The 862,507-nt window shown below is 41.2% G+C and overlaps 14 protein-coding genes and 2 long non-coding RNA genes across 85 annotated transcripts; 7 read left to right on the top strand and 9 right to left on the bottom strand.

The window, feature by feature from the left end:
* The first annotated feature begins 20,415 nt into the window (after positions 1-20,415).
* On the top strand, positions 20,416-28,099 carry LOC310756311. The gene is made up of 3 exons (XR_014544801.1): positions 20,416-20,473; positions 23,268-23,336; positions 28,009-28,099. It is a non-coding gene; the product is annotated as an uncharacterized lncRNA (long non-coding RNA).
* Positions 28,100-103,855: 75,756 nt separating this feature from the next.
* Positions 103,856-200,096, bottom strand: KLHL3 (kelch like family member 3). Of its 13 annotated transcripts, none has more exons than XM_083593156.1 (18): positions 154,704-154,764; positions 152,110-152,165; positions 148,463-148,519; positions 146,687-146,897; positions 136,010-136,123; positions 132,157-132,263; positions 127,999-128,120; positions 123,680-123,842; positions 121,610-121,719; positions 119,294-119,410; positions 118,042-118,191; positions 116,244-116,361; positions 115,178-115,375; positions 114,524-114,664; positions 112,878-113,006; positions 112,204-112,344; positions 110,974-111,117; positions 103,856-109,910 (listed from the first exon to the last, which is right to left on the bottom strand). In XM_083593156.1, exons 3-18 carry the CDS (start codon positions 148,509-148,511, stop codon positions 109,882-109,884), a joined length of 2,043 nt encoding a protein of 680 aa, XP_083449282.1. In that variant the 5' UTR covers positions 148,512-148,519; positions 152,110-152,165; positions 154,704-154,764; the 3' UTR covers positions 103,856-109,881. The 13 variants fall into 13 exon arrangements, 12 of the variants coding, with proteins under 12 accessions (XP_083449282.1, XP_083449283.1, XP_083449280.1 ...); XM_083593157.1 differs by having other exon boundaries at positions 152,093-152,165; positions 154,704-154,729; XM_083593154.1 differs by lacking the exons at positions 152,110-152,165; positions 154,704-154,764 and adding an exon at positions 199,939-200,096.
* Positions 157,392-160,050, bottom strand: HNRNPA0 (heterogeneous nuclear ribonucleoprotein A0). Its single transcript, XM_083593542.1, has one exon. It carries the CDS (start codon positions 159,731-159,733, stop codon positions 158,813-158,815), a length of 921 nt encoding a protein of 306 aa, XP_083449668.1. The 5' UTR covers positions 159,734-160,050; the 3' UTR covers positions 157,392-158,812.
* Positions 160,488-172,687, top strand: LOC310752618 (neuropeptide Y receptor type 6-like). Of its 14 annotated transcripts, none has more exons than XM_083593411.1 (6): positions 160,488-162,462; positions 163,066-163,174; positions 165,583-165,684; positions 167,266-167,318; positions 169,615-169,727; positions 171,374-172,687. In XM_083593411.1, exon 6 carries the CDS (start codon positions 171,418-171,420, stop codon positions 172,501-172,503), a length of 1,086 nt encoding a protein of 361 aa, XP_083449537.1. In that variant the 5' UTR covers positions 160,488-162,462; positions 163,066-163,174; positions 165,583-165,684; positions 167,266-167,318; positions 169,615-169,727; positions 171,374-171,417; the 3' UTR covers positions 172,504-172,687. The 14 variants fall into 14 exon arrangements, with proteins under 14 accessions (XP_083449537.1, XP_083449534.1, XP_083449527.1 ...); XM_083593408.1 differs by adding an exon at positions 168,272-168,398 and having other exon boundaries at positions 164,798-167,318; XM_083593401.1 differs by having other exon boundaries at positions 160,488-161,910; positions 164,798-167,318.
* Positions 200,097-214,631: 14,535 nt separating the features above from the next.
* On the top strand, positions 214,632-230,021 carry LOC310752664 (palladin-like). The gene is made up of 5 exons (XM_083593556.1): positions 214,632-214,794; positions 225,182-225,254; positions 225,363-225,492; positions 227,934-227,996; positions 228,996-230,021. Exons 2-5 carry the CDS (start codon positions 225,247-225,249, stop codon positions 229,158-229,160), a joined length of 366 nt encoding a protein of 121 aa, XP_083449682.1. The 5' UTR covers positions 214,632-214,794; positions 225,182-225,246; the 3' UTR covers positions 229,161-230,021.
* Positions 230,022-231,474: 1,453 nt separating this feature from the next.
* On the top strand, positions 231,475-257,651 carry MYOT (myotilin). 9 transcript variants are annotated; one of them, XM_083593330.1, is made up of 11 exons: positions 231,475-231,505; positions 232,542-232,661; positions 233,753-234,014; positions 247,068-247,224; positions 249,329-249,430; positions 252,157-252,206; positions 252,988-253,120; positions 254,628-254,835; positions 255,673-255,838; positions 256,532-256,665; positions 257,047-257,651. In XM_083593330.1, the coding sequence occupies exons 3-11, from the start codon at positions 233,851-233,853 to the stop codon at positions 257,220-257,222; spliced, it is 1,290 nt and encodes a 429-aa protein (XP_083449456.1). In that variant the 5' UTR covers positions 231,475-231,505; positions 232,542-232,661; positions 233,753-233,850; the 3' UTR covers positions 257,223-257,651. The 9 variants fall into 9 exon arrangements, with proteins under 9 accessions (XP_083449456.1, XP_083449451.1, XP_083449449.1 ...); XM_083593325.1 differs by lacking the exons at positions 231,475-231,505; positions 232,542-232,661; positions 233,753-234,014 and adding exons at positions 239,371-239,566; positions 243,614-244,208; XM_083593323.1 differs by lacking the exons at positions 231,475-231,505; positions 232,542-232,661; positions 233,753-234,014 and adding exons at positions 239,472-240,953; positions 243,614-244,208.
* Positions 257,652-257,866: 215 nt separating this feature from the next.
* On the bottom strand, positions 257,867-261,494 carry LOC310752669. The gene is made up of 2 exons (XR_014543003.1): positions 261,392-261,494; positions 257,867-259,477 (listed from the first exon to the last, which is right to left on the bottom strand). It is a non-coding gene; the product is annotated as an uncharacterized lncRNA (long non-coding RNA).
* A 235-nt stretch (positions 261,495-261,729) lies between these two features.
* PKD2L2 (polycystin 2 like 2, transient receptor potential cation channel) lies at positions 261,730-291,568 on the top strand. Of its 4 annotated transcripts, XR_014542995.1 has the most exons (16): positions 261,730-261,862; positions 262,845-262,946; positions 265,586-265,719; positions 268,704-268,960; positions 271,613-271,834; positions 272,797-273,025; positions 275,685-275,855; positions 276,929-277,110; positions 277,854-277,974; positions 280,661-280,762; positions 283,440-283,516; positions 284,706-284,760; positions 285,086-285,165; positions 286,186-286,306; positions 290,673-290,711; positions 291,339-291,568. XR_014542995.1 is itself a non-coding variant. In XM_083593271.1 (15 exons), exons 1-14 carry the CDS (start codon positions 261,811-261,813, stop codon positions 286,286-286,288), a joined length of 1,887 nt encoding a protein of 628 aa, XP_083449397.1. In that variant the 5' UTR covers positions 261,730-261,810; the 3' UTR covers positions 286,289-286,306; positions 291,339-291,568. The 4 variants fall into 4 exon arrangements, 3 of the variants coding, with proteins under 3 accessions (XP_083449397.1, XP_083449399.1, XP_083449398.1); XM_083593271.1 differs by lacking the exon at positions 290,673-290,711; XM_083593272.1 differs by lacking the exons at positions 261,730-261,862; positions 290,673-290,711 and adding an exon at positions 262,311-262,331.
* On the bottom strand, positions 288,893-345,220 carry FAM13B (family with sequence similarity 13 member B). Of its 14 annotated transcripts, none has more exons than XM_083593018.1 (25): positions 344,828-345,207; positions 342,944-343,034; positions 330,113-330,279; positions 329,328-329,517; positions 327,211-327,423; positions 325,683-325,857; positions 324,441-324,582; positions 322,945-323,108; positions 315,846-315,887; positions 314,399-314,545; positions 313,562-313,688; positions 310,861-310,925; positions 309,840-309,894; positions 309,367-309,514; positions 306,781-306,846; positions 305,218-305,425; positions 300,419-300,551; positions 299,968-300,049; positions 299,323-299,552; positions 298,503-298,586; positions 295,982-296,077; positions 295,148-295,231; positions 293,907-294,079; positions 293,043-293,144; positions 288,893-291,535 (listed from the first exon to the last, which is right to left on the bottom strand). In XM_083593018.1, exons 4-25 carry the CDS (start codon positions 329,482-329,484, stop codon positions 291,418-291,420), a joined length of 2,811 nt encoding a protein of 936 aa, XP_083449144.1. In that variant the 5' UTR covers positions 329,485-329,517; positions 330,113-330,279; positions 342,944-343,034; positions 344,828-345,207; the 3' UTR covers positions 288,893-291,417. The 14 variants fall into 14 exon arrangements, with proteins under 14 accessions (XP_083449144.1, XP_083449140.1, XP_083449137.1 ...); XM_083593014.1 differs by having other exon boundaries at positions 330,174-330,279; positions 344,828-345,170; XM_083593011.1 differs by lacking the exon at positions 306,781-306,846 and having other exon boundaries at positions 344,828-345,220.
* A 15,673-nt stretch (positions 345,221-360,893) lies between these two features.
* WNT8A (Wnt family member 8A) lies at positions 360,894-377,310 on the top strand. Of its 4 annotated transcripts, none has more exons than XM_083592967.1 (6): positions 360,894-360,931; positions 368,549-368,582; positions 368,802-368,940; positions 370,527-370,652; positions 370,982-371,124; positions 374,034-377,310. In XM_083592967.1, the coding sequence occupies exons 2-6, from the start codon at positions 368,568-368,570 to the stop codon at positions 374,601-374,603; spliced, it is 993 nt and encodes a 330-aa protein (XP_083449093.1). In that variant the 5' UTR covers positions 360,894-360,931; positions 368,549-368,567; the 3' UTR covers positions 374,604-377,310. The 4 variants fall into 4 exon arrangements, with proteins under 4 accessions (XP_083449093.1, XP_083449094.1, XP_083449092.1 ...); XM_083592968.1 differs by lacking the exon at positions 360,894-360,931 and adding an exon at positions 366,922-366,974; XM_083592966.1 differs by lacking the exon at positions 360,894-360,931 and adding an exon at positions 367,796-368,432.
* A 10,101-nt stretch (positions 377,311-387,411) lies between these two features.
* NME5 (NME/NM23 family member 5) lies at positions 387,412-398,216 on the bottom strand. Of its 3 annotated transcripts, none has more exons than XM_083592793.1 (6): positions 398,071-398,216; positions 396,903-397,064; positions 393,236-393,441; positions 391,832-391,932; positions 388,219-388,337; positions 387,412-387,682 (listed from the first exon to the last, which is right to left on the bottom strand). In XM_083592793.1, the coding sequence occupies exons 2-6, from the start codon at positions 397,029-397,031 to the stop codon at positions 387,602-387,604; spliced, it is 636 nt and encodes a 211-aa protein (XP_083448919.1). In that variant the 5' UTR covers positions 397,032-397,064; positions 398,071-398,216; the 3' UTR covers positions 387,412-387,601. The 3 variants fall into 3 exon arrangements, with proteins under 3 accessions (XP_083448919.1, XP_083448920.1, XP_083448921.1); XM_083592794.1 differs by lacking the exon at positions 398,071-398,216 and adding an exon at positions 397,769-398,062; XM_083592795.1 differs by lacking the exon at positions 398,071-398,216 and adding an exon at positions 397,826-398,062.
* Positions 398,217-398,260: 44 nt separating this feature from the next.
* On the top strand, positions 398,261-415,949 carry HNRNPAB (heterogeneous nuclear ribonucleoprotein A/B). Of its 3 annotated transcripts, XM_083592737.1 has the most exons (10): positions 398,261-398,312; positions 401,207-401,272; positions 403,000-403,185; positions 405,553-405,903; positions 406,041-406,385; positions 408,297-408,465; positions 408,552-408,710; positions 409,371-409,502; positions 412,069-412,156; positions 412,481-415,949. In XM_083592737.1, exons 5-10 carry the CDS (start codon positions 406,066-406,068, stop codon positions 412,546-412,548), a joined length of 936 nt encoding a protein of 311 aa, XP_083448863.1. In that variant the 5' UTR covers positions 398,261-398,312; positions 401,207-401,272; positions 403,000-403,185; positions 405,553-405,903; positions 406,041-406,065; the 3' UTR covers positions 412,549-415,949. The 3 variants fall into 3 exon arrangements, with proteins under 3 accessions (XP_083448863.1, XP_083448861.1, XP_083448862.1); XM_083592735.1 differs by lacking the exons at positions 398,261-398,312; positions 401,207-401,272; positions 403,000-403,185 and adding an exon at positions 412,250-412,402 and having other exon boundaries at positions 405,170-405,903; XM_083592736.1 differs by lacking the exons at positions 398,261-398,312; positions 401,207-401,272; positions 403,000-403,185 and having other exon boundaries at positions 405,254-405,903.
* PHYKPL (5-phosphohydroxy-L-lysine phospho-lyase) lies at positions 409,504-426,335 on the bottom strand. 6 transcript variants are annotated; one of them, XM_083592563.1, is made up of 14 exons: positions 425,514-425,704; positions 424,124-424,242; positions 423,234-423,393; positions 422,520-422,594; positions 422,189-422,338; positions 421,802-421,889; positions 421,590-421,706; positions 421,188-421,270; positions 420,537-420,762; positions 419,835-419,989; positions 419,551-419,640; positions 416,739-416,869; positions 415,997-416,048; positions 415,670-415,785 (listed from the first exon to the last, which is right to left on the bottom strand). In XM_083592563.1, the coding sequence occupies exons 1-13, from the start codon at positions 425,570-425,572 to the stop codon at positions 416,026-416,028; spliced, it is 1,476 nt and encodes a 491-aa protein (XP_083448689.1). In that variant the 5' UTR covers positions 425,573-425,704; the 3' UTR covers positions 415,670-415,785; positions 415,997-416,025. The 6 variants fall into 6 exon arrangements, with proteins under 6 accessions (XP_083448692.1, XP_083448689.1, XP_083448691.1 ...); XM_083592565.1 differs by lacking the exon at positions 425,514-425,704 and adding an exon at positions 425,169-425,332; XM_083592564.1 differs by lacking the exon at positions 425,514-425,704 and adding an exon at positions 425,048-425,067.
* Positions 426,336-426,763: 428 nt separating this feature from the next.
* Positions 426,764-737,990, bottom strand: COL23A1 (collagen type XXIII alpha 1 chain). Of its 6 annotated transcripts, none has more exons than XM_083592228.1 (48): positions 736,767-737,417; positions 727,520-727,589; positions 538,555-538,609; positions 518,155-518,181; positions 480,259-480,285; positions 479,606-479,632; positions 477,918-477,944; positions 467,858-467,974; positions 466,937-466,972; positions 465,170-465,196; positions 463,148-463,192; positions 462,715-462,777; positions 462,562-462,624; positions 462,408-462,470; positions 462,254-462,316; positions 462,101-462,163; positions 461,948-462,010; positions 461,793-461,855; positions 461,639-461,701; positions 461,487-461,549; positions 461,177-461,239; positions 461,022-461,084; positions 460,872-460,934; positions 460,718-460,780; positions 460,163-460,225; positions 456,332-456,394; positions 456,003-456,065; positions 455,849-455,911; positions 455,695-455,757; positions 452,265-452,309; positions 451,092-451,169; positions 450,238-450,261; positions 449,471-449,524; positions 448,786-448,830; positions 447,853-447,942; positions 446,590-446,679; positions 445,346-445,396; positions 444,055-444,120; positions 442,901-442,927; positions 441,223-441,249; positions 440,141-440,212; positions 439,982-440,035; positions 438,944-438,970; positions 438,081-438,134; positions 437,361-437,447; positions 436,511-436,573; positions 434,922-434,960; positions 426,764-432,901 (listed from the first exon to the last, which is right to left on the bottom strand). In XM_083592228.1, exons 9-48 carry the CDS (start codon positions 466,937-466,939, stop codon positions 432,848-432,850), a joined length of 2,256 nt encoding a protein of 751 aa, XP_083448354.1. In that variant the 5' UTR covers positions 466,940-466,972; positions 467,858-467,974; positions 477,918-477,944; positions 479,606-479,632; positions 480,259-480,285; positions 518,155-518,181; positions 538,555-538,609; positions 727,520-727,589; positions 736,767-737,417; the 3' UTR covers positions 426,764-432,847. The 6 variants fall into 6 exon arrangements, with proteins under 6 accessions (XP_083448354.1, XP_083448350.1, XP_083448353.1 ...); XM_083592224.1 differs by lacking the exon at positions 518,155-518,181 and adding an exon at positions 461,333-461,395; XM_083592227.1 differs by lacking the exon at positions 518,155-518,181 and having other exon boundaries at positions 736,767-737,990.
* An 8,991-nt stretch (positions 737,991-746,981) lies between these two features.
* Positions 746,982-760,870, bottom strand: CLK4 (CDC like kinase 4). 2 transcript variants are annotated; one of them, XM_083599929.1, is made up of 13 exons: positions 760,738-760,870; positions 755,065-755,216; positions 753,825-754,044; positions 752,610-752,697; positions 752,175-752,241; positions 751,504-751,620; positions 751,239-751,405; positions 751,042-751,136; positions 750,231-750,360; positions 749,896-749,978; positions 748,571-748,650; positions 747,421-747,508; positions 746,982-747,339 (listed from the first exon to the last, which is right to left on the bottom strand). In XM_083599929.1, the coding sequence occupies exons 2-13, from the start codon at positions 755,214-755,216 to the stop codon at positions 747,199-747,201; spliced, it is 1,428 nt and encodes a 475-aa protein (XP_083456055.1). In that variant the 5' UTR covers positions 760,738-760,870; the 3' UTR covers positions 746,982-747,198. The 2 variants fall into 2 exon arrangements, with proteins under 2 accessions (XP_083456055.1, XP_083456056.1); XM_083599930.1 differs by having other exon boundaries at positions 753,825-754,041.
* A 13,695-nt stretch (positions 760,871-774,565) lies between these two features.
* On the bottom strand, positions 774,566-858,666 carry RASGEF1C (RasGEF domain family member 1C). Of its 3 annotated transcripts, none has more exons than XM_083592666.1 (14): positions 858,255-858,666; positions 814,008-814,189; positions 810,781-810,903; positions 806,987-807,124; positions 800,444-800,656; positions 798,393-798,467; positions 792,124-792,219; positions 790,740-790,842; positions 790,445-790,524; positions 789,155-789,250; positions 783,019-783,114; positions 782,085-782,208; positions 780,231-780,303; positions 774,566-778,978 (listed from the first exon to the last, which is right to left on the bottom strand). In XM_083592666.1, the coding sequence occupies exons 2-14, from the start codon at positions 814,185-814,187 to the stop codon at positions 778,954-778,956; spliced, it is 1,422 nt and encodes a 473-aa protein (XP_083448792.1). In that variant the 5' UTR covers positions 814,188-814,189; positions 858,255-858,666; the 3' UTR covers positions 774,566-778,953. The 3 variants fall into 3 exon arrangements, with proteins under 3 accessions (XP_083448792.1, XP_083448790.1, XP_083448791.1); XM_083592664.1 differs by having other exon boundaries at positions 792,124-792,234; positions 858,255-858,558; XM_083592665.1 differs by lacking the exon at positions 858,255-858,666 and adding an exon at positions 816,063-816,172 and having other exon boundaries at positions 792,124-792,234.
* Positions 858,667-862,507: the final 3,841 nt, after the last annotated feature.

The following is an 862,507-nucleotide window of genomic DNA, read 5'->3' as shown; positions in this document are numbered from 1 at the left end:
AAAGGGCTCTAGCTCAAGTGCGTGATTTGCATGCAAAAGCTCACAGGTTCAATTCCCTTGGCATATCCAAGTAAAGTTGGGAAAGTGTATGTCTATAACCCTAGAAAGCAATTGCCAACCACCATGAGGGTTCTCCCGATCCTCCAGAGTGGTGTGCATTCTTGGCTAAAAAATTTAAAGCTTGCTGACATCTTTCACATGGCAGCTTTTTCCCTGTTGCGGGTTGTTACAAGCCTCCTTTACAGGTTTCTAAGAGGTCTTACAATGTGAAGCTATCTAAAACACTGCCTGCAGGGTTCTGAAGAATTTGGGGAGCAACGTAGGATTAAAAAGAAAACCTTAAATGAAATTTTGAACTTAAAGCACAATGATGGAGGGTTTTTGTTTTTTTTTAACAACGAACAATTTAGATATCCTCTGTGCTCTGCAAGCAACATTTTCAACAGCCTCACTTTTTGCAAAGTCCATGGACAAAAAGGTAATACAGGGAAATACAGAACAGTTTTGACACAGAAAAGTACAGAAACAGAACAATTGCTCTGTGAAGGCCCAATCTGACCAAAAACTATCCAGTTGTCAATGGGTTTTACATGCATGCTCACCTACATGTACAGAGGAAAAATAGGTAAAACATATTTACCTCCTATTAGTAATTACAAAATATAACTGACTATTTATTTTGCTGGCTGTTAGTTTGTTTGAATATTTGAAATCATTTTATAAAATTGAAAAAACAAGTCTCAGCACTAAGCAGTTTAGATCTGTGGTGGGCACAGCAATGGGAAAGACAGGATTTATTGCAGGTCAGGCCAGCTCTGCAGCAAAAGCCCCACTTGATTCTGCACCTCCTCAGAGAAGCCTGGCTTGCTACCCACAGATCTTAGGTTGGCACAGCGGTGCTAGAAACATAAATTCCGGCAAGTAATGAAGAGCTACAGTGGCCTGGCTAGTAGTGTTGATAGCAGTGGTGGCAGTTGCAGGTAGGTAACAGGCTATTCGGCAGACCGTTTCATGGGTCCCTTGTGTGTGTTTATGTAAGAGACAAAGACTGAAGCCCTTTTCAAGAATTCTATACTTGCCTCAAACAAAATACGTGAGGAAGGAAGTGGAGACATGTGCCTAATTCCACTCCACCATTCTTTCGGTTGCCCTCCAACTCGGGGAGTGCGCTACTTCTGCCCCCTCTTTCATCGTTCTGGAAAACCAGAGTTTTAAAGCACGTGGGGAGCTTTCACGAGTACAGGAGGCTCCCAACTTCAGAATTTTCTTCACCGTGATTTGGAGACTGAACTAAACAATGATGGAGGCAGACCTAACACATTCATCCCAACATGGTGCCTTCCATATGTTTTGAACTACAACTCCTATTAGCCCCACTCAGCATGGCCAATGGTCAAGGATGCTGGGATTCGTAGCCCAAAATATCTGGAGGTCACCACATTGATGACCTCTGCTATAGTCACTCCTCGTTTCTTTCAGGGCGCTATTACCTTGATTTCATCACACTGGGATGTATTATAAGCACAAAATGTAAAATAAATATTACCTTCATGTGAGCTTCATTGATAAAACTTAGTCATAAACTCACCTTCAGTTTTGTTCTTAGCTGTTTTTCAGCTGTTAGTAACAAAATTACATGTCAAATATATGTAAATTGCCAAACTGTAAGAGCATCCAAACTGCTCCCCAAAGCAAAAACTTGTCAAAGCTGTTCAAAATGTTTGTTATATTGTACTAAAGAGATTTGCTACGCTCACATTCTAGAATGATTCCAATGGAGAAGCCCAAACCACAACAATTGTGAGAACCTAATTAGGGATTAGATAAAGGTTCTTTCAAATACATATAGTGTAGTTTGTTACAGGCACAGAGCCTTTAGGGGGAATTAAATGTTACACTAAGGCAAATTATTCTGTCAGGGCAAGAATTTGGGCTTGCCAGACAGAGCGATCCCCCCTTCTTCCCTGCCATGCTCTTCCAGCAGTTGTCCTCACCCCAATCTTGGGGGGCACAGGGGCGCACCAGGAGGGGGAGAACTCATTAGTTGAATGCCATCCTTTGTTATGAAAAGTGATGGAAATATTGAGGTTAGTTATGCACACAAAAGCCAGCATCAAATGAGCAGTCTATACTGGTTGTCCATACCACCATACCACTAATTATATACTGGGCAAAAACTACTATGGAATCAATACAAGCCCTCTGTGCTACATGCTGACTAATGTTTGCCGCCTTCCACAGATGTTTTTGTTAAAAGAAAAAAATACTCTTTGGGAGATGGTAACATGCATCTATTGTGTAAGGTCTAGTTTGCCTAATTAGCAATGCACTCATATACATGTCTACTCAGATGTAAGTCTCACTGAGTTCAAGTTAGTAAATACAGGACCGAGGCTTCGTTCACTTAAAGCAGCTGCATTAGAGAGACTAGCCAAAGCGCCAATCAATTCTTTCTCTACCAACTACTTTTCATGCAGAAACTAGCAAAAAGCGGCACTGATTGATTGGACATTGACAGAAGCAAAAGGAACTGACAGCACCTTTGCTTTTATTATGCAAGCTAAGTTATTTAAGGAGAGACGCCAAGGGCTAAATCAGACACTTGCCGGCTCGTGCCTGACATTTAGAAAAGCCCACAAGAAAGTTCCCTCATTCTTATTCCCGTCCTGAATGCTCTTCCAATACTTTTCCAAGCTGGGGTTTCCCTGAAGGAGCAGCATGCCTTAGCTTAACAAAATGCACTGATTATTTCCAGCTTGTCAGTCTGTAATTTGAATTTATTGTTTGTGGGTTTTATTTACAAATGCTCATTACTCTCCCATTTTCCTCATCTATCCTCTAAGTTCCCTTCCAGCTTTTTCAATTATTTCCCCATATTGTCAGTTTATCAATTATATCACTAAGATTCATTCTTGGTGAACACAATTTGTTCCTATTGCATGAATTTTGACAGCATGATTCATTCTGGAGCTCAGTATGGAATTCAAAGACATGGTGCTTTTAGAGCAAAACAAATATGCAGGAAACCTTTTGCCCCTGAATGAAACATGTTGGCAGGGTACATCAGGGGGGAAACTGTCTACATTCACACCACACTTTAAAGCAACAGAAATAGAGTAATCTCTGGTCATATTAATTTCATTGCCTTATCTAACTCCTTTTAGTGTAGTAGGGTTGTGGTTTGGTATGCAGCATTATGCTAAAGTGCCGAAGTCCCACAATCTATTTGCCACCCATCTCCAGGTGAAAAAGATAGAGAAAGCATCCTCAGGCTCTTCAAGAGTTCAGAACATCTCCCCTTGAAGTATAGGAAAAGCATTTGGTTGGTTGATTGATTGGTTGGTTGGTTGGTTGGTTTTTTAAAATTGTGACAGACTAAGGGAGAACATAAACAGAAGTTTGAAAAATTAAGAACCGTAAAAATAATAGATTTCTTATTTTCTCTCAAACTACTACAACTTAGGGTCACTCAATGAAAATGATTCTCAGTCTTGACCTTACTGTCAACTTGTCAGTCTTATTTCATTTATTTTATAAATATGTGTGTTTTCCCTTCCAAAAGTTTAAAGCAGCTTACAAAATATTTATTTAAAATCTATTGAAGATGAAAATACTCTTGTCATTAAGACAAGTTACCAAAAAGAACCCAAACAGCTGTGGGAATGTGGCGAACTCGATCTAGGGTTGGAAAAATGAGAAAATTGGGAAAATCAAGACCGACAGATTTGTCCACCTCTAAGGCAGAGCTAAAGTGCTCATCCCACTGCCTCCTTCTCATGTGGTCACTTCTCATGTAGCCTTCACATGAAGAGGGTATAAAATACCATGTTCAATTAACTAATGCAATTCAGTACCGCAAGATGTGACAATAACCATTAACTTAAATTGCTGGGTTTTTTTTAAAAAAAAATCATTTATAGGAAAAAGGTATATCACTGGCTATTGGTGATTTAACCATTATAACTAAATGGAGCCACCAATGTCTGAATGGTAGATGCTGGGGACAGCCAAAAGAGTTCAGCTCTTCATCCGAGGATCACAGGATGGTTTACAAAATAAAACCAAAAGTATATATAACATAGTAACAAATAAAAACAATACCCACCCCCACTTTTAAAAGGCCATAGGTTGTTTAATTAGCTAAATGCCTGGGAGAAGAGGGATGTTTTTGCCTAGCACCTAAAGATAGGCAACAAAGGCGCCAGGTGAGCCTCCCTGCAAAGAACATCCCACAAACAGGGAACCACCACAGAAAAGGCCCATTTTCATATTGCCGCCTTCCAGACCTCTCACGGAAGAGGCACATGAAGAAAAGCCTCAAATGGTTATTATTCACATGGTCCAAGTTGGTTCATATGGGGGGAGGTGGTCCTCTGCTGTTTGACTTCAGTCCCCATTCCCTGACCATGCTGGCTAGGGCTGATGGGAGTTGGAGTCAAACACCACATTGTCCATTCCTGGACTAGATGGACCTTAGCCTATACAAGCAAAACATCCTTCACTGGTTGCTTTGACAATGCTGTTATGCTTTCTAAGTAAGTTTCTTGCGTTATGACTTCGCTTACAAACTAACCCATACTTCTATAGTTCAGCTTTATTTCAAGTTACCAAAGTAACAGCTCAATAAGGTTTTACAGGGCTGAAAAATTATCCAAGCCTTTGAATTTCTTCAGATCAGATAAAGTTAAGATGAAGCGTGCTCCTTCGTTTAGTTATTCTCAATAAGGAACACCCAAGAGTATATTTGTGTTTCATAACCAAGTGCTTTCTTTACAAAAGGAACACAAAAATGATGAGCTTCTCCCGCATACACACATTTTTTACATAGCTCTGGGTTTCAAGTGGGCTGATGACAGAAGTGCTTCCTAGCCTTGCATGTAACAATAACAATCTGACTTTTAGAATCTATCATTTCCTTTCCCCATATCATGGGGTGTGTAGAACCTGGTAATTTGCAAGGATCAGGATGTGAAGGACTTTCTTTCCCTGCTGCATTCATTTCCGCATTTCAAGTGCTTCAAGGCACGTGTTCTCTGCTTTTACACATTTATTTAGATGGTGTGCATTTCTCTATATAGATCTTTCCCCGCAACATTCATCCCAAGGCTGTGCAGTGTCTGCAGCTGATCTGGAGCTTGATGAAGCACAATAGGGAAAATCTTCAAAATGACTGTCGTACATGGCATCAGAGAAGCCATTTGTTAAGCTTTACATAAGGCTCTGGTCTCTCATGGCCAACTTTGATTGCTTTCCAGATGGGAATGAAAAAGTAACCATTGAAATTCTCAGAGAAAGGGTGGGGAACACTTCAAAGGGCTAGCCAGTAGCATTTTCCTCACTATTTCCTGATTCAAATCTGTCCTCGCCTCAAAGCTTCTCCTCTAGGTATTGCTGAAGAATGCTTCAAAACCTCTCTGTGTGCAAGCCCCTTTTATGTCCACAGAGCCTGAGCCAATGCAAGGCTTTGAAGATCACACTGCTTGGCTATTCAGAGGGAAATTGGGGGGAAATGTTTAAAAAATGAGAAAACAGGTGATCAGCTGCTCTTTGCATTCGCCCGTCTCGAACGACTTGGGAAATTCAAAAGGAAAGATAGAAATATACAGTTCTTTCCCAATTCTGTGGCAGGCACAACCAAATACAACCCGAGTGGCTGCTGCTATTGATTTTGTTAACATTTTAAGAGGTAAAACTCAGTGTTTGATTGGGCTTTAGCATTTGTTACCCTGTTTCTTGGCAAAAAAAACCCCCGAAAAACGCACACGGAACATTCAAATCCTGTTCTCAACGCATCTAAAACAGAGCCTGCTTCTGACTGCTCAGCACATGTACGCATAAAAAAAAATCCCCTGCCAGCTATTGATATCTGATTTGGTCAATTTAAGTTTCATCTGCAGAGTCTGTAGTTGAAAATACATTGTTCAATCAGCGCATTGTAGTCACCAAAAGCATCAGCCCTGTCATCTCTCCACCGTAATGTTTAGTTCATAGCACTTAGAAGACCCAATGTGACATTACTGCAGCGAGTTTCCCTTTCTCTGCAAGCAGCAGCCAATGAATTGGAACAAGGGCAGACAAAGTTGGAGTGTGAGGTCACATCACACCATTTGCCGCTTCCTATATTACAGGGAAAACATGGAGCTGGTGCTTACGGCAAGACCCATAACACGCAGCTGCATTTTCCACAACTACCAACCAACCATATTCTCAAAACAATATTTTATGATGGTAACAAGCAATGAGGGAGTCATAGAATTCAACCCTGAGATTTATTTTACTTTTATTATGTTGAGTACATTCACTCCTACCTATGAAAATTCTTCTAAGGAAGGCAATATTTCAGAGGAGAAGAAACAATTTTCTTTTGTGATCCATTCTGCATTCATGGTATGAAAAGTTCATTTTATACAACAATCCATTTCTTGTGGCTGAGGACAGTGTCAAAATATGTTTAAAAAGACATATGGGAATGAATAATAGAGGCAAACACATTTCTGAAAGAATTTTCAGGCAACACTAAGAACATTTTACTATGGAAACAATAAAGGAACTTTATGTCACTCTGAATTTTTGTTCAAAGGTAGAAAATTGAGAGGTAGGTACCATTTGGAATGGGTTTATTATATATCCCAATATAAGCAAATCTCCTTGCAAAATGGACATTTTTTCCAACTAAAAATGCAGTTTTAGAAAATAAAAGTTGAATATATGATATAAAACATTATAGTGTATCATATACTTGGAGGTACCCTGTAAAAACTAGTCTGGTTCATGAATTCCTAAGCATATTGTGTGTGTGTGTGTGTGTGTGTGTGTGTGTGTTTATGTTCCCCAAATACTTGATTGTTCAGCTACTGCAAATCAAAGCTGCACAAACTACATGGATGCCCAGTTTCCACATAATCCTAAACCATTATTCAGTGTTATGAGGGTGAGCCTAGGCAAGTCTTGAGCTTGCATAATCCTCTATCCCTTATCCTTCTCCCCTGTTTCTGCAAGAAATAGATAGAAGATTCCTACTTCCTTTTTAGCTTAACCCCTGTTTAGCACTATGTCCACTAAACTGTGGTTAATCTTAATTATGGTTAGTGAACACAAAATCTGCTTCCTAAATGTGTTTATGAAGAAGAGGAATGCAGTTTCATGGTTTTATTTTTCCCTACGCAGGAGCAGTGACTACCTGTACACCATTAGAGCAGTTGATGGACCCTCCTTACTCTGGCAAGAAAAAGAGGCGATAATGAGGCATCTAAGATTTACTACAGTGTCTGACATATTTACATAAAGGAAGTCAGAAAATGAGGCCTATGGCTATCAGACAAACCTAATATAGAATATAAAATTGATCCAGCAAAATCTTTTAAACTCCACCTCCCTTCCATCCTAGAGGTGGGAGGCATAGAGGAAGAGAGTGCATGAGCTTGAAGCTTACCATAAGTCATCCTCATAATGCTAAGCCATTACATGCTGTAATGCAAACACTCAAGTGTTAGGCTGCACATCTGCATCAAGCATGTCAATCATCTCACAGTATTAAGCATCGGTGAAACGATTCTCATCTGATATTCTACATCTTGATCTTTTCTGTGAGGATTACGCAACCCTACTGAAAGACACCAGGACTTGTTATTTGAAATCATATGAACAAGGATTGTGCAAAGAACTAGTGGGCAAATGTTTGAAGAATGGGCAGGAGGCTCCTAGCACATAGAAAGAATAATCCAAAGCAGTGGTGGCCAAACTTGGCCCTCCAGATGTTTTCGAACTACAATTCCCATCATCCCTGACCACTGGTTCTGTTAGCTAGGGATGATGGGAGTTGTAGTTGTAGTCTCAAAACATCTGGCGGGCCGAGTTTGGCCACCACTGATCCAAAGGGAAGGAAGGTGAAGAATCAAACAAGGCAGAGGTGCCAAATCCCAAAATCTGCTCTAGGGAAGTTGAATTCCCCTCCAAAAAAAAAAAAAATCCTTCTCAGTGGTTCCAACAGGAGAAAAAAATCAGTGTATCAGTTCATTCAGGGTACATGTCAAACATACATCCTAGAACACCTGGTTTTTGCCCTCCACACTATTGGAGCACTGATGGTGGTGAAAGGAGAGCCACAGCAGTAGCAGTCAAACCTCCATGGGTGGATTTCCCTTTCTGCCTGTCAAAAAGTATCATAAGATTACCCCAACAATGTGATCCTGTGCATGTTCACTCAAAAAAAAGGTCTCACTGTGTTTGCTTCGTAGTAAGCATGTTGGGGAAGAGAGGCCAGGAAAGCCATTTCTTATCCCATGTAATCTTTTTTACATGTCTTTATAGATAGGTTACAACCCAAACACTTAATGATTTTAAATGAAGTCCCATATGAAGAAATACAAAGCTTTCTAAATGCAGCTCTGTGGAGTATAACATTTTAAAATGATCACTGAATATGTTTTACAGAATATCTGTTCAGAAGGACTGCAATCCAAGGATATACTTGGATATTACAAGCAATATTTGCACAGCATCCACCCAACCATACTTGTGGTATCTTTCAGTCATCCACTGAATGTCCTAATGAATAGAATATATTTCTTCTGTCTTATGAAAAATAGGTGAAGACCACTTGCTGATTTATCAAAACTAACTAAAAGAAAAATCCTAAATGGTTACTTAAAGGGGCACTTTTTTGTAATTAGCTGAATAAATGGGATGGAAGTTACTATAAACAACGGAAAAGTGTTTACCTAGACATTGGGAAAGTGCATATCAGCTCACTAATTGGCAGTCCCTTAAGACTATGATACAAACTTTGGGTATAAAATAATTTGCTTCATGCATCTCTTAATAAGTGAAGAAAACGCAGATAAAGATCAGTTTTGTGGATATAGTCACACAGGGAATTGAGAAACCTAATTGCTATTTTCACATTCATTCCCCCCACCATTTCTGTTTCTTCCCAGTGACCTACTCCCAAAACAAACAGTTGAGTTTAATAACAGAGCACCAAAGGCTTCTTTCTCAGTCTGTCCCAGGAGGACGGTGTTTAACTTCTCACCTGCTTGAAAATTAGTACTGAAAGCAGTATCCTCTAACTATACAAAAATGATTCACAGCCAAACAGCACCCTTGGAAAAGAAACAGATGAGCTAAATAGACAACAAGTTCACATATAGTGGTGTCATTGAAAGCACTGAGGGTAAAGGAAGACCCTGTTCTCTTAAACTGTTCATATCCCATCACTTCACTCCTTTAGCTCAATTAAAATTGGTGGGATGGTAGACTTAAAAGTCCAACAACATTAGGGAAGGGCATCCAGTGCAAACCCCAGAAGTGTCACCACCCAGTTAGCCTGCAGGGCCAGTGTTTCCCCTGGCCAGAGAATGTGGCACTGCCTTCCTTGGACTGAAAGGACTCCATGGAGGACTCAGTGTGACAAGAGACTCTTCTGTTACATCACAGAAAAAACAAATTGAGGGTGCTGGGCCCCTTTTAAGCAAGGCACTGTCTTCAAGAATGAGTGGGACTCATTATAAGTGGCGGTTGTGCTGCATATATATATATATATATATATATATATATATATATATAGTGAGAGAGAGGCGCTGTGGTCTAAACCACTGAGCCTAGGGCTTGCCGATCGGAAGGTCTGCGGTTCGAATCCCCGCAATGGGGAGAGCTCCTGTTGCTCGGTCCCTGCTCCTGCCAACCTAGCAGTTCGAAAGCACGTCAAAGTGCAAGTAAATAAATAGGTACCACTCCGGCGGGATGGTAAACAGCGTTTCCGTGCGCTACTCTGGTTCGCCAGAAGTGGCTTACTCATGAAAACTGTCTGCGGACAAACGTCGGCTCCCTCAGCCAGTAAAGCAAGATGAGTGCCGCAACCACAGAGTCATTCGCGACTGGACTTAACTGTCAGGGGTCCTTTACCTTTCATATATACCGTGTTTGTGTGTGTGTGTGTGTGTGTGTATATATATATATATATATATATATATATATATATATATATATGACATGACATGACTGAGGAGGTGCAGTTGTTCGCTGCTGAAGCAACATACGAGTTTTATTTTCATAGACTACAGTCTAAGTACCTTCATTCAACTTGAACCTTTCCATACCTAACCCACTCCTGTCTCAGTCTGCCCTGTATCCAACTTGAACCTCAGCCTGCACCCAGCCTGAGTTTTGCCTTGCCTCAGCACACAGCACAACAGCTAGCAATAATCCTGACTAAAATCCCCTCCCTCTGTGCTGCTATTAATCTTTGGTAGGTGAGTGGGGGAATGCTCCCACTGTTGCCACTGGGAGTCCCACCCGCCAGGTGCAAAGCAGTGTCACCAGGGTAGACTTCTGGTTCAGGACTGAGCTAGGAGTTCCAGGAGACTATTATGGGAGGACAGTCAGGGCAGTTCCACTAGGGTGGGATAATTACTTTATCTAAAAGCAAATTATGGTTAAAAACATCTTATTTGAATATATTTAACAGGGAGGGATCTTCCCATACCCCTCCAGCTTCTCAGTCTTCATAATGGTTGGGGTATTTAAATACCACCTGATATTTAGTGATGTATGATTGTAGTCTGGTACACGACTAAACGACTAAACAACAAAATACAGGTTGCTGTTCTGATTTCATTCCGCAACCCATTTTTTTCCTTTTCTTTGTTACTTGCCTGTTTTCTCCTATGTCTACACATTTTGTATGCAGAAGTAAAATTCAATAAAAATGTTTTCATTTTTAAATCTAAAAACACTTTAAAACATTATTTTAATATTAAGCAATTCCCACGAACATTGATCACTGTTAAGTTTGAGAGTTAAATAAAGTTGGGGCCTATTTTAATCCAACTGATGGTGACCATCTGCAAAGAGTCACCTGCCAGTACAGCTCCTGCCTGCACAGCTAAATACTCGCTCCTTAGGCTACAGTTCCAAGTTCCTAAAGAGCAGAACGAAGCTGCTTGCATCCTTGCCAGTGCTGCAAGTAGCCCAGCAGAATGTTTGCAAAGGAATAATTATAGCTAATGTCAATTTCGACCTTTTGTTTGATCATCCCAAAGGAAAGCTGTGTTAATAGGTGAGAATTGCATCTCAGCAGACATCAGAGTTGCCAGGGGGCTCAGGAGCAACAGGATTGTTTCAGCTGCTGGCTCTTGGTGATAAATGAGAACTGAGACAACTGCTAGGAGATTTGCAGCATATTGGCAACAACAAGCTGATCAGGAGTGACATCAGCGTAGCTGTGGCACGGTGCCAGCACGCTACAAATCAGGCACATTTAGGCCTCTTCCTTTTTCTCAATTTGCCCACTGGGGAATGACAATTATTATGGCTAGCCAGGGTTTAGAATCATCCAACTTGCAATCAATAGTAAGTTATTGTATTGGCAGTTGCCCTGTGTTTGATGACAGCCTGACAACTTTCACAGCACTGACCTTAATGAATGGTCTCCGTGCAATGTCAAGTGGAAGCCAGAGAAGTGCCTTAGCCATGCTTTGCAGCAGGAGGATGATTATCATTTTCAAGTCATTTGAGAGACATAAAGGAGCAGAACAGAAAAGGGTTGTCAGGTAACTTATAGGAAGTCTATGGGGACACACTCAAGAGCATTAAAATAAGGCTTCTTTCACTTTAGCGATCCTGACTTAAATGGGATGGTTATTGGCAAGTGAAAAGGTGGGTGTTTCCCTCCCTTTCAGTGAATATGGGACACACACACGTCACATAGATGTATTTTTGAAACTGGCTAGGAGGAGAGAGGGCTGTTGCTTGTGGGCTTCCCATAGGCATCTAGTTGGCGCTGTGAGAACTAGATGCTGGGCTAGATGAGCCTTTGGACTAATCCAGCAGGGTTCTTTTGTTCTTATGACTTGAGATTGTTATTATAGAAGGAAAGGAAGTTGGATTATTCTCTTTAATTTTTCTGTACAAAAGTAGCTGTCATGTAGTTTTTGGTGAGAACCAATGAATTTACAGTACAAGTTAAGTAGATGAGAGAGTTGTTTTACTGTTTGCAACTTTTGTCTATTTTAATACCTATAAAATATAAAATAAAAGCGAACTTCAGTTATAAGGTGGACTATCAACTGTATAAATAAATAAAACACCTTCTAGCTAGCTGATTTTGTAAAGCTGAGCTGGGAGAAGGGAGCCAGGCTCTGATTTTTAGTTTAGGTGCTGAAGTTTAATAATGCATTTTTTTAATGTAGGCAGGCTATGTTGAAACTAATATTTCTAATTGAAGTTACACCAAAACACTAAAAAAGAAAAGTTTAAATGTTGTGTGTAGTAAAGGCATGGGCAACAGCTGATCTCCCGACCTCTGACTCTCATTTGTAAGACGAGAGTGAACAAGGAGTTGATAGTGTTTAAGAATTCTGTCTTGCCATTTTGTTTTGTGAGCTGCCCAGTGAACTCTTATTATGGGGCACCAACATAAATGCAGAAAAATGAACATATAAATGGTATGCCTTGATCAAATCATCTTTCTAAACAACAACCTGGAATTGCTTCTATGGCTTAGGCCACTGGTTGCTTTTGACTCGTTTGCCATGTTACACCCACTTGCTATGCACCTGCTAGATCCTTGCTACATACTGCCATGTGAATCAAAATTTATGACCTGTAAACAGCATTAACCTTTTTTTCTGGCATTCATTCATTTCACTTCTTTGTTAATTAACTGGGGAAGAATGGGAAGGTCATTGTTAAATACCCACTGGAAAAGGAGGGAGGGGATGGGCACAGGAGGGGAGAGGTGTGGCAAAATGGGCATGAGTGAAGGAGGCAGCATGATGGCACTTGAGGGCTGACGTACAGCCTTCTTGATGCACAGCCCACAAAAACCTGGAAGAGAAAAGCCCCAAGGCAAGCTACTAGTTTTATGGTGCAAAATGCTTCTCTAAGCTGTTTTCCTAAGATATACTTCCTCCCAAATGCTAAGAAGTTAAAATCAGCATCTAAAGATAAAGCCAAACTTTATAGAGATGCTCAACCTTGTTTAGAGAAAAATGAACCCGGATTTTGTACTTATCACCATGCTCGATAACAGCTTAATCCAAATACATTCAACCTAATCAAATTACTATCTCTGAAGGCTACAGGGATAAATTTACAGTGTTGGAATCCTATTTATACAGTGAAATCCTTTAAACTAAATAGCTGGGATTGGACAGGGTAGCTAATAAATGAAAATACGCTGTACCAAATAAAATATATAGCCTATTTAATCTGCCTTAACAAAACTTATTTAGCTGGTAGGTTCACTGGAGTATCAAAGGAGGCCTGGAAAGGTGAAATTAATCATGGAAAAGTGAAGTGTAGCAAGAGGCTTATCGAAATCTTGATGCTGTAAAAGTTGCTAGTGGGGTGTGATTTCTCTGATGAAAATTTCATTTGCATCAAGAGCTTAAACATGTTTTTGCACTTGATGTTAATATCACACATAAATGTGACTGGATGACACTGTTACAAAGCAAAGCCCACTCAATGTGCAGGGCAGTAGAAGAGGAGGATGATTAATACTGATGAATGCTGTTTTCCTGACTCTTAGAATCCAATTAAATTGCTGAAGTCCTGAAGGTGAAGAGAGAAGAAATGTCTAGTTTCGACAGCAATAGTTTTATATATCCATTAAAACTGAGGAGAAACAGCGACTTCTAAAGGAGGAAGGAGACACTTCTTTTACTCATCTTATTTAACCCAATCTCCAACCCTTGTGCCCAGGGCTACCTTCAACATGGCAATTTTTGTTGTTTGCAACACAAGGGAGCATAATCTACATTTCCCTGTTCTTAGCCTTAGCCAATAAGACGCATTTCTTTACCTATTTATCAGATTTGTGTTCCACTCTTTTTCCCCATTCCTCAGGGAACTATATATGGGGGTTATCCACAGTTCCCTCAACCACTCTCTGAAAGTACTCATCTAAGGAAGTTCATGCAGCAAACCTGAGTTTTGAACCCTATTCAAAATCTAGCATTCAATACACTATACTTCACCAGCATTGAGAAACTCATCAGAACCATCTACACAGATATAATCAGAACCAGCCTGTGAGTTGCTGTTCTCAGGCTCTGACATGGCTATGATATGGGCAATTCCAGCCCCAGCAACATTTCCTACAACAATGTTTGAAGCTGTCATATAAATGGTTGCTCCAGAGTAAGAAGGAATGAAGGAAGTCAGTTGTGCTCTTTGTCTGAAACGTGTTTAATAAAACATGACCTGGAAGCTGTCTGCGGACAAATGCCGGCTCCCTCGGCCTATAGAGCAAGATGAGCGTGCAACCCCAGAGTCGTCTGCAACTGGACCTAACAGTCAGGGGTACCTTTACCTTTAAATGTTCTATATAAGTGAAATAATAAACTCTTTGGTAACATTTTGTACTAAAATAGTTTTACTATAGTTGTCCCAAGTAATTTCCCCCTATTTCTGTTTGACGTTACATCCAGCTGAGCATCTGATGACACATTTTATAATTTACCTTTAGAAATCTTTTAATTGCCAGTTTCTCAAAATCCATTAAAGAGGCTCTCCGTGTACCAGACTATATTTTAGTATTTATATAATCACTCCGCTGAAGGTACCTCCTTCCTATATTAGAAGGTCACTCAGTAAGACACTATTTCAGAAACTACCTCTCTCCAGTAAATCAGGTTTGGCTAATAAGAAAACTTAGTTATGACCTTTTAACTGTTTGTTACATGTAACAAGAGGGCAAAAAAAGATATACAAATTTTGAAGACATTTTAAAATGTATCCCTTACACCAGAAAGAAGGAACCTTTTTCCGGCTGAGGTCTGCACTACTTTGATGAGAACCTGCTGGTTGTCCACACTGCAGCAAAGTTGGCAAAGCCAGGTAAAGGTAAAGGTACCCCTGCCCGTACGGGCCAGTCGTGTCCGACTCTAGGGTTGTGCGCTCATCTCACTTAAGAGGCCGGGAGCCAGTGCTGTCCGAAGACACTTCCGGGTCACGTGGCCAGCGTGACGAAGCTGCTCTGGCGAGCCAGCACCAGCGCAGCACACGGAAACGCTGTTTACCTTCCCGCTATAAAGTGGTACCTATTTATCTACTTGCACTTAGGGGTGCTTTCGAACTGCTAGGTGGGCAGGAGCTGGGACCGAAAGACGGAAGCTCACCCCGCCGCGGGGATTCGAACCGCCGACCATACGATTGGCAAGTCCTAGGCACTGAGGTTTTACCCACAGCGCCACCCGCGTCCCAAACAAAGCCAGAACAAGTGGCAAAAGTATAACATAAACATGAATATAGGGACATTTCTCCAGACCCTCTGCCTGTATGCTTTCTCAATCTTACCCAAAGCTAAAAAGAACAGTGAGAAGTGATAAGACAACTGGCCTGGGTTCCTGACTATGGAGTACAGGGCAAAGGCATTACAGTACTTCTCTATGGTCTCCATATACTGTACTCAGATTTCTGAGCTAGTGTGACTATCTGCCACCATGGTCTCTTGGTGCTAAGGTTTAAGACAGGAAAAGCTGCTCCCAGCAATCCCAGATGGATTCTGACTTCCCAAAGAAATGCCACTGTTATTTGTATTTGGACCGCAGTCCGGATTTTGACTTCTGTTATATGAACATGGTGGATGGGGCAGAAACTGTACAAGTGTCTGGAAACCTGCTTCTATTTTATTACCAAGTTAATGGCACACTTGTTGAAAAATAAGGGTGGCCTATTTCATCTTCTTCTTCATGTTTCTGCTGCACTGCAAAAGTGAACCTTACTCGTGAGATTATTGTGACCAGAAATTCAGACAAATACGTATTTGAATATAGGAACTGAAACTCATTGTTCCTACACTGCCTCCCTGATTCATGCCATAACCACTTTCTCTTCCCCACCCCCTTTTCATTAAGAAATAAACTTTTCCCATCTACACCTTAAGAAATGCTGATGCAAAGATTGTGATGGGGCAATAAAGCTTCTAAGCTTACAGAATGTTATCCTCTTCTGAATGATATGTATAGCTTGTTAAAAGTTGTTCCACCTCACTAAACATTGCTAATAATCAATTGCTATTTAATTAACCATTGACCAAATACATCTAAATTAAATCTTTATTGGAGACACTTAATTTAAAGTGCAGACAATACTTTTTATTAATTAAATGTGGTTTAAATATCTGAGTTTAGTACGCAAACATCCCTGTCTCCATCCCTTAGTATCCAAACATCCCTGTTTGGCTAGCATTGAACTGAGTTTGGTTGTACACTATTATTACTATTCTTTGCAGCTGTTGTGAAGAAATTGGAACCAGAGTAAATGTTTCTCTTGCATAGCACTAAAAAAAAAGTTTAATTTGCTCTATTTGTGGCTTATATTGTTTTTTATCACATCAAATCCTGCTTTAATCATTTATCACCCTTCTTTCCTAAGGCTGAAATCGGGTCTCCCACGTGACAGACTTACAACTATACTAACATGAAGTTGTCTGAGTTGGGGGGTTGGAGAAGCAGCAATAACTGTACTCTCTCTAATTTTGTACTATGCAGCACCCCATAGCAGCCATTTTTTGACTGATGACCACAACACTCTGTCAAAATTCAAAATGTGCCAACTGGTCCAAAAAGGTTGGTGATCCCTGGTCTAATTATCTCATAATTCTGAGTACACACAAAGCCAATGCACACTCTGCCTACAAACCATCAATCTAGAAGTAGGCATAGTAGAGATGTTCTCCTCCAAAATTACAGATCAAATTCACACCCATCAGCAGTTTCCACAATTTAGCTCTGCCCGTTCTCTATTACATATTTGCCCTCAAAAAAAAAGAGAGAAAAAAGACTGTGCTGTGGTTATAATTTAAGCAGACAGTCTGTTGGTCTTTACCTAACCTTTTCTGTTACCTGCGCTGAACTTTAGCTTATTATTTCCAATGCAATGGAACATATAAATAGAAGCTACTGTAAACCATAAGACTGTCTGGTTAGGCTTCAGATGAAGTATCTGGTTTGAAAACTTGTCTGTACCAATTAGAAAAAAGGAAAACACTACCAGCTGGTGATCATGACCCTGGAACTTTCAAGGGAGACAACAGATGCCAAGTAAATGAAGCAAAACAAGGCAATATTCAGATTCCACGGAAGGTTCTAGAGGATGAAAAGGTCAAATACAATCACTATTAGGGCTGTTGCACAATTGAAGAAGTCACTCTTTATGAGACTTGCTTGATTGGTCAATTAAGTGATCATAATTGCCTAAAAAGGTATATGAATAAAAAATAATAGTTAATGAAGCAAAATTGTTTTAGGTGCATGTGTATCCTAGTGAGCAATGCCATCATTATCAATATATTGAGGCCAAAAATCCCACTATTTTTTGCCATATCAAAAAGCTTGGGCAGTTACTGAGCATTGCTGTCCTTTCATATATGGCTAGCAGCACAATCCTATGAATGTTTACTCAGTCCTACTGAATTTGGTTAAATTTACTGCTAAGAACCTAAGCTGGGTTGTGTTAAGCTTAGGAGGTCACAAGTTGTACAGGGCTTCACACTTAGAACAGAAAGACAGTTTCATAAGGCTTTATGAGAAGCATTAATGATATAGGAAACCAGGTTTCACTGGACATCAATCAATCAATCAATCAATCAATCAATCAGTCTTGCAGTTTGCCTTTGCGCCATTAGTAAAGCATTGCAGATTTCCTTTTTTTTCTTTGCTGCCAATATCTATCAGAGACTAGTTTTGATTGTATAGTGCTCTGGGGATTTGCTCCATTGTTAGAGGGAAAATCTCATGCTGCTGTTTATGATCATAGTCATAAAATAGTCCTTGATGGTTGTTGGGCAGCAGTAGCTGAAACAGACTCTTTTATAGCTCCCAATGAAATCTCAGTATTTAGTCCGTCTGTTAGGTGGTAAAAACAGAAGTCGGTGCATCTTGCCTGAACACTTGCAGCTCTAATTATTGTCTCCACTGCAATCAAGGTTTAACTGCAATCACGGCAGTGTTTGTGACATATTCATTAGACTGTGTGTGCTACATTATGGTTACACCTTTTGGCTACATTATGTAATGTCACTGAAAGGTTCTCCAGACTCTGCCAATGTCTTGGTCTATCTGCTGTAATGACAACCTTAAACCAGACTTCCACCACCAAAAATGACATCATACAGCAGTGGAGGAAGTCGCTCGGGCGCCTGGGGCGGTGTGCCCAGGGGCAGGGTGAGGGCGGGGTGAGCCACCCATAGGGGCAGGGCGCACCGTGGGGCCTCCAGAGTCTGCCCGCCTCCTCCCACTCAGTCACCCTACAGCTGTGGGGGGCAGCAGGTGGACCCTTGGGGCAGCGCAGAGCCTGCGCTGGCCCAAGCCACCACAACTCTACCAGGAGAGATGTGTGGCTCGGGCGCACTGCAGGCCAAGCAGTGAGTGCCGCCCAGAATTTTGTCACACACATCCCTCAGTGGTGACACTCGGGGCAGCCCACACCCACCACACACCCCTTCTTCCACCTCTGACATCATATACAATTGAAGTATATGTTATTTAATATATATATATCACACATATTAATAGGCAACCACTATTATGACTATTTCAAGGCTTGCTTCCTCACTACTCATTTGCTAATTAATTTACATGTAAGTGAATATTCCAATGTCCCAATAACATTGAACCTAAGTTTGCCAAGAAAGAGTCAATGAGAGGAGAAACTGAAAACTATTTTGATAGCATACAACCAGGCAGGCAGCAATCTCAATTCTGGTACCATCTATTCCCACTTCTGACAAGCACTGAATTTTACTACCATGACCTTTGAATAAATCCAACTATGCGGCTCAGAAACTGTTAAGCTTTAAATTAGTATTATATGCTGAAATACAGGATATTCATCCACACAACTTTCACATTCACAACCAAAGGTGTTTCCCCCCCCCATTCCACACTTCCTTTTTTTAAAAAAAGCTGGCCTAACAAACTAGGTTTTTTCCTTTCTTTTCTTTTTTTCTTTTCTTTTCTTTTCTTAAAATTGTTTGGGAACTTTAGTTTTTGTTTTTAACCAGGGGTAAAGAGCACTACTGGGATTCTGGGAAGAGTAGCATTCAAAAGGAGAGCTGTGGAAAAATCTGGTGAGTGAAGGAACTTCTGTTCATAACCCTCCATATCCTGTTGCACTAATTTAAGACTAATTAAACTCTGTTGCAAAAGAGACCATCTATTAAAAGCAGATATGCACAATGCAGAAGCTCAAGAACCCAATTCTGTCACCTTGGTTCCCTCTCTTGATTAGAGGATAGTAAATAATTGGCTTTCTCCATTGCAAATAGTAGATCTATAGGCCTGACACTTGGGGAGCAATATCTAATCCTAGTACACCTGCATCCTTATAAAAGGAGAATCTGGATGAATAAAAAACGAGGAGGGGTATTCATTTTTCTGGAAGCTAGCAAAGGAATAAGCCACCTGCCTTTGCCATGAGGATTAGGACACAGAACACTTTTCTATTCTACAAGTTGATCACTCTCAGAAGCTGAAACCATAATAGCCTTTGTGTCATTATAAAAGCACTGCACATTCATGAAAAAGTGATTTGTGTTGGAAAGTAATCCAGAGTAAACTGAATTGAATATTTTATGGAAATTAACTAGGCTTAGAATTTTGATACATTTTGACTATGCAATTTTTCCCCTGTGTTGGAATCTCATGTACTTTAAATGATAGTTTAGCAAAAATGACAACCGAAAAGAATGATTTTCAAGAGTTATGACATGCAACAGAGCAGCAGTCATTGCCTACCTGCAAAACAGACCATTGAAGCCAAAGTGCACAGAACCTCCCATTAAAAAATACTATTTATATGAGTTTATGGGTTAAGGGAACTTGGGAATTTAAATGTTTCTCTTTCTTGAAGTGGGCAATTATTTTGCGCAGGTTGATGTAAGACAGAACAAGCCACAGTGGAGCTCACTTTTGTATTTTTACAGCTTCAATTTCAAGTTGGTATCAGATGTACTAATCCCTTGGAAACTGCACATAAATCATTGCAATTCAATGAAAAGTAACAAAGAGTTTAAGAAAAAGCTCGAAAATATATTCTCCTAACAGTAGTGAATCGTGAAGGCAATTGAGAGAGAAAAATTGTCACTGGTGGTGTGTGCAAAGTAATACAAAATGGTAGGAGGGGAGAACGTTAATTACAATCTATGGTGCAGACTGGGTCCAAAGGTTTCTGACATTCATCTATAAAATGCTTCCTCCAATCTTCAGTCTAGTCCTCCCAACATTATTCTATTCTATTCTGTTTTTTAATTTAAGTTGTATACTGTCCGTCATATGAAGATCACAAGGCAATTCACAAGATAAAAACACTCCTCCTCCCCATTACAGTGTGAATTCCTCTTCTTTCTCTCTCTCTCCCTCTCTCACCCCCGCCTTCCAGGATTTTAACAGAGAATCCTACCCAGCACTAACTATGTCCTGCATAACCTGGACTAAGCCAGAAAGTGATAGAATCATCTAAAATGAAGGTAAGACTCTGTTTTAAGAATTCCTTTAAAACAAAAAACAGATTTTGACTCTTTGGTTACCTTTCTTATGCCATCAGAAGCCGATTTGCCTATTGTGTAGAGAGCATCCCTGCTTTCCAACTCTACAAGTTTGTGATTCAAACATCTCACCCAAAATCTTTTTAAAGGTGCCACTTAAAGCAAAGAGTCTTCATCAGAGGGGGGAAATGATTCTCATCTCTCCCTTTGATCTTGAGGATCAGTCAAATTGTTCCTGTCAAGATGTTGAAGGTGATATGGGCAAGGCATGCTCTATTTGCACAGAGCCATCCTCAGTACCCACCCAATAGTGAAAAAATATGTTTCCATTGGATGGTGCAGAGAAGCCATCTCCTGCTGCAAGGAACTATTATATTGCCAACAGAGACACTGGTGGCGCTGTGGTGTAAACCACTGAACCTCCTGGGCTGCTGATCGGAAGGTCAGCAGTTCAAATCCACACAACGGGAGAGCTCCCGTTGCTCTGTCCCAGCTTGCCAACCTAGTAGTTCGAAAGCACACCAGTGAAAGTAGATAAATAGGTAACGCTGTGGCGGGAAGGTAAACACCATTTCTATGCGCTCTGGCTTCCATCATGGTATACCATTGTGCAATAAGAGGTTTAGTCATGCTAGCCACATGAGCCAGAAAGCTGTCTGCGGACAAACGTCTGTTCCCTCGGCCTGAAAAGTAAGATGAGTGCCACAACCCATAGTCGCCTTTGACCGGACTTAACCATCCAGGGGTCCTCTATCTTTACCTTTTTTACCTATATTGCCAACACCCATCCTGGCAATCCCCCATTGCTAAGCACACAAGATCCAACTGAATCCCTAACCCCTGGCAATATTCAGATCAGCTTTCCTTCATATCAGATTCACCAAATACTTGGTAAAATCAGAGAGTGTGCAATTTTGAAAAATATTTCATTCACGCGCCTGAACCCTGCATACCTTGACCATAACATACCCTCTGAATCTCATAGGTACCAGGCTCTACCTTAGTTGGCCATTCAGAATCCCTGACTTGTCATGCACTGAAACATTTAATACAATCCTCTCAAAGAAGACAAACCTGCACATGGATCTTCCTTCAAACTCCAGCTGTGCTGGAAACCATTGTCCCTCAGTTCTTTGGGGAAGGGCCATAGTTCCATGATAAAGCATCTGCTTTGATTCAGAAAGTCCCCCATTTGCCCTCTGCCAGGTATAGCTGGAAAAAGACTTCTGCCTGCAACCCTAGAGAGCTGCTACCAGCCAGTGTAGCCAATATTGAGCTAGATGATCCTATGGCCTGACTGAGTATAAGGTAGCTCCCTATGTTTGTTTGTTTAGACCATTCCCCTTCCCCGGAGGGTTGGAGTTGTGGGTGGGCATCCGGGACCTCACTGTGACCCGGCAGAGGGCAGAGTGATGCCGCCCACGTCATCGGGACTCCCAGCCGCGTCACGTCCCCCGACTGACCAATCGGGTTAGCCAGGGGGGCATAGCCTGACAAAGTAGCTTCCTATGTTTGTTTGTTTACTTCAATTGCCTTTCTACTCTGCTCCCTCTGCTAATGGTCTTCTCTACTTTCTTCTTTCTCTTATATGTAGGTCAGCAATGAAGGGTTTCTTTCAACATCTCCAACAGAGCATGTCAAGGGAAGGAGAGGCATGCTCTCTCTTTTCCCTATTTGGCCACAGGCCTACAACTATGGATCTCAAGAAAAATAAACTCCCTGTTGTTTTATTCATGTAGACATTGAACCTGCATTGCAGCAGGAAGCTTAGGGAAGTATGGTAGTGACATTCTAGAGAGCAGCAGAGAGGGATTATCTGAGACATATTCTAGGCAACTGTAATAGGTTATCTTTAGGACATGCAATGCATGAGCTGCTGCTGGGAGATACTGAGACAGAGAGATTCTTGGGGAAAGTACCAACATTAGATGGCGGCTGAGGATAGAAAATTGGACCTCCAGGTCAATGAGCTTCAGTAACAAAGACAACTTCCTCATATTTCATATTTGAATGAAAATTACTCCACAGGTGGCTTCAGTGTTTTATTTTTCCATCCTAATTTGGTCAGATTCTTGTATCTTGGCACTTCAGTCTTTTACTGCAGATAATTTTCTACTAAATGAGGTTTTTGAATCTGAAACAAATACACCTCACAAAGCAAATGCATCTCTTGTCGGTCTGCATGATAAATATTAAAATAAGCATTGTAACGGTTCGTGCAGGGAATATTTATACAAGAATGCTGCAGATGTTGTAAAGCAATGGTAATTGCCAAATCAATCATTCTTAACCTTTTGTCTCAGACATTACATAACGTTTATGTTAAAGCTTGGCTTAATTTTTCAGGGTATAAGTGGTGCTGTAATCATAGCTATAACGTACAGGTTCACTGGAGCCTTCGTTTTAAATGTACCGTTGTCAGTTTACACAGAAATCTGACTATAAGCCATCTGTTGCTGAAACTGGTCATTATCAATTTTGTCAGTCTGTTACTAAGTTCTGCAGATGCTAACCAGTTGGAACCATCTGTTTGTGTCAAAAAGTTAACAGTTCATTTTGAAGGAGAGAAAACTGGCATTATTGGAGAATACTTGCAATGTGCTCTTGACCTCAGCAGAGGTAGAGCAAACCAAGATATCAGAGTAACAGTCATTTGTGAAATAAGTATGCTAAAAGAAATGACTATTTGCATCTCACTTCCCTGCAAGGTCAACTTGAAGCTACTGAGTAACAATATACTAGAAATTGACTTAATACTCGTTTTCTATTTCTGTAGACTGTGGCCTGCATTTCTGCACTGGATATAAGGGTTCCAAATTTTCCTTATTTTCTGAAGTCAAACTTGGTAATTCTAGCTGGATTTTTTGCCCTATACTTTCTTCCTTCACTGTGATTAGTTCACTCCCTCCCTCACGTCACACTCACACACACACACACACACACACACACACACACACACACACACACCTTCCACAACCCACTGGTGCAATATGATCTACCACCTTTGGGGAATCATTATTTTAAAGTGTAGCATGTTGAAGGGGTAATATTTTAGTTTGCCATGAGCTAGCTCAATTTTATGGGAACATAAATGAAATAATGAATTTATTTGATGGATCTCACAGCAAATGTCAAAATTCAACAACTTACCCAGGAATCTATCTTCCTAAAGAATGGGTTCTAGTGCACTAACGGCGCATGCAGGTAATGTATTTAAAATAATAAAGCAGAATGGGGCCTATTATCACTGAAGGCTCATTCTTTTCCTTGAGTCTCTGTCATGCCATTATTTATTATTTTCCTAGTTCACGTACAGCTGCTCAAATTCACAGGAATAAAAGCCCTGTGCTCAAAGCACTGGTGAGACTGAAAGATATTCCCATGAACGTTCACTGAAAACAGAACAAAGAAATGAACATGATAATGATCAAATTTCAAATCGGATACACTGTTCAAACCACAGGGGCTAGATACACTTCCATGACAACACTAACATGACAACAATAATATTTACTGCATGTAGCTTTCATAAATACCACAGCAACTAGTGAGCAGATTTTATCATCTAGTGCTGTGGTAGAGGATGAGGCTATTCAGTTTTCCTGTTTAGTCATGCTCATGCACTCCATTTTGTATAGTACTGGTAAACTTTTTCAGTTTTTTAATTATTATTTTTAATGGTGCAACAGTGCTTTCATAGACTACTGTCAAGATTATGTAGATATTGTATAGTCTGCTTCCTGCAAAAATATAAGTAAACTGGAATATTTATTATTTAAAAAATAATATGCAAGATTGCAGTTGGAATATAATAATAATAATAATAATAATAATAATAATAATAATAATAATAATATTAATAATAAATAATAATAATATTAATAATAATAATAATAATAATAAATTATTATTATTATTATTATTATTATTATTATTATTATTATTTATACCCCACCCATCTGGCTGGATTTCCCCAGTCACTCTGGTTGACTTCCAACAAAATATTAAAAATACAATAAAACATCAGACATTAAAAACTTCCCTAAACAGGGCTGCCTTCAGGTGTCTTCTAAAAGTCAGATAGTTGTTTATTTCTTTGACATCTGATGGGAGGGCATTCCACAAGGCGGGTTCCACTACCGAAAAGGCCCTCTGCCTGGTTCCCTGTAACTTCCATTTTTGCAGTGAGGGAACTGCCAGAAGGCCCTCAGAGCTGGACCTCGGTGTCCGGGCTGAACGATGGGGGTGGAAGGTAGGGAAATGGCCCTGTCTATTAAATTTGCCACTTGAAGGAATTGCTTCACAGTGCATCATGGCATGGCTGGCCTTGGAGATAGAACCATCATTGCCCATACACTCTGAAAGCATCCTTAGAGATTATACAAATATATTCCAATCTCATCCAAAAGCAATCCCTGGAAGTTCAAACGGAATTAGTCTAACACCACTGCTGTTTAACTTTTATTATGTGCAAGTACTTATTGTTAACTTTGAGCTCCACGTTTCTTTGTTCCTGCAAATATCATAAAAATGAAAAGGAACAGTGTTACATAACACAGATCATATAAGCATTAACTCAAATCTGACCATATAAGCATTAACTCGGGGCATTTGATGCACTGAGGAGAGATCCCAAGTGCTTCCTGGTTTAGTTTTCCAGAAACACAATTAGGCCTTCCAGGCTGGAACTTAAAAGATGTATAAGACCTGTGTGGGGAAAACTAATCATTGCTGGCTTCCCTATCTCAATCTCTGCTCAGGAGTGGCAGGAGTGCAGTGCATTGTGGGCTTATGAAAGTACCAGGCCTTTTAAAAGATACAGGTCCCTTACCAAAGCAGCAGCCTGAGAACTCTAGCCACAATACTGGCACACAGGAGAGTTCCCCACACCCAGGGGTGGCATTCAAAGCGGGGCCCCTATGTGGTTTTTATTACTTTGGGTTCCCATTTGGCATACTGTGTTGGTTGCTTCCTATTACCTGTAGGACCCTAAGCTTCTTCATGAAATAGTATTCTTCCTCTGCAGCTACACACTCTGCTGCAGAATATTTTAGAGATCAGGTCTGCATGAAGCCAATATGCTAATGTCATTTTGTTTCAGCCAACATTACCAGCAACAGAGGGTGAGGCAGCCTTTGCCAGTCCGGTGCACTCTATGTATTTCGGGCTAAAGTTCCCATCAGCACCAGCCAGCACAGCTGCAGCAGATGGGAGTTGTATACTTAACTATCTGGGATGCACCAGGCTGGCAACGACTGTGCTAACGGCTTCAGGAAATGGGGAGAGGGGTTGAAATAGCATAGGAACAAGGCGTGGAATTCAGCTTGCACACCAGATCCAATGACTGTAGTCATTGCAGAGAATACCCATAGTTTTGTGCTGTTATAAAGGGTTGCCAAGTCCCAAAGATTCTCTTTGACTCATTCTGATGCGTCCCTTCTTCTCTGGGTATCTGCTATGTGCTCTGCACACCTAACAATCAACTGGCAACCACAAACAAAGGTTGTCTGTCCAGAACTATCCAATTTTTTTTCAAGGTTGGTTTGCTTCTTAGTTTTTGTTGTTTTGTTTGTTTGTTCCAAAGCAATTTGAAAGTGACTGTACTAAAAACAGTAAGTTAACTGTAGCCCTTAGGTTTACCCTAGCAAACCACAGATATCCCCCCCACACACACACATGACATTGGAAAAGACATGTCTTAAAGCTATAACTTCACCATAAATAACACCTGGAACAAAACCACCCTAAACTGCTATGTATATACTACACACAGGAGCTAAATTCATCTGCAGTAGAGCAGCCAAAATGAATGACAGATTTGATTCATACGCTCAGCGTGAAAGATGCACAATTAGATGTACAATGATGTTTCTAGCCAGGAGTAACGCAAATTCATATATATCTAGTGATGAGGTCAATATATGCTTAGCAGGAGAGCAGGATGAACAACAAACATCTGAATGTTCATATACATCCAAGTGGATACTCTACTTGAACTAGATCTTATAAATCATAAAAACAATCTTTAAAATTTGTTTAGGGAGGAAATACAATAGAATCAGGAACCATCAACTCACTATTCATAACATTGTGCATGATTATCTGCATGGCAAATAGTTACAGATGGTTTTGTCTGCATTTGGGGACTGCATAATCTAAGGACGGTAAATCCTTTCCAATTATGGTTTAACTTTGACATATGCCACGTATGTAGCCTGCAAGCATGACTGATCCAGTCAAATTTTAATTACGGTACAACCTCATTTATTCCCCTTCCCTGAGGGACATTCAAGTCATTCAGATAACTAATAGTTCAGGTACGTGGGGCAGGTACTTTTGTAAGGCAACACTGGCATATGGTGCCTAAGGAAATCACAATGAATTTGGGCAAAACTGCTTCTAGTATATTTTGCATGTCGAAATTTACCTTTAATGTCACCACCCGAAATTTCTGTCTATTTAGTGGTCATGAACAACTTACTCTGAAGACCAGTTCTGAAAAATGTCACACTCCCAATAAATCTCAGTTGTACAGCAAAGCTTGATCTTATGCATGCTTTTACTTGCAAGTCCCACTAAGTTCAAGTGTGCATGCATAGGTGTCCAGGCCACTTAAAATACTGCATTTGTAGGTGTAAGCTTAAGATATGTTTACATTTAAAAACATAAAGTGCAATTGCAACAGATATCATACACTAGTCAGGGGGTTACGACTGGCTGCAGGTCCCTGATTAATGCACAGTCGGGGGGCAAACCCCAAGTTTGCATTCATATAATAGGTCATGGTTAGAATCAAAGCACGACAAAGCTCCAAGGAACTACCCACTTCCTATTAAGGCAGAAAACAACCCTTTTGAGAGGGTGCAGATAACATCTGTAAATAACTACTTACATAAGCAATCTAACATTCATCTAAAGTGGGGATGCCCTGCTTTGGATACCTCATTTTAGGTTGGATAAGTTTCTGCTAGCAGCAGGCCTGTTTTGCTCATGACACCTTCATACATAGTGCAAAACTTCCTCCACACATGAACCCTGAACATTTAGTTATTTCCTTGCCTTTGAAAGGCAGGTGAAGTTCTTAAATTCTACTAGCACAAAGTAACTAGGAATTTCAAATCTGAAGGATGGAGATTTTTTTAGTGTTTCTCTTATTCTTTTGCTATAATTGGGTTGTTGGTCCTTAGCATTATTAATGTGTTTTAACATTCTTAATGCCTGATCAATTCTTTGTGCATTTTACACTTTTTGGCTTTCTGCAAGTCAAAAAGAAACAATGACACACTTTTGGAGCCAGTAAGAGTTTCCATTTTGTTCCATTGGATCAGAGTATGTCTCCGATTTCATTTGTGTGTCAAGGCAATTGCATATTCCAAATAGGGCAACAGTAGACAGAAAACTCAGTGCATCTTCCCAAATGTGAGCAACGAAGAAAGCTAGTTAGCCTTGCTCCGTTACTCATCCTAATTAAAATATGTGTCAAGAGTCTCAATTGACTTTTCTGCTCTTTTCTCTAGATACGTTACACTCCTTCCCTCAAGAACAGCACAGAATGTTGATGCTTTTCTATTCTGCTTAATTTCTGAAATAAAGGGCTGGAGGACAAAGGACTAAATAGTAGCTTTTAAACGGACAGCCTTTCACGTGGACAGCCTTCCACCCAGATGATACTTTCTCTAATACCAGGTGTATGGAGGTTACTATATTAATCATTGACAAAAGATGCTCTATTCTTCTGGCGGTGGCCCAAATCCAGGAATTCCCAAATAACACAGATTACCTTAACCCATTTCAATCTTTAACCTGATCTTTAACCTGGTTTCGAAATTAAATCTGCCTTGGTTGCCCTGGCTGATAACCTTTGTAAGAAATAGGTGAATGCATACCTGCTGATTCTCCTAGGGTTGCCATATCCCAAAAGTGAAAATCCAGACAAAGCTGTTGACTTTTGGGGAGGGAGTGAAGTTGTTGAGATTTTTTGGGAACATCTCCCTCCCCCCCCAAAAAAAAGTCTTTGGGGGGATTTTTAAAGCATTTTTATTACAAAAATCACCCTAGTTGCTATATGTTCACCCAGACACCATTTTGACAGTCTGATTCCCGGACATGTCCAAGAAAACCCAGACGTATGGCAGCCCTAGACATTTTAGCAGCATTTGATACTATCCATCATGGAATCCTTCTAGATTACCAGTCAGGAATGGTAGGAGGCGGCACCATGCTCCAATTGTTTTGCTCTTATCTAACAGGTCACTTCTAGAAATTGGGGCAGAGGAGGGGTTGCTTTGTACCATGATATTTATGCTGCAACGTTCAGAGTTCTATTTTGTTTCCATGTTGTTTAACATTCATATGAATCTGCTGATGGAGTGAGGTGCCATTAGTATACAAGCGGCACCCAATTCAATTTCTCCTTCTCACCTCATGCATACCAATCTTGATTCAAAAGGCATCGATCCCCCTCATACCTTTATAGATCTATAAAGCTTTCAAATAGAGAAAGATAAGGAGGTTCAGTTTGACTTCTGATCACCAGCAATGTTAGACGAGCACAATAAATTCATTAATCTAAAGGTGATGCGGCAAACAGTAATACAGGAATGATTTTAATAAAGCTACATAAAAATCATGATTGTGGCATAATCATAACTGGAGAAAATGAGAACTATAAGAGGTCTGCACTCTTAGCTGACAAACCTGCTTTGTTTCTTGTATTCTTTTCTGCTGGTGACCACGATAAATACTCTTTCCTGAGTGCCAATTAATTCAAGTCACAAACATCTGCCCTGGATTCTTGTAGGTAATTAGAATTGCAGGTTATCAACAGGAAGCTGGTACCCACTGGCACTTCAGATAATTGTCTTTCAATATTAGCACATCTCTGTCTCCCACTAAAGGTCACTGTGCATTCAATCAAGCTACCTCCATTCTCCTGTTTCATTTGCTAAAGCAGCGGCAAAAGTTACTACCATTGTCACAGATATTCCAAAGCGTCAGTGGGCATTGTAAGTCAGACACATGAGCAATGTAAGCTTTACAGCAGGTTGCTGTACTGGTTTTCTGAAATGGCTCGCTAGTTAATGAGAAAAACACTGAAGCCTAGTTAAATGCCCATGCACTTGAATTTAATTGGGGGAAAACCATATGGAGAAAATATATAATTATGATGGAGCAAAGCTGTTGGTCATGCTCACCAGCATGTGGAATATTGGTAAAGCTGTTATTTCCCAGTGGACAAATTCTAAACATTCCTTTGCCTACTCTGTAAAGAGTAACCGCTTACCGTTACACTGAAGTTCATTTTAAAAACCAAACTAGAAACTGTTTGCATAAGAGCTTCAAAATTATGTTTCCTCCATCCAATGTTTTAAAGAAAAAAAATAAAAATTATCTACACAAAATACCAATCTTCTTTATAATAAAGCATAACCACATATTGGGAGGATGCAAATATGGCCAAAGATCATGCTTCAAATGAATGATTAGTATTCATATACCATATCAAAGTGTTCTAAGTGCTGAACATACATTTACTTACTCATTTAAAAATAATAAGATGTATACCCCATCTTTCTAAGCAAATACCAGCTCAATGTAGGTTACAACAATTTCGGAATAAAAACCGCCAAAAAAATTTTAAAATAAAAAACCACAAAACAAATTAAAAAGCAAAAAACAAAGAGAAAAGTGTAGAAAAACAAAACCCACACTGTATAAAAAAGCCCATATCTTCAACACATGCTTTAAAGCAAGCAATGAAGAGCTAGATGCACCTTTCTGGGTGTGGCATCTCCTTCCAACTCTATGCAGTACACTAGTATTATCCCCATAATACAGGCACCTCCAGGCACATGTTGCAGCCCCAGTGCCTTGGGCAGTTATGAACCACAAATTTAAATATTCCACAATACTCCAGAGCTTGAAGTCATCCACCATTGCCATGAAGGAAAGCTATGGAAGAGGGGCACCAAAAAGTTACTGAGAACCCCCTCAGACCTGAGTGTGCCTTGTCTAAAACCACCTACTGAGTTCTTTATAGAGGCAACATTTAAACCAGGGACTTGGGGCTTATACCTAACACTCTCGGGACCAATTACATTTAACATTAATTGAATTCATGCCACTAACATGCACAGGTTTTGTTGTGGAAATAGCAGTAATGGGGAAGCCAAGCAGCAGTGGCCTGAAGAGGGCGGGAGAGTTTACCCCTTTCCCCCCCACTTATATGATGCTGACTAAAAATCTCCTCCATGCAATGGTTGTTTGCATAAGGAGAGAAGCCTTCATTGGTGCCAATAGATGCAAACAATTCTTGGGAGAAGGGGAGGCTTCTGATGCATACAGCAACTATGGATGCCATTTTCACTAAGATCATGTCAGGAGAAAAAGGGTTAAACTTAATCTCCTTGTTACCTGGTTCCCAATGCTACTAACTACATAATGAAAAAGTTAATCACCTTCACCCAGTTTAATGGCATGTCTTGCTTAGCTCTTAGCCACTTCATATACAACAACACCAGCTCTCATCTGCAACTTAACATCTGTCCTTTGCAAAGCCTTAGACGTAGAATGCCCAGTCTTCAAAAATGGTGTTGCACTTCAAGGCAAGAGATTCCTACCAAAAAGGGATACAGGAATTACAGCTGTATCAGGTCAAAGCAGAATTACTGCTATATCAGGTCAAAAAGTCAGCTGTGGGGCAGGACAGACTCTGAGCTTTCACTTTAACAACAACCAGAACCACCACAATATCTGTAGCCATTGTAGAACAATAATTAAGAAGCAAAATGTGCAGGCACCATTATAACCCATTGCATTGTGAAAAATGAATCTGCTTCTACCTTTCAGTGTTTTAGCCAATGAGTGAAGTCAGAACAGTGATTGATTAGTGCTATAAAGGCAAGTATTAGAAGCACACACCCCAAGAAAAACTGCTTTGATTTTTCTGTACAATCAAGCAGTGAATAAATTTTATGATAAATCTAAAATAAAAGCTTTACTATGAACCAGGAAATCTGCAGACAATAGAAAAGAAACACAGGTGAAAAATTTCAAATTAACAGCTATGCTACAAACCACATATGCTACCAATAGCATTCATAGACATCAGTTGTCTCATGGCAACGGCCTCCTCCCCCCCCCATCCCACCCCGCTAATTGACTACGAAAAATCCAACCTCTTTTTTTAAAAAAACTGGCGCTCCTGGAAGGAGGGGGGAATCACCTCCTACTGAATGAGAGATACTGTGAGCAACATTTGCTTTCAAGAAAAAAATCAATATTAACTTCATAGAGTTCAAAACTTTTAACCCCTCTCAGGTGCAGTCTTATAATCAATGGACTATTTGGGCCGCAGTGACCTTCACTAGGAACATGCTCAGTAGTCAGCACACTGTGCAAACTATTACCTTGCTGCCTAATTAAAGCTTATGCCTTGTAATGTCACTGGATTTTCCCTCTGGCTGAGCAATATAGTACACAGTCCCCCTTTGGCAAAACGTTGTCTTGTTAGATGTTAGGTCAGGAGTCCAGGGCAGAATGTACACACTTGAACAAAGAGCAGATTTAAATTGTTACTGGAATTCAAAAGACACAAACTGTAGCCATAGATTCATAGGTTAATGCCCTCAATAGGAGATGGCAACTGTTTTGCCAGTTAACGAGAGACCTTTGTTTTACTTTGCAGTTTATACTATCATTCAAACTTATTGCCACTATTATGCTTTTAATAGCATCCTCCCATTTGCCGCCAATAGGATACTCTCCCATGATATAGTAAGTCTTTACCACCTTCAGACTATCTGTTAGCTCAGCCTTGGGTCAACATCCATTGGCCAGGTTCAGTGCCAAAGGGTTATCTTCCTTCATTTTGTACTGCACTCAATTCTGGCTGGAGCTCCCACTCAGAAACTCTCAGACCTCAATTTGGAGGTCTGGGTAGCAGATTCACACACACTGCTGTTATGGCTAATCAACATTATTTATTCAAGTCAATAAACAGCAGCAGCATCAACAGGAGACTGATAACTAGGTCAAAACCATAAAGCTGTAGACAACTCACCTCCTTCCAGTGTCCAAGTGTGCCAATGAAACTTTATGACCTCTGGCCTTACAGTTGATTCAAGAACACAGCTAGTGAAGCAAAGCCCCTTGCATGTTCCATGAAAATGCAAAACTTGAGTGTTGCAATATAAGTTCTCCAACAGGTGACAGCAATGAGTTTGAGTGTGCTGCAAATACTTCATCCAATCAAAGGCAGGTGGCTACAGAGAGGCTCCTGCAGCTCCTTATGTTCTTTGCCACTTCAGCCTTTAGGAAGTGCAAGCAAGACCCCAGATACTAGGGTGGATTACAAACCTCTCCGTCCGGTAGTGATTTCGGTCAAAAAGGATGAGTCCATTTACTAGTGACTTCAGCCAATAGAAACTGCAGCATAAGCTCTAGGTGGGTTAACAAATCCCTGCTTTTAGCATCCACCATAGCAATAGCTCAGCTCTTACACACCTGGTTATAACGAGATCTAACAACAGTCAACTAGCTCTTCAGCTTTTACTCTACCATGGAAAAGAGTAGTTCCCAACAGAGGTGGTTTTAGGGTAGCATGACTGGTTCAGTTGCACTGGGCAACGGCACTGCAGGGGGTGCTGCAGCAATGATGTAGAACGGAGCGTGAGAGGTGAGGGGCATGAATTTAAGCATCACACAGGGTGCTGCTGAAATCTGAGAGCCCAAAGTCCACCACTGTTCCCAATTTTAATTTGCTTCTGTCCTCTCAGAGATACTTCCCTGAACACAGCTATACACCTGTATTCCTAGTGACACTGGGCTCAAGGTGAACCAGTCTGACTTCTTACTTTGTGAGGGTGGTTGTGGAGGAGCCCCCTACCAGGGTTGGTTGGTTAACATATACATACTGCAGCACCACTCAACATCCAAATCAGGTTGCCATATGTCCTCTTTGTCCAGGACACATCCTCCTTTTCATGGGTAGAGCCGTCATAGCGATCCATAGTTAAAAGTAGAAGTTGGCAAATGTGTCCTCTTTTTTGCTCTTCAGAATATGGCAACCCTTTCAACGATGCCTCTGGGATTCCTTACAACAAGCATGCACTACCAGGCTCCACCACTGGGCAGCTGCACATATGCTACCTGCTCCTTCAGGCCAGAGGAAAGTTGCCTGGTGCTTCCTGGAGGTAGAGTGTTTCATTATTCAGTGCTCCCCCATGAAACAAAGCAAAACAAAACACTCCCTAAGATACTAAATCTAGTATAGCCATTGTTTTTAATATATAGAGTGGCCATAATAATAATAATAATAATAATAATAATAATAATAATAAATTTTATTTATAACCCGCCCTCCCCAGCTAAAATAGTGCAACATTATAAAAACATTATAAAAATTAATTAAAATCAAAATTGATGGCAACCATAAACTAACCATGTGTCTTATTGTGACCTAGTCCAAGTCTGACATGTCCTGGATGTATGCCAACGTGATGGAAAAAGCACAACAATTTGGGTTTGTTCCCCCCCCAAAAAAGCTCAACATTTTTTGGGTCTCCTCAACAACTTTGCAGGTGTCAGTAATTTTACTTTATGAAATATGGCACCCCAAGTTTAAATAAAAAGGGGAAGCAGGGACTTGAATTGCCCATGAACTCTTAGTGCCTGGATGAAAACTGAGCAAGTACACAGGTTCTGGTATTCCCCATTATGGTGAGATTTTATTTCTTCTTAAATTATAGAATGTGTAAAATTGCATCTATACATATAAATTTCTTGTGATCATATTATGAAAAATATATGTGGACTCATGTCACAAACGAAGGGCAAATTTGGGGCAATGAAAAGCTATGTGTGGAACTCAAGGCAGTCAGGAAAGAAAAGTTGACAATAGGCCTGGCTCTCGCATCAAAGCAGTTGTGTCATCAATGTCACAGAAAGGCAGGGGAAACATTGGCACATTAATTACCTGGCACAGTCATATGTGATTTCTAATGTTTGCAGAAAGCTTTTGCTTTTGAATGTGTGGAACCACCACCACTATAAAGAAAAGTAAGACCACTACTAGTGGACAGGGCTAAGTAGATCGACCATTTGAAGTCAACCAGATCCAGTGTGCTGAATTTGACTTGTATCTCTTGCTCTGGAAAGCAGATCAATCTGTTTCAGAGTCACTCTGCATCTTTCCAATTTGACACATTATTTGGGACTGACTTAGATCTATTAAAAGTGAATCTCTGTCTTTCCCCCTTTCACTTCATAGAATCATAGAATCATAGAGTTGGAAGAGACCACAAGGGCCATCGAGTCCAACCCCCTGCCAAGCAGGAAACACCATCAGAGCACTCCTGACATATGGTTGTCAAGCCTCTGCTTAAAGACCTCCAAAGAAGGAGACTCCACCACACTCCTTGGCAGCAAATTCCACTGTCGAACAGCTCTTACTGTCAGGAAGTTCTTCCTAATGTTTAGGTGGAATCTTCTTTCTTGTAGTTTGGATCCATTGCTCCGTGTCCGCTTCTCTGGAGCAGCAGAAAACAACCTTTCTCCCTCCTCTATCTGACATCCTTTTATATATTTGAACATGGTTATCATATCACCCCTTAACCTCCTCTTCTCCAGGCTAAACTGTTACGAAAAAGGAGCAATGCTGCTGAGTGCTCCAGATGGCTGGAAAGCCAAACAGGATGTTGATGTTATGGGACTGTACCGTGGGAACAAGGGACAGTCTATTCTGTGCTCTGAGCACCGGATGTTAGCTCAGAGTGTCACATGACCCTGTACCAGAAGTACATGGGTGGAGTTTTTCCCTCTCTGCTATTGCTGCTGAGGAGTGCAGACATGTTTCCTCTGTACTGCTGGAAAGACAGAAATAAAGGCATGTAAATACATTTCTGTCTGTCTCTCTCCCCTCCCTGGGGATGGGGGGGGAGTGGTTGTGTTCTTCTCACGTTTGAGGAGGATCGGCCGATAGAGACCTCGCCTTGTCTTGCCGGGAGTCGCTGACGGGGAAGTCAACAAGGAATCCATGCCGGGCACCTGGAGAGTGGCCAATTCCTCTGACTGATATGGCTTTGAAGATTCCAACATATGGTAGCAAAAGCTGCTGGTTATCTGATCCATGGGAATCAGCATGAGAGGTGAGAGGTTGATGGATCGTGTGCCATCCTCTGCACCAAGGAAAGAAGATAACGTCTGCATTGCAGCCAGAAGCTGAACAGACGGCTGGACACCGAGAGGAGGTGTTTTCCAAGCATCGGAGCCCCGAAAAGGTATGCTGATTATTGGGCTAAAAGTGTGAACGCAAAAGTGGTTCACAGGAGCCGCATTTGAAAAACAGCTCTGAGAGCTAGGCTTGCATACCAGGCATACTTGCGGTGAGATAAGAAAGAAAAAGTATGCACAGTTGCTAAGCAACGACAGTCAGTACAGTACAGTGGAAAGTTACTGACACCTGGGGCTGGCTCAGTCAGAGCACTGGGAAAGCAAAGTTGTTTTGACTTTCAGACAGCTTGCAGATTGCCTGCCTGAGAGAGGCAGAAAAACAGCTCAAAAGAGCTTTTGGGTTTTACTAGCTCGAGGGTGAAGAGCTGAGACTTGGATTCAAAATGGATCCCAAGAAGGGGGGAGCCTTGCCTTATCCACCTCCCCTGAGTGCCGTGGTTCTGGATGAACACGACCGGCTTGCTGCACTGGATGTACAGGACAGGGGGAGGGAGGAACGGAGTTCTGATTCCCCCACTGATGTTGCTACTGGAGAGAATGCTGTAGCTTTGAACGTTGTTCGATGTTACAGTTGTGGACAGGCTGGGCATCTTCAGCGGAACTGCAAGAAGCCACGCCAGCCGAAAGGAGCGAAGGGCCGCTCAGCAAAGCCTGAGGCAGCAGGCAAAGGTCATACCATGTCTTCGGTGAAACCTGCAAAGGCCCTGATGGCGAAAGGAACCACGCCAGAGGTTGGACACTCTTTTATAATCGATGCGGGTTGTTCTGTTCATATGTCCCCAAACAAAGGACTCTTTTCAACGTTTAAGAAGCAAAGCTTCGCTGTGGAACAAGCCAACGGTCAGAAGCTGGAGGCGACCGGGATTGGAACTGTGTATCTCAAGAGTCTGAACCTGACTATACACAATGTTTACTTGGTTCCTGAATTGAAGTTCAATCTGCTGAGTGTTTCGCAGATTGCAAAGAAAGGACTGAAACTGTCCTATGATGCTGAGAGCTGCAAGATCTTCAAAGATGGAGAGTTGTATCTTTCTGCCAGAGAGAAAGATGGACTGTATTTGTTGGACTTTAAGCAAAGTGATTACATGGAATGTAATTCTGAGTCTAACTTGATTTCTCTTGCAGGTGTGACCAAAACGAGCGCCAAGAAGGTGGCCAGGGTCGACAGAGCGTTTCAGCGGGTGTATGCTGATGTGATTGGTCCTCTAGAACCATCTAGAGGCAATGCAAGATTTTATCTTGTGTGTGTGGATCATTTCTCTAACTTTGTCTGGGTTTATGTGTTAAAGAGGCCACAGGAAGCCTTGGAAAGGTTTCAGGAGTTTTGTGACAAGGTTGAAAAGATGCATGGTGCTAACATTGATTGTCTTTTCACAGATGAAAAGCAGATTTTTCTTTTACAGTATTTCCAGAGGTTCCTGCAGGAGAAAGGGATAAGACACAAGATTGCTGTTTCAGCGGAAGCGTGGAACAGGGGTGTCTGTGTACGGGTGAACAAAGAATTGCAAAAGGGGATGAATGCGCAATTGCTTAGTTCACATCTGCCACATGAGTTCTGGGCGGAGTCACTCATGTCGTTTAGTTATGCGTGGGTGAGAAAGGTTTCGAAAGAGTTGGGAAGTTCTCCTTTTGAGAAACTGTTCCAGAGAAAACCTTCTGTTGCCCATTTCAAGGTTTTTGGGTCTCATGTGAGGACAGAAGCTCCAGGTGGAGTAAAGAATGCCAGAGGCATTTTTGTGGGATATGAAAAGGGTCTCTACAGAGTAATTTTGTCTGAATCTGGTCAGGTGATTCTCACAAAATTTCTAGAGAGTGCTCCTAAACAGGAGAGAGTGATAGTACACACATTTCCCACAGAGGACAATTCAGATGATGATGATGATTTCACAGATTACAGTGGTACTGAGAGCGACAGTGATAGCTCAGAGAGCTCAGTTGTCACAGTCATTGAGAGGAAATCTCACACAATGGATAGACCTTCACAGGTGAAGGATGAACCACTGTTTGCTATTGGAACTGGTTCTCCTAAGAGTCCTGAGACTGAACCAGTGAGCAGAGAGGATCAGCACCTCATACGCAGGTCTGAGAGAGTCACAAAGGGTGAACCACCCAAAAGGTACTCAGAAGAGTTTGCTAACTTAGCTGTTGCATGTGTTGCTGTTGTACACAACCGAGGACAGGTTGGAGCTGTGTCTAAGTCAGAGACAAAGACACAACAGAGAGTTGCTAGCCAAGGTAATGCAGATGCACACATTCCTTGGAAGCCAGACAACCAGAGAGGTACACTGGGGAAACCAGTGGCGGGTAGTTCCAAGGGTGGAACTGAAACAACAGGGAAGTGTTATGTGTATAACAACTGTTTGTTTTCTTCTCTGGATCACGCTTTGCTTGCCGCAACACGCATTGATTCTTTTGGGGGAGGTTGTTACGAAAAAGGAGCAATGCTGCTGAGTGCTCCAGATGGCTGGAAAGCCAAACAGGATGTTGATGTTATGGGACTGTACCGTGGGAACAAGGGACAGTCTATTCTGTGCTCTGAGCACCGGATGTTAGCTCAGAGTGTCACATGACCCTGTACCAGAAGTACATGGGTGGAGTTTTTCCCTCTCTGCTATTGCTGCTGAGGAGTGCAGACATGTTTCCTCTGTACTGCTGGAAAGACAGAAATAAAGGCATGTAAATACATTTCTGTCTGTCTCTCTCCCCTCCCTGGGGATGGGGGGGGGAGTGGTTGTGTTCTTCTCACGTTTGAGGAGGATCGGCCGATAGAGACCTCGCCTTGTCTTGCCGGGAGTCGCTGACGGGGAGGTCAACAAGGAATCCATGCCGGGCACCTGGAGAGTGGCCAATTCCTCTGACTGATATGGCTTTGAAGATTTAAACATGCCCAGCTCCCTTAGCCGTTCCTCATAAGGCATCGTTTCCAGGCCTTTGACCATTTTGGTTGCCCTCCTCTGGACACGTTCCAGTTTGTCAGTGTCCTTCTTGAACTGTGGTGCCCAGAACTGGACACAGTACTCCAGGTGAGGTCTGACCAGAGCAGAATACAGTGGCACTATTACTTCCCTTGATCTAGATGCTATACTCCTATTGATGCAGCCCAGAATTGCATCGGCTTTTTTAGCTGCCGCGTCACACTGTTGGCTCATGTCAAGTTTGTGGTCAACCAAGACTCCTAGATCCTTTTCACATGTACTGCTCTCAAGTCAGGTGTCACCCATCTTGTATTTGTGCCTCTCATTTTTTTTGCCCAAGTGCAATACTTTACATTTCTCCCTGTTAAAATTCATCTTGTTTGTTTTGGCCCAGTTATCTAATCTGTCAAGGTCGTTTTGAAGTGTGATCCTGTCCTCTGGGGTGTTAGCCACCCCTCCCAGTTTGGTGTCATCTGCAAATTTGATCAGGATGCCCTTGAGTCCATCATCCAAGTCGTTGATAAAGATGTTGAATAAGACCGGGCCCAAGACAGAACCCTGTGGCACCCCACTAGTCACTCTTCTCCAGGATGAAGAGGAACCATTGATGAGCACCCTTTGGGTTCGGTCAGTCAGCCAGTTACAAATCCACTGAGTGGTAGCATAGTCAAGACCGCATTTTACCAGCTTCTTTACAGGAATATCATGGGGGACCTTGTCAAATGCCTTGCTGAAATCAAGGTAGGCTACATCCACTGCGTTCCCTTCATCTACCAGGCTTGTAATTCTGTCAAAAAACGAGATCAGGTTCGTCTGACATGACTTATTTTTCAGAAATCCATGCTGACTATTGGTGATCACAGCATTCCTTTCTAGGTGCTCACAGACTGTTTGCTTAATGATCTGCTCCAGAATCTTCCCTGGCATTGATGTCAGACTGACTGGGCGGTAATTATTTGGGTCCTCTCTTTTCCCCTTTTTGAAAATAGGGACAACATTTGCCCTCCTCCAGTCTGCCAGGACTTCGCCTGTTCTCCAGGAATTCTCAAAGATGACTGCCAGTGGTTCTGAAATCACATCTGCCAGTTCTTTTAATACTCTTGGATGCAGTTCATCTGGCCCTGGAGACTTGAATACATCTAGACTAGCCAAGTATTCTTGTACTATCTCCTTAGTTATTCTGGGCTGTGTTTCCTCTGCTGAATCATTTGCTCCAAATTCTTCAGGTCGGGCATTGTTTTCTTTATCGGAGAAGACTGAGGCAAAGAAGGCATTGAGGAGTTCAGCCCTTTCTGTGTCCCCTGTTTGCATTTCACCATCTTCTCCTCTGAGTGACCCCACTGTTTCTTTGTTCTTCCTTTTGCTACGAACATACCCATAAAAGCCTTTTTTGTTGCTTTTAACCTCTCTAGCAAGCCTGAGTTCATTCTGTGCTTTAGCTTTTCTGACTTTGTGTCTACACGTGCTGGCTATTTGTTTGAATTCCTCTTTGGTGGTTTCCCCCCTTTTCCATTTTTTGTACACATCCTTTTTTAATCTTAACTCAGTTAAAAGTTCTTTAGATAGCCACCCTGGCTTCTTTAGGCACCTTCCATGTTTCCGTCTCATTGGTATTGCCTGAAGTTGTGCTTTTACTATCTCCCTCTTAACAAACTCCCAGCCATCATGAACTCCCTTTCCTTTTAGTATTACTGTCCATGGGATCTCACCCAGCACTTCCCTAAGTTTTATGAAGTCGGCTTTCTTAAAGTCGAGAAATTGAGTCCTAGTATGCTTGGCTGCTCCTTTCCGCTGTATAGTAAACTTCAGAAGAGCATGATCACTCGCGCCTAATGATCCTTCCACTTCTACCCCACTAACCAGGTCATCAACATTGGTTAGGACCAGATCTAAAATGGCTGTTCCTCTTGTTGCTTCTCCCACTTTCTGGACAATGAAGTTGTCTGCAAGGCCAGTGAGGAATCTGTTTGACCGTATGCTCTTGGCTGAGTTTGACATCCAACAAATATCCGGGTAATTGAAGTCCCCCATTACTACTATCTCCCTTCCTTTTGCATGCTTGGCCATCTGTTCCAGGAAGGCATCATCTATGTCCTCCGTTTGGCTTGGGGATCTATAGTAAACTCCCACAATGAGGTCACTGTTATTCTTCTCTCCCTTAATTTTGACCCAAATGCTCTCACTTTGGCTTTGAGGTTCTAAATTGAGGTTCTAAATTGCATTCAATAGGGAATGCAATAACGGCAATAACTTTTTGCCTTTTCAAAGCGGATGAAATCTGGAGGCATAGCAGCCCCCAAAGAGTGAATTAAGTCTGCCAAATTGTAGGCAGATATGTACTAGGTTTCCATGCAGGACACATTTAGAGTGTGGTTTAAAATAAAATAAAATAAAGATAAATGAAAAGTTGATAGCTTTTCTATTTTTTGACAGAATTTGATGCCGTGGTTCTCCCACAAGGCAGGTTTTACTATTTTGGGGTTGGTATAATGGGAATCAAAGTGGGTAGCAGAGACCATGGATTCCCATCAAAGATTGGGATGGGGAAACTATCACTCCCCCAAAAGTACCCTATTAGACCAGGAGTTGGGGGGTGTTCTGCTCCTCCCCACGGATATTTTAGGATACAATTGTGATCTATTGTCGTGCACAGAAGAAAGGAGTGGTGGAAAAATAACATCTGCCCTCAACCCTCAAGTGTCATGCTATCCCAATGGTCACTAGTAGTGGGTGGACTTTGGCACCCAACCTACTGATTTTTGGGGGTGCATTGTAGATCTCCCCACTGTCTAGTATAGGGAATCTCAGTTTTTAATCCCTCCCACAAAACACTGTGAGTGGAGTGCCATGGGAAAATAATTCAATGTGATTAAAATCTAGATCTTTCCACCAAAGGAATAGATCTCCTCTCCCACCCCTTCTCCTCTGAAGTTCTGGGTGTTTCCCAAAGCAGCTTGGTTTAGTTTCTTGGGGGGGGGGGGAGAAGAAAAGGCATTGAGGTTTCTGGACAGCTTCGACAAAAAATTATCCTAGTTTTGCATATTGCCTTTCAGAACAACACATAATATTTCAGTGTCTCCTTTTTGCTCTGCCACCATTTTGCACCTGGTACAGCCCTTCGGTTTTGCATTTATATTCTTCACGTGAAGTTTTTCATCTTCTTCGTCTCCCTCTCATATCAACATAGTCATGGAGGGCAGGAGAAGAGAGAATCCAACATAGGTCTGTGCTTTCCAAATTGTGAAAATCAAAAAAGGACTTCAATTTTCTTATTTGGTTTCTTTCTGCCTCCCAAAATTGGTTCAAATGAATGTATCTAAAACAGTTGCCATGGAAACCAATGGACAAGACTTTGATTGTCTGGGGTGGCATTTCATGCATTGCACCATGTCAAGAAGGAGAAAAACATTATCATTTGAGAGATGAAAGTGATTGGATGGGTAAAGAGGGAGAACACTTATGTCTTGCAGCAAAGCAGCCTGATGTGAAACCGTCATTTTACTCAAATCAGGGTATGCCACAGATTTTCATGCTGCTTACAAAATGACCATTCTGTGTCACCAGATGTAGAGAGGCAAAATAATAATCATGTTAACCCTCACTTGATCACAATGACCTGGATTCCTGGCACTTGGAGGAGTGGTTCGAACCAAGTATTATGTGGTCGGTGGCATAAACAGTAGGGCAGTTCATAAAAAACTTCTTTTTGAAAATGCCTGCTCTAAAGGTCTTATCTTACTACACTAGGGATTATATAGCTATATGTGAAGTTTCATGCATATCAGTTAATATTTTGACCCTGCTCCACTAAATTGAAATTTCAGCCTTTATGACATAGGAAAACAGCCAAGTAAACAGCTATTTTCGTGGAGGAGGGTCAAGATATTAACTGATAGGCATGAAATTTCAGATATAGCTTTATAATCCCTAGTGTAGTAAGATAAGACCTTTGGAGCAGGCATTTTCTTTAAAAAGTTTTTTATGAACCGCCCCAATAAACAGTGGCTTGTGTCACCATGGGGAAAGTAGAATTCCATGCATGGCATCTGTGAATTCAATACTCCTTTTTATCTTAAAGCTGTGAAATGGTTGCCCCACACTTCCCCTGTTCCCATCCACAGCTCCTCTACTACAGAGCCAGTGTAGCCTAGCTTTTCTGCCTTCTACCAATGCTGAGCACATTTATGCCAGAACAGGGGGGAGGCACCAGCATACTTGCCAAATATTGTCCTTACAATGGGGCTGGAATTAGACCTCCAAATGACCAAAAAAAACCAAACTTCTTTTGTGCCCAAGATCCACAAGTTGAGTCACAATAAATAATCATCTATTTTTAAATAAAATTGTGTGTGCAAGCACATGCATACACATGCAATACAAATTGCTAAGAGTCTGCTAATGACATTGGAAAGGCAGTGGTTAAGCTCAGTTGTATTTTAATAATAAGCACAGCTGTGTTAATTTCAAGCTCTGTTGGAAACACAAGAAAATCAATGTCTGACAGATAGTAAGGGGCATAGATAGGTCAGGAAAGATCCTTGCTTCTGGGAAGATTCTAGCAACAATGTGGAGCTAAAAATACAGTATGATAATCAAAAGAAGCTATTTTGTAATGTTTTCTTCCCTCAAACTACTTTAAAAGAGGACACTGCAGAAGTCACGACGCACTCACAGAAAGAGAGGTGAATAAATAAAATAGGTGCTAGCAATGTGCAAGACCTTGTAAAATGGGTTTAATAGTTGGCTATCTCATATAGCTATCGTGAAAGTGAATGCAATAAAGCACTTTGCTAATGGAAATCATAATGTTGCTCTAAACTTGGAGGGTGTTTTCCATTCACATCTGCTCTTCTACCCTATGGAAGGAATACAGGAAGAGGACAAAGGAGAGATTTGACTTCCAAGAACAAAAACCTGTTTCCACAAAGAAACTACATGATGGTGTGTCAAGGCCTAGATAAACTTTATAGACAAACCATCATTTGCATCAGCGCATACTTTGCATCAAAATGCTTCACATACGCTTTCTTAGTAAAACGTACAACAACTCTGAAAGGTGGGGTCAGTACCACAGATGAGAAGCTGAGAATGAGAAACGGCTGAACAAATGAAAACATTTTGCTCTTAGCCAGAGTAGCACTGCTTCTTTAAAACTTTCAAGCATTCCTACTCACCCCAGAGAAGATTTAAACCTCTTCTTTCCCTTTTTGCAGAAGTCTAGCAGCAAGTTCTCTCTGCGAAAGCCAAAGGGAATAGGTTTGCTGTATTTGACAGGCATTACAATGAATAGGCCAAGCTGGGCATATTCCTAAACGGGGGGCTGTTGCCATGATTGCCATGCTATCAACCAAAGATGAGGGAAGGGAATACAATTCAGTTCAGATTTTTATTCAACTCTACATAATTTGCATTTCCTGAAACAATGCGGGAACTGAAATCCAGCTACCCTTTGAAATCTGCCTTCTCCACACTTAGTAATACAGCTCTCCAATCAAATGTGTACAAAAATTTCTATATTCAGAGTAATAAAAATATATAAAGTGAAAACAGCATACAAAAATCCATGTTTACCTAGTCTTTCCCTGCATGTGGCCAATTCCAGAAAGTGTTGACAGCAATGCAAGTAATGATAAAATGGAAGTTGCCTCAATTTCATAGACCTCCTAAGGATGGATGTGGGATCCTAGGAAAAGGCAGAAGTGATCTCTTTTGTTTCATAAAATTTGCAGACATGATAGGACTTTATCAACACATTGGAAATTTAATTCAAAGTCCACTGTAGCAGAAAAGAAGAACTGCAAGTCTTTTGAAAAGACAGGTTGAAACATCTGTACTTGGTGCTTTATCACACCTGTTGCACATTCAAAAATGTGCCTGCTTATGTAACATTAAGTGGAACTCTCAATAAACCTTGATTTGCTTAATACTACAACTGTGCACAATATGACACAGAAGAATGGGGGCGAGGGGGAATCAAGCTTGAAGAAATGTCCAAGTTAACTTTCAGATCTGACAGGTACACAAGTAGTTATTGCATTCCTGTAATGTACATTTTAATGCACTCTGAGGCAGCAATTCTTTATTTCGAAACGTAAGTTTACTTTGGTATTGCAGCATCCATGTTCAGCATTTTAGACCAAGGCTAACTAGAGATAGAAGAATGCAGACATAGGCATAACTAATGCAATGAATGACGGGCAGCTAATTTACACCAATATAGATAAAAATGGAAATTAAGTCCAAAGCTACACCAACTACCAGTGTTTGAAACTCATACTGTGAAGGCTTGTGGGCGCATTGCCTTTTACATCCTGCTTCCATACCAAGAAGCATCTGCTATATGTGCTTTAATGCAGCTGCCAGCCCCTCTCTAATGAAGGGGAAATAGGAATTTTCTTATTCTCCCCCTCTCAGTCCCTGTTGCTGTGCCAGGTGGCTGTGCAGCCATTGTCAGCTTGAGTCTTTAGTTCTTATGGCTTCTATCTCCAACTAGTCTTAGACTGGTAGACGTGACTGCACACATTGTGAATTGAAGTACTGATGTTAGAAAGAGACACTGAGTTCAGAACACTGGCTTTACACTTATGCTGCAAAGACTGACATATATAAAGTCTTATGGTATAGAGTTCCATCTAATTCTGCCCAATATAGCAAACTCCTAGTCAGGGTGGTCCAACCTTCAGCCCAGGGCTTTTCCTGCGGCCCTTAGAAACATTCAACAAAAATCTTAAAAGTCTTAAAAATCTAAGCCTGCTTATTGGTAACATTTTACATAAAATTTTATTAGAAGTGTTGATCTTGCTTCATACGTACACGCTCATTTATGGGGGGAAATACCAACAACAACAATTAGAAAAAATATATAACTATGATCATCTTTAGGATATGGAAGTTTAATTCAGTGCACGGCCTACAGGTTCTGTGTCAAAGTACTCTTGCGGCCCACTTGGTATGAAAAGTTGGACCACCCTGTCCTAAGTGTTTATCTGTCCTTCATCCCTGGAAGTTAATCTTCAGAGCTTTGTGTAACAATGGTTTGTAATACAGTGGTACCTCGGGTTAAGAACTTAATTCATTCTGGAGGTCTGTTCTTAACCTGAAACTGTTTTTAACCTGAGGTACCACTTTAGCTAATGGGGCCGCCCGCTACCGCCGTGCGATTTCTGTTCTCATCCTGAAGCAAAGTTCTTAACCCGAGGTACTATTTCTGGGTTAGTGGAGTCTGTAACCTGAAACGTCTGTAACCTGAAGCGTCTGTAACCCGAGGTACCACTGTATAGTCCTATGCTCATATTAGATACACAACCTATTGTAGATGAGTTTGGGTTGCTCTCCCCCTGAAAGAGGTGGTATGTATGTCTGGGGATACTCTCGGATCCAACACTGTCTCTTGAGGGTGCAATTGGCCTCATTGCCAAGGAGCCCCTTCCCCCAGCTACAGCGGGTCCATTAGCTGTGATCATTCCTGGTTGTATTACTGTAATGTACTCCATGTGGGGCCGCCCTTGTAGATAGACTAGTACAAAGTGCACCTGTTAGGCTGTAGAGTGGTGCAGCCTACTGGGATAATGTAACACCAATTCTGAAAGAGCTGCACTGGCTGCCAGTATGCTAATATAAAAACTGCTGGTAATGACCTACAAAGCCCTGTACAACTTAGGACCTATGCACCTTAAGGCGTGCATCCCCTCGTATCTACCTACCAATGTGTTGAGAAAGTTGGAGAAGGCCCTTTTGGTTTTGCCACAAGCAGCTGAATTCCATTATGCAGTTACCCTCACTTCTGAGATAGGCCTAGCATCAAATCTTTGTTGTCAGCTGAAGACCTACTTATTCCTTTGTCAGGTTATTAATGCGTTGTGTGGAAATATTTTTTTTCTGTTGTTATTGTATTGGCTTCTGTTCTGATTATCCGCTATTTATTTGCTTGCTTGCTTGCTTGCTTGCTTGCTTGCTTGCTGCATTTGAGTCCGCTCCAAGAGTAGTTCACATACAACCAATTTAAAACAAGGTGGCTCCCTGTCCACAAGCTTAGAAACTAAACATGGCATAAAGAGAGAAAGCGAACAGGAAGAAAAGAGGGGAGTGTGGAGACAACTAAGGCACCAGTTCTTAAAGTTAAATATTGATCAGCTGGAAAGAGTTCAGGGGCAGGAGCTGTCTGACAGTGCTGGCCTTTCAGCAGAGCTGATGAAATAAGCCCTATTTCTCACCTCTCCTGCTGAGGCGGTCATATTATTGCTCATATACAGCTCCTTTTCATGTATCATCTTTTAGGATAACTGTTAGCAGTTTGCTTTGTGTTAGGAGGTGAGCTAAATTTAGTTGCAGCCAGGCTAAAGTTCAATACGGATAAGTGCATCCTATCTCTAGGTAATCATGATAACAAGACATCAGTTCCCCTGTGGGAAATGTTAACTTAATTCTTTTAATCCCAATTAGCATGTCTACTCTCAAACCTGTCAACATGTCTAGAACTTGCTTCTCCAACTTATTCATTTTTAAAGGATAACCTGTGGCACTCTGGCTCCCAACTGAAGGCTGAATTCATCCTAACAGTTCACTTGCTTTTAACATGGAATTTCCCGTTGTAAATTATTGTCACAGTAGCATATACATTCATGGTTTTTTGGATAAATTGAGTTTATTTAATGACCAGATTTACTTAAACTGCTTACGTAAGCCTAGGCATTAAATTGCCTTTGTTTTGCAGGGAATTCAGATTTACTGTAGCCAAATGGTTTTGATGTATATAGGATCAATGGCCTCTGCTTAACCCACACTGGCTACAACATGGCTGATGGGCCTAGCTTGAGATCAAAGTGTGCAGCGCAGTCTATAATTAAGCTCCTTGGCAGATCAATTAAAGATTAAGATACTGTTACACTCCACTCCAATATCCAAGTGCTGGAAGATTCCAGGGTACCAGGCACGCTTACCAAGGGTCTGTGTTTCCTTCTGGACACCAAGCACAGCAAAGACTGGTGTCTTTATGATATATGGTTTATTTACACATACTGTATATACAACCTGAGCCTGTTGTGGGGAGGTTCCCATAATTACAGGTCTCTTTCTTCTCTCATAGGTGAATGGCTGCCACACTGGATCCAAAAGCTGCCAACACACATACCTACTTTGCTTTGCTACTTTACACAAACCTACTGTTTTTTCTTCTGCCTACCTTATCGCCTACTGCAATTCTGCCACTCTCTCCTGGCACTCTGCTAATTGTTTCACATCTCAAGGAGGGGCTTTCCCCAATTGCTGTCCAGCCCAGAGAGTCTCTGTTGTTGTTGGCATCTGTCTGTCTTGAGAGACAATGGAGTGAACCTCCCAGGTGAAGTCAAACAGCTGCATTAGCAGCACAGAAGTGACCTCCTAAGGGCACAAAGCTGGGCAGTCCAGGCATCAAGATAATGATGATGATGATGATGATGATTTATTGTTCATACCCTGCCCATCTGGCTGTGTTTCCCCTGCCACTCTGGGCAGCTTCCAACAAAAGATTAAAAATACATTAAAACATCAGTTATTAAAAACTTCCCTAAACAGGGCTGCCCTCAGATGTCTTCTAAACGTCAGGTAGTTGTTTATTTCCTTGACATCTGGTGGGAGGGTGTTCCACAGGGCGGGCGCCACTACCTAGAAGGCCCTCTGCCTGGTTCCCTGTAACTTCGCTTCTCGCAATGAGGGAACCGCCAGAAGCCAGTCTGGCTTATTTTTTAGCATGGCTTCTATTTTAACATAATAAATTCAATGTCTGACACCCAGGAATTAAAGGGGGATCCAGAATTAGAACGGGAGTCCAGCCACCTCAAAAACTTATAACAATATGATTGACTGATTAAACTCTAGTTATTGAGAGATTCCAATGAGTTTAATGGGACTTACTCCCTAAAAGGGTCATGTAGGCTTGCCATCTCAAGCATACTTTAACATTTGTTGAATCTGAAAGACTTGCTTTTCGCTGGAATTGTGCCCATTCACAGGAAGCCACAAAGGTAAATACAGTGTTAAAAACTAAGGGAAAATGTCAGTTACAGCTAGTGCTTTGCCCAAAAATCTTTTTTTACAATTCTCCATCAAATAATGATGAAAGTGCATTAGAAAAGAATTAAAGGCGAGATTAATTTTCATTGATATTCCTTCCCATGGGTGAGGGGAAGGGTCTTTAGGATGTTTATCTTGCTTTTAAGCTGGCTTTTATATTTTGTCTCAGTCTTGAGTGTTTAGGAATTATTGCACTTAAAAAAAATTGAATTTGATTTCAGACCCAGCATTCCAACCACCCTAGCATCTCCACTACTGCCACTAAGTCATCTGAATTGTGTGGCCTTCAAAGTTGTTAAGCATCTCTCTACCAGTTACCTTTCCAAGTTACCATCAGCAAGTGAATTGAAAAGGTTGTTATCCTTGGAGCAAAAAGTTCTTACACTCATAGCTCAGAGTTGAGACTAATTGGATCATCTAACTGGTCTGTGCTCTTTAATGAAACTACAGTATAATTACAGAATAGGGTAAAGCCATCAAATAAACTAATTAGGGGATCCATGAGCCAAGCAGCCCAAATAGATGGAGCTGACGAAGCAAATTCCTGTTTGCAAAATCAAACCAAGAAGTAGCAATTACTCATCCTGTTTTTCCTCAGCTGTGCAAAGGGCACTTTGAATTAAAGATAGATAAATTCATTACTCCTATTAGTAAAATGAGAAAGAAAGCCAATACCATTGAAGAGAATTTGTTTGGGGCTTAGCCATATAGGAAGCTTTCATTATAATCACTATCAGTGAAAGGCTCTCAGCTGCTTCAACATCAAAGCAGCAATTTCAAACAACATTAATTTCCTACATGGCAAACACCTGTGTATAGAAAAAGAAATGGTCACATTCAATGTTCCCATATGTCTATTGTTCTGTCTGTACACACAGTGAAATGGATGCATGTCTGATCCATAAATAACAATGAATATGGGTTATTTCTGCACAGAAGTGCTATCCATATAAAATAAACTTATAAAGATGTTTGCATGCACCTCAGATATCTCAAAGGCCTTACAGTGTTCTCTGTTTTGCCGAGAGTGCCACTTGCTCATAAGACTGTGTCCAAGAATGAAGCCTAATTATCAGAATCCACAGAAAGGTGAAGGGCGAGAATACATAAAATAACATAACACAGTGTTGTTTAATTCAACACAAACAGGAAAAATACATGAAGTATACTTTTTTCAAGATGTTCAAGTTTCAGAAACAATAATGGTGCAGTTGTTACTTATTTGTTATGCAGAGTCTAGAAACCTCCCTACCCCCTCCAGCCTGGTAATACTCCTCTAGTCCAGGGAGCGGGTGATGCTGTGGTCTAAACCAATGAGCCTCTTGGGCTTGCTGATCAGAAGGTTGGTAGTTTGAATCTACACAAACTGAGTGAGCTCCCATTGCTCTGCCCCAGCTTCTGCCAACCTAGCAGTTCGAAAGCACACCAGTGCAAGTAGATAAATAGGTACCACTGCAGCGGGAAGATAAATGTTTCTGTGCGCTCTGGCTTCCGTTATGACATTTTGTTGTGCCAGAAGTAGTTTAGTCATGCTGGCCACATGACCCGGAAAGCTGTCTGTGGACAAACGCCGGCTCCCTCAGCCAGAAGCGAGATGAGCGCTGCACCCCATAGTCGCCTTTGAATGGACTTAACTGTCTAGAGATCCTTTACCTTTACCTTTACTCCTCTAGTAGAGACACGCATTTTTCCACACTGGTTGCATTATATGGTGTACCTTGATGAAATGCACTTTTCCTCCAAGCTGTGAAATCCATACTCTGTGAAATGAGATTGTATAAGTTAACATAGGCACATATTTGCCATTGGCTACTGGTATCACCCCACCTGAATCATTTCAAGAGCAACCTTCTGTATGTCAGCTTGAAAGGCAAGTTACGATTGTCATAAAAGCTAAAAAATGGTAAAGTTAAGTCCAGTCGCAAACCACTCTGGGTTTGCAGTGCTCATCTCACTTTACTGGCCGAGGGAGCTGGCGTTTGTCCACAGACAGTTTTTCCGGGTCATGTGGCCAGCATGACTAAACCGCTTCTGGCGAAACCAGAGCAGCGCACGGAAACGCCGTTTACCTTCCTGCCGGAGCGGTACCTATTTATCTACTTGCACTTTGACGTGCTTTCGAACTGCTAGATACACCTACACAATTAAAGATGCAGGACCCCTGCCCTGTTTTTCATCTGGCCACTACAAAGTAAGTCCTACTGTGTTCAATGGCACTTACTGCCAAGTAAAGTGTTCAACAAAGTGCTTTATGTTCTTCAGGCTGGAATGCAACATAGCACCAAGCAGGGCATGTGTGCACATAACAAGGTCTGCCCGTGCAACAAGACTTATCACTTCTTTCCCCCACCCCACCCCGCACGCATACACCCTAAAACCTGTTATGGAGGTTCCCCCGACCCTTCAGAGCAGATTTAGAAAGCGGGGTGGGGGGAGTTCTGTTGCACGAGTGGATGTCATTCAATGCATACAAAAACTTAGTTGAACCCTGCCCTATGCGACTGTCAACTTCCCTCCTTAGATGATGTCCACTGTCCTACAGTGCTATCATAGAAATGGGTATTTAGCCAGCATTGTTTCTTTGTTTTTTTATAATGTTCAAAAAGCAAGAAGCTTTCTCACTCCACCAAATTAGTCCACCATTTCAGCAAACTTTGGTGTACTTGTAAAATTCATTGTTGTGGTAGTTCCTGCTATACAAAGCTAACTTCAGAGTGATGGCCTCTGCAACTCAACACAAGTGCAAGAAGAAGCTGTCCAGAGTGTTATAATTTAAGAGGCAAAATATTATAGAGATAGTGTTTTTATATTGTAAACTGCCCTGTGATCCCCAGATGAATGGCAGTATTGAAATTTAACAACTAATTATTATTTTTATTGCTAGGTGATGAATAATTAACTGAAAGATTAATACGAACTTTCTATGATCATGCAGTTTTCATCTCAGATCCAGGAGTTCCCACCTTCCCTCTCTGTGTGATTTACACAGATTACCAACACTTTTGGCTCCTCTATAAACCCAAACATTAAAAATAACACTATCAGTTTTGTCACGAAAGAAGGCCTGCCCTATGGTATTGGCTTTCATGACTTGGCAAGGACACAACTTTGTTTTGATTTATTTATTGGTTGCATTTAGGCAATATCCAAAGGGCAGCCTTTGTTTTCTGCTACACTCCAGGCACTTACATTTGAAGTTTCTTTCATCAGTGATCCAAACTTTGTGCAGCAATACTTTTTTGCCTCCCAGTCATAAAATGCCTTTCAGAAGGCAGCAGCTCCTAATGGATTTTCACACTGACTTCAGTATCTACAATGGCCACGATCCAATGCAACCTGTTGATTTCAAAGGGCTTAAGCATGCCTAACTCAGCACTGGATTGAAGCCAATACTCCTTTGGCAGATGTTATAGCATAACTATTATCCATTCTAACTCTTCATTTCTGGACAAGAAGCAAAATCCTACATGCAGATTCTCTTCATCTAAAACTTGCAATCATTTGTAATACTAGAAAAGAGCTCCTGTAACAATGTAGCCATTGTAGCAATTTATAATCGTTAGATAATAAATGTCATCACGTGCCGAGACGCTGCAAATTCCTGTCCCCACTGCCTATCAATTAGACTTTTGCTGCAAGGCTTTGTTAATCATGAGTACTGGCTCCCTTCTCCTACACTATCAGAAATGTTGGATGGGGTTTTTTTGGCTAAGGACATAAAAACGTACAAGGACTGATGGGTGCCTAAGGACCTTCTGTTGATTTGCTTCTGTCATATACCCTATGCCTAATTTTTATGTAACTTATCTCATTATATCAGATGGCTCTGTAATCATGTTTAATTTTGGTTTACCCATGGTAGTTCAGTCTGGCTCCAGGCTTTTAATTACATTTTACCCTCTAAAGCCATTGATTCAGTCTAGACTTCAAAATATAATTTTCCTCAGCCCAATTCTTTTTGCTCAACATAACCTTTGATTTAGAAATCTGCACAGCAGAATTTTGCATGGCACTTTTAAGAGCCTGTCCTCTGTTAGATCAGAGGGTTGGTCCTTTGTAGAGCATGAATAGAAAGATGTAGAGATTAAAAATATGCTGGTAAGTAGCGAGCGGTATAAAAAGCAGAGAGGAACCCTGCTCTTTATTACTGAAAGAGAGGGGCAATATAAAAGCTTGCTGCACACTCTAATCCCCAAGAGAAAGCAGAGGCCTTGTTCAAATGTTAGCAGAGTGCTTTTATTATAACTTGAACTTTCTAGTAGTATGCACACAGTACAGATGCACAGTATTCTAATCTCACATAAAGTAACCATGGTGCACACATGCCTGTACATCACTTAACTCCATCTTATACTTGATGGTTGGCAGCTGAAGGTGTGGATTGACTTTTACTATAGTAAATATGGTATTTCAGATTACCTAGGCCAGCCTTCCTTCATCTGATGCCCTCCAGATGTTTTGAACTATAACTCTCATAAGCCCCAACCAGCATGACCAGTGTACAGGGATGATGGGAGTTGTAGTCCAACAGCATCTGGGGAAGGCTGATCAAGGCTGATTTTAAAATTTCTCATTTTGGTCTATGATGGCTCAATCACACATCAAAGTTTTTTATCTAATGATGGCAAAGTAAGTGATAAACTTGCATGTGTGAACCTGCCTGGAGTAGAAACAACCATTCTCCAACCAGAACACTACCAAAAAAAAATAATAATAATCCTGAGTGTTCAAAAACTGCACAGTATATCTGAACATTACTTTCTGTTTGTAGTGCTTCACATTTTGCTTTCTCTTGCTCTTTATGTGGAGTATGCAGTGGTAAAAGTGAACACAGATTGCCTCCCAGCTGTGTGCAATCAGATCCAAACTATTGCAAGAGTTTTACTACTGCTTCTACTACAATAAGCAGTCCATGATATACAGAGAGATGCATACCTAGGAGTTGGTCAGGTTGGCCCTATCAACGACACAGGCTAGGGGGAGGCACAAAAATTGCACCTCTCTTGGTGCTTTGGCAGAGCAATCTGGACATTGACGTGGGCTGTTGCAGCAGCCCTGCAGAGCCACCTCCACAGTTTGCTGGAAGCACTGGTGGCTAGTTTGTGCAGTGGGACTCTCCATGAAGACACCGCTACTTGGCCCTCCATTCTAGCACGGCCACTGCTTCCTGCCCTCTGCTCCCCCTGCTTGCCCCGAGAGCGGCCTTTCAGCATATGTCACAGTAACCTAGGAGGATGACTCCACTCATCATTATGGGCTTCTTCTGATCAGGGATGGTGGAGAAATTAAATCCAGTCTGCATTTAAAGGTGCACCTACTTAATTCACAATTTCCAAAACAATATGAGAAGGGAAATACAGTAATCTTTTGAAATTTGCACTTCTCCAGATTTTGCAGTGAAGTTCTCTAGACATGTAAACAAAATGCATGTACTGGAGTAAAGTACCCATATATTGGTGTAAATAACATAGCAAGATACATTATTTTAAGGAACATTGTTTTGCAAAAATGTGTCTATTGGACAACATTGCCTACACAGATGTGCATATTATAAGAAATTTACATTAAACAGCTGATGAATTTTCATAAAGACTTTAAAAATAAATTGCAAACTGGTGGGGAAATGAGAAGAACTGAACTTAAGACTGGAAAAAAGAGAAACTGAAAGAAGAAAAGGAGAAACTGAAAGAATCCAAAATTGGCAGATTCACCCTATCACTTCCTCTTTATATACCCAAGCCCACACTTCCTGGGTAGTTTTCTTCAGCACCTATCCCTGCTTTATTGTCTACAATCCAGGCATTGTTTGCCACATTTTCCCACACCACATCCCTCCTTTTCCCACAGTAGGAGAATTATTATCACAGCCACAAACCAATAAAATGAGTAATGTGCATGGCTTCTGTGACATGTTTGGTATGTTTCTGAAGCATAAACATACATGGGACAAGTTAAAAACCAATAAATGCTTGATCTCAGGTTGGAGCCCACTGCCAAGCAAAAAATTGCTTTCCCTTCCTACTCTTCCATCTGCTCTTTAATGCCTTCCTCCTCACTTTCTCCTTTGCCACTCTGTTTCTTTTGAAAACTGTCATATGGTTTAGAATCCTAAGGATTTGGGGAGTTAAAATCCTAAGCCACTTATGTGTTTCCAGAAACTTCACCCCCATTGCCACTACATGAAAAGTTATATTCTTTCCTTGAGCGCTCACCTATTCCTGCTGATTATTAGAATTTTTCATCCCTTTTCTGCTTGTACTGACAAATTGCTGTCTTTCAGAAAACTCATTTTCAACATTTTCCTTTGGTGCTACAATTTTCTTTCTCCTATTCTTCAAACTTTAATCAAACCCCTCTCAATCTTGCACACATCTTCTTCTCTAGCCCATATCCACGCGTTTCCTCCTAATTTTGAATCTTGCCACTCAATCAACTTCTATTTCATCTGCCCAGACAGACCATGAATCTGTAATTGTCACATTGCTGTGCACATTTTGTTTTATCATATAGTTCCCTTCACTTTTGGGTAAGCCTGTCAGTTCTCTTCTTTTCAGCCTCATCTTATATGGGCCTTAGCTGATTGATAACGCTTTGCGGTGATGGATAGCTCAATCATAACTCCATGCTTAAACCCTACTAATATACTTTAATTTTCAGCTCCAAAATATGGTGTAGTACAAGTAAAATTCCATCTTGTTAAAGCTCCTGAGGCTGCATTAATCACAAGTGTGGCCCAATCATAGCAGTCTACTTTAGTTATAGCCTTGCTTTGTTCTGTTGCAATTAAAGTGGTCTACTATACTCGACAAGAAAGGGTCAGAGCAATGCAGTTATATCTCATTTGCCATTACACTATTTCCTCCCCTAAAAAAAACCACACACATTGGCTTGGATCCAAAACTGGCAAAGAAAGGGAAGTAGGGAGCATTAGCACTGTTCCATGAATTCTTGAGGAAGATCTATTGAAAGACTTCTCATGATACAATACTATAATCTAATCAAGGGTTGCATTACAGTACACAGTGTCAATGCCGGCTCTAGTGTGTGAATGCTAATGGACCAAAGATGTTGAGGATTAGTTTGTGCAAAGTCTTACACAAGAGCTTGTTTTTTTGTGCAGCTGGAGGAATTCCTCCAGATTTGGGGTCACTTGTCTCTCAGCCCAGTTCTTCCACGAGGAGAAGAGTATTATGGTCTCATGTATCAACCTAAATCTAAAACTAAATCACTAAAACTGTTGCAATGATTCTTGGGGTAGTCATTCCCTTCTTGTCCTTGCCATGCCTCTGTCAGAGGTTTCTCAGATGCCTCTATTGCACATCAAACTGAAAAGGAACAACTGAGAATATTTGCCATAGCAGCACTGAATACATTGAAAATAAGACAGGGTCGCACTTCACCACATTTCATCCTAATTTCCTCAATTTTGTGGGAATGTTCAGGATGGCAGGAGAGGATATAGTGTTTATTAATATCCTTCCTAACTTGCACTAACAAGTTCCTTTACTTAGCAGAGTGCATTCCCCTTTACTCAGCAGAAAACTAGTTGCAAACTCGTATGAGTTTCTTAAGACAATACGCAATTCAATCTGGCTTGTCTGGATTGAAATGTGTTCTAATATTTTCCTGGTAAGACCCCTTGAATCCCTCCTAAAAGAATAAAGACACCACAGTCTTATTCATAAGCAATAAAAAGAAAGTTTACTCACGATCAGGCAGAGTGAAGGCAGGCTTAAGGCTTAAAGTTACAAACATATACAAACAGGTTTACCCCGTATGTGGGTTGACCTAATGACTGCAGTTAGCAGTCCAGAAAGTTCACAGGACAAAATGAAGATGACAAAGAGTGAGAGAGTGGCAGCATGCCTTGGCCTTTTACTATGTCTGGAAAGGTCACGCCCACCCACTAGTCACACGCAAGGAAAGATGTTCCAGGCCAGGAGGAACAGGAAGTTTCGACTGGCTGGACCAAACATTCCCTTGCATGTCCACTCTAGCAAAACAAGGAATGTTGTATTTGATTGCTCCCAGTGGATTACAACCCAAAAATTCTGCAAAAACAAAAACAAAAAAACCCTCCCCTTTCAAAAGTCAAATAACACAAGTTCATTTTTAGTTTGATCATGAAATCCACTGCCTAGCTTTCTGAATGACAGTCCCCAAGCCCAGCACAGTGATTAAAAATTAAAATTTGTTCATCAAATATACTTTCAAATTATGCCTGTTGGAAGCAGATCTATTGTCATTTCATTACTTGAAAAAGAGAAGGCAGTATTTAAAAATATATAATTGGGAATTATATTTGATTGCAACTCAGTTCTATCTCAGTTGGTTAACTGGGGGGTGTTCCTGCCTGGTGTTGCTATGCAAAATACCAGGAGGCTGGTGGAAATCCTATAGCGCTCTCATTTTTAAAGCATGTGAAAAATACATTTTTTTCTTAGAATTTTATTTGAATAATGCTTGTGATCAGAAACCATAGTGGATGTAGTGTATATTGATTTCAGTAAGGCTTTTGACAAAGTCCCCCATGATGCAGAGAAGCTGGTGAAATGTGGACTGGACAATGTAACTGTTAGTGGATTTGTGGTGGACTGATCATACCCAAAGAGTGCACACTAATGATTTCTTGTCATCATGGGGAAAAGTGACAAATGGGGTGGCAAAGGGTTCTGTCCTGGGCCCATTGTTGTTCAACATCTTTATAAATTACTTAGATGAAGCTGTTGAGGGGGTGCTCATCAAATTTGCAGATGACACAAAAATGGGAGGGGTAGCCAATGTTGCAAAGATAGATTCAGTTTTCAAGTTGACCTAAACAGATTGGAGAACTGGGCCCAAACTAACAAAATGATTTTCATTAGGGACAAGCGTAAGGTTCTACACTTAGGCAGGAAGAACCAGCTGCACAAATGTAAGATGGGGAACACATAAATTCAATTAACAACAACAACACTGGGTTTACCAGTAGTACATGTGAAAAAGATCTAGAGCTCTTAGTAGACCACAAACTTAATGCAAGTCAAAAGATAGATGCAGCAGTGCAAAAAAATCTAATGCTATTCTAGGCTGCATCATCAGAAGTATAGTGTCCAGGTCAAGGGAAGGGCATAGAACTGCTCTATTCTCCTACAATTTAAGAAGGATATGGACAAGCTGGAATGTGTGCATAGGAGACAAGATGATCAAGGGTCTGGAAAACAAGCCTTATGAGGAATGGTTGAATGAGTTGGGTATGTTTTGCCTGGTAAAGAGGAGACTGAGAGGACATATGATAGCCTAATAATAATAATAATAATAATAATAATAATAATAATTTATTTGTACCCCGCCTTCTATGCATGTTACTTTCACTTGGGCTAATGTGAAAGGAGACTTGGTAGGTTTTATTATAAATGTGTTTACAGAATCTGCATGGATTCTACCAACTAGTATTTATACAGTTCTGAATTTTAATCTATAACTGATGATAGGCTTTTGTAGTGTTTACGCATGAGTCATTCACTTCCCACATAAGATGTTTAAATGCAGCATTCTGTTCTGGGCATTACCAGAAGTTATTTTTTCATATATTAACTTAACACGGCCCACTTACTGATATTTCTTTACTTATCTGAAAGTTTTCAAGGCTGTGATTTAATCTTTTTTCTTTCAAATATTTATTTTAAAGAGCCACCTTGCTAATAACCCCAAAACAAATCTACCAAGGAAGGGGGGGGGACCTTACATGTTGATTACTGCAAGGCCATTCTCTGACAGGCAGAACTTTATTTTTCATTTTTAACAATTCATCTTATGTCAATTGCTTAATATTGACTTTTTCTAGTTCCTTTGAGAATGATGACCTTGTTGCAGCCTGACAATGCCTGATTTGCAGCCTGACTTGTTATAAACCCTTTCTATCTTGCATAAATTGTGCTAAAGGGGAAAAAATGTATTTCCAATTTTAGTGCCAAATCCCCTCCCTTCCAACCCCCCCCCCCCACTTTTCCTCTCAATTTTAAACAGGCTTTCATTACAAGGGCAAATTCAATCATGTTTGCTTCAAAAAGAAGGGGTCAGATCTCAGTAGTGGCTGTAACTCTTTGCATGCATTAATTTATTTTAAAAAATATTCCAGACTGCAAAGAGAAATTTTGTGAACATAAATATAAAGCTAGACATTAACTAATAAGCATTATTGTAATACCTTTGTACACTTGTTGGACTGTGGGGAACAATGCAACAAAACTAAGTTCCAACTAAGTCAAATTGAAACAAATTAAAAACAATGGAATGGAATTCAGTAGTAATTGACTTGTGTTGTGTTCCACTGAATTCAATAATAGTTATAAATATTTTTGGGGGGGGATGTATCCGTGGTTTTCAAATTAGCTTTCACTTTCCTGCACCTTTATAGCCTTTCCCCCTCATGAGTCCTTTAAACATACATACAACAGATTGTGTAATTAGAGATAAGCATAAGATGAAAAAATTCTCAAACGGTTATAGTCAAAGTTAGTTCTACTCAGAGTAAGCCCATTAAAGTTAATGGATATAAATAACTTGTATCAATTGATTTCAATAGGTCTACTCTGAGTAAAATTTAATTGGGGAGGTGCATAGCACCATACATCCCCGTGGCCCCCACTTTGCTACAGGAAAGGATGTGAGGGCCATACAATGGGGAAGGGAAATGCAGGAACCTCTCCCCACCCTACTCCTCCTCTATGCAGAGAGTATTAACTTGCATAATGGGCTTGCATAACAGAAAATGTAGTATGAATACTGGGAAGTAAATCACTGGCATATTTTCTGCTTCAAAAGAAAAAAGGATTTTAAGGATACAGGGAATGAAGGGATATCAAAAGGTGTAAAACAAACAAAACAATTTATGCTGTAACCAATAACTTAAAAACTAGTGTGGAGCTAGAGATCCTCAGTCATATCAGACTTAAAAGTTTCACTTTGCCTATAGTTAAAGTCATCTTTCATCTGTAGTCCGTCCTTGTGTTCTTACTCTTCATGAAATGAGCTACTTTGGGAAAGACAGTGAGCTCCTGAGCTTGGACTAGATATCTATGTTTTAGATTTCACACACCCACACACCCTGCAAAAAAATGTCCACATTACCACTTTCGGAAAGGGCAAAGAGAAAATAAATACTTTAGGGTGTATTTAACTCCATTCTACTCTTGCTCCTGACCTTTAGATTTCCCTTGCTGTTGGGCACTCAAGAGAAAACATTTTAACTGGTTGTTATATAAATGGCTAAGTGACTGGAAACTAATTGTGGAAAGAAATTTTATTATATTTTTATTTATTTGTTGCTGGTTGGTGGGTTGATTTTTCTGCCCAGAAACCCATAACACAAAGTTTAACTCTTCAAGCTTTGTTTGTTTTTCAAGGGGAAAAACAGGCTGTCTACCCACAGGATCACTACAGTAATTATAGGGTGATTTCTTTCATGAAAAATCCACCTTCAGACAGAGAAAGTCTTCAGCAAAGAGACTTCAGGGGGCTCCGCCAGATGAACCTTTTGTTGTGCACTCACCCTTCCAAATTCACCAAATTTTTCAGAGGGCCCTATTCTTAAATCACTCCTGTTCTTAAAACAAGCTGTCATTCCTTAAATGGAGGTTTCTGTTGTCACAAATTAAAAAGACAATTTTAAAAATAAAATCCTGGTGGATGGAGAGCACAGCCCAGGGAAGGCAGTACACCCATTTTCCCCACCCTGGCTACAGGGCTCAGACTAGATAGTAGGGATCACTAAGGGAGAAGTATGAAGAGAAGTAGGGTGTGAAAGTTAAAATGAAAAGGAATGTCTAATGATGAACTGAGCTCCCAACCTTCCTAAACCGGCAACAAATCTTCTCTGCAGTAAGAGATAGAGTTGGGGCTCCGGGGGGGGGGGTTCCTAAGCTTCACCCACCACAAACTTTGAGTAGAGGAATAGTATAACCAATAAAATTGACTAGCAGCAGAAGCTTGACAGATGAAAGAAAGAACTTATTCGCATATTGCCCAATTAATTTGTGGAATTCATTCCAACAAGGATCTGGTGATGGTCCCTTGCTGAGATGGAGATTAATGCAAGGGATAATGGGTTTATCAATGGTTGTTATCCATGACAACAAAATGGAGGATTCACTTTACCTCTGAATACTAGTGAGAACCAAGGGTTAGTGCCTTCATGCCTGCTTGCAGGCTTTCTAGAGGCACTGTGGGAAACAAGGCCTTTGTCTGATCCAGTAGGACTCTTCCCATCTTGAAATTTGGTATTAAGCTACCTATCTCAAGTTCATATTCTATCAACATTAATAAGTGTTCCTTCGGAAATACTATTCATACATACTCTTTCAGCCATTACATAAAATCATCTTGTGCTATGTAAGAACAGAACACATAAATTCTAATCGCAGTCACAATTCCCCCTCAGTATTTGCTCAGCACTAAATCAACTCTTTATCTTTTTCCTTATTATTTTTCAGAATTGGCTCAAGTCAGAAAGCAAGAGAGAGAAAGGAAGGCACAGAATATTTTGAAATAAGCTCCAGCAATATATATTTTTTCTGAATTAACATGATTTAAGTTCTGCCTCTGGACATTTAATTTCTACATAGAAATTAACTTCGTCAAAACTGTAGGGTTATTCAGACATAACACCACACTATGGTTTGATATTAGTTGAACCAACAGTCAGGCACCTCAGGCTCACGTGCACACTTGCCCTATCCACCTGTGGGGAAGCCAAGAGAACCCTGGGAACAGCAAATGGGAGGAAGAGAGGGGAAATCATTCTGTCTTACAAACTAGAATGCTCACCTTGATGGAATAATGGCCTTAGGCTTAGCACAACAGTGAATTTCTCTCAGACTTTGCACCATTTTCTTTGCACACATTATTTTGAATGTATTTTGGAACAATTCACTCTACTCCACCCCAGGACTCCATGATCAGAAAGAACATATCTTTGTATCTGAACAGCAAACAGTGATGGGAAAAGTTATTTGAAAACAACTGAAAGCCAATTGAAATCTGAATTGCTTTTCTAGAGAAGACACTAAAAAGAAACACGTACACACGCTTCCCTGTACACATTCCATTTTGGCACTCAGTGTTATCTCTACAGGGACACATTATCACACAGACAAAGCTCCCTCTTTCCCAGAGATACCTTAGATTACCAAGATCATTTTATTTTCTGATAAAGCTTGACTCTAACAAGTAAAGCATATTTAATCTAGATTCCCAAACATGTTGCTATAAATAACCTGCAGTACTGCTGTTTACAAAGAGATGTGATACTTCTACCACTTGTTCACTTTAATCTGAGCTGCTCTTTGCGGTTTAAATGGCTTTCCTAATTGAATTCTACTGACAGTCTACTTTTCATCATGATTCATATTGTAACAGTGCTCAAAAACATCCAGTGTTAAAAGAGTTTCCATCAATTCACACAACTGCACGGAGGGGAAAGAAAAAAGAGGGGTGGTTCAGGTGTCTCAGAAATGTTTGCTAGTTAATGATATCGGAAATTAAATTAAATACAGAGCGTCTCATGCAAAGCAGCTCATCTGAAAAAGTTCTCAAGGCCAATTCACAGATCCCTCACCAGTTCTAAGTACACACAGTTGGTGGTTTTGCAGGAATCCATAACTAATTGGATTTATTTATGTATTGGGGAGACAGTTCGGGAAATTGGGAGGTTTGAAATCTGTAGTAGAGCTACTTAGCTATTTCTCCCATCCTAATCTGTTTTAAACGTCACATAGGTGCCATGAATCATGGTAAAAACTGCAGCAGTTATTTCAGAAGGGCACACCATCTCTATGGTCACAAAATGAAGCCCTTTGTAGAGGTAGGTTCATCTTGCTAACAAATCTGAAGTCATTTTGGCTGTACTTGTTCCTGGTCAGCAGCAATTATTTGATTCAGAAACAATACACACTACATTTTCGCTTTAGTACCCTATCCAGTGAAGCATCACACCTATTTCCATTTGTTGTATCAATAGCAGTGGTGCCCTCTGGATAAAAAGCCGATGAAGATCTCAGATGTGCTTTTATTATTGTGGGGATGCCACAGGAAACATATTGCTCAGCATGAATTTGGCATGTTAATGAAATCAGGCATACCCAGGCATATTACATAGTGCTCTTCTGTTCCACACATAGACGCACATGATCAAGAAGCAGCCATGAATCGCAGAAAGCACAACTTTAAGACTAACACCCTAAGAAGTTAGCCCAGCGGCTTTAGTTTTGCTTGGACCCCATTGTTGCTTTCCCTTGCATGTGCATTTTCTCCTAAGTCTTGTTCATTTTAGTAGTGTCTCTTGAGAGGCAAACGAGGATCCCATGGGTCGAATTCCTTCCCCACAAAGAAAATGTAGACAGATGGAAGAGGTCCCATGGGAATATAATTAGGTCATTTAAGCAGTAAGTAAGAGTGGGGTGGCGGGGCTGTGAAAGAGAGAGAAATATAAAACAAATACAGTAAGTGTCAGAGACATTTCACAGCTTAATAAGAAAATGAATTCATTTTCATCTTTGCTTCACTCGGGTGATGCCCAACCACTGAATAGAAACATGAGGGTAAACCATCTATGAGGCCACTAGATTTGAACGATGATAATGGATGCAAAGAAATTTGCTTAAAACAGGGTTATCCTGGCTAGTTCTGGAAAAGCCTCCTCTACCTATCTGATTTGAAGCTGAAACATATTTTCATCGGGTAGATTTGCAGCTGCACTGTATCTCTCAGACTGCAAGTAAGGCATTCCACCTGCATTGTACAACAGTGCAGCAAAACAACAGGTGAAGTTGCTGGTAGTGTGGGGTGGCTCTTGTTAGAATTCCTGCTCTGTGATTGCAGTCATAGGATTATTGTCTATCACATGACGGTGTATGTTTTGACTCCACAGAGTAGGAAGTGACGGAGACAGGATGTTTGTGTTACTGTGTTCCGTGAAGTGGGACTATTGTCCTTTCTTTTTTTGCTCTTTGCTGTCTGATGCTAGAGAGAGAGGGAGCCATGTTGCACTGCTCTTTGTGTATTATATGTAAATAAAGTAGATTAGCCAAAATGCTGAGTTGCTGAGGTCTGTCACGCAATCTGCGAAGACTCTGCGGATCCCTAAGTGTGCCGATGTCTGTTGAAATCGGTCGCTGTGGTGTTTGGGCTGAAGAAAGCTAATGTAGCTCCCAAACAATTGACCAGTCGGGCATGTGTCTCTGCCAAGGTCCTACTCAAGTGTAGGACAAGCTCCTGGCAGCTCTCAGTTCTGTTGATGGTGGCCTAGCAGCACCCATAACCATCACCATGTGAAGTATAATGAGCACCAGACATTTCCTGAGATGAAGGGATGGCAAAATGTTTAACACTTGAAGAAATAATGTTGTTGTTGGTTATGGTCTGCATTGCTGACCTGATTATCCTGATATTTGGGATATGTGTGTAATTGGTTTTGATGCAGCACTCATACAGTTCCCTATTGTTTGTATTTTTTTCCAAAATATAGCTAAATTATTGAAATGGGTGGAATGTTACCAAGGTGAGATCCCATTTCCCCTGCTATTTTAGGGAGAACTCTACTGCACAAGGGACGCGGGTGGCGCTGTGGGATAAACCACAGAGCCTAAGGACTTGCCGATCAGAAGGTCGGTGGTTTGAATCCCCGCGACAGGCTGAGCTCCCGTTGCTCAGTCCCTGCTCCTGCCAACCTAGCAGTTCGAAAGTGCGCCAGTGCAAGTAGATAAATAGGTACCGCTCTGGCGGGAAGGTAAACGGCATTTCCGTGCGCTGCTCTGGTTCGCCAGAAGCGGCTTAGTCATGCTGGCCACATGACCTGGAAGCTGTCTTCGGACAAACGCCGGCTCCCTCGGCCAATAAAGCGAGATGAGCGCCGCAACCCCAGAGTCGGTCACGACTGGACCTAATGGTCAGGGGTCCCTTTACCTTTACCTACTGCACACATGCAACTCTTGCTATAACAATTCCTATAATACAGTGGTACCTCAGCTTACATACGCTTCAGGTTACAGACTCCGCTAACCCAGAAATAGTGCTTCAGATTAAGAACTTTGCTTCAGGCTGAGAACAGAAATCGGGGTCCGGCAGCGTGGCGGCAGCAGGAGGCCCCATTAGCTAAAGTGGTGCTTCAGGTTAAGAACAGTTTCAGGTTAAGAACGGACCTCCAGAACGAATTAAGTTCTTAACCCGAGGTACCACTGTACTTGAAGTCTAAATACAATCCTGAGTGTTTCCCACTGTGAATCACAAGGATCTTCAGATACCCAAGAGTTTTCTTGCCTTCAGGAAACACTTGGTGAGCTCTTCACTCAGATGAGTTTCAAATCCTTCTCACCTTCAGAAACCTTCTGAGGTCTTGCTTCCCATTAATCCTCTATCATCAGTTGTGTAGGTAGCCTCTCCCTTTCGTCAGTTAACCCTTTCCCTCCTTGACTTGCCACTGGGGTGGCTAGCCCCAGAGCTGCTGCCTTTTCCTTCCTCCCAGGCTGTGTCCTAAGTCACTGTGGCAAGGCTTGCTCATGGCTTTGCTCTCTTTCCTTTTTCTGCTACTCCTTCTCGGTCTTTGCTTACTCCTTGCAACCCCATATAAAGGTGCCACCTATAATGACTTTATCCTCTATGTGGGACCAGAGGAGGAATGACTGCTGGGAGGAGCACAGAAAAAAAGAAATGCCACAGTGCATCTATAGCGGCAAAACTAGGAACCTTCACCTGGCCCACCTACAATAAAACATGTCTCTCCCATATTGGTCTCTACAGCCGACACTGTAACTCTCCAATGGTTTGACTTTATCCCCAAACACATACTCTTCCATTGTCTCCCAAGACAGTCAGATGCCAACAACCACCTGGTCTAGAATAGTTGCAGATCACTACCAGTTCCCTTGCAATGCTAAACTTTTTTTAAAGGCAAAATCTCTTTGCTTTCCCCAATATAAAACTCATATTTCCTTATGTTTTTGGTTTTGGCTTCTGATGATCCTAGGGTTAGTGCAGATCTCAGTTATGACTATGACTCACCTGCTCCTCTCTCCTGATCACTCCCAAGCAACCAACAATTGCCTGCCAGGGTAGATTCACACCTTAAGCGACAGCTGTGGCTTGTCTCCCTTGTGAAGGGAAGGTTCATGTATCTAACCTTGTACTGAACACATTGTGGAGCTGCATGTATTCTTAGGAATTTGGTGTCTTCTGCAAACACCAGTCTATAGGAAGCAAGCACAATTGCCACCTGAAGTGTGAAATGGCCTTTGGTGAGAATGATTTCCTTAAAAGAATTTATGCCTTACAGAAGCAGCATGGAGCTACACAGGATGAAGGAGTAGTTGAAGATACACACAATTATTGTCAGAATCTTCCCTTGTCCTTGTTCTCTCCTTAAGCTGAAGAATGCAGCTGTGACCACAACAGCTAAAGAGACACAGCTGTAGATTCTTTTAGAGAGGCAGCAAACGTAAGATAGGAAAGGGGGGGGGTTGTAAGATGTTAAATGCTATATTTTTAAAAATCTTTTTTAAAAAAACTTAGTGCATGTAGTAAGATAAAATCAGATTTAATGGTGCTCCATAAGCGTCCTAGAGCAGACATGAACAACTTATGAGCCCAGTTGTGATTCATAAAGTCAAATCCACTGGAAGTCTGATAGATCTGTTTTTAGCTGCTTGCCTAGAACTCTAAAAAACAGAGGGGTTGTCAAGTACCTTTAGGGGAAAATATAAAATTAGTGAGCTTTATTCAGCTTTGTGAGTCCCAAGTTGTGCAGAAGAGTGGCCATGTGTCCTATGTTACAGAGGGCCGTCCTCTATTTGAAGGGCTACCATTTAAAAAAAGCAGGGATCTTGAAGTTGCCCATCAACTGCTAGGATGTGGACACCATACTGTGCAGGTTTACAGATTCCTTGGTCTGTCTTCCCCTATATATACATATACTGTATTTCCAGTTTCTAAATTTGCTTCTACAGTATACATATAAATTTGCGCGAGCACATTTTAAGCAAATCAATGTCCCTTTTTGGTGATACATTTTCTCTTTTTAAGCAATGTTGAAGTAACCAAACTATTGTGTAGTCCTACAAGATTACTGTGAAGCTGCTCTTAACAAATCACAAATAATATCTGGTGTTAGCGAGTAAGGTCTCATGCGTACTGTGATGATTAAGTGTTTTGTATGGAATGCATGCCACACTATCCAGGCTTGTGCCCCAGAGTGGCCACTTTGCTGCTGCTAATGCACCAAAAACAATGCAGGAGGCAGCAGTTGCAAGTTGCTGGGCTCTTAGGTCACAGCAGGCACTGTGATTCTCCAGTGGTTTGACTTCACCCCTGGAGACACACTCTATTGTCTCTTGAGACAGACAACAACAATGTATTAGGGTCTCAGTAACCAGAGTCAATGTTTTATTTCTTCTCCTGGATGGTTTAGGTTAGTTCAGTTTCAATGCTAATTTCAAGTAAGAATGACTTTACTAATGCAAACTTTTTTAAAAAAATAGATATATATATTTCTCCCACCCACTCTAGGCAGAGCCTGGAAGATCTCAAAAGCTATTCTCTTCCCATAACCATTATGTTTCAACAGGAGGCAGCAGCTGACTGTTGAATAAGGAAGTCTGGAATGGAACTGTGCAAACATAAAAGCAGTCAGTTCTTCCAAAAAAATAAACTTCTGCCACCTTATTTCAAAGGCCTGAACTCTAATGTGCCTTCACAGACTACTGAGGGAATTATATAAAAATGATACAGAACTAAGAAAGTCAAATTATTTTCCATGCTTTGATGTTTATGTGTTTTTTGCACTGCAGGGCACTTGTGAAATGTACAGGGAAAAGCTAGGAGAATGAGTGAATGCTGCTCAAATAATTTGGGAGGATGGAACAGCAGAAAAGCCGCTTTGAACTCAGCCTGATGACATATCTTTTTAATCTTTCTGCTGTCACCTACCTATGCCATGAAAAAGTTGCTTTTACAGTGAACCTGGTTGTAAACACACAAATAAAACTCTGTAACACTTCTTCCTGCGAAATTAGAGGTGGGATACCTGTTCTCTTTCAAAGGTTTTGCAATCTCTCAGATTGGGGGACTGCACAAAAGTGGATGCCCCCTGGGCTCCTCTGAGAGGAGGGGCAAGGTATCAATTTAAATAAATTATCTAGTTAGAATAAAGGCTACCATGGCGAACCCAGATTGAAACTCCAAATCCTATTTAGGTCAAATTCAGAAATAGGCTTCACTGGGCTTCATGGGACTTCTCTCAAAGAGATATAACAAAGGATTTTAAAAATTATAATTATTTAGTATAATCAGCCAATACAGCAACTACTGCTCTAGAAAGCAAGTATAAGTAATTCCTTTTTTGGCTTTAGTGCAATACACACACTTTCTTTAATGACGCAACTTCTGTCTCTGTGAATTATAAGTTTGCACACCTGTGTGGTTTACTTTGAATTTTCTCATTTTCTTCTGTAACGATCCATAAAGAAGCATGGAATCGAGATAACATTCCTCCAAGGTATTCTGTTGTGGTGAAATTGCATTTTCCCAGCAATAAACTACATAATGCTGCTTGGAAAATGTTATTTTCCTCAGCACTCAGTACTAGGGTTTCTGTTTCAATAACAGGTGCTATGTGAATGGTGCCTGCATAAATATCAAACACACATTCTGGATAGTGCCCAGGATGAAACTAACATCAAACAGCACAGAGTCTTCAACCATACAATTTAAAAAAAAAAAATCTTCAGTGGCTTATTGTTCTTGTATATTACTCACATCTGAGGGCATTCATTTAGACCTTTAATTATAGCCCTTTTAAAGGCCTTAGCTTTAGCAAAACTATTTACTCACTCACTGCACATAAATATGCCTGTCACATTTACTGCATTGTTTCCTGTTGATTTTTGAAGGCTGCACATACCCGTCACCTGTTCTTATGTACATGTCTGTCCTGATGAAAAGAACAGCATTACAGGATGCTGTTCAAAGTACTTGTCTGGCTCCATTCTCCCCCTCCATTAATATCAAGTAGACCATTACCTGGTTCAGTGATGTGACATTCTACATTTCCCTACCCTATACATACATACATACATACGTGTGTGTGTGTGTGTGTGTGTGTGTGTGTGTGTGTTTGCAACAAATTGTTTATCCAATCTATATCCTGTCTTATAGAGACTGATTGATCTAGTACTATGAGGTACCTGAAAGAGGATTGGGCAAATGAAAGCAATGAAGGTGTGCTTTGCAAGCCATGTAGAATCATAAGCTCCATCAGGCACCTGGAAATATTTCAAAGAGTTTGAGGAAATTATTCTCACAAATATTAAGAGGAAGCAATTACTCCAGTAAGATCTGATCATTTTCAGCCGCAAGAGTGAAAGGTACACAGTATTGTAGGCTTCGGAATATAGATGGAACTGTAGCCATCCAAATAGTCACTGCTGAAGGCCAATGATATTTTTTCCCCTATGTGACTGATGCTCAAGTTATTTTTAAAAGAATAAAATATTAAGACATTCAAGGCTTTTATCTCTGAGCCTTGGAGACGGAAAGAAGGAATGTGAAAATAGGACGGTGACATGAGTTAGTCCCCAAATGTTCCTTGCCTGTAGCATAAGAAACATGTCTTAAGAACACCAGTAGCACTTCTGCTGAGAAAAGTGTCAGGACCCTCAGAGAGAGGCACAGGAAGGTCACATTGCACCTCACAAAGTCTTCACTAAGCACAATGTGCTATTTCCACCCCCACATGATCATCACCCACAATCATCACTATGCTTTCAAACTGCATTATAAACATCTTGCTCTATGAGCCAATAGCTCCACGTAATACTGAATTTTTTTAAATAGTCTTATATGTTGTATTTCTTAAATTATTGGTATTATTATTAAAAACAAAAAGATTACAATAGATTGTAAACCTTATCCCTTTTTATAATTATGTAAGATGTAACTAGTCCAAAACTTTGCATATTCTTTCTAAATGTTTGTCTCGTTTCAATATATTATGAAGGATTAACAAGAGGAAATACCCCTGGTAGAAAGCATATATTTATGTGTAAATTGTTCACTTTCATTGTGTACTTTTTGATGTGCACGGTTTTAACTAACGAAAGGTGGAATACAAAAAAAATTATGTAACATAATGTAATATGTTTCCTCCATATCACCCTCTTGCAAAACAGTGGAAGCAGCGTGAAGATTACATATCTGTCCATCCTTTTCATTATTCACTAACAGATGGGAAAGCACAGGATCTCCTATTGCGGAGGGCAGACAGACCGCCTTTGATCCTCCAGACATTGCTGAACTACAACTCCCAACATCCCTAACCATTGGTCATGTTGGCTGTGGCTGCTGGGAACTTGAGTCCACCAGTCTACAGGGCCATAGATCCTCCACCAGTGCCCTCCGACTCACATAACATTATAGGGTGTGGCACTGATATCCACAAATGTTACAGCTTTGGCAAGCCTGAGGCATGTAAAAGATCATGTGATTGCACTGCCCTGTTCTTTCGAAAAACACTGCTGTGACCAGGAGAACAATTCATACAGCCCTAACCGGGAGCAGCAAAGTCCAGCTGAGCAAGGTGTTGTTTCTCTTATTAAGGGCAAATTATTATTTGGTAAACCTCTGGAAGAAGGTCAGGCTTATATTAAACTGTTCTGAGCCTTCTGCTTACAAAGTATAGAGAGAGGTTGTTCTTTTGTTGCAGGTGTTTTATGGACAATTGCTCATCTGAATTGTTTGTGCACCTTTGTGTATGTTATGAATTCCTGGGTTGTTTTTCGTTTGTTCATTTGTTAATAAAATAAAATATAAAAATAACCTGCACCCTCCACCTCTGTAATTGCAACACAGCACCACACAACGCTCTGCAGTGTAGTGTGTGCCTTAGGAAAGGTGTGGTGATATTATCAAATTGTTTTCCCAAGTGGCCAGACGATGGGTGTGATTCAACTAAGTTGTTGCCTGTGCAGAACGAGGTCTGTTTGCACAGTGAGATTTCATGCCCCCCTCACTTGCACCCCTAAATCTGCTTTGGGGGGTTGGGGAACCCCCAGAACAAGTTTAGGGGTGCATAGGACAGGAGAGGGTCAAAACTCCTATTGCACGAGCAGACCTCACTCCCCACACGCCTATTCCATTTTGAATAGTTTTGCCTGGAACAACGAAGCCTGTGAACGTACGCTGCATCTAAAGCGAGCCAGACACTTACATGTGCACATATAATCCCTGTTCCTCCTTTGAAATGTAGCAGATCCTAAATATGACTGATGGAACAGAACAGCCATTCATTGAGTTGTTCCAGCGTTTAAATGAAGTTACAGTACCTGTTCAAAAACTACCTGCAGAATTCCAAATGCTTCTGCAGATGAAAGGCATGTGGGGAATTGTCAGGACAAAAGAACACATCAGATCAGTTCAGAGGGTAGCATTCTTGCCTCTGGGCAAGATTGTAGGTTTCAAACACACACAAGCATTTAGATATCAGTCTATCACTAGGGCAAGTGGGGTGGGGGTAGGCAGGTGCCAAACGGAAAGAAAGCAAAATGTTCCATACAGAGCTCTACAGATGGACTTGTCCACTTTGTTCCTTTCTGAAGGAACATTCAATTCAAAATCCACTTCAGATTTTGAAACTTAAATGTGTTTTGTTCCTTAACCCTGCTAAATAGCAAAGTATTTTAAGCAAGGAGAGAGATAAAATCTCCTTTATCTCTCGTCTGACCTCAAGCAACAGGAGCTTCCCTGCTCTCCAGGCTCTGAAGCTACTACATGAATAAAATACTGAATGAGATGAATTAATGTATTAGTGCACATTCTCCTCAATGAGCATGCATGCACATACCACCTTGTCTATTGAGAATAATGAGACCTTACTTCCTGAACTTCCACTGTCCAAATTAAGGATGGTTATTTCATTGGACAGGACCTTTTCAGTACCTTGATTATAAAATCATTTCTGAGTTAGGGCCACTGTCGCCCTCCCCACCCCGATCCAGGTCAGTTCCTTGAGACTCCAAAGTATTTTGTTCTGCCAAGATTAGGGGCAGAACTGATTGACTTTGTTCATGTTGTTTCTGAAATTGGCTTTATTAATGTCAACGTACATATTTTATAGTGCTATATTTTCCAGCATAAACAGTCTTCAGTTGTCTCATTAAGTAGAAACAGGAAGTGTGTGTTTTTTTATAAAAAGAAACACACAAAAAGCATATGGTTTGCCTGCAACTGCTATTCACTAGCCTTTAATTGTGGCCTCGGCCCAGTATACCTGAAAGAGTGTCTCCACCCCCATCATTCAGCCTGGACACTGAGGTTCACCTCCAAGGGTTTTCTGGAGGTTCCCGCACTGCAAGAAGTAAAGTTACAGGGAACGAGGCAGAGGTGGTCACTACCTCCCTGTGGAACGCCCTCCCATCAGATGTCAAGGTGATAAATAACTACATAAATTTTAGAAGACATCTGAAGGCAGCCCTGTATCTGGAAGTCTTTAACATTTGATGTTTTGTTATGTTTTTATATTCTGCTGGAAGCCACCCAGAGTGGCTGTGGAAACCCAGCCAGATGGATGGGGTATAAATAATAAAATTATTATTATTATAATTATTCCGAGTTTATGCTGGATCAGACTAAATGCTGGGTGATTCTAGGATGACAAAATTAACCTACCTCATTGCTGCATCTTCAGTTTCCCTCATGGAACTAATGCACCAGTCCACTCACTTAAACTAAATCTCATAGCGGAATATTCATCAATGTTTATTCATGTAGAATGTGCACACTACATTAGCCACAGTCCTATAAATAAACACACTTTCTCATGCACATCACATTAATCTTGATCCCATAAACAAATAGCCAGAGATTTCTATGAAGCCCCCTGTAGAAAAGATACTGTAGCAGAGGAAACATCTAGTCCATCTAACACATCTGGCTATAGAAGATGAAATCATATTATTTCACTTATTAGTTTATGATAGTAGGTTTATTGAGGGGAAACAAGAGTGGTTTTGTTTAAGGAGGATGCATACATTTAAGTACAATGATATTGATTTTCAGCGTTGTTATGTTTTAATAGTTTGTGTTCCTGCCAAGAGAACACAGCTTTTAAAAACAAATCCAAGTAAATAAAATTCACAGTCACATGAGCAGAATCTGAATTCCTAGTTCACGCTGCAAAACAGTCCTTTACAAGATTAGGAAAAAAAGTAGCATCATCTTGGAGTCACAAAGCATTACATCTGTTTACAGGTCACCCTGGAACACCCAAAATGCTTTAACTAACCAAATACAAAATAGAAATCAACTTGCCAGCAGCAGCTGAAAAGCTTTGGAATCAGCCTGAGTAGAAATTAGAAAATTATGAATAGACATCCGCTACACATAAATTCTTCAAACACAGCAAACATTTCAAGACTGCATTTGCAGATATTTTGATGTTAATGCTGGGAATTATCAGCACTGAAGAGAAATGCTGGTCTACCCACAATGTTAAAAGGGTGTTGTAGGAGATGCACAGAAGATGTAGCATTCAAAAGCAGGCACAGTCCTTCCCTCAAATATTCAATAAGAAATGTGGCTGTATATAATGGGGGAGAGGGAGAGAAGCTTTGAAGGTCCACAGCAATTTCTTTCCACATGAGCACAGCCACTATGGAAGGGCTTTGATATCATCGTGACAATTTTTGTTTCCAGTGCAGCTACAGAGCTATTTGTGGGGGTGAAGAGGACACCCCTACCGTTACACTGTTCTTAGATGAAAGAGCAGGTTATTTGAGAGAGAGGGGACTCGTAGGGGAAGCATTATCAGAAAGTACATTATCAGAAAGTACAGGAAGGGAGGAGTAAAGCACTGACGCTATGATAGCCCAAACAGTTCTGTTGAACTGAAGCAAGGTTACTTTGTGAATAAAGGCCTGCTCACCAGAAGGCAGGGAAGCTAGGAAATGGGCTTGAATGAAGAGCCATGTATAAATGACAAAGGAATAGTCCATGGGACTCTCAAGAGTCTCCTCCAGCACCATAATTCAAAAGCATCAATTCTTCGGCGATCAGCCTTCTTTATGGTCCAGCTCTCACTTCCATACATCACTACTGGGAAGACCATAGCTTTAACTATACAGACCTTATAATGCATTGTATTAAGGCAACATGCTTTCAGGAATGTGGATATTAGGCAAAATTACATACCAAACATTGTGTAGTAGGAGAAATTCGCTCTAAAATGCTGCTGAATTTTCATGAGAATTTGTTTTAAATGCAAAAATATGGAAAGCTGAACTTGAGATTGGAAAACAGAGAAACTAACATTGACAGACTCATCCATCTCATCTACAGAGGAAGCCAGGAGTCTCAGAGACAAAGGAATAGAAACAGGGACGGATAGTATATTCCCAAGTGGTTGAGTTACTTCCAGATCACTTAGAAAACTGACATTTAGCACTGATTACCTGAAAAGTCTGAAAATTGCACATGTTACACTTTACTGTTAAAACTATGGATATTGTTTAGCTCATAACAGGGCCAATATTCCTACTCTGGGCAAGCTAAGATGCGTATAGAAAGTTGCTGCCCCTTCAGGGCTGGATTTGGGAGGAGAGGATGCTCCCAGGAATATGTGTCTATGCTTTCAGAATGTAATCTTCATTTACCAGTGGAGTCTCAACTCCCTACAGTGCAAGGCCATATGTGTTACTTACAGAGCATGACATCTTTCTTCTTAATAATGAATAATGACTGTAGCACAAGCATCACCTCACAGGTATCAATAGCTGTTTATTCCTGCCTCTGTGCATGCTGCCATTTAAGATTAATGTGTGTATTGTAGATTACTGCTCAGAGCTAACAGATAACTGAGCCCTGCTGAAGGTACTGGCCATCTCAAATCACATTTACAGCTAAGAAGAGATGGTTTAAATGAAACTACACAGGCGAAGCTTGTGAATACCTTGAAGTACAATAAAGTAAATGCTGGGGCAGGCTTTCTGAGGCTGGCATTTACAATATCTTATGGAATCCTGACTTCTACACTGGGAACCATAACACTTTTGCAAGACATAAAGCCAGACTATATAAATTATTTGTGAACACTTCAGATTACATGCATAGACCTGGCATGCTTGGAATGTAGGATGGTGGACCTATTGGCAGGAGTGGGGCATCAAGGATCAGATATGATTATTTCTCCTTCTTTATATGTTCCAACAAAATAATTCTTGTTTCTCTTTTGGTGATACCTTGTCTTACAAACTGACACTTGTAAAGCTACATATAAATTGGTTCATTAACAAAATTGACCTGCTAGTCCCTATTTCTTACCTACTTTTCTCAGGAGGATAGAATTAAACCAAAATTAATTGTTCCATTAAAAACAACATGCAGAAACGTGAACCTGTATAACATTTCATCTTTCACAGGTTCCCCTTGGGTTTATTTTTTATTAAATGGGTTGTCCTTAACTTTTCCATTAATTGGCATGACTTTTTGGTTACAACACTAAGCAATTGAGGCTGTTTTTTGTATTTTTACTTGGTGGAACTGCAGTTCTAAAAAGTTATTCCCTTCTAATGCCAGGACTTCTACAATACTTCTAAATTAAAAGGTGATTTTAAATATTTTCACTGCACCATGGTCTTATATTGAGAAACATCAATTTATTCACTGTATACCCAGAGTTGAGTCCCAAAATATTAAAACCTTTTAAAATATCTTGGAACACTTGGATTTGGTTGCATGCAGAATCTGAGTAAAGGTCCAGCAAAACATATAAAAATCTATTTAATTCCTTGATTTGTGAAACAGTAGCCTCCTCCCCAGCCAGGAAGTTGAATCCAAGCCTGCCTGCCAAATTGGCCAATGGCAGGCAGGCTTAGTGGTGGGCGCCTAATAAGAGTGGGGTACAGATCATATCAGTTCATTTCAATTTAACATCCCTATAACTAGGTCAACTGGACTGAAACAAAGGAGCCCTCACAATTAGAAAATGCATCTTACTGTTCTTTAGCCATGGGAAGGGAAGAAGAATTCCAAAACTTAGCCAGGCTGAGAGGAAGCATAAGTAGGTTTGTAATCATTAACCAAATTATACTTTGTATTCATGAAAAACACTTCAGGTAACCTGTCACACGCCCAGTGGAATCTGGGTTCAGAAAAACAGAGTCACACAAGTTACTGTGTAAATTCATCTTCATACAGTATAGTATCATAAACCACCATTAGTGTGAGAATCAATTTCATAATGACCAGGAAAATATTGTAGACCAGATCATAAGAAGTTTCTGAAATGACATCAGGAGTCTTTGGAAACATAAAAGTTTCAGCTCTGCCCCAAACTACCAATTACTTTTGCTTTTTGAACTCTGTCAAAAAGATTGACCTCGAATATTCTACACAGCTTCAGTTAACTATGGATGGATTTATCACAGTTCTGCTGAGTGCATACAATCATGCCTTCTATGCACTCAGATGGAGCTCTGAAAAGCCACACAAAGTTTCTATGAAAGACATATAGCCATTAGTAAACACTTCATGTCCCCTACATTGATTTCTTTCTGAATCCATGACTTTAAAAAGCTAACCTATGCAACACATTTCAAAAACAAGACTGGCAGCTAAATGTTACAGTCCATACTATACCAGCGAAAAACAAGTAAATTAATTTGTTTTTCCCCCAACAAGAAGATCCTTGCAGCTTTCAAAAATCTGTATCTAGGAAACAAATCTAGTGAAAGTTATCACTATGCTTACTTTCTCTCTACTTCAGACAGGAAGAAAAAATGCCCTGACCACTATGACTGCAGAAGCCCAAAGTTATTTGGTCCTTTCCAGTCCTTTGTGGACAACTGTGCCAGAATCTAGACAGAGGATTATGCTGTGGAACCTTGTTGAGATGTGACTTGGAGGTAATCATGGTAGCTCTGTTCCTCAGCAAAAGATGGGCTGTATGAGGTAACTATTCAGTGGATTTGTAGCTGGTTGACTGACCAAACCCAAAGAGTGCTCACTAATGGTTCTTTGATAACACTGGGGAAAAGTGACAAATGGGGTGACAATGTCACGTCATACCTCTATTTCAGATTTCCCACCCTATCCAGAATGTGCAACAAAATGGTGTTGCTAAGTATATAGTATGCTATTACAAAAGCATCTGCTCATTCAGAAGCCACAGCAAAAGAAAAGTGCATCAAGCCCCTGTTAAAAGTCAGCCTGATACATTTTCTACAAAACTGCCTCAAAAGCCAGTTTATCTTCTTCTGGCATTTGCTAAATCTAGCTCTTTAAGCCTACATGCTTCATGTTTGCTAAACGAAACAACTCAGAATTCCATGCCTGCAACAAATGCCAACATTTTCAGCTGGAAAGTGATGAAGAACAGCCAATGCCATGATGTAAGGAAATACTACATGCTCAGTTAGTACCAATTAAGGAACACTCTGATACACAGAAAGATCTTTGTCTGTGTTCCTCTGGTCAAGGAGGGTCAACATTTACATCTTAGGGCTGTACTGAAGGAAAACAAAACAAGTATGTTCCACCACTTAAAATCCAACACAGGTTATCACAGCAATCCAGAAATCTGTGTTTTCCGTGCCTGAGGGACTGCTCTGGGCTTAATTAGGTTTTGGTTTTACAAAAGCATCTGTTGCCTGTTGCACACTCTGCAAATCTGAGGGGACCACTACAGGCTTGGTATATGTTTTGTTTTTACAGAAAACAAAAACTTTATCAAGCCTTGAACAGCCCTATTGTCCCTGAGGCCTGCAATGCTGCATGTGCATGCAAATATAGAAGTAGTCGGAGAAAGCTGCACAATGGACAACAACAAAGTGAGCAATCTATGGCAGCCCGAACAGTCTATATATTCCTTGGCAAGCATTCATCTTTCCCTTTTACTGCAGCCAATTAAACATCAGAAGTTTGGTTCCCAAGCAAAAATGGGGTGGGGAGTGGGAAAAACAACCTTTGGAAAAGAGAGAAAGAACTGCTGAATGTTACCAAGAACGATAAAGTCTATCTAGGCATGAAATACATCCAAACAATGACACCATCCTTATCTTTGACTGAGTTGTAAAGGAAAGAAATTAGGTATACTAAAGACCTTCATTCGTAACATAAAAACCTTCTCTGTAAGCTAAAGCCTCTCAGCATTATCATTAGTCAAGATTCAGAATATAGTACTAACTTGATACAAATCAATAGTGCTTTCTGCAAAGCCAGGTGCTACTCCAGCATTCACGGAGCAGGCTTTCTTCCACTTTGTCCAATATAGTAAGGTACACCAGAGTATTTGTAGCTATGCCAATTTCACAAAGTGGGACCATATCTAGGCTTTCTGCATGCTTACTTTGATAATCTAGCAGTGTAATGAACTGAGAGGCACTCCCAGCAGAGATGCAGTGCACCCCCCTAATAAAAGCAGCTACCACCTGCTCCTTTGATTTCCATTACTTCCCAGGCAGAAGGGACTTTAAAGCTATGATAATTTATCTGAGGGGGGGGGGAAAGTACTTTTAGCAAGCTCTCTGGTATGCTAAGGTGAGAACCCAATCCATACCTTTCCTCCTGTGTCTCCTTTCAGCATGGTCGAGTAGCTCAAGCATTGAGTGAAATCAATCCAAGCTAGGCAGATTCATCAACTCAAGGCTTCTCATTCAGGTAATTGCATTCAATGTTAAAATGTAAACAAGTAAAGACATGGTAGTTACATAAAAGAAAGTAAAAAGTTGTTTATCCAACGAAGGCAATTTATTACAATCCTATTGTAGCTTGCTGTTGTTGTTTAGTCGCGTCCGACTCTTCGTGACCCCATGGACCAGAGCACGACAGGCACTCCTGTCTTCATGACCCCCATGCCTCCCGCAGTTTGGTCAAACTCATGCTGGTAGCTTCAAGAACACTGTCCAACCATCTCGTCCTCTGTCATCCCCGTCTCCTTGTGCCCTCAATTTTTCCCAACGTCAGGGTCTTTTCCAGGGAGTCTTCTCTTCTCATGAGGTGGCCAAAGTATTGGAGCCTCAGCTTCAGGATCTGTCCTTCCAGTGAGCACTCAGGGCTGATTTCCTTAAGAATGGATAGGTTTGATCTTCTTGCAGTCCAAGGGACTCTCAAGAGTCTCCTCCAACACCATAATTCAAAAGCATCAATTCTTCGGCGATCAGCCTTCTTTATGGTTCAGCTCTCACTTCCATACATCACTACTGGGAAAACCATAGCTTTAACTATACGGACCTTTGTCGGCAAGGTGATGTCTCTGCTTTTTAAGATGCTGTCTAGATTTGTCATCGCTTTTCTCCCAAGAAGCAGGCGTCTTTTAATTTTGTGACTGCTGTCACCATCTAAATCCTAACTTAAAGCCTCCACTGAACGAGGGAGGGGCTCAGGTCCTGTTCCTGAGACAAGATCTAGACTAGGAGTGGAGAACCTTTGGCTTTCCAGGTGTTGCTGAAATGCAATTCACATCATCCCTAGTCATTGGCCATGCTTACTGGAACTGATGGGAGTTACAGTTTAGCAACATCAGGAGGGTGGAAGGTTTCCTACAACTGCTCAAGACAGTGAACAGAAATAGAGACCAAAAAAAAAAAAAAGAAGAAGAAGCATGGTGTGGTATCTAACATTTAATAATAATAATATTTTTTTATTTATACCCCACCCTCCCCGACCAGGGCCGGGCTCAGGGCAGCTAGCACCAAATATGAATTACAATAAAACGTAATAGGGAAAACAACAACAAACAAACAGTTAATTAAAATACGGCTTAAAATACATCTTAAAATACAGACTCATTTTAGTAGTAGCCCATAAATCAAGACCATAAAGGGAAGAAACATCAGATATTCACCCAAGCCAGCTATCCATGCTGGTCCTACATGGGCCAGCAAAAAAGCCAAGGGAAAATTTATATACCAAATTCCATATAAAGGGTCAGAGTGAGTCTAAGCCGAAGGCCAGGGGGAACAGCTCTGTCTTGCAGGCCCTGCAGAAAGATGTCAAATCCTGCAGGGCCATACAGTGGTACCTCTGCCTCTAGCAATATCGCAAACCAGCACCATTCCATTGTGACCAGTGTGCAAAATCCCCGTCCACAGCTATTACAAAACTAGTTCTGAAAGTTTGAGGAGCAATTTCCTTCTCTGTTACTAATAGATGGTTTGTTTTGTTTTGCATACAGCAATTTCAGGATTTTGGACTAAATTACCAAAACAGTGGATGCTTTGGATAGCAGCAAGAATTGTATATAGATAAACCCACCCACACACTGCTGCATACCTTAAATTAAAGAGTACAGTAAATCTATATTGTGCACTCTGATATCTCAGTAATCTAAAATACGTTCCCAAAAGCACACAGTTTATTATAATAACATCACTTCTGAAAGCTAAAGGTATTTTAAATGAAGCAAATAATGTTGGAACATGGCTGGCTCCAATCAGTAATGGCTGAAGATGAAAGTGGTGGTATGAAAGGTGCTGCAGAATAGGAGGCTATGATGGCTTCATGGCTGGGCAGGTAAAGGGGGTGTCTACAGTTTTATTTTTCTAGAAAAAGAGGTGCTGGAACTCACCATGAATGCCTCCCTTATTCTCTTACAATGGCAATGGTGCCCACTTGAGAGGTGCCAGAAATGAGTTCCAGCCTTGGATGTCTAATAGTTTCAACGTCTGGGAAGGAGGAAGATTTAGGAGATCACCATGGGGTGGTCTGTGTGTGAGGGGTGCTGCAGAAAAGAAGGCGGATCAGAGGCATGGATGTGAGATGAAGTTGAAAATGGGTGTAAAACAGGGCTGTAGAAGAGAAGAGAGGTGTAGCTTCAGAAATGCAGCTGGAAAGGGGAAAAGACAACTTAGTAGTTGCATGGGTGGGAATGGGAGACTCTAGGGGATGAATGTGGAGTAGGGAGTGGCAAGCAGAGAGAGCAGGGGCACAGCCAAGGGTCATGTATATGAATGAAATGCATCATGTATGCCCTCATATCTAGATTTACATAATCACCATGCTGCAACATGGTTGAAGTGAATTCCAAATAATGAATTGCTAATAAAAGTTTCCCAAGTCTCAACCTCAATTATCAAATGAAGAGGCAAGAAAATATACTGCTTAAAACAACTACTGGAAACCTAATTTGCTTTCTCTAACAGAGCAAGAAATATCTCAAGAAGAGAAACTTTCCAACCAGAGGAAGGACAAGACAACCACATGCAGAATTGAGAATATATGCAGATTGAAAAAAAACTGAGGTCAGGAATAAGTGGGAGGGCTTGACAAATCAAAGTGGAACTATTAACTTTCCAGGAAATAACAGCACACTGTGTTCTGAAACTTTCAGCTCACACAACGAACATCTGCTCCAAACACTGATAGGAACAGGTGGGCAAATAACGTTGATGTGAATTATTCAAAACCAATTCAACCTGTGCTACTCTTGCAAATATCATGTGGGAGTGCTATAGAGGCAAGAACATTCATTTTCTATCAATGTAATTTATTTTACTGATTCACCTGGGACCACTTGATATGGAATGAGTGTCCTGCACAGATAGCACTTGCAGGTTGAAAAACAGCACAAGCCGCATATAGACTGTGGCGTGTGTGTTGTATGTCTATCTGATTGCACTGCCACTCCCTGAAAAGCTGACAAATGACTTCCCTGCGCATGTGCAGACAGCAAAATCAGTGTGCACACAACTGCTGTGCAGGATGGTTACAGATGACGTACAAAGTCTTAAAACTTAGAACTGCTATCCCAGTAGGAAATCAAACATGTTTGAAGTGGCACTTATCTTCCCGGGGGAAACAAGATAAATAGACAAAAGTTATAGAAGTAAGGGCTTTAGGTAACTAAAGAGCCAAACAAATAGTTCCATGAGGCCATGGGCCCTTTAGACTTGTCCCCCTGCCCGTAAAAGTCAATGTGGAAAGTTGCTTTTGAAACTGAGGTTTCAAGAACAGTTTACAACAGTCTCCTGTTCAAAGAAGGGAAAAGTCATATCTAACATTAGATATGCACACACTTCTGGTTGACTCTGAAGTAGCTCTTTAGACACTGGTTTAAAAACATTCCCTAGAAATGACTTGCTTGTCCACTATAGACCAGTGTTTCCTTTTTGTTTCTTTGGCTTGTGTTTTTTCTTATCCATTTTCTTTCTCTTCCGACTCTTTCCAATTTCGCCACACACACTACCCCTGTGTGCTCCTGTGGTGGGCCTACCTGCCCACCTAAAACAAAATTAATCTATTACAATGGTTTCAAGGCTGAAGTTGGAATTTTATTCACCATATTAACATTCAGAGCTATTACAGATGCTAAAACAGAAAACTCTGCTTGTTTAATTTTCCCACTTCAAACTAATTAAAATTGTAACCCAGAATCAGCTTAATTAATTTTAGCGTATCTGGCAACATTACTGCAGTGGCCTGGGGGAGTGGTACATCTCTTTTGCCCCAAACTGAGCTAACAAATATTCCAAACAATAGCAAAACCTTAATAATTTTGACTTCATTACTGACATCTCAATCCAAATGTCAATGGAATTTGCAAAACTTAAAATCCTAATGGTAGTAAAGCTGAATAATTAGACTTAGGTCATAAGGACATCATGTTAGAACGGTAGATTCTAAATAATTAAGAACTAGTAAATAGAAAAACTGGAACATAGTTTAAAATGCAGTTGTGTGCACATCTACTCAGAAACATGCCCTGAGTTCAGTTAGATTTACTCCTAGGTTGGATCTAGACACATCAAAAAAACGATTCAGTTAAACGTGTTGTAAACTTCATGCAGAGAAATCCCGTTGGCGAAAGACAGGAACCCACAGCACCATCTGGTGTCACAGTGTTATAACGCATATAGAGCGCTTTATCTTTACGAATGTAGCTGAGTCCCTAGGTAAGTGTGCTGGAATGCAGTTTCAGGCTAAAGTCATTGCTATCCAAAAGCATGAACTATTACAGTTTTATTGCAGATGCTGAGCATCAGCTTCTGCACCAACACAGTGTTGCCTAAACAATACTGAAGTTTGCTTTTTAAGCCTTACATTATAGATAATTGATTAAGACCACCATTAGTAAAAAAATAAAAAATGTTTTATATTAGTGCAGGGAAGGCAAATATAAAGGGTGGTTTCAATATTAGCCATACCCACAGTAGACCCATTGAAATCAATGTCTGTTGGTTTTAATGGACTGACTCTGAGTATGACTCAGTTGGCTATGTCCAGCAATGTTGCTTGTTGTATTTATATCTGATAATCCTGACTTTAAGACTTCAAAAGCACAAAGTTTTTAAAAGTAATTTCCACATAATAATGTATTCTCATATATTGATATTAAAATAAGATTTAAGGGGGGGGCCTCGCCTGTTTGAACAGTTTCAAATTTGAGAAACATGGTTGGTATTTGTTTATGAACCATATTCATATAAAAATGTTCCAGATTTTGAAATTTAAAAAAATAAAGCATGACAAATGTATTATTTCTAATATATATATATTTCATTGCTTCAATATGAAGCAGAATTAGAAGAAGTGAACGAGTTTATAGTGTGATGGGCCCAAGATGTTAGCATCAATATTCATATGCATCTATGGGAATATTTATGAAACCTAGAACATAGTTACTCATTAAATATGAATATTAGAGAAAATTACTTCAAAATGGTATTTAAATGGTATGTTACTCCAGCCAAGAAAAGCAAAATCAATTGCAGACATAGCACCTTTGCTGAAAACTTTAAAATGGGCAGATATTTTCCATATGTTGTACATCCAGGGGTGTAGGAAGGGGAGGCGGTGGGGCGGACTACCCCGGGTGCCCCCACTGAGGGGGTGACATTTGGCATGCCGCCCACGACTCCCAAGCCTACCCCGAGCCATTGTGGTAAGGGGGGAGCTGTGCCACTTTGCCGGCAGCATTCCCCCCTTCCCCATATATTTTGACAGCTTGGGGGAGGCTTGGGAGTCACGGGCGGGCGACACACCGAATGTCCGCCATGGGCGGCTCGCTCTGCCCCCGTGGGCAGCTTGCTCTGTCCCCGGCTGCAGGGCCTGCACACCGCTCTGGGCACCTGAGCGGCTATCCCGTGCCTGGGAGGGCACCCTCCATGCCATCCCCCCCTCGGGAGTGTGCCCGCCTTGGGCAACGCAGGCATATGCACCGCCGCTGGGTACATCTATTCTTTAGCAAAAGCATATTGGAGGGAAATTATATAACGGGGAAGGGAAGTTTTTAATGTGTGGTATTTTAGTGTATTTTTGGTTTCTATGGAAGCCGCCCAGAGTGGCTGGGGAGGCCCAGCCAGATGGGTGGGGTATAAATAATAAATTATTATTATTATTATTATTATTATTATTATTATTATTATATATGTCACTAGAAAATATTTTAGGTTGTGTGATACCCTTGGACCCACTGTAATAATGTGACATAGACTGCAAAGCCAGAGAACTAAGTTCGTATACAATACCTGTTGCAGTGATATATCCAATATTAGTGTGTTAAGAAAATGTAAGATCAATATTAAAATGAAAATAGAAGAAGAAGAAGAGTTTGGATTTGATATCCCGCCTTTCACTCTCCTTCAGGATTCTCAAAGCGGCTAACAATCTCCTTTCCCTTCCTCCCCCACAACAAACACTCTATGAGGTGAGTGGGGCTGAGAGACTGCAAAGAAGTGTGACTGGCCCAAGGTCACCCAGCAGCTGCATGTGGAGGAGCAGAGACGCGAACCCGGTTCCCCAGATTACGAGACTACCGCTCTTAACCACTACACCACACTGGCTCTAGGTACTAAACAAGGATGTCCTTTCTCACCATTGTTTTTTACTCAAGCAATGGAGCCTCTAGCAACAGCAGTGAGGGAGGATTCAGAAACTGAGGGTTATGAAGTTTCTGGTGCACAACATAAAAATCAGTTTATTTGCAGATAATAGAGTTCTTTTGATTTCAGATCCAATCTCATCTATCACTAAGATTAAAACATTATTAACTCAGTACGAACATCTCTCTGATTTCTCAGTCAGCTACTTTAAATCTGAATCCCTTTTTATAAATGTAGGAAAATGATATGTCTAAACTTATGATATGTGCCAAATCAATTAAATATTCAGCAATTCACATTTCCAATTTTTTCATACATTATATCACATGAATTATAATCTAAGTATACAGAAATTATGACCATACTTTTTATTATTAATTTTTATTGAGAATATTTCAATTGAACAGAATATGGGGGGGGGGGGAAGAATACAGTAAAGAAAAAGAAAAGAAAAGAAAAGGCATATTACATCACTATATAGGCAAACAACAACAATTCCATATGTTTGTCTGGTATGTAAGTATGTAAATGTTATTATTATTCAAATAGATAGATGGTTACAGTGCTACCTCGGGTTACATACGCTTCAGGTTACAGGCGCTTCAGGTTACAGGCGCTTCAGGTTACAGACTCCGCTAACCCAGAAATAGCACCTCAGGTTAAGAACTTTGCTTCAGGATGAGAACAGAAATCGTGCTCCGGCGGCGCGGCGGCAGCAGGAGGCCCCATTAGCTAAAATGGTACCGCAGGTTAAGAACAGTTTCAGGTTAAGAACAGACCTCCGGAACAAATTAAGTACTTAACCCGAGGTACCACTGTATTTATAACCTACTATATTTTTTATAAACGTTTTCGAAATACAGTATCGTTATACTTGTCCAGACAAAGTTTATGTAAAATAAACTCCACTGTCTATTTTATGTAGTAATCTGCAACAAATGTTTGAGCCCCATGCTGAAGGAGTGGTCAAATTGTTCTGATTCCCGAAGGGTTTCCTTTTTATTGAATAGCTGCAGGCATGATAGCATGGAGGAAGTAGCAGACTGAAACTACGTTGTCATAAGACTGGCTCTTCTTCATCCTGCTAGGCCTGTATGGTTTTCTCCCATAGTATCTCCTCCTATGAACAGATGCCAAACTTTGTTTGTTGACTTTTATACAGTTTTCTCTATATGCTAATAAAGGTTGATTGACTGATGTAAAATAAAAAATAAAATTTCAGAGTGGTTTCAAAATGAAATGTACATGCATTTTTTAAAAAATCCTCAGTTGAAGGGGCTAGCAGAAGTCTCAAGCAATGTCCATTTCAACTGAATGTAACAGCAAGTCACATCTTCACTTAATCACTGGGAAATGAGGATGCTATCACCTAAACCATAAATAACTTGAAATAAAAATCCCATGAACACAAACTTTAGCTCACGGAGGAGGAGTGGATGATAAAATTATCAACTTCCTAATCATTAATGCTGTTAATTGCATTGGATGTTGACTGGGTGCTTCTTGATATGTGTGTTTATTTTCTCCCTAATCTTTAGTCCATTCTCATCCCGAAAGTTGTTCACATTGTAACAGCAGGTGGTAATAAGGATCTTAGATTCAGCTGGCAAAAAGCATAATGTGTGATGGCATAACTGCGTCACTTTCCGTATAAACTGGCAGCACAATCCTGGACTGTGCAGCTGTAACCAGCTCTAGTGTGACTTGCCCAGTTTCCAAGCATAAGAAGTTACCTGATTTAAGCCGTTATAGCTAGTGTGTGCTATAATGTCCAATTGGCCACATGCCTCTGCCTCTACAGCATGGCAGTGTGTATACCAAAGCAGCCCCCTGGCTCTTTAGCAGAATGGATTGGAAAGCATGTCTCAGTAAATGCATTGGGTACTTGGAGATGTCACTCTTCAAATTCAGTCACTAAAATTACAGACGGCACATTCCAAGGCTGAAGAGATGGTGGGGCAATGCCAGACTTAAGACAGCTGGCCCCTCATCATCCCTCCTGTTTCGGGAGGGGAGACAATCAATCAAATAATAGCTTCTGAGTGACTATTGTGACATCAGCCTTGTACGAATTTGCCTTGAAGTAATCTAAATAGAGAAAGTTCTGAAATACAACAGTATAAGGACAAGTTGACAGATATGAAGGAAGCAGGAACACAAGTCCCCACTGGGAAGTGGAAGAGGGGTAAAGACTGCAGACAGGGATAGGAGCAGGATGTGCACCTGAAAGCAGCCCCTTTCTTCCCCATGTCCAAACCCTTCATCAGGCTGCTTCTGGGGAGTCAGAAGCTATGAGCAAATCCTGCTTCTGTTACTGGGCTCAGGCAGCAAGCATTCCCTCAAAGAACTGCCTCATTGCTCTCCCTGGCCTTCCTGATCTTCCTCAACCAGCATTCAGTTTCTCTGTCTGCTTCCACACACAGAATCCGATTGACTTTACAAGGAGAACAGAGCATTACTTCCCATGCTCAGAAGAAACTGCAAACAATAACCAAGAAAGTGTAACTGAAACCCAAATTGACTTTCCCAAGTCCCACATCTATTTAATTTCTGTGTAACATAAATTTATCACACATTTTTGTTTAAACCTAGAGTTTCCAGTGAACCGATTTTTTTAAGCATGGCAGGATCCAGTCCACCTTCTCTTTGACATTCATTCCGTTGCATTTGGGGGATGAAAGTTGCTCTCTTGGAAAATGTTATAAAGATTACTATCGAGGCTGGTTTTATTCACTTTTTGTGTCAGTGGTCTGGAAAAAAAATATGTAGCAAGGTGATAAAGAAAAGGATAATGGCACAAAGTGGAGGGGCGAATCATTGTCAATTTAAGAGGCAATGGTAATAAACTTCAAAATGATTTGGGCCATGCAGGAGTAGGCTAGTAAATGATTTATGTGGTTCACTGGAGAAAAATGGAAGGTGATGATTTAGGATACAGTGTTTGTCACAGGATTGGTTTAGCAAAAGTTTACTGGTGAAAAGGACAAAAGTCACTGCACACAGTTCTCAAAATGATTAGAAATAACCACTGCTTTGCTTTAAAACAATGCCTCCCTCTTTTGATTTTTGGTGCATGCAGTAAGTCATGCAAAAGCTTGATCCATAAAACAGTTGAGCCATCATGTTGCACTTAAGGAACTTTGGGGCTACAACAAAAAGTGGAACTTATCAGAATAAAAATATATATATTATATTGTTTGCAATTCAGGATATATATGCCTTTCTACCATGTGTATCCATGGGCTGGGTAGCTACTGTGTATATCATTTGCCAAGTCTAATATTCAAGACAAAGGAACTACCCCATCGTAATATGCACACATTTTCCTCTATGGAGATGACATCCATGAAGGGAAGTTAGTGGAAAAAACAGCTCTTAATCTCTGGATACAACCAGTTCAACTATAAGTATACCAACCCAAGTAGATCACAGCATCACTCTGTATTCATTGGATAAACTATACATAAGCACAAGAGTCTAATATGAAGCCTTATAAATCAATTAAACCACCTGACCTTCCTCAAATACAAAGAAATTTGGGTCCCATACCAACAGAAAACGGTTAACTGGCACATATAAAGATACTGTATTGTTGAACTTGTGAACTGGTTTCTGAATGAAATTTGCTGCTGTTCAATACTATTACAATAGAAATGTAATACTTCACAAGAAAGCACTGTATTTCTGTGCTGAATCTGACCATTTCTGCAACTGCAGATAAAACTAGAGATATCCTGGGAGGAAAACCATTGAGGGCTCAAAAAGTCCACTACTGCAAAACCACTTCAGTTTATTTGGAGAAAATATGTTTTATTGGTGGTGGTAAAGGAAGTGACTTTTTGGAGACGACAGCTAAATCATTGTGCTAAACCTGGCATAAAACATTTTATAGACAAGGGGAGTCCTGCCAGCCATGTACATAGTTACAAATGCTTGTTTTATTACTTTTCATTTAAATATGTTAGCCTTTCCTACAACAAAATGGTGCTTATTCCCAAGTCAATGTCTTTAGCATTAAGGCAGCAGGCTTAGGTGAGCATAAAATATCTGCACATGCTCATAATATTTCTATTTTTATCAGGGTTGGTCAACTGTTTCTTTTGGCTTTTTGTTGTTACATAATTTACAACTGCTTGTGATATGTAAGAAGAGAAATGTTAATTACATGTTTCACAAGTTAATCAATGCTGTCTAAAAAAAGAGCCCAGTTTGATGGTTTTTTTTAAAAAAAATACCAATTAAGTGCAAGGTCCAAGGTGTAGGTGCATCTGCCACAGGGTCATTAAGTTGGCCTACAATCAGTTTTAAGCTAATACATTAATTCAATTGGGCTGAAAAGACAAGGAACATGATTCTGTGATCCACAACTATTTAAATCAGCATCCCTGAACTGAAGCAAGTTATCAACACCCAGCTAAATTCAAAGGGACTAGAACAGTTTAAATGTGTATAAGGCAACTGTAGGTGATTTGTGAATCACACTGTAAAACCCTACCAGCCACACACAAACAAAAAATACAAAAATAGGAGGAAGACCTGTGGGTGATGCGTAAATCAATCTCCAGATCCACTGACATGATGATTAATCCCACCCTGTCAAGGGTCAAATTCCCACAGCATGACATTTTAGATCACTGAGACTTCAAAACACATCTTTTTGAGGCTACATATCAAACCAAAAGCAGGAGTTTAAATCATTAACAGCACTGATTGGCTGGGGGGGGGAGGCATTTTGAACCACTGAGTAAAACAAATTGTGTAATTGTAGGGACTCAAGAAGCAATGAAACTATGCAAAAACGTACTAAATTAGGATGGATGTCGGAAGACTTGTCGTATATTTCACCTGAGCCACAGACCTCCAACTATATCCCCAACAATATGCATGGAAATAAGAAGCCCACTTTACATGCAGATATGCCAGCTCTCCTTATTTTTATACTTATCTCCAGAATTTATATATATCACCTTTTTGTCACGCAGTGTATCCGGCAGAACACCATGGGAGAAATACTAAATTTGAGAACTAACCTCTCGTGCTCCCACTTGAAAAACTGATTTCTCAGCTTCATTTTCGTTCTGGACAATTTCACCGTCACCAGAGTATCCAAATCCATCCGTTTATCAATTAGAGCAGAACTAAACTGAGCTCGTTAGATCAAAGTGAAGACTTTTGAAATGCTGTTCAGCTTGCTGGTATTGCTGCACCTTGATATGACCACACTACAACTTTCCCTGACCTGCGTACCTTTTTACTGACTGTCATTTGCCTGGATCAGTGGATATGAAATTTGGTCACATCACATATTTTGTATTAAGAAACCGTACCGGGGAGAGAAGAAGAAGTGATATAGAGCTTCTGTTTTGGATAGCTAGCATGCATCTCCAGTGATTTTTGGTTCTTAGATAGTGTTGCCCTCAGATTTGGAGGGGAACCTTTCTGGGACCCCAATATGCTGCTGTTGTGGGGTGCCTCAGATGCTCAAAGCTTAGTGCTACTCAGCTCTGCAGTAGGGCTAGGCTACCCAGTTTTATCCCATGCCAACTGTGGTATTTCATAGTATTTCACCTTTTGTCACTGCGAGCAGTATCTTGGCATATTCCAAGCATGGCCTGTTGTATGGCCCCCAGAGAGAATTTCTAAATAGCTGCTCAATTTGTATTTGGGGGGGTTGGTAAAAGGGAGACCCCTAAGGACATATTTCAGTCTGGATAAGATATTAATTTTAATGCTGTGAATCCTGCCCAGTCCTGAAGAAGCTCTGCAAAAAGGAGACTATTAGCATTGAACTATTATAACATATTTTGACCCTAAATTTATTCTTGACCATGTTCAAGATTTATCACAGAAAAGGAAATATCCTAAAAACGTTGATCTGATAGCAAACAAAAAAGGCCTGTCACATGCACAGTATTCAAGATGCAGCTTTGTTCAGACATATTAAGCAAGCACAGCATGCACATGAAAGTACCTTCTCCCTATGATGTACATACACTTATGAATAAACATTTTTATTCTTGGCATGCGCACAATGATGCCAAAACATTTGAAGGCACGATTAAGTATCTGCAGGCATGCATCGTGGATTCGCAGCATCTGCAGAATTAATCACGGGGAGCACAAATAAGGCTGAGAAGCTTACTGCCTCAAACAGATTTTTAAGAAGACTTCTATATGCTTACTCTCCTACCGTGCTACATCAGGTTGGGGAATGGTGGGATGACCTACGAATAGAGATGAAAGAACCAGCTTTTAGCTGTTCCTTGTCAGTTTCACTAAAGCTCACAGTTCTGCCCCATTTGTGTGTGTGTGTGTGTGTGTGTGTGTGTGTGTGTGTGTGTTTTCTAAAAGAGCATGCACAAAAATACACACACAAATTGTATGCATTTTGAACACATTTTTCACATAAAATACATGCTTTTGTGTACACTTTGGGGACTGAAACTGAATCGTGAAATCAGGAATGGTGCATAATCTGAATGACAGCAAGCCTGCGCGTGTCATATTGGTTCCTCAAAAAAGTGGACCAAATGACCTGTCCATGCTGATCCCTACCCAGGAAGCCAAAGTGGAATGGAGCTGGGAACAAATCTGAAGCCAATACATGTGAGTTTTAAAAGGACTAAGCAATAGGAAATTTGAGTGGGGACACTGAACAAGGGTTCAGACAGAAGCTGTAGAATAACTGCTTCTATGATTACTGTCTTGTAAAGAATAAAAATGAAGATCTGCCATTTTAGCATCACAACTCTAGATGTAGGGGACTTTGGTTTTCCTTACGCTTTGATCTTTGGCATGTCCTCATGATTTGTGATGTGCGCCAAATAGGTCTTAGAGACAAGCCCAGAGTTAGTCCCAACAATGTAAACTATAGAAAGAACACTGCCACACAGCTTTTTAGGCCCTCTTCTTCCCTTTGGCAAATGACTGTACTGTTGAAATGGCGACAAGATCGCACTGGCCTATTTATTCTGAATGTTTATAAGTGATACCAATAAAGGTTTGATGATGATGATGATTTTAGGCTCTAATTAGTGTCACTTAGCTGTTCATTATGCATTTCCAGAGTAGCCTTTGATGCAGAGCAATGTGGCATGTGCTAGCAGGACAATATTCACCCAGCTGGTTTTGCCATCAGCTTTCATGTTATGAAATAATAATAATAGTAATCCTATTATTCATAAATACAAAAACAACAGACTGAGAAACAGTTCCACATAGACACTAGAGTGATAAATCGACCATTTACTTAAAAAAAAAAATCTATCCAGCAGGTGTAGCTATTGTGTACTGGTGCCATCTTGTGGTGGAGAGACAAGAGGCTAACAATTTTATACATACCTGTTCAGAAGTAAGTTCCAATAGACTTACTGTGTGTGTATGGACTGCAGCCTAAAGGCTCTACTGCCATCAAACAGGAAAGAAAGAACTGTTCTTACTCTCTAGTTTTTAGTGGATGTCCATATCACTTGACCACTGGTTTCTAATGTCAAGTATTCCACAAAACCCATGTATAGTCATGGTCCTTTTTAAATGCATCACAATGGGAAAGAGATGTGGGCCTTTAATTGACACAGTGATAGCAAATGTGTTCACCAGGCCTACAACAGATGCATTCTTCGCTTGGCACCTCCTGTACTGCTGTGCAGTCAAAGCCACATTGACACACATTTACTATTCTCTTTTATGTATGGCGTATTTTAGTTGTTGTTTGATCTCATTTTCAGCTATCTCAGTTAAGGCTTAAAGCCAGTAACTGTTCATTTTAATGTTTACTACTCACATATGAGCGCTGTTCGCTGTAACTGCTTGCTTATGTTGGTCTGACTCCATTCTCAGTTGATTAACTTTAATTAGCATAACTCTCATTTAATGCACAAAATTAATGCTTTAAATAATCTATATTTTAATCACACAGCTGATCATGTATATTTTGATTGGTCCAGGGGCTAGTGCTAGTTGCTGGCAGTGCCACATGTTCAGGGTGTGCTTGCACCAACATTTTGAAATTCTGTCCCTTTAGCAATTAGACAGGTGTCTTCTACTCTGTATTGTAGACACCTGTTGAAAAACCTCTCCTTTTAATCAGGTCCCCAGCAGAATTGTTGCTTTTAGTTTGCAACCATTACTATCTATAACACAATATTTCTATGATTTCTTTATATCTTATGTATTTTTATATGATCCAGTTCACTGCTTAGATGTATATTGAGTGGTTTATAATTTTTTAAAAATAAATACATAAGAGTTTATCTCTGAAACACATGTTTATGTGTTCTTCTTATGTATGTCTTACTTAACAACTAACAAGGATTAACCACTCCCATATCTTGAAGGTTGTTGCTCTGTTGAAACAAGCTGGTGTTTACTCTTGCCTAGAAAGAGCGGCACAGAGTATTTTTCTTTTTCTGTGTAATATGTGCTAATTAGTGATAAGCATAAAAAGGAGAGGGGGAGAAAATTCAACTAATGACATGTGACAGAACTTCCTTTCCCACCCCATTCCAGTACACCCTACTTGTCCACTGCAGCCAAGGTGCCCATAAGGATCCACTGACAGTTCTGTGCTTGGTTGCCTTGCTTCCACCTGAGCTGAATTTCTGATTCACGTCAGAGGCACTTTTTCCAGTGCAACTAAAATCTGCACATTACTAGCCAAGCAGAACCACCAGCAACATGGTGCATCTTGCCTTTGGCTCCTACATGGCAGCTATTGTGACAGTTGCTTCATTCATAGGAGAAGACATGACAAAGATAAATGTGGAAAACTCACCCACTGTAGCACCAGCCTGTCCTTCTCATCTGCTACTCCAGAAGGCTTTTAACAGTAATTCAGAGTGAGGCAAAAAGGTCGGGTTTCTGTATATATAGATATAATGCCTTTCAAAAATAGGCTAGTTTGCTACACACACACAAACCATATATATCTATTCTGGTTAATATTTTTTTCCTGAGGATTTAAATTGGCAATGGTTTTTATTAATTGCTTGTGGGTACCTTTTATTGCATATAAATTTTAAAATGCCAGTATGGGAATCTGTCATACAACAGACTAGCTATAGCCACACTTGAAATTCTTGATGATCAGCCTCCAGGCACACCACTCATTTTGCTACTTATACCTTCATTATCAGTTGACTCATTAATCATAACCTTCACTTGTAAGGCAGAGTGAATGGCCAGAGGCAGCACTTAAGAAGCTAGAAATCTCATGCTTATTTTGTTCAAACACAGAATTATAAAGAAACATCCATCCCATCACTACTATATATTGATTTTTTTAAAAAGGATCACCACCAATTTTAAATATATATATTAAGACCAATTGATCCATTAATTTTATGGTTATTAAATCCCAATTCCATTTAGTTCAAGTGTTAAGAGTAGGAGACATCATAAGCAAGCTACTCAAAAGAAGGAGGGAAGGTGCCTTATTTATAAATGATATACTCCGAATTCAAAATAGATGCTGTGAAAAGGCATATGCAATAATATCACTCCTGCAACCCTGACAGACCTATACTGAGGCACTCTCAAAATAATAGCAATTGCCAGTCAATATGAATAAGTACCTTAGAGCTAAAGCAAGCACATAGATTCTACTCCTGTCAGTTTAAACTTTATTCACATTCATGTAGTGCAAAGCCCTAAAACTTGAATAGGTGATAGCACATAAATTACTAGGTGTCTGCTTAGAGAAAGCTTCTTCCAGTCCATTTCTACATATGTTTATCCAGAAGTAAGTTGCACTGACTTCCACTAAGATTCCTCCCTAATACATCTGCATAGAATAAAGAGTTCTAGCACACAAAACATATGTCTGGATCACTTTTAGCAAATTTTGACTCATATGTTTACAAAAGCTCTGGAATGACTAACAATTGTGCCATTTAACCTGTTAGTCCCAGATCCATGGAAGGAAGTTCTTTACAGTCTGCAAGTTCATACATATTCAGTGTCACTCTCTTTGTGATGTTTTCTCTCAACTTCCAATGCTGTACCCTTAACAAAAAAGTATTCCAAGGTCAAGCCTCGATGCCAATTAAGGTTTGTTCATAGGATTTTTCTAAATTTTGGGGATTTTTATTGAGAGTTCTTTCAAGGGAGCCAGTGGACAACTGGTTAACCAACAATAACACAAAATGAGGAAATGGACATTGGTTTCTAGATTGATTGCTAAATATTTAATTGTCTTATCTCTGTTCTGCACAAACTGCAAACATTTATATTGCAGCCACAAGTTTCCCCAGGAGAAGTCATAGCCAGAGACTTGTGGTTTTCATATTTATCCATGACATGCAATGCAAGTTCACAATGTCTGCATACATACTTCACAGCTTCAAAACCATGGCTTTAGGAAGCTGTGTACATCGCGAATCTAGCAAACAGTGCAGAATTTTAGTATCTAGAGAAACTCACACATTTCTAACCCCTACAGGAAAAAAGCTTGAGAGTACGTAGGCTTTAAAAATAACAACAATAACCCCCCCTTCCCGTTCAACACAAATGATTTTCTAAACTGGACCCACTCTGGAGCTTTCTTCCATCTTTTAAAAAGCTGCTAGGATGATTGATGCTGAGCTGTACACAAACACTTAGGATTGCTGCCTTTTTTCTGACACCTGCCTCCCAGGATTTCGCTCATAGCCTGTGGCCAAAGTGCTCCATGGAGGAACAGAGCGAGAGGCATAGCAACTGCTTTCTCACTTGGTGCTTCAGGGGCATTTAAACTTTAAAGCGTAAAAGCAGAGGAACATTCTCCGGATAAAGACTGGGTTGCCTCCTAATTGCCTCCCGTTTTCCTGACAAACTAGCTGTGTGCCATTAACTGGTGAGTGTGAGGCAGAAAAGCAGCTGTGCCTCCTTCTGGCATGGATGCCATGGGGAAGTAGCCGGCAGATCCCCTCCTGCAAGGATCCTAACTACCCTCAAGGCAGCTGTGGATGCCCTGCCCTCCTGGCCTGGCCCTTTTCACTTGCCCCGCTCCCAGATCAGATTGACGCAGACCACTGCTGAGGCTGGCTGTTAACTTTGAAAACTTGTGCCTGGGCTTGCTTTTCCCTTCTCATAACATGTATTTTTAGGTTGCGAAACATACTACTTCCCCCAACAAATTCTAGGCACTGCAGTTTTCCCCTCACAGGGTTACAATTTGCTGCAACCCTTAACAAACTACAGTGCCCAGATTCTTTTGAGGGAAGTAATATACAGTAGTAGTAATAATAATAATAATAATATTTTTTTATTTATACCCCGCCCTCCCCAGCCAAGGCCGCTTCAGGTTACAGACTCCACTAACCCAGAAATATTACCTCGGGTTAAGAACTTTGCTTCAGGATGAGAACAGAAATTGTGCTCCGGCGGCAAAGCAGCAGCAGCAGGAGGCCCCATTAGCTAAAGTGGGGCTTCAGGTTAAGAACAGTTTCAGGTTAAGAATGGACCTCTGGAACGAATTAAGTACTTAACCTGAGGTACCACTGTACTTCAGGCATTCTTTAAAGATATAGTATATATGGTCTGCCTCACTGCAGACCAACAAAACTAAGCCTGCGAGAATCAACAGGCTTCAATTCTTGCCACACCTGAAGTTTACCTGACTCATTGCTATTTTTCTAGAAAAAGAGATGCCAGAACTCACCATGAGCACCTCCTTTGTTCTCTTAGAATGGCAATGGTGCCCACCTGAGAGGTGCAGGAACTGAGTTCTGGCGAGTTCCTGCTGGAAAAAAATCCCTGACCTGACTCAATTTACAAAACAATAAACTTGATTTGTCTATGCATCCACTCCAAACTTCCATGCCTGTTAAATAATACTGGCTGCTACTGAGTTTATTAAGCTATGCCACAGGAGACAGAAACGTGGAGCACAAACATACTTCTCACTGCAATTCTTACAACTGATCTCAAAATGGCTGCTGTCCCATGAGTTGCCTTGCTGCACATACCCACTCACATAACATGTTGGTTTCTACTGTCATTGCACCAGTTATCAAGGAAATAAATAAAATATTTACCAATATTTAGCTTGCATAGAGAAGAAGAGCATGCAGGGCCCACTATAGTGCTATACTCACCAACTAGTCAAGGCAACCAGTACTTCCTGTTTCCAGCAAAATATGCCTGTGCAGCTGATTGGTTGTCCCTTGTGCCTATCACAAAGCCAATCATGCCACCTCCCAAAATTATGCCACATCTGCCAATTTTCAGCTCCTAAAATTAGTGTCTCCCTCCCTTCCCTGTCCTGCATCTACATGTGTCGCCTGCAATTTGCAAATTAACAGTCCCACAGGTGGAGATGTCTGAATTTAATAGAGGTTGCTGCCCCTTGCCACAGAGTAGAATAAAAGAACACACATCAGCACGTCAAAAGCCACATAATGGAAGGACTGGCCCCACTACAGCAAATAGTTCATTCTGCAAAAGCTGCATTAGTGGCACTCAGCAGGCTAAGCAGTTATTTAAAAGATTAATATTCACATCTGCAGACTATGAAGTTGTCATTATCACACAGTTTTTTCCTATGGAGTTACACGTTCTGTTGAGTCTAAGCAGTTCTCCATTCCTCAGCTGTTATGCATTTTTATTGTTCTGTGGGAACAAGCACACATACACACATTTCTCTGTAAATCACCACTTCATATAAATTGAGGCCATTAAGCTAATCTCCTGCTCATCATGAAACCTTTTCCTGTTTGATGGCCTATATTATTTTTATATGATATCATCAAGCAAATTATGTATTTTTAATCAGCTTGGTGGTTTTTTTTTCTTTTTTTGATAGAATTTGATATTCTAGACTTGAAGGCAGGAGCAAACCCTGTGTTACAATGATGCTACGGTACCCAATTTCCTCAGGAAGCATGTGTTCTAATGACAAGACTGTGTTTATACATAACCACTTGGTTTGACAATACCTTTTTGCAGTCTCCTTTTCTCTCCTCAGTTGTCCTGAGCACATGCAATAGGTATAGCTCCTGCACATTTTAACTCCAATGCAGCCCCTCCAGTTGTTCCTGAACTACAACTCCCATCATGCCTGACCATTAGCCATATTGGCTGAGACTGACAAAAAAACATAGTCCAACATCTGGAGAGCCACAGGTTCTGCCCCACCCCCACCTTAGATGGCAAAGCAGAAATTGCAACAGTTTTAAGTTTTGGAAGCCTCATCTGTTGAACCTCTGGGTTATCATAAAGCTATTTAAGGTTATAGAAGCCTGACCAGAAAAAGGCAGCGACACTAATCCATACTTATCTTTTGCCTCACGCTTTCTAGGCACATGTCTGCACTTTAAAGCTTCATGTCTGAGCACTTATGTTATTTTTGGTCTACCACTCATCCCAGGAAAACTCACTCTTTACTGCCAAATTGGATCAAATGACAATTTGGGTTTTCTGTGGATTACCATTTGCTCCAGTTCAAGAGTAAAGAGTGGGGTTTTTTTTATACTTTTGGCAGGGAAAGCACATGGGGCAGGGGGAGCACTCAGACAAGGTCAGTGCTTTTTTCTGGGGGGACGCGTTCCCCTAAACATTTTGTGAATCTAAGTTTGGCCTTATTGAGGGGCAGTATTTCAATACGAGTAGGAAAATGAGAGTACCCCTAAACATTTTTTTAGAAAAAAGCACTGGACACGGTGCTTTAAAGCGTGGGCCTGTGCCTAGAAATGTGGCACAAAAGTTTGGATGAGCCCTAACTCTGCCTCCTAGGAACACCAAGGCCATAGCAATATGATTAGAGTGATACTATACTGTTGTTTCAAAGCTTTTAAAGAAGCAGAAGGCCCACCCATCTTCTGTAATGCAGCCATTTTCTGTCAAGAGCTTGCATAAAATCAGTTCCTAACAGAGGGATAACTAGCTCTGTCATGGCTGGTTCCAAATTTTATGGGAATTCCTCATTTATTAGATGGCTTAGAGCAGATAGACTGCTCTAAGCCATCTGGGGTTGATGAGAGACATAGCCCAAAGCATCTGGAGGACTCCATGCTGAGGAAAGAAGCAGCTCTTAAACTGAGTTTGCCCATCACTCTTTAAAAATCCCATTCAACGACACAGAATCGTTTAGGAAGTCACTTTCCACTGCTAAGGTGCCTTTCATTATGTTGAGTGTTCAATGCCGGTCAACAAATATTATGCACTGTAGTGTATTTGGAATAGAGAATGGCAATGCAGAGGTAGGATATTGCTCCTGGCAACAGAAAACATTTCCAGGACACTGAGATTGCAATGAAATGTTATCAAATTATTGCTGCAATTGCCCTTGTTCAGGGATGAACCAATACCCAAGAGGCCAACAGCCTGAGGGAGTAGAACAAAAGCATGTGAAGTCAGTTCTTAATGCCCCAGAGTTAAAGAACAAAAGGAGTAGATAGAGCACTTGCAGCCGGTCCTCAGTCCTTAGCTTTGAATGCCAGGATGGAAAGCCTCCTATGTCACATTAGCTATCAAATGCAAGCTATATTAAAAGAGAAGTAACCCCAAAGAACATTTGAGGTTTCCCTGGCTGGAAATGGGTCCCCAAGGAGGTGACAAATGCTCAAAAGGAATCTGACACAAGGCAGAAAACAACCTTTTTTTAATGGCAAGGGATACTCTGATTGTCCAGGGATTTGCTCTAATGACAGTTTACTTTCCTTTAGCAAAAACAAACATGTCAAGCAACTCCAATGAGGTAAAAGGCTGCAGTGCAGAAAGAATTCAGCTACCAGAAATGGAAGGCACAAAAATTCCTGAAACCAGAAGGCAGCCTAAAGTCAATTCCAGACAAAGAATATACAGTAGTCTCCTGGTTTGATTTCACGCAATTTTCATTATATGTTACCATCAAGTGGTTGTTACCCAGATCATTCCTGTAGTTTTCCATCACTTTTCTCACTGCAGAAGGTCCAGGTGATTTGTTGCCATTTGCTCCATTTAGCCGGTGTTGTTCTTCATAATGAACCTATTGTACTTCCTTTGTGGCAGGTTATGAAGGTGTGCTCTTGTTGTGTAAAGGGTATATACTGGCACCTGAACAACAGCGCAACTGTCTGGAAGGGCCCTAACTTTTTCATACTTTGTTCTCCCTCCATTACATCAGGCTTGATCAAGTGTTTTCTTACGGTCTTACGGGAGTGCTTGTATTCTTTTAAAAAGCCCTGCCTGCTCTTCCAACTCTAGGAGATAATGAATTAAAATTTACCTTTGGGGTTGGTGGAGTGAACAGGGCTGTGGAGAATAGCTGCAACAATATTCAACTTTCAAAGGGAATTACCCACTCATTTAGGTTGCAAGCCTAGACACTTACCTGGGAGCAAGTCTCATTGAACAAAATAGGGTTTACTTTCAAGTATACATGCATGGGGGGATGTGGGCGGTGCTGTAGGTTAAACCAGAGCCTAGGACTTGCCGATCAGAAGGTCAGCAGTTTGAATCCCTGTGATGGGGTGAGCTCCTGTTGCTCGGTCCCAGCTCCTGCCCACCTAGCAGTTCAAAAGCATGTCAAAGTGCAAGTAGATAAATAGATCTACTTCCTGCTCAGGCGGGAAGGTAAATGGTGTTTCCATGCGCAGCTCTGGTTTGCCAGAAGCGACTTAGTCATGCTGGCCACATGATCCGGAAGCTGTACGCCGGCTCCCTCAGCCAGTAAAGTGAGATGAATGCCGCAATCCCAGAGTCATCTGCGACTGGACCTAATGGTCAGGCGTCCCTTTACCTAAACATGTGTGAGATTGCTGTGTTACTGTGCTGGTGTTAACTGGGAAATGTGGCACTGCAAAAATGATTGCTTTCATGTGGTCTATGTTGTAAGTACTGTAGAATGAGTAGTTTGCAAATTGTAAAATAAGTAATGTTTGACTAAACGCTTAAAAAAACCACACACACACATTATTCTGATAAAAAGAGCCCTGCTGGATCAGGCCAGTGGCCCATCGAGCCCAGCATCCTGTTCTCACAATTGCCAACCAGATGCCAACAAGAACCCCGCAAGCAAAAAACAGCATTCTCCTGATCTGTGATTCCCAGCAACTGTTTTTTTAAAAAACAGGGATTGTGGTGAGGAAGAGTACCAAGCGGCAACTCGGCTCCCTCAGCTGCCATGGCAGCTACAAAAAAAGACAAGTAGCATGCCAGGGATAATTACAGTTCTGGTCAGCTCACCTGATAAAGAATATTGTAGAATTAGAAAATGTTCAGAAACGGGCAGCCAAAATAACCAAGGGACTTTTTAGTTTAGAGAAAAGGCAAGTAAGAGGTGACACAATAGTTTATAAAATTCTGCATGGGCTGGAGAAAGTGGAGAGTATTTCTTTCTCTCTCCCTTTCTCACAACACTGGAACTTGTGAACATCCAGTGAAGCTGAATGCTGGAAGATTTGGGAAAAATAAAAATAAAGTACTTCTTCACACAGCACATAGTTAAACTATGGAAACTGCTCCCACAGGAGGCAGCGAATGCAATTTGGACACCTTTAAGGGGACTGGACAAATTTATGGATACGGCAGTCAATGGCTACTAACCAGAATGGCTTGATTCTGCCCCCACTGTAGGGCCAATATGCTTCTGAATACCAGCTGCTGATAATCACAGGTGAGCAGAGCCGTTTGGCATCTGGTGAGAACTGGATTCGGGACTGGGTGGGCCTTTAACCTCATCTGGCATTCTCCTCTTGGTGGTATACTGTGGTATAAACTCCACTCTTTATAGGTTTTACAGGAAAGATGGTTACAAAGGTTATATGTGTGTTGATATTACTATTAATAGTTTTATCATTATGCATAGGGCAACCACAATGAAGTGCACCATCTGCTATGGTGATGACTTAGTCTGACAATAGTAGGCATCCATTATTTTTAACATCTTGGTCTCCAGTCAAGGAATGAAATGGACTTTGGTCCCAACTTAGCCTATGGGAAGTGTAGGTAATAAACTGGTATTGTACATATATCTGTGCAACTCTACTAAGTGCTTCTCATATAATTCATGCTTTAAGTTAACTATGTGGCGTTAACACCCAACTGGGGAAAACATAGCAAAAAAAAATAGTCTACTTGAACATGATAATTCTAGTACACACCACTATTATTATGCTAACCCACAATTAGGAGAAAGATTCAAATTTGTGCAACGATTAGAAAGGTATTTTGAGAAGGAGAAATTTAGTTACAGCAGCTGCTCTACACATTATTCTTCTTTGGGCTACAGTGACCTCCAGTGTCTGATTTTAGATGGCACTTTCTAAGGCCAAAGGCTTTCATCATTATTTTAGCACCCATTTTTTCCAACTGCCACTTATATACAAGAAAATGAAAGGATTCTCACTGGAGATGCTATACCCTTGGAATTTTAGACTGATTGCTTTCTAATTGAGGGATCTGGAGCATTCATTTATCAGCTGTTGGTTCTAATTGCTACATGCCCTCAAAACCAGAAAATTAATTAGACACAAATACACAGATGTAAAAAAGTACCTGAAGTGACACGGGGGAGAAATCAAGGGAGAATACTTTAGGAACTGCACTGTGCAGCACCTCGTTTGTTCAGATGTGCACAAAAAATATATCAAGCAACTTATCTGCCACTCTGTACTATAAGTGATAGGAAAGTCAATCAAAAAGCAAAGGTGGGCTGATAGGGAAAAAATCCAAAATCCGTATTACCTTTATTAGGCCAACCAAAATGTCACAAAATAGCATCCAAAGTTTCCAAGACTAGATGGTAAAAAAAGCAACCAAGGAGAAGAGGACAGAGTTTGAGTAGTGGTAAAACCATTAAATCTGCACCTTATAAATGTCTTGATAGAATGTGGGACATTGTGGTAGACATCAAAAATGTTATGTTTATAACCTACAGCATTTTAGGTCTAATGTTCCTGTGGGAATTTCAGTATCAGTGATGCATAGAAGAACTTGATACAAGAATTGCATTTTTTTTCAAAATGTGTGATACTTCCCTTCCATCCCCTTCAGACATAATGATGTTGCTAAAGGAGTGGAGCAGTAGCCTCTAAAACATATGGGAAAGAATCAGATCCTCCTCCACATGGAAGAGAATGTTTTCTGGAAAATAATACCAGTCTTTTGTAATTCTCTACATTCCCTTAAAAAAAATCCCAACTTTGTGACAGAATCCTACGCCCATCCTGCTAAGTCCTAACCCAGCAACAATAAATCATTGGGACAGCAAAGCTCATATTGTCCATTCCCCTGCCAGTCCCAGGATTAGTGGGGCACAGAACTATTTTCATCACTGAAAGAGAAAGAGGCTGCATTAGGATGCAACAGTACACCATGCTTTAGCATTCCAAAAATGGGCCTTCTCCTGAATTGGGGATGGGGTGGGGATACAGCCAAGTAAACATGCCCAGGATTGAACTGTAGGTGGTGGCATTTTCACATTAGGGAAACTTAAGTAAAGTCACTTGCAGCTTAGTTGACCTGCAGCCCTAACTAAAACAGGTTTACTGGGAAGTCAGCCCATTAAACACAGAAGGAATTGCTTCCAAATAAACTCACAAAGGATCCAAGTATTGTGTGATTTATATCCACCCTGGATATTTGTCTAACACAGAGGTGCAGGACCTTTCGCCCTTCAGATGTTACTAGACTGCAAGGATGATACTGCTATGCCATCATCCCTGTCCAGGGCCAACGAAAGTTGGCTTTTCAGATTTCAGGCTGCAGCAAATCCTTTTATGAAAGAGAAACACACAATGGCCAATTCCTCATCTCTGGAATTACATAAATCTGCTCAAGTCTGTCTTCCAGCTACAAAGAAAGCTGTGTTTTGCCTAAGGATGGAGGAAAAACCTGGGTTGTGCTGTGGAGTACACAACAGGTTCATGCACACCAGCATTTTAGCTTACTAAAATTGGAACCATAGGACAGTACTGAGAAAAAATGCATCTTGGTAACCAATTCACATGACAAGCTACCACTTTTATACAGCTTGTGTGATACTTCATATTAGTGACCACATACATCCAGTTCACCATCTGAGCACCATTTGATGGGAAAGCGAGACACAAATTTAACGAAGAGGGGTACAGCAGGCCTGTGATTGTCAACTACAGCAAAAATCTTCAACAGATTTTTCTTTCCAAGTAAAATAATTTGCCCATATCATGTGATAAGCAGTGCATCAAAAATCTCAGGATTTTTTTCAAGTGACTATCCATTGCCTGCTTAGATACATGCAGGTTTTGACCTCTTGGTGTACACATGCAGAAAATAATTAGGATTATTGACAGTGAATCATTAATAATTCTATAGTTCTATTATTTTGGTCCTACGTTTCCATTCACTGTAACTCCAAAACATTGGCAGAATCAGAATAAACACAAGATCAATTTCATTTGCTCAACTTTATTCCACCAAAATTCAATGTCCTTGAGAACAGATTTGACCTTTTGTTGTTAACATTTTTGTGGAGTTTAAATTCTAGGTTTTGCTTCTGAAAAGAAACAGAATTGCATCACAAACCAGTTGGTCCCATGGCAGTAACCAGCAATTATAAGGAACTAACCAATGGATGTAATGTGCAGTATGATCTTAACTAAGGCTGCAATCCTACATACACTTACTTTCAAATAAGTTCCAATGAACAATGTGGGACTTGCTTTTGAGTAAGCATGCACAGGAGTGGGCTGTAAAACCTAAGAAATATTAGCATGTTGAATTAATTTGTATATGGATCACAGCTACATTTTCTCAGTCTATTTTATTATTTTTTTAAAAAAAATCTGTGCATTCAAGGTGAACGCTGTTACAATCTTCTGTTAGCCTTAAAACATATTTTATACAATATATTTACAAATTAAACTTCTTAGCATTATCACTACTGTACAAGAAAATAAAATAATTTAGGATCTCATGAAAAAAGGTTTACTGTATTCTTATGCCCACAATATATTAATCAAACAATGAGCTCATTCCACCGTAGTTTGGTATTGCGTGCATGAGCAAAACCGTCCCTGGGGCTTGCAGGGTCCCTCTTCCCCTTGCATGGTCAGCCCCAGTATGTAGAGGGAGTGCCAGAACACCAAGCCTGCCAGAACCAAGTGCCTTGGACAAGATCTCCAACCAGTCTTACTAGCGCTGGCTAGCCAGCTGTCAGAAAAGCATCACCCAATGGGATTTCACCCTTACCGGCTTCCAGTTGTCATAGTATCCAAACATGGCAAACTGGGATATGCTTCAAACATAAGTCTTGCTCAACCCTGAACAGGGTATCATCATCCATGTAGGAGACACAGGGCTGTGCATGCCCCACACTCCCCAATGTCCCTGTGTGCATCTTCTCCACCCTCCCTGCTACTGATCTTCCTGTTTATCTGAACCCTTTTACCACTGCTGACTTGAGCAGAAGTAGAAACCTCTGTGCGATCAGGAACCAACAGGGGGCTTCTATCTGTATTCAAGGAAATGCTGGTAAAAGCCCCTTTCAGACCTTTCCTGATAAACACAGGAAGACTGAAGACTGAGCAAGAAGGGCCAGGACAGCATGTGACCTTGTATCTCCTACATGAGTGGACGTTTCCTGTTCAGGCATAACACCTGAGCAGGGCTACAGTTTGCCCATAAACCAGGATCAAGCTGTGTCTTGAGACTGGGAAGTCAGTTTATGGAAGCCAGTTTAGAAACTATGCCAAACAAGGAGAGAAATACATTTACATATCTTGAAGCTAAGCTTGCTCATACACATGACACCAAACCATGGTTTCACACTGCATATAAAATGTCGCCACTATATTTTTCAGCAATGGAACATTTTGGCAAAGCTACCATTCTTACAGGGTTGACAGGCTATTCCCTTTTACTATTAAATAAAACCTATGAATGGCATGGCAATGTAACAGAATGGCTATATTTAAATAGTGCCATTTAAGAAAATTCAAAATTTCATATCATTCCAGATGCTTCAAATGTGAATCAACTTTAATTACACTGTATTATTCTATCTATTTGTCCTATGAGTTAATAGGGAAAATGAGCTAATAAGCTTTTGGACAAATATAGCTGCTCGGTTGATAAGCTTCCTAAAACAGAGTATTTTAAGTCATTGGTGTACAAATAGTGCAAAAAGTAAAACTTCAGTTTTTGTGGCTTAGTTGTGCAATGCTAGCCACAGTCACAGTTAAATATAAAATAGGATCCAGTTGAAATGAATTACTCAGGCAAACTTGCACACAAAATTCAAACAGTGCTAAAAGACTGGGGCAATAAAAATAGCTTCATTTCAGATTTTGTAGAAACAGTGCAGTGCTGAATACCCCTGAAGATAATGCTTTTGGCTATATCCAAAAGCTGACTGACTGGAAAACTCCTTTAATTTTTGAGACTGAAAAACAGGTTGAAGATATGCTACAAAAGCAATTTAAATGAGAAAGATGGAGGGGGTACCACAAGCATACTAGCAGTTTCCCTTTGATGTCATGCCAAATTACTTTTTAAGAATTTAAGTGCATGTGGGAGTTCTGTGATTGGAGTTTCTGGGAAAGGATGTCTGCAAAGCATTTGTCGTCACATGCAGAGCATGGATGCGTCCAGGTTTTGGGCCTACACACAACTCTTATGGAAGGTCATCTTCTTATCTCATCACAACCTGATAAGCCAGCTTCTGGATAAAAGATTGCCCAACAATTTAATCAAAGAGTATTTGTAGAAACAGATTTATGAATTTTGGGTATCTCCAAACAGTGTCCGAGGAAAACCTGTAAAAGGAGTTAGAGGACAACCAAACCTATTACCATTATTCTGACTTTTAACATTTAGCTTCAGAACATTATGTTCAGGTATGAGCAAGACACACACAGAGAGAGAGAAATACAGCAGTATTAGTACACAAATACTTTGTGCACTGTTTGTCCAGCCCAACAGTACAGAAAGTGTACTCAAAGTTCAAAAAAATAAATTCAATTGTTTTCTTATAAATCCAGCAATTTATAATGTTACTAATCATGGAAGAAACAATACACTGTTAATTAACATGAAGTCCAGAAGTGTCCTTTTCATAAAATCAAGAGAAGCCAAAGGATTTTCCCTTTTTCAAGCAAAAATATACAAGACACCATACACAAATGGCTGATGAGAACTGGGCCCATGGTGTAAGGATTAGACACTAATCATAATGCCACCAAAATCAAAGGAGATCCAAGAACTCTTCAGAATTATCTTACAAAAATAGCTGCATTAAAATTTGCAAGCTCTAAAGCTATTATTTTCAAGCCCTATAAAAAGGCAACCTTTGAAAGGATCTGGCTCAGATTATCGGCAAAGTACAAATATTAAAAATGCACACACAATGCGAGATATTTCAAATGCGCTTTAAAGGGACTATTGCAGCTGGTTTATTATGTAGCAATAATATTGCATAGCTGGAAAATGAGGTCACTTGACTTGCACTAACTGCAAGTTTACACACAGAAGTGACATATACCATTTGCTAGTGGGTAAGTGACTGAGAGCAAGGCCATTTATGGTCCTGACTATTTATGAACACTCAGTACACCATAGTTTTTTTGTAATTTTTCCAGATGTTATATGGACATAGGTGCCATTTCGGAATGAATCATAGATTAGGTTAACTCAAAAATTCACTGCCTGTCAAAGGATATATATGACTGGCATACAGTTTTGGCGGTAAATGGAACAGAAAAATCAATTCATGTTCAGTACATGTGCATCTGTGTCTGACAACTGATTCATCAAATGAGGTAAGGGTGTACTCTTAGTGTTTAAATGATTCTTCAACCAATATGAGAGGGCAAGATTTCATACTATTTAAATGGCCTTAAGTGGTTTACACATTGCATTTCTTCATGTGGAGGTTGACGGAATAATCTTCTGCCTATTGAGTGATTCACATCTGCTATTGTGATTGAACAATGCAATCCTTTACTTGTCTATTCAGAAGTAAGTTCCACTGAATTCAATGGAGATTAATCCCAGGTAAGTAGATATAGGGCTGTGGGGCCCTAAAGACTGCTGCTATCCTGTGGAGAATATCCACAGTGCTCTCAAGACATTCAAAGCAACAAAATGGAGATTCTCCACACTAGAGAAGTATAAACAATGCAAAGCATTAGAGCTGCAGCCCTGAACTCATACAGAGAGACCAGGGGCTATATGTAGCACACTAATATCCTCCACACAGAAAGAATAATGCATAAACAGGTCCTGAAAAGAGATTTCCTACCCCAACCCTGGAAGCAATTCATTGGCTGCTGGCTGCATTCTCGGAAATACAAAGCGTGAAACACATGTAGAAACTGCCATGTTCTACATTTTTTAAAATACTCAAGTGTTGAGCAAGCAACAACCAGGCTCACTTGTGTTTTGAAGAGCGATTATGCACCCTGTATGTGCATTCTTCAGGTGTATTTTGTACTATAGTATCTGTGCCAGAGTACAAAAGGTATCATAAGATGTAGCACTGAGACTCTTTTAAGGAAATTGTTTTGTTTTTATATCCAATTAAGGGATGAAAGCCCTTGTCAAAAATAATAGAATCTTACCTTATTAACACTTGTTCAAAGCAAGTTCAGTTATATATTCTACTTCACTCTTGATATTTGGCAAGTGATAAAAAAGCTGTCTATCTACATAAGAAATAAGTTAAGTGCTCTTGGGGAAACACACACACACACACACACACACACACACCACCTTTAAAATGCACGTAGTAAGGGGTTGGAAGAGAAAGGAACGATATACTTCCGTGTTAATCTTTTGTGGCTGCTTTCCCAGAAGAGCTGGAAGTTACAAGAACACAAACTTTCTAGGAACAAAATAATTCTCAGTTGGATGATGACAGTGAACATAACAGAAGCTTGGAGGTTTTTAGATTTGAGTTGAGCCAATTAGCTAGACCCAGCTTTCCTTATTTCCCCCAAATCACTTCTCTCTCCCTTTTGGACTAAATGCTTAAAAGTTTGAGTAACTTCAGTACACAGCTGTAATAAGGAAAACAGTGAATATTTGAAAGGTCAGCAGTTAGGAAAAATGGCTGGAAGAATTACCATGCAATCCTATGCATGTCTACTCAAAAGTAAGCTCCACTAAGTTCAACAGAGCTTACTCCAAGGTGATTATGCACAGCACTGCAGCCTTAACCAACTACATGATGGAAGCATTAAGACACTTAAAGGTTTTTAAATCTTGGGCAACTTGTGGTATTTGGCCAAATGCAAGAGGTATATAGGGATGGGTGAAGTTCTAATCTAAACTTGGCTAGCATTTACTAGATTATTATTCTGGATAGAAGGCTGACCACCCAGTTTGTTATTCAGAAGTCCCATTTGCTCAGATGGGCTTCCCTGGTACTCTCAGCCTTTGCTCATGACAATATCATCCAAGTACAATATCATCCTACAAGTCACTGGGCTGGATGCAGCTCTCCAAACCTGGCTGTAACCCTGGAATCCACTACTGAATCCCACCACCACCCTGGAAATCTGGTGACAACCATAGTTGATGAATTTAAAATACTCTTCCATGGTACCCAGATGCCCTTTAAAAAGCAGGTGCAGTTTGGGTTTTCTGAATTGTTGGCAATAGTCAAGGCGACACCATGTTATGACTCCCCACCCCTTTCAATGTCAACTGTGGTCAGAATTAATTTTGAAATAGCAATACCTTCCCCACCACCAGCAGCCCGCCTCTAGAACCTTACATTTTAGTGTGGTTACTAGTCTTTCGGTAGTTCACGTATGCTTTTACCCTAGAGAAAGACACTGCTTAGCTCATCTGACCACATATACAAAATAGGTTTGAAAATTGCAGTTCTACATCTAGGATAAAATTCATACAATGTACACATCCAGTGTCCTAAATAACACATTTACAGTAGTCAACTAGTGTATGTACATATGATGGGGGCAATATACCATATGAGCTAGAGCTCCCAGTCTTATTTATTCAGGTCTGGTTTCCTTTCGAGGGTTGTTTCAAAAATTCCAGTCTCAGTAGTAGATTTGTCTAAAAGGTTTGGTAAGTAAATAGAACATATTATAGTGTCTATGCTACTTCAGTAGTGAAGTATTCCAAAATACCCTTTCTCCTGGTTACATGCCATAGAGATATATTTCCTTGCTCTTGAGAAATTCAGTTCAAACTCAAGTCTTGGCTGTACATAAAACAGCAGATTGCACCAAGAAAAACAAGCAACACCTCATTTCTGGAACATGTTCACAGCAAGACTTTTCACGTTGCTGCACTGCCCATTGCTGAGCAGAGGTTGATGGTCTTAGCACATACTTGTCATGCTAGGAGTGCAATATTAGTGTGGCAGTTAAGAGTCAGATTTCAGTATCTTCCAAAACCCACCAAGCAAGATGGTCATTATTTCTTGTCTTTGCAGTCACTTGAACATGTGTCACAATGGTTTATGGATCACAGCTACACCTACAAGGGAAGAAAGTACACATGCATTAAATTTATATACCGCCCTTGATCCGCAGATCTCAGGGTGGTTCACAACATAAAATTACACAAAACCACAAAATACATAGTAAAAATAAGAAAAAGAAACCAATAATCCCCCCTCCCACAGCACATTTAAAAGGGCATTGTATGTCAATCAGCCCAAGGCTCGGTTGAAGAGAAACATTTTTACCTGCCACCTATAGGTATATAATGAAGGCATCAGGCGAGCCTCCCTGGGGAGAACATTCCACAAATGGGGAGCCACTGATGAAAAGGCCCGTTCTCTTGTTGCCACTCTCCAGACCTCTTGTGAAGGAGGCACACAAAGAAGGGCCTCAGAGGATGATCTTAGAGTCTGAGAGGTTCATATGGAGAGAGGCAGTCCTTGAGGTATTTTGGTACTGTGCCATTTAAGGCTTTAAAGGTCAAATTCAGCAAAACTAGGCCTGGAAACCAATTGGCAGCCAGTGGAGTCAGGCCAGAATTGGTGTAATATGCTGAAACTGTCATGCCCCTGTGAGCAACGTGGTCGCCAAATCCTGTGCTAGTTAAAGTTTCCAAACCATCTTCAGAGTCAGTCCTATGTATAACATGCTGCAATAATATAACCTAGAGGTTACCAGAGCATACACAACAGCAGTTAGGCTGTTCCTGTCCAGATAGGGGTGTAGCTGGGCCACCATACAGATGATTTTTGGAGTAACCTTTTACCTGTACTGGGACTTATAGAAAGCTCAAGATACACTTGGGGTACTGACTCTTTTCTGACCAGAGACTCTCTTGCCTGTAATGGCCACACAGCAGGTAGAATTTAAACAGATGCATCTTTGCCAGATGAACATCAGAAATGGGGAAATACCATCTGTTGGATTTCTACATGCCATGCAGTAGCACGTTAAACGCCCAGGTTCCTTTTAGGAGTGAAATTTCTCTACCAGGAAAAAGTGTTGCTAACCCTGCCAAGAATCACAGCAGAGATTTGAGAAATGCAGATTCATCCAGCCCATCCTTCTGCTTCCACCTGGTTCAATGTACTGCTTACCTGCATAACTTCTTCCAGTGCTCATGTTTGTTGGTAATAATGTCCATTTATCAGTGACAGGATTATAGTATTCTACAGATGCCAAATTGCAAGAGCCATCATCTCCCCCAACCACATAGAGAAGACCGTTCACTGAACACACACCTATGGAGGAAAAAATGTGTTATTTTAAGTTTACATGGCTGTGGCATGGAGGGGGAAGGAACTCTAGCATTCAGGCTGGATTCACTCCAGATCCTTCAGGGAGCCCCAAAGTATGAACCATCGACACTGAAATTGTGCACTCTGATTGTACTCAGAAATAATATATCATTAATTTTCATAAGCTGTTCTTGTAGCAAGGTGAGAGGTATTTTTATAATATTTAGGAATGTGCAAAAAAATAGAAGTCACTCATTATTCCATTCATTTTTGTTAATAAGCACATAATGTGTTCAATGTTATCACATTCACTTCATAACTCACATCAATGAGGGGGTTTGGTGGGGATAGGGGGTTACTTTGTTTTTCCTGTCACCTGCGTACAGGCAGTTGCCATTTCTCTTCCCCAGAACACTCCAGTATCCAAGGGATTTGAGGAAAATAACATGAGGGATATTTGGAGATAGCACCAAGAGGACATCTGGAAAAAAGCATCCCTGAATTTATTATGTATTTGGACATCTCTTTAGATACCGTAACCAAATTTTCCCCAGAAATGAACCAAATTGGCTCCATTTGCAACCCTGTTTAAAGCACTGGGCACAATTCAAGGACTGGGCAGCAGGAACAGCAAGGATAGGGGATTAGGAGCTGTGCAGGGTATAAAAGGCTCAGCCTTCTGACCACTGGAGGTTGTATGAAATAAATGAATTACCCTTTTATTTCTATGCTTTCTGATGACAAAATCTGTTCCATACTTGAATGTTCTCTGTGAAGTCACGAGAGCAAGGAAAATGTTCTTGTAAAGAAAACAGAGGTTCTGGAATTCATAAACTCCCTCTGCTAAATTCCATATTCCTTGTTACTCACTACAGACACAGATGCATGAAACACACACACCTTCAGGACTTCCTGTCTTATAAAGTATGGAGATTTAATTTTAAATACCTAGAAAAGCAAGATACAGCTTATAAAATTGATGTTTTTGTTTCAGTATTACTGTAAGCTTCTTTGAAAGGTTGCTTATACCTGAAGGGCAATATATATAAGTGTGCTGTGGTTGCTTGGAGGAAATTACAAAATGAATACCTGCATTTCTTCTACACATATTCATATCTGCCACTTGTTTCCACGTATTTGTTCCAGGATCATATACTTCCACACTTTTCCTCACCAAAGGGCCATCATGTCCCCCAGTAGCATACAGCTGTCCACTAAGTACACCAACACCTGCAAAACAAGAGGACAGCAACTCTGAGAGCTTCAGAGCATAAGTTACTCCTAAGCGGCTGTTTCATTCAACAACCCCATCATAAAAGTGAGCTAAATATTCAATGCAGGAGTTTTCCTCACATGTCCAAACACTGGGATCCCTCGCAGAAAGACAATTCATACCCTTATAAAGGCCTTTGCAGAGAATGCCTAAGACCTGGGGCAGAAGTCTTGTTAGAATAAAGTTATAAACACAAACAGAAAAGTAGCCGGTCCCTGGTGGGCCCCAACAGCCAGCTTAGCCCTCTGAGGCCTGGAGCAAGTGTACCTGGCCTGCACCCAAACTGCACAGGCCTGCCCTTATACTACAATTACAGGCCTAGCATTTGAGAACAGTATGACAATACCGTATCATTAGTCTTATCACGCATTGCCAGGAAAGGGGCAACATACATGGTACTATTTTCAAGAGCTCTTGTAACAAACTTAGGTACTGTTCAGAGATTTAGCTGTGACAACTACACAAGGAGGAAAAACAGCAGGTAAGATACCTGCACCACTGCGGCGAGTACTCATATCCGACACATATGCCCACTCATTTGTAGCTGGATTATACTGTTCTACAGTACTAAGGCACTGACGTGATGCTCCATCGTAACCACCAACAGCATAGAGTTTACCTAGAAAAAATGAATATGCAGCACTGAACATCAACAGGAGCAGTTGGGAATATTCGCACTTCAGAACATTTCATCACTGATCATTTGTACCATGTCAATTACACAATCCTTTTGTGATAGCCGCCTACTAGCTTGATAAATACCTGTACATATAACATGTTTCAGTTGACCATCATGTATACCAAATGCTCAGATCAACAAACACTCGCTAAGTGAGATGTTCTCAAGGATAGTTCGCTGCAGAAGGTTGTTCCATTATTTGCCATGTTACAAAACGGGTGAAAATGTACTTCTCCTTGATCAAGTGCAAATCCCTTTAAAACCCTGCTCTTTCTACCAAAGTTTCATTTGGGGAGAAGACCTTTTCGGCCATCCGTATTTAAAAATCCAACAAAAAACCTCCGGAAATAGGAAAAGCGTCATACCAAGCTTCCACAGTGAAATATAGAGAACCATTTAGCAGGGGAAATGCTTAGGTAAGGATAGTTGGGATGACTTCTCTGAGGGCACAGAAAAAGGGTTTAAAATCATTGTCAGAACTTATATATGAAAAAATCCCCAAATTCCTGACAAACCTTGCACATCTCCCAGCTTCAGAAGATGTGAAACATCTATTTCCCACAAGATGGAGACACAGAGCCACGGAAAAAGCCATTGATAGTCCTTCCAGTTTTCTTCACACTGAGTGTAACGAAGTGGCTCACACTCAATTCATTAAATTTTGTATTGTGAATAATAAAAATTTTATTATTTATACCCCACCCATCTAGGTTTCCACAGCTACTCTGGTTAGCGGATCATATCGAGTGGCACATGGAAAACCAGTGTAAGGCAGGAGGGGGGAATCTGGGGTCCAGGGACTCAAGGACCCTAAATGGCCCTCAGGACTCTTCCTAGGTCACATCTGCTGCTAGCCCTACTCTGCACCCACTTAAAATGCATTTGTCAAGGTGGAATTTTTCCTTAAACTGTGACAATGCCTCTTGCTTGCCTGGATGGAGAGATATGGGGGTGTAAGGAGAAAAATCTAGAAAGGTAAGGGTCACATCTATTGCCCAACCTACCAGTAGCATACAGCCCCCCCCCCCCCATAAGATAGTCCATAAGAATGTGGTGCTTGGCATTGGGCTGAAAAATATTCCTGACTCCTGGTTTAGGACCTAGGCAGAACTGTGAGATTGACATTGCTGAAACTTACAGAATTCAGTGATTTTATGGGTGAGGCATACTCGGCATCAGTGCAGACTAGACAGACTAGGTTTTGTCCCTCCTCCCAGTGCCTTGATACCTGCCAGGCCAGATGGCAAAACACTAAGATAAACTTCCCAAAGCAGTAGAGAAGGGGGGGGACCCCCACAACTTAACAACTAAGCGTGTCTCAATCACTGCTGTACTCAGCCTGTTCCCATTCAAGATGGGAGAGTGATTTTTGGAACACGCAGTGTAGTCCAACAATGTTAACTGCCTTAATTTTTTGTCTTTAAAAAAGTGCTTGCTGCTAGGCTATCACACTTAACTGTGCTGCTGCGGCCAATACAGCAGTTTGCTGTCTTTACCTTCCACGACCCCAACTCCAACGCTGCTTCTTCTTGTGTTCATAGGTGCCACAAAAAACCACTCATTGGTCTTATAGTTATATGCTTCCACAGATGCAAGACCTATTTTTGAAAATAATATTAAGGCAAGTTTTCTACATCCTTAATTTAGCAGAGTATAATCCCTCCTTTGTCACAGTTACCATCCTGACTTAATTTTTCCAGGGCATACTCTTGTCTTAATCTTTCCAAGACAAAAAGGGGAAAGGAAGCAGGTTGAGACTACTTCAGGATCAGGAACTGGACACTAAACCCAATACTAATAATTTTGCACTGAGAATCTGTATCTCAAAATACCACCCCAGTTCTCATCACTTGTGATTACTCAACAACCATGCACTGAAAAAATGACTGGGAAGTGCAACCCACCCAAGAATTTTTTCCATCCACTGCAGAAAACTAAGCCAGACATAATAAAACAGGCTGTAACAAAGGTTTTTGTTTTGTTGTTTTATAAAGAAGATTTGAAATGTAGCATCAGGAGCACTGAATTCAAAGGAAGTTCTATGGTTCTTGTAAAGTGTTTAAGAGCAAAGATATGAACAGCATTCACCCAGTTTTGTTTTAGAAACCTACCTGTGCTTCCATCAAATCCACCAACAGCATAGAGGAGTTCATTTAGCACAGCTGCCCCTAAAGTGCTTCGTCTTTCTTGCATGCTGGCTATTGACGTCCACAAGTCTTTCACTCCATCATATACATCTACTGTTCGGACTCGTAAAGAGCCATTAAAACCTCCCACAGCATAGACTTTGCCTGCCATGAATACCACACCTGTTAAAAACAAATTGGGAGTCAGAAAAATGGAAGGCAGGTCATGCCTATAGGACAATTATTTTCTTTCTCTTATTCCTACCAGAACTTCAGGAAGGTCACCAAGCAATATTCCAGTATGGTGACAACTACATATGGAACCTGTAAAGTTTGAATGCTGCTTGTTTCATGAATCAAGTCTATGAGAGGGTAAGCCTGGCATCGACATAGAATATCTCTATTCAATAGGTCTGATCCATGGGAAAAGCAAGCTTTCAAATGTTATGGCCTCATATGGCACCATTAGCATAGTGAAGCATTTCACTATTTCATACATTACATAAAAAAGGCTGAGTTTGCCAACAAATGTACGCTCAAACAAGGGGAATAGAGCACAATATCTGAAATCACATTTGTTGCACTCATGCTATGTAAGTTCAGCTTACACAAAAGTATTGATATGTGAAATGGCTCTTGCTGGCTGCTGAAGTACATGAGACTGTTATTACTGGGTGGAATTCAACAGAGCGCTGAGGAGATTGTTCTATCAAAACAAGCATAACTGCCTGCCAGACACAACTAACATAGCAAAAGCTGCCGAGAGATCAAGCAGAATCAATGGGGTTGCACTCCCCCTGTCTCTCTCCCAACAAAGGCCATTATACAGGGTGACAGAGGTATGTTCCATGCCAAAACCAGGCCTAAACACCAAATGAAATAGATCTAGAAAATCAGTCTCATTCAAGAGAGCCTGGATCTGTTAACAGACAAGGGCTAACTCTAATGTTTTACTGTATAGCCTAAAATTCAACTGAATATATAAAATCCGTCCTAAATATTTTTTGTGATTATGACTGAGGCTATTTTTTTTAATAGGGAAAATATTTACCTGCTCTACATCTCCGAGAAGGAAGTTCAGCAACTTGATCCCATCGCTCCTCCTCAAAATCATAACACTCTACACTCCGAATGGCTTTAGGTGCTTGCCCACCAACTACCATCATTACCTTGGTAGGAAGGGAGAAAAGTTATCATGAGAGCATTTTCAACAGCAAACAGAAATCCTTGATCTTATTTGGGGCCTTCAATGGCAATAGGACACCATCAGCTATGTGAGAACTCACCCAAGGAAAAAAAAGCAGAGTTTACTTCAGATGCATGAGAAGTTGGCATTTGCATGATATTGAACTTGGAAGTATAGTCAATACATTATTGGATAAAATACTGATTGAAGCCTTTGGGCAAAGCCTATGTACTCTAGCTTTCACAGATTATCTAGCTTCCTTTGCAAAAGGTAATTAGTTCAGATCCCAGAAGAGCTACATTTTAATAAAAGCGTGTGATAACAGCCTAGCAATGATATGAAAATTCTAAGAACAATGGAAACGCTGATGGTGCTTAGTATCAAGAGAGCCTAGTTTTAACATAGGGAGATTATAATTCCCATGATAATGGGGGGAGGGAATTACTTGAACAAGCATTTAATGGCTCTGTGTTTGCTTAGATTATATATACATACACAGTGCTTTTTTCTTAAAAAATGTTTAGGGGTACTCTCATTTTCCTACTCATATTGAAATACTGCCCCTCAATGAGGCCAAACTTAGATAAAACGTTTAGGCGTATGCATAACCCTGCGTCCCCACAGGCAAAAAAGCACTGTGTACACACACACACACACACACACACACACACACACACACAGTGTATGCGTGCATAAACCTAGCTGCATTCAAAATGGCAAAGTTTTCAAAACACATGGACGTACTAAAACCATAGTGCTCCTTTACTGGCTGTTTGCTTTGGGCACCACTTTAACCCAATATCCCAACACCATCTGGGATATAACAACACACAACAGAGCAACCTTTCCCTTTTTGCTTCCTTTGCACCATGAAAATCACACAATGCCTCTGACTGGCATTTCTCCATGCAGTAGTGTGGCAGAGCCCAGTTTATGGAACAGTGGCTGGTTGCAATGGGTTTTGAATCAGCTTTAATAGAAAAACTAGAATAGGAGTAGCAGTAGTTGTCAAAATATGAAACTGCAACGTTTCTCTGTTTGGTAAGAAATTATTCTAGCAATGGTTTAAGAGGACTGTTGGTTTGTTAATAAACATCTTCCATGGGTTGATTCACATATGCCCCAGTCAAAAAAACAAAAACAAAACATGTATAGTGGTACCTCAGGTTAAGTACTTAATTCGTTCCAGAGGTCTGTTCTTAACCTGAAACTGTTCTTAACCTGAAGCACCACTTTAGCTAATGGGGCCTCATGCTGCCGCCGCGCCGCCGGAGCATGATTTCTGTTCTCATCCTGAAGCAGTTCTTAACCTGAAGCACTATTTCCGGGGTAGTGGAGTCTGTAACCTGAAGCATATGTAACCTGAAGCGTATGTAACCTGAGGTACCACTGTACCACCATTACCACCTATAGGAACTTCAGCAAAGTTGAACCATTTACCCAGGTCAAAGTGGTAAGTCTCTTTCCAACATGCTGACAATTTAATGGACATTCATGCGTGCAAAAGGGCAATGAACACTGTGTGCAGATATGTCTGCATACACCCAATCCTCCTTCAAGGGGGAATGATCATGCAATTCTAACCACTGTGCATATGGCCATCCATGTAAAGGGGACATGTGACCATCATCTTGGGTATTTCAGCAAATAAAAAATAGCTTACCTTTGGCAGACTGACTGGGGTCCTTGGTTTTGTTCTAGGATTCTTTATCAACTGCCGTTGATCCAGAGGAAGCAAGTGGTATTTCATGGCCTCAATAAGGAAATCTTTACATGTGTTATTGTTCTTGATTAAAGCTTCTTCTTCAACTGTCTGAAGACACCAACAAAGATATTAGTACAATGGCTATTATCAGACTTCTTAAAAAGTGTCACTAGCAGGCCGCTATAATGCTCATTCATGATTTCAGTGTAGCAGTAGAAATAAAACCCCAAACTGCTTCTTCCACATCATTATCCCACTCCCCTATTTCACTCACTACAATATTATCTACTTCAACTGTGCAGTAATGCTTGTGTTGTGTTAAACTGTGCAAGCTTAGTATAAATGTTTTGATTAGTGCATAACTACAGCAATCCCATCTTAAAATATTTACAACACTACTTAATACAAGCTTGGGAGACCAAAGCTTTGAGATATCACACACCCACACACCCCACAGTGGCAGCAATCCAAAACCTCACATTTTTGGGGCTCAAGTCACAATCCAGAAAAGACAGAGTTCCACAAATGCAGAGGGCTCCTTCTCCTTTAGAAGTCAACAATGCAAAAGACTGTGTTTTGAATGTTCAGCTGCATAATTGAACTGTGACTAAGATTAATTTGCACTAGCAGTTCCAGACATGGTATTTTAAGGAATCAAAACATTCACACAACTTCAGAAACCGACAGTAATGAAACGACAAGGAGATATGCAAGGTTGTGTGTCAGCAGCTCCAATCCCCAGGTTCTTTTTAAAAATTTGGAATCTTTTTTAAAGGGAAAAAAAACAGTTCTGTGAAAAGAAAAGCTTGGAAATAACTATAGTGCGCATGTCGATACTAAACAAAGAGAATGGCTATCTTCGCATAAACTGGCAGTACTTTTCTCCAGTGCTTCCCCACTTGATCTATCAGTGAAGCAAGCTCAACAATGTATCTGCTAAAGACAAATATCCCAAATTTCTATATTATCAGGACACAAAAATGACAGCTTTACGCTGCAGCAGTTATTATGGACAAGGTTAGCTCTCATTCTCTGCCCCGCAGAACCTTCAAGTGAAAAGGAGATTCAGAACATGTTTATCTGCTAGGATGGCACACACATAATTATAAAGGCTATCCAAGGTTCTTTTGATTGATGGCAAGCCACAAACAAGCAGCCCAAGCGTATATTATTAAACTTTTAGTGCTGTAGAGACTAGAAGAACACTAACCTGTACAAGGTAATCTCTGGGCAAGAGAGGGAGGCGGACATGTTCCATCAACTTAGCCATGTGTTCCAAGCGAGACTCTTTCTCATAATTTATCCAAGAAATGACAGCTTCAAACACCTGGAAAGAGCAATAAAACACCTGCCTTTTAAAAGGGACATAAACCGTTAAATCCAACCTCAAGCAGAGGTTCAGCAAGTAATGAAATAGGTTTGGAAAAACCAACTAAAGATATTTTCAAAAGCAAGAAGATATGATAAAAAGATGGATTTAAAAAGAATCAAAACTGGCTTATTTTATTGTGACTGTATGATTTTCTGCATTCTGAAGGGTCCAACAAACTTTGTATTAAATGTTTACTGTACAATCCCAACCACAAAGACTATCTAATGCCATGAATATAAGTACTGCACAACTTAAATGCTGTTTTTTGTTGAGCTCAGTCCAATGCCCGACAACTTGAAATATGTGTTTCAATGGGAGTCTTTCATGACATGAAGCTTCCAACTGAAAACATTTATGATACTCATGGGCATGAGAAGGAACATTCAAGAGAAAGGATGTTCTGATGACTTACTATGTAATGGAACGCATAGGCCAGCTGGGACTTTTGGACTTAAGTGGTGATGGCATTTGTGCACATAAATGCGTTGGCACTTTTTAAAAACCGTATCGTCTGGCCAATGTAAATTAGGGATGGGGCATTAAATTTACAGTGGCGCTAATTGCATTCTATTCAGCTTGCTGTACTATCTACAGAAGGTTAATTAATTGCTCATTTAACTCTGTTTTAGAATTGGGAACTTTGACCTGTGTGTCTTCTCACCCCTTCAACTTAATTAGTGTCTGCTGAAGAACTGTCCTTCCTTTCCCCACTGCACAAGATACTTAGCTGCATTTAGGTGCTCTGTGACTTCATCTGCATCAAATCTTTCCTTAGGGTACAACAGTCATAACCTTCCTGGGTTACCAGATATCACATTCCTTTAATTTACACATTTTACCCTTTCCAGAATTCCACCTTTGCTCTTGACCACAAGAAGCAGAGGCTTTTAATCACAAGTATGTACAAATTAAAGCTAATATATCATGGGGCAAATTTAATTTGGAACAAGCTATTAAAGGGACAGATTTTTATTTTATTTTTAAGAAGTACCATACTCACTTTATTTTAAACTATTGTTCAGTTTGCTGTTTTGCACTTGCACCAGAGTTATACTAAAGGCAGGTGATTCAGTCCTGCTGAACTGTAACCTGCCTGGAAACCATATGCAAGCTCTTTGAAAAGAGATCAGTGTGCAAGTGAAATAATAAAATAAACATTTAAAACTATTTCCCAAATCATTAAAAATAGACTGGAAGGAAAGAGACTTTTATTTTTATTTTACTTCTGACACTGAAGCTTTTATCTGTCTGTATAGTAGCATGCTAATACAACACAGTAAGACATCTTGTGTGTCTATACAAGACTTGTTCTCTGCACAGTAACCAATATAAATGACTGTGGTTTATTAGAAATAAAACAAAACACAGTCTGTGGCTGGGATTGTAAAACTAAGCCACTAAACATTCTTATGTGGGATAGGACTAAGCCATTTAGCATGTGGGAAGGGGCCAATGTATACAGCAGCCCTCATTGCTTACCTCCAAATAAGAGTGATCAATACAGTGGTGCCTCTGGTTACGAACTTAATTCGTTCTGGAGGTCTGTTCTTAACCTGAAACCGTTCTTAGCCTGAGGTACCACTTTAGCTAATGGGGCCTCCTGCTGCTGCCGCCGCTGTGTGATTTCTGTTCTCATTCTGAGGTAAAGTCCTTAACCCGAGATACTACTTCCCGGTTAGCGGAATCTGTAACCTGAACTGTTTGTAACCTGAGGTGTTTGGAGCCCGAGGTACCACTGTATCAGAAAGTTTAAGTAATCACATAAAGCTTATTTAACTGTGCTTAAAATGCTTTTTCCTGAGTGACAGGTGGTTCAGCATGCTTGTTTGACTGTCTTGATCCAAGACAGCAGTTTCTAAACCAGGAACCCCTCCAGATACTGCTGGATTCCCATCAGCCCCAGCCAGAACAGCCGATGGTCAATGAGAGACATAGTCCAACAACATCTGGAGGCCACAGGTTCTCCACTGTTGCTCTAGATACACACGGTTCCCCCAATGAAGCGCCACCTTAAATGTTTTTGAAAAAATGTGTCTATTTCTGGAAATATTGGGGACTATCTGCTTCTAGTGCCCATATATTTTGTCATTCTTTTGCTGAAAACACTGCAATATTGTTATATTTCTGCATTACAGACTGTGCAGCAGGCCAAACCTTTTCTTCTGATGAAACGGTTAGCTTGTCACTTGATATCAAACTGCAAACTTGGTCTAGGCTAAGGCTAAGGAATTCTTCACCAAGCATCACCTCAGGAAAATGCTGCTCTGTTCAAAACAACCAAAAGTTGAGAAAATGAAGGTTACAATGAGTCTAAAGAAGGGACTAGTAGAAGCAGTAAATTATATTGCAATTTTATGTTGTGAAATAATAATAAGAAGAAGAATGACATAGCCTGCACAGAATTACCACAAGCAAGGAAAGAGGGACAGCTCCACAGCCACAGTGCCAAGCACTGTCTGCTGTTGTGCACATGAATCTCCGTATTCAAAAACAACAAGCCCGTACCTTGGGGTAGCGCACATACATTGCTTGCCAAAGGTCACTCCTGTCTGAAACACTACTGTCATAAGTGTTTGCAATTCTGTTATATGGACCAGTGGCCCTGGCTCAGTATAAAGCAGCTTTCCTATGGGCAGAAGCACTCAGAGTTGCCTGTAATAGCCTGGGAAGCTGCCTGCTACAGAGGTGGAGTTCTGTATTAGCTATTGAAATGTCATCCCTGTATTTGCCAGCAGGTGGCCCTTGCAGAAACAGATCTCAGCCAAACCATGCACAATACACTGGTCTACAGGCCACCCTTTAGGGTAGAAATGTAGGAGTGCGATAATAATTTTGCAAAGGCAGAAACTTACACTTAGCAGGCCCATGTCATTTGCTTTAAGTCACTTTTTCAAAGGCGATTTTTTTTTTCTAGTAAGTGACCTCATCTGCTCCCTCTTACTCACTTTTAACATGCAGATATTTTGTTTGACCCAGTTAATGTATAGCCAAAGAACTTGGATAGCATTTTTTTAATGACTTTTCATTAACATAGGATTCTGAAGTAAAAGGGTTCATGAGGGCCAATAAAACAACAAAAGCAGCTCTTATAATTACCAGATCTAAACTGAATGCAATACTTGCCTGGTTAAAGATTAAACAATTCTAAAAATCAAACCTTGAAGAGTGAGCCATTTGTCCCAGACACCAGTTTCTCCTTTCCTTATTATGCTGCAAGCAAGTGACTGAAAAGGTTTCATCTGGATTTGCAAGTAATTTGATTCTAGGGTGGCCATATTTGTACTACTTCCTAGAGGCCTGTCCTATATCTGAAGGGTTGTCAGAGGACAGTCCTTTATTTGAAGGATGGTCTGGTCCAAGTCTGATTTAAATAAAAGAGAATGGCAAGACCTTGAAGTTGCCCATCAATTGTTGGTGCCTGGATGCATTTGTCACCATCTTCCTCGTTATGAAGAAATACACTGTATTTCTATTTAAATTATAGTAATTATTTCTAAATTTGCATCTGTACATATACATTAGCATATGAAAATTTTAAATGACTGTGTTCTCCTGTGCCCTCTTTTGCAGTTACTCATTTCATCTATTTCTGGTGCTGCATTAAGTGGCTATCTTATTTAACACCTGCCATTTTCTAATCACTGTGTTTCTAAGCACAACTGCAAATGTCACTGTGAAGGCGGCCAACTGAAAGTAGGTCTAACATCTCAGAGAGCAAGAGCCTGCTTCACTGTAAGGAATTTTAAGCCTATGTGTTGGAAACACTTTATCTGAAGACTATCAAAAATTTAACAGACAGCCAAAAGATGTTCCTGGGCTCTGTATTTCTGTCCTGCCCACTGGGCATAGATCCGATTCATATTTTGAAAATCAGTAACATTTCCAAATAATAGAGGGTAGGGGACACATAACATTGCTAGTGCAGTCCTCCTGTATCCATCATGGATGCTACCAAAGGCAGTATAAAGTCCAGGATGAGCAGGTACATCAAACTATGGCTTTAGTAACATAGAAAATGTTGTTGCATCTCAGTACAAAACTGGAACCAGCAGCTGATTTTGAAAATGACAAAAATTCTAAGTATTTCTACCCTTTTAAGTAGATTCAATCATCTGCTTCTCTGCCTCCTCCCTCATTCTTTGCTTATGAGGAAGCAAGCAGGAAATTGTCCTCCAGGCATCGATATTTCAAAACAAGAGACAACTTGGAGGCATGTTTGATCACCTGCATAGGCGTTGGCCTGTTGCAACAGTTCAGTGCAAGTATGCACATCTGCAAAGGCGCGAATACCAAGGCAATTCGTGGGATGGAGCTGAGATTGAAGAAAGTCACAACAGTTTTGTCGAACATCCATTAGCTGCAATAGGCTGGCTGCTGGTAACAAAACCTGAAAGGCAGAGGAAAAAATGGCAGAGAATGAGCAACTATACTTCGCCTTCTTGGATAAATATTCTGTTGCAACTTGCTACAGCACAGTTGAGGAAGAGACAACGAAGCCATTTCAGAGTCACGAGGACAGACTACACATGACCAAAAAGAGAGATCTCATGCAGGCAGTCATCCTTTTGATATCTCCCTTTCCCTTCAAAGAGGATGAAGATGTGGGACAGAATTAATAGTTCTGATATGTACGTCATAGCAAATCCACCTAAAATTACAGGATTTCTCATAAAGATTAGTATATAGAGTAGGTGGTGTTCTTAAAAAAGAAGCTAGAAGAATACACTGTGCTATTTTTACTTCTGCATTTTGAAATTATCCTCCACTGAATAAATCATTGCTCATTACCTCATTCTTCACAGCATTTTGTTTTACCACTATGTTCAGGCCACGTTCCCCATTTGTTGTTTTTATACCACATTGTAAGTGTGCACGGCTTCCTTATGGTGTAGAAAGGGCTACATGTTATTGCCCTGCATGTTTTACAAGCCATGAACATACATTACAAAGCTGATACAGCCTCTACCCTCAGGAGAAATTATATACAGTCACTGTAATGAGCAATAACTTAACATGTACAGTAGTTGCATCCCTCTTGAGTACAAAGAATGTGGTCCTCAAGGTCAAAGAAGCCAGTCATCATAGAAACTTTACATCTCCACAAAAAACACACACTTCTTTATGAGCGGCACTGGTACATCAGCACCTGCTGTCCAACTTCACCGTGAATCATTTTCCATTACAGGCAGCAAACTGTTAGTATATCCAAAGGGCTCATACTGCTGAAAGAATCATATCTGTATGTGACATTCTGGTGATGTCAATGATATCTACAGTACTGAATGAAGGCAGATTGAGAAGATGGCCTGGGGCACTTACATTTGTTTATCTGCCAGGAAGACTCCTCACCAGCTTTAGCAATGAAAAAGCCGTTTTTTAAAAGGCAAGGCCCTTTTAAAATCTAAACAGTATTAATGTCACTCTTTCCCTCACTGCTAAATATGCATTTACTCTGTTGGAATCAAGCAAACTCATAAGCAGGTCTCCAAGGAATGATCTAGAAAAGCATGACAAATATCGTTAAAGACTTACCTTGCCATTACACTGTGTTGGCAAGAAGAAAACTGTGTTCATCCACTGCCTCAACTCACTTCATCCCAAAAGAACAGTAGTAAAACTGCAACGTGCCCTGGGGTGCATTCACTGTACTATTCCAGCAAGAAAAATCCAACCCAGCTGGATCACACAGGAATATTACAAATCAGTAACTTTTTCAGAGAATGCTAACCCCCAACAGGCAACAATAAAACACAGAAATTAATTAAGCTATGGGCTCTGGCTCCCAAACACTTTTGATTCCTAGCACAGATTAACTTAAATTAGCAAGAGGAAACTAATAAAAACTGTTTCTTTTTTCCAGCAATCTCCTAGAACTGCTTCAGTGTATTGGAATTCCACTAATATGATAAAAGTTTCAAGTTTCAGTGTAGTTTTAGAACAACAGTTCCAAGTAAAGGGCAAATTCACATCTATGCTAATTATCTGTGAACCACATAGCCCCGTTTCTTGCTACAAAGATGGCCTAGATTGCCTACCAGGGCAGTAGTTCAGGCTCATACTTACCCTCTTCTTGTGCATTCCAATTCCCTTCCTCACTTCCCAGTTTGTGAGAACTATGTCTCAAACCAGGTCTTCCCTGATCCACAACACTGGACCCTGTTATTACTGAACACCTCTTTTTATCATACAGTGTTATTGTTTTTATATTGCAGGCCACTTTGAGACCTTTAAACACTATGCGGCCTGCATTGCAGGGGGTTGGAACAGATAGAATTGTAGAGCCGGAAGCGACCCTATGATTTAAAGGGCTTTCAAACAAGCATATAACAACTATAATGTTCCATGGCATACAAATCAGATAACTATGCTTAACTACAAACCACAGTTTGCATCCAAACAAGAACTGGAAACTACATATCAGACTGGGATTCTGGTTTGTATTAAAACTATGGCATACTACGATAACCATAGTTTGCCTTATATTCTGATAAAATGGCAAACTAGTTACTGAGAACCAAACAAAGAGAAGGAATGTGCAAGCGCACAAGGAATGGTGCCAACATCGTTGGTTTGTGATGTCTGAACAAGACCATTGCCCCTCAGCTTTGCCATTCCACACACACACACACACACACCCCACCCCATATAAGAACAATAATAATTAACTTTTAAAATTCCACAGATTGCTTATATACTGAATGTGAAATTCTTCAAACATTCTAAATTGTTACATAAATGTCTGGAGCCAAATGACTGCTGCTCTACAGCACTTGATACAATTATTCAGCCGTGACAGAAATTAAACTGGGTTGGGAATACTTGTATTAAATAGCAGAGCAGGGACCCCCTGGGACAAAGTGGCACTGGCCTGCAATGTTTCCACTAAAAATACTCAAAGTGCAAATATCTAAGCGCATTACTTGTGAATCCACATGATCTTTCAGCAGCAGGCCTGTCCATTAAAACAGAGTTCAGGATCTTCAACAATTATATCAGTAAAGCATTCAGCCATATCACTTTTCAAGGGCCAAATCCAAATTATCAAAACACAGACGACTGGCATTGATATAAGTTAAAGTGCTTTGACCCAGGGTGCTTAACTTGTACCTAAGTGATTGTCATGATCTTCTTATAACCCACCAAGGAACATGAGAAACTGCCTTACGCCAAGTCAGACCATTGGTCCATGTAGCTCAGTAATGTCTACACTGTCTACACTGACCAGCAGTGGATGGATCTCCAAGGTTTCACACAGGGGTCTCTCCCAGCTCTCCCTGAGATGCCATGGATTACATTTGGAATCTTCTGCATGCAAAGCACATGCTCTCTTACTAAGCTTTGGTTAATATGTTCCAAAAACTCAAAGGGCTCTGAGGGTTAAGTGAAAATAGGGCAGCCAACATGGTGCTTCTCAGATGCTTCAGACTACAACTCCTACCACCCCGACTACTGGCTAAGCTGGCTGCTGGGAATTGTAGACCACAGCATCTGTAGGGAACCAAGTTGGCTACCCCAATGTAAAATCTTCTGATAAAGGTACCCCTGACCATTAGGTCCAATCACGGACGACTCTGGGGTTGTGGCGCTCATCTCGCTCTATAGGCTGAGGGAGCTGGCGTTTGTCTGCAGACAGCTTCCAGGTCATGTGGCCAGCATGACCAAGCCACTTTTGGCGAACCAGAGCAGCGCACGGAAATGCCGTTTACCGCCGGAGCAGTACCTATTTATCTACTTGCACTTGACGTGCTTTCGAACTGCTAGGTGGGCAGGAGCTGGGACCAAACAACGGGAGCTCACCCTGTCGCAGGGATTGGACCGCGACCTTCCGATTGGCAAGCCCTAGGCTCAGTGGTTTAGACCACAGCACCACCCACATCCCAAACCATGAATATAAGCTCTTAAATTCTCTCTCACTCTACAATTGCAGTAGTGTAACATTACTGATTCCTGGTTTTACACCAATGCTGTACAAAATCTTTTAAATGCACAATATTTTTGCCCCTAGAATACTAAATCTAAGCAGAGACAGCTGGAGAATGAAGAAAAAATTATTACCAGTGTAATCACAGTATTTCCCACATATTATAGACTTACTCCTAAATGTGTGTAGAAAGCTACCTTAAACATCAAATTTGCCATTCAGTTACAATGTGACTACCCAGAAGATGCCCTCTTTAGGGAAGACGTGTAGAACATAATTTAATTTTATAAAGAAACATAGCAGAATTCTACTGCTGAACATAATGGTTGTTATGAAGGTGATATGACCTGATTTCCAGGCACATCCTGAAAGATCTCTAACTTCAATTCCTAGGTAATCTTTTATTATTGGAGTCATTTTAATCCCACCTTTAAAAATGAAAAATTATGAAGGCAACTTACATAAGTAAAACACTAAAGCAAGTTCATCATAAAAACTATGTACAAGAAAAGGCAGGAAATCACTCACGGTAAGCCTTGGAAAATAATTTTTTTTAATTCAATTTATCGATCTCCCCAGGAAGGGAGCCACTACTAAAAAGGCACCTTTAAGCTCTCCTCACCTGAACATTTTCTTCTGTGACCTCTATCTCAGCGGTGTAGATGTAATCAATCAGCTTACTTAAGGTTAGTCCATCAACATCTTTGATCTCGATCTTCTTTGCTTTGCTTTCAGTCATATCTCCTGAAATTCAATTTTAAAAATAATTCCCCCCCAAAAATGTGGTTTGTGTTTCTATTTCCCCCACCCCTTAGGTTCAACTGAGCATGTGGATAAATTTCTACCTATCTGTCTTAACAAAAACAAAAATACTTTTAGCACATTCTAAACAGTGATCCCATTTCTAGATGTCTAATAAATACTACCAAGTTTATGATTCCCACTTTCAAAATTACTTTTAAAAATCTGTTTGGCAAGTTAAGGCATCTCTGCTGCACAGCTCTGAGAACAGATGGCTACAGTTCATAGAATTAAAAAGCCAATTTTCTTTTCTTTTTTTAACAATATGTTTTAAAGCAGCTGGCCCTGTTTGATACTCTTCCATGAAGAAAGACAGAAATATTCTTTGTTCCCTTTTCTACATTCTTAAAAGGAACAGAAGCCAACAGGCTACTATCATTATACACACTCAATAGGATTGCTCTTCCTTTGAAGAAAACCTGTCTACAAAAGAAAGGAATTGGTAACTTGCATGTATCTTAAGATTCCATGCATTTATTTTGCAGTAGTACGTTCCATTGGAAAGTACATCCATGTCTGTATTCTGTGACATAGCCTTCAAATGGGAGGTCTGTATAAGGGACAGGCCAGAATATCTGGTGTCCACTGCAAGTTGTACCAAATGTATGTACTTTTGAATGGCTTTTCTCTTTGTTATGTGTGCGAAACAATAGAAGTTATTATGATGGAAGTTGCAAATTCAATTAATAGCTTTCTATTACAAGTTCTACTAGCATGATAGTGTCAAGCTTCACAGTTCTACTCCTGTCTTAACCGAGTGGTAAGGATTCCCTACATTTGCCGACATGGTCGGATGGTCACCTGCACTAGTGACCCAGGGCAATTGACATTTGAGGAGGGAAGGCACACCTCCAACCTGCAGTGTTCCATGGCTGGAGTCATCTTCTGAGGTAGTGATGTTGCTGTACTACAATTTCCATCACTCACCACTGGCCATGCTGGCTGGGTATGATGGGAGTTGAAGTCCAACAAGCTCTGGAGGTCCAAAGGTTTGCCATGTCTGTTTTAAGAAATACCATCCCCTGCTTTTTAGTGTTGCAAAATACCAAGTGTTCTTTATTTTTTTGAAAGATTGAAATACCCGTATCTCTCGTGGAGGAGGCACACATAGAAAGACCTCACATGATTATCCCAGGGTCTGGATTGATTTATGAGGGGTTTGGCGGTCCTTGAAGTATTGCGGTCCTGAGCCATTTGAGGCTTTATAGGTCAAAACTATCACTTTGAATTGGGCCCAGAAACTAATTGGCAGCCAGTGTAGTCCAGCTAGGATCGGTGTAATATGCAAGCCAACTCAATGTATGCAGTGCAATTGCTTAGTTGTGAAATATATACAGTCCTAGATGTAGGTAGCTGTTTGGGGCTGTAACAGAGGAGCTGCAATTGGTCCTCTTACTAAGAGGAAAAATTTGCAATCTCTTATCAATTTCACAAGCTGCCACCCCATCCATGGAGGGAGCAGCTTGAGGGTGGGCGTTTGAGCTCATACTGCATTTATTTTTGCGGGCTCTTCTTTATAAGTGCTATAGAAAGAGAGAGCGCTGATGTCAGGCAAGGCTCTTTTGAGCTATTTGTGTATTTGATGTATTCGTACAATAGCTGAATACCTCTAACTTTAGATCAGTTGTGCTTGAAAGCTTGAGACTAGGTTTTATTAAATTGTTGTATAATTTCCCCTCTTTTCTGTCATTTTATGCAGCTGAAGGTCAGAAGTCAGCAACTAAATCAGAACTGAACTGGCCTGTGGGCCAAACACTGAACTGAGGGGGTCACAGTTTTCCTCGATCTCATTCACTGGTGGAAGAAGTATGGCAATTCGAAAGGAACTGTTAGGGTGGCAGGCCCTGCCCTATGGAACTGCCTACCAGTAGAGGTTCAGCAGGAACCATTCCTCCTTGCCTTTAGATGTATTTCGTTTAGACAGGCCTCTACAACATGAATTTCTTTTATTTTAACCAATTAGAATTTATTTATGCCTTTTCATTGATATTTCTGTTGATTTTGTTTTTATATGCAGTATTCCCCTTTGCTATTTTTGTTATGGAAGTACAGATTATGAATTCATAAATAAATGAACCCATAATAAAGCTGTCTCATACATGGTCAGAAAATTTGCCCATCTGGCCCACTGCAGTCTTCTCTGACTAGCAGTGGCTCTTCAGGGTCTCTTTTTTTTTTATAAATTTTTTATTGGTTTTCCAACACATATTAAAAGACAATACAACACAATACATAAACAAACAGACATATAAACGCGTATAATTTCTTGACCTTTCTTTCCTTAGACCTTCTTTCAGCGACTTCCCCATACCTCCCCTTTCTGCATCCCTGTTTTAAATTATTCCAGCAACCCCTAATTTCAATTTCTTATAGCACTTTCTTTTAATCTTTTTTCTCATATCCAATTGTTTGTCACTGCAATTCTATTTTGCGTTACCCAAGACATTTTAACATTCATTAATTTGGCTCTTCAGGGTCTCAGGCAAGGAGGAAGGCCTTTTCCTTCACCTGTTTAATTTAACTAGAGATCCCAGGGATGGAACCTTCTGGCTACAAAGTGCATGCATTACTAGAATATTTCCTCTGTTCCTGCCATCTTAGGCCAAGAAGGACTGTGAAGAGGCTGCTGTTACAAGTTCATACTGGCTTCCGTAGTGAGTATTAAAAGGGAGAAGGGATGAAATAGGGGCAATCACATGTGTCACTGCTTGGCAACCACATAAGCATCTTTTAACTTAGTTTATTGTTAATCAAGAAGCAGAAAGGGATAATGGTATGGTAGCATGGCAACCACATGACTTTCACCTCCCCTGTCCTGCTGTTTTGAATTAAGATTAGTACAGAAGTGGTTGCCACTGGTGCACCTTAATTTAAAGTGACCCAGTGGTGATTAGGATTAGGTCCCAACCTCTTCCATCTTCACTCTGGGGCCAGAAGGCGTCCTTAAAGAGCCAGATCCACCAACTGCTCACTAATTTAGGTCCTTACCTACATTTCACCTTTGCAGGAGTCAACCTGAACAAGTAGTATCAGCACAGCTATTAAAATGCACTTTAAACTAGCACCTTGCTACTTCTAAGGGCCAATTCCCACAAGACAAGCATCTTACATCTTACATCTGATTTTTTTAAAAGCAGAACCCTACATGGACCCCACATGTTGCATGTCACATGAGATGAGTACACAGATGTCTGTCTATTTTGCCACTCGCCACTTAAACAATGAGGAAAGTAACTATGGTTTGCAACTGCAATAGTTATTGCGAAAGCAGAAAATCCACACCTTACCTCAAAAGCAAGCTATCAGATGTAAAATATATTAATGATGCTATATACTTCCACAATTAAATTAATTACCAAACCATTTTCTGTAAAACAGTCATTCAAAAATCTGTGTTATTCCCCATGCAGTGTCTTTTGTTCTCTTGTAGCAAAATTCCTAAGGACTAGTTCACATGTTAAAGCTGCTACATACAGAGGGTGAGACAAAGTAAAAAAAGGGAGGCAAAGTAAATGTGGTGGTGGTGTTTTTGCAGGAAGCAGTGGCAGCACACAGGCTGAATCCCCACAAATTATCCCTCAAATCTCAGCCTCAGGCTCACCTACAAACTTGAGCCCGTGCCCATGGTAGCCTTAACATGAAAATGGTCTCCATTATGGAGCTTACTCCGATCTTTGACGTGCCTCACCAGTACAATAAAGTCTGGGATGAATGCTCTTAATGCTGGATACATTATCTGGAAACGCACAAATGGCTGTTCACATAGTAAATTATAAACCTCATGTTCCCTTCCCCCTGCCCCCCATACAGAACACCTTTAAAAACAGTCACAGGCCTATACTCAAACCCTAATGGATACCAAATAGAACTAATCTGCATCTTAGAATCTGCACCCTACACTAGCACCCAACACATAGCTTGACTCCAAATATATTTTAATCAGCAAATAACAGTTATTTGCTCAAAGGCCCAAAGATACCTGTAAACATTGCACAGAAATACGGACTGCAGGCTGCCAGGACAATACGATGAGCTTCGATCTCAACATCTTCAGCAACAATCACCACATCACAGAGAAGCCGCTTGCTGTGAAGACACCAAAAAATCATGGTTTCAGAACGTGCTTCCAAACTGCACTTTCTATATGCAGACTTGAAATGGTCTAGTTTCCTTGAATGACTCTTCTGCTATACAGCACTATTAAGGGGGATGGGGAGGTGCTTGCTGTAGCCTCTATAGGCAGCCCTCTGGAATATTCAGTTCATTTTTAATTAACAAACATGACAATTTAGCTAGATTTCAAGGTTATAGTCTCGCAAATCTTATTTCAATATGTGGGTGAATTCAAGATCCAAGTGCTCAAACATACAAAGAACTGTTAAAAAAAACTTCATCCATTTTGATGAATACTGAGCTGAATATATTTATATCTACAGCTTATGCAAAAGGTTTTTTTCCTCTGTAATTATGTGTAGGTGTCTTAAGACCAGTAATCCATTTTGGATGTCAAGTAATTTTTAAATAAATGGGAATAGCACGAAGAAACATCTTTGGAGGGGCTTTGTCTTTTATTCAAAGCAGTTGGTAACACAGCAGTAGCCTCATCAGTCTTGCATTAAGTCGCCTCCCTCTTCAAGCCCTTCCAAAAAAAATTACCCCCGAAGAGAACATACACTTACCTCAAACCTCCTGCATTGTCCTCAAAACAGAGGCTAGACCACACACTAATGGTAGAGAACCAGTGCCCCCCCCACCAGATGATTCCCAACACTGCCATGCCTGCTACCAATAGGCCTGCTAGGAGGAAGAGACCATTTGCGATGGCTGCCAAGAAGCAGATGTTGGCAACTTATTTCCCTCCCAGCCTTTCTAGTTTGTACATGTTCCCTGTACAAGGGGTTTGCAAAGGGACTTAGTGGGCAGCAGCAGCAAAGGCCACTGTAGCTCAAATTGTGCATTATCTGCTTGGGGATGCCACACACAAAAAGGACTTGCCACTGGGATATCCCAGGTGGAGAGGCAGCAGATACGGAGAATGAATAGTAAAGAACAGGCAACACAATAGAAAGGGGTAAGGAAGCTCTCCTCCCTCCCATGCCCCATACACCCCCCACTGATTCCCTAAAATAGTATCCTAGCCACTAGGGTTCTTGCAGCACACAAGTCTAGCACACTACACAACAGCTAGGGAAAGGAGGGGACTCCACAGGTTAAGCCAAGAAGGAGGCCTCTTGCTGGCTTTCCACTACCAAGGTCACCATGTCTGGACAAGGGCCACCTGTTCTCAGTCCATCCTCTGTGACACTGAAGGCTCAAAGCACAGCTGCTATCACTGCCACTAGCCAGTCCTGGAACTCCAAGCTAAATGGGAAGGTGGAAGCACCTGTTACTGACATAATACCTACCCACTATATACTTTACAGTGTGGGGAGGAGAGGAATGCAAGGGACTCTGCCTGAAATCTTATAAACTAAGGGACCCGATGCATTTGTGGCCGCTTGACCTCCTACAGGAATGGCCACTGGCTGACCCAGCAGATATACGTATGGAGTAAAGTGCAGCTCCCCCCCCCACTCGCCTGTCCCCAGTTATCATTAAGTTCTCACTGGTCCAGACTTGCCATGTGCGTAATATTGCCATGGAAATCAGCCTTTGCTAAAAACAACAGATTTAAGGCATTCAAGCAAATGCCACAATTTAGTTCTACTACAGCTCAGCAGCAGCAGGGAGCCAAAAGCATAAATCGGTAATAAGCACACAAGGAAAGAGACAACAGAGGCTTAAGGGCAGCTGTAGTCTTACATGTTCAAAAGGGCATCATGCACAAGAGAAGCCATTAGTTTCCACAAAGAGCAGCACTGTCATACGCTCCCCCATTATCCCCCACTGCACTCAAGTTACAAAAGGAATAAGCTAATATTATATCACTCCAAGTACATATTCCACATAACTTAGGCAGCCAAGTGCTCAGGCACATAAGCAACTTTACTCCAGTCCCCTCCTGTTCTGTGACAGCAGACTAGAAGTAGAAGCTATCAGCCCCAAGATAATTGGGGGGGGGGGGTAGGACTCTTCACATAATGCTGATGCCCCTTTTGACATTACGGACATGATGCGGGGAGCTGCTGTTCCATGTGTTCATCTGATAGCATTGCCATAACGCTTAAAAGCACACCACCATTTGGATCATTATCAAGGAATTTTTGCCCAGCAATTTGGTTGGCAAGCCTTTATGCATTATAGCATCTGCAGCAATTCCGCAGCCACCTCTGAAGAGTGCTATACTCCTGTCATGGTCAGAGTGTGTTGCAATTCAAGAACAGTCATACCACTGAAGTCAAACGGAATCTGTTCTGGAAGTCTATTCAACTTCCAAAATGTCCGGAAACCACGGCGCAGCTTCCAATTGGCTGCAGGAAGGCAGCCAAAATGGCTGCCTTGAATTTATGCTTCCTAGGGGATCTGCATATAGTATCCACCATATCATAGGCAATACAATAAGATTTTGCTGCACATGTTGATATGCACAAATCTGTTATGAGCCAATCAAAGTCAATCACTTTTATGTATGAGAAACTAAATCTCATCGGATAGCAGGGAATAAATATCTGACCCACAAATAACTCTTTAATCTATCCTGGGCACAACAGAGACATTTTGGATTTATTTACTGCATCTCTAAATAATGTATGGCAGGCAGATATGTAATCAGATTAAGCTCAAGAAAAGATGACAAACTCAGACACACAGACCCCTATCTTAATTACATACATGATTATTGTTTACCCTAGAGCCAATTTTTATAGACAAATGTGGGGCCAATGATGGACTGAACAAGGAATTGTGGTATTTAAAACAAAATAGACTTAACAGTAGAATAACATAGGAACCTAAACAGGCTCTTTTAGCCAACATGAAATTTCTAACTGGTGTGCAAAAGGATTGGTAGTCAAACAGAAATCAATTTGCACTAACCATTTTTCTTTGCAATTAGGCGTAGGTGTTGTAATATGCGTAACACTAGATTATCACTTTTTAAATAGCTTTAATCTTCTGGAGATCTTGATTATGTGGTGATTTGCACCAAATGAAAAAGCACACTGAGCATTCTTTTTATTTAAAGAGAGATTCTTTTATTGTGGGAACATTTGAAAATGTTTAAGTGGGTTTATAGCATGTTTGTGTAAAGGGAAGCAGCAGCAAAGGCCTCCAAACATATAATACTATGCTTGCTTCTTTCTACTGAATAACCTGTCAACTATCTTGATTTGTACTGAAAGTAGAATAATTCCAAGCCATTTCAAATATCATACTTATAATATGCTTGATATCCTCCTGTGGCTGACTTCAATATCACAACACTCACACCAATAACGTCACATCAGTAACACTGGAGGCAGCAATGCTTCTGAATATCAGTTGCTAGAAACCACAGGTGAGGAGAATGTTCTTGTGTTCAAATCCTGCTTGACAGTTTCGCCCACAAGGATCTGGTTGGCCACTGTGAGGACAGGATGCTGAACTATAGATAGGCCACTGGCCTGATCTAGCAAGCTCTTCATGTTCCTATGAAGTTTTGCATCAAGCGACTGATCTGAATAACGTAAGAACTTTCCACACTAGCATAAAAGCACCATCCTTGTGTGAGAACTACCTGTGTGATCTGGGAGACTGACATGACACAGAACTTTGTATTTTGAGACACAACCCTGCTTCAAAGCAATGCTTGAACGGAACCTCTTTTTTACAAAGTAAACATGTAGCTTAGATGCCTCCTGTTCAAACTAACAAGCGGCAAGGGCATGACAATGCAAATTGAGCACAAGAAGTACCTCCTTAGTTCATTCATGACTTTGAATGCCTTTCCCATGTGACAAGGATTGATGGTCACTGTTCGCTGGTCCTTATCTTCATCTTCCTCAAGTGGTTGGGGGGATCTCTTGATGCTAAAGACAAGGGGGGAAAGGAAGTTGAATTTTTTTTAATTCTCAAGAAATAAGGGGAAATATGACGCCATAACAATTCATGCAAAACTACTGGCATGCTCACTGACTGTGGTATCACAGTTTCATGGTTTTATCTGGCATTGGCAGCTGTCTCCACTATGTTCTGAAGTGTAACTAGAGCACCCTTTTAAGATCTCAGCTATGCTGTACATGCCTTCTACACAACTATGTGAAATATGTGCTAGAGAGGCATGCATAAGTTTTTTTTCTGAACTGATACAAATATTTGTGGATCCTAGACTTGGGCATTTCACATTTCAAGTAAGACATATGCATATCTTCCGACTTCTGAAAAAATTAAGAAAGGCAAACGGAAATTGATCATTTGGGTTTCAAAGCTACAACAGTCAGATTACAGTGGTTTTATCATTGATCTCTTATCTACTGAACACACACGGAAAAAAGACCACAGCCCAATACTTTTTATTAAACCTAGAATAGGCAAGTGTATAAACTATTCTGCACATTACCAAGACGCAGGAATAGTGTGAGTCACACATCCTTTTTCCATGCATCCAAGCACTGTGCAAAGGGGAACTTGCACATTTTCTCTGCAGGAGTCACTTATACATCCTCTATAGTTAACATGCAAAACAACCCAATTAATCCTTCTGCCCAAGACTGAAGGTCAGTTCATATTACCTTAAAAGGAATGAATGTAGGTGTACAGAATGAGTTTTTTTCACTACATGTCCAGTTCCTAATGTTTCAATAGATGTACATCTATTATGTGGCCACAAACAACTGTCAATGCGCAATGGAAATCAGGACTTAGTTAAGCAGTAAAACAAAATGCACAGCCATAAAAATTAGTCCATGTGTCCTTTCTGTGTAATTTCTGTGTAATTTCATGGTCTTATGAACTGGACCTTACATAAAAGACCCAAAACCCTTGTTTAATTTAAAATGCATAAAGTTACTCAGAGTTAATGTATTTCCTTAATGTAAAAAAGGCAGGTTATAGATCTAAAGGCAATGGAAACAAACAAAATAATCTTGCCAAACCAGTTTCCCCTCTAAACAAAAAGACAAAACAAAACACATTCTCTAACAGCACTTCCAATACAGCTGTATGCAAATACTTCCGCAAAGGGCCCGAACCATTTTCTAAAGAGAGAGGCCCAATTTAAACATAACACTGGGCAAGACAGAATTCAGCTATGGAGTGTTCCATACACCAGCTTCACATTTAAACTAGGCCATCAGCCCCTGCACATGCAAGCCACAGACCTCTGGTGTGGTAGCAGTGTATGCACAAGGAAAGGCAACACAGTTCACAAAAAGTGCTGGTGAACAGAATGCTGCAGTAAAGTTTGCCTTACACACCCAACTTATAGGTTAAATTGAGCTCAAGATTCCTTTGAAAACATTTTGTAGAATCCTTCTTGCTGTTCCAGATATATTTCTGCAAACCTTACTGTAGCTCTGTTTTTATCACCACCAGCATATATTGTTAGCAAAAAAAAAAAAAAAAAGGCCCATGAAATACCACGAAGGAGGCTGAGGTGAAAGGAATGTTCCAGTATCTTGCCTCATCCCTTTCTAGTACACTCTATCCCTTTCAGCCACCTCTTCATTCTAGCTTTCCTATCCTCTTCATTCTCTCTCTCTCTCTCACACACACGCACCATATTTTTCCGTGTATAAGACTAGTTTTTACCAAAAAATTATGTTTAAAATTGGGGCTCGTCTTATACACAGGTAGTGCTGAGGGGTGTTTTCTTAATTTGGAGTCCCCAAAAATAGGGGGTGTCTTATACATGGGGGCATCTTATACACAAAAAAATACGGTGTGTGTGTGTGTGTGTATATATATACACATACATACACACACACACACACACACAGAGAGAGAGAGAGAGAGAGAGAGAGAGAGAGAGAGAGAGAGAAATATTTCTGTGGCACTCTCCTCCATCCACCCATTCAACATTCAAACAAGCCTCTGGTTCTTTCCCACAATACAGTACTTTAGTCTTCTGTACAGGAATGAATGACAGTTACCTACTTATGTAGGGGGGAAAGTAGATGTATTGCTGGGCAAGTTATTATAGCAGAGGCTAAACCCTTTCTTAGCCCCTCATGTTCTGAGGCATTAAGAATCCATATTGCTCCTAACTGCACAGCTGTCTTCCTCAGTAATTCTAAAGGAGGCCTGAGGCCTGTGTCCTTACTTGGGATCTCCAGTATAGCCCATGACAGTTAACAGACTTCACACCATCAGGGCTTCTCCTTAGCTGGGGAAAGAGAGCTTTACCTTCCAGTGACTGCTACCACACACCTCAACACCAGTTTCTTCCCCACTTTCATTTAAATTAGCTGCACAGCAGTCAACGAATATGGTACTTGGAATATGCCAGGATAGCATAGGCTACCAAGGCAAAATTGATGTGAATTGCAGAGGCAGCAATTCCCTTTGCTCCTGGGAAAACAAACATGGGTGATGGGAATGTTCAGGATGTCGGATTGAAGTGATTGTTGTAGGAAAAATGTTGTCCTGTGAGCAAAAGGACTTCCACCAACAAAACAGGATTTGCACTCCTGCACCAGAGGGTTCGGCAAACCCTTGGAACAGATTGGGGGGTGCCGGGGTGGGGGAAGTCCTTGTGCTATTTGGACAACTTTGCTAGACTCAAGTCATGGAACCCCACTCCTATTCTACAGAAATAAAAGCTTTCCACCCTGGTTTATATGGTGGGAACAAGGACTGCTCAGGTGCTTGGAGAAATGAGAGGTAACTGGAAGACAAGGAGAATAGTGGCACAAATGTTGGGGTAGCACATTGGAGCTGAATGGCCAGTCAAAACCAGGGTGGTCGTGGCAACAATATTATTGGGGTGGTCCCAATGCATCTGCTCAGAGAAGCGTTGGACCCCCTGAACCCTTTTGAGTTTGACATGCCTAGAGTAGAGCAGGACAGAAGGTTGAAAGATTGTTGGCAACTGGCTAAGAACTGCTTTTTCACCCTGCTCTCTCTTTCCACAGTCACAATGCTTTAAAAACTTCAGAACTTACGTTCAGTTTCCTGCTCCATATTTCAGCCTCCACCACCAACCTATTATTCCACAGCACTTTCACGGATGCAAGTGTGTCCACTTTGAAATCACATGTGGAATTCCATTAAAACCAACAAACAAAATGTTTCTCCATGTCCCAAGCTCCCTAGCAGCACTGCTGGCATATTTAAAATCAACAATTTGGATATTAACATTCTGTGCTCTGTTTATATGCCTCTGATGTATAATAATCCTGCTTGTTTTAAAGCCCTGCCACTTCACCAACAGCAAACCCTTCAGCTTTCATCCTTGGACCATACAGAGATACAACAGAATTAAACCTGATAAGAGTAACTGGGAAGTAGGAAAATCAGAGAAAGACACAAGCAGAGGTGGAATGGGCTGCCTCCTTTAAGCTGGCACTTTCTGTTCACAGGAACATTTATTTAATTAATTTCTCCTGGCATGCTAGCAGTTCTTCCACAATACTTTTGCACCCTAGCATACTACCTTACTTTCAGCACAAGGCTCTTCCTCCCCCGCTGCCCATCCAAGAGGAAACATGTATACTCACCAAACAGACCCCATGTTCTCTAGTCTTTTTGCCTCCAATCCCTACAAAGCCCACAGATACGTGCAGCTCTTCCTGCTTAATTTACATGCCAGCCAGCACATTGTGAAAGCTCAGTTCTACTGTTTGCCTGACAATTCACCCTTTCACGCCAGTGTTTGAGGACAGTGATGTAAAAGCCTTTTAAGACAGAGCAACACTCACTTTGGTGTTAGCAACTTTCTTTCTGCAGGGTTCCCCACCACACATACCACCTATATGTGCATAGAAAAGTGCAGACAATGAGTGTACATAGGGCTACGGAACATGTCTTGCCACTGCATTGCCACTCCCACCCACACCTTACCTTCATGCACGTGCAGGCATATGAACAGTAGTGTTAATTATGCTACTATAAATAGCAATTAAAATGGTGTTTGTCATGCTGATCACTTGATATTGATGATACTGCTAATATAAATGTGGAGGGGCAAAGGGGGTGTTGAGGCACATAATGAGTCATTAGAAAGTTGAACTGCTTTTACCCACTGAACAGAAACCCTGAAGATGATCTAGTAACACAGAAAGTATTGGGTGGTGCATTTACTTCTAGTTCTGCAGACAATAAAAAGCACCCAGGGACCTTGCCCCATTGGAGCACCTGCTGGTAAATGCACCAAAGTCTCTCCAGGGACTTATTTCTATAGTTTACAAAATCAGATGTAACCATAATGTCCCTAGAAGAGCTGAGTACCGGGGTAGCTCCGTTTGCAGACGGGATCCGTTCCGGAGGTCCGGCCAGATCCTGAGGTTTTTGCAACCGGAAAGACCGTTTCTGTGCATGCGCACGTGGCAAAAACCCGGAGAAATACTTCCGGGTTTGCCGCTTACATATCCTGAAGTTTATGTAACCAGAGAGATACGTAAGCGGAGGTACGACTGTATTATTTGGGAATATGACACAATGAATTTTGGCTGCATAACCTTTATTGGATGGTTACGAGGATTCAAATAACAATTTGCAATAAATATAAAGGTGTCCTGGTGGCAGTGAGGTGCTGGATATTTCTGGGAGGATTGTCATTAGAAACCTAGTATGAATTGGTTTGGACACTTGCTTTTGCTGAAAAGCCGATGTGTCAACTGAAAGCAGCCAAAAGACTAATGGACTGGGACTCATTCTGTGGTACACAGCACAGCTTTATTAAGCATCCTTCAGACGCAAAAAAGGCATTGGAGGGACTTGCTTGAATGATCAAGAAAACATACCACTGTCACTGCCTAACCTTATTACCCAGTCACACGCAGCTGATTTTTGTGGTGCTAGTTTTGTTAAACATACAAGATACTCATTTTTAAACCTTTTTCTTACAAGGTTTTAAATAAAAATTACAACCACCAAACAACTACTATTGCTGAAATATTTCAGTCGTTGATCACATTAGTTTTTCTTGCTCCTATACCCAGACTATCACATATAGTAAGTGATTCAAGAATCATATGAATTTATGATCATTTGTCACACACCTGGCAGCACACAGGGAGAGCAAGTCCTTTCCTACACATTTTAACGTGAGTAGCATTGCTCCATGCACTATGAAGAATTGGTTTTGAACAACATTCCAGAAAGGAGATCACTGCTGCTGTTGACAGATCAACAATTTTCATCAGGACTGTCAAGTTAATACTATGGTCCTCAACATTTAATTCTTTCTGCATATTCCCACTGAAGAACTGCAAGTGGACTGTGCTACTGGGAAGACCACTGGGATTTGTCTTTGATCACTAGAATAGGGTTGAAACAGAAATATGATCACTGAAACAACAGAGAAGGCGGCACTGGGGGAAGAATACTTGCAAATAGCTATGAATATAGGGTATGGGGGTAGAGAGAAAGAATCACTTCTTTTCAAGCAAAAATTAAATCTAAACAGCTTTTTGTTTAGCACTATTTAGATGCAATACTGCCATAAGATTTGATAAGACTAAGGCAACACTTTTATGCATTTTATGCAGCACTTTTTATGCATTCACTAGTTCTGACTGCATATTGGCCAGAAAGGGAATCTCATTTCTTGGGGTACGTGATCAGCTTTCCAAAATTTCAAAGACACTTTCAGCATCGAAAAGCAGACAGCTTGAGCAGCTTTTTGGCAAAGTCAACTGGTACTTTGCACTAATGCACAATCATAACAGTGAACGCATGTCAGTGAGAAGGGAAAGATATGTAGAGGAACCCAACACTTTCCATGGATAACAGATGCCTTGAGACAGCACACATAGCACACATGCCATCTACCAGGCTATCCCCGTAGGGAGGCAGTCACTAGTGAAGGTACTCCCATCTGTCAGCATGGGCCTGGAGTCAAGAGCAACATGGAGTTGTAGAAACCACATGGGATTAGTCTTCCACAGTCTTGGAATTGCTTCCATGAATGCATTAACTATGGATGCAAGACAGCCTGTTCTGGTAACTGCTCCCATCAAAAATATGAACTGCAATGCACATCTACGTGCTCAGAAATAAATTGTTACATGGCCCAAGTACTGTAAATAGTTCCTTGCAGGGTGTCTATCATTAGTGGTGGTGTTCAGCAAGCAATATGAGAGTCCCTACAGCAGCATTTCTGCAGCCTGATGCTATTAAGTTGTTGTGGATGACAACTCCCGCTGTCAGAGATGATGGAAGTTGTAGTCCAAAACATCTGGAGAAGCCTTCCCAATAGGGTTTCAGACTGATCTAAAGATAGAAGTTAAAAGTGATTAAGGAGGTTCATCCCTGCTATCCTCACTCCTCCTTCCTCTAATTATTCCACTGTCAAAATTCAGTTTGCAACCTTCTTAGGGGTTGAAATCCTCGCCTTGAGTTCACCAGGTGACCTTAGGGAAGACCCTCTCTCTCTCTCTCTCTTTCTTTCTTTCTTTCTTTCTTTCCTTCCTTCTCTCTCTCTCTCTCCCCCACAACCAACAATTTGGGGATAATACTACTTTCCTACCTTACAGGTGAATTTAAAGTTTACAAGACAGTGGGTGTGCAACACTCTGATTACTCAAGAGGGATTCGATGTTTTAACAGGATCACACACATTGGTTATAATTAGCATTTCTAGTATCATCAGTCATCGTCACCACCACTGTCATTCCTACATCTAGGCAACTGAACTCAGCTCCAATAATTTCAGCAAAGTAGCAATGCTTGGAGCTCTGAGCTTTCCAATACTTTTTTTGCATCCCGTTTACTACAAGAAAGGAAATGAATGCATCCCTTCCAGTCATCCCACTCCCTTTCCTGGCTCTAATACCATTCATTCCTCACAAGTTGAAGCCAGAAAGAAAGTCTGACGTGCAGTCCAACCCCCCATACCATGATGCATATTTTTCTTCAAGTCAGTGCCCCTAAGTTAAGTGGAACTTCATCCCCAATAACTGTTTGTTCAAATGTTTGTTCTCTATGTTCTAAGAACAGGCTGGGGGTTTTGTTAGTGCTGCCCAACCATCACCTGAGCTGTCCAAGGTTGCACAGAACTTGATGCTCAGGATCGTATTTTTATATGCATAGCTGTATTCTATTATAACTTATTAAGCGAACCAAGCAGATACATATTTCTATGAAGACTGCTGAACAACTACCTTTAATAATATATCCAGCTATGGCCCCCAGCTATAATATACCCCAGCTATGGCCCCATGAAACAGCTCCTGGTTCTACTGTGACAGCTGTCTGCAACTTAGTCTATTAAATGTGGTCGTCTCTCATTCTGAAACCCCATATACAGTTTATAACAAAGCTGTTTCCTTCTCACAAATTTCTCTCATCACGAACAAATGGGTAAAGTCCTCAGATTCCAAACTCATAGCAACTCCAGTGGGAGGTCAAAGCTCTCAAAGAATCTAGGAGCAAGTGTGTACATCAAGATAACCAGTGGACAGGGAATGAGGCTGAGCTACTGATAGTGTACAGTAAGTCCACAGTCGAAAGCCCCCTTCTCTCCCTCTCTCTGCAATTATTGGAGAGATGTACAGATATACCATAAATGTGTGTTGACACCAAGGATAAGAGACCAGTAGACTGTGGGTAGAATAAACCATTTTGCCGGTACAGTTTTGCAATAGGCCCTGGATGGATCTCACCACAATCTTTAGCACATGCCAGGAAAATGAGTTCTGAAGGAAAGAGAGACCATCTTGCAAGCCTGACAATCTTCACTTATTCCTCCCCAAACACTGGGTATCAAACAGAGCAAAGTGCTTCCTCGTGATACATTCCCACACTTACATGGGATTTATTTAGAATATTTAGATACCACTCAGTAACAAAACATTATACTTTTTTTTTGGGGGGGGGAGGGCAGGTTACAGTAAAGAAAAATAGGTGAATACAGTTGAACCTTGTATCCCGAACGCCTTGGTACTCGGACATTTTGACTCCCGAATGCCACAAACCCAGAAGTGACTTTTCTGGTTTGCAAACATTCTTTGGAACCCGAACGTCTGACGGGGCTTCTGATTGGCTGCAGGAGCTTCCTGCAGCCAATCAGAAGTTGCGATTGGGTTTCCCAACGTTTGGGAAGTCAAACGAACTTCCGGAAAAGATTCCGTTTGACTTCCAAGGTATGACTGTACTGAAACCACATGTCTGAGCTTATTCACACAGGTTTTCCAAATAATGCACACAGACACTCCATGAGGCTGAAGGACAACAATGAATGGAAAATGTCTACATGACCATAGTAACACATGGGGGTGCAGTTATTTGGACATATAGTGCAGCTCAGTGAAAATACACCATAAGGAACAAGCTCTGACACAGCTCTGGGCATATGAAAGTGGGATGTTCCACTGATTTCAATGAGGCATTGGATCTCAACCTTTAGAAAGAAGTATCTAAAGCAGCATTCCATCACAAACCGATAGCAGCAACAAGTTAAATCATACTATACTATGGGAAGGAACTGCATCTCATGTTTCTACTGCTTCCATATGCAGCAGAGCCTCAACTTTTCCCCCTTTTCTGAAGGCATCCAGTTCACAATGTGCAGAGGAAGTGCTCTGCACATCCTGTTTTTCCAAGAAAGCAAAACTAAGTATTCTTTCCATAATTGTTTCACGCAGTTCAAATCCCGTTACAATGCAGGAAAAACACATTTCTATTTTGTAAAGTGGAAAACACTGCTACACCCTCTCACCGTGTTCCAAGTATTATGTTTTATAATCTTAGTTAAGCATCACGGATATTGTAAATGAACAATACAAGACAAGGCCCTTCTATTATGTGTACTGTACCTATTACTGTTTGCCTTTTCGTGTGCTATGTTACAGGTCACTGGTGGTACTGGTTTTGTCTCTGCTTTAGAAGGAGACATAGGCATTATCTCCACAATGGATCTGTAAATGTTCTACACTCATGTTGGTTTAAGTGTCTAAAATACTGCCAGACTGGTTAAGATTTAAAAGATCTGAAATAAGCAACCAAAAGCGAGGAAAGCGTGCTCAGTATCGTTTTGGCAGTTACTACCAAACTGTAAACGCTGGCTCACTTTTCATGTCTTTCCTTATATAATTAACTGTAACTTACATTTCTTTATGGAGAGGAAGTCTATCATGTGACCAGAATCACATCACAAGATCAATCACTGTGTTGATCAACCACAGTGATGGTCCGATCACATGACGTCCTGCATATCAGGGAGCCACAGGTGGATCACACAAAGCCATTATCTGTCTGCACATGCCAAAAGCCCCCCCCCACAACCTCATACCCCAAAATAAGTCAAATCAGCAACTGTGACCAAAAAAAAAACCTGCAGCAAGCAATAGTTACTAACATGCCACAACAGGAGACCAGATTGTGTGAATCAACCCTGTGTTACTTTACTAAAAATTCTAATGTTTCCATAGCAACTGTTTGGGCTCCCACAAGCACACTTCCTGTACTTTTTTTTTTTTTTTTAGTTTTATTAAATCCAAACAAGTTAGCCTTTCACCTATGTAATTGCTGTGCCAAGGAACGAAGCGGGCATGTATCTGCGGATTAGAAAGTGAATTCCAGAACAGCTGAAAAAAAGGGGGGGGATAAATTAAAAGGGAAAGCCGAGTTCAAGCTGGAGCCAGCAGACCTGAATTTAATCACTGCTCCTGCATTCTTAACGTGTGGCCGGGCTACTGCCTGCTGTTCACAAGGCAGACTTCTCACTTAATCACATAGTTGTATTCTATTGTGCAAACGAAGCAGATATATAGTTCTATCAAGCAGATATGTATTTCTATGAGGATTGCCACCTTTTTTATTTGGTTATTAAACTCAAAACTATTAGGTTAAAAGCCTGGCCCGATGGAGGAGGAATGGTTGCTCTCAAAACGACGATTGCCTCCTTCAAGCAGCAAAGACTCTTAAAACTGCACAACCACAGGGCGCCCCAGGTCAGCCGCTTGCAAAGCGATTTTCAAGTCTGAAAAACACGCCGAAAAGAAGCGGAAGGAGGGAGGCAGGGACGGAGGGAGGAAGAGAGAGAGAATTTCAAACCAGGGCCATCGGAGGCAGGAAGTAGGGAAGGGAGAGAGAATCTGGAAAAGTGATGAAGGATTCCGCGATGAATGAGTCCAAGGTGGAGAGGGGAGGGGAGGGGAGGGAGAGAGCTCGCACTGTGCAAACACCACACATCTCCAAAATACAAATAACAAGACAGCCTGCCTGCGAGCAGGAGGACTGGCGATCCTTTGGGCCACGACAAACAAACGCATGCAAATGAACCGCGCCACGCGGAAGGTTATTGCAGCAGCTAACTTTGGGAGTGATGCTAAATGGATCCGGCAGGGCTGTCCTCCCATGGGGATCGATCGGCCCACCGGAAAGCTCGGCATAACCTGCCACCCCTTGCCTACGCAAACACAAAGGCGCCTGCACTCTTCCAGTCGCGGACAGACACACACTTAATTCCCTCCCCTCCGACCCGCACAAACCTCTCGTCGTCCATTGTGCGCAGCCGGAGTGGAGCTTGAACTCTGCATGCACCCTCGTCTCCTGGCCTCGGGCAACGCCGCCGCTGCGTCTCCCAACGTTGTCCTCCTTGATCGGGGCGCAGCGAGCCGGCCGAATCAGTCAGCGCCTGTGATTCAGCATGGCTGCAGTCGGCTCCCCTCCTTCCCTCCGCGGAGCTGCTTCCTCTCGCTCCTAAAGCAACAGCAGCAGCAGAGCTTAGCGTTGCAGCAGCAAACAGAACACTCCCTACCCAGAGCTCCCCGCTGCTGCTGCTGCTGCTGCTCTTGCTCCAGCCTCGGCAGCCCACTCCCTTCTGCCTCGCCTCCTCCCGCTCCAAGCTTGCTACTCTACTAGTCTCCTGGCAACAGCAGCTGTGGGCATAGGTGCGTTTGCACCGCCCCAGATGCTGCATTTGCACAGTGTATCCTCGGGGCCTTTTTTATTTTAAACACATACATACACACACTTGGCAAATGTAAGAGAAATCACGTGCTTTCCCCCCCCCCCCATGTAATTCACCCTGCTCCCAAAACTGACACTTTTTTTGGTTCCCTGACACTTTTTTTGGTTCCCTTTTCTCTCTTTTTTTTCTGCAGGATGCAAGTGCATTGCATCACTTACCTATCTGGATTTTGATCCCGTCCTGTTCTAAAGTCCCCCAGCACAGGGAGCCACCTACTTATCACATAGGTAAAAGGCCGGTGAAAAGAGGAAATATTAACATCCAATGACACCAACCCTAGAATTAAAAGTATTTCAGAGTGGGCGAGGGCAAACTGATGCAAGTATTAGAATGCAAGGCAACTGCCCACCCTTTCCTCATCTGAACCACTGGCTAGGCTCTCCTCTTGCAGCCACAGAAAAACATCCTGGGAAATCTAGGCTGTATTCCTAAATTAAAAAGCAGTCCCCACTGAACTTGGAGCATGCAGGTGACCAAGTTCCCAGTGGGATTTGACTCACCCTTAAATGCCATACAAAGCTCAAACACACTTGCTGAGTTATAACTTTTCTTGTAATCACTGCAGCAGGGATCAAGCCTGCAGATTCCCATTCACTAAAAACCCTTCACTAGTTTGCCTATTTTCTATCTTATTGAATAGTTCTGTTTCTGTTTATTTATTTATAAATCTAATCATCATAATTATTGAATTTGTATACTGCCCTTCATCGGAAGATCACAGGGTGGTTCAAAACATAAAAATACAAGATGACAACACAAAATATGTAATCAAACAAAAAGAATAACCACCACAACGCCTGGTTGAAGAGGAACATTTTCACCTGGTGCCTGAAGTTGTAATGAAGGAGCCAGGCAAGACTCCCTGGGGAGAGCATTCCACATATGGGGAGCCACCGCAGAAAAGGCCTGCTCTTGTTTTGCCACCCTCCAGACCTCTCGTGGGGGAGGCACACATAGAAGGACCTCACATGATTATCACAGGGTCTGGATTGATTTATGAGGGGTTTGGCGGTCCTTGAAGTATTGCGGTCCTGAGCTGTTTGAGGCTTTATAGGTCAAAACCATCACTTTGAATTGGGCCCAGAAACTAATTGGCAGCCAGTGCAGACCAGCCAGGATCGGTGCAATAAGCCCCGTGACTTCAAAAAGAACTATTCAATCAAAATCAAAAATTTCATAACCCATTATATATTAACCAAACAACTACACAGCTCTGTCTTTGCAGTAGATTTTATATACTGTCACATATAAACATGCAAATGTAAGCAGCTTTCTGAAATATTTGAACAAATACCTGTCTGCTGAAGGACCAAACAGCCTGTTCTTTCATCTGTCCTATACATTTCCACTCCTACAAAGAGAAAATGGAACATGTCAGAGGAACACTGTTGATTTGCCAAGACTAACATAGAGTAGTAGCGGGTAAGAGTGAGCTTCTGAATCCTTGGTTATAACCCTTATTAACTAAGTGATCTTAACCAGGTTGCAGTTTCTCAGCCTGTTTACCGTATGAAAAATGGTTAATTTCCATTAGCGGTCAAGGTACATCTTTTGTCAACAGAATACAAATGTATTGCCTCCCTGCAAACTTACATATAACTTGAGTTCTTTCTCTTGCCTACAACAGGCTTTTTTCCCTAGGGGTGCTTTTCCTGCAGTTTGTCCACTTTATTGCTGTCCGTCTGAAACCATTCAGCAATTTAATTTTTGTCCATGTTGCATTCCAGCTATAATGTGCTACAGTGTGCAGAAATAATGTTTATTTAAGCATTTATTATTGATATTACATGCTGCTTGTATCTTGGTCTCTCCACCACACCTGTTAGAAACCAAGGGCAAGCGGACTGCAATCTTAGCATGCATTTATAGAACTTGCGCATGACAAAACAGGTCATGCCCAAATACGTATTGGACAAAACATTTCAGCAAGGTATTAAAAGTATCTTTTGTCTACTTCCAAACTCCCTTCAAAGCTGAACGAGTGGAAATTGTTTTTGCTAGAATTCCCATGCTCTGCCCTTCCCTATTAGCGCTGCTATAATTCTAAATGTACTTATTTTGATGCCCCCATTGAAATTTCTAGTTAATATTTTTAGGGTCAACGTTTTAAGCTGGCAAGTAATTTGGAAAGCTGTTTGAGAGGACGAGTGGAACTTCCTTATCATCTACCATGTTTGATTTAAAAAAAACTCCTAAGGAGAACTTTCTTTCCAATGGGTTTTCCCCCCTTATGGACAAGAATTCAACAAGCAAAACATTTTGTTAAACAGAAATAGTGATAGCACACAATTAAATACACATGAGTTCTCCAAGGTGAGGAGAAGGGCAGCAGGGAGACATCGACTGTACAGTGGTACCTTGGGTTACAAACACCTCAGGATACAGACTCCGCTAACCCGGAAGTAGTACCTCGCGTTAAGAACTTTACCTCAGGATGAGAACAGAAATCACGCGGTGGCGGCGCAGCGGCAGCGGGAGCCCCCATTAGCTAAAGTGGTACCTCAGGTTAAGAACGGTTTCAGGTTACGAATGGACCTCCGAACGAATTAAGTTTGTAACCAGCGGTGTTGTTGTTTAGGCATTTAGTCGTTTCCAACTCTTCGTGACCCCATGGACCAGAGCACGCCAGACACTCCTGTCTTCCACTGCCTCCCGCAGTTTGGTCAAACTCATGTTAGTAGCTTCGAGAACACTGTCCAAACATCTCGTCCTCTGTCGTCCCCTTCTCCATGTGCCCTCCATCTTTCCCAACATCAGGGTCTTTTCCAGTGAGTCTTCTCTTCTCATGAGGTGGCCAAAATACTACTTTGTCATGGTGAAGGGGCTTGTATAATTCAGAGAAGCTATGAGCTATGCTGTGCAGGGCCACCGAAGACAGACAGGTCATAGTGGAGAGTTTTGACCAAACGTGATCCACCTGGAGCAGGAACAGGCAAGCCACTCTAGTATCCCTGCCAAGAAAACTCCATGGACAAAAACAGCCAGAGGTACCACTGTACAATTAAGCAGGGTAGAAAAGAAACCACATTTTGCAAACTATTAAACTCCTCAAAATATGAGGTGTGGATGATGGCTGTTGAGCAAGGACTCTGGGCTCTTATTAATTCCTCCTTGTCCTATGAGACATAAGAGCGCCCCATAAATTCTCTACGTTCAAATTAATCACAGCCATATAGAAGCGTTGCTGTACTGAGGTTGATTTCAGCGTGCATAAAAGGACCTTTTCAGCACATACCTGATGGAACATAAAGTACAGAGGCATCCACCAGACTCACATTTGAAACTTTGGAATAATGTTTTCCCATAAAACTCTGTGAGACATGGGTAGGTAGGGGAAACTGTTTACTGAGGGGGGCCTGTATTCTCATGTTTCTTATGAAAAACTAACAAAATCGGTTTTTTAAAAACATGGATAGTATGCTTCATGCCTTGGAGAACTTACAAGGAGAGGCAGATCTAAATGTTAACTGAAAGCTTCCATAGTATAAGGGTGTGAGAGATTATTTATGAGTCCTACATACATAACTCCAATATTGCCAACTGCAGCTCTGTGCCTTAAAAGCTGCACATACCTCTTCTCCCATCACTGCAGTCCTAGATAGATGGAAAAACACTCTGCCGTACATCTATTTCCACATGTTGAACCCAGTGTGCTCCTGTTTTGGATTCTAGCCAACCATGTCCTCATTTGAAAGAGTCCATAATAGTTCCCATCCCAACTTTTCCAATTTCCCTTCAACAGTTGGCAGGCTCAGGGCTTGGAAGGCTGTTTTGAGGGGAGGGGATTTCGCCACTTGGAATTTTACCCTTAACAATTATTCACACTTCTGCAAACCTTAGGGTTCTTGTAGCCTATTGATACCTCCTTCTTGTGCATGGCTAGTGTAGTTTTGGACACACAAGGAGTGACACACAAGAGTCACTGTTAAGGTTCTACAAGGCCTTGCAACAAAATGTTGCACAATACCCCTGGAGTTTGTTACCTGTAGCTGAAGGGTTTGCAAAACAGAAGCCGCATCTAAGACTGGGTAACTGATCTGGCCTGGGCTTTTCACCATGTGCAGAAACTGTTTTTGAACATTTAAAAGGGAAACCATTCTGCACCAAAATCAATGGAGCATGAGGGTTTTAAATGCAGTTCAGTGCTTGACTTGGCCTGGAAGAAAGTCTGACCTTGACCGCAACTCAAGCATGGAGGGTTTTTGTGTGGGAATCCAAACCCACTTCACAACTACTGTAGTCTGTAACATTAACAGTGGACTGCAGTGCCAGGGACACTGTAAACTACTCTCAGGAATGAGGCACAGCCCCAAACTACACTGCAGTTTTATATTGCCCTTAGCTCAACCTGCACTTTGGAGATAAAATCAACGAGTAGCATTGCAGCCTGACTGTGCCAGTATTCAGCATGAACTACCCCTGCAGGGCTGTGTGAACCTCTTCCCCCAGATACAGCTTCTTCCAACCTGCAATATGCACAAGGTGCTGCATTTGCTTTGGAAACTCTCTCTCTCTCTCTCTCTCTCTCTCTCTCTCTGTGTGTGTGTGTATGTTTTCACACTAATTAAGAACCAAGTTCAAGATACTTTGGGGTAGGTTTTTTCGGAGGGAGGCAAGGTTGGATGCTGGTGCCCAGTCCCAGCTAAATTAAAATCCTATGTATCTCTATTGACTTTTCTGGCCAGCCCTGACTTCTAGCCAGCCCTGGAGCATTTTAAAACAGGTAACCTGATTTGCAGCAGAAAGCAGTGTGTCTCCTCCAACCGCTCCATTCCATTTCCCTCGCCTGGTTTTCCAGGTGCTCCCCCATCAGTATTCCATACCCACTGAGAACATGCTCAGTTTCATGGGGCTATTGAGGGGTGGGGGTGGGCAAGGGCAAGGGTGTTATAAAGAAGTTTTGTACTTAAGAACTCAATATTACACTCAGCCTACAGCTACCTCCTTTTGGTTTGTGGGCTCTACCGTTTTCGCCACACAAGTGCAGGCACTCTCCCCTAAAGATCAAGAGAGAGAAAAAAAGATTGTTTTTAAGTGAAGGGCAGCATCATCAAAAGTATAGGACTCTCTCAAAAATCTTACCCTAGCAACCCTAATCAAGACAGTATAAAGGACCTCTTAGCTTTCATAAATTAATTCTCATGGAGACTGATCTTTTTCTGGAACCTCTGTAATCCTAGCTCTGACACTGTGTGTTAGAATCACTAGCAATCCAAATCTTCAGATTTGCTGTGCCAGCAAATGAATGCTTAGTATTATCACACTAGCGCCAAGGATTGAGATTTAGGCAGAGTAAGCTTGAAGTAGAAAGAAAATTGGCATTTATTGCTTACATTATTCAGCCACTTGATTTCTCTCTTGAAATCATTCACACAAACCTAGCATTCTGAGGACTAATTCTAAGGCTGCTAGCACGCTAATCCACTTGCAGCACAAAAATATAGTTTCTCTCACCCCGTAATTGTTCATGTTTGTCCTCACATGTTGCATTGATTCTAGATCCTGCTGACCACAAGGGTGTGGTTATTTGATACACATTTGAAAACCTTCCCCTTGGTAAGGTTATGCGTGGTTGTGGTGACATGTTTTCAACGTACGTATTGTTTTTTCCCTTGGCCTTATTTATGTGGGACTTTGTTTTTGTTTGTAAGTCCCATTAGGTTGCCTTGGGCAAGATAAAGCAACCAACGGATTTAACAAATAAATAAGTAAGTAGGTTATCCACACCTTTTCCTCCTTGCACATTCCCTTAGTGAATGGAGGATGAAGTGGTGATTGTGATCTTGGTATACACCCATCTGTGTCATTGGGCAGTAGTGGATACACCCCCATTGCCAGGACTGCCTACATGTGTTTTCAAAGCGATATCGAATAGCATCAGTCCACAATGACTTTTTAGTTGAAAAATGAAACAATTGTCTCAAGAAGTGCTTCTTAAGAGGCAAAAAAATATGCAGCAGATCTAAATTATGTGTGGACTATTTTACAAATATTATTTCTACTGATTCTAGAATAGCCCTAGGCTACAGAAATACACACATTTTGGACTGCGCTGGACAGACACTTATTTCTGAGTAAAGACATGTGATTCTAAAGCTGGCTATTTTAAAAAGAGATACTAAGTTTGAAAAAGAAACTGATTTACAACATGGAATAGATAACCCTCTGGGTCCCTTCCAGCTCTACAATTCTGTAGGTTTTAATTCATTCATGCACTCTCCAAGTTGGTCAATATAGACTTCGTGTATTTCTACACATCCTTTTTTCAGACCTTATAAAATTGTCATTCTTCTGAAGCAGCAGCAGCAGTTGGTCATAGGCAGCTAGAGGCTGCTTTGGATCAGAATTTGACCTCACAGGTATCTATTTATATGACTGAAGTCTATGGGTCAACATTTCTTTGTGACATATTTGTATTTTGAAAATCAATCACTACACCCTAGTGCAGCAAATATTCACTCTATGTAACAACCATTTAGGAGCTGAACAAAATATAAACAGATCTATAAACTCTTGTATATTGTAGAGTTCAGTAATCTATTGACCTATTTTTTATGTGTAACTGCTTTATGAATACTTTGTAAGTGTTGAAAGTCATAATTTTCCAGCATTCTTGCATAGTCCAAATTACAGAAGAGGTTAAAGATAAAATATTATTCTATAGGATTATTTGGACTGAGTAGCACCAAGATCAGATCAGTTGTTCCCCTGGTTGCTCATTGGTTAATGATTGTTTTATGCTGCACAGCAGTGCAGGTAGAGTTGTGCTTTCACAGGTAATTTTTGGATAAGCTTATGTAAAGCTGACTTTCATGAGAGGTCTGTTGGTTCCATATGTTTGCTTCTTTTAAATGAACTCTGACTAGAACTCACCTTTCCCTGCAGATCTATGCCCTCAGAAATTATTAAAACTGATAGTAAACCAGATGCTTTTCCAAGCAGTTAAGGTTACTTGTATGAATAAGCACCACACAACTGAGCACAGACCAATTATAATTAATCCCAAATAATTCTTTAGCATTTTCAGCAGTTAAGAACAATGATAAATTTGGTAAGATCCATGAGACAGAGCATTAAAAAGGTTAGTTGGTTGTAGAAACAGTCAATTCAAGTCCACCATTGCTGATGACCTTAAGTAACTTAGTATCTCTCAGCTTAACTTCTGATATTTGATCTCATGGCTCCTTCACCAATGAAAATCACTAAGTAATGAACATGCATGTGTAAATCACCATCAAGTTTAGGTTAAAAAAACCTCAGTTAGTTATTTTTACCAAACACTGAGAACAAGCTTAGTTATTAAGCATTCCTCTCATTTGCTTTTATAAGCACACACTACATGTGAACACCATCTTAAATTGTTGTTAATGTTATATATAAAATGTGAATACTCAGAAGAGACCCTGTTAACCGTATGTGATAAATAGTATGTTGACTTCAAAGTTTAATCTCACAGCTCATTTAGATGTATGGTGTATAAATTATTTCTAATACACCTGCTTACTAAAATTTCAGTTTCTGAACTAAAACCATACCTTTCCTTCAGGGTAGCATGACAAGATGTATGGGATTACAGCATCTTGCATGAAATGTGTCACAATCTGCATTGTTGACCGAGAGCTTTTCAGCATATCTATCCCAAGAAAGCTGGGGGGAGAGTTCAAGGTCCCTCTTCCATTCATGTAAACATGTAAGAGACAAAATTGAGACTCCAGGGCTAGATCTAATCCAAAGAAAACACAGAGGATCTATGGAGAAACAGTCTGCCAATATGTGAAGCAGCCAGAGCGGCGAAGACAAGACAATGCACGAAGACCAACAAATATCAAAAGTTTAAATGTTTTAGAAACTGAATTGTAGAACTTAAGTGCACAAGTTGTTTCAAGCCAACATATTCACATCAAGCTTAAGTTTGCCTGTGTTCATTTCCTTTCATATACAGCTGATATATGAAGGGGGAGAAAAAGCAGGCATCTCTAGACACAATGATGATTCTAATTGACCAGATAGTAGGCAGTGAATTATGAGGCTAAAAATAAAAGCACAGGGTTGAAATTTATTTCCACTTCACCAAGTTAATCACTCATTAGACCGACTGTTCAAACTCAAGAGCAACTAAGCCTCCAGCCCTCATTTCAGCAAACCCCCCCACTCTTATCTTTAAATGTGACATCTCAATGAACATTAAAACAAGCAGGTTTCCAATTTTGTGATCCCACATATAAAACACAGGTTAAGGTAAACTACTACCATTATTAATCCATATCAGAATCTTGGGTCTCCAATACTGCACTCTTATGTAGGTATCAGTTACTGCAAAGGGGGTGGGATCAGAGTACTATAGTTGCTTCTTTCATCCAATGTATTCACCGTATCTGGCATGTGTATAACTAGAACCATTATGTAAAAAACACTATAGAATTTAGACAGCAGTTAGAAATTGCCCAAGATTGTTAACATACTGCACTTTAATTAGACCTAGACCTGGAGCTTGGCACACAGCTTCTGTTCTTAAACTCTGCCAAGGGAAACTCAGTTGGGGGGGGGGGAGATGACACAAGATACACTGGTCTTAACAGAACAGTACTGAACTGTAAAGTATTGGATCATTTCTACATTTCTCCATATACAGGAATGCTTTAGTTTCAGGACTCAGAAGTGCTGGTAGTCAACCTATTGAAATTGAAACTGGCCTCTTTTTTGCATCAGGCACTTTCAGCCTTCAGCTTTTACTGTTTACAACATATGGCACACTCTCTTACAGCAGATCACTTGAAAGTATTCAATGGCAGCTAAAGAAAACTTTATGGTCAGCATACACCCATTTTTATAACTGTTAACAAACAGTGGTATACCACCAGCCTTTTCCTTTTAAGAGGAATATACATAATCATGCTGCAGCTTATAAACAATAAAGCTTTAGTGCTAAAGACTAGACTACCAAAGTATTACACAAAGCAGCATGAAGGGACTAGCACCATATATAGTCACTACCAGAGATGTTACCACCACTAGTTTGGTATTCACTCCTGTAGGAGTCTGATCACAATATTCCCGATTCTCAGATGCTGTATTATTGCATCAGGTACAGTTTTAATTCCTCTAGACATGCATACTAGAGCATTACTACCCAACTACTGAAAATATGGCTGGCAAAGGGAATCCAAAATGCCACCCCACTACATGTTGTGTTTGTAAAAGGCATTCCCAGTTCCTCATTGGATTGTTCTCACCTTTCATTCTTGGCATCTTCAGCATTTTCCTAATATTAAGTCCATAACTTACTAAGTTTTGGATGCCAACTTTTCTTTTAAGCCTTTAAAAAGCAGAGATCAGACCACCACAATTACAGACCGAAGCTATACAAAAAAGCTGTTCTAGGCATTTTGGTGGAACGCTCAGAGGTCAGCCCTATCTGCATGACCTTTCTTATCTTCCTTGTAAGGAATAAGAACAAAAAAAATTGAGAATACCTAATATTTTAAAAAGTGGAGCCCGTTTTGCTTTAAGGTGTCTTAGCCCATTTTTCTGAGACAGCATAACTGTTTCTAACTGCCTTTCAGAGGACTGAGGTTTTTGCTTTTTTTCAAATAAAGAAAAACACACTGCTGTGAAAGACCTGCATACAGAACATGTAGTAATTGATTTAAAATATTGTTCTGCTATAGGTGCATGAGCTATAAAGCCACAAACCACTTTTTTGTGTTTTCTGTGAAGGAAAAGCATTAACATGCTATAAAATGTTTAAGAACTGATGTCTCACTGCTTTTTAAGTTGGTAACTTAACACATGGTAACTGACCAGCTGTGTGCTTTTATGCATCTAAACCAAGAGTTATTAAGTCAAGCCAGTTTATTGTTGTACAGTCACTTGATGTAACTGTTTGCACTTCTAGAGCAAACTACATTAACTAATGGAACATGTTCTTTCAGATGTCTTCAACTGAATAAGTAGCCATGAACTTTCTCCAAGGCAATAACCAATGCAAATCTACTTCAACCACTATAAAAACCTAGTAGAAATTACTAACTCAAACCTGACTGAAAGCTTTTTTGACCAAATACCATCTAGCTTGTTTCAGGAGCTAAGTCCTATGTAAAAGTTTGAGCCAGCAGTTCAAAAGCAAAGTAGTTTAGAGAAGGCCATAAGACTTTGGTTGAAGTCTGAATATTTTTAAAACAGGAACATTTTAGCCATTTCATACATACTCACTGAAGCATGTGAAGAATTCAATTCTTTATTTGCAATAATCCATAACTAGTCTATATTTCTATTGAGGAAGGCAGTTTCTCTCTAGAACATTGCTAATAGAACAACAAACTTCAATTCTACTGTGTGAAAGGGCTACAAATACATCAAGCAGACTACAGAGATTTTGATTTACAACTGGCACCTAGGTTACTGGCTCATTTATCAATCACCTAGCACAAAATTTGAAGACTGGGCAATTTAATTATTTAATCAATAAATTTACTTATGGGTATGTCAGATGTATTTCTTTTCAGCCAATGTCCAGGATTTTTGTTGGCATGCAGATTTGACCTTTGCAATTTAAAGGACTAAGCGTCTATAGATTTGAGAGCAGTTTTGGTCTGTTGTAGTAAAGCTTATAGCAATGGTCAACTATTCTGCCAGCAGGTGGTGCTCTACAAGATTCTTGGCTCCTTTAAATAAGAACAAGACAGAATTCAGTTGAAATGACTTCACTATGCAAACAAAGTACTTTTAACAGAAGAGAAAGCATCCTCCCCTATAATGGGTCGTTTACAGGCAAGCCAATAAATAACACAATGTGAAACTGAGCAATCTGAAAATTTGAACACTTATATGAAAAAGCACATGCTCTAAATGTGTCAGAACGACATATGTTGATGGAGAACAACCTGTACAAAAAACAGACTGTGTCAGCAAGGCAACTGCCCAATTACAAAACAGTGGACGTACAATAAAGTATTTTAACTGACTACATCCACCCGTGGGCATTTCAAAAATTGGTGCATATCTCTTAAGTATTAAATCCAATCTAGTGGGGTAGCAAAAAAGTTGAGACCTTTACTAGAAACACATGTAGAAATCTGAGCAGAAATAACTTGTTCGACTAAAAAAGCCTTTGCTTGAACTGTATGGAATGAACCCTAGGAAAAAAGACATGTAAAGGTCAATGAACACAATGATTTATTTAAAAAATAAAAATGTAAAAACCATTTCTCTCCCCCCTCCCCCTTTACAGCCACGGGAGCAGAGCAGATTTTGTAGAAAAAAATGTGTAGGTATCCAAGTCCTTACAAAGTTAATTCCCCTCTCCCGCCCAACCCCAAATAAACCAAAATTAAAACGGTATCTTATTCCTAGTATAAAAACGACCAATGTCCAAGCAATAAAAAAATAGAGTCCATCAATGACTAACACAAAATCGTTGTGTGTGAGGCCCAGTCCATCTTCGGAAAGAAGTGAAACAGGCAGCAGAGCGACTCCAACAAGAATAATTCGAGAGCAGCTCCGCATCACGGAAGCCTTTTCGTACGGAGGTGCCCCCTTAGGGCGAAGAGTAGGGGAACTATTAAGAACCTGGCCCGGTACAACAGAGGGCATACTCCATGCAGACAAAACCGACACCCCCAGAACAGTAATGGGCATTTCCCGCTTAGAAGGAGCCGCCGTAACCTCCCCCGCCATAACCGCCTCTGTATGGTCCACTGTTACTGCGGGGGCCCCAGCCGCCGCCCCCTCCGCCCCCCGCGCCGCCGCTCTTCATGGGGCCGTAGGAAGACTGGTGCTGGCTGTAGCTGCCGAAGCCGCCGTACCCGTTGCCGTAATCGCCGCCGCCGGCTCCTCCACCGTATGAGCCGCCTCCGTAGGATCCGTAGCCCCCGCCGCCGCCTCCTCCTCCTCCGCCGTAGCCACCATAACTGTTATAGCCGCCGCCGCCTCCTTTGGAGAGCCCGTTGTGGTCCCGGTTGCCTCCGCCTCCCCTTCCTCGCCCCCGTCCGCCCCAGCTCGACCTGGAGGAGCCGCCGCCGCCGCCCTGGATGTCTTCCTTAGGCACGGCCTTCTTGACCTCCACGCGGTGGCCCTGGATGGGGTGGAACTTGACCACAGCGGCCTTGTCGGCGGCGTCGTGGTTCTGGAAGTAGACGAAACCGAAGCCGCGCTTCTTGCCGCTCTGCTTGTTGGAGATGATCTCGGCTTTCTCCACGGGGCCGAACTGGCTGAAGTGCTCCACCAGGTCGTTCTCAGCCAGGTCCCCCTTGAGGCCTCCGACGAAGAGCTTCTTCACCTTCGCGTGCGCTCCCGGCCGGGCCGAGTCCTCGCGGGAGACGGCCCGCTTCAGCTCCACGGCGTTGCCGTCCACCGCGTGCGGAGAAGCTGCCATGGCGGCGTCGGCCTCCTCGACCGCCGAGTACGTGACGAAGCCGAAGCATCGGGAGCGCTTGGTCTGCGGGTTCAGCACCACCACGCAGTCAGTCAGGGTCCCGTAGGCCGCGAAGTGCTCTCGCAGCCCGGCCTCCGTCGTCTGCACGTTCAGCCCGCCAATGAACAGCTTACATAGCTGGGAGTTCTCCATGCCGGAGCCGCGGCCCGCCACACGCCGCCTCCTCCTCGCCGCTGCCGCCGGTAGGGGGCAGCTGCAGCCTACCAGTACACCGGCGGGTGCGCTACGAGGTCCGTTCGGAGGGCCACCCGAAGGCCTAGGCTTCCACCGGTAGAGAACGGGGAAAAAAGGGGGTGGGGAAAAGGAAAACGCACAAAATGGCGGCTTCCACTCCTCTTTAGGCGCGCTCGCAGCCGGCGACTGAGGCCCACACACAAAGGAAACGGCGGGTGGCCACGCCCACCTTGGAAGCGCGAGGCACGCCCCCACCCCTCCGTTTCCCCTTGTGCCAAATGAGGCAAAGAAGAACTGTCGCCGTCTTTTGCGTCACTTTGTTGAATGACAGCTCTGAGAGCCAATCGGGAGGGGTTCTTTGTTTTGGGGTTTGTTTTTTTTTACCACCACAAGGTTTTGCCGGGGAAGGGGGAGCTTTTTAAAAGTAAGCTGCTGAAAAGGCCCGTGAGTGACGTCCCAAAGCACCTATCGCGTTCGGATCTTAAGACGGCCTCGTGGCGAAGGGGAAGCAGGGAAGAGAGAGAAGCCGCGCGCTAATACGGCGGCGTTCAAAGCCAACAGCCAATGGGCATTCCCGCTTGCTAGCGCGCGCTTTCCCTCTGGGGCTTCTGCCGGTTGGGGGCGGGTAGAGAGCGCAGAACTGGTTTGAAAAGCTGAGCGAGTGCAACCAACGACGCCTCGTTCTCGGCAGCATCGAAGAGGCGAGGTTATAACGGTGCCGTTGAAGCGAATGCACAGGGTTCCGAATAATAGCTTCCTCCACCACACGCAACCACAGAGGGAGGCACAAAGGTCGTGCCGGGTACAGGTTTCCACGTGGAAATCTGTTCACCGTGCTCTTCGTTTCTGACGGCGCTTCTGCTAGCTGCTGGCGTATGTCTATGCGTGTCCTCACATGTACACACACCGCGTGTGCGGTGCAAACAGGTTTTCGCTGAAACTTAAGTTAATAAAGAAGAGCCTGCTAGGTCAGGCCCACCCGGTCCAGCAAACTGTTCTCAACAGTGGCTGAACCAGTTGCCCGTGGGAAACCTGCAGCAAGCAGGATTCGAGCACGAGAGCGCTTGCCCCTCCTATTTCCAGCAACAAGCATTACTGCCTCCCGTCATAGAGACAAGAGCATAGGCACCGTAGCTAGTCACCATGGATAGTCTTCTAATCGCCTATTAAAGCCATTCAAGTTGATGATCATCACTGCCTCCAACCTCTCCCTAGGAAATTAGAGAAGGAAGGCTGCCTTTGTACTGGAGCATCTTAATACACTGTAATGCCTAAAGTTAGATGTGTCCAATCTGCCAGATAACTGCAAGTGCACAAACACAGCAGTAGGATTAAAACCTATGTGACTGCTCTGGGGATTTCAGAGCACTGAGGATGACAAAAAGCCTGCCTGGGTGTCAGTAAAATTTACGTAAACCTAAAGCATCCCTTTACACTGTATTACACCTTGCTGTTTAAAAGGATCCTGGGATGTCATGGATTGATTGATTGATCGCTTACATCCTCCCAACCAATTCCATCCCTAGAGTTTAGACTCTAGGGCTGAAAGGAAGCCAGCAGCAGTCTTATTTGGTTCCTGGCAGCTTAACTCCCAGTTACAGCTGTTGCAACAGTGAAGCTTGTGCAAAGCTCTCTGCAGTCAACATTCCATGGTAGCATGATGACAGTGTTCATTTGCAGCCTTCAGCTGCTTTGGGGTGGATCTGGAATGTATTTTTAAAAAACTCCCCTCCCCCATGCCCTGGATTCCCCCACTCTACAGGAATGCAAGGAGAACCTGTCCTCATTTGGGTGCCCAGTGGATCACTAAACACATCCCACTGTATGAGAGGAGTAATGTTTCAGCTCTGTCCAAAATGATAAAAACAGCCCGTGACAATATAATGCTAATGACTGAACAATTTAGCATCATCAGCAAACTTGGCCACCTCACTGCTGCTCACTCTACCCCTAGATCGTTTATGAACAAGTTAAAAAGTACAGTTCTCAATACCGATCCTTGAGGGACTCCACTTTTTACTTTCCATTCAGAGAACTATCCATTTATTCCTGTTCTTCTTGCATCCTAACTAATTCCTGATCCACAAGAGGACCACTCTTATTCTTTGACTCCTAAACTTACTTAGGAGTCTTTGGTGAGTCTTCTACAGTTTGGCACACCTTATGGAAACACCACATCCTGTAAATGCACAAATATTTGAAAAACATTTTTCATAAGTTTGTTATAAGAAAATGTTCAGAAGTATATATGGTATTTTGATGTTTATCTCTCACTGATTTACTGGTTAGCCATAGATCTCATGAAAATATCTTCCTGACTGAGGTTTAGAGTTTGTACGTTTGAACCATTGATGTTAAGTTGTGGGCTGATTTTATACACAAACACACACATACAACTTTAATTCCTGGGGGTTTGGGGGTGGGGAAAAGAAACCTTTAAAAATAAATGTACGTAGGTTTGCAATTATACATACTACCATCTTTTCTTTTTCTTTTCTTTTTTTAAAAAAGAGCCTGTCAGTCATTTAAAAAAGCATCACAATACCATTTTGCAGCCACATGGTGGCAGAGCAGTATAAAATATTAGTATGATCAGTATGCGTTCATGAAGATGGATCAAAGATGTAACCAGCTTTTAGTAGTAGAACTGGAACACTTCACTTTTTTAATTCCCGCTTGTGCCGGGGGTATGTCAGAAAGAATTTCTAACAGTATTTTATGTCACACACATAAATGATTGCAACACAACTCTGCATCACAACTGGAATCCACCATACAATATGGTACTATATTCCCAGCAATACCAGTGTTTTTGCACAGTCTCCAATGAGGCATTTGTGTGACAATATTTCTCAATAGAAATGGATAAACTGCATGGGTAAGTCGCTTGGAGACTATAGGTGACTATTGCTGAATTACAACTTATTACCAAACTGAAAACTATGGAGAGACCTGGCCTGAATAGAGATATTGGACTCTTGTCTCATTACACATGCTAAATCTATTTTTGGTCATCTGCATACTATCCCTTGCTTTTTCCTGTAGGACTAATTGCAGTCGTTAACAGTCGTCAACAGGTTTACCATACCCATTGAGCCAATCACCCATCTCCTACTACCCTTCTGAGAAATACCCTACCCCACCCTCCCACTATATATAAGAGTCTGGTGACTTCTGCTTCAGTGTATCTGAAGAAGTGTGCATGCACATGAAAACTTATACCAGAACAAACTTACTTGGTCTGTAAGGTGCCACTAGACAATTTATTTTTATTTTTATTTTGACCTCAGATTCCGCTTGTCAATTCAGGATGGCAAAGTTTCTGTATCAATAGGATTTCCTGCCTCGTTTTCCCAAAATGTCCTGGGGCAGGCACAAGGAAGTACAAGAAAAATGCAGGTACAAAACAGTACATTATAAATACTTCAAAAATGCAGTATCTTCATATTCCTGAGTAAAGTTAGATACACAAAATAACTGATAAATGTGCATTTATTTTACCAAAAACAATAAACCCCACATAGAGATTGAATGGAATCTCAAACCAGCCTGTGTGTGTGTGTGTGTGTGTGTGTGTGTGTGTGTGATGCTGCAGGATACCCCAAGGGACTAGGGTCACAGCTATAGGAGATAAGCCTAATCCAAAGTACTCACCAAAACAGGCAGGGTTTCGGATGCAGCACAGTCCAAACAAACCCAGGTTAAGCACAGAGTATCAATCTAAGTCCATACATGAGCCAGAGACAGATATAGGCAACACTCCAAGATCAATATCACAGGGAGTTCAGACAAGGTACACCAAAAGAAAAGCAACTAAGAACCAAATACCGTATGATGCTTTCAAGACTCAAGAATGAGGTCTTACATACTCTGACCTCCTAAACCACACCCTGAGCACACTGAAGGCACATCAGAGGTTGCTTACTCATGAGCAAGCCCCACCTCACCCTCACAATTAGACTGACAACTCTGGGTTCGGATCCAAAGCATTTGGTGTCGGCCACCTTCCATCCTGACAACTCTGGGAGTTCTTCATCAGGTTTCAACCCAGAGGACTCCTCAAGGCGATCTTCAACACTGGGTTATGGGAGGGGGTTGCCTGCTCTTCAGGGTCCTTTACCTGTGATGTATCTTGTTCATCGTCTGAGGACTCAGTGTCTGGTACTGGGTCAGGGCTAGGCATGACAATGAGCATGTTGGCCCATATAGCCTGCCTTCAACCTTCATAAGCATTTAGTCAATGAGCTGTAATTGAGTTGTTTGGATAGTCTTTAAACTCCTTTGAAGAGAAGGCACAAATTGTTGTTGCTGCTGTTGCTGCTGCTGTTCTTCAGGCAATTATCTCTAAATGGAAAATAAATTCATCTTAATCTGAGGTGTAGTATAATGTAGGAGACAGTCAGATCTGCATTGTTGCGCCACGAGACAAGAACACTGTCGGCCCTACCATTTGGTCGAGTGAGGCAGTTGCTTCTGGTTGCAGATGCAGGGGGGCAGCAGGAACTCCTACAGCCTCCTCCCCCAGCCATTCCCCGCTGTTGAAGATCAGAGCCTGTCAGGCATCTCCTAAACTAGTCTGCTGCCCTCAGGTGCACTTGAGGATACGGTCCTGTTGTTAGTGCTGAAGTAATATTCAACTGCCCATCCAGTCAGTTTCTGTACATGCCTGAGATGGAACAGTAAAAGAACCCCAGGCAAAGTACATAGCACACAAAGACTGAGGATTATTGATCTTTCTGTTTTTGGGGGAAACAGTAGGCAGAGGTAACCCTAAGGAACCTCTCATTTAGCAACTGTTTATGCTGAGAGGAGGGTGTCTGGGAAATGACATTAAATGAGGCCTGATCTTATCCAGGCCAGAGTCTAAGTGCTAGATAACCATCAATTGTTTTAATGGTGGCTGGTATGAATAAACTGAACATTAGATAAAAAGAGTCAAGAATAGATTTCTGTTGACAGAAGAAATCTCTAGCTGGCCCCTGAATGTTATTGGAGATAATGGTGTGTTTTTCTGTCCTCTAGAACAAAGTTATTGAATGGGAGGATCAGAGTAAAGGATGAATACCCACACAGTTTAGCTAAAATTTCCAACTAAGAAGTTTGGTGCTGAAGAGAAGCCATATTGCATGGTTCAAGTCTGATTAAGTTTTATATTGTTACTGCTTTTAATCTGGGCATTCCATTATCAGTTGTTACATGAAGAGGAAATGGAAAATCAGGACCATACTGCTGATGTTTCCTGCTTTATGAAAGACAAATTCACCTTTGCTATACTGTCTTTAGGTCTAACACTTGGCATGGATTCTATTTAGCAAGACTTTATCTGCAATATGCTCTTAATTCTTTCTTATCAGATTATAGTGATTATAAAGTTAGCTCCCTAATGAAGTGTGGCTATGGCCCCATTCAGCAATCTATCTGTGTTTACCCAGTGCTAAAGGCTCGTTGGATGTCACTTTTACTCACCAATTAAAAATGCCAAGGATATTCAAATAACCCAAACATAATTTTGCTATTCATTAACCTTTTTTGCAAACAGACTTAATATGGGGGGGTATTTTAGTGCTATTTTTGTTAGTAGTCCCATAAATGCTAAGAATTGCATATCAAGATTAATTACTTATTTAAACAACCATAAGGTCCTGGTCTAACTATATTGACTGGTAGCCAAGTTACTCCTTTGGAAAACTGAATATAGGTGACAACCATCACTGATCAGCAAATATTCACAGGACAATAAGAATGTAAGAAAGAGCCCTTCTGGACCAACCCAATGACCCATCTAGCACAACATCCTGTTTTCACAGTGACCTGATCAAGGATGCAGCCCAACAGCAGCACTACCACCCACAAAAACTGGTGATCTTTATATATATAAATTATTCCCCAGATGCAGTTTTGGGTTGCAGGTAAGTTCCAAAGCTGAAGGCTACTTCCCCCAATGCCATATTCATTCTTAAATAAAGAATGAGATGCTGCTGAATATAAGAGGCAGGGGCAAAACATTTAATCCCATCTCTGTAGACTATGCAATGTAGAAGTCCACTCATGTATACTTTCCCTAACCCTTCTTAGCTTTTCAGTACCACCTGTACCCTATGGCTGGAGAGGAAGTGATAAGTACAGTGGTACCTCAGGTTACAGATGCTTCAGGTTACAGATGCTTCAGGTTACAGACTTCGCTAACCCAGAAATAGTACCTCGGGTTAAGAACTTTGCTTCAGGATGAGAACAGAAATCTTGCAGCGGCAGCGGGAGGCTCCATTAGCTAAAGTGGTACCTCAGGTTAAGAACAGTTTCAGGTTAAGAACAGACCTCCAGAACGAATTAAGTTCTTAACCTGAGGTACCACTGTACCTCACACATATCTAAAGGGGGAAAGGACACAACTATGCTTCCTTTCATTATGTCCATGATGAGAGGTATACATTAAAATATTTAACATTGTATAGCGGCACCCTCTACTCATAGGGCCATTAGGTGTGGTAAACATAAAATAAATGAGAAATCCTATTTTGGTGTCAGTCCCTGCTATATGTAATATGCATAATACATATGTGTAATAAATATGACTAGCTTCCCATTTCAAACTGTACAATTTTAATAACATCAATAAGATCTAATATCACAACTAATGCAATAACTGAGCTGTGCAATCTCAGCCTGTCCATGAACTCAATCTACTCTTGCCCCTCCCCCGTACCTTCAATACCCAAATAGTGATGTTTACTGACATTACAGGGTTGTTGTAGAATTACCGAGAATTGTTTGTGAAGCAATCTTGCTATACTGTATATGTCCTAAGTTTTACTAGCTTGTCTCTTGAATATTAGTGCCTGTGATTCTAGACAGCAAAACAGGCACTGAATATATACCACACTGCTCAAAAAACAGTGGCAAAAATCCCAGTTAATTTGAACAGCTTACACATAACAATAAAAAGCTTACAGTGGAAAAACAACCATGGTTTTAATTGTGCACTGCCAATGTCTCAGAAGAATAAAAGCCGAATCTCTCATCAACACAGTATATTGTATATTCCCCATATTTTAACACTGCCACATTTTACAATGGACCAATAAGCCAAATGTAAATATTTACACATGTGAAATCCAGCATGGATTTTTTTTTTAAAGTAAGCAAACGTTCTGTGGAATAGATAACTGCAAATCAGGTTGCAAGATAATGCCTGAAAAAAACATTAATAGAAAAAGTGGTCCCCATGACTACTGGCCTCTCCTACTCGCTGCCTCCTTATTGGTTTCTCTCCAGGGCTTGCCTTACTTCTTAGTTTCTCTCTCAGAGCAGTGGCTCTTGACTGTGGTGATTTCAGTTCTTGGAAGGAAAAGCTCAGAGCATCAGTTTGCTTCAGAAGACGGTGAACCAAATGGGCTTTCCCTTTGGTTGTAGTTAAAAGGGTCAAAATACCTCTGATTCCTTTCCAAGCAAAATGTATGTTGGCTGATTTTGTCAATATTTAATATGAAAAGGGAAAGAAGACTGGTCAAAGCAAGGGAGTGGAAGTGTGTGGATTTTCCAAAAGGTAAGAAGTTGGGGCATTCATAAGACTTTGTTATTTTTTCTCTTTTACTTGCCTTGTGGACCCTGGCCAGGATCAAATCCTGCTGTGTGTGAGTGGCTGCTGCTGGGAAGGCGAGGTGAAAAAGTCCCGATACACAAGTGGGGCTTTATGTTCAGCACCATTTTGGATCCTTGTAATTGATCCCAGTCTTATACAGATGTGTAGTTTGAAGTACCTTCCCTCCCCGCTCCGATGTCTAGAATTTAAGATTTCATATTATTTCATTTGAACTCTTACATTGGTCATTTTGGGGAGGTGATATCTGATCCTAAATAATTATGAGTTCAACTTTAGAAAGCAATTGTGCATGAGAATGAAAATGAATTGATTGCCCAAATTTTATGTTCATGTGATGTAATAACTATATTCTAACAGCTGCTTCAATTAAAGCTGGGTGGCAAATAACTTTTTGTCATGTATCAAAATAAAAACATTGTCCATGTGAATCTTTATGGAAAGGAATAATTCATTAATGCTATATTTATGAGGAATACTCTGTGTATTCCACATACAGAATACTTCACAGTAGACACCGCAGTATGTAATCATCCTTGGTATGAACATAGAATGTTGGTTTCTATCATCAGTTTTCATAAAACTAAAATGGAAATAATAATACTGATTGCATAATGCATTGTGTGAAGAGAGACAATGTTCCTCACCTTTGATTAGAGATTGCAAAAGGGCTTCTCTCCTCCCTACATTGTTTGGATCAGGTATCTTCAACCTTTTCAGTCCCAGGAGCCACTTCTAACCCAAACATGCATCTGGGAACCTGTTTCTTAATCTTTTATTATATAGTAAAGTAGTGATTCTGTTGCAACCATTCTTGGATCAGGCTGCAACCCACTAGTAGGTCCTGACCCACCAGTTGAAGACCCTTTGCACATCCCTGATACAGTTTTGCACCTTAGTTTTCAGCACACAGGTCATTAGAAAATTCTGCTGCTTTTAGTTTTTCACTCTCAGTGCCTTCTTCTACTGAGTTCTGTGGTTCCGGGACTGCATACTTGGGAAACTGCTTATTCCTGAGGAATCTTGGTAAAGTTCCATTCTAGCATTACTTTGAAGTAAATAAATAGTTTCAGTATTGTTGCTCCTGGCCACACTCCTACAGTGTGGCTTGGGAACGTATAAGGTGCTATACTCCACCTCTCTCCATCACACACACACACTGTCTCTCACTAACACATACATTTTTATTTTTCAGAGTTCCTATTATATATCAAAAAGTAATAAAATGATATATATGCAAGGTAAAAAGAAAAAAGAAAGGCAGAAGCTAGAAATAGAGCATGTAAAAATAATTTTTGAAAATTAAAGTAACAACAACTGATATGATGGAAGCAGCATTGTAAAGAAATTTTAATTACATGACTTCTGGCATAATGAATAAAAGTAATAAAGGAAAACCAGATATCACAATTTTATTATTGAGAAAGTATTTCTATTTCCATTTTGTTACGTTTGCTGGGCTTTGTAGATACCTCTCCCCAACAAAAGTCACTGTCTGTTTAATATGTGAATTTTCTTGCATGTCATAAATTTGAATGTGCTTGGTAACACTGAAACTCAGGTACAAAATACCAGCTTAAAACACAGACTGGCCTTTCCCCCCCCCCTTCTTAATTCAGATTTAAGCTGGTTTGAATGAAAATGCATCAAAAAGCAATATTTCATAAGAAACAACATGATATATAGCGATTGTAGCTAATATGTGTATGCCATTTCCCAAGCTAGTAGCGGATTCCAAGCTAGCACACTGGATGCAGAGTAAACAGGACTGTGTACACAGCCTTAGCTAAAAACAAAGCACCCACCTGCAGAAAGTCTTTGGTTTAACACCTGGCAGGTGATAACTTGGTTTACAGTACAGCAGCTGCACCTCTGCATTCACGCAGTGGAGGAGATCCTGGTTTCATCCCTTCCCTTTTACCCCCTAACTATCCACGGTTTATGTGTTAACAGTGTTATCCACCTTTTAAGAGTTCTTTTATGTTATATATTCCAACCCTAAAGTCAAATATTATTGCATTCCAGCTCTGCCTAATTGTGCTCACCCACACTTTTAAGAGAAAAGTGCTATGAAGAAAAATCCTAGAAGCAGTACAGCCATTAAAAAGTACGGAGGCAATTCAAAGGCCCACATCTGACTAAATGGAATTTACTCCACGAAAGCTTATGTGACCATAAAAAAAAACATTACAGATAAGAATGACTGTCTGTGTAATTTGTGTTTCCTCTTAAATTTATACAGCTTGCAGCTTCCTCATCTTGGCTTTACCTTGTAACAGCAGGATACTCATTGACAGAGGCAAAGACTCATTGATTCTGGCTTACATTTCAGTGTCACTTCATTAATGGACCACGGTGAGTTATATTCTGGCAATTCAGAGGGAATGCCGGTGTATCAAGGCTCTGGAGACTCTGAAAAGTTTTGCTTTAACAGTGAAAGATGGGCAAATGAGAATTTATTGGGCTGCTTTCCTCCTTAGGTTTGGTAGCACAACCTCACATTGTCAAGAAACGTGCTGAAGCCTAAATCCAAAACAATGAGCCAACACACTGAGCTGAGTTTTTGCCTGAATATATGTGGGGCTTCTGGAGGGAGAAGAGAAATCTCTAGACCACACTTTTCCCAGATATTTTCCTGGGCTAGCCAGGTGTTATCTGCCTACATATTGCACTTGCAGGCCTCCAACATCCTCTGTACTTAGACGCTGACCCCTTTGTCCATCCATTCTCACTTCTGAAACTTAACTTTAAAAGTGATAATTTTATAGGTGTCTTTATGTGCCCATACTAACTACCTGGAGAAGCACTCCCTCCCCGGCACCTCTCATCCCTGATCTGGTAAGGCCAGCTGTAATTGATAAAGTATTGTTGTATCAATATGGCTTGATATTGAATTATGGTTTTAATGCTTTTATTGAATCTTATGGTTTAAATGTGCATGTCGTAAACCACCCTGAGATCTTAATTGACAAAGGGCAGTTAGTAGGTAAATAATGCCAATGAACTCACTAGCCACATTAAGCATCACAACATTCATCTACAGGACCTTTTTAGGATTTAGCACTTGGAGGTGCAAGACAGCATATGAATATGAAACCCCTTTGCAAAATGTCAGGGTGAGATGCACTGTAAGAAACTGGATTTTTATTTTTATTTTGGATTTAAAGAACAAGAGTTAGAATTTTGCACTCTAAATGATCTGAATAGAAAAACAATTATATGGGTTAAACAAATAAGCATCAAAGATCTTCATTTGTGTACTTTATTCTGATTGGTGTGTGTGCGTGCGTGTGTAGAATACGGATATTGCTGTTAGGCACTGAGACAACAGGGAGGCAGCAGTATGGCACTGAGTTGCAATCCTAAACATACATACTAGAAAGTAGGTCACATTGATTCTTAACGCACTTACTTCTAGTAAACATGCTTAGAATTGGACTGTTGAGATCTGATTCAGCCGTTCCAGCACATATGCAGGGATGATTATCCCTTCAATGTCAGGAACACTCCCATACACACACAAACACACACACACACACACACCTGTTGCCTGCGCAAAGCTGTCAACAACAGTAAAGTAAATCCGGTGTGTCAGCTCACATGGAGCTCAGTGTATGAACTGGAACTAAACACCACTTTATCTAGGGCAACTGATAGGATGTACCGTAGGTTCAGTCTTTTAAGTCTATGGGTTTAAAGACAGCAGTGTCATTTTTAAAAATCCAAGTTTGCAGTTTGGGAGAAGATCAAGAAATTATGCCCCCAAAAGGTTAATCTCAACAGTGTGTAATCAGTGCATGCCCACTCCCAACACATGTATGTTCAAAATTCATCCAGGATCATATATCACCAGGAAATGGTTCTCAAAGGGTTTGTTTTTCTTGAAGTATTCCTGCTGCTGAGACGCTCCAAAAAAGCAATTAAATGAAGCAAAGGACATTGGAAAAGAGTGTGTGTGTGGTGGTGGGGACTTTCCATCTAAATTATGTTTGTGATTTCAGGGGTGTTTCATGAAGGATAAAACAAAAACATTCAAGAGCCTGGCATGGATCCGTCTGCTGCAAACAGCAGTAAGTTGCAGCTTTCACACTTTGAATCCTGCTTGCCGTCTATTCCTGCAGTCTTCTTGCTCATCACAGCTTACGCTGTAGTCATGCTGGTGGGGCTCCTTGGCAACCTTTGCCTAATTATTATCATCAGGAAACAGAAAGAAAGCCAGAATGTCACCAACATTTTGATCGCCAACCTCTCCCTATCTGACATCTTCGTTTGTGTCATGTGCATCCCTTTCACTGTTGCGTACACTTTGATGGATTACTGGGTGTTTGGAGAAGCCATGTGTAAAATATCTAATTTTGTACAAAGTATGTCTATCACTGCCTCTACATTCTCACTTGTGTTAATTGCTATCGAGAGGTATCAGTTAATAGTAAACCCGCGAGGTTGGAAGCCTAGAATTTCACATGCATTTTGGGGAATTATCTTCATTTGGGCCTTTTCTATAATACTGTCGACTCCTTTTTTTTTATTCCACCAAGTCACCGATGACCCCTTTAGAAACCTTTCTTCCCACAGTGATATTTATATGAACAAAGTTGTCTGTGTTGAGGTATGGCCATCCCTTGAGGAGAGGCGTAGCTTTACCACAACAATGTTAGTTTTCCAGTACTTCTTACCACTAGGGTTTATTTTCGTCTGTTACATAAAGATATTTGTGTGCCTTCAGAAGAGGAAAGGTAAAGTGGATAAGATAAGGGAGAATGAGGTCAGACTAAATGAGAGTAAAAGGATTAATATTATGTTGATTTCAATTGTTGCAACCTTTGGGGCATGTTGGTTACCGCTGTACATATTTAACGTTGTGTTTGACTGGAACCACGAGGCCCTGATCAACTGCCACCATAATGTGGTATTTACTTTGTGTCACTTGGTAGCCATGATTTCGACGTGTGCCAATCCAATCTTCTATGGATTCCTCAACAAGAATTTTCAGAAAGATTTGGCTAGTCTGCTTCACAATTTCAAATGCTATGAATCTCAAGGGTTGTTTGAGAACATCGCCCTTTCAACTCTGAACACCGATGTGTCAAAGGGATCCTTTAAGCTGAACAACATGCCTTCGAATATCTGAAATGGGCAACCTTTGAATCATTTACATGTCTTTGTCATGAATTACTGTACTGCCAAGTTACTCTTATATGGAAGTGTGGCCTTCTGGCTCTTGTCAGCAAAGTCCTGTTCTCAAAGTGAAATCAAAAGCCTACCTGAATATTAATGTATCATTCAAATGAATAAAACAAATTGGATTAATAATATTTATTAACACCCCCATATTTATTAAAGAGCTTTACAGGAGCTTCCAATGTTGCAGTGCTAGAAAACTGGAAGTGTGGGAAGGAAAATCTGGAAAAGGAGGTACCGCTTGGATTGGAAGATGATGCAATATCCTGTGTGAGCTGTACCACCTGCGTTTTCCTCATGGTTCTCCTGGTCTGCCTGAATCAGTACTTCTGACAAAGGCCCCTTGACTACCTTAACATAATGCCAATAATTAGTATCTTAAGCAACTGACTCTTATTGTCTGAACTCAAAAGATAATCGCCTTCTAAGAATTCCTTATGTGAAGCCATTTCCCTTTCCTTTCCCTTACTGTGCCCCCCCCACTCTGTTCTCAAATCTGCTGTGGAAGGTGGAGGGAACCTAGAACAGATTTGGGGAGGTGGGGGCAGGAATCCCATTGCACAGCAGAAACCATACTGCTCACTATGCACATTCAACTACTATGTTGAATACAACCCATCATCTGTCCACTGATGCACTAGGTAATATGTCATTCTGACAGGTGCTGGATTGTATCAAGCTCAATAACTGTGCATGCAGGACAACTTCTGTAAGTGCAATGGAACTTGCTCTCCACCCCCAACACACTCCCTTTCCAAAATCTGCTATGGATTTCCCCCCAACGCTCTGAGTCTCATCAGTGGAAGCCCAGCACAAGGATCTATAGCTGGGATAGCTTTGTCAGTTTGAGCACCACCTTGGGCAAAGGATTCCTACATTGCAGGGGGTTGGACTAGATGCCCCTTGTGGTCCCATCCAACTCTACAATTCTGTTATTCTATGCTTGTCCCCACTCTCCCTCATCACATGATGGATTAAAACCCCTGAATAATGCTTGCATATGGTAGAAATTCCCTGCCCACCTAGCAGTTTGAAAGCACATCAAGGTGCAAGCAGATAAAAAGGTACCGCTCCGGCAGGAAGGTAAATGGTGCTTCCGTGCACTGCTCTGGTTTTGCCAGAAGCGGCTTAGTCATGCTGGCCGCATGACCTGGAAAACTGTCTGTGGACAAACGTCGGCTCTCTTGGCCATTAAAGCGAGATGAGCGCCACAACCCGAGTCCTTCACGACTGGACTTAGCTGTCAGGGGTCCTTTACCTTTGTGGTAGAAATGTTTGAATACATATCCTCAATCCTTAAATGCAATGAATATGTGTTCTGACCACTTCCACCACTGCAATGTATGTCTGTCTCTAGTCTGACCACTATTGTTGAAAACGATGTGAGGAATGATCAGGGTCCTTTTCTTTTCAATTAAGGTAATTCTGTTCTTTCATTCATAGACATGGTTGCTGTATTTTTACTATGCTGCTTCCTATATCCTGAATAGCAGCCTGACATGCAAAATTAAAGAAGATAAAGAGATGGGGGGGGTTACATCCTAAATGTCTGCATGTCAAGCTAGTTACAGGATACAGGGAAAGGATGATGACTTGAAATCCTATTGACAGAACTGTTGCCCTATTGATATAACTCAATAGCATATCACTGATTTCTCTGGCATTTGCTTTCAAATAAGTACACCTAGGATTGCAGACTGGGAGAATTTATGTTATGTTTCATCCTATAATAAAATACAGGAACTTGTAAGAGAAGTTCATTTTCCAGCAACACTTCATTGTTTTTAATGTAAAAAGCCTACCTGTGCTGCTCTTGGGCAGGGTGTAAAACTGCACCAATATTTTTCATCTGCAGCTGAATTGCTGTATCTTTGAATGCCCACATTCTTTTCTAAAAAGGAATACATGCTTTTCCACCTTTGTTTGAAAACATGAATGTGACAGAAACGTTTCCAAAACAGCCATTAGTTTAAGACAGATAGATTGGAGCCAGCCACAAGAAGCTATCCTGTTTACAAGGCAAAGACAGGTTTGAACTGCTTAAAAGATCATGAATCCAATGGAACTCTGATGAGAAAAATCCAGTTAAAGTGAAACCATATAGAACATTTCAGACTAATACAGAGTGAAAAAAGAATCTAATAACATGAACACTTGATACCTGAGTGCAAACTATATTTCTATGAGAAGCAGCTGCCTCATCTAACCTCTATGTGACTTCAGACTGGTTTTATTGACAAATAATCGTACAGTAATCGTATCTGTGGTAATGTACATTTGACTGGAACTGTTTAGATGTAATTTCTATTTATGATTCTAACAACATGTTTCAACTGTGGGGAACTGTTGGTATTTACATCTATTTTTTTGTATACCAAATGTTGTACAACTTTATATTAGTCTTGTGGTTTCGAGTCCTAAATTTTGTAAGCCACTGTGAGCCGTATAAATATTCACTCTGAAATATATCAATTATATCAAAATAACATAAAGATTGCCTTGCTAAGGATTCATGAACGCCAGGACTATGACCAGGCTCCAAAGAAGTAACTGCACTACTCTTTAGGGCTCCAAGTAAGCTTCACACTGCAGTCCTAAGCATGTTTACTCAAATCAGCTGATGGAATGAAAGCCGTATATCTCACCTGGGAGGTTAACATGAAATGAGGAAAAGGCACAGAAGGAAGCAAGACTGGCTGGCATTCAGCCTTAAATATATTTACTTGCAAATCAGTTGACAAGTTAGTGCGCTTAAGGTCACAGCCAAAGACCAAAGAGTGTATAGTTATAATTATAGCTGTCCATTACTTAATATTTACTAAATGAATGATAGAGCAGGGTTGGGGAAACTGTGGCCCTCCATAGACTATACTTTTTGCATCAGCCCCACTCAACATGGCCAGTGGTTCAGGATGATGAGGGTTGTCGTCCGACACTTTCAAGATGGCAACAGGTTCCATATCCCTGTGCTAGAAATGTGGAAACAGAGCTGACTGTCTCCTTAAGACCTACTCACACTCCCATTTATCCTGTGATTTCAAGTCACAGGTCTGAGAGGATTGGTTTTTTTGGTCCCACTGCTTTCCCTGGGAAAATCTGCTGTTTACTGCTGAACTGGGAAAACGTTAATCCGCAGAAAACAGAGATGGAATTTTAACCCCTTTCAGACCTGTGACTAGAAATCATAGGATAAAGTGTGGACGGGACCCTGGTTTCAGGGCCCTTTTAATCTGGCAGGTGGTAAAGCCTGGAAGTGAAAAGATGGAGTATATCCATTGTAGCACCTTTGGATATATTAGAAAGATTTTTAATATCTATCTCCTGCAAGTTTTGCTTGCTTTTGTTCAGTACAACTTTAATGGATAGGATTGCTTATGACTATCAGTGGTCGTTAGTTATGTAATGAGCACATATGATAGCATTACTAGTGTGTATTTTCAGTGTGTTAGCTTGCTGCTGTGTTATTGACAGAAGGTAAAAGCAGAGTGGAAAAAATGTCTGCCTATTGCGCAAATGCATTATACGCTCCTGCTCTGGGAAGCTCATTGTTAAACATTTCAGATGACATTAAGTCCAAATAAATTTCCAAGTTTCAAATCCTGCCTCTCCAGCTGACTGAGTTTTACTCCTGACTTGCAGAAACTCAGAAGTTTCGCTTGTGGGCACAGAGGATCCTGTTCCATTGCTATCACACATTCTAAATGAGACTCGCACTGTTTTCAGGTGGGATTTGATCACACACTGGCAAATTCAGATCGCACAATTGAAGCTGATATGGTGCTGTTGCATAACAAATCCACTTCTCTGCAAAACGGGACTGTCTTCATCTTAAGAAACGTATGGGGAAATGCACTGGAAAATGTGGGGTAACATTTGCCTGTTGCAATGTCATTTAACCTCCCTATGAACAAATCCAGACGGGTGCTCAATAACCAGGTCCTCTGGAAGCAATGGGAGTTAAACCGAGAGTGCCTTCTTAACAACCAAGCTTGTGCCACTCCCACATTGTCTTTCTCAATGCCTTCTGCTATTATTCATCCCTTTATTTATTTCATAAAATTTATACACTGCTTGATTTTAAAAAACCTCAAGGAGGTTTACAAGAAGATAAAACAATAAAATCAAGAAGAATTTACAACCCTACTTTGAAACATACAGAAGTTAAAACACCAAAACAGATTACAATTATCTCAACTTTCTAAGCCTATGGGTAAAAGTAAAGGGACCCCTGATCTTAGGTCCAGTCGCGAACGACTCTGGGGTTGCGGCGCTCATCTCGCTTTATTGGCCAAGGGAGCCGGCGTACAGCTTCTGGGTCATGTGGCCAGCATGACTAAGCCACTTCTGGCAAACCAGAGCAAGCACACGGAAACGCCGTTTACCTTCCCGCCGGAGCAGTACCTATTTATTTACTTGCACTTTGACGTGCTTTCGAACTCCTAGGTGGGCAGGAGCTGGGACCAAACAACGGGAGCTCACCCCGTCGCGGGGATCCGAACCACCGACCTTCCGATCGGCAAGCACTAAGCTCTGTGGTTTAGACCACAGCGCCACCCGCGTCCCTAAGCCTCTGGGTAGGTTTGTCTAAACGATATTGTTTTTAGCAGGCTCTAAAAAGAGTGCAGTGAAGGCACCGAGGCATTAATGTAGCACCCTGCTTGTGGTTAACGCTTAGCTGGAATGAAATATTCAACGCAGCAATAGAGAAATTAAAATAATAATTTATTTGTCAGACAAATAAATGAGAGACACAGTGGTATATGGTTACCAAAGCTCTGCCCACTCCAGCCCTGATAGTCAGCACTTATATTTCCTTAGCCCAGCCCCCTTGCTCCTCCTTTGGCTGCCTCTGTCCAATCAGCCTGGTTGAAATTCCTATTGGCTGTTTGCTAGAACCAATCATAAAAGATACACCCATTTCCTATTACCTTTTATGGGAGACAAAGAGCTATATTTCCTTCTATCTATAAATGGCAAACAAGTAGCCATATATCTTACATTTGCCTCAACAAGGCACCTTAATTACCAGATCACCTCTTGCCCTTCTTGCCCTTTTGCCCTCCAAAACAGATGGCTAATGGTTTTAAATTTTTATCTTAAACAGAGGTCAGAGATCTTGGGTTCACATTCTCACACACCATCAATGAAAGATCTCCTTCTTTGGAGGTCTTTAAGCAGAGGCTTGACAACCATATGTCAGGAGTGCTCTGATGGTGTTTCCTGCTTGGCAGGGGGTTGGACTCGATGGCCCTTGTGGTCTCTTCCAACTCTATGATTCTATGATTCTATGAAATAAGAATCTAACATAAGAATCTAACATTTCTTACTTTCTAAATCCTTTGCATAATTACATTTAAGCCAATATATTTCATACATAACATATATAGATTTTTAGAAGCAAAGGCCTTTTCAAAGTAAAACTTCTTCAGTTTACACCCCCCTTTCCTGACCAGCTGCTTTTCCCATTAGCTCTTGCCCTTTAACCTGTGGCTCAAGTCTCTAATGGGAGACACATGGTATTATATTTTGTTAAACAATGAATCCTACTATTTACCAACTCTTAATTAGTGCTTTTGCAGCTTGATTGTATTCTGTAGGGTCAGTAACCTAGTAACCTTTGCTCTCAGCCTGTAATTCCCTTTTTACAACTTTGAGAATTTTGGCTCCTGCTATAAATAAATCAGGGGGGCCTTTGTCCAGGAGGATAAACGTCTGCCAAAAGCCAGCTGGTCTTCTGCCTGGCATAAAAACACACAAGCATCTGCAAATATATATATATTAATGAGGCATCTGATCAAGACTTGTATTTTAAAATGAGCTTATATATATATATATATATATATATATATATATATATATATATATAAAAGCTCATTTTAAAATACAAGTCTTGATCAGATGCCTCATTAACACCCTGAAATGCAGTGAGGTTGCCCCTCACCCCACTGCCTTTCAAGTTGTATTTTCACATGGCTGTGTACACCAGAGAGGGGGCAGAAATGTCTTCAAACATTAAGGCTACAATCCTAAACACTAACTAGAGAGTAAGAGCCATTGAACTCAGTTAAACTGGCTTCATTCTGAGCATACAAACATATGTTCATTCTGTTAGGCAGCAATCCCATCAGCAGTTCCCTGTATGCAAGTCCAGCTGAACTCAGGAGGACACTTGCTTCCAAGCAGGATTAGAAATGTAGGCAGTAGGAGTCTGAGGGCCAAATTAAACATGGCATTACATGTATGCACTTAGCATGCCCACTTTTTCTCTTCTATACAACAGTGATTGGGATTGGGACCACAGCACATAGAGAGGAGAGGTTAACTTTTCATCTCACCTTCCCAGTTCCATTTAAATTTTTCCCCAATCTGCTATGAGTTGCAGGAGGGAAACTTTCACTGGCATTTCCTGGGTCAGATAATTTCTATAGTACCTTGAACCCAAATAATGGACCTTTTAGGAATTAAACACAGGATGTCATGTAGCTCTTATCTGGTAAAACAGGCACTGGCTCAACAGTGGGAATAACACTTCCTAGTAAGCAAGTTTTAAAAGATGGTCACAACAAGATTGTGGTGATCTTACTTTGGTGGTTGATACACATTGTTTCTGGAAACTTTGGAATTATTAGTTGTGCGGATGTTTTGTATTTTTTTAAAATGTATTGTTTTTATTCTGTTGTTTGTTGCTGTGGCTTCCTTTGGATGGAATGGCGGGATAATATAATAGTAGCAGTAGTAGTAGTAGTAGTAGTAGTAGTAGTAGTAATTTATTATTTCTACCCCGCCCATCTGGCTGAGTTTCCCCAGCCACTCTGGGCAGCTCCCAATCGAGTGTTAAAAACAATACAGCATTAAATATTAAAAACTTCCCTAAACAGGGCTGCCTTCAGATGTCTTTTAAAAATAGGATAGCTGCTTATTTCCTTGACATCTGATGGGAGGGCATTCCACAGGGCAGGCGCCACTACTGAAGAGGCCGTCTGGTTCCCTGTAACCTCACTTCTCGCAATGAGGGAACCACCAGAAGGCCCTCAGCGCTGGATCTGTGTCCGGGCTGAACAATGAGGGTGGAGACGCTCCTTCAGGTATACAGGACCAAGGCCGTTTAGGGCTTTAAAGGTCAGCACCAACACTTTCAATTGTGCTCGGAAACGTATTGGGAGCCAATGCAGATCTCTCAGGACTGGTGTTATGTGGTCCCAGCGGCCACTCCCAGTCACCAGTCTAGCTGCCGCATTCTGGATAAACTGCAGTTTCCGGGTCACCCTCCAAGGTAGCCCCACGTAGAGCGCATTGCAGTAGTCCAAGCAGGAGATAACTAGAGCATGCAACACTCTGGCGAGACAGTCCGCGGGCAGGTAGGGTCTCAGCCTGTGTACCAGATGGAGCTGGTAGACAGCCGCCCTGGACACAGAATTAACCTGCGCCTCCATGGACAGCTGTGAGTCCAAAATGACTCCCAAGCTGCACACCTGGTCCTTCAGGGACACAGTTGCCACATTTAGGACCAGGGAGTCCCCCACACCTGCCCCGTCCCCCCAAAACAGTACTTCTGTCTTGTCAGGATTCAACCTCAATCTGTTAGCCGCCATCCATCCTCCAATTGCCTCCAGGCACTCACAGAGGACATTCACCGCCTTCACAGGTTCTGATTTAAAAGAGAGGTAGGTAATAACAACAACAATAATGGAGAAGGAATTCAACATGCATTTCAGTTTGCTAGACTCAACAACCCCCTCTCTCCTTCCCCCATGCACTGTTCTGAGAGTTCTCCCACACACACCTAAGCCAATTTTGGGGAGCATGGAGGGCAGACAGGGGTGGGGGGGGGGAGCCCTGTTCAGCATGCAGAAATCTTTGCTCAGGGTTTCCACTGATGAGACTCATTGGGTGAATCCCACTCCATAACAATAACACGCTACTCAGGCCTCACACTCACATGTAAGTAGAACACATGAGTGGAGGCAGTGAGGATGAGGATAAGTATTCTACATCTGGGGCTACTTATCTCCCCTGCCATCCATAATTGAAGGGAAGCCATCTGCAGTGCAGACAGAACCTCTTGTATTTGTAGAGACACTCCCATCCCACCAGGATGTAGAATGGTGTTTTTCTGGGGTTCTGCTTTGGGTCCACACTCATGTGTTCTACATACTCATAAGTATAATGCCAGATTAGTGCTAGTGCCTCATCCATGTGCCAAAACCACTCAATTCTAAACATCTAGCCAGCCCTGCATTCTGGGAATGCAAGGCATCCTTCCTCAATTTTAAGCATACTACCAAACTACCTAAATTTGGCACCCAGGACTGCAAGACTCCATTTCCCAACATTTTCAGAAGGTACTTGTGCCATTTTAAATACTAATGCACAGGTTTTGTAACAGATACACATACACCCAAGAGACTCAGTGGTTTAGACCACAGCACCACCCATGTCCCTTTATGTGTTCTAAGTACAATACTGGTACTCAAGGGATACTTTTAAAAGGGATATAAACTTTGTTTTACCACAGAAATGAGAGTGAGAAATTAAGGGTCAACAAAACAATCTTTGTGCTTTTATAACCTGAAAAACAGATTATTTTTTTCAGCTGAGCATTTATTTAGCCTCCTGAACTAGTATTGTGCTTTTTGGACAGCAGCAGTTAATTTGATTTTTGGGTTGTGGGGACATATAAGGCATTCATACTGCAGCTGCTAATTCAATTTCTTGAAAGGTAAGAGGCACACACACAACAGTTCTGTATTCTTGAAAATTTAATCTGATGCTCCAAAATATTTTTTAATAAGATTTGACACAATAGTTTGTCCTTGGGTTATCAGACATTCAGAATATCACACAGTTGAGTGGCCTCAGTTTCCTTTTCCTGTACCATTCCAAACTTAGGCTGACACAATTTGTGCCTACTAATTTTTCCTCTCAGTAGGCTTTACAGCTACAAATCCAATTTTTCCTCAGAAGTCTGCCTCAACATGCCTGACTTTCACTGTGATGTGTCAGTCATTGCATAGTATATTGACAGCACCATCTATGAGTGCTGGTTTCTCCTTATCTTTTGGTTCAGTTCCCTCACAGGGAATCCAGCTGTGAACATAACAGAATGACTCAAAAATAAAGACAAAAAATTATTAAATGAGGGATTATGGATTATGCAACTGATATATAAACCAGCCATTTATGTAATTAGGGATGGTGGGTGAAGCAAGAAGGAAGTGATTTAATGTCTTGAATACCAGGAGGGGGTGGGCCAGGTGGGGATGATAGTCTGTAGTAGCAAAAGTGACAACGGGACTACTTGAGACACCATAAAAAGTAACATTCTCACTTCTCAGACTTTATTAAATTTATCTAGTCAGAAGAGCACCTTTAATGCAGCCTAATGGCTTTGCACATAGTGCCACTTACCCAGTGGGATTTTCTGTACTTTTTATTTAAACAGGAGATAGGACGCTATGTTGCAAAACATGTATTATACAGGGTGAGAGTGATCTGCTCTCCCAGGAACATAACCTAACCCCCCTCAGGCTACAAGAATTCAGAGCATTATTATTTTGAACCTGGCCTGAGTATCTAGACATCTTTATATACTGAACATATGTATATACATATTCGGTCCCATAAACCTTACACAATTTCGTATTTCAAATACTGTAATGATAATTCAATCAGGCTGTGAAATAGGAGCTGATATCCTGAACAAATCACAGAATCATAGTTGTAGAGTTGGAAGGGACCCGAGGGTCATCTAGTCCAGTGTTTCCCAACCTTGGGCCTCCAGCTGTTTTTGGACTACAACTCCCATCATCCCTAGCTAGCAAGACCAGTGGTCAGGGATTATGGGAATTGTAGTTCAAAAACAGCTGGAGGCCCAAGGTTGGGAAACACTGATCTAGTCCAACCCCCTACAATGCAGGAATCTCAGCTAAAGCACCCATGACAGATGGCCATGCAACCTCTGCTTAAAAACCTGCAAAGAAGGAGAGTCCACAACCTTCTGAGGGAGTCTGTTTGACTGTTGAACTGCTCGGAAATCCCAGATATCCTGCAAGTGCTTAACTTAATTTAGAGCATTACGCACCAAAGGATTCCAGAAGACTACCATTGCACATATTTATGGTGGGAGAATCTGGGGCAAATGAAGTCCTGTGATAATGTTGAGCCTTAATGGACTGGTGCCTGCAGGTAACATCATACCTACCTAGCAAGATGCAAAGCAAATTTAACAGAAGTATCATTTGTTTGATTATTCTAAGTATTATAATAATAAAGAATTGTCATTTTTATATTGGCCTTCAGTTATATTTCCAAGACGATTTTACAAAAAGAACAATGACAACTCAAATGGAAATACAAGGTATAGAAAAGGCAAAATTCACAAACTAATAAAGGTAGCACAAGTGTGAAAGTCGTATGCTGACCATACGAATGTTTGGCCTTTGAGGCTCCAACATTGGTGCAAAAACAAACAAACAAAGTGTTTTCAAGCAGTATAAAAAATGAGCATGTATTAATTATACATTTTAATGTACCATACAGTGAAAGACCAGAGCTGTTATGTAAACAGCTGTGACTGGTCAATGGAATGCTTTCCCTTGGTATTTCATAATAAAGGCTGTTCTGAATCAAGTATTATTTTCCTTTGGGAGCCCAGGAACTCACATTATTATTTTTGAAGAAAAGGCTGCTTTAAAAAAGAAGAAGAAGAAAAGAAGAACTGCAGCAGTGGACAGATTGCTTCTTAATAAGGCTTGAACATTTGAGCCCCTGGAGCAGCTTCTTTCATTACAGCTCCTAGCTTCCCTGTTCCACTCCTACTACGTATTCCAAAAAGAAAAAGAAAAGAAAAGCCTTCAGTTATATTTACAAGTTATTTCTTTTCTCCCAGGAGGTTAAGTAGGACACATTGTGGCCGTGCAGGCAGAGTGGGAGGGCAGCAAAGCAGATTGCTTAAATCCCACTGAAATCAATGGGATGTGAAGAACCACAGACCTAGCAACAAGTCCCATTGTCATAAGGTCTCCATTTGCTTCCCTCTGCCCCCATTTTAGCATGAATGAACAGAAACCTGTAAAACAAATAATGAAATACAAAACGACATTCAGCTTATCTTATACACAATGTTCTGAAGGCTACAGAAGATGGAGAAGCACTCTGAGGTGATGTGGTGTGCGGTGGAGTGAAGGGAAGGTAAGGGTGGAGTGGGTAAGTATCCCAGATACAAACTGCTTGTGGTGGGGACAGTATCCTATCCTATCCTATCCTAGAGGTGCTGTTGAACGGATAAAGTGAGATAATTACTTCATGTACCTCCTTGGCATCTTTGAGGAGGGGCAGGATGCAAGCAGGACTGGCATGCTGAGCCACCTGCTGAGGCCCACGCCCACTGCTGAGCCCCATAGCCTCCCAGCCTCCTTGTGGCACTGCCTGTTCACCTGGCCCTTCTGCAATGATAAGCGTCAGGAGACTGAACAGCCAACACCAGTCCTGTTGCATGCTCCCTCTGGAAGGTTCTGCAGATTGCATCCAGAAACAGAGGGCAAGTGGATGGGCAACAGTGACTGTGGAAAGAAGGAGGTAGGCTCACTGATGCCACCTTGTGTGAGCCCCTTCCCTTCAAAAACCAGGAAGTGCCCAAATCTGAACGTACCATCATAGTACTGTAATGGAGGAACAGTTAGAAAGGAAATGCAGCCAAGTCTATACAAAATGCTACACAGAAACCCCAGTCTGCCCTGCTACATATCTGGAATTAGTGGGGTGTGCTTTCAGACCAGAGATTTGATCTGCTGAGCAGATATGAACATCAGCACCTCTCCACTGAGTAAATTCAGTGTCACGTCCACAGACCTGCAATCCCTTGGTGTGTCTGTTTTTAATCTTCTTATTACTTTTCCTCCACCCCTCTCTCCTTTAAAAGAGGTTATTAATGAAATTGTGTCTTTGTTCCAAGCTACACTTTTTTTCTGAAAGACAAAGCTTTGAAACATGTCTTCAGTTGTTCCCAAGCAAACCTACAGCTTTCTGCTTGGTGTTGCAGCTTTATGTTTTCTGTGAAACATTTTTAAACCCTTCTTATCAAACCATTAATTCATAGATTTAGGTAGGTAGCCATGTTGGTCTGACACAGTCGAAATATATAAATATATATATATATAAATGTCCAGTAGCACCTTTGAGACCAAAAAAGTTTGTTCTTGGTATAAGCTTTCATGTGAATGCACACTTCTTCAGATACCTAATTCATACATAATTCATCTGTCTCTTTCTGGCTATGTCCTTAAATATTTCCCATGAGCACACAAAATTACACTATACCAGCTGCCTAGCACCCAACCTGGTGCCCTGGCCTAAAACTCCCATCATCCTCTGACAGCACATTTGTGCTAGCTGAGGCAGACAGGAGTTGCATTCAAAAACATGTGGACGGCATCAGGTTGAGGAAGACTGGTCAAGTGTCCCAGCTAACTCCAAAGGCAGCAGCTCTCCACAATCTTGGACTGAACTGTTTCTCCACCTTCTATAATAATAATAATTGTTTTTATTGTTACCCTGTCCATCTGACTGGGCTGCCCAAGCCACTCTGATATCCTTTAGCTAGAAAGTGAACTTGAGACTTATGTAGTCAAACTGTAAGTTCTATCACTAAGTCATCACAGGGTGACAGATAGTTTAGTGATAAAACTTTAGAAAATCCTGTACCAATGGTATTTAACAACTCCATACAAAGTTGGATGTACCCAACAGCAGAACTTTAACTGCTAGAAATGCAATGTACGCCAGGCAGATTTTAAGCATCTATTTGGGCACTGCCTTTTTTATGTTCAATAATCTAGATTTACTGGAGCACAGCCTGTAATTTTATTGCAGAAATAATTAGATAGTCATTGCCATAAAGCTGCAAAATATTACCATGAAATTATTTAAAAGACAGGAAGTCTTGGGAGTACAGCATTATTAAATTTAGTCTCTGCTGCTAAAGCTTGGGGCAGGGAAGACAGCACCTCAAGTTTCAGAAAGGTTTTAAAATATCCAGGGAATTGTAACATTGACTAAATTGACATATGCAGAACGGCAACAGATTTCTTTGAATGATGGGGTTTTTTTTTAAAAGAATATTCTGGAAGGACTAAGCACCATGATTTGGTTAAAACTGAGGTAAACAAAGGGATGGTTTTTCTGCATTTCACTAAGGGCCCCCTACTTGTTCCACTATAATCCGAGTACTGGTTGATCTAGACTGTAGGTGTCAGAAATACTGAAACATGCCGATACTTCAAATTATACAGCTGACTGGATATCTATTCCTTTGGAGCTGAGTTAGGTATAACTTTGGCTGTGCTGGAAAGTTTTAGAAATCACATGTTCTTCCATTTAAGACAACCCACTGCATATTCAAAACATAGTCTTAGCCAAATAAAAATTGACCTCATAATTACTCTGATGTGTTTCAGCTGTAAGGGCCAGCTACAGGACCTTGCACATTTGCTGTAAATCCAGTTATCTGGGTGGGAATTACTTCAGAGAGTAAACATGTATGGGATTGTGTTGCATTTCTCACAGCAGAACACACTTTCTAGGCTGCACAGTTTCTTGCGGTCCATCATGTAAACTACATTGCTTCCATGTGAACAGCAGGCCATATAATCAACTGACTTGCCTTGGTCGAGGCAGCTAGACAGTGTGGACTTTGATACAACCATTGATTGCAATGTGGGTGTACGGGCTATTCGGCATTCAGATGATATTTGCTTAATTATTCACGTTAGAAAGTCATTCTTAATACCAGATGGTTGATACACGCAGGCAATTAAAACGCCAGGTAGCAGAGATATGCTGGAAACTTTCCTTGAACTATATCCTCTTTAAACAGAAGAACCAGCATGCCTACTCACTTTTTCAGATCTCTCATGCAATCTCCAAACTGAATGTCTATTTTCTCAAAAGCTGGCTGGCTTTGTTCAGAGGCATTTTATGGAGTAACCAGGGAATACACTGATTTAGTGTCTGTGACAAAGAATGTCATTTGCAAAGTAACTCTTTCCCATTATTTGCACGTTCCACAATTCCATAGGCTCATATCTTATCTACTGTTTAGCAACAGGGTCATTTTGTTCCTTTTTAGTAGCAATAGTAAAAGGAAGAAAAACGTTATTTTCCCTCTGAGATGAAATTGTACAAATTGTGCTCAGGGTACTTTGAAAAAGGAGGTTTAAACACACACACACTAGATAGAAGCTTCTTGCAAGAAAGACATTTGCTGTTATACTGGTTTTTCAGGGCAGGGGGAATGCAACAGCTCTTTGATTAGAATGAGACAACTGTACAAGATGCCATTTCCCTGTAGCATAGCTGAACTAACTGAAAAGTAATAGTCAATCAAACATTTCACTTCCACCAGAATAAAATGTAGCACCAAATTATATGATATTTTGGCAGCCCCATGTTAGGATAGGGTCACTGTCAGATTTGTAGAAAGCAGCCAAACCCTTCTTTTACCTACTTACCCCCATCCCCTGCAAAACCTGACTTTTAAATCTGTTTTCTCTCAGAGGAGCTCTGTGACAAAAAAGAGCAGCTTTCAAAGGCTATTTGGGAGAGGGAACATTGGTGGGGCAGGGTTCAGCTCCACCAGTTTCAGAATTGGATGTACATTGTTGTTCAACCAAGGCTATCACAGTGTCTTGCATCATGCTCCTCCTCTTATTATTCTGATCACTAGTTAAATTGGGTTATGCACTTTGCCTTTGGAATGTGAAAGTTATTTAAAAAGCCATCTGTCAGTGTATTTTCAGGCCAGCTGTCCTTGCAGAACTCATACCTACATATGGACCATTACATACAGAGGAAGTAAAACAGACTGCACATGTTTCAAACAGATTCAACCCAAATATACCTATTCATTTCAAGAATCAGTCTCTGGTAAACAAACAAAGAACAAACAAAAAACAGTTCCGCAAGGTTACCACAGTTCTACCAGCTGTGAATAGTGCTAACAAGATAGATCTCAACGCTTGCCGAGAAATTCAAAGGTTTTTAAAGAGCCTTTTTGAAGTGATACGGTGATGATTGAACAAGTAAATGCATGACTATTCATGTGGTACTTAAAAAATAATAATAAAGCTAGACATCCCACCTGAAGCGGAGGTAAGAAGGGCAAGACTTACACTGAGCCAACAACACAAGCCTATGCCTCCTGTTTCCTACTGCCTTGTTCTTTCACACTGAGCTACCAATCTGGTCACAATGTGGTCATTCCCCTCACAAAAACTGAAATACAAGTGTGTACCCCAGTGAAGCCCAGTGAAGGTAACCTGTGGCCCTCCAGGTGTTGTCAGACACCAGCTCCCACCAGCCCCAGCTTGCAATCCCAACAGTCAGAAATGCTCAGAGTTTCAGCCCAGCAGCATCTGGAGAGGCACAGCTTAGCTGCTGCTGCTGTAGCCAAAGCTATGTGCAAACCTCCAAACCATTGGTTCATGGAGGACTGCTTTGAGAGAGCCACTGCTGGCTGTTACTGACAGCCCATGTGATTCTGTGTGAGGTGGGCTCCTTGATGCCAAATTGGCATGTCCATCGTTGTTAGGTATCATTTATTGCTAATACGGAAGCTTTGCCATGTATTGAAAGCTTATTTCAGCGGTACTCTGGTCAAACTACCCACACTCGATTGTGTACGCTGTTAGTGTCTATATAGCACTTTTCCTAACTAAGCAAGTATGTGTCATCTACATCAGGAATAACCAAGGTGGTGTCCTCCAGATGTCGTGGACAGCAACTCACATCAGCTCTAGCTAGCATGACCAATGATCAGGGATAATTGGAGTTAACAACTTCTGGGGGGCACCACATTAACTACCCGTGGCATACATTGGACAGGATTCACCTAATGAGTCCCATCAGTGGAGGTCCTGCACAATGATATAGAGCTGGGAAAGCTCTGTCAATACAGCATGAGATTCTTAATCTCAGAGTCGCTGGCAAAAGATTCCTGCGCTGCAGAAGATTGGATTAGATGACCCTCATGGTTCCTTCCAACTCTACAATTCTATGATTTTATTACTTCTGCTTCACCAAAGGGACTCCACACACACTCACACACACACACACGTGCCCCATGTCCCCTCAAATTGGCTCAGAGGGTTCAGGAGAACCCCCAGAACAGTGCACAGGGAGAGGAAATCATTCTGTTTGGCAAGCTGAAATGCATGTGTTGATGCAAAATTCCTCCCATTATCTCTGTAATGTAAAGAGGCTGATATTATTATCTTTTTATTACAAATAGGGAGTAAAGTCATAAATAGATGATAACTTAATAACATGATAAGCACCGTTTTCTGTTGGTAAAGAAAAGCAAATGGCATCTTTGGAGGCAAATAGTAACTTAGGTAGGACTTGTGACAGAAAAATGTCACAGAGGGGCGCATCAAACCCGCCAGAAGCCTGGGCAGGCCGGGTCTTCCTGTTATATACCTGCTGGGATTGACAAGGCATATGGCCCTCACCTGAATCTCATTTAACTCTTTGGGGGGAAATTAGCATCAGACGTCATGTGCATGGAAGTTGCCAAATCAGTTACCCAAATCAATTAACCAATCAATTAACCAGTTTTCCTATAACCTGATATTGCTGGATAGTTCTGTTGCCACCCTGGAACTTTTCTTTATTAGTGTCACTTTGTTTTGTACGATGCCTTGCAAATGAAGGAAAACAACTTTTTTCCTTGTATATGTTGATAATATGTTTTTGGTTACTGAGAACAAACAAGAGTGTACAGAAACAAGATTGGGTGCAGGCCTGGCCAGGACATAGGCGTGACACACCTGTGACAAAGGTGACCTGTGTGCTTGCTTGCTTGATTAACAGCTGTTGGGAACTTCAAGGTCCCTGCTCTCCCTTCTTATGGACCTGGAGACTCCAATAGAGAGCATTCCATGTCAAGAAGGAGGAATGCAACATGCATCCGAAACAGTTAACCGCCATGCAGGGGGGAGGCAGCAGGCGGACAGCGCGGCGACTGTGCATGCTGCCCGACATTTTGTCCCCCCCAGCATGGAACCCGCACCCCCCCTTCGTACGACCCTGTGCGTGGGGCGCTGGCACCCCTTTTGGTTGGCGCTGTGAGTCCTTGTGTCCCACAACCGTTCTAAAGGTTCTAAAAGTAAACAACTCTGGGCAACCTAGGGGTGCCAGGTGGATCTTTGCACCCCGGTGTTGCATATGTTTAAGATGGCCCTGTGAATGAGCTCAGTAGAAGGCAGTTCTCTCCTCCTGTTCTTCGTTGAAGTTTTGGTCTTCTTGGTTCCTGAGCCTTCCGGTCAGTTTTGTCATTTCGGCATAGTCCAACAGCTTGGTTTGCCATTCCTCTCTGGTAGGGGCTTTGTCTTCTTTCCATCTCTGAGCTAGTAGCATCCACATTGCTGTTGTCACATACATGAAAAGTCTTTTCTGTTCCTTTGGAATGTCGGTACCTACAATTCCTAATAAAAGGCTTCTGGGTTTGTTTGTTTGTTTGTTTGTTTGTTTTTACAAAAGTTATTTTAAACATTTTTTTTCAATTCATTACACTGGTGTGTGTGTGTGTGTGTGTGTGCACGCGCGCTTAGCATATTTTCCCAAGTATAAGATGATAATTTTCCTATAGAAATAATAGGCAAAAATTGCGGGTCATCTTATACACAGACAGCAGAGGAGGGATGGGCAATTGGTGGCAGCAGCCAGTAGGAGATTGTCAGTGGCGATTGGATGCATGATTGGTTGCTGTGGCAAGGCCTGCTGACGATTGGCTGTGGCTGTGGCAATTGGGTGGGCTATTTATGGCAGCGGCTAGGCATGCGTGCAATCGGCTGTGGTTGTGTCGAGTGTGCAGGTGGGCTTTTTGTGTAGAGCGTTCTAATGATAGTTGGCTGCAGCAATGTGTGTGATTTGCATTGTAGAATGATTTGCGTTGGTGACCCCCATCAAAGAAGCTCAACAAGTCTTGGCAATCCCTCCCCCCAATTTTTTTGTTGTGGTCCAAAAAAATAGAGGTCGTCTTATACATGGATGCATGTTATACACAGAAAAATACAGTGATTCTTTGTTGTGTGTCTAAGATCTGAACTGGAATCCAACCAGAACTTTTCCCCTTTAGGTCAAAAAATGAGCTCTGCAAATCTTGCCATGATGCGTAGACATACCTCTTTCTATTTGAGGAGATCAAAGTTCCACATCCTTGCATTTGAGTGCCAGACTTGCTCATTCTGTAGCTTCTACATTGTGAGAATGCAGAGATATTAAGCAGAAGTTGTCGTGTTTCAAACCCACCCAGCTCTTAACAATAACAAGCTGCTTCTCAAACTGGAGCACTAGTAATCCGGTGGTATGTTCCGTTTGGGAAAGTTGATAAAGTGAATTCTAAATGCTCCATTAGGGGATTATTTACAGTTTTCCATCTTTGCAAGCATTTCAGTTAACGTGTGTTAATGAACCTTGGCTCTGCATCTTGTGAGCGCCCCCTCTTAAGCATTTATTCGTTTGGCAATGAGAATGGAAAATACCAGCAGCAGTCTTAGGATGAAAAACGTCCAACATTTTGCTGATGCAGTGTGTGTGGAGGTGTAGTGGTAAATGTACACAAGTTATACGCTCATGCTGCAGGGATCCTCCATAAAAACCAACCAGTTAACATTTCAAAGAAGCAATTAACTGTGTTGAGAGATAAATTTCAGCCTTATGTCAACACAATTCTCTTCCTCATTACTAATATACATGATCTCTTTATTTAATGAGATTTGGAAGGCTAAAACAATAAATGTCCTCAATACTTTTTCCTAGCAGGTCAGCTAGTTCTTGACTGGGTCCGAACACATCCTTTTCCCTCTTCCTTCCACCCAAAAAATTCATTAGCATACTGCCCAAGATGTCCTGTTTAAAGCACTAGCCATCCATTAGTAGGATGAGAGAGGAAATCTTATGCGTACAACCATGGTCTTTTTCTGTACTTGTGACATCCTTGACAATGCCAGCTTCTATGGTCTGGATCCAGAGGAACATCTTTAGACAGTTCTAAACTGTATATACAGTATTGAATTAAATAAAGTCAGGTTTGGGTTATTGTAACCTCAACACCTACTGTGGGGTAAAATAACAGTTAACAAAGGGGAAGGTTCCCCAACAGTATAACAGACAAAATCGCAGGAACCTCCAAAACAATGAAAAGCTGGTTAAAAGTGCCTTATATGTGGCTTCCAGTTTCCGCCTGCACCAGGAATGGAGGTCTCCCTTGACACTGCAGGGAGAGACAGACAGAGATAAGCAAAGAATGATGGGGGAAACTCATTCTTTGAATTCCTCTCTGGGTGGGAGAGAAACGGGCTCTCACCTGCAGAGTGCCCTGTGGTCTGGCACTCAATTCCCTATAGAATGCAAGGGCAAGCAAAGGCACTGGGTGCATGGAGCACTCTGACTGTCGCAACACACACACACACACACACACACACACACACACACACACCCCCAATCCATTCCTGGAAGTAGAGGATATCCTGCTAATTGGACTTTAACTGGAGTAAAGTACAGGCGCGTGCTAGTGGTGAAGAGAAGACAAATTGCGGAACATCTCAGCTACAAGGATTTAAAGGTTGAGGTAAGGTTTCATTCGGTGCCAGAGTTGGCGAGGGGAGGGGAGTCTATGGTTGTTGTTTTAAAAGTGTAGCTGAGATCTATCCAAGGTGTTGCCAAATTTGCTTGTTTGCCTTTTGGGCTTTAGGATTTGCCTGACCTTGCTTACTGCACTTATCCTCTTTTTTGTTCTGACCCTTGCCTTGCTGGAACTTGCTTTTGTTTCCTGGAACTGGAGCTAGCAATATGTGACTTGAAACTCTTTCCCCTTAAGATTAATAAAGGAATGCCTCCAGACTCACAAAAAAGAATATGAGTCTATGTATCCACTGTTATTGTCCTGCTGATGATTTTCTCCCATTGTTGATTAAACTTATTTTCCAGATGAGCTTCTATTAAAATACAGAATATTTTTTAGAAGATTGCTTCTACTGATTTTTTATTTATAATTATTATTTCAAATTTAGTCTTCAAGGTTCTATTCCTGTCCCTTAGGTTTGTTGCATGTAGTTCCTCAACAGAAAATCCCAGAACCATGGAATGTTATTATTGTCTATCCTTAATCTAATTTCATTTAAGCTCAAGCAGCTGCCACCCTGTATAACCACATTAAATCTTGTTAAGCCATGTTTTATCCAATTACTTTAAAACCAAGATATAACAAATTCATGATTACATATGAAAACAAAGTTAGCAATGATATTATGTAGCCAGAAGTGTTTCTTTTTTAACGTGCAAAACTCTAAAAAAAATGCTATAAAATGGTTTTAATGTAGAATTATACTAAGCAAATTATATACTTGGTTATAAAATCATGGTAAAAGAATGAAACCAAAATCTTGCTCTTAAATTCACCATGGTTTACTCATATATGCTGTTAATCATTGGCTGCATTCAGACATCATCATCATCATCATCATCATCATCATCATCATTTTATTACAGTGGTACCTTGGTTTACAAACTTAATCCATTCCGGAAGTCCGTTCTTAAACTAAAACCATTCTTAAAATGAGGTGCACTTTCCCTAATGAGGCCTCCTGCTGCCAGTGCCCTTCCACCGTTCTGATTCCATTTCTTAGACCAAGGTAAAGTTCTCAAACCAAGACACTATTTCCAGTTTTGTGGAGTTTGTAAACCAAATCGTTCTTAAAATGGACTGTTCTTGAACCGAGGTACCACTGTATTTATACCCTTCTCATCTGGCTGGGTTTCCCCAGCCACTCTGGGCAGCTTCCAGCAGAATAGTGAAAGCATGAAAAAATATCAAACATTAAAAACTTCCCTAAACAGGGCTGCCTTCAGATGTCTTCACCTGAAGACATCTGATAATGATGGCCATTTGCCATGGACACTTTAGGTAAGATTCCTGCATTGCAGGGGGTTGGACTAGATGACCCTTGGTTCACTTCCAACTCCATGATTCTATGATTCTACCATTCCAGAAATTATCTAGAGCAATTCCATCCAGAAATTCCATGATTCTATGATTCTACCATTACAGAAATTATCTAGAGGAACCTTAGGCTTGTGTGCTGCCCCTCCCCTCCTCTAGCATGGCCACAAGATCAGAAGCTTTCACTTCTATTTTAACTAACCAGTTTAGCATTATGTCCAAACCTGGAAACAAAGCATTGCCAGATCTTAGTTTATAAAGGCAATGAACCACAGTTTAGGGTTCAGATGTAATGTTTAACTGTGGTTGATTGAAAATAATTTGGATCAGGGGTGTAGGAGAGCAAGGATTAAACCCATCCTCGTCCCATACTATGGTCCCAGTCCAAGCCAAACCAACTTCCAGCTTATTAGTAAAGTAAATTATGTGGAGGGACCCAATTGTCAAAGTCACCTTTGTCACTCAATCTTGGAGGGGGGAAACGGTTCCCTTGCATTTTATTTCATGGATGAGGAGCTTGTGGCACTTCATACAGTATGTTGGACTACAACTTCTGTCATCCCTGAGCACTGGTCCTACAAGCTGATGGGAGTTGGAACCCAACAACATCTAGAAAGCCAAAGGCTCACCATGTCTGCTATAAAGATAAATACATTCTGAAAGGCACTGGCATAATTCTATGTCTACTGAGAAGCAAGGACCATTTTGTTCAGTGGGGTGTACTCACTGGTAAGTAGGTGTAGCAATGCTTCTTTGTGGCATAGGCACAGGGGCAGAAGCATTGCAAAGAGGGAATAAGAGAACATTTGCTTTTAACTGGTTTTTTTGTTTGATTTTTTACTTATGATTTTTATTGTCTTACTCTTTTTGTAAACTGTTTTGAGGTTTTTTCTTATTATAATCAAGCAGTATATAAAAGCTGTGAATAGAGAATAAGTGCACTTCAGTGAAATAGGCCTGCTATTTAGACAGGCTATGGAGTCCTATCATTAGGCAGAGTGAGGCGGCTGTCTCAGGCAGTAGTTGTGGAGGAGAGAGCAGCAACAGCCATTCCCCTGCTCTGCACCCTGTAAACTCTCACATCATGAACCCTGAAGTGAGATTCTACTTCCAGTCCAGTCAGTTTCTGTATCTTGGACTAGTGGTGGTACCATCTTGTCCTTCACTTCAGACAACAAAACCTCTTGGGCCATCCAAGGGTCTGCCAGGGTTGTTTTAGGTGTAGGGCATGGTGCCTGGGATCTGGGCTTTATGACCATTCAGTTTGTGACTCCATGGCTAAAAAAAGCCATTGGGAAACTCAGTGGGCCTTATATCTGACAAAACACACACTTGGGATCCTAATCAGGCAGAGCAAACCCTCACCATGGCTGGGAAACAGCAGGAAGAATCTGGTGGATGGGGACACTCTCCCCTCCCGATTTATCACTGAGGGGCCCAATGAGCAAACCCCTCAGTGAATCCTCAGGGGTTTGGATTCACTCTATGCCCGAGTGCCGTTAAACACATAGAAACAGGGCCTATTAAAAAAGAAGCTGGCAACCCTACTCATTGTAATTCTCATGGGGGCGGGGGTGGAATGGTAAGGCATGAAGGAAAGCAGGACACCAACTTTGCTGCTGCTAACTGACTATGTGCACAAATTGTCTGAGCACTCCTGGAGTCAGGTAATCTAAACAACATTACTCCATGAAAAAGAAGGATTCATTTGTGGAACCTCCTGGTGAGAGTTCTACCCTTGAAAAAAGTGGCCTGCCAAAAAAGATTTTTTAAAAAAGTATAGAAAAGAAAAAAAGCCAAGCGCATGTACATCAGTTTTCCCTGTTTTTTTCTGTCAGTGGGTGGGGGTGGGAGGAAACAACAGGAACCCCAAGCAAATTACAAGAGGCAGAAAAACTTTTCTGTGCTCTATTAATGGTCAGATGTTCCTTGGGTGGCCTCTGCATAGCTTAGCATCTTCTGCTTAGCATCTCCAAAGCCAGAGCAAGCCACACAAAGTTATACACCAAGGGTTGCTTTAATCTTGGATAACTGCTCAGCTCAACTCTGTCCCATGAGATAGCTTAAAGAATACAACAGTTAAAACTTGCTGATGTACAAACCAATAGGCATCAGAGGGCAGAATTCAGCTGCTGCTTGCACAGATTGATTCCACTCATGCAACAGTACTTTCCTCCCTCTCTGCCCTCTGTGCGCCTAAATCTGCTCTGGAGAATTGGGGGAAATCCCAGAACAGATTTAGGGGGCATGCAGGGGAAGGAGGAGGGGAAATCTAATTGCACAAGCAGACCTTGTTCCCTGGACATATATCCCACTTAGTGGTACATTGAATTCCACCCAGAGTCATCTCTGTGATCTCAAGATACATTTTCTGTGTTCACCCTTAGTGGCAGAATTGTTTGTGTTTGTGCAGTAGGAACATTCGTATTTGGGGTGCCTTCATGTTCTAGGAATTGCTTGGAGCAAAGTAAAACAATTCAACTACTGCAAGCAATTTTGCACATGGACAGATATTGCAGCATGGGAGCAAGAACAGATTTGATGCATTCACAGGATGGGCCTTTGGCAAATAATGGCAGGTGGGTTATATGGCCAGTGAATGCATACAGTAATGCTTAATCTCTATGTCCGGGAGGTAAGTCAGTTACCTGCTCCAGATGGGTTTGCACTCTCTTTGAAGGAACAGGTATATAGTCTGGGGCTGCTCCTGGGTCTGTCTTTGTCATCTGATGCACAGGTGGCCTCGGTGGCTAGGAGTGCCTTTTACTAGCATCAGCTGGTAAAACAACTGCAGTCATTCTTGGACCAAAATAGTTTGGCCACGGTAATCTTGGCACTGGTAACCTCAATAATTGATTACTGCAACACGCTCTATGTGGGGTTTCCCTTGGGCTTACCCTAGAAGCTGCAGCTAAATTGTTGACTGGGGCACCCCAATGACACCATATAACTCCTCTGCTGAGGGAGCCGCACTGTTTGCCAGTATCCCACTGCCTGCAGCTCAAGGTTTTGTATTTAGTATTTAAAGTCCCACACAGCTTGGGACCAGGATATCCAAGGGACCAATATATCCCTGCTGGGCAACAGCAGCCCTCAGGTGGGGAGCTGCTGAGAGTACCATATGCTCCTGTGATGCACTTAGCCTATACTAGTGATTTTAGTGCTTTAGCTGCAGCTCTCTGGAATCAATTACCAGCCAAAATCAGACAGCCACGTAGCATGATGTTTAGGCACCTACTGAATAGATTTTTGTTTAACAAGGCTTTCCTGGAATATCAATTTTATGTCTGAAGATTTTTTTAGAGTTTACTGTTTAGAGTTTATTGTTTTTAGAGTTTGCTGAATTGATTTTATTATTTTCAGAGCTTGAGCTTTTTTTTTTTATCTTGTACACAGCTCTGATGGCCCTATAGATTTGTTTATTATCATATTGCAGGGGGTTGGACGTTATGACTTGGGGTCCCTTCCAACTCCACAATTCTACGATATCATACTATATTATATGATATTATATTCATTATCAGCATCACCAGGAAAATAACGAGAAAAGGGAATAAAGGGAAATCTAAATACTGAAAAGAAGAAAGCAACACAAGGAGGAATAATGTCTGCAGGAAAACCAAGCCTACCAACTTGGTAGATGGAGATTTAATAGCTGTGACAAGTTGGCAATTCTGTTATATCATTAAGGCTGATTTGGGAGGCCTTGATTGTGAAAAAGAAGAAGCAGGAAAGGAGGGCAATAAAAGGTTATTGTATGTGGTGGCAATTGAAAATCATTAAAAAGGCCTGGGAGAAGATATACAAAGATTGGAAAGGACTGTGGAAAATGACTGTTGTTAAAAAAAATTGAAGTTATAATATTGAGATGTACAGGTTTTGTTGGACTTATTGAACAGCAGACTTTGTTCCTGTACTCAAGTATGGACGCCAGGCCAAGACCAGCCAGCCCCTACAGAAGGAAGAAGCCTCTGCCAAAGAAGATAAAGAAGACTGGCAAAATAAGCTATTGAATTACACAGGACAAACTAGTTAACTTGAAACCCAAAAAAGAAAGAAAGAGGACTTTGAATTTTTAAAAAAGGGATAAATGTTGAATGCATAGCTTTAAAGCTTTGTGTATAGATTTCTACATTATTATGACTTTCAAAACTCACTTGTAATAAGATGAAATAAGTTTAAAATTGAAATATTAAGAGTATAAGGTTTCAGTACATGCGTGAACGAATATTAAGCATTGAAGCCAAGAAGGGGAGGGGAGGGAAGTCAACCAAAATCATGGTTTAAAAAATTGTTGATGGTGTTTTTGTTGTTACTTTTGGGAAATTTAATAAATTGTTATCAAAAAAATGATATCATCAAGGATGCCATCCTAGTCACATTTACATGGGAGTAAGCCTCACTGAACTCAACAGGGCTTCCTTCTGCATGGACATGCATAGAACTGCCATGTAAGTTAACAGAAATCATACTTTTCTCTGATACGTACTGGAAGTTGCAGAACCTCTTTGTCAGTAGTTGACTACCTTTCTTCTATTTTCAAAGGATAGATATTATTTTTTTGGTGCCTGGGTCAATACAGTATGTTGAAACATAAACTCTGAGGCCTGCTGGCCAAGGGAAACTTCAAGGTCTCTAAAGGCCCCCACCCCCTGGCAGTGTGGAAGTTCAGGGAATAAACAACATGTAATAAAGGTATAGGGATGAAGTAGAATCGGATTGAAGTAGATCAAAGTAGAGTTGAACCATGCTGATTGAATTCATGGGTGGAAGTTTGCTGCCACCTGCTGCTTAAACATAAGAAAAAAATGTCCAGATTTGTATAGTACTTTGTTGTAATAAGAGATCCACCAATTAATGTGTTTCATAATAAACTACAGTGAAAATATCGGTGCGCTTTCTGCGATGTTAATGCTGTGAGCCCCTCCATCATAGGCTCGGGTTGTATATATGTGTAAATGAACCATATATCACAAAGACACTAAAATCTTCGCTGTCCCTCATTCCAAGGAAACCAAACCCTGAGTAAGTGCCTGGAACTCCTGGAATCTCACACAGTTTGGAGATTGGGGTGGCATGCAACAATATTATACAAGACTAATCTGTAAGACAGCGAGGGAACCTGTGGCCTTCCAGAGGTTGTTGGACTATGGCTTTCATCACCCTTGACAATTGGGCCTTGCCATCTGGGGCTGATGAACATTGGACTCCAATCACACTGGGAGGGCACCAGTGCTATTCTAGAAAAAGAGGTACCAGAACTCGCCATGAACGCCTCCCTTGTTTTCTTATAATGGCAATGGCGCCCACATGAGAGGTGCCAGAACTGAGTTTCGGTTGAAAAAAAAAGCCTTGGAGGGCACCAGAGTCCCCACAACTGATGCAGAAGTATAGAAGCTCTAGCCTTTCTCACGCTTCTCTCCAGGTAATAATGATAGACATTTTTCATAATCACCACAGCAAATTGATGTACATCCCAAGCCTATACATGCTTACTCAGAAGCATCAATGAGTTTGACAGAATTTATTCTCAAATAGCTGTGCATTTGACTGCAGTCATATTTTATTAATGGAGTGAGTATTCATAAACAGTGGGTTTAAAAACAGAGAGAGAGAGAATAAATTATCTCTTGATTATTTCTACTAAGAAACCTTGAAACATTTGATTGAGGGAACACAAATGTGTTTTCACAGACATAAGCAGAGAGAGAGAGAGAGAGAGCAGCTGTTGGATTGGATCCCACACATTCAGAAGCGGTTTTGCAAGGCCTAAAAACGGAAACTCTGCCTGTCAAGAAGCTAAATTTATTTGATCTCGATTGAGTCAGAAGCTGTTTGGAGCCTGTGAAGTAAATGTAATCTGATGAAGACTTCCATGCTTTCATCAAGCTTTTACATTTCTTCCTCAGTTTCTCAATTTTGCCTCAAAAATAGAGGTAAAATTGACACAGGGCTAACAGAGGCATAAAATAGAGCTGAAGTACACGCTGAGGAACCTCAGGTGTCTGGGAGGAACCCCCATGTTCATGAGGCCATTACAAAACAACAACAACAAAGTGCACACTGGGACTATCCTGTTTACTTTTCTGCCCCAGTGAAAGTGCATGGGAAACTCCTGTCATGTTTATGTGACTGGGATGCAAACCTCTCTTGCTGAGGGCGGATGGAGGCAGCAGAGGTGGAGGCAGCTACCTGAGGGCCTCAGCAGAGCAAAGGTACATGAGGGGAGTGAAATTGCAGCGCAGGAGAAGGAAGAACCATAAGGAAACAACACTTAAGGTCAGAGGGATACTGACAGAAAGAGAGGTAGAAACAAAGCAGAGGATTAGACAAATTCATGCAGGGTAGTCCTATCAGGGGCTACAGGCCATGATGGCTATCTCCTACCTTCACTGTTGGAGGCAGCATGCTTCCAGTCGCTGGAAACCATGGGACGGGAGAGGGCTCTTGAGAAGGTCCTGTTTGCCAGTTTCTCACAGGCATCTGGTTGGCCTGCAGGCTCTTCTTATGTACTTAAATAAACTAGGCCTACTGAGGAGCCAGTGTGTGTGGAGAGTGGGTAAGAAGATGGACAACCTTTTATTTTATTTAACACACACACACACCCCTTCCCTATACAGAATTGCCTTCAGATGGCTCGGGGGTCAGGTAACTCCATATGCTCCAACATTTCTCCAATGAAAATAGGGACATCCTAAAGAAAAGTGGGACATTCCAGGATCTAATCAGAAACCGGGATGGCTCCTCTAAATCAGGGACATCCCTGGATGATAAGCAGAAAGCTGCCAATGGCTGGGGAAAATATCAGTTGTTAATAAAGACACACTCTGGAGTGCTGGATTTTGCCCATTGTTTCAAGCTAGGGTGGTTAGTCCTTTTGACTTTGGGTGGTGTAACTTTTCGTTCTGTGAATTAAGCCTTGAAATTCATGCTCATTGATGGGGCATTTAATAGGGGCATATATTTGATTTGAAGGGGTACAGTTAGGGTTACCCCAGAAAGCCCTAAAAAACTGTTTGTGAATTCCCCCCCGCCCCCAGCCAGGCCTCGGCGTACGCATTTTAAAAACTGCATTTTCCTCTAAGACAAAAAGCATGAGCTAAGCAGTCCTCTCTGTAACAAAAACGCTGTAACAAAACCATAGCTGAGAACAGAAAAGCTTTTCACTTCCCAGATCCAAGTGGACACGCGACAAAGTGACGGAGAGAAAGAGCAACGGCCGTGCAGAAAGAAGGTACCTCGAGGAACAAGGTAAGCTCCACAGGGTATAGGTGGGAGCAAGCTCCACAGGTATAGGTGCGAGCAAAAAGAGAGTTTGATCAGCTCCGGCAGCAGGGTAGAAGAAGTGCCACTGGTTTTGGTGTTGCCCAGAAAAGCAGCAAAAAGGGTGCTGCTGGGCCCCGGTCGAAGTCTAAGCGCTGCCGGTTGTGGTTGGTTGTTGGTTTTGTGCCCAGAAGAAGCAGTAAAGGGTGCTGCTGGGCCCCGGTCGAAGTCGTGAAGCGCTGCCGGTTGTGGTTTTGGTTTTTTTGGGGGAAAAAGGGGATTGGGGGAGGTGCATGGGTTTTTCTGAATGTGCGTGTGGGGACACTCCAGTGAATGTTTTGAGTGTGTGGGACGTTGAAAGCGACGTCTGGCCTGTGACTGAGTGAAAAAATAATTTTAGGAGGGCTGAGTGTCCCAGAGTCCCCAGGATCCCAGAGTCATGGGAAATAAAAGCAGTAAAACAATTCTTGAGACACCACTACAGAGCTTTATGGAAAACTGGAAAAGTGCCATGAAAGCAGAAGAGTGGGGATGTAAACTCAAAAAAAAACAAAAAACACCAGACTCCAACATTTATGTGAAGTTGACTGGCCTTCGTATTTACCAGAATGGCCTCCTGGAGGATCCTTTGATCCAAACTTGGTCAACATTTTATGGAGTAACATTTTCAAGGCCCACACAGATCAGATTCCCTATATTTCTATCTGGAAAGCCAATGTGGATCAAAATCCCTCATGGCTTCGGAAAAATAGAATTGTGACTGCCCAAGTCAAACTGTGTTCAGTACAATTACAAGTTAAAAAGCCACCAGTTTTGCCAGTCCTAGAAGAGGAGATAATTACCCCACCACCACCATATGCAGCAACTGCGCCAAGGCAACCAAATCTGGGAGCAAATAGGGCTGCTTCTCCGCCCAATGCCCAGACTGAGGACCCAAATGAGAAGATTCCCCCCTCTGCCCCTCCCCAACCCCCTTGTGATGCAAGCAAGGAAGGTGAAGAGAAAGGTGATGATGAAGACTTCAGAAAAACTCTAGATAAAGAGATAAGATGGACTAGTAAGCAGTCTGACAGAGTGTTCCAGTATATAGAACCGTTTAAAACAGAACTGGATGTGGCCCCCTGGGTTCTAGAAGCAGCCCAGTGCCAGGATGAGAATTGGAGAAAAAAGCAAAAGGTTTTGAGAACCGCGTGGGACAGGGCAACAAAACATGTAGAGACACTTAAATCTAAGGCTTTGTCCAAACCCACTGTGGTGGCCCCTCTCAGGCAAGTGTATGATCCTTTGGAACAGCCAAATGATCAGGGCGTTAGACCACCAAGGACCTTTACCATTCAGCATGTCCCTTTTACAAGCTCCGATATTTGCAATTGGAAAAATCAAAATCCTTCTTTTGAGGAAAATCCTGCAAAAATAATTAGACTTTTTGAAGGTGTGTTCAAAACCTATATGCCTACTTATGATGATGTAAGTCAGCTTTTGGACACAATTCTGACCACTGAGGAGGTCCGCAAGGTAAATGCCTGTGCCAGGGAACAGCTCAGGGCAGCGGACAATACTGATGTTGCAATTGAGGCAGCTAAAACTGCACTTTGATGGCCCCGCCCCACCGAGTGTACGACCCCCTGGAGTCATCCGACGCCCAGGACCACAGACCTCCAAGCACTTAAATCAGAATCCTTCTTTCGAAGAGGACCCAGCCAATATAATTAGGGGTTTGTCTTCAAACAGCCAGCAGCCAGAAAGCCAAAAACTCAGTCCCGGAGGGTGTCCACGGGAGGGGCAGAAGACACCTAGGGAAGAAACCAGTGCGCCATCTGCAGGCAAGAGGGTCATTGGGAAATGGAATGCCCACAGGCCCCACGCCCGACACACCCCACCCCCACAGGCTGGGAACAATAAGATTTCTCAAAAATGATTTCTTCTCATCTCTGTTCTTGCTCAAAGACTGTTGCAGCGAAAAAGCAACTGAACAGACTGTTTTTTTAAAAATCATGCAAGTAACAGGACATCAGCTTTTTTTTTTTCCTTGTGCCAGGTGCTTGGAGGTAGCTTCAGAGCGTTATCTCTTGGCAGCTATTCCAAGAAGGACACTGCTGCATTCAGCCAGCTACCCTGAACCTCACACTTTCTGGATTTACCGTTCAGCCACATAAACCCAGAAGGCCAAGGGTTACCCACCCCCTTGCCGCAAGTACTAACCTGGAAAGTGACTTTCTTAAAAAAGCAAGTGAATGCTTTCTGTGAACTTTGTCAAGTTTTTCTTTTTAAGGTGCCATTGAAGAAGCGCAGTATGCTCAGATCAAAACGCTACTGCAACATAGAAATTGATACTTTGAGGAATTTGAAACTTTGCCAGAAGCAAGGAGCGCATTGTTCTTTCTACAGACACTGGCAAATCAACTGAAATTTGCAACATGGTTTACAGGCCGCAAAAGCTCTGGAAAAAAAAATAGTGTGCAGAGACAAAGACTTTTAAAAACTCAGCTGGCAAAACTTAACCCAAGGAACAGAACTGTTAACCCCTTGCGAAGTTTCCTGCCAAGCATACCCTTTTGAATTAATGTTTGCTAGGCCTATACCTTATGTGAAGATGTTATGTTCTGTCAGTTGCTGCCGTCTTTGTTTTTCTCTTCTCTTGACAGGTAAACCGGCCAGAGACTGTTATCTACAGCTGTTAAGGTCACCGACATCTGTAACACCTGATCTACACCTGATCTACATCAGCCCAGGCGCTCCAGCATTGTTGGAGGGGACCAAAGATGCCCAAGCCCACCAGACGACCCAACGCCCACCAGACTACCGCCCTGCCTACGTCACTCCGGACGCTGACGCTTGGCACGGCTCCAGAATCCAGCATGGATTGAAAGAGGACATTTTCTCATTTTCTTTTCTTTTCCTTTTGCATAACTGAACTTATTGAAGGTACCTGGGCCTAGTTTGCTTTACGCCACCCCTGCAGAGGAGGGTGGCTAGTGGGTCTTTTCTTTCAGCGTAATTACACCCCAGCCCACTCTCTAGCACTTACCTAAGCCCCTCCCCGTGCATACAATGGCTCAAATACGACTGTGGGTCCCTGTGCTGGTATTTCTGCTGCCTTTGACCTTTGAAATGCCAATACCACTCACAGTGACCAGACAACTGCTGCAATCGTGGGGGGCCCACCACACATATAATAAGTGGATTCAGGTTGCTGAGATGGTTGCTTTCTCTGCAAATCGGACCAATTGTGCCGTCTGCACTCTGGCCCCTGTAGATGCTCTGGGAGGAATACCTCTCCTCCCTGTGCCTTGGAATGAATCCTTGGTTACAACTCCACTTGTTGCCTTCCAGCCTCTGGGCAACCATTCCTCTTTATGGAATCATTCCGTCCCTTTCCAGGTTCACAGGATCACTGGCTGCCTTTGTGTCAACAAATCAAATGACGCCAATGACACTCAGACCTATGTGGGCACTTCCCACTGTGATCGTACCTTCCCAACCCCAACTAACATGCTTGAGTCCGAGACAGGAACCTTTTCTGGTTCCAATTTGACTGCATGCCTGGCCCGCTTGCTGAGAGGCACCATATCTGCCCATGGTCAGGACGTTTACTGGGTGTGTGGCAGGAAGGCCTATCATACCCTCCCAAGAGGATGGTATGGGGTCTGTTTTCCAGCCTACTTAATACCCCCATGTGGATTCCTGACCAGATCGCCTCTGCACCCCCTAGAAGGAGGCGTTCGGCTGACCTGGCAACACTTGCAGGTGGCAGCTCCCAGAATTGGGGCAAAAATCAGTGGCCTCCGGAAAGGATACTGGCCCATTATGCTCCAGCCTCATGGAATCGGGGAGAGAAAATCTCTGGGGCAAGGGGGCCGACCTATAACTTGAACCACATAATCAGACTCCAGGCAGTGGTAGAGATTGTTGCTAACACGACAGCCACGGCCCTTAGGCTAATTGCCACGCAATTGGATGAGACACGCAATGCGTTTCTCTCAGTCCGATTAGCGTTGGACTTTCTCCTGGCGCAACATGGCGGCTTTTGTGCAGCGTTAAATCTCACGGGTGGGGCCTGTTGCTTTAACATCTCTGATCATGGTAAGGCCATTCGCAATTTGGCAGCAGGACTTGAAACAGTGGCCCATATTCCTACCCAAACCTGGGAGGGCTGGGACATGTCATGGCTTGACTGGTTGTCAAACCTAGGATGGGCAAAAGGCCTGTTTTTGCTGCTGCTTGGCCCACTTTTCATTTTGCTAATTTTTTGCTTTTCTGTACCTTGCTTGCTGCAATGCTTGCATACAATGACACGCAATATGATTTCTCACATGCTTCGCCCCCAGATTATAGCTCTGACCCGAGAATATCAGCCTGTGCCTTCCTGGGACAAGCCTTTTTAAGAAAAAAGGCTGTCCAAATTTGAGAGGTATGGAATGAAGGGGTACAGTTAGGGTTACCCCAGAAATCCCTAAAAAACTGTTTGTGAATTCTCCCCCCCCCCCAGCCAGGCCTCGGCGTACGCATTTTAAAAACTGCATATTCCTCTAAGACAAAAAGCATGAGCTAAGCAGTCCTCTCTGTAACAAAAACGCTGTAACAAACCCATAGCTGAGAACAGAAAAGCTTTTCACTTCCCAGATCCAAGATAACCTTGTCCTGATACATTGATTTGCAACATACTTCCGGGAACAGAGCCAGAGAACGGAAAGCAACATTTCTGTGTAAGAATCTGTGAAGGGGGAAAGGAAAAAAGGGGTTTGAAAAAAGGATAAAACCTGCTTGTAAAATGTTTTTGGTGCGGCCTGTCTTTTGTGAACTGAATCACACAGGTGCCTCTGCCCCCCCCCCCCCGGATGGCAGAATAAAACGCTCTTTCTCTGGATTAACCCCCTGGTGTTGTTTGGCTCCTTTTGTCTCTGCTCGGGTGCAACAATTATTCCTACCCATGGATTAAAAAGGCTACAGATTGAATTAAGATACGAATCATAGAGGGGGAAACAGGCTCAATGCTGAGGTATATCAGTGAATGCTATCTTCAGTTGCATTAATTCCCAACATTTGTATTTCAATAAACTTCCATTTGTTTCAGTGAGGGGAATAAAATATAGATCTTGCTAGTTAGCTGTATGGTAATTAATGACTCCATACAATCAGCAGAGCAGCAGGTAGAGCAAATTTGGATGCATGAGACCAGTGCACAAACCTTTAGCCTTTCCAGTGGCCTTCCACCCATCTTGATTGAGGCTCCTAAAATTTAAGGATTCCATCAGTGAACTTGTTTGGAAAGAATACAGGGAGATTTCCAAAATCTTTATGCATTCAGCAGCTCTCATCATGTCACAAAGGATTAAAAATGCAAGGGATTTCAGTGCACTAAGTAAATGGGAACATGTTATAATATACAACAACCGGCGATCTAAGGGGAAGTCTTGTGGAATAATCCAAACCAGGTGCAAATAATGACAAGGTATTTCCCCCCACCCCCAGTAATGATTTTCACACAAAGTGACAGGAGACACCACAGGTGTGGGGGCAATTCTACGATTTTCTTTTTAAAAACTTCACCAGTGGAACTTTTGGTCTTCACATAAGTAATCAGAGACAATCCTGATAAAGCAATGTGGCTCATTGGTTCCAATGGATAAATTTAAAAATGTATATAACATGAGCAGGCATACATCTGGCAAGATCATGCCCAAGGTCATTGTGTTCAGGTATCAAAAGGTGCCTGGACAGGACAGAAATGTCATACAACCTGTTCAGCAGCTTTAGGCTGACTGGCTTCGATCAGTAAACAATAGGGTTGCCATAATTTCTTTCAGTCTTAAGTTCAGTTCTCTACATTTCCAAATCAGTTTGTGATTTATGTTTTTTAAGTCCTCGTGAAAATTCACCAGCATTTTGGTATGGTACATGTTTACTGAGATACATGTTACACTTCAACCTAACAGAACAACTTCCCCCTCTATTATTATGCATTGTGTATGTTATTTTCACTAATAAATATATTTTTATGCACATCCTACCCCAGGACATGCATTTTGTATGCATTATTTGGCCGGAGAACTGCACTGTAAAATTCATTGAATTTCAGGTTTCAAAGGATGACTGTGTTTTGGTTCACCTAGAGCTTTGGAAAGGTAAGTTTTACCTTTAAATGCTGATTGGATCAAATTGTTCCCCCATCCCTAGCTGTTAGTCTTGGTCCACAGCTTACTCTGTCCCTCTCTTACCTCTTCTGGAACCTGGAAGGTAAGGGGACAGGTTTGTTTCACAGTCTCAGGGCCAAGCCTTGGATGTCCAGAAGCAGCTTCAAGGACCAGTAAACATTATGCATCAAACTGGAAACACCAAAGCATGAGAGGTAAAATTTGTCAAAGCAAATCTGCCCGAAAACTAACTCTCACTAGTGTAAATAGAAATGGATTGAGAGCATGCAAGCAAGCAGAGGAAGGATATTTCTCATGTTGTAAATATTGGAAAGAAAGTGTTGCTATTGTCCAGTGTATTTTGCAAAGATGGTTATGGGACTGAGAACTGAAGGAAAACATTTAAGTGCACCATGTTGATGGATATTATAGCTGAATAACCAGGCAGCATTTCTGTGGACTGGCAAGTATCCAAACATGTCCCAAGACTCCTCAGATTAGCAGTAAGCACTCATACACATCTTGGAGTGACGTTAGTTTAAATGACAGCAGGAAATACATTAGATAGATGAGAATCCTTGAACTTTAGCATCACCTGGGAATGTATATAAAGCAGCAAATTATTTGAGAGGCTGCTAGAAAGCATGGCTGTTGGATCATTCAGTGAGCTGGGAGGATTTCCTGAAGAAGCAACATGAGAAATATAGCATACCAGCACCAGTTTATCAATCCCATACACTGTGGGGTGGATGTCAAATGCTGGAAAAACTGTCTGCGGACAAACGTCAGCTCCCTCGGCCAGTAAAGCGAGATGAGCGCCGCAACCCCAGAGTCGTTCGTGATTGGACTTCTGTCAGGGGTCCTTTACCTTTTTATTCTTTAAAGCATTCCATAAAGAAACTTATAAGTTCTTATTGAATCCCATATATAATTGTATATCCCACATATGAATCGCATATATAATTGTAATTCATTCAGTGAAGACTTGCCGACTCATAGCACAGCAAATATAATGTAAATATAATGTGAAAAGAGAAAAAGGCTCCTCTTCCCTTACATAGCATTCCAATTACTATGAGAGTCCTCTCCAGATCAAAACCTTGGCACTCAGTGGCTGATTCATTTAGCAGGTTATCTTTCTCCTTCATCCAGAACATGTCTGTTTCTTAAGTCCAAATTCAGATCCTTCTTAAAAGAAACAGAAGTACCTCCGCTCATGGCGACCGCATTGGGGAGTTTCCAATATGTACAGTGCTATGCACTCTGTAGCCTCCGCTTTCCATCGGAACAAGAGGTAGTTATCGAACGATCCGTAAGTGAAAGTTGTAAGGATAATTACTCCCAGATTATCCTTAATTAACTGCACGGCTGGCATCCGCTATCGTGGGATCTGCTGTTGGAAGCACTGGAAGTCCTCTCATTGGGGGACTTTGGGCCAGTGATCCCGGGAGCATGCAGGTATTAAATTGTGTCCCTCCAACCGTACCAGTAGGCAACCCATTTCAGTAAAAAATATATGATGATAATAGGAGGGGAAATGTCCTAGTGTGGATCTGAACCAATGATTCCATGAGCAGATGTGTTTGTGCATTATTAGAATGGATCTTTAGCATTGGCCACTGCCTTTACTTGCTTCTGTGCATTTCTTGCATATTAGAGCCACACGGGACTCCACCTCGGTCTTCATGGACTGGCTGCTTCCATGTCCATGTGGCATGTGGGCTTCATTGCTGGTCCAACCACTAATTGGTGGGCTGCAACAGTGTCTCCAGGGATGCTGGGGACATAACATTTTCTGTATTTTCTGTTTTTCATTTTCCCACCTGGGCTGAGCACACAGTGGATACGGTGACCATCCCACAAGTGTAGTGACAGCGTAACTCCAGACCCAAAGGAATGTGAGTAGAGGATTGCTGTGCCCATAGAGAAGCTGAGCAGGGCTGCGGCAGACTCTTAGTGAAGACCCATGACCTTCCGACTTCAATTGAAGCCGGTAGATGAGTTCATTGTGCAGGTATTTACACACGTATCCATGCAATCCCCCTGCCCAGTGGCAATACACACAGAGACCCTCCAGAAGGAAGAGATACATTTTTATACATTTTACATTTTTAATATTTTAACATTTAATATTTATCAACCCCTTGCAGTTGGTTAACATTCTTTAAATGGGTTATATTTCCAAAAGTTGTTGTTGATAGGTAATCTTCTCGTGAAGAGAAGCCAAGGCAATCAAGAAGAGGAGGGGATGGGGGAGAACCTCAAGTATCCAGACTCTAGGCCAGCTGCTTTGCTTCTTTTTCTTACCCTGTGAAAAGTTTGAAATTGTTTGAATAGTTGTCCCCCCCCCCCGCCACCCCCTTGCCATCCTTGCATTCAAGCCCATGTCAAAAGTTCACTGTGTAATTATGATGCCAAGAGGTGAATAATAGTTGAAATTCCTTGTATCAGACTACCCTGCCACAGGATCTGAGTGAATCCTGTTGACTTCAATTACTGCCCAGGAAAGAGGATGGGTCTTCGAAGGGAAGCACACATTCTTCTAAGCTCTTCAGGCATAAGAAATTACTCAAGAGGCAACGGCACCCCCAAACAAGCAGCTGCAGCTCACACTTGACATATGCGGGTCATACCCAGTAGTGACAAATGTTGGTGTAAAGTTACTGATGATTTGCACACCGGCTGGGAAGCATGTAATTTAGCCCGCCGTGGTAATTTAGGAAGTCATAAACTGGTGGCGTTTGAATAGGGCAGATGAGTGGAGTGACGGGGTGTCGTAGATTAGGGTAGCCCACTGAATGCAAGACAGGAAAACAACCAGTCATGAAAGTGAGAGGGTACAGTTTGGTAGGGACAGTGCAGTACTTTTTTTCTGGGGGGACGCAGGGGGACGCATACCCCTAAACATTTTGTGAATCTAAGTTTGGCCTCATTGAGGGACAGTATTTCAATTATGAGTAGGAAAATGAATGTGCCCCTAAACATTTTTTTTGGGGGGGGAGCACAGGGACAGTGTATCCACATATGGATTAAAGATTATGTGTGTCACAGGAACCTGGCAGGATGAGAGAGTGGCTATAAGCTTGAAAAGTCTCTGGGAAGTTTTCGCACTGTTCTCAGAATGCTGGCAAGGCATATGGTGGGGGAAATGCTTTCTTTTTAAAAAGAGAGATGCTGTGACTTGGCCTGGATGGAAGCCATGCCATCTGTCTTGGAATATATTAATTCTATGTCTAAAAGGGGCTGGACTGCAGTTGCTAAGGGCAGAAGGAAAAGGGTATCAATCTACGCTAGTTCAGAGCTACTTTTCTTTATTCCTTTGCGTCAGTCTTTCTAGACAAAGATGACAAGGAGTGATGCTGAATTCCTTAGTGTAGAGGAGTATGTGTGGGTGTGTAAAACCCACAACATCAGTAATGTTCAGAGGAGGTTCTATGCACTCTACTTAACACCACTGAAAGTAGTGTCAGTAACTTTTACTTTTTACTGAATCTATCGAAAATGTAACAGGTTTTTTTTATACTAGAAGCCTATTTTGGCATTACGTAGCATAAATAATAAAAACCATCACCCTCATCATCATCATCATCATCGAATTGTAGCGTTGGAAGGGACCACGAGGGTCATCTAGTCCAACCCCTCAATGCAGGATCTTTTTGCCCAACATGAGGCTCAAACCCATGATCCTGAGATTAAGAGTCTCATGCTCTACTGACTGAGCTATCCCAGGGATATTATATTGCACATCTTTTTTCAGAGCAAGTTATTTTTACTTTTATTGCATCCCAACTCTGGATAGAAATATGAACTGTTTAACAAAAACAAATGCAGGTAAGGTACTCCGTTACCTGTCCACAAATGTGTTAACTGTCTTTACCATTGAGCTAAATGACCCTTTTGGTGCCTTCCAACCCTTCAGTTCTAATTATTATTATTATTATTATACTCTACAGCAGGCGTGAAGAACCTGTGGCCCTCCAGATGTTGTTGGACTACAGCTCCCATGATTCCTGACCACTGGCCATGCTGGTTGGGGCTGGTTGGAATTGGAGTCCAGCAATAAATTGAGGGTTACATGTTTACCATTCCTGTCCTGCAGGTCAATACCAGGGATAAAGAATTCTGGGAGATTTTAGCTGTTCTGTGCTTGGGACCTAAGCTTTGCTCTGCACACATCTTTGATCTGAGCACTAGCTGAACATTACCACCATGTTAAAATGGGACATAAAGCTCTTTAAAAAGCAATGTCTACACCCAACCGCAGTCAAGTATCGGCAGGGGTGGACTTTGGTAATACGGTGCCCAGAGTGAGGATGAAATTTGGTGCCCCCTCCCACCCATTTATTATTTTCACAGCAAATCCTTTTGGAACTATTTGTTAAAGAGCCGTCCCCCTCTCACCTTCCATTCTGCACATGCACTCAATTGTACTACAGTGGTACCTCAGGTTACAAACACCTCGGGTTACAGACTCCACTAACCCGGAAGTAGTACCTCAGGTTAAGAACTTTACCTCAGGATGAGAACAGAAATCATGTGGCGGCAGTGGGAGGCCCCATTAGCTAAAGTGGTACCTCAGGTTAAGAACAGTTTCAGGTTAAGAACGGACCTCCAGAACGAATTAAGTTCATAACCAGAGGTACCACTGTATTTTGCACTCCCTTGGCTCAGTGCCCTGGGGGGGGGGGAGCCATTTGTACCACCCTAAATCCATAGCTGTCAACCTTCCCTTTTTTTGTGGGAAATTCCCTTATTCCAGTGCAGTTTCCCGCTGCTTCCCGCTGCTATCTCGGATTGTTAGATATCCCATAGACTGTCCCCAGGACAGGTGAGGCTGCTGATCCCTTATTTTCGAGGCTGCTGATCCCTTTTTTTCAAATCTGAAAGTTGACAGCTATACCTAAATCTGGCGCTGGAAAGTTAGGGTGGGGAGAAGGGCTGCCTTTTATTTTGCACATAATTACCTGTGTAAAGCAAAAGGCATTATTTCCAACAACTACCAGAGCTGGATTGGTTGGGAGGCTGTGGAAATGCCAATGGTGTGTTTTGCTTTATGTGCCTGCATCAGCATGGGCATTTGTGTGAGAAAGTGTATGTATGAGTGTGTGAGAGAGAGCAGTGAAAGAGAGGGAGAGAGTGCTTTGTGCCTGAAAGTCTGTGATGTGCGCGTGCACTATTTATGTGGTGAATGTGCATGTATGGTGAGCGTAGGTGTATATGGTCTGCAAATGGAGTGTGCATTTATGTCTATGCATATATACATGCATTGGCCACACTCACTGCTGGCATGCAGCCTCTACCCTGGGATCGACCTCATGGTGAAGTGTGGGTTATAAATCTTATTTATACATACATACATACATACATACATACATACATTCTTACATGTTAATACTGATTGCTGATGAATATTTTTTTATTTGTATTTTAATTCCAGCATTGTAAGGGTTAATCTGGTAGGTTTGCTTTCACTTTAATTCTTTGATGAGCCTTTAGCTTACAGCTGCGTTGAGCCTGAGTGTATATATTTATGTGTTTATCTTGGAGTAATCCAGCTGCCCTAGAGGGTTGGTTTTTTTGGAGAAGCATTGAAGAAACGAATTTTTTTTGGTAAGTTTAAATGTTTCAGTGTGCAAACTGATTGCTATTTTATTTGCTTTAAAAAAGTGGCTTTGCAATGTGTTTCTAGTTATACAGCTTCAAGAAAGTTTATAATTATATATTTGTTTATATATTTTATCATATATAAATTATAGCAATAGCAAATATAATGTGTGTGTGTGTGTGTGTGTGTGTGTGTGTGTGTGTGTGTGTGTGTACACGTATATATACACATTATATTTACTACCGCTATAATTTCTTTTAGGTATTTATGCTTATAAAGAGCTATAATTATAACTTTGTTGGTTTTACAATGAGAACATGGTGAGTCTTACAGAGTCATCCTATACATAATGACCATGAGAGTAAGCTCCATTGAGTTACAGGGACTTGCTTCCTAGTCAGCTGGTATATGAGTCAACCTCACTTCGTTAGAAGTGTGACTTCTTGATTATGATTGATGGCTGTCTTGCAACAATTCCATTATTAAGGAAGAGGCTGCTGTAATGGAACATATGCCAGAAAACAAAGGCAGAGGAACAATGGCTTTTCCAAAGCCTCTGAGCCCAAGACGTTGACTGAGGCATGTTTTGAATGCAGGTACATATCTAGCAGTCTATGAAGTGACTGCACACACCTCCCAGTACTTTTGTCATCAGCAGCTGCCGCTTAACGACAGTCATATCTCATTTCCTCAGAATGCATTTGAGGTCGTGCACAATGGCATCATCGGGGTCCTTCAGTCTGTAACAGGACTTTGTAATAGGACTCCATTTCTGAAGATTTAGACCTAATGAATAAGTTGTCACTGTGGCCTGGCTGTTGTGAAAAAACACATTTCTGCATGGTTTGGGCAGCACCCTATTTTTGGTAGTGTATGGACGCATCACCCACATAGGTTGGTTAAACCGTGTCAGCTGGCATGGAAAGGAAGCAGGGTGAGGCTTCCTGCATGTGTACGTTTACTGTACAAATGTGTGTGTAGTTGGGTTACGAGGGGTTTTTTGGAAGCTGTCTCATGAACTGAGTCTTTGGGTGAGTTAGGCTCTTGGGAAGTTCTGCTTAGGGTGACTGGTGATCGGCAGTGACAAAGACAACTTTATTTTCGGACAGCAGAGGTATTCCAGATTGCGAAAAGCCTCGTGACACTGGAAAGGCCTCATCCAGAGGTTTAATTCCTTCTTACCCTTCTTCTACAGTTGAGGGAACCATATTAACACCAGTACTGAAATTACTGATGTAACCAGTGCTTTTTTAAAAGGGGGTACTCAAGTGTACACAGTACCAGCACCTCTTTTTTGTTGTAGTTGTTAAAAAGTGTGGCACTTACTTTAACAATTTCATGGTGGGTCCCGTCACCTATTTTTCTAGAAAAAAAGCACTGGATGTAACTGACCTTTAAATTTTGTGTTCACTCCCAAGCTTTCTACTTGGGTGGGCTAGTGGTCTGGAAGAATAACATAAATTAAGGCTGCAATCCTAGACACTTAGCCAAGGAGGGACTTAACTTCTGAGTTAAGGATAACACTGTAAAGCTCTCTGAACTGTTTCCAACTTTTGCTTTGTGTGCCAGTCAATTCTAAACTTAGCTTTAACCGCCTTATTGTTGTATTATAGGTTCTTAGACACATTCTTGTCCAAGAATTAGATATGTTTAATATTAAATGCTAATGTATTGAGGTGTCATTGGTAGTGCTGTGAAAACAATGTTCAATTTCATGTTCAGATAAACAGTTTTTTTTAAAGCAGGAATTCAGGCTCAATTAAATGACTCGATATGCTTTCTCTATTTCCTGGAGGAAGCAAATAAATGCAGAATGGTGTGACATACTTATCTACATTTAAGTCATTTCTGTTTCTCTTAAAATAGAGACTGCCTTGAAATTTCCTTAGCTGCTGGTGTTACACATGCATGTGCTGATGTCATGCAATTTGTTTACAGACCTTGTTACCCAGAGGTTAGTATACGAATTAGCTCAACAATCACTTTCTGGCAGTGACAGTTCAGGCCCTGGTGTTCTACCTAGTAATCTTGAGTCAGCTGACAAAAAGACAGAAATCTGAGCATACCCTGAGATCACTTCCTCAATTTATCCCTAAGTGATTAGTGTGACACCCAGTAGCTCAAGGGTCTACCAACAGCTTAGCCTCCGCTCATGGAAGGCCACCCTTTGAAAACTTTTGCGGTGCGATTTGCATGCAACATTTTCCAAGGAGATTGATGAGTCTCAGCAGGGACACTCAGGTTTGAACAGTAGTCTTTTCTGGAAGATTGTATGACCAGATTTTTTTTGTATTTGTTTTTACTGCTTATACAAACACAAACAGGTATGTAAAAACAGCATGTCATTTAACCATCGGGCAAAAAAAAATAAAAATCTGATCACAACTTTGTGATTACAGTGCTAAGCCCTGACAGTGCTTTGGGGTGTTATACACCTTTTGTGTTTTGTAATAAGGAGGTTGCGTTGCTCTTTGTTTGTTTTTCAGGTGCAATGGCAGCACGTTAAAAAACCAAAGCACAGCTTCCAGGCTTTCGCTTTCAGCTGGAAGAAAGACCTCTGCTTTAGCCCTGCACTTGAGCTGCTTGACAGGCCAGTAGATTTATGCACCATCAGCTGCTTCTATATTAAATGCTACACACATAGTTAAAATTAGAAGTTAATCAGATCAGGTTTCCAAGAGTGGATTCTGCTATACATCCCTCAGACAGGCCGGATCCATGGCCTGGGCTTCCTAGCGCTAATGGATAGATTGTCTGGCAGGAACACAGACCTCTGCTATTCCGTTAATCCAAAAAATCCGCATCCACTTGCTATCAAAACACCTAATTATGTTTGTGGTATATTTTGAGGCACTGTTGCACTCCTCTAGGAAAGAACTCGCAAAGAAGTAGCACTCTGCAAAAGGCAAAGTGTAAACATGCAATTTGCTTTTATAAAAGATAGTATATTTTACTGTGGATTTAGTGGCCAGAAAGAGAGTGTATAAAAATTCAGAGGTGTGTTGTTGTTGTTGTTGTTGTTGTTGTTGTTTTTCTTGGGGGGAAGGTAGTGGGAGAAAGACAGCAGCTGATGTACAAGCCCAACCTATACAACAACAGGATAGCCATGATTCGTTGTTGTTCTCTTGCAAATGCCATATCGGTTCTGGACTTTTACTTTCAGGAATCAGTATGAAGAAGAACAAATACATAGATCACACTCACCTTCATTTTAATTGGGCAGCCATTTGTTCATCTTTGATTCTGAATATTTCAACCTCTTAGCTGAGTAATGATGCCCACAGAAAACTTGCATCCACGGGGTAAACATTGGTTCAATGTAGCCCTCCATATGCTGCAGCACACTGTCCATTATATACTCCAATCTATTTATTATGGTTCTTACTGGTGCCTATCCTTCATTCTTTGGGCCCCATGGGATGAGTGATCAATTCCGATTTTATTAGCTTTTTTTGAAATATGTGCTTGTGAAGAATACATCTAAATTCAGCACTGCATCCTCTAAATTTGCAGTGTTTGGTGTATTTTATATTCTCTTTGAATTATTCGATTGTCTCTGCTTGAAAGTGCATGGGTTTGGCATTATTCTTCCATTTTAGTGGCTTTAAGTTGACCTGTGATAAATCCTTGTTTTCTCAAGTTGCAATGTTTTCCCATTTGAGGACAGCTGAATAAGTTGTCTAAGTGTCTGAGAAATTAGGTTTTGGACTTATTTAATGAGAAGTGAGATAAACCATTTGTCATGAGAGCACATTATGGCAGTGAATTTCACCAAGTGCACAGCAAAACATTATTTGTAGACAATTTTCTGTTCAAAAGTGTGCTAGCCCTTCCAAGCCAGTCAGCTAAAGTAGGAAACAATGACCTGTGCTCTCATACAATCTGCAATAGGAGCACTGTATTAACAAAGGACTCTGCGATTACAACCTTAAGAAATAGTCTGTTACAAGATGCTGAAAAACATATCTCTGTATGCATCAGTGGCCGAAAGTGCTCCCTGTTGCACTTTGTAGAATGATTACAAGTGTTTGCTTCACATTCAGCCATTTTCACAGATCTGTGAAAAGATGGATAGTATTACTGCAATGTGCTGTGTACAGTGCCACTCTTGAAGACTTCTTAGAAGCCCCAGCAGGTGCGGCTTGCTCCAGTTTAGCAAGTGTTTGCTGTTAGGACCATATCATTTTATTACTCCATTTCTGCAAAAAGAAGAGACTCTGGCTTCCTACCTGCTTCCAGGTGCAGTTAAAGCTGACATTCCATTAGAAAGCCCTACATGGCTTGAGTTGTAACTCTTGTAAATCCTTGCTCTTGGTGAGCTAAACTAACGATGGGGGGGAAATGTAGCTGAAGCTTTTGCAATATAAGGGCTGAAGTTTGATTTGTACAGTCATTGTATGAATTGGTTTACCAAACTGTATATGACACGCATTGGTGATTACCAAGTAGGGAGGTAGAGCCTACCAGTGGGTTGCAATAAGGCTTTTGTACTCGAGAACAAATGGCTCAGAGCAGCAGCTGCTAGGTCAGGTGATAAGATTACTAGACCTTCAGTCCCTCACCAAAAACAATTTTATTGTTGGAACAAAAATGTTTTGATTTGTGGCTCAGGTTGGATCATAGGAAGATGCCAGTATTCCAAATTAGACCATTGGCCAATCTAGCTCTGTATGCCCACACTGACTAGCAGCAGCTCTCCAGCGTTTCAGACAGGGAGTTTTTCCCAGTCCTTCCTGGTGAAGGCAGGGGCCAAACCTGGGAATTCTTGCATGCAAACCATGTCTTCCACCACTGAGCGACACCCCCAAGAATGTACCTGTGTCCTGCTGAGAATATTGCACAAATTGACAAAGTTTGTTACTTGACAGGGTTATCCACAAGTGCTAGGAGTAGCAGCTGCCAGATCTGTAGAACAGAAACTAAAACATTCAGGTGGGACCTGCACTAAAACGTTTCATTGAACAGCACTCCTGTTCAAGATGTCAGCAAGCCACATGCTTTTCCAGAGTACTGTACTGCATTTCCCCAACACCACTGCCCAGCAGACATTCATTATGTCCTCTTAATGCATACAGTTTTCTTTGGGCTGTTCTGGGATTTGCACCCTCACCCCCTTGGGTTTTTAAGTACTTCTGCAAAAACTTTGTTTTCCCTTAGGCCTGCTGATACCTCCCTCTTGAGCATGGTTATACCAGGTCTGATGCTTGGAGAATGAGTTTTGCTATTAGTATATATGATTTGGTGTCCATGGAAGCTTGCCTTCTGATGCAAATAGCTGTCATCAGGACCATGGAAGGAGAATGGTTGAACTCTCCCTCCTTACCCAGTCCCATTTCTGTTCTCTCTCCTCCCACCTCCTGCCTCAGGCCAGCTGCTAATCAAACTTTTTAAAAGCATGCACATTAACTGCATTCACACAGTGTTGTGTCATTTCAGACTATAGAATTGTAGAAGAGCAGGAGCCACAATGTTTGTGTCAAATAGTAATTCAGGGCTGCTTGTGGGACAGCAAAAGACTACCTCATCCCAGGATAGCAAAAGCACTGAATCATGCTCATAACCAATGTCCACAATCTTAGCAATGTCTCCTTGAGTTACATGTTGGCCTTTATCTGGATGGGCGCACCCAGGGTGTGCTGTTTGAATAGGGAGTGGGATTCTCCCCACACACGCACACTTCTAAGGTGGATTTAGACCTAGCACTTGGCGATGGGTTCTTAAAGTAGCAAATAAGGGTTTTCCCCAAAACTATTTATTTCAGATTTCAAAGTACTTCTGAGCAGTTGCTTAGCCCTGTGAAAGTTTCCTCAACACTTAAAAGATTCTCTGAGAGACAAACAAGAAGAAGAAGAAGAAGAAGAAGAAGAAGAAGAAGAAGATTCTCTGAGAGACCAAGCAAAGCCTGTTTCTGATGACATTTTGAATATGGCCAGTTTGTGTGGAATTTCTGAAATGTTTATCAAGAGCACAGAACTTGGAAATACTTTATGGCAGTAAGAAAGAACAAAATGCAGGTATTAAAAACAAAAAGCCAGCACAATTAAGGAATCAGTGGCTTTAGAAAAGAAATTACACACAGAGAATGGACTGTTCCTAACCAAATATCTTTATTTTAGCTTCAAGGATGCAGACATGAAGCAAGCACAAGTCAAATTGTACTAAATAAAAAGTTAATTTTTCTATCATCCTCTATTTGGCTTGCAACTGAGCTGTTCTGACTGGATGTTGACTTTTAAATACCCCTCTGACCTGTTAGCACAAATTTCTTGGCATTCTCTTCTCCCTGTCATAACTTAATGTGGGCATATACCCCCTACATAGTCACCCACAAAAGAACATGTTCCAGGGATTTTCTTGCATCCTTGGGGAACCCACCGACTTTCATTAATTTTTAGAGAAGCTGCTCAGGGAACAAGCATGGAGCAGTTACTTTCAAAGGGGTTGCTGACAGATGAGCAAATAAAAATAGCTGGGGGAGTAGAGATCAAATGAAGAACTCCATAGCCTCAGAACAAACAAAAAAAGCCCCATGGATCCAAGAGTCTATTATTGCCTTGCATTAGTGGTTAATTGACTAAAAAAAGGAAGAAAAAGATGTCCTGAAAACCATAGAGGCCATGCAGGGGAAAGGCACAGATAAGTATCTATCACACCCTCTGGGGCCAGTTATCTCCAGTCCTTAATCCCAGGTATGTGAGATCTAGCTGAGAATATGCAGTGATGAGGAAGATACCTTACAAATTTGTCCCTATTTTCCTAATCTGGATTGTTTTGTTAACGTACAACTAGCTGAACTGAAAACATACTGAAAGTCTACTGGCCTTTCTCCTGGGTGCCAAGTAAGGCCATCTATTTTCCATTTTGTTCCCTTAATCCTCTCCACGTTTAAAAATCTCAAATCCAAGAGAGATTTTATCTTGCACCCCTTTTTAAAAAAAAATGTGGAGAGCCCAACCAAGTTAGTTTTGAGTTAGTACAGTCATGTACCTACCTCTGAGCTCCAACTTCTTACTGGGCCTCTGGATGCATCAGAATACAATTCAAGAATCTGGAGAAGAGAAAGCAGCTACAGGCGCTTTTCACATAAAGTTCTTCACAGGTGCTAGTACTGGTGGAAATATGACTGGCCACATCATGTCTGACACCACCAGCAGGCAAATGATGATGATCCAGGAAACAGTAAAGGGCCACCATGAAAAAATTCCCTTGGATTTTTGCTATTGTTGAATGGCTTTAACAGATCTGCCAAAAGGTAAATCTTTGCCACTAGGAGGCTCTGCAAGAATAGCTTCTTAGGAAACATATGGTAATTCTTTACTAAACAACTAAGATCTGAGGGCGGAGAGTTACATACTATTGTTTTTGTATTAATTCCATTTTGGTATATGGTTATTTTTCCGCCCCACCCCCTTGTCACTGGATGTCTTCCAACAGCGGTTAATTTCCTCTGAATGGGAACAAACATTCTGCGGTGTTTCTAGTGACAGATTTTGACTTATAGCACTCTAGGTCTATGATGTGTAGTTTTCCTACCTAGAAACATAGTGTTGGAAGGGGCCACTAGGGTCATCTAGTCCAACCCCTGCAATGCAGGAATCTTTTGCCCAATGTGGGGCTCAAACCCATGACCCTGAGGTTAAAAATCTCATGCTCTACCGACTGATCTATCAAAATTGCCAGTGCTTAGTTCTCAAATATCACGAGCCTTCTCATGGCATTAGCAGTACAAGTAATGACATGTTTTTAGCTGGCATCTCTATTTTATGCTATCTCTTCTTCAAAGGCAAAATATTCAGGAGCCTTTTTAAAAAGCTGGAGCTGTTCTTAAATGCTACCAAATATATTTATAAAAGGCTTTGTAAAAGTTGGGACCTACAAACCTCATTCATTGAATGCTTACTGGACTTTCTACATCTCTATGCTGTATACAGGAGTCTCTTGTGACTAGCATTTAGCACGTTTTAGAAATTCATTTGAGAATGTTAATTCTCTTCCTTCTTGTCACCTGTCATGTTGGCTCAGATGATCACATTAAGCTTTTACTTCCTTGCTCTATATATTCCTGTTCATCTGTAAAAAAAATACCAGATGAGCAAATTCTGTAAGAAAATCCTCTTACAGAATTGATTGCCATAGGATATTGTGATGTCTCTTAGCTGACCTCTACTGCTGATTCAGAACTTATTCAGGGCTACATTTGATTGGGGAAAGATAAAACTCTCTTACCTTAGCAGCCTTCTTGGAATCCAAACTCAGTATAATAAGGTCAACCACAAATAAAATGACAGAAAAATGCATAATTAAAATTGATAATTCAGTTTAAAAATGCAGCTTTTAGTTCATATTTATTCTGCATCATCAGTGACCGGAACTAATAGACCACCATTACATAAAATATGAAAAATAACATGGCAACATCAGCCAGACTTCAATTCTGTGTTTTCTCAATGCACTGGAGGCAACTGCCTTGAATTTTGCGATTTAAACAAACATGCAAAGTGAAAGACATACTATCAAAGGACTAAGTTCATGTTGTGTAAAAGTCTATAGCAAAACTCCCATTTGATTTTATTGGTTTTAGGTGAACCACCCGTCTGTTAATGAATGCATTTGTTCCTTCTCAGTTTTACACTCATGATACATCAAATTCATGAGATAGTAACATTTTTGTTACTAAATAGCCCGTGGATCTTTTGAAAAGTGGGTCTTTTAAAATGTCCCTTTGTTTCTAAATGTGTGTCACTAATCTTTCCAAGTAATATATGAAGTGTTTTAATTAAAAATCAAAATTCCTTGTAGATTCTCTCATTGTTGGTAAATAAACAAGGAGATTTTAGAAAAGTGACTTGTCTCTCTGGGTGAATTAAAGAATAGCCATGTTACTGTTGAACTACTTGTAATTCCCTAACTCAGCCTTGAGGCATCTAAAATTGAACCACAAGCAGCACTTCTATCATATTGCTTCTCCAAAAGCATCCTTATTCATTCAACTCCTGTGTCCATTCAAACCTGGAAAGGGATGTAAAGTGCATGTAATGTGCATAAAACAAAATGTAAGAACCCAAATAGAATTTTAAAGCACATGTACACCATAGATGTTCAGCATGCAGGCAATCCTGTTAAAATAGCAATTCAATGAAATTTTTGAATGTGGTTTGCATAATTCATCATATCCATAGTTAGTGGAAGACTTTACAGATGGACCATGTTTATTTAACAGCACAAGACACACCCATGCATTAGAATGAATCCTGTCTTACCTCTTTACCAGGGGGTTTCAGATATTCCTTTTCCCACCCCCACCCTTCACCCAAATGAGTTTATTTCAAAATCTACCAGAAGAAATGTTAGTTGCTACAACAGATTTAATAGTCTGTCTACTTTTCATATCTCTGGCAAAGTGCTTCATGAAGCCTTCATAATATTTTCCTAACCCTCTCTGTATTACATCTGTCCCTGTCCTGGAGACAGCATAATTGTGCAAACATCTCAGCTATTCAGGTAGTCGTCATTATTGTTTGTGTCAACAGCATGATTGGTATGTACCTTATTATAATCTTGGTGTTGGGTTGCAAAGGTCCTCCTCTCTTCATCTGGCTGAGTCTAATTCCGTCATCTTCACTAAGATCTAAAGTTACACCAAGTAAAGGTTGCCATTTACGTGGAACACTGAGGTTGCTAAAATGACTCCCTTAGGTACAGTCTATGCTATTTCTTCTTCCAAGGACACAGTCAGGACAATGCAGAGGTTTTTGCCAAAGCAAATTAGAAACTCTTGATGTACAGATATGTGGAGTAAAGCACCAGTTTTGTTTCTCCTTACCAGTTGTTATGAATATGTCGTACTGTTACATTGATGAAGCTATTCTTGAGTAATGTGAAATTATTCAAATGTGATCTTAGCTTCTTGGGTCAATTGGTAGCAGGGTGATTCAACCTTGCATCGTCACATTTTTGACAAATCTGATTGTTAAAATTAACCACCAAAGTTTGCTGGTAAGCTACATCCTGTTATAACTTTGTTCCCATAAGTGTAGAGTACCCAATGGAGACTGAAATGCCCAGTACAAGGTTAGTTATATTACAAGTGTGCTAAAGTGTCTGTGGAATTGAGTTCTTTAGGGTGGCAAGGAAATTGGTTCATTGGGATCTCTCATTTGGGTTATCTGAGAGTGTTCCCACAGCTCAGAATCTTCTTAAACTAGAATAGATCCGAATTGTAGAGAGCCTGATGAGCTTTTACACCAAGTGATGTATCCAAGTACAGCGGTACCTTGGTTTACGAACTTAATCTGTTCCGGAAGTCCTTAAACCGAAACCGTTCTTAAACTGAGGTGCGCTTTCCCTAATGAGGCCTCCCGCCACCGGTGCCCTTCCACCATTCGGATTCCATTCTTAGACCAAGGTAAAGTTTGCAAACCGGGACACTACTTCTGGTTTTGCAGAGTTCTTAAACTGAATAGTTCATAAACAGGGCTGTTCTTAAACCGAGGTACCACTGTAAATCCTACTCAGAGCAGACCCAATGAAATTAATGTACCTAAGTTAGACCTGTCTATCTATTTCACTGGGTCTGTTCTAAATAGGACCAACACTGTAAACAACACCCAATTTTGATATTTTATTACGGCCCTCTATCCAAGGATTTCACTGTGGAGCATTTTACTGGAATTTGCATGCAGCAAAAGAGTGAAAGAAGAAAGCATGTCTTTGGAATGTTGTAGCATTCTAAAATAAAGTCAAGATCCAGCTCTTCATTTCTGGTTTCAGTGGGTCTTGTAATTTCTAAGGTTATTGTCATGTTAAGATCTTCATCACCATTTTCTTTTATTCAGGCTGCAGTGCTAAGGACCCTTATTTCCAGGAGGTAAAATCCACTTCCTGAAGTAGTAAATGCTATTTGAGAAGTTCAAAGAAATGAATAAAAACATCTTAAGGAAAAAGTAGCCCCAAAGTAGACTTTGAAAATTGAGCTATAAACATTTCCATTTAAACATTATCGTGTAATATCCCATATTACATGGTAATAATGTAATCCTGACCTGCCTTCCTATTTAGCATGTTTCTCTATTATTATTATTAAACCCATCTTTTCTCTCTTGCATTTCTTTCTTGATTACTTTGGTTATCTTCCTATTGTTATTGTTAATCTCCAGTTTTTACTTTTAACGTCTTCCTTTCTTTAGTTTTGCTCAGCTAGGGCAGTTTCTACTTTCGAAATTATTTACTGTACTTTCTTAAAGATACTGAGACTATTCATTTCATTTCTGTTCCATACCTAGTAGTTTAGGTATTATTATTGTGATAAAGAATTGATTACTATAATAATTATAATTTCTATTTATTTGTTTGTTATTTTTATATCCCACCTTTCTTCTAAAGAGCTCAAGGTGGTGTACACAGTTCTGTCCCTCTTCATTTACTCTCCACAAAAACCCTGTGAGGTAGGTTAGACTGAGAGGTAGTGACTGGCCCAGTGTCACCCAGTGAGCTTCATGGCTGAGTGGAGTATTCAAGCTTTGGTCTTCCAGGTCCCGGGGCAACCCAGGCAGGTGGGTTGGGAATAATAATAATAATAATAATAATAATAATAATAATACCTACACATACACACACACCCAGTGATATCTGTAATGACAAATCTTTACATGGCCAAGAGCGGCATCACTGCAGTCAGGGAGTAGTGCAAACTCCCGGCAATACTGTGCCACATTGAACTTATCTATTTAAAGAGCTAACAACTACACGGAGCAGGAGAAAGTGAGGTCACTTCTACACCAAAACATTTAAAGCACACTTAACACTTGTGGCTTCCCACAAAGACTCTTGGGAACTGTAGTTTAAGGGTGCTGAGAGTTGCTTATTGCTTTATTTATATATTATATTTGTATCCCACCCTTCTTCCCAAAGGAGCACACAGCAGCAAACAGCAACATATTAAAACAGTACAATTTAAAATCAAATAAAAAAACTCACACATTTAAAACAATTGCTTTGAAGCCCCTTACAGAGCTGCAGTCCCCAGTGCCCTTAACAAACTTTAGTTATTGGGATTCTTTGGGGGACGCGATGACTGTTTCAAGTGGTATAAGAGCGCTTTAAATGTATGGTGTGGATGTGACCACAGGCAGAGAACTGGATCGAGAGCTGCCAAGCCTAAATTTAGGGCTCTTCCTACAATGCATGTTTGTTGCAGGATTTGCAGTACAATCAGGGGCAGCTTTTCCTGTCCCTGCAAGAGACTTTGGCAGGGATGGGGGCCAAATGTTTCCTGCCAGCTGCACAAATATTACTAGCCATGGTTAAGTCTAGATATCTGTCTTGGTCCAGAATTCTTGGAGGTTGCCTGCGCTTATAAGAATAACATATGCTTAAAAAAGCTTAATCTCTAGAGGACCTTTCAAAAAGTTGAAGGGGCTGCAGCATTGTATTTTCACTTATGTTTTCATCCAGTGGTGATACTGCTAGAATTGTAATAGTGCCGTCCTTTCCATGGCATGCTGTCTGCCTGACATTCAGTTTTCACCATCCCAATCTATTAAACTTTCTCATTGGTTCCCCTCAGGGCGAGGGAAGATAAAGTGAATTATGTTTAACATACAAGCCTGATTGATGTTGTTTCCTCTAGGTTTACAAGGAAATCCTGACCAAGCTCTTCTCTGTGAATGTCAGCATACTGGCTGGGCCAGAGGAATGTCACAGTAAGTGAAGAAGTTCTCCATTGTATGCATAATCACCCAATAAAAACGTATGTCCGTCTCCCAGTAAGCTGTGCTTATTATTGTTTCTCCCCTGCCCTCAATACTTAGGACCGAGCGGAAAACTTCCAGCCTGTCACTGACCATTGGATCACCAGCCAGTGGAGAGTTTAGCAGCAGCAGCAAAGCATGTCGCAGTTATTCGACTTTAATTGAGCCGTTATCCACTGACCCTCAAAGAGTAGGTTAAACACTTCCTGTTCCCTTTGCATTAATTTTGGCAAAACGTTGAATCCTGCATTGAAATTCCAGTTTGTCTGCATTGGTTTATTTCTCTCCCCCCCCCCCCCAATTTAAAACATGTCTGGCTGGGGTTGGGGTTTTTTTTTTTTTTTGGCATCTATCAATGAGAGGATTAGAAGCAGTCATGTGGCTACCCTGGAGCTTAGCCATTTGTCATATTCTTCCAAAGACATTTAAGAAAGGACAGTTGGATCAAAGCAGCTACTTAGTATAGAGATGGAGAATTCAAAACATCCAGGGATTTAAATGCCTTTCAAGTTGTTGGGGGGAAAGTGTGGGGAGAGATTACATAGGTTTCTTTTTATAAGATTCTGCTAAAGTAAAAAAGCATATATATTATCAGTGGTAGAATTTTTTTGTACACTATATTGACTAGTAGGCAGTTTCAGGCAGCCCCTATGGAATTGGCTTCCTTGTAAAGAAGTTTTAGCGACATAAATATCTCTTGTACATTTGTAAAGTTGTGAATGCAGACAAGCACGCAGGTACCACAAATCTTGAAAGGAGCATGCAGTCTCCCAAAAACAAACACAGCATGCCTACAGTTCGAAGCTTGTTCTTTCCAACTCCCATCCATGTCTGTGTTGTTCACAAGTTAGTATCCACCAGCCATCAAAAGCAACTGAAGGTTCTTCTAGCCATTAATGACCATTGAATAAACTCATTTAGCAAAAAGCTAAACAAAATATATTTATTGACACAGGTGCATCCATACGTCCAAATCTACAGCAATCAGCATAATTTGCCAATGTTTCCTTCCTTTTCAATAGTTGATAGGAAGAAATCAGTTGTAAAAATGTAAAAATATTCTGATGACTTGGTTCTTCATCTGTCAAAGGCAAGAGTTCCTGCTTATTCCAGAATCCCAAATTTCTATATTGCAGCTGAAATACTTTCCAAAAGGAAAAGGCAGATTTCCCCAACTGGTGTCCATCAGATATTTTACTGGCTGGGGCTGATGGTAGTTGTAGTCCAAAACATTTGGAGGGTACCAAGTCAAGGTAGACACTTAAGTACCAAGGACTAGGTCTGGTTTACATGGTAACAGTCATAATATGATGGTTACCACATAATTAACTATTCCTGTTCAGCAGCTCACAGTGCAAGTTAGTTGATTTCAATAAGTGATGGCAAGTGGCCAAAAAATATTTTGCAGTGGCAAAAAATTTTTTAATGTAAGATGCAGGTGTTAAGCCATTAAATACCTATGTTTCACATTGTGAACAAAATGCTGCCATCTAAAGTGGCCTCCAGATGAGTGCAATAATAGCATGTCAACTGGCACCAGGTCTACAACACTCGAAGTATTTTCTCCAGAGTAACACCCATTAGATGGCTTGAAGATTATAGCATAGGTGGTTTGGAGGATTATAATATTTAAAAAAAATGGAAGAGAGGTATGCTACAGATCAAGCAGTAACTTACAAATATTATTTGCATAGCATATTTAATGCACAAAGTGCACTGTAGCAGCATCTGTTTCCTCAGTGGTTGTGTAAATTGTTAGCCTTTCCTTACACTTTTACAAATGCAAAAGTGTGACTTGCCCAAAGCCATGTGTCGATTTCATAAATTTCAGTACTCTAGTTCTATGCCCATCAAATATTTATCTACGTTCTATAAATATTGTTACAACAGCTTTGTAGAATGGTCATTCTATACAACTGGCTAATGCAAGACGTTTGGAAGAGATTTTGCTATCCCCAGGGGCTGCACTGCATGATTTGAGTCTACATTAGGTCAAGTCCTAAACCTGGGAACAGCACAGGTAGGGAGGGAGAAGAACCCCATGCCATGCAGGGTTGTGTGCCGCCACAACTCCCCATTACCATGACCCTGTGAGAATCCCAGGTTGCTGACCTCTTATGATGGGACAAGCAGATGAGCCATATGACTTGTTGGAATTAATAGCATTACTTTGGCATATCTAGGACACACGTCTAAAACTTCAAGTGGAGATGCCTTAAAACAGTGATGGCCAAACTTACCCCTCCAGCTGTTCTGGGACTACAATTCCCATCATCCCTGACCACTGGTTCTGTTAGGGATGATGGGAGTTGTAGTCCCAAAACAACTGAAGGGCCAAGGCATCACTGCCTTAAAACCACAATTCATTCATTTTCTTCCATACAACTTCCTTTTTGCTTTTTTCTAATAAGGGATTTTTTAATATATTTTATTTTTTGGTATGGAGAGCATAAATCAGGGTTCTTAGGAGAGAACTGTATCATAGATAACATAGTGTGCAAACTCCAGATAAAGTTCTTAGAAGTTATTTTTTCCTTTTGTCAGAAGTGAATGATATGCAGCTTCTCTAGATATTAAATAGATATTAAATACAGTGACAGCAATATCTCTCTTTTTTTTTTTAACATACAGATGCAAAACCCATCAAAAAACCAGACTGGATCCACATATGAAGCTGCCCCTGTATTTATAAAGGTACGTAGCATAATCTAGACAGCAGCAGCTTGAAGCCAAAGGTGCTGTGGCAGGAGTGGAAGGCATTTTTGCTCACAGGAGGCAGGTTGCTAAATCTCTGTCCCAGGGTTTGATTGCTATACAGTATAGGAAATGGAATGCTGGGCTAGACATCCTTTGCAGGGCTTTGTGTTAATCTGCTTCCCCTTGGAATCTACCTCCAGATGTCCCCTCTTGTTCAGTGATATCTCTTTGAAATATTCTCCATATTTCAAAAAGTGAAAATCTGCAACTGCTAGAGGTTTTATTTACAATTAAGTGGTATACAAATTCTTTTAGAGCCAGTGTGGTATAGTGGTTAAGAGCGGTAGTCTCGTAATCTGGGGAACCGGGTTTGCGTCTCCGCTCCTCCACATGCAGCTGCTGGGTGACCTTGGGCCAGTCACACTTCTTTGAAGTCTCTCAGCCCCACTCACCTCACAGAGTGTTTGTTGTGGGGGAGGAAGGGAAAGGAGAATGTTAGCCGCTTTGAGACTCCTTAAAGGGAGTGAAAGGCGGGATATCAAATCCAAACTCCTCCTCTTCTTCTTTAAATAATACTGTTCATTTCTTCTTTATTTTGACAATCTCTATACCGTTGAATTACAAAAATCTATAAGCAGTGTACCACCACGGGGTGAGCTCCCGTTGCTCGGTCCCTGCTCCTGCCAACCTAGCAGTTTGAAAGCACATCAAAGTGCAAGTAGGCTCTGGTTCGCCAGAAGCGGCTTAGTCATGCTGGCCACATGACCCAGAAGCTATACGCCAGCTCCCTTGGCCAATAAAGTGAGATGAGCGCCGCAACCCCAGAGTCTGTCACGACTGGACCTAATGGTCAGGGGTCCCTTTACTTTTTATAAGCAGTGTACAAGAAAATAAAAATCCAATTCCAAACTGTTGATCCCTAGTTTCTCTCTAAGCAGGGTAAGTGTGGGAAAGTCTTATGTCATGCATATTTACAGTACTTTTTAACTCCTTCAGGGTCTTCAAAACATTAGCACTACCAACGGCCAGCTAGTGGTGTTTGAATGTCGAATACGGGCATCACCCACTCTTCAAGTTCACTGGTACAGAGAGAACAATCAAATAATTGATTCTGCAGACTTCCGAATATTGAGAAAAAGTAGGTTTCCTGATTTTTTTTAAAAAAATCTTTATCTACTACCCAAATTTCCAATTTCAATTCATAAAAGAAAAAAGATTGTTTCTATCCATGAAATTTAACACATCTAAACAAACTGTAATCTGCAAAAATGTCTCACGTTTGTGCACAGTGTTCAGCAAATCCTGTTGAAGTCAATGAGACTTAAGCAGCCAATAATTGAATAGCACGGCAAACCTAACAATTAAATATCTACTTGCTGAGCAAAATGCAGTTAAATATTACAAGCTTCTACCATGAAACATGTAGTCTGATACTACACATTTACTCAGATCTCATTGATGTTTCAAGGAAAATACGCTATTGGATTAATATATGTATGACTGCATTATAACCAGGTGTTTATGGGGTTGTGTGACTGCTGCTGAACTGCATCTCTCCTGTTGGTGTCCATGGTAACGTCTAGTAAAAGAAATACATGACTGTCCTGCTCAGCATTTCCCCATTCTCTGCAAGTACCAGCCAATGAATGGGAACAGGGATAGAGGCGTGCTGAGCCAATGCCTTTTCATGTGTTTTCTTTTGCTAAGGAGAGTTTAGCTGATATTGGGAAGAGACATGTGGATTGGCAGACATTATGTCTGCATAATGTCTAGTTAGCCCCTAAAAAGCTTTTATATTGGCCTTCTGGTAATGAATCTTTCAAAAGTGTGGCCCATGGACTTAGGCTGGGTACATAGGACATTTAATTCTAGAATCAATGGAGACTAAGTATTTGTTTTTTTCTACATAGTCCACACACAATCTAGATTTTTTTGCCCTTGCAAAGCACTTCTTGAGAAACCAGTATATTTCTGAAAATAAAAGCTCACTGCAGATTTATTCTGCATTACCTCATAGTGTGTCCATTTGAAACAAGATCAAAATAGATGCAGATGGTCTTGAGTCTTGACAATAGGTATGTGTGTCCAAAGGTGCCCAACGTTGTAGGTAGCGTATAGCAAGATCACGATCACCACTTCAAGGGGAAGGTTTTCAAACACATATCATGTACCCTCTTTGGACAACAAGATCTGAAATCAATTTAGATTAAGGTTACCAGATTGTTTTCAATGAATCCGGGGACACTTTTCAATGTTAATGGATGTTGTATGGGGACTGATTTGTAAATCCAGGGACTGTCACCGGGAAACGGGGACATCTGGTAACCTTAATCTAGATTAAAAGCACGTGAAGGACAAGCATGTCTAATTCCAGACTGAGAGAAACTACATTTTTGTGCTGCAAATGAATTAATGTGCCCACACATTCTTGATTTCTAGTTAATTAAGACAGAAAGAATGAAGAAAATTGCTCAAGCAAAATTATATGCAAATGTCTCCTTCTACCACAGATACATACGTAAAACAACAATTAAACTATTGTGTATTCCTGGTGTTTTGGGGCCTAATGCTAGCCTAGGGTTGACAGAAAACTAATTTTCCTCTACAGCCTCATGTAAGGCCAACAGGTCTAGTAATGCTGGCAAAGAAATAAGTGCTTAGTTGTATCTTAAGGTTCACAGCTTGTGTCTTTCAGATCTTCATTTTCAGTAGGCTTCACTAAACTATTAAGATCAATAGTCTTTCCATTGATTGAAATGCAGTACAGATTGCACTCTTGGCATAATTTGATTGAAACCTAAGGTCAAAACCTAATAGTATTGACTATTGTTTAAGTGTTTGACTAAGTGGCTTTGTCCCAAACCGTACAGGAAAATATTTTATATGCAGTATATGCTGAGGCACTGGAGATCAGTACTGAATAAGAGCAGCAATCTAACCTCTACTCTGTGCTTTTCCCAGACTTCAAGCACGCTCTCTCTGTTTCAGCTCTTTTCCAACAATGCATCCCTCCTCCAGCCCACCTGCTGGAGGTAAAAACAGGTGGGACTGTGCAACCCTGGGGAAAGGAAGTGGGACAGTCATTAAAATGAGAACAAATGGGTTGTATTGGATGACAAGTAGCACAGATTATAAACTGATAAGAAGGCTATTATGAAATGCTAAGCCTGCATGGCATTTCGAACTGCATCAGTACCAGAATCAAGCCTCATCTCATATGTCCCTCATATTAAATGACATTCCACATACATCTTCAAGAGGCTCCAGTGACAGATGTGTTTTTCATCAGTGGGACTATCAGTATAGTATATTTATTAGGTTATGTATCTTGCAACAGTATTTACTAGAGTCATTAGAAACCTGTGTATTCAGCTTGTTGAACAGCTCTTACTGCTAGGAACTTTGTCCTGAGCATAACAATTAAGCCATTGTCCATACTGATGTTTGCTCTCTCTGTCTGTCTTTCTTTGTGTGTGTTTCAGAGGCTTGTTCATCCCTGACCCCTGGTAAGTAATTCTAAAGGACTAGGCGGGAACTAGTTGCTGAAAACCAGGCACATCCAACAACTAGTGACCCCAGATGAGAATGTGCATCCATTCAGTACAATGAGGCTTAGCTGAGCGCAGCAATACAGAAGTGCCCCTGCATCAGTTACAACATGCACAGAATCTGCTTTGGTGTGCAGATATTTCTTGCTGCATCTGAGAGATATTGCTCAGCAAGCTGTATGCTGTATCATCAGTAAGAAATTCTGCGGCCTTCTGTGTAAAAGTGACACAACAGCAAGCAACAAAGTTCACATAATACTCGATTTCTTATATGCCTGTAGCCTAGCTGTACTAGTAAAGAGGTGTGTTGGTGTCTAGCTCAATGCTTTGAAGTCAGTCCCATTTAATTTCCCATTAACATTAAATTAATTAATTACTTAATTTAATTACTTGAATTAGTTTACTCCCATGTAAGTATACCTTGAATTGCAGTGGTATTTGTACACAGAATCTAATAATTTGTGTCATCCCTTCACAGCTGTTTTAATGAAGGCAAACCATGTTCTACATTCACCAGTCTGCATTTGTATAGTGGCCTCCTGAGTTCAGTTCTCAAAGCTTGAATGGAGTTAACGTTTGCAGAGGCTTACATTTAGATTAAACACATGTATTCTTGCTGTTTTAAAGGCTCTGCAGTTGCTATTTGATTAGACCTTGCCTATTCATTTTATTTTGTCATAACTGAATTTGTTTAAAATTGTGAATTGTTTTTTGCGAACTGCCTTGGGAAGGTAGTCTTACTGAATATAGTGAACAAAGTGACAACAGAATCTGCTTCAAATTTATAAGAATAACCATGCCTTAATTGCCAGAATAAACCATGAACTTCGATAGTGCTGCCTTTTTACCCGAGAAGTACTTTATTTCCAGCAATAAAATCTCAGTTCTATGGAAAATTAGGTCAATTACCACTGGTAGTATGGGAGAAATGGTAATATGGCAATGTTTAAAAATTCATTTATAAGTGTCTCATTCAGCTATTTCCTCCTTCCAGAGGAAGTTTGCACCTTAGTGATTACAGAAGCATTTCCTGAAGATTCTGGAATATTTAAATGCATTGCTGAAAATGAGTTTGGTGCAGTAGCCTCCAGTGCACACCTTTTTGTTTCCCAAGGTAATTGCAGATTCTTCTCCCTCTCAGTTTTGGTGGGAGGGTAGGATGCTGTTTCTTCTCTGGAAGGATGACTTCTATTTCCCACTCGTGCAAAACAGCGTTACTTAAGCCTGGAATAGCTTGTTGCCAGCTGTGCAGCAGAGCAAAATGATCAGACTATATATACACAACCTGAAAGCTAAAAATGATTGTTTTTTAAATATATCTAGTGAAGCTTTAGAGACACAACTTGCCTGGTCTAAAAACACTTTCTGAAAACTGAGTGCCTAGAGCATGGGTAGGCAAACTAAAGCCTGGGGGCTGGATCCAGCCCAATTGCCTTCTAAATCCGGCCCACGGACGGTCTGGGACTCAGCGTGTTTTTACATGAGTAAAATGTGTGTGCTTTTATTTAAAATGCATCACTGGATTATATGTGGGGTATAGGAATTTGTTCTTTTTTCCCCCTTGAAAATATAGTCTGGCCCCCCCACAAGGTCTGAGGGACAGTGGACTGGCCCTGTGCTGAAAAAGTTTGCTGACCCCTGGCCTAGAGAATTAACGGAGGGCGTGTTAAGCAGTTAACATAAAAGCTAAGCAAGCCTTGCATTGCTCAGTACTGATAGCCTTGGACTTCCATGCAAGTTGTTCTGAGTTTTCCAAAGAATAATATGTATACTTTGCTTTAATTAACTAAATCTAAATCAAGGCATATCAATGGAGATTTGTTTGGTGCAATTCAAAGACAGTACAAGACGCTTTTGTGTTTCTTTACAGTCCCCAACGTTCTCTTTTTTTTATTTCTTTAAAAGCCTGCTCTTATTATTGGTTCTGGATTCTGTAATGGATTCCACAAGGATTCCCATCCTTAGTTTCTCTCTTTTCAGATAAGAACTGTCAGTTTATAAATAGTTTTAGTTGTTTTAGTTTCACTCAAAATATGCAAATCCTTTTCATCAAGAAGATACAGCGGAATTTCCCTGATGAGTAAAGAGATTAGAGAGAGAGTTACAATATGGCTCTTTAGAAATCACTTTCCCACCCCAAACTAGACAATAATACAATGGTGTGAGTCAGTGCTTTTGGTTTTATATCTAAATTGTGCTTTTCAGGAACAGAGGAGATTGAAGGATTTGAAGTGGCTCCCTCACTGTCAGCTACACCAGCCACAATAAACGTCCTCTCTACACCAAACAGCCAATGTGTAGGAATGGGAAGTGATGTAGACAACAAACCTTCCAGTGTTACACTACAAAAGTCTTCTGGCTCATCAAGTCCAGAGGAACCTGCAAGTTCCTGGTGGCGAAACTATGGTGACGAGAGCAAGGATTTTAGTGACATTTATGAAGAAACTTCAGATAACTCATATCATAGGTAAGTCAAAGCAAAGATTCCAATGACTCTTCTACTCAACTGTAGGAACTGCTTCCACTCTAAATCACTGCAAACAATACCCTCCCCCTCCAAAAAATTACCCCAGATCTATAGGATATGGATTTTGGATATGGATTTTGGAAGCACAGTTTCTGGTTTGCCTGCAGACAAATTGACCTTCTAGTCTAGCCATGCAATTGCAGAGGCAGCTAGCTTTATATGCTCATAGACATTTTAATTTGGATGAGTTATCCACAAAAGTCAGGCAGGTTGTTGAATAAAGTAAAGGGTAAAGGGACCCCTGATCTTAGGTTCAGTCATGGCCGACTCTGGGCTTGCGGCGCTCATCTCGCTTTATTGGCCAAGGGAGCCGGTGTACAGCTTCCGGGTCACATGGCCAGCATGACTAAGCCGCTTCTGGCGAACCAGAGCAGCGCACGGAAACGTCGTTTACCTTCCCGCCGGAACGGTACCTATTTATCTACTTGCACTTTGACATGCTTTTGAACTGCTAGGTTGGCAGGAGCAGGAACCGAGCAATGGGAGCTCACCCCGTTGCGGGGATTTGAACCACCGACCTTCTGATCAGCAAGTCCTAGGCTCTGTGGTTTAACCCACAGCGCCACCCATGTCCCATTGTTGAATACAGACCCTTTAATTCAGTGGTAGGGTACAGCACAATAATGGTAAGCACAGCAGCAAACATTTTCATCTAGCCACAGATTTTCCAAAATATGACTCAAATTAAAACTAATTTTGCTCTCTGAGGTTAAAAGATGAGCACTGTAGCAAAAAGAAAGAAAAAGAAAAACCATAGAAAATTATTGTCTATGCATAAAACTAAAATAAATACCTGAACCCATGTCAAGTTCACTTGAGAACTAGCACTTCATTGAGATAATATATTTGCCTCAAGAATGTCCATTTCCTGTGATAAAAAGCAATGAGTAGTTCAGTTGAGTGGAATATCCTATTTTTAAATTTGGTAATCAACATTTTAAAAACAATTACCTGTTCTGAATGCACCACTACAAATGAGTCAAGAGCTCCCAGTGGAATGATTTACACCTCTATAAAATTAATTTCAACAGCATGGCTATCTATAAATTAGAAATTAAAAAAAAACTGTTTCTTTTAATTTTGATGACACCAAATTTTTGATTTGGTTCTTAAAACCAATTTGGTTTTTCTATCTAACATTGTATCATCTCAGGGTGGCTTACAATATAATAAAACAGGAAGACAGCACTACGATAAGACTTAATTCAATGAAACTTATAAAAGCAGTATAAAATACGGAACCACAACCTGGGCTCTTCACTTGCCCAAAGAACCACAACTCATGCTCTTCACTTGCAGTAGCAACATATTTCCTAATAATCTCGCAAACCCCCTGGCAAACATGAGTTTTCACCTGGCACCAAAATCCCAATGCCAGTCATGACTCTAGGAAGAGGATATTCTCTTGCTAGGATGCCACCACAAAGAATGCCCTATCCCATGTCACCACATAATGCACTTCAGCTGATTGGTAGAACAATGAGAAGGGCCTCCACTCCAGAACTAAAATAATGGGCAGGCTGATGCAGGGAGAGGCATTATTCAGTTGTTTAGATCCTAAGATGTTTAGAACTTTGTGGGTATACGCCATCACCTTGAATTCCACCTTCACCTTCTTCTTCTTTTCTTTGGCGATCACTCGTAGCAGCTGAGTAAGATTGTCTTCCATAAACACGGTTTTAACAATGAGTCCGTAAGTGACTGTGGAGGCCAATTCTGGATCCACACGTCCTTCCACAGTGGGGACATTGGTTCCGGGCGGGAGTTGATCACGGAGTAGATTTGCCAAGCATGCCTTCCTCTTAGCACGTTTCTCCCTTGCATCCTGAGTTTGAGTGTCTTCAAAGCCCATGACACCTTTGGTAAAGGCTGTTCTCTAATTGGAGCACTCGCAGGCCACTGTTTCCCAATTGTTGGTGTTTATACTACCTTTTTTTAGATTTGGCTTGAGACAGTCTTTAAACCTCTTTTGTTGACCACCAGCATTACGCTTTCCATTTTTCAGTTCGGAATAGAGTAGTTGCTTTGGAAGACGGTAATCAGGCATCCACATAACATGACCAGTCCAACAAAGCTGATGTTGAAGAATCATTGCTTCAACACTGGTGATCTTTGCTTCTTCCAGTACACTGTTATTAGTTTGTTTGTCTTCCCAAGTGATGTGTAATTTTTTCTGGAGACACTGTTCATGGAATCTTTCGAGGAGTTGGAGATGGCATTTATAAGTGGTCCATGTTTCACAAGCGTACAGTAAGGTTGGTAGGCAGCCAATAGTAAATTGTCCAGATCATAAAGAAGAAGGTATATCTAGGTCTAGTATAACGTTGTGAAATATTTAAGCCTGTAAATTTGTGTGCTTCGGACTGGCAAAATGCATTATGCATTAATCCATACATGGGATGTCATTGGAATTCTTCACAAGCCTAATTCCAAGGGAAATGATTGAATAAGGGAAATTCCAAGGGAAATAGCTGAATAAGTCTCCAGTCCTATATACTTACCTGGGAGAAAGTCCCATTGAACTTAATATGACTGACTTCTGAGTAGACATGTGTAGGGTCTTCTGGCTCCTTAACAGATTTATTGTGTGCCATAGCTAATGTTGTAATAAGCCTTTAAGGAACTATGAGACTCTTTAGAATTTTAGAAATCCAGAGTTGTAGAATGTCCTAATTCCTTATGATACCTGAAAGTACAACCAGATCTCTCATGAGGTGGCCGTCATATGATCATAGTAGTAGTGGTTGTTTTCTGTCTCTGGCATAAATATGTTTTGGGCCAGGCTTTATTTTCTAGTTTCAACATTGTGATGGCAAGTTCAGGATGACTTTTTACAGGGTTGTTTTTAGAAGAGTTGGATACTGGAGTCTTGTATTTCTGTATTAATCTTTATTTACACATTAGAGCATACAGGCTTTATGAAGCTGATGGTTATACTACAGTTTCCTTCTATGCCTGCTAATTCTGACTTTTGACTGAAAAGGCTTGGTTTCAGTTACATAGCCAGTTTCCTTTTCATAATCACTATTTTCTTTAGGTGGAATTTTATGCTAATCGGTACCCAATTAATGCTTGCTTGATAGAATGAATGTCCAAAGTACTGGTATGTGAGCTTAATTTTACATTTCTAATCAGAAGCTTAATACGGTAGTTTTCTCTGTAAAAGATAAACAATCCAAAAAGGAAGTAGGTACTTTTGGTTTACGCATTTAAACTTTTCCCTTTGCTGCCAATATAGATCAAGGCAATACTGCATTAACATATTCTTTTGAACTGCAAATTCAGTGAATTTAGGGTGTAACATTGGAACTGTTATTTGTAGTGGAAATTGGGGGAATAAACCTTAGCTTTTTGGCTGACCTCAGTTACAGACAATTTCTCATTCCTGTTTGTTCCTGGATGGAACTTCTCACCTCCTCCAGTTGTAGCACAGAAGTTGTTATTCTTCTGTAGCTCAAAGCAAGCAGCTCAAAGCATGCAATGTGAAACTGCAGATTAAATGGCCTAAACCTAACATGTTTATTCAGAAGCAAAGCCCAGTGATTTTCAGTTGGCTTTACTTTCATGTAAGCATGCTTAGGTATGCAGCCCAAGATAGAACTTTTGGACAGGAAGTGAACATGCTTTACTACAGTGGAGAATGTATTGGATAATGCATGGAAAGTGATATTTGTGACCGGGTTGCATTTGGACCCAGTTTAAAGGTAAAGGGACCCTTGAACGTTAGGTCCAGATGTGGACAACTCTGGGGTTGCGGCACTCATCTCGCTTTACTGGCCGAGGCAGCCGACGTACAGCTTCCGGGTCATGGTCAGCATGACTAAGCTGTTTCTGGCGAACCAGAGCAGCGCACGGAAACGCTGTTTACCTTCCCAAGAGAGCGGTACCTATTCATCTACTTGCACTTTGACGTGCTTTCGAACTGCTAGGTTGGCAGGAGCAGGGACCGAGCAACAGGACCTCACCCCGTCGCAGGGATTCAAACCGCTGACCTTCTGATTGGCAAGCCATAGGCTCTGTGGTTTAGACCACAGCACCACCCGTGTGCCTAAACCCAGTTTAAGGTAAAGGTACCCCTGCCCGTACGGGCCAGTCGTGTCTGACTCTAGGGTTGTGCGCCCATCTCACTTAAGAGGCCGGGAGCCAGTGCTGTCCGAAGACACTTCCGGGTCACGTGGCCAGCGTGACGAAGCTGCTCTGGCGAGCCAGCACCAGCGCAGCACACGGAAACGCCGTTTACCTTCCCGCTATAAAGCGGTACCTATTTATCTACTTGCACTTAAGGGTGCTTTCGAACTGCTAGGTAGGCAGGAGCTGGGACCGAACGACGGGAGCTCACCCCGCCGCAGGGATTCGAACCGCCGACCATGCGATCGGCAAGCCCTAGGCGCTGAGGTTTTACCCACAGAGCCACCCGCGTCCCAGACAAACCCAGTTTTGTGCACCCTAAAACAAGGCTGGGGAACCTGTGGTCCTCCCATGACATTGGACTCCCAACTCCCACCAATCCTTACCACGGGCCATGCTGCATGGTGCTGGTGGGGAGTCCAATGACAACTGGAGGGCCAACGGGTTTCTCAGAAGCCAGGCACTATATTGTAAAGGCTGCCAGTTTCCATACAAGCTTTGTTTCTTATGATTTGTGGTTGCACAGCTGGACTTTTGTCACTCCAGCATCATATTAGTGGGATGCTCTTCCTAAAGAGGTCTGCACACCCACCTCAATGCCAATGATCAAACTTGATGATTCAGAAAAGCCTTTGGGGTTATTTGAACTAGGCTGAACCATCACGATGGCTTCTATGGCTTTTTGCTGGCATTTATTTTGTTTTTACCAGTTGTATGGATTTTAAATCAAGTTGTTTGCAAGCTGCTTTGGTCATCCCCCTCCCAAAAGGTGGACTATAAACGTTTTATTAAATTAATAAACAATGCAAGACTTGGAATGCCTTCTAAGCACGGTTTATGAAAAATACTTCTGAGCTCTCTCTCTATATATTTAGCCATATCTGGAGACCTCAGTGCACATGCCACTAAAAAATAGGTTGGCCTTTAACAGGGGCATTCTGAAAATGTCAAATGAGGGGCATTTTGTGCAAGTCTGGATTATAATGCTGCAGTCGAACCCCTTTAAAGGAGTTCAGGATTTCCGTGCAAATCTCTAAGCTGAAATCTAGGCAGGAACTTCTCCAAGGAGGAAGGGAAGAAGTATCGCCGCCTGTGTATTGTGAAGGAAATCCGAGACTAGATGCCCAGAGAAGAAGGGGGGGAAATCACAAGCCTCTGGCCGTTTTCGTTTTTTCGGCGCTTAAACAAGGTGGTTGTGTGAATTGGGTGGGAAAGCGAGGCTTTCTTTCACGTCTCTCCACCATAAGCTAAGCATCCAGACACCTCGTCGGTTGGAACCGTCTGCCGAGACTCCCTGTGAGGAAGGTCAGAGGGGTGCTTGAACAAAAGGAGCGCCAGCAGGGCTAGGTTGGAAATCTGATCGGGTGCGACACAATCTCCCCTTGTCTCCGCTTCAGAATCAAAGTCCCTTCGACGGCTGGAATGGGGGGGGGGTGTTTTATTTCGAAGGGGCTGCTCAATTTGCGAGAAGGGCTAATCCAGCGCACTAGTTTATTCTGCCTCGTTAAACTCTTCTTCACTTCTTCACCTTCGCGCCTATCCTTCCACAGACAGGTGGAGCAGCTTCAGGTCGTACCTTCTCTTAGCTGCCTTGAGCCAACCCGCTTTGCCCAGTTAGATCATAATTTTAGCTTTTCCTCCAGAGTCGGGCTTTGGTTCGGAAAGTTCACCCGGTTCAGCACCGCTGTTCTCTTGGAAGAGGCCCGCTGAAGCTGGAGCCAGAGGATCATGTGCAAAATTTAGGCGCAGTTGGCAACCGCGGAGCATCCGGGTGCGCAGGAATGGTAACGCTCCCGAGGATGCCCTTGGGGCGGTGGGATTAGTTCGAGGCTATTCCGGGCTCGGTAGGCTGTGAGCTGCAATTTGCTTTGAATTGTAGTCCCGGTCAAGATCGGTGGGCGTCTTTTTCCCGGGGGTAGGGGGGGCCTTCAGTGAGATGGCCGGTACTGCAGCCTGAATCGATGAATGGAAAGTTGTGTTAGCAGTTGGGAGCACTTCTCTTGCAAATGTGTTCTTTTTTCTTTCTGTTTTAAGGGAGCCTTTTTCACCAAACTTACTTTATTTTATTCTGTCCTCCCCCAAATCCACGTGCTATACACGGACATGTTAAAAGTTAGGCTTGCTCCCAGTAGGACATTTTCCCTTGCTTTTCTTTCTCCCCTCCCAGTATCGTTGCCCGCGCAGGCGCCATGGGCGGGGACGGGGGCAAGCTGCCCCCCATCAAGTAAATAAATAAAAATTACGAACTAAACTAACTGACCAATTGCATCGCAGATAATTTGGTTCTGCCCCCCCCCCCCATGCAAGGCCTCCCCACCCCCAATAAATCTTGGCTACGTCCATGACAGGCGCCCCCGACCAAGAGCCCCAAAAGACTTGTGCAACGGTTTTAAGGTGGCAGGCGGTCTTTTGCACGCCTACTCGGGAGTAAGCCTGATTGAATCCCTTGGGGTTTACAAGAATAAATGTGCACGATATATCGGCTTGCCTAACAGAGTCGCTCGGCAGCCTGTGTCCTACCTAACGAGAGATGACCGTGATAGGGCGGGGGACTTTTATTCTGACACCTTAGCCTGGGTAGGTGGACAAGCGGGCACATCGGATGTCATTATTTGGCAGCAGATAAAAGTCACTGGCCTTATTAATACTAAGCAGAGAGCTACTATGATTGTAGTCTGTGTTAGTGAATGGCTGGCTTCCCCCACCAGCACTGGTTAAAAACACCTCAGGTGATACCATCTTTGACAACAGGTAAGACTCTTTTGTTCCTCCCCTCCCGCCTTGCTTTTAAACCTCTGGAGCAGTAAGTGCGCCGCTTTAGAGGCTCCCGAGTGCTTAGCATGCAAGTACTGCGTTAGGGTCCAAAAAGTGCATCTTGTAGAGAGTTAAGACCCACAGAGCCCAGCGAGAGTTTTGAGTAAAAACTCGTTTAGGATCTCGCTGTTAGTAATGGATGCGAGGTGCAGTGCAACCTTCTCTTTTAAGATGAGTTGGAAAGGGAACGTTTTGTATTTGTGCTCAGTAGGATATGTGTAAATAGCAAAGTCAATTATATTAGGATCTCACCGGCTCGGTTTGTTTTGGGGTCTGGGGGACACCTTGCAAGCTTTATAGCAGGGGTGGGGAGGAAGAGTAGGTGATTTAGAGTGGTGGTGTAGTATTAAAGTGTTCAGCCTTCTTCGCCATGCCGACTTGAAGGTGATTTTGTCTTGCATTCCTGAAATGTGCAAAGAGGAAGAAGTGGGAGACTTGTTGCTTTCTTTTTCATAATTATTTACTTAGGGTTGCGTCTTCTTTTAAATATTGAAAGGAAAAGGCTTTATACAGCGCACCCCCCTCCCCTTAATAATTTGATCTCACTGGGGAATGTATGACCTCATGGAACCTTCTTTAAGTTCTCCTGTGAAAGGAAGACAATGTACTGTATTTACACACACACAAATATATATAGCAAAACAGCTGATCTGGGACTCTGCAGGGGGAAGCAGCTGCTGTGCTGGTAGTTTTTGATTTGGAAAAATAGCTGATGGAGAAAGGGTTAAGTAGTTCTCCCCCCTACTCCTATTCAACCTTCCTCCTAGAGGTCTTTTCACTTTTAAAAAAACCCAGTGGCATGCATGAGATTTGGGGAGCTTGCAGACAGGTGCTTGTGGGATGGGTGCTCTTGAGGTATGCATTTTTTGCGGTTTCCACACAACATGGTTGATATAAGAATGGCAGCCTGTATGCTTCCCCCAACCTCATCAGGATTTACCCTTTCTGGGTTTAAAATATATCTATACTGTATATCTAATTAAGTTTTCTAAAAATTTGCCAACAACTCAATACAAATCCCTGTCTGGAAGCACCTAAGGGGTTTGCTATACAGTAACACATTAATTGTTGGTTGTATTGATTTAAGTATTCCCCATAAGCAACTTCCTGAATTTTTGCTCAGTTTTAAAAAATAAAACTTCCTCTTTATCTATAGCTTGCAGTTTGCATATGAAGAGTCATGTTAATAGGAATTGTTGCTAACTAAATCTGTAAATGCTTGCTTCTTCTAACATCCATATGAGCATGTGCCTGAGGGTGGCTATGACTGCTAGTTCGGACAGAAAATGAATTGGGTGAACATAATCTCCTGTATAAGGTTTATCTTTTGTGGGTTGCAAAACATTGTGGTTAATTAGGTAATTGTAATCTATAAATCTTACATAATTAAAGTTGTTTCTGCATATTTGCTCCTCACTGATTTTGGTAGTTCTCTATAAATTGTTGATGAAACTGGACTCTAAATCTGAAAGTGAGGTCTAAACTTTTAATTTCCCAGATGACCCATTAGCTTCCAAGGAACTACTTAAAATGACTACTTGGCTTTTATTATTATTATTATTATTATTATTATTATTATTATTATTATTATTATTAATTTATACCCCACCCATCTGGCTGGGTTTTCCCAGCCACTCTGGGTGGCTAAATTTATTTAGTTGTGTATATAAATTTCTGTAGGTTTAGCACAAGCCAGAAAAAGGCAAGCTCACTCCATGGGACATCAACACACATTTTCTGGTTAGAACTTGTATCTATAGTTGTAAAATTACAGCAAAAAGAAATCTTGGTTGTTGAGAAGGCTAACAGTATGTTAGTGAGGAGCCATGTTATGTTAACCCTAATATACTAGTATATTCTGTAACTTTTTAAAAACTGAATTCAAGTCAATTTATGTGAGATGCATTAAAGCAGCTTTAGTGTTCTCGGCTTTGAAAAAAATAATTTTTTTCCTGATCTGCTTATGCTTTCTTCTGACACACAGCAGCTAGAAGCATTCCTTTTAATGAAGACAAGATTGATGCTTGTTCATTGTACATACCTTTTACTTTCACACAAGTTGTGAAGCCTCCATGGAAAATTAGTGTTAACATTCTATAATCATAGGTCATTTATGGAACCAAAGTTTTGCTTTGTTTTTGGGGTCTCCAGTAGTTGACCGCTACATTGTATGCTGAGCACTATGATCATTTATTTAATGGGCTAGTATCTTTTAGTGGTAGCTATAGGGGTAATCCAAGAAAAGTAACTCATTGAGTTCCATTGATTTCAGTGGGTGAGAGGTTTTAGGATGTTTGTAATCAACATGTAAGTTAATACAGTATGTAGTAATACTGTATATTAAAGCAAGTGTATTCACTATTGTATTTTGGAGAGCTGAACTTTCAAAAGCATGTAAAGCGGAAAACTTTTAATAAAGAATTAGCAGGGGGGAAAGAGGTTAGACAGGTATACCTCCAGGATACTTTAGGTACAAGACGTTATGTTTTGTCAGGGTTGGGCAACCATTGGAACCTTCCAGTCTGATAAGTCTACATGACCTTTTGCTAGTCATTGTGGCATGCCATTTATTTTCTATTTGTATTGTTTTCCTAAAGGAATTGCCATCTTCAAGACAGCCACACTCTGCTGAGGCAGGGATTCTGTTCCACCCAGGAACCTAGCCGAGAAAGGCCACAAAATTTATCAGCTTATTCTTTCCAGCCACCAACCCAAAGCCCTTTTTTCACCTTCTAAAACACAGGACAATTGTGAAATCTTCCCCATGAGTGTCAGTAACCTCCCATCCGTGTCCTCTATGTATCAACCAAGCATGTTTAACTATGAGCGTCCAAAACATTTTATCCAGTCTCAAAATACATATCAAGGGAAACCACAGCCTCCAGGACCAGAAACCTCTACTACGCTTCCAAGCAGGCAAACCAAACAGTCTTCCATTCTAATCCAGCCTTGTAATCCTAATGAGAAGAAGTTTTCTTCCTCTTCATCGCTGAGCTCGCCAATCTCACTCTCCTCACCTTCATATAGTGCTTCATTTCCCGTAACACCTGCATCTGCACAGTCTCCTGCTAGCTCCTCATCTGGGCAGAGGATTTCATCCATGCATAACCAGTCCCCTGCGGCATTCCTTTGCTCCGTGTTGCCCTCCCACTTTGATTATAATAGCCAAGGTCCTTCCTCAGTGGAGTCAAAGTAAGTATGTTCTTTCCCTTTGAAGTATGTGTATGTATGGCTCTTGAAAACCCTTGGCCTGTTTCATCCTGTGCTCCCATGTGCTGTACTCAGTTTCAAGTGTTGACTCTGGAGACAGGCGGGGAAACCAGGAATGGCAACCTTGAGAAGTGCCCTTCATTTTGCAAAGTCTGCTTTTGCTTTTCTAAATGCCAAGGGATGGGAGGTATGAGGTATGAGACATGAGACATCCCAAAGCTTAGTATAAGAGAAGGCAGAACATGGTTGAAAAATAAAAGTAGTTGCAGAATGTCCCATTCTGTTTTTTAGTTGGATGCTTAAACCAGGCCCCAAATGCATGATTATATCTGTGCTCTTCACCTCAGTCTCCCCACCCTGGCCTCCTGGTTGGCGTATGACAAAAGCCATGTCTTTTAAGGGATCCTTTTTAAAGACAGGATAAATTATCTTAAGCCAGATACGTATCCCTTACATTTTTCCAGGTTTTAAACATGAATTGTGGCTCTGTCTTTTTGTGAAAATAGGTGGGGGGACTGCTTGACTGATTTATGTGTTGATTGACTTTAGTAGGGCAACCCCCACCAAGCAAATTTGCTACAATCCTAAACAGACCCAAGTCCAGTTGAACTCAAGAGTTACTTCTGGGTAAAACATGCTTAGGACTGTACTGTTAAATCATAACCAAAGTTAGTCTTTCACTGTGTTTTGGTTTCACCAGAAGCAGCTTAGTCATGCTGGCCACATGACCCGGAAGCTGTACGCCGGCTCCCTCGGCCAGTAAAGTGAGATGAGCACCGCAACCCCAGAGTAGTTCACGACTGGACTTAACTGTCGGGATCCTTTACCTTTACCTTTTTTTTACTCCCCACTGAGGATGTCTTGGATTTCAGCCCTAGTGATAATTCCTTGTAGAGTAGGAATTATCAAGACAAGCAAATTACACGAAACAAGTGGAATTATTTCCTGGGTACAATCTATCCCTCAGTGGAAATATCTCCTGCTGCTCTCCAGTATATTAAGGTTTTGATAATGTTTATTTAGGGCAGACAAATATATAACGGAGAAAATATATTGTGGGAAATTGAAGAATGAAAACTCTCCCCCTGCTACCCTTAAATTCTTTGAAATGTTTTATTGACAGTCAGCTTTCTTGAAAAACGAGCTTCATACCAATTAGGATAAGTGTTTTGTTCCCAGAATAAAGGACAACTCTTGGTAGTGCCCAGACAGAACGCAATGTTCCACCTTCCTTGTCTCTCCAAACAACCCTTTCTTGCTGTGCTGTGAAAAGCTGTGGCATTCATATTCTGCATAATATCTGAAGGGCACAAAGGAACGCCAATGGCAGGAGTGTTTCCTAATCATAATAGGGCTGAAATGCAGGTGCTACAAAGGCAAGAATTTGTCTGTAAGGGTTACACATTCCTGCATTAGCCAGCATAATACATGATACGTATAAAATACTTTGCATTCCTTTAATGCTTTTCATTGTAAAATTGCTAAACATTTTGCCATTATTTAAGTTCTCAGAGGTGGATAATCCTCCAAGACTAGGACTGCAACCCTAAGTATGCATACCTGGAACCAAGTTCTATTGCAATCAGTATGATGGAATTGCAAGTAAATGTGTACAGGAGTTGAATGTGAGACAACAGACAGAAGACCCAGCGGTGGACTGTTTGGAGAAGTAGCATGCAAATATAGTAGAATCAGGATTCCTCGTGTTGGTGAATCCTGCTGTGAAATTATTAGGAGTGAATTGCCAAGAAGATCTGAACTAAAAATGCCAAAAAATTCAGGGCTCGCAGATTAATTGAGAGCTAATCCGGAGTCTTCCTTCATAAAATAAAAAGATACTCTTGCAATTATCTGTTCAGAGACAGATTCCTTGTGTCTCAGTCTTTAAAATAAATCAAAAGTTCAATTTTGGCCATACCGGATGTCTTGTTGGCACATGACTTAGCTCTCTTTTCTATAAAAAGTAGTCCTAGATTGCAGAAAATGAAATGACACAAGTAAGCTACTGGCAGTACAGTGGTATCTCAGGTTATTAACTTAATTTGTTCTGGAGGTCCGTTCTTAACCTGAAACTGTTCTTAACCTGAAGCACCACTTTAGCTAATGGGGCTTCCTGCTGCTGCGCTGCCGGTGCACGATTTCTGTTCTCATCCTGGGGCAAAGTTCTTAAGCCGAGGTACTACTTCCGGGTTAGTGGAGTTCATAACCCGAAGTGTTTGTAACTTGAAGCATTTGTAACCTGAGGTACCACTGTGTACTCAGTGTATGTACCTATTGAGGCAACATTCAGTATATGTACCTATTAGTATTAAGTAGCTTGGAGAATGCCCAGAAAATAAGGGGCGGACCAATAGCTTGTGCCTTCTTCCAAACATTAATTATAATATGGGGTCAAATATGTGGCAGGTGCCATTGCCACACATTAAACTGCATAAGCCTTATTCACATCTTACTTTCATGTAGCGTGTTACTGTGATTGCTTTAGAACTGGGTCTCAAGTGCCACTTGTTTGGATCACGCATACCTGCTACACGTGTGCAGGAACATGTGTGTTTGACTTTCACCGCAGACAACCATGAGCAGTACGTGGTTGTTTGAGGAAGGAGACACCACATCAGAAGTGTGGCTAAAAGCACAGCCCCACTTGAAAGTAGTTGGAGTAATATCCTGTGCATGAGTAACATGTGACTATGGCTACCAGTGTGTCTACATATGGTGTTGGTGGTGTCTTCTGGCACAACAACTGAGTAGCAACACAAACTTCTAATGGAGCTGCCTTCAGTAGTATGTCTTGTATCCAGCTCTAAATAGCTACCAATTTCCCCTTTCCCCTTAAATTAGCAGTTATTCGAAGCCTATGTACAAGAAGCAAACCAGCAGCACCAAACCAGTGCAGAAGACATCTGACAGAGAGATACAAGGAACGAAAGACGCCCTCATTCAAGACTTGGAAAGGAAACTACGATGTAAAGACAGCCTTCTCCATAACGGGAACCAAGTAAGAGATGTATATTATCTGGCAGAGGGGAACTTGCAAGTTAAGTGCCTGAGCTGGATGGCTCTGAGCTTAGTTACCATGCAGTCTGTGCATCTTAAGCCAGGCATAGCCAATGTGGGGCCCTCTCTCTTAACTCCTATCAGTCCAAGCCAGTATGGCTCATGTTTTACTAAAACATGAGGGCACCATGTTGTCTCCACTGCCTTAAACCAATTTAATTAGCTATAGCCCGTCTCTAAAACTTATTTGATGTGTGATCAGATATTTATTTATTTCATGAATTTTATATATTAAAAACATTTTTTTAAAAAAAATCAGCAATAAACTAAAAACGGATTACAACACACATCAGTATACTACACGTCTGGGGAGGCTTGTCTAATAAATATGATTTTAGCAAGTTCTAAAAGAGCATGTTGAAGACGCCTGCCTGATGGAGAAGGCAGGGAGTTCCAAGTGTAGGTGATGCCACACTAAAAGATTGATTTCTTACAAATGCAGAATCGATATTATGTGGCACCTATAACACCTGTAATGTATGTTGAAGCTGCCATTCAGACTGTGTCAATTGAGAAAGACATTCTCTAGATTAATTTAGGAGTACTTTTAATACTAAAGGCAATCATTTCAGAATTGGGAATGATTTCACTGAAGTGCTGTCCTCCAGAGCTATTGAGCTCTGGCAACAGAGTGGCTTCTTGGAGATAAATTGGCCCTTGAGTCAACAGTGCTTAATTTCTGATCAAGTGCCATTCATGGATGTAATCCTGTAATTTACACTTGATGCCAAAGCCATAACCTGATCAAAGTCAAAGCTAAAATCCTATGGCAAGGATGTGTGAAAGATTAGTTCAACCACCAGGATCTCAACCATCAGAGTATGTCAGACAATTAACTACAAGGGTCCCGCTGAAAATGTCACTTCTGTGTTGAGTTTTCCCCTGATGTCAACATCAGCTTACCCCTGTATATGTCATTAATATATGTTTTTCCATAGCAGTCATCTAGGAGAAGGTGAAGGTAGCAAGCACATTATGATTGAGCTGGAATTAGACATTGAAAGAGGAGGAGAAGGAACTCCACACAAGGCTGTTACTTGCCACAGTAACCCCTTGGTTTTACCCTGCTTACACCTATTTAAAAGAAGTGGTGTTGCACTTCGTGCATCTTGTCCCAAAAGGCAATAGATTTGAGATCTGAACCTTCGCACCCATTGAGCTTGCACAGAACACTTGTAGTACACTAGCTTATTATTGCTCTTGCTTTATGTATTGGCCCAGGCTGAATCTATCTCAAATGAGTTAAAGCTTCTATTTAACTTTCCAGATCAAGTATTTTATAGTTTATTCATTCATCAGGTAGCTTGAATTGTGTAACAACCATTAGTAATTTGCAAGTACAGTACTCTCAAGCTGTGTGTGTGTGTGGATATCTGCCTTGATCAGCTGTATGTTTAGTAATAAAGGTAAAGTCCAGTCAGAGTCGATTGGGGTGCGGCACTCATTTCGCTTCAGGCCGAGGGAGCCGGCATTTGTCCCTAGATAGCTTTCCAGGTCATGTGGCCAGCATGACTAAACTGCTTCTGGCGCAACGGGACACCGTGATGGAAGCCGGAGTGCACAGAAATGCCGTTTACCTTTCCACTGCAGCTGTACCTATTTATCTACTTGCACTAGTGTGCTTTCAAACTGCTAGGTTGGCAGGAGCTGGGGCAGAGCAATGGGAGCTCACCCCATTGCAGGGATTTGAACTGCCGACCTTCCAATCAGCAAGCCCAAGAGGCTCAGCAGTTTAGACCACAGTGCCACCCACATACCTGTTTTGTAATAAGTCCTCCCTTGACCCAAGCCTTGAGAGACATGCATGTGGAATGGAATCCAGAGCTAGTTTTATTCTTGTTAATGTGTCCCTTCCTTGGTTCTCCTGATGGCAGTAAAGAGATCCCCTGAGTAAATCAAGTATTGGAATATTTTAAGGAGTTCATGGGCTTGTCTTGTAGTTATCTCTTAATGTAGTTAGCTCTGTTATGCTGAATAGGAATTAGAAGTTCAAACAGCATTAAACAGCCTTTTCTAACTAACCTTTTCTTTTGCTCTGTGTTTAGCGTTTAAGCTACGAGGAGAGAATGGCTCGCAGGTTACTTGGACCAGAAAATGCTGCATCTGTGTTTGAACCACAGAGTGAAGAAAATGTACAGGATGCACAAGTAAGGTTTTTTTAAAAAAATTGTTCACAGTCCAGAACATAAATTGGGATTTGCAAAAATAAAATAGGACTGGGGGTTGGTATCATAACCAATAATAGTCATATTTGTTCCTCCTGTCATCCATACGACCTAGGAGAATTTTTTTCTGAACAACAGTCAAGGGATGGATAATAGGATTCTTCATAGGAGGAATATAGATACATTACGTTGCCCAAGACAAGACATGGATTAAGTAACACTTGTGTCCTCCCTCCATAGTTTCCCATGTTACCATGGTAACATAGTCTTACAGGGCCTGTAAGACAGAGTTGTTCCACCTGGCCTTTGGCTTGGAGCCAATTTGATTCCCTCCCTCCCTCTCTTTCTTTTTTCTTTTCCTTCTCCTCCTGCGATGAGGCTACATTTTAATATTTTAATGTTCCATTATTTTAATGTTGTATTTTATTTTTGTTTTTAAGTTGTAATCATTCATCTTGTTTTTATTATTGCTTGTAAGCCGCTCTGAGCCCGGCCTTGGCTGGGGAGGGCGGGGTATAAATAAAAATATATTATTATTATTATTAGGATAAGAACACTTCACAAATGGCCCATCATGGGTCACTGCAATATGCATAATAAATGCATATTCATAATAATAAAGACATATACAGGTTAAATTTAGGAAAGGAGGAGTACTTGTAGCCATCTGCGGGTTCCCATGCTGTCATGACCCGCACCATGAGATGATTACTTCAGCTGACACATATAGTTGAGTTGTATAATGGCTAGAATTTGCTCCGGATAGTGATCCAACAAAGCTGTCAGACCTCTTGTCTTTCACCATGAGGTGATTTCTCTCCCACGCCAAATTCTTGTGACTCAGACATAATTATAAAATAAATCCCACATGTTGCTGTATGTAATAGTACAGCAGAATTATGATCCAGTTCACTGTGGCAGACGCTCATAGTGTATTGCTGCTCAGATGTGGCCACAGTGGCGTTCCGTAGCCGACAGGACACAGGAAGTAGTGGACTGATGGGAAGAGAGCACATAGAGCCAAGGAAGTTGTAGGAGTGATGCAGAACACAGCATGCAGAAGGATGATGGAGAGCAGAATGGGCTGCACTGTATCACTGAGCATCTTAAGTGCGGATTCTTCCCTTTTTCAATGGAACAATTGAGCCAGGAAATGCACTATACTAGATGTTTTCCTTACCAAGACAATACTTATCAATTTGCATCTCCAATTTCCACTTCAAGATCACTTTTTGATTTTTTCTTCCACTCCTTTCTGCTGCAGTATCCACCTGCTCCCTAACACTTTTCATTATTCCAACTCCCTTAAAAGTGTTTTCAGCCCTCTTCTATCTCCTTGCAGCTGTTCAACTCTTCAAGTTTTTATCTCTCTGTCTTCTCAACTTTCTGACTGATTTCCCTTCTTGGAGTTTAATGGTGTTGAAAGGCTGTAGGAGAGTCTCTGTTACCACCACACTAGTCATAGTGTTATTGAACCTCAGTTATAATTGTTTGAAAATCCTTATATCTCTCAAAAACTTCTATAAAGTCTCTTAACACTGGACAAATTTGCAATGCCAAGTCATTACGTTTATGACAGGTACCCTATTTTGAACATAACTTATATAAAAGGTATCTCAAAGAAAAACTTTTCAACACAAGGAGGAGAGTTTTAGTTAAGTGTCTATTTCTTCTTTAATTTCTAGGTTGCTAGGGGAACCTTTAACCTACAGTATCCCACTGTACAAAATTCTCTGAGCAAAACATCCCCTTGTACTTTTAACCTGCCTGTGAGCTTTTGACTCTCCCATGCACAAGAGAGTTTAAAGTGAAAGGGACCATTTTATAAACATCAGTTTGAAATAGCTAGAAGTCCTATTTCTTCACTATGTAAAATATTGTCAGATATCTTCTGAAAATGCTAGCCGATAGCTCATTGGTGTAGCAAAATAAAAATACCCATGTTAGATAGTTCATGAGCTTACTCTGGTGTAAAGGTTCTCTTGACTGCTAAACCAGTGTTCCAAAATGCAACTATCAGATGTGAAGAACTTGACACAGTGTTAATATCGTACTGTGATGGATATACAAATACGTAGAACTGTTAGTGCTGCACTTCCTATAATTAACTGTCCTCATTGCTAAAATGGCAGGAATACCACTGTGCCTGAATTATACCTTGTATTGAATTCAATTACATCTGTTCTTTAAAATGCTAAGATGAGTTGTGTTAGTGAGGGAAAAATAAAATAAAATCCCAGTTGCTCTCATAAAGCCTGTGTGATTTGGTTCTAGCGCTGTGACCTAACAGGGAAAATATTTTCCAGCTTAAGATGTGCTGATTGCCATTGGTATCCTTTTATGAGTGTGCACAACAGTGTGCTCTTGCCAATACTTGACTTCTATTCCTAGTCAGCTGAAGGACACTGTGTCCCTAGCTCTCATTTCAGATACTCCAGTGGGATAATAGCCCCCCCACCCTACAACAAAGGTGACATGTTTGCCAAAATAGTTTGGACCAATGGAAAGAATTGTGTCATTCCTCTTGCGCATGACTCTGGCTCACATTTGTGACTGCTGATTATGATGACTTTAGGAGATCAATTTCTTTTATAGTCTGCATTAGAAAGTTTCTCCAGAAAAAATTAAGCTGTAGGATGTTCAGTTGAGAGTCCATCATACGTGTTCATGATTAAAGCAGTGATCATTACCTCTTTTGATTTTTGCAGCAGCAGAACTTGGAAAGCACACGACTGCACGTTCCTTCAGCACAAGCAAGGTACATATTATGTGCACATTAACCTGCAAGGTGTATGCTAATGACATGAGATCTGATCCAAACTGCATACACTGGTTGTGTGAACTGTTACCGATAGTGGCCCTAGAGCAAGAGTAGCCAGCATAGTGCCCTTTGGATGTTCTTGGACTACAGCTCCCATCAGACCCAGCTAGCATGGCCAGTAAAAAGGGATGATGGGAGCTGTAGTTGAGAAACATCTGAAGAGCACCACATTGGCTACCTTTCCCCATGGTTTGAGAGCCTTGGGCAAGAGAGTCGTTTGGAGTCCCTTAAAGGTATGAAAGCAAGTCAGGCATCCACATCATCTGGTCCAGCTGCTTGCCACATGTGGAAGGTCTGAAGGGGGAAGCCTGCTCATAATCATATGAAGTTGAATGCCCAATGGGGACAGAGTTTTTAAATCATACACTTCAGCGCATATGATTGATTCTAAGTTCGGGAAAACATGTATTATAAACAATGTAGTTCAGTCTTCCTTTAAGGGGAAACAGTGTAAGGCACAAGATACCACATTAAATACCATGAGGCCAAAGATGGGAGTCATCCTATGAAATATGCATGAGTTATTCTCTTCAGCAGTCCTAGATAGTTTATTGCCATAATGAAACTGCAAAACTAGAAATACAATTTTGCCTCCTTGGAAACTATCATCACCAGGCTATCGTGTAATGGAACTATTAACACATACTTATTGTGGGTGTGTAGGGGGAGAAAGATTATTATAGGAATACTTTATTGCCTTGTTGATGTGCCCTTTTAGGAGCAGGCCATCTTCAAGAGGGGAGAGGAATGAGCAAGGGTCAATCCAGGAGAAATTTTTTCAACCACGTTTTGTACAAGTGCCTGAAGACATAACAGTTGAAGAAGGAAGATTTTGCAGGATTGATTTCAAGGTAATGTATGATTTCAAGCCACTTTCAACACAGCTGTCCCTCCTAATAGATTTAAGCAGTTCTTTTTTTCTGGGGGGACGCAGGGGTACACATACCCCTAAACATTTTGTGAATCTTTGTACTTTTGTCCATTTACTGTATTTATTTTTCCCAATTTGAACTATAAAATAGTGATTTTCCTGAGTCAAAATAAGAGTACTCCTAAACGATTTTTTAGAAGAAAAAAAAGCACTGGATTTAAGAATTGCCTTGTTGGACCAGACCATGGTCCATTTTGTTCAGTGTTCTGTTTCCAGCTCTGGTTCCTAGAAGCTCACAAGTGGGGCACATAGGTAGTATCCTTCTGTTTTTGTTTTACCCAAACCTCTGAAGCTTTGGAGGTATATTGCCTCTGATCATAGAAACAGGATTAAGCCTACATCCTCCATGAATTCATCAAATCTCTCTGTAGCCATCTAAGTCGCCGGCCACCGCTGTATCTTCTGCTAACATATTCTGAAAGTCAATTATGAAATTCCAGTAAGAGGAATTTAGGGTATGATTGGAAACCTCCCTGGGCTGCCTGATCAGCCACTGCCACAAGGCAAGGCATTTTTAAAGAAACATATTAACATTGCAAAAATGTGGAGCAGTGTATTTTCTGCAAACCGAGTGCATACTGTAGTTTGGTTTGTGCTGTGCCTGGTAATCTTCACAGAAATGAGAGTCTAGGCACAATTTTGCTAGTGTTCTTGTGACCTCCCCCCTGCACTGCCTTTTTTGTGCTTGCATGTTGACAAAATCTGATAATGGGCAGAAAAGTCTGAAGTTTTGCAGGCCACTGAGCATTGCCCCAGTTATCCCTTGTGACCTAGTTTAGTGTCATACAATTTCTTTCACACAGTCAATGTCACACCACTATGTGTTGTATGTATTTTTATAGCACAGACCCATTTTGTGAATAGAAATCACTCCTCGTCTTGTTTGTGTTATTTTGTTAAACTATGACATTTATATATGACAATACTAGACTCTTTTGTAGACCATGTGGTATGAACGTAGCTCTGTTTCTGCTTTACAGTCGTACCTTGGAAGTAAAACGGAATCCGTTCCGGAAGTCCGTTCAACTTCCAAAACGTTTGAAAACCAAATTGCTGCTTCTGATTGGCTGCAGGAAGCTCCTGCAACCGACCAGAAGCTGCAGAAGCCCCATCGGACGTTCAGGTTCCAAAAGAACGTTTGCAAACTGAAACAATCACTTCTGGGTTTGTGGCGTTTGGGAGCCGAAACATCCAATTTCTAGGGCGTTTGACAACCAAGGTACGACTATATGTTACAAAACTGCAACCCAGAATAACACGTACTACACAAGTCAGTCACAATGTGTGCAGTGATTCTGCATATATAGAGTATCAAATGAACACACATTGATGTTCCCATGCAGACTTGCCGTTTGGCATGAATTATAGTACCACAATACCTTTATCTGACACTACCTCCTTGGTATCTGTTGTCTTTCCCCTTGTAGGTCAGCGGCCTCCCAACTCCAGATGTGGCATGGTACCTAAACGGAAGATTAGTTCACCCAGATGACTTCCATAAAATGATTGTATCTGAAAAAGGCTTCCACTCATTCATTTTTGAAGTCGTCAGGGTCTATGATGCTGGAACATGGGAGTGTGTGGCTTTCAACCGTGCTGGAGAAGCTTCCTTTACAGTAAAGCTAGATGTCATTGGTATGAGAGAGCTTTGTCTATTTGGAAACAATTTTTTGTTTCTTTACTTCAGCTGGTGCATTCTGTTACAAATATCCTTTCTTTATGTGCTCTTTGATAAGGGCTGTATCTAAAGAAATTTTCAGAATTTAAATTATTGTGACATAAAGTCATACCTTGTGTGCATGACTTTCTAAAAATGAAATTTCTAAATGTTATCTACAGTGATGGGGTTTCTAATTCCACTGAAAGTGGGAATCCACTACTTAGTCTCCATATATGAGTTTGAGAGCTGTTCTTCTGCTCCTACTCTTTTGGGTACAACACCAAATGAAGTGTATAGCCGGCATAGATGCACAGCCATCGATACTGAAATAAATAGGAAGACTAGGTTCATAAGCAGGGCTTCTGGATACGAAGTGAGTTCAGAATGGAACCACTGATGCAAGCATGTATGTCAAAGATTGCACTGTCCAGGATATATCTTTCATTTGCAGCAAAAGAGGGAAACCCCAAGCAATTGAGGAGGGAAAGCTGGAAGCAAAGGGGTAGAAGAAACTGTTGAATATCCTAAATTTAAAAAATATTAAATGTCAAGTCCTTCAGCAAGAGATTTCAAAATGCAGACTCCTAAGTCCTTAATTCTGTTGTATCCACTTTCTTTCTACTTTTCTGTTAGCTTCTATATTTTTGAAATGACCAGATGAAGGACCTGATAGATTGAAATATGCTGGATTATAAATACATTTGGGATATTAAAAATGGTTTTGTTTTTATTTGCCTTCACTTTTAGTCTGTCATGGCTGTAAGAAGTCATCTTTTGTATTTTTTTTTTTTTAAATCCAAACTTCTATCTAGCTCGAGAACATCGGAAAGCCCCAACATTCATCTTTAAACCTCAAAGCACAAGAGTTTATGAGGGGGATTCAGCCAGACTTGAATGCCAAGTGTCTGCTATCCCCCCACCACAAATATACTGGAAGAGAAATAATGAAATGGTACAATTCAATACAGACAGAATCAGGTGGGTATCTGTATCATGATGGGCCTCTCAGCTGTTCAGGAGTCAAGTTGAATCAAATACTGTTGGTGGGTCTAGTTTAATCGTTTATAAACTGATATGTGGTGTTTTTGGCTCCAAGCATTGGGGAAAAGGGAATTGCTGTGATTTTCAGCTTCATCACTCTTCTACAAAAAAAAGTGTTGTTCAGAAGACTGTATTATAGTCTGCAGTGTAGGAGAGCATTTTTGCAATGTTGAGCTAGATGTGGACTAGATGTTGAATGTGAAGAAGGGGCCCTCCAAAGTGACTGCATAATGGGAATTTGCAAAATATTAGAAACTGTTAGACCTGAAAAGTGGGAGGGGATCTGCAAGATGAGGACTTGCTTACATGGCCTGATACTACGTTCAGCTCAAGGGCACTGCTAGACAGTATCTATAGCGCCCCCTGGGTATGGTCTGAAGCTAAGTAGGCCTGCCCAGGATCTGGGTGGATGACCACTTGGAAAACACATTCATGCTGCTTTGACTTCCATGATGGAAGAAAGGCAAAACATAAATATCAGCAAATTTATATATGCAGTTGAATATAGGTCTGTGTCTTAGAAATACCTGGCAACGCTTAACAAGAATGATTTTCATGAAATATATTAGTCTTAAGGTAGGAGAGGGGACTGTAATCGTCAATTTTTTTGTCATTTTTCTCTTTTCCTAGTATGTTTCATGATACCTCTGGGAAGGTTTGCTTGCTGATCCACAATGTAAATAAGAAAGATGCTGGTTGGTACACAGTATCTGCTGTCAACGAGGCAGGAGTGGCAACATGCCATGCCAGATTGGACGTGGCTAGTAAGTACTTCTTCATTTTTTCTTCTACATATGTTAATGTTGATGCTATACCCCCCCCAAAAAATAGGCCTGCACAGTTAGGTGAACTCAGGCCAATTGAAATGAGCATGTTTTAGTTAGGCCTAACTTTGCATACAGTTGGACTGAAGATGTGAAAGATGGAAGGTATTGATGCACCGAGTATATGAACATGTCTAATTGGCATGATTGCCTAAACTCCCTTTATGTGTCTTGCATGTAGCACAGATGATTATCCCTTTTGATGTAGCAAGCTGAAATGGGGCGACTTATTTGATTGGACTGTATCCCACTTTTCTCTCTCCCACTTTCTAAACAAACTAATCTGAATTATTTCTCTTTGCTTTCTAAAATCTATTTCAGCTCACACATACAAGCCAGTTCCAAACCCCAAACCACTGAAGGTTCGACCAACTTTTAGCAAATACTTGGCACTCAATGGTAAAGGTCTAGATGTGAAACAAGCTTTCTTCCCGGATGAAGGAGAGTTTCAGCGTATGGCAGCACAGTCTGGACTCTATGAGAGCGATGAACTTTAACTGGCAACGGGGAAGAAACTTTCACTCCTGCAACAGACGTTTATGAACAGCACATGCAATTATGGGGGTTATTGCGCTGATAAGCAAACATACCTAATATATTTTTATTTATTATTTAACTCCTGCTCTTAGTTCTGCTGTTGTGATTATACTAAGTCTGATTTTTATAAATGTGTGTGACTGTAGCAAGAAGGAGATCCAAATGTTTGTATTTTTAATTTTAAAGGCCAAGAAACAAGGCCAGTGGATGATCATGAAAGTGTAGATGGTTTGAATGCATCTAGATTCAGTCACAATATTTTTATTTGTACTGCTTTGTTAATACCATGCCCCATAGTATTATAATTTTCTGCTGCCTGGCTATTAAACATAACTTGAGTGCTTTTAATGAAAGTTTTATGTCTGATGCAAATAAAATTTTAAATATAAGACTTGTCATGTGCTTTATCCTTATAAGTTTTGTGAGTTGTTGTTTTATTATTATGTGAGCTTTGGGTAATTCTCTATTACAGAAATTCTCAACAAAATTGTCATAAACAGTACTTTACTAAAGAAAATTGTCATTAGTATTTGGGTTAAAGCCAGACAAAGAAGAGAGTATAAAAATAAATCTGAAGGAACTGCACAACTACCGTCAGGCCATAAACAGTACAGTATGTTTAATATTTATTTAATTTGTATTCTGCATTTCCAAAAGCGCCCAGGCTGGCAAATATCAAAATGTGAAACAGTGCAATTTAAAATAAAATAGAAAGAACATAAAAATAAAATAATATTTTAAGATAAAATAATGATATAATAATATATTAAAAACATTTAAAAATTCAGCATTGCACATTCCATTTGCTCTTATGAACCAATATTTTGATGCTACATTTTGGGGTATGTTGCCTGGTTTTACTGGCCTGGTTTTGCTGCAGTGCCATGCTGGGCTAAGTCATGGTTTGGCTTAGCATGTCCAAACCTGAGCTCATATTCTCCCTGGGGAAGAGCAAAGTTGCTATGGTCTCCTCTCTGGGTGCTCATGGATTTTAAGAATTAGTCCACTGGATAGCAGAACTTCAGACATAAGGAAAGTAGACGATGGAAGAGTTTTCAACTCCCCCAGGGTGCTTTTTGAGAACCCCACTAGCTTCCCTTAAAAATACTAAAATAGTTAACTAAAGTGCTGGATTCACTGTAATTAATGAGTTTTGACAGACTGAAGTAAAGTCAACTTCCTGCAGATTGTGAAAGCAAAGTGTAGGTGATTTAAAACCCTTGCATTCAGGCTATAATAATTAATAACTTGCAAGACCTTGAATGTACTGTTGCATAACACCTTCAGTCTCCAAGCTGTGGGGTTCCAGATGCTCATCCTTTTGGAAATGAGGCCCAGCAGAGACTGTGGTCTCTTTATGACATATGGTTTATTTACACAAAAACAACCTGAGCCTATGATGGAGGGGTTCACAGCACTCGAAGAGGGTCTTGCTTCTCCCATAGGTGCAGATTTGGATTCAAACAGACATCAAACATCCTGCACTTATCCTCTCTCCTGCTTGCTACCTTTACCAGACTGCAACCTTTTCCCTCCAGCTCACGTCCAAGCCAACTCTAAAGACTCTACTTCAGACTCTGGCTTTGTCTTCTAACTAACTCCCATTTGCCATTTGGCACAGAGCATCCTCTCTTTGGCGTTCCTAATGGCTCATCAGCTTCCTTTTGTTCTGGCTTATATTTTAACATACTGGACCCAGGAATTTGGGGGAATTTGGTACCCACAAACTCATAATGCTACAAATACTATGAGCTTTCAGAACCTTTTTTATTTTATGGATTATGTGATGTGGTTTGTAAGAAACACTTGAAGTAGCATCATTCTGGGTACTCCCTAGGCTGAGCTGCTCTTAAATCCTCCTTCCGTGTGCCGAGTCATAGATTCCTTGGAGTGGAATATCTCTAATATTTAACCATTAACATGAATAATAGGAATTTTTTGTGAGATACACAGGCTGAGACTTTTAGGACTTTTCTCAAAGGCAACCATTTCATAATTGGGCCCCAGCAACATGGTTCTCGCAGCTCCATTCCATCTCTGCCTTCCCTCCATTGGTCAGCAATCTGCCCATGGAGCATACCCATAGGCAGTGTTGGGGTTCTTTTTGCTCCATTTTGTTCTCCTCATTCCTTTTTCTATACGGGTGGAAGACACAGCAGCTACACTGAATTCTTTAGTTGCTCCATTGATGTCCATAGACAGGTCTCTTCCGGGCCTGGAGGTAATGAAAACCATCTTGTGTGAACCAAGAAGTGACATGCAGGAAATGAGATGCTGCTTTCTGCAGTTTTTATATACAGTATTTCTCTGTTCCCATCAAGAGTCTCTCAACATTCTATGCCACTGAATTAATGGGAAGAGTTGGTTTGTTCCTGGTGGGGTGGAGGTAAGGAATCCACACAGGTTTTTTCTGCCAATTTTTTTGTACTTATTTATACCTTGGGGTTAGTCTGTACCTGCCAGTATTTCTCAGTATTCCGTGTGTTGGGTGTGGTTTTGGCTGCATAAGCATGAGCACAGGAAGACTCAATATAGAATATAGATAATACTTTATCATATATTGTATATTGCATGGCATACAACATAATCATAACACTATATAATCCATGAAAACACAAAGTACAATTCTAATTTTTTTTGGGCAACCAATGCTTAAAGCAAAATAAGCCTAGTGAAAAGCATAAAAAGCTATACATTAAAACTAGTGACAATAAAGATCGGTGTTACACATTAAAAGACTAACCATGTAACAATTTACATTATACTGTGTGTTTTTAGTTTTAAAAGTGTAAAGTGGGATTATACATCCAATAAATAATGTATGACAATTCAAAAATAGTGAAAAAGTTCATGTAGGTTCTGTGTGCACCTGTTTAGTATCAGGGTGCCTCATACTCATTGTGTTTGTGTGTCTAACTAGAGCATCTCTGAAGCACAGAAGCAATGTGCTGGAAAAAGTGGAGTGGCAAAATGGATATGCTGTCCAGTGACTTTGTTCCACACAAATTCATATATGCAAGAGAAATATACTTTGGGTTTCTATAGGGCAGATTTCCACATTTTAAAAAATCTGTCATTGCAGATCGGGCCAACTAAACTCAGGAATCCAGGTGCATGAAGAAATATCTGACATGAGGTTGGAAACTAGTTTCAGACTTCATGGGTATGCAAAACCCTGCTGGAAAATGGCAATTGTGGTAGGATGCTGTGACTCAGATATTTATTTTTGATTTATGACTGCTGACAGGGATGCTTGGGACATTCCATCTGGAGATATTTTCAAACACCTAATCTTTTCCCACCTGATCTTACTTATGAACTTGCTCTATTAAAGTTATTTCTGTCCTCAGTAAGAAGTGGTTTCTGAATATTTAAAAACCCAAAATTACAGAGAGAAGACAGGAATCAGCAAGAAAGCAGATGATGCATATTATTATACTTTATAAAGATAATACTATAATATTTTAGAGTTCAACGGCATGATTTGAAACATCCACATCAATTAACCTCCCAATATTACTGGCAGAATGAAGCTCTTCCAAATTCAGAACTTTCCAGACAGGCTGATTAAACATAGTATGCCTTCAAATAATAGTTGCTGGGAATCACAAGTGTGGAATGTGTTGTTGCGTTCATGTCTTACTTTGTGACCTTCTCACAGAGATATTGTTGGCCACTATGAGAACAGGATGCTGGACAATGACAGGGCTTGCAACCCATAAGAAGATCCAGCAGACCTCTTTTTATACAGTATTATTAAAGCAGGCTTCGGCTTCTGTAATTTTATATTGAGAAAGGGGGATTTTGGCAGGTGGAGCTGCTGGTTTTAGATGTGACCAGCTCCACTTTGTAAATCCACACAATTCCCAAGGCTGTAACCTTAATTTATGCCTTCTTCCTCGAAGGAGTCCCATTCAGCAACATGAGGCTGACTTCGGAGCACCTGATATGCAAAAAGGTAGAAGGAGCCTCCGCCACCTGTGCACTTGGCGAGCTATCTTAACTGCAAAATGAAGTTTATACCGAATGTTATATCTGAGAGCCAATGCGGACCTAGGAAAAACCAGTGTTCAAATCCCCACCTGGGCATGAAGCTCACCGGGTGACCGTGGGCCAGTCACTAACCTACCTCACAGGGTTGTCGTGTGGATTACATGGGGAGGGCGGAGCAATCCAGTCACAGAGCAATCCCGCTCAAAAGTATGCCTCATATTTTTCCATGGGCTTACTCTCAGGTAAACCATACAGGGTGGCAGGCTTATTTCCCCACGGGAGTGATGGGTTAAGGGGGTAGCATTAGTATGTATGCGTCCCCAGCTGTAATCCATCTTTGCGGGGCGGAACTTGTTCTGGGAGCCGGCCTGCCCGACGGGGCACCTTGGCGAGGTAAACCGAAGGCGCGTCCCGTGGGGCGAAGCAGCCTCTACCCCGCCAGGGCAGCCGGCGGCAGCCCGTTCGTTACTTCGAACCCGGCGCTGGGCGGGGGCGAGGGCGAGGCAAGCGCCCCGCGCAGGGAAGCGGCTCCTCTTCTCCCTCCCTAGAGTCACCATGGCTGTGTCCACCCAGGACTCGTCCGTCCTAGAGCGGCGAAGCAGTTTCGGTGAGTAGTAATGGCTGCTGGGGCGGAAAGCGCAACTGTCGGGGAGAGGGCCGAACTAGGCCTCTGGTCGCTGGCTCAGCGCCTTGGCTGGTGTCTCCCTACATTGCCTCTAGTCAGGGCCACAGCCCACCCAGTCTTTAGCTTCAGGGCGACAGTGCCATCCCCACTACTTCCTATTCCCTGCCGAATGATAACACAGTACTTATTCTTCTTATGATGGAAGGCTTGGAAGAGGGAGGAGGAGACGCCTCCCAAGCTAGGCCTGAGGACCTGGAGTAAAAATAAAAATAAACCAGAAATGCCGCTGCTGTTCAAAACGTAGATACCACTTCGACGACACCAACCCCCCACCCCAAACTATTTCCCCCCAGTCCCATTGCTGGCAACGTGGCTTGACAAGGTGTCCGCATATCCTCCATCCCCACACAATCAAATTCATACATTTTGTATGAGGAGCTTAAGGAAACAAGTACGTAGAGACTAGTTGGATTACACCAAATGGCATTTGGTTCCTAGCAGGAATAGCCAGGCAGATGCTACTGGCAATTCAGAAGCAGGGCATGCAGGCGCTCCTGTTTAACTCAGTGAGGCTTTCTCCTGGGAAAGTGCAGCTAGGCTTGCCATGCATTTTAAAGTACATGATTCCCCTCAAATAATTCTGGGAACTGTAGTTTGTTAAGGGTGCTAGGCACTGCAGCTCTGTGCAAGGTAAACTACAGTTTCTAGGATTCGGGGTGGGGGGTGTATTTTAAATGTATGGCACATAGATAGCCTTACTTGAATTCAGCGCTATCAGAAGCTAGTTGACACATTTAAGTTTACATCTGTCTTTTACCACAGTCTACAGATAATTGAATATTTATTTTTCTTGCAACGTAGAAGCGTGCTTTTGTTTGGTTAGGTTTGATCATTCATACCGCAAACTTTTAATTAGTTTTTGACATTTTCTTTGTGTTCTTTCTGAAAACTTCATATTTTATAGGGAGTATTAAACCTCGACTGACTCATAGCAGAGAACTTGAAATGAGAACTACCTTTCAAGAGCTACTGATTTACATAATTTTCCTTACAGATCTATGTATATGTAAGTCCATGGGGAAAAGGGGATTGTTGACATGCAAATGCTGCTCTCCCCCTCCCCCCCGAAAACATTTCATGAGGTGCAAATAATGAATTACTTGGTTTGCAAGCCTATGCAACTTGAAAATGGTATAAATGTAGGGTGGGGTGGGGAACCTTAGGCCCTGGAGCTGAAGGGGCTCCTCAAAGCTTCTCTACCCAGCCCTGGGAACTCTGTCCAGACTACAGTCCTCACTGGATGAGTTTCACAACCTACTTGAACTGTTCTTGAACTGTGTCTTTTAAGTGTGATAATGCCTCTTGTTTGCCTAGGACGATGATGGAGCTGTGGCTGTGAGTGGTGGTGGTGTAGAAACCTCTATTGTGTAGCTGGAATTTAGCCTATTGTACAACATCACATCTGTTGCTCTGCCCCTATTTGTTTTTGGTCCAACCTAACACTGACATTTGACCCCTGGATGGTTGCCCATAGCCTAACTCATAAACATGCAAAATAACCCTCCTGTTGAGGGGATGCTAATCAAATTTGCAGATGATACCAAACTGGGAGGGGTAGCCAATCCTGCTGAGGACAGAACCAGGATTCAATATGAGCTTAAAAGATTGGAGAACAGGGCCAAAACTAACAAAATGAAGTTCACTAGAGACAAATGTAAGGTTCCACCTGTACACTTAGGCAGGAATAGCCAGCTGCACAAATAGAAGATGGGGGACACCTGGCTTCCCAGTAGTACATGTGAAAAGGATACAGTGGTACCTCGGATTACAGACGCTTCAGATTACATATGCTTCAGGTTACAGACTCCGCTAACCCAGAAATATTACCTCGGGTTAAGAACTTTGCTTCAGGATAAGAACAGAAATCATGCTCCGGCGGCACAGCAGCAGCAGGAAGCCCCATTAGCTAAAGTGGTGCTTCAGGTTAAGAACTGTTTCAGGTTAAGAACAGACCTCCAGAACGAATTAAGTTCTTAACCCGAGGTACCACTGTATAGAGATCTAGTAGACCAGAAGCTTAACACGAGTCGATAGTGTGATACAGCAACAGAACATCGCTAGTGCTATTCTAGGCTGCATCAGCAGAAGTATAGTGTCCCTATGAAGGAAAAAAATAGTCCTGCTCTATTCTGCCTTTGTCAGACCATACCTGGAGTACAGTGGTACCTCGAGTTACAAACGCCTCAGGTTACAAACGCTTCAGGTTACAAATTCCGCTAACAAATTCCAAGGAAGAGTTACCTTGAGTTGAGAACTTTGCCCCAGGATGAGAATGGAAATCATGTGCCGGCGGCGCAGCAGCAGCAAGAGGCCCCATTAGTGAAAGGACGCCTCTAGTTAAGAACAGTTTCAGGTTAAGAACGGACCTCCAGAACAAGTTAAGTTCATAACTAGAGGTACCACTGTACTGTGTCCAGTTCTGGGCACCACAATCTAAGATGGATATTGACAAGCTGGAGTATATGCAGAGAAGGGTCACCAAGATGATCAAGGGTCTGGAAACTAAGTCTTGTGAGGAACAGTTAAGGGAATTGGGTATGTTTAGCCTGGTAAAGAGGAGACTTAGAGGAGATATCTATCTTCAAGTATCTAAAGGGTGTCACATGGAGGATGGAGCAAGCTTGTTTTCTCCTGCTTCAGAGACTAGGACCCGAACCAAGGGATTGAAGTTACAAGAGGAGATTCCAACTAAACACCAGGAATAACTTCCTGATAGTAAGAGCTGTTCAACTGTGGAACAGACTCCCTTGGAAGGCGGTGGACTCTCCTTCCCTGGAGTTTTTTAAGCAGAGCTAGGATAACCATCTATCATGTATGATCTAGTTGAGATTCCTGCATTGTAGGGGGTTGGACTAGATGACCCTCGGGGTCCCTTTCAACTCTACAATTCATGATTCTCTGTAGAACACTGCATTGCAAGAGCTGCATATTTTCCATATACTGTATTTTTCTGTGTATTAGATGAGGTTTTTTAAACTCAAAAATTATGTAAAAAACTGAGGTCGGCCTATACACGGATAGTGCCATTGGGGGGGGGGGAGCTGCGCACTGCCAGCCAGCTGGTTGGGGGGGTGCAACTCTCCTTCATGCCGCTGTGGGAGGAGAGCATTTCCTGCAGCAGCGTGGAAGGGAAGCTGTGCACCTGCCAGCCATCTGGTTGGTGGACACACAACTCTCCCCCATGCTGCTGCGGAGGCGTGCGCTCTAGGGAGCGTTCCACAGCAGCTGGGGGAACTGCGCAGCCAGCTGGTTGGCGGGTCTGTGCTCTAGGGAGCGTTTCTGCCCACAGTGGCGTGGGGGGAGTAGCTACCCACTTTGCCAACCCCCAGCAACTGTGTGTAATTCCCCCTTAAAAATGCTCAACAAGTTTGGGCCACTCCCCCCATTTTCTTTAAATTTAGTCCCCCCATATAGTCTTATACATGGGGGCGTCCTATACACAGAAAAATACAGTAACTAAGGTGATAACTGCCTATTTGATCTTTCTATTACTATTACTATTACTATTACTATTACTATTAAGACTCCAGTATTTTTGTTTTGGGGTCCTGCTAATAAACATTAGGTGTTTGATGTTTGCTAATTTGAGTGTCTTCCCATTTCTCTTTGTTGCTTAGGATTTTATCCTGATTTCTTTCTTTTTAGTGACATTTGGAATGGTGAGCACAGATATGTATTATCTGAACAAAGTTATGGCAGATCTCTTTCTAGAAACCCCTCTGTCAGATACAGATCGTACAGACTTCAAGTCTATGAGCAGCATTGCTGACTTTTGGCAGGTAAAGGTTGTTGTTTTTTAAATGAGAAAAACATAACTTGTGAATAATAATAATAATAAACCTGATTTTTGGCACAGAAACTATGTAGACACATGGTTTCTGTAATCTGCTACTGTCCTATCACCACTAGACTGTTTCACACTAAAACGTTAAGGGTAGGTTTGGGTACCCTCAGAAACCTGCCTGGGAAAGAGTTTGGGGGAAAATACATCAAGAGATATGTAGTGGTAAAGTTGGGGACTTGACTTTTTAATTTTTTTGGCATTAAGTCCTGCCAGGTAGTAGAACTTAAATGACTTACTTACTCTACTTTTTATCTTGCTGTCATCACAATTTGTTGCTATCTGGGATTAACACCATATTTTACCTTGGCGCAGTGATAATCAATTTTGGATTACTTTATATTTATGTAGTACTTTTCCTAAGTGTTCCAAGCACTTAGTGTACACAAATGTATACTATGTTAGTAATCCTTACAACAGCCCTGTACAGTGGTACCTCTGGTTACGAACTTAATTCGTTCCGGAGGTGCACTCTTAAGCTGAAACCGTTCTTATCCTGAGGCGTGCTTTCGCTAATGGGGCCTCCTGCTGTGCACATGTGCTAAAGATGCATGATTTCCGTTCACATCCTGGGGCAAAGTTCACAACCAGGAGCAGCTACTTCCGGGTTAGCGGAGCTCGTAACCTGAAGCGTTCGTAACCAGAGGTATCACTGTAATATAAAACCTTGTGATATGTTGTATGCAAATGGGGTGACTACATGGGAAGAGGTGTTCAAACCTTACACCTGCTTTTTGGATAGCTGCCACATGCTCATTTATTATTATTATTATTTATTAAATTTATATGCTGCCCTGTACCTTCAAGGCAGTTTACAACATAAAATTACAATTAAAAATACATAATAATAATAATAATAATAATAATAATAATAATAAAGACAACCCAATAATCCCCCCTTCCACAACACATTTAAAGGGCATTAGATGTCAATTAGCCAAAGGCCTGGTTAAAGAGGAACGCTTTTTCCTGGCATGTAAAGGTGTATAATGAAGGCGCCAGCCAAACCTCCTTGGGGAGAGTATTCCACAAATGGAGAGCCACTGTGGAAAAGGTCCATTATCATGTTGTCACCCTCCAGACCTCTTGTGGAGGAGGCACACAAAGAAGGGCCTGAGACGAAATGATTTCAGGGTCTTGGTAGGTTCATATGGAGAGAGGTGGTCCTTGAGTTATTGCGGACCTGAGCCATTTAAGGTTTGATAGGTCTAAACCAGCACTTTAAATTAGGCCCAGTAACTAATTGGTAATCAGTTCAGTCAGACCAGGATTGCTGTAATATGCTCAAACTGTTTTGCCCCAATAAGCAGCCTGGCCGCTGAAGTTTTTGAACCGTCTTCAGAGGCAGCTCTACATATAATGTGCTGCTCCATCCTTATGAACTTACCTAACCTAGAGGTTACCAGAGCATAGACAACAGTAGTTAAGCTGTCCCTGTCAGGATAAGGGCACAGCTGAGGCACCAGCTGAAGCTGATGTCACATGATAAAGTGCTTTACAACAGCCTTCACCTGAGGTCTGTAATGCTTATGTCTGGTGCTGAGATGAATCTGGTGTCATTAATTTCTGTGAAGAAAGATGCAATTTAAGTAATCAGTAATATGTTATTGTTTCACAGTTTGTTATCGTTTAGAGTTTACTGTAGATAACAAAAAGACGCTGAACACAACCCAACAGCTGCTGTGCAAATGCAGGGCCTCTGGTTTAAATAAATCTATGCATGAACAGAAGGGAAAGCGGGTGGCGCTGTGGGTTAAACCACAGAGCCTAGGACTTGCCGATCAGAAGGTCGGCGGTTCGAATCCCCATGACAGGGTGAGCTCCCATTGCTCGGTCCCTGCTCCTGCCAACCTAGCAGTTCGAAAGCACATCAAAGTGCAAGTAGATAAATAGGTACCGCTCCAGTGGGAAGGTAAACTGCGTTTCCGTGCACTGCTCTGGTTCGCCAGAAGCGGCTTAGTCATGCTGGCCACATGACCCAGAAGCTGTATGCCGGCTCCCTCGGCCAATAAAGTGAGATGAGCACCGCACCCCAGAGTCGGTCACAACTAGACCTAATGGTCAGGGGTCCCTTTATGCACAAACAGAACATTATTGATGTGTTCTGTGTGCATGAGGCACATCCCTTAACAGAAGACATCAAGAGGTGTCTGCATTTATAGTATTTTAGACCATCACCAGTGTTTTTAGTGGAATTCAGTGTGCCATTATAAAGAATTAATATTGAAGGACCTATGGCCTTGTTTGCGCATTATGTAGAATCATGAGTTGTTTCACTTCCAACAAACCATGATCTGTAGGCAAGATTTGTTATTTGCTTACGTAAAGGGCTGTCCAAGGCATTTTGCAAAGGACAAAGACTCCCCTCCCCAAGCCCTTTACATGTACAGAAGCTGTGTGGAACACTCGGCTCTTGATTTCCAACAGGGAAGAATAACCAGAAGGCTCAGGAGAAATGGTTGGGGCAGCAGGTGCTGCCGCCTGCAGTATTTGCTTTCTGTGATGATTGCCTCATTTTGCCTAACAGTTTGGTTGAACAAAACAAACCTTGACACCTGGTTTCATACATAATAGTAAGCTGAGGATCTTGGTTTATTTCTTCAATGTTCTAGCAAGGAGGAGCAAAGCAGCTCAGATTGGCACATTCACAGTAAACTATTAACTGTGATTGACCAGGATAGGTGAAGTGCTCCTAAACCTCTTAATCTGCCAAGTGAAATCACTTGGTTGTTTTTTATAGTAGTCCAAATAAGATGTAAAAAACAAAATAGATAAACAAACATTTTATAAGGCCATTGTGCCTCCTAGATTCCCAGGTGTAACAATGGGTTTTCAAATAATATTTGATTCCAAGTAAACGAGTTTCAGATGATGAATTTCTTCTGGTAAAAGTTTATTTTCTGCTTATTTCATGCAATGTAGTTTATAGAAGGACCACTTCTGGATGGCCTTGATTGGGGCACTTCGTACAACAACGATTCCACACCCAATGAAAGAAACACCACACTTATCTACTATGAGAATTTACTGTTAGGAGTACCTCGAATTCGACAACTAAAAGTCCGTAACAACACATGTTCTATCTATCCCTCTTTCCGGGCATTTATGAAAGAATGTTATGGTAAATATCAGTATTTACATGAGGATAGACAATCATTTGGCTTTAAGAATGCCTCTGAGTAAGTATCGTGACATTTTATTTTCCTTGCTCCTTCTGACTGTATCTGAACATACTGTACACATACTTTAGCAAAATAAGTTTAATAGTGGGATTTGGCTTCCTTAGGGAGCACTGAGAAATTTTGTTATTAATGCATTTGTACTGTAAATAAATGAAACAATATGTGTCAAGGGGCTCAAGTAGTGGCACCCTGCTGATTTGCACCTACATCAGCTTGTCCCGTATAAGGGTGAATCAAACGCTGCCTTAGTTTAGACAATATTTGCACGAGCCTTGTGCCTGTGCTACCCCTTCCCTCCTTCAGTGCTTCTAGATTGGAATTTATTGTGGAATTGGTGTTGTTCATTGTTTTTGCATGGTTCACACAACATCATAATAAAAATGCCAGTCCATTTCCCCTTACTGTGGAAACTCTGAAGTAAAAAGGAGCCAGTATGCACCTACAGTCACTGCTGGTATGGAACACATTAGCACATATTTTTGGCACGTAGTTTGTCATATGCGGTCCCCTACTTCTGTTTGCTTCTCATTCAAGTACAATCTAGCCTTTTTGCTTCTGGTGGCCACAATGATGTGACTGTGACTGTTTCCACCAATTGCTGCATGCAGAAGGCATTTTCACAGTTCATATATCAGAGACCTCTATATTAAAAATAAAATTTGGCTCATCAGGAGTTCTGCTAAATCTTTTAGCCAGCTGTTTGCCACATGAGTAAGAAGCTAGAGTGGGAGGATCATGGGACCCCATGGCCGCTAATGGGTATGTGTGGCTCTTATGGAAACCCTGCCAACCAGCACAAAGAATGGCCATGGCTATTGCAAATTGATGAGACCAAACTGGGCCCAACTTGCTTTTAAAAAAGGACATTGTTGTGTTAAACTTTCTACAAGTTGTCCAGGAACAAACATTAGCCTCAGTGACCTAGAATTTCATGGTTCCTGCCTAGATCCCTTAAATATAATTGTTTCAGTGGTACCATATTAGTGTTAAAGCTTCCGGGCTAGGAAAAAGAAAGCAAGAGAATGCATGACACCTAACTGAGTACAGCCACATCAGATTGATTTTTTGGTGTGTGCGCTAGTGTCATTCCTCCACCTACAACCCACCATTTTGCCCATGGTGAAACATACTAGTTATGCTTCTTTGTATGTTCTTCTTGCGGTTTTGTTTTGTTTTTTTAAGAGGAAGGTATGCGTGTGCACAGATACAGAAATAACTGCATGTATGTCTAGAATGGAAACGAGCCGTAGATGGTGAGGGAGGAGTGACTGAGAGGAAGGAGAAAACAAAATTACAGATACATTCCATCAACTTCCACCTATTAGTGTGGATAGCAACTAACAGAATAGTGATTAATTGCATATTAAGATTGAAAAAAGGGGAATGTATGGAAACTAATCTGCCAGCTGCACTCACAAGAAAATTAGGTCTATGTGAGTCCCTTGCTTCTCAGTGTACCAGGACTGAAGACTCCTTGGGTTTATTAATCATGATTTTCAGTTACATCAAAGTCAGGAAAGTATGGTTACCAGGGCTGGAACCAACTTAAGATCTGAAACAAACTTTGAACCATGTTTTCATAGACTGGTTTATTCCAATACTGGTAAACATTGTTTAGTTTTACTCAGAGTAGATGCATTGAAATTAATGGACCTAACTTAGTAATGTTCATTAATTTCAGTGGGTCTACTTTGAGTAAAACTTTGTTGAATGTCGCCCCAGTGTCTGAATATTTATTTTAAATTACCCCAGATAATAGATATTTGTTTTATATTTTTAAAATGTTTGCTAAAGCACCTTTGTTGATATTATTTGTAAAATTGTTTTGGTATTGTCTTAGGTTGCCACCCGTTTCGGGCATATAAATTGATATGTGAGGTATTTATATATTTAACAACACGGTATAGTCCCTGTGCACTGTGGGATGACTATAGGGTTCAACACAATATTATTGCTCTGCATCCCCTGCCACACATTCATAGGCATATGTGCAGTTAGCCCAACAGGCTGTTATGGGAAATGGCAAGCCTCTACACAGCTTACATTTCCCAACACAGCCCTTCCACGCTTCTTGACCATACCATCTTGGTGCACTGCCTGTATGTACAACTGGAGCTATGCCTTTACTTTTAAACCACATTCAAGCACATTGTTTCCTTCAAGGAATTCTGCAGCTTACCCCTCACAGAGTTACAATTTCTAGCGACTCTTAACAAACTACAGTGTCCAGAATTCTTTGAGAATGTGCTTTGTACTATATACACAGCCCACAAAAAAAGAATTAAAGCTGTATACCAAAGTAGACAAGATGTCATCCATGGAATTTTGCATTCATGGGATTGAATTTTTAAAAGTAAATAGCAGGATGGGATAGGGGATGGGACCCTCTGGATTGGGAGCCTGGTGAGAAGGGGAACTTTAACCCTTCACCCCCCTTGCCCTGATCTAGATGATCTAGATGGGGGTGGGAGAAAACTGGTACGAATGAGATTTTTGTTTCCACCGTGAATAGCAGGTGTGCAGTGTTCAATTAACTATTTCTGTTAAAAAGGCACTGGAAAGCTAAGAGTGATTGAATAAATCCTTGGGGAGTAAATGGGGGGGTGCTTTCTGTAAACTGAAGTGCCTCAATTCCCTTCTTTCCTACAGGTGGCATTATTCCACTTCTAAATCACTCTCCCCATGGCATTGGGGCCTTATTGGGCTATACAGTAGTGGAGGATTTATGTTCACCTTGCCCAAGTCAAAGGCAGAAAGTGCAGCAAAACTTGCTTTCCTCAAGAAACATAACTGGATCACCAGAGGAACAAGGGTTATCTTCATTGACTTTTCGATGTATAATGCCAATGTAAACCTCTTCTGTGTGGTCAGGTGAGCTCTTCTGTTTGCTGTTCTTAAAATTCAGTTTTCAAGATAAAGTAATCGTATTACCAGTCCTGTTGATAAAGTAATAATGGCATGTTCTACTCTGTTGCTGAATGGACGAATCTCACCCTGTGCAGGCTACTTAAAATTGTGGTACATCTACTACGCCAATCAAATCCTTCTTCTTTCCACTCCTTCCAGTTGCTGCTGGTTTAGCATACAAACTCTTCTAGCCCTTGACTTTTGCTTTGCCTTTTCAGGCATTAAATCTAGGGTGCCGCCACTGCATGGACTGTATCTCATTTCATTTCCTAAAAGTTCCACTGATGCCAGAGTTTGAAATCTTGACTGAATGCTATAGAGCAGCAGCTTTTTTTTGGATCCACAAAACCGAAACATGTTAAAACTTGTCAAGAAACAAAACCCTCATTATATCTAGAGCAGAAGTAGCTGGCTTTTCTTGGTTCAGTAGCTACTTACATCCTTAGACAGTTCTCTGGGTGCATGCTAGTGGTGATTGTGACCAAAAGTGGGTATGTGCATCCTATACTCACACAAGCACAGAATGCATGTGTGCATGCTCACATAGGTACAGAGCCCTCACTGATCTACTGAGGAATGGAGTTATTGCACCTTCCCTGCTCATCAAATGAAGTCGAAGGGTGTGATATGCATCTTCAACAGGGCACTGGACTGGGCCAAGGGGTTTAAATCTCTTGGCCCACTGCAGTTCATGCCTGTTTATATTTTTTATTCCTTTGCCACCACTACCAAAATCTGTGGGGTCTTGGGGGCCAGAAAAACTTGCTTAGGGGACTACATCAGCCCCTCAAGCCAGAGGTTAGCTACAACTGATCGAGAGGTAATAATAGTTCAGGGGCCTTTGAAATTACCCCAGGTGAGCTTTGCAGTTTGGAATCAGTCTTATGTGTTACCGGATAGCATCCTCCTTTACTTTCATTTCACAGGCTCATTGTGGAATTTCCTGCAACAGGTGGTGCAATCCCCTCCTGGCAGTTCCACTCTGTAAAGCTTCTCAGATATGTCAGCTATTACGATTATTTCCTGGCCTCTTGTGAAGTCATTTTTTGTCTTTTCATCTTCACTTTCACCATCCAAGAAGTTTTAAAATTAAAGAAACAGAAAAAGGACTATTTTAGAGATGCCTGGAACTGGCTGGATGTGTTACTGCTCCTGGTAAGTCTCAGAAATTACAAAAAAGAATTATGACAGAAACCATATTGCAGTGTGGGGACAGGATGCTTTCCATTTTGCCACTAGAGAGAGCTGGGAATACTGGGAAGACGGGTAGATGTTCCTTGGGCAAGGAACATTCACAGCTTCAAATTTAGTATGTTTCTGCCCCTTGAGAAACATAGCAGTTAACTGTGTTTTACACATGGCAATTCTTTTCTGAAAACCAGGCCAAAGCAGTCAAAATGCAAGGCTCACGATCAATGTGTACATTCAGTGTTTCCTGGCCATCCACAACTTAGCTTGTATATGATTTACTGTAAGCATACTGGTAATCAGAATAATTTTGTTTCCCTGCTTTCCTTAAAGTAAAGTGCTTGAAAAAGTTCTTAGTATTTTATTTTTCCACAATTACATAAGAACCTGGCTACATTAAATTTATTATGTTCAGAGTGGTGCTGTATTTATGTTGAATCCATTGGCATGGATTCATGCTCAGTCTTGGTTTCCTTGGGTGCCACTAGATCAGTCAGATAAAATGTTAAACTTTGGCTTTTCATTAGAAGAATGTGCCAAGAGCCTCAGGGCTCATGTGTTCCCTTTTCCTCCAGATTTTGATTCCATTATTCACTAGCTAAGGTTTAGTGTTATGTCAAAAACTGAAATTTACCTATGATTTAATGCAGTGCTTCTTTCTGGGGGTATGCATGGGTACACATACCCCTAAACATTTTGTGAATCTAAGTTTTGCCTCATCGAGGGGCAGTATTTCAGTATGAGTAGGAAAATAAGAGTACCCCTAAACAATTTTTATAGAAAAAAAGCACTGGTTTACTGAAAGAAACTAACTTCAAACTTTTGTTTATTAAGGTGGCTCCTTTCAAAAACCATAGCTAAGTTCAACCATAGTTCAGGCATAATGCTAAACTGCAGCTAATTGAAAATTGAAGGGAAAGCTTTCAATTGTCTCTTTGCAGTCTGCTTTCACCCATTTAGGATGAAAAAGCAGGAATTATAGGACAGATATCACCTTTCTTTTGGGAGGAAAATTGATACCTAAATTAGAAACAAGCTTGTCTGATACCTCTTTGGGGCCTTTAGCAGGAATAGGATTATTTCTTGTTTTCTGCTGTCTACTACTCCCTAGTAATTGGGGTACAGTAAAAAGAGAGTTCCCTGATCCCCACCCATCCAAATATTTTTTATTTATTAAATTTCTATACCACCCTTCAACTGAAGATTACAGGGAGGATTACAATATAAAAATGCAAAAATATATAACATAGTAACAAACAAATATAGTACCCCTCCACACAGTTTAAAAGGCCATAAATTGTATAATTAGCTAAAGGTTAGGAGAAGAGAAACGTTTTTTCTTGGCACCTAAAGATACATAACGAAAAGGCCAGGCAAGCCTTCTTGGGGAGAGCGTTCCACAAGGGGAGAGCCACCACAGAGAAAGAGCCCTCTTGGCCTCTCATGGAAGAAATGTCTCAGATGATGATTGCAGTGTCTGGGTTGGTTCATGTGGGGAGAGGGGTGCAAACTTCCCATCCTCAAAAAGCCTGTTGTGTCATGGCAAGAATTTTGCGGTCCCCAAAAGGCGACATCAGATGGATAAAGAATGGCAGCTCTATAACAATAGCTAAAGAAACAGAGTCCCTATCTTTTTCCCACCGAAAAGGTTTCTACTTTATCATTTTAATGGCCTGTCGGTATTTTGGGGCATTCCAGGTGACAGCAGAGCTTTAAGAAAGAGACAGGTGCAGAGATAGAAAGAGAGACAGAGAAGGGATGTGAAAATCTTGTTCAGAAGGTGGAGACTTTTTCAGCAGTATCTGGAAAAAGGCAAATCATTATGTCATCATCCTGTCAGCACAGGGAGAAGGGCTGTTTTCAGTCTCTCAGGTTGCCACGCAAACATGTAAATACATTTGCTTGCAAACTGTAATAATTACAACAGCAATTCTTAATCCTCATTTTGTATGTAAATAAATGAAATTCTGGGACTCATACGGAAATCTGAGGGAAACTCACCCCACACAGAATCCTTTTAGGGGAAACCATTCTAAGCTAGTAATAAAACTTAAATGAGTTCTTCATGTACCCTAAAACATTCCATTTCAGGTGACAACTAAGATGTGAGTATTCCATGCCTGAAGAAAAATATTAATGTTACCCTCATGGTGAAGAAGAGCATGAGTTACGGTGTTTCATAAAATAAAATGCTCCCTATATAGATACTCAGATACCCAGAGGGCCTTCTCGGTAGTGGCGCCCGCTCTGTGGAACGCCTTCCCATCAAAGAAATAAACAACTATCTGACATTTAGAAGACAGCCCTGTTTAGGGAAGTTTTTAATGATTGATGTTTTAATGTATTTTTACTCCTTTGTTGGAAGCTGCCCACAGTGACTGGAGAGGCCCAGCCAGATGGGTGGGGTATAAATGATAAATTTATTATTATTATTATTATTATTATTATTATTATTATTATTATTATTATTATTTACTCCCTACATACATTTTAATGCATATTTGGCTTATAGGCAGATATGGTTGACCTCTCGTAGCCCTTTATCAATCAACTTCATTAAGATATGAAGAATATATCAGAAAAATCTAAATTGTAACCTCACAAACGTTTGCTTTTCCCCCTCCAGTTGTCTGTTTTTGCTATTTTCTTCAATGTTTACCGAACTATTGAAGTGTCCAGGTTGATGGAAAGTCTGCTCTCCAATTCAGAAGCTTATCCAGACTTTAATTTCCTTTCATTCTGGCAGACCCGTTACAATAATATGATTTCAGTGAATGTATTTTTTGCATGGATAAAGGTACTGCTGCTCACATTGCTAAATATATTAACAATGTTTTATTTTCATACTTCTCACAGAAAATTTTCAAATTTTCTCTTAGAGATTTTAAAGAGCTATCTGAAGAATGTTTGCATAGGTGTTTATAGATATTTTCCTCTTTCCTCCACATTCATAATCTCTGCCAAGGCTTATCCCTTAGGGACTATAGTACATTATTTGTCAGGGAGACCCTCAAAAATGCCACTTTAGTAACATCCACTGTCATGTTCTTTATCACCTTCCTTCTAAAATTGCAGCCTACTTAAAGTATAGGAGTGGGGAAAGCTGTTGTGTAGTATTATGGACTGCTAATGTGACCATGAAATGCCTTGCATTGCTTTAAGAAAATGGGTTAACTTTTCACTAATCTTCCATTGGTCAAAGCTGGTCATACAGTCACACTTGCCCTAGCAGTTACTCCAAATTCCAAATATGTCCGTTGGTCCAAAAAGATTAGAACACCCTGTTCTAGTGTAATGTTCAGAAGGGAATTTCCATGGAGAGAATGTCATGTTCCAGTTAAATAAAGAGCTCGTGCATTTCCCACATTTATTTTCCCTTTTAAACTTAAACTTAAACTTAAACTTAAACTGGAAGTGCCGTAAGAGAAAGTCCCCATCGCTTGCTTCTTCTTTTGCAGTTTCAGTTAGGTTACCAAAGTAGCATGGGATCTCACACTAGGGACCAATGTAATGTTTGAAATTGGGCTTAAAGGTCCACCGTTCAGTACGTCCAATACTGATTATTTTAATTTATATAAAGAGTTATATAGAATCTCCAGCAGAAATCCTTCCTCTGGAAAAGGAAACTGTGTGAGCACTGGAAGTGATCTATAAGCACTAGAAGAATGGGATATAATTTTTTATAAAAATTCAAAATAATATGTCTTTTATAAAGAACTTCATTTCTCTAGTTATTTCATTTCAGGCTCACCTGAATATTCATCCAGTTTAGTATTGGTTTCCTGCCAAATTTAAGCAGGTAACTTTGAGCCCCTTCTGTTGGCTTGGTCTTTGTCCCACCACAATGTGTCCTGTTCTGTTTTCTTCCAGATATTTAAATACATAAGCTTTAACAAGACCATGACCCAGCTGTCTTCCACTCTATCCCGCTGCGCTAAAGATATCATCGGATTTGCCATCATGTTCTTTATCATCTTCTTTGCATACGCACAGTTGGGTTACCTGGTCTTCGGGTCTCAAGTGGACGAATTTTCCACTTTTCAGAATTGCATGTATGGAGTCTTCCAGATTGTCTTCATATAGTTCTGTGATTAGTTGGAGCAGAATTTTCTTAAGTGAAGTGTTAAGAGTGCCTGAGATGTTTGATAATGGCATGTTGTGGGATATCTGAGCTGCCTGGTAAAAGTATACAGCTGGAATGGGCAATGGTGGCACAGCAAATCTTTACTGGGTGGGCAAAGTGACCCATTTACTCACAGCCATTTTAAAGGAGCTCGCACCTGAAACAACAATATATCACCAAACCCTTCCCGCTTCAGTTCTCATCCAGGTACAGGGAGACATGATGACTGTGAATGAACATTTCTGCATGCAGGGCACAAAGTGGATTGTTACCTAAGCCAGCCTTTCTCAACCTGGTGCCCTCCAGGTGTTTTGGACTAGATGCTTTGACCCCAGCCAGCATAGCCAATGGTCAGGGATGATGGGAGCTCTCGTCCAAATCATCTGGAGGGCATCAGTTCGAGCAAGGCTGTTCTAAACTTTTATGTCTAAATTGTTTTGCCACTATACACTCTTTGGGAGCTATGCTGAGGAGCAAGGTAAAAATCTTAATAATAATAAAATCAGCTAGTCACTATAGAAATAGGTTTGAAAGCTCAGAACAGATAATCTATGGAAGCCAGTGGTTGATATTTTAAAATTGAGTATAAGCTGTATCATAAGATTTAACTCAATATAAATTGTAAAAGAATATTGTATACTGACCGTTTCTATATTTTTTCTCCCTCTCAAGTTTTACCCAATTTCGCATCGTGCTTGGAGATTTTAACTTTGCCGAAATAGAGCATGCAAATCGAATTCTTGGGCCAATTTACTTCATCACATTTGTGTTCTTTGTGTTCTTTGTACTGCTGGTAAGTAGTGTTTTAGATAATTCCAATTAAATGCAAATACATATACAAGCAAACAAACAAACAAAGTAATTAAATCTCTGTATTTGGGCTGGTGTCAGAGTAATAAAACATAGTACACATGTTCATAGTTTTATGGGACAGTGTTTAAATGATCATATATTGGCTTAATATGCTGAGATATCAATGTGCCTTTTGTTAGCATAGTCAAGTACTGTTCTTTTCAATTTGCAGTGCAAACAAATAAACCAGGAAAGCTTCAATTAACCATATTCCAAGCCACAATTTGAAGTTGTTTTAATACTGTGGTTTGTTCTCAAGCTGGTAACCATAGTTTCATGGCTTAGATAAAACTGGCAATTATGGTTAATTAGAGACTTTCCAGTTAATCATGGCTTGTGCAAAGGGAAGAGTGAAAGCAAAAGTCGTGTTTATATCTTTGCTTATTAAGCTGAAAGACTATTGTTATATATATTTCACCAAAGTTGTCATATTTTAATGCAAACCATGAGCACCAGAAAGCCAACAACAAAAGCAACAACAGTATAATCCTATGCATGTCTTATTTGGAAGTAAGTCCCACTGAGTTCAGTGAGACCCACTTCCAGGTATCTGTGTACAGCTGGGTTGGGAATTGTGTGACCCTCGCGGTGGTGTTCAGCTCCCTTTGGGCCCTAGAAGTATGTAACAACAACAACAACAACAACAACTATTATTATTATTATTATTATTATTATTATTATTGATATGCTTCCCATCTGACTGGGTTGCCCCAGCCACTCTGGGCAGCTTCCAACAAATTAAAACATTAGACACAGTAAAACATCAGACATTGAAAGCTTCCCTATACAGGGCTGCCTTCATATGCCTTCTAAAAGTCAGATAGTTTATATCCTATAGAATTGGCTTGAGACCACTCACTTACAGAAGTGCAATATGGTCTACCTTCTGCTGGAATTTCTTTTGAGAGATAGATCTGTAAAGCACTGAGGCATGACTTTAAATTATTCTGCTGTTTAAGCATTCAGGGCTGACACTTACTTCAGCAGTCCTTGCAGTGCTAAGCTTAGTAATGGTTTGTTAATGAGTCAGGGAAAAAGGAGATGTGGCAAGGAAGCAGGGATGCAACAAGAGGGAGATGGAGAGATGGTAGACTGCAAATGTTGTGGAGCAAGGAGCTAATTTTAGAAAGGCTTACCATTCTTATTTGTCTATTCCCTCAGGTTTAGCGGGTAAAGTTAGAGAACTCGAGGTGGGGCATGAGTTTTCTTTTTTTATACTTTGTTTTGATTATGTTGCCCTGCCAATTTACTGTGATAAACCTTGAATACTGAATAGGAGAGCCAAGTTGCTTATGTAAAAGTAGGCATGATTATAAAATGTAGGTGCACATTTTCATATTTGCCACTGGGATGTTAGAAGATGAGAAAACTAAATCAGTCAGTCATCCCAACCTTATTTTTCCCAAATAGAGGTTTGTAAACATGGGGTGCTTTTGTTAAGGCTGCAGTCTTATGAAGTAAGCCCAGTTGAATTTCCATTGTAAGCCTTTGCTTACATCCATGCTGCATCATTTTCCCATTATCTTTTGAAATCTGACCTACCCACTTTCCTATTCCTGTGCATACCTGGGGGTCTTTTTTGCACACAGATAGCACACAACTTTACTTGTAAGCCAATTCACAGCCTATGCTGAGGGGCAGGTTCAAGCACTTAGTCTGTCATCATGATGAGCAGCAGTGAGACATACTTATTTAATTGGAGATGGTTAAGTACAGTGGAATAGGGGATGCGGGTGGCGCTGTGGTCTAAACCACAGAGCCCAGTGCTTGCTGATCAGAAGGTCAGCAGTTCGAATCCCCGCGACCGAGTGAGCTCCCATTGCTCGGTCCCTGCTTCTGCCAACCTAGCAGTTCAAAAGCACATCAAAGTGCATGTAGATAAATAGGTACCACTCCGGCAGGAAGGTAAACAGTGTTTCCATGTGCTGCTCTGGTTCTCCAGAAGCAGCTTAGTCATGCTGGCCACATGACCCAGAAGCTGTCTGCGGACAAACGCTGGATCCCTCAGCCTGTAAAGCGAGATCAATGCCGCAAACCCAGAGTCGTTTGCGACTGGACCTAACGGTCAGGGGTACCTTTACCTTTAAGCACAGTAGAATACAGAATGGAATCTTTTCACCAGTAAAACATCCCTGCCCCTCATTTCAGGTGGCATGGACAGTGTATCTTGTAGTAGTCATCCAAACATCATGAGGAAAATTGCAATCAAGTTTGATTTGTACCTCATTACTAAGGTACTAAACATGACACAAAATTTTGAAGTAAAATCCTCATCAAGGGCGCTAACCAGCAATTGATGTGATCCCCTTGGACAAACGGAGAAAAAAATAGTGGGTGTAGTCATCATATTAATATTGGAACTTTGGAAGGAGTTGTAAAATTAATAAAAACTACTATTAGCCACTATCTTGCAAGGTTGGTGAGTTGTCTTCTATTATGAATGTACTAATTTTTCTTATTCACTGCACCTTGCAAATATTGTTGACTCTAATCGCTGCTCTGTTGTATTGACTAATCTGGCATCATTGCTTTTGACTATAATGGATCCGATTAAATAACCATTGAGACCCCTTCCTGTAAGTTCAGCCTCTGATTTTGTGACTCAAAATTCTTTCTCTTTTGCACAGAACATGTTCTTGGCAATCATTAATGACACATACTCTGAAGTGAAAGCTGATTTTTCAGTCATCCCAAGCAGAGAATTTGAGATCAGTGATCTTATTAAACAGGTAAGCACCTATAGGTGTTTGTTCATATTACCATTGTCAGCAAAAAAATAATGGCTGCTTGTTAATCATATATTGGCTTAATAGGATGAGATGTGAAGAAGTTTCATTTTGTACCTGCAGCCACTTTGCTGCTCCTTTTGTTAGAGCAAGTAAACAAGACAGGAAATCTTTCCATCTCATCCTGACTGGGAAATTAATGGTTAATGGTTTCAGGATGAACAAGTATATTAAGACTCATATAATGGTTTGGAGTGGTTTAATATCCTGGCTTGTTCCAAGGCTATCATGAGGACAAAATGGGAAATTATAGTTAATGGAAAATTTCCTGGCTTATTTTCTGTTCACACAAAGGGAAGAGCTAAGTGGTTGTGTGTGTGATCAAAAGCTTGTTCATATGTCAGCTTAATCACGTGACTATTTTAATAATAGATAATAGAATCTATAATGAGTAGTTACTGACTACTTGCTTTATTCATAAAGTCCTTTAAAGGATCCAACTCGGTACTACTTCCTATAGTTCCAATTAATTGAGATGCAATTCACTTGGCTTCAATGGGTCTGTGGTTCCATAGACAATGAATGGGGTTTTGTCACCTCATTGTTTGGGTTGCATCTCCCAATCAAGGAGTCATTTCTGGTTGGCTGCATTTGTGAGGCTAGGAAAAATAAGAAAGTCACCACATGATTCCAACCTTATCTTCGTATTTAGGGGCTCAACCATCCCTACATTGGGATTATGTGGTACACCTTTTGTGACTTGTGAAAACTCCTTGCATCTCTTTATATTACCCATGTCTTCTTTTTGAGCATATGATATTTTTAAGGAGGTTACTAGCAATGCCCCATTTGGTTGTGCAGAGCCTGGTGATAGGGAGAAACATGTGTTTGGTGTGGCTGATGAATATGTAAATCTAGTTTAATTGAGAATCTCATGTGAGATTGGCTTATTTAAGAGCAGGGGTTTTTATCAGCCCCCCAAGTCGCTGTTATTTATTATTCATTTGCCAGGTGTATATTTGCAGTCACTGCATATTCAGAAACTACAAACACTTTCTGCCTCATGCTTGTGTAGACACCTTGTTCAAAGCCTGATTAATCCCAAATTCACCAGTGTAACATACTACCTAATTTAGCTTCCGTTGACTTTTTTTCTTATCCTTATTCTTGGGATTTTGAAGAAAGGCTGCTTTATTTTAAGCAACTGAGCATCTAGAGGATGAAAACAGAGTGCAGAAATACACATCCTGTGATAGGATGTTCAAGTGACAGGTGTCATAATTTCTAACATCTTGAAATAAAAGCATTCCCTCATTTTTAAAAGCCAAGGATTGCTTATTGCTCAGATATGATCATGGGGAAAATATTAAGGAGGCTCATTTATAAAAGATACCATGGACATTTCCAGTACATAGAACTCCCACCCAAGTTTATTAAAGCTGTTTTTCACAGCCCAGCCTCTATTTAGCACTGAATGTATTGAGACAATGGTTTTTGATAAATACATACAACAACTAAAATCTGTGAGGACAGTTACAAGAATGGTAGCCAACTTTTTATTCCACCCCCCATACAATTTTATTAAAGTTTTTCCATAATACAATAAAAGAAAAGAAACTAATTAAATAAAAACAATAACAATAAAAGAAAGATAAAAGAAAATGCAGAGTCCTCTCTCAAAGGTAGCTCTTAACCCTCACATAGAAAGTGGTAGACTTTCCCAGCTCTCACCAGGGAGCTTTCGTTTTTTCTCCTACTGTCTCACCCTGGCAGATCTTCCCTTCCCTGCCTCTCATTCAGGGTCCTTCACAGCACCATCCATCACCAAGAATGGTTTCCAAGGTTTCCCCCCTGATGTTTCAGTTGTGTCTTTTTACCCAGTATGCCGCTTAAAATTAATCTCCTTAATCACTTATAAAGAGTACCACTTTTTTTTGCTTCTGTTTTCTTCCTCACAAGAAATTTGTGTGTCCTAAGTTGTGCTGGAGACAGATCTGAGTAAGTGTTACCTTTCATAGTATAAAAATAGACGGGAAGAGGCAGCTTGCTTGTTTTGCACAGTAGCCAAAGATGGTGCATACTGAAATTGTTTTGCATTCACCAGAGTTGCATCCAATTTAAGGGTACAATTCTCTGTCCCTGGAATGGCATCCCAGTGGCTATAGAATTTTATAGCTTTGATTGTATCTGGGCAGAGCAGGACTTCAACTATTCCTCCTCCAACAGTAGGAAGGTATATATCTGTGGATCCAGGAAATCTTTGCATCCTCTGAACCCAAATCCTTTCTGTTTCCCTGCTATGTGCCCAGGATGGGTTTGGGGAAATATGTCAGCCCTCCAACCAGTCCCATCGTTTCTACCCTCACCAGCACAAAACGGTTGGGACTCAGGATTTGATGGGTCTATGTTGCCCCTTCTCATTGGTTTCCTCTGCCCATCTGCCTAACACATCAGCATTCCCTCTTAAGACTCATACATACTGCAAACTTTGAGGCTCCAGCATCATTTTCAGCTTTCACTCTTTCCCCACTGTTTTGCTTAACATCCATTTGAAAAAGTTTCTGACAACTCAGAAGCTTATTCACTATTTTGTGACATTTCAGTGAGATACAATGAATATATTGCCAAACTATGGTTTTGGGATATCCACCTAACAGTGCTTTCTTTATATTATACTTAGAGTTACAATAAAGCTCTAGTCAAACTCAAACTGAAGAGGCAGACATCACAGACAGAAGACTTGTATGGAGTAAGCAGGTAGAAATCACATGCGCACCTCAGTTTTCAAAACCTTGAAACCAAAAAAAGTATTTGCTATGTCAGCTGTGTTTTTCAAGCTTGCAATCAAATCTAATACACTATCAAATCTAATGTGCACCCTAATTTTCATGACGTAATTAGGCCAAAAAAGGTGTGCATTACATTCGAGTAAATACAGTATATATCCCATCTACTATTTAGATAGAAAGAAGGCTCACAAGAGAATTCCGTTGCTGTTGCAGCATATGGTAGAATCCATGTTCTGTTGCAGTCAAATGGCAAAACTGATTACAGTGCTGCTAGACTGCATGTTAAAGTTTTGAAATAAGGGGGTGGGGAATCTACTCCCAGTCCTGTCACATGTAAATTTAATGTCAATCAATCTAGATGTTTCCTGAAATGTATAGCCATTGCCATCCTATGTCTGTTCTTATCTCTTGGTTGAATATGTGTTATTGAAAATAGTGTTTTCTTTCTACCACATCTTACCACTTCCTTGGCTGCTGTATGCGAGGGGCAGGGAAATGCTGAACGGCAATAATAATCATGTCATGCATCTTCTTTAACTAGATATAATTGTGATGTGGGAGGAGATGTGGGTGAGCAGTGGGGATAACTTTTTAGGACCCTAAATTTATGGAGCTTTGTTCAGTCATCCTTTAGCATTAACTGACTGATTAACTGCATTCAGGCTTTTTGGGAAGAAGTGGGGACTTAATTCTTTTCACACACAAAAAATCTACATTTTACACCAGGTTCCATTTTGTAGTTTGCTGACATCAGTTTCACTCAAAGCTGTTTCACAGCAGCGAGGAACCTCTGGCCCACAAAGGCTGTTTTGAGCTGGTGTTGCCCACCTCTTACTCCCCTGAAGTCATATGACGTGAGGTGTGGGACTGATAAAGCCATGAATGCCAAGGGACTGTCGGGAGAGCACACTAAGGTGTGTGTTCCTAATTGCTCCTTTCCTGTGGGTCTTGCATTTAATGCTGTATGCGAGCACTGCTGCCTTTTACAGGGATCCAATAACCCAACATCGTAAGATATTGGATGATTGGCCTATAGTGTGTTGGCCACTGCTTGATGCAGCCTACTGGACCAAAGTGGTTCCCCACCCTTGCTGTATCAGGAAGTGGCCATAATATGGACTGTAATTGTGTACTGTGTTTTATTGCATGACAATTAGAAGCTCCAGGACAGATGTGAATAAGAGCCTCTCCAGAGTTGGTAGTTTGGACAAGGTAAGATTCTTCTGTTCTAAAAACTTGATGCTGAATTCTGCACACAAGACTACGGACACGTTCCCTCTCTTTTTGGCTGTGCTCTGGTAGAATCTAGCATTCATCTGACCCTGCACACATTCTTTTCTTCAGGTAGTGTGTGTTTGTATGGATCAGTAATAGGAACGTGTTTTAAGGACAGAAAATGCCTAGTCCTTTCTTCTTTTATACTTCTGCACTTTGTATAATGCGACTTGAGCATGTGAGCAATGCAACACATGTACATGGGAAAGTGACTTAATTGATGGCTGTTTTTCTTTGTGTAAACAATATTGTGTCTCTACAGGATGTTTCCAGGAAACGGAAATCTTATGGTAGCTCATCCGCAGGACTTCAGAATGCAGTTTCTTACACTGAATTTCAAAGGTATGCTGCTTAGTGTCACAGTCCCTGTTGTCTTCAACCCTTTCAGACTGGAATTCATGTCCAGGCCAAACGTATTGGAGACCCACTTGTTAAGCCCTCCCCCGCCCCCCAGGAAATGCTGCTCTTGTGACCCAGCTGAGTTCAGGAGGGGAGAGTGCTCTTGTGCTTGAATCCTGCTTGTGGGTTTCCCACAGGCAACTGCTTGGCCACTGTGAGAACAGGATGCTGAGCTGGATAGGCCATTGGCCTTAGCCAGCAGAATCTTCTGATGTTCCTACATTAGATAGTAATCCAGTAATGGGGTCATGATACACCAGTTGAAAACAAATGTATGAAGAGACAGTGTGATCCTCATTTGGACAGTTTTCCACCCCAAACAACTTATTTATTCATTTTAAAAAGCATGCTCCTGATGGGATCATCTGAACTACCCAGTTGGAACTCCATAATGCAGCTGATCCCTACCCAAAGCAGGGCTGCCTCAACACTTCTCAAAAGCACTGTTTTGCCATTTACAGGAGATGGTGGGCAGCTGCTTCAAACAGTGCTTCTCCTTTCAGAGGTCCATGGGAAGTTGATCTTTCCCAAAGGTAGTTACTTCCAAAAGTAGCTGCTTTCTTTAGCTGCACATACTTTGTTCCCAGGAAGGAACAAGTGCACACAAACAGCCCCTTTCTGATTTGGGAAGTGGAAATGGGCTGCAGGGATGGCGTCAAAGAGTAGCACTTGGAAGGAGAAGTGGCTTCCATTGAACAGAAACCTGTTCCCCCGCAAGGTACACTCCTACTGCCCATCAGCTCATGGGTGGATTGGAGAGCACCTTGCTCCAGCAAAGAAACCACCAAGAGCCCACATTAAGCTCCCAATTGTTATTTTGAAGCCCCACCCTCCACCTAACACCATGTAGGATCTCAGGTATAAGGCAGGTGGGTGTGGCTTCCCCAAAATGGCTAGTTGAGCCCCACAGATGCGTTTTCTGTTTGTATGTTTTGTTGGGTTTTAATATTTTCCTTGTTCTAGACTTTCCAGATATACAGCAGAAATGGAGAAACAACTGAAAGAAGTGACCTATAAGCTTGACATGCTTATGAATGCTGCTCCTAAAACCACAGTCTCACCATGAAAGCTACAGTAGGGAAAGGTAAGAGAAGAGAGCAGATTTTACATTTGGGACCCAGTCTGACTGAAACCTTAGATGCAACTTCCTATGCCTTTCAGAAACAAGGTTGCCCAGCTTGTCTCAGTATTTGTATAGCTGCAGCACTGGGAAAACGTTCTAGACTCTAGAATGTAGATGTTGAAAGGAATCCTTGCCCAGCTTATGCATTACCCCCTCCATTCAAGTGGCGTGCCAGTTGCTTGGCTGAACACCACATCGATTCTGAGAAAAAGCTACTTCATAAAGTTAAAAAAAGGAAAGCTCCAACCAACCAAAGTCTAAAGATGGGGTTGCCCAGGAGCTATGATTGCTTGCCTCCTCCTACTAAATGTGAGACAGAAGAGCTGCTTTTGGCATAACTTATTTTGTCAACAGTAGCTTAACAGGAAGTGAGAACTGTAGGCATGTTACATAGCCATGAACATATGCACTGAACACCTCCACCTACTGTTTTATTATGTGGCTGTTTGGGGGCACTGTACTTAAACCCAGGCAATCAGGTTGCAGCTGTGGGAAAACACATAAGAATAGAAATGTTTTAAAAGAGAAGGCAAAAGTGTTTTCCTTCATTCTTTAGAGCAGCATTGGAGGGGCAAAGAATAAATCTCATTTTGGAACTGCCGGGAGCAGGCATCCCTCCATGAATACTAAACCAAAATGTAGACAACACATTAAGGCTGTCAAATATTATAGGAAACTAAATATTCTATATTCCGAAGCCATTTTGAAAAAAAAGATCTATCCCAATCCAGAAAAGGCAATTCAGCCACTTGCCGCATACTTCTCAGAAACCATTGACATACCTTAGAATCCCCAAGATCCCACTCCCCAAATTCATCCTTTAATTGGTTTTACTTCTGAATGTAAGAAACAATTTTTAAAAGTGTAGAATTGCTAATGGGAAAGTCTTTTGGAAGGCAGTATTTAGAATTGCAGTTCCCACCACACCCATGTTTATATGTTGCCCCCCAGAGGGTTGACTATGGTGGCTGGCCTTCAGCACAAAAAAAGGTTAAGCCTGCCATAGATACACATCTGAATGTACCTTCAAATAAAAATGTTGCTTTCAACAGGACACATTCATTGCAAAGTTCATCACCCCCACGTCAGTGCAGCTCCAGGTTTGTGTCTGCTTCCCACTGAAAGTAATGGAGTACTGTGTGTGTGTGTGTGTGTGTGTGTGTGTGTGTGTGTCCAATGGTGAAGTGATATGATTTACACTCCCAGCTAGTGTTTTCTGGACCAGGGTAAGACTGGAGAAGTCAGCTGCTAAAGATAATGGTGATATTTATTTTGTTTTGCGTTTGCTTACATTGTTCTGAAAGCTCAAGTAATTTAAAAGTGGATAAATAATGTAAGGCAATTTTCATCATTTAGAATATCCTATTTACCTCAGTAACCAAATGTCACCTGAAAAATAATGCCTCCGGATATCATTCAAGCTTGAAATTTTATCCCCAGGGAAAGAAGGCACACAGCCGTAATACAGTCACTGAGAATACCCTTCTCTGTGCCCTTGCTGGTAGTGTAAAGAGGATGCTCTCAGGTACTTGTAACGGTAGCAGGGAGGTGTTAAGTATGAAACAGTGCATTTTGCACTAAAAAAAGTCTGTGTCAATACCACTTATTTCCTGTGACGTATGAATTAAGGAAATTTACAAACATTTACTCCTTGCAATTAATTCTGCTCCTATAGACGAGGATGCTCAGAGCTGTGGGGGGGGGGGGAGTAGAGGTTTTTTTAGTGCATTAGCATCAAGGCCAGATTGCATCACAAACTTACTTCCTGCAGCCATCTCCCAAGCTTACATTTGTTCATGGAAAAGGACTTTCTTCTGGCAACAGCCAGTCTCATTTTTAAAAGTGTGAGCAGCTGAAAACCATGGTTAACAATAAAGGAACCCTGGAAGGCTAGTACACACACATGGCTGAGACCCTCCCTTTAACAGGTACTGCTAAATTCTACACCCAATCAGCATCTTGTTTTTAGTTCTTGAGGGATTTTTTTTTAATCCTATGTTTCCCAAAGCTCTTGCAACTGCACCATCATTTTAGATGGATCAGTTGTTTTTACTGCAAGCGATATTTCTTTGTGGATCAACAGAGGGCTCCAAGAAGGATGTGTTGCCTGCCTTGCAGCTCAGAAACACAAAACTGCACTTCAATGCTGTTTTCTTGAACAGCAGAGCATGGATTTCTGTCAAGTATTAGAACATATAGCAAAAGGTGCATGATATTAATAACAATAACTTGTTAAGGAACAGTCTAACATGAAGGTTAATGGGAAAAACCAGACCAAAAAATCAGGTGGGAAGGAAGGACCTGCTGGCAGGAGTACCCCCAGATACTGCCCCATACCCTTGAGACAGAGAAGAAAAATGGCACAGCTCGCCAAAACAGGGTGGACCTTGGAACGCTCTATATATCCACAAAGAAATTAGGTTAACAAATTCAGATGTGGAAAAAATCAGGTCTGTAGAACATAAGAATAACCCTGCTGAACGTTCTAGAAGTGTAATATAATAAACTGCTTCCAGTCGGCAGCACTGTAAAAATTAGAAGAGTGTGCACAATGAATATATTTATTTATTTATGGGTCACCTTTCAACCTGAAGGCCTTTAAAGCAGCTTACAATGTAACAAGATAAAAAACACAAGTACATGCTTGCTTCTGGTGAAACTGCAACTACCACCAGTTCTGAGACTCTAAGCCAGGACTACATGTTAAAGCCAAACAGTAGAATTATAGGCAACAGCACACAGGATTAAAACAAACAATTGTTAAAACCTTGTTTAAACGCCCTAGAGTCAATTAGGAGAAACAACACATGTTCCACACACACACACACACACATACACACCACAAACACACAATGGAGTATGACAATAAAAGATCCTTTTATTATAAAAATCTATACAATGAAATGCCAGACATAGCAATCATTTATATCTGGTTTATTTATATATATATTTATATATCTATATATCCACATATAGTTTTTACTTATACCAAAGTAAAACTATGTTATATCACAAAATGCCTAACACTACCATTTATTGCTCAATAAGATGGCACAACACACACTCTTAGCATAACTGATGCCATGCTAGCTACGATACTGAACAAACAGCCAAACACTGCATAACACACAAAAGCAGCTGTTAATTCTGAAGTGGAACCAGTCTGATCACTCACTTTATAAAAATATTGGAATCATATAGATTTAAGCATTATAAAGGAGGAATATATTATTTAAAACATTTAAATAGTGCATATTGACATTTTGCATGTGGTATATAAAACATTCATGTACAACACTGTACAGTACACATAAGTTTCAATGTTTGGGTGCACCTGTGTCTGCAGATTGATAGAAAACAAAGTGAAGTGTACATTGCACAATGGAGCTGAATAAAAGCCACAGATGATCTCCAGATTAATTTCCAAACTTGTAATTCACTACTAAAAAAACCCTTCTAGTTGTATAAAAAGGCAAAGCATTTGAATATAATCTCATTTCAGTGCTCTTGGGTTCCAAAATTACATGCCTATAATCACAGTAAAAATAGAGAGACATAGCAAACAGGCAAGTATGGAGTATTGAAAATCTACTTTCTGTCTATTCCATGTTAACACACTGACCTGATGAATTACATGCTAGCCACTTACTTCACAGACATTCATTTTTTGGTCTTTCAAAAAGCAATGAGAATCAATATCTGTGTTGACATTAGCTGTTCATAACACATGCAGCAAATAGGCACGTACAAAAACATGGCCACAGTACAAAAGATATCAAAAATGTGCCAATTTCAACATTTAGGGCTCAGTCCAGTTGTGCCACAGATGCAGCACCCACATGCAAAGAAATCCCATGACACTGCCCTGTTCCTCCCCGTTCAGTGTGCACACCCTGGCACTCAATTCATCAAACCATTTTTAAGGGCCTGAGGTACAGTGTCTGCACACATGCCATAAAGACAGGTGGTAAAACGGTGTCTCTGACCTTTGATAATCTCTCTATGTGCAGACTGTATGTCCACAGTAGGCTTGGATAGAGCCTTTCAGACTGCAGATTTAAGTGGGGCGGGGAAGGGATTGAGAAGAACCATTAAAGGCTACTGTCATCTATACTAGGCAAAATAAACATCACAAAAATGTTTCAATTCTGAAGCTTCATCATGCAATAACCATATGATATCTGCTTATTGCCACAAACAAATCACTTTTCCTTCCATTTTTACAACAGTGACATAGCAGAGAGGCTTTTCTCAAACTGTGTGTCTACCTTGAATCCATCACACTAATGATTTTATTTTAGCCCTTGGTAAGATATGCTTATTTCAGATACAACAGAGCTGAGCACAGACACTCTCCCATACAAAGGTATGATGCAATATCCATTTGAGATCACACACTAAATCACCATCAGCTGATAAATTGATAAATTAACAGTAATGCAAGTCTTGTAGGCAATATGTGATATAAATGTTCAGGTTTTTCCACGTTTTAAAAATACAACAAGCAAGGTCACTTTCTGGTTTGTCCATTGTAATCTGAAACTGAAGACCAGGGAGCTTTAAGTTGCAAATATCTACAGACCATAAACCATTCTATCGTATGAAAAATGTCATTTGAAATCAAACAGAGTTATTCCGCAGCGGTCCTCTGAAAGGCATTTCAGTTCAGTTTGGTGTTGAAAAACACAGTTGTGTTCTTAAATTTGCTGCCATTGTTCCCCAGCATAAAAAGGCAACAGAGAGAGTTCAGTACAACACTAACAAATGCAGATGAAACGAAGTTAGAAGGTCCAAAGTTTCTGAATGGTTCTAGTTCTACAGTCTTTTGGGAGGAAGTTGCATTTTTAATTAAAAGAAACAAGGAAAATGTTTTCTAAAGTTGGACAGAGCAGTCGTAATTTTTAAAAGTTTTTTGTTAGCTTTCTAGATAGGACCTACTTGCCTTTCAAATGTGGCACCATAAAATGTACAAAAAACTGCATTCTTTCAACAGCGCAAGACAAAAGTGAACACCTAACAGTACTATGGACATCATAAGAAAACAACCTTTCACTATTATGAAGAAACTTAATTTATTTTGAAGAATCTTGTTTGCTGATAAGGACTTCAAGAAGCCGCAGTTTGGCTTTAACTTTCTTGTACTCTCTGTACTCATCAAGCATGGGAGCACGATCTTCTTTCTGAACATTTCTGGAAAAATAAAGCCAATGCAACATTTAACAATTCTGACCAATTTTGTTGGTTTGAAATAGATTGGGGATGCATGCAGGCTAGAGGTGTTTCATGTTATACTGGTGAACTGGAGGTGGTGCATCTGTCATCCCTGACCCTGTGCTTCATTCTAAGCATTTTTAGGCAAAAGCTTGTATTTTCTGAAGTAAGTACAAACATCAATTCATGGAAGGAACCTAGTAATCAGAGATATATTGCTTCTGAACATGGAGGTTACATTTCTATCAAATAATAGCATGTGATAACAATTTAAAGTAGTAACAAGAAAAGGAAATACATCTGCAGCACTCTACTCATAACAGTGAGTACTTCATTTTATCTGTTGTTCTCATAAGGTTTTACAAATTGTCTCTAAAAAGTTAACTTTGTGGGTTGTTGTTTTAAAAAAAGTTAAAAACCCATTTAAATGAGTAAGAGTAGCCAAGCCCACATGTTCACATTCCACCCAAATCAGTGCAAAAATGTCACAGGGTGGAATTCAAACTAGTGCTAATGAAATTGCATTGTAAGCACAAACATTTCTGCTTGCCTAATCGAACTGTCTCCTCTGTTTGCATGCTGTTCTGGGGCTTCTTTCAATCTCCCCAGAGATTGGCGGGGGGGGGGGGAGAGAAAGGGGAGAAAAATATATTGTGCTGTCTCCTACTAGTATAGGTATTTAGTTGAATCCAGTACATAACGTTTAACAAGGCTGCACTGTCGTCATAGCAAAGTTGAGAGATGCAGTTGACAGTAATATTGAAGTTCTATTATGCTACATTTCTCAGTATCTTTATGGAATGTAATGACTTATTTTATTGGCAAGCATTATGTGTAATGAATTTGAAGCCCCCTCCAGCTTCTTTCACAGAACCTATTTCTTGCTGAATTGGGGAAAAAATGGCTGGAATCCAATGGGAAACGTACTAAATTTTATAATTTATTTTAATTGGCTATATTTATACAAGTATTCATTGAAACCAAATAGTGTGGCTGATGATCCTACTAAAATAGATGAACATTAGAGGCCACATTTGCAAAATCCAATCAAGGGACCTACTGTTAACCAATGTTTCCTGTTGCAAGTAAACAGAAGCTATGTGTTTCCAAACCTAGAAGCTATGGCTTCCAAACAAGCCAGGGTATAAATTTATGGTTTAAAGTTGATTTATGAATCCTGGTTTGTTTGAAAGTCTTAAACCAGAGTTCCCAGTCTGCACCTAGTGTAAAGTTATAGTTAACTGTGGATTCCTTGTTTTCCCACTTGTACAAAGAGAGAAGGCAAAGGGCTGCATGCAGTTGCATAAAGCAAGTGTATCCTGGCTTAGTAAGAGTCATGTGAACTGAGTCAGTGTTACGTTGTCATTTTCAACACTGTACATTACTAGCATAACTAATGCCTTCATCAACAAACACAATTGCATATTTGCCTCATCTTCATTATGAGTAAACGTCTGGACCTACAATCATTGTATATTCAACTAACCTTCCATTCTGCTGATAAAACCCTTCTTCAAATTCCCGTAAAGTTTTGCGCAATTTCTTTTTTTCAGCTCTGGCTTTCCAAAGTTGCTCCAATAATTCAGGCCTATAAAATTACAAAAAAATGCATAGGGTAATCAAAACCATCATGGATATTCCACCCATCAACAAAACAATAATATCAATGCCCCTTGCGCAACATTTTCTAGGTGCCTGACAGCCGGCTGCAGCACTGAGTATAGCATAGCTGCTTTCTGCAGTCATCAGCTATGCAATCAAGTTCACCATAGGGAATGGATTGGCTGTGTGATGATATTTCCCATGGGGAACTTGGTCACACAGCTGATCCAGCTGCTCCTCTGCTTGCCCCAGACCTGATGTGGTTTTAGGAGAACAGCCTCTCAGGTCAAACTGGGATCAGAGCTGGGCCAAATCTGGCCCATAGGATCCTCTGACTTAGAGGAAACAGCTAAGTAAGTACAGTGGTACCTCGGGTTAAGTACTTAATTCGTTCCGGAGGGGCATACTTAACCTGAAAGTGTTCTTAACCTGAAGCACCACTTTAGCTAATGGGGCCTCCAGCTGCTGCCGGAACATGATTTCTGTTCTCATCCTGAAGCAAAGTTCTTAACCTGAAGCACTATTTCTGGGTTAGCGGAATCTGTAACCTGAAATGTATGTAACACGAGGTACCACTGTAAAATGATTTGCCTGACTTATTACAGGAGGACATTGCAAATGAAAACCCTTCACTGTTCCACCTCACACCCCATCATGATCCAGAAGTGTTTTAAAAAAATAACTATCAGCTGTTTTGATTACAAAGCTACATTTGTTGTGTGGTGCTCACATGGTTGCATTTACGTACATGGAAGCTGCACGTGTACTTGACAGACGAAGCTCTCGAGTCAATTTCTCTTGACTTTCTTCAACATCAGATTCTGAGTTTTCAACTGGACTAGTAGTAATAGACTGCGTTTGGGTGTTAGTTTTTAAGAGATCAGTGAACTCTGATGACACATCACCATCTTCCTCCTCTTCCTGAAAAATAATAAAATTGTTGTTCAAACATGCATGAAGTACCGTATTTTTTCACCATAACACTCACTTTTTCCCTCCTAGAAAGTAAGGGGAAATGTCTGTGCGTGTTATGGAGGGAATGCCTACGGGTGGCGGGGGGGATATGCTGCAGTCGTGAGCAGAGGATCCATGGTTCCCCTTCCTTCCCTCCTCCATGGCTCGCTTTGAAACAGCAAAGCGGGAGAAGAGCCGCTGAGTGGGGAGGAGAGAGGGACAGAGAGCCTGCTTCTTTAAAGGAGCAAAGCGGGAGAGGAGAGGAGCTGCTTACACGAGTGTAAGCGGCTCCTGTCTGCTTGGTTCCTTTAAAGCAAGCAGGCTCTCTGTCCCTCTCTCCTCCCCACTCAGCTCACAACATAGCAGCAAAGTTTTTCAGCTGGCTAAGCCAGGGATGAGCGGGGAGGAGGAAGAAAAGCAGAGCCTGCTTGCTTTAAAGGAGCAAAGTGGGAGAGGAGAGGAGCCTTCTCCCCTTATACCCCTCTTCTTCATTATTAGCAGCATCCTTCTCCACCCACCCCACACATGCTTCTTCTCCCCTTAAACCCCTCTTCTGCATTATTAGCAGCATCCTTCTCCACCCACCCCACGTGTGCTCCTTGTCCCTTGAGTGCTTTTCCTTCCCTCCCCACTTAAAACATGGTTACAAAGCATGGATCCACATGGATCCTCAGGATTTTTGCATTGGGCTACTCCAAACTCACTGTCAGATCACATGTCTGTGGCCACAGCATGAACCACAAAAATCACACATCCACTGTTTCGTTTAGAATATTTTTTTTCTTGTTTTACTCTAAAAACTACGTGCATGTTATAGTCGGGTGTGTGTTATAGAGCGAAAAATACGGTATTTCAACTACCTGAGTCATAAACCCAGTAAAAGACACATTCATTCTGCACACACATTCAAGCTTACATTTTTGTTACAATTTGAGGTGTAGAGATGTGTGTATTAATGTGAAATGCTTCAGTTAAACTCAAATGTACACTATAGGCCCTTGTGGGACCTCTGTTGTCTTTGGATAGATAAAATACCTTGATTTCTTCAAAGAAGTGGGCTGTTTCTCCTTCAATGATAGGTTGTAACATCTGACCTCGTCTTTTGGTTGATGGTGAGCCCTAAAATATATGTCACAATATGTTACGCAATATACAGGAAATCTATTATTTTGTTCAACTTAGTACAGCATCATTTTATATTTTGCGCTATGTTGGCTAAACAGCACATTCAACCCTAGTCAACATTTATCTTCAGGCATTTGTTCCCAGCATAAAGTGAGAACAGTAAATCTTACATGCAAACCAATGCCCAATTCTCAACTACTGCACAGGAAGCTTTACAGTGTGTCTAGAGAAAGACCACCATGTTAAAAAATGGTAGTCATTTCAGACAAAGGTCAGTATAACAAATATTGATGAATGTAGACAAATAGACACATTTAACATTTGCTACAGCTGAGAAACTAAATAGCATCCTAAGAACTGCTGAGAGTTGGAACTAGTTTCATTACCCGATTATTGTTATTGTTATCCTACCCTTCCAAGTAGCCCAGGGTAGTAACCACCAAAGTAATAAAAATATTTTTAAAAATAAACTGAATACATATTCAAAACATTTAAAAACGAAAAGCTCTAAAAAATTTAAAGGCATTAATAATTTGCAAATCCAAAACTAGGAAACCATATGAAAACAAGATTAAGGATTTAAAAAATTCACTATCTAGTGTTTCACTACCTAGCTTGGGAACACCTGTTTTGAGCATAAGGGCTAGTCCAGAAGGGAGACATCTAGCAAGATGAACACTCATTGTTGAGGCAAGTACACACCAATCAGTTGGAAAATGTATGAAACACTGCTTAACTACTTACAAGGATGGGAGTAATGCTCGCTCGAGTTAACATTTGTTTCACAAGCCTGTATCTGTCATAGAGAGGTTTAACAATATGCCTTTCTTCTTTGGAGACCTGAGTGAAAGCAGAAATGGGTTATCTAACACTCAAAACAAAACAGGGTATCTTCACCACTAAGAGGATCACATGATGTCAGAGTCTCCTTGCTCACTCATTGTCCTGAAGTGGTCCAGTTGATATGCAATGCTAAGCCATGATTTAGCACTATGTGGACACGTTTCCAGCAGCCTGAGCAAAGTACCGGGCTTGCGACACTTTCCTCTTCCCACACAGTGGGAGTAGGGCTTCTGCCAACTTTTGTTTTACTTATGTGTTCACACATAAAACAAGTTCAGTCCACTCCCTGGCCTGGTCAGTTTTTAAATCTGTGATTTTAATTTGGAGCTGTGAGGTCCATAAGCACAGTGCTCATACACACAAACCACAATAAGCCAGGAAGTCTAGCTTATCATTATTAACAAATGTGGCCAATTATGAGTTGCTAAACAAGCCAACTTTGATCCATGGGTTGGTTATAGAGCTGGCTTGTTTAACAGATTACTGTTTAAATCAGGGTTTGTGGTTCATACACGATGCTAAGCAGTGGTTATTTGGCAGCAAAATTAAACTCAGCAAAAGCTTTCCTCCCAGTCACATGGGAACCCAACACTTCACTCAGGCTAACGGAGTTTCGTCCTGATAGTGCTTCCCCCATAGTTTATCATAACAAGTAAACATGAGCATTATCTGGTGACGCTTCAAATAGCTGGAGAATACCAAAACTGCAAGTTCACAATTTAGGTGTGGACAATAAGTAATCACAGAAAAATAAAGCTTTCCGATACTGGTAATTTTGCATCTTGCTACTGAATGCGGGGGGAGCTGTGGGTTAAAGCCTCAGCGCCTAGGACTTGCCGATCTAAAGGTCGGCAGTTTGAATCCCCGCGGCGGGGTGCGCTCCCGTCGCTCGGTCCCAGCGCCTGCCAACCTAGCAGTTCGAAAGCACTCTTAAGTGCAAGTAGATAAATAGGGACCGCTTACTAGCGGGAAGGTAAACGGCGTTCTGTGTGCTGCGCTGGCTCGCCAGATACAGCTTGTCACGCTGGCCACGTGACCAGGAAGTGTCTGCGGAGAGCGCTGGCTCCCGGCCTCTAGAGTGAGATGAGCACACAACCCTAGAGTCTGTCAAGACTGGCCCGTATGGGCAGGGGTACCTTTACCTTTACTGAATGCAAATTCTGTAGAAAGTGTGTACTTTGCAATGTTTTATACAGGAATGTACAGAGGCCTGACTAACCTCCCTACAGCGCCAGAAGAAGGGTTATTTATCTGTTATTTATTTATACACAGCAGAAAAAATACCAAAACAGTGAACTGAAAACAAAAATACAATAGAACATCCCTCCTCAGTGTTAACAGTATTTAAAGAGCTGCCCTTTGATCTTATTTTGCAGCTCGTTCTTTGAGCCTCTACATGGCACACAATAAATCTATATGCTATTTTAAGAATCATTTGGTAATCATAAAATATGAGAATTATTTGAGGCAGATGTTCAGTGATATTTCATAACCATAATAATAATAATAATTTTATTATTTATACCCCACCCATCTGGCTGGGCCTCCCCAGCCACTCTGGGCAGCTTCTAAAAAAATATTAAAATATTATAATACATCGAACATTAAAAGCTTCCCTAAACAGGGCTGCCTTCAGATGTCTTCTAAAAGTCTGGTAGTTGTTCTCTTTGACATCTGGTGGGAGGGCGTTCCACAGGGAGGGCGCCACCACCGAGAAGGCCCTCTGCCTGGTTCCCTGTAACTTGGCTTCTTGCAGTGAGGAAACCGCCAGAAGGCCCTCGGCGCTGGACCTTAGTGTCCGGGTAGAACAATGGGGGTATATCCTTCAGATATACTGGACCGAGGCCGTTTAGGGCTTTAAAGGTCAGCACCAACACTTTGAATTGTGCTCGGAAACGTACTGGGAGCCAATGTAGGTCTTTCAAGACCGGTGTTATATGGTCTCGGCGGCCGCTCCGAGTCACCAGTCTGGCTGCCGCGTTCTGCATTAGTTATAGTTTCTGGGTCACCTTCAAAGGTAGCCCCACGTAGAGCGCATTGCAGTAGTCCAAGCAGGAGATAACCAGAGCATGCACCACTCTGGCGAGGCAGTCCACAGGCAGATAGGGTCTCAGCCTGCGTACCAGATGGAGCTGGTAAACAGCTGCCCTGGACACAGATTTGACCTGTGCCTCCATGGACAGCTGTGAGTCCAAAATGACTCCCAGGCTGCGTACCTGGTCCTTCAGGGGCACAATTACCCCATTCAGGACCAGGGAATCCTCCACACCTGCCTGCCTCCTGTCCCCCAAAAACAGTACTTCTGTCTTGTCAGGATTCAATCTCAATCTGTTAGCCGCCATCCATCCTCCAACCGCCTCCAGACATTAACCACATTAACTGTGTATTAAATAATTGCAGAGAATGAAATAATGAATATTACCGGTCGTCCATGCTGACTTTCATAGTACAAGAGACTTTTTTGGAGAGACGTTTTTTCTTCTACCAGATCATCCTTCGTCATTTTCTGTAACAAGAGGGACAAGTGTCTTACTCTAAATATGCTCTTTAGTGTAAGCTTCCTTCTGAAGCTAAAATTATAAAAGACAAGACAGCTATACTGAATATATTTTATAAATATACGGCCCAAAAGCTCCAAAGAGTTCAAAACTCAGATAATGGCACCTGCTGCATGAGGCTTCTCCTACTGTCAGGAAACTGTACCGTAATACCAAATGACAACTCTTACTCCATATGTGCATTTGAGACTTTGCAATAGTTTGTGCAAGTGTCTGCTTATAAAATTAAAATACAGTGAATGATTACTGTAATCTAGTGCTGCATGTTATACAGTTGACTCTCATCTTGTGTGGGGGTTACGTGGCCTTGGGTTTGGCATGCAAAGCCAAAATCATCAATAGTCAAAACAACCCTTTAAAAAACTCTCCCAAGGCCACTGAAGACTCTGACCACCTCCGTAATCTCTCCAAAAGCCGTATGTGCTCTCCCAAGGCCACTATAACCTCTCCATGCACCTCTGAATACTCTCCCAGAGTGAGTGCTATGGTGGGTGGGATTGCCGTCATCCCCCCTGCCCCCCCCCTTTTTGGACAAGCATGTTAAGCTACGATCGCACAACTTAAATGTGCATAAGTTGCAAGTCGACTGCCTTAGGAAATTTGCAAGTGCTGTAAAATAAGCTGAACTGTACTATTTCCATCTCTTCAAGAGCAACAATACAAGTACAAAATAGGCATATATACCTTTATATCTTCTGGAAGGCAGCTTTCAATTCGTTTTTCCTTCAGCCTTTTAAAAATAAGTTCCACTGTGGCCTCCTTGGTAGGCTTCCTTTCTTTCTGTGCAACCCGGTGATCATCTTCATTTTCTTCATCTTCATGATCCAAAGATGAGCCGAAGCTTTTTGGAAGAGTGTTACTTCGTGGCCGTGTCTGAGGTATGAATTCTCCATCTGAGCTTTTGTGCTTTGCATCTGTATTCAAGAAAGTACCAAACCCAAAGTCAAAGTCAATTACTTGAGACAACACAGAAACAAGAAACTTATTCATTCATATACAGTGGTACCTCGGGTTAAGTACTTAATTCATTCTGGAGGTCCGTTCTTAACCTGAAATTGTTCTTAACCTGAAGCACCACTTTAGCTAATGGGGCCTCCTACTGCTGCCGCGCCGCTGCAGCCCGATTTCTGTTCTTATCCTGAAGCAAAGTTCTTAACATGAAGCGCTATTTCTGGGTTAGCGGAGTGTGTAACCTGAAGCGTTTGTAACCTGAAGCGTATGTAACCTGAGGTACCACTGTATAATGAGTGAAAAATGAGTCACCCTTCTCTCCAGTAAGGTTGAATGAAAGGTGTGAAAGCCCAAGAAGATGAAACACAAAATTCTTACCTTTTATTTGCTTTTTCAATTTGGTAAGCTCTGTCATCCACTTTAAAACCTTTGGATTTGCTGCAATATCAGAATACGACGGCTGAAAAGAGATATGTATAGCATTAGGATTCTCAGAAATCACACACACACTGAATTTAACAGGGTTGACTTCTTCATTGGAAGAGTTCTCCATGCCCCTTGCTGGACAAAGTAAGTAACAGCAGCAAAATCTGGGCTTGTGTTTTTCATACACCCGAGCATGCAACTTCTTTGGGTCAGAGAATTAAGAACCTAAAAATTACCATGCTAGATCAAGCCATCTAGTTCTGTCCAACCCCCAATAGATTTTTTGGGATACAATTGAGACCTTTTCACTGACTACAATACAGGAATACATAGAGCCATGTGAAAAACAAAACTTTTAATTTTGGGAATGCTAGCTAGCTACCAATGTGTAACAGCAGCTTACCTTGAAATTTTTGTCTTTTTCAAACTGCTCCTCAAACTGCCTTATTTTTTTCTGCAGCTTTTTGACTAGCTGATAAGGAGTCTTGTCTTCCCTTCTGTCATCCTTAGAACTATTAAATGATGCTCTTCGAGTTCTGCATTTAAAGGGCAAGGTTTTAGATACCGAATACACATATTGTAAAATGCACAACACTGGAAAACAGTGAGCAGGTGTACATTTATATTTCTATCACAAAGGCCAGAACAAAAATAGTCTCACCTGTTAACTTCTCTCACACAACATTGTCACTAATCCTCACTAAAGCTGCATTTTGCTCAGATGAGAACATGGCAGGTGAAAAAGCTGTCAGTCAAGTGCTTGAGTCACTCATAAGGGCCACCCCTTCCTCTTGCCACAAGATGATTGATATCTTCCAAAAGCTGTAAACCATAACATCTAAAAAACTATTAAACCGTTGCAAACCCTCCTCTATGGGAAAAGTACAGCTCTTTCACACCACAACTTAAAAGGTATCTGGTAAAAGCAGTAACAGAAAATGATGTATTCTCTCTGACACCATTATCAAATTGTTTATAATGCAGGGATTAATGGAACATGATCTTAAAAGCTCATTTCAACTATTATTTTCACAATAGCATTGTTACTTCGCTCAGTTGAATAAAAGCTAACAATTCAGATTCAGAGCCAACCACTCCTACAAGTGCTGAATTCTATGCATGATTTTAGGATTCTTAGTTTCAAAGCATCAGATGAAGAACTGGAAATCAAACTGGCAGGATATTCCCGACAAAGTTTTATAGCTTTTCTATGCCTTTTTCTTAATGTATTCTATTTCTTCCCTCCTTGTAGTGATGTGACCTGCAACAGCTACCGCATTTTAAAGTGTGTATTAGATGTTCTCTCTACAGCCAGATGACAAAAAGACACTAAGATTTGGAGCTTATGCTAGCTAAAAGCAAACACTAAGGGCTGGATTCAACTAATGCATCCCGCAGCAGAAACCTGCACAACGACTTCCACTAGAGCAATGGGGCTTTCCCCCCCCTTCTCCACACACTCGAGGGGTTGGAACCCCTCGAGTAGCACAAATTTCACCTCAGTGTTGTCAACAATTCACTCTTCCTATTTTGCCTTCTTTTAGACTATTTTACTCTCTGAGTAACATTCTGATCAATATTCTGCCGGAAAAAGTTAATCTCCCTTTACAGTCTCAAATTCAAATGGTGCACTTGAAAAGTGAAAACATTGGAAGCTCATAAAAACAGGAAGAGAGCAAAAAAGAAAGAAAGTCAACACTGATGAAAATAAGTACCATTCATCTCAGAACCATGAAGATATGCATATAAATATACAAATTTTTGTCACTGGTAACCTGAAAATTGAAGTTTTTCTCCCTAAAACATGTGTTTGTTTTGTACCTTTGGTACAACCTTTCCCCTTCCAGACTTAAGAAAAAAATTCTCTAATGCACCTTAGCTACTAATTCTTTATTGCACAAGTCTGCCCACCTGGTATATATTTACTCATTATGAGGTATGCCGAAGCATTATGAATGTTACAAAGTTCAGTTTTAGGAGGAAGGAGAAGCCAAGGCTTAAGACTATCTTAAGACTATTTTGTCCCAATGCACCTGCAGAAATGGAACATCAGAACAGATCATTAGCTTCAAAGATGGTATTATGGCTGCCAGAAAAGCCACAATGAAACAAAATGAATAAGCCACAGGTTGAAACAGAGAGTAAAGAAAGAGCTGCGAGTAGAGGTGCCCCTCTGCCGATCCTTCAGACCCCCTGGGAAACTCAACAAACCTGTTGTACCTAGAACTGGGTGTGGAGAGTGCAGCTGAATGGGACACAGCGGGAGGCAGCCTGCTGAAGTACCATCCACCTTGGGATTACTCATAAAAAGCAAGACTAGAGTGAGAGACTACAGCCACGACTGCTGTTTCTAGGAACTCTTCTCGCTGTGAAACTTTTGTGGTTGAGCTGAGTGTTTGTTTGGACCCTGGGTGAAAACCCGGAGGATGAGAGGGAGGGTGTGTCAGAAGGAAAATGAACTGATACTGATTTATATACATTAGTAACTGTGTTAATGTAATGTTTTTATATGTAACTATTTTTGTAACCATTTAAGTTGCCTGTTGTTGCTTCAGTTGTCTGTAAACCGCTTAGAGATATTTTAAATATATTAAGCAGTACAGAAATTAAATAATCATCAAATAACCAGCAATAGGATACCTATGAATCTAATGAATAGGCACTTGAAGAAAAATGTCGCTACTAATCATACCATGATTTGTGATGATCTCAGGATCAAGATGCTAACAACTCTAGATGTGCCAAAGACTCACCTGGTGCCTACAGCATAGGGAGAAACAAGATTTTCTGCAGCCAGGGGCAGTTAAGTCCAGGGAAGTGAAAGTAGTACTATTTTAAATTGATGTTTTGGAAAAGTAGTCACAAATTTGGACAACTGACGACATGCTGTGATCCAGGCAGATTAAGAAGTTATTTCTTACTGAACAACACAAATATTGCTCCATGCACCATGGTACCATATGCGACATAAGCTCCAAGTATTTTGTTAATACTGGGGGGGGGACCTGACAAGGTTTGAGTCAAAAGTTGGGTAGAAAATGGGAGACAGATGTCAGGTGGTCCATGCTTATGCAAAGTGCACATTGTTAAGCGTAGTCTCAGAAGACATATTGGCATGCGGTCAAAAGTAAAAGGCAGCAGAGAAAAAGATATAGAACAAGTGTATCATCATGCAAGATCTCCGAAGCCTGAATTCCCTAGCACCTGCTTAGCAAAATGAGTAACAACTATGCATTTAAAAAAGAAAAACAAATGGACATCACCATTTCTCCATAGATTTTCCCAGACCTCTACTGCTCTGAGGCAAAACCAACCAATTTCCATTTTAATTAAAGTCAAGGGACCTTATTGCTGTAAACACAAAGATGAAGGCTCTACAGATGTAGGTGCTATAGGTCTATGGTCTGCCTGGCTCCAACAAATGTGCTTAAGAAGCAGTGAAGAATGGTAGTGAAATATACAAGTACACAGGGAAATGAGATCTTGAGAATGACAAACAATTTAGCTAACACTGAACACTGGAAAAGAAAAGGAAAAAAAAGCTGACATGTTAGGAAACAACCACTGCTCTGTAAGTTCAACACTATGGACTGTATCTAAATTTCTCTCCGCTACCCCAATTCATCACCAAAATTTGCTGCAGGGGGTCCCCCCGTCTGGAGATGGTTTTGAAGATGACAGTGGGGAGGAAAAGGGCAAATCCCAATGTGTGAGTGTAAGTTTGTTCCATTCATGCAACAGCCGTGCTAGACACAACCCTTAACACTTTTTGCAGCTATAAACATGTTTAGGAGCACTTAAGTCAGTTGTCGCATTGTAAAACGAAGAAAGCTTGTGGCAAGAAGATGGTTCAAGCCCACATGAGGCTTAAAGCCTTGACTGAGTATACGTTCCACTCATTGTTCTTCCACTTCAGAAAAAATTGAAAAAACTTTGTCGTGACAATGGTTGGTTTATGTATAATTTTCATAACCAGAAAAGTATTATTGTATAACAATGCTCAATAACTAACATGAATCAGAACTCAGGGCAAGGCAAGCCTCTATCATTAAAATGATATAACATTTTGCCTATTATGGGTGGGTTCAGTGTACTCTAGAATGCCTCTCTCTACAACCACAGTGCAAAATCTGCTTTACGTTAGCTGGAAACAGGTGGGAAATCCATACACACTAAAAGTCAGACTAGATAGCATCACAACAATGACCATGTAGTTTAAGCATAAATGGATTGGATCCAGACTTATTTATGAACAGAAGACCAGCTCTGCTGGATCAGGCCAAAGCCCATCAAGTCCAGCATCCTGTTCTCACAGTGGCCAACCAAATGCCTATGGGAAGCTGAAAAGGAGGACCTGCCTGCAGCAGCACTCTCCCCACGTGCGATTCTCAGCTGCAAGTACTCAAGAGGCATGACGCCTTCACTAAAGCCATCATAGTTAGTAGCCACTGATAGCCTTATTAACTATAAATTTGTCTAATCCCTTTTAAAGCCTTCCAAGTTGGCAGCAAAATTCATAGTTTATGCACCGTATAACGAGGTACAGGATGGACCTGCGTACTAGTGTTATGAGAGAAGATGAAAAACATCTTGATATCCACTTTCTTTACACTTTGGGTGGAATTCAATGTTGCTCTATGGCGAACTGTTGCCTGCCCGATGGAACGATCGATCAGCCCTCTCCTTTCCTCAATGTGCTGTTCTAGGAGTTCTGACATCCCCCAGGCCAATTCCAGAGGTGGTGGTGGGGGAACTCCACTGCACAAGCAAAATCCCTTGTACAGGCTTTGCAATGACAGATTAGGTGAAGACCACCCCATGTTATCTTATACACCTCTATTGTGTCCCACCTTACTTCTCAATGAAAAAGACCAAAATGCTCTAACCTTTCCTTGTAGTTACAACTTTGACTAGACCCACTGGATCCAGTAGGGCTTAAATTAGTCCTGACTAGATTTCAATGAGCAATGAGCATATTCAATGGATCCAAATTAAAATCAGGTTTGAGATTTCTACATACTAGGTACAGAAGTCTCCCAAGTCTGCAATGCCGGAAGATGGACTAGATGACACTTGGGGTCCCTTCTAACGCTACAATTCTATCTCAGCTTTTACACCAAAACACCTCTTTTCTAAAGAGAACTGACTCCAAACATCAGAATTTGATCTTGTGTAGCTTAGTTGTGAGCATTAACTACCTACCTAACAAAAGAAAGTGCTTTAGATGAAGAATCTGCTTTTTCTGGATCATGCAGAAAACGCTGGCTTTGTCCAAAATCCAAACTCCGATGTGACAATATGGGATGACTGTCTTCTTCCAGAGGATGATTCATTCTTCCAGCTTGTGGAGAAAGCTGAGCTTCTCCAGATTCACTCTCTTCCTGCCAAGATTTAAAAGCAGGAAACGGCTCTACAAAAGACAATGAAATAAAAAGCAAATGGCACTTAGGTATTATAGGGTCACAAGAAAACCAAGTGTGCATTAAATAGTATGCTTATACACAAGATGAATAGTGAAATGCACTGGAAAGCTACATGTCATAAAGCAAACAAAAAAGAAATAGCCCAATACACCCAAAATACATATACAACAATATTCATGAGTGTATACAACTTACGCATTTTTCTAAATAGTCAGCATGCATTACTTTAAAAAGTTGTACAATTCTGCACAACAAATTATGTACAGTGTGCATTTTAGATAACACAACAAAGCCAGTGGGATGTTTAATCCACTGGCAGCAGATATTTTCTGTAAAAGCAATAAAAGGCACACTGAAATAGTTCAAGTGCAACATTAAGTGCATGGATCCATCTACATAAAGATAATGAATACAATCTTTTACAACTCTTAGGTTGCAATCCTATATATGCTTGACTAAGAGAAAGTCCCATTAAACTCAACAGGGCTTACCTCTAAGTAGACATGTATAGGACTGTACTGTTAGAAAACAAAACAAAATCAACTATGCTTCAGTATATAAAAAGTTCTGACTTCCTTCATGTGTTGATATATAGGATTAGTTCACTAGTCTTAGAGCGATGCTGAAGGAGCATAAATTGTTTTCAAACGTGAAAAAAAGAACAGAATAAAATTCCAAATTTGAGGGGGGAAATGATTTGTTGATATGTTTCATAAAACAATTTCTGCTTTAAAGGAACTGAAAGATTAAGTAAGGGATCCCAGGAAATAAAATCCTTGCTCATGTTCCTTAAAAAATTTGTATCTACATCTCTCTTAAGGGCTTTTTAGCTGTCTGCTTAGCTGCTATCAGGATAAGTATAGTCACCATAATTTCCAGTGCAATTCTTCTACTTGAATGCTAAGTTTAAAGAATATGGAATGGTAACACAACAAAATGCTGATTGACCCACTTGTACCTGCTTCCCACCGAGTACAAAAATGCCTTTAAGGAATCACCGTCTTGAAATAAAAGATGCTGGGTTTAAAAAACACAAACCAAGCATGTCCTCATGTTGTGAGCATATTAAGCTGCCCTATGCAGAGTCAGACCATTGGTTGTCCAGCTAGCAGATTAATAACCACTCTGACTGGTAGCAGCTCTCCAAGGTCTCAAGCAGAGGTATTTCCCAGCCCTGCTGGTTGGAATGCTTTAACTGAACCCGGAACCTGATGCGTGCAAGGCATGTGCCTCTGTAAGTAAGTTATGGCTCTTCAGAAGGCAGCAGGTAAAGGGGTAATTTGAAAGCAACCATAACCATGAAAAAATGTAGATAACTGAATGTATGGCGAGCCATACTTACCCTCCCCTTCTGTCTGCAGATGCATTGTTTTGAAATCAATGAGGGGAAAAGTGATAGGGCATGGTGCTAATAAATGAAAAAATGGCAAAAAATACTGAAGTGAACACATCGCACAGTTAGAACAAACCATACATAACATGTAGGAAGTACAGCACAAGGAAAGTCTTCCAACTGAGTGGGCCAGGTGTGAGCACTCCATTCCCAATGATGTGGGACAGTTGAAGGTGCCCAGCACCACTCAAGATTAGGCCCTTTATTAATTAAAAGCCTTTCCAGAAGGGTTGGATCAGAGGTGACAAACAAAAAGCCACATGCTTTCCCATGTTTTAGCAAAACACGTTTTTAAAGGAAGAGGATTTCCACACAAGACAGTTTTTGCTCATATTTTTAAAGACAGTAATAGCAATTCAAAATGCAGGGAAATAATTAAATTATTTGTGCACTCAAGACATGCATTTGTTTAATTAGAATGATAAATGTTAATACTAGTTGAAGCAGATTTTTTAATCACAACATACTAAGCAGACCTCACTCTGCAAACCAATGAAGTAGACCAGGATCCCACAGGCTTACACAGGAAATCCAACTAGTCTAACATAAAAAGTTTAGCATACTAGAATTCTAATTGATTTCGAGAGAACACAGAATGACCAGATTTAGTCCAGGGTCCAAAGGACCATGCAAGACCTTCCAAGAGCACAAAGTAGGTACAGAGTACAGCAGCAAACATAATAAGAAATCCTACTTGCCACGTGTTTTCTTCTAAAAGCAACCTGAGAAGCTGACATTCCTACCATAACAAAGGACTGTTGCTTTTAAAGCAGATATTGGGGCATAAAGTATACTTCTTATGCTTAGATTCAGGAAAAAAATGGGGATGGAAGCTATCACCTATGTAGGAAGTAATTCTATGTTGGGATTAATATTGGTACACATCCACACACTGGCTCAGCTACATGGTTTGGTATGTGTGCCTTCCTCCAATATTCCTGGCTTTCAGCATAAAGTTTCCCCTTACATCCAGACTAGCAAACAACCATTTGTGTTTGTTCTGCAAATTAGGATCAAACGCTAATTTATTGGACAAGTGCAAATCACAGTTTTCCATATGGTTTGCTGAAAACAATGAAGTCCTTAATTACTCTAAATGTATTTGGAGAAGGTAGATGAGGGAGTGCAAAAGTCAGACTCCTTCCAGGGTCATTCTCATAGTGCCAAATTGTGGCTTGGTGTTACATCTGATGCGATAGCATTCATACTTTTTATAATACAAAAAAAATAACCGAAGACTGAAAGTTTCATGTCTGTGTTCCTGGTGTCCAGGTATTCACCTTTCCCGTTCTATAAGAAACTCCCAACAATTTTTATTTACTCATTAGTGTAAAAAGAATAGCCCAAAATGCCTGATACGACACAAGAACACCAGGTTGATTTTTAAATTATACACAAAACAATATCTATACCTCAAATTGATACTAATATTGAGGTTAGTTGAATTACGAGTATTCAAATTTGTTATACAACAGGGCAGTACTTGCTTCATAAGTAAGCACTAACACTACATGCCATTGTATATCATTTAGAGCTGCACTTTGTGCCAAAGTTAAAAACTGTGGCTACGAAATCCCTGCTGGTTTGGTCATTATATGGCCTACATGCTCCTTTCTTGTAGAAAAGGAAAGAAGAGAGGTGTGAATACTGCTTGGCCAAGGCACTCAAGGCACCTCAGGAGCACAGCATTCAAGGAAGCTTTCACTCATTTCCCACACTATAGGAGGGCAAGGAGTATGGCCGCTCTGGTTGCTGCTTGGGCTCAGGTGTTCTAGGCACCTCATATGCACAGTGATCTGGGAAACTGCTCCCATTTCTGCTGCTGTGTTCAGGAGAGCTCAGGGTTGTGCTCAGGTCCTGCTTGTGGGCTGCACATAAGCACCTGGATGGCTACTGTGATTACAGGATGCTGAACTAGAAGGGCTTCTGGTCTGATCCAGCAGGACTTTTCTTATGTTCTTAGGCTCCATGGCAATAAATGATGGTGGGAAAGTGGTGGGGTGATTGCTGATTTGACCCTGTGAGCTTGGCACAGACAACCTTCAGTCTTTGTCCCAATCCTTGACCTGGAGAGGCATGAAGGATTCACTGCATAATTTCTAGGATGATCCCCGCCTACCTTGTAGCTTAAAGATTTAGTAGTGGATTCGCCAGAGGGTTACAGTATACTTGCCATGCCAGCTATATACGGAGTTCTATACAAGACAGATACTCTAAAAAGGTGACTCACTGGAAGCACACACATGTTGTACAGGAATGTTAAAAGCATATGAATACTTTTTAAGGGCTTGAATAAGCATTAGGTTGCTTTGCTTTCGGTTATGTTTAGGATAAACTGAGTGGCGGCCTCACCGTAACTCAATGTAACTATCAGTCTTGCCATCTATTTTCTCTTCACACTTATTCCAAACAGCTACTAGTTCATTTCTTAAAATGCTATGAAATCATCCAAAAATTAATGGAAAACAAATGCAAGCTTCTGAAAAGTTTCAGAATTACTCTGTTCTTCAAAAGTATCAAAGGATTCAGAATTACCTTCCCATCTGTCACCACCATTCACATTCTTCAAATCAAGATGTGGTACAGGGACACACAATGTTGCTTCGGGAGCATTGTTATTTCTGTTTTTCAGTTCTTCCAACTCATTTTTGACACTTGGATCACAAACTTTGCTAATAAAACCCTGTAAATAAACATCACAGTTATTCTAATCACTCTACAGTGGAGTTAACAAGTTTCAGTCTCCAGCAAAACAAACAAACAAACAAACAAAAACAAAAAAACCCTCTGAATTAATTTCACAGATCTATGAATGTGAATATAACTAAACATTATGGCAATGAACTCCACACACATAAGCAAACACTCTCTCCCCCCCCCCCCCATAAGCAACCACTCTGGCACAAAGGAAACACAAGACTCTTAGGGAGAGTGCACATTTAAGTAAACAAGCATGTTTAACATTAAGGCCTAGCTTTACAAGGAAAAATAAAGAAGCAATTTCTTACCAGAATCACGTGTGAAGTCATTTTGTCGCCATCATCAAATGATGTACAATCTTGCCTATAAACAGAGTCTTATTATTGTTTGAGCAGATTATTACTTCAAAGCATCTGTGAAGACAATTTATTCTTTTATACCACACATATAGGCTCAATTCAGACATCACACTAAACCATGGTTTGTGCCAATCATGATTCAGAACCCCAATGAACAGCTTCCAAACAATCAAGCAAACGATCATTTAGAGATACTTGTCTGCTTTCGTTTTTCATCTGCCCAACACTCTCATCTCTAGATGTAGTAGCCTTGGAAGGTGGATCAATAGCAGTAGCCACAGCTATTGTTCGTCAATTCAGAGGTCATGCGAAATCATAATTAGCAAAAACCATGGTTTGGAAACCCACTAAAAATGGCTTTCAGTTCTAGTTTGTCAACTGATTGCAAACCATGGTTTGTCAATTCAGACATCATGCGAAACCACAGTTAAACTTCCTTAACCATGATTTATCTGAATTGAGCCAGAATGTATAGCAGGAAATTGGCTAGAGGAGACATTTGGGGGTCAGAGCCACAAGACCTTCTGATACATTAATAACTGCAAGTACAAGAACTGAGTTAACAGAAAGGCAAAAGGTTGCTAGGCCAGATAATAGGCTTAAATTAAATTATTATTAACTTGACTGGCTTTCCCATTTCCCTACTCTAATAAAACAATTAATAATCACAAAAACCTGGACACCTAAGCAGTCCACATAAAATAGAAAATAAGGGTGCTGGTAGTATCAACACTGTTTTTAAAAGCAAATTACTTTAAAGTCTAAACTTGGATAAAATAAGTGCCAATTTTTCTCCATTGTTCTGACAACAAATAGAAGTACTCATGCCAGTCAAATCACTTCTGGATGATGACTCAATTTTAAATTTTTTTTTATCTGAACAAAAATTATTCAGCATTCACAAAGCTGATATTAGAAATGCAAACTGTCACATCCCCCCCAATACTCTCATTTATACTAAAATACATACTTATCTCCAACAGACTCTTTCGCGTCTTCTGTTCCATCACATGGCTGCAATAATATGCCTGCTTCCTATTTAGGAAAAAACACAGACTTCAGCATGATACTTCAGACTGAAACATCCACATCTTATTTTAAAAAAATAAAAATAAACCAAACTTAAGGTTTTATGTGTGGTCGACCCAAATATACATTCAGTCCCTTAACTTTGTACAAATGTGGTCAAACCACAATTTATTAGAAAACATTAATATAACACAAATAGACTGTTCATTTTTAGCCCTCTTCGTATATCTAGAAAACAGATTTTTTCATAAGGGGCTACTGACACATATTAATTGCAGATTTGAGGCCCAGAGATCTGAACAAAACAATAATGACAAACATGATGAGGACTTGTCCTCAGCTTATGTAAAATGACTCATCAGTTGGACACACTAAAAGGTACAATTAATCCTTGTTACTAAATAAAGCAGCGACAAGGATAAAATGAGATGCTTGCTGCTGGCAGCAAGCACTCATACTATGTAAAGCAACAACAGAGGAACACATACTTTTACTCATTAGTAACAATATCAGATTTATAGATGTGAATTTTACTGACAACACTTATTTATGCTATAATGCATTTTGAGCTCCCTAATCCTAATCCCAACTACATATAACAAATTGGAAACTGCTGAGAGTCATGAGCTATTTCTTTTTCAGAGGTGTAGCTAGAACTGCCAGTAGCCTAAACCAAACTTATCACAGCTTCTTCAGTCCCTGTTGACATTTTGAAAAGTGATTAAGGAATTCATACATCCTACCAAATTCAGCGCCAAGCAGCTGTCCAGATTGCTAATGCAGCCTCCCAACTGCACCCCTCAAATCCCTCCAAAGGGACTGAGCAGGCTTCAGGCTGTTTACATCTAAATGATCTTCCTCTTTTGACTCTTAATTTTATTTCTCTCCTTTTCCTCTGCTATGTCCCTTGTGTCAGTATCTAAACTTCAAGTCCCTTTTGGCAAGAACCTATCTTCTCCTTTGTGAGGTTTCATATACATTGATGACACAAAGACAACTCGATATAATTTGTTTCCCACTATTTTTGTGGGTTCTGGACTATCTATGTGGAACTTATGCCCAGTGCCGAGATCGTACATTGATTCAGTTTGTGAGTATTCCTTGTGAAGGTGCTAACTGTGCAATATGATGAGCTCAATTTAATAATATATGGGGGGGTCAAGAGAGAGCTTAAAGAATCTGGAGAGAAACATTCTGTTACGCAGAGCACTATTTGGGCTTTATTGTTTCAAACAAACCATACTTATAATTTACAAATTTGTTGAATTTGGATGACACAACAAGCTGTGGTTAAATAAAAAACAGAAGCCAAAGCTTCTCCTCTTCATGGTCATGTTGAAAGAGAGGGAGTGGGGTTGTGAGATCCCAAGGGAAGGCTACATTTGTTCCTGTCACAATAATTATGGTTGTCCAAATATTGTATAACCTTGATGTGGAAAATGAACTTTCAAATATTTCAAAATACAGTACATTTGCAACTATTTGGTACAAGAGTGCAATCATTTTGCCAACCACAGCGAAACAACACTACAGAACAAAGCTTCCAAATCCTATTTGCTTTTCACTTGCCTCAGTTTCCACCATTTTCTGCAACAAGTGAAAAGATGAAAAATATTTGTGAATATACACTGCAAATGAGCAAATGAAAGGAGCTGAGAAGCTTGTTTCATGCCAAGCTTCCATTTTTTGAAGTTCATGAAGTGTAGTGGAAATACACCGGAAGATCCATGGTATTTTGAGGAGACATGGTTGGCCTGGCACAATTAGTCCTTCATCTCATCATAGAGACTACCAGAGAACAGGCACTCTCTATTTCTCTTAGCCTCTAGGCTGGTAGCAGGTGATGTTATTGCTGAATCATGCTGACTTGTCTTCTTTCCCAGACTGAAGTGCTAATGTGGGGAGCATCCCCTGATTAGAGATAATACAGCTGTGGTACATCAAAAGGACCTCAGAGTTAATTTCATTGCTTAGCTGTTGGTTTGTCTGATGGCACATACCCAGACCATAAGACCCATGGTGCTAGGTCTGGATAGTTAAATAATCGCACCTCATGCCACGTGACTTAGGACAGATAGGATAAAAACCCTGAAGTTTGACCCAAGAGGTGAGCTTTGGCGCAAACCTGAAAGCCTTCATGACCCATCGACTAGCTTGGGGTCTCTCCGCTGCTGTATCTTTGGAGCTCTAAGCAGATGAATGGGGGTGTTATCTGCCTGCTTGTTTCGCCATTAACTCTTATGAATAAATTACCATAAATCTTAGAGTTCCTCACAACCCGTGTTTACTTCTGAAAACCCTGAAAAAGAAACCCCTTGCACTTGGCAAAGCATGAAGCTTGAAGTAAAATTTCCAAGAAATAAACTGGAGAAACTAGGGAAATAAAATTGAGTACTTCTACTGTACTGCTGCCGCAAGAACTTTGGTTAGTAGATGGGATATCAAAACTGCAAGTTACAAACAAAAACAAATAAAATAGCTTATTGGGATGGAGTTGAACAAAATATAGGTTCAGGACACCTACTTTTTCCAATGTTGCTAAAAAACATGTGCAGTATAGTTCTATGCACATTTACTAAGAAGCAAATTCCACAGAATATTGTGATATAAGATGCATAAAGCATACTTCTGTGCTACATTACCTGATAATTTTCCTTTTCCTCTGACACAGGCTGCATAACTTCATTGTCTAAATTAGTGCAATCCACAGCTTCAGAGCAGTCACCAAGATTCTCACCATCTTTAGTAATATTCTTTTCAGTATCATCCCTAATATCAAAACAAATATATATACACTTTTTTAAAAAAATGCTGCAATTATTAGAAGTTAAAAAATAATAATGCTGGGAAAATCCTGGGGTACAATTAGGTTAGAAGACGTTCACAAGTCAAACTGCTTTCAGAAAAGAAAAAAGGGGTTGTTTAAAGGAACATTGATATATCTAAATTGTCTCCTCTGGCACAATTCTTAATTTACTATAAGTTACAGGTAGTGCTTTTTTTCTTGAAAAATGTTTAGGGCTACTCTCATTTTGACTCAAGAAAATCACCATTTTATAGTTCAAATTGAGAAAAATAAATACAGTAAATGGACAAAAGTATGAACATTCACAAAATATTTAGGGGTATGCGTACCCCTGCATCCCCCCACAAAAAAGCACCGGTTACAGGTATCGCTCTTGGGGAAAACCTGTATTGCTCCTGTCAAGTACACGCACAGACACCAGATAATGGAATAGGCTTCCAGGGCTGCCTTCACACAGGAATCAAGGAAATTCAACTACTAAGTTCGGATCAGCAGTGGCAATACTTATAACACAGAGCTTAGTTACACAAAAGGCCAAAATATTGCTCTGCCATGTAACAGTTGTATTTTTATTTACTCACTTACCGCCAGTTTATATAACATGATGTTGCTATATAAAAAAATAGTAAAATATAACAGTAATATATAATCCAGTAGTAAAATGTCAGCTTACTGGTTGTTAGATCCTTCATCCCCCTTAATATTTGCTTCTTGGCACACCATTTGGTGGTGGTGTAAATTCTTGAGATCTTGATCTATGCTGCTCTGCAGATCAAAGAGATGTTGTTCCACAGCTGCTCTAATTGTTCTTTCCAAGATGCTTTTTTAAAAAAAGAAGTTATGTTTTAGTAGCAATCTAATTTATCCACATAGTATATTCTCATTTCCCAATTCTGTACCAAGCAGGCAGAGCACAAAAAAATAAAGCAGGCTTGAAAACAGGAGTGCTCAGCACTCATGTGCGTGCGAGCACGCACAGTCACATCTTTCAACTCACTATAATCAATTTACTTAAAACTGTATTGTATTAACTTTTTACAAGACTACTCATCTAAAGAGCTTGGGCAAGTAACAAACACAGCTATCAACTAGTAAATCCAAAATATATTCTCAACAGATTATTCATTAGATTGTCAAGAGGATATTTACCACCACATTGTGGTGTCATTTGGGTATTTTAAGTCATATGAAAACCTACTCTACTATACATTAAGAAGGTAGTATAACTCACATAACTAAGTCTCTTATGCATTAGATATCCAATATGTTGGTTTCTAGATTTCTGGCCGGCTGGGCTTTCTATAACGCATAGACTCCAGCTTAAGGTTCTATTGTTTCAGGACTTTCCTGATTAACACTGGTTAGGTTTCCTAACGCAGATGAGAGGTGGGTGTCAATTTTAATAGGGACATCTGCCTACTTATATGTTTTTTGTTCTAAAACTGTCTGCTATATCTGACCCAATAATGCTACTTGTAAAATTAGCAACTCAAGTTTACTCAAAATATGCCTGTTGCCACAAACCACCTTGGTCGTTGGGCTCAGGTGTTGTTATGTCATGAAATCTCTTGAGGGCTCATAGTAAAGGTATCAGCAACATAACAGTGCAGTTAGCATGGAACTGAATGGTCAATTAGGTATGAATAGGCAGTTAGCATGGAACTGAATGGTCAAATGTTTCGAAATGGGACATAGAGAGTCAACACTGGCAAAATAAGAGAAAACAGAGGCAAAAGTCCTCAGAAGTGAAGTAAAGAGGAGACACAGGATGGCACAGCTGAAGTTGGAAACCTAGGCTGAGAAATAAGCACATGAAGTATTATGGCATATAGAGGCTTAAAAGAAAAAGGTGCAATAGAGTAATAAAAAAGGAGGGTGGAGGGGAAAATAACTGAAAGGTTATGGACTGTTAGAAAAGGTAGTGAATAAGTAGGGTTATCTGGAGTATCAAGTAATATGGAGGGGGGATTTAATGTATGGACTTTAAGGAGCCATTCAATTCTTAGCTAGAGGTGTCTCTTTATACTGAATAAACTAATGCACAAACAGTGCCCTGCTTCCATAACAGAACACAGTCCAATTAAGAGTATTTTCGATTCCTTTGGGGAATTTATACTTACTCTGCAGAGGCTGGCAAGATGCTTAAGGGAGAGAGATGAGCACTGAAATGAAAGAGAAATAAAGGTCTCCCTTTGCCACGTAACATTTCAACATCAAACAGGGGTTCTGGATTAAACCTAATGGCATTTTTCAGAATTGTACATATTCTATCTTTAAAAAATATAAACCAGGTGTCACCAACCTTTTTGGGCCCATGGTCACATTTGGAGTGCACTAAGGTCATCACCCCCTCTGGCTGCTTCTCTGCCTCCCTCTCCCAGCCAGAAAGAAAGTGCACACTTTGCCATAGGGTTTGGGTAAAGGTCAGAATTAAAATGCATCCTTCTGAATTTGTCTGATTTTACACAGGGTCTACAGGTCCAGAGCTTGCCAGCACCACAAAAACATTTACAGAAGATACAGATCCTTGTGGATCTTCGTGGGTTTAACATAGGTTGACAACAGTGCTATCAAAACCTCACAGAACAAATCTATAGACAGAGAGCTGACCTATGATTTGATGGTCCTTAAGGGGTTCTCTTGTAAAAATTAAGAGGCTTAATTAAGAATGTAGAGTTTTGTTTGTTTTTCATTTTTAAGTAGACTGATATAAAGCAGACCTCCTAGACTAAGATAGCGATCGGAACATAATTATTCCTGGGATATTTATACCATGCTTTCCCCCCTGACTGGACTCAGTGATAGTTTTCTAGGCAAAATCTTAAATTGTGAAGGGAATATAAAATGGCATGAAGGGCCCAATCCATTTACTGCATGGTAGAAATATACAACAACGTCAACATCATCATCACAATCTTTTATACCTCATGCCTACATGGGGTGGGGGGAGAGGAGATATAGAGGCAGACTCAGCCTTTGGTGACTTGGGAGTTCCACAACAAACATGCAACTCAATCCCCTAATACAGGGGTTCTAAAAATGTGGCCTAATATATGGTGAGGTGAATTGATGCAACCGATTAAATGGTAGCAGGATACTGGATCAAAGTCATTAAGACTGTCCATATGGCAGCAATCCCAGCTAGGTCACTTAGGTATTAGCAATTCTAGCCAGGTCACATTCAGATCATTGGTCTCACAACTATTGTTATACTGGCTGGCCATGTGCCAGTATTTCTAGGGAGAGAAAGTTTTCATTGATGTAACCACAATTGTACTTCTAGTCCTCAAAATGATCTCTATAGTTAAGATTGCAATAAGGCAGGCATCCCCAAACTTGGCCCTCCAGCTGTTTTGGGACTACAACTCCCATCATCCCTGACCACTGATCCTGTTAGCTAGGGGTGATGGGAGTTGTAGTCCCAAAACAGCTGGAGGGCCAAGTTTGGGGGTGCCTGCAATAAGGCATCATCTGATGCCTCTCAAAGGAGATGAGCTGCTACTTGTCAGAAGGTTCAGTGACCAAGGACCCCACCCCCAGCTTACAAACAAATACTGTAAAAAAAAAAAGCATTCCAATGTCGAGTCACTTTAATTCCCTTGGCATAATAGGGTCCACGTTTTGTAACCCTGTCTCATGTTTAACCATTGTGTCCATGCTATAATAAATAATTCCAGTCACTACCTTCCACACATTCACCTACCCGTGGTTTTACTTTGGTTTTATTTTAAGGCTGGTTTTGTTTGTGGTCTACGCATATTGTCATCAGATCCTGTTTGATAACACTATTTTGCAGAATTTTGTATAAACTTTCTTTTAAAATTAATTTTTTTAAAAAAAGAAGTCGGTGTGTTAGCCACACTTACTGTCTTCATTCACTATACAAAGAATGAATTTGTTTTTTGAGGGTGCGCTCTTATGTAACCACAACAGTATCATCCACATGAGAGGGAGGTAGGCTCAGGGCAACCCCAAAGACGTGCAGAAAAATAAAAGATCTTTAAAAAAGAACTTAAGAGGGGGGGGTATCAAAAACAGCCCAACAAGAATGAAAATCTAGTGAGAATGGATTGGTAATTGATTGCTGTCGGAAGTGGGGGGCATGGCATGGGTGAAGGGCACTCTATGGTGCAAGATTTTGTCGCAGGTCACACTTGTTAGGTTGTGCTACCTAGCAGTGACGGGAGGCAGAATCTTAAAAAATGGCATTTTGCCATATTTACGATTTAAGTCCAGAGGGAGCTTGGACATGGGACAATTTTGCTGGATTCAGCCCTTGACTATTGGTGGAGGGGGTATGTTACCAGAGGACTTGAAGAGCATATCTTAGCTGTTGTGTCTTTAATAACTGAGATAATTAGTAAAATTCAGGAGTGTAATACATAAATGTTTATAGCTTAGGTTCCATCTCTCCCTGCACCTCCTAACTATAAATCCTATGAATGTTTTCTTATGCAGAAGTCAGTCCCACTGAATTTAATAGAGCTTACTTTCATGTAGGTATACAAAAAAACTGCTGCCTTAGTTTGTGGAATAGCTGCAACTTAAGAAGCATTATAACTTAAATGAAAAGGAAGGTGGAAAATATGCTGTTAACAAAGATATTAATACTCTTAAAAATGCAACTCTTTGGGACATTATGGGATCTATAAAGGATGGATCCAGAATGTAAAAAATCTGGTTTTACCATGAATCCTGAATATAGGATAGATAAGGGGGGGGGGTACACAGATATAGCTTTTCCAAAGTTTGTGGGCAGAAAGCTTCACTGAACTTGAAAACCCAAATCTGAAATGCTGGCACATACCAGAATAGTTAAGATGGCAAAAGTCCTTCACTTTTGTAATAAAAATTTATTAGCCAGGGAAATTAAAAGTGTGTATATTATGCACTAGATGGATGCGGGTGGCACTGTGGGTTAAACCACTGAGCCTAGGGCTTGCCAATCGGAAGGTCGGCAGTTCAAATCCCCGCGACGGGGTGAGCTCCTGTTGTTCGGTCCCTGCTTCTGCCAACCTAGCAGTTTGAAAGCACATCAAAGTGCAAGTAGATAAATAGGTACCGCTCCGGTGGGAAGGTAAACAGCATTTCTGTGCGCTGCTCTGGTTCACCAGAAGTGGCTTTGTCATGCTGGCCACATGACCCAGAAACTGACTGCGGACAAACGCCGGCTCCCTCGGCCTGTAAAGCGAGATGAGCGCCACAACCCCAGAGTCGTCCGCGACTGGACCTAACAATCAGGGGTCCCTTTACCTATATTATGCACTAAAACCCACACTTCCACAACATTTGTTGTTTTCAACCAGAAAAGGTGAAAGTTAAATATTTAAACTTTTAATAAAAGGGGAGAAGGCTGAAACCTCAGTGTACTGCTCTCTCTAAGCCACTAGAAACCAGATTTTCACAAGGGCTTGTAAAAGGCAGCAATTCTGAATGTTCTCTTCCAATCTCTCCAAGCTGGAGTGTTTAGAAAGCTGATAGGACAAAAATAATTGGTGATTACCTTCAAGATTTTGAGAGGGGTGGCAAAGGGAGGCTTAAAGTCTTAGCAGGAAAGTATACAGTTCTTTAGGGGAAAGCTGTGGTCAGCCCTAAGCATATGACAGTGCACAATGGGGCTCACCCAGGGATTACTATATGAAAGCATTATCAAGTCAGTAACTTAACAGCAACTACCTAATCAGCTCTTTGCAGTATTTATATTGGAACAAATAATATGGATCATTTTCTACTCCATTCCCAACAAAGTGGCTGGAAATATTGGTGGCTGCTCCTTCTTCCCAATTTATAACATATCAGTGTGTTATGTATAAAGTATTTCTTACACATGGTAAGATACTTACAATTTCTCCATATTTGGGGTGGGGGTGGGGCAAGAGGAGGGAGATCCTGAGCTTGTTATTTGCTTTAAAAAACTATTTCTAAAATAAATTATTTGTGTTCTATTCCCTGGAGTTTGTACAAGTTATTGTTATTGTGACTAAAGCCATCAAACTCAGTGTTTTTGTTTCACATCACAATACTACTCTGTACTACTAATCTTGTTACTAAGCTAACCTATTCTGCTTTTGCTAACCAGCTGTTTATTTCAGAACTGGTACATTTAGAGTAGCTAATATAACATTTCATTTTTTGTACATTTAATATGAAAAAACCCTTAACCACAAAATGCTTTAGTTTAATGCCATTTTTTCTCTCAGCTGATTACACTGTATGCTTAGTTACAACCAATGATATTAGTAACTGATGAGCTACAGGACAGTAATTCCTGATAGCAAAATGTGAGGGAAATTAAAAGTAAGAAATTATAAATGAAAAACAATTAAAAATATGCTCCAGCCAACATTAAACAGTATGCCATTTATTAAGTAGATTACTATATAGCATATTTCAAATGCTATATATACTACAACTTTCGTTTAAGCCAAAAATTCCAAGAAGCACAGAGAAAACAAAAGGGGAATTATAATGAAGAACAATCCTTATTTGTAGGAATTCAAATTTGGGTTCTGAAACATCAAATCACAATAGGCATGCTGCTAGACTAATCAACACCAGAACCAAAATATTCTACAATTTTCCTCTTCCTATTACATTTTCTTCTCTCTCACCCCCCAACACCTCTACTTATGCAATGCAGTGAAGATTCTCAGAAAAACAAGTGTATTGAAACAGCACTATTTCAAAGACTAAGGAATCCTATTACTAGTTCAAAGTCCCTCTAATCAGTTTAGCAGGATTTGATAAGATGCTACGCAGCACATAAATGTATTATGCATCCTATCAGTGCCCCTCCAAACATTTGTATTTCAAACAGCAGCATCATTTGGGTTGACTGCTGATGAAGAATGACGCAGCAAGATAGCAGCATAAACATTTTAAGGGCAAAGCACTTTGGATTTTCTTAAGCACTGTCATTTTTAGTAACAAAAATAAGCAATTAAGAAAATATTCACAAGCTTACTTTATATAGCTTATTATTACATGCAAATTGTTTTATAGTGCAGTGTATGCCTTCAAAAATATTTGTGTTTAGCTTCTAAAAAGTTAAGTCAGTCTTATCAAACTATCATTTTAAGTTGATTTACCTGTGCAGTAGAACTTTGTAAGCCATTCTGATTATTTTTGCTATTCCAAATGAGCATTTCATGTAAAAACACTTCATTTGAAAAACTATACAGTATGGCAATCTCTGCTGACTATCCATTCTGCTTGCTTGATCTCAATAGCTGCCTGTAAGATGGCACTATTGGAGTGCTGCACTAAGCCCTGCAGTCTACATAGAAATAGACTGCAACATGAGGTCACTACTGACAATAAGCTGCCCAATCAACATTTTAGCTCTAGTATGCTTTTCCTTCTATTACCTCTTGGTGCAAGATGGTGGATCATAAGGACTTTTGACCAGATTAGCACCCACTTCCTCAGTATGATCGACACATTGAAAAGAAACTAGAGAATATTCAGAGGAAATAATATGATATGGGATATATATATGAACCAATAGATAAAAAGAAAAAAGAAAAACCCTGAGTGGAGTTATACTAATTTCAGCTTTTCTCCACCATGTTTATTAAAGAGTCCTTGATGATATAGCTGCAAAGAATAATGGGAGAACTAACAATATGCTCAAATTGCAAGAGAGCTAGCTGAAGTAGTTAACAGGAGAAAAGTTCTTAAAAGTAAGCAGCAGTGGGCTATGAAACATGTTTATCACAACAAATACTCCAGCTGTTTTAGAGGAGGATGAGCACCTGTTCAGAATTATTTAGGTACAGGAAATGCTGTCCATGCAGGATTTATATTATATTAAGGTATACAGAATTCTTCTGGAACACGAGAATTCAGATTCCCCTTTTGTTAAAGCATTTAACGGTATCAATGAAAAAGTGATTATCTAACTCAATCATAATTTTTACATTACACAAAATTATTCAGGCTGGAAAACTAAGCTTTCAGAGAAAGGGAGACCGTGAGCCACAGCCAAAAGCAGCAATACAAATGTCAAAATAAAGACCACAAAAAGCCTCCACCTTCAACTTCACAATGGAATGCTTATTCTGAAATCAATCACAGCATAATTATTATAGAAAGTGGATAGTTATGCAATTTTGCAGGTTTTTATCATACCTTACTCACATCATTACTAAAAAAACTGCTACAGCAATGCGCTTCAAAAAGTAATGACCAGACTACAACTGGCATCAGGACTAGGTCTCAGGTTTGTATGCTCCCTCTTCTCCTTGCTCAGATTCCCTGACTTGGTTCGAGACAACACTCCATAGCCTTCCTGACTTAAATATACTGTATATGCAAACCAAACTTGGTCCACAAGCCTCTTCTGAAAAACAGTTTGAAGTGATTTTTAAACCTGAATTTGTCCATTTTAATTTTTTTTAGTCATTACAGTTGTAAAAAACTTGTGTTCAGAAAATTTTCTGAAAAAGGTTTGTGACATAGTTACTCTCTGGAGGAAGCAGGCCCCGTTTAGCAGGCTAGACACTCAATACACACTTGCCACTGCAGCAACTGCTTGATTTTCTAAGGACACAAGGCCCATACAATGGCTCCAATACTGGAAAAGAAGCAAGGACTAGATATGAAACAGGAATATGGGTTGTAACAATACAGGAGGAAGATGTGGGGGGGAAGCAAGTATTATGGAAATGGTATAAAGCTAGAGAGGATTAGTTGTGTGGGATACTACGTAACAATCATATGATGAAATCCAGTAGGTTTGGCATTATTTTGACCTCATCTTAAATTTATGCATTATTTCCAGTATTTTATTTCCTTAAAATAAAACAAAAAAACTTCTCTTTTACCATGAAGCCCCACTACATGCAAATTGGAACTTCACAAAATTCTATTTTCATTCAGATGGAGTTTCTACATCTTGTACTTGTGTTCACTCAGTCAGTAAAATCCATGTTCATTATAATATTCTTTTTCTTCCAGAATATATAATGTCCATTTCCACTCAAATAGTTTTTAAAAATATATAGAACATAATACAGACAGGAGGGAGGTCTAGGCACATGTCTACTCCTAACTTAAATCAATATAATATAGAATGGCTAAATGAACTAGGCCTGCTGAATTCTTCGGTACTGATTGAACCAAAAGCACAACAAAATGTGAAACATAAACAGCTATATTAAAGTAGTCAGGAAGCAGCACATAACCTAGGGATGGTGTCCATACTAGGAACCTTCATACCTTGTTGATGCTGAAACGCTACACGACTCCAAGATGCTCTCCATCATTTCTTGGGGCTCCATCTCCTGCCTGTATTCTGGGTCCTCCATGTTTTCTTCTTCTTCTTCTGGCAGTTCTTCAGACTGTTCAAGCTTTATATCTTCTTCATCCAGCAGATCATTTATCTTTAAAAACACACACCAAGTGAGAACATGATTTCTTAGAAAGACAGATTATTAAATTCCAAAAGTGTGAGAAGTGTGCTCTAAAAATAAAGTTGCTTAAGCGTTTTTAGCAGGCATTTTCTGATTCAGATCTCAGCACCAACATAGAAAACAAGGCCAGCCACTAGATATATTTTCTAAACAAACATTTTCCACTATAGCCATATCACCTACTGTCATATGAGGTAGTTTCAATCAGCTAAGATATTCAATTTTAAACTATTGTACAGCTAGAAAAAAAGCACTAACTCCCCATTATGGGATTAAGGCCACTCGGACATGTAACCCATTGGATAGCCATGTTCTCAGGCAGTAGTCTTTCTACCTACCCCATTTTTAACTGGCAATGCCAGTGATTTAATGAAAAGTGGTTTCAGAGCCAAAACTACACTTGTGCAGGCAACCGAACAGTGCTTGGCTTGGCTTGGCTTGGCTGGCTAAAGCAACCCTATATAAAAACTCACCTAAGATTTACTTGTTGCCACATCACTGTAGGAGACAAATTCAATTCCTCATTTATTACAAAATAACTCTAGTCCTTAGTTAGATTGAAACATCAAATAATTTTGTTTGTTCAACTCCATTCTCCAGGGTGCATGGGCAAGAATAAAGGGCAAGAAAAAACTGCAGATAGGTGGAGTTTACATTGATGAACATGCTGTAGAAGTTCTAAAAAGAGGCCCTAACATCAAAGCACAAGCGTAGTTTTAGCTCTGAATACCCCGTCTTTAGAATCTAGATTACTGCACTAATATTTTAACTTTCCCAAAGAAATAACTTTGTTTTCTCAAGTCTAAGCCATAATAAACATGATTACAAATTCTTAACAATACACAACAGAGGTAGTCAACATGGTGCCCTCCAGATTTTGTACTACTGCCCTAGGCATACCTAACCATCAGCTATGCTAGTTGGAGCTGATGGGACTTGGAAGTCCAACAATATTTGAAGGGCACCAAAAATTTGCTTCACAGGGTCAAGTGACTCTAGTGAATACAATACCTAGCGGAACACATATCCCTTCCCTAGAACTTTAACTTGTGTCACAGTCTGGAGAAGATTAGAAATAGGAGTCTTTACCAAGCAGCAGCCAACCAACAATTTCTTCCAAGTTCTCTACAAATGTCAGAGGATCTGGGGGAGGGGGAGGTTTGGCTGCAACCTCATATAAACTGCTGACTGGTAAACCAAACCACTGTAAGCAGACTCTTAACTATAATCTATTATGAAGTTTCTCTAGGCTTTTTAAATAGCAAAGTCTTTTATTAACATGAAGCTGTACACAATTCTTACCTGCTCGGTTACTGAACTTAAATCATTAGATGAAAAATCTTCCTCTTCATTTTCAAAGAGTTCATCATAATTCTCTAACAGTCCCGCCATTATTCTGCTAACAAGTTCTTGCTCCTTCAGATCCTCCACATCTGTGTAAATGCTGACAAGAAAGGCCAAAACTAAATTTATGATTTCTGAAACTAATTCCTCAAAGGTTATTAATATGTTCCTACAAGGGGCTTTGGGGTGGAGATCCTCAAGGACATAAAGGAACTGTCTGTGCACATACTGAAACTGTACATCCTTCATTGCTGGCCACTTAATTGTTTAATTAATTTTGTATACTGCCCTCTACCCACAGGTCTCAGGGCGGTTCACAATATAAAAACACAAAACACACAATAAAAATAAAAACAAAAATAAGCCCAACCCATAGGAAAGGCCAGGCGGAGTCTGCACTGTTGGGTGCCGCTGCCTAAAGACACCCACACCCACCACCATGTTAGCCCTCCTCAAGGAAAATGCTGGGCAGGGAAGCTTTTGGGCAACACTGTCTGAAGGTTTAACAGCTCCTGTTTGACAAAGCCTTTAATACCTTTGACACACAGCAGCTGTACAATCCCTACCTTCCTCCCAACTTTGGAGCTGGCACTGCTTAAATAATACCTGCCCAACTCTTCAGCTTCAAAGTTGGAAGGCTGGCCACATGTCAAGCTCACCAGAAGGCGGCATCACAGTTGCTGTGGCATACTGAGTAAATATGTTGAGCATCCAATGCAAGATGAGGAACTACGCATAGAAGCACAAATGGTGGTAGGTCCAATAAGTGGAAGCAAACATCATAATCTTGGGATGGCAACCACAAATAAAATTAAGTTTTTGGGAATTTAATTTGATTTGATCGTACAGGAGAAAATTCAGCTTCTTATAGCTTGATATAATTATCCACTTCACAGCACATGCAGGCAGGATTAATACTATAAATATTAAATGGACTAAAGATCAAGCAAACAGTTGTTAAATTAGGATAATTTTTTTTTAAAATACTAGAATTCAGGAAGATACTGGAAACATTCAACTTTGGTTTAATCATTTTCAATGGTATTTTATGTTGTTACAGCAGCAAGGAATAAAAAAAATACTGCATTCAAGGAAAACAAGCTTACTGAAGAGTGATAGCAGCTAAAGTTAGAACAAAAATGCATGTTTACTGCAAAGTCACATTCAAAGTAGCCAACATGTTCACATTATCTAACTTACTGAAAGATATCAGGACCAAAAACTGCAGCTAGAGAACTTGCAGACCAAATCTCTTCATGATGCGTTGCTACATTAGCTAAAAATCTACACAGAAACTTTAACAAACTGTAATTAAGAGGCGGAAGCTGCTGCAAGAGAAACCTCAACTTTCTTCCAAATTCATCTTCATTAAAATCTGTAAAATGTGACAGAAGTATTGTTAATGAATGCTAATATGACTTTCAACATTTAACAAGACAAATTTAACTTCAGTAGTACAAATGTGTAACCAATGTGATAAAAAGTTCCACTTGATTCATTGGAAATGTTCAGGTTTTTGTTTTTTAAAAGGTTCAAAACTTGAGCAGTATTCAGCACTTACAAGTTTCATATTAAGAGCACATTTCCCCTCGTTTTGTACTTTTTCCTTTCCCAATCAATTTGATATTTTAGTAAGCCCCTAGGCATTCCTGCACTGCTAGCCACCTATTCCTTGTGAAATTCCAGCATTATTCTTTGACGCAGTTCACAGTAAGACAAACCTATGGCATAGTGCAAATGAGCAGGTTCTTGAACAGATCAACGAGGATTTTCTGCTTCTCAAGACCACCTCATGCTGTATGCCAAGCCATGGTTTGGCTTAGCACTACGTCCAACACCAAGCTCAATCCAGATAAGCCGCAAACTGTAGTCAAGGTTTGCTCTATGGCTTACTGCTTGTGATTTATCAGGGCAGGGGGAGAATAAACCACAAACATGGGTTCAGGGATAACACTAAGACAAACCATGGCTTAGATCGTAACAGCAGGACCAGAAGAGCAGCAAAGCAGTCACAAACATCTCTCTGGGAGCCCAGATAGTTCATTTGTGCATTTGTGGTAAGTCATAGTTTAGGTTAGCATTATGAATGAACTGCGTTTGCTGAACTGTAGTTCTGATGGAGTGTTCCAATAACCACTCTAGGTCCTGGGCAAAATAGAATCTAGAATGACAAACCTGGATATCTAGTCTTTTTCTTAATGTCTTAAACATTTCTTTAATTTTATCTAATAAATTTGGTGGCTTTTTGTAAATGTCAACGATCCAGTTTGAATGAACACAGAAGCTATGCACCAAGGGAGAGGGATGTACCAATCATACTCGCTGAACATCTCCATCTTGCCTCCAGGCCTGCCATGACATTTTTGTGTACTGAGTGAATTTAAAATCAACACACACACAACCGAACTACATGGCTGTTAACCTACATAAAGCCCAGAAATCAACTACATGACTCAGAGTTATGGATGATGGATTATACGTCATGCTATAGCAAATATTCTGTTTGCACATTGATTAACTGGTAAGCCAGAGGCGGAACAAATGCATGCTGGTAATCTGGTTCTGCTCCCTGACCACATGTAGCTTCTACGTTCATCCAAACCAGATCAAATTTCCCAATTATCTTCATATAAATGTGGGGTTTCATACAGAAGAAACCCACAGCCACCCTAAAGTTTTGATATGATTATTTCTTGAAGCTATTCAGTCCTTAAAAGAATTCCAATACCTTGAGAAAGTTGTATCAAATGCATATGTAGAGTGCTAGGAATAACTGGTTCTGGTAGTGCTTGAAGAAAAAATCTAAGAAGACTAATAGCTGAAGGTACATCCGCTTCTTTAACCAGATCCACATCTTCTCCATTGTCGTATCTTTGCCGAAGCCACTCCACTGTTTCTGCATTTCCATTGACTTGAAAAAGTCCTTCTTGCTCTAGACCTCCTGAAGTTAGAATGAAAATACAAAATTCAGTACAACTGCTTATTTCAAAAGGTGCCTATCTTACAGCATTAAGCGTGATCCTGTGTGAAAGACAGAAAATATTTTTAAAAATAAAACTTACTGTAATGCTCCCCAGTCAATTACACTATTGATGTATGATATCTGATATAGCTATAACCCCCATATTAATTGATTAATCACTTCCATAATATCATGAAGTTCCACATACGGTGCAGAGAAAGGGGAATGCTCAGGAGAGCCTTTCAAGCCCTTTCCTAGCTCAACAGCTGCACAACTGCAGTGTTGCCAGTTGGGTCTTACTATCTGGTAGTTGATATCACCACTCACCCATTCACTCTTGCAGCCCAGATGGGAGGGGATTTGGGCTGTGCCAAAGCAATTACTTTTACAGAGGCTCTAAGCCAGTGCACCCTGCACTCCTTGATCTGACCTGTTCACAACCTGATGGGGCAAGCAGAGCTAACTTTGAGCTGTGTTATCTTACTCTGGAGATCAAAGCAGCTTGCTCATTTCCCCGTCAGACAGCCTCATCTTCCTAAGGCACAGGAACTCTGAGACCAATGCACCTTGTATTTCACAGGCAGTTCCCTCAGAGTATAAAGGCAGCTCATTCTCCCAAAGTCTTTCCCACAGATGGAAAAACATGCTTGTCTCTTAGGACTCTGATTCTAAACTTTCAGTAGCATAAATTCCATGAAAGCATAAACTTTCAGAAGCATAAATTCCAAGTGTTTAGACACATGGGGATTCTAGAATCCTGAAGGTGGCAAACATTATTAGAAATAAAAGGTAGGAAAAGACAGGAAGAACGTCAAAACAGAATACAAAATAAATCAGAGCACTTTGGCTCTAAAACTGACTAATCCCAGCCTATTCACTACAATATAGTCATTCTGGTCTACTCACAAGTAAGGGGGATGGTCTGCTTCCTGGTAGTATGGGGGACCCAGTCTAGACCCTGATGGTAGGAGGGTCACAAGCTGCAAGAGCAGCTCAGCTGTTAAAGACTCTATCCCTCCCTTTGGAGGGAATGACAGATTAGTCAAGTGGGTCATATCTCCCAGGTAGATAAGCATTTGCATAGAACTGACAGGAAATATGTAACAGGATGGTTTAGAGAAACAAAGCGGGAAGACCAATGTCTGTCTTCACTCTGCTGACTGTACTTCAAGTCTTATTTACAGATGTGAGCAGCTTCTTATGGATTGGCCAGTTTTCAGATCCCACTTGGGAAAACTAGATTAGCGTCTATAATTATATTTGCAGTGCTTTATTATTACCTCATTTCTTGTGTGACCTATGAATGGGGGAAGGGCTGTAGCTCAGTGGTGCAGTACATGCTTCACATACAAAAGATACTTGGTTCAATCCCTGGCAGCTCCAGGAAGGGCTAGGAAAGCTTCCCTATCTGAAACCCTGAACAACCACTGCCTGTCAGTGCAGGCAATACTGGGTTGGTCAGCAATTCCAAATTAGCTAAGTACTGCAGACTCCCTGTTTTTCAAAAGCCAAGCAATGGCCCCCCTACTTTTGGGTGGGTTACCTGGACTCCCTGGGGTCTGAGAAACACCAATTGGGATCCACTGGGCTAGATGGACCAATCCAGTATGAAGAAGCTTCATAGATTCCTGGAGTCCCTCCAAACAAAAACTGATAAAAAGAGATGGCACCAGCCACCACCTCAAGATGCACTTTGATGTCAGTGAAAAGGTGTTTTTAAATGGATCAAACAGGGCTGCAGGACAGGGTATGATACCGTTCACTTTCATAAAGTATAATGATGGAAATCTAAGTTCATAAACTCACAGCAAGTTTACAAATGAAAAATATTGATAGTTCCAGACTTTAAGTCTGTAGTTAAGACACAGCATGATGATACATACCATGTTCCTCAATATAGTCCACAACATGGCGGACTATGAATGGAACTTCACTGCCTGGCTGTCCTTCCTGCTGGAGTTCATCGAGTGGAATTCCAAATATTTTGTTAGTGAGAACAGAGTTGCAGTTACTCAAAGAAGGGGAGGAGCTCTTCCTCATATCTTTATGCAGCCCAATATCAAAGCTGTCTTTCTGTAAAATACAGTTGCCTTGCATTGAACTCCAACATTAAATACCGATTCACACATAAAAATACATCAGTTAATGAATAAACTTTAATCAGAAACTAGAACCCCAGCTATGAATCCCACACAAACTATCTTCCTTAAAAAAAAAAAAAAAAAGATTTACTCTAAGCCCAGAATGTGATAAAACTGAAACAGAATAACCACACAATGATTTTAGTTCCTGCAAAACAAAGATATATAAAACTGGCAACAATAGCTGCTAGAATTATTGCAAATAATAAGCAGATTTAATCACATGTAGTGAGCCTGCTAAAAGCCCCAAAATGCTGAAATACAATAGAAACTGACATTTTTTTTATTAAAAAAAGTGTCACTTCAATGGATCGACTTTTTGTCAACTTAATTATGTGCCAATTGTACTATACTGTATCCATTGGTTACTACCAGACTAGTTTACACCAGGCATTAGAAATGCATATTACTCCTAAACAAGAGCAGCTGAAGAGATTGCGGAAAATTTGGCTTGGCCAAAATAAACCAAACTTTAAACTATGGTTCTAATAATTTCTTAAAAGAAAAAGAAAGTTGAGAAAACCTACCTCAGAGCACTTACACACCTACGTTTACAAAATATTTTCTACGCCAGCTACCCTTACTGACCAAGCATTCTTTTGTCATTTATGGCTGCTTGAGGTTATGGCAGAAGATCAGCCTGTAGTTCCTCATTGAAGAAGAGCAGAACTCGATCAGTACCTCAGCTGTTAATCTGGAAAACAAAAAGAAGCATTTAAGTACTCTAAATTTTGTGATTATTTAAAGAGCAATGTATAGAGGCTGGGGCAGGGGGAGAAGAAGAGTCCATGGCAGAGCTACCGCCATTTCCCATGGCCTGCGTCGCTCAATGCAACAAGGGCAAAAGGTGGAGAGCAGGTGTCTCATTCCGTAATTTCTTTCTCCCCTCCCATTGACCACAAATTTAATTATTTCATTCCATCATGAATCACCTCCTGAGATACAATTTGAAGCAATTTAAAAATAAAAATACCAACAAAAACAATTATAATTTCATACATAAACAATTGAAAGACTTAACTACACCACCTTCAGGATTCGGATATTTTTAGGGTGTATCAGAGGAACAAGGGAGGCTGAGGTTCTGTGGATCCACAGTCTGTGTCTGACAGGTCCAGTCTCCCCACCCCCGACAGAGCACAAGTGCTTTCCACCAAACAGGGATCACACAACAGGCCTTCCTCACCGCTGACAGAGTAACAATTCAGCTGCATCCAATGGCCCCAAGACACCCTCCTAGAGAGCATACAGGTTGCTTCAATATTTTATTTTTAAATGCCTCGGAACAAAGTTTAAAAAATGTGAATACTAGATCGTATTATGTGTTTGACTATCAGAAATTAGGTGATTTAATAGTCTGATCAAACCTCCAGACAGACTGATCTGCAAGCACAATTCTCACAAAATTTCCATTCAGTCCACCCCAATTTCACTCCAAGGTAAATAATGTAGACATGCTGCTGCTGTGGCATTGTAACAAATGCATAAGTTCTTGTACTCATGCAGACAATGACCTGTTTCAAATGCAGTACTAAACCATGGTTTAGCGATGGACAAGCACAAGTCTGAGGCTCACATACTCTCCTGTCCTTTGAGCATGCAAGGAGGAAACTGAAAGTCTGTTTTAGAACTAACTCCAGTTCTAGTATTTCAAGTTCATGCAACTGTAGTTTGTTCTTAATACATTTAGTTAACAAATTGGAATATCAAATCCATAAATAACCCATCTAAGATATGGAAACTGTCCTCATGAAGATGGTTAAAAATAATCTTTAAAAATGATGTCTTAAATTTTGTTTAAATTTCAACTATAGGAAGTATGCAACTATTGTAAAACAAAATATACATTTTAAATGCTATAATTATTTAAAACCCTACATGTTAAACCCTTATGTTATTTTAAACTCCAACTTAATCTACATTAAAAGCAGCTAAGATTTTCAGAAAAAACAAGTCAAATTACACCACAAGATAAAATCAGAAATGCATCCATGAATATTTTTTTAATTATTTTTAAAAATTGGAGTCAGCATAAAAACCTGTTAATATTAATCTTGCTCAAATAAAACAGTATTGGCAAGATGGTGCAAAGTCAAAAGAAGAAGCCACACAAACCTCCCATGCAAGTTCACTCCACAACTGGGCCACACAAAAACCACAGACATCAATATACATCCATCCATAAACACCATGCCATTTAGGGCTTCATAGATAATAACCAGAACCTCAAATTGTGCTTCGAAATATTCTAAAGCAGACACCATATACTCACACATATGTATTCCCATAAGCAACCTAGCTGGAGTATTTAGGACCACCTGAGGCTTAGAGAGATTCTTCAAAAGCAGCCCTATGTAGAGAGTGCTGCAGAAATACAATTTCAATGTAGCTGAGCTGCGCGTCATCAAGACAAATGGGGAAGGGCCATAGTTCAGTGAAAGAGCATCTTCATTGCATGTAGAAGGTGCCAAGATCAATCCCTGGCATTTCCAGTTAAGGCTGGGAATGTCCCGTTTTAAACCATGGTGAACCTTTGCCAGTTGGTGTAAACAACACTGACCAGGACGGACCAATATTCCTATGATATGACTAGAAATGAGTCAAATGGAAAGCTACTTTAACGTGACCTTTTTCATGGGGATTTACAATTAAATGACACTGGTCATGAGACCTACTTAATAGCCTATAGATAATGTAGTTACAAAGTTTTAAGTACAATGTTTGTTACTAACAACTATCTTTAATCTGATAGTAACATTTACAAGCATGAAACCACTTCTTAGATTATCAAGGTTCCTAGAATTACTAGACTTTTATATGTCTTAAATTAAACAATGTACAGTTATCATATATACAAAATCCTTTTTTAAAAGCCATTTACTGAGTGTCTTCTTTGAGTCTAGTATAAGTCAAAAATTAATCCAAAGTGGAACTATATATCCTTGTAACAGAAGGACCTGCTAGGAGATCAGGGCAATGACTACCCACCCTGAGGTGGACTGAGGTTACCTAAGAGATAATGATTTGCCCAAGGCCACTCAGGGTTGAAAACATATCAAAGAGCAAAACTGTGCCCATTATACCACAATGGTTCCTGCTAAAGTTACGTAAGGGAAAAAATAAATTAGCTGTAATCTTGGAAACAGTTGTGGAATGGAGAACATGTTGTCTGATACAGACAGCAAGATCTCTAGTACTTGTGAGGAGGCAGTTCCCACCTGCTCCAGCTGTCCATGATGGAACTCACTTAACTTGTTCTAATATTTGTTAATTATCCCTACTGACTTATATAAAGGTAAAGGGTAAAAGGACCCCTGACCATTAGGTCCAGTCGTGACTGACTCTCGGGTTGCAGCGCTCATCTCGTTTTATTGGCCGAGGGAGCCAGCTTTCAGCTTCCAGGTCATGTGGCCAGCATGACTAAGCTGCTTCTGCCAAACCAGAGCAGCGCATGGAAACGCCGTTTACCTTCCCACCGGAGCGGTACCTATTTATCTACTTGCACTCTGACATGCTTTCGAATTGCTAGGCTGGCAGGAGCAGGGACCGAGCAACGGGAGCTCACCCCGTCACGGGGATTCGAACCACCGACCTTCTGATCAGCAAGTCCTAGGCTCTGTGGTTTAACCCACAGCACCACCCATGTCCCACTGACTTATATAGAACAAGGTAAATAGACTGCAATCCTATACCATACTGAACTCAATGAGACTCACTTCTGAGTAGACATGTATAGGATTGTACCATAAATTACCCCCATTATCAGGGGGAATTAACCTCCATCAGCATTTTGGTAAATCAAACAGGAGTATAAAAAACTACTATTGCTGTGATATGAATTCCAACTCAAATCCCATCCCTCAAAGAACATTTTCACATAGTTCTATAACTATGCTCTAAATAATTCTGTATAGTAAAAAATAAAATACAGACCATATGATGTGTTGGATCCAGACCTGTAGTTCTGCAAACACAAGGATTCTCCCATTTGCAAAAGCAAGGCAGATTGATCAGAGGTTTCTGCTCCACAAACTGGATGTTCTTACATACAGAAGGCAATTTTCCCCTAATCCCCCTCTCACTTGCAGACCACCTGCCATGCTGTTCCAAAGGGACTTCTAACTCACTAGAGGAGATTTTCAGGGGCACTGCATCTGGAGAAATCAGCAAAAAATGGTTCTCTCATTCCCATCTCATTTCCAGTCACTGAACTCCTCTCCATGGACACACCCCTATCTACTGCGAGTTGAGGTTAGATCCACGTTAACCATCAGATTCGATATATAATTCAAATCTGTTAACAATCAGATTTGGTATAATGCAGGACAAAGGATCTCTATAAACTAACAATTTCATCAGTATTTTTATCAGACATGTTACTGGCCCTCAGAGGGGTATGCATGCAGTTTTAGAGATGCTAAAACTTTTGTAAGATGTTTGAATAGTGCAACAGACTGTTCTTCATGTGGCCTCTTAGGAGTAAAAGGGCTGGGCTATGCAAATAGCAACTGGCTCATTTTCAAGTGGCACTAGCTGAATTATCTCAAACCAAATAGCTACACTGAAATCTTCAAAACAAATGATATACAGGTGGTACATGACACCAGTCAAGCTTGCGAAAATGTATCACTTGCCCGATAATAAATGTTGGAAATGTAAAGAGACTGAAGGTACATTCTTTCACCTTTGGTGGACATGCCCAAGGATCAAGGCTTTCTGGGAGAAGATCTATAACGAAATAGTAATGTAAAACAGAATTGCAGTGACAAATAATTGGGTAAGAGAAAAAGGATTAAAGAAAGTGAATTATAAGTAATTGAAATTAGGGGTTGCTGGAAAAGTTTAAAACAGGAATGCAGAAAAGGGAGGTATGGGGAAGTCGTTGAAATAAGGTTTAAGAAAAAGAGGTTATGAAATTATACGTGTTTACATGTTTGTTTGTTTATGTATTGTCAGTTGTATTGTGTCTTAATATATGTTGGAAAATTAATAAAAATTTATAATAAAAAAAAAGAAGGGGGAAAAAAGATCTATAACGAAATGAAAAAGGTATTTAAATATACCTTTCTGAAGAAACCAGAGGCCTTTCTCCTGGGCATGGTCGGCCAATTGGTACTAAAGAAGGACAGAACTTTCTTTATGTATGCTACAACAGCAGCAAGAATACTTATTGCAAAGCAAGATTTACCCACGCTGGAAGAATGGCAGATGAAGGTGATGGACTATATGGAACTGGCGGAAATGACTGGCAGAATCCGAGACCAGGGAGAAGAGTCGGTGGAGGAAGATTGGAAGAAATTCAAAGTTTATTTACAGAAGCATTGTAAGATTAATGAATGTTAGAATGATGTTGGAATGAATTCATGTGATTTTAGCAGAAATGTCACAAAGATTTAGGAAAAACAAACTGTTAATTGGTGAAAGGAGGGAAAGTAAACTTATATTAATATCAAGATAAATTTACAGGACAAAAATTTGAAAAGAGGGAAAGGATTTGCTGAAATGGATAATTGACTTAGAATACAAAAAAGGGAGGTGTGAGGAGGTCAGGGAGATAAGCTAATGAAAGAAAACAAATGGGAAGAGTTGCTGTGTTTTTTCTTGATTTTTCTTTTTGTTTAATGGATTTTAATTCTTTGTTTTTTCTTTTTGATCTTTCTTTTTTCTTTTTTGTATTTCATCCTTTTTTGTTTAAAAGGATGTTTTTCTTGATGTTTCTTTTTGTACTTTTAAAAACTTTAATAAATATCTTATAAAAAAAATGAAATCTTCAAAACAGTTGGGGGGTACACACATGTAGAAAATGCTTCCTGTCACAGGTATCAGACCTTCAAGTAGAATGAGTGTGTATGTTGTGAGCGCAGCTTAACAAAGTACCATCTGCTAGAATCAATAGTTCAGAGGGGCAAAACAAAGTATTGGAAAATCAGTTCACCCAAAAGCTGACACATTAATCAGCTATGCTATTCCTCCTCTAACCCTACTTCTGTCACCTACCTCAAACCTTCTACTATTTACCAAACTAACATTTTGGTCTGGTGGGTAGCTGGCCATTAAGTGAACATGTCAAGACACAACGAGGGAAATGCCATAGTCTAGCGGTAGAGCATCTGCTTTGTGTGCAGAAAATTCAAGCCTCAGAATATCTCCAGGTAGGGCAGGAGAAGACCCCTGTCTGAAGCACTGGAAAGCCACTTACAGTGACTTACAGTGTAAACCATGAGTTTACACCAAAACCAAAACTGGGTTTTAAAAGCAGATCAGATCCTTAATTTTGCCACACATACCCCCATGGTCCAACCTTGACAGGTGAGCAAGAACAACCACCAATTACATGATGTCATAATTATGGCTAGTGATTGACACCTGTCAAAGTTCAAAAGAGGCCATTATAATTAATCAGCTGATGAGCAATTAAAGCAACTTTCTTTGAAGACATGCTTTCAGTGCCAATCATCTGACTGGGACTGGGAATGCACCTTTAGAGAAGCTTGCTGTAACTTCTGATCAGTTAACTGGTGGATACAAAGAGCTCATTTGATGCTTCTGCAGAGGGCAGAATATGCTCATATAAACAGAACATTTCCCCCTCTGCAGAGAAAGTGGTTTGGATTCAAAGTGCTTCCTCCAACGCTCTTGGCAGTTACAGTTGATCTTAGCTGATTGACAGTTGTACAGGGCTCTCCCCAAACCACAACAATCACCTCGGCTTTCCCCATATGCCACCAAAATCTGCACTGCAGAGCACCCAATCCTTTGGAGTCTATATTGAGAGCACACAAAGGGAGCTGGTGGGCACAGGCTAGGAAGAGAAAGTTACATTGCACAAACTTAAGTTTATTACACAAGTTGAACTGCAGCTTTGGATACAGCCCATCATAGCTTGAATGGAATCATGGACAAATAAAAGTTATTTCAGTTATTTATATTCTACCTTTCAGGATACAAACCTTCTGACGCAACTTATAAGAATCATTAATCTACTTTTAAAATTTATCTTTCCCCAAACACGATATTTGGGTCATTAGGGGCAAATTAAGAGCAAATAATTCCATCTAGAAACAAAACCTAACATTATCATATTAACAAAAAAAGGCCCAGTAACTACATTGTACCTCAATCATAACAGCTAATAGGCGATTGGTAATTCTGTGTGACAGTTAATTGTATGCACAAACACAGTTGCAGGAGTCACGAATTTAATAAAGCGTGCATAATGTTTCAAAATAAAGTCAGTAAACTTATGCAACATTATATCCTGAAAACAGAAGTTTAACATTTAACAATTATTAAAGAGTGCTAGTTTTTAGAGGGATCTTTCATTGTTCCGCCACTACAAAAAAAGCAAATTTTAAGTTAATTCAAGTCGCTCATTCTCATTAGCTTCATAATCACAATTCATCACATAAAACTTCGCCATCACATGTCATGAATGCATATTCCATCATGATTCGGAGGGGGGGGTGTATTCAAAAAATCTGTATACTTATTCTAAGTAGGAAAATTTACAGCACTCTTCTGTGCAAGTTTACTTGGAAGAGATCACACTGTGTTCAATGAGATGTGCTCTTTAGCAAGTGCATTTAAGAGCAACCAAACTACTGGAAGTCAGTTCAGATACATGTCAATGAAAATGCCAGTACAAGATTCAAAGAAGCCAGCAATTAAGCAAACTGATAATCATTGTAGCCAGCAAACATGTTTCCTACTTACATTTAGAAGATCTACCTGCACGAGGAAGATACTGTACAAAACTGGGAAAAGACAGTGAAAACCTAGAAACAATAATCTACAGTTTCAATATTTAATCTGCCTTACTTATATCGTAATTTTATTAATTATCCAGAGTCCAATACAGTTTTAAAAATGTGGACTGTGTAGTATTTATATTTGAAAGGCTAAAGAGTATGTCAAAAGGAATAGATTATAAGATCATAACCAAAGTATTTCAACTCTCATTCCTTCCAAAGCCTTATTTCTAAATATACATACATTAGTAATTCCTCAATGTTTAATCATGTTTTCAAAATAATAGCCAAGATATTTCTTATATTAAAGAGCTCCCCCTACAGGCAACATGGCCCATATATGGAACCTTGCAGCATCAGCCTATGCCTGCATCACTTCTGTAGAAGCACTTTGTCATTCTTTGTAAGCCTGTTGCACTTCCAGAAAAATGTAAAAGCACTTGTTCAGAATTCAAGTCACACACATTCATTGAAAAGAGTAATCAACATTTTACTGAAGAAACTGCTAAAGTCGAGTAAACTGTTAAAAAAGAAATCTATTAAAAGCCTAATTTCCCACTCAAATTTACATTATACCAAAAAGCAGCATTAACAGAACAGTATTTTGCAAAATAAGTAAGGAGTGCTTGATGGGAAAAAATAAGGGCTTTTCAGTGAAATACAACATATATATAAATAAATAAATAAATAAATAGGAGCACAGCGTAACCTAAATTGGGCAAACGAGTTTGTAAGGTTCTACTTAAATTCGTAATTAATTGCTGAACATTTTAACATTGAAGTATTCCAGACGGTTTTATTTCACAGAATGTACATTTTGGGATCTTGATTTCTGACAAGACCAAAGACTTATGCACTAGCTAATGAACAAGCAAGCAATAAATGAGTTAATTTTGCTTTCAAACAAGCTTATTTAACAACATATCAAAGAGTAGGGATAATCCCAAAGTTTATCAACTTTATTACAAATAGCTCAACAACATGTACTACAGTTGGGAACTATGGTTCTGTTTTGCCCAGGGTTCACTGAACTAGTACCCAGAATGCCACCAAATATATCACAAAGAGGCATACATGAGTATGGAACTAGATTCACTCACAGTGAGATCTCCCCCACCCGGAACAGCCCCTAAACCTGTTCTAGGGGTTCCTCCAAAGCAGATTTAGGGAATGCAGGGGACACGCACGGGGTGGGGGCTGAGGTCTTACTGTGAGAGCAAACCTAGTTCCCCACGCACAGCAACTTAGTTGAATCCTACAAAGTAGAACTTATTTCTAAGGAGCACAGAAATTCAGCTGGAAAGGAGAGAAACTGTTCAGAGTCCTGGTATATATGAAAAAAAAATTGAATGAGAAAAAATTGTTAAAAGCTTTAGTTTTTCGTACTTCCCATAAAAACAGAACAAGATTTTCTACCACAATTTTCTACCTTGTAACTTAGAAGGTACGCTTCCCTATAGAAGCGGAAGAGAACCCTAGAGAGCCAGTTACACTGTACACCAGGGGTTGTCAACTGGTCCCTACCGCCCACTAGTGGGCATTTCAGGATTCTAGGTGGGCGGTTGGGGGTTCTACGGGACAAGCTGAATCCCCCTTCCATCAAGCACTGGTGGGCGCTAAAGAAATTTTACCATCAAGAAAGATGCATTAGTGGGTGGTAGGTACAAAAAGGTTGACTACCCCTGGTGTACACCAACCATACTGAGGCTAGATGGAGCAATGGTCTAAGTATAAGGCTGCTTCCTATATTCCCTATGTAGAATTGTTCGTGAATGACAGTAGCTAAGGTTATTTGTCAGACCCAACCTCTAGTGGAGTTACAAGTTAAATTATTATTAGGCTCCACCACTCATAAATATATCTCTTCTTGCACCAGATGCCCATGATTGCTGCTTCCCTTCTGTTTCCACAAGGCAACAAAAACATTAGAAGCTTCCTATCCAGCTTCAAGATCATTACAGACTTCACTGTACAAGAGTGGCAGGGAAAAGCAACCCCCAAATCGGCTGCATTTTCTCATTATGAACTGTGCATTTCTCTTATTCTCTACCCAAAGGGTGATGCTGAAAGTATTCAGTTGTGTGTCATAATACCTCAGAATCACTTCATCAGATTACTGCAGAGCTGTAGCAATAAATACGAAGCTTTAAAGTCACATCATATGTATTACCATCATATCACTTCAGTAGTGTGCTATGTAATACATATCCACTGTGATTTCTTATCAATGAACATATAGATAAATTAGGAATTCTGCAGGATATACAGACAGACATTTCCTCCTCTTAATTACTAGTACTTATCACTATATGATAAGGATTTGCAGTCTTGGGAACTCAAATGAAAGAGTGGACTAACCAAAAACAGAAAGAAAGTTAGGAAGAAAGAGGAACAGGACCAAGCTGTTAGAAAACCAACATGCATGTAAAAAATTAATAATGGTAGAGTCTCCAATGAAATGAGAGGCCAAATGAAATTTCAAGCAACCCAAATGCAACAATGTCACAAAAACCAGACTAGAGGAGATCGTAACTGAAAACGATCCCTTCTAAAAGTGAAGATGACAAAGAATACATTCATGCTACATTACTTAAGATCAGAAAAGGAAGCAGATGAATGTCTTGGATTTCATTTGTTGGTTAAAAGAAAGAAAATAAAGAGACAGTATTGATGCACAGTTGAAGAATAGTGTGGATAACCCGGAGGAAAAGAGGACTGCACATTGAATAGTTGTGTAGAAGAGTAAAGTTCAGCCAGTGTAGCTCATATGCAAACTATGCCGGTTGAAATACACAACTATTCAAGGTACAAGAGGGCTTATCTACTCTTCCACCTGGGCAGCCTAGCACAATTGCTAGAAACTACTAGAACAAGCAAAAAATTAAGTACCAGTAATTCAAAGGGAAAATAGACGTTATTACAAAGCTGAAATTCCTAACCAGACTTGCATCATCTCTGGTTTGAGAAAACAGCACATTAAGTACACTGGAATGTCACTAGTGTAAAATAATATTATGAAAGTCTAATATTTATATTTCATAGAATTATTAAGTCTTTAGGCCATCATTATAGAATCATAGAATTGTAAATTGGAAGTGATGCAGAGGGTCATCTAGTCCAACCCCCTGCAATGCAGGAATCCTGCCCACAGCCATCCCTGGGTGGTAGTTCTCAAATTTCAGCAGCGCCCTGTGCAACACCAAAATTCCCCCCTTCCTTTCTACGTAATAGTTGTGGAGCCCCCTGCAACACCCCCGAGGCTCTGTGCCTAGTGCAATGGAATCAGCCACACTCCCCTAATCTGCCTCTGGTGGATGGACTCACACCACCAACCAACCTTCAAGTTTGAAGAACTTCAAATAACCTTTTATTGGTAGAAAAACACATGCTATGTTCTTTGTTACCTTAACCAATTCTATTCTATTAGAGTTTGCTACCCCGCCATCTCTCATCAATCTCTCTCTTTAAACAACTATGTAGGTTTTACTCATTTTTGTCAATCGCAGGCATGAAAACTATGCCCGCCTTGAAATATCATATGAAAAAGGCACAAACTATCAATACCAACCTTGTATGACTCATGCCAACATTATCTACAGAAGTTATCACTTGATACAGCAAGCTTTTATAGCATAATCCTACAAATGTCTATTCAGCAGTAATTTCAATGTGGCTTACTCCAAGGTTAAAAGGTATAGGAATGCAACCATCATTGTTCTACCAGTGTATGATGGTCATAAAAGATATTACAGTGGACGCTCGGGTTGCGAATGTGATCCGTGCGGGAAGCACGTTCGCAACCCGCAGCGTTCACAACCCACAGCGGCACGTCTGTGCACGCGCAGGTTGCAATTCGACGCTTCTGCACATGCGCCAAAACCCAGAAGTAACCCGTTCCAGTACTTCCAGGTTTGGCGTGGTGCACAACCCAAAATCATGCAACCCGAAGCGTCTGTAACCCGAGGTATGACTGTACTTTAGATACGACAGGACTTCAAAGTATATTTCAATATTAAGTATAGACAATGCGGTTGGTGCTGTGGTCTAAACCAATGAGCCATTTGGGCTTGCCAATTGGAAGGTCAGCAGTTCAAATCTGCATGACAGGGTGAGCTCCCGTTGCTCTCTTCCAGCTTCTGCCAACCTAGCAGTTTGAAAGCACACCAGTGCAAGTAGATAAATACTGCTGTGGCAGGAAGGTAAATAGTGTTTCTGTGCACTCCGGCTTCCGTCATGGTGTTCCACTGTACCAGAAGCGGTTTAGTCATGCTGGCCATATGACCTGGAAAGCTGACTGTGGACAAAGGCCGGGTCCCTCAGTCTCAAGCGAGATGAGCACCACACTCCATAGTTGCCTTTGACTGGACTTAAGCATCCAGGGGTTCTTTACCTTTACCATAGATAACTGGATATCAAACATATATGTATCAAATGATACTGTATTGCACTATGTGTGATAAAGCTTACTAGCTTATTAAGGTTTATCATTACTGTTGAATTTATTCAGGGTTTTGCAAAATACGGTACTGAGACATATTCTCATCATTATGCAGGTTTAAATCAAAGTGCATATGAAATAAACAAGATGGAAACTTTTCTGCTTTTAAATAATGTTTTGCTGAGGACATGCCCAGTCTGAAGCACTTGATTCAAATTAGAGGCCATTAACACAAGCATCCATGTAACAGCAAGCCATGAGTAATGTAGAGAAAATATTAAATCTTTTGGCCTTTACTGCCTTTCTTGCACCTCAAATTACAATTTCATGCTGTTATTGTTCCCAGTAGCTTCTATATTACTTGACAGAAGTATGCTCTTATTAAATTCTGATTTCATTTTTAAATATGGGGCTATAATCAACAAAGTCACTGCACAAAGGTAATAAATTTTGTTCATGCAACTGAACTTTCCCATGTGCCCCACCACCACCTGTAAGCCCACCCTGGGAGCTCCCCCATCTCACTAGAGCATATTTGTGGGTCGGTGTACAGAAGCATGTGGGTAAAGGAGAGAGAGAGAAAGTTACTGGATTCAATCCTAGATTATTTTTAATGAGACAATATTGAAACACCACTTTTTATAAACAAAATTTATTATTCACCCCATCCAGAAACAAGTATTTTCTCATTAACTATTAATAAAATACTGTGGTGTGGTGGTTAAAGTTTAGCTTAAATGAGGAGAACCATGTAAGACACCTTGAGCTCCCTGCAGGAAAGGTGGGGTATAAATGCAAAAAATAAAAATGTCAATCTCAGAATCAATTTCCCATGCACCTAAGCACTCTGGGTAGAATTTTGGGCACATAATTATAGCAGACATAACTGCTGTAGGTTTATGGTTTTATGCTGGTGGTTCATGTAGGAAACATTTCAAGTGTGGATTCATTCACTCATACATCTTTAAATATGCATCTGGGAACATGCTTGATGTAACTACATGACAAAGTCAGACCAAATGCAGGGGTTCCAGAGAATCTACCACAGTTGATGTCAGCAGCCTTTTTTTTCTTCATCTATTTTTAGGTCTAGAACTGATGAAATAAAAGCTGGGTGAAGTGGCTGAAGCTGCTGCCACCACCATCTTCTACACTACCCCCAAATGCCCTACCTTACTGATCTTCAACTGGTGGGTCGGGACCCACTACCAGGTCATAGCTTCTCTAAGGTGAGTCACAGCAGAAGCAGCAGCAGGAGCAGCACTATACAAATATACGGTTAAATAAATTAAGAAATGGGTTCCCACATGCGTGTTTGGATTTAATTATTGTTAGCTTTATTAAACGTATTACCCATCCTTCGGCAGCAGGTCCCAGGCTGGGTTAGAACAATTTAAATTTAAATTTAAAATGTGTCCCATCTAAAAAACTTGAATACAACCACCCTATCCCTAAAGTACACTACATCAGGGTTCAGATGCATTTTGTGGAAATGGAGATGGTGGCAACTGCTTCAGCCAAGTTGCCCAGCGCATCTCTACTCAAAGGTGGACTAAGGGCCTATCAAGGCAGCTAGAGCTACATTGCACCCGTTCCCACTACTGACCACCCATCCATCTCTCTGAACCAAGCTTGCTACAGGTATCCAAACTTTACACATTTGCTGCTTCAAACACCCTGCAGTCTATTTTAACTGGGTATGAAGGATAAACTGAAAACTCCAAATATGCTTTCCTTGGTGGTAGAGAAAAGCACAAACAGGTGGAATATTTACACCCGAGATATCAGATGGACATATTTTGCCCACAGAAGGAATTAAAGTACTTTTAAGCTTCCCAACCTAAGGTAACAACAATTTGTCTGCCAAAGAAATAATTCTGCATCAGGATAAAGTTTAAGCACTGTGCTAGCCAGCCTGCTGAGTCTTACTATCCTTTCATTCAACCTGTCAATGCACTCTAGAACATACCCAATAGTTCTTTGCAGATAAAAAGGTAAGTAAAGGTGGAAAAACTAATATACCCTTATTGGTCTCATTAGGAAACTCCAGATATGCCCTTGTGAAGTTTGAGGTTCCATGAGAGCTTAACTAAGTTATCTTTGGATTTGTGCATTGGGAAGTTTTCCAGAAGGTCAGATTGACAAGTGACTCAGGGGCTGGGACACCTTCAACTTGTAGCACATTTCTTCCACTGAATCACACAGGGCTATTTTGTTCTAGTGAACCTTTCTGTGCTGCACCTGCTCTCTGTTTATGATACCTGATCTGAATCACACAGCTTTATCAACACAGCCTGATAAGCAGCACATGGGGGCTTGACGAAATGGAAGCTTTGATCCTTTGAATCCTAGCATTTTACTTCCAGGAGGGAAGTAGCCTCTGTCCTATTTCTGGGGTTGGAGATCCCCGAGAACACATTCAAACGATGCTTAGGATTAGGAACTCCACATTCCAGAGGCTGGTGGCTAATTTATTCACGTTACTGACGTCTCCAAATTGCTTTCTGTACCCATTGAGTGTGCAGACACACCGTTACCCGAGTCCACTGTAACCAAATAGCCAATCGCCCTTTTTTAAAGAGATGCACCGCCACCCGTACATGCAGTTACGCTTTGACCAAGTTATCACGATTTCATTGCGGGAGGTGTGTGTGAAGAATCATCACTCCCGCTTCCTCAACAGTCTAACCCTCAAGGACGATCGCATCACCCCCTCCAAAAAAGGGGGGCATAACCCCCAACTCCTGCTCTTCTGATCCCGAACCATTTCCTGCCCTCGCCAAGGCCGGTCACGTTCAGACCCACAAGACAACCTACCTGCAGATTTACCCTCCCAAACCCATCGCCTTTTTCCAGCATCGAGGTCTTCCCCCCCCCCATCCCACCCCCTCCAATCCAAACGAGACCTCCTCCTTCGCCTGCAGTCCTCCCCCACCCCCAGCAACAAATGCAGTTCCCATCCCCCCCCAAATAAAAATAAAAACCTTCCCGTCTCCCCCCCCTTCACCACCGCCAGCCACTGCCCTGACGCGCATGCGCGATGGCGGCTCCCTCACCGTTGCCGGGTGACTCTCCCCTCGGCCCTCAGTTTCAGCAGCAGCAGGTTCCTCCGACTCTTTCCGTTCGAGGGCCCGGCTTGGCTGGGCCTGGCTCGGCTCCACAGAGCTGGCTCTTCGGCGGCGGCGGCAGCCGAGGGTGACGAGCGTGAAGCTGCCGTCCCGGTCCCGGCCCCGCCCCTCGAGGCCACACAAATACAGAAGATCTGGCGCGCGGCAGAGGCAGCCTCAGTCTCCGTAGCTGAAGCTTCTCCACTGACGGACTCTTCAACTGTAATGAGCAGAAAGCGGCAGACCAGGAAAGGAAGTGACGCGCGCCTGATTGACAGGGAGCGGCGCGCGGGCATCGCCCCTCCGCTTATTTCCTACCACTGCTCCCCCCCCCACAACCCATCGGCAGGAAGTGACGTAATATAACGAGGGAGGCGCTCATAAAGGAGCTCGCAGGGAGAGGCAGAAGGAGGTAGATGGAAGCCGCGGAGAGGGAGGGAGGGAGGTGAGAGAGGGGCGTATAAGCCCTGTGGGTTGGCTTTCCCCCACCCGACCCCCTGTCAAATGTTTCCTTTCGGCCTGGCAGGCGGAAATCCAACCTCTGTAGCTTTCCGCGAGGGGGAAAGTGTCACCTGTTGAATTAACAGAAGTCCTACTGGATCGTGCCCTTATTCTCTGCAGTAATTAAATGCAGAAGCCTGCACTTCCCTGGTTAGATATTCACAGCTGTCAGCAGGGATTAATTCCACACATCGGGCTCCCCCCCCCCAAAAAAGAAGGGAAATAGGGGATATCATAAAATCCAACTTCTGACCACTGTGATTGCAAGTATGAACTAAATCCATGTATTTAAAGCCGTTTGTACTCTACTATTTTCAGGTAAATGGCTCCCAGCGTGGCTTACACATCAGTTCAAAAAGCAAGATGGCCCCTGTCTTCAGCTCTGCCGTCTGAAAGACATGGCACAAGAGGGGAAAGGGATGGGGAGGGAAGAGGAAAACAAGCGCACACCCATTTTTAAAGTTACAAAACTTGTAAAAGGAACCTGCTGGGATGGAAACAGTTCATGAAGAAAAGGTCTCTCAGCTGTCAGAGACAATGGAGTGGCCTGGCTGCCCTTGTTTCACTCTACTGCAGCCTGTGGAGTGGTTGCTATTCACTGACAATTGGAGGAAAGCAAAAGGGAGACCCAAGAGCTGTCAGGTGATGAATTACACTCTACAGTAACTAACATCTACCAAGTGGCTACCCCTGTGAGGGTAGTGCTGTCACATTTTCCAGAAGTATCAGGCTGTGGGTAGTCCTCGGATTTTTAGGTGGAAATGAGCAAAACCCATAGATCTGCTGAGTTAAACTGGAAGGGCATATTTATTCCTGAGCCTCCATGGGATCTTTCTATCTGGCAAGAAGTCACAGATTTGCTTGTGAAGTAGTCCAGGTGGACAGGAGTCTCATGCTGGCTAAGGTACAATCATTGTCTTTAGCACACTCCTTTACCTTCTCTCAGCTGGAAAAGATTTTGGGTCTCCCAGGAATTACAAGGAGAGCAAAAAGATGCACATTTTTGTCAGGAGACCAGCACTCTCTCCTTCTCATGTTCACACAGGAATCATACCTTAGCAAACCACACTGCAGATTGGATCTATGCTTTCTTACCCATAATAACATATGAGTAATAAAGCATAGATCCCATCTGCACCTCCTTTAGCCCAGGTCCCCATACATCTCTAAAAAAAAGGTGGCTGTTTTGCCTTTAAAACAGCCGTTATAAGGAGAAAAGTTTGGGGGGATGCTACGTTAAATTCTTCAGAGGAGCAAACCCTTATCTGATAAAATTATTAAAACCAAGAATTCTAACCCTAATGTATTTTACCACACCATGGTTTTTGTTTTTTAATCTGTGAGTTTTCCTTGCAACAGTAAGTTGGTCGTATCACCCTGAGTCTGTAATCTTAGCTGAAGACTTTCTAACTCTTGAAAGCTTAGCATTGTCCTTATTTTTCAAATGTTGATCCAGTAATCCTAGAGGGGAAACAGAGAGCAGTGACTAAGGTTTTCTGGAAACTAGTGAATCAAAATTTGATTGATTTGGTATCCATTCATTACGTTACGAATTTATTTAATGAAACAGTTTTTAGAAATTGGTGTGTGTGAATGTGTGTGTAAGCAAAATTATAGTACCCGAAAATTTTCCACCCCACATCACTGATGGAAAACAGTAGTTGATCTGAGAAAGAAAGGAGGAGGAAGAAAATGGCAGGTTAATTTACACCACTATCCTAAAAACACTTAAAAGTAAATACCATTGACATCCATGGAGTTTACTTTCAAGTAGCAGTTTTGGCACGTTGGAAGTTAATGTTTCATTAATTTTATTGCTCCTAAACTGAATGTCTGCACTGAACCATATGTTGTGATTTCAGATTCTTGTGTGTGTTTATAGGAAGGGCTATCTTGTTGCTATAGGCAACTGTTAAGAGCATTTCAATGATCAAACACTTCTAGGAAGCCAACACAACTTCATTATGAATCTGCTTGCTGCATTTATATACAGGTCCCTTCTGCCAAGGCACTCAATACTGTTTACAATTTAACATACCAAGAAAAAAAGAAAGATACAAAACATAAAACTACAGGATTGTCTCATGTCATCGGTGGCTTCTTTTATGAGAGCCTGAGCTCCTGTCTTGCTTCCACTCAGGTCATACAAGTCTTGTAACATTATAACTGTTGAGAGGCTCACTGATAATGTCAGAGTTCTGGGTTATTCAGGTCTATAAGGGCCACAAACATCTGCAATTGTGACACGAAAGCTGGCAGCATTAACCCCGCCATATGGGAATCCCTTGCATATGTCTGCAATGCCTGGAGACAGGCAGGTTGTTCATCCATAGCAGTGATCAGAGGAGGAATGACCGGTGGGAGGAGTGCAGAGAAAAGAAACGGCATGATGCACCTGTAGGAGCAAAACCAGACACTTTCATCAGCCACATCTGCATTAAAACATGTTTCTCCTACCTTAGTCTCTACAGCTGCAGCAGGTGCTATAACTCTACAATGGTTTGACTTTACTCCTGAAGGCTTACTCTTCCATTGTCTCCTGAGGCAGATGGGATGCCAACAAACAACAAAGGGCTACACGTGACATGCAGCACACATGTCCCTGTAAGGTAAACTCAGTTCATTTGCTGCAGCCACATAGTACACATGTTAACGTGCAAAGTGGTCCAACTTTGTCATCTGTATAAGGTATAGGAGACTTCTCTTACATGGCATAGTTTGGTAAAGGAAGTCTAACTGTAGAAGAAGAATGCTGGAGATAGTTCATCTGGTAGAGCATGAGACACTTAATCGTAGGGTCATGGGTTCAAGCCCCACATTGGGCAAAAGATTCCTGCATTGCAGGGGGTTGGACAAGATGACCCTCAGGGTCCCTTCCAACTCTACAGTTCTCTGATTCTATGAATGTATTGTTGGTTGTGGTTTTTCTTGCTGTGGGAGCTTTCTCTGTTGAAGAGCTGGGTAAACATTAGAAAGAGCCAAGTAGCGAAGGCACATAACCTGCAACCTTGATATGCAAGGTCTGTACATTGCTGTTAAAGACCTATTTCTCACTAGGTGTTTGAAACAGGTTCCCTAGTGCCCTTGTACTTTGAATGTAGCACATCCTAGTTTTCTTTTGTTTTAAATTTCTGATTGCTTCTATTCCTTTAAATCGCAAACGGGTTTCTCAGCCATTGGGGTTACTAAAGTAAGAAAAATACGGTGGTGCTGACCACATCCTTCCTTTGTTTACTGTAGGGGAAAAAAGAAAACCCTGGCACACCTCAGTTCTACCAAACTGGATGGGCTGAGGGTGGAGTGGACTTTGATTTGACTTAAGGATGACTGCCAGAGACAAGCAGCCATCTGCACTACAGCTTCCGCCTCAAGACAAAGGGTCTACAGTTTTAACTCAAGCAAATCCAGATTGGTAGTGGCAAGAACAGGAACTGGAGGACAAAGGTCAGCAACGTGGAGCAACATGACCCACACGCTGCCCCTTCTACACGCCCACGATTCATTGTCTTCTTGTCTGGGAACCTGTTTCTGTTCTCAAGATGAGATATTTTTGCTGGCAACAAAAGAGAACAAAAGACACAAGAAGGAATAAGATCCTTTCTTGGAAGATGTTCTTCTTGTTCTGTTTTCCTTGTCTCCATGCTGAAATCTTGCAAAGCAAGCTAACAATAAATGCAGGCATGACAGGAATTCATTTTGTATCCAGGAGGTACAGAGACCTTTTTGTTTTCTATGTGAGTTAATATAGACTCTTGATGGACTAGTCCCAATTTTATTGTTTTTTGAAGTTATACATTTCCTCTAAGGGTTTCAGTCCTCAGGAATACACCCCCCCACACAATAGTTGTGAATATAAAATGCTTTCCCCTCCTATCAAGTGGGATTGTTATTCCAAGGCAGCACTAATGTGATTATAAAATCACTTGTTTCAGCTTATTGGCTCAGGTGCTTTGATCTACCAGAGTGTCTGTTCGGCTAAAAACCCCATTAGAAGGCTTCTACCTGATCTATGTAGTTCCATATGTCTTTTCCTGCTTTTGCATCCATTATCTATCATATTGCCGATCTTCTCACTATTTTGATTTAAAATATTTTTAAACATCACAATAACAAAGAAACCTAAAAAGGAGAGCTGTACACAATATTGTGTAGGACTACTGACTGGTATACTGATTAGGAAAATGGCTGTAGTGTTTTTTCCCCCTTTGTTCTTTTTTCTTTTTGCTACTGAAAATAAAGTAGCAAAGTCCGCTATGAAGGTGAAGAGGCACTTGGCTGAGTGCTGAAATACTGTATGCCCTATTTCTGAGACCTCTCCTTAGCTGCCTGTTGACCAGTTTCTTCATTTGATGCCCTTCAAAACCTTCCCCTTGTATTTGTAAACAGTTTTCCTCTTTGTTTCAGTGAAAGCATTTCCTCATGATTATCAGCACAATCACAGGATTGATATTGATTGTATAAAGCCTAACCATGTGATCATAAAAGCTGGTGCTCAAGGACATACTTCATTTTAACTCAGCAGCGGCTTTGGGTATCTCTAGATAAGGAGCCTTTTGCCTAGATCCCCAATGTGTTGGCTGCAGGTACTAGATGCCAGCTGACAATGTAAACTAGATTCATATCTCAGTGTAACTAGCAGAAAAATTGGTTGGCATCTGTCTGTCTTGGGAGACAATAGAGGAGGAGCAGAAAAATTACGTACCACTTCATTAAACTTTACTTTGTTTCTTAGGAACTATAGAGTCAATGCTAGAGTGTCAGATCTGACTGCAGGTCTTGTGGCCAAAAAGAGAGGTTTTCCTGCTCCCTAATCTTGTATCCAAAGTCAGCTCGTTTAAAGTGTTTTTGTAAACTTGCATAAGCATTAGTTGTCAACTGCCACTGCAGCAAATGAGCCTTAACACTCAATAATACTTTTCTTACCGTCTGCTAAGCATTGGGGTTGGGGGCACTTCAGTTCCTCCTATTAAAGCAAAATATCCATTTACCAGTAGCATCAAAGTGTGCAGCATCAAACCCACAGACACATTAATATATCAAGTATTTGTAAAATGCTATATCAAGCCTATTGATTTATTACATAAAGTATTTTTAAGCATTTACATGACTTGAGTTACCCAGGCTACTACAGTGTGACTCTGGCCAAACCATGTGCCTTCTATGCAGACCTCAGAAGAAGAGGAGGATGTGAAACTGCCTGTTCCCATTTGTTAAAACTTAATTTGAGCACATGAACCAAACAGCTTCAAAGATAGCAGGAGCTTGTGAGAAGCCAATCATGGAAATACAGTATATGCTAGTGAGAAGTTTCCAGTTTCTCATGCAAATGAAAAGTAATGTGGCTCTAAGAGTGGAAATCAACATAGTGTTCATAGGCCTGCACACAGGGTACAATTTTGCTCACAGAAACACTATCAAAGCTTCTGGAAATTTTAGCTCTCTGTGAGTGTTTAGGCTGTGTTAGGAAAAGGAAAAATGTTGATTGCATCCAAACAAATCTCAGTTCTAATTGCTGCTCCTTAAGATGAAATATATCTACTTAGTTCAAATACTACCTACGTTAACTTGTATAACTTTGCAACACGCTTTTGTATTTCCCTAATGTGTCAACAGAAAACCTACAGTTTCCATCATCACAGTGTTTTAGCCTAATAGAACCAAGGAAACAAACTTTATTGGTAACTCTTCATGTCATACAGAGGAAAAATCCATGTATCTCCCTCCTGTTCATTATATGTAAGTGATTATTAATGGTTTAGTAATTCATTTGTGTATGGATTTTAAGTGGATTACAAATCCCAGTGACGACTTTGCCTCCATATCTACTGAAATGACACTGTCACAGGACCAAACAACATTGGAAGCTCATTCATCTGTACATTTTCTAATGGGATATCTGACTGCCTTCTGCATTTTATTAAGGACAAACCAGACTGTCTACGCAAGGAAATTAATGAACACAGATCAGACAGAAATGATGGGAATATCCAGAACCAATGAGATACCATTTCAATCTTCCTAGCCATTCTTTAGCGAATTTAAAAGTTTTGTATGCCAACAAAGCAGTTTCACCAAAGTGTCAGGGTCAGTACATGCACACCCCGCAAAAAAGAAATTTTTGAAAGAATTCAACATGTGTTATTCAAAAACAAAACAAAACACTGAGGCATCAATATAGTAATCATGGGAAAAATCAGAACTTTGTCAGACTTCCCTATACTACACTACACATTTCCCACCATTTTTCTGTCCTCTCTTTATTCCCACCTAAGCAAGGGAGCATCCTGCTAACACAGATTGAAATAATGTGAGGAAATCATCCTGTCGTGTGTCCCACATGACATACATGCAAGTACATTTTGATTTTATGGTTTAGAATTGCTTTTATTTTGAATTACATCTAGTGGGCACCATAATCTTGTCAGTGTTTAGGACCTCTAACTGTCTTAATCCAGCCCTGAGAATGGGGGGGACTGTGTGAAGCTGCAGAGTTGTAATACATCTTTTACACTATCAGACTTGGACTCATTCAAAACAGGGAGCAGCTAGCTGAACAGATAAGGCAACTGTCTTTAGGTATTTATACTGTTCTGCTTTTCATTTTGCTGTTGCCAGTTCATAACTTACTGGGAATGGGAAACACCCATTTTGTCTGCACCTTTTAATCCTTTGAATTAACTTTATTTGCATCTGTGCTTTTTATAGTAATGATACACACCTGCATTGCTGGGCCTTCTGGCTCATTTTGTAATAACACTCTCTTCACTCACCCACCTGCTTCATCTGTCTGATTTGGAGGGCAAGTGCAAATGATAGTTTATTTTCTGATGCGCTGGCAAATCGTGCTTTGTCGTGAAAGGAAGAAAACTGGAGTGAACAAGAGAAGGAAGGAGAGAGCCTGAGACCGCGTTAAATGTCAAACTCTAGTATGGCATTACATGTGAACCAAGCCTTTGTCTTTCATGCTATAACTGAAATACATTTATCTGGTTAAATTTAAACCTAATAACTGCAGTCAAAAACAAGCATATTTGGTCTCACAGGTGGGCCATCAGAATGCAGATACAGTCATATGTTCCTTTCAGATGCTAACAATGGCAAGCCAGGATTTACTGGATTTATGTACAAGACTGTTCACTTGTAAAATTGTTACAAGCAACTATTAACTTTCCTACTGCAGTAACTTGCCATACTTGGTCCTTCCACGCCACACATAATAGAAACACTACAGCATGGCAATGCATTGCAGTAACACCTTTTTGCTAGCAGATGCTGTGATGTTAATGGTTCCCTCTTATTCCCTAGTAGTTGTAACAGCTAGGCAAGGAAATACATGGATCTGAAAATGCAGCTTTAAAACGAATATTGTGCCTCAGAGGTTCCTATTACTTATGTACTCCTACAACCTATAGCAGAAGGCCAAAGGGAGAGTGGGTTTGTGGATGATTGCTAGTCACGAAAATTTTGGTTCCTGTGACCCAGCCCTCCTTTGACTAAGGCCAGCTTCCTCATTTCCATATTACAAACAGAAAGCAAGAGGGGGAAGTGTTGGTGGCTGCCCTTTGACCAGGGCGGGCTATCTTAAATAAAAGCATCTTACATCATTGAGTTAAATAACCAGGGGGAAATCATGTTTAAACCACTTATTTAAATCAAATTCCCCATTTTCAGATCCACCTAGTTCAGGTTTAGCTTTTATAAGGTCAACACTGAAAGGGGAGCTGGGAGTACATTGTGGTGTGATCGTACAAACGCATAAGGTACATTGCACAGAAAGCATATTGTACCAAGAGAACAGTGTCCATTCATAGAATTGTAGAGTTGGAAGTTACCCCCCAAGGGTTGTCTAGTCCAACCCCTTGCAATGCAGGAATCTCAACTAAAGCATCCATGGCAGATAGCCATCCAAACTCTGCTTAAAAACCTCCAGTGAAGGAGAGCCCACCACCTCCCAAGAAAGTGTGTTCCACTGTTGAACAACTCCTACTGTCAGAAAATTCTTCCTGGTATTTAGTTGGAATCTTCTTTCTTTTAACTTGAATCAATTGGTTCAGGTCCTGGCCTCCAGAGCCGGAGAAAACAAGCTTTCTCCAAGTGACAGCCCTTGAGATAGTTGAAGATATGGCTATCATATCTCCTCTCAGTCTCCTCCTTACCAGGCTAAACATACCCAGCAGCAGTTTGACTTCAGCCCCATAGGCACACTCCATGGTCTCTCAACAACAAATGACCATTAAATACTTGCTTAGGAAATGTATGCAGGAACCAGCTCCAGGAATGGAGACAAGGTCTCTATATGGGAGCAGGAATCTTCTGTACATAGGAAACGGGACCCCAACATGGGCTGTTTATTTCATTTGTACCTCACTTTTTCTCCAGTGGGCTCAAGGTAATAGAAATGCTCCCCCCTTGCATTTTATTCTCACAACAATTCTATAAGGAAGGTTAGTCTGAGACTCTTCCATTGGTCCAGGATTGCCTAGTAAGCTTCATTGTCTGAGTGAAGATTTGACTCCAGGACTCCAAAGTCTAAGACTCTAACCAGTACATTACACTAGTTCTCCAATGCCTACTGTAACAGGCAGTGCCGGTGGTAGAAGGATTCAGCTCTAGGGTCAGGGAATATGAGAACCCCCTCCTGCAGTCATTGACACACCCTAGGTGGGTGTTGTTGTAATAAAAGCAAGCTGTAAGTGTTCTTCTTTCTTGCTTATTTCATCACATTCTGACCATCTTGACCTCCCACCCAGGGGCGGAGGAAGGGGGTGCGGTGGGTGTGGTCCGCCCTGGGTGTCACCACTGAGGGATATTGATAAAATGCCAGGCGGCACTCACTGTGGGGCCTGCAGCGTGCCTGAGCCACGCGTCAGTGGCTTGGGCGCGTGCATGCTCACTGCTGCCCAAAAGGTCCGCCTGCTGCCTTCCACCCAGCTGTACGGTGGTTAAGTGGGAGGAGGCATGCAGACTCTGGAGGCCCTGTGGTGCACCCCATCTCTTTGGGCGGCTTGCCCCTTCCCTGGGCGCGCCGCCCCAGGTGCTCGAGCAGCTTCCTCCACCGCTGCTCCCACCCCCAGCCTCAAGAACAATTGAAAGGTCCCTGCCTCTAATTTCAAGTTGGGGGGGGGGATACTGCATTTTAGCCCACTGCCACATTATGGGTTGAGATGTAGAGCAGATCCATTGATTTGAGTGCATCATCCCTGAGTATGACTTGGCTGGTTGCCATCCTATGTAAAGAAGGGCTTCCCTCATCTACTAATCTGTGTCTGCTCTCCAGTACTCCTCAACGGGTAGGGCGGGTCTGCCCCCTTTATACCCATACAGTGGTACCTCGGGTTACATATGCTTCAGGTTACATACGCTTAAGGGTACAGACTCTGCTAACCCAGAAATAGTACCTCAGGTTAAGAACCTTGCTTCAGGATGAGAACAGAAATCGTGCTCCGGCGGCGCAGCAGCAGCAGGAGGCCCCATTAGCTAAAGTGGTGCTTCAGGTTAAAAACAGTTTCAGGTTAAGAACGGACCTCCGGAACGAATTAAGTACTTAACCCGAGGTACCACTGTATAGCTATATATCTATAGCCCCTTTGTTAGACAGTTCTTACTGTGGAGTCATTCACTTTCACTAATGAGCGATGGATATGCCTGATTCTCCCCACCTCACCCCACCCCCATATAATTAGTTATTAAGATGCAGGTTCAATACATGGCGAAAGCGAAGATAAAACACAGCTTTCTGCTTTTTTGTTATGCAGGGTGATATCCCCACCCCCGCCAATCCTGTCCCCACTCCTGGCTATACCCAGCCTGCTCTGTGAATTAATCAGTTGTCATTTGCAGAGCTACACTAGCAGCAAGCTTATCAATATTAATTCAGTTGGGCTGAGATGGGGAGGAGGAGGGATTTTAGTATGACCTTTCCAAGCCCATGCTGGCTCAGACGGTCAAAAAGCAGCTGAGGAGAGAGAAGCAGGGCAGGTAATGGCATGTGGCTTTAGTATCTTTTCTGCCATCGCAATCCAAAACAGCAATAAAATCATATCACTTTTCACAGTCAGTATGAAAGAGCATATTGTGTTGGTAATCTTTGGGCTGGATTAATCCCTGGCTGAAACACCCTCACCCTCAGGGTGTGTTGTGTGTGTCCTCTGTTTCTGTAAGAGAAAACCACCGGCAACCAGCACAAAGGAAGCTGAAATAGGTGAAGTGTTTAATGGCAGAATGTTTATTTAATCAAAATCATTCTGCATGAAGTGCGGTGAGCAGTGAAGAGGGTGAGAGGGAACAAAGCCATCCACATCTGTCATTCTATTGTTGAGCACAATTGTTCACAGTAGCTAATTCAGACGTTTGCTTTGTCGTTGTATTCTGTTAGAAAGGAACTGGGGTGTTTTGATCTCATTACAAATGATATCCCTTGAATAGGTTTGTAAAATTATTGTTGATTGCTAAAGGATATTCTAGAAAATAATTGAGGATGTCAGAAATCTGATGGCTGTGCATTAGCACTGTGCTTTTTAATTTTCAATTTTTTTTATTTGTTTGCTCCAAGATGAAATACAATAGCTTTCTGCCCTTATTTATTGTTTTCTGTTGGTGCTTAAATGCATAAATAATTTCTGGCATCTTGTGATGCAAAAGCTGTGATACATGCTGGATTTAACAAAGAAAAACTGATCCAGATTTTTTTTTAATGTGTTATGTGTGGTTTGTAATATGCACTTCACTAACAAAGCTGAGGGTGTGTTTCTCCTTTCTTTGTCAGGATCAATCATGTCTGACAAACCAGATTTTGCAGAAATCGAAACATTTGACAAAACCAAACTGAAAAAAACTGAAACCAGAGAAAAAAATCCACTGCCCACCAAGGAAAGTAAGTAAATCTAATTCAGCCTGGATGTACAATTAATAATTTGCTCAATGTGCATAATAAATAAATACTCAGAGAGCCAATAGTCCTAGTTCCTCAGGAATAACACATTTAAGTAATTATTAATTTGGATTTGTTATCTGCATGCACTTAGCTATTATTTATATTGGCCAATTAAATTAGTTATTGTGGCTTTTAAACTGTGTGCACTGTTTGCTAAAGGAGATAATATAACATGGACTTTGTGCAAGTTATTTTACCGGTATGTCCAGAAGCATGATAATTATATAGATTTCAAATCTAAAGTTTCCTTTAATAAATCACCATAGAGGCAGACATGCTGGACAGTCACAGCTTGCCCACACAAAGGATGCTGTGAAATTATATAGCCTGACAGCTTTATTGTGTCATTAAAACTTACACCAGTATTCCACTACAATAAATCTGCCAGTTTTTCAAGTGATACAAAACTCTTTTATTTTTGTATTTAATAAAAAGTACACCATTTAATAAAAAGTACCCCTTATTACTATGTGAGACAATTACACTCCAAGGTTGCTTAGTGCTGCCCTCTTCCGGATTGTATCTATCACATCTACTGTATAGTATTTGATGAAGTAAACTCCTGCCGACATTTATGCCGCAATCAGTTTTTTAGGTGGTGCAAGACTATTTGTTGTTGTTGCTGCTGCTCTTTGAGAATTTAACAAATGTGGAATTAATCAGGTTATATCTTATCCCTGTTTCACTAGTGTAAAAATCAGAGTTTTAATTTTGTTCTGTAGCAGTAGTCAGCAAAAGGATTAAACCCCAGGCCTTCAGAGCTGCTTGCATGACATTTAGGAGAAAGCTGATCTAATCTCTCCTTAGTATATGAGGCTTAAAAAAAGGCATTTGATATAGATTGCTGGCTCATCTGTTGGTAAGAATGTCTCTCTAGCCATTCAGTTTGTGAGACAGCCAGTGCTTTTTTTCTGGGGGTACGCATACCCTTAAACATTTTGTGAATCTAACTTTGGCCTGATTGAGGGGCAGTATTTCAATATGAGTAGGAAAATGAGAGTGCCCCTAAACATTTTTTTTAGGGGGGGAAAAATCACTGGATACAGGCATAGACCCTTGTGCCCAATACTATTTTTGGGGAAGTTGCTATAATTCTTAAGGACAGACCTGCACTGGATCTACCCTTTACAGCAGGGTAGGGAAACCTGTGACAACATGGTGCTTTCTAGACATTGCTGGACTACAGCTCCCATCATCCCTGGTGGTTAGCCATCCTGGCTGCGGCCGACATACACACTTGACATTATATATGATGCATATTTATGTACTTCACAATGGAGAATATTAGGCCCTGGTTATTTATAACAGAGGCAAATAACAAGAGGTCTGACACGCCAGATTTTGCAATGCTTGGAAACTACCACTAGCATAGCCCAGCGTAACATAAATCCTCACTGCATTGCCCACCCATAAGTAAGACCATCAGAGCAGGGACTTGGGGCTCAAGGCCAGCAGCCCAGTTAATACAGCAAGCTGGAGGGCTCGCCACATTTTAAATAGGCTAACATCAACCATCATTCTCTAAATGCATAGGCTTCTATTCCTGCAAAACTCACCGAGATTCCCAGCCACCACCCATCCAGTAATATTTGATTCAGTAGAGATTGTACAGTTATTAATGACAGCAGTCTGCGGACAGAAAGGGCTTTAATTACATTTGTTTTGACAAATTGGTGATGAATAAGAGGTTATTCTTTGATAAGTGCTTAAAAAAAACACAAGGTGCTTTACAAGTGTCCAATGTTGGCAAACGAGATTTCTCTTGTTTTCTTGGCAGCCATTGAACAAGAAAAGCAAAGCAAAAACACACCCTGAAGTTGGACCAGAAGATATGGCCAATATATCCTGCTGTGGGGTTTTAAGTTCTAAGTTTTTTAACTTTGCTATTCATTGACTTGGCTCAGCTTTTCTTCTCCATTTTCAAAGCACTTTTTTCCCCTTTGTTGGTGCAGCAGAGATTTTTTCAAGCAAATGCTGTAAAATCAATCAAATCTGATTTTTATAATTCCCCAAAGGGACTGCAATCCTGTGTCCAATGTACATATGACAATTTGTCAAAGATGTACACTATCGCTGTCTGTCAATAGAAAGTATTATTTTCATATAGCATCCTCTGTAGAACCTCACAATAAACCACTTTTATGTGTTATCCTTATTAAGTATTGAAATACACTGGCACAAAAGAGTTCCACATCCAGAAAAGCCTATCTATCTGTGAATGCTCTCAGAAATAAGATGCAACTATTGGGCCACAGTTAAATATAAAATTTACAGGGAAATATCTCTTGTGGGAAGGGATCATAAAAGATAAAATGAATTAAGGTTTGTTTATATAATCATTTATCAGAAAGTATAGTCACTGCATTATGATATCCATTGCCTTTTTCTTTTTTTTACCAAAGTGAAACTTTTGTATGTCCCACATGGTCAGATTCCTACTTAAATATGAACCAGATGGCTTTGCCTTCCGACAAATAATAATAGAAGCTTAATTCATATTTTATTCTTCTTTGTTACATGCTCCATGAAAAACTTATTTTCTGATACTTTTTTTGACCTACCTCTACTTAGAAACCCTAGAACCGAATGGTGAGAGATTGAGAACAGACAAAAGGATGTATTTCTTCACAGGACACATAATTAAAACTTACGGAATTCAGTGCCAACAGCTTTAGCCACAAGAGGGAGGGGTAGAGCTTGCAGTACTAAATTGCTCCACAAGAGGGTAGTTAGCCATCATCATAATCATCCAAGGTGTTTTCCAAACCACGTTTTAGGAATGGAAGAGGAAATATATACTGTTTCCAAACCTGGAGTGGAGATTGGATTCTTCTATGGGGTGGAGAATAAGGCCTGGTGGCCAAAAACTTCTGGCTGGCAGATTGTGACCTTTCTTTACTAAGAAGAGAGAGAGAGAGAGAGAGAGAGAGAGAGAGAGAGAGAGAGAGAGAGAGAGCATGCATGCATAGAATCTAGAAAGCACAAGCCACTTAAAAATTAAATATTATTATCTGTAAAACAGTTAAAATAAGCCACATACATTCCTTGGCCTAACTTGTGCCATGTGGACGTGGAATTCCAGGGTTCTTTACACATTCTGTTTAAAATGCAACAGCAATGATTCATCTGCACATAGCTCAAGAGCAACTGCTTTGCTTGCAGAATGCCCCAGGATTAATCCCTGGCATCTAGAAGCATGGCTGGGAAAGATCCAAGTTTAAAACTTTGGGAAGCCACTACCACACAGTGTACCTGGTAACTTTAACTTTTTCAGATCCAGTACCAAGTTTTAACCTAAACACAAGTTTACAGACTTTTTAAAGTTAAAACTTTTACCATATATTTGCATAGTGGCAGTGCTGCTATTTCAAGCCACCTTGAATCAGGCTGCTACCTGATTTGTGTGTGTGTGTGCTTATGTTGTAAACTGCTCTATGATCCTTAGATGAAGGGCTTTATGGAAATTTAATAAATAAATGCCAAGTTGTATAGACACTACTGAGCTAGATAGATAAGTGGTCTAACTTAACTTCCTATGTTCCAAAGATACACTTCATCTAGGGTGGAATCTACACACATATAAAAACTGAATTTTTTTTAAAACAGCATTTTAAAAAATGAATTGAGTTTTCCATAAGGCTCACAATCCCTATCTAGTGTCACATTGTATATTGCACTTAAAACACACTTATTTGCAGCTGTATAGCTGAGTCCTAGGACTGGATTTAGGCAGTACATTTTTGGCGAAGTATTGAGGGGGCCAATGTCATTACGTTCACTTTTTAAAGCAAGCATTATTAAGTATAAAGTTACTGCCATGCTGAAAAGCCCACTCAACTTCCGGTACTCACACAAGCTCATAGCAACAGTAGCATCCCTCCCCCCACCCCATAAACTGTCACAAACAAGGCTTCTATGCACAAAAATTAAGTCTGGTGCTCTGTGAAAGTGGAAAACCATTCTAGAATATGTGTGTTCTTATTATACTGCTGCAGTCCCGTGCACTTTTACACAGGAGTTATGAAACACAAGGGGACTTGCTTCGGAACAGACAATCACAGGATCGTGCTGCTTCGTGTTTAGTTTTACTCCAGTGCCAAGAGGTTGGGTTCAAACATTTGTTTATTTTAGTTTAAGTAGAAGACTTTTAGACTGCTTTTCACTAGGAGTCCCCAAAAGCAGTTTCCAGTAATAAGAAAAATATGAATTGAAACCAAGAACAGTTTAAAATCAGATCATGCAGTATAAGCAGTGCAAAACAGGGTTAATCAAAAGAGAGGCTAGAGAACTCTTCCAAAAGCTTGGGAGAACAGGTAGCTCTTGACTAGACTATGGAAGGACCTCCACACATCTAGGCAGGGGCAGCGGGGGGTGGGATGCAAATTCAGGATGCAATCATGTGGAAGCAAGGAAAATGTGTTCCACCTCTGCTCTGCTGCAAGAAATGGGAGTACGTAATGGATTCTACCTGTTATTATACTGATTCATAGGTTACTTCCACTTCCAAGATGTAGTGATGGTCAAACAGAGTCATGTCACGAAGGCATACAAAATAACTGGGACGGCTTTTTTCATTTGGTTCTCTAACCAGGGCTTTCTGCATATTATAAAAGATGAAGGTAAGTTGATGGCAGGAAGTAAGAGTAATGTCACACTTCACTTTTGAATTTCTCTTTGGGGGGGAATACTTTTTAAAAGGTCAAGCTTTTGTAAAAAAATAAAATATTAACCTTATTGATTAATTTCAAGGAGATAATATTAGAATCATAGAATTGTAGCGTTAGAAGGGATCCCGAGGGTCATCTGGTCCAACCCGTGGGCGTAGTCGGGGGGGCAGGGGGGCAGCTCCCCCCCGATCAAGTAAAACAATAGAAATACTTAACTAACTGACCAATCACATGTTCTGCCCCCCAAAAGTCCTGCCCCCCTAACAAAAATCCTGGCTATGCCCATGGTCCAACCCCCTCCAATGCAGGAATCTCAACATATGGTTCCCCATCCAATTTGAAACTATACCTGCTTAATATTTTTGCAAATGTTCTAGTAGTTTTATTACTACACCACTAGGATGGTTATCAACACACTTCTGCACCCTTTCCTGAAAATCATCTATAAATTAAGGCTGTTCTCAAGTTAGGAGAATATAAATTTCAGTCTTAGACACACAACCACTCTTCCTCAGATGGTCTGTGCAGATCAGTATTGCCCCTTCCCTACTTATCAAATAATCCATCTGATGACATGGGAGGGGCAATTTGTTCCCTTGCCTTCATAGGGCTGAACTCCATGGAGAGGTTTAAGTCTCTAGGCTGAGTCCATCTCCACTATGCTAATTGTAATACAAATCGCCTTCTCCTCACTCATCAGATTGATTGATGAGGGAGGAGGGAGGCAATTTACATCATCAGGGTGTTGGACTGTGTCTACTTTTTTGTGTCTGTCACTAACAAAATTGGTGGGGGTTAGGGGGATCTATAAAAAAAGAAGAAGTGAGTGATGGGGCTGATTAGCAGCTGGGCTTCTGGTTAGCCATCACTGCTGCTGAAGGAATTTGGTAAATATGGTGCATATAATTTTCACAAGGAATTTCACACAGAAGTCACTGGGGTAGCAGCATTGCAGAGGAATGTGCCCAGATTTTATCAGTTAGGCCACTTATCTGCTTATTGCAACCTTCTCCAGAAAAGAGAGGATGTCCATTTTGGAAAAGCATAAAGGGGATATCTGCCAGTCAGTTGGTCAGGTGTTTTTTTTTGTAATAAAGGGGGTGTCCTTCACATTGTCTAAAACAATAACATTCTTGGGTTTAATGTTAGTAGTGTCCTGCTAACGTTACCTAGGTTGATGGCTATCTGACCCTAGGCTATAGACTGCCACCTATCAGACGCCCTACTATGATGAATGTTTAACATAATTCAATTTGCACACTAGATACGTCTTATCATAAAGCTTCAGTCCATCCCCAAAGGTTCAGCCCAAAGCTGCAAATTCCTGCTGATAACATTTCTATAGAAAGCTTCTTTGGGGACCTGAGACTGCTGGGACAAACAAAGATAAGTCATGTGTTACTCATGGTCACAGAACTAAAGGCATTTCATTGTACAGCAGGTATAATTGTGGAGAAAGACACATTCAGTTTCAATTTTTTGCATATGATGTATGGGAGATTTGAAGGATACTTGTTAGAAAGGAGACAGTAAGACTTCCACCTGCCCTATTAGCCTTGCCAGCTCTCCCAAACTCTGCATCTAAGAAGTAACTTCCCTTCCAATTGATTTAACACTGTAGTATTATAAACTGGGATAGGAGAGATAAAGATATCTCAAGTACCTCAACCGGTATTATAGCCTTGAGCTGCAGTTGCTGTTTGTGCCATCTGCAACAACCCTACTAGTACCAGGTCTGCTATTTGGACTGCAAGAGAGCAGTAACATAGGAGTCAGCAGTCATTCTAAATACACAGCATCTGTAAACACCTGGAATCTGGATGTCCTGGTGCCAATAAATTAATCACAGGAAAATACATTGGGAGTGGATGCAAATTTCTCAGATCAGAAGTCCAGCCTTTGGAAAGATATTTGAAAGTTCCAATGATTGTTTTGAACTCTGTTTTGACATAATGTTTTGAACTAGATATATATTCTGATAGGAGATGGGTGAAATATTTCATGCCACATATTTGCACACCTTACTTCTAGATCAGGGTGGAGGGCCTGTGGCCCTCCTTCAATATTGAACTACAGTTCCTATCATCCCCAGTAATTGGTCATGCTGGCAAGTGTGATAGAATCTAAGAATATCTGGAGGACCACCTTGCCCCTGTCTTGCATCCTCTGAGGCTTGGGTGTGGAGGGATTCCATTCATGAGATTGTCTACTAACAAGTTGTGTTTAAATACCCTATTCAACAAAGCAATTTCATCTATAAACATCCAGCGGGAATCTCTCAGTCCAAAGAAGCATCATACTAATTGAGAAGGAAATGTTCACTGTGGCAAAAGTCTACAGGAAGGGGGGCGGGGAGGAGAGCAGGTATAATGCTCACTATTTATGTAAAATTAGGTTTCCAACATGTGTTTCAAGCTGGTGGTCTTCAGGGTCCATATAATTACACATCATTAATAAAATTAATTACACCTCACCACTATATTTTGTGAACAAACTATATATATATATATATATATATATATATATATATATATATATATACACACACAAAAAAAAACAATGGATAATGTTAAAATGATAGTACTGAATGTAGGGTTGATTACAGTGCAATTCTATAATATCTACCAAGAAGGAAGCCCCACTGAGTTCAGCAGGGACTCCTCTCAGGTAAGTGGATATGGGAACACATATTTAGTGCCTTTAAATGGGAAGATAGCACGTTGCTCTTGAATGTCTTCAGATAGCCATCTCCAATTATATGTGACTACAAGTGGTTAAGTTGAAAACAAAACAGTGCAGGGAAATGAGTCATCCAAGAAACCTCCCCCACCCGGTTGTGAGTTTCTGTATACAGTACAAAGAAAGTATATGGCATCACACATAGGGGATGTATTCTGGCCTCCCATGGAGAGCAATGCAGATGAACACAATAAAAAAAGGCCTTGTTATATGTCTTCACGGAAGGGGAGAGTCTTTCTAATTACACAGGTGTTGTTGTTATTGCGGAGCTTTGCAATGTACGATCTGATGCCTGGGCAAGGGAGCAAAAGTTGGATTTTTTGGAGGCGTTCCCTCTCTCTCTCTCTAATTTTCAAATGTTCATCTCCACTTTTCACACATTTGCGCCATAGCGGAATAGTTGTAACCATCATTCTATTCAGTTTCTGCCAACTATCCCAACCGTATATCCCTGACACAGTGAAACTGCCACCTTGGACACACTTATCTGAGAGTAGCTCCTATTGGAATTATTTTGATTTTATGAGTAAACCTTGATAGAATGAGGTTTCTCATGGCTGCATGTAGTTTCATCATTTTTTCTTTTTTTATATAGTTTTTAAAATCGTTTGATTATAGGAAACAATTAATATTCCAAAATAGCATATACAGTACAACATGAACACAACTAAACAGTATAGCTGCATATAACAATTCCTTATAACCTCAAATTCAAGGTGCAGGTAAGGAGAAAGATCTCTGTTATATTTTTGCATTTAGGCAATACAGTACAGGGGACTACCCTGTAAAACTTAGTATGTCCCAACTCCTGACTGCTGTTATACTTTCACCACTTTTTATTGACTTTTATTGATTTTTATTGTATTGTTGGGGACTCTAAAGTGGGAGTGCGGAACATGTGGCCCGCCAAATGTGGAGGTTTCATTTGACTTAGAACAATACCATTATCATCCTAGTCAAAGGATGAGGAACCTGTGGTCCTCCAGGTGTTGTTGGACTCCACTTTCAATCAACCCTATCCAGCATGGGCAATGGTCAGGGATTATGGGATTATGGGAGCTGTAGTTCAGCTACATCAGGAGGGCCTCAGGTTCTCTACCCCTGTCCTAGTCAGTAGGCTGCTTTTCAGTAGATCTTCAGTAGATATAGGGTTAGGTTTGCCCTGTTAAGAAGACAATTTCATAATCCTCTTGCCACCTTTTCCCTGGCAGAGAACTTCTGCTTTTTCAGTGCTGCACCACAGGAAGAAATTCAACAGTTGAAGCCTCCACTATTTCCCTCCATGGTAGGAAAAGCAACTCACTGCATTGCCCAACAACATTGTGAGAATGAGAGGTGGGCTCCCTCTTCACTACCAAAAACAAACTATCCTTTCCCTCCAAGGGCTTCCCATTGCTGCTAATCACTTCATCACCGCAGGGCTGTGAAAAGCCCAGATTGCAACTAGATTAATTTACCAAAAACAGTTAACATTTTTATCAGAGGAGTCAGCTACATTCCACTGAAAGTGTCTAACTGATGTTGAACAGTCTATGAAATGCAACCAGGACTGATGGGTTTCCAATGATATCTGACACTCTGCAAAACTTACCTTGCTTCAGGCTATGAAGAATGTCGGCATTATTGCTAGTCTTCTCAGTTTATTACTGTTTATATATCGCCTTTCTTCTGCAATGGAAATCTAGGCAGCATACATGGTGTTTCCTGGTGGTCAACCATCCAGGTACTGATGAGACCCGAACATGCTGAGCTTCCTTGAATTCCTGGGTTCAGATTCTTACACAGCACTGGAGAATCATAGAATTGTAGAGTTGGAAGGGACCCTGAGGATCATCTAGTCCAACCCCCTGCAATGCAGGAATATTCAGTTGAACATGTGGCCCTTCTGATGCTGGGTACCACAATGGCCTCGGTGGATGTGCCTGATGGGAAATGGAGTCCAGCAACATATCGAGGGTCATAAGTTCTCAACCCTTGATGTAGACTGAGACTGAGTACTAAGATAGATGATCCAATGGGTCTGGATTTATCTACAGAAACTTCCTAGACACCTAATTTAGAAGTCTTAAGTCTTCATAAAGATATATTATCAGAATGCGCCTGCAGCTATGAATTTCTGACACAATTTACTATTCAAGTACTTAGTGATTAGGTAATTGTTTTTGGCAAAATGCAATGGATGAACACAAACAGAGCATAAAGATTAGATAGATAAGGATTTCAGACTTTTAAAACGATTTTTTTTTTGAAGGTGCTAAATAATGACTTTTATGCGAAAACCCTCTTCAGGTTCGCCAGCCATGTTCCCATCAAGCACTTTATTATAAACAGGCCCTTTCCCGGGCTCTCTGGAAGGAGAGCTATCTTCCCAGGATGTTAATGATTAAGAGAGTGACTCCAGCCAGAGTTTTGTCTTCCCTGCAGGAATACATTCACTCTGTGAAAGCTCTGGGCTCATTAAGAGGTATTTTGCATTCATTACATTCTCACTAGCCCACTGTTTTAATCCTCTGGTTGCAAATGTTTGTTTGCAGCTTTGCCAGACTGGCTCCAGGTTTCCCTTTCACATGATCTTGGGTGATGATAAGTTCCTTCTATTGCTTGCTAATAAACTTGGAGTCAAGGGGAAATTGTCTTTCAGAGGGAAGGAGCCCTGGGCCTGCCCTGGCCATGTGGCTTATGCTGCAATATGGAACTGGCTACCAAAACATCTGGTGAAATGTTTCAGTGATGCCTTGTTTCATAGGCAAGGAATTTTACACTCTGTGTATGTGTATATGTATGTTTTCATATTTATATCCCACCTTTCCTCCAAGAAGGTCAATGTGGTATACATAGTTCCCCTCCTTCCCATTTTACCTCACAACAATCCTGTGAGGTAGGTTAAAATGAGAGATACTGACTGGCCCAAGGTCACCCAGTGAACTTCATGGCTGGTTTCATATTATGAGAAGTGGTGTCTTCTGTTTCACAAAAGTTGTACTTTTTTTTTTTTTGCAGAGAGATTCCTTGAGAACAAGTTTAATTGCAGATACTTGAACCACTTTTTCTGGAGTTATTTAATGGAGTTTGGTTATGTTATTCCAGAGTAAATTGTTTTAGGAGTTCAGCCAAGTGGTACTAGTCCTGGGTTCATATCCCAGCTGTCATTAGCTCAGTTAGTGATCTTGGAAAAATAATTACCGGTATCATTTTTTCATCCATAAAGTGGGAATTAAAGTCATCTGCCTCACAGAGTGATTAAGAAAATAAACAGGTGAGTGAAATATTAATTGTTTTTAGAAATCAAATGAATATTGCCCTAACTATAGGATGGGCATTGTGTCTCATACAAATCATGTCTGATGGAAACTTAAGAACAGAGGTGAACTTTATCATAGTTATACTGGCATAGGGAGCCAAAAACGGGATTTATCCTGCAAAATACTCAGAAAAGCAGATTGTCGCTAAGCTTTTCACTAAATAGTCTTTCAGGAGTTAGATCCACTGAACAAAGGAACACTTGCTTCTGAGCAAACATGCATAGGCTTCTACTCTAAAATGAATTTTCCCCCCAATGCCAAATGATGCTCCCACTCACAGCTTTCCATAGGCCCAGAAGGCAGTGTTCTGTGGCAGCTGGAAAGCTAATCTATTGCATGATGAGCTTAATAAATACTTTCCTTTTGCATATGCTAGAGAAAAGTCCATTGACAATTCCTAGTCACTTCTGCTTTAGATGTTTGTATGCAAGGGAAGATTCCCCGAAATTGCCAGGGTCTCTATTCTGCTTGTCCAAAGTCAAGTTATAAAGAACGGATGGGCTCTTGTGCAAAAAAGTACAATCACCAGCTTTTATTTTCTGGAAGGAACTTGTTGCCTTAAGCTACTGCATGCTGAGGAGAAACTAATTGGGTAAAAGCAGGATTGCCAAAGTGCCTGGCCAAAGCTGGTACTGATACTTTTGAATGTTCTAAGCCTTAGAATCTGCTGCTGCTTGTTTTTGGGGTTTTTTTTTAAAAAAATCCTAGCTGAAACCTCAAGTCTATGGCCAAATCCACAGCACATTAACTGTGGGATGGCTCCTGCAATGGCTATTGGGACTTCATTGGAATCATCAAGCATTGTAGCCATTTTTCCCCCAGAGAGAGAAAAAATAAAAATAAAATAATAGATCCTGATTTTGGGGGAATGGCAGAAGAGATGGTGGTGAGAGACCTTGGCTAAGGAAGGGGAGGTGTTTGTTTGTTTTAAAAGAGAAAGCAAGTGCACTTCAGCTAAAGTCAAAAGCCCCCTTAATTGAATTAAAAGTTCTCTATTGTTAGGCAAGTTTGCCCTTCTTCAGAATCACTACAGAGATTCAGATGGCAACTGCCTCCCGGCCTTTTGAAGTGCACCATCAGGCGGTTCCTTTGCTATCTTTTCAACCATTGGATCAGAAGCTCTTTTATCATTGGGCAGCAAATAGACGCCCTTCAGGAGCTCAGCTTATAAATAACTTCGGATTTTGGTTGCTGTAACTTTCTTTATTCTGGATTATCTCTCATTTGGCATAGAAAAAAAGGATCTTAGCTGTGTGTCCTCCTCCCCGCTCCTATCTAGAAAAAGTCTATGTTGTCTGGGGGGGAAAGCTTTTGGATCTGCTAGTGGAATACAGAGTCACCATGAAGAGGGGCACCTTTGCCATCCTTACTGTTATTGGAATTTACGGAGAGATCTTCAGGATATCAGCATGGTAGGAGTTCAAGCCTCACTGCTACTCGGTGGTTGCCACCCACTTCAAAAAGGATGGCTTAAAATTTTGTTCAATGAGGTGTTTTATTGTTGTTTTTCTCTCTTTCCCTCCTTCAGGTCCGTGAACAACTTTTTGATGTCAGGAACCCAGGTAATTCCTACCCACCCCTTTTCAATATTGTGAGTTAAAATAGCTTTCAACCTAGTCAGCTTGAATGAAGTAACCACATCTGCTGATACAAAGCTACAATTCCTGGTGCAGAATGGAGGGGAACTGGATAGAAACTGGCTGTTTCAAGGATGTTTGGGGGGGGGGGTTGAGAGAGAAAAAATAAACACCTCACGTCACCCCTTTTTTTGTCTGTTAAAGGCATATTTGACATATTCGTCCAGTGTGGCTGCTGGTGCCCTACGTGGAATTGAAGAATGTAAGTACCAGTTTGCCTGGGAACGTTGGAATTGTCCTGAGAGCACCCTGCAACTCTCCACTCACAATAAGCTGAGAAGTGGTAAGTGGATTTCTGCATGTCCTTTCCTACAGACAGGTCTGTCTGGGTTCTGTGGTGGGCAACTTCTAATGAGGAAATGTGGGCTTCTTGGCAATGTCAGGCTTTGATCCTGGAATGTGTGAAGAAATGAACAAACGAAAATGCTTTTGGAACACACTCAGAGTTTTTTTTTTTTTAAATGAATAAGTTATCATTTATTGCGTCTCATCCCACCCTTCTTCTAAGAAGCTAAGGCTGGGGCACAAAGTTCTTTTGCACTCCTTTTACCTTTCACAACAACAACAACCTTGTGAGGTAGGTAAGGCTGAAAGTGAGCAACTGGCCAAAGGTCACCTAGTGAGATTCGTGGCTGAGTGGAAATTGGAAGCAAAGTTTCTTCAGCTCTTGCCTCACAGTCCACCAACCTGGCTCTCATTTCCATCACCACTGAAGAACAGGGAAAGTGCTTCCAGAGCAGGGGGTACTTTTTCCCCGAGAGACTTCTCCCCCTCAAAAAATAACATTGGATTTACCCAAGAACATATCTATTTATTTTAAAGCTACAATCTCTCTTCCTATTTATCTTGTTTGGAAAAAAAAGTCAAACTATCTTACAAAATGCAAATGGAAGGAATCCATCTCCAGAATAAGAAGAGCTAAACAAACAAAACAAAAACTGCTGTGTTTTTAGAGAATTTCTGATATTTTATTATTTATTGTTATTTCATTTTATAATACTGTTTTAAGGCCCATGTGTTTGCCGTCCTGGACTTCTTTAGGGGGGTTGGTGGGATATAAATTCAATAATACATTAAATGGATGGGTGCAATTCTGTGCCAGTCTACTCAGAAGTACATCCCATTGAATTCAATGAGATGTACTCCAAGATAAGAAGGTATAGGATTGAAGCTTCAACAGTAATACAAGAATAAGTGAACTGCTGCGAGTACCAAATGCTCCAGAGGTACCCTTAGTTTTTATAAGAAATAGAGTATATGGTGTTTCAGCTCCAGCTTTCTGAAAATAATTACCAGCTGAAGTGCCTAGTACTGTATCTTCATATTTAGGTGGCTACATTTTTGTTTAAGAATGGTTTTATTGTTTTTCGTTTGAGTCTGTATCTTTGGTATTTTATCGTATTGCACACTGCTTCTGTAGCTTTTAACTATAAAGCGGTATATAAACCTGCAAAATAAATAAATATTAGCAGCAGCAGCTTTATTTCCCAAGAGCTTTTAGAACAGTACCTTCTCTGTACTTTCACCAAACAGGCATGCCAACTTTGTATGATATGACTCTAAAGCAAGATAGTTTACCAGCCCAATAGCTGGGATATAAAAGTTGTGATCATAGACTTTTTTGTTTCTGTGTTAAATGATTGTATATATTCCATAATGCTCTGATGCTAGTGATACACAGACCATGTTTAGTGCAGAAAAATAAAACCTGACCTAATGCTTAGTTCCAAGTATTATATATCAATGCTCATGTTATAGTGGATTTATAAAAGGGATCTAGAGACCAGGAAAGAGTAGAAGAAGAAATGTAGGGGACAATTTTGACCTTTTCTTTTCTTTTCTCCTGATGCTGACTGGTCCTTCTTTCAGCTACCAGGGAGACGTCTTTTGTCCATGCCATTAGCTCAGCTGGCGTAATGTACACTCTTACCAGGAACTGCAGCATGGGAGAATTTGAAAACTGTGGCTGCGATAACTCAAGAAAGGGACATGCAGGTGAGACCTCATCTTGGTGGGCATAATTCTGGTATGAGTTCATTACGTATTGCTTTGCTTTTCACACTTCTAGGTGGCAGAATCTCCATCTCCACGCTTTGTGCCAGCTGTTTTTGGTTGCTAAGTCTGGCTTCCCACTAGCATGAAAGATACAATTCAAACTAAATTATAATTAAATTATATTTCTTAGCCCCTACTTTCATTCCGGTCCAAACCTGGCTACTACCCCTTTCCCTGTTTCTTTTGTGATACCTCCATGTGCTCAAACCCATTTCTGTTGGAAGATTCATACCAGAACAGTTTGCAAATTGTTATTTTTGTCCCCCCAGGTGGAAAAGGATGGGTTTGGGGAGGCTGCAGTGACAATGTAGAATTTGGTGAAAGAATCGCCAAAAAATTTGTGGATGCTTTGGAGACAGCGCATGATACCAGAGCTTCAATGAATTTGCACAATAATGAGGCAGGGAGACTGGTAAGTGAGAAAATATGTAGTCTTCATTTGAAAAATACTTCTTTTAGAATGTGTAAATGGCCAAAGAGAAGAGTGACCTGAGAGTCGCCCCTTCAGGCTGTCCTTTTCTGAATAAGCTGACTGACTCACTGATTTCATGGACTGACTGGAAATAAGGGTTGCTCAACATTGAATGCGGGCAGAGTCACCTTATCAGGCCCTCAGGGTGAATTCCTGATTAATTTTACCTGCTTCTTATTTTCTGAAATAGAGATGGGGCATACCTAATTGTTTTAAGCAGGATGGAGAAACTACCACTTCAGTGGGTTACTTTAAAAACAAAACAAAAAACCCCTTACAATTGTATTCATTTGTATTCGGTTGCAACAAAACAAGAAAATAGCAGTAAAAATGTATTTATTTATTTCATAAAATTTATAGACCTCTTGATTGTAAAAAACACACACACCCTTAGAGCAGTTGACAAAAACTAGAGAGAGTAAAATCAGGAAAAATGTACAACCCTACTTTAAAATATACCAAAGTTAAAATGCTAAAACAGATTAAAATCACCTCGTTTTCTAAGCATCTCGATTGGTTTGTCTAAATAGGAATGTTTTTAGCAAGCACCGAAAAGAGTACAGGTCTCAATAGGCAGGGAGTTCCACACTGTAGGTGCTGCCACACCGAGCAGTCAAGTTCTTACAAATGTGGAACGGGTATTATGTGGCGCCTGTAGTAGTGCCAATTTGGCTGAAGCGGTCGAGGTATGGCATAGGTATGGTAAAGTGATCTGGTTCCAAGTTGTTAAGAGTTTTATATACCAAGAGCAGTGGGGTTTTTTTCCTTAAAAAAATGTTTAGGGGTACTCTCATTCTGCACTAACAGCAGATTCCAGATTAAGCACGAGGGGAGCCCCACATAGAGTGCATTGCAGTAATGCAGTAGAGTGCATTGAAGTAACCAGTGCATGAACTATTGTGGCAAGGCTTTCCTGGTCCAAGAATGGCCATAGCTGTCGAACCAGCTGCAGTTGGTAAAAGGCACTTGTAGCCACAGAGGCTACCTGAGCCTCCAGCGACAGAGCTGGATACAGAAGCACCCTGAAACTGCTCCTTCAGGAGACAAGCAACCCCATCTAGGTTTGTGTTCTCAGACACAAAAAACAAAAATATACACTTTGCTTCTATCCATATGGCTACCAGACCCGTAATCAGCTGAGCAAAATTGTTGCCTGTTCTCTGTTAGGTGGATCAGTTTTCTGTTCTAGGCTCTCTGGTCGTGGTTCAACCTAGTGGCTTGAACAAGTCTCATCATGACTCCTCCTCACTCTGTTTCAAAACAAGTGAATGTTTTTACACAAGGGTGATCAGTTCTGTTTGATTAGTGTGATGCAACTGAAATTTGAAAGAAGCAAATTTCTGGTTTAATCTCTGTTTATATATAACATGACTTTAAACAGTTTGTTCTGTTAAGCACATTTTTGGGTGCAATGAAGATTAACCTCTTAGGCAAAGGACTAGCATCCTATACATTCCTGATAGAAACATGCCAGTCTTGAGTATCTTCTGGACTGAAAATTCAAGCTGCAATTCTATGCCTACTGGGGAGCAAGCCCCACTGAACACAGAGGAATGATTTTTGAGAAACATGCATTGGATTGGATGGCATGCTGCTTCCATCTAAAACAACTCCACATAATTAGGAAATTTAGCTTCTGGAAAATAAATACTGAATGAGAGTTGATAACTTTTAAGATGTAGGGAAGCTTCTGATAGCATTATTCCAAATATCGATCACCAAGGACCGGTGTTCGCATGCATCATGGTGAGCCCAACAAGGTTATCACCGGTCACCAGCTTCCTTTATTAAGAAATAAATATTAAAAAGCTTTTAATGGCATGGTGCTAAACCCAGGGCTATAAATGGAAGCACATTTTGCTCAGGCTGCAGGTGCTATTAACTTAATTTCCCCATAATTACTACTATATTGGGGTCTAGGGGCATTCTGGGTAAATTAAGCCCTGATGGGAAGGAAGACAGTTGCTGTTTATCATGCACTTTATACCTGCCTAAATTCCCTCTCCTACACAACTTTTTAAAGTGTGAGCAGTGCTTTTTTTCTAGAAAAATAGGTACTGGTACTCACTATGAAGTTCTTAAAGTGCTACACTTTTTAATAACAAAAAAGAGGTTTTGATACTGTGTGTGGTGCTAAACCTGTGTGTGGGTTAAACCACAGAGCCTAGGGCTTGCCGATCAGTAGGCTGGTGGTTCGAATCCCCGCCATGGGGTGAGCTCCCGTTGCTTGGTCCCTGCTCCTGACAACGTAGCAGTTCAAAAGCACGTCAGAGTGCAAGTAGATAAATAGGTACTGCTCCGGCGGGAAGGTAAACGGCGTTTCCGTGCGCTGCTCTGGTTTGCCAGAAGCAGCTTAGTCATGCTGGCCACATGACCCGGAAGCTGTATGCCGGCTCCCTCGGCCAATAAAGCGAGATGAGCGCCGCAACCCCAGAGTCGGTCACGACTGGACCTAATGGTCAGGGGTCCCTTTACCTTTACCTTTACCCTTGAGTACCCCCGGGGAAAAAACCTGCACTGGGTCCTCTTTTGCTTGCAATAAGGTGTCCTCCAGATGCTTTTTGACTCCCCATCAGCCACAGCCAGGAATGATGGGAGCTAGAGTCCAGCAACATCCGAAGGACACCTGTTGGCTTCTCCTACTAAGGGCAAATGAAGATGGCCACTATTACAGCTGCCTTGCCTGGTGCTTCTCTTCTCTGTGTCTCACTGAATGTTATGGCCCACATCCTCTCTCTGCCCCTTGCAATTTACATCAGTGTGGAACTGGGGGGTGGGCACAGAGGGCACATTTCTCAGGCTCATTCCAGACTTGGTGTTCTTAATTGTTCTCCTGTCTCTCACCCAAGGCTGTAAAAGCAACCATGAAGAAGGTTTGCAAATGTCACGGGGTCTCAGGGAGCTGCAGCATCCAAACCTGTTGGCTGCAGCTTTCAGATTTTCGAGAGACTGGAAATTACCTGAAGATCAAATACCGCCAGGCTCAGAAGCTGGAGACAGACAAGAAGAGAATGAGAGCGGCAAACAGTGCAGACAGTCGTGGTGTCACACTCGAGACCTTCAGCACCCTGCTATCCGGTGAACTTGTCTACTTGGAGGACTCTTCTGACTACTGTGTCAAAAACATGACCTTGGGCCTCCGCGGTACCGAAGGACGAGAATGCCTGCAAGGCGGTACAAACCTGTCCCAGTGGGAGAAGCGGAGCTGTAAAAGGCTCTGTACAGAGTGTGGGTTGAAAACGGAGGCTAGGCAGACAGAAACAGTCACCAACTGCAACTGCAAGTTCATCTGGTGTTGCACCGTGAAATGTGAACAGTGCAAAGAAGTAGTCACCAAACATTACTGCTCCAGACAAGACAGCTCTTCCTCCAATAACACTCGGAGGCGAAGCAAAGGACGCAAATCAGCAGCTGTCTAACTACTACCTATGACAGCCTTCCAGCGAACTGTTAAAAGATCACATTTCAGGCATACAGTATTTTTTTACTTGGAGTATCCAGAAAAGCTTTATATATTTGGACCATGCTTACCCAAGTCTCTCCCCCCCCTTTATTCTGGACACATCTTCAATTTGACCAATATTTGGAACAAAACTGGTACTCATTTAACGTATTTGTGCCGCTCCCCATCCCCCACAATAATATACTCCACGCCACTTCTGCTTCAGGTACCTATTTCCCTACTCTCACACAATTTAGAGCAATATTCTGCCCTATAAGGCATCCCAATATTATAAGGATCTGTGGTCCAGGCTGGAAACTGGGATTTTTGAGTGTTTTAACTTTTCTCTGGTCTGTAAGGGGGACAGGCTGTTGGAATAAGATAGCCACATATCCCATACCTTCTAGGAATCCATGCACATACGCAAAAAATAATAAAACTAGGAGCCCCCAGAACCAGGCCCCCCAAGGGGGAAAGTGGCGCCTAGGTCTGGCAGGGACCTAGAGCCCTTCCCCCACTTCCCAAAGCCCAGTGGGAGCTAAAGCCCAGAGCCCTCACGCTGCCTTCCGAAAGCTGGGGATCACAGCTTTGCGTAGGTGGGGTGAGGGGAATATATAAATGGAGAGTGGGTTTCTGCTGCTCTCCATTTATTTATTTATTTATTTATCCCCCTCCCTCCCCAAACAAAGCTGCGATCGTGTAAGTTAAATAAGCATAAGATGCAAGTTACCTGTATGCTCCTTAAGCTTAGATTGCATACTTCCAAGGTTTTCCAGTTTACTTCTAAAGCTTCCTAGTTAGCTGTAAGTGCACTTGTAGTCACTTTATTGTCTGTTTCTGGTTGAAAAGCCTTCCTTTTTAGAAGTACCAAATGCAAAGGTATGAAGTTCAGATTTCAATATTGTCATAGCTAAATTTGTAGAACAAATTTTCCCAGGTCCGGTTTACAAAGTCAGGGAAAATCATTTGCCATTATTATGGAAATGCCTGATGGTTCTCTTGTGTGCAGCTTGGTTCCCATTAATATTTTCTCATGTGGTTGCAGTAGCACAGCTGCTTGTGTGTATGGAAATCTGAACGTGTGAACTGTTGCACAGTGATTTTCACACCCACCATGTGAAGAGATCATGACGGAATTAAGTTATGTGGGATCTAAAGCAATAGGGACTTAATGGCCATTGTGTTTTCAACAAGGTAGGTTTTTGCGTGTGCAAGTTATTGCATGTATACGATGTATGTATCTCACCCCTTCAGGCAACCCAGTTGCATGCAAATTCCACCAAAATAACACTTGATGGAGAAATATGGGTTGTCTGAATCCTTACAACATACACTATGTTTATTCTTGAATGTATCTAATGGAATTCACAGGAAAGTGTAAAGAAGCAGCTTCTTTGTAATGCTGCATGTGCATCGAATGTAAATATATATATATATTTAGAATGTGAAACATATGCACTTTTTGATGTGAGGAATTTAGAGTCCATAGTTCTCCCTGAGCTGGAGGTGGGGGGAATACATGTCTGGGCTAAACACTTCACACTGCATGTGGTGCTGAGGCTCACATGGCAGAATATCTCTTCATACCAAAAACATTAATTTCATACAGAAAACTATCTCATAGAAAAAGGTTCACATGCAGACTTCGTTCAAAATACTAGTTTTCTGTATGCAAGCTGTGTTTCTGTATGGAGAAGTGTTCAGTCAGAGGAGCTCTTACCCAGGGTCTGAAGTGGTATGGCAAAGATCCAGTTTTATCACCTCACTTGAAAATAAGCCATATTACCCCGCCCCCGCCCCCGTTAGAATACACCTACTTTCCCCAACCACCACAAGGGTGGCTTTGTGGACAATATTATGCTTTACCTTCTATGCATTTTAAGTATACTTTTCACAAAGTCATTGCAGTGGATAACCAAGGAACTTTTAAATCTCTATTTCTAGACGAAATGGTGTGCTTTGGTGTCCTTTGCCACCTAAAATCACAATAAATTCAGCAGCTATCAATTTGGTGCTCTTTGGTAGCTGATCAACATGTCCTGTTTTGAAGTGATTGTTATAAGACAAGTGAAGCTGAGGCTTATTTTGCATATTATTTTGCAATAAACCCTTTTTTAAATAAACCGAATGTTTTCTTTTTGATTTTTTTTAAAAAGCTGCTTAAAGCTTACTTTTAAAGTCTCTCTGTGTACCATGTGGAGATAGCTATATACCTATGCACACACAATAATGCTACCTTAAAAAGAAGAAGCGGGGGTGAAGAGGGTTGCTATGGCTTGGATAGCAGCCCACAAAATTAAGCCAGACAGTGACTCTCAACAGTCCCTTTTTCTTTAGGATATAAATTGGGCAGAATACTAGATTGCAAACATTGGCCCAGTAAAAGTAAATTTCCCTTGTCGCTTTAATTTGTCTATTGTCTAATGTTCTTCAAACAATGCCGGCTCCAATTGTGTTTGATGTGGTAAATATCAGGGCTTGTTGCAAAATTCTTTATTCTAAGGAACAAGATTAACCCTTTGAACTGGAGAGTATAAGTGAAAACTTGGAGGCAGTTGTGAATGTATCTGTGGGCTCCCTGCTGTTTGCTCCTATAAACAACCTGAAGACATGCATGCCTGGGAGGGCAAGAGGAGACACTGGCTTCAGCCAAATTGGCTTCTTGATTAAATGTGTATTCCAGATCTCTTCCTGGATTCAGCTGATTATTTTGGTGCCTCAAGAGGCTATTTCCCCCCACAAAAGTTAGCCATTTGCCATGTTAGATATTTGATAGATGACCTGTGTCAAAGAACAGCTAACTTGGCTAGTTCTTAATTCCTACTTTCCCCCTTGGGATGCCAGATATTTTAAAGTAGGTCTGACCACATGGCTCCAAAGGATAATAACTAATGGGTGCCTGATGCTGGACAAGATGGGCCTTCGGCCTGATCCAGCAGGCTCTTCTTCTTTTCTGACAGCGGAACATGCTTTTCGACAATTTTGAGTTCAGCATTCTGTTGTCATTTCCATCAACCATCACCCTTGGTACACGCTAAGGGTTACAGATGTTGACGTGGCTAATGCTTCAAGCTTCAGAGACTGTATGATAAAAAGTATGCTGCTTACTTCCAAATGGCTGCATGTCGTAATTGAACTATATTGTGAGAGGGATACAAGCTGAGCCTGTAACCACATTATTCAAGTGGAGACAGGAGGGCCACTGTGGGAACAGGAATAGCCCCAGCATTACAACTTCTCTCCTGGGTTTGACTGGGAATATGTGTGTGTTATGCAACTGCATTTCCTCTGGCGGTTATTATCCCAAAGTAATTTTAAAGACCAACAGATGGATAATTATCATAGAATATAGTTAAGGTTACATTACTCTTCAAGGTTAAACCAATGGTGAAACCTAAATTTTCACCTTACTCATGTGAGCAGAGATGGGCAAACAGCAAATTAAAGGTTTATATTAATATCAGAGAAAGTGATTGCAGGAATATTTCCTCAGGATATCTGTGATATTTGCAAGTGATCATAGGGGACCAATGCCACTATTTACTTAAGAAGGGCAGGCAAGCTGAATGTACCGTGGCAGCTGCCTCTTCTCTTATATCCCTAGCCATCTATATGGACCATTGGTTGGGGAAAACAGAAGTACACCTGATTAACAATCCACAATTTAACTAAAGAAACACCAGAAGATTAATTTCTGCTGTCAGCAAAGCATCCTGTTATATTCATTCTAGGTTTGTTCCTTGGTGCCAATGACACACTAATGATGGGTTGTTGCGTTGTTGTTTTTACCCGTCTTAGAATAGAGACAGAAGAATGTATTTATTTTTACACCATTCATTTCCTGCATTTCCACATGGGGTTAGCAGTTGTATGAAGTGAATATTATGGCTCCCAATGCAAAGGCTCTCCATCACTCAAGCTGACATCTCCTCTCTTGAGGAGAATAAGTGACCTTTTCATATGCAGCTTAACTAGCCGGTCACACCACAACTAAATTGGGAAAAGCCATGGGTCACATCAATTCCTGGAGGCCTTAGAAACAAAAGTGAGAGGCTCTTTTCAACTTGCAAAAAAAAAAACAAAACAAAGAAAAACCTCCCTTAACATTACAAAGTTAGAGGGTTGTAATTGCCATTTCTGATAGCCTCTTTTCCAGCATGAGCAGAGGCAGGTGCACAACACAAAATGGTGGCTAGGGGGTAATTATCAGCTGTGCAGGATTTTCAAAGCAGTCCAATAAAAGTTTGATGATGCCCAGAATTAAACTCAAATGAGGATGTGGATGAGGGTTGACCAGATAGCTGAACTTAAAAGAAAGCGATATAAGAGTCCCTTTCAGAGGCATTTGAAAATATGCAGTGAAAACAGATGATGGAGGAATGGGATTTGGGTGCATTAGTTCTAGCTTCTGGGTCAACTTCAATGGCAGCCCTACATAGAATGGATTGCAGTAAGCCAATCTGAAGGTTACCAGCATGTGGATAGCAGTGGTCAGGCTATCCCAGTCCAAGAAATGGCCATAGCTGTCATATAAGCCAAATCACTCCTAACCACTGAGGGCACCTGGACTTTTAGTGAGAGAGATCTATCCAGGTAATTAACCACTTAATGGGGCTTGGGAACCATCCCACTCCCAGAAGGCTTCTGTCCTGTCAGGATTCTAATCTAATCTACCAATGAATCCAAGCACCAGGCCAGGGTTTGCACTGCCCCTTCCAGATCACTCGTTAAAGATAAACAGAGCTAGGTATCATCAACAAAAGGAAGACACGTTGCCCCAAGTCTCCCAATAACCACTCCTAATGATTCTATATAGATGATAAATAGCACTGGGGACAGTAGTACCCCTTGGCTCCCCACAGCACAACTGCCTGGGGTCCGAACTATAATCACCCAATGTTATTCTCTGAAATGGACTCTGGGCTGGACTGGAACTAATACAAAACAGTGGCTTGAGCAAGTTCAGGAGGATACCTTGGTCAAGGATATCAAAAGGTGCTGAGAGATCAAGTAAGAATAAGAGGGACACAGTCCTCCTGTCCTTCTCCTCATAAAAGTCATCCATCAGAGCAAGGAAGGTCAATTCCAGGTCCCTCCCTCCTCAAACACCTACTCCCAAGCACATGTTGTAAGATATAATTTCTTAGTTCTTAGTTCTTTCTTACTTTTCATAGGTGTGTCTTGAAGGCAGAGGGGCAGGGTAATGTGAGGAAATGGGTGAACATGTCTTGCATGCTATTGGACAGTCTAGGCTTTGGACCAAACTTGCATCAAGTAAGCTCTGCTTCTATGCATCACCAGATAACATACAGGAGTTTTTCTACGGTTCTTTCAAGATTCTTTCCTGCTTAATTCAACAACATAAAGCACTTGAAATTTGCACTGCTGGCAAATGAATATGGGCCTATTTACAATGGACATAATACTCCAGGCCAGCAATATTTGAATCCGGATTTCAAACATGACAAAGTTTGGAAGGAACAAATCAGATTCAAGGTAAATCTCCCCTGCTATCTTTTAAATGTGCAGCCATCAGCTGATGGGGTGTATGCTACCTTTCAGTGTACTTAATCAGGAGCAAGAAAGAGACCAAGAGAGATACTGTAGCTTTATCTCATTATATCACCAGAGAACCATCACAAATCACTGTATAATTCCTTCTCTGACAGTTGGAAGCACTAAATTGTGCCTCTGTTATCCAGAACTCCCTAAACTTACAAATACAGGCCAGAAACTTTAAAGAGAAAGATAGCGTAAATCATTCTAGAGGAGGTCTACAAAAATCTTAAGACTTCCTGGCCTGTAATAGTAATAATAATAATAAAGGGTCACTTAACAATGAGGAATCTAGTTTACAGCATCCTTCTGGGAGAGATTGCCAAAGATAAGGGTGGTGGTGGTGGTTATGGAATTTCCCTCAACTTTGACAGCACTGACAAAGATTAAAATCAGGAGGTACAATGTTTTTAAAATAGAGCAATAATCCAGAGAGAGAGAGAGAGAGAGAGAGAGAGAGAGAGCGTGAGCTGGGATAGATTCAGAAAATACAAAGTACTCCACCTGTTGATGTTGAGCGCTCTCTAATTTTCATTTTCCCTTTGCTCCCACAGAATCCTCTTTTAAGGGATAGCTCTCACTGAGGCAGTCAGTCTGTATCTGGGTTGGCTGTACCACTTCAGACTCACTGCCTGTGGGAAGCTCCCACGTTCAAATTAGGAAAATCATCCACCCTTGCAAAGTGGAATATCAAGAAGGGCTCTAGGTTAGATGAGTGCCTCACATGCTAGTTTTCTATCTAAAGCTTTATTCTGCATGAAGTACATTCAGGACACAGGCTTACCCCCTCAGTGAGAACTAGGCCTAGCCAGCCTTAAAGAGTGCAGAAAGCCCAGGCATTTCTGTTCCTTGGTTTTTTTTAAGACAATAGCCCTGTTCAGAGAGGGCGCAGTTTTGATGGTGGTGGCCCCTTCTATAAACCCAGCAACCACATGCTTATGTGTTAACCATGGTTTACTTCTGCAGTGAGCAAATAGTCCAGTACAGTGGTACCTCTGGTTACAGACTCCGCTAACCCAGAAATAGTACCTCAGGTTAAGAACTTTGCTTCAGGATGAGAACAGGATGAGAGCAGCGGCAGCAGGAGGCCCCATTAGCTAAAGTGTTACCTCAGGTTAAGAACAGTTTCAGGTTCAGAATGGACCTCCAGAACAAATTAAGTTCTTAACCTGAGGTACCACTGTATTTGTAATTGTTCTTCTAACCCAGGCTTCCTCAACCTCAGCCCTCCAAATGTTTTGAGACTACAATTCCCATCATCCCTGACCACTGGTCCTGCTAGCTAGGGATCATGGGAGTTGTAGGTCAAAAAACATCTGGAGGGCCGAGGTCAAGGAAGCCTGTTCTAAGCTGTTACTGAGTCCAGTTTTCTTAGCAGTCTGTTAGCATTATTTGGAACACATTATGCAGACTTTATTTTCAACAGAGCTTGGTTGATACCCACACAGTGCAGAAACAGGCTTCTCAGGATGGGCAATATGTTTCATTCAAATTAATTTCTTTATAAACAGCAGCAGCAGCAACAACAACCATAAATTACTTGAAAACTATCAGACTGATTCTAAATGTATGACCCTGAAGAGCTATCATTTTATATGTGCATAGTGCCATAGGAAATTAAATGAGAAGTTGCTTCCTCAGCCCTTTGCACTCCTTCAGATTTGAGATGATGGCACTATTCAAGGCAAGCAGTAAGGTGCCTGTTCACTATTTGCAACACAAAGCCATGCATGGTCAAAACTCTTTTGGCCATTTTCACATATTTACATAGAAAACCCTAGAGGAAAATATACCATGGGATACCCTAGTTTGGCATAACTCATTAGGAAATGAATTAGCTTGCAATAACCTAACCAATTAGCAGGGTTACCAGACACAAATTAAAAAATAAGATTCCATGGCCTTGCTCCTGTGTTTTTCACAACAACCTGACACACGGACATTTATCAGATTTGCTTTGTCCACGGTTCCCTTTCCTCCACAGGAGAGCAATGGCTGGCTGTTGTCTTATGAGTCTGGCAAATGGCCAACAGCATCTATTGCGCCAGAAGACAAGAGTGACATGCAGCAGGAACAATACAACTCTTACATGGGAACAACCCTTAAAGGTAAAGGAACCCCTGACCATTAGGTCCAGTCGTGGCCGACTCTGGGGTTGTTGCGCTCATCTCGCTTTATTGGTCGAGGGAGCCTGCGTACAGCTTCCGGGTCATGTGGCCAGCATGACTAAGCCGCTTCTGGCGAACCAGAGCAGTGCACGGAAACGCCATTTACCTTCCCGCTGGAGCGGTACCTATTTATCTACTTGCACTTTGACGTGCTATCACACTGCTAAGTTAGCAGGAGCAGGGACCGAGCAATGGGAGCTCACCCCGTCGCGGGGATGTGAACCGCCAACCTTCTGATTGGCAAGCCCTAGGCTCTGTGGTTTAACCCACAGTGCCACCCGCATCCCATGGGAACAACCCTTACATGGGAACAACTTTCAGAGTCATGGTAGTACAGCAAAAAAACAAGAAGTCCTGTAGCACCTTAAAGAGCAACACATTTACATTCCACTTGATTAGATGCATTTTATACTTGCAGGAGAGTACTGGTAAGTTGAACTGAAATTGGTGGACCCCACTTTCAAGTAAACAGGGACACAAAGATAAGTGCCAAGGTCTGGGCACTTGACCTGGTTATGCAGCTGTCCATTGGCACTGAGCTTGGAAAGGGCAGTTATAGGCAAGTATTAGAATCTGAATATAGTTATTATTCTATTTCGTACAGAATATAAAATGCTGTTTTTTTCTTTGCTATCTAAACATGTAATACATTTTATATTTACAAGACACTTAATCCAACAAGAGGACAGAAAATTGGCTGAGAAACAAAAAGAGCAAATATATTATCTGAAGAGCAAAAATATTATCTGATCTGATAACAAAAAAAACCAAGTGAGAGCCGGAGCTTGATGGCAAATTGATTAGTGAAAATCTTATGCAAATTTTGAATTCTAGCCAAGCCCCGTCCTAGTCTTGATTTATTCCAATTCAGAATAAGGAACATCCATGTACATTCTTTGGGGATTCTGAAATTCTAGAACATGGCATTTTTAAAATAAAACACTCCCACACAAAACATAGGATATCAGGGCACCTTAGAGAAAATGAATTGGTTTTTAACAGAATAAGCTGACCCTCAACATTTTTGCATAATGCAAGCCTATAAATTTGAAATGTCCATGTAACCACATAAACTGGCTCCAATCCTATGCATACTTGCCTGAAGGTATGCCCCAATGAACACAGTGTAGCTTATTTCTGTATAAGCGTGCACTGTACTACATTAGTAAAATGCCAGCAGAAATTGTTCTACAGTTGCGCTTAGTTTTATTCGTGGCCATAGTGAAAGAGACATTGCAAAACTAGTTTTAAGGCAGGTGCTGTGAAGAGCAGAAATAGGCCTTCCACATTTTAGCAGCTCGGTTTGTGGCTATGGCTTTTCACAGTTCGTTTGCTAAATTAGGTATTATAAAAATAGCTGGTGTGATTGAGAGGATGTGTTAATCTCCGTGGCTTTACCATTTCCCTGTAATGACTGTTTTATGTTGGGTACATGGTAAAATGTTTTATGGTGCAGGCAGGAGATTTATCCACATACATATGCTAAAGGTTCCTTGGAATGTTCTCACATAGAGAGCAAAGAGCCCTCAGCACAGAAACGAGATGCATTCAAAATATTGCTGTCATTTGTACTCCCAACACAAATGCCACCCAGCAAGAAGAAACTATTACAATCCATAAACCAATGTCAACTAGCCCAAATAAATGCAGCTTCTAGCTTCTGTTTATTTACTTATACAAATTATATTGCTCCTCCCTCCTTCCGTTAAGGACAGAATAGTAAACATATTGTGGCAAATAACTCTCTCTCCCCACAAAATGCATCACTAGAAATATATTTAAAATAAAACAAAAAGGAATGCACTATAGAATCATAGATTTGCAGAGTTGGAAGGGATTCTGAGGGTCATCTAGTCCAACCCCCTGCAATCTCAGCTAGATTATCCATGACAGATGGCCATCCAACCTCTGCTTAAAAACCTCCAAGGAAGAAGATTCCATCACCTTTCGTGGGAGTCTGTTCCATTGTCAAGCAGCTCTTATTGCCAGAAAGTTCTTCCTAATGTTTAGTTGGAATCTCGTTTCTTGTAACTTGAATCCACCAGTAGTTTTCCTACCATTTTCTAATAGTCAACAACTGAATTCACTATATAGCAGATGCATCCTATTTCTATTCAGATTGATGGCGTTTTTGATGCTGACCTCAATGGGATGTGATTGACACTTTGCAGAAATGTTGCTTTTCTTTCATTGCTTCTGTGCTTACTCAAAACTCAAATGGTTTGGGTAATATCTTTGATTTGAGGAGTTTATAACTGAAGTTACTCAAGCCAAACATTTATGTGACACAAGACATAATCTGAACTACATATGAAGTTCTACATATTTACTGAGAGTTCCACTGAGTACATTGGGGTTTTACGCCACATGTTTACAGGAGTACATCCTTAACAGTGCAATCTACTAAGAAGCAAGACCCACTGAATGTAATGGGATTACTTCCAGGTAAGTAAAGACCAGATTACAGCCTATTTTTTTCTGTGTCCAATGCAGTAACCCTTCATGAAATTACTACCCCGGGAGATCTTTTTTACACTGCCATTCTGCAAGGGGGAAATTCATGCCATAAAACTGGAGACATTTTCAACCCTTTAATGTTCTCATGATGAGAGGTATCATTCCCCCATTTGTCTGCAAGCTGTTCTTCCCGCCCACTTGCCATTAACTGCTGCCACAATGCTGAGAAGAGCAACAAGGGACTTCCCTCTGAGTTGATGGTAGTGTCACTCTATCATGAGCTAGCAGGGGGTAGTACCACAGCAATTTGGTCAGCAGCCATTCTCTAGGACGCAATACTTATCAATCACGTCTCTGATGTGTTTGGGACTCCAGGGGGCTGGATACTTTTCTGGTCAAGAGGCAGTAACAAAGAGCTCAGAACACTGGAGGAAGCCACTCTACATATGAACATATACAGGCATGATTTGTAGTACTATGATCCTGTTTCAAGGGAAGAGGATTTCTCTTTCTGTTAACAGAACAGCAATTTCTGGGTTTCCCCTTTTCTCTGTACCCTTGCAGCTTATACCCAGAACAAACTTAGTTGGTCTCGAAGCTGCTACTGGACATTATGTGAGGGTCTGCATGTTCTATGTATTTGAACTGACATTTGCAAATAAACAACATCAAAGTGCAAAAATGATTCAGTATGGTTTTCTAAAATATTCTCATGCCGTAGACACAATGCCAGGTGTGAAATGTTCAGACTAGTAGGCAGACACTTCAGCCCTCTTTGTAGCCAAAAGCATCTCTACCTAGAGCTTATACTCCCCACTTCTCTAGGTCTGCCACCCATCAGTAGAATAAAGCAGTTTATATTCCTTGCTCTGGAACAGCAAGTTCAACAAAACCAAAGTCTTCTGAGTTTGGCTCTAGAGAGCATCAACTCTCCAAACCTTGGTTTGAAAAGCAGAAAAGTTGGTGTCCTTAATCTGCTCCTTTCATGTCAGCTACTTTACTCAATTAATTTATTACAATGCAATGGCCAATCTGCAATTCTAATCCTTAAAGGGGTGTGTGTCAAGATTAGCCAATTTAGGATCCTAATCTCTAAAGGGTGGCCAAGATTAATGACTACTGTACGGGAACTCAGGAGATAAGTGCTATTAAATGAGTCAATGGATTTAATTTTTTTCCAGAGAGTGTTATTGATAACTATAGCCTAGGAATTTAATTTCTTGAGTTTGGCTTCTTTACACAGGTTGATAATAAAATGTACAGTGCTTTGAGCTCCTTGGGGAACAGGACATAGATAAAAGAATGAATGGGTGATTTAATAAATAAACGCAATCAAATTAACAGCCACAGTCCCCAGGTCCAGATGTTGAGATGACCCCTTAGGCTTTCTGAGTTGCATAGAAGCCTTAATTTAATCGGGTGTAGCTTTTCCCATCATAATGAAATAGTGATTAGAAGTCACACCTCGAGGAATGTTCTCTTGTTGCATCACTTAAAGGAACTGGATTCCAGTGAAGGTCATGACTTATTGCTCCTATTATCCTAGGCTGAGATGGAAATTTCATGTAAACTGTGAGTCGTTTCCTTTGTGCATTATAATTAGGTGCTTTTATTATGTTATTTGAGTTCCATACCTACAGACATGGCTGATTCAGCAGACGTCTCTACTAATGGGAGATGGAAGACCATTTTTACAGATTCCTGGTTCGTTCATCATTCATTCATTCTCTCTCTCTCTCTCTCTCTCTCTCTAAGCTCTAAATAGGTAAGGGGCCCTCCTTATATCTATGGCTATTAATAAACATTGGGATGTCCCAAAAAGCAATAAAGATGACACAGGTGGCTTCATTGGGGAGGAGGAATTGAAGAAAAATCATCAACCTCCCCATTTCATTAGCAAAGGTGTCTTCCTGGATCTGGGAGTATAAGGGCACAATTGGATTTAACCCATATATTTTAGATTGGTGTAAATATATAAGAAACTTCAGTTGGAAATAGTCGTTAGAGTGTTTGTGTGCAAGGTCTACTGCACAGTTAGTGTAGGAGGCTTGAATATATTGTGATATATACATAATTTGTTTTAAAGCAAGTGTATAAACAGCAGCTATGTGCTCAAATCTTTAGAATAGTTCTTTTTTTGTGTTACATAAAATTGATTGAATCTTCCATTGTTGTCATTCCTGAAGTTTTACAATTCTAGATTTTTGCAGGTCATCAGAGACTAAAATTAAACAGAGGAACTACTTTGGGTGGAAAGAGCTCTCCTGGGTCCAATCAAGGGCCCATCTAGGACAGTCTCCTGTTTTCCACAGTGGCCAACCATATGCCTTGAGGAAAGCAACAAATTGGGCAGGGGGTGGGCAGTAGCTCTGCTCTGTTATTTCTTTGAATAAACATATTTGACTTTGAATAAACACTGGGACTCAAGATGTTATTGCACAAATTGTCGGTCAAGTGTAACATCTGCAAAGAGCTGTACAAATTGAAACAACAACTGGTTAACAGCAGTATAAATGAAAAGAAGTCACCTCTCAGCTGATCACAAACCCAAAAGCAATTGTGGATAATTTACTTTAACCCAACTTTTACATTATTTGACATCCATTGTTTGCTACAAATGGTTCTTTATTCAAGTTCCAAATATAGATATATTTCTATACTATTTTCAAACTGTTTATTTCATGTTAATATTAATAAGAAATGCAAAAGACAGTAGTCGGCAAAATCTAAATAATTATGTTTTTGACTGACAGTCTCCCAAGAGTTTCAACATCTTGCAATTGACTTTTCCTCCTTAAGGTTCCTCTATTATCACATTATGTCGCAATTTAGGTGTGTTGGGATTATGTTCAATTAGCCAATCAGCCAGCCATGTCTATAGAAGAAAATAATGAAGAAACAGGTTATCTTCAATTTCATTTCAATATGAACAAAAGATTTGCTGATTGGAAGAATTCAAATCCTGCATCTCTGCATATCGAATGTCACTCAGAATGAACCCAATTTACCCAGTTTCCCTAAATAATTCCCATTTCCTCAACTGATTCTTAAAAGGGGAACTCTTCTTAAAACCAATACACTTTGCTTCCAATGATTCTCACCTTTGGGTTTGTTTTTTTTAATGAACCTGTTTGTCTGAGGAGTTGAGGAAGGAGGCAGGCAGTCTAGACTGCTCCTTACATGCAAAGAATAATTGATCATGGGTATTCTGGCTTGATGGATCCAAACTAAATATGCAGATAGAGAAGTACTGCTCTTATCTGCTGTCAATTTTTCTTTTGCATTCCCATTCTTGATACCACAAGGGCTGACCCCTCATAGGCAGCGGGGTGGAATTAGGTCCCCCCCACACCAACCCGAAGCCATCAATTGTGTTCTAGGCTTGATAGTGGCAGTCACTGTGATACATACAAAAGGATCTGCTGGTTTCCTCTTGCACAGTTCCGTAAGTCCTTTCAGCAGGGTGGGGGTGACATAAAGGCTCAGGTAATCCTTAGCAGCTTGCCCAACTGGGATTGGTTCAATAATCACTAGGAAAAGGAATTACATATTTTACTGCCAACGTATTGAACAAGATTCAGCTAAAGAGCCCTGCTAGTGGAAACCTGTGGCAAGCACTTCTGCTAGCACAAGAAGACTTCTTCCTTATTTCCCTGCTCCACAAAGTGGCTCTGGAATAGCCCGAGGGGGCAGATCACTTCACCAGGCAAGGAGAAACGCTTGTGCTGACAGAGCAATCGACTTAGCACAATGTTGAATTCCTCCCACAGATATAAAAATATATAATCTATTACCTTCAAATGTTGAACCTATTTTATGCTTGTTCTCTATAGTTATTAGCAATTAAGCTACTTTATGTCTCACAAAACAATGCAGAGAACAGATACAGTGTGTTGCTCCCAATGTCATTCAGCACGAAACTTTACTGAATTCATTGGCTCATCACATAATGAAGTTGTTCTACAGAAACAAATAATAACAGCTGACCTTGGGATAGTGGTGGGGAAAGCTATCCTAAGCCACCTCTAATTCATTAGATAATGAACGAAGGCATTTCCAGATGGTCAGTTTCTAACATGATAAATGTGTAGTTAGTTGTTGTTATTTAGTCGTTTAGTCGTGTCCGACTCTTCGTGACCCCATGGACCAGAGCACGCCAGACACTCCTGCCTCCCGCAGTTTGGTCAGACTCATGTTTGTAGCTTCGAAAACACTGTCCAACCATCTCGTCCTCTGTCGTCCCCTTCTCCTTGTGCCCTCCATCTTTCCCAACATCAGGGTCTTTTCCAGGGAGTCTTCTCTTCTCATCAGGTGGCCAAAGTATTGGAGCCTCAGCTTCACGATCTGTCCTTCCAGTCAGCACTCAGGGCTGATTTCCTTCAGAATGGAGAGGTTTGATCTTCTTGCAGTCCATGGGACTCTCAAGAGTCTCCTCCAGCACCATAATTCAAAAGCATCAATTCTTCAGCGATCAGCCTTCTTTATGGTCCAGCTCTCACTTCCATACATCACTACTGGGAAAACCATGGCTTTAACTATGGAGTAGTTAGTACTCACTGGCTATATGAGATCTTTCAAATGGTTCAGATTATGTTCCCCTGCCCCCAGACTCTGTTCAGATAACAAGACTGGAAGTAGACCTCATACTCATGGAGTGTAATGTCTGAATTAGAAGAGCCCATCCTAAGAGCCCTGCTGGATCAGACCAAAGTCTAGCATCCTGTTCTCACAACTGCCAGCCAGATGTCCATGGGAGCTCACAGCAGGACCTGAGTGTGAGCGTATTCTCTTCCCTTGTGACCCCCAGAAACTGGAGGCATACTGCTTTCAACAATGGAGGACAATAGCCATCATGGTTAGTAGACATTGATCACTTTAACCTCTGTGAATTTGTCTAATCTTTTCAGAGCTGTCCAAGCTCGTGGCCACTGCTTCATCTTGTGGGAGAATTCCATAGTTTAACTATGTACTGTGTGAAGGACTTTATTTCATCTGTCATGAATCTTTCAACATTGTTTTGTTGGAGGACCCCAAATTCTTGTATTATGAGTGGGACAAACTTCTCTCCATCTACTTTCTCCACACCGCATATAATCCCATGCACCTCTGTCATGTTCCACCCTTTTTCTAAACTCATTAAATCCTCAAATGTTGTAAGCTTTCCAGGCTCTTGAATTGTCTGCCCCTTTCTGAAGCTTTTCCAGTTCTATGGCATCCTTTTCGAGGTAAGGCAACTAGAAGTGTACAGATGTGATCATACCACAGATTTGTATGATGGCTTTATCATACAGGCAGTTTTATTTTCAGTCCCTTTTCTAATATTCCTATGCACATTGGGTCAACATCTTAATTCAGCTATCCACTATGACTCCCAAGGTCTCACTCCTGGTCAGTCACCACCATTTCTGACCCCATGATCTATATGTGGTATTAATCCCCCCCCCCCCATATGCATTACTTGTTTACATTGAATTGCATTTGCCATTTACCACACATTCACTCAGTTTGCAGAGTTCCTTTTGCAGTGCTTCTTGATGGCTTTCTGTTTTAACCATGCCAAACAATTTGGTATCATCAGCAAACTTGGCACCTTGCTGCTCACCTCTAACTCTAGTTCGTTTATGAATAAAATAACAACACAGTTCCCCATACCAATCCTTGAGGGCTCCATTTTCTACTGTTTATCTTATCTCCAGTGCCATTTATTATTTACATGAAGCCATTGGGAGCGGTCATTGGGAGTTTGGGGGCAAGGTGTTATCAGTATGATGATGATATTTAGCTCTATTTCTCCATAATATCTTAATCAGGAGAGGCCTTGCAGGCCCTGGGCCATTGCCTGATTACAGCGGTGAAATGGATGAGGAAAAATAAGCTGAGCCTGAATCCTGGCAAGACCGAGGCACTGTGGCTGAGAAGTTCCTCACTATCCTGCCATTTCAAGAACCTCAATATAGTTTTCCTGTTGAATGTGAAAATAACTGAAAATCTGGTTGTTAACATTCATCTAAACAAAAACTGCAAAGCTTCAGGTAGCATGAACACAGCACATGGATAAACCCTAGATTTGTTTATCTTATTAAAAGACCTTAAGGCTAAAGGAGTCATAGGGGCTGATTCTTCAGCACACTGTTGATACAGGACAAAGCTGATCGGGGTTATCTACTTTGGAACTTGTATCAAAGGGAAGGATTAACATATAATCTATCCAATTTATAAGAGAAAACGTATTTTATCTCCAGGGGAGTTGCTAGCGCCAGCCACATGAAAGACTTCTACTATTCTATGGGACATCTTTTAAAAATGCTTGAATCATAAATATTGTCTAACATACACAAACCGTACCAGATTTGAGAAGCTCAGAAATTACAAAAATGCTTCCATCTGAAGCTGTAAAGCCGACAAAGCCAATATAGGGCTTCCAGATGTTGTTGGACTTCAACTCCCATCAACCCCAGCCAGCATGACAAAAGGTCAAGAATGATGGGAGGTGTAGTTCAGCAACATGTTGGCTACTTCTTCCACAAAAGGTCAAATATAATTCTTTGCTTGCTTACAAAAAAAACCCAGGCAGACACACATACTCAGCAAGGCACATCATTTTGCAGTATGGCTTTGCAAAGGAATGGGGAACTTGTGGCCCTGTGGGACTCCAGGTTCCATCACTCCTGACTGGTGGCTAGGCCTGGGCAATGTATTGATACATCGCCTGGGACTGGTATGAGGGGCAGAATGCGATGGCAGCTTCACTCACCAGTATATTGTGAGTGAAAGCGCTGCCGCTCCTGAGTCCCTCTGCCACCAGCGCCCTGAGGGGAAAACAAGGTGTAGCGGTGGCTGTTTCACCAGCGATATACCGCTGAGTGAAACCGCCATCCCAGCTCTGTCCTCATACCAGTGCAGAGGGAGAAACAAGCTGCGCTAAAAGGTAGACTATATTTGAATGAGGCAGGTGTGGAAGGAGGGAGAGAACAGATTGTTTTCCTCTACATAATGCTAATTCTAGATGGCAATAATTATGTACCTTCAGGAAACATGAACCGGATCTCTCTTTCAGCTGAGGAAAAGCTGGTACTGCCATGAAGTCCATTCCTTAAATCATCTGTCCCATAAATTGCTCTTAAGCTACAAACCATAGAGACGTGTTAATATATTCAGTCACTGATATAATAATAAACTTCTAATTAACATGTTTAATTGGGTTTTTTAATATACAAAATAACTTGGTCTATTAAATTGAAAAAAATGTGCATAAAAATAATAAGTCACGTATATAACATAAAGGTTGCCTCTCCTACTTCACTCCATTATTACTCTGCTCCTTTCTCCAAGAGCAATCAACCTATAGATGTATCCTAAATTGAAGAAGTATAGGTGGCACAGACTGGTTGGGCTGACTGTATCTAGGCCTTACATGCCTGGACTTGAATTTGCTAAATATGTTTGATCTGGAAGTCGAGAGGCAGCTGGGATACGATAGAACCAAGGTTCTTGATGGAGGGGAGCCATGCCTGTAGAATACCCCCTCCCTCTGCCAGTAGAAAACCATTTGCCTGGTACAGACATCCCAATGGGCAGAGGTTACATCTGTTGCCAAATTGCCTGGCAGAATGCCCCTGAAAGGGTATGCAAGCAGGGGGAGAGGTGTGCTTGGTCCCATCAAAGCCCCACTCAAAGCCAAAACTAGGTGGATCTTTTGCCAATGAAAAGGCTGGCAGAAGTGGAAACAATGGGCAGGCCTGATTTGGGAATAACCAACCCCACCCTTGCTGACAATAGGATGGGAGTGCCCTTGGATGCAGCAGAGCACCGTGGCCAATCAATGCACAGTGGCACATAAACCCTGGATATATAAACCCTTCATGTGTCAAATGCATAGATATAAACACAAATGGTGGTGTGTGGATGGCCGCAGGGAGTGTGGTGCTCTTGGAATCCTGTTGTGGCTATGTGCTTTGTTTATGGTGTCACGCTGAAGCACGTGAGACATGTATGTGTTGCTATTGAGGCAGTTGTGTTGGATACGGCGGGCATGCTTGCTGGGTGGTGTGTTTAGATTGGTGGCTGCTGGTGGAATTGCTATGGATGCCATGGACACGTGTTTGTGGCATCTACTGAGCTTTGGGGCTTTCCCCTGGCTATGGCCCCAGCAACTAACACGGTTAGGAGGTAGTGGTGTTTGCGCTGGCAGTTTGTCAGTGGTCACAATGCATGATGGAGTCCCATAATTTGATTTGCTCTGCCTGTAAAACTTAAAAAATGAATTTGTGATAAGCTGGCCTTGTGAATTATTTCGAACTTCACTGTCACAACCCTACACCCATTTTGTAAAAGAGTGGTTAAAACACTGAAAATATTACATCCATTAACTTCAGCTGGACTATTTGGGGGTAGGTGGTTCGTAAGTCCTGTGAATGGTGTACTTTACCTGTCAGGAAAATTTTCCCTGGCTACTATGGTATTTGAGGGCCCAAGCAGGTCTTTCCAATATGAGATACCATTATGCCGAGCGAGAACCATCGCAACTAAAGGTCCAGAACTCATATAAGATGTTAAGTTAGGAAAGAACATTTTTCCATATTGTTCAACATAGAAGTTGCTACACTGCTCTGGGCTTAGTTGGAGCTTTCGTTTCTGAAAAAAGAAAGAGAAAGAGGGGAAGAGAAATAGCTCCTTAAAACCATTGTTCCAAGATAATAAAGCACTACAGTTAGCATTAACATATCTTATTACTTAAGTATTGGGTTTATGGGGTGCTAGCGGAGGGGTAGTACTTCTCATGGGGGACACGTCATGTTTCTTCTGGGATAGTTTGTCCACCTTTGGTCCCCACCTTGCACTCAGCTCTCACTGTGGCTCCTAAAAACTGTCAACATGCGACTGCCACATCATGGAAAATGGCTTCAACTAGCTGGCTAATCCATGTGAGAGCAACTGATGGGTCAAAAAACCCTTGGTGAGTTAGGGACTTCCCCTGCATGTGAAGACAGGCTCTGGCAGATTGAGCAGGTGGGATTAACACAACAATATAGAAGGCAGATTCTGCACATGCTGTAGAGGGAAGTCAGGGCTCATCTACCTGGTAAGGTAGCCCATCTAGGAAAAGGAAAACTCTGATTCTAAACCTCTGCTGCCTTTTGCTATAACTTTGGGAGAAATCCAGAGTGGAGACTCTAAGACGGTGATATGGTGCCTTGTATGTCTTTTTCCAGCAATTCCGGCAGCCAAGCTGATACGAAACATAGCGCTCTGCTTTCCTTTGGACTACATCAGCAAGGCTGAGAGGGGGTCTTGTCTGGGCAGCCCAGGACCTCGGGCTGGCACCCCAGGGAGGTCACTTGGATGCTGCTAATGCAGCAGTTTGATTTCAACCCTGGAGACGCACTCTCAAGACAGACAAATGGCGGCAAGCATTGGTCTTTAATTTCCAGCAATCTCTTATCCAGAGCCAGGCCTACAAGTGAGGAGACCACCTCAGGCAACATGAGGGGAAGCAGTGGCCTCCTGGCTGTTCATCCTAAGCTCCCTCACCCCAAGCCATTCCCCTCTGACAGAGCTGCGTATGCTATGCAACCTGCTGCATGGCCCCCCTAAACTAGCCTGAAGTGCTGGGGAAGATGCTACCCCTTCACAATTGTGAAAGTAAGATTCAGCTGCCAGTCCAGTCAGTTGCCAGTACATGGAATGGGGAGCAGATGCTTTCTTGTCCTTACTCTAGGCAGCAAAAGGCCCTGCTTTCCCTACTTCTACAGTACACAGCTTGATACCTGCCCTCAGTGGCGTAGCGTGGGTTGTCAGCACCCGGGGCAAGGCAAGTAATTTGCGCCCCCTAACCCGTGGATTTGCGCCCCCTAACCCTAACCCCAGATGTTGCGCCCGGTGCGGCCGGCCCCCCCCTGCACCCCCCACGCTACGCCACTGCCTGCCCTAGGCTCAAAAGTCAAGGGAGGAAAGAAAAATGCAGAAAAGACTGTGCTTGACATCTTGATCAATGGACGCCACCTGGAGTTCAATGGAGGAATTACCAATGATCCAGTTTTGGGCCTTTAATACTATTGATGTTGATCATGGGGTGCTGGTGACCTTGGCAACAGGACTGGATTATTCCCACCTCTGCCCTGCCATATCCCTGCATGGTTCCCTTTCATGTTCACTACGTTTGGCCTGAACCACACAAGCTGTTCCACATGAAAAGCAATTTCTGTGAAGCAGCTCCCTACAAGGTTGTGGCAATTTCCCTATTTTATCACATCACCACAAATTCTCTTTTTCAAGCACTTGTGGACCTACTTCATACAACTATCCTGCAGCAAGTTTCATGCAGTTGCACTTCTAAGCAGCTAAGCCACATGGTGCTGGTATAAATTAGGCCAATATGAGGCAATTTGGTAAGCCTGTTTGGAAATATGGAGTCCAATGCCACCAGTAAGTTGATGAATGACGATACCCAGATCTCTTTATTTTTCCTCTAAAAGATAGAGCACCTGCTTTCCGCAGTGAAAGTGCAAGGTTCAGTCCTTGGCATCTCCAGGTAGGGTTAAAAAAGACACTCATGACTGAAACCCTGGAGAACCACTGTCACTTGGTGTTGAAAATTCTGAGCTAAGTGGACCAGTGGTCTAACTCGTCATAAGGCAGCTTCTTATGTCTCATCTAATATCATAGGAGGATCTGTAAGCAGTTGTGGTTGGAGTTTTTCCCAACATCAGTTTTTCTACAGAAAGGGTCAATCCATTCTCAATATTCACATTATCTGATACAAATCAAACATATTAATTCAACTCAGCTCTCTTGGCTCATGGTAAGTTTTCTTTGTAATAAAGCATATTACTGTTCAAATTTTGTGCTAGTATAACAAGTGAAATATACTAAGAAGAAATATTTTGGGAAGAACAATGATTAACTACTTGTTTGCAAAATTGAAACCGCATGTTTTTTCTTAAAATGAGACTAAGCTGTGCAATAGCGACATCAAGTGGCCAGTTTCAAACATTAGTTTGTTATTGCAATACAGTATTTCCCCTATGGAAGCAACATTAAGTTTTAGCAGTCTTAGCCGACAGCAAACATCTGCCAACACATTTGAACAACAAAAATATTTGTTATGATGGTGTGTGAATGATGGTGTATAATGAGTCTGAACTGGTGTTCACCTATTTTGAGTTTGAGTACTGTGAGACAGAAGCATGTTAATTTGGCATGAAGGTTGCTTCTAGACAGGTGCTGATGGTGGGATAGGTGCTGCTGGGTGCATGCATGTTTTTTGCTGCATCTGAACAATGTCTGTGATATCAAAGTCCTAGCCCATATCTTGCACACACACCCATTTAATTTGGTTTCGTCATTTCTACAGAAAATCCAGTATTAAAAAAAAGAACTGATGCCAATAACCTGTTTGTTATATCTGAACAATTTGTTTAAGTCACTGCCTTGAAGAAACCATAAAACTCTGGAGGTAGCGGAGAGAACCAGGTACAGTGGTACCTTGGTTTACGAACTTAATCCATTCCGGAAGTCTGTTCTTAAACCAAAGTGTTCTTAAATCAAGACATGCTTTCTCACAGCAGTGGGGGACTCAATTTACACTCAACAGGAAGCGGAACATGTTCTGCTTCCAAGGCAAAGTTCACAAACCAAAACACCTACTTCTGGGTTTGCAGCATTCTTAATCCAAGTTGTTCATAAACTAAGCTGTTCTTAAACCAAGGTACCACCGTACTGGCTCCAGCTGGCAGGGCTGCCTACCACTGCGCAGGAAGGATCCTGACTTTTGATATTTCATTGTTATTGATTAATACATTTTCACTGATGTTGCTTATAAGTCACCTGCAAAGGTATATCCTAGGAGGCAAGATATAAATACATAATATGAATAAACAAATAAACAAATAAACAAAAGCATATTCTAAGTGTACAATGTTCTACTTGAACACAAAACTATTTGTTTATTATAGAGATTATAGAGACTGCTTGACTAGCAGATAAAAAGCATAATTTTGAATCAGGGCAAGGACCTTGTAATTATATGATTTGCTAATTTTAAACACACTTTGATTTACACTTGACTACATGAAACGTCTTTCTTTTCAGGTTACCTGAACAATGGTGAATCCAGATCTGAGAATTATATCTTCTATTTCTTCTTCTTTATTGATGATATCTGGTTTAATGATTGCCAGGGTTCTTTCAACATAAATCTGAGGATCGGGCATTAATGCCTGCATCTTGGCAATTAAAATCCAAGTCCTCTTCTCTCACTGAAATGATAACATATGTTAAGGCCACTACATTTTACTCTCTAGCCAGGAGGGTGAATTAATATTCATCTGGCCACTTCAGGGTAATTACAGCACTCCCAAAATTACATTCTCCTCCACCAACCAGTCTGAACACACAACCCAATCCTATGTGTGCATTTTACTTGGAAGGAAGCCCTGCTGGAGGAGACTCTTGAGAGTCCCATGGACTGCAAGAAGATCAAACCGATCCATTCTTAAGGAAATCAGCCCTGAGTGCTCACTGGAAGGACAGATCCTGAAGCTGAGACTCCAATACTTCGGCCACCTCATGAGAAGAGAAGACTCCCTGGAAAAGACCCTGATGCTGGGAAAGACTGAGGGCACAAGGAGAAGGGGACGACAGAGGACGAGATGGTTGGACAGTGTTCTCCAAGCTACTAACATGAGTTTGACCAAACTGCGGGAGGCAGTGAAAGACAGGAGTGCCTGGCATGCTCTGGTCCATGGGGTCACGAAGAGTCGGACACGACTAAACGACTAAACAACAACAAGCCCTGCTCAATCCCAGCAAAATAGGTCTGGGGCTCCTGCCTCAATGTTGCCGCTCTTTTAATGGTTTTGTGAGCAGCTGCTTAACAGCCAGAGACCACCCGGCTCCCCTCGCCGAGTTACAGAGCTGCAAAAAAAGGGGTCGCCAGCAGTTAACTTGCAATCTTACTCGCCTCTGTGCATAACAAGCTGCCCATTGTGGATCCAGACCCAATCCTATGCATGTTCACTTGGGAATAAATCCCGCTATATTGGGGGCAGAGCGGGGCTACTTCTCGGTTACGATGCGCAAGATTTATTCTCTCTCTCTCTCCCCCCCCCTCTCCTTTGTCCCCTCTTCCCCTAGCGGTCGTCTCGCCCATCGTTGCTCCTCCAAGCTGCCTGGACCCGTCCATTGTGAGAACAAGGTAGCAACCCGCCCCTCCTCTGGTCACCCTGCCCCGAGGGCCAAAATGAGCAAGCTGGATGATCTCACCCCGTTATGAGGTCCCAGAGTCCCTCCTCCTCCACGCAGACGTCACTCCGACCCGCGAGGAGTCCCCTCTACGCGCTGACTGATTAGCCCAAGGAACCCCAGGCTCGGTTGCCGGGCAACGGAAGAAACCCAAGCTAAAGCCAGCACCTACGGCGGCCGACAAGGCCAGTTTGCGTCGTTCTCCTTTGACAGGCAAATGTGGTTGGAGCGACGGGCGGCCGGCCGGCCGTAACGGATGGAAGGTCTGGGCGAGTGGGATCAGTATCTGTTTAGTACGGCCGCATTTGTAAGAACTCGATCGTTTAGCGTGGGGGCCCCGACATTTTGAAACTCCCTGCCAGGGTTTTTCAATGTGTTCTTTTCCGAAGCCATCGTTATTTAGACAAGTTTGCACAGATGTTTAGAAAATTTGTATGGGTTTTAATTTGTTTTAGCCCATTCTGCTGCTCCCTCGGCCAATAAAGCGAGATGAGCGCTGCAACCCCAGGGTCGTCCGCGACTGGACCTAATGGCCAGGGGTCCCTTTACCTTTACCTATTGCTTTCTGCATGTTTTAAATTATGGTTGTAGTGATAATTTTTTGGTAAACCACTTGCAGGTAGTCCCCCCCCCCCTACAATCAGTCAGTATACAAAGGTAAAGGGACCCCTGACCATTAGGTCCAGTCGTGACCGACTCTGGGATTGCGGCGCTTATCTCGCTTTATTGGCCGAGGGAGCCAGCGTACAGCTTCCGGGTCATGTGGCCAGCATGACTAAGCTGCTTCTGGCGAACCAAAGCAGCGCACAGAAACGCCGTTTACCTTCCCAACGGAGTGGTACCTATTTATCTACTTGCACTTTGACGTGCTTTCGAACTGCTAGGTGGGCAGGAGCTGGGACCGAGCAACGGGAGCTCACCCCATCCCGGGGATTCAAACCACCGACCTTCTGATCGGCAAGTCCTTTTTGTGAAATAATAATGAAATAGGTAACCGCAACATCGGTATGCAAAGGTCCTTGCTGTTCAGACCAAGCAGGGCTGCTGGGAGAGATCCCTGCCTGCAGACCCTGGAGAGGTGCTGCCTATCAATGTAGTCAATACAGTACTGAGCTAGATGGCCCCAATGATCTGATGCGGTATAAGGCAGTTCCTCAGGATCCTAACAGCTGCAGCAACAATAGTCCATGTACATGGCACTTTATAAACAATGTGAGCATAGATCAGTCTTCCTCAACCTTTGGCCTACAACTCCCATGATCCCTAGCTAGCAGGTCAGGGATGATGGGAATTGTAGTCTCAAAACATCTGGCAGGCCGAGGTTGAGGAAGCATGGCATAGATCCTTGTCCCTAGTGTGTATGCAGCCTAAGCTTTGTTTTCTTTCTGTCTGTTTAAAGTTTTTTTTTACCCTGTTCTTCAGCTGAAAAAAGGCTGCCAGAACAACATATTAATTATATATCACTTTTCATCACCAAGTGACCCCAAAGCAGTTTGCATTTTAAAAATATTCAATACATTTATATGGGGCTTAATTATTTTATTTGCATTTCTAAGTGGTGCACGTAAAAAAAATAATCCATGGAAAATGGGAAAATAAAGCAGTTAAAATATCATCATCAAATACTACCTGTTCATAATATTAGTAATAATATTAGTAATAAGAGTCCCTGCTCTCAGGCTTGCAGTCTGACAGCAAAAGGAAAAGGGAGGAGACACTGGGAGCAGGGAAGCAAGTTTAGGCACTTTTTTGTTACAGAATTATGGTGGCCATGTGTCCTTCAAATGGAGGGCAGTCCTCTATTTGAAGGTGTCTTTTTTTTTGAGGTGGCGTTCGGTCCAAGCCTAGTGTAATGAGCCATAAAAAGGGAAATTAACAGTTCAACAGTTAGCACTTGGACAGCAGAATAAGCTGTCAGATCACCTGGCACACAGCTCTAATCATAGCCTTCCTCACAATGGTGAGATGTGCTGTATTTATAGTTAAATTAAATTTAAATTTCTAAATTTGCATCTATTACTATAAATTAGTACTGTATATGCAATTTTAATGCGAACATATGTTCCTCTTTTGTACTTTTTGGTTATTCATTCCTCTTTTTTGGCATTGCATATAAGTGACCACTCTATACAACACCACAGCTCAGTTGTAGAGCATCTCTCTTGCATGCAGGGAGGTCCCAAATTCAATCCCCAGCATCTTCAGGTGGGGCTAGAAAAAGCCCCTGCGCCAAACCCTGGAGAGATGCTGTCAGTCAGAGTAGACAAGTCAGCGAGATGGACAGTTGCTTTTGTAGAGTTCTTGTAGTGACCAGCTGGAATGTAAAGAGCTCAAGGCAAGGGGGAGCCTAAAGTTGCTGGCCTTTCAGTAGAGCAAATGAAGATGTTCTGCAGTCCCATCTCTGTCTTATAGCTGTGTATAAGTTATCCTGTTGTGAATACCAGATGCTGATAGTTCTAGCTGAATTATGTTTTATCTGTTTACCATGTTTTGTCCATGCTCAGGCCTGAGTCCAGGAGCATGCCCAAACTATAAACCTGTGACTTCAGGTGGAGTGTTACTCCCATCCAGCACATGCTGGATTCCTTGTTCTGTTTTCCAACTGGCCATAGCACTTCTGTCTTATCTGGACTAAGTTGCAGTTTGTTCACCTTCATCCATTCCATTACTAATGTCAGACACCAGTTTAGAACCAAGACAGCTTCCTTGGATTTAGGAGCTGGGTGTCATTAGCATTTTCATGTGAATGTTAAATAGTATGGGGACAGAACAGAACCCTGAGGGACCCTGCAGGTCAACAAGCAAGGTGTTGAACATGTCTGTGGGAAGCCACAAGCAGGATCTGAGCACAGTATCTCTCTCTCTGCAGTTTCTAGCAACTGGTATTCAGAATTCTACAACTCTGTCTCTAACGGTGGAGGTAGAACATAGTTATTGTGGCTGGTAGCCACTGATAGCCTTTGTCTCAATCTCTTTTAAAACCAAATAAGGTGATGTTCATTACTGCCTCTTATGGGAGACAATTAGTTTAACGAAGTGCTGTGTGTTTATTGTCTACAACATTGTGGTATTACTGGATTGTTGTTGTTTTTTTACTTTGAGATCCATTTCAAGAGTGCTGAGGCTAGAAAGATGGACTGATTTTTTGTTTAAATAGCAAACGAAAGGCTGCACACTTGGGCACACTAACTTCAGAACTGAGTTCAATGGGGCTTACTCCCAGGTAAGTGGCATAGGACTGCATATTGAGCATGTCATTTGTCTGTTACAGCCCAAAACTTGCACATACTTACCGTACTTGAAAGTAACTTATATAAAGATCAAGGGGAGCTACTCCCTAGTAATTGTGCATGAGGGATTGTAGCCTTCAGAATTTTTTGCTTTTGCAAAAAGTAAATCCCAAGTTCAATATACAACTGAACTTGCTTCCAAGTAAATGTGCATAGGATTGCGGTCTTGCTTACCAGCAATTGAAAATTATCTAAATGTACATCTCATTACAAGAGGGCATATCCTCTAACATTTGGCCCACAAGGATATTTATACAATTCCTCCTTGCAGCCAGAAGAAACAGGAAGTGGTTGGGACATCTACGGTATGTTCCGTACTGATCTGTCAGATGCCTTAATTTATACTAATCTAATAAGCAGTTAGCTGCATACCATGTATTCCATTGTTTCACAGACTATTCCAAATTATGTTTACTCAGCAGTGATACTGATTTCAGTGGAACGTATTTCCCAGTAAGTTATTTATTGTCCCATCAGCCACAGATTATCTCCATAAAAACAAGTATTGACATATTGCATACTACTGGCAAAGTATTTGTCACAATCTGAAGCTCAATTTTAATTTTGGCCATACAAGTCACAGGGAGACATTGATTTTTGGAGAGAATGTAAAGCCACTGCAGTCAGGTGAAAACATTTTGTCCCTTTCCCCAAAATTGGTATCACTAAAGAACCAGTTGCCTCTTCCCTAGCCAGCTAACCTGTTATAATTTGACAGGTTTTTAGAAAAAAGGGCTTGAAGCTATCAGGCAGTTTAACTGAATGAGCTTGCCTTGCACTAACATTCTAAGTACCTGTGTGCTTACACATATTTCAGAATAGTCTAACAGGAATATTTCTTTGAAGTGCTATTCTTTGCATACACACATTCTTCATGTCCATTGTTCTTTGCTTCCTTACCAGTTCTACAGCAAATATAGATTTGCTCACAGCAGGACACCTACCTGTGAAAAAGTGGGAGACAGGAAAGTCTTGCTGAGTTGATGGCTGCAGATGCTGTTTGCAGCAGAGACACCCCCCTCCCCCTTAGGGCTAAATCAATAGAACCTGGAGTCCTGCGTAGTTTCTGGCTTTGTGGAGACAATATGTTATGAGAAAGATGTTAGGCTGACTGAAGGAAATAAGAGCAGGAAAGGAGGACAGGGCAGGGCAGGCTATGAGGTGTGAGAAAAATAAAACAGGGATAAGAATAGCTTTTCTGAGGCAGAATAATAATTATTTGTTTATTTTCAAAGCGGAGCCCAAGTGCTCTTCAAAATGTTTTATACGGGCTATAAGCATGTTATGTGTGAAAGCATTTTATATATGTAACATTTGACCTACTCACGTCAAAAGGACTTCACATTGCTCAACAAGATAGAACGCTCACTTAAGCTTCACAATATGATTGTTTTCTTCAATGAGAACATGTGTGGCACCATCCAATATGATGGCTCATCCTCAGATGCCTTGCCTATAAAGAGCAGTGTGAAACAGGGCTGTGTTCTCACCTCAACACTCTTTGGCATATTCTTCTCCCTGGTGCTCTCATATGCCTTCAGCTTGACTGAAGACGGGGTGTACTTTCAATCAAGGAGCAACGGGGGTCTGCTCAACCTGACATGTCTCCGTGCCAAGATGAAAGTGTGGCAGGTCCTTATCCAAGAGATGTTGTTTGCAGATGACACAGCCTTGACAGCGCACTCCAAGGAAGCTGTACAGAGACTCATCAACCATTTTCCTGAATATTGCATGAAACCGAAGCCTGATGAAGACCAACATCCTGGGCCAAGATATATAGTTGCAGGCTACCTCAGTCTCAGCCAAGCGGTACACAAGATTCCAGAGATCCTGGCACTTAACCAGGGTTTATGTTTACTTTAGAAAATTAAGGCACAACCGAGGCTATAGTGTATTATGAATTACGGTTTATTTACACATATTTACAACCTGAATCCTTCAATGGAAGGGTGCAGAACATTACACCTCAAGAGTGTCTTTTGTTGCTTCCTCAACTTCAGCAAGCTTGAGTCCATGGCAGAAACCAGCCATGCTAGCAGGGACATACCTAGGGAATGGCTATGTTAGCGCTAAAATCACACCACTCCACTCTGGTTCGGAGTAGCCATGAGTCTGCTTGCCCAACCATGCACTCCCTGGGCTGTTCCTCCACTGCTCTGGGCAGTCAACATCTCCATGCCAAGGGTGCAAGGGGACAGGGAAAGGGGTGCCAATACAGTTCCTTGCCAAGCACCTCTGTTCCTGGTCTCCTGGTGCAGCCTATTGCCACCTGTCACTGTGGCAACTTCAGTTTCAAAATCCTGCTGCAAAAGGCACTTTTTCCTGTGATGACATCACACCCTCTGCAACTGGTTCACAAATTTAGTTATCTTCCCTTGAAGGGCTAGTGACTGGATATCAGCACCATTGTTTCTTCAATGGCCCACCCATGGCTAGCCACCACCAACCTGGCCTCATGAGGAAGTTAACTTGCTAAATTAAATAATTTATCAGTTTGCTCACCTTTTACTGAATCTAGGGATTTGGGAGGTCTTGCCACCCCATCTCCCAACATAGAGAAACATTATTTTATAATAGAGTGACATAGCTGATAATGCTGGCAAAGAGGAAATTCCTAGAATAAAGATATGCTTTATTCTGCTCCTTAGAGAGGCAACTGTGCTGAGATTGGATTCCCCAATTCTTTGGATTTATTAATGCTTGTGTTAACCTAAGGGTGCATGCCTTTAGGGGTATTCTGCCCTCTTAGTGGCACAGAATGTAGTGTATGTAAAAAGGAATGGCCCTGTCAGCATGGAAAGGGAAAAGAAGGCACTTCAGGACCCCACTACCCCTCTTTATTCGATGTGTTCCTTCACAGGATATAAACCCGAAAGGCCAAGGAAAGCTAATCCAAGTTGCAGCTACCTCTGCTGCTTGGGCAGCCAAGTGGCTTGCTAGAATCAGACAGCTGCATCCACTCATTTGCCCCCCCCCCATCGTGTCTAGTTCTCAGGTGAGGAGTCTCAATCCCCACAGCGACATGGGGGGAGGAAGCAGCAGTGGCTCATCCTAGCAGCAGACCCTCCAAGTGTCCTTATTTTCCAGGGACATCCCTGATTCAGAGAAGCCGTCCCGGTTTCTGATTTGATCCCGGAATGCCCCACTTTCCCTTAAAGGTAAAGGTACCCCTGCCCGTACGGGCCAGTTGTGTCCGACTCTAGGGTTGCGTGCTCATCTCGCTCAAGAGGCCGGGAGCCGGCGCCGTCCGCAGACACCTCCGGGTCACGTGGCCAGCATGACAAAGCTGCAGCTGGCGAGCCAGCACCAGCACCGCACACGGAAACGCCGTTTACCTTCCCGCTATAAAGCGGTACCTATTTATCTACTTGCACCTAGGGGTGCTTTCTAACTGCTAGGTGGGCAGGAGCTGGGACCGAACGATGGGAGCTCACCCTGCCGCGGGGATTCGAACTGCCGACCTTATGATCAGCAAGTCCTAGGCACTGAGGTTTTACCCACAGCGCCACCTGCGTCCCCCCAATTTTCCTTAGCATGTCCCTATTTTCATCGGAGAAATGTTGGAGGGTATGGCATTATCTGACCCCCGATCCGTTTGAAGGCAATCCTGTACAGGGAAGGATTTTTTTATGTTTAATGTTTTATTATGTTTTTATATATGTTGGAAGCTGCCTAGAGTGGCTGGTGCAAACTCAGTAAGATGTGTGGGGTATAAATAGTTAAATTATCATTATGGAGTAGGGCGTCCCTGTTTTCATCGGGGAAATGTTGGAGGGTTATGTAGCAGTGACCTCGTGCTTCTGGGCACTGCAGTGGGCCTCACCCGAATCACCGGGCCATATTCAGAGAGCGAGCACAGCGGAGTGACAGCAGCCGCTCCGATCCCCGTTGCTCCCTTGCGTGGGGGGCGGGAGAGAACGGGGGCAGCTGGCGTCTCCATTCCTCAGGCTTCCGCTCTGGGCGGCGAAGCGGGCGGTTTTGGCCTGCTGGGGAAATGCGATGGGGAGGCGCCGCTCGGGGCTGTGGGGGCTGGTCGCTGCCGGTGCCTCAGAGCAACCAGCTATGCTTATTCGGGGATATTTGTGTTGAGAGATTAATAGTGCTTCCTCCCATACGGGAATTGGTGGTCTCAAGGGGAAGGGGGAGGACTCCTTCGCGCTCTCTGCCTTTTTAACTGTGAGGCCTTTAGGTTTCTATTTCGACATTCCCACAGGCTAGCCGCAGGCCTAGGCCAGGCCGCAGAGCTAGGAGTAGGAGGTGAAGAGAGCGCATGGGCCTACCCGCGACGTATGAGAAATGCCCTTCTACGCGGGTGCCTGCTGCGCTCGGCCAATGAGCGGGAGGCTTGCTGGAGGGTGCCCGCGCGGCCCCGAGGAGTCTATAAAAGGAAGCGGCGCGGGAACGTGCTTTTCCCCCTTCGGGTAGCGCCGAACTGCCGTGTCTGCTCGTCCGTCAGGAACTGCGCGGGAGGGGCGGAGCAGCGGCTGACGACTACGGCAGCAAGAGGCTAGTGGAACCGGATCGCGGGGTCGCCTGAGATCGTGAGGGGAGCGGCTCTTTAAACGTGAGTTCCTAGAGCCCCCGAGAGGGGAAGGCGGGTGGTTGAGAGGCGGCTTGGGCACCCGGAGAGGCGCCTTCCTTCCCCTTGCTAGGCCCCACTGACGGGAGGGCGGGGGACTTCCGTTGTTGTCGCTCGCGCAGGTTCGAGGCAGCGGCAGCATCGACCATGGCTGAGGTGGAGCACCAGTTCGGCGCCACCCAAAATGGGCACGAGGCTGCGGCGGCGGCAGCAGCGGCCGAGGGTTCCGCCAGCGGCGGCGATGAGGAGCAGCAGCCGGACCAGCAGCTGGAGGAGGAGGAGGAAGAGGAGCTGGCGGCGGTGGCCGTAGCCGAGGAAGAAGAGGAGGAGGAGGAAGAGGCGGCGGCGGCGGCGACGGAGGAAGAGGCGGCGGCGGGGCAGTCGGAGGCTTCGGCGGAGGCCGCTGGGAGCCAGAACGGAGCCGAAGGCGACCAGATCAACGCCAGCAAGAACGAGGAGGATGCGGGGTGAGCAGAGCTGCTTCCTAGTTTTATCTTCACCTTTATTTTTCTGGTCGCGTCAGGCGGGCCGGGCCGTAGAAATATGCTCGGGATGACAGGCCCGAGGCCCTGTCGCTTCGCCTTAGCCCTGCGCGCCCTTTTCCTGTTTGGTGCGGGCTTTTGTTTGATTGTGGGTTTTTTTGGACAAAGGGTAGCTGTTGCGCTATAGCGGGGCGGGGGCGCGCGCTTCGCTTCCCTCGCGACTTTGCTTTTGGGGCTGAAGCACACAATAAGCCGGGCCTGGGCTGCGACGGCGGGACCTCCTCCTTTGTTCTGGAGCTGCCTTTTGTTGGCGCCATGTGGTGGTGGGGGAGGGGCTGGGCGCATTTTTTTTGCTTTTCGGAGCTGCGGCGAGTTTTTCCTTGCGCGCTTTTTTTGGCGCGATCTCTTGGCGGTGTGTAGGGACCGCGTAATAGGGTTGCAGATCTACAAAATTTGAAGAGATATCTCATATCCCCCGCCCCCTTCTCCCCCGCCTGCTTGCGTGCTTTCCTCAAATACACTGACTCGCTTCCTCTTGCCGCTTGACGGAAGTCGACGGTAGTTGGGTGAAGCGCGGGACACTTTCCATAGGTGCGTTCTTGTTTAGGAAGTTTGATATCTTAAAAAGTAGCCTCCTTGAAGTGAAACTGAGCAGTTTGCCTTCAATTCTTGGACCACATTTGACCGTCAGTTCTGCCCCGCGTCCCCCCACCCCCATTTAATGTTTCGTTAGCGATTTCAGTTGAGAGACTCTCCTAAAAAGCAATTGGACAAACTAAACCCCCTTCACTTGGCTCCATGCTATTTTATTGGCTTTGCAGCAATGGAGATGCTTTTTAAGCTTTCATACTTAAATGGGCAACATTTTTTGTGAAACAGGAGCAGTGAATGTATAAACAAAACTTGATCAAACAACTAAGCAGTTTCTATATTAATCTTGGGTTTTTTTTAATGCATTTGATAAAAGTAGATTGCTTACAAACATTTATGCTTTAAAAAAGCATCATAGTACTTTTTGCTGCTGCCAGGTAACACTCTTTCTCCCTTTAGGAATAGAACACAAATTTTATGATACAAGTAAACAATATTCCAGACTGCTTAGCAAATGCTGAATAGAATTTCACATGGTCTCTTACCTGAACTGTAGGATAAACACTGACTGTAAACAGTCAGTTGATACTTTTTTAACTTTGTAAGACTATGCTTTTTATTTCTTTTCATTTTATTAACCATTTGGGACTAACTTGTTTGAGTGACGCTCCTATGACGAGACGCATCTTAGGAACGGTTAAGAAATGTGTTGTGAGTAGTGATTCCCAATATGTGGCTTAATGAAACTGCTAAGTCTTATTTCTGTTGTATCAGTAATGTAAGACATTCAAATCAACATAAAAAGGTTATGATGCGCAAATTTGGTAGGCTTCTTTTACATGCTTGATTTTTGAAATGTCAAAGGAGTATGCAGCATGTCCATAAGTTACTAGAAGTATTGAGCAATAATCATAGAAAGTAAAACAGGTACTCATTTATACCTGTTTTGATGAGACTAGAAATGACAATATGAGTTGCAATATTTTTTCCACTTATAATATCAATGTGTAGCATGCATAGTATTTTAACCTTGTATTTAGTTTTTGTTACAGACAGCTGAAACCTGAAATAGACTGATTTGGGAGGAAATTGAACTTCTAATATAACACTTTGTACTTATTTTCTGGTAGTTAAATCTAAATGCATATTTGGGAAGTGAGATTTAATGTCACAGTTTAAAGGAAATTGATGACATCAGTTGCCTGTTTATGTTGCATGTTAAGACACTGACTTTCATAATTGTAAGCACCTTAGGCTATACCATTTTGCTGCTGCATTAAAGTTAACATTTAAACATTATTTCAGGAAAATGTTTGTTGGTGGTCTCAGTTGGGATACAAGCAAAAAAGACTTGAAAGACTACTTTACAAAATTTGGTGAAGTGACTGACTGCACAATAAAGATGGATCCTAACACAGGCAGATCAAGAGGTTTTGGATTCATTCTGTTCAAAGAGGCAGCAAGTGTTGACAAAGTGAGTTGAAAGGATTCAAGCCCTAACATTTTAATACTTTTGTATATCCTGCCAGTTTCATTCTGATTTATTAAACTACTTTGTAGGTTTTGGAACAGAAAGAACATAAATTGGATGGCCGAGTGATTGATCCTAAAAAGGCAATGGCAATGAAAAAGGATCCTGTGAAGAAAATATTTGTTGGTGGACTTAACCCAGAAGCAGCAGAAGACAAAATCAGAGAATATTTTGGAGAGTTTGGAGAGGTGTGTAATCAGGGAAAGAGTTTAAATAGAATAGGAACTAAGAAAATAAGAATTATGTTGAAACAGACCAAAGGCCCATCTAGTCCAGCATCCTATTCTCACATGAGAATTTCAGATTCAGAATTACATAATTGGAAATATAGGGTATACTTTGGGCTCTAGAGTCATATTGACTGCTACATGATATGTACACATTCATGCACCTGATATGTCAGTCTTTCAACCAACCCATAGTTGGGAAAAATATGGGAATTGGAAATGCCCTGATAGTCCTACATAAAACCATGTATCACTGCATACTGTAGTAGCTAGATCTGACACTGACTGATACGGTCTTAAATGATACTGCTTTTTAGGATCTTAAAACTTTTCCTGATAAACACTGTTAAGTCTGAGGGATTGAGCCTTGGATGTAATAATTTGACAAGTCAGTAGACCAAAGGCCTCCCCCCATTATAGTTTCATAAAGCACTAACCATTTGCTTATGAAACCCAGTTGTTGCTTTCTTCCAATAAAATCTTAGAACTTAACCATTGAATTCAACTTACTTTAACACTGGGCAATTGTACACTGAAATCTGAGACTTGCAGGATGGGGTTATAAGGTACAGTAATGCAGTGAAATTTATGAAACTTTGAATGGAAATTATGTTTCATTAGATTGAGGCAATTGAACTACCAATGGATCCAAAGACCAATAAAAGAAGGGGGTTTGTGTTCATCACCTTTAAAGAAGAAGATCCAGTGAAAAAGATTTTGGAGAAAAAATTCCACAATGTCAGTGGTAGCAAGGTGGGTATTCATGTTTTAATGAACTAACTATAATATTTTTTTTTAGGGGCTGTTCATACAGTGGTTAATTTGTGTTTATGTGAAAATACAGTTGGAAAAGATTTACTGCTGCATAGCATTTATAGTTTGTTTGTTCAGAGCTGAAGACACCCTTGTTCTAAAATACTATCTCTGGGTATATAAGCTTTCAATGTTAATATTTCCTGAACAACCATGCCTATTAACTAGGTCCCATAACAACTGAAATCTGATTGCGGTTGATCTAATCTACTTGTATATGTAGGCTCATTATAAGACACACAAGTTTGTTTTCCTTTTTCTCCTCCCTTTCACACAAGTGTCACACCCACCCACACCCACACACCAGTTTGTGTAAAGGCCTGCGATGATCCTTGCACACACCATGTGTTACAGCTGGATAAAGAAAACAAGGCTGTTCTATTCTATGAGCGTCTTTGTGCATGGAAGCTATGCACAGGGACTGAATGAGCCCATAGGTTTGGAACGTAATAATGCTTACAGTCTTTTGCTCATGCAGCCCCCATGCCATCTGCACAATAGAATTACATCTTAAGAGACAGCCAAAGAATTACATGCAATTTGTACACATTTAAGGAACCAGCGTAAGATCACTCACTTGAAAGTTTAAGGCTGCAATACTACAAGTGCTTATTTGAAAGTTTTCAGAGTCTAGTGTTTCCAGAAACAAGAGCTGGTAGTTAATTATTCTTCTCTAGGTTACAGAAAATAAAATGGCAATACTGATTTTAGTTGGTAGTGTCCATTGGGGAAATGCCACATTGCTTGAGTAGTTGAAGGACATAAAATAATGGAAGGATATCCATATGGTTTCCACAAATGATCTTTGTTAGCAAGGTGGATCAGATGTAACATCAAATCACGATTGCAAATCCCTATACAATTCAAGGAGGACCTTCCTTCCTTCCTTCCTTCCTTCCTTCCTTCCTTCCTTCCTTCCTTCCTTCCTTCCTTCCGGAACAGCTTCCATGGAAACAAGTTGGATGTTGCATTTCAAACTGTCATATAGACCCGGGGGGGGGGGTGACTTTGGTAATAAAGTGCCCTGAGTGAGGACAATATTTGGTGCTCCCCACCCCCCAAAAATATTTTTACAGTAATTCCTTTTGGTAGTTAAGAGTAGGTACAAATATAGATAGTGGTTTTATTTTTTTTATTTAGTACTGCTATAGGTTGTGTGACCCTTTTAGACTATCATTAATTTTTGATCTTGATTTGCAGAGTTCATACAACCATAGTTTGTTGGTGTGGATCCAGTGTGAAAGTAACTCAATTGAGCCTGTTGGGAGGGAAGACAGAGCATATAGTAGCACAAGGCTCTTTGATTTATGTTATGCTGGATAGCATTTCCAATATCTAGCACAGGAGTAGGCAAACTCAGCCCTCCAGATATTTTGGGACTACAACTCCCATCATCCCTAGCTAACAGGACCAGTGGTCATGGATGGGGAGAGTTGTAGTCCCAAAACATCTGGAGGGCCGAGTTTGCCTATGCCTGATCTAGCACCTATCTTGCTAGTCCCTGTGTCTAGTAGAAGCCAAAAAAATGATTAATAGTTTTTAGCCACAGATGTCAAACCTTAAGATAGAATGGTCACTTTTAAGAGACCAGTGTAATTTATGGCGTTTGGGACTTCCTTTGCAAGTTTTATAGACATTAAACCAATGTTTTTAAAACATCTATTGGATTTTAAGATGAATGAACCAAGGAAAGTTAACAAAATAGTTTTGCAATTGCCCTTGTTCCTGAAAAGCTTCTTGAAATCCCAACTCAGGCAACAACACTTTGTGTAAATGGATCTCCACTCTGCCCAGTTTTATGTGCCCACATTGTTCAGGAGTAGCAAACACACCCCTTTCCATTACTCTGGAAAGACTTTTTGGAAGAAATCAGGGACAAAGGGGCAGTAATCTTTACTTCTATTATTTTTTGTAGTTTTGCTTACCTTAAGTGCCAAGACAACTGGTTAAAAACAGAATTTTGGCTTAATTTTAAAAGTTGATTAAAATACATAGTCTTACCACCATATTCTTTGTAAGGCGAAGCTTACATTGTTTAGGATGTGCTTTGCCATACCAAACAAGTCAAAGGAGGTTGCCTAACTGATCACAGAGGGGACTGGTTTGAATGGAAGCATTTGATAGAAAACCTTTAAAGGGAAATTGCATGCTGTTGACTTAGAATCCTAGGACAGCAGGTTGACATGCATAGCATTGTTATTTGGAGGGCAATTGTGCATGGAATAAATGGACTAAAATAGAGAGGCTGCCATCAACTTTAATCATTATAAATTCTAGTGATTTGAGTCTTTTTAAGATGTACACTGAAGATAAGTGTTTAAAAGTCCTGCTGTCCTGCCTCTTTCCATCCAGTAGCTAGAGATTCAGATGAAAACTTGAATCTACTCTGAGCCTAATGTATGTTAATAACATGTGGGAATTCTATTCAAATTAAAATTATTTCAACCATAGATAAATGTTGGAAGGAAGTGTTTGAAATACAAACCTTGATTTTCCCCCCCTCCAGTGTGAGATAAAGGTTGCACAACCGAAAGAAGTGTATCAGCAACAACAGTTTGGATCTGGGGGTGGCCGAGGAAGAGGTGGAAGAAGAGGTACGTATTATGCACAGTACGTTAGTATGGACACATTCTAAAACAAACCTCTATACTAAAATGGGATTTTGTGGATGGTTTTCCTTTCTATAGCTCAAAGTCAAAATTGGAGTCCAGGTTATGGCAATTACTGGAACCAGGGTTATGGGAGTCAAGGATACGGCTATCAGGAAGGTTATGATGGCTATGGAGGCTATGATTATTCAGGATATGGGTATTTTGGATATGGACCGGGCTATGATTACAGTAAGTAAAGAGAACTGTATTAGGTATATGCAAGCATAACTTAATAGCAGTTTAATGCATTTGATCTCTTGTTTATAGGTCAAGGCAGTTCAAATTATGGGAAAGCTCCAAGACGTGGTCATCAGAATAACTACAAGCCATATTGATCAAAAAGGTATTCAGGTATGCAGTGGCACGCTGTAATGCAGAAAACAACTGCATAGGTTTTGTACTCAATGCTGTAGATGGACATTACAATTATGTACCAAAATTAACTTTACAATACATTTCTATGGCCTGTTATGTGTATCTGAAGAGCTCCCTGGAAATGTCTTTGTTTAATATTTACAGATAATAGTTGTCTAGACAGTGTGGTGTGTAAATTTCAGCCTTGCTGAAGATTAATGATTTTATTGATAGGTTAAATTGAAACTGATTTTGATGGTCTGCTTAAAGCTGCAGCTCTGCATCTAGGGACTGCCTCTTGGAGTTAACTATGAACTACGTTATTCCAGTTGTACAGAATGAGATGCATTTTAGGGAACCAGTGTCACTTTCCACCTTTTTATTTTGTATTGGTTTTGTGTCATACATTTCCTCTAACGGAAGTGTTAATTTTACTGTACTTTTTGGTACCTTTTTGGAATCTAATGTATTGTAAGGTATTTTACATGTGTTCTGATTCACCATGACATGGATATTGATGCTATCTTAGCTTTTGAATAAAAAAGCATAATCTAGTATCCTGTGCCATTATTCCAGCTATCCTATTGTAGCTCAGGGGAAATGCCTACTAGAATTTCAGTAGAAATGATGGTGGCTGGTGCATAAATTTCAGGGTTCAGATTTGGAACATGTTCTAACCCTAAAATTGATGAGTGATCAGTGAGTTTGGTTAAACAGTTTTGGATTCAAAGTAGTATGTATTGCAAAGCTAAGAAAAAAATGGTAATCAGAATAGGTGTTGAGATGCTTTCAGGCAAATGCATGGACTTATTGGATAACTGCATCTGATTGGCTTGAGTAGGAATTAGGGGAATAGGAATCTACTTGTAAAATTAGACATTTAAACCAGTGTGAGGCTCAAGGCTGTATTTACACACGCAAGAAAATGTTAGACACGTTTGCCACATCAAAGTCTGATTTTGTTGTATATTTGAGCTCACTTGAGCTGCTTTTAGAAATTGGGAAACATGCTTAGTACTATATATACAACCCCGCCCTCCAGCATCTCATGTAGTATGTGCATTCTGTCTGAACCTCCCAGTAGGCTCTAGTCGATAAATGACAGACCACACTTAAAACTGTCAGCCTGCCTGGCTTTGTGCTCTTGTGTGCTTTATTAACTATTGTTTAGAATTTAAGCATTTAATGCTAAAAATGCTAAGATAATATTAAAGATGCCTAAAAAGTTGGATTTTCAGTACTACTTTTGTTTCTACTTTCTATCTTATAGCAGCCTTCAATTTTTATTATTTTAACAAAAATTAGATCAACTAGGATGACCTGGACTTTGTAGAGGGAGAACCTTTTCACATTTTACAGCATGCTAAGCTGCCTCAACTCTCATGGTATTTAAAATATGCTGTATTGAATGCAAAGCAACATAGCGCTGCTGTAGCCTGCTGCTGAATCATAATTAAGGTAATGGGAAGGCTGTGAGAGATTGTGTTTTCCTCTTAATACAAATGCTTCCTCTTTCACCATTGAGCGTATTTAGTGTTAACTTTGGTTCTGACATTGGCTTTAAATTTTGGTTAGCATTAGCTATGGTTTAAAAGTATGTTGCCAACTAGGATTAAAGATGAGAAGGAAGTGGTTGGTCATGTGACAACTGCACCAATCTGTAAGCTGATTTTATTTTCTAAGTGCAGCTCTTAGGAGACCCAAATTAGGCCTAAATATTACAAGTTCATGGCTGCTGAATGTAGCATAGCTCTAGTTACTTGGTTGTTTTTTTTTTACCATTTTCATAGACCCCATAGTTTGCTTGTCAAAGCATGAGTGGTTGCAGTGAACAGAGCCTGAAAGAAAAGACTGTGATTTAGCCTTTTTATCGCTAAATGTAATCTATTCATTTCTAAATTGTCCCATGCAAAAGCTAAAGGCTCCTATAAGCAAACCCTACTGACCCAAAAGCAGGTTGTCTCAACTATCATGAGGCACTACTCAGGAGGCTGAGTGGAAGAGGAAAACCCCAGTGTGAGGGGGGGGGGCAGTTCTGCTCTCTGCATCATGCAATTATGGATTGTTCCATACTCTTCCATTCACTGAGTCCTTATAGGGCAAAATGATGTCAAATTGTTGGCATCTTGTGCTTTTTTTCTCCTATGTTTTCATGTGCAAAGAATGGAAAAGTAGTGCAGATCCATGTGTGGCTTATTGTAGCTTTTGCCTTTTTTGAGAGAGAGGGACATGGTCTTGACACATCGGGATGTGAACTTGTTGCCATGCATCTGTGCTTTGGCATGTTTACTGCTGTGGTTCTGGTCAGCACCATTTTATTGTATTAGTGCAGGTTAAACGATAGCAAGTTGAATTTTAAATAATTTTAAAAATACTTTTTAGCGTATTATTTTTAAAGATGGAAATTTGTGTAACTGCATTTAAAGAAAATCTAAGAAGCATGCTCAAAATTGTCCTTCCATACCTGTAGCACTAGGAGCCAGCAGTCTGAAGAGATACTATGAAATAAGGTCACTGCTGATAGGGACACAGTAACATTTTAACCAGCAAATTAGTTCTAAATAATGTAGGTGGGTAGTTCCTAAATCTATGTCATCTAAAAGTAAAACTTTTTTTTTAAAGAATGAACTGTTATTTTTTATTAGCATAGCCAAATCTGCTATCTGGTTTAATAGTTCTTTAGTACCTCCCTTCGATCCTGAATGAAAAATATAACATGGATTTGATGGTAGGTAAACACTTTCCATGTAAAATTGCTTGTTGAAAACATTCGGAAAAAATATTTTTTCTCTGAAATGCTCATCCCTACAAAACTTAGAAAAGGTTCCCGCATAATTAAAATGTTGGTATGTTTAGGTATAAGCTTTGCTAACTTTAGCCGTTGCTTACTTTATTGTTAGGAAGGAAGAAAACATGCCCACAAATGACTGGAAGGTGCTAATTTTATAATATAAACAGAAATGAGTGTAAGTTGTGGTTTAGGTTCTGTAACCAATAAAGCAGTTTGTTTTCTGGATAAATCAATTGATTTTTACTCCACTGCATGAAGAGTTGGATTAACAAATAACATCTGTAGAGCTTTGAATTTATGTACTATCAGTATTACAACAAAGACAATAAATTTAATAATTGTAGTTGGGAAAAGGTAGTATTTTTGGTATTGTAGCTTAAGTAAAATATATTAGAAACATGGTAGAATTCAGCACCATGTCTGTAACCTGTAAGAGATGGAATGAAAGAATTAAATATTCTCATTTCAAAGCTCAGTGAAAGTTTCCTTAATACTTTGTAATAACATGCTTATTGTAGATTATACATTGCTAGGATATAATTGTGTACATTCATTGTGTATTTAGATTAATGAATTGACTGGATTCCTTCATGGAGTATTTGACTCTTTTTTTATCATCAGATTACCTGAATACTTACCATACGAAGGTAGTGGAAGTGAACTTTCTCTAAGCTTCTCTTTTCTCTAGCTCTGTAGAATGTTCAACAGTATTAATTAGATGATGATTCTACATCTCCCTGTGGCAAAGACCAATATTACTGGTTCTTCTTCCAGCAATACAAATTTTATTCTCATCCCTGAAGGTGCTAAAGTTGATTCTTTGACAGCTTCTTCCCCCACCCACTGTATGCTGTTCCTCTGTTTGCTCCTGAGCTAGACTCAGAATAGTGTGCCCCTTGCTTTTAGTGTCCAATTGTGTTTCTGTTGGCAGTTCTTTGTCTTCTTTGCATCAGAATTCAGGTGGAATGGGCAGAACAGAATATAGACTAAATGTAGCTACATCTCAAAATAGCAACCAAAACAAAGGGTTTCCACATGGAAAGCGGCATGGCTGCAGTGTTTCAATATGTGCTCATCCCCAATCCCCTTCTCTGAGAAAGGTAGCTGTATGAGAAGACTTGCATGTCATGAATGGCATACTGAAAGAAGTCATTACAGTGGGGAAGGTGTTGGGGCCTCAGTGCACATACATATAGCACAGAATTGATTTTCTTCCATGAGCTTTAAAAATCAGTGCCTAGCCCCCCCCCCCCGCTCCCGCTTGAGTTGCAAAGAATAACAGGCAATCAACACGTAAAACACACTTTAAATCATTCAGCAATGTAAATCTTGTTCTGTGTAGGTGCAGGATTTGTTTCTCAGCGTACTTTCCTTCCTTACCTGTTAATATTTTATCAAGTTTGTCCGCAACCAGTTTTGCATCTTCTGCATTGAAACAGAGCGGTGGCTTGAATTTAAGCACATTTCTGCCTGGACCATCTGTAGCCAACATAATGAATTCTTCCTTTAATCTAGATTTTTTTAAAAGGAAAAAATGGCTGATTGAAGTAACTAGTGGTAAAATCTCTTGTCAGCTATTCTGTCACTGCCGCAGTATACAGTCTCTACTAAAAGCACCACTGCAAGCTATCAGTAGCTGCAAAGAGCTTATCAACACTACCAGCAAAGGGGATTTTCTTCCTGCTCCATGAAGTGGACTAGAATTGGGCCCCAGAGCTAGTGGCTTTTTGCACACTGTGAGTTTTATCCAAATACACTACTCAGAGCAGACCCAAGTAAGTCATTACCAGTGCTTTTTTTGGCGGGTTACACTGGTATACAGTACCATCACTATTTTTTCTAGGAAAAAACACAGATTAATAAATATAGTTATGAATAGACGTGTTTGCCAGATATTTGGGTAGGAGGAACTAATCCTGGGTGACAAGGGCAGAGAGGCAAAGCTGAGCATGCCACAGGGCAACTGCACACTCTCCCTTCCCTTCTTGCTTGTTGTGGGGCCTTGCATTTTCCCGCATGGGTGCCCTGCTGCAACATTGGGTGGAGCTTGGGCACGGCTGTGAGGGAGAGGGGGAGGGAGCTACTCTGGCAGGATGGGCCAGGCTCAGTTTGTGGGGTGGGGAAGAGAGGGAGCATAATGTGAAGGGGCGGCAGAGACTTTTGCCTGTTTCTGCTGGGTGATCATGCTGCCGCTACCATTGCAAGGGCAACTGCGTCCTCTGGATGACTGGCTTAGCCACAGTGGCACAGGAGGGTGGATATTGGCAAGCACATTTTTTCTTTTGGTGACTGTTGCTGCTGCACCTTCTTCACTCCACTAGCCAGTCCCCTGGTGCTTTAAGCTTGCCTATGGCTACCTGCTCTTTCTGGGAGAGAATTGGGGGGGGGGCTCCACTGGACATCCTTATGGGAGAACCTGCGTAGGGGGCCTGGCGCACACGATTCTTGGCCGAGGAAACTACGTCCTGCCACAGACCTACAGGTATTGGAGGAGCATCAGCCACCGCCATGCCCAGCTGGGCACCTGTTGGAAAACATCAGCATCAAGGGGATGGGGCAGGCGGACAGAGAGAAGCAGACTCTTGTCTTTGCAAAAATAAATTGTATGTGTCGCAACATCCCACCCTCTTTCTGATCAGCATTTGAGGGAGCGGCAGAGATGGATGGATGAAGCGAGGGGGGAAGGAAGTGCCTCCACTTGGCTGTCTCCCACTGCAAAAGCTTGTTTTTCTTTGCCTTGCTCAGCAGGCTTTTTTATTATTATGATGCAGTTTTTTATTATGGGCTGCATACAACCATGCTAATAATTTATTACTTCTACCCAGTGCTTTTTTCCCTGGCGGTACTTGCTGTAACAACTTTGTGGTGAGTACTGCCACTTTTTCTAGAAAAAAGCACTGGTCATTACTATTAATTTCAGTGGGCCTACTCAGAGTATGTCAGAACTCAATAAGTCAATTGGGCGGCACCTGACAGTTTTGATTTGTGTCTAGTGAACTCTGCACCAGGCTGATCGCAATAGTTCCCTGCAATGAGCAGGGAGCCTGTCTGCTCCAGAAAGGTTATGAGCTCACAGCAGAGAATCCACAGAATCTCGCTGTGAATAACTTAGCAGAGGTAAACAAGGAAGGAAAGAGGAATCCTGTTTAATAAACTTATAAAGATGGTTGATTGGCCAGACCCTTACTATTGCCCTCAGTGTATGCTGACCCCCATACTTACTCTCATATATTGTGCTTACAGTCCACCCTTTACCAAATGGTTCCAGGCAGGTTACAAAAATGTCACAGTTAAATGAGCACAGTTTACATTAAAATAATAAAATATGGATCCCAAGCCATTTCCCAAGAACACTTTCTGTTATCACATGTCTCAAAAGTACACCAAGGTGGGGGTGTGTGTTCTGAATCAGGTGGACAAAGTCCACTGATTGACAGCTGTATTGTCCCACCTCCATCCCTTGTACAGTGCTTCCCAAGTACCTGACAGACAGTTGCTTGATTGAAAGGCACTTGGGAACTGCTGCACAAAGCACTTCCCAAGTACCAACCTCAGGACTGGCAAAGCTGCTTTCTGCATGGATTGGCTGTGATCCAAGTTCCCAATGGGAAACTGTTGCACAGCTGATCCCAGCAGGCCTGAAGTCTTCAACCATGCTAGTATCAGTGGCATGAGCTAGACCTGCTCCACATCCAATGTCCTTGCAGGCAAACTGGAACTTATGCTGGGGTATGTTTGCTACCCAAAATAACTGGAAGGTGCTGCTGACAGGACTGTGATTCAAACTGGGAAGGAAAAAGACATAAGAATCATTTTGCTTTGATGCAGTTTATGAGAGAGTGAGTTGGTGTGCTTTCCTTTTCTTCCCTCTGCACTCACGCTTTAGGCTGGGGTGGGGAACCTGTGATGCTCCAATTACAACTCTTATCTCTTGTTGATGGGAATCCCAACAACATCCAGAGGATGTTTCCTACCCCTGCTGTATATTCTCTGCCTCTGGTTCTTGGAATAAACACCCACAGATACCTGTGATGGATAAAAGGTAAGTGCAAAGGGAGGAATGGCTTAGAGGCTCCACTTATCTCCACTTGTAATATTCACATGACCAACTATGAACATACAAGAAATCTGGAAAAAGTGAGGGGACACACAATGAATTAGTGTTGATTAGGGATGAGGAAGTCATATATACCTTGTTACGATGATGGCTGCTTCTTCAGTAGCAGGGGTTCTTTTCTCTTGATCTTGCACCAAATCTACTCCAATGAACAATCCAACACCCCTTTTAAAAGAAAAAGGATATCAGTAAGAGGGCAATGAGCTGCAATGCATAGATTTTGTAAGTTGGCTTCTCCATTTAATGCTCCATTTTTAAAAATGGCAAGTGGTGGTAAGGCAGGTACTTTCTCTTTATAAAGAGGATGAAATAGTTACTAGTTATAGCACATAAAGATTGGATTGTTAAGAAATTGATACCTGACATCGCCAATTAGAGGATGTTTTGCTTTTTGCTGATTGAGTAGTTCCATGAGGAAGCTTCCCACCTGGAGGGCATGGAGTTGAAGCTGTTCCTTCTCAATCACATCCAAGACCGCTATACCTATTGCACAGGACACAGGATTTCCTCCAAACTGAACCCGGGGCCGGGGGAAGAAAATCACAAAGTAGAGATAAGCTTTCTACATTTAGTAGTGGACTAATCTGAATTGAAAGGAATTCTAAAAGCAGCACACGACATCCTTTAATATGAAAGTACATTAAACAAAACTGGGACACTGGTGGCGCTGTGGTCTAAACCACAGAGCCTAGGGCTTGCCGATCAGAAGGTTGGCAGTTCGAATCCCCGCGACACGGTGAGCTCCCATTGTTCAGTCCCAGCTCCTGCCCACCTAGTAGTTCGAAAGCACAAAGTGCAAGTAGATAAACTGGTACCATGGGAAGGTAAACTGCGTTTCCATGCGCTGCTCTGGTTTGCCAGAAGCAGCTTAGTCATGCTGGCCACATGACTCGGAAGCTGTCTGAGGACAAACGCTGGCTCCCTCGGCCTATAGAGCGAGATGAGTGTGCAACCCCAGAGTCCGCAACTGGACCTAACGGTCAGGGGTACCTTTACCTTTACATTAAACAAAAATGTCTAATTAAAGATGACTTTCACACAGTACGGATTTGGGAAGTTACCGTGTTAAAATACTCTACTCCTGTTGCTGAAAACGCCTCTGCAATTTCCTTTGTCGTTGCTACACAAGAAACAGGATGCCCATTGCCAATTGGTTTTCCCATGGTGATAATATCGGGAATAAAATCCTCTCCTTGAAGTTGAAATGCCCAAAAATGTTTGCCAACCCTTCCAAAGCCAACTTGAATCTCATCAGCAATGAATACACCTCCTGCGCTGTGTATGTGCCTATCAAAAGAGCCAAATCACACATAGCTATACAGGTATAAAAGAGTATAAAACCTAATAAATTAATAATTGGTTTAGTAGCTGATTCTCATTTTAAAAGTTGGAATATTTGATTGTGTGCTTCAAAATATTAAATTTCCTTAAAATTAAAAATGCAATAAGCACAATGAACTAAAAATTGTTCAGTGCTGACAAAATCGTACAGCAAGTAAGATAATTCCATTAAAGAAAGTTGCACACTTCTAAGACTTACTGTTTTCAGTGTGACACATGGTTATTTCTCCCAATGAAATCAATGGGATTTAAAAGTGCTTAACTTTGGCAGAGTTAACAACATCACCAAAGGTCCTTAGCCAGAAGCTCAAACAAAGCAGTTTAGTTGGGAGTGGGAAAATATATAAGGAAAGTTAAAAAGCAATACTCACTCAGCTGCCTTTTGGAAATAACCAGGTGGTGGAATGATTTGTCCAGCAACACTTGGTAAAGATTCCACAAAAAAGGCAGCAAACTGAAAAGATATGATGAAGTGAAGCCAGTAGTGGTATGCATGCCACGTTTCAAGCTGAATCAGCATTTTGTGTTCCTAATTCAGAAATCTTCATACAATACCAGGCTGCCTGCCTGCCTTCCACACACACAAATCTCTGTTCATTGAGCAAATAGCATGTACACCCAGAAGATAAATTATATTGTCTGAAACCTTTTCAGAGCAGTCCCTCCTTGAGATGAAATATACACATTACATGTGAAAAATTTTAAGAATACATTCAACTCAGGCTGACATATGACGGATGAAAGGTTATATTCCACTTAACTCCTTATTTTACCTTTCTTCCTTTTTGTTGTGCTTGGTCAATTATTTTTTTCACTTCATTGGCATATGCCGTGGCCGGATTCCTGTCGTCTTCTCTGTATAATCCTCGGTATGTGTCAGGAAGAGGAGCCTGTCCAAAGAAAGTGTAAATGCTATTCACATCATCAGAGCTTAGATGAATTAGAAATTAATGGAAAATGTCAATGTACGCTCTCTTTTGCATACCACATGGACCCATTCCTTTTGGCCTTCTAGATTTCTGAATTTATATGGACTTATGTCAATCAGGGATGTCAGATGTCCATGATAAGCACTTTAAATAAAAACAAACAATCAGTAGAACCACACAGTGAAGTCTACATTAATTCACTGGGACTACCAGAGATTTTGCAGCATTTAGACTGCCAAACTGAAGCTGCTGCTGTGCTTAAGCACTTCACATATTCATTCTGTTGCCCCTTTCTGGAGAAAGCAAGCAGCTGCCTGGAAGATAAATTTTCTGTTTCTTCAAGCTCTTGTAATGACAGTATAAATTACAATTTAGTCAAGAAGCACAGTGCCCATTCCATTGGTAGCACAGTGTAATTTCCTGCAAGGTTGTATGTACTGTACCTTGATGTTGACAACATGCAACCTGGGGCCCAGAAAATAGACTTAAGGAACCTGATGTACTTCTGGCTCAGAAACAGAAGCAGGTCTAGACTTGACAAGTACCTGGATGGTGAGTTGCCTGGGAAGCTCATGTACCTTGCTCTGAGACGCCTTGGAAGAAGGGCAGGATTCAAATGTAAAAAATTATGCAAGAGAATAAACCTAAGACACTCCCAACTTTCTAGTAAAAACATGTCTACATTGGGCATTTGAACTTTCTCTTCAAAAGTTAAATGAAAATTCCCAGGTTTGCTTTATAATTTTACTTAGTTAAAAGTATATATACACTTACTGGTCCACCACAAGTACGTCCTCATGTTTTGTATACTGCCGTGCCAATCTCAGAGCAAGATCATTGGCTTCTGACCTACAATGAAAAAGTTTTGCAGCTTTCTCTTTCTGTAGAATCAGACAAATGGTAACCTCTCCAGCTTTACTGTTTTGTATCTATAGTCTACAGAACTGAGCAACCAGATTTCAAATGTACAAATTGCACACCAAAATGACAAAATGCACAAAAAAGAAATACACAGCATTATGGTTTTTGACCCACCCGATCTATATGCTTTGCTAATTGATTCCTTGCAGTTGCATGGTGTGAGGTTTTTCCTCCAAGAAAGGAATGCACAGAAATGTTAATTTTTCTCTAAGCCAGGAACTATGTGTATTCGTCCTAATTTGAGGAACATAAGTTAAAATACAAATAAATTTCAGGCATTTGGCTTAATCAAAGTAGCTTGATTGTCCCAATAAACACAGCCTGTTTTGCAAACAATGTATAAAAAAGATGTATAGTTTTATAGGCTCTAAATACCTATTATTTGTTTCCAATATTCAATTTCTAGTGTGACTAATTTAAAGTTAATTGCTTCATCTTACATATTCTTACTTAGCAGGATTTCATTCTAAGTTCAGTTGATATTTACTTCCAAGTGAGCGTGCACAGGACTGCAGCCTTAGAAGAAATGCAGCTTGAAGTCCTATTGGCAATGTGTCACAAACTTACCCTGAATTCAAAAAATAGAAAGTGCACAGCTTCTTAGGCAATGTATTAGAGAGCCTTTGTGCATAGTCCACCAAATTGTCATGCAAATACCGAGAGTTTGTATTTAGTGCCAAATTTTGTTGATGTGCTGCTTTGATCACTTCTGAGTGGCAGTGTCCAACTGAAAAATAAGGAAGATGCAAGATGAGAGAATGCCAAGTGTCCATCCATAAATGCTATTAAGACAAATGTTGGCTCTGACTCCTTTATTTTATATATGTCCTTAAAAAATCATGCAAAATTTAAAACATAAGAGCCAAAGGCCCATCTAGTCTAGCATCCTGTTCTCACAGTGGCTAATCAAGATGTCTATGGGGAAGCTCGCAAGCAGGACCCGGGAGCATATCTACTCTCCACACTTGTGATTCTAAACTGGTATTCAAAGGCATATTCCCTCTAGCAGTGGAGGTCTTGTATCAGGTCAGGGTATAGGTGACTTGGCTTGCTGGCTAGCCAAACAATGCCTGTACAAAGGCTGTACAGATAGGCGTAATAGTTGCCTTCCTACCATGTCATGCCAGCCTATCCAGGTGCCTGATCTGGCACTGCTGGCTATGGAGTTGTAGGGCTGAGGTTTAATGGGCATGCACTGGAGTTATTTGTGAAGAGATCAAACAGTTGTCACATGGGGCAAATTTGGATGTCTGTGTATGCGATAAGGAACAGGTTAACTGCAGGGAAATGATTAAGTGCACACACTTAAGCCCCTGATTTTCCAAGCCAGGTTTCACTGGCCAGAATCAGTTTTGTCCAGTTTAAATTGGGCTAGCAGGTTACCATTACAAGAATGTACACATAAATGTAGTTTAGGCCTGTGAGTGCTTATTAACAGAATGTGGTTTCACGCTTGCCTTGAGCAACGTTGTTGATACAGTCAAGGTACTTGTTTCCATTTTCATCATACATATACTGGCCCTTTGCACTGATAATCTTCACAGGGTCTTCTGGGAAAAAAAGCTTGCAGGAGGATCTGAATTAAAAAAACAAAGTAAAATTGAAATGAGAAGCAAATACTCCCACGTCACTAAATTTATTGCATTTTTTTAGCATGTTCAATGAACTAATGTTTTAAAATAAACTTTTTAGTTAATTCCCTCCATTCTTGTTACTAATTCAATACTAAAAAATTAGTCTAAACTTTTATCATACTAAATTTCAAGAAATACGAGCAGTAATTTAAAGCCTCTGCAGTAATAAAATCTAAGAGGGGTTATTGCTTAGAGAAGCCTTTGCCAATTTGGTGCCATTGACATTCTGAACAAATTTTGACATATTTCCCTTGAGCCCCAGCCTTTATGGCCATGTTGGCTGGAGCTGACAGTCATGGTAGTCCAATAGTAACGGGTTGGCAAAGGCTGACTAAAATAATAAATTTTACCTTTTGCATACCCCTCATATACCATGTTTCAGTTTCTATGCTCTGCTGAAAGTAGCCTCCTTAGCCCTCTGTAGCACATTCCCAGAAGTTTCTCCTTTTGAAAGGTCTACAATATGTCAGTTGTAGAGAGACCTTTTAGAAGTACGGCAATCCCTTTATTTGTATTTATTTGGCAACCAGGATAAGGATTAGGTTGTTTCTTCAGTGGTGGTTCTTTACTGGAGAGACCAATAAGACCAATAAAAAGGACTGACCGGGGGCGGGGGGGGGAGAGCTTTATATCCTCACATTAGAAATTCAAACATTTGCTGGATCAGAACACATGTACATTACATTTATGTGCCCCTGCGCATTAGAAATCAAAACAGCATTCAGTATACTGAAGCAAGCATCTTACAAAGCTGTGGGAGAAGAGCGACTGTATTTTAGTCTATATCCTAAACGTTTTGCAGTATTGTTAGGCCGCGTGCCTTTCTGTGGTAATCCGCGAGAATGAGAAATACAAGCTGGTAACCCACACGAGGCAGCCGGATCCTATGCCATGGGAAGGGGCGGAGCGGGATTTGCGACGGGAGCGAGGGGGGAATATTGCGGGTCTCTCTAGCGCGCCTGCCACGTAGCAGCTATTAACCGAGCGAGGCAAGCAGGTTAAAGGTATCTGACCCAAAAGCGCCAGGAGCCGGAACACATCCCGGACGCTGAATGTTTCGGATGGGACCGGTTTTCCTGAGGCACCGACGCCGGGCTCAGAGTCACGTGGGCAACCTCAAGAGGGGCACACCTGGAAGGAAGCGGGGGGGAGGAGGAAATACCCTCTAGTCTCTGGAAGGACACCCTCCCCTCTCAGCAGAATCACCACCTACCCGATGAGCTGCTTCCGCAAAGCCAGAGTCTCCTGGCGGCTGCGTGGCTCCGCGCTCATGGCTGCCCAGGAGTGTGGGGAAAAGGAACCGTAGAGATAGGATGAAGATGTCACTTAGGGGCAACCTGGTTTTCCTGGAGGAAGGCTTTCCGGGTTCCTTGTGAAGCTCTTCCCCTGCTAGGGGAGGCGGAAGTGAGAGCTGCCTATAGGAGACAGGGGGGGGGGGTAGGGCTGGGCAGCGGTTTCTCCGCCCCGGCAAAGAGAGGAAGCTGAGGCCCTTCCCGTTTTTTATTCTCTTGTGTGAAATGTTATCTTTTTGCGTTCCCCCCTCGACCCCCCCAAGCCAATGCAGCCTGTTATCTAAAAGGCGCAGCTTGGGGGGGGGATCCATGATAACCGAGAATTCACCGGCCCGCTCCGTGCACGAACGGAAGCGAGAAATCCGCTCCCGCGTCTGGCCTGAGCAGCCGGGATTCTGCAATGCCCCCTGGTGGGCGCGCGGTGGAACTTCCTCGGCTGGGCTGCAGGTGGCGAAACCCAAAGAGTAGAGTCTGCGGCTCTCGCGAGGGCAGCGTCAGAAGCCGCTTAAGAGCCTCGCAATGAAGCAGTTTAGTAGGTGGGGTTCCCAACCCTGCGCGATTCAATGGGCGATGCTTTCCCCTCACCACATTGGCGTGCCGGGAAGCGCTCCACCCGTTGAATTGTTGTGTCCAAGAAGCAGGTGCCCTTGTCCTTGCAGCGCTTCATCCTCCAGTTAATTTTCTGGCATTTTGGAGCTGGAGTTAACATGGAAGGCTCTTAACATGTTGAGCCGAAAGTTTCAGAGAATATTAATGTTTGTCCGCTAATCAAATGTTTATCTGACCTTGTCAAATATATTTTCTGTGCAAAGCTTTCCAGTTCATTCATATATATACGTGTGTGTGTGTGTGTGTGTGTGTGTGTATTCTTTATACAATCCAATGTAAATCTGTTTTGGATTATGACAGTGGGCATTCCAAACATGTATTTGAAAGTAAGAGTAAGGTGAGTATTAGTAAGAAAATGAATTGGAATAATTCCAGTTTGGTTTTGTTTTTGTAATGGGACTATTTTTAAGTAACTGTTTTTAAAACTATTGGTCTGATTAATGGAACAACTTACTTTAATTTCAAAAAATAATGAAGCTAATTTGAATTCAAATGCTTTTGATTGTTTTATAGCTCTGGTTAGGAATGTTGCAGGTATATAATTCACAACATAGTAAAAACAATCTGTACAAGAAGCAGTTTATTCTAAAATGGTTCAAATATCAAGTCTTACTACAAATCAAAGCACAAAACAATGGGAACACTGCCAAACTGTGCAGTGCCAGTTGTAAAATTTACAAAACAGATCAGTACAAGTCTATATTTTTATTCAATAATTCATAATACTGTATTAATGCCTTCATTTTAAAAATAGTTGTTCCCCCATAGTACAACTAAATATAGCAGTTGTTCTGGCTTGTACGTGTTAGAAATTTTACATAAAGTTGTAATCAATGACAACTAAACATGTCGCATAAATATTCCCTTCCAACTTTAAGCTATACCGTACATTTTATTGAAGCTCAGAAGAGTATTTCATTATAAAGCATGTAAAATACATTCCACAAAATTCTTCATGAAAGAGGCATAATTCTCAAAGCCCTTTTACTTATTAGTTACTGAATGAGATTACTTGCATGAAAAGGAGACTTCTATGTGCAGTTTGTAATACCGGACACTACCTTGGTAATTATGAGTCTGTCAACCCCTTCATTTGCACATTCATACAGCTTCTATATATACTTCCTGAATAAGAGTTTTACTGAATATAAAACACAAGTTGTATTATGTTGATCTTTGCTTAGAATCTCAAAAAGTAGAAGATAATGCAGTCCAACTGCTTTTTGGGGGGATTGTCCTTTGCTCTCACTTGAAGTCAAGGACACTTGATTTACTAGGACTCATTCTGATACAGAGTTACTGTAGGTGCTCAGCACACTGTAAAACGGGGCAGCAAGTGGAGGCACCTGGGCCAAATCCAGGCCCCTGACAGATATTGCATTTGTCAATGTAGAGGTGAAAGGGGTATGCAGAAAGTGGCATCTGTGACAACAAAACTTTATAGCTGTTGCTTCCTTCCCCACTCTTAAGTGGCCTGTAGGGAAACTGTTGACCGGGGCTGTAGAAGCATGCCCTAGTTTTTGCAAGGCATACAAGCAAGTTAGCAAAATCTTCCTGTATATTGAGCAGTGAATCACATTGTTCACTGTAGTTCAGCTTCTGCCTGTGCAATGAGTAGCAGTAATTTGTCTTAAAACTTGAGCAACTTGGGCACCAGTGGGTTTAAACTACTATTACTGCACATTTTTTTTACAGCAAAACATTGAAATAAACAAGAGGCAGAGCCAAACTATATTTATAGTTGCAGCAATATATATTCAAAATGCCAATTTAGAAGTAGGCTGAAAACGTTGACAGTGTTGTTTTTCAGTTCTGTGGCACAACATTCTATTGAGATAAACACAGCGTGATATAGCAGATGTGAAATACTTTCAAGTTCCATCTCTTTAAGTGGAAGAGATTTAAGCCTGTCCATTCTGCTTAATCAAATTATGGAAGGGTTTTAGTACCATATAGTGCAAACCTTCACTTTTTAAAGGTATCAAGTTGAAAAATTAGAAAATTATCAAAAACTGAAAACATGTAGTTAAAATATTGAATGCTGGCTATTCTTTATATTTCCATTCAAAATAAGAGCAATTTAAAGCGTAAAACAAAATTGTCTTTATTTCACATACTACACAGATTGGTGCTTTTGAAAGCATATCAATGTCCTCTTATATAAAGAAGCCATGTTGATAATCTTCAATTTTTAAAAATACTGTGCTGATTAAAAAACCCAAATCACTACTATTCTGATGGCTAGTAGTGATTTGGTGATTTTAATTGGTACTTAGGCACTGTAAATAGAGCATTTCTATTAAAAAGGAATTACCGAATTCCTTTCAGGGCTTTAAAGCTGTTATTTCCCACAATTCCCAATGCTATGAAAGGTGATGCCGATAAGCATTTTAAATGAGTATCTAAAGCAGGAGTTACAGGATCTTTGGCTTTTCAGATTAGAACTACAACTCCCATCAGCCCTAGTAAGCACTGCCAATGGCTAGGGATGGTGGGAGCTGTAGTTCAGCAACATCTGGAGAGCCAAAGGCTCCCCACTCCAGATCTGAAGTATGTCTTTAACTGAACAGAAATGGATCAAATTACTGTATCTTGGTGCTGGTGTGTAGAAATTTAATGCAGAAGCAAAGCTTCTGATTCTTCCTTGCAGCTGTGCTGGGGGACAAAGGGAAGAGAGGGAGGGGAATAGCATGACTTTTGAACCAGGCCAGTACCTGCTGCCACCACCAAAATAAATGATATGTAGACAAAATAGGCAGTTCTGAAGCATCCCATACAGGAGTCACATTGCTAATATATTCAGTGAATTCACTCTGACATGCATTCCATGTGGTATAGACTTAGGTTTGAACTATGAAGCTTAGGAGCAGGTCTTGGGCAACTCACAATCCTTTAACTTACCTCACAACAGGAGTGCCAACTTAGCCCCTTGACCATGGGTGCCATGCAATGTGCATGGCCCTGGCACCAAAATTTGTGGGTGCCCAGCCCCTTTATGGGGAATTTTGTGGGTGCTCGGGCACCCAAGACCCCAGGGAGTTGGCACCTATGCCTCATAAAGTTGTTATGTGGATTGAACGAGATAACGCTATGTGTTCTTTTAAATTACTTCTTATAGATATTTCCAAATCGCTTAGACCTTCTTGGAGGAAGGGAAAGAAAAATATGCAGTTGCTAACAATAGATGATGTGGAGTCACATTTTATAAGGAGTCTCACTTTGGTGCTGTCTGCAATTGAAGAAATAACTGTTGTTGAAGGTTGCTCTTTCTTTACAAATAGGTTATCACTGAACAGCTTGCCAAGGACTCACAAATAAAAATGGGTTTAATGTGCTAAAGAACAATGTATCTTCTACACTTGTGTGTGCCCACTTCTTGAATAAATATATTTTATTGTGGCACTAATGAGTTGTTTTAAAAGAGTTCAGAAATGAAAAGTACTTTTAAATATTTCTTCTGGATTTTGTTTTTCCAGTGCTGCCACTGACAGCTGTTAATAAGAGAGAATGATGAAGAGGTAATTTGTCTATTTTCTCAAAAAAAGAATAGTATAGCCAGTATTAAATTTCATAAGCAGTGATCCAGAAGGGCATGGATGCATGTGGCCTTTTTTTGAGTGTTCACTCACAGAAACTTTGCCCCCCTCCCCGCCAAAGCCAGTAAATTACTAACTGAACTTCCAAAATTGAAAACAGTGAGGGGATTTGGCACGAAAATGGGAGTTGGGGGGTGGGATTTAAAGCAGCAGGTCCACCTGCATCTATCTTGACTGGGGCTATAATTGTGCATTATTACTATTGTCACACTACCACATACATGCTCCAGCCTTTTGCTTTCTTTCCTTTTGCTAAGGATGACATTAACAGAATGGCAATTAGATAGATGTACAGTGTACTCAGCAAACACTACAGACTGCAGGGAAATATTTTGCCAGGAGATAAGATTTGGAGGAAATGATATGCTGTAGACGAGGAAGAAGAGAGTTGATTTTGCTGCCCATGGACTTGCCACTGGTTTTTGCCACCTGTAAAAGAGTATTACATGCAGAAAACGAAGCTATGCACACAGCTGTTTGACTTTCAAGGAAGCCTTGAAAGCTAGTCTTTTGTATGGAAGGTTACAGCATTTTAATTGACAATTTAAAGTATCTAATTTCTTTCTTAAGTCAGTGTAGTTTATCTTCATTTACACAACAGTCTAATATCATTACCGAGCAAAATGCCATATGGACATCAGAAATCATACAATAAAGCTATCTTATATGTAACCCAAGTAGTTAACAAGTGAAGCAATGTTAACTTTATAGTCTATTTTTGTGTGTATAGTATGCATCTTCTACCATGTGAAGAATTGTACACTGTTTAAAGCATTAACTGCAGTTTTTCTAGAAGACTTTACAAGTAGTAATAATAGAAATAATATACATTATTGCTAAAGATTCAGAGGATAGCAATCCAGAACCCCTCTTCTACCTTACACTAACGGAGAGCACCATGCCATCCTTACACATGTGAATTCTGATCAGTAACGCGAACCAGCACTTTGGAATAGAATTACACCCCATCTCTGGGAATGAGGGCTTAAACTCTGAATTAGGATGAAGCCAATTAGCACCAAAATAAAACGGGAGAGGGAAATCCAGGCTTCCTAGGTTTTGTTCAAACCGCGAAGTATTATGTCCCTTGGTTCCTATAAACGTGAGCTTTCATCATAGTTTTGTGCCTAGTTGATCACTGTCACAGCTTGCTAGTGTTCAAACAAACATGACACTGAGGAAACTGTCATATAAGGCCTTAGCTAAATGTTCAGAGGCAAAAGGGTTCAGATGCTTCCATGAAGCTGTAACCTCTTTCCACGAGTCAACATTGCTCAGTCAGTTCTGCAGCTGCTCCCAACTATGCTTGCCAACTCACAGAGAACTCCTGTGCTTTTAACAGCTGTGAGGCAGAGGACTAAGGCAAACAGCTTCTGCTATCACAGTGGTCAGACCAGCAGGACCAGATGAACTTTTTCTTGCCCTATGGAAGACATTGGTGCTCTTCAGAGCCAGGAGCCATTAACTCCACTTCTGCTGCTCTCCCTATTTACCTCAGTACCTTCCAAGCAATATACTTCTACCTAACATGTTCTGTAGCCCTTACTTCTTAGGTAGCATGCCTCCTGGATGCTCCTAGATCCACCCAGCATCAAAACATCATTGCCAGAACCTTTCTATACTCATTGTATACTTGTGAAACATTTTCGTTAACATGGCCTTTTAAATAAAAGATTCGAAACCTGGAGCGTGAAGAGTTTCGCCAATGTGGTGTTTGGCAGAGGAAGCAAACCGGTGGAAGTTAACCTGTATCCTTCCAGATTCTGTTGGACTGCAGCCCCCATCAGCCCTAACCTGAGATGACGGGGTTGCAGTCCAGCAACATCGGAATGGCTCCTCATCCCTAAAGTAAACAAACTGTGTGTATGTGATCCCATTGGCAGCACAACAACAAGGGGTGTATAGAACACTATATAGTTGCATAAATGGGTGAACAGTTTTGGCTGTGCTGCTTGAAATGAAATTGCTTATTGCTACAAATATAGGTTCAAGGTAGGCTATGTGTGGACATGCTTAGGTTCTTGAAATTAGTAAGCTATTGTTCAATATACCAATGGTAAATATGCAGGATACTCCACTAGCAGTATTTTCTCCCTTATTTGTGCTCATACCCACAATCCACTGGGACGAGCTGCAATCCAATCAATTGCTAGAGTTCCATGCTTTTTGTAGCCATTGTGTTTTGATTTGGCCAGAAGTTCTCAGGCACGCTAAAGAAATGTGCCTGTTCTCACTTTATGCTTTGCTGTAAGGGATCACTGATGTAACACTGGTGCACCTTTGTTTGCTGCATAAAATATGGAGATTCTCCTAGACACCTTTACTCTGAAGAACTGAAACTGAAAGAGTTGTTTCCATGACCAAGTAAGTGACCAAACAACCACTGATGCTATTATTGAACTCCTGCACTTCTGACCATAGGTAGTTTTATTTGGGAGGTGCTTACACACCAATGAAGATACTCCTCGAGTTGTGTACTTGGTTCTGCATATGGGAGTGGGGGAGCAAAGTCCAAAAACAGAGCTCCAGTTTATCAGTACTGATATGGCAAGCCCTGCCAATTCCGGGAAGCAAGCACTGGACTTCATACAGGAATCCCTTCCCAGTTTGCAAACATGAGCTGGCAACTCATGGACTGTGGCTATGGAAGAGGTTTTAACCAGCACTGGTGTTATGCTGCAAATCTGTAAAACTGAGATGAATATTGTACTGTTTCCTCTGTGTGTGTGTGTGTTTGTGTGTGATCTGTATGATAATGTGAGGCACTACAAGTTTTTCCAATTCCGCAGTAATTACAAAAGTTCCCGAAGAGAATCAACCCGCTTTAAGTCACAGATTGTAGAATGAATAAGCAGAGGTTCTCCCGGCGACAAAGTTTTCTACATGTGGAAAAAGCTGCCACAGATGACAGAGATGATCATAACGACCAAGAACGTAACTGTTTTCTTCAAGGCGGAGGTATGTAGCAGCATGTGTGGTAACGTTTGTGTTGTATTTCCGGGTTGGAGGTTCCTCCTACATTCATCCACAAGCCACCGTTTGTCTCATTTCTAAGGCTGCAACTTCTTTTTCTTTTTCATTTTCTCCTCCATTTCTATCTGTGGCTATGTGCAACAGAATTGCAGAGTTGAAAGCCATCGGTTGAGAAGAGGGGAAGTTCCTTCTCCCATGCAATAAGGCACACAAGGCACAGTTTCTCAGTGCTGTTATTCCACACGGTAGCGTTAGCAGCAAGTAACAATCATTCCCAATTATTTCAGAGTGTCCAGTTATAAAATAGTTGTTGGTTATGTACGCTTGTCCTATGGGCCTTGGAAACGTTTATATCTTTTAAAATCCATACATGAAAGCATCCAGTATAAAAAGATCAATATATTACTGTTGAAGAGTTATTGTTTTTTTTGTGACTTCCCCCCTCTTTTTTGTATAAAAATTAGAAAAAGATCAAAATATATCACACTATTATTTACACAGTCCATGCTTGGAGGATCACTGTAAAAGAACACAAACATGTTTAAAAAAACACACACACGGGCATAGCATGCATCTCACTCTCATCTACTGCGAGACAGTGTTTGCAACTATTTGGTGACATTGCTGACTTCCATCTTTTATAATTATTATCATATGTGGAGGGATGTGGAGGGAGTAAAGTAGACGACTATCTACTTTTTCCAAAGCTGTATCATCCAAGGTGGAAGGTAGGCAATGTAATTATTCCATCTAGCAGTGCTGATTCTTTTTCTTTAATTCTCGCTATTCGGAAATTTTTTGGAGGAGATGGATGGTGGGGAGATTAGTGGGCCCAATCCCAGGGCCTCTTGAGGGAATGAATGGGCTTTGGATTCAGTCGCCTGAAGGCCACCTCTGCCCTGCCTCTGCTGAGTCCATTCTGTCCCTAAAATGCTCCATTTGGGGGCCTAACACTAGCTACTGCAGGTAGAAATACCACTTGCAATAGGCCTATGGAAATCTATGCCTGCAATAGATCTATGTCCACATGCTTTCCTCAGTGGTAGAAAGACAGCTCCACCCTATCCTCATCTTTTCTAGTCAGTAGATCTGAGGGATTGCTCTGCCCTTGCTTAATAATGCCTGACATGTGTAATAATCTCTAGGTTGCTTGTGCAATCCTCCTGTTGGTTGGGACGGCTTTCCTCTCTACCATAGCTTGAAACAGAAGCACCACCCAGTCATTTGCTGCCCTTCTTTGTATATGTAGCCCTGAAAACAAAACACTACAGCGGAAAGCTGCACAGAGACTCTCAGAAAAGGTTGGTTGGACATAGGAAGAGTTACAATAATAAAGAAAAAAAAAGGCACTAGGTTGTTTTGTTTTCGCCTCTCACACAAGAGCTGAGCTAAAATGGGGGAACTGACTTTTGTACATGGCTTCATGCCCATTGAAAAGTGTCATATAGTTGTGGGGGAGCATGAAGTATTTGCAGAAAGAGTCTCAGCAGTCATGGCAGCAGAGCCATTTCCCCCTGTTTAGCTATACTGTATGGAAATCCAAAATCGATGCAGCTCTAGTATTAAAACCTGACTCAGAAAAATAACTTAAGAAGAGGGTTATGGTGACGGCCCACTTTCACCTTCTGCTTCTCATGGAAATTGCTGCCTGCCAGGACAAATTTACTGCTGTGTGATTGTGGGCTGCATTCAAGGACACTGGTTTGCCACCATCATGGGCAGCTCTGCCCTAAATTTACACTAATCTAAATGTTTTTTAAAAATATATATAGCATAATGCGGACATGAAAGCAAGATGCAAAGTCAGCATTAAAATGGAAATAAACCAGATTTATTTGCCAGGCATAGAATCAAAAAGATAGAATCAAGCAGGAATAAGTTGGCATATTTCCTGACCAATTAATTTTAGTTATAATTTCATAAGCAAAATGCTGAGTTTCTTGTCTCTTTGGTCTAATCCCTCTATGATGGCTATATTAATATGTGGGTATTTAGCAAAGATATCTACATTTGCCTCAGTTCATTTTCTCCCCCTTTCCGCCCTTTCCCTTTACAAAATAGCTCAATTATGTATTAGTTCCATGCTCTTACTCTTGCTAAGCAACAATCTTAATTCAAGCCAAAGAAAAAATCTAAGGTAGGGTACGATACCTTGTGCCAGCATCCTGGTACCGGTAATCCATCTGGTCCCTGCAAAAAGTAAGTAACAATTTTGTATTCTTGGAAAGCACCAAGTGAATCATAACAGCAACACACACACACACACACACACACACACACACACACACACACCATTTATGATTGATCTGCAAGACCTACCATTATCATAAACGTATTGGAAATATCCATGCAAAAACCATGTGCTGTGTTTGAAAAGTAGGTATGCAGGAACAAATCAGATTCCATGTATAAATTTCAGAAATAAAACAATTAGTCGAATTCATAAACAATTGCTTAAAAAATTCATAAGCTCTCTGTATTAAAGCAAATTTAGTTTTTTGATTTTAAGATGTTTTGTTTCATGCTGTAATATGAGTTTGATGAAGGGAGGAAAGAGCTATACAAGGATAAACTCAACACCAATTTAATTAAAATTATTTCAGGCAACTCTCAGACAGTATCTCTTAGCTCAACTCTGTGACACGGGAGACTGACTGGTGAATGGCTGTCTTTCAAAATGGGAAGTACATTGCCAAAGGACAAGCAGAGGCATGAACATCTTCCCTACCTATCTTAGGTAAAGCATTCTTTGCGTATTATCCATACTGTTTCCAGGTTTAGTTTCTGGCTATCAGTTGTAAAATACTTTCCTTGCTTGCAAACCATTTTCTTTCTTGCGACTCGGCTACACAGGTCAATTTATAATGTTAAAAATGCATTATAAAAATGTGACACTAGATGGTGCTGTAGAGCAGAATCTAAAGTCAATGGCAGATACCTTGGGAGCGTTCTCCCCGCCCCCCCCAGCATTTTAATGGCATATTTTTATATCTGTATAGATATAGCAATGCTCTTGAGGGGGGTGGAATAGGCTCACAACATCAGAATAATTATAGCCTATGGGATTGGCTGATGTGATAATGTATGCAAGCTGGCCATTCATTCAGAAGTCACAAGACAAGGAGAGTGCTTTAGATAACTGAAATGTTAAAATCATTTGTGGCATCAGATACATAAATAGGCATAGCTGTCAATTTCAACCTGTGCACTCTGAAACTACTCAAACTTATTTGCACAAAGAACGTGTTTCAAACCCCATGACATCCAGGAATATGTGGCTGAATGACACACACATACTAAATGTTTGTGCAAATTCATATCAGTTTTAAAAAGTTTTCCTCCCTCCGCCCTTCCAGGTATTTAACTGCCTGGTCCATGCATACAACTTGCTAAGCTTATAGTAGCCAGAAGCATTGACACACCTTTGGCTACAAAGCCAGACACTAGAATTAAAAATATATAAGCGTTTAGTTTCACAACGTGGCATGAATCTGAGTGGAACGAACTAGAGCGTGCCCTGGCTTGTGAAATGTCAGTTCTTCCATATGTCTGTACAACTTTTGGTCTTTCACAAATCATACAGACACCTGACAAATTCTGGCCACATGTTCATATAAAAGAATGGAGCTTCCAGAGGGAAAGGAAGGGAGAAAGCGGAAAAAGACTATGTTATGCAAGAAAAGGGCTAAGTTATGCAGAAAAAGTCATGCAAAAGAGGAAAGAAAGGGGGGATACTATACCAAAGGGCAGAGCATATCCACACCATCCAGTTCAGGTAAACCTGGCTCCCCTTTAAAAATGAACTGTTAATTGAAAACGGAGAAATACATAGAAAAGTTTATAAGAAAGAAAAAGGAAAGAAGGTGAAAAAAGTGAAGAAATAATTCAGAAGCTTACAGAAACGTTAAGCATGGGAGATCTCTGACCTGGAGGGCAGATATTGTCCTCCAGGCCTCCCTTATTCGGCCCTTTGTACTCTCCTCAGGCCACATCCCTCACTGGCCCTGGCCCACACCCTCTTGGGCTGCTTTCCTTGTGTCCTTCAACTGTAAGAATGCCTCTTAGAGACATACCTCGGGTTACAGACACTTCAGGTTGCGTTTTTTCAGGTTACGGACCCGCTGAAACCCGGAAGTACTGGAACAGATTACTTCCGGGTTTCGGCAGTCGCGCATGGTCACTTCTGGGTTTGGCACATTGTACGCTGTTGCACACATATCGGACACGCCAAAAATGGTCACTGCCTGTATACAAGACTGAAATAAATCAAAACTGGCTTGAAGAATGAACCACCTGCTTGTGCACACAGCGAGCAGTCACATTGTTTTTTTATGGGTTCCTTTCTTTGATTGCTGATTTGCATATGAGTTGCCTTTCCTATTTTGTGTCTACCCTAAAACATGTACGCCAAGAAAGTGACGTTCCAGCATCATGATAAAAAGAAAGGCTAGAGAAATGCAACTATTGGCCTTCTGCCGTTATCCAAGTTCAAAGGAGTCTGCCTCCAGAAACCTTTTTGTGCTTCAGATGTCAAAAAGCAACGGAGATAATTTAAAGCAAACATATATTCCCAGCAATATCAAACCATACCACTGGACAAGGCTGATCCAATCCAGGCGGCCCTGGCTCTCCCTTTTGCCCTTTTGCTCCTTTTCTACCTGGAAGTCCTCTTTCTCCCTGTGACACAACAGAAAAATCAAAGCTCTTTTATAATCTGAAAGACTCGAGCGAGAGAAATACCACTTGTTAAGTCCTGAATTTAGTGTCCACCTGTTTGCATTGTGTTAGACTTATATAAGTAGCTTATATATCATGTGAAAGCTCAAATATAATACAGAAATTAACAGAGAAGCACCGGAAAGAAAGAATAACCTGCTACGTGAATGCAGCCCATGAGTGGTCACTTAAGAACAAACCTTGGTTAGCACTCATGGTTCATTTGGAGAGCAGCAAACTACTGAGCTGCTTCGGTTTGGATGTAGTGCTTAGCCAGACTATGGTTTTGCTCTTGGCAGCATGGCAGCGGAATCAGGAGTAGGAGAGAAGCAAAGGGGGACATCAAGAACAAACCTGGTTACTGCTCATAATGCTTTATACTTTTGCCTTGCATATGCATTCACCTACAAAATCTGGCATATGACCACATACTATTTCTGCAAATTTGAACTAGCTTCAATTGAACAAGATATAGTTGGGCTCCCCTGTCCTCAAAGATTAAAGGGGATGTTGTCAGTGAGTATGGACTTTTTGTGTGTGAACAGATGAATTAGAGGCAGACATTTAGCTCAGTGAATTAGAAGCAATACAGACCTTTTCTCCTCTCTCACTTTTTTCTCCTTTTTCTCCTCTTAGGCCTGGGAAACCCTATAAGAGCAACATGGGGGGAAAAGTATGTGTTTAGTGCCAAATAGTTCTGGTAATGAGGAAAAGGAAAAACAAGGTTGTTGTTGTTGTTTTTTAAAAGCAACCACTATGAATTGAGACAACGAAACATTTTCAGAAAAAAAGTATGTGCATGTTTTGTGCTAGTACTGTTTGTTTATTTCTTGCACCCCACTCTTCCTCATACAAAGCCCAGAACAGCTTAACACCATTTATAAAGTCCAGCATTAAAAACAAAGCTAGGCTGTGATTCACTACAAAGTGCAAAAAAAATAAAAAATCACTTGGGATATTGCTATTAAAGCATTTATCCTGATGAAACACAAGGATGTTGCAGATCTTACACTGCTACTCATATGTGGCCCAGGGACACCTCTTTCACCTTGGTATAAACCAAGGCTGGATCTACATTGACCTTCTAAACGCTATTGAACTGAACATTCTATAAGGTTCAGTGGCAGTTTCCCTTTGTCAGTGGTTCATTGCTCTGCAGCGCAACAAGTGTAGATCCACCCCAAATCAGGCAATAGGTCCACCTCAGCAGTACTGGCGTCTGTTATGATTGCAAGGGACTCTTTAGGATTGCTGGTGGAAGTTGCTTCTGACAATGCAACCAGAGACCCTTGGCCAGGAAAGGCAAATCTTAACCTGAGAAGAAAGCATTTGCCCGGGTACACAGTCATGACCCCTCCCTCTACTAATCATTTATAACGTATGAAAAATTCTGTTTAATTGCTTCCTGCATTGTTTGCTGACATACTGATAGTATAGATAGTATACTCATTACTTACATCTAATCCTGGTTCCCCTGGCTTTCCCTAGGGTTAAGAGAAAGAAATGGAGACAGTGAACTGGTGAGAGTGGGACATCATGGGCAGGATTCAACTAACGGGTCCCGTCAGAGGAAGCCCTGTGCAAGGACTTATGCTTGTGAAATAGGGCTTCTCCCCTCCTCAGCCTGTACAAACAATTTCAGTGCTGCCCTGAAATTGGCTTGGGGGTGGTGGTGGTTGGGATAACATCCACAACAGCACACAGAGGGAGGATATCATTCTGTCTGTTACGCCAAAATGCTTCTCCTGATGGAACAACGGCCTTAGTGCGATGTTGAATTTCTCCCCATGTTAAGTGGGTTACATTTATGTTAAGCAGATACCCAGCTCCCTCCCATTGAAATCCGTAAGTATTAAAAGTGCTTTGCTGACTGGGTTCTGGCCCCTGTGTACAGCATCTGGACAACACACATATTTTTGTTTTAACAGAACTTCTGTAATTTTAGTAACACAAAACAACCAAAGAGGAAATACTATTATTGTGTTGTTGTTTTTCCATTTTCCGTTTTTTCCATTTCCACAGACGAATCGTTTAAAAAACAAAACAAAACAGAAAACTGCAGAATTTCACCACTGACTCAGATATGATGTCTATAGTTCGGACAAGCTAATCACATGCACTTTTACACTTTTACAGCAGACGATCAGAATTATCACTGCTGCAACTCTCTGCAACACTGATGGGAAGTCTCTGAGAAAAAGACCACACAATAATTATGAGGTTTCAAAAAGGTGTCTGAAATCTGTTTTAAATTTCCATGTAGGGCTCAATAACTATTCTTATCAAATTCTCTACCATTACAATAATACTTAGAAAACAATTTAAGTTTGCCTGTAAGGAACTTTTATGTAACACAGAAGCTTACTGCTTCATTAAAATTTAGTAGTTTCAAATAAAATAAAATACAGTTATGAGTCATTTTGTATTCCTTTGGAGGACTGTGGTGGATGAACGCGTTAACCCATTTCCCATAGCAGATCCATATGCATCCTTACCTTCTCCCCTTTGGTGCCTGGTAAACCGATAAGCCCAGGAGTACCAGCAGGACCCTAGAGAGAAAAGAAAACTACTAGAAAAAGGCTTGGAATATTGCTATCTGCTTTCTGCTTTCTGCTGAAGCACAAGGATGTTGCAGATTTTATACTACTACTCACATGTGGCCCAGGGACACCTTTTTCACCTTTATGACCACTTTCACCTTTTGCACCCTTTGCACCATCTGAGCCCTGCATAAAAACAAATACATTTATTAGGGTTTCAACTAGTTGGTTTTTTAAAAAATCACTTGCTTTATGCCCAATTCATTCTTTTCAATTAAGTTAAAATGAAGGTTAATGTTATCAAAATTTCACTCAAGGTATCTTTTAAAAATACTAAAGGAAATGCAAGTCAACATACAAATAAAAGCTCCCTATTATAATATTGCACCAGACCAAGAGTACCCAGTACCAGCCTTGGTATCTGTTTACAGAGGAACAAGAGATTGCGGGGAGAGATAGTAGAACAATGAAACACTGATCTTGGTAATAGCAGCAGCGGCGGATTTTGTGGGAAAGGGCAAGTGCAAACACACCCTTTATTGGCTTACATAAAGTTATACAAGCATTTTTATTTTTTTTATAAAATAGATTGCATAAGAAAATTTCAAACCAAAGGTATGAGTTATGAACAGTATAATTCCATTCCTGAATTCTTGCTTCTGAAACTCACATGGTCTGAATCAGAAAGGAATTTGACTGGTGGCAGATTGGGCAGTGACCAAAAGATCTCAACCTATATTGGGTTCTTATATCTATCTGCCTGAAATAAATCTTTTGTACTGGTGGGCTCTAAGTTGGGGTTGGCCCAAGACATTTTGCTTCCTGAGCTGAAGAACAAGATGGCATCCCACCTCCCTATTCCATGCCCAGATGCTGACTGGACTTGAAGCTTAATCTTACTTCAGTACTGGCAATGAAATAGGCTAAGGGTGTAGGAAAGGCTGTGTGGCACACCCACCCACCTCTGTCTTCCCACAGAAGGGTAAGGCCAGGGGCCTTGGGTGAAAATAACATGGGAGGCTGACCCTGCTGCCTCCCAGCTTCTGCTGACAGAGCTGGCTGTCTCATTTGGCCTAATTGTAGGGCAGGGTCTGCTCTAGGATAAGTTTAGTTAGTCTTCAGTGGTCAAAGTGGTTTGTCCTTGTGCTCAGTTCCAGTTCAATTCATAAATGGTGTGCACAATTTTAGTGACCCACCTTGTGTCCTTGAATTCCTTGGGGACCCTGCAAGATATCAATGATGCATATGAGAAAAGAAAATACAAGGGAGGTTGGGGGGAAAGTTGATCTGTAATTCAAGCCTTATCCTCAAATCCTCAATGCCTGTGCCATAATATATATCTTTCAGACATTCTATTTTGATGTAGAGAGAAACAGAAGCCACTCATGCAAATATGCCTGCGTAATTCAGAGGATGTGGCTACAGTAGACAGGCCTAACTGTTTTTCTTTTTCTTTTTTAGAATGCTGTCATCTTAGTATGTTACTGGCCAACCTATAGCCTGAAAAGAATAAGGCACAAAGCTAGAACTTTAAATGCAGTTGTTCTACACCAGGTTTTGGTGAATGGTGCACGTCTTAAAGTTATCATTCTAAAAGTATTCTTTAAGATGAAACCATATAACCCATTGCATTTTTCTTTAGAAATCTACATTATATTTCAGTGTGGAAGGAAGCTGTGAGCATGGAAATTTTTCTTTCAGACAGAAATATCAACTCCTAAAGCCAAGTGAGAAAAACCAGGGGGCAGCCATGTTTGTTCATCTCTAAAGTGAGGCTGTGTGTTTAATTTTTATAGATTGGTTGGTAAAGGTAGCTCAATCCTGGCCCTGCCATACCCCACTGCTCTGGGGAAAATGGGGATGAGAGGCAAAGTGGTCCATTCAGTTCATCTTTTCTGAATCTTGTCATAAAAAATTACATCCTACCACTTCCCTTTCTTTAAATATGAACAGGGAAAACAGATGAAGAGCAAAACTGGTAGCTTCTGTCATGTCCCATTTGTCTTATAAAATTTAACAGTAAATGTATTAAAAATAGTGTCAATAAATGGTAACTCTAAAGGGAGTTTGAACAGCCAGAAGGTGACTGACATGCTGAGGACACAGAATCATGGAAGGTCTAGGAAACAGTGAAGCGAAATGTCTTGGCATGTTCTTGATGTTACCTATCATTTATTTATTTGTCAACTTTTAGTTTGCTGTTGAAGTAGGCAATGCCGCAGTATTTTGGCCAATATTCAAAAGGATTAATTGATCAATATATCTCCCCTTAATTTTTTTTAAAGATTCATAATTACAAGAAATAAAAAAAAATGTCCAGTAGCACATTAGAGACCAACTAAGTTTGTTCTGGGTATAAGCATGCACATGTTTAGGAAAGTTTTTAATATTTAATGCTGTATTGTTTTTAACATTTTTAACACTCGATTGGGAGCCGCCCAGAGTGGCTAGGGAAACTCAGCCAGATGGGTGGGGTATAAATAATAAATTATGATATATATATTATTATGAAAACTTATACCCAGAACAAACTTAGTCGGTCTCTAAGGTGCTACTGAAAAATAATTACAAGAGAAAATGGTATCAAGCATCATTCATGGACTAAGGCAAATGTAAAAGTTATTTGCCTTAACATTAAAAATAACTGAAGGAAGAAAGGGAAGGATAACATTCCCCTCCCAAGAAATCTGTAGGGATAGGCTCAAGTGTGTATCCTTTGGCAACAATATAATTAAATAACATGAATAAATTGTATTCAGCAAGAAGTAAAATAGCAGAATTTCAAGCAAGGGCACATATTACTATGCCATGATCTCAACAAAGATATTTAATGTAGGTTGGAAAAACCACATGGCATTTAGGTAATAGACTCACCTTATGCCCCTGTATTCCTTGAGGACCCTAAAGACAGCAATAGTTCATTTGTTAAAGAATGCTTAAAGTATCCCTAGTACATCTTTCATTTTGTACACACAGCTATCAGACTTCCTCTCTAGGTAGAATACATTTGTTTGTATCCCCCCCCCCATTATCATGGGTTAAAAAACCCACCCCAATCTAAACAAAATAAAAGTTTGATCTAACTATGTATAATGAAGTTGTCAGGGATTCTAAAATTGTAGAAAGGAGCCTACCCTGACTTCACCGTCCCCTGCCAAATATCCATAAATATACTTCCTATGGCAATGTGCATCCTTTTCTGGAAAATGTCTTACCAATCTGTGATCACCAATATGTGTGTCGCTACAAATGTCCACATTCAAACAGTTGTAACAAAGAGAAATAAATTTTAAGACTGAAAATGTTTAACAGTGTACATTGTTCACTTTTTATTCAAGCTGGACCCCCAAATTCCCCTCCCCCAGATATGTGCTGAAATTACCACGCAGCAGTTCTTACAGTCCACTTACGTACCTCAAGTCAATGCTCTGGTATGGGCTTGCCATCTGCTGGAAGGTTTAGGATCTGATCTAATGGCTAATTATATCAAAGGAAACGTTTGACTATCTGGATCTCTCCTATATATAGTCAGTGGGATCAACCTTCCTGTCAAACAACTAGGGTCAGCAGTAAAATGCCTGCTGAGCATATTGGGATCCAAGCTTAATGAAGCTTAGCTGTTCTGGGCATGCTCTCAGCACAGCATCTATTCTGCGTGTGTGCAGTGTGGCGTTTGGGTCTTTAGCACTACATTCCATCACAAACATTTTACTTCACACAAGGAATCATTTCATAGCTGCATGGAAACCCTTGTTACGGGGTTTTGTTTTTTGGCTCCCAACTCTGCTGGGTGTTATTCCATGCTTATCCCACAGAAAAAGTAGATAAAATATTAGAGATAAAATCATCTCATTTGCTAAAGTACTGAATTGATTTTATTGCAACAACTCAGTGATTAAGTATTTTAGATTTGTACACTCATCATCAATGATTGTTGATCTACACACAAAATAAACCTCCCTGGATAGGTTAGAGCCACAGAGATTGTAACCTGGTAAAAAATCTGAGTATTAAAACAGAAGACTTACCGTAGGGCCTGGTGGACCTGGTAGACCTGGAACGCCAGGAGGTCCTGGTTCAGCTATAATCTGCACCTATGGATTTTGTTACACAGTGAAGTGATTTGACAGAATACAGACTTGTATGGGCATGATAAAAAAAACATTTAGAATGAAAAATAATTATTGGTGAATGAAAATGCTCTTAAGAAATATAGAGAACAAAGCAATTAATAAAAACTTTTTTAAAGAACATTAAATAAAAAAGTATTTTTTAAAAGTCATTTTTTTTAAAAAAAACATTCTTTTAAAAAAGCTAACGTAACACATAATGAGTGTGTTCCAGGTTATTATGGGTGCAGTATGCACATGCAACCAATACCCACAGGCTGAATAGTGCTCTGTTCTCCCCAATGCCTTGCTGATGGGTGTGTGCAAAGATGGCATGGCAGGCCATTCAGGGGAAGACTGAAATTTAATCTCTTGGCCATTTCTAAGGCTGCTCTTCTGACCTCATTTCTGTATCTTAGGCAAACAATTTAAATTCGAATCAGATGTGATAGTTTTTCATCCTGGAAAGCCTACCATATATATTTGATTTATACACAGGTATTGAGGTACACAGATAGTTCAGGCAGAAAACAGCAGACATATGTAATACTTGTTGTGTTGAAGAAAGTTCCTTGCCTGTAGGAAAATTGTTAGCATGTGAAGCAGTCTTTAGGTCATGATCTTTATTGGTAAGTGATTCTCACTGAAATCAACAGGACTTATTTCCAAATGAATGCATTTTGACTTGGGTTCTGAAAATACTATTAAAAGTAAAGACTGTCACAACACATATTAATTCAGGAACCTGTAATGTGGAGTCTCAGTGAAACAAAAGTCCTGTTTCATATTAAAAAGTGACTATTGTCCTGCCAGTGTGGAATACCTGAAGTGGGGTGACCCAGTGGAGGGGCCTTCTCAGTGGTGGCACCCTCCATATGGAATTTGTCGCCTTTGGAGGAGTGCTATGTGCCACCAAATATTCAGTTTCATCATTTGCTTAAGGAGCACCTCTTCACACAATGTGCCCCTCCTGATAGTGTTTGGGCATAGGTCTTTTGGATCTTTTGATTTGCTGTACAGCCCACAGGACTTTAATCTTACTGCTGATTTGTACAATGTAACGGATTTGGGAATTTTAAAATATGTTTTCCTATTGGCTCTGTGTTACTTTGTATTTGCATTGTGAACATTTCTTAATGGCGATATAAACATAAATGAAATAGAACAGATAAACGGAACATACGTCTCTCTCAGTATGTTTACAACTTACAAGATCCTTCTCACAGGGAGCGCCAGGTTCTCCTTTTGGTCCATCAATGCCCTAAATAGTAAAAAGAAATAGTCTGGTGTCTGAAGATGTATTTTAAGATATAAAGTTTGTGGAATAAGAAGTTTGTGGTGGGGATTCTCTTTATCTAAACTAACCTACAAACCTATTAATTTTCGGTGGGAGTTTTTCCTTGCAGGGCTGAACTTTTCTTGGCTCTGATATTGTGTCAGTAACAGGCAAATGGAAGGTGAATTATTTCCCCTATGCCTGGCAGTTCCAGCTGAGCTGTGCTAGGAAACAGTAGGCAGCATGACAGCACTGTAAATGGCTATATACAATGTGCTTGTTACTCTTCATGTTTTTTGTAGAAAGTCCCATCTATATAAACTGCTATCAACCACTTCTTCATAGCGAGATCTCATGCGGATGTCTATGCACCTGCAACCCATGTCTGTGAGGCCAGTCACATGGCTCTTCTCACCCAATCACAACCCTCACTCCCAGGAAGGACTCAAAACAATTCACCTCCCTAATTTTACTCCAGGATTCAGGTTCATAACACTTCAGAAAAGTAGTTCCCATCCTGCTAGCATATGAATAAAGCCTCAAATGATTAAGAGACAGTGTTATCTAAAGAGTCACCTGTACCTGCCTGAGCTTGCCAAAGCATTGGCTTTGGAGGCAAGAGCCATTAGACTGTCAGGTAACGGGGAAAAGACTATCTTCCATGCTTTTGGAACTCCCCACTCCAGGGAGCTAAGTATGGCTTAATAACTGCTAGTCTTTTAAAAACCTCTGAAGACACATTTATAGAAGTCTGTGTGGGTTGAATTGTGCTGCACTTTTTCACGCAACGCACAGATAAAACATGGTAATTGCTCACACAAGAGGCAGTGATGGCCACTAACTCAAATGGCTTTAAAATATGAGTAGAACAACATATGGAGGAAACAGCTATCAACTGCTACTAGCTAGTGTATCTATGCTCTTCCTCCACTGTCAGAGGCAGTGTGAGGTGAAGAGATTCACAAGTGGAATCGAGCTGGACACTCAGAGAACAGGATGCTGGAGTCTGGACTTAGATGGGCCTTTGGCCTGATCGAGCGAGGCTTATGTTTCTCTTTCTTATGCTTATGCTCTTAAGCCCCTGATATATAATACATACAAGTGAAAATTAACTTTTTTCTGGTAATTAGCATCTATGACAACCGTCTAGTCCCAAATTATGTTGAAGACAGACATACCGGTGGACCAGACAAGCCCATTTCTCCTGTCTCTCCTCTCTCTCCCGCTATTCCAGGGTTTCCTTGGTCTCCTTTCAATCCTTTCGGACCCTACAATGTAAAGGAACAGCATGTTTCCCCCCCTCATCACCAGATAGATTCAGAGTTATGAACACACACATTCTGCACATGCCCACCCAAACTAGCCCTCCATATTCAGTAGTCTGCGAACTCTGAAAAGGGGTTGGCGGACTTGGCAAGGGAAAATCAGATCAGTATTATACACATATACTGACAGACACTTTTCTTTAACAGGTTTCTATAAGCTAAAATTAATAATTTCCTAATACAGCCTGCTAGAAAACATCTGTCAGCCCACAAAACATATGTAAATGGTAGGTGCTGAATGGAAGCACCAGAAAGCTCTTTTATTAAAAGAACTGATACTCACAGCAGACAAGTGGACAACAGAGTCACTTACTGTTACTTTGGAATGTAATTTGCTCAAGTAACAACCTACATCTATCACCCCAGTCCCCTAACAAATACCCTTTTCCATTATGAGTGCAGATGCAGCAATAGAAAGAATGCTGTGGGAACGCAGAGGGTGGTATTTTACAAGAGCATAACCAATTAAATGAATGGACCTAACTCAGCCATGTTCCATAATTGCAGTGGGTCTCCTCTGAGTAAACCTTAGTTGAACACCACCCATAAACACAAATGTAGATTTTTAAACTGAAGGATAGAATTTGAGGGGAGGGAGTTGTTTTGCCAAAAGAAGTCACAGGAACTTTAAAAAGAAAAGAAACCTCAGGCTGCTTGTTACCTATCAGATTGCACATCTTGTCCAGATACTCGCTGAGTTAGTGGGATGTGCAAAAACCTGGGGAGCCAAAATAGAACAGAAAGAGGAGACAGGCTGGACACAAATCCTGCTAGTGAACAGATGCTGAGAACTGCAGCAGCTGATGCCACCCTGACTGAGGGCAAAGTGGCCATTCCAGGCTCCAGCCAAAAAAGGGCCTACTGATCTCTTTAAAGTGTGGACCATGACTTTCTCAGGGAGCCTCTGTGAGGAGGCTCTATTTAGGAATCTAACCTTGTTTTCCAAGTAGCTTTATGAATTCCTTCAGGGATCTCCCCACCCCTCAGATTATCAGAGACGCTATACCAGGCACTTACACACCCATTTCCCATAATGTGTGTGTAATGCACCTTGTATACCAAACAACTGTATCTGTGAAAACAGTATTTAGTAATAGATACTGAAAACAGACATACTGGGAGACCACTCATGCCAACATCTCCTTTCTCTCCTTTTTGTCCTATGAGTCCGGAGCTTCCTTGGTCTCCTTTTGAACCTTTAGGACCCTGTAATTTTAAGGGGGGGGGGTGGAATGTAAGATAATTGGGTTTTAATTAATAGTATTCATTATTTTCCAGTGTTACTCTGTTAGAATATTTTTTATTTTGATTGTGTTAGAGGAACTGCTGACAATCAAACACTGATTAAGAAGTGGAATGGAATTTAATAGATCAGGTGGATGTGACCACTTCAAAGCACAGGAAACTTCAATAAAGATTCGGACATGCACACACTCATCCTGCACACAACAATCTTAAGTATTTATTTTGAATTAGATGTAAATTAAATTACTGACTGCAATAATTTGATCATGTATCATGGAGGGGTGCTTAATAAAGACTCGGATGGAAAGATGCAACATCGGATAATGGCACTGTCTTCCCTCTCTGTGCTCAGGAATGATTGGAGGGTGGAGCAGAGCTGTAGTTCCGGTTGCATGAACACTTTATTTGGGAAATGACAATCAGGTGTGAACCTCACAGAGACCAAATCATATCAAAATTAAAACCATTGCAATATATATATATATATATATATATATATATATATATATATATACACATATACAATTATTGTCTCTATTCCACACACACACACACACACACACACACACACACACACACACAACATGCCATGCAGATTAAAAAATAGTAGGTTGTCAAGGATATGGAATGGTTGGAAAAACTGCAGGATGAAGAGTTTGCAATTTGCCTATATGTGCCTCTGAAGACTGCATGCATTCCAACCACTTTAGTAACTCTCAAACATTTAATAGGTAGTTTCAGCCTATTACAGAACTTTAGTCACACAACTGAATGCAAATTTATTAATAATGCTCCCAGCCACACCTTCTCTCCATCAACTCCAGGCGGGCCAGGCAATCCAAGTTCCCCCTGGAACAAAAAAACGGGATAAATCAGAGCAATGACTGCATCATGAATCTAACCAATAAAAATCTTTTTCCCTTCCCCCAAAGAAGTATATATTGCAGTACTCAATATTTTAAAGGTGCATGATTAATGTTACATATTTCAAGGGAAGTGTCAAATTTATTTAAGCCAAGACAAAGCCCTATACCGCTTGTGACCTGGTGACTTTTCAACAAACCTTCCAAATAGAGATTAAACTAGGTCAGCCCTAGAGGATCTTCAGCCAGCATGTGGGCTAGCTCATCAATCAATTCATGCCTAATGCCATTGCCAACACTGTTTTATCTGGAACCAATAAAATTGTGGCTTAATTTGAATCCAACACTTGTCTCTTGCTTCCTTTGCCATCTGCACATCCCACCATGGTCTCACTATGCCTGGGCCCACAAACAAGTGATTATAGACACTTGTTAAAATTCTTCTCCCTTTGCTAATCTTTGAAACTTTGAACACGTTACCCATCACTCTGACTCCCCCAAAGTTATCCAAGGGGATATGCCATGAACAGAAGATTCACATATAAACCAAGCTCAGTGTTGCCAAGCAGGTACTGAGTACAGTACAGAACAAAATACATTTTATGTAAAAGGGAGTAAAACCCAACCTTTGGTCCTGGAGCTCCTTGGGGGCCTGGGGGCCCTTGGGGACCTGGCGGGCCCTGGAACAAAAGACAGCAAATTATCTGTTAACTGCTGTTAATACAAACATTTTGAATTAACAGAGATGAAAAACAACTGGCAACAAAATCTACGGTTAGCAGGTCATCTAGTTTCCAATTTAAATCCATCTTCCATAATGCAGATAATTTCCCCAAGAGGCTAGGAAGGGGATGATCAGAAACAATAGAGAAAGGTGGGAAGTGACTCCATGACCCCCTGCTGCTTTTTCTGCCTGTCTCCAAAGGAGTCTTCAGAATTCTCAACCATTAGAGCACAGCTACAGTTTCCCCTGCAGATGACTAGAGCAACACCTAGCTGGGACAGAGGACAACTCCCCTTGGGAGTTCTGCCATCTTAATGTAATGATGATGGGAATAGTGAGCCAAACGTAAGCACTCTTAAATCCCACTGATTTCAACATGAAATGTGAAGCATGTTTTCAAAATAATGCCTAATGCAATTTTAAAGAAGCAAGCCAGAAACTATGAAACAAAGCAATTAAACACATTCATTACTTGATTATCACTGTGTCTGACATCATGCTGCCAATGATTCAACCTAAGGGATTATGTCATTATTTTGTTAACAGAAATCAAATGTTTGGTAGAAAATTTCTGAGAACCATGATCAAAAAATCTAAAGCAGAAAAGCCACATGCTAGGCCATTAAAAAAAATAAATCCACACAGGCATCTGGCAAAAAACCATTTTACCGTCAATCTGAGTTTCCCTGCAGCCTGTTATAAAACAGTTAGAATAGTTTTCAAATGTATTAAGAATTAAATATTTATGCTATTCAAATACTTTTCCAATTGAAAAGACCATCATCTAAACATTTTTTATTGTTGAGAACATTATTATATAACCCCCCCCCCCATTTGATCTGAAAGGACAAACTGAAATTCTACCCCAATCAGTCTCCTTGCAGTCATTATGGAAGTTACAACCCGCTAAGTAACAAAGAGCTGCTTATTTCATTTGTGAGTCACTCCCACCAGATGTGCCTGAATTTGCCTACAGCTGTTTCTAGTGGTTTCTAAAAACAGTTTTGATAGTCACCACTCTGAACAGCTTAGCTGCTTTTGGCCTATTCAGAAACAACATATATACCACTATAGGCACAAATTATTGCACTAGCCTAGCATGAACTGTATAAAGGATTCCACATTTGACTCTCACTTCCTTCCAGAGCATCCAGACATTGTTGCCTTGTCATAACATTTCTCTTTCAAGGTCCTTTGCCTTTGATTGTCCCTTGCTTTTGATGACAGATTTGGTGGTGGAGTTGTAGCAAAAAGCTCTGGCAACGTGGACAGTTTGCGATGGCTTCTGTGGACCATGCCCAAATTCCTCAAACTGGCTTGTATGTTGGACTTTTGATTCTATTTGAGTATCAATCTTGCCATCATGTCCTTCTTTGTAGGCTTTCCAAAGGTGGGAAACAGGACACTGAGCCAAATCACCCTTTGGTCTGATGTATCAGGGCACTTCTAATGTTACTAAAATTTAGTGCCACTTCATGTTGAAGCAAATTGTATAATTATCACATTATTATCATAAAGGTTACCTTGAGAGCTTCCAAGATTCTACCATCATAGTCAATTACTACTGTATCACCCTGTTCTCCTTTCAGGCCTGGAGGACCCTACAAAGAAAAGAAAAGGTAATTGTAAACTTTATGGGAATAGAAATAATTTTCTGCTTGTCACATGCTATTAAGAAGTCACAGTAAATTCTAGTTTCATACTTAAATACGGTGCTTTAATTGCTACAGTCTAGATAATAACTGTTCACTGGATGAAAGTGGAATAAACCACCTATGCTGTGACAGTCCCATTAAGGCCCATTGGGTACTGGAGGTCCTGCTCTTAGAGCCATCATTAGTTAAGATAACCTTGGCAGATGCTTTTGCAGTAGTAGCAACACAACTACGGAATTCCTCCACCACGGAAATCCTCCAAGCACACTCTCAATGTCATGAGCTATGAAAATATTTTTATTCCTCTATGCTTTGGCACAACAATCCTATGCTTGTCTACTCAGAAGTAAATAAGAAGTCAGATTCCAAAGGAGCTTATTCAAAGGGAAGCAGCTATAGGGCTGCAGCCAAACAGTGCAATTCTCTATGTATGTCTACTCAGTAGTAAATCCCCTTTGAGTTCAATGATGGAACCACCCAGTTAAGCGTGTCTAGGGCTGCAGTCTAAATCTTACTGTCTCTTCACACATCTTGCACCCACCTCCATTTCTGTTGGACCTTTTCTCTTAAGCCCCCAGCCCCCCCCCCCGGCTCCAGCCTCGCAGGTGGAGCCAAACACCATAAATAACTGCCCCCTCCTCCTGGATCAATCTCCTGCCCTCTTCTTTCTGCAACACAATCATCAGAGAGCTGCCAGTCCCTGACAATGATTCATGACATAGGTCCTGGTGCAAAATGATTCGAATGCACTTCAATATGGAATACAGAGATGTCATAGCACATGGAACCTCCCTTTGAGGTTTTCAATGGCCTATAAAAGTCAAAACTAGTACCCAACCCATTTTATAAGTCCACACACAAATGTCAAAGACTGAAATTCAAGGAAACCATTTTCTACTCCAGAATATTTATACTGATTGTATTGTTGACAACGGGGAAAATCCCTAGTTAATTTATCTTCCACAAATCTCACAGTGTATGTTTATTTCAGCTTGAGTATTTATTTTAGCAAGCTAAGGAAAGAACAAAAGTAATTCATACCCTTGGCCCAATGTGTCCATCTGCTCCTCTTTCACCAGGTTCACCCTGAAAATAAATGTTTGTTACTCTAAAATATTGATTCAGAGACAAGATACGTCACATATCTATGTGTCTTGAGGAGCACAGCATAAGCAATAGCAGGCTTAAAAGACCTTCACACAATCCAGCTGCAAAACGAATCAGCCAAATCAGATACAAGATAATAAAACCGCCCTGCAGGTTTTAGTGTAACAATATGCACACCACACTGCTGCAAAACCAACTAACTTTTGAACAAGAAATTAGCCTGGCATATAAACTTAATCATGTCACGATTATACTTTTGCTTTCACATATTGTATTTTGTGCTTGCATTGTTTACACTGTCAAATATTTCTTTTTGTAATCTCTGTAGTTTATGAAAAATTAACATGGCAAGTAGCAAAAAGACACTCTAGCACGTCAAATCTTTATAAATTAAGATAGTTGCCACATTTACTGTAGGTATTCTGAAACACTACGTTCTTCAGTTTTCCAGCATAAAAAGAGCTATAACCTAATAAAGAGGAAGGTAAGTTTGATGCAGACTTCATGAAATACAGATTAGCTCTAAAGGATTAGCAACTTGCCTAAATGGACGTAGCATAAACAAATGTTTCCCTTTCTTCAAGAAGAAGACTCATGAAAAATTACATAACCAGTTCTAAAATATTTTATCTTGGAATGACCAAAGAGGCAATTAAAAGAACACTCTTTTCCCATCTTCCTAACTGATTGAACAGAGAAGCATACCAATGAACGTTGCACTGGTTCAAGCCATACATTTTTGTCCCCTCTCTGCTGGCTTGCTCCACTTCCTCCTTCAGTGGGGAAAAGCTATTAAGTTCAGCTGGGTGGGTGCTTCAGAAAGCAAGAAAGGTATCACCATTATGGTCATATGTCAGGGGCATCTAGCTCAATGCAGCTGGCCAGTTTACTGTTTTATCATTTCATATCACACCTATCTTCTTTCCTGGAAGACTGAAAAAGTAGGAGGCTTAAATGAGACCTGCTGTTCCTACAGTAATGCAGTTCTGTGTGCATCATGGCAGGTTTTTAAGAATGCAAATTGTAATTGCTTGGTGGGCAGGATAATTACCAGAGGCAATATGGAGAGGGAATTTAATTCTGCTGTGGTCCAGGGAAAACAATCCTCTTCTGTATCTGGTATTTTATTTCAAAGGAGCTCAGTTGGTTAGAGCCTGGTGCTGATAACGCCAAGTTTGCAAGTGCGATCCCCGTATGGGACAGTTGCATATTCCTGCATTGCAGGGGGTTGGACTAGATGATCCTTAGGGTCCCTTCCAACTCTACAGTTCTAGGATTCTATGAATCAAATAGGGATTATCAGAGGCGATTTCCTCAGCAGAGGAAGAAAGGGTTAGATTCTTTCTCCATATTAGCTCTGACATTACTAATTATCAACAACCCCCCCCCCTTGAAGCAATTTGCATTGCAAAAAACTTGCAGGTTAAATGCAAATACACTTTTAACTCAAGTCTAGACTGGGCATCCTTCCTAAATGGAGATTATGATTTATTTATATTTCATCTATAGGTCTTCATTTTGCTTTGAGCCTGACATTCAGAATAGAATAGGGGTCACCACCCCTTTTGGGTTTGTGGGCACAGTTGCAATCTGAAGAAATTTCAATTTTTTTCCTCCAAGCCTATTTTTTGGGGGTGGGCAGTGGAAGCAAGAGCACCCTAGCTGTAATCTCCAGAAAGATCCTCCCCACAAAAATCCCTCTATGTTGGACACTGCATTGGTGACCCATGGATCAGAAAATCTTCAGGTAATAAAGAAACCTGCAGCTCATATGATACAATGCCCTAGAAGAGGCTGATTACAGATACAGTGTGGTGTAGTGGTTAAGAGCGGTGGACTCGTAATCTGGTGAAGCGGGTTCGCGTCCCCACTCCTCCACATGCAGCTGTTGGGTGACTTTGGGCTAGTTACACTTCTCTGAAATCTCTCAGCCTCCCTCACTTCACAGAGTGTGCTTGTTGTGGGGGAGGAAGGGAAAAGGAGATTGTGAGCTGCTTTGAGACTCCTTAGGGTAGTAATAAAACGGGATATCAAATCCAAACTCCTCTTCTCTTTTATTTTTTGGAAAAGGACTCCCAACTCTTGAAAATATTTCAGTTCTCTATTTTCCTTGGGCTAATGTTATGCTGATCATGCGAAACAAAGATACTTATGCTATTTTACATTCCATCCTGATTTCATGATACAGTATTTCCAAACTAACCTATTTGCTTCTTCCTGTTACCAGAGCAAATAAACATGCCATCTATGAAATAATGTCGTTTGCTGTAGGGACATAAAATTTGTACACTCTGTTGTCATTTCCTGTACTGGTAATCAAATTATTGAATTATTATGCATTAAATTAATTAGCAGATTCGTGTTTGTGTGTGTTTTTTACTCTGCATGTCTTTATGTTAGAATGATTCTACATTTTATTTTATAAAAAATTAATGCAGTATTGTTTTTTATCCTGTATTAGCAGAGAAAATGAACGTTCTATCTTAATTTGCCTTAATTTGGCAGTTTTTGTTCTAATTTAATGGTGCCTGGTGTGGAGGACAGAGCTCCATAAGTGCAGGATAAAACATTCAAAGAGCCAGGGTTTGAGGTCACTAGGTATGGGAAGTTGGATGTGCAGCACCAGAAGCCCTGCTAGCACACTAGCAATTTCTGATATCTATGTGCCAATACCAGCCAAAGCTCATTCCATTGCCATCCTCCCATGTGGAAATCCAAGTGCATACAGCTCTTTAAACCACACTAGCTGCCCTGCTTTTCAGCATTCACCATCACATAGACAAAAGGGCTCAAGCTGTCTCACCAATTCAACATGAAACGGAATTTCATGTGAACCTGGACCTCACCATTTCACAGTAAGCATGCAAATACCCTGCTCTGCACCATTCATGTCTTGTGCGTGTTCCAAAAGTAAAACATACATCGAGAATCATATGGAAAGGAAGAGGCTTGGGAGGGGAAGGAGTTACATAAGAAAAGAAGCAGTTGGGGAGCAGATTAAGCAGGACCCTCCCAACACCTCTCTGATCCAAAATGGTCATCATCCTGAAACAAAAATGACCACCTGTGTTTTGATGCATACATTTGATTACCATGGTTCATTTTGCTCTCTGTTACCAAGCAGGGTTAATACTAGTCTTGGGCTATGATCCAAGGGAAGTCTTCTACATGTGGACTTTTTCAGCTACAAAAGTTTTCTTCAAACATCTGATAAGCTGCTCCTGAATGTTGGAGAGCATGGCAGTGAAACATCCCATTAGATGTGAGGGGATGCTGCTGTAAAGGCAAGTTGCAATTTCATTGCGAATGAAGCATTTTGCATGTTCATATCCAGACCTTACTACCCTTCCCATTTGATACTTACCTTTGGCCCTGGTAGACCATTTATTCCATTCACTCCTATTGGGCCAACACTTCCTGGTTCTCCCTGTAATGTTTGAAGGAGGTGCAATGGAAAACTCTCAGTTTCTAAGCAGGCCAGGTGCTAGTCTCACTATCCTTTCCAATGTGATACTTACCTTTGGCCCTGGAAGGCCATCTGTGCCTTTCTCTCCTGTTGGGCCAACACTTCCTGGGTCTCCCTATAAAGTTTGAGAGAGGTGCAATGGAAAACTCTCAGTTTCTAAGCAGGCCAGGTGCTAGTCTTACTATTCTTTCCCATGTGTTCCTTACCTTTGGCCCTGGTAGACCATCTGTGCCTTTTTCTCCTGTCGGGCCAGGGCTTCCGGGTTCTCCCTGAAATGTTTGAAAGAGGTGCAATGGAAAAGTTCCAGGGCTGGATCCAGATTCTGCTAGCAGAAGCCCACACAAGGCATTCTACTAGCACAATTTCCTTCCCTCTTCTCCCCCTGTGCCCTGCCATTTGCTGGAGTGGGTGGGAGAACCCCCAGATCAGTGGGGAGAGGGTAGGAGAGGGGAGATTGTTTTGTCAAGCAAGCAGATATGCTTGCATTGATATGAATGATGCCTAACCTCACTATCCTTTTCCATATGCTGCTTACCTTTGGCCCTGGTAGCCCATCAATGCATTTGTCTCCTACTGAGCCATTGCCTCCTGGTTCTCCCTGTAATATTTGAAGGAGGTGCAATGGAAAACGCAGTTTCTATTTAGGACATGCGCTAATCTTACTATCCTTTCCCATGCGTTGCTTAAATGACGGTTAGCCGGACAACCCAGAAAACCACCAATATCGATCCTTTGTTGGAACATCGCTGGCTGGCGTAGGAAAAAATGTGACCCAGAATTCCAGTCGTATATCAACTCGTTTCATATCATTCTATTGCAAGAAACTTGGGAGGAGGGTGAAATTGTCATAAACGGATTTGACCTACTATCCCTTCCAGCTTGCCCCTCCCAGAAAGGAGGACGGCCGAAAGGTGGTCTAGTAATTGGTATCTCACTGAAGCTGCATTTCAAATTTTCATTAGTTTCGACTGCCCCCCCTTATGCTTTATCCGGGTTGATGTCGGGGGGGAAAGTATCACTGTTAATCTCCAATGTCTATCTCCCGCCAGGGGGTTCGTCCCTTGAACTGCATGATAGATGGGAAATATTAGAAGATCATCTAGTATCATGCCGAGTCAAATATTCCAATAGCCAATCCTTAATTGGTGGTGACTTTAACGCACGTATAGCAGCAAATTGGGTCGATTTAACTAAAGCTAAATGGTGGACTGCTCCATGCCTCGACAATTATGATTTGAGACATGCCTTAGGGAGAGCCTCAAAAGACTCTAAAGTAAACGAGGCTGGAGTACTTCTTTACCAAATGGCTATTCGCTTAAACCTAGTACCCCTGAATGGTTGCTGCCCTCCTGATATACCGGGGGAGTATACCCACCTAGGTATAAAATCAAACAGTGTACTAGATTACCTTTTAGCCTCGAGTGACCTGATTTCGAAAGCTCTCTCTTTTAAGATTGGCAATATCCAGCTCAGTGACCACCTTCCACTTGCTGCTACGTTTGACCTAGACTGGCATGGGGTTGAGCACAGTCATCCAACTCAATTAGATACTAACGCCGAAAACCCAGTAGAGGGTACTAATACGGCATTACGAGTGAAGGGTATAAAGTGGTCTGTAACGCAGGCTCAAAAATATTCCGAATTTTTTCAGCAGGAGATCATACAAACCTATTCAGCCCTTGGCATAACCTCATATGAACACGATCAAACTATTAATCTATTTGCCAATCTGTTGAAGGACCTTACGTCATTCTTTACTGTCCCAACCCACCAGGCAAATTGGGCCCACTTTAAGACAGGTGCACTGTGGTTTAACCGTAATTGTAAACAAGCCAAACAACATCTTTGTGCTATTTATAATGATTACAAATCCTCAGGGGCGACTACGCTTCCCAAGGAGTACTATCAGGCAAAATCAGCTTACAAATATGTGCAAAAAAAGGCCAAACAGGAATGGCAACTGAACCGCTGGCAAGCACTTATAGCTGCCTCAAGTACCCGTAATTCCCGAAAATTCTGGCTGTTGGTTAACAGAAAATCTAAAAGATACCCCTTAACAGTTATTCCGGCCCCAGTTTGGGAATCCTTTCTAAGGAACTATTTTGCCGTACCAGACCTTAATATTAATACAATCGATAGATTTGATGAGCAGCTCCCTCTTTGGCCACCCACTGACCCGGAAGAAATCCACGGACTCATTTCTAATCTTAAAATCGGAAAAGCCCCCGGTCCTGACCTAGTCCCGGCGGAAGCTATAAAACTTCATGCAGACTGGTGGGCGAAAATCCTGGCCGCTACGTTTGATGCCGTAAATAACAGTGGGAAGGTACCAAGAATATGGAAGGAGGCGATTATTGTTCCAATTCATAAAAAGGGCTCGACAGATGATCCGGGAAATTACAGGAATATCAGTTTATTGTCATTAATTGGGAAAATATATGCACGGTTCTTGTTAACTAAGCTTACTAAGTGGGCCGAAGAGAACAACCTGATTGGGCCAGAACAGGCTGGTTTTAGACCGAATCAGTCAGCGGTTGATCATGTCTTAGTTTTATACCACCTTGCCCGGAAATATTCCTCCCCAAATAGAGGCCAACTTTGTGCGGCCTTCATTGATTTAAAGGCCGCTTTTGACAGCATCCCCAGAGGATTACTTTGGGGAAAATTAGCCCGATGGGGAATAGACAAAAGACTTTTGTGGCTAATAACTAAATTGCACGACGGATCGGCCGCCAGGGTGAGAATCACTCCGGCCGGCGACCTCTCAAATTCAGTAACTATCAATAGAGGTGTTCGTCAAGGATGTATCCTTGCTCCGACCCTTTTTAATCTATTTATAAGTGATATGAGGGTGCCTCTGATAGATTCTCAAGAAACGATCCACGCCCCCCGTCTTGCCCAATATCGTTGCCCCCTTCTACTCTACGCAGACGATGCAGTGATCCTTTCCTTCTCAAGAGTCGGCCTTAGGAGGGCATTAAAAATTTTCGATGTTTACTGCAAATCAAATTTTCTTACAATTAACCATGCTAAGTCCAAAGTCCTAATTTTCTCCAAGAGTCGAAAAACCTATAATTGGAGAATAGACGGAAAAGCTATTGACCAAGTCTTTAAATTTCAGTACTTGGGAGTCCTTCTCCAACACAACATGGGCTGGAAGGTCCATCTTGCATATGTATTAAACAGAGCAAAAGCCCTTGCCTTTGCGATACTGCGTTTTTTCTTTTCAGATGGGGCTTTCCATATTCCATCAATGTTAAAAGTTTTCAAGGCAAAGGTGATTGCAACAATAGCATATGCAATCCCAATATGGGGGCCCTTTGTTAATCTAACCCATTTGGAGGTAATCCAAAACCAGCTTCTAAGAAGGTTGCTAAAATTACCCAGGTGTGTAAGCAATACTGCTATACGTCTGGAACTAAATGTTACATCTCTAGAAACCACATTATGGAAATGCATCCTTTGTTACTGGTTGGCATTATGGCATAAACTTCCAAATCTCCTCTTGATACAGTGTCTCTGGAGAGATGACTTCCCTAGCCCCTGGGCAAAAATACTACATGGGAAACTTGTGTCCCTAGGACTATCTCCATCTGAACTATTAAAATTGGATTTAATTTCTGCCAAGAGAATTATAACTCACAAATTAGAGGAGATGGATTTACAATTTAATATTGCGACAGGTGGTGGCACCTGTTCGCCGATAAACCTTGGCTTAACACCACCTACGAAACTTCCATCTTATTTAACTACCTTATCTGTGGTGACGCACAGGTATGCCTTTATAAAGGCTAGATTCAATGTTTTCCCATCAAACGTGTTGGGTAACAGACTCTCCAAAGGACAGATCTCACTCCTCTGTGACTGTAAAAGTGGATCTATAGAATCGTTATACCATATAATCTTCTGTTGTCCATTACATTCGGCTTCACGGTCCAAGTTTCTGGCCCCATATTTATCGAGAATAGCTGATAGACCTCAGGAAGCCCAAATAATATACTTATTAAACGACGAAGATACAAGTAGATCCCTTGCAGTCGCTAGATACCTGATTAATGTTTTATTTCAAAAGAGGAGAAATGGATCTCTGTATGACTCTGACAGCTTAGCTAAACTTAAGTACCATCAATAAGTGCCAGAACTAAGACGCATACCCCCCAAAATCTGATGGATTTGAATTGCAGTTTACATAGAGGGAGCTTATTGTGTATAGTGTTTACTTAACTGAAGTAAAATTGGTTTTATATGGGTGTTTTAATTTTGGAACTGTTTAAATTGTATTGTTTATGGATAAATTTTGATGTATTGTTTCTGATATGGGCCAATGGCCGCAATAAATCAATCTATCTATCCATGCGTTGCTTACCTTTGGCCCTGGTAGACCATCTATGCCTTTCTCTCCTATTGGACCAGGGCTTCCTGGTTCACCCTGCAATGTTTGAAAGAGGTGAAATGGAAAAGTCTCAATTTTTAAGCAGGGCAATAAGACCAGTACAAGCAGCTGGACATCTGGGAGGCTGGGTAAGAAGAGTCACCACCACTGCCCTCCTCAGCACTGCCCTCTGTTTCTGCCAGCCTCCTCTGGAGGACAGATGAGGAAGCCAGATGTGAACCATCTAGTTAAAAGACCATTCTTCTGCTGTACTGTTTTTATTGTCCGTTAACTTTCATTTTGCTCTATACTTAGGCGTTAGGTCTAGATTATATTTTTGTAATATTGAAGACAGTATATTCTACGTTTGTTGCTGAATTGTTGTTGTCTTTACAAAACTGCTTTCTCCCCAATCAATGTTTTGCAGTTTAATAGGAAAAAGGGAATTTGTTGTAAGCTGCTTTAGGAACAGCTCACTGTGCAAATGTGCCATATACATAAACTTAAATGAACTAAACAACCTTACAATCTTTCCCGTGCTCTGCTTACCTTCGGCCCTGCTAGACCATCTAAGCCTTTCTCTCCCATTGGGCCAATGCTTCCGGGTTCTCCCTATAATGTTCGAAAGAGATGCAGTGGAAAACTCTCAGTTGGTAAGCAGGGCATATGCTAATCTTAGCATTCTTCTCCATGCACTGCTTACCTTAGGCCCTGGTAGCCCATCTATGCCTCTCTCTCCCACTGAGCCAGCGCTTCCTCGTTTTCCCTGTGGTGTTTAAGGAAGGGCAATGGAACTCTCAGTTTCTGAGCAGGTATCATCAAGTCTTAGTATATTTTCTGATGTGCTGCTTACCCTTGCTCCTGGTTGCCCTTTTATGCCTTTTTCCCCAGTCTGACCAATGCTTCCTGGATTTCCCTGTAGTGTTTGAAAGAGGTGCAATGGAAGACTTTAAGTTTTCAAGCAGGGCATGTGCTAAATCTTAGCCGTCATTCCCATGCACTGCTTACCTTTGGCCCAGGTAGCCCATCCATGCCTCTCTCCCCTGTTGGGCCAATGCTTCCCCGGTTTCCCTGTCAATTTTGAAAGAGGGAGAATGGAAAAACTTGGTTTCTTAGCAGGCTATGTGCTTAGGATCTTGTTATCCTTTCCCATGTAATACCCACCTTTGGCCCTGGTAGACCACTCATGCCTCTTTTTCCCACAGGGCCAATGTTTCCTGGTTCTCCCTGTATTATTTGAAAGAGGTGCAATAGGAAACTCTAAGTATCTAAGCATGGATTGTGCTAATCTTAGCATTCTTTCCCATGCACTGCTTACCTTTGCCCCTGGTAGACCATCTATGCCTCTCTCCCCTACTGGGCCAGGACTTCCTGGTTCTCCCTATAGTGTTTTAAAAAAGGTGCAATGGAAAACTCTGTTTCTTAACAAGACATGTGCTAGTCTTTTATCAACTCCCATGTGCTCCTTACCATTGGCCCTGGTAGACCATCTATGCCTCTCTCCCCTACTGGGCCAGGACTTCCTGGTTCTCCCTGTAGTGTTTAAAAGAGGTGCAATGGAAAACTCTCAGTTGCTCACCAAGGAAAGTGCTAGCCTTTTTATCCTTTCTCATGCACTGCTTACCTTTGCCCCTGGTAGACCATCTATGCCTCTCTCCCCTACTGGGCCAGGACTTCCTGGTTCTCCCTGTAGTGTTTTAAAAAGGTGCAATGGAAAACTCTCAGTTTCTCACCAAGGCAAGCACTAGCTTTTTTTATTCTTTCCCATGCACTGCTTACCTTTGGCCCTGGTAGACCATCTATTCCTTTGTCTCCCATTGGGCCAACACTTCCTGGTTCTCCCTGGAGAGTTTATAAGAGGTGCAATGGAAAAATTTCAGTTTCTGAACAAGACATGTGCTAGTCTTTTATCCATTCCCATGTGTTCCTTACCTTTGGCCCTGGTAGACCATCTATTCCTTTATCTCCCATTGGGCCAACGCTTCCTTGTTTTCCCTGTAGCATTCAAAAGAAGTGCAAAGAACACACTCATTTTCTAAGAAGGGTGTTCATCAGTTTTACTGTATCATTCAAGAAGATGCTTACCTTTGGCCCTGGTAGACCATCTGTTCCTTTCTCTCCCATTGGGCCAACACTTCCTGGTTCTCCCTGTAATGTTTGAAAGAGGTGTAGTGGAAAACTCTCAGTTTCTAAGCAGGCCAGGTGCTAGTCTTACTATTCTTTCCCATGCACCACTTACCTTTGGCCCTGGTAGACCATCTTTGCCTTTGTCTCCCATTGGGCCAGGGCCTCCAGGTTCCCCCTGTAGTGTTTAAAAAAGGTGGAGTGGAAAACTCTTAGTTTTTGAGCAAGGCAAGTGCCAGTCTTTTTATGCTTTCCCATGCGCTGCTTACCTTTGGCCCTGGTTTACCGTCTATGCCTTTGTCTCCCATTGGGCCAACGCTTCCTTGTTTTCCCTGTAGCGTTCAAAAGAAGTGCAAAGAACACTCTCATTTTCTAAGAAGGGTGTTCATCAGTTTTACTGTACCATTCAAGGAGATGCTTACCTTTGGCCCTGGTAGTCCTTCCTTGCCCTTCTCGCCTATGGGCCCAATACTTCCTTGTTCTCCCTGAGATTAATACAAATTTAGGTGAACATTACAATCTTGCTTTCACCCCAATGTCCAAATATTGAGCATCCTTCAAAAAGAATTCAGGCTCTAAATGACAGTCTTTAAACACGGTACAGCTGTTCTGATGGCTATTCAAGCTATTCTTTAAGAATGGTTGAGCCCCATAGGACCAAAGTGAAAGGGAAAAACAATCTTTAATTTCTGATTCAGTTTGCTCTATGTAGTGTAGAATATGACTCTCAATCACCAAAAATATTTAGGATTGAAATTTAACACAATCAGCCTGTATGCCAATACTGCATTGATTCTACTTTGTTACCCATAATATATATGACTGGGGGCGGGGAGCTACAAAAAGGAAGTTTACCTTTGGCCCTTGAATCCCTGGTTCTCCTGGGATTCCAGCATCACCCTGATGAAATAGAACACACATAGGTGACACTGAAATACAAAAGTGCATTAAGTTTCCCAGGGTCAATGCTGGCAGAAGCTCAACAGTTCACACTGTAAGCCTAACCAGAAAAGCAACTGCCAAATATTTTTGATCCAGAAGTTGGGACTTAATTTCTAATACTTAATTTCTAACTGTTCAGAAGAGAGATGGAGAGATTTCATTTATTAGCTCAGAGTAGTCTTATTTGCAGTGTGGATAAATCATGAAGACATCACTCATTATCTGTGGAACACACTGAAATGTAATCCTTAAACGTGTTTCCTAAACATACTGTAGCCATAGGTTATGTGCAGTTCTGAACAGCATGTGTCAGGGAATCAGGAGCAGGAGCACTGGGGAGAGAGGATTGGGAGAGCGAAGGGGAAGAATCCGAGGGCAGCGTAGGGGAGTATGACAGTGGCCCGAGAGATTCCATGAGCTTCTCCAGCGAATCAGAAGATTCCCAGAAGGGGGCGCCGATGGTCAGGGCAAGGGGGGTCCCAGGGGGGACGCACCAGAAACAAGGAGCCAGAGGGGAACCCCAAAGCAGCAGTGGAGGATCAGGACCAGTTTCCCCACCAGAGCGTAGTGGGGGGGAGGAGTCACATGTGTCAGGAGCAGTGTCTCCTCCAGAGAGGGAGTCAGGGCTGACCACGCCTCCAACGGAGGGGAGGTCAGTTGCAGCTAGCCCCCCCCCCGATGGGGGAAGCAGTGACAGCAGCAGTGGAACGGTCAGGAGGAAAGCTGCTGGCTGGGCGCGCGCGCCAAGTTCAAATGTGCAGGCGAGCGGAACAGCAGGAGACCCGGATGGGGAACCAGCTCCTAAAGCCCGCCGGAGGGAGGGAGAAGGCTCAGGGGAATCAGCGGGAGAAGAGGCTAGAAAGGGCGGAACCCCGGCGGGCAGGCGGACCCAGAGGAGGAAGGAGCAGCGGAGAAGGTGGAGCAAGGCTAGAATCTTAAATTGGTGTCAAGGGGGAGGAGACTCAGACGGAGCATCAGTGGTCTGACACTTTAGACGTGGGGCTGCGCGCTGCGGCTCTGGAAGTGAAACTGAACTTCAATAAAGACTTTTATACTTAACAACGAAGCAGCGTTGGTCCTTTGTGAGCTGGGACCTAGGGTAGCTCTGACAGCATGAATTAATAATAAAGTGTTTTCCAACTTGGCCACAGCTACTTGGTGGCCCTTCTAAGGTCCATTATATGGAAAAGGATCTTTAGCTAACACAATCCAAAATAAATACACACATATCCTGCCCCCGACTCAGCTGCCTTGGAGAAATATATACAGATATTTGCTTCTTAAAACTCCAGTCCAGATATTAGCAAACCACTCCATTTGGACAGTTTCTAGAGGGGTAGCTGTGATCACTTCTTGCAGCAAGAATGGCAGAGTCTTGTTACACCTTAAAGACTGTTATGGCAGAAGCTTTCATGTACTGGATCAGCTTCAGGGATACAACAGCACAGAGTGAATAATGTTTGATCTATCATATCCATGGATGGGTGAGCCCCATGTGATTAGCCCTGATTACAATGCAATAGTTACACAACTCCCCTGTAGTTTGGGATGTTGGTGGATGCTACTGAAATCTCAAGAGCTTTGCTCCTCCCTTGCTCATTCTGCTGCTGCGCTGGGCAAGAAACAAACCACAGTCTGCTCTGGATCAGAGGATTGCTTTGCACTATTGTATTGCTGGTTTTTTTTTGTTTTTAAAAAGGTTATTTTAAATGTGTTTAGTAGTTTTAACTGCCATGTTATTTTACTTTCAAGTTGGAGATATTTTGTGACTCTGTTGTGATAACTGAGTTGTGAGGTAGAAATAGATAGATAGATAGATAGATAGATAGATAGATAGATAGACAGACAGATAGACAGACAGACAGACAGATAGGGTTGGGAACATGTTGTCTCAATGCAGATAGCATTTGAAAGAAAGAAACATAAATAACTTACTTTTCCTCCTGGAATACCAGGCTCACCCTTCAAAACAAATAAGTGAAGCACGTTATGTTTGACTTAAAAATATCAGGAATGAAAACATTTTTTTTCCAATGTCTAGGAAATGTTACAAATAAAATTGTACCATTTTCAAAACAAAACAAAACGCAGCCAAGCTCATTAAAAATGTTGCTGGGCTGTCAATCTTTTTGGGGCCCAAAGGTCCATTTGCAATTTAGAGGAAGCGACATGGGCACCTCTATAAAATGGCTGTTGGGTGTAACCAGTCACAAAACTTAAATAGAAACACAATACCTGAGGCCATCCAATGAAGCTGAATGTTGGAAGATTCAGAAAAAGGAAACACTTTTTCATACAATGCATAGTTAAAACGATGGAATTCCTTACCGCAAGCTTTAAAAGGGAATTATTGGGGTAGGGAGAGAGAAAGCCCCACTGCACAAACAGAAGCCCTTGTGCTGACAGGACTCACTAGCTGAATCCTGCCCACTATGATTATTACCCTTTCCTCACCTGCAGGTCTCAGGGTGGATTTCAGCATTTTTTAATTCAATAAGAAAAAACAGTCAAAACAAAACACAGTCGCAGGAATAGGGTGGGTCCTCAAAACATGATGGGAATAATTCAGCTTAGAGCTAAGGAGATCGCTCTGTCAGCACGAGCATTTCTGCTCGCCTGCTATAACGATCTCCCTCTCCTCTGCCCATGCGCTGTTCTGGGGGGTTCTTTCAACTCATCCTAGCCTATTGGTGGTGGGGTGGGGTGGGGGCACACAGTGGGAAGATTGCTTCTTAGAATATACCACAAACCACCAACATATGTTTAGCAGCCATGTGGAAACATTTCTCTTCTTCCAGGCCTTTGCCTAATTAAACAACCTATGGCCTTTTAAAATCTCTCTGCGTGGAGGTGTTGTTTTATTTGTTATTATGTTACGTATTTTTGTGTGTTTATATTGTAAACCGTGCTGTGATCCTCAAATGAAGAGTGGTATATAAATGTAATAAATAAAAATAATAATAAATAAAAATTTCACTCATGGCCTGTGATCTTTTACGTCAAGATGCTGTAAATATAGTACCCTTGAAAGGCTTGTGAAAGGGCAGTGGGTCATCCATGCAGTAGCACGCACAGGATGCAGAAGTGGAAATGGGTATTTCTCCTATGACGAAATACACTTGGGAGTTAAGTTTGCTAGCATGGTATCTTATTACAAATGTTCTGACACTTAAAAAGAGGTCAGCAAGTCTTTTGATAGTCTAGGTTTTGGCACTTGTAGTTCTCATGCGCCACAGTCAGTGCATGTAGCAATTAAAAAATATTACAATATTGATGTAAAGAAATAACCTAAATAAGGCCTGACAAAAGAGCTTATGCGAAATGTTTGTAGGACAACAAAAGATGGAAGAGAACGAAAAAGTGCTTGGGGAAAGAGGCTCACCTTATTTTTTCTGATGGTGCAGTACAGAAAGCTGACTCGTAAAAACAAATGAGACTCTGACTGTTTCATAAGCCCTAGACAATTAAGCCTGACAATTGTTCTAAACTCAACATGGCACAGATGGTAGACATGTATTTAGGGGTAGTGATTAGATGGCCAAAGCATAGTCAAGGAAAGGAGCTGTATAAAACTATTATAGAGCAGAATGAGGAAGAGGAGGAGGTTACACACATCTGAGGTAGGCTAGGCAAGCTTCTCATGCTTAATATGTGAAATCAATCCATTAGGATATGTTTTAATACCATAGATTGCATACTAACCATGATACCAGCTTCTCCAGGTTGTCCTTTCTCACCCTAAAGAAACACAAATCTAAGTTATTTAAATAAAGAGACAATGAATGCATTTCTAAAATTACTTTTTCAAAACGCTCCCCTCCCACCTAAAAAGCACAACAGTGAAGAAGAGAAGCTTAAGGAGATTGCGTTATTTCAGTTATTTCATTGACTTAGGGAACGTAGAAATGTTGCCATGTCTTGATGATTTAGATTAGTGTCATTAATAAAGTGAAAATACAGACAGGTATGCTATGGTTCTATTTATTGTGGATTAACATTGAACACATAAACTGTATCTCATCTCAGTTATCTTTGCTTAGTAGATAATGACTGTTAATTCTCCTAATTCAACAGCAGGGAAATTAGTGATTAATTTAATGACTAAGGACTGAGTATGAATGGTTAGTTAATAAAAGACTACTGTGAAGATCATTTTATGACACAACTACCGCTTGCCCTACAGAACAATCCCATGGGCACTGCCAAAAGAGATTGCTGCTGCATCAGCAAGGGAAACTTGAATGTTGATAAAACCCCAAAGCCTGCCATATTGCTAGAATCTACAAGCAGAATTGTCAGAATATTAGCTGCTCATTGCAAAATGCAAGATAACCATTCCAAGGCAAGGCGCCACCACAAAGCTTTGTTGACTAGATTATCGTCCCTGTTCAACGCAAACAGTTTGAAGATAAGTTCTGCCTCTGGTTTCAAGATATTGAAGAGTGATTTCCCTTCGCTCTTACTCTTTGCTCCAAAAATGCCTGTATCCTTCCCTTAGCACCTTGATACATCTGAGTTCGAGGCTCAGGAACTTATAATTGAAATGCATTCATGAGCAGGATATCCCCGCAAAACATGCATTTTAGTTTTCAACAGTTATCTTAGCTAATAACTACGCCTTACAGGAAGGCCTGGGGGTCCCCTTGGGCCATCTTTTCCTGTGTCTCCAGGGGGCCCTCTTGCACCCGGCTGTCCAGGAGGACCTGGCGGACCAGCAGCGCCATCATTACCTTGATCCCCCTATAAGAAGTTTAGACAAAACATCGCAATGTGAAAAAAAAGAAAAACAAAGTCCTTATGGGTGGACTGTGGCTGCAAACTCACTGCATAGCAAAATGAGAGAGGGAAAGAAATAAAACAGGACACATGGTCAGGGAATCAGTATTTTTGAGTTTAAAGATAAAACCTTGAGCCTGCAAACTGACTGACCTTTCTCTAGTACGTAAACTTACTGAAAGAGAAGAAATTTATGCCTAAGGTTTCTTGGTGTTTGTTTTATTCTTCCAAACAATTCATCTAATCACAAATATTGGTAATTAGTATTTCTAACTCATCCGTGTCCAATTTGTGTGCCTGCATGGTACAGAATGGCATATTCTGTTTCTGCTTGCAGACATTGGACTCCGATACTGCCTAGTTTTGAGAAATGATTAGTGAAAGGTCTTTTCTCTTCCAATGAGAAACAGGTAAAGCAACTAAAGAATGAACCCCAGTTCTTTAAATACCACAGTACTATCGCGAGAAAGTAAGAGAGAAAACTACCACCCAGATTATGCTTGCAAAACAGCATTCTTTATCTGAGTATACATATAGTAAAGCAAATCTTTAAAATATCCAAAAATGCTAAACCTCAAAATTAGCATTCCAGTTTATTTTTACATGGATAACTTAAGAGTTCTGCCATCTAGAAGATGCCAGAATTACTGTAATTATTACATTTATATCCAGCCTTTCTTTCACAGACATAAATGGAATTGATTTTTATGTAGGGTTCAAAGGCATTCTCCCATCTAGGTATTGACCAAATCCAGGCTTGCTTAGCTTCAGCAAATTTGTTGTATCATGTGTCTTTAGATCATACCTAATTTATTATCTTGGGGGGAAGGAGGAATCTAGTAACTTTCTGATTTTTTTTTTTTTACAACATTTTAATGCATTCTGTAAAAAACACAAATCATTGATTATAAAGGAGAAAGGGTTGGATGTCACAGCAAGAATACACACAGATGTAGAATGCTAGCATACATTGCACACCATGCTCATGGAGCGCGTACATTTACTATCAGCATCTAGTGAACACAAGAGAAGACTCAAAACAGGTGTAATGTTGGTTGTATAATAAGTACACCAATTATGTAATAAGTGCACTAGTAATCTGGTCACAATCTACAGAATTATGCAACTGTGTGAGCAGCAGAGGTTTTTATTTCCTGTTTTCAAATAAGAAGACTTTTATCCTTAAACGACAAGCAGCTTTTTATATGTTAAGCTAGTTTTCCAAAAGGACTTGCAACAAAGCATAGCCAGATATTTCATCTCTGATCATGAATTCTACACTTAACCTTTGTTTCATGTACAGAGCATACAGACGCTCTTTCTGAGGCAGGCGACACTTATTTCATTTTTACTAAAGCCAAGAGAATGGTTTCTTGCTTCTGGCTAAAGCAGAGAATTGACACCAGGTCTCCAAGATCTATCATTTAGATGACCATGGCTGCCTATTAACATTACTGTTCCTGGGGTTATGATCTACTGTGGGTAAGTTGGGGTGAAGAGCTCCGCATCTAGAACTAGTCTGCTTGAACATATGGAAGCAGCACTGAAACCCCCCATGATAAGGGTGGATTATAAAGCTCTTTATAACATCTGGGCAGGATGTCTCCAGTGACAGACTTGTACTTAAAGTCATCCTGCTATAAATCAAAAACCTAACAGTGAAAGCCATTCTACATTCCAGTTCAGAAAGCCACGCTACCAACGTCCAGTTCAGAAAATTCCCTCACTGAGCAACGATATGAGTACAAGATAAAAACAAATGGACCTATAAAATTTCTCAGTATATATATTATTATCATTTCTTTTATATACCAACATATTTTTATTCACAAAATATGCAGGCATCCTCCAGCTATAATCCTGAAAGTACAACATTTCAAAATCAGAGTCAGTCTTCAAACGCTCTGCATCCAATAAATCAGAAAGCATGGTCCTTGACAAATTTGCCGTTTTTAAGGAAATGCTTAATTTGTGTACATTTTGTAGGCTGATAATCTTGTGTGCAGGGATTCTGTACTTATGTATCACTTATGTATTCTGTACTGTGGGTGGAACTCAGTACATATAGTAGTGAACCTAGATAGGTCACTCTAAACTCAGGTATCTTCAACTTATTTATACATTTATTTTGTCTGAATTTTTATTGAAAGTTTTCAACACAGAATACAAGGATTACTTTTTTAGACCCAGGACCTACTTTTAACCCAATCTGGCATCTGGGGACCCATTTCTTAATCTTTTATCATATATTTGCATGATGGTAGTGCTCCTGTTGCAACCCACCAGTTGAAGACCAGTGGTGACTCATCTGATGGAATGACCATCTACAGAAAAACTCCTTGCACATAGAAAACTAGATGTCAGGGAGAAGGGTTCTCGTCTAGCCTCGCCCTTGATAGATGCCTGTTTCCCGTTAGAGGGGAACGCTAGCAGGGCTTCAGGGACGTGTGTTTTGTCTCGCTCCTGGAGCTATGTGACAGCTCTGGCCCTTTGTGTGTTTATGGCATACTCTGGGAGCCTTGTGTAAAGGCTACCTACGCAAGTGAGATGATCAGGGTTCCCACTTGCACAAGGAGCCTTTCAATGCATAAGGCACCCAGATGCAGATGTCCACTGTAAACAATTCTATGGTCTGAAAGTCACATGGCTCTGGGGGATGGGCTAAAAGTGTGCATCCCAACTCTATTCAGTGTTCCCTTTTCAGGCAATAATATGTTAATGCCTGAAGAGGGCTCTGCTGCTTCTGAGAACAGAAACACTGTACAATTTTCTATTAACCTATTCAGGTTTTCAGGGAGACTGGCTCAATATTGTAATTGAGAGAATGCAATTCTGGCCAGGGGAAAAGAATTTATCTTTGGGAAAGTCAACTAGTCATCATGATATTCAGCATGGCTTTGATTGTGTAGATGACAAAGAATGTTAGATCTGCTTTCATGAAAGCAAATGTGAAATCCTGTCAACACGATGAGGCTGAGTAATTTGCTTATGGTTAATGGGATGGCTGCTTTAAACTGTCTCTCATTAGTTGATGTTTACCTGTAAATGTTTCTATTATTATTTTTGGCGCTGTTGCAATGGGGGGAAAACCCCCTCAGATTCTAGTTGTCATGGCAATTGCTCCATTTTGTTTATGATGTAAAACTGTAGGGGGGTGGTTGTTAGATTGTAAAAGAACAGAACAGGAGAACGAAAGAATGGAAATGAAGGAGGAATTATCAGATCATAAATTAGAAAAGTTTTTAAAAAGCAACCTCACAAGAAAACACAGCAAGCCAGAAGATTAAAAGCGATTCTACCTTAAGGATACGTCGGCTAAAAATAGGCTGGTCAGAGAGAAATCCATGACTGAGGCGAGGGAAAGCCATCTAGTCAATGTGTGGCAGGAAAGACAAAGAGGTCAAGACAAATGTTATGATGGTAGAGAAAAATGGTTCAATCAGCATAATATATGAGAGGGAGCCCAGTATGGAACAAACAATTGGTATCACAAGGTGAAATAATAAATGGAACAGCAACAATAGATTTAAGACACATTATTCAATAGCTGTATAGGTGGTATCAGAATGTACAGCTTTCCATTAGGTCAGCATCACAGACTTCAGAACTACAAAATAATGGCGGCAGTGGTGGTGGGTGGGGATCTTACTAATTCCTCAGCTTCACAGGACATAATTTAAGATATTTTTCAACATTTCTTTAAAGGGCAAGAATTGCTATCACTTCAGCAACCGTGATTTTATAGGCACGTGTGTTCCTTGGCAACTGATATATATACCCACTAAGGAAGAATCTAGACAAATTCCAGCTTTCTAATGCTGGCATACCTTAACCATTTGGGAGTTCATGTTTTCCATTTTGAGTAGAGATGTTTAAAGATTCAATTTTCAAACTCTTCTACTCTCATATTAGGATTCTGAAAGTGACCCGAGTGTCTGTTTAACTATATGAAGCTGAAATTCTAAATAAGCTTACTTGAAAGCAAGCCCCATTGAATACAGTGGTACTTACTTCAGAGTAAGCATTCCTAGGATTCTACTACATGATCTTTGTATTTGAGATTTGAGCTAAACTGTAAAACCATTCACAGGGCTGTATGCCAACCTGTCAGCCACAGTAAATCTCATTTCTATCCAAGTATGTTAAGCCCTAAAATAAAGTGTAACTTGAGTTACTGTACATACTTACAAGTGGTTTAAATATAGAAAAGCATGAGCCTGACTGCTTTGCCAGTCAACCCGTTTGGATAAGGCTAATGCCTGACAGCCAAGTAAACTCAATTCATCTGCTTGACGTACTAGAAAGGAGATAATTTCTGTATATGGTTATGGGTGCTTTCTGTAAAGCTCATCTTCCTCATAAAAGAAAGAAAAATCAAATGGGATTTTAAAAAATCTAATTCATATAGTATCATTACATGTATCAAATGTTGTCTCCCCCTGCCAACAGCATATAAATACCCTGGAGTCAAGCAATTTAGTCCTAAAATGTAATTAAGTTAGACGTGGAATGTGGACCAGATTACAGAACTGGATACCAGAAGCATTGCTCCCCTGTTCGATAAAAGGACTGGGGGGGGGGCGGCTGTCTACTACCATGGAAGAACTACCAGTGCTTCCATGAGTTTGGTTGAGGGTTGTCTGCAAAGTCGTAAGTTGCATGTAGCATCTGCAACACAGATGTAACATTTTCATATCCTCATCCTCTGTCCTGAGGCGAGTCTCATTGAACTGCATGTAAATTGTTTTAGTTGAGTACACGAACGATTAAAATCTTAGCTGAAGGACAGATCAACATGCAAGATCTACACATTTGTTTTGGTATAACTGCTAGCAACACCAAATAAGAAGCACCTCTTGGAAAAGAAATTTGAAAAAAATTAAGTTGTTTTTGTGGAAAACAACTTATGTTGCCCAGGGCTGAGCAAAGACAATCTGCAACACTCTTGGAAACAAATGGTCATGATTTTAAGTAAAACGGTTGCATGACTTAATGAGAGTAGAACCCACTTTCTTTCCACATCCTATTTCTAACTACTTTGACAACAGAGAGGACCCTTGACAGCATAGCAGAACCTTGGTTCTTGTTCTGAACAACACTAAAACAACAGAGGGCAGCAACTGCTTTATGCAACTGCTTTGTGTTCTTCAGATGCTGTGGGCCCCTATCTTTATCAGCATTGGCCAGCATGGTCAAAGACCAGGGATGATGTACTTCAGAAATGTCTGGAGGGCACCAGGTTGGGGAAGGCTCCTCTAGAGAACTGGGAGAAGGAATTTCAATCATAGTCAATGCCCAACATATCACTGACTTTTTGGAAATACATAGCTATGGGTTGCAAATACTTCACAGTTCCCCCCGAATGTATTTTTGCATACACTGATTATCTTGTTTCCTAGTAAATGTCTTGTACATTCATTTTGATTTGATTTAGTACATAGATAACAATGGTAGAATTGCTAGTTTTTTAAAATACCCATTCTATACAGTTTCCCCATTTCTTTTTACTTTCATTAAGTATACTGCAGTAACTGTCAAGAACTGCTACATGTGGTATATTTATTATCAGCTCCTTGCTTCTTTCTGTGTGTAGGCATATTTATAAAAATTCAGTAAAAGCTAGTCAACAACAGGACAAACGGTGGCACTTGACCGAGTTTTGCAAAACAACAGTACAGCAACATTCCTCTCCATTTGTTGCAAATGCTGTATGCTTCAACCAGAAATTCAGTCTCATTAAAAAGCCCTATCAAATTTCAGCAGAAGACACTTAATTTTGTGTTCTGAAGCACTGTTCTGAGATACAAAAACAGTGGAGAGTTGCTGCTTTCATGTCCTGCTTGTGGGCTTCCCAGTAGCATCTGGTTGACCACTGTGAAAACAAGGAAGCTGGACTACAAAGATGGGACGTTTTTTTGCCCAGAGTTGAACTTTTTTGGCAAAATAGCCAAAAAGAATTTGCTGTTTTTGAGCTATTTTTATGCAAAATCAGTAAAAACGGCACTGCCGACATGGGTTGCCATACACCCAGATTTTCCTGGACATTTTTTTTCCATTTTTTTCAGGATGGGAAAAATGGATATTAAAAATAATAATAATTTAAAAATAAATTTTAAAAAAGCATACTGTTGTCCTTCACCACCTTCTTCTTGAAAATTTATGAGCCTGAATTTGTTTTGTTTTGCTTTGAAAGCAACTGAAAATGCTTGGGGAATTGTATGCAAGCAGATCGTGCAAAATGCATGATTGATGAAACAGATTCAAACATAATTGTTTCAGTTTCAGTTAAATTAAAAGAAATACATTTTGGGAATGTCTGAGCTAATTCTTTAAAAATAACTGTAATTTTGAACTGGGAAAAGAATACTGGCACCATGTTTTTCCATGAGAAAGATGTTATCAAACAGAATAGATGCATTAAGCTAGTACTACTCAAGCTTAATGCATAGTTTCAGAACAGGATGCGCTCAAAGAAAATTATGCAATTTCCATTGTAATTAAATTATTACCCTGTCTCTTAAAAAAAAACCTCTTAAGACAACTCCTTCTCTCAGAGGCATTAGCAGCTGCTGATTGTTTTTTCTTTACTGCCACCACAGAACATGTAATCTGAAATAACGTATCCTCCCATATAAACCAGGAAACAACTTTAGGAAATAAAGTCTATCACTGAGGCTAAAGAAATGATATTGCTCAAGTTAAGGAAGTAAAGATAATTGAGCCCAGGTGGTGTCACAGGAAAGGTCCCAGGAATTGGAAGAGAAAACAGAAGGACTGAGGAGCCAAATAAATGTCCTAAACATCCAGAATCATTAAGATTTGTACGTGTGTGTGTGTGTGTGAGAGAGAGAGAGAGAGAGAGAGAAAGAGAAAATCACAAACAGTTAGTACCATAATCTGATTACTTGATGATCCTGCTGAGCGACTGGAGCTCAGTTTCCCCAAGGGATACAACGCATTTGAGAAACTGGGGCATGAACATATTTCATAACATGAATGCTTCTAAATGCAGACTGCTTTCATGCGTAATTGATAACATCTGGGGACTGCTTGCAACGTTTTCCATCTTTTTAAAACGTAACATATTTCTGAATGGTCTCCATTCAATGGTTTATATTTAATGGTGACAACTCTCTTCTAGGAACAGATATCAGGCATCACCAGTCACCACACACCTTTTCCTTACTACTCTTTCAGGTATAATCTTGTCTCAGGAACTTATACTGATATGGTTTTGTTCATAAAGTAGCACAAGATTTCCTACATAGATAGTTTGAGGATGAAAGCCTCTAAATTCTACTTTATGAGGTGCATCCAGATATAATTTGCCACGTGAAACAGAGCAATATCATAATATAGAGTGTGCTGTCCTACTTCTGATAACGTACAGGAAACATTTCCCCTACAGAATATATTTCACAGTAGTTTGTATCACAGTGAGTATTGTGTAATTTGAAAAAGGAATTCCTCATTTTTTTCAAAGTTGTTATATTAGCTTAAAAAGATTACACATAGGGTATACGGTACTTCCTATGATCAAGGGCCTCCATAACATTCTGAATTATAAAGTTAGAAAGTTCTAGAATCTCATCAGTGTTTTTTCAGCGCTCATTGATTTACTGGACTTGCTGACGGTTTTTTTCACCTACACTGTACTGATTTGATGGGGATACAGGGAATAGCCCATAAATGGCTGTGCTCTTTTATATCTGGTCGGGGACAGAGGGTGGCACTAAGGAGGGAAATGTCGTCATGCCACTCCTTGGTGTGTGGAGTTCCGCAAGGCGCAATCCTCTCGCCAATGCTTTTTAACATCTTTATGCGCCCCCTTGCCCAGATTCTCCGGAGCTTTGGGCTGCGCTGTCACCAATATTCTGATGACACTCAGCTCTATCTGCTGATGGATGGCGACACCGACTCGGCCCCAAACACACTGACCAGATGCTTGGAAGCTGTGGCTGGATGGTTTCGTGGGAGGCGATTGAAACTAAATCCTTCGAAGACAGAGGTCCTATGGCTGGGTCAGGATGGCATGGGGATGAGGGACCAACTCCCTTCTCTTGCGGGGGCCCAATTAGTGCCATTGCCTTCCGTTAAGAGTTTGGGTGTAATCCTTGACGCCTCCCTTTCCATGGAGATGCAGGTTACAGCAACAGCCAAGACGACATTTTTCCACCTTCGCCGCATCAAGCAGTTGGTCCCTTACCTTTCCCACCCTGACCTGGCCACAGTGATCCATGCGACGGTCACCTCCAGGCTTGACTACTGGGAGCATATTCACCCAGTGCTTTTCCAGCTGCACTGGCTCCCAGTAGAGTACAGGGTCAGATTTAAGGTGCTGGTTTTGACCTTTAAAGCCCTTGTGCCTCAGTGTTCTTCAGCTATGAAATGGGATCAATGTTCTCTGAATGGAATAAATGCAATATCATACCTATATACATATTATATGTTTGACATTCTGTGTAGCCTTTGTCACCTGGAGGGACTCGTGCTTAGTTTCATTTCCAGATTGTGCTGTATTTGAGTATGGATTACGTTTATTGATTTTATTAATGATAGCAAACCTTTTAAAAGCATAAGCGGCGGAGTTCCAGCAATAAAGAATTGCCATTTAATAATGATAAAAGCTTGGGGGGAAATTTTAAACAGTTCTTTTGCCTATTTTTCACCTCTCCCACGAAAACATCCCGACTATGGATAAATAACTGTGACTATTACTATTCCAAAACTGCAATCCTTAAATAGAAAAACTGTGACATTAGAAAAAAAGAATTTGGACTGCTTTTTCAACTTGCTTTGGTTTTTGCTACCACATTTTCAACCAAATGTCTTTGTTCATGGAGGCTAGAAACTTATTTTAAAACAGATGCAGAGATCCTTAGAATCCAAATGGAGCCTTTAGGTGAAGGTTAACCCATATGTTGGCTAAGTTTGGCCTGTCCATTTTATAATTTCCCATACCAGCATTCATTATTTTACTTGCTGTAAAATCTAAGCTGCTGTGAAAAAGCTCCTGGTCCTATTTATCAGTTGATGCCTGCTCAATTTCACTACTCTCAAGTTTAAAAACAATATTCTTTGAACTAATTTCCAGAACACTTCATTCATTTCAGGCTTTTTGTTTTGTTTGTTTTTGTCTCTACCTCATACAAATGCACAAGAAGACACTTAATAAAGTTGATTGCAAATCCCTGAGGAGTGGGGGTGGGAAATAGAACAATGCTTTGCCTAGAAACAAACAAAAATATATATGCATCTTTTCAGTTCACTGGAGGTGGAAATCCTGTTGTGGACATGTATATATTACAGCTGAACTCAGTCCCACTCCATTAAAATTAAGTAGAAAGAAAATGAGTCAGAGGAAGGATGCCCATATGCTAGCTTGTATGACGTTAAGAAAGGTTTATTAAATTCTAACTTTTATAGTTTAATGAGTCAGTCTTCCATATGGATGAGGACCAAGAAAAGGAAAGATGAAACAAGTTCGCTATCAATTTCCTCATTGCCCTATGCTCTTTCTCTGCCTTTTAAAAAACATATCTCATTCAGCCGAGAATCATCTTAAATTTGGGCTTCGGTTTTCTAATACATGCCAAGAATTTAAGGCACCAAATTTCCTCCTGAGTTATCATAGTCATCCTCTTCTTCCAATTAATTTGTTTTCATTATAGACATCATTAGAGATCTTTGTAAGCTGACAATAAAAAAAAAGTGATGGAGGAAGAACAAAAGAGGAGATAGAGAAACGTAAGTGGAGTGGGATGAATATGATAAAGTGCAGCTGCACAAACAATTTTTCCTTTTTCACCTTGTTTCGTCTTCACATGCAAGTACATCTGTCTGTGCTTATCAAAGCCAGGCTCTAACATAAGCTTTAAAAATGTTCATAGTTAGGAACAGTGCTTACTCTTGGGCCGATGTCTCCTTGATCCCCCTGCAAAACAGAAAAGTCATCATAATTCTTCTTTCCCCCATTTCATTTATTTGTTGTTTAAGAGTTGCTGTGATGAGAGAATTCATTTCTTCCCCATACAATAGAAAAGGGTGACCAACTGAATGAAGGAAGTTTCCAAATTAACATTTGACCATGTGATGGACGTCCTTCACACATTTCATGCATGCAAAGGCCTCAGTCTTTCCATTTAAAGGACTGCCGATCTATATGCAAAAAAATAGTTAGGGCACATGCAAGGAATTCCTGTGGGATTGTGGTATCAAGACAGGGCATGGATAAAATATCTGTGGATTTTTTTTTTAATTTGATTTTTTATTTCAGGAAACAAAACACATCCATACAAGGAAAAGAGAGCTTAGTAGTTGTATAGAAAAGAAAGAAAAATAGGGGCTGATGGTTGTAGTTTTAGATGCTCCAAGAAAGGCAATCAAATGAAAAGTGTCTTTCCATGAGGTTCCATGAGTCAATAAAAGGATATCATGTTGTACAGAAGGTGTGAATCTCCCCCTGCACTGCCTGATTGATATTCCTTTTGTGAAACAATTAATTTGTCCATAAGCACGTTGTCCCACACTTGTGAAATCCAGGCTTCCAAAAGATTTGCATATAAAGTTTTCCTATTATTCGCAGTCACTAATCTGGCTGCAGTTAATAAGTGGAGGATGAGGTGTTTGCTGGTTATGTTCTTAAACTGAGGAGTAAAATAAGATAGTAGGGCTAATTTGGGATCTGGTTGTAGCGATTGTTCCATCATTTGAGAATACGTTTTGGGCAAAACCACCATATATGTAGCAGAGAGCCAGGCAAATTGCATTCCCTCCAGCAAAGGTTGGATGTGTAACAATTAATTCTATATAATTAGGCTGGACAGCGTGATATCTTTAAAGCATTTTCTTGAGTTCTAATCGAGATGCATCCAAATGGGAGTTTATTCCTCATTTGTTTCCAGAGTTGTTCCTCTAATTCTTCTCCAAAATCTTTACCCCATTTTTTTCGTAATGAAGTGAGAGGAAGTGCAGCCAGTTGTGTGAGACTGTTATACAGCTGGGAGATAAGTGCCCTTCCCAGTGGGTTGGTTGAGTGGAGTAGTTGCTCAAAACCATTGAAAGTGCTTGAACCCTTATATTTGGCTAATTTAGAAAACATATAATTTGGTGTATCTCTAACCAGTCACATGGTACATCTCCCAATATAAAATTTATTTCTAGAGCTGTAAGGAGCTTTTGGTTCTGTGGAATCCTTTGATGGCAATCATGTCAAAATCAGAGGGTCCAAGCAGCAATAGGTAACCTGTGGCCCTCCTGATGTCATTGGGCTCCACCCACGCCAACCAGCAGGGCCAAGGGTGTGGAGATGTGGTCTGGAAGGCCACAAATTCCCCATCCTTCCCTAATGAAAAGCAAAAGAAACACGGTATGTCCTAGTGGGAATTCCCAGTGGCAACTGGGACTGCAGATTCTGATACAGAAGCCTTGTGTATGGAAAAGCAAATTCCTGACAGTGGACACAGGAAACAATATGACCCAAAGGCCAAACAGGAAGATGATTTAAAAAGAAAGAATTGAGACACAACTCTTATTAGAATGCTTAGGAACCTACTTAAGAAATTTTAAGGCAATGTTCTGAATGACCAATCTTACCTTTTCCCCTTTCGCTCCTGGAGGCCCCTGTAGAGATCAACAAGAGGATAGTAAGGAAGTAGCTGATTAATCTACAGTTCCGCTCCCCCCTCCCAAACCTTTACTAAAACAAATTATTTCTAGGAGAAAGAGGGGCCATTTACCTCTAATGTAGGGATGAGGAACACCTCATTTAACCTTTCCCCTGTCTTTATTTGTAGATATTTATGCTGGACCCCTTTCCCTGACTTCTATATATTTATGTATGTGAAATATTTCCCCCCTCTATAGAGATGCATTTAATCATGTGAACAATCTGAAGTGGTGCAGCCAAGACCTTGGTTGACTAACTCAGTGACTGACAGCTAGACCATATTTGGGGCCCACAGAGCAGCTGTGACTCTCAGGTGACGGTTTTTATTCTTGCTTTATTAGAACACAAATATTTTATTCTTCAGTAAAGCTTTCTCAGAATATTCACTTTCTCATAATACTTTCATGAGCTCTGGGCCCATTAGTACAACCCAACTAGGTTCACACAGTTAAATCAATGGATTTTAGATACCATGGAGCAGTGCCAAGCCGCTTCTCCTCCTTATGCTTTTGCATATAGCTGAATACTGACACTTTTAATTCATCCACAGTGTGCGTGTGTTACTCAGAGCATAACTTACTGGTTTGCCATCCAGTCCAAGAGGCCCCTAAAACAAAAGAAGACAACAATGTGTTATAAAGCAATATTATTTTTGTAGCACAGTAAACCCTGCCTTCCCACCTCAGAGGCTTTTCCCACGTGATCAGTGAAAAGCATGTCCTGAGGGCATCACAGTCTTTCCCCATAATTCTGAAAAAGCTCCTTTACAGGCTAATAATACAAGAGTGCAAGACTGGCGTGTAGGGTCTTCAGTTTGGCGCTACCCATCCTTTGGAATTCTCTTCCATTGCATATCAGATAGGCACTTTCTCTGTTGGCTTTTTGGTGCCTGCTACAGACATTCCTCTTCCAGCAAGCCTTCTAAAACTTTGATCCCAAGTTGGTTTCTGTCCTGCATCTGAACTGATTTCATGTATCTGCTGTTTATACTTTAAACTGGTTTTTAATTTTAAAGGTGGTTTTTTTTTTATTAAAAATGCAATTTTTTTCAACTGTTTTTATATATGTAACTGTTTTATATATGTTTTATATCATAAAGTGCTTCAAGATGCCTCATGAGAAACAATTCATAAATTAAATCATCATCATCATCAATGCTTTTGATGTGTCAGTACTCACTAGTAGAGAATACCAGCACCTCTTTTTTAGTTTTGTTTTTTCTGTCCATAGCAGCCATGATGTCCTGGCACCCATGACGCTTCATTCAAGATAAAAGAGTGCCAGCAACTCATTGATTTATTTGGTTTTTTACCAAAAAGTACTGATAATATTGGTGCAGAACTAGCAAGACATCCACCCATGGCTCCTTTGGGAAGAAGGGGAGGATAGAAATTTAATAAATACAAGAGACATGGAAAGGAGTAGCCTCATTGTGTGGGAGTGTATGGCTATGCTCCCCCCTTATAAGTATTTATTAACACGTCATCACAGGAGAAGGTCAGAGCAAATTACGACAAACAAAGCCAAATGAGAAAATCAACAGCAATGGTGTTTGTGTTTTTTGTTTTTTTTAATGGATGCACCTCACCATTACCATTTTAAATGAGTACTCCTGCACAGGGTAGGGGGGATTCAAAGGAAGGGAATGGGATAAAAATTAATGAAATGATGTAAGTGCAGAATGAGGAAGGCTGTGCCACTAATCAAGTCACATGCAATACTTATTAGGTGCCTGATGTACATTCCAAACAATAAACATAATACATACGGACATACTATTTCCTTTGGGCAAATAATATTGCAAATTTGAATACTGTACTGTGTAATTGTGATATCCTCAGGACAGTGGTACAAACTTCAGAGACAATTTGTTGACTTTGTACACTGTTAATTGAACAAAACTGATCATGTGGGAAAACCCTAGGCATTTTGAAAGGTGTTTAATTATTGAGCAATATTTTGGTTGGTTGTTTTCGAGGCACCACATCCTTTTCTAATTCTTTGTAAAATGGAAACCAGTTGGCCTTGTCACGCAAGAGTTGGTACCCACCCTTTAATGTGCTACTTTATTTGGAGGTTGTCCCTCACTGCATCTGCTTACTAATTTTAAAAATGATTAATTACTAGCAGTGGTAAAAGCAGGGTTGCCATATTTCCCAGAAATCCAAGTATTATCTGGATTAAAGAAACTGCAGATGGTGCCTGGGTAATGCATCACCTGGTTTAGATTCTAAGCTTTTATGCGAAAAAGAACATTTCAAGTTGCAGAGAAAAACAGGAAAATGTGCCAATCACCTGGTACTTAGTAAAAAAGTTGTTTCTCCTCCCAAAGTTGTTTCTTTGTTCTAGGCAATGATGCTTAACCACTTAGCCACTCCTAACCATCACATGTGAATGGAAAAGAGTGGCTAAGTGGACCAAATGGTTACCTAAACACTTGAAGGGCAGAGCTTAACATTTGCTGAACTCCTCTCCACTCCTCTAACTTCTTTCTAACAGTGAAGGTAGTGCTTGTTGGTGAAAAGGTTCTGCCTCTTTTTATTTGCCACTCTGGGTGATGATGGGGACTGCTACCGCTGCGTTTCTCTTTTCTGCTTGTCTGCTTGTGTATGCATGGACTCTTAAATTAAAAGCAATTATATAAAAAAAGAAGCTGTGTGATATCAATGAGCAGATCAAAAAACCATTATCAAAGTATCATAGAATTTGTTGAGTTCAAATGGTGATCTAGTCTAACCCCTTGCAATGCAGGAATCATAGCTAAAGAATCTCTGACAGGTGGCCATATAAAAAGGGTTTTAAAAACTGCATTGAAGTTCACCACCTTCTTAGGTTGTCCACTATTGAACAGCTCTTTCCATCCGAAAGTTCTTCCTAACATTTAGTTGGAATCTGCTTTCTTGTCATTTGAATCTACTGGTTTGGGTCCTGCTCTTTAGAGCAAACAGAGAACAAGCCTGCTTAAGGGCACCCAGTAAGTAGTGACAGAGTGGGTAAAAGAGCTGAACTAATATGTCAATTCTTTCTTCCCTGGCATTGTAATCGCCAAACACCCACAAGCCCTTCCATGGGTTCTTTTGTCACTACTCAGTTTCTTGGCAACTAGCAGAGAGATCACACAAATGAGATAAGATTGTCCAGCTATGTCCAATTTGTATAATAATTTGCTGTTCAGTTTTCTGGGGCTGTGATATGGCAACCCTACGTAAGTTTTTTTAAAAAAAGCTATTTCTTTATACAAATATAATGACAGTAAGAACCAGCAATCATCACATATGATATATTAAGAGCTTCAAAGGAAATGGAAAAAATACTGATTTGTAGCAAGGTGAAAGAAGTGGGGAGGGATGATAGCAAAAGAAGTGGCCCTGAAATTCCTAAATATTTTCTAAGAGAAGCAACACCAAGAGCAGACTTCTTCAAACTTGGCCCTCCAGATGTTTTTGGCCTACAACTCCCACGATCCCTAGGTAGCAGGACCAGTGGTCAGGGATGATGGGAACCGTAGTCTCAAAACATCTGGAGGGCCGAGTTTGAGGAAGCCTGACCAAGAGCATTAGAAGTGCATGCTTGATCAAATCTCCCTGACTGCACAGAAGATTAGATTGCCTTTAAGGATGAACCCTCTCACTGCTGCTTATAGAATAAAATAAAGTATAAAAGCAACAGCAATGAATAATAAACAGCAGTAATCATAATAAAAGAAACATCTGGTTGAAAATTATTAAAATCCAATACACAAATGCTACTAAAAGCAACCAGCACTCCAATACAACAACAACCAGAAAAAGCCAAGCAAAGCAAATGGGTCCTTAGGTTTTTTGCTAAAGTCCTGTAATGACTGGGCCTGGCAGACCCCACATGGTAATGAGGTATGGCAACCAGAGGGTACTTTGGCGATTGTAAGGATTGCACCAAAGTGCCTTTGCTCTGGTGCGCCCTTTTTACAATCGCCAGGCACCTTCCCAGAAGGTACTTTGGTGACTGTAAGGGATGCACCAAAGCACCTCCGGAAGGCTGTGACTGCAGCTGAGGAAGCAGCAGCAATCGAGGAGTAAGCAGCAAAGGTGTGGGGTAGGGGAGGGGGGAGAGTGAGCGAGCAGGCAGGAGACAAGTGGTGGCAGCAAGATGGTGGTGGAGGAAAAAGAGGTGGCGTACGCAGTACTGACCCAAAAAACACAATGCTGACTTGAAACTTGAGTCCCTGAATATGATGGTAAGTAAACATGCATACAATTGGGCGGAACACCAACTCATTTAATTACCAATTTCAAAAGGGATTTTAGAAATACTGTGTGATTTATGCAGCGTGTACAGTGTGCACATTCATCTCCTGCAGTTTAGCATCCAAGTAATAAAAGTATAAACCAAGCCTATATATAGCCACCCTTGTATACGGCCTTCATAAAACATCAAAATAAAGTTTCAATCATCTGTTAGTGCCAGGCCACGTCTGTATCCTAAGTGGCTGCATATGGGAGGCAGACAGCTGAAAAGTAAAGTCACTCCACCACTGAGTGTCCACACTGAGTGTCCTCAAACAATTTGGCAATTGCTCTGATAATTTTTCATGCTGCCATTTTGTATGGTGAAGTTAAATTGGGAGAAATCATTTGGCAGAGTAATATGGTGAGGGACACACTGACATCATTCTTGCTTAAATGCAGACCTTTATTGCTATAATCAGTCCCACAACATCCATCTGCAGTGCAGATGGAAGCAGATCTTTTCCTGAGTTTTACTATGGACAGCAAGGACCAGTTATACCCCAGAGTGGATCCACTGAGGATCCCACTTCAGAATTTGATTATTTTAGGGTGAATTCAGGGTTCACTGGAGCCGTGCGGCAGCCACTTAAGTCTACCTTGTGTTGCTGCCTATACACAGAGGGGTGATGAAGCTGTTTGTAGCCTTTGATAATACTGTTAAGCCCAACATTACCCTCCTTCTGAAGCTTTCTCTATATCTGGAGCCTTGGGTGATTGCCAATGTTGGGCTTCACTGCATAATCAAACCACTGCCGCCCTATGTGATACAACCTCTAACTATGTAATAAGCTTTAAGCAAAGACCTGTAGTTCCTAGTTATCTGAATCTAGCAGTTCCAGATCCGGAGCAAACCTGGCCCTCCTCTCATCTGATCAGCACATAAAGTTGTCCCAGCAAGTTCTATACCCAGATCACTCACATCACACCAAAATATGGGCAGAAGACAAATGCTCTCAGCCACCACACCACTGCAACATTTTGCCAATAGAAGAGGCAAGTACAACCTTCAGGTCCTTGAGGCAGCAATCTCAAAATGCCATTTCTCTTACAATGCCTTTTAAGCATTACAAAGCTCTGCAACTATTTTCCACAGAGGTAGCGTTATACTGTAAAGTCTTGAACCGGAAATCTATCTTTAAACTGGCCACAAGTACAAGTATTGGACACACATTTTGGGTTTATTTTATTTAACACAGTGATACTTCAAATGAGTAAGTACTCTAATAGGAAAAATGATTGGCTAAGACCAGAAGAAGTTGTGCAGGGTCAGCCTAAATGTCCATGTTGCTCAGTATCCTCTTTTGGACAGAGGCCAACAAAAAATGCTTCAGTTGCTGCATGGGAAATCAGGCTATTAATCTCCTTTGTTCAGTTGCAGTCAGTACTGTCATTCTAGTTTTATGCTGAACTATAATTTTGGTCCTTGCACATCTTTGACCTATACTTTTCTCCTCTGCAAATACTCACATACAAAGCTGGACACATAGAATGCACCAGTCTTTTTATTAAAAGCATGCTCATCCAGCCACACATATTCTATAACAGACTGGTCAGTCAATGGCTATCTGAAATTGTGCTCCTCCATTGAGCCAAGCTAAGAGAATAGCAATTCTAAATTGCATGGGTTTTTTACAGCACCCCATGCCGGCAACAGTACCCTTTACAATAAGGAAATCCCAGATAATAATTGCACCATATAAGCTACTCCTCCGACTGTTTGAGGCCCCTGCTTTATATAACCTTCTACACAGCTATTTAAGTTTTAGGAAAAGTGGAAGAGCAAGCTGACGTTCCATGGCCATATTATGGCAGCATCTTGGCTGATAGCAATAGGCAGACTCAGATCTTGGATTTAGTAGAATATACCATGTGATGTGAATTTCATTTGCGTGTGTGTGAAGATCACTTCTGTAATGCTTAGCAAATCTCAGCACATCGTGTAAGAAATCCAAATACATGGATCTATTATAACCACTGCACTTTGCATATCAATCCAAACTAGGAAGCAGATGATCATCTCACATGCATCATTTGGCCTCATGTGTTATCATCTTCCTCTCTAGTGCCAAACCCATCACTACACAGTACAAATTAGGAACACTGCAGCCACAAAGTAAGACCCTAGAGCAGATACGCTTTTCTAACTCATATTTGCACATAAAAGTTGCCACATGTTACACACATTACATCTTCCTCTAAATCTATACATACATAGTGGGTTATTGGTGTTCATTACCAGCGTAAATCTGAAATAACCACAAATGCAATCATGGAGTTTGGACTTCCACCTCGAAAACAAAATCTGAACATTCCTCTGTGCTTTAGCATAAAATTCACAGGGCAACCAGCTCAGTCAAACAGTCTGAAATGATGCATGCTGGGGGTGGAGGCAGAATCTATGAAAAGCATTATTGCTCAGAATATGTATTGAATTCTCTGCTGTCACCTTTCTCCCCACTTTTTGCGATTCAAAATAACCAGAACTTCTGACTGGAGCAGTCCTGATGAATGTCAGAATTCTCAGTTGTTCCAGCATTTTACTTCAGGAATTCATGTGCTTTCAGAAAGGCAACCTTAAACCTTTAAGCTTAGGGTCTAGGGAATTTTTTTTTTAAAAAAGGTTACAGGAAAGCAAGGCCCTAAAAAAATCTCAAAAGAAATAAACACACATATTTTAAAACTTCTATTGGAGTGCTTGTTTACTCCTTTAAAAATACCCTTGTTGAAAATAAAATTACTCCTTTGAGCTATTTCTTCTTTTTTATGGAGCTGAAAGGAATAAACCTTCCCCTTTCTAGAGAAGTGTGTTTGTGTGTGTTTTTGAGGGGGGGGGGGAGAGAGAATCAACACTGCAAAATATTCATTTCTTTCCAGAACAACCCAAACAGAATTGAATTTCAGAATAATAACAGTACAGAACTGAGGAAATCTGTTCATACCTGCTTATTTGATTTATCATTTGCGCATACAGATCCACCATTCTTCGTTAACAAATTATACTGTTTACAAGAATTACTAAGCATTGTCGCATGACGGTCTGGAGTTTGTACAATGCAGCTGTATCAAAAGGAGTGGTAGGACAGCTGTCAAGAGCTAGCTTTGTTGCTTACAACAGAACAAGAACATTGGAACCTGCAGCTCTCTATATGGGGAAAAGCAAGTTTGCATTGTACGTGGAAGCAGGGCTTTTTGTTTTAAAAAAGAATTATTAGGTGCAAATTAGATAATCAGTAAACAAGAGTTGTATCCAAACAGTAGTCCTCCTGTTAATTCCTCCTACCGAATGGTACTTCCTATTCTGCCTGCCAACCCTCCACATCTCCCCAAATCTGCCCCAGAGCATGAATGAACCCCAATACAGTGGTGCCCCGCAAGACGAATGCCTCGCAAGACGGAAAACCCGCTAGACGAAAGGGTTTTCCGTTTTGGAGGTGCTTCGCAAAACGAATTTCCTATGGGCTTGCTTTGCAAGACGAAAATGTCTTGCGAGTTCCTGCGGGGTTTTTTTCCTCCCCCCCCTTTTCCCCAAGCCCTAAGCCGCTTATCAGCTGATCCGCTAAGCCGCTTATCAGCTGATCCGCTAAGCAGCTTAACAGCTGAACCGCTAAGCCGCTAATAGCGCTAATCCGCTAAACCGCTAATGAGCTTGCTTCGCAAGACGAAAAAACCGCAAGATGAAGAGACTCGCGGAACGGATTCTTTTCGTCTTGCGAGGCACCACTGTAATATTAGTTATATGGGATTTACCCTCAAGTATGTTGGGATTGCATGTTTGCAGTCAAACAATTTTTAAACAGTAGGTAAACTTTGAACTAACTTAGTTAACAGTAGGAAAAAACAGTTAATCTGTTGGTAAAAGTGGTAACTCAAATTATATTAATAGAGGTTTTCATCTTCTCCTCTCATCATCAAGCCATTGTTCATTTTCCTGTACTGCTCTGAGGCTGGATGCAGAAAGATCCTCTGCTCCCACAGCTTCTTACTTTGAACTCAAAGTATTGTTATGAGTTCAAGGGTGCCAGACTCCCTTAAATTCCTGCACCCAGTAAGTGTTAGAATTTAATCAAGCCTCCTGAATTCTTGGATCCAGCAGGCGGTTAAAATATAAGCCAAGCTAGCTTCCCCATGGGGTAATCACCCGAGCAACGGGCAATTAAGAGAACAAAGGGGAGGTGATGAGCCATTAAGGAACCAAGGAAAAGGGGCTCTGTGCCAGACAGCAAGAGGGTGGTGCCCCTCCTCCTTCTCTTAGTTAGACAAAGCAGGAGTTTGGAGGACAGAGTTGGCTGTGATGTGAACTAGAGGAAGAAGATGCAGGCGGGAAAGGCTGAGAAAAAGCCATGGCTGATTTTCTGCTTGAATCTAAGGCTGCGGCTATGGGAGAAACAAGACCCTTTGGGGTGTTAATGCTGTGAACCCCTCCATCATAGGCTCAGGTTGTATATATTGGAAATAAACCAACTATCATAAGGACACCACGGTCTTTGTGCTTCATTGCCGAAAGGAAACATGGACTCTGGGTGAGCGCCTGGAACCCCTGGAATCTCGTATTGCTCAGAGATTGGGGTGACATGCAACCGTTTGTTTCCTGGGTTTCTTTTCTGGTCTGAGTGCAGCTTCCAGAAAACACCAGACACAAAATACAACTAATCCATAGGACATGCCAACATAACTCTATTTCAGAGCTGAACTGCTGGCAACAACAAGAAGAAAACATGTTGCTAAATGAAGCAAAGGCACGTCTGGCTGCCACATGGATGTTGGAGTCAACACCCTGGATATGATTGTCCTGGGGTTTCACGACCTGCCATAGGCAACACACCACCTGAAGGCACATATGCTGCATCAAAGTACAGAAACACACAATGGTTTATTTATAGACTAATTTATAGCAGTAAAAATATATATAGAAAAAAATGCTGGGTGGGTGGGGGTAGAATGTAAGATTCAAGCATGTTTCTTTTAATTGTAAAATGTACTGTAACATTTATTCTACACCTTTACAGGTATGAAATGTGACATTTTATTTTTAGAGTAAATTCTTAGATTCAGAAATATTTAGTCTGCTTTAAGATTTGGATTAAAAAAACCCCAAAACAACAACAACAAAACAACAACAACCCAGAAATAAGGTACTTAAATAACCTTCAAATTTTATGTTGGGAGTGTTCGTGCATGTTTGGTGCTGGCTTGCAGCAGCAGTTACATTTGAAAACCAGATTTATTTGGTGGGAAAATATTTATTTGGTGGGAAATTCACACCCAAGCAAACAGTGAATCTGTCATGCTCTCTAGTGCAGAGCACAGTTATTATGACTACTGACTACCTTAAACACATTCCTCTCCCAGTCCACAACACAATGTCAGGCTGATCATCTTCTCTCCCACAGGCTTTTCTCAATGCCACACTGAGCTGCAAATTAGGTAATTAGTAAGCACGCCATTGTATATGAACGCTTATGATTTTGCCTTCCCTCTCAGAACTCGTGGCAGCATGTGTGAAATGTTTTAAGAGGAAAACATGTTGAATGGAGTCTGCATGAACAACTGGGGGAAAGATAATTGCCAACATCTCAACGGATGAATGAAGACAGCTATTAAAATACAACATACAAGACAACGCAGTATTAATGACTATTAGCCAGGTAGCTCAATTGAACCTCCATGGGCAGGAGCAGGTCATAGCAATACCGGAAGCTGGATACGAAGATCAGACAATGTCAGCATCTTTATGCCTTGGGTGCCTTTAAAAGAGGATTTCACAGATTCAAGGCGAAGCCCATCAACAGCTACCAGCCAGGGTGGTTATGTTCCACCTCCACTGTTATTGGCAGCATGGTCCTGAAATACCAGTTGCTAGGCAGAGTGCTCTTAAGCTCATGTCCTGCTTGTGGGCTTCTCATAGGCTTCTCTGGTTGGTCACTGTAAGAACAGGACACTGGATTGGACAGGTCAGCAGGCTTTTCTTATATTCTTATGCCTGACTTGATTTTTTCCCTAGGGGCATTAGGCAAGCCTGGGTTGAAAAACAATGGGCCTTGATGTGATTCAGCAACCCATATACAGTGGTACCTCGGGTTAAGTACTGCTGGAGCACAATTTCTGTTCTCATCCTGAAGCAAAGTTCTTAACCCGAGGTAATATTTCTGGGTTAGTGGAGACTGTAACCTGAAGCGTACGTAGACCTGAAGCGTATGTAACCCGAGGTACACTGTAGTCTTTAATGTTGTGTGCCTACCAAATTATCAGAAAATCAACCCCGGTTGATAAAACAGCAGTAACAAGAGATGATTCATTTTCAGAATGCATCACAGATAAATTGTTTGGAATGCTAATGCTTTCTCCTTCCACCTACCGATCCACTACCTACAACAGGGATTCCAAAACACTAGGCTCTCTTCCCTTCTCTTTCATGTGTGTTTCTGATAATCTCACCACTAGACCCAGCAGTGTAATCTCCCCTACAAGAGTGTCTAAATTTCATACTCAAGAAGATTAGTTCCCTTTATTTATTTGTTCACAGTATGTTGACCAAATAGAGCCTCTAATACTCTACCACAGACCTTTACAAAAAGTTATTTCAGTTAGTTAGACATGGCAACCATTTCCGCTACTAATGTGAGCTGACACTTGAGGCAGTAATGGGGGGGTGTGTGTGAGGGGATCCAAAAGTAAAAATCAACTACTGTTTCCACATGAGCTCTAATGAAAATTGAGCAATATTAAAAAAAGCAAATTAAATGCTATTGTTAAGACCATGCTGTAAGCGTAAGGGCAATTTGCTTGACTGTAGCTTCCAGTGTTATTCCTTGAAATCACAAGGATCAAGGAATGAAAAATGATTTTCAAATTTAATTTTACTTGGGAGAGAAAATGGGCCACTGGGCCTTAATACTGAAAATGCATTTGACGATATAGGCAGGCATGTGCTCAAGTATGTACACAACACACACACACATGTTCCACCAAGGTTCTGAATAACCAGTCACTTACTTGCCATTGTTACCATTCTCTCTTCTAAAAACAATGCAACATGGTTTGGAACGACCGTACATTCCGATTTAACTTATGCTTTTTATTAAGCATTACAGCACCATGCTGCATTAATTATGTGACAATCCCAGAGTAGCATTTTAAGTGACTGATTGGTTTTGTGAAATAAGAAATTTCTGGACTGAAGGATTTATGGGCTTGACCAAACATCAGTTGGAGGCGGTGTTTAAACATGTTTTAAAAGTGTTTAAACGTAATTTCTGCTAATACAAATTCCAAGACTGATTTATTTTTTAATTTGTTGTTTTCAATGCAAAATAAGACATCGTAAGGAAAAGACTTACAGAAAAGAGCTACAAGGATGGTAGTCTGCTGTATAGCACTAGTCCAAAAATTCAATTACAATCAGTAAATAACTGTTGCGCTATATATTTTTATTCAGTATATATTTATATATTTATATTCAGAAGACATGCTGCATGCAAAGTGCTGCAATGGCTTTGCATTTAACCTGTGTAATATGCATGGCTGATGATCACACATGCCCATGGTCACATGGAAGAAGTATTCTGTGTACTGCAAGTGGTATACAGTGGCATAAAGGATTCCAGTGCACCATTTTTAAAACCACCATGACTGTGAGAAGCTCACTGGGTAGCCTTGGCCTAGTCACCGTCTCTCAGCCTAACCTACTTCACAGGGCTGTTGTGAGGATAAAATGGGGAGGAGAACGAAGTGTACCACCTGGCGGTTCTTGGGAGAAAATGTGTTATAGAAATGTAACAAACAAACAAACAAACAAACAAACAAACAAACAAACAGTCTTTGCAAGAAGGTATACTATTTCTTGATTTACTCTAAGTTAAAGAGATAATATTTTCAACCAAGATGCTACAGGAACTGTCTGCAAACATCTACCTTTGCTCTATATTAGCATCTATTTGCACTGTGATGAATCTTCCGGTTTTTTTACATGTTTTGGGGTGGGGTTGTTTTTTAAACAAGATGCAGTTGTGATAGTTTTTGTATTTCATTCTGGTAAGGTAAAGGTAAAAGGACCCCTGACCATTAGGTCCAGTCGTGACTGACTCTGGGGTTGCGGCGCTCATCTTGCTTTATTGGCTGAGGGAGCCGGCGTACAGCTTCCGGGTCATGTGGCCAGCATGTGGCGAACCAGAGCAGTGCACGAAAATGCCATTTCCCTTCCCACTGGAGCGGTACCTATTTATCTACTTGCACTGGCATACTTTCAATCTGCTAGGTTGGTAGAAGCTGGGACCAAGCAACGGGAGCTCACCCCATCGCAGGGATTCAAACCGCCGACCTTCTGATCGGCAAGTCCTAGGCTCTGTGGTTTAACCCACAGCGCCACCTACGTCCCTTCATTTCATTCTGGTATTATGGTATAATATTTAATCATTATTTGGTGCATGTAGAGCCTTCACTTTCTGATTTATTTTTAAGGTTACTGCATAAATGTGTAATCAAACAAATAAATCTATTGCAGAAAGCACTAGGATAAACTTGCTCACGAGAACCTTGCGTGTTTAGAGAATTGCAGTCTAATTCTGAGTAAGTCCAAAATATATCAGCACAAACTAAGGTAAAAAGCAGCACTCTATATATGTTCCTGTTCATCTTATTGTTCTGTTATGAGCATTGGCAGAAAAAGTCCAATTCTGAATGTTCTCCAGTCTTAGAGCTGCCTATTCCTGGGGGAAGCATTGCCAGAATCATGTGACTTGGTGAACTGTAAGTAATCTGGCAATTTCCTCATCCTATCAGAAGGAGTGAAGTGTTCTGAGGCTGCATGTTTAGCTAGGATGAAGATTAAAAACAAAACAAAACATACTTTGGGTTACAAAGTAAAGTATTGGCTGAGAAAAACTTTTTGACAACTAGCCACTTGCTCATTCAAAGCCATCCTCCTTGTTTTCCATTAGGACCCCTCTGCACAATCACTTCATTGCACAATAAATGTGCACATGTTTCTCATTTGCTGCTCGCAGTGCTCATCCCTTCCTCTCAATACTGTACTTCTGTTGCTGTGAGATTGCATTTCAAAGGGCTCAAAATGCAATGTTTCTGTACTAAAGTGGATGTAATATTTTGCCCGGATAGTCCATTTATGATTATTGTATAGAACATTATAACAGTGAGTGTCTTAAACATCCCACTGCATTTTTTTGTGCGATATGCAATTAGTCAGAACTGACACAGCACTTTTTGCTTCATGCCCATACCATGTTGCAGTTTTCTTTTGTTTTAATCTTCTTCTTCTTCTTCTTCTTCTTCTTCTTCTTCTTCTTCTTCTTCTTCTTCTTCTTCTTCAATATAGAATTACCACAGACATAGAATAACAAGTCTTGTTGATGAAGAACCAGCATGGCTTTTGCAAGTGTAAGTCCTGTTTAACTAGCCTTTTAGAGTTTTTCAAAAGTATATGGATATGAATGATTCAGTAAACATCTCAAAAAATTCCTACACCAGAGACTTTTGAGTAAGCTTAGCAGTCATGGGATAAGAGGGCAGGTCCTTTAATGGATCAGTACCTGCTAAAGAACAGAAAGCAGAGAGTAGGAAGAAATGGGCAATTTTAACAATGCAGGAATTAAAGCCCCTAAAGGACCTCTGCTTTTTAACTTGTTTGTGAGTGACCTGGATTTAGGGGTGAGAAGCGAAGAGACCAAATTGTTTGGGATGGTAAGAACAAAGAGGGATTGCAAGGTGCTCCAAAGGGTTGTCTACAAACTGGGTAAATAAGCATTAAAATGGCAAATACAATTCAATGTAATAAATATAAAATGGTGCACATTAGGGCAAAAGAATCCTATTCACATATGGGCATCTGAGCAGGTGTTGATTGACCCGGAAAGAGTTCTCAGAGTCATCAAAGATGGCTAAATTAAAATTTTGACCCAGAGTACAGCAGCTGTGCAAAAGGCAAGTTCCATGTTAGGGATCTTTATGAATGAGATTGAAAATAAAACTGCCAGTACTGTATTATAATGTCATTATACAAAACTATGGTCCAATCATACTTGGAATATAAGGATATCAACAAACAGGTTGGAGAAGGCTGGCATATACATTTTGCAGATATTGTCTGAGGTTAACCAGAACCTCCACCAGCATCTTGTCTATGTCTCACATTTGGCTGCCACCTTTCTTCTTTCTTCTCACTTTCTGAAGACTCGGGTCTGCAGTTTTCCTTAGCTCCAGCAATCAAGCAGCAGCTGCAACCCCAGAAAAAGGAGTGGGGAAGTGGAGGGACCCCTAGGCAGGGCAATGCTCAAGAAAGGGATATATTGGGACCACATGAAAAGTAGAGCTGAGAAGGGGAAAGGAAGGGTGGTGGCAAATCTGCTTGTTTTTGTTTAAGCAAAGTTCATGCTTATAATTATATATTTCACATGAAATCAATTTTGCTTTTTTCAAGCCATACTGTTATTCTGAGTGTGTTTCCCATCATTGTTGGGTTGGTTTTTTTTATTGTCTGTGCAATAAGAAGCTGAGGAATGGGTTATCTGTCAGCTCAAACAGCTGGCTCCTGCACTAGCCTTGTGGATTATCCCTCCCTCTTCTGGAGCCATTCCCACCTATTCTCCTGCTGATATACTTTACATCACTGCAAAGAATAGAGGAATTATAGGTACACAAAACCAGATGATCTCTTCCTTGAAATGATTCCAAACATTCAGTTTTGTTGCAAAAGAATATTTGAACATCAATGTAAAAAACAGATAGAAGACTTCTAAAGTACCCCATGGGAATTTGTTGCTGCCAACCATTTCACTTTCTCTTGTGAAAGCAATAAATCCTTGTATTCCTTTCTAAAGATGATTATGCCAATAGAGACTGTTTCATCTGTTCATCAGGCAAGCTAAGCATCTCCCAATACCCAAACAGATTTGCAGGGAGAAAAAAGATATCTGAGAACAACCTATGGTGTAGCATATCAAACACGTTTTGAAGTGCAACATGTTTTTTAGCATACACAATACAAGCACATACTAAGTACATAATATATGAAGCAGTCCTAATAGAAGAAACCAGAGACAGGAAGCAGGAGGACTATCCATAAGGGCTACACTATATCTACTACAGAATTAGAGTTTGATGAGACCTCAAAAGTTATCTAGCCCAGCTTCTGCCGATGCAGGAAACCCATTCCTGATAGTGACTATCCAGCCTCTGTTTAAAAACATCTAATGAGGGAAAGTCCACTACTTTCCCAAGCTATCTGTTCCATGAGCAAACAGCTTGCACTGCCATAAAATCCTTCCTAATGTTTTGTCTAATCCTTTTCCTTGTAATTTGAACCCACTGGCTCATGCCCTACCCTCTGGAGCAACAGACAGAAAAATTGCTCCATCCTCTATGTGGCAGCCCTTCAAACAGCTATTGTACCACCTCTTATAAGTCTTTTCTCCAGGCTAGAGATACCCAACTCTTTAAACATTTTCCTCATAGGAAATGGTCTCTGTCACTCCCCTCTGGACACATTCCAGCTTGTTGATATCCTTCTCAAACCGCGCTGCCCAGAACTGGACAAGGTGCTCGATGAGGTCTGAGAAAAGGGCCTTTACTCCTCATGCTTTCCACATTTCAATTGCTGCAACCCAGAATTGCAGCAGCTTTATTTTATATTTTTGGCCACCATAACACACAGCTGACTACATGTGTCATGAAGTTCTAAGGTTTTGACTATTGGGCTTGTTCCTGTATGCTTTCTGCACTGGTCAGGTCTTTATAAATAATAATAAATGGGGAAAAAAGAACCCCCAATTTTAATTGTGTAGCAAATAGCATACCAAAATCATAACCAAATATTAAGTCACTAATTTCTTTGAAAGTAGGTACCAAGGCAACAAGAAATGGCTACATGATGGAGCATTAGAACATACTGCAGGAAAATAACCACATCAGTTGCTACCTCAGTGTTTTTTTGATCTACACATGGGTTATAGTTTTAAGGTGCAGAAAAGGACTCTTTTTGGAATCACTAACTGACCTTTCATCCTAAACCAGATGAACTCCAAGGCTAGGCCAAGAGAAACCGAGGACTGAGATCCAAAGAGCCCTTGTGAATGTTTAAAGCACATTTACATTCTCATTGAGAGGGAGGCAAATTTACCCTTGTGGCTGGAACACCTGTACCCCTTGAAATGCTGAAGCAGAACCCCATCCTGCCTCCAAGTAGCAATGGGAGATTTACTTTCAGGGTTAATCAGCTGGTGGGGATTTTTGTCTGGATTACACAGGGAAAGAAGATTCAACCTTCTCTTGTCACATAATACAATCCTTGCAAAACTCCTGTCCCCCACCATGTTAATGCTCAACACCACATTTAGCTTGGTCCATAAATGGTGGCCTCTAATTAAGACAGGGGAAAGTAAAGAGGTACACTCAGGAAAACCCTTGGGGTGGTTGGGCTAAACATACATACTATCACTGGTGACCCAGTGACATGTGGGACTCAAGTGTGTCCTGTACTGCAGCCCCTTTACTTTGCTCAATAAAGAAAACAATGGAAGCTATGGAGAACTAAGCCAGTTCCTGTCTCCATAACTCCACTCTGATCACAGTAGAGTGTGGCTAAACACTGGGACATCCATATCTGATTCCTCTGTATTGCACTGTTACAAATTCCTTTCCCTGTGAACCTGGAGCTCCACTAGAAGGCAACAATATACAGCTTGGGAATCATTGCTAGGCCAAGCCACTGACATACTGGTTGCATGAGCTGCTTTGGGGGTATGGGATCTCCCACTGCTCAGGGAGCTAAATTGCTCATTCATCTTCCACAAAGGCAGAGAAAGTTCAGCTGGGATTACACTTTCAGGGCAGGCTGGAAATTGGGAAATACATTTAAGGATGCAACCAGCTAATCAACAGGGAGCCCAGAAGCAAGGAGACCAGAGAAAAGGCACAAATGCAAGATGGGTGACACCTGGCTTGAGAGCAGTACATGTGAAAAGGATCTAGGAGTCTTGGTTGACCACAAACTTGACATGAGCCAACAGTGTGACGCGGCAGCTAAAAAAGCCAATGCAATTCTGGGCTGCATCAATAGGAGTATAGCATCTAGATCAAGGGAAGTAATAGTGCCACTGCATTCTGCTCTGGTCAGACCTCACCTGGAGTACTGTGTCCAGTTCTGGGCACCACAGTTCAAGAAGGACACTGACAAACTGGAACATGTCCAGAGGAGGGCAACCAAAACGGTCAAAGGCCTGGAAACGATGCCTTATGAGGAACGGCTAAGGGAGCTGGGCATGTTTAGCCTGGAGAAGAGGAGGTTAAGGGGTGATATGATAGCCATGTTCAAATATATAAAAGGATGTCACATAGAGGAGGGAGAAAGGTTGTTTTCTGCTGCTCCAGAGAAGCGGACACGGAGCAATGGATCCAAACTACAAGAAAGAAGATTCCACCTAAACATTAGGAAGAACTTCCTGACAGTAAGAGCTGTTTGACAGTGGAATTTGCTGCCAAGGAGTGTGGTGGAGTCTCCTTCTTTGGAGGTCTTTAAGCAGAGGCTTGACAACCATATGTCAGGAGTGCTCTGATGGTGTTTCCTGCTTGGCAGAGGGTTGGACTCGATGGCCCTCTATGATTCTATGATTCTAACAAGGGAATGGACTGAAAATGAGGAAGGGTTGTGGACTTGAGTAAAAAGGCAAAAGGAAAAAAGGGATTTGAAGCAAGAAGGGGCTTTGAAGAAACAAGGTCATGAGAAAGCTCATGCTACGGACTGGAGGGCAAAGGAGGGACTGAGGCAGTAGTGCTGGAAAGGTTGGTCAAGGGACTGGAAGTGGATGTTGGGTCTCAGAGTCTGCAGTGATACTTCTACAGGCACTTCAAAGGAGCAACGAGAGTCAAAAAGCAATGCTGAAGTTGCATGGGCTGATGTTTAGCTATTTATGTCCTAACTACATGTGACAATAGCCAGGGTGGGGGGGCACCAAATGGGAGTCATCTGCCCCCTGCCCCCAAGTTTCATGGAGATTGCAGCTTGGGAGGGCACACTGCACACTTAATAACAATTGTCACATGTAGTTAGAACCCGATTTGAGCTAATCAGTGAGTTCTTTGGCTGCAGGCCAAAGTCAGGAACTTATTGCACTACTTTGCTAAGCTGCTGGATGAAACTGATTACTCACCGTTAGTATTCTGTCTTACTTCCATTATACTTATCTCCCGGCATCATCTTAGAACTACAGAGATAAACGATCTCACATGGGCGAGCTGTAGCTATAGGCAAAACGACTTGCAAGAGAAAGAGTAGACGTGAGTAGACACGAGAAAGAGTAGGGAAAGATGAAAGTATTACAAAGCATGGTGGAGCTACCTAGTCAGTCAAAGATGTTAACAGAATTCTTCAGCTGGACACCATTTGGAACAAATAATATATACCGATGTCACAAAATGTTCTTTTAAAAAAACCTGAACAGTAAAACAGATGGTCTGTGCTACTTTTTGAACCAAATGACCCATGGCACTGTTGGGACAACTAGTTCCTTGTGCACGTGCCTGTCTTAATGCTCTCAAGGGCTTTATCTTGAATTAAGACGGAATGATTATCACACATATGCTGACAATTCACTAACTTTCAAGGTTGTCACATTCTGACTGGCTTGTAAATGCTCCTTTAAGAAAAGTTTACTATGGTATCACTGCTTATATTTGTGTAGTCTAAGGTTACCAGATGTCCCCGTTTTCCGGGGACAGTCCCCAGATTTACAGCTTTTTCAGCATTCACATGTACATAGCAAACAATAAGTGTCCCCAGATTCATTGAAAAAAAATCTGGTAACCTTAGTGTAGTCATGCTTCAAAAAGTTTAGATAGCCATGTGTATTCCTAAATAAGCTCTTTCGGTGCAGTAAGAGGGCATTATTTAGGGGCAAGGATTTACTGAGGATTTGTTCTTTGGCACACTTTATTTCTTGCAGATTTGGCCGTCTGCATTTTTGCTATGTTTATTATATCTTATGTCGGCTTTCCTATGTAGACTGGGTGAAACTCCTAATTGCTTATTGGAGCAGGAAACATACACAAGTTGATTGAGACCAAAATATAAAAGCTGCTGTTATAATGCTAATTATTTTTATTTTCCAAAGCATTAGCGTTGAACAATCTGGAACAGAATTCCCATGTTTCGTCCCCAGCCCCAGTTCTGTCTGATCCCACCCACCCAAATTAGAGCGCTGTCAAAGCATTCCTAGTTTCTTGGGGAAAAAGAGCCCAGGAAGAGTAAAGAGTGTGGACGGGAGAGGGGACTGAGAAAAAAAGAACAGGTCCAGCCTTACTTAAAAAGAAAATAAGAAATTAAGGCATTTATTTATTTGAAATATTTTGAGCCCATCTTTCATTGCAAAGCTATACTAGGGCGTGGGGTACAGTAAAATGAATTACAACTAAAAGTTCAAAACCACAAAGTATAAAGTGAGAACAGATCCATGTCACAGACTCAATAACAATATGCATAATATAAAACCCGGCCAAGCATAATTCAGGGGGGACAGCATTGCAAGACTACCCTATGAACTTCATAACTGAGTGGGGATTGGAGCTTGGGTCTGCCTAGTCCCCTAAATATCACTACACCATGCAGGCTCTTCAGGTGAAATAGAAACATTTTTTTGAAAAAATATTAATTCCATAAACTCATTTTTACAATTTTATTTTTATCCTGCATTTCTTTCAAATACTTCCCAATTTAGCCTCACAATAATAATTTCACACACACACACACACACACACACACACACGCCCCCCCCCCCGAGAGAGAGAGAGAGAGAGAGAGAGAGAGAGAGAGAAAGAAACTGAAATTCACCCAATGAACTTTGGAGCTAAGTGCGACTTGAACTTCAAACTTTGTCTTCTATGACACACTGGATCTTAGGAAACATTACATCAATACTGGTCAAAACTGCAAACTGCTGACTATCCATGTACTGGGTATTTTAGGAAAATGAGCCAGTGTTTTAGATATATTTAGCAATTCTGTATACAATAAATCTTTCAACCCTTCCTAATTAGTACTTTGAATACTTTATTAGGAATAGTCAATCCCTTTTCAGCCATTTATTCAAAGAATAACAAAACCCAGAATTGTATAATAAAAATCCTATAAATTCTGAAGCCCAACAATTACTGGATGTGATAGTTTTTTGGTAGAAGCTGGTGGTACACAAGAACCAGTTGTAAAACCGAAAATGTTCAGGTAGGGAGCTTGATTTTCTATTTTTTGTTGGCAGTACGTTTCCAAGCACAATTCAAAGTGTTGTGCTTTAAAGCCCTAAACGGCCTTGGTCCTGTATACCTGAAGGAGCGTCTCCACCCCCATTGTTCAGCCCAGACACTGAGATCCAGCGCCGAGGGCCTTCTTGCGGTTCCCTCATTGCAAGAAGTGAGGTTACAGGGAACCAGACAGAGGGCCTTCTCGGTAGTGGCGCCCACCCTGTGGAACATCCTCCCTTCAGATGTGAAGGAAATAAGCAGCTATCCTATCTTTAAAAGACATCTGAAGGCAGCTCTGTTTAGGGAAGTTTTTATTATTTAATACTGTATTGTTTTTAACACTTGATTGGGAGCCGCCCAGAGTGGCTGGGGAGACTCAGCCAGATGGGCAGGGTATAAATAATAAATTATTATTATTATTATTATTATTATTATTATTATTATTATTATCCATCTGTCTCAGGAGACAATGAAGGAGTATATCTTTGGGGGTGAAGTCAAGATGTTGGAAGGTTGCAGAGCCTGCTGTAGCTGTACAGACTGATGCAGGAGAGGCATGTTTTGTTGCAGCTGGGGCAGATGAAGGCGTCCAGTTGTGCTGCTGCAGATGCACCATGGCATTTCTTCCCTCTGCGCTCCTCCCAGCAGTCATTATTCATTTGGTTGGGAAAGGCTGCTGTAGGACATGGCAGCAGGGATGGGAGCAGCCTAACATTAGGTCTTCCATTGAAAGAGCCATTTAAGGCCTCAAACACTACAGCTCACCCTAAGAAAGTATTTTAAGCCTTAAAACAAAATAAAAGCAAATCTCCTACCTTTTTGAAAATGTGGGCAGCATTGCTGAGCAGCAGATGCGAGGTGGGGAATATTTACCTTTGTCGTCAGTGGGTTTGTGAGCACTATCCAATCAGGTCTGTCTGAACAGCTGCAGAACCTTCTGCCATACACAAAACAATCTCATGACTGTTTAGGAGCTCTCTGAAAGGGGAGCTGAATTTAGCTAGCAGCAACAAACCTTCCTGATCCAAGAAAGTGAGGAGGCATGGCACAGATGGAAAGTATCTCTATCAAAAGAATTGTGAGACTGTCCTCACTCCTTACAAAAAATAATAATTCCTTGCCTATGGCTTGACTTCATTGTTTCCCCCCACAAATGTATTGTAGTTATTTCTTGTGGAATGCATGAGAAGAACAATAGATATAACTTGCTCCAACCCAAAATTACAAACTGGAGTAACCAAAATCCTACCACACATGTGGGGCAATAAAAAGTTGCTACTATAGCAAGGAAATCTCATAAAATCCTCAAAGTGGAGTCCACTTTGCTTTTCCATAACAGATTTTCCATAGTTTTCAAGCAATGCTTTCTCTTAAAATACAAACAATGTTGTCGGTTTCTAACATCCACTGCTTCCCTAACATACAACGCAACACAAAACATTACAATGCAATCCTTACAATTATAAAAACAGTGCTGAAATCTATGTTCCTCAATAACAAAGTATGTCCCTGGGCATGCTGAGAATCAAGGCAATATATTTTCCTAAAATAAGGACTTTGACTGGGATTTAGATTTATCAAAACCTGGGCAAGTTAAGATGTCCTTTGTTTTTCCTGCTCAAGATGGAAACTGCTATACATTGGATTTGAGCTTGGGCACTGTTGAATAGCTTTGGGAAGAAGAGGGTGATGCACCAATCAATATCTAAAGAGGAAGGATCTGCAAAATTCTAACGAGAAAAGAAGAAATGCTGACTAATTCACAAAGTGTTCAGTGTTGTACTGGGGATTGAAAGTCAAAGTGATCAATGACAATTAAACATGTTTTTGCCTTGGGATTCAACTGATGACACACTATCATGGAGAAGATCCTCCAAGCAAGTTTTGCCCACAGCAGCTCTATTTGTTGACTGTAAGAAACTGTCTTGTATGTGGTGAGATTGTCCATCCATGTAGTCCAGTATCACCTAGGAGCAACTACTCTAACTGACTGTATCTATTCAGGGTCGTTCCCATAATCTTCTACTTCAGATATTTTCAGATGGAGATGCCTGGGATTGAATCTGGGACCTTTTGTCTGCAATGCATTAAGCTATGGTCGCCCCCCTAAAAGCATACACTGAGGTTCTCATTCCTTTAGCTCTTCTTTCTATCTTTCTTACCAGTGCTCACTGAATGTACCTGACATGCTGTTGAGTGTCTCTCAAAGATGGGGCCAGCTGATCAAAAGTTCACATTTTTTTTAACCTTTTCTTCTTCCCAGTCCCCAAAGCACAGTATGTTTTACTGGTACTGCTAAAATAATCAGGTCATCACTGCTTATTTTTTGTATAAATAATTTGAACCATTAAATAGCAACAACGGGAAAATCTGGCTGCATTTATGGGCTAGCTGAAAAGGTCTACTTCTAGTGTTTGCACTTGCATCTGTTTTTCATTTTCCCTCTTCTTACTCTCTTCCAGATGTAGCTGTCTACAGTGCTAATATAAGCATCAGAAACTATCCCTGTCCTAGCTTTTCTTTAACCCAATCTCCTTCTTTATAATATATTGCTGTTGCAGTTTATGAGGATAAATGCCCACCAGCAGGCAAACACAAGACTGGGCAGCGTATAAAATCAAAATTAACGAGCCCATGTCTGAGGACCTTCTAATAAGCCATTAAATCGAGAACAGCTAAAATATGTAGAAATTGGAAAATAGAGCATATTCTGCTTTATCCTCAGCCTCAGTAATTTATTATGTCCTTACCGCCCCATTGACTCCAACAGAACTACTTGCAAAGTAAGTGGCATATGCCACTTAGGGTAAAGGGTAATACAAACTGGACCTAACACATGCTAATATTTTGGCAAACATGAAAGCAGATCCTGATGTTCTATGTTCTCATCCCTATTGTTTTCCAGTTCAGTGTGGCAGTGTTTATTCTTACAAATTCTGGTGAGGGGAAAAACAAAACAAATGTTAGTTCTGAAACATTTTTTTTTTTATCGTAATGGCATATGGTTTAGTAGAAGGAAATGCATTTAATGTGATTCAGAGATGGCCATAGTGTGCATGTCCCAGGCAACGTATCAGACTGAAGTCATAAAGCCATGCTGATAACTTGCCCTCCCCCTCCAATGGAAGGTTTGCTCAGCACAGTGAACCTCTTTCCATAGGTTCCTCCTGAATGCTCTTGCAATATACTTTAATAGTATAACAATACATAATAAATACAGCACAATAAAAGGTCTGGGGAAATACTCCAGACTTTGCAGTATGAGGAGATTCTAATCCCGTAGGATAACTTCTGCATGCACTTCCTTCCCTGATCCCCTTGGTAGAAAGGTTGGCAATAAGCAAGAACAACAGACAAACAAATTTGCATTTATTTATTTAACACCCTGCCTTTATTTATTGCATTTAAAAAGGTAAAGGACCCCTGAGTGTTAAGTCCAGTCACGAACGACTCTGGGGTTGTGGCGCTCATTTTGCTTTACTGGCCGAGGGAGCCGACGTTTGTCTGCAGACAGTTTTTTCCGGGTCATGTGGCCAGCATGACTAAGCCGCTTCTGGTGAACCAGAGCAGCGCACGGAAATGCCGTTTACCTTCCCGACGGAGCGGTACCTATTTATCTACTTGCACTTGGACATGCTTTTGAACTGCTAGGTTGGCAGGAGCAGGGACTGAACAATGGGAGCTCACCCCGTCGCGGGGATTCGAACCGCCGACCTTCTGATCGGCAAGCCCTAGGCTCTGTGGTTTAGACCACAGTGCCACCGGCATATTTATTGCATTTACTGGCTTTATATCTGACCTCTCCTCCAAGAACCTCCAGATGGCATACATAGTTCATTTCCTCTCCATTCAATCCTCCTAGCAACACTGGGAGGTAGGTTAGGCTGAGAGACTGCGACTGGCCCAAGGTGAGCTTCATGACTGAGTGGGCAAATAAACTCTGGTCTCCCAGGTCCTAGTTTGACACTTTCTCCCAGTAGGCGGCTCACAACATGAATTAAAAACAGGTGTAGCTAAAAGACACGTCAATCAGTTATCAATATTAAACCAAAAAAAGTTACCATATTAAAAATAGTACCAAAGCATAACTTGTAACCATTTCAAAAGAACAGCAAGGGGAGAAGAAAATATACACCACCCATGATTCAGAGACTCCACTGCGATGGCCAGTTAGAGGCCAAAGGCCTGTCTAAACAACAAAAAAAGTATTTGCCAGCCAGTGATAGGAAAGCATAGAGGGGTGTCAGCAGTTACATAATCAGAAATGCCAAGAAGCTGACATCTACAATAAACTTTAAAAGTCAGTCCTTGGTTTATTATGCACTGAATCAGCTATTGTATACCTGAGGTATACAACAACTGAACACAACAAGCATTTGCTCTGGACCTGTGTTGTGTCCCTGGCCCAGAGGTGGCAGCAGTATCAGGAAGTGCATGCCCCTTTGAAAGAGTAGCTCCACCTGCAGGACGAGGAGATCACAGAGCTCTGCACTGAAGAACTGCTGCAACATCTGGATTTTGAAACCAGTACATCAAATTATCTGACTAAGCAACCTGAATTGTCCGGTGAATCAAATCTTTGTGTGAGACATCCATGGATTGGTTAAGAAGATACAAAACTCTGTAGATCTGCAAAGCTACAGTGAAAATATGATTCTTTTCAGTGCTCTTTAGTCCCTAATTATGAGGTTTGTGGCAGGACCCAAGATACAAGGGTTCTGTAGCTCATAGAAGCAACTTGCCTTTCTCCTGGAACTGCATTTAACGGTCCAGGTTCATGTGCTCACCTCACCATCCTTTGAGTCTATCAGTTTCTGAAGTAACGCAGGCAGCTGTAATGAGATCTTTCCCTGTTCTCACTGGAAAATAGCAATGCTTCTGCTACCATCATTCACTTACACTCAATGGTAGCACAGCTTCTTGCTTTTTGCCATCTGTCCCATAATTGCAGAAACTTTTGATTCATTCAAACTCTTGATTCATTCAAACTGAGACTGTAAGATGTCACGGTGTACTGAAAAAAAGTGTGCAAAAAGGCCTGGAAACAATCCTGCATAACTGATGAATACTGAAAATATGAACATTGTCTCTGCAGCAATTATTATTTAGTAGTCCGGAATAGGACTGTGTTTGAAAGAAAATTGGTTTGAAGTCCATATCGCGATATTGGTTTCATCTTTCTTGACCTGGAAATATATCACGAATCATGATGTGTGTTAGGGGTGGGCAATCAATCAATCAATCAATCAATCAATCAATATACCCTGCCCATTTGGCTGGGTTTCCAAAACTGGTTTCAAGTCCATATCATGATATTGATTTCATAATTTTTGACCTGGCAATGTATTGTGAATCATGATGTGTGTGTGTGTGCGCACACTATGCAAAAAGCACAATGTGGGAAAAACCATGAAGCCGGCCATTGCCTCTACACAGCTCCATTCTTATTTCAGATGTGATATATTACAAATATATCCAAATATGATCCAATTTTATCAATGAAATGATGTTAAAAGTTTATCTGCACAATATATTAAAGTTAGCCATGCTGATTAAGAAATTCTGTACGATTTCTTAACTCCATTCCATATCCTCTGAACTCTCTGCCTGTCCTTTCACTGATTGGCATTGACTGATATGCTTGATTTTACAAAAGAGCTTTACATGTGGGGTTGCCAGATTCTCTATGGCTGCCATTAGCTCACTCTTGATGGAACAGAGGAGCTGGGATAGGCTAGATGCTAAAGGGTTCTTGGGTTAGATTAAAATGTAAACTCTAAGGTTGTTAAAGAACTCATCTTATGTTAAAATGGTGTTTCCTTTCTAAAATAGTCTATATTTTTGATACCTACCTCTTAATTAATCTACTCCTTCTTGCCCTTCGGCAATGACAGCAGTCTAGTTGCAGTGTCAACTGTAGGACTACGTGGTGCCTAGCTATCCCACTGATTCAAGCTTTTGTTTTGTTTCTGCATCTGCTTTATATCTCTGCTGTGGCTGAACACTGCATCTAGATACAGATCAGTGCACAGAAGAGCTGGGAATTGCTATATTTTCAAGTAAACCCTTTCCTGAAATAACGGAACATAAGACTGTTGTCTTCTTGCAGCCCAAAAAGCACTAGAGGGCGCCTTTAAGCTTAGGAAAAATGTGTAAGGTAGAAAAAGAAGAAAGACACACAAACACACAGAAGCTTTTGACTCAAAACAGGATAAATGAGTTGTTTTGTAAGGCCACTATAAAAAATATACAACATGGACAACCCCATGCATAAGCCATAGTGCACTACACAAGTAACTCTCAGTACCTACAGGTATGGATATTTTCCTATCTATGTAGGAAAGAATCCCAAGTTTGTTAGTGCTAAGGACCAAGATTAGCCAAAATGCTTGCATCTTTAATTACGGGGAGAGGAATACTATGTATTATGTGGAAAGCTCAACTAGGTATGGCTAGAAAGAGTCTTGTCTACCAGCTCTGGGATTCCCTGCTGCAGAAGGTGGTTTCTTATTTCTCCTAGACACTTCTAAGTAGCACTGGTAAGACTGTAATTTCTTTTCCCAGTGTAGATTGCTGAGCTTTCCACTAGGGATCTTTATCAGCTGCAGTGGGCAATTCTCTAACTAGCAAAACACCCAAAATATAAACTCAAGCTCTGCTTATGTCGGTGGGGTTTAGACCATGTACTTGAATTCTTTACTAAAGTGGAGCCAAGTTATGCCTAAATCTCAGTGAGGTGCTTGGGCCGGTAAATGTCTTCCAAATATAGAGCCTGTCACTTTTATTATGCTGACTCGTACTTCGTTACTCAAATAGTTCAACGGGGCCGCTCCAAGATGGTAAAAGGTTAAGCAAGGTGAGGGTATCAAATTTGGTTCCTTAAGGAGGCTGATCTATTCCTTTCTGCCCCTACAAGCAGTCCAAAGAAAACACTTTCAAAGCTACTGCTTTGAGACAAAGTACAAGTTCTGCCTCTTCCCTTTGTCACCTGATCATTACCATACAACCAGGATACTGCTGCACATGATATTTTTAATACTGCACTTTAGCTCAATATGAATTCTAATTCTATGTCCTTTTGGGGTGGAATATTCTAAATGTCCATAGGACTGTAGATAAGCTAATATCACCTGCTCCCCAAGAATCATGGAGCCAAATAAATTCTAGAACCGAGAACCAGTGGTTAGAGTGTTAGTGTAGGACCTGCGAGGCCAGGATTCAAATCCCCACTGGGTGCCATTGGGCCAGTCACTGCCTCTCAGCCTAACCTACCTCACAGAATTGTTGTGGGGATTAAGTGAAGGAGAAGAGAACCATGTACCCCACCTTGAGCTCCTTGGTAAAAAAGGGGGGATATAAATGCAGCAAACAAACAAATTTCCAGTTCTCTGGGTTCATATCTGTTGATAAGCTGGTGCACCTTGGAATAGGAAATTGACATATTTGACCCTACTTTATTATAAAAGGTTTTTTAAAAAAAATACTAGGGATAACAAGCCAATAATTACAATAGGTAATGTACATTATACAGACAATTTAAAAATCACAATGTGCTAGTACTACACTGTCTTTCGAACACTATACAAAGTCTTCAGTTTTGATTTTCAGGGTGGGGGTGGGGAATCAATAACGGTTCATCTAGCTCTAAGTTCATGAGTAACGTTCTCCTTTTAAACATATTATGGGAATGATTCCATCCCAGCAGGTGCAGTACTCATACAGAGAGGAATTATCATAGGACTCAGTGCAGCCCTGTTTTCTCCGTACTTGGCACATACAAAGACAAGTAAGAAGGGCTGGACAGGAATAAGAGGTATGGAAAGAAACTCCAAATACTTGTACAGTGGTACCTCGGGTTAAGAACTTAATTCGTTCTGGAGGTCCGTTCTTAGCCTGAAACTGTTCTTACCCTGAGGTACCACTTTAGCTAATGGGGCCTCCCGCTGCCGCTGCGCCGCTGCTGCACAATTTCTGTTCTCATCCTGAAGCAAAGTTCTTAAACCGAGGTACTATTTCTGGGTTAGGGGAGTCTGTAACCTGAAGCGTCTGTAACCTGAGGTACCACTGTAATTACTTGGTGTGCTTATTGCACACACACACACACAAAAAATTATGTGCATGAATTGGAGAAATTTGGTTCTTTTGAGCCCTATGGAAATCCCTCTGCTTGCGGATGCTAGGCTGTACTTGAATTTGCCTAGTGATTTTGCCCACAATTAAAAATAACTGGACATTAAATAACTGATGCAGAAGGGCTGAATCTAAGGAATGAGTCTACACAACTGCATGGATAGACTACGCAGTCTTTTAACAACACAAAACTTCTCGTTATGTCTTCCTCCTTGTACAGCTGTTTAATTCTGAATACATAGAACAATTTGTTGTGTGTGTGGGGGGGTTATTACGTTTTCTAGGAGAAAGCACATAACACTTTACCACTTGCTATGTGTACCTAAGCTCAAACAAAACTGCTTACATTCAAACTAGCTATGAGTATGCTTCCTTGCCAGGATGTAATCTCTATTTCACTATAAAAATAGAGTGGCTGTTTCTATATATAAAAAAGTTTATGTTTGGTGCACCATTCTAAATGCTTAGCTCTTTTACTAACTAACAGAAATAATACGCTGATAAAGTTTCATTTTACCTATAGGAATACGACAGATTTTGAATGTAGTCTGGCAAATTACTCAGTGTGTTGGCTAGAGTCCCTTTGCTGGGAGTACAAAACTGGCTCTTAACTCAACTAGGTTTCATATATATTCTGAGGCCCAGAGACCACTGGAAGAAAGAACTCCATCCGGCCAGGAGGTCAGTGGGAGGATACAGAAATCCTCATCTGGGACATAGTACCAATTTGATGCACTGCCTCAGCTCCAGACCATATTCAGCAAAAGCACATCATTAAGATACTTGGAGATACTCCATGAAAGCTTTTCCACCTGCCTTCTGCATTAAAAAAGTAAAGGACCCCTGACCATTAGGTCCAGTCGTGACCGACTCTGGGGTTGCGGCGCTCATCTCACTTTATTGGCTGAGGGAGCCGGCGTACAGCTTCCAGGTCATGTGGCCAGCATGACTAAGCCGCTTCTGGCAAACCAGAGCAGCACACGGAAACGCAATTTCCCTTCCCGCCGGAGCGGTACCTATTTATCTACTTGCACTTTGATGTGCTTTCAAACTGCTAGGTTGGCAGGAGCAGGGACTGAGCAATGGGAGCTCACCCCGTCGCGCGGGGATTCAAACCACCGACCTTCTGATCGGCAAGTCCTAGGCTCTGTGGTTTAACCCACAGTGCCACCCACATCCCTTCATTTCATTCTGGTATTCTGGTATAATATTTAATCATTATTTGGTGCATGCAGAGCCTTAACTTTCTGATTTATTTTTAAGGTCACTGCATAAATGTGTAATCAAACAAATAAATCTATTGCAGAAAGCATTGGGAAAAACTTGCTCATGAGAACCCTGCGTGTTTAGAGAATTGCAGTCTAATTCTGAGTAGCTCCAAAATATATCACCACAAACTAAAGTAAAAAGCAGCACTCTATATATGTTCCTGTTCATCTTATTGTTCTGTTATGAGCATTGGCAGAAAAAAGTCCAATTCTGAATGTTCTCCAGTCTTAGAGCTGCCTATTCCTGGGGGAAGCATTGCCAGAATCATGTGACTTGGTGAACTGTAAGTAATCTGGCAATTTCCTCATCCTATCAGAAGGAGTGAAGTGTTCTGAGGCTGCATGTTTAGCTAGGATGAAGATTAAAAACAAAACAAAACATACTTTGACTAAGCTGCTTCTGGCGAACCAGAGCAGCGCATGAAACGCCGTTTACCTTCCCACCAGAGTGGTACCTATTTATCTACTTGCATTTTGACATGCTTTCGAACTGCTAGGTGGGCAGGAGCAGGGACTGAGCATCGGGAGCTCACCCCATCGCGCGGGGATTCGAACCACCGACCTTCTGATCGGCAAGTCCTAGGTTCTGTGGTTTAACCCACAGCGCTGCCCACATTAAGAGAAAGCAAATCCAAGAAGATCAAGATCATGACTAAGGTTTCTGTCACAATCAGGGATCAGTACCTGAATACATACGCTCTCACACAAACACAAACACAAACACATTCATTGAACACTTGTTTCAAAAGTTAGATACTATAAGAGAATAAGGATGATAAATATTTTAAGGCAAGTTTACATCATAATAATTCATTGTTAAGAAGAAATATTAGATAATTTTTGCTCCTTGACCCTTTGTTCTTTCTTGAGGTACTCATACTTCTCCTGAGATGGTACATCCAGTTAGCAAATGTGCACCTTCATCTTGCCCACCATGACTAAGTAAGGTGTGTGTGTGTGTGTGCAGAACACACATCCTCACAGCAGACCTTTCTTAACCTGCCCCTTCTTAAAACTGGGTTACACGTGTCATTAGGACACTGGATAACACTGAAGAAGATAAGATTACTGCCCAGCATTTCTAGTAAACATAGAAACCGCATCACCTCCACTTATCTTTTAAAAAACTACATTCAAAGTACAGTGGTTATGGCCTGGACGTGACAAGCCCAGCTTCAAATTCAGCTCCATGCAACATATTTCCCATCCCTGGGTCTAATAAATTACTGTAGAGTGCCTTTCTCTTATGGTCAAAACACCTCATTTTTCAACTTCATCTTTTTTTATCCCCCCAAAGAGCAGGATCTACTATTGCATCCTATTGCTCCGGAGTCTCACCTCACTGGATCATCACCTTGTCACCTCACTGGATCACGACCCTTGTGAGCGAGGCCGTCGGGAATCTTATACTCCCAGCAGGGTCACTCAAACTCAGAACGCAAGGGAGAAATGTGCTAAGAGGAAGGCACGCCTGGCAAATCCACACCGTGATCAACTCCTGCCCGGGAACCAATGTCCCCACTATGGAAAGATGTGTGGGTCCAGAATTGGCCTCCACAGTCACTTATGGACTCATTGTTAAAACCATGTTTACGGAAGACAATCTTACTCAGCTGCGAGTGATCGCCAAAGAAGAAGCAGCAGCTCCTGAGTAACATGTGCATTAAACTGGTTGTTGCAGAACCCCAATAAAGTGGTGCCCCAGGTACTTTTCTGATGACAAGGTCAATTCTACTCACTCCAAGCTACATACTGCAGGTGTTGGAGAGAAACATTTTGCTTAATCTTATTTTATCCTATTTATAGCAAAATACATCTCCACATAAACTTTGAATCCTTCGTTTTTTATCCCCCCCCCACACATGGAACCCTCTTTCAGCAAGTTTATTCAGTCTTCCATCATATTGGAAATCATTTCCTGCTTGTTAACACACCACATTGACAACTCCCCACTGCCTGCTGGACACATGAGATCTAATGGTGGTCTGCATTCTGCAATTGCTTTTTTAAAGCTTTTGTTGAGAAACTTTTAATTTAAATATAATGGGTACTGAAATCTGTTCTCACATTGCAATGATATTGTGAGTCCCAATATTTCCCAACTGTGCATGACCTAATTGCAGTTCTTGAAGGATTGACTTGACAGACTTCAGACACAGAGACACTGTTTGGAGGTCACCAATGTGTGCAGGGATACCAGAAAGCAGTAAATTGAACTCAAGTGGTTTTCATTCTGCGGGGCACGGAGAGGAGCAGGCAAGGTCACTAACCTTCCAACCCTATTCCCTGTAATTAAAATCCAATCAGACCTTTAGATTGATTCAAAGTGCTTCTTGGTGAGTCCCGGGGGGATTCAGGGACGCAAGACACAAGGAAAACACTTTTTGCTTCTCAGCAGTTGCAAGAACATTGGAAAACGAAAATACATTTGGTGATAGGCAATGGAGAAAGGGAGGAGAAAAAGGGAAGAGAATGGTTTTACTCTGTTTGACAAAAGCCGTTCTCATAAATATAGTTCTAGGATGAAGCACAGTAAGTTGTTGCTTTCTCTTCCAAGCCTTTTGCAGAGTTTTCTCATTTCCAGTTCTAAACCAAATTGCAAGATGAAAGCAAACCATATCCCAAAATGTACTTGTGGTATGTGTATGGTGGGCATACACCACCCATTTGTGGTGGGGTTTCCTTTTAATTAGTGCTTTACTGTTGTATTTGTGTGTTAGTTTTCAGTTTCTCCGGGTGGTTTTTGTTGTTATTTTGGATTTGTTTTCTTTTTGTCTTGCAATTTGTTTTTAAAATGGGGAACGAGTACTGAAACAGAACTGTCTTATACTGCTATCTTCTTCTACAAAGAAAGAAAGGAAAATCCTGCATTAAAAAACTCAGAATTTTCTCATTATTGACCCGAAACAACTTTGCACTGGTAATGCTGTTTTGTGTAAAGTAAAAAGGTTGCTTTTGAATTATTTGGTTGTGAGCATAGATTTATTTGCAGGTGGACAGCTGGTGTCTCAAGAGCTAGTTGAAGATCCTAAAAGAAATTCCATGAATGGGCAAAGATGGTTGGTTTTTACTACCTAGAACACACACAAGATACTTGAGTATGGACTAGAAAGAGACATTTGCTGCCCAAGACAAAGGAGAAGATGATGCCTGCCCATTGCACAACAACCAATAAGACAGGCAGGTGACTCTTACTTCAATGCTGGTGATGAGGCAAAGTTCTCCACTGTACCTAGGCAGCAGGCTAACTTTGCAATCAAATATATATCTTAAAAATAACTTAAATTGCCAGTTCTCTCTCCTTAGAAGGAAACAGGTACTTCAGCAGCTGCATCTGGATCTTCCCATAGCTTTCGGAAGCAGGGAGCCGCATGCACTTAATATTATTTCTCCTTTCCACCATAACCATTTATGATACATTTTTACACAACACATGAATCCAACAAAGAAGATAAGAAGAGTTTGGATTTGATATCCCGCTTTATCACTACCCTAAGGAGTCTCAAAGCCACTAACAACCTCCTTTCCCTTCCTCCTCCACAACAAACACTCTGTGAGGTGAGTGAGGCTGAGAGACTTCAGAGAAGTGTGACTGGCCCAAGGTCACCCAGCAGCTGCATGTGGAAGAGCAGGAAGCGAACCCGGCTCACCAGATTACGAGTCCACCGCTCTTAACCACTACACCACACTGGCTCGTACATGCATACTATTCATAAAAACTGGTCAGTAGGCCTACTGTCACGCTTAATCAATGAGGTGCTTCTCTGTACAACCTTTAGAATAATTATATATTTCAGGGTAGGTAAGAATTCTCTGTTAAATATGTGAATAATGACTACACACTGGCAAAAAATAACATTAAACAGGAAGAATATAATAAAGTTTAATGAAACAGAAATCACTAGGCTAGTTCACTATAAAACATCCAAACAGATTTTAATTGGGAAAACAACTTGTTTCCTTCCCTTTTTGCTTTGTGATGCTTTTCCCCCCAGAAGCAGCAATGGGAAGGTCCTCCTTCAGTTGGCAGAATCCAGGAGCAATGAGACCTGTGTTCATTTTCTTCTTGGTTGCTACTTGTTAGGGGGAAATACCGTGGGCCTGCCTGTATTTTGGTACTGGCGAGGATTAGGTCTGACAGGAGGAAACTTGTAATGTTGAAAAAGCATATAACGTAGCTTGGAAGGGCAGGCATTCCACAGCCTCAGGGCTGTCATGGAGAAAGCCCTCACATATGCTACCACTGCCTGAACTTCACCAGGGCCTCTTCGTGGAGAGACATGTTAATATGGGTGGAGTCTCTCCACCCAGATATTTGTGGCCCAAGTCATTTAAGGCTTCGTATGTTAAATATGGTCCTTGATTGAGGCTTGGAAGTAAAGTGATGAGTAGGTCAGATCTTTTAAGGCTGGCATAATATGTGTCTGGCTGGTGACGCCCATTAGGACCCTAGCTGCTGCATTCTGATCTAGCTGCAGCCTCTGTAGTATCTATAAGGGGAGCTCCACAAAGAACGCATTACAAGTGTCCAAACAAGAGGTTACAAGAGCATGTGTTACTGTAGCTGGACTTTCTCTATCCTGGAAAAACCTGGCTGGAGAACCAGCCATACCTGCAGATAGGCACTCCTATCCACTAAAGCCACCTGGGCCTCAAGTGACAACACTAGACACAGGAGGATCTTTCCTCCCATGGCAAACTCCTGATCTGGATTAGCCCCCCTCAGCTTTACCTCCTATTTACAGATTTTTTTTTAAAAAAATATTGCACAATTGCTAATTGCATGAATGGTGTCACATTTAGCTCTCAATTATAGTTCTCATTTGATTCCCTAAAATAATCACACAGTTGGAGTCTTCGATAGGGGAGATACATAAGCTGAAGTCGGGGCAGGGCCTCTCTGTTGCTGCAACTGCCTTATTGGGCGCACACCTAGGAGTAGCTGAGAGATGCTGGACTGATAGACACACTCTTCCCTAACTTGCAAGTATAATTTTGACAATAAAGAGTTAATTCCCCACTCTGAACATTCCGTACCCGATGGCGCTGTGACTGTCACATTTTATTCGATCTATCCACTTTCTTCTTCGAAGGACCATGCGATTGCATTCTTGTTTTGGCCACAATACCTGCTAATGCTTACTGTACTTTTAATAGCTATTTGAAGGCTGAAGCTAAATTGGTATCAGCTACGCTAGTGCTGGCAAGGATTATGATACTACCAGGATTAACTGGGCTGAAGAGAACTGAAGTGATTGGCAAGGCAGCCAATGGGTAGCATTATTAGAATGTAAGTGTGTAAAACATCAGTTCCACCCACAGGAATTTATCAAATGTTGTCATACCAGCAGAAGTGGGATACAGTGGTACCTTGGGTTAAGTACTTAATTCATTCCGGAGGTCCGCTTTTAACCTGAAATTCTTCTTAACCTGAAGCACCACTTTAGCTAATGGGGCCTCCTGCTGCTGCTGCGCCACCTGAGCACGATTTCTGTTCTCATCCTGAAGCAAAGTTCTTAACCCGAGGTAATATTTCTGGGTTAGTGGAGTCTGTAACCTGAAGCGTATGTAACCCGAGGTACCACTGTACTTCTCTCTCTTTCATATTTCTTAGGCTGTCATGCCCAAGTGCAGTGATCAAACTACAGAGAGGAAGGAGAAATCTTCAACTCCTTAGTACATGTGAGGTTTTAACCTCTTGCACTCAACTGTGGTCCCAAGACAAATCAGGTCACTGCACCTGTAATTGGGACTTCCCAAAAAGGATCTGTTGTTTTATGTCAGGGTTTGCCAACCTATTACCTGTGAAGGCATTGCCTTACCCCCAGGCAAGGCCCCCAGACTGAGCTTTTTATTGTGTTTTGTTTTGTTTTATTTTATTGTAAGTATCTAGTCCTCCTAGAAAGAAAGTCATAAAGCAAAATGTGCAGGTACCCTTCTAAGCATTTTCTCTGAAATAGTCAGCTTGGCTGTTCCTGCCTGTCACAGTGTTTTTACCCGCTGTATGAAGTCAGAGCTATGACTGATAAGTTGAGTTGTTTGGACACCAGGAAATGGCTGGACACCCTGGGGATCTAAAGAGTTATGGTCCCCTTGCTTACTGCACTTTTCCTGCTTCTTTCTTTTCTAGTCCTTGGAATCTCCCTTTGTTTTTCCTCAGCAACCAGGATGCATCTTTCCTGTGTCCCTAGAAGTTATTTTCTGCAAATACAACTCTCCTCTCAAAATGTGAAAACTTTGCAGAGGTTTAGGAATGTTTCCTGGTGTGCAGGAAGTACAGGCCAGGCAGTCGTTATGGATTCACTGTATAGTAAACTTAGAGCACAATGAAATCCATGTCTACTCAAAAGTCTGTGGTCATTTATGACTGGTGCGCACAGTACTCTCTCAAAATTTGAAATGTGCCCACTGGTCCAAAAAGGTTGGTGGAGTTGTTATGTCCCTCTACCTCAATGGAGATCTTGTAGTCACACTGAAAACAAAGCTAATAGTGGAGCCTTAAAATGGAGTTTCTCAACTGTGCTCATGGAATACTACATACCAGTTTGAGTCCAGGGGAAGTAATTTGATGCTTGCCAAGGACAATAATGGATCATTTGCTCTGGAACAAAGGGTGAGCCCAGGAATGAATTTTAATGTGCCAGTATCCAAGCATCCCCCCACTGAGGACAGATTATAAATGTATTACAGACCCATTGGTATGTAACTATAGGGGATTAGTACATTCCAACATTTCCTGTTTGCAGGGGATTGTGACTAAAAATAGAGCTAAGACTGCAAGAAATAAGCTTTTTTAAAAACACAAACACACACACACACACACGATTAGAGTAGTCAGTAAGAGTATTTCTACGGCCCATGCTAATTCATAAATGAGCATTCAAATTCCTAGCGACTATATTTAAGCAGACCACTTAGAACAAACCCTGTTTGCCTAATCTTTAATAAATTACATTCTTAGCGCCTGAAAGCCAAGAAGGTTTTTACACAAGTTGGTACCTATTTTTTTGCTTTTGCCCTTCGCAGAACTCCACCCAGTAGGTAAATCTTTGCTACTTCTATAGCTGGTCCAGCTTTTCTCTTATCTAGAATGCTCATTTACGCTCTATATTTGTCTTTAATACAGACATCACCAGAAGTGTTTCTCCTCTTAGGACCACACCCACCCACCCACCACTCACATTATCAGTAATTAATTGCTACACTTAATTGCTTCTCATGCTATGCCAATGTAATGAATGGGAAAAAGAGCTAGGAGCATGCCGCTTGTTCTTTAAAAACCCTCAAACAAAAGTAGTGTATTTGTACAGTGTTTACAGAGGAAGAATACACCACCGTCTGATTTTAACCTTAAAAAATGGCATGCAGGTATGTAAAAAGGAAGTAACCTTGCTAATGTTTGCTTCAACAGACTTTTTTTTATTGCTACATGATGTTGTCATACTGGAGTACTAAAATGACAAACGTGTCTGCCTCTAATAGTGCAATCGTATAATCAACTCAGAAATCAGGCAGAGATAACCCGGAGCTACTTCCAGGTAAAATGCACTTGGAACTGCACCCTAAAGCTGAAAAAGTTATTAAATAAAACTAAACAAACAGTCATAAAAATTGCACAGGTACTGGGAAGGACTTAAGACACCTTTATCATTTCTATCACAGCATTATCAAATAGGTATTCGTGATAGCCATGCAACCACATTTCACACAGTAAAAACAGCAACGATAGATGCGTTATCTGGAAAACAAATTGCATTTCCCCAGATACAACTATGGTACATTACATGCTGGAAATTGTAATAATAATAATAATAATAATAATAATAATAATAATGTTCCAGCAATAGAAGCAAGATTTGAGAGAATATATCTGGAGTAGACAATACGTAACAAATGCCTATCAACTGATCTTGTGGCAAGGCAAATCCCAGATACTAGCCCTAACACATATTCATGTAAATGACTTCAAAAACACCCCAGCTGTTCTTTTCTTTAACAGCCAGATAAATAACTGTGCATTTGCTGTACTGTAATAATCTGTAGATCACAACTAAATATAAGCCTTTCTCTGTTTACAATTAAGCAAACGCTGAGATATCTCAACGGAAATCTGTTTCAGCACTGGCCTTCCTAAAAACAAACAAACAAACAAACCGAGCCAAACAGGCTTGTAATTCCTGTGTGAATGAAGACTTTGAGAATGCTTATTCTGTTTTTCTAAGATGCACATTCTGTTGCATGCACATGCCTTCCCCCTTACACTGGACAGAAGGTGGAAGCCTGTGCACGTGGGTGTTTCATGTAGCTTTGGATGAGATCCAAGACTGCCAACCTGCATTCTAGTTGCTCATCCACTAATGCCAATTAAATAAATTGCTACCAATGCATTTGGAAACAGCTCTTCAAAGATTTAATATTAAAACCTTAAAACTATGATAATGATTGAAGGGGGAAGGGGGAGGGGAGGGAGAGAGAGAGTGTGCTGACAGGGATAGTAAGAAGACTGAGGTTCAGAATGATGTGCAGTTTGGAGAAAAGATTACAATATAATGGGAAAGGCAAAGTTACCGGGTAACCAACTCGTCCTGACTGCCCCTGTGATATTAAATAAGGAAAACAATAAGATCAGTCAATTGCACTTAACAACAGCAAGGCATCATAGAATATAAAAAGTCAGGGGTTGATCTGAAAGGGAACAGAAGCTCTGCAGGGGACAACTCCTGTCCCCTGAGCAGCAGGAGAGCAGAACAGAGCTCATGTCTGGGTATAGTATATCCTTTTTAAATTTTTATCTGTGCAACAACCATATGAGGTAGACTGGGTTGTCAGATTGTGATCTGCCTAAGACCATTCTCCATTATGGGTAGTATTCAGCTAAGTTTTACTCAGAGTGCACCTATTGAAATTAATGGACTTAGTCATGTTCTTTAATTTCAATGGGTCTACACTGAGTAAAACTTAGTTGAATACCAGCAAAGATTTAAACTCTCGTCCTGCAGGCTTAGACCCAACACTGCATTAATCTGCATTAGTCCACATAGAACAATTTTTTCTAAGAGTAATTTTTCTACTAACAGGGGATACTTGATACAGTATATCTAAGAACTGAAAGCAGTGTAAAAACCCAAAATTCAGCTGAAAAGTAACCTTCAAGTGTCTCTGTTAGTTAATGCACATGGTGCTTTCCCCAAACATGCCCTCATGATCCCACTTGATTTTGTAGTCCTTAACGCATCACCATGTTCAAGTCACTAGGATCACACATAATCACCTTCATTGTTAAAAAACAATTGTAGCCAAATATTTGATTCTGTAGCTCTATGGTCATGCTGTTCAAGTGCAATTGGAATACTCATGGCGAACTTAGAGTGCAATTAGAGTACATGGGTGAATTTTGCCTCCCTGCTTTTTCTTCTTTTTGAGCTACAAGTGGACATCAGCTGGGGGGAGATGAGTCCTTCTCAGAGGGAGAGGAAGAGCAGCTTGCTTCCTTGACCCCTTTGCTTTGCCTTAGGCTGGCCCATTGCCTAATGTTGCTTCCAACCAGAGATATAAATTCTTTTCTGCAAATGTAAGGCAGCAAGAGCTGCATCTGTACAGCAGGGTCAGGTTACACTATGCAGTGTGTACATATAACAGAGGCATAAACCTATATTATTTATATATACATGCAGTAGTGGCATAAAAATGTATTAGCTGACACACTCTTTAATTCTATGCTGCGAAGTTCATGCCTCTTCTATTACAACCCTTGAGAAGGTCATGAGCCGAAGGGGAATATGCAAGTATTTTATGGGCATAAGTTTAATATGTATTTGGCATCTGGATCACTGAATGATATCTGGACAACAGTAACTCAGTTTACACCTTCAGACAAATGTTCTTCCAATTTTTTAAAGTTTCTGCCTGGTTCCATAGCCGAAATGCTTAATAAGAAACAACGGCTTTAAATAATGGAGCACTTTGATCCATTCAAAATTCTCCTCACACCAAACTGACCCATTGCGATAATTTTGCTTAGCAAAATAGGAACTCAGAACAAAATATAGGATTGGTTCTAGATATCTGAAGATTATCTGGGGCAGAGGCAATCCATGCACTCCTTACAGTACCTTTTCAAGCTGGCTCACTTCTTCTTACAATGGGTGACATTCAGATTAGAGGAACTCCTCATAAGAAAGGAAGGTTTAGAGATGACAATTGGTAGATGAGGGTGAAAAAGGAGAAAGAATATGTCTCTCCACTTATTTTATCTTTTTTCACCTGCTTTGTTCATGTCACCTCTAAAATGAGAGACATATGTCCACCTCTCACTACCAGAGGGAGTGCCTAGGGCCAACAGGCCTACCCATTTCTGTAACAGTAGTAGAGGTAGTAGTAATAGTAGTAGTGGTAATTGTAATAATAATACTGAAAACCCAATAATAATGGACTCAGTATGTACTATGCAGTTCAGAACTCTCCTGTGTCAGTGACCCTCCATACGCTCTACCTTACCATACAGAGTGTTTTATAATATTTTGTATGGTTGGTGCTAAATTATGAGAGCATGGTAAATATATTATTCAGGCTGCAGAAATTACCTACTCAGCATGTGACTTTAATATCCTCTGTAACCAGCTCTTTTGAAGCACTTTTGAACAGCATACTCATTCTGCAGACAGGATGGTCAGTCATCTAGTAGCCATAAATACTGAACCACAAAGCTTAATATTTAATATGTGAACCCAATTTATGGCAACTGAAAAGTAACAAGCAGCTTTGGTGGCATAGGGAGTGAAGAATGAATTTTCGGCATAGTATGATGCTTTATGGTATGTGTAGTAATGAATTCCTTATGGCTGAAGAAAGAAAATAAAGGGGGGCATGCTCAGAAGAAACCAATTGTCTTAAATGTAATGCTGTCCAAATACAAAAATATTGTGGACAGTAGAAGGACTTTGTCATTGTTGTAGTTAAGGCTTAGAAAGAAACTATGCTATGCAACTATGAAAAAGTATTATACGGAGGTAAATGAAAACCTTATTTAGGTGAAAAAGGCATATTTGCAATTCAGTCATAGTACATCAGTTCCAAATGAAACTGATTGGATGCAAAAATGGAATAAATCTTGCATGAACAGTCCAATTTAAAAAGTAAACAAACTGCACAGTGGAAGGAGTATCAGGGTCTGGTCTTGCAAGTAGCAATGGATGCAATCTAAAGCAACCAAGTACAGTCCTTTTAACATCTATGAAGCTCCTCATGGAAACACACCATGATAATTCACATGTGTTATTGATAGCTAAATTGGAACCCAATAAGGTTACATTTTCAGTTATAATATTATGAGGTATGGCAAGCAACAACATTTAATTATCTCCATGATTTTAAAAAAATCCAGTGAAAAGTTACTATAAACAAGTTGGCTACACTTTGTCTCTCATGAATTATCAGTGAGCACACATTGCAAATTCTATTGTAGCAGTTCCTGCAGAATTGGCTAAAAGACTCTAAACAGAGTGCCAAGCTGTCATATAGCCCAGCATAAATCCTCAGTGCAATGGTTTTAAAATGGGCTCCCACTGCCATAGTCAAATTCTACTAATAATTACCAGTGACCCACAAATTCCATGAAACCGGTAGATTAGTGCAGTATCTATATTTTAAAGCCTGAACTGGAGAGTACTTTGAGCAGATCTGTTTCAAAGAATCCAGTAGAATAAAATATACCACTAAAATATGTTTCTCATGAATTTTCTTTATAACATCCATCACTGGCTTAATGCTCATGCAGGATAACAAAGCACAGCAAGAACAAGTTTTCTACAACCTCCAATTTTTCTGCAGCAAACTCAAGAAGGAAAAAAAAAACGTTTAAACTCCTATTGCACGGCATGCCTAATGTTCAAGATACAACAGCAAATTTCAAAACTGGCACTTTGATAAATTAAATATCTGAAACCTCAAATCCAACCTCAAACAATTTAAAATTTATATTAGCCAGTGCTGTATTAGAAGGATGTTTATGCAGGGGATACAGAAGTGGGGTTTTTTATGTTACATTTTAAATATTATATGGAAAGCATTTTCTGAGTCTTAAGGATACTAAATTGCATTTTCACCATTCACAATTGCAGGCAAGTGCTAAGAAAGATGAGAAATGGGGCACAAAAGCTTCACAAGTGATTATTAAACTAAAAACACACTTACCACCACTTTTGTGAAATTGCCACAAGTGGCAGAATTCAACAGAGCTCCAAATATGTATTTTCTTTCTTGATAGATTTTGGTTGTTTGTTTTACTACCAGACGCTAAATAAATTTAAATATTTATTTGTATTTGCTCTTATATTTGAGAGGGAACTGACTAATTTGAAGGAACCTCCCTATACAACTTTTATGAGCCCAGCTGATGAAACCACAGAGAGCAAAGTTATTCAAAGCAGCTTCACAGCCTGACACAGTGTTTCCCTTGGACCCTTTGACAAATCACACCCAACCAAACTTAATGGGTAAAATGAAAAGCTAGGTAGATCACCCATGCAAGGCACCCTTCCTCTCCTGAGGTGAAACAGGAATTGCCGCCTCCTGCCCCCGTGCTGTGCCCCCACTCCCGCTGCTGCCACACTCTGGCTCTTGCCAAACTGCTGCTCAAAGAGTTGCTGCTTGGCTTCCCGCTGTAGGGAAGCAGAGCAGATGGGCAACATGGCACACAGGAATGCCCCAGCTCTCACCGAATCCGTCAGGAGCCAGGGTGCTCCTAAATGGTCTCGGCCCAGTATACCTGAAGGAGCATCTCCACCCCCATCGTTCTGCCCAGACGCTGAGGTCCAGCACCAAGGACCTCACTGCGTGGTAGTTCCCTCACTGCGAGAAGCAAAGCTACAGGGAACCAGGCAGAGGGCCTTCTTGGTAGTGGCACCCGCCCTGTGGAACGCCCTCCCATCAGATGTCAAAGAGATAAACAACTACCTGGCATTGAGAAGACATCTGAAGGCAGCCCTGTTCAGGGAAGTTTTTAATGTGTGACATTTTAATGTATTTTTTAATCTTTGTTGGAAGCCGCCCAGAGTGGCTGGGGAGACCCAGCTAGATGGGGAGGGGTTACAAATAATAAATTATTATTATATAAAGTGCTGCCGCTCAGCTTCCCTGCAGCTGAGGGAGCTGCTTGGCAGTGTGGTAGAGCCCTGGCTTTCACCAAACTTGGTGGGAGCTGGGGCAATCTTACACTGTTGCTGCTCACTCAGCTTCTCCACCTTTAGGTGGGGAAGATGAGTGGAAACAGTGCATGCCAGAACGCCTCCCTCTTGGCAGCAGAAGTGGCGGAGCAGGCGGAGCATCACCTCTTGCACTTCCACTGCCTGAGGCGGGCACTTCACCCTGTCTCATGGGGAGGCCAGCTCTGCCTCCTCTTCCCCCACTATAGCTGCCTCCCACTTGCCTTTGTGCTGCTGAAGTACACTGTGCCTGGCTGGATGTCAGAATATACCTTTAAAGCATGTACAAAGCACCCCCCCCGAAACACACACACACAAAATCAGGGCACTGTAGTCAATCCCTCAGACAGTTACGATTTCCAGGAACTCTTAAACTACAGTGTCTGGAATTCTTTGAGGGGGGGAAATGCGTTTCAAATGTGCTTTAAAGTTATAGAGCATATAACTGGTCTCTCTTCATGTAATTGCTAAGGCAGCACGTGTAAGGGTGAAGAGTGTAGGTAGGAATGGAAAGCAGAGCTAGGATTTAGATGACTGTCCCATTAAAACACATTTGCAACACTGGTTTAAAACTTTTTTTGAGTAAGTTCTGGGCCTGCAGTGTTTACAACTTTCTGAATAACCTCAATTGCGCAGCTCCCCAGCCACAATGTGGCGTATTTAGTCACAGCTTTGTGCCATCAGCATCAGTAGCAACCACCCCTCAGACATGTTAGAGGCTGCTGGGAGCTGGTGAGGCAATTTAACATTTGCAATAAATAATACAAGCATAAAGCAGGCATATTGTTCATTTATTTTTGAGACCTACAAAAAGATGTTCGAAAAAATGTTTTTACTAGATTTAAAATGGTCAAAAAGCCATGTAGGCAGAGAGTGAAAAAAGCATTTCCCAAACATTCCTATAACAAGCACAGGGGAAAGCAGCATCTGGTACCAATTTATGCCCTAGACACACCTCTACCAAAAGTACTGTTCCCGTGAAATGACACAGAAAGGAAAATAAATGCCTTAACTTTGTTGACTCATGATCAAGAGTAACATCCATGTACTTACTGGAGGACCTGAAAAACAAAACACAACACATTTAGCATTAATTACAGAGAACAGAGAGTATTTTCCTACCATATAAATGTTCATTCTGAGGATGACAAATTGTGTGAGAACTGCTCTCCTCCAAAGCACGAACAGTACAACATACAGGTATTTCACACTGTAGCATCAGTTCTTAGTGTGATATCATGTAGTGTTAAGAAAATTAGTATAGTAGGTTTAGAAAGAAGAGAAAAATACCTCCCCAAAAAGAAAATAGTAAGGCTACTTCACGGTATGAGTGCTGAACCATTAGAAAGGACAGAACATATTTGACTCCTAAGGGTGAAGCTGGAAGAACGTAGGGTCAAAAAAATACCATTTTGGGGCCAGATTAAATAGGGCAGGTGACCATCCTACTTCTAGTTTGTTAAGCTTCCAACCTGCATGCCACAAGAGCTGCTTATATATACGTTAACCAAGAAGCTGGTAGAATGTATCTTTTCCTTGCCCCACACAGAAGGAAAAATTCAGCTGGAATCAGTTCCCTCTTGGAAAGGCTTCCTAGGTATCTCTCGTCTCTTCATGTGTGAGATTTTACCTACAAAGGAAGACACAGTATACATATGTGTCTTTTTTGGACACTACAGGTGGTGGATCACATGTTTGGACTACTTTGCAGCTAATAAATCAAAGACAATGGCTTCAGCCTTCTCTCTCTCTCATGCTAATAGCTCCCCATCTGAAGTCTAAAGTGGTACTTTCTAAAGAAGACTTTACCTTGAACCATTTTTTTGTATATTTAAATTGGCTCGCAGTCAAGCACAATAAAGTGAAACCTCTGGAGCGCTAATATTTGTTTCGCTAATAAGGACGGACTCTTCATACCCCAGCTCAGTTTGCTATATCCCCACAAAGACCCCTGCCCAACACAGAGGTGAGCATTTAGTTTGAAGAGACTAATGGAATGCACATTTCACTCCTATTTAAAAGAGGCATTTTACACTCTCTTTTCTTTCTCTTTTAGCTTCTTCATGCTCCATTTCCTACATGATCAAAACCAGAAGGATTAAAGGAGGGGGGGAATGTGGGAAAAATTAAAGAAAAACTGAACTCCCTGGAAAACAATATAAAATGAGAAACATGCTTTTGTTTGTTTATGCAAGTATCTTCAAACACTAAACCTATTTTAAAGCCTCTTTTAATACCATCATCAACCTGAAGAATGGAATTAATAATCACAGGCACATTACAGAATCCACTGACTTCACTGTGCCTTACTGTCTGATCCCCAGATCACTTACGCTGCTGCTGCTGAAGAGCCACAGCTCAGGGTGGTGTGGGAAACCAGCCCCAGTTAAATAGCCTTTTATTAAAGCTAATGTGTTTGAATGCAGACTTGGATCCTGCAGGGGCTACTGCTTGAGGAAGGGAGAGTGATGCAATTTTCAGCAGTCTCCAACCCTGCCTCCCATGCTGCTCCAAAACATTATCCAATCCTTTTTTAAAGGGTGGTAGGTTGTAGGGTGAATTAATCAAAATTGCCTCTTGTGTTTCCCAGTTGCCACTTGTGTTTCCCAAGAGAAGAATTCTGCTCATGTTTAGTGTGGATCCAACCTTTTGCACATCATAACAACACTTCCATACATTGGGTACGGGGGCGGGGGGGATTCATGAATTGATGATGGTCTCCTTATGCAGGAAACTATGGCTTTTTATGTCTGAAGGTAGATGGAAGCACAGCAAGTTTCAGTCTAGACCAGAAATTAAAAGGCTTTCTTATACAAGGAAATGTGTTTTGTATATGTAGAGATCTGAGCTGGAGAACACTGCTTTCATTTCTAGGGATTGTACACAAGCAGATACATTAGAGAATGTTCTATTGTGCAAAGAGAAATCCTTGTGCTGATGGAATGTTTTGCTTAGCACTACACTGAATGCAACGCAAATCCAACAGCCATGTCTACACAGAAGCAAGTTCTACTGTTCAAACTGGTCTTCCTCCCATGTAAGTAGTGTTAGGATTGCAGTCTCAAATGTCATAAAATCAAAATAGTCTCATGTCTTAAACCAAGCTCATAATTTCAACAGGCCTAACAATCTGCGATTTAAAAAATAAAAACATTTGCATTGGCCATCATTAGGCTCTTGGGTCAGCAGTATAATTAGCTGGCAAGTGGAGTTGACATGTGTTACATCACATAACCACTTTCTTTCATTATGAAAATAACCTCTACAGGGGAAAAAATTAATTTCAAAGATTAATTAGTTCCCAGCTAAACCCTGCATTTGCAGAATTATTTTGTTAATGATCACCCACATTAACACAAGGAACCCATGTTGCTGGACATTTTCTTGGACTTGGCTATGAAATACTTGCAGCTGTGATTAAGTGAAGAAAATCTGAAACACACACACTATATTTTACAACATAATTGGAAGGGGGGCATCATTTCATCATCCACAAGCAGGCATTGTTATTTCAGTACAGTGCATTTCAAAACAAGTTAGGTATTTTTTGTGAGGCACATTCTATTGTATAGTCTTCTTTTAAAGCCTTCAGTCAAGCTTCTCAGTATACTCTATGGGTTCAGGTCCATTGATTTCAATAGGTCTACTCTGAGGATGACTAGCAATTGATTTCACCATATACCTTTTACCATGACATGTCTACAAAACTGTCCTCATATTATATCAGTGTTGAATGCCCTCTAATGGTATTTCACGTCTTAGGGCGGTTCACAGAATAAAATCATAATATAAAACCACAAAATACATAATCAAAATAAGAACAACAACAACCCAATAACTCCCCCCAACACATTTTAAAAGGGCATAGGATGTCAATCAAATAAACCAAAGGCCTGGTTAAAAACGAATGTTTTTGCCTTGTGCCTAAAGGTATATAATGAAGCATTATACAAATGGGGAGCCACTGCAGAGAAGGCCCGTTCTTGCCTTTTATGTATTAGTTGTAAATTATTCCAAGTATAAATGCAGAAGAGTGCGGTAGAAATAAACTATTCTTGCTGTTGTTAACAGAGCCTAGCTATTTTCTAATCAGCACCACTGCAATCAAATGCCACTCATGTTCCAAATCTTCAGCCAAATTGAATTGCCAACCCCAACAATAACTAATGAGAAACCTGGAGTGCTGGGAGGCATATCACATTTTAACATTACATTAAACAGTGAGTGCAATCTGGAGAGTTAAATGACAAAGTTATTAACCTTATTAGCTCACATCCAGCAGTATCATCTCCCATGTGAAGATGACTATGTGGGAGAGAGACTCTACCCACTGCTGTTGCTACCCCGGTAGCCTCCTCAAGTTGGAAGGGGCACATCAGAAACCCCGTATTCATGCAGATTCCTGAACAATCTAGAAAACTGATATTCCAGCATTCTAAATCATGTAGTGAGTCTCCATAAGTACATGAAGCTCCCTGCTTCACAAGTAGTGATGGGTGACAGGGCTGAAGGTGTATCTTAGCATGCTTGTCCCTGTTCTCCTTCACATGATGCTACTTGGGTGGGAGGCTGTTACAGTCATACCTCAGGTTGTGCGTTTTTGGGTTACGGACGTGCCGAAACCTGGAAGTACCAGAACGGGTTACTTCCAGGTTTTGGCGCTTGCGCAAAAACACTAAACCACTCTTTGAGCATGTGCAGAAGCGCCGAATCGCAACCCATGCATGCACAGACACAGCACTGCGGGTTGCGGACGCTGCGGGCTGTGAACGTGCCTCCCGCACAGATCACGTTCGCAACCCGAGTGTTCACTGTATAATGCTTCGAGAGAGCTGTTTTCTACAGTAATAACAGTATCAATAATAGCGGATGGCTCGACAAATATAAATTATTGCATAGCATTTTTTAATTGAATGACTGGTAAAAAAAAGTTTGAAATATTCCTTCCTTTCTATGCACAGTACTGAAGTCTGAAAGTAATTGGGTGATGGTGCTAATGGTGCTAATGCTGGGTGAATTAATGCAGACCTGAAGGGTTTTGAGTACACTGTGAAAGTGTGTTAAATGGTAAGCATGATGTGATCTTATGTACTGTCAGAGCTGGGCCAAAGGTGTGTGGAAAATATGGATCCAGGAAGCAGAGACTGCAATAGATCAGATCTTATTGAAAGGCAGAGGAAAAGCTGTATAAGCCAAACATTGCATAATAGGGTAAATCTCAAAGCAGGATCAGTCACAGACCAGGGAATACAGTTGAGCCAAGCAGTTTACTGGAACAAAGATGATGGGAAGCAGCAAGTTGAAAGGCAAGCAGGCATAAGAACAAGGGAGCTGGATGACATTGATATGCTGGTGGGTGTGTGGGTGTTGGGATGTGGCAGACCAGAAGGCAATCTGGACTCTAGCTGTGGGTATTCTAAAGGGAAAGTAGAGATTCATATAGACAAGGCCAGAATCTTGATGTCATCTAGGCAAAGATCTAGGCTTTATTTGGAACTATTTATAATCAAATCCTGACCTGGAAAAACCAATAGACTACTTGGGGCATGGAGCCTAGGAAGTCAAGACTGTCCCTTTCCGTCCAAGTTTTCACGTACTTACAAAACCAGGAGGCTCCATGTCGGAACCCTAACATGTCCTGAGGTATGAAACTTAATGGAAGGATGAATTGGTTTTACTTCTCAAGTTGACCAGTACAAAGACTTTGTGGTTTGGCTTAATGACAAGTTATTGGTCAGATAATCACAAGTCTTCATTTATTCCTCTTAAGAGAAATTTATATGCCTGGAAGTCATTTATATTTTATGACCTATACTGGCTAAGTGATGCATGAATTAGGTGACAAGTAAAATTTCTACATAATGTACCATGAGATAAACTGGCAGAGAAACAGGAATGCTTTACAGGGCAAAATAAGAACATGACAGCAATATATTGTGAAACAAAGAACCTAAGAATGTAAGAAGAGGCTAGTGGATCAGGCCAAATGCCCATCTAGAATTGCTAGTGCTAACTTAGTACCCTGGTTACAGCACTTCAAAAATTGGCCATCTTTGGATGCAATTCTATCTTCGTTAAATTCGATGAGACATGCTTCTGATTAGTCATGTATAGACTTCCACCACTTATCACTAAGAAAGAAGGAAACATAAGTCACTATTATTCCTGTTTCACAGAGGAGGAATAAAGCTAAAAGACAGCGACTTGCCCAACTATGTAACCAATTTACCCACCTCATTAGGATGGACAAGTGATAACAGATACAATGTGGCCACACCAGTTTATATGTTACCTCCTCTATGTGGCTGCATCTCTCCATGTGGAGGATTTTAGAACATATGAACTGGCCCTGATCACACCACAAACACCTTTTGAGATTCTTCTTCATGCTGTTTGCCATGTAGCTGAAAGACTGCTGCCTGAGAAAGCCTCTCCTCATCCAAGAGGGGAGGTGTTATGGGCGGGACACAATTTCTGCGTAATGCAGGGGGCGTTACGCCCCCTGCCCCACTCACCTGGCTGGCACACCACGCCCACAGGTAAGCGCCCAACCGGGCGGCTTGGAGGGGGTGTGGTTTGCAGTTTAACTTACTGCTGTGCCAGCCATTCCGCCTCATTTTCCGCCTTCCCGTCGCGAGCGAGTCACCCACCCTCCACTCCCTTAGAGTTTAGGGTTTAGTTTTTTCTCTTGGCCTTGCTATGGACCTTAGGTTGGTCGCCCAGGTTGTCCTGGGGGCCTGGTAGGAATTTTTCCATCTGGCATTAGGCCTTGTGGTTTTCTCGCCTACTTTGTAACAATCGTCACAACTTTCTTGGTATTGGCGGGTAGGTTAGGCATTGGAATGTGTTCGTGGTGTGTGGAAGGGCTAGGTGTGGCCATTGCCTACCCCTTCAATTTTGGGTATTCCGTTAAAGGAATCCGGTGGTCGTGGATCCTGTCTGATGCCTGTGTGGCGGGGAGCCATGGCACGACCCTCGGTGACATCAGGGGAGAGCTTATAGTTGAATTAGCATCAACAGGCTCCACCTTCTGGTGAATAAACCCCCTTCGGGCTCACCCCCTCTTCGAGTGGGTGGAGTCAATCTGTCGTGTCCAATGCCGAAGCCAATACCTTTCACTTGCTGTAATCAATAAAGTTGTGGCCTTCCTTTTCTTGCCCATTAACCTTATATTCCGTGTCTGTGTGTCTTCATTTCCACAAAGCGGGGATCGGGTCCTCGAACCACAAAACAATGCCGTTTAGACTTCTTGGTACAAATCAATTTATCAATGTACACCCTGCTTAATTAATTAAAAATGTACACCCCATTTAATGAATTAAATGATCTCATCCAAAATGCAAGCAAGCAGCAGTTAAAACAGTAAACAAATACCATTCTGTAAAAACTGACTTATTCCGTAAACCAATACTAAATAGTTCAGTCATAATTTTTTTGTGTCCTGGCTCCTAGCTACTGAACCATATTTGTTCTTCAGAGGATGGCTAGATGACAGGACCGGAACAGGAATTTTCCATTCCCAATTTTAGAAAATGAAATATGACTTTGTATCTGTTGAACATATAACATGATGGAACTTGAGAGAGAGCAAAAGTGATGAGATGAGAGAATTCTTTCCAAAGAGTTTGAAGCCTTGGAACACAGTCCAGCTAGCATTTTAGAAAGCTTGGCTTTGTGTACGCTAGGAAGTACGGCTCAGATAAACAATCAAGAGAAACAAGGATAGGGACTGAAGAGTTGCAACGAGGAAAACATGTGGCTATGCAGACTTGTTATGGAGCTCACACTTATTTGGCTTGATGTCATTTAAATACAAATCTATTTAAAATAACTAACAAGCAAACAAACAAACATTCACAGTTCCTGTTCCTGCCCTTCGGGCATAAAAAGTGTGCATCTACCAAAGTGAAATTTCTTATTGTCTGCAGACATTGTGGGGAATGCCTGACATATACCAAACCCTATGGGCTTGATCATCGCCAGTCAGAACTGACTCACTCATTGCACTTATCTCCTAAAACTGTATCCATTGCTTGTCTTTTATTTATTTATTTATTTATTTATTTATTTATTTATTTATTTATTTATTATTAGTAAGTTTAAAGAGCAGGATTAATAATGCTTTAAGTATCTAAGTAAATTGGCTCCCTAATTTACAGACTTGTACTTTTTTTAAAATTGCCATATAGCTATTTCAATGGATACTACAAAAAAGTCTTTAACATGTGCTGCATACAAATATAATGTATGAAAGTGTATACACGGGATCGTGCTTGTGACCTGCCTTTCAGGAAGATCACCTACTTCCAACTCACCCAGTGTGCAGTAATCTTAAGATACTGAGACACTCAGAACAAGGAGAGCGTTTCCTTATTTTTCTATGATCATGTAAATACAGTGGTACCTCTAGATACAAACGGGATCCGTTCCGGAGCCCTGTTCGCATCTAGAGGTAAACGTAACTAGTGATGGCACGTCTGCGCATGCGCGCGTCGCTTTTCACCGTGTCTGCGCATGCGCAAGCGGCGAAACCCGGAAGTAACGCGCTCTGTTACTTCCGGGTTGTGAGGAGCGTAACTCGAATGCGCTCAACTAGAAGCGTATTTAACCCGAGGTATGACTGTACTATGAATGGGAGCTTCATTCCAAAGAGAGTCCTGTATATATAAATAAATCCTTTCTAATGGTTCCAGGAGTTAGAGTACAACTGTGACCTTCGTTTTTTCCTCCCTGTAACAACGACTGCTACCAGCGCAAGCTATTCTGAGAGATTTGTAAAATTTATGGCCACCATGTGACAAAGCTAAAACAAAAAAACCTGAAGAGCACTATGTTACGTTATTATTTATTAAATTCCAAGTTTTATTCATGATTTTCACTTGCTTGCATTCTTCTTTATATACTTTTGTAATCATAAATGTACTTTGGGACAAGACAAACATCTGCTGAGACTTGTTAGACAGTTTTGTCCTGGGAATATTTTGTGGAAAGTTGTTAAAACAACAGCAGTGCTGGAAATAATTAACCTTTCTGAATGGCTGGGGAGCGGGGGGTTTGCTGTACATTTGAGCAACTATTAAAACAATTTTAAATAAATGCTGTTTATTTTCTTGAATTCCTGTATGGTACATTTATATTTAATCCATGCAGAGTCTTAATATAAATACTATCTGCCGAAATCTCCATCTTCTTCAACACCAGAGTTCCTTTTCGTTGGATCTAAGATACTGGCAATATCAAGCTGTGCCTACAAAGATTATTTTCATTGCTGACTTGAATCCAAGCTGTGAGATAAAGGGACATTTTTCCTTTGTAGGTGCAGCTTGAGTCATGCCTGCAGAGAATCATCATTTGCACTGCCGGCTTGAATTCAAGTTGCCAATGAATATTTGCACTTGCACATATATCAGCACATCCCAGAGAGTTCAAATACACTACAGAGTTTTCCCACTGGGAATTTCACAATGCAGCCCTGCCCATTACTGTCATCACCAATGACACAGCACAGCAAGCACTGGTAGGGATTGATGTGCTATGGAGCGCCTGCTGAGAAATTCTGTATTGCATCCCATCGCACTGGGACTTGTGGTTAGCGCCAATTAGCTGATCAGCACCCCTAGCATCCTTAGCTTGCCAAGGAACAATCAGGAGTGGATTTTAAGGTTCTCAGAGGCTTCCACATCTGGACTAAGATACAAATCCCAACTCAGCTATGGCAGACCCTCCAGGTGTCACTATTTTCCAGGGACGACCCTGATTCAGAGAAGCCGTCCTGGTTTCTGCTTTGATCCCGGAATGTCCTTAGGATCATTAGGATGTCCCTATTTCCACTGGAGAAATGTCAGAGGGTATGCTATGAAGCGCCCTGTGTAATCTTGGGCCAGTCATGGTGTCTCAGCCTACGAAGTTTTGCTGTGAGTGTAAACTGGAGAGGGGGGAGGGAACTCCTGGGGAAAAAAGGGAGCAAAAATGTAATAAATAAATACCGGTAAATGTTACTAATCTTCTAATTGAGAAGCCCTCAATAAGGTTGCAAAGAAACCCAGTGTTTTGCAGATAGTTTGAAAACAAGTATAGACAGTGCATTAGTGAACTGCTGAGAGCATTAGTGAACTGTTGCAAGGCAAGCAAGGAAACTACTTTCATGCAGAGGCACATCATAGAAGGCTGGAGAAGACCAAGGTTTTCCAAGTGGTCACTTTTAAGCATCTTGAAGTCATAGTCCAATTGTAAAACCAATTGATTTTAAAGAGCAGCCTCTTTCAAAAGAGGCTACCCCATAAAGCCTATTAGCAAAGTGAACACTGCAGTTTACTAGCCAATACCACGAAGTGCACAGTGACTGCTCTCATGAGACAGACATGTGGAAACAATTAAATGAAGCAACCAAATTACTACCAGAAATACATAAAACGGATCATGTAGAATCAAGTGACTCAATATATTTGAGTTTCTTGCTATATACACACTGCAGGGGAAAGACCTTCAGAATCAATGAACTTTTCCTGTTTAGAAATGAAGGTCAACGACACAATGAAAATACAAACAGAGGAAGAAATACATTGGGCTGGGCCTGAAGAAACTCCTAGTGTCTGAATTTTGTATGTGTATGTCATTACAGAAATTCTGGAGAGAGAAAAAAGATCCATCAGTGATTGGGGCTAACAGTACAATTGATTCAAGAGATTTTGAGATTTAAAGATATTTTGCAAACAAAAATAACTAAAATGTTAACATATGTCAGGGAACTGCCATCGGCTCAGAGGTGAGAGATAGAGGGGGAGTTGTGTTACAGGGAGCCTCCGAAAATCTTGTGAAGCAGTTCCTCTTCCGGCGAGGAGGAAAGCCCCACCTCCAGTGGAGAAGAGGTGCAAGGACCAGAGGATGCTAGAAAGAGCCTTAACACCACGCCTGAGCAAGCCAGAGAGGAGGGAAGCACACCCCTGCCCTCGCCCATCATGCGCAGTAGCTTGAGGCGCAGGGAGGGGCGGAAAAGGCTGGGGGTGAGGAAACTTTTATGTTGGGGGAGGTACAAGAACAGACCACTCCCGGATTCTGCTAGCGATTGAGCCAGACATGAACTTATGATGCTCTTCACTGTAAATAGTTTGCACCAAAATAAAGCCTGTAAAAGACAGGTCGGAGTCCTGCCTGGTTACTCTCGAGCAACCACAACAGCACCTGACAACATAAGACAAAATATACAGAAAATCTGGTGCCAGGTTATAACTGGCACAAAATGGCTGGTAACGAATAGTTTACAGTTCAGTTTTCGCCATATTTACATGGAAGTAAGTTCCACACAGGTCAAAATTCAGGTGGTGAACTTCCTACATCATCAGTCAACTTATTGGGTAAGGGCCACCTTGGATGTAAGGAAATCATGTTTCTCCCCCTATTATTACAGTGATAGGATTGGGCACTGCGCCTCGCCACTCCAGTTCAGGCAGGGGTTTAAGTGGGAAGTGGGAGCCAACCTTGAAAGAACAAACTGCAGCAGCTACTTCTCCTTTCTGCCCAATGGCAGGCATCATGAAGAGTCACAGGCTCTTCCTTTAAATGGCTTCCTACCCTCTCTTGAGTGAAGAAATATCTCAACAGACGTTGCTAAGATGGTTGCCTTTCCATATCTGCTGCACATATATGAATCAGACAGGAGTTCAACCTTGAAATTTTGTACAGAGTGCCCGAGACAAGAGGAAGCTGTGCTGCTGCTTCCTCACCTCTTTCTGCAAACCCTGTACCAAATGAAAGGACTGTTGCCCTTCCTTTCCTACTCTGTGCCATGGGGTGAAGGTGAAAACCCTGTTCCTTTATGGTTATCTACTCCACCACTTGTCCACTTGGTTGGCTTGAACCCCAAGGTAATTTTGCAGATAAAAAGAAGAAACAATTATCAATGGAAAACAGCAAAAAATGTTTTTGTCACCTGTCCAACAGTATCACACTCCAGAGGTCTGGTCCACGAGTATCACAGTCCATAAATTATTTTGCAAGGTAAAAGAGTTAAGGGTCCAGTGGATTGTGAATTGACTTAATTATGACAATAACTAATAACTCAGCTGCTGTTCTGTGCTGAAGTTGGCAAAATGTCCTGGCTTGAAAGTGCTGTAGTGAGGGTTTCACTATACAGTATAGGTTTTTTAAAAAATAAAATAAAGTTTTTCAAATTTTCATTTCAATAGCCAGCACAAAGCTCCCTCAAGCAAGCCAAACTACTGTTGGGCCTTTGGCTCTATGTCAGATTTGTCTGGAAGCTGTAAAGTTGTAACCACATACAAGCCTCTAGGGAGGGATGCTATCATACAGAGCAAATAAATTTCTACTCCCATTTATCAGCTGTGGCAAAGAAGCAAGGACCTGGTTTCTGTGTGGTAAGGCTCCGAAACAAATATACAAATATATATCCAAGCTATCTGTGATAACAAACATTCGGCAGCTAAGCCAAAACCAATACACCATGAGATTTCTGCTCTTTGGTTAGGCTGTATTACAGATAACGGCAAGCATTCTCTGGCACAACATTACAGAGCCCTTGTCTATCCAGCATGCTGTATTTCAGTTTTGCGTTGTGTTTGCCCCTGAGCCTCCCTATTTTTATATATGCTTTCCCTCTATTACGGAAGAATATATCAATATAACCATCTGCTTAAAAAACGATACAGTGCACGGGATTCCTTGCCAAGAACAACTAAAATCACTTCTTAGTTTTCCTCCCCAATTACAGAAAAATCTAAATAGACATGGTTGAGTCATATTAATTCTTTATAATTCCTCTTCTGCTGGCGGTGTTTGTAATATGATCCAAAGGCAGCCTTTTACTGCTGCAGATGAACAATAATTATGTGGTTAAAGCATTAAATCAAAATATGTGAAGTTTATGTTTAATGCTCTGCCCTTCCCGCACACTTCCAGTCTAATCTTTGGTCCCCAAGGCAGAATTCTGGAAAAGCGCTGGAGCAGAAAGAAACAAAAGCTGTGGAAAGTGACTGATCAGAACCGAGACACAGGGATAGATTACATCACACACTAAATAATCAATGTAATTAAGGTCTGTCCTTAATTAGTACACTCATCTCTAAGTTGGATATAAGCATGAAATTCAATTATGCAATGCAAAAAAATCAGATCTTTTTTTTCCGACAATGGGGTGAGATTCAACTAAAGAATCACACTAGCAGAAGCCAGTGCAAGGGATCTCACTAGTGCAATGGAGCGTTGTCTTTTCTCTCCCCTAAGTGACCCCCACAAATTTGGCTCACCCCCCCAGAGAACCTCCCAGAACAGCATGTGAGTGGAGGAGAAAAGGGATTAGTCTGTTTGGCAAGCTGGAAAGCTTGCACTGACAGAACTATTGCCTTAGTGCTATTTGTATTATCTGTAAGAACAAATAAAAAAAACATGAGGTTTAAATCTGAAGCTATTAATAGCTAGGCTCTTGCTCCAAGAAAGGTTCCCAATACAGAAGAGCAGGAGTTTCTTACTAAGATCTATAGCAATATATTTCTTCTTCTTTACATTCATGGATCAGGCTGATCAGGAGTGCAGCCTTGGCTGTGTATTTCATCCTTCTCTCTTGTTCTAAACTGTTATTGTTCATCATCATCATTATTACACTGTTTCTTTTGAGAATGAAAATGTACACAAGACACACATAGTGGCCAATTCCAAAATGTAATGTTTCAAAGTAAAATTCATATGTTGAGGAAAAATACCTCAGTGGTGGAACATGAGCTCTGTTTGCAGTAAGTCCCACAAATGTATGAACCTAGGCAGCTCAGTAGCAGAATTCTTCACATAATTAATTAATTAATTAATCCCACTGTTTCTCCTTTAGGAACCACGTGCATCTAACAACAAATATTGTTTTTTACTGACCATATCTTTTATAATAAAAGTCAGTAAAACACAATGCACTAGACAGTAGTTATTAGATTATTAAATTCCATTCTGTCCTCCATGACAATAACCAATAACCAAGAGTTCCTGGACATAGGAACCACCTATCTACAGCATCTTGTTCTTATTGATATTCAGCCTCAGTTATTTGGCCAGTCCACTACTGCCTTAAGTGCTGAGTGTCATCTGCACATTGGTGCTACAAATCCCCAGATACCTCCTTCCAGTGGTTTCATATAGATATTAAATAGCATGGGAGACAATATGGGATCAAAGTGCCAAGGGTTGAAGCAGAGAGATTGGGCAGTAGTTATCCAAAAAGCTCAGTGTGCTCAGGGAGGGTGACTTCATAAGTTGCTCCACCAGTGATTCTGGGCAACACTCTCTTCCATCTCAAGGCATTCACAATTCCCTGGACACACCCCACTCCATCCCCAGCAGTCGATCTCTCCCTCCTAGATTTCACAAACCAAGATGGGCAAGTTTCAAAAGGGCAGATGGTCACTCTAAACCCTGCAAGTATACCTGTCCACATCTTCAATCTGTAATAACTGGAAAAGATCCCATTAACTATGATGGGACTATGGTCTGAATACCTCTACAGGACCAGCCTCAATTGGGGCAGTCGGTTTGGTATAGATACAAGTGTGCTTTACTCCTTGTCATCTTTAAGTACAAAAAATTAAATAGCAGGACTGGCCCTTTATGCAGCATTCTCTATAACAATTTTCAGCCTCAGATTATTAATGAGCTTTTAGCTCCCTAAACTAGGGCATGTATGGGAGCTGCTCTCCTATGGCTTATACCATGGGTAGGCAAACTAAGGCCCAGGGGCTAGATCTGGCCCAATCGCCTTCTAAATCCAGCCCACGGCAGTCCGGGAATTAGCGTGTTTATACATGAGTAGAATGTGTCCTTTTATTTAAAATGCATCTCTGGGTTATTTGTGGGGCATAGGAATTCGTTCACTCCCCCCCAAAAAATATAGTGTGGCCCCCCACAAGGTCTGAGGGACAGTAGACCAGTCCTCTGCTGAAAAAGTTTGCTGACCCCTGGCTTATATCCATGTGGTTTGTATATTTCCTCATCCCCCTCTGCATTAAGGATGTTACGACTATTTATAGAAGGGATGGGGAACCTCTGACCCCATGGCCAAATTATGCCTGCAAAGCTATTTCTCCCAGTCATTGGTGTTGGGCAGGGAAAGCTTCAGCTGCAAAGGAACAATCTGGAGCCTTAAAGCATGGTCCTGATTTTTCCTTGGCAAGCATGGCTTGCATCTTTTAAATTTGGTGCCAAATGCAAGTTCTACTGGGATGGATTCCACTTGGGAGCTCCCAATCAGAGTCGATCCCTGCTGAAAACACTAAATGCAAACCATGCTTTCAGAAGGAATCTTTGCTTGAATTCAACCCATGGCTGTAAAAACAAAACATAACACAACCAAAAAAACAAAACAAAACCTTTCTTTGCAGCCCTGGCTTAAATTAAAGTTGGGGCTGTAAAAGAAGGGAAGAATCAGAACCACACTTACAAGTGTGCTCTTGATTTTTCTTTGAAGTTTGAATCGCCTGACATCATGTGAAGTCAGGTGATTGACAGGTAGGTCAAAAATGGCCCGCAGAGGACAAGTCAAATCTGAACCCAGCATTAGCCCTTACAACAGAAAGAAATGGCTGAACATGTAAGTTTTTATTTGGTAGTCAGTAATTCAATAGGCTGCTCCTATAGCTAAGAAAACAGTAAACATTTCACAGTTGGTGGCCTATTATGCATGAGAACGAGAACACTACTTTTCAAACCACCATTTCAAACCTTCCTCTCCTAGTTCACGTCAACAACTTACTAACATTTTTGCACAAGACACAGGGACTTACCTGGATCTCCTCGTCGTCCAGCCTTTCCTCGCCTTCCAGGTGGACCTGTGCAGGGGAAAAAAATACATACATGTAACTTTGGTCCCACTTATCCACCTTTCAGAAATCTTAAACCAGTTTACATGGGGATCCCAAGCAGTCTTCCACTGAGGCAGTGACCAGGTTGAGAAGCCTCTTAGGCTTTCACAATGCAATAGCATCATGTGCTGGGGTGAGGAATCTGCAGCCCAGATGCAGCCCTCCAATTTCATTCAGCTGCATGTGCCATCAGCCTCCTATGATACTGTGGCCCACATCTGCCTCTTTCGAATGCCCCTCAAGCACCTTCACATGCTTCCTCTTTGTTGACTCCTGAGGGATTGATGGCAATGGTGGAGAAATGCCAGGGGAAAAGAAGCTGAACAGAAGTCTAGTGTCCAGACCAAGGGAAGTAATAGTACCACTCTATTCTGCAGACCACACCTGGAATACTGTGTCCAATTCTGGGCACCACAATTTAAGAAGGATGTTGACAATTTGGAACGTGTGCAGAGGAGGGCGACCAAGATGATCAAGGGTCTGGAAACTAAGCCTTACAAGGAGTGCTTGAAGGAACTGGGTATGTTTAGCCTGGAAAAGAGGAGATATGATAGCTATCTTCAAATATCTTAAGGGCTGTCACATGGAAGAGGGAACATGGTTGTTTTCTCCTGTTCTGGAGGGTAGGACTTGAACCAATGGCTTCAAGTTATAAAAAAGGAGATTCCAACTAAACATTCAGAAACATTTTCTGACAGTAAGAGCTGTTCAGCAGTGGAACAGACTCCCACAAGAGGTGGTGGGCTCTCCTTCCTCGGAGGTTTTTAAGCAGAGGTTGGATGGCCATCTGTCATGGATGCTTTACCTGAGATTCCTGCATTGCAGGGGGTTGGATGAGATGGCCCTTGGGTGCCTTACAACTCTATGATTCCATGCCTTGCAGGGCATCCCTGGAGGTGGTGTGGGTGGCAAAAACAGGCAAGAATGGGAGAAATGGGGCAGTGGATGGGGGACGGGGAGGAAAGGAAAGGGTGTGTGGAACCAAAGCAGTCCTGTTAGGAAGAGGATAATAGGAATGACAGAGAGGTGAAGGGAGGAGGAAACGAAAACTAAGATAGGGCCCAAAGGCACATGAGGCCACCACCCTGCTGAAGCTAAGTAGGTCTGGGTTTGGTGAGCACTTGATTGCCTGGGAACCACATGTGTATGTTACTTTCAGATCCATGATGGAAGAATGGCAGAATTTAAATTTAAGAAAATTTCTAAATAAATAAGGTTGAAATGGCCCCCTGTCTTGCTGTATGGGGAAGGGGGAGGGGGACAGAAAGATGGAGGGATAGGGGAAAGTGGAATGGCCCTCCTGTCTTGCATCAAGCCTTGGGGAGGGACAGAGAGGAGAATAGGAGGGAAGGAGAGAAGGAAGCTGGAATGGGCCTTGTGATGGGGTGCCAGTGGGAAAGAGATATATGTCTGTGGTTGGTGGTCTTGCTTATTCAGCAGGGAAGATCTGAAGCCACTGCAATCAACAGGCAGTGAGAAAAATGATAGAAGTACTACTCCTTTTTTTAAAAAACAAGAAGAAAGCTTTCCATCTGTAACACTGTATTGTCAGCTTTTACAATGCTGCATGTTTTCATCATCTGCATTGTTGTATAAATGCTTCAGTTAGTGGAAACCATATAAAAAGATCTAGACTATTAGACATTCCCAGTCTATGAAATAATTGTTGAACTGCCAAAAAAATGTTTCCTTTCTACATATGTAAAAGAGGTATTAGCCAAGATCTAGAGATCCCACTTGAAATATAAACAACACTTGTTAATAGTCTTGCCTGCACTGCAATACTCTTGTGAACCCCAAGGGGAAATTTCATATACTGTATACAGACCAAGAGGGAGAACACACTTAATTGTACAGTTATGTATGCGAAAATCCCACAAGTCCTTGAAGATGGGAGTGTCCTTAAACTGCAGCAATATAAGCATACTAAAGAGGCTGCATAGCACAGAGGTCAGTGCTCTCATAATAGTTTTCTTCTAAACCTTAATCCTGTGGCAAACTGAACCATGTAAAATATTACAGATATGCATTGCAGATTAATTTCTTTTTTGGGTACTGTGTCGTCTTGCCCTGCCTTATGCCACCCAGCAGTTGCTGTAGTGTCAAAGCACCAGCATGCTGATTCACACACTTGATTTCATAATGTACTCTATCAGGACAGCAGCTCACACGATATCAATATCTAACAATAAATTGGTTAATATACATAGAATTATTGGAGGGCTTTGTGTTTCTAGCTGGTTCGATTTCCAGGTAAGCTCCTGCTAGGTTTGCACTGGGCCCCAGATTCTGACTAATCCAAAATTAGGAAGGTTGTAGAGGGGAATGAAAGGCATACAATGAGATTCCATAGCTGTCAACTTTTCCCTTTTCTTGCGAGGAATCCTATTCAGAATAAGGGAATTTCCCTTAAAAAAAGGGAAACGTTGACAGCTATGTGAGATTCACACACAGCCTTATGATTCAAAACAGCTCAGGGGGGTTGTTTATTTACAGATGTGCAATATCACAATTTTGGAAAAGGCATACACATCCCTTTCCCCAATGCCAGTTACAAGACAGCTGGATGAAGCAGAAAGACTCCTTCCTCATAACTGAATCCACATGAAAGAAGTCTATTTTAAATGGAGATGCTGAAGCTGCCAGTTGCTTCAGGCTCTTCCACAGGGACTGCTATACAGAGCACAGGCTGGTTGTTGTTTTTGTGTGGGTTTTTTTTTTGTGGGGACGGGAAGGCTTGGGTATGTTGGGTTGGCTGTTTGGGGCCAGAGACCATGAGCAAATTTGGAGAAGATTTTGACTGTAGGTGGACACATACTCATTGGACATGCATGGCGGCAAATGTGGGCAGTGGGAAAAGTCCCGGTTTGTAAACAGTTTGTATACAGTTATGTATTCCCCACCCTGTCCAGAGGGAGCTTAAATCTTTGGTTCAGCATTCCTAAGCTTGTTTGTAACATGACAACTCTGATGAGCACTGATATATTAAACCTCTCATGGGTTCTTTCAATGTATAAGGGGATAGTCTCCCTAAAGCAGAGTTGGGTTAAGATGTGGTCCTCCAGACGATGTTGGATCCAGCGCCTATCAGCCTTAGCCAGCACAGCCAATAGTAAGGGACAATGGGAGTTGTAGTTCAGCAACATCTGGAGACCTACAGGGTAGCTACCCCCATCCTAGAGAAAGGGGGAGAAGCAGCTAGAACAATTGATCATCAGCTTATATTGTATTCCATTGAAATAACTTGATATACAAATCCCATTGTGTACTTGACGAAAACTGATGACCACCTATCACAAGTAGCTACGACTAAGGCCAATGAATATTTCCATATACTTTTATACTCTGCAAGATACCTACAGTCTTGGGTTTGTTAGTTTTTAACAATACTATCTTATTCAGGGATAGTATATTACTGAAAATCCGCACTATCTCTTCTGTTTATTGTTGCTTTATTATTATATCTGTATTGCTGGATTTTAGCAGTATGTGGCAATGGAAATCATTATAAATAACCTGGATATAAGATTTGCACCAAGGTATCCAGAATAAGACGGCTAGATTGCAGAACAGTACAACAGGGAAAGAGTCCTGTTCCAACTTTCATGGGGAAAGTAGTTTAACTGGTTGCAATTTATTGAGCGGAAGAATATGTACTGTTTTTAATTTTTACAGCATCTTGTAGTCAGTGATGAGTGCTAACACAATGCTCATTTTAATGCCTTGCTTACTAGCCATTCAACAGTGAATATAAAGAAACTTCAGCACCAACTAGTAAACTGGACTGATTATCACTTGTTATCAAATGGCAACTGTTTTATGATGTATATCAACAATTCCTCATAATGTTTCCAGATTGTGAAGTGTTTCTTGTTTTGTTCTGTTGTTCCTAATAAGCTCAATATTCCTATAGAAATGGGCCTGCTTTGCTGGAATGTGACAAGATGTTGAGGAGTATGCTGTTTTATGCTTTGTATTTACACTGCACTCACAAAAAACTTCCATAAAAATGTAAATAAAGGACTCTTGTTCAAAGAACCACAAGAAGAAATCATCTTTGTTGTTGCTGCGTTGACATTAACGAGACAGAAATTTGAATTAGACTGCACTAGAATGAAAAAAGTATGTTTTGAGAAAAGCACGAACTTTTAATTACTGCTAAGCATTGATCTTTAAAAGCAAACAGAAACCCCCCTTATTCTCCTTTCTAGTTCTTTTGGGAAGAGTAAATAGTACGACATACAAGAATATAGGAATCAATACCAGTTTATAAAGTATTTGCTGCCATCACATCACTATAAAAAGAGGAATATTTTATTTACACACCTCCCCCTTCTATTGCTAGTTATAGACAGAACTCAACCAGAATTTAACACTACAGGCTATTGAATGGTTACACTATGCTCTGCTGTAAAGGTAAAGGTAAAGGGACCCCTGACCATTAGGTCCAGTTGTGGACGACTCTGGGGTTGCGGCGCTCATCTCGCTTTATTGGCCGAGGGAGCCGGCGTACAGCTTCCGGGTCATGTGGCCAGCATGACTAAGCCGCTTCTGGCGAACCAGAGCAGCGCACGGAAACGGCGTTTACCTTCCTGCTGGAGTGATACCTATTTATCTACTTGCACTTCGTGCTTTCAAACTGCTAGGTTGGCAGGAGCAGGGACTGAGCAATGGGAGCTCACCCCGTTGCGGGGATTCGAACTGCCAACCTTCTGATCGGCAAGCCCTAGGCTCTGTGGTTTAACCCACAGCGCCTGTCTAATTACAACTATGCTGGAAATGACCCATTCTTACTCAGTTGTCATGGGTGGTTTGCCAGTGCTTCTACTGAGAGGAAATTGCAATTTCCTCAGTAATCAATTTATAATATTCTGTCAATCACCTTCATTCCTTTTACAATTTATAGTTCTTCACACAGCTCATTCCCAGCTTGTGGGCTTCCCATGGTTAGCTACTGTGAGAACAGTATGGTGGATTAGATGGGGCTTTGCTCTGATTCTTCAGAACTTTCCTTATGCTGTATGTCGAATAGGATTGTGCAGGTATCATAAGAACCTACAGATTAGTCCCTGTGGCAGCAGGTAATTTAATTTTGTAATTTTGCATATTATTTTTAATGTAGACACCTTGTAATGCTAAGGACCCAAACTATGACTTAATGAGAATGAGTAAGCATGTCCGTCCATCCATCCATCCATCCATTCTTTTATTTGGGAAGTTTTTAATGTGTGACATTTTAGTGTATTTTTGGTCTCTGTGGAAGCCGCCCAGAGTGGCTGGGGAAACCCAGCCAGATGGGCGGGGTCCAAATAATAAATAATAATAATAATAATAATAATAATAATAATAATAATTATTATTATTATTATTAGCTGCCTTTCCATAGTTAAAACAATGCTCAAGGCAGATTAGAACATGACAAGATTTACATAATTACCAACATAACAAAAGTCATAAACAATAAATAAAACACATCAAAAAGTACACAACCAAAGGGAAAACAATTTCCATATAAATCATAAAATCTAAAACTAAGAATACAGCTTTAGTATCACAATTTAAAATGACATCGATAAAAAACAAAAACAAAAATGGAGTCGTCTCTGCCCAGCAGCAGCAGCAGCAGCACTTCTTTATGTGAAGCACCCAGGGAGAATATCACAACTGCTTTGCTCTTCCCCCAGTCCTCCTGCTGCCACAAGATCTGGAGCTAAGCCATAGTTTTGTTTTGTGTTAAATGCAAACCTGGGCTACAGTTTGTTTCGATTCAAACAAACTCTGAGCTATAAGCAAGGTTTGTTCTGGGTTAACTATTTGCAGTTTGTATGCAGGAGGTACATAATGATATGCCAAACTGCAACTTAGCTCTGGGTATCACTGCAGCAGCAGCACTGGGGAGGCCAGGGGCGCTGGTTTTCGCCCTCCACACTCTCCCTGCCTCAAAGGGATGCCCACCCATCCCAGCAGACCTGGCCAGACAGGGGTATGGGGGGTGCATTGCATGTGTGATGTCATGCACATGTGACGCACCCTCCCCCAACGTTGGGCCCAACTTGGTTTGCCTGGGGGAGGCTCCCTGCATGCTTGCTTTTCACTAAGTCATAGTTTGGCTTAGCATCATGTGGAAACGAGGTCACTGAGTGTTTCCTGCAGTACCGTTTCACTATAAGAATATGCCTATAAACTGGAAGAACACCCAGCAAACATTACCAAGTAATATTTCAGCATTAGAACAGCACAATTTAATAAACCTTCTACCAGCTGCCTGCCCCCATTTGCCATGAACTACAACACATTAATCCTAAGTTGTTTTTTAGTCGTAAAAAAAACTTTCTCAACACACGCACATGAAGAACAGGAGGTGGGAAAAAGCTTAGGCAACATTTCCTCATTTGGATTATACTTGGAATCCCAGGCACAGACTGATAGTGACATGGACGCTGCACATACTTTGTATGACAAAAGGATGGGCGACTTTTAAACTATGCCGGATGTGTAGTGCTCCGCCATCAGGAATCACTTTCTGTAAGCCCTTTTTACAGCTTCCTATGGGAAAATTGGTTCAAATTGAAAGAACAAAGCAATGTGAAATGAGGCAATTTTATATAAAAATAGATATGAAGCAATACTGCTCGAAGAAGTATCCAAATATTTGTACAAGATGGCACTAGTGGTGCTGCATTTGACATCTGGCAGTTTCTAAAACCTAAATGGCCAGAGCAACTAAGTACATTTCATTATTAATTTGGTGAGCATCATCCAAGGGGCCTTCAAGCATAACTGCAGGAAAACTGAGAAGAACTAGGCAGCATTCTTTTTCAAAAACTGAGACGCAATTTAGGTTGCTATCAGAATATCCCTAGCAATTGGAGACATTTGTGAAGCCTGCCACCCACACTTTATAAATTTATCATGCATGGGGCGGGCACAATATTTGATAAGGAGATAGGAATCCTCCTTAAAATGAGTCAGGCCACTAGTCCATCTAGCTCAGTACTATTTACACTGAGTGGCAAAGGCTTTGCAGGGTTTCAGAGAGGGAGCATTACATGGAAATGTCAAAGATTGAACACAGGAGCTTTTACATACAGAGCAGTTACACTATCACTGAGATACTATCCTCCCCACCCCTTTTCTGAATGTTTGTGTAAGGGGGATGTCAGGGAACTGACATCGGAGCCAGAAGTGGAGGCAAGGCTCCGAAGCGATGCCGGAGAAGGGCCCAGCAGGGAGAGAGGGGACTCATCGGCTGGGGAAGGAAATCAGCGTAATACCAGGGATAAAGGGGGGCGGATGGGGGAATCGGAGAGGGGGCTCCAGGACTCTTCGCCGGAGACCAGCGGGGAGAGCACAGGTCCTCCGCTACCCACACCCACCCTGCGCAGAAGACTTCCGCGCAGGGAAAGTAGGCGTAGACTTGGCGTCAAAGAACTTCTTTGCTGGAAGAAGTTCAAGAAACGCCCACTGACGGATTCTGCTAGCGACTGAAACAGCCACGAAGTGAAGGGCTGTCCAGTCAGGAAAAGGTTTAACCAGGCAACCTCGCCAGGAGTGGCGGCAACTTACGCACGAGCAACCCCATATAACCATTACAGGGGATATGTACTGGTAGACTTGCCCTAAAACAAGGACTTTTTTCAGGCTGGAATTCTCCACCTCTCAGTTGGGCACCATTTCCATTATAAGAGAACGAGAGTTCATAGTTAAGTTCCGGCACCTCTTTTTCTAGAGAAACAGCACTATCTAAAACCCTAGCACTGACTTGCTATCTTCCAGACAGGCATACATACAATGACACACCTTTCAGTGAAAATGCAGTTGAATTCAACCATGCATCTTTATAAGCAAAATAAAAAATTGCCAAAGGCATTTTTAATGCTAGGGATTATTTCACCAGCATATTTCCCAAGAATGTAATAACTAATATTGGGGATTTTCCTACCTACCTCCATACCAAACAACTTCTAATATTTGAATTAGGAATTCAAACTGTGAAGTAAAAAGTTATATAACCCAACCAAATTTCAAGCAGCAAACAAAATGCAGCTTTCTCCAAACTTTCCAGGTGTTCTAGTGAAGGTATGGAAGGGTCTTATAGCTCAGTCATTAATCAAACCTCTCTCTGTGTGTGTGGGGTCCCACACATAATTCCCCACCTGTTCCAGACAAAAAAAAGTTACATATGGAAGCTTTTGCATTGTTCAATCAGTATTTAAAAAGTAATATTCTTTTTTATAGAGGCAGTCAAATACATGTAGGATACCTTGTATGGGAATACTCAGAACTCCAAAAATAAAATGAAATTTAATTTATTTTGTGGCCTAAAACTAACAATGGAGCTATTTGTAATGTTCAATTTCAAAAGACAATTTCATGCTGGGAATTTCAGCTATAAAAATTCCAACAGCATTTATTTCAAGAACTATTCAAAATAAAACAAATAAATTACATATTTGGCTAAATTACATATTTCAGCTTCCACCTCCTAGTCCTGTGCTGTTATACAAGCATATGCCAACATGACATTTCCCTCTTTCTTTTCTTATAGACATGAACACACTGTGTAGCAGAAGCACTGCAGACTGGATCTAAGAGGCTGAAATATTTCTGTGCAGAAGTGAAATGCATAAATAATTTTTTTAACACAACTAGCATCCTCAAGTACTAAACAGTGATGACTGAACTAACCCTTTTCATGATTTGGAAAGCATTTGATTTTTCTACACACTCTCAATGATTTTTTTTAAAAAACCTTCTAAGCCACTTCTGAAAAAGTGACCAAAACAAATGTAAGGAAGGGAGTCCTTGGCTCTCTATTCCAATTATATAAACATACTATCTCCAAGCAAACTTATGAAAGGACGGGGGAACTGGGAACAATGATAGAATGGCTTACTGAAGCTAGGAATGAACCTAGCAGTTAAGCAGAGGCCCGTACAGCATTTTCTGGTTCAATCAGTGAACTTTTCTTGCTACCAGCTTTCTCATCTTTCCTTGGTTGGTACTCTGTACAGTGGTACCTCGGGTTAAGTACTTAATTCGTTCCAGAGGTCCGTTCTTAACCTGAAACTCTTCTTAACCTGAAGCACCACTTTAGCTAATGGGGCCTCCTGCTGCCGCGCCGCCAGAGCACAATTTCTGTTCTTATCCTGAAGCAAAGTTCTTAACCTGAAGCACTATTTCTGGGTTAGCGGAGTCTGTAACCTGAAGCGTATGTAACCTGAAGCGTATGTAACCCAAGGTACCACTGTACTTCAAAAATCAAGAATCACTGTGAGAAAACCTAGCTTTACCATAAAACTACTCCAAGTATAATTTTAAAGTAAGCCCGATGCTTAGCCACTTAGATGACCTTAAAAAAAACTATCTGACGAAGTGTGCATGCACACGAAAGCTCATACCAAGAACTAACTTAGTTGGTCTTTAAGGTGCTACTGGAAAGAAAAAAAAAATTTTTTTGTTTTGACTATGGCAGACCAACACGGCTACCTTTCTGTAACTTAAAAAAAAACCTCAGCTAATATTAGACAGTAGAAAAATTTGACACATACACATGAATCAAGGCATCTCTGTCTCATGAACACCACACACTCGCATACCCCATAGCCAACAAACATAATATGACTGTATGTGGGAAAATTGGTTTTGTACTAAACATGAACCAAAGAGCTGTAGTAAGCTGACACCATAATAACACTACTTTAAGCTCCTTCAGAAGTATTCTGTCAAGAGACATGGGAGGATTAAAAAAGCAGGGTGTCTAAAATGAATCCTCCCATGGCATTCACAAGCAATCAAGAGAGGAAACACATTTAGGAACCACTTTACTCTAAAGTCCTTTGCCAACAGGTCAAAGCATATCAATTACCCAATTGGCCTTCTCAGAGCAGCGAGACAGGAGCTGGATTAGTTTTAATTGCTCAGCTAACATTTATCCTCTACACAGAGGGGAAACAAAGCTAGTTTCCTATCCAATTAATGCTTAACTTTTACCTTTAAAGAGTAAACATTCACCATTGTGCAGAGCACCACAAATAATTATGTATGTATTATTAGTCTGGGAGATAGTTGAATCATTAAAAAGAAAATGTGGTCATTAATATCTCACACACATCGCGCCACCCAATGACTACAGCACGCAGACGCTAAGAAAATTGCTGCAGCTGAATACAAAGCAGTGTTAGTGATGTTTTGAAGGGACCCAACTGAGTGAAGGGAAACAAAAAATAAAAATAAAAATGCAGAGTAAGGGCTAGCATTCAGTTTTCTGAGGGGAGTCATGGGCACATAAAAGCTGTTTACAAATCCTCTCCCCTTGTTGCTTCCAAACCTCCCTTCCAACCTGTCATTTTCTTAGCAAATTGTTACCAGGCATACACTGAATTGTCACCGACAGTACTACTCAATGTTATTCTTATTAATGAAAGTTGCTGTGGCATCAAACTGTCTTAAGTGAATGCAATCTGGAGGTCAGGAGAGGTGGATCCCACATTTTGGGAGTGATTTCCACCCACTGTTGGCAGAAGCCTAGTCAGGGCAAAGCAGAGATGGCAGCTGCAGCAGAAAACCACACCTTGGCTTCTTTCTTACTCAGAGAGCCAGTGTGGTATAGTGGTTAAGAGCAGTAGTCTCGTAATCTGGGGACCCGGGTTTGCGTCTCCGCTCCTCCACATGCAGCTGCTGGGTGACCTTGGGCTAGTCACACTTCCTGAAGTCTCTCAGCCCCACTCACCTCACAGAGTGTTTGTTGTGGGGGAGGAGGGGAGAGGAGAATTTTAGCCGCTTTGAGACTCCCTAGGGTAGTGATAAAGCGGGATATCAAATCCAAACTCTTCTCTTCTTCTGCCAGTGTGAGTGAAGAGTGTTCCTAACAGATGCAAAGCTACCTCTTCCTTCACCTGACAACAGGCAGCACCAGTAACAAGGAAACAAAACGAAATGAAACTGAAACAAAACAAACAAAAATAAAGGACTGACATTCCCAAGTTCCTGCTTCCCTGCAGCTGCTCTCCTATTCTGCTCCAGCCTGGCTTGGCCTTGATGGGCTGAGACTGGAAATCCAGACTTCCCACACTAGGAGAACACAAGTGGTATGAAAATCCCCAGTGCTCAATGTCTATGTTCTGTTCTTAAAGAACATAGTCTCTCGTTCTTCCTGCCACAGAAACATGCGGCAGAGAGCTTAATTTGGTTTATCACCTCATTATAAGCTAGCCATGTGAAGTGGCTTTTAGATTTTTGAAAATGTAAGCTGTACAATAAGAAGGGACACCAAACCCACAAAGGTACTTTTAGCTGGTCATTTTTCTCAACTGTGGCTGCTTTTATCCCTGCCATTTTCTGATAGCTCCCTGGCACTGCTGCCACTACCCCTGTAGAAGGGTGAGCATGACTGAATTTATGACGCGAACACTCACTTTATATATACACTTTCCAACAGAGAATGCTTATTTTTTTGGCAGTAGTTTATGCTTCCATATGTTTGGAGGAGAGGAAGAAACAGTTCAAGGCCAGATTTCTATTTTGAACATATGCTTCTGGGTAGCTGCTTAAGTTAAAATTTCAGGGGAAAAAGAAAAGAAAAGCTGATACAGTTTGAATTTTTTTCTCTTCCAAACATAAAACATATGCATATGTTCTCATCCTTATCATGTCTCAGAATATTGGCCACTACATGTATCTTATCTATCCAACTCATGCACTCCATAGGGACTGTCAATTTAACCCCATGTTAGTTAAAACCTACATTGATTGTTTGCAATGCTTAACTACCCTGAAAACAGAGAGTAAAGCCAAAACATATTGAATTAAGATCACTGACTATGATCTAACAGACTTAAAAACCCTTAAGGCCACTGAAATCAATGGGATTAATCAATCACTCTTAATTCCACACTGGGTTGTAGCCAATCACAATGTGCCAGTCTAACCTATACCTAACTGAAATATACTCGGAGTCGAGAGTGGATTTCATGCTCTTTATTCAGCTCATAGTGGTGAGGAGGAATGGAAGTTCCCCCACAATATGACGACGAAGAAGAAGAGTTTGGATTTGATATCCCGCCTTTCACTCCCCTTCAGGAGTCTCAAAGCGGCTAACAATCTCCTTTCCCTTCCTCCCCCACAATAAACACTCTGTGAGGTGAGTGGGGCTGAGAGACTTCAAAGAAGTGTGACTGGCCCAAGGTCACCCAGCAGCTGCATGTGGAGGAGCAGAGACGCGAACCCGGTTCCCCAGATTACGTGACTACCGCTCTTAACCACTACACCACACTGGCTCTCTCTGTTTTATATACAATATTTACACAATGGGCTGCACGTGATTGGCTAATTCCGGGATTCTCCTGTAGGCCAATCAGGTTGTGGATTCACTTCCACCTGGAGCTGGATTGGGTGGCTCCTGCGGACCAATCATACTGCTGCATTGTTCTAGGACCAATCAGACTGCTGCATTTTGGATCCTATTCAACTCAGTACATAACACTAACCAAACCTAGATTGGTATTACAAGGACAAAATGAGAAACATGTCATTTTTCAGCCTGATGAGGACCAAGCATGCTCATTAGGCATGGAATAATGCTTGACTGTTGTGGGATAAGGGAGAATGGAAAATGTGGAGAGGAAATGGAATGGATTGGGTGGAATTCTGAACAGGGACTCTACAATGAAACATTTTGTGGAAAGTCCCATTGGCAACAGATAATCCACTACAAAAAAAACAACTCTCTTCCAAATTGTTATGACCCTGCGACCTTGCACTGCATGGTGGAGGACTTGGGGGGAAGAACCACCAGAACCTTCTTTAAGTATAGAGAACACAGTCCTGCCACACCCTCAGACTCAGAGGATGAGCCTCTGTCTCTCCAACCTTGAGACGTCAATTAAGCACAAGCCCTTTAACCAGCCAGCCAGTCAACCAGCCAGCCAGCTCCCCTAGAAAGGCAGAGTCTACCACACTTTAGGCCTGCTCAGTCTAAACATGTTTACTTGCTCTAGCTCCTTGTAGAAGAAATGTCTGTTGTAGCTGCTTTAGAAGAGCTCTAAGGAGCTGTCCAAGGTCCTGTATGCTCTCTGTTGGACTTGTGGTTGGGCACTACCTGCTTCCCCTGTGAGTATCATGCGCCAACTGGACACAAATGCTATAAGTGTTATAAGAATAAATGATAAATGAAAGTTAATCAAAAAGCATACTCTTGGAAGTTGTGGAGAACAGGGTAACATATATTAAAGTGTCTGGAATCTACCATACTCTTGAGGTTACAGTCCTTGTTTTCATTTATTTCTAAAACCCTGAAATACAACATTTATTTTTTTAAAACTCCTTTCTGGTAGAGAAAAATGCAATCAATTAGCAACAAAACACAACTTGCATAATGAAAGCCCGGATTTTGTTAAAAGGCCTGAGTGAGTCAAATGCCCATAAATTAGTTGGATCAACTCAAGATGTATGAAGCCCTGAATGACTTTGGAGCCAAACAATTGAAGAAACACCTTTCTCATATAAACCTGGTTTTGTATTAAGATGTGCAGAAGAAACCTATTTTGTGGTCATGGGAACAGGAGAAACTCATTGTTGTTTGTAAACCAATTTGCTGTATTGTTGTATTCTACTGGGTTTTGATTATATATATTATGCTGTTTTACTATTTTGTAACCTGCCTTTGAATTACAGGCAAGTAATAACTAAAAATATATATATTCACCAGGCACCAAACATACCATCTGAGGAGGGCTTTTCATGAAGGTAACAACATACACTGAAATTTTCTTAGTAGTATAAGCTCCACTTCATGAACATCACAAAAATGTAAAGAAGTAATTGACAAGAATGTTATTCTCCCTTGAACATTTCTATGAATTGCAAGGCACTTCTACATTAGAAGAAAATAACATTAATGTTATTGCATAGCTCCTTCAATATAAATAAAAAATTGTACTTAAAAAGGAGACAAGCTTAAAACTCAGGGCTAATGTAAATGAAACCTTTTCAGCTTTACTACTGGTTCAGCTTCATGAATGCAGTGGTCATATGAAACTAAGATCTCTATTCAAAAAATGTGGGCAGTGCTGAAATAGGAAATGCGTCCAACAATGGGAAGTTATTCATACAAGCAAGGAGACCAGATTATTTTTATCTATCATGTTGGTCACCAGCAACAGCAAGTATAATATATGTAAAATACATATGTAATGTAATACATATATGTAAACAGAAAAACTACATCATCATAAGAAAACCAGAGGTCTGGCAAATGTCTACAGCTATATTAGGGTGCTTATATTTCTGACAATCAGATAATCAAGGGGCAGAGTCCTTCAAATCTCACTGCACCCTTGTAATCGGCTAATGTAAAATTGGGAGAAAGTTTTTTTTAGCTTATGTGATATTAGTAAGTTTACATATTGGAGAAATTATGAAGATTATTGGGATTCATTCAGATGAAATATACACTGGATCATGCCGCATAGCTATAATCATAAACAGATGCACCTCATTGAACTTGGTGGGACCTACTTCAGAATAAACATGCTGAAAATTGTGCTGCAAACAGATTAATGGTTTTGTAGCCCTAAGTGATCCACAATCAAATGAAAGCATTCTTGGAACACAGCAACAGATCCTGATAACAGAGAGGCCATAAAAATTTATATGCTAAATCTGTATACATAAGAAATGCAGTCCACCCAAAATGCACAGAATTAACAGCTTTTGGTCGTTTTATGGCAGGCATAGGCAAACTCGGCCCTCCAGATGTTTTGGGACTACAACTCACATCATCCCTAGCTAACAGGACCAGTAGTCAGGGATGATGGGAGTTGTAGTCCCAAAACATCTGGAGGGTCAAGTTTGCCTATGTCTGTTTTATGGTGTTGGCTGGGGCAGGGTGCTCACTTTCATATTTGGTAAGTTGCTTGCTTAATCACGATAGTTTATCCTGAGACATTGCAACTTAATTACAACTGACACACATAATGAAGTGTCCTGTACATATGCCCTAAATAGCGAGAGCTATATGATCAAATAAAATCTTCCATTAAAATTAACCAGATAACACATTATCAACAAATGTACTTGAATTATTATACCATTGTACCAAAAGTTGACAAAATGACTACATATCAATTTGTTTGATTGTCATAGCCTCCAAGCATTACGTCTGTTTAAACTTGATGCCGATCTGAGTATAAATTGCACACTGTATTAATTGATATTGTTTTTAACATTAGTGACCATGTGATGATTTTAGCTTATGAATTTTATTGTTTAATGTTTTTATTTGTACATTGGGGTATTTTATAGCTTTGTTTAGAGTACGTAATGTTTTAATAATATAAATGTTTTAAGTCTTTTTTTATCAATTCAGTATATTTTCTTTTAATCGTCAAATAATTCTGTGTACATTGCGGCAGCCTTTGGCTATGTGCAATAAAACTGACTGAGACTGAGACTTGATGCCGAAAAGAAAAGAAAAAAGCCAAACGTTGGTTCTACTTCTCTGTTTATTTGTAACAAATATATAAATACAATTAAACTGCATATTACTTGTTTTAATTTTGGATTTTACTTCAGCATTTGATCATTAATTTGGGACCAACTTTGGTCTAAACCAGAAAAGTCAATGACTAGAGAGATCACTCGCTTTTGTTACACAGTGAGGCTTGCAATCTCATGTATTAAAGAAAGTTTTAGCATTTGATGCCAATTCAGACCCTATCATATTACTTCTAGATATGTAAAAATAGCAGTGCTTGTTTGATTGCTTTTAAAAGTTTACATTATTTTAATGTGACTAAACTTTTTAAAGGCCCGCAGCAAATCACTATTTTAATGGATACAGATGATATAATTTTGTTGTCTTAATCAATGATGGGGATGAGATAGTAATGGAAAGACTTCAATTCTTTCTTTGCAAGCCTCACTGTGTAACAAAAGCGAGTGATCTCTCTAGTCATTGACTTTTCTGGTTTAGACCTGGTTTAGAAATTGTGCTCCAGCGGTGTGGCAGCAGCAGGAGGCCCCATTAGCTAAAGTGGTGCTTCAGGTTAAGAACAGTTTCAGGTTAAGAACAGACCTCCAGAATGAATTAAGAATTAAGTACTTATCCTGAGGTACCACTGTACTATGGGGGGGGGAGGGAAATCCATGGCTACAGTCCCACTTGTGGAAAAAACTTTTGCTTTTGTGGAAGCATCTGCTAACATGAGAGGCAATGTTCTGATTCCCCCTGCAACCCCAAAGATTTGTTCCAGAACAGCATGAAAGGTGGAGTAAGAGGCTGCAGTGGGAAGGGGCAACCAGAGAAAACTGCCTCCTTCCTCTTACACTAGTTGATGCTTCTGCAAGTGGGATAGTAGCATCACTCAGGGACAAGTACCAACCTGCCCCACTGAACAGTGTTAAAAAACGGATTCCTTAGGGTTGCCTTAAATAATTCCATAAAGGATGCATACATACATATTTTTTTTCAGTTTGCTTGTTGTAGGGATATCAACTTTTTGAAAAAAAATTAACTATGGATAATTCCAGGCTACCTCCTCTTGATGCAAGAACTTAAAGTAAATCTGGAAAATGAATAGTTTCAAAACTTAGGGAAGTCATTATTTCAATCATAATTAAATTGCTTACTCTACCATATAACAGGTTGTTTATAATGTATTTAATCTTAGATATTCAGCCACAAAGAGCAACACACAAAAACAGGAGATTCATGTTCAGCATTGATTGTAGCAAATAACACAATAGCAAAAAGGATGTAGTTGCTGCTGAAATATCTTTTAATTTCATGCGTTTTGGCAAGACCATTATTTTTCTGCACAGCAACTTTGTTGTTATAATAAGCACTGCCGTTTGAAACCAACAATTCATTTGACAAACTTGGGAGACATCCTGTGATGTCTGCCCACTTGTACAACAGGGGGACTTCTGGTTACTGCCCCCCCTTTCAGTTTCTCTGTGTGTGTCCCCCCCCCCCCGATCTGCTCTAGAATCTTTCCCAGCCCTTTGGAACTGGTTGGGGGGGGCTGCAAGGGGGAGGAGAGGAAGGTGAAGGTTCCCCGCACAAGTAGACGCCAACTTGTGCAATGTTGGATCTCATGCATTGATTTTTCCTGTACTTTTCACTTTTATTTTCTTAGAGCACCTTTACCCTACTTTGTTAATTCTTGGAATTGAAATAAACAACAAAGTTATGTACATGAATGAAAGCAACAGTTTGAAGACAGTAAATCTCAAATGAACTACTGTATAATTGTCCACGTCTTCAAGAGTGATGTCATTGCATCCACTCTTATCAAATTCATGTTGCGTTTATTCATACATGAACATTTGCAAAAACATCGTTAAAGAACGATGATGACTTCTTCTAGGATTTTTATCACAATTCACAGCCAAATTAATGTAATAAAAATTGGTTACATGCTAACTGTCGAAGATGCCCAAAATCTACAAGGGGTGGATGAGAGGACAAATAGTTCCTGACAGTGATTCTCAGGATGGCAGCAAAGCTGACACTAACAGCTAGAGTTCATTTTATAAGGGATGAAAATTATAGCTTTCCTGTTTCACAATTCAAACAGATTCGTGTTATTTCAATGTCACCATTGCATCCCTGTATAATTTTCAGAAACCTGTTAAGAAGTCTTCACTGTGGACTTCAAAGAAAGCATCATATTTTCCTTATGTTTTACTCCCATCTTGATGAGTTCAGTATGTACAATATATTTCATTTGGACCTTTACTGTACCATTAACAAGAAAATTCACCAGCAAGTACTTTAGGTTTTTTTGTTTTGTTTTTTAGAGTAAGGGATATTGAAGTCTGATTCTGAATGAAGCATGATTCCAAAAAAGCCTTTCTCTATAAATATACTTGTAAGGAAAGCATATTGAGAATATACCGGTAATTGTGCTGTGGCAGAATATGAACTGTTAAGTGTGTTCTACCATTCTCAAGGTACAGTAATTTGTTAGCCAAGAGAAATTTGACCCCAGCTCAGATCAGCCATTTGACACTGTCGTGTTCCTAAGGATGCAGTTTCTGAAGAAAAAACCCACGCATTTTGAGGCTCACCAGTCAGATTATTACAGTAGACACAAACACTTAATTGAGCTATGATATGATAAAGCAGCACATTTTTTCTGATTAAGCAAGCCATTCTAAATATAATTAGATACAAAAGCTGAAACAATTTGGATTTGTTTAAATTTTACCACCTCTCATTGCAAAAAAATTCAAGATGTCTGTCACTGAAACAAATACTACAAATTTGTTGACTGGAAAAGTATGTTTGTTCTAGCACTAAAAGCCATCATTTTCAATATAATTTCAAACATAACAGATAAAATATTGGCTACATATGTGTTATATTCTTCATATTGAGGAAGTTACATACAAAAGAATGAGGACAATACAGCCAAAGTTGGCTCTCTCTATTAAATCAATGGGATATAAAGGGACATAACTTTAATGAACTGTGTCCTATGTCTTCCAGGCACAAAATTAAAATTCCTAGAATCCTCCAGCTCCTTTTGAAAAAATTTGAGCCTCCATGACTGTAGAAAAAAGATTATTATTGTAGTGTAATGTCTGTTAAGAGGCCCAGAACTGGGAAAGCTTAACATTGTCAAATAGTGTCAGAGGCCCAGATTTGGGAGGAGATACTTAGTTTGCCTGGATAAAGCTGATTTCTGGTGCAGTGGAAAAACAAGTCCCAGTCAGTGGTCCCAGATGGCCTGAACTTCCCCCAGCCAGAACACGCATGTGTTGAACTCTTAACTAATGACTTGCATCCCTTCAAGCACCACATTTGATTGACAAATAAACTACAGAAGTGACTCTACCTCAAATTCTGTGATGAACTAGGCATAATTCCCATGTTACCAACGTAGTAAGGCAGGCACCCAAAATGTGGTTAGGCTACTCATCAGTAATGTTGTGTTCTCATCTGATACCAGGTCGCACATGGCAAGGCAGATCAGGAGTTGTAAGGGCACAGATAGGTTTTAGTCTTTGCCTCCAGATCAGTTCTCCTAGATTTCTTTTCCTTATTGAAAACTTCAGATTCTTAAAAGGGCCAACCCTTTGGTCTGCAGATAAGTGCTCCTCCTCTATTCCATAGCCTCCTTTCTAGAACACTCTTTGCACCACTGTACTTGTATGGTACTGTGCAAGGAATTTGGTTCCTAAGGTTCAGGAGAAGCCACCTATGAAGGCACCCTACAGGCCCTGGTGGTACATGAGATTCTTCTGGGGGACCTATCTGACAGTCTCAGGTACAGTGGTCTCCTGATTTCCAACAGCAGGCTCAAAGCCCCCAATTTGGTCTGGCTCCTTGTCCAGCTCCTTAGCTCTTCAAGCCTCCAATTGCAACTTGAGTGCTGCACAACTCTGGAGACTATTACGAGTTAAATACATGAAAAATTCAGATACATGGGTCATCTAAATAATGTAACGTCATCACATGCCAGCACCCAGCAAACACTAGAATGACAAAATGGTGCAGGTGACTCCATGATCACAGCTTCCATAAATCACATGTGATGAAAGTAGGACTCCCAAAAGTAGGAAATCAATTTTTGCCTGTTGTGCAGTATGCCTGCAGCAGCCTTGTAAACCCTGGTACTTCCTTCTCATTCCCCTCCCAGTTTTGCATAGATGGTTTGCATGGGCAGGGTGGTCTCTTCATTCACCTGGCCTGCAGGCAAATCTGTACTACTGCTTGGACCTTGCCTTTTATCAGTAACAGCCCCTGTCAGTCTTCTTCTCTCATGCTTTCCTGAATTTGGTTTTATTGTGTCGGTGGGGAAAGATTAGTACTTAGGGTAACACTTCTCATAAGCACTCATTACATTTATTATTTTTATTTCAGAAGAATACTACTGATTTGTTAGCATTTTTCAGATTCTTAAGATTAACTTTAGAATTGCACAGAAAGTCTCCAATTTATACCCAATCACGAAATTAAAAGATGCCTGCTTCTTGGGAGAAAAGCAATGACAAACCTAGACAGCATCTTAAAAAGCAGAGACATCACCTTGCCAACAAAGGTCCGTATAGTTAAAGCTAGGGTTTACCCAGTAGTGATGTATGGAAGTGAGAGCTGGACCATAAAGAAGGCTGATCGCCGAAGAATTGATGCTTTTGAATTATGGTGTTCAGAATTCCATGGACTGCAAGAAGATCAAACCTCTCCATTCTTAAGGAAATCAGCCCTGAATGCTCACTGGAAGGACAGATTGTGAAGCTGAGGCTCCTATACTTTGGCCACCTCATGAGAAGAGAAGACTCCCTGGAAAAGACCCTGATGTTGGGAAAGATGGCAGATGACAGGAGAAGGGGATGACAGAGGACGAGATGGTTGGACAGTGTTCTCGAAGCTACCAGCATGAGTCTGACCAAACTGCAGGAGGCAGTGGAAGACAGAAGTGCCTGGCGTGCTCTGGTCCATGGGGTCACGAAGAGTTGGACACGACTAAATGACTAAACAACAAAGCTGCAATTCATCAGGTCATATCCAAGACTGGCTGTGAGCATGTGTAACAGGCGTCTGCTCATGTAACATCCTCTCCTTCCCCATGCAGCTCCCATCCACAGTGTCAGGGGGTTGGAACATCCTCTGGAGCAGACCTTTGAGGCATGTGAGAGGGCTGCAGAGGGAGGAGATGAAAATGAAGTTCCAGTGTGCAAGCACAAGTCCACTTGCCCTAAGTTGTCTTCTGCCCATGTTGTCCCAGTTTATAAAATGTATTTTCATAACTTTCCTGCTAAAATGAGAAGAAATCTTTTTTCACTCTTTGTTTGAAGAGAAACATCTAATTTGCACAATTATAGGGTAAAATAAATCTGGGGGCGGGGGGACAATTTGCCTGTCTTTGGGCTTTTATTTCTATTCCTATAGTGTCATGTTGTACAAATCTGAGTTATGAACAATTGGGACAGTGCTAGCTGTTAAAAGAATTCCCACATTGATTATTTCCCATTCCTAACAGTTGTCTACTTGATGAATGGTGTTAAAAAAAAATTCCCCCTTCCATGACTTCATATGCCGTAAATATTGAGGCACAACAGAACTCTGATGTTCCTTCAGCAACACATTTAGTACTCAATATGTATGTAATAACCCTTCCTCTTCAGCCTCTTTGAAAATCAGATTTCTCTGTGCGTAAGGCACGTACAAGAGATTACAATGCAAAGATTCAGTATGTGACTGAGTGGGAATGCAGACATACTGCCAATTCCTTATCAAAGCTTTGTAGTTTTAAGCTAGCTATCGCAGAGCGAAGCTAATTTTCTAATAAACACTAATCAGATCTATCCCTTTAAAAACCCTGAAGAGCAAGTGGAGTCAAATAAGTAATCTTCCCAGAAAAAAGCATTATTACAGGTAACTCCTTGAATTCTTAACCAATTCATGTACCCTTACTGAGAGCAGTGGCTCTCAACAAAGGCTTTGGATCTGTTGCAAAAGATGCACTGTTTCAAAATGCATTCTTATTTAAAATTACTGTAAACTCCATCTTCCTATATAATTACCCATTCATTCAAGATAAACAATTTTCTACAATTTCATTGTAGCAAGTACTTGTTGCAGATTATCCATGCATATGATTTTTAAGTGGCTACACTTAAATTTCAAACAAACTACAGGGGAGCGGCATCTAATTATGATTCCCCCTCAGAGTGAGCACACAGTTTCAAAAGCAGGAGTTGGGAAATACGAATCTTTATACGAGTAGCAATATTATATCTTATTGAGAGTGTCAAAATCTGTACAACATCATCCGTTTTATCAGTGTTTGCAAGTGATGCATTTTCTTACAAGGTAAGAAAGGGTAGCAAACATAAGGGATTCCCCTTGTAATTTGAGAATTTAATTCAAAATTAGAAGAGTACAAAAGGGCTCCTGAGCATCATATAGGAGGATACTGTGTTATTAACTCAAGCAGGAGATCCATTACGAAATTATTAAGGACAAAAGAGAGCAAGATCCACAGGGTCCCTTTACAGATGTACAATAAAAATTATTATTAATAAGTGGCAAAGTATAGTATTGCCTCAAATATAAAACATGATTTTATAGATAGTATCTAACCCCTAAAACCTGAATAAGGCACACAATACTATCATGAGTGAAGCACTGAAACAATGATGCAGACTTCATTCACTGTAGGTTAAAGTGTGATAATATCTGAGCCAAGGAACATAAAAGGCTATAACTTACCTCTAAAAGATTCTGTGCTTGATGATTATCAACAAAAAGTATTTGATACCTGAGTGCTTGACAGAACGGAAATAGCAGGGAGATGCTGCTTATTCCAAGGAATCTATGAAAAAGGAACTCATGCTAGATTTGGTATGAGAACAAGATTATTACATCGAAGAACCTAGCTAGGATTTGAAACAGGCAAAGAGGAACTAATAGCCTTAAACTAAGACAGGGTTCTAAGAGGGTTCTGGCTGGGAGACTCTGCCAGTATTTACAACATGCCAGTTCAGGCATGGAAACTGACTAGGAATATTCTATAGTCATGAAGTGAATACCTTGGGTCTCCCAAGTACTCCGCTGGCATTAGCAAGGAGAGCTTGGGATCCACTGGCATGGGAAGATTCTGATGGGTGATAGTCTGTTGAAACAGGTCCCAAGCAGTCAAGAAATTCCCCCCACCCTTCGCTAAGCCCCAACCTCCACATCTGCAGCAAAGACTCTAGACTGTTCTCTGCATTGTGACTAATCTTCCAAAATAAAAAGAAAAGGAGACATTCATTTTGATATTTTTAGCTCATGTAAAATGTTAATTCTGCTTTAGTGAGGTCACCTTATTATTCAGTTTCTTGAACACCTCTGACGACTAAACAACAAGGAGAAAAACAACAACATTGGTATGGTTTGAGAAACTTTTCTCCACCTTATCTGATTGGAATACAAAGTTGAAGAAAAAAATGTAGTAACAACTGCCCCCCCATACCTACCCTATCATGTGATGCAATCCTGTGCATGTTTACTCAGAAGTAAATCCCACAGAGTTCAATGGCTCTTACGGTGAAATGTACATAGGACAGCAAACTTAACTGAGAGCAAACTAGAAGTGCTTGAGCATGGGTAGGCAAACTAAGGCCCGGGGGCCAGATCTGGCCCAATCACCTTTTAAATCTGGCCCGCAGATGGTCCGGGGATCAGCGTGTTTTTACATGAGTAGAATGTGTGCTTTTATTTAAAATGCATCTCTGGCTTATTTGTGGGGCATAGGAATTCGTTCATTATTTTTTTTCAAAATATAGTCTGTCCCCCCACAAGGTCTGAGGGACAGTAGACCAGCCCCTGCTGAAAAAGTTTGCTGAGCCCTATGCTTGAGGATCTGCTCCAATAAGACTTTAGATCATAAGTGCCTATGGCTTTTGTCTGCACTTACTACATAAAGCTCACACACATGCAATTTAAACAATATGTATGCCCCCAAAAGTTAACAGAGCACACCCAAGGCACACTAGGCCCTGTTAAGATGGTAAGGCTGTGACAGAACAGGAAATTTAAAATGAGAGTTTAAAGACCAGGCTATCCTTAACTGCATCATGAACAAGATAACATGCTCTTCTCTGACAACATTTTATAGTTTTTGGGATGTGATTGGAGGGCCGGTGCAAAGAGGGAACAGGACTCTTTAGTTTGCCCAGTACTGTTGTGAAGTTGCACAGGGGGAAAAAACAACAGCGAGTGCAAATCATTTTTGGTTCTCACACTGAGGTTTAGGTTAGGTTACATAGAAAAATGTTAATCCATTGACCCATATAAAGTTATGTATCAAACTGCTTTGTTCTCACAAATTGGGAGCAGGTAAGCTGTCCCAGTCTATGGCACAGCAGTTGCTCATCTCAAACTGGAGAGCAGGGCAATTGCATTAGGCTGCTAAGTCAAACCTAAGCTACAAGCAGCTGTTTGGCTTTCATTTCACATAAGAGCAGTAAAAGGAATTCTGGCCCAAACTCAACAGTTACATTTGTGCCTAAGTGCCATGCTCATTTTTATTCTTGATAATGGAATGAAAAGCACCATGAAAAAATCTGAACAACAAACACGAAGAGGGAAAAACCTTTACGGCAGACTTTCACTTAAGCGGTCATTCTCTTGTTCTGGTGTTCAGGCCCAGTTCTTGAATTCTCAGTGTGTTTAACTACCTTTCAGCCATATGACAAACATTAACTGAACAATCTAAACTTCTGACAAAAATTGTATTCAGCAGTTCAGTCAATTATCTTGGATGCTTCTAATGACGAAATAAATGAATCTAGACATGTGTGTATGAAATATATAAACCAAATCATCAAATAACTAAATATTAGCTTTTCTGAGTTGACAAGGCACTTAGTATTATATTATTTCAGTAATTCCTACAACAGCCCTATAAGGTGGGTCAATATTATTATTTCCAGATAGGCTGCTGAAAAAGAGTTGTTTGTCCTAGGCCACCTAGTAAGTTAATGGAGGAGGTGAGATTTTAACAAGGGATTTAGCTGAGTCTCTAAGCCACTTTATTAAACCAGCTATATGTATTTGGATTGTTTTCACTTATACAATAACAATGATTTGACTATTGACTCAGGTAAAAACCTCTACAGTGGTACCCCGGGTTACAGACGCATCAGGTTACAGACTCCACTAACCCAGAAATAGTATCTCGGGTTAAGAACTTTGCTTCAGGATGAGAACAGAAATCGCACGGCGGCTGCGCAGCGGCAGCAGGAGGCCCCATTAGCTAAAGTGGTACCTCAGGTTAAGAACAGTTTCAGTTTAAGAACAGATCTCCAGAACGAATTAAGTTCTTAACCTGAGGTACCACTGTATTTGGAGAAACAGGAAGCAAGAAGAGGGGGAAAATACCACAACCACTGTCGGCTATTGTTGTATCTCCACTCATGTAATTTTACATAACACTACTTTCTTTTTCCTAGAAGCACCACCCATTAGTATGACACAATTTTTGGTAGAACTGGATATCTGCTGTTGATAATTTAATGCATAACAAGCGACAAAAGTCGCTACTTTAGTAAAGTACTGTGGCCACAGGAGGTAAATCTAAGTACGACCACTGATGAATATCTGCACGCTACTAAAATTTTCAGAAACAACCAACAACGGAACGCTTGTTAAGAGTGCTGAAGAAATACTGCATAAGCAACTTGCTCTAGGAAGAACAGTTTCATGCAACATATTGCATATGCTGCATGTAAAACCTTTGCAACAGAGCAACTACTACTACAGGAGTTCTTTTTCTTACAATTCCCACAAACAAGGGCAGTGACAAGAGACTTCATATTTTACTGATGTGATGCCAGCCTCCTTGCGTCTCTGGATTTTAAATAAAATCAAATTAGTGTCTAATGCTTCTTTTGCAACACAACAATCTGAATTCTGCTTCTTGTTAAACCCAAAATAAATCTTGAGACAGACACAAAGTCTGCAAGGCTTTGTTTTCGGCACTAGTCAGCCCATAGAAAAGGGACAAGAGAAAAGATTTCACTACAATAGCTAGTTAAGTTCCAATGCAATGGTGTCTAGACTCTCCATCACATGGCTCCTCAAGGTCCTCTACCAAATGAGCACAAATGAGGGAGCATTATGAGGACTTGAGTCTCAAGCAGAATTATTAAGAAAACAACTATGCCCCTGAGGGATTCAATATATGTATCTGCATAATTCATGCATACATAAATTGATGGAACATCCGTCTAACTTGCTGTCAGATTCACATGCTCTAGGCTTACACTTTTCTATGTATGCCTGACTAAAAAGGGAGGGGGGAACAGTAGCTGGGCTTCCCAACTGTGGGTGCTGCAGAGGGCTTGTTTTGTGCTTGTTGGTGCAGCACTTTGGTTTTTCAGATGTTGAGCAACAGGCCAAGCTTTCTGTAAAATATTTAGGATGGTTTGGAGGTCATCCTCTGAGTGTGTACACATTACATTGTAATCAGCATACTGAAGCTCTATGACAGAAGTTATGGTAACCCTACTCTTTGCTTTCAGCCTACTCAGATTAAAGAACTTTCCCTCTTTTGGATATATGATTTCTACCCCGATGGGGAGTTTCCCTTCGACAATGTGAAGGATCATGGTGATGAAGATAATACATAGAGTTGGGGTGATAATACACCCGTTTAACGCCTCATCCCACTGTGAATGTTTCACTTAGAGAGCTATTGTTATCCACAATTGTTGCTGTCATATTACCATGGAGGAGCTGAAAGATGTTCACAAATTTATCTGGGCAGCCGATTTTCAGAAGGACAATTCACAGGGCAGTGCGATTTACAGTGTTGAAGGCCTTAGTAAGGTAAATAAATGCCATATACCGGGGTTGGTTTTGCTCTCTGCATTTTTCTTGAAGCTGTCGAGCAGTGAAAATCATATCCACTGTCCTTCTAGAAGGTTGAAAACCATTTTGGGATTCAGGAAGTGTATCCTCGGATATAGTTAGGAGATGGTTTGCTAAGATCGTTGCAACAACAGCAACAAACCACTGAAGAATAGTAACCATGTGAGGCAGAAGGGTATAGAGAACCGCTTATCTCTACCTGCTAGCTTTCTAGGTATGGGCAGTTTTGAGGTGGGTTGCCATATAAACATACAATTCTAAAGTGATTAAACCGAGGGACCCAAACCACATGATGCTTATGAAAGTTTAATCCAAATACTTGAACAACCCTAGAAATGATTTCTGGGCAAGTATATATTTATTTCCAAAAAAAGAAGCCTTTTAATTTTTATTTAAGTGTGGGCTCAAGACTGAAGAACCCTGCCCCCCTCAAAAACCAAAAACATGCTGCAAGTTCAGCTCTCAGTTATGGACCACAAAGCCAAACTACGGTATCAAATTTTATTTTCTAAAGTAACACTTCATATAACCAATAAGAATGATGTATCTTATATTATTACCCTATGTTTAAATTGATTCACTGGATTAATAAATAATCTTTAAAAAGACCCTGAAACCCTATGACATGTTTAGAGCATTAAAGTATGTAACACAATCAGTGTGTGTGTCAAATGCAGGCTGTGTGCATTTTAATGGATTCCAGCAGTATTCTGTGGTGACAGAAGAAAGTGTTCAGTGAATGGTTTTTGCATATATGAAAACATTTCTCCTTTTAAGATCTATAAAATGTTTATTATATATATATCATGAAACTATGCATAAAAACACTGGATTTCTGTGGAAATTTAAGAGAGTTCTTTGGCAAATAGAATATTAATAAGAGTCAATGCTTTTAAGGGTCTTAAAATCTATTCCTTGAAACGCTGCTGAAAGTTCTATCCTGTTATCAGAAATGCATAGATTAGTTTACAAATTCCAATGAACTCCTTCTGCCAGGAAATGACACTATTATATAAATACGGAATGAATTGAATTGAGAGTTTCTTTCACAGTTGCCTGTGCTCTTTGAGTAGTTGCCATCAAAGCAGCAGAGCTGATGGAAACAGATGTCAAAGTCAACATCTGACCCAACAGAAAAGCTGCTCCATAAACTATAGGATCTTATTTAGCTATGCTGAATCTGACAAGAGTGATGCTAATTTAGTGAGGATATAAAGTTGAAACCAACAGCCTTTTAAATCCTCTGCTTTTATTTAGTGTGAATGCCCATTCCACAAGTTTTTAGTAAATTATCAGGAAGTAAGTCAGATCCAGAGATAAGTGTTTGTACTCCTGAAGAAAATAGCCTTAGGGAAAATAAAAACTGAGAGCAGGCTAAATTCTTACTGACTTTTCAACTACACACCCACCCACACCCTATGGCAGGGGTCAGTAAACTTTTTCACCAGGGGCCAGTCCACTGTCCCTCAGACTCTGGGGGGGCGGCAGACTATATTTTGGAAAAAAAATATATGAACGAATTCCTATGTCCCACAAATAACCCAGAGATGCATTTTAAATAAAAGCACACATCCTACTCATGTAAAAATACACTGATTCCCAGACTGTCTGTGGGCCGGATTTAGAAGGCGATTGGGCCGGATCTGGTCCCCGGGCCTCAGGTTGCCTACCCATGCCCTATGGCATGGAATTTTGGTCTGTGTTAGGTCTACTGCCTCCCCCCCCCCCCCCCAAGTTTAATAATGCGATTCACGGGAAGGGTCATGACTCAATGGCAGAACTCATGATTTGCATGCAAAGCTTCAGAGCCTGGCCTCTCCAGGTACAGCTGGGAACAATTCCTGTCTGAAAAACTGGAGTGCCTCTGCCAGTTGGCATAAATAATGCTTAGCTTGATAGACAATTGTCAGAAAATCCCCTCTTCTTGTGTTCCGTTATTTCTATAATCAGTGCTAGCTCAAGGGGTTTTGGGCCTCCGCTTCTCACCATTGTCACCATGGCCCATCCAGTTGTCCTCCCCCACTAGCCCAATCTTTACAACCTCCCAAGGAAGTGTGCAGGACAAGTGGAAGATGCTACTTCATTATTAACATCAGGGATAGGGAGCCTCAAGCCTGGAGACCAAATGCCACCCTACAAGCCTATCTAGCCCTTGATATTTTTCCCAATGCCACCCCCTGAGTGGCACTGCTTTGCACCCTGAGTGTTTCTGTCTTCAACTCTGATCATGCATTTTGCGGAGCACGATTTCTGTTCTCATCCTGAAGCAAAGTTCTTAAACCGAGGTACTATTTCTGGGTTAGCGGAGTATGTAACCTGAAGCGCATGTAACCTGAAACATATGTAACCTGAGGTGCCACTGTACATTGGACAATTTTTTAATTTTTGAAATAATCACATAATCAAAGTATTTCCCCTTGCCCACCCATGTCTCCATTTCCTCCCCTTTCCTATTGTTTCCTCATGTTTGAATATAGCTTGTGCTACATAAAAACAATAAATAATAGAATTGATAAACACTTTTTTTTGGTGCTGTCAGTTGGATCTATTTAAAATTGTCTCTACCTCACAGACCAAATCACAGGATTTTCAGAACTTATTCCAAGTTTTCCTTCCTTTGTTAAATGATGAATAGATTTACTAAGTTTCCTGTAAAGCATGTGGCTTGGCTTTATTTTATGTCATTCAGATTCTCCCCCACCCCCATCCCCACCCCACTTTCTGGAATAAGACACTATAGGATGCATTGCAGAGGAGTCCATGCCGGAAAACCTATTGACCTCAACAGGAAACTGTTTAAAAACTGAAGTACGCTGAACATTTGACAGAATAATTAGAATGCATTTAGACTTTAATTTCCATCTGCCCAAAGCAAACAGGCAGTTGCCAGAAATGCAACTTAAGCTGCTGGAACTGCAAAATAAACAGAAAAGAGCATGGACTTCGTAACAATATTCTTGTCATCTGCACAACTGATAAAGCTCTCCAAATTCAGTGTTGCCACAAATAGTGTTTGGATAACGCGGTACTGCTCAAGCAGAGTCATTACCCACAACGAGGCATATAATTGAGAATGCAACTGTATTATAAATTTGTACATTGGTAAAACCTCTTCCAATTACTCTATCTTAATCTCTTCCCCACCAACTGTAATTAAATCAATTACTAGAAGAAACAGTCCCTGTTCTGGAAAAAGAAAAACATGAACTGGATACATAGTTAAAACAGTACAGTATCTCTAAGGAGATCACTCTATCATTGGAAGCATTACTGGTTGACTGATACAATGGTCTCCCTTTGCCTCTGTGCACATGCTGTGTTCCTGACCCTCCTAAGCCAATTTGGGAGGAGATGCAAACACTTAGCTCAAGAGGGAAGCCCCTCTGCGCTGGTGGAAATCCTTGCAGAGGCTTCAGCTAATGGGACTGATTAGTAAATCTGGCCCTATGATGGGGGTTTGCCAGAGTTTCTACATTTGGCACAATGTCCTAATGAGTTTATAAGACCACACAACACACACCTGCTTTTACCAGGATGGAGCTGTAGAGTTTGCTATACATAAAGCATTTTCACCCATTTTTTCATTTTTCTTTCAAGCATTATCTGGTATGATTGACCAAGGCTGGTCACTTTGTTTTAGTTTATTTAACCACAGTTTGTCATTATGAAAAAAAGAATAGTGTCACTAATCATTTGTCTTTTAGCTTTGAAAAATATCTCTCCAGTCACATGTGATCCTTACACTTCTGCTCATCAGGCACCTCATCTTTCAGCTTTGTGCCATAAACATATTTTCAAAGACAACACATCTGAGGTAGGCAGTACTGCCTGGAATACAACTTTTCTGCCTCACTAGGCAGTTCAAGATTACTGTATCTTGGCTTCTGCAATAATCCTTTATTTCTGAGAACATCTACCTCTGCCTATCCCAATTAGCCCAACATCAACCCAGAGAGCAGCAAGCTTTAATCCTTTCCCTGAAATGTTTCCAACAGCTCCTTTTCGCTGCCAAGAGAAAGAGTCTGCATTCCTTTGTTTCTAACACCCTCTGCCATACAGCTTGCCAGCTTCCATTACCCAATTGTAAATATAAGTGTTTTAGAAATCTAACCTCTGGAGAGAAGCTCACATTGTTTTACAGAACAAATCCAAATGGTCACCAAGCCTACATCCTAGATTAAGGTATGCATGATATATTAGTGCTATGGTTTCATGTATATTTGCTTAGCAAAATCAGGGGAACTATTGCCAGCCATATTCGATGCACCAGGGATTTCACCTCAACAGCAAGGAGACACCAACATTAAACTATAATGATTTTAAACAAAAGCATACCTAAACCACCTTTTGCAGTATATTTTAAAAGAGAGAAGTTACCATCTAGGATAGACTAGAGCCCCTTTCAGATGTTTTCAAATGAATGCAGGGGGAACACCATGGAGACAGGCCCTACTTCTGATCTATGTACTTTCATTTGAAGGTCTGAAGACAGCCAAATCTATGCATGCATACAACTGTACACGTAAACGGATGTAACTGGGACCCCTGCTTTTTTCTTGTAAATATTGTGTCATATCTCGACTCTGTAAACTGCTCTATAAGGTCCTGTAAATCTTTTAGATAAAGTAAATATATATTAGGACATTTACATTAGGCACTTCAGGAAGAACTTATATCTGCCCTCTACCTCTGGAATTTCCATCCTGATTTCACTAAAGAAATGCCTGCACTGTTCAGAAATTACATTTCAGAAGTCTTTAAAAAAATAAATTCATGCCTCCATCAAATTTGATTTGTACATTTTGGCTATAAATCAACACTCCATCAATTCTATTTTAGCAACAAAAGGCACAGATGGCCAGTGGCTTGCTTTGAATAACTCTCTAGGAAATATGACATTTCATCTTTTCGTTAATGCATTGTGAGAATCTGACCATGATACCCCAGAGAGTGAAACAAAAAAAAAAAAACTATTATTAGGGAAAGAATGCAGCCACATTCTGAATGTTAGCATGATCATAAGGATTGAAACGGAGACAACAGATAGGAAGTGATAATGGGTGGTGTGATAAGGACTCGTAATTTTTTCTTAATAAACTGCAGAAGCACCACATGTGTACATGTTTTATGTACAGCAAATAATGAGAATGAAAACCTTTGCAGTGTCCAAAAATGGAATGCTGCAAGTAAAGAGGTGAGCTCTCCTTCTTAGCCTGTGCCTGAGCAGGTGACTTTACATTGGACAGCTGGTTCTATAATAGATATGGCTCTGGTGTTTCAGATAATGGGGGTGTTCACTTCTTCTAGATGGTACTATTGCTTCCATGCTTGTTGGACATCTGAATCTGTATTGCCTATCCTGGCTGACAGTTGATCTCCAAAAACTCAGGCAGTGCTCTTTACCAGCCCTACTACCATAGTGCCTTTGAAGACGAGATGATAGGAACTGGACTGGGAACCCACTGCATACACAGCTTGTGCACCACCAGAAAGCATTGTAGTATACAAGCTTGTAGTATACAAGAATTTCCTACACAAATATTACTTATGAAATTGTAATTGCTAGAACTCTGCATGCACACAACCTCAAAGAAATATATGAGCCTGTATAATTGTGTTTTTGTACTGGAGGGGCAGCAAATCAGATGGTTATGCATCCATGTGTATAGTTTTTCATATTTGAAAATGATACATGTGATGGAAATTCACCATGGGTACAGCAGTCCTATGATAGTGAAGAGCACTAGTCAGAATACTGCTTTGGTGCTCATGTTTTCTTAAAACATCTAAGTGCATGTTCTGCTTAGGTTGTTCCAGAAGCTCTGATGGTAGCAAAAGCAACCGTCTCTCCTGGAAACTTTCTGAATGTTAGAAGTCATTCCATAGCAGTTCTCTGAGTGTCACCCAAAGCCATACTTTAATATATGGCATAAAAAGCAACCAACCAGAGTTGGATATTAAGAAGTCTCTTTGGGATTTCCAAAGCAAATGCAAAATTGCTTTAAGTTATTTTAATGGCACACAGAATTATGTATTCTTTCTATGAAGTTCTATTTTTCTTTGTGATGCATGCAACTAAACTAGAAGAGGGTGGAGTCAAACTGACAACTCTAATTCTCTTCTAGGTATAATTCTCTTTTCTCCCTCCCCCCAATGTAATATATATTTCATTGTGTTGTGTTGTCTTAACAAGACAGTAGAATAACTTTGGCTGATCCTCAGATATTCCAGCTACTAAGTTCCTTATGGTACAATTGTTATTTAAAGATTGCCAAAAACAATTTAATGTGGTTTGAACAGCCTTACTCTAAGTTCTAAGACCAGATGTGCCATCTTTATGGTTGCCAGCCATTCAGAAACTCCTGAATCAAGAAGCTTTTAAAACTCACAACACTTGCTTTTATTTATTTTCTTGTTTTAAGGAAGAAATATATGGGATTCCTTTTATTTGAGCCCTATATTTTACAGGGCACCCTGCAGTGCTATTTTAAAGAGCTTCTCATATTAAGCAGTAAATTAAAATTAATTATTGACATTTCGATTATGATTAAAGTATGCTTATTTGTTCGCTTTTATTTAGGAATCACTTATTAAACATCAACAATAAAGACATACAAAAATAATTTTATACATAAAAGCAATATCAAGCAAAATACAGATACAAACTGAGATAAAAATCTCTGTTTAAAAAGCTTGTTGAAAAAGGACAGTCTTGAATAGGTGCATAAAAGACAACAGAGACAGCATCTGCCTAACATGTATCACAAGGGAGTTCCAAAGGGAAGGTATGAAACAGACTTCCTTATGAGACAATATCTGCAGCAAGTCTTATTCTGTAGAGTGCAGTGATTGGTTGGGTATCCTGGTCAAAGCTTATAGAGCTTTGAACACCAGCACAAGCAGCTAATTGGCAGCCAGTGCAATTCTTTCAGCAGTGGTGTTACATAATGACAATAACCTGCTAATGAGCTGTCAATCCACTGGAACACACATGTACTCAGTCTATGTGAGGGTAGTGGATGCCATCTATTACTACAGCATTTCCTCATTTCAAGATGTTAGAGATAACTTTTCACAAATCATTCACTTGTCTAAAATCATCACATGGTACATTTTAATGTGTATGTCGAAGACTAACCTAGCAGCTTTTGAGTTTATCTTGAAAATATGAACGTGATGTACAAAGTCGCAAGATTCCATACGGAACAGTGAGTGCTCTTAATTCTTCTACAGAAAGGAGATATGTATTCTGTGCAGTTTCTCCTCAATACTAGACAGGAAAAAAATACATTAGCTGAAAATTCCTTACACAAGTGTAAATTGTCATATACTGAATCTGGCAGTCCTATCTGTTTTTGGTGGCAATTTTAGACATTTTAGATTTGCAGGATTAGAGCTGCAAAAGTTCTATGTCAATGAGTCCTCTACAAAAAAGCTGTATGTTGACAAAGCAGAAAAAGTTTAAGAGTGTAGCCATGAAATTAAAAGTTTTGAAATGCTATAATTGAAGCATAAAAGAACTTGCCACACTTTAATAAGTAGAATAAAATACTGACAAGGATTATGGCTTACTGTTTTCAAATACTTCACAGCTGCTTTAAACAGACTATAGTTCTTTGTGGCTACTGAGAGTAAACAAGGCTTAAGCATAAGACTAAATACTGCTACTCAATAAATATTTAGGTTAAATTTGAGGAAGAATTATCTGCTTGTAAGCAAATTGAAGAAACTGAAGATATAAAAGTTAGGTTTGTGAAGAAGATGCTATTTACCAGTTTTGTTTTTTACAAGGCAGGCACCATGACCAGGATCTGAAGAAATACTTTAGGTGCTTTTACGGGATTAGGCATTCCCCATGGGATTTTAATTAATTTAATTTATTAAGAGCAGGTGCCCAAGCTGTAGCACAACCTGCTTTTCAAAGCCCCCTCAGGTTCAAAAGTGGCTTTCCCTGTGGCACGGTGGGCTACTATTTAAGAAATAAAAGCCCCGCCGCTCCAGGCACGCAGAACTAGAAGTTCATTGGATCTCAGCCTTCGTTAGGTATAATTATTCTATTTTAACATGATGGGGATAGAGAGGGTGTCTTGATGACTCTGATTCTAAGGTTCTGCCTTGCAATCTATAGACAGGCTTTCTTCCTTTGGAGACACTTAGGGTCACAATAAACTGTGACAATATTCCAGTCATACAGGAGCCAGGAAAACAGGCCCAGATTTTTGCAAGAGTCTGATCAAAAGCGAGTGCAGTACATTAAAAGGGAAACTTGCCCAGTGATGTCACCACTTGGGTGGCAAGCCACCTTCACCCCACCCCACCATGCTCAGTCTCACATTAGGTAGAATTTAGCATTTAAAATGTGCAAAGTGCATTTCACACATATGAGCCCATTTTTTCTTAATAAAAGGGAACTGTTTGTTCTAACAATCTTCAAAAGATGAAATTAACATTTGAGAGGCACACCCATTTCTGTGGTAGCACAATTTGCACTTCCTTATAATTCATAGCACATAGCAACTCAGAAAATTGTAGCACATAATACAATAAACCATGTGAAAGCCAGATGACAAAACAATATTCGAGTACTAGGAGCAGCAATACGTTTAAACATTTTAAGCTTGTGACGGCGGATTGTGGGCAATGCTCACAAGGGTTAGAGAAAGTTGAACACTTGAACTGATTTGCAATATTAGTACAGAAGATTCCCACCTGTTCTCAAAAAAGTTTGTAAACCTGTATTTGTGCTGCATGAAGAAAACGTATCGCTGTGGTCCCCATATACCACTCAAGAGTCATCTTTACACTTTTACGGTCAAGAGGCCTGGCTACAGCCTCCACCTAAGATTTGCTCTTAAAGTGTATTATTATTACTTTGGGTTGAATCCCACCAAGTCACAAAGTAAGTGGAACATTTTCCACCTGCACAATGGAATTCCCCTTTGCCTTCATCCACACCCCCAAATTTACTCTAGAGGGTTGGAGAAAAGCTCAGGGCAAATCACAGGGCACAAGGGAAGGAGAGGAAGAGAAAACTTTGTTGCACAAGCAGAAGGCATCTTATTCATGCAGTGACTTTGTTGGATATAACCTTTTATAGCTGTGGTAGTAGTTCAGTAATTGAGTACATAATCTGCATTCCATTTAAAAGGCACCCAGGTTGTGGGGCTGCAAATTAAGGGCTTGCCCTTATAAGACTATCTCATTTTAACATATACTTCTTCTCTGTTCCCTGACTTCTATGGATGGTACCAATATCTCTGCCTGAGACTTTGGAGAGCTGCTGCTGCCAACTGGAGTAGATCTGACTCAGTACATGGCTCCTTCATTTGTTTATATAAGGCAATGTGTTCTGAACATTAGGAGCCAGCCCTAAGATAGATGTCCTTGTCATTGAGTCACTGGATCACTCAATGAAGTGCTGGCTGCTGTCAACTGATACTGAAATGATATTACAGTCAATGCAGTAATGCAACTGGGACAATTCAAGAACAGTAAAAAATTAAAGAATTAGATAGGACATAAGCAGAGAGAACCCAAACAGCATTTGTATGTACACAGAGGCATTTACATGATTGTTTTTTTAAATTACAGGAGTAGGTTCTATAAGGTATTCTTTAATTATTACACAATATCACACATGAACTGCTGTAGACTTCATGACCCTCAGACCCAGTCAGCAAATACATTTAAAACATTTCCCCATTATGAAAACACACAAAAAGAACTGTCAAGGCCAACTTTCTGAAACTTTAACACACTACTGTTTACGCCTGGGTGATTCATGACTGGGATAAGGTTGCCAGTTAGAAATCTCACAAATAAAGAACATTTCTTTTGCAACTGATGTTGGATGGAAACATGGTCAATTTGAAATAAGAACTTTCATTATTTTCTGAACAGCGGGGTTTTCTGAAATAAAGGATATTCTTTTGTAGAAAAAGAGAGAGATCCTTAAAATGAGAAACACCAGGGAAAACTCAAATTACAAGGCTGTAAAAATGCAGACTGCAGAGGTAGACTGGTATTAGGATGAGTAAAGGATGCCTAGATCCACTAGAGATCTACAGCCAAATGAGCAACATTTCCTCATAAATCCCATCAGGTGTTTAGTTTAGTTAATCAGGCTAAGCACTTATTGGAGAGGTAAACATTTAAGTTTAAACAACTCTAAGCATAAGCCAAAGTCCCAACTTTAGTGCAATAAACTGCCTACACATGTTTAGTGATTAGAAAGCCAAGAAATTTAACAAGTTAGATAATTTAAATACAGGGAACTTTTCTATTTGGCATGCTATAACAGGAGAATGCAAAGCTTCTAAGCAGGCAGCTGAACCAGAAAACAGTTGGAGTAACTTAGTCTGTGCCTATGTCATTATGACACAGGATTTTTTATTATTATCATGATCATGCTATGGTCTAGAGCTTGAGCAGTTACTAATTTCAGGAGTTGAAATTCACTGTTTGCCTAGAATAGGCATCCCCAAACTCGGCCCTCTAGATGTTTTGGGACGACAATTCCCATCATCCCTGACCACTGGTCCTGTTAGCTAGGGATAATGGGAGTTGTAGTCCCAAAACACCTGGAGGGCTGAGTTTGGGGGTGCCTGGCCTAGAACATCTCACCTGTTTGCTGGCTTTCACTCTGACCAAGTGAAAAACATGTCTCCCACTCACTTACTCATATATACATATTCTATTTTTACTGACTATGGAAATTAATTCTTTAAATAAAATTATAGAAGCTTGATTGTGTTTAAAAATGTTCTAATAGGCTGAACACATTGAACTAATGTATGCAGTTAAGGCCTCAAGCTGTTTTTCAAAACAATGAGCCTCCACATCTTAGCCCACAGTTACTAAGATGGACAATGACAAACAGCCACTTTCATTTAAAGATGCATCTCTGGAGTTAATCAGCTCTCATTGTCAGGCCACGGCAGAACGTCACAGTGATTGCTTACTGCAAACATTTTCCTTTTACCTTGGTTAAGTGGCATACTTTCCCCTTTTAAGTAAAAACATCAGGCTACAGGCATCTCTGCCCAGTCAATTATTTGTTGCTTTTAACTTCTACCAGCTCCTGTTTTTACTCAAGCAAAAGAAATTACTGCATATTGCCATGCCCTTCCTTACACATGAGAATGAAAGAGTCATGCAATTCATATTTCCATTGCCTGAATCAGGCTGCAGTAACTTGACAACATCTCAATAGTAATCAAGCTACTTTCCATCACAACTTATGGGAGTGTACTTAGTTAATTTTGTACCGAGAATGAAAAAAGGGCTTCTTCCACAACCCTGAAAATGCAAGTGTATGAGATTCTCATGACTGCCTATGAACTCAGATCAAGTCAACTTCACAGCCAACCTCTCACATCCTTGTACTTTCACAGTTAGTTAAAACATTTAATTTGTTTAGCCCATACTTAATTTGTTTGAGCTGATTTGTATAAACATTGGCAAGCAACTGCATAGAGTTTCCATATGTATAGAAATATATTTATTTGCAAGGTCTTGCCATGTAGATCCAGCACACCATGATTTCCAACATAAAGCAGGAAGTACCATATAAAGAATTGCAGGGGACTGCTGGTAGCAGTTATAATCGAGAGATTGTATTTGACCATTATTTCTACATGAGTCAGAACTAAACCTTCCTCTCGTTCAACAGGGGGATCATTCATCAGCTGAACTGCAGGAACGAGTTCCACTCTGCCATTTTAGCAGGTTCATTACTACTTATTGGCTTTTTCAGTTTATTTTAATTTAATAATTAATTTAATTAATTTAAATTAATTTAATTAATTTAAATTTAATTTAATTTAATTTAAATATGGTGGTGGTGCTGAACAAGTTTCCCACACCTGTGTGCTTCATCAGGTTCTGGGGCTGTATTAAAAACATAGAAGCATAAAAAGAGCCCTGCAGGATCATACTTAAGTCCCATGTGGGCCAACATCCAGTTCTTAAAGTGTCCAACCTTGTTTTAAAGGTTTGTTTGGTGGGAGATAGGTTGCAGCCTGCATTCTCAACCCATCTGCATTTGAACCAGAAGGTTCTACCTTTGGGGCTTTATAGTCAGGTGACTGATGGTCAGTAGGAATAGCTGCTTAAGAGCGACAGCCATGCTGGCTTCTTTCCACGTAATTGTCCATGGGCACCAGCAGTCTAGACTCTGAACTTTTGCCTCTGACAGGGATCTGAAATGTTATCCGAGCACCTGCATCATTTCTAATCCTATGTTTTAATCTCCAGTTGGACACATGGCAGCTCAACATGCCACTCTTAAATGGACATGCTTGCTTTGTACTGTGTCACTTAGCATTTCAAGAACAATACAGCAGAGGAATTACATGCAGACCAGAGCTGCTTCTAGTAGTTTGTTTGTTTCTTTAAGCTGGTGAATTTTATTTTGTTTTGTTTAGAAGCAAAAGAGAAATCTTCAGTAAGCAAATATTGATTAGTGACATCAGAGAATCCCAGAACTGTAGGAATGAAGAACCCTCAAAAGTAATCTAATAGCCTCCACCAGTGCAGGATCTTCCATACTCAACATTCCTAATGACAGCCCATATAATAAAAGGCAGCCACTTACTTAATCATCCAGCTTCTAGCATGGAACAAATGGGAAGCAAGGAAGGCTAGAGTGCACTGTTTCAGATGTCTGTGATCAGGGCTCAGTAAGCAAATCATAGTACTAACTAATCTGATCTAAGAACAAGATTCTTCCTGTTAACTTGAGTAGTGAGATATGCAGCAAAGCATCATTGCCCACCAAGCTTTGCCTCACAAGAAAACGTATTTAGCTGTCTTGTAGTATTTTATTCCTATCCAGTTGCCCATTTACAGCTGCGGCCACCTCTGATTCCTCAGAGAAAAGTAAAAATAACCACAGAAGTTTAGCTCTAACACACCACTATTGGAGTCAGATTATTATTAATTGCAGCAATACTCCTCACCAATTTATCCAGCTAAGTCTCAAAAGTAACGAGACTCTTTGCTCCAGTTACTTTTTTTAAAAGTACTGACCAACTTTAAAGGGACTATTATTGATGTACATTCTACATAAATTAACACCAGATGAAGTATCTTTCTGACCACTACTTAGCACACAATTAAATGGGCACTTGACACAGAAATAACCATGTGTGGAGATTTGGCCATAAATTCCTCTGCAAGTTTCCAAGTTTATTAATAAAATATGCCCTATTATTCAGACTTCCTTAGATTCAGGCACTTCACCTAGCTCCCAGAGAGGGCAACATCAGTGCCAGATTCTCAGCTTTCTTTTAAAACTTGTGAAATGTCTCCCACTGTGATGTGATGTACATGTCTATATGAGGAGACCCGTGGGCCCTGTTTGTAGCAGATGGATAACGCAGTATCCATCTGCATTATGGATATGTTCTCTTGTTCCCAAGTACCTTTTAGGAGCTAAGTCTCCCTTGCACAGATGATCCCAGGGACTGGAATGAGTAGTAGGTTTATTTATTTCAATATTTCATGTACCAATTAAGCACAGTCATCTTGAAGTAGAGACCAAAAACAATAAGAATAAAAATGAGTTAAAACTATACAATCAGAATTCAATTAAAGCATCTGCTAGAATAAAAGAAGTATTCAGTAAGCTCCAGAAGTTCAACAGGAAAGGGGCATGCCTGAACTCAAACTGTAAGTGAGTTCCACAAAATTGAGACCATAATACTGAATATATAGCCTCTGTGATTGAGTACAGATATAAGGGATCAGGCAGTCCCTGGGGCATCCTGGAGCCAAGTTGTTAAAGGCCTTCTAAATTAATAAAAGAACCTTGAACCTGGCTCAGTAGCATATGGGCAGCCAGTACAAGCTTTTGAGCACAGGAGTTATGTGCTGGTGGTATCAATAGTCTAGCCACAGCAATCTGTGCCAACTAGAGCCTCTGGACCAGGCCCAAGGGCAGCCCCACATAAAGTACATTGCAACAACTGAGACTTGAGGTTACCAATGCATTATTCACAGTCTCCAGATTATCCCTGTCCAAGCAAGATCATAGTTAGAATACCAACTGTAGGTGGTAAAAGGCACTCCTAGCCACTGAGGCTGCCTGAATCTCCAGCAGCAAAGACGGATCCAGGAGTACCTCCCAAAGTCCAAACCTGTCCTTTCAGAGGAAGCGCATGCCCATCGAGAACAGGCAACTGGCCAGTCTCCTGGACACTGGAACCACCAACCCAGTGTCTCCATCTTCTCATAGTTTAAACTCAAATAATTAGCCCTCATCCACTCCACCTCTGCACCCATACAGCAGTAGAAATCAAGCACAGCTTCTCTTGATTTCCTGCAGCCTGCAGTACACCATAGGGCAGAGACCATGAGGCCAAAACACAGTCCCCCAATGCTACTCTCTGGCCATGACCCTGTAGGTAGGAGCAGACACACTATAGAACAGTGCCCACAATACCCATCCCACGGAGCTGGTACATGAGGATACCAGGGTCAATGATATCAAAAGTCATTGAGAAATCAAGTAGAAGCACAGTTGCAGTCCCCTATCCCACTCTCAGTATTGGTAATCCATTAGGTTCCTCTCATCTGCATACCAAAATACCACCACCATACCTTGTTCCCTAGAAATTGATAGGAGTCACAGACTAGAGAACTGTGTCAGACATTACCACAGGTGAAACTATACCTGCATTTGCAATGGGTATATTTCTATCAACACCATGTTGTTGAAAAGCATGCATCAGATGTATTTTTAACCACTGCTTCTGCAATAATCACTATGAACGAAATCCAGTAGACATGTTATGCTATTAGACAGTACTCAGTGTGTATGCTTGTGCTTAATCCTAGGTCATGTTCTTTTCACTTGCATCACAGAGTAGCCTAACTCAAACTCCTGACAGCTGAGGGATAGCAGCATAAATATTTCATGTCAGGGATGTCCTTAGGTTCAAAAGCCAATTGGTGCTGCTTAGGAAGCATCCCAACTTCAGAGGAAGATGTTGTTGTCGCTGCTGGTACCGTGTGGTGTACATGAAGAATGAAAATGGAACTGCCTGCACCTACCGCACAGAGCCTGGATTCTAAAACTTCTGAGGAACACTCAGCATTACTATATGCCTTGCAACAGACACAAGACTATGTGAGTGCTGGTTTATCCCTTTTCATTTATAAAGTACATAACAATTTTAGCATACTCCCACAGTGCTTCTAAAACAAAAGCTGATCCACAATAAAAATATTCCTGACCTATGAGATACTTTTTTAATATAAAGTGGGTTTTCTTTCAAAAGCATATGATAGTTTGGAATAGAATTTGCCTCTTTTTGTTAATAGCACAAAACTACTTTGGCAGCAATGCATATTTTTCAAATACCCCAAACTTCACTAACCAGTGGAATGCACAACTGAAACCCATGCAAATCTGCAAATAATACAAAGGAGGTCAAAAATATGGAGTGAAGTGTTTTCCAAGATTCCCCCTTTCGTTTTTAGCCATTTTTTGTGCTTTAAGGAGAGGTGTGTAGAGTAACGTGTCAACTTGCGGGGGGAAACAGCTTAAACTATAAAGAAGAATTTTTTTAAAAGAACCTTGCCGTTTTCGACTACTTGGCAAAGCAGATACTAATATATTAAATACTTGGACACTAAAAATACTAAGAAGCCAATCATTTCTGTTAACATTTATATGCGGCAGATAATTATTTGATTTACTGGCAGCTTCTATGACTTCCGATAGAATTCTGGCCTTGTTTAAGTCAACTGCTTCCAAAAAAATGGATAAACAGAGAGACAGTGTGCAGAATTCCAAGTATGCTGTATTGCCTAATGCTACTACTGTGCAGTTTGCTGGTGTGAACACTCTTGTGCGTAAAGTGAGTGAAAAGACATTTCTCAACAGCTTACCCTCAGCTGATTTGAGTTAACCATTTCAGCAGTGGTGGCAGCTGGGAAAGCTAAGGCTGCAACCTTAACCCCCCCACCTGATGGGCTTTGTGGAGTGACTGCCGCATTTGCCATCTGGCCACTCATGGCAGCAGAGATTGGGGTGGGGGTGGGGCACAACAACTGAGCCTGATTCCAGCCAGTGATGGGTATGAGACTGATTTGGGATCCAGTGGATCCCAGGGTTCCCCAGCCTTGCAGCACCCCATTTAGACACTTTCCCCTGGGTTCAGCTGGCAGGGATAACACCACTGGGCCTCCTGCCCACATGAGAAAGCTGAGCATAGGGACACCTCCACTGAGGGTTGGGGGGTTGAATTGCTTTGGCCGTTCAAGGAAATCCATGCCTTCCAAACCCTCCTCTTCTGGCTCCTCAGCAATAGCTTTGAAAAAAGATTCTAGAAGCTTACCACTAATTTACTCAGAACTAGCTAGTAGTGTTAGCACATTAATGAAAGTCACCACCAGTTTCCCACTTTGATGGGAAATGCTGGCGGGGGTGTGGGTGTGGGTGTGGGTGGGGAATGCAATATAATTTTTTGGAAGCACACTAGTTGTACATGATAATATTCTCATTCGCCTATGAAGTGGGGGAGTTGTTGGTAAAAGGAATTGAACCCTCTGATACGAGCCAGGGCTCAGATTTGCTATCATCAGGAGAAGCAGCCATGGATTCAGAGGACATATCTGACTGGGAATTGAATGTGTCTGCTGAACGAGTATGTGATGGCCCTGCTCAACTCCGTTGTGGTGGGGCTTGCTGCTCAAAGCAAGTAGCAGGTCTATTTAAGGGTCAGTCTTGGTTTGCTGTTTCGAGCAATAGCCAAGCCTGCCTCCTAGTCTAGGAACTAACCGACCTAAAAAAGCCCCTTACCTACTTTCCCCCCTTCCCCTACTTGCCTTTTGGACTTTGACTATTGCTTACCTGGACTTATTCTCTGCTGTGTTTGACCATGCCTCACTAGAACATTTTACTGCTTCTTGGATTTGGAACTGGTGCTAGAGGTACATGAGCTGGTGTCTCTGGACTCTGTGATCAGCACAAGCTCCCACTCACCTAGAACCCAGTGCCCCGCCATGAGACAATTTTCTAAATACCCTTCCTTCTCAAAGTCTGCAGCTCCATAAATAATAATAATAATAATAATAATAATAATAATAATAATTATTATTATTATTATTATTATTATTATTATTATTATTATTATTATTTTGGTGTCCTTAAAATCTTACCTGCCATTCTGAACTGTAAATGTACTGTTATTTTTCTAACTGCCAGAAGGCAGCCTATCCCTATGTGATACTTATTTTTCCTGCATCCATCAGTCACTAACAGCAGCTTTAATACATTTCACTAATTCCAACATGTATTTTATTCCAATAGTAGGTTTTTTTACATGCAAACACACTTTTTGTACTAAAGAAAACAAAGTCTACATAAAATGCCAAAATAATATGTTGCATCTGCCAATTGTGGTAAGAACCTAAATGTTTAATTTATGTACTTTTTAATTCTCATTCTTTCTTTCTTCTTTTTAACTCAATATTAATACCAGAGAAAATCTTGTTTGTGATACTTTGACAGCAAAATCAAAACTTACATGCAGTTTTCTCTATTAGATTACCATTGCCATCATTGACTAGATTTTAAGCATTTACCTTACCAAACTTTCAAATGCAGCTTTCAACTGTATTTCTAAACCAAACTTTCAAATACAAAGACATTAAGAAGTAGCTAAACTGGGATAAGTAACTGCAATTTTTAACCCTAGTCAAATCATCTCTTGGGGGAATCATAGGTAGAGCTACCCATTTTAAAAAATGGTATCACCAGTGAGTAAATAGCATGCACCTGTCATGTCAGTGTGATTTATTAGTTTTCTCCTGAATCACATCTGGTCTTTTATTCCTTCCCCTCTAGCTTTTGGCAAGGTTGTCTTTTCCTGAACAACCTGACTATAACTTCCCAAGTGACCATTCTCTTGACAATGGTCAACTTCATACTTTCCTGTTCTTTGCTTACTTTGAATCCCCTTCTGTCAATGTATTTGGCCATGATTCATGCCTCTTCCACCTCTGTAAATTTATTTGGTCATATTTCATGCCTTTTCCACCTCTGCCCTTCCTCTTATTTCCCCCTTTTGTCAAGCTTTGTACTTTAAGATTGTGGAAGACAAAAACAAAAAGTATGAGGTACATAAATTAATATACAGAATTCTTGAAAATACTAATGCACCCAGTCATACTTTTCTTATCATCTGTCAGAATTATTTTCAAAAGTGCAAAATATATTTATGTTTTAACAAAGATTCAAAACAGCATTTGCATAGGTGATTTCTGCATATTCATTATCAACTAAGCTATCCTAGCTACAGCTGGGGGGTGGGGAATAGGAACATTGAGGAAGTCACCTTGAAGGGACAAAATTTCACAGCCAAGTGATAGAAGTAAAAGTATATTTTATGAGGTTAAGGTGTCACATCACTAATACTGCATGATACTCATCAGCTCTCTTTCAAAGGGATTCCATTTTTGTTTTGGCATTCCAGTTCCACTTAACAGTGAAAGGAGCATACTGTGAGAAATGACACTGGATTTAAGCCAATTACAGCAGCTATAATTAAATTATACAATAGGGAGCTCAAAGAACAGAAGTATGTTTATGATCCAGCACCAACCAGATTGATATTCTTTTGTATTAATTGATATTCTGTCTCCAACAATAGCACAATCTGATTTAGTAGTAGTTTATTTTTTTAAGGTGGTGGGGATGCTGTTTTCTCTTGACCTATCTTTTTCATTGTTTCATTGTTGTGGCTTTATTATACATATTATACATAATATACATATTATGTAAGAGACGATCAAGATTTAGAAATAAACAGTTTGTTGCCCCTTTCATGATACCCAAACTCATATCAGTGTGTGTAATGGCAGGGCCACCACTGTGCTAAAAGTGGGGTAAAGGGCAGCAGTGCAGACAGCCATGTCTCTCTTTGTCATATTCCATGGTTGCCGTAACTCCACCCCTAGTTACTGATTTATTCTGTTGCCATGGAGTGAAGACCTATACCTCTATGCATTGCTGCAGTGTTTTGATGCTACTTCTTGTTTATTTGTTTAGTGAAGCACTGTAGATGGTCACGGTCCTCTCACAGTCTTAAGTTTCTTCACAGTCTTATGTTTGCTGCGAGCTGTTAGAAGACCTGTGCCCCTCACAGAACTTTATTTCCCAGATTTCCCCAGGAAGAAGCATTGGCTGTCAAACCAGTCAGAGAACTGGAGCTCTGTGAAGAGAAAAGGAGTCTCCTAACAAGTCTCAGCATCCGTAACAAAGGCCCTGTTAGCACATAACACTAAGCGAAATCATGGCTTATTGTGAACAAACACTACAGCACAGGTTCTCAGGGTGAATACTGTGGCTGCTTTGCTCCTCCACTCCTGGTGCTATGAGCCATGCATTAAACCATGAGCCCAGAGTCAAATGTATCTCCCCAAGACAAACCACAAGCTGTAAGCCAGAGAGCAAAACTCAGCTACAACACTAACACTAACCATGCAAAGTGAGCACATTTTTTTGTAACCCTGGTTTGTCCCATTAAGTCATATGATTTTCAGGCTTAAAATGATCCACATGCAGCCTTGGTGTGGGTATATTCAAAGGTAAAAGGTGAAGGTAAAGGACCCCTGGACAGTTAAGTCCAGTCAAAGGCGACTATGGGGTGTGGCATTCAGGCCGAGAGAGCTGGCATTTGTCCACAGACAGCTTTCCAGGTCATGTGGCCAGCATGACTAAACTGCTTCTGGCGCAACGGAATATCATGACAGAAGCCAGAGCTCACGGAAATGCTGTTTACATTCAAAGACAACAAAGGAGTGACATACATAACTGAGAAGTCCATTCTCCTACATTCAGAACTGCATGCTGTCTCTTGGATAAAGTTAATTACTAAAGCTGTAATTTGATGAGTGTGTTCAATTTACATTTAATTCAAAACACTCTGCTTTATCATTAACATGGGGAATATTACTATAGTGGTTTTCAGATTAACAGTGCAGCTACAATTATTACAGAGAAATTTTTATGAGGATTTCATTCCAACCATTTCAGATGTCCAAGAAACCAAAGATAAGTTTGTCTTGCTACTTAAACAGCCCTCACTATTTAGTTTACACATTTTGTTTTGTGACTAGATAATTATCTCTATAAAGAAACAATTGAGCCTTGCTTCTTTTCACAGCTCTAGACATTCTGGAACAGGAGCCTTCTAATTCCATAAGGGGGCTTAGTTTCAGGAGCAGAAATAGGATAAATGACACTTCTTCACCAGACTACCTGCCACATTCTGGATTAGTTGTACTTTCCAGGTCACCTTCAAAGGTAGCGCCACGTAGAGTGCATTGCAGTAGTCCAAGCGGGAGATAACTAGAGCATGCACCACTCTGGCGAGACAGTCTGCGGGCAGGTAGGGTCTCAGCCTGCATACCAGATGGAGCTGACAGACAGCTGTCCTGGACACAGAACTGACCTGCGCCTCCATGGACAGCTGTGAGTCCAAAATGACTCCCCACAGTTTGTTTAAGCTTTCACAAAAATACCTAAAGTAAGGCAACAAGACCCAGCAGCAATCCTATAGAAATAAAATCCCTCAATTTCTTTATTAGTCAGCACAACTTCTTTCAACAGCCCCCAGAAAAAGTGTTTGAGTCTTATGTGGGTGTTGTAATAGGCAGTAACAAGCTTCCTTCCTAACACACAGCTGAAGTAGTCTACCACGTGGGGACAGTACAAGTGGCCCATTTGATTTATACCTCCAAACAACAACAACAACAACAACAACAACAACAACAACAACAACAACAACAACAAACAACAACAGGTGATTATGTAAACCAGGTGGGTGGGTGTACAAGTCTGTGTGTTTAGCATGTGAATTGAATGTTATCTGTTATTTATTTTTTGGTGTGTGAGGGCCTGTACACTCCTCAAGGAAATAGGCACATGTGTTCACAGATTGACAAGTTATATGTAGAACTAAGGGCAATAAATACATATATAGAAAGGGTGTGTGTGTGTGTGTGTGTGTGTGTGTCAGAGAGAAGCAACAATTCACTTGGGATACTCTCCTCACATTTTGAGATGTATGGTGTATGAGAGAGACATGTAATTGAAATTTCTAACACTTGAGCACAGGAGCATAACTCCTGAAGTAGTGGCTGAATTCTAATATGGATAATTACAACCAACCCTTTCAAAAAAAATCCTTTGATGCTCTCTACTACAAAGCATTTTATATTTATTTGCTGCCTCATCAAAGTAATAAGTATGAGTATCAGCAGCTGCTCAATTTTTTCATCCCCTTCCTGTATCACCACGTTTTAGTAGTAGCCAACTAATGTGAATCTATGCAATTTGTAAAGTGCTTAAGATGAAAGGCACCATATAAATGCTATGTATCTATGGCATTTCCAAGACCCTTACCAGCTGTGCTTGAACAATCATCATGCGAAGCCCTGGCTTGCACTGAAAGTTAATGACAGGAACTTATTACCCTGCTGAAGCACGTAACTTCAGAAGATAGTTAACTTCATTGTAACTTCATTTCCTTCTTGGACTCAACATTTGAAGGTTCTGGATGTACAGTAGTAGACTATACCCTGTAGCTCCAACTTTTTACTGCAAAACACTTATAAGAATGATTATGTTTGTACTCTAAAATAATGATTTAGCGAGGCCATCACTATATATTTTAGAATAAGTATGCCTGTGGGCAAAGGAATACAGAACAGTGGCTTGTTTTAGACTGTTCTGCAACTTCTTATCTATACTTCAATAAAGAGAAATCAAGGGGTTTTTTTTGTTCAAAAATACTAATGATATTGAGTATTAAAAGCTTTCTCAATTCAATTACTCTCACATCAAAGTCCCCGCCTCCTTTTATTATGTGATAGCTATAACACCATTCCCTTACTAAAAAGAGTCTAGGATCTGATCAGTCAAATTACTATCATCAGCTTTCATGGGCTTACCCAGTTATCAGGGAAATATCCAAGTGCCTCAGCATTCCTGTAGGATCTGAATAAATAATGCAAAAAACAGTTTCCCCTAAACTCAACATTGTATTCAGTGTGTGAGTGTATCTGAACATGTTCATAGAATTGTAGTCAGAAGAGACCTCAAGGGTCATCTACTTCAACTCCCTTTAGTTTCAATGTATAGTATGATCTTCTCTGATACGTTTTGTATACTACATACCCTCTTTTTTATATATTCCTTTGTTTCTTCTCTGCTTTCTATATCCCCCCTCCACCATTTCCTAGTAGAATGCTTTTATTGCTTTTTAAATTGGATTTACTATATTGAAACTATTAAACATAAATGTTTAAATAAACAAAATGTTAAAATAAGTAAAATGTTAAAAGGCCCATCCAGCATGCTCATAATTGGTGTTAACAGGAGGCCACTAGGTTAGTGAAAGCCCTTTAAGCACTAATCTGGACCTAGTTAAAATAATTGCTATTGTCCCCTTTGCAGTAGTAGCAATCTTACAGGTAATACTTTGGGTACTTTTTATTTTTTGTTGTCAGATGTCGATAGATGCATACAGTATTCACACATATTGCTTCAACACATGAACACTCATGCACATTTAAATCACCATTTTCCCTGGAAAAATATACAGCAGTGATGGAAAATTGATCAGCTCTTTTTTCTATGTATTTTGCAATTAAATAGACACACACACACACTATTCAGAACTGACATGAGGCGTGTGTATTTTGTATTTGGCTATCTGTACCAGTGTATTATGAGAAGCAGTTATTTGATTCATCAGCCTGGTTGCAGGCCAGTATAATTAAGCCTCAACATCATCAGCTCCTCTCTGCTTGGCTTGAAGAGGGGCCTTGCAGCTGGATAAAGGAGTCTACGGATCAGACCAAGTTGCTCCCTGTTTTGGCTTCAGGAAACACTGACTTGCTGTGGGGTCTTTAGTCAAATGCAGGTGGGTAAGCAAGGCTTTGCTGGCTCTTTTCAGGGTCAATTCAAACACTGCAGTGCACACGTGACAGCTACTGAAAATTATTACCACATGGCTGGGCTCCACATGGGGACTATATGTTAGTAAGCTTCTTAACATGTGTGCCAAGCACTAGGAATGGGAGTCCAACAGTACAGATGAGGCTGAACTAAACTTTCACAAGGCTATTGGAGTAATCAGTTGGCTCAAATGTTGGTTACAACATCTAAACAACTAGAGAAGGGGCGGGAGAAAAGTAGACCTTTCTGAATTACAACTACTTTACAGCACAAACCTAATCATGTCTATTCAGAAGTAAGTCCTACTGTATTCAGTGGGGCTTATTCCTACGTAAGTGGGGTTAGGATTGTAGTCTCAGTTATCAGTTGCTTGCCTGAACTACCCCAAGCCTACAGGGAGTTCAACCTTACCATCAGCCTCATGAAGACCAACATATTGGATCAGGACATCGTCAGCACTCCACGCATCAGCATTGGTGACCACATGCTTGAGGTGGTAGACAATTTTGTCTACCTGGGTTCCACCATAAGCAGCAATCTCTCCATCGATGCTGAGCTGGACAAACATATTGGTCAGGCAGCTGCAGCAATGGCTCACCTCTCCAAAAGGGTATGCGAGAATATGATGCTAATGTCCAATAACAAGATGAAGGTCTACTAGGCTTGATTGTTGAGCACACTGCTTTATGGTAGTGAGTCATGGGCAACTTACAACTGTCAGGAGCGACACGTGTGCTGTGTCAGGAGGATTTTGGGGATCAAATAGCAGGACAGAATTTCAAACAAAGATGTGCTTTCCCAAGCTTACATTCCCAGCTTGTTCCTGTCTCAGTGATGTCTATGCTGGCTCTGTCATGTCCAAAGAATGGAAGATGGCAGGATCCCCAAGGACGTGCTCTATGGGAAACTGGCTTCTGGTACCAGGGCGGTTGGCAGACCAACTCTGTGTTACAAATATTTCTGCAAACATGACATGAAAGCTGGCAACATCAACATTTCCATGTGGGAATCCCTTGCAGACAACTGCAGTGTCTCAAGACAGGCAATCAAGTAATGTATCCATAGCGATGACCAGAGGAGAAATGACTACTGGGAGGAGCACAGAGAGAAGAAACGCCATGGTGCATCTGTAGCAGCACAACTGGATGCCTTCATCTACTTCAGCTGCAACAAAACATGTCTCTCCTGATTTGGTTTCTATAGCCACAGCAGGTACTGCAACTCTATGGCAGCTTGACCTCACCTCCAAAGGTGCACTCCTTCATTGTCTCCCAAGACAGATGAATGCCAGCCTGACCTACAATGCTGTGATTATTGAGTATATCTATGACATTAACTAAAATGTTTCAATGCTTTGTTTTTTTTATACAGGGTGGGCTACCACGGGACACTGGCTTCCAGTTCTTCCTTTCCCCTGAGTTTCTAGTGGTATGATAAGTGTTTATCCATGTTACAAGAAGGTAAAAGTTAGGAGAAAGTTTCCTCATTCCTGTAGCAACCTGGAATGCTGGATCAATGTGACAGAGATATGAACAATGCATCATTTTCTAATGTGTAAATCCGTTTTTTTTAAGCAGATATTTTTGAAGCCAACATTCCCATGGATAGCTTATGTTAAAAAGAAGTTTCTTTTGCTTTCTACTGTTGTATAAAGTACATTTAAAAATAAATAAATTTCAATTTAGTGCAAATTCAGCAAGATATAAAGATGGGCTCTACCCATTCCACTTGCATGCACCATGTTTAGCTTTTGCCCAAGTAACTTCTGTGTTTCAAAACCATCCTTCCTCCATTTTGAAAACCCTTAATTGGCTTTATGAAATGTGAAGGTTTTAAAAATGTTAAATTGATTTCAGTTCCTAAGCTGCATGCCTTTCCAGTTTTTTTGCATAGAATAACAGAAGTACATATGATTTTACTTTCATTCCCTATGAATTATAGCCAAAAACTGTTCCATGTATTAAAGCCAGAAATTAGTATTGGGAAATAGAAGAGAGGTATTTTCACAAATTCCTGTAATATTTGATACACACACACAAACAAACCCTCATACACAGAATTCTGTGCTTTAAACCATTTAAGTAATGCCAACTTCCACATCTCTCTGATATTTGCTTCAACTGCTATCAGGAAATAAATGAAAATCTGTAGAATCTTGGAACTCTCTTGATTTTTGAAGGGGGAATAAACCTCTACATGTGCCATTTGACCAGTTGTAGCACGTCTACAATCTACACATTTGAGTCTTTAACCCAGGGGTCGCCAACCCTTCTGAGACCATCAGTATATCTGCAAACCGAGAAATTGTTGTGGGTACCATACAATACCACAGCTGTGTGTGTGTGGTAGGGTGAGGGAGCAATTCCGCCCCCCAAGTCTTAATTGGGGTGTATGTGAGATCTTTTTGGGGAGTGTAAAACGTAATCTTCCGTCCCCAGTGGCAATAGCCAGGGAGACCAGACACAGAACAGTTAGGCAGGTGTGTGTGTGTGAGGAATTTTACCGGTGCCATAGAAGGCTCATTTTAAGCCTACCTGTGGCAAGGAGAGGTGCTTTCGGTGGGGAGGGGAGATTTAACTCTCCTCTCTCCAGCCGAAACCCCTCTAAAACTGCCCTACTACACCTTTGTAGTCTTTCTTTACTACAACAGAAGGTGTCTTTGAAGCCTGACTGCAGCTGAGGGAAGAAGCGGTGGACACTATCTGCATCGGCCCTTGTGGCCACAGCACTGGCAACCTCTGCTTCATTGGTTGTAATCCACAAATTACTCAGTGCAGTACAGCAGAAATCAAAGACCAAATTCCTCAGGGAATCCCTACTTGCTGGTATTGAAAGAGGAGATATAATTGAGCACTGAGACTTATGGAAATTTAAAGTCAAATAATACAGCGTAATTTTGTAATTTTTACTGTTACAGTACTCCTGCTGCGTTCTTATATTCCTACATTAGGCTCTCTAACAGAATCTCGTATTAATGAATAATGTGTGTGCTAATTTGAGTAAATTGCCTTCAAGTCTACCTCCATAATACTTTCATGCTTTCCTGTTCGACCGCTGAGGAAAGTAACAGATTACTTAAACTGTCTATGAGATTGCTTGGATTTCAGCCTAGGTGCTTGGATTCCAGCCTAGATGTTTGAGTTGCTTTTGAAGAAAGGAATTACATGCCCAATCTTTTTTTTACTCCGTGAGAAGAAAAGCAGTTTGGGAGAGGGTGATTTTAACTTTCAGGGAAACTCTGGGAACCAAATTACAGTTGGCTTAAAACTGTGTGAAGTACATCCAGAAATTTAAGATTAACAGGACAATCAGCGCTTATTAATCAACTTAATACTGTTCTTAAATCTGATGAATTAGAATATGATGCAATGTACCCAATAAACAGTTTCACTGAGAAAACAATAGGATGTTATTTATCAATTAATTATTGCATTTGCATCTGAACTTTTCTCCAAGGAGCTCATGATGGAGCTCATGTTTCTCCCCTTCCCCATTTAATACCCAGAACCACCCTGTGAAGTAGATGAGGTTGAGAGGCCGTAGCTGGCACAAGCTCACCCAGTGAACTTCATGGCTCAGTTGCTGAGTTCATGGTCCAGCTACAATCGTTCTCACATTTTACTCTGATTTCAGATCACACTTAGATCTGGTTTAGACACTACCTTATTCATTCCTTAGCTATTTTCATCATGGTAAATTTCCATCTTTGTGTACAAATGCCACATTATACATTATTATGTTGTGGATTTCACTGCCACCACTGCCAGAAGCCCACCAGTGTGAGGCTGGGACACAAAAACTTGCTCTAATAAGGACCATGAAAAACACAAATATAAGCATTTGATAATGCCTTTAATATCTTTAAGCTTTATTTAATTTCTAAGCATAAGGAAAAGCAGCTTTAATATGTATAAATATCATGTACTTAAAAAAAAAAAGGTTCTTCAAATATTATACAAAGAATACAGATTTCTCCTCTGTATTTTATTCTCTATATATACTCCTTTTAACTTTCAGACATTCCTGGTTAAAAGGACATTTTGCTCCATAATTCCCACAAATTCAATACAGCAGTTTGGAAATGAAGTACCATTTTACTGCATTCATTTTCTTAAACATGACTAAAAACCATGCAGTATGCTTAATTAGCTGAAATGGGGCTGTTTTTAGAAGCCAAATAAAATATTGAGAGCAGACCATTTCCTTAGGGCAAAAGTGACTATGTAATCATATCCACATGACACTGTGAGCTGCTCTTATTTGGAATGTGACAAATACTGCTTTTTATTTGGCTTGCCATCATCTATGCACCAGTCAAGTGTCATCACAGTTGCCCATGAAAAATGGACAGCAGATGCTGACATCTTCATTGAGAGAGCAGAATTACTATCACTGAAGTCACAGGGAAATATAAGCATCCCTGGTCATGAAATAATAATAATAATAATAATAATAATAATAATAATAATAATAATAATAATGCTTCTATTAGCATCACCCAAAACTTAAGCAAGATGCAAGCAAGTTTATGGCAATCATTCAGCACAATCAAATACAGAGAAAATGCATTTCATTTCATGGCCATTGTAAGACTCTTTTTCACCACCTTCATCTTCTTAAAGGTCCTCTGCATACTTTCAAGCACCAAGAAGCTGACTATCACAGCTGCATCATATGTTATAATAATTTGGCATGCAAGAGGATTGCTGCATAGGAATGAGGGTGCAACTTGCACGCAAGTTTGGACACAGGCCACCACACATGCATTTTGCTGTGCACATGAAGGATCTACCAGAGCTTCCGATCACATGCACACAAAGGAAAATATATGATATGTTTACATCTGGCAACCTATACATGTCTTGCATGCCAAATCTTACACAGAAATGCCTTCCAGGTGGGAATTTGGTTATGCTTGGGAATGGAGAGGTACAGTGAATCTGTGTATTCAGTGACAGTGGCAAGAGCAGCACCAAAGGCTGATCTCTGTTCATACTAAACCACTGATTATGACAGAGCTTTAGGGGTTAGATCAGGTCCTCAATTACTATGCAGGTTAGTTAAGAAAGATTAAAACAGAGTTCCCCGATTTGGACTAAAAGGGTGATTCTGGCTTAATGTAAGGTCGGAATGAAGTGCCAAAGCTAGCACACAAAAGGAGGGTGTGTGTGAATTTATGAAGGAAGCCAAGAAAGACAGCCTGGACCTGACTTTTCACAGTCAGAAACAAAACAAACCTAAGGTGTTCTAGCATATACTTCTGTGTACCTTAAAGAGATTGAAAAGTGAGATGAGATGAAAGGATGTCCTCATTCAGCCAAGCATAAACAGAAATGGTGTAGTTGTCTATCTGATTAGGATGGAAAGGTGAACTGTACTTGGATGTAAACTGGGCAGTTCACCTGAGTGAAGTCACTTTGCATGGAGTGGATAAATGGCATCCTACTATGCTATAGTACAAGGCATCAGAGTACATTTGCCTCTGGTAGGAGCTCCTTAGTTGCCTTCAGGGGTCAGCTGCTTTCTAGTTCATTGCTCCTTTCTATAAAATAGTTCTGAAAAGTTTTTAAGTAGGTGGAGATGGGGGGTGGACATTGTTAATTTACATTTCTTGTCCCTATTTGCACTGGTCATATTCAAACACCAGAATAAAGAAGACAGTATGAGAAAATTTGGTCAACTTGTCTTAAAACTTATGCCCAGTAGTCCTGTTTAGTCTACATGGCTATCTTCCCTTTTCACTGGCCACAAGCACCCACTACAGCTTCTCCCCTTTGTCAATATTGTACCTTGGTCAGTATTGGGTTTTCTCGTAGTGATAAACTGAAAATCTGAAGGCATAAGGGAAAGTAGAGAAGCAGGGTGGACATAAAATTAATAGACATAAAATTAAATTAAATAGAAATAAGACCCCAGTCTTCAGTGAAAGTGAGTGAGAAGAGATAAGGAAACCTATACCAAAAGTTAGAAGTTAAAGATAGGTAATTGAAAGCATAAAAAAAACTGAACACAAGTTAGTTTGGCTAAATTATTTTATGTTGAGGCATCTTTATGCTAGGATCAATCTAGTCTAGTCTTGAACATAATTAATCTTGTGGTCACTAGAGGATCACTGCAGGGAACAGTATTTTGCCACAAAACAGTTTTGCATGGAAAAGCAACTATGATATAGTCATTAACTTAGCAAATTTCACTCAGAACGTGAATCATCAGAATCAACAGCTGGCCTCAGACAGTTTCTTCAGCGCTGTTTGCCTATCCTCTGAAGCTGACTTTTGCAAATTGTCACACTGCTAGCATGTAAAGCACAAATATTGAGCTTGCCAGGAACTGCAGCTTTTCCAGAATTACTGACCACAGCAAGTTGTGTGGTTCCTTCTCAATGCTACTGTTGGAAAAACACAGGCTTTCTTTTTTGTTCACTGGAATTTGCTTTTTAAATGTTAAGTACAAGGAACATAAAAAACGACACCCATCCCTAGCTTCATACTCCATTAGCTTTGTTGAATAGCTATATGCCATTTTCTATTTGTACACCAAACTTTTTAAGGATTTCTACAACTTTATTGCCTACATCTGACTGCAATTTATCAAGGATTACTGATGGACTTTTTAGCCTTTATCTTAAAAATATCAAAACTCGTTCAATATATCTCAAGTATAAAGCAAACATTCAGACAGTAACAAATGTTTGTAAATACTGTTCATTTTAAATAATTACAGTTGTAATTAGATATCTTGGACAACTTATTGATTAGTTTCCCCTTAAGCTGATACTCAACTTGGTGAATTATGTCATAATATCACATGTTCTAAGGAACAAGCTAATGAGAGGGAAAAGTGAATTACACTGAAATAGAGAGTGTTCAACAGAAAAACATCTACACATACAGAGGACACAGAAATATAACACCATATAATCTTACCACCTCTTACCATCAGTCAACCTCACCTTAGTAATTTTGTGGGTTTGATAAATGAAAAGCAACCTTGTGAATTTCATGAAATCAGAAAAGGCATACCACAATTATGAACAATCTGCCAAATCTGATACACAAGTATACTACTCCTGTTCAGCTATTCCTCACCCAGATAGGACAAGAATAGAGGTGAGCTAGTACAAGAGAGAGTGAAAGAACGAACGATGAAAATTATTGAGCCTGTGCTATACAAACCACCCTGTCCTCCTTGCTCGTTTCTCCTGCCTGCCTCTCTGTCCTCCTTCCCTTCCCACACAGCACTTGAAAGAGTGACTTTTGATCAGCTGACAGAGACCAGATTTAGCTAAGGAGGGGTAATTTTCCAGTTTTTAGATGCAGTGCACAATTTCTGCGATTCCACAGTCTCTGTAGTGGGATATATAGACAAAAGCCACAACTATCAGTAACAACCGAAGGAAAACAAAAAAGACATTTTAACAAACCTGCTATAAAGTTATTTAACTAATTGTCTTGGCAGGTATAAAATATAAATAGGGCCTATTTCTTAAATCCATGCTTCCAGCAACTCTTGGCTCCAGTTTTGTGCTGACAAGTATCTACCCAAAGCACATTTCCCGCACCCCCCTTCTACATAGGATGATTTCCCCTGCCTCCTCCCATATACTGCGCAAAATTTTCTAAAGCTAACACTAATTTTGCTATAGAAAGCATTGGATCCCATTTCTGCAATATGCCTTAAGGTCAATATAACTGGCAAGTATCCTGCTCTACAGCTGGAACAGCAAAGGGACACATACAACTGTGCATTTTTTGGCACACAGATGAATCAAAGTTGTATTTGAAAGAAAATGACCAGGCAGCAGCAGAAGGGTAAAGGTTGTGTGTGTGTGCACTGGGGCAGAAAAAAGAAAATCACCCCCAGATGTTCCACTGGAGACGACACAAGAAACTATTTCACCCTTTGTGAAAAAATTCAACTGTCAACAAAGACTCTTGGATGGGGCAATATTGTCAGAGGTGCATATTTCTTGCTGCAGATGTACTCTCAAAGGAAGATTTCCCACAGTGAAACTGGGCAGTGTTGAACGTCAGGGACAGAGCTTGACTTCCTGCCAGAACTACAGGATAGCATGGCCAGCATACATAAAGCAGGTGAGAATGGACAGCATAACAATCTCATTAGGGCTAATAAGGCTAACCTTCATTTTTAATGCCTCTTTGGGTGGTTGCAGATCTGCTTATTGTCTCTTCAACCTGCATGGTGCTATAAAATCATACACATTGTGTCACTTACTGACAAATTATTTTCATGGTGAAGGTCCACAGGTTAAGTTTTTCCATCTCATATTTCTGAAAAGGAAAGGGCTTGTGTCAAACCCATCCCTAACAAATGGCTCTTCACTGTCATCAGTATCTTCCAGCCATTTCAAATAGTAAAGTCTCGATACATGTAAACTGTTATGAACTTCAGTGTTAGAGAATGGTAGACAGGAACTCACAACATTTTGGAAAGCTTACTATATATCAGATTTGGGCAAAAAGTAGCTCAAGATCTGCTGGTGGATTGATATTTAGGCAATTTGCAGAGCATCAGCAAGCACTTATGATAGTTTAAACATTAGTAAAAAGACCTGTGTTATTTTTTTTGGGGGGGGGGACTCCTGCAATGGATGGCTGCATCCTAATCTCTTCTCTCTATCCTCTTTCAGTATCCTCCTGTAAAATATGAGCATTCATGGTTTGTGTAGCTGGCCAGTGTGGAGTTTTGTGTTAGTCCCCTGCATGCAATAATTCATGTGCAAATTTGTACTTGTACATCTAGGTCATTTAGTATTATTATTTCAGTTATATATGCAGTGGTACCTCAGGTTAAGTACTTAATTTGTTCCGGAGGTCCGTACTTAACCGGAAACTGTTCTTAACCTGAAGCACCACTTTAGCTAATGGGGCCTCCTGCTGCTGCCGCGCTGCCGGAGCATGATTTCTGTTCTCATCCTGAAGCAAAGTTCTTAACCTGAGATACTATTTCTGGGTTAGCAGAGTCTGTAACATGAAGCGTATGTAACCCGAGGTACCACTGTACACTGCTTTCTCTTATCACAGAAAACACAAGTCAGCTTACAAAATGAAACATCTGCAGTATAGGAAACTGCCTTGCAATATGTCAGAACATTGGCTCAGCTACCTCAGTACTGTCAATAATGATAGGCAAAAGCTCTTCAGGATTTCAAACAGCAGTTTTCCCTACCCGGAAGTGCTGGGGATTGAACCTGGGATCTTTTGCATACAGTGGTACCTCTCATTAAGAACTTAATTCATTCCGGAGGTCCGTTCTTAACCTGAAACTGTTCTTAAATATAGGCATGCTTTCGCTAATGGGACCTCTTGCTGCCACAGCACCGCTGGAACGCAATTTCCATTCTCGTCCTGGGGCAAAGTTCTCAACTTGAGGTAACTCTTCCAGGTTAGCAGAGTTTGTAACCTGAGGCGTTTGTAACTCGAGGTACCACTGTATAATGAAAGTGCACTATCACTGAGTTATGTCCCCTCTCCAAATTAGCATCAAAACACTCTACAGTTAATGTCTTTCAAGCAAAATTCACAAAGCTCAACAAAGTCTTTACTGTTGTGTTTATGTACCAGCAAACAAAGCCAAAAATATCCCAGCAACCTAAATTCCAACACTACCAAGCATGCATGTAGGAGTAGAAACACAGACAGTCTTCTCTTTCAAACAGTAGTTATATTCTCTGTAAAAACATTCACAAGCATGTTAAGTCCAAAGGCTGGCCAGAGAAGTCCTGCCTTTAATGCCCTAAGAAAGCTTATTTGTTTAAATGAAAATGCCCTATGTTTTATTTGTCTTCTAAGCCTGTAGTATCTCTGGTACAACAAAAATAATGTACAGTGTCATTGTTATGGCATATCCAATGTGTCCTCTACTGGAACTGGGCACAAACTGACTAGACTCTTTTAGACCAGTCTTCAAAAAATCTTCACTTCTGTCCAAGTCATCCCACTTTACCCACCTTTAAATAAAGTAGATTTAGAACTGTAACTTTAGTAACCAAGTGCATGCCCCAGCTTAAGGGAACTATGTTAAGGGGAGAGGAATGTAGCTGCTTTACAGAGCATGGTCTGTGGGCAAATGAAGCAGCAACCTTGTTGAGAAACCAAGAGGTCTTGGTCTAGTCTCTGCCTATATGAGATACGTCCTGGAAACCTTGCATTATTTGTGATTTGGCTTTGCTCCGAAAAATGAGTGTGTCACTGTAGAAAATGGAGAAAAACCCTAAGGTGTAAGTCAGCATGGATTTCTGCACATGCTAGCCACATGCAGTTAGTTGCAATTGCCTAACTGATCTTCTGGACCCCAGTGCCATATCGTATACAAGCAACGCCTATTATAATTTGGCCATTAATCATCTATTGCGAATGAATGAGAGCCAGCCAACAGCACATCCTGCTGTAAATTAAATCAAGTCTCCGCTTTGCATTTCCTAAAATGTCTCCAACTCATCTCTCTTTTAGCGAGGGTGAGATCACCTTGAGGCGTAGATACAAGCTTGTGCCCTGAACTTTAGCCTTGTGGCATAACACTTAACTGGCATAATTCAGAATGTTCCAGGAAACTAGCCACTTATTGTCTTTTGCCCTGTGATTATATTCATGTCCAAGGACAGGGCTGTATGATACAATTGGGTGCATAATGCATCCGTGATTAGTTCATTTTGGGAACACACCACAGGGCTGCTCCATGCCAAATGGAATGACTAAAACAATTGAGGAGGCATCCATAAATTTTGCATGGGCCAGATTCAACTAAGCTGCTTTGCTAATGAAAACCAGTGCAATGAGTCCCACTGGCTCAACAGGACCTTTGCCTCTTCTCTCCCCCACTCCTGCACACCCCTGCACCCTCCTCAAATTTACCTGGGAGGGTTGGGGAAACTCCCAGAACTGTATGTGGAGGGTTGGAAAGGGGAGATTGTTCCTCCTGGCAAGCAGATATGCTTGCGCTGATGATGTAACACTCGCCTTACCACTACACTGAATTCCACCCCATGTGTTTATTCATAAGCCTGTTCCATCTTGTTTTCACATTAACTTGTAACTTAGATTGAAACACATATCCCAAGGCACACATTTCTAAACCTATTTTATCCTTGCTCCCCCCCATACATTTGGGTACTTGTTTGACCTAAGAACTTTATCACAAAATTCAGAAAAGAATAAAATCTGAAAGATAATTGCATTCCAAACTGCATAATAGTAAGGGAGGTGCAAATTAGTTCAGTACACTAGAAACGCAGACCAAAGGAATGCTTCCCTAACCTTAGCATAAACTAGTGGTGGCTTCTCTGAATCTGGGGCTAGTGTGAAAATCTAGTTATTTTTTTAAAAATCCATGAGGCATGTTAGAGACATTTTGAGAATGAGTCTATGGGTCCATCAGAATAACATTAGGAACCGTAATATATTCTAAAACATGGTACTGTGAAATCTGTGGACATTCTTGTATTATAAGAACAAGAAAGAGTAGATGCTACCCTGTAAAATATGTTTAACTATAATGATACTGAATATTAAACATGAAAAAGAATCTTGTAGCATTCCTTAAAACTAATACTTTGACTGAAGCAAGAACATTCATAGACAAGACATGAGGTCAGATGTCAAAGGAGGCTCTTGCCTATTAAAACTTATGCCACTATAAATAAGGCTCTAAGATGGGACATGATTTTTTGCTGTTTTTGCTGCAATTGATTAACATGGTTACTCTTCTATAATTTATCCCAATGAATGTGAAAGCAACTGCTGTCCTAACAGATAAAAGGCAAGTTGAAACTCAAAGCAGAAATCAATGGACAATTCAAAGAGCTATTAAAAAAAAACAACCAACCATTAAAAATTGCAATCCTTGAATAAGTTATTGTAATGAAGACAACACAAGAAATAGGTCATCAATATTACTAAGAGTAAAAGATTTATGTAAAAACATTTATTTGTCTAATACATATTTTAAAAGAAAAATGATCCTATGTGTATTAAAATGCCTCGGGTAGGTCATTAATCTTCAGATACTGAATTTCTCTGAACACTCTTCTGGCAAACTTACAGGAAGTGACCTGGTGGCCTGAACACCCCAGTTGTTTGTTCTTTGAAGTCATGGAACCTTTTTAAAGAGTCTGGACAACACCATCTCTAACATCTTTCGTCTGAACACCAGATTGTGACCTTTCATCCCCACAAAGCCTTTGCAACTCTTGTCCCACATTACAAGAGGAAACGGATTCCCCTTTTAATCAATTAGATAAACAGCGCAGCACTGATTTAGACTTATGCCAGCCTATATGCTCAAATCAATATCGATTGTATTTAAATAAAATAGGTCAAGCAAGATCAACTAGAACATCATCTACAAGTCAGCTTATAGCAGTGGTGGCGAACCTATGGCACGCGTGCCAGAGGGGGCACTCAGAGCCCTCTCTGTGGGCACGCACGCCATTGCCCCAGCACAGAGCTGGCAGAAGGCGAGGGTGGCGTGTTGAGTCCTCAGCTCAACTTGGGCGGCTGGAGCGCCATGTGCATGGCAGGTCAGCACAGGAAACTGTGCGGCAGGAGCAGGATGTGATGCCTGACAGGGCGCTGACTCTCTCCAAAACGGAGGTCGCAGCTATTCTTTGGCCTGAGTTCATTGCAACCAATTGCACAGAGGCTTCCAGAGTATCTTGTGGCAATTAGTATTTTGAGCGAGCAGGTTGCAAAATAGCACCGGCAATGATTATGGTGGGCCTTCAGTTTTGGTTGCTGCACGAGCAGGACAATAAAGAGCCAAATTCCCCAAACTGGCCCGTCCGCTGCAGTGCCTTTAGGGCTCCTTTTGCTCAGCCGCTCTGCGTGGGATGCCCAGACCGAGAAGGCGCCCTCATGGCCAGGGAGGCGCAAAGGGAAGGGCCGGGTGGGGCATTAGTCCCATTCGGATATGTGACGCTATCCCCAAGCAGGTGCTCATGTTGTTTTCAGAGGCTGGGTGTGGATCCTGGGACTTGTATCTGAGTAGAAGCACCTCAGATGGGGGGTGCAAAACGGAGCCACAACCCCCAGGGCATGGGTTGTCCCTAGGGAAGCCTCTGCTGTGGGTGGGGAGGGTGCAGCGCTCTGTACATGCTCAAAGGCATGGGCCGCTGAGAGTTCCGAGCAGTCGCCTTCCTCCTCCTGCTTTGAGGTTGAGGCTTTATACACTCTCCGGCTACACCAGACACCCTGTCTAGGGGCGGGGCGGGGCTGGGCGAGGGAGCAGAGCTAGCATGTGGGGCAGCCCCTGGGGCCCTTTCAGGAAACAGCGGAGCGATGGAGGGGCGCCGCTCTGCACACGCTCAGAGGCCCATGCCGGAAATGCTTGCTTGCTTGGACTGGAGCTTAAAAGTAGGGAATCCTTAAAGTGTAGGGTTCTCTGCCAAATTTTAAGTCAATGAAAGCACTTGGTTTGGATCATCTTAATGCAAACTTTTACAAGTTGTTTGTATCATTGAAAGCTCTGTTATTGTGCTTTTCTTTTAAGACAAAAGATGTTAATATATGAGTTGTTTTTCCTAAACTAAAACCTCAGTATTCAGGTTAAATTGCCATGCTGGCACTTTGTGATAAGCAAGAAGAGAAGAAGAAGAGTTTGGATTTGATATCCCGCCTTTCACTCCCTTTAAGGAGTCTCAAAGCGGCTAACATTCTCCTTTCCCTTCCTCCCCCACAACAAACACTCTGTGAGGTGAGTGGAGCTGAGAGACTTCAGAGAAGTGTGACTGGCCCAAGGTCACCCAGCAGCTGCATGTGGAGGAGCGGAGACGCGAACCCGGTTCCCCAGATTACGAGACTACCGCTCTTAACCACTACACCACACTGGCTCAAGTGGGGTTGAGCAAGTGGGGTTTGGGTTGCAGTTTTGGCACTCGGTCTATAAAAGGTTCACCATCACTGGCTTATAGAAATGGCCCACCACAGAAGTCTATTTCTTTCTGAATATTAACCAGCAGTTCAGAAACAAAAATTATGATTTGATATTTCTATAGGTGAAATCCAATGCAAATGATACTCAGAGCAGACCTATTGACATTAACAGGCAAGTTACCGAAGGTCATTGATTTAAATGAGGTTATCCAACTAACACTGGATCTCATCCTATATCTATTAGAGTACATAGCTAATTCAGGCTTGACAGCAGTAAATCTATTATGGTCAACCAACTATTAACAATAAAAACAAAATTACAGCCTCAGTAAAACAGATCATAAACAGTGACAGTCTGGTAATCCTAAAAGACAAGAGAGAAGGAAGCATGGGTGACTGCAAGGGATACTATAATATGTAAGGTATTGTAGTATTTGTAAAGCATGCAGCCTTCATTAAAGGTGGACAAAAAAGGTAAGATATTTCATTTTTCATTCTCACTGTGAAAAAAATAGCAAACCTGCAGGTATAGTCAGTAGCTGGCTGTTGATACAGATGCAAATCCACAACAGCGGCTCTTCAGCTGAACTACACATACTCACTCACATGAGCACACACCTCTCAACTGCTTTATGTGGTGTACACAGGTACCCTTAAGTTGTTGTGTACATACGGCGCTGATTTGCAAATTACACACACACACACACACACACACACTTGCCACAGCAAATAGCAGAACATTAGTCACACACCTAAATCTTAAACACAGATGCTGCTTTCAGGCACTGTATGTAACATGGACCCTTGCCTTCATATATCATTCCACAAAGATGCAACAAGTGAATATTGACCTCAAATGCATAGGTTTTCTGTTGAACGTGTTCATTCTTGCAGGTTGCAAGAAGTATGTTCTCTATTAACACAGACAGGTTTTATAAGGGTTTGTTTGTGTGTGTATTCTACATTAAAGATACTTGCTAGTAACTCTCTTCATTTGTCTTTTAAAAAAAATTATACATGTGTTACCTGTCCATTCTGTCAGCTATGGATTATGCCTTGGCATATCTTCTTCCTAGACTTAATTCATGCCAGGGAGAAAGAAAGGGATCTTTGTTTTTGTGGGGATTTTTATGCTGTTGTTGTTGTTTGCATTTATTTCTCATGCATTTGCAAAGGTGGTTCCTTTCTATAACCTTGCTGTTAATAGCAAATTTCTCTCTCGAGCTCCATGTGCAGCATAGTCAACACTGGCTCTTCCAAGTGGTTATGGGCACATAACAGAGTGGAATGCACAAGTATCTGAAATATGAGCGAGGACAAATGACTGAGAACAAAACAGCCACCCCATGATCTCATAGCAGAAACCTAAAATATGGAATGTATTAAAATGTTTGCTTAAGGAACATAATACCACAGTGTCATCTTCAAAGGCAATTGGTTTCATTATTTAAACAAAATGCACACATTAACAATGTAAAATACTTAAACTGTGGCTCTTGCAACCCCACGGGTTGGGTTTTTGTTTTTTTTTTGAAGCCACAGAATAAACATGCAGCATTGGTTTAAAATATTTCATTAACATTAGCAGAGAATATCTTCAAAGATGTAACTGAGACCAAAACCCACCACCACCAACCCCCATGTTGCCAAATACATTTTTATCAGAATACAACTTTCACTTGTCTGGGGCAACCAGCAGATTGGATGGACCAGTAGGGCTGGGATTTCCTACCACCTCACACTTTCCCAAGTTGATGGGAATTTCATCTGGAAGACACCAGATTAGGGACAGTCTCTATAGATCACAAGTGGATAGCCTGCAGCCTCTCTCTGTGCAGCCCACTGCCACCCCTGTGCAGCTGTGGTGAGAAACAGAAGAACTGTCAGGATGTACAATCCAACCTCAGAGAGCATTGTTCCTATACTGTTCTAGGCACACATGCACTGTGGTTTGGACACAGGGCTGTGTGTGGCACATGGAGTAGTATATGTTGGGTTGCGCTCACGCCCAGCTTTTCTGCTGCCTCTTCTGTTTCTCATTGTGGCTGCAGCATAAAGTTATAGGGTGTCACACAGGAGGAGATACACAATTTATTTTAGAGGCCAGCACTGCACCAAGGATAAACCTACTTAGATTCATGCACATGAATCGGCCTCAGACTGGGAGGGATGTGATGTGCAATGGCTATTGATCTGAAGAAAGACCATGTAGCAGAATGGATGAAGGCTGAGCAGGACTCCTAGGAACATACTAGGGTACCAGGGGTTGAGGCTCTGAACTCCTCCATTCAGAATAGCTAGAAGGTAGGCAGGCAGCGTGTGAGTGGAGGCTGGTGAGTACATTAAAGGTAAGGAGTGGAGCCCCACCTACTTTTGCCACTGACACTGCCTGGTCTGCAACCCTTGGCTTCAAAAGATTGCCCATCCTTGCTCTAGCTGAAGGAAAGAGAGCAGCTGGCTGCTATTCTTCCTGCTTCCACACTTCCTGTTTAGAAGCAAGGTGCCCTTAGCCTGGGAAAAATGGGAGTGTTTGCAGAGTCAGCTAGGGCCCATACACAGAGGGTCAAACTACACATTAATTATAAGAATGTAATTTCACACAAGAAAAGCAATGGACTTAGAACACAGTGCAGGCCTCTAGTCCAACTATGGACAACAGATGCCTCTGGAAGATCATAAGCAGGGAAAGAAGTTGATGATTTCCAGCATCTGGTAATTAAAATAGAGCACTCTACAACCCAATTGTGCCTGTAGTGGGGAACAAGAAGAGAAACACAAAGCCCAGCTGTGTGAGAAGCATGCCAGAACCCTGCTGGATAACTATCTTTCAAAAGTTGTGTCATTAGGAAAGTAGGGACTATGATGTCAGAGCACCAAGTGCAACTTGGGAAGATAAATGGTGCAAAGCAGAAGACAGGAGAAGGCCTGCCGCCCACAGTCATCCTCCATTGGGCTGTGGTTGTTAAACTATCCCTGCCACTGGATGGAGCCAAGTAGGACATTCGAGTCAGAACAATGTGGTTTGTAGTCATGTTCCATTGCTTGCAGTGCTCTTGCTCCCTCTCCACCAGCCAACACAATAGGCCCTTCAATTGAGGGTGGGAGCTGCTGCCTATTGCACAGGAAGTTGTTTTTGATAATTATATGATATTATAACATTGATATTGAATTATGAAAAGCATTATTAATCTAACTTTGCTAAACTTCAAGTGGAATATTTCTTTGCCGCATACAACTTAAAGGTAAAGGTACCCCTGCCCGTTCGGGCCAGTCTTGCCAGACTCTAGGGTTGTGCGCTCATCTCACTCTATAGGCCAGGAGCCAGCGCTGTCCGCAGACACTTCCACATATGATACATACAATTTACTTGAAACTGTGAAATGTAAATATTGCCTTCCAACAGTAAATATCTCTAAAAATATTCAGGTAGGTTAACTGTGAATACCCACTACTATGAGCAACACTGATAAATTTAGGAATCCTATATGAGTAAAGAATGAGGTTTTATAAAAAAACATTTCTTGCTATCTGGGGCCAAGAAAGAATCTCCAATATGCTATGGTGTCCTTATTGTAAATTCCAGGGCCGGTACTGAAAATTCCCAGGCAGGGTCAAAAGGTCATGACATGCTTACATCGAAAGGGAAGCCAGGCACAAGTGGCAGCCCTGGATGAGAGACCTTTGTTAGAGAGCATGGTTTCTTTCCCAAGATCAGTTCATGGGAAATTGTTTACCAGTCTAGAAGTGGTCTTCCCCTGCAACTCGAAAGCACAGCTCAGTATTATTCCACCGAAACGAAACGAAGTTCACAACATAGCCATTTTTATTTACATTTAAATCTGATGAGGAACAGCAAAAATAAATAAGCTGGGTCTAGCAAAATGCAATGCTGGCTGAAAGCTGAAAAACAAGATATGGTAAATCATGCAATAGCATCATCTGGCACAGGGAAAGTCTAAAAAGAGAGAAATAACATTCCCTCAATTTTATTATTTTCCATTGTAGTGCCTGTATTTCACATTGCTTGTTTGGGTGCACATTGTTCCTGGACATTCCCTATAATGTTAGATAAATAGTTGCTCTCAAAGCAGTGGTGCGTTTTGAGAGCTCTGCAAACTGTTCTGGCATTGTGTGCGCGCGTGTGTGTAAGCAATAAGAACCAGACCCACCCTGGGTGGTACTGAGACAGTATATGCTCATCAAGTACCATGCGAGATGTTGTTTTATTTGATGCCAAAGAGGAAAGGGGTTGGGAGGGGAAAGGGGTGCTTTACATTCACTTCTTCCCTTTCCTGCCTTTGCCTCTCAGCTATGATACAGTAATTTTTCCTTACATCCATCTCTCCAATGCATTTCCTACCAAAGGGGGTCCTTCCATGGCCTCTTGGATATCTGTTCCAGGTCTTTAGAAAAAAAGCTGCCAGATCCAATATAAAACAAAGCAGCAATCTGCTTTCTTGTATTCCAGTTATGAGCTGCACCAAATGGGTTAACCATGGTAATTACAGATCTTATGAAATGCTCTCGTAGTCCTTTTTTTAAAAGGCGGAAGGGGAGAGTACAACTACCAACTATAGGAAAGCACAGAAAAGTGAAAAAAGAAAGGTGAATTATTGTCCGATATCCACAATTAATCAGTCAGTAAAAGTGCATGGATTTTGGTGTGAGTGTGAGCAGCAATTTATTATTTTTATTTAATCACTGCTGCCTGAGATTCCATTTTCAGTCTCAGCATTTTTCCTCATTAATGTCAAAATGGATTTCATTGAATGTGATTTATCAATTGGAAAATATAGGCACAGTGGAATTCTTTTAATGATATACCCCAGTAAAAGAGCTACTAAAGATTTATTATCAACAACAAAATTGTACTGTAGTGAGTTCAGTTTCACTTTTATCGTTCTTATTAGGGAAAAGTAGCCTCTACACTTCATAAATTCTTCTTCAGTTACAAGGAAAGCAGCTAGAAATATCTTCTGGAGGAAAACATCCAAGAATGATATGCTAGAAGCAATATGTCTGCAAAAAAAGAAAAAGAAAAAGAAAAAACTAACTAAAAATAACTAAATCTAAGATTGTATATGACCATTTCACAAAGTCTCATCCCTTATGATGCAGCGCTAATAATTATGAGATGGCAAGTTTTTGAGGATTCTCTTCTATGTACTAGGTATGACCAATAGAGGTTCATAGAGGTATTCTCAGAATGCCGGGGGAAAGAGAATTCTAGAGGTAGGGGTCAAGTATAAAAGTAACTCAAAGATAAAGATACAAGTACCTAATAGATAAAGTTATGTAGCACTCAAATGTTGAAAATTTAAGGTCCGTGGACACTGGCCACAGAATTCTTTTTGCTTCTGCTTATCACTTCATAAAACCCTCTTGCCCTGCAGCCTCTTTTTTTCAACCTAAAGGGGGGGGGGGAACACACCCTGAATTGCAAACAAATTAAAAGCAAACCTTTGATCCAACAGCAACTGATTTTGGCCTAGTTTTATTCCATCCCTAAACTACCCCCAAGCTTTAAAAAAAAGAAATGCTGCTATGGTATAATGAAAGCAACATGTGAATTTAATGAGATGACTACAGACTGGCCTAAACATCCATGTTTAGTCAATCAGTGTTACATAAGGCTTGCTGAGATTTACAATAGAGCTCTGCTTTATAGCTCTGGAGGAGGGACAGCAGTGTCACAAAGGCAGCAGCACTGCTTGAACAAACAAAATTGAAAATGCAAAGCAATTCAATTTGGCTGGACACGTAGGAGACACACAAGATTAAATTCTCTGCAGAAGTAGAGATGTGTATTCCTGGTTTTGTTAACATCCAAGATTTAGCAGTATTAGAGGCTTGACTTTTTTTCTCAGTTCAGTCAATTAAGTGGAAGACGGTTGAGCTGTTTGAGCTGTTGGGAGTTACAGGGCTGGTTCTTTTCCTTCCAAGGGCTTCCAGGTTCCACATTATGTGAATATTGCTCTACTACATGAAGGCTTGTTGCTGCCAGAGAAGCAGTGTTTGTGTGGTGCTTCTCCTTCCTCACACTGGTTCCAGATTATGTGGAGGCAATCTATGCCCATTTGTGCCCTTCTAGGCACACATGGTGCCTATGGGCATCATCTGTGATGTGACACAGAGAGAACAGCACCACATGTGACAACTGCAGTAGGCATTGGATATACTGACCTTGTCCAGTAGTTTCTGTATAATGCGCATCGCGTCCATGAAAGTAACAAATGTTCATTCACAGGAACAGTGCAATGCCAATGCAACCATTTAGCATTTAAATGTTGTGCACTGTTCCATGACCTATTCGTAATTAGGAGTATATGCGCCATTTGCCTGCAATTAAGCACAAATCTGGAAATACTGAAAATATAGCATTGTGAATATGGGTTTGCAGTATTCCACAAACCTAAATCAACTAGTGGCATCATTCTGAAATGGGGACGGGGAAGCCAAATAGCAGTTATTAGCTACCAAGAGGTCACAGACAACTAATGTCAGATTAAGAATCTTGACAGTCTAGGTAGGGACTGATACACTGGGGGAAAGAGTAATACATCTAATTTAAGCAGCAACCAAAAGGAAAAGAAAAAAAACCAAACTTGAGAAGTTGCAGTACCTTTTTTTGTTGTGTTTTTGACAGCTGCTAGTACAAAGACACAGTTTCCCAAAGTACAACAGTTTATGAGGTTGGGGTACAAAGTCACTTTGGCATGAGAAAATATACTGGAAGTGGAACCAGTTTGTTAAACAAAACCAGACATGTCTGTTTCGTTAGACTGCCTTGCCTTCAAATTTCATGGAAACAATCAACAGTAAGAAAAGGACAAACTCGGTTTATTTCCACAGTGAAGAATTCCTCTACTGAGAAGTATGATCATTCCTGATGATGGATAAAGGACAGAAGAATAGATTTGTACCTGCTCCTTGCATCCACTATGAACAACAAACACATATACATACACTCTCACATGCATGCATAACATACACACTGTTAAGAGAAACTGCATGCTTGCACGTGCGCACACACGTACACTATGCATCACATAAAAGCATACATGACTACTGAAAGAAACAGGGCCGCAAGAGAAGTAATTCTGTCTTACAACCCCCTCCCCATGCTTGTGCAATGTGGGGCAGCTATGGGGAGAGAGGTGGAAAAAAGTCCTTCACAGAGTCCAAAAAAGGATTTTCCTAAACTGGATGAATGGGCAAAAAAAACCCAAGCAAATGAGGATTGAGGTAATTGTAAAGTACTGCACATATGAGCAAAAAAATCTTAACTTCACATTTACAGAGATGGTATTTGAACTGGCAGTGTGATGTCGTAACAGATAACTCAATACCCCATGAGTTGTGGCAGGTAAAAAAAAAAAAAAAAGAGGGGGTAGGGGAATTCCAGAATAATGTATTCCATTCTTGTCACCCATATTTTAAAAATGTTTTTATAGATGATTTTTGGCAATGAAAAAGGGGTCAGCTAAATTGATCTAAGGGTTGGATGAATGAATGACCATCTGCCATTGATGCATCCTGTGTGTGTGTGTCTATTGGTTTTTATGTTTTCAACTTTTTATCATTTTTATTGTACATTACCTGGAGATGCTTGTGTAGAAGGCAATTAGTAAATTAATAATAAAAGCAACAACTAGAACTCAGAAATCATCCAATGAAGCAGATTGGAATGATAGTTGATTCAGGGCTGACCAAAGAAAAAACATTTTCACACAGTGCATAATGAATATATAAACCCAATTCTACACAATGTCATATTGGCCACTGGTGTGAACTATTTTAAACAGAGGTTGAGCAAATTGACAGGGGACCTCTCTCCATGGCTATGAAGTGATTATATATGGAATCTTTACGTACTACTGCCTTCATGTCTTCCTTCTGTGTTTCCTGGAAGCGTCTGGTTAAACACTGCAAGAAGCAGGGTGCTTGAATAGAACTTTAGTATGATTCAGCATGGCTCTTACGATATCAAATTCTTATGAAGCAGAAATCTTGTCACTTTGTATACCCTTTACATGTTTATGAATGTATAGTAAAAAAATATAGCACTTTGATCTGGTCCCAAGCAAATAGCTGTCTGTGTGTGAACTTATTTTTTTAATGAACTCAAGCTGGCTTTCAAAAAATAATAATTTAAAAATCCTAGATGGATACACTCGATATCACAATGTAATATATTATTCTGCAGTCTGCTGCCGTGCAGCAAACGAACATCCCTGGTTTTAATTTATCAGGCATGCTGTAAGTGCCAAGCATTGCAGAATTGTTGTCAAGTTTAGGAACCAAATTTCACAGCGATATACTCTGTGTTATTACTTATTTCCTCAGAGGAAGCGCCAAGTGCTTTCATTGGAATTCTGCCTCATCAGCCCACACAAACTGCTGCCCTTGAACAGACAGGTGCATGGACCTAACTATCCAAGCACAAAACAGAACAAGTTTAATGTCACATTATATCAACAGTTTAAGATAAAATACCGTGTTTTTATCTACCTTTGGTGGGTCAGTTTGAACCTAAAACTTGCCTTGCTGATAGAAACAGAACCTTCAAAACAATTGTCAGATGTTCAGTCAACAATATCACACAGGATATGTCACAGGATAGCCAGAAAAGGTTTGGACCACTTTCCCTCACTTGGTGCTTTACCTTTTTGGACTTTAAAGTATTATTTGTCCAAAAATAAACATTTTATAAATGCAAGGATTAAACATCCCCAAGGAGGCAGACTTCTCTCTCTCTCTCTCTCTCTCTCTCTCTCTCTCTCTCTCTCTCTCTCCCACACACACACACACACACACACACACAACTTCTTCCTTGCTCCAGCCTGCCCTTCTCTTTCCCTTGTGGGATAAGGTAGCCTTTTATAGGCATGCTTGAAATCCTTCACCCAGCTCCAGATGGTTTACATTATCCACAGAACACTCAGAGGGAAAAGACACAAGGCAGTATGGTACTTCCCTAGAACAGGATTCATACAAATACTGACTGTTAAAATTGCAAGGACACCTTCACTCTATCACAGGACAGAATCAAAACTGTACATCTACTCACTGTTATCAAGCGAGATCGCCAAAAGCAAACACAAAAGTGAAAAACAACAACACTTTTTTCGATGGTATCTCTTTTGGAAACTGGCAGCAAGCCACTCATTATTACTTAAGGCAAGAGACCACTGCTTGTGTACATAGTATATCATATTGTTAGAAGAGATAGTATGTGCATTTTTTTAAACACACTTATTCTTCCACTGGTTTGAGAGGTTTGGTATTTTTCATGGGGGAACACTCAGTAACCAATTCCATATTCTGGAATACACACAAGTAATTCAAAACTGGTTTAATGCCAAGAACTAAAAGATCATGACTATAGATTCAGGTAGTAGCCATGTTGGTCTGACACAGTTGAAATAAATTTAAAAATTAAACAATTGTCCAGTAGCACCTTAGATATCATGACTATGTTTGAGTATAGTACAATCACTATGCAATGTAGATTACTTTGGTTTCAGAGTATTATGCTTGAGTTAATTATACTAATTTGTTTTCCAAAATATGATATGTTTCAGCCCAAAACATGGAAGGGGAACCTAAGAGCCAAAGGATGTTTGTGGTCCTCAGCCTAATTTCATGTGGATTGACAAGGAGGAAAAAGCACTTTTGGTTCTGGCCCTGCCCATTGCCAGCATATGACAAACTCACACACCCCCTGCAACAGATTACTCCCAAAGGAGCTAATGTTACAGAATTACAACAACAGTATCAAATTGACTTTGGCTGCAATCATAACCTCACTTTCCTAGGAATATGCCCCACTAAATTCAATACGACTTACTTCTGAGTAGACATGGTTACGACTGCATCCTTAGGGCTATAACCAATTAAACTGCCCTATTCATGAAAGTTTCTCCTCTCCTCCCCCTGCATGCTCCAATCGGCAATCAGCCTTCTTTATGGTCCAGCTTTCACTTCCATACATCACTACTGGGAAAACCATAGCTTTTACTATACGGACCTTTGTTGGCAAGGTGATGGCTCTACTTTTTAAGATGCTGTCTAGGTTTGTCATTGCTTTTCTCCCAAGAAGCAGGCGTCTTTTAATTTCATGGCTGCTGTCACCATCTGCAGTGATCATGGAGCCCAAGAAAGTAAAATCTCTCACTGCCTCCATTTCTTCCCCTTCTATTTGCCAGGAGGTGATGGGACCAGTGGCCATGATCTTCGGGGTTTTTTGAGACTTACTCCCAGGTATAAGTGCATTAGGACTGCAGACTAGCATATTTTTTGACTTATATCCATAAAAAGGTAAAAAGTTAGAAGTCACACTAAAAGCTTGTTGAAATTTGTGCATGCACAACCAGTTTTACCTCTGTCTACTACAGAAAGACAAGTTAACAATGTTTTTGGTGGCAATAGTTCACATGAATTTAAGAAGCTTGTTTTAAAAATCTTGCCCCAGTATAAAGCAAAAATTTCCATCTTTAGCATGGTGAATGCTGCGAACAAACACAAAAATGTATAAACAGGGAGTGGAGCTTATGTCCTTGGATAACCTCCCCAAGACCTTTTAAATAGCCAAAGGAATTGGGGCACACATGCAACGGAGAAAGTCATATTTATCCGTTTCAAGCTCTTGCAAGTTATTATAAAGTGCAATTGCTAATATTTAATAATTGTGTTAATAACATCCTTGCAGCAACCAATTGATGTGGCTTAGCATGCTCTTACAAAAATGAGCCCTTTTTGACAATACGGTTACTTGGTACAGAAACCATATGAAGACAATATACAAGAAATGGCATTGTGAAACAAGCACCTGTTTATCATTTAGCATCACATGACACTGAATACGAAAGAAACAAAGCAAGTCATGGATGAATTTAAGAAAATGACTCGGTGATCAACCTAAAGCAATAACACTCTCCACATTCCCAAGCCTAAAAATACTTCCTGAGCCCCTCAGGCAGGAATTTTGCTCACTCAGCCACAATCTCTCCCTGGGCATTTTCATGGATCCAGATGCCCTCAAACTACCCTTGCTTCATCCCTTCTCTATATGATTGGCCCCAGGTCATACATGCCCCTGCACAATACCCTCTTCTCACTTGCACTCCCTCTGCAAAAAGCTATTTCTAAAAAGACTGCTACATCAGGGTTTCTCACAAAATATTTTGTTTCTCTTACAGTTGGGGAAAATTATTTATTAATTACTGATATATACTACCTTTTCTTGCAAGGAGCTCAAGATGGTAAACACGGTTCCCCTCCCCCCCTTCCCATTTTAGCCTCACAACAACCCTCTGAACTGAAGCACATTAGGCTGAGAGACAATGACTGGCCCAAGGTCACCCAGTGAGCTTCATGGCTGAGTGGGGGTAACTGTCATGATTCCAATACTGCTCTTGGTGACTCAAAATGCTTTTGTAGTCAAGACTATTCTGGCCAACTGAGGGTTGGTTTAAAAATGCATGACTGCCATTTAGGGACTACACAATGTGTGAATTAATTGCCATAGACCAAAGCCACAGATAAAGTGTTTTCATCGCCATCTCTCACCTCAAATGCATTAATGAAGACTGTTCCAACTCTTAGCCATAGATATTGAGAGTTGAGTAATCATACCTCTTTTCAGAAGTTCTATAATCATGCTAAGCAAGCATGCAGTGGGGAGGGCAAAGGGCGATTAAGCATGCTAGCTTTGCCTCCCTGCTCTGGGTCACCATTCTGATTGCCCTTCACAAAATGAAGAGCGTTCTTCTGAAATGAGGAGGCTCCTGTACCCTCATATTTCTAGAATGTGTGGGAGCTGAATCCTAGGGGGGGATGAGCCTAGAGGAATGTAGTTTACCTTGCAGTACAGTCTTGAGCGGCTGCACTGAACAAAAACCAGAAACCTAGATTAAATTCCGTACAGACCTAGCTACTGGACATGGCAGAGAAAAACAAAAAATGGTAGGCTTAGCCGTCAGCTCAGGTTCAGTGTAGGTTTCAGTTTTAGGTTATAAAGGGAAGCATATCAGCTAAAAGTGTTTTTTGGGGGGTGGGGGTAGAGCATCGGTCCAAGTTAAAAGTGTCATATTTCAGAGCAGGTAAAAACTAGTTTGCTCTGTTTTAAAACACACAACCCTAATCAGTTTCAACTTTCAGTTCAGTTTTTTAAAAGTTAAAAACTAGTCTGTTTTAAGCGTGTAAATCAAGCTGAAGAAGAAGAAGAAGAAGAAGAAGAAGAAGAAGAAGAAGAAGAAGAAGAAGAGTAGTAGTAGTAGTAGTAGTAGTAGTTTGGATTTGATATCCCGCTTTATCACTACCCGAAGGAGTCTCAAAGCGGCTAACATTCTCCTTTCCCTTCCTCTCCCACAACAAACACTCTGTGAGGGGAGTGAGGCTGAGAGACTTCAGAGAACTATGACTAAACCAAGGTCACCCAGCAGCAGCGTGTGGAGGAGCGGGGAAGCGAACCTGGTTCACCAGATTATGAGTCCACCACTCTTAACCACTACACCACACTGGACACTAGAGGGTAGCACTTAGTGTCCTCAATGTCCACTTCCCTGAAAGAATCCCAAATTCTCACCTAACATCTTTCTTAATTACCACTCATTGTCCACTTCTCTGACAAAAATCTCCTTATCCAGGAGGCTAAATGGACAACCTATATGTAAGTGGGAATTGCCATGGAAGTCCAACATAGCCATATTTGACTTCAAGGGTAGAAACATCTAAAACAGGGCAGTGGGGGAGATTGGTAAAAAGAAATTGAAAGGGAAAGTGAAGATCAGATTTCTCCAGAATGTGCATTGGCTATTTAAAACCATAATAATATAAGCTCAGCTGGAATGTATACTACAGATAAGGGAAGATAACACCTCGGCTATGAGGACAGCAAAGTGGTTAACAAGTAGAGACAAGGAAACTGCTAACAGTTTCTAACAAGGTATCTCTGCAACTTTGAAATGTAAGATTTACTTCTGGATTTCCAACCCCCCGCCCCCTGGCCACTAGAAGCATGACGAAATTAATTTTATTGTACAGTTGTAAGCTTTATGAGCCTGTATCAAATTAAACATCAGGGGGAACAAGTTAGTCCACTTCTAACAAGTTATGCCAACATCTGAGGCAAAGTGAGTTTTTGGCCATTCCAGTCCAGTGGGTAGACAATTGTTTCCTGTTTTCAAAATGTTCATTCTGCGGTGGTAGACTTGCCCGTAGAACTTATTTCGGTTCATATTATATGCATCATACCAAGTACAATGATGCTGTGAACTGATGTCAGACATTACATTTTAGCAGTTGCGTTATTCCCTTGTTTTCTGTTATTCATTAAATATGCTGGGAACATGATTTAAATGGTTGATTTCTGTTGCACAGCATGCACTAGTTTAAATACTTATTGAGAGGGAGATTAAAGATGAGGGGAAGTCAAAGGGGAATGAAAAACAATAAAAGCTATAGATGAGAATAGAAAACATGAGGTGCGAGAAAGTTACCAGAATTGTCAGGGGGAAAGAGTTTGCCATTAAAATGTCCATCAATCCCCTTACACAGTCGCAGTAAGGAATCACAACAGCAGATAGTGGACTAACTCTAGGGGACAGTCTTTGATGCTGACATTGGTGCTCTTGATGATACTCTGTCAATACAAAGTGCTTTGGGAAAAGAGGTATGTGGAAGGGAAACTATGAACAATGCAAAAATAAATAAATAACATTATGGTTCTTTACAAAGCTTCAGCTACAAAACACCATCAATCTATACCTGTGCCAAATATGCTTATTCCTATTGGATTGCTAAATAGAACTGTACCCATATAGTACTTTAGTGCTTGGTTCATGCTGCTCACTTTTGAGTTTTCTGAAGATCCTTTCTGAAGGAAGCATCACAGTGAGAAACCTTTCTCACAAAAACTCCTCTTCCCCATTCTTTTAGATTGTCACAACTTTTAGGGCAAAGGGGACAATGGAGTGGATCCTTAAAGAAGGAGCAGGGGATGGGCACCCATGAGGGATCCACTTAAGGAATCTTGGTAGGGGCAATTCCTGTCCAGAAGCCCAGCTCAGGGGCTGATGGGCCATGGTATCCACTGCCAGTTACAAGGGGAAACTCACCATACAGAGGTCCATGCTGTGGTGGGCAGCCATATTGGTCAAGCCCAGCTATCAAATGACAGGCAGGCTGGTTGACTGCATAGATTCATGCCCAATGTCCAGGCCAAACCTATTGTACTGTAACCAATAAAGTTGCGGCCCCATTTTATCCAAATCAGAATGTGTTTGTTGTTGATTATTCCTGTGCCTGCATGGGTCCACAAACACAGTCATCAAAAACACAAGATTTCTCCTTACTGACTTCCAGAACAATTCTTTTTTTAAACAATTCTTTTTAAAAGTTTAACTTGCTGCTATCTTCAGATTTATTTACTTAATAGTGATAGATCTAGCTGTGGCATGATCTTTCCTATTTAAGAAATACCAGCAATTCAACACATCTCTTCAACCCAAAAGAAAAGAGTTAAGTGGATTCAACATTTAGCAAATAGGTGTGTAGAAGAAAACAAGGGGATGAACTCTCTTTATCTTTCAACTGCCACTGCCATTTTATGTACTATTACAGCAAGATGCCAACAAATATTTTAGCAAAACAAATACCTTAAACCAGACCAGCAGAATTTCAAAAGGTGCCTGGACTTTTTTTTACAGTTGTTTCCTTACACATTTTAACGAAAAGGCATTGATCTACACCAGTGTTTCCCAAACTGTGTGTTGCACCACACTAATGTGCTCAAGGAAAGTGCTTTTGTGCTGTGAGAAATCAATTATTTGATTCATTAGTGCCCCCTGCCAAAAATCCTCACCGCCAGACAAATGGTGTTGGTAGTTTCACAGTGTCCACATCTGATTGTTGGTATGATTGATCCCTAATCACAACCAGTGCAGAGAAGCACAACGATTTGCACTCAGGATAGAGTGAACGTACATGGTTTAGAACTGGAGCATATGAAGGACCACCTACTTCCACATCACTCTCTCCATATGATGAGATCATCTTCCCTCTGGGTACTTCCATCCTCTGGTTTATGGTGGGTGGCAAGTGTGGAGAGGACCTTCTTGGTTTTGGAATGCTCTCCTGCAAAGAGGCTTGCTTGGCAGTCACTCTGTCATTAGGGTGTGGGGTGGGGTGCCTGGTGAAAACTTTTTTGCTTTAACAAGTGCTTTAAATAAGAATTCTAAATTCCTGATTAGTCCACGCTGCTTTTATCCGCTGTTTGTACTTGTGGTTTTCACTTGTATTTTGTGGATTTTATGGTTCGTATTTCTTTGTTTTTAATCTGTTTATAAGCCACCCTGGAAAATATTATTTTTGAAGGGTGGGGCATAAGTTCATTAAATACAATTAAACTCTGAGCCTCAGGCACTTTGCTAGGCATGAATCTTACCAATCAGGAGCAATGCCCAGAGCACTGACGCAGTGCAGAGATAGAGAGTGCAGCTTCCCCTAAGGGTTGGTAATTCTCTGCACCTTGGAGCATCAGGCTTCCCCCTACGCTTCCCTCAAAGTGAGTCAAGGAATGTAGGATCAAACAATCCAGAGAATGCTCCAAAAGATATCCCCTTGAAGAAGTCAAAGGGGCTGGGGAGCAATCACAATCATGCAAAACAGCGCAGAATACTAGAACTATTGCTGTTTTACTGTTTGTTCTTATGAATTTTACAGCATACTTTGGGGTACCCTTTTTTTGTTAAAACATGGGATACAATCCTTTTCTTTTCTTTTTTAATGAAGCAGTTTCCCCCTTTCAGTAAAGTGCCTTGCTCAGTTTTTCATTTTAGCACATATACAGGAATCACCTTGAGAATTTGTAGAAAGGTGACCCAAAAGCTGTGTTATAGATCAATATAAAAGGTTAAATCCTAAGCATATTTATCTCCACTGGGGTTAATGGTACTTACTTCTGAGTAGATATGGTATGGGTAACCTCACAAGTTTCAGAGCTTTTGAAGTATGCTTGGGAAAAATGACCCTGCTTCTCAGATCCTCAATTATTTGCCTGAACAAATAAAGGCAGTTCAGCACAGGATTATACCAGTTGCTTCCACTGGCTCTTCAGACTACTGCTCAGAGTTGTCTGTGTGCGTGCATGTGTGGATCCTAACAGTGCTTGATCTCAAACATATTTTGGTATTCAAAACGGTTTGCAAATGCCCAGTAGGAAAGCAGATGTCCTTCCCTTCATCCCCAAGGTTTTATTACATTCTGCTTTTGAAACACATTTCAGTTTCAAAGACAACTCTCCATCAGGATTGTGGCTGCTGTTCAAGAAGCACATCCAAAGCTCCCTTGGATCCATGTATAGTTATTTGGATCCTGGCACATGAGCTTTTAAGAGTTATTAGGCAATTAGAGTGATGAATACAAACTAAATGTTTAAAGAATATATCATTTCATATATTCCAAAAAGATACCTTTGGTTTATACAGCTCCAATAAATTTGCTCATACAGTTTATGATAAAGAGTGAATTAAATTTGTTGCGTTGAGTTTCACTGCAATAGATGGATATATCTGAACAAATGTTTCTTACAAAAGCAAATTCTCTCTGAGTTCCACTCTACAACTGGAATCTTCAAAATAGTTTGAGGCAGTTCATATCATTTCACTTTAAAAGTTTCAAAATGATAAAAATAAGGGGGTACAATTTCAGATTGGGAAGGTTATTCTGAGAAATGTTTAATAGCCAATGATGTGGTATAGTCAAGTGCCAAGAGAAAGTGTTGTAGTAACAGATGAATACAATTACAATTACTGACTACAGAGACTATGCCAATGTCTGGTTCAGTCACAACAAGAAGTAAAATTTCTAGATAGTCATTGTTCATTAGTCATTACATAAAGATATGAAAAATTACTATTTTGACCATCTTGTACAAGGTCCTAGGACACTTGCATTCCTTGGCTTTCCTTACTGGACTGGTTAAGGCTACCTCCCTTCAGTTTACTTCCATGACATATTGGTTCTAGCATTTCAATTTTCTAAAAATGATCAATACACTTCTAGCCATTTATACTGGCCATGCTTGCATCCAACACTAAACCACAGTTTAAAATAAACTATGGCTTAATGTACACAAACCATTTGCTCCTCCTCTGACAGTGCCAACTAAGGATTAGGAAGCAAGACAGAAACTGGCATGTTGTGATGTGTGAACCTGGTCTCATTGTTTGTTTCTTCCAAACAAGAACGGACCTTGGCTTCTGCTTATATATTCTAGTTTGGAGAGAGAGAAACAAACAATAAGTCCAGGTTCCCACATATTGACAAGCCAGACTCTGCTTGTTTCCCCCCCCCATGCAACACAGTCAGGAGCAAGGGAGAAGCTCTCTGCTTGTATAGGTCAGTCTCATACACTTTAGATCAGGTATGGGGAACAACAACTCCCATCAGCCCTAATCAGCATGGCCAACGGCCAGGGATGATGGCAGTGTTGATGTTGATGATGGCAACATCTGTCAGACCAAAGGTTCCCCAAGTCTGTGACAAGGAACAGCATTGGAGGCAGATGTCTCCTTTAATTAATTTATGAGGGCCAGATTCAGCTAACTAGTCCTGCTAAGCAGGACACAAGGACTCCCCCCACTCCTCCACCTTCAAGACCCCCCCTGTAGCTCTCTGGTTGGTGTGTGTGTGTGTGTGTGTGTGTGTGTGTGTGTGGAGAATCCCCAGAACAGTGCACAGGGGAAGGAGAAGGAGGAGAGTTCTGTCTGAAAAGCAGAAAAGCAATAAAGCACAGCACTTTACTGAATTCCTCCATTTATTACTAAACTGCCGTTCCTTGCAGCAAGGACACAAGCAATAACACAATCAAAGCATCTCAAAACAATTCCAATACAGATGTAGACTGGGAAAGATGTTTATTTTGTGTAGCCTTTACTACACAGTACACTGTCTTTTTATATTATTATAGTGATTGCAATGTTGGATAATTTTTGTAAACTGCTTTGACATTTCTTACAATCAGGCGGTATATAAATTTTATGAAATAAATAACCATTATTATAATGCTATTGTTACTGTGAAATAATTCTTTGAGCTCAATATTTGTTGCTGGAAAAGAAGAATACAAATATTAATTCAAAATCCAATAAGGTAGTGAATATGTTGAATTTGCATTTGTTGGAAGGAAAGAACAACCTCACCCCTAACCTTCACCTCTGCCAGCATCTGTGACTTTCTTGTTCTGAGAGAAAATAGACCCAAGATCCCAAAGGATCAAACAACAAGAGCACCAGAGTCAGATACGATTCATGGTTGCCTGGTTCCTCTTCATTTCATGACTGACAAAGTAAAATAAATTAAAACCAACTGACTAGAACAAGCAAAAAAATAATAAAAAGAAATGGATGAACCTGGAGAATCAAAAGCTTATGACAACATTAGCAGGAAAGCCTGCTTCTGCATGCAAACAGCCCTCACTGTGTAAATGGCCAATTAATTTATGAGAGCCAGATGTTCTTGTATACTGGAGCTGTTTACCTTTCTGCTAGGCTCTTTGATGGACTGATAGATGTCACCATGTTACAGCAGGAGGGAAGAAGAAGAAGAACACACACAAAAGAAAGACCAGCTCATTCTTCTCCTCCTTTATTTTTTCCTTATTCTCTATTTGCAGTTTACAGGATCCATAGGAAAAACAAGTGCAGGACTCATAACTAAAACAAATACACACTTCCTTTGAACAAATCCCACCACAAAGTTAGGAGTGAATCACCAAAGAACTAGTAGAACCCCACTCAAACAACAGCATTAAATACATGCCTTAAAACTACTGCTCTCACTCAAATAAATAACCTAGTATTAAATATATATATATATACTAATGGTTTAGGAAATCAGAAGATACAAACATGGCACAAAAATAAGGAAAAGAACCACAATTGTGCCAAGTACTAAGAACATTAAGAAGAGCTCTGCTGGATCAGAACAAGGGTTCATTTAGTCTGTCTTCTTATTTCCCACACTGGTTAGTAAGTTTCCTCTAGCAGGGTGTATGAGCATGTGCAGAATCTTGCCTACTATAAAAAGCTAAAATTTGCATCCATGGTTTCACCCATTTTTGCCTCTGCCTCTTGCATTTCCCTTAAGCAGTTAATATGAATTTTCTCTTTTGAAGTTCTCCATGTATACACTTTCTCAGAACATGAACTTCCTAACCTATTCTGAAGAAATTTGCAACTCAAGAAAAACATCATGGAATTATATCCAACACAGCACTAAACTGAATGAGCTAGCATTGAAATAATTCTGCTAGCAGGTTGCATTCTGTAAGCAGATCAACTTGCATAAAGCAGATCTTGTACTAGAGGTTCTACAAGCGACCAGATTTTATTGTATACACTATCTGCAGAAGACAGGAAAATAACATGTAGCTTTGCATTATTTCCACAGGCACAATCTTTTACACAACAGTTTTGCCGGTGGATCTGTTGCATTAGATTCCTCTGCTACACAACATTAAGAAATAAACCACCACTAGTGCAAACACCCTTGCAACAGATTGACAGTGTTGGATACAACCCAAAATGTATAAATAATGTTCAGACATCTTCAGCTTTAACTCCAAAAGAAGGCAAAGAAAGGTGCAGTACATCCTGTAATCCTTCACTCAGTAGATATCAAACTAACTGCAGAGCATTCCAAGCATCCATTATGGGATGGATCATCTCACTAGGGAATCTTCTGATAGAACATTTCATCCCATGCTGTGATCAACACCATGAAGCTTCTAACAGATATAGAAGCAGGAGGGGAAAGTCTAGGCTGTCTAGGACAAATAAAGGGTCTGTTCAAACAGTGAACAACAGGACAGAAAACCAGTATTCTAAGGGATTAGGGGAAACGCTAAGACTTGAAATAGAATTAACAGACTATCCCATATATGAACAGAAAAGCAAGACTCCACTCACGCTGAAGCAGTTACAAAACCAACAGAATACATTCCATCATTTAAACGCAGAGTATGGCAAGTTACCACAAATATTTAACATTAATCATCCTGATGCTCATATTACTTAGTCTTAATCAGCCACATGGCCTATTTATAATTAAAATCATCCTATGACTCCTAATGTGAATAAAAATGTCTTACATTCTGACTGTACTTTGTCTGTTTGCCTATAGTAGCAATCTTTCAACATGGAGCAGGAAAAAACCAAATATTTACACATAATGAAACTCTGTTTAATTACCTTCATTCACCAAATATATTAATTTGTATCAAAGTAATGTAAAAAAAAACCAAGCGAAATTTATGTTATTGTTCATCCTTAGCAAACAACTGATTTTGACAGAGGACCAAGTCTTTATATAAGTCACTCTGCTGCCCCCTTTTATTTATGGAGGAGGGGAAGTGGAATATTTACTCTTGGACTGTCCACCTGAATATGAAAAAAAACCTAGTATTTAGAACAGGCATAGGCAAACTCGACCCTCCAGATGTTTTTGGCCTACAACTCCCATGATCCCTAGCTAACAGGACCAGTGGTCAGGGATGATGGGAATTGTAGTCCCAAAACATTTGGAGGGCCGAGTTTTCCTATGCCTGGTTTAGAAGATATATACTATATTTTATTATTCTTAAAGCTGCATATGCAGGGGCTTTTTTAATGGACAAGACTCAGTAATTCCATAACACTGAAAATTAGGCATATATATGTACTTTTAGGCATATATATGTACTATTCACAGTGAGAGGAATGAGACTCTCTGCTGGTCGTCAGGCAAGGGCTTTTTCCATCTACCTTGCCCCACCTTTGGAGCCCTAGAAGCCTTCAGAATGGAGTTGCTGCTATGGGCATTATGTGTATGTGTCTTTTGAATGGAAGACCATGAGTCATGGGGGGTGAGGGGAGTGTGTGAATTCAACAGTGCTGAGTGCTGCAATGCTTTGTGGATAGGTCTGCTAACTAACTTAGTTGCTATGGACTGCATTGCTGGATGTCAAATCTCTTGTTTAGCTGTACACTACAAGGCGTGATATGCCTACTTTAACCCTTGTGATAAAAATGTATTTCTTTTAACTTGTGCTTAATAATGCTGTGTTATTTTCTTAATTACAATATTTAAACATTATTAAAAACAAATGCTGTTGTTTGACATTTGGAATAAAGACGTTGAAATGGGTTGTGTAAAGCCAAGCATTAACCTGGCCCTGTATACTACAGTTGTCTGCTTCCACATACGTGCAGAATCAACAAAAAACCAATGACATAGAAACTGCGCCTCTTGTAAAGGAACAATTAGAATGGCATACCTTTGAAAATATATCTTGCAAAGTGCACCATTCCTGAATGTTTTATGGGGGTGCCATTTAAGATTTTGGTCTGGGCAAGTAAAGTCCTAAATGGCTTGAGAGTGAGTTATCTGAGGGGTCTTTGCAATATATATATATATATATATATATATATATATATATATATATATATATATAAAATTTATACAGTGGTACCTCAGGTTACATACGCTTCAGGTTACATACGCTTCAGGTTACAGACTCCGCTAACCCAGAAATATTACCTTGGGTTAAGAACTTTGCTTCAGGAGAAAAGAAATCGTGCAGCAGCGGCGCGGCAGCAGCAGGAGGCCCCATTAGCTAAAGTGGTGCTTCAGGTTAAGGACAGTTTCAGGTTAAGAACGGACCTCCGGAACGAATTAAGTACTTAACCCGAGGTACCATTGTATACCACTCTATACCCGGAGGTCTCAGGGTAGCACCCCCATATGGAATATACTCCCTGTAGAGTTTTAGCTACCAGATAAAAACCTCTCTCTTCTGTCTGGCTTTTTTTAATGCACAGATATGCCTGGACTTCAGAAAACTGACATATCTTCTGTTTACTATGTTGTTGATCTTAAAGGTTTTTGTTTTATGTATTTATTCTTGTAACCCACACTAGGATGCAGAGAATCGTAGAATTGGAAGGGACTCTGAGGATCATCTGGTCCAACCCCCTGAAATTCAGGAATATGCAGCTGTTCCATACAGGGACTGAACCTGCAACCTTGGAGTTATTGGCACCACACTCTACCCAACTGAGCTATCTAATAACTAATGTACAATGCACTAAGTTACTGCTTGATTAAAAAAATGTCATTTCAAAATAAGTCTTTAAAACTGCCATTTTAAAGCCCTGAAGATAAAATAAAACAAAATTAACATCTGCTTTATCAAGTTTCTGACGCAAGAGCCTTGCAGCTTGTAACAAGAGGCAAAGTCCTAATAATGTTTGGAAATCCCCACTGACTGCTCTGGAGCCAAGATTTCCACACTTATCTTTCACATTTCAACAAACTTCTATACTTAAAGATCTTGTGTTTCATGCAAACCCCGCCCTCCCACACACATTCCTATCACAAAGAAACATTTCCAACCTTTTGGGGAAAGGCCTCTTTCCTCATAGGATAGCAGCCTAAGTGGAATTTAACTCCCACTCCCCAGTGAAGTTCCATTTAAGTTGCTATCATAAACACAAACAGAATTAAGTCCCATTGAAATTAATGAAATTTATTTTGAAGTAGGTGAGTTAGGACCAGGATGTTAGTTCACAGCCCTTCAAAGCCTATATCCTTCAGAAAACGGCTTTAAAAGGGGGTGGGAAGCAAGTTTAGGCAACAAAAGACATGTGTTTTTTATTCCAAGTGTGTGTTATTAGTTTCACATTCTGACCTGTTGCATATACATGTCCTACCACAAGTCTCTCTGGAATTTGGACACAGCGAGAGTTTCATTTAGTAGAATATTTATATTAGTCATATGCACACAAAATATCAATGGTATGCATTTTCAGAGTGCATTATTTCTTCAAAGACCCTTGCACATTTCATAATTTAAAGGACTCTTCCACTGAGAACTTGGGGTGTGCAGAACTGTAAAGGAAATTGGGGAATTAAAGTATATGGTTATATCTGTGAAGAATTATAGGTCCAAATCTTGGGGGGAAACTGAAGATATTACATTATCTATTGGCAGCAAGAAAGTGATAAAAATGTGTAGCAAATAAAAGTAATCCAATATGTGCTGCAAGAATCTGAAGATCTGCTGCATTTCAACAGTCGTTCCCCACCCAGTCACTATCTGATTAAATATTAAGTAGCCAAATCAATACAAGGGAGAAGGAAAATTCTAGCAACCATAACATATGGAGGTGATTCTGGGCTTATATTTGACTTATAAAAAAGTTATTTGGGTGTATATTTTGGGGGTGGGGGTGGGGGTGGGGAGCTTATAGCTGAGGGTTGAATGCAACAGAATAGAGAGCAATCTATCTATATTCCTTGTAATAGCTAAATTATTTTATTGGAACTCAAGTGGGACCAACATAGTCTAGATCCAATCCATAGCTATGAATGCTAGATTGGCCATACCTTTCGTCAAGCAAATTTATTAGTAATTACCCAGGCTATGCAAGGACTATCACTTCATCAGAACTAATTGTCAAATGATATTTCGGAATGTGGAACCCATCAGAATTTGGGGAGAACACTCATTCCCTGTCCAGTTGAGAGGATAAGACAAGCTAGATGTATATGTGTGTGTATATGTGTGTGGAAGGAACTATAAAAATGTTATTGGAACAGTGATTCTATGAAAAGAAATAGATTTGGAATAGAAGAGAGGCCGAAAAAAAGCAAGTTTTTGAGATGCGGGGTGAATATACCTCCCCTCTCTCATAATCTGATGTGGAACAGTGGATCTGCAACTTATTGATGTGCTTAAGCTGCCAATGCTCTACTTGGAAAAATAAAACAAACTAGGTGTTACAAAACGCTTCCAGGAATATTTCCACTCAAGCAGGAAGCTGAACACCTCCAGGTTTCATTGGACTACAGTTCCTATCATCTTTGACAACTGGCTATGCTAGTTGGGGTTAATGGGAGTCAGAGTCCTACAATATCCACAGGTCCCTCACCTCTGCACAAAAGGAAGCCATATCAAGGTAAGTGGAGCCCATTGAATTTATCACTGCTCGGGAAAGTAGGGAGCATGAGAGTTTTATTTTACATAATACATTTGTGTTGCTAATAAAACATCTAGGTATCTTTAATGGAACAGTAAAGAGGCCTCGTTTGGTGGAACGACTTGCTGGATCATATGGTAGATAACACAAGTACCTGAAGACTGTAGGTACCAGGATCATCATTGTTCACCAACACAGATATCGTAATTTATCAGCTACTGGCCACCTCATTTCTAACATCAATCCACTATTTGCTTATTACTGTCTCAGATCAGTTTTTCAAACATGCTGTTAAGAACCACCACTTAAACCATAGACCTACAATTCCCAACAGTCCAGCCAGCAGGTCTAGAAGTTCTAATCCAAAACAACTGGAGGTCACAAAGTTGGGAATGTTGCCTTAGACGCTGCAATTAGCTTTTCCTACTTTGATGTGCAAAATAGGTCAACGGTGATAAAATAAAGCTAAAGTAAAAAGCTGTACTTTCAGCAACTAACCAATTGGCTATTCTCAATATACATACATTGGGTGTTGGTGCCATGTCAAATGAGGTCACATGAGATTTTTTTTATAGATGACATAATTAACTGGACAAAATCTCACACTAAGGACTAAATTAAAAGCTACTAAGCAGTAGAGATGTACAATAAAAGAGGAAGAGTTGCAAACAGGAACTAATAATTTCTACATAATCTTATTATTAGAGATGCATACAAGCTTAAAAACACTTGACATACCTGGGCAAAAGATATAAAGATATCGTGGAACAAAAGACGTCCAAGTCATCAGAGGGGACAGAAGAAACATGCAAAGGGGGAAAAAAACACACACCAATATTAGCAATACAGTAAGTAATTAACATGTTCATTTAAGACAGTGTTACATGTGCATTTACAACTTCCAGAGCAGCCACCCAGCAATATGCACAGACATACATAAAAGTGTGTATTTCTAGAGAACTCTGGAAGCATGCTACACTCCAAATATCACACATGTATACAAAAGCAGCTTTGAACATCCAGTCATCCCTCAGACAGTAGTACTCTTCTTTTTATAAATGAACCACGCACAATATTGACACAGATGATGAAATTAAAATACTTAGTGAGAACATGTTGTTACAATAGCATATCTTAATTGCGCTATCAGGTCTTTACTGTGCTGTGTATATATATTTTATTATTTATTTTAAATATATCTTAACTGTATTTACCAAAACATTTCAGGTTGATGTGCAATGGTTTGACTAAAATTCACTCAACATAAAAAAAAAAATCATGATTCCTAAACTATCAGCAATAAAGAGCATTCCATATTATCCTTCCCATTTTTATTTTTATGTTTGACTAGGCCTCAGTCTCTTTTCCATATCCTCTTTGGAGTATGCTACTTGGAAATGTTTTTGCATTCTGCTTTGCTATACATACCATGGAACATTTTGTTGTTTTGGTTTACTGCTTTGTTTTTATACGATATTCAACACAGTTGCTCCGCAAGCGCCATCAAACAATGCAGCCCATTCCATGAGAAAACATGTGAGGAGATATTTGATTAAGACCCACTCATTCACTAGTCAGTTCTCTCTGCTGTGCTGTCCAACATATCAAAGACTGCCAACAGCTGAACATCAACTTCAAGCACACCCAAGCCAACACTGTAAGGGATTCAGTTCTCCCAAATGATACATGACCAACTGTTTTGCAGACAAACAGTTCCTGAGAAATTGGCATGCCACATTACTTGCACTGAGGTACAGTTACAGTGTACATACACAGTATGATATAAATCAAGACTGAAGATCTTTGGTCCTCTGAATGTGGGACAAAATGGCCTCCAGGGGACAGCAGATGTATGCTAAGTTGTATAAGTTGGAAGAAGAAACAAAAAAGGCTACATTTGACAGCTGAGGGTAAAAGCAAGTAACTGAAGATGTGAGAAAATGCCATTTTAAAAAAGAATAGAAGCAATATTCTCACTATTCTTTTGTCTACTAATTTTGATTGTGTCTCCTTCTTGGCATAAAAATAATTGATGTAAAAATGAAGGTGGGTGTGTATGTGCATGCTCATACTTATAAAACCTGTGACTGCTCATATTTTCAAGGAACACGATGCAGACTGGCGAGCCCAGATTGTACCTCCCTTATTTAGACGTGCTCATCATACTTCTCTATGCAACTGTTAACGCCCAACCAAATGAAGTGAGGAGAAACAGAGAAAACCCATATTCCTTGGCCTCAGCCACAACTGAAATTTGTGTAGAAGTGGTTTACACTAGAAAAATAACTAAAACCAGTGAACGGCAAAATTAGCAAATTAGAATTGATATTGTCAAATGGCCTCAAAGACTTAACTGCAAACACAATATATATTTTTTCTGTTTCCAAAAAAAAATTTCGTGATGAGGTGAAATGTATTTTGGGGACAACGCTTCTAGTGAATGCCAAAATAAGGAGTATTTGCCAGTTCAGTACTTCCCAGTAAATGCAATCCTTACATAAACCCTACAAAGTGCTTGTCAAATTCCAGCCCACAGAGCAGATGTGGGGGTTGGTGGGCTTTTAAGTTGGATTTGTGAATGTGTGATACTTTCATCTGGCTATTTAGTCACAAAGGACCCCCAGAGTAGTTTTCACATCAATAAAATCAGACAGTCCTTTTTTAAGGGAAATTCCCTTATTCCGAATAGGATTCCTCAAAAGAAAAGGGGAAAGTTGACAGCTATGTCCCTGTCCCCAGGCTTGCCATCTAAAAGACTTAGCACACAAAGTAAATGGAAGGAGGAGGGGTAGGGGGAAACACAGGTACCAGTTCTTAGTGGCAAGTTCTTCTAAAGACCATTCAGGGTGGAAATAGTTCAAGGAGATTAGGAACCATGAATTGGAATCTGAGCATAATCCTCCCCTCAAAAACCCAAGCAATCAGTGGTAATCACTTCTTTTACCTGTTATTTAGAAGCTTCCCATACAGAAATGGAAACTCGCTTATCAGGTGGACTCGCTTATCAGAAGGTAATTTAGTGGTTACTCCAGAGATGGGTTCAGAGATATTCATTCAAAGCAGCATGAGTGAATCTTGCTTATTGGATTCTTAAGCAAATCAGCCCTGAGTGCTCACTGGAAGGACAGATCGTGAAGCTGAGGCTCCAATATTTTGGCCACCTCATGAGAAGAGAAGACTCCCTGGAAAAGACCCTGATGTTGGGAAAGATTGAGGGCACAAGGAGAAGGGGACGACAGAGGGCGAGATGGTTGGACAGTGTTCTCGAAGCTACAAACATGAGTCTGACCAAACTGCGGGAGGCAGTGGAAGACAGGAGTGCCTGGCGTGCTCTGGTCCATGGGGTCATGAAGAGTCGGACACGACTAAACAACAACAAGAACAACAAACCACTTCAAGGCTTCCACTGAAGGAGAAGAGAACTGTATACCACCTCTGTAAGATGCATGAAAGGGAGAACATGCATCTTGTCATGATAGGTGTGCATTATCTCCTGCACTTCACACAAGACCAGAAAATGGTAGAGCAAGCATACTTAATTCATGCTTAATTTTGTCAGGTAAAATGCCTACATAAGCAGAACAACTATAATGCGCGAAGACACCCCCCCCCCCAAAAAAAGAACTGGCAAATGCAAAGACCAGATTTGGATGAGATTAATAATTTTTTAACAAGAGACCTCTCATGCTTTGGCTATGAATTCTGATGTCTTCAAGAAAAGATACCAGCATTAGCCAATTTGAAGTAAATTTGTAAATCTGGTGCCTATTCCATTAAGAAGACTGTGGGATTATGCCAATTACTTCCACCCTGTCAAGCAGCTGGCCTTCTATGATATTTACTGGAGAAATAAAAAGGCATTCTCTTTTAAGCCTGCAATCCCCCCCCTTGCAATTTTTTGGAGGCGGGAGGAGCAGAGCACAGACTTGCCAAAAGAATTCAGATAACCAAATTGTCTGGGAAGAGTGGAGATGAATAGAAATTCATAGAAATTACTACCGATCAAATGTGTGCTCTGTGTAGCAGACATCTATCCAACAAAAAAGGGAAACAATATTCAGGAGTATTTTTTTCAGCACCGGCATTATTGACTTTGATAATAGCCATTTGTCTGTCTGTCTTATCTGGTGTACGGTTACGGCAGTGACAATAACTGGTATTTAAAAGGAGGGGGTGGAAAGAGTCAAGTTTCTTTCTGCATACATTCTTAGCTCCATCTCCTCCTCAACACACCACAGCAACATAGTATGCACTATTTTTAGAGAATATATGATAATGAGCCAAGCAGGTGCTGACATTCAAAACATAACAACTCCACTTCACAAAAACTGTGTGTGTAAAATCCCAAGGCCTGCACAAGATGTGCAGATGGACTTAAACACAACAATACACGAGGTTTGCCACTGCAACGAGTTAGTATTCATAACTTTGGCAAACAAATAACAGCTAGAAACAATCAAACCTGGCAAAGAAAATCAGAGTATAAACTAAAAATATCAAAATTACTTAACAAAAGGAGAAAGGATTAGCCTTTAATCTCCAGCCCATAATGGTAATGATGCAAAGCTGTTAATATTTGATGCATCATCACAGACCCCATGTGCTATATTACCACATCAACTCATGGGATAAAACACTGCTAATTACACCCCTGATTACTCCTTCATGTCTCCTAGGGCTTGTGAAATGTGCATCTTTCAAGAGCTTGGCATTCACATCTTAATGTTTAGCTTTAATATACAAAATTACACTGACATACAAAAACAAATAGCCAGTGCTCTTTGTAAGGGATCTAAAGAGAAATCTCCACACTACACTGTAGTTTTAGTAATTTGCATCCCTTACAATGTGTCCATTTAATGCAAGTTAAAAACCAGACATATACTCTACTTTCTTCACATTTGTACATAAGGTACAAATATAAGGAATGCCTATACAGTATCAGACTGAGGATGGCTTTACACACATATGACTTTAGGTGTGTTACTCTCCACTGAAAGCTAAATACACTGAAGAAAACTGGAAGAGTAACAAGATGGGTGGTTACTAGAGGAAAGGCCTTCTCAGTGGTGGCACCTTGATTTTGAAATACTCTTCCCAGAGATGCTTGGCTAGCTGCTACTGCATTGGCAATACAGGGTGCTTTTCTTCTAAAAGATTTTACCTGAATCTGTTTGAATTTGTTGTTGAGAAGCTTCAGGATGGTGGTCTGGAAGACCTTCAGATCCACATTCAGGCCACCTTGTACAGCTGAGGAATTCAAGACCATGGCAAGCACATGGCTGCCCCAACTTGTCACTGGCCTAGTGAACTTAGTAGGACATACTCTGATCTGGTTTTCTTCACTGGGCAGGAAGACTCTTTTGTCATGGTCTGATCACCTGCTAGTGTGGTTTAGGCAGCAACAATTATCCTCTGAAGAAACTAGTCTGTCCCCAAAGAGCTGCATAATACAGTTACTGTTCATTGATGGTTCAGTGACTCCAGGTGGCAATATTTCCCCACTCTGGATGAGGCCGAACTTGCCCTAAAAAGACCTGATTCACAGTTTAGGGGTGCTTTTAGGTCCAGGCTCAAGTAGCATAGCAAATAAGAGCCAGATCAACACTTTGCCTTCAGGAAGCAAGTTACAATCTACCGTATTTGTTTCCTAAGGTTTTAAATATTCTCTATTGTTTTAACAAACTTATTAAGTAAGTCAGATTTATTTATTCTGCTGCTTTAAAAAATATTTTCTACATTGCTTGAATTTTTTAATAGAAAAGTGGCCCATCAGTCTTTTAAGCATAAATAAATCTAACTTTTTTTGCATTCAGTTTAAATTTAGGATTATGATCTGAATCCTCACATACATTCAGGCATTTCTTATTATTTTCTTATCTTAACCTTTATCATAAGCCTAGTAGTAAGCACAGGGTATGAAGCCTAAAATGTTATATGGGTTTTTTGAAAATGTTGTCAGGCATGAACAGTTGGGGGAGGTCACATATTACACACTTTGTAATAAGTGCATACATCACTGGGACCTCACTGCTTCATGATGTATAAATGCTACTGTAGAGCACTCTTTTTTATCACAGTACATAGTTACCCAACGAGCAAAGGCAAGGTGGGGAGCTTGAAATCTAAAATTTCTTATCTTTAAAAAATGGATTTTGAGGGCAAGAAATATGAAGCCTGACACCTCCAAAGTATAACTCATTGGCTCAGTGAATAAATGTGGCTTATAGAAATAGCTAATGAAACTAGAGGGAAGAGACCAGATGGACAACAAAGAAAGATGTGCACAACTCAGCTCCCCAGATCCATTACAGGGAGAGGCAGATTTCACATTGGTATAAAGGTAAAGGTAAAGGACCCCTGGATGGTTAAGCCCAGTCAAAGGCGACTATGGGGTGTGGTGCTCATCTCACTTCAGGCCGAGGGAACTGGCGTTCACATTGGACACACACACAGCCCACGTTGGTTGTATTGTATCTGTAGTACAGTGGTACGTTGGGTTACAGACGCTTCAGGTTACAGACGCTTCAGGTTACAGACTCCGCTAACCCAGAAATAGTACCTCGGGTTAAGAACTTTGCTTCAGGATGAGAACAGAAATCGTGCGATGGCAGCGCAGCAGCAGCAGGAGGCCCCATTAGCTAAAGTGGTTCCTCAGGTTAAGAACAGTTTCAGGTTAAGAACGGACCTCCAGAACGAATTAAGTTTTTAACCCGAGGTTCCACTGTACTAGAAAAGCAACAGTCTCATGAGATGTTCCAAGCTACTCAATTGCCCTGGCATCCCTATTTCATGGAGATGACCCTCCTGAGTGATCCAGATATAAACTTCACTATATATGAGGCCCTTCCCTTGTTCTGTTTCTTTACCCAGGCTTCCTTAGCTCTCATTTGGATTCAGTTTCTGTAAAGGGACCGTTAGACCCACTCTGGTCTTCTCCATTCTTTGAGAGCTTAGTCATGAGGGCCTAAAAACAACTCCCTGCCTGACCATCCACAACTTTCCTTAGACTAAAGACTCTATGGCTCAACAGTGAGAAAGTCAGGTCCCAGGCAACTACTCTCCCAATATGCAATAGCATTCTCTTTTCAGTTGAATCTGTCTGCCAGAAACCCAGGAGGAGATGCTTTGCTCTTGTACACATAAATATGTCTAGCAATTCTAATGGAGCATCTATACAACTGGAAACATGGTCACATTAAGTAGCTCCTGAGAGCATTTACTTCTAAATGTTGAAAAAAGTTTTCTCTAACTATGCCAATGTAATCAATTTGTTATTGCTCATTCCCCTTAGCCGTTTGGCAGAAGCAGTATGAGGGAATTTTATTGCTAACAGATTACTGCTAGAGATAAAACAGAAAACACAACACTTCTCCAGATTCAGAAAGACTACATTTCTGGTACTTCTCCTGCATTCTTCCCAGTACAACTATTTATGGTACAGAGCAAAAACAGCCTCCCACAAAAACAATGTATAAGCTATAACTCTTTTCTTTCTCCTGCACCTGTTTTCCAAAATATACACATGCCACCAAGCTCTGCCACTCAGGATGTATGATTTGCCAGCAAAACAAATTGTGCTGATCTTTTTCATGACTAGTTAGGAAAACACAACATGCACAGCCTCTATACAAGCCTGAGCTTTCAACCCTGTTAAAATTGCTACCCTAATCAGCCAGATATGTCATCTGTGGTGTCTGCTTTCTTCTACAGCTGGGAAGGGGTTGTAAGGAGAAAATAAATGTTTCAATATTCATTAACAATTGTAAAATGAATTAGAACTTAGTTATAATCACTGATGGTAGAGGGATATTTTTAGAAATGCTTTTAAATGGTGAGCATATCTTTATGTTTGATGAGGTGGTGTAAGATAAGAGGCTACACAGAAAATGAGCCAATTAGGACACAGGCTATACGGATGCTGCGGAGTTTCACTGGCAGACAACAAAGCAAGCATCTGAAAAAAAGCACACACCATCACTTGTGGCAACCAGACAACTGACATCATGCAAAGCAATCCAACAATTGGCTACGCTTTTGCAAAAAGCAATGTAAGAATGACACTATGCAATAGTTCTAATGAAAAGGTTGCAGACCCTTCCAAACAACTCTCAGAGGACATTTTGTAATCTGTTAGAAAACATGTCAAACAACATCTTAATTGCACAGTAATTAAATATCAACAACATGAACACTGAGAGAGAGAGAGAGAGAGAGAGAGAGAGAGAGAGAGAGAGAGAGAAGTGGAATTCTCTCAGAATGCTTTTAAAGTTTCATGTTTGCCCCCAGTTCACCATGATGCTTTTAAATTCAGAATTCTTTTAAAGTTTCATGTTTACCCCCAGTTCACCATGGAGAACTGACCGAGTGAATGATTTTAACACGAGAAGAAGCTGCCATTTTGAATGCAACCTTCTAAACATAGGTTGAGAAGTGGCAAGCAGATTTTTCAGTTTTGCTCATGATCAAGTGTAATACAGATGACTTATTCCTCAAGAAGTAGGATAACATACCTCAAACAAACCTCAGGCATCAGTTACAGCTAAGGACTGGACTATATGTAAAGCTGCAAATATGACTGGTCTGTTTTTAAAACCCTAATTCAGATATGCTCCTCCATATATACGGCTAGCCTCTGGTACTTTACTCCACACAAATCCTTCCCCTGCCCTCCACTTTATAGAGCTTGGCTGTCTGAAAAGAGATGGCTATTCATGAGCAATGGGGAACAGAGTCCACAGGGGGTGCAACTTCAGGGGCCTGGCCAGGAAATGTGGCCGCAGTCCATTCTCCACTCTTACACATGCATACAGGAAGGAAGTTGTGTGCACTCACTTATGATTGAATGCACTGCTTTTCTTCTCTTAACTCATCTTCAGGTTACCCAGTTCCCCCCCACTGAAATAAGTTGCAGAGGGGAACTGGGAGAAATCCCCCTCTTAGTTCTTACCTGTAGTATGAATACGTACAACCTTTCTAAGCAACTGTCACTTAATCAAATGCAGGCAAGCTGAGTATTCCACCAGGTGGGAACCAGATCCTTGTATGTGGAAAAGTCTGGCAACGTTTACAAAATAGCATCTGAAAGCACTGAATTCACTGTCAAGAAATTCCTCTGGTTCTTGTTACTACAGTCTTTAAGTGTGCTACAAAATCCCGAGTTTTAACATTTTAACTAGGATTTCCTCTCTCTCTCTTTTTATTTTCAAATGTTAATGAAAGATAAAGTGAAAATTTTAAATACCTATAAATAACAGAAAATGCACCTTTCATATAAGAATAAAGTAAATACAGTGGACCATAATGTATAGTTAACAAGGAGGAAGTAATCTGAAACACACATAGTACCCATCATGGGAGGGGGGGAAATGTAATTCTTTCTCCCAGATAAGTATTTATATGACTTAAGTCTAAATAATCCAAGTTCTAAACTTCCAAGAATATCAAGATACAGGGAGCATCTACATGCGTATTTTTAGTTCATTTCTGTTTTAATTAGTTGTTTTTACCAATAACTTTATTGTTTTATTCTTTTTGTTAGCTGCTTTGAGGATTATTTTTTTTTACAGTCAAGTGGTATATAAATGTTATGAAATAAATGTTAAATACATCTGGCTGAATCTACATATTAAGGAGAAATCAGTAATTCAGCAATTCCACAAGAGTTAAACATCATCCATGGGGGTGGGGGTGGTAAGACTATGATGATGCTACTACAGGTGTAAATATGAAAGACTTTTATTGAAATTATTGCTTTTGTCGAACCATGTAAAATAAGTAATTCTTGAGAGTGGATATTCCCCACCAAACTGCCTGACAACTGAGAACTAGTTTGTTGGCACAATTGGGTAGTAGCAGCTGCTTTCGGTTTTGTGTCACTTTACTCAGCTTTATCATGCCTAATCTATTTTCTAATGAGATATTTGCTTTAACTTGTAATTGATTTCTTGATTGACCAGTAACAAAGAGAGAGAGAGAGAGAATAAATGAACTGTTGACAAAGATAAGATAGCTGATAGCACACCAGGATCTGTGCCTTCCATTTGACTTGCCTGTCAGAGTAATGCAATGTCAACAAGAATGTAAGCGATCAGCCTAGAGATAAGAGCTGTATCTTCAATTATGATACAGCTGATACTACGGTGATAACCTTCCAAGACCATTTAACCACCCACTAGTAATTTTAATTAACCCTGTACGTATTTGTAGAAACAGACCTCCTTGAAATATAGGAGCTGAACACAATGGGTGCTTGGACTGCTAAGATCTGTCTCTCTCCCTCTTTTGCCAGCTTGGCTGATTTCTGCAGTATAACTACTACAAAACAAAGCTTGAGGTATATAAAATCATTATTTAAAATCTGTGGTCACTGATAAACTGAATCAAACATTACCATTTCTGAGATAGATTAGATTAGATATAACCAAGGATTACCATTTCTGTTATATATATTGCCTCCAACTCTATTTTCTCATTTTGTATACAGGTTCCTGTTGTGTACAGAAATTACATTGCTACTTGCTTAATAATTCTGCCTGTTTTGTTGCCAAAACTGCAATCCATTTTAAATATAAATTCAATCTTTTTGCTTGTGTTAACTGAATTGTGAGTTTCACAATACAGTATGTTAATACTTCGGGAAAGAGAGCAGTTGGACTACTAGGAACAGTATTTTGCAGTATTTGGGGGGGGCGAGTTCGGTATGCTATTTCACTATTACTTATCCTGGGCTCCATGATCACTGCAGATGGTGACAGCCGTCACGAAATTAAAAGACGCCTGCTTCTTGGGAGAAAAGCAATGACAAACCTAGACAGCATCTTAAAAAGCAGAGACATCACCTTGCCAACAAAGGTCCGTATAGTTAAAGCTATGGTTTTCCCAGTAGTGATGTATGGAAGTGAGAGCTGGACCATAAAGAAGGCTGATCGCCGAAGAATTGATGCTTTTGAATTATGGTGCTGGAGGAGACTCTTGAGAGTCCCATGGACTGCAAGAAGATCCAACCTATCCATTCTGAAGGAAATCATCTCTGAGTGCTCACTGGAAGGACAGATCGTGAAGCTGAGGCTCCAATACTTTGACTACCTCATGAGAAGAGAAGACTCCCTGGAACAGACGCTGATGTTGGGAAAGATGGAGGGCACAAGGAGAAGGGGACGACAGAGGACGAGATGGTTGGATGGTGTTCTCGAAGCTACCAGCATGAGTTTGAACAAACTGCGGGAGGCAGTGGAAGACAGGAGTGCCTGGCGTGCTCTGGTCCATGGGGTCACGAAGAGTCGGACACGACTAAACGACTTAACAACAACATAACAAACATTAAATGCGTGCCTATTTTTCTTTCTCCACCAAGCATTGCAAGATACTAATAATATTTCTGTGTCCAGGAGCATCTGCAGAGTCACAGGTTCCCATTCCTGCTTTATAGAATCATACAGCAAATAGTAACATAGCATCCAACCCCATAGCTCCTGCCAAGTTTGGGAAGGGGGGCAGGCATTCCCACGACGGTGGATGTGGGTAGGACATGGCATGGTGGGGGAACAGGGAGCAGAACATTCCCATTTCATCTCAGGAAGGGCTGCCCTGATGGCCAGGGATGATGGGATCTAAAGTCCGATGATGTTGGGAAGGCACTATGTTGGTGGCAACATGGTCTAACATTATATGCAAACACAGCCTTTATTCATCCATATACAGTGGTACCTCGGGTTACATACGCTTCAGGTTACAGACTCCGCTAACCCAGAAATAGTACCTCGGGTTAAGAACTTTGCTTCAGGATGAGAACAGAAATCGTGCAGTGGCGGTGCAGCGGCAGCAGGAGGCCCCATTAGCTAAAGTGGTGCTTCAGGTTAAGAACAGTTTCAGGTTAAGAACGGACCTCCGGAACGAAGTAAGTACTTAACCCGAGGTTCCACTGTATTGCTGATATTTCTAAAAACACTGGCACAATCATAAAATGTAGTCTGATTCCACAGACTGTGGGAGAGAGCAAAATGAAACATATCTAAGATGGGACTAGTGGAAATATCCATGACAAAACAAATGCTAACATCAAACTCAGCTTAAGAATTCATGCAGCAAAAGGAGTCTTTTGTGATAACCACATAAAATAAAAGATTTCTGCTTCACTAAGTCCTTTTCACAATTCAGGAAGAACCTCATTAACAATTAACATCAACATAATAGGTCACATTTACCACCACAAGTTCTCCCAGCACAGCCTTTGTAAAATTGTAATTTATATGTCAATACTCATTATATAATCTGTCCATTATTTCTCTTTGCTTGGCTTTCATCTTTCAATCTCAATCTCATGCACTGTGCTTGAGACCTTCTTGAAGATGCATAGAGGGGAATTGATCTGATGTAACAAAGGTGGCTTACAAGGAAGTTTATCATGATGATAGTTGTGTTGAGTGTGCAATACTTCAAAAATAAAGTACTTGTTCTGCTTCTTAAATTTCTATGGGCTGTAACCATTAATATTTTGCAAAAAAAGGGACAGTATAATGCATCTATTGAATACATTGTTGTTTCTTAAATTTCAAAATTTCCTTCTCTGCTCTAATGTTAATTAGATTACAGTTTAAAATGGCTACAAATTCTGTTGGTATTGTTCTTTACTCTCTCTGTGTGATACTGAAAATTTGAATTGCCAAAAAAAAATATAAAAATAAAAATGGGATGTTGGGCCAAAAATCAATTTTCAAAAATGAGATGAGGGGAATCCCTACAGTTATTAAAATACATTTGGTGTATAAAAATCCTTCTCCAGGGCAATTTTAACAAACTTCGCCACAGTATCAACTTTGTGCTCTGACAAGGACAGCATTATTTTTGGCCCTTATAGTTCAGACAGTAGCCCAGATTGTCCCTTCCTACCCCTGTTAGGACCAACACTTTTTAAAAGTCTTGTTGCAGCTTCAGATACCATGCTTCTTCTTCACTCATAGCTTGCACAGAATACAAATAATAAACACAGGAAGATAGATCACAACTATTTCTTAACTGGAAGCACATTCATACCAAAAGGCTTATAACATGGAAACTACAAGCATTTGAGAATCTTGTGGGATCTCCAGTATGATGTTAATTTCAATATCGGGCACTTAACTGGATGAGATTATGTTCTAGGGTAAGCATGAGTAATTTGAACATGCTCATACATAGAAAGGAGGAAAGAAGCACAAGGAGAATAGGCATGAATAACACAGAGTTGCTTAAAAAGATTTACACTTTACTGCAATAAATTCAATTTCCAACAGCATGAATTATTGTCCCTATTCACTTATGTGGTACTAGAATGAATGTAAATATGACCAAATCCATCATTCATTCTCTCCCAGCTAGCCACCTTCCCACCCATCCATAATGCATGAACCACATACTTCATTCATCATGTTCAAGGTTTGTCATGCATGCTCTGCAAACTAATCAAAGAGGACTCTATTCAGGGATCTGGCTCACTGGGGTCTAGAGAGGACCCTGAAAGGACCACCAAACTTAGATCACTTGGCAAAACAATCCAGCTGCTACGCCCAGCAGGATAACAGAATGGAATGAACAACTTCACTTGCTTCACACTCCACTCTTATTTGCTCAGGTGTCAAAATGATTACAAAACCAGTGACTAACCAGAACTCAATAGCATTAGCAGATGCTCTGATATGAAATGCTGCCCGTTATTGGCTGTCCCATCCATTGAGTTCAGCAGGAAGCTGAAGCTACTCAGCACCTTTCGAAGATGTTTCAGAGCTGGGAAATTATATTTCCTTAAACAAACATAGCACTCGACACGCTCAACAGCCTATCCCATCCAGAATCATATCCAGGGGTTTTCCTTTCTCAGATTTGTATGGCAACTTCTGTATTATAAAAGGAGATGTACTTGGAGCAAGCATAGTTATTAGTGTTGGGTCTTTGATCTGCATCCCAGTTATTTATTGAGATTATCTGTAGAACCCTCAGAGAGTAGTAAAAGTGTATGAATCAGTGGGAGCAGGCAGATTTTACATTTTACTGTTTAAAAAAGCAAGGGGGTGGAAACCATCTGTATTTTGACCATAACAACGTGTGTCAAATAGTGCTGAAAATCACAACACTGATTACATTTGAAGACAATCTCTTTCCATAAAGAGAAGTCAGCATGGTCCCCTTTTATCCTAAAATATCCCTGCATATCTCAGTGCAATCTCTTGGACTAGACCTGAAGGCAAAACTGGAATTCACTGCTTACAGCTCACTTTAATTACTTTTACTGATCATCACCCCACAGACCTTGTACTCACAGCCTAAGAGGATCATAACAGGGTATTACCTCTTCTGTTAGGCCCAACTCTAATTTAACATGTCATACAAATAGTACAGAAGGGAAAATGAGACCAGAAAACCCCTCCTCCCATACCCAAGAATTAACAGAACAGACCATCTGCAGTTTCAAAAGAGGTTCTAGAGAATAAAGTTCACATATGCATCCAATTAACGTCTAAATCAGAAACAATTGCTATCTCTCGTTTTTCCGAGAAGAGAAGCTTTGAAGTACACAAAGTGACAAACTATCAAGGTAACATGTATGAAAATATTGATCATACAAAAGGGTTCAAGTTTATCCTAAGGAAGCAACAGAGAGAGCTAAAAAGAGGGTGGGTGGGTGTAAAAATATCAAGTCCCTTTCCAGATGATGAAAGCATGGTGATGGCCTGGATAGAGGGCAAACCTGCTCCTTGTGTTAGATTAATGTTGGCAGATGAGAAAAGTAAAATCATGAGTTGATTTTTGAAAAGAAGCTTCTTGATTAGGAACATAGGAATGGCCTTATAACAGCCGAAGACTCTGTGTATGTGAGAGAGGGGGGGGGAGGAGGAGTTCATATTAGCAGTTTTGATGCAGATGGACTGCTAGATTTGTGCTGGTGAATCTCATTCGTATAGTATTCTTAGTAATAAGTTTTGCATTTACTTGCTCTTCCTGCCAAATGTACTGTCTATGCTGACTTTCAGTGGCCCTCCAGAGTTCCATATAGGCGTCATTCCCAGATCTACTTAGAGATGCCAGACACTGACGCTGGGATCCTTTACATGCAAAGTATGCTCTGTACCACTGAACTACAGCCCTTCCCTGCCTATCACAGTCTGTTCTCTTTCCTACACGATTTTTCATTCAGATTGATGAATTCCATTTTCCTTCCTTCCCCCTTCTATATATGCACAATGTCATGGACTGGCTGGATAGAGAGAAGTGATGGCAGGCACCAGCTACAGAATCCCCAAGGGAAGAAGGCTCAGAACCATGGGTTTGGTGGTGGGACAATGATGAGTAGTCTGAGAGAAAGAGGTGTTGGAAGCTGAAGAGGTAACAGGGTTTAGTGAGCAGGAAGAGGCTGTGGCAGAGCCCAGTCCAGAATCAGAGGCAGAAGCGGAGGCTGGAGTAGAGGGGGCGGGCCAAGAGGCAGGCTGGTGAGGAAGCTAGGCTGTCTCCACCTCCCACAACAGGCAGCTCCCCTCCCCGCTGTTCTCCCAGAACCCAAAGAGGCATGAAGAGGGTGGAGCAAAAACAGGTAAGATGAAGAAGACTCATATTGCTTGGAAAGGAACTGGGGGAGGAGATGACTTAGGGAGCTGAGGGAAGGTGGGGTCCTTCAGTCCTTGCAACTGCCTCAGTGGGGCAAGATCTACTGGGAAGAGTTGCTGTGCTCACTAGGCCTGGTCTCCTGAGCTGTTTTATTTATTTTAATACTGAGAGTTAATTTCACTGGCACCATGTGAGTTATTGCTGATCTGCTCCTGGCATCTGCCCTGACACACAGCTATAATCATGTGGTGACTAACTGAAGCATCTAATTTTTGTGGAAACATAGAGAAGTGTTACAATCCATAGTTATAAAAACAAACCCAGTTTATACCGTATATTGAAACAATACATTTGATACTCCACTGTGGCTAGGTCCTATGCTAGTCTGATAACATCTGGATGACTCGATCACATCAGGACAAGAGTACCACCACACCTAAGTCCGCTGCACACATTCCAATATCGGTTGCTGAAACTGGCATGGGTAGCATTCAACAGACCCTGACAATCCTATGGGATTCAGTTATGTAAATATTTCCATAGTGGAACAGGAACCAGATATCAGGAAGCAACTTCTACAATATTCTGGTACTGTATTAAAAGTGAGCCTCAGAATGCTGCTGGGTAACAAATATGGCCTCAGTGTGGTATCTACAAGACCTTACCAAAGATACTTCTCACTGCAGTGTATAGTTTGACTGGGGAAAACTCAAGTCCTTGCCAGGTTTACTTCTACATTGTTTAATCTGCAGTTGCACAAATGTCCGAACAAGTTTTACCACCAATCCTACAAGTAATATAGAAGTGATTGGTCTCCAACTTACTGTGGTGTCCTCTATAACTGTTAGGAAATGTGAGCAAACTTTGGCATGGCCTGTGGGAATCCATGAGTGCAATGAAATTCCTCAGTGACAAATAGTCTTGATTTTAAGCAGATTAAACTAACATCCAGACAATCAGCATAAATAAGTGAAGTACATCGTTTAGAAGACAACCATGTGCTTTGATACAGAGTAAACACGATATCTGAAATGGCTGGGTAGGAAAATGGTTTAGGTTTCATTTTCTCAGTTTATAGATCAGTTCAGATTTTCAAGATTTACTGTGTTAACAGCAACAACAGTTGGGTTGCTTTTTAAAGGAAATATTTAAAGTGATAATGGGGGGGGGGAAACTTTGCCAACTCTCTCACTTTCCTAACACTACTTTAAGTCCCCAATGCAATGCAATATATGAATATATGCAATGTGATATATAATTGGTTTAGGATTATAATTCTTTGTTCTCTGTATGGCTGCTATAACAACAATATGAAATGCTTCATAATGAAATAGAACCTACAACTTTTATACAGTGGCTTTCAATCAAGGAATGGCAAACAACAAGAGTTCCCACTTCCACAATGATATTTAAAGTTATTTTTATAGCTCTCTTAATGTGTGGATAAATTTGCAGCAATTTCCCAGCCATAAATAATATATTATTATACATAATAATAGAATACAACCATCATTGATACAATATTATCTAATATAGTATATATTCAGCTTCCTCACAGTCCAGTTCTCAAGATAAACATAGTTGTCCAAGTGTCGACAGTGATGTGGAGCATAAATTTTCCAGTACATTATTTTCCTGTAGAAAGTTTTCCATTTTTGAAGCTCATTGTGAGCAATGAATGAATACCAATTGCAAATAAATTATTCAGTAAACTTGGGGGCATCAAAGTTTCCCACCTACTTACAAAAACAAGTAAAATATACATGCCAAATTACAGTAGATAATGCTTTAGTCTGGAACATCAGAATTTTCCCCAATGCAAATCACTGTAACTTGCACAGGGTAAAGTGTGCTCCTCCACTAGGGGTCAGTGTTCTGTTTAGCTTCTGGGCGTTGTTAACTCTAAACACCAACGGATGGGAGACTAATTTCTATCAATAAAGAGATATGTGACGTAAACACAAGAAAGCAGCTGCCATATCTGACTATATTCCCATATAATTAGCAAAACAGTAACGCTTTCCCTTATTGGATCTGACCAAAGGTTCTTAACATTTTGGGGAATAATGTATCATCTTCCTGTTGTTGTTGTTTAGTCGTTTGGTCGTGTCCGACTCTTCGTGACCCCATGGACCAGAGCATGCCAGGCTCTGGTCATCTTCCTACCTCTTTTCAAAAAATTGCAAATGGATAAAAGGAGGCTTCCTCAATTCCAGCAGGAGATTTTACAGGCTGCTCTAAAATCTTGTAGGCACCACACACGCAACCTTGAAAATTCAAGAAGCATCCATGTTTTGCAAGGAGGTTTAATGAGCTACAGCAACTGGAACTGACCTTTCTTTCCTCTTTATAGAAATTTCACTCTGATCTGAGTGGGCATCATTTTGTACAGCAAGTTTCACAGAACCATAAGTACTGTATCTGGTTTAATCATCATCATAATTTTATTTTTTGTAACCTGCCCATCTGGCTGGGTTGCCTCAGCCTCTATGGGCAGTTCCCAACACATATAAAACATAATAATAATAATAAAAACATTAAAAACTTTCTGATACAGTGCTGCCTTAAGATGTCTTCTAAAAGTTGTATAGTCATTTATCTCCTTGACATCCGATGGGAGGGCATTCCACACAGAGCCGTAGCTAGGTGATCTTGCGCCCCTGGCAGAATTGTCCATATTGCGCCCCCAGCCACGGACAAATTAGCTCTTCTTTCTGCCTCTCCTCCAACCTCCCCGCCCTTCCACCCATTCAATTCACCCTCTATTTAAAACCATTTCTTATGAGGCAATAATCAATATTTATATTTATAGACATATTTCTAGCCGATTTTGCGACCCCTCGCCATCGTCTGCGCCCCTGGCAGGGACCCACCTCACTACCCTCAACTATGGCCCTGATTCCACAGGGAGGGTGCCACTGCCAAGAAGGCCTTCTGCCTGATTCCCTGTAACTTTACTTCTCACAGTGAGGAAATTGCCAAAAGGCCCTCAGAGCTTGACCTCAGTGTTTAAGACTTTTCAACCATAATGCTACATTACTATGTCCTTACATTTTGTAATACTAAACATCACTATTCTGGTTTGCTTTTTTTATACACTGTTTCTTAACCTGTGTACCCATGGCATTGGAATGTATCTGGCAAAGCAATGCAGCTGCACTATGTTGTAACCAGAATCTGAAAACGAAAAGTTTGCTGTAGAATCAATTAAATGCAGTTCTAATTTCTTAAAAATTACAACCTGACATGTGTTTAAGCTCTTAAAAATTACACATTTGCTAGTGTTTGTAATACAGTAACATAGTCGTACATAAATCAGATTATCAGAGTTGACAGTGTTGAGTAAGTGCAGCTAGCTTTTCCAGAGTGTGGTCAAAACCTCAAAGACAACCTCTTTATGATCTCAGGGGACAACCTAGAAGTGCACCAGAGATCACAGCTGAAGAACCACTGCTATTTTGTATGGCTCAGTTGTGCAGCACTTGTATTTTTGTTGTACTTGATCGTGTCAAATCCTTGCTTTACTTTGATCATTAGACAAATTTTCCAGTATTTCTGAGCATGGCACCAACTTGGTTTTTGCATTTCATGGGAGGATGAAAAACATGTCTAAGATTCTTTCTATAATACACGCATTTCAAAAATTGGTGTGTTTCCCGTTTGTTTTGCATATATTTCTTGACTTTAAAGCATAGTTATACAAACAGACCCACATATAGGTGAGCCACAACCAGTTAAAAATATGGGAATTGTAGATGGCATGGACATTCTGGCTGATTTCAAAGGAGTCAGCTGGTGACCAAATGGCATGAGCAGCACAGACTCTTTAAAGGAAAATATTATTATTAATTTAAAATAGGGTGGGGTTTGGTTTTTTTGTAAATAGCTTCTAATATCTATCTTACTGCCAAATATAAACAACATGGAGAAGTTATTAACAATTGGGCCATTGACTAAACACAACATGTTTTCTGTATGATATGGAGCAAAGGCTACTTCAAAGGGTGACATGAGAAAGAAAAGGGAGGGGAGGCAAAGCTAACCCCCAATCGGCTTGAGCTTGCTTATGAAAATGTAGCTACTCAGTACTGGCCTACAGAGTTGGAACCACTGTATGTATCTGGCTCTTATCACAGCCAAATGGTCTTTAAGATGTGATTTACAACTCTACTCCCCACCTCCCCCACAACAGACGCACACCAAATTTAATGCCATTAAATAGCTTTGTAATAACAGGGATTCTGGGAATAGTGTGGATCTGTGTAGAGGGACTGGTCCATTCTGCTGCAGTGGGGCAAGAATGAAAGGCAATATTGCAGGATTTTATGAGATAACAGGCATAAGGTGCGGTGTTGAATTCTCACATAAAATGTGTTTTCTGTATAATATTTGATTAATTTTTATTATGGCTCTCATGTGTTATAGAATGGATCAGAAGGCAGGAGGGAAGTCTGTTCATATTTTAATTTGAGGGGAAAAGATTCCTATGCAGATTTTGAGTTTTGTAGGTATGTTCATGATCTTGAAAGCAAGCAAATAATAGTAATAATAAACCCAAACCACACAAGGACTCCAGGTGAAAAAACACACCATCTAAACATAGTTATACTTATGTCTCAGTATTTCAGCTTCCAAGGGAATCTCAAATATATAATGGAAAGATGATACCTCCATATTTACAAAAATGAAATAGCTCAGAGGTGGTCTCAACATCCAAATTGCTCTTCTGAGTCCGGAATTAGAAGTGGGGGGAGAAAGAATACATATGGAACTTGGAAATGTGAGGATACAGCAGAATTTTTAAACCCCACACCCTCTGCTCTGAACCCATTGTAAGAACACACTTGATAGATAATGAATTGACCTCACATATTTTGGTGTTATTATTAGCTCATCTACAAGGCTTTCCAAACTAAGATTTACAAAGCTCTTTCTGCTATTACCCCTCTTTCCTTCATTGGGTTATCTTCACTAGTCTGACACTTAAAGTGCTCCTAAATGTTTATAAATGAAATGTTTTGTATCTGTATTATGTACAATGGGGGAAGTATCTATTCAATCTAGGGTTTAGTTTTTAAGGCCTTAACCTTGGCTTGCAGCAAATTCGTAAACTAAGATTAGGATTCTTTACTTAGCCCTACTTAGGACACAATCAGACAAAAATGCTTTCAAGTTTTAAGTGGGAGAAATTTAAACATGTGCTTAACACTTCCATTAAATTTCATGACACATAAAAGTGTTTCACTTAAACTGGAATCCTGTGTACAGTAACTTTACCGTAATAACCACTGCATTTAGTGAGACTTCATGTACAGGACTGAATTATCTGAATGACTAATACCCTCTTTCTTGGGGTGTACGGGGTGTTAGGGGAGGGGTAGTACCTCTGGTGGGGGACATGTTAATCCATCTTTGGGGTAGCAAATCCACCACTGCACTCAGCTTTCACATGTGGCGCCCAGAAGCTATAAACATGCAATAGCAGCCACACCCCAGGAAACAGCTTTGACTGGTCGGCTAAACCAAGTGAGGATAGCTGATAAGTCTCAAACCCTTGGTGAGTTAGGGACTTCCCCTGCATGTGAAGACAGGCTCTGGCAGATTGAGTGGGCGAGACCAATAGTGGGTCTAATGGTCAAGAAGGCAGTTTCTACATGTGGTGTAGGGAGAAGTGAAGGGCATATGGGGATCGTCAATCTGAGAAGGTAACCCATCTTGAAGAACGAAAACTCTGGTCCTAAACCTCCACTGCCTTGTGGGATGCTTTTGGAAGAAGGAAAGGCTCAGAAGTCTACACAAATCTGGAGTAGAGTCCCTAAGACAGTTGGATGGCACCTTGTACACCTCCTTCCGACAACTCCTGTAGCCAAGCTGGTGCCAAACATATTGCTCTGCTTTCCTTTGGACCACATCAACAGGACTGGGGTGGGGGGTCTTGACATCTGGGCAACCCAGGAACTCCATACACGCTGCCCAGGCTTGTGCCCCAGGAAGGTTGCTGCTGTACTGCTAACACAGCAGCTTGACTTCACCCCCAGAGGTGTGCTTCATTGTTTCTCAAAACAGGCCAACAAATGCACTCTCTTCTCCAAACAATGAAAGAACACAATCCATATTGAAGAATGATAAGGAAGAATTGCCACACAATGTAACCACCTAGTTTCCAGTAACACTTCTGACCTAAACTAAGCATCTCAATTCCTCAGTGGCCGGCTTCCCTACTATTACTCAAAAATATTAATCTTGTCATGTTAAATCCAATGAGATGGTTAAGATAAATGGGGATTTTAAAGTAACTTAAAAAAACAGAGACAAATGTTTACAAGAAGGAGAGAGAACTCTGCCTTAAGGGAAAGATGATGAGTAAATGAATGAGTAATGAATGACACATTTACAACTGACACGTACATAAAATAGGAGAGAAGAAATATACATGGTGGCTTAGAGGCTATTTTGCTTTCCACTTCCTAGCTCCTGGGAATTTCCAGGTAGCTTCAGGCTCTCATCAGCTCTTTCATCACGGAAATACAAAATCTTTAGAGAAATAAAAAACTGACCCACCACTTCTGAAATTACCCATAACTTAAAATGACAGCATTCTTCTTGGAAACATCTCTTAATTAACAACAGGAATTGTTAAGCAACTTAACACTTGTATATATTAATATAACACACGGAAATGACAACAGCTGCCCAGAGGAAACACTGGGACAATGCTCTCTAATCATTACACATCTGTGCGGCAATTTTTTCTTTTCTCAAAACAAGAGACAGAAGGGGAAGAAAGCCAACTGAATGTAAAAATGAAGGGCACTTTATGGTCATTTTTGTCTCTGAGAATCCATCCAGTTCATTTACTAAAAAAAAAATGGCAGAACATAAGAGAACATTTTTGTGGTGGCCCTAAGCGACTTACGTGCATCCTCAAGTGTAGCTGGCAAGCCATAAAAACACATCACAAAGTCAGGGACCGCCAAACACTTTCAGATTACAATTGGTGTGTTTCTTTGGAACACTGACACACACATTGTCCTACCAAGCATTTAACAACAGGAGCAAAGAGTGGACTGTCAAACACAACAACAAAATTGGAAACATATACATGCCCATTTACTTTAACATTATGCTTTTATATGTCATTATGCATAAAGGTCCCACTGATCTCAGTTGCTCACCATGAGACCATTATGGAAAGAGTTCCTCTTTATTTAGAGCTGCCTGATTTAAGATTTTGAATGAAGAGCTGCTCTGCATTAACACAGCAGTCCCAAGACTTGGCTCAATAAAATGTTGGACAAATGGTAACTTTCAAATTAATTACTTAAGCTGCTCATAACAGATTTAATAACTGCTTTCTCCCTTGCTCTACATGAGGAATCTTTTAGGCAGGCACATCCAGTCTTCTCCTTTAAACTAAAGGAAGTTGTACCCGTTTAGACATATTGAAAAGCCAACATGTTTGTTAGGACATTGCGTTAACTGACACGTGATCCACTGATGCAGCATCAGAAGCTGGACTAAGGCAAAGCTTTCTCAAGCCGAGCAATACTAAAGCGGTGGAAGAGGGAGACTCCAAGGTAGAGAGACCTCCAAATTCCAAACTGTCCCCCCCCTTCATTTCTTTGTTTACCAGCTGCTGGTTTAATGGATGGCAATGCACATATGCTAGTTCTGGAGCTGGTTTACTCTTTTCCCTAATCTAGATTAGGCACAATATCCACCCCTTGAATGCCTACTTGTTGCAACTACTTCCACTGAAGAACTGGATGGTGCAGCAGCAAGGACAGCAGAGGTTTCTATACAACAGAGAGGCTTGTGAGGGCAGATCAGTTGTATCCAGTGATACCTTAAATGTTCCAAAACAGAGAAAGGAATGTTTAAATTGGTTACAGGACAGTTAAGGGTCTGGCCAAAAGTCACCTAGCAGCTTTGTAGAATAAAGGCACAAGGAATGGACTTCCTTCTTCTCATTGCACTGTTCCTTGGGAAAGTAATGATCACTTCATATATTACACTCACTACATGGAACCAACATCCAAACAGCATCCAAATGGCATTTTCAATCTGCTACTGTAATGGGTAGAAAAGTTCATCAGATGGTTCTTCTGGATCACACGGCAAGTGTCCATTCCATCTCCAATTGCTGCATGAAAATATTCTCCATGCATTTCATAAAAAGAGCTACTTGGTACAGCCTTAATGGTGAATCAACAACTGCAGAAAACAACATAGATATGATGTTTCAAACCATTTCTACTTGCTAGCCCAATCCACACTTGGTGATACACAGTAAACATAAAGAGCGTTTTCCTGTTTTGCTTCCCCCTTAGTGCAGCAAACCTCCATGATCTCTGACTCGGCATCATCTCTGAACCAGGGATTGTGATTTGTTTCACTCAAAACAAACCATGGTTAAATAAATTTTAAAAAATTAAAAAAATTGTCCAGTAGCATCTTAGAGACCAACATGAAAGCTTATACCCAGAACAAACTTAGTTGGTCTCTAAGGTGCTACTGGACAATTTTTTTATTTATTTTGACTGCGTCAGACCAACACAGCTACCTACCTGAATCTAAAATCATGGTTAGTAAGCCAAGAACAAGCCTTGGTTTAATATCATGTTCTGTTGGGAATAAAACAAACCACTATCCCTGGTTTGGATGTGTCAGTAAACCAGGGATTGTGGCCTGTAATGACTGCCTGTCCTTTGAGAGAAGAAGCACAAGAGTCATCTATGAATTCACAGTAAACATATTAACTATTGCTAATCATAGCCTGTGGATACTGCCTGCACAAGTAAGCCACAAAACTTGCACCTTAAAGGTAAACTATTGTAACTACAAAATACTTTTTTAAAAAAAAAAGCTCATCACTTCCTGACATAAATGGAAGAGTTGTTTTATCAGTGATAAATTACAAAATATACAGTCAAATTAATTTACTAGTTACCAGTATCCAAGCTCAATGGGGTTAGGGGGTAGATTTCAGCATCAGACTGCAAGCTTCAGGATAACGGATATTTTATAATAATAATAATTATTTATTATTTATACTCCGCCCATCTGGCTGGGTTTCCCCAGCTACTCTGGGAGGCTTCCAACAGAATATTAAAATACAATAGTCTATTAAACGTTAAAAGTGTCCCTAAAGAGGGCTGCCTTCAGATGTCTTCTAAAAGTCTGGTAGTTGTTTTTCTCTTTGACATCCGGTGGGAGGGCGTTCCACAGGGCGTGTGCCACTACCGAGAAGGCCCTCTGCCTGGTTCCCTGTAACTTGGCTTCTCGCAGTGAGGGAACCGCCAGAAGGCCCTCGGTGCTGGACCTCAGTGTCCGGGTAGAACGATGGGTATGGAGACGCTCCTTCAGGTATGCTCATATATTGTACTTTCCGTGAATCAATTCTGTAGCTTCATGTTTGATGAATAATTTATCTGGGTCAAAATATTTTCCTGCTTCTGAGGTTGTCCTGAGGACTTACGTCAGCTGAAAATACCAAGTAAATTCTCTAACTTAAAAACAGAACTAATACCGAAACTAAAGTTAAATGCACAATCTTAAGTTTCTAAAGCTATTATAAAATTGTAATTTATTACCTAAAGCAGTTATATGTTAAATGCAACTAGAAACATTTGGAAACATCTTGCTTTGCCAAGTCCTAAACTAAATTCCCACTTAAATCCAAAATGATAAGTAGATTAAAGGGAAAACGGAAATAGGTAACCCTCAAGAATTTTAAGCACATCTAATATCAAGGGGGCTGAGAGCAAAATCATTATTTCCTTAAACCATCCGCAGTGCAGAAAAAGTTTACCCTTTCCAACAGGCATATGAGACAAATTTCCAATGGCTTTAGGCACTTAACGGCAACATATGTTTTAAGAAAAGCATGATAGTATCTTAGTACAAGTATGTCTTTATACCTAAGCCAACTTCCAAAAGGTAGCAGAATACTAAGGTTGAAAAATTGTTCTAGAGAAAGCAAAACCAGAAAGCTGTAATTTGCATAAAATTTGGGCATGTTTACTTAGGAAAGATTGTGCACATTCAAATGTTGCAAATAAAGGTGAGGGAGATAGTTTCCACTTTTTTAAAGCACCTTGGGATGCTGGGACAAATGCAGTCATGCTATAATGGGATAGTGATATGGGAGTGAGGTTTCTGCTGACCACTCCTAGAAGTTTCTACTAACAGCAGAAAATAATTTCTACTAGTAATACAGTTGGGTTTTTTGGAACACAGAATTTATCTTTTTGTCATGTAGTAAAATAAGGTCCCCAAATACAAGCTTCCTGAAAGCATACTTCTAACAAGCATCTATGCCAAGAAAAAGAATTGACTGATTCAACACATGTCACTGAAACAGAAGCCTATACAGTTATTATGGAAATTCATAGATGAAAGATGGAACAGCCCAAAACAAGTCTGCAGTGGCATCATACATCATATGAAGAAGAAATATATTCAGATTTACAAACTTTGAGGTCAACATTATACTGAACTGTGAATCTCCAGTCTGTGATGCATCATGTCTTAGTAAGAATTTAAGAGTAACACAAGGACTAGGGAAACAGGGGTGACCAATTGCCTCAGATGTGCCTTTCATAGCTCCCTGCCTTATTTAATTAGGTCCAAATGTGCCTTTATCTCACTTTTCTAGTCCTCAGGGCCAAAATTTAATACTAGCAAGAGGCATAGTCTTCCTCTGACCTTTCAGTCTGCTGCTGATTCATGTTAACTTGTAAACAACTGCAACTAATTGTACACACACAGGCATCTGTTCTTTCTTGCCTGCCGTCTCCAGTCTTATTTCCTGTGCCCTCAACTAGGTTTCCTTCGACCAACATGGCCACCTAACTAAATATTTCTCTCCAAGGAAATTGTCCGTCGTATTACATAGGCAGGCATCCTCTGCCCCTAAAAGTAGCAAGAGCAAGGGGGAAGGCCTAGAGAATTGGAGAAGGGTGATAAAGTACCGCACTAGTTTGCCAGACAGGTGGACCAAGCTTTAATCCTGGGCATCTTGAAGTAGGGCTGGGAATGCCCCCTGCCAGAAACCCTGGAGAGCCACTGCTAGTCAGTGTAGACAATATTGAGCCAGATGGAGTTATAGTCTGACTCAGTAGAAGGCAGCTTCCTATGTAACTGCTTCTGTCCCTCTGCTTTGCTCCACACTGCCTCATCATCATGCTGGAGCATTATTGTGCTCCCAAATCTTCAGTTTGCCCATTTATGCAAATCAGACACGCTGACCATACTGAAGTTGCTTCATTAGCATATCTGATTTGTTTGATTTGATCAATTATTTAATTTATATGCCACTTAATATGTCTAAGCGGTGTACGAAAACCTGAAGCAACAGACAACAAACCAAATATTACAAAAAATTATCCATTCATATTCCTTCTGACACACCCTCTCTCTCAGTCTCCTGGTTCTCAGCCAGGATCCAACAAGCTCAGCTCACCCACAAAAGTCTCACAACGAGAAGAATACCTAGAAACAGTAGTCATCACCCTAGTCTCTCACTCTAGACTTGCTTTTTATGGGCAAACACAAGCTGGACGGTACTTCCTCAGGCTGCTCATAACTGTGTCCTATTCGGCTGCAGTCTCCACACCCAGTTCCAGGTGCAGCAGGTTTGTTGAGTTTCCCAGGGAGTCTGGGATGAGAAATGGGGCCCCCTTCCACACACACATCTCTTTCTTTACCCTCTGTCCTCTCCTACTCCTCCAGTTGCTTTCCAACATATTTCCAAAATATAGCTCAACCTCTGCTTCTGTCCAGTGGCGTAGCGTGGGGGGTGCAGGGGGGGCCGGCCGCACCGGGCGCAACATCTGGGGTTAGGGCAAATCCACGGGTTAGGGGGCGCAAATCCACGGGTTAGGGGGCGCAAATTACTTGCCTTGCCCCGGGTGCTGACAACCCACGCTACGCCACTGCTTCTGTCAGATTGCACATATTGAAGAAAGCGGCCAACCAATGATATTCTCAGTACTAAACATAGTTTTCACTTTTGGAAGAAGGAATTCAATCATGCATTCTAATTCTTTCTTCTGTGAATACAAAAATGCACACTACAACAGTAATGTCACAGAACTGACACTGAATCCATAGATTTCTCCCCCGCATCAAGTCACCTGTAGAACGACTACTTTACTGATGCAAATATGTTCACAGATAATAGGACAAATAGATCTGAAGAAAAAAATGCTTTGATTCTGATTTGTGACACCATTTCAGTACTACTCAGTTCATATAGTAATGTAAACATTTCTAATTTTTTAAAAAATCTAACAAAAAGCATCTTCCATAAGAGAAAAAGGGGGGGGGTTCTGTTTTGTTACTGATCTGCTTTCTGACTTTTACATTCAACAGGACACAGTTGATACTAAACATCATATGTGCTGACATACCTGAACATAATTAACATCCACCAAGGCAGAAGCGGGATGTCACAACAGAAGTAGCAATAAACTAAACTACTTGATGCTGCCTCTGTTTACAACATTGTTCTAGTGAGACATGAGTAGAAGATTTCTTTCAGATGTGTGCAATGCATGCAAATACAACTACTTGAACATTTTGGACACTTCAAGGCCACAGCACAAAATGATGGATCTCTTATGACTGATACTGTCATTTGCATGCAAAATTAAAATGTGAAGCCATAACATGCAGTCTGCAATGTGTTATAGTATCTTAATTTAAAGAGACAAATGTATATTCAGTTATAAACTGAGAATCATAGAAAATTTAAGCCAAACTTACTGATTGCAAGGAATTAAGTGGGGGGGGGGCTTCGTTTTTGATTTTCTTCCCCAGGCCCCATCCCTTTCACAAACCCAACTATGGAATATCAAATAAATCTGCCTTATTTGAGGAATCAGACAGGATGAAATCTATAAGCCACCAAGGGAACATATTACATAATAGGAACAAACAAAGGGCAACCTTTTCTTCTAAGATCCATATGGCAGATCTGGGTTTGGATACTCAGTGTTCCCTAAAGAAGGGGAACTCCCAAGGAGAATGGAATATCTGAGTCAAGATCAGCCGTGCATGTCTGAAAGACTTTCCTTCAGTTCTCTCCCTCTCTCTCAAGTCTAGTTACTGCGGTCTTCACTAACCAAAAAAGCGCACTTCTCCAAAAACATTTATTAACAGTTTTAGAAAGAGGTAGCAAATTAGAACTCTACAAGAACCTGTCCAGCAGTTATTAAGTATATTCGTCAGTTATAGCACTAGATGACTTCTATGATTTACTTAAAATACTTATGTCCCATCTTTCTGCTTAACCATGGTTGAGGTAGCTGTGAAACCAGTGTGGTGTAGCACCCAATGTCCCTACATAAGAAGCCCACACTCCTGTTCAATGGTGAAAATCACTGGGTAATTCTGAAGACATCACCATCTCATCTTAAGAGGGTGGTTGTGAGAATAATACATCTGGGTCTAGGCTTCTTGAAAGAAGGATAGAATAAACATTAACAGATAAAATAAACAGTAGAAACAGACAGTACCACCCCCCCCCAACAGGTTGTGTATAGAGTTACACACACACACACACAGAGGAGGTTTTCACATACCCTTCCACTTCAGCCCTTCTCACTCTTGAAAGCGGCTTCTGAAAATAAGGTGACCCTCTGGAGTGAGATTCAACATGGAATGAAGGGAGATGCATTTGGAAAGGAAAACGAACAACCTCCCTTTCTGCAGCTCACAGCATCTTAACTATTATTGGGAACCTCAGTGTTCATTTATATAAACGTTCTATATACTGCACATCAGGAGCAAAACTAGGCTTATTTCATCCAGGTCAGTTTGGCACCCTCACCATGTGCAATTGCGTACACACACACACACACCACACACACAGGTTGGGAACCTCAGTGGCACCCCTTGAGAGGCTTCATCCAGGGCTAAAAGCCCGCCCCCCTTAACTACAGCACTGCTGCAAATATTGAACATGGCTAGTATACCCTCCATGATATTGAATTATTCCATTGTTTCCATGAGAGAGACTTCCACTAAAAATTACATATGTGCTTAAAAGGTAGTAAAACATTTCCACCGATGAAATGCCGATGAAAGACTCTAATGATACTATCCCTGCTATATATAAGAAGTTAAAATACTGACAGAAGCCAGCTCTACTCAGCACAGCACAATAGCAGTTTTATGAGCAGAAAACCATCTGAAAGCCTTTATAAGGTTGGGCTGCTATCCTCACACAGATACTAGCTGGAGAGGAGAATCTGGTAATCAGTTGCATTTATTTAATAGCAACCATACTTAGCAACCAGCTCCCATAATATTAAGAATACAATATAATTATCTAATTCATACAGCAAGCTCCATATAATTAGTACATTATGTACTTTTATTTAGAAGTGTGTTTCTTCTTTACTATTTTCACTTTCAAAAATTACACACATTTCATTATTTTCTATAGCCCAAATAAATTTGTACTGAGTTTTGCTTTCATATTTTTTAAGTGAACATACGCCACAAGGTGTCTCCATTGGCTTATTTGCTTAAGAAATGAATCAGTGATGAGTTAATTAATTAATTATTTTATTTATATCCTGCCTTTCTCCCAGTGCCAGACCCAACAAAGCTCTCAGCATAAATTAAAAGAGGTACAACTAAAACATACACAATAAATATGATATTAAAAACAATTAAGTAACTTTATTAAAAGCAGCACTGTAAATACTTAAAACCATTAAAATGACCATGCACACACAGAGAGAGACAAAGACAGAGTTTGAATTGCTTTCTGTCAGGGTACTTGGAAAAGTCCAATCAAACACATGTAATGGGAGACTGGCTAGCCTGGTCAGTTTGGAAGTCATAAGTTTTATTCTTCTAAAGGAGGCAGTAGCAAAGCTTTTACTCAACTGATCAAGGATTGCACCATTTTTGCACAAGGTTCTGAAGTGGTTAGTGGCATGCCACCTCCAAGCATTCTTGGATAATGCTGATTATCCGACCTGTTAATCTCTAGCCTCTCACCTGGTTTGGGATGGAGACTACCCTGTTCACACTGATGAATGATCTATGCTCCCAAAATACAAAGACATATGACCCTATTAATTTTCTTGAAATGTTCAGCTACATTTGACAGAGTCTATCATAGTATCATTTTAGTACTGTCTGAGTTAGGAGCAGGTGGCTCTACTTTTCAATGGTTCTACACTTTCCTGATCTCTAACCCTGCATGAATTATATTTTTGTCTCCCATGCCCTTCCAACATATGAATTCATTCACAGCATATGCACACCATCCTTCAGAGAAGATTCCAGGCCCATTTACATATGAGAGCTTCAACAGAAACAAGACATATAAATCAGCATAAAAACAAACATTTATGTATCTATTATCTACACACAGAGACTCTTGGAAAGTAAAAACACTTTGGCACCTAAATGTAACAGGAGGGAGAGATTTCCACAAATGGGGCATCATCACATTACTTTTCCTGACCACCACCTCTGATGGTGGAGGAACCTGAAAGAAGACATTGGCAGATGATCTTAACATTTGGACAGGTTGATACGGGATTAAGTGTAAGCCTGTGACCCAAGCTGCTTAGGTTAACACCTTAACCTTGAATAGGACAAAAAATATATATACTGGAAAAATATGTTCTCAGTGAGTTGCTACAATGAAGTCTTGAAGCCACATTCTGTATTGGTTTCTAAGAGGTTATCAGGAGATGGATGACTGTGGCCTGGCCGTCCCTGTCCAGGAGTGGCTGCATTTGGTTTACCAACCCCATCTAGTAAAAGACCCTGCATGTCACTGAAGACACTGGGCCTCCAGTGTCAAATCTGTATCAAGGAACATCCCTAAACGACAAGTCTGCAAAACTGATCCTTCAGGAGGAGTGCAACCTTATCCAGAACAGAATCCCTCCTCCCCAAAAAAGAAACACCCAGCCATAGTACCTCTGTTTTACCAGGGTTTTCAGTTTATTGATCCTCATCTAGTCCATTACCAATCTTATGCACAGCAATTTAATCACCTGAGCTGATTTGGGGATTTTAGGATTCTTAACTGCATTATAGTTTATTCAGGTGAGAACCTATGTTTTAAAATGTTATTGGGATTAAAAATTATTCTTAAGACTTCTCAAAGATTTTAAATTCAAAATCTGTAAAAACGCTATGGGAAAATATTTTGAAGAAAGCAGACTAAAGCATTCATTCGCTTGTCCTTTGACATTCCTTTTCTCCTAACATTACAGTGTAATTTCCTCTCAAAGGTATTCTTTATCACTGGAGATTAAAGACACATTCTGGTGCTGTTTGATTTGGCCTTTGCTCAGATAAACAAGTAAACTGCAAGACTGCCGAAGTCAACAATTAGGATCAGGCAAACTGACAGCCCCCAAGATAAAATTAAGCAGGTCACAGTCTGCTTTATTTCATTTTCTTACAAATCCTGGAACATAGCTATAAAGATTTATTTATGCACCATAATTTTGTAGAGAAGGGGTACATCAAGAACCTCAGTGAAATGAAGAAAACTGAACACACAAAGGCACTTTTTTTCTTACCCAACAGACTTCATCAATGAATGAAAAAGCGGCACTCCAGGCTTCCATAAATGCACTCAGCAGTTCACCAATCGTGAGAATGAATCTTTTCTTGATTATACTTACATGTGAAAGACAATAAAGTGAAGGATCCTACTCTTATTGAACTTGGAGGGGAAAGAACTCTCAGCCCAGAAAAAAAAGAAGGATCTTGCCCTTCTCCCACTTTTCTGGCATGAGCAGATGGTTTGGGAGGGGAGGGAAGAATCAGCCTCACACCCTGCAGTCAGAACCAAACTTGCTCAGAGCTCTTATTATTGCTTCTCCAAAGCATGGCACAGCATGAAAGGCCCATCTTCCCTCTCAAGTACAGGACAGAATAGTTCACTCATGTGACATTGGACCAAAACAAGACTCAAAAGCAGAAAGACTCTCTTGTCACCAGGGATGCCAACTTGAATAAATACTGGGTGGGGCTGTTAATTGATCACAAGACGTCACACACAAACACACACACACACCATTTGAATGGCAATGCCCACTGACTGGGGCGGGGGGGGGGCGGGGCTGGAATATTTTATGGGGCGGGGAGCGAAAGGACTTTGGCCCTAGGAGTTGACTCCTATGTATCTGAATGTGCCTCAGGCAATGAGAAGGGAGTAAATGATCCCATCTTTCCAGAGCACCAGACTAAGGACTTGCTACTAAAGGCAAAACTTGTAGCCTTCTAGAAAACCAAGAGTTCCCAACTCCTTTTCCTCCTTTCTAAAACATATGTAACAAGGAAAAATGAAAATTTTGATGTGCACATATGGATTGGACCGGAAAATGGATTGCTTTTCAGAATCGTTATACATCTGGAAAACTTCCATTGTAACATCTAAAGAAGTGTTTCATTAGGAACCAGTTCCTGTGTATATTAGGAGCCAATTCCCATGTATGTTCAAGGAACAGCTATTGAAATTACTTCAGTGGACATATATACTAATGAAAATGGTTCAGCAGAATGATTCACTCATGTAGCCTGTTTCAAAACCATACCATCAGTTTATTTACGAAGAACCAAATTCAATATTGTTCTTGAACAGGATGTTGTGGATATAACCACACATTATTTTAACTACATTTTATTAAATTTCTTATGTATAAAATCATTTGTGTCTCTCTTTTTGGGCAACTCCCACCTACTCCAATATCATAAAAACAATGCAATCTAAAAAGTAACAATGGTATTAATAACCTAAAACACAGGATACTTAAAACCAATCACAAACATCAATACCCCTTCTAAAATAAATAAGGTCATTACTTAAGGAAGTTAGGAAAAAGTGGTCTGGAAAAGATGGGCTTCATAAGACCATTTCAAAAATTTGCAGCTCTGAGGCTATCTGCACCTCTTTGGGGAGGTAGTTCCACAATATGACGCCACCCACAGAAAATGTCCTATAATGCAATGTGGGGAAAGTGTGATGTCTACGAGCTGCAGTAAGCTTAAGGCTTGCACACTCCATCAACAAAGCTAGGACGAGTTAGGATGCATTTGGTTCCACTTTTAGTTGAAAGACTGTCTTCACCCATATGTAGGGTTGCCACAAAGAGCTTTTTTTAAGAAGACCCCAAAATTGTTGAGCAGACACGGAAAAGCAAACACATTCTAGCAAGCAGGAATACATACTCAGCGGGGGGGCAAGCAAACCAGGCAAGCAAACCAGAAGGCAGGAAGGCTGTTGTAAAACAAATTAATGGAAAGGTGTTGTAAAACAAATTAATGGAAAGGTCTTCTGTTCTTACAGAGAAGCCTCTTCTCTGTCTGATGGAGTACCATGTCAAAAACAGAAGTGTTCACCACTATTTCCTTTTTTAAAAGTAACATAATAAGTATGCTTTTAAAATGCAAAATTATTGGAGGTCTTGGTTTTATTGGGTTGTTGAATTTTTAGCAACAGTTACTTATTGCATCTTAATGCTAGAGCCAATAAATAAGTATAATTAAATCATAATTATAACTGGGCTGGATGCCTTTCTATTTTATTTTATGCTGGTTCTTATCTTTCCTTAACTTTTAGTTGTGCATGTGTGTGTGTAACCCTGTTGTTCTCTATATTACATAGTGTCATGGCACTGTCAGGCAAGGAATGTCCAGGGGGAGGAATTAGCTCTTTATTGTCAAAAGTGCACTTACTAGTTAGGGAAAGGCATGTTCATCAGTCCTACTTCTCTCAGCTACTCCTAGATGTGCACCTGATGAGGCAGTTGCAGCAACAGAAACGCCCCACCCCTGATCTCACCTTATGTACCCCCCCCCCGCCAAGCTATGCACAACCAGAAACAGACTACGCTTATGTGTAACCTGTTTCTGCTCCTTCTGCTTCAATTCTCTTCTGGTCCTGGGAGACAGTGGGGCAGGAGAAGAAGCCCTTGACTTCTATACCCACCTGACCTCTCCTTCCCTCCTACTTCATGCCACCTCATCCTCTTCTTTACTCTCCAATCTTGCAGCTTCTCCTACCTCTGACTCTTGTCTCCCAGTTGTTACAGATCCCCCAGAACACTGATCCTTTCTTCCAAGTCAGTCCCCAACCCCCAATGCCAACTCATAAGTATCCAGCCACCACTTCTCAGTGTCCAGCCATTCCCTGACACATACCGATTGTTGAAAGCTTCCTTGGGAGGGTTTGCGTCCTGAAAAAGCAGTGTATAACTATTTTAAATAAGTAACTAAATAAATTAATCTTCCAATTCTATGGTAATCTGATTTGTGATGTTTGGGTCACAACAATGAATACCATATTGATGACTCTCTTTCGAGCCTAACAGTAGCGTGAAGCAGGTCAAACTAATCAGGGTAACTGCTTTATTACCATGAAACATATAATCCCTCTAAATGTTTCCTGCAGTGCAAAAACATTGTCAGCTGCAGGGTGATAACACTTTGAGCAACTGCTGATCAGCATTATAGCTGCCCGTCATCTGCTATTCACAGCAGATTGATTTATTTATGCTGAAGGTATTCTGGAGACATACTGCTGAAATTAAAATCCTAAACATTTTCCTGTTTCTGTGTATTTCACCACATTTGTTGTAAAATGTATAAACGCATTTAAAGGAGAATTTAGTTCTTTTTCTACTGTGATTACCAATCTCAATTCTTTCCTCCAAAAATGAAATAGTCCAAGATAAAAATAACATATAAAGACACTGTGGCTTTGACAGACTGCTGCACCCACTGCAGTATTGCTCCAACAAGGCATGAATTGCCAGTAGTTATAAAGATTACATTATAATACTTACTCACTGCATACTAATTCTATATCTGTAATTTGAAAGCTGTTTGGCATGAAGTCTTATTTCAAACGCACCAGGTCACTGATATTTTGGCCTGTGAGTACTGCTATGTTGACAACTGATCCTGCACAGCACTTTCCAGGTGTAAACACAACCTTGGGCAGATGTGAAGTAATGCAGGATCAGAGGCAGTTCCTATCAGGGTGTCAAGTTTATCAGTGGTTTATGAAACATTCTCCCCATTTTTCAATTTTTATTTAGACCCTAACATGAAAACTATCCAAATTCCCCAAAACTTGCTTGAAGTAAAAAAGAGAGAAACTATCTAAAGAAACAACGCTTGAAAGTAGGCAATATTTAAGCCTTTCATTTTTCTGTTGTGCTGGGACAGAGAGCAGTCACATCCACCCACCCAAAGAAGCTGCCATTGTTACCTTTGGCACAATGGACAACATATAAACAGCAAGGGAGCAAGAAAAGGCATCTGGGACTGTAAAATAATCAAAGGAGGCTATCTCAGAGTAGCACCAATAAGAATAGCAAGGGCTATGTATCTTAACGTATTGTTCTGTTGCTGTTCAGAGACTGTTAGTTAAATGTTCATGCTACTGAATTTTTTTATATTTGTTGATTTATCATTATGAATTTGTTGGCATTAATTTATTTACATATTTTATCAACTTTATATTACTTGTATTTTTGATACAGTTGTACTGATTGTGCCATACTTACTTTCTGTTGCTTGAGATGTCCTTTCGGAGAGAAAACATTTCCTGATATGTATTTTTTTCTGTAATCTTCAATGCAAATCATTTCAAACTGAAATATTAGTGAGTTACAATGCTCTTTAAGCGATTTCCATCAGCGTTAGGCATTTTCAAGCACCTGACGGCCACACATCTTCTAAAAAAACTTTGAAAACTTTCTAAGATTTAAATATTTAAAATTTCTGATCCTTTCCATTTTCTCATACCGGCACATGTCCTTACAACACATTCTGTAACATTTCAGCAATCCTAAAATACAGATGCACTATAAGATGTTCTGATGACAAAATTAGGAACGTTTGCTTTATTCAACCAGACCCTTAGAAAAATTTAAGTCACCTCATTAATAAGGCAGAGCTTCAATTTGTCTTCAGATCATGCTAAAGAAATGTGTGCTTTTAAAAGCTATCATCCTAGCAACATGTCAGAAAGATAACTGGTACTAAAAGGTTAGCACCTCATAAATGCTTCCGACAGCTACTTAGCAGAAATCCCATTCTTACTATTTATCTGCTGCAAGTTAGTAGTATGATTATATAGTCTAAATTAACACAACTTCCTTTTTATGCTAAGATACATAGAACTAGACATAAGATACATAAGCCTGTAAAACAAACAAGGTTTTGTGAGGAACAGATTTTAAATTCTTGAACGGGCCACATATAGAACAGAATAGGCAACCACATATAGAACAGAACAGGCAGCCGCATATAGCTAAGGGGGGGCTGCATTAGCTAACCAACTGAAAACATGACTAAATAAGGAAAGGAATGTTCAGAGGGTAAGAGGAAAAACAAGATAAGGTACCAGGCAGAGTAACAGGTACCAAGTATCTAGCAGCACCACATACGTAATAATCACGTGCACACAGGTACCAATGAATGTATAGCACATGAGCTGATCACGCGTTGCACAGGGCTGGGGAGGGGGACTGGGGAGGGGTACGTAGTTGGGGGGGGAAGTGAAAGGTATAAATATCGCTGTTTTGCTACTATGTGTCGCAGCCATCTTTGCAGAACTTATCTGCTGGTTGCCCCTGCATGCAGAGCTACTGAATAAATCTCTTTTCTTTGACAAAGAAGTCTCTGGAGTCATTCCTTCCCCTGAGGTCTGAGGGGATCTGAGGGACAGCTGAACAGCCGGACTCTTTTAACTAAGGCTTCATTTGGGGGCTCGTCCGGGATATGTCCCCGCCCCTCGCATAAGACCAGGGGCCAGGCTCGACCGATGAACAGCCAGGAACGGCGTCTGCAACCTCCAGCGCGCACCCTGCCAGTTCGTAGGGGGAGATCGCTGCACCGTCCCTGCGTGGAGACACCTGTGGTCGAGGGAGAAAAGAGAGAGAGGCCGGCCGGAGGGGTGACAGTCCGCAGCGGAACAGGTAAGCCCTGGGGAAGGAAAAGGCAGGGCGTGAGGCGTGATCAGCCTCGACTGGCCGTGGCAGTAAAGTGCCGCCAGTAAAAGGTAAAAGGGTGGTACAAGGGGGAAAGGTTTTGGGTGGTGGGGTATTAGGAGTGAAGGATACTCCAGTGAAAGGATGAATGTGTGAGTGGCCGGGGCTTAGCGTCCCCTTGGCTAAGCGTGTGTAGGGCTGTGAGGTTCTTGGCAGCGCGAGCTCGACCAAGCCACAGCCTGTAGCGAAATTGTGAGTGCTTGTAAAACCCTGTGCAGGAGCGGAGTATCCTATTAGGAGATGGGGTCAGGAGGCAGTAAATGCACCCCCCTGCAATGCTTTCTGGATAACTGGAAAGCGGCCACGAAGGACGATGATTGGGGCTTTAAGCTAAGAAAAGAACGCCTACGAACTTTGTGCGAAGTGGATTGGCCCGCCCACGGGACTAGGTGGCCCTCGGAGGGAACCTTCGATTTGCAGTTAATAAATCCTTTGTGGCGAAATATAGTGAGCATCCACCCAGACCAAATCCCATATATTTCCACTTGGAAAAGGAACACAGAGAATAATCCACCTTGGCTACAGAATTGCCGAACGTCCTTGGGGCGTGGTGCCCAAGAGGCTCGGGTCTGTGCAGTAAAAGAAAAGCCTGTACCCCCAGTCCTCCCAGAGCCAGAAGAGGAAGAAGGAGGGATCTTGAAGCCCCCTCCCCCGTATGCCCCGCCAACGGCGCCGCCACCACCAGGTGCGCCGCTGCCGGATCCGCAACTACCAGAGGAGGCAGGGGCGGGAGGAGGGGCAGGAGGGACCCCTGCAAAGCAAGACACCTCAGATGATGAGAAGGATAGTGAGGAAGACGAGGTTCATTTTAGGGAAAGACTTAAAAAACGGAATAAGGCAGGGAAGAGGTGGTCAGAGCAAGATGAACTGAAGGTAAAGAGAGATGTTGAGCCGTGGAAAAGCGAGGTGGATGTATCCCCACATTTGCTGGACGTGGCAATGTATACGCCAAAACAGACAAAGAAATTGCAAAGGTGTTGGTTAGAAGCATGGGATAGAGCGAAGCTGCATGAGGCAGCTCAGAAACAAAAGGAAAAAGCAAGCACAATAGCCCCTTTGCGCCGAGTTTATGACCCACCAGGACCCCCGGGGCAAGATGGGACGATACCACCTCGGACATATACCGTCCAGCATGTCCCTTTTACTAGTTCTGATGTGTGTAATTGGCGCAACCAGAATCCCTCTTTTGAGGAAAACCCAGCAAAAATTATAAAGTTGTTTGAGGGGATTTTTCAAACGTATAACCCCACTTATGATGATGTGCAGTACCTCTTAAACTCTTTGCTGACTACGGAGGAGGTCCGAAGAGTTCATACAGAAGCCAGGGCACATTTGCAGGCCCAAAATGTAAATGAAGATCTTGCCTATCCCCTTCAAACCCCTAATTGGGACTACCAGGAAATAAATGGTCAAAACACCCTGAATACTTACCGTCAGTATGTTCTGATTGGGATGAGGAGGGCCTCCCGAAAACCCATTAACTTAGTGAAGGTCAGGGAGGTGGTTCAGAAACCTGAGGAACCCCCGGGAGCCTTTTTGGAACGACTAAAGGAGGCGTACAGGCAATACACCCCCCTAGACCCAGATGAAGGAGCAAATGCTCCCATCATAAAAGCAGCCTTTGTGGGCCAGGCGGCACACGATATTAGAAAAAAAGTTCAAAAACACGAGGGGTTCATGGGGAACACCCTAGAATGGATGTTGGAAATAGCGCAGACTACCTATAACCAGAGAGATGAGGAGGCCCAGAAGCAAAAGGAAAAATACCAAGCTAAGAAATTGATGGCACTTCAGGCAGGGGCCACAGGGGGAGGCGCCCGGGGAGGAGGGCGCGCCCGACTCGGCAGAAACCAGTGCGCTATTTGCAAGCAGGATGGGCATTGGAAGAGAGAATGCCCCCAAGCAAATTCCAAAGGGAGGGGCCAAGGAAGAGGAAACCTAATGAATCCAGCAGCTGAATCTTGGGTGCCGGGAAGGGGAAGAGGTCGTGGACAGGGACCGCCCTGGTACCCCCCCACTCCAGGAGGACCTGCTGGAGCCATGAGTCTCCAAGAGGACCAGTATTAGGACAGACCGGGCCCAACTGACTTAGGTTCCCATGAGCCCACGGTCAAAATGAAAACAGGGAACCGGACTTTTTCTTTCTTGGTGGACACAGGAGCTGCCCATTCGGTTTTACCTACAGCTATATCCAAACCAACCCAACAAGCAATCACCATTGTAGGGGCCACGGGCGAACCGCAAAAGGCACCATTCCTGCAACCTGTCTGCTGCAAGCTGGGAGGACATACAGTCCTGCACAAGTTCCTTTATATCCCTGAATGCCCCATTCCATTATTGGGCCGGGACATGTTAGCTAAATTGCAAGCTCAGATCACCTTTACCCCAAGTGGAGAAGTAACTATGAACACGGGTGTAAAGGGTGAATTGTCTTTAGAAGTACCCCTTAGGGAGCATTGGAGGCTGATGGTGTTACAAAGGGAGGAGGGGCAGATCCCTGAGGTGATTTTACGGGAAGCAGACCCCCGTGTATGGGCTGAGGACAACCCTCCAGGCATGGCCAAAAACATCCCACCCATTATCGTAAAGACCAAGCCCTTTGCCAACCCTGTGGCAGTAAACCAGTACCCCATCCCACGAGCGGCAGCAGAAGGAGTGTGGGTTCATTTGGAACGATTGTTGAAACATGGAATTTTAAGACCTTGTCAATCCCAGTGGAATACGCCCCTACTGCCAGTAAAAAAGGAAGGGGGAGGGTTTAGACCGGTTCAAGACCTTAGAATGGTAAACCAGGCCGTGGAGACCCTCCACCCGAATGTGCCAAACCCATATACTTTGCTCAGCCTTATACCACCCACTGCACAGTATTTTACTGTACTGGACTTGAAGGATGCATTCTTTTGCTGCCGCCTAGCGGAAGAGAGCCAACCCTTGTTTGCCTTTCAGTGGACTGACCCGGGAACTGGCACTAAAGTACAATATACCTGGACCAGACTTCCCCAAGGTTTTAAGAACTCACCTACCCTTTTTGGGGTAGCTTTGGCATCTGATTTGGCAAGCTTCCCTACTGACCCCACTAGGGCTCTTCTACAGTATGTAGATGACCTTTTACTGATTTCTCCTGATAAGGACACGTGTCTCAGGGCAACTATAGAGCTGTTAAATCACTTGGCAGAAGCTGGATACCGTGTCTCAAAGAAAAAGGCCCAAATTTGTCAGCCTACGGTCAGGTATTTGGGGTTTGACATATCTCACCAGCAGCGTAAGCTAAGGGATGAAAGGAAGCAGGCCATAATCCAAATACCTGAACCTAAGAACCGCCGGGAACTTCGCGGATTCCTGGGATCTGCAGGGTTTTGTAGAATATGGATTCCCAATTATAGTGGTATAGCGCGCCCCCTGCATGAATCCACGAGAGGAACAGAGAAAGATCTATTTGTGTGGGGACCTGAGCAACAACAAGCCTTCCAGGATCTTAAAGCTGCATTACAACAAGCCCCAGCACTTGGCATCCCCAACCCAGAAAAGCCGTTTACCTTGTATACAGATGAGGATCGGGGGGTGGCCAAGGGAGTGTTGTGCCAAAGACTGGGAAGTTGGCAGCAGCCTGTTGCTTATTTATCAGAACAATTGACCCCGACGGAACAGGGCTTGCCCCCTTGCATGAGGGCAGTAGTGGCTGTGGCTACCCTGCTGGAAAAAGCAGACAAGTTTACCTTTGGACAAGAGACTACTTGTGTGACGCCACATGCGGTTCCGGCCCTGCTTGATATGAAAGGCACTTATTTTCTGTCTCAAGCGAAGATGAGGAAGTGCCAGGTGTTGCTACTGCACCCACGCTTGAAGTTTCAGGTTACAGCAGCCCTCAACCCAGCGACCTTATTACCGGTTGGAGAAGATGAGGAGCCGACCCACGATTGTGTAGAAGTCATGGACGAAGTGTATTCCAGCAGACCTGACTTGAAGGATGAGGCTAACCCACATTGGCCCACCTGGTTTGTGGATGGAAGTAGCTTTGTGGAAAATGGCCAGCGGAAAGCTGGGTATGCAGTGGTAGCCTTGGAAGACCAGGTTATTGAGGCGAAGCCCCTTCCGCCCGGTACTTCAGCGCAGCTTGCAGAGATCACGGCACTCACTAGAGCTTTGTGCCTGGCAAAAGGACAGAAGATTAATATATATACGGACTCCAAATACGCCTTCCTGACTCTGCATGCCCATGGAGCACTATGGAAAGAGCGAGGCCTACTCACTTCCAAGGGAAACCAGGTAGCCCATCCCCAGGCACTCTTGGACCTTTTGGATGCCGTTTGGGAGCCAGAAGCAGTGGCAGTAGTACATTGTTATGGGCACAAGACTGGACCGGGTGCAGCAGCTAGAGGAAACCGTTTGGCTGACCGGATAGCAAAGGAAGCAGCCCGGACCCCATTTCCAGCACCTTTTATTGGCGCTCTAGTGCCAGAGAAGATTCTGGACAACTCATCAAAACCAAGGTATTCTGCACGTGAGGAAGCTACTGCATCAGCCGAGGAGTTCAGGCTTTCTGAAGAAGGATGGTACCTTACACCTGATGATCGAATATGGATTCCAGCCTCTTTATCTCGCCAGATCATTCAGCGATATCATGAGTCCACACACACAGGACCAGATGCTATCGCCCAGCAGCTGGGAAAATGCTTTTATATGGCTAACTTATACCAACTAGCGGCACAAGTGTCAAGAGGATGCACTTTGTGTCAGGCGAACAACCCTAGGACTGGGCCTTTGGTGCCCCCAGGCACCCAACACGCAGGGAGTGCCCCTATGGAGGACCTTGTAGTAGACTTTACTGAGCTACCCCGTTGCGGATTTTACCGCTACTTGCTAGTGGCAGTGTGTACCTACACAGGGTGGGTGGAGGCATGGCCAACTAAGACTGAGCGATCTACCGAAGTGACTCGGTGCCTCCTGAAAGAAATCATACCCCGTTACGGGCTACCTCGAACAATTGGCTCAGATAATGGGCCAGCATTTGTACATTCAGTATTGCAAGAACTGGCAAAAGCCTTACATATTGGTTGGAAATTACACACAGCTTACAGGCCCCAGAGTTCTGGGAAGGTTGAAAGAATGAATAGGACATTGAAAAACCAATTAGCAAAGCTCACTCAGGAGACGGGTTCAAATTGGGTGTCTATGTTGCCATTGGCCCTACTCCGGGTACGGAGTCTACCCCTGAAGCGCACCCATTTGTCCCCTTTTGAGGTAATGTTTGGGAGACCGGTCCCTTACGTTAGGATGATAACACCATACGCGAGCAGAGATGTCCAGTTAGACAATTATGTGCAATCACTCTCCCGAGTTTTCCTCTGTCTCAACAGGTGGACCCAGGCTCGCACGCCTTGTGTTTTAATCGAGTCTCTGCATCAATTCGAGCCAGGTGACGAAGTGTGGATCAAGGACTGGGCCCAGACACCCCTGCAACCGTGCTGGAGAGGCCCACATACTGTATTGATATCCACACCCACTGCTGTTAAAGTCGCTGGCATCACTCCATGGGTCCACCACACTCGTGTTAAGAAGGTCGTGTCAAACTGGACAGCTACCCCGAATCCTGACGATCCCTTGAGGCTGACCATCTCCAGGAAGGCACCTGACAACCGCTCTGCTGATACCACTCCGGAGGCTGGTATCTCTTCGCACGGCTGAAGCAGTGGATAGGAGGAGCGCCCGCTGGCAGCGCTCCCAACGTACCCGAGACAAATACTGCTATAGTTTGGGACTACTCCCCTAATTTTAAATAATGTTCAGTTTCTGGGATAGTTGGCCCTGGTGGGTGGGTGCCTTAGTAGTTACCCTCATTCTTTGGATGCTATTCTATTTTTGCTGGCATGAGCGCCATCGCTTCTGGGGACGAAAGAAGCCCACTTCCCTCCCCTTTCTTCTAGCACTCTTGGCCTTAGTTGGCCTAGGGTGTGGGAAACCTACCCCAGCATCCCCTCCAACTAATGTATGGGAATCCTTTGCACAAACCCTTAACGTGTCATCTTTTTGCCTAACACAGCAGGTTTCCATCGGCGACCTTTTGGGGTCTTGTTTGATCCCTGTATGCCATGATCCTGGTGACATTAATAATGATACATGGTTCTATTCATCCCTGCCCCAAAATGACTCCCTCCAGGGTCTCGGATATCCCGGATACCACAATTGGGGTAGGCAGTCTCAACGCCGTCCGCCTTTGGCTATTGATCTGCTGACCCCTTACGTGGCTTCTTTTAATACTACCTGTGCCAGGATGGTGAATTGTTCAAAATCTAACTGCATAAGGCTCGGCCGAGACAATTTTAACTGCTCTAAGTATGTGAATATTTCCTATGTGTACAAATACACTGAGTTGCCAGGGGGTTGGTTTTGGTCCTGCCCCGGGTACACATTTAATTACATTCCTGCAAACATAAGCCATGGAACACCATGTTGTCTGAGCCGTCTCTCAATGATTTTACCAGAGAAGCACCACTTCTTTAACCATACACCACGGACTAGGCGCTCTGTGGAATTAACCAATGACTGTGATGATTCTGTTGCTCTTCCCAGCAAAGCTGAATATGTTTCTTTAGCAGTTTCCCTTGTAGGAGTCCCTGGATTGGCAACCCGAAATAGCAGAAATATAAATGGGTTAGCTTGCTCTGCTGCGAAAGCTCTCAATTCTACGTCACAGGCCCTTCACCTGTTGACTAAGGAGCAAAGTGAATTAAGACATGGGCTCCTACAGAACCGTGCAGCCATCGATTATTTACTTATGCTCCATCATTATGGCTGTGAGCAGATGGAGGGGATGTGCTGTTTCAATTTGACTGATAATTCCAAGGCGATAGAGCAGCAGGTATCCCACTTGCAAAATTTGACTCACCACATGAAAATGGACACTGGAGCAGATCTATGGAGTTGGTTGTATTCCTGGCTGCCGGACGGCAGCTGGCTCCGACACCTTTTGGTCCTGGTGGCTGGCCCTCTTTTAATTTCGTTGCTAATTTTGTTGCTACTTTGCTTCTGTATACCCTGCTTAATGCAATGCTTGCAAAACATGATACGCCGTGTAACCTCTCAATTGCTAGGCCCGAAGGTTGTAGCTTTCATGCGTGGCTACCATGAGCTATCGGTGGATGCGCTCAATAGCGATCCACAAAAAGAGGAGGGAGTGTGAGGAACAGATTTTAAATTCTTGAACGGGCCACATATAGAACAGAATAGGCAACCACATATAGAACAGAACAGGCAGCCGCATATAGCTAAGGGGGGGCTGCATTAGCTAACCAACTGAAAACATGACTAAATAAGGAAAGGAATGTTCAGAGGGTAAGAGGAAAAACAAGATAAGGTACCAGGCAGAGTAACAGGTACCAAGTATCTAGCAGCACCACATACGTAATAATCACGTGCACACAGGTACCAATGAATGTATAGCACATGAGCTGATCACGCGTTGCACAGGGCTGGGGAGGGGGACTGGGGAGGGGTACGTAGTTGGGGGGGGAAGTGAAAGGTATAAATATCGCTGTTTTGCTACTATGTGTCGCAGCCATCTTTGCAGAACTTATCTGCTGGTTGCCCCTGCATGCAGAGCTACTGAATAAATCTCTTTTCTTTGACAAAGAAGTCTCTGGAGTCATTCCTTCCCCTGAGGTCTGAGGGGATCTGAGGGACAGCTGAACAGCCGGACTCTTTTAACTAAGGCTTCAGTTTATTCTTGAAAGACCTTTAAACAAGGAGACAGCCAAATATTACAGTCATATGATGGTTTGATGTTACATGAACACTCTCAGGCTTGTGTGCTCCCTTCCCTCCTCCTTAAGCAGCCTGAAGCCCTGTCTCCCTGCCTTTATCATTCAAACTAGACTGACAATGATTTGCTGCAAAAAACCCCTACAAAATAAAAGAACAGTGTGTGCACCTAAGGTTTGTTCATGCAATACCAAACCATTATTTGAAGTTATGTGTGAGCTGAACTGCTAAGTGCTACCCTGAGTAGAATAATTTTCATCAATACGTATGAGTAGAAGAAATGGAGTATGGAGAAAGAATGTAGCCCATTTCCTTTAGTTTTACAGGAATATATGTATGGCATGTTCACTCTTCCAATTTCTACCAGAGAACTTAGAAAAATGGCAACTACAAAAGGTTTGGTTTCTCATGTCTAACAGTCTTCTCCATACAGTGGTACCTTGTGTTATGTACCGTCCCCCTTACAAATGCTTCGGGTTACGTGCTCTGCTAACCTGGAAGTAGATGCCCCTTGTTGCGAACTTTGCCCCAGGATGTGAGTGGAAGGCGTTCTCCGGTGGCGCGGCAGCAGCGGGAGGCGCCATTAGTGAAAGTGCACCTCATGTTACAAGCGGTTTCCTGTTACGAATGGACCTCCAGAGCGGTTTAAACACACTGAAAATAGTGACTGTAGTCTAGAAAGCAATGGTAGTGCCCTCTAGTCTACTGCTGTAGTTATTTAAATAGAAGCCTTTTTGCGTATGTGTGCATGACACACCTACACTTGCGTATGTATACATATACACATTCATGTACACCACAAAGCAGTATTTGAATCAGAACATGTGGTCACTCGTGTGTATGTTATATAGATTCTTAACAGGCTAAAGAGTATTTGCAACCAGCAGAGGTTTTTATCACCAAATGCTTCCAAGGCAGTTGGAAAATTGGAAAACACACTAAAACAATAAACAGAAACACACAAATTAATATAAAGGACCATAAAGGCGGCAGATCTAATAATAAAACCATAAAACAGGAAGGTCAGTAGACGAGAGAAAGGAGAACATGAGAACACTGCATGACAGCAAAAATGCAACTAAAAGAGAAAAAGTCGCTGAGGGCACAAAAGAACAGGGCAGACTTACTCTTGCACTAAAAAAATTAACCAAAAATGTGCCAGGTAAACATATCTGAATAAGTATTTCTATGGTACAGGCTTTACCATAGAAGTAAGTGTACTGCAAAGTGAGCTGATTCATTGCTTGCTACAGCCTCAAATGTTCCTCAAACCTAAGAAACACTAACAGCAAAGCTCTTAGTTTATGTCCCACAAACCTTCCCTCAGTGCACAAACAGTCCAATGCACTTCATCTGGAACTGAACTACTAACATTAAAAGAGCACAGTTATGCTCACACTTGTCTTCTCTGCCTGAGCAATTTCCTATGGCATTTGACAGTATGACAGCAGCCTGCTAGCAGACACAACGGAGTCACACTTCCTCCCTGAACTAACTTGACCCTGGAAAGATGCTGTTGGGGGATAACTCACTGCTGGGACAATTCAGCCAAAATGTGTTCCAATTTTTAAAAACCGAGATCTAGCAGAGGCAGCTCTTGCAAAAGTAACATAAAACAGTGTGATGGAATTTAAGGCATCTTACATTAGCACTGGAATAGGCAATAAACTTAAAAGGCTTGGGGATATAAAGTCCAATGGGTTGTAGTATGAACATTGTGCTTTATTAGGCTTTTCAAATATCTTGCAGAACACAGCCTTCTAAAAATATTGTTTCTGCAGCAGTTCAAGATCTGATACCATACCTGCTGATGAGGCAAAAGAAGGTGGGGGGAGGGAGCAGAGGCAGCAGCTAACAGCTCACACAGCGGTGTAACTATCCATATGCAACTATCCAGCACCCAATAGGATTAAAAATCCCAGCTGAATACAGAGTGATAAATGCTGGTATATTTGGACATTAAAGACAAGCCAAAACTGAAATTATTCTACAGCACCAGATCCAGATCCTAGACACAGACCTGTAATTACAGGGATATATAGTAAATTGTTTCTGTCCAGAGAAGCAGCAGAGCGCTGTACCTGCCAGCTATACATATGCCTTCCAGAAGCTATATCTGGTTTCAGATCAGGGGATTTAGAAGTAGCAGTTTTGAAGTTCCATGACATCAGGGTTACATCAGAAAAGGCAGAGAGTGAGTTTATTACCATTGCCTTGCTATTTCTACCATTAAAAGCCCCTAGCTTAGTGCAATGTGACTAGTGAACACAAAACACAAGCCTGAAAGGTCTCTGACCATTTATGTAAGGCCCTTTCTACAAATCTAAATGCTGAGAATCTTTAAACACAACACATTATTTATGAAATGCGAGTTTATAGTTTTTGTGTGGACTTATAATTGAGTTTTTGAAGTACATGGCTGATGTACTGAATAAAGTACAATGATTAATTAGCCCAAGCATAATGCAATTATATAAGCACTTCCAGTTTTAAGTTATGAAGTCACCAAAATAAGAGGCCATGTGTTTTTCAAAAATATTTTCCATCTTTAATATGATAAAGTCCAGCACATGGTTGGAGAGGTAACCTACAAGCTACTTAAGATGCAGAATTGTATGGGGAAATTGCCTTGTTGTTTAAATCTCAAGATTTGCAACAAGCATTTAATACAACTTTTATAAACCTTTCTCTCCAGGGCACAAACGAGGTGAAACTCACCCATGTCCTCTTAATGCACTCAAATATTTTTACTATTTTCACAAAAGTATACTGTACTTCAGAATGCAGCAGCTGGGTTGTTGAGGCATCCCGTGGACACCATATAACACCTCTGTTGAGGGAGCTACACTGGCTGGCAATATGCTTCCAGACGCATTTCAAGGTTTTGCTTTTAAAGCCCTAAGAGCAACATTGGACCAGGTTACATCAGGGACCTCCTTGCCCTTCACATCTCTGCCCAGCATCTGCACTCTTCAGACGGGGCACTGCTGAGCATTCTGCATGCCCCAGAGTTGCGTTTAGTTTAAGAGTTTTTGAGAAGGTTGCGTGTCGAGGTCCCCAAGCCACCCCAAATAACTCACACACCATACAGAAATTTTTGTTTAAGGTTTTTGGCATAATTTTGGCCACAACTTTATTAAAATACAAAAAATGTGAGTGGTTGCTTAGGCATTGGTTGCGACTATCTGCCTCCGGTGGGGACAGACTGACATTTCGCAAGCCTGTGAAAGTCAGAAAAGGGGAATACATTTTGGGGATAGCGACGAAGCAGGGAACCTGCCCTCAGCTCTCCCCAAATGCAACTAGGGGCTCTTGCGTGGCCCTAGCCCCTTGACAGGGTTCGGACAAAAGCAATGATGAGCCCCTGTATTCCTTTAACGGAATATCCTTCCAGCAGCAGCATTAGAGGGGAAGGCACAACCAATCCATGCCCCTCAACCAACCAAACCAAAAATCAATGCCTAACTGCAACCTTACAAGTTGTGACGATTTGCTTCGCAGTAGGCAAAAACCAAATGGCCCCAGCCAATCAGCCAAATGGACAAAATTCCTACCGGGCTCCTGCCCCAAGAGCAGACGACCCCATGACAGGCATAGCAAGGTCAAAGCGAGCAACCCTAAATATAGGAAGGGGGGATGGGCAATCCGATGCATGGAGTGAAAAGAGGAAGCTCTACGCCTCGTGCAGGGAGTTTTAACGTTTCTAGCTGTCAATCACAAAATGGCAACATTAACTTCATCCCAACAACAAGGGAAGCCCAATCACAACAGTGGCCAAAGATCAATTAGCCCGCCCCACAATTTTGGAGTGTCTTGTCAGCCCCCACCGCAACCCGTGCTCTCCATGAAGGAGAACACACTTTTCAGGATAAATACCTATCAAAATGTGGTGTCTGTATTTTGGATGCTCATTCAGGGAAGCTTTAAATGGTTCAAGATTATTATTTTTGAAAGAAGATAACTGTAGAATACTTTACTGATAATCAGAGCACCTCAGAAAGGTGTGAACCAGCAAAGACACTGTTTACACACTGAAAAAACAATGATATGTTTAAAAAAACTAATAAAAAATTATATATATAAGAAAAAACTAAACTAAACAGGCTGATTACCACAATGCCTGCAAGGCTCTCAAAAAGAGCATTCTCACTGAATAACATAAATGTAAAAGGTGGTGCTTTTCTTCTAGAAAATATGGTGCTGGTACCTGTACTCACCATGAAGTTGTTGCAGTAAGTGTTACACGGTTAACCAGTGCTTTTCTTGTAGGAAAAGAAGTGCTGGTGCTGAATACCCTTGAGTACCACCAGAAAAAAACCACTGGTGAAAGGAATGAAAACTCTAGATTCCCTGAGGGCTTAGTACTGCATTTTTCTCCATCTGTTCTGCCACCCTGTAGCATGGTATTTACCAGCAATGCAAAAGCTTGGCTAAGGCAGGAGATGACATTTAACAACTGTCTGTTACAAAATCCATTATCTGCATTTGGACATCCTCGAATGTCAGAAGGAAAATGCACCAAGGTGACCTTGTTTCAGTATGTTTGGATCTTACTTTCCCATCATCCATTAATAAAGGGTCTATAAGAAGCGGATAACGGAGTATGATTTGGGTAACGGGGGAATCTGCTTCTGCATTATACAAAACAAAGGTTGGACATAGTGGCAACCATCCTCTCTCTCTCTCTCACTCACTCACACACACACACACACACCCAAACACCCCATATGAATACCGCACAATTTTCCCTGCCCAGGCTATGCCCAGGTTTTTGCATTCAGGTTTTTACATTCAGTGCTGCTTTAATGGCTTCAGAATTCAAGGTGTGATGACAACCACTAAGTTTCATAGAGTTGTAAAAAGGTAAAAGTACCCCGACTGTTAGGTCCAGTCGCGGATGACTCTGGGGTTGCAGCGTTCTAATGTGACATGCGCGCACACACACACACACACACACACACGAGACAGACAAAGAGAGAGAGGTCACAGTGAATGACTAAGAAAGTAACAGAGCCAAATGTAAGGATATACTGTATAATGGTCCCTCCAATGGCACTGAGATATTATGTCACATATATGCAACTCCTCATGGTTTATGGTTTCTAATTTTAAAAAACACCACAAAGCATCTGAAATTTACAGACCCATTGTGCACAGTCCCATGTGAGGCTCCATGATTTATTTTCCAGGCTTCAGCTAGCATATGAGATTTTAAACTTTGATTTCCACATCCTAGCTGAAATTTATATACTGAGTTAAACTAAATGAAATACCAAAAAGACCCAGAAAGGCTGTTGTTGATGAAACAATGCCTGCTAATCTGCAGTCTAATTGCACACTTGCAAAGCAAGAGCAATTGTGTCAAGAAAATGGGAGCCAGATGAATTTGCATATGACCTACTCAACCCAACTAAAGTGAGGATAGAGGAGACTAGAGCCCAAATCCATGGTAGCCAATATAGCATAGACTAGCTGTTTTCAGACTCCAAATCCCACCAATCCCAGCCTGAATTGGCAATGGCCAAGAATGACAGCGCACATGGTCTGAAGGGTACTCAGCTAAATGGATCAACGGTCTGATTCAGTATAAGAAAACTTCATCTATAAAATACTCTTGTCAGTGGCAAGACTATATGTAAAAGCATAGAACTGCCTGAAGAGTTCAGGTTAATAAGGATTTTTTTCTAAAGTTTAGACAAAAAAACAGTCAAAGATATCTCCTCTGAGGGTTGTTAGAAATGGGACACTCTTTTCCACTCCATTTCAGTTATATTTTCTCATCCATCTGGATTCATATCTCACAGAAGAAACACAGGAACTGCACTTCTGCTGTGGTGAAGTTCATATGACTTGGCATAAGCAGTAGCCAACTTCTGTCTACATTTATAAGCTACTGCAGTAGCAGATTTCAAAAGAAGCAGCTAAAACCCATAAAATGTCATCATTTATCTTGATCACTTGTGCCACTGTATTTATACAACCTTAACTGTGACAAGTTGGAAATACGGATTCCAGATATTATTATTATTAATAATAATAATAAAGTTTATTTAAATAAATCTGCAAAAAAACCAATGCATGTAGCAACTGAATACTAACATGATTCATTAGCTTAATAAGAACTAGTCTACATGGTAGCAGAACACAGTTCAAATATATGTTGGCATATTTCAGGGGTTGAACTGCTTTTGTTCCTGAACATTTCCCCTTTTACAGATCTACTTTTACAGTGTAAGTTGTCATGTCACCCAAAAAAGCTGTTTCCCTACTTTCCTAATGAACTTTACTCCCCCAGTTATATTGGTGGACTACTGCCTTTTAAAAAAAACCACCTATGAATAATTGCATAAACTGTATAATTAAAGGCTGGGAGAAGAATGAACAAGGCAATCTAAAAAATAAACAAATGACAGCAAACCAGGTAGGCTTATATTGTACCCAGAAGAACAGAGACTGTGCAACCTAACACATGAGAAATGTTGGTACCACAATTTAGTTGGGTAGATTAAAGCAAGACTGCAACCAATAACCAACGCCGACATGCTTATAGAAAATATAATTGTTTGGACAAGGGTATGAATTTTCATTTGTTCTGTAAAGATTAAACTTAACTACATCATTGTGTAAGATATGAAACCATATAAAACCATGTAAAATCGTTAAAAGATGGTGACCAAAAGAAAACACACCAGCAGCAACACACAAATAGCGATAAACATCCGCTCAAAAAACATCTGTTAGTGACTGAATTTGGGGAGGGAAACAAAAAACAGGAAGTTTACGCTTATTTAAAATAATCTTTCTCTTGCATGCCACTACAACAGTGTATATGGTCAATGAATTTATATAAAAGTTGCAGTCCTCAGAGATGTAATCCCACAAACACAGTAAATAGGACTACATGCAGAAGATAAGTTTATAATACTGCTTCCAGCTCTCTGAAAATGTTTTATTAGCCATGGAACACACATTCATATTTCCTGTCCCAATAAGCTCTTTATTGAACTTGTTTTGCTTGTATCTTGGAAATGTTGGTGCGAATGTGCAGTAGTGGCTGCATTGCAGTGAAAGATGTATGTGTATTTTGGTGAAAGAGAATCACAAAAAGTGAATTACCGTATTTTTTGCCCTATAGGATGCACCGGCCCATAGGACACACCTAGTTTTTTTTGGGGGGGGGGGAATTATTCCAGCGCTCCAGGCAGCAGGCTGCTATCCGCAGCCTAGGGAGCCCTGCGGGAACTCCAGCAGGGCTCCCCAGGCTTGCAGATATCTGTCCGAAGCGCGGGGCGCTCTGCTTCAGCACACCCCGCGCTCTGGGCAGCAGGCTGCTATCTGCAGCCTAGGGAGCCCTGTGGGAACTCCCGCGGGCTCCCCAGGCTTGCTGATAGCTTCCTGAAGCCTGGAGAGCGAGAGGGGTCGGTGCGCACCGACCCCTCTCGCTCTCCAAGCTTCAGCGAAAGCCTGCATTCGCCCCATAGGACGCACACAGATTTCCCCTTCATTTTTGGAGGGGGGAAAGTGCGTCCTATAGGGCGAAAAATACGGTAATGCAGAGATCATCAATGGGTCCTCCAGATCTTGAGGTGATGGGAGCCAGGGCTGTCTTTAGCATATTCACCACCGGGTTGCAAAGATCCGCCCAGCACCCCCCTGGGGGGGGCAGATCAAAGTTGTTGAGCTTTCTTTAGGGGCACAAGTTTAAGTTGTTGAGCTTTTAAGGAGAGGGAGCAGAAAAAACCGCTAACATGAAAAAATAAAAAGCAGCAGCGAAAACTCCGTCTTCCGTTTTTGCAACCATGCAAAAATGAAAGACACCACTAGGGGGCGCTGCCAGATACATTGATTCTGCAGCTCTTCCGCAAAAGAGAATGGAAATGACCCAGTGATCACGGATAGTTAAGAGCTTAGGCGGCTTCAGCGGCAGGTGCCTGGCAACCCCCAGAATTCTGCACCCCTTGCACCCCTGGGTAAAGATGGCCCTGATGGGAGCTGGAGTCCAATAACATCTGGAGGGGGTTGTGTTGGTGATCCCTGAGTTAACTGTAACATTGCATTAAGACCTTATCTATGCGTAGCGGCAGACTTGGATCTCTCAAATTTCAGTGGCGTCCTTTGCGATGCTAAAATTCACATACCCCCTCTCGGGCTCTGTTCTACATCATTGTTGCAGTGCCCCCTGCGCACTCAACGCGGCCGAACTGCTTGCACTACCGTAAAACCACCTCTGTCTGTGCACTGAGGAGGATGGATTGGCCACATTCATGATATGCATGTGATGTAGCCTACTTCCTGATTCCACCTCCTCATAAAGTGATGGCCATCAAGAAGGAAAGATGGTGGAATTTGGGTATGTTGTTTATGTGTATTCCTTGATTAAAAATGCTACTTCAGGTGTGCAACAGCAGACAAATAGTACAGGCCTTAGTACATCCTATCTCTCTGGCCAAACATGCAAACCATCCCAAAGATATTTCAAACTGGTTTCTTCTTCCATGAGAATTTAAGTAGCAACAGTAACACCATGTCTGCATTACAGTTTGTGGAAGGTCCTAAGAGGAAAGAGAATAAACGCACACACACACACATTGCAGCAGCAGCAACAACAACGAAGAATGCTCAACACAAACTTCAACAGTTCTAGTAGACAAAACAAAAAAAAATTTTTCCTTCCAGTAGCACCTTAAAGACCAACTAAGTTAGTTCTTGGTATGAGCTTTCGTGTGCATGCACACTTCTTCAGATACATACATTCTTCAGATACATATGTATCTGAAGAAGTGTGCATGCACACGAAAGCTCATACCAAGAACTAACTTAGTTGGTCTTTAAGGTGCTACTGGAAGGAAAAAAATTTTTTTGTTTTGACTATGGCAGACCAACACGGCTACCTATCTGTAACCAGTTCCAGTAGAGACTCTGTATGAAACCAATGGGCATATGCACAGTTCTAGTTGTCAATTAGAAAAAGTGCATTTAAAAAGTTGTTTTTTTAGATTTTAAGATCATGTTTAGGAATCTTTCTGAGTCAGCTCCATCAACACTTTCACTGACTCTTTTTTTAAAGGCCACAACTGTTTTAGAATAGGGACTGGCTTTTCAATAGCGTATGAGGTTCTCCTTCCACCGGGAGACCTGAGACATATGCAATCCAAGTTAATAAACATGGTAATCAGGGGTATGCATAAGATGTGTGGCATGGTACAATTCTAAATCAACATTTATAGAGTGTTCATGGCTGTTTGCAGTGACTCATCTGTCATTGTTTTCACAGTAAGTTGACATTAGCAGTGAATGTTTTTATGTCAACAAATTCTCTCTCTAAAGTGTCCTGATTCGGAAAAATCATGTCTTGGACTGGAAGAAACATCAGCAACATAACAAATTTCAATCTCAAGGCAATGTCAGTACATTTATGAATAGCAGTAATAGCAAAGGAAGGGAATTTGGAACAGAAACATTTATAGCAAATACAGGCATCAGCGATAAATTCACAAACATAATTAATTAGCAGCTAGCTGCTCAATAAACATTTAATTATTGTGTTTTTTAAACTTTAGATATGTAAAAGCCACATGATTTTTGGTTAGAAGAAGGTCCAGGGAGAGCCATAAACACAGAGGACACCATAAACAAATCTAAATTAGCTGGGTAAATAAACAGACTCTTGATATATGTATCCAGACAATGTTTAGCCTTGTGAATTATCAAGTTTGAGTCATGCATCCAAAGTCAAACAAAGACATGTTCACATGTAAAACTACGTATTTTCCCCTTTAAAACCTGTACAGATCACTCCATACAACTTAAAGAAAATAATTATCAGTTCTCCAAACGATCTGTAATTCAAAAAATTGAGCTCAACCTGGCTCAAAACGAGAGCGCCTAGTTCAAACTAAGTGGGACCAAGTCATGCAGTTCATTAGAGGAACTGGGATGTTCAGTCCCAGGCTGTATATGCATTATGCATCCAATGTGCTAACGCTGCTCGTTTGGGAAGAAGTATACACACAACCACAGCCACAATCATAGCTATCTTATATCTACCCTGCCACATCTTATGAAATGCTTCATTTTGTTACATTTCCCCAAAGACCAACTTTGATCTGAGCTGAGAAAAAGAATAACCTAACTGTGTTTTAAACTAGTAACATATAAACAGCCTCAATCTCTTCCCCTTTTTTGAATGCTGTACATTACAGGAACTGAGATCTAGTTTCTGAGGCTTCATCAGACATGTGGTGTGAAATGGGAACCCATGCATCTCACTAGAGGAGAGAGTCCCACATCAGTTATTAATATAGAAAATGGAAGCAATGCTCATTAATGCACCTGTCTTCCCTGGATCTATGCAACATGCTAATAGGCATTATTCCATATACAGTAGTACCTTGGTTTACAAACTTAATCCGTTCCAGAAGTCTGTTCTTAAAACAAAGTGTTCTTAAACCAAGGCGTGCTTTCCCATAGCAGCAGAGGACTCAATTTACAAATGGAACACACTCAACAGGAAGCAAAACATGTTCTTATTCCAAGGCAAAGTTCACAAACCAAAACACCTACTTCCGGGTTTGCAGCATTCTTAATCCAAGTTGTTCATAAACTATGCTGTTCTTAAACTGAGGTACCACTGTATAGTGCCATGCACTACAAACAAATCATACTCATCACTAAGCCATCAAGTTAGTTTTAAAATATCAAATTTTCCAGAAACGCAAAATTGCCACTGGGGTGTCACTCTAAAATATTTTACAGCAGGGGTGGGAAACTGTGATTTGTTCGACTATAGCTCCCATTGTTCTTGCCATGCTGGTTGGGGCTGATGAGAGAAGGGATTCAACAACATTTGGAGGGCCATAGATTTCTTCTTCATGGAGCAACATGGCGATACTACTTGCCAATATTTGATTTGGCATGCACCTATAGCTCAGTGTATGCAATCCAATAAAATTATGCTCTATTTTTGCAGTTTTCAGCTGTTCTGCCATAGCCACTAAAGGCCTAATTAGAGACAATAACGCCTTATTCTATTTTCAAGCCCAAACAGTTACTGAAAAGCTGTTATAATATTTTGTCCTTTTCTCATCTCTCCTGGAGAGCAGGCCATGAAAGTGTATCCTTTTCCCAGGTCAAATGTTTGAATCACAAAAACCACCCAAGAGTTTCCTTATTAGTAACTAATCAAATCAAATCAAATCCTAGTGAGGGAAACCGAGTCTGGTTCACACACTACAATTTTCCAAACCATGTCTTGCTGGAAATGCTCGAATTTGTAGATTCCTGGAGAAGAATCTGCAGCTGCTTTGCTCTTCCCCCAGTCTTTTTCACTCCCAAGACATACCTTGGCTTAAGTCAGCATGGTGCAGGAGCAGCTCAGAGCTTCTCTCCAGTAGCCCCGCACATTTGCACAGACCTTGACTTACTATGATGTGCAAAGCAGGCCAGTGTAAACCTTCTCGCTGCAAACCTCCACATGAACTCACAAGGCCAGTGCCTTTGACCCCTTTCATGAAGCCCAGGGATGGAGGTCTATTTGGTATACATAAACTGCCTGCATAAAATACAGCCAGGCTTTTAGAAAACAGAAGCATAACCCCTTTCTTCAGCAAGTGGAATAGTTAGTATTTTCTTTAGCATTCTGGTCTGTTGCTGATATACCCTTTAGGAAAACCACAACAGTGTGGAGGTGAAAAGTACAGTTCAGTATAGATATACAGTAGTTTAGTACACTCAGCAAGTAGTTAAAGTAGTTGCAGAGCTGCAGAAATCCCCAAGCACTGTGCCAGCCCCACTAGAAATTAAATGTGATGTTTAGCAACTTATATTTCCATCACTTTCCCAAAACTAATGTAATCTTTTCCCCTCTAAAGGATTGTTCCTTAAGCATAAGCTATACATAAATACAACTAGATACTTCAACAATTTCTAACTTCATTATAATTCTTTTTCCCTATAGATTTCTAACTCAGAGGCAAAGCACATTTCCCTGAATTCATGGGCATATGGTCTGAGTGGAAAGAAACAAGAGATGCAAGCATGTAACATTTGAGATAATCTTTTTTCCAAATCTTCCTACACAGTTTTGAAGTTCATTAATAGTGCTTGTATGTCAGCAAGGGTATGACAGCATAGAGATAATCCACTTCCTGTTCAGTTTTTATCTTCTCCATAGCACTTTTAGCACACAAAGTCATTTCAATTGTTTACCTTTTACTGATCCTTGCAAATAGTCAAGTAGGTAATGACTTTTTCTATTTTGCACAACAGGAATTGATACTAACAGGTAACAGCTTGCCAACAACATCTCAGTCCATTGCCAATACAGTATGTGCAAATGCATAACTTTGTAGAATGAGCTGTTTAGGAGTTTTTCTGCAAATCTCTTCTACATTTAAGATTATTATAACTAAAGCAGAACATGTAACCAACACAGAACTTATTAACTCTGCTGGTTATGTCTGTGGATATATGAGGAGTTCACAAAATTTTGTATCAATGGACCCATCAATGTTGAATGCAGAAAGATTGTAAAAATGACAATTTGATTCCTCATTTCACAAAGTAAGGGAGCTTGAGATTACAATATGGAAAGTCATTGATTGAGGTGTGCCCTCTTCCACTAAATACACGAGAGAACAGATTAACATGGATAAAAAAGGAATTAACAGTGTCTATAGACTTGGAAAAAGTAAAAACAAAATATACATAATGTCCTGATCCGCAGCAGACCATTATAAAACAGAATTTGGTGGTCAGTAAGGCTATCTTTATCTCCAGGAAACAAAATTCTAGTGCAGTATAACAAAGTCTGGCCATTTTATGGAAAGAACTTTAAAAGCCTCTTCTAAGGATTTGCTCAGTTATACCTTGCTTTATAGGGATGCGGGTGGTGCTGTGGGTTAAACCACAGAGCCTAGGGCTTGCCGATTAGAAGGTCGGCGGTTCAAATCCCCGCAACGGGGTGAGCTCCCGTTGCTCTGTCCCTGCTCCTGTCAACCTAGCAGTTTGAAAGCACGTCAAAGTGCAGGTACATAAATAGGTACCACTCCAGCAGGAAGGTAAACGGCATTTCTGTGCGCTGCTCTGGTTTGCAAGAAGCAGCTTAGTCATGCTAGCCACATGACCCGGAAGCTGTACGCCGGCTCCCACGGCCAATAAAGCGAGATGAGTGCCGCAAGCCCAGAGTCATCCGTGACTGGACCTAATGGTCAAGGGTCCCTTTACCTTTACCTTGCTTTATAGTGACAAACTACAGCCACACAACTTCCTTTAGCATGTGATGAAGTTACAGTTATGCCAAGAGTAAAAGCAGCCATGCTGGTCCATTTTATTATTTTTAAAAAATCTTTATTAGGGTAATATATTTATTGGAGCAACCAATACACCACAAAATAAGCTTTCTGTTTCTCCAGAACTTTTCATCAGGGTAGATGTTTAAAAATGCAATATGAGGGTGGGGGGCGGGGGAGATAAAGGCTGTTGTGGGTAAGGAAAACAACCCATGGTGTTAAGAAATGGTGTTTTCATGCAACCGAAACCATTTCAATGGTTATGGTATAAGATCTTGGCAAAATGCAATTTTCTAATGCAGAGGTGGCTATCCACTTGACTCCTGTCATATACAATTTTTTATTGTGGGCCCCCAAGGTTTCCCAAAAATTGTCATATTGTTAGTGAAATTATTATTACCATTATCTTATTAGATTTATATCCTGGTTCTGCCTTGAGATTCTTTGATTGCTTGTTTGGTTCTTATGTTTTCATTATTCCAAACCTGGGCCCACACATCCTACTACAGTGGAACCTCGGGTTGTGAACGTGATCCGTGCAGTAGGCACGTTTGCAACCCGCAGCGCCGCATTTGCGCACGCGCGGGTTGCGATTTGGCACTTAAGAGCGGTAGTCTCGTTATCTGGGGAACCAGGTTCGCGTCTCCGCTCCTCCACATGCAGCTGCTGGGTGACCTTGGGCCAGTCACACTTCTTTGAAGTCTCTCAGCCCCACTCACCTCACAGAGTGTTTGTTGTGGGGGAGGAAGGGAAAGGAGAATGTTAGCCGCTTTGAGACTCCTTAAAGGGAGTGAAAGGCGGGATATCAAATCCAAATCCAAACTTCTGCACAAGCGCCAAAACCTGGAAGCAATCCGTTCCGGTACTTCCAGGTTCGGCACGGTGTGCAACCCGAAAACACATAACCTAAAGCATCTATAACCCGAGGTACCACTGTATTGCTGTAGTTCAAGAACATTTCTAGTGAGGGTAGTAGAAAGCATGTTTAAAAGCCATTCTCTATTTTCTAATGAAGTAGATTAATGGCAAGATCTCTTTTTCATAATACGTAAATACATATAACCTCCAGTGTACATGCAGTCTTATATTCACAAAAGTCAATAATACAGAATCTGATGAGCAACAATGAACTGCCCTTTGATGTAACAGGGCCTGCTGGAATACTGTGGGAAAATGTTGTTCTCTTCTACAAATCACTGCATAAACATCCTGTGCATGTTAACAGGCTGCTTCGAGAGACTAGCTGTGCCAGCACTTAAGTGCTAAGAATGAAACATACCATAGTCACACCAGTGCACCAAAATCACAAATCAATACATTGCAGCAAAATGTTTAGAATCAAGCAGTATTTTGGAGTTTTATTAGTGGCACAGAATATCTTAATCATCACTGGCAACTTCTAAAGAGACAGAACAACAAGTACCAGGCTCTCACACTTTCTCTATGTTCTTCTCACAGAATTTAATGGCTCAGTGAAATAATTTGCTATGACTCTGGGTACTCTTGTGGCTGAGACATTCAGGTCATTTGAAGCCATGGCAGCTACCCTTCTCACACAGAAAATAAACACAAAGCTATCCATTGGCACTTAGGAGACGTGCATTGGCTATTTCCTCAGTTTCCTAGCACTTAGCCCAGCTAAGGAAGATAGGTTGTAATGGCAGAATTCACCAGCTGAAAGCCTCCCTCCTTCTTCTGTGGCACTGGCTCCCCCCCCCCCCCCGTGAGTGTTATTTATAGATAGCTTCCTTCTCCCAAATGTTCTCTCATATTGTCTAGTTGCTTAAATATCTCTTCAAGATGAAAACTAGCAGACCGGGCATGTTATAAGAGCTTACATACACAATGCACAAGATGGTCATTTTTAGGATATTTAATTAAAACTTAAACTTAAACAGACAGATAGACAGACAGACACACACACACACACACACACACACCACAGCTTCTAGCAGTTATGACTGCTAGAAAAAAATTGATTGTATCCAAAATAGTCATCCTATTAGTGTAAAGATATTGGCCTGCACAACAAGAGTTGCCCGCCATCTCCTCTCCTATTGCACCAACACCCCAAAACAGATTGGTGGGTGCAAAGGGAGAGGAAAGAGAAAGGAAGTCCCATTGCACAGTTGGAAGTCCTTGTGCTAATGGAACAACTTCATTAGATGCAACCCATAAATCTCTCTCTCTCACACACACACACCCCTCAGTTAAAATTGTAAAGCAGACTTAAAACACATTTTTTAAAAGTTAAAGGAATGTTACCAATAATTAAGATTCATACGACACTCACTACATAAAACTACCAATGTTGCTGCACAACAGCTTTGAAGGCAAATACCTGCTAGTGATAGCATTAAGTTTCCACTCACAGCAAGTTATTTATTCCATTATTAAAATTTGATTCACTCTTATGCCGCTCAACACATCTGCAATCTATTGGGTAACTTAGGAAATATTTAACTACAGCTAGGGAACAAATTTTTTTAAGGCAAACTTTAAAAAAATGAAATCAATTACATGTGCCTACAACATTCTTTTAGATAAGCTTGAACACTAAACTATCCAACATCTTTCTGGAAGTAGTACTACTTGAGCTAACGATGCAAGTATACGATTTTAAATTCAGCCACCGTAAGTTAAAGTGAACTCTCTATTAAATGATATAGTTCAGTTACATTTCTCTGTTGTTGCTGCTGCTGCATTCTTGTTGTTGTAAATAGCCACTGCAAGGTATCCATTATTCAAAAATCTGGATTTTAACTCTGACTAGATCTCAGGAGCAAAGCACAAATATCTGTATAAATTCAAATTCACTTTTCTTTCTTACTTTGGGTGTCACATTTGTCCTGAAGTGAAAACAGCAAATTATACTGTCCTCTTCTATATAGACTGATAACAGCATTTGAAAACATGATGTTACTAAAGCCTTCCTTAAAGAGTAAAATGTTATATATTGAACAAAGAGTGCCTAAGACTGACTGTTTTAAAGAAATGAACCACTGGGAAAACTTAAATTTTATAAGATCAAGTAAGGCCGTGAAGGTAATTTTAATGTGGTTGTATCAGAAGTGGATCTAAGGCAGTGCGAATGGGGCAGCCACACAGGGCACGAACTAAACAGGGAGCCATTGAAGGAAGAAGACGGCAGCTGTGAGCAGCCAGTTCTTCTGCTTGTCCCTGGGCTCTCCTGCACAGTGCGTTGACCAGTCTCTCCCTTGGAAAATCCCCTTTCTTTGGGACATTCAAAGAGCAGATCCCATGGAGTGAGGGATAGGGAGTAAACCCCGCCCCACCCTGCGCGATGGCTTCTGAGCTGATCAGACTTGCTCCTGTCTTAGCTTGCAAGGCATCAAGGGTTTCCATGCTCCACCCAGTGGGGTAGCCCCTCAGTTCCCTGTTCCAGACAATCACCCCCAATTAGGTGATGTCCCCAAATCAGAGTCAAGCTAGGACTCCCCAGACACCCCCTGCACTGGAAAAAACCCTTCAATAAAATCTAAAGGTTCAATGAATTACTGCCTCTCACAGCCAAAAGCACACTTGGTTTATTCCAAGGAGTGAGTCAGAGAAGAGGATACAGTTGTGCAAGGTGACAAAAAAGCACTGGCATTTGGCTGGGATGCACTTAGGGCACACTCCCAATTCTTGCTTTAGCCACAGCTTGAATTTCCCTTCACCTGACATGGCAAAAGTGGTCATGGTCATCCCAAAACCACCTGGTGGGTTAACATTCAAGGGCTGGTAGGCCTAATTAGGCCTAACAGGTTGGAGGTTCTCCTCCACAGTTACAGGGCTTGGGGGAGGCGATCCGAAACCCTAGAGAACCACTCTAAGCCAGTGAAGACATGGACTTGCTCTCTTCTTCCACATGACTGTGATCAAACGGAGGATAACCACTCTGGACACAATTCCAGGACTGAGGAAGTCAAGGCAAACACAGGATTAAAAGCTGAGCCTTGATATATCATTTATTTTATCTATTTCTTGATAGAGGAAGGTAGGAATGGTGGTGGCCATTATCTATGCTTGTAGAATGCAAGTTATATTTACATGTGCGGGTTGTGTGTATAATTCACAACCATCTTCTTTTTTCAGATATATTAAACATTTCTAGAGCAATCCAAAAGGAGCTGGGCAAGGAGAGCTCAAGGTGGAAGAACCATAAAATACAAAGCTTTGCCAAGTTGTGTCTGTCCTTTCTCTACTCTTTCTTCAGTCTTTGCTTTTTTTGAATAAAGGTTTTAGATGAGCTCTGAGTGTATCCCGCGCCCCCCCCCTCAAGCAGTGTGCCAGGGGGAAAGGAGAGCTTTGGACACAACAGGACCAAAGCTTCCCTCAGTCTTCCCAACACCCTATGCCAAATAAAAAACCTTATTTTTGCCCTGTCCATCAACAGCAAAGGAGGGACAGCCGTGGGAAATCAGTAGCTGCAATGAGGCAGCCCAAGTGGGTGGACCCTCTTCCCTGCATGAACCATGTACCTTCCTCTTTGCCATAGAAAAAAAAGCTTCACAAAAGGGCTCCCAGGATGCCCCTCCTCCACTGACTACAGGTTTCCATCATAAATGTAATAAAAAGAATGGGAGTAAGAGAAATGGCAACTACACCAAGAAGTTGGCTTCAAAACATCTTCCACTCAGTCTCTCTCTTTCTCTCTTACAAGTCAGCAATACAGTGGTACCTCGGGCTAAGTACTTAATTCGTTCCAGAGGTCCGTACCTAACCTGAAACTGTTCTTAACCTGAAGCACCACTTTAGCTAATGGGGCCTCCTCCTGCTGCCTGGCCGCCAGAGCATGATTTCTGTTCTCATCCTGAAGCAAAGTTCTTAACCTGAAGCACTATTTCTTGGTTAGCGGAGTCTGTAACCTGAAGCGTATGTAACCCGAGGTACCACTGTAATAAATTCAGATAGAAAACCACAAAGCTAGAATGGTGATGTGGGATCTTACATTGACTATTTCCTTTGAATAGTAGTACATAGTATTTAAAGAAGCACAGGGCCCCTATAGATCTTTAAACAAAGAGCTTACATGTGCAACACCCAAGTGTTTTTAAGCTTCCTCTTCCCTGACATAGAGGTTTGGACTTCTGCCAAAAAATCAATGGAAAATTTTCACATCTGTGCTATACCGTAAAAATGTCAAAGTTGGAGCTCGCATACTGTACTAGGGATAAACCTACAAAGAAAACACAGAACTCTAAACTGTGCAGAAAGTTGCAGAAACAATAGCTCTAAACCTATTGTTTTGGTCTGCTGACTTTTCCATATGCCACATGGTCCAGAGAGTGTTAGAGAATAAGAAAAGAAGAAAAGAAAATTCTAGTGGCTTACAGGTCTAGAGAGTTCCTGGATTCCACCTTGCTTGGATTAACCGCCCTAGACATTGTCAGTCCTCTGTTACTTTATCCAGTCCCTTCACTACCCTATAATAAATTTTGTAGGACTTTGATCATTCCAATGCATTTATAAATTATTCATGTTGCAGAAAAAACCCTCATCCAGCTATTTAGCATGGATGTTGGGCATACTTTGCAACAAGGATGCTAACCTATGGTCCTCCGCATGTTGCTAGATTACAGTTCCCATTGTCCCTTACTTGATGGGAGTTGAGAGTTTGACTACACTTGAGAGGGCCAGAGCTTAGCCATCCTTGCTTTACAAATTCTGGGCATAACAGAAAACTTTGACTCATACATATCCTCCCTCCTAACCAAATGGTCTCATTTGAACTCAGTCATCTCACAAAACACTCATACTGTACATATTTATTTAGAATCAATTCAAGAAGCTTGACTACATATATCAAAGTAATTTATATAACTTTAGGTTACATTGTCACTAATAATATGGTTTCAGTGAATTTTTATTTTATTTTATTCATGAATGTTCTGGTTCAAATATATAAGCAGAAAAGGGTCTTAAGTTTCTGGAATCTGAATTGTAGTATTACTTCCCAGCAAATACTTCATCTGATTAAATGTCATGACTTTGCATGGGTTGAAAGGGCACTGCTGTTTCCATGCTTATCTTATATAAATTTGCGTGCACAGTCTGTTGTGACGTGACTGGTGGAAAGGCAAATAAAAGGACCTGTGCGTTTCCAACCTCTATTATGGTTTGGGCCTGTATAGTTATTAGAGAGAGATAAGATGATTTTGTGGCCCACAAAATTCCAAGCTTCCCTTCAATGTGCTGGCAGCTGTAAGAGGAAAACAAGGAATTTTGCTATGCAGTTATTTTGGACTGAGCTGATCTTGTGGACAATCTGCTTTCCCAGAGCTCTTACATATACACAGACTCGTTAACACTGCAGATTGCCTTAATTTAAAATCACAACATTGCACTCAACGGAAGAGAGATGGTGGTTTCCAGTAGAATACTTTGAGGAAAAGTCCCTTCACTGTGTGTTCTATAAAAAATATTTACATGCCAAGGCACAACTCTGAATGAGAATTCCAGCTCTGGTGATTTATGCCAAATTGGGTTGCAAGGTCCAGTCATTAGAATACCAAACTTTTACTAGAGTGACCTGGGTTGAAAACCCTTGTCATCCAGGATGACATTGACTCAGTCACACTTTCCCAGTCCCAACCTACTCCATCAGGTTGTTGTGAGGGGAAAAAGACAGCATATACAGTCTCCCTGAAGTAAATGAAGCATGCAAATGATAGCTGTCATTGCAATCAAAACTTCTATTCATTTATATGTATCCACATGGTAGAGTCTGTGGATCCCAAAGAAAAGAAAGATGGATTATATGCATTTTAAAATAAATTCATCAGTGTTCAATATAGTTTCTAGTTCTCTAATAGTACTCAGAAAGAATAGAGAAATACTCGTATTTAACACCAATGATTTGTGCTTTTTGCTAAGGATAAACAAGTAAGTGACAGCCTACTCAATCTTTTCTAAGTGATTGCCTGGGGGGCCTGACCTAAGGAAGCAGAAGTTCAGAGCTTAAACTTGAGCTGGAAAGGCTATCATGGGAGAAAGACAAACTAATATTAGCTTCTTCTTCTTTTTTTAAAAAAATCTGCTTTTGGAACTATTCAGCTTTTTAAATCAGCCAGCGTGAGATAGCTTCTATTGTTTCTTCCTGTTTATGGTCTTTGCATCATTCTAATTCCTCCCCCAGAGCTTATTGATTCCATATAAGTAGGGAAATCAGAGGTGCTAAACTATATATTACTGTGAGTAAAAGGAATTCTAGTATTACTTAAGCATTGGTTAACAAGTGGACCAAAAGGATTAAGATTAAACAACTACTTTTGTGGTTTCTACGCAGTATCGCTAGCTATTCGTATTTCACCACAATCACTGCCACTCTGAAGAAGTAGTAATGACAATAGCTGAATAAACATTAAACCAAAAAAACCCCACTGTCTCTCAGAAACCACCTTTATGTCTCTTACATCATAGAAATATTAGCCACTATCGTGTTAAAAATACACAGTCAGTAATGACTAATTATGTTTCAGAATGAAGCTTAATAAACATGGAGCAACATCAGCACATATATGCTGTTTAGCAATAGGAAGAGTATCCAATTACTCAGAATAAACTTCTCATCCCCAATTAGGCCATGTGTGAGATTTCTGTTCCTAGCATGTCTCTTTCCGTGTCTTTGCTTCACTTTCGGGCCTCTTTCCCTCTAGATCCCTGCAGTGCATTTCATTGCCAGCTCTCCACCTACCAACCTCATTTTCCTCAGCCAAACCCTGCTGCCTCCTGTCTCTTAACTGCCCTGTTTACTGTACCATCAACCAGATCCCTTGTGACTTTTACACCTTTTAGCAGAATGAATCTATCACTGGAAGGAAAACACACATATCACTCTTATTTCACCTTCCTTCACATTCACTTAAGAGTTAATAAGGTTTTGTTTTTAATTCAAAAGCTGATATCAAGCATTTTCATCCCCAAAGGGCTTTCAAAGCAGTCCATTCTTAAAAACACAAATGCGATTACAACTACAGTATGAAAATTTCAGTCTTAAACAGCAAAAAAGGAGCATAAGAGACAGCTAGGAATAAAGCAGATCTTAATTGATCCCAACAAGAAAAACATCTTCCTCAAGACTAATACAAATAAATAAGTAATATTTGTAATCAACAGGAGTGAACTGGCTAGATGGGCTTCCTTGTGCAAAGAATTCTATACAGAGGGTGCCACTATGGCAGGGATAGGGAACGCGTGGCCCTCCGGATGTTGTTGGAATTCAGCTGCCTTCAGTCTCAGCCAGCATGGCCAATGGTCAAGGATGATGGGAGTCAAAGTCTGGCAATATATGAATATTTTGTTTAGACATCTTTGAGTTGCGGCTTCTACATAATATTTTGTCTTTCTAATCTGTGTACTTTGTGTGTTTATTTAAGGGGGGGGAAATACAAAACACGTTTTCCTTTTTTTAAAAAAAGTTTTCTGCAAGTTTTCTGCTTACAAAATAAATTACAGTCCAATCTACACATTAGTCCTCTGATAGTTCTGCGCGGCTGACATTTAGCCCTCCTTGCTATTACCCCCACCTTCACCCTGTACTTTACAAAGCAAAATATAGCTTGGCTGTCTTTATAGAAAAGTCAAATCTGATTCCCTTGTTTGTTCTTATCTTTCTCATAATAACAGCATGTTTGCCAGTGGGATTTCAGAGCTTGGTTCTGGCTAATGTCAGATATTCCAAACTGTGAACCAAGAAAGTGCTGAGACTGCTTTATCCAGAATGTTAAAAATAATTGTGCACAGGGGTTATAATTGAAAACAATGCATCCCTAGTTTCATATTTTCTTTTTTTTAACCACTCAGCTTTTCCTCCCACAAAAGTGTAAGGCAGTGAACAACTGAGTCAGTCAAACAGTATATCTGGAAGGGCCCTAAAGCCTGTGCTGCTATGCAGGGTACATTTGGCAAGACTTGTATATACGTAATCAGCTCCCAGCTGCTATCAGGTAGACAGTCCAACCAGACTCCCCAGAGCAGTGTCCAGGGCTCTTCAGCTGACTGAGGAGCAAGGAGATGGAGGGCTCATTCTAGCTCATAGACATTATATTATGGCCAGTGCAGGCTGGTTCACTGGGGAAAATGGGGCACTGCTCCACCAACCTCAGTCAGCTCTCAGCCAGCCCCCACATGCCTGGTTTGTTACTTACAACCAGTCCAGAGGGTAGCACTGCCTGTTGGCTTCTTCCTTCTTAATATCAGAAGCTGCTTTTGAAGAACTCAGCAGGGAAAAGGATGTAGAATTACTTGGCTGCTCCTGTCATTGGCTCTGACTCCACCTGCTGTTGGCCTCTCTGCCTTCTGTTCTACCAGTCTCAGTGGGCACCAGCCACCATTAGCTATGGCTTATTGCGATGTGCAGATATAGCCAACCAGACATACAAAGGAGTATACAAAGCAGAAAGCATTCTACGCATTTGTCAAGTTTACTTTGCCCATAGAACTCAACAGTATCTGAAGGGCTGCAGGTTAACCACCCTGGATACCCACAGTGACATGTTTCTTCTTCTTCTAAAAACCTTATCTAAAGCATAAAATTTATTGTTTATTGATTCAGGGAGCAAATTGAAGTACCTGAACAGTTATGAATTCTTTCCGAGTGTTCCATTTTGTAGAATTTGTTTTACACATCCATGTATGACAGGGTTGGTCAACATATTCCAGAATTAAGTGGATTAATAAAAGCCCAAATTATTATTGGATGCTCCCTTCTAGGAAAAAACTCCCTGCCATTTAACTGTAGTGCTGTTTGGTGCCACTGTCAAAACTGTAGGCTAACTCCAAAATCAGAAGTTTCCACTAATCTTGGTAAACCTGAAAATGCAAGCTGTCCTATGTGCCCAAATGCCCAGTCACTTTCTGCCACCCCACTATCATTACCTTAGTCAACATTTCCCCTCTAACTGGGTATGGGGAACAGAAATGTTGAAACTGATGAATGACCTTTGCATTTGGTACAAACTAAGTCTGGTTCTCAGTGGGGCACCTGTGGGCATCACAGCACCCTCAGACACCTCCTTGGCACATGTCCAAGTCCTCTACCCCTTCCTATTTTTACGGTAATTCTTGTTGGAAATGAGTTTTTGCCTGCTTTTTGTACTATGGTTGCAGGTACCTGTTTTCTGTGGCTTGTTGCTTGCTTCTTTGTTTTATTCGTTTTGGGGAGTGTAGGTATTTTGCCTGTTTTGGTGAAGTCTGAAGATTGCCAGTTTTTCTTTGCAAAATTGTTATTGTATGGAAGCAACAATACTTTCTTAGACGTCCAAATGTACCCTTGGACCTTAAAAGGTTGGGGAATCCTTGAATAAGCACATTGTTAGATGACACAGGACCTGTACTTATGCTTCTGAGGGTAGGATTTGTTCTAGCAACACTCGTGTAAGCAGAAGTGAAGTACAGTACCTGTTTTTAAAATTCACCTTCAATTTTGAAGGATTGATGCAGAAGCTAGGCTTTATAATTCTTATTGAAAGCTAGGCTTTATAATTCTTATTGAAAATGTTATCTAACAGTTTTGAAACATCCATTTTCCAAACATGCAACTATCTCAATTACTATAAGACTTGAAAGATATGTGTAGCTCAAAAACATTTTAACAATAATTTCTTTACAGTGATGATATGTATATACACCAGTTAAGAGCAGCCTAATGGTAATAGGATATAGATTTTGTTAAATGGATGCCCAAATTTTGAAGTGGCAACCTCAAGAACACACACAATTCTAGCAAAAACATCCATTAAAAAGATAATAAAAGCAAACTGTCAACAATAATTGGACTAAATCAAAAACCATAATGAAACTCAATAAGAGGAAATAAAAGTTTATTCATTGGGGCAAAAAGGAATGCAGTTGCTGGTCTCTCTGCTCCTTTGTTTTTAGTTCATTTTCCTCTGCTCATTTTACTCTAATCAGGCCTAATGAGTTCCCCTTTCCAGAGTTCCTGCATTACCAAAGAGAGCTTTGAACTCCTCTTGGAAGTACACAGAAGCAGTGCTTAAAATGCTTGGTTCAGTATTATTCAATACTAAATGATGTTATTTGCAAAAAAGTGAATAGACAACTGAACACTCCAATTCCTTTAGAACCCAGGGACCAACTAAAGATGGGCAGATGAAACTAAATATGGCTTTAGTTCACCTACTGAAGTTTTTGATAAAACCTACCTCTTAACACAAGCAAGAACCATTACGGCAGAAAATAACTACATGAAATAAATATTTTCAACAATGCCCAAAGTTAAGGCTGAACTGTACACATGGCAACTCTGACTGGGCTTAACCAGAAGAGAAAGGTACATTCAAGAAAGTTGTGCTTCCCTCCACAAAGCTCCTAACAAGCAACATGTATTAATAGCACTCACATGCAACAGACAGTGATGGACATGAAAGCAAGAAGTCCCTAATTAATGGAGCTTTAAGCCAAAAGTGAAATAGCTGTTTTACTGCAAGCAAGGTGGCCTTTGGCCTCTCCCACAATCTTTCAGTACAGAGCAAGAGAACAATAGAACTGGTTTGTATTAGATGCTCAGAACCAAATTAGAGTGTCAATAAACAAGGTGATGCAAGCCAGCAAGATTGTGATATGACCTCTTCAGGGAAGGAAAGAGGCCTCAAGTCATACTGAAACTTCGTCATTCCTTGGATAAGCCTGGAGTGAGAACCATGAAAGCTACTGTGTAACACCCTGAATTTTAAAGGTACTAGTTGCTAACACCAGTATAACCATATATTGAATTTCAGAGTTGATTATTTTTAAGATGGGGCCTCTACTAATGCATATGTGTTAAATTCTAGTTAAAAATCCAAAGGGTTGATGTTACTGTTCTATAATTGCTTCTGAAAAGTCAGTTCTATAAAAACTATGATATAAGCCAGAAATCAAGACCAAAGTTCCTGTTTAACATGAACTGCACATCCAACCAATTACCAGGACTCTTGACAAAAACAATCACTGCCCATGTATACACAACATAACTATTTGTTCTCAGTAAGAAACCATTTTGTCCCACACATAGCACATTCATTAATGTAAAACATATATTGCCTTTTATCAAGGAAGGTTAACCCTTCCCTCCCCAGCTGCACTCTATAGAAAGAGCCTCCAGCCCCCCAGCCATTAGGCTTTTCCCAAACTCAGCTGCAGCATGGGGGCACAGGGGGTGGTGGTTTTGCAGCACACAGGGAGGGTTAACCCTTCTCTCTACAGTTGTGAGCCCCTTAAAACACTTTCTGTGTCTTGGGCTTGGAGAGAGAAGCCTTATTTTGGCTATAATAGACTGCTTTTTCTTTTCTTTCTTTCATTTCTATATATTATAAAAATTCAATTCAAAGTGTGTTTGTTTGGGTTTTCTGTTGGAGTGTGAATTGGCCTTTTTTTTTTTTTTAGAAGTTGGAACTTAAGTGCCTTCTGCCTTGTTAAAAAAAAAAATACATGCTGAGAGCAAGTAGTCCTGACCTTTTAAGAGTGCTTTGATGTGCTTATTATTCATTTTTTGGCAATATGGGGTTGTGCATTCCTTTTTGAAAAATATACGGCATGGCTTCAAGAAGATACATCATGTGGAATGGTTTAATTGTAAAAGAGAAGTGCTGGGCTGGAAACATGGTCCTGTTCATTCCCTTTCATATAGATGTTGTCCCTTTACCCATGAGTAGGGTGGCAATATTTCAAAAAGTGAAAATCCGGACACAAAAGTTGTTGGGGGGGGGGGGCGGGACCAAAGGGGACCAAGACTTTTTGAGCTAAAATCAGCAAAAATGACACTACCAACATGGCTTGCCATACGCCTGGATTTTCCCAGACATTTTTGTTGATTACCGCCTGGACACAGCTTCTGACTGCAGTATTCTGGGTATGTCCGAGAAATTCTGGATGTATGGCAACCCTTCCCATGAGTGGCCGGGGAGGGGGGAATGAGGTTTCTCAGGGGAAAAGCCATGGCATCCCATCTGTTTCCACATTCTACCAGAAGTGAAACACTAGGGCAGGGGTCAGCAAATTTTTTCAGCAGGGTGCCGGTCCACTGTCCCTCAGACCTTGTGGGGGGCCGGACTATATTTTTGGGGGGGAAATGAATGAATTCCTATGCCCCACAAATAACCCAGAGATGCATTTTAAATAAAAGCACACATTCTACTCATGTAAAAACACCAGGCAGGCCTCACAAATAACCCAGAGATGCATTTTAAATAAAAGCACACATTCTACTCATGTAAAAACACGCTGTTTCCTGGACCGTCTGCGGGCCGGATTCAGAAGGCGATTGGGCCAGATCCAGCCCCTGGGCCTTAGTTTGCCTACCCATGCACTAGGGCCTCTGCAGTCATACTGAGCTCTTGCTGACTTGCAACAGACTGAAGCCAGCTACTGCCATTATAAATGTCACCATATACAGATAATTTAACTGGGCTAAATTAGAAAGTCAGTATGTTCTTACTTAGTTGCTTTCTTTCCATACTTTAATCAGTAGGCAAAAAGAGATTGTTGAAGCTGCATTGGCTGCCTTGCCTTGTTCCATTTTGTCTTGGGGCCAAACTTCTAGTTGTTGAGAAAGAAAAGGAGAAAGGGGAGGGGTTGAAAGTACAAGAATATTGTACTGGAGAAACTCTAGATGACAGTTCTCAGAATATACTGTATCAGGCAGCAGCCAAATGAAGCCTGGCCCACACCAAAACCAAGATATATGTGGCAAGACCAGATAGACTGCCATTTTCTGTGCATTTAGTAGTTTTCTGAGCATCTCCTCTTAGGGAAAAGCTGTGTCTCATTTGTTACTGCCCATCAGACAGCCACTGAAGACAGAACCTCTGTTGGAGAGTTAATATACATACATCCCTTGCTCTGCCCCACCAATTCTGCAACACCTTAAAGACAGATGACCTGATCCACGTGGAGAAACGGTTTCCAAACATGAACAGGTTTCCTTGCATATGACCACCTGTTTCCAGAAAATGAGAAATACAACACTCAGACAGCAACCAAAAAGATTCAGCTTGGCCCTCAGGAAGAGCTTTCCTAATGCAAGGATGGTAGGCTAGTGGAGTTGCCTGTCCAGCAATACAGTACTACGAGGTCAGCCTTGATCTTAATGTTCTGCAGTGACGATGCCACTGCATTTGCTTGTATTGTTTTAAATTTATTTGATCCATGAGGGAAAGCTGATCATTTCCAGTCCTTTGTCTAAAAATATTTGTCCCTGGGGGCAAGGAAAGAGAGGATTTGTTTCTGCCAACGAGGATTTTTACGCTACTGTCAGGGACTGAACTTGTTGAACCATTAGCTACTTTCAACAATTTTCTGTGATTCTGTTAAAAATTTATGTTCTCCACGTCAAGCTTACATGCAAGTTTGCTGAATTAAATTAAAATGTCACACTGGGGCTAATAAAGCATAATACGAAAAACATCAACATCCCTTTTTTTCATTAAGTACAGAGATGTCTTGAGAGAACCTACTTAATATAATCTCTGGGCGCAGGGAACTCAGTGACACTTTTCAGTCATTCTAGTCAGAAGAGTTTTGCATACCTGGTGAATTTCCCTTTTACAGTCTGGCATGCTAAGAGGGTCAGAGTACCCAGGGCAATTTCAAAGGGAAAAACAATGGAATAGTTGCTTGTGAGTGGGGGAATCTTTGAAACACGGCATTGGGCCATTCTTGCAGGCAGTTGGAAAGGCTACTTAATTCCCTTTCATAAAATCTTCATTTCTTTGAACCTGAGAGATTGTAAATGGAAGTTGGTTAACTGGAGTTTTCTAAAGTGGTGCTCCAATTCCAAAAGTTCTATCCTCTAAGTGATCCGAAAGGACAAGGTCAACCCTTATGGGTGTCTTTACATAGCATTATTATTGGGAATGTTTTTAAAAAGTACATCAGATAGATCCTAGTCTTTTCTCAGGGACACACTGTGTCTGCAACTGGAAACAATGGAAAACTATTCAGTCAAATCTACAGGATGACACCAGCACAGTGGGTTGGATCCAGACTAAGTTACTTATGACTAATTTTCACATATTAGTCATATGTTTTCACATCTAACTGCAACTAACTAAAGTCTCTTTACAAGGGGAGATGCTAGTCTTTAAGGTGCCATGAGACTTTTTGTTGTTGTTCGTGCAAGAGACTAATGAACTGATTATTGCATAAGTTTTTGTGGATTACAGTCCACTTCATCAGATGCATAAAGGCATTTGGTGGCTGAAATATATTCTTTGTGGCAACCCTGAGATCTGTTTTTAGAACATTTTAAAAAAATTCAGTATTTTTTGGTGTGTTTGTTTTATCATTGCTGTGTCTGCCACTTTGGGAAGAAGAAGAAGAGGAGGAGGAGGAGGAGTTTGGATTTGATATCCCGCTTTATCACTACCCGAAGGAGTCTCAAAGTGGCTAACAATCTCCTTTTCTGTTCCTCCCCCACAACAAACACTCTGAGAGGTGAGTGAGGCTGAGAGACTTCAGAGAAGTGTGATTAGCCCAAGGTCACCCAGCAGCTGCATGTGGAGGAGCAGGGACGCAAATCCGGTTCACCAGATTACGAGTCCACTGCTCTTAACCACTACACCACACTGGCAGTATATAAATAAAATTTTAAAAACTAACAACAACAATAATGTGTGGCGATGGTGGCTTGTAAACAGTGAGGTCTGAAGGAAATGAAATGCAGAAAAGTACAGAGCGTGACAATTACATTACTGACAACATCCATTCACAAGAAATATCCCAGTTTATAACACACACATCCTGTCATTGGTAAGTCACTGACACATCTAGCGGAATAAAAATCCATTGTACCAATTCAATACACAAATGCATTGCACATTTTGTTTAATGGTAGTGTGAAGTCCCTTTGTTCCATTATGGCCACCTTATGGTCAGTGGCAGAGTGTCCTGGAACTCCACTGTAACCCCCACCCACCACTGGTTTTCTTCATTATTTTGTAATGTGTTTGGGCTCTGCGGTCTACATCTACTTTATTCACATACCTTGAACACCAAATGAAGCACAAGGTTTTAGAGCACAGAAGTATTCTAAGTGAAAGATATATTGATATATATATAAGATATATTGAGTAAGATAATTCCCTACTATTATAATTTCAGTATAAACATTTTCTTCACAAATTTCAAGCATTAAGAGATTTCCACCCACAAAAATATACACTGCAACTTCGCACTGCCTAACAGAGCTTCTTTATCTAACAGCAGTTTTGCAGAGGCTTATCAGCTAATCTAAAGTGCACTGAATCAATTGAAAACCAGCTGTTGGTACTGCTGGCCAAATGTAAAAGGATAAAGTTTTGCATTCAAGATTTTAGTCTGATTTGTGTTCTGGTCTTAGGAACTCTACAGCAGTTCCAAATTCTGCATAAAACAAACAAACTGCCATTGATAGAACCCTTGCAAGGGACAGGAGAGGGACAGAATGAACTTGTCTTGAACAGAAATGAAACAAGTTTCCTCTCTCCATCCAAGGCATGCCCAGTTGGCATAACTCAAAAGAATCTTCTGCCTCTTCCTGAAATTAAGACATCAAAGTATAAATATATGTGACATGGTAGCTCAGTCAATGGCTGCTGTGAGAACTGAAGTCTTTTGTATCTAAGCAAGTACAGTGGTATCTCGGGTTACAAACACCTCGGGTTACAAACACTTTGGGTTACAGACTCTGCTAACTCAGAAGTAGTACCTCAGGTTAAGAAGTTTGCCCCAGGATGAGAACAGAAATCATGTGGCAGTGTCAGGGCAGCAGCGGGAGGCCCCATTAGCTAAAGTGGTACCTCGAGTTAAGAACGGTTTCAGGTTAAGAACGGACCTCCAGAATGAATTAAGTTCTTAACCTGAGGTACCACTGTACTATCAGCTCATGTACTATTTCTCTCATCTGTCCCCACCCCCATTTTGATTGTAGATATGCACACATGCCTCAGAATGCTTTCACGGAGAAGGCTGCTGCAGCGGTAAACTTGCCCACTCCCCTCACCCTAAGATACACTTGACTTAGGAGCAAAAACTCAGGAGCAAAAGGAACAACCACCCTGAAATGTGTCTACAAAAATGGCCAACTCTCCCTTGGTACTGGTGCTGTGACAAAGCACATCACAGAAGAATCATGGAAAAGTGGGAAGTGACTGGAGAACTGGGTCCTCTCTTCATATAAAGGTTATCTTCGATTCCACACCCCCCCCACTTTGCTCTCTGTAGTGTACCCATCACCAACACCTCCTTAATATCTTTTACGTGCCCTAGTTTAAGAGACAATCACACACACATGAAAAGATGACAATGTTTCTGGGAACTTCTATTCTCTGTACAGACTGTCAGGAGGGAAGTGGAAAAGGAAACTCAGTGATAGTGACTCAACTGAGCTCTGCAATACAATACAAAACAAAAAACAGAAAAGAAAGGGAGGAAAGAACATGCAGCAGGAAAATATCCTCTACACGATAACGGGATCTGATAACATGATTGCTAGTCTAGTTATTACTTGAATATGTTCAGTCCTTTAAAACAACTTTCCCATCTCTCAAATTCCTAAAACTAAAGTCGGACCAGGTGGATTTTAAGATATGGTCTTTGAGGTTGGGATTATCCAATGCAACAATTCTCCATATGTGTTAAACATGCTAATGAACACTCACATACTTGTATGTTCCATAAAGCGTGTTCTCCCTAACAGAGAGCACGTGTTGCGGTTGGGGGAACAAGCCACCCTGCCGTTACTGGGCAGATTTGGTGAGGAACCTCTTGGCCGTTTTGCACTGGATCACATTGAGCACTTGGACAATCTTCTCATTGCCTGGTTACATTTCTTTATTTCTGTATTTCCCCTTTCTTTTTAATCCTCTCTAGTCCCTTAAATAATTTAATTCCCCCCTTTTCCTGTTCGATTTCCCACCCGACCCGTGACCCTGCCCTGTGGGAAGATTCTCTCTGTATCTGTAGCTTGCCTTTCCCAATAGGGAGAGAGCCCCCGTTAGGGGCTTTCTTTCGCAAAAAGGTTTCCCCCATTTCTCTTGTTGAAATTGTGGGGCTAGTCAGGGCTGTTCCCAGCTAAGCTGGAATCACTTTCGTTTATAGTATCCCCGAAGGTTGGCTTTATTTTGAGTGTGCGCAGCGCTGTTGGCCAAATTTTAAGCTAGCCTTGGGTGGGAGCACTAATTTGAGTTCCTTTAATATTGCTATGAGACTAAGATTCTCAAGAGCAGAAGCAGGGAGGCCTATTCGGCCTGCACATAACTTCCAAGCCTAAGTCTGCTACAGGTAGCAGTTAATTGTTAAGTCTCTGACACGTGACTCATTCTCGCTATAGGAATGTATCTGCTTGCAGGCCCAGTTGCTGCTAATGTATATCTGAGGCAGACAGAGGGCCCCAGAGGCTCTCTGTGCCTCCAAGGACTATGAGCACTCTGTATATGCTCTTGAACTATGCTGTTTCTGAACAAGTTTATTTTCTTTAAGTTTGTTTTGCCCTGATAGTGGCGACTGCCATTTTAGAGATGAGCCATTGTGGCTTAGTGGCTAAAGTGTAGGACTAGGACCTGGGAGACAGGGTTCATATCCCCCTCTTAGCCATTGTTATAACAAAACAAAACAAACTGCTCCTTTTGGGCTATTCTGTTGCTGGGTAGTTCGGCCCATTCGTGATAAAAGAACTTTGGGTTTCTTGAAGGGGTGCTTCCCTCTAAAAGGGCAAGCAGGGGTACCTGGACAAGCTGTGGGCTACCTCAACTCTGCTATTTCACTGGAAACATTTATGCCTGGCCTAGCAGGTGATCCTAGTGCTTTGCCCTAGAATTCGATGGCCTGGAAGCGTTTCCGGCCTGAATAGTGTCCCCATGTGGTCCATGAAGCATTGGTTTCACTGGGTCAGCGCACAGTGCCGGTAATGCCTAGGTTGCAGGATTGGTCCCTGTATGGGACAGCTGCATGCTCCCCCATTGCTCTACCTGGACACTTAGGTCCTTTTGGTGGTTACCTCACTGCGAGGGATGTAACGGGCGCCACGTTTGCAATATGCAAGTGGGAGAAAGCACCTTTGCGTGCCCGCATTGCAGTTTGCTCTGTGCGTTGCAGGGCATGGCGCTGCACAGGCTGCAATTGCATTGCATTGCATTGCATTGCATGAGAGATTTGCAGTTGCATTGCACGGAGCGTGTGTGCATTGCACGGAGTGTGTAGTTGCATTGCACGGAGTGTGTTGTTGCATTGCACGAAGTGTGTTGTTGCATTGTGCGGAAGGTGTGGTTCCATTGCACAGAGTGTGTGTGTGTGTGTGTGTGTGTGTGTGTGCATTGCACGGAGTGTGTGTGCATTGCATGGAGGGTGTAGTTGCATTGCACAGAGTGTGTGTTTTTTTCATTGCACAGAGTGTATGTGCATTGCACGGAGTGTGTAGTTGCATTGAATGGAGGGTGTGTGCAGTGCACGGAGTGTGTAGTTGCATTGCACGGAGTGTGTAGTTGCATTGCATGGAGTGTAGTTGCATTGCATGGAGTGTGTGTGCATTGCAGGGAGTGTGTAGTTGCATTGCACAGAGCGTGTTTTTTGCATTGCACGGAGTGTGTGTGCATTGCATGGAGGGTGTAGTTGCATTGCACAGAGTGTGTTTTTTGCATTGCACGGAGTGTGTGTGCATTGCACGGAGTGTGTAGTTGCATTGAACGGAGGGTGTGTGCAGTGCACGGAGTGTGTAGTTGCATTGCATGGAGTGTAGTTGCATTGCATGGAGTGTGTGTGCATTGCAGGGAGTGTGTTTTGCATTGCACGGAGTGTGTACTTGAATTGAACGGAGTGTGTAGTTGCACGGAGGGTTTGTGTGTGCATTGCACGGAGTGTGTAGTTGCATTGCACGGAGTGTGTAGTTGCATTGCATGGAGTGTGTGTGCACTGCACGGAGTGTGTTTTTGCATTGCACAGAGTGTGTGTCTGAAAAGGAAGCTGGCTCGGCGGCAGCTTTGTCGGGACTTCTTTAGGGGTTCTGGCCAGGGTCGGCCCTGTAAATTTACATATCATGATGGCAGCACAAGATGCCCCCTGCCCAAGCGGGGGCTGGAAGCTGGCAAGCAATAGCTCAATACCTTTTGCCCATATTCCCATTTTATTTAGGGATCCAGTTGGATATCGTTGCTAAAACATACCACTTGCCTATGGAGAAGCTGTCTGCCTTGAAGGAAGTTATTTTGTAATACTTCCTCTGTAGCAAGTGATGCTTCATCAGATCCGATCTTGCTGGGTCACTTAATTAATCTTCCCACTAGGCCAGGCTGCCTGCGGCCTGAGGTCCCCTTACCTTTGTGTACACCTACCAAGTGTGGTGAAGGCAGATATCAGGCGATGGTAGCAATTCCTGAATGTATGCAATAGTAGTTTGCCATGGCAGGATACCTTGAACCCGCACAGGGATTTTCAGGTTCATGCTGGTGCTGCTGGATCTTTGCCCTTTGGTTTTTATTTCAAGGGCTGCTGGTGTGCAAAGCCATGGCCTCAAGCCCAGTGTGGTGAGGCAATCATGTGACATAACTTTTCTTGAGTTTTCCCCATTGTAGTAGCAGTTCACATGTGGCCCGAGGAGTTCAGTGACCATCAGATCTGCTTTTGGTCTGATAACCAGGTAGTGGTGAGCGTCTTGGCAAAACAGTCCTCATGCTCTAGCACAGTCTCCGCCCCTCCGCTCATGCTTTCGAGCTGCCCTGCTTAAGGTTTAATATTGTGCTTTCTACTCTCCAAATTACGGGATCCTCTAATGATGTCGCTGACACTCTATCCCATTTTCAGATGGAGTGCTTCGGATCCTGGGCTCCAGACACTCAGCTACTGCCAGACTTTTCCAGACCACCTGTGGCATTTTGACAACAATTAGTAATTACAGAGAGCAGCAGCTTCCATTTCCCCTTCTGCTTTTAGCTCTTATGGGAAGGCCTGGATGGATTTCTTAGCCTTAAGCTGGCAGTCCTCGGCCATTCAGATGAATTGGCCCCCACCCTCTGAGCAGATCCTGCAGTATTTGGTCCACCTGCTGCAGATTGGGCATGCGGTTATAACTATCAGAATTCAGTCCGCTGCAATGTCTGTTTCCTTTTTTCATAGGAGCAGCTGTGCACATTTGGGCCACAGCATTGTACACTAGGCTGGCAAGCATGTTGACGAGTTTGGACTGGGGCGCCATCTCAGTCTTCCTGCCCATGTGAACATATACTGGATGTCCAGATGGGGAATGCTTTGGGAGGAGATCCTTCCTTTGGTGCGGTCGAGTGTGACCTGTGCAGGTCCTCCCGCAGTGCTGGTGGTACAGCTGGGCGATAATGTTTGCTGTCTTCCTCCAGCATAAGTCTGCATTCCTGCATGCAAGAGGGCTTGGATTGAGTTGAAGGCAGTTCTCCCTGGACTCAAAATAATTTAAGGCATTGGTTCAAGGTGGTCTGGAGGGGGGGTTGGAGCACCTGTCCCCTCCAATGCGCAAAGATATTCGATTAAGGGAATCCAAGGATTTGCCATGCTTTTGTCAACCCCTTTCGAGGGGTAGGGCCACGCAAGAGTCCCTGGGAGCATTTGGGGGTGAGCTTGAGTCTGATCCTGGTTCATTGCTCCCCCACGCTGTTTATTTGTACTGACGATATGGTGGGGCCCAGTCGTCAGTGCTGCCCTGCTGAGGTCAGGTGCAGCTAGTCGGGAACCAATGCCTAGACAAACTACCACCAAGCAGGCCAGAAAGCATGTTAATAAGGCGGTGGACAATAGAATAAAATAAATAAAGTAAATAAAATAAAATAACAAATAAAATAAAATAGGTCCTTGCTTTAGGTGGTTCTGTAATATTGCACCCTGCTATTTTTCTTTGAGGCTGTTGCCCTCTTTAGGGCAGATGGGGCGCATCATTCCCCTATGGGGAATGACACCTGGTGGGATGCGATTGCCTTGGGATTCATTGCTCCCCCACAATGTTTGCTGGTACTGACGATATGGTGGGGCCCAGTCGTCAGTGCTGCCCTGCTGAGGTCAGGTGCAGCTAGTCGGGAACCAATGCCTAGTCAAACTACCACCGAGAAGGCCGGAAAGCGTGTTAATAAGGCAGTGGAAATAAAATACAGGTCGTTGGAAATCGAATGCATTCAAAGGTTATGTTCGTTAACATTATTGGTGTCTTACAACTTTTGCTTGTTTTATCTTAGGTTTAGCAGCTGTCTGCATCTGGATGGTGGGGCACAGCATCATGCATTGGGCTGGCATCAGTGCACAGCAGTCCGGATTGGGACCGGGTCTCGGCCTTCCTCCACATGTGCAGTTGCCTTGGCTGTCCAGACGGGGAATGCGCCGGCCAGAATTCCTGCCGCTGATTCGGAGGCAGGTGCTGCTGGAAGGGCCGCCCACTGCTGTTGGGGTGCAGCTGGGTGAGAACGACCTGGTTTCCATGGACTGTGTTTTCACTACGCGCTGCAATTTTGGGTGACCTGGAGGAGCTGCGGGCAGTGGTGCAAACAGCAAAAATATTTTGGTCAAAGCTTTTGCAACGACGTGTTTGGAAGGGTAGTCGTTGCCCAGCTGCCACTGAAAGGGCCAGGAAGCGCATCAATTCTGCTGTGTCTAAAAAGATTTTTGAGCTGGGTGGAGATGTGATTTCCCATCCTGAGATTCTTTTTCAGGCTGCATCCTTTTTCAGAGCTGATGGCGTGCATCTTTCTGCCTCAGGGAATGAGGCTTGGCTGGGTGCAGTGGTGGCCAAGCTGAGGGCTTGGTTGGGTCTGTGAGTGGTTTGGCGGTGAGCTGTGGGCTCCATGGCGGTTAGGCATTGGTTAAATTGGTGCTTGGAGGGGTAAGTGCCTACCCCTCCAAATGATGCGGAAAGGGAATTCCGTTAAAGGAATCCAGGGGCTTGCCATTCTTTTCGTCCTTGTCCCTGGCATCGGACTTGGGCCGTGCAAGCCCCACAGGAACATGAGGGTGAGAAGTGAGGGACTGATGCCCAGCTTCATTTTCTCACCCAATACTTGTTTCCCACGCTGGCTTCCGTTGGTGTCCGGAAGGCCAGCTCTGTCCCTGAGGGCAAGGACAGATAGTCATAACCAATGCCTAAGCAACCACTCACATTTTTTGTATTTTGAATAAAGTTGTGGCCAAAATTATGCCAAAAACCTTAAACAAAAATTGATGTGTGAAGTGTGAATTTTTTGGGGGGTGGCATTGTGGGACTCAACACGCAATGGAGGAATTCTCTGCTCCTGGCCTCACCAAAGTCCCAGCCTGATGATTTTCTAGATATACTGCAAACCTTTCTGTTTCAGACCATTTTTAAGACGTGACTTAATCAACTATGGGGTAATTTTAGTTCTCCATTATATTCAGAATTCAATATTTGTTTCCTTTATAATACACTTAACAGCATTCCTAAATGAAAATTTGAAATTAGAGACTGAACAAAGATCGGTCTTCTCAGACCACAGATGCAGGTCTGAAAGAAAGCATAAATACTCACAAAAGCAAATACATTCTAAGCTGGCCTCCTCCAGTCTGGTGCCCTCCGGATGTGTTTTGAATCCCAACTTCATCAGCCACAGCCTGGCACAAAATATGGCAGAAATTCCACTGTGTCCATGTCAAAGGGCGCTTTTTACATCACTCTGACAATGTGCATCAAAGTGATCGCCACTGCAACCTGTCCCACTGACTGGTCAAGAGCTATTCTGTCAGGTCTCCTGCAGTGAATCACTGCCTGACCTGTTAGGGGTCAACCTTCAGGCTGACCTCAAACATCAAAAAAGATCCCCATCCCTGTTTCCTCCCCACCCGTCACCCATCCTCAAAGGAGCAGGTTGGTTTAAATTGCAAAAAGAATAGTAACCCCTTGCTATCACCCAGCAGTTTAAAAAAATCTATTTACGCTCTGTTGTAGGTATCACACTCTTCAGCGCACACGTATCACAGTTGGTACTGTCTGCCAAGGAGCCACTAGGATAGGTTCAAGGTGCTGCTTTTGGTGGTTAAAGCCCTATGCAGCTTGGGACCAGGGTACCTGAAATATCATCTCACCCCATTAAGTAATCAATCAGTCACTGCGTTCTGCAAGTGAGGGCCTCCTGCAGATAACATCTTATCTGGAGGCCCATTCTGTGCAAAAAAGGAATTGGGTTTTTAGTGTTGTGGCACCAACCCTTTGAATTTCCCTCCTGTTAAATATTAGACAAATGCCGTCACTGTTGTCTTTTTGGCACCTACTAAATGCTTTCTTCTTCTAACAAGCCTCTTAGCTGGAAATTTTCCCAGTCTGCATCTGTATTGGTACTGTTAGATACTAGTTTTCTTGATTTTACTGCTTCTGTGTTTGCCAGCCTGGGCTGGGAGGAAAGGCAGGATTATAAATGAAATTAAATAAATAAATAAATAAATAAATAAATAAATAAATAAATGTATGTAATAAATATCACTACTGAGGTAGTACAAATGGGTCCTTCCCTCTTTGCTGCAGCACACATGGCATGAGCACATAGATGATCATTAATACGGCATTCCAGAGACAGGCGGGAAATAGCAAACTCCAAGCTGAACATGGCAGACACTCAATAAAGTGCCAATCCATATTTGCAGCCCAGTGCCAACTGTAAGAACATAAGAATAGTTCAGGCCAATGGCCCATCAAGTCCAGTATCCTGTTATCAATAGTGCCACCCAGATGCCTGTGGGAAACCAGCAAGCAGGATTCAAGAACAAGTGCCTTCTCCACTCCTGTAGTTTTGAGCAAATGGTTATCAGGAGTATCCATGGCTAGTAGCCATGGATAACCCTCTAATAATCTGTCTAATTTGTCTAATCTTTTTAAAAAGTAATCCAAGCTGGTTGACTTCTGTGGAAATGTGTTGCATAAATTAACCATATCATATTATAATATAGTTATATAATATATTATAACATTATTATTATTATTATTATTATTATTATTATTATTATTAAAGAAATACTTTCTATTATCTGTCTTGAATCTTCCAACACTCAGCTTCATTGGATGTCCATGAGTTCCAGTGATGAACTGCACCAGACATCAAAAGTGTCAACTCTGTTTGGAAACATTAAGGCATATTGAATCATATGGTTTAAATGTGCTTTGCATTAGCATTTCAAGCATCAGCTGGGACTATAAAGCAATGAGAAGGCATCAATGATTGTTGTTAGTGACAGGATCACACTTTTCCAGTACTCAATCCTGTAGAGTACAGTAATCTAGCAAGGGAGAAGCTCCTGACTGTGGCAGAACAGTCCATTGAAGGGTGCAGAAACAGAATTATTCCGCATTTTAAAGAACACTACAAGCCAACACATTCCAGGCCACAGATGGCCTCTTCTCGGGAAAATTGTGTGTGTTAAGAAGTGTCAGGGATCAGGCTGAGGGATGTTGCTCTGAGAAGGAATGGTGCGAGCCCCCCTCTCCCTCTGCACAAGGCTGGGATCCTGAAGCTCCATAGGAGCAGGAGGATGGTATCGACCTAGAGCAGGCATCCCCAAACTCGGCCCTCCAGATGTTTTGGGACTACAATTCCCATCATCCATGACCAATGGTCCTGTTAGCTAGGGATGGTAGGAGTTGTAGTCCCAAAACATCTGGAGGGCCAAGTTTGGGGATGCCTGACCTAGAGCAATGGTTTGCAGAGGGACACAGTTCAGAGACTGATAATTGGGCCGAACTGGGAGAACAACAAGGGGAAGAGGAATGGGAGGAGAGAGAGCTGGTTGACTCTCCCTCAATAGAAAGCATGCAGCCTATGAGTCCTAGAGCTAGACAATTGGATAGTGTAGCCTCTCAGAAGGCTCAATGGTGGAAGGATCATGTGGCTAGGAGGCAGGAAGACGGAAGTAGCTAGAGGGAAGTGGGAGGAACTCAATTGGGAGCACCTGCTCGGTGAGAGCAGACGCTGGATTTTGTGCTGTGCTTAATAAACCTTCCTGTTGCTGTAAAAAGACTACTTTGGCTTTGTGCTGGTATCTACAGAGACGGGGGATGGGGGGAGGTAAGCCTTGCCTCGCAGCCTGACAAGAAGAAACAACCTTTCAACAACCAGGAGAACTGTTGCCTGTCACAGGAGACAGCATTGGACTGAATAGTCTGGCACAGATTTATGCTAATGCTACCCATCCCCACTCTGTCTACATTTCTCTAAGGATAATATTGTCCACATTCGTGAGCTAATATTCCAATGTGAACTTAACCAGAGGCAAGAACTTTCAATTCTGTTGCCTCCTGCATCAACTTGACTGCCACATTGGGGGGATAAGCCTATATAGAGGCACCAGGGGATTAAAATGATCTATGTTGTGAAAATGTAGCAAAAATGAAGACTTGCAACACTTTAAAGTATTAGGATACTACCTGATTGGCATTGTCACAATAGTAACCTTTGGTCTCATGTGCGTGCCACTTTCCTCTTGAGTCACCAACACATCATTGATTTATTAGTGTGAAAATAACAAAGGGTGATACAAAAATGTAACCAATAGGACTGTAAACATTTACTGTAAGCAACTTCAGATGGGCATTTGCCCAGAAAAGCAAACTAAAAATACAGAAAACGTTTCACTCCATTTACTGCCTTGCTTTGAACAGATTAACATGTTAATAGATTAAAAACACCCATAGAAACACTTCAGGCACCCATGAAGCCTCTGAGCTCCTCTCTCCACTCACTGCCTCCTTCATCATAAGGGGTCAAGAGTAGCTATCTCTCGCCCTTCCCTGAAGTTGAAGGAGGAAGTATGACACACTTCCTCCCTTCCTCTTCCAGCTCTGTGCTTTTCAAGGCTCCTTTCGGCAGACAAGTGACCGAGAAGGTAACAAGCAAAGGGCACTGATATGGGACACTGGAGGGAAGAAAATGGAGCAGCCGGGGTGGGAGAGAGAATGTGGGGGTGCTGCAGCACTAGAGACAGAGAGAGAATGGAAGGCCAGGGGTCAAGGTTAGGGGGAGAGAGAAGAGAGAAGGGATCCAGGAGAATGGATCCTCTTGAAATTCATCATCCCTAAAATAAATCACCTTGGTTTGGTCTGCTGACTGAATAATCAAAATCACTGATCAGGTGTTTTCCGCTGCTGCCATGACACAAAAACATGGATCCTTGTGGAGCATCATTATTTTCATAAGTGATCCCCTCAGGTTACCTGTGTGTCCACATATGTGTTTTGTGGTTCACAGATGGTTCTGTTGTCATCTTGTGAAGGAATCAGACGAAACTAAAAACAGTGTATGTAGTTTGGTTTGGAATTTAAGAAGTTAGTTTACTGCTGCCAAAGACTTGTCTGTCCTGATAAACAAATTAAGAAGTGTTTTAGAAAATTTTGCTTTACGTAGGTCAGTTAAGTCCATTGTGCTTCTTTGATCAAGAGGAGATCAACTAGAGAGTGACTTGAAACAGATATTAGATCAGGCTGGAACAAAAAGCAAAAAGCAAACTCAGGTACAAAGCGACACAACTGTAAAGTTGCAACTTTTCAGCAAATGGGGAAGAGGAGAACTGTCTGCTGGGACAATGTAGTACAGTATTTAGAAAACTGAAGCCAGAAGTATATTTGTATCAAGCATATCTGCTGTGAGGATAAAATTAAAGCAGTGCATTATATTTCTGCACACTGCCAAATTTTAATGTGAGCAGAGAATGTTGACCCCCTTGTCGCACAGGGAAAAGTTTGCCTATGACAGCTAGAGATGTTGCAACAACAGGTGTCAGCTTAATTAGACTTTGAAAATAGTTCACCACTCACCAGCAATAATATATCCAGCGAAACTGGCTGTACAGGAAGGTATTGTCCTCTTCAAGATCCTCTATGGAGTGGTTTGAGGAAAACTTAAGGGCGCACAACATACTAACACACATGCAAATATTCTAGTTCTGACCTGAAGCATTCTGCTGTTTGAATCAATATGGGGTACGTACACAGACACACACACACACACCTGCATTCTCTTCTTGCTTTGCAGAGTAGTATTTCTCTGGCTACCTTGCATTTTTGTTTTCTAAAAAATATATACAAAATTACCGGTACAAGATTTTCTAAAAAAAAATCTTGACCAATCATTCTTTCATGAGCATATGTGCCTTTTATCAAGTCAGACCCACTGGTGTATCTAGCTTGTCCACAATGACTGGTAGTGGTTCTTTCCCAGACTTCTCTTTTCTCAGAAGTCTTTCCCAGTCCAACCTAGAAAAGCGAGAGAAAGAGTGGGGACTTTTTGCATGTTCTCCCACTGAATTATTATTTCTCTCCACACAACAATCCACTTCTCAAGTAAATCATTTAAACAACTGAGATTTAGACAAAAGTGTACTACTCAGTCCCTTTGCAATGCTAACTCACTGGCCTTCATTTTGACTAACAGTGCTGTTTCTTTTAATACTGGAGTGACTGAAAGGTGCAGATTCCTCTCTCTGAGTCCTGGCTCCCATCTCAAGGTATGACAGTAGATGCTCTTACTAGTAGGTTAGGGTCTTCATTAGGACAGAGGAATAGTACAAACTCAGCAGCAGGAAAAGTGCTATTCCAGTCCCAGAGCTTTCAAAAGGCAAAGGTCTGGCAAGATTGGGACCAGTCTAGGAACAAGGGCCAAGGTTCACAAGTTCAGGGTAAGTTAAAATAAGTTTAAGACTGCATGAGAGCTGTGAAGTTGTTCTAACAATTTTTCCATGCTCATCCCTCCAGTTTTAAAGCTGAAGTTGGAACAGCTCTTACTTGCAAGAGGCTCTGTTCCTTCACGAGCTGTTAGCCTGCAAGCAGGTCTGTCTTATCCCTTCTCCTGAGGAGGCATTTGAGCCTGGGAGAGAGCACCAGACCCACCTCTCCCACTGAAAGCTGCTTGACCACCCCAGGTTGTGGCTCAGATCCTGCCCAGCTTCCCACAAGGCTCTTTCCCCTTAGGAGGGGAGGGAGCTGTCTGCACATTAGAGCCAGATGGGATTGGGGAGAGCAAATGGCTTCCATCTGTTCCAGCCTTGTCTCCCATTCCTCTTCTCCCTCTCCATCTGCCAGGAGTCACTTCTCTGGGGTTGGGCAATATAAAGTCATGGGGATGGAAGTTAAAAGGATGTTTAAAACTATCAGCAAACAGCAAGCAGCAAACTCCAAGGCAAACTGTACTCATTCATTTTTTAAAAAGTGGAATAACTCAAAGCAAACACAAGCATAATAACTTACTAAGTTTAATTGTGCTACATCCAACCACTTAAACATAAATAAGATGTTTAGGAGTGACTTTAGGTGTGTGTTTCTGTGTGCCAAAAGGTAAAAGCACACATTAAAATAACTCCTTGCCTAACTTTCCTGCTCAAGAGTTAACTACAGTGGTACCTCGGGTTACAGACGCTTCAGGTTACAGACGCTTCAGGTTACAGACTGCGCTAACCCAGATATAGTACCTTGGGTTAAGAACTTTGCTTCAGGATAAGAACAGAAATCGTGCAGTGGCGGTGCAGCAGCAGCAGGAGGCCCCATTAGTTAAAGTGGTGCTTCAGGTTAAGAACAGTTTCAGGTTAAGAACAGACCTCCAGAACGAATTAAGTTTTTAACCCGAGGTACCACTGTATTGGAAAACTTTTTTTAAAAAAGCTATTAAGCAAACACCTTCACAACTTAATGATTTGCTTTGTTTCAGTTGTCTTAATCCAATTTTATACGTAATATTGATGACACTGAGTTATCTCTTTCTTGGGTAAAGAGGGATGCTTGAGTTCTACTTTCCTATTGACTCTTCACACAACAAGGACACCCCACAAGACATCTAATGCATGTACAATCCATATGTTGACAGCTGCAGGACCTGTATACTCTCTTCCTAGATTGCCAAACTAATGTGGCTTTACTTTTTCAGAAAAAAGAGGGGAGTAGAGGTAACACTTGGATGTTCAACTGGATTTTTACTTTCACTGAAGTCTAAAGAACTATCATGGCCTAAAGAACATCAATACTGCTCAAGGATTCATTTATTATTCTTCAGGAGATTTTTGTATGTTAAGACATGCTATTTAGTATAAGCCTTTTCAGCAATGATTTAGGTAGATAAAAAAAACTCTGGAGTAGGTACATTCAAAAATTTCAGGACATGATAGATGTGTATAAAATTATGCAAGGCACGGAAAAAATGGGTAGAGAAAGTTTTTCTTCCTCTCGCCGTCTCTCCTAACACTACCACTCTGGAACATCCAATGAAGCTGAATATTGGAAGATTCAGTACAGATAAAAGAAAGTACTTCATAACACAATGCATAGCTAATATATGGAATTTGCTTCCCCACTACTTTGCCATCCATGTAGTGTTGTCCACCAGCTTCAATGGCTTTAAAAGAGAATTAGACAAATTCATGGAGAATAAGGCTATCAATAGCTATTAGCCATAACAGCTATGTTCTCCTGTCACACTCAGAGGAAATGTGCCCCTGAATTCCAAGTTCTGGAAACCACAAGAGGGGAGAATGCTCTTGCATTCAGGTCCTGCTTTTGGATTTCCCATATGCATCTGGTTCGCCACTGTGAGAACAGGATGCTGGGCTAGATGGACCAGTGGCCTGATCCAGCAAACTCTTCTTATGTGCTGTTTTATTTAATCATAATCTTTATACAAATGCACAGTGTCTGCATTAATTACACAGGCCACATACTAAACAAATTTACTTATCACCAATAATGTGGGCTTTTCCATTTTAGTAAAAAAAAAATTCTATGCAAATTAGGACAACTTGCACAGGGTAATTTGTATTGGGAAGCTCTCAGTTTGCACTGGAAAATCTTCTGATGCCCTAGTGAGTGATCTAATTTGGCTTGTTTATTTTACTGACTAAACAAAGTAAAATCTAATAAACTTTATTTAGTAAACAAAGCTAAAAACTTTAAAACTGCCAAGCTTTCCTAATACATTTGCAATTGGTGTCCATTCATTTTTAATAATGATCTTATGAAATGTGAAATATTCCACAGAAAAACAAAGCACTCGAAAAAAATTCACCCCACATCTCTGTTTATATAGCCCCTTTATGCAATTACCCACAACAGTTCCTACTCAAGTACTCCTCCCACCCCAGTAAGTGGATATAGGATTGTAGCCTAAACATGGTTCAGTCCCTTGCATCTCCAGCTAGGACTACGAATGTCCCCTATATGAAACCTTGGAGAGCCACTGTCAGTTAGTGTAGAAAACACTGATCTTTATGGACCAATGGTTTGACTTGGTAAAAGGCAACTTTGTATGTTCACATGTTGACCAATACAGTCATCTGCCTCAGGACATTGTTTTGCAGGGAATTGGACTGTATCACCCTCGGGTCCCTTCCAGCTCTACAGTTATATGATTCTATGACATGGTTGACATGCATGGTTGGCAGGGGCCTCTGCCAAACAGTTCCTTAGGAACTTGTTGCTAGATTTCTCACAGTATTAGAAATGCTCCGTATGTTGGAGGTCAACTATTGGCAAAAAGGCCTCTTTCCACAACTGATTTCTTGAGATGATACAGAGATATCACAATTATAAATAGAAATACAGTACTCTCAATCATTGCCTCTGCTAAATCAGGACCCATGGAGAAACAGATTAACAGTTTCAATAAGGAAAGCAACTCAAAGGGAAACAAAGGAAAAATCAAAGCAACAACTGAAAATGCCTCAAATGATGACATTATGAGTTATTTGTAAACCCACAACTTAAAAACAGTGTTACCACAAGATTATCTGTCTTAACATGTAACAAGTTAAAAAAACATGCATAATTTCCTAGGAAAACACTAAAATGGCATGTACCACAGTTTTCTTGTACAGATTTTTTTCCAGGAACTTTACTGCATGAACCCACTGAACTGCACTGTAACAACAACAACAACAACAACAACAACAACAACAACAACAACTCTCACCCAAGTTTCGAGCACAGTTTAGAGGTTTGGCTCAATCCCAGTTAAACAATAAACCAGTAGGAAAATTCACATGCTGAAACAATAGTACCACTAGCACGCATATGACCACCACCATCTCATTGATTTACAGCTAGAATCACTTCCTAGTATCCTTGTTCCTTTCACCACATTGGTGGTAGTGTCAGAGGATTTGACTATTGTTTTCACATCTGTACTTTTGCTGTTGTTTTTAAAAGCTGTGAATTGGTCATAAACATTTATCTTCTTCTTTATGCTCCACCAGAGTACAAATATCACTATACCTCAGTTTAAGAACAGTCCTGTTTAAGAACGATTCGGTTTACGAACTCCGCAAAACCGTAAATAGTGTCTCAGTTTGCGAACTATACCTCGGTCGAAGAACGGAAGCTGAACAGTGGAAGGTCACCGGCAGCAGGAGGCCTCATTAGGGAAAGCGCGCCTCGGTTTAAGAATGGTTTTGGTTTAAGAACGGACTTCCAGAATGGATTAAGTTCATAAACCGAGGTACCACTGTATATTGTTATAAGAGATGGGCAGTTAAAATGGTTCCATTTACATTTGTGAGTCTTTCAAGGTACAGGCTTGAAGGATCAAACTACATGTTACATTAAAGGCTAGAGCTGTGTGTTTTCATTTAGTCAACATCACTGGGACTGCAGCACCATCCATAGCTATGATCCTAAAGAAAACTGGGATCCTCCACATAAAGCTTTGAGGTTTAGAGAATGTTCCAACTAGCAACAATGAAAACTTTTTCTAAGCTTTATTACCATGGGTGGAGAAGGAAGATTTTCCTCAATGATCATGGCTGGAGAGAAAATAGATAAATGTCATCTCTGCATGTCAGGCTCCTGAAGATTATCTTGCTTCCTACACACACACACACACACACACACACACACACACCTGTAACTAAAAAAGTACAAACATAGCTAAACACTATTCTTTCAGCATAAACCTGTAGTTTGCCCTTTAATGTAACCTTTAAAAAGAACCACATAAAAGCCACACGCATAAACACACACTGTATTAATTAGCCATTTAAAATTAACCTTCCATCCCTGCACGAAATTCCAATGTTTGGAATTTTGGAATAGAGTACGGCATTCATTTCATGGTGAGGTAATCTGAATCATTCAGCATTATGACGCTAATGGTCAGTCACAGGTGTTTCCAGCTGGAAATAACTCTGTAACTCAAAAAATCTAAGAGCAGCATCTCTAACTAACCGACTCTAGAAGAAAACAGGTTCTATGATTCTACATGCACAATGTCCCTTTGCTTTTAGCAGGTCCTTTTTTTTCATAAGAAGCAGCAATGCCATGCAAAGCAATGCAAAGTTCGTGACTGGACTTAACTGTCAGGGGTCCTTTATTTTTACCTTTTTATGTGTGATTAACCACTTTCTACACATCTTGCTTATGTTACACACACACACCAACCTTACTCACCATCTGTCTAACCTAAGAAGCCCTAAATGTTGTTACCTTTCCCCCAAGGGCAGTTGCTCCAACCCCTTGATCATTTTGGTTGCCCTTTTCTGAGCCATTTCTAGTTCTACCATATACTTTTCATGTATGGCAACCTAGAACTAGACACAGTATTCCGAGTGTAGTCATTCCATAGTAGTGTATAAAGATATTATGCTATAATACTGAAACAGTACTGTTGTTGCCATGTTGATTTTATGACATTTATTAGCCGTAGTACTTAAAGTGTTGTAGTGGCTGGTTTCATTGATAGTTTTGGAAACGCTTTATGACCAAATTGCGATTAGAAACAGTATATACACGTTAGAAATAAATACATAAACAAATTATATTGACAGTTTCATTTTTAGTCTCTTTTCTAATGATCCCTATAATAGAATTTGCCTTTTTAACAGCTAATACTGAGTCAACCTTTTCATCACACTATGAAGATGATAGATTTCTTCCTTGCTCAGTCACTGCGGGCTCAGATTCCCTTAGCATATATAAGAAGTTAACATTTTATGCCCAAACATGCATCACTTCACACTTACACTGAACTGCATCTGACATTTTATTCCCATTCACCCAGTCTGTAGTAATTATCTGTAACCATCTGCAATCCTTTTTAGTTTTACTACCCCAATTGGGGCAGCCACCTCACTGTTTCCCATCTAACTACAGATCATTCATTAGCAACTTAAAAGAAGAAATGCCAATACAATCCTCCAGAGATCACAGTTATTACTTTCCTCTGTGGTGAGAGCTGTCCATTGAGTCAAAAGCTTTTGGAAAATCTAAGTACTTACTACTACTACTACTACTACTACTACTACTACTACTAAATGCATTTATATCACACCTTTTGCTCAAGCTGGGATTCAAGGTGGCCTACAACATTTAAAAACATCATAATAAAATGCAAAATAATAAAAACAAGCTAGTTAAAAACAATAGTTAAAATACATTTAGAACCACCATTCAAATACAGTTTCCCCTGACAGCAACCCAGTGGTCAGCAACACCTGCACCTTAGCTTTCAAAGGCCTGCCTTAGGAAGGTATTAGCCTGCTGGCGGAAGGATAAAAAGGAGAGAGCCAATCAAATCTCTTTTGGGAGGCAATTCTGCAAAATGGGAGCAGCCACAGGAAAGGCTCTCTCTCTCATGTCACCAGCAACTGTGCTTCTGATGTTGATGGGACCAAGAGAAGGTGCTCACCTGAGGACCTTAGCATCCAGGCAGGGTTGTATAGACAAAGATGCGATTTTCAGATAACCACTTCTATCTACATGCTTGCTGATACTCTTAAATAATTTGAAAAGGTTAGACAATATTCACTTTTGCAGAAGTCGGCTGATTCTTCTTCAGTAGGGCTTGTCCTTCTATATGCTTGATAATTTTGAATTTAATAATACTTTCCACCAATTTACCCAGACATTAAGCTAACTGGCCTATATTTTCATGGAACCATGACCATGTTCTAGTCCTTGGGCACAGAGTTTTATTTTATTACTGCAGTTAAGAGTTGAGAGCACTTTCCTATTTTGGTTTTTGTTTTGTTTTAGGGTGGAGCTGTTGCCTGCTCTTCTTACCCCTGTGTTTTTATTTTTGAGAGGGGAGAGTTGCTTGCTTTTCTTTCTTTCTTTCTGGTTGAAGACTTCCCACTGCCCTTGTGATATGGTTATTTTGTGGTTCCTGTGACAAGTTTCTCCCTGAAGGCAGAAAAATATTGGGCATTACTACAATACTTTCTCTTTTGGATGTCCCTTTCATTTCATTCTAATTTATATGCTACTGCTTTGTTCCTGAAGAGCTTAAGAAACCAAAGATCTTTTTTTAAAAAAACCCTGAAGCCTAGAGAGGAACAACTGTGTTTTAACCTAATTAATGCTCTCTGCTCTGAAGGTTGGAAAACAGAATCAGACAAGTCATTAGCCAGGACATGCTATAAAAGCCATTTTTATTTTATTTTTCAGAATACGTAATGAAGAACTCAGCATTTAAGGGCTTGCAGTGTTTTCAATTACTAGTTGCTTCAATAATGTTAGTTTTACATGCTTAGCGTTTCTCATTCCATATTACGGAATATTATTCACTATGGATTAATCATATTCTTGACCGCGTTCTCAGGCAGCATGAAGTCCTTTGCTCCTGAGAGCCGTTTCAGATGTGCATTACTTCACTTACTTCCAGGACACTGCTAACTACTGCAGGTAATTGCTTGGACAAGCCAACCTTCTGCTGCAACATCAACACATGTGGTGCACAGATATCACTCCAGATGCCCCTTTGAGGCCTGTCATAAATACGCAGATGGAGCCAGGAAGGGCAGCTCTGTCATCTTTTGGACATGAACATGGGAAAGTGCAGTGGGGACAGATTTGGCAACAGGTCTACAACTAATAATACTGCCAATTGCTCCTTCTTTAAACGAAATTGCTAACAGATCTCTTGACTGGAACATATGATACTCTAAGTGTGCCACTCTGTCTTTGTTTTTAAAAGACTGAAATCAACTTCCCAATAATTTGTCATGTTTTAAAAGTTTGGGAGCTTTAAATAATAATAATAATAATAATAATAATAATAATAATAATAATAATAATAATACTTTAAAGCCTGGCCTAATTTGCAGTGCAGGAAACATTCTGATTTTGTAAAAGTTCACCACGAAATTCAACCATGTTTTTCTCATGGAGAAAGGTGACACAAAAAGATTAAACATGGGCCAAGCTCCTAGGTTATTACCAAACATCAGCTAACAATTATGCACCTTTATTTCAACCACCCAAGTGAGATCCTGCCAACTACTAACAGTAGCTACCCTGCTTACCATGTCCTATGTGGAGTCACTGAGCCCACCAAATTAATTTAGGTTCACCTATTCTTGCCACATGGCATTCACTCTGAGAAATGAAGCAACATGTGGCATTAACAGGAATCATTTCATTGTTTTTGTAAACCAGCACAATATTGGGAAATACTTGTTTTGAATTAACTTAATGTTCCACGAACAACCCTGAATCTTTCATAAAATTATACATGCAGACATTATTAATTTGAGAAGGAAACATTTTTTTTTTTAATCCTTGAGGAGACAAGACATTATGAATGGAGGTTTATTCTCCAATTTTTTGCTTGTTTGAGGCCAGCTACTGTAGTACTGTTGTGAAATAGTCATGGATTTGCTAGACACACAGTTATTTCACACACCAGAGTAAAATTCTTACAAGAAGGATCTTGAGCTGCTTAGAAGCCCAAAGGAGTTACTCTCCTTCACCCTATAGGTTGCTCCTCAATACAACAAATAGGAATTATGAAAGAAAAAACGATTACAAGGTAAACCCCTTAGGATCTATTACCAGTTCTGACAATCTCAGGATGTCTGTTACTGAAAGAGTGACAGTTATGTGCCTGCCTCGCAATGCATTTTTCAAATGAAAATGGCCTACTTTATATAGGTTATGTTGCAATCAGTTATTGAATGAGTATTTGTCTCAGATCTAACACTAACAACACTGATCTGTGCCTCTAACTTTGCAAAAAGAAATCCCTTGTTACACAGTGAAGAATGGCTCTCGTCTACAAACGGTAATGAAGAAGAAATCCTGGTCATGTATAAAACATGGATCCAAGACAAGCCTGCCAAAAATGGATTTTCCTTCCCCCTCCGAACCCCAGCAGCCCCCATCTCAAAAACAAACAAACAAACAAACAAACAGACTTGCTCCTGATGACTGTGGCACAAGGAGCTGAAGGAAAGGAGAGGGACATTGTTGAAAGGAAAGCAGAGGTACCTCCCATGAGTGCTCACTCATGCTAGCTTTAATCTGAATCTAAAACCTGTGAATACACAAGTTTTATGATACATAAATACATACCACACCTACTCTGTGGGTGGTTGTGCAACACACACACACACACAGAGAAATTGGATTAGGGCACAAATTTACTTTTCAGCTTAAAATCAAAGCAGAAACACTGTTTTTTCAGTGGTGCCCATTAGGGGAGGAAAGCACTGTTAGCAATAAATTCTACAACTTGAATATTTAGGTGAAATATTCTACAATGTTGCAACCTTCCAATGTAATAATGTATTTCTACTTAAGAACCATTTGCTAAATTCATAGAAAGGTAAGTGGAAAGAAACTATTTCAAAAAGTAAGACTCAAAAAATGCTGGCACTAGTTTCATACTGTGATACGTTAAGTAGGTTCTGTAGCAGTTACTGTCCTTCTGCTTGTACAAAAAGTATTTTGATTCAGTTTCCCTTTCATCATGCAATGTTCCAGTCCAAAGTGTAAAAAAGCCCTTATTGTACACACAATACTGTTGAGACTGTAGTTGAGCTATGGCACTTCAATGAAGTTCCAATCACACTACAGCAGAAAACATTATCTAGATGCATTAATAGCCAAATAAAGAGAACAAATGAGAAACTGAACAGTTTTTCTAGACTATTTGGTTTGCAAAGCTCTAGAGCAATTTTCCACATTATGGAATGGATTTCAGATGATTTATTAGCAAATTTCTCTTAATGGTTTCAATACTTTGGTTTCTATGGTATTCATGAAATAATATTAGCTCCCTCTGGTGGTCAACTATGCCAAAGGCTTTATAGAAAGATTGCTACTTGAGAGTTTCAGAGGACACTTCCAGTGGAATATCTGCATTTTCCACATAACTTAAGTTAGTTGTGGCTAAGGTTGTGTTCCTGTACACACTTGGTTGGGAGCAAGTCCTATTGAGCCTCTACATTAACAAGAGATCAATAAACCTCAATAAATTTATTTTTTGAAAGTTACAGAAAGGTAACTTGAGATCAAGAACATTTGCTTATTTGTAGACAACTGTGATCCTATCCCTCAGTAAGGCCAGTGCTGAGCAGGCCCTCATCCATGGGCTCCATAAAGAAAGGCAGGACATGGAGAAGTTTCAAACAGTTATTTTATGTCGCTGGCATTGGGGTTTTAAGTCTATAGTCTGGCTTCTCTCTCAAGAAGTGGAGCTGTCTAGTACTCACTGTGGACCTGAAGAAGCATTCTTGTGGCCCCCACAAGGGCTGTCCTTAGGGTGTCAGCCACAGATCTTTCCCAGAGTCATCTCTCTCATACTTTGTAGTGGAATGGTTCCTCTCCAATCAAAAGTTTTTCCTGGTCCCACCTGTGCCTCTCAGGGGTTACCCAGGTTGTGCCAGGCCATGTCAAGTGTTCATGAGTCCCAGCTGGAAGACTTAGAAGGACCTTTTCCCTCTCCTAAAGAATGCCCAGCTTATACTGAACACCCTAAACAGCCTAAGATCCAAATACCATACCACAGTGTCTATGAATTAAGATCAGGTAGCCTCTTTAGCAGAAGGCCTTTTCTTGAGTAGCACCCCACCTTTGTAATATCATTCCTAAGGAGGCATGTCTGGCACCAACATTCATAGCTTTACTTATTTGCACAGACATTTTGGGTGATTTTGTAGGTTTTAAAAAAATGTCTGTTTTTGTTCGGCTCTTGTCTTGTTTCATGTTTTCATGCTTATTTGTTGGTTTTAAATTAAGAAATATTTTAAATAGAGGTTTCAGCTTAACTGTACTGCTGTTCCCAGGGCCTCTGTTCTTTGCCAAGGGTATGAGTATGGATCACCTCTTTCAAGTGGGCAAGCTCCTACTGCTTTCCCCACCCTGCCTTCCTCTCACTGCCCAGAATGGCACTTACTCCTGCTGGCTGCCTTGCCTCCTTCCTCAGGCACACCTCTTGAAGGTATTGTCTTCCCTCTTCCTATGTCCCAAACAGTCATCCTCCTTCATTCTGTTTCTCCTCCATGCTTTTCTCCTTAATCTCCAGTTACTTCATCTGCCCTCCCTATGTCTCCCTAGAGTCATTTAAAGGGTTCCACAGCCTCTGTGGCGCCTGTTGATCACTGGACCAAGCGTAAGTGAGTGGTACACCCCAGTGATATTACAAATCCGCTCCACTTCCCAGTGGGGAGGAGTTGCAGTGGACCGCGTGGCCACCCACTCACCACCGGGGGCGGGGGACTTTGTCCCTCGTTGCCTGGGGGATCCCGGCCAATCCACTGGCCGGGGGGGACGTGCCCTGGGGCCGTTTAAACTGAGGAGCGAGCCAGAGGACTTCCGCTTTGGCTTGCTTTCTCAGTCATCCTCCCTCCCTCCCTATTTTGCAGGTTAGGAAATGGCCTTGCTATGGACTTCGGTTGGTTGCCTTGGTTGTCCGAGGGGCCTGGTAGGAATTTTTCCTCTTGGCAAATTGGCACTGGCCACTTGGTTTTCGCCTACCTCGTAGCAATCGTCATAATTTTGTTAGGGTTGTGGTTAGGCATTGTTTGACCTTGTATGGGGGAGGGGAGGTGTGGCCATCACCTGCCCCTCCATGCTTAAGGATATTCCGTTAAAGGAATCCGGGAGTGTTGATCTTGTCCGAAGCCCGGCTGGGGGCTAGGGCCTTGACACGACGCGACGGAAACACCAGGGGGAGCTTGAGTTGGTTCGCATCGAAGGGCTCCCCCTACCGGTGGCTTACCCTTACTGGACTTCCTGCACAATGGGCAGGAGTCAGATATAGTCAGGTCCAATCAATGCCTAAGCCAATACCGCTCACATTCTGTAATTCAATAAAGTTGTGGCCAAAATTTGCCCAATAACATAAGCCTGATATCTGTGTCCTTGTGTGTGTTATTTCCAATGAGAGGGTGGCTGCGGGGTCTCGACACGTAATAGGTCCTAACATAGACTCCAAGGCAGCAAGGAGAGGAGGGCAAGTGTCTGAATCTTTTGATCAATTTTCAATCATGTATCACAATTTATAATAGTGTTTGAACCCAAATTTTTTTTGTTTAATGAATCATGGTTCTGTGGTTTCAGGCCAAGATCCCAAGAGCCTATACCACTGGTTCCATATGTCTTAATCAGCAACCTACATCCCATGCAACAAATGTTGTTGTTTTTTTAGTGGAGGTGATTTTCCAAAATAGTTTATGTTACATCACATGTGTGTCTGCTATTTAAAATTTAAAAGGCCAGTCCTACTGGCCATGCCCCAACACTCTGAGCACAGCTAAGTGGTAGCTCTTTGGATGCTGGCCATAACTGGCACCTCATATACTGATCCAGTTAAATGAGAATTTTGCCACAATACTGGCTGCAACTCCTGTAATTGCCCAGTAAGTAGATCTACCAATAAATTTGCCTGTGTATTAGTATAATCACTCTGCTGGAAGGCAACTTTACCATGTTCCTGGAATATTTTTCTTCTCCTTTTAAAGCAGAACTATAGGCATGGCAGTTGCCAAGCTGAAAGCCACAGCCACATGCTTCCCTTGTTCCCAAGTCACGAATTTAATTCCACACAGAAATTGACATGATTTTCCCCACAGTGAGGGGCAATGCAGATAGGGGAAATCATGTGCAGGGAGGGATAAATGCCCCTCCCCTCAGCCCTGATCCAAACCTCTCCCTATATATCTTCCTTTAAAATGACTGGCAATCTGAGTGCAGATTTATTGTCCAGTTTGGCCCTGAAGAGACCAGAGAATGGAGGAGGATGGAGAAGAAGGCAGGTAGGCAAGAAGATTGCTTCTCAGGAAAAACAGAAGGACAAAAAGAAGCACATAAAGAAGGAGACAGGTTTCCCTCAATCCTTCCCATCTCACTCTCTTATTTTGTCTTCCTGCCATATTTTTTAATTCTGCATTTATATCTCACTGTTCTCCTGAGATGGAGCCCAAAATGGCACACATGCGGTTCCCAAGCAGTCACTCCTCCAGACACTGACCAGACTCATACCTGCTTAGCTTCAGAAAGGTGGTGGCTTTATGACCCAGAAGGCAGGGTGAACAAAAGGCCAGCAAGAGAACCTTCTAAGCTATTCTAACCACTTAACATTAGCAGATATCAGTTGACTGCAAAATGTCAATTGCAACCCCAAACTCTCTCACTTACCCAGATCCTGCATCACTTTTCCTAGCTAGCAGACCAGTGTCATCATAATCAGGGAACCTAGCTGTATTTTGTTTTCAAGTGTAGGTATTAACACAAAAGAGAAGGCAAAAATATGGAACAGCTCAATCCTACAAATCAGCCTCACAAGCGCTTTTGTGCCAAGGATAAGGTCCGCCAACAGTAATGCCCAGCCCATTGTAACAATAATGCTATGTCTACTCTGCTAGGAATTGAGACTAACTCTGCAGTGGAAGCATACATTTTAATGCAAAATGGACACAAGACTGTAATCGGAAACCCCAATGAAAGATATTCATTCTGCCCCAACAACCAAAACATACATTTAAAAATTAGACAGACTTCCTGTTCCTCAAACGTAACTGACATTTTGACATGCAAGAAAGAATTTTAGATTAACGTCTCAATCAATCTAGCCTATTTTAAAGAAAGTCAGTCTAGACTTTGAGCTTAAAGACAGCTATCAATTTATTTGCTAGTGGTTAGCTAAGTAAGAGGACTGCAATTATCCTGTTACGTTTAAAAGAGCTATAAGTCGAATATTTAAAACTATTATACATAATTTAAAGATCAAAAGAAGATAGCATGCTTTCCCCTTTCTCACGATTTCAGAAACGATGCTGAGCCAGACTTATAAGTTTTATGTCCACTTAGGTCAGGAAAATTCCTGCATACAATCTTTTGTCTGTTATGGTTCCAAATGCTGGAGCCTGCGATGTTTTCATTACTAAATAATATATGAACCAACGATGTGTAGGTGGACTTTGGTTTCTGTACAAAACAAAGATATTCATATGGAAGCATTTGACCCCATCATCTAAAAAACGACCCTGCTCATATGATGCGCAGACATGTCTAATATGGGATAGCATGCTTCATGCTGCTCCAAGTATTATGGGCAATATTCATACAAACAACTGAGTATTTGCATACTTTGTCCATACTGAAGCCATTAGACACTTATTCATTAGTTTGACCTCACAAAACACAGCTGTAACAAAAACATATCAAAACCATTCAATTATTCATTTGAGTTATTTGGTACAATGAGCAGTGGAAAGCTTACAGGGTGACTATGTAAAAGCAGTTCTTACAGAGGTGGTTTTAGGGTAGTTCAATTGGTGTGGCTGAACTGGACGCTGCGCTGCAAGGGGCGCCACAACAATGCTGTAGAATGGAGCAAGAGGGGGGAGGGATGCCAAATTTTAGTGTCGCACAGGGCGCCACTGAAATTTGAGAGCTCAAAGTCCGCCACCGACTCAGTGAAAGGACTTGGAGATTTGATAAGGGTTACTTTTGATAAACAGAAAAAGCATGTAAGTGTATAATTTATATATCAGGCATAATTTATAGCATGATGAGAGCAAAGCCAATGTAGAAATCGCAAAAGGCAATGAATTTATCACATCAGCTACGCGTTTCTTACCATCTGCAGCAAAGTCTGTCAGATTACTTTGAGAGGGAAGACAACCTTTCTACACTCAAAAACTCTTTGCAATTGCACACAGGCAAATGCATGTCAGGAGGACAATTCTCATCATAAAAAAATCACTGCAGGTGTTTTTCATATTTTTCTGGTAAGACATTCTCAGTAACAACAAGTGACCATTCTACATACCTGGTGGGCACCTGCATTCAGATGATACGTCTCTTGCTGTACGCAGTTTGGCTAATCCTTCACTCAGTTTCTGTTGGGGGGTGGGAGGACAAAAGCATATAATTACAGAAAAGAAGTGGTGTGGGTGTGTGCATGCAAGTGCACCCTTTAAACTGTATTACTGCTATTATTCATATACATACAATCCGAAGTTAAGCATTAAGGCCCGCTGGTTTCATTAGGAAAGTTAAGCACATGCTTACATCCACTCCCCCGCCCACTGAAACTGTGAGATTTAAAGCTGTACAGATTGACCACAATCTGTATTGTTAGCATGTGATGTGCCGTCTTAACTTTCTTTGTAGAAGACTTCATAGAACCACAGAATTGTAGAGTTGGGAGGGTCCTGAGGATCATCTAATCCAGGCTTCCTCAACCTTGGCCCTCCAGATGTTTTTGGCCTACAACTCCCATGATCCCTAGCTAGCAGGACCAGTGGTTAGGGATGATGGGAATAGTAGTCCCAAAACATCTGGAGGGCTGAGTTTGGGGGTGCCTGATCTAATCCAACCCCCTGCACAGCAGTAATCTCAAGTAAAATATCCATGACAGATGGCCATCCAACCTCTGCTTAAAAACCTTCAGGGAAGGAGAGTCCACCCCTTTTGAGGAAGTCCATTTCACTGTTTTAGCATACAGTTATGAGATTCTATGATACAGCACTCCCAAATACATGGCAACGGTGGAAATTTATTAGGGTATGAAAGGTTGTCCCTGCCTGTAAATGAAGAAGGCTTTTCTAATCTTGGGGTCATTTTTGGTGGGGGTGGTGGTTTTTTTTAAACCAAGTGTGATGAATTGATTCAGAAACAGAACACTCTTAGTACGTTGGTGACTAGTGTACTTCTCCATGTTCTTCTGTGCAGAGTTCTAGAAGGCTTACCTACAAATCCCTAACGTAGTTATTTATTTTATGAAATGCTTAAGGGTTGTCATTTATAAAGACTGCTGAATTCCCAGCAACATGGGTGGCAACACTAAACAACTCTTGGTTGTATTTCACATTACCTAGCATCCATGGGACTGTTTTGTCTTTTAAGATGAAGAAATGCAAGTTTTGGTTTTTGTATTGTACAGATATTTGTGCTGTATGTTGTAAACCACCTTGCAGTCTTTTGATGAAGGGCGGTATATAAATTTAATAAAGAATACTAAATAACAAAAACAGCAGCAATAGCAATCATAATGGACCTGCTTGTAGCACAAACATCACAACCATTTTGCCATGTTTTGCTCCAATTCTCTCCCACAAATGCCAAGCCACGGTGTTTCTCCTTAAGTAGGGATTTCCTTCGGGTGTGTGTAGATCATTTATGGTCTAGGAGAACATGCAGGGGAGAATTCAAGGAAAGGATTAAACACTCACATTTTGATTCACTCCCTCAATTGCAAAACCACATTGTTCCAAAATGTCTAGTTCCAACCGTAGTTGCAGACACTTCCAAGTTTTAGCACTGGCCAATAAGCTGAATGTTTTAAGGCTACTAGGAAACAATATAGTTATTGTGAATTAAACCAGTGTTGTTCGTTTACAACTACATACTTCTTTAATCTGCACTCATTAACATTTCTGCTCTAGCATGAAGACCATCCACTTTGAATTGAAGTCTTTGTTTCAGAACAAGTAGAGAGGTATTACTACATCCCAGTCTTTGGGCAGGGGGTGTTAATGCATTAATTTTTTTAGTTAAATGGCAACTTGGTACCAAAGTAAAGTTTACAGAGAAGCCTTTTACTGCACTATTTGGAATTTCATTTGGCTATACTTCCAAAAGCTCTTCATAAACTTATTAAATATTTGAACAGATAACCATATTCGGATTTTGCACCCCATGCAAAGTTTTAATTACTTCCCAATGTCTCTGTTGGTTTTCTGCCCTATGACTCAAATTTTAACTAAACAATGACAGGCATTTCTAACAATATTTTACATTAAAATAAAGTGTAAATACTAGCTGCTGAAACCAATTTTCTAAAAAATTAAATGTTGCAAATTCAAATAACAATTAATTTTCCAGATGTAAAATTCACATTGATGATATGCAATTAACGATGTCATAAGAATCCAAAGTGGAGGATGCTGAACTGCCATATCTAGAGCTTGAAGTGTACATAATGGCAAAGAAGAAGGTAGAACAGAATGGCATTTTTCCTTGCTGAGTTTTGTCATGTTTTTTAAAAAAACTATATCCCCACTCATGGAGAATACATACACCAGCTACATGACTGGCACATGTCTTGCTCACCCTGTCCTCTAGGTTCAGTTGCACCTAACTACTTCAAATCTATACCTTCACTAAAATGCCTCCAGCACGCTCATTTTTTGCTTCTACCAACACTGGAACTCCTATATCAACAAGGCAAGGGCCATGGAGGTTTCTGCAGTTGTGAGGTCACATGAGGCTGGATCTCACTATCCAAGGGCATATGTCTTCTCCATCTGCAGAAAAAGACCAGAAGCATTCTAGACCCCTGAGTCATGCTCCCAGGGATCATAGGTTTGCACGCTAGGATTAAGCATATACATTGATGCATTTTAAAACAATAATTTTCTTAACTATTGCATTGCTGAGAGAGAACCTTTAGGTACATTTTTTGCCTTACATGATAGACACCAATAACTTTTCTTGGCTGCAAACAACCGGCCTATACTCTCATATAACCTACCCTCTGGATGCAACTCTGGGAATTAGTATTAAGCATTTTACGTGTACCCACACTAAAAAGATCCCTTCAAGCTTCATACATTGCTCACCTAGTACCACTGATAACACAAAGAATCCACATGTCCAGAGTCCAAAGCAGTTTTAACAATTCACTGTTATATTTCCTTCTTTGCTTTCTTTAGATTATTTATATAGTGCTCACCTACATTCCTAACTAAAACCACTTATAAGCATTTTTCTAACACAGTAAGAGATAATCCCTGCCTTTAAAAGTTCATACAATCAAAATAAGACAAGATAAAACACACCTGAATTTCCAGGTAGGGCTGTGATATTAATAATAATAATAATAATAATAATAATAATAATAATACCCCTCAGTTTTGACTCATTTAGCAGCTGTGGTCACTCCTACAGAAGGATGGCCTCTGAGACACATGGCTTTGTAACCTTCAGCGTGGACTACTGTAATGCACTCTGTATGAGGTTGCCTCCAAAGACTGTTGAGAAACTTTGCCAGGTCCAAAAGTGTCTGCCTGATTAGTTACAGGGTGAGCCAAAGGGAATACATTAACCAGATGCTAAAATCAGTTGCTTTCCACCTTCTTTTCAAGTGCAATTCTAAGTGCTAGTTTTAACCTTTAAGCCCTAAACAACCACAGCCAAGATTGAGGAAAAATTTCTTTCGTCAAACTCAGAATACACTTAGAGGAGACCCAGCCCAGAGCCTTTTCTTTGCCCTGATTGGCAGACACAAAAGAGCAGGACTCTCTCAGTAGTTAACTGCTCCTCTTTTTATATTGTAAACTGCCCTGTGATCCTCAGGTGAAGGGTGGTATATAATTTATAAGAATAAGAATAAGAATTCTCTTCTCAGGAAAGACTGCCAGGCAGATTCCAATCTAACATGAGAACAGTGAAAACATAAATTTTAGCAGGCGTTTGAGAAGTGAGTTGGGTGTTATTTCAAGCAACTTTTTATGTTTACTTTTTGGAGTGCAATTTGCACTTGTTTATGGGGATTTAACTGATTTATTCTATAAAAAAAGATTAAGTTGTTTGATTTTGTAAGCCATCCTAAGGATTTATCTGGAACCAAAGTGACAAAAGGACAAGTGCAAACACAGTGATACCTTGGTTTATGAACTTGATCTGTTCCGGAAGTCCATTCTTAAACCAAAGTGTTTTTAAACCAAAGTGTGCTTTCCCATAGCAGCAGGGGACTCAGTTTACAAATGGAACACACTCAACAGGAAGCGAAACATGTTCTTATTCCAAGGCAAAGTTCACAAACCAAAACACCTACTTCCGGGTTTGCAGCGTTCTTAATCCAAGTTGTTCATAAACTAAGCTGTTCTTAAACCAAGGTACCACTGTAAATGAAAAAATGCAGGGCACAACATACACAATGGAACTGTCATTTGGGCTGTAATCCTATGCACAATTTACCTGGGAGTAGACTCCATTAAACTCTATGGGACTTGCCTCTGAACAAGATTGCATAGGATTTCACTAAAAGCGGCAAATGCATGATAAGATGGAAAAATATTTCATGAAAAGCATTAATCTTTTTTATTTTTGAATCAAAATGCCTTTGTATAATGAAACTCAAAAGGACACGATCACTTCCTTCCAAAGTTCCCAGTACTTCCACATTGTCGATCAGTTTCTCCCTGTTGGTGAGGACCAGTTCCAAGATAATGATGGATATAGCTGGGCAAACTGGCTGCCTCCAAAGTAACTCTGAATGTTCATTGGAGGAAGGCAGTTTGACCAGCTATATACAATCTATGAACAAAAACAGAGAAGTTTCTCTACTTAGCCTGTTTGTTCTGTGTATTCACCAAAGTACAGTGGTACCTCAGGTTACATACGGTTCAGGTTACATACGCTTCAGGTTACAGACTCTGCTAACCCAGAAATAGTGCTTCAGGTTAAGAACTTTGCTTCAGGATAAGAACAGAAATCGTGCTCTGGCGGCACGGCAGCAGCAGGAGGCCCCATTAGCTAAAGTGGTGCTTCAGGTTAAGAACAGTTTCAGGTTAAGAACAGACCTCCGGAACAAATTAAGTACTTAACCTGAGGTACCACTGTAACTGATTTCCTAGCTTATTAATTAGAGGAATTCTACAGGTTTCCTTTAGGACAAGGTCTGACAGGTCAGAGAGGTGGTAGCCTGGGAGAAATGCTCACCCTTTGACGACAAGCTGTTCTTGTCCTTAAGAATATTTCTATGCAAGTTCATTTGAGATCTCCATGACTGTGTGGTTTCACCTACAGAGATACTCTTGGGACATTTTGTGCAGTATGAGAGTGAGCTTTACCACATGCTGCAATGCCCCCTTGGAGCTCTCTTCTTTCAGCTAGCATGCCATCACTGATCTCCCTTCAGTGACATCGCCTCCCTTCTTTGGCACTGTCCCATAACAACTAAAAATAAGAAGCTGGCAATACAGTTAATAGGCAACATTACATTTGCTTCCCTTAAGGAAATGCTTTAGCAAAAAGAACTTCCAAGGTTTAAGATTGTTTTTCTATACTGCCTTCCATTATTCCTTAGTCAATCAGTGAATTGTTCAAATCCTGAAGCCATCAAGTCCATTTGTGGCTTATGCACATGAGCACATAGCATCAAGGAAACCAGTGAACCATCTTATAAAATATAGGAAGGCAATGAAGAACTAGTTCTTCATACTGTGGATTTTGAGGCTAAGAATTATCTTCTGACATACATGACAATATTATAAAAGGAAGTGATTCACATAATGCAACAAGTAATGCACAATCCTTAACTGTCAAACACCTAACATGTAGTAGTACGTTTCAGGGAGTGTTGCTAAGGATATGAGCCTACTACTAGGGTGGCCAAGTAAAGGAGAGGTGAGGGCTCTGGCAGCTTTAATAGTTTTGCAGAGAATGAAATTTCAGCAGGTGTAGCTTACATAAAATTCTCTCTTCTACACAACTAATACAGGAGCAGGAGCCCTGGTCTTTCTTTCTTTCTTTCTTTCTTTCTTTCTTTCTTTCTTTCACCTGGCCACCCTATCATCATAAGAACATAAATAATAAGAAAGCATTCCCTAAGGAACATATGGATTTCCATATTATTTGTTTATATGAACGTAAATATGATCTTGGTAAATGCCCATCATGGAAATGTAACCTTCACCGTAGCCAATAATTGCAAGACATTATAGTGTAATTCTAGGTGCATTTATTGAGAAGTCCACTGAGTTCAATGGGGCTTATACACCACTAAATGTGTAAAGTTTTGCAGCCTTAGACTGCAATCCTACACACACATACCTGGATATAAGCTCAGAACTTAACCTGGAGCAGACACACATAGAATTTCCTTGGCACTCATTTAAAACAAAGCATCTGACTTAGTAATAGTAATAGTAATAATATATTATTATTATTATTACCCTGCCCATACATGGTGTTAATCAATGGATAATCAACGGTGTTAATTATCCATTTCTTTATCATCCAAGTGCTTCAGTACAGTCAAAAAATTTATCAAATATGCTAAAAAATTGCTCAACAATTAAATATTATCCAACACTCTAATTCCATTTTACAGGGCAAGAAACAATGTGTAATACTAAACAAAAATTAATGATTTACAAAATGTATCTGGACAGGGATGAAAGTTCCCATTAGAGAGCTAAGATTTTGCCTCCCATCTGTATTTTGCTATCTTTACAATGATGCCTCTTCAACCTAAAATCAAACCAACATATATATGCTGTCCATATCTTATCCGTAATTATCATTCCAAGTAAAGAACTGACTCTGCTATGTCAGTTCCTTTCGCTGCACTACTACTACTACTCCAAAAGTGACTTCCCCACTCCTCCCCTCTTGCTCTTCTAGATCAGTCTTTCCTAACCGTGTGCCCTTCAGATGTTTCAGACTGCAGCTTTCATCAGTCCTCACCAACCTGGCCATGCTGGCTGGGACCAATAAGAGTTGTAGTCCAAAACATTTGGAGGGCACCAGGATAGGGTAGGCTGTTCTAGTTATTTATCACATACAAATAACCTTGAACTGATCATACAAACGACATAGAAATTCCATCCCAAATCCAAAATACTGATATAAGTGCTCTATCTATAGCCGGGAGCGCACTCCAGGATATACTGCAAGTTTTACTGTGGCAGCAAAGGGATTAGGAGGGAATATGCTTAACAGTTATTGGACAATTGCCTTACATGAGTGAGCTGTTAGTAATACAGCAGACTTAAGAATCCATGTAGCCTGGGAAGCATGCCCACACTATCCAGAACTGTCCATGTTTGATGGATGACATTTGAACAGTGGCGTAGCGTGGGTTGTCAGCACCCGGGGCAAGGCAAGTAATTTGTGCCCCCTAACCCGTGGATTTTAGCACTCGAGTCTCTTCCACTAGATTAGCGGGCCCCCCTCAGATGTTGCGCCCGGTGCAGCTGGCACCCCCTGCACCCCCCACGCTACGCCACTGCATTTGAAGCTCTGCAAGATTTGTATCCATCAGGTCCATCTGAAAACTCCCTGCTACTATTTCCTTGACTTGGCTGCTCACAATCAACAGCATAACGGGTTAAAGACAGCCTATATACACTGCTGTCAGGTTTAAAGATTGAGCAATTTGAAGGCAATTTTTCCATAATGGAGCTATACCTATATAATGATTTACTCTGGCCTTATTTTACATATATTTTTCATAAAGTATTCACAACCAAGAGACCTGAGCTGTCTTCTACAATCTAATATCAAGACAACTCACAGGGAAACTGTGCTCTTAGTGCGAGTCTGGATCTGAAGCGTTTAACAATTAAAAGGTCTATCCATGATCTCCAGAATTCAAACAGCTGGCACATACTCCAAAGTCTTATGGATAAGAAAACCCTAAGTGTCATCATGAATGTTATCTAAAACTACTGGTTCAATATCATTCTCTGTCTCCTGTGGCATGAACCTTCACACTAGTCTCTGGAGAGATAATCAATATTAGCTCATTGCAACAGAATAATTAAAAAACATTGTGCACTTTAAAGACTTGTATATTTATATTATAATGAAAGCTTATGCAATAAATAAATAAATGTGTTGGTCTTTATGGTGCCACAAGGCTCTTTCTCACATTTATATTAGTGGTTCACACAAAAAGAGAACCCACCAGTGGAGAATCATGAAGTTTCATCACCACACGGATCAAAGAAGCTGGGCAATTAGGAAGGTCCTCTTGAGGAAACACAATTAACTTTTGTAAGCAGTAAAATGTTTGGCACTTTGCTTCCATACAAACCTTAGCATCCATCAAAATGCTTTTCATCATGCAATTAGCACACAAGCTCCAAGATATGGGTCACACTTTGTAAACCTTTGCAACTCTATTCAGAAGTACTCGAGAAATGCAATTAAATTTCTCTTTAAATCTTACAATAGCACTAACATGAAAAGGTTACTAAAGCACCTCTTATTTTGAGGAATTATTGTTAAAATGATGGGGATTTTCTCAGTCTTACAGAATGTGATGTTTGTAATATTCAAACTTCTTCAGTGGTCCATAGAGCTTATTTTTGAAAATTTGATTCAGTCACCAATGCATGTTTTCAAAAGGTGCTGATGGCCAAGCTTTTCCCTGAGTGATAGCTTAGTTGGTAGAGCATGAGATTCTTAATCTCAGGGTCCTGGGTTTGAGCCCCATGCTGGGTGAAAGATTCCCGCACTGCAGGAGACTTGATGATCCTTGTGATCCCTTCCAATGCTACAATTCTATGATTCTATGAAATCACACCCTTTGATCTGAAAGCTCTTTCTCCTCTAATCCCAGATGTACTGGAGCTGGCTGTAGTGTACTGATGGACAGCATTCTGCACATGCTCAAAAGCACTCTTTTGCTCCCCACCTTTTGGAACCCATAGCCCTGGAATCTGAACATATTTTCCTGGCAGTGTGTGACAAGGGCCAAGGAAATCTGAGTTCTAAGCCACTCAGTTCACTGCAGACACTGGGCCAGTCGATATATCTCAGCCTAGGCTGTTTTAATGAGGAAGAGGGTGGAGAGAGAAGGATAAGGAACGCTGTTCCAAACTCCTTGGAGGGAGGAGGAGGATAACAGCACGCAACCAAGGGCACCCCATAAACTTCGCATTCAAAGAAGCTGGAGACGCTAGTCTGCCTGCCCCTCCAGCAGCTAAGTGAGAAGTGGTAACCCGATTCGCCTGCTGCAGCAGAAGCGACACCAGTGTCCTGGAAGGCACTTTCAAGGCGAACATAGCACAGCGCGCGCTTGGGGGAGCCACGCTCTGCCAGCGCTTCATCCGATCGAAAGCTCTGGCCACGACCCGTTCGTGAAGCTCCCAGGCTTGGTCAGCCTTGGAAGGCACTCTTCATGCGGCTCAGGGCTCTTGGCATACGCCACGGTGGATCCCTGTCAATCACCGCGAGTTTTGGGAGAAGTTGGAGACGGAGAGAGCTGCCGCAGCCCTGCCCGCCTCCAGAGTCCTAGGCGTCCCAGGCGCCAGCAGCCGACCGCCTCCCTGTCCACTCACCTCCTGCAGGAGCCCGTCCACCTGAGGCTGCAGCAGGGCGAGCAGAGGCTCGGCGCCGAGCTGCTCGCCGGGGCTCCACGCGCGGCCGGCGGCCAACTCCTCCTCGAGGGCCACCAGCCGGCCCTCGAGCCGAGAGGTCTTGGCGTTGAGCAGGAAACAGGCGCCCACCGAGAGGAGCGAGAAGAGCAGCGAGACGACGGCGGGGCCCTTGCCAGTGCCGCCGGGGGGCGAAGCCGCGGGCGCCTTCTTCTCCCGGGGCTCGCTCATTGCGCGGGGAGGGTGGCGGGCTCACGGTCCCCTCAGCGGGGAGGCGGTGGCGGCTCCTGAGGCGACTCTCTCCTCGCTCCTCACACTTGGGGCGCGCTCGGCGGCGGCACCTCCTGGCAGCCGGCTGTTGAGGAAAGTGGGGCAGGAAGTTTGGGAAGCGTGGCCTCTTTCCCTAGCATGGCCCTCCAGCTGCGCGGGGCGGGGGCGGGGAGGTAGGTGGGTGGTGGACTCTCCTCCTCCTCCTCCTCCTCCCTCAGCGCTCTGGGACTGGGGAGGGGGAGAAGCTCGCCAGCCCACTCCTCGTCCTCCCTGGGGATTCCGACGCGGGTAGCCTCTCCCCCCCCCCCATGGTTTCTCCTCAGTCTCCTCCCAGCGCGCGCGGGAGCTGCGCAAATAGCCCCGGCTGAAAGGGGAGAAGGACGCTTCCAAAGCGGGAGGTGGGTTAAGAAGGGGCTCGTCGGCGAGCCTCGAGTCGTGCCTGCAGCTGCGGAGGTGTCAAATGCGGCAGGATTCTCCTCTCTCCGCGCGCCTCCGCGCTTTGAGGAGGGTGATCGTCGCCGTCCTGTCCGTCGCTTGCCCTGGGAGAAGGTCCCGTCCCTTGAAGCCACCGGGACTATTTCCAAGCGCTGGAGGCAGCCGGCGAGGTCTGTCAAGGGACGTGGAAGGCGGCGGGGTTGAGGGGTGAGGGCTCCGCCGCGCGCGGCTCCTCTTCCTTGCCCCGACTATGCGAAACGGAAGGGCCACAAAAGTCCCGAAAGACCCCAACGAAGCCACTCGAAAAGAGGCATGTGTTTGTGACGCTTCACTTATTATGGGCAACCCGTCCTTCAAACCCGCAGGAAGGTTTACACACAGAGAGAAAGAAATCTGTTTTAAAACATATCAGTGTCCTTAGGCTGCAGTCCTGCACCCACTTATCTGGAAGGAGGCGCAGTTGAATCAGTGGGACTTCTTAGTAGATATGCGTACCGTTGCGCCTTAGTATTTGAACTGCAGGGAAATTAACTGTGCAACATGCCAGTCGAAAGTATTCCCACGGAATTACTGGGGCTTACTCCCAAATAAGGGACGCGGGTGGTGCTGTGGGTTCAACCACAGAGCCTAGGACTTGCCGATCGGAAGGTCGGCAGTTCGAATCCCTGCGACAGGGTGAGCTCCCGTTGCTCGGTCCCTGCTCCTGCCAACCTAGCAGCTCTAAAGCACGTCAAAGCGCAAGTAGATAAACAGGTACTGCTCCGGCGGGAAGGCAAACAGCGTTTCCGTGCGCTGCTCTGGTTCGCCAGAAGCGCATCAGTCATGCTAGCCACATGACCTGGAAGCTGTACGCCGACTCCCTCGGCCAATAAAGCGAGATGAGCGCCGCAACCCCAGAGTTGGTCATGACTGGACCTAATGGTCGGGGTCCCTTTACCTTTTTACTCCCAAATAAGCAGGTAGGAGATCACAGCCGGAGGGTCGGTATTAATTTGAGCCAGGGCAAAGCGACGGTGCCCGTTTCCAAAACCCTGACCCCCCAAAGCATTTATTTAGAGCTCTTGTGGGCAGCACAAATTCAAATCCCAGCTCAACTTCGCTTGCAATCCTGTGTGTTCCTCCAGCCTCGTTTCTGAGCGAGCATTCATAGGATTGGCTCCCTTGGCTGATGTGAGGCTAACTTGCAACACTGCTAGAGAAGGGTCTATCCTAAACTTGAAAAACACAAATCCCATTAACTGTAAAAGTGAGTACAGTCATTTAGGATTGGGCTCCAAGAGGAAAGGTGGGGCAATGAATAGCAGAGCATTCCTGTCCTCAGAAGTAAGTTGCAGTGTGTTCAGTGTGCATGCTGAAATATATACTGAATTGGATCTGAAAACACATAATACATTTACCAGCTGGAAAAAAAATACAGTGTCCCTGAGTTGTCCCCAGTTAGCAACCACAGAAAGTTTGTAGCAATGGGAGGAAAGCGTGTTTAGGTTGGAGAACACAGTTTCTAGCCCTTGCCTGCACTGCAACACATCTCTCATGTACATTAAGCAGTGTGTTCAACAACAAAGGAACACAGGAAACTGCCTTGCACGAGTCATCTAGATCACTACAGTCTACCCCGACTGGAAATGGCTCTTCAGGCTTTTAGGCAGGTCTTTCCCAGCCCTACCTGGAATTGCTGGAGACTGAACCTGAGAACCTTTCCATACAAAGCAGATGCTTCTGCCACTGAGCTCTGTATTTATTTCTTTATTACATTTATATATTGCACTTTCCCCAAAGTCGGTCCAGAGTGGTAAACACATAAATACTAAACCAGTACAACTAACTTTCAACCATCAGATGCCCAGATAAACAGGAATGTTTTAACATTTATCCCAAAAGCCAATAGCAAGCAAGACTGAAATACATCATTAGACAAGGGATTTAGCAAACAGGGAACCACCACCAAAAAGGCCGTGCCATGGGTCACCACAACCCAGCAACCCCCAGTGGCAGAACCATGGCCCTTACACATTGAGCTAATTCCCTTCCCTAGAACAGATTCAGTCTCTGTGGCGACTGTTTCCCAGAATTAAGGAGTTCTGAAAATAAAAACAGGGAACTTTAAAATAAACTCTGCAATTTCCAAACGGCTATATTCCAGGACAGTTTAGACTGAAAAAGGAGAAGTGAGCACCACCAATCTTTTCAGAGCAGATCATAATAAAATAAGGACAAGCTGGGAATCTGGCTCATAATTGCCCACATGTTTTCTCAGAAGCAAGTCCCACTGTTTTCAATGGGCTGCATTCCTTAATGTGTGGATAGGATTGCAGCTTTCATTTGAAAAATAATCCTGTTCTCTGTGTGGTCCTACAATCCATGTCCACTACTAAATGAGAAAGTTGGGCCTGCTAAATGGCTGAGGTTGCTCCTATCTGGTAAAACAACATGGCAAAGACAAGTTCTAGCAAGCTGAATCCTGATTACTTCAGTAACAATAAGCTGTCCCTGTGAGTTAGGGTGGTGCAGTGGTTAGGGTGTTCTGCTACAACTGAGAAGAAACTCCTACTCAATCTTGAAGTTTACTGGGTGGTCTTGGGCCAGTCACTCTGGGTTGTAACCAATTAAATCATTGTGTGCTGAAGAACTGCCATGAGCATGACAGAACTTCCCCCGTCTCCTTTTCCTGCACGCCATTGCACAACACCCAAATCTGCTCCAGAAGATTTGGGGGGGACCCAGAGCACATTTGGGGAGCATGGGGCAGGGGAGGAAGTTCTGTTGCACTTGCTTTATACTTAACTGCTCCTGTTTTGATGTCTGCTTTGCTGCTTTTCAGAAACCTGTTGATGCTGTTTTTCTGATGAGTTTAACAACTGATATTATAATCTTTTTGGGTATCTTAGTTGTTTATACACCCCATCCCTGGGAAGGTAGCCCATCTAGAAAACTCTGATTCTAATCCTCTGCTGTCTTGCAGGATATCTTTGGGAAAAGAAAAGATGAAGGAGTAAACCCTGCACAAATTCAGAGTGAAGTCCCTAAGACGGCTGGATAGTGCCTTGTACGTCTCCATCCAGCAATTCCTACAGCCATGCTGGTGCCAAACATATTGCTCTGCTTTCCTTTAGCCTACATCAGCGAGGCCGAGAGGGGGATCTTGTCATCTGGGCAGCCCAGGACCTCCACACACACTGCCCAGGGGGGATCACTTCAGTGCTGCTAACACAGCAGTTTGAGTTCACCCCCCAGAGGAACACAGATTGTATCTTGAGACAGACAGATGCCAGCAACAGTTGGTTATAGTTTTTTTCATGTTTCAGAACTGTAATATTGGCTTCCTGCTTGGGAAGGGTAATCTCTGAAAGCCAACATATTAAAAATAAACAAATTAAACATATTAAACATATTAAAAATAAATAAGGTGTACATTTAATTGGAAGTAAGCCCCATTAAATTCTGATGCTTGCTTTTGAATAAAAATACTTAGGATTATGCTTCATGGGACATTGACATAATCAAATCTCTGTGCCTAAGGGCAAACCAAGTGTTCTTAGAAAAAACAAGTTCTCCCTCTGTTCTTAGAGCATGTTCCTGATCAGCTCTGTCCAGGCTACTAAGAACATGCACCTATTCTGTAAATATTGTTGTGGCAGAAAAACCATCAAATGAATGATGGCCGACTTTTCATCTCTAGGCGGCTTACATTCTAAAAAACAAATACAGTCAAACCTCGGTCCCCAAACGCCTCTGTTGTGGAACGTTTCTGCTCCCGAACACCAAAAACCTGGAAGTAAATGCTCCAATTTTCTAACGTTTTCCAGAAGCTGAACGTCCGACGTGGCTTCCACTGAGTGCAGGAAGCTCCTGCAGCTAATCAGAAGCCAACATTTCGGAAGCCAAACGGGCTTCCAGAATGGATTATGCTTGACAACCAAGGTTTGACTGTAATGTAAAATGAAACTAAAAACAATATAAAACCACATTCAACTGTTATACTTTTAATTCTGCAGCTGTTCAACCTGTGCAGAGTTGTAGCAATTCTAATCTACTGTCTTTTGCTAAGATTGTGATTCTCTGTAGGTAACTGGTTCGTGTTGATGCCCTCTACTACAAAAAGTACTGGCAGGATCAAGCCAGAGGAAGGAAATAGCAACTGCCATCCAAAACCAGTAATGGTAGCAACAGTCCACCAACATAACAAGAACCACTTTTATGAGGTACTTCCTGTTTCATTTCCTGGTTTGGCACTACAAGCACAGTCGAAAGCAAACATCTGGAAATTCCTTAAATCTAAATGTGCTTTGATAACATTCGCAGGTAAGCCTAACCATTTTAATTCACAAAGTCCCCATAACATCTTCTAATTTGTGGGTTTATTTCCTGTTACACAATTCGGAAATGCCAAAGATCCCATTCTACAACCCCAAGATGGGAGGGGAGGGGAGGGGGAGAGAAAGAAAGGGATTCTCTTTCACAATGTGCATCTTCATCTGACTTGTTCATGGCACACACAAAAAAGTGTGGAACATGCAGAGAACTCTTCAGGTAGCTTGAAGGGGAAGCCAAACCAAGCTGTTTTAACATTACCCATTACATCATGGATAGGGAACCTGTGGAGCTTATAGAATGTGGAGTCTAACAACTTATGGATTGCCACAGGTTCTTCGTCAATGTTTTTTTTGTTGTTGTTGTTGGTTTTGTGTGTATGGTCAGTGTCAATAGCACAGTTATCACCACCTGTACTTTCTGCATTTCCTTTCCTTTTGACCTCACTGTTCAAGTTTACAATCCCCACTCCCACTCCAAACACATATTTTTGTAATGCAACTCAGGATAAGATTCAATTCATGAATCTGATGGAATGCACTGTAATCCATGAAACCTTGTGCTGATAATAAATCTGTTAAGTCTTTAAGGTAGAAATTCTTTCATTGTTTTTCCTATAAGACACTACTACAGCTACCCCTCTTGAAAACAATATTCCAGAGCAACTCATTCATTCTATTTCAGGTTCAGTCTGAAGAGATGCATGGCTTTACTGGTACATTTTGTTGGGGAGGGGAAGAAAGGGAAGCATGCAGTTGCCCAGTTACCACAATGCAGAAATTATGGGTTTTCCCGTTATTTTATGTGGGCTACTCAGGGAAAGGAAAACAAAGGAAATGGCATTCAAGCAGATTGTGAGACTCTAGCACCTTTGGTCCCATCTGCGCTTGAGCTGCATCATACTGTGGTTTGTTAAGGGTGCTGAGACTTGTTAAGATACTCTTATTCCCCTCCGAGAACTACACTTCCTAGAGTTTCCTGGGAAGAAGGATTAAATTATGGTTTTGTGAGGGGAATATGGGGCCTTCTAACAATTCTCAGCACTTTTAAGAAACCACTGTTTGGGGGAAGGGATGGTACTGCTTCAAGTGGATAGTAGAGATGGGGCCTAAGTCTCTTGCGGACAGCAGCTCAGCATGGAAGCTCTTAACATATACTACTATCCTGGCTACATAGCAATAGAAAACTCTGGTTCTGTGTTGGCTGCTAGCCCCAGTTCTAAACCCTGTATATAATGGTTAGAGTGTGTTGGACTTGGGAGACCAGGGTTCAAATCCTCAGTCATAAACTTTACAAAGTGACCTTGGGCCAGTCACCATCTCTCAGTCTAACCTGCCTCATAAGGTTTTGCAAGATAAAATGTTAAGTGGAAGGACCGTATGTACACCATCCTGAGCTCCTCAGAGGAAAGGCTGGAAATGGAAAGCAAAATAATGCAACAGTTCAGAATTTATTTCGTTTAAATACTAGCATATAGTGCCACCTAGTGGAAAAAGAATGCCCAAATTGCAAACACGTTCAAAATGTCTTGAGAAAAATCTTGTCTTTTATTCTCTACTCCTAAACAAACATTCTTATAACTCTACCCCCTACCCTCCATTTCTGAGAGAGTTAATACCACAAACATAAATATTTTTAAATAGAAAACTGCCAAACTGGACTGTTGATATCCATTTTTACAATAAGACGCTTGTCATGTCCACTTCAAGCTATTGTTGGTATCCATCTGTCTCTAGAGACAGTGCGCCTCCAGGGGTGAAGTCAAATGGCTGCGTTAGCAGCTCCGAAGTGATCTTTCCAGGGCACAAACCTGGGCAGTGTGTATAGAAGTCCTGGGCTGTCCAGACTACAAGGCCTTGCTGATGTGGCCCAAAAGAGAACAGAGCAAAACATTTGGCACCAGCTTGGCTGCAGTTCTCAGAAGGAGGAGTACAAGGCACTATCCAACCGTTTTAGGGACTTCTTCTCCTAGATGGGCTACCTTCCCAGGTTAACAAGCCCCATCTGCCCCTCACTTCCCTCTATAGCACACACAGAAACTGTCTTCTTGACCGTTGGACCCACTATTGGTTGCATCTGCTCAATCCACCAGAGCCTGTCTTTGCATGCAGGGGAAGTCTCTAACTCACCAAGAGTTTGAGACCCATTGGCTACCCTCACTTAGTTTAGCCGGCCTGTCAAAGCCGTTTCTCAGGGTGGCATTAGTCACACATGGAGACTTGAGCACAGGGTAGGGACCAAAGGTGGGCAAATTATCCCAGAAGGCGCATGTTGTGTCACCCACCAGAGATACTACCACTTTCCTAACACCCAATACACGCCTACTTCAAGCACTTCCAATTAAAATGTGTATTAGTAATTCAGTTTGTCTAAAAACCCCCAAAACACTTACAGGGTTCTATTTTCCATGCAGACACACCTTAAAAAATTCAAAAAGGAGAGCATTTCCAAATAGACTTTAGTGAATAAATGGATATAAAATAATCTCAGGGTATTTTTACTTTTAGTCTGTAATAATCCTACCTTTTTACTTGCAATATACTTCCACCTAAATGATGCCTCAAACTGTGTTTGTAAATGACTAAATTTGTAAATTTGGGGATCCCCACCCATCAGGCTCTATATAGATCAGTTAACAAAAAGGCATGGTACATATCCAGTGACTGATCATCTAATGCAGGGAACCTGTGAATTATTTTCCAGATGATGTTGGCTGAGAACTCCCATCATTCCTGACCACTGACCAAGCTGGCTGAGGTAGATGAGAGCTGAAACCCAACATCTGGAAGAATACATGTTCCTTTGCCCTGGGCTCTTAAGTAAATATAAATGTTATGCTGTTTACCAGGATGAAATGCCCCACCCCCACCTTAAATTAAAATGTAAACTACCAACCTACAAAGACAGCCCAGCTATCCTACTTCAATATCATACCCATTTCTAAATATTAAATAACTTGGCTTACTTACCACTGCTAGCTTCTCGTGCTCATTAGTTTGAAATCTGCTCTTTCCACCATTTCACTTTGAAATTTTTTTATCAAAATGAAATCCCTTCTGAGGGCTTTGAATCCCTTCTGAGGGCTTCTGTATTTGGTTTCCTTCTTTATTTCATTTATCTCAGGCAGGAGCAACAAAGTTTTGTTCTCTGAATGCAACTATGCAAACCTGCTTCATTGCCACTAGTTTACATTTCATTTAAACCCAAGTCACCTGTGCTTCTATAATATGCACTAGGACAGCACAGGCAGCCTCATTTCCCATTGGTATTTAAAGGCACTTCCACTTGGGGGCATCTTCTTTCACCCTACATACAAAACTTGTCTCAATTTGCTACAATTGGACATTTGACCAGTTTTTTTAAAAGGCTAATTAATCCATCAAGTATTTTAAAAATCTAATTAGATTTTTGGCTTTTCATAACTTCCCAAAATGCATTGTCTCATTTGCAGCAGCATCTCTTGTACTTTACTCCATGTAGTACTTTCAGTATTTTCAAACACTACAGTGGTACCTCAGGTTAAGTACTTAATTCGTTCCGGAGGTCTGTACTTAACCTGAAGCACCACTTTAGCTAATGGGGCCTCCCACTGCTGCCGCGCTGCCAGAGCATGATTTCTGTTCTCATCCTGAAGCAAAGTTCTTAACCCGAGGTAATATTTCTGGGTTAGCAGAGTCTGTAACCTGAAGCGTATGTAACCTGAAGCATATGTAACCCGAGGTACCACTGTACTGAGTTTTGTTTTCTTAGATCAGTCTAACTCCTCACTGGAGCTTGATAGATCAACAAAAGGTGTGCTCGCTGGTTCCTGCAGCAATGAGGAGCCACTGACTGATAGGTCACCTTTGCCCAGGGATGACTACTTGGTCTTCCTCTTTAGTTGGAGATTATTGTAATTATAGCAGGTGGGCAGCAGGAGATGTATTCCTGTGCTTCTAGGTTTGCCGCGTCTGACTTCTACATGGTTGGAGAAAAGAATCCCTCACTTCTTATTCTTGCTACAAGTCATATAACAAGCTGTCACCTACACAGTGACAACCAAATAATATCATCTGACTGTGCAATTGGCTGATTTGTCAACCTTATCTGGATTGTGACAATACATATTTCCTGACATTTTCTTTTGTTAACATCATTGAGTGCTAGTTGCCATCTCTCAGACTATCCTACCACACAGGACTGTTGTGAGAATAAGAAGAATCCTATGTACACTGATCTTGGTGAAGAACAGGCTATACATGTAGTAAGTACATTTATTATTATTTTCCTTGGATTGAAGTTACTATACAGGATGTTAAACATCATGTTACAAGGCTCATTACATAAATCCAAATGCTGTAACAGACCTTAAATATAGTATTAAAAGATTCAATGCTGAGACACATGCTACTTTAAAGTTGATAATGAAAATGTGAATAATATCGCTAGCTGCAATTTCTGGTCTCTTTAGCAGACCAGGAAGTAGAATTATCTAGCAATTTTTGGCAAAGGTAAAGCATGGCTTTTTATCCACACCCCCAATATTCAAGCACCAAGAGCACAATCTGCCTACCATAAACAATCACATTCATAAGGACAACTGGTGAAATCCAACAGTGGACAAGTGAAGTTTTGCTTGCACAACTGGACTTTCCTTCCCGCCCCCTGCAGCTGACCCCACCAAATCTGCTCCAGAGGATCAGATTCCTGTGGAGCTGATTCTGTAGGCATGAAGAAAAAGGGTAAGCCACATTACATGAGTGGAAGTGTGAATGCTCACACATGAACAACACTGGATTTCACCCAATTAATACAATGCTTTTACTTTTCAACTGTCTTTAATATCTCCCCTCCCAAATGAAATAAAGTAGATTTTACAAATCAACTTAATAAAAATGGGGAAACGATGCACTCATTAATTAAAATGGCTGGTAAATATATTCTGAAAAATAAAATGGCAGGCAGGCAATCAAACTAGATCTCATTTCAAATACTGTAGTATTTTAAAAGGTTAATAAAATTTTAAACCTGCCTAAACACAACAATTTAAGGAAACATTGAGCCTAAAAAAGGACCTTTCCCAAACACTGACTTCAGTCCCAAAAACACTCGGTACTAAAATGGTCCAACAATGTTTAACCATGTTACAGTCTTCAAAATATCAATTCAAAAAAGTGCAATCACTTGTAGAAAATGAAAAAATTTAATGTGTACATTAATGCATCCATGATCAGTAATACCACAACCGTTCAACAAGAGAGCCACAGCATCGATACAAAAAATTTATGGTAATATTTACAAAATAAATTGAAAAAATAATTTATTATTTACATCTTCTCACATTATGTTGTTAACTGACACAGTCTTATCGTCTCTTTGGAGGAAGATAGATCAAATGAGTTTATCTATTTTTTAAAGGGTCAAAAAAATGATGCTCCAGGGCTTCATCTAGAGTAATTCTCTTGACAGGGTCATACTCCAACATCCTACGAATAAGGTCAAAAAGATTTTTATGGTCTTTATCATGACAGTGCATGAATTCCTGGAAAAAGAGAAAGAAACTTTAGATACATCTCTTTGGATTCCGGAATCAAGTAGAGGGAAGAAAATAATGCTCTCTTACCTTTAGTGGTTTACACCGCCTCCTAACATAGCGACCTGCAGAACTATGTTCATCCCAGTCCAACTGGTCATGGTGGAAGTAACGTTTCCTGTATACAAAAAAGCTACATGAAATATACCCTTTCTTTTTTAGTTGTTGAAGTGCAGCCTTCTTCCCCTTGTCCTTGAGATTTTTAATTTCCAGCTGATTCTCTTTCATTCCTTTCTCTCACCATTTCTGTGAGCTCTGGGCCACCTCCTCTACACATCCTGACAGGTATAATCTTCATCAGATCTTTCCCCAACAATAGTTTCTAAGGTTCCAAAAGTTCTTCCTCTGAACAATCTGACCACTGTCAGCTTTGTGGCTATTGCTACTAACCCTATGCACGTGTCCTTGGCAGCAGGTCCCACTGAGATCAGTGGATGTATTCCATTGTGTACATAGGATATCAGTCTTAAATCTAGCAGCTTAAATGCAAGCTTCAAAGAATGGGTGTCCATCCTTGCAGGTCTCTTACCTAAGCTCCCCTGTGCTCTTTCATCTCTTAAGCATATTTCCTCACTCCTCCTATCACACTTGTCTTATTTACTCATGGATTGCTGTGCTTGGTCTTACTCTGATGTTTCTCCTCCTCAGGAAGCCAAGAGGAAGCTCTAGAAATCCTACAGCAGCATCTCAATACAGAGCAGTTGGGGGGGGGGGGAGGAGAGGAGAGGAGAGGAGGAGGGAAAAGGAGAGCTTCCCTACCACTTTGGTCTCTACAAGTCAAACAATGAAATTAAACAGCTGCTGCTACAATCAACTGCGAATTTCAAATACAGGGGAGAAAGAGAGGGAGAGCCCAGAGTACATATTCAAATCCATTATATATGTTGTAGCTCAACAGGATTGAAGCGATAAATTTCAATTGGACAGACCAACTCCCCTTGTTTCATAATAACTACTGGTGTCTCCTGTTGTTCTTAGCATTTTCATGTAATAACAATCACAAAGAATTTCAACAGTCAATGAAATAGAAATTTTTGTTCAATTTAATTTCTTAACTGCAGAATGTGTAAGTGGCAATATACAATTATAACTTCATGCTTAAGTAGTTTACAAAAACAGGAAACAAAGCATATTTTTAACCACTTGTATAGAACATTTATACAATTTAAAATAAATTTACCTTGATTTTTTAATCATGTGCGTGGGTAAAGGTCCTAGTATCCTCTCCATCATTGCCAGATGTTCCTTACTATCATGTGTCTGGAAAGGGGAGGGGCAGGAATTGAATGTATGCAATATTTATTCTTTGTCACATTACCAACTGCTGAAGTTAGAATCAAAATATACTTTGCCGATAAACATGATTTAAAAAACAGTTATACAGTAGTATAGAGCCGCTGTTTCCCCCTCTAACTCAGTGTTGTTAAGTATAACATTCCCACCCACCGCTCAGGTTTTCAGCTTTATGGAACACCAGAAGGAAACAAACCAAGGAATACAGAATAAAGAAAACAGGAAAAAGAACTGGTATCATCAAGATCATACAAAGAATTGAAATTTGTAATTACCGGTAAGTCTCAAATGACGTCAGAAAAACATTAAACTTCCCAAATAACTGAAATTAATTGAAACTGTGTTTTTTGCAGGCTGTTGTTAGAAGCAGATGTAATAAATATCCAACAAGTGGCATAAAAAGGCTGTGGTTTTTCCTTGTCTCTTATGTGTCAGTTTTTTTGCTGTCACCACCAACCAGACATTTCTAATACACACAGTAAGTCCCAAGTGTTCAGAAACTTCTACTGCTGAGCAACTGTTTGTCCAGCAATGACCAACAGAAATAACAGCAGGTCCTTGAATAGCATATCCTTGTTCTGGCCCATAAAAATTGATAACAGAAAGAATTCTGGCATAAGCACGATAGAAGCCCTAGTGATGTGCAGCAGTTTCAGATCTACATTATACCAAAAAGCATGCAGTCCTTCCAAAGATGTTATCAACAAGTATACCATAAATATATTGGATTGTATCCAACAGTGACACTCAGTTAATGGTACAGATTCCTTAAACCGAACAGAAAGGGGTGCAATTTTTGGCGATTGCACCCTTCTGACTTCATAGCCCACCCTAAATCTGCTCCAGAGGGTTTGGGGACTGTCAGGGGAGGATTTAAGGGAGACCCTGGGGTAAGAGCTGAAAACTTCCTTCCCTGATCTGCAGGTGGAGACCTTACCGTCAGCTGAGTGGCTCTAATGGATGCAGCTCAAACTCTTCCCACACATTTTACAAAGTAACTTTGTTCTCCAAACAATCTCAGCCAAAGTCTTTAAATGTTAGTGTGTTATGAAACATTTGCAGGACTAGGGTACATTTAACATTTCGAGCATTTCAACTCTACATACTTGTAGAAATGCCAAAAATCAAATGAAAGCATTAACATATATTTTAAACCAGATTTTGAACTGCAACTCAAGTGAAAAGTTCTAAATAAAAATGACATACACATACCTGAAAGACTGTAAAACCAAGGTAATATTCAATCAGAATGCATCCTATGCTCCAGACATCACAGGGTTGGGACCACCCAAGGGCTATAACACAATTCACAAAACATTAGTTAGTTGAAAATTCAATCCAGACTAGAAAGCCATCTCCTGAACAATCTTGAGGTTATTTCATAAACCATCCACCATTCTTAGATTTACTATTTTCCTCCACTTTTATGGAACACAACTAAGCAGTAATATTATACATGAATATTAAAAGTAATGTTTAAATTATATAAATATTATTTAAATATGTTTCATTGAATTGTTACATTTCCAGGAAAATTCTCTACTAACCTAATATAACTTCAGGTGCTCTGTAGTGCCTCGTAGACACTAAAGTGCTATGATGTTCATTGTCATATGTTGCACTTCCAAAGTCTACAATTTTAATATCTGTATTTTTCAGTGTCCGTTCATCCCGCCTCTGTAAGAAAGTCAAAATGAACATCATTAATTTTTTAAAAGAAGTTGAATCTCATTGTTAACCTGCTCTCATCACAAAGACTTAACAAACCATGCTTTCTGCAGATTAACTCCGTCCTGTGTCTACTGTTCATGCACATGGAATTGGCAAAATGTAATACCCTTGACTCTCCTTCTTCCTATTTGGGGGTGGGGGAAGCCTCTATACTTACCTAAGGCAAATGTAGTTTAACAAGCCATGCTTTTCATATTAAGAGCAATGATACAACAGCTAACCTAGGTGAACTAATTTTTACATAGGAAATTCAAATCCAAATCCATAGTTTCACAGTTCCTTAGTTATACTATATCCATAAGCCTTGTGAGAAATCACATCAACATAACAATTAGTAGTACAAGTACTGGTTTGCTTTGTCATCAGCACATCTGCTGCATCTTCACATAAATGTGAAAAAATGACTGATCTTCTGTTCAAGGCCTTTACTATCATTTATCAATAGGTTTTGGTCTTAGCAGCCACAAAGCACTTAAGTAGAATACCTGAATATGCACTTGAATACATCTTGTGTTATGGTAAAGGCTGCTTGATGCGAGCAAAACTTAGAAATTGTATATGGCATGGTTGACCATAAAAAAGTAGAAACAGCCCACTGGGAAGAAGTCTTAAAGCAAGTGAACTTACCATTTTAGAATTATACTTTACTATATAATCAGATTCTACAAATAAAATATTTTCAGGTTTCAGATCTGTATGAGTCAACTTATTGTGATGCAAGACTGCCAAAAAAAAAAGAGAGAGAAAGTAGGAACGCAAAACTCAAATCAATGCCTATAATTTCAGGTTATGGAAAAATTCTTTAAAATTTAAAACGTACTTACAGTTTATAGAATGACAAATCTGATAAGCCATCTTCCTAATAAGTTCAATAGGAAAAGGCAAAAAGCTATTTTCTTTAATAAAGTCATAAGTACTGAGTCCCAGCAGCTCAAATACAATGCAAACATGGCCATGATGTTCAAACGATTCCAGCATCTGTACACAACAGCTAGAAAAAAAAGAAAGCAACCAGAACAATAACTGAATAAAAACAATTGGTAATTGAATACTGTTTAAAATAATGTTTTCATTCTAGTTTATACTTACAATCTGCTGCCAGGATCCAAGGCATTTAAGTGCTCCAATACCTGAATTTCTGAACGAGCTGCTTCTCGGTATCTACCAACACTTTTCACAATTTTTATAGCTACATGCATCCCTTTCCTATGGAATAAAGTAAAATACTGTCAATTAAATTTGCCCATTTTCAACCAAGTGTCAAGCATTCTACTGTAGACTGGATGCATCGGTAAATCATGGTTATTTTACACTTATTATAACACTTATTTTTGAGATAAAAAAGCTAACAACTTTGTGCTATCATCCGTTTTATTTATTGTACACGTTCACAGAAGAACATAGCAACTGCAGTGAGCATCTAATTATTAATGTTAAGAATGAAATAACTTCTACTGTTAGCCCAAGTATGATTGAAAGTTGCTTTACACAAATTAAAGCCAGGTGCACCCAGATGCCCACAAGGAGAGTTGAAAAAACAGCTGTGGTGGGGAGAACTGCTTCTTACTGGGGATGGTGTGTTTGTTGAAATGCACCTGTTATTTATTTCAAAATACTGTACTACAGAAATATTATTGTCTAATTTTCTGTTCTTAAGTCTCATGAAACTTCATATACATTGGATAGCATGTACATTGGATTTCTACCTTCAGATGGAAAAAATTGTTTCAGAGATACTATTGAAAACATTGCATACTTACATGTGATGATCAATGCATTCTACTACTTTTCCAAAAGCACCTTCCCCTAAAGTTGAAATAATTTCATCTAAAAAATAAACCAAAGCTTTTATTGAAGTAGCTGAACAAAGATTAACATTGTTAAGCATGTCGTAGTAAAAACATTAACTTAGTGTTTGCCTTTGAAAGCATTATTTTATTGGATAGGTGTCATGAAACAGCTATCTAGCTATCAGTCTAAACTTAAACTGCATTTACTATTGTAGCATTGAATAGCAATATTTAAGAATACAGAAATGAAAAGAAATGTAAAATAATACAAAGACAAAAGAAAAGACAAGAGAGGGCAATGAAGATTTTTTTTATCCCCCCCACCCCTACTCCTCTTCTAACATACTAGTCTAAACAGATTTTTTTGCTGATTTTTTAAAAAAAGGGTTGAAAAATATTCTATACATCTTGCTCTTAGTACGTCTCCACTTTGACAGATCAGGTGACCCTCCTCATCCTCTACACTCCTGGATCTTTTCCTTCGGTGACTCTTCTGGAAACGGCACCAAGATCGTCCAGCCAATCAATATATCAGAGTGAATTCAGGGTAGAATACGCAATTCATTCAGCGGGGATATTCAGGCATTCAGTTACGCACCAGGCCACGAACAGTTGGCAGGAGCAATTTCAAATTCAGTCCCCAGAAATTCACAGGGCACAGTTTATGTTACAGAAGAAAAACATGGCAAGGAACAGATTTTCAGATAAATATTTAAGAGTAGTAAGACAACAGAAACACAACACAATTTTGTTCTCAAATTATGGATTAATTGAAGACTAAAATTTAAATTTGCAATGTAAATATTTACTTTTGCTATTTGAAAATATTTTGTCATTTGTGTCTACTTTTTTGAAATAACTAGGTCTGATCTCCTTGAATATCTAGCAAAGTATTTTAAAATAAAAATTATTATTAAAAAAAGCAGAACTTCAAAGCAATTAATTTTGTCTTCCATATTTCAAAAAGCTAAAGGGAAAATATTCATAATTCATGAAATGCAGTCTACAATCTAATATTCTGAGTGTATTGATTCAGAAGTACAAATACTATTTAAACCATAATAATCCTAAATTTGAATGTAGACATCAGCAGTGTCATACTGTTTCTGGAAAATCCAAACTCCTTTCCTTGTTAATTGGTAGAGGGAATGCTTTCTGACAGATCAGTGAATGATCAAAATTTGCATGGGACTGAACTAAACTACTGAATAGAAACATGCTGAATTCATTAGACTTTTTTCACAGCCTAATTCCATGTAAATTAATACCTTCTGTGTCTTTGGAGATGGGATGGAAAGAGTGGCTTCAAAAGGATATAAAACTCATTCAAATGAGAACAGCACTTGACTGCTTCTCTCTACCAGCTCAACTAAGAAATCATTCAAGTTTTTGAAAGCTTCAGACAAAAACCTCATGTGGTTGGCACCACTCACTATGTAAACATTTTCAAATGTCTGAATACATGCTATGTATATATTTACAGCAGATTAAGAGAACCCAGGTTTAATTGTAGCTCAGGTAACTGAAACTTTTTAAACACTGATACTCAGAGAATCTGATACTCCGTGAAGAAACTTAAAACACTAATACATTGTTAATACATTTTTAAAGTATGCATACCGAATACAAGCTGTCATGGGGGTCATGTTTCTTATGCTTTCTTTTATGACTACTTTTCCCACTTTGACCAGAGGATTTGCTAAAATGATGTTGGCGACTCTTTTCATACTCTCTGCAATGCTTATAGTCATCTACATCACGGAAGTCATTTATATACTCCTCAACATATCTTCGGTCATGACGGTCTCTCTTAGTTATGGATCTATCTTCCAAGTAGCTGCTGAAAACAAATAAAAATTATTTTTTCAACTTTTTTTTTAAAAACCTTGTTGAAAGATAAATCTACCCATCATCAAAATGGTGCAAGTATGGAGTGCTCCCAAAAGGAAAATCACTAATTCAATGCATTCAATTCAAAGCCATAAACTGCCTCTTCTTCAAAGGCAGTGACTGCTTTCTCAGGACAGCCTTATCATCTTGCTCTATCTCACTTGCTGATAACACTAAATCTCAGGAAGTTACATTCAAAACTAACAACAGTCAAGAGCTAGGTGAATAGTGAAGGCCTAGAGCAAAATAACTACCAATTAAAAGGGCCTGATTTCAGAAACCCATACAAAGCACCCATACAAAGCAGTACAGAAAACAAGTCAGAGTCAAATTGGACTTTTATTTATATCAGTAAATATAAAGGTCCCTCTATTGGAACACTCTTTCTCCAAAATCTCAACTTATCCAAACACAAAGTATTATATCAAAACCTCACTACACAAATAGCTGAATCAGATAACCAAACGAGAGTCTGCCCACTTCCTTATTTGTGTTTTGCTGGTGGGCAGAAATCACTGGGGGAGGGAGATAGATCAGACAAATCAGTGAGCAAGAGAGATGGCTGCAGCAATTTCAGGCAGAAAGCATGGAGGGAGAAAGCATGGATTAGAAATGAATCACATTTCATCTGTATGTATATACCGATGTATTAATATGGTACTGTCTACATATACACACAACTACACATATGTGTGCGCACACACAGATATATCTGAAAGCGATCTGGACCACAATTGCCTCCTTAAATAGTGCTTTAAAAGCTTTTGCTCATTTCCATACTCTCAAGATGAAAGAAATAATGAATAACATCACAGCAACTATTAATCATTTTTAAGTGAACTACCAGCGAAAAACTCTGATTGTAACAGCAATATGAAAACTTAAAAATGACAAATGTAAATCAATAAAAGATTTAAGTTACATCTAGTTAGATGATAATCAGATGATCATTAACTCAAGAGTCATTTACCTGTTGGCACTTTTAAGTGATTTATAGCATTTGCGTTCTCTTTCACTGCTATGAGACTTCCGCCTGCGCTTTTGGCTATGTGTGCTCTTTTCTTCATCCCAGCTCCTTCTTTCACCCTGCCCAGAGCACTGCGTTGGCTTTGAGTGCTTCATCTAACACAGGAAAATATACCAAAGCAAAAAGGTTACATTTCAATGAGAAAATAAAGATGAGAGATTAACAACCCCCTCCTGCACGTGTTTATTTAGATGTTAAACAGGGCTAACGCCTAGATAGCACACACCTGTGCACACTTACTTGGGAGTAAGTCCCACAGAACACAGTGGAGCGGGCTTCTGAGTGAACATACAAAGATTGGGTTGTGAAATAACTTTAGTCTGTGAAAGGCATTTACAACTGAAAATGTGAAGAAATAAAACAAGTGTGGGGTGAGAATATATCATCAATACAGACTATTTTCAGCTGCCCCATCTTGTGGCTCTGGTATCCCTGCCCTTGTTTCACTAGGTTACATTATCTATCTCATAAGGCAAGACCAATGAACATACAGTCATACCTCTTGTTATGTCCGCTTCATGTTACGTTCTTTCAAGATACGTCCCATGGCGACCCAGAAGTACCAGAAAGGGTTACTTCCAAGTTTCACCGCTCGCACATGTGCAGACGTGCGAAATGACGTCATGTGCATGCGCATAAGCGGTGAATCGTGACCCACGCATGTGCAGACGTGCGTTGCGTTCTGCTCATGTTGGAAACGGGGCTCCGGAGTGGATCCCGTTCGCAACTAGAGGTACCACTGTACAAAACAATCAAGATTAGTGTATTTCAAACTTTGCAAATCACAAGGACTAGAAATATATACTTAGAGGATAGAACCAAGAGTATTTAAGATATGGAACTGCATATCCTACCCCATTATGTTTTAAGAATAGAAATACTTATGGATGAAAACCTATTTTCTTCATCCATTGTTAAATCTGATTGATATACTATATATATGTCAAATTGGTTGTGAAACTACCCTCCCACACTAATCTGTTCTTAAGAATCAAGCTGCCATATTTTTCGCTCTATAAGACGCACCCGACCATAAGACGCACCTAGTTTTTAGAGGAGGAAAACAAGAAAAAAATATTCTGAATCAAATGTTGTACTAAACTATTTAATAAACTGGTATATCAGAATCATATTACAACCATGTAAAGTGAACAGCAGTCAACAGTGGCATTAAGAACCATCACATTCATTAACAAATGAAGAGAGACTTTAAGGTTCAGGTACTCTTCTAGTCTTCTTTGAACCCTAAGAACTCATCAGTGCTAGAGTCAGAATTTATGAAGCTCAGTTGCTCACAATCACTGACATCACTTTCTTCGCTATCTTCATATAAAATACCATCTTCGTTTCCATCCAAAGCATTGCTAATGCCACATTTTTTGAATGACTGTACAACGATTTCCTCCTTTACTGAGTGCCATGATGTTTTCACCCATTCACAAACTTGAGTGATAGTGGGCCTCTTCATTCGTCCAGTAGGTGTCAGATCATGATTACCAGCAGCCATCCATTTGTTCCGCTCTTTTCGCATAAAGACCTTAAATGGCTTGTTGATGGAAACGTCAAGAGGTTGCAACTGGCTGGTAAGACCTCCAGGAATTACAGCTAGATGAGTCTTCACTTCTTTAAAGCACTTTTTTGTAATTTCGCTAATATGTGCTCTAAACTGGTCAAGTACTAATAAGGCAGGTTTTTTCAAAAGCCCTCCAGGACGTTTGGACCACACTTTTTCAACCCATACTCTCATTCCATTTTCGTCCATCCATCCTTTCTCATGAACATGTACAACAATTCCTCGTGGAATCACTTCTTCTGGAAATGTTTTCCTTTTGAAAATTAACATGGGTGGCAATTTGGTGCCGTCTGCACAGCAAGACAACACAACCGTGCAATAGGTTTTCTCACGTCCTGAGGTTTTCACGGCGATAGTTTTGGTATCTTTCAGATCAACAGTCCTATTAGATGGCACATCAAAGATTAGCGGGACTTCATCCATATTCCATATCTGGCCAATTTCAAATCCATTTCTCTTCCTAGCATCAATTACAAATTTATGAAAAGACAGAATCTTAGATTCATATTCTTCTGGCATTTTTTGTGCAATTCTAGTTTTGGTGCACATAGCAAGGCCACATTGCTTCATAAATCTGTAGCACCATGATGGTGATCCAGTAAAATCGTGAATGCCTTTCTCTACAGCAATGCGTTTGGCTTCATATATTATCATTTTTGTAGAGACTGCGAAGCCATTCTTCCGGTGATTTTTGATCCATTCTTTCATGGCCACGTCCAACTGTGGCCTCTTTGCAGCATTTCCACGAAAAGTGTGCTTACTTTTATCTGCTTTTTGCAGCTGATCCTCCTGCTTCCTCCACTCTCTTATCATTTTTTCAGTTGGAGGTGACCCAAAATGTCTCTCTGCTGCTCTGTTTCCATGCTCCTTAGCATATTTTACTACCTCTAGTTTAAAAGGAATCTTATATGCTAGTCTTTTCTGCTTTATCATCCTTATCAGAATGGGGGAGGTTTTCTGCAAGAAAATACAGTGATGTACAAACTGTCAGTAATGTACAGTTTCTCCAATGTTTACCACTGAGTGCTGACCATACCTTTAACTAATGGCATCACAGTAAACATAGCCAACATACAGTCTGTATAAAAAAAAATTACCGTATCACCCTAAAAGTTTATTGATATTATAGCATATGCATCACTTTCTTGAATTGTCCTAGGCATAGCAGCCAACTCCTAGAGGCCTAGGTGCCTTCGCCCCCCCATTAAATATTTGAGGTAGTTCCCCCCATGTTGATGGGCATTGTTATTCATATAGTGTGCATGCACTTTGTCTTGAGACCTCAGCAGTTCTCAACCTGTGGGTCCCCAGATGTTGTTGAACTACAAGGCTGAATTGCGGTATGTGAGGTGGGGCTTACCTGCCCCCCCAATATTTTATTGAAGTTGGAAGAGGGAGGGAAGGGAGAGCTCACATTTGTGCACACCTGTGGTGGGCAGCTGCCTTGCCTTGCTGGAACCGGAGCAAAAAGAGGAGGAGGAGGAGACACGAGGGCAGAAGCCCTGTAAGCCGCTCTCCCTTTGCTTGAATTACTGGTACAGTCAGCTGGGGGGAGGGGTGGAAGGGTCTGCCCTCTGCCGCTCCTTCCGGCTCATTGTAAAGCAAGCAGAGCAAGAGCTGCTTACATGCGTGTAAACGGCTTTCCCTTTGCTTGAATTACAGTCAGCCTGTCAGTCCCTTCTCCCACCTCACCAAAAAGCCAGCAAGAGCGGCAGACACGCTTGGCGCGCCTCTTGCTGGCTTTCCAATGAGCCAGAAGGAGGGACGGTCCCTTCTCCCACCTCGCTGAAAAGTCAGCAAGAGCTGCTTCTCCCGTCTGCGTTCGCTCCATAAGACGCACACACATTTTCCCTTACTTTTTAGGAGGAAAAAAGTGTGTCTTATGGAGTGAAAAATACGGTATATGCTTTAAGGTTTCACTGTGCATTAGTCATTTGAAGGTTAGCTGTGTAACTTAAATCCCACCTTGCTGGATAACATTTCATCATCTGTTAGCTCTCAATATTATATTACAGATCTATATAAATCCTGAAAAATCCAAGCATTTTGGGACTGAAAGCACCATAAAAATATTTAAATAAATAAAATAGGTCTTCTCATAGGCAGAGCGCTCAAGGCTTCAGCAAACAGTTATGCACACAAACAAATCAAACTCAATCATAATTTGTGTCAGCTTTCCATGATCAAAACAGCCATATAGGACATTAATTAAATACGTATCGAAATATTACCGGAGTATAATAGCTACCCAACCTGTTCTAAAAAGTGGGACATCCTAAAAAAAAGGGGGGCATACTTTAAAGACAAAACAAAACAATCCCTGTTCACGTGGTCGACTTCACTTCCCTACCCTCTGCTGTTTACCAGAGTAACCAAATTTCCATTCCCACCAGGATGAAAAATTTTGACTGACACTTTTATTTGAGCTCCTATATTTTGGTTAATTGGACTCTCATTTAAATAGTCATTTCAGCTTACATTGAGTTGGGGAGGGAAGAGCTGTTGGGGTTACTCAAAATGGCACAAGAAGAGTGTGAAGCAGATAGTGATGCAATAAGCCCATCAAGCCTGGAATATCTGCGGTGCCAAGAAAGCTACAAATTCTCCAACTTCTTGGAGGACTGTTTCAAAATTGGTTGGTGAATTTTTAAAATGAAGAGGGCCGTTCTCAAGCCTGGAGCCAACACTGGATCTGAAAGGTATCTCCACTAATCCCAAATGGATTGAGACATAACCTATGCAGCTATCAACTAAGAATGCTCTGGGACTCAATTTCCTGCATGAAGCAGGAGGCTGGACTAGATGGCCTGCAAAATGACACCACCCCCAAGCCTACACTTCTGCGCCCACGATCACTTGGTGATGAAAGGTATTCTCCCATAGTCAGAAAGTTATTCGTTTGCACTTCCAGGATGTTTTAAAATAAGTTCTAACAGGAAGCTCCACATGTTTAAACACTTGGATTGAACTGTCACATCCGTCAACGTTTATGAAACAAAACATGCTTTCTATTCCAAAACTAATTGGGTGTTTTATTCTGTGTGCACCCTGTGTGCACCAATGCTTCCATCAAGGCTGTCTGTGTAAAATATGCATTAGCTATAAGAAGTGTTGCTTCTTTGTGGTAGGGCTTAATTCTAAAACTAGAAATGCTCGGCTTTGCCACTCTCTGGAAGCCACGCTTGCATCCTACTGCATGGAAGAGACCACTGTCCCCAATCCAAGGAGAGCTGACATTTCATCAGGAGAGGGACCACAGGCTCTCCTGCTTCAGGGTCCTTCCCCCCTGCCCAGTGCCAGATTTACGTATAAGCTACACAAGCTATAGCTTAGGGCCCCACTCTCTTGGGGGCCGCCCAAAAATTTAAACTGGATGTAAATTTCCAAAATATAAGATAAAAAACAAATAAAATAAAACCTACATACAGCAAGTGTTTTGTGTTGTGTAGGCTCCTATGATGTAAGTAATGGGCCCCACCTGCTAGCCTGCCCCCTAAAATATCACATATTTTGTTATGTGAAAATGGCTTTAGATACCTACTAGGTCCATAAATTACCATATAGCATATATTCAATAAAAAAACAGCAACAATTTGTTGTTGACAAAGGATAGCTGGACATATAAAGGGCTCCATTACCTTCAGTAGCTTAGGGCCTCATCAAACCTAAATCCGGCCCTGCCCACCCACCTACTCCCCCCCCCACCTCAGGCTGCACAAGTCCAGGGGGTGAGGGAAAGGTTTACATGTTAGGAAGTGCTGGAGGCCTCCGTCTCCGAAGCTCAAAACCGCCCCTCCAAGCGAGGTCTTTTTTTTAAAAAGCACCCTTTTAACGCGTAAAAAATTATTCCCTACCTTGCATCCTCCTACTCTCTATATCCCAACGACTGTCGGGGGGAGGGGGGTTTGAGAGGAATTGAAGCCCCACAGAGCAAAACAAGGACCTGGTTTCCCGCCTCTACAAAAGGCCTAACGAGAGAGAGAGAGAGAGAGAGAGAGAGAGAGAGAGAGAGAGAGGCCGCTTCCCGTCCCTCCGCCACTTACGCTCAACGGCGAGCTGCGAATGATAAACGTTTCTTCTTCCGTCCGCAAACAAACAAAATGGCGGCTTCCCTCCTCTCCCTCTCCCTCTCCTTCTCCCTAGCCACGCCCGTCATTGCGGGGTTGCGTCACACGTGCTGATGCGTAGACTTATAATATATAGAGGCGCGCGGACACACGCAAACAATACCCGACTTCTGCGTGGGCTGTGAACTACGCTTTTGGTTTCTGGTTTGTAGCAGCAGCTGCGGCAGAAAGCAGCGCCAAAAATAGAGAGCGCTTCTCCGGTGCGCGGGTCTTGCTTGTGGGCTTGTTTGATGTTTTGCTATTTTTATATATATATATGCTGTAAGCGCTCCAGAATGGCTAGTGGAAAGCAGCCAGATAGGCGGGGTATAAATGTTGTTGTTGTTGCTATCGAAGGCATCTAGTTGTTGGCCACTGGTTGGGATTTTATATAAGCCTTTGACCTCAGGGCTCTTACGTTCCCAACTTTTGAAAGGGGGGGGCTCTGTTTCTGATGCTACCTTTTGGGGTTTTGCTGTTGTTTGAAGTGGCGGGGAGGGAGACACGCTTCTTTAAGATCTTTCGAGGTTCTGCACTCCAGCCCTGTGAATTCGAAACAGCATGAAATGCAACCTGAAAACTGTCTCCTGACAATGGGATTTTCTCCTCTATAGTTTCCTATCTCTATATAAAGCGGGATTGGCGCGGGGAATGTAGATTCTGCGTTTTCATTCCAGCTGAGGCCCCGCCCACAGCGGGACTGCTGCTGGGAGGACAGACAGTTGGCTAGACGAGTGATGGTGGTGGGGATGAGAACAGCCTTGCTTAGTTGGGAGTAAGGAATCTAGTAGGACCTACGTCTGAGCAAACATGCTTAGGCTTGCCCTGGACGTCAGGAGCAGCAAGCTCCTCTTTCCCAACTCATCCGTCTGCTGTGCTCGCAGTTGCAGCCCGATTTTACGCACTCTTCCTCGGGTGTAAGCCCTAGTGATCTAATGGGGACTTATCTACCTAGTGAGTGCTGTTCAAGATTGCACGACTGGGGAGAAATAAGTGGTTGGAAGTGGGCTTTTGAATGTTTGGAGGAATACTCGGTTTGGGAGGTTATTTTGCGTAGAGGATAGGGAAATTGAGTTTTGCATTCACATTTGAAATTAGATTTACCGGTATATCTAGGCTGGAGGTGGTCACGGGTGAAAGTAACATACTGCTAATAATATGGTACATCAATAACAAGCTGTACATAATAATGCATAATATAAAGTATGTGAGCTATTACAGCAGGCTTCTTAGGCATCTACACATGTTCAGTAATGGTTATATTGATTTTCCCGCGCTAAAGTTGGAACAGTCCTTAAGATATTACTAAATAATACTGTGTTGTGCTTTCCCATTACTGTACCTTGCATGTTTGGGCTTGGAAAAAAATGTCTGTGGAGTTTGGGCTTGGAAAAAAATGTCTGTGGCTTTTCCTAGGGCTCAGACTCCTCTTCTGTGGTTCTGGTGCAGTTGCACAAAATGAGTTCTTCCTATAGGAGAGGGCATCTCCAATAATAAAAAGTAGCAGCACTTGTAAATACTTCCTCCCGGGATCTTTCTTTGGGAAGAGTATGGCTAGAAAAGGTCGGAGAAACTTTGGGTCAGCACAACTGAGGAGGAGGTGATTTTGCAGGGTGGATGGAATTAGTAGCACCCTCCTACTTTCAAAACCCGAGTATTTTGTCACTTTGATGTAATATACATTCATAGCTAATACCAAAGGTTCTTAGCCAATTATATTTGACAAGATACAGGACACTGTCTAGCCCAGGGGTCACCTGCCTAGGGCTCTGGGGTTCGATGCCTTTTTTGGGATGAACCATAATATGTAGGTTTCCAGCTTTCATTAAAAAAAAAAGTTTCCAGCATATTTAGAACCTGAGATATTAGGCAAAAGGTACCAACCCCATTATTCTCAGTATGTGGGAGAAATTACAACAGAGAAACCACAGAGCCTAGGACTTGCCGATCAGAAGGTCGGCGGTTCAAATCCCCGGGACGGGGTGAGCTCCTGTTGCTCGGTCCCTGCTCCTGCCAACCTAGCAGTTCGAAAGCACGTCAAAGTGCAAGTAGATAAATAGGGACCGCTCCAGCGGGAAGGTAAACGGCGTTTCCCTGCGCTTCTCTGGTTCGCCAGAAGCGGCTTAGTCATGTTGGCACATGACCCGGAAGCTGTACGCCGGCTCCCTCGGCCAATAAAGCGAGATGAGCGTCGCAACCCCAGAGTCAGCCATGACTGGATCTAATGGTCAGGGGTCCCTTTACCTTTACCTTTTACCATGTTGGTGTTTTACCTCCACCCTGACAGATTTATGTACATGTGAGTCAGTGCGAGATGAGAGGAGGGAGACGGTATGTGCCATCTATGCAAGGGAGATATATGTGAAGTGAGAAGGCGGCATGACTAGTTAATCTCTGTGTGTGAGAGAGATGTATATGTGACGTGTGTGTATGGTGTGTGCATATGAGTGAAAAAGATGCAGCTGCTTGTGTGTCCATGGTCTGTATAAGTGCAGTGAGTGTGGTGTGGCTACCTTGTATTATTTTTCCTGGTACTGGGGAACGCTCCCTTTTACTAGACAGCAGCAGCATTATTGTGTATGTGAGTGTGTGGGTGAGAAATCAATATTGTGTGATCTTTGCAGTCGGACATAGCTTGACTTCCTGTAGTAAGCATGATGTCTCCTGGGTGGGGTGGGCAGGAGTAGCAGCAATGGCTGTATTCTCTCTGATTTTGGATGTCGTGCTCCTCATGGCAGCCATGTTGTATTTCACAAAATTAAAATATGCCTACTAGTCTAAAAAGGTTGGAGATCCCTGGTCTCACCTAAACCTGTCTGGGTCTCACTGAGTTTAATGGAACAAATTCCCCAGTAGGTAGGCACAAATTTGCAGCTTAAGTAGTACTGAACTGTTACACATTATACTGAAGCTTGAAATTACTCACTTACTTGCTTATTTAGCTTTCTAAAACAACAGAGGTGGGAGGGCAAGAAATATGGGGTGTTTCCTTTTCTGAAGCTTGAAATTCTGAAAGTTTTGGCTGCCATAAATCAAATGCTAAATCTGAAAATGTGTGCTTCTGGTTAAATATTTTGAAATGAAGGTGTTTTTTTAAAAAAACAAACAAACTCTGAAATCTTGGAAATGGGTTATAGCACAATCATAACCATGTTTACACAGAAGTTAAGTCTTGTTAAATGCGGCTTACTCCCAGTGGACTTTATGATTGCAGCCATAGTAACCACAATATTCTTCTCCAAACAATGCTAAAAATCCCTAAAGGCTGTTAAATTAGCTGTATTTTCCCCATCTGGTAATATATATCCTGTAACTTAATCTGGCACATATCTAGTTCTTTTCTGTAAAAGCTTACTGGCAAACTAGTAATTGTTTTGTATTCACACACACAACCTTTTTAAAGGTTTAAAACTGTATGGACTTTCACAAAGATATTTCTATTCAAACTGGCATTGAGACATTAAGGACAGGGAGGCTAGAATAATTAGTATATTGCTGTTCGCCCAGAGCCTTTATGATGGAGAGCTAGAAATAAGTAAATCATAAATTATTTTATAGATTAGTGAAATAGTGTTGTTAAAGCTTTTTAAATTTAATTTATCCACCCTGCATCCTGAATGGTCCTGAACCTGTGATGAGGCTGCACATTAGACCATTGCTCATCTTTATCGTGTTCTCTTAAATTATACCCTGGTTTATGTTAAAATGATGAAATGATGGAAACGTTACCATAGTTTTAAATAATTGTTACTTGTTCTCTTACTGTTCAGCAGGTGGCAATAGCGCTACAGCTATAGCCTGCTTGCATTCTGCATGTCTTTGAATAACAAGGTCTATTCTGAGACCATGAAGGGGTTACACAGTTCAATGACCAAAATATCCCTCCCATACCATAGTTTTTATGTCCTGCTTACCAGAAATAAAGAAAACTATGTTAGTTCATATTTTAGCAAAGCTGCAGATTAATTGTAGTAAGCATCTAAGTACTAAGGCAAGAAGAGCAACACTGGTGAAGCAAAGGGAATGGCAATGAGCCAGTTTGTAAACAAACAAACAAAAAAACAATAAATCAAACTATGGCTTAGTACCGTAAGACTGTGCAGGCTCCTGGAGAGAAAATTGCAACCACTTTGCTCTGCCCTGGTCCTTTCTGCTGCTGCACTAAGCAAACCATGGCAGTTTGTGGTTAGTGCGGCGAGAGCTTAAGCACAACTCCCAGTCCAGGGGTTATTGTATGGCAGCAAAAAGCACCAGGTTGCTTCCAGCAGTCTACAAGTTCACATGATCTCCACTAAGCCACAGCTGTGTAAAAAGAAAAGTTGGATATCAGGCTTGTTGCTATACAGTGGTACCTTGGGTTACATACGCTTCAGGTTACAGACTCCGCTAACCCAGAAATATTACCTCAGGTTAAGAACTTTGCTTCAGGATGGGAACAGAAATTGTGCAGCGGTGGTGCAGCGGCAGCAGGAGGCCCCATTAGCTAAAGTGGTGCTTCAGGTTAAGAACAGTTTCAGGTTAAGAATGGACCTCCGGAATGAATTAAGTACTTAACCCGAGGTACCACTGTATTTCACTGTGAGAATAAGATGTGTAAAATAGCTACTGAAAAAAACTGATACAGTAAGCACCTGCTATATAAGGACTACCATTATTTTTATTTATTACATTTGTATTTATTACATTTGTGTCTTTCCTCCAAGGCGCTCAAGTAGCATACATAGTTCTTTCCCTCCCCATTTAATCCCATCAACCCTAAGAGGTGGGTTAGGCTGAGAGTAAGTGCCTGGCCCAAGGTCACCCCAGTGAGCTTCATGTCTGAGTGGGAACTTGAACCCTGGTCTTCCAGGTCCTAGTCAGACACCCTAACCACTATGCCATGCTTCCCATGCTTCAACCAAATGCATCACCTTAACTATTTAGAACAGAAGTAAGGAAAAGAATAGTTGCATTATAAGACCTGGGAAAGGGCAGTAAAAATGATTCAGGAGCCTTTCCTATAAAGACGAGGTAAAGGAAACTGCTTCTGTGTATTTCATAGCAGGGGAAAACAATTACCAAGAATAAAAATATGTACACACTGAAAAAATGACAAAAGTCTGGACTAACCACATGTCAATGTTTTTAATCTTACACCCACATTACAAAATTTAGAAATCATAGACAGTTCAGGCAAACTGTTAAAACACAGTATAAATTAGGCTTGTAATACAAATTCTGTACATAGGTAAATTAGCTTGTATGTGACTGACAAAAGGGTTTCATAACAATCTCACCACAGTAGTATAAAAAAGCATGGGTAGGAGATGAATACTGAAAACAAGAATGCCGCATGGGATGGCTTCATCTCCAACAGCTATCATCTACTTATGACCATGCTCTTTTGTAGTATTAATGAAAGGCAGGGTAAGTATATCACCATTAACATTTTGTAAAGATATGTACAACCACAAAACAACAACAGCCTTCCCCACCCCCACCCTAAGTACCCTACTGTTTGTCTGCCAATGGGGTCAAAGTATTGGTAATAATTTGAGAACTTCAAATAACAAAGCAAGTCACAATATGAAGAGAGCTGTTTCTGAAAACACAAATTACCAATTGGGAGGGATGGTATATCTACACATTATTCATGCTTACATATTTGGGGAACTGCTTAAGTGTTTGTATATTCTACTTTTCCATTGCTTTATGTTCTTAGCTTTTAAAATGGTTTGTCTTTTTAGAGATTATTTCCTATCAGTTTAGTTAGCAGGTTGAATTCAGACCTAGTTTGTGTTATGATATGGCAGCCTACCATTTTTTAAAAAGAGAATATTAATCAGATCTCAAAAGAACATGCCCAAACCCCTTAGGGATGCCTAAAATAGCTCTTTGGATCCTCTCTGAAGTTTGAAATGAATAGGAATGCATCTAAGGCTACAATTCCGACTCCCTGACCCCTTGCTGCTGGAGGTTAGGATGTAAGAGAGTTCTCCATCCACTGGCTGGGGTGTGTTGTTTTGTGTCTGTATCTATCAGTAGTGATGACCTGGCAGGAGCTCCCGAAATGGGAGATTATGGTTTAGGGCCGTGATGGATGATGAACCAATCCACTCCTCAGAGAGGGGCTCAATCTGGGTTCCTCAGGTGTGCCAACCTGAAGTTAACATGGCAAAATTGGAAAAAATACCTCCAGCATCCATCCTGGTCAGCACTCGTGGACAGGGCTTCAGGTACAGTGGTCAATTTGTGGCTCCATTCCACCCTTTTGCTCCCAGACAGGGCTGTGGATTGCTCTATAAATTCTACTATAAAAGGGCAATTCATACAGTAGGCAAAATTGTGGTGAACTTTCCCCCTCCACTACTACAGATTGTGATGCTTCAGTGTTCCCCCTACTGCCTGCACAATAGCATGCCAGGGAGAAAGCTAGGCAACACTTTCCCCTAAGCATGCTAGTTTTGTACATGCCGGAATTTTATAACTGAGAGCAGACATGGAATCCCCCACCAACAGTGGTACAAACCTGGAAAAGCTTTACCACGTGATTCTACTGCATTTATGAGCTAGTCCTAGAGCAGCAATGGCAAATCCTGTGAAATGTTTGAAGGTAAACAGAGCGGACACACATTTGAAACTGCAAGGCATGAACCTGGCATTCTGAAATGCAGAAACTCTTAGAATTTTTGACACGCAGTTTTGCAGTGATTTCCCTCCTGTCTATTAAGTCTTTGATCCATGGCAAGTTACTAAGGATGCAGTTGTAAGAATAATGGCTGGGAGCCCAAGGGCGCCGTGTGCAACGTGAAGGTGCAGCCGTTTGTGCTGCTGCTTCGAAGATTCTCCAAACTTGAGGAGCAGATTTTTGAGACACACATGGGGCAGAAGTGCAAAGCTGCCAACCTCCCCCCCCAAAAAACCTAGTGTTCAAGCAGAACACTGCATACAGTCCTAGTTGCAGGATTAAACACCGCAATAGCTTTGCAATTTGTTGGTATGATTTCATATGAGCAAATTCAGGTACTTTGTTTCTCACACTCAGTATTCATAAAAATAAAATTGATTTTATGTATGGTTACATTGTTTTCTATCTTCCTGTATAAAGCAAGGTGGTTTGCAGGGAAGCAAGATGTTTTAACATGCTCATAAGTTTCCAAAGGCATTTGTTATTGCAACAAGGTCATGTCTATAAAATATAACAAGTGTATAATTAAGGGTTATACACAAATAAATGAAATGTTTGAAATTTGCAGATTTCTGCACAACTATGTTCTCTGGATGGAAGCTGTTCCCAAGCATTTGTCTTATGCCCCAGTCCTAGTTACTTGGAAAGCTGCCCAATCCAAAATGAGTTTACATTTGCAACCTTAATTATGTATTGTAGACTATGATCTAGAATCCTGCACTGGGCTTTCTGCTGGACAAAATAGGTGCTGGATTTCCTACCTTAAAAACCGGCTTGTGAATAGCAGAACCAGAACTCGTTCACTTTCAACGAGTCCTTTCTGTATCTTCCAAGTAAACATGATTTGAAAACACACACACACACACACACACACACACACACACACACACCCCGCTTAGCACAGGTTCAAATTACAACATAACGTGTTGTTTGGCACATCATCAAGCCTTGACAGTTTTTGTAGTGGAATAAATGAGAACAGGTTTCTTTGGCGGTGAGTGGGATCTGTCTTGCCTAAATAACAAGCAACTTTTCCAGTTATCATATCTGACGTCAAGAGATTATTATTCAAGAGATTATTATTATCCGAAAGTTGCCCAAAGGTTTTTTGAAGTGCTATATGTGCTGCTCTGCTGGCTGCTCTGCTGGCTGGCAGTGAGACCTACAAACACTTATGCAGTTGGAGGCGCATCTGCAGTAAGTTCTGGTGTTCCACCAGTTGGTTGGGCCCAAAACAGGTGTTTGTGTCTTTGTAGTAGCAGCTTCAAGTTTCAAAAAACGTTTCTGCCCTTGCATAAGGTTCTCCCTGGTTAGCACATAGCTTTCTGGGACTGTGGTTTAAGAGTTGAAGACTGCCAAGGAATAAGTCCCACTGAACTTGTTGGGGTTTGCCTGGAAGTAGCCACATATGAGTCTGCAGTATAAATCCTTTACACTTGTAATTTTAGGAAACATCTGCTGAGTTAACAGTTTGTACCTTTGGGAGAGTACAGTTGGTTCATACATAATATACAAACCATGAGCCACTAGCGTAGCTAGGGCGGTAGGGTGCAACTGGGCAGCTACTTAGTGTGGGAGCAGCCCTTACCATGGCGGGGGGGGGGGCCTGCAGTGTGCCAGAACCACGTGTCTCTCCTGGGAGTAACACGGTGGCTTAGGTGCCTGCAGGTACCATGCCACCTGAAAAGGCGGCGTGGGGCCCGTGTCCGCCCGCCACCTCTCCTGGGGGGGAGGTGGCGGGTGGATTCCATGCAGGTTCCAGCTGCCACCAGGTGGTGCTTCATGAGTGAGCTCATTTCCAAAGACATTTTTAAAATAATCATTTTATATTATTTGGTTATGTATCGTTTACTGTTCTAGGCAATGGCACCATCCCTGTGGAACGCCCTCCCATCAGATGTCAAGGAGGTAAATAACGATAGAGCTTTTAGAGCACATCTGAAGGCAGCCCTATATCAGGAAGTTTTTTTAATGTTTGATGTTTTATTGTTTTTATGTGTGTTGGAAGCCACCCAGAGTGGCTGAGGCAACCCAGTAAAGTGGGTGAGTTATAAATAATAATAATAATAAAAAATAATTACTATTATAAATCCAAAGTGGCAAACTGCTTGTGCTTGCCCTGAATACAATCATACTTCAGGTTGAAGTAGCTTCAGGTTGAGCATTTTCGGGTTGCACTCCGCGGCGACCCGGAAGCAATGGAGCGCGTTACTTCTGGGTTTCGCCGCTCGCGCATGCACAGACACTCAAAATGACATCATGTGCATGCGTGGAAGCGGCGAATCGTGACCTGCGGACGGGGCTCCGGAACGGATCCTGTTTGCATCCAGAGGTACCACTGTACTAGGATTATAGCCAGGGTTTGATTCCTGGATACAATCATGGTTTGCACAGTAAACACACACCATATTTTGCCAGTTCAGAGTAATAGCATACTACCATTTGTTTCAATATGGGAAATAACAAGCTCCTCTGAGTGTGTAAGTGAAAAAAGGAGCATGTCAGCACAGGGCTTGCTCCTGTAGCATCAAACCCTGGTTTAGTGTTTTAGATTACCTATAAGGTAATCGAAAATATGCTTCAGTTGCTGTTTTAATTAAAAACAAGCCGCATACTGGAGTTTCAAAACTAAGAAAAACAGCTGTTTCATATGCATGGACTGTCCTTGGCTCACAGTGAATATTAACAATAGCTAGCACTGTTTTGATAAAGCCATGAAAGCTTTGTTCCAAGGTTGCACTACATCCCCAAGAAACTGCATTTGTATATCTGAAAGCATATACTCTGCTCTCCATCCCAATGGCAGATGATGCAAATTACTTACCAGCCTAGTAGGTTCTTGGTAGTATGGCAACGTATTTCAAGGCAGCAGCACTGACACTGAAAAATTAATTGTCTCCTGTCTGGGATTCTGATCATTCAGTTTTTGAATATTTTAATGATTTCTAAGCTAGGTAATTAGGGGACGTGGGTGGCGCTGTGGTCTAAATCACAGAGCCTCGGGCTTGCCGATCAGAAGGTCGGCAGTTCAAAAACCCCCACAACGGGGTGAGCTCCTGTTGCTCGGTTCCTGCTCCTGCCAACCTAGCAGTTCGAAAGCACGTCAAAGCGCAGGTAGTTAAATAGGTACTGCTCCGGCGGGAAGGTAAACGGCGTTTCCGTGTGCTGCTCTGGTTCACCAGAAGCGGCTTAGTCATGCTGGCCACATGACCCGGAAGCTGTATGCCGGCTCCCTCGGCCAGTAAAGCGAGATGAGCGCCGCAACCCCAGAGTCGTCTGCGACTGGACCTAATGGTCAGGGGTCCCTTTACCTTTTTAAGCTAGGTAATTATATTAACCCCTTGTTTTTCTGGTTATAGTGTTATGATTAGCAAAAATACAAGAATTACTGCTAACAGTTATGTCAGCATTACTCAGCCTCAGCATGCTTTAAAACAAACCAGGACAGGGCACTTCTGGCAACTGTTTCCTTTTATGTAGAAATACATTTCTTTGCCTGCTCCTGTGGGATAGTTTAGAATCTAATCAATAATAGTCTTTTATATTGCACTGAGTTGTAGCTAAGTGGTAAGTGCTTTGCATCCAGAAGGCCCCTACCAGTATCTCCAGGTAGGACTGGGAGACTCCTGTCTGAAAGCCTAGAAAGCTGGTTCAATGTCCCAGTGCTGTGAATCCCTATTACTTATTTTGTGGTAACATTCTCTTTAGCTTCTTATTGATGGGAGTCTTCTAAAGATGGAACACCAGGGGGACGGGGAGAGAGAGAATATCCTGCTCTAGTTAAAACATATATAAACCCCTGGCCTATTTTTGTTTCTTGAACAAATCTATATGCAATACAGACTTAGGCAAATGTAACAATTCCCATCTCTTTAATATTGTTATAATAAAGTGTTACCATTAAATGTAAAAAGGGAGGGGGAGATGCAAGTCCCATCCACTCTTGTGTGGTTCTACTCACATGCAACAGCTAAATGCAGCACGAGTAGATAAACCAGGGCCTTTAGGTGTACTGAGATTTTGACCCAAATAACAGATTACTGGGGTTATCATAGTTGTTTCTGATGAGATCTAGGCGAATTCTTTCAATTACCTCTCTCTTCCTCCTCTCACCTCAACTCCCCCACCAACATCCTTTTGTGCTAAACAAAAGGATTTATGCCAATGCTCTCTGAAAGGATTTGTATAATATATTCATGTGATATTTCTGGAGAATAATTTGCTTTGCTCCTCACACGTAGCAGCCACAGAGGGAGTTGTCACAAGTGCAGTTAGTGGAATTAAACACCAGCAGCAGTTCTCAGCTGGCTACTGAGAGGTTAGGTCAGCCACAGCATGCTTTAAAATGGACCAGGACATGGGTGCTATAAGCTACTCTTTTAGCTTCTGTCAACTAAAATGATGGAGGGAAATGTCTTTACCATCTACTGTGGAATAGGTTTAGGTAATCTATCACTTTAAAGAGCTGGTAAATATGACAAGTCTTTTGGAAAATTCCGTTTCCCAAATCACTCATTCAGTGAGGTACTCCAGGTGCTGGGCTATTATATGTACTGGAGCTGCTTCAGTGAATGCTTGCAGGTGCTAAGTGGAGCTGCAGAATGTCAATGTCACCAAGTGACAAGTCAGCTTCCTCTTTTCGGGTGGCTGCTTTGCGGGCGGGAACCCGGGTCCTCACAGCAACCTAGCAGTGGGCAGAGTATTGCAGCCCATGCCAGTAGGAACCCCAGCCGCGTCACGCCCCCGGCCGGCCAATCGGGTTTGCCTGGGGGCGTGGCTATGGCCGCTTAAATTGCAGTGTGGCGAGGAAAACAGCCTGCTTTGCATCCTTTCTTGGGATCTCCCAGTGCACCCACCCTCTTTTCTTGCGTTGATTGACTTTGACCTTGCTATGACTTATGTTGGTTGCCTGGTTGTTGGGGCCAGGTAGGAATTTTTCCACTTGGCAAAATTGGCTGTAGCCATTTGGTTTTCGCCTACCTAGTAGCAATCGTCACGACTTTGTAAGGTTAGGTATTGGGTAAACTTTATTATGGGAGGGGAGGTTGTTCCTCCGTCTGCGCCTCCATGTTAAGGGTATCCCATTAAAGGGATCTGGGGGTGTGGTTCCTGTCCGAAGCCTGGGCGTGGGCTAGGGTCATGCCACAACCCCATCAGTGACCCTGGGGCTGCTCTTAATTTATGTACATCATAGGGCTCCCCCTTCCAGTGGTTGACCCTTATGAGACTTCCTGCAGTCGGGCAGGAGTCAGGATATAGTCTTGCTTCACCCAATTGCCTAAGCCACATCTGTAACCAATAAAGTTGTGGTCTTATTTATCCCATTAACCCAATATACTTGTGTTTGTGTATTTATTCCGGAGGGGACTGCGGGGCCCGGGGCCTTGCCACGCAATCTCTAGTCTCAAGGACAATGGAGAATTTGCTACCACTTTCCTGCTGTATTTACTGTAGGTTACTGTGCAGAGCCCTAGTAACAGTCTGATAGCTGGCAGACACAATAGGGATTACAAAATATCTTATTCCATCCATATTCTGAGCCAAGAAAGTTAGAATATGTTTACTTAAAATAAATTGTGCATATCAACAATATATGCAAATTTGGCTAGTTTTACATAAGTGTGGTTAACTTTTTGTGAAGTTTTACATTCCCCCCCCCCCTGGAGTTTTGGTTGCAGAGAAAGAGTGGCGTAAGGGAAGGAAGTTGGCGGGTAAATTAATATGAGATAATGTTCTTAAATAAAATGTATCCCTTTGTTGGGTGCGGAGTAACAAAACAAGGCACAGAAGCTCATTCCATCCTAACCTTACAGCAGGGATGGGGCTTCTAGATGTTGTGGGACTCCAACTCCCAGAATCCCTGACCATTGGTCATGCTGGCTGGGGCTGATGGGAGTTGAAATCCAACAACATCTAGAAGCCAAATATTCCTTATCCCTGCCATAGAGACTCTTGTTGACTGCACATGCACACTTTCAAATATATTTTTACAACTATTAAAGCTAAACTTGATTAAAACCAAAACACTCCTAGAAGTTAATTTATTTTTTTTAAGGAATCTAAGCTCTTCACAGATACCTGATGTACAATTCTTAGATTGTTTGCAGTTATGTTCAAGATAAGGGCTGTTCTGTAGTGATGTGGAACATCACCACAGGAAACCAATTCAATAAACAGTGAAGAGAAAGCCTTGCTCAGTTTTTCTAATGCTGTGAGCCTTATGTGAATTTTCAGCTGCCTTCAATGTTAAAAAGGTGCTTAACAGCACATTTGAGAAATAAGGCCACTTATTCAAATATATGGCTTTGTTTTATATCTTCACAATCTATAGTTGCGGTTCAATGTCTGACAATTCTACCTTCTAGTAAGATGCCCTGATATTAAGATCAGCTGGAGTTGCAGAATTCTTTTCAGACACCATACCAAATACTCTTGTATGATTTATTGTTTGGGAATTACTACAGTTCTAGGACTATCTGCACCAGCGTGCAAGTGCTTAGGAGCAGAAAGATGAAGAGCTATGCCTTTCAAATATCAAACAATATGTCGTTGCCTCAGGCAGATGTACAAGCACACCCGTTTTGGATCAGAGCGTACGTCATCTTTCCAGAGTGCTATTATACATGGTTGGGAATTCGGTTTTACTTCCTACAGACATATCTGCTATGGACCACTGAAAACAAATTAGAATTTTCACTTTTAAAACGCAAGATCATCATTCACCACTTCCACATGTTAGCCATTATAGTCATAAACAGGCAATTTAAAAGATGCATGTACTTAAGCGAATGGCCATTTAGAGAATGCACATATGGCTCTGATTGTTATTCATGAATGCATTCTAGAACTGGTTGGAATCTACGGAGTCTACACAGAAACCATTTTGGGACTGATTTCATACAGAAGGCTGTTAAGCTGAAAAGGACCTCTTTTCATCAGCACATATTCAAATGTTAATAGCAAACTCTTTAGGAATATCAAAACTGGCTCTGGTTTTATCATCCTGGTTATCAGATAGCCTCCCTAAAAACATACCCCCAAGAACAGCCTATTAATTGACCAATAAAGTTTTGTTAAGGTTTTTTTTTTGGGGGGGGGGGTGAGTAATCCAGGACCAACTAGCTTTTTTTTTTTAACTAAGGAGAATGGACTTAGTTTTCAACTTCTTGTTCACCTGTAACATCAGTGCAGCCAAATTGGTCAATGTGTAATGCTGCAACTATAGAGTGCAGATGTAATGCCCGACAAGCAGTCATAACATTTGCTTCATAGAATCATACAACTGGAGTCCACCTGCTAACTTCTTGGCCCATGCAGGAAATCCAAAATTCAATCAGTCCCAACAGACTTCTGTCTGAAGACTTCAACGACTAGGGAGAGGCCACTGCTTTCCTTGGCAACTGATTCCATTGTCAAACTGCTCTTACCATTAAGGAATTTCTCCTAATGCTCAACAAAAATCTGCCATCCTGTAATTTAAGCCTACTTGCTCTAGACCAGTCTTCTTCTGCCCTCTTCTGTGGGACAGTCTTTCAGATATTTGAGGAGTACTATCATGTCCTCCCTCAGCATTCTCTTTTCCTGCCTAAACATACCGAATGGCACTCAATATAGCGTTTTTCTCCCTGTGAATAGTTCTGGAGGTTCTCCTAACCTCCACTGAGCCAATTTTGGGGTGTGTGGAGGGCAGGCAGGGAGAGTGGAGGGAGGGCAGCCCCATCGCACAAGTGGAAGTCCTTGTACAGGGCTTCTGCTGACAGGCTGGCTAGGTGAATCCTGCCCATTCAGTTCCTTCAGTTTTGATCACAGGATTTATTTTCTACACCTTTGACCCTCCTCTGAACCAATTTGAAATGCCCAGAATTGGTCACAATGTTCCAGATTACGTCTCCCTATTAGTACATAATAAAATGAAACTATTACTTCTATGACTTGGAAACTGTTGGTTGTACACAACGGTGTGCAAACAGACTTCCAAGATCCACCCCCTTTCCCCACAACCCTTCATATACTCCCCTAAATTTACTCCATAACCCTCTGCAGCAGATCTGGAGGGTACACAAGGGGCTGCAAGGGCGACAAGAAGAAAGGGAAACCCCACTGTGCAAGCCGAAGTCAACTTTTGATTTACTGCAGTCCCAAGATTCTTTTCACATGTACTGCTGCCAAACCATGTGTTTCTCGCCTTACACCTTGGCATGATTTCCCTCCCCCCTTCACCCAAGTGGAGGATTTTAGCATTTTTCTTACCTGGATTTCTTTTTGTTAAGGTCAACCCAGCTTCCCATTCTATCCAGGTCATTTTGCATTTAAATCCTGTCTTCTGAAGCAATCTCTCCCAGTTTTGTGTCATCTGCAAATTTGATTAGGATAGCATCCACCTATCCTTAGAGGTGGCTAACCTGTGCCCCTTCAGGTGCTGAACTCAAAACTCGATTGCCCATGGTCATAGATGATGGGAGCTGTAGTTTGTCAACATCTGGAGAACAAAAGATTATCCACCCCTGATCTAAATCATTGGTAAAGATGCTAAAGAGTACCGGATCCAGGATGAAGCACCATGGCACTCCACTTTAAAACCCTCCAGTTTGATGAATAACACTGATGAGCACTCTTTGAGTAGTTTTCTAGCCAGCTCTGAATCTGCTTGACAGTATTATCATCTAGCCCACAATTAACCACTTTGCCAATCAAAATATCACGGGGGACTTTGCCAAATGCTTTGTTAAATCACATCCACTGTGTTTCCACAATCCATTACACTAGTTAGCCAATGAAAAAGAGGAAGATAAGATTAGTTGGGCAGAATTTATTATTGACAAATCAATTCTGGCTTCTGCTAATCACTGCTTATCAAGATGCTTACAGACTGGCTGCTTCACATTCTGTTTGTCAAGGGTATTGCTGAGACCACCCCTCTGGTTCATTCCTGGTAGGGAACTCAGTAAGAAATGCAACCAATGATTCCAGCAATACAGTACCCTTTATTAACTTTACTGCAGCATCTTCTCTAGTACCAAAGGCAAACTGACTGGTGTGTGGTTTGCCAGATCCCCCCCTTTTGAAGATTAAGACAACCTTTGCCCTTTCTCCAGTCCTACAGCAACTCACCTGTTCTCTAAGGTTTCTCAGAGTCGGGTCTCTTACCTCCAAGCCAGATGCTGAAAACCATTATGGAAAGAGACCTCAATAGATTTAACAGTGGGTCCAAGCACTGCAACTCTCATGCAACAGACACCCAAAACAACTTCTACATTGTGGCACTCTATGCGAAAAATGTAAACTTTGTTAAAAACGAAAAACCTTACCACATAGTGGTACTGATCACACAAATCAAGCTTGTATATAGACACTTGCCTGGTTGTCTGTGACAAATAAGAATCTGCCAAGGTGACCAGGCAACTCACAAAATATTTCCCCTTCTCTCTTTTTTGTCCGGTCTCTTTTAGGCTACAAGTAATTCACATAGGGAGGGTAGGCGGGCAGGCAAGCATACATTTTTATGAGCTAGTAACTTATTTGTAAAAGACTGACATCAAGTGTTTTCAAGCCAGCATTAGCTGCCATGATACAAGATGTCACTGTAGAACACAAATAACAAGGGAGTGTATAAACAGGCTTTTCAAGAAGTGATAACACAAGTCCCTGTAGATGCAGTCATTGAGTTGCATTTCAGAGGTTAGGACTGCCTCATTTAAAAGAAAGCACCAATGTCAGCTTCTGAGCAGCCCCAGAGGAAGTCTCATGTGGGTAAACACTCAGAGCTTGAAATCAACAGTCTAGCTAAGTTACTGTTCAAACACATCCTGGTGTCTAATGCTTGTTCAGTAGAGTGTCTGTTTCATCCTTGATCGTTATGCTAAAAGCTTACATGTGGTGGGAAACAGAGGTGGTTCTTGTGGATTGTACCAGCTGCCACTACATGTGAGAAGTAATGTGTGGCAATCAATTGTTCACAGGATACACCCAACTTCTATTTTCCTTCCAGCTTTTTTTTTTTTTTTGAGATGGAAGAATCCTGAAATTTGGCTGCACCATGAATGCATTGATATGCACCTAAAGATGAGTGTCAGTTATCTTTTTTTATATGTAGTGAGCACATGTCATTCGAAGACCAAACTTACAACATGTACAGTGTGGTTGTCAACATCTGAACTGGTAATCCTGTTACAAAAACAGCCTCAGTTACTAAGTGAAGGCTTGCACACCTCCCCATAGTTCTATACAGTTAGTGACGAGATATGAATTTCTCTTCCATCCTATTACTCATATTTAAATGATTAAAAAGAGTTATGTTACATCTGTTTTACATGAAAGTACAATAACTAAGCAATTATTACTTGGCATTTGTATTATGCAGCAGCTTCCTGACTTCTACTGAACAACACAATAGATGGCAAACTGTTCACGTAGAGGGAGAGCAGTAACCATAAAGAGAATTATAAAATAAGAAACCAACCTTATGAACAGTGTGTAGACAATTCTTTTACCAAAGTGCAACATTTCATGGAGTGAAAAGTGTTCTCTCAAATGCACTGGAAAAAGAGCCCCAGCGTCTAGTAATTCCCCCTCTCAAATATCGTTTGCCTTAGACATGAAGACAAAATGAGCAGGCAAAAGGAAAATAACTGTTAGAGCCCTTAACAGATTAATCTTCCATCAATTGTCAATGAGGTAAGGCCCCTTTGAAGACTATTCTCTGAGTCATCAGTCAACAGAACTAGAGAATATGCTACATGCTTTATACAGAGGTAAGTATGACTGAAAGCCATTGACTTCATTAGAACAGCTTAGCAGTTGACTGTAAGGAAATAATAATAATGACATACACCCCAAACATAAGGAGAAATAATGAATGTTCACAGCTCATATGCTTCTGTATTATTATTTTTTTAAAAAGGGAAGCGTTTGCATGGATTTTTCCATACTGATGTGGCTTTGTAATAAGTCTTTTATCTCCTGCCATCAGAATATTGTTCACTGAGGCTGAAAGCTGTAGAGGAAAAACAAGGTTTTCCTCCCCCTTATGTAGCAGGTGGCCAGATTAATGCTGTGTTTAGCATAATACACTTTTGACAGCTCTTGGAGAGTTATTGTCCAATACACCCTGCTTCAGAGATACACACCCTGTACCTTTCCAGTGAAAATCTTTTGTGTTTGCAGCATCATGGCTCTCCGTGCCATTTGCTCTTCCTTCAGAGGCAAGTGTAAACAGCGATAAGAACTCTGTTCTGGTACAGCCAAGAAGAAGCCACCTCCTGGCCTTTTGCTGTTCAAGAGTAGCTAGAAAACATCATTGTGCGTGCAGTAAAAATACACCTCTGAATCCAGTGAACCACAAATAGTCCAAAATGCACACAAAAATAAAGAATAAAATCTCATAAATCCCAAATAGGCATCTTTGGAATCAGTAGTGCAAAGTAGTTTTGCTGATTTTTGTTTGTTTGTTTGTTTGTTTGTCCTACTGCAATTATAGATCTTTAGCTTCAAGTCTTTCCTAAGATAGTTGTCCTGCAAAGGAGAAACGTGAGAATAGGTAAAAGAGCAAGAAAGTTAGTGTGACATAGAGTAATTCAGAATAGCCATGTTTTCTGTTCTGCACTGGATAGATGACTGGCTATGTCAAATGCCCAAGGGAAGTAACAGGAGCAAAGGAGAAACTCAAATGGTGTAGCCCTTACCTCAGGAGAACCTCCGAAATACCTACACTGCTGGGGCACATATTAAACAAGATGCTTTGCTGACCAAGCAATAAAGGAAACTATCACTCTCCATGTTACCACTTTTCTTACTCATATTTTGATATATTATCAAATGTTTCTAAGACACAAAGACATGCATCTTCCAGCTATTTCCGTCCATGTATTGTGAGGACACATTTAGGAAAGATAAGTGGCCACAAACAGCATTTTCAGTCTTAAAATTTGTCTTACTCTAGCAGTAAAAATAAACTAAATAGTGAAGTTTTCTGTATTTATGCTTTCTAACGAAGTCATATTATGAGCATTGCTATGCACTTTTTTAAAAAGGTAATAGTCCTGACCCTTCAATGTAATTCAGCTTGTTCATTCTAGAATCAGTATGTCACAGCAGAGTGGCTCCCATTTAACTAAGGCATCCTCTAAAAGCTAGGCTTCATGTGATGTGCCCTTTTATTCTATTGTCGGGGATGGAAACTAGCACAGCTATCTCTATGGTATAAGCAACACCAGCAACTCCAGCAGCATAATGCAACATAATCACTGGTAACAATTGAGTGGAAGAGAATACCTAAGGCTTCTCAAGTGTTGGAGACTTAGTTCAAAGGTCAATCTGAACCCAAGCAGCCATGACTGTGTTCTGGCCATTAGTGTACTTTTAGGCAAAAGTAAGTATCTTATGGTATTACTGCCTTTGAGCCAAGCTACACACACAAGTGCGTGTCACAGTAGTATGCCCTCCTTGCTCCACTTCTCCAGTATCAGTTGCCTCTTCCCAAAAGGGTTCTCCCATTGAAAGGAATCAATTACATGTGTGTATGTGTATGTGTTCACAGAAACAAAATTGTACAGTTGGAAGCGACCACAAGAGTCATCTAGTCCAACCCCCTGCAATGCAGAAATCTTTTGCCTAACTTGGGTCTTGAACCCACAAGCCTGAGATTAAAGAGCCTCATCTTCTACTAGCTGAGCTATGTGTGCAAACTCCAGTAGCCACCCTCTCTATGCCCATATCTACCTATTTCCACTTCAGAAGATCACGACCCACATAAATGAAATAATACCTCAAGGTTTTCCACCTCTCTTTTTCAGTTTGGTTTTCCGGACTTTCACTTTCATAGGAAGCCAGATACAAACCTAAAAAAAAAGGAAGTTTTAAAAGGCAACATTCCTTATTGAGACGATCAGTAGCCCACAAGGTAGCATTCTAATCAAACAAGGAGGTTTATGTTTCTTAGGTACGCTGACACTCATCTGCACACTTAGTGGGACTCACATCTGAGTAAGCATGCACAGGATCAAGCAACATATAGGTACTCAAAGTGCTTAAATATCTGTAACCACAGTTTAAACTTAATGGGTGATTGGAGCCAGCATGAATGGAGATACAGATGTGCATCTGGATCTTCATCCCCATACCTATTCAAATGTTAATTGACTGAATTGGCCACAAACAGCTTCTACTAAAGAGGAAAAGATGTGCATCTTCATTCAGACCAACCACTTGTTAGTGCAACCAGTACTGGACCGTATTAGTGTATGTATCATCATGGGTGATACATATAATGTGTAAAAGGTTCTTCTACAACAGGACTGGGGAACTCCAGGTGGTGCAGGACTACAACTCCCAACATCCCTGATCACTGGCCATGCTCACTGGGGCTGATGGGATTTGGGGTCCAACACTATCTAGAAGGTCGCAGCTCTGCTTAAATGAGAAGTAGTATCAACTAAGAGAAATAGTGTGCAAAGCAATCCTAGTAGGGCAGGGACTGGCCAAAAGTAGCAGCCGAGAGTCTGACATGGAACACAGGAGGAACCAGTCTGGTTAGGAGAGTCAGCTCGGGTTGTGGAGGCTCCAGCCAAGAGCCCCTGGAACTTGTGGATTAAATCTGGGCTGCCTGGTTTATTCCTAGACTCTCTGGCAGCCTCAGAAGTCTTACCAGACCTGCTTTCTCCTTACCAACCTGTGGGCTTCACCTTCCTGGAATCAACAAGTTAGAGTTCCTGGCTTGGACTCTAATAGCAGATCTTCTGAAATGCCTTTGGCTGTTCCAGAAGACTCTGAGCACTGCCAGAGTTACGCTCTTCTTGTTTCCTTTTTATAGAGCTCACTATAATTATTATATAGATATATGTTAGCTTGGGCAGCTGTTGCTTGTGCAGCTTGGACATAATTTTTCCTTGCTACATTCTAAATTCATGTGTGGCCAGTGAAGTCTCAGCTGTCCTGTTTGATTAATGTGGATGAGTTTTAAAGACTGCTCTTTAAAAATCAAAAAGTTCAGAAGCAATCTAAAAGTCAGTGAAGCCTATGGGCATGTCTAGGCAAAGCTAGCAAATTCAGCCCTTATCTCCGATGCTGATGATAATGGGATACGACTGATTTAACCCATTAGGAGACGGCAGAGAGCAACATGATAGATTGGATGGGTAGGAAGAGAAGTCAGACAAAAACTCATTTGCAAATGGGTATGATTAATTGCATGATGAAAGAACTGAATTGAAAGGGTTCTCCCCCTTTAAGCACATATTAAGAGGTAACTAGATCTCTGCTGTGAGCTGAGCTCTGCTTTCCCTGCCTACAGCCATCACAAACTCAGAGAGAGATAGACTGGTTGACTTATAGGGAACAGTAACTCTGTCTCTGAATGCTTTCAGCAATGACATTCAGAACTGCCCCTCATAGTATGACTGTCAGGCCTGTTTCTCTGTGAGCACTGCATGCAGATGATTTGCAACGAGCAAGATGCCTTGTCAAAAAGTTATGGAAACAATAAAGGCCCAGATAATCATTCTTATATTGTAGACAATGGATCTGTGCAATGACACATTTTGAAAATCATATTTTATCATGAACTATGGAACAATGCTAGTAGTGAACCACTATAGAATTTGTCAAAAAAGGAATTTCTTACCATCTTCAGTAAAGATGGGCGCAGTATGTAAATAGTGGATTATGTTATCATCTCGCTCAAATGGACATTCTACTTGTTTCCATGTTATAAATTCACCTACTTGCTTAGCCAGTTCCAGGAATTTCTGTAAGGATTGGGGAAGAAAAAGTATTGTCTAGGTAAACGGAATTTGTGTGTCAGTAAAATTACTTCTGTGGTTATAACATTCCTCAAAAATGTTAGCTGCTTAATGTGTCTGGTATATTATTTTTAAAAGGTAGGAGCAAGTGGCTTGTTTGTCCAGTACAGCTTTCCTTGTGTTTCTGTAACACATGAAAGGAAATGATGGTGCTTTGGTAACTGCATGTGAAAGGCAGTATAGAAATATTTTAAAGAAAAGAGTTATGCAGTTGTAATAAAATCTGCATATCTCAGGTAAGCAATGCACATGTCTCACACAATACACAGGCTACTCTTTTCTTCTGCTGCTATTAAACTGCGTTTTAAATAACAGGCATTTCATGCAACACTTGGAATATAAAATCACAACAGTTTTGGTGGAACTGAATATGAACCAGAAGTTTAATCCCACCAACTGCTCTACCTTTTAAAACATGTAAAACAAAAAAATTAAAATCTCTGAAGGGGGAGATAACTTTTGAGTAGTTGGGGGGGGGGTTCAGCATGAAAGGGAGTTGGGGAACCCCCCCCCCCGAGTGTGCATGGTGTTTCTGCATATGAGCTTTTAGATCATGCCATCTGAAACTGAGAACTCTTAAGTAAAAATGTTTAAAGGATTTATATGAAAAAGTCTGCTGGGAATTGTTTGACTTTGGGATAATCAAGGTAATAATTTTTTGTTCACGTATGGTTTTTGTTGCACTCTGGAATGTAAGCACAAGGGCTCAAAGAACCTATCAACCACTTGCTGGACAAAGATGTTTGCTGCACTTACTTCAAAGTTGACATGTCCATTTGGAAGGCGGTTGGCGCATCCTTCATTCAAAAAGTAAATGTCTTTGATCAGTAGGCTGAAGAACGGGATCACAATCTGTGAAAAGAATGACATGACTATTATCTTTCGCAGTTCTGTTCTTTATGCATGAAAGAACTGTTCATTCACAAGAAGAAAAGAGAGATTAACTTTTCAGTGTACAGTATTACTCTAATGACGAAATACTAATACTAGTGAGGCCTAGAGGAGATTCAAGAGATAACAACCCACAAAATAGCTGTCATGCTGAAGAGAGTTTCTATGTGAATTGGCAAAACACAATCTATCTAAGCTTTGTGGAATTAAGGTTTCAGTTTATTACGTATTAATATTTCAGTAACATTGATATTTAACATCATTTTGTTAACATTAACATTTTATTAAGCAAGGTGATTAACTTTCACCAGTGTACAGACAGTAAAGAGGCAAAGAGCACAATGAAGCATAAGCCCTTGATTAAGTGAGCATTAACAATTAAACCCCAATCAAGCCAACATATGGAAAAGTAGATGCTCATAACTTAACATGACAAAGGCTCTGATTTAAACAATTTTCACAGGAGGGAACGAAAGATATGCCGTGAAGTCGGTACCTATCTGCTGGATGTTTCACACTAAGTTTGATCCTCACCTGGTGTAAATTTCAAAAGTATCAAATGAAGCAACATGGATTTACATTGGGTATCTATCTTGTCTTATACTGTACCATGTTTGGTATATACCAAAATATACCATATTTATTTTTTATTCAGATTCGGAACTGTGCTTAACTTACCAAGTCTGGGGACTATGTGGTTTTCACTATATGGATTTATGTTTTAAATTGCTTTGATTTTTTTACAGTGAAATAGTGGTCTATAAATACTTTTATATATGCGAATAATACTTGAGTAATACAAACTTAAAACATTAACATAGCTCGATCATAATCTGGGAAAGGCCAGGAAAAAGAAGGAAGGCTTAATTTAGGCACCCAAAAGATGTCAGTATCCATGCCAGGTGGACTTCACTTGAGAAAGTATTCCATGGCATTCTATTCAGATATATAAACACGGACATGACTAAACAGCAACAACAGCACTACATATTCCTCTGCCACTGCCCTTATACTTGACTCTCTTTTTGGGTTTCCCACTGTAGACAGTTTTCTCTCAGATGCTTTATCAGCCAAGGACAGGGCAAAGGTAGATAAGCAAGTCTGCTAGGTTATCCTGCAGATCAACAATGGTCTATTCATTTCACTATAACTTGACCTGGAGTGTAGCTCACAAGGGTCTTATAAGGGCAGCTCCTCTTCACTCATAAAACACTGTGCCAAGCTCCCTGAAGAAGATTTAAACTCACCTAGCTAGTGAATTCCTGTCTCTCCTACAGGAGCTATAGTTTCTATTAAAGTGAGAATGAATAAGTCAGCTGGGCATATCTTTCAAATATATCCCCAGGTCCTTTGGTAAATGAACTGAACTGTAACTTAAGTACGCACTAGAGTACTATAGCCTTGAGGAAAGGTAAGACTCTGGAAAAGTGTAGCAGTAAAGTAGTCATTTGGTTTGGCAACCAATGTCCTCAAGTTATTTATGGTACTGGTGTGCCTGAGCAGTATGTGCATCGAAAAAAGAAAGCAAGTGGGAATCCCAAGTGGAAGTTTGCCCTTGCTGAAGCTAAAATATTCAAGAAACAAAAGTAAGTGTATGTTAAAAGGATAACGTAGCTGCTCCTCTCCTGTCACTCTCCCCTATCAAAAGCCAATCTTCATATTGAAAAATTAGCCCTAATGTGGTTCCACTAGTAAGTGAATTGTAACAGGATATAATTATCAGTGCTTCCACAAATTAGGATAATTTGCATACAGTAATTTGCAACAGATAATGTTCTGATGCCCTGGAGAATAGCCTAACTTAGCATGTTTACTTTGCTTGTGTTTAGTAAACAAAGCTAGCCTGATTTCTTATTTGCAATTGGCAGCCATTCATTGTTACTAATGACCTTAAGACACAGAAAATTTTCCAGCAGAAAAACAGAACACTCTGGGGAAAATTCATATCCACATCACTGATAATAATAGGGTCTAAAGTGGCGGTGAATGACTGACGAGGAAAAAAATCTTGAGGTCATAGTGGATAGATTGTTGAAAATGTTAACCCAGTTTGTGGCTGGCAGCTGTGAAAAAGGTAAGTGCCATGTTAGGGATCATTAGGAAATGGATTGAAGCGAAATCTGCTAATATCATAATGTCATCATGCGCTGCAACCATACTTGGAATACTGTGAGCAGTTCTGATTGCCACACGTCAACAAGAATGCTGCATTTTAACCACTTCACACATTGCTTTTCACCTGATTTATCTGTATATGTTGTAAGTTGGATTTCCGATATGTATTTTAACCTATTTTGTATTTTCTGGTGTGTTTGTGTGCATGTGTGTGTGGATGGAAGGTGTGTGAGAGATCACTTTGATGCAGTTGAAATTAGTGCACTGTCACAGGCTGGGCCAAGGGACTGATGAAAGAGTCATCATTAGGCAGATAATGAGAAGAGCACATAAAGTATCCTCAAGCTCTGACCCTCCTATGAACTGCTACATGAAATGGGTTGGTGCAACTATGCTAGATATACTGTCAGGGGCATTACGGAGCGGGAGGGCGGCCCACCCCAGGTGCCATTCCAAAGGGGGGGGGGGTGCCAAGATGTTGACCCCCAATTGGCGGCACCCCCTGGGGCACACACTGCTCACCGTGTCCCCCCAGGACGCATGCCCCCCTGGGCCACGCGCCACACCCCCTTGAGACGAGCACCACTTCGGGTACTGGAGCAGTTTGCTTTGCCTCTGTATACTATTGCTCTTAATCTTTATAGCCGTACATGGCTTAGGCCCGAAATACCTGTTAAGGGTGCCTTCTCTCACATCAGTCAGCCTGTCCACTGAGACAGCCACCTGAGACATTTCTGCACTACACAATCTGAAGTGTAAAAAGTGAAGGTAAAGGCACCCCTGACCGTTAGGTCCAGTCGTGTATGACTCTGGGGTTGCGGAGCTCATCTTGCTTTACTGGCCGAGGGAGCCGGCGTTTGTCCGCAGACAGCTTCCGGGTCATGTGGCCAGCATGACTAAGCCGCTTCTGGCGAACCAGAGCAGCACACGGAAATGCCGTTTACCTTCCTGCTGGAGTGGTACCTATTTATTTACTTGCACTTGATGTGCTTTCGAACTGCTAGGTGGGCAGGAGCAGGGACTGAGCAACAGGAGCTCACCCCGTCGCGGATATTTGAACCGCTGACCTTCTGATTGGCAAGCCCTAGGCTCTGTGGTTTAGACTACAGCGCTACCCGCATCCCTTACACTCTCAAGTGTAATTGCTGGCAACTACACAGAGAGAGCCTCCTCACCTTTGCAATCCCCTCAGGGGGCCTGCCGGGTGCCCTCATTAGGTAAAAAAGTAAAGGTAAAGGACCTCTAGACAGTTAAGTCCAGTCAAAGGCAACTATGGGATGCGGCACTCATCTTGCTTCAGGCCGAGGGAGCCAGACCCCAACTGCAGAGTGATGCCAGTATTACTGAGCTGGTGCACAGCTTCTTTCACCCAACAAAATAGAGCCTTCCAGGGGGTGGGGCTGAGCTGTCCTGGGATCTGCTGGATCCTGAGCCAGAACTGCAGCCATACATGAAGGCATGGGAGGTGCAGGTTGGTACAGTGATCTGTCTGACCCCCCCCCCACCTTTTGGCCCAGCTGCCAACTTTGGCAAGGCAGTAAAAAAAAAAAAAAAGCCCTGCTGAGCTGAGAGGTGTGCATAGAGGTAAAGATTGCTCCCCAACCCTATTTATTATATTGTAGTTTTCTTTATTATTTCTAAATTCAAACCTGCTCTTCAGTGAATATTTCAATCCCAGGGTGGGGTGGGGAATATTATTATTAATAATAATAAAGATAATATATGGAAAAAATAATATATGGAAATCACGGAATCCATGAAAACAAGTCCAATAAATCACATGAACAAATTAACAATCCCATGATTTAAAAAAACCTATACTAAGGGCAACAGTTAGAATTCCCCACTCACTCCCACTCTGTCTGTCATACAAAGAGGGCCCCACTATTTCTAAATTTCATGTCATTTTCTTCTTTTTTACTATTACTGTATACTTTTTTGTACTTTTCCTTTTTCTTGAGTGTCTTGGAAGCGTAAATACATATTGAAGGGGCACGATATAAATTATGTAAATAAACAATGAATGACTTAACTACAGTATAAACAATTTTTTAAAAATCAAACACAAAGAGTCGTGGAATGTACCCCAGCTTTCAAAAGTAGAAAGCATCAATACACAATGTAAGAATGTCATTTTGGCTTCCCTGTTCAGATCCTATTCTTCTGCATAGCCCTAAATTAAATTCTCCACACAGTTACTTTCTGATAACAGTCCATTGGAATGCATGACACATTGAATGTGTAGTCTACTGTGAGCAGCAGTCACTGTGTCTGCTTCAACGTGCTGAGAATTTGCAAGTCAAATCAGATAGTCAATTAAGGTCTTAAGATATTCATCTCCTGCACTTGCCTGGAAAAAAATCCACTCCATGATGTAAAATACACTTCCATTCAAATAACGAATCCTCTGTATGCGTATGGGTATGCACACTTTCCACAGCAACTCACAACTCTAAGCTGTGTTTTTTAACTTTCAAAAAATATATTCAATCTCTACCTGATTTAATTAATTTAACCTCTGTCTTTCCCCCCATTTCTATTCAAGCATTAAGAAAACTAAGCCCAAAGTGTCAGATTATATTATATACCGGTACTTCAAAAGAAGGAGGGAGGGCTTGGATATACAACCAGCAGTGGACAATATTTATCTTTAAATTAATAGCAATCACATTTCATTTCATTTGATCCAGGGTGAGTAAAAATATTACATTTTTTTAAAAAATGAAGAAATGACATTAAGGCTTGGAGTGCAGAATTATAGCTATAGTGGCTGTGGGATTTGAAAACACCAAACCATGATGAGGTGCTGGATTTGATGCATAAACACCTTCTTGGCAACTATCATGTTATGCATTTAGTTAAAGGAGGATGTAGTCTTTATCCCTTGCATTTCCATCTGACTATTAACCTTCTGCTGCCCTTGGTTTTAAAGAGAAACCTTCCCATGTAACCAGCATGAATGACTTCCACAGGAAATGAGGTAAGTAATAGAGAAACAGGCTTGCATGGCTATACCTTAGAGACAGACTGCATAAGCATCTTAAAAGTATCAGCTTCTCATTCAAGCATGAATGTGGCTGTCTCATATTCTTTTCCTTATTATATATATCCTTCCTTATTATACCTCTTATCATCTCCCTATGGATCTATTTGTTCAGACTAGGGCAAAAGATTCCCCAGTGGTGTGGGCTCTTCCCCACCTCGCTACTTGCAGCTGAGGCAATCAGGGAGCCTATATAATTGCAGAATCTTCATTTCAAAGGACCTGCACCACATTGTCTTGCCTCTGCTCCTGAGGGCTGGGGAACCCGCCAGTGGGGGAACGAGGAATCACTGAGTATTTCTTCCCTCCCTGCTCTACTGATAGAAGACACTGACAGCTGAGCAACAGTTGGATGCAACCTTCAGAATATCACAGTATTTTGCCTCTCATGCAGGGATGCAGAAAAGATGAACAACTATAAAACCAGCCAGTATGGGCTGTGAAAAGAAACAGTTCCAGGCAGCATGGTGATCTGGAGCGGGTGAAGGAGACACAGGCTGAGTCGCTGCTTGGTCATGGACCTCACTGCATGACTTTGTCCCGTCAATTATCTCTCAGCCTAACCTACCTTTGTTGTTGTAAGGATAATATTGGTGTAGAAGCATGTTTACAGTCATACCTTGAGTTACAGATGCTTCAGGTTGCGTTTTTTTCGGGTTACGGACCCGCTGAAACCCGGAAGTACCAGAACGGGTTACTTCCAGGCTCGCGCATGTGCAGAAGCGCCGAATTGCAACCCGCGCGTGCGCAGATGCGCACAGATCACGTTCGCAAACCGAGAGTCCACTGTATTGTGCTGAGCTTCTTGGCGGAAAAATAAGATGATGATGATGATAATAATACCTTTTCCCTGTTGCTGTGTGCTGTTAGGGACCGATGTGCAGCTCCCCGCAATGCAGTTCTGTAGTTATAAAAATTACCTGTAGGGTCCATTTGATGCTAGAGAGGAAGAAAACATTGGAAGATCAAAAGATATTTTGAATTGCCTTTGCAGTGCAAAGCTGATGTGGTAAGCAATACAGGTGAACTAGAGACAAAACTACTCAACACCTCCTTTTCAGGTCAATTTCTATTCATTTATTTTCATCTAGTTTCTTAAGAGTGACCAGTCCGTAACATTTTTGTCATGATAAAAACCCTTCAGTCCTCTAAGAGTGCTTCTAAAGATGCTTCCATATGATGATCTTTGTCGTTGTTGTTAGTGGCCACTACTTATTTTGTTGTTGTTAGGCACAGACAAACACACAAAGCACACATGGTTCACCCTAATGGCAGAATATTAAACGGCAACTGCCACTCCTCGATTAATCTGTTTCCGGAGTGCAGAGCGATGCCAGGATTGTACTGTGGCGCGACCATGTAATTACACCAAACACACGCATGTGTGTGTGTGTGTGTGTGTGTGTGTGAACATGCACATACATCTACAAATGAGACAGGCCTGCTTCAACTTTGTATGCTGGACAAACTGGCAGTCCACTTGGTTTTTCAAGAGAGAGTCCACTTGTACCAAGACAAGCAAAGGTGTGTGGCAAGAAGGACTGACTGAAGCAGTAACAACAGTTGTATAGTATGTAGAACTTGTTAACTGAATTAAGAAACACAGGTATACCTGAGGGTTGCTCCTTAAAATGATCTTCTGAAAGTACCCTAAAGAGGAAATGGCTTGCCTAACTTACATTATCATAGGAACCTCAGCAGTGAGCCTCACAATTGATTCCAAGCAAATATAGACATTTCCCAAATTACCACGGGATAGTCTGATGTGCAATTTTCCCTGCTGACAGATTTCAGGCACTGATTGCCCATAACTTAGTAGCTGTTTGATATATTCTCTGGTTTTAATGCCCGTCAGTCCTAGCATGAGGGTTGCTAGTTAAGTCAAGATAACACCAGAACTCAGTATAGCTCTTAACCATGGCCTGCACTAAATAGACAAGACTGGAAAAGAATACATTTGCACCCATTTGTGGTCTGGACTTTATTCCTGATATTTCTGCTTTTTACTTTTTTTCCATCTTTAATTTAATGTGATATGATATGCAAAGCCCATCATATCATTTGGCCCTTGCCTAGCAATATCCAGTTTAAATAAATGCATGAATAGCAAATACGTAATTCTGAACATTTTACCTCAAGAATAAAAAATTTGGCTGTTTTCACTTTTGACCAAGTCTTCTTTAACCTGGAGACTGGACTCATGTTCATACCAGCTGGAGGAAAATAAGAGGAAAAAGAACAGAGGAGGACTTTATTGTTGTGGTTGCTGCTATTGTTGTTGCTGTTATGGTTATTGTTATTGTTACTATTATTACAATTTATTATCCACTCTTCACCCTAAGTTCCCAGGGCAGGTTACAACAATTAGGAAAGGGAATCTACTTTACATATCCCTAATATCATTCAGAAATGACAATAACACACTTACATATGATTGCCATCAGCGAGTTAAAATTCCCGATGTTAAAGCACTCACGAGCAACATCAATGAAAAACTCAATGACTTGTGCTCTCTGCTTCTTTTTTGCAGGCTGCAAATAAACAGACAGATAAAACAGCTATGGAAGACAAGTGTAAAAAAACCCTGGGAGATGTCAGAACACTGTGCCAGCCAGAGATGCCCTATTCTACAGTTCAATTGATTTCAAAACAGCTACAAAATCTCATTCAAGCTGTTTGATTAATGGCACTCATTGCTGGCAACTTGCAAAATCAAAGATCCTACCAGGGAGAGTGACCAAAGTCTATTATACCTTTAAAAATGTCTTCAAGCAATGACCCAACATTGACACATAAACTGTATTCTAAAGACTATTAATTCCACTGATAGTCTGTCCAACTAGCTATCAATAAAATGTCAATTACTGTAACTTTTTCTGGGCTTGGCGCCAATCAGTGCAATTTTTTCTGGACTTGGTCTTAAGAGGAGAGAAAAGACATTAATCTTGAAATTAGTAGATATCTGGAGAATTTTCTTTTGTGTTTCTTGTATCTCACAATACTCCCATCCAGTGCCGGATTTACATACGGGCTGCATGGGATACAGCCCTTGTAATCTAAGGGGGCCCTCAGCTTCTTGCTTTTAATAAAATGAAACAAAAGGAATCATGGGAACTGTAGCTTGTTAAGAGTGCTGGGAACTGTTGCTCTGTGAGAGGTAAACCACAGTCCCCAGTATACCTTGGCAGAGGTCATGTGCTTTAAATGTGTGGTGTGTATGCAGCCATATCTGAGAATGTTTGGGATAACTATTCTCTTGCCAAGACCTATCTGCCTAAAGATGTCATGTGCATGTGTATAGGAGGGAGAGAACACAGGTGTTCCTGCTCACCTCAGCTCTAGTCAACTGACTGGTGCTATGTGCCCCTTGACCATTTCCCCCAGAGAAAATATGGCCCTTGGCATAGAAGTTGCCCACTCTACTTCTAGAACATATGGAAGTGCTCATTGTTTTGTGACATAATACTGGTAATTTTGTTAGGTAATTTTCACTATATCCAGATTGATGTTTGCTCCAATTTAATACTAAAGTTTGGGTTTTCCCTGGGAGAGGAGCAGGGCAAGAGGAAAACTGTTCATACACAGTCCACTTATGAGACACAACTGTCTAAAATTCTACAGCAAAATTACTGCTCTATCACTGTATCAATAGCCTATTTCACCATTTATATACCGCAGTGTTTCTGTGAAAAGTGTAAAAAGTGTAAAAACCCAAAGTACATTCTGTGATTAGTCCAAAAAATATTTATCCTCCACTGTTGTGAGTAAATAGTCTCGAAGTTCCACAATCAGACAAATGGTATTCAACTTACCATGCAGATTTCTGTTGCTACAAGATAGCAGAGTCTATTGAACCATTTGACATAGGCCTCAAGGTTGCTAGTTTTTTTCTGTTCACTGAAACAAGGCTGAAAAACAAAGACCTGACATGACATAAACTAGCTTCTGCTGTGCTTTAATACATATAATAAGATATATAATATGACAATAACTGTAGAGTGTTGTTCTATGATCAATAGCATACATTTCTATCATCAACAACATTCAAAAGCATGTGGACATATACCTATAAACACACACACACACACACACACACACAAATGGACAGTGCATGTGGGACTGAGCTTTAGATGTCAGGGGGTGGGTAGTGGCAGATGTGTTGGGCTTAACAGAATGCAAAGCTTTCTACAAATCAAATCAGTGAATGATGAACAGTCCCACTTTGCCTACAGCAATTGCACACGAGGCAATTTATTCCAATTGGTGCTCCCTAGGATATTAACAGCCAGGATATTGCTGTACGCAACAAGAATCTGGAGAAAATAAAATCAGACAAGGACGCCTTTCCATGTAATATGCATTAAGTTTACGCCTTTGACTCCCAAGAGTTCCTACAGTTTGGCAAATCCAATTGCCCTTGGTGTTGTCTTGCATGAAACAAAATTTCTGATTAAGTTGGGGGGAATCAACAGCAAAGCAAAATATGATAGAGTTACAGTACAGAATATTTTTTTGCCTAAAATATTATTTCCTTCACATGCTCTTGTCTTTGAGAAAATAATATCTTCACTACCCAATTCTTTATCGCTGACCTATTTCTGTATCATTGGTTGCTGTGAAACAAGTCACTCAGATGGCAAAATTCATCAGGAAATGTCATTTTTGTGACGTGCTCTTTCGGCTGTGGTTACTAGGCAATTGCATGGGAGTGAGAAGGTTAGTTTGGTATCTGGATTCTTTTGATAATTTTAAATCACCTCCACCACCTTCTCCTTAGGATAATCTTCCAGAGATGGCTGATTATTCTGATTTTTTTTTGTAATATTTTTTGTTTGCAGCCACTAGAGGGTATCAAGAGATTTTTCTTTCTTTCATTAATGTGATAATTGATTTCTATTTTAGAGCCTGAGGATAAGATGAGTAAATTTTGAGCTCCATGAGGACGAAGTTTTCTGCTGGTGAAAAGGGGCTCTCATGCATAGGATAATCTGGGAAAGGGTGGCTGCCTGGGATTTTGAGTGTTCGCAATGTTTGCATATATATCTGTATTGTAGAAATGTATCCTAAGGCTAAAGAAGATTAAAAGGGGGCATTGGGGAATCACACGAAACAGGAGGCACTTCTAAAATGTAAGCAGCCTGGAGCCCATTGCAGTATGATGTGATGCAAATTCAATAAATATAACTCTTGCTTCTCTGTCTCAGAGCATGGCAGCAGGAGGAAGTGCCTTGCTCATACTGAATTAATGGGGTTTGAAGCGGCGTGAATGGCCAGGAAAGGGATCTTGGGGGTCACAGAGGATAGCTTGTTGAAAATGTTAACTCAGCAAGCAGCAGCTGTGAAAAAGGCAAATTTCATGTTGGGGCTAATTAGGAATGGGAATTGAAATAAAATTGCCAATATCATAACTCTTGTTACACAAATCTGTGATACAACTGCACTTGGAATGCCGTATGGTTGCTGCACCTCAAAAAGGTTATTGTAGAGCTGGAAAAGGTCCAGGAAAGGGCAACCAAAATGATCAACTATGAAATATAGTACCACAATGGGCCCTTGGCTGATCACAGTGGTGAAATGGGTAAGGTAAAATAAGCTGAGCTTGAATCCTGGCAAGACAGAGCCATTGTGGGTAAGTAGTTCCTGGGTCTGAGAAATTGGTCAGTTGGCTACCCTTATGGGGCTGCACTCCCCTTTTGGAGCAGGGTCACACTTTGCTTCTGGATCTGTGGCTTGCTGTAATTCCCCCCCCCTTTTGACTCTCTTGCGTATTCAGCAGGTATGTCATGTAGCAGCACCTTATCATCTAATGAATGTAACCATTCATTAAATCTTAGTTAGGTGAAGCTACCCATATTAGTATTTATTTTCTAGTTGACAAAATGGGTTTGAATTCTAGTTCCACCACTTTCCCATTCATTCTCTGGAATTCACACACTGTTCTCTTCTGTCATCTCCATCTCATATTTTGTTACATTATCCTTAATTACTCCTTGCACTTTTCTCCCGTTGCTATACTTGGATTCTTTTATATCCAAGTATATTTAATGCTACATGGCACGCAAAGCCTTTGGGCATCCATTAACATAGCACTCAACATCTCCACTCCTTGTTTTTTTAGTTCAATTTAGTCTCACTCTAGAAGTCTTTCGGTTTCAACCAACATTTACTCCTATGTCCTCATTTCATCATCTCAACTTCATCATCTCAACTTTCCCCCCTTAATTTAATTTAGTAGCTTAGGTCAGTCACAGTCTTTGGACTGTGCATGCATGTGCGTGCATACATACACACAAAGATTAGCAAATAGATATGAAGTGTTTCATGCAAGGATGGTTGTGCTAGTGCAAAGCTGCGATTTGTGCCATACCGTGTGCTCACCCTACTTTGTGACAATAATGCACCCTATCACAAGATGACACAATTGGTACACAAAATGCTATGCAGGACTCTTTTGCCCAATGTGGGACTCGAACCCATAACCCATTAAGGGTCTCATGTTCTACCAACTGAGCTATCCCAGCCTTACAGGGGGTTGAACTAGATGACCCTAGTGGTCCCTTCCAACTCTACAATTCTATGATTCTATGAATGCTCCATTGCTTGCTTTTTAAAATCTGATTCAGTTTTAGTCTAGACATGTTTCTGTTTCAACCAACATTTACTACTATGTCCTCATTTTATCATCTAATCTACAGGTTTTCTTGGTTATCACTTAGAGATGTGTATTGAACCTTTACATTCTCCAGCACAACTGGAGATCAGGTGAATGGCACCACTTCTTGCCTGTGCCCCCCACCTCGCCCATTTTCTGCCCCTATTCCTGTCTGCTGAACTGAGCAGCACTTGGGGATATGTATGCATCACAAGCAATTGTGGAGAGGGGAAGATGACAGGCCTATGGGAGGAAGGAAAGCAGCAAGGAAATTAAAGTTCTCTGAGTTGCAGTTTGGCGGTCAAAATAATCTACAGACTCAAAAAATTATTTGGAAGCCAATGAAAGAAAAAGGCAGTTTCCTCCCATAGCCCGCAATAAATAATGCAGTGACCAAGCACCCTAACTCAATCCCAGCAAAATAAGAAGCAAAAGCACAACATGTTCCCCTTTAAAATCCCACTGGAAAATGGATGGCAGATGCCTAATTTTGAGGTATTTGTTGATATGTGCAACGTCTGCTGAGAATAATAATAATAATAATAATAATAATAATAATAATAACACCTTTATTGTCAATGTACAACCTGTGTACAATGAAATTAACCAAGCCTTACCCCCCCAAACACTCAATCTCATTGCACTCTGTGTGCTTGTCGCACAACACACCAACCCCGAAAGTCAGTTGCACTATATTATTTTCTGTTCAGCAGCCTAACAGCCCACAGATAGAAACTGTTTTTTAGCCTGTTGGTACAACTGATTATACTTCTATATCTCCTGCCCAGGGGTAGAAGATTAAAGAGGTGCTGGCTGGGGTGTGAAATATCCCTGAGAATTTTTCTCGCTCTCCTAAGGCAACCATCCCTTGCAATGTCATCTAGCAGGCTCAGGGGACAGCCCATGATATCATGTGCTGTGTTCACCACCCTCTGTAAAGACTTTCTGTCCATGGCTGTCAAGCCAACGTATCACACTGTGATACAATATGAGAGGACACTTTCTATTGTGGACCGGTAGAAGGAGGTCATCAATTGTTTTACATTGTTCTTTTGCAAGACCCTGAGGAAGTGGGGTCTTTGTTGGGCCTTCCTAACCACCTGTGTTATATTGTTTTTCCAAGTGAGGTCTTCACTAAGGTAAACTCCCAGAAATTTAAATAAAGAGACTCTCTCCACACAACCCCCTGCTCCAATATACAAAGGGGCTAGTTCCCCTCTCTTCCTCCAAAAGTCCAATACTATCTCCTTTGTCTTGCTAATATTCAGGTGCAAGTCATTCTCTAAGCACCATGTAGATACTTTTTGAACCTCCCCTCTGTACACTCATTCATCCCCACCTGTAATTAGACCCATTATGATAGTATCAACGGCAAACTTAATAATTACAGTGGATGGATCAGAGGAAATACAGTCATATGTATACAACGAGTACAGGTAAGGAGTCAGCACACATCCCTGTGGGGTGCCAGTGCTGAGCTTCAGGGAGGTAGATGTAACAGGCCCAATCCTCATTGTTTGTGTCCGATCCCTCAGAAAGTCTTTGATCCAGTCACAGATGGTAGAAGGTAGGTCTAGTTCCACCAGCATTTTGATAAGAATGTCCAGAAGGATGGTATTAAAAGCCGAGCTATAATCAATAAACAACATTCTAACATAATCCCCCGGTCTCTCCAGATGACTCGCTGCAAGGTGAAAGGCTGTAGCTATGGCATCATCTGTTGACCTATTTCTCCTATAGGCGAACTGATGTTTATCAAAATCCAGTGGAAAACATGTCCTAAGGTGTTGAAGGACCAATCTCTCAAAGCATTTCATCACTACAGATGTTAATGCAACAGGTCTGTAGTCCAACGAGGGAAGGAGCCAGTTTCCTCATACCATCACCCAAGCCATTTTTTCCTTTCGTTTCAATGAATATTCTTTGCTTCTCTTTGTATGCATTGTAAGTGAACAAAATTTCCTAGCCATCAGAAATTTATGCTGCATTAAGAAGTTTCCTTTAATGTATTTCATCTCCAATTTACCAGCCTTACAGGTACTTATATTATCAGTCTTAGGAATACTTTGCTTTTAGTTACTGCATTGTGATTACATCCAGCTAGTCACATGCCAAAACCTGCTTCTGAAGAATTATCTGTGCACCAATAGTGCACAAAGCAGCACCTTCTCCTATTTTCTTTCTCACAGACACTAATGGGCATGTTGCCCTTGACGTTAACAAGCAAGGAGCTGAGTATGCACAGGCAGAGGCTAATTTCCCCCCTACTGGGATTGCAGCACGGAATATTAAAATATGCACTCTCAAATTACCAATACAAAACCATGCTTTTCTTCTTATTCCAGCTACAAGGTGCACATCAGGGGCATTTGAAACCCCAAAAGAACATCAGGTAGGAGATGGTTCCGTGGACTTATTTCAAATGTACACTGTGCACATGAGCACCATGTCCTAAACACCACAGCTTCATGCAACTCTGAAAAACATGTTCCAGGTGCCTCCCTATAAATATAAACAGATGTGTACTGCCTACTGTGTAGTCCCAATTGCTGCACATCCCACTCTTTGAAATGCTCACTCAGAATGGGTAATGCAACCAGGGACAGATCTACTATGAAACTAATGAATCGTAAACTTTAGAGTCCCTAGTTCTGGAGGGGCCCCAGAAGCAACTTTATTCCACATTGCTTAGAAAAAATGCTTTTAAACGTCCATCATGCATATATATATTTCCCTCATTTTCACCCCACCACAGAATCACAGAACAGTTGGAAGGGACCACAAGGCTAATCTATTCCAACCTCCTGCAATGCAGGAATATTTCACCCCATGTGGGGCTCACACCCATGTCCCTGAGATTAAGAGTCTCATACTCTACCAACAGAGTTATAACTCAAAAGCTATAAGGCATAGGGAATTTTTATTCACACCAGTGACTTTGACATGTCAGTGCAGCTATTTTAATCCAAATACAGTGGTACCTCAGGTTACATACGCTTCAGGTTTCATATGCTTCAGGTTACAGACTCCGCTAACCCAGAAATAGTACCTCGGGTTAAGAACTTTGCTTCAGGATGAGAACAGAAATCGTGCTCCAGCGGCACAGTGTCAGCAGAAGGCCCCATTAGCTGAAGTGGTGCTTCAGGTTAAGAACAGTTTCAGGTTAAGAACGGACCTCTGGAACGAATTAAGTACTTAACCCGAGGTACCACTATATGAGATGCAGTAGTTAATTTAAAAAATAAAAAAAACGGTGGTGATCTGTCATGGAACAAACCTACAGAAGAAGATAACAGTGGTTACCCAGACCTCATTTCTGGTTGCAATGGGGGCCCCATATCAGTTCAAGCTTCAGGGCCCAAAAAATGTAGGTCAGCCACTAAATGCAACTGGAAATAGCAGCAGCAGCAACAATAGTGCTAGTCATACCTTTGTGCTTTCCAAAGGATCTTTATGGACAAATGCTTGAACAAATTCTTCAGGTCCAATGTGACCCAGTCTTTCCTTTTGCAAGAAATAAAGTGAGAAATAAATTGTAATATAGCACGCCTGGAATCACTTATTCACTTTATGGTGCTTGAAGTAGCACCCTTCAGATCTGAAACCAGAATTTAAAAGGAATTTATGAAACCACTGGCTGGCAGACTAGCTCTGCCTGGTTTACTCTCCATCAGGAATTGCTTACAGCAAGGATGGGGAACTTGTGGCCCTCCAGCTATTGCTTGATTAACACTCATCATCACTCAAACAATAGCCATGCTAGCTGGGGCTACTGGGACTTGCAGTCCAACAACATCTAGCAAGTCCACAGATTCCTCATCCTCAACAGAGAAAGCAATTACATCATGGTTACAGTCTATACTGCATAAGCAGGAAAGACATTCCAGCTGAAATAGATTAGGCTACTGGAGTTCTGTGATTAGATTCTCCCTTGGTTTTTCCTTCCTCTTGAGCTCTTTCGTTGATCATAACCATACCTGCACCGAAGTGGCTATGAGGTGCTGTGGGGCAGTGGGAACCCAGCTGCACAGTATCTAAGCCCATCACACACATATGCCCTGTGGAGCTAATAGTAGCTTTGTGTAATTAGGAGTGTAGTTTACATCAAGGAAAGTGCTAGTGGGAAATGGACAAGGGGAAAAAGTCTTAAAAACAATCCAAGAGCATCAGTTCCATGTAAGGCTGCTAAAATACCGTATTTTTTTGCTCTATAAGACTCACTTTTTCCCTCCTAAAAAGTAAGGGGAAATGTGTGTGCGTCTTATGGAGCAAATGCAGGCTGCGCAGCTATCCCAGAAGCCAGAACAGCAAGAGGGATCGCTGCTTTCAGTGCACAGCGATCCCTCTTGCTGTTCTGGCTTCTGAGATTCAGAATTTTTTTTTTCTTGTTTTCCTCCTCCAAAAACTAGGTGCGTCTTGTGGTCTGGTGCGTCTTATAGAGCGAAAAATACGGTAAATGCCATGGGCGTTCCTAATCATGAATCTCCCACATCATGTCTACGTTGTCCTAAGTCCATGAGTTATAGAAGTAGATATGAATTTGTTGGTAGAAAAACAACACATCAAACCTATGATGACTTGGCAACTCAATGAAACCTTGTGAAATCCTCAAAATAAGAAACAAGAATGGACTAGTGGATAAAAACAAGGGGTCATGATGTTACAGCAGTGGTTCTGACTGGGAACCTGCTACGCACCAATGAAAAGGTTGATTAAAAACTTGAATGCTTCAGGACCAAACTAGTCAAGATGACAGGTCTGATCTTGTGTGTGTGCAAACAACATATATGGGATGGATGATTTGGATTGGGACCATGTCACTTGGGAAGAATATTTAATCCTTTCTCCCTGAACTCTTTTCCTGATTAAAATACAGCTCACCCAGTCTGTTACTTGCCCCATTTGGGAAAATGTAACATGCAATTACCAGTTTGGAGTACCTGGAGGGGATATTTTAATCAGAAAGATGATGTAGAAGGAAGGGTCAAGACCCTCTCCCAGATCCAAATAGACCATCCTATCTCAACTTTTTGCAAATATTTAAGTATAAACACTTTCAGAAAGGTTATTCAGAGAAACTTTGTGTTCTTCATTCATCAAGACCAATACTAATCAATATCATATTGCAGCATGTGGGAATAAAAAGATGGCTGCATCTGAAACTAGCATTAACCTGAACAGTACATATTTGGTCTACTGTAGGTGCACTAGCTTCTTAACTATATAACTTAGCTTTTGTTATTAGTAGTAAGATATCTTATTCCCTCCCAGTGGGCAATTGCTTGGACTGAAGGACTCACATGATGCCCTGTACTTGTGGTCCTACATTCAGAAACTTACCGCAACACATTTGAGTTCCTGCCATAGGGAAGGGGATGTGATCATATTTTAACCCTCTCGAAAGTCTCAATAGGGATTTTCTAGAAAATGTTGTCTTATCTAAATTAAAGATAAAGCAAAACGTCTTGCTTTCCACTTACCAGTTCCACATGTGTCAGCTGCTGGGCCAAGGTGTAGGGATCACTGCAGACACTCATCATTTCTCGTTGAATGGATGGGGGCTTACTTTTAAAAGCAACCACCTTGTCTGAGACAGCTGCATTGATCTTGACTATCCCTTCCTGCCCATGGTTAAGAGCTGCGAGCTTCTGATTCAGGGTCTGCAGAAGCTGATTCATCTTTTTCCAGTAGGCCTGAAGTGAGGAAAAGGAAAAGAACAGGGGGGGAAGGGAAAGGAAAACATTACAAACCATGAACTGGAAAAAATAAAATAGGTATGATTGAATGTTCCTATTTGGGAAATATCCATAAACCATTCGTGGCTTAGAATCTTATTTTCAACCAAACTATTCCAGTCAGCTTAATTATAGGTCCACCCTAAGCTCCATCCTATGGATCTCTACCACAAGACTGGCATCCAGTCAAAAACATGTGAGCAACTGTGCTCAGTGCTAGTTCAGCCTACTGACCACAATGCCAGTTTAACATGTGTGGAATACAGAAGGGGGGAGGGGGGAGGAAACAGCACCAATTACCTTTCACCTTCCCATTTTAGTTTTGTGCTGTGAGGCTTCAAAAAACAGAACATTCTGCCCAAGCTGACCATTTTTGTCCTTAATCTGCACCACGTAGAATTGTGAAAGGCTGTGCTAATTTAAAACGGATTGTACATTTCAAGGCCCAAATCAAGGTGCTCATATCAGTGTTTAAATCTGCAAACAACTAGAGGCCCAAATATTTGAAAGACTCTCTCTCTCTCTCTTTTTACAAACTCTCTTGGATGTTAAGATCAGCAAAGGGTAATACCACCTCCTTCAGTAGTTTATTTGGAGGGGTGGCCACCTGGGAGAGGGCATTTTCTGTGGCAACCCCCTAAGTTATGGAACTCCTCATAGAGGTGCATTGGGCTTTTTAATTATATAGCTTTCAGCAAATACTGAAGACATACCTCTTTACCCTGGCGTCAAGAGATTTGTGTTTTCGGGGCTCACCCTTTCCCTGTGTTCATAATCTGCTTTAAGTGTTACTAATCTTGTCCTGGGGCTTATTGGTGAAGGGTGGGTAATAAAATTAATAATTAAGAATAAGAATAATAGATAATAGTATCATCATGTCCCCGAATTGTAAGCTTGGGGAGCAGGGTCTGTCCGTCTTTCTCCCCACCCCCCTTTGTGTGTATGTGAGAGAGGAGGGGTAGAGAGACTGCCCTGGGAGTCTTGGGGCTGAAGAGTGGGGTAGCAATTATTTAAATAATAAAAATAGTATAATGACTCAACAGCAAGCATTAAATGCATCTTTTTATTTATGACTGTGTATGTATATTTGCAATTATTAAGTTCAGGAATAATTTTTGTTTTATTTTCTAGTTCTAATCAACACTACCTCACCAGCAACAGACTTCTTCTTTTGTTTGGAAAAGGAGATTCCTGGAATTGTGCTGTGCCACACCTTCCACAACAGTCATTTTGTGTGCTGCCAAACCACCATGGCAGCCATTTTGTGACTGGTGCCCACAGCATCAGAAATTTTTCAGAATTTCAAATGTGCCCGTGGACTCAGAAGGGTTGCTGTCATATGCAGTTACCAATCTCTCAAAGGGAACTGCCCTGGTTTAAACTGGGGTGTGAATCAGGGCCAGTGAGACATGTCCTCTGGGCACAGTGCCAGACAGGGAGGCCTGAATGCCTGCATTTAGCCCCCTGGAACTGAGGTTCCCTATCCTTGTTATGAAAAGAATTATTCTCTTGAGGAAGAATGTGTTTATTTAATAAAAGCCTGGCTAAGATATATATGAGCGTTTACAATCCTCTGCATTGCCCATAAATCCTGAAGGGCATTTAACAAGGTTTGACAGTTTGAGAGGAAACTGCTTATGAGCAAACTCTCTTCTCAATCTCTGCCTCAGACAGCTATGAATTGAGCCTACTGCTAATCTGGACATAAAGCGCTGCGAAGAAGGGAAGTTTGCAGTGAGGAAGTTGACAGCTGGATCAACACAGCAAGCGAGGCAGGTCAGAGACACACCGCAAAGTCCATGGATTATGTCATGCAGTCACATATCACTCAGGGCAACTGGAAGGATACTGGCGCACACATCAATCAGCTATGCGTTGCTGATGTTCTGGGTGACTAAAAAAGAGTGGCACGGACAACACATCACTACTTTCGGAAAAGGCAACTGAGCTGGCAGCTGTCAGACCTCAGTAGCTTGTCCACGTGGAAATACAGCAAAGAAGTCTTGCCCCTGTTTCATGGCCTTCTGGAATATAGTATAAAACTGTCCTTTTAAAGAAGGCGTTTGGTCCATAGAGGATTGCTTTATTGTATTTGTTTTTAAAGTCTCTGTATCTGAAGTAATTTTTTTTTTACTGCTGCTTATTGTTGTTTTCCTACTGCTGCTTTTAGTGCTTTAATCATTTTGCAATGTAAGTTTTAAATTCTTTATTGAGGATTTGATCTGGCTGTCAGCAAAGGGAAACATCTATGTAACATCTACCATAAGCAAGCAGGAACAAAAGTATAATCCTGAAGGTGTACAATGACTCTTTGCACAAAAATAAATCTTAATTTTTTTTTAATTCCAATAGCCTTGCCAAAAAAGGTGCAATAGGTGGCTACTAGAGAGGGGGAGAGGCTCTTGTGTGCCTAGTGCCCCTCTGCAGAGAGACTCACTAGGCAACTACAGTCTTTTTATTTTCCAAATATTTTAAATTAACCATTTAGTGCTTTTGAATGCTGTTTTATATTATTTGCTAGTGGCAGTTTTATCACTTCTATTTTTATTGTGTTTATTTAGTTTGGCATTTATTCTTCTTCTTCTTCAGAATTAATTATTTGTTTGCTTGTTTTCAGGTTTTTACTCATTCATTGTAAATTTATGGTTCATATCCCAGAGGATACTCATTTATTGGGTGACATACATAAGTTGCAAACAAACAAACAACTGTCCTGAGAACTGTGGCTAAGAAAATATTTAACAAACACAATGTATTCCTGAATATCTTTTTTTCTAATAGAAATAAGCTCTTTTTTAAAACTCTTAACATGCCAATGACTGTGCAGTTTAATTTGGAACTTTGTAAAAATTTCTGCTGCTAGGTATCTATATGAAAAATCCTATTTCTCTTTAAATATCCAGTTTGGGAACCAAAGAGTACTTTTGTTTAATATTCAAGAAAAACATTTCATTCTCAAGCAGAAACACATTTAAGGAAGATGGCAAGCCCCAGCAGGTGGCTTAGAAATTCAGATTTTAATTAAGCTTTCTCTTTCAAAATGCAAATTGTAACTCTTGGCAAAAGAAACTGCTTCTCAGTATGCATACCTTTCAAAGCACTGCAAGAAGCCTCCAGAAACCAGGCTGGATAAAGAGCAGGAAAATATTGCTGCAAGGAATCATCCCATTCTCATTTCAGTAACAGATAAAATGTGTTCCATAATTCTAGGATTCTTTTGCACTTTTGATTTGATCTGCCCTTTTCCCTTCAAACAAGTACAGACCCCATCATGGAACAGTTTCTCTTTCATGTTTTCCTTTCAAAAGATAGCTGCATAAATAGGACCTTGTGACTTATTCCTTTAATTAATTGCTAGTTTTGCTCAGGGAGACTGGCATTAAGGTTTTTTTCCCAGCTCTCCACCCACCACAGCCAACTAATATAGATTTGTTTATGAAGAATTCTGGCACAGTCCAGGCTGCTCCTCCAATTGAAAGCAATGGGAGCAGACCCTGAATGTCAACAGGCTCAAAGTCAATGTCTCCATTTCCCATATAGGGCTGATATGTTTTCAGCAGCGTGGATATTTTGTTCACTTTGAACTCTCATAATTTTCTTTGCATCCTTTCTTCATTCAGATTGCCAGATAAAAACTGCTTAACAATTGGCAGCTATGGCCATCTGGACAAAAAAAAAAGGGGGGGGGTTAGAAAGCACCCAGGAGGAAGCTATTTATCTAAGAAGCCCAGCCTCATAGATACAAGCACACTCTAGCTATGTGAACTGTCTGGAGATCAACCAAAAGGCCAATGAGACCTTTGCTGCAGCAACCTGCATCCATTGATTCTGTAGATGGGGGTGGCCAATGTGATATTTTGCAGATGTTGATGGACTCCATCGCCCATCATGCTGGTTGGGGCTAATGGGTCTTCAGTTTCACAGTATCTGGATGACCACTGCTGAAGACAATTCCTACTGCTGCCTTTATTACCAATACCCAGCCAGCCCATGGCCTCATGTTAGATACGCAGTGAGGAGCCTTGAGCTCATAAGTTGTGTCTTCTCCCCCCACCCCAGTGCTTCAATTTTATCCTGGTGCTCAGGCAAACCTTAGGTTGCCATTTCACCTAAACCATCAGACCACAGTTTGCTCTTACCTTGCAAAGGAAGTTTAATGTTTTGCAAGGTTTGATGCTACATCAAGGTCAAGCTTGTTTAGTTGGTTAGTTACTCAACAAGCCAACTTCAAATCACCAGCAAAAAGAGAGCTGCCTCTTTTAGGCAGCTCCACCCTGTGGAAGCAACAGCAGTACCACAAAGAGGAGCAAGAGCCAATGTAGAGCAGGGGATAGGACCCTGGCTATAAGTTGGGTTCAAGTCCCATCTCTGCTATGGACTGACTGTGTGGGTTTAGGAAAGGCATTCTCTTTCAGCCTTTGCTCCCCATTTGTAAAACGGAAATAAAGGTTACTTACCTTGCAGAGTTGTTGTAAGAGAAAATCCAATAAAAAGATTAATCTCAATGCATCCCCCATGTGTCCCCTAAATCTGCTCTAGGGGTTCTCCCAACACTCAAACAAATTTGGGGAGGGTGCAGAGGGCAGTGGCGGAGAAACCCTCTCTGGCACCCAGGGCAGGACGGCGAGAGGCAGGGCGAACCGCCCACTGCCGCTCGCGTGCACAGTCCATACAGGCGTCTGTACAGGCTGCCACACAAGCAGCAACCCGCACAGACTGCGCATGTGCGGCATCCCATACAGAGTGCACACGTGCAGCAGCCCATATGGTCGCTATGCGAAAGGCAGCCCATACGAACACCGCACGAGCGGCACCCCTACTGACTGTGCGCGCCCTCGGCCACTCTACAGATGGGGGGAGGCAGGGGCCATCTTGTCAACCCCCCTGAGTGGCACCCAGGGCGATCTACCGCCTCTGCCCCCCACCTCGTACGCCCCTGGCAGAGGACAAGTGAGGAGAGAAGAAGGAGGAGAAGTTAAGTTGCACAACTGGAAATCCTTTCCTTAGATGAAGCACTTGGTTGGATAATGCCCCATAGAAATTATTCATATCTTATTAAGTCTTTCTTTTATAATACCAAACGTCGCCATTTCCCTTTTCTATGGTGGCTTCACTAGCTGCCAGTCAAAGTTCAATGAACTGGGTATGTTGAAGATTTTGAGCATGACTAAAGTAGCTCTTTGGTTGCTAGCTATGACCTTAGTCATTAAGAGCCCAATCTGAAAACAACTCCCCAATGTCTAATTTGTTATTTATATTGTGCATAACTTAAAGCTCCTCCTTTGAAAGCTACGCAACTCAATATTCACTGTTTGTTAGCTGGCTAATTAGGAGGAATCTAAAATGATTCAAGCCTCCACTGACAGCTTCATGGTTCCTTTAACTGTTTACATCCTAAAAAGTTAATAGGCCACAAAATGAGCTAATGTTTGGGACCATTGGTTTTGCAATCTTTCATGTAAAACACCAGGATATTAGTCAATCTGAATTAGGTACTTTCTTTCTGTTTGCTTGTTCCAATATCTCCCATTCTGCAATATCTCACACTGCCTTGTTAGTTAGCTCAGCAATTAGGTCTGGTTTTGCTAAGCAGAATGTCAGAGGATAAAGAAGGGTAAAAGGAAGAAGAAAAAAGGACAATGTGTGAAGATACAAAATAAAACCCAAAAAGAGAATTGCCTAGTGTAATTCTAATAATGTCTACTCAAATATAAATTGGATGGCATTCAATTGGATTTATGACTATGTAAGTTAGGATTGCTCCCTTAGCCATGTTTAGACTAGAACAGTCTTTGTTGATCTTGGTGCTCTTCATATTCCCATCAGCCCCAGTTAGTTCAGTAGCCCAAAACACCTGGAAGACACTGTGTTGGTGAAAGCTGAAATAGATCCACTACCTTATGTTAGGGATGCCACTTAAGTTCCTTATATTTCAGTGAGTCTACTCTAAGATCTGGATCCAACCCACATTCTATAAACTTTTTTAAACGGAAATTTCTATTTCCATTTTTTAAAATTAGTCAACAAATAAATTGAGTCACCTGGGTGAACTTTTTAGTTGACGATGCAACTAGCTTTTTACATCTTAGCTCAGAAATAATTAAACAATATTATGCATTTGTTTCTATTGATAATCACATTTTCAGAAAATGTCATTTAAAATTTGACTAGGAATTTCCCCCCACAGTCTCTTCCATAGTGAAAGTAATTTTTAATAACAAACAGCTGACCGAACAATTATTGATTATGCAACTTCTCAGTATATCTCTAAATTGCTGCCATCCTCACCTCATCACATGGAGCTATCCTGTGGATAATGTCTTTTAAGCAGCCAATCATCTTTTCGTCCTGAAAATCATATGGAAATGTTTCTGTCCATTCCGTCAATAACTGCAGTATTTTGGGCCCAAATTTTCTGATTCGTGCCTATAATTAGAAATAAAAAAAGATGGATGCAAATTTAAGAACTCTCAGCAAAAAGATCTGGTGGCTTTAACCTAATGCTGATTCCGAAGTGGTGGTACTTGCAGAACACCAACATGCCTATAGAGTGATTTAAATTAGTTTCATAGATGGCCTTGGATTAGGGATGGAAGTCTATTTCTAGTCTGCAGCATTTTTGCATGTGTTCACTTCTAAGCCTTTTCTGCCCTATGGCTTTTAAACACTTATTCTATCTCAAAATATGCATTTCTAAATAATTGGGGTTTTTTAAAAACTTTTTTACTTTTTCCAGCCAAGCACAGAAATAAAATGTTCTGTTTTGTACTTTAGTCTGGTGTGTGTGTGTGTGTGTGTGTTGGTTCACACTGGAATTTGCAATGATAGAATTCCACAAGTATCCCTACTTTGGATGTCCTCAATATTTGGCTATCCACTTCTCTGCTTTGTACAGCTATAACCTATTCTTAAATGTTTCTTTTTGAACCTAACAAATATTTGCCAAAGGAAACCGCTTTGGCTTTTCCTGCTCTCTGCCTCTAAGATACTTGGGGTCAGAGCTTCTACACTGTGCATTATAGTACGATATGCCAGATGATCCTAAATGTTTTATGAGCAATCTGAGAAGCTTATTTTCAAACACCACACGTATTCATTACATCAGTGGAAACCTTGAATGAGAGGAGAGAACTTCCTTGTTTTAGCCTCTGGACGGAAGGCACCCTCTAATCAAACAAAATTATATTGTGTGCCTTGAAGCTTCCTGCTTTTTCAACCAAACTCATCAAAGTGCCCATTTTAGCATGTGACCAAAACAGGTCTCAAGGCAAATGCAACATTCTTACTATCAGTGAATATAATATAGGTGGCCTATGAAATTTCATGAGTGTTGTTGTGCGTGGTAGAGCAGGGAGGCTGGCAGGGGATCCTTCATCCCCTTCCCCTGTGACTTTTCCTTTGCCCCTATACCATTACACCATTGTCCATTTAGGACCACTATTACCCATGGCTGAAGACAGATATGTGGTTTAGGGAAGAGAAGCACTGAGAAAGCATTTCATGCTGCCTCCCCTCCCAATGTTAGGCCCTGTGTTAAAGAGACCCCTGGCTGCTTGTCCATTCTCTCTCTAAATATGGAAGCTCAGGGTTTGTTGAAGAGCTAGAGTACCAGGACGAGGAATGCTACAGGGATGAGGAAGTCCTGATTCTGTTGAACCACAGCTCTCATCTTCCCTCACCACTGGCCTTGCTGGTTGGCATTGATGGAAGCTGGAGTCCAGCACCATCTGTAGGGTCACAGATTCCCAGTCCCTGAGCTATTACATACTAGTAAAAAGTCTTCCTAATGAAGGCTTCTGAAAATAGCAAAATATCTGACTGAGGCTGTGAAGCAGGTCTGTGACTGTACAGTGGAACCTCGGGTGGCAAATGTGATCCGTGCGGGAGGCACGTTTACAACCCGCAGCGTTTGCAACCCGCAGCACCGCGTCTGCACACATGCTGGTCGCTATTTGGTGCTTCTACGCATGCGCAAAGCCCGATTTAGCGCTTCTGTGCATGCGCGAGTGCCGAAACCTGGACGTAAACAGTTCCGGTACTTTTGGGTTCGGTGCGGTGCGCAACCCGAAAACACATAACCTGAAGTGTCTGTAACCCAAGGTACCACTGTATAGTAAGACTGACTGAGGCTGCAATCCAAATCCTGCTTACTTGGGAGTAAGCACCACAGAATTCAGTAGGACTTACTTCTGAGTAAACATGGTTAGGACTGCATTATGAGTCTTCCTCTTCTAGATAAACAGCTAGGAAATAAAGATTTACCTTGAGAATCTTCTTGTTGGGTCACATGAGATAAGTCAGAAGTCTGAATATTTCTGGGTGAATTAGTACCTTCCTGAGGCTAAACATGGGCTATTTTTATAAGCTTTAAAGGCCAAGTTCACACCACAAACTATCACTCTTAACACCAGGGTTTTTTTTTATTTTCAGTGACAGAATAGCCAGATGGGGGATGTATTATAATCTTTTCCCTGCCACCAGACTCAGCTTTGAAAAAGCAAAAGCACAATACAGTTCTGCTATTCATGCACTGCTGGCATTCTAACAAAAGTTTTGACAGTTGAGGATGGGAACTATTCTGGGAACTAAACTAACCCAGTTTCCAAGTTGTGTTTGTAGAAGCATTTTCAAAAATGGCACTTGTAGAAAGGCATGATGCAAAGAGAAATAATTTGGGATGTCCATGCTGTGACCTACATAATGCAATGGGGGGAGTATTGCTTTTCATATATTGATGAAAGAGCCAGGAGTGTCAGTACAAAATTGGTGCCAGGGGACGGCAGGGGGAAATAGGTGCCAGTACTCTATACAGGTGAGAACTGTCGCAAGCAAAACCCTGAGAGAGCAGGAAGCGTAGACATTGCTGAAAACCATAGTGTTGTGGGAATGTTAAGGAAGTTAGGAGAGGAAATATTGTTTTGATATTAACCCTCCTCACTCACACTAGTGAGTAAACAGCCGAGCACATTCCCCTTGCAACTTATTGGAAACAAATTGATGATTCATTAGAATCCTTAAATTAAGCAATCCATTCTGGCTTGTCTAGTTTGGATTGCTCCTAGTAGGTTTCCCCTTTACTTCCCTTTTAAAATAATAGTAACACAACACAGTCTTTTTTAAAAGTAAGAATAACGTTTTACTCACATTCAGTTCCCAGCAGTAATTTGAAGACAGCAGTAATTTGAAAAGAAGTCTGAGCTACATCTCAGACTTTCTGCTTGTGGGCTCCATCCTATGTGAAGGTTGAGCCATGTGCTGGCTAAAAGCCAGGAGTGTGAGAGTCCAAGGGTAAGAGAGTAAGAGTCCAAGAGAGAGATGGTTGCATGGTCAGCTAGAGTCAACACCCATCTACCTGGTCACACATAGGGGGAGGAAGCTCCAGAGCAGGTATGACAGAAAGTCCTCCCTGTCTGGAGCCACATTGACTGGAGTGTCTATTCTAGGCAACAGGAAAATGTTGTACTTGACAGCTCCAGTAATAATACATCCCAAGTGTGTTGTGGATGTGTAGCTAGATATATAGCAGTGCTTCCAAGTACAAATATATTACTGTTTTGTCATGCAAGCATTCCTTGCAAAGTTAATGGGCAATTGCAATTCTGCTATGGGGAGTTGCCAGTGACAGGTAAGCCTGGAAAGACTGCAAACTATGCCTAGGGCTAAGGGACGATGCATTAGGCAAAACTGAGATATATAGCGTTGCAGTGACACCTGCTCTTGACAGTGCACAGCTTAAATGATTCCTCCTGGAACCCTGAAGGCTTCAGTGAAACCTTCAAGAAAGGAAAGGGAAACCACCTGGGAAGACTTGAGACAGGCTGCAAGAGGAAGATAGAAGGGGATTTGAAGCATTTGCTACACCCAGTGCCTGCAGCTTTGCTCAGAGGCACTGATGTTATGTTAGAATGCAACCATGCTAGGCACTCAGCATCAACAAAAACCCCATGGGAGTGAATGCACACAGGCAGCAAGGAATCAAAAGATTCAAAAGAGAGTAAAGCCAGGGGACTTCTTTAGTTTGCTCTAGCACTGGCGGCTCTTTGCAAAGGCAGTCCCACCCACCCGCCACTGCTAGTACTAACCTTATCCAGCACTGGGTCATCCAGCTGCTGCTGCTCGATGCACTTGTGACAAACCCGGGACAGAAGTTCATGAGGCTCAATGAAGAGTCTTGAGCTCAGGAGGAATGTAAAGATATAGGCCTTCTGGAAAATGGAAAGAGGCAAACTTATCTGCAAATAAATATGAGTGATGATTTCTCAAAGGGAACCCACAGCAAGACTTTGCAAGGAGGAGAGATTACATATTTTGAAAAGAAGACAGAGCCTTACTCATGTACAAGATAAACAGATGTAATATAATGATTGCTCTCCTTGGGGAATGTATCATAGGAGTTGGAGCCCTGCTGGATCAGGCCAAGTGCCTGCCTAGTTCAGCATCTTTTTTCTTACTCTGGAACCCCTGCAAGTGGAACATGACACCCTCTGGATCTCCAGAAATGGGTATTCCCAAGACAGCATACAGCTACCATGACTGGTAGCCACTAAAACTTTATCGTCATTGAATTGTCTGATCCCCCTGTAAAGTCATCTACGTGCTGGAAAGAAATTCCACAGATTGACTATGTGAATGGAGAAAAACTACTTCCTTTTGTTTGTTCTGAATCTATCACCATTCATTTGATTGGATAACCCACAGGTTTTATTACAATGAGAGATGGGGTAAAATACATCTGTTCGCTATCATGCAAACTTTTACAAATGTCTATTATGATCCAGCCGTACTTACAGCCTAGTGATGGGTGACTGCCAGTTTTGGTTTCTCTCAGTTTCTCATTTTTCCCGACAGTAAATTTCCCATATTTCCACATCTCTGTTTGCTATTTTAAAAAAGCTATCGTGAAAATCCATCAACATTTTAGTGCCATTTTTAAAAATAATGTTTACGATTACAACAACAGATATATGTATAGTACCGCATGTGTATAGGATTGCATTTTCCAATCTTGTCTTGTGTCCATCAGCTTAGATAGATAGAATCAGAGTTGGAAGGCACCCTGAGGATCATCTAGCCCAACTCCCTGCAATTTATGTATAAGATCACAACCCAAATGTATGTATTTTAGATTCTAAGAACAAGATGAGACCTGCTGGATCAGACCAAAGGCCCACTTAGTCCAGCATGCTGTTCTCACAGTAGCCAATCAGATGCCCATGGGAAGCCTGAAAGACAGCACTCATCCCACCTGTGATTCCCAGCAACTGGTATTCAGAGGCTTACTGCCTCCAACGGTGGATGTAGCATATAGCCCAGGGGTCAGCAACCTTTTTCAGCCATGGGCTGGTCCACCGTCCCTCAGACCATGTGGTGGGCTGGACTATATTTTGGAAAAAAATATGAACAAATTCCTATGCTCCACAAATAACCCAGAGATGCATTTTAAATAAAAGGACACATTCTACTCATGTAAAAACACGCTGATTCCCGGACGGTCCCCAGGCCGGATTGAGAAGGAGATTGGGCCGCATCTGGCCCCCAGGCCTTAGGTTGCCTATCTCTGATATAGCCATTGATCATTTTCCTAATGATATCAAGCAGGCTGAAAGTAGAATGCTGGAAATCTTACACACTTACTTGGGATTACATTATATTGAACGCAATATGATTTAATTTCAACTAATTAGTAGATCAAAACTGTTAACCACATTTTTTGAGACACATGGTTGAGGATAAAAACCAATATTGTTGCAGCTAATTAAACAGCACCTATGCAAAATGCATAAGGTATTGTATAGTCCTGCAGTGTTACATGAAGAAAAAACCAACAATGTTAAGATTAAACATCTGCTTCACAACCAAAAAACAAACAAACAAACAGGCAAAGAAATTAGATAATTTTGTTATACTTTTAGTTTCCAATTTTTTCATGCTTCATTCACAGGAAAAAATTAATCTATGAATATATGAAACTGTGAATATAATATGGATATGTATCATGTTCATGTGTGTGTTGCTAAAAATGTCAGAATTTGCTGAATTTTGCAATTAATGACTTTGAAGCATTAGCCTTGGTAGAGTATTCATCTCCAGCAGAGTGGAGTTTTTTGAAAAATAGCCACTCTTTTCATGGGGTAAAGCTGCAATCTTGAGTGCTCATTTCCTTTCATGTAAATGACCATTGTTTTCAATCAAAAGCTGTTAGGCTATAGACTCTCACTAATGAAGTACTTTTAGCTCTAGATGTAACAACAAAAGCCAAGTTAACAGTGGCTGCAATTGAGGCCTAAGTTATACATATTTAGAAGTAATTGAACTAAATGGAACTTAAGATCTTTTAACTGTGAGTGCAATTGAAAGCAGCATTTAGCAAACTAGAATTAGCAATAATAAGAACTTGCCCCCTGATCCAGCTGGTTAGGCTATTCTTAGTATATGATATTTGCTTAACATCCCTTCCTCCCCTTGACTTTGCCCCAGTGATTTGGATGAAGTCTGGGAAGAATAATACAAACTTCAGGTTAAATCAAAGGGTTACACAGAACCATTTATCTTGCAGTGTATCCTACATTTCATCAAACATTTACAATTCTTGTCATGATACAAATTTCCTTTCCACTTGGGCAACCATGCTACTTCAGTGTGAAAGAGCTCTACAAGAATCACATAATCATAAATATTTATTCCCTATCATTCCACTGAATACAGCAATACCCAAGGTGGGTTACAACTCACATAGTATAGTACACTATTGATAAAACTTGCAGTGATCCAGTAAAACAGTATGGGAGATCACATTCAGTATACTCAAGCCCTTAAGTTCATTCAAACAAAATAGCATTTTAATGCCCCATAAACCAAGCAGACCTCCTACTATGTTGAAAGCCCTCAACCAAACCTCCGACAACAGTGGGATTCAGATAAATCTCCCACAATGACTGAAACATGAATGAGGACTCATATGGGAGATGTTGTTCCATTGGTACCTTAGTCCTAAATCATTTAGGACTTTTAAAGTGGTAGCTAGCACTTGAACTGGGATTTGAAATGGATGAAACCCATCAGTGGAAGCCCTGCACAAAGACCACCACTTGTGCAATGGGGCTTTCTTCTCTCTCCTCTCCCCCCAAAAAAAATTGGCTCTAGGGGTTGTTGAGAGAACTTCCAGAACATAAGTGAAAAGGGAGGGGGGAACATTCTGTCTGGCTAGCTGAAATGCATGCCCTGACAGTATGATGGACATAGCAATAATTCCTCCCAATGATCCAGTTCATGAAAGCGATGTGGCAGCTTACATTAACATAGGACTTACCTCAGGGTAGTAGTCAGCTGTAGGTATAAGATGCTGGATTAAAGCATCAAGAGATGCTGAGGTGAGGTTTCCATCTTGAAAGATCAGCCCTCCTTCATCACCTTCTTTGGGTGGATGTAGATGATGAGGGCTGAAGCCACAAGGAGTAAACATGCTGGTAGAGCTCAGTGTTTGGGGCATCCCTGTAACAGAAGGCAGAGCAAGATCTTAATGTCAGCAGAGTTCAACTAGAGCTGTGGCCATAAACTGAAATGTTACCCAACAGTGCATAAGTAAAAGGAAAGATTTAGGTTTGCAAAATCTCTCAGGTGTTTGGAAGAAGAGCTGCCTTTCCCCCCAAAATTCCAGTAAGAATTTTGCTGCTTGCTAGGACTCCTTTTCCAACATTACCATCTGACAGGGAAGTGCCTTCCTTGGCCCAGCCTCCCCTCCCCATTCTTCCTTATCTGCCTCTTCATCTTCCTCCAGAGCCTGCAGACCCTGAAGATGCTGAGTGACACATGACACTCTGATGGCCATTTTCAGAACAATTAATTAATTGTGCACTGCCTGAAGACTCTCCCCTCATTTTTTGCCCTTAATCTAGGTCAGGGATGGGGAAACTTGTGGCCTTTCAGATGTTGGATTCCAAGCCCCATCATCCCTTACAGTTGACCACGCTGACTGAGGCTCGTGGAAGCTGGAGCCCAATAGCAGTTGGAGAGCCACAGGTTCCCTGCCTGTAGCTTAGATGAAAGCCTGTAAGATCCCTGTCAGGCAGCTGTATATATTCCTATTAATAAACCTGTCAAGTTTCTAACATCTGAATTCAGTAGTTAACATTCTGCAGTCAGCACATCTTGATAACTCAAACAACTCAATGTCTATGCCTGCTTAAACTAAAACATTAAGGAATCAACTCTTATTTGAGGGGAAAGAAATTAAGAGTGTGTGCCCTAGCATTGTGCCTAGGTTCACATTCCACAGGGTGGATATGTATTACTGTTCTCTCTCTCATTCTTACTTTTCATTCTGCCAGAAATAACTTGCCTCACACAGTGCTTTCTGCTGAGGGTAAACAAGGCAAAGATAATAAGGTGCCAAGTGATGATGATAATGATAAATTACACAGGGGCTTTCTATGGATTGCGAAGGTAGCAGCAATCTGGCTGTGGCAGCAGGATATAAGTGTGACAATGCTTTTAAAATGTCCCAGAGATATCTCCCTGGGCCTCCCATGGGTGGGAGAAGAGAGGATAAATCCTTGCAAAAGCAGATGGTTTCAGCAATGGCAGGGCAGTTATAGCACTTACTTAGCCTCTTAAATGGCAAGGAAGCCTTCTTCTGCCAAAGCTATTTGGGATCCATCCCTGGCCCTGTTCCTACGCCAGCTACGCCATCAGTAGCAGCCTGCCTGCCTTGCTGAGGCCCACAAAATTGCTCTGGGCGGTATCTCTTGATGTACCCAGTCCACTGAAGTTCACTCTGTGGTCATGAGGCAGATCACACTTTGTTTGGGGCCATCTACTGGACCCCTTCATCGTGCAAACATTAGTCATTGTTCAAAGGGAATAGAAAACATCAAGCAGATATATATCTAATAGAAGAGGTCTATTCTGGTTCCTCTCTATTCTCATGTTGAATTATCCAGGAATAAGGAATGGGGCTGCACCAATCAGCGATGGCCCTGCTATTAACTGCACATCTCCTGACTTCTATGCACCCAGTGTGAATGGCTATGGCAAATAGTTATGTGCATAAAGCCTTTGCTGGGACCTCTAACTCTGAATGACCAGGATTGCAGATACTAGGGAAACCTTAATGCATACAACTCTATGTGCAAAGGTCCCCTTGATCCAGATGTTCACACTGTATTTGCAGACATCTGATGTGGGGCTACTCTATGCAGTCCTACTGTTTGTTCCTATAGCGTGCAGCACAACAGCAAAGAACATCCAAATAGCGCATACAACAACAAAAAATCCTGAAAAATGGCTTGGAGAAAGTATTTGGCTTGAAAAGTGCAGAAGAAATTCTTTTCTTTTCTTTTCTACCTTGCTTTTATGCACTCCTTACCACTTTATTCATGCTTCTTCTTCTTTGGCGATCACTCATAGCCGAGTAAGATTGTCTTCCATAAACACGGTTTTAACAATGATTCTGTAAGTGATTGTGGAGGCCAATTCTGAATCCACACGTCCTTCCACAGTAGAGACATTCGTTTCTGGGCGGGAATTGATCACTGTGTGGATTTGCCAAGCGTGCCTTCCTCTTAGCACGTTTCTCCCTTGCGTCCTGAGTTTGAGTGCCTTCAAAGTCTATGACACCTTTGGTAAAGGCTGTTCTCCAATTGGAGTGCTCGCAGGCAAGTGTTTCCCAATTGTTGGTGCTTATACTACATTTAAAAAGATTTGCCTTGAGACAGTCTTTAAACCTCTTTTGTTGACCACCAGCGTTACGCTTTCCATTTTTAAATTTGGAATAGAGCAGTTGCTTTGGAAGACGATAATCAGACATCTGCACAACAGTTGATGTTGAAGAATCATTGCTTCGACACTGGTGATCTTTGCTTCTTCCAGTACACTGGTATTAGTTTGCCTGTCTTCCTAAGTGATGTGTAAAAAATGTCAGAGACTCCATTGATGGAATCTTTTGAGGAGTTGGAGACACCAGAAATATCTTAAAAATAATAAGGAAGGCCACAGCTCACTCGTAGAGCATCTGCTCTGCATGTAGAAAGCCCTGGTTCAGTTTCCTAAAATTTCTGGGTAGGTATGGGAGAAAACACTGTGTGAAATCCCAGAGAGCCACTGGCAGTCAATGTCAGCAACACTACGTTAGATGGACCAATGGTCTGGTGCAGAATAAGGCAGCTTCCTACGTTCCTAATAAATTAATACATGGAGCAGCCATTCTGAGGCATATTATTAGCATTTAATACAATGCACTGTCCCTGTTGTTCCTCTAGATTTGGACCACTGCAGGGTATAGTCTGAAGGCACATAAGACCACCACCTTGTTAAAGACAAGTAGGTCGCAGTCTGCTCAGTACCTGGATGGGAGACTTCCTGGAAACCACGTGTGTGTTGACCTGGATCCCATGTTGGATGGAAGAAGGGTGTAATATGAATAATGCTTTGCTAGTTTTAACTATGAACAAAAGGTGGTGGTGGAAAAGAGATGTTACTTCACTTGGATTTGAATGACAAGGTTGTCAGTGCACTGAACCCTATTCAGGCTTCATTGATAGAATTTTCATTATCTCGTCCTTCAATGAGAAAGTCCCTGCAGTTTGGTCTGACTCACTCCTACGTTTGTTTCTAGAAAATCTGTAATAATATCGTCAGTGATGGATCTCCAACTACTGAAAGAAAGGGGGGGAAGGGCCTTCTCTTGATTAAAAACCAAACAAGACAACAAGAAGGCTTGATTTTGAAAGGACAGCATGGTCATTAACAGTAATTGAATTTGTGTTACTCTAGCAAGGAAAGAATCTATAGAAGTATCTTGTTTTAAAGGGGGGTATGCAGTGTATTGATAGTAATCTTCCCAGCCTCAAAGGATTGCTGTTCATCCTACATTATATTAAATGCAGTGTACATACTGTATTAAATCTGGAAAGATGGCCAAATCCCACGTATTGCCAGCATATTGCCACCATATTACTGTTGTGTTTCTATGGCAATAATCTCTATAAAAGTATGTAGCTGTATAGAATGAGGAATGAATTTCACAGATGTAGAACTACTACAGCCACGGGTGTGTGTGTTTTGTTGTTGTTGTTTTTGGTATTTGCTTGCTTTTAAAAAAAAAAGGTTGCAAAACTGTATCAGTTACATGTCTCTCTCTTTCTTTTTTTATATAATATATTTTATTGGTTTTCAAATATAAAAACAAATTTGTACATTCCATACATCTTAATTACATCTTACTTCTCTTTTTTGACTTCCCTCAATTTATCTGAAATTCCTTCACTTTATTACTTGTCTCACACTTTCTCCAATGCATTCTGTGTCATAATTTATGCCCCACAGATCCCCTCTTTCGACCCCAGATTTATTAGCTAACAGAAATTAAGCAAAAGACTTCCCAGATATTGTTTAATAAATGCACATTATACTACTTCAAATGTCTTTTGAAAGCTAAGCGGAAGCAACATGCTCCTGAAGTCACTCCTGACTGAGGTAATATATAATTATCCCATTTTAACTTCATACCAGCCCTATGCCACATAGATTTTAGCAACAGTTATTTTTCCAAAGCTTTTAAAGATGAGCAGGGATTTGATAGCGTGTATTTCTATTCCAGATTCAACGCTCATTCTGATAATGCTCAAAACACACGTGTAAATATAGTTGTTGAAAGGCTGGCATGGCATGTTAGCCACAGAATAATTGCTTTTCATTCAGTGGATGTGAACATTTTGCTTTGAGGGATGTGTATTTCTCTAATAATGAGATACAATACTGTTAGACTTTATCCTACTGAAATAAACAGACAAAAACAGGAGTTGCCTGGAAGGACAGATTATACTGCATACATTAGAAAAGCAAAATCCTGTTTTTTCCTCATTGTGCAGGACTAGGATTTAGTTTTTTCTTTCTTTATTTCTTTTATGCATAACAACAGGGGAAAGGGATCAGCAGCCACATATCTTCTTCTCTTATTTTTCTCAGTTCTTCCTTTTTTCATATTCATTGCATTTGTTATCTTCATTTACATGACAACATAGCTCTGCTGTCTTCAATAGCTTATGGCTATTATAAATATAATTCATTTGACTTGAGCTCTGCTATGGGATTGTTTTGTTATACTTTGCATATATCAACTGGGGATAGCCAATGCGACACCTTCCAGATGTTGTACTCCAACTCCCATCAGTCCCAGTTAGCATGTCTGATGGTTTGGAATGATGGCAGCTGAGGTATAACATCTGGACAATACCAAGTTCGCTACCCCCAATCTAAATCTAAAAATATAGGGATTATATCAATATATTGTTTTGGGGCACATGCTCTTCCCCAGAAAGAACCCAAGACTCAGCTGCCAATGAAATATCAGTACAATAAACCCACTGAGTTAAACAAGTCAGGTAGGCAGCTCCACATCCAACAGCTGCTTGGTGAAGAATAACACTGGCACTAATTCCAAGGACGTCAGGATGTTGGGAGATTATGTCAGAATTAGCCTCATGGCACAGAGAAAGACAATCTAGGCTGGAAGCAAAGTGCAGGTGTGTTTGCAGGGCGGAGGAGAGTGACATTCTCAGTGAAGAAGAACTTAGAAATATATAGAGGCAGTTTTGGACTATCCATACTTATAAATTGGCAGAGAGCCATTTTTTGGTTAGTGTTACAAGTCGGCTTTGTGCAGCGTGTGTCAACAAGAAGTATGGATTCACAGGAGCCTCTTTCCGCTTAAACAGAAAAAGGTGCTTCAGCCCCAGAAGAGCAGGATTCTTTTAAAAGCAATAGAAAATCAGTCACCCAAGAGGCTTTTGTTAGATATCGTCTTACTTTAACCATAGTCCCTGTGCCATCATCGTAAGTCAGCATTCATCTGTGAGAACCATTCAGGGCTGCTTTTTTCCTCTCTAACAGCCAACTTTTCCTAAATCTACAGTTGTTATGGGCATTCAAGCAGGAACCCTGGAATAGGCGGAGACTTGTTCGAATGATTGTGAACAGGGTGGGCACAGCTCTGTTAACCCTGCTTGCAGGACTTGAGGTAATAATTTGTGAGGAAACCTTTGGTCCCGCTTTGCAAACCATGAAGTTAAGAGGCCCATCCCCTCCTACTTTGTTCAACGGCAGCATGGAAATCACTGCAAATAAGACTGTAATAATCAGAGGTCTTCCTCCAGGTCTCCCCACTTAATGAGGAGATGTGGATAGTTGTGCCCCCATTCTGGAATGCTGTCCCTATGAAGGTTCATCTGGTGTCTACAAAAGCATATTTTCAGCACCAAGGGAAGATATTTCTGTGTCCCCAGGCCTTTTAATAATGATTGCAATAACTAGACCAATTCTGCTTCACCTTTAGTACTGCTTGTTATTGTTTTTATTAATCTTGTACAGCTTTGTGATGGTTTTATGGTGATTTTTGAATTTATTGAATTGTACCCAACATTAGTTCTCGCTTCAGTAGCCAAACTGAAACCAACAGAGCTAAGTTAGTCATGTCCATTCATTTCAATGGGTCTATTCTGAGTAGAACTAGCTTTCTAAAGTATTTGGATTTTATGAACCATTCAGAGGATCTGGTAAACTGGATGGTGCTTTGAATGTAATAAATAAATAAATAAATGCAATTTGATATTTGAGAGAAGAACTTGGGCATCTTGGAGCTGATGCTTGTTTCAGGATAGTAAACTAACATTTACGATAAGTTCACCCAGAAAAGCCAATTATCACTGAAAATACTTAGGAGGAAGCCTTAATTTTGGGATCCAAAAAGCTTAAGAATGCAGCACTTGCCAAGATGGCTTACAAACACTTTGCAATGCATTGCCCAGTTGATGGTGAGATCCATCAGCAGGAGGTTCAACATACTAAACTATGTGAGTAACTCTCACAATGCAATCCTATGCATATCTACCCAGCAGCAGGGCCTTGCAGAGCCAGGCAGAGGCCCGGCCAGGTAGATAATGTGCCCCCCCTTTTTTACCCTGGGGATAACTGAAGTCTTATAAATAAGTAAGTATATAAATAATTTTCACAAAAGTTATGCTGACAAATAATTTTATTTCAAGGCTTGAACCGTATCTGCATATCTGAGTATCTGCCTTTGCGCCTCCGCATTCGCCCCAGTGCATCCCCTGTGATTGTGAATATGCTGACCAAGGCCCCCTTTGGAATCGGAGGCCCAGGCCAAGTGGCCCATATCCCCCCCCCCTGGTCTGGGCCTGCCCAGCAGCAAGGCCCACTGAATTCAATGGGACTTACTGCTGTGGGGGGGGGGGATTGCAGCCTCATTATCCTTCCATGGCTCAAGACCATTAGGCAGTGGAACCATCTTACTGTTTATGGCCATAAAAGCAGAGCATAAGGTAGTCAAAAGATTGGTTAAATGGATGTCTGTTTTAGTATTTCCGTCAGTGAATTGTCATTCACTATTTGCTGCCGATACACAGTCTTTTTTGCTTTCATCCCAATAAAACAAGTTTTATTACTGTAAACCCTCAGTGAATTATTGCTAAAAGCAAAACAGCTGCTTCTGCTTACTTATATAGCTACTGTGTCATCGGTGTCTCATGCATCAATTTGCAGAGCAGTTTAGGACAGCATGACTATGAAGCCTGTTCTCCTATTTTTTAACAAGTTGCCTATTTAAGATATCTGATGCAGACAGTCATTAGTTGTTGTCAAATTATCAGCAGTGCAAACACTGATGAAAAGCCAGCTGTGTTGGTATGAAAATAATCTATGTCCTGAACAAGAAGAATTAGTCTGGCATCACTGTTGGCTCAGTCAGGTAAGTGGGGAGTCAGAAGACTGCTGCAAACCTCCCTGTTCTACTAATGAGAAATAAGAATAATAAATGGCCGTATTTCACATATTAAGGAATATAAATGTATCCTAGGGTATTTTGTGAAGGTACACAAAACTGCCATCTTGTTGAAGCTAAGGTGTGCTTGGATAGAAGACAACTTGTGATGGAAGAAAGGCAGGATACAAATGAAAGAAAACAAATCAGTAACATTTATAGATCTCTTAGCATATTTTCACGTGCCTCACTCGTTAGATGCCTCTGCCTGATTTTCAGGAATTATCCCATCATACAGCACCCCCTGTTATGTCCCAGGCCTTTCATGAAGTCCCCCAAACACTCAGGCAAGGATTTTCAGGGACTACAAAAGGCTGTGGTGTGGAACAAGGATGCTAAACGGTTCCATTGTGCAAGAGGCCTTCTGCATACATAACTCTGGATATACGGTATCCCAAAAGGTTTTTTACAAATTGTGATTTATCTCTTACTTTCTTGTTACTCAAAAAAACCCATAAACTTTTGCAAGTGTTTTGTGAAAGCAGAATAACTAGGCTGCAACCCTATACTCACATTATCTGGTGTTAAGTCCCACTGAACTCAGTGGCGCTTACCTCTGAGTAGACACATAAGGGATTGTATCATAAGCCAGGGCAAAGTCACCATCAGAGCTGTTATAAATTGCCTTCCAGTAGGTTTAGAAAATTATTAGGTACATAATACTGAAGCCGATGGCAGTTGTTGCTTTCTTTTCACATTTTCAACAGGCCATAAAACATTCAATTTACAGCCTGAAAAGTTGTCAGATTGCATCATCCTATACATCACAATTAATGAAAAAACCTTGGCGATGCTCAAACAGGAAACAACGTATTAATTCAAGGAAGGTGAGTGAGAAAGGGGGAAAATATGTTTTTTTAGAGTCACAATCACATAGTGGCAATAAAGCATAAATTTGGAGACTTTTACCTGCTTATTCCTCAGAAGCAGGAAAGAAGCTGCTATGTGTTTAGTAACAACCAATACAACAACAGTGGTACCTCAGGTTAAGAACTTAATTCGTTCTGGAGGTCCGTTCTTAACCTGAAACTGTTCTTAACCTGAAGCACCACTTTAGCTAATGGGGCCTCCCGCTGCTGCCGTGCCGCTGCTGTGTGATTTCTGTTCTCATCCTGAAGCAAAGTTCTTAACTCGAGGTACTATTTCTGGGTTAGCGGAGTCTGTAACCTGAAGCGTCTGTAACCTGAGGTACCACTGTAGTGAGACCAGCAACATTAGGATGTCCCCTTTAAAGGGGCATCACTGTAAGGAATAACTGATAGTACAAACATGCAACGGGGTGGTCACTTTCACCCTTAGCCAGCCATCCGGCATCTACATGCTGGCACTGGCAGTGAGCCAAACTGGGCGTTGCTACCCATATTCTCTCCCATGTAAGTACATATCACATTTACACCATATACACAGCACACATGCACCATGCCCTTCTTTACTGCTGCTGAGATTTTCCAGTTTGTAGTGGCGAGAGATTGTTGGCTCGCTGTGCTCAGATGAGCTACTCACCCACTGCTGTCTGCCAGCCTTTGCGGCTTGAAGAGCCCTGCTGCTGCCAGAATGATACAAGGCAATCAAGACTGGAGGAGCAGCCAACAGCAGTTACCTCTGGGTTGCCCCAAGACATTTTGACACCTGAGGTGAACCACAAAATGGCACCTGTCCCCCTACCCCTGCCACCAGGGAAGAAGAGGTGAGTGAAGATCAAGGAGAATCAAATCCACCTTCCCCGGACCAGCAGAGCCTCCTATTTTTTCAGAGGCCCCTGTAGAGATAGCATGCAGGGGCTGCTGAGGAGGGAGTGGATTCTGCCCCTGTGGATCCTGCCACCTGAGGCAGTCGCCTCACCTTGCCTCACGGGTAACAGATACATATCAACAAGAATTCTAGCAGCATAGCATTCATTTATCTTAAGGACAAATGGGGCATGTTCATAATACTTGCTCCTGTTCTTCAGAAATGTTTTAGCAAAACAAAATATTTGCCAGCTACTCTCAATAATTGTCTATTTTTTTAAAAAAAATCTACCCATCTTTATGCCCTGAAAGATGCCCAGTGCATCAACAACAGTGTAACACTGAAATCAATTGCTAACATGCTGCTTGTGAAGAGAGCAAGGTCACCTTCCTGGCAGAATGCTTTTGTTTATGCTCATGTCTGTAAATTTTGTTTGATAGGAAAAACGAGTTACTGATTAGCATGAGCTTGAGAGACAGTCCCAAGCAGAATATAAATCAGAAACAGAATGATTTCCGGCCAATTAAATTAATCACCAATCAAAATTCTATCCAGGCAACAGCTCTCCAGAGCCTTTAATATCTTACCCCTCCAAATTTCTAATATAACTTTCCTTTTTATGTTAGCATCAGCGCAAAAAAAGGAGAAAGATCTTCAACAAGAGGCAAAGTGGATAAACTATTTGATCTTAAAATATTGTCAGTCATCAGAATTAAGGCATATCACCGTAAAAGGACATAATACTGAGCTGAATTAAATTGTTATTATTGCCTTGTTTCAGAGATCAATATAATTGCACCTGTTCAGGCGGCCATGTAATTAGGATGCCTTAGGGTGAAACTACAGCTTGGGATCAGGTTAGTCTCTTCCCTTCCTGAATGCTATGATTGGCTGATGAAGTCATCCTGGCTGTGGCACATAAAGGTTCATTTAGCAGCTATGGAGGGGGGTGGGGTGGAAAGAAAGCCTTTTCTGTAGTGGCTCCCTCTCTATGGAATCACCTCTCCTCTGCCAACATTAATAAGTATATTTCAAATTAGCACCAAAATACCATTATCTCAAGCTCTTGTGGGTGTTTAATTCTAGTGAGTTAGCTGTGATTTTAACTCTGCACAAACTGCATTTTATTTGTGTCATATTATTTATGTTTGAATTCGTAATTTGAAAGATGGTATATAGAAAGTTAAAAATGAATAAATATTTCACCTAGTTCTGAGATTCTTTTCCTTCGCCTTTTTTTTTTTTTAAATGCAGAACAGCCGTAAGCAGCTTTGAAGGCAAAGTGGAGGACCTGTAGAGTGTAGAGCGGTGTTCTGGGCCACACTTCAGAGTAAAATTTTGCTTGTGCCACAAGCAAGCTGGAACTGCAGTCCAGGTGGTCCCCTCTAAGCTTCAAGCTCAGTTTCAGATGTACAATAGAAACAGAATGCTGGTAGCCAGGGCCAGATTTAGGTTTGATGAGGCCCTAAGCTACTGAAGGTAATGGAGCCCTTTATATAGCAGGCGGGGCCTATTACCTACATCAGGGGTCGCCAACCTAAGGCCCATGGGCCACAAGTGGCCTATGGGGATTGTTTAACCAGCCCATGGACCCCCCCCTTGGGGACCCCCACCGCCCATTCAGTCAGCTACCGTGCGCTGCACTAAACTAGTGCAGAGCAAAGTGAGGACCACCTTCCGCAACGCTGGCCACCTTCTCATTGGCTGCAGGAAGTTCCTGCAGCCAATGGGAAGCTGTGTACGCCTCCTCTGCACTGGAAGGAGACAAAAAATAGCGTTTGTGCGTGTGCGCGCACTCCGGCCCACCGCGGCGCCTGCGGGCCTGTGAACTGGCCCAAGCCACAAAAACTTTGCCAACCCCTGACTTACATCATAGGAGCCTACACAACACAACAGCACTTGCTGTATGTAGGTTTTATTTGTTTTTTATCTTATATTTTAGAAATGTACATCCAGTTTTTCCTCTTTAAATTTTTTTTTTGGGGGGGCCAAGTGAGTGGGGCCCTAAGCTATATACATGATTTAGCTAATACGTAAATCCGGCACTGCTGGTAGCACAAGATATAAGGTTCTGGAGCCTGACTGCTGGAAGCCTGGATTTAATGTCTTTTCTTGCCCTCTGCACTCCTTGCCACCTCCCACAGTTCTTCACTCAGACTTGTTTGTGGGTTTTTTCTAAGTAACACTGACTAGTCAAGTAATTAATTTAACATTTAAAGTTCAATTATCAATTCATCAACAGCTAATCAAGACTAGGAAAGAAAGAGGGTAGGAAATACATCGCAACACAATCCTATGCATGTTTACTCATAAGGCAAGCCTCATTGAATGTCATGCTTCTTACTCTCTGGTGAGTGTGCATAGGATCTCAGTCTTAAAATGTCACCTCTTTACAATAGTACATGTTGCTTGGAATCTTAACATAGAGTAAATGTGCTTTCCAGCAGTCTTGATAGCCACAGCAGGGTGGATGTGGAAATTAAGACTTCCCTGTGCTGGCATAGTTTGGTGGGGATGGGGAGCAGGCAGAGTAACATCTCCAAAACCAGTGGTTACATCCAACTAACATCTACTCAGAGCTGATCCAATGAGATTAATGAATTTACATTAGCCATGTTTCTTCATTTCAGTGGGACTATTCTGAGTAGGTTCAGCATTGAATACAACCCCAGGGCTCGAAAGACCAGAAATGTCTTATCATGCATTAGTTCCACTGATGACATTGGGAAAGGAAATCCAAATAAGTATTTATTCATTAAGTACCCTATTGTTGAGATGATCAAGGTGGCCAGCAAAGATTGCTATCAAATATGGACAACTGCCAGAAATATGGTTTCACTGTTCAGTATAAGCAAATTGCGAGTGACAAGTGGAATCCCAGCAGCAGCGTAACAGTGAGGTGAGATCAGAATCACTCTCTTTCAATCTTGGGGTTAATCCAGACACATTGCTGCTCATCTGAATGAAGTCCAAATCAATATGATGCTCTTAGAACCACAATGGCGAATATGTAAACGATTTAAAAAGAAAAGAAAAAGCAACATAATATCTCATACTCATGTCTTCTTGGCTAAAACTCTAACAAAAATCACCCTCATTTTCACCTCTCAACTGGACAGTGAATAAAAAACTTGTATAACAATTAGAATGCAACTTATATTACCCGCTGATTGCTTCTCACACAATTCTGCAGTAGTATCACAATTCTGCAGTTTCTGCAGAAAGCTGCATGTAACAATGCTTCACTCACAAAGTCTTTTCATTTATTAACACTTCCTGTTACTTGTCTCCACATCAAAAATAAGAGAATGCATATACTTGCATACACACAGAGATGCAAAAGTGTTTTTTGACATGGCATAGCAGGCTGTGTATATTTCAAGGGCTTTTCAGTTAATAAATAAAATGTATTGTTGGGTGAAGGAAAAGCATCTTTCTCAATCTATAAATATTCATCACCAATCCACTGCAAACCAAGCAGAGCCAGGAGCAACCTGTCAACTTGACACTATGGTTAATTGAACCACGTTGCAATTAATATTAAACATCACCCAATCAGCACATGAAGAATGTTCATGACCAATGTGAAAATACTATGAACCTGATTTATTGGTTGGATTGTTGCCCTGAATGGAAATATGATAATATACAGAGACTCTTCCAGGTATAAATGATGCTTCATGAATGTGAAATATCTATGTTTCTCTTGGATCAGATTTGTGACTTCACTGATAATAGTTTTTGACACTACTGTAAAATGTTGGACTGAATGCCAATATTGTCCTAATCTTTAGCAGAACTGGTCAGAGCTAATGTATGTATTTCTTTAACATACATCATTTGCTTGATGATACTCAAATATCAAAGCTAACCAAGCAGAGATTAATAGTGTGTGCCGTGGGGGAGAGGCAGAAACTTGTTTTCTTGCTTGAAAAGAAAATCAACACTCAAGTCAATTTATACCACAAAGTAGCAGTGTTTGCTATATATCGGAACATCAAGAAGATCACTGGAAGTATGGAAGATCAGTGTTTTAATATTTAAAAAGTTCTAGTGATGTACAAATTGTTTGATAATTCTAGAGTTTTAAGATCCGCGAACATTATTGCTCCACCTATTAGTGTTGTTATATTGTTTTCATCCACTGCTCCTGATTTATGCTGTGTTTAGATTTTATGGTTTCATCTTATTAGGTAACTGTTTTATTTTTAATGATATACACTCATATATTGCTGTTGGGCAGAATAGAAATGTAGCAAACAAGTAAATAAATAATAAAGCACTCATACTTTCGTAGGTTTGCAATTCACAAAAGTTATAGCTTGTTCACGTGTGACAACAAAAATTCTAACAATACAGTACTCCACTTCGCAGCCAAATGCTAAGTAATCTGGGCAGGCACAAGACAACCAAAGTCACTTTTAAAGGTGTTGGTTTCAAAGGGGAGTTAACCTCAGTGGGCTGCAGATAAGTGGTAGAGCATCTCCTGTGCATGTGGTCCCAGGTTCCATTTTCAGGACCTCTTGGTGGGGCTGGAAGGGCGAAAAGTTATTTCCAAAATAAGAGGTGCATTGTTCATTTCAGCTGAAAGGAGCTTGGGAGATATGCTTCAATCTCTTCTTCTGCAGGGGTTCAATACATGTGCAAGCAGCAAGCAATGGGATCAACAGCTGAGGTGGGCAGATGGGCTCCATTCTCCCAATAGTTCAAACTTTAAAATGGACTTTTAAAACCAATTAATTTTGACTTCTTTAAGGGATTTATATTGCCTCCCCAAAAAAAAAGGGATAGGAAATCACAGCATCTTCTGTCACACATTGCATTATACAAAGGATGCTTATGTGTTGTACAAACTAGGCATTTGTGAATCAGCCTACAGCAGTCTACCCCACTAACAGATTAATTGCTTCAGGGGTCTTATTATGGCCTGTGAGTTGTCCTTGTGTTCGTATGAATGGAGCACATATAAGTACTATGATTAGCACACGTCTGGTCCAACCCGCAAAACCAATTAATGTGGAGCACATGAATCAAAGCTAATTATGCCTTATTGAAGTCAAAATCCATCGCAAAAATCCTGTGCATTTGCTCTGTTTGACTTAAGCCATGTTATTTGATGCAGCAAAGCAAGATGTCTCCCCATCGGTTTCTACCTCTGACTGAGTGGGGAGAGCAGCTCAGCACTCTGTCTCTGTGCTCCAGTGAAGCATACACAATCACTGGGCTGCATAGGATGTCAAGGGAGTACCTGCTTCTCCTTATGGTTCCATAGGAACCCATTTCACACTTTGAAAGTCCTGGCAATATATTTTTATCATTATGCACATCTTGTTCAACACTGAGCTGCATTCTAAAGGGATTCTCACGAAGACAGAGCGCTTGAGCTGAGGCAAGTGCCAGAAAGCACAGTACAGATTACACAGCTGCTTGGAAAATCCCCAGAATGTATAGCTCTAGCAAACAGAGGACCTAAGTGCCCTCACCTGCATCTTCTCTGGGAAGATGCAGGTGAGGGAGGCATCTAGCAGCCAAGGAAAAATGATCTGATTCCGGCACAGCATCAGCTAGTTTGGTTATCTGTTTGGCACCTTATCAAAACGTCTTTGTTTTCTCGGGCATTTTAGTTGTTTTCCTTGTCCTATTGTGTTCTACTGACTCTTAATGTTGTTTTTATTTGGTTGTATTGTATGGTTTTATGAACACTTTTGGACTTCCTTTGTACACTGCCATGTTATCCAGTTGAAGAAGGGCAGTTTAAAAATCTTTTTGACACTTACATAAACATCCTGTGCTGCTTATCTCATCAGAAGCCTATTCAGCACCAGCCTTCTTAACTTGGAAGTGGACAGCTCCCTGTGCCTAGCCCCAGACTCATCATACCAGTTCCAGGTGCCTGGCAAACTTTTCTGTGCCTCTTTTTAAATCCAGTGACTCCTACCTACCATGTGTATGGCGAGGGTTCTCTGCGTTCCGTGCTTGGAATCACCGCCCCCCCACTCCCCGAACTGATCAGATTAGAATGGGAAGGCTCAGCCCTGCAAAGTGCTTGTTTTATGCCACACTTCTTAATTCTCCCAGACCTGTTTTCTATGAGCACTAACCCTGTGGGAGAAAAGAAGAGAGTCTCCAGAAGGCAGCCCTGTGCTAAAAGAAAGCTACAGTTTCTAATTTGTGTGCTAGGCTTAGATCCAACATGTGGATCTAAACTGTAAAGCTTTAAGTGTTGGCACCACCAGCAACTTCCAGAATGCTACTTTTTTTACTGCAGTGCTGGTGTATAGAGGGGGTTGTCCTACTACACATCACATCTGCTATGGCCAGAAGTGGGAAATGAATGGGCAAGATTTCTGGCACAGGAATGAAGCAGGGCTCTAAGATGTGCTAAGCCATGGAAGAAGAGAGAAACCCTATCCATCGCCTCCAAAATGCAGACCTTAATTATCACTTATTTTTCTCCAGGAAGCATTTGCTTTATTCTTCTTTAGGAAACGCATGCTGGTACTTAATCCTCTTTCAGAAGCAGTTCTTGGCAAAGCAGCAAAAAAGTTTGGCTTTTCTTGATCTGTAGTGCAGCATTTCTGCTCTACCAAACCCAAAGACGATTTAGCAGATTTAGAAAGGAGGAAGTTAAAAGTAAAGCTATACTGACATTGCTATGGAAGCAATTTGTTTTGCTTATGATGATGGTGTATGACAAGCGTTATCAGTACCTCCAGGGACAGAGACTCAGAGAACACAGCTGGAAACAGACTGTATCCAGGATTCTGCATATGGAGAGAACCATGTCTCCTCACTCTGGGAATGGGAAAATCACCCCCACCTTACTTTATACCAGGTTTGCATGCCAGAAACACCAGCCTCCGTTTGCTTAATTTTTTAAAAGTGTAATTCAAAAAATTGGTACAGCTTTTCAAAAGCATAACAAGGACATGCACTTGCTATCACACATGTACTTAAAATGTAACCTTGAATGCCTGCAAGAGAGGACCTTTGAACTTTGCTGAATCTTGCTCCCCACCCCAGAATCTCATGTTTTCTTCTCTCCCTTCCATTGGTAGGACTTTCAAAGGCAAAGGGATGTTTCATGAGCACAGAGTCTGGAGGCAGGCAGCATAGATGGCCTTTTGATCCCCACTGACTCTATAATTCTGTAATTATACAACAAACAGTAAAATATGAAGAGCAACTAACACTTAGACTTGGCAGATTCTCCAGTGAGCAGTGACTTGCAAGTGATAAGGCAACAAAGCTACTTAAAATTCAGGCTTGTTCTTTTAAAGATTCAGCTTCAGTGATTTAAAATGAGTATAGCTGTAGGCTTACCATACAAAATTTTTGAAGCTCTCCTTTAAAATTTAAATTTAAAGTCATGCTGCATTTATGTCAGGTTTGTATGAAGTTGCCACAATTTCCCATTTGTGTATCTACTTTGATCTGTCTGTAATCCAGAGGTTTGTGAGCTCTTTAAAAAGTGTGGCATGCTCACTGGTTCTGCGTGTGTGTGCTTAAATAATGTTTCTGCTCAAGTGGCTATAGGTTTTAAACTATAGCAGTTCTTATGTGCTTCATTTATTTTTGTTTGTTTAAATATTTTTAAGGTTGTCTTTTAGGGCAAGGCCCTTATAAGGCAACACTTATAAGACAAATACATCATATTTAAATAAGAATAAACATTTATAAACATGCTTTAGCAGTCTAAAATAAACATGCTTTAGCAGTCTAAAACAGTCCAAAAGTCAGCAACACACCAGTATAATAATCAAAAACAACAATTATTTTCCATCCAGAAGGTTCAGAAGGTGTACACTGACCATTTGTCACCAATGTTAAAGGAAAGTTAAATCACCTCACACCTGCACTTTCCTACAAAGTCAGAACTATGCAAGAGCCCCTGAGAAGGTTTCAAGGATGCCCATCATTCAAAATATTTCCCTCTCATACTGGTATCAGAAGAAATTATACGTCAAGCCCTCTAATGATTGTTAGACAAACATTAGCCTCTTATGTTCCTCTCCTAGAATATACATTTATTCTTCTACTCACCCTTTGTAAACTGCCTATTACAGGAGCACTACAGATGTTGTTGAGCTATAGCTCCCATCAGCCATAGCCCGCATGGGCAGTGGGCAGAGGTGATGGGAGTTGTAGTTCAACATCTCGAGTATGCCACACTGGCTGTGCCGGATCTATACAAAACATGCAGACAATAGATTGGAAATTGTGTGGTAAAGTTGGGAGCTGCTGGGAACCATATAAACAAGCTCCATCCTCCTGTAAAGCATTGGTCTTTACCTCTTGAATTGGTACAAACAACTGCATCACACACTGAGTCTCAATGGTAGAACCACCACTATTTTATTTTTATTCATTCACGTGAATAGATAGATAGATAGATAGATGGAAAATTGTGGTGGTGGGAAAGATACAAAGCAAAACAGAGTTTCACTAGGTTAAATTCAAAGTGGCACTAAGAAGATTGTTCCATCAGCACACACTTTTTCGTTTGTCCAATGGAACCATCTTCTTCATCCTCTACTTGTGCACCATTCTAGATATTTTGGGAGGGCACAGGGGGTGCACAGGGGAAGGGGGAAAGCACCACTGCACTAGCAGAAATTATTGCATTGGCTTCTTTTAGTGTAAGAATTTAGTTGAATACAGTCCTTTATCTCTAAAGAATCTGATATGTTGGTACTGGAGGGGTTTTTTTCAGCCTTGAATGACAAGCTGCACCACCTAAATCTCCCCAAATGTTGAAAACCACTATTGTAAAGAATACATACACACACCTCTTACGTCAGCCACGTTGGTACAAACTAATTTTGGACTACTTCAAATGCTATTCATTTTCTTCACAGGAAACATTTTTCTACACAGAAATGGGGGTGGGAGGAGCCTGGAATTAGTATGCGCAGCAGACTGCTTGCCATTTGGGACATGGATGGTGTGTGCTCAGCAATCAATGGCACATTATTACCATCTTGGTAATTTTTTTAGACTGCCCTTCATCACATAGGATCCTTTCACCAAACCTACAACGCGCCTGAATTCCTGTTCGCTGCCCTTCCTACTCAGCTGCTTCCTGCGTAGATAAACTATGGAGTTGGCTACCACAATATTAGCTCCCATTGTCATGGTCGCCAACTTAGGTTGCTCCAAAAGGGAATTAAATTCATGGAGGATAAGGCTATTGCTGCACCCAGGATCAGAGGCTGCATGCCTCTGAATACCAGTTGCTGGGTCTCTCAAGTGAGGAGAATGCTACTGCACTCTGGCTGCCCAACATGGGAACAGGGTGCTAGGCTGGGTAGATCTTAGGCCTGATCCAGCAGGCCTCTTATCTTTTTGTGCTCTTACACTTCTTGAAGAGCAAGACCATTAATATTCTTTATTAAACATTTGGCTGCTGAAGGGGTATCGATTTAAACTCCATGGACTCGCCTGTTTTTCTCCTCTTACAGCTCAGGTGACTTTGCTTTCTTTATTTCTCCACAGTGACTATACAGTGTATGAAACATTCCTGGTTTATAGGCTAGAGGCAGATAGAGATTAAATGAATCAGGTTTTAATCTCCCATCCAACATTTCTGTTAAAAAAATGTGCTAAATGCTAACAGCGGAAGTAATAGTATTTGCACCATAATGATATACTCTCTGCATCTTCCCTACTCTGTTTCCAATTGTTTTATTTTCATATGCTTCTCTTTTTCTTTCACACAAAAATTCTATGAATTATTTCTATTTCAATGGAAACAGAGTTTACACAAAATGCGCTGAAGCAGCAGCGGCTCATATACATCCCATTGTTAGAATATATGCATTAGGATAGTTCAAATGCCAGATATGTATATAATATAATCTCCACAAGTACCAGTAAGTTACAACAATAGCAAAACATTTCCCATGTTTTAGAATGCAAGAGTCTTATTTAAATCTACGTGGTGTAAATCAAGGAAAACCAAAGTCCAGCCAAACTTATTTTCAGAGGTATTGCTAGTGCATTCTTAGTTCAATCACCCATTATTGCGCAAGATGCTTAGAAAAAAATTTCCATGTGACACAGCCTCAGAATCTACATGACACAGCTAGGAATTGTATCAGGAGGCTGAAGCAGTGTATCATTTTGCGCATGTTCAGAGTAGATGGATTCTTGAGCCAGAATACCATAGCAGGCCACTGCTAATATACTAAGGATAACCACTGTTGTCGGATGTATCACAGCATGTCTCATAAAGCTCTTAAGAGGCACAAAAATTGAACATGACAAGATGAATCATTTATCACCATCCCAAAGGTGTTTGGGTCACTGCAAGGAATTACTAATGCAATGCTATATGCAATTATGGAAATGGAGCTGATGTGCAGGGTTGTGAGAACAACAAACCCCATCTGCCTCAAACAAGTTGCTGCTGTAGTTGCATCAGCATCTATAGGTTACATCAAATGGACAAGATGAAATTCAAGAGAGAAGCGTGTAAAGGTACCAAGCATCACAACTGCCAAGCCAGGTCTCCCCCATCCTATATTGTTGCTATTAGTTTTGGAGCCCTAAATACAGGACTCTACATTTATCTCAGTTGAACATCTTAAGTGTTTATCCCAGCATTCCAACCTGTCAAGAAGATTTGAATTATGATATTTTTTATGAGATGCTCTTCCCAGCTTAAGTGTCACCTGCAAATCTGATTAGCAGTCTCTATAGGATATATGTCATTAGTTTTCAACTAGATTCATTGGAGGGTCAGTTTGTGAATATAGTCAGAAGTGCAGACTCTATGCCACAGAGAGACAAGTTTGCAACATGTGTCTTCCTGTTCCATTGACGCCACTTTCCTTTCACCATCTCTCTGTCCTCTGGATTGGGAACTGGCAAGGGCAGACAGTGTCCTTTGGTAGGGATTTAGTTCAGGGACCTCCAGTAGCTGCTGACCTTAATGTGAAACAGACATATTGCTGCTGACACTGACATTCATATAAAGTCTAATTTCCTCAGAATATAATCATATATTTGATAAAGCCGTAGAAGATCAGGACAATTTTATATCCATACCTGGTGTTCTTTGTTGCCTCTGAAGTTGCTGGGAAGCCATTGGCTTATCACAACCAAATTACTAGCTCTGAGCCCTGGGGCTGGTTATTGTGTTTATCAACAGCTTCCACCTCTTATTGCAGATGAGTCACCTATAATACCTCATCATGAACCATGACTGCAGCCGATACTCATCACTGAAAAAAGGAATGACTGTTCTGATCCTTCTTCATTCATTTGATCCTGACAGAAGGCTAAAGTAGATTTGTTCCTCTTTGCAGAGATGAACCTACTATATTCCTTAAGCAAACCATTTCTGATTAGGATGTTTTCCTCCCACAGTCCCTGGCTTTTGTCCAGACAGTAGAACCTTTGTTGTTATTAAATAAGACAGATAATTCTCTTGCTATACAGATCCATTCTCCACCCTTTATTTAGCTACCTTGATATGATGTCAAATGGAAAACATCACAATTAATTCTGAGCCCAATTTGGGCTTTGTGCTGCTCCTTATTTAGGTATTTCAGACCACAGTGGGTCTGAATCCCTTCTCCAAGCCTCCTGTGAGCCCCAAGCCCTCATGATCCCCCTAATGCAGGCATCCCCAACCATTGGCCCTCCAGATGTTTTGGACTACAATTCCCATCATCCCTGACCACTGGTCCTGTTACGGTAGCTAAGGATCATGGGAGTTGTAGGCCAAAACATCTGGAGGGCTGCAGGTTGGGAATGCCTGCCCTAATGCCTTACCAGGCTATGGCAGTGATGGTGGTAGTATCAGTGGCAGCTGCTGTTTCTTCTTTCTTCTTCCCAGACCCAGTGGCTGTTTCTTCTTTCTTCTCCCCAGACCCAGTACAAATATTCTTGCTGCAACAATGTTGCTACCTGCTACCACTATGGATGATGGGAAATGTATTTCCCCCGGAGTTCCAGAAAGTGATTGGGCACTCTGGGAAAGTTACATCTCTTAGGCTTCTGAACATAGACATAGTAGCACTCCAAGTATCAGGAAGGGAGAGGACAGAAAGCAAAAGACCCTACTGTTGCCACCAGCACACCAGCTGTGGCCAAGTAATTTGGCAAATGGGAGAGGGAGGAGAGAATACTTCTTTGGTTAGAATTACAAACCAAAACAGAGAAGAATGGGGGTGGAGACAGAATGATTCAGAAGACTGGTGCATTTCATAAGGGTACCAAGTTTGCATTCTAAACTGTGTAATTACGAAGGCTGGTCACATCACTACATCCAGCCCATTATCTTTTCTTGTTATGGTTTTGAGATAAGATTCCATCAGAGGCTTCCTTCATTATTTTTTGCTGAGTTCTTATTTCCCAGCGCAACAATTCACCTTCCCTTGGGTAGAACCCCCAAAGAAAAAGCAATCCAAGCTCATCTTGACAAGCCGACTGATATAGGCAGAGTAACCTGTTTTCCACTACAATGCCATGTTTCAGCTTTGGGTTTTGCCATTGTGTATTCCCTCCAAAGATAGCTGCAAACTTTAATGTTTGCTCTGGAGATTGAATAATCTACTACAAGCATTATTTTCTGCCTTCTATTACAAAACAAGCTGAAAATATTAAAGAAGCATGCAGAAGCCTTCATGAGAAAAAGACCTCCAGGTATATGGCAGTATATAAAGTCAATTAATAATAATAATAATAATAATAATAATAATAATAATAATAATAGTGCAAGGCAGTGTCCCACCATATAAGCTAATATTTTTATATGAAGTTGGGAAGACAGGTTCTCAAAAGGGAGTGCTGAAGTTGCATGGACAGCTTTGAACTAGGAAGTTGTCTATGTTCCTAAGATATTTCTTCTTTACAGGTATACCTTTAACAGCTGTACCTTTTGGTCTCTTTTGAAAGAAGTGAATGAAATTTCCAGGTACACTAGCCCCTCTAGAGTGGGCAAAGTCTGCCAAATTAAAGGCAAATAGGTTCAGGGGCTTTTGTGCTAGAAACCTCTGGAATTTGATGTTGTTGTTGCTTTTAAAGGAAACATCTATAATCTGTTTATTTTCGGGAAGAATAGCATGAAATTTGCAGGCAATATCACTCCTTCAGAGGGCAAGAATCTTTCCAAACTGCAGTGTTTTTCTTGCAAAGGCAGTCATCACAGTTTTAGAGAGAGTGAAAAAAATGAATCAATCTCCAGTAGTGTTTGAGAGACAATTGGTCTGGAAACTGCAGACAGGAGAGGTGTCTGTGTATAAGAAACCTGCCAAATTGAAGACAAACTGGTCCAGGGATTTTTGTTGCATGTAATTCGAATTTTGTGCCAGGCATATTTAAAGTTGATTTTGAGGTGGGAAGAACTAAAAGGGATTAGCTTCCTGGATAACATAATTCCCTCTGATTGCAAGCTTGACTCATCAATCATAGTGGAGCTTTCCCTCCATCAATAGGGGTCAGTGAGATGATACAGGCAGAGCAGTGTTGTTCAATCGCCTTCCCAACATTGAGCATCACTGCTGGTTCTTTAGAGGTAGAGGCGCAAGGTGTGGCAGTTCAGTGCAGGGAATGGTGGCAGGAATGTTGGACTGGCTCTGCAGCCATGGTCACACCACTCTGGGATCCCTACAATTGATTGAGGTTGAATCCTGACAAGACAGAAGTACTGTTTTGGGGAGACAGTCTGCGGGCAGGTGTGGAGGACTCCCTGGTCCTGAATGGGGTAACTGTGCCCCTGAAGGACCAGGTGCGCAGCCTGGGAGTCATTTTGGACTCACAGCTGTCCATGGAGGCTCAGGTCAATTCTGTGTCTAGAGCAGCTGTTTATCAGCTCCATCTGGTATGCAGGCTGAGATCCTACCTGCCCGCAGACTGTCTCGCCAGAGTGGTGCATGCTCTAGTTATCTCTTGCTTGGACTACTGCAATGCGCTTTATGTGGGGCTCCCTTTGTAGGTGACCCAGAAACTGCAACTAATCCAGAATGTGGCAGCTAGACTGGTGATTGGGAGCGGCCGCCAAGACCACATAACACCGGTCTTAAAAGACCTACATTGGCTCCCAGTACGTTTCCGAGCACAATTCAAAGTGTTGGTGCCGACAGTGAAAGCCCTAAACGACCTCGGTCCAGTATACCTGAAGGAGCGTCTCCACCTCCATAGTTCTGCCCAGACACTGAGGTCCAGTGCCAAGGGCCTTCTGGCGGTTCCCTCACTGTGAGAAGCCAAGTTACAGGGAACCAGGCAGAGGGCCTTCCCGGTAGTGGCACCCACCCTGTGGAATACCCTCCCACCAGATGTCAAAGAGAAAAACAACTACCAGACTTTTAGAAGACATCTGAAGGCAGCCCTGTTTAGGGAAGCTTTTAATGTTTAATAGACTATTGTATTTTAATATTTTGTTGGAAGCCGCCCAGAGTGGCTGGGGAAACCCAGCTAGATGGGCAGAGTATAAATAATAAATTATTGTTATTATATTATAACTACAATTTCTTCCCCTATCAGGAACTGGCAGTGACATTCTGTGTTGGGAAGGCAAATGAATAACCCTGCTCTGCCTTCACCACCTCACTGACCACTACTGCCCTCCGCTCTCTGCCTTCCCCATCACCCCACACTGGCATTATAGTTGTTTAGAGAAATTGCCTTCACTTTCAGCAGATGCTTGTCTGCAGCATTTTTAAAAAAATGCCTGGATAGCCAAAGCACCATGAAGCACTTCAGGTGTCCTTGCTCTGACTTACAGATTCTACTTTGCCTCTGCCAGACCCAAGATCCCTCCAAGGAACACTGCTTCATCAGAATTCAATGCACAAAATTACTAACTGGAAGTGACTGGTGGGGACGTATCTTGCCAGTGCTCACACAGCTTTGCTGGCTGACAGACTACTTCAAAATGCTAGCATTTGCCTTTAAAGACTTCTACAGCTTGGGGGCCTGAAAGACTACTATATCCCACATTAATTGTCTCTTCATGGCTACTATAAGGGTACAGTGGTACCTCAGGTAACAGATGCTTCAGGTTACAGACACTTCAGGTTACAGACTCTGCTAACCCAGAAATAGTACCTTGGGTTAAGAACTTTACCTCAGGATGAGAACAGAAATTGTGCGGTGGCGGTGCAAGGCCCCATTAGCTAAAGTGGTACCTCAGGTTAAGAACAATAAGAACAGCCCTCCAGAACGAATTAAGTTCTTAACCCGAGGTACCACTGTATAAGCCATGAGAGAAAAGCTTCCCAACAAATGGTACCCTCTATGCAACATATTTAGCAACATATCTAATCTGGCCCTCAGAAACACAAAAATCCTGTGAACAGGATTAAATGTTTCTAATCCCTAAATAACTAGAATCCAGAATAACAAACTGACGTGATTCCTCTCTTAAGAGCTGTATTTTGGATGTTTGTGTTATGTCGTGTAGTGTGTGTGTGTACCATGAGGACGTTTATTTTTCAGTAACTGCTAGATTCACACTTAGGAATCCACCAGTGCATGGCTGGGATCTTTCTCCTGTGCTGCTAGATTTAACATGTATCAACCTAAGGCTATAAAATGCCACTAAAGTTTTTCCCTCCCAAAATGAAATCTTGGGCTGTGCCAACCTGTGCTATATTATGCATGTTGAACAAAACCCTTCAGCTCCACTCTGCATTAGCATGCTGCAACACAACTTTCTCTTGCTGCCTCAGAGAACAGCCCCTGCTTTACATAAATCTTTCATGAAATGCTCTGCCTCAAGCACTAGCGCCTAAGCACAAAAGGCAGCATTGAAGGAAAACATAGTTTTTGCTTCCAAAAACACAGTCAGTTCCACAGATAGTAAATGTAATTTTTATGTGGTGTGTACTCACAGAATCCCATGGGCTCCATTAAAGGGAAACGACACCATTAATAGATGTGGGATGATGGGAATAATTGAAAGGACTTTTGGGGTGAGGAGAGAGAAGTCATTTAAACTGTTGTGCATGCTATTACGGAGAATAAATTTTCTGATGTATATTTCAAGTCAAAGAAGGCAATGCATTTATTTCATTTTCCTCCGATCTCTCCATCTTCTCCCCACCCCAACCATGCAGACAGATCAATTTATTTCCATCCTGCATGTGGAATTTTGCCTGTGTTTGTTCATAAGTCCATTCCATTCTGTTTCCTCATTATTTTTTAAATTCTGTATGGAAATTTAAGTGTCAGACAAGGACATGGGAGACCAGGGTTCAAATCCCCACTTGGCCATGAAGCTCACTGAGTGACCTTGGGCCAGTTATAGTCTTTCAGCCTAACCTAACTCACGGAGTGGTTGTGGAGATTAAGTTTTTGTCACATTGAGCTCCTTGGAAAAAAGGTGGGCTATACATGCAATAAGGAGATGCGGGTGGCACTGTGGTCTAAACCACAGAGCCTAGGGCTTGCCGATCGGAAGGTCAGCAGTTCGAATCCCCACAACGGGGTGAGCTCCCGTTGTTTGGTCCCAGCTCCTGCCCACCTAGCAGTTCGAAAGCACGTCAAGTGCAAATAGATAAATAGGTACTGCTCCAGCGGGAAAGTAAACGGCATTTCCATGTGCTGCTCTGGTTTGCCAGAAGTGGCTTAGTCATGCTGGCCACATGACCCGGAAGCTGCCTGCGGACAAACACCGGCTTCCTCGGCCTATAGAGCAAGATGAGCGCACAACCCAGAGTCGTCCGTGACTGGACTGAATGGTCAGGGGTGCCTTTACCTTTATACATGCAATAAATGAAAAAAAAATTATCTGATGCATGTCTGCTCTCTTACTCATCAAATTTTCCCCTATCCCAAATTTTCTCTGGTGGAACCACACACACACACTCTCTCTCTCCTGGCGCTATTTATGGTGAGGATTCACAGCTACAAGCAACAATGTAAGATAGCTTCTTCTGCATGACAGCTTGTCCAAAATAGATAACTATGCAACATGGTCCCAAGACTTCAGTTAGCATGCACGACTGTGTTTCAGAAGTAGCTGTTATTAGCAGAACAGCAGGAAGCAGCATTATTAGGCAGAAAAGGAGAGCGTGGAAGTGACCTGGAAATTATAAATAAAAGGCAAGGGGCAAAATGAGCGACATGGCATCCACATTAGCATCGTTATCTAGATAATGGACACAAAGAACAATGCTTGTTATGTTATGAACTGCAGAGGTTTGCTATCTCTTGCACAGGCAACAGCAGCTTTGCAGACTCTCCATCTGATGATTAATTTGAAGCCACTCCAACAGCAGTGAAGGAAATACATGAAAACAAGCTACTTTAGCTTTTTATCACGTAGGATTGCACATCAATGGGCAGAATTGTGAAGTCCTCCTGACTGCAGCAAAGGCTTCCCAAGTGAAATTAGATCTTATCACAAATAATCCATTGCAGGGTGAGGAGGGGGATATACTTTGAATACAGAGTATCTTTATTCTAAGGTGCAAGTCAATGGCAAACAGGCTCTATATCTGAACATTCAATATCAAATCCCAATCCAAGGTAGATATTCGCAAAGCAATATATATTAAGTAGTACCCTAAATGTTAGGCAATTGCCTTATTTTTTCCCCAAGAGGGTTGTTAAATTCACCCCCATCTTTTTAAACTTACTATGTGTGATTTTTAATTATCTGATTCTTTCAATTAATTATCTTCTGTTGTTGCTGCTGTTATGTTGTTTCCATGTACATGGCATTTTACAAATATATTTATTTCCAACCTTTCCATTACACTTTTTATCCGAAGAGCTCAAGGCAGAGGCTACAAAGTTCTCCTGTCTCCTAGACTGAGAGCTACTGACTGACTGGCCCATGGCTATCCAGTGAGCTTTGATGCTGAGTTAGGATTTGAGCCTAGGTCTCCCCAGCCACAAAGAATGAGAAGATTGGGCTGTACACTGAGGACCTTTCCATCTAGAAAATAGAAACAAAGGAAACAACAGAGGCAGGGGAAGGGAGTGGACCAAAGGACAACCCTTTGTTAATGCCCTTCCTGTATTCATGCTCCATCAAATCAGTACACCAAAAGTGGTATCAAATTGTATCCCCTGTAGCACAGATGGAGGCCGGTTATGCATATTAGCATTAACTGGATTGGTCAAATACCATAGCAGATTTGATGCAGATTTCCACTACAGTCCTAACCTCACTTTCCTGGTAGTAAGTCCCACTGTGTTCAATAGGCCTTACCTTTGAATAGACATGGTTAGGGTGCTGCTGTCAGACTGTGGCTGAGTGCACACCATATATTTAAAACTCATGACTTCCTCCAAGGAATCCTCAAAACTATAGGGTGCTGGGAATTGCAGCCCTATGAGGGGCAAACTACAATTCCCAGGATTCTTGGGGGAAGCAATGCACTTTAAATGTATGGTGTGCACACAGCCCCCAAGCAACCAGTACTTACCTACTGTGAACCCTGCACCGTTTTGTACTAGGTCTGGAGAGCCAGTAAGGTAAATCTGGTTCTCACACGTTCTCCATGGGCCACACTTTCAGAATAAAAATTGCGCCACACTGAATTGTTTATTGACAAGCAAGACACTGAATAACAAAAAGAAAAAACTCTTAGCAGTGCTTTATTTATAACACAGAGCACATCTACTTTACAATATGAACATGGGACATCCAGAAAGTATAAAATAATGCAGCTACATAAGAAAATGAATTTCCCAAAATATAATGTAGATTGCGCTTGAATCTTCCCATTGCGCTTGCCATCCTCTCCTGCCACACCCTTTGAGAACCACTGCAGTCCGTGGTGAAGCTGCTTAACCCTTTCCTTGACAGCCATTTCCCCTTTCAAAACCACCCCTCCTGCTGCTTTTCCAGCCGTGGAAAGAAAAGACAAGGGGATTCTAAAAATGCAGCTGCAGAGTTGGGTTTTGAACATTTTGATTGGAAAACAACAAGCGGAAAGTTCTTTCCTACCGGCTAGGCTCAGGCACAGATTGCAGCCACTTTGCTTCTCCTTGGGTATGTCAGGTCAGTGCAGCATGGCAGCCAAGCCAAGGTTTGGCTTATTGTACTATAATGAAATGTTTAAATATTTCTTTGATTGTCATTGAATCTCCCCACCACACTTGTCATCCTCTCCAGCCATACCAGTGTGGCACACCACGGATCTACAACCTCATGTTAATGATACCAGTGTAAAATTATACAATCTGTTTTATATACTGGATAAAACATCACAGCTAAATTTAATTGATCAAAAAAACTGGGCTATAATAAATGTGTCAGAGGCTGATTTTTGGAGGCTTTAAAATGGCTGTTTTATGCATAATCACTGTATATCCCCACCAGTGCTTGGCCATTTGGAATATGAACCACTCATGAGGCTGCATTTAGCGCTTGTAGTACGCATTAATGTATTATTACAGCTCTTTTCATAGCAGGATGTTGTCATACTGAAATACAATGTGCAGCCAGAGCAAAAGCTGCCAACAGTGATAAAAGGCTCCAGCATTACAACAAGAGCATCAGACAATGTCTGGGGGAACGTAACCATTTTGAGCGACACCGACTGCTGAATGACTAGCTGAAAGCAGTTTTCTGCGTAGGTGTTAACTAAATGAAGGAGTGAAGTCTGCAGGGTCCTCCTAGCTCAAAGTTAGCCATTTTGTGAGCGTTGCAATGGGAGGTGTGAAATGTTTTGCAGCCAAATTACTTCCCCTTCTGCTTCTCCTAGCAAGACAAACCCTCAGAAACGACAATTGTCCATTCCATTTTCACACACACGAAGGGGCCGTGACATAGTCCCAACACCACTGCTAGATGTAAACACACATTCAGACAGTGGCAGTTTGCGACAGTAACTGAGGAGTTAGCAACCTCTACAGCTGTGTTTCTTGGGGCTGGGGGGAGAGGTGGGTGGAATGTCCTTACTGGAGGGCCCTGGAAAGCAGCAGAGGCTATTAGTCTAGAACCATGGCGTTGTGCAGCTGCTAAACCAATGCAATAGTGCCAGATTAAACCCTGTGGAGGCCCCATGGCAGTCAAAATCTTAGGCCCCCCCTCACAATTTACCTTGAAACTTCTACTCGGCTACTCGCAAATATTCTACTAGGCTCTGAAGTCGGTGGGAACTCGCAACACACCAACTCACAGAAAGCTTCATATCTGGAGGTTTCTCATGTGCGTGCTCTAACGGGACAGCATTGAACAAAGAAAACTTGATTGTGATTTTCTTTCAATATCAGATCATTATTATTTTGATCCGTTGTCACAGGGCCTCTAAAAGGTTGCTCTCAACTGCATCTCTGGTTGCAACCCATTTACTTGAGCTCACCAAAGGCAATGAGAAAACCAATGCATCTTCCATGAATAGCTTTTCCATTTGGATCTGCTTCTTGGTCATGCTAAAGTGTGACATGGAAGGAAGGGAAAGATCAAACTTGATGATAAACAGAAATGGGAAGGCATTGTGTGTGTGTGTGTGTGTGTGTGAGAGAGAGAGAGAGAGAGAGAGAAATGAAAAGCTCCAAATTGCAAAAGTCAATTTGTGAGTAAGTTTTTGTGCGAATTTGTTCTGTCTCTAAATACTACCTCTGTACTTTGTGAGTTGCTCATTCAGAGACCTACTGGAATTTGCCAGGTGTAGACCTAAATGCTTATTTGTAAATGGACTCAATTTCAAAGTTGATGAATTGAAATGGCTTTTAGGAAATAAAATTGCAAATCTGGCTTGACAGGCTATTCTGGGGGAAAAAGCATGACCTCTGTAAGACTCCATTAAGTACTCAACTCCATTTATATTCCAGCTTTAAGTACATGCCAAACAAGGAAGCCATGATGTTGATGTGGCAGTTTCAGATGGAACTTAAAAGTTCACTTAGAAACTGCACCCTAGCACATACCACAGGGCAGAAAATTACTTTGGTTGTTTACCCTGCTCCAGAGTTACAAGACTAGTTCAATGGAGGCTTGATCGTATTTGCTAAGCCAGAGGGAGGCAGCTACTGGTCTACTCTTTGCTGTGTTGCAGTTTTGCCATTCCAGATAGTAGCTACCAACCCAACAGAGATCAGGAGACACAATGAATGGCCAACAGGATTCTACCTTGACCTGAATCTAAATCCAAAGTAGGGTGCTGGAAATATGGCAGCTGGAGAGAGTGCGACCACACAGAGCATTTTCCCGAGCTACACAAAGGACATCTACAACTATGGAAGAGGCAGAGGAAGTTGCCAGAGGAAGGCTGCAGCAAGTGGACTTCATCCACTGCCATGCTGATGGAGGGACACTTCCCAAATAGCTGCACTATCCTCATCAGTGAGGACACCTCCAGCACTCCTCCCCTGTAAGATGCCTCCTTTCCTATCTCCCACTCTTGTATAAATGCCTGAGAGACTGCTGATCTTTATGCCCAGATGGTCCCGATCCCTCTAAGCCAATTCAAGTAACTTTCTCCATCCTTCTCATCCACACACAGAAACCCAATAGCTAAGTTTTCACCTATATTCCCTGGTGTTCAGTTAGCAATGCTTGGCTGTTGTTTTGCATGGGGCTCTAAATTCAGTCATAGCAAAGTATGACGCCACCAAGATTATCCAGGACAAGGCCAGCAGCACCAGTGCCCTCTGCTCCAATACCCACCCAAGTGCATGGATGGCAGTTGATTGAAGAGGGCTTTGACTCATAGAGTTGCTGATGTTTCTAAATGCAGACCTGTGTATGTTTAAATATAAAATGGATTGTGCAGGTTCATGAGTTTCCGTGGGATTTTACGATTACGTATCTAGTGCTATGTTTCAGCTGCACTCAAACTGAATCCATTTGTCACTTCCAGAGTACCATCTGCTCCTCAGAACAAATGTCATTTTATTGACAGCAGTTGTCACAATGTCTTCACTTACAACCATCTAAAATTACTTCAAATGCATGCATTCTTCTGTGCGTGTTCAAATAAAAATCTACATGCCATGTAAGAAGACTGACCGCCTCCCCTCTAAAATGCCTAGACCTGACTTCCATGTTATTCTAATCACATAACATCTGAATTTTTATCATCTTTGATCTCTGAAAACATGACATTTATTGCACCAAAACATCATTGGAAAGCCTAAATGTATCTTTAAGGCAGGATGGGGCAGAGATCTAGTCAGTGGGTCAGATCCTGAGGTCATCCATACACCATGGGCAACTTCAACAAATGGGTGATGCCACCCCACTCTCAATCACCTAGCATCATGATAACATCAGGTGATTCAACTTCAAAGGAAAGAGATGGGAGTGCACTTTATGTACACTCCCAATTCTTTCCTTTCTTGCTTTGCAGATGCAGCTTCAACTCAAAGGAATATCATTTGAATTCAAGCCAGGGATGTAAAGGGATCATTCTTCCTTCGCAACTACAGCTTGAGCCTTGTCTGCAAAAGAATATCCTCCGCATCGCCAGCTTGAATTCAAGTTACATCTACAAAGGAAGAATCTGGAGTGCACGTCAGAAAGTCAGCATTTTTTAAAAAAAAAATTGCTGCCCTTTTCTGTTGCCGTCCTAGTTCTTTTTTCGCTGCAGCATGAACTTTCAACAAACTAGTCCTGTCAGTGGATGCCCTCACAAAGAGGTTCGCTAGAGCACCGGTGCTTTCTGCCCTTCTCTCTCCTCCTGCCCTGTGCCTCTGGAAATTGGCTCAGTAGGGTCAGGAGAACTCCAAGGATAGCACTGGGAGGGAGATTATTCAATCTGGCAAGCTGAAAACCTTGTGCTGATGGAACAATGGTAATGGCACTATGCTGAATTCCTCCCATAAACTACAAGGTATGGGGAAAGATCCAATGTAGTACAAGCAAGTGTCTGCTTATGCAGCAAAGGCTTATTATTTTTATTCCCCCTCCAGCCCCTCAGATTTTCTCCATTGACCTGGAGCACCCCTCAAGAGCAGGTTTTGGGAGAGCAGGGTGTGTGGAGGGGGAAGAATATAAACCAGAAGTCCCAACGAGGGCAGACCTCATTGGATGTTACAGATATGTGTTTGAGGCAGGGAAGCAGGAGGTCTGCTAAGACCTTTCTAGCCCCTGAATCCAGCAAGTGTTAAATATATAAGCCAGGCTAGCTTCCTGGTGAAGCAATTGCCTGGGTGATGGGCCATTACGGGGGAAGAAAGGAAAGGGGCTCTGTGTAAGGTGGTAAATGGGTGGGGCCCCTTTCTCAACTTGTGGACAAAGCAAAGGTTGAGAGTTGCAGAGATATGAATCAGAAGAAAAGCAGCAAGCTAGGGAGAGAGACAGAGCCAAGGCTGAAGCTGTGGGAGAAACAAGACCCTTTTGGGGGTGTTAATGCAATGAACCCCTCCATCGTAGTCTCAAGTGTTTCCCCCCTTCTATTTCTTTCTTTTTTAAAAACAGCACATGAAACATGATCACACATATGTGTAAATAAATCTTATATCATAAAGACATCAGTCTCCACTGTGTCTCATTCTGAAAGAAACGTGAATTCTGTGTAAGTGCCTGGAACCCCTGGAATCTTGCACCGATCAGATTGGGGTGGCATGCAACACTATAAATACCAATCATTTAAAAATATGTATATTAGCTAATTGATAACCTTGTAAGCAAGGACAAATGTGTGTGGATTGAATGAGCAAAGAAATGTGTAAGTGGCAAGAAAGGCTATATTTTGGTTCAGATTTCAAATGAGATTCTTTCGAAATCCAATCAGCTATTTTTTTAGTAGGGCAGAAATGCTTTCAGCAGATGTAATTATCACCCTAGCAAACAAAATGCACCAGTGGCAGAAGCCAGGATGAAGCTGATCTGCAGGATGAGAGCTGCTGTCACGTTTCATAATCCCAGTTTCAAAGTTTTTGTCATGAATGACCCCCGGAGGAAATAAGCAGCAAAGATGCATGTGGGTAAGCACATATTCCATGTTCAATAGAAGAGCTTGCACCTTAGAAAGGATTACTGTCTAGTAATCAGGTTCTAATGTGTTAAGTGCCTTAGTAGTAGTGTGAAGGAGGAACACGCTACATTCTCAAACTGACAGACAAGCTTTGTTACTAGAGGGGGTGGAAAACCAAGAGCCCATTCAATGCACATAACAAGCAACGAATGTAAAGATTCTGTTAATTTAAAAGACTGCTAATGGAGGAAGACAATAGATAAATCTTCAATTCATAACACAATATGCACTTAGGTCCTCCTCAACTAAACTTATTCTTTGACACCTTTTCCTCAGACGTAGTGACAAATTGGTGCCCCAAATCAGCTATGCGGGTCTTATAAAGTATTAGAAGGGGACAAATTGAAGTTTCTATAGAGAGAATGGATTTGGCATGCGTTTCTAAAAAAATGAAGTGAGCTTTATGTCAAGTGGGGATTTGAGCCCTGGTTTCCCGGGTCCTAGTTTGATCCTGTAACCACTATAGCACACTGGTTCTCCTTCCCATATGCCATCACCCTGTTCCTGAATGCCATGTAACTGCCATCTCTTTCTTTTTTAGTAAAAGGCACATGAAACATGACCACACATTTCTTATACCATCCAGTTTGGTCCTGGAAGCAAGCAAACCCCTTCCAGAGCGGTCAGGAAGTCATACTTCGCTAGGCACAAGCAGTGTGAGAAAAATGCCAACTGGGTAGTTCTGTATTTAAATTTTCAGCCAGTCTCTATTTATATACAGTTCAGAATGTGCTGAAATAAAAACTAAACAAAACCAGGCAGAAAATGCAAGATCTGAGTCACAAATGACATTAGTTAAATGTCAGAAATCTGAAACAGCTATGATATGCCAACTAGCTATTGGCTCAATACTGAAGTACGCCTAATATATAAATGTGGTGTTGTCTGCAAATATCATTCAGTGCCAACCAGCCTTAAAGCTGGCTCAGACTGACCAACGTATTGCCCCCCCCCCCTTGCATTTCCTGCCTGCTTCAGTGCCTGCCATCCTCAAGTACAGAACACAGAGCCGCAGGACAATGTTGAGATCAAGACAGAAGAGATGGCTGAGTGAATATCCATTAGATCCAATCTTTCACTGCCCTAAAGTTTACCTGCATCATCGGCTCCAAAGTTACACACATGCCACTCTGTCCAAAATGGAAAAGAGTCTTGATAATGGTACCAATCGATGATGAATAAAGAAGCACAGAGGTACAACGAAGCACTGTCACAGCACAGTACTACCATAGTAGTGAACCAGGGCAATAAAGACTGGGCACCAGCCCTAAAAGGCAGGCTGCATGCCATGCTCACTCTCTCTCTTGCCATCACCCTCCTCACTACTCTTACTTCTGAGTAGGAGGGAATCTTAGGGACTGTGAGTTTAACCTTGGGGGGGGGGGAGTTTGCTGTTAAGTAGCAGTCAATGGGGTAGAGTTCCAAAATAGGAATCAGAGCTCCAATTGCAGTCAGGGATGGGTGAATCTGTCAATTTTTGTTTCTCTCCGTTTCTCGCTTTTATTAACCGTAAGCTCAGATCGCCACATGTCCACATCAGTTCACAATTTCCATCAGCATTTTAGTATGATTTTCTCTCAATACAGATATTTTTGCAAAGCAAATTTCCCTAACAGAATGCATTTCTTGTAGGTTATGTTTCACTAATATATGTAGTTTTATGCACACTTAATCCTAGTGTGTGCCTTTTTGCATACATTTCTTGGCCAGAGAACTCTGTTGCAAAATTCAGAGATGTGTAAATTTCGAAGGATGGGTTGGCTTTGGTTCATATGTTGTTTAGAAAAGTGCAAATTAGGTAGGTTCACCTTTCATTGTGGACTGAATCAAAGTTCTCCCCCATCCCTATCTGGATGGTGCTGGAGAAGGCAGGGTGGTGGTGAGGCTAGACCTGTGCAGAGGCACCAGTGGAGCCAATCCAGCACCTATACAGACCCAGCCTTTCCACTGCCCTGCCCTGCCCCACCCCTGGGCCAGATGGCCAACTGGAGGGATGCCACTGTCAGGATGGGGCTCCACAGCTCTCCCCCACCACACCAGCTACTGCTGTCACTGTTCCCTAGCATTGTTCGTAGCAAAAAAGAAATCCCTTATACAGAGACAACCACCACCACCCAGCTGCCAACAAACTCCAGGGGTGCCACTGTGTGATGTTCAGCCTGTGTTTCCTCCTTCCTTTCCCTGCATCTGGGTGGGGGGGTGCAGCCAAAGTGACCAAGTGATCAAGCATGTGGGAGATTGCTCCTTAGGGTCTTAACACAGGCTGCCAACTCCATAATCCAACATAGAAAGACTCATAGGGAAATGAGGATCGGATATAAAAATCAAGGTGGCTCCACATTTGTGGAATGTTCCCCCTCAGGGAGGCTCACCTGGCCCTTCATTACGTATCTTTAGGTGTCAGGCATAAATGATTCTCTAACCAGACCTTCAGCTGATTAATCAATTTATGCCCCTTTAAACTGCCAGGGTATTGTTTTTGGTTGTTACTATGTGGTGTACTTTTGTGTTCTTATATTGTAAACTGCCCTGTGATCCTCAGGTGAAGGGCAGTATTAAAAATTGATTATTAATGGTGTTTGTCATAGCTTAAATGAAATCACTACTTAAGTGGTAATCAGCACAGGTGCCCACTCCCTGCCCCCAGAGGTTCAAGTGAGGACCACTGAAGACAGCAACACAGCAAAATCACCCCATCTTTATGCTAGCGCTGTGCTGATATTTTCAGTTGATCTGTTTGAGGCCATTTGCAGGGGGAGGATGGAAAGGAGAAATGCACCCAAAGAGGGAGGGAGGCAAGGGGAGAGAGCTTAATGGTGGTGGCAGCTTTCACTTAGTTACCCTTTAAATAAGGTAGTGAAGAGAATTGGGGGGGGGGGGGAATCAAGCCAGATAACCACTCTCATTTGGTTTCTTGTTGCACTCATGATCCAAGATGGTGTGATCTTCAAAACAGAAAGAATTCTCTCTAGAGGCTGCATTGCTCCCACCATGTTCTCTGCATTGAGACCCTGCACCAGGCATAGGCAAACTCCGGCCTCCAGGTGTTTGGGACTACAATTCCCATCATCCCTAGCTAACAGAACCACTGGTCGGGGGTGATGGGAATTGTAGTCCCAAACATCTGGAGGGCCGGAGTTTGCCTATGCCTGCCCTACACCATCAAAGCTTCCAATGCCTACACGAAATGTCATGAAAACCAATAAAAGCCATAGCTCCCAGAAATCATTATGATGAAGCCTGCAGTCCTCAGATACAGAAAACAAACCCTTCTGATATGTTTAACCAAAGTATTTAATGTAAACAACATTTAATAAAAACATGTTACCTCTATGTGCATCAGGGATCCCTCTCCTAATTAACATGGGATGCCTTTCATCTACAAAATGCTGTGCAAACAGTCATTAGGCTTCAGGTTACCCCAGATACTTATGCAAACTGTTATTAGACCCATTATCCAGAAGAAGAAAACGAGACTCCAATGGTTGACATGATTAAATTGCCCAAGCTCAACCCCAGTTGTACTTATCCAGGTGTAAAAATGGTGTTCATCTCAGTAAATCAGCCTCCATAATATTCAAGTTAAATGTCAATGCAGAGCCAGATGAAAAGCCCATTGAATTAAAGTAAGAAGAATATGAACATTTAACTTGAAGAAAAAATGGGATCATTATGAGAAGGTTCTGTACTTTAAAACAGATAAAATGGGGGGGGGGGGTTAGGATCTTTCCTGCGTGCCTTAATTCTTTACCATATGGTGCATGCATGTGACCTGATCCAAGTATGCATGGCTTGCCTCACTCATTGAGCTACCTGCTCTGTGGCTCCTTTTAGTACTTTGTTCTTTCTTACTATGGCAGAACTGTAGTCTGGAAACATGGGGTTTGATGCACGGCAATGTTATATCTCATATGGATGGTATGCTTGGTGGCTGGGACATGTAAAGACATGGAAAAGGTCCATGTCAGCTTTTTCGTAGGGGTCTGTCCCAGATCTGTGCGAAGACTCTTCTCAGGTACCAGAATCTGGTAACAATTACTGCTGGCCTTCATGCATCACTAGCCAGCCAGAACTAAGCTTCTGTGATCATAGTTTGACTCAGCTTGCCAACATGCCCCTTCAATGTCCTTATTTTTGGGGGGTGGGTGTCATCCCCCAGAATGGCTGAAGAAACCCAGCCAGAAACCCAGATGGCATATAAATAAAATACAACAGCAATCTGACAATAAACAAAGCAGTATTTTGTTCTTAACAATTCTTCTGCATTTTTACACATACTCCCTGCTCCTGGTGTTTTCCCCATTTTTGTTCTTTGAATCCAGATCTTGGGGGGGGGGGGGACACGACGACTCAAATATAACTTCCTCCTCAGCCCTCTCCTTCCTCAAGTAGTAACTGTTGGTCTCATGCCCACAGCCTCCTCATCCTTACACCTTTAATTATCCCCTTCATGCTTATAGTATAGTATTCTCCAGTGCTATGGAGCTACTGCAGTTACATGCTGTTATGGGGAAGACTAGTGAAAATTTTTGCTCCAGGTTCCACCCCCCACCCTACCGCCAGTAAATCTAGCCTGGGTGCACTTTCATTTATGCCTTGTACCAAATCTGTGTGACAATGGTAAGTGTGTTATCATGTCCACCCTGAAACAAGTGGCTCAATAGTATCGGGAAAATATTTAATACTAAAATTGAAAAGCATTCGTCTTAGCCAGTATTTTGTGTCAATAAGGCCCACAGGGTAATTATGTATTCTATTTTTTAAAAAACTTTGCTTTCGGGGAAGTCTAACTTGCTTGAGCAACACTCCTTGTCTGATCAATATTAACAATACAAACAAAACTGGCTTCCAGCTATGGAAAGGTATCATTTTAAAATGCATACCTATCAAGAAACCTGTGGTAATCAATGGGCCACAGAATAAAGCTTGATTTCAGTTAAGTCTTATACGTATTACATATAAGAAACACACAAAAAAAATTTCCTTCCAGTAGCACCTTAAAGACCAACTGGAAGGAAAATTTTTTTTTTTGTTTTGACTATGGCAGACCAACACGGCTACCTATCTGTAACTGGATATAAGAAACACCATACTGTTGCATGCTACCCCAATCTCCAGGCGGTGCCAGATTCCAGGAGTTCCAGGCACTTACCCAGGGTTTGGTTCCTTGGAATGAGGTATAATGGGGACTGATATGTCTCTATAATATGCGGTTTATTTACACACACACACACAATCTGAGTTTACAATGGAGGGGTTCACAGCATTAACACCTCAAGGGGGCCTTGATTCCCCCATAGCTGCAACCTTGGATTGAAACAGAAATCAAACATTGCTCTCACTCTGTTTCCAGCTTGCTGCTTTGCTTCTAGCTCACATTGCTCCACTCTGGCCTTTTGTCTTTCTAACTACCTGCGAGTTGAGGAACTACGGTACTTGTACCATCTCGCACAGAACCCCTTCCTTTGTGCTCCCAATATCTCAGCAGGAAGTCAGCTTGGCTATTCTAGGAACTAGAAGGGAGCCCAGGCATTCAGCCTAACCATCGCCCCCCCCCACAAAAAAAATCTCATAACAATACTAAATCAGTGAATAACCTAAAAGAAAAACTCCTCAAGTATCACTCAACAGATTGAATCATCCAGAACTTTAGCACTGTTTAATTATTCCCAAGGGCTTTTAAATAAATCAACCTTGTGTTAATTATATTTTCTGAACTTGACTCAAAATCTTTTCAGCAGTGGATCATTAAGGAAACTTGGCTTCATGGAATAACAGAACACTAAAGCAAAGGTGGATTTAAGGGAGTGTCACCACTTCGGTCGCACTAGGCAGAGAATCTCAGAAGCGCTGCCCTTTTAGCCACTTTAGTTGTGAAGCTGTAGAGGACATCTAAAATTGTGTGAGATTCTGCAGAGAATGAAAGATATCACGCGATCTCACACAAAATTGGCACCAATGTTAGAGCCACTTCTTTACCAGCAGCAGAGCCTTCAGGATGGGCAGAGAAGTGGCAGCAAGTAAGATGGCAGCACCAGCAGCAGAGCAGGCCAAGGCGACACATCCTGTTTCACCTCAAGCAGAAAATTGGGACACCCTGCCCCAATAAAGATGGATGTGTGTGTTATTTGCTTGGAAAGCTAACTAGAATCTGTATGCTGCCATCATAACTAACATGATTTTTCAGACCTTCCTAAACTTTGACAGGCAATGCTTTATAATCCTCTAGCAAAACGCCTCTGAAATAGAAGTGTGCGCACACACCATTGGCCCCTAGCGCTATTAGATGTCACAACAACAAGTAGATATGCACGCAACCATCACAGCATCAACAGTGATTCAGTTGACAAGCACCCACACACATAAGCCAAGCTAGGGAAGGAAGACAAGAAAGATTAAGGAGCTGCATTGCATCAGGTCAGACCACTGATCCATCTAGCCCACTGTTATCTACTTTGATTGGAAGTGTCTCTCCAAGTTCTCACGCCTTCCATCACCTGTTATATGATCCTGTTGTCTGGAGTTACCAGGGATTGAACTTGGGAACTTCTGTATCAAAAATATGTGTCATATTACCGAGCCAGAGTCTATCCCCAAATCAAGTAACTGCTTTCTTCAGAGGAGATTTCTTAGGGAGGCTCTATTTCAGTGGACAATCACTAGGCCATTATTATCTGGCTATCTAGAGTGTGTGTATGTGTGGTTTTGTTTGTTTTAGAGGAATGACAGGTATAAGAACTCCAACCTGAATAATTCCAATGTGAAACTGCAATTCTCATCAGCCCAAGTGAGCATGGTCAGTGGTCAGGGATGGTAAAGAGTCCAAAACCAAATATATTCCTTTTGTAGCGTACAACTTGGTGGTGGTATTTTAAGTCATAAGATGTGCAGGGCACTCGTGCATAATGAGGAAAATAAAATACAGTCAACATATTACCTTGTTTAAACAAAGGCAACCAATGTACAGATAGCCGAATTACAGCAGCAGAAAAGAAAGAAATGTAAGTTGGCTAAATCTATTAACAGTGCAGGCAATTTTTTGTTTGCATTTCGTATAAGGAGATACATTTTCATCATGCCCAGAAAGCAGCTATAAACCTGTAAAGTTTCAAGCGGCAGCATGACTGTGAAAGGATTGTCTCTTCCATCAGAGACCACTGGCAAAATCAAGCTTGGTCCAGATAGACTTACCCCCAAGAGCCTCCTTGGCTAGTTCTGCCTTTAGTATGAAAATACAGTTTCATACTAACATAGAAAGTAGGCTGGTGATTGGGGAAAAAGGTGGCCTCCCACCACCTCCAAGATGGATCATCTGATGCTGTGCAATTCATAATGGGGGAATCAGATGGTCCCCCTCAAATGTGCCATGGGACTGTGGAGGTTATAGACTTACACATGTAGAACCCCACACAATGAAAGATCCTGGATAATCAGGACCTCTCATACACACATGGTGAGTGGAGCTCTATGCACATAGATCAATATGAGTGTAGAGTCCATCCCTTTTCAAGTGCAATGAACACATGGTTAGTGAAGGGGGGAGGCATTGGGCATGGTGGCGGCAGGTGACAGTTGCTCACACAGCTTCATGACCTCTATATGTAACATTTGAGTGTCCGGGGGTGGTAGGAGTCAGGCATTTGAATCTCCCAATAGTGACTACAAAAAGCAGAATTTAGGATGAACCAATCTGTGCATCTCATTTTGGAACACATGGAGGGAAATGCTGCCCGTCTCCCACACAAACAGGGTTCTCAAGAGGGAGCCCCATTGCAACCGAATACTCTATGCATTAAACATTAAGTAAAACATAACATTTCCTCACCAGAGCAATTTCTTCAGATTTTGTTTTACTCCTTTGGAAACAATTTCACTTCCACTATGTGCACCCACACACTTCCATTATTACTATTATTATTGGCATAATTATGGCTTGTTTGCACAGCTTTCACTTAACTCGCATTTTATGATGGGAGTGACTGTTCCTCTGTGTCTGCAGGCACTAAGGGGATCTATCCTTACCTGTGCACACAACTGTATGTCACATTATGTGCAGATGACTTTATTTTTTTTTTTGCATCATCCACGTTTCCATAAATAACCTTGCACATTAAACATATTTGTATCTTCTACAAATGAATTCTCACATGAATAAATACCCAGGGTGGGGGAGAGAACTGTGCTTAGCCAGTGAAGCACTCAGAATTGGTGTGGGTTATTTCTTACATCCAAGTGGGTGTGCAGAGGACTGCAGCCAGAATTAACCCTCACCTGCCCCTGGAGCTTATTTATCACACTGGTTTTCATAGTAAAGTCAGGTTTTGCCAACCTTTTTAGGTTGCAGGAGCATTCAGATTTTTGAGTAAGACCTGTGGCACTGGATAGAAGTCAGATTCCAAACAAAACTCATAATTAATCTGAGTTTTGAAAAGTACACAGAGCTAAAAGAAGTGGGAAAGAGCATCATCACCCTTATAAATACCTCCTTCAGCTCAATGTACTTTTCAAGGGGGGAGGAAAGCGACTACACTTCCCAGCTCATGATTAAGGGGGCACTGAATGTAGAGGTGCTCAGAGACTTTGTAGGCAGTGAAGGAAGGCTTCAGGGGCACTATTGTGTCCATCACAGGGGCCACATTGGCAACCCCTGGGAAAACCATTAGAAACCATACATGTGAACATAGAGATAAAAACCAAGATTTAAAAAAATGCAAGGGGGAAATTCGTCTTGCATGTAGTTGCATGGATAGAAGTATGACATTTCATATGCATAATACATTTAAGAGATCAATTACATTATTTTTCTCTCCCTCACACATAAAAGTTACATTCTTTCACATGACGTTAAAGAGAGTTTGTCCTAAAAACACCTGATAACATCATCAAGGAATCCAGCCGGAACAAATCTCATGACCTAACCCACCGCTAAGGGAAAGAAGTCACCCTTAAATGCAATGTTTAGTGCCAGATGTCCCCCCCCCGCCCATATAATTATGCAACAAGTGTATGAGATTAGCATTGAATCGCTTAGCAAAACAAGGGCTCAGTCAGAAATGAAAGGAATATATGGGCAAAACCCTCACTGTATCAGAACACCTCTGATGTGACCCCAGCTCATTTGCACATATCACCCCACACTCTAGGTTTCCACTATGTACAGTGTAGAATTAAAGTAGCCACTAAAAATACAGGGCAGTTGGCCCTTTGCAGTAGTAATTACTGTTCCTGCTCACATTGTTAAGCAGATCTCTGCAGAACACCATTTACAGAATTCATACCATACCAAATTATGAAAACACAGGAGAGGGGTTTCATATTGAGAAGCAGAGCAAAACGAGGAATTTAGAAGCATGCATGCAGAGGTTTGTTTTCAGAATGTAACCATGTGTGTATTTTTAAAATATTCCCCTCAAAAACACCAATAGATTATTCTGATGATCCTATAAAATGCCATTTTTAGGAACATACATCCAGCTGTCTGCAAAACAGAGGCACAGTTCCAGTGAGAGGGAGGGGGGGATTATCCTGTGCTTTCTGATAACAGCTGAGTCAGATTCAGATCAATTTTTGTTTCTGGAAAAATCACACCTGATCTGACTCTGTACATGTCAGGATTTAGCGTGAAACAAATGTTTCAAAGCTGAAATATAAGCTGCTTGCAATTACGATCTACAGCAGAAATAAAGATAGTATTTCTATCAGTGCAAACCGACTGGATGTTGTTCTCCTAATGCTTCTGTTAAAAAGGGCTTGCACCACACAGACCAAGGCAGAGATCACAGCCAGTTAGTATCATGGTGATCTTTTTGTAAGCTAGATATCCTTTAACACACATCTTGGTCGCAGCCACATCTCTCCCCTTTGCACAAATACTTGGATTGGCATGTCTCTCCCAACAGCCCTGCCTGAAACACATTTCCGTGGAAGCAAGTCCCCGGACTTCGTTGTGTTTACTTCCGCATAATGCGATTAGAAGCAGGGTGCCTAACAGGTGTTAAAAGACTCAAAGAAAGGCACAGGTATATAGAAGTCTATGGCACACTCTTAAGTGAAAACACAATGGCTCACTCCCAAGTCCACCTGCAAATAACTGGGGCTTGGCGTTTGGCAGACGAACGGCTCAGAGCTAAAGATCCCGGTGGGGCTGTCCAGCTTGACGGATGGAGGCGTAGCGTTTTGAATTAAGGAGTCGTGCATTATATTATAGGACAGCACTTCTTAAATAACCTTTAAAAGGGGTTGGGGTCAGAAACTTTTAATTCTACACAGCAATAAGAGCCTATAGCCCTAGTTCAGCAGCTCGGAGATCGATCCCCGCTTTGATTTAACTTAATTCAATATACATTACGGGTTTTCCAGTCACACAGTTCGGAAGGAGTTCCCATCACCTTCCTTGAGAACACCCAGGAGGTCAGCCTCATTAATCTCCCATCGCCGCCACCAACCTCGAAGACGAACGCAAACAAAACAAAAAACACACACACCCTCGGCTCGCTTTTGCTAATTCACTTCGGGCTGCAAGCACCAATCGATTGGAAAGTGCATTATTAAATTAAAAGTTTGCGCCGTTGACTAATGGCTATAGGGTTAAAAGGCCCGCCACGTTCCTCAGCTGCGTGCCCGCCCCCGGCCGCCCCAAACAATGCCTGGATCAGTCTATTATGCCCCGGAATGGACGTGCCCACCGGGCCGGGGTCGGGGCTTGGCCTGCGGTCAAACGCCGCTTCCGAGCCCCGCGCCTGCCCAGCCGAGCGGTTGCTCGCTCGCTCGCTCCCCCTGCGCAAGGTGCGGAGTCCCCTCCAGAGGCCACGCCGCCCACCCGAGCAAAAGCGCGAAGCCGGCGCGGGGGCAGCCCGCCTCTGCGGGAGGCAGGAAAGGCTCGGCACGTTCCCAGCCGCTCGGAGTTTTCAAGCGGGGCTGCCTTCTTCTAACGAGGTGGGATCAGGACAGGAGGAAAGGAAGGTGCGCGCGCGCGCGTTCGGTTTCCAGAAACGGATCTCGAATGCGCCCCCCAAAACGCAGACCTCTCCTTCCTCGGCTCACCCACTTTCCTCGCCTCCCAGTCTGAGAGAAGAAGTCCGACGCGAGAAAAGCCGCGTGCACTCACCGGAGCTATGCACTCCCCGCCCCGCTGTGCCAAGCCATGGGCGTCGAGGGCAGCCAGCAAGTCCCAGCTGGGGTTAAATCCTCGGCCGCATCCGCCGCTTGCAACAATCCCCACCGAATCCCTCCTTCCTCCTGCTCGGGTGCCCAGAAACTCCGCGCGCGCTGTCTCCTCAGGCGCCCGCCCGTGCTCGGTTACTATTCCATCCGCTTCCACGGCGCTTATCGAGCTGCTGCTGCTGCTGCTGCAAGAGGCTGCGTTTCTCCACTTGCGTGCCGCACCTCGCCGCTCCAAGCGGAGCGCATAGCGCCGCCTGGCTGCCGCGCGCCAGAACCGCGGCGTCCAGAAAGCTCGGCACGGTGCTGGGCCCCCCCGCCTTTTTAAAACACACCTCAGCTGAGCGGAAGGGGAGCGCGCGGCTTGCTCGCGGGCGCGTGCCGTTGTAGGCGCCGGCAGCCAATAGGGGAGGAGAGCGCCTGCCCGCCCGCCTTCCTGCGTGGGCAGGTGCAGGCCGCGCAAAGCGGTGGCTTACAAGCTCCAGCTCCGGCCCGCCGCCCTCTTTTGCCCCATTTGCGGTGTTTTCAGTGGTTCGCGCCTTTAGGACAGGCGCTGATTGGCTGCCTCACAAAAACCCCGTCTCGGTCATGTGGAAGGAGAAGGCGACGGTGCCCTAAGCCTGGGGGCAGCTGCTGTTTTCTTCTGCTGGGCTGGGGGGCAGAAGAGCGGGAAAGGGTCATGTTGCCCAGGACACATTCCTCGTTGCACCCCCAAGGGTGACACATGTAGGAGCTCTGCAATAAACAGCACGCATTTTGAACGTAGAGGGTTTACAGGCAGTCAGGAACTAGCCAGACTCAGAACTCCTTAGCTGCTCGGCCTCTCTAGCTCTGTAAAGAGGACTGAAGTGATGGTGTTTATTATGCATAATTTGAGTCGGCATGAATAAGCCGCCTTGGGAAACTGGTGAGACAATATATAGGCCTACTGCCAGAAATTCTGTGGTGAGGCCCTTCAGTTATACAATATACGCAAATATGGGTAGCCAGACGGGGAGAGTTCTTTAATTTCTTTCAAATTAATAGATATACAATTTAATTGAATAAAATGATTAAGCACCAGCCATCCCAATGCCTTTACACTTGTCGGTAACACACTGCGAAGTGGCAGCAGGTTTAGTTCTTAGTGAGCAGTGAACCTGCAAACTATGTCTGAAGACCAGGGATATGCCATCGGGTTTCATTCTCCTTCTTCCCCTATTCTGGACAGATTCTTCTTTCCCAGTTGCCATAAGTGTAGTTTGTGATGACAAAAATTGTTGTTAGTTTGCCTCTCATATCTGATCTGGTTTGAAATTGCCTCCAAATTTTGCATGCCTATTTGGGAATATGGAATTGGCACATGAGAGGGAAGAAGGAAGCACTTTTTTTTTATGCCGTGCAAAATGTGGCCAGTTGCACCCAGGCACAAACTGATGTGAAGCTCTGGTCTTGGAAATGAACGCACAAGGCAGCTTGTGCTGATGCTACAGAAATCTCCCTATGTCACTGCTCCCCTGCCCATACACCCCCCTGTCTATGGTCTGCTACACTGTGGACAGCAGCCAAGCCACACAATGTGCTGCTGCACATGGACTATACATCACCACCTGCATTCAGTTTTATATGGCATGCATCCATTCTGCTCATCTGAAGCAAGATCCATCTGGCTGCTTCACTGTTTGATGCCTGCATTGCAATTAGCACCTCCTGCATCACAAGACCCAGGAGCACTGGCACTTGTTTTGTTTTTCTTTTCCTTTCTAAATAGCAGTTTCCACCCTTGAAACTACAGAGCATCATGTTAATATTTTCTATACAAATATGGAAGGCTTGATCTCATAGCTAAAATGCTCACAGGTGCTGTTCCTTAAGCATCTCAGGTGGCCCAGGTATTACTCGGCTTGTTCACCTTACCTGTCTACTGGGCTACAGGGTTGCCTTCTGCCTCTGTGTAAGGTTTGCTCTGCAGTGTCAGGAAAGGAGATGGAAGCAAGTTCCTGGCTCTTGTGATGTAGGATGTGCTAATTGCAATGCAAGCATCAAACTGTGAAGCAAAGGCTTCTTAACAGCATGATTCTCCATCAAGGATTTTGACAGCAAATCCACCACTGGGGGATTGCTTTTTCCTTTTTGGAATACATTTTTAAATATATGTGCAATTACGTTTCTATTTGCTATGGCAACTTACCCATCCAGAAATTTGTGTTGGGAAAGGGTTCTGCATTTGGCCCCTTATTTTGTAGCTATGGCTGAAGAAGGAAGAGTGAGCTACAATTAACAGTTGCTTGCAAAAGGATTTACTAATTTTTAGTTGAAAACAGTTCTCCTGTAAATTGATCCTTTGCTATTCAGATGGTTTCCTGAAGTATCAGTACCATTTGCCCCTAATGCCCCCAGAATACGTGACAGAGCTTGCTTCTTGCAAAACCCAGATGAAATAGCCTTATGCATTAGCTCTGGGAATCTAGTCCTGATGTTATGCTCTGTTGCCTTTTCTACAATAGAGCACAGCACTGGGTTGATAGAGAGCCACAAGGGATTACATAGAGGAAAGCACTGAAATGCTGAGAGAAACAGTTGAGTCAACTGGATGATAAATGAAAGGCAGACTCTCATTACAAAGGGAGGCAACTGTACTTGTTTTTGGAACTTTGTATACTTTGTTAATGCTCCTGTAGCCTTTTTCTTAAGAGCAGTAGAAGAAAATATTTGACAACTGGTCAGTGTAAGAAACAGCAGATCTAGTCAAATGAACAAAGATAATCAGCAAACAGAGAAAAATGACAAGAAAAGGCTAGAAAACTTCTAGAAAAGGAGGAAAGGAAATACTGGGTGGATGGAGAGAAATTGCAAGAAATATTGCACTTAGGTAAATGCCAGTTTTTAACTATGTGTGAAGTTCTAAGTTAAAGGACACAATGTGTGATTGCAAGGGTGACCTCATGTAACCCTGATAAAAGTCACAAAAGTCCCCCACAAACAAAAGTAGAATTTGTTGATGACAAATGTATTGACGGGGTCCCTGGACAAGTTGTGGCCTTTTTAATTGCAGACTATTTTTATACTTAATTCCAATGTCCCCTTATCTGGGATGAATCTCATCTTCACAGAGCAGTTTCTATTTTCTCCCTGGACTTGAACAATGGTGCAGTTGAGGAGGATGAAATAACGAGCTGCTTTTCAGGCCAGTCAACAAAAGTCTTCAGTTGGGATAGCTACAAGACTTTTAAACCACAGCTCAGAGGGCTTGTATCGCCTAAGAATTTTACTCCAGCCCAAAGCTTCTGTGGAAATAATCTGCTCATGTTGACCACCAGCTGGAATTCATGGGATGTGATTCATTGAAGTTGAACATTATAATACAGAATGGGACTTTAGTGCTTCTGGCTGGACAGAACAGCTCCAGCCTGGGATCTGTGCAGAAGATAAACAGCAGTAAGAATAGTTGCAAAAGAAGTTAGAGCTGGACCATAAAGAAGGCTGATCGCTGAAGAATTGATGCTTTTGAATTGTGGTGCTGGAGGAGACTGTTGAGAGTCCCATGCACTGCAAGAAGATCAAACGTATCCATTCTTAAGGAAATCAGCCCTGAGTGCTCACTGGAAGGACAGATCCTGAAGCTGAGGCTCCAATACTTTGGCCACCTCATGAGAAGAGAAGACTCCCTGGAAAAGACCCTGATGTTGGGAAAGATTGAGGGTACAAGGAGACCAGACTCCATGGACCAGAGCATGCCAGGCACTCCTGTCTTCCACTGCCTCCTGCAGTTTGGTCAAACTCATGTTCGTAGCTTCGAGAACACTGTCCAACCATCTCGTCCTCTGTTGTCCCCTTCTCCTTGTACCCTCAATCTTTCCCAACAATCAGGGTCTTTTCCAGGGAGTCTTCTCTTTTCATGAGGTGGCCAAAGTATTGGAGTCTCAGCTTCAGGATCTGTCCTATAGTGTATAATGAGTTGGTATCACGTTTTTTAAAGCATGTGGAATGGACTTTTTATTGATTGCTTTGTTTATCAGTGAACCACATCTTTGTTGGTAAAAACAAAACAAAAAAATTTCCTTCCAGTAGCACCTTAAAGACCAACTAAGTTAGTTCTTGGTATGAGCTTTCGTGTGCATGCACACTGTGTATCTGAAGAAGTGTATCTGTGTATCTGAAGAAGTGTGCATGCACACGAAAGCTCATACCAAGAACTAACTTAGTTGGTCTTTAAGGTGC

Source organism: Podarcis filfolensis (assembly GCF_964270895.1).
Source record: "Podarcis filfolensis genome assembly, chromosome: 2".
Lineage (NCBI taxonomy): Eukaryota > Metazoa > Chordata > Lepidosauria > Squamata > Lacertidae > Podarcis > Podarcis filfolensis.
This window is presented reverse-complemented; position numbering and strand designations above follow the sequence as displayed.

Excerpts from the sequence above, each read along its gene's own strand:
- CLK4 (XM_083599929.1), bottom strand. The coding sequence starts at position 755,216 with ATGAAGCACTCAAAGCCAACGCAGTGCTCTGGGCAGGGTGAAAGAAGG. Across the intron at positions 751,621-752,174 it reads GAATGCATTGATCATCACAT|GAAAGGGATGCATGTAGCTA; the intron begins GTAAGTATGCAA and ends TTTATTCCATAG. Across the intron at positions 749,979-750,230 it reads AGCACCTGAAGTTATATTAG|CCCTTGGGTGGTCCCAACCC; the intron begins GTTAGTAGAGAA and ends ATTGTGTTATAG.
- PKD2L2 (XM_083593271.1), top strand. The coding sequence starts at position 261,811 with ATGGCTGTGTCCACCCAGGACTCGTCCGTCCTAGAGCGGCGAAGCAGT. Across the intron at positions 265,720-268,703 it reads GCATTGCTGACTTTTGGCAG|TTTATAGAAGGACCACTTCT; the intron begins GTAAAGGTTGTT and ends CATGCAATGTAG. Across the intron at positions 268,961-271,612 it reads GGCTTTAAGAATGCCTCTGA|GTGGCATTATTCCACTTCTA; the intron begins GTAAGTATCGTG and ends TCTTTCCTACAG.
- MYOT (XM_083593325.1), top strand. The coding sequence starts at position 243,781 with ATGAGTGTCAGTAACCTCCCATCCGTGTCCTCTATGTATCAACCAAGC. Across the intron at positions 247,225-249,328 it reads TTCTCCATAACGGGAACCAA|CGTTTAAGCTACGAGGAGAG; the intron begins GTAAGAGATGTA and ends CTCTGTGTTTAG. Across the intron at positions 253,121-254,627 it reads TTTGCAGGATTGATTTCAAG|GTCAGCGGCCTCCCAACTCC; the intron begins GTAATGTATGAT and ends TTCCCCTTGTAG.
- LOC310752618 (XM_083593404.1), top strand. The coding sequence starts at position 171,418 with ATGGATCCGTCTGCTGCAAACAGCAGTAAGTTGCAGCTTTCACACTTT.
- LOC310752664 (XM_083593556.1), top strand. Across the intron at positions 225,493-227,933 it reads TATCCACTGACCCTCAAAGA|ATGCAAAACCCATCAAAAAA; the intron begins GTAGGTTAAACA and ends TTTAACATACAG. Across the intron at positions 227,997-228,995 it reads CTGCCCCTGTATTTATAAAG|GGTCTTCAAAACATTAGCAC; the intron begins GTACGTAGCATA and ends TAACTCCTTCAG.
- PHYKPL (XM_083592563.1), bottom strand. The coding sequence starts at position 425,572 with ATGAGCGCGGAGCCACGCAGCCGCCAGGAGACTCTGGCTTTGCGGAAG. Across the intron at positions 423,394-424,123 it reads TATCAACAACGTTGCTCAAG|TTGGACACTGCCACTCAGAA; the intron begins GCAAGCGTGAAA and ends CTTATTTTTCAG. Across the intron at positions 416,049-416,738 it reads ACTTGATAAAATATTAACAG|AGCTAGAGAAAAGAGAAGCT; the intron begins GTAAGGAAGGAA and ends AACATTCTACAG.
- FAM13B (XM_083593008.1), bottom strand. Across the intron at positions 315,888-322,944 it reads AGCGTTTCAGCATCAACAAG|TGCTCATCTCTCTCCCTTAA; the intron begins GTATGAAGGTTC and ends CTTTCATTTCAG. Across the intron at positions 299,553-299,967 it reads ATTGAAAAAGCAAATAAAAG|ATGCAAAGCACAAAAGCTCA; the intron begins GTAAGAATTTTG and ends TCTTGAATACAG.
- HNRNPAB (XM_083592735.1), top strand. The coding sequence starts at position 406,066 with ATGGCTGAGGTGGAGCACCAGTTCGGCGCCACCCAAAATGGGCACGAG. Across the intron at positions 406,386-408,296 it reads AAGAACGAGGAGGATGCGGG|GAAAATGTTTGTTGGTGGTC; the intron begins GTGAGCAGAGCT and ends ACATTATTTCAG. Across the intron at positions 412,157-412,249 it reads AGGAAGAGGTGGAAGAAGAG|CTCAAAGTCAAAATTGGAGT; the intron begins GTACGTATTATG and ends TCCTTTCTATAG.
- COL23A1 (XM_083592229.1), bottom strand. The coding sequence starts at position 737,033 with ATGAGCGAGCCCCGGGAGAAGAAGGCGCCCGCGGCTTCGCCCCCCGGC. Across the intron at positions 538,610-727,519 it reads TGAATGCAGGTGCCCACCAG|GTCCACCTGGAAGGCGAGGA; the intron begins GTATGTAGAATG and ends TCCCCTGCACAG. Across the intron at positions 460,226-461,486 it reads ATGGTCTACCAGGGGCAAAG|GGTGAACCAGGAAGCCCTGG; the intron begins GTAAGCAGTGCA and ends CAAACATTGCAG.
- WNT8A (XM_083592965.1), top strand. The coding sequence starts at position 368,430 with ATGGTAGGAGTTCAAGCCTCACTGCTACTCGGTGGTTGCCACCCACTT. Across the intron at positions 370,653-370,981 it reads CTCAAGAAAGGGACATGCAG|GTGGAAAAGGATGGGTTTGG; the intron begins GTGAGACCTCAT and ends TTGTCCCCCCAG. Across the intron at positions 371,125-374,033 it reads ATAATGAGGCAGGGAGACTG|GCTGTAAAAGCAACCATGAA; the intron begins GTAAGTGAGAAA and ends CTCTCACCCAAG.
- RASGEF1C (XM_083592664.1), bottom strand. The coding sequence starts at position 814,187 with ATGCCCCAAACACTGAGCTCTACCAGCATGTTTACTCCTTGTGGCTTC. Across the intron at positions 789,251-790,444 it reads CCAAATTTTTTATTCTTGAG|CATCAAATGGACCCTACAGG; the intron begins GTAAAATGTTCA and ends CTTCCTCTCTAG. Across the intron at positions 778,979-780,230 it reads GAGAGGTGGAAAACCTTGAG|GACAACTATCTTAGGAAAGA; the intron begins GTATTATTTCAT and ends TCTCCTTTGCAG.
- HNRNPA0 (XM_083593542.1), bottom strand. The coding sequence starts at position 159,733 with ATGGAGAACTCCCAGCTATGTAAGCTGTTCATTGGCGGGCTGAACGTG.
- NME5 (XM_083592793.1), bottom strand. The coding sequence starts at position 397,031 with ATGCAGGCATTAATGCCCGATCCTCAGATTTATGTTGAAAGAACCCTG. Across the intron at positions 393,442-396,902 it reads CTGGATTCACCATTGTTCAG|AAACGAAAGCTCCAACTAAG; the intron begins GTAACCTGAAAA and ends TTCTTTTTTCAG. Across the intron at positions 388,338-391,831 it reads CCGGTTCATGTTTCCTGAAG|TGATTATTGAACCAATCCCA; the intron begins GTACATAATTAT and ends TCCTTTTCCTAG.
- KLHL3 (XM_083593148.1), bottom strand. The coding sequence starts at position 147,117 with ATGCAGCATCTGGGGCGGTGCAAACGCACCTATGCCCACAGCTGCTGT. Across the intron at positions 136,124-146,686 it reads CGCACAATGGACGACGAGAG|CATCAAGAGATCCCCCCAAC; the intron begins GTTTGTGCGGGT and ends CCTTGTCTTTAG. Across the intron at positions 109,911-110,973 it reads CACTGGAAGAAGTTATGCAG|GTGTAGCTGTGATCCATAAA; the intron begins GTAAGCAGTACA and ends CTTCCCTTGTAG.